The sequence below is a fragment of the Pseudorca crassidens genome, chromosome 10, assembly GCF_039906515.1.
Source record: "Pseudorca crassidens isolate mPseCra1 chromosome 10, mPseCra1.hap1, whole genome shotgun sequence".
In the NCBI taxonomy this organism is placed as follows: domain Eukaryota; kingdom Metazoa; phylum Chordata; class Mammalia; order Artiodactyla; family Delphinidae; genus Pseudorca; species Pseudorca crassidens.
Window position 1 is genome coordinate 104,613,111 of NC_090305.1, and position 1,132,882 is coordinate 105,745,992.

Genomic DNA, 1,132,882 nt, shown 5'->3' on the forward strand with positions numbered 1-1,132,882 from the left:
ATAGATATTTCTCCAAAGAAGATATGCAGATGGCCAATAAGCACATGAAAAGATGTTCAACATCACTAATCATTAGAAAAATGGAAATCAAAACTACAATGAGATACAATTTCACACTCATTAGGATGGCTATGAAACACACACACAGAGAAAATGACGAGTGTTGGTGAGGATATGGAGACGTTGGAAGCCTTATGTACTGTTTGTTGGTGGGAATGTAAGGTGGTGCAGCCACTGTGGAAAACATTTGGGCAATTCCTCAAAATACTAAACCAGTTCCACTTCTGGGTGTACACCCTAAAGAATTAGAAGCAGGGTCTCAAAGAGATATTTGGACACCCATGTTTCTAGCAGCATTGCTCACCATAGCCAAAAGGTGGAAGCAATCCAAACGTCCAAAGATGGGCTAGTGGATACACAAAATGTGGTCCATCCGCACAACGGAATATTGATCAGTCTTGAAAGGGAAGGAGGGCTTCCCTGGTGGCACAGTGGTTAAGAATCTGCCTGCCGGGCTTCCCTGGTGGCGCAGCGGTTGAGAGTCCACCTGCCGATGCAGCGGACATGGGTTCGTGCCCCGGTCCGGGAGGATCCCACATGCTGCGGAGCGGCTGGGCCCGTGAGCCATGGCCGCTGAGCCTGCGCGTCCAGAGTCTGTGCTCTGCGGCGGGAGAGGCCACAACAGTGAGAGGCCCGCGTACCGCAAAAAAAAAAAAAAAAAAAAGAATCTGCCTGCTAACGCAGGGGACACGGGTTCGATCCCTGGTCTGGGAAGATCCCACATGCCGCAGAGCAACTAAGCCCGTGCGCCACAACTACTGAGCCTGTGCTCTAGAGCCCACGAGCCACAACTACTGAAGCCCGCATGCCTACAGCCCGTGCTCTGCAACAAGAGAAGCCACCACAATGAGAAGCCCGTGCACCGCGATGAAGAGTAGCCCCCGCTCGCTGCAACTAGAGAAAGCCCACGTGCAGCAATGAAGACACAATGCAGCCAAAAATAAATATATAAATATATTTTTAAAAAAGGGAAGGAGATTCTGACTCATGCTACAACGTGGATGAACCTTGAAGTCATTGTACGAAGTGAAATAAACCAGACATGAGAGGACAAATACCGTAAGATCCCACCTATATGAGGTCCCGAGAGCACTAAAATTCATAGAGACAGAAGATAGAATGGTGGTTACCAGGGGCTGGGGGGAGGGAGAATGAAGAATTATTATTTAACGGGTACAGGGTGTTAGGTTGGCGTGATGAGAAACTTCTGGAGCTAGTAGTATGTTGCACAACAATGTAAATATTCATAATACCACTGAATTGTATACTTCAAAATGGTTAAAATGGTTAAGTTGTGTTATGTGTATTTTACCACAATAAAAAAATGAGGGGTAAGGAAGTGGCCTTTATGAAAAAAGGGCTCATCTCTCCTATTTGGGGAACCAGTCCTCCCCACTCCTCCCCCGTCCAATGGGCTCTCCAGGGGTGGGCATTTAATTCATGTGATCAAGGACATGTGACTTGAGCTGGACCAATGAAAACCCTTCCTGAGATTGTTCCTGGAACTCTGGGAAAAGGCAGCTTCTCCCCTGAGGCTGCTAAGTTAATGGAAGAAGAATCTACATCAGGAGCGCTGGGGACCATCTTTGGGGCAACTCGGGAGAGGCTGGCTGAGAGGGAAGCCAATGCATCCTCATCGGGCAGCAAAGCGGGGCAGCTGCAGGGACGAGGCCCAGAGGGTTTGAGCCGGGCCCAGAGCCAGGTCAGTGCGACCAGCTCCCCTAAGCTCCCTTTGTGCCAGTGTGAGCTGGATTTTCTGTCTCTGCCACGCACAGACACACGGCCCCAGTCTGCTAAGATGCACGGAGAGAGGCTTCACATGATGACGAAATCCACCCAGTGGCTCAGCGAGGTGTTTCTGGTAGGCTCGTGTGGGGTTCCTATACGTCAAGCGCCCACTGCGCTGATGTCTCACGTGGTGGCACCTTCTCCCTGTGTTTGGGATCCAGCAGCCACGATCTCTGGGCATCCTGAGCAGGGCTTCTGGGGGTGGGCCATCTCCCAGGCCCCCCCACCCCCCAAGCTCACCCCTCATGGCGGCACTCAAGGCTCCCCGTGACTTGGCGCCCCCAGCTCTCTAGCCCGGAACACCCCACCCACTTGACACTGCGGCCACACTCTCTAATCCCCAGGAAGCAGGCTCTGCTTCCCAGCCTCAGCCTCTTCCTCTGCCGGACATGCCTTTCTGCTCTGTTCACCCCCATCTTTCACAGGTGGAATATCGACAGGAGCAAAGCAAAGCGCTGCCCCTCAGAGACATGTCCCCGATTTCCATCCACTTAACTGGCACGTACTTCACTCTGACAGCCTGCCAGAGCCCTCAGTTTGAACCAGGAGCAAAGAGTATTCTGTGATGTTTTGGGCAACAGGGCTCCAGCCTGAGCCTGTGCTGAGCTTGCTCTGGGGTTAAGCCATCCAGGCATATCTGATGAGCCAACGGGACTGAGGAGGGGTCACTAAGTGGCCATTTTCAAGCCCTGAGGCTACACACGGGCCATCTCTGACTTTCAGTTTCCACATCTATAAAGGGTGGATGGAAAGTAATACTATCCACCTCATAGAGCTATTGTGAGGTTAAATGACACACTGCATCCAGGACCACTACACCCCATGTTACCATTTACACTCAGGAGCTATATCATAGGCACACTGAACTTAGAACAAATCCAACCTGAGAGAGACAGCTCTTTTAACCCCTAAGCCTTCTGTGGTTCCCACCCCATTCAAATTAGACCTTGGTCTCCACTGTCCCAAGGCAAGCCAGGCCAAATTGAAAAGAGAAAAAAGTTAATTATGAGCTTTGGAACTTCCCAAAGCCTTAACTTCTGTTAATTTCAGGTGTTTTAGGGAATTTTCAAGCGTAAGTTGACTATAACGCATTTGAGTCTTGTATGCGGGCTCTAGAACCTGGTGTCCACAGAAAGCCCTTTATCTTCCTTGTCTCCTCCTCCAAACCAGTGGATCTAGGGCCCTGGGGGCTGACTTAATCCAAGGGGCCCCGTCCTGCAGGCTAACACCAGGCAGAGAGAGGACGAACTGGCAAGTCCCGTCTGCAGCCTTGTTGCTGTAGTCGCTGCCTCAGGATTCGCTCTGAAACGTCAGCACAGTGGAATCTCGCTTTCTGCCTTGCTGGTTCTCTCCTGGCCCAGATACCTGAGCAGCTCTGTAAGGATGAGTCCGCGTGTGGCGTCAAGGACAGGGAGAGAGCACAGGCATCACTTTTGCCGGTTGTGATGGGCGCTGTGATGATGGGTGGTCATTTACCTGGTGCCGCAGGTGTCCAACTACAGGAACTTAGGGTGCGGGTTCTGTTTCGAAGTTGCTTTTTAGAAGTTATATTTCATTTCTTTGTCTAGATGAACTCAAAAAGTCACTTTAGAGTAAATTGTTATTATTTAGAGAAGAATTATAAGTGGCTCCTCTTAGCTTACCTCAGTCTACTTAACTAAGTTATTGACTTAGTTTATCCAAAAAAGCAAGTGTGGAGGGGCACCCAAGACCTTGGGAGGAGGAGATTATAATGGGCTCCACTAGCTATCAAAGCTGGTGGCTGGGGAAAAGTTAAGAAATTTTGCATTGGGACCAAATTACCTCTTGGGCATAAAGTAAGCGAGATCCCAGCCCATTCTCTTTTGAGATTCCACTATAGTAAACCTGTCTGACAGACTGGGGTGTTCCTGAATGAAGACACCTTGCAAGAACGGACATGTGGAGCCACCCACGGAGAAATCACCACTGGGGCATTCTGACTGGGGCTCCACACCAGGCCTAGTTGTGTAGGGGGAGGGGAGAGTATATTGTACCCAAACTAGGAACTCTGGCATGCTGGGCGTGATTTGGGGACAATGGCTGAATATGAGATTGTGAATGCAAGCCTTAAACAGTGTGGGACAGCACCGTGCCAGAACAGTGAGAACGCTGGCCCACGGCCAGGCTGCACAGGACAGGTGCTCCACAGAAACAGCGTGCGGCAGTACGGAAGTAATCCCAACCAAATCGCGCCCTGCTAGGGGCTGGATCCAGCTCTCTTTCAAGAGTTCCTTTGAATTGCTGGACTGATTCCTCAAAGTTTTCCAAAAATTCAGGAAGATAAACAACTTACCTAGTATGTGCACACTCAAATCTGTTTTAATTTGAAAAATTAGATGTGGACTTTATTTGTACCCCCAAGCTGCTAAATAAAGCACAAGTTACCCTTAATTTTGTTGTTAAATTGTCTTTTCAACGAGCTTCCCTCGCTTTAGGCACAGTCATTCCTGAGGTTTCTTTTCTGCTTCTCTTGTTTGCTCCTAGGTCTGCAGTTATGACTGCAAAATCCTGGGCTTGATTATTGGATAAGGCTTAATGACCTCCCACTTAAAATGGAAAGGGGAAACTAGGCCAGGTGCATCTAAGACAATTAATTCCAATTTGTTTCCCAGCCTCGGCATTCATCCGGGACCGCCAAGCTGATCAATACGCCTGGATTCCGTCTAATCAGGGGTCAGTTTCCCAGGAAGCCTTGGTTGTGCTGGAACTTTGTGCAGGGGGAGGGAAACTTGAGACTTGGGGCTGGCAACGAGATGATGCCCCCCTCTAAGGACCCCATCTGTATCGTCAGTGTATTAGAACCCTCCCTTTTATTTACTGTCCTTTCAATACCCGTTCTTCCTTTTATAGAATCCTTTGAATTGATTGCGTTAAAAGCTTGGCTGCTAAAACTAGAAATAACAGCGAGCTTAAATCAGCTAGAATTTTATTTCTCTCTCATAAAAGTCAGTGTGGGTGACCCAGGACAGGTAATCCAACTCTGGAATAATCCAGGATGTCACTCTGCCGTCTCCTGTGCATGGCTTCTTGGCTCTAAAACGACTGCGCCAGCTTCCACCGGCCTGCCCTCTGTCCCCTTTCCATAAGCATCTAAATAGGATGGGAAGGACAAGCGCCTTCCTCCTGAGTCCTCGCCCCAGGAGCTGCTCCTGTGATTCTGCTTTTATACTACTGGACAAGAGCGGCTCATAGGACTGCTTACATCCTATTGGCCAGGAGTGACTCACATGACTCTGCCTACATCCTATTGGCCACAACTTAGTCACATGACTGCGGCTGCAAGAGAGTGGGAAGTGTGTTTAGCTGGCCGTCCGGGGCACTGCTAAAGTGCATGGCTTCTGTTAGGAGGGCAGGGAGAGCTGAGTGGCCCAGGAGCCCCTGTGGAGTGGACCTTTGGTGGCAGTATATAGAGCAGCCAAGGGCAGAGGACGGAGAGCCACCCTCTCCGTGGCAGGTTGGGTTCCCAGGGAGCCAATCTCAACAGGGGGGAGGGGGTCTTGGACTAAGGGAAGCACGACTGGGCAAAGCAAGCAACTTAACTGCCACACAGTTGCAGAAAGGCCTCAGGGGATGCGGGGGTGGAGGAGCTCGTGATGGAAGGAGCTCTGGAGCGGACGGAGCTGGCCCTTCACAGAGATGAGCGACGTTGAAGCGGCTGGTGGGAAAGGACGCACAGCGGGCCTTTGTAAACACCCTGCCGTCCCTGTCACTGGGTGTGGTCATTAGATGTGCTGCATTCGCTTTGGGTGAAGCGACCCCCCACTTCCACCCAGGACAGGCTATGAGGGAGGAGCGCAGATGAGCTGCCAGTGGGCAAGCGTTCTGACAGCCAGAGAAACAGCGCCTCAGCCCAGAGGGAGCCTCAACCTGCAGCGTCCATTACATCCTCCTTCACCAGCCCAGCCAGGGGAGCGTGGAGAGGCTTGTGAGGTAGGTTTGGCCGACCCACTGCTGTTACCCAGGGTTGGACCCTTCAGCGGGGAGCCACGGTCTGGTACTGAAGCAAATGTGGGTCCGCTGGCCTGAGCGCAGTAAAGCCGATCTGCTGACACCGGGTTGTGGTGAAGGAAATCACAGCGTTCATTGCAGGCGCCAAGCAAGTAGGCAAGGTAGCCAATGCTTAAAGGGCCCAAACTTCTCGAAGGCTTTCAGGAAAAGGTTGTTTTTTGTTTGTTTGTTTGGTTTTTTTGCGGTACGCGGGCCTCTCACTGTTGTGGCCTCTCCCGTCGCGGAGCACAGGCTCCGGACGCGCAGGCTCAGCGGCCATGGCTCACGGGCTCAGCCACTCCACGGCATGTGGGATCTTCCCGGACCGGGGCACGAACCCGCGTCTCCTGCATCGGCAGGCGGACTCTCAACCACTGCGCCACCAGGGAAGCCCAGGAAAAGGTTTTTAAAGATGAAGTGAGGGAGGTATGTTGTGGGGTGTGTGATCAGCTCATGGACATTCTTCTGATTGGTTGGTGGTGAGGTAACCAAGAGTCAACATCATCAACCTTCTGATTCCAGCCCGTCTGGGGTCTGTGGGCTTGTAGGGAGCATACAGTTAATTTCTTCCACCTGGTGGGGGTCTCAGTGTCCGCAAAGCTGCTCAAAGGGCATGATTCAGAATATTATCTATAACCCTTGAGGAGGAACTAAAGGTCCTTGACTTTGTTTAATGGCTAAACTTATTATTTTGTCTTGCTTGACTATTTTCCTTTCTTTGTGCATGTTGTCACTTCTCTGATTAAATGTACTCTTTGGAACTTGGGGAACGCCTAGGAGACAGAAGTTTTCCTACAGAAAAGAGGCAGGCAGAGGACACGGTTGGGGGCCTGTTTCGGGAAGGTCCCTTAGGGTCCTTCTCGGTTACAGTGGAGGCCATACTGACTGTCCTGAAGTGGGGACATGCAGAGTGGCCCAGTCCTGCTCCTGTAGCAGGACCTCTGGTAAAGATCCTGCTGCCCGACCCCCTACCACTAGCACCCTGGGTTCTGGCCCATATTGCCAGCCTTTTTCTCCACGCTCCCAGTCATCCTGGAGCCCCTGGTAGCCTTCAGTAAGCCCCACTTTTGGATTAAGTGAGCCAGAGTAGGTATTGCCAGACTCAAGAAGGGCAGGCCCTCCCGACCAGACTGGTGTCTTGGCACTGCCCTCACCCCCAGCCCCTGGTCCGAGTGATCAATCCTTCCCCCCTCTGCTTTAGCCCTTACAAGGGTGAATAGGAAGGGACCAGTTCCCTTCAGGGTAGGGTTTGCCCCAAATCCTCAGGACACATCCTGCTTCTACTCTCTGAGGCCCAGGGAGCCACGGGGTGCAGCCTTGCCTTGGGATCAAGGAGGCGAGCTTCCAGACAGGAAGTGACTTGTACCCTAGGTATTGCTCACTCACAGGTAAGCAGGTCACCAGGAAAGGCAAAAGAACATGGGCCATCTGAAATGGACCTAGCACAGCATTTCCAGACACTGTCCCCTCCTTCCCTTGGCTCCTCATTGTACAGGTAGAGGAACTGAGGCCCAGAGAAGGGCAGTGACTTACCGGGTGTAACACAGCACAGGAGTGGGGAACAAGAGGAAGCCCTACGGGTCTCTGAGGGTCAGGGCACGCTCCTGTGCAGTGTTCCACCAGCTGTTGCATGACTGCAAGTGAATCACACCCTTCCCACTCATCTGGATTTGTGGGACTGGTTTATTGGTAATGTGTCCCCTCCCCACGAGGAGCCAGACTGCAATTCCTGCACCATGGTGGTCACAAGATAGGGGATCGTGTGGTCTGTCTTTCAGCCCCAGATTCTTCAGCTGCCTGTTGTGTGATTCTTGGAAGTTACTTGGACTCAGTTTTCTCATCTATTAAATGAAGATGATTATCCCTATCTCATAGGACTTTAAGGATCAAATTCCCTCACTCCAGAAATACTCTGTGAGCAAATCCTAGCTACTGGGATACAGAAATGAGCAATACCGACAGCAAACCAGACTGCTTCCTGCCCTCAAGGAACGTATATTCTAGGTGGGAGAGGCACACAAAAGACACTAAGGAAATATGTAAATAAGCCATTTCTGCTGTGGGAAAGATGAGACGGGGTGACGGGTGAAGACCGAGTTAGGGGGGCCGCTTTGTCTGGAGTGGGCAGGGAGGAGGTGATGTCTGAGCTGGGACCAGAGTGATGAGCAGGACACAGGCAAGGTGAGGGCTGGCGAAGAGAATTCTCAGAATGCCGGGGAGAAAGTCCCCTGCCGACTGTGAGAGGTGGCCCCGGATGCCCATAGCTGCCGTTCCGAGGCAGCTGAAGGACCACGTGACCAAGAGAAAGGCCAAGGCCAGCTTTCTATCTTGGAGCAAGGCCTTCAGCTGTCTCATGGGCACCTCTGTGAAACGGAAATAAAGATCACCAAAGGAAGTTTGTCGGGGAGGGGGAATTTCTCCTCTATCCTTCTTGAGTTCTTGTGGCTGGACTAATAATAAAATTGACGCATGGCAGATGAACAGGAGGAAAAGAAAGAAGTTTCATTTGTAGGGACGGAGGTCTCATAGAAATGGGACCTCCATAAAAGCGGGCAGTTTTTATACTTTTTAGACAAGAAACAATACATTTGAGAGGAATTGACAGGACAAAGAAACACGGTTGGGTGCTTAACTAGTCAGGAATGTAAGCTAAGTTTGGGCTTGGGTAGTAAATTAGTAAAGAAGTAATGAGGTTTGTTTATACAGGATTCTTGGCCCTGAATTCCCTGCGTCTGGCAATAAGGATGTTTCTCCTGGTATAGGGAGGGCACCTTCCACATGGAAGATTTACTTCCTGCTTTCGGGGAGACAGAGAGGAGGGTCAAAGTGTCCCTCTTGCATTGGCCATTTCTTAAGTAACTTTAATTTAAAATAATCAATATGCCATTGAGGTATATTTGGGGGCAGCCTGCCCTGGGCCCGCAGCAAGTTCAGCCTCACAGGTAACCTCAGAGAGGTAACCTGGCAAGGTCCGACAGTTTTACAAAATTAGTCCCAATCGTCTGCTAGTCTCAATATCTATACCTCTTTTGTTTTCATTTTGGTAAAATACACATAACATAAAGTTGACCATCTTAACTATTTTTAATTGTACAGTTTAGTGGTGTTACGTACCTTCATATCGTTGAGTAACCAACCTCCAGAACTCTTCACCTTGCAAAACTGAAACTGTCCTCAGTAAACAACACCTCCCCCTCCCCCTCCCCCAGCCTCTGACCCCCACCCTCCTACTGCCTGTCCCTAGGGATCTGACTACTCCAGAGACCTCATATGAGGGGAATCATACAATGTTTGCCCTTTGGCGACTGGCTTCTTTCGCTTAGCATAGGGTCCTCGAGGTTCATCTGTGGTGTTACGTGTGTCAGGAAGAAATTCCTCCCTTTTTAAGGTTGAATGATATTCCACTGCATGTACAGGCCACGTTTTGCTTATCCATTAATCCGTCAATGGACACTTTTTGGCTTTTGGGAAGAGTGCTGCTGTGAACATGACTCTACAGGTAGCTCTCTAAGACACTGCTTTCAGTTGTTTTCTGTATATCCCCAGAAGTGGAATTGCTGGATCGTGTTCATTCTATTTTTAACCTTTTGAGGAACCACCGTCCTGTTGTCCTCAGCAGCTGCACCGTTTCACATTCCCACCAGCAGTGCACAAGGGCTCAGATGTCTCCACGTCCTGGCCAACACTTGTTGTTTTCTGTTGCTTTGATTGCAGCCGTCCTGGTGGGTGTGAGGTGGTATCTCGTGGTGGTTTTGATGTGCGTTTCTCTAATATCCCTGCCCGTTGCGAGGTGATGCGGCAGATCTTCCCATCGAGAGGTGGCATCTGTGGTTTACCCCTTGCCTTCATGGTTTACCGCCACTGGGGCAAGGCTGCACCAGTAACGAACCTTGGCCCGAGAGGCCCCTCATGCTTCCCCTCTGTCCCTGAAAGAAGCCCAGCTGCTGTGTGAAGGACCCCAGGCGGTTCTGCTGGAGGGTGACAGACCCGTGGCCCAGTGACTCCTATCGTCGTCCCAGCCAACAGCTGGCCAGCTGCCAGGCATATGTGAGGCCATCCTAGACCTGCCAGCCCAGCTGAGCTGCCCGTGGACTACGGCTAGGATCCGCCAGGCCTGGCTCAGCTCAGAACCACCACACTGACCCACAGAGCCATGAGCAGTAAGTGATGGTTTTCTGAGCCACGAAGTTTGGCGGTGGCTAGGTGTGAAACAACTGCTCACAGGTACATCAGGCCCCAGCGCCTGCCCTAGGGTTCCGTTCCCAACGTTCCATGGACTCTCCTGATCTGGGACAGAGCAGGTGAAACTCACCTAATTCCTGGAAGAAAGCAGATCTACTCTTACCTGGCATCTAGGACATCGATGTGGAATGACTCTCTTGGAATCCCAATCTCCCCCCGCCCCGCCCCCAGTTTTATTGGGATATAATTGACGTGTGTCACTGATGAGTTTCAGGTGTGCAGCATAAAGGTTTGCCTTACATGGATTGTGACATGATTAGCACAAGAAGTTTAGCCAACATCCATCATCTCATATACGTACAGTAAAAAGAAATGGGAACAATGTTTTCTTCTTATCAAGAGGACTCGTGTTTTATTCTCCTGATAACTTTCCTATACACCATAGAGCTGTGGTCGCTGTAGCCATCATGCTGTATGTTACGTCCCTAGTAGTTATTTATCTTATAACCAGAAGTTTGTATCTTTTGACCACCTTCCTCCAATTTCACCTCCCCCACGCCACAAACTGTGATAACCACAGATCTGATCTCTTTTTCTGTAAGTTTTTGTTTTGCTGTAGATTCCACATTTAAGTGAGATCATGTGGCATTTATCTTTCTGACTTACTTCACTTAGCATAATGCCCTCAAGGTCCATCCGTGTTGTCACAGGTGGCAGGATTTCCTCTTCTATACGGGTGAACAATATTCCATCATTTATATACATGCATATACCACATTTTCTTTATCCATTCATCCATCTATGGACACTTAGGTTGCTTTCATATCTTGGCTACTGGAAATAATGCTGCTATGAATGTGCGGGTACAGGTATATTTTCAAGTCAGTGTTCTCATTTCCTTTGGATATATTCCCAGAAGATGAATTACTGGATCATATGGCAGTTCTATTTTTAATTATTTTAGGAACCTCCATACTGTTTTTCATAGTGGCTGCACCACTTTACACTCTCACCAGCAGTACACAGGGTTCCGTTTCCTCCACATGCTGGTCACTGCTTCTCATTCCTTGTCTTTTTGATGATGGCCATCCTAACGTGTGAGGTGGTATCTTGTGGTTTTGCTTTGCGTTTCCCTAATGACCAGTAAAGTTGAGCATTTTTCATATACTTATTGGCCATTCATATATCTTCTCTGGAAAAATGTCTTAGGTATTTTGCTCCTTTTTAAGTTGGATTAGTTGGGGGGGGGTTGCTATTGAGTTGTATGAGTTCTTTCTATATTTTGGATATTGTTTTTGTCTCTGGCTTCATTCATTCAACACTATGCCTATAGCATTTGTTTCCATCTTCATGTGAAGCGCGAGTTTGTTCTATTTTACTGCTGACTGGTACCCACTTTATGAATACACTACAATTTAGTTATGAGTCCTACTGCTGTTGGGCGTTTAGGTTACTTCCAGTCTGAAGCAATGATAAGTATGGCTCCTATGAACATTTGCATACAAAATTTGTGTGTGTGTGCGGACATATAACTTTATTGGGTAAATATCTAGCTGGAATTGCTGGATCATAGAGTTAGTTTCATTTTATAAGAAACAGCCGAACAACTCTTGGAAGCCATTGTACCGTTTAAAACTCCCACCAGGAACAGGTGAGACTTCTGTAGATCCCTGGGAACACTGGGATTGTCACTTTCCTTTGGTACAGCTGTTCTAGTGGGTGGGAAGTGCTGTCTCATTGTGGTATTACCTTGTATTTCCTGATGACTAATGACAGTAGACTCTTTTTCATATACTTATTGGCCATTTGTGTATCTTTTATAAAATGTCAGTTTTTTTGGTTTTTTTTTTGCGGTACGCGGGCCTCTCACTGTTGTGGCCTCTCCCGTTGCAGAGCACAGGTTCCGGACGTGCAGGCTCAGCGGCCATGGCTCACGGGCCCAGCCGCTCCGCGGCATGTGGGATCCTCCCGGACCGGGGCACGAACCCGTGTCCCCTGCATCGGCAGGCAGACTCTCAACCACTGCGCCACCAGAAGCCCCTCTTTTCACTTTTAAAAACGGCTTTGGGGTGTAAGTGACTTAAAATAACTGCACATATTTCAAGTGTATAATTTAATAAAATTTTAATTATGTACATCAGGAAAACCAAGACTACAATCAAGGTACTGAGGTATCCATCATCGCCAAATCTTTCCTGCTGCCCCTTTGTAATTCCTCCCTATTCCACCCTTGGCCCTTCTCCTGAAACCCACACCCAGACACCCATTGATGAGTTTTCTATTACGATAGATGAGTTTTCATTGTCTACATGTTTCTATATATTTGCAGTCATGCAGTGTACCTCCCTTTGTGTCTGGCTTCTTTTATTCAGCTGTTTTTTTTTAATTTTTTCGTTTCTTTCATTGTTTTGCATTGTTTTTTCCTTTTACACCTCCCTCAATCAGGTTCCCTCAAACCTATCTCACTCAGCCTCCCTCTCTCCCTCCCTCACACAGGCTCCTTCTCTCCCTCCCTCACACAGGCTCCCTCTCTCCCTCCCTCACGCAGGCTCCTTCTCTCCCTCCCTCACACAGGCTCCCTCTCTCCCTCCCTCACGCAGGCTCCCTCTGTCCCTCCCTCACGCAGGCTTCCTCTCTCCCTCCCTCCCTCAGGCTCCCTCTCTCCCTCCCTCACTCAGGCTCCTTCTCTCCCTCCGTCACGCAGGCTCCCTCTGTCCCTCCCTCACTGAGGCTCCCTCTCTCCGTCCCTCACTCAGGCTCCCTCTCATCCTCCCTCACGCAGCCTCCCTCTCTCCCTCCGTCACGCAGGCTCCGTCTCTCCCTCCCTCACGCAGGCTCCCTCTGTCGCTCCCTCACTCAGGCTCCCTCTGTCCCTCCCTCACGCAGGCTCCCTGTGTCCCTCCCTCACGCAGGCTCCCTCTGTCCCTCCCTCCCTCAGGCTCCCTCTGTCGCTCCCTCACTCAGGCTCCCTCTGTCCCTCCCTCACGCAGGCTCCCTCTCTCCGTCCCTCACGCAGGCTCCCTCTGTCCCTCCCTCACTCAGGCTCCCTCTATCCCTCCCTCACGCAGGCTCCCTCTGTCCCTCCCTCACACAGGCTCCCTCTCTCCCTCCTTCACGCAGGCTCCCTCTCTCCCTCCCTCACGCAGGCTCCTTCTCTACCTCCCACACGCAGGCTCTCTCTCATCCTCCCTCACGGAGCCTCCGTCTCTCTCTCCCTCCCTCACGCAGGCTCCCTCACGCAGTCTCCCCCTGACCCTCCCTCACTCAGGCTCCCTCTCATCCTCCCTCACGCAGCCTCCCTCTCTACCTCCCTCACGCAGGCTCCCTCTGTCCCTCCCTCACACAGGCTCCCTCTCTCCCTCCATCACGCAGGTTCCTTCTCTACCTCCCACATGCGGGCTCTCTCTCTCCCTCCTTCACTCAGGCTCCCTCTCATCCTCGCTCACGGAGCCTCCCTCTGTCCCTCCCTCACGCAGGCTCCCTCTCACCCTCCCTCACGCAGGCTCCCTCTCACCCTCCCTCACTCAGGCTCCCTCTCTCCCTCCCTCACGCAGCCTCCCTCTCACCCTCCCTCCCTCAGGCTCCCTTTCTCCCTCCCTCACTCAGGCTCCCTCTGTCCCTCCCTCACTGAGGCTCCCTCTCTCCGTCCCTCACTCAGGCTCCCTCTCATCCTCCCTCACGCAGCCTCCCTCTCTCCCTCCGTCACGCAGGCTCCCTCTCTCCCTCCGTCACGCAGGCTCCCTCTGTCCCTCCCTCACGGAGCCTCCGTCTCTCCCTCCCTCACGCAGTCTCCCTCTGTCGCTCCCTCACTCAGGCTCCCTCTGTCCCTCCCTCACGCAGGCTCCCTGTGTCCCTCCCTCACGCAGGCTCCCTCTGTCCCTCCCTCCCTCAGGCTCCCTCTGTCGCTCCCTCACTCAGGCTCCCTCTGTCCCTCCCTCACTGAGGCTCCCTCTCTCCGTCCCTCACGCAGGCTCCCTCTGTCCCTCCCTCACGCAGGCTCCCTCTGTCGCTCCCTCACTCAGGCTCCCTCTATCCCTCCCTCACGCAGGCTCCCTCTGTCCCTCCCTCACACAGGCTCCCTCTCTCCCTCCTTCACGCAGGCTCCCTCTCTCCCTCCCTCACGCAGGCTCCTTCTCTACCTCCCACACGCAGGCTCTCTCTCATCCTCCCTCACGGAGCCTCCGTCTCTCTCTCCCTCCCTCACGCAGGCTCCTTCTCTACCTCCCACACGCAGGCTCTCTCTCATCCTCCCTCACGGAGCCTCCGTCTCTCTCTCCCTCCCTCACGCAGGCTCCCTCACGCAGTCTCCCCCTGACCCTCCCTCACTCAGGCTCCCTCTCGTCCTCCCTCACGCAGCCTCCCTCTCTACCTCCCTCACGCAGGCTCCCTCTGTCCCTCCCTCACACAGGCTCCCTCTCTCCCTCCATCACGCAGGTTCCTTCTCTACCTCCCACATGCGGGCTCTCTCTCTCCCTCCTTCACTCAGGCTCCCTCTCATCCTCGCTCACGGAGCCTCCCTCTGTCCCTCCCTCACGCAGGCTCCCTCTCACCCTCCCTCACTCAGGCTCCCTCTCTCCCTCCCTCACGCAGCCTCCCTCTCACCCTCCCTCACGCAGGCTCCCTCTCACCCTCCCTCACGCAGGCTCCCTCTCACCCTCCCTCACGCAGGCTCCCTCTCACCCTCCCTCACGCAGGCTCCCTCTCACCCTCCCTCACGCAGGCTCCCTCTCACCCTCCCTCACTCAGGCTCCCTCTCTCCCTCCCTCACGCAGCCTCCCTCTCACCCTCCCTCATGCAGGCTCCCTCTCTCCCTCCCTCACTCGCCCTCCCTTTTACCTTCCTTACTCAGCCTCCTTCTCAGGCTCCCTCACTTGGAGTTCCTTCACACCCTCCCTGCCACCCTCCTCACTCAGCATAGTTATTTTTAAATTCATCCATGTTTCTATAAGTATTAATACCTTGTTCTATTATTATTGTGACGTATTCCATTCTATGAGAAACCACAGGTTTTTTTTTTCCCCACTCTGCTGATGGTAATTTGGGAGTTTTCAGTTTTTGGCTAAAGCAACTGAAGCCAATATGTATATCTGTATTCAAATCTTTTTGAGACATATGCTGTCATTTCGTTGGGTAAATACCTAGGAGTGAGATTCGTGTGTCATATAGTATGTATATGTTTAACTTATTAAAAACTTCCAAGCTGATTTCCAAAGTGTCTGTAGAATTTCACATTCCCACTGGCTTTCCATAAGGATTCCAATTCCAACACAATCTCATCAGCATTTGGTTTGGTACATCTTTTTCATTCTAGCCATTTTAATAGCTATGTAAGTATATCTCACTGTGCTTTTAATTTGCATTTCTTTTATGAGTAAGGATGTTGTGTATATCTTCCTTTACTTATTTGCCACCCATATGTCTTTGGTGGAGTGTTTGCTCTAATCTGTTGTGTATATTTTTTTATTGGATTTTTTGTCTTCTTATGTAGTTTTGAGCGTTCTTGTTCTGAGTACAATTCCTTTATCAGATACATGATTTGCAAATATTTTCTCCAAGTCTGTGGCTGTCTTTTCATTCTCTTATTGGTGTCTTCAAAGAGGAGAAATTTAAAATTTTGATGAAATCCATTTTACCACTTTTTTTCTTGTATGGTTTTGTTACTTAGAAATCTCTGTTTGCCCCTAGGTCACAGACGTATTTTTCCATGTTTTCTTCTAGAAGATTTATGGTTCTGCCTATATCTCAAATTATTTTTTTATGTTTTTGTGTAGTCTTCCGAAAAGCTTGCATTTCCCAGCTGAAATTCTTTAGGATCTTTGTCAGTATTCAGTTGCCTATGTATGTGAGGGTCTATTTCTGACTCCATTTTGTTCCACAAATGTATTTGTCTATTCTTATGTCAATACCATAAAAGCTTGATTACTTTACAGTGAGTGTTCAGATAAAAAAGTAGAAGTCCTCCAAATTTGTTCTTTTCCAGAATCATTTTGGCTCTTCTCGACCATTTTCATTTTCATGTAAATTTTAGGATCAGCTTGTCAGTTCCTACTAAGCAGCCTACTGAGTTTTTTTCTTGGATTAGCGTTAAATTGTAGGTGAATTTGGGGATGAGGCACAGCTTACGAATTTTTAATCCTCCAATCTATGAACATGGTGTATCCACCCTCTCAGCATTGTTTCATAGTTTTCAATGTAGAAATCATGCATTTATTTTATCAAATTAATTTCTAAATATGTGATATTTTTATGGTATTACAAATGATGTCTTTTTACATTTTTGTTCCCAATTTCTTGCTGCTACTGTAGGTAAACTCAAATTTTGTATGTTGATCTTGTATCCTGTGTAGAGGAGCAAAATTTGCCATGCCATATGTATCTCTTTGGCAGGGGATTATGTCAAGTTGAAAATAATCAAGGCCCAAAAGATTCTGGAAGAATCTTTGACATCCCCCTAACTGCCTAAAAAGAATGTAGATAGAGGACCTTTTCCAGGAAGGGAGCTATCTCCACAGATTACTATAGATAACATGAACTAGGTGTGTACACAAGGAGGAACCCAGCAAAGTCTGTTGGTTAAAATTCCTCTCTGTGTCCCATTGTCTCTGCCTGGCCCAGCAACAGCTTGTTTACCAAACATGTGCTTTTCCATCTCTGTGTGAATTGCCTTCCTCCCCTTTGAAGTCACAAACTACTTCCCCCAGCATCCTCTTTGTCTTTAGCTGAAGATGGTATTTAAGGTGATGGATTCAGCCACTTTATTGAATTCCTGCATTTTCCTTGGTCTCTCCCATATATACATGTTATTAAATTTTGTTTGATTTTCTCCTGTTCATCTGTCTCATGTCAATTTAATTCTTAGACCAGCCAGAAGAACCTAGAAGGGCAGAGGAAAAACTCCGGCTCCGTATCACCTGCCACATTGTTAAATTCACTTACTAGTTTTTGTAGTTTTTTGGTTTTGTTTTTATGATTCTTTGGGTTTTCTGTATACAGGATCATGTTGCCTGCAAATAGAAACAGCTGTATTTCTTCCTCCAATATATTTTTTTTCTTTTTAAAAAATTTATTTACTGATTTTACTTATTTGGTTTTACTGGATCGTAGTTGTGGCATGCATGTGGGATCTACTTCCCTGACCAGGGATTGAACCCGGGCCCCCTGTGTTGGGAGCGCAGAGTCTTATCCACTGCACCACCAGGGAAGTCCCCAGTATGTTCTTTTTTTTCCCCTTACTTTGCTGCACTGGCTAGAACTTCCAATACAGTGTTGAATCGACGTGGTGAGATTAGACATCCTTGCCTGGTTGCTGATATGAAGGAAAGCTTTCCACGTTTCACTATTAAGCAGGTTGGTAACTATGTGTATTTCATAGATGCATTTTATTAGTTTTCTTCCTACTTCATTGAAAGCTGTTAGCATGAGTGGGTGTTGAATGTTCTCAAATGCTTTTTCTGCCTTAATGAGTTGGTCATATGATTTTTCCATTTTACTTCCTTAATGTGATGATATATACTGATTGAGTTTTACTGTTGTGGCCTCTCCCACTGCGGAGCACAGGCTCTGGACGCGCAGGCTCAGCGGCCGTGGCTCACGGGCCCAGCCGCTCCGCGGCATGTGGGATCTTCCCAGACCAGGGCACGAACCCGTGTCCCCTGCATCGGCAGGCGGACTCTCAACCACTGCGCCACCAGGGAAGCCCCCTGATTGCGTTTTGAATGCTAAACCAAACTCACATTCCTGGGATAAGTACTTCTTGGTCATGATGTGTTATATTTTTATATATTTCTGGATTCTATATTCCAATATATTTTTTAAACATCTTTATTGGAGTATAATTGCTTTACAATGGTGTGTTGGTTTCTGCTTTATAACTATCATCCAATATTTTGTTAATAATTTTTGTGTTTAAAAGGGATATTGATGTGTACTTTTCTCTGCTTGTAATATCTTTGTCAGAGTTTGGTATCAGGGTTATGTTGGCCCACTAAAAGGAGTAGGGAACATCTTCGCCTCCTCTGTGTTCTGGAAGAGATGGTGTAAATTAGAATTATTTCTTCTACAGATGTTTGATCTACTGTCCCTAGAGAAGCCATTTGACCTGGATTTTTCTTTGTGGGAAAGTTCTTTATTACAATTTAATTTTTTTTGACAGTTAAGGGATCATTCAGATTTTTTATTTCTTTTTGTATCCATTTCACTGAGTTGTGATTTTCAAGGAATTTGTTACTTTCATCTAGGTTGTCAAACTTATTAGCATATAATATTGAATACTTTAACACCTCCTTCCAGTAGACAAAAAAGTACATGAAACATGAGTAAGGATACAGAATATTTAAGCAACACTGTCAACAAACTGTCCTAGTTGATATTTATAGACTGAACGCTTGCAGAATACACATTCTATTCAAGTAGTCATGAAATATGCATTGCATATAGTCCACATGCTGGACCATAAAATAACTCTCGAAAATCATGTTAAATCAGGTATTAATAAAGATAAGCTATTTTTCACACCCATTAGGGTGGATACTATTTTTAAAACCCCAGAAAATAACAAGTGTTGGCAAGGATGTAGAGAAATTGGACCCTCACACATCGCTGGTGGGAATGTAAAATGATGCAGCTCTGGGGAAAACAGTATGACAGTTCCTCAAAAAATTTAACATAGAATTACTATATCCAGCAATTCCACTTCTGAGTACACGTCCAAAACAATTGAAAGCAGGGTTTCAAGAGACATTTTTACACCTGTGTGCCAGTAGTACTATTTGCAATAGCTAAAAGGTAGAAGTCACCCAGGTGTCCAGCAACAGATGATAGACAAAACGTGGTCTCTGCAGACGACGGAGTATTGTTCAGCCTGAAAAAGGAAGGAAATTCTGATGCATGCGACATGGATGAACCTCGAGGACATTATGCTCAGTGAGATAGCCAGGCACAAAAAGACAAATACTGTATAATTCCACCTATATGTGGTCCCTAGAGCAGTCAAATTCACAGAGACAGAAAGTAGAAAGGTGGTTGCCAGGTGCTCAGGGAGAGAGGAATGGGGAGTCAGTGTTTATTGGGGACAGAGTTTCAGTTTTGCAAGATGAAAAGAGTTCTGGAGATGGATGGGGGTGATCGTTGCCCAACAACGTGAATGTACTTATGCCACTGAACTGTACACTTCAAGATGGTTAAGAAGATAATATCTGTTATGTGTATTTACTACGATGAAAAAGGAAATTAAAAAGCTATCCAGAAAATCTCAAAAATATTTGAAGATCAAACCACCTACTTTTAAATAAGCAATGAATAAAAAACAAAGTAACAAGGGAAGTTTCAAACTATTTTCAACTGGATGAGAGTGAAAACACAGCAGTTCCTAATTTGTGGGAAGCCCAGAAACCAGTGCTTCTGGGAAATTAGTAGCTCTTATGTTGGTTAGGTCCCGGGGGCGCCGAGACATTTGGTCAAACAACATCCTGGGTCTCTGCGTGAGGGTGTTTGTGGATGAGATTAACGCCTGAATCGCTAGACTGAGTAAGGTGAATTGCCCTCCCTAATGCGGTCCAGTCAGCTGAAGACCCGAATAGAACAAAAAGGCTGAGTAAGAGGGAATTTCCTCGGCCTGAGTGCTGAGCTGAGACTTGGGTCCTCTCCTGCCCCCGGGCTGGAACTTACCCCATTGGTTCTGCCGGTTCTCAGACCTTCGGACTTGGGCTGAACCACAGCATGGGCCCTCCTGGGTCTCCAGCTTGCAGACCACAGATGTTGGGATCTGTAAGCCTCATTAACCATGTGAATCATTCCTTATAATAAATCTCTTGAGGGACTTCCCAGGCGGTCCAGTGGTTAAGACTTTGCCTTCCAATGCAGGGGGTGCGGGTTCGATCCCTGATCCCATATGCCTCGCGGCCAGAAAACCAAAACACAAGACAGAAGCAATGTTGTAACAAATTCAATAAAGACTTAAAAAAAAAATGGTCCACATCAAAAAAATCTTTAAAAATAAATAAATAAATACGTAAATAAATAAATAAATGTCTTGAAACGCACACACGCATGAACATCCTATTCCGGTTCTCTGGAGAACCCTGATTAATACAACTCTAAGCAGTTGTTTCACGAAAGAATAAAGGCGCGCAATCAGCTCTCTCAGGACAGAAAGGAAGTCGAGGTGACCTGGCCGAGGCCCCGCCATCAGTAGTGGAAGATCCAGGACTGGGGTGCAGACCTCCAGGCTCGGAGTGGCGTCGGGGCCTCACCCTCAAGCTGAGCTGTGTCTCGGAGTCCCCTTCTCCCGCAGGCCTGTGTCAGGAGTGCAGAGGACAAGCAGTGGGGCGAGGGCCGTGTCAGGCTCATCCTCAGCGGTGCTCCCGCGGGGAGAGTTTAGGCCGATGGATGGAGGGAAGCTGTGGGAAGGCAGATCCTGGATTGACTGGGGCAGAAGAGCCAGCAGCCGGCTTAGGTGGTGATGAATCCTCCATCCCTGGCGGTGCTATAGCTTGTCTGTGCTCACAGTCACAGCCTATCATTCAGGTTCGAACAAGGATTCCATGGACACTCTTCGAGAAGCTAGCATGTTCTGCCTAATCTATCATGTTTCTTTAAAAAATTATTATTCACAGTTTTCCGGTCATTGGTCTAAAGACCATGAAGCTATTTTAAGCAGGAACATGGTCCATTTCCCTGACTGAAAAGAAATAATTACTATGTATAAAACAGATAACCAACAAGGTCCTACTGTATAGCACAGGGAACTATATTCAGTATCTTACAAAACCTATAATGGAAAAGAATCTGAAGATAGATATTTATGTATCTAGCTGAGCCACTTTGCTATACACCTGAAACACTGTAAATCAACTATACTTCAATAAAAAATATAAATACATGAATAAACAAGATCAGATTTTTTTAAAAGAGAAATAATTAAACCAACTAACAAAATGCTCTTGTCCTGGGGTGTGTGGAGTGTTCTAACCTCACCTCGATCGCAGCCCCCAAATACAGGAACATGCCCTGGGGCCAAGGTCTCAGTCAGACACAGTGGTGTCATGGGCACCTCACTCCACGTCTCTGGGTCTCAGTGTCCTCGCCTGTAAGATGACAGTGGGCATAAAAGCGTGCATTTGCTGGGTCTCTTGAAAACACTTTCCCAATTCCTGTGTCTTGTGCTTTGATATTTAGTGAGGATGGAAAGATCACAGTTGACAATGGCATCTGGAAAGTTAACAGCTGAGGTGCAGGCAGGGTGTCATTTTCTTCTGCCCAGGAGGAAAAGAACATGATATTTGAAGCCCACGTTTCTCAGGACGTCAACTCTTTAGCATCCAAATGCAGCCCATTTTTGCTGAAAGACACACAGAGTTCTGTGACAGGCAAACGTCTCATCCCACCTCAGGGATGAAAACTGGCATTGGAAAACAACAGAGCTCTTCACAGCAGCTCCTTTTAAATCTCTTTTAATGACTAATATCCTCGTTCCGGTGTGTGCCTGAACTGACCTGAGCAAAATCAAACTGAGACTAATTAGTGTGGAAGAGATGACACACATGGGTCCAGTTCCTGTTCTCATGGACACCTCACACTCAAAGTAAGAACGGAACAGGAAAAGAATTCTCATTTTTAAAAAAACATGTCGGGACTTTCCTGGTGGTCCAGTGGTTAAGACTCCGTGCTCCCAATGCAGAGGGCCTGGGTTCGATCCCTGGTCAGGGAACTAGATCCCACACACCACAACTAAGAGCCCACATGCTGCAACTAAAAAAAAAAAAAAAAAAGATCCCACATGCCACAGCTAAAGATCCCGCATGCCACAACTAAGACCCAGTGCAGCCAAAATAAATAAATATTTTTCAAAAAACAACAAAAAACCCCCACATGTCATTGGAAATATCCTTAGCACTGGCCTGGATGTCAGGAGAACTGGGTTTTAAGTGTTATTCTACCAACCAAGTGATCATGTGACCTTTTAGAAGCCACTGGCCTTGCTCAGTTTCCAGATCTGTGAAATGGGGTTGGTTTTACTTGCTTACTATGAAATAATAGGAAATGTGTAATTGGTCTCCGCCCCCAGTTCGTGGCACAGAGCTCCTAAAGCCCTTCTAATTTCCTAAATTATAAAAGTACTAGGAGTATCATTTGTTCTAATATTTGGTCCTTAACCCTGGATCCTTACACAGAGCTCTTAAATCCCTTGGGATTCCCTGGCTGATAGGAGGGTCTTTTTTTTTTTTTTTTGGCGGTACGCGGGCCTCTCACTGCTGTGGCCTCTCCCGCTGCGGAGCACAGGCTCCGGACGCGCAGGCTCAGCGGCCATGGCTCACGGGCCCAGCCGCTCCGCGGCACGTGGGATCTTCCCGGACCGGGGCACGAACCCATGTCCCCTGCATCGGCAGGCGGACTCTCAACCACTGTGCCACCAGGGAAGCCCTAGCAGGGTCTTTTGTTCTCATGAAGTGAAGAGAAGTTGGACTTAGTCTCACAAACTTTTTTTTCCATGAGATAATAATGGTAGGAGAGAAAGTAAGAAATCTCAAATAAAGATGACTTCTGCTGTTGGGACCCAGGGCAGGCCACCCCCAAATATGCCTTAATGGCATAGGAACTATCTTGAATTAAAGTTACTTAAGACATAGCTGATACGAGAGGGGCACTGTGACCCTCCTCTCTGTCTTCCTGAAAGCAGGAAATAAATTTCTCATGTGAAAGGTCCACGCTCTGCACTTGGAGGTAGAAGGACACCCATATTGCCAGAAATAGGGAATTCAGGGCCGCGAGTCTATACAAACAACCTGTTACTTCTTTAATTTACCACTCCAAACCCAAACCCTGTTTAGTCTTCCCTAATTAAGTACCCAAAGCCTAAGTTTCTTTTTCCTGTCAGTTCCTCTCAAATTTGTTTCTTTGTCTAAAAAATATAAAAGCTGCTTGCTTTGGCCACTTCTTAGGTCCCATTTCTATGAAACCTCTATGAGCACAAATTAAAATTTATTTATTTTTCTCCTGTTCATGTGTCTTGTGTCAATTTTATTATTAGTTTCCCTCCGGACACTGCCTTTCTCAATCATACAAGAAGCATTCAGGGCCCACGTGGTAAAAATGGCAGGAAAGACACCTTCCCCCCAGTTAATTAAACCTTGAGCTCATTTAAGTTTCTTATGGGTGCAAAACCACAAAACCTAAATTATCCAGTCAAGTCAGGTTATGACTTAAGGACATTATAGTTCGTCACAGTCTAATGTGTACCTTTGTAATGTAAATGTTGTGATATTGTCAACGGTTTAGCTAAACTTACCTGGCTGATCTGTTCAATGATTAAGTAAGCCTGCTCCGTGGGCAGAGAGACTGGAGCATCACACGGAAAGTCGCCCTCCCTCTGATAGGTGTCTCAGGTGGAGGGCAGACAATCTGAGGGCTGCTGCAAGGTTGACAGAGTAACTGTGGCTCCCCCTTCAGTGAACATATGGGAAGTTAGGGGAAAAACAAAATTCCTCTTGATCACTGCGTTGGCGAAGCTGTATGTGAAATGAATTTCCTACCGTGTATTGGTTTCTTGGGTGTGAATTTTTTTTATGTATAATGTAAAGCTGGCTGGGGTGTACAAAAGGGAGTGGTGGGGACTGTGGCCAAAAGGGAGTGGTGGGAACTGTGGCAAACTGGGGAGGTCACAAATCCTTCTTTTATAAGTGGCTGCCACTCATCTCCAGCATGTCATTGCTGTGTGGAAATATAAGCCCAGTGTTGCCAGCACTTCTGATGTTTTGAAAGAAATTATAAATCTAGATCTTATATAAAATAGCCTGATTTTTAAACATTGGGAAACAATTCAAATTAAAGAAATCTGGGTAGTGTTTTTTGTCCGATGGCTAATAGGGCCTCCTTGTGGAGTGAATACTTGACCACTTACTGTGCTAAGCACTGTCCTAATGCTACATGTGTTATTAATGGAATCTTTGTGCCTTAGATACCATGAGGAGCTACATGTTATCAATGAAGGTGTAACTAACTAACTTCTCAGGGCCACGCAGCCAGTAGGGAGCAGAGACAGCATCTGACCAGCATTTGCAAAGGCCTCAAAGCCAGCTGTGCCCAAGGTGGGCAGGAGGGCCGCCTGCAACATGAGGGTGCATTGTCCACAGAGATTTTGAAAACAGTAACAAGATGGACTGAAGCTTGTCTGGTTTTTATGACCATCACGCACAGGCAATATTAAATAATGTCAGTGATAAAATACACACTGTGTATTTATTATTTAGCACACAGGGATAAAATACACAAATCCCCGCAAACTTCTGTAGGTTTAAGTTCTAAAGAATTGCTGTGGCTACTGTTAAGGGGTTTAAAAAAAATTTTTTTTTTTTAGCTGTGGTAAAATTCACATAACATAAAGTTTACCATCTTAATCATTTTTTTTTTGCGGTACGTGGGCCCCTCACTGTTGTGGCCTCTCCCGCTGCGCAGCACAGGCTCCGGATGCGCAGGCTCAGCGGCCATGGCTCACGGGCCCAGCCGCTCCGCGGCACGTGGGATCTTCCCGGACCGGGGCACGAACCCGCGTCCCCTGCATCGGCAGGCAGACTCCCAACCACTGTGCCACCAGGGAAGCCCCATCTTAATCATTTTTAAGTGTGCAGTTCATTAGCATTAAGTGTGTGTGTGTGTGTGTGTGTGTGTGTGTGTGTGTATTTAAATTGGAGTATAGCTGCTTTACAGTGTTGTGTTAGTCTCTGCTGTACAGCAGAGTGAATAAACCACACACATACATATGTCCCCTCCTTCTTGGATTTCCTTCCCATTTAGGTCACCACAGAGCATTGAGTAGACTTCCCTGTCATTAGCGTTACACGTTAACATTATTTTGCAATCAATCTCCAGGCATTTCATCTTGCAAAACAGAAACCCCAAACCCATTAAATACCACCTCTCATTCCCCCTCCCCTAGCCCTTGGCAACTGTAGGGGAGGAATATTTTTCCTCTACCCTTCTAGGTTCTTTTGGCTGGTCTGTTCATTAAATTGACATATGACAGGTTAACAGGAGAAAAACAAATTTATTGTCATACTTATGGGAGCCTCACATAGACATGAGAGGTTCCAAGACAGGCAATGGAGGCTTGTGTGCCGGCTGAACTCAGGTGAAGGGCTAGGTAGGGCTTTGGGGCTCCAGGGGGAGGAAGACAAGTCACAGGAAGCTGGGAAGAGCAAGTGCTTGGTGAACACAGGTTTGTCAGGCCCTGCAGGACGACAGGGTCAGGACCTGCCAAACGCCCAGCTCATCACGCCAGCCCACACTCTGTGGTTATCTCTGGTGGCAGCTCCGTTCCCTGACCATGCCTTCTAATTCTTTTAGGCAGTTAAGGGAGGTACACAGCTCTTCCTGAGTCTTTTGGGCCACGACTGTCTTCAGTTCAGAATGATCCACATGCGAGAGTGGCATGTTTTGGGGTGGCATATTCTGCTCCCCTTCCCAGCTACCGTCCGACTGTCTCTATGAATCTGACTGCTCTAGGGACCTCATATAAGTGGAATTTTTTTAATTTTTCTTTTTGTGACTGGCTTATTTCACTGAGCATAATATCCTCAAGTTTCATCCATATCGTATCATGTGTCAGTACTCCCTTCTTCAAGGCTGAATAATATTCCATTGTGTGTATGCATCACATTTGGTTTATCCATTCATCTGTTGACGGATGCTTGGGTTGCTGCTATCTTTTGGCTGTTGTGAACAGTGCTGCTATGAACATATCTCTTTGAGACCCTGCTTTCAATTGTTTGGGTTCCATAAGTGGAATTACTGGATCATATGGTAATTATGTATCTTTTTGAGGAACCTCCATATTGTTTTCCATAGTGGCTGCACCATTTTGCATTCCCACCAACAGTGCACAAGGGATCCCTATTTCTCCACATCTTCATCAACATGTTTTCTGGTTTTGCCTTTTTTTAAAAAAAATAGTAGCCATCATGATGGGTGTGAGATGAGATCGCATGCAAAAGTCATTTGCCTTTCCCTAATGACTATGATGTTGAGCATCTTTTCATGTACCTATTGGCCATTTGTATATCTTCTTTAGAGAAATCTATTCAAGTCCTTTGCCCATTTTTTTTTTTAATCGGGTTATTTATATTGGTGTCGTGGAGTTGTAGGAGTTCTTTCTATATTTGGATATTAGCCCCTTACCAGATATGTGACTTGCAAATGTTTTCTCCCGTTCTGCAGGTGGCCTTCTAACTCTATTTATTGCATCTTTTGATGCACAGAAGTTTTGAAGTTTGATGTGGTACTATTTCTCTCTTTTTACTTTGGTTGCCTGTGCACTGTTGAATTTTAATAACATATAAACATTAAAATTACACACTTTAAAAATGTATGCTTTACACACAATGTACTCTACATGGATGTTAATTCTGAAAACTCTTAGTTACACAGTAGGCCCCATACATATGGATTTGTGCTTGTTTCCAGAGTAACTTTTGGAATCCTGTGAATTTGCCTCAGACACAGTTCTTGTCTCCAGCCCCCACCACGGTACACATTTCTGTGCCTAAACAGTAGATCCGAAATGATCAGTGACGGCACCGTGATTGTCAAGACAGAGAAAACAACTCGTGTTATTGTTATTCAGCCATCCTATGAGCCCACTTATGATTCTTACCTGGTTTAAATTTTAAGACAGTGGAACAGAGTGCAAACTGTAAGGGTAATATTTTTGTTGCTTAAGTGCAAATCTTACCTTCTACTTGAACTATTTTACTGAATTTTCATATTAGATTAAGAATAAAGATTTCTTCTTTGTTGCTATTCCCATTTATTAAATGGACCAGTACACTCTGGTATTATTTATTATTGCAACAGGCCAATATGTCAGTATACATTTTTAAAAAATACATTAATGTCATTAAAAATTATTAATCTATTACCTTTCCCTTTTTGGCTATTAAGTAATATTTTTTTTAATTAAAAACTTGCTTTTGCTGGCTTGCTTGTATATACAAAGCTCAATCAAACAAGTTTTAAAAAGTTATTTTTTCCCAGCCATTATTATGTTGCATTTAATGTTTTTTTTGTTTTTGTTTTTGTTTTGCCACACCACATGGCTTGTGGGATCTTAGTTCCCCCACCAGGGATTGAATATTGAACCCAGACCCATGGCAGTGAAAGCACCCCAGTCCTGACCACTGGACCGCCAGGGAACTCCCTCATTTAATGTTTATTACAGAAAATAATTTTTTCTTATAAAGGAGTATTAAAAGAAATCTTCCTTCCTAAGAGGTTTGATGAGCTAGGTGCGACACTGGAGGTATGAAATAGCCATTTGGGGAGCCAGGGGTAGGACGTACCCTCCTCCAGTTCTGGTGGCCTAGTGATGTCTAAGGACTCCTGTGTGTCCCTCCAGGGCTGCTGGTGTCAGACTTAGCCGGCTGGGATAACACCCGTGCCAGAACTTCTAAGGGGGCCTGACGGTATGAAGCTGCAATCAGCTTATCCTGCAGCCACTGTCCCATAGCGATGCCTTTGGGGACGAAGGGAGTAGGTGGGCGAGGATGAGGTGTTCAGTGGTCCGGGGGCAGCTAACTGGCCGAAGCAGTCCCCGACTCCAGCAGAGAATGGATGTGGCAAGTGGAAGAAAGCCGTCCTGAGTGAGAGTAGAAGCACAGATAGAAACTGGATCCTGTGAGCAGGCAGCATGTCTGCGCATTGAAGAAAAGCAGCGATTTCTGTAATTAAATGGCGCCATTCTCTTACACAAGATGAAGTTCGGGAAAGCATTCTGCCAAGGCTGAAACTGTTCCCGTGCTCCCAGACGTTTTCTTATTTTTTATTTCCCCAAACGTCGAGGTTTCCAGCCCAGAGACAGTGCTGAAGGCCTACAGTGGGACCCCCTTTCCTCAGTCCCCAGGGACCGTGACCAGAAGGTAGCTGCGGCCTTGTGCGGCAGGGAAACCCCTGCTGCTGGGCTGGGTCCTGCATATGGGGGTGTGCTGGGTGTGAGTGAGGGTGCTCTAAAGAAAAACTTTTACTCCAGCAGAAAGGGGCAACACAGACAATGCCAGGAGGGAAAGAGCGCTGAAGGGGGAACCTGGACATTAAAAGCTCATTTCAAGCCATTGCCGTGTGAACCTTACGTGGATCCTGATTCTGAAAATACAAACTGTGAAAAAAAAGCTACGATGTTTATGAGACACTTGGAAGTTTGAACTCTGCATATTTTATGACTGAGGAATTATTGTTCGTATTTTAGATGTGATAATAGTATTGTGGTTAGAGTGTACCTCTAAAACGGTCCTTATCTTTTAGAGGTAGGATGCCTCAGATTTGTTGCAAAATGATATGGGTGAGGGCTGGGGTTGGCTGCAGGCGCATGGTCACGGGACTGGACGGTCATGCCTGGGGCTTCAGTATACTATTCTATCAACTCTTGTGAATGCTTGAGCTTCTCCTCTGCACAATTTAAAAAATCTATTTGTTGCAAAAAGATGGTAGGGCTTCCCTGGTGGCGCAGTGGTTGAGAGTCCGCCTGCCGATGCAGGGGACGCGGGTTTGTGCCCCGGTCGGGAGGATCCCACGTGCCGCGGAGCGGCTGGGCCCGTGAGCCATGGCTGCTGGGCCCGCGCGTCCGAAGCCTGTGCTCCGCAACGGGAGAGGCCGCAGCGGTGAGAGGCCCGCGTACTGCAAAAAAAAAAAAAAAAAAAAAAAAAAAGATGGTAGATAGGTTCTAATATGACAACATACCACAAGGAGTAGTTCCTTGCCTTTGAAATTCCTTCTCAACCCTTATTCGCTCAAGAAGAAAGGCCCCTATCGTCCAGTGCTTGGTCCTCTCCCTCTGAATGGTGAGAACAGGCCTGGGGCTCTGAGCCTTTGACAGGAAACAGTGTCTCGTGTAACTTAACGGCATCCCTTTGTTTCGTTGTATTTATTTTGTGGCTACTTCTATTTTGGCAACAGATACTGTTTTTCTACTTACTGGAGTGACAAAGTTTCCTTTTTAAATATATGTAAACACTCTGATTTAAAGACAAATAGGAAATAACAGCACAGATGGTACTCAGATCCTGTAAGGTTTCTCCGAGCGAGCGCGGAAGTCACCGATACAAGTCATTTTCCTGTCTCATTTTATTTATCAGGTAGACAAATATGGGGTCTCTTCATCCCTGAGGGTCTCTGTGCCTGGGGCAGCGTGGCCTGCTCAGGCCACGCCCACTGTCTCCCTGACTCTCAGATATAGCACTTGATACCCAGAGAAGGCGCCCAAAGGCAGAGAAGGAGGGTGCTGCATGGACCCCGGGGCCCCGACATGGTCCCTTACCAGGCTCACTGGCAAGTGAAAATGGGGGGGGGACAGAGTTAAGGACAATATAAAGGGAAACATCTCAAATGGGAAAATGTTCTATCCATCATTTTGTTGCTTCCCGTTCGTAGTGTTTTGCTGGGGAAATTTCCTGACCGCCTTAAATTAAAGCATACAGGTGGCCAGCAAGCTGTGTCCACCCGGATTATTTTGTTAGGCCTGTTTGTATGTTTGCTTTTTTGTTTGTGTAAGTAAACTTTTTTCTTTTTAGATAACTGTAGATTCACATGCGGTTTTAAGACATAGAGAGAGGGCTTCCCTGGTGGCGCAGTGGTTAAGAATCGCCTGCCAATGCAGGGGACATGGGTTCGAGCCCTGGTCCGGGAAGACCCCACGCAACTAAGCCCGTGCGCCACAACTACTGAGCCTGAGAAGCCCGCGCACCGCAACGAAGAGTAGCCCCCGCTCTCCGCAACTAGAGAAAGCCAGTGCGCTGCAACGAAGACCCGACGCAGCCAAATACAAATAAATAAATAAAATTGATTCTTTAAAAAAAAAAAAAAGACATAGAGAGAGACATATTTAAGACATAAAGAGAGACTCATGCACCCTTTTCCCAGTTTCCCCCAATGGTGACTGCTTGCAAAACTATAGGACACACAGGGAACTATATTCAATATCTTGTAATAACCTACAATGGAACAGAACCTGAAAATATATATATATAAATGAACCACTTTGCCGTACACCTGAAATTAACACAACATTGTAAATCAACTATACTTCAATTAAACAACAATAAAAAAAACCCATAGGACATCGCAACCAGGATTTACCATAGACACAGTCGAGACAGAACATTTCCAGCCGCACAGAGATTTCACATGTTGTCCTTTTATGGCCACATCACCCCCCACCCCTACCCCGTCTGGCCCTCACCCACTGTCAGTCACTCACCTGTTCTCCAGTTCTATAACGTTGCTTTTCAAGAACGTTATATGAATGGAATTATGCCGTATGTAACCTTTTGCGATTGGCTTTTTTTCCACTCAGCATAATTTCCTGCAGATTTGAGTTGTCCAGTGTGTCAACAGTTTGTTCCTTTATTGCCGAGAAGCATTCCATGGTGTGGATGCACCCAGTCTGTTTAACCATCACCTGTGGAAGGACCTCTATGCTGTTTTCAGTTTGGGGTTATTAAGTTTGTTTGTTTGTTTTGCGGTACGCGGGCCTCTCACCGCTGCGGCCTCTCCCGTCGCGGAGCACTGGCTCCGGACGCGCAGGCTCAGCGGCCATGGCCCACGGGCCCAGCCGCTCCGCGGCATGTGGGATCTTCCCGGACCAGGGCACAAACCCATGTCCCCTGTGTCGGCAGGCGGACTCCCAACCACTGCACCACCAGGGAAGCCCCAGTTTTGGGCTATTATGAATAAAGCTGCTTTGAACATTTTATGTATGGGCTTTTGTGTAAACATACGTTTTCATTTTCCTGGGATAAATGGCCAAGAGTGTGCATGTTTGTTTTTAATAAATCAATTGCATTCATTTACAGTTGAGCTGTTTCATCTACAAATCCACATTACTGATTTCTTCTCAATAATCAGAAGATCTGGAAAGATGGGGCCATAGGGACTCATGATCCTAACAGGCCAGATGGGCTTAAGATCCTGATACTCCGCCTAGTCCTTTGTATTTATTTACCTGCTGGGCAAGGCTCCTGGTTTGCCACTTTAAGTGGGCATAATTGGAACATGGTAAGTTATATCATGAATTTTAACTGTATACACACAGGCATTTGCTTGTATATGCATAAAATCTGTCTGGAAGTATACACAAGCAGAAAATACTGGTTGCCTCTGGGAAGGGTACTGGGTGAGGGGTAGTAAGGGGGAGTCACTTTTACTATGAGCCCTTTTGAGTCTTTTTTAGCTTAAACTCATCTGTTATTTACTAAAAAATGAATCAATAAAACATGCAAACAAGAACACTAAAAATTCCTCACAGATACCTGCTCTGAGGCTGCTTTGTCCATACAACTCTTGTTTCTTTAGACAAGAGAACCCATTGGAATTTCCCCACCCAGGGAAGAGCCCAGCTCCAAGAGATCTCTGGTCTGGGGCCTTTAGGCTTTGAGGGTGATCCCCAAACAGCCCTCCTCACCATCCAAAATCTGGATGACCCCTGAGGGGCACGCTCAGACCATCTGGGCCTCTCTGAAGCCTAGTGAGGTGTCTATGCCCAGCCCAGGGGCCACCTCCTCCAAGAAGCCTTTCCCAGCCTGATTGAAATTCAGCTTCTCCCTCCCTCATCAGGCAGGGGCATCCATGTGCGTATCCGGTTACAATCCAGGGCACACTTCCTGGACCCTTCACACAGGCTGGGCCCCAGTGCACTTACCCCGCCTCTTCCTGACCTCCCACTAGGCTGGGCCCTCCCCGCAGCAGATTAACATTTTAAAGGCACTGGTGCACAGGGTACCTGCAGAGCTCACCCCCTCCTGTAATTCGTGACAAAGACTATTACAAACCTAGGGCACAACCTATAAAGTGAATTTAAGATTTAGGGTTTCTGCACGCACAATTCAGTGATGCTGAACGTTCTCGCTCTCGCGCTCGCGCGCGCTCTCTCTCTCTCTCTCGTGCGGGGGAGGGGTAGGATGTGCTCTGGCAGCGTTGGCGCCTTAAATCTGCCTTTTGGGTAACCTCCTCACGGCTTCCGGAAGACAGTCGGTGCAGCGCAAAGAAGGGCTTTGGGATCTGAGAGCCTCAGTGTTGCCCTTCGTAGCTGCGTGGTCTTCAGGCCAACTCACCCTGTTTCCTCCTGGAGAACTGGGGATCATGACGCCTCCCTGGCAAGGCCTGGAGGAGGTTGAAGGGGGAAGGAGCACCCACAGGGCCCCCAGGGCTTCAGCAGTTCGTTTGCCGTTGCGGAACTGGGCCCCTCTACTGGATGCGTGGGCCGGGATGCGCTCCGCATTCCAGATTTCCTGGGGGCCTTTGTGTGTTGATGGTCTGAGCTCAAGGTCTCAGGGGCCTGGCGGACTCGTTTGTTGGGCCCTGGCCAGGGTCATTGGCCAGAGGCGCTGAACAGGGCCGAATGAATGGCTGCGGGACGGCTGAGAGGCTCCACATCCGCGTGCAGTGTCGCCCGAGAGTTTGAAACCAAGAGTTTGAAACCAGGGATACGAGTGTGGAGGCCAGAAAACCGTGCAGTGCTTCCCGCGTGGTCGAGGGGTGCCACCGCCGCAGGGCGCCTCATCCCTTCTCCCCCGCCCACGGTGACTCGGGCGCGCGCCCCATCCCACTCACCCAGGCCCGCGTGGCCTCGGGTGCGCTCCCCAGCCCCTCCCTCCGCCCCGTAGGGACGGGGGCCGCGGGTGGGAGCCCGGGCCCCTCAGTTCCAGCGCTCAGGGCCCGCCGAGGCCCAGGAAGGGGCCCGAGGCCTCGGCCCTCGCCCCGCCCCCTCCCTCCTCCCTCCCGCGCTTATCACCTGCCGGCCGGGCGCGCGCGGCCGGGGACGGAGGGCACGAGGGGAGCGCGCGCGCGTGCGCGCGCGACCGGGCTCCGGGTCCCGGGAGGTGAAGAGCGGCGAGGATGGTGACGCGGGGCCGGCGGCTGTGGCCGCTTCTGCTCGCGCTCTCGGGGCTGCTGGCGCTGGGCCCCAGCGCGCCGGCGGCCAAGCTCAACATCCCCAAGGTGCTGCTGCCCTTCACGCGGGCCACGCGCGTGAACTTCACGCTGGAGGCCTCGGAGGGCTGCTACCGCTGGTGAGGCGCGGTCAGGCGTGGGGCCGGGTCGGGAGGCAGGCCTCGGGCGCGGGCGGCCAGGCGGGCGCGCTGCAGGTGCGCGGGCGCGGGGAGGAGGCCGCGGCCTCGGGCGGGTCTGGCGGGGCCTGCGGCGCGCGGCCTTCGGGCCCGGCCGGCGCCAGGAGGCCGGGAGCCGCGCGCCCCCAGCAGGCCCGCGCAGCAGGTGCGCCGGCGCGCGCTCCCGGGCGCCGGCTTGGCGGCCGGGCGACCACTGGCCTGGCGGCTGGTCGCGCGTGATCCGGCGGCGTGCGCGTGGGTCGCCCCTACTGCGCATGGCGGCGCCGAGGCCTCCGCGCTCTCTGGCGGGAGGGGGCCCGCCCGGGAGGTGGTGCGGATGGGAGCCCTGCTGTCGGCGGGACTCGCGGAGGGCGTGCGGCGGGCGCGGCGAAGGGCCAGCGAAGCCCTGCCCGCCCCGGGGCTTCCGGAGGGACCTCCTGCCGGAGGGAGAGGGTCGCACTGGCGCAGCTGGTCCCGGGATGCGCGTCCACGTGGTCGCACGCCTTTCTCGTCCAGGCTCCGGGAGAGGTGGTCAGGGCCCTGCAGAGAGACCTAGGCTGGGGACGCCGCTTTCCGGAGTTTGGTGACCGGGACTCATCCCTGGCGCCGGACTGGTGTGGGAATTGGGCTTGTGGAGAAGTGGGGAAGGTGTGTGTGGGAGTCGAATCAGTCGTTCAGCGTCTTTGGGAGGAACGGAAACCTTTGATGAAAGGTCTTTCGGAGAAAACCCTAGGTGTTTAACAGATGATGCACCTGTTTTACAGATGAGAGATGCAAGGGAATGGTTGGTGGTTCACCCCAGGTTGCCCACAGAGCAGGGTTGCCTTGATCCCTAGCTTCCTGGGGGGACGCAGGAGTTCTGCACCTTTTGTGGGGGATGTGATCTGGGAACCCCAGGAACTAATGAAACTAGAGGTCCGCCCCACCTCACGGTAGCTGGGTGATGTGGTCCAGCCCTTCCATCCTTCAGATGGAGGAGCAGCAGCCTGAAGCGGCCTCTGGGTTCCACTCCGAGCAGGTTCATTCCTAGCAGGGTGCAGGCGGTGCTGGGTGTGACCAAGGCCCTACCACACCTCCCCGCCACCTTGCTGGAGATGAAAAGGAGGGGGTGATCCCCACGCGCTACGCCCTTGCTCCTCCCTTTGGTTCCCTGTTTCAAGGCTAGACAGTGTAACAGGGTGTGATCACAGTACAGAGAGTCCAACGTGTGTTAAGTCTGTTGGGATAGTCATCCGTGCACATCCGCGAGCCTGGTGCCGGAGCTCAGACTACCTTCTAGCTTATGTGCATTACTAGTACCTATTTGTGTTCTGAAGGTCACCTGCTGAAATAAGGACACGCCACATCAGACAAATGCATTTTGGGTTTAGTGCCCGCCTCCTCTGGAGGGTCGTATTTCTGGCTTGATATCACATCTTCTCTTTAACTTTTCTTCATCCCTGTCCAGGGCCCTGTCTGGTGTGGGGAGGTCACCTGTTAGTCCACACTTTGCAGGTGACCGTGCTCATTCTCTGGTTGAAGTTGTTCTCTTGATATGGGGGGCAAGAAAGAGGAAGCTGGCTATTAAAAGCAGCTGGCTTCAAATGAATCCGTTTCGGTGTATTTGTATGCTGCTTCCTCTGAGATTCTAGAGCTGTGTTTTTCGTTTCTGAAGTAACAACTTTTTTTTTTTTTCTGACTGCATTTTCTTTTCCTAGAAGAGCTGGTGGATTTTAATTTACTTGTATAGTTTCTGAGGAGGAAGGGAAAAAAACATCCCTAATCACTGATGCATCAGAGGGTTGCTAAGTATCTTATAACTTGTTTTGAATCTGACCCATAGCTTTTATTGCAAATGTGTAACTGCTTACCTTAAGTGTCTTGGAGGTGTTTGGTGGTTGTGATTTTCCCCTTAACTTCACAGGAAAAGCTTCTGTCAGTCAAGCGTTGGAAATGTTTCCCTTATTTTAGTGTGTGCTTCCTAGTTCAGTCAGGTATTGCTTTAGTGTTTGAAGAGTCCCCTCTGGAGTTTTACGAGTGGGCCTAAAGGCAAGCTTTCTATCTGCATTCATCTATACCTGGGAGGAAAACAGCCTCTTCACCTAGGGAGTTCATTGTGCAGTCTGTGAGGTGAAGAACAAAGGAAATGAAAACCTTCCTGGACCTTGGGGGAATTTTTGCTCATCCTTGGACTTTTCGGCCAAGCTCCCACTTTACTGGAACCACTGCGTGCCTGAGCCCCAGGGGCTTTAAGTCTGCTTTTCCTGTTTCTTGATTTTATAGCATCAAATCATCAGGCAATTTTAAGGTCAGGGGAACTGTAGAGAGCATCAGGTTAAAACTGTTCACGTTTCAGTCGGAACCTCAGAGAGGGCAGTGCTCTGGGGGACGCGTATACGTAGTGGTCTTGAGTTTGGGACCGTGCCCCCTGTACCACCTCTTTCAGGGGTTTGCAGCCTCTGGCGAATTGGCCAGACCTGATTGAACCCTTCCAGTCACAACGAGGGATTGCTGGTTATGTGGCAAACTCCTGATTCTTTTTTGCTATTTCATGTTATTGAAAGGGCTCCAAAGCATCTTTCATTAGCTTCTTTTTAAGGCATCCTTTATATAAATGACACGAGAGAGAAAGTTGGGAAAAGGGAGAAAAAGAGAAGTATCCCATAATCCTTTTTTTTTTTTTTGGCCGAGTGGCATGTGGGATCTTAGTTCCCCGACCAGGGATCACACCCACGCCCCCTGCACTGGAAGCGCAGAATCTTGACCACTGCACCACCACGGAAGTCTCCCATAATCCTTTGACTGTAACACAGTCAGTCACCATTTTGTTTTCCTTTTGATCACTTATTCCACTCCCCCACCACCACGAAGCTCAAACCTGGTATTCAGGTCACTTGGGAACTTCCTTCTCTACCAACCACCAGCAAGTGTTAAAGCCCAGCTGTTTTTCTGTGTTGCTTCATGATCTTAAGTTTTCAGTGCCTGAGCACCATGCTGCTGGGTAGAGGTTCCATCCTGCTTCCGTGGGTGGTTTTCTTCCTGCTTCCCTTGTGGGTCCCCCCCCCCCAACCAAGCCTGCTCTGCCCCTTGACGTGGCTTCCGCCCTGCAGGCCCTGCCTCTGTCATGGGGGACAGGGAAGGGTGGACCTGCAGGTGGATGGAGGGAGGGCTGTGTCTTCCTCTGCCCCCACTCACTGCTTCTTTGCACAACCGTCACTTCTCCTTTTTCCACTGTAGCTTTCTGGCCTGACCCTCCCTGTCCCCGGGTTTCCCTGTCCCATTAGACACCCTCAAGATAAAAAATTAATTTCTGGTGCCAACATGTTGTTTCCATTTTTTCTTTTTAAAAAAAATTTGGTAAAATATACATATCATAAAATTAACCATTTTTAAGTGTCCAGTTCAGTGGCATCAAGACATTCACACTGTTATATAACCATTACCACCATCATCTCCAGAACTTTTTCAGCTTCCCAAACTGAAACTCTGTCCCCATTAAATGCTAATAACCCCTCCCCGTCCCCCGGCCCCTACAACCACCTTCTGCTTTTCCTAATACCCTGTAATATCTGCCTGTTTCTTTTTTGGGGGTGACAGTGTCCCCCACCCCCCCCAAATGCAGTAACATTGTTTCGATTCTTGTTTGTTTTTATCGTTACCTCGGATGGATCGCAAATGGTATAGGCTTTCTGTTTGCATTAGTGATATAAAGTTTCCTTTTAAAGTATTGTTTCAGGACTTCCCTGGCCGGTCAGTGGTTAAGACGGGGCACTTCCACTGCACGGGGCGCAGGTTCAATCCCGGGGAACCAAGATGCCACATGCCGTGGGGCACGGCCAATAAATAAATAAAGTACGTTTTCATTAAGGAAGAATCAATTTAAAAGAAAAATGTAAGGGGCTTCCCTGGCGGTCCAGTGGTTGTGGCTTCACCTTCCAGTGCAGGGGGTGCGGGTTCGATCCCTGGTCAGGGAGCTGGGATCCCACATGCCTTGCAGCCAAAAAACCCAAACGGAAAACAGAAAACAGCAGTGTGGTAACAAATTCAGTAAAGACTTTAAAAAGGTCCACATAAAAAAAGTCTTAAAAAAATTAAAAAAACAAATAAAAGAAAAAAGTAAGAAAAAGATACGAAGGTTACTTGGATGTAACCGGATGGGGGGCCGGGAAGGGCGGAAGGTGCAGGTGTCCAGGCAGCTGCCCCGGTGGGTGGCCAGAGACCCAAGTCCAGAGGCAGGGACTTTGAATGTTGCAGGTGGGGATGGCAGAGGGAACCAAATAGCAGAACCAGTTTTTCCGCTAATTCCTTTGCATACTTTGCATGTTATTCCCCACTCACCGGCAGAACCACATTCAAAACCAGGTCACAGACTCAGCTCAGTCCTGGGATGCACGGGAAGTGTGCCAGACCTTCTCATCAGTGGCTGTTTTACCCAGGTTCAGTAGCAGTTAAGGGAAGTTGATGACACATTAAGAAGCAGTATTAAGGCTGCATGTGGCGTAGGGGGTGATTGAGGAGATGGAGCCATTTTTCACTGAGGTCTGGCGGCCTGGGCCCTCCCATGGGCAGCCCCAGGTAGGTGGAGGCCATTAGCTCTGTTTTGAACAATCTGGGTGCATTCACCACAAGGCGGGAGGTGGTGTCTGGACCAGGAGTCTAGAGCCAGGCCCGGCTGAGGTGTTTTCCAGGAATGTAACCCTGGGCAGGTTACTTCACATCCGTGCAGGGGTTTCCTTGTGTATCAAACGGGCGGTTTCAATAGGGCTGTTGGGAGGCAAATAAAACACTTGTGATATGTTTTATTTCGAGCCTGACACATAGTAAGCACATAATAAATGACAATTTTTTTTCTTTTTAAAAAAATATAGTACCAGTAGTTTGAATGAAATAAGGCCACAAGTCTTGAAGAATTCAGTCAGGGGATTTCATTTGTCTCAACTCTCCTGACTTTCCTGCATGTGACAGGAAGCTCAAACCAAAATAGTTTAAATAAAGCAGGGATGTTGTTTTGGCAGATTTTGGTTCAGGCCACACACAGGGCTCAGTGATGTCAGCAGGACCTGGTCTCGGGCCTCAGCCGGGTGCCCCCTGGGGTAGCAAGAGGACGGGTCCAGCCCTGCAGCCCTTGTCAAGCCTTTCACGCCGGGTCTGAACACCTCCATCCAGGGGGATGCACAGCCGATCGGCCAGGCCCCAGCCACCTGCCTCCCAGGGTCCAAGGAGCATGGGTGCCCTGGAGCCTCATGGTCTGAGGGTGGAGGGGAGCAGCACCCCCAGAAAAGCTGGGTGCTGTTACTGAGGAGGGGGAATGGAGTCTGGGCAGCCAAAACCCAACACGGGTCCCCTGCAGGAATGACACTCATGTGTGCACGTTTGCCTTGCTTCCTGTTTGCCTTGCTTCCTGTTTGCCCAGCGTGTGTGTGTGGGGGGGGGGGGCGGGGCAGTATATATACCCTGGGTTTGCTCACCTGGGGCCCTTGTCGGGAGCTGCTGTGATCTGGGAGGGGGTCTCGCTGGGATGTGGGTGAGCAATTCGAGAGGAGAGGAAGCAACATGCCCACCAGAACTGAACCGCAGGCTCCCCACCTCCTGTGCAGGACTTGGGGAAGGGTTCTCAGGCATAGAGAGTCCTTGGTGCCTCTCGGTCCACTTAGAACATTTGGTAAAATTAAGTTTATAATTACAGACCTTCTCATAAAGAAAACTCCAGGGCTTCCCTGGTGGCGCAGTGGTTGAGAGTCCGCCTGCCGATGCAGAGGACACGGGTTCGTGCCCCAGTCCGGGAGGATCCCACATGCCACGGAGCGGCTGGGCCCGTGAGCCATGGCCGCTGAGCCTGTGCGTCCAGAGCCTGTGCTCCGCGACGGGAGAGGCCACAACACTGAGAGGCCCGTGTACCGCAAAAAAAAAAAAAAAGAAAACTCCAAGCCCAGGTGGCCTCACTTGTAATTTCTATGAAACGTTTAAGGAGGAAACAGTACAAATCCTTCATAAACTCTTTCAGGAAAGGCAGGAAGAACAATCATTTCCTAGCTCCTTTTTATGAGGCCAACATTACACTGATTGCAAACCAGCCTCAAACATTATAAGCAAAAGAAATTCACAGACGCAGAGTACAAAATTCCTTAACAAAATAGCAGCACATCAAATCCAGAAACATAAAAAGGGTGTTGTGTTATGACCAACTGGAGTGGATCTCAGGAATGCAGGGTTGGTTTAACACAAACCAATCAATGTAATTGCTTGAGCAACAATAAACAATTCTTGTATCAACAAAATGAAGAAGAAAAGCCATATAATGGTCTCAATAGGTGCAGAACATTCAACAGTCATTCATGATAGAAATTTGCAGCAAGTTCGGATTAGAAGAGAATCCATAACCTGATAAGGGGCATCTACAAAAACTTGCACCGGGGCTTCCCTGGTGGCGCAGTGGTTGAGAGTCCGCCTGCCGATGCAGGGGACGCGGGTTCGTGCCCCGGCCTGGGAGGATCCCACGTGCCATGGAGCAGCTGGGCCCGTGAGCCATGGCCGCTGAGCTTGCGCGTCCGGAGCCTGTGCTCTGCAACGGGAGAGGCCACAACAGTGAGAGGTCCGCGTACCGCAAAAAACAAACAAACAAACAAACTTGCACCAGAGTCTTATGCTGGGTGCAGTGAGGGCAAGAAATGAGCACGCACGGGCGCTGTCCTCAGGCTCAGTCTCCGAGGGGGTCAGACAAGGAGAAGGATCACACCAGCCATGGTCTCGGGGCCTTTGCCCTCGCCCATGCTTTTGCCCGAACGCCCTTCTCCCAGATATCCAGGGATCCTGTGTCTGCCCCTCCTCCTCACATGTCGCCTCTGAGGGAGGCTCCCTTCACCATCCGGTTGGAAACTACAGCCTTTCCCTCCCCTGCCTTCTATTTGTCCATAGCACTGTTGTCTGAGATCCCACCTCCACTCACTCATTTTGTCTATCCTTGTTCTCCTCCCACTAAAACGTAAACTCCGTGAAGGTGGGGATTAATGTGTATTTTGTACCTCGTTGTGTCCCCGGCACCTAGAACGGTACCTGGAATACTGCACATCACCCAATGAATATGGATTCAATGAATGAATGAACGAATGGGTGCATTAGGGACCCCAAGAAGGACCAGCTGTGAGAGCTGAGTGGAGGTTGAGCAGGGTCAGGGATGGGTCCGTGGAAGAGTTACCATTTCCCATGAGCCCTCAAGGCCGGGCCGCACAGGAGCTGGTGGGAGGGACGCGAGAAGTGGAGGGGTCAGCATCAGTGGAGGGATGGGGGGAAGCTGGGGGAGGGAGAACTTCAGAGCAGAGGTTAGACTTGAAGTCAGAAGCTTCAGGCTCTTGCCAGTGGTGAACCCTACTTCGGGCCTGAATCTTTGCCTGTGGCTCTGAGGATGTCTGCGGTTGGGGGTAGGGCCCCACCAGCAGGGATCAGGGTCAGGCTTCATTCAGGGAAGGGGATGGACAGGTCACACATGAACGATCACAATCTAGAAGGGCCCATGTTTTCTTACTTTCTTTAAAAAGCAAGGTCTGTGGTCAGAATCTCGCCAAACACCTCAGGGCCCGAAGCCCTTCATTCAGGCACCTCCTGCTGGTGCCTGAGTGGAGAGCTTACTATGTGCGACGCCCTGCAGTAAGAGCTTTACATCTGTCATCCTATCTAATCCGCCCCAACCCTTTGCAGCAGGTACCACTTTTATTGCCATTGTACAGCTGAGGAAACAGGCACAGAGAATTGAGGTGGAATTGTTTGCTCAATGTCACACAGCTGGTGAGTGGCAGCACCCTGCTGCCCTAGGCGTTCACCTTCTCAACAGAGAGTGAGGCCATGTCACCATCACTGCCTGCACCAGGGACCCGGGGAGGCCCCTGAAGCTCCTCCCGTGGGCCTTAAGGCGAGTCCATGCGTGGGGAGGGTGGGCAGGCGTGCTGACCACCAGCTGAGATGCACAGAACGACCAGGTGGGCAAGCTGGAGCAGCTCTCATCCGTTCTGAGCAGCGGCCGTTCCTTTAAACTGGAGACAGAGGAAGGCTCTTCCGGCAGAAAAGCCACTGAGCCCGGACCTGCTTCCTTGGCAGAACGTGATGCTGTGTCCAAGTGACCTGGCCTTCGGAGCTGGTTTCTGGGTGGGCCTCTCAGCTGTCAGCTCTGTGCAGACCTCGCCTTCTCCGAGCCCTGCTCCCTGGACCCGTCCTGCCGCCTGGGCCATGAGCCCAGAGCCCGCGGGGGTTAGGCTGAGGGAGCTGGCGCGGCCCACGTGCCTTCTCCCCCCTTCCCTCCGTGCCTCATGTGGGTCCTCCCCAACCAGTGTGGGGACAGACTGGTTCTGAGAGCTCCAGCTATCAGTGTGAGAGGCCGCTCTGTCCTTGTTTTATGGAAACACTGGAAAATGGCGGCTGATGGGCAGCCCCGCCCCTCACAGCTGTCCTGGGAACGCCACTGTCAGAGTGCTGCCTTTTTCGTGTACCACGTATACGAAAACTTACTGTTTGCTTCAAAATGACCCCGTTTTTGAACATCAGACATCCTCTTCAGTATTAACATGTAGGAGCTCATAAGTTTGATACATCTGTTTTTCCTGAAACAATTAAAACTGAATGTGTAGTAATTAAATGACATAAAGAGTCAATTTAAAGACAGTTCATCGGTGCCTCACTGCCCTCTGGTGTTGTGTGCTCCGTACCCTGGGGGAAGCACTCGTGTGGTGGGAGGATTGTCTGATCTGGAGTCACACAGACCTGGCTCTGATCACTGGCCCCGCCACGTACAGCTGTGTGGCTTTGCGGAATTACTCAACCTCTCTGAGCCTCGGTTTGGTTTTCCCATATAGGCCTCCTGGAGGGTTAAGTAATCTGATGGACAGAAGTATTTGGCTCTGGGCTTAACACATGGTAGATAGTTTCTTTCGTTATCTTATTTGCTCTCCCTGTATTGGTCAGGGTTCTCCAGAGAAACAATGTGTGTGTGTGTGTGTGTGTGTGTGTGTGTGTGTGTGTGTATACACGCCTCTGAAGGCTTTCAGGCAGGAGGAACTCCCTCTCATTTGCAGATGAGTCAGCCTTTTTGTTCTATTCAGGCCTCAACTGATTGAGTGAGGCCCACCGACACTGGGGAAGGCAATCTCCTTTACCCAGTCTGCTGGTTTAAATGTTAACCTCATCCCAAAACACCCTCAGACACACCCAGAATAATGTCTGACCAAGTAGCTGGGCACCTCATGGCCTGGCCAGGTTGACACGTAAAATTAACCACCACACTCCCCCAGCACACTTCTGTATTTTAATAACAGTCTCTGGGTGTCTCTGCGTTCGCCAGACGGGACCTGCTTCTGCCTCTCATCCCCTCTCATGTCCGGCGCTCTCTGCCTGCCTCGGGGTGCAGGGTGATTAACCATCGCTTCTGTGAAGAATGACCCATCCTCCCTCTGTGGCGAAGGTGTTTACCTGCCCTTCCGCCCACCTTCTCTGTAACCTCGGCCCCGTGCGCTGGGCCTTGTGCCTGTTGCCAAGGTTCCCGTCGGTGAGCTCTGGGTTTGTAGGGCCTGTTGGGGATGGAGGTGACCGTCTGGGAGGCTGCCGTGTGCCAGGTCCTGCCTAGAGGTCAGCAGGTACCTGGCCTCTCCTCCTCCCCAGGGACCGTAGGCGCTTTTCCCACCAATAGTTATTTCCAGTTCCTTGGAATAGTCCTGTCAGGTGACTGTTGAACATGGAGGTGTTTTCCAGTGTCCCGAGCAGTGACTCTCTGCCTGTGTGATATGTTCAGGGCTGGGGTGGGGGTGAGGTGGGAGGGGAGGTCCTCGCCCTCGGGATGTCCTGCTCTTACTAGAGGGGCTCGGCTGCCTGTCTCCTCTGGGTTTGAAGCTGGTGGAGCCTGGCCGCTCTGTCCTGCGAGTCTGGGACAGATCGGGGGGGGCTGCGGCTCTGGCTTCCGGTCCCAGCCCTGCCTCTCCAGTGGCTCCAGAGGGTGACTTCTCTTCTTCTCGCCGCAGGTCATCGACCCGGCCGGAGGTGGCCAGCATCGAGCCGCTGGGCCTGGACGAGCAGCAGTGCTCCCGGAAGGCAGTGGTGCAGGCCCGCCTGTCCCAGCCCGCCCGCCTCACAAGCATCATCTTCGCGGAGGACATCAGTAAGGCCTCCCAGTGCGCCGCGTGGCCCCTGGTGGGGATGGGGGCTGAGGGGCTGGAAACACCCCGCTGAGGCCTCGGGCCACAGGGACGGAAGAGCCCATGGCCACGCTTCCCCTTCTCTTGTTGGGTCTGAGGACGCCCATGGAGCTGGGGCGACACTGAGGAGGCAACATGAACCCTGGTCCCTCCTGCCACAACCTTGTCCTGCTTGCCCTCCCGTGGAGGCTGGCTTTCATTTCTAAGTTATTAGTTGTTACCAAAATAACTCTTAATGGGCGTTGATTCAAAATGAAGAAAGTTGTGCAATGTTTCACTTCCCCATATTTAATTTGCCATATTATGGTCGTAAGATGCTTAGAAAACAATGAATTTTCTGTCATGCTTTTCCCCCACCTAACATGGTATGAAAAGTTTCCCATTTTATTATAGAATTTTTTTTAACATCTTTATTGGAGTATAATTGCTTTACAATGGTGTGTTAGTTTCTGCTTTATAACAAAGTGAATCAGTTATACATATACATATGTTCCCATATCTCTTGCGTCTCCCTCCCTCCCACCCTCCCTATCCCACCCCTCTAGGTGGTCACAAAGCACCGAGCTGATCTCCCTGTGCTATGTGGCTGCTTCCCACTAGCTATCTACCTTACGTTTGGTAGTGTATATATGTCCATGCCACTCTCTCACTTCGTCACAGCTTTCCCTTCCCCCTCCCCATATCCTTAAGTCCGTTCTCTAGTAGGTCTGTGTCTTTATTCCCGTCTTACCCCTAGGTTCTTCATGACATTTTTTTCCCTTAAATTCCATATATATGTGTTAGCATACGGTATTTGTCTTTCTCTTTCTGACTTACTTCGCTCTGTATTTTTAATGGCCGAAGAATATTCTTAACCAGAGGTTGTGCTGTAAGCATTCCCGTATATGAGGCATTCAGATCGTTTTCAGATGTTTGTTTCAGTGTCAAATAGGAAAATAAATAGTTTCATTCGGGGAACAGTTTTGGGTTCCTTCAGGTTATTTCCTGCCAAGGATAGATTCGCAGCTTTACTGGGTCACAGCCTATGAATATTTTTAAGGTTTTTTGATAAATGGGGCTGAATGGCTTTCTCACAAAGTTAAGGGTGTACAAGTAGTTATATGGTGCCTGGAGAATGGTCGGAATGATTTCGTGTCACAAGCTGTTACTTTCTACATTAGAGGATTCTCCAGGTAATGCCATTTATGTGTCTTATTGATGGAGCAAGTAAGAAATCCGTGTAGACGTGCACACTCTTTTTTTATACTATAGTGTAGTTGATAGTCTTATGCAAAAATTGCAGTGTAAACACAGACACACACAAATGCACAAATTCCGGGTGTAATTGCTAATCTCAGGGTAGGGACAGGCGTTCAGAACAGCATCGTCCTTTTGGAGGCTAACTTATCATACCAGAACCCTTGTCGTTTAGCTCAGTGGTTACACTCTGAACAAAACTCGGAAGTCTAGGAAGAGTGTTTTGCACACAGCTTTAAACGCTGGCGCTCGCGGTGGAAAAGTACAAGATGGGCAGTGAAAGTGTCTGGAAGGCCGTTACTTCCTGGACGTCCGTGCTGACTCTCGGGCCTCGTGGAGGTCCTGAGGGTCGACTCGGTTCTTCCAGCCCTGTTTCTTGGGGGGGATTGTTGGTTTCCCTTGTCTTTCCCAAAGAATAAGACCACCCAACCTATGAGGCGCTGGAGGTGGGGTGGCCGCCCTCCGGCTGACCCTGTGTTCCCTCCCCTGCAGCCACCGGCCAGGTCCTGCGCTGCGACGCCATCGTGGACCTCATCCACGGCATTCAGATCGTCTCCACCACCCGCGAGCTCTACCTGGAGGACTCCCCGCTGGAGCTTAAGATCCAGGCCCTGGACTCGGAAGGTGAGGCCACTGGCCTGGCGGGCTCTGTTTCTTCCTCTCCTCGTATGCGGCCCGCTCTCCCCCAAGGCGGGCTGCTCCGGCCAGCGGGGCAATGTGGAAGAGGTCAGGACCACCTCTAAGTGGACGCCAGGCCCGTGGTGGCAGCGAGGGCACGGCCACTTCTCCACAGGGCCTGGAGGCCAGCTCCGTGCCTGTGCACAGCTGGGAGGGGCTCACGGGGTCACTGCTGTGAACAACAGAGGCTCTGGGGTCTGGGGCTGGCTTCCTGATCCAGACTGCAGCCTACGCGCGTGCGCGCGCGCGCGCGCACGTGTGTGTGTGTGTGTGTGTGTGTAAGAGAGCACGTCTATGCTGCCGGCCCCACGTACCATCCTTCACTTCATAGCAGAACATTGGCTTGTTCTGGGCTGGGATTCTTTGTGGAAGGTCTGTTCTGCTGGTTGGCAGACTGTCTTGGCTGTAACCTGACCTCTTGGTCAAGGAGCAAAGGGAAAATTTGTAGGTTAAGGTTCTTGTTGAAGAAAGTAGGTCAGGCAAAAGGCATCTTCCAGATGAAGGATCTTCTAAAACTTCACGTCCAAGCCAGGACTCACCTTGTCTTTGAAATCTCCCCTGACCAGTCTAGCCCCCCCTGCCCCGGCTTTTTCAAAACATTGTTATAGATCAGGGTTTCTCAGTCTAGGCAGGATTGGCATTTGGGGTAGATAATTCTTTGTGGTGGGGACTACCCAGTACATTTTAGGGTGTTTGGCAGCATCCCTGGCCTCTATGCACCGGATGCCAGTAGCACCCACTGAGTTGTGACAACCAGAAATCTCTCCAGCCATCGCCAAATGTCCCTTGGGGGCAGAATCAGTGTTTCGAAGCATCAGTCCGAGCCTTCCTTCCGCTCTGTATTCATTCATCGGATAAGCTGCCCAGCTTCTCTGAACTCCCCTCTGATCTGTGAAGCTGACATAATGATGCTTACCTGGTCACGAGGACCTGGTGAGTGAGTGTGAAGGGTCAGCCCCGCCTGGTGTGTGGTGGGTGCTCAGTGCGCTGGGTGGCCATGGAGTGTGTTCTGCCTTCTGGGTCTGCCAGGTCCTGGGGTCCTGCTGTGGTGGGGCGGGCGCACTGGGCCTCTGCCCCTAGCGTCTCAGGCCAGGGGGTCCGCGGGTAGATCAGGCCCCACATGCATCCCGGCAGGTGCGGTTTGTAATCACGTTGGGTGCAAAGTGTGAAGGGACCACTGGGTGGGAGAGCAACTCCAGGGGGCTTGGAGGTGGGGCGTGGAGGTCAGGGGTCAGAACAATTTCTTAGAAGGCAGGATGTTTGACTGAGCCTCGAGGGATGTGGGGTCTGACAGGCAGGGACCCCGTTTCATCCTTGAGACTGAAATTGGAGAGGCCAAGGGACACAGGATATAAAGGGGCCTTGTGTCAGGTGTGGGATTTGCGCCTGGTCTTGAGGCAGAGGGCGCCGAGGAGGAGTTTGTGCAGCGAGCTGATGGGAGCTCACCTGCCCGACACGGTGGCGGGGGTCATATGCCGCTCACTGGAGCCAGGCGTCTCTGGGCGCCTCACCTGTCCTGACTCGTTTCACTTCCAGGAGCGGAGACTGAGAGAGAACACACAGTGCACACACAGACACACACAGACCAGTCACACACACTTCCTAGTCCTTCGTTCGCAGCAGAGCCAGAATCTGAGCTCCGGCCTGGTTGGGTCCTGGGTTCACTCTCAGCCAGGAGTCAGCACGTGTTTTCCGTGATGGGCTGGGTAGGAATTGTTTTAGGCTTTGCCGGCCCGATCGTCTCTGCAGCAACCGCTCAGTTGTGTCAGCGTGGCTCTAAAACACTCACAGACAGTGTGGAATGAAGGGGCGTAGCTGTTCTAATAAAACTTTATTCACAAGAACTGGTGGGCGCTGGATCTGGCCCAAGGGCTGTGGAGTGCCAACCCCTGCTCTTAACCTCTCTGGTCTATTTCCTGTCTTGTCACTTAAAAAATAAAGTTTCGTTTATTTAAAAATTTTTTATTTTATATTGGAGTATAGTTGACTTACAACGCTGTGTTAGTTTCAGGTGTACAGCAAAGTGGTTCAGTTATACATGTATCTATTCTTTCTCAAATTCTTGCCCCATATGGGTTATTAGAGAGTATTGGGCAGAATTCCCTGTGCTCTACAGCAGGTCCTTGTTGATTATCTATGTTATGTATAGTAGTGTGTACACTATATATGTAGTGTGTGCATGTGGTGTGTGCATGTCATTCCCAAACTCCCAATCTATCCCTCCCCACCACCCGAGGTTTGTTTATTTTTATTGGGATTTATATACCATGAAATTTACCCATCTCAAGTGTACAGTTCAGTGGTTTGTTTTAAAAGTATATTCACAAAGTTGTACAGCCGTCACCACTGTCTAATTTTAGAACCTTTTCATCACTGCAAACTGCAACCCCACACCCATTAGCAGTCGGTTCTTGTGCTTTTCTCTTTCCGGCCCCTGGCAGCCACTCATCTACTGTCTGTGTGTATAGATTTGCCTCTTCTGGGGCTTTCATATGAATGAATCATACAGTGTGTGGTCTTTGGTGTCTGCCATCTTTCACTGAGCCTGTTGTCAAGGTTCACCCACGTTGTGTCCTGTGGCGGTGCTTTGTTCCTTTTCATGGCTGAGTGATGTCCCATTGTATGGATGGACCACATTTGTTTATCCCTCCGTCAGTTGGTGGACAGTTGGGTTGCTGCCCCCTTTGGGCTGTTGTGAGTAGTGCTGCTGTGAACATGGGTTCGAGTCTTTGTGTGGGCATAGGCTTTCACTTCCCCTGGGTCTACACCCAGGAGTGGAATTGCTGAGTCAAAGGGCAACTCTATATGTGCCTTTCTGAGGAACAGCCGGAGCGTGTTTCCACAGTGGCTGTGCTGTTTCACATCCCCACCAGTGATGCATGAGTGTTCCGGTTTCTCCAAATCCTCACCATCACTTGTTATTCTCCATCTTTTTTTTTTTTTTTTTTTTTTAATAGTTTATTCATTTTTAAGTCACTTTGGTTTTTCCCCTTGGGCAGCTGGTGGATGTATCAGGAATGGAAGGTGGCTGCCTGGCCTTCCTGTGTGGGACAGGTGCCCCGTGGTCCTAGGGGATCACGTTTCACAGTCCTCCCACTCCTAAGGTTTTGGTGGTGCATGTGGCCAGTTCCGGGGGGAACCCTGGCTCACCCAGGCCTGCATACACTGGCCTTTCAGGAAGAGCCCAGGTCAAGGCCCACCTTTGTGGCACCAGGTGGTTCACTCCCTGCCTCCCTGTTCGCTGTGAGGGTGTCCCCACCCAGAAGCGCTTGGACTAGTTCCTTAGAAATCCCCTCTTCCTGTGTCCTGAGCCTGTATCCTCCCTACTGGTCAGTCTCCGTTGTAAAGATGAACTTGACCTTCATAACCTTGAAGGGCCCCCCAGTCTCAGAAGGGATGCACCTTATCTAGGTTGGTGCCTGTTTGGTTTTTAACCTGCTTGTGGCTCAGCAAACATTGTTAGGTGCCCAGCCCTAAGTGTAGTCTTTTACCCCACGAGGGTGGATGGTAATTATACATTAGCCCATTGTACAGACAAGGAAGCTGAGGCCTAGAGAGCTTCAGCGACTCACCCAGGGTCATGCAGCTCGTGGGCGGCAGAGCAGGGGCTGGAACTCTTGTCCACTAGGCCACACTGCCTGTCTCCAACTGCTGCATTTTTCCTGGGCACCGTGGTCTGCACCAGGGGCTGGGGTCTACTTTATTGGCCTGAGGCCATCTGCAGGGTTCCTGCCTCGAGTTAATGTTTTCAGAGTTCTCTCCCAGCCCGCATGTACCTGGTGCCCGGGCAGTGCTGGGGGCTCCGGTCCCCCAAATGCCACGCCTCACCTCCCACTCAGAGCACCGTCCACTCCCACTTCCGGATCTCTGCTTTCTGAAGCCCAGGCCCTCTGGGCATCCCCTCTAATATTTTCTCCTCTAGGGCTCTCCCAAGGTGGAGTTTGTCCCTCCTTGAAATCCCTCAGTGATTCGCAAGCCCAGCCTTGGGGCACGGGGCACTTTTTACTCGTTGTCAGGCTCCGCACTTGGGTAGAATTGGGATCACTTCATTCTTTGTTTGACACTGGACTTTGGGCCCAGCGGGCATCCAGCAAATGTTTGTTAAGTTGAATTGCTTAGTGTTTTCCGGCTGCCCTCCTGGGACCAGGACAGGGGGTGCAGCCTCCGGAGACTGGGCCCTGGGATTTCCTTGTTAATGTGAGCACTTGGCACATAGTAGGTCTAATAGCTGCTTTTTTTAAAAAAATTATTTTATATTGGAGTATAGTTGATTAACAATGTTGTGTTAGTTTCAGGAGTACATAATAGCTGCTTTTCAAAGAGACACGGCAAAACTCTAGGCAGAAGCTTCTTGAACCGCCCCTACCTCCAAGCCTGCAAATTCCTGCTGAATGTGTGGGTCTTGGAGCCTGTTTTGCTGGAAGGTGCCCTTGCCCACTGTCCACTCTGGGAAGTTGTAGTCAGGTCACGTGCCATCTCCTGTGGTTTTACTTTGTCATCCAGACGTCAGGGCTAGCTTCACACAGGCTCTCGTGCTACAAAGGTCCCCAGGCTTGGTTTAATGCTCCACCGTTGCCGTCTTGAAATTTTAATAGATTTATTTTTGTACTCGTGTTTTGTGAGTGGGGTCTGATGGGACTTGGAGCCTCCGTGATTTTGAGATCCTGCTTCCCTGCCACCTTCCTGCCTCCTGGGCTGGGTTCCTGGCCACCTGTGCCCTGTCCCCCAGTGTCCTGGGTCCTGCCTGTCCGCTCCCTCCCCAGCCTTGTCCTGTGACTACGGCCACCTTCCATCCCCAGCGGGGGCCTGGGATAGGCGCGTGTCCCCAGGGTATGCAGGGTGGAGCGTGGCAGAGGCCATCCCTGTCCCGGGGCACGTCCGTTCTAGAGGCTGCATTTTGGCCAGAGTGAGCCTCTCACCCACCCTCATCTGGTTTCCTAACATATCCATACACAGGCTACCGAGGGTTAGTGTGGGGATCAGCAGAGCGGGAAGGAGAGATGCCTGACTCAGTTTCCACAGAGCCTGCTCAGCTAGGACACAGTGTGTTGGTCCAGTGGCTGGCAGGAGGGGACCCCTGTAACTGGCACATCCATGTGTACCCCAAATTGCAGGGCAGGGCCTCTGGGTACCTCTAAGGGTCTGACTCACCCTAGAGTGTCCCTACCCGCCCAAGGGAGCACCCCCTCAGCCAGCCCCATGCCTGGGGCTTTCTCTGTCTCCTTCCAACTCTCCCAAGTCTGACTTGCGTCCCTCTGGCGCTTTCCCTGCCTTTGGAATGAGGAGCCCCAGGTTTTCATTCGCATACAGCCCTGCAAATTAGGCAGCTGGTCCTGCATGCGCCCCTGCCCATGTGGGTGAAACTTCTGGAAGCCCCAGGATGCCTTCTGCTCCAGGAATGATCCCACATTCATCCCTCCCCTCACATCCGAACATGACAGAGATGCGGGGATTCTGACTGAAAAACCGAGCTCCAAGCGTAACCACTGAAATGGATGAACACGGGGTTTCCTGTCTCCATTTTCCAGGTTACGAGACCCAAGGAGGCCTCCCCCAGCCTCGGTCTTCTCGTCCTCAGAAGGCCGTGCTGGACCGCACTCGCCCCTGAGCTGGCTGGCACTCTCTCCTGTCGATCTCAACAGCCCGGAGACCTCAGCGGTGGGGTGGGGCCTGACTCTGAATGCTCTGCGCTTCGCAGTGAAGAAAGAGCTTTCCTGGGCCCCAGATGCTCTGTTTTGGGGGCTGGCCAGGCAGGAATGTAGATGATGGAGGTGGAGTGGGTGTGGGCGATAGGGTGTGGTGTGGGGAGTGGGACAGACCAGCTGGAGAGGCTGAGCCAGCCTCTCATCACCAGAGGGAGCAGGGCCCAGGCAGCGGGGTCTTCAGACTTTTGAACTTGCAAGCTGGATATACAGTATACTGCATTTCTTAATTTGAAATGATGGGAGCCAATTAAGGAATGTAAAATCAACATCGCCTGGGGAAAAAGCAAACCATAGTTCCCAGCAGATCAGGCCTTTGAGCGCCCAGTTTTCATCCCCCGCTCTGTTCCCGGGTGTCTGCGTAGAACCACGTGTTGCAGTTACCCTGACAAGGTGTTTACGGAGGGATTCAGACCCTCCCTGAGTCCTCCTCCGGCAGCGGTCGCCCAGTCACGTGCCGGGCTCCGCGTGTTCTGGCCTCTGGTCCAAGGCACGCGGACGGCAGCCAGGGCTTCAGAGCCGAGGCCGGCTGTGCGAGCGTCCACCTCCTCCACCCGGGACTTGGGGTCTCAGCATCTCGGCCGAGGGGCAAGGATGGGCACATGAAAGCTCACGGCCTGGGTTCCTTTCCCAGCACAGGGAGGTGGTGAGGGGGGAGTGAGTGACAGTCTCAGGAACCACCGTCTAAACCGTAAAGCACTTTCCCACGTGAGGGGTGACGGGTGCGCACAGGCAGGAGGTACAGCGGGAAGGACACGGCTCCCCCGAGAGGCCAGGGCTCACTCCTCACGGTCACGTGACCCTGGTTCTTTCAGCCTCGTTTCCCCTCCCTCCCTCCCTCCCTGCTGAATGGAGGCTGGAGGCTGCAGGCAGTGCTGCCTGCTCTGCAGGGGCTGGTGCATGTCCCCTGCCCCTGGCCCCGGGGGGTAACTCGGGTGCGCCCCTCTGCTCCTACAGGAAACACGTTCAGCACCCTGGCCGGGTTGGTCTTTGACTGGATGATCGTGAAGGACACAGAGGCCGACGGGTACTCGGACACCCACAACGCGCTCCGGTAAGAGGCGCCTGCCTTGGAAGGGAGGCGGGAAGGGGGTTGTCGCCGGCTCCACGTGGGCTGGGGGTTTCCATCATCATCATCCCCCTCGGCTCACACGGTTGTGCAGGAACCTTGCTGCTTGTGCAGCCCACGGGGGTGTGTTCTGTGGGACATCGTCGAGGAGGCTGGGCTGTCCAGCTGCCGAAGAGAAAGCTTGTGCCAGACAATGGGAGCTGTCCCGGGGTGCAGGCGAGGGGCGGGGTGCGGCCCCGCTGGGGGTGAGCTAACGGGGAGACAGTTCCGGCTGGGGTGACCTTCCTGCAGTGACCTCTTCCAGGCGCAGGAGGCTGCCTTCCCCAGCACGGGGGTGGGAAGTGGGCCTGCAGGCGGACTCCTTGTGAGACAGGCTCATTACCCATCTTGACTCAGCCAGCGCCCCCAACGGCCGTGTGGCTTCCGTCCCACTGTCCACGTGCCTTAGGTTGGTAAGGGGCGGAGCTACAATTTGAACTCAGACGTGTATAGCTTCTCACAGTGCAGTGTGGTAGCCATGAACCCTATCCTGGCTGTTTAAATTTAAACTAGGTACAGTGGAAAATTCAGATCCTTGATTGCACTGGCCACACGTCAAGGGCTCGTTAGCTGTGTGGCTGGTGTTACCACACACTGGACAGGGCAGACGTGGAGCATTTCCATCCCAGAGGGTCTGCTGGTCGGTGCTGGTGCAGACCCAAGGTCTGGGCTAATGTCCTCTGCTATGCTGCGTTGCCTCGTGCTGTATTAGAAAAATGTTAGAGTGTAGTCCCTTTTGGGGGAGGAAGACTTATTTTTTTTAAAGACTTTGCAGCAATTTTTAGCCTACAGAAAAGTTGCAAGTGTAGTACAGAAAGTGGATTCCCCGAACCATCTGAGAGCAAGCTGCCGCCCTGGTGCCCGTAACCCCCAATTATTTTAATGTGCATTTACTGCCTCTGAGGACGTTTTCCTGCACGTTGAGAAGACGGTCATCACAATTAGGGAATTAACAGTGATGCCCACAGTCACAAGACCTTGTTCAAGTTTTGCCAGTTTATCCCAATTGTATCCTTTGTAGCAGAACATGACCCCCGGGGTCACCTGCCGCATGTCGGCCTGTCTCTCCTAGTCTCCGTCAGCGTGGAAGAGTTTCTCGTGAGCTCTGGAATTTCTGGGGTCTCAGTAAGCCAGGAATGTGGGCTTTAGGTCCAAAAGACCTGCATTCCGGTCCCGGCCTTGTGATGTCCTGCCTGTGGCCGTCATCAAGGACTGTGACCACCTGAGCACCAGCTTCCTCCTGCAGCAGATGGAGGTGTCACTGTGCCCACCCCTGAGGGTGGCAGGGTGGCGAGCACGCTGACGGGGGTGAGAGCCCCTCTCTGGGCCCGGCACGTACTAGATGTTCAGGGGATGCTGGTTACCTGCCCCGCTCGCACCACCAAGCTTGTTTCCTGCCCTGACGGCCCCCGGAGCTTCCAAGCACCCGGCATGTAAGTCGAATGCCGACCGAAGTCCAAGGTGCTAAGGGGTGCTGGAAGCAGAGTGTCCTGGATTTTCATTAAATTCAGTGTGTGACACGTCGTAAAACTGGGCAAGGAAATAAATCACTGCGTAGTATAGCGCCCGGCAGATCTTGGGGAGAATGAAAGCGTGTCCGACTGACTGCTCTCATTCGGGTGGAACTGGAGGGCTTATCTGTAAATCACGGGCTGCCAGGGAGAGACTCAGGCTGGCCCCGCTTACCAGCCTGTGCTCTGGGGGTTCCACCCCATCCTGAATTCTCCCTCCCTTCTCCCCACAGCCTAACTCCAGGGAAGGTAGGATTTGATGTGAGTCCCTGTTTCTAACACTGGAGGGCGTGGTCGTTGAACCATTTCCCAGATGCAGGAGCTGGCCAAGAAAGGGGGCTGGGACTCCTGGGGAGCCCTGAAGGGCCCTGGCTGGACCTGTGGTCCTGGGCCTGTTCTCAGCTTCCGTGAGCCTCACCTTTCACGTCTGTGAGACCAAAACATTTCGACTAAGTGGGCGGTCTTCAAATTTCAGTGCCTGCCTTTTATCATAATCACATTGGGAGTTTTATAAAATGCAGATCCCCAGGCTTCGTGCAGACCAAGGGCCGGGCCGGGGCCGAGAATCTGCATGTTTCACAGGGACGCTGACAATTCTGAGGTAGGACATTCCAGGGACAGGTTTCCAGGCAGCACCGTCTAGGTCAGCACCACTTACATGGGGTCTGGCACCACGCACAGGAGCTTCGGACAGTGAGTGCGTGAGGTTCCTGGGTTCCAGGCGTCAGGTCTGACCGCACGTTCCTTTTCCAGCATCCTGACCTTTTTGGAGTCCACGTACATCCCTCCCTCCTACATCTCAGAGATGGAGAAGGCGGCCAAGCAGGGGGACACCATCCTGGTGTCCGGGATGAAGACGGGGAGCTCCAAGCTGAAAGCGCGCATCCAGGAGGCCGTGTACAAGGTGGGCGCAGGCGGGCACCTGCGCTCCGGGGCGGGATCTGGACGACTGGTTCCCTCACATATTTAGTAGCAGAGAGGAGATGCCCTACCGGGAACGGTGTCTGGTGTGAGCCACGGCTTAGGAACAGGTGGCCGGGGCACCAGAGCCACCACCTCTGCAGTCACAAGGCATCTTCTCTCCTCAGTTTCCAGGGAGGTCCGGGAGCAGTGGGGTTGGCATCAACTAGCTTATCTTCAGTGAGCTCCCCTGTCCCGCTGTAGAGACACATCCGAGCCTTTGGAACACCCAGCCATTTCACCCTGTGCCCCACCTTCAGCCCTGACACTGGTTGCCTGGTCCCACGTGAGGAGGGCTCGGACTCCGGACCCCCCCTCCCCCCGTCGTCTGGCCTCACCAGCACCTGCTTCTCCATCAAAGCCCCATTTTGGGAGTAGAGGTGGGGCAGGGGCAGAAAGGACAGCGAGAAGTGGGTTTAGCCAAGGCCTGCTTCCTTCCTGGTTCTTGTGGGCTCAGGCCTGCCCTGCCTGGGCCTCCTTTTGAGCTGCAGACCTGGGGTCTTCCTCTTGTTTGCCTGGTTCCTGCAGCCCAAGCAGGAAGTTTGCGGTACACCTGCTGATTAATTTCTAAAGTGACGGATGAGAATGCACTGTCTTCAGCGGTTTGGCTGTAGTTTGGGAATCCTGGAGGGCTTTGGAAACGTGAGGCAGCCACGTTCGGCACAGTCCTGCAGCGTGCCTGGGATTGCAGTTAGCGCTTGGGGAGTTTGTCTTCTTGTGTCCTGGGCCCCATGGGGGCACAGGGCTGGGCTGGGACCGGGCTCCCGCTGAGCTGCAAAGGCGGCCTTGTCCTGCCTGTGGAAAGCACCCACCTCGCAGCCCGGCCCAAGGTGGGTGCTCTGTGTGGTGGTTTTTCCTTTTTAATGTATCAAAGGTATCATTTAACTTATTGGTTTTTTCTGTTGAGGTATAGCTGACATACAACATTATAGTAGTTTCAGGTGTACAACATAATGATTCGATATTTGTATGTACTGCAAAATGATCATAAGTCTAGTTAACATTTGTCACTATATGTAGTTACGGAGTATATTTTTCTTGTGATAGCAACTTTTAAGATCTATGCTGTGAGCAACTTTCAGATGTGCAGTACAGTATTGTTAATTATAGTCGGCATGCTATACAGGACATCCCAGGGCTTATTTATTTTATAACTGGAAGTTGGTACTTTTTGACCCTCTTCACCCATTTTGCCCACCCCTTTTTTGCCAACCACTGATCTGTTCTCTGTGTCTGTGAGCTTGGGTGTTTTGTTGTGTTTTAGATTCCACATGTGAGACCATATGTTATTTGTCTTTCTCTGTCCCGAAGGGGAGGATCTCAGTCAGCACCTAGATCCAGACCCAGACTGGTTAGAAGCCAGGCCCTCAGACAACAGCTTTTTTTTTTCTAATTAATTATTTTTTTTAGATTTTAACTTATTATTTATTTATTTATTTTGGGGCCGCTGTCGGGTCTTAGTTGCAGCGCACAGGCTTCTCTCTCGTTGTGGCGTGCGGGTTTTCTCTTCTCTAGTTGTGGCGCGTGGGTTCCAGAGCACGTGGGCTCTGTACTTTGGGCACACAGGCTCTCTAGTTGAGGCTCACGGGCTTCGTTGCCCTGCGGCACGTGGGATGTTAGTTCCCTGACCAGGGATCGAACCCGCGTCCCCTGCGTTGGAAGGCGGATTCTTTACCACTGGACCACCAGGGAAGTCCCCAGACAACAGCTTTTAAAGGACGCTCATATGTACAGTCCTCTGGGGTTGTGAGCAGAGCCTCCCTGGCCCCCAGAGCCAGGGGATCTGGAGGTGTCTCCTGGGCGGCAGTCACAAGAATCGGGGCTCCAGACAAGGGTGCAGGCTCCCGTCTGGGAGATGCCACGAGCTGTAGTGAGGCAATGGGGGTACAAAGATAATGTCCCCAGCCTACGTTCCCCGAGAGCCCCTCTGTAGACCCTACATGTGACAAGCCTACCCTCCAGGCCAAAGCCTCTTTCCAGCAGGTAGGCCTCTTCCACCTAATGGCTGGGGGGTGTCAGTCAGCTGTGTGTGCAGTGTCGGGGTTCGTAGCCCAAGCACTGTCTCTGATTGATGGTCCTGTGGGGCCCAGGGGCCCCCAGGGCCAGGTGATCCAGGGGCATCCCCTGGGCGGCAGCCGCAAAACCCAGGGCACCAGGTGTAAGAGCTGGGGTCCTAGACATTATAAGAGCCCCCCTCCTAGAGATGCTGGTGCTCTGGAGTGGGGCGGAGGGAGGGCATGAAAGTATGTCCCTCCAACCCCCAAGGCCTCAGGAAGGGTTTACTGTCAGCCCTTAGATGTGTGTTTAATTAGAAGCCGCCCCTCAGGTGCAGCTGTGATGATTAGCTAATGGGCCTCTTTCCAGAAAGATCGGGTTTCTCTGCTGTGCCCTGGGGCTGGTAGCTGATTAAGAACTCTTTCTCCGTTGGTTCCGGTCCTGCGGGACCCAAGAGCCCAAGGCTGGGCACCAGAGACGGGCATGGAGACACGTTCTCTGGCAGCAGCTTCCAGAGTCAGGGCACCAGAGGCGGGTATATACTCCTTCTGTAAGAAACAGGCGCGCTCAAGTGAGGAGAGGGGCTGTGACGGTGCCCTCCCCGCCCCCGCTTCCTGAGAGCCCTCTGTGGGCCCCTCTGCCCAGGCAGATAAGCCTCTTTCTCAGAAAGCCCGGCGTGCGTCGGTCTGCTATCTGTGCAGTGCCCTAGGGGTGGTGTCCGGCCAAGAATAGTCTCTCCAATCGTCAGGGTCCTGTGGGATGCATGAGTACGGCCCCCAGCACGGGCCTTTGGGGCTTTTGTGGGTGGAGCCCCTGGGCCCCTAGTGGCCTCTGTATCCGTAGCCATCCCTCCTGACTCGGTATACTTTGGCAGTGACCTCTAAATGGCTGCCTGCTGTACCACAGGGCTCCCCTGGGCTTCTGGGGTGTCCAGAGGTGCTGCCTTGTGTTCTCACCCTACCCTCCCTGTGCCCACATGAGCAGACTGGAAAGTTCTAAACACCCTTTCTCTTGCTCACACTGAACCCTACTCCGGGCTCACCTCACCTTTCCTCTCTTCCTCGTGCTAAGAACGTCCGCCCCGCGGAGGTCAGGCTCCTGATTTTGGAGAACATCCTTCTGAACCCAGCTTACGACGTCTACCTCATGGTGGGGACATCCATCCGCTACAAGGTGCAGAAGATCAGGCAAGGGAAGATTACAGGTGGGTCACCAGCTCAGCTCGGTACTCATGGCGACGCCTCCCCTTCTTTATCGTGGTGAAATAGGCCTAACCTAAAATTTACCATTTTAACTACTTTTAAGTGTTAATTTTAGTGACGTTGATTACATTCACATTTTGTGCAACCATTACCACCATCCATTGCCAGAATTTTCTCATGTTCCCAGACTGAAACCCTGTGCCCATCAAACACTGACTCCCCATCCCCCTTCCCCAGACCCTGACAACCACCCTTGTACTTTCTGTTCTATGAATCTGACTGTCCTCGGGACCTCGTATAAGTGGAATCATGTAGTATTGGTCCTTCTGTGTCTGGCTTATTTCACTGAGCTGAATGTCCTCAAGATTCCTCCATGTTGTAGCAGGTGTCAGAATCTCCTTCCTTTTCATGGCCAAATAAGATTCCATTGTCTGTATAGACCAGGTTTTAGACACTCAGCCATTGATGGATGCTCGATTTGCTTCCGCCTCTTGGCTGTTGTAAATAGTGCTACTATGAACATAGGTGTACAAATATCTCTTCGAGACCCTGCTTTCCATCTTTTTGGGTTTATATCCCTTTGTTTTAAGAATGTCCGAAGCCATGAGCTTCACGTTGGACTGGGTTTTGCCAGTGGGTCTGCCACTGACTGCTGGGCAGCCTTGGCAAGACACTCCTCCCTTTTGGGCCTCAGTTTCTCTCTTGGAGCCCTCAAAGCCTTTCTGCCTGTGCTGAGGGCAGAATGAATTAATGGACGTGGATTTTTTCTGGAAATTCTAAAGTGCCGTGTACATGTGATACATTTTCAGTGGTGAGTGTTCTTAATGCAGCACCAAGCCTCCTAAGAATTACTGTCGTTATCATCTTTTTGTTTAGTTTACACACATTTCTTGGTCAGAGCACAGGTCATCTAGTGTCTCGGGTATAAGAGTGTCCCATTCTAGGCCCGAGCGCTTGGACGCATGTCTGGGCAGGTGCTTCCCCGGTTGCTGGCTGCTCTGTCTGTACTACAGGGCATCAGTTAGGAAGCGTGTCGATGCCTCAGCATCCGAGCAGCCTGGGCTTCGTCCATAGTTGGGTCTGAAAGTCTGAGGGCAGTGGGTCTGGTCAGTCATTACTGTGTGGCAGGGCGCTGCAGCCCTGGGGAGGCCTCAGAACCGAGGACAGGCCCCGAGGCCTGGTTCTCTCCCACATGGGGTGCCCTGCTGAAGGGCAGTAGACTGAGGGTTCCAAGTGTCTCCGTGTGCTGGGCGTGCAGCGTCCCGCTCTTTAGCCCCTGTCACCATGCAGGCGGGCTGTGTACGTAGCTGGGCTGGGGGTCCTGGCCAGAGCCTGGCGTGCACCGGAGACTTTAGGGCTGCAGAGTCTAAAAGCAAAGGGACGAACCTGGGTGTGGCTTTCTGAGACCCTTAAAGGGGAGATGGCTCAGCGGTGGAGCTCTCAGGACCCTGCCCCTGCGTCCTCAGGGGGAACGCAGTGGAGACAAGTTGAAAGACCAGAGGGCACCCACAGGGGCTTCTCAGAAATACCGTCTCCACCAGAGCACTGTCTTGAACACATTGTGGCCTGATGGAGACAGTCTGGAACATCTGACTGTCATGAGAGTTTCCTAGGTGTTGTGCTTTTCACATTATGACTCAGCGACTCTGTGAGGTGGGTTGCATTAATACCCTGTTTTACGGACGAAGAAACCAAGGCACAGAATGCCTGATAGTCACAAAGCTGTCAGGTCCTTGGCCTTAATCAGTCCTGCAGGGTCATGTGGTGCTGGGCCCCAGAGGAGCACAGGAAAGGCTTTCTGTTCTCCCAGGGCAGGGCCGGTGGCCCCTTTGTGAGGGCAGATGAGGGCGGGGAGCTGTGCCCCCACCAGGGAGGTTAGAGGGGATTTAATAAAGAGGGATTCTGAGCTTACCCTTTGGTGCATGGCCCAGATGGACAGCACATGCCAAGACACCCAGAGAACTTTGGGGTTTGCTCACTGACCTACGGTAGAAGTCAAAGAATGGGGCACATGAAAGATACCCCCGGACAGGAAGTAGTTAAGCTGCCTCTCTTGCATCTGTGTGGTAATGAGATGGAAAACGCCTCCAGAAATAAGCACACCTACGTGACTCATGGTAACGGGTGCCACAGGGCTGGAGTGGGTTCCAGACAGATGCTCTAGGGGAACAGATGGGGGAGGAGCCTGCAAAGGTCCACCGGGAACACGACATCGGGTGGAAGCTCACTGTCCATTTGTTTTGATGGGTTGTGTTGTTTTGTTTTGTTTTTTAATTGAGATACAGTTCCCATCACTGTCATTTTTAACTGGCTGCTAGACAGGAAAGTCAGGGCATGACACCATTACAGGGAACATGAATTTTGGCAAGCCCCTGTCTTGCACGGCAGAAGGTTCAGAGAATTACAGGTGAGAGGGCAGTTACCCCAAATTAGTTCTTCACATTTTCTTTCAGTCTTTCTTCCTTAAACATGTAATGTTCCTTCTTGCCTTCCATATTTTTGCTTCCCGACGTCTGCCTTCTGTTAAGTAGGGGCTTCCTTTCTCTCGGGCCCGTTTACGGAGCCCCTACTCTGTACTGCGGGCACTGCTGGGGGGCTGCAGTGGTCAGGGGGCTGCCCGGGTTCCTCCCGCCTGGAGCTCCAGTGATGACCTGCAGACACCCCCGCCAGTGGGGCAGGCGAGGGAAGAGAGGGGCCTGGAGGAGGGGTGTCTGTGAGGCCATGGGCAGCGTTCCCAGCACAGAGAGGGGGCACAGCCTTCTCCCCTTGCTGCTCGCTGCCTGCTGCTGGTGCTGTAGATGTGCCCGGCCCAGTAACCAACCTATTAGACCGAACAAGATGTGGGGAGGACGAGCTGGCTGAGGGAGTCGATGTCTGAAAAGAACTCGGGTGACGGGAATGCTGGAAATTACTGGGATAAATTGTGCTGAGGTTGGAAAAAGGACGGGTGTGGGACAGGGGTTCCTGCGTCCAAGCCTCAGCTGGTAAAGGACCCATCGCACCCTGAGCCGTGGCCTCCCAGGGCAAGTGCATGCTGGGCTGCCTGATGGGCTGGGCTTGGAGGCAGGGCAGTGGGGTCCTTGTCATTCTGGGCTCGGACCCTCCGCCCCCGGAGCTCCATGGTCCTCCCCGGACCCTGCATGGGGTGGGAGTGGGGGTTCTGACAATCAGAAGCACATCTGGGGGGTCAGCCAGGGTCGGGAGGGGTCAGAGACCGGGTCTCCTAGGAGAACGTGGGCCTCCTGGCCATGGAAGGGCAGCCTACAGGATGACCCGTTACCCTCAGCGGGTGATAGCAGGGCTGGATTGGGGCCCCAGGAGCAGCCTTCCTCTGCCTGTGGACAGACGGGGACCTTTCACATCCACAAAGGCTTCCTTGTTCAGTGCCTCTGAGAAGTAGTGAGGTCCTGCAATACAAGAGGTGTTGAAGGGCTTCCCTGGTGGCGCAGCTGTTGAGAGTCCGCCTGCCGATGCAGGGGACAGGGGTTCGTGCCCCGGTCCGGGAAGATCCCACATGCCGCGGAGCGGCTGGGCCTGTGAGCCATGGCCGCTGAGCCTGCGCGTCCGGAGCCTGTGCTCCGCAACAGGAGAGGCCACAATGGTGAGAGGCCCACGTACCGCAAAAAACAAAAAAGAGGTGTTGAAGGGGTCCGCCAGACAGGCCCTTCTCTTATCGCCTTCGGGCTTTGTAAATAGGGCTACATCACGTGGTGCAAGGTGCGTCCAGAGTCGGTCTGTTTATTTCCTGAAAGGGCCTTTTTCATTTGCAGAATGTTACACAAGGGAGGACACTAGTGCTTCCTGCAGCAGCACCGAGTAATGCTGCTCTCTGAGCAGTGGCGTTACCTTATTATTTTATTATGACGTGTGTCCTTGATGCACTGCTGCTGTGTTCTGATCACTGGGTACATCGTCTACAAGAGTCTCAACCCAGCATGGCTGGGCTTCCCCATTAGAGACCAGGAAGTGGGTTGTGTGGACTGGAAGGGCTTCTCAGTTCCAGCAAGTGCCTGTGGAAATGCAGAGTGCTGGCTGCCCCCCAACACCCCTCGTCCCCCATCCCCCGAGTTTGGTTCAGCAGGTCTGGCATGGGGCCAGTTATTTGCAGTTTCCCAGGTGATGCTGGTGGCCCAGGGAACACACTTTGAGAACCCTCTGTTCCAGGGCACATTCTTGGGGACTTACTGGAACACACAACAGATACCCTGGGACAAGAGGTGGGCAAGTTGCCCCCCTTTCAGAATGCCTGGGAGTTTTGAAGGATGTTCTAGCTGAAACTCCTCCAGGATCCTTGTCCTGGGCGCCTCCCATGGCAGTCCCTGCCTGGGACCCCAGTGGTGAGCAGGGAAGCTGTCTGTGGTCCCTGCATCCTGTCCCTGTCTCATGCAAGAGGGCTGGAACGGGGCCACCTATGCAGGCACAGCGAGTGGGTTATTTGGAAACCCCCAAAGGACGCCTAGGTCCAGTGAGCCCCACCCTGGGCCCCTCGATGCAGAAGCCAACCTCACTTGCTTCCGTGATGAACAGGAAACGGTCTGATGTCGGTATCCGGCCAGCAGCTGGCAGTTTGAGTCACAGGCTGCGCTTAATTTTAAAAAAGAAAGGTGCTCATGGCATCCACAAAAAAGTGATTGCCTCTGAAAATTCATGGAGAGTGTCAGCTTTGTCCCCAGCCATGGAGAATAATAGTAAAATTTAAAGCACTGAAAAAAAATGAAGCGAAAAAATCAAGCAGCTGTACTGACAGCAGGGTCCAGGGATTGGGGTGGGGAAGGAGGCGACACTGACTTTTAACATCTCCTGTTTTTGCTCTCTCTCCCCTCTCTGTTCTGCTTTGTTTCTGGGTGACCAGAACTCTCAATGCCCTCTGATCAGTACGAGCTACAGCTTCAGAACAACGTCTGGGGCCCCGAGGGAGACCCGGGCCGGCCCGTGGCGGTCTTGGCCCAGGACACATCGTTGGTCACCGCAGTGCAGCTGGGACAGAGCAACCTGGTCCTCGGCCACAGGAGTATCCTTTTCCCGGGCAGCGCGCACGCATCTGCGTGTCTTGCACAGGAGATGTGCTGTTTGGAAGTCAAGTCACTTTTCTCCCTGAAAGCTTGGCGAGGCTAAAAATAGCCCCGTTTTCCCTCAAGGTCTGAAAATCAGAAAGGACCAAAATCTCACCCCAGCTGAGCGGAAACGCTCACCTCTGGGGAGACTTGCTTTAGAGGTTTTGAGGTGAGGGGTGGTGGCCGGAGAGGAGCCCCAACCCCGCCTCCGGAACCTTCTCTGGTCTCATCTGAGGGGCCTGGCCGAGGCTGTTTCCGTGTGGGTTGTCATGTGTCCCCAACTTGTTTGCATGCCCTGGGTGGTCTCCAGGGTCCTTGCAGAGGTCCCCCTTTTGGAGTGGAGGAAGTGCCCTGTGGCCGCTGAGTCTGGAAACGGCCTGTGCTGTGCGTGGCCTCAGGCCGGGACCTTCCCATCCCCTCTTCTCACGTGATGTTGATGATAACGAAGCTGTGGGAGCCAAACCGACGCCTGCCAGCTGGTTTATTTGTTCCTTAATTCAGAATCCAGGTATCCGCATGCAGGGCGCTTCCCGGTTACCCAATAGCACCATCTACGTGGTGGAACCCGGGTACCTGGGTGAGTGGGCATCCTGGGTCGTTTGTGATCACAGGAGTTAAAAAGTCACATAAAAGTAACAGCCCCCCAGGAAATGCTTCACTCTGGCCAGCTCTGCCAGCGGGGAGGCCGGGGACATCAGTGCCACCCTGCCCTTTCTGGGGCTGCCCCTCCAGCCCTTCCCCTGTCTGTGCACAGAATAAGCAGAGGGTAGACCAAGGTCGGCTGGTGGCCAGCTCTGCAGGGAGAGAAACAGGATAGGGTAGAGTGGGGGAGGGCTGTGTCTTCTGGTTTTATACCAGGGCTCTGCCCAGACCTCACCATGGCTATGGACGTTTGGAAGATGCCTTGGTGGAAGAGAGGGTGAGGCTTGAGGCCGAGACAGGAGGGGAGGAGTCCACAGCCCTGGAGGACCCGGACGGGCACAGCCAGGGCCCAGGAGCTGCCGTAGAGACGACCCCTGGAAAGATGTCTGGACACACGTGTTACCTGGGCCTGAGCCGCCTCTCCTGTTGGGCGCCCTGAGGTGGTTCGGGTGAGAGAGCTGTTGGCTGATACCCAGCAGCCCCCTGGTCCTCTTGTTGGCTGCTGAGTGAGGCTGCTGTTGGGTGAGACCCACGCTGACACGTAGTGACCTCGGGCAGGGTGGCCCTGTGTGTCTTGGGAGCGCCGTCTGCTCAGAACCCTTGGTACCTTCCGTCTGTCTGGCACGTGCAGGGCACTGGAGTCTGGAGGAGGGAAGTGGGGGCCTTGTGCTTGTTTTTGCAGGGAGAGACCACTGCAAACAGATGGTGACAGGACAGTGGTAAAGAGTTAGTAAACGTGAGTGCAGCGGAAGGGCTTCTGGGAGATGGTGCTCGAGGCAGGCGTTTTCCCAGAAGCTGCTCTTGTGCGCGTTCGCTATCCTGGCAGAGGCACAGCTCAGGCGATGGTGTGGAGGTGGGCAGCACGTGGCGTTGCAGGGGTCAGCCAGCAGCTGGCGGCATCGTGTGTGGGAACAGAGCTGGAGGCCTGGGAGGGCAGGGCCGGCTCACAGGGAGAGCGCTCAGAGTGTAGACCTACGGTGGATTCAGGGTATGGACTCACTATGGATTCAGGGTGTAGACCTACTGTGCACTCAGAGCGTAGACCTACTGTGGGTTCAGAGTGCAGACTCACTGTGGATTCAGAGCATAGATCTACTCTAGATTCAGAGCTCAGACTCACAGTGGACTCAGAGTGTAGACCTACTGTGGATTCAGAGTGTTGTCTCACTGTGGGTCAGAGCCACCGTGGATAGGGTCAAGTGTGAATGGCCTGGGGCAGCTGGTGGGGAATGTTTGGTCCTGGTGCATCTGAGGTCAGCTCAGGTTCTGAGGGCTCAGGCCTGATATGGGCATTAGATCTCACCGTCACGCACAGCTGGTTCCTCCCCCGAGGAGTGCAGAGGAGCGGCCTTGGGGCCTCGGTGCTGACCAGGCCTAGTGCCGTCCTCTCCCTCAGCCACAGGCCCCCGTGGCTTCAGCGCTGAGGCTCTGTGCCTGCCTGTTTTGTAGGGTTCACAGTCCACCCTGGTGGCAGGTGGGTGCTCGAGACCGGCCGCCTGTACGAAATCACCGTCGAAGTGCTTGACAAGTCCGGCAACAAGGTCTACCTGTCGGATGTGAGTCCCGCTTCGGGCCTGATGGGGTTGGGGGGTGGGGTGCCTCTCCTGGAGCAGCTGCCCAACGAGCAGCCCCCAAACACAGGGGGCCCTGAGCAGGCAGGCTGAGTTGCGGTGCTTCCTAGCGGTGCGGCTGGGTCCATGGAAGACAGTGTCGTGGGACCCCTCGGGCGTCTCAAGAGCCTGTCAGCCTGTGCGTCTGCACCAGGGGCCCCGCTTCCTACAGGGCTGGAGCTGGGAGAGGAGGCCCCTGGCAGCAGGGTCACAAAGGCAGTGCCGCGGAGGTGGCGTCTGCCCGCTGCCCTCCTGCCCCTCCTCATTAGCCCGGGGACCTCACAGCGCTGCAGAGCCTCAGGGCCAGGAATACCTGCAACCTGTCCGGAAGGCCCCTTGACTGAGGCCAAGCTCAGTCGCTTCCTGGCTCTGGAAAGAGCATCACAAATGGGCAGGTGGAAAGCAGTCTCGGCCGTGTTTGGTCCTTTGTGAGAAATTCCCAGGATCATGAGAATCTCCGACCTTCCTCGTGGGGTCTGAGGTTTCGAGGAGGGGGCGAGGTTCCCCTTCAGCCTCTCTGCCGAAGCCACTGCCTTCCTTGTGTTACTAGACAAAGACTCGGTCGATCACCATTTTGTGTGAAATTAGCTCTAAGGGCTTTTGATGTCCTTTTCTGTATTTGGTGGTTTCCTTGTTGGGACCGCAGGGTCTGAGAGCCAACAGTAGCCTTCGGGCTGGGGAGCGCCAGGTCCTTGGGTCACGAGGGGAGGGCAGCCTGGGAGGGGTCAGAGGTCAGAGGCCAGAGCACTCAGAGCTCAGATCCAGGGCCTGGCTGCTGTTTTGGGGCCACACGGCTTCTTTCCTGCGTCCCAACGTCCCTGAGTTGTCCTGGAAGCTCCTCTCACCTTCCTGCTTCACCTTCCAGAACATCCACATCGAAACCACGCTCCCTGCGGAGTTCTTTGAGGTTCTGGCTTCTTCCCAGAACGGGTCGTACCATCATGTCAGGGCGACAAAGAGGGGCCAGACAGCCATCGAGGCCGCCCTCACCTCTGTGGTGGACCAGGCAAGTTGGCGTCTCCCTCGGCCCCCCCAGCCCCCCCAGGACCTTCGCAGACGGAAATGTCAAACCAGGCTGGACATGAGCCCGGGGGAGTCGGGACCCCAAGTGTGCACTGCTGTCGTGGGCACCACGGGGGTCCCTCCTGCTCTGGGCTCACAGTGGTGTCTGGGGGTGGGGGGTTTGGCCTTTGCCTGTCCCCTGTCCCTGTGCTGGGCCAGAGCCCCTCTCCCTCTGCCCTTTGCTGGCCCCTGTAAAAGTGAGCCTGCACCTCTGGGCCTGGGGGTGGAACCCCTCGCCGGGAGCAGTGTCGGGCCCGTGTGTCCAGCCGTGCACTGACCAGGACCCACGAGCATCTCTTTGGCTGTTTTGGGTGCTTGGATTCTTCAAAGTTTTAAAATTTCCCCCTGTATTTAAAAGGCCAGTCGGTTTCGGTGGGAGCAGATTTTACTGACTGGAAACTTGGCGTGGGTGTTCTTATCTTCCTACCCCACACAAGCCTCTCCCGGACCTGGCAGCGGCAGAAACGGCCTGTGAACCAGGCAGAGATTCCTACCAAAGGGAGACTCCTATCGCTTCCGTTCTGGAGGATTTGGGCGAGTTGCTGTCACGCCCCATGACTAGATTTCCCCATCCGTAAACTGGGGATAACCACGTCCATCCCGTCAGGGGTGCTGTGAAGAGGCAGTCAAGCAGCATTTATTTGAATGGCTGTTGCAGAGCCACCAAACGCCGTCTCCATGGAGATGGAGAAGGCCGCAGGGTACCTGGCATCTTCCTTCCCACTCCCCCACAACTGAAAAATCTACCTGGGGACCAGTCCCCAGGGAGGGGCGGGGCCCTGCTTGAGTGCTGACCTGGTTGTCATGGTGGCATACGGCACCCTCCCCCCCTGCAGGATGGAGGTGTCCACACGTTGCGGGTGCCTGTGTGGAACCAGCAGGAGGTGGAAATCCATGTCCCCATCACCCTCTATCCAAGCATCTTGACGTTTCCCTGGCAACCAAAGACGGGCGCCTATCAGTACACGATAAAGGTAACCGTGAGACCCCATCTGGGTGCATTCCTTTGGGTGTCTCCATGGGGTTGGGGTTTTACGTCCATTCTGTTTCTACTATAATTACCTTCTAGTGGTCAGGAGAGAATTCAAAATCAGAGTCTTTATGCTTTCTATATTGTCTGAGGTTTCTATCACAGCAGTGTATTTTGGTAATTAGGAAAAAACCTTGAAAGATAGTAAAGAAAGCATGATAAAGAAAGTCCTGAACGTGGATTTAACTTCCACACATTTCTTTTTGTAAAAAATTTTTGTTTTCTGGAAACAATGTAAAGATCTTTAGAGAAAAATTTGGAATTCGAGGGGAAGGCGTCTCCAACTCTGTCACATCTAAGGTGTTCTTGGTCTTTGTTGTTCACGTGCCCACCTGGCGTTAGTGGCAGGACCCGATGCCCGTCGGGGCTAGAGCCCATGTGGCCTGCTCCGTCCCATCAGTTTTTGCTCTCTCACGGCAGTGAGGACAGGTGTCCTGTGTGGGTACGGGGACCCACTGCCTCTTCACTCAGGTGTGTCACCTTCTTGGCCCCTCTAGGGTCCTGGGATGGTGGCCCCTGGTCTGGAAGCCTCTGGACTGTCCTTGACTTTATGGCAGATGACTCGAAGCGGGCAGGGGTCTATGTCAGGAGTGGGCTGGGAAGCCGAGTCCCGCACGCGGCTCTGGGGCCCGGGTCTTCCCATTCCAGCCTGAGCTCGGGAGGTGCCCCTGGGTCCTGGGGCCACCGTCATGGGCATTTGCATACGCGCGTGTAAGCCACAAGGCCCCCAGAATATGAGGACCAGAAAGAGACAGGGTGGGGAGAGCGAGGGGCAGAGGCAGTGCCAGCCAGACGTTGGCTGATGCCACATGTCACCACGTGGTGGCGCGATGCCGACTGCGTGTGAGAGAGAGAGGGACCAAGGGACGGGCAGGTGGGCTGACCTGATGATGGTTTCCCTCCCCAGGCCCACGGTGGGAGTGGGAACTTCAGCTGGTCTTCCTCGAGCTCTGTGGTTGCCACGGTCACTGTCAAGGGCGTGATGACCACAGGCAGTGACACTGGACTCAGTGTGATCCAGGCACATGATGTGCAGAACCCGCTACATTTCGGTGAGATGAAGGTAAGACCTTGGGCCAGGTCGGCCGCGGGGAGGCTCGGGTGGTGGTCTGCAGCCACCATCTTAACCAGCCTCAGGCTTAATTCAGAAACACCCTTTCGCCCTCGGTCTTGCACTTGGCTTTGGTGGTGATGGTGAGGGCATTGGGTGTCAGGTCTAGCCCTGCCCCTGAGCTCATGGCCAATTCAGGGACATGGTCGTCCCATCCCACACCAGGCAGGGATGGAACCAGCCGGGTTTCTGGAAGGGAGACCAGAGGACACAGAGACACGAGGTATTCAAAGGAGTCATTCTAGAAGATACCCCCAACCTGAAAGCTATGAATCTCCAAGTTGGAAGGGCCACTGGGCGTTGGGTTGTAAATTCACAGTGAAGGGAAAGCTCCCAGACTCCAAGAGACTGGCCCCATTCCTTTCCTCTGACTCCTGTTCAGGTCCAAGTCGGGAGTCCCTGCACGGGGCCCCTACACCTGGTGTTCGTCCCAAGTGACATGGGACCATCTCAGCAAAGGCCGAAGGTGGGTGTGGCCACCTGCAGCCGAACCTCTGCCAGCCCCACCTGGTGGCCTCCGGACCCCAACTCTTTCCTGACCGACTGACCCTGATCTCAGCCTGTTTTATTACCTCATTTAGGGCTGACATGAAAGCTCCGTATGCAGCGCGTCCATCCCCAGCCTTCTGCTACACTGTTTGGGACATTGACGTACAGGCTTTTCTCCTCTTTTTATCTCGATCCACACGCACCTACCTAAAGATCCATGTAACTCGTGTAAGGAGGGTTGTAACTGAGACCCCTTAACTGCAGCACAATTGTCAAGTATTTGGATAATCTGTGACCAGGTTGCCCCCTCCCCTGCCCCCAAGCTTCTTTATCGCAGTACATGTGCCCCTCTCACCTGGCTGCTCAGCCCAGAGCCTGAGGACAGTTCCTGAGCATGTGTAGTGGTCAGAACCTGGCTTCCAGGGCCACTGCCTGGTCCAGACACCACCGTGCTCCAGCCGGGCAGGCTCTTAACCTCCCGGGCCAGGTTCCTCATCAGGCAGACAGGTTGATAATAGAACCTTCTTAACAAGGAAGCTGAGAGGATGGGATGAGTTCATTCTGTTCTTGGAACAGAGGCTAGTGTGTGAAAAGTTTGTGTGGTGTAAGTATTAGTGTTGTTGTTGGTGATGCCCCTCTCACCCTGCACACTCACCTTCTTCATGTTCATCCAATGTGCTGAGCCGTATGTGCCTCAGGACCTTTGCACGGACCGTGTCGTCTTGCCAGACCTTTGTCTGGCTGCCTCTGACATGGCTCCCAGGTCTGAGCTTCTACAGCACCCTCCCAGGGAGGCCTTCCCTGACGGCTCTGTCCTGAAGGTCTCCCTGCCCCCAGTACACACCATCGTGTCCCCCAAGCTCAGGCTTCTCACCGATGGGTCCTCAGTGCTCAGACACAGGGTCTCAGGAAAGCTGAGCAGCGGCTCTTCCTCCTCCGAGGAGCCTGCCAACCATGCACGCCCCTGTCCTCCAGGTGTACGTGATTGAGCCCAGCGGCATGGAGTTCGCCCCGTGCCCCGTGGAGGCCAGCATGGGCCAGAGCCTGGAGCTGCCCCTGAGGATCCACGGCCTCATGCCCGGTGGGGCTGACGAGGTGGTCACGCTGAGCGACTGCTCCCACTTCGACTTGGCGGTGGAGATGGAGAACCAGGGCGTGTTCCAGCCGCTCCCAGGTAAAGCAGCGCTGTGAGCGGCTGCCGGACGGCAGGGTCGGGGCCGACGGCCTGGGTTCTCAGCGTGGGCTGCCCTAGATTCCTAATTCAGGGGCTGAACCAGCAGCAAGGTCATAGCCTGAGGAATGGCATTTGTCCCCTTGTCCACCATCAGCAGTGGTCTGGACCTTACTGCCATGTGGTTGCATGTCACTCGGCTTTCTGAGCCTCAGTTTCCACATCTCTAAAACGGGTGTCATCCAAAGTAGAGGCGCATGTCACCATGCCCGTCGTGGTGCCTGGAATGTGACAGGTGCTCAGGATACACTGTCAGTAGGGGTTCTGACGGGTTACAGAATTATAACACCTTAGTGACTGCATGGTCCATCCCTCCAGGGCCATCGAAGCCAAGCACCCCCTGCAGGGCTGGGCAGTGATATTGGTGGTGATGGTGGCAGCTATGCTCAGCCACCGTCTTATAGGGTGTCAACCCTTCCGGGCGTGGTGTGTGCACTTGGCGTGCGTGACCTCACCAGGCGTCACAGCCACCGTGGGAGCAGGGGCTGTGGTTGGGTCACGTGTCAGACAAAGAGACTGAGGCTGCGTCGCGCTGCCCAAGGTCCCGTGAGGTTCCCGGGCCACAAGGGATATGGAGCTGGGTGTGTCTGACACTGACCCTGGATCCTTAGTCCCCCGGGAAGCAGGGCCTCCCAGGGGAGTCAACCCAGGGAATGCCCTCCGATTGCAGATGACGAAAACCAAGGACTGATGGGGAGTACGCTCTGGGCAGGGTTAGAGTGGGCGGGGAGCAGCGTTCGCAGGCACACCCGTGGGGGGTCTGTGCACACAGTGGCCTGGCGTGGCGGAACCTGTTGAATCCGGAATCACGGGGGGCTTGGGGGGGCGTGGACCTCAGGGGCCAGAAGTGGGGGCCACCGCTGGTTTTGGAGCAGAGGAGTGACCACGTGATGCTGGCAGAGTTCAGGAAGCTTGACAGCAGAGGTGTTTGTAGGCTCGCCTGTGGGACCGAGCGGCTTTCCACGCCGCCACCGTGGTCGTCGGCACTCACAGAGCCGTTTGAGCGTGAAGCTGCTTGGACGTCACAGAACGTCCCTGGACATCATCGCATTCACATCCTTCCCTGGAGGTGCTGCTGCATCCTCTCTGACTGTCCAGGAGAAACTGGACTTTATGGACTGTGTCCCCAGTGAGGCCACTGTTTAGGGTGGAAGCAAACATCAGTGTGGGAGAGAGAGGCCCACCAATGGCAGGAGAGGAGCCTGCTGCTAGCACCGGCCCCCACGCGCGTCCTGGAGGGGCGTCCACAGGCTGCAGCCAGGAGGTCCCCGGAATAAAGGATAGTGGACAGGGTTTGGGTTCCACAGTCCTAGGTCCCAGCTCTGCATTTGTCAGAATTCCTGGCGTGCTCCGCTCCAGATCTGTGCGTTTCACCTGTGTAAATTTGACCTTAAGAGAAAAAGAACCCTGAAGAAATACTGACCTGCAGATAATTCTGTGTGTGCGAAAGCGTTTAGGATGAAGTGTACTGATGCCTGCGGCTCATTTTTTTGTTTTTTCTTTAAGATATTTTTGATGTGGACCATTTTTTAAAGTCTTCATTCAATTTGTTACAATATTGCTTCTGTTTTATGATTTGTTTTTTTGCCCATGAGGCACGTGGGATCTTAGCTCCCCGACCAAGGATCGAACCCGCACCCCCTGAATTGGAAGGCGAAGTCTCAACCACTGGACTGCCAGGGAAGCCCCACGGCTCACTTTTCGAGGCATAAGAAAGTGGAATGGACTGATGGATGGGGAGGTGGTGGATAGATATGCAGCAGAGAAACAGAAACAAGTGTTAGCTGCAGAATCTAGGGGACAGGTCTGCGGAGCTTCACAGCATGATTTCATTCTAAATGTTTGGAAAGAAAACTAAAATTCCACCAGAATGGCATTTTTTAAACGGGTGGAAAATACCAAGTATTGGCAGGGATGCAGCGCAGCTGTGAGTAGCAGTGTGACTCGACACAGCCATTTGGGGAAGGATAGTTGGCAGAAGTGACGAAAGCTGAACATAGGTGCTGAGGACCGGAGGTGAGATCCTGCACTCCTTGGGACACACCCGACAGAAATGCGGAAATACGCCCCCCAGAGAAACACCACACGTGCTCAGAGCAGCACGATGCATCCCTCATGGCCCCACGTGGCCCCACATGGCCCCGGGAGCGTCGCCAGGCTCCTGGCTCCGCGTCCTCTTGCTCTGCATTTAAATGCGGTCCGCCCTTCCTCCGCCGTCCAAAAGGGGTCACACTGGGCTCACTTTGCTGTGACACTTCTTGCCCGGCAGCCTGAAACGTAGATGCTTTCTGATAAAGTTCGAGAATCTCCCAGCCACCCGCTGCCGGTTCTGGCTGCCAGAGGGCGAGGCGGGGGTCCCAGCGTCAGGGTGCCCAGGAGGGTCCCGCCCTGGGGGCGTGCGGCTTTCTCTGAGGCTCCAGTGTGGCAGCTGGTGCTGTGAGAGCAGGGGAGGCCCCGGGCCCCGCCGCAGGGCTGGGCTGGAGGTGGTGGTCCTCGCCTCCAGGCTGGCTGGGGGACCAGCGGGCTCTCTGGCCTCTGCCCTGACTCCTGGCACTCCTCAGGCCGCCCACTTTGTCCCCGTCCAGCCGCGTGGGGACGCAAGGCTCCTCTGCCCGTGAACTCACACTGGGGCCCAAGTCTGCAGCTGTCGTGTCCATCTCATCCTCAGAGAGGAGATATCCTGGCTCAGGTCCCAGGCTCGATCCCCTCCTGGTGGCCGTGCTGCAGGGCAGAGACCAGCTGCCCATGTGCCCCGGGCCTCCGTGTGTCCTGTGGCCTGTAAATGGTCCAACAGGTCTCCTCCGGTCAGTCACCTCAGATAACTTTATGATGTTGGGTGATTTCAAACCTTCATGCTGTGCACTTCATGGAAAAGTGCCTGGAGGCTGGAGGAGCTCTGCTGAGTTTCCTTAACGACCCTGATGGCCATCTGGGCCAATGTCACCTTGGCGAAGCTACCTCGGCCAGTGGTCCTGAGGAGCCTGGGACAGTCCACACGAGCCTGCTTGTCAGCAGGGAGGCCTCAGTGAGGCCCTGCACCATGGTGACCTGCTAACTACACTAAGTGACAATATTAACTAACAACGCTAACTATACTTACTGTGCTAATAAATACTACCTACACTAACTATACCAACAATTCTAACGATACTAACTGTACTAAAAATACAAAAAAAATTTCAGATAAAATGAGAAAAAGAACAAAGAAAATGAAAAACGAAAGAGTAGAGAAAAAAGAACAAATAAACAAAACAGAGGTAAAAAGCAAAAAACAAGCCAACTGTGGGTCCAATGCCATCAGGTCACCAAAGGCAGCTTCCTGGGCTATAAAGACCCAAAACCCGGGCCCAGCAGGGACTTCTATAGGTTTCCTGTGAATACATCACAGTGGCACCTATGAGGTCAGAGCAAGAAACGGACCAGTCACAGCTGGGGATAAACCACAGTGGTTTTCTCACTAATCAGTCTCAAGACCCCTTTACTCTTTAACAAACAAACAAACAAACAAACAACCAAACAAAACAAAACAAAAACAAACAAACAAAGGACCCAAAGAGCTTTCTGTTTATGTGGGTTATTCAAGATTGATATTTACTTTATTCGAAATGAAAACTGTCGGATAATCCAGTGGCCTTTTCATTTCTAGCTTGAAAATCTGTAATAATTTTTGGCTTCTAAAGACCTCATAACATAGACACTTGAAATATTAAATTCTGTTTCCTTAAACTCTGGTCTCAGAATAATACTACAACTCAACTGACATCACGACACTACAGGAAAATATTCTGTTGCATAAGACATGGTAAGGTAAGTATCTTTATTAAATTTTTGTTATTATGTCGAATGCATAGTATTTGAAAACCTGGGATGTTGAGGGGTGATTCCAGAACTTCCCCTTGTGGAGCTCACAATCCAACTAACCCACACAGAGGAAACAATGAGAATAGAATTTAAATGGGAATTCATTGGCCCCAGATTTTCCTCTGTGCTCTGTATTTTTTTGAAAAAGCCTTACTGGCACAAGGATAGAGGCAAGAAAATAACAGGAGGAATATTTAGTCTCTTTGGGAGTTAAAGGAAACTACTATTAAAGGGCTTTTAAAACAACCCAAAGACACCTACTTACCTACAAAGAATTGATGTTCTAATTACAAATGATTAGTATCTGTTCCAGCGGCTCACCGAGCAGTCCAATAAGACAAAGTGAACAATTTTGCTGGTCTGGAAAATACTGGAGTCTGGAAACAATTGATCTAGGGATTAAAAGAGGAAAACACAAATGCCTTCTGTTTGCCTAGCTCTCTGCGATGATTCCTATAACAAGTAACTCAGCAAGAACCCCTTGGCTTGAGCAAAGCTAGACCTGGAATCCAGGTGTTCTCTGTGTGGTCCTTCCTGCTACACCTGTGGGCCGTCCCTGCGCAATTAAAGAGCGCTTCCTCACACACACACACAAAAAAAGGGAATTCATTTACTATCAGTTCTAAGAACTGTCGGCTCCAGGAAGTAATGCATATGAAGAAACTGCATGGAAGACGAGTAGAGACCTGGCCTGGGTGTGAAGGTACATTGTTAGCATCTGTAGAGCTGAGAGAAAGTTTTGTTTTGTTTTGTTTTGTTTTTTTGTGGTATGCAGGCCTCTCACTGTTGTGGCCTCTCCCGTTGCAAAGCACAGGCTCCGGACGCGCAGGCTCAGCGGCCGTGGCTCACGGGCCCAGCCGCTCTGTGGCATGTGGGATCTTCCCGGACCGGGGCACGAAACCGTGTCTCCTGCATTGGCAGGCAGACTCTCAACCACTGTGCCACCAGGGAAGCCCGAGAAAGTTAGTTTTCATCTGATTTTCTCCAGTAAGATCAGGAGATTTCTCATCAGAAACCTTGGAGGCCGGATGGTGTGGGCTTGATGTATTCAAAGTGTTGAAGGAAAAAAGCTGTCAACCAAGAATCCTATATCTGGCAAAACTGTCCTTTAAAACTGAGGGAGAAATTTAGACCTTCCCAGATCAACCAAAGCTGAGCGACCTTTACCACCAGACCTGGCTGCAACGAGGGGCATCCTTCAGGTTTAAATGAAGGACAAAGCCCTGTGAAGAAATTAAGTAAATACACAGATGATTAGAAAAGCTGGTGCTATTGTAACTTCAGTTGGTATCTCCACTTTTTGTTTTTTGATTTAAGAGACTAATGTATTTTTAAAAAACACAGTCTGTTTTGGGACACACGGTGCATAAAGGTGTAATTCTGTGACATCAGTAACTGAAAGGGGGTGGGGTCAGAGCTGTACAGGAGCAGAGTTTTTATATGTTATTGAAGTTAAGCTGGTGTAAATTGGCATTAGACCATTATAACTTTAGGATGTTAAATGTAATCCTGCGGTAACCAGAAAGAAAATAGCCATAGAATATACACAATAGGAAATGAGAAGGGCAGTAAAATGATTCGCTACAAAAAATCAGCTAAGAGCAAAAGAAGATGGCCAAGCAGGAAATGAGGGACAAAAGAGCCAGAAGGCGTATAGAAAACAAACAGCAGAGTAAAAGAAATGTCTTCAGTAATTATTTTAACTGTAAATGGATTAAATTCTCCAAACAAAAGGCAGATTAGTAGAATGGATAAAAATGTATGATCCCGCCATGCCATCTATAAGAGACTCATTTTAGTTCCAAAGACACAAAAAAGTTGGGACTTCCCTGGTGGCGCAGTGGTTAAGAATCCGCCTGCCAATGCAGGGGACACAGGTTCCAGCCCTGGTCCGGGAAGATCCCATATGCTGCAGAGCAACTAAGCCTGTGTGCCACAACTAGTGAGCCTGTGCTCTACAGCTCGCGAGCCACAACTACTGAAGCCTGTGTGCCTAGAGCCTGTGCTCCTCAACAAGAGAAGCCACCGCAATGAGAAGCCCATGCACCACAACGAAGAGTAGCCCCGCTCGCCACAGCTAGAGAAAGCCCGCACACAGCAACGAACACCCAATGCAGCCAAAAATAAAAAATAAATTTAAAAAAAGACACAAAATTTGAACATGAAAGGATTGAAAAAGACAGTCCATGCCATGCAAACAGTAACCATAAGAGAGCATGGTGGTTATACTAACATCAGACAAATAGACTTTAAATCAGAAATTGTTACAAGAGACAAAGAAAACACTGTATATTCAGTACAGCTGGAAAATAAAACTGTAAACATTTTCACCCCTCATGACAGATCGTCAAGATATATGAAGCAAAAATGGGCATAACTGAGGGAGAAATAGTCGGTTCTAAATAATAGTTGGAGCCTTCAATACCCCACTCTCAGGATTGGATAGAACAACCAGACAGAAGATGAGCGAGGAAGTAGAGGACTTGAACAACAACACAGTGTAGCAACCAGATCTAAGACACATGCGACCCTACCCACCAACACAACACACAAGTGCACGTGGGGCCTTTTCCAGGACAGACCACGTGTTAGAGTACAACTTATGTCTTAGTAGATTTTAAAAGGTAGATATCATACAAGGTATCTTCTCCAACCACAATGGGAGGACGTTAGAAATCAGTAACAGAAGAAAAGTGGAAAATTCACAAATTTGTGGAAATTACATAACATACTCATAAAGAACAATTTTGTCAAAGAAATCACAAGGGGAATTAGAAATTACTTAGAGATGAAGGAAAACGAAACAGGATGTACCAAACTTAGGGACACAGCAAAACAGTGCTAAGAGGGTAATTTATAGCTATAAGTGCTTACACTGCAAAACAAGATCTCAAATCAATAACCTCACTTTGTGCAGCTTAGAAAACTAGAAAAAGAAGAATGAATTAAACCCAAAGCTAGCAGAAGGAAGCTGACAATAAAGATTAGAGCAGAGATAAAATAGAGAATAGGAAAGCAATAGAGAAAATCAACAAAACCCAAAGTTGGTGCTTTGGAAAGATTAGCAAAGTTGGCAGACTGTTAACTAGACTGACTAAGAAAAAAAGGGAGACAAATTATTAAAATAGAAGTGAACGTGGAGGCATTACCACTGACTGTGGAGAAATAAAAAGGATTATGAACAATTGTACTCTTATGAATTGGATAACCTGGATAAAACGACAAATTCCTAGAAATACAAAACCTGCCTAGACCGAGTCACAAAGAAATAGAAAATCTGGATAGACTCATTACTAGCAAGGTGACTGGATCAGTAATCAAGAGCTTCCTGACAAAGAAAGTCCTTGGACCTGATGGCTGCACAGGTGAATTAAAGAACTAACACTTATCCTTCTTCTAAAAAATTAGAGGGAACACTTCCTAACTCATTCTGTGAAGCTAGCATGATCCTGATACCAAAGCCAGACAAAGATACTACAAGAAAAGTACAGACCAATATCCCTTATGCACGTGGATGGACAAATCCTCAACAAAATACTAGCAAACTGCATTCAGCAGCATATTAAAAGGATTAAACACCGTGAACAGGTGGGATTTATGCCTGGAATGCATTGTTTCAGTAGTCTAAAACTGATGTGATACATCACATTAACAGAATGTAGGAAGAAGACCGCATGATTATCTCAATTGATGCAGAAGAATCAGCTGACAAGTCTCAAAACATTTTTATGGTAAAATCAGCCTACAAACTGGGCATAGAAGGAAACTACATGAACATAATAAAAGCCATATAAGAAAAACCCACAGCTAACATCATGCTCCATGGTGGATGGCTGAAAGCTTTTATTTACCCTAAGATCAGGAACAAGACAAGGTTGCCTGCTATCACCACTTCAGTATAATACTGGAAGTCTAGCCAGAGCTATTAAGCAAGAAAAGGAAATGAAAGACCCAAAATTGGAAAGGAAGATGTAAACTTACCTGTTTGCAAATAACATGATCTTATATGTGAAAACCCTCAAGATTCCACCAAAAGAACTCTTAGGTGTAAAATGAATTTAGAAAAATAGCATTCATGTGGAATCTCAAAGGATCCGGAATAGCAAAAACAATGCTGAGAAAAGAACAGACTTGGAGATCTCATTCTTCCCATTTTCAGGACTTATTACAAGTTACAGTAATCAAAACAGAGTGGCATTTGCACAGACTTACAGTCCGATGGAATAGAATAGAGAGCCCAGAAAATACTCGGTGTGATACTGTAATGACGGATACATGTCGTTACACATTTGTGAAAACCCATAGTGTGCACGACACCAAGAGGGAGCCCTAATACGAACTGTGGACTCCCGGTGATTGTGGTGTGTCAGTGTAGGAGCATCAGTTGTAACAAGTGTACCACTTTGGGAGAGGATGTTGATAATGGGGGAGGCTGTGTATATATGAGGGTAGGGAGTACGTAGGACATCTCTGTGCCTTTCTCTTAATTTTTCTGTGAACCTAAAACTGCTCTAAAAAAGTCTTAAAAATAAAAGGCAACCTATGGAATGGAGAAAATATTTGCAAATCATATGTCTGATATGGGGTTCATACCTAGAATATATGGGGCTTCCCTGGTGGCTCAGTGGTTAACAATCCGCCTGCCGATGCCGGGAACATGGGTTCGATCCCTGGTCCAGGAAGATCCCACATGCCGTGGAGCAGCTAAGCCCGTGCGTCACAACTACTGAGCCTGCACTCTAGAGCCCACGAGCCACAACTACTGAGCCCGTGCGCCACAACTACTGAAGCCCAGGCGTCTAGAGCCGGTGCTTCGCAACAAGAGAAGCCACTGCAAGGAGAAGCCCACACACCACAACGAAGAGTAGCCCCCGCTCGCCCCAACTAGAGAAAGCCCCTGCGCAGCAACGAAGACCCAATGCAGCCAAAAATAAATAAATTTATAGAATATATAAAGAACTCCTACAAGTTGACAATAATAAATAACCTAACGAAAAAAATGGATGAAGGATGTGAATAGACATTGCTCTAAAGATGATATACAAATGGCCAACCAGTATATGAAAAGATCATCTGTAATCATGATATAAATTCAAATTAAGACCACAGTGAGATACCACCTAAACCCCTTTAGGATGGCTCCTAGCAAAAAGACAGAAAAAAAAACAAGCGTTGCTGAGGATGTGTAGATATTAAAACCCTTGTGCTCTGTTGGTGGGAATGTAAAATGGTGCAGCCACTGTGGAAAACAGTATGGAGGCTCTTGAAAAAATTAAACGTGGGGGACTTCCCTGGTGGTCCAGTGGTAAAGAATCCACCTTCCAACGCAGGCGACGCGAGTTCGATCCCTGGTCGGGGAACTAAGATCCCACATGCCCTGGGGCAACTAAGCCCGCGTGCCATGACTACTGAGCTCGCGGGCCTCAGTGAGAGAGCCTGCATGCCACAAACTACAGAGCCCATGTGCCCTGGAGCCCGGTGCCACAGCTAGAGAGAGAAAACCCACGTGCCACAACTAGAGAGAGAAGCCCGCACGCCACAGCTAGAGAGAAGCCTGCATGCCGCAATGAAAGATCCCGTGTGCCAAAACTAAGACCCGATGCGGCCAAAAAAATAAAGAAAAAGACAGTAAACATGGAACTGCTCTATGATCCAGCAATCCCATTTCTGGGTGTATACCCAAAATAATTGCAAGCAGAATCTTGATGAAATACTTGTATGTTCATGTTTATAGCAGCATTAATTCATATAGACAGAGAGTAGAATGGTGGTTGCCAGGGGCTGGAGGGGGTGAGAGTTGGGAAGTTATATTTAATGGGTTCAGAGTTGCAGTTTTGCGAGATGAGAAGTGGTCTGGAGATGAGTGGTGGTTCACAACAGTGTGAATGTACCTAATGCCACTGAACTGGAAACGTTATTACCGTGGTAAAAGTTTATGTTAATGTGTATTTTACCAGAATTTTTTTTAATTAATAAAAGATGGAAAATATTTACCAAGGATTGGCAGGGATGTTTCACAGCCACTAGAGGCAGTGTAAGTCCATCAGCCATTTTGGAAAGGTAATTGGCGATAATGAGGGAAGCTGAGCACACACTCCCACTATCTGCACTCCCACTCCTCGGGGTGCCCCCCTCTGGAGAGGCGAATACGTCCCCAAAGAAACACGCACACACGCGCACAGCAGCGCGACGCGTCGCAGCCCCGCGTGGTCCCTGTAGCGTGGAGCAACCGCCGTCTGTTCACACGGCAGTGTAACGCGCAAATGTGAGTGGAAGATCTACAGCGTGCGAAACAAGGTGGAATCTCACCGCCAGTGTTGAGTTGAAGGGGGCAGGTACCAAGGCGGTTCCCTTCGTATGGAGTCCAGAGCCAGCAGAATTCAGCTGTGCTCTTAGAAGTCAGTGAACAGTGGTTTTCCTCTGGGGCGGGGCTCCTGACCAGAAGGGTCCACAGGAGATCCCAGGGGTAGTGTGCAGGTCGTACTGCTTCTTGATCCTGGTCCTGGAAACAGAGCGTGTTCAGCTTGTGGGGGAAAAATTGTGAGTTGTGTGCTTACAATGTGTCATGTGCTCTTTGGTATGGGAATTATACTTTAAAATGGTAAGTTAAAAAGATTCGTTTCAAGCCCAGAATGGAAGAGGGCGGTCAGCCTGTCCTGTCTTTCCCGGCAGAGGCAAGGTCTCAGTGACCTTGTGGTTCTCTTCTTGCAGGGAGGCTGCGGCCGGGGCCTGAGCACTGCAGCGGTGTCACGGTGAGGGCAGAGGCCCAGGGCTACACCGCGCTCCTCGTGAGCTACAAGCACGGCCACATCCACCTGAGCGCCCGCATCACCATTGCCGCCTACCTGCCCCTCAAGGTGAGCCCCAGGCCCTGCCCTCCCCCCGTTCCCTGGTGCAAATTATCCATCTGCTCTGGTGAATGTGTGTTAAAACACTGATTGTTCAGAATAGCTTTTGGGACAGCTACAGAGGTGATTGTCAAGCTGAAATTAGGAGTATGGAGCAGGGGCAGGGCCTCCCTGGTGGCAGACGGTGAGCGCCGACATCCTTGTGGATGAAATGATTCCCACACGGATCGGGACAGAGGGGCTCCTGGTCCAGTAGAGACTCACCCTGCAGGGTCTCCACAGAACCCTGGCGTGGGGACAATGGCCCTGGCACGTGGTGCAGATTCTGGGGCCTCGGGGCCTGGGTCAGGTCTGGATGTGCCCCTCGCCTGATGCCAGGTAACCGTCAGCGTCTGGGTCCCCCATGCGTCTTCGTGCAGAAGGCATTTAGAGTGTTCCTGCTCAGAGCATGCTGCCTTTGTTTGACACCAACTCCCGACTTTCAATCCAGGTCCAGCACCAAGTCTGTGACTTTGGCTTATGTAATTTCCCTGGGCCTCAGTTTCCCTGCCTGTAAATGGGGCTAATACAGCACCTGCCTCCCAGGGTTGTGGTGACGATGAGCTGAGCTCACGAACCAGGTGGGCTGAGAACCGTCCCTAGGAGGTACTGAGCGCTCAGTAAGGGTTAGCTGTTACTGTGTGAACAAGGAAGCCCTGGCCCTTCCTCCAGCGTGCGGCCAGGCAGCCTCGCTCGGGAGGCCCGGGGATCGTGGGGCGGGCCTCCCAGGCTGGGCCAGTCAGCACTTGCATTTCCCGGGCACCAGTCCCAGCCGCTAGGATAGCTCTGGTCCCCTTGATTTGGGATGCATTTTCTTCTCCCCCTCAGCCATTAGAAGCTAGCTCAGTGACATAAGAATTCTTCATCGCTGCACCCCTAGCCCTGGGCACAGAGCAGACGACACCAAGGGCTGTTGTGGATTTCTTATTGAGATATAATTGACATATAACCTTGTGTTAGTTTCCTTAGGACAACAGAGTGATTCAATATTTGTATCTATTGGGAAATGGTCACCACGGTAAGTCTGGTTAACATCCATCACCACACATTGTTACACGTTTTGTGTGTGTGTGATGAGAACTTTTAAGATCTACCCCCTTAGCAGCTTTCACATATGCAGCACAGTGTTATTAGCTAGAGTCACCATGCTGTACCTCACATCCCCAGGACTCACTTATTTTGTAATTGGAAGTTTGTACTTTTTGACCACTTTCACCCATTTTGCCCCCAATTCCTGCCTCTGGCAGCCACCAGTCTGTTCTCTGTTTCTATGAGTTTGTGGTTTTTGTTTTTTTGTTTCTAGATTCCATTTATAAGTGAGATCATAAGGTATTTGTCTTTGTCTGTCTTGGTTTATTTCACTTAGTGTGATACCCTCAAGGTCCATCCATGTTGTTGCAAATGGCAATGTTGCAAATTCCTTCTTTTTATGGGTGAATAATATTCTTTTATATCTATATCTATGTACCTGTATCTATATCTATATCTATATATATGTCACATCTTCTTTATTCATTCATCCATTAATGGGCATTTAAGTTGTTTCCATATCTTGGCTCTTGTAAATCACGCTGCTATGAACATGGGGTACAGATTTCCTTTAGAGTAAGTGTTTTTCTTTCCTTTGGATAAATGCCCATAAGGATTTATGGGAATTGCTGGGTCATGTGGTAGTTCTGTTTTTAATTTTTTGAGAAGAGTTGTTTAATTTAGAAGGAGTGAGTGGGGAAATGTGTCCAGGGTTACCTAGCTAGGGCTGAATCCAAGGTCTCCTGATCCCCCACACCAAAATATATATGAATACCTACTCATAGGTGCCGGTCCCTGCTCTAAACGTTAGGGGTACAACAGTGCGAAAAACCACACAGAAATCCTTTTCCTCATGAGCTGACATTGTAGCAGAGACAGAGGTAGAGACAGACAGTAAATAAACTAGTAAGTCATGTATTTTGTATATGCATGCCATGGAAAAAGTAAAGCGTTGAAAGGGTGATAGGGAGGGCAGAGGAAGGAAAGATGGCAGCGTAAAATTGAAAGGTCAAGATCCTCTCACTGATCAGGACCCTGGAGGTGAGAGGGCTCAGGGAGCAGGGCTGAGAGAAAACTAAAATCCCTAAGATGGCAGCGGTCATCCTGGGCAGGCCCTGCCACAGCCAGCCGTGTGATGGAGCCTGGGGAGGAGGTTCTTCAGGACCCCTCCTGGGTGCTTGTCCAGGTGACCACGTGGTCTGATTATCTGGGTGTTTGTTGGAGCATCAGGGGCCAACCCCTGAGCTCACTGTCCCAAGCTGGGATGTAAGGATGAAGATAAGGTGGACATGTCCCCAGTAAAGGTGGCTTCCTGACTGGAGAAATTATAGGGAAAAGAACAGGATATGTGTCTCTTCTCTCATCTTCCTTGTGCCTTGATATCTGTTAAGATTAGGTGTATTTGCAAGTAACAAAACGCAAAATAACAGTGGCTCAGTGAATAGAGAGTTTGTTCCTCTTTCACATGAGAGGTTTCACACAGGTCTAGTGTGGCAGCTCTGTAGTCATCAGGGACCCAGGTTTCTGTCTTTCTTCTTCATCGTCCTAATATGTGGATTTCATCCTCAAAGTTGCCTCATGCTCTAAGGTGGCTGCTGGAGCTGCAGCTATCACATCTGCTTTCCATATAGCCAGAAGGGGAAAGAGCTCATCTCTGAGCCGAGTTAGTTTCCTGTAGTAGCCTTGTCAGAAGTTTAACAGAGCAGCTTCCACCTGCACCTCATTGGCCGGAACTTCATCTGCTGGCCACAGCTAGCTGTAAGAGACGAGGGAGTCATTTCAGCTGGGCAATTTACCACCCTAATAAAATGGAAGTTCTTTCTCTGAGGAAGAGAGGAGTGTGGAAACTGGAAGGGCAGCTACCAGTTCTTGTCCAGCCTGTGCTTGCCAGTTCACTCTGCAGACAGTCCCTGGTGCTTTGTTAGTACAAGGTTCAGGGTGGGGAGACAGATCTAGGGAAACATCTCACCCTCTGTGCCCTGGGAGGCTGCCCATCTGTGAGGAATGCAGACGTGCAGACAGACGCAGTAAGTGTAGTAGAGGTAACGAAGAGTCCTGTGGGCACAGGTCACCTGTGAACGCAGAAGCAGAACGAGAGTGTGAAGGCAGGAAGCTCGGCTGGTGGGGCACCAGAAGGCGTGTGTGTATCTCGGGGTGAGGCATGAGACTGGAGGCTCCCTGGGTCAGGTCGAGCGAGGGTTAGAGCTGGATGTTCTCATGCAGCAGTGGGCAGCAGGTGAGGTCAGGGAAGGACAGTCACACCCATGAGACCCCTGCTGCTGGCGGGGAGGGTGAGTGGCCGTGTCTTGGAAGCACATTGTAAGGATGCCCCCCACGGCAGAAGAAAGACCCTCCCCAGATCTAACAGGTGCCACTCGCCAGCCCCCCACTCCACCCCCCGGCCCGACTTACCTGTAACCTCTTCTGTCTAATTGGCCCACAGACAGAGGGGGGCTGTCTTGCCAGTTCCCTAACTCCCTTCACAGCCAACACACTACTTCCTCTTCAGCCTGGTTGGCTGCAGCAGTTTGGGGTACATTGTCACCCCACCTGCGGGTTACCCTTTGGGGGCCTGGAGTGCCAGGGTCTGGGGTCCCCGCCTGCCTCCTTCATCCCGGTGATGATCAGCGTGGGCTGTGCACCCTGGAGCCTCTGGGTCAGCCAGGTGCCGGGGCGGCGGGGGGGGGGGGGGGGGGTGGGGACTGTCACCTCTGACTGCCTCTCCCCTCCCCTCCCCTCTCCTTTTCTCTGGATCCTGGACTGAGGCGGGTAGTCCATCTCCTGGAAACGCAGACTGCTGGTGCTAAGGGCCTCTTGATGACCAGACGCCCTCCTGTTTTGCAAACCAGGAAATTGAGTCCCTGAGAGAGAAGGTCTCGACTGCGATACGGGGCCCCTCCTCTCCTGCTTGGCCTGTCCTGGTATCTGCGTGTTGACGCCCCCAGTACGATTTATCAGTGTCCTTCATTAGCCATGCTGATTATTAACCTATCTCCCTGGCACACGGTTCGGTGACGCTTTTATGCCTGGATGGGAAGAGAATTGCACAGCAAGGTGATAATTGATCATTCTCCAGCTTTAATTATAGGACATGTGGTACTTTTGCACAGTCTTTCTATTGGGCTGGTCAGGAAGAAATCCTCCTGCAAGGTTTACAGTGACCTACTTTGTCCATAGCAGAGCTGTTCTGGTTGTGGTGGTGAGACGGGTGAGAGCAGGGCATCTGGAGTCGGAACAGACCCGGGCCCGCCAGCTGGGTGAACTTGGACGAGTTGCTTCTGCTTGCTGGGCTTCACTCTTTCCATCTGCAAAATGGGGGTGACAGTTGACAGTAGTGGGGGCCATTTACTGATCATATGCTACATGTGTGTTCAGGGCTCCCATCCATGCCCCCTTGAATCTGCGATAACCCATGAGGCAGGGTTCTCATTGTACCCATTTTATAGGACGGGAGACTGAGCCTTATAGATATTAACCTGCTTAAGGTCACACAGCTGAGTGACAGCTTCATTCTAGCTTTGGGGACAGAGAAGCAAATGCACTTAAGAACACACAGGAAGTGATGACAGGTGGTGAGAAGGGCGGTCCAGCTGGGAAGGGAGGTAACAGGTGACAGGAGGTCCTGCCTTGGACGGGGGATCCAAGAAGGCCTCCCTGAGGAGGAGGTTTGCGCAGAGGCCTGAGTGAAGCACGGGAACAGGCCGTGCAGCTGTCTCAGGAGGGAGGGGTGTCCAGGGAGGAAGGGCCAAAGGCCCTCATCACGTGCAGGAAAAGGGCCCTGTTGATGGTTTCTTTGGTGGGCATGTAGCAAGATAGAGTCTGTGGGGGGCTCCTTGGAATTGTGTGTGTGTACACACCTGTGCACACGTGTTCAGGGAGGGATGCCTGGAGAGCTAACTGACAGCAAATTCAGAAAATTATTCATATTGCAAAAAAAAAAAGTCGAAAGGACAGAACTCTCACTGACAAGTGATGCCCTTTCTTTACTAAGGGTTTAGCACCCAACCAAGGGGACCTGAGCCCCACAGGCCTTGGCAGATCATCACCTTGCCCCGACCTGCCTCCATCCTCAAGGGTATGTGACATCTTAAGGCTGTCACACAGTGACATTGCCTCTCCATACGGAGGTGCATCTGGCTGGGTCACTGCTTCAGGTCCAGGACTGCGGCGACAGCTGAGTGCTTATCAGTCTGTACCTGCGAGGGCTTCAGGCTGTTGGCAGTTGGGGGAAGCAGCCCCCATGGGGGTGAGAGCATGGAAAGAGCTGAGCGGAGCATCAGGGGTCCGATGAGCAGGTCAGCAGAGATGACTGCAGCAGCGGGCTGGCGAACACCGTGGGCCAAAATGGAGGGAACAGGGGAGGCTGGCGCTGGCTGGGTAGGGGAGGCTTTGGCTCAGCCCAGGCTCATGACATCCCCACAGGGTCTCCGCTGCAGAAGGTCTGAGATGGGTCGTTGTGCCCTGATCTGCATGAACACTCACAGGGTTTTAAGGGGTCCAGGTGAGTAGGGCTTGGGGGAGCCGGGCCCGGAGGTAACTGTCAAGTATTCTGTGTGTTCTGGGCATTAAGCTGTCAAGGACTCACTTGATGTGGGCTCCTGGTAACCTCCACATGCCTAGGACACTGGCGATTCTGAACGAGAAGTCACTCTGCCTTTGTGAACTCTGGTCTAATGCAGGCACAGCTTCTGTGTGTGCCTGTCTGTGCCCACTGCAGACATTGCTAATCGATCCTGGCTGCCTTTATTGCCAAGCACTGATTCGGCCTCAGGAGCACAGATCCCCACCCCCATAGCCATTACCAGCCAATCAGAGTTGGACCTTGGGGCTAACAGGTGTCTGCAACTCTTGGCCTAAAAGATATTGGGAAGCACCAGAGGTTAGGGTCAATTAGTCCAAGAAGAGGGGATTGATGCAGGTTTGGTCTTCTCAGCACTGAGATGATCAACCTGTCACAGGTAGAATCATTTGTTTCCATTTCTTCTCAGTTTTAGGGTTTGCTTTTTTTTTTTTTTTTTTCCTTTGTGCTACGCGGGCCTCTCACTGTTGTGGCCTCTCCCGTTGTGGAGCACAGGCTCCGGACGCGCAGGCTCAGTGGCCATGGCTCACGGGCCCAGCCGCTCTGCGGCATGTGGGGTCCTCCCGGACCGGGGCACGAACCCGCGTCCCCTGCATCGGCAGGCGGACTCTCAACCACTGCGCCACCAGGGAAGACCCAGGGTTTGCTTTTTTTAACCTTATTTTTTGTCTAAGTTGTTTATGTGGTTCCCAAGTTAAACCCGTATTCAAAGTACACCCAGAAGCCTCACTTCCATCCCTTCCCTGCCTCTTGTCAAAAACTATTTTGATTAGTTTCCATTTTACAGTTTCAGTGTCTCTTTTTGCAAAAGTCAGCAAGAACGATTGTATGTTCTTATGCCTTACCCGTTCCTCTCTTACTCAAGGGTAATATGCTAGATATCCTGTTCTGCACTTTGCTTCTTTGCTTGGAAAATAACCTGCAAATCTCTCCACATCCACACGGGAAGATCTTTGTTTGACATTCCATCGTATGGATAGACCACAGTTTACCTAACTAGGCCCCTGCTGGTGGGTGTTTGTGCTGTTTCCAAGCTTTTACTCATAAAGGTAATACTGTAATGCCTAGCTCTGTGTGTATGTTTTATATATTCATGGAGGCATATCTTCGGAGTCCATTCCTAGAAGGAATGTTGCTTGGACAAGGGATAAATGTGACTGTCCTTTTAGTAGATATTGCCAAATTTCCCTCTGTTGGGGTGGTGCCATTTTCCTGTCTCCCCAGCGGGATAGAACACGTTTCTCGATAATACTGGTTTTGAAAATTGCTGAGAGAATAGATCTTAAAAGTTCTCATCACAAGAAGAAAAAATTGTAACTTTGTGTGGTGATAGATGTTAACTAGACTTACTGTGGTGATCACTTTGCAACATATACCAATATCAAAACACTATGTTGTACTAATGAAATGAATATAATGTTACATGTCAATTATATTTCAAAAAACAAGTTAATTAATTTTATAAAAGAGTGCGTGTTTCCCTACGGACTCACCGGCAGTGTGTGTGCTCAGACTTTCGGATTTTTGCTAATCAGATGGCAGAGAAATAGTATCACAGTGTAGTTGTAATTTACTCTTTTAAAAATATTTCAGTTTGTCTGTAAGGCCTTTCATTTCTCATGTGGTTGAGATCGCGCTGCAGATACAAGAGGAAACAGACATGCCTTTCCTTTAATGAGCCTATAGGCCAGCTGGGGAGACAGACGCCCAAACAGATCATTTCCTGGCAGAACAACCAGCACCAAGTAAAGCAAGGACCAGAGAGTGAGCCACCCCAGCCCTGGCAGGCTCGCCTCTCCCAGGGAGACGTTGACGCTTCCCCTCTTTTCTCCCACAGGCTGTGGACCCCTCCTCTGTCGCCTTGGTGACCCTCGGCTCCTCAAAAGAGATGCTTTTCGAGGGGGGTCCCAGACCCTGGGTCCTGGAGCCTTCCAAGTTCTTCCGCAACGTCACCTCTGAGGACATGGACAGCGTCAGTCTGGCTCTCTTTGGGCCCCCTGCCGCCCGGAATCACCAGCAACACTGGATCCTCGTGACCTGCCAGGTCTTGGGCGAGCAGGTGAGCGGGGGGCCACCCCCAGACCAGCCTTGCCCAGAGCGAGGGATGGAAAGTCACGTCCCCCAAGCACCCTGCTGTGCCTCGCAGCATTATTTTATCTAACTGCTCGAGGCAACCCTGAGAGACAGCCGTGGCTGTTGTACCCATTTCACAGACAGGCAGACTGAGGATCAGGGTGGTTGAGTAAGCACCATCTGGGCCTAGCGGGGTGTGGCAGTTGGGACCGCGCTACACGCTGGCCAGTCCTGCTTCTCTTTCCACACCCGGGGCAATCTCTTGGTCCAGGGCGTCAGCACTCCCCACTGTCAAGTCCGGGTGGGTTGAGATCGGGCTCGCAAAGTCAGAGGCCTCCAGGGTCAGGCAAATATCAGTATTATAAATGAGTGGGACTGCAGACCCAGGGTGGGCAGATCCTTTCGGTGTTTCAGGATGAGCCGAGAATCCCAATATTTTTTTCTCCGGAATCTTTTTTTAGATGGAAATATAGTTGATTTACAATATTATATTAGCTTCAGGTGTATGGAGTGTCTTGATTTTTTTTTTAATGCTGAAAACCAAAAAAATTAGCCTGGGTGGACGGAGCACAGTGCACCTGTGATCCCTGCAGGGCCGGCATCGGCTGGATAGAGCAGCAGCTCGCCCCTCCGTTCCCCTGTGCCTGGCAGTCCCAGGCTCAGGGCTGCACACTCGTCTGGTTATAGTAGGGGTGTAACCCTCCATTCCCAGGGTGCCCGGAAACAGAACGCAAGGGGTGAGGAGGCCAGCGTGAATCAAGAGACATAGGAGAGAGCCCCTTTCTTGGGGGAAGTGAAGAACACCTGTGTTTATTTACTAGTACAGAGCATGTCAGTTGATGTTAAAACACACACACACACACATGGCCCCCAGGCACCCTTATGAAGACGGCCACACCAAGACTGGCTTGGTGTGAGCGGAAAAGAGGCACAGTGAGAGGCCCACTTCCACTGGCTTCATTGTTTTTTTTACAAAATCAATTGAAGAATAAGAAAAATAATAAATACCACAACAAGAATAAACTTAGTCAAAAATGAACGTAGAGAACTTTCTTAGCCCTGGCTTGGCTCAGTCATCTGTGTCCCCCTCGGACGGTAGGGGTTGGACCCTCAGCAGGGTCGCCCTGAGGGCCCCCTACCCTGGTGCTCTGGGGTCGCTTCCTGGGGTGTTGGGGGTCACCCAGGACACTGCCCTCTGTCCTGCCTCGTGGTCAGGAAGGTTGAGGGGCTTCTGGACCGGACTGTTCTGGCGTGTGAAAGTGAGTGTCACTGAGGGGCCGGGGGCCGCTCCCTCAGGACCGGCCGTGAGCCGTATTGCTCGTAAAATGGGGGCCGGGCTTGATTTCTGAGGTCCCAGCTCTGAAAGCAAACATAAATCTCCGTGTCTTTTCTTGCACCTTTAATTTCCGTCTTTGCAGCCTCCAGCTGAGCTTGTCTAAGAGGCGAAAGGAGGGCAGGGCTGTGGCTCCAGCACCTGCTCAGCGGCCCCGCCCTCCGTAGCCCTCAGCTGGTCCCTCCCCAGGGGCTCAGTCCATCAGACACGCTCTGCGGCGCCTGCACCTCGTTGTGATGGGTGTCTTCAAGTCACTCTGGATTCCTCATTCAAAACGCACAAGCTCGTCGATTTGCTCATTAGCCTTGGGGTCTTCATAGGGTCCCGGGAAGCTGCATGGTGTTCCCCCGACCCACCTCTTCCTCGGGCCCAGGAGCCGGCAGTGGTTCTGTTCTCTTAGTAGAGGGCGCCAGGGCCCCTGTCGGAAGGTCTCTTGCACGTTGAGGGAGCTCTCTCCTGGGCGTGTGGCGCTGGACCACCGTAACCCGCTTGGGATGCGGGCATCACCACCATCCCAGTTCTGCAGAAGAGCACGCTGAGTCCCGGGGGCTCCCAGCGGAGCAGGGACTCGGGCGTGGGGTGTCTGACGGCTGCTTCTGCTCTGCCAGGTCGTCGCCCTCACGGTGGGGAACAGGCCCAGCATCACGAACCCCTTCCCGGCACTGGAGCCTGCTGTGGTGAAGTTCGTGTGTGCGCCACCCTCCAGGCTCACCCTGGCGCCCGTCTACGCCAGCCCCCAGCTGGACCTGTCCTGCCCGCTGCTGCAGCAGAACAAGCAGGTGGTGAGTGGCCTTCTGGGGAGGCAGCGTGGGTAGGCCAGGCGACACCCGGTGCTGCCCCCTCAGCCCTACACTCGCCTTGTCCGGTGGGCACTCGTCTGCGTGTGACACATGAGGCCCGGGATCTGGAAGGGTGGGGCATCCCCCGCGTCACAGCTGCTGGTGGCAGCGCCCGGACTCTGCCGCCTCTCTGCGTGGGCACTTGGCGGTCTGTACAGATCTCGTCGCTTTCCTGTGTGGCTCGAGGCTGTTAAGGTGGGGTTCTTGTCTCAAGGCAGGAGTTGCAGAGGGAGTGGCTGGCGGTAGCCTTCTCCACGGTGCGGGGGATGGTGCTGTGTTTCCAAGGTCACCGCGAGCAGAGGGAAGAAAGTCACTGGGGTCCCTGACAGCAGGGATGTGAGGTGACAGCAGTCCAGCCTCCACCCCTGAGACCCTCGAGACCGGACGGCTGGACGTGGAGGATTTGGAAGCCCCCTGGTCAGGGTCAGGCGTGCACACGTCCTGCTGGCCGGCTGGTTCGGAAGGGAACCAGGCTTCTTTCTTCTCATCCCTCAGCATACGTTTGTTGGATCTCACCCCCTGTGCTGGGCACACGTCAGGTTCTGGAACGCAGAGTACCCAGGGCAGGCGAGGCTCGGGCCTTGGAGCCGACAGGAGGCCCACAGCAGACGTGGTAGATGGGCGGGTGCGAAGCCCTGTGGAGACAGGGGACCTCAGACTATAGGGAAAGGCCCCTGTGAGGAGGGCACACAGGCTCACGCCTGTGCTCGGGGCGCCAGCCAAGAGGGGCCAAGCTCAGGGTGCCCCAGGCAGGTGGAACAGCAAGTGCAAAGGCCCCGGGGCCAGCCCAGGGTCTCTGCAACCCTGCTGCCCACACAGTGATCAGAACCGCTGTGTGTGTCTTGCTCCTCGTCCCTGAGGGCTGGACCCGCAGGCAGAACCTACGTCTGTCCAGCTCCAAGTCTGGTGCCTCCTTGGCAGCCCTGCAGATGCTTCTCTCCCAGCCCCAGCCTGCAGTCAGCCCCGGGGCGTGTCCAGCTGCCTGCCTGGGGCAGCGAGATTGGGAGTCAGCTCCTGCTGCTCCTTGGTCAAGTTGCATCCCTTTGAAGCTCTAGGGGAGGCGCCAGACTCCAGGGCCTGGGACTTGGGAACAAGCCCACCCTCTGGCCGGTGCCTCTGGGCCTCCTGTCCTTGTGAGCTTGGTTCAGCTTTTTCTCCCGCTGCTCTGGCGATCGTGGGGGGCTTCACTGACCCCTCAGCTCTGAGGCATGTGAGCCCCTCCGCTGGTCCCGTGAGGACTGGGGCCTCGCCGGCACTGGTTAAAGTGAGGAGTCTGTGTGTGCGGCTCAGGGCCCTCTCCCCTGCCCCGCGGGCCTGCAGGGAGCATCCTCCTGCGGGAGGAGACCCGGGCTCAGAGCCCAGGGCCCCTCCGCAGGCTCGTTGCCATGGTGCCGCATCCTCCCCGTCCCAGGCCTGGGTGTGCATGTCATGGAGCGGCTGACCATCTTCCCTAAGGTGAAAATCCTTGTGTGTTCAGGAAAAGACTTTGGGGGCTATTGAGATGAATGTCCTGAAAGTTTTACATTTTAAATCACTTTTATGTACTCAGCAAATTATCCCTTGTGGAAAGAAAGACAACACATAAGTCTGGATGCTTGGAAGACCCGGCTTGCTGGGTACACCGTGTGTGTGCCGGGGAGCCGGATTCAGGCCCGGCCTGAATCCCACCCGCTGTGCAGCTGCCTCCTTTGAGTGATGACAGTGACATCCAGAGTTCCTGCGGGGGATAAGCGGGACCGGACATAGGGAGTCAGAGTGGGACCTGCAGGCCCTGGGACCGCCCGTCACCTTCCCCCCGCGATCAGTGCTCGGACGCTGGGACAGTCCCATGTTCTGGCTTGCTGTCCCCTGGCTGGAGTTGTTTCCCTCCTGAACCCGCAGCTCTTTATTCACACGTTACTTTCTCGGGGTGTGGGGGGGCCTTCCTCAGCCTTAGACCTTATCTGAAGGTCCCCACTCAGCATTTCCTACGCGGTTCCCTTCTCCCCCTCCCCGCCCCCAAGCACCTAACATCAACTAATGCTGTAGAATTTATGCACAGGCAGGCCTCAGAGACGGCGTGGGTTCGGTTCCAGACCCGGCAGTACAGTGCGAATATCGCGATAAAACAAGTCGCAGGAACTTTTTGGTTTCCCGGGGCATATAAAAGCTACATTTATATTATCCTATAGTCTATTAAGTGTGCAATAGTGTTATGGCTAAAGAAACAATGTACAGACCTTAATTAAAAAGGACTTTATAGCTAAAATATGCTAACCGACCTCTGAGCCTTCAGTGAGTCATGGCAGTAACTTCAAAGGTCCCTGATCACAGACACCCTAACAAGTACATATAATAATGACGAAAAAGTCTGACCTATTGCGAGAATTACCAGAACGTGACCCAGAGACATGAAGTGAACAAATGCTGTTAGGAAAATGGCAGTGACAGAATCTCTCGACACACGGTTGCCACGAACCTTCAGGTTGTAAAAACGAGGGATCTGCGAAGCGCAACATCTCCGAGCTGTGCCTGTACTCATTTCCATCTTTGTGAGTCTCTCTCTCAGGGCCCAGCTCGTGGTGGGAGCTCAGTGAATGGTGGGTGGATGAGTGATCCAGGGACCCCTCCCCAGCCCCCCCGCCCGCTGCCCTTATTCTGTAGGCTCACATGCCTGGTGCCGAGGACAGGGCCGGGGGGATGGTCAGGCCTGAACAGCGGGTGCTCCTCCAAAGCCCCCTCAGCTCCAGCCTGTTCAACCCCAGGCTGGCCAAACCTTCTCAATTTCAAAGGAAAAAACAGATCCAAGTGCCTCTTTCCTGTACTTAAACATTGGCTACTCGCTGAAGGAGCCGAGTCTGGCCGTCTGTGGGCTGTGACCTCGGGGTCAGCCCAGGGTTGTCTCTTGGCTGGAAGATGCCGGTCAGGCAGCGAGTGCGGCTCTGAATTGGCTCTCGTGTGTTGTAGATCTTTGCTCAGACACAGAATTCCTTGTGATCCATCCGTGCTGGGATTCCAGAGCCGCAAGCCAGTCAGGTGTGGCCCCTGAGACTTGTGGTCTCACCAGGGGACCCTGAGGAAGATATATCCTTGCCACACATCCTGGTGCAAATCGGTTTCACTTTATACGTCTCCAAAGCCAGAGGCTGCCCAGGACGTGTTTGCAGAGTCGGTCACTGGCGAGGCCAGGCACTAAAACGGGGCTGACCTGTCGGAGTGACAAAGTGGGACTGCACTCTGGCCTGACCCCAGTCCTCTGAGCTGGGCATCAGCCGTGCAGCTCACTGCCAGAAGGTGACAGGCTGGGGCTTGAATGGAGCTGCCTCCTGACTCGTGTGCTGGGGAGAGGCTGCACAGCGTCTGGCGAGGCCGGTGGGCTTTAAAATCAGACCAGAGAGTCCCACCCCTAAACCTGTGTGACCTTGGGCAAGCAACATAACATCTCTGAGCCTCAGCCTCCCCGTTTGGGGATGATGCTCTTGCCATTGGCAGGACCAGTGAACCTGCGAGCATGATTGATGCTTTGTTCATTCCCCCCCCCCCCGCCCCGCCCCGGGGAGGAAGAGGAAGGGAAGAACGTTAGTTTTCCGCCCTGGGTCGCATCTGGGGGACAGAGTGGGGCCTCTAGAATACGCACTTTGTTCTGCCCGCCCACAGTCACAGCTCCCGACTCGTGTCCACAATGGTTGTAAACTCCTTTGCATCCCCAGGTGATCATGCTGACCTGCATTTAGAATTTGGGACCTGCTTTGGTCCAGAGTTCTCCGGGGGCGAGGGAGGTGGGAGTTTGCTGACTGCATCAGGCGGGCCAGGTGGGCTCGGCGGCAGTACCGACACCCCTGCACAGTAAGGGCTCACTTCGCGCTCACGCAGTGTGTGCATTGCAGTGGGCTGAGGGCCCCACTTCGTCGTTATCTTCCTTCCAAGACTTGGGCGGTGGAGCGGCCCCCAAGTTGAACGTGGGCAGAGAAGCAGAGCTGGCAGATCACGTTCTAACCATTCAAGCTTCTGCCCCCAGAACTGTCACGAGTGACTTGTCACATTTCACTGGCCAAAGCAAGTGATGCCCTCACTCCTGACTGCAAGGGCCAGAGAAGCTCAGTCCTTCCTCCTGGACCCGTGCCTGGGGAAGTACGGATACTGCTGAGCTCAGGTTCCTGCCTGAGTGACACGAACCAGGCCCCTTAAAATGCTCTCACGCGACCCTTATTTAAAACAGAGCCCTGGAAGGAGGATCTCGTGCAATTCCCACTTCACGTGGAGAAACTCCAGAAAGTGGGTGACTTGCCTGGGCGGAGGTGGGTTGGAGTCCGGGCTGTGGGAGCCGGGCGTCCATTCGGGCCGGGAGGGCGGGGTGAACCTCGGTCTAGGGGAATGAGGCCGCTCCCCCACGGGCCCTGGGGAGCAGAGCTGCTCAGGTGCGCGCAGCAGGAGGTGGGCTTTTGGAGTGGAATCCTAGGGGCCTGCCGCTGAGCCACCGAGGACCTCTGTCCCTTCCCTCCCCCGGGACCCGTCCTCACCCTCAGTGGGTGGATGGCAGCCCCCATCACCGGGGTGGTCAAGGCCAGCTGAGAGCTTTGCCATCCCAGTGGCTCTGGGACACTTTGGGGTGTAATTGGCGTTCCTGTTGAACCACGAGGCGGGGCATCCTGGAGGGGCTGAGGTGGGCATGGGGCGGGGGGAGGTGGCAGGATTTGGAGAGGGGAGGGCTGAGTGGAGGAGAGCAGCCTGGCTCGGGTGGGGAGGCCGAGGGCAGGGCCCCCCAGCCTCGGCACTGCTGACATTTGGGGCCAGATCGCCCCTTCTTGGGGGGCTGCCCAGTGCACCCTGGGGTGTTCGGCAGCACCCCAAGCTCTACACACTAGACGCCAGTTGCGCCCCCCGCAGTGTGACAACCAAAAATGCTTCCAGACCCCGCCAAGGCCCCCGTTGAGGACCACGGACTGGAGCAGGAGGCCAGGTTGCATAGGGCTGGGGGCACCTTGCTGGCTGGCAGTAGTGACCATCCGTTCGCGACTTGCCCCCCACTGGCTCGCCGGGACCCCTACGAGCTTACAAGGCAGCCGGCAGGTCCGCTGCACCGTGTGGTCAGGGGCGACCCCGCCCAGTCCAGGGTGCAGCCATAGCGGGTAACCTCGGCTTCTTGCAGGTTCCGGTCTCCAGCCATCGCAACCCCCTGCTGGACCTGGCCGCCTATGACCAGCAGGGCCGCAGGTTCGACAACTTCAGCTCGCTGAGCGTCCAGTGGGAGTCCACCAGGCCGTCGCTGGCCAGCATCGAGCTGGACCCGCCCTTACAGCTGGTGCCCCGGGACGATGGGAGCGGCCAAAAGAAGTTGCACGGTGAGCGGGTGGCGAGCGGCGGCCCCAGACAGACGAGCCGCGCGCCGAGGGGGCCGGCAGCTGTGGACGGAGGGCTGCGACCCCCTCTGTCCAGGGCCAAAGCTCAGGGAGCCTCAGGACTCTCCTTTAATCCTCCCACGCCTGTGACGTAGGAATGGCCTCTCTGTGTGGGAGATGGGGAGACAGCTCGGGGCACACGGCGGCTGAATCTCAAACCCAGGTTGTACACAGACCGGCCTGGCGCCGACGCCCTGTGACGCTGCCATCACAGACCCCTCGGCAGCCGGGAGCTGAGCTGTCTCCTGCAGCTCCTCTAAGCTGCCCCGGGAACCTAGCTCAGGGCCCGTTAACTCTTAGGGTGCACACGGTGTAAACGAAGCCCATCACCTATTGTTAGGGCTGTGGGAGATTTAACGCTACAGATTAGACAGAGGGAAGGAGGGCCGCCTCACAGGTACAGCAGCGGGGCCCAAACCCGACGCCGCTTTCTCTCCCGCACTCAGGTTTGCAGGCCATTTCAGTTCACCAGGCCTCGGGCACCACGGCCATCTCTGCCACTGCCACTGGCTACCAGCAGTCCCACCTGGACATGGCCAGAGTGAAGCAGCCGGTACTGACCAGAGCCCTGGGGGGCCGGGGAGCCCTGCTGCTTCTGCTTCTCCTGTGCTGTGCCCGGCGTCCCAGGGTCCTGAGCCCCTCGCTGGGCTGCACCCCGGTCACCCCCCGCTCCATGATCAGGGGTGCCTCCTCACCAGGCTCCCTGCCTCAGTCTCCCCCGCTGCACACCCTGCACGCAGGCAACGGGGGGATCCAGCTGAAAGGCAGAGGGACCTCGCCACACGCCGTCTCTGGCGCACGCCTCGGGGGCCCTCAGGCCTTTGGGCCGCAGCCTCTTCCCCGCCACGGCCCCAGCTGAGTGTGCAGAGCTGGTTCAGCCCCATCCCCTAAGCCCGTAGCTCCCACTGCCTGCAACGCCGTCCCACTTTCCTGGGGTGCGTGTCAGTCGTCCATCCCGGGAGCCTGGCAGGTGGGATGAGGCGCCCACCTGGGCAAGACTTCAGGAGGCCTCGCAGGGCTGTGGTCTCAAAGCACGATGGGTGTTACTGGGCTCGTGTCCCTGACATAATGAGGTCCTGCGGGGCGGGGGGGCGCCAGCCCCTGGGGCCACTCGTCCTGCTCTTCTGGGGGAGGCCGTGGGCTGGCCTGAGGTGGCCCCCAGCCCCCCTGCATCTGACAGTGCTGGCTTTGCCCGTTCAGCACCATCCCCTCATGCCTGTGTCGGCCTCCATCGAACTCTTGCTGGTGGAAGACGTGAGGGTCAGTCCAGAAGAGGTGGCCATCTACAACCACCCAGGCGTGCAGGTACAGCCTCCCCCCTGCTCCAGTGCCTGGGTGTGACCCCTGGGGGACCCCAGGCCTCTGACACCAGCTGGCCCCTCCTAACAGGCAGAGCTGCACGTCCGAGAAGGCTCTGGCTACTTCTTCCTCAACACCAGCAGCGCGGATGTGGTCAGGGTGGCCTATCAGGAAGCCCGGGGCATCGCCACGGTGAGTGGGGCCCTGCCCCCGCCTTCCTCTTCGTACTAGTGAGCAGATTGTTGCCGAAGCTGGCCCTTAGTCTCGGCTGGTGTGTTGAACAGTCTTCAGATTCCCTGATTCGCTGTTTGTGAAACTCACGAGCTACCTTTGTGGTTTGTATTCCATCTCCACAAACTACCCGCACTGTAGTTACCTAGTAATAATAATTAGTATTTAATAATTAAATTTAATAATTAATTGAACTTAATAATTATATAATAATTATTATTACCTAGTAATAATATTTTCATCTTAATTGGTTTCCTTTCAATTAAGATGAAAATATTATTACATGAGTACCAGTATAAGAACCATAAGGAAATTGCCTTTAAAGATGTATCAGCTTTCTCTGTTTCTCCATGTTCCTTCCCTGACCCTCTCCCTAGCTGTGCCCATGGTGTGGAAGAATTGAGCATTCTGCTCTTTTCAGTGCTTTTATTCTAAGGGTTTTTTTCTCCGTGTTGCTATGTAGGCTGGCTGATTATTTTCTCACAGTCATGTGTACTCAGCCATTCTCTCCTTGTAGAGCATTTAGGTGGTTTAATTTTTTTTATTTTTAAAGAATCGCCCTATGATCATGACAAAGAGTAAAGGCAAACAGACACCAACGTCCTAAATTCTGCATATTGGCACAGTGAGTTATTATGCTGTCGTGAAAACTGAACTTTCTTTAAAAGGAAACTCTGACCGCTGAGTGTGTCAAACCACTGCTGTGAGTCGCAATTGCAGGCAGCCAAGAACCAAGAGACCGTGACACCCATGCGGTGTCCTGAAATTGCAGCTCTGCTGCGGCCTTTGGGTTGCTCAGAGCCTAAGACCTGCTTTCCCCTGGTGAAGGCTGGTTGCCAGGTGTTGGGGGAGTTTTCCAGTCATCCCAGCACTGAGCGAGACTTGTCCTGGACTCGAGAGAGGCGGGGGCACTCCGTGCTTGACACATGGTGCGGGTTCCTGTGGTGCAGCCAGGGAAGCCAGGAGAAAGCCATCCTGCCATCCTGCTGCCCGCGCTTGCTTTCAGCATTGCCTGTCCTTGCGGGGGAGCCCTCACCACTGGCGAGAGCACAAAACACGCATTCCAGGGACTTAGCCTTCACAGAGACTGGTCCCACAATCTCCTTTCAGAAATACAGCCCGGCTGCCTTGCCCATGGTTGTGCAGTAAATAAATGTGTGTCGTAGCCGGGAATTAGGAGTATGTCATCTCACTCTCCGCAGGGTTTCCAGCCATGACTCCCCACTGGTCCCTTTCTCTGACTTTCTTTTTGCCTCTGTTGACTGTCTTGATACAGTGGCCACGACATGAGTTGTCTCTGAAGTGGGACAGGTGTAGAGTAAGTGAGGCAAATGAGCAGGGTGTGAGGAACATACTGGGAGGAGCTGGGCTAACCGTCACCAGATGCTTAGCTTCAGCGTTGGAGGTAATAGGGCGTGGTGGGGACTGCGGTAAACTAGACGGCAGAGACTGTAGCTAAGGGACAGCTGGCCCGCACCCTCGCCAACTTTTATTATTTTTACTATCAGTTTTATTGAGGTATCTTTCACATACCATACAATTCACCCACTTAATGTCACAATTCAGTGGTTTTTAGTGTACTCATAGATGCAGGCAACCATCACCACAGTTAGTTTTAGGTTTTTTATCGCCTCAAAAAACCCCCAAATACCTTAGTAATCACCTCCCTATTCTTACACACACACACATAGGAAAGGGTGTTGGATTTTGTCAAATGCTTTTTCTGTGTCTCTTAAAATAATCTTTTGTTTGTTTGTTTTTTATTCTATTGATATCATGTGTTACGTTAATTGGCTTTCAGATATTAAACCAACCTTGCATTCTGGGATAAACCCTACTTGCTCATGGTATATAATTCTTTTTACGTGTAACTGGTTAAAGTTTGCTGGTATTTTGTTGAGTTTATGTTCATATTCGTGAGAGATTTTGGTTTGTGATTTTCTTTTTTGTGATGTCTTTGCCTGGTTTGGGTATCAGGGTGATATCACCCTCATAGAATGACTTAGAAATGTTCCCTCTTCTAATTTTTGGAAGAGTCTGGGTAGAATTGGTAACAGTAACGCTTGAATGTTTGGTAGAGTTAACCAGTGGAGCCTTCTGGTCACGGGCTTTCCTCATGGGTAGTTTTTGATATGAATTCAAACTCTTCACTTCTTACATGTCTATCCAGATTGTTTGTTTCTTTTTGAGTCAGTTTTGGTAGCATGTGTCTTTCTAGGATGATCTAGTTTTTTTGTTGTTTTGTTTTCCTAACATTTTCTTACCTTCCTCCAGTGGGCGACTTTGGTCTTTAGCTGTCTTGTTGGAAGGATTCTTTCTCACAGGGCAGCCCCTCGGTGAAGGGCGAGGAAGCACGTCATAACATTCCTGTTTTTCTCAGAGGCAGAATTACAGATGTTGGGACCTTTTGGGTTTATCACCATAGATCAGAGCAAGAAAAAGCCATCTCTCGGCACCTGTGGACAAATGTGTGTCGTTCGAGGGAGCTTGGGGGCAGCTGGATGCCTGAGATGGTAGGAAGCTCTCCCCCATGCACTTATATTCCCTCTATAAAAGAAAGAATAATTCCCTGGCCATTCCTCTTCCATGTAAGTAAGTGTTCACTGTCAAATCCTTAACATTAAAGGGAAAACCTCAAATTGTAAATGATTCCAACTGCTTGAAATATGCCTTTTTTTGCTTTATCTCTGGAGATTAAAAATAACTCCCCTGTTATATAAAAGAGGGAAATTTCAAGTTCAGACAAATGTGTGCAGTGCTAACAAAACTTGGGCACCTTTTTACTCACATTTACCTTGCACCACACGTTTTGAGTGAGCCCTGAGGGCAGCCCTGTGGCCGGAAAGAGACCCTTCTTCCAAGAACAAGAGGTTCTGACAGTCTGTGATGGACTAGGCTGCTGCTTCAGGTAGTGAGCTCCCCGTCTCTGGAGGCATTCAAACAGAGGCTAGCATGCTTGTCCGACTCAAGATGGGATTCCAGCGTCAGAGTCAGGTTTCCCAAAACCTACGAACCCCTGCTTAGCCTAGCAATGTCCTACAATGTGCAGTCCCTGTCAGCAACAGACTCTAGGCTTCTCCCGGCCAAGACAAGCCTGACATCCCCAGTTTACAGATGGTCCCAAAGAGTTATAGCAGTTCCCTCTCCAGGTTGTAGGACTGGCCTTCGCCCACATGTGTCATCCTCCGTGGCTCTTGTTGAGTGGGGCTAAGTGCCCCACTGCAGACACGACCCCAGGACACGTCTGGCACCGAGTTCAGGACGTGCCAGCTGTGCCTGACGTTCAGTGCCCGATCCACCAGGATCGTGTTTGCCCAGAAGGTATCCTGGAGGCGCCTTGGCCGCCAGGCTCTCTGCTTCCCCCCACCTCAGGCCTGTGCAGAGACCACTGCGGCTCCAGGTGGAATTAGGTTCTGGTTCCCTTTGCCTCTTCTGTAAAGTGTGGGAGGGATTTTTCATGGAGTGTTGACAGCCGATGACAGCTCCTTGCAGCTTCTCGGAGGGCTGTTTCTGAAGGACGTTTACACGTTTCTATGGCATTTTCCATCTGCTAATTAGCAGCATTCTCATTTCCTTTAATCACAGAGGGGAGGAAGCCCACAACATTTCTTCAATTAGCTCAGAGAGAATTGTTTCTTTCTTTCCTATTGATACCCATTTGGAGGCAAGAATGGCTGGTGGTGTGTGTTGGCTTCCAAGCATCTCTGGAAGGGAGTCTGGCGCTCACGCACCGCATGGGGACTGTGGTGGGGTGGTTATGCCCCCACCATGCACCCAGGGCTGTGCAGGCTCACACAGACCCAAACCCTCTGCAATGCACCTCTCTTTCCTTCTTGGCGGGTTTACACATAGGAGCGTTTACCTGATTCAAACTCAGGGTTTCTGTCTTCTCACCAGTTCTTAACATTTCAAAATAAGCCCTCCACGCAGAAGCTGTGTGATTATAAGATCGGCAGCTGGGAAGCAACCTAGCGTGTGCTGAGCCCTCACGCCTTTCATTAACGCATTCACCCTGCAAAGGTGCGTGCCCGTCACTTGCCAGGCCTGGTCCGGGCTCCGGGGATTCAGCGGGGAGCAGACAGGGCCTCTCTGGGTCCTGGGATATGCGGCTGGTCACGGTGACGTTGTACCTCTGGGGAGGTGCATCAGAAGGGGGTCCTTCCTTGGGTTGGGGCAGGTGGTAAGTGGTAGCCATGGGGCGTGAACTCGGGTGTGTCCCGCCTGCGGTGTGTTCGCCTGCGGGAAGCCTCCGGGCTGGCTGGGGCCCTTGGATGAAGTTTCTTATCTCAGTGTGACCCTGGTCATCCCCCACCAGCCTCAAGGGCGTCCATGTCTGCCGGGGGCATGGATCCCCACCCTCTCGCATGGCACGGCCTGGCCAGCACGAGACATCGACGGGCACGCATGGGAAATGGAAGCGGATGGTGCCAGCGATGTTCGGAAGTATCTTCAGGGTCCTTGCTCCTCTGTAGTGAACACGTGTGAAGTGTGATGGGCCCTGGGAAGCGAGGGGCCGTGATGACGCAGCGGCCCCTCGGGGCTTGGCGGGTGCAGGTGGAGGGCGCGAGCAGAGCGGCCCCGGCTCCACACATGGCATCTTAATGCACAATAACGCGTTCCCGTCTCCAAAGAGATGACAGGACTTCTCCTGGGCTCTCAGTGGGCACCTTTACCCCTTGGGAACGAGAATTCATGCTGGGCGTGGGTTTACCCACCTCCCCTCCTGCACGTGCATCCCTCACAGTCCGTCAGGAAGCAGGTGGGTCTGGAGCCTGGAGAAGAGGGTGGTGACACATACACGGTCGGCGGAGGGGGACAGGATCCCACCCCCGCCACCCCCACCCCTGTGCCATCTGCTGGCCGGCACGTCCCCTCGTTTCCTCCAGTGGTTTGTCTCTGGAGTGACGGGTGGGCACGCCCGTAAAGCACTGTTCATTGTCCAGTGGGCTGGCAGGAGCTGATGTGTGGACGGGCCACGCGGCCCTTTGGTGGGTGGCAGCCTGACGCCGTCTCCCGCTCCATCATCTGGAAGGCGCCTGGACGTCCAGCTGCTGGGAAGTCAAGCGGAAAAGGAATCGATTTCCCCACCGCCATTTATGTCTTTGTTTAAAATGCGCAAAGTGGCTCTTTCGAAGGAGAGAAAAAGAAGAGGGAACGCCTCCATGCGCCCCCCGCGCGGGTCTGGCCCCGTAGGTACAGCGAGCGCGTCATTTCTCGGCGTTATGAAGGACGTGTCGCTCCTGACAGCGGCAGCTTTTGCAGGAGGATCAGATTAGAGCTCTCGCTTCTCCCTGTGATTTTTAAATGGGTTCTCTCTGGGGGATGCGTAATAAGCCAAGTGAATCGTCCTCCGCAAAACTGGAGCCCTGTGGCCTCCAGTCCTCGGCGTATTTGATAGCAGGCTGGCGTGGCCCTGGGTCAAACTACACAGCCGTTGTTCGGAGCGCCAGCGTGATTTCCACTCTGGAATCTTTATTAAGCGACTTGAGTCCTTGTGTGAAATACCCTGGGCCCCCTTCATCTGTGGATGTACCTGTGAGCCCAGTGCTGCTGGCAGAGTTCTCAAGCCCCTGCCGCCTCCCCTGCCCGACGGTTCCTTTCTGGCTGCTGGTGGCATCCAGCTCTGGGAAGCGGCTGAGTGTGGGAGAAGAAGCCCTAAACTGGGGGCTCGGGCACCGTGTTCCCTCCCCAGTGCTGCCCCTTCAAGGCTGGGTTCCCACCCTGGGTGGGCCTGTCTCCCCATGTGTTCACTGAAGGATGTGGGCCAGAATCAGCACTTCCCAAATAGATGATGGTACCTGGGGTTTGCAGACCCCTTTTTTCAAAAATTCCCACGTGTTGACAAAGCCAGGGCTGAAGCTGAGCTGAGGCAGGTGCAGGTCTCCTTACATTAACCAGCGGCTTGGAGCGGTGACCCTGGATCTCAGTGTACTCAACACGCTGGGCGGGGGCCGAGTCTTGGCCAGGTGTGAGGCTCGGTCCTGAGGCTGCATTAGGGGAGAAGACAGCCTGGGGGAGGTTGCACAGGGAGGTCTACATCGAGTTGGAGTGAAGAGTGGTGCAGCTGCAGCAGGAGAAGAGAGCAGAGGGGCAAAGGTCCCGACCTTCCAGATCAGGGGAGAGTTTACCGAGGAGGGACACTTGAATGGGACCGAGGGTGAGTGGGAGCCAGCAGGTGGGCACAGGGGGAGGACAAGCCCCCACATCTCAAAGGTGGACTATGCAGCCCTGAGGCGGGTAGACAGGCGCCAGATGGCTGGAGTGTGATGGCCATGGGGGAGGGTGTTTTGCGGTGAAACCAGAGTCCTGGGCAAGGGCCAGATCGTGCCAGGTTCTTATAGGATGTGTTAAGGATGTGGGCTCACTCTGGGCAGCCTTTGAAGGCTTCTAACCTGGGTGCAATAGGATAGTATTTGGTTGTCTCCTGACGTTTTTCCCCCACAGGTTCTTGACATTGAAATTGTAGCTTTGCCAACACTGAGCAGTTCACTGTACCCACCGCCCATCTCCCACCCCCGGTGAATATAAGACCACAAATCTCAGGCAGCAAAGCCAGGGCCAGGTAGAGATGGGAGGCAGCCGCGGGCCCACCCACTAGCTCCATGACATGCCTCCACCTGCCCAGCCCCCAAGACCACTCAGTTGAGATGCACGCCTAAGCAACATGACAAGTTACCACGAGTCCATCCCCAACATGAGAGAGTGGTGATGATGCAGTTTGTCTGGGGAGAGACTTTTCTGAAGGTGGGATCCCTGGAAGAAGGTAGAGAGAGAAGAAGACTTAAAGGGGGCCTTTGGCAGTGAAAACGTGGAAGACAGGAGCATAGATGAATTCCTGCACTCCAAACATTTTATGAGGGCTCTACTGCAAACACAGCAGAGGTTGAGGTGAATGTGGGGATGGGCAAGATTCAGAGAGCTCGCACTGAAGACTTGGTGGCCTCCTCGGCCCGTTCCCAGGTTCTGAGAGTCTGTGGGCTCAGATTAGGATTTCTCAGTGAGAGCTTCATTTGGAAAGCAGTGGTCTCACCCTCTACCAGCCCCTGACTTGCAGTTTCACAGGAGACCCCATGGGATGCTCTTCTCTTATGGGAGCTGCAGGGGCAGGTGGCCTGGACAGGAGATATGGAACCCTGGGTGTGAGTCCTCACTCTGCCAAGCTCTGACCAACCCCACCTTGAAGCAGCTTCCATTTTCTTCTCTGTAAATTGTGCAAAGTTGAAATAAATGCTCTCTGAAATCTATCCTGGCTCTAACATTTTACATCCCAAGCCCCTCCCCTGGCTGGCAGTGGGTACTCGTGATGAGGAGTGGGCAGGGCAACGTTAGGGTTTTCCAAGCCCTGGTCTGCAGTCTCTGGGAGACAGTGTCCCACGGGCGACAGGCTGCTGCCGTGAGCAGCTGTGTAACCGCACCCACCTCTGACCTTGCAGGTGCACCCTTTGCTCCCGGGCACCTCAACCATCATGATCCACGACTTGTGCTTAGCCTTCCCGGCCCCGGCAAAGGCTGACGTTTATGTCTCGGACATTCAGGAGCTGTACATCCGCGTGGTGGACAAGGTCAGTGTCAACTTCCCGATACGGCTCCCTCCCTGCGGAGGCCTGGAGAACGATGGGGGTTCAGGGGGTGTTTTCCTCGTGTCCACCTGCAGCTCGCAGTGCTGTTTCACCCAGCATTCTGGGCTCAGTGCAGAGCGGCCTCCGAGGGTATCCGTCTTCATCTCAGTTGACACCTGTAAAACCTGGCTGTAAATCCCGCCGGAAGTTGTCCCCACGTTAGCTGCAGCTTGGGAATTCCTGTCCTCTGACTGGTGCAAGTTACTAACCAGCCCGGTGCATGCATTGCTGAATGTGAATTTTCTCCCCAGTATGTACATTTTGGATTCTTAGAAATTTCAGTGGCAGATGAGTAAGATGTACTAACGCCGAGTGCTTTCGCAAAATGAATACATAATAGATCTGGGCTTTTCTTTAATGTAAAGAGGGATTTTACTCCAAATACCTGAAGTAACTGCAGTGAGGCTTAAAGAGGGATGCTGTCAGAGTCCTGTCTTCCTGGGGGGAGAGAATAGTTGGTAATTAGAGGGGGACGTTCAAGCAACTTGGACTCCTTAAAAGTCAATATTCTCTTAGCCTCCGGTAGTCCTCCTCTGATCTCATTTCCTCTGGTGATTTGCCTCCAGACTTGAGTTCTTTCACTAAGCGTTTCTGCCTCATGTTTCCCAGAGTTCTCGCTGTATATATTACGTGCCAGGTGTGAACTCTTGGGTCACTGAGCCCTTTTTAACCCCCACTGTACGCCTGTTGCTATTCTAAGCTATGGATTGTCTCTCTAAGGAGATGTTAGTTCTCTCTTTTTATTGGATTATAGTTGATTTACAATGTTGTGTTAGTTTTTGGTGTACAGCACAGTGATTCAGTTATACATACATATATGCTTTTTCAGATTCTTTTCCATTATGGGTTATTATGAGATATTGAATATAACCCCTGTACTATACAGTAAATCCAGTTGTTTATCTACTTTATACATAGTAATGTGTATCTGTTAATCCCATACTTCTAATTTATTCCCCCCCCCAAGATTGTTAGTTCTCTCAGAGTGGGATGTGTCATTTATGCGTCGACGTATCCCTGAGGCGTCTTGAATACAGAAAGCACGTAACCGATTTTCATTTGTTCATGGGCTGATAGTCTGAAGGTCAACTTGGGTCTGTGGGTTTGAGGTTGTTGATGCTTTTGCAGAGAGCCGTAGGGTACCACAGGTGGTGGCATGGGTCATTCGAAGGCCACCCCTGAGTCTCTGTCCCCCTTGATGTAGGTGGAGATTGGGAAGACGGTCAAGGCATATGTTCGCGTGCTGGACTTCCACAAGAAGCCCTTCCTGGCCAAGTACTTGGCCTTCATGGACCTGAAGCTCCGGGCAGCCTCCCAGATCGTCACGTTGGTGTGAGTCCTTGCAGGATCAGGGGTCAGAGGAGGGCATCTCAGGGCATTGCCGACAGGTCTGTCGGGGAAGAAGTCCCAGCCCCTCCCTCTGTTCCAGGGCCCTCGACGAGGCCCCAGACGACTACACCGCCGTGTTCCGCGTCCATGGCGTGGCCATTGGCCAGACCAGTCTCACCGCAACCGTGACCGATAAGGCTGGACAGAGAATCAACTCGGCCCCACAGCAGATTGAGGTAAAGCTGTCCCTCTTCATGCTTCATGGCCTCAGCCCAGCCCCTGTTGCATGTTGGGGCTTTTCTGTGATAGGCTGGGCGTTTTAGGGGCAGCCCAGGAAGCCACGTGGAGGGGCCGTATTAAACTGCCCTACTGTGTCTTCTGATGAAAAAGGGGGCCTTCACTGGTCCCGGGGACCTGGGGCCGCAGGAGGGAGGGGCCTGGGTTACCTCAGTCTCTCCGGGACGGAGCGGGTGTGGCGTGGCTCAGGGGAGGGGAGCTACTGCCGCACAGCAAGGGGGTGGCTGGGGAGGAGTGCGGACCGGTCTGGGCTCGTGTGCAGAGGTGCCCATTGACAGTCGGGGCCTTAGAGGCGGTGCGCTCCTCGAGGGAACTCTGGGAGCAGCCGTTCTGGGTGAGGGAGCTCCAGGGCCCCGACACCGTCTCAACTGTGACGGGAGCCCCACAGCCGCCAGGGCCAGGAAGTCGTGTCCGAGTTTATTCTTCGGCAGCACTAAACTGGTCCTGCCCCCTCCTCCACCATCTCGGCCACATGGGCCGGGGGCTTGGTGTTGGCGGGTGTGGTTGGTGCTTCTAGATGGCAGTGCACCTTTCTTCTACTGCTGAGAAGAAAGTCCTATCTGCCTGTAAATGACGCAGCCATACGGAGACGACTCCTCACGCACAAAGCAGCCCCGGGCCGACTGGCACACTTGCGGCAAAGCAGGGGTTGTAGGGGTACAGGAGGAGGACTGGGGGCTTTGCACTGCTGCAGAGACGGGGACATCGTCGTCCCTGCCCCTCGAGTCCTGCTTTCCTCCTCTGGAAAATGTTGAGGCCGTCGAAGTAGAGGGCTCTTCTAAGGCAATTAGTCAGTAGGAATCTGGAGACATTTAGTGGAGAGACGACCCCTTCCAAAGAGGAGTTGGGGAAATCTCGAAAGCAGTGGGTTGGAAGCTTGGACGCGTGTCAGATCTCGTGGTGACTTGTTGAAACACATTGCAGGACCCCACCTCCGACTGGCGGGGCCGGGGCAGGCCGGGGAGCGGGCATTTCTACAGTTCCCAGGTGGCTTCCACAGGAGCAGAACACGGCCCTGAGGACCGCAGATCCTCGGGCCCAGGGGTGGGATGAGGTCTCGTGGGGGCTGCTCGGGCTCCCCCAGGCTTGGCCGGGACCCCAGGCGCTCGCCGGCGCCCCCTTCAGAGGAGTGATGTCTGCGCACCGTGCTTCTCTGGAATTGAATGTGACTGTGTCCGGCTGCAGGAGCTTGGAACACAGCGGGCCCCTTTCTCCCTTGTGTCTCCACACCCAGGTCTTTCCCCCGTTTAGGTTGATACCCAGGAAGGTGACGCTGATTATCGGGGCCACGATGCAGGTAGGAACCAAAGGCCACGCCCCCGCCCCACCCCCACCCGCGGCCGTGTCCCCTGCCTGGGGCTTCAGAACGGGCTGTGGAGAGTGCTGGGGTGTTGGCACCCTTGCCCCCGAGGGTGAGGCGTGGGCCGGCCGGGGGACGGGCTGACGGGCGCTGCTCTTCTCCCTCCAGATCACCTCCGAGGGCGGCCCCCAGCCTCAGTCCAACATCCTCTTCTCCATCAGCAATGAGAGCGTGGCGCTGGTGGGCAGCACCGGGCTTGTGCGAGGCCTCTCCGTGGGCCACGGCGCCGTGTCGGGGGTCGTGCAGGCTGTGGATGCCGAGAGCGGCAGGCTCGTCGTCGTGTCACAGGTAAGGGCGTGGGCTGCACCGCAGCGGGCACCTTCCGAATCCGCCCTGGACACAGCCTCGCGGGTGAGGCTCGTTGCTCCCCAGGCAGCTGGTGGGGTTGGTGACCCGGGCTGGGAGGAAGCCCTGCCTGCTGGGCTGGGGCTCTTGCCAAGGGCCGCCCTCTCCCAGGGTCTTGCTTCTGCCCTCTGAGCCCAAGCCCCTGCCTGTCACCTACCCCCACCAGGGCCAGCCCTGCACTCGTACCCCCGAGGTTGCCCTCCTCCAGACTGAGGCTCCCCGGCTGCTCCTTAAGGGGAAGGGTCCCCAAGCCCCACGCCCGGGGCCATTCCAGTGCAGGCTGACAGTAGCCGTTGTGCCAGCGGACTCTGCTTTACGTGCCTCCCCGAGTCCTCCCCGGACCCTCTGCTCTGCTCATGTGCAGGTGATGGGCCCGAGGGACGGGCTAGTGACCCACGGCCACCACACGGCTGCTCTAGGACCCGACCTAGTATTGCCAGCATCAGAGCCCTCCCGCCTTCAGGTCTTCTTTTCCAGCTGGGCTTGGAGATGTTCTCCTAGCAGAGTTGGGCTGCTCTAGGCTCGGACACACTTGCTGGGTTATGGTGTATGTTTTTGGAGGCATGTGCTGACTTGGCTGCTGTACACGAGGGTAACTGGACACCAGTAGTGTTTCAGACCTGGATTTATATTTCCAGGCGAAAAAGAAAGCCTGAGTCATCCGCCAGAATCTTTGCTCAGCTAGAAGTCAAGTCATCTCCCCCCGCCTCCTCGCTGGAGTGGGGGACATTTCCTGACCAATTTCCTGGGTCAGCAGAGATGCTGGAGGCCGACTCAGGGGAAGCCTCACCCAGGAGGGTCCCCCTGTCCCATATCGGTGGCCCTGACTCCAAGCAGGTGAAAGCAGGTGTCTCTAAGTCTGATCGTTTCTGCCTTTCCCAGGGCCAGGCACTTCCGTGGGCCTCTGGGAAGGACAGGGCAGAGCATGTCCGCCTCTCGAGAAGAGCTCAGGGTGCTTGGATTCTTCCCCGTGTCCTTGGCCTGCCGCGACCTGCAGGAGCGTCAGCTTGGTGGTCAGGCCACGGTGGAACCCCAGCTCGAAGAGGGCGTTTTGTCCTGGGTGGTGTGGCTGTGGACAGAAACTGGGCTCCTGACAGCAGTCCGGGAGCACCGCCGAGTTAGGAGCACCTGAACACACAGCTCTGGGGCGCTGGGACCCTCTGGAGGGGGTGGGGCTGACTTTGACCCGACACTGAGTGCATCGATTTACTCCTTTCCCAGCAGTTCCACTCTCTCTCCAAGTATCCCGCTTACGCCACAAAGTCCTTTTGAATCACTGGGTGGATACTCCAAGTTTACCTATCTATTTTATAAAGACGAGAAACCACTGGGCATAGGAGAGTAAAATTAAGGACCAAGGAGGCCCTGCTTTGTTTCTCTCTAAAGAAAGGGTTGCAGCCTCAGGAATGGGCTTGTTTTTCTCCTCCTGGGGCCCCGCGTGGCTGACACAGCTGACACAGCAACTGGCTGGGGATTGGTCTAGAGGACACAAGGCCATGCAGTCCCTCCTGGCCACCCTCCTCTCTAGGCCGACCTCACTGGGCCACCTCTCTGCGTCTCCCATCTGGCAGGCTGGAGGAGGGGCCGGGGCAAGGCCCCGGTGCCCCTTGGTAGATGGAAAGGCTGCACCGCCAGCTCCATCTGAAAGGCGTCTCCTTGAGCCCAGGCAGGTGGGGGCTCAGCCTGAGGCCCTGAGGTCCACGTGTCCCAGAAGGGTACGCGACTCTGGTCAGAAGCTCACGGTTCCATCTGTGCGATTCGGGTCACCCTAAGAATCAGCTCCCAAAGCCGAGGAATAGTCCAGGACTAGCAAGGGAAGACAGCAGTGAGAAGGATGCAGGGAAGGAAGGGAAGGGAGGCTAGCTGGGCACCTACTACGTGCCAGGAGTTAGCCCACATCACAAGGCACAGGAGATGGGCTCACGTGAGTGTATGTACAAAGGACTTAAGGGTTTTAGCAGCCTGGGTTCAGCATGTGTCAGCAGCACTACAAAGAAGCCAGTAAAGTTAGTCTTTGGCCAAATTAACAGGAGTATAGAATTCAGAAGGAAGGAGGATATAGTCTATTCTAAGCACACTCTACCTGGCTCCTGCATTTGTCCCGGTACTCTGCTCAGAGACAGACAGGCTGGATTTGGGGTTGGGAGGTCTGGAGACCTGTCCTGTGAGGGCTGCCTGGCCTAGAGAGGAACAGTCCCTGGTCAGTGTCCCCAAGTCTCTGCAGTGCTGACCTGGAGCATCTGGATCGGACAGGTCTGTAGGTTCAGAGGACCAGGCCGGCACCCCCAGGGGCAGGGAAGAGGCAGCAGCCAGGTCCACGTGGGGCGAGCCACCCGCCAAGCCAGGCCTCCTAGGGAGGAGGAGCATCATGGGTGCCTTCTGACCCGTGACTCTGAGCTGGCCTTGGCAGGAGCCTCCTTCCTGGGGGAGGGGTGTCCCTTCCCCAAACTCCTGTCACTAGCACATAGCGCCTGCCCACAGTCAGCCTGAGCCCCAAGCCCTCTTCCTAGGACCTCGTGGAGGTGGAGGTGTTGCTGCTCCAGGCCGTGAGGATCCGTGCCCCCATCACCCGGATGAGGACGGAGACCCAGGTGAGGCGGGAACCTCTCCAGGCCCTCCTGTCTGAGCTCCCGGAGCAGCCTCTCGGCAGGGCTCAGGCCCTGAGTTCTGCTTCAGAATGAGCTGTGCCCTCTGCTGGGACAGTTCTCCATGCCCTTCACCTGCTGAACCCTGTTTACCTGGGGGTCCAGCTTCACTCCCCTGCCTTTCCTGCGGCAGCCCAAAGGCTCCCTGCCATTCTCCCCAACGGCGCCATCTCCTCTTACGCACGGCGCTTACGCCTGTCGCCCCGTGTGGGTGCCGTCAGCAGGTGATGCCTGTGTCTCCACCAGTCTGTCGCCCTCCCGCACCTAGACTGGCACCTGGCGCCTCTCGGGAGCCGGTGTTTGGACGGTGCGTAGCTTTCTCGGTGCTTTCTGTGTGTTAGTCCACATGGGGCACATAACAGCCCCGAGAGGTAGCTCCGGGGTCACGTCCACGTCACAGAAGAGGAGGTGCGCACGTGGCAGGCTTAGGGCGTCCGCACAGCTGGCAAGCGGCGGGACGGGGCGCCGACCCACAGCCTGGCTCAGGTCCGTCCCCGCCTTTCGCCGCGTCACCTCCACGCGCTCCCTCTGGTCGGCGCTCGGTCAGTTCAGATTGTCGGAGACCGAGTCCACCCCTCGTGAGCAGGGACCCCCGCTAGACTGAGAAGGAGGGGAGCAGGGTAAGCTGTGTGGCGGGGGCTGGGGGCGCTGCAGGTGTCCCAGAGCTAGAGGCAGTCGTTTAGGAATGGGGTCTCCCGGCCGAGCTGCGACAGCCCGCAGCCCAAGAAGGACGGGAGGTGCGGGGCTGGTGCTGTGTTCCGCTCGGTCCTTTGCTGTTTTGTCAGGCCTCCTGGGACCTATGCTGCACCTGCCGCTGCTTAGGGAGGAATTGGGTGCGGCTCCCATTGCCCCGCGGAGACGGGGAAGCACCCAGCAGCGGGCGGCAGCTCAGGCAGTGCCCCGGAGCATCCGGGGGGTGGGGCTCCGGCCGCTGGACCCCGGCAGTCACAGGCCTGGCTTCTCCCCGCAGATGCCTGTCTACGTCACCGGGATCACCAACAACCAGAACCCTTTCTCCTTCGGCAATGCCGTGCCGGGCCTGACCTTCCACTGGTCTGTCACCAAGCGAGACATCTTGGACGTCCGGGGGCGGCACCACGAGGTACCCACCCTCCCAGAGTCCCCCGACTCCATCCCAGACAGTGTTGGGGTGGGAGGGTTCTCACCACGTGTCTTGCGCTTCACGCCCTCCTGTGGCTCCCTGACTCCTTCTCCCAAGGCTGCGGCCACACTGTCGCTCCCCGGTATCCCTCCCGGCCTCTCAGTCTTGCTCGTGTCCAGGAACCAGGTCGCCCAGCTCCCCCCTCGCGGTTCCCAGGACAGTCCGCAGCCTTTTCATTTTAAGTACATTCTTGCCGACCAGCCGCGCTGCACAGGGGCTTAGTGACCTGCTAGCGGAAGGCAGCAAAAACGACAGCCTGGTGGGGATGTCACAGAAGTTCCAGAACGTCTCGGGGTCCTGGTCGGGGTCCCCAGTCTGTAGCTTCCGACCCCCTTGCCGAGATGACGCCTGGCAGCCCTGGGGTTTTCTCCAGGTTTATCCCAGGACCCCACCCCTGTCCCCTTAGGCCTCCCTAGGGGGTCCCCGGCCCCTCCCTAAGCCTCAGCTGGAGAGAACGTGCTGCCCCCGTTTGTATGAGCTGGAGCCCACGCGTGAGGAGGGGGGACGCGCCCGGGGTCGCCCAGCCAGTGGGCTATGGGCCGGGTGCCGGCCCTGGTGACTACAGGCTGCCACCCTGTGTGGGCCTTGGTCACCCAGGACCCGAGTGGGGTTGGTACTGGGGGTTTCTTCTTGTCCTCTCCATGGATGGGGGGGAGGGGGCCGGGCATGGGATGGGGGTCTCCTGGAGGCTTCCTGAAGCTCATCTAGTGCTGGACGAGAGCCTCCCCCCGACCCTATGGGACCAGAGTCCTGTCCCCAGACTGTCCCCGTGTACCCGGACGTGTGACTTTTTCACAGATAGCCCACGGCGGGGGCTCTGGGGGGACACCCCAAGTCTAACATCTTCTTGGTGATTCGCCTGACCCCCCGCACAGCCGAGGCTCTGAGAAGTCCTGTGTGAGAACGCTGGTTGGCCTAGCCTCTTTCACAGGCTACTGTGAACATGAATCGCAGCGTGGGGCGCCCTGCGCTCGTGCTGAGGTGGCCACGGGCTGCAGCCCCCAGGTAGCAGGCCCTGACGGGGCGGGAAGGCAGCAGGATGAGAGCATTCAGGCAGTGCAGGGGGTCTGGGGCTCCTGTCCGGCTCTGCCCTTTGGGGACACTTTCGACATCTGTCGCAGGCATCGCTCCGGCTGCCGTCGCAGTACAACTTTGCCATGAACGTGCACGGTCGGGTGAAGGGCCGCACCGGGCTGAGGGTGGTGGTCAAGGCCCAGGACCCCACAGCCGGGCAGCTGCTGGGCCTCGCCAAAGAGCTCTCTGACGAGATCCAAATCCAGGTAAAGGACGGGTGGGCAGAAGCCACCGTTAGCGGGAGAGCAAAGGCCAACCCAGCAGCCCTGCTCCTCCCAGGGGCCTTGTGGGCACATGTCAGGGGGCTGGGGGTATGAGGTGCTGTGGGAGCCCAGAGATGGGGTGACCCAGGGCTTCACGGAGGGGGTATGTTTCAGGATTGGGGGGCCTGGCACGTGCACAGGGCTGAAAGTCTGAAGTAGCTTAATGTGCTCCCAGAATAGCAGATAATTCTGAGCTCAGAGTCTGGGGTGCCTTCTTGGGGGAAAAGCCTGGAAAATTGTCTGAGCCGGGCATTCATTTAGTTGTCTGTATATTTCACAAACATGTGACGCACTTAGCAGAAGCAGACACACTCTCCCCACTCCCCAGGCGGGCTCCCACAAAGCCTGCGGGGCAGGAGCTGCAGGTGCGGCTGCCCTAGATGAGCCGGTGGCCCTGGGGGTGAAGTGTCCCTGCGGGTCCTGGGGAGTGGGCAGCAGAGGGTCCTGAAAGGCCTCGAGGGATGTGCCTGGAAGACAGAGGGTGCGACCCATCGTTCACTGATGGAAACCGAGCCTGAGGACGGGAGGTGGCCTGCTCAGAGCCCCTTGGGGGGGCACCCAGCAGGACTCGGACCAGGCAGGACCAGAGCCCAGCCACCCCTGTCCAGCCCAGGGCTCGACCCACGTCTCTCTCTACCACCCCTGCCCCCTCTGGGCCCCTCTGTAAAAACAACGAAGAGCATTTTTAGCTTCAGGGACCCCATTCTGCTAATCTGGGGCTCAGTAATGTCTGGGTTCCCCTAAATTGCAAAGAAAAACTGATAGCAGCCCCTAAGTATCATGAGAAAAGAAATGGGTTCAAGCCCCCTCTTCAGGAAGGAGCAAACCATTTCTAAACCAGGCACATACCTCATTAGGGGCAAAGAAGCAGATTTCAAAGAGAAACGCCTGTCTGCCAACCCCCCTCACCCCTGCCTGCACAGGCACACAGGCACACACACACACACACACACACACAGACACGCACACACACAAACCACACACACACATACAAACACACACACACACACGGACAAATACACACATAGAAACACACACATACATGCTCTTCCTAGCTGAAAACAAAAGGAAGCAAGTTCTGACACCTATCCTGAAATTAAAGACAGGGCTTTGCAGCTGCCAGGTTCTGTGACCTCAGTCAGGTCGTCTAACCTCTCTGCGCCGCGGTGTCCCTGGCTGACAGCAGATGGGTTTTGAGCACATCGGAAACTTAGAGGCGCTGGATGCAGCCCACAGAGGTGTTTTATTTGGCTCACTCAGGGCTTTGAAACAATTTTTATTTGTTGCCAACATTTAAAAATAGGAAGATTTTGTCTAAAAGCCCAGTATGAATGCATGGCATGATGCCACACGGCAAAACCAGCAAGAGATAAGGGCCAGCCTCCCGTTGATAGAGAGGTGCCCCCCGGTATCACAGGCCCCCCAGCCCCCATCGTCTCCCTGGCACCGAGGCCGTTCACCATGGTGCTGGCAGTGGTGCTTTTCTGCCGGTCACGTAACAGGAGAGGAAGGTCCCCCTTGTACCTTCATGTCCATCTCAAGAGGGACCACAGAGGTCCATGCCTAAGGAAAGTGGGAGGGGACCTGCCCGTGCGTGTATTTCCCGCAAGATACGTAATCAGTGAGGCAGCTTCACTCTGGATGCCGCCTGCCTGGCAGAAGTGCTCACGCGACTCCAGAGCCCGGTCTGGCTCCCGAGGCCGTGCTCCGTGCCCTGTGAGGAAGCACTGCCACTCCGTCGTGTCGCACGAATCCCCCAGCTCTGTGAGACAAGCGTGGCAAGGATGATTACGTCTAGACCCTTTTTACAGATGAGGAAATCGAGGTTGAGTGTACGGTCAGAACATGGCGGTGCGCGGAGGGAGGGGAGTCAGGCCAGTTTCCTCTTGGAAAATCATCCATCAGCTCAGATGATTTTAGACACAGGCCCTTAGGAGCGTCCAGCTGGTCTGATCGGAGCAGAAGCCAGCGGGGAGCCAAAGCTGTCCTTGGCATCTAGGCTCAGATGGGTCCCTGGAGACAGGTACCTGAAGGGTGCTGGGCGCGTCAGGCTGCGTGCAGAGAGGGGTCTGGAGCCCCAGGGGAGGGCTGCCTCCGTGGCAGGATTAGAGTCCATCCGACGTCATCGGGTTTATCGGCTGCTGGCCTGAGGTCACCAGGCACCCCGTACCAGTTCTGTGCGGATCCTGCCGGAGCCTGGCAGGCTAGAGGGCGAGAGGCAGGGCTGAGGGGGTGGATCTGCGAGGGGCATGTAAGGAGCAGCATGTCTCTCTGAGAGGCGAATTGAGAGCTTTCTCCAGGCTCCGTCCTGGCAGCATCACCGAGCAGGACCCTGGGCCCCGTCACTCTGCCGCTTTCCACACACATATGTCCCGAGGGCTCAGGGGAGGCCCGTGCTTCTGTGAAGCAGCCCCAGGGGCTTCACCAGCGCACCTGCTGTCCCTCCTCATCGCGCCTTCAGCCTCTTAAAGCTCAGCCCTCGCCACCGCATCACCAGCTGCATAACAGGTGCTGGCACCGGCCCCTCTCACCCCTGGGAGACAAGCAGACCCTGGACGTGGTTCCAGGGATCCCAGGAAACAAAACTCCCCCTCTCTTCCAGGTGTTTGAAAAGCTGCGGCTGCTGAACCCTGAGATAGAAGCAGAACACGTGCTAATGTCGCCCAACTCATTTGTCAAGCTCCAGACAAACAGGTAGGCGACTCGACGCGGCTTCGTCCAGGTTGCGAAGCTGTGCTCACATCCGACGGCTCATTTGTCCAAGTCGTCAGGAGCCGTGGGTGCCTCGGGCGAGCTGCACCTCCCTCCTGGCGTCGCGCTGGAAGCGGGTTTGACCTCTGCCCTCCTCCCGTCACTGTGGACGTCCCCTGCTCGTCTGCGGCGTCTCCCCGTGGGTCCCTCTTCTCCCTGTGGCCCAGAACCTCTCATGCTTTCTGCGGACATCCACTGCTTCAGAGGGGGAAAAGTGCCAGCCTGGAGGTGTTCAATTTCTCGAATGCCCCTGTGTCTTCAAGACTTGCTGTTCCGTGTAGTCTAGGAGCCGGGGCGTCACCTGGGGGTTCGTGAAAATGTGGATCTCGGCCCCTGCTGGGTGGTGGGGACATGCATGAACGCAGAGAAGCGGGGTTTTGAAGCCTGCCTGCAAACCTGCCTCCTGCCCGGCATTCTAAGACGATGCTTTGGGTAGTGGTGCCTTGTGTGTGAACTGCGGGTGCAAAGTTGGGCATTGTAAGGACCACTGGAGAGACACACACGTGGGGGACGCACAGCCAAAAGTGTCCCTTCCCGGCTCCGTGCAGGGCTCTAGGTCAGAGGTGGGTGACAGCCGTGCCCTTGAGGAGTCCGGTGGGGAAGAGGGCAGTGGAGAGAGAGAAGGGCTGTAATGAAACGAGGTACAGTGTTGAAGCCACAGCCCAAAGGAAGGCCTTCCATGTGAGGATCCGGGGAGGCACACCCCCAGTGGAGATGCTGGAGCTGGGACTTAAGGATGCATAGGAGGTTAAGAGGCTGGGGTTGATGAGGGAGGAGAAACTTGAGGCAGAAGCAATGACATTTGCTTCAAGTCATCTGCAGAGCGTTTGTGGGGCTGCGGCACAGAGAGAGGGTGAGCGGGGCCAGGCCTGGGAGGCTTTTCCTTCCTTCCTTTCCTTATAACATCAATGAATATGTAAAAGAGCATAAAATACTGCATAATTTGTCTTCTCCCCAGTGCATATTATCAGTAGTTTTCCAAACCACATTCTTAGCAAGTGGCCCGTTTTTATCCAGTTACTGGCCCTTGGAAATAGGACAGGGCAGGGCCATAACTCCCAGTTCACAGTTGAGGAAGCCGAGGCCGAGAGAGGGGACACGTGCCTAAAGGTGCATAGTTGTCAGCGGGCTGTTGGGTCTGCCTTTGGGCTCCGTCCAGCTCAGAGCCCCATCCTCTTCCCGCCGCACCAGGCTGCCTTATTTCAGCAAACTGAAGACAGTTACCGCGGAGGGGTCTTTGACAGCAGCTGCCTGTGCTGCTGAGGGGACCCGCGGCTCCCGCAGCCTTCCCTCCCTTCCCTCCCACTGACCGGCTCGTGGAAGGTGCCGCTCTCCTTGGAACCCTTGGATTTACAAGTTAGGTTTCCTGTTGGCAACTGAGGAGCTGCAGCGGGCTGTGCACAGCGTCCCGGTGCTCGGCGGGGCTGAGATCGGGCCTCTTCTCCCAGGAGCAGCGGGACTCCCAAACCCCGGGCCCCTTGCTGTGACACTCCTGCTGTCTGTGAACACGGGTCTGGTTTGTTTTCCGAAGGGACGGCGCTGCCTCTCTGAGCTATCATGTCCTGGACGGGCCTGAGAAGGTTCCCATCGTGCATGTTGATGAGAAAGGCTTCCTGGTGTCGGGGTCCATGATCGGGACATCCACGGTCGAAGTGACTGCCCAAGAGGCTTTTGGGGCCAACCAGACCATCATCGTGGCTGTCAAGGTAGGATCACGTCCGCCTCCTTTTTGGAGTAATAAAATCAGCAGGACTGCTTTCCCCTCGCAGGTGTGTAAGTGAATATACTCGCCTTCCAGCCAAGAGATTGTCTGCAAGAGTTTATTAAAGGTCCTAGGTGAGAAGCTGCAGCATCTTCTGGATGTCGGAGCCGAAGATCCTTGGAGATGATTGATGGCAATGACCTCGTCTCATAGATGGGGAAACTGAGGCCCAGAGAGGTCCATGGTTTTCTGGGACTGGCACTCCAGTGTCCTGACCAGTCAGCATTGAATGTGTGTGCTGGCTCTTGACCCAGAAACCATTACATTACAGACGGCACCTCGTAGGATGAGGTGACCCGTCTTACAGGCAAGGAGACCAAGACTCAGGGTGTCACACAGTAATTGAGAGTCAGGCTCTGGGTTCTAGCCCACGTCGGCCTGGCCCGGGTTGGCGTCCTTCAGTCCCAGCCGGCACTCCCGTGTCCCCTTGCCATTCTGTGCTCCTCAGAGACAGGACTTTCTCCTTGGGCGTCCCTGGGTCGGATCCTGGGGTTTATCCTGAACAGAGTTTTCTTTGCACAACTGATTCTCAATGACAGAGAAAATACACGACCACTGTAATATTTAGATTTTGCTTGGGTCGTGGGCCTGTTTCCTTCCTAACATCTTTTTGTTTCAAGATGGGTGTCTAGCAGGGAACCGTCCACCCTAGTTTTCGAGTAAGTGAAAGTGACTGACCCCCCATCCTGTGTCAACAGATAGTATTGAGCACCAGCTGCGTGCCGGTCGCTGCGCCGCTGATCTTCGTCAGAGAAACTGGGCTCTCTGGGGGCTGGCTTTTCGGCCAGGATGGCTTTTACCTGGAGTCAGAGAACCAAGTCTGCTCTCTAAAGAGCTTGCTGTCTAGAGCTCCCGAAACCCATCATCCCCTCCTTTTCCCGTCTCCCCTCTAACTGGGGCGTCTGTTCCTGGCAGCTCTGTAGCGTACGGAGGCCCCCAGGCAACGCTGCCCCTGCAGTCCGAGCGGGCCTTGTTTCTACTTTAAATGCCTGGAGCCAGGTCCTCCAAAGAAGCTGAGCAGTCAAAGCCCAGAGGATATTTTTGCAACATGAATAATGATGTAATTTGTCACAGTCATGGCTTTTGACTCTTGTGGGTTGGGTTTCCTGAGAGCGAGGCCGGCCGTCATGCAAGGAGGGGGCCCCCGTCACGGGCTGAGCCGCTCTTTCCATGACCCCAAGTCGGTCCAGCCCCCACGCCTCCTGAGATGGGGACCGGCTAGGGGCAGGCGTCCGTTCTCGGGAGGGGGATCTTCAGAGAGGTGTTCCTGGTGCAGTTGTCACTGTGTTTGCTCACTGTCCCCAGGTGTCCCCTGTTTCCTACCTGAGGATCTCCATGAGCCCCGCCCTGCACACCCAGAACAAGGAGGCTCTGGCGGCCCTGCCCCTGGGAGTGACCGTGACTTTCACCGTCCACTTCCACGACAACTCCGGAGACATCTTCCACGCTCACAACTCTGTCCTCAACTTTGCAACTAATAGGTAGGGGTGGGCCCCCCTCGTTCCCCACATGAAGTCACGTCTCGATCAGACCCAGATCTGATTCACGCAGGTGACTGATGGCCACGCAGAGAGGCCAGCGCCCCTGAGAGGAGAGTTTGTTACTCACGGTTCCCAAGAGCAGGGGGTAAGCCTTGCTCGCAGGGGCCACGGGGGAAGCACCGGCCTCGGCCAGGCATCAGGAGCAAGGGGAGGTGTGGCCGAGAGTCTGTATTACCGGAAGGCACGCAGTCATTCAGCAGAGGTGCGCCAGTGGGCAGGAAGCAAAACCCAGATGTTGGGGTTTGTGGTTGGAAGGTCTGTAGTAAGATTTTGTGCAGCCGTGAAGGCTGGGCTGCAGGGGAGATGCATACAGCCCTGGTCGCTGGCCTGGCCCTGTGGTCAGTGGGTGCAGAGCGCCAGTTATACCTGCTACGAAAGCTGGTCAGAGAAGACACACACCTTCCAACGCTCAGGCCCTTCTGCGTGCCGTCTCGCCGACTCCTCGCTGTCACCCATTTGTAGAGGCCCAGAGAGGTCAAACCACTTGTCCAGGGCCACACAGCCAGGAAGTGGGGTTTGGATACCAGGTCCCATTGGGCTCCAAGGGCAGTTCTTTTTGGCTGGTGCTTCTGAAATACAAATGCAGCCTCAGGCCTAATGTGAGGAGAGAGGGGGTGGTCTCCAGGAAAGAGAGCTGTGGCCTCGGGCTAGACCTGCCCCCATGTCTGAGTCTACTGGAGCGGCGGTTCTCAAAGTGTGGTCCCCAGACCAGCATCATTACCACCGCCTGGGACACTCAGAAATGCACATTCTCAGGGCCCAGCAATCTGGGCTGTAACGAGGCCTTCAGGTGATTCTAAAGGTTAGGAACCGTTGTCCTGGGGGACGCAGACCAAGCTAAGAGCAGGAGGGGGGAGCCCCAGACCTAGGAGGAAGGAGTAGCGCTCCAGAGAGTCCTCTCTGGGCTCAGAAGCTCATGTCCTGGTGTTGGTGACCATTGCAGCGTGGGCTTCCCATGGGCCCTGGAGCAGATGTGTCCCCTGTGGTTGAACACACCCAGGGCTGGGCCCTGGGAGAGCAGGGTTTGGAGTTGGGCCCTGTTCAAGCCGGGCTCGGCCCTTTATGGGGCCCATGAGCTTGGGCGGGTCACCCTTCCAGGCCGCTGTGTTCACACCTGTCACGTGGAGAACGTGGCCTAGTCCCCGGGGCCACCAACTGAGGCTGTGGTCGCCAGGGCCTGTGGCATGCCGTGGCGCTCTGCACAGAGCAGGGCATCTGCTGGTCTGGCGTGAAGGCTGCCCTGGAGGGAACGGAGCCCCCTGTCCAGCTCCCCTGCAGAAGTCACACGGGCCTTCTGTGGCGGGGAGCGTCCATCTCCGAGACAGCGGTCAGGGCTTGGGGGTGTGGGCAGGGAGGCAATGGAGCAGAGACCCTGACCCTCTCCCTGCCCAGCCCAGCCGTCCCTGCGGCCCCGCGGGGGCTGCCGTCACTGAGTGCCCCCCGTGTGCCCATGTGCCGGCTGCTGGCCTAAGCCCTTTCCAGCTGCTGACCGGGTCTGCGGCTCACGTCAAGCCTGTGATGTGGGTACATTGTCAGCCCCACTTGGCAGATGAGGAAGCGGGCAGGGGCAATACCACTGGTCCCAGTAACACGGCAGAAGGCAGCCTGTGCCTCCCCGAGTGTCCTGGTTCCCTACTGGGAAGGGATGGGAGCACAGGGTACATCACTTTCCTCTGGGGGGATGGTGACGCTGGCCATCCTGTCTGGGCTTTGGGTCCCCCCGCCCCACCCGGGTGGTGGGTGAATCAGGTCGGTGTGGCCTGCGGGTCCCTCACCCGGGTGACATCAGGGCGCAGTGGGCGGGTGCGGGGGCCCTTCGCTGGCTCCTCCCTCAGAGCTGGGGCCTCTCCCGAGACTGAGAGCCACGTCTCCTGTGCCCAGGGACGAGTTTGTGCAGATCGGGAAGGGCGCCACCAACAACACCTGCGTGGTCCGCGCGGTCAGCGTGGGCCTGACACTGCTCAGAGTGTGGGACGCGGCGCACGGCGGCCTCTCTGACTTCGTCCCGCTGCCTGTCCTGCAGGCCATCTCCCCCGAGCTGTCCGGAGCAGTGGTGGTGGGGGACGTCCTCTGTCTGGCCACGGTTCTGGTCAGCCTGGAAGGTACGAGAGATTCTGGCCGAGGGAACCATCTCTGGTTGGGAGGTGGGACGGGGCTCTCAGCCCGCTGTGACAGGTGTGCACGTGGAGCTTGGTGATGGTCTAGAGCGGGCGTCGGAAAACTGCCGCGCCGGCCAGAGCCAGCCTGCCGTCTCTTTCTGCAGCAGGCTGTTATTGGTGCTCGGCCACACCCCTGCATCTCCGTGTCTTCAGGGGCCGTTTTCACGCTGCATCTGCTGGGCCGAGTGGTGGCATCAGAGACCCTCGGGCCCACACAGCCCCAAAAGACTTACAATCTGGCCCTCTACAGAGGAGCTCGCCCCTCCCCCCCGCTCTAGGGGTTTTCCGCCCTTGTGGAAACCGTCTACCCCCATAGCCACGAGCCACAGGACCCTGGAAACGTGGCTGGTGCAGCCGAGGAGCTGACTGTTCGGTGTTTTGTTTGGTTGTGGTTTTGGCTGTGCCGCACGGCACGTGGGATCATCGTTGCCCTGGTCCCTCGCCCCCTGCACCGGAAGTGCGGTGTCTTAACTGCTAGACCACCAGGGAAGTCCCTGACTGTTCGGTGTTGATGAGCTTCTTGGCGGGGCTGCTACGCGGGCAGGTGCCTCTAGGAGGGAACTTCAGCCGAGGAAGCCGCTAAGCGGCAGGGCAACTGTCCGCACCACCCGTGCATCCACGAGCCACACGTGCAATCGTTTACTTAATTTTTTTCCTAATCGGCTCCCTTGTTTTAAAGCTAATTAAACTCATTGTAAAAGGAAGTTACACGCTGCCTTTAAAGAAAAGCACGTATTATTTGCCACAAATAGAATGTGGTTGTCGAATCCTTTCATTGCGTTTATCATGTGACGAGATTGGCTCTTCACTGAGGACCGCCGTCTAGTGACAGCTCAGAGTCTGCCACCGCCTTGTTTGTTCAAAGGGGATTGCTGAGCAGGGTGGGCGGGCGGGGGCGGTGCAGTGGGGAGGCATGCAGTGGGCCAGCCCTGGGGGGCCAGCGCCCGGGTCACCCCAGGGTGGGAAATGACCAAGAGATTCCCAGCGGGGAGGCACTGTGGTCGCAGACAGGAGCCGAGCGGTGGGACAGTGGAGCGTGGGGCTGGGGGCGGCGAGCACACTGCCCAGGTGACCCAGGTGAGATGCAGTGGCTGGAGTGTCAGTCATGGGAAAGAGGGGTCACGTGCAGCTTCCCCTCCCAGGCATCCCCGGGACCTGGAGCTCATCAGCCCGCAGCATCCTCCACGTTGACCCCAAGACGGGCGTGGCCGTGGCCCGGGAAGCGGGATCTGTGACCGTTTACTACGAGCTCGCCGGGCACCTGAAGACCTACAAGGAGGTGGGGCTTTGGGGCCCATGTGGCCGAGCCTTTCGGGGTGGAACTCTCAGATTCCGTACTGACTGATTCCCGTTTGTCAGGAAGAAGGAAGGTCCAGCATCTCAGGAGGCAGGCGGATGGGGATTCGTGAGCCTGGCGGGGGCAGGTTCCCCTCCCAGGCTGCCGGCTCCCTAGTGCACAGTGGTGGGAGGACGGAGGCGGCCTTCTGGGGGTGATCCCCACGCCCACGTGCTTCGGCTGAGCCCTGGGGGCAGGATTGCCTGCGTGGGCGTCCCCCAGGAGTCACGGCCGTAGGTGGTCCCGCTTAGCGACTTGGCATCACTGGCAAAGTTAAACTCCCCCAGCAAGTCACCTTTTGAGTCTTTCTGGAGGTGAACAGAACCACTCTCTCTTCTGTTTATCTCCAGCCAAGAATGAATCGATGAGCAGTCTGGCTGCGTTCCACGCGTCTCATTTTTAGAGCAGCGTGTGCCCTGTGGAATCTAGCAGTTTAACTTAATAGCGGGTGTGTTTAGTGCTGCGACCGTGCAGTGCGGTCGAGCCCAGTGCAGATAGAGGCACCTTGAGACGAATAAAGCAGTCCCCCCCCACCCCCAAGAAGCCCCGGAGGGTGGTCGGGCAGGGCTGGGGGAGCTGGCAGAGGAGGGCACCGCACGGGAAAGGTGGGCAGGGTTCGAGAGCCAGCCCTGGGGCTGGAACCCGGGGTGTGTGGGAGCGGAGGCTAGCTTTGCGATCAGATCACAACAGTGGTTAAGCTCTGGGGCCAGGCTGCCTGGGTGCAAATCCCAGCTGGACCACTGAGAGGCTGTGTGACTTTGGGTAAGTTACTTGACCTCTCTGTGCCTCAGTTTTCTTACTGGTAAAATGGGGCTAACGTTGTGTGGATTAAATGAATCATTAATGTGTGCGAAGGCCTTAGAATGGTACTCGGCACAGAGCACGTGCTCCGGGGGTATGAGCTGCTGCTGCTGCTGTTGGGGGTAAAGATGTTGAAACCGATGCCAGACACAGTAGGGATTCATCAGAGATTTTTTAAAGGCAAGAGTGATATAGATCAGAAGTATGTTTAGGAAGATTGCCTGGTGCCTGGCTGAGTCTAAGAGCCTGAGGGAGGGGGCATAGCTGCAGGGTGGCAGCTGAGAGACAGAGGATGGGCCCTCACTGGCACCCCTGCGGAGGCCGAAACTAAGGGTGGGTTTGGAGAGACTCCGGAGGGAGGGTCATCAGAGCTTGGTGACTGTTTGGAAGCGGGGCTTGGGAGAGGGAGGCCTTGGGGATGAGTCTCTAGGTCTGGCTGGGGCGACGAGGGGGAGGATGGCCCTTTGCAGAGAGGGGAGCACAGGAGGAGGCGCCACTGTTGGGGGAGGACGATGGGGAGTTTGAGGTGTTTGTAGCTCCTCCAGGTGGGGCTGGTGGTGACGCAGCTGGGCCGGCACGTCTGGAGCTCCGGGGCCCAAAGCTGGAGACAGCGGAGGGTGGGGTGCCTGCAGCACAGACGTGGGGCTGAAGCTCTGGGGGTGGCGGGAACAGCAGGAGGGAGCGGGACCAGGCCTGGGGCCCTCTGCCAGGTGTGGAGGAGGACGGGGCAGGAGACTGCAGAGTGGAAGTCAGGAGCAGAGAAGGCGGGGGCAGCGGGAAGGACCTGGGCAGGGGCGCAGGTGACTGCGGTCAGTCTGGAGGGTGAGGGGCCGGCCCTCCAGCTCAGCATCGGCCACGGCTGCGCTGCGGGGTCTGCAGGAGCTTGGGGAGGAGTGAGACCCCGTCCCTGCTCTCGAGGGACTCACGTGCTGGTGGAAGCAGGCCCGTGGGGGGCAGGAAGTGCTCGGCGCCTGCCCAGAGCCGGAGACGGCCTTCCACCGGGAGGCGGTGGCCCACAGCTGGGCCTGCAGGGCGGAGTGTTGGCCCTGCAGGAGGGTGGAAGGGGTACCCAGCCTAGGAAGGCTCGTCCTGTCTCAGTAAGGTGTTCAGTGGTTAGATGGGAGGGGTGAGCCGGGAGATAACTTGGGGAGATGAGCCTCGGCCGCCACCACTGGGCCGTGTGGGTCTGCGTTTTGGTCGGGCTGATTTATTCTGAATAAATGGCAGTGAAGTAAAATGGATCCTTCTCTCTTTGCTGAAAGATTAAGTAACCCATCTGATGTGCAGAGACGCGATCATAACTGACAGGGGAGCCAAAGTCTGCAGCCCGCCCCGACTGCTGCTTGCATTCAGGCCTGGTGTCGCCCTGCCCCGCTGCTGGGGCAGCCGGCTCCAGGGAGAGTCAGGCCAGCCTGGGGTCTAGTCCAGCTCTGCCCCGTTTGAGCAGGTCACGTAGCCCCGGAGCCTCAGTCCTGTCCCCTGTACCGCGGGAAGGGCAGTACCTGCGTCCCAGGCGCTCGGCCTGCACGGTCAGCTCTCGAGGGCCTGCCTTGGCTTCCCCCCCAGATAGTGGTCAGCGTCCCTCAGAAGATCGTGGCCCGGTACACCCGCCCCGTCCAGACCAGCTTCCAGGAGGTTGCGGCCTCCAAAGTGATGGTCACCGTGGGAGACCGGAGCTCTAACCTGAGAGGTAAGGAGTGAGGGGTCGTGTGTCCCGCGTGGGCCCTGCCAGGCCAGGGGCCTCGGGCCCTTCTGATGGGGTTTTGCTGCTTTTCCTACTCAAACTCGCTGACTCCGAGGCGGGCACTTAACCCCCACTGGCCCACCCCTTCCAGCTCTTTAGAAATTCGAGTCCTCCATGGGCAGAAGCAGTGAAGGGATCTTCCTGATAGCCCAGTGCCGCGAAACTGCCTGTTTCTGGGCTGGAGGTGCAACGTCAGCCCGAGGGCACCCAAGTGGAGAAAGCCACTATTCATCCCAGAAACTGTGGCTTAGCAGGCCTCGCCGCCGATTCTGATTTTCATAATTACCTCTCCCAAGTCATGCATAGAACGTTCGACCTCATCCCCTGCCTGTGACAGCCCTGGACAGCAGCTGCCGGAAATAAATGCGTCAATACAGGCTGTTTTTAAAAAACCACTTAACTGGTAGAATTCAATACCACTGTCGTGGTTCTGATGCACCTCTGCTGCCTCGTGGTCACCTCTCGCCCTGCTCCAGTGCAAGTGGACAGCACTGTGCCATTGCCCAAACGATGCTCAGGGTGTTAGTGGGGAACTAGTGCCCTCCTGATGTCCAGGGATAAATCGCCCGTTTTCCCTGCTGACAGGAGCAGACAACATGCACTAGCCGCTCGACCCACTGCCGTGCCCCTGGATGTGGGCTCTGAAAAAAATACTGAAATTGCCCATGCTACAGGGTGCCCCCATTCCCACATCATGAGTCATTTGTCCTCCGCTTTTATAAACTGCGGCATCCTCAGGAGGAATGTGGGCACAGGTCCGGTTCTTGGGCCGGCCAGCCTCCACGTGGCCTGCTCTCATGTCCTCGTGCTGGGGCTCTGCAGGTGGGGGCCTCGGGGGCCTGGGTGCGCGGCCTTCTCACCCCCTCCCGTCCCCAGGTGAGTGCTCCCCCGGCCAGATGGAAAGCATCGCAGCCCTGCACCCAGAATCCCTCCTCGGCTGCCAGCTACAGTTCAAGCAAGACATCTTCGACTTCCCAGCCCGTGAGGTTTTCACCGTAGAACCGGAGTTTGACGCTGCCCTGGGTGAGTCCGCGGGGTTTGGAAGTGAACACTGACCTGCATGGCAGGTTCGCCTGCGGTTCATTTGGCCCGCGATGGCCGTCTGTCCAGGGGGCGGTATCCGTCAGGAGCCCAGCCTGGGGACTGATGCCGTCACCCCGGCCTCTGGTTCCCTGCAGCCGCCGGGAGGGGTTGGCATTCCCAGCTGCTCTCAGCAGCCACCTACACCTGGCGGAAAGGACTCGGTTCAGAGCTGGGGACCTGGTTCCAGGCCTTTCCTGCTCTTCTTGCCTCAGAGCCTGCAGGCGAGGAGGCTGCTTCCCTCGTGAAATGGGAAGGGTGATGCCCTGCTCTGCTGGCATGACGGGGCTCTGAGAGGGATGGAAGGGACTTTATTCAACCAGTAGTTGAGGGCATGGGCGTCTGTGGAGTGTAACTGCTCCACGGAACTGGTAACCAGAGCCGTGGAACTGGCAGCCGGCACCACGGGCTGGAGTGGCGTGCTGGCCGAGTGGAGTGACCTGAGTGTCACCAGGTCACTCTGAGAGGAGGGCCACCCCTCACCGGATGCCGTGAGTGCTCAGGACAGGCCCTGGGATGAGCTTGCACAGTGCCCAGCTCGTGCACATGCCGAGACGCTGAGTCCCGTGCTCGTGCAACGAGACTGTCAGTGTTGTCGTGAGAGGGGCTGGGGATGACCATTTGACAGGTTGCTCAGTTCTTTCTAAGAATCCGCTGCCACCGGCCTGCAGCTGCCAGGGGCCAGGCGAGGCCCTCCTCTCCCTGGTTCGCTCTGCGTCTCTGTCCCTCTGGCAGCAGCGCAAAAGCATCCTCAGCAGCCCGGCTGCCGTGTGGGATACAGGCGGTGTATCCTGAGGGCACACTGTGTGCAAGACCTGAGCTTGGGGCTTAGCACAGAGTAGGCACTTGGTGGTCCCGGGCCCCGTGGATTCACCAGCACAGCCCCACAAGGGGTGCGATGTTACCCCCACTTGACAAGGGAAACAGAGTCAGCAAGGAAGCCGACTCACCTGGGGGCTCTTGGCTGGTGGTGGGGAGAGAGGAGGAATGGAAGGGACTCACCTAGAGGCCTGGCTGGTGGGAGCACAGGAGGGACCCCAGCCCAGGTGTTCTGATTCCTGGATCTGGAGCTTTCCAAGGCACCGCTCAACAGTGTTCATTCAGCTCTTTTACCCACTGTGGGTCAGGCATGGACCCTGAATAGTCCCAACCGGGCCTCCACAGAACTTCCTGCCGCACCTGGGGCGTCAGCAGCACTGGGGCTCAGCCCCACTCACGTACGACCAGGGTTGGGTCGTGGTATCTGTTCACCGTTCCCTCACCCCTGTTCTGAGCCAGACTGGCTGGGCCCTGAAATGCAGAGCTGGAGCAGGCATTCCTGCCCCGGGGGAATCCATGAACAGAGGATTCTGAGACAGAGACGGGGAGAGCTGGTCACAGAATGGGTGTCCAAAGGGAGGGGGGCACTGAAGAGGGACTTCCCAGGAGGCCCCTGGAGGAGGGCATGCCTCACCAGGCTTTGCAGGGTGGGTAGGAGTCCTCCAGGGAGCAGGGTTAGCATCAGGGCCTAGGTGGAGAGGAGATGAGGTGGAATAACGCCCTCGTCTCCACAGGCCGGTACCTCTGCTCGGTGACTATGCTCAGGCTCACGGACAAGCAGCTGAAGCACCTGAGCCTGAAGAGGACAGCACTGCTGGTCACTCCCTCTCTCCCAGGCAGCCGCTTCTCCGGAGAGCAGGTCGGGGCCGAGGTGCCCTTCAGCCCAGGGCTTTACACTGACCAGGCTGAAATCCTTTTGAGCAACCACTACACCAGCTCCGAGGTCAAGGTCTTTGGTGCCATGGAAGTTCTGGAGAACCTGGAGGTGAGTGGTGACCAGGCAGGAGCCAAGGCCTCAGAGGGACCAAGAGGCACGGAGGACCAGCTGGGGTGTGGCAATCCTGGACCACCTCTCTTTAAAATTAGAAGTTGTAAGGGAGTTCCCCGGTGGTCCAGTGGTCAGGACTCCGCACTTTCACTGCTGAGGGCACTCGTTCAGTCCCTGGTCAGGGAACTGAGGTCCTGCAAGCTGCGTGGCGCAAAATTAAAAAACTAAAAGGTTTTAAAAATTAAGTCCCTTGACCCTTTTCCCCATAGCACTGCTTCCGTCTGTCGGCCCGTAGAATCGTGTGAATGGTCGGGATTGCCCCCGGTCTTCCCCGTCTGGAAGTGACTTATGGGGGGAAGCACTGAGTGCAGGGCCCGCCTGACACATGGCATCTGCTCAGCGAACGTGTCACGTGCCCACGAATGAATTCAGGGCAGGAGGGCCCGCTGACGAGGGGCAGGAAGAAAAGCTCTAACCTCTGACCTATCACTGATCCACTGATGCCGCACACCTGGGGACGATGGTGTCCCCATCTCTGGGCCTGGGTTTCCCCCTCCGTTGAGTGGCGGTGCAGGACACCGGTCCTGCGGCCCGGCAGGCCGGGAGGAGGTCGGGGTGATGTGCGAAGGGCTCGCTGGTGTCTCCGCCGGCTCCTTCTCTGGTCTCGCTGCGGCAAACGCAGCTGAATGTCCTCACAGTGACACAGGCATGAAGTCGCTATTGGTGGTGGAGCTCCTGCTGGGCCCCAGGCTGGGCTGCTGGCCACGGGTCATGGACAGAGCTCCTGGCTGCTCCCTTGGGAAGCTGGAGTTTGGTGATCGCTCACGCAGTGCAGCATTTTTTTTAAGGAGCTCTTGATTAGAATTCCATGATATTGATTTGTCCTTTCCCTAAAAATGCCCCAGCATAGACAGCGTGCTCCCCTGAGTTTGCGGATTGCACGCCTGTCAGAAGTGCCCAGGCCTCCTCACCTGCCTGGGAAGCGGGAACTGGTGGGGTCCCCGCCATCGGCCCACGGGCCCGGGAGGGCAGCTCACGTGTGTCAGGCAGACGTGGGGTGTGCCCCTCAGCCCTGACGTCTCTCCCAGGTGAAGTCAGGGTCCCCGGCCGTGCTGGCCTTCGTGAAGGAGAAGTCTCTGGGGCTGCCCAGCTTCGTCACCTACACAGTCGGCATCTCGGACCCCACGGCCGGCAGCCAGGGGCCTCTGTCCACCACCCTGACCTTCTCCAGCCCCACCACTAACCAGGCCATCACCATCCCCGTCACCGTGGCCTTCGTGATGGATCGCCGGGGACCTGGTGCTCGTGAGTTACAGGACGGGACACCCGCTGGGAGGGACCTGGCAGAAGGGACGGGCAGAGTGGTCCAGGTGGGAGTGGAACCAGGAGTCTGAGGGCTGCAGGAGCAGAAATGCAGAATATGTCTCTCACCCGGGGCCCCTCACCCTCTGAGCACGCACACGACGTGAGGGCCTCCGCACACGGTTCGGTAACTCTCTTTCCTTGGACCACAGACGGCGCCGGCCTCTTCCAGCACATCCTGGACTCCTACCAGGTCATGTTCTTCACGCTGTTTGCCCTGCTGGCCGCGACCGCGGTCACGATCATAGGTGAGGCGGGCGTGCCGTGTCCCCACCCCCCGATTGCTCCCCCATCCTCACCCCCACTCTAACCACCCGTGCGTCTCGCAGCCTACCACGCGGTCTGCACACCCCGGGAGCCCAGCACACCACCGGTCCTCTCCCCGCGAGCCAGCCCTCGGCACAGCCCGCACTGTGAGTAGCCACCCCGAGGAGCGGGCGGCGGGGGAGGATCCCCAGGTCTCAGAAGGCTTGGCCCTGGGCATGAGCTGCAGCTGGGCTGTGAGGCCCAGAGGGCAGGCCTGCGAGCTGGTGGGGGAACGGGAGCTGGCGGATGCTGGTCCCGGAGGGGCTGGGGCCAGGGAGCCCTGTCTCTGCGGGTGGGCGTGTGGGGCCGGGGTCCCACCCGCTGGGGCTACCGCGAAGGGCTCTCAGCTGGGGCTGGATGGGCTGACTCAGAGGTGAGGGTTCTGGGGGGTCCCGACGAGGTGTTTCTCGGATGGAGAAGAATCACTGGACTCATTCCTATTAGTGGTGCCCCTGCCTCTGGTGGTCCTGAAGCCCTGGTGACCCTGCACAACCCCAGGGTCTCCTCTCTCTGTGAGTGGTGTCCCCTGAGGCTGTGCAGTACCCCACCTGCACAGCTGTCCGTGGCATCCCTGTGTCTCCGGATTCCCATTCAAGGGTTCTCTCCCCTCCACAAGGAATCCTTGAGGGGCTGTCTACTGACCTATGGGGCCATGGCCTGGCTTCAAGGGCTCCGTGAGTTTTTTGAAAGAGGACACCACTGTGTATATAGGTTGGTGTTCCTGGGGTAACAAGATCCTACATGCATCCTGGACCCCTAGAATCACAGCCTTCTCAGGCCTGCGACCCCAGGGAAAACCGTGGACTGCTCAGCAGCTCGCTTCCCCACGTCAACTCCGATTCATCATCCAGCTGTGCTTGCAGTGGGCGCTCGCCTTGCTAACCGTCCCCCAGCACACCCCTCCCCGGTTTGTTGGAGCCACGCCGGGGGCTTCGCGTTGCCTCCTGGGCACTCCAGACCCTTCGCACACGTGGGAGTCTGTTCGTGCAGCTTTCTCTGCCCAGATGGACGGGCCCGCTCCCCGTGTGTCCTGTGGATGGGACGTGGCCGTGGGATCCTGGGACCTGGCAGGCCGTGCGCGCCAGGAAGTCAGGGGCACGGTCCAGGCCGCTGCGTGCGCAGCTCAGCAGGCCCCTGTGGGCCTCGTGCGCTGGCCCGGCAGCCGGGGGCGTAGCTAGGCCGCAGCCCCTCAGAGCCGTTGTCTGGCGTAGGCCCTGCGGGGTGTGAGGAACGTAGAGGTCTCCCTTTGGCTCCTTGCTCACCGGGGCTCTCTTCCCACCCTAGATGTTCCTGCCTCATCGCCAACGCCTTTCAACGCGCTGCTTCCTGCTCGCAGAGCCAGCCCTCCCTCGGGGCTGTGGAGCCGGGTGTACCCCTCCCACTAGTCAGGAGGGCCAGGACCCCCGTGCCTCCACCACCCCAGGGCCGGGCCTGCTGGGTCCAGCCTGGAGCAAGCCCGGCCGCCGCCGCCGCCGCCGCCCCTCTTCCTGTAACTGTAGTTTAGGCCATGCTCACGAGCTTGTTCTTATAAGTAGGAGTTTAAGTTTGTTGTCTGGGGGTTTTTGTGTTGTTGTCTTGTTCTACTGAGAGTCTTGCAAAGGCAAAGACCTTGGCTCATTCCTCAACCTGGTTGTCTGGGGTTTCGGGACGATGTACACTTCGGCTTTTAGTTTCTTGGTCTCTAAAATCGCTCCCTTCTCAGGACCTGGAGCCGGTGGGAGTCTGTGGAGAAGGGGTCTGTAGATGCTGCGATAGCAGTGGTCTCAGGGAAAGGACTTTTTTTTTTTTTTTTTTTTTGCTGAAAGGACTTTTTATTGGATTTTTTACTTGTGTGGGTTCTTCTCTCTCTGGAAACTGGACTTTTCCCCTTGTCGGGCTGCTGCTGGGAAATGATTGCAGCGAACAGACACGAGTGACAGGGGCCGCCCCGTCCCTGCACAAGGAGCCTCAGGACCGGGGCCAGGGCGCCCGGCTCAGCCTCGGGGGCGCCCGAGACTCCGGGGAGCTGGGAGCTGGGCCTCCTGCCCGCCTCGGGCCACTGTGAGTGGATGGCCATCCTTTGTGGTGCTTTGTTTCCCGAGCGGTGTACTTGGACTCAGCCCCAGGGGGCCCGGCTCATCCTCCCTGTCCTGGCTTCGCTATCAGCACAGGGACTTCGGAATCGGAACTGGGAAATGTCCTTGGCCTGGAGACAGGGACTCTCCTTGTGTTCCACTGTTCCGCCCACGCACAGACCCATGTTCTCTGTCCCTCCCTCTGTACAAAGCACCTCGCGGATCTGAGCCTCTGCCGCCCCTCGGGACGGCCTCCCTCCGGGCAGCTCCCAGGACGGGCCGGGGAGGGGGCGACTCGGAAAACGCCCTCCTTCCCAGCCCTCGTCCACACAGCAGCTGAGACCTCCAGGACGCGGCCCCTCCTGAGGCCGGGGTGCCGTGCCGCCCCCAGGAAGGCCCGGAGCCTGGCAGGCGTGGACCCCGAGCTGCACACGTGAATCCGCCTCAGCCCTTTGGGACTGGGCCATGCGATTTATTTTTTTAAAGCTGGAGACAGGAAGAATTGTGCCTTGCATATTACTTGAGCTCAAACTGGCAACTTGGATGTAAATAGGCGCGTTTCTACTTGGTTTATTTAATAAAGCTCTATAATTTCTTAAGACGAGCGTGATTATTGCCGGAATCACATGCGTCCTGCCCAGAAGTGACCCAGGCCTGGTGACATTGCTTGCCGTTGTGTGCATTTGGGGAGCAGGTCTGTGTCCTGCCAGCCTCTCTTCTCTAGCTGGGCAGCCCAGCCTCCCTCCCACCCCTGAGGGACCGGCAGGCACCAGGGCGGGGTGCCGTAATGTCTGCCCACAGCTGCCTGCTCAAGGCCCCCAGACAGGCCTTCCCTGTCGGAGGACGTGGCAGCCCTGCCCACACATCACTGGGGTCACCTAGACGGCCTCTCGGCTCCCCTCCCTCTCCAGCCGTCCCCTTTCTCTGCAGCTCTGGCTCCACCACCCCACCCCTGAGACCATCTCCCCTGGTCACAGCCGGACACCGGCCCCGTTAGTTAACTGGACCTGCCTTGCTGGCAGCCCCTCCTCTGTGTTCCCCGGCCCCTCACCCTGTGCCCCTCAGGGTTGGCCCTCCCAGCCCCAGGCCCTGCCTGCGGCCTTCACGGGGCACTCGTGCGGGGTCATCCTGAGTGCCCCGTGGGGCAGGGCCTGGCATCACGTGTCACAGGGGTGGGAACGGAGGCTTAGAGACAGGTAGCCACCCAAGGTCGCAGGCCACCCAGAGGTGCTGCTGGTGGAGACCAGCTGTCCCGGACATCACTTGCCGGCCTCCTCGGAGTCTGAGCCCCTGACGCGGAGCTGGGCAAAGAGCAGCTGGAATTTCAATGCAAAATTTGCATTTCGCAGCCCCTCGTGCTGCTAGAAGCCAACACGTGACTACGTTTGGGGCCAGAACAGAGCGGCTGTGTCCCAGGCAGCTGGTGAAACGGTGCCCTGAAGGGACGGGTGCCCTGTTCACCTCCCGTCCCATCAATGCCGGCTCAGCAGACCCGGTGGGGCTCTGCCTGGCAAGGACGGTCGGGCCACCAGAGTCGCTGGGCTTTCATTGTGTCCAGCCTGCACCCCAACCCGGGACGGCGTCCCCTGACGCCCAGGCATGCGAGCAAGAGTTTTGGGCTCTCTTCTCCACCGACGTCACCGTCATCTTAAAGCATGTGCTGCTAGAAACAACCAGACCCGGCCAGAGGCGAGGGCGTTCACAAAACCCAGTGACGTGCTTCAGCTTTCTGTTCCCAAACTAACCCAGCAACTTTCACTCTCTAAAGGGTGCCAAAAAATGCTTTTAGCACCATTTAGCGCTAAAATTATAGTATTGCATATAGATTTTTTTTTCTCCAGAATTCCTAAGTTTGGCCAGAAAATAACTCTGTGTGTCTCTCTGTCTCCCCTTGTTTTTCTGTGTGTGTGTTGGTGTGGGGGGCATACTGGAAATGTTACATCTCGAGGTCTGAAATACCACCTATGAGACAGCCCGGAACCTGGGCATCCAGGGGGGTGGGAAAGGCGTGGAGTTTAGAGGTGAGGCGGCCAGGGGTGCAGGCCCCCCGTCTGGGGCTAGAGCGGAATTGTGTTCCCTCCCTGCGCTGCAGTGTTCCCCTGTCTGCATCTGGCCTGCCTGCCACCCCAAGTGGCTCCAGGGGAAGAGGTGGTAGGTGGGCTGCATGCTCATCCCAGCCCTCAGCCTCCCAGTGCCTCCCCCAGAGGCTGATTGCATTCCCCCCGTGGAGGGGGCGCCATGGTCGCGTGACTTGCTTTGGCCAATGGAAAGTGGGTGGAAGTGACCGCATGTCAGTTCAGAGCCTGTGCTTAAAGAGGCCTCACCAGTTTCTGCTCACCCTCCTTGTCCTTCTGCAGTTGACAGAATAACAAGGAAACCCAGGTAGCTGCTGGCCCCAGGAGGAGGAGAGACATCTAAGAGGGACCTGAGACAAATCTGCCCATCCCAGACCAACTGACCTGCAGACTTGTGACCTCGAGAGTAAATGATGATAGTTACAAACCACTGACTTTGGGGACAGTTTGTTAGGCGGTGTCCTTGCAGCAGTAGGTGACTGATACAAAGCGTGGCATGGATTCCCTTCTGGCTGAGCCCTTCAGGGTAGGTTTCTGCCACTTGTCACAGAGTCTGATTGACATTGTTGCAGCCTCGTGGCCCCTTACCTTCAGTCTGTTTTCTCCTGGGCCCTGCCCAGGGCTGCCCCTTTGGCCCATCCCGCTGGACAGGGCTTTCCAGTGGCCCTGGCAGAGGCTGGAAGGGTGCCTGGTGCTCAGAGCCTGGGCCAGGCACTCAGGCAGGCACCTCAGAGGCCCCGTTTTCCTCCCTCTTGGGAGGGGCCCAGTCAACCGCACCCTCGGGCTGCTGCTCTCATCTTGTTGTCACCCCAGTGGGCTGGGTGAGACACGTCCTGCTCATGGTGACAACCCGGAGCAAGAGGGCAGGAGGGAACACACAGCCCCCCAGGGGCTGGGCTGGGACGGGCCTGCTAGCCTGTGCTCTCCAGTCCCTTGAACAAAACCAGTCACGAGTCTGAACCTAGAATCAAGGCTCAAGAATAGTCTACCTTGGCTGGGAGGAGCTGCAAAGCCACAGATGTGAACGGAGGGGTCAAGAGTCAAGGTCATTAAATAAATAAATAAATTTAACAAAAGAGTCAAGGTCATTAAATAAATAAATAAATTTATTTAACAAAAGAGTCAAGGTCATTAACACAAAGCAATCATGGGTTGTCTTTTCTTATTGTTCAACTCCCTCATCATACATCATACAGACAGGAAAATTGAGGCCCAGAGACAGGAAGGGACTAGCAGGGGCCACCCCTGAGTAGCACATCAGGCCCCGGCCCTGAAGGTCAAGGTCATCCCCCACCACCACCCCCGCCTCCCCAGAGCAGTGACACAGGTCATGAGGACGCATTAGTCAATGGCGTGGGCCTTTCACCCTACGATTAATTCTCAAGGATCCTGTCTAGATCCACAATTTCAACATCACATAAAGTGAGCAATCTCAGAGAGAGAGAGAGAAAGGAAGAAAACAAAGCCGGGAACCGTGCGTTTGGTGATTGTCTATTATTTTGTTTTATGTTGTATGTAATTAGCACATTAACTTCCGTGGAAGATTTCATTAGCAGACTCATCAGGTGACCACTTTTTCACGTGGGGAGTATTTACTGATGGCAAATAAAGACAATTTATAAGAACCAGGAAAGTGGAATCCCATTTTCCCATTGCTCCACAGCTGCAAGGTGTAATGGCTCCAGGGCAGTGGCGGCTCCCTCTCTGGGTCCTTCTCCACAGAGGGGTACATCAGGAGGCCAAGGGCAGCAGCCCAGAGCCTGGTGGACAAGACCCAGGCACCGGGTAGATCTCCTGCCTGTGCCACTAACCAGCCAGGGGGACCTTGACCTTGAGTACTTCCTGTCACCTCTCTGAGCCTCAGTTTCCCCATCTGCAGAGTGGTAGTTATCACACTACCTCCTCCGTAGGTGCGCCGTGTGGACTGAGTGAGCTTCTGTACTAAAACTCCCAGCATGGTGGTGAGCAAACATTTGGTGCTCAGTAAATATGAACTTTTCTGCCTTCTTCTCCCTGGTGATTAGGCACAGTTGTCCTCACTCTCTTGGGGGCCATGACACATTCCCCAGGAGTCCCTGTCACTGCTCACCCGGCCAACTGAAGCAAATCAACCATCAGGTCCAGGCTCACAAACGTGGATGATGGGCCAGGCAGGCGGCCCCCGAATGCAAGGGGCTGGGGGTGGACGCTGGCGACCTGAGCGCATGGCCTCACCCACTGACCTCCAGCTGCCAGGTGGGGACAAAGCCCAGTGGGGCCCATTCTTCTAGTTTTCTAGAGACTCCAAAAGTCCTTTGGGGGGCAGTAAAACCTTCCACCTTATAAATAATGGTAATAAAATTAAAGTTTAAAAAATATTAAAAAAAAAAAGCTTGTGTGGGCCGAAGAAACCTACCCTCAGGCCACCAGTTTTCAATCTCTGAATTTCTTCATAACTGGTAAAATTCTGGTTCGTGTGTTTCCCCAATCCCTTCCTGTGGCCCTGGCAGACATTACTAATCGCTCCCAGCACTCTTTCCTGCTCAAGCAGGACTCTGCCTCAGATTCCCTACAATCCAGCATCCCGGCAGCCACAGCCAGTCAGCTGGTGTTGACAGAGGAGAGGAGTCCCATCGTCCTCCTTAATCTACTCCAAGCCCCTCATTTTAGAGGCAGGAAAGGACTAGTTTTAGCTCACCTCTAACCAAAGATGTGAAGGCATCATCTTTTCTCTGGCAACCGGACACAGAGGGAGTGGCTAAAGGATGCTGTGTATGTTAGAATATATCTTTTTTTTTTTCCTTCAGAAGCATTGATTTGGGACTGAAGCATCTTAAAGTGCAGAAGAAGTAGACAAATGTTGCAGCCCCAGCTACCTGCCCCTACTGCCCACAGGGTCCAGGGGTCCAGGGTGAGGAGATTGATGGGCAGAGGTAGGAAGTTTAAGTGTATAACTGTAATCAGTTTGTTAAGTTTTCAGGAACCATTGAAATGACATTCACCATCCATGTGGGGAGGGGAATGGGCGCTCATGGTCTAAATCAAAGGAAAATGATCAAGGGCTGTTTCTTGGGCACCCCAGTTGGAGACAGATTCGTGTCGGCTGTCAAGTCGGTAATTTTGTTCCCTACGCCGGGAAGGTTGAGATGCTGTTACCACCTCCAGGGGCTGTTGGCAGCCTTTATCAACGCCCTGCTTCCCAAGGAGCTGGCAGGGCAGAAGGCAGTGATGAGTCAGATGGGCCTTCTCTGTGGAGGGGCAGAGAGACAGACAAGGCTCAGAGCACCTTCTACAGGTGGGGAAAGGGACCTTGGTGGTTTGGAGGGTTGGAAGAGGCTCCAGGGAGGAGGCGAGTCAGAACCAGGGTGGGAACAATGGGTGTCTAGGCGGAGGGGCCAGTTTGAGCCCAAGGTCAGACACTTCTAGCCTCCTGTGGGGAGGAGCAGATAGTGGCCTGGGTTCCAATCCTCACCCATCTGGGATAGAGTTATGGCATGTTGTTCTGGGTATAAAAAGCTCTTGGCTCCCAAGCTAGGGGATGTGGGGAAATACTGATTTGGGGTGACTGGGGTCAGTATATTCAAACCAGGTTTCCTGTCCACCCCCACCCCCACCCCCACCCCTGGTCCTGTAACATTCCCCAGGGGCACATGTGACTGGGTTGAGATGTTCTGAGTTCAGGACATCCAGAGAGGAGAAGTCAGCAAAGTTAATTCTTCCCAGTCTAACTGGACTTTCTTTTAGGTTTCTCACTTTTCGACCTACATTAAAACCCATTTTCAGTAAAATTTCACATAATTTCAGATTCGGAGTAGGTTATTTAATTTGATAATTAAAACCTATTTTATCAAGTCCTGTCATAAAATATTCTAATTATGGTTAATCCTCATTGTATTTCATCCTGTAAATTGTTTCATATGTTCTACTTCCTACTGATAAAAGTATACAACAGGTGTCAACTTAGAAAGGGTGGTGGGGGATAGAGTTTTTCCCAAATTCTATGAGGGAGCACACGAAAAGCTGTGAAACTTCCCCCGTAGCCAATGGGGAGCCATGGAGGGTGCCAGAGCAGGAGTGTGCCATGGCCAGAGACCGGCTCAGAGGGTCACTCTAGCAGTAGGTGTCTGTGTGAGTGGAATCCCTTCAGGGCAGCCAATGGGATGACTGCTCATCCAAGGCCTGCTGACGGGCTCTATTTGGGGAAAACACGTGCACTCACCTCACCTCTGCCCCTTGGTCCTTTCACCAGGCTCCCCCAGGCTTCTGCTTCCAGCCCTGACTGTCCAGCCGGTCCCCTCCCCTCTCTGGGTCTCAGCTTCCCCTCGGTTCTGATCAGGTGCCCCAGCTCCAAAAGGCTGCGGGTCCAGGAAGGGAGCAGACCCAACACCCGGCCCCACCTACCCGCCTACCCGCCCGCTGGATCCACAGCCTCAGGGAGCACAGCTGCCGCCACCGGGGGCTGCCCTGCTCTTGGCAGGAGAGAGGCTAAACCTCAGAGGCCACAGCTGAGTGGGGCAGGGCTGCCCGATTTAACCAGCATGCCGCTGTGAGGCTCTGAAGGGCAGGACACTCAGGCCCCACTTTCCTGACTGATTCGGAACATCTGAGCCTCATGGGCTCCTCCCACCCCAGGTCCGCTGGGGCCTTGGGTATGCTCCCGTCGGCCCCTGGGCCGGTCTGCCCTTCTGTTTGTCTCTTCTCCCTTCTCCCCCTGCCTGGCCCCCCCCTCAGGGCAGAAGTCTCACCTCTTCTGCAATTTCTCTTCTTCCTCTTCGCGTCCTGCGCCCCTCCCCTCCCCCTCCTCCTTTCACTCCCCCCTCCCCCTCCCCCTCCGACTCCCTGTTCTAACACCCTACAGCCACGCTACTCAAACTCTGGTCCTCCTCGGATCAACAGTGTGGGCGCCACCCGGGAGCCTGTTAGAAATGCAGACTCTCAGGCCCCGCCCCAGACCTGCTGGATCAGGACCTGCATTTCAGCAAGACCCCCAGGTGACTTGTGTGCACTTTTCTGATTACAGAGTAATCTGAGTTAATTGAAGTAGAAAATATAGACAAGAAAAGAAACATCACCTGTATCCCCTCTGCTGATTGCCAGCTCCGTTTTCAAGTTGCTGTTCTTTCTTCCCAAGATTTTTTTCTTAACTTTTATTTTATATTGGAATATAGTTGATTTACAATGTTGTATAAGTTTCAGGTGTATAGCAAAGTGATTCAGTTATACATATCTATTCTTTTTCAGATTCTTTTCCCATATAGGTTATTGCAGAATGTTGAGAAGAGTTCCCTGTGCTATACAGCAGGTCCTTGTTGGTATTCTATTTTATATATAGTAGTGTGTGTATGTTGATCCCAACCTCCTAATTTATCCCCCCCTCCCCATACTCCCCCTTTGGTAACCACAAGTTTGCTTTCTAACCCTGTGAGTCTGTTTCTGTTTTGTAAGTAAGTTCATTTGTCTCATTTTTTTTAGATTCCACAGAAGTGATATCATATGATATCTGTCTTTCTCTATCTGACTTACTTCACTTAGTATGATGATTTCTAGATCCACCCATGTTGCTGCACGTGGCATTATGTGCTTTTCTCTGGGTGGGTTGTAAGAGTTGTTGAGCCGAAATCCCAACTGGGATTTAATTTCTGGAAGCCCCTCCCTGAACCAGCCGCCCTGACTGTGGCCATCTCTGTCCCAGTGGAGTCCACTCCAGTCGGCCTGGCATAGCCAGGGATGGGGACCAAAGTCCTGCTGAGGACAGAAATGACAAAAGCAGTTGAGGTTCCCTGCTGATGGGAGGGATGGTCCTCGCAATCGTGAACTTCACTCACCCTCTAAGCCCAGCCTGCACTGGCTGCAGGGCCCCAGGAGGCTTCCGACCCCTCCCTGCACTCCCGGACCTCATGTCCCATGCGGAGACAGCCCAGGCTTAGACCAGGGCCAGAGCAGGAGCAGTCCTGAGGGAGCTCGGAGGAGGCCTAGCCAAGTGTAGGGGAGGGGATGGTCAGGGAGGGCTGCCTGGAAGAGGGGACACTTGCTCAGGCACCTTGGTGGAATAGTAACAGCTTTTTCTGGTGGACAAGAGAAAGAGGGAAGGGTTCCCAAGAAAGGGGAACAGCACTTGCAAAGATGACCAGGGAGAGGACAAGGAGGGGTGTGTGTGTGTGTGTGTGTGTGTGTGTGTGTGCTGGGCGGGCAGTGGCAGTAGCAGGGAAGTGTGTAGCAGAGGTCAGGAGAATGTTGAGGTTATGTGTCTGGGGCAGGGTTTCTGCAGGCCTGTTGTAAACACTTAAGCAAGTGAAGTTAAGGGCTGGACCAGGCCACTGTTTTCTATGTGCAGGCTCTGGAGCCAGGAGGCCTGGGTTCAAATTCTGACTCTGCTTCTCATGTGCTGTGTGACAGTGAGTTAGTTGATGAACCTCTCTGTGCCTCAGTTTCCTTACCTGGGAAATGGAGGCAATGATGGTGCTTCCATCATTTGGGCTGATGTGAGATTAAATGAGTTAATTAATGGAAAGTACTGGGAAGAGCTCTCGGCATATAAAGGGCCAGCCAGAGACCAAGGATGGGTAGTCCATTGCTCCGATCCTCAACTTCCTCAGATGCACTGTGGGCAGCGTGAAACCTCTCCTGCAGGGGCGTTCGTAAATATTCAGCCACATCCAATAGACATGCATGTGCCTGGCCTTCTGCCTGGCAGGCTTGGCTTCTCTCATGGAGTCGGCACTGTAGTGGGGGACACGGAAAAAGTATAAATAGATAACCCGGTTGCGGAGATAGTGCTAAGTGCCATGAGAAGCAAGATGGTAGGAGAGAGGATGATGGCATGGTGGAGGGGACCCTGAATCAGTTTGGTGGTCGGGGAAGACTTTTCTGCGGTGATATTTGAGTTGAGATCTCAGAGCCAAGGAATCAAGAAAGATGGGGCAGGAGGAGCATGCCAGGCCAAAGGAACAGCGTATGCAAAGGCCCTGAGGTGGGAGTGCTTTGGGTCTGACTGTGGAACAGCACGGGGGCAATGTGGCTGGAGAAGGGTGGCCAGGTTTTAGCAAATAAAAATAATAGGGCACCCAGTTAAATGTCTGCAATTAGAATTTCAGGTAAACAGCAGAGGATTTTTTAGTTTATGTATGTCCCAAATGATGCATGGGACATACTTATACTAAGAAAAATCATGTGTTGTTCATCTGAAATTCCAGTTTAGCTGGGAACCTCTATTGTATCTGGCAATCCTAGGCTGGAGGGGGGATGTTGGGGGAGATGAGTCAGCAAGCAGGCGGGGCTTGGCCGACCTGGGGAGGTGGCTGGATGTCATTCTCAGGGTCATGGTTAACAGGGCCGTGGCCTCCAGCTTCCATCCTGCTCCAGGTGCTAAATGGGTCGGCGTTTTAGCTTAATGGGGGAAGCGTCTGTCAGGGACCCCGGAACAAGTGGTTCAAGCCACCCACGTCATGGAGAATTCTCCAAAAGATGACTCATCCCAAGTAACAGACAAGAGAGCTGGGGCTGCATCGCGCTCCAGGGAGGCGAAAACCTCCCTCACAGGAATGACAGGGAGGGGAGGCGGTCGAGGTAGTAGGGAGTGATGTTAAAATTAGAACAATCCTGTTCTCCTAATCAGAGATGCAGCCAGTGCCCCACGAATCTGTAATGGGCTTCCTTGCAGACTTCTGGAAGGGGGAGGCCAGGGTCAGCTGTGTAAATATTCATGGGGAGCCGGGAGAGGGTCCAGGGGGATGCGGGCCTGCCCCCTCCCCGCAGAGGCCCAGCGGGAGGTCTGGGTGCCTATCCTGCCCTGTGGCTAACTGGGTGAATTGTGACGTCAGGCCTGCCCTGCTCCCTCTGAGCCTGGGGGGACGGATGGAGAATCAAGTTCAGGACAGGATCCCAGAGGGAGAACAGGGCCCCTCACTTGGCCTTTGCTGGCCCCGCAGACTCAGTGCTTGCTGAAAGAAAGAAAGAATGAATGAATGAACGAAGGAGGGCTCTTTGGCAACCCCCTCCTTTTCGTGGCAGGGCTATTTTAAGCCTTCTGCTAGGACCTTTGTGGGCACGTCCACACCGTGTCACGGCAGACAGATTAAAAAGCACCCACATGCCTCATTAAATAGAATTTATATATAACTATATGGCGCTGAGTCAAGATGCAATTGACTAGTTGACTGATGTTCTGTTCTGTGGACATTTAATTAAACATTTATTCATTTTGACGTGTCAGTGTGTCTTTTTCCTCCCTCCTCTACCCCATCTCAAACATATTCCTGGGCCCCTGACAGGCTCCTGGCTGCCGAAGCTCTGCCCCAGCGGCTAAAGGGGCGGCCTTGTCTCAGGGCCGCAGGCGCCCCGTCTGTAAAAGGGCAAGGTTGGATGAGGTGACCCCCACTAGGCATGCTCCTCCCATGAGGAGGACTGTTAGAGCCCCCCATCCCCGTTCCTACAGAGACCGCGGAGTGATAATAACTGCAGCCTCTCAGAGGGACGTTGAATTCCACAGCCTCCAACATCAGCAGATGTTCTTATCCCCATTTTACAGACGAAAAGGCAGAGGCTGGGACGTTAGGACAACACATCTGGGGCCCTGGTACACCTGAGACAAAGTCCCCAAGGCTGTTTGAGGAGATGTGGGCCAAAGAGCATTAAACATCATGGGATGACAGGGCAGAGAGGGCCATTTCCCTTCAATCCTGATCATAGGAGGGAGAAGCACTTGGCCACCTGCTGATGGGTCTTCAACACCCCTCCAGCACTTGCTAATCGAGAAGGAACAGGCCTCACACTCACAGTGTAAAATGACAGCAATTTCCAGCTAGAAATTAACAGGAGCACTGAGGCGAGAGGCAGGCAAGGCTTCCCCGGCAGTTACGTGGAGGCCCCAGCCGGCCAGGAGCTCCTGGGTGGGCTGCATGCTTAGCCTGAAGAAGCTGGTTACCCAGCCCCTCGCCTCCTACCCGCTTCAGATGAGCCCCAATGGAGACATGGGAAGAATGGTCAGACTCCTTAACTGAAGCCATTCTAGCGGATATGGTGTGTGTATTTTCTTTCTTTGAATAGCTTCAGTGAGATATAATTAACATACTACACAACTCTCCCTTTAAAAGTGTACGATTCAATGATTTTCAGTACATTCACAGTGTTTTACAGTCCATTTCAGAACATTTTCATTACCCCATAAAGAAATCTTCACCTACCTACGACTCACCCACCCCCGGCCCTAGGCTACCACCAATCTACTTTCTGTCTCTATAGACTTGCCTATTCTGTACACTTCATGTAAATGGAATCCTACAATATGTGGTCTTTTGTGACTGATTTATTCCGCTTAGCACGTTTTCAAGTTTCATCCATATTGTGGCAGGTGTCAGCATTTTATTCTTTTTTATTACCAAAGAATATTCATTGCGTGCATAGACCACATTGTATCTATCTATTGATCAACTGATGGACATTGGGTTGTTTCCTCTTGTTAGCTCTTATAAATAATGCTCTTACGACATTTGTGTACAAGTTTTTGTGAGGCTGTATGTTTTCAATTCTCTTGGCTATATACCTAGGGCTGGAATTTCTGGGTCATATGGTATAAATGCTTAAATGTTTGAGGTACTGCCAGACTATTTTCCAAAGCAGCTGCACCACTTTAGGTTCCCACCAGCAATGTATGAGTGTCCCATTTCTCTACATCCTTGCCAACACTTATTATTTTCTGTATTTTTAGCTAACCTAGTGGGTGTAAAGTGGTATCTCATTTTGGTTTTGATTTGTATTTCCCTGATCACTAATGGTGTCAAGCATCTTTTCATGTACTTATTATATTTTTTTGAGAAATGTCTATACAGATCCTTTGCCCATTTTACATTGGGTTGTCATTTTTAATTATTGGGTTGTAAAAGTTCTTTATGTATTCTAGAAACAAGGATCTCATCAAATGTATGATTCAGAAAAATTTTCTCCTGTTCTGAGGGTTGTCATTTCAGTTTCTTGATTGATGTCCTTTGAAGCACAAAACTTTTTCGTTTCAACAGTGTCCAGTTTATCTCGTTTTTCTTTTGTTCCTTACGGTTTTGGTTTCATGTGTAAATCATTGTGATTTTGACTTGCATTCCCCTAATGACTAATGATGTTGAGCATCTTTTTGTGTGCTTATTTGCCATTTATATATCTTCTTTGGTAAAATGTCTGTTCAAATCTTTTGCCCATTTTTAATTGGGTTGTTTGTCTTGTTATTATTAAGTCATAAGAGTTCTTTATATAGTCTGTACACAAGTTCTTTGTTGAATGTACATATTGCAAATATTTGCTCCCATACTGTGGCTTGTCTTTTCTTTTTCTTTCCTTTTTTTTTTTTTGCGGTACGCGGGCCTCTCACTGCTGTGGCCTCTCCCGTTGCGGAGCACGGGCTCCAGACGCGCAGGCTCAGCGGCCATGGCTCACGGGCCCAGCGGCTCCGCGGCATGTGGGATCTTCCCGGACCGGGGCACGAAACCGTGTCCCCCGCATCGGCAGGCGACTCTCAACCACTGCGCCACCAGGGAAGCCCATCTTTTTCTTAACAGTGACATTTGAAAAGCAAGGTTTTTTTAATTGTTGTGATGAAGTCCAGTTTATTGATGTTTTTTTCTTTCAGAGTTCGTGCTTTTGGTGTCATACTTAAGAAATCTTTGCCAAACTCAAGGCCATTAAGATTTTCTCCTGTGGTTTTTTCCCCTAGAAGTTTTATATATTTAGCTCTCACATTTAGGTATACACTGTATTCCAAGTTAATTTTTGTACATGCCGACAGGTATGAGTTTTCATTCTTTCACATTGTGCCAGCAACATTTGTTGAAAGACTATCCTTTCCCCCATTAGGCTGCCTTGGCATCTTTGTTAAAATCAATGGACCACGTACGTGTGGGTCTATTTCTGCACTCTATTCTATTGACCTTTTTGTGTAGCTTTACACCAGGACCACTTGCTTTGATTACTCCTGCTTTATAATAAGTCTTGAAATCATGTAGTGTGAGCCCTCCAACTTTGTTCTTCTTTTGGCAATTTGAGCGGGGCAGCTTTTGTTAGATGGGACTTCCCTGCATTAAATACCAGGCCCCTGCCCATTGAATGCCACACTGTCCCCAGTCATTGTGATGATCAAATATGCCCCCCACCATATTTCCAAAAGTCCTGACTGGATGCAGTACCCCCCCTCACACACAAGAGAATCTCTTCCTCAAAGGAACGAGAATCAGATTAGTATCAGCAGCACTAGATGATAGAGGAAAATGGTGCAAACCCTTCCAGGTTCTGAGGAAATTGATTTTTAACCTGGAATTCTATACCCAGCAAAACTGTCAGTTGAGTGTAAGGGCAAAATAAATCATTTCAGACACACAAGGACTCAAAGACCTTCCTCGGGGCCGTCTCTGGGAGAATTGCTAGAGGATGTACACAGCAAAATAGAAAATGAATCCAAGAAAGAGAATACATAAGATCCAAGAGAGCATGGACCCATTCCAGAAGAGTAATGCCAGGAAATTGCCGATGACAGCTGCATAGCAGGCCAAGGAAGCGCCAAACCAAATTACAACAGTGAGTCAGAGAGCTCTCAGAGGAAGGTTTTTAAGGAGAAAAATGAATATTCTTCAACAAATGGTGATATTAAAAAGATAGATGGTCTTACTGAGCAGCTGAATGTGGATAATAATAGTAAAAATTAATAGATGATCATAATATGCCTCCCTTTCCCCTCTCTCCTCCTCCAAATTTTTGTTACCTTTATTTTCTTTAGAGTACGTAGTTACATCTTTTTTCCTGCAGTGCAATGTAAACTCCTTGGCCTTGTATTCATGTAATGATAATACTGGAAAAGCCTATTACTGTTTTTTCAGGTTTAAAATCTCTCTCCATACAAAGCACGGAGATTTTCACTAGAGTTGCTGGACAGCATAGAAATCCCATAAATCATCACAAGGTCCAAGTAGTGGGTGACACAGTCAGGAGAGGAGGGGAAAGGAGGTTCGGTGCAGGAGGCTTGCTGGCGGAGCTCTCAGGACCAGCACAGCGTGGGCGTGAAGGAGCACTGCTGGGCAGGGGGAGGGCTGGCCTGGGTCTGATCCCAGCAGAGGCCTCAGAGGGTCCTATCAGGGGCTCTGGAGCTGGGATGACCCTGAATGGTTGCCCAAGTTTGGACAGGGCACCAAGCTCTTGTACCCGTGCATGCACCAGTCACTGTCTGGCCTCAGGGAAGTGGGGACATAACCTTGGGTGAGGCAGATTCCATGGGCACAGGGCAATTTCCCAAGAGGGACGTGGCTGTGAGCCGTTAGTTGCCAACATGTCTGGCTGGTGGGGGATGAGAGCCTCGTCCTGAAATGGGGGTCCGGTTGGCCACCACGATGTCCATTGCACAGTTCTCCTTTGTTGTACCCTGTGGGAATTAAGATGAGAGGCAGTGTCTAGACTGGACAGCCTGCATGTGTTTTCACTGCTTCGTGTTGCAGGTGTGTTAAAGCACCCTGGATTACCCCTCCTTGTCCACTTCTGCCACCTTGCCCATCAATGCTCTTATGTCATGGGCTTACGTGGGGAGACTGTAAGGGACATCTGGGTGGCTGAGAGTCCAGAGTCTAGTCTTTCATTCGGGGGGTGGTGTCAATCAGCTCACTGCATCTGGGGGCTTGGGGGAGAGGCAGCGTGGAGATGGAAATGTGAGGTCAGCTTCAACCCGGAACTGCTGGAAGCGGGTTGCAGGGTGAGGGTGGGGGACAGGCAAATGGGGTTGGGGTGGGGGGAGGGGGAAGCTACTCCTCCCCCCAATCATCTTCTCCCCCCACAATCTTCACTCACATGCCCCAGGATTTAGATCTGAATTTCCTTCATTCCCAAACTGGCAGAGACCCCATGTGTGACCCCAGGGTCAGGTCTCCCAAATAAGTCAAGAGAAGCTGAGGCCATATCCCTTTTGGGAAGTCTCCTGTTGTCTTTATAAAATGAGGAAATATTAAAACAGGATTGCAAAGATTTGGGTATATTTTCAATGTATAAACTGAAATGATAAACACAGTTGACACACACAAGCAGGATGTAATATCATTGTGCCCTTTACAAAATAATAACAGGATTTATAAAAATAATATTAATTTCTAGAACATCACAAGTAGCCTAGTGAAAGTGCTTGGTGAATTTGAGGACCTCTGAATAGCCCCACTGCCATTCTCTCCCTCTCCATAGGCCATGCCCAGGGGCCACCCAAGGAGGCCTTAGGGCCCTGGAGGGTCCAGAGTCTCTCCATGCAGGGCTTATCCTCTCCTGGAGATAAAGGGCTATCAACAAACATAGGTATAGGATACTAAGTTTCATCAAAGCCAGTGTGATGCCAGCCTTAACAAAGAGACACTGTATCATCAAAATGTACATTATTATAAAGTTTTAGAAACTTATGAGATGTAGCTAAAGCTTTACCCAGAGGTAAATTTATAGCCTTAAATGCATTTGCTATAAAATAAGAAACTATGGAAATAACCGAACTCTTCAAGAAGATAGAAAAATAATGTTTAGCCCTAAGGAAATTTAGACTATGAAAATGATAAAGGTTTTAAAAAGTCAAGAAATAAAAAATACTATTGCTGGGGAACCTGAGGCTCAGGGGCTAAATAAACTGCTTAAAGTCTCCGTGCCATTTTTGAAGTGGGTCTTTGGCCTGCAGGCCCATCACACCAGACCCTGGGTGTGAGTGGAAGGTGCCTGCCTGGGCCTTGGTGGCTGGTCCACATCCACATCGTGGAGGCCTCAGTGCCGCCAACCGCCTAGAACAGTCTAGGAAAGGAACAGTCTAGGAAACTTGTCTTGCTTGTACAACAAAATGAACCGCGCGTTTTATCAGACTTAGAAAAAATGTCAAAGTGCTTATGAGTTCCTTATTTTCCTATTCACAGCTCAGTCGTCGGCTGACAATACGTAGTAGGAAGGTCTGTTTTGCCGAATTCCTACTTTGTGAAATTTGTACATCAGAGCGGCCCAGGCGGCTATGCAGAGGCGCGAGTCGCACCCCGGCGGCAGAAGCGGGCGCGGGGCGTGGGGCGCGGGGCCGGCAGGCGGCGCCCTCCCTCCGCCGCCGCCGCCCGCCCCTCCCGCCCGCTCCTCCCGCGCCGGCCGCCAGGTTCCGGCTCCCGCTCCCCTAGCGCCGCAGCCGGCACTTTGTAAACTCCTCGCCCGCCCGCGGCGGCCGCAGCTCCACGCACTGTCCGGCCCGGCGCGTCCGCGGGGCCGCGGGCGGCGTGGAGGCGCCGGGGGCGGGCGCGGGCGGAGGCGGGAGCAGGGCGCCAAGGCGGGGCCGCGTCGGCCCCGCGCGCCGCGCCCCCCGGGCCGAGCCCCGCGCCGCGCCGCGCGGAGCCGCCGTCACCGCCGCGCAGCCATGGCCGCGCCGCCGCCGCCCCGCCGCCCGCGCGCCTGAGGCGGGTACCATGGCTAGCGCCGCCGAGCCCCCCGGCCAGGCGGCCGAGTACCTGCAGGAGCTGACCCGGATCGTCGCGGCGCAGCAGGAGCTGCTGGCGCGGCGGCGGCGGCGCATCGAGGAGCTGGAGCGCCAAGTGGCGCGGCTGAGCCGCGAGAACGCCGGCCTGCTGGAGCGGCACCGGCGGCACCTGGCCGCGTGCGCCCGCCGCCCCGACCCCGGCCCCGGCCCGCAGCCGCTCGGCGCCATCCCGGAGCTCGGAGGCCGCCGCGACAAGTAAGTGGGGACCGGGGGCGGCGAGCGTGTCGGGGGCGCGCCAACTTCTTGGGGGGCCCCGCTCCCCTCGGGGCCGGGCGTGGAGGGTGTCGACGGGGGGGGGGCCGGGGTACCCCCGGCGGGGTCGCGGCCCGACCTGGGGCTCGGGCTCGGCGGGACCGAGCTCCCAGGGAAAGGGGCTCCGGGGCGCTGCCCGGCGCTCCCGCCCGCCCGGCTCTCCGTGGCCGGCCGGCTTGGGACTCGGGCTCCAGCGACCCAGGAGCTCGGGAGCTTGGATGTGGGGTCGGCCTCGCCACAGGGGGCCGTCCCGGCGCAGCCCTGGGGCTTTGGGTGGCCGGACCAGAACTCCTGACTCGGAGACTCTAGACCCGGAGTGCAGGGGCCGCGTCAGGCGCAGATCCCGCCCTCGAGCGGGCCTGGGTCACTTGCGGGTCGCACCCCTCCTGAAGGGACTCTGTGCTGCCTCCAGCCCGGAACGCGCTGAGCCCTCCTCCCTCTGGACTCCTCGGTCTCTTCCTTCGCGGCTCTGGGTTAATACCCCACCCGCCTCGCCCCGGGATTACCGGGGTTATGTCGGAGCGAGGATTAAGCAGGGGACGGGATGGGGCGGGACTGCCCGGCCGCGCTGGACAGAGCGTCCTGGCCGCGCGTTTGCCTCCCGTGGGGTCCGAAGTCGCGTACGCGGCCCGGCTCCGCAGAAGTCCTGGCGCCCATCTCGGCGAGGCAGAAGAGAGAGAGAGTGTGTGTGTGTGTGAGTGTGTGTGTTGGGGGGGGTGGAGTGGTGAGGAGAAACCGTGTGTGTGTTTGTGTGTGTGTGTGTGTGTGTTGCGAGGGTGGAGTGGTGGTGGTCCGCAGCTTCAGGTCACGTTTCCGGGGAGGCTGGGGGTGGGCAGAAGTGATGGGGGAGGAGTTAACCCTGACTCTAAAATCCTGCGGGGGAGGGGCTCCTGATTCCCAGGACTCCAGGTATGGTTATCTGGCCCTCTGGTCACCGGAGACCCCGTGTCCCCCCTGCCCCAGGCCGGGCTGTGCAGGCTGTGTGTGCAGGGCTACCGCCCTGCTTCTTGCATGGTTCTGGGCGGTGCTTCTGGGCTCTGGGGGGCCCTGGAAGAGGAGCGTTGTAGGGTGGGGTCAGGGCGTGGGTGAGCCTGGTGGCTCTGTGGTGGCAGGGCATTGGCACACTTCAGCACTCTGTTTATGCTGGAAGGGAGGCATGGAATCGCTCCTAGCTGGCGGCACTGAGAGAAAGCACAGCCCCCCCCCCCCCCCCCGCCTCCATAGCTCTGCCCCCGGCCCCCGGCTCTCTGGTGTCTCCAAGACCCCTTTGTCACTTGGTCTCTTCAGCGGTCATCTGGTGCTAGTTGCAGAGCCTGAGCCCTCACCCCCCAGCAAGGACTTAAGGAAGAGCCAGGGGCCCAGTGAGGTCGTCAGTCGCTCGGGGAGGCAATGCACCAGGGCTGGGACACACGCCCCGCTTTCCTAGGGGACAGGGACACGCACTGTTGGCAGGTGCCTCACAGCACCGTCCTGGGGATGGATTCCTTCTTTCCCTTCACAGTCGCCTCTGGTGACCAGGTATCGGTGGGAAGATGCTGAGAGGTCTGTGTGGGGACTCCCCCAGTGCTGGTCTGGGTGGCAGCCTTGGAGGGAGCTTGGGGTGCTGAGACAGGACTTGTTTCCTGAGTCCCCAGCTCTGTCAGCCTGGCTTCAGAGCCTATGATAGTATCCCTTTCCAGAGAAACGGTGGCAACACAGGCCTTGGCCCACGTTCTAGGTGGACGGGAGCTTCTCAGACTTGCAGGTGCACACAGGTGCCTGGGGATCGTGCTGAAACGCAGGTTCTGATCAGTGGGTCTGGGGCGGGCTGTGTTTCTAACAAGCTCCTGGAAGTGGAGGTGCTGCGGCTTTAGGGCCACACGAGAGGAGTGAGGAGTGGGGCTGGGAGGCTCCAGTGTATTGAACAGAACTGGGGGTCCCCCTCAAGACAGCGCTCCAGGCCCAATGGCCCTGCTCCGCGTCTCTGCCCTGTCTTTGGGCAGGGAGGTTGCTGGAACCACCCGCCTTCCACAGGGCCCCTGCATGGGGCCGCTGGGTCACATCCGTGGGTTTCCGGCCCCTGCAGTGTGAGGGGAGTGAGCTGGATTTGGGGGGCCCCTGCCCATCCATGGAGAAAATGATTTATGCCTAAGGAGCATGGGGTAACTAACCCCCTGAGAGCAACCAGCTTTTATTAAGCACCTACTGTATGTGCAACCATTAGTGATGTGCTGGAGACCCAAAAGGGAGAGTGGGGAAGCCAGGCAGGGAATACACAGCCCCGCATGGGGAAGGGGACGTGGGCAGGTGGATGGGCCCCAGGGCTGGCTCTGCGCTGGCCCCAGAGGCTGTGGGACAAGTCACCTCTCTTAGCCTCGGGGCGTCTAATGCACGGAAATGGGGATGAGCATAGCTGTCTCCCATGCTCTTTCTGAGGATTAAGTGAAGATAACGGGAGTGGAGGAAACAGTACACAGTAGGTGCTTAATGCACATTCTTCCCTTGTCGGGCAGGTTCTCATTTGGGGGCGGGGGCCAACTGAGCACAGGTAGGAGGCGAGTGCACTTCCTGAGAAGCTGGGTGAGACCTCCGGGGGCCCCAGCGTCCACGCAGAGGATGTGGAGTTGGGGGCGTGACAGCCTGGAGGAGATGGCCCAGAAGCTGGGCTGGGGCAGGGGTTGGCCCCCTGCAGTCGAGACTAGAACCTCTGTGTGTGGGCGTCCCAAGGCGACAGGCAGTTCGAGCCGGAGCCGGCACCATTGGGATTACTTCCTGCTGGGGCGCTCCGCTCCACTTTCCCCAGTGCTGGTGCGCCCACCATCTCCCAGGCACCCCCGCCTGCAGACAGGGGCCCCTGTGGGTGAGGGTCTGGCGAGCATGCAGGCTAGGCCAGGCCTGGCTTCCCCTTTCCTAAACAGCCTCCTGCTGCTCCAGCCTGAGTCAGGAGCCCCTGGCCCCCTGGCCACTGGACAGGGTGCCCCTGCATGCCCGGCAGGCACAGTGTCCTGCTGGGGGATGTACAGATAGATGCCATGGGACAGGCTCACATTGGGGCTGCAGCAGTCTCTGTACCACCTCCTCCAGGCAGTCCTCAGGAGGGTTCCTGGGCGTGGGGGAAACCCTTAAGCCCGGAGACCTTTAAACCCTTTCTCAGGAAGTCCTCTTTTGACCACAGCTGAAGGATGTCATCATGAGTTTCTCAGCTCTGGGGAAAACAGGGTTATAACAAGGAAAGAAATAGGATGCCTTTGGTTACACTGGGTCTTGAACTGTTTCATTTCTGACATCAGAATTCACATCCAGTGTTCAGTTAGCTACGCTCTAATGATGTTTCTCGAACTGCCCCCCCATCCCGCTAGGGATTCGGGCACATGCTAGGTGCTCAGCAGGTGTTGTTGAGTGGCTGAAGGCACGGGGGATTGATTAGGACCCCTGTGTTTTCCATTAGAAAGGCAGCCTGGGCTTTAGCAGATACAGCTGGTACCAGGGAGCACCCAGAGCCGGATGCACAGGAGGCAGGTGCGTGCGTCCCGGCTCCATCCGTGAGGGCGCCCTGTGTGCCCGGCACTGCTCCAGGTCTTTGCATTTACCAGCTCATTTCATGGTCCCAGCTCTCCCACGCGGCAGGAACGGTTGCCTCTCCCATTTTACGGATGTGGAGACTGAATCTCAGAGAGGTCCTACGACCGGCTCCAGCCCTCTCACCTGGCCAGTGGTGGAGCCGGGACTGGGGCTCGGGTGTCTGGTTCCAGGCCCTCTGCTCTCACCCGTCTCCCACCTGCCCTACGTGCTGCCCAGTGATCAGACCTCCCGGGATCCTGCGGGACTCCCAGCCTCCAGTGCTGGAGGAAGCCCAGCACGTGTGGTCCTTGTCCTGCCTTGTGGGCCCTTGTCACCGAGGCCGGGTCCTCGGCATCACCTGAGGTCGCTGTGCGGAGGGGACCAGGATGGAAAGAGGCGCTCCCTCCCAGCCTCTGCTCCTCCAGGGTTTCCCGGCAGAAGTAAACATTGGCCCGAAGAGGTTAGAGAGGCCTGTGGAGCTGCCTCTCTCGTGCTCTCGTCCCCTCCAGCCCTTGAATGCTGTCACATCACTGGAGAGGACGTCTTTCTGAAGCTCCAAGCTGGTGACTCACTCTGGGGGAGGTTTCCAGCGGCATTCAGTCTCTGGTGACTTTCCAAACAAGCGCTCCTCTGGTCTGTGCTGACATTAACCATGACGGGGGTGCATCAGCTGGGGGCGAAGCTCGAGGGTGGCCAGTGATGAGGGTGTGGCCGGACCAGGGACACGAGCTGCTGTCCTGGGGCGGGTCCCGGCCAGGAGCCTCTGAAAGCGCGTTCACCTTCAGAACCGCCGCGGAGCCCCAGGCCCGGGCCACGGGGTCTGAGGTCCTGGCCGCTTCTGTTCCATTTCCTCTTCCCCTCGGAGCAGAGAGCGGGGGCCAAGAGAGGCTGAGCGGGCTTTTGTGATCTGTGAGTGGCAGAGGGAGATACCGTGTTCACGTTCTCGTTCAGTGATTCTCTTGTTCTCCCAGTTGAGATAGAGCTGAGTGGCCAGCGCTGGGGAGGACGTCCCCCAGCGGGCAACAGGCTGCAGCGTGTTGGCGGGGCCTGGTCCCTGCTGGATGAAGTGTGTTCAAGTCCGAGGGAGCGGGGCAAGCCGTTCTTTCTCCAGCAGATGGTAGAGTCCGCAGAAGGCCAAGGAGCTGCTTCCCTGAAGCTCTCTCCCAGCCATCTGACAACTAGGCAGCTGATTCTTTTACAACCTGGAGGCTAGATCGTGGAATGCATCTTTATTTAGCTCAGGTTGAGACAGATGGGGCAGCGCGGTGTGTGAAGTGGAGACCTGCTCTCCTTTCGCCTCCGCTGTCCGGGTTCGGGCCTCTGTGCCTGCAGAGACCTCGGGGCTGTGCCCTGGGAGCGTTTGGGCTCCGGGACGAAGAGGCCCGGATTTGGGAGTTTGGGGCCATCAGCAGTTTTGGTCAGCTGGGTGGCTGTTCGTCAGCTCCTCTGTCGATGACATTATTTTGACAGCTGATCTCCTTTTTGTTCTTGGCTTTCTGTTTCTGTAAGAAAGAGCCGTGCTTTGCCCAACTTGGGGAGGGCACCGTTCTGAGCTTGTCAAGGTGTCATCCGTGTAACTGCCACAGAGCAGCAGAAAAAACAAGCCGCCCGGCCGGGCGCTGGCCAGGAACTGGAAGGAGGGGCATAAATGGACCTCACTGAAATGGAGCGGCAGCTACAGACGAGGCCACGAGGCAGCCCAGGGCCGTGCCCGGGGCCTGGAAATTCAGGGGGCCTCCAAGTTACCACCCCCTACCCCGTGTAGACGCAGGCCAGGCTGCAGTGGAAATTGCCCCGACTGCGAACCAAGCTTCACAGGGTGACGGCCTGGCTAGGAATCCCGAGACAGCGAGGCCTTTGGCATCTGAATCCTGCCCCTCCAGGGGCCTGACCTGTTGGCGGGAGATGCCAGACCAGTTATGACAAATGCTAAGCGCTTATTTTTTATTGAGTAGGGAGCTGCAGCCTGGAGTTTTTCAAATGCCTCCCCCAGCCTCGTGGGGACCCTCCGTGATGACACCTGAGCAGCTAAGTCCTGCTTGGGTCTGCAGGACCCCGTCAGCCTCAGCCCCCTCCCAGCAGGAGGACCGTCCAAGTAAGGCAGGCTTTGCCCCGGGTGCCCAGAGGCCAGTGCCCATGTAAGATGGGGAGGTGGCCCTGTTCCAGGAGGTCCAGGTGGAGGGATTGCGGGGTGCCTGGCACTGCAGGATGCGGTGAACACTGGCTCGGGGGAGGAATAGGGTATTGACAGCACCCTTAAGGATTGTTTTTCCCTAGCATTTTCTTATGAACATTTTCAAACCTATGGAAGAGTTGAAAGAACTGTACCAGGCAGAACACCCCCCAGATGCCATAGTGAAGGTTGTGCAGCATTTGTTTATTACGTGCCTGGCCATCCGGGAGGGCATCTGGAACCGCACACGTGGGAGCACCAGGCGGGGAGGGGGGCGCATGGCGTGTTTCAGGTAGGGAGGTGCTGTCGGTGGTTTTGCCAGGCCTGGGAGCGGGGACGGTGGGCCACACGAGGCCCAGACGGGCATGGACAGCCCAGGGCGCTTGCTCAGAACCCAGCCTTCAGCCTTGTGGGGTTGGGGGGGTGAGGTGGTGAACAAGCCTGGCTCACCCCCAAACCAAGCTGTGCTCTGTTTGAGCCTCGATGTGAAATGCTTAGCTTTCCCTGGAGGAGACAAGATTCACAAAGGAACAGGACAGAAATCCTGTGTTCTGGGCACCTAGACTTAGAGCGCTTCAATTATAGTTAAACCACGGAAATAACCAAGCCGTTCCTGGTGCCGCGTGCCGACCACCTTCTCCTTGGGATCTCTGCGGATGCCCCAACCCTGTGACATGTGTGCACTGCCGCCATCCCATTTTGCAGATGTGAACACTGAGGCTCAGAGAGGGTAAGCAGTTGCCCACGGTTACCCAGCGACAGAGCCGGATTTGCACCCAGGTCTGTCTGCTTCCAGAGCCCGTGCAATTTGCCACTGCACTGTGGCTCCACAGCTGTTCGCTGCGTGATGTCCGTGTTTGGAGAGACGTTTGGGGCCGTTTCAGGATGTGCGTGGTCAGCTCACCCAGGCTTTTGGTTCCAGGGACCAAAACTGCCCCCAGCACCACTGCCTACCCGGGGACAGCCCTGGCTTTTCCCTTTGTGTGTTGGGTTTGGCCTCTCCCTCACTGTGGTCACCTTGGGGAAGTTATTTTACCACCAGGAGCCTGAGTCCCCTTTTGGCAAAAATGATGGCGGTGGCCCCCGCCAGCGGGGTGGTGGTGGTGGGCAGGAGGTGACACGTGCAGCTGTCAGGCACCAGCCAGTCGGGCAGTTCTCTTTGAATTGGCCCATTTCCCCACCCCAGGCACGTGTGCGTCTGCTGGCCTGCTGGTGAGGCAACCCCAGGCCTTGCTGTGCGTGTGAGTCCCTCAGGGCACACTGGGCGCTTGGTGGAATGGGAGGACTGGTGTTTGTGCCCCTCTCCCGGCTCTGCCCCCCCATCTTGTTGGCTTCAATGGCCTGTTTTCTCAGCACGTAGAGTGTCAGACATTGTGGAGCCTCAAGGCTCCTGGGCCTGGCCCTTGCCTCTGAACCGCAGGGACTAGGGCTCACTGTAGCCAGAAGGCGGGGCTTCCACGGAGGATGTTCTGGGTGGCGGCTCTGGCGGGGCTGTCCAGGTAGGTCGTGCCTGTGAAGTGTCCAGCGGGGCAAGGCTGGCATGAGGTGCCCATGAAACCCCACTGTCCTCCCGGATGGCCTCGGTGCTTGAGTGACAAGTCCTCAGCCCTTGTCCAGTGGTACTAGGGCAGCCTCCAGGGACCCTTACAGGGCTGAGCACATGTGTGGATGAGATCTGGGGACAGACTGAGGGGGTCCCTGACAGCCTGAAGTTGAACATCAACGGGCAGGTGGCCCGTGTGGTCAGCCAGGGGTAAGACCCCGCCCGGGGCCCTGGTCTGGAGGCCCAGCTCTTCCTGCTTCCCTTGGCACATGGAAGGAACCTCTTGGGGCTCTGGCGTCAGTGTCTCTGGTGGGGACAGTAGCGAATGGGTCTCCCTTTGGGGTTGCCTGAGAGGGGAGTATGCCTGGCGTGGTCCATTCACAGCGAGGAGGCTGGCGTGTCTGCAGCAGAGTGACCGAGGGGACAGCAAAGGAGAGGAGGGAGAGGGGACCCACAGGTGGGGCTGGGCAGGGCCAGCAGGCTGGGGAGGCCACGAGGGACATTGGGAGGAGACAGGAGTCCCTGGAGGGTGCTGCTCAGCGGAGGCACTTAGGTGTGGGCGGGACACCTGGCTCTGGGGGGAGGCGGGGACCAGCGGGCAGGGGCTGCAGGAGACGCTGCAGGACTCGGGGGTGCTGGGGGCAAGCAGGAGCACGTGGGTTTTGGATGGAAGGAATGAGCCCCGTCCTGTCTTACCCCCAACAACTGCCTGTCCAGATGGGAGGGAGAGATCGTTGCTTTAGCAGAAGGAAAGGATCCAGGTGTTGGCCTTTGTCTCTGCAGTGTTTCTTGGACTGGTGAGTGAGTGGGGCGTGGCTTGGGGTTATAGACAGCTCCTGGTCGGGGTACCCATGCAGTATGTGGACAGAGCAATAGTCAGGACACGCACTTGGGGTCAGGCCACTCCCTCTGCCATGTCCTGGCTGTGCCTCCCCTATAAAATGGGGTTATAAAGCATCACCTTCCTCCGAGCGGGGTTGTGAGCATTAAATCCTTAATATGTGTCCGTGCAGAGTACTCCTCATTCTTGCTAACTTTAATCACTGTTGTTCCCTCTTTCTAAGACGAGAAGAAATTTGATGTTAGAGAAAAGTCACGGGATTTAGAATCAGATGACTTGGGTTTTGGTATTTGTTTCTCTACTATCCACCCAGCTTCTGCACATCTAATGTAGCCGATTTTGAATCCAGCCCTTTGTAAGGTGTGCCGTCACAATCCCTGTGGCCTCAGTCACAGCCTTTTCACGTGTATTAAAGTCGTGGGGACTTAATGCTATTAAACTAGAACGAGGGCTCCCTACAGCAAAGCAGAGGCTTCTGGAGCGTCCCCCACCCTACCCTGGCAACCCACTGCCTACGCACAGCTCTGTCGAGACTTCTTAGACGCTTTACTGTCCCCCGGCTCAGCAGTCCTCAAACTTCCAGGTGGGTAAAAATCCTCCACCTGAAAGGGATGTTGGGGGTCCCCCTGACCACCCCATTCAGTTCCCACCCAGAGGCTGACCTGCATCCTCCCCGGCACCTGTTGTGAGCCAGGTAAGGAGGTAAGGAGGGGGGAAAGTCATGGTTTGGGCAATGATGAGCCAAGCACATCCCCATGAGAGCTGTCATCTAGACATTTTAGGGGACCCTTTAAATTCCAGTCCACTGTTTTCAGAGAACACGCTCTCTGTGATATGTTCCTTTGTAATGTATTGAGCCTCGCTGTAAGGTCTAAGATATGGTGTGTCCTGGAGAATGTTGCATGCACCTGCGAAGAATGCGTGTTCTGCTGCTGTTGGGTGGAGTGTTCTGCAGGTGTCTGTTAGATCTAGTTGGTTCCAGTGTTGTTCGTATCTTCTGTTGCCTCGTTGATCTTCTGCCTAGTTGTTCTACCATTCTTGAAAGTGGGGTATTGACGTCTCCAACTGTTATTGTTGAATTGTCTGTTTCTCCATTTCTGTAGTTTTTGCTTTGTGTACTTTGGGGTTCTGTTGTTTGGTACATATATGTTTACAATTATTATGTCTTCTTGATGGGTTGACCCTTTTATTGTAATAAGGTATCCTTCCTTGTCTTTAGTAGCTTTTTGTCATAAAGTCTACTTTGTCTGGTAGGAGTATAGCCACTCTAGTTCTCTTTTGGTTACTGTTTGCATGGAATATCTCTTTCCATCCTTTTAGTTTCAACCTATTTGTGTCTTAAATCAAAAGTGAGTCTCTTGTAGACACCATATGGTTGGATTACATGTTTTTTTAAAATCCATTTTGCTAGTCTCTGCCTTTTGATTAGTGTTTAACCTACATACATTTAATATAATTGTTGATAAGGTAGGATTTACACCTGCAACTTTATTATTTTCTTTTTCCTATTTTTTAAAATAAATTTATTCTTACTTATTTATTTTTGACTGCGTTGGGTCTTCGTTGCTGTGCGTGGGCTTTCTCTAGTTGCGGCGAGCGGGGGCTACTCTTTGTTGCGGTGTGCAGGCTTCCCATTGCGGTGGCTTCTCTTGTTGTGGAGCACGGGCTCTAGGTGTATGGGCTTCAGTAGTTGTGGCGCATGGGCTTCAGTAGTTGTGGCGCACGGGCTTAGTTGCTCCGTGGCATGTGGGATATTCCCGGACCAGGGCTTGAACCTGTGTCCCCTGCACTGGCAGGCGGATTCTTAACCACTGCACCACTAGGAAAGTCCCAACTTTATTGTTTTCTGTCTTTTTTTCCTCCTCTACTTCTCCCTTACTACCTTCCTTTGTGATAGATATTTAGTGCACCATTTTCATTCTCTTGTTTCTTTTAGTATCTAGGGGACCTTTTAGAGTACAATAAAACCTGTTGGAGAGGCAGACCATCCCGTGTATCTCTCCTCACCCAGAGAGAATGAAGGTAGGGGCCGGCACTGGACAGGGGAGTGTTGACAGTGAGCCCAGAAGTGACGGGCCTGGGAGAGAAAACTGCCAAACTGGGAGATGGGTACGTGGGTGTGGACCCAGACAAACTGGGTGGGCTCTGAGGAACCAGCCCAGAAGCTCCCCTGGGGACAGGGAGAATGAATTATTGGTCTCTGCTGTTTTTGTAGGGGGCCCTGTCTCAGGGTAGGTTTTAATGAAGATGTGTTGCGTGAATGAATGAGTGAGTGAGTGAATGAATGAATGTTCTAGTTATCTGTGGCCAAGTAACAAATTATTCTAAAATCTAGAGGCTGAAAACAAGCCCCCTGTTATCATAGCTCAGATTCTGTAGGGCAGGGCTTGGCAGGGCTTGGCTGGTTGTGTCTTCTGTTCCCTGTGTTATTAGTGGAAGTTACTCAGTGGTATTCACATAGTGGATGGACTAGTCTGGAGGGTCCAAAACACCTTAACTCACGTATCAGGGGACTTGTGGAGACACCTGGAAGGCTGGCCCTGTGGACCAGAGTATCTGCACGTGGCATCTCAGGGATCCCAGAACCAGCGTTCCAAGGCCTGGTGGGAGATGTGAGGCTTCTCGTGGCTTGACCTTGGGAGTACCACAAGGTCACTTCTGCCACATGCTGTTGGTCAAGCAGATCCGAAGGCCAGGTTCCGGGGAGGGGCTTGGACTGCACCCTCAGTGGGAGGAGAAGCAAGGATTTGCAGCTGTCTTCACGCCCCACCTTCGGGGTGCCCAGGCCTTGTGCTGTCACTTCCACCTCTTAAGGCTGCTGGAGGGTTGCTCCTCTCTCTGCGTGGCGGGTGACAGCCTGTCCTGCCCCTGGTGGGTCTCCCTCTGCGGTGCTGTGTGTCTGAAGGGCGCTGTCCTGCCACAGGCCACCAGGAGCTGGGCACCTCGGCTCAGCGTGCTTCCCAGGCCCCGCCGGACCCGATCCGCACCCCACTGCTGAGGTAGCCGGCCCACTCCGCCTGCAGCCCCCTCACTCTGAGCTGTATTTTTAACTCCTGCCATATGGCGAAGCAGTCAAAACATCCAGGGAAGGGAACGGGGTCTGGAGGAAATCATCGCCGCTAATGCGTTTTTGATAACTGCAGTAATTAAGAACGCGGCGCCCTCCTTCCCGCCCCCTCCCCCGGCATCTTGGGTGCTCCGAGCGGCGTCACTCCTGCGTGGGGGGAAGCTGTTCCGAGGGGTTGGGGGATCCCACAGACTAGCTCCTGCCTGCGGGGGCAGAGCCATCACATGGCTGGTGGCTCGTGCACGGTGGGGGGGATGGGGTTGGAGCGCGCGGAGCCCCTGCTTGCCAGAGATGCGTGTCCCTCCTCCCTTCTCTCTGTTTCTCCCCTTCCCGGGGCATCTTGGCACAGACGCGGCGTTTCCCTGAAGGCTCCTTCTTGCTCAGAAACCTGCCCCGGGTGGGGCGGCCGGTGGCACTGTGCAGTTTTCACACTCCGTGCCTTTGGTCATGCTGGTCGCTCTGCCTTAGACACCCTTCCCACGCCTCCATTCCTGCCTCTAGAAACCCCACGTGTCCGGTAGGGGCCGGCTCCCGTCTTGGAACTTTCTGTGGTTTTGAGCCTTTTCTTTTATCTGTGCTGTAGCCCTGGGCCCCCTGGGGCCTCCCATCCGACTTACTTTGACTGTACTCTGCTGGGGTGCTTGCCTCTAGGCTCCATCTGGCAGGCAGCACCAGATCACGCTTCCGTTAGGATGCAAACTGCTTATATTAAAGACGAGATGTTTAAGATCAGCCCACTGTTGTTACGTGCGCAAGGCCAGGGTCTGCGAAATGGAGTGTGTGCACCCCTGGGGGCAAATGATACCATCCTTTGAGGTGCAGGGAAAAATGTGGGGACTTCTGTTTCCATTGATCCTTAAATTCACCCTTCACTGTCTTTTCTTGGATTCTTTTGCGACACGAATGACATTAGTGCAGTTGTGCCTGCACGTGATTAATAAATATATACAGATACGGTTATTGCGCGGATGTGCGCCCACGCTCTCTTCGGGCAGGGAAGGCTCATCAGAAGCCTAGTGGCCGGTGTCTTTACCTGCAGCCGGCTTTTCACTGCTTTTCTTCTTGAGGCAGTTGCTTTCCTGGTACGGGGGTCTCCACTGTGAGATGGGCTGAAGTAGGCATTTATTGAGCACCTGCTGTGTGCTCCCTGTGTGGCCCCACTTTACAGATGAGGAAAGTGAGGCTCAGAGTGGTGATGTGCCTTGCTGGGGGTTGCACAGCTAGTAAGTGGCAGGGCCGGACATGACCGGGCCTGGGTGACTCCCAAACCTGTGTTCTTTACGTTCTGCTCTGTGTCTGTGGTCCTGAGACATGGCTGGCTGAGCTCTGCGGCTCTGCCCATGGCTGGGCCGTGGTGGTGATGGGAGCTGGCCTCCCCCATGTTTCCGTGGCCTCTGGCGGGGGTGGTCCTGCTAGCAGTGGTCTGGACAAGGCATGCAAAGGCCCCTTCCCTATGGGTAGGACTCAGTCAGCCCCTTCTCTCTCGTCCCCCAGAAACCTGAAAGCCCCAGGCCAGGAGGAGAGGACAGTGGCCGAGTAGGACCGGCATCCATGGGGCATGGGCTTCTTATTAAGAAACCTGCTGACTCTGGTCCCTGAGGGTGAGGGTGGCTTGTGGAGTGGGGGGGAGCTGATTCATCACCATTTTCCCAGATTTTCATTCACCAGATGCCAAAAGTCCTGTCCCCCTCAGCGGGAGGAGAGCAGGGGGTGGGAAAGGCGGCTTCTGTTTTGTCCACACATCCGCTGCCGCCTCTGCGTGGGCCGTTTACGTTGCAGAGGTGGGTCTTCTATCTCTCCACTGAGCTTCACTCCAGGTCCCGTTCAGCAGACATTTATGCGCCTCCTTACGTGCGGACGTGTGTGGGGTTGGGAGGGTAGGGGTGCAGGGAAGCAGATGCCCCTCGGCCTCCCCCCGCCCCGTGCAGGGGGCGAGGGCGGTTGTCGGGGGGGGGTACAGCGAGCCCCGGGTGAGTGCGCACCCCTCTCGCGCTGCCCTCAGGGGCTCCACATCCTGGTTCTGCCATGTCCCTCTAGGGAGGGGTTGGCTTTTGGTGCCTCTCAAGGTGACAGCTTCAGCCAGAGCTCACAGGTTTTCTCCCTGAACGGCTCTCCTTTGCTTTCATTTGATTGAAGCAGACCGCGCCCTCCCCCGCCTGCAAGCTGGTGGGGGCCTCTCTGTGCACCCAGTTGGGGCGCCCTGAGCCCCTGGTTTAATGAGAAGGACCCCGGCCAGGGTCTGGGCCTCCAGGGCCTGCGGGCTCAGCCCAGTCTGGCCATACCACAGGCAGAGCTTGGCTTTCTGTCTGTGAAAGGCCAGCTTTGGTGTAGTCAGCCCTGCACGACGTACTGGGGCACTTTCCACAGTTGAGACACCTCCAGGGCAGGTGTTTCTCGGACAGCTAGGTCCATCCCACGGGGAGGTCAAGGGCTGTGGACCTCTCATGCCCCAACTTGCCAAGGGCAGTTTGATTAATAAAAATTGCTGAGCTGGGAGCACCCGGGTCTGGGTTTGGGTTCTGGCCCCATCCTAGCAGGCTGGGCGGGTTTCCTCACCTGCAAGTGGGCATAAGAATGGAGACACAGCCCTCCTCATGGGACAGAGCGGGTCAGCACAGCACGGGTGAGGGGGAGGAGAGCTCACTCTGCAGGAGTTCTCAGTCATAATTACTTAGCAGCTTATGGGGAAGATAGTAAAAGGGGTCTTGGAGGTGGAAAGGGGGGTGATCCCTGACCTAGGTGGGGAGGATGTATGGTCCAAATAGCTGCCTCCCAATATCTACTTTCCCTTTTTCTTTAGCATTAAAGCGTTTTAGCATTTAGCGTTTTTGGTGTGTTTTTGTGTTTTAATCTGGCCACGATGCCAACCAGAATAAAGACTTTCTTCCCCAGCCTCCCTGCTTGTTAGGTATGGCCATGTGACTGCTCTGGCCAATAAGAGGTAAGCAGAAGTGTGGTGTGCAGCTTCCAGGAAGTGTCTTTAAAAGGAAGAGGTGGGTCCTTTGCCTGTTGCTCCTCCTTCCTGTTGGCTGGAATGAGAATGTGATGGCTGGGGCTCAGGCAGCCATTTTGGATTGTGAGGACAATGGCTGCACTGTAGGGATGGCAGGGCAGTGAGCTGGAAGAAGGCTGGGCCCCAGACAACCTGGGGGGAACTGCCCAATACAGCCTGGACTACCCACCTCTAGACTCTTACATGAGAGAATAAAACCACGTGCTTAAGTCCATGTTAATGTACAGCTGACCCTTGCACAATGTGGGGGTTAGGGATGCCGACCCTCCGTGCAGTTGAAAATCTGTCTAAGTTAAGTCAGCCCTCCATATGTGCAGTTGTACATCCATGGATTCAACCAACCGTGGATTGTGTAGTGCTGTAGTATTTACTATAGGAAAAAGTCCCCCTAGAAGTGGACTTGCGCAGTTCTAACTTGTGTTGTTCCAAGGCCAACTGTATTTACTTTTGATCCCTCTTAGTCAGTCCTAAGGTTACAAAGAGCGTGGTTTTACAGCTGTGATTTGAAGATGTTTGACCACATCTCTGGGAGCCCGAGGCCTCAGCGTTGGAGCCAGTGGGGGTGGAGGTGGGTCCCCCCAGGACCCTAGTGTTGGGGTAGTTGCTGACTTTGTAATCACTCAGCAGATGAGGGCCAGTTACTTCACACAGTGTGAGATACAGAGGTGGAGAGATGGCCAAGTCCCCTGGACACTGACCCTCAGGGGATGGTGGGTGTCTGATGACAGGGCACTGCCTGGGGTGGTGGGAGAAGAGGCAGAGACAGAGGGGGAGACAGAGAGACAGACTGAGAGACTGCAGGCAGCTGCTTGTATCTGACCCGCTCCTCTCCCCCGTGTGTTGAATTAGCCATAGATTCGTCATTTATCCGTTGGTAACTAGCACTTCCCAAGCCTCGTAAGTGCCAGCCTGCGGCTGGGGGATCCTGGAGCAGAGCGGCCACGGTCCGCGCCCTCCAGGGGGATGCAGATCTGTTGGGAGGGAGATGGGGAAGAGAAGGGTGTGCTGTGTACCCGTCGGAAAATGCCTCTGCCACGTGTTTTGAAGGTGCTGTATCTGCAGGTTGATTTTGAGACTGATGAGATTTCATCATGGGGATCGTGTGAAAGCAAGACTGGGCCCCAGACTGGGGTCACAGACCAGGGGGCGTGTTCTTACCGTTTGCTTCCGGCTCTGCCCCTCCCCCCACACCCCAGGTGTCCACATCCAGGTGTGCCCCCCCCAGGTGTGCCCCCCTGTCCCTTGGTTCCTTGAGTCCTCACCCAGCAAACCAGGGGACAGGCCTGCTGATGATTCTGCTTTGGTTTAAAAACCAGTTTGAGTTTGGAAAGAGAAACTGTGACAGGCAGCAAGATGGGGGTGGAGCACAGGGCCTGAACTTGAGGCCCGGAGAGCCGGCGAGGATGTGGCTCTGCTGCAGGGCCTGCGGGGCGGCCGCCCCCTGAAGGTGAGTTTGGAGCCAGGCTTGCTGGGTCCCCTTGGCCGTCAGGCCCGCGACGCTGGCTCAGCGGCCGAGACTGGGGGCTTTGGGCTGTTCATATCCACTCCAGCAGACCTTCTGATCTCAGGGATCCTGCTCAAAGGCTGCGTTGCGCTGGCCTCTTGCACGCGGCCTCCCTGGCTGGCAGTTCAGGGGCGAGGACCGAGTGCAGGGAAGGGCTGGGCTGCAGGCCTCCTCGTCCAGCCCTGGCTCTCAGGCTGAGAACTCGGCCCCAGGCCCTGTGCCCCTGCTCTGGGCAGTTGTTTCTCTGTCCTTAGGGTGAGGAGGAGGCTGGCAGGAAACAGGTATTACTTGAGCACCTACTGTGTATGGAAGTACTTTTTTTTTCCCAAGGAGGTTTGTTTATCTTATTTTCAAAAAGGGTGGTAAATGTACATAACATAAAATATACCATTTTAACCATGTTTAAGTGTATAATTCAGTGGCAGTAAGTACATCCACACTCTTGTGAAAGCATCACCCTCATCTCCAGAACCTTTTCTTCTTCCCAAACTGAAACTCTGTGCCCGTTAAGCACTAACTGCCCTCCCCTTCCCCCAGCCCCTGGCACCTACCATTCTACTTTCTGTCGCTACGAATCTGACTCTAGGGCCCTCATATAAGTGGGATCATACAGTAGACGTCGTTTGTGACGGGCTTATTTCACTGAGCCTAACGTCCTCAAGGTTCATTCATGTTGCAGCAGGTGTCAGAATTGCCTTTGATTTTAAGGCTGAATGATATTCCATTGTATGGACGGACCACGCTTTGCCTACCCATCCATCCGTCGGGGACACTGGGGTTGCTTCCTCCTCTCGGCTACTGTGAATAATGCTGTCGTGAACGTGGGTGTGCAAATGTCTCTGAGACCCTGCTTCCCATCCTTTTGGGTGTCTCCCCGGAAGCGGCAGTGCTTCAGGGGATCGTATACTGATGTGCCAGAGACTTTAGACACAGGAGCGCTGCCTCCACGTAACCGGCCAAGGTAGGTGTTGGTGTCTGTGTTGTGCAGAGGACACGGGGGAAGAGAGGGCTGATTGCAGGGTGGCCGCACGACCCCCTCATCCCCGTGTGCCGGCTCTGAGCCCGAGAGGCATGTGGCCGGCCTCCTCTCATCCTCTCGGGGGCCCCTGAGATGCCAGCGCCCCCCACCAAGCCCTTTCCTCCGCCCTGCTCTCCTTCTCAGCGCACCCCTGTGCAGCACGTCCTGGGCGTTTGCTCGTCACCTGCTGCCCCCAGCGCGTGGGCTGCACGAGGGCCGGTTCCTTCTGTCAGCTCTGTCTTGAAACCCCCATGGCCAGCACACAGTGGGCCCTCGGGAAGTACTCATGAGTGACCGGTGGCGTGTGGCTGGGTGTTCTCTCCCTTCCCTGCTGGTTCTGGGCAGCCCGACCGCACCTGCACCACCCCGGGCCCGGCCTGCCCCCCGCAGAGGGTGTCCCATCTCTTCATGTGGAGTGGGTGCCCTCGGCCGCCTGGCCCTGCGCCCAGGCTGACAGTGATGAACGGCCCTCCGCCGCTCCGGTTATTAACTCCGCTTCTGAGAGCTCTCGCAGCTCCAGACTCAGGGCTGCTGTTTGGTTTGGGAGCTTCTCGGGGTCCGTGACCCCGCTGCCGGGGGCACGTGGCCCCCCCTGCTGCATGGTGCACAGCGCACAGCCTCCCTCTCCTTTTCTGGCCTCCGTGCAGGGCTGGGGAGGTGAGTTCATGGCACCCGGGCTGGCCTGGTGCATTAATCACCGCTGCCAGCCAAGGCCTCTCTCCGGCTCTGCCCGTCCATTTCCCCGGCCCCGAGTCCCTCCTGGTCCCCCCAAGAATCATGGCCACCCTCCTCTGCCTTTCGGGGCCCCTGTCTCTCTGTGTGCACAGCACACAGGGTTCCTGTGGATACATCCCTTTGCCACCAGCCACTGCCATGGGGGTGCGGCTGGCCTTCTCCGGAGAGATGCCTTGGGTGATGGGGTCCTCACCCGGGGAGCCCCCCAGACCTCACAGCCCCCTCTGGGCTCCAGTGACCCACGATGGGGCCACAAAAGCTGTTGGTCCCGCCCCAAGGCAGGACACCTCTGGTGCATCCACTATCTAGACCCCGTGGATCAGGCCGCGCAGACCCCCGTGAGCCCCTGCTCTCCCCCCGCTTCGCAGGTTCCCCTGAGAGCAGCCCTCTGCTGCCGGCAACCGGCCCTGAGGCACTTCAGTGTCCTTGCTTGTGCACCCAGCTGGTCGCTTCTCCCTGATCAGAATCCTCTGGGGCTGGGGAGTGGACGTCCGCTGCACCCCACCACCCACTCCTGCGGGACGGACACCCAGGCTGCCTCTGCTGCAGGGGATGCTTGGTGAGCGGCATCCTCCTGCGTGGCACCCAGGGGCCCATGTGAGCATTTCCCTCGGGTGGATGCACACCCGGGAGTGGAGCCACTGCTCACAGGGCGCATCTACCCCAGCAGCGAGGGATTGTTCTCTGAAAGGCAGCACCAGCTGCGTGCTTGCAGTGGGGCCGAGTCTGCACGCCCACGGCCGTGGAGGGCATTCTCACCTCCTCATGGCGCTCCTCTTGCCCCTCCTGGCTTTACAGCTCTTTGGAGGTTCCTGGTCTGCCCCGCTGCCTGCTGGTCAGTGACTGAGCTCAGATGTCACCTCCTCTGGGAAGCCTTCCTGGTGCTTCCTCCGGCCCCTCTGCAGGCCCAGCTGGTTTCACTGCTGTGGCACTGTGGCGATGCTGCGGGGACTTGGGCTCTGCCTCCTCTCTTAGGTGGGCATTCGGGGGCTGGGGACCCTGTGGGGTCATCTGTGTGCTCCAGATGTGTCTGTACACTGGATGGAGGAGGGGTCCAACCCACAGCCTCCCCTCTGTGGGGGAGACGCCCTGCCTCCTTCTCCTTGGCTCCCCTGTTCCTTGGGGCCACCTGTGCCTAGAGGGAAGGGTCTCTTTTGTCCCCACTGAGCTGGGGGTGGGGTCTCTCCTTCCATTTCTCTGCCGGGACGTCCAGAGGAGACCCTGGGAGATGCCGGGGACCAGGAGGCCTGTTCCCGACTCCTCTCAGCGCCTCGGTTTCCTCATCTGTGATGGGGGGGTGAATGAGCCCGCCCTGCCGGCGTGGAGGGAGGACGTAGTGGTTGCCAAGTGTCAGGAGGGCCTGGTGCCCACCCCCGTGAGCTCTGGAAGGCCTGCTCCCACGTGCTCTTGTGGCCCATGGGCGGGTGGGCTGGAGTGGGCTTTCTGGACTGGCTTCGTGACTCAGAGCATGGGCTGTTCCCCGCAGCCAGACCCGCCGGCTTCCGGGACCAACTGTGGCCTCGAGTGCTTTTGTTAACCACTGTGTGCCTCAGTTTCCTCATCAGTGAAATACGTTTACTATTTGGACCTCAGAAGATTGTTGAGGGTGAGGCGCTGGCCTGTAGGTTGTGGTCCATATAAACTGGCCACTGTGATGATTATTGCTGTTATTTATCATTGTCTGCTTATGCGATTGAGGGCCCAGGGTACTTGGGGTTCAGGTCTGGGTGCTCATCACCCTTGACACCCAGCACATGGAGGGGCTGGCCTGCTCCAGACCCGATTTTACAGCCACAGGAAGAGACCCTCGTTCCCGTCACCTGAGTTTACAGCAGGGAGTGCAAAGCAGCTTCGTGCTGTCATAGGAGCTGCCGATTTCCCCAGATAGGAAATGCGATGATTTACGAAAGTTGCCTAAGAAAAAATGGGACAGATACTTTACACATCCACAGAGCCCCAGAGTAGGGCTCTTTTGTGCTGGCTCCCAGCTGACCTGCCCAGACGCAGCAGCCAGGGCCACACCTGACAAGGCTTGGAGCCTGGAGCACCATGGATTATGAAGGGAACAGAGCTGGCTGCCCCAGGAGCCCGGGGACAGACACACATCCACCAGTTACTGCAGTGCAGGTGGTCACGGAGGGAGGGGAGCAGAGGGCAGCAGGGGACATAATCCCATCAGTGACTTCCCACAGCGATGCGCCAGGAGCTCTGGAGCTGGGATGACCCTGCAGAGATGTCCCTAATAGAGGCCGGGAGGTGGCCTTTGTCCCTCTGCATGGACCAGACGTTGGATGTGGTTGCCCCTGGGGGAGGGAGCCATGTCCTTGGCCAAAGGTGGCTCCCCGAAAGGGACTCAGCTGAGAGCCATTGGCAGCCGGCAGCCCTGGCAGGAGTGGCACGAGGGCCTCGTCCCAAGGGGGGACCTTGGCAGCCACCACAGTGTCCACTATATCTGGTTGGGCTGATCTTTCCATATGCAAATCAGACTGCATCCCTTCTGCTGTGAAAACCCCTCTTCCCTCCTTTGCTCTCCTTACCCTCTGAGTTGGCAAATTGGGCTCCCAAGACCACACCCAACCTACAGAGATATAAATTTAAAATCTGAATTAGTTGGAAACATTTACAGATCAGGAGATTTCACATAAAGCCTGATTTTCGGCTTCTCTTGATACTAAGCAGTGCCCCCTCGCCTGCACGGGGCAGCCCTGCCTCCGCACAGGGTGGAGGCGTCGTCCCCATGGGCTTCCCCTCCCCAGGGTCCTGGCGGAGCCCTGCGGCTCGGCCCCGTGGGCTGCAGGTGGATTTGAAGCTCTTTATTCCTCACTTGTTCATCCAGGCTGTGTTTGGGGTTCCCACGGGGTATCAGGTTCTGTGCTGTCCCCCAGGCGCCCCTGTCCTAGCGGGGGGACAGGCACTCAGGAGAGAAGCAGGTCCGTGGGGATTGGAATGTCCAGCAGGGCTGGGAGGTGGGGAGTGATGGGCTGCATTTTAAGGCAGGTGGGTCAGGGCGGCCTCTGGTGGGTGACCTTGAGCAGAGAGCAGTGGAAGTGAGGGGTGAGAGGCCAGCCCCCGGGGACCAGGATGGGCCAGTCCCGAGGCTCCTTGTATCCACCACGCACTTCTTGCCTCCATGGGCTTGCTCGGCCCAGGGGACCCACCTCCCCTCAGCCTTGAGCCACCTCCTCCAGGAGGCCTCCCCGGCTGGGCCTTGTTCCCCGGGTCTCTGGGCAGTGTGGTTGTCTGTTTCCATGTCCATGTCACCCACCTGGAGGACCTTGGGGTCAAGGTCAGGGTTAGCCTCTGGGCCATCTTGGTCTCCGTGTCCTCAGCTCTGGCTCAGTGCCTGGCACAGAAGAGGAACATGAGTTGTGGGTCAGGTAGGTGAAGGCGGATTCAGGCTCCTGCGAGGGACGCCAGTTCTCAGACCCCCTGGGATGCTGGGGCTTGCGCCAGGCTTGGTAACGATGCCCCCAGGAACTAGGGCTTTCCGCCACCTTTACTACGAGCACCTATTCTGACCAAAATTGGTCACTCAGTGAAAAATATGAGAGAGAAAGCCTTGCCTCTTACTGGGTGGAAATCAGTGACGCTGCTGTGAGGACAGATGCCCATCGGTGATTAATAACAGTTTTACTCACCAACCTATACTGATCTGGGTTTCTGCACCACCGTACAGGCTCCCTCCGTGGGCTCTCCCCAAAATGTCAGCCTGGGATAAGGCAGCCCCATACCTTTCTGTTGGCTTCCAGGTAGCAGCAAATGTCAGGCCAGAGAACACAGTTAACAAGCATCGTACAAATGAAGGCTCCTGGCTGGAGTACTGCGCCTTTCCTGCCCTTCTCCCTCCCTCCCCCCACCTCTGCCCCACTCACTCCCCACTGCCAGGGTCCTCCGGGGGCTGGGAGCCATGGCCGCTCCCTGAGATCCAGCGCCTGGGCTCGTCTCTGGCAGGGCCAACTTCTGCTGGAACGCTGTGCGTTCTCCCTGCCAGCGTGAGTGTTCTAATTAGTCATTTTGAAAGCAGATCTGCTTAATTGCAAGCGGTACTAAATATTGGTACATAAATAAAGTCATTAATAACTGCATATGCAGAAAGTCCTCCCACTGAGCTCCACAACAGCTGGGCCCCTTTGGCTGTCCCTTGGGCAGCCCCAGCTCGACGGTGGTGTCCCGCCAGCCCCCTCCCAGCATCGATCAATAATGAGAGTGGCCGCAGGTGGAGGAGAGGGATGGAGGCTTCCCACAGGGGAGGACGAGCAGCGGTGGGCCGGGGACCCTAAGGACCAGAGGACGTGGTTCCAAAGCTCTGAGTTTTGAACAGCAACAGTGTAACGGGTCTCCTGCGATCAAGTTAGCATACGCTTCCTGAACAGTTCCGGCTTAAACACAGCGTTCGTCATCATCCAGGCCCCGGGGGGTGGCAGTGCTTCCCTGATTCCCATCCACAGAACGCAGATGATAACATCTGTCCGGCACGTTGGGGGCTTTTCATTTCTTAGGATGTTCAGCAGTGTTTACTGAGTGCCAGCTATGCGCCGAGTCGTGTTCTGGTGGAAACGTCACGTGCCAGTGCCTGCGTGTCTGAGGGGCGTGGAGGTGAAGCAGAGCGGTTGGTGGGGACTCGGGAGGGGGGTGGGATTTTGCTCTGCTTGCAGTGGAATAAGGTCCAAGCCGTCATTTTAGAGGACCCCTCTGGCCGTGGTAGGAAACTGTCAGGAGGGAAGGCGCGGGCTGCAGCAGTGGCCCAGCAGAGGGATGGTAGGCTTGGGCGAGGGAGGTGGGTGGAGGTGGTCAGAAGCCCAGATTTGGGGGCCGCTGTGAGCAAAGCCCAAGACTCACAGACGGGCAGGGGGTGATGTTTAGAACCGCAGAAGAACCCGTAGGTTTCTGGCAGCGGCTCCTGGTGAGCGGGGTGCGGGAGACGGTGCGATTCCAGGGCGGGGGGTGAGATGCTTCAGTTCCCCTATTGGCTCTGTCCCTGACTGGCTGCCGTCCCCTGACTCTGTCAGTTTCTCCAGGTTCTACATTTTTTAATCTTTTTTTTTTTTAAACAGACAGTTTTTAAATACTATTGTGGATTTGCAGGAAAACTCAGCATTCAGTGCAGAGAACTCCCGTGTACCCCTTCCAGTTTCCCCTCTTATTAACATCTTGAATTAGTGGGGCACAGTCATCACAACTGATGAGCCAACGCTGCTGCGTTATTAGTGGCAAAAGTCCAGTTTAGTGAGGGTTCACTCTTGGTGATGCGCATTCTGTGGGTCTGGGCAAATGTGTGATGACACGGACCCACCGTAACGGTATCGTACAGAGTAGTTTCACTGCCCTAAATATCCCCTCCTCCAACCCTTGTCTGCCACTGATCTTTTTACTGTCTTCCTAGTTTTGCCTTTTCCAGAACGTCACAGAGTCGGAGTCACACAGTACGTAGGCTGTTCAGATTGGCTTCTTTTACTTCGTTTCCTCCATGGCTTTTCATGGCTTGATAGCGCCTTTCTTTGCAGTGTTGGGTAATATTCCATCGTACGGACGGACCACAGTTTATGTATTCATCCATTTACTGAAGGACATCTTGGTTAGCATCCCCATTTTACAGAACAGGAAACTGGGCAAAGAGAGGTTATGCAACTTGCCTATGAACACACAGCAGGTTGGCCGAGTGCCAGGGCAGGAGCAGGTCTTCGGTTGAGGAGTAGAGAAGGAGTGGGGGCCACTTCCTCGGGGTGGGGTGGGGATCCTGGGCCCCTGAAGCTCTTTACTCCGGTGATGGCTTCGCAGTGGGTGCCTGTCCCCCCGGGTTCCTGTCACTGCTCTGCTCTTGGCTTCTCTCCACTGCATTTGCCACCAGACGTGCCTTACTGCGTGTCCCCTTGGGTTTTGTTCCTGGTCCACGCTCTGGCTCCCCAGTGTGGCCCAGCCCCCCGAGGGGCAGGGTTTCTGCCTCCCCAGGGCCTGGCACAGAGGCAGTGCTGTTTGCCGAGTGAACTGTCCCGAAGGCTGCTTTGGGGTTGATGAGAACAGAACCTTTCCCCAAGAAGCAGTGGGATGGTGCCAGGTTCAGAGCCTGCCAGGCTCCCCACCTGGGCCATGGACGCGTCACTCTACCCCCTAGGCTTCAGTTCGTGCCCCTCCAGTGGGGGTAAGGACGGGACCAGTGTCCCGGTTATGATGGGACTGGTGTATGGTGCACTCAACATTATGAAGTAATTAATCAGGTAATATATACGATGTAATTAAATAACATAGTTTGTAGATTTTTTTTTACCATGGTAAAGTCTGCATAACATAAAGTATACCATTTTTACCATTTCTCAGTGTCCAGTTCAGTGACATTACGTACATTAACTTCTTGTGAAACGATCACATCCATCTGCAGAACTTGTACATCTTCTCTAACAGAAGCACATTATAATACTTTGTGTTATAAGATAATAGTAACTCTTATTATTTGTTTTCCTGAGACAACTTCAGCTAAGGGTCCACCTGTTTATTGACAGAGTTTCTCGACCTTGGGCCCCTTGATGTCTTGCCCCAGGTAAACAACTCCTTGTCCGGGATCCACCGGGTGTGTCTTAGGACGTTTAGCAGCCTGCCTGACCTCAACCCGCTAGATGCCAGTAGCACGCCCTCCTCAGTCTTGACAATGAAAACTGTCTCCAGACAGGCACAAAGTTGCAGCTACGTAGGATGGCAAGTCTAGAGATCCCAGGTACAGGGATGATGGTCCTACTTGGTAGGACTGGATTGAACACAGGACATATGCTGAGGGGGTAGATTTCGGGCTCTCATCACACATGAAATGTAACTGTGAGGGGTTGGTGAGTTAGCTTGACTGTAGGAATCATTTCATTCTGTATGTACATCAAATCCTCGTGTCATGCACCTTAAATATATGCAAGTTTTGTTTAAAACTATATAAATCAATGAAAAAATGTCTCCGGGCATTACCCATGCACCTGGGGTTGGGTTGGAAATTGCCTCTGATTGGACACCGCTGGTCTAAGAGTTTGAAGCTAGTTGGAAAACCAGGCTCCTCATTTTGGGAAGCAACTCAATCATTACAACCCTGCGAAGCTTTTCCAGCCACCAAGAAGAGCCCCTTCTTACTGTTTGGGTCCCCGAGCCACCTGTCCTTCGTACAGACTTTCTCCCGTGTGAGTTGAGGCTCTCGGCCTGGAGGAAACCCCGGGCAGAGGCGGGAGCTGGGGTGATGGAGCCGTTGGAGTCCAGGTGCCAGTTCTGCATTTCACATACAGGCCTGTCCACGGCTGCGCCGTGTTGCCCCAGGATCAGGGACCGGCCCCGTCCTTGGGGCCCAGGCTGCGGTGACCTCTCCCTCCCTTGGACCCCGACACCTGTGTCTCCCTCCCACCCGCCTGCTCTCTGATGAGACCCAGCAGGTTTGGAAAGGTTATAACCCACTCCTGGTTCCTTCCTCCGTGCCAGAAAATTAGTCTTTAATTAAAACGGATGCAGCTCCTGGAGCTGCTGGACGTGGAGGTTGAGCCCAGCCCTTCTGGATGTGTCTCCAGGTGTGCAGGGTCATCGAGGGCAGAGCCAGGCGAGGGCTGCGTGGATGTGGCTTGTTCCGTGTGGACCTCTGTCGGGATGTTGAAATCGTGTCGAGACTCGGGTTCAGACCCACGAGGCCTGCGTCCGGGCCCAGCTGCAGGCGGTTAACGTGCTCAGAACCACTCCGGGCTCGCGGAGCAGGGAGGAGGGGTGGCAGGAGGTGGGCAGGAATCCAGAGCGGCCCAGGGCACTGCTGGGAGTGCCCCATCTGCTCGGCCCTCCAAGTTCAGCCTCCAGCACCCTTTGCTGGGCGTCTACCAGCCCCCACCCCGGGGAGCAGGCGCGGGGCCGTGCAGGCCGAGTGCGCAGATACACGGTGGCCGCCCCGCAGGCCGTGATCTCCCCAGAAATGAGGCTCCTGACGCTTCAAAGATAGAGTTGCTTAAGAGCACCATTACGTTTATCGCCCGGTGCGTGCATACAGCTTGCATTTTAGAAATCAAACACTGACTGTTCCTTATCGAATATTTTGATGGATGTAATTTTCACGAAAACGGAGTTGAACTTCATGTTCTCTAAGGCAGTACCCAAGTGCATTTTATAATAAAGCATCACTGAGGCTCCATTTGACTTCGGTGCGAGCTGTTCCGACCCCGCCCTGGTGTCACTGCACCACCCAGTAACCGACGTGCAAGCTGAGTTGGCCGGAGTTGCATCTTAAACGCCGTCCGGGGGTGAGGGGTTATTTCCAGGGAGGGATCATTTGCCCAGGGGGTGTCATGCCCTTTCTCTGGGCGCCTTGCACTTTCTCTGGAGTCTGACGTTCTGGGTGCGAACCTGGGCTCTGCCACTCACGATGTCAGCTTCCGTACCCTTTGGCAAGTCACTAGACCTCTCTGGGCCTCAGTGTCCACATCTGTGTGATGGGGATAATAGTGGTACCGACCCCATAGGGCTGTTTGGGGCTTACATGGGTTAATGTTTGCAAAGCACTTAAAATAGCATCTGATCTCTAGTGAGCTGGGGTTTGTGTTTGCTGCTGCCGCCGTGCTTGTTAAGCTGCGAGCTACCTGAGGTCAGAAATCCCCCATTTTGGGGGCTTTGTGATCTCAGCACTCAGCCCCGAGGGATGCTTTTGTTGAACCTGCTGCCCGGTCTCTAATTCTGGCACGAGGTCCAGGAGTTGTTGCTCAGCCCTCTGAGCAGGTGAGGATGCCTGGCTTGGGCCCTTAATTCAGGAATCTCTTGCAGTCCTTATCGGGACCTTTGTTTTCCTCACCCAGGCTCCAGATATGTCACTCTTTCAGATGCTGGTGTGTAAACACTGTGGTTTCCGTCCTCTGGTTCCTGCCTGTGACAGTCAGCTTCTCGAGGTTTTCCCCTGCATTTTTTAGGCTGGGAATCACGGCAACATTTAAAGTATTCCTGTGTGCTTGGGTTCTTTCAGCTGACACCATTCATTCATTCAAGAAATATTTATCGAGCACCTACTGCTTATGCCAGGCATCATTCCAGGTGCTGAGCGGTTACGACAGTGCACAAAACAAGAAAATCCCTGTCCTAACGGGCTTACGCTGCAGTGGGGAGAACCAGATAGTAATTGAGATAAATTTGGACAATATTTAGTGTGTTAGACAGGAAATGTGGAGAGGAGAAAAAGAAAGCAGGGGCAGGGAGAACTGGGGTGGGTGAGACGTTGTTGGAATTTTAGACCTAAAGGAAGTGAGGGAGTGAGCTAAGTGCTTATCTGGGAAGAGCGAGCCAGGCAGAGGGCACAGCCGGTGCAAAGGCCCTGAGGCAGGCATGCACCTGGCATGTTGGAGGAATGGCAAGGAGGCCCGAGTGGCTGAGGGTGAGCGAGGGGGACTCTGGCTTTTACCCCAGGGAGGGGCGGGCCATGGACGTTTCCGAGCAGAGGAGGGACGTGATCTGGATCTGGACCACCCTGGACGCTGCATGGGGAAGAGCCTGAGGGGCTGAGGGTGGAGGCCATTGCAACAGTCCAGACAGGCAGTGATGGTGGCTGGTGTGGGCGGCATCCCCTCTGTGGTTGGTCCAAACCAGAGGACCTGGCTTGTCTTCTTTGAGTCCACAGACCTTTTGTTGCTGTTTGCGGTGTCCCCGAAGGCTTGTGACCAGCCCTAGAAAGGCCAAGAAGGAAATGTCTTCCTGTAGCTTGTTTGTGGCAATGTGGAGCCAGGCTGTACAACGTTAACCACAGCAGCAGCAGACAGGATACTTAGTCCACAACAGAATAAAGTCTCAGAGCTCAGGTGTGCGGGAGGTGACAGTGCAGGAGGGGACCTCCCCGGACAGGTGGAGAAGCTCAGTAAATGTAAGCCATCCTTGTTACAGGGTGGAAAAGAGCTCTGAGGAAGCAGGACACCATGTATGGTTTGCAGCCTTCAGGCAAGGTCCCCTGGAAGAGGAGACGGTGAGGACGGGTCTTGAAGGGTGGGGGGCTCCCAGCAGAGAGAGAGGTGGCCATTCCATGGGGGGGTCTAGGAGCTGGTATATATATATATACACACATACATACACACATATACATTCTTTTTAAAAAATTCTTTTCCATTATGGTTTATCACAGGATATTGACTATAGTTCCCTGTGCTATACAGTAGGGCCTTGTTGTTTATCCATTCTATATATAATAGCTTAGATCGCTAATCCCAACCTCCCGCTCCATCCCTCCCCCAGCCCCTCCCCCTTGGCAACCACCAGTCTGTTCTCTATGTGTGTGAGTCTGTTTCTGTTTCATAGATAGGTTCAATTGTGTCATATTTTAGATTCCACATACAAGTGATATCATATGTTATTTGTCTTTCTCTGTCTGGCTTCACTTAGTGTGATAGTCTCTAGTGGCACAGGAGCAGGTTTTGAGGGGTGGACATGTGAGCCTGATTAGAAGCCAGAGGGGCTCAGACTGGGGTCTGGGCACAGGTGGAGTGGGGGTGGGGGGTGGGGAGAGGAGGCTGGAAGGCCAGAATACACGCAGCCTTGCAGGCCCGTGCGGATGCACCTTTGTTCAGCAGGCGGTGATCTGGTGAGAACCACCGTTAGGAAGCTCGGGGGAGAAGCCCAGGTCCTTCTGCATTAGCGCAGAGTCTGAATTTCCAATGGCTGCAAAGATGCAGTAGGAAACTTGGAAAGAGCCCCGGGTTCTAAGACCAAAGCATCCCCTGCCTGTGCTTTTGAAAGGCAGCTGGAGGTGGGGATACCCCAGCCCTGGTGACTCTGCTGGGGGTGGTGGTCCTGATCCAGGGCGTTAGGAGCCTGCACTGTCACAAGCTGGGCCTTGACCGCAGGCAGGATGCTGGGGAGGGTGGTCAAGCAGACGGCCCAGGCTCGTGGACGGAAGACCACAGGGTCAGTGGGAGCCCTGGGCCCAGGGAGGAGCCCCTGTGGCCGCGTTTCCTGGGGCCTGGGAGGCAGTCCCGCCTCTGTGGGAGGGCAGGAACGAGCCTGGGGTGGCCCTGGGGTGGCTGGGAGCCCAGAAGAAGGCTCCGGAGCCCCGCCTCCCATCCTGGAAGTCTGCCCTGAGATCTGCATGGGGCCCACTTATCAAATTTCTACTTGGCACAGAACCGAGAAGGCTGCTCATGTGATGGAATCAGGGCTGTCAGTGGTTGTGACACCCCTAACTGCGGGTGAAGGCTCATGGAGTGGAAATTATGAGAGAGAAGTATCTGGCCCAGCTTTGGGTGTAAGGAGAGGACTGAGCGGAGCACTTGTTGACAGGGTGAGGCCAGAGGGGAGGGGAGCGCCATGTCGGGCCAGGTGGCCTGAGAGCCCGCAGGGCTTTGGGGCCATGGGAGCCCAGGCGTCCGTCCCAGGCCCCGCCTGTGCCTCGGGCTGTCCCTGGACAGAAGCTGGGGGCTTGACCTGTGGGGTCCAGAGGCAGGGCTTGGGCAGTGGAGGAAGTGAGGGGGACAGGCTGTCAGGGGTCGTGTTACCTGGGGGAGCGGAATGGGGCCCCAGAACATCCTGGGGTGTCTGGGAGGTATGGGGCAAAGCCAGCCAGGCACATCTGTAGGTGCACTTGAGTAGCCTTTGGAGGTCAAGGCGGCTGTACACGAGGTTGCAGATTCCTCTGCAACCCTCAGGGGGATCCAGGGAAAGCAGGAGTTAGGCCGGATTCTGCCCACAGGCAGCCACCTGCAGTCGAGCCGCCGGCTCTGAAGCGTTCCTGGAGAGAGCAGTCAGGGTCGGGGGGCAGGACTCAAGGAGCAGCCCCGGTCCGGTCCGGAGGTCAGCGAGACTCCACCCCCTGCAGACGGCACCGGCCCTGCAGCCCCACGAGGACCGGGCCTCCTAGCCGTTCATACCTGTCCTATAGGGGAGGGCGGTCTGCAGGATCCTGGCGGGAGCGCCACCTCTGGCCCGGTGAGAACCCCTCCCACGTCAGTCATGCTAGTTAGCAAGCTGCTCATCTGACCCGGGAGAGCCTGTCCCGACCTTGCCTTCTGCTCGCTCGCCAAGACTTTGCACCTGGCTGCAGACTGGGGAGTGGGGGGCACACAGCAGCCGGGCTGCCCCGCTGGCAGCGGGTGGTCCTGTTGAGGGCACTGCCTGCCCCCAGGCCTGAGCCTCGCAGGGCATGGTGTCAGGCTGCGAGGATTTTCAACTGGACTTGGGTCTGTAACAGGAGGCTTCTGAAAAGCTCCAGCACGGCCTTTGCCACGCCCGTATTTCCTTTGCACTACTCTTTTTCTTTCTTTTTTCTTTTTTTTAAATTTTTTTTTTTTTTTTTTGATGTGGACCATTTAGCTCCCTGACCAGGGAATGAACCTGCACCCCTGCACTGGAAGGCGAAGTCTTAACCACTGGACTGCCAGAGAAGTCCCTATTTTTCTTATTTTTTGTCTTGTAGGGAAGTCCCTATTTTTCTTATTATTTTTCATTGTAATAAGATACACATAATGGAAAATGGACCACCTTAACCATTTTTAAGTGTCCAGTGGCATTAAGAACATTCACACTGTTGAGCAACCATCCCCCCGTCCATCTCCAGAGCTGTTCCATCTTCTCAAACTGAAACTCTGTCCCCGTTAACCACTAACGCCCCCCATACCCCGCCCGCAGCCCCCGGCACCCAGCATCCTGCTTTCTGTCTCTATTACCAGTCATTGCTCCTGGGCCAACCAGGCCGGCCAGCCCCCCGCCCAGCTGCCCACTGACCGCAGACACAAGATCTGCGGAGCCCAGGCCAGGACCCAGGTACCCTGTAGACTTGGGACAGATGATAAACGGTGGCTGCTTTAAGCCACTAAATTGGGGCCATTTGTTTTGTGGCATCATAGCAATAGGTGCTCCCCAAGACTGTGGACTCGGTCTGTGTGACCCCACTGGCGCTAAGGATTTCTCAGTGGGTGTGGAGCTGGGGTTCCCAGTTGGCAGTGTCACAGGAGCCCCCCCGACACACACACACTGCCACCCCCAGAGCCCCGCGGTACCTTTCCCAGTGCTGTGTTGTCTGAGAGATGTTTGCGTGGTGGTCTTGATAGCTGGGAGGTCTGGAGCGGAAGGAAGCCCTCTGTTCTCTCTTGACAGCCCTTGGCCACGGGTTTATCGCAAGCCTGGGACCAGAAGCGGGCATCAGTATTACGTGTGCCTGGGTCACACGCTCGAGGGCATAAAGGCTTGCTGTCCACTCTCTGGGGTTACATTATTCTGATACAGTGACCTCCCCATTCATTGAGTCAGCACACATTTATCTCGCACCACTGTAAGCCAAGCCCAGGGCCCGATGTGGGAATGATGGGTGAGTTACACTAACTGATAATCACTGGGCTGTTGGTGTGTAACTGTTGCAGTTCAGCTGTTTCTGCACTTGCGTAGAGGACCTATCTCTCGGTGTTAAAAAAAATAGATGGCGTTGTATTTAATTATCAGTTCCTTTTTTCTATCAGCTGCTTATTTAGAAAGCAGCAGCGAGGCGTGGAGTGAGACCGGCTGGGGATTGGTCTTCAGCTCTGGTCACAAGCGGGGCCACCCCCTCCCTGGCTCCCTGCTGTGTCCCCAGCACCTGGAGTAACGCCTGGCACAGAGCAGGTGCTGCCCAGGTACGTGTGGAGAAATGAGAGGATGTAGCTGCCGTTTGATTTTCCTAATCACTGTGCAGCCTCATCCACAGATGAGGGAGCCTGGCCAGAAGGATGCAGGGCTCCCGGGGCCGCCCAGTGGGGAAGTGGAAGAGGCAGAGTGGAAACCCGCTGTTCTGCGCTGCTTCCCTCTCTGCTAAGCTGCCTCCCCAGGAATGGAGAGCTGCAAATCCGCATGCTTCTACGAGGGAGGCCGTCGGGGGACCAGGGACGCCTGTATCAGCTTATCCTGGACCGTGAGAGGAGGCCCTGCAGGAGGAGAATCAGCCTGATGGTCAGGCTGTTCTCGGAACTTCTGGCCTCAGGGCCCTCGGCGCTGGGGGAGTGTGGCTGCCTGGCCCTCGGCCCCTGCCGTCTCCGGTGAAGCACATCTGCCTCACCTCGGCTTCTACCATTGCTGATGCTTCTGGGAGACAAGAGGCCAGCAGCCCCTCCTTCCTGCCATCTGTAGCTGGGAACCACCCACAGGAGGAAGACCTCTCTCCAGAAGGGTGGTCCCACGCACTCTCTCCAAGAGGCTCTGAGCTGGCCGTGGCTGGGGCGACCTGCGGGCCCCGGATGTGCAGACAGCCCTCCACCCTGTCGTCGGCTGGCGTGGCAGCCTTCGGGGGTCAGCCGATCCTCCCTCCTCGTCCAAGCTGGATGCCACAGGGGTTGAGTCCCCTGCCTGAGCGACTGCTCTGGGCCACCCTGACTCAGGGCGGTCCATGCATAGGAATGGACCTTGGATGGCAGAGGTTTCCAGACTTTTTATATTTTAAATTTTTTCCAGACTTTTTATATTTTAAATTTTTTATCAGCAGAACCTTCTCTCCAAATGAAACCTTCTATGGAACCATGATGTATACATCAGAGAAAAGCAGAGCCACTCTGGGTGGGGGGACAGGGTGAGGTCTCCCAGAGATGGCCCCCGCCTCGGGACAGGGCATGTAGGGGAGCATGGTAGAGCATCCCTCCAGCCTCAGGAAGCTGCTCCACGGGCGGGAGCATCAGGGGCTGGTAGGAAGTTTGGAGCAGCCTCTGGCTACCCTGGGGTCTCCAGACCAGGTCCTCGGCCGCAGACAAGCAGAACCGCCCTCCCCAAAGCCCCCGGGACCCTCGAGGTCCGGCCAGCAGGGGTAGGAGGGCAGCACGGGCTGCGTCCAGCAGAGGCCAGAAGCCCCAGGTGCAGAGAGCCAGCCTGGGAGGTGAAGGCGGCAGCCCTGCCCCTTCCACTGTGTCGCGGCCCCAGCCCAGGCCCTGCGTGGAGTCGGCACCTTCACAGGTCTGCATCTGTGTGTGTGTGTGTGTGGTGTGTGTGTGTGTGTGTGTGTGTGTGTGTGTGTGTGTGTGTGTGTGTTGGGGGTGTCACGGGCAGAGGGGGCAGAGGGGGTCTCAGCTCGATGGCAGAGGGAAGTGCTTGAAGATGGGGTGAAGGCCTTTGGAAGGTGGCAAGCCTCCGGCTGCTGGAGGATGTGCAGGCGGACGCAGAGTGAGTGAGGACTGGAGGCTTGCAGGGGGCCCACCTGGGTCTCAGGAGGCCTCACTCGACTGCAGCTCTCTTCCACTTTCTCCACCAGGCTCCTCGCAGGAGGCCACGGGCTGTGGTCCTTCAGAGCCTGGGTCTGGAGCCAGACAGCCTGGGTGCTGTGTTTCCTCATCTGACAAATGGGGGGGAACGTGGGACCCACCTCTTGGGGCCGATGTGTGGCTGGAGTGAATTAATACACACGAGGCACCACCTTTCTTCTTTTTGGAAAACTCTCCAGACTTTCCGGGTGATGTGAGTGGGGAGGACAGGTTTGGGGCGCCTTTAGGACCACCTGGAACCATAGTTTCCCCACGAGTGAAAGCAGGGCAGAGACTTGGGCCCCACTCCTGGCAGGAGGTCCAGCCCCTGGAAATGTCAGCTAAGGAGACGGGGTAGCCGGTTTCATTTGGAAAACTCTGGCAGATGGGGGTCGTCAGGGTCTCCAGTCCCGCATGGCCAGGCTGTGAGGGACGCCGCGCTGGGGCTGGGGTGCCTGAGACATCCAGACCGGGATCTGGGCTCTCATTTGCTGAGCTGCCCGTCTAAGGGCCATGTCTCCCGCCCACTGTCCGCCTGGGAGCTGGCAGAGTGGTCTCGCCTTGAACTTGTCTGTATCAGGCTGAGAGGAGTGGCGGTTAGCAGACGTCAGCTGTGCCAGCAAAGCCACTGTCACGGCCACCCTCAGCGGGTCCTTGGGGGAGGAGACAAAGGCATCAGCAGCTGTGTCTCTTGCGGAGGGTCCCCAAGCGGCGGGGCCCTTCTCTCCTGCCTCTGCCTGCTTCTCAAATGAGCCCGAGGGGCAGTGTGGGAGCAGGCTTTAAAGACCTGCCTCCCCAGGGGGTCCCCGCTGTACACTCGCCAGCCCCCCAAGTCTGTTACTGCCTCCTACCTTCAGATGACAGGCGGTCTGTAAAGCCATAGTGGCAGTGACTTTACATGTTTCTCAGACGCAGGAATGCTGGGCTCGGCCCTTTGTCACGGGCACCAGGGGCTCGTTCCTCAGCTGCGCAGGCCGCCAGGGGGCCCGGGTCCCTGTCCACGGGCAGGGAGGGCAGCAGGCTTGGAGCCTGGCCTCGGCAGCAGACAGCATTTCCCTCCCCTCTCAGAAGGGAATGCCCTCCTCTTGCTGTCACGTTTTCACGGCCCCATCTGGTTCAGTGGCCAGCCCCCCAGTCCCCCCCAGCCCTCATCACCCTACCACCAGCACCCCGTGACCAACTCGGATTATTGGGGGACACTGGAGAGAGAGGCCCAGCCATGGGGGGCATCTACCCAGAGAGGGTCCTCCTGGGCCGTCTCATCGGGGATTTTATTGTGGTATGGGGTGCACAGATCCCACCTGTGAGCAGGGATGTTTCCCGATGGATCTGGGCTCTCCCCTCCTCTGAGCCGACGGAGGAAGGTGCCTGCAGGTCCTTACACGGCCGGCACCCGCAGACCACCAGCTGGGAGGGTACGGTCACCCCCTCTGACCCCAGCATTGCGGGAGATCCGGACCCCAGTGCCTCCCTGGAGAGCCAGGTGCAGGGGACGTGTCAGTGGAGCCCCCAACCGGGTGAGGGAGGGGCCGTGCAGCCCAGTCCTACTTCTGACAGGGGCCCCCTCTGAGCCCTTCTCCGGGTCTCCGATGCCACAAAGGAGCCTGATGGATCTTCTCCCTCAAAGGCAGTCGGACGCACAGACACACACGACTGGCACGTTTCATCGGACCCCTGGAGCCTCGCCCCAGGCCTGTGGGATCGGGGCCCCTGCTCCCCACATGGACGCCCCCTACTTTCATCTGGCCCCAGTGCCGCGGTGCCGGCTGCCAGCAAACTCACACCACGTTTCAAAATAAATCCTGTGAGCAACGGCCGCAGGAAAGCGAGGGAGATTGATTGGCTTTCATGGTGAGAAGCCACGAGGACCGCAGTGATAGGATGCGTTCCTCATTAGTTGTAAATGCTGGAAAAGAATTAAGGAACACTCGTATTTTCTGTCTTTCGTCAAGCACAATGAGAGCTGCGAGGCGCAGGGCACTGGACAGCTGTGATTTGGGCGTCAGGCTCCCGCGGGGCAGTGTCACTCCAGCCCGCCATCGCTGCACACATAACCTGCCTGGGAGTTTTTTCTTTTTTTTTTTTTATCCCAGCCAGACCAGCCCCCAGAAGGGATGATTTGGGGGTACCCCAGTAACCCCTCTTGTCCAGATGCAAGGATGTATTCATGTTGGCAGCAACAGGACAAGATAACAAGGAGGGGAAATAAATTCAGAGAAAGTTCCTGTGCCTCCAGCACGGGGGATCGAGGTGGGCTCCTGGGGAAGGGAAGGCCCGTGGGAGTCCTCTTGGAGCGACGTCACAGCCCACCTAGGGGTGGGCAGGGCGGGTCTGCAGTGCATGAGACCTGGGGTTGTGACCACCCGGTCGAGGCAGAGGACAGGGACTGCTCTGCTGGCAGAGGGCCGGGGCGCCCACACCCCACCCGGGAGCCCCGCAGCACCAGGACGGTCCAGAGGGCGGAAGGGACGCCTGCCCGGCGGGAGGGACGTGTCGGAAGTGCCCCGGAGCTGGGAAGGTGTGGGCAGAGCAGGCCTGGGGAGGCCCACGGGGGCTTGGAGGTGGTTCTGGGAGAGCGAATCAGGGTCTTCGGGGGGCCTGGGAAAGGGGTCCAGCAGGGGGACGGCACGAGTAGGGGTACAGAGTCTGGTGGTACCTGGCATGTGGAGGGACAGTGCTGCACGTGTGTGTGTGTTTGGTGGGGTTGCACAGGAGGGAGGGGGCACAGAGGGCAGGAAGGGACCTGTGGGGGAAAGTGGGCTCCATCCCAAAGGGGAGTCATGGGCCGTGGTGCCTTGTTCTGTCCTCCTGGTAGTGGGCGTGTCCCGGAGATGCCTCCCCTGGGGAGAGACACGCCAGCCCGCATGTAGGAAGACCACACGTGAACATGCACACACACACAGGCACACAGACGCACAGGCACAGAGATGCAATCTATGCCAAAGTTTTAATGCATAAAATTAGACACACCCAGTTTTCAAGAGCTAGAGGAAGCTTGTATTTTTAAAAAATTCCATTCAGATCCCAGAAGTCACATTGAGAGCATCTGTTTCACGTCGTCGGCGATAATCACAGCAGACACTTAAATAGCACCCCTCGAGGTGCCCGCCCCCGTGCGGAACACTGCACGCTTACCTCATTTCACCCTCCCAGCCACCTGACATGGGTTGCTGGTACTATCATTACCCAGGTCTAATGACATGAGGATTATCTTTGCATAACAATTTACGGTTTATAAAAACATTCATAATCATTATTGCATTTGATAGTGAAAGCCAAGAAGGCATTATAATCCCCACTTCACAGGGAACAATGATGTGTGTATACATATATAGAGAGAGAGAGAGGGAGGGAGAGAAGAGGGAGCTCTTACTATATGTCGGGTACTGTTCTGTGTATTTTACACATATTAACTCAAACTTCAAACCAACGCCATAAGTACTATTCCTGTTCTCATTTGACATGTGAAGAAAGTGAGGCAGAGAGAGGTTGGGTCACTTGCCCGAGGTCACCCAGCTAGGAAGTGGTAGATCCAGGCGGAGTCATCCAGACTGAGGTGAGCTGGGCTGAGTGAGGCTCTCAGAGAAACTAACTTTCTAGTTGAGAGCTGAGCCGTGCAGAAGAGAAGTCAGGGATGGATCTGGGAGAAGCATTCCAGCAAAGGCGGAATGGCTTGTGCGAAGGCCCTGGGGCAGGATCAGACTTGGTGAGTTTGAGGGGAGAATGAACGAATGAATAAATGAGTGTGAGTCCCACTTGGTGAGGTTCTCCTTGGCGAAGCCCCTGCTGACCTCTCAGCCGTCTCCCCTGTGTCTCGTGCACTGGCCTGTGGTCTGGGCATGTGACGGTCACCCTGGGCAGTCGGGACAGCTCAGGCTTGCTTCCTCCATCGCTCTTTCATCTCTTGCTCTGCTGTTTAAATTGTCACCCAGGAGGCTGTGAACAGCTTGAGGGCTGGGGTGGGGGCTGCCACCTCAGTGTCCCATGACGGCTGTGGCTGGCCCATTGTGCACTCAGGACACATTGGAGGGCTGAACGGTCTGTGTGTATGATATTGGCAATGCTAGTGATAGTTAACATTTAAGTAGCAATCAGTTTGTGCCAACTGCTGTTATCATAATGTATTGTATATACATCAAAGGGCATACAGTCCTGATACAATGTTGTGATGCTCAGATCTTGGCAAGCTGAAACAATAGCCTTAAAAATTGGCACATGGGCTTCCCTGGTGGCGCAGTGGTTGAGAGTCCGCCTGCCGATGCAGGGGACACGGGTTCGTGCCCCGGTCCGGGAAGATCCCACATGCCGCGGAGCGGCTGGGCCCGTGAGCCATGGCCGCTGAGCCTGCGCGTCCGGAGCCTGTGCTCTGCAACGGGAGAGGCCACAACAGTGAGAGGCCCACATACCGCAAAAAAAAAAATGGCACGTAACTAAGGGCTGTTTAGGGCAAGGGGGGTTTTGAACGTAGGCAACCTAGAATTTGACACCACTGTATGCAATTCTCTGTGTGTGTGCACCAGTGGTGCCAACTAACGTCACATCATTATTTATTCTATAATCTGTACCCGTGCCTACCAGGTGCCAGGCGCCAGGCTGGGCTTTAGTGGTTAACAGAAAAACACAGAAGACATTCTTGGGGAGTTCTCAGACTGAAAAGAAATTGTCCTCAGCACCCCAGGGAGAAAATGTGTGAGGGGCTGCATTTAGCCGGAGCGGCCTGGGAGAGCTTGCTGAGGAACTCATGTTTACGCTGAAGTCTGAGGAAAGACAGGGACGGAGACCGGCAGGGGCTGCGTGGAGGGGGCGGCTCTGGGCAGGGAGAACAGCATGCACAGAGGCCCTGAGGTGAGCGTACGTTTTCTTGTTTGGAAAACTAAGAGGCCAGTGAGTCTGGAGCCTGGAGGGCAGGGGTGACAGGGACGACCTGGAAAGGGAGGGACCAGCAGGGACAGATCATGTGGCACGTTGCAGGCCATGCAAAGGGGGTTGGTAATGTTTTAAAACCAGATCAGTTTTTTTTTTAAAAGATGTTAAGGCCTTTGCAAGTCACAGTAAGATTTTGGCTTGGCAAAGTTCCAAGGTCTACTTCCATATAAAGTCAGTGAAAGTCATTGCTGTAATTCTTCATGTCTCCCTCTCACCAAGCCTTTCACGCACACTGCCCTACATTCTGACCACCTGCACCTAGGTCGTCATTGCCACCTGCGTCCGGTTGACCAAGGGAGGCTTTGCAGGGACTTGACTCGGCCAGGGTCATGCAGCTGGTGTCAGGGTTTGGGCAGGTGCGGTCTCGCAGAGCCTGGTGCCTGCGGAGGGGGAGGCTGGCTGGTGGGCCCGGCCTTGGAGGAGCCTAGCTCGGTCCCAGCCCAGCAAGGTCGTCTGCAGAGCCATCCTTCTCTCTGCTCCGTCGTTCCCTGTCTGCTAAATGGGGGTCTTGAGTGAAGTTGAAGCTTCTGGGAAGTTCTTACAACAGGGTGTTCCCGTGAGCCGTGTGAAGAAACAGCAACTCTGCACTTCTTAGCAAGTGTCATCAAAGCATCACCTTGTTCCCACGTGACGGGCTCTGGGACTCTCAGTAGTGCTGGGAGCAGAAAAGACTGACTTTTCAGTTCATTTATTAGCGGGAGCCAGGCTGCCTGGGGCTCGTGGCAGAAAAGACAGACTTTTCAGTTCATTTATTAGCGGGAGCCAGGCTGCCTGGGGCTCGTGGCAGAAAAGACTGACTTTTCAGTTCATTTATTAGCAGGAGCCAGGCTGCCTGGGGCTCGTGGGTGAATAAATCACAGCTCCTGCCGCAGCGTCCCCGAGACTGAGGGGAATGGGAGGATGTGTGGGCTCCTGCTGCGGGGCGGGTGAGGGGTGGGCAGCGCAGGAGGCCGGGAGGGTCAGGGTGGAAGGCATCTCCTGGCCTCACCCCACTTGGGAGGCTGCTGGGCCTGGGGGTGGGCTCCAGATTTGGGGGGCGGGGAATAGCCCAGAATCCGACCCCTCCCCACCCCCGCCTGGGCCACGCCCCCACCAACCTCCTAAGTGGTCTCCCGGCTCAGCCCTCAGCCACAGCGTCCGACGAGACCCAAGTCGGCCCTCGACCCTCTCTGCTCAGGGCCCCACGGCTCCCGCTTCACCCAGGGTGCGTGGGTGCAGGCCCTGCACCATCTGTCCTCGTCACCCCTCGCCCTCCTGTCTAACTGCACGTCCTCTGCTCCCTCTCCCGTCCCCCACTAGAGCGTGAGGTACGAGGGGGCAGGAATCTTCGTTTTGCTCCCTGACGTCTCCCCATGCCTAGAATGATTCCTGGTACACAGTAGGTGCTCAGCAATTATTTGCTGAACGAATGAACAGTGATCTGAGTATGATTGTTCTCATTTTGCACATGAGTAAATTGAGGCACAGAGAGATTCAGTAACTAATCCGGGGTCACACAGGTACTAGATGGCAGATTTGGGATTCAAACCCAGACAGACTGGCTTCAGAGTCTACATTCTTAATTTCTAAGTTATTTTGCCTGTCTAATTAAGAAGTGATGAATTAATGAATCACATAGCCTTTCTAGATTCTTCTTGCATCCTATGCACTAGATCATCAAAGCTTTTCTTGCTTTTGAGTCTCTGTCCTGCCTCCGTTCCTTTGCGCATGCTGTTCCCTCTGATTAGAATGCCCATTCATGTAGGGAACTCCTGTTCATTCTTCAGAACCCAAGCTAAGTTGTTCCTTCACCAGGCAGAGGCAGTTTCTCTCTCATCCTTGCTTTCATTGCCCTGTGGATACACCTTCATCAGAGCCCTGACAAGCCACTCACTTACGTGTCCTTCTGAATCCCCATTTTGAGACTCGTGATGGCAGGGGCCTTGTTTTGTTTTCTTAGTCTCTCCCAGCCTGTGTCCCACACGTGTTTTCTAACATGTGAATGAATGAATGAATATTTGCTGAACGTGTGACTGGAAGTGTTTCTGGCGCTTACAGCCTGCCTAGTAAATATATGCATATTGAATCCTATTTGATGAACTTTCGTTTTTACACTGCCCATGTGTTCCAAAGAGAGAAAAGTAGGCCCAAATCATAACAAAATCTAATAAAATCCTATCTAGTGGTAACTCTTCATGTCATGCATTTAGAGGGAGGGAAATGCTTCTGGTAAAATACTGTTCTGTCTTTGGTGTAGTAAACACAGACATTGAATGTCATTCAGTGTAAAGTTACATTAAATCCCCAGGATCCAAAGGTACTGTGGGGACCATAAAATGAACAGGTCAGAAGGGAATTCTACTTGGTTAGGGGATAAAAGGGACATTCGTGTCCCATGGGGTAATGCCAATCCTAGTGGCCATAAACGCGTTAACGTCTATGTAATGGTGTTAACCAAGAGTCATAGGTGTGGATTATGGGAACCCTTTCTTTTGCATGAGAATTTGACCTTTGCTTAACTTTCTAGCTGTTTTCCTGGGAACCAGGTAACTGTCACCTCTCTTGCTAGGCAGCATTGCTTAAGGTAAAGCATCTCTTGGTTGGTAATTGCATGTGGACGGGGTGGGGCCCTACGTACCTGGTGGGCCGCCAGGCTTGGGCTTCGGGAGCCTGGTGGCTCTTGGGCTGGCCATGTCCCTTGGGATCCTGGACGCTTTGCCGGTGGGGCTGTGAGCGGAGGTGCTGGTCACCATGGGGCATGAAGGTTTCAAACTAGGGTAGCTCCCACACCTGCCAGGTGTGTATCTCACCTCCTCGCACCTGACTGGTCCCCTAGAGGTGGAGGTGCCAGGTGGCTGCACAGAGGAGGAGCCCTGCCGGGAAGCTGTACCTCCGTCCCGGGTCCTTTTCCGTGGACGGTGGCCTACGACAACTGCGTGACTCTGAGCGCTGGTTGAACCCTAAACCACACTCTGGCGGGCATTGCAGAAGTGGATATAATATTTGCCTAACACAATAGCGAAGAGTATGTAAATGGTGCCGGTTCCAGCACCTGGGAACAATGGACAGCGGCTGGGTGAAGTCAGGAGGCGGAAGCCCCATGCGCGTGCAGCGCCCCGTCCCGCATCTCTCCTGGGAGCGCAGGCATCCCGGCTGCGCTGGGCCTGGGCCCTGGACCTGCCGAAGACCCGTGATTTCTCAGGCGCTGTCACTGCTCCTCCCGGGCCTGGTACCTAGGTGTGGCGAGCATCTTTCTTCCTTCTGACCTGGAGGGCCGGGGCAGGGCCGGTCTCCTCCCTCCCTCTGGTTGGACCAGCTGTAGCGGGGACTTCCAGCCTGGGTGGAGAGTTAGGGTTGCTAGTTCTGAGGGCCCCTGTCACCCCCTCTTGCTCTGTGCCGCCCCGGATGGACCACTTCCTGCCTTCCCCCAGTTACGCCTCTCGGCAGTCTCAGGAGGCTTCTTATTGTCTTCATTGCTGAGATAAAGAACTAGAGGTTCAGAGAGGTTAAGTAACTTGCTCAAGGTCGCCCAGTGGCTCTGTGGCCCGGTGAGGACTCAGCCCCACCATCCAGCCCCAGAGCCCAGCTCTGAACCCCACCTGGCGCTGGCCTCCTCTTCCTCCCAAAGCTAATTAATGTCCTGTGATTCTAAATCAGCGTCACCTCGGTAGGTGGCTCGGGGCAGTGAATTTCTAGGGCACAAGATGTCCTTCTCCCTTCCCTCCTTCTGCCTGAGTCTGTCAATTCCGAAAATGCTGAAATGGGCCAGGTGTGGAGTCTGGAATAGGGCCCAAAAATTAATAAGCTTTTCCTTTTCCCTCTAATGCCTTTGTTTTGACTTCTGCAGAGGGCCACGCTCTCCCTGGTGTCCCAAGCGTATCTCTCGTATGTAGAAGCTTGGATTCCGGATCTGGTGTCACAGGCAGGGAAGGGCCGGGCCCGCCCGCCTCTCCCGTCCATTCCCAGCTTCCTTCTCACATGGCAGGTCTGCCAGCCCCGAGGAATTCGGCCACCGGGAGTCCCTCTGCACAGGAGGGTTCTGCTCAGTGTGTGGTAAAGCCTTGTCACTCACCAGGGAAGGAGGAGGCTGGCCCAAGGGCTGGGGACCCCCCTTTCCAGCAGAGGGGAATGGGCAGAGGCTGGGCAGCCACTTGCCTACAATCTAGAGGATTCGCATCTCAGAGGGAGAACTTGAGCCTTTTAGGGGTTCTTCTAAACCTGAGCTTCTGCCGTTCCGTGATTTCCTCCTGCATCTGCAGCTCCAGCTCGGAAGAGGCCAATTATGCAGCGAGGCATTTATTTTTTCCTTAAGAGATTACATTCTGGGTGATTATTTGCAAAGCATGGCCGGGCAGGCGGGCCAGCTCCTGATGTGCACGTTTACGGGGACGCCCTCCCCCACCCCCTCCCCAGTTCCTTTTTTTATTTTCAAGCCATCGAGATGGATGCTTTGGTGAAATACAAAATCCTGCTTTGGCTGTCGGGGCACCGTCAGATGGCCGCAAAAGTTTCTGAACGTTGACTCCGTTTCTGTGCTTACGGTGCTGTGGGCCTGTGACGTGGGGACCGGCCAGTCCCTGGGCTACCCTCTCGGAGCACAGATTCCTCAGCAAGTCTGATGAAAGCCTGCAGAGTTTGGAGCAGCTGCACTGACGTTGTCTGGTCCCTGAGCTCACAGGGGTATTAACAGTTCTCAGGAGTCCTGTGGGAAAGAAACAATGCTCACTGATTCCCAAACCTATTTGACCTTGGAATGTTTTTCATCGCCTGCCACAGAGCTCATACCCCAGAGTTTGCTTCTAGAAACTCTTTTCCAGTGGGCGAGGATGTGGAGAAATTGGCGCCTTGCAATTTCTGCACTGCTGGTGGGAATGCACAATGGTGCAGCCATTATGGAAGACAGTATGGCGGTTCCTCAAAAACTTAAACGTAGAATTACCGTATGAGCCAGCTAGTCCACTTCTGGGCATGTACCCAAAATAATTGAAAGCAGCGACTCAAGCAGGTATTTGTACATCCATGTTCATAGCAGCACTATTCACAATAGTCGAAAGGTGGAAGCAAGCCAAGTGTCCAGTAACAGATGAATCGATAAAGAAAGTGTGGTCTATCGATGGAATATTACTCAGCCTTAAAAAGGAAGGGCATGCTGACACCTGCCGCAACATGGGTGGACCCTGAGGACATTATGCTCAGCGAAATAAGCCAGACACAAAACGACAAATAGTGTATGATTCCACTTATATGAGGCCCCTAGAGCAGTCAAATCCATAGAGACAGAAAGTAGATGGTGGGTACCAGGGGCGGGGGCATGGGAAGCTGGTGGTTAACGGGCACAGGGTTTCAGTTTGGGAACGTGAAGGGTTCTGGAGATGAGGGTGTGATGGTTGCACGGCAACGTGGATGTACTTAATGCCACCGAGCTGTGCGCTGCAAAATGGTGAATTTCATGTTAGGCATCTTCTATCACAATAAAAACAAAGTCCTCTTGGGGATGCCGGGCTGTGGGCTGGGCCGGCTGCTGCTTCTCCCCCCTGCTTCTCTGCTCTGGGGGCTCCTGCCCTGGGCGGGTCTCGGCGCATCTCCGGAACACACTGAGCTGCCGGATCTGCCAGCTGCCTGGCCCTGGGGTCCCTTGTGAACTTCGTCACCGTGGGCGCCGAGCCTCGTCTCCCACGTCACGGATTGCAGGCGGAACGTCCTTTCTGTGGCAGATGCTGGTGCAGGAGCCCCTTGGAGTCAGTCCCTGAGCCGCGTGCGGCCCCGACTGCAGCTGCCTCTGTGCTCGGGAGGGCCACCGTGCGTCTGGTCCCCGAGCATCTGTCCCCGGAGGTCCCGGGAGCTTGCGCCATGTGAGCTCACGAGGTCCCGGACCCAGTGTCGCGTGGGGAATGGGGCACAAGGTGGCCGGTGGGCTGCAAGGGTGGGACCCCCGGCTCTGCTGCTCACATGGAGGGGCCCCCCACCTGCTTCACAGAGATGCTGTAGGGCTGAGCGTGAGGGTGCTCTGTCCCTCCTCTGCCTTTTCTCTGGCTCCTCCTGCAGGGTCTTGGGCCTGTCATTGTTCTCACTGAGCCAGAGGGGCCTGCACAGGCCGATGGCCCAGGGAGCAGGCAAGCCTGGGCCCCGTGCCCACCCCGGGGTCATGGCCAGGCAGGCATGACCCTCTGGGCACTGCCCCCAGGTGATCCCACCTTGGCCAGGTTGGGAAGGCCTGGCCTCTGCCCCCGGGACCTGGCACAGCGCTCAGGGGTAGAAACGCCCCCTCTATCCCCACGCTGTCTTCGCTGGTCTCTGCTGGAGGCCTTCCCATGGCCTCAGAGCCAGACACCGTGGGCCCCTACTGGCCCCCTGCTCCCTGGCCTCCCTCGGACTCCTCGCCGCCCTCCACATCTTCTCTTCCCCACGGGGTAAGTGGCTTGTGATGCCAGTTTAAGAAACAAGTCTTCCCAAGTCGGCAGCTAACTATAGTAACGGGAGCTGGCAGCCAAAGCCCATCCACACGGATCTGGATGAAGGGACCTGTGAGGGGCAGGTGGCTGGACGTCCCCAAGGCTCATTTAGCCACACGTCCCAGGACGTGGGTGTCCAGGTGGGCCATGCCCTTCACACTTGGGGAGAAGGTTCTGTAAGGTTGAAATGCACCTTCAGACAAATCTGGTGCTGCTTTTCGGGGAACTGCTCCGAGACAATAAAAGAAACCGGAGAAGTAAGTCAGCCCTTGCTTTCAGGCGAGCCCTCACTTTGCAGAAAATAGGCTTGATTATTAATTAGTCGCTCGATTCAGTGAGTAATTATTAGGATGTTTTCTTCCCTGGGCACCCAGTGTTGGTGAGAGGCCACCTCTGTCCTAGGCGATGTTTTCCAGGGCTCTCAAAAGATGTGGCCCCGAAGTGGAGCAATGCTGTCCCTGTGGACAGGCCACACTGGCCCAAGCCCCACCCGTCTGGGTTCTCTCTCCACAGACATGTTCCCGTCCCGAAGTCACGTTCCCCGACTGCCTTGGGCGACATCAGCATCATTGAAATAAGCTGTGAGCACCTCGGGGGGCCTTGCTGAAATGAGCGATGAGCTGCAGACGAAGGCTCGCCATCTCCCTCCTTGTTGGAGGTGCCATGCTGCTCCGTGGCTCCGTGGCCGGCGAGGCCCATCCCCTGGGCTGGGCAGGCCCGCGGAGGTGGCCAGGCCTTGGGCGAGCGTTGATGCCGCTGCAGAGCAGAAAGCGTGCGGGTTTGGCAGGGCTGCTCGTTGTTGAATTATTTAACATCTTAATGAGTCCGTTTTTCACGGCTGTCCTCCGCTGGTTCCCCCAGGACCCGCCGGGGGTGGGCAGTTGGTGAGACTGTAACGAATGTTAATGAGGCGGCGTTCCGCCTGGTGTTCTGCTCCCTGTTCCCTCCCGCCGGCGTGAGGCCATGTGGGGCCACCTCCCCGATGGCCATGGGGCCATCCCAGCTTGGGGCCACCGGGGCCCTGGAGATGTTTCCAGCTTGGGGGAGTCCCTGGGGGTGACATCACAGAGAGCGGCTTCAGGGAGGCGCTCCTGCACCTGCACGAAATAGGCGCCACGACCGCTTGCTCGGTGGTCCCGGTCTGCTGCCCTCGGCTTCCTCTTGCTGGTGAACTTGGGAGCAGGCGCTGGGGGGCTGGCGTGGAAGGGGAGCCTTGGGGCGCTCGTGTCGGCGTTTGGGGGTGACGTGCTGTGTCGTGGATTACGAGGCCCCTCCTGCGGCTGAAGGAATTGTGGACGGTCCGAGGGGCTGCCAGACCGGTTGGGTGGCTGGTGCAGTGGTCCAGGGAGAGGTTCTGCCGGCACGTGGTAGCGTGGTGGCCTTGGGGCAGAGCGGGTGATCTTAGGTGCACGTCGGAGGCGGTAGTCGGGGGGCCTCTGATAATGGCACGTCATGGGTTGGGAGAAGGAGGTGTTGTCGGTGATTTGGGAGGGTTTCAGCAAGTGTAGAAGTCACCGGGCGTGGGATGGGAGTGGAGGTGGTGGGGGGAGTCCTCCCGTCTCCAGTCTCCCTCCCTTGCACACCTGCTGCCGGACGAGTCATGCTAGAGCCCAGTCTGATCAGGCCACCCTCGCTCAAGAACATTCAGTGGCTCCCACTGTCTGCAGGACCCAAGCACAGCCTTAAGGATGGCATTCCGGGGCCTCCCCAAACAGCCCTCCCTGCTGCCCCCGTCCCTCAGGAGTGGATGGAACGCTGGAGCCTCTTTTCCCAGCTTCTGTTCCTGTGTCTTTTTAAAACTTTTCCCCTTCCACCATCACTAGAGGTTAAACGTCTTGTTTGTAAATCAGCCCAGAAGCTGCCTTGTCCACCGAGATTTCCTTCACCTCCTGACAAGAGGCCCTGTGCTCAGACCTCAGCCCCTTTCTCACTGTGTGAGTGGTCTTCAGGTGGGTCATTTTAGCCTGTCTTTTCTCTCTGACCAGCTAGCTCATTCATCCACGCATCTGTGTGTCATTCATTGTACACTGAATGAACACCTGCTGTATACTCAGCGCTGAGCCCAACCCTGGGGTGACTCATGGGAATAAGAAAGGGCCCAAACGTTCAAGGACCTAGAAGTCAGAACAGATCCAGACTGCCCTTCCGCCACCGCCCCCCGGCCCCAAATGTCTGCTCGGGGCCTGGCACGCCTCCGAGTGTCATGGGTGCACGTGGAAGGAATTGACCAGCGGATGCCAGGGATTCTGCGGGAGCTTCCCCCCACGGCTTCTGGGAGGTTCCGAGCCTCCGCACTTGGGGATCCTGGAAGCCGGAGTTTCAGAGTTGGCAGCACAGGGCCTCAGAAGCGGCAGGTGCACCTTCCGTTTGGGTGGTGGGCGAGCAGCTGTACCGCTGCTTCTAGAGGCCTCGACCCCCACCCCCCCCCGCCCTGCCCCGCTTGAGAAGGTACTGTGTTCTAGCTCTTCCCTGCACCTGCTTCCCTGAGGGAGAACCGCTCAGCATAGCCTGGAGCCAGGTTGTCATGTTTGCATGGTGTTGATTTTGGGGGGGTTCTTACTCTTTTCGGGCAAGTGATAGTATTTTTACATTTAAAGTGTGAATATGAGTAAATATGAATTTTCTTTTCAAAATAAATGTATTTAAGTTTAAAAAGTGAGCCGCCATAAAGGAAGATGCTAAGGAAATGCTAGTGCTCAGGCGCAAGCTTGGGGAAGGGGGTTGCAGTGAGGCAAGCTGGGGCAGTTTGGAGCTGGCTGGGTCCGAGGTTGCTCGCACAGCCGTGGAGTGCCTCCCCTAGTCGGCCGTCTTTCTGGAGAGTGGGGCTCCTCTCGCTGGTTTCTGGGTGGAAATGCTCTGGTAAGCGGGGTGAATGCACAGACAGTATGGTGCACGGTGCACGGTGACTCAGCCCTTAAGAAGGAATGAACTACAGATGCATCCTGTGTTACAGGTGAACCTTGAACACATGGTGTGCAGTGAAAGAAGCCAAACAGAAAAGACCGCTTATTGTACGATTCCATCGTGTGAAAGTCCAGAACAGGCAAATCCATAGAGACAGAAGTAGATTCGTGGTTGCCGGGGGGCTGGTGATGAGAAGGGGGTGTGGTGTGTGTAGCGAGGCGTGAGGGGTCTTACTGGCGGAAGAAAATGTTTTAAAGCTGATTAATGCACCACTCAGGGAAGTTACTAAAAATCATTGAATTGGGGGCAAAAAAAGAAGCGCTAAGGACAAAATGAAAACCCTCTTTAGTTGTCCACAATGCAGGTTTCCCTCTGTCCCCACACTGAGGTCATATAGTCCGTGCACTAGGTTCATTTCACCTACTGAAGGATACGCTTTGTCCTACGTCATTAACTGTTCTAGGTCAGGGGAACCCAACGTTGCAGGAGGAAAGGTCAGTAACTTCGGGAAGGGGCAGGAGTGAACGGAGTTAAACGTGTCTGTGGAGTGTGCTGCTGGGCCCGTGTCCTGATTCTCCGAGATTCACCTGTGCACCTGGACCCCTCTGCTCACTGCCCTCCCCCGAGCTCTGTGCCGGGGAGGATGCCCTCCATCGCTGGCTCCTGTTGACTCACCCGTGGGAGGCCCGGACCCGGGATCAGTGGGCAGAGTGGAGTAAGGCTGGGGTGTCCATTGCTCCGGTCCCCTCCCTGCTGGGCCGGGGGGGCCGTGCCCCTGTCCCTCCATCCACAGCTCCTGCTGAGGAGCTCTCTCTGGCGAACCTTTCAGGGTCTGTACACGCTCCCTCCCCTGTTCCTGAGGACGAGGGGTGAGCAGCTCCCCGCCTTTGCCAGCCCTGGGAGCTTCAGCATCTCCGGCTGGCTCCCCTCACTCTGCCCACACCTCTGCAGCAGCCCCTTCCTGTACCCCACCGCCCCTTGGGAGTCTTCGGTTCCCTGCCAGGTAGGGAGCCCTAAAGGTCACATAGGCGAGTGGTGTGTGGGACTCACGTTTGATGAAGATGGTTCTTTCTTTCTTTCTCTCTCTCTCTCTCATTCCTTTCTTTCTTCCTTCCTCCCTCCCTCCCTCCCTCCCTCCCTCTCTCTCTTCTTTCCTTCCTTCCTTCCTTCCTTCCTTCCTTCCTTCCTTCCTTCCTTCCTTCCTTCCTTCCTTCCTTCCTTCCTTCCTTCCTTTCTTTCTTTCTTTCTTTCTTTCTTTCGTTTCTTTCCTTTCTTCGTTGGGTCTTCGTTGCTATGCACGGGCTTTCTCTAGTTGCGGCGAGTGGGGGCTCTCTTCGTTGCAGTGCGTGGGCTTCTCATTGCAGTGGCTTCTCTTGTTGCAGAGCACGGGCTCTAGAGCGCAGGCTCGGTAGTTGTGGCGCACGGGCTTAGTTGCTCCGCAGCATGTGGGATCTTCCCGGACCAGGGCTCAAACCCGTGTCCCCTGCATTGGCAGGCGAATTCTTAACCTCTGTGCCACCAGGGAAGTCCCTATAGAGCCTTTTTAGTGGCTTCGGAATTTCTTGTAATCGTATCACATGTATGATATTGTTATATGTTTAATCTGCCGTGGAGCAGCTGGTCGCCACCAGTGTGTTTTGCATCTTAGAGTGATGGTTCTGTGCTTTGGGTAGGTTCCTAGAATGTATAGGGAAGACCCACTTCAGCCTGGTTCCAGGGATGCTGGACAGGACTCTTGAAGGCGGTCCAGCTCCAAGGGCGTGGCTCCACCTGTTCCAGGCACAGCCCCCGGCCCCAGTTCCGGGGACCTTCATGAGTCGTGAAGAAAACAGGCTGCGGGAGCTGAAAGCAGCACGTTGGTTTGGGGGACCCGTTATTCTGGAGCCTTGAGGACGTTTGTTCCGTGAGCTCTGCCAGCAGGCCCTGCCCCCCCCCAGTGCCCGGGCTGGAAGTCACAAGATGTTTTTCAGAAACCCAGCGAGCCCCTGGCAGAAGTGGGTTCCACCCCCGCCCGGCCGCTCCCCAGCAGTGAAGCAGTGATACTGGCCGTCAAGGGCCCCCTGAGCCCCACGGAGTCGTGGAGTCAGTTGAAACGATGTGATGAGCAGGGTGAACGCGTTGCCCGCGGTCCTGGGGACGGGACGCAGAGGCTGCATCTCGCCTTCTCCGAGCTCCGTCCACACGTCCGCGTGTCTGTGCCGAGGATATTGCGTGATATCTCGGCTTTTTATCATCCGTGTAGCTTTGCCGCCCTGCCCTGGCCGCAGAGGGGCATTTATGAATGTCCTCACACGTACAGACTGCCCTGCCTGCTACTGAGGACGCGTAAGCCGTTCAGGCTTAGAATATCTTTAGCATAAAAATCACACCATCGTCGTCCTTTGCTTTTCCGAGGGAGCCAGAGTGTGGTCATCACGGTTAACGTGATGCCGAGCCGGGGGGTCATTGTCCCTGGCTTGGGTGGTGGGGCGGGTGGTGGCCGTTCCCGAGATGGCCCAGGAGTCCAGCGCCTGCCATGTCTTCTCCATCCTCTTTTCTTCAGTCCCAGTCTGGGGACTTGGTCACACCAGGCAGGTTCACAGGGCAGCGGTCACTTGAGTTACAGCCTGGTAATGACTAAATGTACTGATTGGATTTGATCAGGTTTAATCTGATCCTTTATGGCTGAAAAACTTGCCTCAGAGTGAAGGACATGGAAGTTTACAGGAGCCCTGGGTGCAGTCTTTCCTGCGGGTTCATACTGATCAAGAATTGGGGTAACACACAGACCCTGCAATTCACTGGAATCGTAAGGAACCCAGGAGAGACAAAACAATACTGAAAAAGAGGCAGCCTAGGATTCCCACTTCCCAACTTCAAAACTCACTACAAAGCAACAGTCATCTCCACTCTACGGTATTGGCACGAGGGTGGACATGGAGAGCAATGGAACAGAGTTGAGATTCTAGAAATAAACTCATACGTCTGTGGTCAGCTATTTCCACAGGGTGCCAAGATCATTCCGAGGGGAAAGGACAGTCTTTTCAGCAAACGATGCTGGGCCAGCCGGACATCCACATACAAAAGACTGGGTTTGGACTCTTCCTTCACACCAGAAGCAAAAACTACCTCAAAATGGATCAGAGGGCTAAATGTAAGTGTTAAAAATAATGAAACTCTTACAGGAAACCATAGACGTAGGTCTTTGTGACCTTGGATTTGGCAAAGGATTCTTAGATATGACACCAAAAGCCTGGGCAACTGAAGAAAAAAATAGATAAGTTAAATTGAACTCCATCAAAATCAAAAACTTCCGTGCGTCAAGAAACACTGTCAAGAAAGTGAAAAGTCAACACACGAAATGGAAGAAAGCATTTGCTGATCTCATGAGGGACTTGCATGTAGAATATGTAAAGAACTCTTACAATCCAATAATCAAAAGAGAAGCAACCCAACTGAAACGTGAGCAGAGCAACAACCAAAAACCAGGCAGCCCCTTAAAGAAACGGGCAAAGGACTTGAATAGACATGTTCTCCATACAGGGTATACAGACGACCAGTGAGCACACGAGAAGATGTTTGACATCATTCAACATCAGGAAATGCAAGTAAAAACCACAATGAAATGCCACTTCACACCCACTAGGATGGCTGTAATCCAAAAGACAGACGGTGACAAGGGTTGGCCAGGGTGTGGGGAGATGGGAGCCCTCTTACAGTGCTGGTGGGAAGGTAGAATGGTGCAGCTCCTGTAGAAAACAGCCTGGCGGTTCCCCGAACGGTTACACATAGAGTCCATATGTGTGGCCTGGCGGCGACACTCCTAGGTATACACCCAAGATAAATGAAGACACAGATCCCTGTGAAAACTTGTATGCGGAAGTTCACAAGAGTAGTATTCATAAGAGTCAAAACGTGGAACCAAATGTCCGTGATGAGTGACAGATGAATGGTTAGATAACATGTGGTCCATCTACACAATGGAGTATTATTCAGCCGTAAAAAGGATGAGGTACTGACATGTGCTACTGCATGGATGGACCCTGAAAGCATGATGCTCAGTGAAAGTAGCCAGACACAGAAGTCCACGTGGAGTCCATTTATGTGAACTGTTCAGAACAGGCGAATCTATAGAGACAGAATGATTGCTAGTTTACTGGGGGCTGGGGTGGAGAAAGTGTGGGGGAATAGAGGGTTTCTTTTGGAGGTGATGAAAATGTTCTAAAATTGTGGTGATATTTGCACAACTCTGTGAATAAATTAAATAGCATTGGCTTTAAATGGGTGAATTGTATGGTATGTGAATTATACTTCAATAGAGCATTAAAAAGGACAAGAGTGAGCTGCTCTTTCCTGAGGTAATCAAGAAACAGCTCACAATAAAGAAGATGTGGCACATATATACAATGGGATATTACACAGGCATAAAAAGAAACGAAATTGAGTTATTTGTAGTGAGGTGGATGGACCTAGAGTCTGTCATACAGAGTGAAGTAAGTCAGAAAGAGAAAAAACAAATACCATATGCTAACACATATATATGGAATCTAAAATAAAAATGGTTCTGAAGAACATAGGGGCAGGACAGGAATAAAGGTAGAGAATGGACTTGAGGACACGGGGAGTGGGAAGGGTAAGCTGGGACGAAGTGAGAGAGTGGCATGGACATATATATACATTACCAAATGTAAAATAGACAGCTAGTGGGAAGCAGCCGCATAGCACAGGGAGATCAGCTCCGTGCTTTGTGACCACCTAGAGGGGTGGGATGGGGAGGGTGGGAGGGAGATGCAAGAGGGAGGAGATATGGGGATATATGTATACATACAGCTGATTCACTTTGTTATACAGCAGAAGCTAACACACCATTGTAAAGCAATTACACTCCAATAAAGATGTTAAAAAAAAAAAGAAGAAAAGAAGCAGCTCACAGCCATCCTTCAGGAATGCAGCAGAGGAGATTCCTACCTTGTTCGGGGTAGGACGGTTGACTTTTTGGAGCACTTTATTGAGACAGAACTTTTCAATCCTTTCCAGCCCTGTGGGACTTGACATTCTGTGCTTTTCTTGGAACGCCTTCTACTTCATGATGGAGGAAGCCAGGGTGGGGCATCAGGGGAGCAAATAAAATAGGAGGGCTCCTGTGACCTTGACCTTGATTGATTTGCTGCCTGTCGATCAATGTGATTAGTGATGTATTCAGGGCAGGAAACACTTGCTGGGTGTGGCTGAAGTGGGCTCTGTGGCCCTGGGATCACAGATGTGGATGGGCCTCTGACCTCACGTGCCCTGCAGCCCACAGTCTGGTTCTCTGATGTCCTGGAGCGTTGTTTCCCTGTATGTAAAGTGAGATTGCTGAGAGCCTGGCGGAGGGAGCTGGGTGGAGGGTACCGCCTCGGTGGGCCAGGCCCCTCCTGGTGCCCCGTGCAGCGGAGCCATCAGTGAGCACACAAGGAGCTGTCCCGAGGCCTGGCTGCTGTGCTGGGAGCTGCTGCCCCCTTGGGCGGGCCAGGTGAGGCCCCTTCCCGCCTGGGAGGAAACTGGGTGGATGCATGGTGAGCCATCCTTGTGGAGGACAGAGGCCTGGATGCTGGGACACCCTGGATGGCGCCAGTGATGTGTATGGTCCAGCAGGGGCCGTCTCAGGTGAGCACACCCAGCCCTGCACGGCTGGGGGTGGCAAGGTGCGGGGAGCACGCAGTGGCTGGGCATGGTGACCGGCAGGCCACCCAGTGTCTGTGGGCGGGGGCCAGTCAGTGTCCCCTGAGAGACCCACCCTCGCCTCGGAGTTGCATTTTGCCAGGCTTAGGGGAAGGCGTTGGATTGGCAGCCCAGCCCCTCGGGGGGTGTGTGTGTGTGTCTGTGTGTGTGTGACCTGGCAGACACCTTCTTCCTCTGATTTCTAGTTAGGACTCGGAGCTGTAAAATCTTTGGCATTTGTCTTACCTTTTGGGTTATCAGTTATGGGAGGGGGTTTCCTCCTCCTTTGCCCCCTGCCTGCCTGCCTTCCTGCTATAATCATTTCCTGAGTCCTGCTCAACTCGGGGCCTGTGCCCAGCAGGGTCAGGTGTGGATGAGGGACAGGCCTGCCCCCGAGGTGCAGGGGCAGTGGGAGCTGGGGTTTCACTTGCATTCATGAAAATTCACCAGGTGCTTATGGAATGATAGTATCATTATGACCATTATTGTTAGTCTTATTAATGTCCTCTTTGTTAGAACCTCCTGTGTGTGAGGCTGTGTTCCAGGATCTTGACTTATTTAATCTTTACAATAATCTTGGTAAGAAGTACAATTGTCCCCATTTTACAGATGAGAAAACTGTTGCTCAAAGAGGTTAAGGAATCTGTCTCTGAGGCCACACAGCATAAATGTGGCAGAGGTGGCATTCAGGTTCTAGATGGCGTGACTCCAAAGCCAGTGCTCTCAACCACACCCCCTCCCCAGGGCTCTCGGTGAGTTTGAGCCGCTGTGCTCCCAAGAAACCCACAGGTGCTCAGATGAGACCAGGGCCCTGTGGGGCATAAGCGAAGGGATGTGGGAACAGGCAGCTGGAGCAGAGAGATTGTGGCTGCAAGGATGTGGCGTTTGAGGCGGGCTTTCAATATTTGCATCCATTTGGATGGGGGGCAGTGAGGGAGGGCATTCCAGGGAGAGGTGAGTTCAAGGGCAAAGGCTTGGAGGCTGGGCAGCTAGATTTGAGTTGAGTTCAGCTACTGAGCAGAACTGGGGTGGGGCAGAGCTCCGGGACCTGGTGTGGCCCTCAGGGATTTGCTCAGGGGATGGACCTTCTCCTGGGGCCTGTGGAGAGCCAAGGACAGAGAATCCTCCCCAGGCCTGCTGGGCTCTTACCTTGGGGGAGGGACTTGTCAGGGCAGATGCTCCTAAATGGGTTGGAGGATGGATACCTGAGGGGCCCCGGAATCTGAGGTCTTTGTAAGATGAACGGGGGCAGGGAGAAGGTGGGGTTTGCAGAGGAAAGACACCTGGCAGGGGTGTTTCCTCCTCCCTTTCCCAGTTCAGGAGACTTTATGGAACACATAATCATTGGAAATACCTGGATCTGGAACAAAAGGGTGAGGTGCTCACTGTGGGGAAGCCTTTCCTTGGTCCGTGCTGTCCAGCAGGCAGTGAGGCCTCTGTCACCACAGGCATGAAAACAGGGACTTAGTACTCACCTCCCCAGGCTGGGCCTTCCCAGCATGCAGCCATCGAAGGCAGGAGCGCTGCTCTCCTGTTCTTCTGTCTTGTCCACCTACTGTGAGCTCCTGAGGGGGGAGATGGCTTAGTCACTCAACAAACCTGTACTGCATCCTTACTATGTGCTAGACACTTAGACTGTAGCAGGGGGCAGAGCACACAAGGTCCCTACTTTCCGGGGGACTTTCGTTGCCTCTCTGTCCCCAGTGTCCAGCACCAACCCTGTGGGTACCGAGGACGGAGTGGCAATGTTTGTTGAGTGAATCTTACCAGGAAGGATGTATCTGGTGTCAGTCCCCCCGTGTTTATGGATTCAGGGGCTGACCCCCTCCCCCAAGACCTCCCAGAGTCATTAAGCAGGCAGTCATCCTTTTAATCCGAAGCAGCCCATGCCCTCCACATGGATGGCATTTGTCTAAAGGGCCTGGAGCCCTGCCTCCTTCCCCTCGTCCTCCCAGGAATGTCCCCGTGGGATGGAAACCTTCCTGAAACTCCCGAAATGCTGTTTCATGCCCTCAGAGATTTGCTGGGCGCCCTCTCCTTGTTAAGGAAAGTCAGGGCAGAGGCGCCCAGGCCCTTAGTGGGCTCTGACGGCTGGGACAGGTGGGCCTGCAGCTTCCAGGGACCTGGCTCTGTCTGTGTAAGTTGGAATCATCTAGAGTGGTTGCCCGAGCTCCCAGGGTAATCTCCCCCTGGCACGAATGAGTCCCCTGCTCCCTGGGGCTGAGCACAGTTCTCCAGGGAAGGAGCCGGTGGTCTGGCAGCTCTGAACCTCTGCGTGGTTGGAGAGGATGCTTGGAGACGGGGGTCCCCAGGGCAGCGCAGGGAGATGGGAACCCCGATAGCTTCGTGCGACACCTCTCCCACTGGCATGCGGGGGACCAGGTGGGAGGCAGAGCGGAGATCGTCCTGGGAGAAGGGCAGCTTCCCCTCATTGAGGGCCTCCTGTGTGCTGGGGGCGGGGCCTGTGAGACCTCATTGGATCCCCCAGCTGGGGGTGTTATTAAAACCCCCACTTACTCATGGGGCCACTGAGGACCGGGGTTGGGGGGCTGGGTATAGCCACTCCCCCAGGCCACATCCCTGCATTTGACGGAGCTAGGATTCAACACCCCGCCAAGGCTGACACACCTTCCCACAGGGCCCAAGGACTGGGAACCCAAGGCTCAGAGGAGTGAAGCAACCTGCTCAAGGTCACACAGCAAACGTCTGACACTGCTGGGCGGTGACTTGGTGACCTTCCACTGCAGGACATGAAGTGAAGCCCAGTGATGGCCTTGCTCCACTCCGGTGCCCCGAGATGGGAGGAGGAGGGAGCCTTGGCCCAGGGCGTGTGAGGGGGATGTGGCCACAGTGCTAGGTATTGGGCTGCTGCCCAGCCCTGCCCCCCACAAGTGACAACTGTCCTTGTGTCTGACCCTCTCCTGGCTTTGTTTTATTACATAATGCGTACAAAAGAATTTTTTTAGTTTTGCCTATGATTTTAAAACTTTTCTTAAGCCATACCTACACAGAGTGAAGGGCACATCTCCGCTGCACTCTCATTGAGTTTTTCCATTCATATACACCCATGTGCCTACCGCCGAGATGAAGATGGAAAACATCCCCAATGCCCCAGAATTCTCCCTCATGCCCCCTCCCAGCCATTACCCCACCCCCATCACTGTCCTGACCTCCACCAGCATAGATGAGTTGTGGGTGTTTTTGTATTTGTATTAAGTGGAGTCACACAGTGTATATTTCCTGGGTCTGGCTTCTCTCACTCAGCATTGTGTGAGAGGCGCATGTTTTCGTGTGTAATTGGGGGCTGGTTCATTTTCACTGCCATTAGATATTCTGTGACTTTGGCGGGCACATATGTACGTGTCTGCTGGGTATGTACCTAGGAGTGGAATTGCAAAGGGCAGGCTTTCGTAGAAACAAATTTCCAAACAGCTTTTTGCTTTCCCACCAAAGAAGAATTAAAGTTCCTGTCTCAACGTTTGATTTTAGCCCCTCTGATGGGTGTACACCGGGACCTCCTTGTGCTTTTTCATTTGCATTTTCCCAGTGACTGAGGATATTGGACATCTGTTAGAGGTTTCCCAGCCTTTAGAATTTCCTCCGTGTGAAATGTCTATCCAGGCCTTTTGCTTATTTTATTTATTGTTATTTTTGTGTGTTTGGTACGCGGGCCTCTCACCGCTGTGGCCTCTCCCGTTGCGGAGCACACGCTCCGGACGCGCAGGCTCAGCGGCCACGGCTCACGGGCCCAGCCGCTCCGCGGCACGTGGGATCCTCCCGGACCGGGGCACGAACCCGTGTCCCCTGCATCGTCAGGCGGACTCTCAACCGCTGCGCCACCAGGGAAGCCCTGCTTATGTTTTTAAAAAGCAAATTGTTTTATTTGTTACCGAGTTGTGGGAGGTTCTAAACAATATACATTGTGGATGCGAGTTCTTTGTGAGGTTTATGTATGTGACTATCTTGCCCCACTCTGAGTTTTGTCTTTGCAGTCTATTTATGGTGTTGTGGTGACAGAATTTCTTAATTTCACTGTAATTTAATGTATGTCTTTATGTAATCTTGATACACATTCTTTATTGGTGATACAAGTTTTGTTTTTTTAAAAAAAATTTCATTTATTTATTTATTTTTGGTTGCATTGGGTCTTCGTTGCTGCACGCGGGCTTTCTCTAGTTGCAGAGAGCCGGGGCTACTGTTCGTTGCGGTGCGCGGGCTTCTCATTGCGGTGGCTTCTCTTGTTGCGGAGCGCGGGCTCTAGGTGCGTGGGCTTCAGTAGTTGGAGCATGCAGGCTCAGTAGTTGTGGCTCACGGGCTTCGTTGCTCCATGGCATGTGGGATCTTCCCAGACCAGGGAATCGAACCCATGTCCCTTGCATTGGCAGGCGGATTCTTAACCACTGCACCACCAGGGAAGTCCCAGATACAAGTTTTTTGACACCACCTGTGTTTTGCATGTTTTGAAGTATGTGTCAGGCCCTGTGCTTGCACGGCAGGGCTGTGGTGTAGACCCATTCCCCGCATAGCCTAACAGGAGGAGATAGATGCATAGTTCATCTATGACATCCCTTAGGGATGGGGAAAACCCTTAGGGCACTGGGCGTCTAGAGGAGGATCCCCTAACTCAGTTTGGGGGGAACATGGATGGCTTTCTGGAGGAGGTGACATGTCAGCTGAGCCCTGAATGATAGAAAGAAGGTAGGCAGGGAAAGAGGAGGGCGAGAGGGGCAGAAGGGATTCCTCAGGTAGAGGGCAGAAAGGGCTGGAATGCCTTCCTCCACCTCCCTGGCTATCCCAGCCCTCTGCAGGCAACTCCAGATGACTCAGGGTTGCTGCCCTGGGCCAGAGTATGACCTGGGATTTTGGTTCCCAAGCTTGGGTGTCTTAACAAGGGCTGCACACCGTCCCCCTGAGCTCTGTGCCTCCTGCTTGCAGCCTTTCATGTTTGGAAGGGGTTGGGACCCCAGATACTCAGCCTTGCTCTACAGACCCCCAAGAGAGCAGAGGATCCAGGCCCACCACATCAGAGCCAGCGGGGTGTCGGTGAGAGAAAATGGGCTGTGTAGACGCATTCCAGGATAAAATAAAGCAAGGAAGATGGGAAGAGGGCAAGACAGAGGGAAGGAAGGGACAGATAGGTAACCAACACAGAATCGTGGTTTTTATTGGACAATGTCCTCCTTACGCGATGCGGGCTAAAATCTTTAGGCGTGAAGTATGGTGATCCTGGTAACTTATTTTTTTAGCAAGAAAAGTGTGTAAGTAAGTATTTAACTGAGTTTTCATGGTATTAGTTTGAACCACGAAATTGCTGGTTTTAGAGATCAAAATGGTCACATATCCACAATTTCATAGGTTCAACCTAAAGCCGTTTTTTTGTTTTGTTTTTTTTTTTTGATGTGGACCATTTTAAAAGTCTTTATTGAATTTGTTACAATATTGCTTCTGTTTTATGTTTTTTGGTTTTTTGGCCACGAGGCATGTGGGATCTTGGCTCCCCGACCAGGGATCAAACACGCACCCCCTGCACTGGAAGGTGAAGTCTTAACCACTGGATTGCCAGGGAAGTCCCCTAAAGCCGTTTTCTATTCAGTTTTGTTTGTTTTTTTAAGTATCTCTTCACCATTGCTAGAATAATTGCTTTCTTTTCTTTCTTTTTTTTTTTTTTCTGGCCACACCCTGCGTCATGCAGAACTTCCCTGACCAGGGATCAAACCTGCGCCCCCTGCAGTGGAAGCTGTGGAGTCTTAACCACTGGACCACCAGGGAAGTCCCCTAAAGCTATTTTTAATTGCTTTCCCTGTTTGAAAATTTTTGTAATATGATGATAGAAAAAGAGAGAATCCGACCTCAAAATTTAAAAAAAAATCAAAGAACATAAAAATTTCTCATAATTGTTTCATGCCATAAAGCAACTTAAGAACTCCAGTTAGAGAGCTCAAAAATTAGAAGATGCAAAAAACATCAGAATGAGATGAAAAGGGAGATTGAAGACCTAAGGAAAAGAATTGAAGATCAAAGTGGTATTTTTAAGGAGCAGGTAAATAAATTAGGAGCAGCAAGGAACAGAAGAAGCACTGCTGAAATGGAGGAAGTGTCAGAAAGGGAAGAAAAGATAACCAGAGTGCATGCAGCTGGAAAAAAAGAGAGAAAGAGGTAGAAGCAATTAGAAGAGAAGCAGCGGGTACAGAAGAAAACTCCTGTGGTGCTCGTAGCATAGCTGACGGTCCTAACAATCAGACAGAAGAGGCACCCCGTGATGTTCTTACTACCGGAGAATGGAAGAGCTGCACCAGCTGGTCGGACAAGCCCTGCTTGAGTCGATGTTCTGGAATCATTTGATCAAATCCTCAACGCCAAGATGTGTCCACGTTCAGACCAAAGGTAGAATCCCCCAGGCATCCAGGCAGAAAGAGCGCGTCACCTACAAGGATAGAAATATCAGGCTCGCCTCACCTCTGCCGACTCAGTGCCAGAGAGGAATGGAGGAAGGTCCACATGGTTCTGAGCTGGGGGGAAAGGGTGTGTTCCCAGAGAATAATGTATGTACACAGCCTTGCTGTTGTTTGTATATAAATGCAATAGGCAGACTTCCTCAAAGATGGACAAACAGGGCTTCCCTGGTGGCGCAGTGGTTGAGAGTCCGCCTGCCGATGCAGGGGACACGGGTTCGTGCCCCGGTCCGGGAAGATCCCACATGCTGCAGAGCGGCTGGGCCCGTGAGCCATGGCCGCTGAGCCTGCGCGTCCGGAGCCTGTGCTCCGCAACGGGAGAGGCCACAACAGTGAGAGGCCCGCGTACCGCAAAAAAAAAAAAAAAAAAAAAAAAAAAAGATGGACAAACAAGAGAAATGTGTTTGGTTTGCAGATGAATCAGAATGAAGAATCCAGGAAAGGAGATGCTGATAAAAATTAAAAGACTGGCGCTGAACATTTAATCCACATACATACAGAACGAATGGGAAATCCAGTTGTGAGCAGAATGTGAGTTGGATAACCTGGATGATGTAAAAATAATAGTGGAGCTCAAAAAAATCAGAAGGTAGCGGAGGAGGAATGAGCTGGATTGTGGACGTACAAATGTCCTCATCTTTCACCTGCCATGTATAGTGCCCCCAGCTTACCCCGTCACATCACCCTCATGCCCTTCTCTGGGTGCTCCACTGCTGTGCTGATGTCTTGACTTGTTTATTATTCTCCTCCATGAGTCCAACAGCTCCACAAGGTGGGGATTCTTCTCTGTCTGTTCGCTGCTGGGTCCCCAGTGCCTCATAACTGTTCTTGGCATATAGGTTGCTGGATAGATGAATGGGTGGATGGATGGATGGATGACTGGATAGATGGATGGATGGTTGGATCGGTGAATGGATGGATGGGTGAATGGGTGGATGGTTGGATGGATAGATGGATGGATGGATGGGTGAATGGATGGTTGGATGGATGGATGGATGGATGGATGGGTGAATGGATGGATGGGTGAATGGGTGGATGGATGACTGGATAGATGGATGGATGGATGGATGGATGGATGGGTGAATGGATGGTTGGATGGATGGATGGATGGATGGATGGGTGAATGGATGGTTGGATGGATGGATGGATGAATGGATGGATGGGTGAATGGATGGATGGGTGAATGGGTGGATGGATGACTGGATAGATGGATGGATGGATGGATGGATGGATGGATGGATGGATGGATGGATGGGTGGATGGTTGGCTGGATCGGTGAATGGATGGTTGGGTGAATGGATGGATGGATGGATGGATGGATGGACGAGTGACTGGATGGATGGATGGATGGATGGATGGATGGATGGATGGATGGGTGGATGGGTGGATGGTTGGCTGGATCAGTGAATGGATGGTTGGGTGAATGGGTGGATGGATGGATGGATGACTGGATAGATGGATGGATGGTTGGATCGGTGAATGGATGGTTGGGTGAATGGATGGATGGATGGATGGACGAGTGACTGGATGGATGGATGGATGGATGGATGGATGGACGAGTGACTGGATGGATGGATGGATGAACGGGTGAGTGGATGGATGGATGGATGGATGGATAGCTGCATGGATGAGTGACTGGATGGATGGATGAATGGATGGGTGAATGGATGGATGGATGGATGAATGGATGGGTGAATGGATGGATGGATGGATGGATGGATGGACGGACGGGTGAATGGATGGCTGGGTGAATGGATGGATGGGTGAGTGGATGGATGGACAGGTGAATGGATGGATGGGTGAGTGGATGGATGGACAGGTGAATGGATGGATGGGTGGATGGATGGATGGATAGATGAGTGACTGGTTGGATGGATGGATGGACGGCTGAGTGGATGAATGCATGATGGGTAGAGGGATGGATGCATGATGGGTAGAGGGATGGGGTGGCCAGGAAGCATCTCCTGTGCGAATAGGAGGCATGTTTAAGCTGTGTGGCAGCAGTTTTGTAGTCCTGGGTCTTGGTGCAGGTGAATGTTTATAGTCCTGTCTGGTGGTTCTGATGGGCTGAGTGGCTGAATGAGTCTGCTGTATCCCACATGGAGGAGAATTTGTGGCACAGAATAGTCCCTAGTGTTTCAGGGTGGCTGCATTTTGAGACAGATGCTGTCTCACCTTAATGCTATGTCCTTACTGTTTAGGACAGGAGTGGCCCGATTCCCCTTGGGGGCAGTGGGCAGTGTGAGCAGGAGGACATTTTCTGTGCAAAATTAGTGACTTGGGTGGAAGTGGGAGAGTGTGCAGCACAGGAGAGCATGAAAAGAGTCCCGCAAAGTGGCCCAGCGCTAAGGGGCTTTCACGCCCACGCATCCCGTGCAGTCCTCACAAGCTTCCTAAAAGCCGAGCATCACTGTCCCTGTTCTGGAGATCAGAAAACTGAGGCTCAGCTCAGCCGCTTCTCACTGGCGTCCGGCTGCCTGGGCGAGTTTCCTCAGCTCTCGGAGCCCCAGCTTCTTTAACTGGAAGCCAGGGATAAGAACGGCGCCTGCCTAGTAAGATCGGGATTGTTGGGGGCGGCCGAAATGTGAGGATAGTTTGCAAGGGCTTTGCAAGTTGTCCAGCCTGACGTGATGCTGCGTCCTCGCAGGCGTGGCTCAGTCACTGTTCCTTAGTCTTTCCCGGCTTGGAATTCCCATGGACGTGGCGGGAACAGCTGCTCACCGTGATGCCTGCAGCATTGGCTCTGATGCCCGAGCTGCTTGCCGAGGGTTTCCTTCATCATAGTCACAGCGGAGGCCGTGAGGGATGCAGGAGGTGGCACCCACTCCCTGCGGCCCTGCCTGGGCTTTGTTCGGGTTGTAATCTTCCCTGCCCAGCAGGGACTTATCACTGTGAGCCATCATGGTGGAAAATGCCTACCCCCTCACTTCTGAGGTCTGGACAATACCCACCCAGGAAGGGGTTTCACACATGGGCGGGGGGGGGCGAGTGGACTGGCACCGCCCTGAGGGGCAGCCCAGTTCCGCCGTCACTGTGGCCTGGACACAGACCAGGGGTCCAGGGCGGGAAGGCTGAGCGTGGGGCGGGGGAATGCCCCTGGTGAGACCCTGCAGATGCCCACCTGACGCCCTGTGTGTTCATGGGCATATTCCTGACACCTGGCACGTAGTGGGTGCTGAGTAAATACGAGAGGAAGGAAGGAGGGAAGAAGGAAGGGTTAATTTTTGGACTTCGGGCCATGTGACCAAGGTCAGTCTTCTGCTAACGGGCAGCTCCTTCCTGTCAGTTTACTGCAATCCTTTGTTATTCAGCAAATGTGTTCCTGGACTTGCGTCTAAGCTGCCACATCAGGCCCATGCGTCTTAGTGATTTGCGTGGCAAGTGCTGCTGCAGTGAGGTCTGTTTGTTCTCAGGATGACTGACCCTTACACTCCTGCACGCTCTCTGTGTCCCGGGCGCTCTGTTCACACCCCTGTCTGCTGGAGGCCTGGAGGGCAGGCATCTCCAGATAGGATCAGGGGTCTCTGCAGTCTGTGGAGGCCCCAACTAGGAATTTGTCCTGGGCATGTGGGCAAACAGATGGGTGAGGGGGTGCCGGGGAAACCGAGGCCCACTCGCAGGGAGGATTAACGAGAGATGATCAGCAGAGGCGTGAGTAAGGTCAAGGAAACCAGCGGGGCTGGTGCAGCACCCGGGGACAAGCGGCAGCAGGGAGCCATTACTACTGTCAGCCTGAAAGGTGTGTGTGCATGTGTGGGCACCCACGTTCCTGTGTCTGTGTGTGCGTGTCTGGTATTAGAGGAACCCTGGGAGCCCTGCAGCTCCAAGAGAGGCCTGCCTGACGGGGCTCCGTGCTCAGGGCAGGAGGCAAAGCTGCAGGCCGGCAGGGGGCGGGCAGAGCGATGACGGCCAGCCTCTGTCTCCTGCCAGGACCTCCCATTGGCTAGAAGAGCTCAGACAAGAGCGCAGGGAGCCCAGCTGATGAATCTGTGTGAGTCACCCTCGCAGGGCACGGAGGTGGGCAGAGAAGGCGCCTGGAAGATGGGTGTAATTAAGGCACACACCTAACAGGGCACTGTGGGGAGCAAATGAGGAGTTGCCCGGCACAGTGCTCAGAACGCTGGCTGGCACCCTGAGCGCTCCCAGGAATGGTCATTACTATCATTACAAGGTTCTTTCTCCCCTCACAGTAAGTATCCAGCACAGACTTTTTTGTGTAATAAAACACACATAACATAAAATGGGCCACTTTAACCACTTATAAGTGTCCAGTTCAGTGGCATTTGTGCAGCCATCACCACCAGCATCTCCAGAACTTTCTCATTTTCCCAAACTGAAGCTCTGTCCCCATTAACCACTAACTCCCCTCCCCCTCCCCCAGCCCTGGCAGCCACCATCCACTTTCTGCGTCTATGGGTTTGACTCCTCTAGGGGCCTCGTATAAGTGGAGACGTACAGTGTTTGCACTTCTGTGACTGGCTTATTTCACATAATGTCCTTACATTTCGTGCATATCGTAGCATGTGTCAGAATTCCTTTATTTTTTAAGGTGACTAATACTCCATTGTATGTATAGACCACGTTCTGTTTATCTGTCATCACTAAGGAAAAAAATGTTGATAGACACTTGAGTTGTTTCTACCTGTTGGCTACTGTGAATGATGCTGCCGTGAACATGGGTGCACAAATATCTCTTTGAGACCCTGCTTTCAATTCTTTTGGTCATATCCCCAGACGTGGACCTGCTGGATCAGTTGGTAATTCTATATTCAATTCTTTTTGAGGAACCGCCATGCTGTTTTCGACAGTGGCTGCACCATTTTGCATTGTCGTCAGCAGAGCACCAGGGTTCCAGTGTCTCCACATCCTTGTTATTTTCTGTGTTTTTGATAGTCGCCATCCTAATGGGCGTGAGGTTCTAGCACAGACTTTTGTACATGGGATGGATGGGTGGATACATGGATGCATGAGTGGGTGGGTAGATGGATGGATGGATGGATGGATGGGTAGATGGATGGTGACAGTGTCTGGTTGTTACAACAAGACTCCTATTGGGACCACTTGGCTACCAGTTGGCTAAAGTGTCACTGTGGATTGGAAAATAGTGTAATATTTCTTCTAAAGCGCTCTATAATAATTCCCCCCTTCTTTCTCCATTTGTCCTACCAGTAGGAGTTTGATGTAGCAAAACTATCTAGAATGCCAGTGTTCGTGATCACAAATGAACTGACTTGGCAACACAGAGGCGTGGAGTTGAGGCTGAATTAGCGGGGGTGTTTTGCTGTGGTGTTTAGAACACATCCCATGTTATTGTAATCCTGGAAATGAAAACACTGTTTCCCCTACAGAGGAAGCTTTGTCTTAAACCATCACGAGAAAAGCTTCTGTCCAGGGCGCTGCCTGTGACCATGGGAGTCTGCCCTTTGCGCATGAAATCCTTATAAATCAGCCCTTTACATTGTCCCCTCTCCCGGCCTCCTGCCCAGCTTTAAAAGAGCAAAGTAGCCTGCAGGAGTACAGGGGCAGTCGGCAGGTGCGGAGGGAAGGTCAGAGGCCCTAAGGGTGAGTTCCAGTCACCTCCCTTCCTGGCTGTGTGCCTTGGGCCAGCTGAGTTCTATTTCTTTGTGGACCACCAGTCCCCTCTGCTACAGAGTGGGAAGGATTTGACTCACCTTGCGGGCTTGTTGTGAAGATGAAATGAGATGATCATAGGTGGTCCCTCCTCAGGCAAGTTCAATGTGGTTTCTTGTTCCTGAAGGGGTGCAGTAGGTGGGACTCAGGAAACGTGGGATGCGGTCTTGCCTCAGTTTCCCCATCCTGCACACACTTCTGTTTCCTGGCCCATGTCGCAGCTTTCATACTCATGATCTCCCTTGATCGTCCCAAGAAATCATTACCTCTAACTTAGAAACAGGGACGTGGAAGCACAGAGAGGTCTAGTGACTCACCCAGAATCACACAGCAAGGCAATAACTGAAAAGAGCAGATGACATAAAGGCAGTGTGACACAGTGTGGGAAGGTGTGAGATGTCAGGTGAAGGTGTCGGGCTGGCTTTGGAAGTGGGGACCCCCACGCTGATCCCTCTTCTTGCTCCACCATCTCTCCTCAAGCATCCCCGTCCTTGCAAGAGGGAGCGAGAGCTTCCTCTGACGCCTCTCCCTGCCTCCCCACCACCTGCCTGACAGGAGCCAGACACACTTGGGTTTCAGTCCTTCCCCTGCCGGGCACTAGCCCTGTGACCTTGGAGACGTAGTTTACCACCTCAACTGCCTCATTTGAGAAAGACCCCAACCCTGAATTTTGATGCAAGTCCTTTTAAAAAAGCTGTTGTTGGCAGTTACAAAGGTGACGCATGATCATCGTTTCCGATTTGGAGAGTCCAGGGAAGCAGATAGAACAGGATAATCATGGGAGGGCCCCATTGAAATGAAGCAAACGCTGCTAACATTGGGGGAAATTTCCTGCCAGTCTGTTTTCTGTGTGTAGACCTTTCACAGTTGAAGCAACTTGGGAGATTGCTCGCCAATGGTAAGGGGTGTGGGTCCCGAGAATTCCATTCGGCTGAGTGACACCCCACTGTGTCCGTGTGCCGCGTCTTCTTGGTGGAAGGATACTCAGCTTGTTTCCTTAGCTTGGCTGTTGGGAATACCGTTCAGCCATAAAAAGAAGGAAATCCTGCCATTCCTGACACCACGGAAGAGGCTGGAGAGCGTTATGCCGAGTGAGATAAGCCGGGTGGAGAAAGATGGTATCGCTTACATGAAGAATCTTGTCGAGTAGAATGGTCGTTGCTGGCGGCTAGGGGTGGGGGAGAGGGGGAGATGTTGGCCAAAGGGCACACACTTCCAGTGACGATCCAGTGTACAGCGCCAGCCTGGTGACTGTAGTTAACGATACTATATTGTGTACGTGAAAGTTACTAAGGGAGTAGATTCTAAGTGTTCTCACCACAACCCCCCGAAAAGAAAGTTAGCTGTGAGGTCATGGATGTGTTAGTTAATTTGATGGTGGTAAATATTTCATAATGTACGTTTATCAAATCATCACGTGCACTTTAAGTAGATATGATTTTATTTGTCAATTATACCCAGTAAAGCCGGGGTGAAAGAATTCTGCAGGGTTGCTTCTGCCATCAGTCCCAGTTACCTGTAGGGAAGGGGCTCTTGTGGGGGGCTTTCAGCAGCGGGAAGGATGCCCTCGAAGGCCGTGTCAGCCCTGCTGCCTAGGCTGTGAGGGCAGCCAGCTGGGGGCAGAGGGGCCTGGGGAGGGGGTGTCACTCTGGGCCAGCAGGCCCCTCGGGGCAGCAGGCAGCTCTTCCGGTAGCCACTGCAGACTTTGACAAAGGAAGCCTGGGTGACCCCTGAGCGGACAGCGTGGGACCACCCCAAGTGCGGGCTGACCGTGGGGCTGGCCTCTGCAGCCCGGGGTTGGGGAGGGAACTGAGAGGCCAGCCTGCAAGCAGGTGGAGAAGGGCAGCGAGCAGCGCTGGCGGCCACACATCTGGGTCCACGCTGTGCCCTGAGCCACCCAGACAGGGCCCTGAGCTCCGCGCCTTGGTGGCCTCCGCTGTGAGGTCGGCTTCGGAGTCCCATCTCCGGGCTGTTGGATGCAGGCCCATCCTGTCTGAGGGGCGTGGCTCAGAGGGGCCGTCACTCTGTAGAGAGGGTGTGTGTGGCCCCCACCCCTGGTGTCCTCTGTAAGGAAGTCGCGGTACTTGGCCCACACCTTGGGATGAAGATTTGTCACGTCGCGTTTTCTGAGTCATAACAGCTGGGGGCAGGGGACTGAGCCCCAAGCCCCCATGTCCACCCTTGAACCTCTCCACAAGGGCCTGTCAAATGTCTTCCCCCTCTCTGAGAAGGGGACAGGTGTCACCTTCAGGAAGTCCTCTTGCTCCCCAATCCCTCTCCAGCCCGCACTGGGCCAGGGGCCTCCTCCCACCCCATAGCTTCTGTGACATGAGGCTCATCTCAGTCTGTTCTGTGTCACCTGCTCCACTGGACTTCTCTCCCAGGGCCGCCTGCAGGCAGCACGTGCCTGTTGATTGCGTGAGTGATCGGATGCACTATTTTGATGTCAATATGTTTTTATTATCAGTGCAGGATAGAATCACGACAGAAAGTTTAGAAAGTCTAGGCTAAAAAAACCCCCCAGGGCTTCCCTGGTGGCGCAGTGGTTGAGAGTCCGCCTGCCGATGCAGGGGACACGGGTTCGTGCCCCGGTCCGGGAAGATCCCACGTGCCACAGAGCGGCTAGGCCTGTGAGCCATGGCCGCTGAGCCTGCGCGTCCGGAGCCTGTGCTCTGCAACGGGAGAGGCCACAGCAGTGAGAGGCCCGCGTACCGCAAACAAACAAACAAAAAAAACCCAGCCCATCAGCATTCCCCAGCCGTGCGGTTATCACTTTGGTGTATTTCCTCCTAGTAAGTTTTTTCATCAGTGTGCTTTTTCTTATCCAGCAGCAGAAAATACAGGGTTCAGCTTTTCTTCAGAATAATAACCCCACTCTGGGAGCACAGGGCCTAAGCGTTCACATTCCTCGCGTCACAGTGCTCTGGGGACGGTTAGTCTTCACCCCTCTTTGTGGCCAAGGAGCACAGGCTTGGACAGTTGGAGGACTTGCTCAGGACCATGCAGGAACACACGGGCACAGCCAGCTGGCACTGGAGTCGTAATTCAGGACCAGGGCCTGTGTCAGGGTCCGGCTCTGAGCGTCCACCGTGCCGCTGCCCCGTCAGCACACGGACCTTTCTCAGTGCTGCCCAGAGCATCAGGACAGGCGTCTCCGTGGCTGCAGAGTATTCCAGCCGCCCCACCAGATGCCAGGTGCTGGATTTGCCTCTGACCCTGGGCGAGCGCCTCCCCGCCCCCCACCTGCCCCAGTGGGCGAGTTCTCAGACTGGGTCTCCGAGGAGCCCACGTGTTGCTGAGCTGGGGCCGTGGGCCGCACAGAGCCCCCGGGAGAGGGTGATCGGCCAGCTCAGGCCTTGGAATTGCCAATTAAATATTTTATGTTTACAAGGATGCAGGCCTTAGGCGTTTGGGAAAAGAAAGCCCACAAACGGGTTATAACAGGCAGGAGAAGCAGAGAGTAAATTAACTTTTAATGTTCGGATAAGCTTGCTGACCACGGGGTAAATTACAGAGGTCCTCTGTGGGGGAATAAGTGGAAATTGTTAGAATTAGAGAAACAGACAGGCCACTTGGCTCGCTCTGTTCTGGATGGGCTCGGCGCTTCTCTGCTCCATTTTCCCCGGGAACGGGTCATCTTCTCTGTCATTTCAGACCATGCTGCTGAGAATAAAAACCCTTTCTGGGGGCATAGGGCAGAGCCTTCCTAGCAGAGAGGCTGGGGGAGGCTGGGCTGCAGGCACTGGGCGCTGCTCTCAGCCCTGTGACCTTGGGTAGGTCCCTCAGGCCCTCCGAGCCCAGAGTTCCCCCTGTACTGACTGGGGGGCTCACTCCCACCCACCTCACAGCCAGCCTTGTGCTGAAGCTCAGGGACTGGCCTGCAGTGATGCTGGACATGGGGTGGACCCAGCAGCTGGCCGACAGGCAGCCCTCACTTCCCGGGGCCCTTCTTTGGCAGGTGGGCTGGGAGAGAGGGGTGGGCTGGAGCAGGGCTGGGGTGAAAGAGCAGGATGGTGGGCCACTAGGTTTGCCTGAGCTTAGAAGCTGGACCTTCACAGCCTTGACATGACACCAGGGCACCAAAAAGTTTCATCAAACAGCTGTTCAGAACATCAGCTCTTACTGCTGCAACACAAGGCCATGTGACCTTGACTTTCTTCTGTGCCATCTCTGGACCTCAGTGTGCCCGCCTGTAAAAGGGGCACATGGATCCCTAGCTGGTTCAGATGTCAGACACCAGCCCATGCCTGGCAAGTCACCTCTCTGAACCTCAGTCTTCTCATCTGTAAGATGGGGCTCCACCTAGTGACTGCCTCATACCATCGTGAGGACCTCAGGGCCTGGGTCTGGATGATCCTCAGGGTGCCGCTGACGGGGACGGCTCCATTGGGCCCTGGTCACTCTCCAGCCAGGAACACTTGAGGCCCCAGGGACCCTGTGGCCTTGTTGGAAGTGGGTTCCCAAGTCACGTACGCAGCTTCGCCCTGAAGTTGGTTTGAGCCGTAAATGCTGGCCTGGGGGTGTGCTGTGTGGAAGCCCCCTCCCTGCAGGAGACAGGCCAGGCAGTGTTTCCTATCTCCAGAGTGGAGATAAGAGAGGATTCATGGAGAGAGGGCCTTCTCCCTGCTCCAGGCCGGGCAGGCATCCTCCAGCCGGCCAGGGCCTCCTGCCTTCCCTGGCAGGAGGCCGTCTTTAGGAAGGTGCCCCTCATGCCTCTGTGGACGCACCCGTGGGTTGGCAGAGTTGATGTTTTAAATCCCACTGTGCGCACGGAGCAGGCACGTCCCATTCTACCAAAGGAAGACGAGGGCTCATTTGCATGTCTGGTAAGATTTCTCTGTGGGTCCCAAGAAACCTAGCAATTTCTACAGCACCAGGGGAGGTTGCCTTTGAAGTGCTTGCCATCCCGGCCTGTGATCCGCAGACACCCAGGCCCAGGCCGCCCTCCAGGTACAGGTGGAGGCTGACCTCGGGGGCAGGGGTCCCATTTGTGGCCCTAGGACCCCCCCGATGACCCCTGCGTGTCTCTGCCTGAGACAAGCCCTTGGTTCTGGGCTGGATCTGCTGCCCTCTGTCACGCCCACCTGGACCCCTACCATGGATGCGCACGATCTTTGGAAGGAAGCGAGGAGAGCTGGGAGACTGCTTACAACCTTCCTTGGCGTCTAGCTGACGCTGTTGGCTGTAATACCCACTCCTTGTGACGTGGGCGTCCTCAGAGCATGGTGGCCGGGGCTCCAAGGGTGAGTATTCTGAGACAGAGACAGAGAGAGAGACAGAGAGAGATGGGCCACTGTAGCACATCCAGTCCCACGGTCAGGATACAGAAGAGTTACACCACCACCCGGGTCCCTCATGTTGCCCTTTCGTAACCACGCTCACCTCCTTCTGCCTCCATCACCCCTGGCCACCACTCATCTGTCTCCGTCTCTGTAATCCTGTCATTTCACGAATGTTATATAAATGTAATCATACAGTGTGGAACCGCTTGGGATTGGCTTTCTTCACTCTGGATAATGGCCTTGGGATCCCTCCAAGTGGCTGTAGATCATTCCCTCTTTGGTAGTGTTCTGCGCTGTGGATGCCATGGAAGGGCATCTGAGTTGTTTCTAGTTTGGGGCTGTTACACTAAAACTGCTATACATGTTTCTGAACAGGTTTTTGTGTGAACATAGGTTTTCGTTTCTCTGGGATAAACGCCCAAAGAGCGTGATTGCTGGTTTGTGTATTAGTTGCATGTTTATTTTTATAAGAAACCGCCCAAGTCTTTTCCTGGAGTGGCCGCACTGTCCTGCATTCCCATCAGATTCCCTCCAGCATTTGGCATTATGCGATTTTTGATTTGCGTCTTTACCATAGGTGTGTGGTGACATCTCCCCGTGTTTTCCCTTGTGTTTCCTTAACAGCTAGTGAACGTTTTTGTGTACTTATTTGCCACCTGTCTGTCTGGCTAGGTGAAGTGTCCATTCATGTCTTTTGCCCGTTTTCTGGTTAAGCTGGTTGGTTTTGTCCTGTTGAGCTGTGCACACTCTTTCTATATTCTGGATAAATATATCCACCACTCCTTTGTCAGGTGTGTGGCTTGCAAATACTCGTCCCCGTACAAAGCCTGTCTTTGCATCCTCTTTGTAGCGTCTTTCACGAAGCCAACATGATAAACTCACTGAGGTCCAGCTTACTGACTTTTCCCTTTGTAGGTTGTGCTTTTAGTGTCAAGCGTAAGACTCGCCAATTCCACCTTGGTTTTCTCCTAAGTGGTTTTTGGGTTTCCATTTTTCAGGTGAGCCCATGATCCGTGCAGGGTTCATTCCTGCATGAGGTGTGAGGTTCAGGTCAGGGTTCACCTTGATTGCCTGTGGATGTCTGACCTTAGAAATCACTCGCTGTCATGATTTCAAGTGTGTTTCCACTGGTCAGGACACCTGGGGATGTGGGGAACATAGACTCCCACCTCTCAATCTCTGGAACAGACCGTCCCCCCCGAGGTTGTACCCTGGAGTTTCCGGAGGGCACTGCTCCTCTGGGATCACAGGCTCCAGACGACTGTAAATTCGTGTAGAAATGAGCCTAGAGCAGCAGATGGCCAGTGGGATGGCGATTATCACTCAGCATCCTGGCGGGAGACGGCAGGTCCATTCAAGGGGAGTGAGGGGAGGCTCACAAAGGGGCGAATCACAGAGGTGTGGGCGGCACTGCAGAGCTGACCCGGGATGGTGCAGCACCCGGGGCCTGGCAACCCACTGGCTGAGGGCGCCTGGGAGGGGCCGCATCACCAGGACCCAGTGAGAGCAGAGGCTCTGGGGGGCTTCTCACGCTAGGGCTGTAAGTGGAGAAACACAGTTATTGACGCATCTGCAGCCCAGCAGTAGGGGAGCTGGGAATCGATACCCCGACCTCCCTCCCGTCCCCTGCTGGTGCCTCCCAGTGACTGATCCAACTGTGTATGGGCTGGACGGTGTCCCTCAAATCCATATGTTGAAGTCCTAACCCCCAGGACCTCAGGATTTGGAGATGAAGCCTTTAAAGAGGTGACTAAGTTAAAATGGAGTCATGTGGCTGGGCCCTGCTCCAGTCAGACTGGTGTCCTCATAAAAAGAGGAGATGAAGACCCTGAGAGCCCCGAGGGACAGCCACGTGAGGACACAGGGAGGAGGCGGCCGCCTGCATGCCGAGGAGGGAGGCCTGAGGAGGAGCCAGCCCTGCCCACACCTTACAGGTGGCTCTGAAATCATCACAAGCCAAGACACAACCCAGGGTGCCTCCGTTTCTAGGGATTTCTTCCTAATCAAAGAATTGAGATGAAAAGCTAGTTGCAGTACTTGGACGCCAGGCTCCAGGGGGCAGCAGACGAGCGATGGAGGCTGTAATGTCTGAATATTTTTGAGGCTGAACAGCAGCACACGTCCTCCTCAGCTGGAAACACACACACACACACACACACACACACACACACACACACAGTACAGAGCACAATAAGTAAAATCCGTCTGTGCGTCCCGTTGCCTCATGGTAAAATCTGAACTCTTCTGCGCAGACTGTGGTGCCTGCTCTGTACCCACCTTGCCAGTGTGTTCCTTCCCATCCCCCTGGATCCCTGGACTCCAGCCATGCTGAGTACCTGGAGTTCCCCCGACACAGCACTCTGCTCCCGCCTTTCCTCATTCTGTTCCCTTCTCCTGGGAACCCTTCCTGCCCCTCTACCTAGAAACGGTCTGCTTATCCTGTCCAGGCTCCAAAGAGAGGCTGCTTCCTCCAGGCAGACCTCTCTGACCTCCCGGGCTGGGCTGGGCTTTAACTTTTCTGCTTCATATTTGGGTCCCTTACCCAGTTTTCACGCTGTGGCTTCCCTTGTCCCCCGAAGATGGGTGAGCTTCCTCCGATGACCTGGCTGTCCGCCTGTGTGCAGCCGGTTCTCTCTAAATGTCTGCAGTGACTTTTGTTAATAGTGCAAAGGACTATTAAAATACAAGTTCCTATTAGAATAATGGTGACAGTGATTATCATTGTTATGGAGTTGGGCTTTGGGGCTTTGTTTGGGACTTTGTTTGTGGGGCTCGTGTTTGCCTGAAGGGCCTCTTTCATGCCAGTTAGAAATGGATGGTTATTGCAGACAGTTGGTCTCCTGCCTGAGCACAGTTTTGTTTTGCTTTGTTTTGTTTTAATCCTTCGAAGGGCAGTTAGAGCCTGTCTGGCCCCACTACGGGGACGTGGTTCAGCCATCCATAGTCCTTGAAGTTGCTTGTTACGAAGCAGCAAACAGACCCGTTCCTGGGCATCGCTAGCACCGCACAGCTGCTGCTGGACGCTGCCCCTCTCTCACGGCAAATGCAGTTCCTAGGGCTGAGTCCCGTGAGAGGGTGACAGAGGGTGGGGAAGACGGGGACGAGTGTGCATTTGCAATCGAGAGAGGACCCTGGCAGCCACGTCAGGGCACCAGCTGCCTGCAGGCTGTCGCAGGAGGCTGAGGAAAGGACTCCCGGCATCCGTCGTGGGCGTGGAGATTTCTGCAGCTCCCCCCACTTCCAAAGGGGCATTTGGGGCTGGAGGGTGGGGAGTTTGTCCCTGCTGCCTGGCCCAGCGGGCTGCACTTTGCTCTCCTCTCTTCACCCCTGGGGCCCTGGGGCCGGATCTGCAGGCTGGGGTGGCCCCGGGTCACGCGGCTGCAGAGCCCGTGCTCCAGGGTCGATGGCCCGTCGGCGGGGTCCCCACCCCTGTGAGGAGCAGGTATGAAAGTGACCGGCAGCTGAAAAGTTATTGCCCCGAAGCACACTGTTAGTTTTTTTTTTTTTTTTTCTCAGAAATATTTATTGCTTTTGTGAAGTTGGTGAGTCCACAAGGATGTTGAAGCATCCAGGGCACGACTGGGCCAGCTGACCTCAGGAACCCTCCAAGCTCAGTGTCCAAGATGCTGAGATTTAATATAAAGCAGGAGAAATGTAATAAAAGAGCTGAAGAACGCTTGCGCCGTCTTGGAGGGAAGAAGGGCAGCGCTGCGCTCTTCCTGTTTCTCTGTCCCTGGGATGCAGCTGCTGCGGAGCCCGTATGCCCTGGGTGGTGTGGCCGAGGCCGGGCTGGATGGATGCAGCCCCGCCCGGAGCCCCTTGGCCACACAGAGGGGCCTAGCTGGGCTCCTGGGTGGGGCGGGCGTGCTGCGTTCTGACCAACCACCGATGGGGGAGGATCACACCGCCGTGGCAGCGTCTTCGGGCCGCACCTCCCCGCTGGGCTCAGCCGTGGCGCTTCCTCTAGCAGCTCTGCCTTGTCCTCGGGTCTCAGAGAACTGGCAGCTCATCCTCCAGATGCTCGCTCTGCGTGTGAGAATGCCTGAGACGTCTCAGCCAGGCGGATCAGCGGGTCCTCCCAGAGCTCCAGGAGCCTCCAACCCAAGCTATTGATTTTTTTTTTTTTTTTTTTTTTTTGCGGTACGCGGGCCTCTCACTGTTGTGGCCTGTCCCGTTGCGGAGCACAGGCTCCGGACGCGCAGGCTCAGCGGCCATGGCTCACGGGCCCAGCCGCTCCGTGGCACGTGGGATCCTCCCGGACCGGGGCACGAACCCGTGTCCCCTGCATCGGCAGGCGGACTCTCAACCACTGCGCCACCAGGGAAGCCCGATTCTTTTTTTTGAACTGTGAAGTAGGCAAGTCTTTTAAACGCAGAAGGGCCCAATTCGCAGATTTTCCCACCCCCCCCATGACTTCTTCCCAGGTGTGGGGTATTTTAAGCAGTTGTAAACACCCTTTTGGTCAGACTTTTCGTTTCTGATAATGACCGTATTTATACAGATTTCTGTCACAATTCATGGTCTAAGAGAAGATCTCTTTCAAACTCAGGCTTCGGCATTTTTATAGCGTTTCCATCCGGCGCAGGCACAGGGCCGGGCTCAGTGGGCACACCCTCACGGTGCTGACGTTCCAGGGGTGGCAGGTAATCCGCAGATGAGTAGGATGTGATTTCAGGCCGAGCTAATAAGTGCAGCGAAAGAGAATGAGCAGGGGAAGCCGTCAGAGTTGCGGGCACTGAGAGGTCCTCTAGGGCAGTGTGGCCGAGGCGGATTTCTCGAGGAGGTGATGTTGGATCAAATCTGGAGTCAAGGAGGGAGCAGGACTCGTGGAAGACTGGCAAAGGGAGCGGCAGGTGCAAAGGCCCTGAGTAAGTACTGTGCCCAGTGTGTCCAAGGCCCTGCTCTGGGAACAGCTGGCCACAGCGTTAGAAACAAGGAGAGGAATCCTGGGGGCTGGGGGGATGGGGCAGTGAGAGGCCAGAAGGCTCAGGGAGACGGAACACGCTGTAGAAGGGTGAAGGGAAAGTGGATCGTCCATGCTCGGCCGTAGCCAGAGTCCGGAAGGGGACACACAGGCACGCCTATGCATTTGAACTACATGTGAACCCTTGCAAGGGACAGGAAGGTCAATTTAAACAGATGTTAAAAAAAGAAGTGGGGGGGAGGGGAGGGGATTCATGTATCAGTTCATGGGACTGAGAATTCCAGGGAAAGGTCTGGCTTCAGGTAAGGCTAATCCAGGCGTCAAACACATTCATCAGCACCTGGTGTCTGTGTGCATGTGTCTGTGCGTGTCTGTGTGTGTGTGTGTGTGTGTGTGTGTCTCTCTCTCCATGTCTTGGCTCACTTCTGCCACCCAGTGGCTTCTCTCTCACATGCCCACTCTACTTATGAGCACCTACTGTGTGCCACGTGCTGTGGTCGGTTCTAAGAGTGCAAAGATGTGACAAAGCGGAGCTGCGGGACTGGCTTCTACAGCTTGATTTCCATGAACGCTTGGTGTGGAAGCTGGGCCAGGTCATGGCCTGCCCTGGGGCCTGAGGCCTCTCTGAGCCCCAGGTCTTCACTGCCATACCTGTCAGGGTCACTGCGTGTCTGAAAGCTCCTGGCCAGGGCTCTGGTGCAGAGTCAGTCCCCGTGAAAGGGAGTTTCCTTTCCTCCAGAATGAAGGGAGGGAGGGGCAAGAGAGGGAGTGTGAACTTGACCGGCTGATGTAATGACTCCCATTTAAGAAAGCAACTCCTTCTTGAAGTCACATTTAAGGACAAAATTGTAAAATTCTTATGAAAAGACACTCATATTCTCAGAACTTCCTCATGAGCAGAAATTGCACAGTGGGGCGAACTTCCTCCCAGAAATAGTTTGCCTGGGGCCTCACTCTCCAGGCCTGAGACGGGCCCTGGGTGGCTGCCTGGTGCTTGGGGTCTGGCTGCCCGCAGCCCCCTTGAGGCTGCCCGCCTGTTGATGCAGCTGTGGAACATCGGAGAGGCTGTGATGCTTCCCCCTGTGCCGTTCGGGGCGAGGAGGAGAGGAATAAACCTTCTCCCACAGCGCTGAAAGGACTTGAGATCACCTGTTTTAAATCCTGGTGACTGTGTCAGACTCAGGTAGAGCAGTTTCCAAGCCAGAGTGAATTATGATGGCAAAGCCCACTGCCCAGTATTTCCTCTGAAGGGCACTTCTAGTGGGGCCGGGTCCATCTGGGGGCACGTGCCCTGCAGCGGTTCTGCCCTGGGAAGGAACAAAGAGGAGTATGCCTGGAAAAGTGGGCCAGACAGTTAGCATCCAGGCCAGGGTCCCACTAGGCCCCTGAAGACACCTGCTCCTGGGAGAATGGACCTCCTGGGGCATCAGCGGTGCTGTCCAGCAGTTAGGACGTGGCTCTAATGCCATCCCTGCTGTCCTGGGATCTTAAGGGACTCCCTCTCCTCTCTGAGCCTCAGTTTACTCCTTTTACCTACAGTAACATTCTGGCCTTTATATGTGGGCATCTCCACCCATGGAATGGACAGTCTCCCTTTGGTAATGATCTCCCTGTCTGTGGAGGTAATCAAGCCATAACTTCAGCCGTGATTGTACATCGTACATTCATAACCAGATATTTGCTGAGGTGCTACCGTGTGCCAGGCACAGCACAGGGGACTCTTGTCCTCCGGAGCTGAGGTTCAAGGCAGAAGTTAGAAAATAAACAAGTACACAAACAAGAGCTTCGGAGAGGGGGTGTGACAGGGTGTGACAAGGGAAGGCAAGGGTCAGGAAGGCTTTTCCGAGTCAAGACCTGAAGGATGAGAGGGTGCCAGCCCTCAGACAGCGAGGGAGGAACCTTCTCGAAGATAGAGTCTCGTGCAAGGTCCAGGGTGGAGGGAGTGCTGGCTCAGCGTGGGTGTGGGTGTGGGGGGACTTGGGCATCCTAGATGTGGGCCGAGAGGAGTCTGCGAAGGGTGGGTGTTGGGGGAGAGGAAAGGAGAGGACCCAGGGGATGCCTCTGGCTTGCTCAGCAGGGGGTGGTAACACGGGTTACTGGAAAGCGGAGGGGGAAGCAGAGGGGCAAGCAGAGGGGCCCGGGGACTTGACAGGAAGGGAGGAGCCAGGAGTCTGGTCTGGCAGCAGGAGTTTGAGCCGCCTGAGAATGTCCTGGTGGCACGGCGGGGTGGCAGCCGGGGTCAGAGCGTGGAGATCAGGGAGGGCCCATCCCATGGAGGGTGGTTGAAGCCCTGGCAGTGGGCGACCCAGGGGCCCAGCCCACTTCTTGGCTAATCCCCACATTTTGCAGCTAAAGGAAATGGCATCTAGAGAAAGGGACTTGCCTGAGGTTACAAGGAGAGTCGGGGCAGAGGTGGACTAGAGCCCAGGTCTCCCGACCACTGGCCCATAGCATGTGATGATGATTTTAATGAAAGCTGATTGGACATCTGCTATATCCCAGGCTGTTGTGTGTAGCAACTCATTCAGTTTCCACAGCAACCGGGAGTGAAGGCACATTTTACAGATGAGGAAACAGAGGCACAGAGAGGTTAAGTACCTCGTCCAAGGTCACACAGCTTGTCAGTGGCAGAGCCAGGAATGACTGTGGCCAGCTCCTGGGGGCGCACAGGTGGTTGGGAGCGACATGTCACATGCAGACAAACCGAGACCAGCCCGGAATCAGTACGGTGAGAGGGGGAGGCCAGGGAAGGCCTCACGGGGAAGGTGACACTTGAGCACAGACCTGTAGGAGGTAAGGGAGCCACGTGGACATGGGGAAGTACGTCGCAGGAGGTCAGCCCGTCACTAAGGCCTGGGACACACAGGCTGTCCCTCAGGGGCGGCCGCGGAGGGTGTGGAGAGGAGGGATGCGTCCTGACGTGGGCTGAGTGGGATCGTCCGGCTGCGTGTGGAGAGCAGGCTCTGGGGTGAGGGCAGAGGGGACCACGACCGTTAGAGGAAGGGGGAGGCGGTGGTCGGCTCCGGTGAGCACAGTGGGCGGGAAAGCAGCGGATCCTGGGCGATTCTGAAGGCGGAGCCACCAGTTATCGGCGGACGGATGCGATGAGGGCGTGAGAGCAGGGGGGCCGGGCTGACCCTGGTGTCCGGCCTGAGCTCCTGGGGAGGCGGTCGGGCCCAGCTGAGACGGGGACGTTGTAGGAAGGGGATCCCTTCCAGGGCCTGAGAGCGGGGTCTTGTCTAACACGCGGAAATGAATTGTCCCAGGAGACACACGTGCTGACAGAGCAAGAGACTTTATGGGGAAGGGGCGCCCGGGCGGAGAGCAGCAGGGTGAGGGAACCCCGGAGGACTGCCCCGCCACGTGGCTCACAGCCTCGGGCTCATGGTGATGGGCTTAGCTTCCGGCTTGTCTCCAGCCAATCATTCCGACTCAGGGTCCTTCCTGGTGGCGTGCGCATGGCTAAGCCAAGATGGATTCCAGTGCGAAGGACTCTGGGAGGTTGGCAGGACATATTATGGGCTGGCGTCTCCTCCCTCCTTCTGGCCCCTCCCGAATTCTCCCTGTTAGTTTTCGGTGATAGCACCGTGGTGCTTGTCGGACCTGCTGTTGTGAGACAGCTCAGGCAAGTGGGCCTGGCCAAGGTGGGCGGTTTCAGTCAGTGGTTCCCTAAGAGGAAGGCCGTGGTGGGTTCGCTTCATCCAGCTGAGGCTGAGGCGTCCGTCAGGCCTCTGAGCAGATGTACCGAGAGGGCTGGTGGATACTCGGGTCTCAGCCCTGGGAGGAGCTTGAGGCTGACCGTGTCGGCGTGGTTTTCAGCCCACGTGCATTCTCGTGGTAGGCTGAGACCCTCTTGTTGAAACAGGACACAGAACTTTCTGGGAGTTGGGCAGGGCCGAGGCCGCCAGGGTGAGAGCCCCGGGCCACGCTGACCACACAGGGCTCTGGGACGGTCCTCGGAAGCCCCAGGAGGCAGAGGACTTGCAAGCCCACCCTTCCAGGCTCTGTCCTCCCACAGGAGCAGGTGGGCCCTCCATCCAGCTGGGTGAGGCTGCTCTGGGTCTGGTCCCCAGGGCACTGAGGCCACGCCTGCCCCGTGCGGGGCCCGGGCCGGGAGGAAGGGCTGCCTCTGTCCGGCTGGGTCCCCGCGGGCGGGCAAGGGTCAGCGGCTCAGCTGTGCCAGTGGGAGGGGGCGCAGGGGCACAAAGGCCAGGGGTCTGCCCATCTCCTCACACACCTAACGTGGCCGGAGTACATGAAAAATTCCCAGCAAGGTGCCCGTCGAGGAGACTATTGGATTTTGTTTCAATAGTGACTGATCTGGAGCTAAAATGTCCGGGGAATCCTCTAGTCATTGGAAGTGCTCCAGATTTTGTCAACACTATGTAATTCCTTCCAGACTTCTTGGGGAAAGGAAAAAACTCAAAATGCCAGGGAGTTGGGTTACTACTGGCCTTTCAAGGAAATCATTTGGGTTTTTTATTTTTTCTTCCTCTTGAAAATAACGAGGCACGTGAGGGTTTCTCCCAGGCGGTCTTTGCCTGCAGAGCGGGGGAAAAATCATACAGTCTTTGGGGTCAGAGGGAACCACCTGAGCGATGGGCATTTATCACTCCCGGTTCACAGATGAGGAAACTGAGGCCTGGGACGCTGAGGGACCTCCCCAGGGACACACCGTCCTGCCTGATGCAGGGCCCTGAGCTACCACATGCCTGCGGTGTGACCTCGGGGAGGTCACTTTGCTCGTCTGTACAAAGGGGACACTGGCAGTCCCCCCCTCCCCGCGGAGTTACCGTGTGAGGAAAGAACGAGGTAATTGGTACAGAGACCTCAGAACAAGGACCTCAGTGTACGCGGCACTTCGCCCGCTGGTCGTTGTGATCTCTGCTGTCCTCAGCCCCTCCCAGTCTACTTGGCACCCACTGCTAGGGGCTAAAGTCCTCCTGCTGGAGCGCCAGTTCATCCTATCACCCCTCTGCTCCAGGATGTTCTCTCTCAGCGCTAAGCCCCACACCTGGCACTGCTGTCCTCACCTTGTCCCTCCATTCAGCAACTGTTTATGGAAGACAGACCCACTGTGTGTGTCCCTGCTCCAGCGCCTCCTGGCTGTGGTTGGTTGCATCTGCCCCCGGCCCCCACCCACCTGGGCAGGCTGGAGGCTGAGACCTCACCGTCCTCGGAGGCTTCGGCGGGGGAAGGAGGGAAGAAGAAAGTGTCAAACATTTTTTGTTTTTCAAAATGCGATTTGGACACATGAGCAAATGGGGACGAGTGGCAGCTCTCCTGCTGCAGGCATCTGGGGGGCCTGCGCACCCTCCCCCGGTTCTGGAGGAGTGAGGACAGATTTGGGGCTGTCGTCCAGGAGGTGGCTGCCCTCAGAAGCCTCTCTCGTTGCCCCCTCTGACCCTTCGGCCTGGACACTTGCTCCCCGCTATGACCCGTTGGGGACCCTCGTGCACACTCAGCCCCGAGCAGGCGGCTCCCTGCTGAGCTTTGCTGACATCCGTCCCAGGACCAGCAGCGAGCTGGGCTTTGCAGATGCTTCCTGTGAAATGACAGAGGCATCGACAGAAGCACATGTGACGACGTGGAGCTATTTTACCTACAAAACACACAGTCCACTCGCAATTGGCTGGCACTGACCGGCCAGGAGGAGTTTTCTGGACTTGCTTTAACAGGGAGGAATAGTCACATCTTAGCATCCTGGCTTCTCCCGGTGGTCTAAGGGACCTTGGAGACGGCGCAGTCCCCCATTTAATTCTGCATGCCCTTTCCACCAACCCAGATTCTTGCATGCCTCCAGGGCCAGGGAGCTCTGTTTTAGGTACAACCATCCGTCTTGAGACACCTGTAGTTATTGAACAGTTTTTGTGATGGAGAACCACAATCTCTACCCACCTTGTGGGCTGTGGGGCGTGGCTTCCCTGACTCTACCTGCTCCCTTGCCCTGGGGCAGCCGTGTCAAGTCCGCGGGCAGGCCCGCCGGCCACTCCTCCCTGGCTAGGGGTCCTCAGCAGGCAAACTGGTCTCCTTCACAAACGGAGCCCTCAGAATTCCCGATCTCACTCTCAAGGACCCATCCCCATGCCATCCCTGGAGCTTGATGGCGTGACTGCTGGGAAGAGTTTCCAGGAGGTAAGCGAGGCCTGGTGTGTGAGGCTGAAATCAGCGCCACTGAAGATACAACGCTTGCTCAGGATCTGATGGAGCCTGTTGGGATACGTAATTGTCATTCTGAGTGCCTGCCCCCCTGTGAAAATCATCTGTCCGAAAGAGTTCAGAATTCTCACCAAGGGGACAGTAGATGCGTTTAAAGCGGGCAGTGGCTTTGGTTGGACCATTTCTAAGGTTCCAGTTCGCTGCCTTCAACGTGATCCAGGACTACCGATTGTCTTGCCACAAATATCTTTTACGACTGAACATTTACAGAAGGAAATCTCTTGGGCTTCTCCCCACCGGAGCGGACAGCCGGCTGACCGTGTAATTCCGCGCGCTGGTCCTGGGGTGCCCAGCTTCCGGCCTCATCGGTCAGGACAGCCTGGCCATGGTATTGGAAGTGTCCTTTTCTGCTGGTGGCATCCTAACTCAGAGCGTTCACGCACTCTTGTTGGGAGTTGGAAGCTCTTTGGTGAAGATTTTAACAAGGGCAGTGGAGAGAACTGTCTGGACTCGTTAAACCTCAGTGTCCGTCATGATGTGAGAGGAGGAAAGAGCATTCTCTCGTTCATCTGCTTCTTTGTTCTTCTTCCTGCTGGGCCCTGCCTGCTGCCCTGCCGTACTCCCCGCGCATGCCCAGGGCCTCTCTGGGTCCTTCACACACTGTGTCCCCTTAGCCCAGCTCAGCCTTCCCACTGAAGCAACACGTTATTCACCGAACACTGTTCCCTGAACATGTGTTAATCCCACGTCAGCTGTGCACAGATGCCTTGCTCGGCTTCAGGAATTAGGCGGGGAGCGGGGGGGTTTACCCAGGGGCTCATCCAGGGCCTGAGTAAGCCCTGGGCATTATCTAGGCCTAGGGGAGGGGAGGACCCCCCAGTGTGCAAAGGCCCTGAGATGGCCAGTGGGAGGCACTGTAAAAAGCCCATGTGAGTTCAGGATGGGGACAGTGGCCATTCTGTCCATTGACTTAGGACCAAGCCCTGCCCCTTCCCACCCAACTGCCTTCCTGGGCTGATATAGTCAGAGGGCTTGAGTCTGAATCCTGGTCTGTCACTGCTGATAGCTGTGTGACCTGGGCCAGTGTCTTCCCCTCATGAAGGCTTGGTTCTCTCATCTGTGAAATCGGGGGAAGGCTGTGCAAATCATAGGACCAGCTCGCAGGACTTGGGGGAAGTCTAGGTGGATGTGTGTAATGCACCTGAAACGCTGCCATGGTTAGTACTAAGTGAATGTGTGCCGCTGTTTTCTTTTGTTATGATTATTATTACTCCTTTGGTTCAAAGCTGATGACTCGTGGAGGCTAGTGGGTAAGGTCACAGGCTTTGCCATTAAACTTGGGAGTCAAGTAGTGCCAGTTCCTCCGTCTGCCTGCTGTGTGACCTTGGGCAAGTCACTTCACCTCTCTGAGCTGCATTTTGTTATCCACAAAATGGGGAAGCTAATTCTAAGAGAGCCTTCTGATATGTGCTTGCATGTATTGGCATAAGGACAGGCTGCGTGCATGAATTTACTCGCCCTGGTTGTGCTGAGAGAGGGGAAATGGAGCCGGGATGGACAGGGAGAGAGCAGGCACGGGGATACTGTGAACTTGCTCTGTGCACGTGCCTTTTCTGTTAGATGTGCTCCAAGGAGCACACATTCCTTTTGCAATTAAAACAAAGCAGCCCCCAAAATGGAAGAGTTAAATGAAATAGAGGTCCTACCTTCTTCCCAGGGTGCAGTGAGGATTAAATGAGTTAATACCTGTAAACTGATTAGAATAGGGTCTGGTATGTGGTAAGTGCTGAGTAAATGTTAGTTGTTAATAGTAATAGTAAATTATTATTATTACCATCACCGTTACTTTTCAAGCGGCTCTGCAAAATCATTAGCCTCTGTCATGTCACCCTGAGAGAGGTGAGGTCCTCTTTAATCCTGGGGGCGTGGGGTACCCAGGGATGCTGAGAGTCACCTGTTCCAGGCAGGAAGGTAAGAAGCCCCACGTGGTTCTGGGCAGGGCCGCAGCCCCTGTGAAGGGCCCCCACGCTCTTATCTAGTGCTGCCTGCTTTGGGGGCCCCTCTGTACTAGGGTGGGAAGGGCAGGCGTGTTCCTTTAGTCTGGTGACTGAGACGCCCTTGAGAGTCTGATAAAGCCTGAAGGTAGAGAGGAGATGTCTGGGTGGAAACTCAGTCAGGTCCAAGCACTGGATCTGCAACTGTGACTTCCAGACCGCCTCCAGCCCTGGCAGGTTGGAAGGCAGGGGACGGGGCCCCCAAGGCCAAGAGCGGGGGGCGGCTCTTGTGGGTCACCAGGTGGATGGCTAGGGAGCTCCTCGTGGGCTTCTCCCCTTTCTGCAGGCTGGAACCCCGAGCACTGGCCCAGGAAGAAGCAGGAGGATTTGGTTTTATTTTAAGATGCAGGAGACCTTGAAAAGAGGCGTGTAAGCATTTCGCAGAATGGGTCTCTGTAGATGTCGTTTGCATGACAAGTGTCTAAATCATCAGAAATAGGGAAGAAACTGCAGATGAGGATGAGCAGAGATACCCTGGAAACGGAGGTCTTTCAGTACTTATTTCAAGTTGATTACAGCACCCTTGGGTTTGGGATTGGGGGAGAGGAAGTGGGAAACAGGTCCGTTGGGAGTTGGGGCTGATTCATGCCTTGTGAGGCCTGAATCATAGAACTTATATAGTTTGGCGTGGCGCTTTTTAAGAAAAAGACCCGGGCTTCCCTGGTGGCGCAGTGGTGGCGCCGATGCAGGGGACGCGGGTTTGTGCCCCGGTCCGGGAAGATCCCACATGCCGCGGAGCAGCTGGGCCCGTGAGCCGTGGCCGCTGAGCCTGTGCGTCCGGAGACTGTGCTCCGCAACGGGAGAGGCCACAGCGGTGAGAGGCCCGTGTACCGCAAAAAAAAAAAAAAAGAAAAAGACCCCAGAATTACGTGTCAGATATGAGAAGGGGCCAAACAAGTGAGGGCCCTGCAGTTTCAGCCTCCATAGCTTCCTGGGAAACCTGCCTCTGGTGGTGAGTCAAACCCAGGGTTTTAGTAAGACAACCTTTGTCTGCGTGTCCACTCTGCCCCTATAGGCTGTGTGACCTTGACCTGGCCACCTCTCCTGTGTGGACCCCCAGAGGGTGCATACTAAGGCCCTGTACTCACATATGAGAAAGACAGTGACAACAGTGTGGACTTCCTCCCCGAGGAGAGATGAGAGGCACGAGGCTGTTTAAAGGCTGTTTAAAGACTCCAAATCGGCCGCTGTACCATATTTAAATGCTGTTTTGACTCACGCTCCCATTAAGCTACTTAACAGTCGCCTAATGCGTCTCGTATTTTTATTGTTTTGCATCTCATGCGAAGATACCAGCAATGTTGTAAAACGTGCCATGGGACTGGAGCGGCCCTCCTCTCTGTCGGCTGCAGTCCCCCCACCATGACCCCCGCTGCCCTGGCCTGGACTGTGTGCGTGCCGTGCCCATGTGCGTGTGGGTGACGTGTGTGTGTGGGGAGGTGGCTGTGGACACTCGTGGGGTTTCTCTTTTGGAGCCTCTTGCCTCCTTAGTTTGTGCTGAACGCACCCGCACGCGCGCACACACACACACACAAGCCTCAGTGCCCAAGCTGGTGCCTTTCTGTGATGGCTTTGGTCCTAGCTCTGGGGTGGCCCACCCCCATCCAGCTCAAGTCAGCTTCAGGTCCAGCTTGACCTAGGGGCTCAAATTATGACCTCAGGAGTTACCTTAGCCCTGCTTTCCATGTTGGCCTCACTCTCCGGGCAGTGAGCTGCATGTAGTGGCCCTGGCAGCCCCCGCAGAGGGCAGAGAGCTTCTCATCCACAATAGTTCTGTTGTAAGTCCTGGCATGGGTTTGCTGGGCCCAGGTCACATGTTCACCCTCAAACAGGTGACTGAAACGAAGGCGATGAAATCTGTTGACTGGCCAGAACTAGGTTATATGCTCACCTTTTGATTCTGGTATTGTAGAGGGTTAACTTCCCCTAAGCCACGTGGACTAGGAAAGGCTGGGTAGGTAGCTGAGGGTCTTCAAAATAAAAAAGAGGTACTATTGGCGTAAGATGAGGAGAGACAGGGCAGGCAGGAAAGGTAGTCACAGATGTCCCCTACCCCACCCAGGGCGGTGCGGCATCCTGGGTCTGAGGGGATACGTTCACCCCACACCGAGTGGAGAACCCAACTCAGAACCCCTAAGAACCATCAGGGGTCATGGAGCCTGGAGTTGAGAGCCAAACGGAGACACGGCCTGAGGCAAGCAGAGTGGAGACAAGCACAGGCTTTGCTGCTGGAGCTGCTGCCTTGGAGGCTGAGGCACAGGTGCCCAGGGGCTGTGTCAATATGGAGCCCAGGTACTGACAGGAAAGAGCAGGCAGGCGGAGGGCCTCTGGGGGGACTCTCCGGGGAACTTGTTAGAAATGCAGCATCTCGGGCCCTACTCCCGACCTCCTGTATCACAGTCTGAATTTTAATCAGATCTTCAGGTGATCCATGTGCACCGCTGCTCTAAAGACTCATCTGTCTCTTAGCCCTCACGTTCAAGGGTGGTGGCGCTTAGGTCTTCCGGGGTGCAGTGTGGCCCTGTGTATGAAGGATCCTTAACCATATTCATGCTCTATGATGGAGCCAGTATTTCTACTTCTGGGACGTTACTGAACAACATCACCAGAGTCAGGGACAAAGCATGCTATGCACAAAGGCTGTAAGAAACTATTGTGAACAATTCTATGTCAATAAGTGAGACCACCTAGAAGAGATGGATAAATTCCTAGAAACATGCAACCTACCAAAATGGAATGAAGAAGAAATAGAAGGCTTGAACAGACCAATAATAAATATGGAGATTGAAAGAGCTGAATTACCAGGACCAGAAAAAAAGAAAAACCAACAAAGAAAAACCCAGGACCAGATGTCTTCACAGGGGAAATCTACCAAACATTTAAATAAGAATTAATACCAATCCTTAAACTCTTCCAAAAACTAGAAGAAGGAACACTTCTGAACAAATTTCATGAGCCAGCATTATTCTGACACCAAAGCTGGACAAAAAATTAGAAATAGAGCTACCATATGATCCAGCAATCCCATTTCTGAGTATGTACACAAAGGAATTGAAATCAGGATCTCAAGGAGATATCTGCCCCCCTCTTCATTGCATCATTGTTCACAATAGCCAAGACGCGGAAGCAACCTAAATGTGCATTGACTGATGAATGGATAAAGAAAATATGATATATACATGCAACGGACTATTATTCCGCCTTAAAAAAAGGGAATCCTGTCATGTCACAACATGGATAAACCTGGAGGATGTGATGCTCAGTGAAATGTCAGAAGGACAAATTCTACATAATGCCACTTATATGAGGAATCTAAAATAGTCAAACTCGTAGAAGAGAGTAGAGCGGTGGCTGCCAGCGGCTGGGGAGAGGGAAATGGACAGGTGATGGTCAAAGGGTACAAAGTTTCAGTCATGCAACATGAGTAAGTTCTAGAGGTTTGCATGGCAGAGTCTGCAGAGATAATAATGCCTTACTAAATGCTTGGAACTTGGCTAAGAGGATAGATCTTCTGTTAAGTGTTCTTATCACAAAAAAACAGTAAATAAAGGGGGTGGAGGAAACTTCTGGAGGTGATGGATGTGTTTATGGCATTGATTGTGGTGATGGTTTCACAGACATATACTTATCTCCAAAGTCATCTAAATACATACAGCTTTTTCTGTGTCAATTATACCTCAATACAGTAATTTAAAAATAAATAAATAAAAAAGGGTGGATGGAGAGGAACCTGATTTGCTCTAGGGAGCTGAAGGCCTCGTGGACAAGGCCCCTGGGATGTGATAATCCACATTAAGTGAGCAGAGCTGGCATAAATAGAATGATATAAACTGCATCGTGTTGACTGTATAAAATAATAACAAAAAGACAAAGCCTGGAGATAAACATGCAAAAATATTACAGTATCTCCAGGTGCTGGATTATAGATTATTATTTTTTTTTTGATGTTTGGATTGTATTTGTTTCTTTTTTCTGGAATTTTTGAATTTTATTTTATTTATTTTTTATACCACACGTTCTTATTATTTATCTATTTTATACATATTAGTGTGTACATGTCAATCCCAATCTCCTAATTCATCCCACCACCGCCCCCGCACCACATTCCCCCCTTACGTTTGTCCATACGTTTGTTCTCTACACCTGTGTCTCTATTTCTGCCCTGCAAAGCAGTTCATCTGTACCATTTTTCTAGGTTCCACATATACGTGTTAATATACGATATTTGTTTTTCTCTTTCTGACTTACTTCACTCTGTATGACAGTCTCTAGATCCATCCAGGTCTCTACAAATGACCCAATTTCATTCCTTTTTATGGCTGAGTAATATTCCATTGTATATATGTACCGCATCTTCTTTATCCATTCGTCTGTCGATGGGCATTTAGGTTGCTCCTGGCTATTGTAAACAGTGCTGCAGTGAACATTGGGGTGCATGTGTCTCTTTGAATTATGGTTTTCTCTGGGTATATGCCCAGCAGTGGGATTTCTGGGTCATATGGTAATTCTATTTTTAGATTTTTTTTTTTTTTTTTTTTTTTGCGGTACGCGGGCCTCTCACTGTTGTGGCCTCTTCCGTGGCGGAGCACAGGCTCCGGACGCGCAGGCTTAGCGGCCATGGCTCACGGGCCCAGCCGCTCCGCGGCATGTGGGATCTTCTCAGACCGGGACACAAACCCGTGTCCCCTGCATTGGCAGGCGGACTCTCAACCAATGTACCACCAGGGAAGCCCTAACATTTTTTTTTTCTCTTTTTCTTGATGAGTCTGGCTAAAGGTTTATCAATTTTGTTTATCCTCTCAAAGAACCAGCTTTTAGTTTTATTGATCTTTGCTATTGTTTTCTTTGTTTCTATTTCATTTATTTCTGCTCTGATCTTTATGATTTCTTTCCTTCTGCTAACTCTGGGGTTTTTCTTTGTTCTTCCTTGTCTAGTTCCTTTAGGTGCAAGGGTAGATTGTTTATTTGAGATTTTTCTTGTTTCTTGAGGTAGGCTTGTATTGCTATAAACTCCCCTCTTAGAAGTGCTTTTGCTGCATCCCATAGGTTTTGGACCGTCGTGTTTTCGTTGTCGTTTGTCTCTAGGTATTTTCTGATTTCCTCTTGGATTTCCTCAGTGATCTCTCGGTTATTTAGTAACGTATTGTTTAATCTCCGTGTGTTTGTGTGTTTTACGTTTCTCTCCCCCCTGTAACTGATTTCTAATCTCATAGCGTTGTGGTCAGAAAAGAGGCTTGATATGATTTCAGTTTTCTTAAATTTACCGAGGCTTGATTTGTGACCCAAGATGTGATCTATGCTGGAGAATGTTCTCTGTGCACTTGAGAAGAAAGTGTAATCTGCTGTTTTGGGATGGAATGTCCTATAAATATCAATTAAATCTATCTGGTCTATTGTGTCATTTAAAGCTTGTGTTTCCTTATTTATTTTCATTTTGGATGATCTGTCCATTGGTGAAAGTGGGGTGTTAAAGTCCCCTACTATGAATGTGTTACTGTCGATTTCCCCTTTTATGGCTGTTAGTATTTGCCTTATGTATTGAGGTGCTCCTATGTTGGGTGCAGAAATATTTACAATTGTTATATCTTCTTCTTGGATCGATCCCTTGATCATTATGTAGTGTCCTTCCTTGTCTCTTGTAACTTTCTTTATTTTAAAGTCTATTTTATCTGATATGAGTATTGCTACTCCAGCTTTGTTTTGATTTCTATTTGCATGGAATATCTTTTTCCATCCCCTCACTTTCAGTCTGTATGTGTCCCTAGGTCTGAAGTGGGTCTCTTGTAGACAGCATATACATGGGTCTTGTTTTTGTATCCATTCAGTGAGCCTGTATCTTTTGGTTGGAGCATTTAATCCATTCACATTTAAGGTGATTATCGATATGTATGTTCCTGTTACCATTTTCTTAATTGTTATGTGTTTGTTTTTGTAGGTCCTTTTCTTCTCTTGTGTTTCCCACTTAGAGAAGTTCCTTTAGCATTTGTTGTAGAGCTGGTTTGGTGGTGCTGAATTCTCTTAGCTTTTGCTTGTCTGTAAAGGTTTTAATTTCTCCATCGAATCTGAATGATATCCTTGCCGGGTAGAGTAATCTTGGTTGTAGCTTCTTCCCTTTCATCACTTTAAATATATTGTGCCACTCCCTTCTGGCTTGTAGAGTTTCTAATGAGAAATCAGCTGTTAACCTTATGGGAGTTCCCTTGTATGTTATTTGTTGTTTTTCCCGCGTTGCCTTCAATAATTTTTCTTTGTCTTTAATTTTTGCCAATTTGATTACTATGTGTCTCAGTGTGTTTCAGTACCTCCAGGTGGTGGATTACAGATGATTTTTACTTGTTTAGCTTAAACGTTTCTGTATTTCTTCCACACAAGAAAAACAATAGAGGTGATTTCAGAATCTGAATTTGTATCAGTCACAGTGATTAGTTGTAGACGACAGAATCCACTCTTTCTGATTTGAGCAGGAGAGGACTTATTCCTGGGTGTTAGGACTGAGATTCCAGGACTACCAGGGGACCAAGATTGGATGCCCCATAGCTAGGGACAACACAGCCTGGACAATCGCCTACCCCCACCTGACCCTGTTGCCATGGAAACCCCACTCTCTGTAATGCTCAGGCCCAGACCCCTCTGTTCCTTGCCAGCCAGGAGCCCCATCCCTCCACCACCCTGTGTTGTTTGCTTCCACCTTTTAAATCTTACATAGACATCTGTCCAGAGGAACTCAGGTCACCTGCCGAACTCTAGATGCAAGGGTGTCTGAGAAATATAGATTTCAGTTTTCCAGAGGCTAACTTATGCAAGCCATGGAAGGAGGGGTTGGCACACATGTTGAATGAATGAGTCAGTCTGCAGGGTCCACCACAGAAGTGAAACAAGAGGATGAAATGATCACTTGTACCCTTGACATTGTGAAGTCCACATGGCGGCTCAGTTATCCATGGTGTTATCATAAGGACGGCAGGGCTCTCTCTTAGGCCAGGGAGCACTGGCTGCAGAGCCCCTCACCCCAGCCTCTCACTTCCAACCGCCAGCACCTCTTTGCCTGGGGTCTTCTCTTGAGGCTGGAGACCCCTTGGCCTCCTGTGTGGCAGGCTGGAGTGTGGAGACTTACTGTCCCCTAGGAGCAGACTCAGCTAGGACTGCAGCAACTTACTCCTTGGGTGGGAACTCTGCACTGGCCCCCAGGGCTCCCTGGTGGACCAATTTTTGTTGCCTGCAGTGGAGGCTCCCACAGTGGGGGGCAGCTTGATAACAGCCATAATTAGGCAACTTCTCTTTGTCTTCTCACTTCCCTTGCCTTCACCTCCCAAGTAAATTCCTTGTGCCAGAATCCTTATCTCCAGGTGTGTCTAGAGCATCCCAAACTAAGGCATCTCTGACCTGAGCATCACACATGTAACGCCTCATCCTGGCCCTGGATGACCCACTGGGGACAGTCCCCTGAGGTTGGGTTAAGAGGTATGAGACTGCTTCTGTGACCTCACCTCCATTCCTGCCAGTTTAGGAAGTCATCCCGTTCCTGGTTCCCATTCATGGGCAGGAAACCAGAGGGCTCTGGGGTGCTCGCTGCCTGCTGCCCAGTCCACGGTAGTGCCACGTCTACGCGCACACAGGCCTCATCTGCCCACCCCCGCTGCGTTCTTCGTTGCTCCTTCTGTCCTAGGACTGACAGCGATATGCCCTGGAGTTCTAAGGGTCCTCTGAATGTGCTGTCCTTGGTGTAAATGTGACTCTGCTGTGTGTGGCTTTTAGTGTGTGAGGTTTGGGCCAACGCCATCATGGGTTCACACAGCAGCCTTTGCCATGGAGCCTGCTGGGTGCCAGGCCCTTGCTGGGCTCCGGGCGTGGGATGCATCGTCTCCTGTGGAAGCCACCCTTCCCTCTGCACGAGACAGGGGGCTTCAGGCAGCTTTACTGACCTGCTCCTCCGGGCATCAGTCTACCTCACCCGTCCGTGCCGGCTTTTGCCAGGGCTTCCTGAGAACGGCTTTGGCGACTCTCCAGCTGACAGAGGGCTGCTTTGACCTTGTCTCGGCCCCTGGGGGAGGGGGCACAAGGTCTGTTCCTGTCTTCATCACCTGCTAGTGTGGAGGCAGTGTGGCCGTGATGGTGGGCGCTGATGCCCACCTGGAGGGAGTCCAGGGTCCTTCTGGACAGGGGTTTACACTCAGGCAGCTGGGAACTACCTGCTGTCTCATTGCCGCTGGTGAGAGCAAGGGGCGGGCTGGGTGCTGCCAGGGGAGCCCAGGTTCATCCGCCTGTGACAGTGGGCCTGGGTGCTTGAGTGGCAAACTGGGGGCTCTGTCCCCCTCTGTGCGGCTCCCACTGCTCTTATCTCTCAGGAAATTACAAGGGTGTTGGAAGCTTTGAGCAGGAAACTGTGGATGAAGACCAGTTGCATGTGAGAAACATATTTTTGTAATAGGGGCTTGGGCAGGCGCGTGACCCATAGCACTCGGTCGTTACTGAGCAACCACAACCATTACCGCGAGACCCTGAGAGCGGGAAGGTTACCGCGAGACCCTGAGAGCGGGAAGGTTACCGCGAGACCCTGAGAGCGGGAAGGTTACCGCGAGACCCTGAGAGCGGGAAGGTTACCGCGACACCCTTAGCTCCGCGGTTAGAAGTCACCCTTCGCCACCGGCGGTCCTCGCGGCGGAGAGCGCAGTAAGAGGCGGATCACGGCCTTCTCCCCGGGGCTCTCCAGGCCCTCCCGCCTCGGGCCGGCGGGTGAGCTGGGCGTCCCGGGGAACAGGTTGCGTCCCGCAGGGCCCTCGCCACAGCTGCCCACGGGCCGGGCCCAGGCCTTGAGCTGGCAGTGAACCTCTCCCCATCCCCGCCCGCGGGACATAGTGGCGGCAGCAGTCTGCATGGGTTGTGGTCCGTGGGACCTGGCACACGCTCCCCCGCCTCCCGTTTGCGTGGCCTGAGGAGCCTGAGGGCCGGCTGGGTCCTGGGCTCCCGGCTCCCTCGGCGATGACAGCTGGGCAGGGTCTGGGGACCTGGCCCTGAGGGCGCTGCCAGCTGAGATCTGCCTCTTCAGCCGGGCCTGGGCACTGGCGGGAGGACCCAGACGGATGCTCCCAGGCACGGTACCCAGCCCCCACAGGGACCCCCTCCTCTTAGCCCGGTCTGGACCTCGGAGGGAGAAAGTCGAGCCTGGGGACCTTGCCCTTTCTTGTCAGAACAGAGAATAACATTTGTTTTGGTGGAGGGTTACAGGAACGTCGTTCCCTGCCCAGGTCCCGACCTCAAGAACAAAGGATCTGACACCGAGAAGTTCTCAACAGTTAGCCACGCCCCTCGCTCACCTTTGGGGTTTTTAAGGCATGAGCCACCTGTCTCCTTGCACAGCCCTGCAATAAACCTTTCTCTGCTCCACACGCCGACATTTTCCTATTGTTTGGATTCACTGTGCGTCGGGCACATGGACTTGCATTTATTTGGTAACACTTTGGTCATCTGAAAGACCAAATATGTAAATACACATTTCTTATAAATGACAGTATCCCTGGGTAACCAGTCCCTGATCAGGAGTCACACACCTGCAAACCCGTGTCCCCTTCCGTCACCAGCCCTGTCACCTCTGCCCAGACTTTGAACACGGCAGAATGTGGTTTGCTGACCACTGAGGTTGCGTCGGGAGCTCAGCCTGGCAGGAAGAGGGTGGAGTTTGCATAGCTGGGTTCAAAATGCACCTGGGCACTGGCCGGTCATGTGACTGTGGCACTTAGCCTCCAGGACCCTCAGTCCCTCATGTGCTCAGCGGGGACCGTGCTGGACCTGCCAGGTTGCTGTGGAAATCACAGATTACATGCATCAGGGCCCAGCCCAGGGCTCGGCACACAGTGAGGACCGAATAAGGAGCGTGTCTCATCGTCGTCATCATTGGCGGCACCCGAGGCTTGACGGGATGTGGCCTGTGGCTGTGACACAGACACCTGAGCGTGACGATGAGACAGGCTCCATGGCCTGTGGCGTTGTGTGGCTACAGCGAGAGCCGTGTACATGGCGTTTTGGGCAGCCACCAGCTGCCGGCATCCTGGAGACACGGTCCTGCACCGGCCTGTCAGTCAGCTTGAAAGGCAACCGGGATGACATCTTCTCCGACGCGGCAGACAGGGGGAAGGGGCACAGGGTGGTCTCCTGAGGTCAGCCAGCCTGGCTCAGTGGGAGAAGCCACCCCCTGGCTTCCGTGCTGAGGGGACCGTGCAGCCAGTCTTCAGGATGACTGGAAAGGCAACTTGCTGAAAGAAAAGTCATCTGACTTTGGGTTACGTGTGTTTTTATTTCTCAGGCTCTCTGGCAGTGAAATCCAGTTTGGGATGTTCAGGGATTAGAGTCCCAAATGTGCTTACTCGCAGCCCTTAGCTTGTTCAGGCCCAGGAAGCCCGCCAGCCTCTTTTGCCCTGAGCTGTTTAATCCCAAAGTCCCTTTCCCTCGGCTTATAGAGCAGAAGTCATCGCTGTTGATGGATTCCGCGTGTTTCTCGGTCTATGTGAAAGTTCAGGTGCGCGTGATACGATCTTATTGTCTGGTTTCTTGACATTGAGCCTTGTCTCCTTTGTAAAGCAGTGGAATTGATTTCTGGGCACTTGAAAATAGAGCTGGGAGTGGGGAGACACGGTGCAAATACCAAGCAGGGGCAGCAGCAAGGCCAGCGCAGCGCCCACGCGCACTCGTTCATTCACTGGTCTGGATGCTGCCTTGCAGAGCCTGGACACAGAGTTCTGGAACCGTAGCTCCTCCTGCAACTCTGGGGTTGCTTCCCAACTCCTGTAAAAACAATTACCTTCGAAGTGATGGGCATGAGGGGGTGGGAGAGGAGCCCTGAAGCTCCTAGAGGTGGCCCTGGGGCTGGGTGGGGGCAGCTTGCTGAGGCTGGAGAAGGGATCCTGGGCAGCGGGGCTCAGGGACCCCACGTCTAACATCCTCGCCTGGGTCCCCAGCAGCGGAGGGTCTGCATTCTAAGCGTGTGTTCTCTCTCGTTGCAGGTCGGAAGGAGAAAGCTCCCGCAGCGTCAGGTACGTGTGTCGTCAGCCTCTGTCTGTGCCTCTGTCCTGGGAGTGGGCGGCGTTGGTGAAACCATGTGCTTCGCTTTCTCTCTGACGGGGTCTGGCCAGGTCAGAGCCCTGCCCGCCGCCTGGGCACCTTGGCCGTGCTGTGCTGGCTTGGGGTCCTGGAGCTAGAGCGCCAGTTTACTGCGTCGGCTTTCCTGGTCCTTGAGTGACCTTCACGGAGTCACCCCGCCTGGTGGTGGTTCCTTCCCATCGGGGCTGATGGTGACCGGGTTTGCCTGGGCTGTGACCCACGTAGGGCCAGAATCGTCTCAGCTCAGACAGCCCCTGAGGCCAGGCTGGGCAGGTGGGGCAAGTCTCTGGGGACTTTGGTGGAGGCGTGGGCTCTCAGCCTGGACTGCAGTGTCTCTCCAGGGTGCGTGGAGCTGACTGATGGTACTTTCTCGGGGCCTGCGGTGGAGACCCCTCTGCCTCCCCACCCCTACCAGCTGGGGGCTCTGAGTGGACCACGCGGAGGGTGTTAGTGCCTCAGCCCAGGGGCTGGTGCAGCAGGTCTCAAGGCTTGAGCTGGGGCCGAGAAAGCCATGGGGGATGGGAGACAATGGGTGGTAGAGAGAGTGGGGGCAGGAAGGAGAGACAAGGAGGCAATTAGAGAGCCACAGGGGCCCCGGGGCCCACTGGCTGCAGACCGGATGGTAGGTACCTTCCCGTGACCCCCTGGGGAGAGGAGATGCTCATCCGGGTCTGGCGCTGGGAGTGTCAGGCAGGATGGGGTCTTCTGGGCAGCCTGCGGAGCCAGAGGCAGAGGTGAAGGTGGCTGCACCCCGGGGAGGCTCCCTGGAGTCAGTACCTGACGCACTCGGCTGTGGCGTAGCCCAGGAGACACGGGCGGGGCCAGTAGAGGGCCTGGGGCTGGTGGCCCCAAGCCATGCAGGGTCCCAGCCGGCAGCAGAGGCACACACACTCAAGGGGACCCAACAGAGTGTCACAAGGATGAGGGCCTGAAGGGGCTGGGCGAGACGCTCTGAGGGACAGAGGGTGTCCAGGAGATGCAGGAGGAGGCCCGGCCGGGCATTCAGGGACATCCCAGTGATGCAGCTGGGAGAGAGGAGTGTGCTGTCGGCTGCCGGCGGGGAAGAGGCCCAGGGCTGCTGTCCGTGAACAGAGCCAGGTGCAGGAGAGCGTGGGCCTCACGTTACATCCTGGGGCAAGGGCAGGAGACACAGGCAGCCACAGAATGTTCTCTCAGGAGGTGGGGGGCAGGGCAGGCAGGGACAGGGTGGCCGCGAGCCTCCCCTGAGTCCCTTTGCTGTTGTTGGGCTGTGAACCGTACCCGTGTATGACCTCTTATTAAAAATCGAGAGCCGTCCGAGCTGAGGGTGGGTTGCTGAGCAGTGAGCGTCCCGGCACTGAGGGTGTGCAATGACACTGGAAGGGGATTGGCTCGCGGATGGGGGGGTGAGGTCCCGTCCCCTGCCCCGTTGGGATCTGAGAACCCCCCTCTCTGGCTGACACACTCACCCAGAAGGTGCTGCGGCTGAGATGGGGCCCTGCACTAAGGTCCCCTGAGACCTGTGGGTCCAGCCGGGCTCCCCATGAGCAGCGGTGGGAGGTGTGTGTAGGATGAGCGAACCTCGAGGTGGCCAGCGAATGGCCCTGAAGAGCTTGGGCGCCCAGCCAGTCCCCCACCTCCAGCCTCAGCATCTCGTGGTGGTGGTGGTGGGGTGTCGGGAAGGTGGTTCTCTGAAGGCACTGATGCTGCGGCCGGGCCCAGGGAGGAGGGTTCTCCCCTCGGGGGAGGGGGGAGGACGTGTGCAGGGACCCGGAGCTGCATCTCTTGGCTGCCTGGCGGGAACAGGAACGGCCTCGGGACGCGGGTGGCGGAGTGCAGCGTGAACATACGCTCCCAGCTCCAGCCAGACGGTTCTCGGCAGGACGCCGGGCACTCAGGCGCCAGGCAAGGAAGAAAACTGATGGGGGCGTGAGCAGAGAAGGCTGCGTTTCAGCTCTTCTAGGGCTGAGGACCCCACCCCGATGGCTCCAGCCCGCTTGGCTGTGTGCACTCCTGGGTCGTGGGTGGAAACCGTTAGGACTTGAAGGTGCCGTGTTCAGGTCTGGACTGCGTCTCCATCCTGCGTTTCAGCTCCGGGGCTGTGGACGCCGGCATCAGGCCTTGGCCACATGTCACACCCTTTGCTCGCCGGTGCGGGCACAGCACACACGCACGCACGCACGCACGCACACACACACAGCCCTCCCTTTGCTCAGGACCAGGAGCTGCCAGGCTGCTCAGATATGACCTCTGATGGGTCCCAGTCCTCTCCCCATGCTCAGGTCGCTGCCTCCCAGCACAGCTGCAAAATTGGGTTTCCAGGGAAGAGTGTCGTGGGGTCTCTTCTGTCAGTGAGCCCAGACCCCACCGGGTGGCCTCTCCGTAGCCCCTCGGCCCTCAGGGCCGCAAGAGGGAGTGCTCTGAAGCAGGGACCCTCTGCTTCTCCTCCACGATCCCCGTTGCCCCTCGGCCGGCACCTCCCACCTGTGCAGTCTGGTTTTCCGCTAAGTCCCCCTCGACCTCCTGCTTGCTCCCACCCGGCGGTGCTCCTCGCCTTCTGAATGCGTCCAGTGACTCCCTGCCTGCCTTCCGGCTTGTCCGTGTGACTCGGGCCATTTCCTCTGCCCCCTCCACGGGGCAAACCTGTGCCTTTCTCGGAATTCCCCCAAGCTGCTGCCTGCCTGAAACTTTGAAGGAGGCAGCAGCTCGGGGGGATTGAGGGGGGCATGGATGAAGTGCTGTCCTCCCCTCCACCCCTTGATGCTGAAAACCTGGCCTCTGTGCACCGGTGCCGAATCGAATCTCAGAGACAGTTTGGGGTGAAGTAGAAAAGAAGAGCTTTATTGCTTTGCCAGGCAAAGGGGGACACAGCAGACTCCTGCCCTTGAAAACTGTGTCGTCTCCTCCCAGGAGGATTTGGTGAGGAGGTTTATAGCAATGGTTCAAGGGTGGGGTTGCTGATAAGGATTACAGTGTGTGCGGGACCTGTAGTCCTTTAATCTGGTCTCCGTGGTCTCTTGATGAGCTTCTCTGGTTCCTTTAATCTGACCTCAGGTGGTCTTCTCTGGAATGAAGAATGCTGACGTCTTCCATCTGTAGGGGTTTTAGTTCTGTAAAGAGCTCAAATATGTTGTTGTGTGTATCTCTTGAGGGGAACCAGGACCCCGCCCCAAGGCTGCACTGTTGTTTCTTGGCGTCTCTGCATCCCCTCCGTGCCCTGATTGGCAACTGTTTGAACTGCCCTTTGGAACTCAGGGAAGGTCGTACAGGCTGCACAGAGAGGCTCCTTGCCCAGGAGGAGCCCCGCAGGGTCCTGCTCGGTTTCATCCTTGCCTTCTGTAGCTGCTGTGCCTGCTTTTGATATCCAAGTTCATGCTGCTTTTGCGTCCTAGTGATGTGAGCCCCTGTCTTACTTCCCCAGGCAGAGTAATGGGCCCCGGATGTGGCCCTGGGTCGTTTCCAGGTAGGCCAGCACCTTCCAGGCACACGGCAGGCCGCAAGGGCCTTAGTGGAATGAATTTACCTGGTATCGCTAGGTATCCCTGGAGCCCCAGCGTGATATCTTGCACATAAAACATGGACAAGCTAATGTTTGTTTTATTGGATTCAGGACCCATAAATGTTTTCAGGCTGTGAACTTGGAGGAAAAGAGAAAAGTGGACCATTCACCTTGGTCAGTGGAGAATCCTTCACATCCCTACGTCCACAACAAACCCTCACTAAAAATAGTGGGCAGAAGGGGCCACCTTTTGGGGTTTTTTTTGTTGTTTTTGCGGTACGCGGGCCTCTCGCCGCTGTGGCCTCTCCCGCTGCGGAGCACAGGCTCCGGATGCGCAGGCTCAGCGACCATGGCTCACGAGCCCAGCCACTCCGCGGCACGCAGGATCCTCCCGGACCAGGGCACGAACCCGTGTCCCCTGCATCGGCAGGCACACTCTCAACCACTGCACCACCAGGGAAGCCCAAGGGGCCACCCTTGACGTCTGGGTTTCGTTAGGCTGGCAAAGTGAGGTATTGATGGACGGACGCCCTGAGCGGATTCTTTGCTGAATGTTAAGGAACTGAACCCTGGGAGACCCCCTGTTGCTCACACCCTCCCCAGGGCCCCTTCGTGGGGAGGTTATTTCTCTTTGGACTCCAGTGATCTGAGGCATTATCTTTCTGCTTGGCTGTCTCAGCCTCCCGGAGCAGTAGGAAACTGCTTGTCCAGGAGAAGGCTGTTTGAGAATTCGCATGCACTTCTCTTCCCCGAGGCGAAACATTTGCAAGATCAGATGGATTCATTTTCCACAAATGAAATGACTCATTTTTGACCATTTTGCAAACGTAGGACTTTGCTCCTTGTGCCCGGGGAGCACGTGTCTGCTTTTCACTCCATTCCAGGGGAAGCTTACGAGGCCCAGACTTTGAATCTTTTAATGATTTATTTAGTGGGAAAGAGGAGAGGTTTGCAGAGTTTGGAGTTTGAAAAGAATGATGAGCTGCGTGGAGGCCCCAGAAGGAGTGCTGATACTGTATTTAAGATGCAAGGACTTTCTGCACGGTAAAGAGTTATTTTTCCTCTCCCTGGCTCTCATCAACCCCTTGAAGTGAACTCATATTCACCGGTGGGAATTAAGTATCATTTAACGAGTGTTCACCGTGGGTCGGGGCCTCACCTCATCTGTGCCAGCCCCACCCCTGCATGCGAATTATTAGCCGCATTTTTTCAGCTCTGGGAAATGGAGGCTGAGAAAAACTAACCAGCTTCCCTGGGAGCCAGGACGTGGAACACCAAACCTTTCCAAGTCAGAATTCCTGGTGTCCTTGTTGAAAATGCAGATTTCCAGGCCCGTCCTTACCGTGATTGAACGCAGCTGGCAATGTTTGCTGTGCTGGGTGAACAGAGCTGACCACTCACCTCCAGGATGGACTGGGAGCCAGTTCCAAATCAGAGAGAAGGGCTGGGGGCCTTGTCCGGCAGGATGTCCAGAGAGCCTGGACGAGAGGCTGAGCAGGTGGCCTAGGACGTGAGCAAAATCTTGCTTAGCACCATGGAATGGAAGGAGCAGAGGCACTGGATTTAGACAACTCTGAATCCAAATCCTTTCTCCTCATCTTTCCCTCGTGTCACCAGGGATCAGACGCTGAACTCTCCAGGCCTCAAATTTCAGTCATTCAGCAGTCTTTATTAAACATATACTGGGGGCTTCCCTGGTGGCGCAGTGGTTGGGAGTCCTCCTGCCAACGCAGGGGACACGGGTTCGAGCCCTGGTCTGGGAAGATCCCACATGCCGTGGAGCAACTAGGGCCATGTGCCACAACTACTGAGCCTGCGCTCTAGAGCCCGCGAGCCACAAATACTGAGCCCACGTGCCACAACTACTGAAGCCCGTGCGCCTAGAGCCTGTGCTCCGCAGCAAGGAGAACTACCACAATGAGAAGGCCACGCACCGCAACGAAGAGTAGCCCCCGCTCGCCACAACTAGAGAAAGCCCGCACTCAGCAACGAAGACCCAACACAGCCAAAAATAAAATAAATAAGTCAATAAAATAAATAAGTATATTAAAAAAAAAAAAAACACCTTCTGTATGCTAACCCCTAAGGGCATGAAGACCAGTGAGATACAGTGAATGAAATGGGAGCAAAGATCTCACCCACAGCCAGTGGGCCTGTCAGAAGAGGCTGTTGGTGGAACAGTGTGTGACAGGAAGTACCATTCAGTTCACTTCTACCTTCTTCTCTCCTTTCTCCTCCCTCCACCAGTCTCTGGAGACTCACCTCCTTGGAATCCAGAGGGAGGATTGGAGGCAAGCCGTTCCCAGCTTGGGGAACATCCACGTGGCTGTCTTCCATCCTCACTTCCCTCCCCCCACCCCGAGATTTCTTGTCTCTCAGGGCCAGTTTCTTACTTTGCATCTCCTTGGCTCTGTGCTGCATCCTGAGCCGTTTCCTCAGGATGGCCTTTCAGTTCACTAATACTCCCTTCAGCTGTGTCTATCTGCTGTGGGGCCCATCCCTGGGGGGCTGAGGCTCTTGGGTGGGGTGCATATGTGTTCAGCCTGATTCTGGAGGTACCATTGCGCCTCTCTTTACAACAGGAAATAGAAAGATCTTACAGGAACCAGATTCAGGTCACTGGGCGAAGACCATCTGGCTGGATATTTTATTTTGTTTTTATTTTAATTTTTATTTATTTTTGGACCACCCCACACAGCTTGTGGGATATTAGTTCCCCGATCAGAGATTGGACCCGAGCCTCGTGAGTGTGGAGTCCTAACCACTGGACCGCCCGGGAATTCCCTCTGGCTGGATGTTTTAGAAAAATCCTCCGGTGACCGTCTAGGAGATGGGCCAGAGATGTTTGGGGGGTATCATGGCAATGCCAGCCTCATAGAGTGAGTTGGAAATGTTCTCTCTCCTGAATTTTTTTAGATGAGTTTGAGAAGGCTTGGAGTAAGTTCTTCTTAAACTATTTGGTAGAATTCACCAGTGAAGCCATCAATCAGGTCCACAGCTTTTTTTTGTCCAGAGTTTTTGATTACTGATCTAGTCACCTTACTACTTGTGAGTCTATTCAGATTTTCTATTTCTTTGTGACTCGGTCTAGGCAGGGTTTGTATTTCTAGGAATTTGTCGTTTTATCCAGGTTATCCAATTCATTAGAGTACAATTGTTCATAATCCTTTTTATTTCTCCACAGTCAGTGGTAATGCCTCCGCGTTCACTTCTATTTTAATAATTTGTCTCCCTTTTTTTCTTAGTCAGTCTAGTTAACAGTCTGCCAACTTTGCTAATCTTTCCAAAGCACCAACTTTGGGTTTTGTTGATTTTCTCTATTGCTTTCCTATTCTCTATTTTATCTCTGCTCTAATCTTTATTGTCAGCTTCCTTCTGCTAGCTTTGGGTTTAATTTGTTCTTTTTTTTTTAGTTCCCCAAGTTGTATAAAGTTAGGTTATTGATTTGTAATCTTGTTTTTTAGTGTAAACATTTATAACTATAAATTACCCTCTTAGCACTGCTAAGTTTGGTATGTCCTGTTTCATTTGCCCTCATCTCTAAGTATTTTCTCATTTCCCTTGTGATTTATTCTTTGGTACAAGGTTCTTTTGAGTGTGTTGTGTAATTTCCACAAATTTGTGAATTTCCCACTTTTCCTCTGTTACTGATTTCTAACTTCATCCCACTGTGGTTGGAGAAGATACCTTGTATGATATCTATCTTTGAAAATCTACTAAGACATAAATTGTACTCTAACACGTGGTCTGTCCTGGAGAAGGCCCCATGTGTACTTGTGTGCTGTGTTGGTGGGTAGGGTCACGTGTGTCTTAGATCTGGTTGGTTCATTATGTTGTTCAAGTCCTCTGCTTCCTCACTTATCCTCTGTGTGGTTGTTCCATCCATCCCTGAGAGTGGGGTATTGAAGGCTCCAACTCTTATGTAGAACCGACTATTTCTCCCTCAGTTATGCCCATTTTCGCTTCATGTATCTTGATGATCCGTCATTAGGGGTGAAAAAATATATACACTACATTTGGTAGTGTATATATGTCCATGCCACTCTCTCACTTCGTCCCAGCTTACCCTTCCCCGTCCCCGTGTCCTCAAGTCCATTCTCTACGTCTGCGTCTTTATTCCTGTGCTGCCCCTAGGTTCTTCAGAACCTTTTTCTTTTTTTTTTTAGATTCCATATATATGTGTTAGCATACGGTATTTGTTTTTCTCTTTCTGACTTACTTCATTCTGTATGACAGACTCTATGTCCATCCACCTCACTACAAATAACTGAATTTCATTTCTTTTTATGGCTGAGTAATATTCCATTGTATATATGTGCCACATCTTCTTTATCTATTCATCTGTCGATGGACACTTAGGTTGCTTCCATGTCCTGGCTTTTGTAAATAGTGCTGCAATGAACATTGTGGTACATGACTCTCTTTTGAATTACGGTTTTTTCGGGGTATATGCCCAGTAGTGGGATTTCTGGGTCATATGGTAGCTCTATTTTTAGTTTTTTAAGGAATCTCTATACTGTTCTCCATAGTAGCTGTATCAATTTACATTCCCACCAACAGTGCAAGAGGGTTCCCTTTTCTCCACACCCTCTCCAGCATTTATTGTTTGTAGATTTTTGGATGATGGCCATTCTGACTGGTGTGAGATGATACCTCATTGTAGTTTTTTTTTTTTTTTTTGCGGTACGCGGGCCTCTCACTGTTGTGGCCTCTCCCATTGCGGAGCACAGGCTCCGGATGCACAGGCTCAGTGGCCATGGCTCATGGGCCCAGCCGCTCCACGGCATGTGGGATCTTCCCGGACCAGGGCACGAACCCGTGTCCCGTGCATCGGCAGGTAGACTCCCAACCACTGCGCCACCAGGGAAGCCCTCATTGTAGTTTTGATTTGCATTTGTCTAATGATTAGTGGTGTTGAGCCTCCTTTCATGTGGTTGTTGGCAATCTGTATATCTTCTTTGGAGAAATATCTATTTAGGTCTTCCACCCATTTTTGGATTTGGTTGTTTATTTTTCTTATATTGAGCTGCATGAGCTGCTTGTATATTTTTGAGATTAATCCTTTGTCAATTGCTTCATTTGCAAATATTTTCTCCCATTCTGAGGGTTGTCTTTTTATCTTGTTTATGGTTTCCTTTGCTGTGCAGAAGCTTTTAAGTTTCATTAGGTCCCATTTGTTTATTTTTGTTTTTACTTCCGTTTCTCTAGGAGGTGGGTCAAAAAGGATCTTGCTGTGATTTATGTCCTAGAGTGTTCTGCCTATGCTTTCCTCTAAGAGTTTTATAGTGTCTGGCCTTACATTTAGGTCTTTAATCCATTTTGAGTTCATTTTTGTATATGGTGTTAGGGAGTGTTCTAATTTCATTCTTTTACATGTAGCTGTCCAGTTTTCCCAGCACCACTTATTGAAGAGGCTGTCTTTCCTCCATTGTGTATCCTTGCCCCCTTTGTCATAGATTAGTTGACCATAGGTGCGTGGGTTTATCTCTGGGCTTTCTATCCTGTTCCATTGATCTGTATATCTGTTTTTGAGCCAGTACCATACTGTCTTGATTACTGTAGCTTTGCAGTATAATCTGAAGTCAGGGCATCTGATTCCTCCAGCTCCGTTTTTTTCCCTCAAGACTGCTTTGGCTCTTCAGGGTCTTTTGTGTTTCCATACAAGTTGTGAAATTTTTTGTTCTAGTTCTGTGAAAAATGACATTGGTAGTTTGATAGGGATTGCATTGACTCTGTAGATTGCTTTGGGTAGTAGAGTTATTTTCACAATGTTGATTCTTCCAATCCAAGAACATGGTATATCTCTCCATCTCTTGGTATCATCTTATAGTTTTCTGCATACAGGTCTTTTGTCTCATTAGGTAGGTTTATTACTAGGTATTTTATTCGTTTTGTTGCAGTGGTAAATGGGAGTGTTTCCTTAATTTCTCTTTCAGATTTTTCATCATTAGTGTATAGGAATGCAAGAGATTTCTGTGCATTAATTTTGTATCCTGCTGCTTTCCCAAATTCATTGATTAGCTCTAGTAGTTTTCTGGTAGCATCTTTAGGATTCTCTATGTATAATATCATGTCATCTGCAAACAGTGACAGTTTTACTTCTTCTTTTCCAAATTGGGTTCCTTTTATTTCTTTTTCGTCTCTGATTGCTGTGGCTAAAACTTCCAAAACTATGTTGAATAAAAGCGGTGAGAGTGGGCAACCTTGTCTTGTTCCTGATCTTAGTGGAAATGGTTTCAGTTTTTCACCATTGAGAACGATGTTGGCTGTGGGTTTGCCATATATGGCCTTTATTATGTTGAGGTAAGTTCCCTCTATGCCTACTTTCTGGAGAGTTTTTATCATAAATGGCTATTGAATTTTGTCAGAAGCTTTTTCTGCATCTATTGAGATGATCATATGGTTTTTATACTTCAGTTTGTTAATATGGTGTATCACATTAATTGATTTGTATATATTGAAGAATCCTTGCTTTTCTGGGATAAACCCCACTTGATCACGGTGTAGGATCCTACGTTTTTATCCTGTCTGCCAATCAGTCTTTTGTTTGGAGAATATAATCCATTTACATTTAAAGTAATTACTAATAAGGAAAGACTTATTTCTTTTATTTTGCTGTTTGTTTTCTATACACTTTATGGCTTTTTTGTCCCTCATTTCCTACATGGCCATCTTCTTTTGCTCTTAACGGATTTTTTGTAGTGAACGATTTTAATGTCCTTCTCATTTCCTTTTGTGTATATTCTATGGCTCTTTTCTTTCTGGTTACCATGGGATTACATTTAACATCCAAAAGTTATAACACTCTAATGCCAAGTTATACCAGCTTAACTTCAATAACATACAAAAATTCTGCTCCTATACAGCTCTGACCCCACCCCCTTTCAGTTACTGATGTCACAGAATTACATCTTCACGCATTTTGTGTCCAAAAACAGACTTATAATTGGGTTTTTAATTACATTAATCTCTTAAATCAGGTAGAAAATAAAAAGTGGAGCTACAAACTGATGTTACAGTAGTACCAGCTTTTTAATCATCTGTGTATTTATTTTTTCACAAGGCTTTGAGTTACTGTCCAGCATCCTTCATTTCAACCTGAAGGACGTGCCTCGTTGCAGGCAGGTCTGGTGCTAAAGAAGTCTCTCAGCTTTGGTTTATCTGGGAAGGTCTTAATTCCTCCCTCATTTTTGAAGGACAGTTTTGCCAGATATAGGATTCTTGGTTGACAGCTTTTTTTCCTTCAGCACTTTGAATACATCAAGCCCACGCCATCTGGCCTCCAAGGTTTCTGATGAGAAATCTCCTGATCTTACTGGAGAAAATCAGATGAAAGCTATTTTCCTCTCAGCTCTATAGATGCTAACAATGTACCTTCACACCCAGGCCAGATCTCTACTCCTCTTCCATGCAGCTTCTTCATATGCATTACTTCCTGGAGCCGATAGTTCTTAGAATTGATAGTAAATGAATTCCCATTTAAATTCTATTCTCATTGTTTCCTCTGTGTGGGTTAGTTGGATTGTGAGCTCCACAAGGGAAGTTCTGGAATCACCCCTCAACATCCCAGGTTTTCAAATGCTATGTATTCGACATAATAACAAAAATAATAAAAATACTTACCTTACCATGTCTTATGCAACAGAATATTTTCCTGTAGTGTCGTGATGTCAGTTGAGTTGTAGTATTATTCTGAGACCAGAGTTTAAGGAAACAGAATTTAATATTTCAAGTGTCTATGTTATGAGGTCTTTAGAAGCCAAAAATTATTACAGATTTTCAAGCTAGAAATGAAAAGGTCACTGGATTATCCTACAGTTTTCATTTCGAATAAAGTAAATATCAATCTTGAATAACCCACATAAACAGAAAGCTCTTTGGGTCCTTTTTTTGTTTGTTTTTGTTTTGGTTTTTTTTTTTGGTTGTTTGTTTGTTTGTTTGTTAAAGAGTAAAGGGGTCTTGAGACTGATTAGTGAGAAAACCACTGTGGTTTATCCCCAGCTGTGACTGGTCCGTTTCTTGCTCTGACCTCATAGGTGCCACTGTGATGTATTCACAGAAAACCTATAGAAGTCCCTGCTGGGCCCAGGTTTTGGGTCTTTATAGCCCAGGAAGCTGCCTTTGGTGACCTGATGGCATTGGACCCACAGTTGGCTTGTTTTTTGCTTTTTACCGCTGTTTTGTTTATTTTTTCTTTTTTCTCTACTCTTTTATTTTTCTTTAGTTTCTTTGTTCTTTTTCTCATTTTATCTGAATTTTTTTTTTGTATTTTTAGTACAGTTAGAATTGTTGGTATAGTTAGTGTAGGTAGTATTATTATTAGCACAGTAAGTATAGTTAGCGTTGTTAGTTAATATTGTCACTTAGTGTAGTTAGCAGGTCACCATGGTGCAGGGCCTCACTGAGGCCTCCCTGCTGACAAGCAGGCTCGTGTGGACTGTTCCAGGCTCCTCAGGACCACTGGCCGAGGTAGCTTCGCCAAGGTGACATTGGCCCAGATGGCCATCAGGGTCGTTAAGGAAACTCAGCAGAGCTCCTCCAGCCTCCAGGCACTTTTCCATGAAGTGCACAGCATGAAGGTTTGAAATCACCCAACATCATAAAGTTATCTGAGGTGACTGACCGGAGGAGACCTGTTGGACCATTTACAGGCCGCAGGACACACGGAGGCCCGGGGCACATGGGCAGCTGGTCTCTGCCCTGCAGCACGGCCACCAGGAGGGGATCGAGCCTGGGACCTGAGCCAGGATATCTCCTCTCTGAGGATGAGATGGACACGACAGCTGCAGACTTGGGCCCCAGCGTGAGTTCACGGGCAGAGGAGCCTTGCGTCCCCACGCAGCTGTACGGGGACAAAGTGGGCGGCCTGAGGAGTGCCAGGAGTCAGGGCAGAGGCCAGAGAGCCCGCCGGTCCCCCAGCCAGCCTAGAGGCGAGGACCACCACCTCCAGCCCAGCCCTGCGGCGGGGCCCGGGGCCTCCCCTGCTCTCACAGCACCAGCTGCCACACTGGAGCCTCAGAGAAAGCCGCACGCCCCCAGGGCGGGACCCTCCTGGGCACCCTGACGCTGGGACCCCCGCCTCGCCCTCTGGCAGCCAGAACCGGCAGCGGGTGGCTGGGAGATTCTCGAACTTTATCAGAAAGCATCTACGTTTCAGGCTGCCGGGCAAGAAGCGTCACAGCAAAGTGAGCCCAGTGTGACCCCTTTTGGACGGCGGAGGAAGGGCGGACCGCACTCCCTGCATTTAAATGCAGAGCAAGAGGACGCGGAGCCAGGAGCCTGGCGACAGGTGCAGGAGGTGGGCCGGGGCTGGACACACACTCCCTCCTGCGAGCGGGAGCAGGGCCGGACGTGCGCGCTGTGTGCACGGATGCCAGTGGACGAGGGGTTGTTCTCTGCCCGAGATTCAAGTCAGGAGGGTATCCAGCATCTCCATGGTGAGCTTCGAGGACGAACTGGAGCTGCCTGAGGCAGGTCTGCCCCTCGGCCCCCGCCTGGGTGTCACTGCAGAGGCTGGACAGTCTTTCCTGCGGCGCTCCCCTCCCCCGCTCCTCTCTGTCTTTTCTTCCGTGCTGGTGGGGAGGGGACAGTTCTTGTCAAGTACTGGGTTCTTCCTCATCTTGAACTCAATGCTCCAGAAAGCTGCAACACAGACGCTCTGTTCTGCACCCTCCTGCCCAGAATGGGGGCTGCGTATGCTGCAGTCTGAGGAGCAGGGAGTGACGCGGTGCTTGGAGTTCGTCAGAACAACTAAATGCAATAATGACTTTAAAGAATTATCCCGGCAACTCCCAGCAGCCGTACATGCGGTGCTGAGGGGAAAAGGCTGGGAGCCGCACTCAGGGCAGAAACGCAGACACTGTGCATTGCCTTCCTGCACGAACAGCACCGAACGTTTCCAGAAGGACTGCGGGGAACTTTTGGTCCTGTGCCCTGTGTTCATTATGACCAAGAGGTTCATTATAGGATAACAAAGCCCCGTGAAGCAGCCTGTGTGGGGAGTCGGAGAAGGGGGGGTGGGCGTGGCCCCCCGGAGAGGCTTGGGGTCACTTTCCTGTGCAGCTGGCTTTTCTGACTGTCATGCAGGAGTCGGGCCTTTTCCCCTTTCCCCATCTGGGAGGGGCCCCGAGGCCTGGGTTTGAGCACAGGAAACGGAGAGCAGGCATCCGGGCGGCAGGAAGCCGGGGTGTCAGGCACACGCAGGACAGAAATGGGGAGCGAGGCTGGGAGGCAGGGGCTGGGCCGGCCCCCCTTGCTTCCAGGCCCACCCCCACTGGTGCACCGTGTTCGGTGGCCCCAAACTCACGCTCCCCAGCTCAGGGCCTGGAAGCCGGCGGCTGCGATGTCAGAGCTCTCAGCCCCCGAGACCGTCTCCTCCTCTTCTGTGAGCCTCGGGCCTGGGCTGGGCCGTGGCTGTGCTTATTTCCCTCATCAGTCCAAGCTCAGTCCCACAGGGAGGGCTTTGGGTTTTTTTCTAAAGAGCAGGGGACCCACGAGCAGGGAGTGACACAGCTGCCTTCCATTGGACAAGACGCGTCTGGCTGCAGGTGTCCAGGGGGCTCGGGATGGGGGCAGGGGCGAGAGCCTCCGTCAGTAAGGGGGCCCCGCCAGCGATTTGCCAGCAAAACTCATGAAAAGCACCCAGACAGAATCTCATGATTTTTAGCTGGTTCCTGAATTATGAATTGCTTAGTGCAATTTGATGGACAGTCTTTCATACAGCATGACTTTAGGTTGGTGAGGAGGGGGGAGGGCGCACTAGAAGGGGCGGGGCCGAGGGGTCCGGGTGGCCCCCAGTAGCCTTGTCCACTTCCCAGAGCACCGAACACTGACTTTCCACTGGTCACGCGGCCGCCCGGGACTACAGAGGTCCCACCTCCTCTGCGGCGAGGCTGCTTGTGTGACCAAGCTCTCCCTCGAGGACGGGTAGGGAAGCAACGTGCACAAGCTCTAGAGTATGTCCCAGGAGAGAGAAGCAGGCCCTTTCTGCTTCTCCCTCTGTCCTGCCCCTGGAAACATAAGCTCTGAGGTTGGAGCTCGGTCCTGCCCGTGGGGACGAGGCAACTCCTCTGGGACGACAGGGCAGCAGGGACAGGGGCTTCCTGGACCAGTCCTGGACTGTCAGCCTCCAGACCCAGCGCGGCGGATGCCAGCTTCCATTTGCCACTCTGCTGTGAGGCCCTGTGTTACAGCCGCTGGGCCTTTTCCTAAGTAGGACAGCAGTCCTGGAGGGGACATTTCTTGTGGCTCCCTTGGGTCCGGTTGCTCCCAGGACCGCAGCTGTCTGACATTTCCAGCCCACCCTTCCATAGGTGACAGCCAAGCTCAGCTGCAGCCCACTCTCTTCTCTGGGCGCTTCTCTGGAAATCTAACGCAGGAAGACAGATGCTCCCGACTGAACGAGCCAGGAGCTGATGTCTTCCTGGGGCACCAGCCCCACTCAGTCCCAGAGACGTAGGTTGTTTTGAAATATTCTGCACTGACTCTCTCCCTGCTAATATCTGCAGATTCTAATTAGATAACTCAGGGAACAGGCCGTCTCATGCGTGGTGTAACTTGATTATCGCTAGAAAGATGAGTTTGGAACTGACAGGTTCCCTGCTAGGCTGACAAGTATAAAAACGTAATTTGAAAAACCAACCAAATTTCATACACAGTGTGAAAGCAGAGACTAGGACTTGGTCAAGCCTTGGCCTGAGCTGTCCATTTGGGGAGATGGATATTTAGGGCCTCCTGGGTGGCTGGCTCTGTTTAATTTCTTATATGCCTTCTACTTCTGAAGCCTGCGATTTTATGGGGGAAAGGAACTCTAACATGAAAGTATTCAGCTGATCAAGGGCATGTTAAAAAGGTATACAGTTCATTTGTTAACTTGTTTACTCTAAGTGTCTGCAAAGTATCTTCTCAGGCTGGTTTAAAACAGGATGTATTTATAGAAAATTTGCCGTCAGCACCTGCTGTGTACTTGGTCCCAGGTTGGGGGCTCAGGGTGCTGTGAGGAGGAGGGAGCCTGGGTGTCTGTCCACAAGAGACCAACTAACGCCAGATGTGGAGGGCTTCGAGGAGAAGGGGCGATACCTCTGATGGGGGAGGGGAGCTGGGGTCTGGGGTGGCTTCGGAGCACCTCCACAGTGTGATCTGGTGGGGACGGGGAAGGGTGTGCGTGTGCTGGGTGGAACAGCATGCACAGTGGCTAAGAAGGTGTGGGGGGTTGGGGGATGTGACCCTGTAGCAGGCCTCCATCCCCCTTTCCTCTGTGATGATGGGGAAGATGATGAGAGCAGCTTAGTGAACCCTCCTGGGGCCCTGTTTCTAGTTCTTTATCACAGATGAGGCCACTGAGGCACAGAGAGGGCAGTGGCCGCCCAAGGTCACACAGCAGGGAACCAGCTTAATCCAGGCCACACGGTCAGTGTCTTTTACGACCGACTCTCTGCAGGGGTGCAGGCCTGGAATGGATGATGAAAGCAGCCTGAGCCCCAGTGCCCCATCGGATGCTGCCCTCGGGAAACACCCCTCAACACCTACTTGCACACCCCCAGGGACGGAGCTCGTTGCTGTTCCTGGAAGCTGGACAGGCCTCCCTGTGATTTGGCCTGGAGCAGCCACAGGCCCCTGGAGGCTCCCTGTCTCCAGCTGCGCAGCTCTGGTTCCCTGACTGTCCCTAGCAGAGAGCCTGATGGAGGTGACAGCCGTGCAGCCAGGAGTGCTGTGGAGATGAGGACACAGTGGGCACAGTGCAGGGACTTCACTCAACACACACTGATTCAGGCCTTGCAGTGTGGCCAGCCTGGACCTGGGCCTGGGTGTCCAGCAGTGAATACAGCACAGCTCCTTGAGCTGCCTGCCTCCTGGGAAAGCAGCGCTCAGAGAAACGGGCCCCCAGTGTGCCCCCACCCTGCTCCCCACGAATAATCACTCTGAGCTGAGCCTGCAGCCGTGGGTCCCAGTGGAGGGTAAAGGAGACAAGGGACACCCACCACGGGCACTGACCACGAGCCCGGATGCTGGAGCTGGACGGCCTGGGCTCTGTGACCTGGGCTCTCACCTCACCTCTCTGTGCCTCAGTTTCCCACCTGCAGAAAGGGGTGATGACATTGGCACCTCCCCTAGATTTCCATGAGGATTAAGTGGGTTCTAAGGCACGTAGGACGGTGTCTGGCAGTGGATCAGGCTGCCGCTCACCTCACAACAGTCTGTCCCCATTTTAAAGATGAGAAAACCAAGGCTGAGAGGAGCTATGAGACCAGTTTGGGCTCACCCCCTCCTCATGCTGTGCTGATGTCCCATCTCTGTCCAGCTCTCCTGCGTTCACCTTGTCTGTCTGTCCCCTGTAACCACTCAGCAAAGCAGATGCTAAGAATCTCTGAGCATATTAATGGATGAATGAAGACAAGCCCTGCTCCCCACCTTGGGCTCTCGGGGCCGTGGGCTGGACTGGGGCATCGGGCTCCCCCAGACCATCAAGGAGACACAGCACGTCCATCACCTCACTCACACCCAGCACGGAGAAGGTGTGGGGACCAAGGGCCAGAGGGCGCTGGAAGAACCCCCCGGGTTGGGGGGGGGGTGCCAGTGAGGCGGTGGGGAGACACAGAGAGGCCTCTGGAAGACGGTCTCCAGGCAACCGAGGTGCGGGAACAGTGATGCCCAGGGGAGCAGAGGACAGAGTCGAGCCTGGCACCGCTCCCTGCTGGACACTGAGTGGGGGTGAGAATTAGGACAGGCCTGGCCCCCACTAGGTCTCCTTCTCATCCAGCAGAGGAGAGAGGAAAAGGTAAGAAGACCAGTACAGATGACCCCAAGGTGCCCCCTGCATGCTGGGCGCTGCTTCAAGGATTCTGTAGGTTCCTCAGAACCTTGTGAAGTGGCTGCTGATTCCAGCACCACATAGACAGGAGAACTGAGGCACGGAGGACACAGTGTCGCCCCTAGGACAGAGCCAGGACTCAGCCCAGAGTGTGTGCACTGGGCCCCTCACTGAGAGCAGCCTCTGGGCATCACGGACTCGGGAAGCGCCCCGGCCTCCCTGCCACAGCGGTGTCCTGGCCTGTTAGGCAGGGAGGCTCCCCGCGCCAATCCCCAGGCCTCTCTGAGGGACACTGATGTGTGGGATCATGGTGGCTCCGGGGAAAGGAGAGAGAGTGTGGCCTGGACGGCAGGTCTGCGTCAGACCCCAGCTCTGCCCCTGCCAGCTGTGGGACCTGGAAATGTTCCCCGACCTCGCCGTGCCCGGCTTTCCAACCCTGAGTCGGAGGACTGCTGTGCTTGGCACACAGTAGGCCCTCAACCAGAGAAAAAAGCCAGTCCTCCCCAAAGAACCTCTCCTATTACATGCCCAAAGCAAAGCACATGTGCCCCGCATCACAGAGCTGATCCTTGATGAGCAGGGCAAGTGCAGTCCAGCAGGTCCTCCCGCCCCTGCCTGAGGCCCTTCCCTCCTCAGTGACAGTGGCTCGGAGCCCGTCACAGCATCCCAGGAAGTCTCAACTGAGCTTCTGTGACTTGAGGGAATTCCCTGTTCCCCACAACTTGGTTTCCAGGTTGTTCCAACAAGGAACAAGAGTACCTGCTCAGTGTTTTAGCGGCAAGGTCCTCCCTTTACAAATCGCCCATCACTTCTGGGCCAGAAGATGTGAATTCCTGAGCACGTGACTGTCTGCCCAGTGACTTCAGGGGAATCATGCCCACCCACCATGCTCCTTGTAGCTGGCCTCCTAGAAAAGAGGGGTTAGTGATCCACGGCCATGTACGGTTTTATCAGAACACAGCCCCGCCCACTACTGGAAACACAAGGGTGAAAAACGGAACCTCCCCAGTGCCTGGACCCCGTCATCCAGAGAGCAGGGGTCAAGGTGCCTCCAGAACAGAAGAAAGTATTTAGAAATCACATATCTGATGGGGGGTTAATACCCAAAATATATAAAGAACGCGTACAACTCAACAGCAGAAGACCAAGCAACCCAGTTTAAAGATGGGCAGAGGATCTGAATAGACATCTTTCTAAAGAAGACATTCACGGGGCCAGCAGGTACGTGACAAGACGCTCAGCATTGCTAATCATCAGGGAAATGCAAATCAAAACCACAGTAAGATATTGTATCACCTCACCCCTGTCCGAATGGCTGTCATCAAAAGACAAAAAACAGCAAGTGTTGGCAAGGATGTGGAGAAAAGGGAACCTTCGTGCACTGTTGATAGGAATGGAAATTGCTGCAGCCGCTATGGAAAACAGTATGGAAAGCCCACAAAACAAAAAGAACTACCATGTGGTCCAGCAATTCCACTTCCAGGTATTTATCTGAAGGAAAGGAAATCACCATGCTGAGAAGTATCTGCACCCTCATGTTCATTACAGTGTTATTTATAAAAGCCAAGACATGGAAACAACCTCAGTGTCCATAGAGAAATGCATGGATGAAGAAAATGTGATGTGTGTGTGTGTGTGTGTGATGAAATCTAATTCAGCCGTAAAAAGAGAAGGAAATCTTGCCATTTGCGACAACATGGACCTTGAGGGCGTTATGCTAAGTGAAAAAAGTCAGACAGAGAAAAACGAATACCATACAATCTCATATGTGGAATCTGAAATAAAACAAACCGGAACTCATCGACACAGAGAACAGATGGGTGGTTGCCAGACGTGGGGGGCAGGGAAGGAGAAATGGATGAAAGGGTCAAAAGGTACAAACTCCCAGTTATACCATAAGTAAGTCCTGGGATGTCCTGTACAGCAGGGCGACGAACATTAACAATGGCGTGTTGTGTATTTGGAAGTTGCAAAGAGAGTAGATCTTAACAGTTCTTGTCACAAGGAAAAACACATTGTGACTCTGTGTGGTGCTGGATGTTACCTAGACCTACTGTGGTGAGCATTCCACAATATGGACAGATATCAAATCATGCTGTACACCTGAAACTAACACCATGATACATGGCAATTATATCTCAATTTTTAAAAATGAGGGAGCAGGGGTGAGAGCGTGGCCAAAAGCTGCGTTTGCCCTGCAGCAACAGAGGGCCGTAATTGGGACAGAGTCCGTAGGTCCTACAAAGCCTGAAATATTTACTGTTTGAGACTTCATGGGAGAAGTGTGTCGATCCTGGAAGACAGTGGTTGTACAGCAACGGCGTGCCTGGGTGCTCGCCCAGCCAAGCCAGCTCCTGTGCTCTACTGGTCGCCCCATTTAATCCCCCTTCCCACCCTAAGAGGGAGAGACTTCAATATTCTCATTTTACAGATGAAGAAACTGAGGCTCCTTTTGCTTTTAATAACTAACCAAGAGGTGGAGCCCCCAAGAACTCCAGTGTTCTGGTTTCAAAGCCACATAACCCCGATTTCTAGAAGGCGGGGGTCCAGGCACTGGCGACCTTCCCTCTTCCACGCTTAGCCTCGTGTTCCAGGGCCGGCCATCCCAGAGGCTGCTGGATGAACACTCAATCCACTTACTCTGCACCTGCTCAGCCCGTGGCTACTGCTGGCACTTCTGCCAGCTGAGGTTTTCCAGGGGAATCATCACCGCCGCCCACCCTGCCCTCCTGTGGGGCAGCCCCTCCTCTCTCGTTATTCGAAATCCTTAGCTCACACATGTGCAGAACTGCATTAAAAGAGCCCTGCCAGCCTCTGTGGAGGTGTTGACAAGGGGAAGGGAGGAAGAGTTTGGGGTGGCCTCTTACACTGAAGGTGACACATGAAAGGGACAGTATTTATGTCCATAATTGGACTCAATTTGATGCTAAGAACTCAGTCCCAGAGAGAAATAAAAGCTGAGAGGCTGAAGCTTACGCAGTTGCTGATGAAGGGGCTTGACTGCTGGGTCGTAAGTGTGTAATTTAATTTAGAAAATAAGCCCCCTGGATGATGACAATTTGCCCTTTAAGGCTGGAGATGGCCACCTGACCCCTGCACCCCCCTCAATTCCAGGATGCGATTGTCTGGGCATTGGGGGACCTTAACTGGGCACACCTGCCCACCTGTGCACCCACGGACTGTGGTCTCCATGGGTCAGGGCACTCCTCATGCCAGGCCCAGGAGGCCCACCCAGGTCATAAGGGAGGACTGACAAGTCTGTGGGGTCCCACGTGTGCCCTCTGCAGGGCTGAGCGCTGTGTAGAGAAAAGACGTCCCCATCTAGCAAGCATCCTGGCGGGGGTGGGGAGGCTGTCCCGCTCTGAAGTCATAAAGGGGATGGTGGATTGGAATCCCACCCCCCAGCTTGCCAGTGAGCCCCTCACCCGCGTCCAGGTCTCTGTTTTCTCCTCTGTAAACTGGAACCCAGTCACCCTTGCCCTCGGACATGGGGGCGCCCTGTGTAAATTTTAACACAAAGTGCTGGCTTGTTTGGGCGCCCTGGGGTGTGCGGGCCCGAGACTGGGCTGGGGGCAGGTGGGAGAGAAGAGGTGTGGGTGAAGCAGGTGTGATGGCAGTGCTGTCTAAGAATTGGGCTGAGTCTGTGCGTTCTGATATCCAGAAACAGGTAGCTGCCAGCAGCTCATTCATTACCCAAGGTCATGTTTACAGTCTCTTGTCAGTTACAATCATCTGTTTGAACAGAGGCCTCTGGAGTCTATTAGCGACATTACTGCCCGTCACTGAATGGCTCTGCCCAGCTCCTAAGCACAGGGGCCTCCGTGCACCGTGATTTCCCATCTGCTCCTGCACTCGCTCTCTTACTCTCAGTAGCTCTCCGTTGCCCAGGGCCTGCCTCTCTGCAGGCAGAAAACCTCCTGTGAGGCCCTGCCCACCTTCCCCACCTGTGCTGTGAACCACCGGTGATCCCGAGCCCCCAGTTTGTCCCTGGCACCTCTGAACCTCTGCCTGTGCAACTTCTCCTGCTTTCCTGTTCCCTTGTCTTTGAACCCTCAGCTCCCTTGTGCATTTCTCCTTTATGGCAAGATGGTGTTGGTTGCTTACCCAGCAGCCTTTGCCCAGGCCACCCGCCTTCTTCCCGTGGATGCTCAATTTGGAGGAATCACAGTTGGTCCAATCCAGTCATGGCAGCTGCTTCCCCCCTACTCACTAGTGATTGGTCAGGACAAGGGCTCATGACCCAGTTCTGGCCGGTGACATATTAGAGGAAGTCTGTGGGGGCTTCTGTGAGAGATTTTCTTTCCTGAAAAGAAAGAGCTGCACAGGGAAGAGGGTACCCCCTTGCTTCTGGTTTGAGTGTTAACTATGCAGAGGTGATGGCTGGAGCAGAGGCAGCCACCCTGCATCCATGAGGGAGTGACGCCAACATTCTGTTAATGGTGCAGTAGAGAGGTGGGTGGCATCTGATGACATTTTTGGGCCACCAGACTACCTCTGGACCTCCCATCTCTCACGTTGTCTTTATTTTTTTTTAATTTACCATTTTAACCATTTTTTAAAATTTGTTTTTTTTGGCTGCATTGGGTCTTCGTTGCTGCACACAGGCTTTCTCTAGTTGCGGCGAGCGGGGGCTACTCTTCGTTGCTGTGTGGGGGCTTCTCATTGCGGTGGCTTCTCTTGTTGTGGAGCACAGGCTTTAGGCATGTGGGCTTCTAGTTGTGGCTTGTGGGCTCAGTAGTTGTGGCTTGCGGGCTCAGTAGTTGTGGCTCATGGGCTCTAGAGCACAGGCGCAGTAGTTGTGGCGCATGGGCTTAGTTCTGTGGCACGTGGGATCTTCCTGGACCAGGGCTTGAACCCATGTCCCCTGCACTGGCAGGCGGATTCTTAACCACTGCACCACCAGGGAAGTCCCCTCTTACGTTGTCTTTAAACATTAAATGTTAGATGCCTACATAGTTTAAGCCACTCTCAGTAGGGATTTCTGTCACTTCAGCCAAACATGTAACTAACTGATACAGCCTTCAGGTCTCAGTTGAAAATTTTCTGTCCTTAACCAGTTCCCCAGAGGACTTGGGTCTCTGCCCTTGTCCCCTTCACCCGTGAAAGCAGCTCAGGTGCTATAGTGCCCTGTCTGCCTGTCTGGCTCGACTACATTTGGTCTGTGAACACCTTCGGAGCAGGCCTCTGCCTTCTCTTCTCTGTGCACCCTGAGCCTGCACACAGTGGACGTTTAGAACCTCAGGGACCTCGCCCCACCCCACCATGGCCAGAAGCCCCCAGCCATCACAATGCCTGCGTATTCATTTTGGCCCAAGCACCGCTTCCAGACCCTGGAAGGGGGCTTCTGAAGCCTCTGCATCATGAAGAGCAAGGTCCCTTGTAAACAGAGTTTCCCAGCTATCAGATCTCACCTCACATGTGCCTTCCAGGGCTGAGCTGTCAATTCTGTGTCAGCTTGGTCTCTTCCTGTGGCAGCCACGAGGGCTGCGATGCAGAGAAAGGAGCACATGAGCTGAGTTTCAAGGGAGATGTGGAAAGGGCAGGACTGGACACATTTCATTCCACTGAGTGAGGTTCTCTGCATGTTCTGGAAAAGACCTCTGGTGAGCCAGTGGGGAATAGGGTCTCCCAAGACCCAAAGGAAGGAGAGGTCCCCAGGTATGGTAGTAGGAGGTGGGGGTCAGTAGGAGCTGCTTGACCTCCCCTGTGGCAGCTGCAGCCCCTGGACGGGGGACTGCCCCTGTGGTCACATGAGCATGACTCTAATTGTCACACAAAGCAAGAGAAAGGTGTGCTGGGTGTGGGGGGAGCTGGGAGGGTGTGTGAGGGGCTGGTGAAGGAAGGTCCCCCTCCTGTCTTTAGTGTGAATTGCTTTTGTGAGTCTCGGAGCAGCCGCGTGGCGGTCACCAAGTCTCAGGCCCCCACAGTAGCTGCCGTGGTGCTGGGTGCCTTAGCCCCATCCCATGGCCAAGCCATACCATGTGGTTTCCCCGAGTTCAAGCAGCAGGATCTGGGGGTTCTGTCTGCAGCCACACTTCGTCACTACAGCCCAGTTACCTCCCTTCTCTGAGCTTCAGTCTTGTCCTCCAAAATGGGGGCATCGGTTGCTACCTTAACTGGGTTAATTCCATGAGGATTAATTGGGGTAATGTATCTCAACAGATACTGCTTAAATGCACTTGGATCTCCAGTTAGAATGGAGTCTCGTAGTGTTATCTGGAAGTTCTTTCTTGAAGCTAGCCTAAATCCATACTGTGGCAGTGCCGGGTGCTCCATTTAGCCAGCTGGAAGGAACGGTCAGAATTTTTTTTGATAGCCAGTGACGGAAAGCGCAAAGTGGTTTAAACTAGCAAGCAAAGTGGGAGAGAACAATGTATGTAAGTAAGAAGTCTAAAGGTAGACAGCTTCAGGCAAGGCTGTATCTGGGTGCTCAGTGAAGTCAGCAGGAATCATCTCTCCCGACCTCTCAGCTCTGCTTACTGGTGTCACCCTCACATGGGCTGCCCTTTTATGAAAGCAAGAGGGTCACCAACAGTCACAGGCTGGTGTCCTGTCCCCTCGGCTCCCAACAGAAATAGAGCTTCTCTTCCCCAGATTCCAGTGCCTGGCCTGACCCGTAGCACCTGATTAGTCACATGCCTAGCCCTGAGCCAATCACAGTAGCCAAGGAGGATGGAATATGCTGATTGGTCATGGTCATGTGACTACCCTCTCCTAGGAAACTTGTGAGCTGCTCACCCTGTTTCGGCATAGGAGACGGTGTGAGGCCCCGGAGGGCAAGGGTGAGGGTCCAGCCGCTGTGTCCTCTGTGCTCAGTTTCCTGAGATGTGCCGGCTCACATCCTCTTCCCGCCCCCTGCTGTCCTTTGTTTACAAAAGAATTCATGGCAGCCCCTCTTCCCTTCCTACCCACACCAGAAAGGAGCAAGACCTCCTGTTTGAAGACAGGATTGGGGATGCCCTCCCAGCCTCAAGGCTTGCTTTTTGTGTCTCATTACTGTCATTTTTTCACCCAACAAATGTCCACTTGTTACAGAATGCAAGTCCATGTGCCCGACGCACAGTGAATCCAAACAATAGGAAAATGTCGGCGTGTGGAGCAGAGAAAGGTTTATTGCAGGGCTGTGCAAGGAGACAGGTGGCTCATGCCTTAAACCCAAAGGTGAGCGAGGGGCTTGGCTAATTGTTGAGAACTTCTCGGTGTCAGATCCTTTGTTCTTGAGGTCGGGACCTGGGCAGGGAACGACGTTCCTGTAACCCTCCACCAAAACAAATGTTATTCTCTGTTCTGACAAGAAAGGGCAAGGTCCCCAGGCTCGACTTTCGCCCTCCGAGGTCCAGACCTGGCTAAGAGGAGGGGGGTCCCTGTGGGGGCTGGGTACCATGCCTGGGAGCATCCGTCTGGGTCCTCCCGCCAGTGCCCAGGCCCGGCTGAAGAGGCAGATCTCAGCTGGCAGCGCCCTCAGGGCCAGGTCCCCAGACCCTGCCCAGCTGTCATCGCCGAGGGAGCCGGGAGCCCAGGACCCAGCCGGCCCTCAGGCTCCTCAGGCCACGCAAACGGGAGGCGGGGGAGCGTGTGCCAGGTCTCACGGACCGCAACCCATGCAGACTGCTGCCGCCACTATGTCCCGCGGGCGGGAATGGGGAGAGGTTCACCGCCACCTCAAGGCCTGGGCCCGGCCCGTGGGCAGCTGTGGCGAGGGCCCTGCAGGACGCAACCTGTCCCCCGGGACGCCCAGCTCACCCGCCGGCCCGAGGCGGGAGGGCCTGGAGAGCCCCGGGGAGAAGGCCGTGATCCGCCTCTTACTGCGCTCTCCGCCGCGAGGACCGCCGTCCGGCCCACCTCTAATCGCCGCGGTAGCCGTCTTGTACTAAGGTTAACGGTGTTCGCTCACGGTCTCGCAGTAACGGTTGCCTGGTAACGGTAGCTCGGGCGTGCGTGCTAAGAGCGCCGCCCTGCTTCTGTTACACACTGCGCACCTACTATGGGCTGTTAGTTTTCAGGACTGTCCGTTGTTCTGAGTAGTGGGCAGGAGCCTTCCAAGGGCAACGAGTTTTGTCTGAGGAAGCATCTGGAGGTGAGCTTCCAGTCCCACCTCCGCTAGGGGTGTGGTGGGGGAATCATAGAGCAAGAAGCAGTGTGCTCAGAGCGTCCAAGGCTTGAAAGAGGATGCGCCCGGGAGCAGCCGGGAACAGAAATGAACACCTGGCATCTGTGTTCCTGTGAACCCAAGCGGTATTGTTTCGGCGCCTTCGCAGGTGAAAAGCAGAGTGGTGTTTGGAGTCTGGACGGTGATGATTATAGCAGGTTCCAGGCCCTTCCACACGTTGGGTGTCATGGCGCACTCTGGCCTGGGGGTCAGGTGGACCCTGTGTGGGCACGTGGCTGGCTTTGTTGGGGATGAAGCAGCAGGCGACTGCTTTGTCTGTTCATTGAAGGTGTCTGGATGCTTTAAGTTCCTGTCCTCGTTCCCTAAGAACCTGCCACAGTTCTTTCTAGTAAATCAAGACTTCCTATGCCCACAGTCCCAGCAGCCATTTAATATTTGTATAAAGTGAATAAAGTGGCAGCGAGATGAATCACCTAAAACACCATGTCGCTGGATGTAATGTCTCGGCTATGATTGCGTTATTACAATAGTCTTCAGGGCAGGGTGAGACCAGACGAGCCCGCTGCTCGGTGCCTAGTGACCCCGGTCACTCAGCGTCCCCTGTGCTGGGGAGGGACGCGTGTCCACACAGGCCTGGGGCTTCAGGGCCCTGATGGGATGTGGCAGGAAAGCTCCCAGCCCCCCAAAAGGTGGGAAAGTGGGCGTGATGCTGGAAAGTCACCCCCCTTCATGGCCCTTGATTTTCTGGTTGTTACGAAGGGAGGTGAAGCGTGTCCCCCACTGTCCACTTCCCTGGTGTGAGGCTCATGCAGTCAGTGGACCGGGCTTGGAAAAGCCCACTTATTCCGAGGGAGCTTTGTTGTCCTGGTGGTATTATTAATTTCATGCCAGTTGTGAGGTGGACCCTGAGGGGGTCCCTGAACTGAGGGGATAGACACCCACAGAAACTGGACCCTGACCCGGCACACAAGTTCTCCATGAGAAAGCTGACCTGTGCGTCCTGGACTTCGAGAGGAAGGAAGTTAACTCCTACTGGGGAGGGAGCAGATGGGGGGCTGGGGGAGATGGGGGCTCCCCAGGCAGGGGGAGGACAGGAACAGAGGGACAAAGGCCTGGGGCCTGAGGAGGCAAAGGTGGAGAGAGGAATGCAGTCCCTTTGTCTGGGGGGATGGATAAGGCTCAGCAGGGATGTGCCCTGGAGACTAGGTGTGAGGATGATCCTGCCTCGCCCTCTGTGCTAGTGGAGCTGGTTTCAAGTCCAGTGGAGCTGGTTTCAAGTCCGGCGAAACTCACCAGCCTTGTGTAGACATGAGCCTGCCCACTGGGCAGGTGGCAACCTGGGGACCCAGGAGGATGGCAAGGGGCCAGCGAGGGGCTCCAGAGAACGGAGGCTACAGGGTTAGGCACTGTAGCAGCTGAGGTTCCACTGGCCAGCTCCAAAGCCAGTGGGCTGCTCCTCGCGAGGCACTGGCTTTCAGAGCAGCTACTGCCTACCAGCTGGGCTTCAAATCTTCCAGGCCAGAGCTGGCTGGACTCTCCAAGTCAGGCATCATTTAGTGTTCCGTCTTTGATCGACCGCCACTGGCACCCTGCAGTGTGAAGCTGAGGAGGAGTCCAAAGCTATATATGTGCTCAACGTGAAAGAGTGCTGCAATCCATTAGTAATGTCTGCAGTGGGTGAGGAAAGGAAGACCTGTGTTAATGCGTGCCAGCCATTTGTCATTCCTAGTGCAGCCTGTTATTTTGCTTATGGAGAAACAGGCCCAGGTTCTTCTACCTCCTGGTCTGGCCTCTGGGTACCCACTGGGATGCAAAGAGAAAACAGTGAACTGTGTGACAGGGAATCAGTCATACTGGATCTGTCTGGATACACACTGTGTTCCTCCTCTATTTTCTCCTTGCCTGTGTCTTTGTAATATTTAATGCATTTTGTCCATTATAAAGGATAGTAAAATAATGAACATCTGTGAATACACCACTCAACTCCAGAACTAGGACCTTCTTAATAATTTGAATCTTGACCCACCCTGGAGTCTCCACTATCCTGAATTTTGTGTTTGTCATTCTCTTGCTCATAGATTTACTACATCTATCTAAACAATATATTGTTTTGTTTGTTCTTGGGCTTTATAAAAATGGTGCACTATGTGTGGACTTCTAAGATTTGTAGTTTTCAGTCAACATCTTGCCTTTCTTAAGCTTTCTTCATGCTGCTGTGTGTAGCTGTAGCTAGTTTCCACTGGTGTGAAAATAAACTCTGTGACTATTGGACAATTTATTTCTGCATTCTCCTGTCAATGAGTCTTTGGGTTTTTTCTGGGTTCTTTTTTCCTGTTATTAACAATGCTGCTAGGAGATCTTCTTGCTCGTGCCTTGTGTCATGCCCAGGAGGGGACTTGCAGGGTTATAAGGTGTGTGAATGGTCCACGTACAAGAGAATGCCAAAGTGATTTCCACAGTGGTTATACCAGTTTTCTCTCTCATCAGCAGTACCTAGATATTCCAGCAGGTCTTTACCCGCTTGGGCCCTTGGTATTGTCAGATGCCTCACTTTTTGCCAGTCTAGTGGGCATACAGTGAAATATTGGGATGTTAATTGCATTTCCGCGTGCACTAGTAAAGCCAAGCGTATTTTCACGTTTTCATTTGTGCCTGTTTCCTTCTCTAAGAAATGCCTGCTCCAGGCTTTTGGCTCCTTGCTTTTCTTTTTCCTGTGGATTTGTAGGAGTTCTGTATATATTCTGGACGCTAATCCTTTGCTGGTTGTGCATATTCCAAATGTCTTCTTGCCGTCTGTGCTTTGTCTTTTTCCTGTCTTCTGGTAAAAAGAAATTCCTCATTTTATTGTAGTCAAATGTACCCATTTTTCATATGCCTAGTGAGCTTTTTGTTCCTTGTTTAAGAAATTATTCCCAGCCCCAACTGTAGAAAGATAATCCCTCATAGAAAACTATTCTGAAAGTTGTAAAGTTTTCACTATCAATTGCAGGGTTTTAACATGTCTGGACTTGGCTTGGGGGTGTGGTGTGAGGTGTGAGGTAGGGATCCAAGTTCACTTTCCCACATGGATATTCAGTTTTCCTGCACCGTTGACTAAGTGGGCCTCCTTTCTCCAGTCTCATATCAAGAAGCCTTTCTAAAATTCCTCAGGATTGAGGCCCTCAGACCTTTGGTGATTTGTGAGCGCCCAAAGCTTCTGCTTCTGTCTGTGTCTTCTCCCCGTCTCCCTCTTTTTACCGTTGCAATTTCTGGTGTGTGCAAGGACCCCAGAACGCCTAGTGTCGTGATCCCTGGATGTTTTTGTGGAAACACGAGCGTGGAGGAGGGGCTGAGTCCATCATGACTGTATGACCATGTGGGGTGACCCAACGTGGAGGGTGGCCGGGACTTCCCGAGGGCAGGGTCTGCATTCCTCTGGAAGTCCGGATGCGCACAGTAGGGCTGGTGGGCTGGGACCCGGGGCTGGCAGTGGAGGGGTCAGACCCCCAGCCTGCCTTGCCATTTCCCTCCTGTGGGCTCCCCTGAGCCGCCGCGGAGACATTTCTGGTACATTTCCCCTAAGGCGCCTCTCAGAGAGGAGCTCGCTGCTTCTGCTTCTCATCCCCTGCAGCGTCCCTTCTCGTGTCCTTTTGACAATAAAGCACCTGTGCTTTAGTGAACTCCAGCTCCTGACCTGGTAGCGAGATGGAGAACTCTGGGAGCAGCACCCCGCTCACCCTGGAACCTGGATCAGAGAGGCTGTCCTTGCCAGGAGGGCTCCAGCCCTGCTGTGCAGGGTTCGGAGTCATGGCCTCTGCCTCCTCTACTCCTCCCTGCCTCCTGGCCCTTTGACACAGGCCCCACTCACAGGTCTTGAGCCAAGAACGGAGGTGGCCTCCCTTCCCTGACCCATGACCAGGAGCGAGCACTCAGGCCAACCCACTGCCGTCTCCGCCCGGATCCTTGTCCGGCCCCGTCCGCAGGGTCAGGAGGGTCCAGGTTCCAGGACAGTCTCGTACACAGAGAGGCTCTTGGAGGCCCCCAGACCCTAAACCTAAGAGGATAGCGATGATGACAGCGTGATGTGCCAGGCCCTGGTCTAAATAAGCATTTCATGGGGTCCTCACAGCCCTGTAGGGAGACACTGTTTGTGCCCATCTGACAGATGAGGAAGCTGAGGCTCAGCGCCCAGGGTCACTCAGCAGCTAGGAGAGTGGGCTGGGGTTTGAAACCAGGCTGCCTGGCTCCAGATGCGTGCTACTCACCACAGTGCCACATGGTCCCTCCAGACCTGGACATGGCCCCCAGCTCTGCCTCCCAGTGACTGATCTGAGGCCTCAGACCCCATGGGGACTGTCCCCCCTTGCAGAGTGTAGAAGAGCTTTGTCCCTGAGCCCTGCATCCGTGGTGGACCTGGACCTTCCCTGGGCCTCCGTGGCCCCAGAGAACTCCCTCCCCAACTTCTGCGGCCAGGCCAGGCCAGCCGTGGGGCCTCCCGCCTGCTGTGGGGGAGTCCTAGCTCCCTACAGTGAGAGAATTAGCTCTACCGATTCTGAGAAAGGCCCTGAATGCTGGGTCTTTAATTTTAGAGTATTTTTCACAGCAGGGGCTCCTATGCTCCATGGAACAGACCTCTAGTACCACCTTCAGTGAAGGTATTTTCGACAAACGTGTCACCCACGGGAGGCTTGTAAGCAGTCGTGCCACGGCCATAAATCTGGGCTTGGGCTGTGCTGCTGAGTGAGACCCCAGCTCCTAGAAGTGGCTGAAGCACGTCAGGTGTCGGGCAGAGAGGAAGGCGGGCTGCTGCAGGACACCCAGGCTCTTTGCCCTGGAGGGCCCCAGGCTGACCTGCCTCACTACCCGCCCCCTTCCTGGCTCTCACTGGCTTGGGCATTGTTGGGCCAGGTGCTAGGTGCTCTGAAGACAAAGAGAGCAGCAGGAGGGCCTGGAGGGTGGCAGGGGCCGTCTGACAAGGAGCAGTCTGCTGGCTATGTGCTAAAGCAGGTTGGAGCAGAGGCCTGCAGGAAGTGAGGAAGGAGCTGTGTGGTGCCAGGGAACATTCCAACCCAGGGAGCTGCATGGGCAAAGGCCCTGGGGTAGGGCTGGGTTCTGTGGGTTGGAGGCCAGTGTGCCTGGAATGGCATGAGAGGGTGGGAGACAGGAAGCTGAGAGGGGAGCAGGGGTTGTGAGTGCTGTGTGGTGGGGTGAGGAGGTTGGATTTCATCGTGAGTGTCAGGGGAAGCCACTGGAAGGCTTTGAGTAGGGCCCATAAGCAGGGGAGCCTAGAGGGCTTGGGCACGGGGATGACGGGGGGACTGTATCTCGGTTGTAACAGTGCGGACTGAGGCCTGGGGTCCAATCTGTAGGACAGAGCCTGGATGATGGCTAATGTGAGGGCAGGGAGGCGAAAGCCCCGAGGCCAGTCCATCTGTCTGCAACCAGGCCTCTGCCGATAAATCCCAGAGCCTGTGCATGGAGGCCTGTGTGCTCAGAATTCTGCGCTGCCTGTATCAGTTAGCTTCTGCTGCGTAACAACCACTCCAACATGGAGCAGCTTACAACAATAACCGTTTACTAGCCAAGTAGCTAGCAGCCTGGGTGGGTCTCCTGGGCTCCCTCAAGTGTGCATGGTCAAGCAGGGCAGCAGGGCCTGCCTGCGGCTGGGGGTCAGCTGTCAGCTGGCTGCTGGCTGAGGTGACCAGGGATGGTGGTGACTGGGCTGCGTGTCCCTCATTCTTCTGGGAGGCTAGAAGAATGTCACACCTGGTGTGACAGAGTCCCAAGAGGGTGGGCACACAAGGCCACAAGGCCCTCGAGGCCTATACCCGGCACTGGCACAGTGTCCTTTCCAGCATACCTGTTGGCCAGAGGCCAGAGCAAGTCCTGGAGGGAGGTTCAAGGCTGGGAAACTGGACCTCACCTGTGATGCTTCCAGACAGCTGCCCAGTCACGGTGCAAAGGGCATGGGAACAAGGAGATGGCGGGCACCACAGTGCTCTCCAGACAGTGGGAAACAGCTCTGCCACTCAGGGCGCAGGCACTGGACGGGAAGGTGACCCGCAGGAGGGGCTGCAGAGGACCCTCCGGGGGTTCAAGGGCAGCAGTGGGCAGGTAGTTAATTTCCAGTTACAGAGTTTCTGCTGCCTGAATTCTGACTTACCCAAAATAAATATTATTATCATAAAAAGACAAGCCTATGGGGATGTGACAACCCTGAATGCAGTGCAGTTTCTACACCGCCACAGGGCAGGAGAAAAATCCTTGTCAGCTTATCGTGCGCAGCAGAGGTGAAGGAGGGAAGGATGGCGGAGGTGAGGTGGTCTTCACTGGGTCTCAAGGGTGGGCCTCGCCAGGACCCACAGTAGGTTAGGCCGGGCTGGTAGTGTGTGAACCCTCCCTGCAAACTGGGCCATCGGAGCCATTGCCCTGGCCGGGCCAGGCACTCCCTCCTTGGGGAAGGAGTTTGAAGCCTTTGCAGTTTGTCGTTGTCTGTTGTATTTAGAAACCCAAGCATCCCAGAGTCATAAATTACCTTGAACTAGTTTGCTAACCTGTGTGACTCATGGCTCTTCAAAGCGGCCAGTTATGTAACTGAATAAGGCACAGCCTGGGCCCCTCAGAGAGGCAGAGCTGAGCCAGTCCTGGCAAGGGTGCTGGTTACCCAGGACCACAGGGGACAATGCAGGGAGATGCAGCAGGACCATGCGGTTCACTGGCATTTCCATGGAAATGCACTCCTAGCAAGGAGCAAGGGTTTCCAAATTAATGAGGCCGGATTCTCAATCCCAGCGCAAGGTCGTGGGATCTGAGCCACATGGAAGGGGCAGAGAGCACCACCTGGTTCAGCCTCCCCCGTGATACCCCTGCTAAGGGATCATCCAGTGCCTGATTACACCCTTCCAGGGATGGAGAGCTCATCACCACTGAGGACATTCCCACTGACAAGAAGTTAGCTTCCTGCTGATTCTAGCGCTCTCTTCTGGGGACACAAGTGTATCCATGCCTGATACAGCCTGGACAGAGTGATATGACCCCTGGCCAGCCTTTCCTTCACCACCACCGGCCCTCTGGACAGAGCAGGCACTAACGGGGCCAGCTGGTTAGATGTGTAGGGTGTTATCTCCTCACTGTAAGTTCACCTGGGCCACCAACGTTGACATCAAATTTTAATAACAAAGGTTGCAAGACAAACATGTCTACTTTTCTTTTCTCTAAACAGAGCTTCAACCCCCTCCCCATTCCTGTATTCAGATAGCAGAGGTGACCATGCTGTGGGCATGGGGAGGAGGTCCAGGTGTGAAGGGAGTCTCTGCTTATAATGTGGGATCAACTTCCAGTATCCCCCAGGGTTCCCTGAAATTTGCTGGAGAACAAAACCCATTTGATGTTTAAAATCAGGCTTCAAACTGAATGGGGTGCCTGAAACTTTCAAATAATGGACAAACATCATAAAGGCCATATATGACAAACCCACGGCTAACATCATACTCAGCAGTGAAAAGCTGAAAGCATTTCCCCTAAGATCAGGAAAAAGACAAGGATGCCCACTCTTGCCACTTTTATTCAACATAGTTTTGGAAGTTCTAGCCACAGCAATCAGAGGAGAAAAAGAAATAAAAGGAATTCACATTGGAAAGGAAGAAGTAAAACTGTCACTGTTTGCAGATGACATGATATACTATACATAGAGAACCCTAAAGATGCCACCAGAAAACTACTTAGAGCCCATCAATGAATTTGGTTTTTAAAATTTTGCATATTAATTGAAAATTAATATACAGAAGTCTATTGCATTTCTATACACTAACAATGAACTATCAGAAACAGAAATTAAGAAAACAATCCCATTTATCATCACGTCAGAAAGAATAAAATACCTAAGAATAAACCTGTCTAAGGAGGTAAAAGACCTGTACTCAGAAAACTATAAGACACTGATGAAAGAAATTGAAGACAATACAAACAGATGGAGAGATATACCATGTTCTTGGATTGGAAGAATCAATACTGTTAAAACGAGCACACTGCGCAAGCCAGTCTACAGATTCAGTGCAAGCCCTATCAAGGCACCTAATGGCGTTTTTCACAGAACTAGAACAAATATTTTAAAAATTTGTACGGAAACACAAAAGACTCTGAATAGCCAAAACAATCTTGAGAAAGAAGAACAGAGCAAGTAGACAGAAATCAGTAAGGATATAGATTTGAACAACATTCTCAGCCAACTTTACCTGTTTGACATTCCACCCAACAGCAGCAGATAAACGTTCTTCTCAAGTGCACCTGGATTGTTTGCCAAAATAGACCAAATTCTATGTGATAAAACTAACTTAAACAGATTCAAATCATACAGGGTATGTTCTGTGACACAGTGAAGTTAAACATCAAGAACAGAAATATTTCCAAGAAAATCCCCAAATATTTGGAAAATAAATAACGCATTTCTAAATAACTTACGGGTGAACGAGGAAATCGAAGTCTTACTGACTGAATGATAATGAAAACACTGCATATCAAATTTTGTGGAATGCTACTAAAGGGATACATACGTAGGGGAAATTTTAGGGCACTAGATGCCAATAATAGAAAAGAGGAAGGATCTCGAATCTTCCATCTTAAGAAACAAGTTTGGGGTTTTTTCTTGTTGTTGTTGTTGTTGTTTAAGAAGAAGAAATTAAGCCCAAAGTAAGTAGAGGAAAGGAAACATGAATATAAGAGTGGAAATCAATGAAACAGAAAATACACAGACAATAGAGAAAATAAATGAAACCAAAACCTTGCTCTTTGAGAAGATCAATATAGGTAATAAATCCTTAGATAGATTAATCCAGGGAAAAAAGAGAAAAGACACAAACTACCAATACCAAGAATAAAAACAATGACATCATTACAGGTTTGATACATATTTAAAGGAAAACGAGAGAATGTTGTGAATAACTTTATGCCAGTAAATTTAAAAACTTAAATATATGAATTCCTTGAAAGACAAAAGCGAAGAAATCTCACTCAAGAGGAAATAGATAACCTAAATAGCTTTATATCTATCAAAGAAATTGAAATTATATTTTAAAATCTCACAAAGAAAGCTCCAGACCTACATGTTTTTACTGGTGAACTCTACCACACATTTAGGGAAGAAATAACATGAATTTTACACAAAATCTTCTGGAAAACTGAAAGGGAGGGAATATTTCCCAGCTCATTCTTAAAGACCTGCCTTATCTGTTACCAAAATCAGACAAAGAAATACAAAAAAAGAAAACTACAAACAGGTCCCAAGGTGTAATGGTTAGCACTCTGGACTTTGAAAACTATAGACGTGACTTTCTGATGAACGTAGATGCAAAAATTCTAAACAAAATGTTAAAAAAATCTAATCCAGTAATGTATAAAAAAATTTATACCATGACTAAGTGGGATTTATTCCAGATATGCTAGGCTGGTTCAGTATTCAAAAATCAATCAACGTAATCCATCATCTCAACAGCCTAAAGAAGGCATAAGTCCTATGATCATATCAGTGATGCAGAAAAAACCAACACCCATTCACAGTTTTTTTTGTTGGGGAAGTGGCACTGTGTGGTTTGCCGGATCTCAGTTCCCTGACCAGGGATTGAACCCAGCCATGGCAGTGAAAGCGCTGAATCCTAACCACTAGACCACCAGGGAACTCCACCATTCACAATTTTTAAAACTCTCAGATAAATAGGAATAGAGGGAACATTCTTTAACTTTTTAAAGATCCACAAAAAACTTACAGCTACCATCATACTTAATGATGAAGACTGAATGCTTTCTCTCTAAGATTGGGAACAAGAAAAGTATGTCCACTCTCACCATTCTTATTTAACATATCACAGAGCAATAAGTAAAGAAAAAGAAATAAAAGACATATAGTTTGGAAAGGAAGAAATAAAATTGTCCCTATTTTCAGAAAAGGTGATTCTCTACGTTGAAAATCCCAAAGAATCTACCAAAAAAAACCCTCCTAGAACTAAAAAAAAAATTCAGCATGGTAGCAGGAAACAAGATCAACACACACAAAAATTACATTTCTACGTACCAAAAATAAACATGTAGAAACCAAAATTGAAAACACATACAATTTATCATTTCTACAAGGAAATAAATTACTTATGCATAAATCTAATAAACACGTGCAGGATTTGATACATAAAAATGCAGATGAAAGAAAGCAAAGAAGACCTAAATAAATAGTGAGCTATACCATGTTCATGGATTATGGATGGACTGTGTTGGCAAACTCAACATAGTAAGGATGTTTGTTTCCCCAAATTGCTCAATAGGCTTAATGCAATTCCTACCAAAATCCTATCTAGGATTTTGTAGACATATAGAAGCTTGTTCTAAAACTTATATGGAGAGATAAAGGACCTAGAATAACAAAGCAATTTTGCAAGAGAAGAATAAAGGACGAGGAATCACTTACTTATATTACTTACTTACAGGCTTATTATATCGCTACATCAATTAAGGCAGTGTGTTATTGGCAGGAGGACAGACATACGGATCAATGGAACATATAGAGAGCCCAGAAATACGCCCAACTGACTTTTAACAAAGATGCAAAAGCAATTTAATGGACAGAAAATAGCCTTTTCAACAATGGTGTTAAAGCAATTAGATATCCATAGGCTGAATAAATGAATGTCCACCTAAATCTCATACCTTATACAAAATTTAACTCAAAGTAGATCATGGACTTAAATATAAAGCTATAAAACCTTTAGGGGAAAGAAAAATAGAAGAAAATCTTCGCGATCTAGCTCCAAGCAAAGAGTTCTTAGACTTGACACCAAAGGCACAATTTATTAAAGAAAAACTTGGACTTCAAAAATGAAAAACTTTTGCTCTGGGAAAGACTCTGTGAAAGGGACGATGCTTGGCCTCATTACCTATTAGAGAAATACAAATTAAAACCAAAATGACATAAATTTCTACATACCTATTAGGATGGCAACAATTAAAATGACTTATCACAGCAAGTGCCTGTGAGAATGTGGAGGAACTGAAAACTTTTACGATCTGCTGGTGGGAATGTGAACTGGTGTAACCTTATTGGAAAACAGGTTAGCAGTTTCTTAAAAGGTTAAACATATACCTACCGTATGCTCCAGCCATTCCACTCCTCGGTATTTACCCAAGAGAAGTGAAAACACGTTCACACAAAAACCTGTACACGAATGCACATAGCAGTCCGATCCATAATAGCCAGAAAGTGGAAGTAAACGAACGCCCGTCAACTGATGAGTGGATAAACAACAGTAGTCTGTCCACACAATGGAATTCTACTTGGCAGTAAAAAGCAACAAACTGTTGATACATGCAACAACTTAGATGGATCTAAAATAATTATGCTGAGTAAAAGAAGCCAGGCTAAAATATGTGCCGTGTGATTCCGTTTCTCTAAAATTCTAGAAAGTGCAAACGAATTCTTATGAATCAGTGGCTGCCTGGGGATGGGGTCAGGTGGCAGGGTCAGTCCCCGAGACCTAGGCCAGTTACATCACTAAGGACACTTCCACTAGTGCCCTTTCCTGAGCTCTTAACACTTGCCAGCCCACCTGGCCCGTCACAGCCTGGGCGTCTCCTCAGCCTGCACCTTCTCGATCCAGTGTGCGAGGGGGGTGCTACTCACATCCCCCCCACCACCCGCCACTCAGGTTTGTCACTTGTCAAAGGATAGCCACAGGTGCAGCTGTCCTGCAACCTGTCAGAAGTCACCAGCCCACATGGCGACTTGAGCCCGCCCAGTTGCGTGCTGGCCACTGACCCAGGCCAGCCTCGCCCGTGAGGGGCCAACCGAGGCCACGGGCCACGTCCCCTTGCAGCCAGCCCCCCAGCTTGAGGATGTCTGATTCCTCCCTCTCCAGCCCTCGGTGGTGTTGTTACCGTCCTTTTATTAGAAGACGAAGACTGCCTTTCCTGCAGAGGCTGGCTATAGGTCTGAAATCAATTGCGGGTGTAGTGGGGACACAAATATTAGAACAAGTTCCTCCTTCATCACTGCCCGGTGATGCCTTCCGAGGCCTTTCGTGCTGAGCCCACATCTCAGAATCAGCTCACACAGAGCCTCCCTGGCTGGGTTTTTTCTGATTCGTTTGCTCAGTGGGTGTCTTATTTAACATGTAATTGTCATCCTAGGGGAAATTAATTTCCAGGGCTTTGAATGGTCTTTATGAAACTTGTGAGCGTGGTGAACCCTGGCCCTGTCCCGGGGGCCAAGGGAGCCCCAGCACCCCTCTCACGGGAGCTCCAGGGGAGCAGAGGCCCAGGCTGCGTCCCGAGGTTCTCCAGGCTGTCTTTCTAGATGTGATTGACTCGGAAGTGGCTCCTGCGGTGTCTGAGGAGTGGGCACGCTGCCGGCCCCTCGGTGGCCCAGAGCCTGGTTTTGTGGTTGTGAAGGTGTCCAGTGATGAGCCCCTGTGACCTTGTCATCTCTGAGCTTCGGGGTCCATGGCAGCAAAGTGAAGGCAGTCAGGGGAGCTGGGGGCTGGGCTTCGCCGGAGGCCTGCCCTGAGCCCCAGTGCCGCAGGCATCGGGCAGCACCTGCAGGGCATGGTGAGGGGCGCGCGGCCCACAGGCCGCCCTCAGCTCTGCATGGAGCTCTGCCTGGCTGCTTGTCCCCATCACCCCCTCTCTTTCAATTAATTCACTCATTGGTCCCTCCCTCCCTCCTTCCCTCCTTCCCTCCCTCCCTTCCTCCCTCCCTCCCTCCTTTCCCTCCCTCCCTCCCTCCCTCCCTTCCTTCCTTCCTTCCTTCCTTCCTTCCTTCCTTCCTTCCTTCCTTCCTTCCTTCCTTCCTTCCTTCCCACAGTCATCCCATTCCACACCGAGCAGCCAGAGTGACTCTGATAAAACCCTCCTGCTCGGCACCTGCCCTGGCCCCTCCTCAATCACGGCGGAGACAAGGTCCTCCCAGTAACCATCACGGCCCTGACTATCTGGCCTCAGCCATTCCTGGGCTTCCTGTCACTCACTGGGCTCCAGGCACGCTGCTGCCCCAGGGCCTTTGCACTGGCAGTGCCTGCCGCCTGGCTTGCCCTTCCCCCAGGCACCTTGTGGCTCCCTCACCTGCTTCAGGTCTTCTCACAGACAGCCTCATCTCACAGAGGCCGCCCCTGGGCAGCCTGCTTCATTTGCAGCCTTGTCCCCTTCCCCGGGGTGGGGTTGCTGTTCACGGCGCACGTCACCACCTGTTGCATTTGGCTAACTGTTGTCTCCCCACTGGAAGGTGAGGGCCCTGTGGGCAGCCTGGCCCAGGACAGGTGCTGGGAGCTGTTGCTGCCCCTGGGTGACCTGGATGGTTTCCACCCAGCCTAGACAGGCCTGGCCTTTAATTTAGATGGAGGTCCCCTTTCAGCTTCCTGTTGCCTCAGCGGTCCCCCGAGGCTGGGAGAGGTTCTGGAGGGCTGCTCGTCACCAGCGCACGAGGCAGACCGTGGTTGGTCCGTCCCCTCCGTGTCACAGCCGGGAGTCCTGCAGGCCCAGCTCAGCGCCTGTCCTGGCCGTGCTCCCTTGATTCAGCGTTCGTGGAGCAGGGCGCCTTCTTCCTGTGGGCCGGGAACTGCTAGCTCCCTTCTGTCTGCCCAGACCAGACCCCCAAGCCTGCCGCTTCCAGAGACAAAAACAGCCTGTCCTGTGCCTGCCTGGCTGCCCGTGATGGTCAGGCTGATGCTCTGTCCTCTCAGGGCTGGCTTTGGTCCTCTTGTGTCCTGGCTGCCCAAGACCTTGGCAGATGCCGGGCATGTCGCTGATGCACAGCTCTGCTCAGGGCTGCCGCCTCCCAGGCCAGCGAGTGCCTTATCCCCACAGGCTACCAGGAAGGTCCCTGTGGCCTCAAACTCCACACCGAGCTCAGTCACTCAGCCACGTCATCACCCAGCCATCCATCCGTCTGTCCATCCGTCCACCCATCCATTCAGCAAATAGTCACCAAGCAGCTATCCTGTGCCCGAGCCTGCTCTGTGTGCTGGGAACAGGACAGAAGCCCTGCCTCCCTGGGGCTGGCCTTTCCTCTCCCAGCTCTGGGTTCCTCCAGAGAAATGAGAAAACTAACACTGGCTTCTCCAGGAGGCCATGAGGAGTCCATGAGACAGGTGTAGAATGGGGATTAGGCTTTGTGGGCCGTACGGGCTCCGTCACCACCACTCCATCCTGCACCTGTCTCAGCCACAGACAAAACGTACACGAATGGGCATTACTTACAAAAACAGACGGTGGCTGGAGGTGGCCCGGGGGTTTGCTCACCCCTGGTGTAGAGAGTCTGGGGTGGGTGCAGGATAAGGGGCAGCTGGCACTGTCATCATATCTGAGAATGACAGTGTGATGATGCTGAGATGCCGTCCCTGTCTGGGATGCAGGACTACGGGAAACTCGCCGTCCAGGGGCTGCAGGGCGCTGGGGGTACGCAGGCAGGAGGTGAGACTTAAACAAAACTGCCTTCTGTTTAAATCTGTTTAAATGTCGTTTAATCTGGGGTTTCCTGGGTCCACATGTAATCCCTAACCTAGTGGGGTACATTCTCTGAGAGAGGGAAGCTAGGATTTAACTCGTGACTGAGGGCTGCCCGGAGCCCAGCTGAGGCGGCTGATTTCACCATCATTTTGAAGGAAGCCTAGGCTGTGCCGCTGGGGGCCATGAGGGTCTCATGGACCCTGCTTCCTTGTCTGCAAGACTCCTCAGCTGGCCCTACCCTCGCTCACTCCCCGGAACTCCGAGATCCCCCTGCTCAGCGCTCTGTCCAACCCCATCGCAGATCACATGGTGAGGTTTTCATAATTAAATGTATGCCTCCTCCCTCTAGACAGTGAGCAGCCCCTCCTCAGGGAGGGGAAGAGGGAGAATTAACATTAACGAAGTGTGTGCCACGTGTGGCCTTGGGGAGCCGTGCAGGGAGCCCAGAGAGGTTCCATGCCTGCCTGAGGGCACACAGCGTAAGAGCCACAGAGCTGGGATGTGGAATGAGGACCCTCCCTCGATCCCCTGGGAGAGGGCAGGCATGAGGAACCCAGGCTGGAGTCAGAGAGACCTGGGTGGCAATAGATCTCTCTCCCAAAGCCTCAGTTTGCTCACCTGTAAACTGGATGCAGTGACGGTCACCACCTCACAGAGTGGCTCTGAGGATTCAGTGAGGCCGGGAGGGAGGCAGGAGAGGACAGAGTCCTTGCCTGTCTCTTGGGCCCTGAAGGTCACTGCTGCTGCGGACTACCTGGCCGGACCCGTGTGCACCCTGGTTCCTGAGCTGGAATGGCCAGCCATTCCAGCCACTGCCTGTGTGCAGTGTCCCTGTGCCAAAGGGGATGCCTTCCAAGGAACATGCCGCCGTGGCCAAAAACAGACTCCAGAGCCTTCCCGGGCAGGTGAGAGCCACTGGGGGCGGACCCCTCTCCACCCCCCCCCCCCCCCGTCCTTGGCCGCCTCCCAGGCAGGGCTGCAGAGAACTGGGGAGGCTGTGCTCAGCCGATGAGGTTGGGTGCGGATGGTCTTGGATACTTACAGAGGCCGACAGCAGTGCTGTGCTGCCCTGCGGGAACCAGAGCGTGTGCCGTAGTCAGGGGTCCGGGTCCTCACGTCACCCTGCGGGAACCAGAGCGTGTGCCGTAGTCAGGGATCCGGGTCCTCACGTCACCCTGCGGGAACCAGAGCGTGTGCCGTAGTCAGGGATCCGGGTCCGCACGTCGTCCTGCCGCTCATGATCAGCTGCATCATCATCTACCATGAGCGTTATATCTGCAGCCGCCCTCATTCTACACCCACCTTCTGCGCAGCCAGACTGTCCGAGATGCTCTACACCGCGGTCTAGAAACCACCACCACATCCAGCCCACTGGCTGCTTTTTTCTTTCTTTTGTGAAAGGTTTTGACCGTTTATTTACTAAAAAGCGTCAGTCGTGGAAAAAAACAGAACTTTTCTGGTCTTAAGCTGATTTTGCAGATTATTAGAATCTCTGTATTAAATTATAAACCGTGAGTTGCAGCATGGTGACGGTATCAAGGCATCTGAGATTATCTCCACTCGCCGTTCATACCCCACAATCAGCTCCCTCGCTCTGCTTGCATCACCATGGAACTACCTTTAAAAGTTTGTTTCTTCAGTTGTTGGCAGAAGCAGGTTTACAGCTGAGGAAACTTTAGCTCTGAGCCCCTTGGTTCCCTGGATCCCTTTTAAGGATGGGGTTGGAGGGACTAAAAGATGTGTTCACGTGGGCATACGCTTTTTAGTTCTTGTTTGCTTTTTTATTGTGGTAAAAATCTACATGACAGGACTTTCCTGGTGGCACAGTGGTTAAGAATCTGTCTGCCAATGCAGGGGACAGGTTCGAGCCCTTGTCCGGAAGATCCCACATGCCGCAGAGCAACTAAGCCCGTGTGCCACAACTACTGAGCCTGTGCTCTAGGGCCCGTGAGCCACAACTACTGAAGCCCACGCGCCTAGAGCCCATGCTCCGCAACAGGAGAAGCCACTACAATGAGAAGCCCGCGCACCGCAAGGAAGAGTAGCCCCCGCTCGCCGCAACTAAAAGAAAGCCCGCGTGCAGCAATGAGGACCAAACACTGCCAAAAACAAACAAACAAATAAATAAATTTATGAAAAAAAAAATCCACTTGCCGACGCAGGGGACACCGGTTAGAGCTCTGGTCTGGGAAGATCCCACATGCCACGGAGCAGCTAAACCCGTGCACAACAACTACTGAGCCTGAGCTCTAGAGCCCGCAAGCCACAACTACTGAGCCCGTGTGCCACAGCTACTGAAACCTGTGCACCTAGAGCCCGTGCTCCACAACAAGAGAAGCCACCGCAATGAGAAGCCCACGCACCGCAAGGAAGAGTAGCCCCCGCTCGCAGCAACTAGAGAAAGCCCGCGCGCAGCAACGAAGACCCAGTGCACCCAAAAAAAAAACAACTACATGACATAAAATTTACCATTTTAACCATTTTTAAGTGTACAGGTCAGTAGCATTAAGAACACTCACATTGTTGTACAGCCATGACCAACCCTCATCTCCAGAACCTTTCATCTTCCCAAACTGAAACCCATCAAACACTAACTCCCTCTCCCCCTCCCCCAGCCCCTGGACCCCACCATTTACTTTCTGTCTCTATGAATCTGACTCCTTTAGGGACCTCATATGAGTGGAATCGTATAGTAGTTGTCCTTTGTGACTGGCTTGTTTCACTGAGCCTAACGTCCCCACGGTTCATCCATGTTGTAGCAGGTGTCAGATGTCGTTCCTTTTTAATGCTGAATAATATTCCGTGTATGGATGGACCACACCTTGTTTATCTGTCATCCATTGATGTACACTTGGGTTGTTCCACGTTTTAGCTACTGTGAATATTGGTACATGGGTGTGCGTATGTCTCTTTAAGAGCTTGTTTTCACTTTCCAGCGTATGCCCAAACGTGGGATTGCTGGATCACAGGCTGATTTATTTTCATCTTTTGAGAAACCTCCATATCATGTCCCAGAGCAGCTGCACCATTTTACATTCCCACCAACAGTGCACAAAGGTTCCAGTTTTTCAGCATCCTCACCAACACTTTTTGTTTGTTTGTTTTGAGATTTTGTCGGGGTTTTTTTAATAGTAGCCAACCTAACGGCTGTGAAGTATCTCACTGTGGTTTTGATTTGCATTTCCCTAAGTCAAGCATCTTTTCCTGTGGATATCGGTCTTTTATATATGTATATTCAGGCCCATTTTTGAATTGGCCCATTTTTGAATTGAATTATTTGGGTTTTTGTTGTTGAGTTTTAGGAGTTCTTTGTATGTCCGATATCAGTCCCTTATCAAATATGTGATTTGCAAATATTTTCTCCCATTCTGTGGGTTTTCTTTTCACTCTATTATCGTGCCCTTGGATGTACAGAAGTTTTTAATTTTGATGAATTTCAATTTAAGTATTTTTTTGTTGCCTGTGCCTTTGGTGTCATATTCAAGAAGCCATTACCAAATCCGTTGACATGAAGCTTTCCCTCTATGTTTTCTTCTAAGATTTGTATCATTTTATCTCTTAGGTTTAGGTCTTTGATATATTTTGAATTAATTTTTGTATATGCTGTTAGGTATGGGTGTAACTTTATTCTCTTGTGTGTGGAATCCGGTTTTCCAGGCACCATCTGTTGAAGGCTACCCTTCCACCGTGGAGTGGTCTTCGCACCCTTGTTGAAGATCACATGACCGTGTGTGTGCGGGCTTACATCTGGAATCTCTGTTCTGTTCTGTTTCTGTAGGTAAAGTTGGGACATGGCTGCACTCATCTGTTTATGTATTGTCTGCGGCTGCTTTCGAGAGAAAACTGGCAGAGTCCGAGTAGTTGTGACAAAGAACACTTGGTGCTCAAAGCCGAAAATACTGCACCCTGGTCCAGCCCACGCCCCGGCTACACAGCCCCACCGGGCCTCCCTGGTCCGTGAGGGCCCCGGACGGTCACCTCCAGTGTCCCCACCACCCACCCCCGGCAGGCAGCGCCAGGCCTAGCACATCGTAGGCCTTCCGTCACTGTTGTTCTTTTATTGCTCCCCGTTGAGCCAGGAGGATTTACAGCTGCCTCTGGCTGGTTCATCTTCCAGGGAGAAGTGGCAGAGGTTAAAGTACTACAGGACCCCTCATTCACCCCTAAGGCCCCTCATTCCTTCCCTGAAGGCCCCCCTTCCCTAGACACTGGGCCAGGGGAAAAGCTGAGAGGCAGGGGCTGTAGTGTAGGCGACGGGTAAACTATTTCGCAGGGTCCTGGAGGCTCCCGCTGCACCAGATGTTAACCTTTCAGTTGCTGACTTGTAGGAAAGAGGGCAGCAGGTCCACGCAGGTGGCCACGCTGTGGGAGGGACTCAGGGCAATGGCGACTTACCAACCAGACCAGGGTGCTTACCATTCAGCAGCTCTCGATCCCAGTACCGACCTCATCTGGTGGAAGGGGCCTAGGGCCAGCTGTGGCCCATGGTAGGTGCCCACTCCCGGCACCTGGCCCTGGGCATTTGTTGTTGGCCATGGGTGCAGTAATTGGGGCCAAGATGTTCTGAGTGCCTGGGTCCAGCTGCCAGCGTGTCCCTCCCTGGCAAGACAGGGTAGCACGGTGCCCTCTTCACAGATGAGGAAACGCATCACAGAGGAGACTTATCCAGGGTCACGGAGTGAATAATGGGGACCCCCCGCCAGAGGACATCTTGCGGGCCCAGAACTCTGAGGAACACTGTGGCTTGGACCCGTTTCTGGCCGGACCCTCATCCTGAGACAGGTACCCACTGTCGTCTGGACTGTGTCCTCACAAGGCTTTCTGCGCGTTTTCAGGCACCACACGCGCTAAGCTGACAGTGTTCTGTGCACAGCTCCCTCCCCCACGAGCAGAGTCGTGCTGTGTCGGAGGGTTCTGCAGCTGGCCCTGCGGTCCCGGAACTTCTCCTCATGTCACCTGTGACCTGCAGCTTGGAATGCCTCACAGCACATCCAGCTGGCCCCCCACCGAGGGACACCCAGGTTGCTCTTCGGTTCCGCTTTCCTTTTATTTGCTGAGCCCCTGCCACGTGGGCCCCTCGCAGCTGGGACCCACCCCTCCCCTCCCTGCGGTGTGTCCACGCCTGCTTATCACCCTCAGGAGACGGGAACTCCCAGAGGGTGGGGGCCTTGCCCCCTGGCCACCCCACCCCTGCCTAGGGCCTTGCCCACCTCCTGGTTAGGGGTGAGCTCTCCTCTGGGTGCCGCACCTGCTGTGATTTCTCTAACCCTCACTCCCCACCCCAAGGCGGGCAGGTGTGAGCCTCATCTTACAGACACACACGCTGAGGCCCAGAGTCCTGGAGTGGGTCAAGGTCACGCGGCAGCAAGGGCGAGCGATTGGCTCCAGGGCCTGTGTATTTAACCGCTGTCTCTTCACATTGGAACCTGCCCAAATGAATTGAATCCCCCCTGCCCGGCAACAGCCCTTTCATTACTGCCACCTGCCTTCTCCCCTCGCCCTGGATCTGGGCAAAGGGGCAGCTGACAGGGGCTCAGTTACAAGCTGTGTGACCTCAGTTGGTCACTTGCCCTTTCTGAGCCTCAGTTTCTTCACTGTGAGAGGTGCTGGTAGCAGAACCCTCCTTGGGGGGGGGGGGGCGGTGTGGCATTGGAGGGACCCCTGCAGCGCCAGGTGCTCAGTGGGAGCCTGAGACGAGAGCACCCGCTGCCGCCGAGAGCGGCTCTGCGGTTCAGGCCCGGCCACCTCCCACCCAGTGATGGGTGTGCAGCTGTGCAGCCCGAGGCCAGGGAGAGTGTGTGACGCTCCGGCTGGTTTTTAATCACAGCAAGAGGAAATTGGGCAGATGCAGACGCTGATTCACGTGACAGCGCTGTCTCATGTCTCACTCAGCTTCCTCTGGCCTCGTGGCGATATAGGGGGTGCAGGTGGGGGGCTTCTGCTCTTGGGAGCTCCCCCAGAGTCCCTCAGGCGCCCCTGCCTCTCCCATGCCTACTGTGCGCTGGGCCCGGGCCCTGAGGCCAGGCCTGTGCAGCGAGTTCAGGAGAGGGACGTGGGGGCAGGGTGGTGGAACTCTCCTAGCCTGCGGCCCCTGCTCCTTCCCTGTGAGCACCCCTGCCTGGCCTGCCACGGCTGGACTCACAGCCTAAGAGTCTTCTGTATCTGCCACGGGAGTTACTCGGAGGTGTCGAGGCCAGCTCCACTCAGGTGTCACTTCCTCAGGGAAGCCCTCCCTGACCACCCTACACAGACTGTCCCCTTCACAGCTCTCAGGGCTGGGGCAGAGCTTTCTGCACGTAGGTCTACTTGTCTGTTGTCTGTCCACTGAGAATGATCACTGGCACCTATGCAGCACTTGAAGACCTATGCAGGGTACTGTGCTGGGTACTGTGTGCAGGGTACTGTGTGCTGGGTACTAGGTGATAGGTACTGTGTGCTGGGTACTATGCAAGGTACTGTTTGCAGAGTACTATGTGCTGTGTGCTGGGTACTATGTGCAGGGTACTGTGTGCTGAGTACTGTGTGCAGGGTACTGTGGGCTGGGTACTCTGCTCAGCGTACTATGCCAGGCCCTTCACAGGTGTTAGCAGTCCCGATAGCCTCACTTTTCAGACAGGCACAGAGAAGGTCTGGAATTGCGTGAGGTCGTCCAGCTTGCAGTGAGCTGGGCTGGCTGGTAAGCTGGGTGTTCCCGGCATTCCCGGCCTGTGTATGCTGCGCTTCTCCATGTGGGCTCCCAGTGGTGAGAATGCTCCAGACACCTGGTGGGTGCTCTATCAGCAGTGGTGCGTGTTGCCCTTGCAAGTGCTATTCTGAGTGCTGGGGGCCCAGGAGGAAGCCGCTAACTCGTGCACCAGCAGCGCTGGGAGAAGATGTCAGGAAGGACACCGGGGACAGGGGAGGGGGGCGACTCAGCTCTGCCTTTCAGGCTGAGTAAGAGTCCAGCTGGCAGGTGGATGGGAGGAAGGGCAGCCTGGGCAGAGGGACCAGCATATGCAAAGGCACGGCAGGTGCAGGGAACGGTGGGGAGGGGGAGGGGCCGGGCAGGGAGAGGAGGTGGGGAGGCTGCCTGGGGTAAAGGGTGGGGAGTTTGCAGAAAACAGAGTCACTCCATGTGTTAGGCAGCTCGGACTGCTGTGACGAAATCCCACAGGCTGGGTGGCTTCAGCAACAGAAGTTTATTTTTCCCAGTTGTGAAGGCTGGCTGTCCAGGGTGGAGGTGCTGGTATGTTCAGTGTCTGGTGAGAGCTCTCTTTCTGGCCTGCAGACTGCTGCCTTCCTGCTGTGCAGACAAAGGAAAAGGAAGACATCTAACACTCCGGCCTCTGCTTTTCTTCTTCTAAGGACACTAATCCCATCATGTGGACTCCACCCTCACAACCTAATGTAACCTTATTGCCTCCCAAAGGCCCCACCTCTACACCCCATCACACTGGGGATTAGGGCTTCAACACGTGAATTTGGGGACACAAACATTGGGTCCATCACACTGAGCTCTCTGAAGCAGAAAGAGTTTTCAGATGGTGTTAGATGCTCACGCACATCCTTGGAAAGTCTGGAGGCACAGGTTCTGGGCAGGTCTCGAGGAAGGAGCCCAGAGCAACACTAAGAGATAGGGTGGCGGGAGCGGTGGGAGTTGCTGCAGGCTTTGCCACAATGAGGAAAATGGGGGGTGGGGTGCGGGGGCTGCCAGTCGAAGGGTCAGGAAGCCAGGCTGCGGTCAGCATCCAGGAAGCACGGCTGTTGACCCATGCGTGTGCTGGGAGGGTGCTGCAGGGGCCGGAGAGGCCAGGTCAGCACTCCCCAAGCCCTGGCTGCAGGGAATGGGGTCTCCAGCCCGGCTGGGCAGGCGGGGCCGGCGTTCCCTTTTGCTTCTGGCCTGCTCCCTGGACCGTCCTCTTTGTGTCCCTCCAGGCCCTTCTGTGTTTCTTCTTATGGGGTGACAGCTGGGTGCAGTCATCCCCCAGCCCCCCTCATCCTTGTTTACTGCGAGGAGGCTGTTCCCTGGTAAGCTCTTTAAGACGGGTTCATGGGCATCGCCTCTCTAATTGGCGTCCCGGCCCACCCAGCGTAAATCTCAAACCGCAGTCACGCAGAGTGGACATCTCACAGGCTGGGGCAGCGGCCTCCCTCTGCATTAGTGTCAGAGGCTCAGCAGCCCAGAAGGTGCCTATGATGGGATATCAGGCAGCGTTTTTGTGGTCAAGACACAGAAGCCAACTTTGGCTAAAAGAGAATCAGAGATGGGTCAGGGCGGGGGGATACCCACACGGCAGGGGTGTAGTGGGTGCAGGACCAGGCCCGCGGAAGGCAGAGCCAGGGCAGCTTGGTGGGGGCCAGGGAGCAGGAACTGGTGGACCGGCTTGTCCAGACACCCTGTTGGAATCACTCAGCTGCCATTATATGGGGGTTTTCTATTTTTACTTTTTCTTAATTTATTTGTATTGAAGTATAGTTGACTGACGATGTAGTGATAATTTCTGCTGTACAGCAAAGTGACTCAGTTATACACATACATACATTCGTTTTCATATTCTTTTCCATGATGGTTTATCACAGGATATTGATACAGTTCCCGGTGCTGTACAGTAGGGCCTTGTTGGTTATCCATCCTATAGATACTAATTTGCGTCGTTAATCCCAACCTCCTGATCCTTCCCTCTCCCATCCACCCCCTGGGCAACCACAAGTCTGTTGTCTGTATATGTGAGTCTGTTTCTGTTTCGTAGTTAAGTTCATTTGTGTTGTATTTTACATTCCACATATAAGTGACATCATATGATATTTGTCTTTCTCTGTCTGACTTACTTCACTTAGTATGATAATCTCTGGGTTCGTCCATGTTGCTACAAGTGGCATTGTTTCCTTCTTTTTTTATGGCTGAATAATATTCTGTTGTGTATATGTACCTCTTTTTTATCCATTCGTCTGTCAATGGACGTTTAGGTTGTTTCCATGTCTTGGCTGTTGTGAATAGTGCTGCTATGAACATAGGGGTGTGTGTATCTTTTTGAATTATAGTTTTGTCTGGATATAGGCCCAGGAGTGGGATTGCTGGGTCATATGGTAATTCTGTTTTTAGTTTTTTGAGGGATCTCCATACTGTTTTCCATAGTGGCTACACCAATTTACATTTGTGTGGGGTTTTTAGATTATAAAATATTTCAAACCTAGGGAAAATAAAAATAACAGCCTATCTGCATATAACACATCCTATGTGCCCAGAAGCATGCTAAGCATTTAATAAACAAAAATTCCTTGAATCCTCGTGATGACCCCCTGAGGCAGGTGCAGTGTTTTCAGGTAAAGAAACAGGCTCAGAGCTACTGCCCAGGTGAGCCGGGGGGCCGCGTGGATGGAGAGCCCAGTACACCCCCAGCCGCGCCATCCAGATGCGCTTAAAAGGAGGGAGGGGAGGAGGGAGAGGAAGCTGCCACTCCAGCTGCCCCTGCCTCCCAGGGTGGGCAGTCCTCTGCGTAAGTCTGAGCATTGGCCTTGGAACCCGGGCCCGTGAGGACCCTGGCAGCCCCTGTCTGAACCCCTCCACCACACACTGCCCCCTCTCTGGACATGCCCTTCCGTGGCTGCTGTCTGGAGGTCTGTGTCTGAGGTCAGGGCCCCAGAGGGACGTATTGGCCGTGTGACCCCGGAGCTTAGAGGAGGCCACACCATACCCACCCCCGTCCACTGTCCCTCGTATTTCCCTTCCAAGCATTTCCTGACTGGGGGGCCGTAGCCTGCAGGTCCCTCCCCCGATCCCCGCAGAGCGGCTGTGAGGTCCATAGGCTGTTGTTTCATCTGTGTGATTTGTACAGACTCTATCACAGGCTGCTTATCTCCACGCAGCCTGCCCTGTTTGAGCCGCTGTGGTGTTTTGAAGCTTTATGGGCTCTAGGAAGACTTGACCAGCAAGGGAGCCCGAGCTTCTCTTCCTGGGAGCCAGGCAGCTCAGGACTGCAGACTCAGAGGGGTGGGCTTGTCCAGCCCGAGCTAAGGAGGGAGGTTCCCACCAAGACTGACTCACGACAGGATGAGGGGATGCCCTCGTGCGAGAGGGGAGATGCGTGTGCGCGGCTGGAGAGTAGCGCAGGACCACGCTCGCCGCAGCCTGGAGGACAGCGTGGACGTTTGTGTCGAGTATCCCCAAATAACCACAGGCTTGACCCGGAATCCTGCCTCTTGGAATGCTCCTGAAGGACCTCCTTATAGATAAGAACGCGGATGCCTCGCCACGTTGCTTTATGATCACAAAATACGACCGATAACATTGCTGTCTAAAAATAGATGTTTCGTTTCATAGTTGACACTACAGCCACGTGTATGAGTGTAAGAGAGTTGTTAAAAATTAGGGTTTTAAGGACTTCCCTGGTGGCGCAGTGGTTGAGAGCCCGCCTGCCGATGCAGGGGACGCGGGTTCGTGCCCCGGTCCGGGAGGATCCCACATGCCGCGGAGCGGCTGGGCCCGTGAGTCATGGCCGCTGGGCCTGCGCGTCCGGAGCCTGTGCTCCGTGGCGGGAGGGGTCACATCAGTGAGAGGCCCGCGTACCGCCAAAAAAAAAGAAAAATTAGGGTTTTAAGAAGATGAGGTGGAAGGATGCCCGTGAAGTTACATTCACTAGAAAAGTGAAGGCAAAACTTAAAACTCCAGCAGTGTGTCATTTAGGTAAAAATAAATACCTTGAAAAAACGCCTAGGAGAAAATGAACAAAAAGGCAGAGAGGTGGTTTCTAGGTGGTGAGCCTATGGGTGACTTTTGTTTCTTTTGTACTTTTCTATAATTTTCTAGATTTAAAAGCTCCAGTGATATTAGCGGCAGCATGAAGGGTTTGGTCCCCCAGGGCTCACTGGGTGGGGGGCTGGGGAGCTCTGCTCAGGGCCAAGGTGGGTCAGGCGGTGCATGGAGTGGCGGGGGGTGGGGGTGAGTCCTCATGCATCTCGCTGGCCGGGTTCTGAGCCAGCTGGCAGTGAAGCCACAACTCCACCACCACGTCCATGCCCAGTGGGGCTTCCCTGGAGTATCAGACCCACCAGCCCAGAGTTCTGTGGGGTCTGGCAGTCAGTAGCAGGGTCTTCGACCATCAGTGGAAGTCCTGGCAGAACCAATCTAAGTGGTAAGAAAGCACAGCCACGATGACGCCAGCAGACATTGTACCAGCTGCCGGATTTGGGTTCCAGCTCAGGTCTGAGCAAAGCCCTGGTCCTAATCCTACCATTCTCACCAGCTGTGTGACCTTGGGCAAGTGACTTAACCTCTCTGAGCCTATCTAGTTTCTTCATGCATACAGTGGAGATAACGATTACCTGAATTGGTTGCTGGGAAGGTTAAACACGTGGGAAGCATCTAACTGTGCTGGCCACATAGTAGGCACTCAATTAATTGTAGTGGCCACGGGGATGGTGCTCATGTGGGTGATGTCCTGTGCCTTTACTTACCTGGATGGTTTCTAGAGGGTCTGGAGCTCAAGGTTAGAAGTGGAAACTGGATTTATTTTTCTCCAGCCACTGCTCTGATCGGCCCTGGCTTGGACTTTCTTTCAGTTCCTGGATGACTGTCTTTAGACACCTGCTGGGGGTGTGCGGAAGCCCCAGGTCTCTGTCCGGCGTGGTGCTGGGGGGTCACCCGAGCCATCTCACCCCTTTTCCACATCAAACAAAACACAGGCAATGAGAGACGGCCAGGGGTATGCCAGCTTTGTGGCATTTTACATGTCCATTGTTACTTCGGGTTGGCATTTCATTAAGATTTAAGCGTTTCCATGAAACCACCCGAGTCTTTTACTACTTCCATTATTCCTGCTAACTCCGCATGGTTGGGTGACTTCAGTGGGCCACAGAGCTGGCGTTTGGTGTCTCTTCTCACACAGGCTTGACATGATGTATTGGGGGAAGTGTGTACTTAGGATTTTAAGGTTGTGACCTCCCAGATGTTCTAACTTCTGGAGACGGCTGACCACCAAGATGTTTATTCAGTCACTCGTTTTATAAATACATTGAGCACGTGCTCAGAGCTTGGCCTTGTGCTAACCCGCAGGGTAGGAATGGGTAGGAATTCTTTTCTGATTCTGAGAGGCTCCTGGTCTCCAGGAGGCAACGGCAGAATACTATCATTTATTCTTCACTAGTTACTCACCATGGATTAGCCCTGCTCCGCCAAGAGGCAGTGCTGACCAGTGGTTAAGGAAGGGCATGCGGGGGGTCAAGGTTTCAATCACAGCCCCACCTCCCGCTACCGTGCAATTTGGGGCATGTCACCCAGCCTCAGCTTTCTCACCTGTACAATTTCATGGGGTTGTTGTCAGGATAACATGAGATAAAGAGCTCAAAACCATAGTAAGTGCTCAAAAATGGAGTCTCTGACTGTACTGGGCCCAGTGCTGGGTCTGGAATAAAAAGAAGACTTAGCGTGGCCCTGTGTCCTCAGGCACTGGCATGGAGGCAGAGTCACCAGGGACCGTGGGTGTCCTGGGGGGAGGTCACAATGGAGGGTGGGCCTGGGTGCTGACGGGGGCAGGGAGGACTTCCTGGAGGACTCAGCTCAGGGCTCCAGGCAGTGGATCCACGCTCATTTCTATTGAGTCCAGGGTTGGGCTCAGAGGCAGCCTGGATGAGCCCAGGGCTCTGCTCCACAGAGCCACCCAGGGACCCAGGTCCCCCAGTCCTGCCCTGCGGTTCTGCCATTCCCTCAGCCGAGGCTGGCTCTCCATTTATTTATTTAGTTATTTTATTTTTATTTCTGGCTGCACTGGGTCTTCGTTGCTGTGTATGGGCTTTCTCTAGTTGTGGTGAGCGGGGTCTACTCCTCATTGAGGTGCGCAGGCTTCTCATTGCGGTGGCTTCTCTTGTGGAGCACGGGCTCTAGGCGCATGGGCTTTGGTAGCTGTGGCACACGGGCTCAGCTGGTGTGGCTTGCGGGCTCTAGAGCGCAGGCTCAGTAGTTGTGGCACATGGGCTTAGTAGCTCCGCGGCATGTGGGATCTTCCCGGACCAGGGCTCGAACGCATGTCCCCTGCATTGGTAGGTGGATTCTTAACCACTGCACCACCAGGGAAGCCCTGGCTCTCCATTTATTACCAAACTCAGGTCCGGCTGCCTGAGGCCCAGGAATCCAACACTGAGAGACAAGTGTGGGTAAAAGGAAAGACAGCTTTGTTGAGGAAGCCGGCAATCCTGCAGAGAAGGTGGGCTCATGTCCCAAAGAACTAATACCCCCTTGTGGATCAGGGGGCAAGAGTTTTTAAGGGGAGTTTCAGGGGTGCACAGGCCAGGAGCGGGGGGTGGGCGGCTATATGCAGAACAGCACAGTCAGCTGCGACAGTCATCTTGAAATTGGTCACATGGTTGTCTGATCCGCATCATCTTGATTGTTTCAAGTACGGTTAATCTTCAGTTTCAGGGTTGTTTTGTTCCCATTTCTTTGAAGCCAGTTCTTGGAATTGTGCAAGATGGAGTGGCTTATGTCATGACTACAGTCTGGTCATCATGTGGTAGCTTTCACCTGGTGGGGACTTCAATATCTACAAAACACCTCAAGGGACATGGCTCAGAATATTATCTATAGCCCTTGAGGAGGAGCTAAAGGTCCTTGACTTCGTTTAGTGGCTAAACTGTTATTATTTTGTCTTGTTTGACTGTTTTCCATTGTTTCTGCATTTTCTCGCTTCTCTGATTACATTTATTCTTTGGCTAAAGTTTGTCTACAGATGAGAGGCAGGCGGAGGACATGGTGTTGGGGGAGGGAGCATGGTCTGTCCCAGGAAGGCCTCATAGCGCCCTGCTCTGTTACACACTTTCCCCCACGTGGCCATACTTCACTGGTCAGCCTCATGCCCTGCTAGGGGAGGGGGAATGGACACGGGGCGGGGTGGGGGTGGTTTGTAGAAGGAGAGTGGTGGCAGGGAGAGTGCATATGTGTGCATGGGGGTTGTAGTTTTTGGTAACTGGATGATATATTTTTTTTTTGGATGATATTTTTAAATGCAAATGTCAACTTGACTGTGTGTTTTGTGGGACTCCCAATGTTCCTGAAATGTCTTTCCTCTATTTTCTCTGCACTTTGCTGGCGGGGTAGGGTCCCGGGGAGCGGTTGGTTGTCCCCGGGCAGTATCTTGTCTGCTGACTATCCCTGATAGCAGCAGAAGGGACCTGGGATGTGTGGTCAGGACCCTGGGCTCCAGACCAGGTTCTGCCTCGGCTGCTGGTGGGGCCTGGGCAGGAGAATCTGTGTGCAGAATCGAAGGTCGTGGCGGGTTATGCCCTGGCGGGGCGGAGGAGCAGTCAGGGACGGCTTCCTGAAGGAAGCAGCATCATTCTGGGTGGAGGGGACTAGAAGTTCACTCTGGACTCAAAAGGGCCTCACCGTGAAAGGCCCTGAGTGCCAAGCCGAGTGTTCACCCTGAGTGGACAGAAGCCACAGATGAGACCCTGGAAAATGGCCTCTGGTCTGCAGAGTATGAGTTAAAATTTTAAATTTTTTAATTTTACACTCGAATTACCTATGGACATTTGAAAACCAAAAGATTTCAGATGGGTCTCTGGGTTTCTGTCTTCTCTTCGTGGCTCAGAAGATCTGGCAGCTCTGGAGGGGTTCCCTCCTCGCAAGTCCCTTCCACCCACCTCGCTCACTTCATCCCCCACCAGCTGCGTGCCTGGAAGACCCCTGAACCCTGCCACATGTTGGGGGGGTGCCTGAAGGCTTTGCCCCCCAGGAGGACCCAGTGTTGTCCAGGTCAGCATGTGGTGGAGGCCAAAGGTGAGGGATGAACGGGCGGAGCCGTGATGGTCCCCGCACCTGTGGTCCCTGAGAGCAACTGAGTCCAGAGCCAGGCCGAGGGGGCTGGTGGGGGGAGAGGACAAGGGGAGACCCAGGGCTGAGCTCTGGCCCCCAGTGGGTGGTTTCTGCCTGCATGCTGGGTAACTGTAATCCACTTACTAGAAAGTTTTAAGACTCCACATAAAAACGAAATCATGGCTCTGAACCCACCTTATAGACTGCAGAGAACCTGGATCTAAGGGACTGGTGAGAGGGAGTCCAGGTGGACTCAGAGGGTCCCTAGTGATGGCCCCCAGCATGCACTCACCGGGAGGTTTGTCACCTCAGGGACCCCCAGGGGACTCACCCCCTTCCTCTCCTTCATCCCCAGCCTGGAACATTCCAGGTTTGTCCCCACAGACTGGTCAACTGTGCTGTGTTTCAGAGAAAGCAGGGAGCGCAGAATTCACTCATTTATTCTTTTAGTAAGCACATCTACATGAAGGGTGTATGTCAGGAAGTTACACGGGGCGCAGGACACAGTCCCGGCCCTTCAGGTTGGGGGAGCAGGTAAGGGAGAGTGGAGTGACTAAAAAGCACAGCTCGAGTCGGATGGCCTGGGTTCGAATCTCAGCTCCACCACTCCCTAGCTGTGTGACCTTAGGCGAGTCGTTTTACCTCTCTGTGCCTCAGTTTTCCCACCTAGAAAATGAAGATGCTAGCAGTGCCCACCTTGGGGATCGCTGTGAAGCTTAAATAAGATGATGTAGGAGGGTACACAGGGCAACGCGTGGCACAAAAGGAGCGCTCTGTTGGCAAGTGGTACTGTGCGTGTAGCAAGGATTTACTGAGCACCTACCACGTGCCAGGCACTGAGGATGGAGCAGTGATGGAGACAGGCACAAGCCCTTGCCCTCGTGGGGTGGGAGGCCCCACAGGTGCGGAAGGCAGACCCTCTTGGGGTCATGCCCCCCAGCCCCTGCTGTTCCCCTGCCAACCAGACCCCGTGGTCCTGCAGCATCTGGAGGGCTTTTGCAAATCGCCTGCCCTAAAAGGCTCACTTGCCCTAGCTCTTGCCAGCTGGGGGGCCGTAGGGCACTGTCTTGGCCTCTCTAGTCCTTGGCTCTCTCTCTGTGATGGAGGACCCAGTCCCTTCCCCGGGCTGTGGAGAGGGCCAGGGGACAGACGTACATGGCATCCAGGCGCGGGGCTGGCTCTGCCAGTGATGGGGGTACTGTGATCGGTGAGCTTTAAACACACCTGCGGCTCTCCTGAGGCTCCAGCCTCGTGGTCCGTGGTCTGCAGACATGGCCTGGGCGATCTATGGCCGCCTTGGGTGTGTTGGAGGGGAGTTAATTAAAAAGGTGTCTGGGAGATGAATTTCTGGAAACACAAATTGGAAGCCAGTGGAAGCTATTGATCCATTTAATGGGAAGCCGATAGTATCAGAGTGAGCAGACAGCTCTGGCTTAGGGAGATCGATGCAGCCGCTTCCGCAAGCTGACCTGCCGGGGCGGGCTGGGGACACGGCCGCGCCGGGGAGGGGCTCCCAGCCTCCATACCTCCCCCGCTCCCTGCAGGGCCCCAGGCGCTGACTCTGGGTCAGAGCAGGGGAGTAAGCTGTGCTTCTGCTGGGCTCGGAGCCTCCTCTGAGGTCACCCCCCGCCCCCCGGGGAAGCCCCCTGGCTGGACAAAGTGACGAACCTCTTCAGGCCTCAGTTTCCTCCTCCGGAAACCCCTGAGCCCTGGGGATGTTGTGGGGTTAAACGTGATTGTAGTCAGGCAGTGGCAGGCTGTGTCGTCCTCAGCACTGGGACTACAGAATTGAATAACCTGCCCCAAGCCCCGGCCCTCCTGGGGCTCACCTTAGTGGGCGGGGCAGACCACAAAGAGTCTGTTTATTACGTGGTCCGAAAACAGGCAGCCTCAGGGAGAAGTGCGTGTGCCAGGGCCTGGAAGGGTGAGAACCCAGCAGCCAGCAGGTGACAACTGCAGCCGGTGATGTGAGTAGCTCATTGTCAAGGCAGCCGACAAACCCCCTCCTGCCCCCCGCCAAGGTCCCCACCCCATGCGGGGATGGGGCGGCCGCAGCACTGCCGTAGCTCTGCGTGCGCAGCACCGGTCTACTCCCTTCCTGCTTACAGACCCTGGGACGCCCGTGCTTTGGTGCCCATTTCTCAGAGAGGTGTGACCATGGGAAGTCTCTGGGGACTGGACGCCTTCGAGGCCTGGGCAGGGCTTATAAGGCACCTGCTGATGAGGGGCTCCCGTCCCCGTGCACTCCCTCCCTCCCCATGCACTCCCTCCCCTCCCCATGCACTCCCTCCCCTCCCCAGGAGTCATCTTGAAAGTGCTTACTTGTGAAGTGCTCTCCCAGGATCTGGGTGGAGAGAAGGGCATGTTAGTCTGTTTATTGACTCCTGGACTTTATAAGCCTGTAGCACCTCCCCTCCGCAGCCTGCCCTGGAACTTGGGGCTCCTGCATTAGTGCCTCCTCAGGCGTGACCATCCCCCACCCACCCTGGCCCCCCCACCTGGTCCCCTGGCTCCTTTCCACCCTCTCAGCAACCAGGGGAGCTTTTAGACACACAAACCACATCGTGTCACGGGCTTGAAACCCAACAGTGGCTTCCCACAGCATTAGGTGTAAACTCCAGACGCCACACTGCACCGGCCCGGCCGTCCCCCAAACTCCCCTCCCCCATGCCCTCCCCCAAACTCCGCTTCCCTGAACCCCTTCCCCCATGCCCTCCCCCAAACTCTGCTCCCTGAACCCCTTCCCCCATGCCCTCCCCCACACTCTGCTCCCTGAGCCCCCCTCCCCCATGCCCTCCCCCACACTCTGCTCCCTGAACCCCCCTCCCCCCCATGCCCTCCCCCACACTCTGCTCCCTGAGCCCCCCTCCCCCATGCCCTCCCCCACACTCTGCTCCCTGAGCCCCCCTCCCCCATGCCCTCCCCCACACTCTGCTCCCTGAACCCCCCTCCCCCCATGCTCTCCCCCACACTCTGCTCCCTGAACCCCTTCCCCCATGCCCTCCCCCAAACTCTGCTCCCTGAACCCCTTCCCCCATGCCCTCCCCCACACTCTGCTCCCTGAACCCCTTCCCCCATGCCCTCCCCCAAACTCTGCTCCCTGAACCCCTTCCCCCATGCCCTCCCCCACACTCTACCCCCTGAGCCGCCTCTCCCCCCATGCCCTCCCCCAAACTCTACTCCCTGAGCCCCCTCTCCCCCATGCCCTCCCCAAACTCTGCTCCCTGAACCCCCCTCCCCCCATGCTCTCCCCCACACTCTGCTCCCTGAACCCCTTCCCCCATGCCCTCCCCCAAACTCTGCTCCCTGAACCCCTTCCCCCATGCCCTCCCCCACACTCTGCTCCCTGAACCCCTTCCCCCATGCCCTCCCCCAAACTCTGCTCCCTGAACCCCTTCCCCCATGCCCTCCCCCACACTCTACCCCCTGAGCCGCCTCTCCCCCCATGCCCTCCCCCACACTCTGCTCCCTGAACCCCCCTCCCCCATGCTCTCCCCCACACTCTGCTCCCTGAACCCCTTCCCCCATGCCCTCCCCCACACTCTACCCCCTGAGCCGCCTCTCCCCCCATGCCCTCCCCCAAACTCTGCTTCCCTGAACCCCTTCCCCCATGCCCTCCCCCAAACTCTGCTTCCCTGAACCCCCTCTCCCCCCCATGCCCTCCCCCAAACTCTGCTCCCTGAGCCCCCCTCCCCCATGCCCTCCCCCACACTCTGCTCCCTGAGCCCCCCTCCCCCCCATGCCCTCCCCCACACTCTGCTGCCCTTGCAGCTTTTTGAGCACATGGATGTCCTCTGACCTCAGGGCCTTTGCACTTGCTGCTCCCTGTCCAGAGCACATGTGCCCTAGGTCTTGGCATGGCTGGTGCCTTGTGCCTGTTCATGTCTCAGCTCTTCAGGAGGCTCTGAGGGGCGCCCCCCACTGACCACCCCCTTCTACCTTCCCAGCACTTGCCGGCCTCTCCAAGGTTCTTTAGTGCACCTGTGCGGGACTTTACCGTCTGTCCCCCACCCCATGGCAGCAGGTACTGTCTTTCCTGCTTACTTCCTGGTTGCCATGGCCCAGGGTAGGGTTCAGTGAACATTTGCAGAATCAACTGATGAACAAAATGGGAGGCTCTGCAGTTCAGCTGGAGATTCAGCCGCGCTCAGCCTGGAATTCTGGGCTTTGCTGGATCTACCAGCACTTGGTGGCATTGTACCGAGTGTCCCCCACCCTCACCCCCAACTACTGACCTGAGGATGGGTGACCCGGGCCCTGACCCAGCTCCAGATCTGAGAGGCGGGGCTCCAGGAGAAGTCCTGGGGGCTGGTCTGTGCTGAGACCCCATCCCCTGCAGGGGCGGCAGGGGCGGGGAGCCCCTCACCTTGGGGAGACACGCCCAGCGGGGGGAGTAGCTCCTCCACCCAGAGGATAGGAACTTGAGGCTGAACATTCACCAGGCAGATGAGGAGAAGGGAAGGATGTTGTGGGCAGAGGGAACAGTGCGTGCAAAGGCCTGGGTATCAGGAAAGCTGATATCAGGAGAGAAGAGGCAGGAGCTGGCCAAGCCCCGCTTCAGAAGGAGGACCATGGTCCCCCTCTGCCTCATTTGATTCCCCTCCCTCCTCCAGCTGAGGGGTCTGGTGGGTCTGCCCTCGAGACCCTGGGGGTCTCTTCCTCCTGTCGGCCTTCTCCTGCTCTTCCCCCGCCCCCCACTGTCTGTCAGCACAAAGCAGAGGCTTCCTTCCCACCCTCCCTGGGGATCCTCCCTGGCTCCCTCAGCCTTCACCAGCCGGTTCTGTTACCTCTGATGTCCTCTCCCCTTCACGTCCTCTGTGCCAGCTGCTCTGGCCTCCTCGCTGTTCCTGGAACGCCCCAGGCGTGCTCCCACCTCAGGGCCTTTGCACTGCCGCTCCCTCTGCCCAGAATGCTCTTCCCAGACAACTCCATGGCTCCTTCCCACACTCCCCTCCTCAGTGAGGTCCTCCCCAGCCCCCATCTAAGTGGGTCACTCTGCCCTCCCCCAGCCTCCCCATCTTACCAGTGTTTCTTCTGACATCCCCAAACTTCCCTATTGTGTTGGCAGCCTCCCCAGATCCAGGCTTTGTCCTATTCTCTGCTGTGCCCCAAGTGCTAGAAAGATGACCGCACATAATATCTACTCAGTCAGTGTTTGCTGAATGAACGAAGAAACTCTGGGGTCTCCTGAGATCCCCTTACCTTATTCAGGCCCAGCCGAGGGTCAGGTCAGGCCATGGGCCACCTGGGGCAGGATAGATGTCAGGCACCATTGCCCTGGGATGCTTGGTCTCGGCCTCCAGGAGCCCCCATAGGGCTTGGGGACCGGGGCTCTGGCCAGCCAGTAGGCATCTCCCACAGTGCCCGGAGCTGGTCCTGAAGAAGCAGGCTGCAAACGGGGCATGGGCGCCCGCGCTCCCCAGTGACAAATGGCTGGTAATTAATGTTGGGCCTGCACATTACTGATCAATTTAAAGTTCAGTGTGCAGCCAGAAGCGATCCCAAGAGAAAAAATGTTCAGCCCCTCCTTGTTCTTACTCATCAGTCACCAGCTTTGCAGGCAGCTTATTAAAATGTAGAGAAAAGCATGACTGGAGATATAAAAGGCCTTAAAGGCCCAGAGATGGGTTATCAGGGTTTTGTATTTGTGGGTGTGGAGAGCGGGGAGTGGGTGCCGGGAATGCAGAGCTGAGGGCCTGGCCCATTTCACAGAGGGAAAGGCTGCGTCTAGAGCAGGGCGGTGGCGTGAAATCCGGAAACGGGTGTGGTCAGCCGCTCGGACCCCCAGGTGCAGGTCCTTGGGGGGTGCATGGGTGGGCAGCCAGGCAGAGTCCAGGTCCCATCCAGAGGACTTAGTGATGGGAGGGCACTGGACCCACGTCCAAATGCTGGGCCGGGGAAGAGCGTGGTCCAGAGTCGGGCAGACCGGACTGGGATCCCAGCTCTTCCCAACCAGCAGTGTTGAGGGGCACATCACCTTCCCTCTCTGAGTCTCAGTTTCCTCCTGAGCCAGGAGGACACCCTCAAAGGTTTGCAAAGATGAAGGGAGGCCACGTATATCAAGGCCTTAGGCACTTAGGGAGAGTACCTTAGGCATACAGTTGGTACTCAATAAATGACAACTCTCTCCCCAGCAATGCAAAGGCCCAGAACTGGTCCCTGAGGGCAGCTGGGGTTGCTTCTGTACCTCCCTGGGGCATGAAGACAGTATTCTGGCCTAGAGCCAAGTGAGTTTCCCTTTGCCAGGACAGTAGTTCAAAGCACCAGGCAGGCAGCCACTATGCCTTTGCTCGTGCTGTTCCCTTTCTGGAAGGATGCTTTCCTCAGTTATCTCCTCTCCCCAGGGAACTCCTATACATCCTTCAAAACCCACCTCGCATGGCACCTCCTCTTGGTGCCTTCCTGATGCTGAGTCAGCTTCTTGCCTTCTGTGTTCCAAAAATACTTGATTCTTGCTAGACTGTGAATCCTGGTGGGAAGGGTCTGTACCCTATGCCCTAGTGTGCAGTGACATAAGACATTTTGTTGGATGAATAAGCAAAGAAATGAGTGACTAAATGAGTGAATAGCTCTCTGAACATTCACCCCTGCCCTGAGATCACCTAGAGGCCTCCCCTCACTGCCCCCTGCCTCCTTTGAACTCCCTGAGTGCCAGGGCCCGGCTGGGGGTCTTGTCCATCTCCCACTGCCCAGGTCTGTTCTTGGTACATGGTATGTACTCAACAGAGGTCAGAATGACTAAGATGAAAGAGGGGCAGGAAAGCTGAGCCCGCGTTCCGTAAGCACCTGCTAAGGGGCAGGATGGTGCTGGACATTTCGCCCGTAGGATTCTTTCTTTCCCTCGTACCAAGCCTGGTTCACAGATGTGGATACTGAAGCAGAGGGACCCTCGTAGTGGAGGAGCCAGGATTTAAACATGGATTCTGGATGATTCTGAGAGCCCTTGCCACTCCCTCACGATGCCTTCCCAGGAGGTGATGTGCAAATGAATGAATGAGTGAACCGGTGACTGAGTTCTTATGTGTACCTTGCCACCTCCTTCCTGTCTCACCCCAGCCTCCCGCCCGGCCAGTCTCCTGTGCAACTGGCTCAGCACTCTTATTTGGGGCTCTAGAATGAAACCAGGCGTCTGCAGGACCCCCCAGACTTTCCTTCAGTGCCTCCGCCCCTCCATCCCCTGCCTCTCCCTGCTCTGAAGCAGCAGCTGCTGGCCCCTCCCACTCCCCTGCCAATCAGACCCCATTGTCCTGAGGCATCTGGAGTGCTCTGCAAATTGCCCGCCCCGAAAGGCCCGCTAAGCATCCTCAGAGAGAAGACGTCCGCACCTCCTTCACAAGCCTAGCTCCTAAAAGGCTGGTGATTGCGTCCTCAGCGTTCCCGCCAGGCCTGCCCAGCGCCTGGAGTGGCGGAAAAAGCCCCAGCTGGCTGGGGCGGGGTGGGGGGATGGCAGTGATTATCCCTGAGCAGGAAGTGAGCTTGGTCTGCAAGTAAGCAGGGAATGCGGTTCTAAAATACCTTTCAGCCGTGCTCCGCCAGAGCCTGTGCCGTCGCCTTCCCAAGGCGGCATCACTGTCGTCAGCAAGGAGCCCTGTGCGAGCCCCGAGGCTCGGCCCTCTGGGTCTGGTTCAGGGGGGCGGGGGTGGACCTGAGACTGTGCTGCTCTCACAGATTCACCTTCGATGCTTCGATGCTTGGGGTTAGGGGGCCACACCTTGGGAACCACGAGGGGGCTCGGGAAGGGCAGGGACCACGACGGGCTGGGCTCACCTCTGGGGAAGGCCGAGCACCTGGAATGCACAAGGCACTTAGGCCCCCGAGGGGCGGGGACGGAGGCAGCTCTAGCTCATCTGCTAGTGGAGCATCTTCATTGAGCTGCAGTCAGCCAGGACACGCGGGGAGGGGAGGGTGCTGGCCCCGTCCCAGCTCACACTAATGGTCATAGCGTCCACCAGCATGACAGCGCCCACCATGCGCCAGGCATGGTACCTCCTAGCGAATGATTTGATGTCCCTGGAGTCTGTGTTCATGAACCATCGAAGTGCATCCCCGTGATTTAAGTCCACTTTCCCACCCTGCCTGAATTTCCAGCAGAGGCCCGGAGAGGTCACGTGCTCTACCTCAGGTCACACAGCTTGGAGGGTGCAGGACTCACTTGTGGTTGCTGAAGCCAGTCGGCCTGAGTTTATCCCTGTGCCCCTCTGCCAGTCCTGTGGCCATGGGCAGGCCCCTGACCTCTGTGTCCGCAGTTTTTGCATCTGTACTATGTGTCTGAGAAGGTGGGTCTGCGGCAGGAACTTCCCTGAGCCCCAGATCATTGGTCCAGGTCCCTCCCCTGTCATCACCTCCTCCTGGCAAACCTCGGAGGCGGGGGCGGTGCTGTCCTGCACCCATTTAGCAGACAAGGGACCTGAGGGTCGGTGGGCGATTGCCCAGGTCCGCAGTGTCAGCCCCTCCCTGAGACATCGCTCTTTATCTGGGAGCTGAGTTCGTCGGAGCCAGCGGCCTCCTAGGAGACGGTGTCCAGCCAGAACTCCCCCTGAACCTGGGGCTCTGGTGTCATCAGACCTGTGGTGGGGGGGCTCCCCAAGCACAGGAAGGGCAGGGACGTGGGAGACAGGCCCTCAAAACGTCTTGGGTGAAAAATACCTGATAGGTGGAAGTTGGTAAATGCTGAGCTCCGTGTCCTCAGGTGAGAGGCGACGGCTGACCAGGGGCAGCTCAGCCCCTCCCCCAGAGGGTCGTGTAGGACTTGGCACCGGGCAGGGCCCCGAGGAGTGACGCGGTTTGCAGGTACTGAGACAGGAGCCTGTGGACCGGAGCGAGCTTGCCCGGGGGTGGTCAGGGAGGCCCCTGCACCTGTGACATTTGGGCCGAGAATTCAGTGTGGGAAGGAGCCAGCGCTGGGACTGGGAGGGCGCGGGGCCGGAGCCCATGCTGGTGGCTAGGGTCTGCACGAGGCTTTAGGAGCAGAGGGATCTGGGGCCGTCAGTGGTGGGAGAGGGCATGGCAGCTGGGAACAAGGCCCAGACCGGGAGTGCAGGATGGGGACCCACAGGCATGACCAGGGGGCTGGAGGCCGGGGGCTGGGTGGGTTGGGTCTCTGGATCTCCTTGGGTACCAGGTTTTGGGGCTGCGCAGGCCACCCTTTCCAGGACTATGTAGCAGCCGAGTGCTGCCCTCTGCTGGTGTGTGTGAGTATTACACCCATGGTGTCAGGCTGGACCCAACCCCAGAACTTCCCTGAGAACTTCGTGGGAACATTCCTGGGATCCGTGGTCCTCAGGGATGCAAGGGGCTCCTGAGGCCTTCTTCTGCCCCTGATAGATCCTTGCTTGATTACTCCTAGTGACAGGGAGCTCACTCCCTTTTGAGGCATTCTGTTTCGACTCTATACAGCACAGATCAGCTTGACCCCAGAAGGAGTTGCACTTGGCCTCCTCCCAGTCTCAGCCCTGCCCTCTGGTTCTCAGGACTGGCTGTAGGGCGTGGGGTTACTGACCTCCCCCTCACCAGTTGCCTTGCTCTGGGCTGGGCTGCTCCAGGCCCTGCCCACCCTCGCCCCACCCAGACAGCCTTATGCCTGTCCATCTTCCATACAGCCTCCTGGACCAAGGAGAGGACCTTGCGGGAGGTCCAAACATCCTCGGCCCCAGCAGAGGACGTGGCTTTCTCAGGAAGATCCCTACAGACCTCCCAAATGTGCCCCTCTGAGTTCCCCTGAGTCCAAAGGGAGGTTGGCAGGGGGCCTGGTCTTGGGGAACAGCTGGGCACGAACAGAGGGGCGAACGGCTGAGTCAGAGGCCAGCAGGGGCGAGGCTGCAGCACAGGGGACCCTGGAGCATCATGGGCTCGTCCCACACCGCCCTTCCAGGACCTTCCAGCCCCAGCCCCTGCTTCTGCAAATGAGGGTATTCTCAGGGAGGCCAAGAGCAGAGGGAAGGGGATGGGGGAGAGGAGGAAAGTGAGCAGGCTTGGTGGCAGAGGGGCAGGACCAATCACCCAAGTAAGGAGCCCAGCAACTTAATCCATCACGTAAACAGATTCATTAATTTATCAAATACTCTTTGAGAACCTGCTATGTGCCAGGTACAGTCCTAAGCCTTGAGGCTACATCAGTGAATAAAACAGACAGAACCCTTTGTCCTCATGGAGTCTAACACTTTAATGAAGAAAACAGTCAACAGACAAGGTGCTTTCAGAGAGTGATAAGTGCTCTGAGGATGGAGGGGGGAGGGGACAGAGGTGGGCAAGGGAGGCCTCTCTGAGAAGAGACCTGAGTGATGGGAAGGGCGGGCTGTGTTATTTATACACATTTGCTTATTTTTTAACAGCCGGAGATGTAATTCATACAGCATAGAGTTCACCCATTTGAAGTGTACAGTTTCATGGGTTTTAGTGTATTCAGATTTGTGTGACCATCACCACCCTCCGTTTTAGAACGTCTTTGTCATCCCCAAACAAACCCCGTACCCACTAGCATTGCCCCGTCCCCGCTCTCCCCCAGCCCCCGGCAGCTATTCGTCTACTTTCTTCTCTGTGGTTCCAGCTCTGCTAGATGTTTCTGGTAAATGGAATCTTACAATCCTGGTCTTTTGTGCTGGGCTCCTTTCACTTAGCACCGTGTTTTTAAGGCCCATTCGTGTTGTAGCATCTATCAGTACTTCGCTCCTGTTATAGCCAAATCATATCCCGTTGTGTGTATGTAAGACATTTTATTTATCCGTCATCAGTGGGACATATGGGCTGTTTCCACTTTTTGCTGTTGTGAATAATGCTGCTGTGAGGATTTCTGTACAGGTTTTTGTGTGAATGTATGTGTCCAGGGCTCGTGGGCACGTGTCTAGGAGGGGAACTGCTGGGTCATGTGGTAACTCCACGTTTAATATTTGGAGGAATGGACACGCTGTTTTCCAAAGTGGCTGCAGCATTTTCCAGCCCCACCAGCAGTTTGTGAGCAGCGTGTTTCTGCACATCCTCACCAGCACTTGTTATTGTCCGTTTTTGATCCTAGTGCGTGTGAAGTAGTTTCTCGCTGTGGTTTGGGTTTGCATTTCCCTAGCAGCAAGCGATACTGAGCATCTTTTCATGTGCTTATCGGCCATTTGTATATCTTCTTTGGAGAAATGTCTATTCAGTTTCTCTGCCCCATATTTGCTTGTTTTTGAAAACAAAAAGCAATGCCTACACAAGAAGACTGCCAAAGAAATTAATGGAAGTGTCTGCCTTTGTGGATGGGAGCTGCAGAACCGCGAAGGTGGGGCTAGAGCTGGGGATCAGCCTTCACTATACACCTTTTACATTGTCGCTTTTGAATCCTGCAAATGTATCATAAAAGTATGTTTTTTTAAGTAAAAGTGAAAAATAATAACTGCATCAAGCCATCCAAGTTCGTCCTCGGCAACCCCTGGACGCAAATATCTGAAGCTCGTGTAAGGAAACCCGTTTGGGGTCTGGCTGGGGCTGAGCAGGCCGTGGTCCCCCTCCCCAACCACGGTCCTCACGGGGTCCCTCACCTAGCCAGAGTGGGCTTCCTACTTTCCCTCCTATGGCGGGATGGCCGCCCTGGCATCCCCCCTCAGCTGTGTCTTATATAAAAACCCCTCTGGGGGAGGCAGCAGGATCGGAGGCCAGCTGTGGGAGGTGAAGCTCAGTGCGGTCCCCGTGTGCTGTCCCCGTGGCCGTGGTTCTTGGTGAAGGCAGCCGTGGGGACCGTGGATGCCCAGGCTCAGCTCAGCCCTTTCTCACAAGAGTGTCCCTGGCCGAGCACTGGAGGGTGTGGGCCTCCTGGCCCAGGGGTCCAAATCGGAGATCTCTCCCCAGCCCACGTCAGGCACAGGGAGGCAGGTCCGTCTGCATGTCCCCCTCATTAAAATATTGAAATATGGTTCATGTCAGAAGTTGCAGACTGTGCCTGAGCCCCCAGACTGGCCCCTATTGGAGCTCTGCTGTCCTGTCCCTCCCCCGGTCCCCCTCAGACACCCCCAGGACCTACAATGAAGGAGTTAATGCTCAGTGTATCAGAGGTGTTTCTGAGTATATACTCAAATATTCTGAATATGCCCCCGGGCAAAAAGCACAACACATGCAAAGGCCCTGGGGCAGGAGAGGGCCTGGCAGACTGGAGGAAAGAAAAGGCCACTGTGCCAGGAGAAGAGCCAGGGAGGGGGAGGGGGCAGGGGGAGAGGATCACGAAGGGCCTGGTGGGTCACTACAAGGACTTTGGCTTTTGTTCTGAGCGAGGTGGGAGCCCCAGAGGGTGCTGAACCGGGACATGGTTTCACTTAATTTTAGCCAGAGGAGTGGTCCGGCTGCTATCTGGAGATAGTCCGTGGGAATCGGGGGAGCAGGGGGGCTTCCACTGTCATCCAGGGGAGAGAGGGTGGCCGGGACCAGAGTGGGGTGTGGAGCCAGCTAGAGGTCAGAGCAGGCCCTTGGGGTGCGAGAGCGGAGAGGCAATTGGGAGGGTTAGGTGGTCGTTTGCCGAGAGAACAGGGCTGCAGAGGAGTGGCCATCAGGGCAGGCAGGGCGGCCACTAGGCCTGGCGAGCTGGCCTTCTCCTGGATGTCCGTCTGAATAAAAACAACTCGGAGGCAGCAGGACCTCCAGTCGGGAGTTGGCACCGAGGTGGAGGTTAAAAGCGTAACCATGGGCGTCATCAGCGAATGGGTGGTTTACAAAGCCGGGGGGCTAGATGGGCCCACCAGGGTGTGAGCACAGACGGAGGACGCCAGCGATGAGGAGACAGGAGGAGCCAGGCGCCAAGGCCAGGAAGGGGCTGTGGGGCCCGAGCAGAACCGAAAGGACATCATCACCCAGTTCACGGCTGTATCCCTGCACCAGGCAGGCGCCAGTGCACAGTAGGTGCTCACTCAACAGTGTAGAATGAACGAACGCAGGGAGGGCCGGCTCCTCTGGACCCTTCAGTTCCCCTGCTGGCAGACCGCAGCCATTGGTTCCTTTACCACCTACTGAGTGAGACCTACTGTGCGCCGGGCACTGGTTTAAGCCCCATGGGCTCAGCAGTTTAGCAGCCAGACAAGGGAGCTGACGACCCACTGGGAGAGACAATGACCACAGAAACCCATCGGTGTGCTGTGAAGCTTCAGAGGCGTGCTCCCACGAGATATGTGTGAGGCAGGCGGCCCTGGATTTCCATTTAGGGTAGTGAAAGAGTTTCCCTTTAAAATGCATTCAAGGGCTTCCCTGGTGGCGCAGTGGTTGAGAGTCCGCCTGCCGATGCAGGGGACACGGGTTCGAGCCCTGGTCTGGGAAGATCCCACATGCCGCGGAGCAACTAGGCCCGTGAGCCACAGCTACTGAGCCTGCGCGTCTGGAGCCTGTGCTCCGCAACAAGAGAGGCTGCGATAGTGAGAGGCCCGCACACCGCCATGAAGAGTGGTCCCTGCTCGCCACAACTAGAGAAAGCCCTCGCACAGAAACGAAGACCCAACACAGCCAAAAATAAATAAATAAATGAGTTTAAAATGCATTCAAGTGAATAAAAAGTCCGTTTAAAGAAAACTGTTACCTGGATACTGGTGCAGAGGTCCTGGCATGTTGATGGTCATTGCGGCGATGGAGGTTTGGGCTCTTTGTCTCCTTCCCTGTGAGGCAGGTGTTATCGTCCCATTTTACAGATGAGGAGATTGAGGCCGAGGGAGGTGAAGGGCTTGCCTCCAGGCCTCCTGCCCGCCCTCTGGGACTCTTCCCGCACCAAGAGCATCTTCTCCCATGAGCAGCAAATTTGGGAGCTCCCCGAAACAGCTGGGGAACTTTCCAGATGCAAATATTCCATCTGGTCCATTAACTAAAATCACGGGAAATAAACCATAATCACAAGACCTGTTATTAGCGTGGAGGCACGCATAATTACCCAGCGCAGATTCACTGTCGGAAGGATCTTCGTTGGGGTGGGGGGTTTACCAAACCCTCGAAGGGTGAGGAGTGTGGAAATAATGGGAAGCTACAGGGTGTACCTGTGTTCCCGCTGATGCAGCTGGGGGCGAGCCAGGGAGCATGGCTTGAGGGCATTCATTAATCCTTTCTGTCCGTGGACATTTATTAGACACCTACTGTGTGCAGGCCCCATCAGTGCACTGAGGGATGCTGTGGTGACCAGACAGGTGGTGACCCTGCCCCTGTGGACCTGACATTCTCTTGAGGGAGGACAGATGTTGGAAAAAAAAAAATTAAACAGGATCATTTTAAATGCTCTGGATGAAATGAAATGGGCATCTGGGGGGCCATTTCAGCAAGGGTGCTCAGGAAAGGCTTCCCAGGCAGGTGAGCTCTGAGCTGAGACTGGAATAGAGCAAGATGTGCAGAGACTGGGAGAAGTGCGTTCTGATGGAGGGAGCACATGTGCAAAGGCCCTGAGGCAGGAACAAGGCAGGGAGCAGAGTGGGGGAAGGGATGAGTGTCAGCAGGTGAGCGGAGTGGCGGAGGTGTGGGAATCTGGGGAGGCCTGGACCTGACTGGTGTTTGTGCAGGATGCCACGTCACAGTGTGGGGAATGGGAGGTAGCCCTGGTCAGGACGGAGAAGGACCCTGGCCCCTCCCAGGAAAAAGACAGGCACTGGTTCCCAGCCCTGGGGGTAGCTCTGTGCACCCAGCTTCCTCCAGGCCACTCCCCAGGGCTGAACCAGCTTGGAGACAGATAGGCCTCTCAGCTCTGATGATGAGCTGTGTGCCCGGCAACCTTCCTTGTGTCCATTCTCTGGGAGGACCCTGCTTTTCCCATTTCCCAGGGTATGAACTGAGACTCAGAGACAGGTAGTCACTTGCGGGGGGTCACACAGCAGGTGAGTGGTGGGTTGGGACCTGAGCTGATAGGTTTGATGGCAGAGTCCATGCCTGCTGGGCCCCCAGCTGACTCCACCCCAGTCTGCCTGGGAGCAGCCTTCATCCGACCAGGTGGGGCTGCATCTCTCCAGGTCCACAGCCAGACCAGGCTCCCACTGGCCTGGAGAGGAGCCTCCTTCCAAGTACCCCCTCCCTGGGTAAAGATGAACATGTGACCAAACTGGGCCCATGGCTGCCTGGAAGTGGGGGAGAGGAGACCACAGGGCCCAGGTGCCATTGGGTCAGCCCTGCCCCCTGCAGCCCAGCGGAGCCTGGCCTGGGCTGCAGCCCACGTGCCCCTCAAGCCGGGACGATCTTGGACAGTCTCACAGGTAGGGCGAGAGGTGGTCCAGCCTCGTCCCCCATCCGCAAAATGGGGAAACGACACCTGAGTCAGAAGGTGGCAAGGGGATCCACTTGGGTAACGCCCACAACACAACTTGAAAACTATAAAAGGGGCTCTGAGGACAGGGCTGTCCTCAACCCCGGGGCACTCAGTCCAGTAAGGACGCCTCGGGGCTGTGGCCTGGTGCCCAGCCAGCTGCACCCAGGGTTCCAGGGCCGCCTTCTCAGTGCCCTGACCTTCCTACCCCTTCGGATGCTGCCACCTTTGGGGAATACAGGTCATGGGCGCCCCCGCTTCCAGGCGCTGCCGGCGCCCAACCCGGGGTGTTCCCAGCAGCCTCTGCCAGTGGCCAGGTGGGACCGGTCCTCAGACAGGACGCCCAGGGGAGCAGGGAGCCAGGGATGGGCCCCAAGGCAGGCGGCGTGGAGCCAGGGTTCAAACCCACATCCGACCCCAGACCTGCACGCTGTGCCCCGCAGGACCTGTCCCCTTATCCTTATATGATAGATCAGTGGTGTTTCAGTCACTTTTAGATGACTGGGGAATTTTTTGTAATAATATATTTTTCGCATATTATAGTTAAGTATGTTGCAGAACATTTGAAAAATAAATGAAAATGAAAAGGGAACTAAAGTCAATCAGTGACCCCCACTCGAGGGCCAGCTGTCGTTGTGGTGTTTTTCTGGTTGTGTCTTGGTCGCATTCTTAGGTTTGTACCGAATACACACTTTGAGAACCTACATTTTTTTTTTTTTTTAACTAACAATCGTTAACGTCATTGTTTGTCAACATCCCTTTTGAAGGCTGGCTGATGCCCCATGCCAGGCAGGAATCATGTGTTTTTGTTTTTGTTTTTTTTGTGGTACTTGGGCCTCTCACCGTTGTGGCCTCTTCCGTTGTGGCCTCTCCCGTTGTGGCCTCTCCCGTTGTGGCCTCTCCCGTTGTGGAGCACAGGCTCCGGATGCGCAGGCTCAGCGGCCATGGCTCATGGGCCCAGCCGCTCTGCGGCATGTGGGATCCTCCCGGACTGGGGCACGAACCTGCGTCCCCTGCATCGGCAGGCGGACTCCCAACCACTGCGCCGCCAGGGAAGCCCCAGGAATCATGTGTTTTTAGCAGCTTCAGTATTGGGCGTTCACCTTTCTGTTTGTTTGGGGTTTTAGTTTGTTTATTGTAAATAGTGCCGTGATGAGCAGAAAGCTTAGAGCTTACTTCGGATTCTTTTTTGCTAAGAAATGTCGTTCCTGTGTCATGTCAGGCCCTGGGGGACACGGGGACATGGCCTGCATCTCTGTGACAGGACAGGGTGGTTGATGGACACCCAGGGAGGACGGGCAGGGCGGGGGCTGGGCAGTGAGCTGCGGGAGAGGCTGCAGCTGAGGGCCCGGGGCTCACCGGGTCTCTCCACCTCCTTTGCTGGCCTTTGTTTCTCCCCTTAAATGTCTGTATCCCCAGGGCTCTGCCGACCTCCCCTCCTGACCCGTCACACTTTCCCGCCCCTCTCCCCCAGAGCTGAGCCTCCAGCCAGACCCTTAGAGCCTCCTGGACGCTCCCCCTGACCCCCAGGCACCGCATCCCAACACATCCAAAGAGGAGGGTCATCTCTCTTCCACCGGGCACCTCTTCCCGTGTCTCAGTGTAGGTACATGGTGCCACCCGCCACCCAGTGCCCAAGCCAGGAACCTGGGTGTCGCCCTTGTCCGCATACCTCACCCACACTTCTCCCCAAGACACCCCTTCTCTCCATCCCACCCCACGCTGTGTGCAGACCTCCCCCTCCTCCTCCCTGCAGAGGGACCGTCCTCCAGCCTCTAATCGCCCCTCCACCCATCCCCCATGAAGGAGCTGTTTAATCACAGGTTTAATCACATGCCCCTCCTCTGCTCCCCTTTCCCCTCAGCCAAAGCCCAAGGCCCTCAAAGGCTGAGGCTCATCACTCTCTGCCTCTCACCTCCACGCCTTTGCACATGCTCTTCCATCTACAAGTAACGCCTTTCCATGCACTGTCTGCCTGATGAGTTTCTACTTACCCTTCGAGGCTCAGCGCCCACACCCTGCCCTTCAGGCAACTTCCACTTTTCCTCCCCATTTCCTTTTCCCCAAGAACTTACCCCTCCTTCCCTCATACTTACATTCTGTGTAACTTCTATGGAAACAGTCACTCAATATTGCAATATTCACTCAGAATTATAACTGTTAAAAGGCACAGGTATTGGGACTTTGGGTTGTAAATGACAGAGGGCCCACTTCAGACTGGCCCAAGTGAAATGGGATTATCAGCTCACATGACCTCAAAGCTTCAGGCGTGGCTGGACCCAGAGGCTCCAGTGATGACCCCAGGGCTGTCCCTCTTCCGCTCTCAGTCCGGCTCCTTGTCAGGGGCCTGTGTGAAGCACCAGCTTGTATGTCTCAGGTCTGAGCTCAAGCTTAAGTCCAGAGGTTCTCTCTCCCAACGACACCAGTGAAGCCGGGCTTCCTCTCAGGGTCCAGCTCGAGTCCGTGGCCGATCCTGAGCCGGGAGAAGAGTCAGCCCCACCCACACCCCAGGCGCCGAGGGGATGCAGGGGTGAACGCAGGACGGGCGGCTCGGGGCAGGGAGACAGGTGGCGGGCCACCACAGCCCCAGGATGTGCCCATTCCTTTCCTCCAGGCGGGAGACGTGGCTCTTTCTCACCTTGGACCCCCACTGCCTGGACGGGGCCGGCATCAGTCAGCGTTTCAGTCCGTGTTTTATGGATGAAGCGGCAAGTGGGTAGGGAATTAGTGCCGCTTTGTGATCAGGGAACCGTCCTGGCCCCCGGGCCAGGGGCGGGGCCGCGATGCTGCACTCCTGGCCGTCAAGGGGCACACACAGCCCTGCTCGGCTTGTAGATTCCCAGGAGGACCTGGGAGGAGACCAGCCCTGCAGACCAGCCCCTAGAGATGCTGTCAGGTGGCATGGGGGGTGCTGCCCCCTTCATACGGATCTCAGAGACCTCAGCCCTGTCCCAGGGAGCAGTGCAAATCACCAAAGACAGACAGACAGACACACCCTCACACACACAGACACACACACAGAAGGGCAGGTGAGCCTTCTGGAAAGGAAGGGAGCAGTTACCAGCCCAGCAGTGGCCACAAGCAGGTCCCCGGTCTGCCCTGACCCAGCCCGTGAGCAGGGCCGACCCCGCCACCTGCCCTGTGCCCACCTGCCCGCCTCCCTGGCATCAGCATGGGGCTTCCCAGGCTGGGGCGCCCAGACACCCCGGGGCCAAGGGAGGGTCTCAGGTGGGCAGCTTTTCTTTCATAACCATATTTATTTGAATATTTCTCGGTGGTCTAACCAGCCTGTCAGGTCCACGATTTGTAATAGTGAGTGGAAGTTTTGCTTTTAAATGAAAATTATTTTAGACTTAGAGGAAACTATTAATCAAATAATACAAGCAGGGTGAGAGATGGGAGCCGCTGTGGGGTCTGTACAAGCCGCCGGGGCTGCGGGGGCCGCCGCCTGCTCTCACTTGCGCCCGGCGGCAGGCGAGGGGGCTGTGCGGAGGCCTTAGCCTGGGTCTCCCGACTCCAGGCCCAGCCAGGCTTGAGAGCAGCAGCGCCCAGCCTAGCTGAGGCTTTCGGAAGAGGCTGAGCTTGGGTCACCTGCCCCAAGTCCCACAGCTAGCGGCAGAGGTGGCTTCTGGTCTTGACCGCCGGGCTGCACTGCCTGCCGAGGTGCAGCCGCTTGAGGGGGGTGGAGAGGGGGTACTGCACGTGTCGGGAGAGGGAGGGGCCCACCGCCCCGCACACGCTTGGACCCTTCACCTCTGGCTCGGCGTCTGGGGCTGGTCCTGTCCTGCCGCCCACGCGGGCCTTGGGCCGGTCAGCGCTGCCCCACCTGCACCTTCCCACCCACCCTGCATCCCGCGGAAACTGCCTCCCAGGCTCCTGAGTGGAGGCTCCCGGGACCCTCTGCCCCCGCTTGCTCTCGCCCTCTGGGTGATCAGGATGCCAAGTCGAGTCCCAGTCCCGCAGAAGCCGACACACCCTGCAGCGCTGGTCTCCATGCCTCCTCCCTCCCTCCAGCACATCCCAAGTGCCGCCAGCATCTGCGGGGCACCGGCTCCCTCGCTTCTCCCGGGCGGGCTCCTGGGACCGGGCGTCCTCGGCAAGCCTGGCCCGGCAGCGGGAGCACAGAGACCGATGCCAGCCAGGTGGTTTCTAGCTCACCGTCAGCCGGGGCTCCAGAATGACTCCAAGAACCAGCAGCCATTGCGTTTCAGCCACGTGTCAGGGACCCCCTCCTCCCCCAGGACAGGGGACAGGACACGGGTAGTAACCGGTGCACAGCACACGGGGTGTGCCCAGCCCCCAGAAGCCCGCCCACGTTTCAGAGATCATTGCTGTGGCCGCTTGCTCCCTTCCTCAGCTCCCTGAACGTGGTGGGGCGGGGGCGGGGATGCCAGGGCTGTTCACAGCCTGTGGGACCCTCCCCAGCTGCAAGAGCCGAGTCCATGCCTGTGCTTTGGCAACTGCACAGGAGAGCCTGTGGATTAGGGATTCCAGGATTCAGTGTCCTGAGTGTATGTTGAGGGCGAAAGAGCTTCATGGAAAATGACACGTGGCGTGATTCCGTTTATGTAAAGTCTAGAAGCATGCATGAGTGTTCCTGCCGTTTGCGGGTACCTAGCTCCGTAGGAAAACTGCACGGAGAGATTTGCTACAGGAGTGAGTTCACTGTGGGGTGTGAGGAGGGGGGCTGGTGTGGGGATGGAGCAGAGGTGGCCATGGCTGCCATCAGACCCACTGGGTTCCAACTCTCATAGTGGGTGGGGCATACCCAGAGCTCACTGTCTGCATCTTTATGCCTTCTGGTGTATTTACTTTTTAATTTCGTAACTTAATATGATACCACTTTTTAAGGTCTGCATAGTACTTGATACTTCCTACAGGCACGTGTATGTAGCAAATGCATAGGAAACATTCTGGGGCGTACATCCTGACAGATGACGGTGGGTACCTCTGCAGAGGTGGGCTACAGCAGTGAGAATTGGGGGAGTGGTCAAGGGGACCTTGTTTTGTTTAAGGAGAAGAGATTTTCATGTTATTTATGAATTTAAGATTGATCCTTTAAACCGTAAAGCTTAAGCAAGAATGAAAAAAAAATCCAGGCCTTGAAGGATTTGTGATTCTGAGATTTGAAGAGTCAGAATGTAGATGGGAGGATGCTGGGACCCCTCCCCACCCCCTCCCCCGCCAGCAGTAGCCTGGAAGGTCCCGTGACCTGGGGATCTGCTCCAGCCCTCTGTGTCCTTCCTCCATCACACGCTGTTGTGCTCCAGCCCTCTGTGTCCTTCCTCCATCACACGCTGTCATTCTCCTTTCACGGTGGGGACAGATGGGGGCAGTGGCCCCAGGTTGCAGGAGCAGTATGCTCTCTGTGTGATTGTGACTGTCCGCCTGCAGGGTGGAATTTTCCAGTGGAGGCGGGAAGCCCTGAGTGTGAAACGTTTCCCTACCACCTTTGGCCTCTGCTTTCTCCTCCCAGTCTGGGTTCCTTCCAGGGGTCCACAGTGACCAGGTGGGGGGCAGGGGGTGAATGCCGGCATTTCCGGAGTGACCCAGAGAGTGGGTGACTGCTGGGGTGAGGACCTGTCCCAGCGCCAGTTCCGATGTGCCCCAGTCCCGGGCCTGCAGGAGGGCGTGGGTGGGTGAGCCTGCCTTTGGAGAGGCCGGCTGACCTGTGCTCCCCACCTCAGGCATCTGGTTACGGTTGGGAGAGCCCCACCAACCGCTCAGTACAAAGTCCTGCAGCGCCACTTCCTCATTGTGTGCCCTTGGACCCGCTCATGACCTCAGCCTTCACATCTGGAAAGTGTGCTGACAAACCCACCCTCCGATGGTGATGGTGCAGGCGTGGTGTGATGCAGGCAAAGCCCCCCCCCACACACACACGCCTGCACATGTGGGCACGCCTCCTTGCTGAGTGACCTTTGTCACTTTCCGAAAGGACAAGCCTGTGGGTCTCTAATCTCAGCTCGACAATTTTTGGAGACTCCCTTGCACCTGACCGTGTGCTAGAAACCCACCTTCAGAAATCTAGCACCTGCCCACGTGCCTTGTAAACACCTACAGTCTTGGCATTTGCGTCTGAACTCCGGGGTCTTCTCCATTTGCCTTATTTCGAAATAACAGACTAACATGTAAGAAACACACATGTAACTTTGTGAGGAGGAAGTGTCAAAAAGCAGTGGGCGTGCAGGTGATATCATGACCCCCAGGGAGGCTCCAGGGTTCTGAAAGTGGAGACCCAGGAAAGGGACACTGGAGCCGGCCCTGCCATCAGGTCCACCCACCGCACTCCTTTGAGCCTCAGTTTCCTCCTCTGGAAAATGGATGTGATAAAATAATCCCCACTCTGAGGAGGTCCTGAGGAGAGATGCTAGGGCCCAGGCCTGGAAGCCACAGAGATGGGGGTTTGAGTCCTGGCTCTGCCATGCAGGGAGGTGAGCCCCCTCTGAGTGGGGAGCCTCTGAGGAGTCACTAAACATCGGAGCTGAAACAAAACCAGCCTCGTGATCATAGTTGTTGTGATTTTTGCGTTGTTCTTAAAATCTTGTGCAGCTGCAGTGGGGGGAGAGGTGGGTGGGCTCTGCCACAAGTTCAGCCCACTTACGTGACAGCCTTCTTCTCGGGGAGTGAAGTACCTGCTGGAGGAAGATGGGTCCTTGACAGGTGTCATTCAGGAAGCCTCCTGCAGCTCTGATGCCCTTCACCTCCGTCGCCCAGCCCTCATCTCTACTGCTGCTCCGTGTGAGGGTGTACAGCCAGAACTGGCTCCCAGTCCCACCCCTGCCACTCTGTGCTGTGCAACTTCAGGCAAGTCACTTGCCTTCTCTGAGTTCTGTTTCCACCACTGTAAAGGAAAGACTAAAACAAAACTAGACGATGCAGCAACCCTCCTTCACCTAAATTCAGCGGGTCTGAAAGCCCAGAGAAAATGGGAAGGAGAGAATAGCCTTCTGAGTTGCCACCAAGGGGCCGGGGCGTTCCTACCCATTTGCTCATGTAGTTGTCCCAGCGAGGAAGTTTTGCAAGAGCTTAAGTGCCGAGACTTTGGAGCCAGACTGCCCTGGTGTGCCGCCCACCAGCTGTGTGACCCTGGATCAGTTGCTGAACCTCTGGCTTTAGTTTCCTCTTCTGTAAAATCTTATATCCCACTGAGGTTGTTATTAGGATTATAATGTGCTTAAAAATTATATAGATATATATAGATATATATATATATGTATATATGAAATAGATTTGGAGTTCCTGGTTTACATGTGAGGAAACAGACTCTGATCAGTTTAAAGTGAATCTGGGAGGGGAGGATGGATGGTGACCTTCTCATCATCACCTCCCGGGGACTCACTCACTCCAGCCACACTGGCGTCCTCAAACGTACTCAAACACACTAAGCTCATTTCTGCCTCAGGACCTTGACACTAGATCTTCCCTCTGCCTGGAATGTTCCCCTGCTAGATCTTCCATCATACATGTCTCAGCCCACGTGTGCCCTCCCTGACCCCCCCCCACCTCTGATGTGAGGGAGGGGGCTTCCCTCCCTCCCCTCCCCCTCCCTCCCGCCTTCTGCTTTATTTTTATCCTGATCCTTATTACTATGCAAAATTATATCTTTGATCTTTGACTACATGTTGACTTCCTGTTTCCCCCGTAGAATGTAAACGGGGCATTCTAATGAATGAATGAGGGCGGATAACTTTGCCTTATTCACCACTGGGTTGCCAGTCCCACAGCAGTGCCTTTGGAATGAGTGAGTGGGTAAATGAATGAGCGGGCACCACAGCTAGACCAGAGATTTCGCTAGCCCCAGGACATGGCCGGCACGAATGATAGCAGCTCCGCATCTGTGCGGCTGATGTGTGTGGTAAGCCCTCCTGGAACCCTGTGACACAGCTGCTGTGATCCCAGTTTACAGTATCATAGATCAAGGCTCCCAGAAGAGAGGCGGCTTGCCCAAGATCTCAGGGCCTTTGAGAGGCAGAGCCAGTCTGGGAATCTGTCGGCCTGACTCCAAGACGCCAACCCCGTGCACTCCGTGCCTCGCACGTCTCCGTCGCAAAGGCAGAGAAGCCACCCTGGGAAGCAGCGTCATCGTAGGCTCCGGGGCAGCGCATGCATTTTGGGAACAGATTTCCAGGTTCCGAGTGCCGGCCGTGGCGCGGGCGCTCTCCGCCTGGTGGGTGACTTTGCAGCGAGGGCGCCACTGGGCGGCCGCGCCTGATGCTGCGGTTGCCATGGCGACGAGCGCCTCGGCGATTGGTCCAGCGCGGCCGCACTACGTAGCTCCTGGGGCGCGGGGGAGTCTCTGCGCCGGTCCCTCCTCCGGATGCTGCGAGAGCAAAGCGGGTGCGGACACTCCCCCAGCCCTCCCCTCCCCGCGGCGCCCCGCCACCCCGGATGTGCGGGAGGGAAAAAGCCCGAGGTGGTCTCAGGTAGCAGCGAGGCCCACGCCCCCCCCCACCCCCCCGCCCAACCTGGAGACCATGGTGACTCGACGTCTTCGCAGGCTGCCAGGCTCGGCGTGAGCCCTGCGTTACCTGGGCCCCCCGTAGCCCGCTGCTGCCACCCCCTGCTCCTGGCCCAGCCTCCGTGGAGCAGCCTGCCACCCCCGGGAATGTGACTCGCCCTCGATTTAATTTCATTCCCTTCCACTTCTCGCCTGAGCATCGCGCTCCTCCAACCACGTTGAGCCTTCACCACTGGAGAGGGAGAGAGAAGGGAAAACTGCCCCCAAACAGGATGGCGTGCAGAAGACGCTATTTGTGAGTATAGGTGGCAGGTTTATGCCTGGGACTCGAGGCCAGAGGAGCCGCAGCCCAGCCTGGAGCTGGAGCGGGGGCTCTGTGCGGGGAGGGGTGGGTTGCCGTGCAGGTGGCTTGCAGAGGGAGGTGGCCTCCAGGCAGAGATGCCAGCATTTGTTCCCTGCAGTGGAGGTGTTTGAGTGGTGACGATGAGGAAAGGCTGTTAGTCAGCAGGACTCTGTTGGGCTGTAAAATTCCCTGTCTCTGAGGGTACGTAGCGCCCCAAATCTACGTACAGGGTCCCCCGACCTGCTGCTACCATTGTGGCGTTTGGTACAGCCCACCTGTGTCCATTTGGAAAATGCTTCTCGTGCCCGGCTCTTCAGTCACCGCTGATGGAAGGTTGGCAGGAAGGTCAGGGTGGGCACAGGGTGCTGTGCCCTCCAGGGACAGGTTAAGGTCCAGCCTGCCCTTGTGAGCAGGGAGCAACAGTGTCCCTCTGTGCCACCCAGGTGTTCTGTGGGCCAGAAGCAAACACCTGTCTGCTGGGCCCCAGGCCAGCGGCAGAGGCTGTGAAAGTCTGCACGGGGCAGTGACATCACAGGTCCGGGTATTTATGGAAAGCCAAGCCTGGGCCTCGTTAAGCCAGGCTTCCTGGGGCGTCACATTAGAATGCCAGCTTCCCTCGCAGCTCTCCGGGGCTCTGCGATGTTCTGTTCTGGGGTGCGCAGCCTTTGGTCTCTGGCCTCACAGGACCCCTCCTCTGGGACCGGAAGCCGTAGGGGTTGAGACACAGACCCACGTCTCCTCCTGCCCTAGGTACCTTGCGCAGGCCAGGCCTCTTGGGGCTGTTCAGTGACCTCAGACCTTGTAAGATCAGAGGGCAGAGCTGGACCCTCAGGCTGGGTTCAGTCCCCCGGACTAGAGAGGTGAGGCCTGGAACATTATGTAGGGGGACGTCTGGGGGGCACTCCAAGGCCTTGAACGCCCCTATACCATGACAAGGGCCCCTGGACCCCCTAGTGAAGCCGCACCCACTCCCCTCCATCAGGGGACAGACAGCTCTCTCGCTAACGGAGCGTGAAGGAAAGGAAACATTGCTCCTGCCACTGTGTCAGCCGGCCGGGCGGGAGCCCCTGGGGTCATGAGGGTGGCCTGGGTCTGTGGTTGGCTATGATGTTTATTTGCTTTTTAAGTGGAAAAGCCCACGGGTTGGTTTGTTGATGTGAGCAGAACACGCCAGAGTTCTCCCTCCCTGTGACAAGGCCCCGGCTTTTCTGGGAAACAAATAGTAAATCCTTTCCCGGCACGGAACTTCTGCTCTTGCTGGGAATAGGTCCGAGGCAGCCATCTTTTTTCTGCCACACCTTTGCCTGGGCCCAGGAGCCCGATGTCAGAGATTCTCAACTCTCAGGGACTGTTAAACCCCGGGGGAGAGGGGGTGTCATCAGGGTGAAATGTGACGTCGGATGTTGCCTGCACTAGGCCCAGCGCCTGGTCTCGGTGGAATCCGCACAGCAGCCTTGGCTGGGCGGACACTAAGATTCCCATTCTAGAGATGGGGAAACTGAGGCTCAGCAAAGCTCCCCAGGAAACTTGGAGCGTCCTGGCCTGAGGGTGGGGGTCTCAGCCCAGGCTCTGCGCTAGAAGCACTGGAGAATTTTTTAAAGCTCCCGTGCCTCAGTCCCATCCCCAGAGATTCCAGTCTATGCGTCCGGGGAGGGCCCAAGCCTCAGGGTCGTTTTAGTTCTCCATGGGATTTTGATGCACAGCTGTGGCTGATGTTCACAGATGCAACCATTTCCCTTGGCATCACTGCCCAAACCTATCCGATCGTGATTCTGCTGAGGACACAGCTACCATACTGATTTCAGTACCCCTCCTGGATACCAGTACAGACTCATTCGGTCTGCCGGGAGCCCAGGAACCTGCATTTTTAACACAAGGCCCCTGGAAGGACCCACAGACCACGCCTGTCTCACCTGCTCACCTGGGAGAGGGGCTGGGCTGGTGGGAAGGGCAGCGCGTCAGGCACTCTGGGCTCCCTGCCTCCCTCCTGTGGGTCTCTTCACGCTGCCCTGGCTTTCAGGCTCCCACAGTCTGGCAGCACAACACCCAGGCCGTCCCCCTCGTGCTGCCACCAAACCCACAGGCGCCAGAGATTGCAGAGAGACTGGGGAGGGGGTGGCTGAAGAGGAGGGGTCACACTGCTTTATAGAAAGATTTGGGGACCAGAACCAGGGGTATCCCTCACCTGCCGCTCCAACCTTGTTGTTCCCCGGGCTTTCAATGTGGGGAGGGCTGGGGAGTTGAGTGTCTCTAGATGCTTAACTTTCAGGACAGCTGGAGACGCCAGCCCAGGACCACCGTAGCCACCATCAGAGCTGCACCACTGGGCTTCGAGGCTTCTCATGCCACTCGCCTCATTGGTTCTCGCCACTGCCATAAAGTGGGGTGTTAATAATCCCATTTTACAGAGGAGGAAACTGAGGCTCAGAAAGGGGTAGCAACTTGACTGAGGTCTCATGGCTGCTTCCTGCCATGCACTTGGCGGTACATCCCTCCCTCAGTATGCCGCACAGCAGGCCTGGACACACGTGCTCCAGAAGGAGCCCTGCCAGCGACCCGCCCCATCCCTTCCCCGCCTCCCTGTCCTCCAGTCTCTTCCCCTCCACCTCTTGGGCTCCCAAGAGAGCTTTGGAATCTAGACTGCGTAGGCACTGAGAGGAGGCGGGTCCCCACCTGGGAGCTCAGGCGCTGATGGAAGTGGCCGAGTGAACGGGAGAAGGGGTGACAGCGGGAGCGGGAGAAGATTTATTAATGAGATGGGGAAATCGTGAGGCCTCCAAGAGTCAGTTCCTTAATCAAATTTGCTAACAACCGAGGCCATTACTGTACTGACAGCTTAATTAATGGTGTCTTAATTAATGTCAGCCCCCTCCCAACAGTAACTACACCTAACACGGGCACGTCACTTCCTGCTACTGGAATGCAGGGAGTCGGGCTGCAGGGAGTTTGCAGTGAGTGTGTGAGACTCTTGGAGCTGCTGGCGGGGAGGGGGCTGAAGTGAGGCGCTCATTTATAATTCATTCATTCATTTGCTCATTCATTCATTCACTTTGCCTGGCCACCAAATCTAGATGGCAGATCCCACCCTGACATTCCCCCGCCCCTTCGCTGCCCAGCACTGTCTCCGTCTGGCCTGCCGCTGTGTCCCTACTTGGGGGTTGGTTGGTCCATCTTGGCCACTAGAGTGTCAGCTGCACCAGGGCAGAGAGGTTGACAGTGTGTTAGCTGCTGCATCTCCAGCACCTAGAAAAGCACTGGGCATATAGTAGTTGCTCAGTAAATCTTCGTTGGTTGAATGAATGAGGGATCTTGTGCCAGGCATTGCCCTAAGCAAGGGGGTGCACAGCCCAGTAAGAAATAGTTTCTGCCTCCTGGCAGCCTGCAGGCCATGAACAGACGGTGTCAGTATAGAGTGCCAAGGGCCGGGACAGGACGACGACCCGGAAGTGGGGAGTGTTCCTGCAACCCACAGCAGGCATGGAGGGTGAAGGGAGGTTGCCAGGTGGTCAGGGAGGGGAGGGCGCTCCAGGTATGCAAACCTCAGGCCTCAGGTTGCAAGCATTCTGCAGGCGCTAGCTCATTTGACCTTCACAGAGGCCCTGGGAAGTGGGGCTGTTGTTATCCCCTTTGTACAGACAGTGCGACTGAGTCACCGAATAACTTGCCCCAGTGAGGGGTAGAGCTGGGCTTGCACGCAGACAGGGCAGCCCCAGAGCCCGGCTCTAGTGCCCTGTGATGTACCGCAGGCTTTTACTCAAAGTGGTCGGGTCTGCCTCCAGCCCCGCACCCCTGAGGGTGAGCAAGGAAGTGAGAGGTGAGCCTGGAGGTGTGGGCGGGGCCAGGACAGGAGGCGGAGGGGCTCTCCCTGCAGGCAGGGGCCATGGGCAGCCACGGAGGGCTCTGATCTGAGGTGGCGGCCGCGGTTACATCGCTGGACTGTAGAAGGAAGTTGGGGGTAGGGAGACCGGGCAGGGCTCTCAGCCATCCTTTTCCTGTGCCCACAGCGGGGCACACGTGTCCCCGGAGAGCAACAGCGTCCTCATCCCAGGCCCTCGGCCCTCCGCACCGCCTGGGGCCGTCAGCAGCTGCTGCCCGCAGGTCTGCTCAGGGCCGGCCCGGGAGCCAGGGTGGTCCCCAGGAGGCCCCGGCTCGTGGCCTGCCAGGCAGCTCTGTGGCCCGGGTGAGAGGGACCCATCCCCTCTCCACCGTGAGGCTGACCTTCACACTCAGTTCCGGTCTGGCCTGGCTGGTGCCCAGGGGTGTGGACAGGGACCCCCAGCTCGCCCTGAGGGACACTACCAAGCCGGGACCGGGGTGGGGCTCGTCCTTGCCGCCTGCCCTTGGCAAAGCGCTTTCCTGCAGCATCTCCTGTGGGGTCTGTCCTTCCTCCGCAGACCCTACTCTTCAGCAGCCCCATTCTGTCGGCCCTTGAGGGAAGACGCAGGTACACAGAAGGTGGGCAGACAGCAGGGCCAGAGGGCGGCCAGGCAGAGCCGGGTGACAGACACGGCCCCTGGTGCCTTGTCCCTGATCAGGTTCCTGACCCCCGGCCACGGGGTTCTGCCCCTCCCCCCACGCGTGCTCCCCCGGGAACTAGAACGTGGCCACGGCTTCCGCCCTCGTCCAGGGCGCTGAGGGTGCCTTGTCTGGCAGCGGCAGGGAGCCCAGCACCTGGGGCCTGCGGATGAAGTCGGTTTTGTCTCCACCTGCAGGGACCTAGGAGGCATTGTGGCCAGGTGCTAAGTGCCCACCAGGCTCACCTTGAGGCTGCTGCTTTCCCCAAAGCCGGTGTCTGCTCCGCCCCCCCCCCCCCCCCCGCCCACCTGCTCACTGGCTCTTGTTCTCTCTCTCTCCCTCCGCTCACCCCTGCCCCTTGGTCTCTGAGGCCCTGGCCCTCCCTGGAGCTCACAGAGCAGGGGAAGGATGCTGTGCTCCAGCTCTGCCCCTGCCTTGCTGTGTGACCCTGGGCCAGCCTCTTGCCCTCTCTGGGCCTGTGACCTCATCTGGAACGAGAGCGGCAGGGTCAGCTTTTGACGGTTCTGTTATGCGGACTCACACAGGAGGTGGAGGGGAGCGGGACCAGGGCCTACCAGAAGCAGAAACTGAGCTTCAGACATGCTGGCTCTTTCCCACACAGCCCGTCCTGTGTATCACTTGTGGTCCCCGGGGACGTCATCATCCACCGACTCATTCATTCACTCACTCCACAGTGGTTGTCAAGCACCCAGTCTGTGTGCTGGGCCAGGCCCTGCCGCCTGCAGCTGACAGTCTCAAGCGGGGACACACCTCAAATAGGGCCCCAGAGGCCCACCCCACGCCCGTCCTGCCTGCCCTTTCGGGAGAGCCCTTGCTGGTCCCTCTGCCGGGAGGGCTCTTTCTCCCCCTCACCTCAGACCTCGAGATGCGATCACGCCTCTCTCTCGACTCCCCAGGCGAATTGTCTCCTCGCCGAGTTCCCCGTCACTGGTCCTCCCCTTTGCCACAGTGCAGGCCCCTCTGTTGTTCCCAGCCACCTGCTTCTCTGTCTCCCCCACCGACTGGGACCTTCCCAGGCAAGGCCTTGCCTTTGTTTCCTGGCATTCGTGTAGGCCCTGGCCTGGCAAGACACCAATAACCTTCTTTTTAAAATTGTGGTAAAATACACATAACATAAAATTTACCAGTTTAGCCGTTTTTAAGCGTGCAGTTCGGTGGCATTAAGTACATTCACACTGTTGTGCGGCCATCACCACCGTCATCTCCAGAACTTTCTCATCTTCCCAAACTGAAGCTCAGACCCCACTAAACACGAGCCCCCCTTCCCCTGCCCCAGGCCCCAGGCACCCACCATCCTCCTTTCTGTCTCTATGGATTTGACTGCTCTAGGGACTCATATAAGTGGAATCACGTAGTATTCGTCTCTCTGTGATTGGCTTATTTCGCTTAGCATAATGTTTCCAAGGTTAATCCACGTTGTAGCCTGTGTCAGGATTTCCTTCCTTTTAAGGCTGAATAATATTCTATTGTGTGTATAGACCACACTTTGTTGATCCATTTGTCTGTCTGTGGACACCTATGTTGCTTCCACCTTTTGGCTACTGTGAATAATTGAACATGGGTGTTCAAATATATCCTTGAGACCCTGCTTTCAATTCTTTTATGTATATACCCAGAAGAATTGCTGGATCATATGGTAATCCTATGTTTAACTTTTTTGAGGAACCTCCATACTGTTTTCCACAGCAGCTGCACTATTTTACATTCCTGCCACCATTGCACAAGGATTCCAGTTTCTCCACATCCTCGCTCACACTTGCTATTTTGTTTTGTGTTTCTTGTTTGTTTGTTTGTTTTTGCGATAGCAGTCCTCAGGGTGTGAAGTAGCACCTCATTGTGGTTTGGATTTACCCTTTCTTGAATAAAGGCAGGTGTGAGTGGTAAAGTTCAGCCTCCTTCTCTGCTGATGGACCATTCAGCCCCGAGGACCCCTGGCATTGTCTGGGGAGGGCTGGGTCTGCCGGACACCTGCTGGCTGATGCCTCCACTGCCTTGTCCAAGTTTCTGTCCTAGGGGAGGGGAGGGGGGCGTGGGCGTGAGGCTCTGGTCTCCCCACCAGAACCTAGTCCTCCAGGATATAAGTAGCCCAAGGAGTTGGGTCCTTGGGGGTACGTGACACGCAGTAGGGGCTCAGAAGTTTTTAATCACACCAATAATACCTGCTTCCATCTTTTTTGGCTGTTCTTTGTTTCTTCGTATAATTGAGAGATAATTCATCCACATGGTACAAAAATGTCTGTACACAGTGCAAAGGCGCCTCCCTCCGCTGTCCCTCTGCCCAGAGGCTACCACTGTGTCCACTTTCTTGGGGTCCTTCTGGGGAAGTTCTGTGCGTCGATGTAAATACTTTATTGTTGAAGTGCTTCAACCACCCAGCCAGTTACACAAAGAGTTTCCGATCGCTGCTTTGCAGTTCTGGATTTGAGGGCCCACTGGGGGGACCTGGTAACCAGCGAGCCCTTGAAGGAGGTGATGTTCTCCCTCTAGCGGGAAGCCCTGACCGGTGGCTGGCAGAGTGGTCTCCATGAAGGAAGCAAAGCCGCGGCAGGAGAGCGGAGGTGGGCGGGTCTGGTCCTGGGGCATCCGAGGATAAGATCACACCAGGCCTCCCAGCAGCCTGTTTGTCCTGGGCTGGCTGTCGGTCCAGATCCGTTCTGCTGGCACATTTATTAGCTTCTGTTCAGCGCTGGGCATGGACTGCATCCTGGGGGGCAGCGACCCCTGCCCAGAGGACACAGACACAGGTGGAGTTGCCAGTGCGGGGTTAGACAGTGTGCTAGGGGCTTTCAGCAGGGGCCGCCGGGCACGTGGGCGGCATTCAGGGTGGAGGCAAGGAGAGGTGTCTCGTTGGTGGAGCCCGGGGAGCCCATTCCCTAGGGTGTAGGGGGCAGCCCTGCACAGCCGAGACCTGCGAATGTCTCCCCAGATCCTCATGAAAGTGAAAATCCGCGCGTGGTTATCTGAACCTGCGCCTCACTCCACGTGACATCTAAACCACTAAACACATTTCTCGTGATTGTCAGCACTTTGACCTTTCCAGGAATGCGGCTGCTGTCCTCACAGTCAGGGGAAGATCAGACTCTGATATGTTCAGAGCTCTGCCAAGAGCTGTCACCACTGAGAGCATCACGGCACCGAGGGCGGCGTCCCTCGTGGCCCCCGAGTGGCGAGCAAACCCCTGTACCCGCCTGGGTGTGTAGCCGCTGTCACCTAGAGGGGCGGGCGACTGACTGCCTCCCTGTGTGCCCACCACTAATACGCAGGTCACTTCATTATAAAGTGCTTTCCTGTTTTTCTCTCTGTATTGTTACAACTAGGGCATTCTGTTGATTTTTGTTTTAGAATATGTGTGTAGATAGATCATATGATTCATGAACTTCATTTTAGACCAGAGAAAGGGTAGCACAGGTTGGAGCTATCAAGACGGGGGATTGGACGGGGGGTCTTTGCGGTGACGGAACTATTGCGCGTCTTGACGTGAACATGCACATAGAACCACGTGGAACTAAGCCCTCCCTCCGCTACAGAGACACACGAGTAGGCGTGAAACAGGAAATCTGTCCAGGATGGTGTCTGGTACTGTCAGCATTGTGCTGGTGATGTTGTTCTGTAGTTTTGCAGGACGTTGGGGGAAACAGGGTAAAGTATAGATAGGATCTCTCTGTATTATTTTTAACAACTATAAGTGAATCTACAGTTATCTCAAAATTAAAAGTTTAATTGGAGAAAAAAGGCCTGGGGCAGGTGTTGGGTCTGATGACTGGACCCTTGGTGACTGTGGGACAGGAAGGCTAGCGACCACGCCACACCCTGTCTCAGTGCCTCCATGGGAGGCCTGTGTGGTCACAAGCCTTCTCCCCAAGGCTGAACCCCACCAGGGCACTGGGACCAGCCTCCTCCCTTTAGTTGCCAGCTGGGGCCTGGTCGGTCCCTGGCACCCAGTTTGAGACCTTGGAGCAGGGTCTGGTCCATGCTCCCAGAGCCCCTGGCAGAGCTGGGACCCAGGCTCCCTGCCTCCCACCCCGAGCTGCCCTCGGCCGGGCGGCCTGCTCCCGGGACCTGCGGACTGCCCTGCTGCCCAGTGCCGTCAGCACAGCGGTAGTGCGGGCAGCTGGCTCTCCCGCCCTCAGTCCCCACGTCCCTCCTCCACACCCAGCAGCAGGAGCTGGGACAGACGCAGACTGACCGTTCCTTCGAGTGCCATTTTGAAGACTAAAATTAATGCAGCCAACTAAAACTGAAAGGTTAAAGCAAGCGCGTGTTCTTGATGGGTCTGTCCTCCTGCACGTTGACCGTTCAGTGGCTCGGCTTCTGGCAGAGGGACTCGTCACGGGTTGCAGGGCAGCCGGGACGAGGCCGGCGAGGCTGCGGGCAGCAGGGTCCAAGCCGGCCCGCGCGTGGTGCCGGCTCGGGGCCCGGCTCACCCGTACCTCGGGACCAGGCTCACTGGACAGACCCAGCGGGGTCCCTGGCCTTCCCTCCGGTTTATCCGATTTCCAGGGGATGAGCTGGGGACCTGAGGACTCCAGGAGCCCGAGATGCCCCCTGCTCCCTGTTCCCAGAAGTGCATGACCCCGGAGGAGTCCCCGTGAGAGGGTCCCATCGGAGCAGCCCCCGGGCTCCTCGGGCGGCGGTCAGAGTGTGGCTAATTTCATTCCTCAGCAAGCTGGTCCCGGCATCTGTTTGGAATGGTTAATAAGGGAAGCAGTACGTTTTTAATCAGTGCGGCTCTCGCTGGAATCATCAGCCCGGGGCTCTCTCGAAGGCCTCACCAGGCCAAGATAACACAAGTGTCTTCTCACATTTGCTCTGTTATCAATTCCGGCCCTACCTAGTCCAGGGGGCATGGCCGCAGGCGCCCTGGCCTCCCTCAGGGCTTCAGTCCCTGACCATCTCCGGGGTTGCTGAGCGATTTTGGTTCCTCGGACGAGCTCCCCGAAACCGGCTGGGCCGAGCAGAAGTGGGGGCTGAGGTATCGGGGTGATCAGGGCCTTTTCCCGTTACCACCCCCTGCCTCAGTAGCTACTCGGATGGAACCCCTTATCTGCTGCCCAGTGGCTGTGTGACTTGAGGCAGATGACTTAACCTCTCTGAACCTCAGGTTTCCTTTCAGTACGATGGGGCCAATAATTGAAACTTTGCAGGGTGGCCTTAAGGATTCAGTGACCCACATGATGGGTCTGTAACTTATAAATATCCTTGTCACCTTCCTCTCCTGGACTCTCACTGCACAGGGATAGACTTGGGGACAGGCTGGGACTTCAGAAACACAGGCCTGGGAAGGGGAAGGAAGCCCGGCTGGGGCGGAGGGAGTGTATCAACCAGAACTCTCTGGGTTGCAAGGGACAGAAACTCAAGTCGGAAGTGATTTTAATGGTCACTGTTGGCGAATGGCCCAGGGCTCAGGCTTCGGCGTGGCTGGGTCTGGGGGCTCCAGCGCTCTTTTTGCCATGTCCTGCTTGCCTCCCGCCTGGGATGTGTTCCCACGTGGGGGCTCTGGTCCCCTCAGGACCCCTGACCTCCTGATGGTCAGCCCTGGGGTTCGTGGTCATTCCTGAGACCACATCCATGGCCCGAGAAGGCCGTGTGCTGATTCGCCAGCCCTGGAGCTGGGCGGACGGGGTCAGCTCCCCCTGAGCCACTGCCCTGCGCGTTTCGGAGGGGGTTCAAATGTGTGTTTACTGGGGAGGGGGCAGTAAACTGAGGCTGGAGATGGTGCACCGGGTATGCTCGGCGTTAGAGGGCAGCATGCCGAGCTGGCAGCCTCAACTCAGCGCTGGGCGGACGCCCACAGCCAGGCGCCAGGGAGGCAAGCCCTCGGCTGGGTGGCCGGGCCCTGGCCCCAGAGCTGAACCTGGAGTCATTGCCCCGAGTTCCAGGGGCTCTGTGGCTGGGAGGGGAGGGCTTTGTGGCCGCGTGTGTTGTGTAAGCCCGCGGGGCCCCTAACGCGAGGAATCTGGCTGACCCTCCCACCCCGCACCCGGGCTCTCCTATCTCCCTCTTTCTTAGCCAGCTGGGACCTATTAACAAGAATCTTTTTTCTTGTTATTTCGTCTTCCCTCTTTTCCCAGTGGTATATACTAAAAATTTTTTAAAAGCTGCCTGGGGCACTTTGTGTTACCCAAGAAAACTCGTCACCTTCTTCAGAGCGACCTCACACCCTTTTCACCGGCACCTCCGAAGGGGACCCCCTTCCTGGCTGTGCCGAGCCTCCCCCTTGGGGGCAGCGTGCCCTGCTGCCGGCTGCGGGTCTCACGTCCCCATTCCCGGTCCCTGAGGTGACCGCAGACAGCATGTGGGTGCTCAGGCGGGAGCAGCCTCTCAGCCAGCGCAGGGGCGATGATGCCTGGGGTCCTGCAGCTGGAGGAAAGAGCACCCTCACGTTTGTCCACCGCGCTTCCCAGTTTACAGAGTGCCCTGAAGGCAGAGCAGGACTCAGCTCCAGACCTCCCGGGCAGGGGCTGGGTCCTGGGCTCAGCCCCTTGGCGCCCCTCCCTCCTGGCCTCAGGAGCCTCCCAGAGTCCTGGGCAGGCCCCACCCTCCAGCAGCCCTGCCTCTATCCGGTCCTTGTTCCACACACACGCCCTTGGCCTCGCATTAGCCCTTGGACAGGTGTCCTGGCTCAGGAGCCCCAGGTCCAGAAGGGACGTGATACCGGAGAAGGCAGGGCTCTCCCTGGGGTGGCCCGGTGGAATGCCAGGGCACAGAGTCGGGCTTGGGGACAGCAGGGCTGCTCACCCTCGCCTAGGGCCGTGTCTGTCCCTCTGACATCAGGTTGCGGGGTCTCCGTTCCCTGCCCCCTCCGCCTCCCCACCCCCTTGCTCCCTCCTGTGCCCACATGCCTGGCTTCTGTCCACTGCCCGCCTCTGTCCTTTCAATCCCAGCTTTCCCACCAGACTGCCGCCTGCCTGCGTCCACCGGGCCTGCCGCTGGGTGCCCACTCCTGGAGCGGCACCCGGGGACAGTTGCTGCGCCACAGGTCTCCCTATACCGCCTGAGGGTGGAGCCCCTGGCGGGGGCACGGAGGGGGTGGCCCCTGAGCTGGACCCTCTGGCCTGGGGCAGCTGCAGTGTCAGCGAGTGAAGGATGCCCCACGCTGCTGGCTTAAGCCTGAAGTTTATTTTCTCTCTTCCTTTTATCCAGCGCCGCCACGGGATGATGGGAAAACCTGGAGGTGTCTGATGGGGGGGGGGCCCAGGCAGCTGACGGAGCAGAGTGACAGGGGTGCAAGCTGCAGGCCGGCCTGAGGCCGGGGGGCGGCGGGGAGAGGAAGGCATCAAAGGCATACAGACCACTGTGCCCAGGGGTCTGGCTCAGAGGGCTGGGTGGGTGACAGTGCTATCACCAAGGTGGGCCCCCCAGTGCAGGGAGATGCCTGTTGGGGGCCAAGGAGGGGCCGGGGAGCACCAGCTTGGTATGCCTCTAGATTGGTGGGGCAGGTCAGAGGCTAGGATGCCCCCACCCTCATGCCCCAGTGAGGACGCTGCTTCTCCATCCACCCACTCTGCCCTGCACCCCGGGGCTCAGCTCTGCCCAGCTGGCCAAGGGTACGTCCTCCCCTCTGCTGTAGCCGCCAGCCACCCCGTGGGCCGAGGGCACCCAAGGCCTTCCGCCCGGGCTCAGCCATCTGCCAGGAGAACAGTCTGCGTCCTGAGCAGAGGCCAGACGCGTGGGGTACAGCGCATGCTGTGATGGCATCTTGCTGCCCCTGAAACAGACGCCCCCGCCCGTGGCCTCCAGGCTGAGTTCTCCGCCTCCTCGTGAACAGAGTGGGTGGGTTGGGGCTCCCTCTGTACCCAGGGACCACCGCAACCGTGGACCCAGGGGCTGGTAGTCCCCAAGGCTCCGCCTCCAGGCCCCTCTGCAGCCCTCGAGAAAGTGTCCCCCCACGGAGCTGGGGTCGGCCTCCTGCTGCTGCAGGCTGAGGTCCCCCAGCAGCTGTGCGAACCCAGCTCCCGTCCCTTCCCTCCTGCCCCACCCACTCCCCAGTCCCCACGCCCTGCAGTCAAAGAGGCACCCAGGAGCCCTCACTTGCTGAGACTGGGGATGAGCTCCTTCCCAGCTCTGCACCCAGCTTGCTCCTCTGCAGGGCGTCCAGGAGACACCAACCCCTCAGGGGACCTCCAGCGGCGGGGTCATGGAAGTGCAGGGTGTGTGAGAGATGCCACAGCTGTGTGGCCGCAGGAACCACATGGGAGACAATCTGCTGGGACAAACGTTCCGTCTGCACCCGAGTCGGGCCGGTAGGCCTGGAAGGGGTTGGCGCCGTCCCCCGGTGCGCGGCCTGCAGCACTTTTCGGTAAACCCTGAGAGAGATGGTGCCGCAGAGCAGCAACGGGGCCACGTGGACGGCACGGCCACGGTGCCAGCACGCAGGAGGCTGAGCAGGGGGACCGTGAGGCCTGTGAAGACCACTGCTAAAACAAAACAAAACTCCTGAATAGAGAATAGGGCGTTTGCGAGGACAGAAGCTAGGTGGTGCCCGGCGCTCAGCACGGCGGCCTCATTGCTCTCGAGCGCCCCAGCCTCGGTTTCCCCTTGAAGTTTCCCCAGAAGCCCCCAGCTCCAGGGGGTTCTGGAACCATTCCATGTTGTTTTTAACTTTCATTCAACTAAAGGGAATCAACACACCCGGTTTGCATGGAAAGACCCTGGCGGATTTTCCTTGACTGTGGTTGTTGAGTGCAGGGCCTGGGGCACATCCCAGCCGGACTCCTGCTTGCGTGTGACCCCGAGACCAGGCCCGAGGACGGGGGAGGTGCTTCCAGCCGCCCGCAGGAGGGCCTGCACGCGCATACGTGCCTACAGGCGTGTGTGCACGTGTGCTGTGCAAGCATGTGCGTGTGTGATGGTTCAGAGGTCTCCTGTTTTTTTCATTGAAATATAGTTGATTTCCAATGTTGTGAGAGTTTCAGATGTAAGTTAAGAGGTGTCTTGTATGCGTGTTTGTCCGACCGTGTGAGGTCAGCGTGGATCCGAAAGCGTGTTTGTGGCTGGGATGCCGTCCGGCGGGCCCCAGGTCAGACCTGGAAGGGGAGGCGGCTGGGCGGAGCCCACCGTGCCCTTGCCAGCATTCCAGGTCAGGGGCGCTGAGCAGGCAGGGTCCCCCAACCTCGCCCTGCCACAGAGGACGGCTGCCCTTCACCCAGCCCCTGCAGGGGCCGTGGAGGCGGGGCCCCGTCCTTGTGTCTGCGTTAGCAATTTCTGTGGCAAGGCACAAGAAGCTCGTGGTGGGACTCCCTGGGGGACAGGGGGACCTTGGTGGAGGTGGTACCTTTGGGAGGGCGACTTTCCCCTGGATATCTTTTTTGTTGTACTTATGAACTATGAGAGTGCATTAGCTATTTAAAAATTAAATTTGTCAAGTCTGTAGGTTGCTGGTTTTGGGGTGAATTGGCTTGTTTTCTGGATATCTGAGGGATGCCCCCCCAAGGAAGGGATGCTCTCAGGAAACATGTGCCTGAGCACATCCCTCACCCTCAGGGGGTTGGGGGTCAGCTGCCTGGATGACTGTGGACAGTGGGGACTCTGGAGCAGAGGGCAGGGGACCCAGGTCAGGAGCTGGTGTGGCCGCTTGCCAGCTGGGAGTCCTCGGGCAGGTCTCAGTCCCTCTGAGCCTCGGTTTCCTCATCTGTAAAATGGGGATATGAAACTCCAGCTCCCCAGGCAGGCTTGAGGGTAAAATAAGATCATGTTGGCATCTGAAGAGAGTTCCAGCATGGTCGGACCCCCTCCCGGCTGGGCTGGACTGAGGCATCTGTGCTCCCTGCCCATCAGCGAACCAGGTCCAAGAGTGACAGGATGTGGCTCCCAGACACGGCACCCGAGGGCCCTGGCCACAGGCCCGGCCAGGCTCCTGGCCGAGTGGGAAGGCCTCAGCCCTCCTCCCAGCAGCCGGAGAGGCAGGACATGCCCTGGCCGGTGGCCCTGCACCCTCGGCCGCTGCTCTGCCTCAAGAAGAGAATCCTGGTGGGAGCTTCGGGGTCACAGAAGAAGCTGGGATGCTGGGTGCTGGGGTCTCGGGGGTGCTTCTCGGCAGGTGGGAGCAGCCAGGGAGGCTCCCTCGCCAAGCCAGGGCCCCCTGTGCCCCTCCCTGTCGCACTCCGGGACCCTCCCCTTGAACACACTCAGACCCTGCCCTGGCTGACCCCCTGCACGCTGCCCCCGCTGAGCCGAGGTCTGGGCTGAGTCACTGTGTCCGAGGGGAGCCCCGCCCTTGTCCCCCACTGGCTCACACACCTGGTCGGAGAGACCCAGCTGGGGTGCGCCCTCCCCCCATGGGCAGCCATGCATCTTACAGTGTTTCTCCCTGTGATCTGATGATGCCTCAGTTTCCTCATCTGTAAAGTGGGCTCCTTGTTAGGGTGACATGAGTGAGGATGATGCTCTCGGAGAGCTGGGCACAAGGCGGGGGCTGCGTGGGGGGGGGGATGAACAAATCCTTGTCCCAAGTGGCCCGAGACACCCCACCATTAGCCCCTAATTATCCCTTCTCTAGACAAACCTCCTTGTGGTGCAGATGAGGCCCAGAGGGGGATTTGGTACCCCCCGCCCCAGGTCTCACCCCAGGGCCGCTGCCCGCCGCCCTAGCTCTCTCTCCACACCTCTGTCCGGAAGTGGGGGCCCTGGGCAGAGACACCCCCTCCCCCCGCAGCGGAGACTTTTCCAGACTCGGGCTGAGCTCCTGGGCAGGGTAGCCTGGCAGGACGGAGGGGCGTGGAGGCCAGCCCGGGGACAGTCACTCACTGTGCCCGCAGGCAGGGCTGTCTGGGGCCCAGAGCCAGGACAGGAAGGCCGGGTGGGTGGGCAGGGCCCCTGTGGCTTTCTCAGAGGCAGGCCCAGGGCAGGCACTGGGGGCCTGGGCGAGACAGCTAGACGTGGGGGAGGGGAGCCAGCAGGGCAGCTCCTCAGGTCGGTCTGGCTTACGAGGCGCCCCCTGTCCGTCTGTCCGTCCGCTCCTGGGAGCCGCACCGGAGTCTCCAAGGCAAGAGGCGGCCCCATTCCACAGACGAGCCCGAGTCTGAGGCAGACCAGAGCGGGGCACCCGGCAGGCGACAGGAGACAGCAGTCTCGGCCCTCGGGGATAATGGGACGCGACCTCGGGGCAGCCTGGCCACCTCCTGCCTTCTCTGTGTCCCTGCTTCCAGAGCCCCAGAGGAGAAGGGGGACAGCGACACACGGGGCAGCGGCGAGGGGTGAGCCCACCCCGGACAGGCGCTCTGTCTGGGGTTGGCTGGGGGCTCAGGAGCAGGGGTGCTCAGGCTGTGCCCCAGACAGAAACTTCGGGAGCCCTGGGGATGGCCAGGCACCCCCATCACTGCCCTAAGAGCACTGGTCCAGCCTACTGGGTCTGCATCCATGTGTACCCAGAGCCGTGAAAACATCGCTCCCCTTGACCCAGAAATCCCAGGAATGGGTTCTAGAGGCACATCTGGTGCCTGCACAGAGACCTCACTGAAGGACAGCCCAGCAGCCAAGGATGGGGAGAGACACAGGCCTGACCCCGACGCGGGCAGCGGGGAGTGCGCCCAGGGTTCCGGGCCGCTTCCAAAGGGTGACGCAGGGGAATGTTTGACGACCTAAAAACACGGAGAAGTGTTAAGTGAGCGGGGAGTGCGGGCCACAGAACAGAATGTACTTTTGTGCAACCACAACACACACAGGCCCAGTCCCCGTCCCAGGCCCACATTTAGAGAGGCCTCAGACAACAGCACCGGCAAGTCTCCAGGGAGCTGGGAAGGTGGGTTACTTCATTTTCCTTGCTGTGCTCTGTTGTTATTTTCCATAGCTGACGCAGTGGCTATGTATTATTTGGTAAAAGGGAGGCGTGCGGCCTCCCCTGCCCCTCTGGAAATGGGGCTAAATCCACAAATAACTCCAACCCAGGGCCCAGGAGTCTGGAGCCGCCCTGCCCCACGTCCCTCCCAGGCCATGCCCTCACCCACTGCTCCCCGCCAGCCAGCCCACTCAGGCCCCTGTGGGCTTTGAGCAGACTCCCTTGGCCGAGGGCTACGTGGAGAGCCTGCCCTCTGCCCATCCTGACCCTCTCTCTATTTTCTCCCTATTTCTTCTCAGGAACAAACAGAGTCACCCTCTGGCCTGAGCACAATGGCTCAGAGCCACCTTTGGCAGTCTGGAACCCGCCCTAGGGCCCTTCCAGAAAGCACAGTGTGCCAGGAAGAATTCTTACACCAGTGAACATGTTCTTTTTAAAACTGACAGAACTGGGACTTACCTGGTGGTCCAGTGGCTAAGACTCCGTGCTCCCAATGCAGGGACCCCGGGTTTGATCCCTGGTCGGGGAACTAGATCCCACGTGCAGCAACTAAGACCCAGCGCAGCCAAATAAATAAATAATTTTAAAAAATAGAAAGTAAAACTGACAGAACTTTCTAGGCTCGGAGGGCCCTAGAGGTTTAGCTGGTTCCATGTTCGACCCATCCGGGCAGCTTTTAAAAATGAAGGTGCCCCTTTGTTTCACCGAACAAGATAGGCAGGTGGCAGATAAACACATGAAATGATGGTCAGCGTTGTAAGCTGTTAGGGAAACTTGAACTAAAACCACAGTGAGGTTTCACTGCATGTCCATCAGAACGGCTGGAAGTAAAAATATGGGCAACACGAAACACTGGCCAAGATGCAGGGAAACTGGATCCCTCTTGCATTGCTGCTAGGAATGTACAAGGGTACAGCCACTCTAGAAGACAGTTTGGTGGGGGGGTTTCAGAGTAAGTGTACTCTTACCAAACAACCTGGCTGTGGCACTGCTGGGCATTTGTTCCAGAGAAGGGAAGACTTACGTTCACACAAAAACCTGTGGGAGAAGGTTCATAGCAGTTCTATCCCTGACAATCCCCCCGCCTGGAGCCTGCCCAGATGTCCTTCCCAGGGGGGATGGATTAAAAAAACTGTGGTACGGCCATGCTGTGGAATATTACTCAGCGGTAAAAAGGAAGGGACTGTTGATACATGAACAGCTTGAATAAGCCTCCAGGGAATTACGGTGAGTGAAAAAAGCCAGTCTTAAAAACTTACATCCTGTACAATTCAGTTTGTATAACATTCTGAAATGACAAAATGATGGACAGATCGGTGGCTGTTGGGAGTGAAGGATTGGGGGAGAAGTGGGTGTGGCTCTGGAGGGAGGGGTGGCATGCCAGTGCCATGTGATAGACCGTCTTGGAACTCGATCGTGGGGGGTCACAGAAAGCTACACATCTGGTGAAATTGCATAGATACACACACACACATGCACGCACGCATGCATGCAACATCAAAAGAGGACTACTGATCACAAAAAGACAGACTTCTCAAGTTAATGATTTTAGTACTTTTCTGTGTATGGGAAGATGCAAGAGTCTGGGCTCATTGAAATTACCCTTCGATATGCCTCTTAACTCTCTAGGGCCGGTCTCCTCTTTTTCTCCATCCTGAATCCCCTCAGGGCGCACTGTCAGGTCAGCTGCAGTGGCCGATGGCTTGATGGTGGGCAACATTTTTTTGTGCACAATGTTATCACTGGGGGAGGCTGGGGGAGGGTTGCATGGGTCCTCCCTGTACATTTTATTTTGCAACTTACTGTGAATCTGTGGTTATTTCAAAGTGAAGAGTTAAAAAACAAAAACAAAAAAAACACCCAAGGTGCAGGAGCACAGCCCTCAGAGGTTCTGACTCATCCATCTGGGTTTGGACCCAGGCATCAGTACATCTGTATTTCTTAGAAGCGCCCATGTGTCTACCGCACGGCCAGGGATGGAAGCACTGCCGCTCCCTCATTCAGCAGAGGGAAACTGAGGCCAGAGAGGAGAAGGGGTTTTCCCAAGCCCACACAGCTGCTGCGGAGGAAGGGGGTGGCGGGAGAGGAAGACCACCAGCTCTGAGGCCTTGGGTTTTTACTGCTGCTCCAGGCTGGGGCTGAACCAGGCTGGTTGTTTTGTTTTGTTTTGTTTTGTTTTGCGGTACCCGGGCCTCTCACTGTTGTGGCCTCTCCCGTTGCGGAGCACAGGCTCCGAACGCGCAGACTCAGCGGCCATGGCTCACGGGCCCGGCCGCTCCGCTCCGCGGCACGTGGGATCTTCCTGGACCGGGGCACGAACCCGTGTCCCCTGCATCGGCAGGCGGACTCTCAACCGCTGCGCCACCAGGGAAGCCCTGGTTGTTTTTTTTTAATGTAAATTTTTATTGAAATCCGGTGTACAGCTTGTTGAATCGTCACGAGCTGAACACAGTCACGTAACCGGCACCTAGACCCCCAAGCAGAAGCTGACCAGCCCCGCGGGAGCCCCCTCGGGCCCTGCCAGTCATAGCCCTCCTCCGCATCCAGGGGACCCTCTCTTGACTCACAGCGCAGCGCCGTCTTTCACCCTCCTTGAGCTTTGTAGGTGGCCGGCGCCGTTTGGAGCCATGCCAGGGAGTAGGACTGGAGCAGCCCGCGTACTCTGAGCGGGAAGGAAGTGGCCTACCCAGGAAGCCGGTCACGTAGGGCTGGGGACAGGGGCTTCAGGAGGGACTGTCCCCAGGGCAGTCGCCTTGTCCAGGGTGGCCGGAAGGGGCTCTTTCCCCGGAGCCTGCATTGGAGGCGGGAGGAGGGCTGGAGCCCTGCCCAGTTGACCCAGAGTGCCGCGTCCGCGAGCCTGGTCCAGGGGCCTCCAGAGATGCTGGGGGAGGAGCGGCAGCCCAGCAGAGCAGACAGAGCTCTGGACGTGGGGCCACCACACCTCAGTAAGAGACCGTGGGGTTTCCCTGGTGGCGCAGTGGTTGAGAGTCCGCCTGCCGATGCAGGGGACACGGGTTCGTGCCCTGGTCTGGGAAGATCCCACATGCCGCGGAGCGGCTGGGCCCGTGAGCCATGGCCGCTGAGCCTGCGCGTCCGGAGCCTGTGCTCCGCAACGGGAGAGGCCACAACAGTGAGAGGCCTGCGTACAGCAAAAAAATAAATAAATAAAAGAGACCATGGTACTGCGCGGTCGCCACTCAGAGCCCGTTTCCCCTGTAAATGAGGATTTTAGATATGTGGGTAAAAAAAACATCTATTAATATAGAATTGGTGTGTTAATACAACACATTAAGATCATTCGCATACTGTCCATATCACACCTTCATATAATACATAATGTGCTACTGTTTTGAGTTCTATGCTGGTCGTAGCTGGATTTATGGAATACTGACTCTGTGCCTGGCACTCTTCTAAGTGCTTTAAATGTATTAACCTATTTAATCTTCCTAAAACACAATAAAAGAGGACCCTAAACTGAGGCACAGAGAGGTTCATTAACTTGCCCAAGGTCACACAGCTAGTGTGTGGCAAAGCTGGGATCTGAACCCCGGCCCTCTTGGCTCTAGAATTCACGTCGTAACCTCTAGTCTCTAACATCTCACTAAACGTTATTGGATGTAATCATACAATAGCGTGTGATACCGCAGACACACCTGCTCTACACCTTCTGGTATACAAGGCGCTTCTGCTCCGTGGGCAGCACCTCACCTTTCTCACAGTGACTGTGTGAGGTGGAGCTGTTACCGCCGCCCCGCATTCCAAATGGGGAGGCTGAGGCAAAGAGGCACTCTGGCATGTCCCAGGCCATTGGTTCCCAATCCAGGCGCTGGGCCGTGCCCCTCCTGTTGGCAGCTGGGCTGAGCGGGGAAGGAGGGTGACGGGCAGAGTGGGCCTCAGTCTGTGGCCAGCAAGGCCGTGTGGACCCGGTAGGGCGCAGGGCAGAGGTTGGGTCCCCATTCAGAGCCAGTCCCAGCTGGGCTGTCAGGGTCCGCAGCACACTGAGAGGGGGACTGCCGAGGGGTTCAGGCCACCGAGGGGTTCCCCGGGATGGGCGGGACATGGGTGGGGAGGAATGGGGAGCCCAGGGAGGGACCACCGCTTGTCACAGGGTTTAGAGCTGGGCCACAGCAGGCCAGGTCAGCCTTGCACGTCTGGGAGGGTCCCCGTCTGCACGTGTGTGCCTCGTGGACACTACTGCCTGGGGGGGAATTATTGTGCACCCTTCCGTATCTTGGACCCGAGTGTCACAGTGTGGTGGGGTGTCCCCGTGCCTCCCTCACAGGCTGTGCTGACAACCAAATGAGGTGACACTGGTCAACAGTTAATACCAATGCCTAGTCTATAGGAACTGCTCAAAAAATATTCACTGTCATTAAAGGAGTGGGAGAGGGACGAAGTGGGGAGGGAAGGAGGGAGTGAGGAAAAAAGGAAGGAAGGAAGGCGTCTGATTAGGGGGATAAAGTAGGCAAAGAAGTCTGCACAAAGGAATTGACCTTTGAGCAGGGTTTTGGAGGGTGAATAGGAGTTTGCTACAGGATGAAAAGGCAGGGAATGGAGTGGTGTTCCATGTACAGGGAGCCCCTGGGCCGCATGGTCAGCCTTTGTAAAGGGGGGTCATGATTCCATGTGCCTCGGGAGGTTCACGCAGGGGTTAGGAGAGGAAGCATTTGGAGAAAGAACCCAGCACTCACTAGGTGGACTGGCTGCAGCAGGACGAGATGGTGCCGTGTTATCACGATGTAGTCAGAGCAGGACTGGAGCTGGGGAGGGCAGCCCTGGGCCTGGGCAGAGTGCGCTCCAGGAACCCCAGCACCATTGGCTGTGTCCCTGTCACATCACATTGGTGTTACCTCGCATGGCATGTCCATGTCTGAGCAGCCAGCTGGGGGATTGTCCAGACTTGGGGCTTCCAGGAGGCCAGGTTTCCTCACCTCTCCCAGCACAGGTCCCAGCACGGTTCCTGGCCTGGGAGGGAGGGGAGGCCTGTCTTGCCAGCCCCGCCCTCTCCATCCTCGAAAGCCACTGTCCACCCCAGAGTGGGCACAGGACAGTGACAGTCCAGCAAGGTGACTCAAGGGCATCCTGACACCATCCCTCACGTCCTCTGTTCTTTCTGATCCCCGGCCAGGCCTGCTGACACACAGGCAGAGGCGCTGAGCCGATGGTGTGCGGCCCCAAGTGGGCTCTGGCTCCAGGGGAGGGGGGAGCCGTCTGTGGCCTCTTCAGCTGATGCTGGAGAAATGGGGTGTGCCTGAGGCAGGTTCTGGGGCATCCCATCTGCTGCACGTGGGGTCCGGCACCCAACGATGCTTCAGCCGGACAGGAAGTAGCAGAACCAGGTCGGTGCGGGGATGTGGAAGGAGGGTCAGGGAGCGAGGGCGAAGCTCAGATGACCCGTGGTGGGCTCCCAGCGGTGGCCCAGAAGGGCGAGGCCCACGGAGCCAAGCTCAGGCCCACGCGGAGCAGCTGCCCTGGACTTCTGGGTGTTGGGTGGGGAGAGGCATGTGGGGCACCCGCAGAGGGAGGGCTGTGGCCCACGTGGGAAGCAGCGTGGCATCCGAGGAGAGGTGTATAGCCCAATGACACCGCCTCCAGGGGCGTGTCCTGTGTCACAGCAGCCGCTGCGCAGGAGGGCAGGGACAGGGTGTGCCGGGGAGCTGGGCCCCCGCCTCGCGGAAGGCGCCCCAGGCCCGAAGGCCTCGGTCACCGGGCATGGCGCCAAGCAGAGCCAGCAGAGGCTCGTGTTCTCGACATCGTTTCAGATCAGTTATTTGCCCACAGGAGCTTTGTACTCTCGCTTCCATTTTACGAATGAGGACGTTGAGCAGAGAGGCACTTGTACCAAACGCGCGTGGCTGGTCGGGGGTGGGGTGGGATCTGACCCCAGGTGGACTGGCTCGCAGCCCAGACCCACAGCGGGACCCCGAGCCTCTCTGCCAGGGCTCCCGGCATGGGGGTGTTGGCCCCTGCCCGTGGTCCGGGCCTCTTTGGGGAGGACATGCTGGTCTCAGGCAAACACACCGAGTCTCCGTGCCACCCAGTCTGTACAGCGGGGGACCCACAGCACTTACCTGCTCGGAGCCTGTTTCCTCACGGGCGTCTGTGGGGCCTCAGCAGCCCCCCCCCCCCCGACTGCCCTCTCCACCTCTGACCAGGTTTGTAGCAGGTGACAGATCAAAGGAGGCACCGTCATGGCCGGTCCCCTCAGTGGGACAATGACCAGGACACACGGGGCCCTTGCCTTCAGGAGGGGACTCTGACGGGCAGACAGGAGTGAATGAGCAAACAGATAGATGACTCGGCCTGTTTCACGTGGGGCTCTGAAAGAGAACGAGTCGGGGGCGAGGGTACTGAAGGGCGGGGGAGGGCTGCTATAGACAGGGAAGGCCTCCTGGAGTTGGAAAGCTGTCAGATGTGATGGGGACAGAGCATTCCATTGCAGGGGCAACGGCAAGTGCAAAGGCCCTGGGGCAGGAATGATGAGAGGAGCGTGAGGGGGCAGAGGCCAGCTCATGCTGGGAAGGGGTTGTCTGTGGTCGGGGGCTGTGGACAGACCTGCCAGCTGGCAGGCCCAGGCCACACCCCAGGGTGCAGCTCTGCCTCAAAGAGCCTCCGCTGGGAGACTCCCTGTGGGACCTTGGGCCTCGGCGTCACCATTGAACAGGGAGCAGTTGGACTTGTCGTTGCCAAGGGCCCCCTGGGACTGAGCCCCTGCACTGGCGTGTGGGGTGGGCACAGGGCGGTGTCTTGGCTGACCTGTCAGAGGACAAAGAAGCACATGGTTTCTTGCATGCGGGCTTTCCCCAGGGCTGCTCACCTACCCCAGGACCTGACCTGGGACCACCCAGCATGGCCTGCGCTGGCATGGCCCGGGGGGGGGGGAGGGGCTTGTTGTCTGGGGTCGCCGGTAATCCTGCCTCACTTTTGCCACCTCAGGAGCTCCCTGGAGACCGGAAGCAGCCTCTCCACTGACCGATACAGGTACTGTTGTACCATCCGCCCTGGACCTGCTCAGGACCGCTGGCCCACTCTCCCCATCAGCACCTGGGGTCGGCCCCAAGAGGCCATGGGGGAAATTAGCCCCCCGTTTGGCCCTAAAATTCCCCCAGGGACCGGAGATAGTGCTGGCACATCCCCTGAGAACAAGTCCAGCTAGAAGTGGTCCCTCCTGGACCATGGCTCAGCCCATAGTTGCTCCGAGATTCAAGGCTGGTGGTCCCCCGAGGGCCGGCCTACAGCCGTGGCGCCCATGACGACCAAGGCTGCAGCCCAAGGGAGAAGCCGACAGTGTCTGTTAGTTTCCACACTGTACTTGGTGGAAGTGGGGATGGTGGTCTGAGGGTCTTGTATGTTGATGTTTCTGTAAGACGTCTTCAGAAGGAAGGGCTGTACACTGGGGTGTAGGGGAGGCCCCTGGATGGGGCAGCAGGTGGGCATGGAAGACCAGGAATGGGCAGCTGGTCCTGAGTGGGGTTGGCATGGACGGGGGGCTGGGAGGGGACGTCTGCGCTACATGTGGGGGTGACTAGAAGTGGACTGGGGGTGCCCGCTCCCAGGAGAGGGCAGACTTTGTGAGGCCCTGAGAAGTGGATGTGGACCCAGGGCCTGGAAAGCGAGGGGGCGGGCGGATGGCAGACCCAAGTCCCACTGGGGAGCTCGGCCTCGGTGAGAGGGAGCTTCTGCACAAAGGCAGCATGCCCCCGAACTGGAGCCGTCAAGCAGGGGCTGGGCCCCAGCTGTCGGGTGGCAGGCGTTATATGGGGATGAGATGGTCTAGCGACCAGCTAGATGCCTGAGGCGGCTGGGGGTGGGCACGCGGGCGCGGCTTCCCTGAGCAGCTCGGGGCTGGGTACCCTCAGGGGCACTGCTGGAGGACGGAGAATCGGGTGGTCCACACACGTTCACACTCTCATGTGACCCCGTACACAGACGCTGTGCAGCCACAGCACACATAGCAGTAAGGGTTGTCGCTTCTGTTGGCAGAAAGCTGGCAGCGTCCCACCCCTGCACGACCGCGCACAGCTGTCGGCCCATTTGACAGGCGTCACATTTTCAGGACTCTCAGCTGGTGAGCAGAGCTGGGATTTGAACCCAGATCCTGGTGTGAACACTGCCTGATGCTGTAGCACACTGCTCGCCCATGTGTGTACACTTCCTGCACAACCACACACACACACACACACGCAGACTCCCGAACATCTGCACACTCTGTTACTTCGGCACTCGGACCCTTATACCGTCCCTCTGCACGTGGGTCCACACACACCCACGGCCTCACTCCAGTTCGGTCACATAAGTGATGGCGGTCATGGTCAGGGGTTGGCCACAGTAACCACCGCTGCTTGAGGCTGGCCACACTTGACCTCACAGGCAATGACACCCTGCACCTTCAGAGAGCAAAGACATCAGGGCCCCTTGGTTCTGCCTTCCCCCCTGCTTCTCAGCCATTATTTCCTGAGCATCTGCGGGTGTGGGAGGAATAAGGAAACCACAGGGACCTGTCCTGCTGCCTTTGCAGAGCTACTGTATCAGGCAGCAAACGGACAGAGAAATCGGGTTTTAATATGATATGTCAGGTGGTGACAAGCGTGTCGACTGAAGAAAAGCACACAGCCCAGAAGTTGCGAGCTGTGTTTTATCTGGACCTCACTGAGGACTGTGGCCTGGGAGACAGCCTCTGCGACAGCCCTGAGGGACCTGCTGCCAAGAGGGGAGGGAGAAGCCAGGAGGTAGAGGGCTTTTTGCTGGGAAAGATGTGCTCTACCGTCAGAGATGCCTGCTAATCACAAAAACCCAGACATCTCAAGTTAGTGATTTCAGTGCTTTTCTACGTATGGGACAATGCAAGAGTCCCATAGGAATAATAAGAAATTATTCCTTAGATGTGCATCTCCACTGTCTAGGGCGGGTGTCCTGTTTTTCTCCATGTTGAATCCCCTCAGGGTGCACCTTCAGGGGCTGCTGCAGTGGCTGACAGCTTGATGGCAGCAGCATTCTCTGTTTACTGAAGTACCAGCGACACTTCTTGTCCACAAGTGCTATGAAGAGAAATAAAGCAGCGTAAAGGGGATAGCGATGGGAGGGTAGTCAGGGAGGGCCTTCTGGAGGCGGCGCTGTTTAACCAGACAGCAGCAGGAAAGGCGGGCGAGGGGTGAGCCGTGCAGCTATCTGGAGTAGGGAGCGTCAGACAGTGGGACAGCCAGTGCAAAGGTTCAGAGGTGGAGCGTGCCCGGCACGTTTGAGAAGCAGCAGGTGCTACGTGAGAGCTGTCCTCATCCCCTTGGGACATAGACAGAGCCCAGCTTAGTGTTCCCATTTCACAGATGAGGAAAACTGAGATCCAGAGACCAGAGGACTGTTGGTGCCAGACCCAGCCGCCCCCTCCCTCCCGGCACGGCCGCCTGACCTCTGCCCTTTATGCGCAGCGAGGCCGCTGGCTTTGCTGCTTTGTGGGAGCCTCTGAGAAAGCCGGCCCTCGGGCTCTGGTGGCCAGTCCCACGGAGGTTCTGGAGGCCTGCTTACAGCCTGGGAAATTCAGAAACAAAGGTCCCAGCCAGTAATTGCCTCCTTTCAAAGGAACAGCCGGCTTCCTCTGCCACAGGCGTGAGAGGGAAGCTGATGTCCTGTTGGGGGAGGGCGGACAGCCCTTCGGGGAGGCTGGCACACAGGCCCCTCACCCTCGGCAGACCGCCATGTTGCCCTCCTTCCTCGCCTGCCTCGTCACCAGCCCAGTTACCCAGCAGCTCCCCTCTCCCCAGGCTGGGTTGGTGGACTGTGCCCCACGCTGCATCCAGCTCGGCCGTCCTGATGATGCTGTCCGTGCCCATCCCCTCACTGGGCTTCACGCTCCCCGCTCGACTGAGGCATCGCGAACGCCCTTCCCTTCTTGCCATCCACGGCGGCCCTTGCTACGGAGAGCCACCCTGCAGAGCCGCTAGACCGCGTCACTCCCGGTGGAGGGGGGCGTCCTGTACACTGTGGGGTGTTTGGCGGCCTCTAAGTCCACTAGAGGCCCGTAGCGCCGCCCTCCCCATTGTGACAACCCGTGGTGTCCCCAGGCATGGCCACTGTTTCTCGGGGCACGGGGTGGCGGCAGAATCGCCCCGGGGGGAGAGCCACTGCTCTAGAAGCAGCGCATCCGAGATGGCGGACGGAGGAGACTCCCTCCTGAGGCCGGTGACTTCGTTTTTGGCTTTGCCGGGGGGCGGGGGGTGCTGCGATCAGGCCCAGTTCCGCACCCAGCCTTGGATGCCCGGCCGCCGGCGCAGGACACGCAGGCCCAGCGCTCTGGTGGCAGCCGCTCCTGTCTGAGGCCGATGGGCCTGGACGTCGTCCCTCACACACGGTGATGGGGTCTTCTCTGAGCTGTTTCCTCATCTGTGCTTGGGGGAGGGGGAGCGAGCCCTCCTCACAACGATGCGATGGGACCACTGCTTTGTCAACAGTGTTGAGCAGACCAGGGACCCCAAGTAGCAGGCGGGGTGAGTGTGGTGTGCTCAGGAGGACCCTTCACTCCTGCAACAAAATGATGGGGTGCCTGCAGTGGGCCAGGTGCTGCCCTGAGCCAGGCAGGGCCGGGATGCTTGCGCTGCAGTTGGGGGCTGGAGCAGATAAGTAAATCAACGGATCATCTCAGAGGAGGGCATGTCTGGCAGAGAAAGTCAGGGTAGGGCGTGCAGGGGGCTCGGACGTGATGCTGGCGGTAGCATCCAGTGGGTGCAGAGGGGCCGGGGAGGGCACCTCTGGCCAAGGGCACTGCCCGGAAGGCCTGGAAGAGAGGGTGGCTTCAGGGACCTGACGGGAGCCAGGGGGCTGGGCGTCGGGAACCTCAGAGAGCGCAGACGGTCGGCAGGAGTCGGGGCACGGAGGGCCGGTGGACAGTCGGGAGCTTGGCCTTTATTCTGAGAGCAGCAGGGGCACCGGGTAGAGCAGAGAGGGACGTTTGAGATCCCTGTGGCTAGTGTGTAGGGAAAGGGCCGCAGGGCGCCCAGAGTAGAAGCCAGACCTGCCAGGAGGGGCCCAGTGGTTCTGCTTGGCCGCCGTGACGCTGGGTCCTGGGCCGCAGAGCCACCCGTTCTGCCCATGGCCCCCGTCCCTGCCTGACAATGCCCCGCTGGCCACGGCCCCTCAGCCCAGGCCCCCCCCCCCCCCCCCCCCCCCGCGTCGGGAGTCCCCTCCCGGCAGCCAATGAGCGGCTGTCATCGAGGTTCCATTTTAGATTTTATCAATGTGTCCCTGTCACCCAGGCAACCACGGTGGCCCTGTCAGTCTTTCTCCCCTGCCTTTCAGAGAGAGCGGCTCCCACTGCACCATGTGGCGACGTGGTGAGTTTCCGCTCTCGGGGCCGAGCAGGGATTCCGCCAAACATAACTGACCTGGCGAGGAGGCCGGCATCTGTCACCTCGCCCCCTCCCTGCCTGCACCCCACACCCCTGGTCTTCCCAGGCTTGGCCACTTCGGGCCAGGCAAGCGGCTGGGCCACTGCCCGGCCAGGTGCCGGCGCAGCCACTGGGGACCTGGGGACCAGTTGGAAGAGGGAGCTTTCGGAGCCGCCGTCAGGAGCCCCGGCATCCAGGCCCCCAGGATGACGGGCCGGGGGCCCCCACCACTCAGCACAGCCAGGGCTGCCCCCGTTTGCCCCGGGAACCCCCGGGGAAGCCCCGAGAAGCTCCAGCCCCCCGCGGCGGCGGCAGCCTGAGGCTGCCTGGGCAAGCCTGACGGAGGAGTCGCTGGGCTTTTGTGTGCGCTGCTCTTTGTATCGGAGGCTGTGCTGGAGGGGCGGCTGGCAGCACCGGGCCATGTGAGTGGGGCCACTGTGGCAGCGGGGACCGGGGTGGCCGGAGCGGCCCGTCCCCCAGCTCCCTTAGCCCCTCTCCAAGTCTCGGTGGAGGTGCCACGGGGGTCCGGCAGGAGACCGAAAGGCGAAAATGCTCAAGTTCAAGGCCCTTTGCCTGGATTACTGGCAGTTCCTGTGCCTGCAGCCGCTGCACGGAGTCTATAAAAGGTACGTGCCCCGGGAGGGCCTCTGCCGTGGGGCAGCCGAGCCGGCGGGCCCGTCCCCTGCCTGGCGACCACAGGGCCTCCTCGTCCTGGGGCAGGGCCCCTGCTGGCGTTTGCTCTGGGCCACTGGGCAACTTGGCTGGATTGTCCCCTCCTCTCCCTGCAGCCCTGAAGCTGGTAGCATTTCTGCGGAGAAGGGGTCACCCCCGAGTGCTCTGTGACCATGCGCTGAGTTTCATTGTTCCTTGCTGCTGAGAATCGCCCCGGAGCGGACTTGCTGGGAGCACTGTCACCCCACAGGAGGGCACCCTCCACCCTGGCCTGGCCCTGCCAGGGTCCATGCCCCCTGACCTCACTGGCGGCTCATGTGACTAAGGGGTTTGACGGCCTCCATCCCAAGCAGAGATCTGAGACACACTTGGGGTAATGAGGGTATCTGCCTTACTTGGGCAGAATGAGGGTATCCCTGGTGTGGAGGTCAGGAGACCAGAGTTCAAGTCCCTCCGCTTGCTTTGTGACTTTGGGCAGGTCACTTTCCCTCTCTGAGCCCCAATTTCCCCATCTTTAGGGATTTGGCCCTGTTGACGGGTAGTGGCACTTGGGGACTACTCCCTGAGACTATGCGGGCATGACCCCGAATGTTAGTAAAACTGACAGTGTCTTCTGCACGTGCATTCTGTCCACACACACACCTTGTCTGAGGAACACCGGTGCCCAGGCCAGCAGGAAGGGCGCCTTCAACGGCCTGTAATTAAAGGCCTTGGAGGAGGGAGTTAGAATACCGGCTATCCCGAGGGAGTTAGTTTTTCCTGATTTCACACTCTGTGAAGTCCGTGGCTATTAGTATGCGAGCCGTTCTGGGAAAGTGTGGGAACTTTTCTTTTCTCTTCCAAGGCTTTCTCCGAAGGGGGCAGGTCCTGAGGGTCTCACAGCAGCCTCAGAAAGGAAGTCCCCGCTCTTGGGTGGGTGCCAGGGAGAGAGGCCCACCCCGCTTCTGATCATCACCGGCTGTACCCGGGGCGTCTTCCCCTCGTGCAGGTGGACCAGCCTTTCCCACCATCCTGGGAACTTGTTCCCGTGGGCCCGGGGCACCTGGAATGTTCTGGCTGTTAGCTATTAAGTGTCTGCCGAGGGTGCACTTTACACCCTGGTCAATCCTCAGCCCTACTGCAAGAGGGGCGTCGAAGCCCCACTTTGAGCAGATGAGACCCAAGGGCAGGCAGACACGTAAGTGTGGCCACAGGATTTGGACCCAGGTCTCTCTCGTTCCAAGGTGGACTCTGTCTCGAGTGCCCCGCAGCTCAGGAGAGGAGTGTGCCAGCGTCCTGAGGCGAGAGGGAGGAAGGAAGCATGTCCCCACCCCACAGGGGCTCAGGTGGACACGGTAGGAGGAGTGGATCTGGATGTGGGGCTTCATGGAGGAGTTGACAGCTAAGCGGGCAACGAAGTGTCTGCAGGAGTTGGCTGGGCCGAGGTGGGGAGATGGGTGTTCTAGGCAGAGGGAAAGGCATGTGAAAAACCCCAGAGGCTTTCAAAGGGCCTGTGTCTTTGGGTGGTGGTGAGAAGCCATGGAGCTGAGAGGGGCGCTGGGGACCTGAGTCTAGGACCAGGGGCTGGGCCTCCTGCTGTGTACAGTGGGGAGCCCAGAGGGGCTCTCAGCGTGGGAGTAGCAAGCTGAGAGTCCCTCTGGGAGTCACGTGGTGCTTGTGAGAGACCTGGCTCAGCCTCCAGGCCAACCAGTGAGGGCCTCCTCGGCTCCTCCCACCATGGGAGGTTCTTATTCAGAGCAGGTGCTCTTTTCTCAAGGCCCAGCTGTGACCGGAAGAGAAATGGGACATAGTCCTCAAGGAGCTCCCAGCCTACAAGGGGAAAGAGACCCACTAACAAGCCATGAAAGTTGAGGATGGGGGATAAATAGAGGTGGCACAAAGATACCAGCAGTATGAGGGAGGCTGGCTGGCCTGGGAGAAATCTAGGAGGGCTTCCTGGAGGAGGTGTCATTTGAGCTGGGCCTGAACGTAGGAGCAGGATTTTTTCAGATAAGGAAGGGACAGTAGGCAGGGAGCACAGCATGAGCAAACGTGTGGAGGTAGGACCGAGCCTGGTGTGGTTCAGAAATGGTCACAGATGAGGCTAAAGTGTAGGGTGCCTGTCAGGCAGTGGGGTTAGAAAGGGAGGCCGGGTGGGCAGTGTGATGCAGAGTCTCACGGAGTACCTGCTATGTGGGAGGCATCGTTCTAAGCCCACCAACCCCGTGAAGGGGAGGATGTAATTGTCCCATTTTCCAGGTGAACAAATAGAGACGCATGGGCGAAAAGTGGCTGGCCCAGAGTCACATGGTCTGTCAGGGGGACCGAGGGATTTCACAGGCTGCACAGGGCCAGCCAAGGAGATTCGACTGGCAGATGAGATGCTCAGGGCTGGGGACAGTCCTCTTTACATTGACTAGTGTTCACAAATAATGGTGATGCATCAGTCAGGTGGACAAGAGACTCCAGCTTTATGGCCAGACCGCATCCTGGCGGGACTCCGACTGCTCGCCGATGGTGGGGGAGGGAGCTAGCCCACCTGCCATGGCCCCTCCGGGGGATTGACAGTGTCAGTGCCAGGGAAGCACTTAAGGCACCTCACGTAGGGGGCTTAGGGAGCCGTGGTCACCTCTGTCCAAAGAGATCCAACCCCAGGAACTTGGCACATGGAACCACTTGGCTTTTTTCCTGATGCCATATTCCATTGTTTAAAACAGCGACCCAAAACTTTCGAGTATGAAAAGGGTGTTTTGCAGACAATGCATAATTAACCACTTCTAAACACAGGGTGTGCCAGGCTCCCTTGAAGCTGTTAATTATTCTTCATTAGTGATCTTAAATTCATGTAAAATAATCCTGGAGCCCTGCCAGAGGCTGAGGCTCCAGGAGGAGCAGAGATGCTTATTTCAACTAGAAAGCGCAAAGGAAGTTCTTGGCGCCGCTGCCTTGTGCCTGGGGCGATGGCCATTCCGCAGAGCCCCTAGCTTTGGCCCAGAGCCCATCCTGGGAGGCACAGAGCCCGCTCCCCAGGCCCTAGAGCCTGGTGGACCTCAGGGCACTCTGCTTAGTGAAACAGTTCAGGTGGGAAGAAAAAGTAGAGAGCGGTATACCCGTCACCTGGCTTCAGAAATAAACTGTTATGACGCGGTGGACGGCCCCTGTGGGCCTCCCTCAAATCCCGTCTCACCCCGATCCCCCCAGAGCTAAGCCTAAGCAGTAGTGCCCCCACCCTGCCCATCTGCTGTGTTTATCTCACATGCACATTTTTATAATTTGGCTAACACAAAGCTCATTCTACAAGTTTTAGAACTTTACGTGCATGGTGTCATAACCTACAACTTGCTTTTCCAAACTTTTGAATTGTGGTAAAATACACATGACGTAAAAGTGACCATCTTGTCCATTTGTAAGTGTACCGGTTGGTGGCATTACGTTCACACTCTTGGGAAACCATCACCGCCATCATCTCCAGGGCCTTTTCATCTTCCCAAACCGAAATTCGGTCCCCATTAAACACTCACTCCCCACCCCGCGCCCCCAGCCCGTGGCACCCACCCTCCTGCTTTCTGTCTATGAATTGGACTGCTCTCGGGACCTCATATAAGTGGAGTCATTCGGGATTTGTCCCTTTGCGACTGACTTTTTCACTCGCCATAATATCCTTCCGGTTCATCCATGTTGTAACGGGTGTCAGAATTTGCTTCCTTTTCCAAACCGTATAATATTCCATTCTGTGTGTAGACCACATTTAGTTTATCTCTTCATCCACTGATGGACATGTGTGGCTTCCGCTTTTCGGCTCCTGTGAGTAACGCGGCTGTGAACATGGGTGTTCAGATAGCTCTTCAAGAGGCAACTTGCTCTTCTCACTCCACATTTTATGGGTGAGAGTCATCCGTGTGGCTGTGTATAGTTCTCATGTTTATTTTTGTTGGTGTAAAGTATTCCACTGTTCTGCTGTTGATAATTTCGGTGGTTTCCCATTTTTTTGATGCTCCAGGCAGGGCTGCAGTAAGGGAGGTTCCTTCACTCGCTCCTTGCACACACGTGTGGTGTGTGTAGGGTTTGTATCAGGGCGGTATACGAGTGCCTTCAACTTTACTGGGCTTTGCGAAATTGCTTTCCAAAGTGGTGAACAGTGCACCTCCTCAGCAGCAATGAGTGAGGGTCCCGTGTCTCTACATTCTTACCTACACTTGGTAGTAAAAGCCGGATGATCTTTTTAATGTATAAAGGAGAGAAAGAGAGAGAGGACAGGAGAGGAGAAGACTGTAAATGGTGTGGGTGTGCACCCCAGCTCTGCACAGCATCAGGCATCCTGGAGTGGAAGCTGAGACAGCACGTGCCGTTCCCTCGGTCTGTGTAGTTCCAGGTCCTCCGCGGTAACGAATTTTCAAGGGTGACTGTAACTCCGTGTTTTCTCACCCCACACCCTGACTTTGGCGCCTCCCCTCCAAGCACATGGTGGGTACCCCCATCTGCTTTTAGATGTAGGACTAGTTCGGGTTAGACCAGCTGTTAACTTGCTTCCTGATGGGCAGGTTTCACCAGCCCCTTCTGCTGGAAATAACAGAGGCCAGGTGTATCGAAAACACTGTAAAGACACTCGTTTTGAAGAGGGTTCCCCAACCTCAGTCACAGTCAGTGAACGCGGTGGCCTGGCAGCTCTGAGCACACAGCCCGGGAAGCTGGGCACAGAGACTCAGGGCTGGTCGGAGGCTGCAGGGTGCCCGCACACACGCTGGAGCCCAGGCGTCTGCTCCCAGCCGGCAGGCTCAGCCCCTGAGGCTTTGTGACTTGAGGGGCTAGCGAGGGCGCTGACATCAGCTGGCTGGGGATCCGATGTGGCCGGTCACATCATCGTTAGATCATCGTTAGGACTGCTGTTACTTTCCGTGGGTGTTCGTTTAGGTGCCGAACGCTGCGCGCGCGGTGTCTCCGTGAGTCCTCTCAACAGCCTCCTGAAATAGATACTGTTCTTTTCCCCATGTTTCAGACGAGGAAACGGCGGCCCAGAGAGGGCAAGTGACCTTCTTAAGGTCACAGAGGGGGGATGTGGTCAGTGCACTCCACGTGACCAGCTCCACGAAGCGGCCCAGCCGCACTTGTTATCCTCACTTTCTAGCCCCTTCTGGCTCTGGGCAGCTTCTCCGCCTGCCGTGGCTCCGTCACAAATTGCCGCACGCTTCCGGTAGTTTCAGACGATGACAGTGTTTGTTTTTCCCACAGGTCTGCAGTTTGGGTGGGGCCTGTCCTACTCGGCATCAGATGGGGCTTCTTGAAGACTGGGGGCTGGGTCCTCAGAGGCCTCGCCCTCCCAGCCACTCACCTCACAGCTGCTGCAGGCTGTGAGCTGAACACTTAGACAGGACCTCCCCGTGCAGCCTGGGCTTCCTCACAGCATGGTGGCTGGGTTCCCAGACCAAGTGTCCCGAGAAAAAGAGAGAAAGCAGGTTGGCGTGTGGGGTGTGGACAGACAGTGCCAAGTAGAAGGCATGGCAGCTTTTATGACCAGGCCTCAGAAGTCCCAGAGCATCACTTCCCTTGCATTCTGTTCGTTAGAGCATCACAGTTGGGACCGTCTCAGGGCACAGTGACACCCCAGTCAATTCTGCTCTCTGACCTTCAGGTCCTGAGCTGAAATGGACTTAGGAAGAGGACCCAATGGGTGTAAGGGTGCCTGGGAAACAGTTGGCTCTGGGTAAATGGGGGGTTTTCTTTTCATTAATGAAGTAAGTTCAAAGAAATCGTGAATGTTATTCAGGAGAGAGAGCAAGCATTTCGGCTGGGAAAGCCAGAAGGGGTTCTTGTAGAGCAGAGACGGGTCTTGAGGGCTAAAGGGGGTTTTCCCACCAACAGAGAGAAGCAGTACCCTTGGCAGAAAAGGCATGGAGAGGAAGTGAGGGTGGTGGAGCTAGAGCGTTGTATCGGACAGAGTCTTTTGGGGTGAGCAACAGAGATCCCGTGAGGCCAACCAGAGACACAGGGGCTCCAGCGGCACTGCACCCCGTGCGGGAGGGCCGGTCCCCAGGCGCCATGGGCGGGCAGGCAGGAAGGGCTGTGCGTGCTGGGCGGTGCAGGATGCCCGTTGTTCCCCGAAAGTGTTTCCTCCTGGCTCAGGCGCTCCAGCTGGACCAGAGTGCGGCGCGGGTGAGAAATACGCCGAAGGCTCACTTTGACCCAGTGGCTGGGGGCCTTGAGAAGCTTGTCTTCAGCTGAATAATCGGTGAATGTTTAAGAATCCAGCAGCCGGAGCTGAACCTGGCCCAGGAGAGAGGAACGAGTGTCCTCGGGTGGAACACCAGTGTGTCCTTGCCAGGTGCATCTAGAGGGCGTGTAAAGCGGACGCTGCAGGCATGGGTGGGCTCCAGGGCTCCGGACTTCCGAATGACCGCTTCTCCCCTGCTGGAGGCCTTCTGTGTCTTAGCGAGGTCCCGCTGGTGCCAGAGGGTGGCAGGAGATGGGTGTTACGGTCAGGGAGAGTTTATTCAGGGGAATGCTGTTGCCTGGACGAGACCCCACTGGGCTCCCCCGACAGACACTTCCTGCCTTCGGTATAACTGCCGGACTTAGCACGTGAGATTAATCCATACTGAGTGACCGTCTGCACCTCAGCCACGTCTTGGCAGCCGTCGGATGGATGGGTCAGCCTGCCTGAGGGGCTCCACGTGTGCAGGCACCTCAGAGGAGGGAAGAGCCGGGCCTGCGCGCTTCTGGGCTGAGACCCTTCTCCTGTCAGGGCCTGTTACGGGGGCAGATTCATATGTTGAAGCCATAGCCTCCAGTGCCCGAAAATGTGACTGTGTTTGGAGATGGGGCCTTTAAAGAGGCAACAAAGGTGAAATGAGGTCACTAGGGTGGCTCTCATCCAATAGGACTGGTGTCCTTATAAGAAGAGGCGATTAGGACACAGACACACCCCGAGGGCCGACTGTGTCTAACAGTTAATGTCGTGTGTCAGCCTGACTGTCCCTGGGGCGCCCAGAGGTTCGGCTTAGCGTTATTCTGGGTGTGTCTGTGAGGGTGTTTCTGGATGAGATTAACGTTTAAATCACTAGACTGAGCAAAACAGATTGCCCTCTCCAATGTGGGTGGGCCTCGTCCAATCAGTTGAAGGCCTGACTAGAACAAAAACGTTGAATAAGAGGGAACTACACCCGCCTGACCGTCCTCGAGCTGGGACATAGGTTTTTCCCAGCATCTGGACTCAGAGTGAAACATTGGCTCTTCCTGGACCTCAAGCCTCCTGGCACTAGGACTAGCAGAATTTCATCAGCTTTCCTAGCTATTCTGAAGCTCAAGGTCTCCAGCTCACCAGCTGCAGATCTTATGACTTGTCAGCCTCCATAGCAGTATGAGCCAATTCTTTATAGTAAATAAATATATCTGTGTATTTATATATATGTGTGTGTGTATGTGTGGATAATAACTAACTGTATACACGTGTGTATATAGTTACGCACACACACGCACACGTACATCCTAACGGTTCTTTTTTTCTCAAGAACCCTAATACACCATGTGAGGACACAGCAAGAAGGGGGCTGTCTGCAGGCTGAGGAGAGAGGTCTCAGGGGAAACCAACCCTGCCAGCACCTTGATCTCAGGCTCCTGGCCTCCAGAACACAAGACAATACATTTCTGTGGTTTCAGCCACCAGTCTGTGGTGTTTGTGACGGCAGCGCTGGCAGACTTCTCTAGGACCTCCCTTTCTTCATCCGTGAAGTGGGTACAAGGACCCATTCTCGGGCTCACTGTGGGTCTCTGTTGAGCACAGTATGTGCACAGCAGCAGAGCCCATGTGTGTGGCGTGGGATGGGCAGGGCTGGGATCTGGGTGAGGCAAGTGAGGCATTCAGCCTGGGTGTGGAATTTAAGTTGGCCCCCAAAAATTCAGCGATCAAGCAACCAACAAAACATTGAACTTGCACATAAAGACAGGCTGTTGTTTGTTTTACAGCCCTGCGTTATTGTGCAGCGGGGACGGTCATTTCAAGGGGCTGCAACCTGTGCCCTGCAGGGTGGGTTATGAGGGCCGACAGAAACGTGCGAAGAGATCAAGTAACAGTGGGCTCTTTTCATAATCATTTTTTCCGTTTTAAAGGTTTATTAACTTTTTCCCTTGGGTCAGAAATACAGAGGCTATCTTGGTAGGTGTGTATACGGTGCTCATTTCCCCTTGGCGTCAGGATCCAACACACAGGCCCTGAGCGAGCCAGCCCGTGAGCTGAATGGTCCACCCCCAATGGGCCGGACCGGTGCTCTCCTTAAAGGCCGCCCTGGGAACGCAGTTCCCTCGGCATGTTTGCAAAAGACGCTTAAGATCAGGGACTGTTCTCCGTGGAGGACGTCCGCTAGGTCAGCTGGCAACTCTGAATAAGATCTGAGGATAAGATAGCAGTATTGAACCAATGTGAATGTCCCGACTTTGAGAATTGTCCTTCGGTTATGTCACAGAACGTCCTTGTTTTCAGGGAACACGTCAACGTACCAGGGACTCGAGGGGGGCGACTTACGCTCAGAGAATTCCGATCGCAAGCGTGTATGCGTGTGTGTGTGCGCGCGCACACACATACGGCGAGAAGGAGTACGATAATCAGGATACACTGTTAACATGGGGGGAATCTGGGCAAAGGGTGTACAGAATTCTTTGTAGGCTTCTTGGCAACTTTTCTGTAAGTCTGAAATTAACTCAAAATACAAAGTTTGAAGAAAGAGTCAGGACTAGCTGAGGGCTGGTTGCCTGTGCTCAGGCTCTTGCTTCTCTGGCGCGCCCTGGCCCCCGGTCTCCCCCTCCCTCCTTCTCTCTCCCCCTCCCTCCTTCTCGGCACTTCGGGCCTCAGCCTGAGTGGCATCTCCGCCTCCACCTCCCCGACTGCCATCGTTCACGCCCTCCAGCCTGGTTTCTTTATCCTCCTCAGCAGCATCGGAAATGATCTCATTCGTTTGCCTAGCTTTTGTCCTCTGTCCCCCGCCTCTAAGTGTCAGCTCTTTGGGATTTTGTCCTGTTCACCCCTGCCCCCCATCCTCTGTGCCTCGCACACAGTCGGTGCTCAGTGAATACCTGTGAACAAGGTTCCATGATCATGAAGGTCAGAAAATCTGGAGTTTTGTCATTCCTGGTTCCCCCCGCCCCTAGACTTTCCGTGTGACCTTGGGCAGTGCCTGCCCCGCCTGGGACTCAGTTTCTTCATCTCTGCCCCAGCTCTGAGCTTGTGAAGGGCCCAGGCTGCCACCGAGGCTGAGTCCCCACCGAGCCCCTCTCTGCTGCAGAGACTGCGGCTGCCGGGGGGGGGGGGGGGTGGGCGGGGAGGAGGGGGCTCTGCTCCGACGCTCACCACCCCTCCCTCCCTGATGCACGAAAAGCGGAAGGTGAGAAAAGGTGTTTCAGGGACCTACCTGCAGCCCAGTGTCCCCGGTGGGCCCAGGGCGAGAGCGCAGGCGCTCACCTCTCGCCCAGGGCTTCTCGGAACAGAGGCGGGCAGGTTTGCAAGGCACCCTTGGCAGGACACAGAATCCTCCTGAAATCGGATCGCACTGTCTTGTTTTCATGGTAACCTTCTACTTACAGCAAGTGATACTAGTTTTCCACGTAGGGGAGTGATCTAAAGTTTCCTTTTGAAATAACCATACTCAGGGGCGAAAGCCAGCGCGTTTGGCATTTTGCGCATTGTTTTTAACTTTTCATTCTTGCAAATTTGAACCGGTCTCAAGTCCCTTGGCTTAAAGTCCCGCCGTGAACCACGTGCCTGCACCGGATGCCGTGGCTTTGCCCGCCCGTCAGCTTGTTCCTCTGTCTCCTGTAGTGCCTACAACCTGGGAGTTAGACCTAGAAGCTTGATCAGACTAGGGGGCAGCTTTTTAAACCAGTTGATCTTAAAGGAAAACATTAAATAGTATTACATGCTATAAAGTCCACGGAGAGGGCCTTGGGAACTGCCTGTGCACGGAGATGAGCGACGGAGAAGATTCAGGCAGGGCCTCGCCCCAACAGGGCTGGGCGCTGGGAAACAGGATGCAGGGAAGCAAGTGAGGAGGTGAGGTCCTGGCCCAGGGTGGGGCGGTCCTCACCAGGCCTCTGTACACACACACACACACACACACACACACACACACACACACACACACACACACACACACACACACACACACACACACAGTCAAGGGGAGGGTTCCTGTTTGGGGTAACCTGACCCGCATGCCAGCACCCAGGGAGCTGGGAGCCAGGGGCCAAAGAACTTAGGCCTTTCAGCACAGAATGGGGGCCATGGGCGGAGCTTTTCCCCTTCGCCTAAGAAGGACCTAGGGGTCCTTCAGGTTAGACCTTGAGAAGGACTTCCGTGCCGTACTAGGACAGCCGTGTCGCATGGTGGTTATCGTGGGTGCTTGGGGGCGGAATTGGTTCAAATCCTTGCTCTCCCATTTCCTGTTTGTATCCCCCTGGGCATGTCTGTAAACCTGCCTGTGCCTTGGTTTCCATGCCCTGCAGATAATAGTAGAAGCTGCCTTGTAGGATGAACCTAAGCATTTGCTGAGTTCATCACGCGTAGGGCGCTGGCCCCAGTGAGCACCCAGTAACCACTAGGTGTAATTTCTCTTGGATGAAAGTGAGATGTGTCTCCCTGGAGGTTGGAAAGGTTGCCGCACCCAGACCATTCAGAGACCAGAAGCTAAGGAGAGTGTGGCTCTGTAGTCACGAGCCTGCACACGGCACCACACCACGAGCACGTTCACACAGCATCGGCCCTCAGGGGCGCTGATGTGCACAGAGCACCGCGGGGGCGGCTTCTGCCTCTCTTCCTGTTTTGCGGATGAGGACTCCGAGGTGGGGGAGAAGGATGTGGGGGGTGGCTTTAAAGACGCCAGGGCCAGTGCAGCTCAGCAGCCTGGAAAGGATATAGGACTCGGAGTCGGGACCCCAGATCTGCTGCCCCCAGGCTGTGTGACCTTAGGTAGGTCACTGCACACCTCGGAGACTCCGTTTCTCCGTTGCCAGTGCTGGAAACTGGGCTGGGCCTCCATCGCCTCCGTCATCTGATTTCTCTACGTGGCAGATCTGAGCACAGACCCTGAATGAAGGTCCCTGGCACAGTCTGCCCTTCCAGGGCCAAAAGGGAAGTGGGTCGAAACTCTCAGAAGAGAGCCCAGGAGGGCTGGCTGTCACTTTAACTGACTACCGATGTCAGACCCCGCCCTCGGGGGGGTCCCTCTGTCCACAGCCAGGCCACCCCCAGCGATGCTCAGTCCTAGGGGTCTGGCTCTGCCCTGACCCCAGTGGGTGGCCCCCGTCGCCCTGGAATGGGCTCCCTACCCTCCCTGGACACTCAGGGGCTGCCCAGGATCTTGTTTTTCCCTCGGGTGGCAAAACCTAGTAAGATTGTGCAATCACCTTCACACTTCCTGCTCGCCCAGTCTCGGGGGCAGCTGACAAACAGGCTGGACAGCAAGCAGGCCCTGGCCCCAGAGCCCACCGTGGACAGGTCACCTCCCTTCTCTGGGCCTCAGTTTCCACATCTGCAAAATGAAAGGTGGGAGGATCACGGGAGAGAGAGAATCCTTCAGTAGGTACTCATTCAATAACGCCTGCTCTCGGCCAGAGTGTCTGCTGCGGGCATGAGAAATTGACAAGCAAACCCACACCCACCCTCAAGTCACTGCCAATCTGGTGGTTTCAGTGCTGTGAGGAGGCACAGGCACCTCTAGAGCTGGAGTAATCACAGGCAGCTTCCTGGAGGAAGTGGTAGCTCTGTGAATCTTGACGGGGGGAGAAGGAACAAAGGGTACAAGAGGTAGCCTGAGGGCCAGACCCCTCCAGGTGTACTTTATTTGGTGTGCACCGGATTAGCCCACATGGCATTTTAAATTTGAATTTATCACAAACATCTAAAACCCAAGAGCCTTTATGAAAAAAATCTGGATTTCTGACTTCTGAAAATCCAGAGCCTTCATTCCCACAGAGCAACGATTTTCCCCTTAGGCCACTTGTGGTCCTCACCACTCTGTCCCACCCAATCACCCCCCATGCCTGCTCCCCATGTGCCCACTGCCATCAGCGGGGCCCCCATCCGCCCGTAGTTCAGACCAGAATCCCAGGCATCGCCTTCCACGCCTCTTTCCCCCGCCCCCTGTCACGTCCATCAGCAGCCCCTGCTGGCTCTGCTTGGTGAGTGGTTCTAGAATCCAATCGCTTGTCCCCACCTCCTGGGCCACCACCTGGGTCCAAGCAGCAGCTGCTCCCTGGTCCTTGCTCTGTCCTTGCCCCCCCTCCAGCCTCCCCTCGGCTTGGCAGGCGAGTGAGGCCCCGCATGCCCAGGCGGGGGCTTGGCCGCTGGCCCCCGTGCCCCCTGCGATGGACCTGGTGAAACTCTTCTCTGGCTTCTGCCCCACACCTGCCTCCTCAGTGGCCTCCTGGGCCTAAGAGGAGAAGGCGGAACTCAGGATCCCATGTGACCGAACGCTCTTAGCAGCCTTGGGCCTCCATTTTCCCATCTGGAAAATAGAGGCATCCGGGGTCCCCTCCCCACAAGGCACACGCCGCTTAAGGAGCAGGACGATTACGGTCTTTGATGTTCAGCCCACTTGACGGGGGTCTAGCACCGGCCTCGTGCTGGGCGCCGCTCTGGGCACCGCTGGAAGAGTCTGCAAATATAGCTGACGGTGACGCACTTCGCTTTCAGCCTGAAGCAGGAGAAAGAGCTCGGCCGTGGAGTCAGGCAGGCAGCGCTGGGTTTGGGTATCATCCCAGGCAAGGTGTTGGCGCCGCGGTTTGTGAGTTTGTGGAAAACGGACCTGGTAAGGACTGTTGCTACTTAGGCTGTTGTGAGGCTGGTTCGGATGATGTGCAGAGAGCTGAGTCACCATGTTCTCCCCTCCCCGCCCCGCCCCAGGCTCTCAGAGCAGAGGCAGAGGGACAGACAGGGTACTGCAGGGTGAGCAAGGCCACAGCCCGGGCCCAGCGAGTGGGGGGTATGTGGGCGGGAGAGGGGGACCAGGGTGAGCTCATGGCAAGAAGCTCTGCCTTGTTTCTCTTCCCTGAGGCCCCGATCGCTGCCGACGTCATCTGTTTACCTGCTCGCTAGGTGCCGGGCATCCCTCCCACCGGAGGGTCCCCTCCTAGGCTCCCCGTCTTCCTCAGCGAGTCCTCACGTGGTGTCTGGCGATCAATACGTGTGGAATGGATGAAGGAGCGAACAGACAATTGCTTCCTGGAGGCGGTGGCCTTTGAGTTGCACCTTGAAGGGCAGTGTATGGAGACCTGGCGGAAACAGCGGGTCCACTAGGAGTTGGTGGGCCGTGCTGACCGTGGGGGTCTGTGCCCAGGGGCGGGGTTAAGGGGCAGTGTAGCACCTGGGCTGGCAACGGTGGAGGGGGGCCTTCCCTGGGCCCGAGGGCGGGCGAGGGAGCCTTTACGAGAACCCAGGGAGAGCCCTGTGCAGAGACCACGCACCAGGCACTGCGGCTGCAGAGGGCGCAGGACAGGAGCGGGTGGGGCAGTGAGCTCCTCCGCCTGTGGTCTTGCCATGCCTCCCGCTGGCCACACCCACCGGAAACGGGGTGCCTGGGGATGCAGTCCATGGCCCAGAGCAGAGTGGAGTGCAGGTGGCAGATGGGAAAGGGCCTTGCCTGCCTGGCGAGGTCAGCAGTGGGGAGGGTGCTGGGTGCTAGAAGGACCCTAATGGTGGATGGGGGGTTGGGGAGGGACGGGACTGGCGGAAGGCAGGGGGAGCCTGCAGAGGCTGCGCACGGACCCAGCCAGGGGGAGGGGGCCAAGGTCTGGCCTCAGAGACCCCATCACCCCCAGCTCACCGCCAGGGAGTGGGTTGGGGACGGCCATTTGCTGGATGAGACGGGCCGACATGGAGTAGCCCCTTAAGTCAGAGGTGGGAACTGGGGGGGGGTTCAGAGCCCTAAGACCACGGACGCCCCTCACCATGCCAGCAGAGGGGACAAAGCCCACTGGGCCTGGAGGCTGGACTGAGGTTCGCAGACCCTCACTTGGCCCCCAGAGGCGGGCCACGCCCCCAGCCCCGTCCTCAGGCCGGGTCCTCACCCACTGCCCGCCCCCCGGGCTGCTGCCGCCCTCAAGCGAGCAGAAGCCCTCGCAGGCCAAGTGCACCGTGGCGTTGGTGTCTCCCAGGGAACAGGTGTGTCCTTTTCTCTGCCTGGGCGGCAGTGACCTCACCCCCAGTGGGCCATGTGAGTCACTGGGCCGAGGGTGGAGGCCCGGGCAGCTCTCCGCAGAGTCTGGCTTTGGCCGTGAGGCTGGGAGAGGGACCAGCGGAGGGTGTGAAGGTTTCCATGCCCTTTCCCCGCCTGCTGCTGTGGCCCCGTGTCCTACGGGGGTGGGGAGGGGGGACAGCAGTCACTGAGCACCTCACACATGCCCAGCGGTGCCCGGGTCTCTCAACATGATGCTGACGGGGGCTCACCGGTCCTGCAGGAGATGGCCCTGAGAGGTTAAGTCTCACATCCAGCGTCACACGGTTCTTTGGCCTCGTAGCTCTTATCCGTCACCACAGCCGGGAGGGGAGGGATGCTTGTCCCATTGCGCAGAGGAGCAAACTGAGGCTCAGCGGATGATGCGTGTAGGGACGAGGGCATCAGAGGGGAACCAGGAGTCTGCGCCCGTTCTCGAGAACAAGCCACCGTCGGCATCAGGAAACCTCGCAGCACTTGGAGTCTCAGTGTGCTCATCCGTAAAATGGGGATAATGACACCCACCCCTCGGGGATGGAGGAAGCAGAGAGGGGATGTGACAGGTGCAGTGTGGAATCGGTGGGGCAGCCCCTGTACACCCCAGGCCACCCCCCGGGCCCTCTGCCATGTGACAGCCTCCACTGCCATCAGCCCCGGGGCCGGTATCGGGCCAGTGCAGGGCCATGTGCAGCTCAGGTTCGAGGCTGGACCAGAGTGATGGCCATGGAGTGGGGCTGCCAGGGGTTCAAAAGGCAGATCGTCAAGGGCCGCCGGTGAAGGAGAGCGTGGGTGATGGCGCCTGGATTGGCCCCTGCTGGGTGGGCCCATGGGGTGAGCTCCTCTTGTGCCCCAAGGGATTCCTGAACCCTCACACAGTCTCCCCAGCCCATCCTCACCAAGGAGCAGCCTTCTGAGGAGCAAGTGACTCCCTGGGAGCTGAGAAAGCCGTGCTCCTCCCCTGGCCTCAGTTTCCCCATCTGTAAAGTGGAGGGAGGGAAGCCCTAACTCGGTGCTGCTGGGAAGGAGATGGACCAGGTGGACACAGCCAAGAGGAGGAACGAAGGATGGGGCCCAGGACCTCCAGAGCTTTTGGTGATGGGACAGGTGTGTCCTCCAGGACGAGAGCGACTTGAAGGAGGCCCCCTCAAGGGTCTTGGGCCTCTGGTCTTAAAAATGGCCCTCTCTCTAAGACCACCTCCAGGGCAAAAGGGCCACGTACTCCCCTCTACCGGGTGCCTGCCATGACTGGTGTCTGGCACAGAGCAAGCCTGTGACAAATACTCCTCCAGCTGGGCGTCAGTGCTGAGCCCAGGACCAGGGGGTCGGCCCCAGAGCCTGGGGCAGTAGGACCCATGAGACATGGGAAATCAGAGGCTGGGGGCCACACAAGGCATGGGGCAGAGACAGAGAAGGCTCCAGTTTGCCAGGGACGTGACAGGTCATGGATGGAAACTTGGGGACCAAGCAAGAGGCGCGGGCTGGCAGGGAGGAGGGTTCAGGAAGACAGGAGGAGGACGAGCTTGCTGCCACCGCCTGTTACACCTCGTGACCCTGTGGGGACAGGGGCCCAGGCCGGGGGGGTGAGTGAGGCGGTGGATGGCTGAGGGGATGGACGGATCGATGGGGAGGTCGGATAAGAGGATAAATGGATGCATGACTGGAACAGAGGGAGGGAGATGTGTGTGGACATGTGAATGGATGAATGGGTCCATGGATGGTGAGTTGGACAGGTGGGTGGGTGAATGGATGTGTGAATATAGGGGTGGGTAGAGATGTGTAAACAGAGCCTGCCCCCACCCACAAAAGATGTTGAGGAAACTTCCACTAGTAGGAGGACAGACCCGATAGACCTTGGAAGGGAGACCTTGCTCTGTGTGGCACAGGAAGTAAAGCCAGTATGAAAAGTGACAGGGAGGCTCTATCCAAAGGAGAGTTTCCCTAGGTCAGTGGAGGCCCATGATGGAATGTGCAACTTTGAAAGGTAGTGAGGTTCCTGTCACTGGGGGTATTCAAGGGTGTTCAAGCTGAGGATGGGCAGCCACTTCCCCAGAGTGCTGTGAGGAGGTCCTGTGGCAGGTAGGGGCCTACTGTGGTGGTGTCTGATAACAAAGAGTGAGAATTTGTGTTCACGAGGCCCCCAGGGAGGCCATGGCCTTTGTAGAAGCCTATCTTCCTTTCAGATAAAAAGTTCTTTCCTGGCTTGGGGGAGAGACAAGCGTGCAGCTGCTGTCCTCACTGTGGGAATCGGGCTGGAATCCACAACAGAACTCCCATCCTGCACAGGCCAGGGCGGGGGGCCCAGGGACGGAACAAGGCTTTGACCCGGAGACCCGGTCAGGCCCAGCTCCATCCTCCCTGACTGTGGGCAGGTGATGCCCCTCTCTGAGCCTCGGTTTCCTCGTGGGTGAAGTGGGGGCCCTGACGGCCACTGGACATGATGGCGCTGGCAACTGGGTGTGAGGCTCAGGGCTGCAGGGTGCTGGGGTCTGGGCCCACCTGCCTTCTGGAGGACTTCCTGGGGGCCGTGGGCTGGGAGAAGTGGGTTCTGTGAGCACCCGCCTTGAGCTGTGAGTCACTGTCCCCAGGGGCTTCGCCTGGGAAGCCCCAGCTGCCTGCCCTGGGCTGGGCCTGGGAGCAGCTGGCAGGGGGCGAGGGCAGAGGCTCCAGCTGGGGCCCTGCCTGGAAATGCCCCAAACCCGGCTCAGGCCCAGACCCCACAACTGCTGAGAGGAGCCCAGCCCTCCGACCTTCCTCCTGCCCCACCTGTGCACGGAGCAGCTGGCGTCCGCTGGCTGCTCCAGTACGGGCTCCGAGAACCCATCGCACGGCTCACATCCCACCTCCGCCGCCTCCTAGGTCTGCGGCCTCGGTGACTGACCGCCTCTGTCTGTGCCTCACTTCCCTCACGTGTAAAACGGAGCTGATGATCAAATGCACCTCGGAAAGCAGTTGGGAGAATTGGTTAGTCAGTTCTGGGCCAGTGCTCAGGGCTCCATGAGGCCGAGGTCGGGGGGGGGGGGGTGGGTGGGGTGGAGGTAATTGAGGTCAAGGAGGGGCAAGCCACCCCCAGGCTCGTCACGCAGCAGGGAGGTGGCCTGGCCAGGGCTGGAAACCTCATCTCCCCCACCAGACGGAGATCCTCGAGGGCTGGCGCTCTCCCAGGAAGCAGACAGCCCCTCTCCGCGTCCTGGCCAGAGCTTCGGTGGGCAGGGCTAGGGCTGCAGCGGGCGGGTGTTGGGTTTAGGCCTCTGGGGAGATGAGGGAGGATGTGGGCCCGCCCTTGCCTCCCCGCCCACCTCCCTCCTCGGGCTCAGCCTCTCCAGTCCCAGTCCCAGGCCGGCCTCTGGACGCAGGACCAGACCCTGGGCTCCAGGCGGACGCCCCTCACTCAGCCCGCCCTGAGTGACTCACTGCTCCCCTGGCCCCGGGCCACCGCCGTCCCCTGGCAGGAAGCCGGCGAAGGTTGTGCAGGAGCCACGGGGTCTGGTGCACGAGGGCCGCTCAGCCAGGAGGGTCTGGAGCAGCTGCCCGGGGACTGCACGGCCGGCGGCTGGGACCTGCGGTGGCCTGTGGAGCCAGCGCCTCCTCCAGGCCCCCAGGCTTTGGGCCTTTTCTTTCTTCTTCCCACCATGAAGAGGGAAGCGACCTGAGAGCCAGACCCCCAGCCAGAGCGGACCAGGGCCGGAGGGCAGCGCCGTGGGCCCTCGGCTGCCCACTCCCCCCTAGCCAGGCATGAAGGGCGGTGGCAGCGCCGTGTGGAGCCTTATGTGGAAGTACTGCATCTCCGTGAGGACCCTCAGGTACCAGGGGGTGTGCGTGTGTATGCAGCCGTGCCTGGCTGTGCCCCAGCGGGCAGAGGCAAGCGGCCACTGGGCTGGCCAGTCGCGTTGGCTCTACGAGGTCCAGGGCAGCCCGCCCTGGGGGAGCAGGGAAGGAAGCACGAAAGGCCACCCTGGCGCTCTCCTCTGAGCCTCTGATGGGGAGGGAGCAGGACAGTGGGCCAAGGGTCTGGGGTGCCCAGGTGCCCCGGAGCATGCCTGGCAGGTTCGGTGTGGCTGGCAGTCTCCCCAGCGTGCACGGGAACTGCGCTTATCACAGAGCGCACCAGCCTTGGGCACATCTGAGTGACCTGGGCCCGTCCCCAGCCTCCCTTGCTGTCACCCCTCGGTGAGATGGGCTCAGAACGCGGGCAGGACTGTTTCACACTGTTGTCCACGCAGTCGCTGAGCCCGGACTTGGGCACCAGGCAGCCCAGGGTCACTGGCTTTTGAGGGTGAAGTGGCTTCACCTCTCGGGCCAGAGTTTCCCACCTGCAGATCCTTGGAGGCTCAAAGGGAGGATTAAGTGAGGGAACAGAGGGTGGAGCCTGGCATGCGGCCAGCGTTGGGTAAGAGGTAACTGCTGACTTCCCCCTCCGTGAGCTAGGGGGTGCCCAGAGCCAGGTGCAGTGGGGGTGGAGAAGGAGGTAGAGCAGAGCTCCACCCCTGGGGAGAGGGCACTCCCCCCCACCCCCACAACACCAATCCCAGCCCCACCCCCGGGTTGGCTCCAGCCTCAGCAGCTGCTGACAGAGTTCAGAGCCAGGAGCAGCGACCAATGGATCCTGTGTGATCTCAGACAAGGCTGGGCTCCACCTCTGTCGAGGGGTTGGGAAGGGCTTAGAGGCCCCACCTATTTGGATAACACCTTCCTTCGGGCATGTTTTTTACTTCAAGGGGAGGTTTTAGGAAGGATAAGGGATTGGAAGATTCCCTTCCCTCTTTCTTCCCGCCCTCATTACCTGGTATGTAAACTATATAAACTCTCCCTTGTTTCCTTCCTTCCTGCCTTCCTTCCTTCTTTCCTTCCCAGAATATTTGTGACCACTTAACATGAAATACCTACAATAAAATAAATAGTAAAACATCAGGATCAAGAAAAACACAATTTAGAACAGGGTATCATGACCTAGCAGAAAAAAAAAATAGAATAGAGATATGCAGGGTCCTGAGGTCCTTTTGTTGAGATGAAAGTTGCTGAGCTTCCTAGCAGCCAAAGGGAAAAGGGAAACCCAGACACCCAGGTCGCTCTCACGGTGATAAGAAGCTATCATTTCCAGGACCACAGTTGTCTCTGCTGCTGGGGGAGAGTGTTTGGGACCCTGGGCCTCATACTGGGTAGATGGGTGGGTGAGAGGCATTGCAGGGACGGGCCTTGGGCCTGGCTTTAGGGAAACAGGGCAGACAGTAAGGGCTGAGGCTTTTTCTTGGGTGGGGATGCAGGCTGGCTGTAGGAAAGGAGAGGAAAGCTCACCCCTGGAGTGAGTCAGCAGCCGCTTGTTCCTCCTCAAACCCTGGGACAGACCTCCTCAGGCGGGTACCTTGGAGGCCAGGCCAAGCAGCGGGTGAGTCCCTGGGTGCCTTTCCCTGTAACCGCAGCAGGATTTTCCTGCGTCTTGTTCTCTCCTGCGGTTTCCGGGATTGGCACTCTGGAAGCCTCAAGGGTTGTTTACAGGATGCAGTGGGCCCAGGCCTGGGAGGCCCTGCCACGCTTTGCCAGGGGCTCACCAGCTCTGAGGATGAGCAGCCCAGCCTCGTGGAGCCCTGCAGGCTGGCCTCTCCAGGCCTTTCCTCATCTTCAGGGTGGGAGTAATGGCACAGCCACCCGAGGGCTTGTGGGGCTCGAGGTCAGTGCCCACTCAGTGTTTGTGGGCACTGCTGGCCGTACAGAAGCGACAGGCAGGCCTGCAGTGCAGGGCCAGTGTGCACACTGGCAGGGTGGCCGCCTGGCTGTCAATGACAGAGGACCGGCTTGGGGTGGGTGAGGGCACCGTAATTGGCCCTGGGTTCTCCCCAACCCCCCACTTAGAGCCCATAAGTACAGGGTGCTGTGTGGTCAGCAAGGAGGATGGTCCCAGTGTGGGATGCACGGGGTGGGCTCCAGGCTTCAGCACACACACCCTGCTCTGTGCACCCCCCACCCTACCCCTTGGAGGGCCCCCAAGAGGGCAAAGGCCACTCCCTGAGACAGACGGACAGACAGCTGGAGCAGGCCCTCGGCGGGATCCCAGCCCCCTTGGCTGCCGGAGGCGGGTGGGAGACCTGAGTCAGCAGGTCTGCGGCCCCAGGCGGGGCTAGCGGCAGCCACAGGGACAAATTGGAGGGTTGTGATCGGACAGCGCATAGTTTTCCACTTGCGTCTTCAGATTCCCCTCCGCGTGTGCCGGTCGCCCTGGCTGGGCCGCTCACGTCTGGAAAAGCGCGAGGTGAGTGGGGAACAGGCCGCTGCTGGCTGGCCCTCCCTGGCCCTCTGCCCGGGGCCCCGGTGGCTGCAGCCAAGAAGCCGGTGGCAGGATCCCTGGGACTTGGCCTGAGGTCCCTGAGAGGGGACCCCTGGGCTCAGGGCGTCTCCTGGACAGATCTCCCGGGAGCTGGGCACACGGCGTCCCAGCCAGCAGCGGTAGGTTGTAAGATGTGCAGTCACGGGCCAGATGCTGAACTTCTCGGGCCCGTTTCCTCGCCTGTAGAGTGAGGGGAGCGGTGCCAGCCGGGCGGGCTTCTTGGGGAGCTCCTAAGGGGGTTCTGTCAGCTCGGCACCACTGACGCCGTCCCCTGCCTTCCCTCCGAGTCGTCTGCGTCCTGAGGACTGTGATGGAGTGCGGGGGAGGTCAGGCTTGGCAGTCAGGCTGCCCAGAGTTTGGAAGCAGCTCAGCCCTTTCTACCACGGGAGTGACTTTTAGGGTGGTTCTGAAATTAACTGAGTCGATGCCTGCGGGCCTGCCTGCCTCTGGGGTCGGGCCGGAAAATCACTGGTGCACCTGGCATTATTTGGGGAACGAGAGGTTGCTTTGTGCCCTGGGGGCCAGAAGGGCATTTGAGCTGCCAGGGGGGCGGGGTGGCCCAGTTGGGATGCAGACCCTGCCCCCGGCCCCTCCCCCACTGTGGTGAATCTGGGGAGGAGGGCAGGGGAGCAGCTGGCAGCCAAGCTCCGGGAGCTCCCAGGGAGCTTGCCGGCCAATTAGCCATCTGATGCCCCTCAGCAGGCAGCCTGCGTGCACTCGTCCTGGGGCGGGAAGCGCGCTGCCTCCCAGCCTGGCCAGCTCTCGGTCGCGGAGATCCTTTCCCACTTGGAGCTGGGACTTCTCTTCCTTTGATGCCACCCCCCACTCTGGGCTGGGGGTGCTGGCCCTGTGCTCAGGCCCCCGGCCCACCTCCGCCCCTGTCCTGACACAGCCTGCAGTGGCCGGGACTCCCAGTCGCCTCCTCACCTTCTCCTGTGGACACACGCCAGGCTCTCCTGGTCCCTCTCTTGGCACCAGAGCCGAGTGCAGCCAGGGCGGGAGATCCCAGGCAGGGCAGAGGAGCTGCCGCCTCCTTGCTCTGGGCGCTGCCCGAAGCTCATGTGGATTCTTCTGGCAGCTTCTCTCCCCTCTCATACGTGGGCCTCCCTGAGCCTCAGCCCTGCAGGCCTGCCCCCTGATCACGCGCTGCTCCGTCGCCTCTGTGCAGGCACACTGCTTTCTCACATCCACCTGGGAGGGGCACCATCCCCAGGGCAGAGGAGGAGCCTGGGGCTCCGGGCCTAGCGTTATTAGTTCCCTCTCGGGGTCACTGGGGAGACCTTTCTTGGTGGGAGCGCGCTTGCCCTCAGAGAGCCCGGCAGGGGGGATGACGGGGGCCAAGCAACCCCAGCAGGCGTGGGAAAGGCTGACTGCCTACTGTGCGCCGCGCCCTGGGGTTCCGGCAGTGAGTACGTGGACGGCCAGGGTCTCACAGGGCTGAGGTTCGGACGGGAGACCAACAGGAAAACGAATAGATGAAGAGGTCTTCAGACAGGGATTCAGGGAAGAGGGTTAAACTGGGAGGCGTGATAGGACGAAGGGGCAGGAGGGGCCACGTGACCTGGGTGGTCCCGAAAGGCCGCTCCCAAGTGTCCTTCAGCTGATGAGTGGGTCCATCCGTGCAACGGGATGTTACGCAGCCGTGAAAAGGAGTGGCGTGCTGGTGCACGCTATGACACGGACACACCTTGAGAACGCCAGCCTAAGCGACGTGAGCCAGTCAGGAAAGGCCGCAGAGTGTGTGGTTCCACTTACACAAACGTCCGCAAGAGGCAAGTCCACAGACACAGGAATAGACTAATGGTTGTCCAGGCTGGGCGGGGCCGAGAGGGACTGCTTAATGGGTGTTTCTTTCTGGGATGATGAAAATATTCCAGACTTAGATGGTGGTGATGTTTGCACCACTCTAAATATACTGAAACCATTGAACTGCACACTTTATTTTTATATTTTTTATTTTTTTAGCTGTGCTGCAAGGCATGCGTGATCCTAGTTCCCCGACCAGGGATCAAACCCGTGCCGCCCACAGTGGAAGTGCGGAGCGCTAACCACCGGACCGCCAGGGAAGTCCCGTGAATTGCACACTTTAAATGGGTGAATTTTACGGAATGCAAATTGTATCTCGATGAACCTGTTTTAAAACAAGGCAAAGAAAAGAAAGGCCTGTGTGAGGGGGTGGGCTTGAGTTGAGCACGGCAGGAAGGAGTGAGCTTGTGCAGAGCTGGGGGAGAACTAACGTTCCAGCAGCGAGCACAGCAGGTGCAAAGACCCAGAGGCGTAACGTTAGAGACAAGGGTCAGGGAGAGAAGGAATGCGGTGTCCCCAGGGTCCAGGACCACATTCTTTTGAGGACTTGAGAGTTGACTGAGGTTGGAAGAGAGACAGGGCAGGGTTTGAAGCAGGATAATGACATGACGTGCTTTCTGTTTTAAAACAATCACGGCTGCGAGGAAATGAGACGGTGGAGGGGACAGGGTGTGGGCTGGCGGGGCTGGAGAGACCAGTCAGGAGAGAGATGACGATGGATACCCCAAGGAGACAGACTGGCAGAAGGTGGCAGTGATCGGTCCCACAGTGGGGAAGGCTTCCTGGAGGAGGGGCCTGGGCAGGGCCTCCAGGAATGGGGGATGGGCCGGACAGTGGCGGGGAGTGGCCAGGGACTCTCCAGGTGACCCCACTGGTGTGGGCACGGGGAGTTGAACGTGTGGAGACCCGCCCGGCCACAAGGAAGGCAGGCTGACCGCCCCACCCCTGCCATCCCCGGTCCCCTCTGGGCTGAAGCAGCTTTCAGAGTAAGTAGGGTAGTGTCCTCCAGGGCCACCTGTCACACGCCTTTGTCCTGCCTGCTCAGGCTGGCCCACAGTGAGAGTGTTAGCTCCGTGTGGCCAGAGACCCAGCCGGGCCGGCGCTCTGAACAAAGCAGCCTCGACGAAACTCGAGTGGCCCCGAAACGCGATCGGCCACGAGAGACCGGCCAGGCAGGAAGCTGTATTATTTATTGAGCAGAGCCCGTGGGGCGTGCCTGGTCCGGGGCCCCTTGGACGGGCCAGACCTTGAAAGAGCCCACTGGGCAGCGTCCGGGCCCTGTCGGGGGCGGGCGGGGGCCCCAGGGTGCCTGGGGCGTGGTTTCCTGGACGCCGGCTGAGCAGGGAGGAAGTCGGTCAGGCCCTGCGGGGGGAGGGCCCACAGCTGGTCCCGAGGGGCCACGGAGGCAGGCAGGGTGCTGGGGCTCCAGGAAGACTGCCGCCCTCTCCGTGGTGACACTGTGAGTACCCACCGCCTGCCCAGGAGCAGGGAGAGGGGCTCGGCCACCTGGGTGACCTGCGAGGGGCCGTCAGTGTTTGGGGCAGCGGCTGGGGTGAGGGTCTCTGGCGCGCTCGTTGGGGTTTTGGCTGTTTCTTGGAACTGTTTTTTGTGCCTTCTCACTGCCTGGATGGTGTGGCCCAGCTGGCCCAGGTGCCCCAGGTGTTTCCCCACAGCTGCCTGGAAGGGCGGCCACGGCTGCAGGAGGGAAGTCCGCTCGCTCCCCTGGGGGTTAGACCCACCCCCACACCCTGGAGGGAGGACAGCCAGGGCCCCTCAGCCCACCCGGGCCGGTTGGTTCTGTGCCTGGGGCCCCACGACCCCCCCTCCCGCCCGAGAAAGAGGAACTCTGGCCCAGGCCCACTTCACAGCCAAGTGAACTGAGGCCCCAGAGGCCCCCAGAGCGTGGTCGGTGCATCCCCCCACTCCCTCGCCCGAGGAGCCCGCACTTGGAGCCCAGGGAGACTGGGCCGAGGGCGCAGGAGGCTTCGCCGGGCTCTGGGACCCGGGCTTCCTGTTTGTCAGTCCATCAGGGTCAGCTTTGTCCCGAGCGGACACTGCCTGGGCAGCTCTCCCCCCACTGGCCCCGCAGTGGCCCGGCGCGTGTCCCCTCGGCAGCCCCAGCCCCGCCGACAGCTTCACCTTCTTTCTGAAATGGTGCAGCATGGAGCCATGAGGCTTGGCAGATCCCGGGGCGGGAGGGACTCAGGGACAGTCCCGGTGGGTGGGCAGCTCTGTACACACAGAACGAGCAGCTCAGTGTGGCGCTGGTGCCGTCCCTCGGGAAGTCCCCTTTGGCGCGCAGGGGACCTGGGCCACCTGCCCCTCGGGGAGATTCCCCGCTGTGTCCTGCTTCCCCCTCTAACCCTCACAGCAACTGGGAAGCAGAATGGCTGTCACCTCTGGTAACGTGAGGGCGTCCATGTGGCGTCCCCCGGCCGGCGTACATAGGGGAGCCGGGGTTTGAACCTGGAGCTACCCCCAGCCCCTCGGTGTATCATGCAGCCTCTGTCGGGGCAGGAAGTACAGGGGACAGGGGTCAGTGGATCCCATGACGACCCCATTGCTGGGTCTGTTTCTCCCTTTGCAGGGGTTGGACTCCAGTCCTGAGGAGGGTCTGCTGCCCCATGAGCCCCCAATAGCCGGGACTGGGGTGGAGGAGGCTTGGCTACAGGAGTGAGAGCTCCAAGGCTGCCCTCTGAGCTGGGGTCAGCGAAGGCTTCCCCTGACCCATCCATAAAGCTGCCTGATGGCCCAGAGGGCCAGGGGTCACGGAGGACCCCAGTGGTCAGACCGCTCAGAGCCCAGGGCTCCGGCCCCCAGCTCGGCATCTCCAGCAGTGAGCTGCTTCTGCTGGGCTCCAGGGCACAGCTGCGGAGCCTGGCCAGGTGGATGCACGCTGGTCCAGCCGGGCAAAGGCCACCCCGAGGGCATGCGGGACTCTGGGGCCGGCGCTTGTGCCGGTGCCTGGGACAAGCTGCTTTCACTCCCGAGGCCTCCTGTCCTCGCCTGTGCACAGGCCGTGGAGTCAGGAGCCAAGCACCCCACGACTCTGCCGTCTCAGCACCTTGCTTGTCCATAAGTTCAAGGATTCCACTTTTATTGAGCACCTACTGTGTGCCAAGCACTGTGTTGTCTGGGGATCCAAAGGGACAAACGAACCAGACAAAAAGTCAGGGGAGGGGGATGGATAGCAGGGAAGGGGCACCAGGGCAGACGTGATTTATTTTCATAGGTACACGTGGCCTATTTGAAACAAAGCCAGCTAGTATACCAGATTGATGATTTCACAGTTATCAATGCTTAGGATGGAGCAAAGCTAAAAAATCAAGAAGTAGGTAGATGTGAAGTTGACTTGGAGAGCAGGTGGCGGGCAGAGAGGGCCTGCGTGGCGCAGGGTCGTGGGTGCCTGGAGCTCTGAGCGGAAGCGTGGCGAGTGGGGCTGAGCTCCGCGTCTGCAGCCGGGCTGTGAGGAGGGATGTAGGGCATCCCAGCCGCTCCCTCCCCTGAAACTTCTGGAAGTCCCCAGACCAAGTCCCAGTTGTAACGTGACCCTCCTCAACTTGGCTCTGCTAAGATCGGTCCTCATGCCCAACCATCCCTCCTCCTGACCCTCCGAGTGAGGGGGTCGCGGCTGTGTAGACATTAGGGTCTCATAACGCTGGGGGGTCCCGGCTCTGCACTCCTGCCTGTGGGGGCCAGGTCAGGCTCCGCTTGCTCGAGCATGAAAGGAGACTGCTTCGTGGTCACCAGATACATTCAGGTTTGATGGGTGTTCCTTCCCTGCCACACCTCGAAGAGCCCACATCCTCGGAGAGTTTCCCTCGGGCCTGGATACTTTCCAGGTGACCCTTTCCCCCGGGGCATGGCCTGGGTGGGACACGGAGTCCACGGAACCGCCTTGGGCCCATCTCCCAGAGGCCTGCTGGCCTCATCCTGTTTGGAGCCCCTCCCCTGGGCTTGGAGTGAGCTGGGGCTATGCAGGACCCTCACCTACACCATCAGAGAGCCAGAGCAGCTCGGCCTTCAAGACCCCTGCCCAGAAGTGGGGCTACTGCCACGGCAGGAGGACCGGCCAGGCGTGGGCAGGGTGTGCCTGGATCTCCATGTGGCCCCCGAGCTGGGGCGGGGGTCTGCTGAGCACAGCATCTGCAGGCCGTCCGCCAGGTGAGGGAGGAAAGGAGGATCCGCACCGTGGCCTCCGCTCCGAGTCCCCCCCCCATGTGGGCCAGGCGAGCGTGAGGCATCCTCTGACCTTCACTGAGAGTCTGTGAAGGAGGAGTCGTTACCGCAGTCGATGGATGAGCAAACCGGTGCCCAGAAATCCCTATCAGCGTGACATCACCTGCTTCTAGGAAACAGGTGCGAGGGCTACGGCCCGGCAGAGCAGGGTCTCTGGGCCGCACCCAGAGTGCTGGGCCTGGACGCCGGGCTGTGGTCGGGCTGTGGTCAGGCTTCTGACGCAGGCTGAGAGCTCAGACTTTGGTGTGAGTGTCACTCTGCTGCTTTCTTGGATATGTGACCTTGGGCGCTTCAGGTCACCTCGCCAAGCCTCATAGTAGACGACCTTCTAGTTGCAAGTGACAGAGAAATCCAAAACAAACAGGCTTATGCATTGAAGGGGCTCCTCTGGCTCATGGAACTGAAAAGTCTAGGGGTAACTAGCTTCAGGAATGGCTGGATCCAGGAGTTCAATTTATGTAATGGGTTTGGACTTTTCAACCCTCATGCTGCTTTCTCTCTACTGTCTTCATTTTGGCCTTCTCCACATGGGTGCCTGGCATGTCGGGAGTGTTCCCCAACCCTGCGATGGGCTGGCTGCAGGGCCAGGCTGTGGCGAGCCGCATGCTCTTTCTGTCCTGGGATGTTGACAGTGCCCTGGGGGAGATGGGACAGGAAAAGAGGAAGTTACGACACAGGCAGTCAGAGCTGAGCAGGGGTGAGCTCCAAGACCAGTGGGAGCCCAGAGGAAGAATGTCAGAGTTCACATCCGGTCAGGTTCCCCAAAGGCTTCCTGGAAGAGGTGGCAGCTCAGCTAGACTTTGAGGTCTTGGAGTTGGCCTGGGGAATGAGAAGTGAGGGAGCAGGTGCCCTGGGGTCCAGTCTGGGGCTCAGGTCAGCTCAGGATCCGCACACGGTGGGACTGACCTGGCTGTGCTGGGTTCTTGGAGCTCCTGCCCAGGCTCAGAGGTCAGGATGCCTGGGGGGTGGCGGTGAGGGAGCGACAGGGCCTGTGTTTGGGTGATAGATGGCCCGGCTTCTAGGCTGTGAGGACAAGAAAGAGAGCACTTAGTGAGCACCTACTGTGTGCCTGTAACTCTCCATCTGGCCTCGTTCTGGCCGCAACAGCCCCTGGAAGCTCCGCATCCCCTGTTTGCAGAGGATGAACCGGGTGCTTGATGAGAACAAGCCTTTTCTAGATACGCCCGTCAATCGTATTTCCCTGCAAAGTTAGAAGGTGCGCTAACCCACTGGCCGGGCTCAGCGGCCTCTGCTCTGCCATCAGGAGGCTGCAGGGCTGCCCCGTGGCAGGGTCGCATGGGGAAGCCACCGTGTTCAGAGAGGTTGCGTGTTGAAACACCTTCCCAGAAGACTAACCACCAGGCCTCCCCTCACACTGGCAGCAAACACGGTAAATCTGAAACCTGATGCCTGCAAAACAGGGGCGCGTCAGAGCCAGAGGCCAGGTGTGAATTGTGAAGCCAGGGACCCCGACGCCGCAGTGGGTATGGACGGCCACCCGCTCTGGGCAGCCAGGAAACAAGCTTGGTTCTGAGCTTTAAGCGGCGAATTTTTAAACCCCTTCTAAACTGCCCCTCAAGTGTGTTCACGGGCGGCTGAGATAAGCCAGGGTGGGAGCAGGAAGATGGAGGGTCAGATCCCAGCTCCCCCTTCGGCTGCCGTGACTCCTCGGGCAGCCCCCTGTGCCTCTCTGAGCCTCAGTTTCCTCCTCTGCAAAATGAGGGTAGCATTTCACAAGGTGAGGATTAAATAACATTATACTTGGGCGTGTCCACGTGTAATGACATAGCAGTGGCTCCATAAAGGTCAGTGATTACGTTGAGTAAAACTACTGTTCTCAGTTTGACTGTAACATTTTTTAAATTGTCGTTTTTGCAACCATGGATTTGAGACAAATGGGAAACTGTTTGGTTCCGGGTATATGCCCCCTGAGGGCAGGCACCAGGCCAGTGAGACCTGAAGGTCAGGAAATGCACTTGGTGAGTTAAGAGCAGATTTTGAATTTGTCAAATCCCAAGTCAATCCAGGGTGTTCTTCTCCTCAAAGATCCAGTGAGACAAAAGCAAAGCACTAGTGGCCTTTGCCCGAGGGATATAATCAAGCGTGGCAGCAGGCCAGAGCCGGGTGGCCGTGGCTCTTCGGGGGTAGGGGGGTAGCATTTAGGAGAGGTTTTCAGGGGAGCACAGGCACCTGTGCTGGGTCTGGAGTGGGCAGGTAGAGAGGGAGGAGATGGTGGGTGGATTCTGTAGGTCGAGTTCCCGTGTGTTTGGGGAGCAGCAGTCAGAGTTGGATGGTGTTGGGTCTGGAAGGGATGAGGGCCAGATTGGGGCCAGAAAGCAAGGCAGGTGGGCCGGAGCCCGGGGTGCTGTGCTCTCTCTGTGGGCACAGAGGCGCCGTCGGGGCTTTTGAGCAGGGAGGTTAGATTAACCAGTGTTCTTTCGGCGGCAAGTGAGAAAAGCAACCAAACAAAAACCCAGACTGGCTGAAGCTGAGGCTGAATTCATTGCCTTCTGCTTCTGAAGCAGACAGGGCTCTGGGCACAGTTTGATTCAGGAGCTCACACTATTTGTCAGAGACACTGGTGTCTTTTTCTCTTCTTTCCCGACTTCATTCCCAGGCAGTATCTCTGCTCGTGACGGGACTGACAGCTCCAGGTTTACAATAGTCTGACAGCTGATGATCCCAACAGAAACGGTTCCAACAAACTCCCAGTACAGGCTCGGGTCACATGCCCATCCCTGGACCAGTCACTTTGGTAAGGGGGCGGAATACTGTCAAGTTAGGGATCGAGTCCCTGGACACAAATTAGATAGACTAAGAGTGGAGGAGGGGGATCCCCCAGAGAAAAGTGGGGTGCCTTACTGGAAGTGAGCTGGGAGGCTGGGCAGGCACAGACATCCAGCCTCCCCGCCGTGATCTGATAAGACCCTCCAGGCGCTGTGCTCGGCGACTTGACCTGCACCATCCCTTCCTGTCAGCACCATAGGCTAGGGTTTCTTATAATTCCCATTTTGCAGGTGAGAAAACCACGGCTTAGGGAGATAGTCACTTGCCCAAGTTCACATCATTAACAAATGTCCTCACACCTCAAATCATCCTGACCCCGAAGCCCAGGCTCTGAACCATTTGCTCCACTGCCTCCTGGTCATCAGACCTGCGTTTGAAGAAGATGCCTCAGGACCTCAGATGGAGGATGGATTGCAGGGGTGACCGGAGGCAGAGGATGGGCAGGAGGCTGGTGCCACGCAGGCAGAGAGGAGGGCAGCCCCGAGGGATACAGCTACGGGGCATCTCAGCCCCTTGGTCCCAAACCACTGCCAGCCCAGCTCTCCTGTGATGTGTCCTGAAGTAGAGAAAATATACAGTAATATGTGAGTGTGTATGCACACACACACATATATGTGTGTATTCATTATTGTGCCTCCTGGTTTCCGATTGGGGCGATCTTAGTAGGAGGGTGTGAGGTGTGAGGCTCTGGGGCTGGAGGCTGGCTTTATGCTCCTGCTGTGGGCACAGGGGCACTTCCAGGGCAGTTTCCGGAGGAGGTGGTCAAAGGGAGGTGACCACCCACCTGGCATAGGGCCAGGGTGGGGAGTGGGCGGGATGGGGAAACAGCCGCTCCTCACTTCCCTTTTCAGCCCTAAGACTTCCCAGGAGAGAGTCCCACCCTCCTGATGACATCACACCAGGTCAGAGGTCATTCTGCCCACACCTTCCTTGCAAAAAGAGGAAACCGAGGCATTGGGAGCACAGCGTGTTCTGCCTCGCTGTCGCCACTTGGGGAAGTCTGGCGGCGTGAGTCCCAGCCCTAGATGGCCTGCTGCCTTGCTTTGTGACCTAGGGCAAGCCACAGAGCTGCTCGGGGCCTCAGTTATATCTGCAAAATGGACCTACTGTTACCTCACAGAGTGGGCAAATGAGAAAACCTTGAAAGGACTGGGTGCAGTGCCAGGCACCTCACAGGTGTCAGTGAATGCTGGCTGTGACGATTCCTTCCTTTGCATGGTCAGCTCAGAGGGACGAACAGCTATAGATCCCAGGAAGCTGGGCCCAAGATCCAGCTCTGCCGTCCAGGCTGTATGGCCTTGGGCAAGTCACCTCATTTCTCTGGGCCTCAGTTGCTTTACCTGGGAAATGGCTTTTGCATCACCACCTCAGGGGTCACTGAGCGGACTGATGGAACACCCTGTCCACGGGATGGGATTTTCGGGGGCGTCTCTTTCCCACTGGGCGGTTGGACGTCCCCTCCCCGACGACTCCCCTTCCTGCCCTGGGAGGGGATCGAGTGAGTTACTCTATTGGTAAATCTTTCCGCTGAGCACCTGCAGTGTGCCAGGCACTGCCCGAGCGATGAGGAGGTCAGACCAGGATCCCTGGCGTCCCGTCTCCCAGGTGGCAGCTGGCCCCCAGCTGGTGCCGCCACTGCTCCGTCATCTGCTGGGCCAGTTACGGGAGAAGGGCCCCCGCGGAGCCTGCCTCTGGACGCTGCGTGGCTGCTGAAGGCGGAGTCCTTTGCTGACAGCTCCCGGGCCTCTTCTGGGGGTCCGCATGCCCCCGTCCTCATTGCATCGGGCTGGGTCGGTATCCCCGCCCCCGGTGTGGCAGTGTCCTGCTGCCTTCCCCTGTGGCCCCAGTTGGGAGTTGGAGGAGTGTCTGCAGGGTGTCCCCTGACCGCAGCGTGGAGGCTTTTGGACCCAGAAGCCGGATGTGGAGGAGGGCAAGTACAGGCAGGGTGACTCAGACAAGCGCCTTTGCTCCTGAGTCTGTCTCCTCCCCTGTAAAAGGGGAGAAAGACACCCACCCACGGCAAGGGCTTTGTAACCTTCTCCCGTAAACGCCCCAGGAGAGGCTGGGCTGCAGGGCACTGCCGACCCAGAAGCCCTCTGCACTTCGGCCAGTTCAGGCCGATCAGAGCCCAGCTCGGTGCAGAGTGCAGGCGTCTCCCAAAGGCTGCCACCCTTAGCCCCGCTCAGGACTCTGTTCTGTTTAAAGGGCACATAAGTTCCCCTGGGACCCGGGACACCGCTTGTGGGTCCCCCACCCCTCCAGGGAACGCTTTAGGTCCCTGGGTCTGCCTTCTGGGGCGTGGGCTGGGCCCTGAGCTGTGACCACCCCCCCACCACTGGGCAGCCACACTAGTGATGGACATGCCATTTCCTGTTTCAGTTAGTGTTTGCTGTGTAACAAACCACCCCAAATGTCGTGGCTGCAACCGCAGTGTGTGACTGTGCCGGCTAGAACCCGGGCCGCCCTGCTGGTCCTCCTGGGCTCACCAGAAGGTGCCAGGTGGCCCCACTCACATGGCTGCAGTTGGTGCTGGGGCACCTCTGTTTTCTCTACCCCCCCGGCAGTTTGGCCCTCAGTGGGCAGCCAGCGGCCATGGCATCTGAGGGCAGCGTTCCAAGGGGGCGAAGGTGGAGCCTCAAGGCTCTTGAGGTGCAGCCTCGGAACTCAGACAACCATCCCTCCTGCCACATTCTGTTGTGCAATGAAAGTCCCATGGCCAGGGGGAGGGGAGACGGACCCCACCTGTGGGAGGAGGGGACGAGTCCTAGAGCTGAGGGGCCTGGGTACCGGGATGCAGGGAATCTGTGGCCATATTTTGCAGTCACAGAGTATGCGTCATTAGGATTTTGCCAGGCTCTTACCTTACAAGGGTTGGGGTCAGGGGAGCTAGTTCTAAAATCATTGGATACAGAGCCAAAAATTACCCGGTAGAACTACCCTTGAAGACCCCTTACGTTGCCACGGCATGCAGAGCCCCTGGTTCGGCACCCACCCTGCAGGAAGCTCTGTGCCCACTGAGCGGGCGAGTCCCTGAAGCAGGCCAGATGCGGGGGTGAGGCTTGCCCAGGCATTCCAGGCTTTGCTGGGGCAGGGGGAACCCCAGATCCCAGCTGGGAGTGGAGGGGGTCCCAACCAGCCAGCTCACCTTCTGCGTCGGCTCCATTCTGTGTTTCCGTTAAGCCTCTAGAAGCTGCATTGCCCGGGACGGAGGCCGCTGGCCATAGATGGCTATTTAAATGTCAACTACTGAAAATAATTCAAATTTTAAAGAAGTCAGCTCCCCAGCTAGCCCCATTCCAAGTGCTCAGTGACCACATGGCTAAGAAGTGGAGGGCCAGGAGTCAACTGGCCCCAGCCAGCCCCCTTCACCCAGCCCTCACCTTCATGGTCACCCAGGCCTGGTGCTGGCCACTTGAGACTCAAAGTGACTCGGCCCCATCCCAGTAACTGCCCAGTAACCGCCGCTGGGAGCAGGCGGGCTGGGGAAACGCAGTGCCAGAGTGGGAACTGGGCAGCCAGGCCCCCGGAGACTTGCTGAGGTGGGAGCCCTAGGGCCTCCCCCTCGCCGCTCCAACCCTGTCCTCCCCGCCACGAAGCAGCGGCGTGGGGAGTTGGGATGGCTCCATGTGCACTTGCCAGCTTTTCTGGTAAAGGGAGGACGCCTTTTCATCTCCCCAAATCCCACACATACCACCCCCCGACCAGTGCACATAAGGGTTAGTATCCGTGGCTGAAAAATCACGGTGAGCCACCGAGAACCCATTTTACATGAATGTGAAGTCTGTGAATTTTATTCATCGCACAGCATCTGTTTTGGTTTGAAAGATGTTAATGTGTGAAACATAGTATTTGGTCTACCAGCAGCGTATATGGAATGCAAGGACCCCTAAAATAATTCAGGGGCTCCCAGCCTGGGAATCGGTGGAATCTCCAGGAATGGGATGGGTAGCGCCCGGGCGGTGGAGGGGTGTGGGAGGGTACCTAGACATGGGATGAGCAGGGACACCCGCTGTGGGAGGTGTGTTCACAACTGCATCAGCGCCTTTTCTCCTTTGGGGACCATGGATTTATTCTCAGGGGTACTCAAGTTCCACTCAGTAATATTTTTACGTGTGGATTCATTACAAGTTATTTTGTAACAATTTCAATCTTGAAGAAGGCTGCAAGAATTTAAAAAAAAAGAATTCTCCCGTGTACCCTTCACCCACTTCATCATAAGTAACATTTCACCCGATTTCAGTCTCTCACAAAAACATTTTTTTCTCCCCGAACTATTTGAGAGGTCATCGCAAACATGCAACCTGGGACTTCCCTGATGGCGCAGTAATTGAGAGTCCACTTGCCGATGCAGGGGACGCAGGTTCGTGCCGCGGTCCAGAAAGATCCCACATGCCGCGGAGCGGCTGGGCCCGTGCGCCATGGCCGCTGAGCCTGCGCGTCCGGAGCCTGTGCTCCGCAACGGGAGAGGCCACAGCAGTGAGAGGCCCGCGTACCGCAAAAAAAACAAAAACAAAAAAACATGCAACCTAATGACTCTTACTCTTAAATAATACTTCAGCATGTTTCCTAAGAGCAAGGACACTCTCTTACATATCTGCGGTCCAATAGCCAAATTCATGAAACTTAACATGGTCACAGTACTAGGATCTAAAGTACAATTTAGGGACTTCCCTGGCGGTCCAGTGGTTAAGACACCGAGCTTCCAATGCGGGGGGTGGTGGTTCAATCCCTGATCAGGGAACTAAGATCCCACATGCCACAGGGTGTGTCCAAAAAGTAAAAACTAAATAAATAAAATACAATTTAGAGTTGCATTTCACCAGTTATCCCAATGATGTCCTTTATGTCAAGTTTTTCCCCAATCCAGAATCTTGCATTACATTTAGTCATCATGGGTTTTCATGAAGCTTTACCAAGGTTTACTTTGTATCATAAAATTCACTTGTGTTAAGTGTACAATTTAATGATGATTAGTATACTTACAGAGCTGTGTAATCGTCACCATGATTTTAAATCATTTCAAATCATCTTGAAAAGAAATCTGTGTCTGTTTTCTATCACTCTTTTGTCCCACCCCAGCCCCCGACAGACACTAATCTACTTTCTGTCAATAAACTTGCCTTTCTGAGCATTTCATATAAATGGAATCATCTAGTAAATGACCTTTTGTGACTGGCTTCTTACACTTAGCCTAATGTTTTCAAGGTTCAGGCATGCTGTAGCAGGTGTTAGAAATTCATTCCTTTTTTTTGCTGATTAAGACTCCCTCCGTTGTATAGATAGACCACATGTAGTTTATCTACTGTCCTCAGTTGATGGACATTTGGGTTGTTTCCCCAGTTGATGGACATTTAGGTTGTTTCCCCAGTTGATGGGTATCTGGGCTCTTTCTACTTTTTGGCTATTATGAATATACTGCTAGGGATATTCACTTACAAGTTTTTATGTGGACATGTGTTTTCATTTCTCTCGAGTAGATACCAAGGAGTGGAATTGCCAGGTCAGGTAGTAACTCTATGTTTAACTTTTTAAAAAACACACAACTGTTTTCCAAAGTGGCTGCGCCATTTTTTATTCCCACCAGCACTGTATGAGGCTTCCAGTTTCTCCAGACCACCTGGACGGCTCTCTAAAAACTGAGTTCTGCTGTCTGGTTTCTGTGGCTGCCTTTCCTATTCTGTTTTTGAACACGTGGTCTTCAAGGGACCCTCCAGTGTGGTCTCACTTAACTCTGGATTCATTGTTCCCTAAAGTGGGGTCTGATGAACGTTGCAAACTGTATTCTTAGGGGTCCACCAGTTCTTAAGTTTGAGAGACCCTTAATATAGAGCCATCTCTCAGACGGGAAAGTAGAGGCCCTTATAGAGAAAGTGATGAGTCCAAAGCCGTGCATCTGTGAGTGCCCACAAGCCAGCACAGAGGCCGCGTGGAGTAAATAAGAGCCACTTAGGAAGTCGTTCAGCACCCGCCCAGTTTTCTCACCTGTAAAATGGAGGGGGCGTCACCCATCTCTAGAAGCAGGAGCAATAGAGACAGTGTGGGTAGAGAGCCCAGCTCAGCTCCTGCCTGATGCAGAGTGGACACCACGTGTGCCCACCACCTGGCCTTGCACCCGGCCCCCTCCTCCGCAGCATCTCCTCTCCCCAGCAGAGCAGCCCCGAGGGCCGGCTCCCGGCTCCAGCTGTCCCTCCCCCTCACGCACCTCAGCTGTCCCCAGTGCTTAGCCACTTACTGGGCACGGCTCTGTCACAGGCCCTGTACTGATGCTGGCAAAACAGAGATGATTCCTACTCCATCCCCGCCCTCGGGGACTTTGGGCAATGAATAGTCTCATTAGCTGATGATTACAGGACAGCGTGGCAGTGGTTATTTTTACAATCAATAGCTAACAGTTATTGAATTTCTCCTATGTGCCTGGTCCTGTTCTAAGAACTGTGTCAGGATGTACAGGGCATTGTGCGAGCCAAGATGTCTAGAGGAGGTGACATTTTTGCAGCTGGATCTTAAGGGTGGGTTTGGACTTGAGCTAACAGGCAAAAAGCACTCTTCAGGAATTTTTACTAATTTGGTGGGTGAAAATAGTATCTCATTATTATGGTATGCGATTCTTTATCAGTAAGGTTATATATCTTTTTGTATGTTTATAAGCCATTTATATTTTTTCTTCTCTGAGCTACCTAGTTAAATCAGCTGGACACTTTTATTTTCATGGTTTTCTTATTGATTTGTTAGAACTCTTTGTATATTGATGAACCAAAGGGCATAGTATGTGCAAATACTCAGTGTTGTGGAACAGCGTGGCGTACTCACAAGACATTAAGTGTAGCTTGACTTTGGGGGAAGCAGCTGAAGATGGGGGGGTGGGCAGGGAGGCAGAAACTAGTTCTGGTGCTGAACTGGGAGCTTAGACTTTATCCTCCAGGTCATGGGGAGCTTTAGAAGGGTTTTGAACAAGGAAGGGATGTGATCGAATCTGTATTTTTTTTAATATAAATTTATTTATTTTATTTATCTTTGGCTTCGTTGGGTCTTCGTTACTGTGCGCGGGCTTTCTCTAGTTGTGGCGAGCAGGGGCTACTCTTCGTTGTAGTGTGCGGGCTTCTCATCGTGGTGGCTTCTCATTGCGGGGCACGGGCTCTAGGTGCACGGGCTTCGGTAGGTGTGCCACGAAGGCTCAGTAGTTGTGGCTCGCAGGCTCTAGAGCACAGGCCCAGTAGTTGTGGCGCCCGGGCTTAGTTGCTCCACGGCATGTGGGATCTTCCCAGACCAGGGCTCGAACCCGTGTCCCCTGCATTGGCAGGCGGTTCTTAACCACTGCGCCACCAGGGAAGCCCTGAAGCTGTATTTTTGAAAGTTGCTTTAAATAAGGGACAATGATGGGTGGAGGGATGGGCTAGGAGGATAAATTGAGGCCAGAAAGTGCAGAACCGTGAATGTCCCGCTGAAGAGCGTCAGTTTGGTTTGCTGGGCAATGGGGAACGTTCTGGGTAACGACAGGGGGTGGGGAGAGGAGAGGGGCAGGATCAAGGCCATGGCTGATCCCCGGTGGGGTAAGTGGTTCAGTCTCCCTGCAGGAGGCTTTGCCCCCACTGACGTCTCCTTCCCACATGGGTGCCCAGTGCTGGGTCGTCTCTTCCTGCTCCGAGGAACTGATCTCCAACCAGACAGACGGGACTGTTGCCAGGGCTGATCTGGAGAGGAAAGATGAACCAGGAGTTTCCAGGCAGGGCGCGGTGGGTGGGAGAAGGAAAAGGGAAGAGCATGGTGGCCAGCCTGGAGGGGCCTCAGAAGTCATGCATTCCATAGGCCAAGGAAGCTGACCCTCGGCTTCCGCTCCCACAGCGCAAGGCCGGGAAGCCCCACCTCCCGGCAGCATTCCACATCAGGTTGGCTCTTCCAGTGAGAAGGTTCTCGGTCTGGTCTGACGTCAGAGCTGCACGGAGCCTTGGCACTTGCCTTATCTCAGGCTTCCTGCCTGCTCGATTGAGGGGACCTCAAGGCTCAGAGGAAGACGATCCTCCCGCGGTCACACAGGGAGTGAGCCCCAGCCCGAGTCAGAGCAGGCCTCCCAACTACGCGTGCAGACTCAGAAATGATTCTTTTTAAAACATAATTTTTTTAAGCAGTAGTACATGCAGAGGGCACAAAAAATATTTAAATGGAACATTTCAGTGAAAAGCCATTCTCCTACCCACCCTGGCCCCCAATTCTCCACACCCTTCCCCAGGGCACCACTGTACCAGTTTCTTAAGCATCTTTGTCAGAGATAACACATCCACACACAAGCAGGTACCCTATACCCTGCTCTTTTTTTACATAAAAGGTAACACACCATACCCTGTACTGCACCTTGCTTTTTCCACTTACAAAAATACCTTGGAGATTGCTCCTTGTCCGTCATGTACAGAAGCTGCATCCTTTTTGACCGCCGCGTAGGTTTCCACCGGACGGATGTATCGTAACAGGCATCTGTCGAGCAATCCCTCTTTGGCGCACTTTAGGTAACAAGAAGACGCCAATAATTTTTATTCACTTTAAAGACAGTTGCTTAATTTTTTAAAGGCACATAAAGAAGATTTAATCAGCCCGTGAGCCTGTGCCTATGTCCAGATAATCCCTGGCGACTTTTTACAAATCAACTAACCCTCAGAAAAGTATCACATGAAAAGTAAGAGCTCCTCCCACACGCATTGCACACACCCCACCGTCCTCCCAAAAGGCAGCCATGAATAGCAGGTATTGTTTGGGTATGTGGGTATCCTCTCGGAGAGAAGTAGGAGATTACAGTACGCATATATGTATAACCTTTTACAGTGTGCACAAGGGGATCACAACATACACAGTGTTCTGTCCCCTGCATTTTTTTTTTTTTCGCGGTACGCGGGCCTCTCACTGTTGTGGCCTCTCCCGTTGTGGAGCACAGGCTCTGGACGCGCAGGCTCGGCGGCCATGGCTCACGGGCCTAGCTGCTCCGCTATGGCATGTGGGATCTTCCTGGACCGGGGCACGAACCCGTGTCCCCTGCATTGGCAGGCAGACTGTCAACCACTGCGCCAGCAGGGAAGCCCTGTCCCCTGCATTTTTCAGCAGAAATGCCTCCTGGAGATACTCCCGTGAAGTCCCAGCCTGTGGGTGTGTTCGTGCCGGCTCACCCTCCCCCAGTGTTGGACACCAGAGGTGTCTCTCTTCTTAGTTTGCTGACTGACACAGAGTGCTGTGTGCACTGCCCTTGCGTCTTCATGCCAGCATGCTGGATGGCTTTGCCGGATCACCCTTCAAAAACAGGTCGCCCCATCTTGCACCTCACCCTCCAGTACTCTGGATGCGTTCATCTCCTCCCACCTTCAGTAGCAAAAGCATCATCATACTTGTTCTTTTCTGCCAGCTTGGTAGACACAGAAAATGACAAGCATGCTGTGTTTCAGTTTGTATTTCTTCAATATGCATTAATTACAAGTGAGATTGAGTATCTTTCCCTGAGCCGCTTGTTTCTATCCTCTGCTCTTTTTTCTAATTGGTTAGTCATCTTTTTCCTATAGCTTTGAAAGAGTTTTTTACGTATCCGGGAAAGTAACTTTCATCTCATTTTCCTCAATTAACTTCTGTCATATGTGCTGCAGATATTCTCTTTAAGTTTACTCTTTGTCTTTTTTGACTTTGTGGTATGTTTTATTCCATTTAGAAGTTTTCATTTCTATGTAGTTAAATTTACCAATATTTTCCTCCATAGCTTCTGGGAATACAGATATTTATACAGTACATTTTACACAACCTTTTCACACATTATCACAGTTGATCCTCAGAGCAGCCTTTGAAAGGAGGCAAGGTGACGATTTTTATCATCAGGTCTATTTTACAGATGAATTCACATGAGGCTCAGAAAGGTGGTGGGACCTGCCCAGGCTGAACAGATTCTAAAACCCTTGCTCTTCCCAGGTCCCTCACCTGCCTTCCTGCCAGCCAGGTAACTCACTCCTGGCACTGACAACAAAAGGATGGAGTTTCTCTAGGAAAGCATTTTTAATTATTAAAACTACAAGAATCTTTCCTTCTTTTTTTTTTTAAGTTTTTGAAATTATAAAATTAGTTCATAGTTTTTAAAAACATAATGTCCAATGATACAGGAGAGTGTAACACAGGGTTTCGGGGGTGGGCGGGGGCTCATGCCTCGCCCTGAAAGCCCATCCCCCAGGGGGACCACTGTCTTGTTTGCTGTGAGCACCAATGGTGAGGAAGACCCACTGGGAGCTGGACCGTTCCTTATCCGTCTCTGCCCATCACCAGTGCATTGTATATTCCAGGAGCAGCTCGGGTGCTCATAAATGCTGCAAGACGAGACTGAGGTGGTCAGGCACCCACCTTAGCTTACACTCTGCAGCCCCACAGACCTGTGTTCAAATCCCAGCTCAGCCACTTAGCCAGCCATGTGAGTGTGGGCAGTTGACTTACCTTTTTTGTGCTGCGCTGTCCTTGTCTCTGAAATTGGGATAATAGTTTACACCTCAGGTAAATGAAATTAACCTCATAAAGTGCTGAACAGAATGTCTACCACTCACCTCTGATCTGCCTGTTCCTTGGGGGGGTCCACTGCCTACTTCCACCTGGCCCCAATATCCAGGGTCATGACATTTCAGAGTGGAAAGTCAGGCTCCCTCCCCCCTCCAGAAGCCCAGAGAGGGGAAGTTCCTTGCCCAAGGTCAGAGCCCGCAGAGACTCCAGTCTCCTGACTCATTACATCACTCGCCAGGCTGGACCACTGCGGCCCGTCCCCCGGCCCGGCCTCCTGTCTCGCCCCTTGTGGCCACCAGGGGGCGCGCCCTAACCCAGCCCAGACTGCGGCTGCCCTTGCTCCCACCTGGTGGGGGTCTCCCGGCTGCCCACGAAACGAAGAAGTGTCCTTAATCTGGTGTTCAGGGCTGTCAGAATCTCCCTACACACCGGGCAGCGCGCCTTCCTCTGCTTGCTTGTACCTTGGGTACAGCCTTCCTGGAGTGCCCTCCCCCTTCCTGCCCCTTCCAGGCCAGGCCTTTCCTGCCTACTCCACTCCTTCCCCACGAACTGGCCCCTCTCCGAGGCCGTGCCGCCCCACCGAGGCCCGTCCCCTGCACTCAGTGGGTGCCGAGTCCATGTTTGCTGTAGGATAAGGGGCGGCGCCGGCAGGCCCGGACCCCCCTCCCCAAACTGCCAGGAGCGCGCGTCCTGGAGGGGACACAGAGCCCCACCACCGCGCTGTGCGATTCTGGCCGCTGCTTTCTGGGCCTCGGTCTTCTCATCTGAGAACTGGGGAGGCTTCGGGGAGGGGGCTGGGCATGGCCGGCGGGGACCGCAGTTCTCCGTGGGAGGGACCTGCGGCTGCAGCTCCCAGGTGTTTACCTAGGGAGTCTCGGGGAGTCTGAGCGAAAGGCCGGGGCCCCAGCGCCCCTCCGCCGCGCTCGACTGTGCGGACCCCGCTCCCCGGCCTATCCCCTCGGCGGCCCCACCGACCCGGGCGCCCTCAACTGGCCGGGGTTCGGGTGACGTCGGCGGCCGGGGCGCCCACACCCCTGTCCGGGGAAACTGAGGCTGGGCGCGGAGAGGCCGCGCACGCCAAGGTCACTGCGAGGAGGCAGGCAGGCCGGCCGGCCGGCAGGCAGCGCTCGGGCTCGAGCTCGGGCTCCGGCTCCGGCTCGGGCTGGGGCTCCCGCGCGCCCGCCCCCCCGCGCCGTGCGCCCGCCCGCGCTCCTGCCCGCCGCGGGGACGGCGGGGACGGCGCGCGCTCGGAGGCTGCGGGCGGCCCCGCGAGGTAGGAGGCGGGCCGGCGGGGGACGCGCGCGGCAGCGGGCGGGGCGGCCAGGGCCGGGGGCCGGGGGCCGGGGGCCAGGCCGGGGGTCGGCGGAGGCCGCGGTGCACCGACGCGCGAGCGGCTTTCGGGAACCGGGCGGGGGCGGCGGGTGGCTTTGCGGAGCCGGGCCCGGGACGAGGGCCGAGGCCGCAGTCGCGGGGACGCGGCGGGCCCCAGGGTTGCAGGGTCGGGCGCCGGCGGCGCCGGGCTCGGGGGGATGGGGCGGGGGCGGCGGCGCCGGGCTTTCGGAACCGGGACTCTGCGGTGTCGATCCCTGGGTCGCAGGAGATGGAGCCTCCGCGGCTCTGCGGATCGCTTCTCCAAAACCTTGCGGACATGGAAGGCGCGATCTGGGGGGAGGGGGGCTGAGGGTCTCTGTGTCTATACAGCTGGCTGCCTGGACTGGGAAACATGAACCCAGGTCGCGAGGGTCGCAGGGGGAAGCTGCACGCCCCCAGGACACACACTCTTTCCCTTTCCCCCCCCCCCTCCGCCATGCTCCCGCCTCTCCGCGGAGAAATCCTGCCGCGGGTCCAGGGTCCGGAGCCTGCGGGCGGGAGGTTGAGGCATCTCAGGAATTCGCTGTGAGCCAGTTAGACGCTCTTGGGGTGGGCTGGATGGCTGGCCCCGAATTCAGCCCTGCCCCGACCCCTTGCGTGACCTTGGGCAGCCCCTCCTCCCACTACCACGTGGGCAGGAGGCTGGCTGGTAGTCTTGGGGATCCCCTGGGTCAGACCCCCAGTGGGCGAGGAGTCGGTTTAAGGGACTGTGCCTGGGGGCTGGAAGAGCCACTGCGATCTCCGGACCCAGTCCCAAATGGGGCAGGAGGCAGCAGGAGTCTGAGAAGTGACGATGGGGCTGTCGCAGGTATCAGGACACCCTGTTCCACCTGCCAGCCTTGGGGGGGAGCCCTCATGGACCAGGGGGCTCTGACTGCGGGAAAGCCCTGCCCTGCCCAAACTAGCTGCCCCTGGGCTGTGAGGAGGCAGGGCCGGTTGCGAGAGGTGTGGCCAGGCTGTCCCCCTGCCCCCCCACAGTCACGGGGACACCCCCCTCCCAAGTTTCTGCCACGCAGTTGCCCCTTTAAATTGCTAAGCTCTCGGCTGTCACAGCTGATCTGTTTCCAGAGCAAACGGAGCAGAAAGATGACAGTGGGTGTCCCCGCCCCCGGGCCTGTCCGAGAGATGAGGCTTGCAGGCCAGCGGTCCCCTCTGCCTGGTCAGCTTTCTGCGTTTAACTCTGGGCATGCTCCGTCATGGGGTGGGTGTGGGGCACTTGCTCTGCACCGGGGAGCCCCTGCTCCGCTCGGTGGTCAGGCACCACCAGACAGCGTGCGTGCCAGCCTACACAGCCCCTGGGAGCAACTTGGAACGAAGGTGACCTCTGGTCACCCTTCCCTGCCCCCAGCTTTATGCCTGCCTCCTCCCTTGGGCTGGAACGGTGGCCAAGCCTCTGAAACCATGTGTGGCCAGAGATCCCATGTGCAGCAGTTGGGTTTGAAAGGAGAGAAAAGCAGCAGCCCCAGACGCCCCAGAGACAGGAAAGGACAAGCCAAGAGGTATTCAGGGGGCCACAATGCCGCGGCCCAGCCACTGAGCATCAGCCCTAGATGGGGCATCTGGGGGCCAGTCTCCTATTAGAGACGGAGAAACTGAGGCTAGAGAGAGGCAGGGACACATCCAAGGTCACACAGCACCCCAGTGTCCCCAGCTCTCCAGCAGTCTAGCCATCCCTGGGGAGCTGCTGCCTGGGGAAGGCTCAGAGGACTCGGTGTTCCCCCCAGCGGTCCCTGCTGTGGAGGGATAAGGAAGGGGAACCCTGGCTCCCGCACAGGTTGCAGACATTAAGTAATCTTGAGTCTCGTGAGGAGAGTTGCCACCCTCTCCCGTGGCTGCCTGCCCTTCCAGCACTTCTTTGCTCACCCCGTGGCTGCCAGCCCCACAACGACACCGTGAGCTCAGTCATGCCCCTGCCCCATTGTGCAGAGAGGGTGCCAAGGCCAAGCCAGCACTGGGACCCTCTGTGTCCTCAGCTTTCCTCCACCCAGTGTTCTAACTGCTGGGGTGCTAAGCACCTAGGCGGCCCTAGTAGAGCACAGCCGTCCTTTGTTCTCATAGTAAGCTCCCCGTCACTGGGATGTGCAAGCTGGAGCTGAATACTCATCGGTTAGGGAGGCTATGAATTTGACCAGATGTCTCATCACCACCCCACCCCGTCCCTCATAATTAGGCGGTAGGGAAGGGGGTTGCTTGCACCTATCAGGAGATGATGTTTCTTGCATGAAAGAGGCTGGGTGAAGGCACTGGGGCAGGTCCCTGTATGAGGCCCAGGGTTCCACCTACTGCCATTGCTCAGACCTGGTGTCCACACTGTGAAGTGTGACTCAGACCCGCTTCTGGGGGCAGCATCTTCCAGTGCCTGCTGCCTTCCCACCGGGCCCAGCCTTCAGCCTTGCCCGTCCTGGCTCCTGCAGGTATGCCCACCCCACCTGCGCCACCCAGAAACCTTTGCTCAGCCTTCACCCATTGGTGTCACCTCTTCAGCAAAATCTGCCCAGAGTCTCTGTGTCTGCCTCCCCTGGGGGTCCCATTGTCACTGAACTGGGGGGGGGTGGGGACAGTGTGCAGGGACATAGGTAGGCCTGAATGCAGGACACCTGCCCGCAACTGCCTGAGCTCTTCAGTGGCCCTGCCACACAAGTGCCGGCTTGGAAAGGCAGCGTGCAGGCAGCCGAGCTCTCGGTGACTCTTCGAAGAACTGAGTGTATGTGGCCTTCTGATCCTTCTGAAGTATGATTACACTTCACACCCAGCAGGCATCTTTTAAGCACCTACTCCGTGCGCGACCTTCTCACGGGGTCTCACTTGTATCAGCCCATTTCATCTTCGAAACCACAAACCCATCTGCTCATGTGTATGAAGGCTCTAGAAGCGTAATATCAAACAATGATGTCAGCCGCACGGGCCAGTGGGACCCACTGAGAATGCTGCACGCCCCCACCCGCCGCTGGCCGGAGTCTTTTCCGTGACTTGGGCCCTAGTGTCCCGACAGCTTGGCAGTTTGCGCACCCACGTGGCCTGGGGAGGCGCGGGGGCTTAGGGTGCTCAGAGGGGACCGACCCCGTGAATCCACGCGGGCTGTGTGGACAGAGGTAGGAAGGCTTGCAAAGGGGTCCTGTGACCAGGTACCTGCGTTTGGGCCTCATCTGCTGCCTCTTTAGAAGGAAGTCCTGTCGGGATGACAGTCTCGTTGTCCACCAGACTGAATCCCCTGAGGGCGGAACAGTGGCTGAGGCACCTGCGGGTCCCCAGCGCCAGGGGCTAATGTGAGGCTTTGCTGTGCTCAGCTGAGGTGGATCTAAACAAGAAAAAGGTAGTGAGTTGTTCTCATTGGAGGTATGCAAGCTGCGGCAGTCGAGAAGACTCCTGTGCCTCCGTTACGCGAGATGCCCTGGAGGGCCATTTTAGCTCCAGGGCTCCCAGAGCCAATGACTTTTTTTTTTATTTTTTTATCTGAGGACTTAGTGAAAGCTATCAGGATGGTAATATAGGTTTGGAAAAATGCTCAGTGCCAGGCTGTTTTAATAAAGCCAATTGCCTCGGGGTATTATGGGAACACTCCATTATCCGGCTCCTCCAGGATTTGGACTTGGCCAAGGGGCCCGAGGATTTGGCGTGAAGCAGGAAGGAAATTGAGAGTCTTATGGCCAATCCCGGAGCACTGGGGTCACTGTCAGCCACACTAACTTGGGAAGCCCTGAGGTCAGAGCTGAACTCCTTGTTGCTTTAGACAAGTCCCTTCCCCTCCCTGAGCTGAAGAAGTTTGAAAGAGTCCGGAAAGCACTTTGGAAATTGTAAGGATTGGGGGCCGGGAGGAGGGGCTGAAGCAGCAGATCCTGATTGTGTCAGGTGCATGGACCAGCGGAGGGCCAGCCTGCCGCTGGGATGGGTTCCAGTCCCAGCTCTCAGCTCCCTAGCTTCCTGCACCTCCGTGAGCCTCAGTCTCCTCCTCTTTAAAATGGGAATGATGACAGGGCAGTTATGAAGGTAATTCTGGAAAGTGTGTCAATGTCATACAGCTAGTTTCCATTTTCTCCTTTGGGAATATTGAGAAGCCACTCAGTATTCCTAAGGCCTCAAAGTCCAAATAGAAATGCCAGCTCTGTTGATTTTCTCATTCAGCAAATATTTATGGAGCGCCTGTGATGATAGCACGGGAGCCACACAGACAAAACGCCTTGCCCTCCAGGAGCTTTGATTTCAGCAGCAGGAGACCTGCAACAAAAAAGTAAACAAACAGAATTTCAGTGAGTGCTAAAAAGAATGAGTCTGTCCTGGTCCGTGTTAAAGCTGCTTTGCAATGGAAGAGCTCTTCCATTGAAAAGGGGGATGAGAAGGAGCCCCCCCACCCCGTCTGGGCTCCGGGAGACCTAGATTCCAGTCCTGGCCCTGTGGGCTTCCCACTTGCTGTGCAAACTTGGGCAGTTTCCTTCCTGTCTCTGATCCTCGGTTCTCGTTTGTGAAATGAAACAGCAGGTATGCCCCTCCGGCTCCGGTGCCCTATGTGGTGCTGCACTGACGTCTGCACTGCCGTCATAGCTGGGGTCCCTGCCTGTCCCCTCTGCCTGCCACACCACACATACCTTTCTATTTTAGATGTGACAGGTAACCTGTCAAACAGAAAGGCGAAAAGACAGGCATACAGCAGCTTCAGCAGAAATAAGAGGAACGCACACGTTGTGAGACCACCACCCGGGCGCCGAGACGACGCGCTGCCAGAAGCCCCCTGCCCCGCCCCGTGGGCTCCCCCTCAACTGTTGCCCCTCAGGGATGCTCACCACCCTGACATTTGTGATAATACTGTTCTTCTTGTCACTGTCTTACCACCTGTCTGAACAACTCTTTACCACATGGCCTTGTTTTTATTTTTTATTTTTGCAAGTATTTTATTTTATTTTATTTTTGTATTTTTTGCGGTACGCGGGCCTCTCACTGTTGTGGCCTCTTCCGTCGTGGAGCGCAGGCTCCGGACGCACAGGCTCAGCGGCATGTAGGATCTTCCCAGCAGGCGGACTCTCAAGCACTGCGCCACCAGGGAAGCCCATTATTTTTGACTCGTTTCTACGTAGACTTAAGCTGTAGATATTTCTTCAGGTCTGGCTTCTTCTTAAAGTCACAAGGAGCTGTTGCTTGTCCTCGTCACGGCCATGGTGTTCGTATTCCACTGCATCGCTAGGCCATGGTTTATTATCCAGTCTCTGCGATGGACACACAGGGTGTCTTCAGTTCGGGGCTGTGTTCTTGAACCTGCCCACGTCCTAGTGCACGTATGACCTCCTTTCCGGCATCTGTCTGGAACTGGGCCACACGGGACGCACATGTTCAATGTCATAGAGCAGACCAACACTGTGGTCCTTCCGTCCAGTCGCCCCCCACTCCCAGCGGCACCACCTGTCGTCAGTCTCTGCCATCTTTGCTCTCCTGGTGGGTGTGTAATGGTTTTAATCCGCATTTCCCTGACCGCTTATGGGGTTGAGCGTTTTCGTACGGTTATTGGCCGTTTGGATCTCCTCCTCGGTGAGGTGACTGTTCAAGCTTCTTGCCTCCCTTGGGCTGTCTTTTTGTTTTCTTGTTGGTTTGGAGGATTCTTTAGGTATTCCGGATTCCAGTCCTTTGTCATTTGTATATGTTGTAAATATCTTGCATTTTTCACTTTTCCTGGGGTCTTGGAATGAACATCTTAATTTCAGAGTTCTTAATTTCTATCAAATCTTTCACTTTATTTATTTATTTTAAATTTTTTTATTATTATTATTTTTGCGGTACGCGGGCCTGTCACTGTTGTGGCCTCTCCCGCTGCGGAGCACAGGCTCGGGACTCACAGGCTCAGCGGCCATGGCTCACGGGCCCAGCCGCTCCGCGGCATGTGGGATCTTCCTGGACCGGGGCACGAACCCATGTCCCCTGCATCGGCAGGCGGACTCTCAACCACTGCGCCACCAGGGAAGCCCACTTTCACTTTATTTTTGTTTTGTGTTTTAAGAATCCTTTCCTACCCTGTGGTCATGAATTCACCTTTTGCATTAGATTTTTAATCTACGAGGAATTGATGTTAGTAAAGGGCATGAGTTAAGGGTCCCATTTCCCACACGCACGCATGCACGCACACGCACACGGACGCACACCCCATTTCCCAGCCTGCCCAGCGCCGTTTGGTGACATGTGTGTCCCTTTCCCCTACCTGCCCTGCCCGCCCCTCCCCGCGCATATTCATACTTTTCCCGGGCAGGCAGGAGCCCAGGACCGCAGGCTCCGGCCTCGGAGCCCCGGCAGGGACAGCGCACGGGGGCAGGGCAGGGCGGCCAGCCCTCCCCCACTGGACCAGCTGCCACTCCTGACAAACAGGTCTGTGGGGCCCGTCACGTGTCCAGCTGGCGCTGACTCGGGCTCTGGCGGATTAAGCAGGGGCTCAGGGCTTATGACCCGCACCGTCCACTGCACAGACCCCCGTGAGGGCCGAGGGAGCTCAGCTCTGTGGGCTGCGGAGGAGACCCCCAGAGGCCAGCGAGGCTGCGCTGTTTGCCTCAGGAGACCCGCAGCCGGGGCACTGGAGCAAGGTAAGAGAGGGCCGGGTGGCCCTGGCTGTGTCTTCCCTGCCCAGCTCTGGGAACTTCTGTCTGGAAAATGAAGTGTCCCCCCCTCACTCCCCCGCAAGCTCTTTCCATCTGGGTCTACTGGGGGAAGTCGAGAGCCAGGAGGTGGAGGGCGGCGGCCGAGAGCAAGGACCTGCCGGTCTCAGGGCCCTGTGCACACTCACCCGGGCTCATACACACATGTACACGCACCTGCCCACCGGTTCCCGAGGGACTCCGCGTCCTCGGACCTGCCCACTGGGGGGGGGGGCGGGCGGTGGTGGCACTGCCAACCTCCAGTCTGCCTTCCAGATCCTGGTGCCTCCCCCCCTCAATGGCCAGTACCTTCGTGCTCCTGGAGTCTTGGGGCAGGGAAGAGGGAGAGGAAGTGGGTGTGCGCTGAGCACCGCCTATGTGCCGGGAACCTCCCCTCGGTGATCTTTATTCCAACCCTGCAAGGGAGGGAAGATTCGCCCATTTAATAGATGAGGAAACTGAGGCTCAGAGATGGGCTATGGCCCAGCTGGGGCCCGGGCTGGGAGGACGGTCCCCAGCATCTCAGCAGGCTGGCTACGTGACCCGGGAAGTCACAGGCTCTGCTCACCCCCTGCCCAAAGGCACAGTCCCTCTGGCGCAGAGCTGCTGCTCCCTGGGGCTCTTTGAGAACTCTAGGTCCTTGCGGGGTGGGGGTGGGGGGCATCAGGGCGGGAACAAGAGCCGGCGGCTCTGGGCCCAGCTCAGCCTAGGCTAGTGGGTCAGACTTGGGCTCTGTCTCCACGTGCGTGCCATGGTGGGGTGACAATAGTAGGCCCCACCTCTCCAGGCTGCTCTGAAATGCCACCGTGCATGAAAGGGCTTCCAAACACGTCCGCTCCCAGCAGGCACTTGGGCACTTGGCTTTTGTTTTTACAGGGAAGGTCAATACCTGAGTTCACTGCGTCCTCTGAATTTCTGAGCTCCTGTGCCTTTCTCTTCTTCCTGGGCTTTATGCATGCATTTATTCCTATGAGTTTAATACTTGCTTAGGAAACACAGGCACGTGGTAAAATGTTCAACATTGTAAGAGTATACAGTGCAAACGATGTATGCCCCCGCCCCCTCCCCAGAGCAAACAGGATGAGCATTTTGGGGGTATCTGGTCAGAAATGTTCCTATGTATATATTTGTTCCCCTGCCATATTTTAAAGAGAGCACCCAGCAACTTGCTCTGCCCCTATCCTGTGACTTCCCTCTGGGCCTTTAAATCCACCCGCCCGGTTAGAGAGCCTGATGGCTGCTTCCCTGCAGAAGGCGCGCATATTTGTGGAAGCTGGCCCCAGATCTTCCTCGTCAGCAGGACTTGAGGGAGGCTGCAGCCTGGCACGGGGCAAACAGGGGGATTGTTGAGCTGCAAAGAACGGTCCCTCTGTGCCCAGTGAAGGCCCAGTTGGAGACCGGCTCCCCCTCCTCCCCACTGCAGCAGATCTGGGTCTGGAGCAAGGGTGGAGCCTGGGGACCTGGCTGAGGCCCAGCCCGCTGCCAGCTGTCCATCGGGTGACCTTGAGCCGCCTCTGGGCTCCCGACTCAGTGCAGAAACCCAGCGCGCGTGGTGGCCCCAGTGAGAGGACCAAGGGTCTATCTTCTTGAGGACCCAGCAAGCCACGCCTCACCCATCCCGCCCAGGGAAGAAGCGCGTGATGTCGGCTGGAGTTCTCACTGCTTCCTCTTGAGCTTTGATGGTGCTCTCTGGGAAACGGCCGAGATCAGCGCTAAGTCTCACTGATATGTTCTCTGTGGGCCTTGTGACTCCTGGACCTGCCGGCTTCTTATCTCTGCCAGGGAAAGCTCCCAGAGGGCTGAGGGCAGGGCTTTATCTCTCCCAGCCTCTGAGAAAGGAAGGCAGCAGGTGGCCACATGTGGCAACGTACCCTATGTGCGTGACTAGGAGGCTTCATCAGAAAGGCTCCCTGCCCCCTCGAAGCAAGAGCAGGATCCACCGTTGGTGTCGGGAGGGTGGCCAGTTACCCAGTGGGGCAGAGGTCCAGGCGCTGCCCGTGTGCAGATGTTCAGGTTGTGCACTGCACAAGAGCAGTTGGCAAAGGAAGAATGCACTGTTAGCAAGCCACAGGCCTGAGAGGCTGTGTCCACCAGAAGAGGGCGCTTTTTCCAAATTCACACGCAGGCCCTGCATGCTCACTAGTGAAGGAGAGGTGCCTGGTGAGGTGTCTGCTCTCCACTTACGCGGTCTCCCTCTGCTCAGTTTTCTAGAATCTCCCTCCAGGACGCTGCTGGTAAACCCAGGGGAAAGGCAGCTCCAAACACTCTCCTCTGTCTGTGGGAGCAGCTTGGGTAAACCCAGCCCAGTGGATCCTCAGAGGGAACGGGGCCATGGCTCAGAGACCATGTGCGTGCATCCACATTGCAGCTCTAGCTGCCCCTGGTCAGGACTCCTCAGCAGAGACCCTCCACTTTAGCATCTGTTAATACTCCCCCCAAACCTCAAGTAGGAAGGACCCTTACCTCTGTGCCCAGCCCCTTGAGCAGGGCCACTTTATTTGTGAAGGCCTGTTGATTTGGGGACAGGAACTCATATGAACTCATCTCATGCACATATATTTCTCCAGCACCTAGCGTGTGCCAGGCTGGCAATAAATGGTGAGTCCCGCAGACGTGACTTTTATCCTCACGGAGGTGTCCAGTGAAGGAGAGGGAAATGCCCCCACGAACAGCATGGACCAGGGGCTGGGAGGACTTGCTCAGTGGGGCCTGTAAGGAGGTCAGGCAAGGCTTCCTTGAAAGTGGAGCCGGGGATACGTAGGTGAAAAGAGAGAGACGTATGCACCCGGCAGTGGGAACAGCACGTGCAAAGGCCCAGGGGCAGGAGCCAACTTGCCGGGTATGAGGCTGGAGCCGAGACGTAGGGCAGAGGCAGGCAGAGGCTGAATCCATGGGAGCTGTGGGCGTGGTGAGGAGTTTGCTGCTTATTTCTAAAGCAGCGAGCAGCCAGGGTTCGAAGCAGGTCAATGACTTGTTAGATAGAAATGTCAGTGAAATTGGGTTTGAGTCCTGGCTCTGCTTCCTGATCCAGCTGCCCTCCCGCTGTATGATGGGGATGGGGGCGGCAGGGTGGAGGGTGTCTTAGGTTGTGCCGGAAGGAGGAGATCTGAATGAGGAAGCTTACCGTGGCGTCCAGAGGCTGCCTCAGCTGCCCCTCTGGGCACCTGCCCCGTGGCTGGGCACCTCCCTGTCCAGGAGGCTTGGGGCTGGGAAGGCCAGATTGCAGTTCTCCAGCAGGGCGACAGGTGGCGCCAGCCCCTCAGGGGTGACCGGTGGGCTGGCCCAGCAGGGACCAGCGCAGGTCAGGTGGGGTTGGGTCTAGCTCTTGTCAGGCCGGGGCGGGGCCACGCTTCCCCCTGCCCTCACCCGCACCCCAAGTGGCACCCAGACTGCTGGTTCGGTGGCTCCAGCCCGCAGTTGCCAGCACCCCGTCTTTCATCCCCTCCGAGGACCATCCATCAGTTGTGACCTGAGCTGACGTTTTAAGCCGATCTAAATTTGCCACCAAGCCTGACAGGGGGACAGCTGGGTGAAACCACCCTCTGCAGGGGAGTACTGCGGTCCAGATCCCCGCTCTGCAGTCTCAGCCAGTGACATGCAGATAATGAGGTACCCCCTCCCAGGGTGGGCACGCGTCAGCACACACTGAGTGCCCAAGGAAGGTTGGCCCAGCCAGGGCTGGGCACCCAGGAGGCCTGCAGGGCCTGGCAGTGCCTCCCCTGCTCCCCCGGGGCCCCCGCAACTGGCATGGGGGCTGGAAGCACAGGGAGCCGACGTGTGTTGAGTGAAGACGTGCCCTACCCACCAGAGGCTGAGCCCCAGAGTGGGAACGCTCACACCTGGCCCAACGCTGGCATCACATCCTGGCTCCCCGAGGCTGGTGTGTGATCTGGCATCTTGGGCAAGTGGTTTGGTCTTTCTGAGGCCTATTCCTTCTGTAAGATGTGGACGGTACCCTCTCTGTAGGTGGAAGGATTGCTTACCCGATGGGAGTCCCTTGGAGCACCCAGCACCGAATTGGTGCTCAGGGAAGGGCACCCACTGCCACTGGGAGTGCAACCAGCCATCCCTGCCTCGGAACCATGGGTGGTCACTAAGGGAGACCAAGGGCAGAAGCTGGAGCCGCGATTGCAAGCAGCCTACAGCAAGCTGGCTGACCAAAGCAAGAGGGAATTTACTGGAAGGTAGCGTTGTCCCCAGACTGCCCAGGAAGGACAGGAAACAGGCCCGTACACAGGGCCCCTCCTGAGGGCAGGGGGCAGTTTCCTCTAGGGATGCCCCCTGGAAGGGGTGCCTACTTGTCCATGCTTGGGTGCCTGCAGGCAGGGCCGAGCCCCGTGAGAGGCCCACCGGGTGCAAATGCCCCCAGGACGGGGCACTGCGGGAGGGAAAGGAGGGATCCTGGAATAGGACGTGGCCTTGAGGGAAACCGCGCAGGCCCAAGCCCAGCACCCCCAGCACTGGCTCTCTGTCCCTGGCCCCCGTGCACCCCGCTGTACTCGATATGGGTTCCTCTTCACCAGCGTGATAATTACTGGACACATCGCTGACATTGAACAAATTGTTGTGTGCTTGTAATTACAAATTACGTGTCTAACACTCCAGGGGGTTCCAAACCTTGATATCTGTGCTATTAACACATAAATTACAGTCATTTGTGGAAATTACCAGAGAGACCAGAATTGTCTGTGGATTGTGCTGTGTGAGAGATGCTCGTTGGCGGATGTGCTCCAGGAACCTGGAGGGGCCCAGCGTGGGCCTCGAGCTTTACTATTTCATGGGGTCAGATTCTATTCCCAGCCCTAGACTTTTTTTTTTAATTAATTTATTTAATTTATTTACTTTTGGCCGTGTTGGGTCTTCGCTGCTGCACGTGGGCTTTCTCTAGTTGTGGCGAGCTGGGGCTACTCTTCGTTGCGGTGCACGGGCTTCTCATTGTGGCTTCTCTTGTTGTGGAGCACGGGCTCTAGGCACGCGGGCTTCAGTAGTTGTGGCACGCGGGCTCAGTAGTTGTGGTGCGTGGGCTCAGTAGTTGTGACTCACAGGCTCTAGAGCACAGGCTCAGTAGTTGTGGCGCACGGGCTTAGTTGCTCCGCGGCATGTGGGATCTTCTCGGACCAGGGCTCAAACCCGTATCCCCTGCATTGGCAGGCAGATTCTCAACCACTGCGCCACAAGGGAAGCCCCCCAGCCCTAGACTTTTCACACATGGTCCCCCAGGTCGGAATCCCAGCTCTGCCACGACCAGCTGAGTGGCCTCCAGCCACTATGTGTGTCTCAATTTCCTTATGGACTAAATAACGGGACTTGATGAGTGATTCCTAGAGAGAGCGGCCGTCCAGCTGCAGGCACCCGCCTCCGCGCAGGAGGTGCCCCCGGGGGCCTTTTCTCCTCACTCACAATGCAGGAGGTGCACAGTGAGGCAGCAGCCAGGTTTTGTTCCCAAGAGGAGGGAGGGGACCAGGGCCCTGGAACCCCGCCTTCAGTCCCCCCTGGCACCAGACAGCCCTCCCCAGCCTTAGGTTGCTGTGAATTCCTTATGTGCTTCAGGGCGCTATTTCTTGCTGCAGAGAGTGTACTCTCAGAGTCCTGGGTTTCTGGAACTGTAAGACCCAGGCCACAGGTGGGCGTGAAATGATTCCAGGTGAGCCGTAGATGCTGCATTGGGTGACACGGAGCCAATCATACGAACCCGGGAGAAAGCTATTCCCCTCCTGGAGTTCTTTTAGCCCCTCCGATTACACTGAGCCCAGAGTGTTGGTCGGGGCTAATATCTCTTTAATGCCTTTTTATCACTCCAAAAAAAGCTTAATTCTATTTCCTTATTTTATAGGAAGTAATGTGTCACATGGTTAAACAGTGAAAGATATAAAAGGCTACGAGACAAACAGTGAGCCCTCTCCCAGCCCCAGCCCCCCAGAGGTAAACACCATCCAGAGATACTTAGTGTGTCTATCAGCGTGGTGTGTGTGTGTGTGTGTGTGTGTGTGTGTGTGTGTGTGTGTGTGTGTATTCTTCTTCCCTTTTTTGTTAGGCACATACAGCATTCTAAGTTTAGCCTTTTCACTTATAATATATGTTGTATCTCATTCCCTACCAGAACATGAAGAGCCTCCTTCTTCTGTTTTCTGGCTGCCCTCTGTAACGTGGATTCTCGATACTTGCTAATCTCTCTTTTAAAGAAAGACAGAGCAAGCCTCAAGCATAGGCCTTCTTCTGATAACAAGATCTGAGCAGGATTTTATAACAGTGTATTGGTTTGGGCGATTCCTTTTTATGGGAAAATTCAATTTATGCTCAGCGAGACTGGCTTTTCACAGATGGAGCAGATATAACGTGCGCCTGATACGAAGAATAGTATTAAGTAATTGGTATACAGGTGCTTATGTGGTTGTTGGGAAAACTAACCTGGGGATAAATCCAGGCCAGTTCTGCCGGCTTCCTCCCCAGCGACACACACCCATAGGATGAAACCCCAGCCCCATCCTCTGGCCTCATTCCTCACAGCACACCCATCCCTACACTTCACGCTCCCGTATATGCTGTTCCCTGTACCTGGGGTGCCCTTCAGTGAACTCCCATTCATGCCACAAATCCCGATGCAGGCTTCACCTCCTCCAGGAAGCCCTCCCTGATGGCCACCCCATCAGCTCGCAGTCATTCCTGCTTCTGTGCCAGGTTGATCCCATGGTTGCATTGATCACCCACTGTAGTGCCCTGGCACAGTACGAGATCCTCAAACTTCTGCAGATGTCAGAATCACCTGGAGGGTGAGAATGTACATTTCTCAGAATTCCCAGCTGGGACTGCGGTTGCTGCTGTTCTGGGACCATACTCAGAACTGCTGGTGGAGGGACAAGGACACAGCGTTCTCCTGGGTTCTCCTCCCGGCTCCATCATTTATGGGCTGTGTGTCTCTGGACAAATTACTTACCCTCTCTGGGCTTCAGGGCCTCTGTGAGAAACTGAGATGTGACCCCACCTTGTAGAGAATTGCGTGAACGTGTTTGGAAGCAGGGCTGGCACCGACTGATGTGAGTTGCCTCCCGCCCCCTCCCCACCGAACTTCCTGAGGGCAGGGCCCACATCTGATGTGTCTCGGATGCTCTGAGACACCCAGGCTGTGCCTGGGGGGCAGCTGCTGGTCATGTTCAGGAACGCACATGTGCCGGTTATCTATTTATTCAAATAGTGAATCAGATGTTGCACATCTCCCGCACCCATTGATTCCAAATCTGTGGAGCCGGGTCAGGCTGGTTGAAGTCTTCCTCCCACCCGGACCAGAGAAGGGGTTGTTTAAATCAATAACGTAAAGACGATTGCAGAGGGGAATGTTTAACCCACTTAAGAGAAGCTGTTGTTTTCGGAGCACTTAGTGGCATCCGTTTGCAAAACAGGCGTCCCAAGCACTTGTTATAAATGAACGCTCTATTCATTAAAGCAGAGGGCCACTGAGGCTCGGCTGGGCTGGCCCTTGGTAGCGGTGTGGGCATGACAGTTAAGAATCAGTGCCGCCAGCGGGGTGGTCCATGGCAGGGCAAGGCCTAGCAGCCCCCTCTCTGCCCCTTTTAGTGCAGGTGGGCCCTGCAGGTGAAACGCAGCTCCTGGGAAAGAAACCCACATGCCTCAAGAATGGTCATTCGCTTTGCCCCAGGGCTACTTCTCTTTAGAGAATCTTTAGCTGACAGGTTCCTTAAGTACTGGGCACCCTGGTTACGAGAAGCAGTGTCTCTGAAAACCAGTTTCATGAGAAGAGGGGCGTTGGCTCAGACTGAATAGGACCAGGATGTGAGTGGGTAGCATGGAGGGGGCTGGCCCCGTGGCTGGCCCGGAAGCAGAATGAATCTGGTTCTACATGATTTGTTTGTTCATTGTTTATTGAGCACGTGCTGTAGACCAGACGCCTTCCGGATGCTGGGGACACCGTGGTGACGCTTCATTCTGGTAGAGGATAGACAGTAAACAAGGGAACAAGTAATCGAGCCAGATAAACAGGCGGTGAGATGGGCTTTAAAGGGAATTAGACAAGATGGAGAGAACGGGGGTGTGCTTTACCTGGGGGCGGCTTAGGCTGTTCTCAGGCACAGAGAGTGGGCACGGGGCAGTCCTAGAACAGTCTGGAGCCAGTTTCTTGGAGCTGTCCCCAAGGGAGGGACTTGGCATAAGCATACCCCTCCCTCCTTGAGATCTGGCGGTGGCTTCCTTGTGCCACCAGCCAGGAAAAGAGGGTTGAGTGTGAGGGGCACTTCTGATTGTGTCCTGGGGCCGGCAGGGCTCCCTGACAGGGAGTGTGATGAACAGGGTAATTTCAGGGCTGAGGGGGGCTCAGGGAGGAGACCATCACTGGTGAAAGCAGTTCAGCTTTTTGCTTCTGAATTTCTTCCTGATGTTGTCAGGCCCCTTGAACCCTGCAAGAAATCTGGCCAATGGCCATTTCCCATCCACTTGAATAGACTCATAACTCAAGCGGCCGCACCTAGAAGACGCAGGTCTGTTTTCTGCAGGCCCTTCCCCCGGGGCTTCAGGGCAAGCAGTTCCGCTCACCTGGCTGGGGCCAGCAGAGGGGTGAGGGCGGAGGGGGTGTTCCCCACGAGTGCCCAGACTGGGGAGGGATGCGGTGAGCACGGTCTCACCTGTGGCCGCCACCCCCATCTTCCTTCACTTTTATAACAAACCAGCATCTGCTGTGCAGCAGGGGTGACAAGTGCTCTGGGGATCCAGGCTAGGAGGTCTTCTTAGAGGAGGTGATCGTTCTTGGCTGTTCTGTTGACTTTGTCAGTCACTGAGGATCGTCGTGCTAGGTTTGTCAGAGCTCCACAGAGCCACCCCATCCCATGTGGGGTTTTCTTTCTTCTTGCATCTGACCCTGTGTCCCAACCATGTGGTTCCATGATTGTAACCCTCCTGGAGGAGCTTTCCCAGGCCCTTGCAGGACTGTTCACCCATTTGTCAACTGTTGGCATTAATAACAACTGCATCGAGTTTTTAGTGTTCATTTAAAGACCACAAGAAAAGAGCTCCGTACACCACCAACCACGATGGTTCCCTACCTCTGTGGCTTCCTTTGCCAGAGCAGTGGGAAGGAGCTGAGGAAAGGATGCCCTGTTCTTGGCTGTGCCCCAGACTGACTTGGGGACTGGAGGACTCAGGTTCCTCATCTGAATAAGAGCAGGCCGTACTGGGTCACTGGGTGACTCCTTCCGGCTCTCAACTTCTAGGGTACACTAAGGTTAAGGCCGCTTTCATCTCACCAGCGTGGGTCAGGTCTTGGCCAACCCAAGTACCAGTGAGTTTTTTGTGGTTGGGACCCATTTCCCCTGGTGCCAGGACAGGTGTCTGGAACCGGGCCGGTTATGTGAAGCAGTAGTCGCACCTGAGCCCTACCACTGGGAGAGTGATGGAGTGCCATTGTCCCTGCCCTCAAGGTGCCCACAGTCTGGGTGAGGGGTTCTTGCTTAGCCTAGGGGGGTGGGGGCGTTAGGGGAGGCTTCAAAGAGAAGGTGACATTTGGGCTGGGCCTTGAAGGTTGAGTCGGAGGTTGCCAAGCAGCTGAAGAGGGCAACCCAGGAAGTGGGAACAGCATAAGCAAAGGCACTGGGGCAGGAAAGTGCTTGGTGCATTCTGGGAGTAACTGTATGGGAGGGATGGTAGCTGGGAATGGGGCTGGAAAGAGTCGGGGGCTAGATGTCACCCAGGTAGTACCTGAGCAGGTAAATAGTCTGGTTCACGGTAAACAACCCTACACCACCTCCGGGTGACCGCAGGCTCCCAAGATAAGTTATCCCAGGGTCATTTCGTTTACTTTGTTTAGTAAGATTAGGGAAGTCCGTGATTTGCAGAGGTTTCTATGAAAACTGCTTGAAATTGTTAAAATAACTTGGCACTTAATGAGAGCAGCTTTATTTACCTGGGAAATTTCTCCTCTGGGGGGCTGACTGGGTTCCCAGAGAGGTCACGCTACAGAGTTCTCTGTTCTGTGCAGTGTCTGTGGTTTTCCATGGCATCCGACACTCAGATAAATAAGTTCCATTCCATACGGAACCCACAACTCACCCACACGCAGGCTGTATGCTGGACAGTCCCCATCCCTGCCATGCCATCCCAGCAGCGGGGGCTTGTGGCCTGGCAGGTAGGACGCTTGGGTCAGGGTCACTGTTTCTAGGACCTGGCCACACACCTGCGCTCATCCCTTCGTCTCTCTGGGCCTCAGTTTCCCTGTCTGTGGAGTGAAGGATTGGGCTGGAGGGAGGGTCACAGAGCTGTGGCTGTGACATGGGGAGGATCCTTTCAGTGATGTGAAGAGTAACTTACTAGTGATCAACAGACACTAGGAGGGAAGCTCGGATGGGCTTGACCATAACCTGTTTTTATGGCTGTCATAGGACACAACCTCTCACAGAGTGGCCCAAGAGGCGGCTTCAGTACAGTCTGGCCTTTGGGGCCTCTGTGACTGGCTCTGGTGGGCTTCAGAGTCTTCTAGAAGATGCTAGAAGACCTGTAGTACCTTGGATTGTTACGTCTATCATGGATTTCTTCATTTCCCTGACTTTTAAAACAATTATTTAAAAATTTGCAAACACTGTAGTTCTAAAGTGCTCCTTCCTCCTTCCCACCCTGTGTCCCAAGCTTAGAGGGCAGAGCCGTGTCCCCAGGAATCTCTGGAACCCCCGTTTCCCTTCCCAGAGGCAGCCACCAGTACCCGTTTCTTGGGTCTCCTTTAAGAAACAGCCTATGAGCGTATCATGCTACATAAGCGTACTAGTGTTCTGTATGTTTTATTGTCTGTACATTTCACACTTGTCTGCACTTTTTGTCACGATGTTGTGTCTCAGACCGTTTGCTGCAAGTGCGTACAGTGCTGCTGCCGTTCTTTTAACGTAGGGCTCCTCTGTACCGCAGTTTACATAACCAATTGACAGATGTTGTCTGTGTCCTTCTCCGCGTTCTGCTGTTACAGACAACTAACACCCTTGGACCTGCGTCTTTGTGCACCTGGGCAGGTAGCTCTCTCTGTAAGTGTCTGTTCCGAACAGTGGATGGTCCCATCTTGTGGCCATCTGTCTGAAGGTTGCCTGGCCCGGCCCTATCGTTTCGATCACCATCTTCCCCATGACACGTGGACTCTCTTTCCCAGATCTCGTCCGCAGCCCTGACGCAGGGAACGGGGGGGTTGGCTGAACAGGCAGAGAATTCACGTGGAGCTAATGCAGAACTCCCTCAGGGGAGCTTCATTATGTCAGGCTGACAAACCTTTTCTGTGGAGAACTAGACAGAAATATTTCAGGCTCGCGAGCCCTAGTCTCTCTTCAACTTTGTCGTGGCACAAAAGTATCCGTAGACAATACATAACGGAATGAGTGTGACTTTGTTCCAATAAAACTTTATTTAAAAAAGCATGCAGGGGGCTGGACTTGCCCCCAGGCCTTAGTTTGCATTTGATTGATTTGCCTGGGCACCTCGGTGTCCCAGCCCTATAGTGGGCACAGGGGATGCTGCAGAGAAGGACGCAGGCCAGCTCTGCCTGGCAAGGACAGCACAGTTCCTCTGCCCCTGGCAAGGAACCGGGGAGCATGTAAAGGGAGTTTCTGGCTTGGATTGGGGGCCAGTCAGGGTGGCTTTCTGGGTAAAGTCACATTGAAAGCTGAAACCCAAGTCCTGGCTACCAGCCAGCACAGTGGGGAGTGTTGCTTGAGGTTCGGCGAGGGCCGGAAAGAGGAGCCTGACCAGGCCTCACAGGAGGAGGCCTCTGGGAGACGGACTGCAAAGGTTGGCCTTTGGGGGCATGCGTGCCACATGTCTGGTCAGAGGAGAGCAAGGAGGCAGTGGAAGGTGGGAGGCTGTCAGAGGCCCAGGAGATGGGAATGGAGTCAGGTTGGGGGCATGTGAAATGGGCCAAGGTAAGTAGGTTAGGACTGAAACCCAGGTTGATACAGTGAAAGTCAACATTTTCATGCACTTCTGGCATCTTCCAGCCTTTTAGGTGGGCTCCTACTCACCTCTCAAGGCCCAGCCTAAATGTCCCTTCATCTTTGGAGCCTCCTGTGGGGCAGAGTTATGGGCGGCTTCCTCCAGACTGTCATAACATCATCCCCAGGGACACTTGTCACGGCAATGTCTCCCCACTGTGCCTCACAACAGCAGCCTGGAATATGCGCTGATGCATGTTTGCTAAATTAAAGGAAAGGGCACGGTGGATTAGCCAGCGGAGAGGCGGCTGATGAGCCTTGCTTTACAGCTAAGGAAACTACGGCTCAGAAGCCTAAGCAGTTTGCCCAAATGGCACGTGTAAGACTTCTACCCAGTCTAGTCATTTCTGCCCAGCAGAAAAATTGGCTTTCTCTACCTCTCCAGGCTTGGCTTTCTCACTTGCCTCACGATTCCTTAAATTATTAATCTGTGAGGAAATTAACTGAGAGCCAGAAGCAGAAGTCACACTCTGCAGGAAGATAAAAGGAGAGAATGAAAGAGGCATTTGGTTTCCAGGGACTCCATCCTCTGGTAGTCCAAATGCTTACAGGGAGACTCAACGCCCTTTTTCTAAATCCCAGCCGGAACTGTGTCGCCAAGACTATCCTGGCGGGCGGTGAGGCCCTGGGCCTGGAGAAGTGCCTGGAATTCTTGGAGAATCCGGGTCGTGAGGCGGTCAGAGCCCGTGTCTGGAGCGCTCCAGCAGCTGAGGGGCGACGCTCTTGGCTCCATGTATTACAGCCTATTTTTAGAGGGCAGTTCAAGTGGGGGTGGGACTTCTCCACCCCCCTCCCCAACTGGACTGTTTCAACCCTATCAACTATATCCCCTCCCATCTCCCCACCCCCAGCCAGCATGCAGCATGTGAAGGTCTTCTCCTTCCAGAACACTGTGTGGAGGGGCTTTTGTCCATCTTGATTCCAGCCATCCTAGTAGCCGTGAGGTGACACCTCACTGTGGCTTTGATTCGCGTTTCCCTAATGACTAGTGACGTTGAGCAAATTTTCACGTGCTTATTGGCCATTCATATATCTTTTCTGGAGAAATGTCTGCTCAGGTCCTTTGCCCATTTTTAAATTGGGTTATTTGCCATTTTATTATTGAGTTGTAAGAGTCCTTTATCTAGTATGGATACTAGACCCTTATTTGATGCATAATTTGAAAATATTTTCTTCCATCCTGTGTCTTCATTTATTTTTATTTTATTTTTTTCCGAATGATGACCTTTATTGTTTAAAAGAAAAATGCTCCCACGCGTCTGATTTCGTCTTTACTTAGGGCTTTAAACACCCAGCTGGTTGTTTGTAGAGCCGAGGCCGCCTGTGCACCCTGTAATTTTTCCAACCCCGCAGGTCAAGGCCCCGGCGGTCACGGGGTCAAACAACGCCAAAAGGCCTCCGCTGTCTCCGAGACCCACTTGGGGACCCCTGCCCGCTCAGGTGGCGCACGGGACTTCCTTCACAGGTCTTCATTTATTTCTAATGTAGCAAAGAAAACATCAGAAGTGAAGAAGAGGCATGTGGAGATGGGCTGTGGATTCCTGCTCAGCCTCCCGCCTGGGAACCCTGGAGCACTAAACTGGCTCTAGGGCTTGCCCTTTCCCGGCCGTAAGCAGGGCCAGCCCAGCCCTCTCCCTCCACTGTTGTCCACCCGCCCCAGTTCCCCATCTGGGAATAATGCTCCTCAACGGGCCCGTCACACCACCCCCTCCAAATGAAAGAGTCAGAAGGGCACAAGCGGATGCCCCTGCATGCGTGGCTTCCCACAGCTTCCTGACCCCCGCAGACCTGCCAGCTGCCTGGCCCTCCAGGAGATGTACCTGCGGGTGGGGCGGCCCAGGACAGGTGGGGTTTTGGTCGTGTCTTTCTGCTTGAGGTCTCCCAACTACATTTGGGCATTCCACAAGTGTGGGTGCTGGGCACTGTGCCTGCCTTCAAGGAGCCGGAGGACAGACGATACAAAAAATGTGCAAACTGAGAACAGCAAGGCGTGATTGCTTCTAGGAGCCTGGGAGCCTCTCAGAGTTAACCCCGGTAAACTGAGCCTCAGTTTCCTCTTCTGGAAAGTGGGGTCAGTAATAACTCCACCTGCATCACAATGTTGTCTTGAGGACCAAATGTCAGTAAAAAGCTCTAAAATGCTAATTAGTATTACTTTAAGCTTGCCATGGGGGTCTGGAAGTTGTCTCTGGGTGAGGGGAGGGCAAAGGGTTGGGTGGGCTTAGGGAGAAAGAAGCAGCTTCCATCAGATCCTCCCCCAAAAGTCCCCTAAAGGGTATCCCCAGCCTCAGGCTGGGACCCACTCCCCTATCTCCAGGGCAGGGGTGTCAGAGCCCAGACCCGCACTGTCTGGGAAAGCAAAAGCCCCGTTTTATAAACTGAGGCCAAAGTCAGGAGTGGCAGAGCTTGGCGCCGTTGGCAGAGTAGGCTGCAGTTGGCTGGTTTGGGGTTTTGTATTTGTTGTGCTTACACGCTTGGGAGGGACATATGGCTACTGGGGGCTCCGTCTTGGAGGGAGGGCGCAGCCCTCCCAGGAGAAGGCCCATGTCTGGGACAGGGTATGATGCCGCCTTGGGAGAATCCCGCTCCAGCTCGCGGCCCCGCCCCTCGCTCCCTCCCGCCCGCGGCACGGCCCCCACCACGGCCCCGCCCTTCGCCCCTCCGCCCGCGGTCCCGCCCCTCGCGCCTTCCTCCCGCGCCCGCGCCCACGGCCCCGGCCCCGCCCCCGCCGGGGCCACATTCCTCCGGCCTGGCCTTGCGCTGCGCCAGGCGGGCGGCGGGCGGCGGCGGGGCGGACTCGGCTGGCCTGGGGCTCGGACTTGGGGTCGGGAGCGGCGGGGACCTGCGGGTGCTGGGCCGGGCGACCCGAGGTGGTCGCGTGGCGGGCGGGCAGGGCGCGGGCGGTCGGGTGTCGGCCCGGGTCCGGCCGCCGCTGGCCCGGCCTGGGTCCCGGGCGCCCGGCCCCGCCAGCTCCCTCCGCGGCCGCCATGTGGTGCCTGCACTGCAACTCGGAGCGGACGCAGTCCCTGCTGGAGCTGGAGCTTGACAGCGGGTAAGGGCCGGGGCGGGGCGACCGGCTGAGCGGGGTGGGCTTGTGCGGTCGTGCAGCGCGGGTCCAAGTGAGTGTGAGCGAGGGGTTGGGGGGCTCCGGGGGCAGCGCTCCCCGTTAGTGTGCGTGCGGGCCAGGAGCGGCCCGAGAACGGGGGAGGGTGTGCGTTCGCGCTCGTCAGCGACTGTCGGTTGGGAGCCCGTGTGGGCGAGTCTCGTGGGGAGACCACTGGGAGTTGGTATCCAGCGCAGGCGGCCCGCAGGGGGCCGGGAGTTTGTGGGAGGGAGCGTGGTCAGCGGGCGTCTGTGCTGTGTCTGGTGGCAGGCCGGCGGAGGTGTCAGGCCTGTTGATGCTGGACCCTGGGCCTGTGTCCGCTCTGTCGGGAGGCCCCCGGGGAGAGTGTGCGGGGCTGTGCGCAGGTGCCCGGGTGTGCTCTGGCGGGGACGCCTGGCAGTGCACCGGGGCACCTGGAGCAGGAAGGTCGAGTTCTATGTGGCTGCTGCTGTGTCTGAGCCGGGCTGCGAGGGGGCCGCTGGTGGGGTTGGGGGCGTCTGTTGATGTGTGTCTGGTGCGGCCCGGGATGGAGTCTGGCGGGCATGATTGTGTGCCCTAGAGATCATCCCTCTTCTTCGGGGCCTGCGGGTGGCTGGCTGAGCGTCCAAGGGCCTGTGTTTATGGAGAGAGAGGGAGAGAGTGTGTATGTGCTGGGAATATCGATTTCCTCGCTCTTCCCGCCAGCACAGCTGCCCCCTGAGCTGTCTGCAGGCCCCCCGGAGGAGCAGGGCTGTGGGGCGGAGGGGATTTGTTGACAAACTGTCCTGGCTTGTGTCGGGCCCCTTGCGGCGGGAGCCCGCCTTCAGCCGTTTGATCTCTGAGTTCAGAAATTCTGCAGCGTGTGTCTGGCAGCTGCGCTGAGAACGCATGTATGTTCCTCTCCGCGCCCCCCAACCTCACCTCAGGGGCCGGGGCCCTGGGACTGAGGCTCCACGTGGGGTTGTGGGGTGTGGCTCCCAGGGACCATGGCTACTTGCGTCTGGGGCGGAGGCCAGGCAGGCTGCAGCTGCAGGACCAGCTGTCTGGAGTCAATGGCATCAGTCCGAGAGCGGTGTGGGGGTGGGGGGTGGGGGGGGGGTCATGATATTCGCATCCCACACGTGCCGGTGCCGCTGCCGTGCGCAGCTGTCCACCCCGTATTCCTTTGCATTCTTGTCCTTGCGGTACCGCATCCCCATGTTGCAGGGGAGCAAACTGAGGTTGAGCCTTCTGTTGTCAGCACCAAGGCTCTGTGGTGTGAGTGCCTGCTGTATACAGTCCCTGCTCTAGGCACTGGGAACACAGCAGTGAGCAAAACTCAGAGGCTTTGTACTCCTGGGGCCACAGGCTGGCGGGGACACGGTAGTTGGCATGCTCTGCTGGCTGGGCCTCCTCCATCGCCAGCAGAGAGAGCCTGAGGAGTCTCTCCGTCCGTTAGGACTTGTCCAGTGCCACCCTTCCCGTTGGGATGTCCGTGGCCACCTCTTCTGCATGTTCCTACGTCCTGCATCTCTTCTCATTGGAAGTCCCTCCGTGTAGCCAGTCTAAATCTTCCAGATATAGAGAAGCCTGCTTGGGCCCTTTTGTGGTCAGAGCTGGTGATGAGCAGCTGCTCCTTGGTCTCCGCCGGGCCAGGTGCCCTGGAGATTAAGCCCTACTCAGGCCCAGCCCGCAGCTCACCCTCGGGCCTCCGAGCAGGTGGGGCCCATTTGCTGCGGAGTGCCTGGGGGAGGGCGGGAGAGGATCAGCGCAGCCCTGGCCTGTGGTGGCTTAGCAGGGTGCTCCTTGGGCTGGCCAGCTTGCCCCCAGCCCAGAGTCCTTCCGGGAGGGCCATCTCCCCGTCTCTAAACACAGAGAGGACCCAGCAGGCTCCAGAGGCCTCGGGACACCCCCAGCGTGTAACAGGTCCAAGGCAACCTGTCCCGGCACGGCCGCGCCCCCCGGCCAACAGCATGCCTGGCACCTGTCCTGGGTGCTCTGCTCTTCGAGCCTCTCCCACCCTACCTTTCCACATGGGCACATAGAGGCAGGGAATCCAGGGATATGACCAGAGCATTATAAGGCGAGCCCAGAGTAGAACCCACACGATCTGTTGGAGGCCTGCGGAGGGTCCCTGCCAGCCCTGCCGCCATCCTTGGGCTTTCGCTCAAGGAAGTCGGACTCTGAGCTGGTTTACACAGCTTTGGTTCCGAAACACGGACAGGACTGCCGGCTGCACAGTCAAACAGCGTGATGACTAGACAAATAGGTCCTTCTGGAAGAGTATGGACAGGGCTCCAGGCGCTCAGTATACACGTGTGCGCGTGTGCGGGTGTTATCTGGCTGGGCTCTGGAACGTGCCATCGTGGTTTGCTGGGAGAATCCGTGGGTCCAGGGCGGCTCAGGGCGTCAGGAAAGAAGGGCTTGGGGAGGCGGACAGCCGTTATTCCAAACCCCAGCTCAGCTCTGTGAGTTTATGCAAGTTTCCACACCCTGCGAACCTCTGTTTCCCCATCTGTGACAGGGAGTGGTGCTGCTGGCTCATGGAGGGGCCCGAGGCCCTCCCAGCGGGCGGCTAAAAGCCCTCGCTGCGCTGGCTGCCCCGTCCTCGGTCAGACGCACAGTTGGCCCAGGTCAGCTCTAGGTGCTTCCCACCACCAGGGACCCATTGGATTTTCTTCCTTCCTCTTTTGTAAATTTCCTCTGCATTATGGTGACGTGTGGAATATCCGCCCAGTAAGCACGGAGGCAAGGCGACGGCACAGGGCTGATGGGTCTGGACCCAGCCAGGAGAGAGTCCTGTGGAGATAGCCCGGGTGCCCTGGAACTGTGTGTTCCTGGGGGGCGGGGGGAGGGTGTGCAAAGGCTGTTGAGTGTGATTTATCATTTGTTCTCAAAAAGCAAATCGTAACGAGTTTAAAGGCCATTACAGCTCTTGAAGAAGTCGTCGGTGTGGCCTTAGAGAATCTGGCTGTTCCTGCTGCGTGAGGGGAAAGTGGTGGCAGGCGTGGTGGAGGACGTGGCGTGGTAACTGCTGCTCGTCTGCCTGCTGTGCCTGCACTTGGGTTGGGTTGGGCGTGTGCCCCCGAGCCCCCGGCTGTGCTTCGTGCTCGGCCGTCGCGGCGAGCCGTGCACCCGTGGATGTACACGCTCTCCGGCCCGGAGGGCACTGTGTTCTCTGGAGAGACGTGTGCAGCCCCGGGGCAGCCACGTCACACTTCCTGTGTTCCTTTATTCACTCACCAAGCACCTGCTCTGCCAGGCCCTGGGCTCGATGTAGGGGAACCAGACTACTCGTGTGAAGCCGTGAGCCCCGGGGCCTGGACCTCGGGGTTGCACAGAACCCTGACTCTTCCCAGCTGCGTGGCTTCAGATATATTGCCTCCCCTGTCTGAGCCTGGATTTTCTCATCTGTGAGGTGGGACCCCAAAGTACATTGTGGGGCCTGTGCAGCTTTGCCTGGTGACTGAGGACCCCTGGTACATGCCCAACAAGGAACGGCAGCCCTCGGCCCATCATTACGCATCCTCAGTGCTTTCCTTCTTGCTGGTTTCTGGAGTCTGCATGGGGCGCTGGGCCTGGTCCTAGTTGCTCTGACTTTAATAGCTTTTAATGCCTTATTCGTACGTGGCTGTAGTTTCTCTGCTCCTTGATGGAAAGGACTGTTCTTTCCATTTCATTTCCTTGGTTTGCAGTTTCCTAACACGAAGACAGTTTCATGTGAACTTAAGGCCCAGGTGTAGAACCATGGCCAGAGTCCCCTCCCTCTTTGTATAGATGGGGAAACTATGACGACATTGTTTTTTCCTCTTTGTTCAAAGGTTGGTACAATAATAATGACAGCAGCGGTTGCCATTTGGTGAACTCTGTACGAAGTACTTAGTTCTCAAAGCAGTTTATGAGAAAGAGCTTCTGCTGGGCCCATTTTTCAGTTGGGGGAAGGTTACATGCCTTGCCCAGGGTCACCAGCCAGTAATCCCGAGAGCTGAGCTTTGAACTCCGTCTGCCTGGCTCTGAGGTCTGCACTCCTCACAGCCAGGCTCTGCTCCCTCTCGGACTAAATAATCTTCAGCAAAATATGTCACATCGCAAGTAGAACCTTTTGCACCTTTCCCAAACCACAGAACAGGAGTCTAGTATCCCCTGCTGTGAGGATTCCCAGAGTGTCCCCAAACGTGCCAGCTATAGGCAGGTTGATGACATCTCTCTCCATTCTCCTAAAGTCTTGACAGACCCCAGAGCTACTTCCCCAGACACTCCAGCAGGATGCTGGAGGATGCCCTTTGTCCCAAGTACTTGACGCATTTTGAGGGTAGCACGCTTACCCCCAGGCCAGTCTCAGTGTGGCACGGGGTCTCAGGGACAATAGCCAACTTCCCCTGCCTTGCTGAGGGACCCGTGCGAACATAGCTGGCCTGTGCATGGTGAGGAAGCCCAAGGGCCTTTGACGTCATGAGGGGACACACATGCATGTGGGCTGTTGAATTCCATCCCATGGGAGGAGAGGAGGACCATTAAAAAAACTGGAAAATATGAAAGAGTCCCAGCTGGGAGGCAGCCTCCTCGTCTGGGTTTCCTGAAACGGCTGTGGTCCAGGCGGGGTCCGTGTCTGTCTGCCACTGTGTGCACTTTCTTCCCGATGCCTGAAGATGGAAGATGGAAGCAAACAGTGTTTGCTTTTCTGTCTCTGGCTGGGAGGCTCGGTGGTGTGAGAACTGGATGCAGTCGTCCGAGTGAAACATGGTGCCTTACTGTGTTATAGAAAGAGCTCAGTAAGTATCAGTTATGGTCATTGTCAGTGTTATTATTTATCCTGATTATTATCCTGATTATTCCAGAGAGAGGAGGCGTCCCTGGGAGCCCTGGCGTCAGGCATCATGTCACGTCCCCTTTCTGGGCCTCGGTTTCCACCTCTGTGAAGACCGCGGGACCCCTGTGGTCATTTGCTGAGGGAGGACGTTTGGTCCAGCGGTTGGGGGGCAGATACTGTAGCCTGTGACCCTGCCCTGGGCCTCACACTCTCTGTGATCCTGGGAATGTTCTTTAGCCTTTCTGTGCCTTGGTTTCCCCATTTGCAAAAGGTGAGTGACAGTAAGAGCTCATTACATGAGTTGATCCACGTAAACGTGTCATGTAAACACCTGGTAGACGGTAGCTTCTCACTTTTTCAGAGTTGAGGGGTTCCACGGCGCTGTTCCTCGACAGGAATGGATGGCCCCTCTTTTTGACTGCAGGCAGGGCCAAGGCTGCTCGTGGTGCACGGCGGCGGTGACTGGAGGACCCAGATCGCAGCCTTGGTGAAGGGCGACACGCCCCGTGGGCTTGTGTGTGTGCTCCTAGCCTCTGCTTACAGCTGAGGATTGAAACCTCCCACGGAGGATGGACAGTGGAGTGTTTTGCCCAGAGACTGGGAAACGTGCAGCTGGGCACCTGCAAGGAAGGGGAAGGGCTTGGCTGGGTTTGGTGGGTCTGGAGTTGGCACAGGTCTGATCCAGACTGGAATGGGCCACAGAATAAAAATGGTAGTATCTGACATTCGGGTGGCCTTTGAATCTTACACACACTTATCCTATTTGAACCTCCCAAGAGCCTTGTGAAGTATTATTCCCATTTTATGGACAAGGAAACTGAGGCGAGAAAATGAAAACATATTCAAGTTTTGTACGATGTAGATTTGGTCTTCAGGTTAAAGTATATCTTTCCCCCTCCCTGACCTTACTGTGGCGAGGGCTTGGGCTTTCAAGAATGGAGGATGAGGCAGAGGCAGGAAGGGGCGGGGGGCAGACAGGAATGTGTGGGACCCCCCCCACCCCAGGCCAAACAGCAGCACTGGGTTCTCCCAGCAGCCACGTGTGGAGAGCACAGAGTCCACATCGCAGTGGGTGCGGAACCCTTGCAGCTCTGGCTAGTGACCTGGCATCTCATAAACATGTTTGCTGGCCCGTGAGGTCACCCGCGAGGCCACCCGGCGTGAGAAGGGCCCTCCGGGTCCCCTGACAGTGTCAGGACGGCTCCCCCGCGGAGGGGCTGGTGGCAGTTGTTCAGGAACTGCCGGCTGCTCCCGGGTTCTTATGAATCGGTCTTATTTCCCCGTGTAGACCCTGGACAGGCCCCAGGGTAGCTCAGTGCCGTGCTGGGGCCGGAGAGGAAGTGATTGGGAAACGGCTCTTTCCTCTGCCGCGGGGAGGGCGAGGTGCGGCCCTGCAGATGCGGCTTCTCTGTTCCCTCTGGCCTTGACTTTCTCAAAGCCATAAATCAAATGTGCAGGGTTTGGGCTTTTTCCCCCATGCAGTAAAAATGGCAGAATGGCCCAGGAAGATGCTAGGCCTTGATGTGGACGGCAGATTCTTGGCACTATTTTAAACTCGTTCTTATGGAAAACTCCAAACATATCCAAAGTAGAGAGAATGGCCGAATGGCTCCCATGGGCAGTTTTACTTCCTTGCCTCCGGATTATTCTGAGGCAAATCCCAGACATTTTGCTGATTTTAAATCAAGGACCTGTCGTGCGGTCAGCCTCACGTCTGGCAGTGGAGATGTCGTGTGGCTGGGGTGGGTCCCTGGGGCACATTCGCGTTCCTCCAATGGCCCTTGGCTGTGGTGGCCCAGCCTGGGAATCCAGAGCCTGGCCCGGTTTCCCGGCCTTGAGACCCGAGTGACGCCAGCCCCCGGGGGAGGCCAGGCCTGCGAGGCCCCTCCGTCAGGTCGTCGGGTGGGATGCCCAAGGCACTGGCCTTCACCCCGCAGGCCCCCAGGCAGGACTGGGCTCCCTGCCCAGTGTCCCCACGGGGCCCTGCCTGCTGCCCCGGGGCTGCCCTCGCCCGGTGGTGGGGTAGCAGTGGCCTCTGCGCCCCTGTCCCCCCACACAGTAGCCTCTCATCTTGCCTGGCCTCTGGGTGGCCTGACACGTGGCCCCCAAGTGCTCGTTCCTCTGGCTTAAGAGACATCCACATGTACCACCGCAGCTCCTTCCAAGCCCTCGTGGCCAGCCCCTCTCCCACCCGGGCCTCTACCAGGCCGTCGTCCCTCCTCTGTGTCCTGCGGCTTCTACCCTGGCTCCTTACGGCCTCCCCTCCCCAGATCTCCCCGCCCGACCCTGGCTCGGGCTCCGGATAGAAGGCTGGAGTCATCCTGACACCCCCCCACCGCCCTGCATTGTGTCTCAGCCTGGCACACGGTGGGTGCTCAGGAAATATGAGTTGGTCTGGTCCTTAGGAACATGTTAACGTATCCCTGTCACCGCCCCGGCGTCTGACACGGTGCTGGGCACACAGAGGGTGCGCAACCAGATTCAGTTAAAAAGCCACGGTATGCCCGAGTCCCACCCCACTCCTGCTCTGAACCGGGGCCCACCCAGTCAGCGCACCCCGCACTCTGCTCAGGCGGGAGCTGGTCTTGGGTCACATGGTCTGACGCCTGGTTCTGAGCAAAGGCCTCTCCTTAAGGTCTCTTCCCACTGCCACCCACCCACCGCCTTCCAGCCACCCGGTCCCTGTGGCGCCGTGGGACGCAGCCCCCAGCACGTCCTGATTCTCAGGCCCCAGGTGAGGACTTGGGTGCGTTACCACGTGGCCCTCACAGCAGCCCTGTGAGCTGGACAACACCCCCATCTTATGGCTAAGGAACTGAGGCACAGAGAGGCCTAGTCACTTGCCCGAGGTCGCGCAACTCCTGCTTGCCAGGTGCCAGACAGGGGAGGGCCGTGTGCCGCTGTTACAGGAGGTTGAGGGGCAGCATCCTTCCCCAGGCCCTCGCTGTTCCGGCTCCGGCTGCCGCGTGTGGGTGGGGGCCTGTCGGCGGTGCTGCACGTCCAGGTCCTGAGAGGCAGGAGGGGGTCGGGGGGCAGGCAAGGGGGGTGGGCTCCCCCTCCCAAGGAAGGGATTGCAGAGGTGCGGGTGTGAAACACGGTGGCCCATCGGCCGGCGGCCCGGTGCCTTGGTTGGCCTCCCCCCTTCTCCCCTCCCCCACTCACTCAGTTACATCACCTCTGTGTCTCAGTTTCTCTGTCGACTAAATGGGTAGGTGATAGAGCACTTGCCTCTACCTTTAGCTCCGAGCGTGAGCCCTCAGTGACCTGCGGCCCCTGGGTGACAGCGCGGTGTCCACGTGTTCCCGACTGTGACAGAGGTGCCGCTCTGGTGGAGGTGTTGATGGGGGTACGACTGTGCACGTGTCGGGGCGGGTGTATGGGAACCCTGTACTCGACGCTTCGTTTTGCTGAGAACCTAAAACTACTCTAAAGAGTAAAGATCTATTAAGGAAAAAGTTGTTGGATGGTTAGTCAGTTCCCTGTGAGACGCTCAGCACGCTGGGGGGTGTGGCTGTCACCTGCTGCTGTGCAGTGATTCCTGTCACTGTCAGTTCCTTCCTTCCTTCACTCATCCTAGGATGTGCTGGCCCTGAGGACACAGACGCACAACGTGTGTGCCCGTCCCAGGGTCAGCTCACTATCAGGCAGGGCGTCCGGGGGCCTCTTATGGGCTGTGCCCCCTCCGTCATGGGCGCCCAGTGCCCCGGGAAGGGCTTGGACAGTGCCACAGCCTGGAGCACAAGGGGAGGGGTGGGCAGGGCCCCGTGAGAGCGGGCATGGGCACTGCCCCAGGGAGTCGGACCGTGACAAAGATTTTAGGTCGGCAAGGACTTGGATGATTTGCAATTTGGAAAGTGCTTTCTCGCAGCGGAGGGAGCGAGAACAGCTTGGTGGCCCGCTGTCTAGGGTGGGACTGGACAGCTGGGCCGAGAGCGTCCCGGGCTCCGAGAGGGCCCTGCACCGGGCCCTGGCCGACAGGGTGGGCTGCAGACGGGAGGCCTGCATGCCGGATGTCCCCTCTCTGCCCGGTCGCTCCCCCGAGCCACCTCCCCAGCTGGTGCCTCCTGCCTGCCCTGCCAGGAGGGGGGTGGGTAGGGTCCCTGGGGCCCGGCCCAGCCCAGTCTGCTGGAGCCTGCCACAGAGAACTGCTTTATTTAAGTCCATGTTGCGCCTATGGAAATAACTAGAGGCCTCTGTATTTAATTTGGCTCAGCTGGGAAGATTTGTGTGTGTGTGTGTGTGTGTGTGTGTGTGTGTGTGTGTGTGTGTGTGTGTGTGTGTTTGGAAAAATCTTTCCGAGTGCACCCAGGGACTGGAAGCCCCAGTCATCCTCATGCAGTCAAACGGTCAAAACCGACCAGGACCGCCCTGGCTCAGGCCGGGATGAGTGTCTGGCGAGGGCAGGCTGTAGGAAGTGGCCAAGAAGAAAATACACACGGGGCAGAGGTGATGCTGCGTGCACGAGATCCCGGTGAGGGGAACGGTTTTGTCAACTTTCAGGTAACCTGTGGGTGGAGTGAAAGGATGAAGCTCTGTGCGTTGCACCAAGGTGTTCCTGGTTCCCGAGCAGGGAGTGCTTAGGTTGGTGCTGGACTGGAGACCACGTTTCCCACATCTCTCTCCGGCCTCAGCAAACCCGGCAAAGGCTCTTGGCCAAGCCCTTGTCCGTCCCGTGTGCAGAGCAGAAATACCCCCCGCGCTCACACGGGGGCTTGCAGTTGGCAAAGCCTGTGCTCACTTGATTCCCCCTTGCCTGCTGGGTAGCAGGCAGGAGTGATACCCATTGCTAAGATGAGCCAGCGGAAGCCTGGAGAGGTGAGGTCACCTGCCCGGGGTCACTCAGCCCGGCAGTGGGGCAGCTGGAGCTCGACCTGGTCTGACCTCCTCCCAGAGCCGCCCTACACTCCCTGTGGGCGCTTCCCGAGCTGCAGGGCACCGTTCCTTTCACAGACGGGTGAAGGGGGCTGCTGAGGGTGGGCCAACCCCAGGACGTCACCTGGGCATCCAGGTTTGAATGAGCGCTTTTTAAGTTATATCCTAGCCGCGTGACATTGAGGAAGGAGGACGTCTGGTGGGTTGAAGTTTGGTGGCCGTGACAGCTGTGTGGTTGTGGATTGTCAGCCACGTGGACCCACTGCGGTGGGTCTTGCAAAAATCAAACGCTCAGAGGGTGCGACAGAGTGGAAGGCCTGGGCGTTCCCACCGCTGTGCGGAGCTGTGGGAATTCTGGAACCCTGCCCCTCGGGACTTGGTGTTCTAAATCAGGTTCCTTGGGAACAGCAGATACCGGAGCTGCAGATCTGACTTTTCTGCTCTTTGAGTTGTGAATGTTGGTCCTTTGCAAGCATGGCAAGCAAATGCAGATGCTCTGAAAGGAAGGCGGTGTGAGGGAGAGGAGCAGGCCAGGTGTGGGCAGGCTATAGGGAGTGGTGAGGACTGTGGCGGTGGGAGAACGCCTGCCCTCTGATGGGTGTGGCTGCCGCCCAGCTCCGTCTGATTGTTACCAAGCTGGAATATGGGCCCATGTGGCCTGATCCTTAGCTGCCCATCTGGAGCTCTGTGTTGAGACCTCGTGAGCTCCCCTCGCAGAGACCCTTGTCTCCCAGAGAGCTCTGCCCCTCAGGTGCCCATGTGAGGAGTGGCAGAGTGGGTGCCAGGCCTCCCAGCCAGCCGTCCTGGGGGTGAGGCGCAGGGTCCCAGATGGCTGGGCCTCACCCTTCCCTTGGTCCTCGCCCAGATGGCGCTGGGGAGAATAAAAGGCTTTTTCCAGCCTTTCTCTGGAAAGGCTGCCCGTCCTGCGTTTGGCTGCAGGACTGTCATTAGAGGCCCCATTTCCCTTGGTTTAGGCCTGTCCCCTGGCTTGGTGCTCTGGTCCCTGGGATGTGGGTTGAGATCCTCGGGCAGGTTGGGGTCCCCTGGGACTGCGGGTGATGCCACGTGAGCAGCCCCTCGCCAAGCAGAGGCCGTGGCTGGGCTGGATTGGGGGTTGCCTGTGTCGGCCCTCACCCCTTCCCCGCGACCCTGCCTCCACCCGAGCCTGTGGCTTCCCCGCCAGCTGGATTCCAGCCCAGGTAAACGCGCACATTTGCCGCCTGTGGAGGGGTCCCTGTGCCTGCCTCCCATGAGGCCCCATCGGGGCCGGCCAGCAGGCCTCCCAGGGCTGGGGAGGTGGGCGCGGGCAGAGGTGGCCTGCACGCGGCCCCTGTTCCTTTGAGCCTCGAGGTTTGGGGAGCGGCGTTCTGGGTGCAGGACACACATCTCTGCCTCAGAGAAACTCGCCTGAGTCTGCGGCCGTTTGGTGCTGCCGAGGCCGGGCGGCAGGGCCAGGGAGCAGGCGTGGGCGCAGGTCCAGAGTCCCAGGCCCCGTCACGGCTGTGGGTGTGTCGGGGGTGTCGGATGAGTCTGCCCCCCGCCCCAGGCATCGGTGCCCCCGCTTGTAAGTGAGGGAGGAGTGAGCCCGGCTGCGGGCTTGCTGGGCCTGACTGAGGCGGCCCCAGTGAAGTGCCTGGCCAAGGGGCTGAGGGCGCCGCCCAAAGGTCTTACAGGGAAAGTTAGGGGCACGCGGCCCCTGGTCCAGGAGTAGCTAAGAGAGGGCACAGGTGTGGGAGGGGAGGCTGGGAGGTTCGCCTGATGCCCAGCTCTGGATCCTGATCGTGCAGTGGGCCTCATCCTTCTCATCTCTGTGTTTGTTGAGTGAATAAGCGAACGAACGAGGGATGCTACTTCCCAGATTCACTGGGGCCCCTTAGCCACTGGTGGCATCGCTCGTGTAGCATCGCTCATTCGCTCATTCACTCATTCAGCAAATGCTCACTGAGCTCCCCGAGCCCTGTTGTCAGCCCTGGGGGCCTGAGCAAGGGGCCAGCAGCATGCAGCCCCCACCCAGCTTTCCAAGGCAGAGACACAGGATGCAGGAGAAAAGGCAGTCAGATAACCAGCCTGCTCGATGCAGTGGAGACAGTGGAGGTGGGGGAAGGTGGGGCTGGTAGCTGCAGAACCCCTTTCCCTTCCCTGTTGCCAGGGTGGCCTTTATGCCCTGCGTTTGCCGTGCCCTGAGCCCCATGGGATGGCCTTCGCTGGATCTGACTGCAGGCTGTTGGTGCTGACCTCTGACCCTCCGTCCTCCCCCCCCCCCCCCCCCCCGGCTATTTTAATGGGAATGACTCACGATGAGCTGCCGGGAGGTCCAGCCCGGGCTCCGGCAGGCAGGCGGGTAGACAGCCGTTCTTTATGTTTAGGAGTCAGGCCTGCGCCAGGGATGTTGGAGCCGCCACCTCCCCAGGGCCGGAAGAGCGACTTGGAAGTATGTTCACAGGGCGAGGGCCTGGCTGCACAGCGGACTTCTGTTCCTTCCCTCTGGCCGTGCGCTGGTGACAACAGGCCTGTCTGAGGAGGGGCGCTGCCCCGCCCCCTGGAGGGTTCCTGTCCAGTTAGGCTGGGCATTGGCTGTCTGTAGGGCTCCTGCCCGGCAACGGGTCCCCGACTCCATACCCCCGAGGGGGCGGCCTCGCTCCTGCCCTGCAAGTGGGAAACTGAGGCTTGGGGAGGGTGGCTGGACCCCGGGGTGTGGGCCACCCGCCCATACTCTTGCCGACTCCCGTCGGGACACCGTAGAGTGGTGAGTGCCCTGCAGGGCCGTGTGGGCACTCAGGACCTGGGGTGGGGAGTGCCATGCGGTGGCCCCCACGCCCCACAGCTCGGGTGTCCCAACACCGCCCCTCTCCTGATGCGCTCGCGTCCTGAGGAGACCCCGCTCCTGCCCGAGGCCCATCTCGCCAGCAGCATCTGACAAACAGGGAGATGCTGAATGTTGGCGCAGTTAGCAGGGCTCTAAAAATAGCCTCCCACTCTGAGAAGTTCATTGTTCTGAGTCCTATATTTTTATACGTATATAAAAACCACTTCTGGAGGCCTTGGTGCCAGTAGAGCCAGTCTGCAGCCCGGGAGGCGGGAGGTGGAGCTGAGCTGGACCTCATCCCCGGCAGCGCAGGCCTCGGGGCAGGGGAGCGGATGCTTTGCGGCCACAGCCCTCTCCCCGGAGGTGATGGGGCAGTCGGGCCAGCGACCTGTCCGCCCTCGTCAGGGAGAACGGTGGCTGGGCGGCTTGGGAGGGGCTGTTCCAGGCTCAGGGGCCATCCGAGGGGTCTGCGGGTCACAGAGGCCAAGAGGCGCGGGAGTGGAGACCCAGGGCCAGTGTCAGGGCTGCAGGCCCTCCCTGCAGCTGGACACAGGGTCGGAGTGAACCCCATTTCTCTTGCTTTGGTCTAATTCAGACCTCGGGCTCCCGAAACTGGCCCTGCCCGAGTCCCAGCTAGCTGGGGGTCGGGGGCGGCCCACTGACCACCCCGCCCCGGCCCTTCGGAGAAGCAAGGCAGGGGAGAGGTCCTACCGGGCTGCTGGGTCCTACCTGCTGGGGCCCTCTCCTCTGGTGCTCCTCCAGGGCCCTTTCCTGTACTGTTCAGGTGTGCCCAGGTCCCTGCCGGCTGGCACACCACAGGCCTTCCCTGGAGCGCCAGCCCCTTTAGCCACCGCCCATCCCCTCCTCTCACCCACCTGTCCTCCTTCTGCCCCAGCTCCCTCCCTCCCTCCCCTCCGGGCCCTCTCAGCCCCGTCCTTAGCCTCCCCAGCTTCTCGGTGACCTCTGGCTCATCACTGTCCCTGGGACCAGCCCTTTCCCCCATCCCGTCGTCAAGGCCTGCTTGTGCCCCGAAGGGTCACTGCAGAGGAAGGATGGGGGGAGGCGGAGGCAGTGACTCAGGGGCTGAGGGGCCTGTGCTCCACAGTTAGCGTTCCCTTTCTAGGGTGCCACTGCCATCCGTCCCACCCCAGGTAAACCCTAGACCCTCCCTTGGCCTTGCCCTGACCCTGCGGTCCACTGCACCCTCCCTGACAAGCCTTGCAAGGTCCTGAACACTCTGGCTCCTGCTGCCCCGTGTGTGTCCCGCCAGACTGAGCTTTCCCATCCCTTGTGCACACAGTGGACCCCGACCTCCGCTGCTTAGCCTCCACACACACAGTGTCCTGAGCCGGGAAGAGCCCTCCCCCGCCACCCGCTGCTCCGCCTGGGGTCCTGGCAGAGGGTTTGTGCCTTCCAGGAAGCTTCCCGCCTCGGGCGCCTGATGCACCCCCATGACTGTTCCTAACGCCATCCGTCGTCATCGTCCGTGTCCCCCCGCGTCCCTGGCCCTGACCTGGGTGTGTCATATAGTTGGCTTCAGTTCACGGAATGAAGTGACCAGCCTGGGGGAGGGGGTTGCACGGGGGCTCCTGGGGGAGGACAGACCTTCCCACGGGCGGCTGCTTTGGGGTCTACATTGCGGTCCCCACGCAGCCCAGCTGCCCCATCCATGGTTTGGTGAATGAGACTTTTCAGGTCCAGAGAAAATCTTGAGAGATTAAAACCGGTGAGGTTTTAAAATCACCATTCTTTTTTTAAAAAAACAACACTCTGTAGTAAGTTATCTTATTAGCTATGTGGCTGTTTAAAGCCTCAGTAAGGGAGCTGGTCAGGCCAAATCCTTAGGCTTCGGCCTGCAGACGCCATGTCCCTTGGGGGCCCTGGAGGGGACTGAGCCGTCAGGCCGCTGCTGCAGGGCCCTGGCTGGACTGTTTTACTGTTGGGAACCTGAGGTCAGGCCAGGGGAAGTCACCCCTTCGGGGGACTTGGGCCCGTGGCTGCGGCTCTGTGCCCTCGGCACCTGCGGGGCAGGCAGGCAGGCAGGCGTCCACCACGAGGCAGGCGGCCGGCGGGGGCCCAGGGCACTGCAGGTGGCTGCCTCTGAGCTCAGCGATGGAGGCCACGCAGGAATGCGATCTCTTCTGATTTTATCTAAGAAAAGCCAGAAATTCGGGTGAGTGAACACTCCTGGTACCTAGTTCTCACCTGAGAAAGAAAAAGAAGATGGTGGCCACTGCTCTGTGTACAAACAGAGCCACGTGAGCTGGACTCAGGTCCTCCGCCTCAGGTGTGCACCTTGCCCGTGGGTGGGCTTCCAGGGCCAGGGCTGTGGGGCGGCGGGAGGGGAGCGGTGTGGCCGCGTCTCTCCTGCTGAGCCCCCGTTTCCTCTGTGTCTGACGGGGGGCTTGGCTTGGTAGTCAGGATTCCAAACAGGCCACAGGTCACAACCAGCCGGGGCTCTTTTTGAAGTCCTGTTTCAGGGGCCGCACTGCTGGCTGACCCTTTGAATTCTCGGGATCTCCAGACTTGGGTGGGAATCGGCTGCCGACTCTCTGAAGGGAATCTAGGGACCAGCCCGGTTTGGGGGCCACGTGCCCCAGGCCCTCTGCAGTTATCTCGTGTCTGTCACCTGGGCACCACCTCGCGAGGGAGGGGTGTCAGTGTCCGGCCAGAGGGTCCTTGTCCCTTTTGAGCCCAAAAGTTAGGGGCGGGGAGGTAGAAAAGCTTCCAGCTTTCCTTTAAAAACCTATTTCTAGACAGTTCTGAGTCATGTTTGCGTGGATTTTCTGCATTGAAATTGGCACTTTGGGCGTGTTTTGGGTCTCAGTGGCTCCGTATCCCGCCATCCCCAGCCAGGATCTGAAACCTTATCTGAGAGTTGGGTCCAGCCAACCCGGCTGAGACAGTTTGTTGTAAGTTGGTGCCCACCCGGGCTCAGGTCCCGCTCCCACAGACTTTGCGGTCCACGTGGCAGACAGAGCAGCCCTCGGGAGTCTGGGTTTCTTTAAAAAGGCTTCCCTGGCTTGGTAGGGGTAGTTCAGAGTGTGTGCATCTCCTATGTGCCAGGTGCTGTTCTGAGACCTAGATGTCACGGGACAGACATTCCCACAGATGGTGGCAAGGCGGTGGCATACCACTGTAGGGAGGTGCAGCAGGGGAAGATTGGGGGAGGGCTGGGGTCCTCGCTGAGACTCGGGCAGCCTTTGAGCAGAGACCTGAAGGAGGTGAGAGAGTGAGCCAGGTGGACGTCTGGGAAAAGACACCAGCAGAGGGAAAGCACGTGCAAAGGCCCTGCGGTTGGAGTGTCAGGAATGTGGAGGAACAGCCAGCAGACCAGCAGGGTGGGGGTGGGATGGCCAAGGGGGCATGGAGGAAGGGTAGCAGGGGGACAGCCGGTCCTGCAGAGCCTTCTGGGTCACTGTGAGGCCTTGGCTCTAAGCCCCAGGAGGGACAGCAGAGGAGGGACCTGGTCCGAGTTGTGTTTTAACAGATCCCAGCTGCTGAATGAAGGGGCGAGAGGGGCCGGATGAGCCTGCTGGAGAGGCTGTGGCCATAAGGCAGGAAGAGGTGAGGCCTGCGCAGACCGGGCTAGTGGGGGGTAGGCCAAGCAGTCAGGTGCTGGCTCTGTTTTGAAGGTGGAGCGGCCCAATTTGCTGACAGACGGGGAGTTGGGTGTGAGAAAAAGAGAATTGCCAAGAGCGGCCGTCAGATTTTTGGCCTGAGCAGCTGGAAGGATGGAGTTGCTATCGGCTGAGATGGGGCGACTGCAGGGGCGGGTGGGGGCCACGCAGGAGCTCAGCGGAGCCTGTGTTCCAGGGGTCTGCTGGGCAGCAAAGAGGGTGCGCCTGGGGCTGGACACGCGTTTATTCAGTTCCTTTGTGATCACTGTAGAGCCTCATTAAAGCAAGTGTAGGAACTGGGTAGAAACAGGAACTCTCCTGATTCTCCTGCGCCTGCCAAGCCCTAGGGCCGCCTCCAGATTGTCCAGAAAGCTCGTCGCCTCCCTCGTTTTGGATATGGGGCTCCTCGTTAAGCAGCCAAAAGGGACCTTGGATGTTTAGGTGGGCGTTGAGGTGGATGTGGCTCCCGCCTCCCCCAGCCCCTCTGTCTGAGGCCTTGGCGGGATCTGGAGGCCCTGCGTGCTCCCCGTGGACTTGCCCGCCCGGCCCTCCATCCACCCTCCCCAGATTTCCACCAGCCCTGCAGCCCTCCCGAGGTCCTTCTAGGTCACACTGACCCAACCTGCCCACCAGGGGAGGTGCCTAGCATTACCCGGCCTCGGTCTAGGGGGTGCCCAGCTTCTCCTCCCTGGGAGGGAAGGGCTTCGGGGTGTCCGCCGGGATCCATAAGTCCCTTCGGTTGCCAGCTAGGCATCCGTCTTCACTGAGGACCACTTACCAACTGTGGTCCAGGCTGCGAGGCTTTAGTCCTCCCTGGAGATGCTGCCTCCACCCAGACCAGGGAGGAGGGTGGGTGAGCAGCGTAGGTGCGGCCTCCCCGGTCCCCTGGGGAAGCCCTCTGCCCCCGTCTTCCTGGCACACCAGCTCTTTGTCCCTTTACACACTCACTTCTCCCTTCACATCCACCCCGTGTCCTTGTATGCTGTTCCTCGGGGCCAGGCATGTGTCAGTGGGAAAGACTGGGAGAATGACCTGCACTTGCATCCTGACTCTGCTTCAAGCTCTGCGTCCTTGGGCGAGCCCTGAACCCTGAGTCTCCATTTTCCCGTCAGCGGAGCGGGGAGAGCCGTGCCTTCTCCACGGGGCCACGGCAGGGATTAAATACATGCACTTAGCTTGTACCAGGGCTCCCACGTGGCACGCTGGGTGGGTGTATGTGGGTGACGACCCACCCCAAGCCACAGCAGTCCCTGAAGACTGGTTTTCCAGACCCTGATGGAACGCCTGCACTGCCCCGAGGCAGCCCTTCCCCAGTAGCTGAACTGCTAAACGCCTCACCTCCCGAAGCCTCCAGGCTGCCTTCACACTGCCTGTGGCCCCTGAGACATGCCTGCCCTTGTTGCCCCAGGATGGAGGACACGGCCACCAGTTCCTTGCCCCCTTCCCCTCCCCTCCAGACCGTGCCCTGGTCTGCCTGCGTTCCTCCCCCAGAAGCTAGTGCAGAGCAAGACCGTCCCCTCCGCGTTCTGGGCGACACACGTGTTAACGTGGCCTAGGCAGCAGAGTCACAGGAGCCCAGGGGGAGCTTGCGAGGCCGCGCGTCAGTTGCCTCTGGCCTGGACTCCCTTTCTGGAAATCAGAAACCCTGAACAGAGCCCTGGACGTCTAACCACGGGCAGGCCTGCAGATCGCTCTTCCTCTGTGTGGGGCCGGCCCACTCGGAAGAGGGTGGCTTTTCCATGTCATGTGACCACAGCTGGCACCATGCAGCCCGGGCTGGCTTATCTCATGACCACGCACGACTCCGAGACCCCCAGGCCCTGAACCCCAGCTCTGCCCCCGGCATGTCAACCGCACACGCTTTCTCTGGGCCGCCAGCTGGCAGGTGCACCCACCTGGGGTCAGGTCCCCTGCATGGGTGACCTTGGCCCAGTGACTCAGCTCCACCAGCCCCACGTTCCTCATCTGCAGAAGGGACAGTGGCCTAGCACCCACCCACCCCTACCGCCTCGGTCCCCAGGGATGGTGGTTGGGTTACAGGCCACGTAGGTTAAACACCCAACACAGCTCCTGTACGCAGCAGGTTTACAGAGGAGAGTTGCTGCTGTATAACCCAAACGTGTGTGTGTGTGTGTGTGCGTGCGCGCGTGTGTGTGTGTGTGTGTGTGTGTGTGTTTCACTCAGAAGTCATAGAAGCACAGGGCATACGTCTGTCGGCTCTGAGGCCAGGCTACCTGGGTTCTGATTTCACTCGTGAGCTGTGTGACCTCAGGATGGACCCAACCTCTCTGTGCCTATGGGGTGTGTTGGGCGGTCAAGAGGACTAAATGAGCTTCACGTACAGCTTAGAACACCACTGACTATGCAGACGTTAGTATTATTTCTGTCATCAGCATCATCAGTGTTGGGGGTGAGCAGCGGGTTCCTGCTTCTGCCCCGAGCCTCCTCTAACATCTTTCTTAAGAAAAGTCATTCAGGACCTCACAGGCCATAATTAGACATCCGTGGCTCAAGAGGCCGAGGGCCCCCTGCCCTGACTCTCCCCAGCTAGAGTCAGGATGTGGCGTCTCGGCTGTGGGGCCTGGGCCCCTTTCTAGGACCCTCCTGCCTTCCCCTGGGAGCCCCTCACCCGCCTCCGTGGCTCAGTGCTGCAGGGGGTGTCCGCAGAAGGAGGGGCCCTATAGCAGGCAGGGTAGGTGACCCTTCTAACTGCTGGCACGTGCAGGTAAGGCCCTGTCAGTCAGAGAATAACTGGAGACAGCAATCAGAAAGTGCTTTTATGAGCCGAGCAACTTTTAAGGACTTTTCCTGTACCGACTCTGTAAAGCCTCACAGCAGGCATGTGAAGTTGGCTCTCTAATCGCCCCCATTTTACAGGAAAGGAAACTGAGGCATGGAAGGATTCCTGCCTGTGGTCACACAGCTGGTGAGCAGTGGAGCCAGAATTCCAGCCCAGACGTCTGGCTAGGAGGCGGCGGCCAGGAGCCCGTCCAGCCCCTCACTTGGCAGAGAGGAGGCGGAGAGGCTTCAAATGTGTCCTCTGTTCTTATGTGGTTTCCGTCATCCCAGGGCTGTCGGAAGCTCCGGGCGCTGTGATCCAGCCATTTCCCCACGTAAACATAACACAGACCAGCCTCTAGTGCAAGAAGACATGTTTGGAAAACTGGAGAAGGGGAGGAGGAGCCTGGGGTAACTCGGCGACGCAGAGCTCGGCGTCCCCAGGCTGGTGTGGGTAGGGCCGGGCCACTGTGGCCGCCTCTGTGTGCAGCTCCCCTACACATACAGCCCCCTCCTGTTCTGTAGCCTCGGGGCCCCGTTGTGCATGTGCGGAGCTTGGCCTCTCGGGAAGGAGCCAGTCTTGGGTCGCGGTCTTTGCCGGAGGCTGAGGCTTTCAGGGACTGAGCCCTCACAGAGCAGAACTCCCAGTGGGGTGGATGGACCCCACACACACTCGCCCAGGTGATCTCCACGGTGACCGGGAGTGCGGGAGCGGGGGCCGCAGCAGGCGGGGGTGGCCTTGTAGAGGAAGTGGGACTTGAGCTGATACCTGGGTGTGGCCTCAGAGGCCAAGAAATGCAAGTGAAGGGCAGCGGGGTGCAGATGGATGGCGGCTTCTAGCCAGTGCAGGAGTCCTTCAGCCACACCTCTGACAGGTGTCTGACCTGCCGCAGCTTGCACACCTCCAGTGACGGGGAGCTCATCACCTCCAGAGCAGCCCTGACCACATGAGAGCATTTTTTCTCGAGCAGGGCGATGCAGGTCACAGTTCTGTCTGCAGCAGGATCTGCTCTGTCCTCTGCCTGTCAGCCCGTCAGAGGCTTGACCGCAGACCTCATATCCCCTCTGGCCGCTGCTCTCCTGGCTACACGGTCTCAGCCCTTGGTGGGAGGTCGCCTTGTGCTGTAATTGGGGTTGGCAGACGGGGCCTCTCTCGCCCCAGCTGGCGTCCGTCGTGGTCTGTGGTGCGCCGTGCTGGCAGCCGTGCAGAAGGGAGTCTGTGATGGATTAGTGATGTCTGTCCTGGGCTGGCGGGAGAAGGTGGGAGCAAAAGCGCCCAGGCTTGAGAACCCATCTGGGGCTCAGACGGTCTTCCGCTGTGATCCGATACCTGTCATGGACGGTAGGGCTGGGTCTGCTTCTGGCTTTTTACTCGTTCTTGTTAGTGGCTGGCTTCTCGGCTTGTATTAAACTCAGGTCAGCCAAAAAGGTCCCCCAGTCTTTTTCATAAGAACAGCCATCAAGCTAAACCTTCGCCCATCTTGACGTTGTTTCCAGTATATTGATATATAATTAATTTAAATCAATCCCTTGTTGACAGGCATTTAGATTATTTCCAAGTTTTTATAATTAGAAACAACACTGCGGTGGAATTCCTTGTACTCGCCTCTTTGCGTATTGGTCTTATTTCCTTCGCGTGGATCTCCAGAAAAGGGATTGCTGGATCAGGAGCGTTTTCTCAGAGTGCTGGCACCAGCCTTAACTGTCATGGAACGTCCCAGAAACTCTAAACTGTCAGGGAATGGCAGGGACTTGGGAAGGCGCCTGCCCATTCCTAGATTTGCACATGGCCCGGGAGTCTGTGCGTGATCACGAATTCCAGTGTGCAGCTGAGGACCGACTCGGGGGTGTCCGGTCCTGGCTGATGGACAAAGGCTTTGGGACAAGCTTCCCCAAGAGAGAAAGAGGACCTGGGTGGTGAGAGGTGGAGCTCCCGTCCGTCGAGCGCGGTGGTGAGGAAGAGGCGTGCAGGGCAGGCTGGGAGCCGGGCCAGAGATCTGTGTCCCTGGGGCAGCCTGCAGTGGGCATCCTGCTGTGGGGTGCCTCTTCTGCTCAGGGGACAAACCCTTCTCCCCCAGGAAGGAGCTGGGGGCAGAGGCGAGTGCTAACCAGGACAGAGGGGCTTCGAGCCCTGAGCTCCAGGATGTGGGTAAACGTCTCCATGGGTTCAGGTCAAGCATCTGCAGGACTGAAGGTCAATGACCAGGCCTAGCTGCTGCCCTGAAATATTTAGAGCAGCGTGTCCTGAGAGCATCTGTTGCTGCCCGTGCTTGTCATCAGCAGGCGTTTCACGTCAGACGTTGTCCTTGTGTTCACCAGGGGTTTGGCTCTGGTTAAGGAGACTCTCTCGGTGTCTAATACTATGTCGCTTGTGTTTGGGACCATGAAGGAGTGATGTTCTCTGGCTCAAGATGGGTTCTTACACTACATGCTCTGCTCGCTTTTGTCCACTCATTTCTTGGAGGACAGTGAGTCATACTGGTTGCAGTAGGATGGCCTGGCCATTTCTTATCGGGATGGTTTGAAGTTTGGATTTGGGGCGTGCAAGGGCTGCCACATTGCACAGCTCAAGGGACCCCATTCACGTAGATTCGGCAGGACTTGGTGACAGATGGAATGGGGTGAGGCCCCATTCCATCTGTCCCCAAGCGGGGTTTGGCCGTCGGGGAGGGACTAACTTGGTGACTCAGCTCGGGACTCTGGCTCCGTCACTGCATGGTGATGGGCGACCGTCACCGGTTAGGTTTGGGGCAGGTGGGATGTACCGGCGGGGGTGATGTAAGAAGCCACATTCCGGGACCGGCAGGTGGCTGGCCTGGAAAGTGCCTGCACTCACTCAGCAGGTGTCGCTGGGCCCCGTTAGTCTGGCACATGTGTCAGCATTTGGGGAGCGTCAGCCAGCAACGCAGAAAAATGACCCACGTCCTCACAGGGCTCCGATACTGATGTGGGGGGCAGCCGGCAAAGGAAAGACAGGAAGAATACATCACACTATACAGCGTGCTGGTGGGCAGACCACTGAGTGTGGGACTAGGGGTGCTGGGGAGAGGGCTGTGTGGTTTTAACTTGGGCGAGTAGTGGGGGCCTCATTGGAAGGTGGCACTGAGTAAAGACCCAAGGGAGGTGAAGGTGTGGTGCGTGCTGAGATCTGTGGAACGGCGTTCCAGGCAGACGGAACAGCCAGGGCAAAGGCCCTAAGGCCTGCCTGGCCCCTTGGAGAAGGGAGGAAGGAAGCCAGTGAGGCTGGAATAGAACGAGCAGGCGGAAGAGGGACCGGCGTGCAGTCAGCCAAGGTCAGGCCTGAAGGGCACTGCAAGGAGGACGGTGTCTTCCCAGTGGGACGGGGAGCAGGGAGGCCCTCGATGTGGCTCCCGTCTGGTCAGGATTGCTCTGACTGCCGTGGGGAGAAGAGAGGCGGGGGCGTGAGTGATAATCCCGGGAGCCGCGGTGGCGGTGGCCTGGAACACCTGCTGACAAGTGGGCAGGCAGGGGTGTTTCAAAGGTCGGGCTCACAGGGGAGAGGCTGCAGGTGACTGTCAGCCCCTTCTCTTGGCCTGGAAGGAGGCCTGGCCCTCTCCGCCAGGCACCTTCTGAAACCTGCTGGCTTGAGACGGTCGGGAGCCAGGTCATGGGCAGAGCAGGAACCCCGGGCTGGCACAGCCCCAGAAAGCCCTTGCATCCCCCCAAGCACCTCCATCCCCATCCGATCCCGAGTGCGCCCCTCCTGCTGAGGCCCAGCCTCCACACGGAGGGACTCCGCACAGATGTCCTGTCCATGAGGTCAGGCGGGCGGCCAGGCCTGGCCCCTCCGCAGGGTAGAGCATGGCCGTGGGTCGGGGGCAGTCCCCTGCCTGTCCTTCCTCAGCTCCCTCTGCCCCACACCGGCCCAGCCCGGCCCACTGCGGGGGGATAGGGGGACGGCCTTTCACCTGTTGACACCTGTTCACGTCGCTCCGAGATCAGGTGAGCGCGGGCGGGGTAGGGGTAAGGGGCCAAGCCCCTTCCCTGTGAGGGTGGACACCCCCTTTGTCGGGGGGTGTCGGGCGCTGGGGGGAGAGTCCAGGCCCCCAGCAGTAGGGGCCCGTGAGGCACGGAGGGACTTCCCGCTCGGACCTGCACGGAACCCGCCCTGTCTCCGTGGCCTCTGCAGACTCAGGGCTCAGAGACGATTTAGAATCCTGGCGAGCTGAGCCCCGGCTGCTTCTCCTCAAGGACACGGTTCTGTTTGCTGTCACCCTCTCGCTGGGAAAGACAGAAGAGGCTCTGACAGAAGTGCTTGCAGGGGAGGCGTGGCGCAGGCCGGGGCTCCGGTCGGCCGCGGGCACCTCCGGGGCGTCCATCGCCTCTCGGGCCTGTGGGCTCCTTCACTCTCCCCTCCAGCTGTCCGTCCCGGGTGGTGGGCCTTATCAGGAGAACGGGAGAGTCTGCAGTGCTGCCCACACAGGCCCACGAGGCCCCGAGGAAGCTGCTGCCGGGTGACCACGAGCGGCCAAGGAGGGTCTCGAGTGGTGGTGGGCCTGAGGCACCGAAGGCGGCCCACCTGGGTCACGGACAGGGGCCAGGCCTTGCGATGAGCGTGAGCCCTTGACTCACAGCCGCATTGAGGCCAGGCACCCAGGACTCTTCCCCGTGGAAGGACCCTCATCACACCCCAGCTCCTGGGCACCGGCTGGGATGTCCTCTGCTGCAGGAGACCCGCCGTCGATCCCCGCGGGCCAGAGCGGAAGGCCTGCACTCTTCTTAGACGGCCTGCCGGGCAGCATGTGCTGGGCTTTACAGCCAGGTGGGCTGGGGTGTGCTGGCTCCAGGGCCTCCGTGCCCATGCCCCCTCCGCAGGAGGCATGTTACATGCTGGGCAGTTGGCTCTGCTGGCCCTGGGACCCGTGGGGACAGTGGGGGCGGAGCTGGGCAGGTGGGCCGGGCACAGAGGCTGCTGAAGGCAGGGCGTTCCCACTGTTCTAAAGGCGGGACTCTGGAGGACGGACTGTAGCTCACGGGGTCTGTGAGCCCTTCCCTCCTCTGGGCCACTTCCAGAGGGACCCCACCCTGGCCCCAGGGATCCGATGGACCGGGGAGTGGCAGGGCGCCTCGGGAGAGGCCGCCAGAAGCTGCCAGAAACTCGGTTGCACGTTTCTCCCTTCTCTCTGTGTCCCCAGTCTTCTAAGGTCATGAGTTCGGGACGAGTAAGCCACCCCTCTGTCCCCCCACCAGGCACTTGGAAGATTGAGGGATCCGCACAGGCCTGGGACGAGGGTGGTGGGGTGGAGGGGAGCCCCCAGTGTTGGTCTTTAATCCCAACTCACCTACGTTCTACCTGTGCAACCTCGGACAAGGCCTGTGCTGTGTGGGCCTCAGTCTCCTCACCTGGAAAAGGGGTTAATAATCTGTCCTCTGGAGGGCTAATCTCGCCTTCGGGGACACCAGTCGGTTTGATTAGGACCCTCAGGACCTCACTTTAACTCAGTTACCTCCTTAAAGACAATCTCCAAATGCAGACACATTCTGAGGTGCTGGCTGTTAGGGCTTGAAGTATAAAAATGTTGGTGGGGGAGGGACCAGTTCAGCCCATAACAAACACCAGCACAATGCCTGACTCTCCCGTAGGTATGCAGTGAAGACTCGTTCTGTTTATTATTGTTTTTTTTTTTTAAAAAAAAGAGTGGTTTACTTAAACCAGGCAGTGGGAGTGAGGGAGTGGAGGGGACGGGACCCGCTGTCTGTCAGTGAATGTCACTAGGCACCTGCTCTGGGCCGGGCCCGCTCGAGGTCCTGGGTTCGTCAGTGGACCCACGGGGCCGACCTTCCCGTGGGAGACGCACAGTGAACAGAGTCCTTCAGGGAGGGGTGTTGGCTGTGAGGAGGGGCGAGCTGTACAGAGAAAGTGGAATCACCGCAAGGGGAGGCGAGGGTCACGGCCCTCGGCCTCCGCCGCCCCTGGGGACCACCTGTAGGAGGGTGGGGGGATGCCTGCGGGGCCCTGGGCTCTGGTTTCCCTCTCACCGGAGGCCCGTCCTCTCTCTGCAGTGTCGAGGGCGAGGCCCCCAGCGGCGAGACTGGCACGTCGCTGGACAGCCCCTCCGCCTACCACCAGGGCCCCTCGGCGCCCGGCTCCGGCCTGGGCCCGGACCACTCCGAGCACACGCCAGGCGGCGCCTATGGGCTGTATGCGGGGCCGCCCGGGCAGCAGCGCACGCGGAGGCCCAAGCTGCAGCACTCGACCTCCATCCTGCGCAAGCAGGCCGAGGAGGAGGCTATCAAGCGCTCACGATCCCTCTCCGAGAGCTATGAGCTCTCCTCCGACCTGCAGGACAAGCAGGTAGGCGGCCAGCCACGCGGGCCACGGGGGAGAGGCGCTGGGGGTTGGGGGAGGCTGCGGTGCCTGCGCGGCCTCGGACGACGTGGCCCTTTGCTGGGGCCGCCCAGGGCCGCGGGGGACCCTGTGTGCTCCACAGCCGCGCCCAGGCAGGGGCTGTTCCCTGCGGACGTGGCCTCTGCCTCAGCCTGAGCTGGCTCCTCCCGAAACGCGGAGGGTTCCGAGGGAAGGAGCCAATGGGGGACGTTCCTGTCCGGCCTCGGCCTCTGCCCGGTTCACAGCCCTCCTCTCTGGGCTCCGGGGCCCACTCTGGGTGTCAGGACCTGGTGCCACCAGTGCACTTGGGTTCCGTGGCGGCCGTTGAGGTCCTGGGATCCAGGAGAGAGCTGAACCTTGGGAGGTCTGCAGGAGGGGCCCTCGGGGAGGGGACGGTCAGTTCACAGAAAGAGCACGTACTCTGAACCGAACAGCGAGCCCATCCCCAGCCAGTGAGGCCAGGCTGTTCATTCCACCCCTCAGTGTACAGCCCCGTGTCCTGGGGGAAATCGCCTCCTTGCAGGTTGCTCTTCCTCCCCGGAGCCTTGGCCCAGACCCACTGTGGGGCTGGCACGTGTGTACAGAGCGACGGGCATGCATGACCTGCTCGCTTGGCCTCTTAGGTTGATGGGAGAGAGGGGAGGGGTCCCGGTTGGGTGGCAGGTGGGGGGCAGAGGGAGTGAGAGCTCATGAGGGGACAGAGGCTTCTCACTCCCAGCCCCTCAGAGTGCAGGCACGTAGTAGGCACTGTACTAAGAATTCTTGTGTGAAGCTCTGACAGGAAGCTCCAGGCTTCAGGAGCACCCCCAGGCTGCCGGCGTGCGGGGCCGGCCTGCCTGTCGCTGTCCCCAGCTCCTGCGCCCTGAGCTGTGCGCAGTCTCCTTGTGAGCCCGGGCGGCTGCCTCTGCCCCGGCCTGGCTGCAGGACCTGCCCGGCAGCCCCTCAGACGCCAGGCTGCAGAAGTCGCCCTGCCCTCTCACCTCCCACACCTACCCTGGCCTGGACCCTCTGTTTGCTCCCCAGTCTAACTGTTTGTCTCTTACAGAGCAGAGGTCCGGGCCTGGTGTAGCCCCAGACTTCTGCGGGGAGCGGTGCGGTGTGTGGGTACTGCCCAGGGCGGGTCTTCCCCCGACACGGTCCGTACCGGCCCCCTCTCCCTGTTCTTGGCGCTGCCCTGTGACCGTGGACAGCCCTGCCTACCTGCCCTGGTCTTCATCTGTCTGCCCGTGAGTTGGGACTGATGGGGGGTGGGGCCCGCAAGTGGCCAAAGCCTGAAGCAGATGATCCCCGTCAGGCAAATATTGGGGAGCAAACAGACCCCTGGCCTCGTGGCGCTTGGCCTCGTGGCCAGGTCCACGGCAGGAGCCTCTGTTCCATTTATCAGTTTCACCCATAGCCAAAGTGGATCAAAAACAGTTTATAGTAACACACGTCTGCAGCAGGACCATTAAAATAGAAGTGGGAAAGGTTAAAACTTCAGAGAGGCCTGTGGAGGTAATCATATGCTTCCTGCAGCCTTAATGTGGCCACAGCTGTTCATTTTCATCCCTCGCACATTAGCCTGATGGCCACCGTGTGCCAGACCCCGTACTGGGTGCCGGGGAGTCACCAGGGAACAGAGTGCAGCCCCAGCCCTCAAGCAGACGCTGTGGTCCAGAGACAGGTTAACAGTAAAGACACAGGTTAATTCCAGAGCGTGATACAAACTCCGGGAATGAAGAAAGAGGGGAGAGAAGCTGAGCACCTGTGGGAGGAGACAGCTTGGATGAGGTGCGGGGGACCTCTCCAAGGTGGTATCAGAACTGGGTGTTTGAGGACGGGGTCTTCCAGGAAGAGGTAACAGCAGGCACGAAGGCCAGAGGCAGAACCACTGGCAGAAAGGATGGCCGGGAAGAGGGGAGGGGTGGGGAGGTGATGCTGAGGGCCACCGAGCATTCGACTCTCTGCTGAGCCTCCTGGCAGTCAAGGTGAAAATAGGAACAGGACAGATGACCCAGGAGTTTCCAGATGAAGGTAGGGTGCCCGGTTCCACGAGGGGGTAGAGTCTGGGTGACGCAGAGCCCCATTTTAGTGGCCCTCAGCCTCCACGCCTCCTGGCAGTTTCCTGTCTGAGCAGGAGGCCTGAGTTGGCAAGGGTAGCACTTCAGCTTTGTGGGAGGGTGAGGTGAGCCTCTCAGCTCCTCGTCCCCTCACTTGTCAGAGCCTCTGCCCCCCTCTGCAGGGGGCGGGGGACTTCCTGGGGTCCCTCTGCAGACCAGACGCTGTGTCAGGTGAGGGTGATGCCCAGCAGACGAGCACAGACAGGTTGGGGTCCCTGCCCTGCACCCCCAGTTAGCGTTCAGACTGGGCCTTGGGTTGGTTCTGGCCCGGAAGGAAGAATGAGTGGCCACGGTGGGCCCGGGAGCTGAGTAGGAGCGGACCTGGGTCTGTGTGTCCCCTGGGGGGAGGCCAGGAGGAGGGGCTGAGGGGGCTTTGCCCATGCAGCACAGAGCCCACGTCTGCCTTCCCAAGGTCCCTCCTGTCCCGACCCAGACTTGGGGAACGGTCTCAGGCCAGGAGTGTCGCCCCTGGGGTCGCGAGATCCAGAGTCAGAAGGCGACAAGGAGCCGTGGAGCGCACTCTGAGCTGTACGGTGCCCCTCCTCCTCCCCACACGAGGGGCCCGGAGCCCAGGCCTTGGAGGGCGGAGAGGAGAGGGCTTCCCAGAGCTCAGCCGTGGGCCTTCTGCCGGCGCCGTGGGCTTTCAGAGCTCCACTCCAAACCCAGAAAACAGACGCTGCTCACAGATGCGGAAGTGAGGTCATCTCTCTGGATGCCGTTCAGTAACTTCAGGGCGAGAGGAAAAACAGACCCGCCCTGGCTGACTCCAGGGCCGGGCTTTGAAAAGTCATTTTGATCCTCACCCCGCCCCCCAACTCCTCTCGTGCGAGGGGCCGCTCTGCCCTGCCTGCTGCTCCCCCTCCTGTGGGCCCCGGAGAGCTGCACGTCTGTGTCGCGGGCGGGGCTGGGGGGGGGGGAGCTGGCATCCCTCAGGGAGACCAGGACCCACCCTGAGTCCTGAGTGAGGCACGGAGCCCCCCTCCCCCTTCCGGCCCACCCTCAGGCGGCTCTGAGCAGCCGTCTGCCCCACTCAGCCATGGCTTGGGGTTTGCTCAGTGACGCGTGTGCCTCTGTTCTGGACGGCCTTGGCCTCTTGAGGGTGGGGACCTTGTCCCTCTGCCACCGGTGTGGGCGTGGCGCCTGCATGGAGCAGACAGCGGTGCTCTGCCCCCTCGGGATATGAGCACGCCTCACTCCCAGGGACCCGAGGCCTTCCCACCCACATCAGGGGCCACCCTGCCCAGCACCCGAGGGCTCAGCTTGGCCGACCAGCCAGCTCCCTATCCTGGGCTTTCCCGGGTTCTGAAGAGCGGGCTCGGGCCTCACTCGGGAAGCAGGCACAGGGAGCGGCCCTTGGGGGCTGTCCGGAGTCCTCGGCCAGCATGAGCCTAGGACTTCACAGGCCCACGTGGCACACGGGAGTCCCAGCGCCCCTGCCTGCCTGCAGCCCGGCCCCATCGCCAGGCTCACGGAGCCTGCTCTGCGTCTGGAGGCCTCCAGGGGTGTGCTGGGCCTCTTTTCTGGGCCTCAGTTTCCCCATCTGCCACGGAGGGGACTTGGGGCCCCTCACAAACTGTCTACACCTCCCAGGAGTGCAGCTGAGGGTCCTGCACCTCCTCAGCCCCCAGCTGGCATGTGCCGAGGGCCTGTCTCACCTGTGCCCACCGCTGCCCTGCGAGGTCCGTCTGATGGGACTGAGCAAGCCTTGCAAGAAGCAAGGCTTCTCAGAGTCACTCCACTGCCAAGGGCAGGGCCAGGACTAGACCCAGGCCCTCGGGCAGTGCCGCAGGCGGAATTGGGGCTGGAGGCCTGCAGCCAGTGCTCAGCACCCAGGGCCTGCTTGGGTCTCGGGCCCGTCTCTCGCTTTTCTTCATTTATTTTTTTTGGCTGCATCGGGTCTTAGTTGCGTTATGTGGGATCTTCCTTGCGGTGTGCGGGATCCTCTGCTGCAGCGCACAGGCTCCTCGTAGCAGCGCGCGGGCTTCTCTCTAGTTGTGGCATGCGGGCTCAGTAGTTGCAGCGCATGGGCTTCGTTGCCCTGCGGCGTGTGGGATCTTAGTTCCCTGACCAGGAATCGAACCCACATCCCCTGCATTGGGAGGCGGATTCTTAACCACTGGACCGCCAGCGAAGCCCCTCGGGCCGGTCTCTTAACCTGCACCTGCCGCGAGCTTCCTCTCTCTGGAGGGGCTGCCTGCACCTCTTCCACCACCTCCAAGTCTCATTCAACTGCATGCCCCAGGTACACCAGGGCCAAAGGCTACTGTGGCCAGAGAACTTTGGGAAACCACCACTCTTTAAAGGTTCTGAGAAGTCCTGCAGGGAACACTTGCTTTAACTGGGTCTGACCCCTGGGATGCGCTGGGCCTCCTGGGCCGTCCTCACGCTCCTCTCCTTCCCCCGCAGGTGGAGATGCTAGAACGGAAGTATGGGGGCCGCCTCGTGACCCGCCATGCGGCCCGCACCATCCAGACAGCCTTCCGCCAGTACCAGATGAACAAGAACTTTGAGCGGCTGCGCAGCTCCATGTCCGAGAACCGCATGTCACGCCGCATCGTGCTGTCCAACATGAGGATGCAGTTCTCCTTCGAGGGGCCGGAGAAGGTGCACAGCTCCTACTTCGAGGGCAAGCAGGTCTCAGTGACCGACAAGGGTACCCCGCTGGAGGCCCTGGTGCCGGCCGAGTGCAGAGACCTGGGCCCGCCGCCTGCCCTCCAGGCCCCTGCCCCGGCCGGTGACTTCGCAGATGCCATCACAGAGCTGGAGGACGCCTTCTCACGGCAGGTGAAGTCGCTGGCCGAGTCCATTGACGACGCGCTCAATTGCCGCAGCCTGCACACCGAAGGGGCCCCCGCGCCCGACGTGGGGCGGACCCGGGACGCCGAGCCCTCGCCGGCCCTGCATGGCGCCGAGCATCGCCAGCTGGACGAGATGACCGCCTCGTACAGCGACGTCACCCTGTACATCGACGAGGAGGAGCTGTCGCCACCCCTGCCCCCGATGCAGGCGGGCCGCCGGCCGTCCAGCGCTGAGTCAGACCTGCGGCTGCGGCCCGGGGGTGCTGCCCAGGACTACTGGGCCCTGGCCCACAAGGACGACAAGGGGGACACGGACACCAGCTGCCGGAGCACGCCCTCGCTGGGGCCACAGGAGCCGCGGCTGCGCGGGGAGCACCTCCCGCTGCTCACCATCGAGCCGCCCAGCGACAGCTCCGTGGACCTCAGCGACCGCTCGGACCGCAGCTCGCTTAAGAGGCAGAGCGCCTACGAGCGCGGCCTGGGCGGGCCGCAGGGCAGCCCCAAGCACGGCCCCCATGGGCCCCCCAGGGGCCTCCCCCGGGAGGAGCCGGAGCCGCGGGCCCGGGCGCCCAGGCCCCTGGATGGCCACCTGGCCATCAATGGCTCGGCCAACAGGCAGAGCAAGTCCGAGTCGGACTACTCGGATGGGGACAACGACAGCCTGAACAGCACATCCAACTCCAACGACACCATCAACTGCAGTTCCGAGTCTTCGTCCCGCGACAGCCTGCGCGAGCAGACACTCAGCAAGCAGACCTACCACAAGGAGACCCGCAACAGCTGGGACTCGCCCACCTTCAGCAACGACGTCATCCGCCGGCGGCACTACCGCATCGGCCTCAACCTCTTCAACAAGTGAGTCCCCGGCCGCTGGCGGCCCGGGCGGGATGAGGGGCGGCTCCGGGGTGGGGGCTGGGGGAGTTGCATGGTGCGGCGCCTGCTATACCGCGCTGGCCCCAGCGTCTGGCCCTGGGTGGTGCGGGCACGGTGGTCTTTGAGCAGGGGCGGGCCGGGTGCAGGTCCGTGCCCGTGTCCGTGCAGCCTGGACTCGGGCCCGCACCCGGGAGCAGGGCACTGGTAGGCCCTACGCCCTCTGGGAGATTGTACGTTGGGTCCGTGGCGTGGCCGCCACGCCACATTCTGGCAAGGTGCCGTCGGGGCAGCCTTGAGAGCAGGTCTGGGGCAGGAGGCTGGTATTTAAAGCTCACTATTCTTAGCACAGCTGAAAATAGCAAGTGGAAGGGCAGGCGGGCTGAGCAGTCCCTCGGAGAAGACGCTGGCGGCTCTGGTTGTTAAACCTCGGATTTCTCCTCACTTCCATCCACAGGGCCTCTGGATTTGGGGTCACCAGACGCCGGCCTGGCACTGGCTCCTCCGGGGAGGGGGACGTGGAGGGGATGTGGCCAGCCTGCTTGGTGGCTACTGACACCTGCACACTGTACTTCCCTGCTCCCCGCTTCCTCTGCTAGACGGGGGTGGAGAGTCTTGGGGGGCACTTCTGAGCCATCCCTGGTGCAACTGGCAGCGCCGGCTGGGGGACTCAGAGAGACCTGTCCTGAAGGGCGGGTATGGGGGAACTGTGCAGTCCCCCACTAGGGGTTGGGCGTCATTGGTCCTCGATCAGCTAAGGACTAAGAGTCTTGGACCCGTCACATCTGCCAGGGGTGCTCTCCTGAGACTCCATCTGCATGTGAGGACCAGTCCCACTGCCACGCAGTCCGTGGCCAGAACAGTGCGCTGAACGGGGAGGTCGTGAGCTGCCAAGCCCATCCCGAGGTCGGTCCCGAAAGCCTGCCCCCACCTGCTTCCAGGCACAGCCAGTTCCCGGACCATCTCGGATCCTCATGGGGGAGGCTGGGATGACCTGGGGGCTCCCCCAGTGTCCGAGGTTCCCTCGTCCCTGGCAGACGTTGTGTCCTGACGTGGGAGTCCCAGCTGGGTGGACGGGTGGAGGCCAGAAAAAGTTGCATCCCTCACCCGAGCAGCCTTGGTCTCTGTAGGTTCTTTCTGGCTCTCTTAGTTTTTAATTACACCTGTAACGCATGAATACGCTTTCCACTCTGCGTAGAAGTTGAAAGCCTTCAAGCTAGGGTTTCTGTGCATGTGTGGTCCAGAGCGCAGCTCCAGGCCAGGCCGCCTGGGTGCAGACCCCGGTCCTTGCACTTCCTGTCTGTGTCCCTGGGCAGCTCGGTCTCTACCACGGCGGCTTCATCTGCATGGTGGCGCTGAGCCCAATAGTGTCCACCTCACGGAGTGTGAGTTGGAGATGAGCGGGTGTATGGGATGCTCAGCAGCGCCAGACGTGTGGCGAGCTGGGCCCGAGCCTCTCTGCTGTCCCCGTGGCCCCTGTTGACGTTACCTGGGCCCAGGCCACACACACTGCCCCCCTGTGATGCTGCCACGCGGTTTGCTGTTGGAGGCCATTCCCGTTGGTGCCGCGGGCCACCTGGTCTGTGTGCTGCTACGTGGGGTCCACGTGCGGCTGTCCAGGGTGGTCTGGCCACTCGCTCCCATGTTTTCACAGTCACCAACCACATGACAGTGACCGTGGACCTGCCCCTCCCACACGCTCCCGAGTCTCTGGGGAAGGGGATAGCTGGAGGAGGCGGTGTTTGGGGCTCACGTGGGCGTGTTGTCCATTGAAGTAGAGCCTGAAGCTGGACCTGGAGGGCCCGTTTCCTCACACGGTGGACAGCGCTCAGCCTTGTCTCCCACCCCAATCAAAGCGTAGAAATAGTATCTCTATTGTTTCAATTTGGATTTCTCTGCCTGCTTCTAAGATGCAGCGTCCGTATGTGTGTCTTTCGGCCATTTGGGTTTTTTCTTCTACAAAATGCCTGTTCCTATTTTTTGCCCATTTTTCTGTTATTTCTCATTTTGATTTATAAGTGGTTCTTTATATATTGTGGATACTAATCCTTTGTAATTACAAATATTTTCTTCCTGTCACTGGCTTTCTTTTTTTTTTTTTTTAAACTTCTGAAATAGGATTCACAGACCATAAAATTCACCTTTATGAAGTGTACAGTTTCAGTGGGTTTTAATTATATATCTTTTAACTTTGTGTATGCTTTGTTGGTCAGAAGTTACTAATTTTTTTTGCATTTTTTTTATCGAGGTGGAATTGACATGTAACATAGTTTCAGGCATACAACATAATGATTCAATATTTATATATATGTAGTCAATTCATCAGTGTTCTCTTTGTTTATTACTTTGTTTTTTTTATGTTTCATTTTAAAAGGCTCCGCCCCAGGTCATAATATAGTTTTAAAATATTTTCTTCAGGACTTTCTTAGTTTTGTTTTATATCCTTTAGGACTTTAACCTGGCGTTTGGAGAACGGTACAAGGTGAGGGGTGTAGTTTTTATAGTTCTTTGTAAATTAGCTGGTTGTCTGCAGACGGTGTGCTGAGGAGTCTGTCCTTTCTCTGTTGACTTGAAATCCCATCTAATTCCTACGTGAACAGGGCCTGTGCTTGGATCCTTTCGTTCACTTGGCACATGTTTATTGAACACCTGCTGCATGCCAGGCCCTGTGTAGGGGGCCTGGACTCAGCCCTGAACAGAATAAAGACCCTGCGATGCTCCATGCTAGTGGGTAGAGGCTCTGTGTGTTCCTTTGCCAACATCAGACTTTCAGTTTTATATGTTTTTGTATTAGAACAGAAACCACTCTTTTGTTCTTTTAAAAGGTGGTCTTGGCCCTTGTTGGTAGTTACTCTTCCACATGGATTGCAGAGTCAGCTCGTTAAGACCATGAAAACTCCTGGTGGACTTGGCACTGGAGCCCCTTGAGCTTGGGGGACCTCGCCCCTTTACAAGTCGAGGGACAGAGGTGAGGTCCAGCCACAGATGGTGTTTAAGTTCAGATTGAAGGTAACCACAGTCCGTCCAGCTCCCCCGGTGGCAAGCCGCAGTGCGGGCGGTCACCGGCCACACGTGCTTGGTGGCTGCATCCCTGGCAGTGCGGGTCCAGGATGGTCCCCCAGCTGCAGAGCCCGCCGTTGGATGACGCGGGTCTCGCATGCAGAGAGGGGCGGGTGGCAGGCTGGCTCCTCCGAGTGGCGTGCGGGGCAGGTGTTGGGAGGTCGTGCGGCTACAAGCTCTGGCCGTCCTCAGTCTTCTCCTCCTCGGCCTTGGTTGTCCACCTAGGGGGTTGTTTGGAGGATTGAAGGCGCAACCACAGCACTGTGGCCACCGGCCATCTCCCGAGTCTCACCAGGCCCAGAAAGGGCTGGCGGTCCGACCCGAGTAGATAGAGGGCCAGGCCCTGTGCGGGGCTAGCGAAGCTGGGAGCCGGATGCCCCTGAGCAGGCCCTGGAGCCGCTGGGCGAGGACGCACACTGGGCAGCCTGCTGCCCGAGGCCAGGGCCCCTCCCTGGGAGGCCGGACCTTCGCGCCTCTGTCCTTTCCCTTCCTGGCACCCTTCTCTCACCCCCACCTGTCCACTGCCCACCTCTGTTCTGCACGCTCTCCCTGTGGGTCTCCTCTCCCCCCACCATTTCCCTCCCTCCCCAGCCCCTACCCAGGCCCACACCCAGGCTGCCTTTCAAACAGTTCTCAGGTCCCACCCACTCCCGGGAGGGAGCTTTCCAGCACAGACACCCGCCCCCTCCAGGGGGTATGTGGAGGGCCTGAGCGCTGGATCCAAAGTGGGTGAGTAGCCGGCTGGGGAGGAGAGAGGGAAAACAAATGAAACCCAAGAAATGAAACAGGGTGGTGGGGAGGGGCTGTCCCCGGGGCCACAGAGGAGGCTGCCGCAGTCTGCCTGGCATCCAGATGGCCTCCCAGGCTCCAGGACTGCACGTCCGGCTCGCAGCACTGGGCACCGGGCCGGGGCCGGGAGCCGAGGCAGGAGAGTTTCAGCCCCAGTTCAGCGTATCCGCTGCAGGGACTCGGCACCTCCGTGCACCCTGAGCCTTGCTGGCTGCGCCCAGAAACTGGCCATGAGGTTCCTGCCCCCACAGGGCGTAATGAGGGTTAGAGACCGTGAAACCAGGAGCCGCTGTCCAGGGTGCAGCGGGTGGCAGCTGTTGTGGTCCGCGGGGCTCCTGCGTCCGGAGCCAGTGCAGGGGGCCTGGGGCTCGGGCCTTAGAGGACCCAGGAGGTGGCTTAGCGGACAGAGCAGCATGGAGCACGGGAGTGGCTGATGCCCGCGTGCACTGACACGTGCCCGGTGCTGTTGTACGAGCCCGCCGTGCTCACGGGAGACCGTAGGGAGGGGACCGTCACAAGTCCGCTTTACAGTTTGGGTGAGCTGAGGTGCCCAGAGGTAGCTTGCCCGAGGTCCCACGGTCGGTGGATGGCCAGACTGGGATTCACGCCACCGCCACCTGGCCCCTGAACACACCCTCGTAAAGCCCAGTGCAGGGACTGCGGCCTGGAGCATGGCCTCCGTGGCCCCGCCCGCTCACTGGGCCTCGCGTGTGCACTGAGAGTCCAGGGGGCGGAGCCTCATATTTGCGGTGTCCGCCACAGCGGTGGGAGCTGGGGTCCGCACCCCACAGCCCGGAGGGGCACCCAGCGGGACCTCACCGGGCCTGTCACCTGCTTGCCCACGGAGGGCCCTGCTCCTGTGCCCCTCACCTCATCCTCCTCCGCTCCTTCACGCCCTTCCCTCTCGCCCTCGGGCGTGGGCCCAGGTGACCATGGGCCAGGCCAGCCCTCTCCCCGCTCTGGACGAGTGTCCTCCTCCCCAGAGCCGCCCCTGATGAAATGGTGCCGTCGGAAGGGACTGAGGGCCTCTTGTCTGAGGAGCATGTAAGTCGGGCCTTGGAGACTACTTGGTGTGCCGGGACTCCTGATGGCAGGGAGCTGCTCACCTGGCCTCCGAGGTCCCTCCCTGCCCAGGGCCTGCGTTTGGTTTGGAGGCAGGTCTTCTCCGCCCAGCACCGGGTCGCCACCTGCCTGCTCCTCCGGCCACTGCCCGCTGGAGCTGCTGCAGAGAGCCCCGCAGTGAGGCTGGGGTGCTCCGAGGTTCCATCCTTACAACATCCATGGGGCTCGGGGATCGGCCAGCCTCCCAGTAAGCGGCAAAGCCCGGGTTGGGCTCCCGATTCCGTGCGCCTTGGGCGTTACGTTTGTTGTGACCAGTGAAGAGGACAGTGGTGACAGCCAGCCTGCGTAGATGCGTGTTAAGTTGCCAGCTGGTGCCGAGCAGTTCGTGTGCAGCATCTTGCCAAGTTCTCACGGTGGCCTGGGAGGCGTGGCTGCTGGGAGCCCGGCCGCGGGACCCCAGGCGCTGGCTCGAGGCTGCAGAACCAGAAGTGCTGGCTGTGCCGGGCCGTCTGCTGGTGCTGGACGTGCTGACGGTTTAAGTGACTGTGGCTCTCTTACGAGCACTCTGAGTTGGGTCTTTGCAGATCAGGGTCCTATTCCCCTTGACGTGAGCCACTCCTCCGGCCCACGCCACCCTCAGAGTGCTGTCGCGGGTCTGGGCTGGCTGGTGCCGAGGGCCTCAGGGAGGGAGGCAGTGCGGGGCAGGCCCCACGGGTGTTCCAGCCATGCCAGTTCCTTCTCTTTTTTCTAAACTGAAGTGTAGATGATTTGTAATATTGTGCTGGTATACAGAAAAGTGATTTAGTTGGGGTTTTTTTTTTTCAGATTATGTTCCATTATAGGCTGTTACAAGATATTGAATATAATTCCCTGGGCTTTACAGTAAATCCTTGTTGCTTATCTATTTTATGGATAGCAGTTTGTATCCATTAATCCTTTTCTTTTTTCTTTTTCTTTTTTTTTTTGCCTCATTGCACGGCTTGAAGGATCTTAGTCCCCCGACCAGGGATTGAACCTGGGGCCATGGCAGTGAGAACGCTGAGTCCTAACCACTAGACTGCCAGGGAACTCCCAGTATCCACTAATCCTATACTCCTCATTTGTCCCTCCCTCCCCCCCTCCTCCCCCGAGTAACCATGAGTTTGTTTTCTACGGTATGTCTGTGAGTTTGTTTCTGTTCTGTATATAGATTCATTTGTATGATTTTTTAGGTTCCACTTATTTATTTATTTTTGGCCACGCTGCACGACTTGCAGGATCTTAAGTTCCCCGACCAGAGATGGAACACGGGCCCCCTGCAGTGGAACCACGGGGTCCTAACCACTGGACCAGCGGGGAACTCCCTAGGTTCCTCGTATAAGTGATATCATGTACTATTTTTCTTTCTGTGTCTGACTTACTTCACGAAGTATGATCAGCTCTAGGTCTGCAAATGGCAATGTTTCATTCTTTTTTACGGCTGACATCCCGTTGTATATATCTGTACCACATCTTCTTTATCCACTCCTCTGTCCATGGACATTTAGGTTGTTTCCACGTGTTGGCTATTGTAAATAGTGCTGCTACAAACACAGGGGTGCATGTATCTTTTCGAATTACAGTTTTGTCTGGATATGCCCAGGAGTGGGATTGCTGGATCACATAGTAGCTCTATTTTCGTTTTTTAAGGAACTTACATACTGTTTTCCACAGTGGCTGTACCAGTTTACGTTCACACCAATAGTGCATGAGGGCCAGAGGGTAATTCTTCCACCTTGTCTCTGGGATAAGTGCGAAAAAGACCCCGGCAGCCACGTTCAGCTTGGGTTTCTAATATCAGAAAGAACTTTGTGAAAATCAGAGCTGGATAAAGTAGGCAGTGTGGGGAGGCGACGGGCTTGCTGGCCGTGCAGGTGTGCGAGCCGATGGGAGGTGGCCGCTTCTCTGCAGGATGTTGGAGGGGTTCGAGCCTAGATTCCGGAGTTGAAGGGCACATCCGGGCGCAGGGCCTCTGGGTGCTGAACTTGGTGAATCCATCCCTCGCCCCTGCGGCCAGTGAGAACAGCACGGGGATGGCTCGGCCTCCAACCTCGGGGCATCCTCGGGCGCTGCCGGTGTCTGTGCAGACCCCGTGCTGGTCTCTGTGTGCATGAGGCCCTTCTTCATTGGAAATGATGGGCATCTGATCAAACTGGTTCAAGCAGAGGGGCCTTACTGGTTCGTGTACCTGAAAAGCCACTGGGCATCTCTTGGCCGTGCCCCACCATCGCGCCCTCAGGGCAGGAGGGCAGCCAGTAGTCCAGGCTCGTGGTCCAGCCTCATGGCAGCCCTGCAGGAAGAGAGGCTCCCGCCGGCGCCCTCTGAACCGCTCGCCGTGGTCAGCGGGGTGCAGCACTCTGACTGGAGTACGGGCAGCCCGTGGGATCAGGGGGCGGAGCTCGAGGGGGGTGTGGGAAATCCAGAGGCCAACAGGGTGCCGGGCAGACGCCCACGTCCATGTCTCTTCAGCTGCTATAGCAAGTGAAAGCGACAGGAGGAGCCGTTGTGGCCCCTGCAGACCCTGCTGGGAGGAGAGGGGTTCCGGCAGGTGGGTGGTCCTTAGGTGCAGAGCCCGGCCTAGTAGTAACCGCCTCCCGAGAGCCCCGGGCTCAGGCTCGAGGACAGAGGTGCGAGGAGGGCAGCACCACTGTGGTCTGCACGTGCTCACCTGGCACAGTCGACGAGAAAAGCTGGACCTGGGGACAGCAGAGGCTGCTCGCAGGCCCAGAGGATGGGCAGTGGGGGTGAGGGGCAGAGGCCCGGGGGCCCGGGATGCAGAAGCGCGTCAGGTGTAGATGGTGAAAATGTCGCCTCTGCACCTCGTTGACGCTGGTCCTGGAGGGTGGAGGTCAGAAAGCTAGAGAAGGAGTCGTCAGGGGAACCTGGAGAGATGGGGAGAGCTGGCTGCGCAGAGGTGGGCAGAGCAGATTTGCAGCCCTGGGCTGGGAGCATAGAGTGGAACTTTACGGGCTTCTACCGCAAAGGGGTAAGAACCTGGCTCTCCCTCGCTGGACAGCCTGGTGCACAGCTACTCCGCCTTTCTGTGCCCCGTTTTTTTGTTTGAATTTTATTTTTTTATACAGCAGGTTCTTGTTAGTTATCCATTTTATACATATTAGTGTATACATGTCAATCCCACTCTCCCAATTCATCCCACCACCACCCCTGCACCACTTTCCCCCCTTGGTGTGCCCCGTTTTTTGGGGGTTTTTTGGGTTTTTTTGGGTTTTTTTTGGTGTGCCCTGTTTTGTTACGTGTCCAGTAAGGCTTTTGCGTTGGTCGTTCCCGCCCCCAGGGACCTTCTTCCTGGCTCCAGGTTCAATGCCACCTTCCCGAGGAGGCCTTTCTGGACCGCGCCTTCTCACCCCATCCATCTGAAGTCCAGGCCTTCTGTGGTCACTACGGCTTCCCCTTGGTTTAGCTCTGCCCTAGTGCTGACCCTTTTCTTAAACAGCCGTAAAACCAGCGTGTTTTCCAAGGGCTTAGAGGCATTAACTCATTTAATCTGCACAGTGACTCTGCTGTGTGCACTGTCACTGTCCCCACTACCCGGGTGGGGAGGCTGAGGCACAGGGAGGTTAGGTAACTTGCCCTAGGTCACCCAGCCAGAGAGCGGAGCTGGGATCTGAGCCATGCCTGTGAGCGTCTCTCCTGGGAGTTCATCGCGCTCCAGTGAGGATGTGTGTTCAAGGACAGGGACTTTGTCTAGACCACAGGTGTGCTGGTGCCACACCCACCCAGAGCAGGCGCTGGATGGATGCCTGGGGTGAATGGAGAAGTGGATGAGGGGTGAGGGGCCGGAACTTGTCCTGCAGGCTTGGGAGGCCCTGAAGGTTCTAGGGCAGAGTCCTGGGAACACGGGCCAAAGCACCCCCTCCCAGAGCCACATCGGCCCCAGCCCCAGACACAGCACGTTCTGTTTCTCTGGCCGGACATGCGCTGTGTGGGCCGGGCCCCCGCTGGCCCCTGAGGGTGCACAGTCAGCAGGGCCCCAGGCTGCGCCTCTTCAGTCCCGAGGGCCTGGAGCCGCGTTCAAGCTCGCAGGCAGGGAAGGGGGAGCCCGTCTGCCAGGTCGGGTGGGCTCTGTCACAGCCGGGTGCACTTCTCTGTTCACTCGCCGCGTCCGCTGCGTGTTGGCCAGGCCTGCTGCGCTCATCAAGTGTCTCAGGGACAAGGCAGGCAGAGGCTCCTTTCCATGGCGTCCCCTGGGCGCTCTGGGGGATCTCGGAGCCCCACAGGACGTGCCTTCTACCCTTCTGCCTCGGCCCGAGCCCGTCCAGTGCCCCTCACTGCCCCAGGGCGGTGGGCAGGGCTGTGGGTGAGCAGCAGACCGAGTGTGTGACTTACCCACGCAGGACATCTGGGCTGCTCCGGTCAGCACGGAGCCCTGTGAGGGGCCAGTGGACCCAGGACCCCTGCCCAGCAGGGCCCATGGAGTACACGGGGGGCAGCTGGGGGCCAGCAAGATCCTGCGGGCCAGGGACTCACATCAGTGCTGGCTCTCCACGGTCAGGGAGATCACTCCCCTTGCCAGCCGCGCGCATCCCGAGCCTGGAGCCCCCACCCGAACCCCCGCCTGTACCTCCAGCCGCAGCACCTTTCCTCTCAGTTTGCTGGGAGCCCCTGGTCTCTGGTCGTGGCCTGGTCAGTCCACATTCCTCTCCTGCAGCATCTTGTGAAGGGTGCCAGGTGGATGCGGCTCCTGCCCCGTTGGCCTCGGGCTGAGAGCTGGATCCCTCGGGCTCACACGCGGGTTCACTAGCATATATTGTGATCGCTGCCCCCAGACGGTGTCCTGAGCCCGCCACTCCTCCCCCACTCCTGCACCAGTGCTGGGGTGCCTGCGAGGGTCTCCCACCTGGGCTCCCGTAGAACAGCCAGAGGCGGCTTCTTAAACGGGGACCCAGGTCCCTCCACTGCCCTGTTCAGAGCATGCCAGGCTTCTCATGCCACTCAGAGGAGAGCCAGATGCCCCTGCGGCCTGTCCACCCCGCTGCCCCTCCCCCTGGGCCCTACTCTGAGCCCTGGAGCAGCCTCATGGCCTCCATCCTACAAAACCCACTCCCACCTCAGGGCCTTTGCATTCGCCATTGCCTCCACCAAAAAGCTCCTTGAGCACTCTTGTCACTGTGTCACCTGCTCAGAGAAGGCCTCTGCCTCCCCTGCCAGAACCCCTCCCACCCTCGCTCGGCCACTTTGCCCTTCAGACTGGGCGGTGGCAGCCGTCGTGCCGGGCGTTCGAGGCCAGCCATGCTCGCCGCTGTCATCCAGAGTGCCGCCCGGCACAGAGTTGGCATGCGGCACTTACGCCGTGGGGAGTCCTCATCCTACGGCCCCTGCGCAGCCTGCCCCTCCCACAAGGCTGTGGGCCCTGAGGGTGGGCCTGGCAGCTGTGAGGCTGCATGCCGTTGGCCTGTGAACACAGGCAGGAGCAGCTGGGGCGGAGAGGGGAGCAGCCACCCCAGGGCGGCAGGACGAGGCTGGGCTGGACCAGGCATGGTGTCAGGGCCTCGGTGGGCCAGGCTGGCCCGGGTGGGTGACAAGGGCGCCCGAGAGGGGGCTCTCCAGTCACTTTCACATGGGATCCAGGCCGGGGACTGCCACGCTGTCTTCTCAAGAGAAGCCGGAAATCCGGGTCCTGTGTCCAAGCTCCCGGTTTCTAAACATTGGCGACCAACTGGAATTCTTTCTGTTAATGTCGTGTGGGCCGAAGAAAACACATCTGTGGGCTACTGTGGAAGTGGGGGGCGGTCAGGTATGGGCTGGGGTCCTGCGGGGGCCGCTGTGGAGCTGGCGGTGAGGAAGCGTGACCCACCCCACCCCGACCCCACCCCCGGTTGCTGCATCAGCACCAGTAGCCCAGTGCCTGGAGAGGCCTGGGGCTGGGGCAGTTCTTGGTTGGAGACCCCAGGGTTGCCGGGAGGAACGGGGATGTGGGGGAACGGGGCCACTCGGTGACCACTTCTGTGCCAGGACCCAGGCGGCCGGCAGTCGCTCCCTGCCCAGCTCTGAGCGCAAGGTTGGGGTGTGTGGCCACCTGGGATAAAAATAGCAGGGTCATCTTGAGGCTGGAGATTGGCCTGCGTGTGGAAATACGGCATCTGCGGGACCCGCTGTCAGCGCACGGCTGGTGGTGGCAGGTAGATCCTGGCCCTCACCTCCATGCCCCCAGGGGCCAGCAGGACACTGACTTCTACCACTGGGGCAAGGCGTGGGGTGCCGGGTATACCCAAGGGCTCCGCAGCTCCGAGGCTCCGGGTTCGTCAGAGGAGGACACCGCCCTCCGAGGGTCACAGGTGCAGAGGGAGGGTTCAGTGGCGCCTCCCCCTGCCCTGTCTCTTTCGACCACCGCCTCCCTGTGAGGTCAGCTGAGCCGGTACCAGGCCCCGAGGCCAACGGGAAGAAGGGACCTGCTGGCTCACTGCTCAGCCCCTGAGGGCGCCCCGGCCCCCGGGCTCCTGGTCTGGGTGGACGCTCAGCCCCGTGGGGCCGGCACAGCCCCGCCTCAGGCCTCTGACTGCAGGTGGGGCCAGCACTGCGCCCCCACGTCCTCTGCCGTCCGTTGAGGTTTATCCTAAACCTTCCCGGTGCTCACCTACTGCGTGCAGCGTTCCAGGCGTTGCTCACCTACTGCGTGCAGCGTTCCAGGCGCCCGACTGTGTTAACACACAAGTCTTACGACACGGGCACTCAAGTCCCCAGCAAGGTCACGTGGCTGTCAGGCAGCACAGGTGACAAGCGTGCCAACCCCAGGGAGTAGTGTGGGGACTGAGTTGGCATGCAGGGTCCTCAGACGGTGACGGCACGGAGCACGTGCCACAGGCAGCCAGCGTGTGCTGGGCGGGGCCCTCCAGCCTGCCTGGAAGCTCGGCACAGAGAGGACCACGGAGCGGGGAGGGGTGGGGCCCTTCTGTGCCCCCCCCAGCCCCCGGCACCCTCCGTGTTCCTGCGCTGGCCCAGCCCTCCTGCAGGGCCCAAGCCATCCCGGTTCCCCTGCGTTGTGGGCTCAGGGTGGGGCAGGACAGGGTGCCGTGGAGGAGGAGGGGATGAGGGCTGGGGGAGCTGGAAGGGTGGGAGCGCCCGGCTGAGCCCATCTCTTGTCCCCCAGGAAGCCCGAGAAGGGCGTCCAGTACCTCATCGAGCGCGGCTTCGTGCCCGACACGCCGGTGGGGGTGGCCCACTTCCTGCTGCAGCGCAAGGGCCTGAGCCGGCAGATGATCGGGGAGTTCCTGGGCAACCGGCAGAAGCAGTTCAACCGCGACGTGCTCGAGTGAGTGGGGCTGGGGGCGCCCCACGCACACCCCAGGCTCCCCGCTCCCCTTTGTCTTTCTGACTCCCAGACACAGGGAGATACCCTGCCAGCACCTCTGGCCCCATCCAGCAGGGCCAGCCCCTTCCCCCGGCCCAGCGACCCCTGGGCCAACCTCCCGCAGGGGCAGCAGGAGGGGAACCGGGGAGCTCAGCCCCCCTCCTCCTCCCTCTCCTGGCGGGAGATGGGGTGAGGGGCCCACCAGGCTGGGGGCCATAGACTCTCAGCTACTTGGAACCCTGCAGAAGAACAGGTTTCCAGCCCCCTGGGAACTGCTGACAGCTTTGAGAAGTCCTGCCCGCACGTACCCTGCACCCCCGGTCCTCCTCCAGACTGTCCTGAGTAGAAAGCCACCACACCTGGGTCCTGTGGTCACTGGGCAGGTGCTACATGCGGGCTGTGTCCTCACCTCGTCCGCGGGGGTGTCAGGGGTCCATAACCCCTTCCGCAGACAAGGAGCCAGGGCCAGCAGGAGGCCGGCTTGGAGCAGGTGCCCTGCTCCCCTTTGTGGGGACCTGGGGGTGCAGCTCCAGGCCTGCCGTGGGCACATTGCCGACCCAGACACTGCAGGCGGGATGGGTGACCCAGCCGGTGGGCCAGGAACGGGATCAGAGCAGGGTAAAGACTGACCCTCAGCAAAAACGGCAGGGCGGCCTGGCCACGCACACCTGCCGCCTCCGGGCGCCCTGGGAGGAGTGGGGCGTGGGCTGTGGCCTCTCTGTTTCACAGGTGAGCAGACCCAGGCTTGGGGAGGGGCGGGGGGTCTGGCCTGGGTGCCCCCCCATACAGACACACCCACGTGCACACACATATATGTACACTAGTGTTCACTCAGTCACACAGACAAACACACCGGAGAGGCAGCGAGCCGCTGGCGGTGCCTGGCCTGTGGCCGGCTGTGGCGTCTGTCCCGCTTGGGCTGCTCTCTCACAGCCCCGCCTTTCTGTTCTGGCCCCGCCCTGATAGTGTGGCTGGTGCCCCTCCCCCTTCGAAATCCGGGAGGAACCGTCCCAGGAGAACATGCTAGCTGCTCCGTGAATGGGGCCCAAGACCATGTGGTCTGGCCCCCTCCCCTGCAGCCACCCCTGCTCTCCCCCAACACCCCCTCCGAGCTGCCTGTGAGTCCGTAGGAAATCCGCACATTGTTCTCCTCGGATCAGAAAATAGCAGCGGCCTCAGGAAGCAGCGAGACCCCCCCCAGGCATCCTAATCGGATGCTGGTCAGCGAATTGTCCTGCGGGGCCCCTGCCCTCACCCTGCCCCAACAGCCTTGAGTGCTCAGAGCGTCGCCCCAGGGGAGGGGGGCCCACGGCCGGGGTCTCTGCAGCCCCACCGGGGGTGGTCAGGTGAGGGTCCCTGTTGCAGACCCATCTACTGTTCGGGGTCATGGTCAGAGGCAGGAGCAGGCGGCGGGGCTGTGATAAGAGGTACCTGTGACCTGCAGCTCCCCAGCTCTGCCCTCCTTGTGGGATCGGCAGGTGAGGGCAGCACAGCTCCTCCAGAGGCCCCGCAGAAATGCCTGGGAAAGCGTTGACGTGAGGGGCAGGCCCAGGGCGCGGTGGCTGCAGGGCCAGTGGGTGCCCAGACCTCCATCTCCTCCTGTGGAGGAGGGAGCCCACTGCGGCCGCCCTCCCTCTCGGGCCTCCCTGCGCTGACCCCTTGTGCTCCCTCCGCCCTCTGCGAGCCGCGCTTGCCTCTGCACCGGGCGGGAAGGTGGGCAGGGGACACTGACGGGGCCTTCTCCTCTCGTTTCAGCTGCGTAGTGGACGAGATGGACTTCTCCGCCATGGAGCTGGACGAGGCTCTCCGGAAGTTCCAGGCGCACATCCGGGTCCAGGGGGAGGCCCAGAAGGTGGAGCGGCTGATCGAGGCCTTCAGGTGGGGGCGGGGCAGGTGTCAGGAAGAAAAAGCGTCCCCGCTCGAAGACCGAGGCTCAAGGGCAGACCCCCCCTTCAGGGTCAGGTGGCCATGAGCTATCAGGGGACGGGGGTGCGGGGGGCGGCAGCCCCTCCTCTGTCATGTGCTGTGCGGCTCAGTGCTGGAGCCAGGGCCTCGAACGTCTTCATGGTCCTCTTGTCCCCACTGGTTCGTGAGTCCATCTGCGTCATCACTCGTCTGCTCATTCACAGGGGCAGATGCTCCCTCAGTGACGCAGAGGGCGTGGTTCTGACACCTGCACCACTGTGTGACCTTGCTCTGGTTACTTAATCTCTCTGTGCCTCACGTCCTTGCCAGTAGAGAGGGATTGATGAACGCACCTACCCTGGAGGGGGTGGAAGGATTAAACCACTCAGGCCGTGTGGGTGCACTCTGCCCAGCGCCTGGCCCCCCAGAGAGCCTGCAGTCAAGGCAGGCTGTCCTTGCGCCATCTTCCATGCTGGGATGGTGTGCACACTGGCCGCGTAGGGAGTCCGTGCCCTGCGCTGGGTGTGGGAGACCCAGCTCTCTGGGCTCAGCAGGGGTGGTGGGTTCACAGAGGAGCAAGGTCGCAGGAGGAGGAACCCCGGGCCCTGGGAGGGGAGCGTTCAGACACTTCCATTCAGGAGGGCTTCCTGGAGGGGGCGGCACTTAACAGGGAAGACGAAATTGAAGCCCACATCATCTAAGCGCCCATGGCTGCTGCCTGCGGGTTGTGGGCCTCGGTCACGGTCACGGTGCCCCACCCAGTTCCTCTTCTCCATCCCTGCCCCACCCACCTACCCCTGCACAAGGTCGCCAGTGGAGGGAACTGTGGGGTGGGGTGTGGGGCGTTTTCAAGGCAGTGAGGACGTGAGCAGATGACTCTGTGAGGCAGTTTGTAGCGAGGCTGTTAGTTCGGCTGCCGCAACAAAGACGTCCGCCACAGCTGCCGTGTCTGAAACGCCCCGGAAGTGGGCCGCCCTCTGAGCTGGCGTGGAGGAGGCCTGGGCTCCTGTCATCTGAGGTCCCCGGGAGCAGATTCAACACCCATCACATTCACGTTCCAGGCAGGCAGAGAGCACGCAGGGCACCCCCTGCCTTTAAGGCACAGCCTCGAAGGTGCCCACATCTCATTGGCCGGAACTTAGCACGTGGCTGCGCGGGGGCCGAGGGACGTGGTCCTCAGCCCTGAGCAGCCACATGCCGGCTGAACTACGGGCGGGTGGGACTTAACTCACATGGTGGGGGGGGGGGTGAGTGGACGGTCAGGGCCGGCTCTGCCAGACAGGCGACATCCCCGTGTACCAGAGACGGAGGCTCCGAGGTCAGTGACCAGCTTCAGCTGTTTAGGGCCGCTCATGGGTGAGGGGCGGACTGGCCTCCTGCCCTGGCTGAAGCACCACCCCGTCCTCCCCCAGCCAGCGGTACTGCATCTGCAACCCCGGGGTGGTGCGGCAGTTCCGGAACCCAGACACCATCTTCATCCTGGCTTTTGCCATCATTCTACTCAACACCGACATGTACAGCCCCAATGTCAAGCCCGAGCGCAAGATGAAGCTAGAGGACTTCGTCAAGAACCTCCGAGGTGAGCTGCCCTGGCCGCGGCGGGACGCCCGCCCCCTCCCCGCCAGCACGTACCTGACAGAGGTGCGCGCAGCGCGGCCTCACGTGGGGAGGGGTGGGGCTCCTCCCCAAAGGAGCCCACGCAGTGCAAGTTCCCGTAGAGGGGGCTGATTGCTGTGGCGGGGGCACTCCGAGGGGGAGGCGACGTGTTGTGTCAGAGGACTGCAGGGCTCCGCAGGCCCAGGGTGCCAGAGGGCAGAGGCCTGAGAGCGCAGCTGGGCTCAGCGCCTGGGGCCCGGCCGCACACGGTGGATCCAGGCCTGGTTGCAGGGGCAGAGGGAGGATGGACCACAAGCTGGGTGCTGGGCGCCCCGGGGCCTCCGAGCACGGGGGGTGGGGACGGGATGGGGGCCGGGCGGGGGCTGGCACTGTCCTGCCCCCATCACTGCTGCCCACACAGCATCGCCCACCATACCCCTCTCTCAGTGGTCTTCTTGGAACAGACTTGTTTTTTTGTTTTTGTCTTCTTATGAAACATATGTATTTTTAAAACGAACTTTACGTCATCGGTGTAAGCGGGAAACCAGTAGCATTTGTCACACATGGGCATCATTTACGAAAACGAGTGCCGTGAAGAGGCAAAACCACTGTGGGTTCCAGCCAGGCTGTTCCTGGCTGGGCCCAGGGCCCGAGGCTGCCCTCTCCTCCCTCGCAGGTGGGCCCACGTGGGGCAGGTGACCAGGGGCTGGGCAGCCAGACAGAGGCTTCCTCCTGTGTAGCCAGGCAGGAGAGGGATGGAAAAGGGAACGGCTGTCTCCGTGTCTGCTGCTGGCAGGTCCCTCCTGTCCGTGGAGTCCCGGGCTGGGAGACTGTCCCTGTCCTTGGGAAACAGCTGTAAGGGACTGAAGTCCCTTTAGAAATGGCATCATAATTTTATAAAAGGGAAACAACTGATCTGAATCAAGTCCAACTTTTCGAGCTGTTTGAATTTCTCATTTTGTCCTTCATTTCTGTAAAACTGCTCCGTCGTCATGTCCCCCAGAGCGGAGGGTCTGTGCTGGCGCTCCCTGGGGGTGGGCCCCACCCTGACAGGCGGTCCCGCAGGGAGCTGGGCTCAGGGCCCTCCCCGTGCGGCCCTCCGCAGGCCCCGGGGAGGGGCAGGTCTTAGCTGTGGTTCCTAGGAACCTCGTTGATAAGAGATCCAGTCGCCAGAACAGGTGAGGGAGCAGGGCGGTCAGTGGACACTGATGGTCCGGGGGGCTGCACCCCCTCCCCTCCTCTCTGCCACCTCAAGCCCCTGTCCTCGCTGGGCCTGGTCAGGTCTGGTCTCCACGGCGTCCCCGTGGCCCTGGATGCAGGCGGTTGCTGTGTAGCTGCCGGGAAAGCTGGCCGTGAGCTGCATGCTGTTGGCGACCCTGGGGAGCTTAAGGGACTCTGATGTTTTTCTCTGGTTTAGCAGCTCAGCCATGTAACTGGGGCCTCTCCTGTGTGAGAAATGAGACAGAAACGAGGCCCGTGGACAGAGGCTCGGGGGAAGACAGGGCTGCTGGGTCAGATACCTGCTGGTCGGCCGCCCTCATATCTGCGGCTTCATGGTTTGTGCGCATCCTTGCATCCGCCGTCCCGGCAGTCTGGGGGAGGGGGGCTTTGTCACCCCAGTTCCCAAGGCAGGGGCTGAGCACCCCAGAACCAGGAGAGGAAGCCACTGATTCTTTCTTGCGAGCCTGGGCTGTTGCCACCAATCACCTGTTTTCTTCGAGCCAGGGACTCTAGCGTTCTCTGCCCCATCTTCCTTGAGCTTCAGAAGGTTCAGAGAGGGAGGGGACTTGGCCAAGGTCACACAGCAAGTGTGTGTCAGAGGAGGCAGGACGCTGGCCTCCCAAAGCCAGGTCGGCACTCTGCGCTGAGCACATGTCCCAGCTTGTTCTTTTTAGAGAGTGCCCCCCTGCCCCAACATGCGCCGGACACACATTTTCTCTGGAATCGCTCAGTATGCCCAGCGGGTCCAGCAGCAGGGGTGCCTCCGGGAGTTCAGGGATAGGCAGGGGAGGAACCTGGAAGCCAGGCAAGCGATATTTTGCTTTTATTGCTATTTGCCTTCAGATTTTTTAAATGTATATTTTGAATGGGTCTTATCCTCACATAGTTCAAAAACCAGGAAGTAACATGACCCAGCAGTTGCCCTCCTTGGAATTTACCCAAATGAGCTGAAAACTTACGTCCACACAGAAACCTGCACACGGGGTTTATAGCAGCTTTATTCGTATTCACCAAAACTAGGACGCAACCAAGCTGTCCTTCCGTAGATGAATGGATAAACCTTGGTCCGTCCAGACAGTGGGATATTATTCAGCACTGAAAAGAAATGAGCTACCAAGTCGTGAAAAAACACGGGGGAACCTTAAAGGAACATCACTAAGTGAAAACAACCTATCTGAAAGCCTGCAATCTGATTCCAGCTGCGCCACATTCTGCAGGAGGCGAAGCTGTGGAGACAGTCAGGAGACCAGTGGTTGCCGGTGGTCGTGGGGGAGGGATGAAAAGGAGAAGCACAGAGCGGGTTTTAGGGCAGTGAAAATTCTGTACGGTATTATAATGGCAGGCACATGGCCTCGTCCATATGTCCAGACCCACAGGGTGGACGACACCAAGAGTGAACCCTCGTGTGAACCGTGGGCTCTGGTGACTGGGTAGGTCCTTCAGTTGTAACGAAGGCGGCGTTCTGGTCGGGGTGCTGATTGGCGGGGAGCTCTCTGTGCTTTCCCCTGAATTTTGCTATGACCTTAAAACTGCTCTGAAAAAATAGCTAATTAGAAAAAAGCCAGAAAGCATAAAAGGTGCACCGCAGGGCCCTTCCCATCCCTGGAGGTCATCGGCTTTGAGTCCCTGCTGTGCCACGCGGAGCTTCTCGTGGGAGCCGGTACAAATGTGCACGGCTGGTTTGACCCTCTCCCGCTCGGCGCCTCACTCTTTGGTTCGGTAAACCTAAGGGCTGTTGCCAAGGCTTGCCGTGGCCTTCCTCGTTCCTGCGGGCGTACAGTAATCCCTGTCCCAGGAGTCCTCATATGCGGACCGCTTAGCCGGCCCCCTGTGAGTGTGCAAACGGGTTAGCTCCCGTTTTGTGCGATTTGGAAGCAGGGCTGCGTTGAATGTCACACCCCACAGGACCAATCCCCCAGAGCCACTCAGTGGGCCCGAGGGTGTTTGAATTTCTGACTGGCAGGTGGTGCCGGACAGCCCACCAGAGGGCTTGAGCCGTCCCACTGCCCCACGTACCTCCAGCAGCGGTACCAGAGGGCGGGGGGCGGGGGGCTTCGCGTCTCTGTCGTGAGCGGGGCTGGGACTTCCTGACAGCACTTTGGGGGCCGTGCAGCAGAAAGGGCGCAAGCTTGTTGTCAGAGCGACCCGGCTTCAAGTCCCAGAACTGGGACAGCAGCCACTCAGATCCCCTGAGCTCTCGTGTCAGGGGTGTGAGGGTGACCCCGTGAGCCGCCCTGGTCCCTGTAAAGTCACCGTGCTCTTGGTGACCTGTGTCACTGAGGAGAGGACTCGTAGCTCAGAGAGACCATGACTCAGGCCGACAAGGGGCAAAGTGAGGATGCGGGCCGGGCAGCCCCATCCCCAGGCCCCCGCCAGCCCGTCGGTGCAATGGGGACCGTGGTGACCGCCCCACGGGGCGGCGGCCGGGATTGAGCGGGGCCGTGTGTGCTGAGCCCCCTGGGCATGGCTGCAAGGTGGCACAGGCCCCTGCACACTCATCCGGGGGCAGTGCCAGCCTGGTCCCTGGTGCGGGGGCTCCGAGCACACGTGTGGTGGATGGGGCAGGGCCGGCTGCGGTGGGTCTGGAGGCCTTTGGTTCAGCTGGGGAGTGGCAGGGGGACCGCTGTCCGGATTTGGTTTAGAAGCCGGTGCCTTGGGGTGAGCCCTGCCGCTGTCCCCTACCAGGCGTGGACGATGGGGAGGACATCCCCCGGGAGATGCTGATCGGGATCTACGAGCGGATCCGGAAGCGGGAGCTGGAGACCAACGAGGACCACGTGTCGCAGGTGCAGAAGGTGGAGAAGCTCATCGTGGGGAAGAAGCCGGTAGGTGGTCTCCGTCCCCACTGGGGGCGGGGGGGGGGGGGCGCCGCGTGAGGCCCGGGGTGCCCAAGACCCACCCGCCCCGCGACCCCAGGCTGCCCTGCTGGCTCGGCTTTGGCCAGTAGCCACAGTGCCTTTGGAACCTGTTCCCTTCCAGGTGGGGTTGGTGGATTATGTCAGGTTTGGGGCTTTTTAAGGGAGTCACAGCCCTTCTCTCTGGGTCCCCTTTAATGAGAATCTGAGGCTCTTAATAAACCAATGGCCGGGGCTGTGCAGTGGCTCCCTGGCAGCCTGGGCTCCCCGTCAGAGCCCGCTGGGGGCGCCCTGGGGGGCGCTGTGGGTGGGGTGTCACCCCGGAGTCTCTGTCAGGGCCCAGATGTGTATTTGGAACATTAACATCTCTTCTTGTTTGTTCACTGCTTCCCCTGTAGATTGGATCCCTGCACCACGGGCTCGGCTGTGTGAGTTCCCCTCGGCTTCCGCCTTCCGTGATCCCCACTCCCCCGCAGCTCGCGGCTCCCAGACCCACAGTTCTGGCTGCATGAGTTAATTTCCGGAGCCATAAGAAATTTGATTTTCACAGTTATCTCCACCTCAGATCTCTGAGAGCACGCGGGAGGGTTGTGCTGTCAGGCCCGGAGCAGGTGGTCCCCTCCCGTCTTGTCTGGTTGAGCTCAGAGATCCCGCTTGTCCCTCGGCCCCGAGACCCTGTACCTGAACAGATGACCTTGGTGTGGCGTTGAGGCCTCCCCCTCCCCACACAGCCCACGCTGTGCCTCTCGGGTCCCTTTCGCCGCCAGGGCTGGCAGTAGTGTGCCTGCTGGCCGTCATGTGGTCTGCTCCTTACCCCACCCTGGCAGCGGGGTCAGCTGCCCCTGCAGAAGGCCTGAGACCCCTGGCATGCCCGTGACCTGCTCTCGCCCACCTCCCCAGCCCTGCGTCCTGCCCTCCTTTCTCACTCACACTCTGCTACGGACAGCGCTGCCCCCTGAGGGCACCAGGCTGGGCCCGCGTCCCCTCCCTCTCATCTGTGGGTCGCTGAGCTCAGGCCTGGAGAGCAGCCCCATGTAGGGCCATGTGTGCCCATGGCCGCCTGTGCAGAGGGCAGGGACCAGCCCCTCGAGGTGGTGACTGCCAGCTCGGGACCCTGCAGGGCTCCTCCAGACCCAGCTGTCGGGGCTGAGAGCCTTCAGGAGGGAGGGCCTGGGGGCGGGGAAGCCCAGGCTCTGCAGCCTCCTATGTGTGTGGCTCGGGGCGCACATGACAGGTGCTTTGGGGGCTCAGAAGACACGCGTGGCTCGTGGCGGGGGCTCCACGAGCCCAGTGCTGAGAGGAGTCGGAAGGCGGTCTCCCTGGAGCAGGGGCCTCCGGAGGCCCGAGGGAAGGCAGGGTGGGGGAGTCCCTCGTCCCCGCGGGTGCGTGGAGCTGACGCCGCCCCTCCACACAGGTGCTCTCGCTGCCACACCGGCGCCTGGTCTGCTACTGCCGGCTCTTCGAGGTTCCAGACCCAAATAAGCCCCAGAAGCTTGGGCTGCACCAGCGAGAGATCTTCCTGTTCAATGACCTCCTGGTGGTACGTGGGCCCCACGGGTGAGGGGCTGGTGTGCAGACCCCAGAACGGCTGCGCCCAGTGGCGGCTGCCTGGGCTCCCACCTCAGGCAGGCTCATCCAGGAAGGGGGAGTCAGCCTCCGCAGGTCCGGGCCTAATCCTGTCCCCTCGGCCGCGGGGGAATCCTCTTCCCGGGACTGAGCAGAGGTCTCGCTGCTGCCCAAGCCCGACCCTGGGGCCAGGCGGGGGCGGTGCTGTCCCGCTGGCCTGGGTCTCAGCCCCAGGACTAATGGGCTGAACATGGCAGAGGTGGGCTCCCCACAGGGAAGTGGAGCTCTTGCCCCAAAACAGGTAGCACTGATGTAGATGTTCCCGCAGGGAGCAGGGGGCCTGCCCTTTGGAGCTCTTGCCTCCTGCAGGCCCCCTTCTTGCCCGAGACCCTATCCCCTTTCCCCACCTGATTGAGGACCAGCTGCTCTTCTCGGGTTCCTGAGGCTGGAATCTAGACGTGTGGGTTCAAGTCCTTTCAGAGTTCCTGACCTTGAGCAGATCGTTTCAGACCTCTGGCCTCAGTGTCCTTCTCTGTAGAACTCATCTCTCAGAGGGTTTCACGGTGCCTTTGGGCCGTGCATGGGGATGTCGGGCGTGAGTGTCCGTCCCTGTATCGGCCCTCCCCCGCCCCGCGGGCCTCCTGACCTTGGAACCGCAGGAGGGTCCTCACACAGGAGAACTCGAACTGAGGGTCCACTTAGAGTCCTGAGCGCCCAGGGCTGCTCCCGGCCGCGCGGGCCCAGTGGCTCAGCCTCTGTCTCTGGCTGCCCCCAGGTCACCAAGATCTTCCAGAAGAAGAAGAACTCTGTGACGTACAGCTTCCGACAGTCCTTCTCCCTGTACGGCATGCAGGTCCTACTCTTCGAGAACCAGTGTGAGTGAGTCCCTGGGCCCGTCCGCACATGGTCTGCACCCCGTGGCAGGAGGTGGCCTCACTTGGTCCATCCGTGTAGCGAGGAAGCTCTCCTCCGCCGTCCCCTCTTCTTCCTCCTGGCTCCATCAGGGACGACCCCAGGGTGGCCTCTCCGGTGTTCTAATTCCCACTTTCCCAACAGAGGGCAGGTTGCCGGCTAGGGGTAACCAGGGAGAATTCAGTATCATTGTATGTAGGACTCATCGGGTTTACTTTTACCGTTACTTCTTGAAGGTGATAAGATTTTTAAATTTAGTGCAGAGTGATAAAATGTTGATAGGAAAACATCGAGTGAATGGCACAAGTGATATATAGATATGGCCAAACAATCAGGTGAGGGTCGTGCCAGAGACACTGCAGGCAGAGGTCACGAGCAGAGCCCCGGTCCATCCGCTCAGGTTTCAGCGCCATGTGTTCTGGCTGTTGGACCTCTCCAGCCCGGTTCCCTTGGTCCATCGATGGGGTGATGGTAGTGCCTGCCTCAGGATGAGATGAGGCCGTTCACATAAAGGCCAGGACAGCCCGTGGCCCAGGGGCGGTGCTTGTTCAGGCCTTTGGGTGTGAGTGGGTCCTGGGCCTGGGGATCCTGGAGCGGGGAGCTGGCCACCCCTGCAACCCCGCTGACGGGTCCTTTCGGGCTTGTTCCTTCCCGCCACCCACGCCCTTCCCTCTTCCTCTCTCCCTCTCTGTCCCCTCCCTGTCGGAGGACCTCGAGCTGCAGGCTGAGCCAGTGCTCCTGGGGTGGGGTGGGGGGCGTCCTGCTGCCCGCCATGTTCCGGAGGAGCCAAGGGAAGGGCCGCCACAATGAAGCGTTGGGGCGTGTCCAGCAGCAAGGTCCCGCGGTCCTGTCCCGTCCGCCTTGCCTCTGCAGGTTGAAAGGTGCCAGGGACCCGTGGCTGGGCCATCCCAGAACACAGGGCCTGAGGGCTTCTCTGTGCTAAACGGGACTGGACCTGCCAGCTCCTCCTCTTTTCTCACGTGCCCATGAGGAGCTCAGGATGCAGGCCCCGCCATCACTCCACCCCAGGCCGGAAGGCCGGCCTTGCCTTGGTTTCTCCCAGGCAGCACCGGGGGGGCTGGTGCCATGTGCACTGTCCTGGCCGGCAGGCCCCTCCTGGAAGGGGTGGCGGTGGTAGTGACCACTCAGCAGCGGCCCGGGCACACTGAGTCCTTTGCAGAGGCCGCGCCCAGACAGCTTTCAGGCTCCCAGGGCTTAGCCCTCAGCCCTGGAGGCAGTGCTAGTGAGAGCCGACCCCGACCTTCTGTAGGACATGCCTCACACCCGGGGTCTCAAGCTGGCAGCCCCTGGTCGGTCGCAGCTCAGTTATGTTATATTTGAACTTTATTTTAAATTCGTTGAGCTCATACTAACATCTTCCCATAAGGCTCAGGTATCCGTGGCTCTTCTTGTAAAGCTAGGTTTGGGCGGATGGCGGGCAGTAGCGGGCTGCACACCCTCCACAGAGTCAGCAGCCGCAGTCTTACCCTGCCCGCTTCCTGCATTGAGGAAACCCACACAGGCCTCTAGGCGTTTGAGGTCCCCGCCCTGACCCGGGTCTGAACCGTGGTGGGATTGGTGTTTGGGCGAAGAACCTTCATGCACTCAGTGGTGGATGCTCGATTCCCACTGAGGAGAGAGGCTGCCGGCATGCCAAAGCCCCAGAGACCCCGAGAGCACGGAGGAGGCACCGGGCAGGTCTGAGCAGAAGGCTCTGTTGGGTGTGGGGTGCCCACAGTGTACCCCAAGGGAGCTGGTGGCCTAGAGACCAGTGGGGAGAGGACAGAAGAGTCCGAAGTGACTGGATAAGACTGTCCCCCAGCTGGGACACCACCTTCCCCTCCTCCCAGGCTCGGCGCCTGGCCGAGTGACCAAGGATCCTGACCTAAAGAGTCCAGGCTCCACGCCCTTCCGGCGGGGAAGAACGAGGGCCCTGGCTTTGCCTCAGGTCAGTCGGATCTGCCCTCGACTTGAACACGGAGCAAACACAGACCCACGTCAGGAGGCAGAGACTGCCTGGTGGTCCCTCCAGGCTGCACCGTGAAGCCTCTCCTCCCTGGAGGGATGCGTCCTCTGGGAGCCTGGCCTCAGCGTGCTCCCACACCCCGGCTGCATGGAGACCCGCTGGTCCTTTGCCAGCCAGAAGGGAGGTGGCAGGGCCCGCCCTGAGGCCCGCGCTCTCCTCCTCTTCTGCAGACTACCCCAACGGCATCCGGCTCACGTCTGCCGTCCCCGGAGCAGACATCAAAGTGCTAATAAACTTTAACGCTCCCAATCCTCAAGACCGGAAGAAATTCACTGATGACCTGCGGGAGTCCATCGCGGAGGTGCAGGAGATGGAAAAGCACAGGATAGAGAGTAAGTCACGGGTGCCCGGCGGGGGCCTGCAGGGTGCAGGCGTGGCCTCCCATCTGGGGGCCAAGACAGTGGTGAGAGGCCAGGTTGCAGTGACTCTGTAAGCCCAGAGGTGAGACGGCCACGTGACCAGGCAGCCCACCTGCCCAGGTCACGGGAGGCGGCACAGAGGAAGGAGGGGTGGGCAGGGGTCTCTGGGTGGGAGCCGGGCTTCCAAGGCCCAGGCCTGTCCTGCCCGGGGAACTACATCGTGTGCCCTGAGGGGGGGCTTCTCGGAGCCATGGTCACCCCGTGTCCAGAGCCCTGGACCTGAGCCCTTTGCACTTGAGCATGGTTGGTATTTGTGTCTTCTGCACCCGACCACCCGGAGGGGTCAGGGCTAGGGTCATCCCCTGGTTTTCATTAAAGCCGATGGTACCCCCGCTTCTCCTGGCTCTAAGCCTCATTCCTGGAGGTACATGGGTGCCCCCACCCCTGGCCTCCATCCACAGCCAGGCCGGGTTAACTCCTCTCCAGACGCGGGCGAATCCACCTCCTAGGAAAGTGACTGACCTTCCTGCAGACCTCGGGCACTCTGGCCTCTCCAGCCTCCTTTCCGGGGTCTCCTTTCAGCCCCTTTGGTCACAGGTGCCGTCGCTCCTGCCCTTTCCCAGACGACCTTGCCCCTCACTTGCCCCCTGGAAGGAGGTGGCGGCTCAGCCCGGTGCCACCCTGAGCAGAGGGCCCCCCAAGTCGTCGCGTTGCCCTGGGGGGGGCCCAGCCCCTTGCCCTCTCCAAGCCACCCTTGGCTGGGGGCCATCCTCCCCTCACTGGGCCCCTCGGGCTCTGTTCCAGCGGAGCTCGAGAAGCAGAAGGGCGTCGTGCGGCCCAGCATGTCCCAGTGCTCCAGCCTCAAAAAGGAGCCGGGCGGCGGGACACTGAGTCGGGCCTGCCTGGATGACAGCTATGCCAGCGGCGAGGGCCTCAAGCGCAGCGCCCTCAGCAGCTCCCTGCGCGACCTCTCAGAAGCGGGTAAGAGCCGGGCCCAGGGCTGCCCCCTACCCAGTGCATGCGGGACTCGGCCGCCCGTGGCCGGCGGGGCTTGCGTCGGCCAGAAGGGGCTGTGTTGGAGGCTCGGACAGTGGAGGGGCTCGGACGGAGCTCACTTGGGTGGCCGTCCCCAAACCACAGCAGCATGTGGCCACGCGGAGAGGGTGTCCCCCAAAGGCCAAAGGGAACGGGGCCGAATGGTCACAGGCAGGACAGCCGGAGGTTAGCCCTGGTCTCCCTTGCTTATTTATCCTACTCTCTTATTTGTTTTCTGAAGTTTGCTCTCGTGCAGAGTGAGTCAGGCCCCGCTGATGGGTGTGTCCCCCGCACTCTGTGCTGCCCCGTCCCTGTGCTTCACGCTGGTGAATGAGATGGAGTGAAGCCCTTGCTGCTGTGTCTGGGACCCCGTCTCCCACTGTCCCAGGTCTTGCTTTCCCCACAGAGGTGTCCCTTCCTGGGAAACCCAGGCCTCCGTCCAGGCCAGAGACGCGGCCACGCCTGGCCCTGGGACATCAGGGGAAAGCCCTGGCGGAAACGTGATTCTCGTTGTTTCTTTGTTTCTGTGTGTGTCTGATTCGCTGCCAGCCTCTTAGCGTGCGTGCAAGCAAGCAGCACCCCTCGAGCCGCCCAGGTTTCCTGGGGCGGGGCCGTGCGTGGAGCATCAGTGAGCAGGGAGCTTCTGCTGGCGGCCCTGCCTGACCTCGGCTGGGGGAGGGAGGGGAGCGCTGCTGCAGCCTGCTTTGCCTGCCAGCGCCATCGGTCGGAGGAGCCAGGAGCCACGGGGTGAGGGGATGCACGCCGGTGGCTCTTCAGCCCCCCACTAGGCGTATCTAGCCAGGCAGCTTCTCCCATGAGGAAGCTCAGGGGCTGCGGCGGAGCGGAGGGGGCCGGACACGGGGGCACGTGGCTGTGCCAGGACCCCAGGCTCCCACCCCGAGGCCCCAGCTGTCCCAGCCGCAGGAGCCTGACGTAACCGCGGCTCTGCTGGCGAAGACCCTCTCAGGCTGAGACCGGCCTCCTCCTCTCCAGGGCCCAGCGGACCCCTCCCCACCAGGGCCTCGCCCACGCCCCCGGCCTCAGGCATCACCGCTTGACCAGCTCTGGGCCCCGTAGAGAAGCTGCTGATGACCCCATCCTTCCCTTCAGCTTATTCATTTCCCAGAATTCTTTTTCTTTTTTTTTTTGAGTTGGATTTTTTTCTTTGTTTCTGTCTTGTCATTTTTTTCTTCCATAGTGAAAATCCGAATTGCATGGCCAGCGTGAGAGTCAAGCAGGGCTTCTCAACCCCGGCTCTGCTGACATCTTGGGCCAGATCATTCCTGGCCGTGGGGACTGCTCTGTGCAGGACGCTTAGCAGCGTCCCTGGCCTCTGCCCACTAGATGCCAGTAACACCCCCCAGTCATGACAACCAGTAATGTCCCCCCAAATTGCCAGGTGCCCTCTGGGGGAGAAATACCACCCCTGGTTGGCAGAATTGCCGTGGTTGAGAACCACTGGTTTTCCCCGTGGCTTGTTACACCCAGCTAATTGTAACCAGACTGCTCGGGGCCTCTGCAGGCTGGGGGCCCAGGGCCTGTGTTTGAGTTTGTGCAGTGGGGCAGGTTCTGGCCTCTCTGGGTCCTGCCCAGCCCCCTCGGGTAGCAGTGGCCTCAGCGCAGCCACTCCAGGGCCTCAGCCGTCCACCCTCTGCTTAGGGGCCAGACAGAGCCGCGTGCCCGGGTGCATGGCCATGTGAAGGGCGGAGCTCCGAGGTCTGGCTGATTTCTGTTTATCGTTACCGTTGCCATTTTTGTTTGGGGATTCTGAGCCGAGAAGGACTCCAGGCAGCGAGTCCTCTCAGGTCCTAAAGCACCGTGAAGAGAATCCCCGGGAAAGCGCCCCCTGCACCAGAGGTGAGAGGGGCGGTGAGGTGTGTGTTTGAGCCCCGATGACCGCCAAAGCCCCAGGCTGGGACAGCCCCCCGCGACCTCCAGAGGAAGGCGGGCCAATGCCAGCTGCCTGCCGGAACATGCCGGAGACATGCCCCTATGTGCTGGACTGGGTCGGGGCGAAGCTCTCCCGCACCCGCCGTGCGCCGGCCGAGATGGGCTTGTCGGGAAGAGGTGAGGCTCAGGGCCAGTGACGCCCAGCAGCTGGCTTGTCATCGCTCCCAGAGCAGCTGCCCCAGACCTGCGACCACACATCCATCCAGGAGACAGCACCCGGGGATGTGCCCTCGGCCCGGTACGAGCCTCTGGGATCTGGGAGGCAGTCGTGGTTTGACGGCCCAGGAGGAGAGGGGCGGCAGACTTTCCTAGAGGTGGGGGGGTGGTGCCTGGCCCCCAGCCCGGCCCCCCTGCTGAGCTGCGAGGCCTCGCCTCCTGTCTCCACGTGGTCTTCCTTCAGCTGGGCCCCCTGCTTGCCTCAGTGGCACCAGAGCCCTGCCAGCCTGAGATCAATGACCCACAAGGACCTCTGACACAGGTGCGACTACTGAGTCTTAGCTCCTGCCGCAGATCTGTCAAGTCACAGTGGACACTGTCCACGGACCCCGAGGCCCCCAGCCCCTCACCAGCCGAGCTGCCCAACACCAGTCCCCACGGAGAGGACATCTCCCGGGCCCGCGGGGTCTGCTTTCGTTAGCCGGGTCACAACTGGAAGACTGCCACGTCCTGCACCTGTTGGGGAAGAGCTGGCAGCTCCTGGCGGCCAGTTTCCAAAGCAGCCCCTGCTGTCCCACGATGGGCGCTCCACATGTGTAGCAGCCAGTGGGCCAGCGGCTGCCTCTCCTGGGGTGGGGGCCACGCTCGGGGTGGCCTTCCAAGCAGAGCCCATCAGAGGGCCGCGCAGCACACCGATTCCGGGGTCTTTGGCTCCGGGCCCTGGTCGAGTTACACCTCTGGGCCTGGGTTCCCCAGATGCAGGTGGGACTAGCGCTGCCCTCCAGAATCTGTGAGAGTCAATACCCACAGAGCGTTGGGGGTGGGGCCCGGCCCCGCGTGCTGGCTGTTGTCACCCTCAGCGTTGCTAGGGCCGTGGTGCGAGGCCTCGGGCAGAGCCCTGTCTGCCTGCTGTCCCAACGCTGAGAAGCCAGGAATGCTGGGAAGAGCCGCACTGGGCGCCCCGTCTGGATGTGGCTCCCAAGCTGTCCGTGGCCGGGCTGGCAGGGCCTGCTCTGGCCCTCGAGAGGCGCCAGCTGGGGCAGGGCTCACCTGAGGCTTGTGCAGGATCCGGAGATGGTTGGGGGGGACCCCCAAACAGGGCAGGCAAGGAAGGAGTGGTGGGGATACGTGAGTGGGAGCAGCTGGCCCGGCTCCTCCTCCGTCAGTAGGTGGTATGCAGGTGTGCAAACACCCACACGTGCGTCTGCCGTGGGCAGGACTCCTGCGGGGACATCCCATATCTCCTGCTGAGTTGAGAAGTTGAAGAGGTGAAGTCTGAGAAACTCAGAATCACTCCAAGACATCCAAGTTAGAGCTCTCCTGAGTCTTGGCCCACGTGGGCGGGGGGGTGGGGGGGCCTGTTCAGCTCCAGCGGGGGCAGCATATGAAGCCGCAGCCCGCAGCCCCGGGCCTGGCCCAGTCCTGTTGGGAGAAGCAGGCCGGCTGGAGCGCGCTGCTAGCCCGGCGGGGCCTCTGTCTTCCCTCTCTGTCCCTGGTCCTTAGTCAGAGGCGTGTCCCCAGCCTTCTAGGGGCTAGAGTGCAGATTGAGGCACCCCAAGGACAGCAGAGGTCTGAGCATAGCCATCCCAGGGAGTGGGTGCCATGACTAGTGGACAGATGTGGAAACTGAGGCAAAGAGTGGACGGCGTGCCAGGTAGGGTCACCCCTCCAGCTGCAGAGCACCCCTTCTGGAGGCTGGACTCTAATTCTGTTCCATGTCCCCGGGCCACCGTGTTGGGACCGAAGGCAGGAAGGAAAGGTCACCCCTCTTCTCATACCGGCGGAAAGAGGAGGAAGGGAAGGGTCATTTTCAGCTGGGAACGAGGGCCAGTTCCCGCCCGGTGGTCCGTGGTCTTCAGCAACCTCATCCGCCATGTGGCGCAGTTCCGAGTGGGCTCTGAGGCCGGGGTCCAGCACGGCCTTCAGTGGACCCCAGGCTCCCAGCTGGAACTCAGGTTTGGGGGTCAGCAGGCAAGGCAAAGTCACCGGAGCTCCCCTGAGCCTGCCGTCGTGAGCCCAGGCCCTCGGGCCTGTCCCAGGCACGCGCAGCTGCCACCATGAGGCCGGAAGGATCCAGACACACCCTCTGCACCCAGCGTGGGCCCGGGATGTGGGCCACAGGGCGGCGCGAGGCAGCAACTTCCATCTTCCAGGCTTCTGGGTCCAGCCCGGGTCCAGCTCAGAAGGCAGCGTGGCCAAGATTTCCCGCCTCAGGTGGACGGGCAGACACGGTGTGAACCTGCTCACTGTGGGGACTGAGCCGGTCAGTCCATCGGCCAGAGCTTCCGTCTCCTCCTGGTGTGGACAGAGGGACACCTGTCCTGCACTGTGGGGCTTGGCCAGGCCTGCACAGGTGGAAGCTGGAAGAACGTCTTGGAGCCCCTTCTCTGCCTCAGCCTCGGTGTCCTGCAGAAATGCCTGGAGAAGTCGTCCGGGGGACCTGCAGGGGCCAGGGGGGGCGCTGGACGTCCAGAACCAAGAGGAAGACTCAGTCTCCTCTGGCACAGCCAACACAGGTTGCGTGCCTGCTACGTGCCATGTGCGGGGGACACAGAGGCGTTGGCAGTGAGGGCTCACGACTGGAGAACGCGTGTGGCGTCCCAGTGGGCCGTGCCCACAGAGGACTCCAGGCCCTGGGCTGGGAGGAAGTCCCAGCATCCCTGTCCCTGGCCAGACACTGCACAAACCAAACACGGCCCCAGGGTACGGCCCCTCTGCTCCACCAGGAGAAAGAGGATGTGGAGTTTAATCTCCTAACCGTCAGGCCCACCAGCAGCCGGGGAGGCAGATGTGTGTGCGTGTGCGTGCGTATGTCCATACATACGTATGTGAAATCCACCGAAGGTCAGGCCGGGCAGGACCACGCTTAGCTCGTCTTAGCTGTGGGAGGAGCTGCCCTTGCCCGTCCCCGCGGGCAGGCGGCTGAGGCCCCCTGGAGCTCGGGGTGAGCCGGGCCTGTGTGCCCACCCCAGCCCCCCGGAGGCCCCTCCCCCCAGGCTCCCGGTCCCGGAGAGGGGGTTAAAGTTGGGCTGGTTGAAAAAGATTTTGTTTTTTTTGTTTTTTTTTTTTTTTGCTTTTTAAGAACCCCATTGTCTTGTTAACTCATTACTGCCCTGCCACCGGCTCCCCCGGGCCATCCGGCGGCAGCGCCCCGCCCCGTGTCGCGTCTAACCTGTGGTATTGCATGTTCTGGGCAGGGAAGCGAGGGCGTCGCAGCAGTGCGGGATCGCTAGAGAGCAATGTGGAAGTAAGTCGGAAGCCCCCGTCCAGCTGGCTGTCGTGTGTCGCCTCCTGGTGTCTTTTTGTTTTGCTCCTCCTCCCCTTCTGCACAGAGGCTCAGACCCCCCGCCTGCCTCGTCCGCGCATGCCGCCCGCCTGGCGTTCCCATGCCCCTCACCGCTTGTTTGCGCTGCAACGGAGGGGGTGGGTCTGGATGTTGTGGTTTAGTCTCCGCCTAACCCATCCCCGCGGTCCCGAGCATGGTTAACACCCCGGCTTCCCACTCATCCTGGGCCGGAGGCGGCAGCCGCGGGGCACCCTCCCCCGCCCCCTCGCTGTCGGGTTCTGCCACCTCGGGACTTCCATGCTCCGCCATCCCCATCGCTTCCTTCCTGGAGGTTCGATTGCTGTGTGTCTGCAGTCAGGGCATCACGGAATTGCTCAGCTAGCTCGGGGGAGGAGAGCCATGAGAGCGAGAGGAATTCAGTGTGGATTTCATGAGATTTCATTCATCCTCCAGCCATCTCGATATCCCTGTTCACATCTAACCTCAGCTTGCAGACCTTTCTGTTTCCTTCCTTTCCCGTGTTTGGTTTGCAGTAGGTAGCCGCAGTGAAATGCCTAGGCGGTGCCCAGCCCCTCCTGTCCCCCTCACCACCTCCCCAGAAACCTCGGGACCGGCACAGGCAGAGCACACGCCCTCGGACGTTGAGAGGACCCAGGAGAGCTTAGGGCAGGAGGCGGCAGGACCGGCCCTTCCCCTGCACGCAGCTCGCCCGCCCCGCCCTACCCAGCACACGCCGCTTACACACACCCGCAGACACACGGTTCTGATCTCAAAGCTCCGGCCGCCTCCGGCAACAGGGTGCTCATCAGGCCAAGAGCAGAGGTCAACTTTGACCCGCAGCAGCTGCGTTCCCCCCCCAAACTTTCTCCCCAAAGGCCCCCTCCTGGCCCCCCCAGCCGACCTGCACGGCAGTGTCTGGAGGTGGCGCCTGAGTCCAGCCTCACACGGCCCGGCCTCTGCGGCTAGCGAGTTGAACTAAGGCTTAGCAGTCAGTGGGCGAACTTTTTTTTGACATTTCTTAAGAATCATTCTGATGTAAGTGCTCTAAGCTCTTTTAATTTTGGTTTCTATGAATTTCCTTTTTAGGGGTCCATCATTAGCAGTCCTCACATGCGCCGGAGAGCTGCATCAACACGAGACTGTCCATCTCGCCCACACCAGGCCATGCCCAACTCCTCCTCCCTCCTGGGCTCCCTATTTGGGAGTAAGAGAGGGAAGCCCCCTCCCCAGGCCCACTTGCCCCCAGCCCCTCCCCAGCCGCCCCCCCACCCGCCTCATCCCTCGTCCGGCCACCCCCAGGGGCCCACGGAAGGCCCCTTGCAGGCACCAGTGCACGGGCATCACGGCCAGTACTGCCCCCTCCAGCAGAACCCGCCCCCCTACCATCACCACCACCACTACCACCCGCCCCAGCACATCCAGCACGCACACCAGTACCACCACGGCCCCCATGGGGGGCAGCCCGCCTACGGGGCCCACGCGCACAGCCACCCGCCGCTGCCCTCGGCCCACGTCGGCCACCCGGGCCACGTGGGCCATGCCGTGCACCACCACGGGCAGCCCCCTGCCCCGCCACCCCTCCCCGGCAGCAAGGCCAAACCCAGCGGCATCAGCACAATTGTGTAGACAGCCTGGGCGGGGGTCCCGGGCCCCTCAGAGCAAGTGCACACCACACAGGCGCGCCCAGGGGTGGCGGCCCCAGACCAGCCCCAGAGCACTTTCTGTTTCCACCTCCCCGTCTGCTCCCGGCCCGGATGGCGCCCCCCAAGCCCCGGGGCTTGTGTCACAGGGAACAAACCCCCCCCCGCCCCCAGTTTCATTTAGTGGTGGCGCCCCGGGCTCCATCCACCTCAGCCCGGGAGGTGGGCCTCGGCCACCATCAGCCCTGAAACAGTGCCGCCGGCCAAGTAGATGTTGAGCTCCCCGCCCCGACCCCCCACCTGCAGCCCTCAGCTCTCTGCTCCCTCACTATACACGCAGATGAGAACCCAGCCTAGGAAAAGAAGAGACGACACAAAAAACCAGAGACAGAACCAAACAAAAAACCCAAAACTTGCTGCATTATTGCTCTTTTATTGACAATGGGCAAAAATTAAGTAGACCTGATATGGTTGATGAAAATACGTAAGTAAACTTTATATAATATAAATATATAAATATATAAATATATATATATATATACTGTATAGGTAGTATTTGTGTGTGAAAGGCAAACGTTTCAGTCCACGAAATTAGCAATATAGACTTTACAAAGAGCTCCACTTACCTGATAGGAAGACAGTACCTTAGACAAACGTGTGAGAGGGTAGACCAAAAACTTAAATGCTAGGGACAAAATTCATATTCTTCCGTATTTTCATAAAAAGAAGAGAAGCCCCCCTAGGACTGGCAGAGATCTTTACACGATCATTACTAACTGTGCCAAGTAACATAGCATCTAACTGTTTTAAAAGTCCGATATTGCTTTGTATAAATCCTTATTTTATTAACAGAAGACTAACATAAGTAATCAGTATTATAACTGCTCTGTTATTTCAGGTAAGCAAATAGATAAAATGCAGTAAACTCTACAGTAGCAACTCGAGACAGCTAGTTAAGAACTGGTTGCCTTGGACTATTGGTTACAGATTCTTAGACACTTTAATGGCTGCAATAACTGTGAATTTCCATGATCCATGTTTCTTCTGTATGCATTTGATTTAATGCACACTCATTCAGAGCCCTCTGCGGGGGGCCCCATACACGGCCGAGGTATTCATCTCCAACATGAAAACGACCAACTCATCCTGTGTCCCCAGCACCATAGCTCCCTCATCCTGTTTCCAACCGCAGCAGGCAGACGCCCCGGAACCCGAAGGCTTCTCTTAGCGTTTAGCAACCCAGGGCGGTGTGTGTGTTTCCCGTTTTGTTTTCTGAGTGGTGGCCGTGATCATCGTGATTCCATGTGGCCGTGTGCTAGCACGACCCCCGTGTCATCGCCGTGGCCCATCTGACCCCAGCCGACGAGTGCCCGGCCCCGCCAGTGCGGCCCCGCCACCTCCTCACGGTCAGGCGGCTGCCGGGGCATCACATGACTCTCCGCTGTGCTCTTGTCGCTTCCATGTTGTGGTGACACCATCCGCTCCCCCGGGGCTGGCGCCGCACGCGCCTGGTTCTGTGCCTGAGTCACCCACGGGCCGTACTTTGTAGTTTCAGCCCTTCGAGCCACTGCAGCAGCCAGTGCTGTGCTCCTAAGCCGTGGACCCGAGGATCGCCCCCGGCACCTGCCGGGCAGGGAGCTCTTCCAGAAAGGGCGAAGCTGGCGCGGGACTCCATGGGCGCGGGGCTCTGGACAGGCGGCAGCGGGACGACGGAGGGGGGCCCACCCTGGCGGCGGCCGGGGCTCTGCCCGCCCACTGCCCCCTTCGTCGCATCATCCAGGTCACCAAACCAGCAAATCTGCAAACCGAGCACTTTGTTAATCTCCATAGAGAGCAAGTACAGCAATCTAGAGTTTAGCTTTTTTGGTTTTTTTTTTTCCTTTTTTGAAAGAAGTGTGACTTTAACCTGCCCGCCTTTATCTTCCCGTCCGTGTCGTCCTTCTCTCTCATCTGCTCAGAAAGAGAGAAACGAAAAGCACGGGCGTGTCTGATTTGGTCCAGGCCGGGCTGGTGGGAGGCTCCCCGGTTCCGCGGACCCCGAAACTCCTTGGTTTCCCTCCAGAGTCCCGCTCCCGAGGCGTTCTCTGTCTTGTGGTTTAAAGGGCGTTGTGATGACAGGGAACAATCGAATTGTGCTGCATGTCCTCTGGCGCCAGGCGCGAGGCCACACTTTGTGTTCTGTGTATTTGCAAACTCTCCCAGTGTTACTGTTGACAAATAGTTGAAGTAAAGTGATAACATATTAAGTATGTCGGCTTTTCTTCACCCTCTGTACCAATCGTAGGATCTAACTGTAAACTCCAGGTTGTTCCAGAAAAGATGCAGCCAGGCTGATTGACACCAGGTCGCCCTTCCCGAAGGGCAGTCACTGATGGAAACAGAGCCAAGCTGGGTAGAGCCGGTGGGAAGGGTGCTCTCTCTCTGCAGGCCACTCGGGACCCCCACCTCCAGACTGTCACCGGGCTGGGTCCCTAAAGTGGGGGGAGTCTCTCCCTGTGTTCCCAACTTTCTGCTGGACTGACTTCTGGTCAGTGAGGTTTCATCAGTCTTTGTGTTTCATTTCCAAACTTGTCATGGAATAAGTGTTCCCAAAAGGTACACTGTTCCCTGGAGGAGTCTGGAGCCAGGCTGCCCCGAACTCGTTTGGGAAGCAGATGCTCCTGGAAAGCTTGTGGCCCCATGTAGCTTTCTCGAGACTGCGCTCTCGGGATCCCAGCCCGTCGCAGAGCCGCAGCTGTGGGCACCTGTGGTTCACGCCCTGGCACAGGAGGTGGGAGGCTGAGCATCCCCGGGATGTGTGTCATCCTTTCTCGCTGTCAAGATACTCGTGGGGCATTTTGCTCACGTCACAAATTGTTTCAGCAGGTGACCCTTAGAGAAGGCAGTTGGTACCGTCACAGACATCTTTTCTGGGACAACAATTAAATCATGTTTGTTTTTTCTTTTTAAGTTTATGAATGGATTGCACAACAATGTAAAAATAAAGTTCATCCTAATATGATGTGCACATCTTGCTTAAAAACATCCTCAGTCATCCTGTGTAGAGCGATTTTTCCATCTCGCACTGCATGTAGCAGAAACCTCTTGGTTTTCTTTAAGATGAGCTGAAAAGACAGCAGATGTTAAACATGACCCTAGGTGTTGACTCAGCACCGTACGAAGCTATGTCGCTACAGGTAAGCATGCATCTTACAGTCCGTTGTAAAATACCATCACCCTTCCTGCCTGAAAAACGAGTCCTTTTGTAAGTATTTTCAATACAACAACAGTAATCCAGGAAGCGGGTTGCAGAATGAATCGGCGTGAGGTGAGGGTGGTGAATGGGCACAGCGAGGGCGGGTGGGGGGGCGTCACCGTGTGACCCGCCTGCGGTCATGCCAAGGTCGTGTGTGGGACCATCTACTCTGGGGCACTGTCATTCACCTCGAGTCGTTTCACACACTTAGAACCAGGTCTTGAATGCAGGCTCTTCAGACCTCAAGGGCCGCCTCGCTCGCAGGAAGCCCGGCACCCACGATGTAACTTTGGGGAGGAAAGAAGTGCTTTTGTTTTCCTATGCGTTCTGTGTGTAAGTAGTAACAGACTCTACTGATGTAAAACCATAGCTGTGATCACTTGGAGAAATCAAATAAATGCTTCAAAACCCTCGAGTTCTTACTTTTTCTGGGAAGTCCAGCAGTTTCCCTGTTGGCCACACACAGAGATCTCCAGGTGACAGGGTGGCCCATCCCTTGTCATGACTGCTGTGGGCTCCGGCTTTCCGGGAAGACGTTAACTTGAGGATGCTGATGGACGGCTTAAGATAAAGGTACGCGTCACAACGTAGGCACTGGTAGAAGATTTCAGAGGTATTTATAATTTCTAGCAACTTTCGACAAAATTTTGTGCTTTCGTTGAGTTAGAAAGAGACAGGAGGTGGACCGTATAAAGTGTGCAGGTGGGCTGGGAGCGACTGGTGGGGGCAGAGAAGCACCCAAGGGCCCGGACCCCATCACATGATGTGGAAGCCAGGGAAGGAATTCCGATGCTGCTGAGAGCAGGCGTTCTGTGGGAACGTGATTGGCTTGTACTGTTTCTCCTTTCCTCGAGCCAAATTCAGTTCCAGAGAATACCCCTTAAAAGTTTCAGTACGTATCATAAAACCAAGTAAGACTGGTAGACCTAATTTGTGGGAAACACAAAGAGGTTGACGTCAGCGGCCATAATGGGCTGTGGCCCACCCTTCACAGAGAAGTGGGTCCCTATGGGAAGACGGTCTCAGGTCTCTGCAGCGGGGAGGCCGTCCCTCTCCCAGGCCCTCGGGGGCCTCCGAGGGAGGGGAGCTGGTTCCCGGAATTCTGGGAATACTTAGGTCTGCTTCAGCGTGTGATGCCACCACACGGGGCTGCTGACCCCTGCCGCTCGGGGCACCCGAGCCGCTCAGCCAGTGCTGCGGCGCGACCGTCCTCTGGGTTTCGGGTTTGTCTCCCCAGCAGACTGCGAGCTCCTGGGGCAAAGGGTGCATGTGGTCCCCTTCTGTGTGTCCGGTGGCCAGCACAGGACTGCTCCCGTCAAGATGCATCCGAAAACGAATTGGTGGTTGGAAGGGGGCGGGGGTCACAGCAGAACCACTGGCTGATCTGAGGGTGTGTAGATCGTCAGCCTCCCAAACTGATGGACAGTTGTTCGCTTGGTGCTCTGCTGCTCCTGCCACCGAGAATCTAGCTGGGGATGCAGGTGACACAGTGAAACTTCTCCGAGCTTGTTTCCTGCTCACTGCCCGTGTCCTTTAGCCCGCGTTTTATTTGACCTCTCAAAGCTTTCAACGCTGTTCACACGTCCCTTCGTGAAACATGTGGTGTCTTTGGTCGCACACTCTCTCCTTCCTCTCCGGGGGAGGAGGCGGGGAGCTCCTCCCGTGTCTCCTTTGCAGGCTGACACCCGTCCCGGAGCCATGACATGTTGGACTCAGGGACGCAGAAAGCCTTCTTCCTTTCTTCCTACTTCTCGGCAACGTCACACAAGCCCACAGCTTCGGCTGGCTTTCTGTTTTCCTATAGAGATTCCCAAATTCGAATCTCCAGACCAGACCTCTGCTCCCAACATCCACATCCCTTGGATCTTTCAGTAGCAACTCTCTCCAGGAGGACCAAATCCATGGTCGCACACGGACACACACGTGGAGCTGGGGCCTCCCTGGGCCCCCCGCATTGATGAATAGCATTCCTGTGAGGGGTGTAAGTTAGAATTTAGGAATTGTTCTGGAACACCTGTCCTTTCCCTCACTCCCCAAGTCTGTGCTGTCACCAAGCCCTTTTGATTTTTTTTAATAATATTTACTTATTTGGCTGTGCCAGGTCTTCGTTGCAGCATGTGGGATCTTTAGTTGCTCCGCGGCATGCGGGATCTAGTTCCCCGACCAGGGATCAAACCCGGGCCCCCTGTGTTGGGAGCGCAGAGTCCCAGCCACTGGACCACCGGGGAAGTCCCTAGCCCTCTTGATTTTTACCTCCTGTGTGTTCTTGAATCTATCTGTGCCTCTTCACATCTCTCACTTGCCGTCAGGCCGTTGTCTGTCTGTCACCCGGTCGGTACCTGGGCTCCTGATCTCCACGGTGGGTCCCTCGACCCCGTTCTCCACTGGCACCAGAAGGGTCTTTTTAAGATGCTGCCTGCTTGAAGCCATTAAAAAGAAAATAACAGAAGACGCTTGACGTAGGCTGTGTGAGGCCTGCATGGTCTGGCCCTTGACCCTCGCTGTCCCCTTTCATTCCAGCAACACTAGCCCTTCAGACGCCCAGGGAAGCCGTGTTCCCCCTGCCTCCGGGCCTGTGCAAGTATGACCCTGGCCGTTCCCCGAAGGTAGGATGCTCTTCCTTGCATCTTTGTTGAGTTAGCTCCTATTTCCTGCATCAAATTTCAGCTCAGCCACTACCCTCTCTGCAATGCGTTTGCATACTTGTATATTCAGTGATGTGATCGTTCCACTGCCAAAGCATCAACAAGGTCAGGTCCTTGCACAGCTGTAATCCTAACACGTGGCACAAAGGGCTTCAGCCAGTGTTCGTTGAGTGAATAGATGAGTACCGACGCCCGAAGAAGGAGACTTAGTGCTGAAATGCACAATGCACTTTGGTGGTTCACGGTGAGATCAGAGACCTAGGGAAGCGGCACGAGCCAGAGGCAGGGAAAGACTGGGTCCTGCCGCTTCCTTGTTAATTCAAGGAATAATTTAGGCGATGGCTGGAGGCTTTTAATCACTGTGTTTTAACTTCATCAAACATGTTTTTAACATTCAGAGGATTTGGAAAGAATAGATTCATAACAAGCGGGGGGAAAAATCACCCACAATCCCACCACGCCAAAACAGTTATAATTGAGCGTTTAGTCTCCCTCCTTCCCACCCTGTCTTTGGGCATGTTTCTCGGTTACCTAGTTCAGATTTTTTTTTTTTTTATGGTAACTTTATTAGTTCGGATCTTTGATGTGTGTCCCAAACAGTCTGTAAGTGTTATTCGGTGCCCCTCGTGAAGAAAGAGTTTCACATTGGAAGCCATCTAGGAGACGCCAGGTCTGATCAGAGTTAAACTGTCTCTGTCCTGCAGGACGTCTCAGAGTGTTACCAAAAGTGGGATCCGGCTCAAAAGACAATAAAGAGGCAAGGTTAATGGAAAGGAAAGTTTGCTTTATTTCGGAGGCCAGCGTGGGAGGGGACGGTGGGGGACAGACGCCTGTCCAAAGGTCAACTCCCTCCCCCATGACAATCAGTGGAGAAGAGCTTTTATAGACAGAGGGAGGGGGCTCCAGGCAGAAACAGCACAGTCAGCTCTGACAGTCGTCTTGAGATCAGTCCTGCAGTGGCCTGGTCAGCATCATCTTGATTGTTTTAAGTACAGTTAGTCTTCAGTTCCAGGGTCGGTTTGTTCCCATTTCTTTGAGGCCAGTTCCAGGAATTGTGACAGCTTATGTCATGACTGTGGTCTGGTCATCATGTAGTTCACTTCTTCCACCTAGTGGAGGTTTCAGTATCTATAAGACAGCTCGCAGGATATGGTTCAGGATATTATCTATAACCCTTGAGGAGGAACTAAAGGTCCTTGACTTTGTTTAATGACTATTGTTATTTGGTCTCCTTTGACTGTTTTCCTCTGTTCCTGCATTTTCTCACTTCTCTGATTAAACTTACTCTTTGGCTAAAGTTTTTCTACAGACAAGACTCAGGCTGAGGACATGGGGGGCAAGGGCCATAGGGTCCTGCTCTGTTTCAGGAGCCTCTTAGAAAGATGACATTTGTTGTAAGTCTCCGAAAGATAGTCTGTGCCACGTTCCCCAAACGTCTGTAGCGGTGGAACTCTGTTGCGTTCTACAGCATACCGTTTTGTTGAAGTTTGTATGTGTAAATTGTATTTCCTTAATATATCCTGATGTTATAAAAGATGCAACGGTTGATGACGTTTGCGCACTGGCCCATCGTATGGGTGGCCTCTGATGTGCTTGCCGTCAGATAGTGTTGTTTTGGTGAATAAGGAACAGATGGTTGGAAATCATAGAGTTTCTGAGCAGATTTGGTGACTCTGGTAGGGACTGGGGCCTGGGGGAGTGGGGCACCCCTGAGTCTGACTTTAGGCCAGAGCTCCTGGGATGAACAGTGACACCACTTTGGTGGCCCAGGGCAGCCACGGCATCACCTGAGAAGCCTCTCCTTGGGTGTATTCATTCAGTGCTCCCCTCCCGCGGGAACCCACCTCACCTTTCAGCACTGAGTGGGTCTGCAGTAAAGATGTACCGGCTGCCATGAAGGATGCTTTCCCCATTTCTGACGTGTACTTTGAGACTTCTAAGGCCCTTTTAGGGAACTGCCTTCTCCCCTTTCTATTACTTCTGACCACGGTCCACCTGCACCTCCACGACGTGGCCAGTGTCCTATATGGAAAAAGTCCCATCTAAATCTGAAAGATGGGGACTAAAGCTCTTCAGGTGTCATCTTCCACGGGGTTAATAGGGAATAAAGCATTCGAAAATAAAAACACCAGCGGGGGAGGGCTTCCCTGGTGGCGCAGTGGTTGGGAGTCCGCCTGCCGATGCAGGGGACACGGGTTCGTGCCCCGGTCCGGGAGGATCCCACATGCCACGGAGCGGCTGGGCCCGTGAGCCATGGCCGCTGAGCCTGTGCTCCGCAACGGGAGGGGCCACAACAGTGAGAGGCCCGCATACTGCAAAAAAAAAAAAAAAACCCACCAGGGGGTAATGGAGGCCACCTAAATCGGAATCTCTTCCCACATTCTGAGAACTGTTTAGAAAAAGAACAAACAAAACCACCTATAGCCCAGACCTACAGTGTAACCAGGAAAGACCAAAGATCGCAAATCTCAATGAGAGGTCAGTGGGAAAACAAACATCTTGGACTAGCAGAGTTGCCAGGGAATCTCACACCAGAATGTAGACCCAGGTGAGGACTGCACGGAATAGAGGAAACGTCATCAACTAGGGTTCACACCCGTAAGGACAGACCGACCCTCAGAGGAAACGTGAGGGCCGGTGGGTGAGAGTACTGGCCGCTTCGGAATCAAGGGGGAGAGACTGAGAAAGTTCTGAGACCAGAGGTGCAGAAGCCCTGCTTCCGGAGAAGAGGGAAGCACCCTGGAAACGGGAGGTTCCCGGAGGCCTGGTGACAAAGGGAAAGAAAGGAGCCGCTAAAATAAGGGCCCTGTTCGAACGAGGTGCTGTCAGAGAATCAGATAAACAAAGTTGCCTAACCTATAGGTGACCAAATCAAGATGAAAAGAAAGCACAAACACACAGCATAAGAAATGATAGGAGGGAAGAAACTATTACAATGAAGGAAAAAATGTAAAGCAATGCTACTTTGAACAACTTTATGCAAATAAATCTGAAAAACCTAGACAAAATGGATAATTAGACAAAACTGACCCCTGGAGAGACAGAGATTTTAAACAGACAAATATCCGTAAGAGAAATAGAAGAAAGTAATCAACCTTGCCAGGTCCGTATTGCTTTCATAGAGGAATTCTTGCAAACTTTTAAATTTCAGATCATCTCAATGCTACTTAAACTGTTTCAGATCACAGCAATGGAAGGAAAACTTACAAATTCTTTTTTATGAATTGACTGTAGCAACGTTTTCTAAACCAGATAAAGCCTGCATAAATACAGAACTACAGACAACCAAAGCAGAAGTGCGAATAAAGCAATAGCAAACATCTAATGTCGCATAAATGTAAACTAATGTACAGTTGACCGTTAAACAATGTCGGGGTCAATCCACCTATAATTTATAGTTGGCCCTCCACATCTGTGGTTTCAACCAACTCGGACTGTGTTGTACTGTAGTATTTTGTTTGTTTTTATTTTTTTAATTTTTAATTTAAATTTTGTTTTATATTGGAGTATAGTTGACCTACAAAGTTGTGTTAGTTTCCGGTGTACAGCACAGTGATTCAGTTATACATATACATAGATCCATCCTTTTTCAGATTCTTTTCCCATATAGGCCTTTACAGAGTACTGAGTAGAGTGCCCTGGGACAGCAGGTCCTTTGATTATCTGTTTTATGTACAGTGGTGTGTATGTGTTAATCCCGACCTCCTAATTTACCCTCCCCACCCCACCCTGTGTGTAGTATTTACTACTGAAAAATATCTGCATATGAGTGGACCCTCGCAGTTCAAACCCGTGATATTAAGGGGTCAACCGTACTCCATGACCCAGCCAGGCTTCCGTGTCTGGGGGAATGAGTCAAACCATCATCCCGAGTGGTCCGAGTCTTCAAGCGTCCTCCCTGTTTTGGTTGCTGTAGTTTTGCGTTAGCTGTTGCTGTTGCGCGTGGACGTACTAAGAGGTGCCGCAGGGGACCCCGTGGGTTGCAGACATAACCCTTCTTGTCCCACTGTGTGGCCACAGCCCACGCTCCCCTTGGTCATTGGGACCCACCCGTCCAGCCAGTAGAGTAAACCCTACTGCTTCCTGGTGGTTTGGGGGCAACAGGGAGCCCAGGGGCCAGGTAGCCATCCCACCTCCCTCTGAGCAGGACCATCGCTCCATTTCCTCCGGTGGAAGCGTCCACCCCCACCCGCCCAGGATCTAAGACCTCCAAACATGCAGAGCTCAGAGCTGCTGGGATGGGATGTAAAAACTCTGTGCACAGGCCCTTGGGTGTAATGGTGAGAGGAGCCACCTTGCCTGTCATTTCTGCACCTGTGTGTGCTGACCATGGGGGTGACACCACCACACAGTGGACGCTGGCTCAAAGCGTGGCCTGCACCCTGTAATACAGAACCTGTCCTTTCGGGGTCCTTCCCCCCCAGGGGTGTGGTAACTGCATTTTCAGGAAGCCCTTCCACCTCTGAAGTGGACCAGCTAGTCCTTAGTGATGGTGGATCTATGGTGAGACCGGTTAAAGTTTGCTTTTTGTTATTTTAATTCTGTTTCTTGGACACACGGTTTGAAAGTCAAAACCGCATAAGAAGCTGTTTTCAGGGGAGTTCTCTCGTGGTCTAGTGGTTAGGATTCCACGCTTTCACTGCCGTGGCCCGGGTTCGGTCCTTGGTCAGGGAACTGAGCTCCCTCAAGCCACATGGCCAAAAGGAAAAAAAGCAAAGCTCTTTTCAGAAATTGTCACTTCACTGCTCTCTCCATCCTTATCTCCATCCTGGGGGCTCCATGTAACCATTTGTGTTCCTTTCTAGGTTGATCATTCCCACGTGTCCTTTCACAGAGTTAAGCAAAGATACACAGAGTTCTTCCCAGCCTTTCCTCCACAAAAGGCAGCACAGGGTGTGCATTTCTGCGCTTACAGTCACTCCGGTGCTACCAATGTATTGGCCCCGCTGCACCCCCCTGGCCCAGCTCTGTGATCCAGACTGGACTCTACCTCATCTGCCGCCTGGCATGATGCTTCGCTTTGTCGCTTTGTGGATGGAGGGTGCGTGGGGGGCGCTGCCGGAGGAGGATTTTCTTCCAGGTTCGGTAGGCGGCTGACTTTTTGGCACTGTGCGCATCTGGCCAGGCTTTACCGCTCGCCGACCCAGGAAGCGGTTCCCTGCCCCAAACCTCAGCACCCTCGCCCGCCCAAGGTGGGAGGTTTCCTGCCTGCTGCTCATGCCTGAGGTCCCCGCCTGCCTTTGACTTGGTGACTGTAGGCCCTTTGGAGCCCAGGGCATGCAGCCGGCTGCAAGCAGAGCTCCGATGAGCGTGAAGTGCGGTCTTCGGAAGGGCCCACGCCCCACAGTGTGTCTCTTTCAAGGGTATTTTTTTGAGAATCCTTTTTCTATCCCTTCTTAGTATTGAATCCCCCCTAAATAGTTTAAAAGTCTTTGTATTAAACCTTCCCTGATCAAATTACCCTGAGGTTTCTGTCCCCTGGACTCTGACGGATGCAAAACTGGTGCCGTGAGTGGTGCGAGAAGATAGCCCCACAGTGATGAGGGGATTCGGGAGCTACTTGTGGGGAGGCCCGGGCTTGAGTGCATCCCGTGGGAGACAGGATGCTGGCAGTCCAGGCGTGCAGTGGCTGTCATCTGTGATGACTGGATGAAGTGTCACTGAAGTGAACGCCTTTGGAGTCTCAGGAGGGCTGCCCTTGAGGGTGATGACAGTAATGACAACGGCTAGGACCTCTGTGTGGGGCAGGATCTGCTGACACCGGGTTGGGGTGAAGGAAAGTGCAGCGTTTATTGCAGTCCCCAAGCAAGGAGTCAGGTAGCTAGTGCTTAAAAGGCCCGAAGTCCCAAAAGGCTTTCAGGGAAAGGTTTATAAAGACAAGGTGAGTGAAGGGGTTTGTGGGGCATGGTCAGTTCGTGGACATCTTTCTGATTGGTTGGTGGTGAGGTAATTGGGAGTCGGCATAATCAACCTTCCGGTTCCAGCTGGTCTGGGGTCTGTGGGCTTGCGGGCAGCAGGCAGTTAACTTCTCCCACCTGATGAGGGTTTCAGTAGCTGCAAAACAGCTCAAAGGACATGAGTCAGAATATTACCTATAGCCCTTTAGGAGGAACTAAAGGTCCTTGACTTCGGTTAATGGCTAAACTGTTATTATTTTGTCTCGCTTGACTGTTTGCTTTTCTTTCTGCATTTTTTCACTTCTCTGATTAAATGTATTCTTCGACTAAAGTTTTTCTACAGACAAGAAAAGGCAGGCAGAGGACATGGGTGTTGGTCCTGTTCTAGAAAGACCCCATAGTGTCCTGCTCGGTCACAGTAGTATTCCGGTAGGTCCTGTAGCCTTATCTGGCATCAAAGCCATAACGAGAGAGAGGTTTGAAAGGGGAAATACCTCTGCATCAACTTCAGGTCTGAAGGCCATCCTTTACCCCACGGTCTTCCTTCTCACTTTGCTGGTTAAAACCCATTTTGCATGTCATGGACTCAAGCTAAACTCATTATCTTTAACACCCATAAGGAGCTAGCGTAATACAGCTCTGATGTATGTTGAGCATTTATTCTCTTAAAAAACATCTCTGCTCTCCACAGGAAAAGTGTTGTGACGAAAGGCTGCTTTATCTCACAAGCTGGGTTCATACGCTTAACCGGACTTTGCATCCAAGTTGGGGAGGTACTTACTCCTCCACATTGGGCGGGACCAGCCTTCATTCTATAGAGTATTTCTTAGTCAGTGGCACCCCAAATGGCCCTTTCCTTGTGACCTGGAGTCCAAACCGGGATGTCTGACACCTTTGGCTAGACTTCCTGAAAACCCACTGCTGTCGGCCTTTTGTAACCAACAGCCAGGACGGGAGCTGTTTGTAGGGCAGTGCTGGGCACATACAGTTTACACACTGCAACCTGGCCAGCGAGAGAATATTGGATCTTCAGGAAAAGAAGAAAAAGAAAAAAAAAAAACAACTATTAATTACAGTGTATTGCAGGGAAAAAATACAAAATGAGGTCCTCAGATGAGTTTCACTTGGTTATCTCTCTTACAAATTACAACTGGGAAAAAAATGAATTTGAGTAAATGCCAAGTTCTATTAAGTAATTAAGAGGAATGGGACTTCCCTGGTGGTGCAGTGGTTAAGAACCCACCTGCCAATGCAGGGGACGTGAGTTCAAGCCCTGGTCCGTGAAGATCCCACATGCCGCGGAGCAACTAAGCCTGTGCACCAAAACTACTGAGCCTGCGCGCTAGAGCCCACGAAATACAACTACTGAGCCCACGTGCCACAACTACTGAAGCCCGCGCACCTAGAGCCCGTGCTCCGCAACAAAGACAAGCCACCGCAATGAGAAGCCCGCACACCGCAATGAAGAGTAGCCCCTGCTCGCCACAACTACAGAAAGCCTACGCGCAGCAACGAAGAGCCAATGCAGCCAAAAATAAATAAATAAAATTTATTTTAAAAAATCAAGAGGAGTAATTTTCCTTAAAAGAGAAAAGACACGGCAATTACCAATAATTTTTGACTTAATGCCGACTCTCCATGGTCCTGTAATCGGCATTTACAGCATCCAGGAATGACGGAAAGAGGATTTTTTCGTGCGTTTCATTCTCCCCATGGTGTGTGAATATACAGGCCTGTCCCTTCTTGGAGGCAGGCAGGGTAGAGATGATAAGTGAACAGATGTGGAGAGCAGAGCTGATATCAGTCTCTGCCTAGGAAATCACAGTGTGGTCCGCTAGATATTGTTACTGAGCTTTAATGGCGAGCAAACTTTATTCTTTATCAGCTCATGCTGAGTGAGCACTGAAAGCTTTTTGAAACGCAGGGACCGACTTGGGGCCTGAGCTGTCTCTACCTCCCGGGATCAGTGGGTGAACCATTAAGATGAATTCTCCCCCATAACGCTTCATTATCTGGTTTGCAGCCCCACAGTCACTGGCTTAAAGGATTACAAAAAAATATTGTTGTTGGTTTCAAAGAAATGTTAGTGCTGAGTGCCAGACGCCTTTGCAGGGGCTCCCAGGGTTTTCTGGCAAGAAGCTGACTGCAGAACTTCCCGACAATGACCCAGCCGGATCTCGCTGTGCGTCAGGGTTCCGCTACTGCAGGCATCAGGGTGATGGACTGTGCGTCCCCCAGTATGTTTCCTGGGAGTTATTTGTTTGAGTTGAAGAAGAATAGTCCACAGTAAGTCCCTTCAGCAAGGACTGGCATCGCATCTTCCTTTAGGGCAGTTTCTCATGAGTTAAGGATGCTGGCTCTGCCACTTGGGCATCTTGAAATAAGATTTCAGGCTCTACTGGCTTTTGTGCAAACAGATAAGACCCAGTGAGTGAATGTGCTTGTTTGGCTCTTATATTACAGCAGTTGCTTTGGGAATGCTGGCCGTTTCAACACAGCGTTTGTTGCATGTTATTTTAACATGCTTTTCATACTGTAATAGTGGGGGACACACGCTCTAGAACTTGGTTGAATCTTAGGTTCCTTTGGCTTTTGAAGCATAAGGGAAAATCAGAGGTATTTTGTTTTTGTCGTTGTTAATGCGGTTAAAATTTCAGCTCTCCTGAGATTTTGAAAAACTGTCATCACTAGGACCAAGTCTCAACTTAAGAGACTCTTTTTTCAGGGTTGCTAGACCCTGCAGTCTACAGTGTGTAGCGTGGGAGGAGAACTAAATGTTAGACCACTTAATTTGCATAAAAATCCATGTTTTGTGTTGACTTCATCATCTGATAGGTGAGGAAACTGGGCCTCTGGAATAGGACGTGCCTTGCCCGAGGTCTGGCGGTGGAGGAGGATGATGAAGGGGATTGGTGAAAACGCATCACTGAGCAGACGGACCTCTCAGACACGTCAGTCCGAAACATTCAGACTGACAATCCCACAAAAGAAAGAAGAGCGAGGACACACGTAAAAGGGGCACCTAAGTACTAAGGGCCGTGCTTGACCCTCCTTGCAACTTGACCTAAGGGTGTGTCACCCCATCGAGCTGGCAGAGGTGGAGAGTGACACCAAGGCCTGATGGGGTTTCTGACCTCCGTCAGGGTAATTTCACCTTACTTCAGGTCAGCCAGTAATGGGGGCGAGTGATGACAGAGAAGGAGGTCATTTTTCACCCGCCCAGTCTTGCCTTGCCCCCTTCAGGAAGGCAGCGCAGCCGGGGGGATGAGGACACAGGCCCAGGAGCCAGCCGGCGGGGCCCGGAGCCTGGCTTTGCTGTTTAGGACCGTGAGCTTTCAGTGCCTGTGTTTCCCACTTGCAAAATGGGCATAAAGTGTCTGAATTCACAGGCTCGTTTAGAGGATTAAATGATATTGACACACGTGAAGCACGTGAGCCAGCCAGTGTCTGGCATAGAAGGGCGCTCATCCAGTCTGGTTGCTTGGGGCTCAGTTGACCTGCATGGCAGGTGTGACTGGCCCCTAAAGTGATGACTCTTTATGTTTATACTGTTCCTTATAGTGTTTTCCTTGACACTTGGAAGGTATTTTTATTAGTTGGGGGCTGCCGTAAGAAACCCCCAAATGTCAGTGGCTTCATACAGCACATATTTCTTGCTCCTGTTAATATTCAACATGGGTGTCCCCATTCCGTGGCTGGCTTTCCTCCTTTGGAGGAAAAGACCAATATTCAAAGACCTAGGCCTTTCCTATCTCGTCCCGCCGCCCACTAGGGCCGAGTCCTCTGCTTCCAGCTGGTGGAAGAGGAGGCAGCAGAGAATGACCACTCATTTCTTAAAAGCTAGAAGGAAGCCATTGATTCTAAACCGTAGCAGGAGCCCTGGGTGCGTGGGCTGTGAGACACGGCCCCAGCCCCGTGGTCGCTGTTAGGCCCTGTTTATTGACGTTGCCGTGTGCCAAGAATCACAGGCCCTCATGTCTTAGTCTGCAAGGGCCGCTCTAACAAAGAACCACAGACCGGGGGCTTAAACAGTCTACTGTCTGCCACTTCTGGTGGCTAGAAGTCCAAGATCAAGGTGTTGGCAGGGTTGGTTCCTTCTGAGGGCTGAGAATCTGTCCCAGGCCTCTCTCCCAGCTTCTGCGGTTTGCTGGCCTCTTTGGCCTTCCTCGGCCTGTAGAAGCGTTAACTTGATCTCTGTCTTCACGCTCACATGGCATCTCCCTGTGTGCACGTCTTTGTCTATATTTCTCCTTCTTGTAAGGGCACTGGTTGTACTGGGCTAGGAGTCTACACCACCCCACTATGACCTCTTCCTAACTTAGCTCATTACATCTGCAACACAATGCAATAGGAAACCCTCATTCCAAATAAGGTCACATTCTCAGGCGCTGGGGGTTAGGATTTCAACAAATGAATTTTGGGGGACACAATTCAACCCATGACACCTCGTTACCTTTGTGGCTTTCAACAAGCCAGTGACTTGCATGTTTCCATAATAAAGTGGACAAATACACATCAAAAAGGAAGGAAGTAGTAGTGGACAACATAATTTAGTGTATGAGACAACATTATTCTTTGAGGGACACCTCTCTTCTTGCAGGTATTTGATGTCTGGACAGTGAGGTGTCAGCCAACTTCTCTCAGCAGGAAATGCACTGGTGATAACTGTGCATGATTTATCTGTGAGCCTTCAGTTAGGACGCTGATGGCTACGAGGCAGGAACCTTGACTAGACTCTCATTTGTCACATGACTGACTATTGACCTTGTAACCTTAGGACAGGAGACAACGCCATCCCTTTCTTCTAATTCTGTGTTCGTAAACGTCTCCATGACCTTCCCCGGTGTATGGCTTTCACGCTGAGGGGTGTAGGAATAGTTTCCTACTCAGAGGATGTGCCAGAGGCCCAGAGCCAAGCATCCTGGTATGCTAACACCAACACGATGGCCACACAAGAGTGCCAGATTATTTGCTGGTAAGTCATATGAGAACCAGTTGTACTGACGTGATCATACAGAAGGACATTCAGCGGTACTCGGTGAGAGTGTTTTAAATATGAAATGTGGAAGTTCTGTGTGTAAAGCAAACTTTAAAAGTGGCATCCTATTTCTCAGAGGCTAATACTCAAGTATAAGATGGAAATCTCAGTGTGTAACCATTTTATTTTTATATTATTACAAGAAAAACATTGATCATTTGCTGTGGTAGATGCTTTTGTAAGGATTTAGTTAATCCTCACAAAAGTTCTGTGAGGGAAGTGATATTATACTCATTTTTACAGATGAGAAAACTGAATTTAGAAACTGGCAAAGTTGTAGAACTCCAAAACTTTTCCCATTGTACATGCTACTAGAGTACGTAGCAATTATGCCTTAATGTTTTTCTAATTTTTGTTTTGGAAACTGTGTGCCACTGAATTTCTCACTTGTTTAATTTAGGGAGGATCCAACCAAATTAGGATCCACTAAAGAGGAACCAGCACATTATCGGGTGACTTGATTGGACTGACTACATTTCTTTTGGCCAAAATGTACACAAGCTCAAACTTAAAACCCAGCATTGGCACTTTTTCTTTGTTTCACCCGCAGAGTTAATTCACAAAGGCACTTGTTACCAAATGCCTTCTCGAGAAGCTGAACGCTGAAACTGGCAAATACTGACCACTGATGAAGAAACCAGGTGACAAGCCTTTAAAAGCGAAAGACAAAAGAGAGAACACATTGCAGAAGATGCCTGCAAGTACAGGTATTTTGCAACCAAGAAAGTTTTTGAGCTCTTTTTTCCCTGATGCTATGTCATTGATCGGGATAGAGTAGGATAATCAAATAGTCAGTTGAGAAATCCCACTAGGGGATTAAAGACACAGAGGGAATTTTAAGGGAGTTTGGGAGACTGTGTAAGCTAATGACCACTCAAGAGAGGAATCCAGTAACCTAGCAACGATCTACACGACCTTGAAGGAAGACAGGTGCCTCCAAGCGCCAGGCACACTCAAGCCAGAAACCCTGATAGTTAAAGCACAAGACAAGAGACATGGGGTCTGAATCTTGTTACATGAAGTCAGGGAGTTAATCATCCTTTAAGAATAGCATTTCTATGTGTAGCCAAGACAGAAATATAGGTGAAAAGGAAAGAAACTAGCCGAAAGGGGACATTATACTGAAACCTGAGATTAATTACCATATTTTAGTCTATGTTACTACCCTTTTGCTAATATAAATATGAATTAAATAGCGCCATGACCGCCCTGGTCAGACCATATAGGGTCACAGGAGGAACTAATGATATAAGCCTTGACGTTTGCCTAAGAATGAGGAAGAAGGTGGTCTTCTCCCCTCCCCACTTTTTCTCGGGCGATAAAGATGTAGTCCTCTTGGTTCTCAGGGCTCAGTTCTCTTGCCAGCCCGCTTGTATCTCTCACAAACGTCCTATGCTAACAGACTCACTCTTTACCTATCACTTTGCCTCACACCGACTTCCTTCTGCAACCAGACAAAAGAAGCTGAGCTTCAGTTAAGTCCTAACACCAGGTGAGAGGTTTTAGTTAAAAGACAGTGGGTTCGCGTCCACATCTGAGATGCGGGGGCGGGGGGGGGGAGGTTGAGTCCCAATCTGAGTTTTGGCTGGGTTCGAGTCCCTCCCGAGAAGGACTGCGTTTTCATCAAGTCTTTACCCAAACAAGTGTACCTTTTATTAGGTCTGGCACAGCACGTTGAGCTGAATGCGTTTCCTACTGCTCTCTGAATATTGACGGCGGCAGAGAGCATTTCCAATGAGAAAAAGGCGTATTGTTACTGCCCTGTAAATGCGACAGGCAGGGCGCAGGCACAGGTGAGGAGGGCCTTCAGGGCATCGCTGGGTGTGGGGAGGGGGGCGCCCTCCCCCCCCATCCCGTCCCTGCCACCGGTCCCAGCTCCAGCTTCTCCCCCACCCTTGCCCTTCAGGTTGGCGTTTCCCAGGGACGTAGTAACTACAGGGTCTTATCCAGACCTCTCTGGTGGAATATCTCTTTCCTTTTCTTCTCCCCACCCCCCATATATGTGACTAATACGTAAGCTATGAAGCAAAACCAAAGGAATCCTCACTAATCACCCACTTAAAGCAAGGACCGTAACCCGTGTGTGCGCTCCCTCCAGAGATAACCAATATCGTGAATTTCCCCCACCCCCCGCTTTGTAGTTCCACCATGTCCTCGTCGCCCCAGCTGGCGAGAGGGAGGCAAGTGGAGGCAGCTGGGCCACCGCTTAGGTTCCGGCTCCCAGAGACGCTGCCCCGGCAGGTAATTTACGGCATTTAGGCAAAACCACTGCAGGTGTTTGAAAACAGCACGCCGCCGCCGCCCAATCGCGAAGCCGCCCATTCGCGAAACGGTCAAGATTGGCCGCGGCCCCGGGCAGCGCCCGAGGCCGCGCAAGCGCGTTGGCGGCCGGCGGGCCGACGCAGATGGGTGGCGTCATCGGGAGGCGCGATCCCGGGGCAAGTGTCTGAGGCGCTGGGAAAGCGGCGGCGGCGGCGGCGAGAGCGACTCGGGACGGCATGAGCGGCTGCGGGCTCTTCTTGCGCTCGGCGGCGGCGGCGCGCTTGGGCCGTGCCCTGGTGGCTTTCACCGCGAGTCGGCGCCCGCTGCGCACCAGTCCACCGAGCCAAGCTTTCGCCAAGGAGCTCTTCCTGGGCAAAATCGAGAAGGTAACGCCGAGCCCCGGCCGGCCATTGCCCTTCCTCCTCGCCTTTTGCCCTTTGCGGGGAGGGCCCGGTCGAGCCTGGTTAGAGTCCACACACCTGCCTTAGAAACGCACCTGCGGGCGGGTGTGCTAACCCTGTGGCCCTGAGGAGCTATGGTTTTGACCTGTGTTCGAGGTAACGCCTGCCGGGACACCCTGGGAAACCCTAGGCGAGGTGGTCGCTAAGTGATCCGCAACTCAACACTCCGGCCGCGAACTGGGGGGGGCTGGAGGGGGTTTTCTGTTTCCTAAGCACAGACCATGCCGCTCCTCTCTCTGTTGGCTTCCACGGCCGAGTCTCAACGGCTCACCCCACCTTTCAGGTTCCCCAGAAGCCCGGCTCAAAGGTGCCTTCCCCGCCTGTCCCTTCCACGGGTCGCACGACCTAGTGTTACTAAGCACTAACCGGACTCTTGTAGTCAGAAGGCTTGGATTTGACCTTGACTCTGTGACTTTGAGTCCCAGTTCTTTCAGCCTTAAAACGGAGCTTGCGATGTGTTCTGCGTCTCAGATGTGTTGTAACGAGACGTATATACGTGGAAATGCTTTTTAAACTGTTAAGATGCGGTACAGGTTCATGAAGCAGCAGAATGAGTAGTCGGTGCTGGCGTCAACACCTGCTAGTCTTGTGACCTTGGGCTAATAGCTCCTGTGAAGTGCCTCAGTGCTCTCATACAGAAAATAGGAGTAAAAACAGCCCTCGCCCCCTCCTACAGGTGGCCCACAAGCCAAAGAAAAATGTGTGTAAAGTGCTTTGAGCTTGGCTGGAATGTTGACTGATTCTGTATTACTTTAGGAGTTATTCCCTGGTTTTTCTAGGACATTCTCTAAGGTCGTCAGGCACAGATGCAGACACTCTGACTGGAGTAGTTTGCCCTGCTAGAAGTACGAAGCTAGGTCTTAAAAGTTAGGGAAGCCGTTTCCTCCAGAACCTGGGGCTGTGTGGTGCTCTGTCGTGGGACCCCCGCGGCTCCCAGCAGCTTGGGGAAGAAAGAACACACATTTTTCTGTTACCGACCAGGGTTCTTGGCCTTCCCCAAGAAATAGAAATTTACTAGAGGCCAGACAAGAAATTCAGGCAAGGCTTTATCTGCTGCAGCAGGGGAGAAGAAGAACAAACAGCATGTTCCCTTGCTTGCTCAATCCCTGAGAGGGGCAAACCGGTTTCTTAAATGGGGTGAGGGTAGAAATGTGTCAGGCTGGAGGGATGGCTTAGGTGTTTTGTCCACCCCTTAGGTGGTGGTGTGTGCAGGGGGCATGTGGGGTACCCTGTTTTTGCTCCAGGCTCTTCAAAAGTGGCAGTTGGTTTTTTTTTTTGGTCTTTTTGTATCTGTTGGATCCAGAATTTGCCCCAGCTGTGCATGCACACAGTTATTTTTAGTCCCATACAGCTTCTTTGTGTTTTGTTGCTCAAGGAGAGGTGTGTCCAGGTGCAATGATTACAGCACTGCAGCAAAGAGTCCCAGGTCCCAGCCTGTCTCATTTCATGCTCCTCTTTCTCCAAACCTATGGCGCCACCTCCCCCATCCGCACTCTCACCTGTCGGCTTTGCCTCCTGTTTCACTGAGAAAATACACGCAGTCAGGTAAGAACTTCTACCACCACGCTTACCCCCTCCTCCCCACATGTGTGCCCGTGTGGTCTGCGTTCTCTGCATTGATGTGGGGAACCGTCCACTCCCAGCAAAGGCCAACTGTACCCCAAGCTTTCTCAGCTACTCAAGGACATTGATTTCTTCTTGGCTCCTTGACAAGTCCAAACATTAGACAGCATTTCCGACCAGCTCAGTCGGAGCTGAAGTTTTTAAGGCTTAGTCTGTGGACCTCTCTTTTCATCTACAAGCACTCCTCTGATAATCTAATTCCGTATCGTGCTGTCAGTGTCCTGCGGATGCACATTTATTTCTCCAGCTGAGATTTCTCCCTGAACTCCATACTCTTCATATCTACCTTTCTACTCAAAAGCTGCACTTGCATGTTACTAGGCATCGCCAGTCTAGCCCACCCAAAGCTGAGCTCCTGGTCTGCCCACCCAATCCTGTCTTTCCTCCCGCTCTTCTTATCGGAGAGGGTGGTGACTCTGCTGGCCCACTTGTTCAGGTCGAATACCTGGAGTCAGCTTTGACACCTCCTGTTCTCATAAGCCACATCAAATCCAACAGCAAATGCCGTTTTCTCTACGTTCAGGTTCTATTTAGAATCTGACAGCTTTTAAGCACTTCCGCCGGTACCTCCCTGGTTCAGGCAGACATCGTCTCTCGCAGCATTGTTGGGGTTTGAGCGGCAACGTGGTATCCGAGATGCTTAGAATCTCGGAATAGAAGGAGACCTTCATGATCACGCAGGCTGGCAGTTGTCCCCCTGCCCTCAGTTGGACCCAGGCTGTTCCTGAGAGCACCCCCAGGGCTGCTGCAGGGACTAGTGGGGGAGTCAAGTGGGTGACTTTTCTCCCCGTTCACAGCCTCAGCCAGAGCAGCTTGGCTTGCATCTGTTTTGCATATTTGGTTTCTGCACCGGATTTATTTGAAAAACCGGTTGTACTTTCAAAAATTTGAAAAGTGCTGATGAAATTGAACCCATCGCCCATGAGGCACCCTATTTAGATTCTGAACACTGCCATCAGAAATTTGTTCTCACATGTGCATGAGATCTCTTTCCTGGGGACAGTTGTCCATTGGTTGCAGTTGAGGCCACCTGGTTCCCAGACTGTTCTCTCCTCTCACCTGGCTGCTCGCTGGTACCAGAATCATCTCCCTCTAACACAGCCATTGCACCAGGCCCAGGTGAGCCCGTGCAGGCCGGCGCAGTGGACGTGGCCTCTACAGTCGGCTAAAGAGCCGGCTTTGTTCTAAGCGGCTGCGGGGTGGTGACAGCTCAGTGTAATTTCCTTGTAGACCACCTTAGGGGCAGGGCCGAAGGTGGCCTGGAGGCAGGGATTCTTTTAAGTTTGGGCATGGCACCCACCTATCACCTGTACAGGTGGCCGGAAAGAAGAAAGTAGATTTGGGAGCCTGTAACTAGAGTGGCTGATTATTCACAGGGCTCGAGAGGAGACAGGACTCCTCTGCTTTGAAGACCTTTCTCAAGACGCTTGGTGAGAGGTGCTGTGAGGAGAGGCAGGGCTCCTGGGGGCGGCTTAGGGCCTGGGACATCACTTCTCAGCAGGTGTCAGTCAAATCCAGATACTCGGGTCACGCTGGCAGCTAACGGGGGTTGGAGCCCAAAAGCCAGAGGGCACAGCGGGATGATTTTAGGCAGCATATAGCCATGGCCTGGTTGGGAATCCAGGGTCAGTTGGAAACATTGTCCACTCCTCTATCAGTTTGAGGTAGACTTGAAGCGGAGTCGCTTTCCAGGCTGTGGGGACAGGAGCAGAGCCAGTACCCAATACAGATAATTGCAGCTATTTCGTGTTCAGGACACCTCATCTCCTTTGAGCCTCACAGCTGCCTTCTGAGGCATCACCTGTAGCAGGAGAGAAACTGACACTGAGAAGGGGTGTGACTTGCCCATCACACATCTAAGAATCGGCAGAGCCAGGGCTGCATTCCGGTTGATCTGGCTCCTCGTCTGGGCCTCCTCTGGTGGCCCTGCTCAGCGCACGGAGCAGGGCTCATTAGGCGGGACGGGCGGGTGCTGGAGCGAGCAGCCAGGTGGGAACCCGGCAAGATGTCAGACCCGTGACCACAGTACGTTCTTGTCGGTGGCAGCATCTTTGAGCTCACAGGATAACTGAGGTGGATTTCTGTGTTTTGGTAAAGAGCTTGCTCATGCATTATCTTCCATGGTCCTCACAACGACCTTGAGTAAATATTACCTGCTCATCATAGGTGAGAAAACAGCAGTGTGGACAGGTGATGGGATGTGATTAAGGCTGCCCAGTTAGTAAGCTGCAAATCAGGGCTCAGACTGGGGTTTGAAATGTTAGTCCAGGCTCTCTGCTCCATGGGGCAAGCTGACCAAAATTGGGAACAATTTTGGGTCAGGGAGGAGGATGAACCAAGGTGCTGGAGTCTAACGCCATTCCTTGTCTTAAGCTCCTTCTGAAGTTTGCTTTCCGGCTCCTTCAGCGAGTAAGGCCCTGCCAGCCGATGTGGAAACTAGCAAGTCTTTTTCCTTCCCTTTGGGTTGATATTGCCACTATGGGAGGTTGCCAAAAATTAAATTTTTACTACATGTTTATCATTTTTAGAAAGAAGTTTTCCCATTTCCGGAAGTTAGCCAAGATGAACTTAATGAAATTAATCAGTTTGTGGGACCTGTAGAAAAATTCTTCACTGAAGAGGGTATGTATGATTTTCTTTACCATTAGCGATTTCCATTTTAATGGCAATGCTTTGATACTTATGTTAGGAGCAGTGTACGTTAATCATGGAGAAATAGTACTATCGACATATTTTGCTTAAAAGATCGTTCCAGGGCTTCCCTGGCAGCGCAGTGGTTAAGAATCCGCCTGCCAATTGCAGCGGACACGGTTTGAGCCCTGGTCCGGGAAGATCCCACATGCCGCGGAGCAACTAAGCCCGTGCGCCACAACTACTGAGCCCGCATTTTACAACCACTGAAGCCCGCACACCTAGAACCCGTGCTCTGCAACAAGAGAAACCACCGCGATGAGAAGCCCGCACGCCGCAACGAAGAGTAGCCCCTGCTCACCGCAACTAGAGAAAAGCCGGCACGCCGCAATGAAGACCCAACGCAGCCAAAAATAAATAAATAAATAAGTCCAACTGTTCTTTAATTATATGATATCTAGTTCAGTGCCCTTTTTTTTTTTTGGCTGCATGTGGGATCCAGTTCCCTGACCAGGGATTGAACCCAGGCCCCCTGCATTGGGAGCACAGAGTTTAAGCCACTGGAGCACCAGGGAAGTCCCGACTTTAGTGCTTCTTAATGTATCTGTGGTGAAGGACCACTTGAAACATTTCAAACTGTTGCAGGCTAACACTTTTGTAAAATACAATAAAAATGAACAATTCGAAAAATGGAATTAAAAAAACATACAAAATACATCGATCATGTGCTTGGTTGTGTGGCAATGTAAAATTGCTGTAAATGTTTCTGAAGGTTTAATCTTGATTTCTGTACTTAGCTTGTTAGGAACCAGGCATGATCTAGGGACCAGACCATAGGTTGAGGGCACCAGTGTGGAGTGCAGGGTCCCTCACTCAGGGGTCACCGCCCTTAGTGAGGGTAGTGACCTCTGCCTACGGGAGTCCCTTGGGGGGTTGAGCAATGACAGATTGACAGCAGTGCTTCCCCACCACTCAGGACCCCAAGGAGTTTTGTTTGTGTGGGTTTTATCTATCAACTGGTGCCCTTTTACAAATTAAAACTGAGGAATTTTTAAAATGCTGTGGTCATTTATTACTCATTTAAAAATAATAAGCCCATCCCATGTTAACATAAACAATGTCTTTTTTCAGTTATTAAACTATTTTTTTTATTTTATTGGAGTGTAGTTGATTTATAATGTATTAATTTCAGGTGTACAGCAAAGTGTTTCAGTTATACATATATTCATTCTTTTTCAGATTCTTTTATATAGGTTATCACAGATTACTTTTTTAACAAGATTTTATTTTTTTTATAAATTTATTTATTTTTTGGCTGCGTTGGGTCTTCGTTGCTGCGCACGGGCTTTCTCTAGTTGGGACGAGCAGGGGCTACTTATTGCGGTGACTTCTCTTGTTGTGGAGCATGGGCTCTAGGCGCGCAGGCTTCAGTAGTTGTGGCTCACGGGCTCAGTAGTTGTGGCACGCAGGCTTAGCTGCTCCGCGGCATGTGGGATCTTCCCGGACCAGGGCTTTAACCTGTGTTTCCTGCATTGGCAGGCAGATTCTTAACCACTGGCCATCAGGGAAACCCTATAACATTATTGTGTAGAGTTCCCTGTGCTATACAGTAGGTCCTTGTTGGTTATCTATCATATATAGTAGTGTGTGTATGTTAATCCCAACCTCCTAATTTATCCCTCCCTCCCACGTTTCCCCTTTGGTAACCATGAGTTTGTTTTCGATATCTGTAGGTCTGTTTCTGTTTTGTAAGTTCATTTGTATCATTTTTTTAAAAATTAGATTCCATATAAGGGTGATATTTGTGTTTCTCTGTCTGACTTACTAGACTTTGTATGATAATCTCTAGGTCCATCCATGTTGCTGCAAATGGCATTATTTCAATTTTAGTAATATTCCATTGTATATTACTGAGCAATATCCCATTGTATATGTGTAATATTCCATTGTATATGTGTACCACATCTTTTTTTAAAAAAATAAATTTATTTATTTATGGCTTCGTTGGGTCGTCGTTGCTGCGCGCGGGCTTTCTCTAGTTGCGGCGAGCGGAGGCTACTCTTCGTTGTGGTGTGCAGGCTTCTCTTTGCGGTGGCTTCTCGTTGTAGAGTATGGGCTCTAGCCTCACGGGCTTCAGTAGTTGTGGCACACGGCCTCTGTAGTTGTGGCACAGGGGCTTAGTTGCTCTGCAGCATGTGGGATCTTCCCAGACCAGGGATCGAGCCCGTGTCTCCTGCATTGGCAGGCAGATTCTTAACCACTGCACCACCAGGGAAGTCCACCACATCTTTATCCATTCCTCTGTTGTTGGACATTTTGGTTGCTTCCATGTCTTGGCTATTGTAAATAGTGCTGCAATGAATAAACAGTGTTTTTGATGAAGAGTGGCATTGTTACAGTTTCGCAAATTTTTTGGCTTATTGGAAGATGCTGGATTCTTATATCTGTTTCTACATTTAATCTGTAATACAAACCACATAGGCCCTGGAAGACTCCACTGTAGGCTCATGAGAGAACTAGGATTAAAAAGGCAAAGAGCATCTTTCTTTTATTAAAATAGTTTTCTTCTGTGGACTCCCTGGAAGTCTGGCAGGTCCCCTGGGCACCCTTTGAGAACTGCTGATCTACAGAGCTATCATGTTTCTAGTTTTAAAAGTTGCTGAGTTGTGTATAAATACGTTTTGTTTCTATTCTATTTTTGTTCTAGTGGTTATCTTACTACTCCTATCTATTTTTAGTTCCTTAGTTCCTTGTTCTTCTATTTATACTTACTATCTGGTTTGTCAGGCTTTTCTTTTTTTCTTCCAATTTTTATTGAGGTATAATTAATTTACAATAAATTGCACATATTTAAAGTGTACAGTTTGATAAATTTTGGCATGTAAACTTTACTGCCAAGGAAGCATCAACACAATTAACATAATAAACATACCCGTTACCTCTAAAAGGTTTTTTTTTAAGTTTAACAATTAAAATTTATTATTAAACTTTTTAAAAATTATAGTTCATTTACAAAGTTGTGTTAGTTTCAGGTGTACAGCATAGTAATTCAGATATATATATATTCTTTTTCAGATTCTTTTCCCTTATAGGTTGTTAAAAATTAGTGTAGTTCCCTGGGCTATATGGTAGGTCCTTGTTGGTTACCTGTATTGTGTATAGTAGTATGTAGGTGTTAATCCCAAGCTCCTAATTTATCCCTCCCCACACCTTTCCCCTTTGGTAACCGTAAGATTGTTTTCTATGTCTGAGAGTCTCTTTCTGCTTTGTAAATAAGGTCTTTTTTTTTCCCTTTTTTAATTGAAGTATAGCTGATTTACAATGCTATGCCAGTCTCTGCTGTACAGCAAAGTGACTCAGCTATACACATATATAGGTTCTTTTTTTATATTCTTTTCCATTATGGTATATCACAGGATATTGAATATAGTTCCCTGTGCTATATGTAGGACCTTGTTCTTTATCCATTGTATATGTAATAGTTTGCATCTACCAACCCCAAACTCCCAGTTCATCTCTACCCTCCACCCCTGCGCTGGGGCAACCACAGGTCTGTTCTCTATGTCTGTGAGTCTGTTTCTGTTTTGTAAATAAGTTCATTTGTGCCATATTTTAGATTCCCCATATAAGCGATATCATACGGTATTTGTCTTTCTTATTCTCACTTACTTCACTTAGTATGATAATCTCTAGTTGCACCCATGTTGCTGCAAATGGCATTATTTCATTCTTTTTTATGGCTGAGTAGTATTCCATTGTATACATGTACCACATCTTGATCCATTCATCTGTCAGTGGACATTCAGGTTGTTTCCCTGTCTTGGCTATTGTGAATACTGCTGCTATGAACATACGGGTGCATGTATCTTTCTGGATTAGAGTTTTGTCTGGATATATTCCCAGGAGTGGGATTGCTGGGTCATATGTTAATTCTATTTTTAGTTTTCTGAGGAACCTCCATACTGTTCTCCATAATGGCTGCACCAATTTACATTCCCACCAACAGTGTAGGAAGGTTCCCTTTTCTCCACACCCTCTCCAGCATTTGTTATTTATAGACTTTGTAATGATGGCCATTCTGACCAGTGTGAGGTGGTACCTCATTGTAGTTTGATTTGCATTTCTCTAATGATTAGAGAGGTTGAGCATCTTTTCATGTGCCTACTGGCCAGCTGTATGTCTTCTTTGAAGAAATGTCTATTTAGGTCTTCTGTCCATTTTTCGCTTCTGTCCATTTTTTCTGTCGTTGAGTTGTATGAGCTGTTTGTATATTTTGGAGATTAAGCCCTTGTCTGTCCCATCATTTGCAAATATTTTCTCCCATTCCATAGGTTGTCTTTTCGTTTTTTTTTTATGGTTTCCTTTGCTGTGCAAAAGCTTGTAAGTTTGATTAGGTCCTGTTTGTTTATTTTTGGTTTTCTTTCTGTTGCCTTGGGAGACTGACCTAAGAAAACATTGGTAGGATTTATGTCAGAGAATGTTTTGCCTATGTTCTCTTCTAGGAGTTCTGTGGTGTCATGTCTTATGTTTAAGTCTTTAAGCCATTTTGAGTTTATTTTTGTGTATGGTGTGGGGTTGTGTTCTAACTATATTGATTTACATGCAGCTGTCAAACTTTCCCAGCACCACTTGCTGAAGAGAAAGTCTTTTTCCCATTTTATATTCTTGTCTCCTTTGTCGAAAATTAGTTGATCATAGGTGTCTGGGTTTATTTTTGGGCTTTCTATTCTGTTCCATTGATCCGTATGCCTGTTTTTGTACCAATAACACACTGTTTTGATTACTGTAGCTTTGTTTTGGTTTTTTTTTAAAATATTTATTTATTTGGCTGCACTGGGACTTAGTTACAGCATGAAGGATCTTTGTTGTGGCACACGGGATCTTTAGTTGTGGCCTGTGGGATCTCTGATTGCAGCATGCAGGACTTGGTTGCCGCATGCAAACTTTTAGTTGCAGCATGTGGGATCTAGTTCCCTGACCAGGGACTAGACTAGATCTAGTTCCCTGACCAGGGACTAGCCACTGGACCACCAGGGAAGTCCCTGTAGCTTTGTAGTATTGTCTGAAGTCTGGGAGAGTTATGCCTCCTGCTTTTTTTTTTTTCCCCCCTCAGGATTGCTCTGGCAATTCTGGGTCTTTTATGGGTCCATATAAATTTTTGGATTATTCTACTTCTGTGAAAAATGTCATGGGTAATTTGATAGGGATCGCATTAAACCTGTAGATTGCTTTGGGTGGTATTGCTATTTTAGCAATATTAATTCTTCCAATCCAAGAGTGTGGGATATCTTTCCATTTCTTTGACTCCTCTTTTATTTCCTTTATTAATGTTTTATAGTTCTCAGCGTGTAAGTCTTTCATCTCCTTGATCAGGTTTATTCCTAGGTGTGTTTTTTTTTTATTGGTGCAATTTTAAACGGTAGGTTTTTTTTTTTTACATTCCCTTTCTGGTATTTCATTGTTAGTGTAAAGGAATGCAACTGATTTCTGAATGTTTATCTTGTATCCTGCTACTTTGCTGAATTCATTTATTAGATCTGGTAGTTCTTGTGTAGAGTCCTTAGGGTTATCTATATATAGTATCATGTCATCTGCATGTAGTGACAGTTTTACCTCTTCACTTCCAATTTGGATGCCTTTTATTTGTTTTTCTTGTCTGAAGTCTTTCAGCTTTTCACCGTTGAGTATTATATTGGCTGTTTGTATTATATTGGGTATTATATCGGGATTTCTCATAAATGGCTTTTATTATGTTGAGATATGTTCTCTCTATTCCCACTTTGGTAAGAGTTTTTATCATGAATGGATGCTGAATTTTGTCAAATGCTTTTTCTGCATCTATTGAGATGATCATGTGGTTTTTTACTTTTCTTTTATTAATTTGTATTACATTGATTGATTTGCATATGTTGAAGCATCCTTGTGAACCTGGGATGAATCCAACTTGGTCGTGGTGTATGATGTTTTTTATGTGTTGTTGGATTCGGTTTGCTAATATCTTGTTGAGAATTTTTGCATCTATATTCATCAAAGATATTGACCTGTAATTTTCTTTTTTTGGTGGTATCTTTGTCTGGTTTTGGTATCCGGGTGATTGTGGCTTCACAGAATGTCTTTGGGAGTGTTCCCTCCTCTGCAGTCTTTTGACAGAGTTTGAGAAGAATCCGTGTAAGTTTTTCTTTGTATGTTTGGTAGAATTCACCTGTGAAGCCATCGGGTCCTGGACTTTTGTTTTTAGGAAGTTTTTTTTATTACCAATTCTATTTCTCTTCTAGTGGTCGTTCTGTTCAAATTACCTATTCTTGATTAAATTTGGTGGGCTGTATGTTTCTAGAAAATTGTCCATTTCTTCTAGGTTGTCAAATTTGTTGACATGTAATTGTTCATAGTATTTTCTTATGGTCTTTTGTATTTCTGCAATATCAGTTGAGATTTCTCCTTTTTCATTTCTTGTTTATTTGGGTTCTCTGTCTTTTCTTGGTGAGCGTGGCCAGAGGTTTGTCAATTTTGTTTACCCTTTCAAAGAACCAGCCCTTATTTTTGTTGATTTTTTTCTATTGTTTTTTTAATCTCTAGTTTATTTTCACCCTGATCTTTATTCTTTCCTTCCTTCTACTGATGTAAGGTTTAGTTTGTTCTTCTTTTTCTAATTCTTTTTAGGTGGTAGGTTAGATTGTTTACTTGAGATTTTTCTTGTTTTTTGATGAAGGCCTGTATCTCTACGAACTTCCCTCTAAGAACTGCTTTTGCTGCGTCCCATAGACTTCGCATAGTTGTGTTTTCCTTCTCGTTTGTCTCAAGGTATTTTTTAATTTCCTTTTTAATTTCCTTATTGACCCATTGGTGTTTTAGTAGCATGGTATTTTGTCTCCATGTAGTCTTTTTTCTCGTTTCTTATCCTGTTGTTGATTTCTAGTTTCATGCCACTGTGGTCAGAGAAGATGCTTGAAATAATTTCTGTACTCCTATTAAACTTGTTGAGCTTAGTTTTGTGCCCTAGGATGTGGTCAGTCCTAGAGAATGTTCCGTGTACGCTTGAAATGAATGTATATTCTGTTTTTTTTTTTTTTTTTTTTTTTTTTGCGGTACACGGGCATCTCACTGTTGTGGCCTCTCCCGCTGTGGAGCACAGGCGCCGGATGCACAGGCTCCACAGCCATGGTTCACTGGCCCAGCCACTCCGTGGCATGTGAGATCTTCCCGGACCAGGGCACGAACCCGTGTCCCCTGCATCAGCAGGCGGACTCTCAACCACTGCACCACCAGGGAAGCCCTATTCTGGTTTTTTTGATGTAGTGTCCTGAAAATATCAATTAAGTCTAACTGTTCTGTTGTATCATTTAGGACCTCTGTTGCCTTATTGATTCTGTCTGGAAGATCTGTCCATTGATGTGAGTGGGGTATTAAAGTCTCTTACTATTGTATTCCTATCCATTCTCCCTTTATGTCTGTTAGTGTTTGTTGTATGCATGGGTGGTCCTATATTAGGTGCATATATGTTGATGAGTGTAAAATCCTCTTCTTGTACTGATCCTGTTACTATATAGTGTCCTTCTTTATCTTTCTCTATAACGTTTGCTTTAATCTATTTTATCTGATATGAGTATTGCAAATCCTGCTTTCTTGTCATTTCAGTTTGCATGAAATGTATTTTTCCATCCCCTCACTTTCAATCTATGTGTTAGCCCTCAGGTGGGTTGCTGGTAGGCAGCATATGGTAGGCTCTTGGTTTTTTTAATCCAGTTTGCCAGTCTGTCTTTTGATTGGAGCATTTAGTCCATTGACATTTAAGGTAATTACTGTCACATAAGTATTTATTGCCATTTCAAACCTTGTTTCTTCTTTGTTCCCTTTTCTTTTTTTCTTTTTGAGGTTTGATGATTTCCTTTTATGCTTGTGTTCTCCTCTACTAGGTTTTTGTGAATCTATAATATGTTTTTGATTTGTGGTTGCCCTGTTTCTCAATTATTATATGTTAACCCTTTCCTATATCTGCTTTCTTTAGACTGATAGTCATAAAGGCTCAAACACATTCTAAAAAAAAAAGAATCTGCATTTTTTTTTTTACTCCCCTTCCCCACATTTTATGATTTTGATGTCCCTTTTTGCATCTTCATGTTTATCCTTTTGCTATTCGTTGTGTTTATCATTGCTTTCACAAATAGGTTTTTTTCCTTTTCTTTTTGATCTGTATACTGGCTGATTTACATGATTTACTTCCAATTGTGATTTCCTCTTTCCTATTTCTTCTTGCTTCTTTTCTGTTTAGAGATGATGACCTTTCAGTATTTCTTTTAGGATAGGTTTAGTATTGCTGTATTTTTAGTTTTTGCTTGTCTGAGAAATTCTTTATTTCTCCTCCTATTCTGAATGATAATCTTGCTGGGTAGAGTATTCTAGGTTGCAGATTTTCGTCTTTCAAGACTTTGAATATATTTTGCCACTCCCTTCTGGCCTGCAGTGTTTTTGTAGAGAAATCAGCTGATAGCCTTATGGGGGCTCCTTTGTAAAGAAATGTTTTCCTCTTGCTGCCATTAGAATCCTCTCTTTAACTTTTGCCACTTTTATTATAATATATCTTGGTGTAGGTCTGTTTGGGTTCAACTTGTGTGGGACCCTCTGTGCTTCCTGTATCTGGATATGTTTCCTTCTTTAGGTTTGGGAAGTTTTCAGCCATAATTTCTTCAAATACATTTTCAATCCCCTTTTCTCTTCTCCTTCTGGAATTCCTATTATGTGTAGATTGACCCACTTTGTATTATCCCATAGGTCTCTTATATTGCTTTCATTTTTTTGCATTTGGTTTCCTGTCTGCTGTTATGATTGGGTAATTTCCATTAGTCTGTCTTCCCGGTCACTTATTCTTTATTCTGCATTATTCATTCTGCTCTTCATTGCCTTGAGCTCGGCTTTCGTCTCAGCAAATGAATTTTCTAACTTTTCTTGGGTCCTTCTTATAGTTTCTAGTTCATTTTTATGGTAATCTGAATTTCTGTCAATAACCTTTCTTAATTCCTTCAGTATTTTCATTATCTCCTTCTTGAACTCAGTGTCTATTAATTTTTATTTATTTATTTATTTGGCTGTGCTGGGTCTTCATTGCGGCATGCGGGATCTTTTAGTTGTGCCATGGGGAATCTTTAGTTGCAGCATGCGAACTCTTAGTTGTGGCATGTGGGATCTAATTCCCTGACCAGGGATTGAACCCAGGCCCCCTACATTAGGAGCATGGAGTCTTAGCCAGTGGACCACCAGGGAAGTCCCTTGGTGTCTATTAGACTGAAGAGGTCTGTTTCATTGTTCCTTCAGGGGAATTTTCTTGGTCTTTTAACTGAGAGTGATTCCTCTGCTTCTTCATTTTGCTTATATTTCTCTTAGTCTGTGAATTTAGGAGAAGCGGTTGCCTACTGTAATCTTGGAGGGCTACTTATATGCAGGAGCGTCCCTGTGTAGCTTGTGTGGGTTTAATTTTTTTTTTGGCGTGAAGGCAGTTTTTGTTGTGGATGCTTGCTGTCTCTTTCCTCAGCATATGCTGGCTCATATCCCTTTGGTAGGGCCGTGCATGTACGCAGGTGCACAGCTCACGTGGGCTCCCAGGGAGGCGGGAGCAGTGGTTGGCTTGCGGTCATGGGTCCCTCCGCAGCGGTGATGGCGGGTCACATGCCCCTGGGCGGTTGGCACCAGGTCGCAAGGTCCTCGGCAGGGTGAGGCACGCAGGCTCCTGGGAAGGTGGGGGCAGTCATCTGCACCTGCTCCCAAGACCGTTGGCGGTGGCAGCAGCAGCAGCCTGCGCCCACCTCTGGAGTCTAAGATGGCAGCTTGCTCTTGCCCTTGGAGCTCATGTAGGCAGTGACCTGCCGCCTGCGAGCGTTCGGAGAAAGAAGCTCTTATGGTGGGCCCGCCCCTCTCCTCGCACGTCCCCTAGCAGTGGTGCCTTGCCTCTCTGGCAGGCCCAGGCTTCTTCCCGAACTCCCTCAGTGGTGGCGCACTACACCCCAGCCCCCTCAGGCTGTCTTTATCCAGCCAATCCCAGTCCTCGCCCCAGGGTCTGACCTCAGTAGCCCGAGCTTCAGTACCCAGCCGTCAGCCGTCCCAGTGGGTAGTGACAATTGTTTCAGTCTCGCGAGTGTCGGTTGGCACCAACCCTCTGTACAGGTCTCTTTCCACTACGCTCTCTGCACCGCTGTTGATGCACTCTGCTCCAAGGCTTTGGAGCTCACCCTCTGTCCCCACCAGTGAGGGGACTTGCCAGTGTGCAGAAACCTTTCCACTTCACAGCTCCCTCCCAGAGGCGCAGGTCCCATCCTGATTCCCTTCTCTCTTTTTTTTCTTTTTTCCTTTGCTCTACCCAGTTACATGGAGATGTCCGTGCCCTTTTGGAAGTCTGAGGTCTTCTGCCAGCATTCAGTAGATGTTCTGTAAGAGTCGTTCCACATGTAGAAGCATTTTTTAAAATTTTTAATTCATTTAAATTTATTTTTTTAAAAATTTTTTATTGTGGTAAAAGATACATAATAAAATTTAACTATCTTAATGATTTAGAAGTGTGCAGTTCAGTGATATTACATGCATTCATATTGTTGTGCAATCACCGGCATTCATTTTCAGAGCTCATTTCATCTTCAGAACCGAAAACTTGTACCCGTTAAACGTTACCTCCCATCACCCCTCTTCCCAGTGCCTGGCAACTACCATCTGCTTTCTGTCCCTAAGGATGTGACTACTCTAGATACCTCACTGAAGTGGAATCGTACAGTATTGTCTTTTTATAACTGGCTTATTTCACAGCTCAGTGTCCTCAAGGTTCACCTGTGTTGTACCCTGTGTCACCATTTCTTTTCCTTTTTAAGGCTGAATAATATTCCATGTATGTCTCTATATCATAGTTATATATCTATATGTCTGTTCACAAATCTATAATATCTATTCAATGGACTATATCTGTCACATTTTGCTTACCCACTCATCTCTTGCTCGACATTTCAGTTGCTTCCACCTTTTGGCTATTATGAATAATGCTTCTGTGAACATATGTGTACAAATATTTCTTCAAGACCTTGACTTCAATTTTTTATATATATATATATATATATTTATTTTTGGTTGCATTGGTCTTCGTTGCTGCTCACAGGCTTTCTCTAGTTGCGGAGAGTGGGGCCTACTCTTTGTTGCGGTGCACGGGCTTCTCATTGCGGTGGCTTCTCTTGTTGCAGAGCCTGGGCTCTAGGTGTGTGGGCTTCAGTAGTTGTGGCACACAGACTCAGTGGTTGTGGTGCATGGGCTTAGTTGCTCCAAGGCATGTGGAGTTTTCCCAGCTCAGGGCTCGAACCTGTGTCCCCTGCATTGGCAGGCAGATTCTTAACCACTGTGCCAACAGGGAAGTCCCGTAGATGTATTTTTGATGTATTTTTGATGTACCTTTGGGGAGAAGGTGAGCTCCACGTCCTGCTCTTCCACCATCTTGATCCAATCCCTCAAGGACTTTTGTATCATTTTGTTTTTAACCCATAAAAGTTTTCTTGTACCCCTTTCATTCTCTCTCTGTCCCCAGGCAACCACTAATGTGCTTTCTGTCACTGTAGATTAATTTGCATTTTCTGGAATTTTATTTAAATAGATTCATATGTTATGTATGTTTTTGTCCAGCTTTTTTGGCCTAACTTTGCATTTCATCCGTGTTGTGTGCATCAATAGTTCTTCTTTTTAATCAGTATGCATATACCAAAATTTGTTTATCCATTAACCTATTCATTGACAATTGATAGGTATCCAGACTTCAGCTATCACAAAAAGGGATGTCGTGAACATTTTTCTGTGAGTCTGGTATAGACATGTGCTTGCATTTCTCTTGGGGAAATACCTAGGAATGGAGTGTCTGAATCATATGGTAGGTTCATGCTGAAATCTAAGAAAGTGCCAAACTGTTTTCCAAAGTGGTCACCACTTCACATCCCCACTAGTGCATTGGAGTTCCAGTTGCTCCACATTTTTGTCAGCACTTGGTACGGTCAGTCTTTTCAATTCTAGTCATTCTAGTGGGTGTGCTATGGTATCTCATCGTGGTTGTAATTTTCATTGCCTTAATGACTAACAAGATGTTGGTCATCTTTTCATGTGCTTATTTGCCATCTGTATGTCTTTGTTTGGTGAAGTGTCTTTCAAATATTTTATGCAGTTTTTAGAAACTGGGATTTAAGACTTTTAATTGGTATATGTTTTACAAAAATTTTCTCCTGGTCTGTGGCTTGACTTTTCATTTTCTTAACAGTGTCTCAAAGAGCAAAAGTTTTTAATGTTGATTAGGTACACGTTTTTTCTTTTGTAGTTCATGCTTTTTGTATTGTACATAAAATATCTACCAAACCCAAGGTCATGATGATTTTCTTTTTTTTTTGGACATCTTTATTGGAGTATAATTTCTTTACAATGGTGTGTTAGTTTCTGCTTCATAACAAAGTGAATCAGTTATACATATACATATGTTCCCGTATCTCTTCCCTCTTGCATCTCCCTCCCTCCCACCCTCCCTATCCCACCCCTCTAGGTGGTCACAAAGCACCGAGCTGATCTCCCTGTGCTATGCGGCTGCTTCCCACTAGCTATCTATTTTACGTTTGGTAGTGTATATATGTCCATGCCACTCTCTCACTTTGTCACAGCTTACCCTTCCCCCTCCCCATATCTTCAAGTCCATTTTCTAGTAGGTCTGTGTCTTTATTCCCATTTTACCCCTAGGTTCTTCATGACCTTTTTTTTTTTTCTTAGATTCCATATATATGTGTTAGCATACAGTATCTGTTTTTCTCTTTCTGACTTACTTCACTCTGTATGACAGACTCTAGGTCCATCCACCTCACTACAAATAACTCAATTTTGTTTCTTTTTATGGCTGAGTACTATTCCATTGTATATATGTGCCACATCTTCTTTATCCACTCATCCGATGATGGACACTTAGGTTGCTTCCATGTCCTGGCTATTGTAAATAGAGCTGCAATAAATATTGGGGTGCATGTGTCTTTTTGAATTATGGTTTTCTCTGGGTATATGCCCAGTAGTGGGATTGCTGGGTCATATGGTAGTTCTATTTGTAGTTTTTTAAGGAACCTCCATACTGTTCTCCATAGTGGCTGTATCAACTTACATTCCCACCAGCAGTGCAAGAGTGTTCCCTTTTCTCCACACCCTCTCCAGCATTGATTGTTTCTAGATTTTTTTGATGATGGCCATTCTGACCGGTGTGAGATGATATCTCGTAATTTTGATTTGCATTTCTCTAATGATTAATGATGTTGAACATTCTTTCATGTGTTTGTTTGCAGTCTGTATATTTTCTTTGGAGAAATGTCTAGTTAGGTCTTCTGCCCATTTTTGGATAGGGTTGTTTGTTTTTTTGTTATTGAGCTGCTTGTAAATTTTGGAGATTAATCCTTTGTCAGTTGCTTCATTTGCAAATATTTTCTCCCATTCTGAGGGTTGTCTTTTGGTCTTGTTTATGGTTTCCTTTGCTGTGCAAAAGCTTTGAAGTTTCATTAGGTCCCATTTGTTTATTTTTGGTTTTATTTCCATTTCTTTAGGAGGTGGATCAAAAAGGATATTGCTGTGATTTACGTCATAGAGTGTTCTGCCTATGTTTTCCTCTAAGAGTTTGATAGTTCCTGGCCTTACATTTAGGTCTTTAATCCATTTTGAGCTTATTTTTGTACATGGTGTTAGGGAGTGTTCTAATCTCATACTTTTACATGTACCTGTCCAGTTTTCCCAGCACCACTTATTGAAGAGGCCGTCTTTTCTCCGCTGTATATTCTCGCCTCCTTTATCAAAGGTAAGGTGACCATATGTGCGTGGGTTTATCTCTGGGCTTTCTATCCTGTTCCATTGATCTATATTTCTGTTTTTGTGCCAGTACCATACTGTCTTGATTACTGTAGCTTTGTAGTATAGTCTGAAGTCAGGGAGCCTGATTTCTCCAGCTCCATTTTTCGTTCTCAAGATTGCTTTGGCTATTCGGGGTCTTTTGTGTTTCCGTACAAATTGTGAAATTTTTTGTTCTAGTTCTGTGAAAAATGCCAGTGGTAGTTTGACAGGGATTACATTGAATCTGTAGATTGCTTTGGGTAGTAGAGTCATTTTCACAATGTTGATTCTTCCAATCCAAGAACATGGTATATCTCTCCATCTATTTGTATCATCTTTAATTTCTTTTATCAGTGTCTTATAATTTTCTGCATACAGGTCTTTTGTCTCCTTAGGTAGGTTTATTCCTAGATATTTTATTCTTTTTGTTGCAGTGGTAAATGGGAGTGTTTTCTTGATTTCACTTTCAGATTTTTCATCATTAGTGTATAGGAATGCCAGAGATTTCTGTGCATTAATTTTGTATCCTGCGACTTTACCAAATTCATTGATTAGCTCTAGTAGTTTTCTGGTAGCATCTTTGGGATTCTCTATGTATAGTATCATGTCATCTGCAAACAGTGACAGCTTTACTTCTTCTTTTCCTATTTGGATTCCTTTTATTTCTTTTTCTTCTCTGATTGCTGTGGCTAAAACTTCCAAAACTGTGTTGAATAATAGTGGTGTGAGTGGGCAACTTTGTCTTGTTCCTGATCTTGGTGGAAATGGTTTCAGTTTTTCACCATTGAGGATGATGTTGGCTGTAGGTTTATCATATATGGCATTTATTATGTTGAGGAAAGTTCCCTCTGTGCCTACTTTCTGCAGGGTTTTTATCATAAATGGGTGTTGAATTTTGTTGAAAGCTTTCTCTGCGTGTATTGAGATGATCATGTGGTTTTTCTCCTTCAATTTGTTAATATGGTGTATCACGTTGATTGATTTGCGTATATTGAAGAATCCTTGCATTCCTGGAATAAACCCCACTTGATCATGGTGTGTGATCCTTTTAATGTGCTGTTGGATTCTGTTTGCTAGTATGTTGTTGAGGATTTTTTCATCTATGTTCATCAGTGATATTGGCCTGTAGTTTTCTTTCTTTGTGACATCTTTGTCTGGTTTGGTATCAGGGTGATGGTGGCCTCATAGAATGAATTTGGGAGTGTTCCTCCCTCTGCTGTATTTTGGAAGAGTTTGAGAAGGATAGGTGTTAGCTCTTCTCTAAATGTTTGATAGAATTCACCTGTGAAGCCATCTGGTACTGAGCTTTTGTTTGTTGGAAGATTTTTAATCACAGTTTCGATTTCAGTGCTTGTGATTGGTCTGTTCATATTTTCTATTTCTTCCTGGTTCAGTCTTGGCAGGTTGTGCATTTCTAAGAATTTGTCCATTTCTTCCCGGTTGTCCATTTTCTTGGCATAGAATTGCTTGTAGTAATCTCTCATGATCTTTTGTATTTCTGCAGTGTCAGTTGTTACTTCTCCTTTTTCATTTCTAATTCTATTGATTTGAGTCTTCTCCCTTTTTTTCTTGATGAGTCTGGCTAATGGTTTATCAATTTTGTTTATCTTCTCAAAGAACCAGCTTTTAGTTTTATTGATCTTTGCTATCATTTCCTTCATTTCTTTTTCATTTATTTCTGATCTGATCTTTATGATTTCTTTCCTTCTGCTAACTTTAGGGATTTTTTGTTCTTCTTTCTCTAATTGCTTTAGGTGCAAGGTTAGGTTGTTTGTTCGAGTTGTTTCCTGTTCTTAAGGTAGGATTGTGTTGCTATAAACTTCCCTCTTAGAACTGCTTTTGCTGCATCCCATAGGTTTTGGGTTGTCATGTCTCCATTGTCATTTGTTTCTAGGTATTTTTTGATTTCCTCTCTGATTTCTTCAGTGATCACTTCGTTATTAAGTAGTGTATTGTTTAGCCTCCATGTGTTTGTATTTTTTACAGATCTTTTCCTGTAATTGATACCTAGTCTCATAGCATTGTGGTCAGAAAAGATACTTGATACAATTTCAATTTTCTTAAATTTACCAAGGCTTGATTTGTGACCCAAGATATGCTCTATCCTGGAGAATGTTCCATGAGCACTTGAGAAAAATGTGTATTCTTTTGTTTTTGGATGGAATGTCCTATAAATATCAATTAAGTCCGTCTTGTTTAATGTATCATTTAAAGCTTGTGTTTCCTTATTTATTTTCATTTTGGATGATCTGTCCATTTGAGAGTGAGGTGTTAAAGTCCCCTACTATGAATGTGTTACTGTCGATTTCCCCTTTTATGGCTGTTAGTATTTGCCTTATGTATTGAGGTGCTCCTATGTTGGGTGCATAAATGTTTACAGTTGTTGTATCTTCTTCTTGGATCGATCCCTTGATCATTCGTCATGGTGATTTTCGTTTATATCTTCTTTTAGAAGGTTTATATTTATCTGTTAACATTTAGACTTATGATCCATTCCCAGATAATTTTGTTGATGATGTGAGGTAACATTTGAGGATTTCTTTTTTGCATGTGGCTATCCAATCGTTGTAGCAACATTTATTGAAAGGATGATCCTTTCCCTATTTAACTGACTTTGATACTTCTGTCAAAAACCAGTTGAGGGCTTCCCTGGTGGCGCAGTGGTTGAGAGTCCGCCTGTCGATGCAGGGGACACGGGTTCGTGCCCTGGTCTGGGAAGATCCCACATGCCGCGGAGTGGCTGGGCCCGTGAGCCATGGCCGCTGAGCCTGCGCGTCCGGAGCCTGTGCTCCGCAACGGGAGAGGCCACAACAGTGAGAGGCCCGTGTACTGCAAAAAAAAAAAAAAAAAAAAAAAAAAAACAAAAACCAGTTGACCATAAGATTCCCAGAAGATGGCAGAGTATGTAGCAGCAGGAATCTGTCTCCCCCCCAGACAACAATTGCACTGGCAGAATCTGTCTGTTGTAACTGTTGAGGAGCTCTGGAGTCTGGATGGGGGGGGGGGGGGGCAGGGTGCCTGGACAAAAATGTGGTTAATTTCAATCAGTTTCAGCTCTGAGCACAGAAGCAGCTACCCACCCCCAGACCCAAAGCAAGCTGCTATGCACTTGTTCCTGGAGCAGCCTGTACACAGCTTGTGGGAGCCAGAGTGGGCAAAACGGACCCTGTGCGTCAGGTATTAGGGTTCTGTGCTGGTTGCTGATTGCTGCTTCTGATCAGAGGTGCAGACAAAGAGGCAGAGGCCATGGTGTTGCAGCTTCTTAGTGTTGCAAGCCCCTCCCCCTCTGGCAGAAGTCACTTCTAAGGGATTTAAAGGGCTAGTGCCTTTTTTCCTCTTCATTTTCTTTTTGCATTTTTTTTTTTTGGCCGTGTGGCATGTGGGATCTTAGTTCCCCAACCAAGGATCAAACCTGTGCCCCCTGCAGTGGGTGGGTGGAGTCTTAACTACTGGACCGCCAGGGAAGTCCCTCTTTTTGTTTTTTCAGGAGCCAGATGGAATACTAGGACCTTCTAAAGCAAATGCATATATGGGCGGCAAATGAACTGGGAAAGAGACAGGCTCAGGAAAGACCTGAAAAGACCTTAAGTTTACACCAGGCTGATCCTTGGCATAGACAAAGCCTACAACAATTAAAAATCAAAACAAAACCCAAAAGCACAAACAACAAAAATAGAAATCAACATGTGGAATATCAAACCTAAAATCTTCTGCACAGCAAAGGAAATAATCAACAAAATGAAAAGGCATCCTAAGAAATGGGAGAAAATATTTGCAAAGCATATATTGGGTAGGGGACTAATATCCAAAATATATAAAGAACTCATGCAACTCAATAGCAAAAAAAAAAAAAGTTTAAAAGATGGGCAGAGGAACTAAATAGACATTTTTCTAGAGAAGACACACAAATGTCCAACAGATACATGAAAAAAGTGCTCAATATCACTAAACAGGAAAATGCAAATCAAAACCACAATGAGATAACACCTCTCACCTGTTAGAATGACTATCATCAAAAAGACCACAGATGACAAATGTTGATAAAGATGTGGCAAAATGGAACCCTTGTGCACTGTTGGTGGGATTGTAAATTTGTCAGCCACTATGGAAAACAGTGTGGAGGCTCCTTTAAAAATTAAAATCAAACTACCATATCCAGTAATTCACTTCTTGGTATATACCCAAAAGAAATGAAAACACTGGGACTTCCCTGATGGTGCAGTGGTTAGGAATCCACCTGCCAGTGCAGGGGACATGGGTTCAATCCCTGGTCCAGGAAGATCCCACATGCCATGGAGCAACTAAGCCCGTGCACCACAACTGCTGAGCCTGTGTGCCGCAACTACTGAAGCCCATGCACCTAGAGCCCGTGCTCCACAACGAGAGAAGCCACCACAGTGAGAAGCCCATGCACCACAACAAAGAGTAGCTTCCACTTGCCACAACTAGTGAAAGTCTGTGTGCAGCAACGAAGACCAATTCAGCCAAAAATAAATTAATTAATTAATTAATTTTAAAAAATGAAAACACCCAAAGAGATAATATGCACTCCCATGTTTATTGCAACATTATTCACAATAGCCAAGGTATGGAAACAACCTAAGTGTTCTCCAGTTGTTGAATGGATAAAGAAGATGTAAGATACCAACATATATGTAAGTAAAATAGAATATTATTCATCTATGAGAAAGGAAGTCTTGCCATTTGCAACGACATGGATGGACCTTGAGGATACTATGCTTAGTGTAGTAAGTCAGAGAAAGACAAGTATTGTGATAATCACTTATATGTGGAATCTAAAACTGAACTCCTAAAACAGTTGAATATGTGATTACTAGGGGCTGGGGAATAGGGGAATTGGAGAGGTGTTGTTTAAGGGTATACACTTGGAACTAGTAGATAAGTGAGTCCTGGTGATCTAATGTACATTATTGTGATTATAGACAACAACACTGTACTATAAATATCAAATATGCTGACAGAATAGATCTTAGTTATTACCGCCTCAAAAAGAAATGATAATTGTGTGTTGTAGTAGAGGTATTAGCTAAGGCTATGATGGCAGTCCTATTGCAGTATATAAATGTATCAAATCAACATGTTGTACACCTTGAACTTAGACAATGTTATATGTCACATATGTTTCGATTAAGGAAAAAAGAGCAAACCCTGGGGATTTCCCTGGTGGACCAGTGGTTAAGACTCTGTGCTTCCACTGCAGGGGTCGCAGGTTTGATCCCTGGTCAGAGAACTGAGATCCCACGTGGCACACAGCATGGCCAAAAAAGAAAAAGGAGCAAACCCTGGGAAGAGGGAAAATCTGATTTCCAGAGTTACCACATTATTAATTCACATGTCCAGTTTTCAGCAAAAGCAGAGCAGAAAAGTATGACCCATTCAAAGAAAAAAAAAAAAGAATCAATAAAAAACTCTTCCTGTAAACGACCCGATGGAGGCCCTACTAGACAAAGACTTAAAAATAGCCATCTTAAAGATGCTTAACTAACAAGACATGCAGGAAGTGAAGAATGTGTGAACAAATGGAAATATCAATAAAGAGGGAGTAAACCTAAAAAACAAAATGACATTTGGGAGCTGAAAAGTACAGTGACTGGAAGGAAGAGTTCACTAGAGAGATTCAAAGATAGATTTGAGAAGGCAGAAGAATCAGTGAACTTGCTGATAGGATAATGGAAAATAATCAAGTCTGAAGCACAGGAAAAAAAAAAGATTGAAGAAAAGTGAACTTGAGGGACCTGTGGAACACTGTTAAATGCATACATATTGTGAGAGTCTCAGAAAGAGAAGAGATTATTTGAAGAAACATTGGTTGAAAACTTCTCAAATTTCGTGAGACGTGAATATAAACATACAAGAAGCTAAGCAAACTCCAAATAGGATGAATCATAGAGACCTACACCAAGACACGTTATATAATCACACTGTCAGAAGACAAAGACCAAAAGAGTCTTGAGAGCTGTAAGAGAGAAGCGACAGACAAGGAATCCTCAATGAGATTTTCAGTAGATTTCTCATCAGAAATTTTGGAGGCCAGAAAGCAGTGGGCCAATATATTCAAAGTGCTAAAAGGAAAACATTCTCAACCAAGAATGCTATATCTGGCAAACTGTCCTTTAAAAGTAAGGGAGAAAGTAAGACCTTCCCAGATAAAAGCTGAGGGAGTTTGTTACCACTGGCTCTGCCCTACAAGAAATGCTCAGGACACTAGACAGTAACTCAAGTCCATGTAAAGAAATAAAGATCTCATTGAAGGTAAATACATGGGCAGGTATAAAACCTAGTATTATTGTAACAATGGTTTATAACTGTAGTTTTTGTTTTCTACTTGATTTAAGAGTCTAATATTTTTTAGAAAAACATCAGTCTAAAAGCTAGTATCACTGTAACTTTGTAACTCTACATTTTGTTCTCTGTAATAATTTAAGAGACTAAAAATCGTTTGAAACAATTATTTATGTTTTTGGACATGGTGCGTAACAATGTAATTTTGTGACAACAACAATAAAAGAAAAGGGTGGATATGGAGCCTTTAAAGGAACAGAATTTTAGTATGTTACTGAAGTTAAGCTGGTGTAAATTCACATGAGTGTTACAACTTTGAGATGTTCAATGTGATCCCCATGGTAACTACAAAGAAAATACCTAAAGAATATACATGAAAGCAAATGAGAGGGGAATTGAAATGTTTCACTGCAAAAAATCAAGTAAAAAGAAGACAGTAATGCAAAAAAAAGATGGACAAAAAAGCTATATAAATAACAAAATGACGGAAGTCTTTCCTTATCACTAATTAAAAGTAAATAGATTAAACTCTTCCATCAGAAGTCAGAAGTTGCCAGATTTAAAAAATAATCCGGCTATATCTTGTCTACAAGAGATTCAGTTTAGATCCAAAGACACAACCAGGTTAACAGATAAATGGGTAAACAGAATGTATATGCATACAATGGAATATTATTTAACCTTTATAAGGAGGGGAATTTGGACCAATGCTACAACATGAACCTTGAGGACATTATGCTAAGTGAAATAAGCTGGTCAGAAAAAGACAAATACTGATTGATTTCACTTGTATGAAGTATTGATACTGAGAGCAGTCAAATCCATAGAGACAAAGTAATAGAATGGTGGTTGTCAGGGGGTGGGAGGGAGGAGGAATGGGGAGTTATTGTGTAATGAGGGCAGAGTCAACTGTTTTGAACGGTGAAACGAGTTCTGGAGATGGGTGGTGGTGATGGTTGCACAATAATGTAAATGTATGTAATACTACTGAATTGCACACTTAAAACTGGCTAAGATAGTAAATTTTATGTGTATTTTGCCACAATATAAAAAAATGGAAAAAATCAATCATTTATGTGAGGGTCTGTTTCTGAATCCTCTGTTCTGTTTGTCTATTTTGATGCAAATATTATGTTGCCTTCTTTACTGAGCTTTGTAATAGGCTTGAAAGCAAGAAGTGTTAGTCCTGCAGCCTTGTTCTTTTCTGAAGTTGTTTGGCTCCTCTAGGTCCTTTGCATTTGCTTATAAATTTTGGAATCAGCTTTTCAGCTTCAACAAAAAGGCCTTTGTGTGTTATGACTGGGGTTACAATAAATCTGTAAATCAGTTTGAGGGAGAATTGAGATTATAACAATACTGAATTTTCAAATGCACGATCATGGGATATCTCCCCATTTCTTTGATTCTTATATAATTCTCTCAGCAGCATTTTGTGTGTCGTGGTCAGTGCATAGACCTTGGACATTTTGTTTTCCTTTTTTTTTTTTTGGCTGCATTGGGTCTTCGTTGCTGTGTGCAGGCTTTCTCTAGTTGCAGTGAGCAGGGGCTACTCTTCATTGCAGTGCGTAGGCTTCTCGTTGTGGTGGTTTCACTTGTTGCAGAGCATAGGCTTCAGTAGTTGCCGCATGCTGGCTCAGTAGTTGCGGCATGCAGGCCCTAGAGCACGTGGGCTTCAGTAGTTGCAGTGCGTGGGTTTCAGTAGTTGTGGCACTTGGGCTCTAGAGCGCAGGCTCAGTAGTTGTGGCGCACAGGCTTAGTTGCTCCGCGGCATGTGGGATCTTCCCGGACCAGGGATCAAACCCATATCCCCTGCATTGGCAGGCGGATTCTTAACCACTGCGCCTCCAGGGAAGTCCCAACCTTGGACAAATTTTGACAAAAGTTTCTGATGGTTTCTCAACTGATAATGTTTTTTTGATGGTTTGTAAAATGTATTCATAAGTATTTAAAGTTCTTTGACATTACTGTAAATGGTATTTTTTAAAATTCCAATTTCTGATTGTTCGCTGTTTGTATATAGAAATACAGTTGATTTTTTACACATTATTTTTACAGTGGTATGGAAGTTCACTTTTTTCTGTATATACTTGTTTCTATTTCTGAAATTTTTCTTCATAATCTATATTTTATTTCATTAATAAAAGAAATTCACACTTGTTTAAAGGAGATTTAGGAACTAAACAAGATGAAAGAAAAATGTCACCCATTGTGTCATAGTTTTTGTTGTTGAAAATCAATTTTAGTTGAACTTCAGATGCAGGCGTTTTCGTGGGGATTTCTTAATTCAACCTCAGGGTTATACCCATTAAATTTAATATGTATGTAATATGATAACATTTCATGATGACATTATTTGCTTTAAAAAAACTTTAGTTTGAGATAGTTGCAGATTCACATGCAGTTGTAAGAAATAATTCAGAGATCAGTTATACCCTTCACCCAATCAGTTTCCCCCAATGCATAGCTTTATGGAATACGTCTTGCATAACCACAGAATGTTATCACAACCAGGAAATTGACATCAACCTTATTCAGATTTTGCCAGTTGTACGTTTACTGATTGTGTATGTACTTATGTAATTTTGTCATATATATAGATTCATGTGACAAGCACCACAATCATGGTACAGAACAGTTACATCACAAGAATCCCTCATGCGTTCCTTTTATAGATATAGCCCCTTCTTGCCCTCTCCTCCCCAGCTTCTGGAAACCACTAGTCTGTTCTCCATTTTTATAATTTTGTTATTTCAAAAATGTTATATTAATGGAACCATACAGTATATAAACTTTGGGATTGGCATTTTTTTACTCAGCATAATTCTCCTGTAAGTTGCTGTATATCAGTGGTTTGTTCTTTTTTATTGTTCGGTAGTTTTCCATGTTACGGGTTAACACAATTTGTTGACTGTTCTGACGTTGAAGTACATCTTGGTGGTTTCCAGTTTTGAGGCTCTTACGAATAAAACTTCTGTGTACATTTGTGTACAAGCTTTGTGTGAACATATTTTCTCTTCTCTGGGATAAATGCCCAGGAGTGCAGTTGTTGGGTCCTGAGGTAGTTCTGTGTTTAATTATTTTCAAAGTGTTGGCTGTACCGTTTTACGTTCCCAATAGCAGTGTATGTGATCCAGTTTCTGTGCCTTTTTTGCCAGGATTTGGTGTTGTCACTGGTTTTGTTTTAAAAAAAAAACTTTAAAAAATTTTGGCCATTCTGTTAGATGTGGAGTGTTACCTCATTGTGGTTTGAATTTGCATTTCCCTGATGCCCGTAGATGTTGAACATTTTTTCATGTGTTTAGTTGTTCCCTTAATGTAGCCTCTTCAGTGAGTACAGTTGGTTTTTGTATATTGACCTTGTATGCTGCAGCCTTCTTAAGCTCATCTATTAGCTCTTGCAACTTTTTTGATCGATCCCAGAGGGTTGAGTACATAGACAGTCACGTGGTTGGTGATGAGGGCAGTTTCATGTCTTCCTTTCCAGCCTGGTTTCCCTTTCTTTTCTTTGTTTAATTCAATGGCTAACATCTCTAGTATGTTGAATAGGAGTGGTCAGAGCCAACTTCCTTGCCTTGTGCCTGATTTTAGGGAGAAAACGTCGTCTTTTACCATTAAGTATGAGTTAGCTGTACATTTTTTTGGAGTGCCCTGTACCAGGTTAAGGAAGTTTCCCTTTATTTCTGGTTTGTCGTGTGTTTTCATCATAAATTGTGTCAAATTGTGTCCAGTGTTTTTTTGCATCTGTGAAGATGATTATGGTTTTTTTTACTGTTTATTCTGTTGACCTAGTAAATTACATTGACTGGGTTTTGAACACTGAACGACACATTCCCAGGATAGTTCCCCTTGGTTGTGATATATTATCCTTTTTTGTATTGTTGGATTCACTCTGGAGGATGTTAAAGGGACATGACAGCTAAATACAGTTGGGATCCTGGATTGGATCCCAGGAAAGAAATAGGGTATTAATGGACAAACTGATGAAATTCAAATTAATTCTGTAGTAATATTGTATGAATGTCCATTTCTTAATTTTGATAGTTTCCCCACGGTTCTATTAGCTTCTGTTAGGAGAAGTTGGATGAAGAGTATACGGGAACCCTATACTATTTTTGTGACTTTTCTTTAAATCTAAAATTATGTGAAAATAAAAGTTTAAAATAAAAATGAAAAAGTGATTTCTTATGGGCAGCGTAGTTGAATATTTTTTAATCCAATTTGACAGTCTTTTTTCTTTTTTCTTTTTTTAATAAATTTAATTTTTTTTATTTTTGGCCGCATTGGGTCTTCGTTGCTGGGTGCGGGCTTTCTCTAGTTGCAGTGAGCAGGGGCTACTCTTCATTGTGGTGCACGGGCTTCTCATTGCGGTGGCTTCTCTTGTTGTGGAGCATGGGCTCTAGGCACGTGCACTTCAGTAGTTGTGGCACGTGGGCTCAGTAGTTCTGGCTCATGGGCTGTAGAGCGCAGGCTCAGTAGTTGTAGCACACGGGCTTCGTTGCTCCACAGCATGTAGGATATTCCCGGACCAGGGCTCGAACCCGTGTCCCCTACATTGGCAGGTAGATTCTTAACCACTGTGCCATCAGGGAAGCCCTCCTTTTTTTAATTTATTTTTTATTGCGGTAACGTTGGTCTGTAACATTGTAAGTTTCCTGTGTACAACACTATATTCCTATTTCTGTGTATATTATGCCATTCCACCAAAACTTCAGTTTCCATCTATCACCATACACTTGATCTCCTTTACCCATTTCACCCTCCCCCATTCTGTGCCTTTTAATTGGTTTTTGATATATGATTATTTTAATGTAATTATTGATATATATATAGTTGGGTTTAACGTTAGCATCTAGCTGTTTATTTGTCCCATGTTATCTTTGATCTTTTTCCCTCTTTTCCTGCTCTTTTTGGATTAATAGAGTATTTTTTATGATTCCATTTTATCTTTTTGGTTGGTTTATTAGTTATGCCTCTTGTGTTTTATAAGTGGTTGCTTTAGAATTTATAGTATGTAAACATATACTATGTATCAAAATCTGCTTTCGGCTGATATTATACCACTTCATGTATGGTGTAAGAACCTTACATTTCTGCTTTCCCAGCCCATGTTCTGTTTCATACATTTTATTTCTACATTCTTTATAAACCCTACAATACTTTATTTCCTTCCTTCCTTCCTGTCATAAAATGTACATGGAATAAAATTTACCATTTTATGTATTGACTTCCTCTTGGTACCATCATTCTTCTGTGGGAGGGACTTCTTTTCAGTTTTCTTGTGGTGCAGCTTTGCAGGGGTGAGTATCTACAGCTTTTATGTATCTGGAAAGTCTGTTTCATCAGAAAAGATTACTGTGTTGACAATATTTTTCTTTTAGCGGTCTCTTCTGTTTTAGCATTGTTTCTGATGAGATGTCTGCTACCATATTATTTTCATTTTTTTTTATGTGTGTTTCTTCGTATCTGGCTGCTTTTAAGTGGTTTTAGAGAAACTGCTATTAGTGTAGTTTTCTTCACATTTTTCTCAGGGTCCTTTGAACTTCTTGGATCTGTGTGTTTTTCAACTTTGGTAAATTTTGGTCATTATTTCTTTAAACATTGTTTTTTCACCAACCATACCACATTCCCACACTCCTTCCTCCCTGCTCTCCTTTGGAGATTTTTTATATATATATAAAGCATACGTATCTATAAAAAAGATATACATATATAAAGATATAGATATATATATTTGCTTGAGGTTGTCCCACGACTCACTGATGCTCTGTTGTTGTTTTTTTGTCTATTTTATTTTGTATAGCTTTTATTATTATGTCTCATGTTCACTAATCTTCTTTTCCCCCCGGTATTTGGTCGGCTGTTAATCTGATCCAGTGTTTTTCATCTTTTTTTTTTTTTTTTAAAAGCTCTTTATTTGCAGCTCTCTCTTTTTTTTTTTTTTTTTTTTTTGCGCGGTACACGGGTCTGTCACCGCTGTGGCCTCTCCCGCTGCGGAGCACAGGCTCCGGACGCGCAGGCCCAGCGGCCATGGCCCACGGGCCCAGCTCCGTGGCATGTGGGATCTTCCCGGACCGGGGCACGAACCCATGTCCCCTGCATCGGCAGGCGGACTCTCAACCACTGCGCCACCAGGGAAGCCCCAGTGTTTTTCATCTTAAACATTGTTTCATCTCTGGAAATTTGATTTGTGTCTTTTTATTTTTCCATGTCTCTCCTTAATATGCTCATATTTTCTTCTGTGTTTTTGAGCATTTGGTTTTAATAACTCTTTTTTTTAAAATAAATTTATTTATTTTTGTCTGCGTTGGGTCTTCGTTGCTGCGTGTGGGCTTTCTCTAGTTGCAGCGAGTGGGGGCTACTCTTCGTTTTGGTGCACAGGCTTCTCATTGCAGTGGCTTCTCTTGCTGTGGAGCACGGGCTGTAGGCACGCGGGCTTCGGTAGTTGTGGCACGCAGACTCAGTAGTTGTGGTGCACGGGCTTAGTTGCTCTGCGGCATGTGGGATCTTCCTGGACCGGGGCACGAACCCATGTCCCCTGCATTGGCAGGCGGACTCTCAACCACTGCGCCACCTGTAATAACTCATGTGATACCCTTGTCCACTGGCACCTTTGTTACTTCTAGGTCATGTTCAGTTGATTGATTTTCTTCTCATTATCACTCATATTTTCCTGCTTCTTCATGTGCCTGGTGGTTTTCTCTTGGATGCCAGTCATTGTGGAGTTTACATTCTTGGTGGTGTCTGTGTCTGTGTCTGTGTGTGTGTGTGTGTGTGTGTGTGTGTGTGTGTGTGTGTGTGTGTGTGTGTGTGTAGTACGGTCTTAAGCTTTGTTCCAGGGCTCAATTAAGTTACTTGGAATAGTTTGACCCATTCGAGACTTGCCTTTAAGTGTCGTTAGAAGGAGCAGAGGAAGCCTGTAGGGCACTGTTTTCAACTTTTTTTTACTGCTTTCTCTTCCCCCAGAGCCTTTTTAGACATCTTTTTACCCTAATCACATCCATCCGTGAAATTTTAATGCCACAACTATATTATTATCTGTTTATGTATTATACATGTTGCTGTGCTTTATATATAAAAAAATATTTTTTTGCTCCCCTTCCTCCAGAACCGTTTTCACCCCCTTGGGGGTGATGTTGCCCTGTTGAGAATGCATGGTCTCGGACTGATTCTTTGCTACTAGTAACACATGACTCTTCCTCCTTGTATCTAATATCCTGTATCCTAAGGCAGCGAGATAAACCCAGTCCCTGTATCTCCGTCTTGCGGGAAGGAAGTCTTCCCAGATCCTGGCAGTTTCTTCAGCGTTGAACATACCCTACCATACAGCCCAGCCACTGCGCTCCAAAGTGAAATGAAAACATGTAGTTGCACCAAAACTTGAATATGAATGTTCACAGGATCTTTATTTCTAAGGGCCAAAAACTGGGAACCAACCAAATGTCCTTCAAGGGGTGAATAGATAAACAATTTTATACCCATACAGTAGGTAGTGAACAATAAAAAGGAATGAAGTATTTATACTTGCAACAATATGGATGAACTTCAAAATCATTAGGCCAAATTAGGCCAGATCAAAAAAAACACCTTGTGATTCCATTTATATAAAAACTCAAAAAATGCAAACCAATCTGTAGCTGAAAAGATTAGTGGTTGCCTAGAGATGGAGGTGAAGGGAAGGATTGATCACAGAGGGACATGAGGAAATTTCGGTGGAAAAGGAAATGCTTTTGTTGATTGTGCGAATGGTTTCATGGGTGAACAGATGTCAGAACTCAAAAAATTATTCTAAATATGTGCAGTTTATTGTGTGCCAATTACATATGTCAGTAGAATTGTAAAAGTAAAAAGTGAGGGATTTGGGGCTTCCCTGGTGGCACAGTGGTTGAGAGTCTGCCTGCCGATGCAGGGGACACGGGTTCGTGCCCTGGTCCGGGAAGATCCCACATGCCGCGGAGCGGCTGGGCCTGTGAGCCATGGCCGCTGGGCCTGCGCGTCCGGAGCCTGTGCTCCGCAACGGGAGAGGCCACATCAGTGAAAGGCCCGCGTACCGCAAAAAATAAAAAATAAAAAAATAAACAAGGGTTTGGACTCCATTTGGGGAACCTGTATTTCTCATTAGTGACCCATATGTATAAAAATCTATAAGCGTGGTTATGGTTGCTTTTATGGTTTATGATAGTGATGAAGTTATAATAGTGATGAAGCTTAACTTGTTGGCAGCTGATGAAAACACCTTTACCTGATTCTTATAAAAGTGCTGCTGCAGACCTAACACAGTGATGGTTGAGTTTTGCTGTGATGATTGTGTGTGTTGGTGGTAAACAGACTGACCTGTTCTCAAGAACCCGTGGACTCTGGGGAAAGGGTGTGGTTCTGAACACTGGTGGAGCTGGGTCCAGAAGCTGCCTGGAGTCTGGCCACGTAGCCAAACGTTTTAGGGCAGTGCTGGCAGCTGCGTGTTTATTGTCTAATTTTCTAGAAGGTACAGGTGATAAAACAAAAATTCAAGTTTAGTAATAAATGCCTGCAGAAAAGTTTAGGTCTCATAAATGTATAGTTTCTGCAGTTTTACGCAATGAATACACCCAGATCAAGAAGCAGAACGTTACCTGGTAGTGGTAATTTTCTGAAATGCAGTTCTTCCTGGGCGAATAAGGTAAAATTGAATGCATGCTGAATAACCATGGCTAGACAATTTCCAGGTCTGAAGTTTCTGACGCTGGGATTGTATAACATACAACAGTTGTTCTGTTTACTTCTATTTGTGTAAACATAGGTTATATTTTGTTTAATCAAAATATTTCCTCTTGGCAGTGGACTCTCAAAAAATCGACCGAGAGGGAAAAATCCCAAATGAAACTTTAGAGAAACTGAAGAGCCTGGGGCTTTTTGGGATGCAAGTCCCAGAAGAATACGGTAAGTAAAGGAAACCACCACCCAACCAGTTTGGCTTTTAAGAAAACCCTCCGTATTTGTCCAAAAAAGGGTTCTGTTCCAGAAAGGTGGCCCTTGAAAATGCACGAAGTCCAAGGTCAGGCTGTAAAACGTCCCTTTGTGGGTTAAATCCAGGGTGGCTGGCTGGTGAGTGTGTGGCCCAAGAGGCTTTTCAGCAGGAAGAGCTATCCAGTTCCCTGCCTTCCTCCTCAGAGGTGGGGAGGGACCCTGCAGGATGTCTGTGCTCTCTGGGTCCCTTGGGTGGGGGAGGAGGGGTGGGTATCACCTCCGGCCAGCTCGGGCCGGTGCAGCGTGGTCTCCACTGTGAAGCCCTGTGGTCTCTCTGGCAGGGGAGCTGCCCCAGGCCCGCAAATGCTTTTGTGTGTAGGGAAGGCCACGCGCTGCGCGCCCAGGGGCCAGGGCCCAGCGGCCGAAGGAGTCGGTGTACGGCTGTGGGGCGCGGGCCGCCTCCGGGAGGTGGAGCCCTGGTCTCGGGAGCTTGCGAGCAGGCCCGTTGTCCTCTGGGCCGTGCTCGTTGCTGTTGGAGGTTTACAGTGGAAGGCCCTGCCTTCCCCGCAGGATCCCCGCCCGGTGGCTGTGCCCTGTTAGACTGAGCCCGTCGTGCAGCTTGTGTGTCTCCTGCCTGATATAGGGGTGGTCCTCTCAGTTCTGTGGGAGCGAGGGGACAGGCACGGAGTGTGTGAGGGAGGAGCAGGGACAAAACACAGTCCCTTGCGAGCACTGGCACGGACGCACGTCCCTGTATTTTCATTCTCGGGATCTTTTGACGAAGACGTGTGGCCTTCATCCCGCACCCCCTGCTCTCTGAGCCCTCCCGCCGAGCCCAGGCTGAGGCGGCTTCCGGCTTCATGAGCACAGGGTCAGTGGTTTGGACCCGAGAGCTGTAGGTGGTGTGTGACACCCAGGTACGTTCTCCCAGCCAGGCCGTGGGTTAGGCCTGCATGGCGAGGCCCGGACGCGGGAGCTGTCCTTGATGTTCTGCCTCTGCCGGGTTTATCTCAGTGAGACCTGTGCCCCCTGCACACCCCACCCCACCCCACAGCCAAGGGTGGGGGCCCTCGCTGCCTGTGCAGGAAGTCCCACTGGGACCTATCCTGCAGCTGCTGCAGTCTGAGACAAAATGTGAAAATATAGAACAAACGAGTTTGATGCCTGATTTCCTTAATTGAGAGGCATACTTTAATCAGGTTAAATCTTCGTTTATATGTGTGTCTGTCGCAGTGTATTAAGCTGGTAAAGGACGTCTCCTACTCGTCATCCTATGAAATCCCTGCCACCGCGTTTCCAAATGTATGGAAGGAGTTCCAGTCTGTGCAGAAAACATGAAATAATTGCTGTTGCTGCTCCCTCTGGTGGCGGGATGCAGCACAGGCCTCTGGGGGGAGCTACACCTGCAGCCTCTGGGGACCGGGGACTGAGCTCTCCCCACACCTGGAGGCCTGTCGGTGTCACTTGTCGATAACTCACAGGCCCCGGGGAACTGTCTGCCGTAAGGTGGGGGCCACGTCGAATATTAGAATAGAGACCAGGTGGGGCTGAGCCACAGAGCGGCAGTTGGTGTCATGAGCTGAGAAAAATAAGTGTTTGGAGAAAACAGAGAGTGGAGGAAAGCTGGCAGACAGCCAGGTTGGTGATTATGTTTCCCCTTCAGAAGCGTTAAGAAACGGCTTCTTGACTGAGGAGAAGCAGCAGTTAAGTTTTCCTCCAGACAATTTTTGTGTGAAATTGGAATATGTCTTTTTGCATCTCTCTGTGTTTTATGCCAGCTCGTGTGTGGTGTGTGTGTGTGTGTGTGTGTGTGTATGTATGTGATTGCACAGATCCATCCCTTATTCCTGTTTTATGTCCCCTTCTTGGGTGTGAAAATGCTCTTTCATGAGATGACAGTGGTCACATTTGGGACTATTTCATTGTCTTTCCTTTTTTTAAATCCTTCCTGGGGAGATTAAGGCGACAGCAACCTTATGTTCATGGCCAAAACATTTTCGGGAATTGTTCCCAGTCCTGGAGTGTTCTGAAGGCTGGTTGGAAACCGCCATCCTGGAAAAGAGGCCTTTCCACCGGCAGCCTGGTTTCCGCCCCCAGTTCCCTGGGTACCCCCCGGGTCTTTCTGGCCCCTCAGCCCCTCCCCCCCGTCAAGCAGTCTCCACCCACCTGTCATCTGTCCCCATTGATTGTCCTCCCCCCATGATTTTTCTGATACTTTCATGGGGAAAAAAATACACAGCTTTTTTTTTTTTAACAAGCAACACTGACTTCAGTATGTGAAACAAGTAGGAGCACAAGCGTTTTGATTGAAAGCGGCATGGTGATGGGTGCCGCAGGGCCCTGGCCTTCCCTGGGTCCCCGCTGAGCGCAGGGGACGCCGCGCACCCCTGCAGGGACTCGGCCCTCCCCTTGTGTGGAAGGCGCCCCCTGCAGTTGGGCCGCACGTGACCTTAGGCCTCGGGTAGTCATTTGTAAGGTGCACACAAGGCCACCCCACCACTGCCGGAAGTTGAAGATAAAATGCAGAATACCCAAGTCCAGCGGAGCCTGCGGTTTTAGTGTTTTCTCTTTTTGCTCCTAGAACACTGACCCCTTCCGAGGGTGACTTTGCCCCCCGACCCTGGGTGGGCTTTTGGCAACATCTAGAGACATTTATGTTGTCAGAACTGTGGAGGAGGGGAACTTCTAGTGGGCAGAGGCCAAGGATGCCACCCCACGTCCTACAGCACACGGGGCACCCCTGCGACAGAAGGACCCAACCCCGGATTCCAGTATCCCAGGCAGAGAGACCTTTCCTGGAGGCCACGAGATGCTGGGGGTGGGTTTCAGAATGGGGTTCCTGTTTGTGAAGCCCAAGATCTGTGATAGGAAGTATTCACAGCATTTCAAGTAACTTTATGTGTGTTTAGGTGTTTATATGTTTTTGTATTAAATATTACATTTTTATATTAAAATATACACCTGTATATGCTTACATGCCTAGAAGAAGTCTGAGAGGATGTGCACAAAAATGCTCTTTCTGAGTGACAAGTTCATGGGTAATTTCTGTTTCCTTTGTACCATTCTGTGTTGTGATTTTTAAAAATTGGGGAGCTGACTTTATAAAGCCACTTGCCTTTCCTGGGAGGAATTTGGGGCTGGAGCGTAAGTGAAGCTGGCCTGTTTCTGCCCTAGGTGGCCTGGGCCTCTCCAACACCATGTACGCGCGGCTGGGGGAGATCATCAGCCTGGATTGCTCCATCGCCGTGACGCTGGCAGCACACCAGGCCATCGGCCTCAAGGTCAGGGGTCTGGGTTTCCGCAGTGGCGAGGGGGCAGCCGGCTCAGCGTCTCGGAGGAAGGCCCGCTGTCCTGCAGCCTCGCTGTACCGTGCTCAGTGCCCTTCGGTGGCCCTGTCCTTCCTTTTGAAACCTCCTCCTGCCCCATCGCCTCTGACCCATCCTTCCAGGCCCAGGCCAGATGCCACTGCCTCCATGGAGCCTGCCTTCACCACAGGCTGGAGGTGACCCCACCTCTTGATTGGCTCCCTCGGGGCCTGAGCGTGTCCGCCCTGCTGTTGGCACCTGTCCTCCTACTCCGCTGCTTGGAGTCTTTCAGGGCAGGTCCAGGGGCCCACAGCTCATTCCTTGGGTGGTTCTTGTTCAGTGTAGAAACCGAGGGGGCTGAGTGCACAGCAAGCTTGGTGCCCGGGCGTGGCGCTGCCCAAGCACCAGCTGTGGCTCCAGCCACCCGGCTCTGGCCACCCTGCTGGGAAGTGGAGGAATTGCCGGAAAGACTGAGGCCCTTCCTGGAGCTGTGCCAGGCCACCCTGGACTGTGCGCTTGGGGGTCTCCCTGGCAGCCCAGCTCCCCAGACCCTCCAACAGCTCCCCATTTTTTACTGCGGCTGCCAGCTCTTGCGTGAAGGAAGCGTGTTCCAGAGGGGCTGTGTTCTGCAAGCATGTTTCACACACTTCTCTCTTGCCGCCGCTGAAAGCAGCCCGTGTGTGTTGCCAGGGCATCATCTTGGCCGGCAGCGAGGAGCAGAAGGCCAGGTACCTGCCCAAGCTGGCTTCCGGGGAGCACGTGGCCGCCTTCTGCCTGACGGAGCCAGCCAGGTCAGCCCTGCGCGTCACCCACAGCTTCAGGGTCCAGGGGCTTTTCTTTTTACTGAAGCGGGGTGGCTGGCTTCTTCCCTCCCTGAAGACTTCCCGGGAGTTGAGTCCACAGCTTTTCTCACCCATTCTCTTCATGCTCTCTTATCTCTTACCTTACTTCTCTTTCCTGGTGACCTTTACAAATGAGATAACATGGCTGACAGCACCTGTAATTTCTTTGTGCTTTGCAACCCTCCTAATATACAGTAATGCATTCAGGCTTCACAGCGACTTTCAGAGTATAAAGGGCGGGTGGTATTGTGCCCACTTTACAGGCTGTGAACTGAGGTTCAGTGAGATGGGGTGATGAGCCCCGAGTCTCATAGCCGCCATCAGGGCAAGTCCGTTATCCAGCCCCTTTCCATCCTGCTTCCCCACCTGGGGACCTGGGTCCCCTGCGCTCGCCTCGCGGGAGCTTAGAGCCCACGTGAGCCGGCATTTCCGTGTTTAGACCTCCCAAACGTCGTCGCTGCCGCCTTCTCACCCGATGTGACAGACAGAGCGGGGTTGGCCAAACCCACCTCGCCACCTGTTTTCATAGATGAAGTTTTACTGGAACATGCCCGTCTGTCTACAGATTGTCTGTGGCTGCAAAGCTGAATATGTCTATTAGCTGGCCCTTTGTTTTCCGTGGGGTCTTGTCTCCAGCATTACCCCTCAACCGCGTATTTCTTTCGCCGCAGTGGGAGCGATGCTGCCTCCATCCGGACCAGGGCCACGTTAAGTGAAGATAAGAAACACTACGTCCTCAATGGCTCCAAGGTACAGCTGCGTGGCCTCCGTGGCCGCATCAGGGTCTCCGTCCTGACCTTCACCACCACGCACTGACCACTTCCCATGCTCCAGGGATCATAAAGGGCAGGCACATCACCCCTTAACCGTCATCCTCGTCATCCTCGTCATCCTCCCTCCCACCCCCAGCTGTTTCATGCTGAGCCAGAGCTGCGTGACACACGCACTGACACACGTGCAGGGCCACCTGTGTCTGCTGGGGAAATCCATGCCCTGGGGATGCTGGGTTGAGCCCGTTCTGGCCTGAGCTGTGATGGGCAGCTGGTGCTGAGGGTGGCCAGTTTGTAGTAGTTTAGTTTTCTCTGGAGCCCTTTTGCTTTCTTTCCTCAGGTCTGGATCACCAATGGAGGACTAGCCAGTGTTTTTACTGTGTTTGCAAAGACAGAGGTTGTTGATTCTAATGGCTCAGTAAAGGACAAGGTCACAGCGTTCATAGTAGAGAGAGACTTTGGTGGAATCACCAGCGGGAAACCTGAGGATAAGTTAGGCATCCGAGGCTCCAACAGTGAGTGGCACGTGCATGCATGTGTGTGTATGAGAGAGAGAGAGACAAGGTGAGATTTTATCTTGATAAAAAGGTATCAAACATCAAGATAACATGAGACTTAAGTAGTTTCGTTTCCACCTGAGCATTTGGCAAAATCTCTCCACACATCGGGCAATGATGACTTCAAGGTGAGGTCGTCGCCACCTTGTGGCGCTCAGCCTTGGAGGGAGGTGGTGCTGGGGGTCCTGGGTCAGTGTTGCAGTACAGCAGACCCCCATCTTTCCAGCCTGGGACTCCTCCTTCCTCCCTTCTCCCTCCTCCCCACCTAAGCCCAGTCGGCACTCAGCTCACTCGAGGCTGGTATCCTGTAAGTGGCCCTCGGCCCACCTGGAGCTGCCCTGTGGTCCTCACGAGGCTCAGCCTCTTGGGTCCCTTAGCTCGGACTGTGGAGGGTCTGAATGAATGAGCGAGTGAGTGAATGAACCGCGTCCCTCGAGTGGGGGTCGGGGGTAGAGCGCTTCGTCCCCCTCAGCTGAGGTCCTGGATGTCATGTGTTCCAGCCTGCGAGGTCCACTTTGAGAACACCAGGGTGCCCGTGGAAAACGTCCTCGGAGAAGTTGGAGGCGGCTTTAAGGTGCGTTGCCCTGCGTGTGCTGACCTTTGTTGCAGTCACGTGTGCGTTGGCCCAGCTTCCCGTCACCTCCCTGCTGGCAGTGCACTGGGCTGGGCTGGCCGGGCGGCCATGCATGGCTCTCTGCATGGAGGTCAGCAGAGCGGAGAGAAGTCAGCCTTGGGAGGTAGGGGTGCAGCAGCGCTCAGTCTCACCCTCCCTCACGTAGGGGTAGAGTCCTCCCGCAGCCAGTGGAGAGAGCAGCCCAGTGGCCCTGCAAAGCTCAGGACGCACAGCCCTGGGTCCTCAGTGCTTACTCTGATTTTTTTTTCTTAGAGTAAGAATATATTTAATAACAGGTAATTCACATGACAAAATTTACCATTTTCAAATGAATGCTTTGTTGGTGTTTATATTCACTGTGCTTGTGCAACCATCTCCATGGTCTAATTCTAGAACATTGCCATCACCCCAGCAAGACACCCCATACTTTCTCATTTCCCTCTCCCAGAGCTCGGCCGTCGCTGTTTCACTTTCTGCTTCTGTGGATCTGCCTGTTTTGTTTGTTTGTTTATAAATGTATTTTATTTTTGTTTTTGGCTGCATTGCGTCTTTGTTGCTGTGTGCGGGCTTTCTCTAGTTGCGGTGAGCGGGGGCTACTCTTCGTTGCGGTGCGAGGGCTTCTCATTGCGGTGGCTTCTCGTTGTGGAGCACAGGCTCTAGGCGTGCGGGTTTCAGTAGTTGTGGCACGTGGGTTCAGTAGTTGTGGCTCGTGGGCTCTAGAGCACAGGTTCAGTAATTGTGGCGCATAGGCTTCGTTGCTCCACAGCATGTGGGATCTTCCCGGACCAGGGCTTGAACCTGTGTCCCCTGCACTGACAGGCGGATTTTTTTTTTTTTTTCTTTTTTTGCGGTACACGGGCCTCTCACTGTTGTGGGCTCTCCCGTTGCGAAGCACAGGCTCCGGACGCGCAGGCTCAGCAGACGTGGCTCACGGGCCCAGCCACTCTGCGGCATGTGGGATCTTCCCAGACCGGGGCACGAACCCGTGTCCCCTGCATGGGCAGGCAGACTCTCAACCACTGCACCACCAGGGAAGCCCCATCTGCCTATTTTGAATGTTTCATTTAGATGGAATCCATGTGTGGTCCTTCCTGTATGGCTTCTTTCACGCTGCGTAATGTTTTCAAGGTTTATCCAAGTCTAGCAGCTGTCACTCCTTCTTATAGCTGAGTAACGTTCCATCATGTGCATGGACCATGTTTTGTCCATCTGTCATCAGCTGATGGACATTTGGGTTGTTTCAATTTTTGGCCATTTGGATAATGCTGTGAACAGTCATGTGCACGTTTTTGTGTGAATGTTGTTTTCCATTCTGTTGGGCGCACACCTGGAAGAAATGGAGGGTCAAATGGTGACTCTATGTTTAGCTTTTTGGGGAACTGCCAAACTCTTCCACAACAGCTGCACTGTCTCACATTCGCAGCAGCAGTGCCTTAGGGTTCCAGTTGCTCCACATCCTTGCCAATATGTGTGATCGTCCATTTTTAAAATTACAGCCATCCTCGTGGGCGTGAAGTGTATCTCGTTGTGGTTTGATTTGCATTTCCCTGATGATTAGTCGTGTTGAGCATCTTTTTATGTGCTTATTGGCTATTTATCCCCTTTGTTTATTTTATTTTATTGGGTTGGCCAAAAAGTTCATTCGATGTTTTCCATAAGATGGCTCTAGTAGCATTTAGTTGTCTTTAATTTCATTCGAAACAATTTTGCTAGATCGTATTTTGACAGCTGTCATATCAGCATGCATTTTTTAAAAAAACTTACCAAAATTGGTGAATTTTTGTGTAGCCATTTTAATATTGAAGGTGGAAGAAAAAAAAGCAACATTTTGGGCATATTATGCTTCATTATTTCAGGAAAGGTAAAAACGCAACTGAAACGCAAAAAAATATTTGTGCAGTATATGGAGAAGGTGCTGTGACCGATCGAACGCGTCAAAAGTGTTTTGTGAAGTTTGTGCTGGAGATTTCTTGCTGGACGATGCTCCACGGTCGGGCAGACCAGTTGAAGTTGATAGATATCAATCGAGACATTAATTGAGAACAATCAACGTTATACCATGAGAGAGATAGCCGACATACTCAAAATATCCAGATCAAATGTTGAAAATCATTGGCACCAGCTTGGTTATCTTAATCACTTTGATGTTTGGGGTCCATATAAGTTAAGTGAAAAAAACCTTCTTGGCCATATTTCCACATGGATTCTCTACTGGAATGTAATGAAACATTCCATTTTCAAAACAAATTGTGACCGGCAATGAAAAGTGGATACTGTACAATAATGTGGAATGGAAGAGATTGTGGGGCAAGCAAAATGGACCACCACCAACCACACCAAAGGCTGGTCTTCATCCAAAGAAGGTGATGTTGTATATATTGGTGGGATTGGAAGGGAGTCCTCTATTATGAGCTCCTTCTGGAAAACCAAATGATTAAATCCAACAAGTACTGTTCCCAGTGAGACCAACTGAAAGCAGCACTTGAAGAAAAGCATCCGGAATTAATCAACAGAAAATGCATGATCTTCCATCAGAATAATGGAAGACCACATGTTTCTTTGATGACCGGGCAAAAACTGTTACAGCTTGGCTGGGAAGTTCTGATTCATCCACCATATTCACCAGGCTTCAGATTTCCATTTATTTTGGTCTTTACAAAATTCTCTTAATGGGAAAAATTTCAATTCCCTGGAATACTGTAAAAGGTACCTGGAACAATTCTTTGCTCAAAAAGATAAAAAGTTTTGCGAAGATGGAATTATGAAGTTGCCTGAAAAATGGTGGAGGTAGTGGAACAAAACTGCGAATATGTTGTTCAATAAAGCTCTTGATGAAAATGAAAAATGTGTCTTTTATTATTACTTAAAAACTGAAGTCAGTTTTTGGCCAACCCAATATTTTATTGAAGTATAGTTAATTTACAGTGTTGTGCCATTGTCTGCTGTACAGCAAAGTAACTGTTATACACATACAGACATTCTTTTTTTTTAATACTCTTTTTCATTATGGTTTGTCACAGGATACTGAATATAGTTCCCTGTGCTATACAGTAAGACCTTGTTATTTATCCATTCTGTATATAATAGTTTACATTTGCTAGTCCCACACTCCCAATCCTTTTCTCCATCTCCCCTCTCCCCCTTGGCAACCACAAGTCTGTTCTCTATGTCTGTGAGTCTGTTTCCGTTTTGTAGATACGTTCATTTGTGCCATATTTTACATTACACATATAAGTGATTGCAGATGGTATTTGTCTTTCTCTTTCTGACTTACTTCAGATAATACGTCTTTCTGACTTACTTTATGATAATCTCTAGTTGCACCCATGTTGCTGCAAATGGCATTATTTCATTCTTTTTTATAGCTGAGTAATATTCCATTGTATATATGTACCACATCTTCTTTATCCATTCATCTGTCAGTGGACATTAAGGTTGTTTCCATGGGCTGTTTATCTCCTTTGAAGAAACATTTTTCCAAATCTCTGCCCGTCTTTAAATTGGGCTATTTGTCTTTATATTGCTGCTCTGCCCTAATTTACTGGGTGGCCTGGGTAAGTGTCTTCACAGTGGGAAGCTGCCCCACCTTGGCTGTGAACAGGGATCAAAGCAGGACCTCCCTGGCCTCCTGAGCATTACAAGAATCACCCAAGGACCGTCAGCCAGGGCTCCAGCCACTGCTGCCTGGGAAGTGTGGAGCAGAGGGTAGGGGAGGTGGAGGGCACACAATGGGCGTCTGTGTGCAGATGTCACACACAGATGAGGGAACACGTGAGTCCCCTGAAGCCCGTCCCTGGGGAGTTGCCATCCACTGTTCACACTTTTTTGTTTACCTATTTTATTATTATTTTATGTTTTTGAATTTTATTTTTTTTATACACCAGGTTCTTATTAGTTACCCTTTTTAGTAGTATATATTAGTATATATGTCAATCCCAATCTCCCAGTTCATCACACCACCACCTCCCACCCCCTGGCGCTTTCCCTGGTGTCTTTACGTTTGTTCTCTACATCTGTGTCTCAGGTACTGTCCTGCAAACCAGTTCATCTGTACCATTTTTCTAGGTTCCATATATATGCGTTAATACACGATATTTCTTTTCTCTTTCTGACTGACTTCATTCTGTATGACAGTCTCTAGATCCGTCCACATCTCTACAAATGACCCAGTTTCATTCCTTTTTATGGCTGAGTAATATTCCATTGTATATATGTACCACATCTTCTTTATCCATTCGTCTGTCGACGGGCATTTAGGTTGCTTCCATGTCCTGGCTATTGTAAATAGTGCTGCAATGAATATTGGGGTGCATGTGTCTTTTTGAATTATGGTTTTCTCTGGGTATATGCCCAGTAGTGGGATTGCTGGGTCATATGATAATTCTATATTTAGTTTTTTAAGGAACCTCCATACTGTTCTCCATAGTGGCTATATCAATTTACATTCCCACCAACAGTGCAAGAGGGTTCCCTTTTCTCCACACTCTCTCCAGCATTTGTTGTTTGTAGATTTTCTGAAGATGCCCATTCTAACTAGTGTGAGGTGATACCTCATTGTAGTTTTGATTTGCATTTCTCTAATAATTAGTGATGTTGAGCAGCTTTTCATATGTTTCTTGGCCATCTGTATCTCTCCTTCAGAGAAATGTCTATTTAGGTCTTCTGCCCACTTTTGGATTGGGTTGTTTTTTTCATATTGAGCTGAATGAGCTGTTCATATATTTTGGAGATTAATCCTTTGTCCGTTGATTCGTTTGCAAATATTTTCTCCCATTCTGAGGGTTGTCTTTTCGTCTTGTTTGTAGTTTGCTTTGCTTTGCAAAAGCTTTGAATTTTCATTAGGTCCCATTTGTTTTTGTTTTTATTTCCATTACTCTAGGAGGTTGATCAAAAAAGATATTGCTGTGATTTATGTCAGAGTGTTCTTCCTGTGTTTTCCTCTAAGAGTTTTTTAGTGTCTGGTCTTACATTTAGGTCTCTAATCCATTTTGAGTTTATTTTTGTGTATGGTATTAGGGAGTGTTCTAATTTCATTCTTTTATATGTAGCTGTCTAGTTTTCCCAGCACCACTTGTTGAAGAGACTGTCTTTTCTCCATTGTATATCCTTGCCTCCTTTGTCATAGATTAGTTGACGATAGGTGTGTGGGTTTATCTCTGGGTTTTCTATCCTGTTCCATTGATCTATATTTCTGTTTTTGTGCCAGTACCATACTGTCTTGATTACTGTTGCTTTGTAGTATAGTCTGAAGTCAGGGAGTCTGATTCTTCCAGCTCCATTTTTTTCCCTCAAGACTGCTTCAGCTATTCAGGGTCTTTTGTGTCTCCGTACAAATTTTAAGAGTTTTTTTTTGTTCTAGTTCTGTAAAAAATGCCATTGGTAATTTGATAGGGATTGCATTGAATCTGTAGATTGCTTTGAGTAGTATAGTCATTTTCACAATATTGATTCTTCCAATCCAAGAACACTGTATATCTCTCTGTTTGTATCATCTTTAATTTCTTTCATCAGTGTCTTAATAGTTTTCTGCATACAGGTCTTTTCTCTCTGTAGGTAGGTTTATTCCTAGGTATTTTATTCTTTTTGTTGCAATGGTAAATGGGAGTGTTCCTCAATTTCTCTTTTAGATTTTTCATCATTAGTGTATAGGAATGCAAGAGATTTCTGTGCATTAATTTTGTATCGTGCAACTTTACCAAATTCATTGATTAGCTCTAGTAGTTTTCTGGTGGCATCTTTAGGATTCTGTATGTATAGTATCATGTCATCTGCAAACAGTGACAGTTTTACTTCTTCTTTTCCAATTTGTATTCCTTTTATTTCTTTTTCTTGTCTGATTGCCATGGCTAGGACTTCCAAAGCTATGTTGAATAACAGTGGTGAGAGTGGACATCCTTGTCTTGTTCCTGATCTTAGAGGAAATGCTTTCAGTTTTTCACCATGGAGAATGATGTTTGCTGTGGGTTTATTGTATATGGCCTTTATTATGTTGATGTAGGTTCCCTCTATGCCCACTTTCTGGAGAGTTTTTATCAGAAATGGGTGTCGGATTTTGTCAAAAGCTTTTTCTGCATCTATTGAGATATGATCGTATGGTTTTTCTTTTTCAGTTTGTTAATATGGTGTATCACATTGATTGATTTGCCTATATTGAAGAATCCTTCCATGCCTGGGATAAATCCCACTTGATCATGTTGTATGATCCTTTTAATGTGTTGTTGGATTCTGTTTGCTAGTATTTTGTTGAGGATTTTTGCATCTGTATTCATCAGTGATACTGAACTGTTCTTTTCTTTTTTTGTAGTATCTTTGTCTGGTTTTGGTATCAGGGTGGCCTCATAGAATGAGTTCGGCAGTGTTCCTTCCCCTGAAAATTTCTGAAGAGTTTCAGAAGGTTGGGTGTTAGCTCTTGTCTAAATGTTTGATAGAATTCACCTCTGATGCCATCTGGTTCTGGATTTTTGTTTGTTGGAAGATTTTTAATCACAGTTTCAATTTCATTACTTGTGATTGGTCTGTTCATATTTTCTATTTCTTCCTGGTTCAGTCTTGGAAGGTTATACCTTTCTAAGAATTTGTCCATTTCTTCCAGGTTGTCCATTTTATTGGCATAGAGTTGCTTGTAGTAGGCTCTTAGGTTGCTTTGTATTTCTGCAGTGTCTGTTGTAACTTCTCCTTTTTCATTTCTCATTTTATTGATTTGAGTCCTCTCCCTCTTTTTCTTGATGAGTGTGGCTAAAGGTTTATCAGTTTTGTTTATCTTCTCAAAGAACCAGCTGTTACTTTTATTAATCTTTCCAATTGTTTTCTTTGTTTCTATTTCATTTATTTCTGCTCTGATCTTGATGATTTCTTTCCTTCTACTAACTTTGGGTTTTGTTTGTTCTTCTTTGTCTAGTTCCTTTAGGTGTAAGGTTAGATTGTTTATTTGAGATGTTTGTTGTTTCTTGAGGTAGGATTTTATTGCTATAAACTTCCTTCTTAGAACTGCTTTTGCTGCATCCCATAGGTTTTGGATTGTCGTGTTTTCATTGTCATTTGTCTCTAGGTATTTTTTTTTTTTTTTTTTTTTTTGTGGTACGCGGGCCTCTCACTGCTGTGGCCTCTCCCGTTGCGGGAGCACAGGCTCCGGACGCGCAGGCTCAGCGGCCATGGCTCACGGGCCCAACCGCTCCACGGCATGTGGGATCTTCCCGGACCAGGGCACGAACCCGTGTCCCCCTGCGTCGGCAGGCGGACTCTCAACCACTGCGCCACCAGGGAAGCCCTCTAGGTATTGTTTGATTTCCTCTTTCATTTCTTCAGTGATCTCTTGGTTATTTGGTAACATATTGTTTAGCCTCCACGTGTTTGTGTGTTTTACGTTTTTCTCCGTGTAATTTATTTCTAATGTCATAGCGTTGTGGTCAGAGAACATGCTTGATATGATTTCAGTTTTCTTAAATTTACTGAGGCTTGATTTGTGACCCAAGATGTGATCTATCCTGGAGAATGTTCTGTGTGCACTTGAGAAGAAAGTGTAATCTGCCGTTTTTGAATGGAATGTCCTATAAATATCAATTAAATCTCTCTGGTCTGTTGTGTCACTTAAAGCTTGTGTTTCCGTATTTTCTGTCTGGATGATCTGTCCACTGGTGTAAGTGAGGTGTTAAAGTCCCCCACTATTGTGTTACTGTCAATTTCCTCTTTTATAGTTGTTAGCAGTTGCCTTATGTATTGAGGTGCTCCTATGTTGGGTGCGTATATATTTACAACTGTTATATCTTCTTCTTGGATTGCTCCCTTGATCATTATATAGTGTCCTTCCTTTTCTCTTCTAACGTTCTTTATTCTAAAGTCTATTTTATCTGAGACAAGTATTGCTACTCCAGCTTTCTTTTGATTTCCATTTGCATGGAATATCCTTTTCCATCCCCTCACTTTCAGTCTGTATGTGTCCCTAGGTCTGAAGTGGGTCTCTTGTAGACAGCATATATATGGGTCTTGTTTTTGTATCCATTCAGCGAGCCTGTGTCTTTTGGTTGGAGCATTTAATCCATTCACGTTTAAGGTAATTATTGATATATATGTTCCCATTACCATTTTCTTAATTGTTATGGTTTTTTGGGGTTTTTTTTTTATCACGGTGCGTGGGCCTCTCACTGTCGCGGCCTCTCCCATTGTGGAGCGCAGGCTTCAGATGCACGGGCTCAGTAATTGTGGCTCACGGGCCTAACTGCTCCGCGGCATGTGATCCTCCTGGACCGGGGCACGAACCCGTGTCCCCCACATTGGCAGGCGGATTCTTAACCACTGTGGCACCAGGGAAGCCCTGGGTTTGTTTTTGTAGGTCCTTTTCTTCTCTTGTGTTTCCCACTTAGAGGAGTTCCTTTAGCATTTGTTGAAGAGCTGGTTTGGTGGTGCTGAATTCTCTGAGCTTTGCTTGTCTGTAAAGCTTTTGATTTCTCCATCGAATCTGAATGAGATCCTTGCTGGGTAGAGTAATCTTGTTGTAGGTTCTTCCCTTTCATCACTTTAAATATGTCATGCCCACTCCCTTCTGGCTTGTACAGTTTCTGCTGAGAAATCAGCTGTTAACCTTATGGGAGTTCCCTTGTATGTTATTTGTCATTTTTCCCTTGCTGCTTTCAATAATCTTTCTTTGTCTTTAATTTTTGCCAATTTGATTACTATGTGTCTCGGCATGTTTCTCCTTGGGTTTATCTTGTATGCGACTCTCTGAGCTTCCTGGACTTGGGTGCCTATTTCCTTTCCCATGTTAGGGAAGTTTTCGACTATAATGTCTTCAAATATTTTCTCGGGTCCTTTCTCCCTCTCTTCTTCTTCTGGGACCCCTAGAATGTGAATGTTGTTGCGTTTAATGTTGTCCCAGAGGTCTCTTAGGCTGTCTTCGTTTCTTTTCATCCTTTTTTTTTTAATTCTGTTCCGCAGCAGTCAATTCCACCATTCTGTCTTCCAGGTCGCTTATCCGTTCTTCTGCCTCAGTTATTCTGCTATTGATTCCTTCTAGTGTATATTTCATTTCAGTTATTGTATTGTTCATCTCTGTTTGTTCTTTAATTCTTCTAGATCTTCGTTAAACGTTTCTTATATCTTCTCGATCTTTGCCTCCATTCTCTTTCCGAGGTACTGAATCATCTTCACTATCATTATTCTGCAGTCTTTTTCTGGAAGGTTGCCTATCTCCACTTCATTTAGTTGTTTTTCTGGGGTTTTACCTTGTTCCTTCATCTGGTACATAGCCCTCTGCCTTTTCATCTTGTCTGTCTTTCTGTGAATGTGGTTTTTGTTCCACAGGCTGCAGGATTGCAGTTCTTCTTGCTTCTGCTGTCTCCACTGTTCACACTTTTGGTGCTTGTCTTTCTAGATCTTTTTAAATAGCTTACATCACTGAAATATTTCTGCGTGTGTGTGTGTGTGTGAGAGGTGGCAGCTGGTATTCCTCACTTATCAGCAAGCCCTCATAGTCTTTTCATGCTGGGGAATTTGATGTGCTGAGGTTCAGAACCACACGGCACTTCCTCATGTGGTGACGCCACATTCACTGTCCCTGGGTCTCCAGGATCGAGCATTTAGTGCAGTTTCCCTTCTTCCCCACTCGGGACTGCACTGCATGGCATGTATCCTTATACATAACTTGCACACTTCTCTCATCACCTCCTGAGTTCAAATACCAGTCAAGTTTCTGGGTCAGAGGACGTGGTCATTTTTAAGTTCTTGGTCCATGTTGCCATGTTGCCTGCTGGACGGTTGGACTGTGTGTAAGGTCTTTCCCCAGTCCTTTCCAACTCTGCATTAAAAAATTTTTTTCCATCGTGTTAGGTGAGAAGTGATGGTTTTAGTATGCAAAAGAAAAACAGATTTCTAAAGCCCTATCTTGTGATGAGTGGGATTGCCTGCCAGTCAGCCTCAGCACTGAAAAGCGCGACACGCTAGGGTGATCCCAGCGATGGCGGGTAGGATGACCACAGGCCCGGGGAGTGCCGATGCCGCGTGCGGTCAAGTAGGAGGTTCATCGGGGCGCAGAGGCAGTCAGCGACGGGGGCTGCGGGGACGGCCGTGTCTCGTACCTGGAGTGTAGTTGTGGGAGGGGACTGTTCTGCCGTAGGAAGGTGACCACGCAGCAGGATCAGGCCTGGGTGGGAGGGAACGCCTAGGCTCACGAGCCCTTTCAGGTAAGGCTGAGCTGGCCAGGCCTTCCATCCTCCTGGGGACTGGGGCCTGGTGTGCAGTCCTCTCCTCCTCTTGTTCTTGTGGTAAGTGAAGCTGAGAATCAACCACGAAGGGGCTGTGACGTAAGTTTGTTCATGCAGCTGTGAGGCGGCCTTTAAGAACCAGTCTGGGAGAAGGGACCAAGGGTGGGGGTTCAGTTCCTGCTTGCAGTCCTGGCAGGTCAAGCAGGACCGGTGTCCCCCTCCTCGTCCCCCCTCCATGTCCTGAGACACAGGGAGTCTGACATTACAGGTCACAGGCCCGAGCGGAGGCACAACAGGTCACACTGCACTGTGACCTCGCCGAGCCCCAGCTTCTGGCCGTGCCCACCGAGTTGCCCACCCGCCTCGGACTCGCCTGTCAGGACCAGTGCTGCCTGCCCAGTGGCTGGAGCAGGTGTTTCCAGTCTCCCCAGCCCCACAGGATCTGTTTTGAGAGTCTCCATTCAGGTTATTTAGCAAGTAGTCATAAATTCAAATTCAGAGGCACGTTTGGTTAATCCCAGTCACGCAGGCGAGCAGTCAGTACAAGCAGTGCCACGTGTGAAGCTGAGCCCCAGGCTGCCTGCTGCCCCCAGGCCCCAGCCCTGCCTTGACGCCTCCTCCTTGGGCCTCACAGGCTTGAGCAGAGGTGGGCAGGTGACAGCGTCCTCTAGGAGCCTGTGCTGGTGGCCACACGTCTACCGTGTGCCTGGGATGCCCCTCCTCCCCTGCTGCCAGGGTGGCTATGGTCTCTAGGTCCCTAGGTCTGTAAGGGGGTGCCTCCCCAAACCCGGGTAGTCTGGTACTTGGGAAGCAGTGTGTGTGCTTGCCGTCGGCTTTAGGGAGAAAGTTGGGGTTGGAAGAGGGGCGTGAGGCTGACAAAACTCCTTAGCTAGGGTCATTACTGTAGGCACTGCGGGGGGAGGAGCGCGTCACGTCTGTGAAAGGGACTGGCTCAGTGCAGGGTGCACGGGCGTGCATGTCAGGCAGCTGCGTGCTCTGTCTGTGACTGGCTCACCACTTGGAACCTCTGGCTCTTCATCTGTGAAAGGAGGACCCTGACGCTGAAGCGTTGCTGGGAAAGTGAGGAGTTGGCAGTGGGTACCCAGCCCGTCTTAGTTTCTGCTCTCTTCCCCTGAGGCTGAGGGAAGTGGCCACTTCCTTTAGAATAAGGGTGTCCCATTTCTTTTTTTGGGGGGGGTGCCTTCAGGGATGTTTGTGAGAGCATCTCAGTGACAGATTGCCTGGTTCTGAGGCGTTGGGACTGTTCTCTCCCGGCCCGGGGAGGGTTGGCAGGATGGTTAACTCCATCTGGATGCTGCCTGTTGTCTTCAGGAAAGCTTTTGGTAAGAGCAGATGAGCACTGTTGCGGTCTGTCCCCTTCAGCCCTCTGGGGCCCTCAGCTTTCCCAGCTGGACCCGCGCTGAGCCCTCCTCTCTCTGCAGGTGGCCATGAACATCCTCAACAGCGGGCGGTTCAGCATGGGCAGTGCCGTGGCTGGGATGCTCAAGAAACTGATCGGTACGTAAGTCAGGGACAGCAGCCCTTTGCGGCAGACTTGCCCCTGGTGCCCCTGCCTGCTCCGGCCCAGGGGCTCTGCCACGTCCCTGGGCGGGCGGGCCAGCGCTGAGCCAGGCCGCTGACAGCCAGTCCTGTCCAAGTCTAGGATCAGGGCTTCAAGTTAGACTGAAGGGTGCACTGAGGCTGCCCCTGAAGGGCTAGTGTTGAGGTTTCAACACGCACAGGATGGGGGAGGCGGGGGACCTTCTGGTGGAGGTAGAGAGGGGTGGCTGCTCTGCCTGCTGAGTGAACACCTGAATGTGGGCTGGACACCGAAAAGCCTGAGCACTGGTTGTCTGTGGATGACTCTGCACAGTGGGTGAGCCGCGGGGTCAGCTTGGGGACCCTGGTCCCTCAGCCTTTGGATTGTCCCTTTCCTCTTTTATGGGCACTGAACCCTAGACTTCCCTTTGCCAGTGAAGTTAAAACAGCCTGATAGGGGTTTTGGGGGGCACGGAACGTCACTGCCATCTTTGCTTTGTGCGAGGGACCACAGGGACACGCAGGGCCCTGGCTGTGGTGCGGGCGTACCCGGGGCCAGCTCCCCACTGGGTGCTCAGGAAGCTGCTCAGAGTTCAGGGCAGAGTTCGTTTATAGACAAAGGGACGGACGCTCAGAGCAGGGGAGTGATTTGCCCGAAACCACACTCCCCGATCAGACTGCGAGCTCAGGGCTTGTCTCCCTCTGCTAAGCTTCCCCCAAGGCCCTGAGCCCATCTGGACTGTGCTTCCTTGTCTGGAAAACTCAATGCAAGGGCTTCACTCTCGTGGTCAGTCTGTCCCCAGAGAATGTAGAGCCCCTGAGATCGCAAGGCCCAGAAATGGGGGAATGTGGGAGCCTGTCCACCCTGGGTGTCTACCGTGCGAGCCCACTGTGAGAGTGGGTTACGCGTGAATGTCCGTGGGGAGTGTTGGGAGAGTGCTGGCTGCAGGGAGGGGGTCCGCTGTGGGCACGTGCGCGCCTGCAGGGCTGGCGCGGAAGCCACAGGCCACCCTCCTGCTGCCAGATGGACACATGTGCCGGGTGTGAGCCTGCTTCTCTGTGCAGGGCGTCCCGTGGCCTTTGCTGTCTCTCTGAGGTCAATAGTGTTGATGAGGGCAGGGAGACCACGTGGCCCAGGCTCGGCTGCTAAGAGCGAGAGTTGGGTCCAGACGTGTCTGACTGGCTCCTGATCCTGCTCTGCCTCCACCCTGGGTGCCACTCAGAGGGGACAGTCACTCCTGAACCTGGAGATGTTGGAAGGCAGGACTCTCATTTTCAGGGTGTCGGTCTCAGCAGACCCGCTCCTCGTAGATCCTGCCTGAGTGTTTGAAGGGTGGTGACGATAGACTGAGGAAATCGTTTTAAGACAGCCGGAAAATTGTTCTTTGATAACTCTGCTCCTCTTCAGAGATGACCGCTGAGTACGCCTGCACGAGGAAACAGTTCAACAGGAACCTCAGCGAGTTTGGCTTGATTCAGGTATGGAGGGTCAAGCACCGCACGGGCTGACTCTACCTCGTGGGCATTGAAAGTGTGCTTGGGGCTCTGTACTGCCGACTCCTAGGCGGTGATTCGGGGAGAAGATGACCACGTGGCCCCTTTTACGAGTGCCGGGCCTTGGTGCTCTTGGGCACTGGGCCTGGTCTGAATTGCCTTCTCTGCTGCTCGGCAGGTTTGGGTCTCAGTACAGGCAGATTCTTTCTTGATTGTGTATTTTTCTGAACGCTCCAGGAGAAGTTTGCCCTGATGGCTCAGAAGGCTTACGTGATGGAAAGTATGGCCTACCTCACTGCGGGGATGCTGGACCAGCCGGGCTTCCCTGACTGCTCCATCGAGGCCGCCATGGTGAAGGTAACCCCACGCACGGCGTGCCTGCCGTCTTCCTCCTTAGTTTGTCGCTGCTTAGGTATTTACGAGGTACCCACCGTGCCAGGCACCCCTGGGATGCAGCCGGGGAGAGCAGAGTAGCGTAGGAGCAGCAGCAGAGGACAGCGTCCAGCTTACGAGAGGCCAGTGTCTCCCAGCAAGCTGCTGGTGATGACAGCAAAAGAAGAGGATACACACTGTGTATTGTAACTTCCTGTCTTCCTAACAAAGCAGCTGGGCTTCCTTGGGAAGGACTGTGCTGTCCTGAGTCTGTGGTCTTCCTGCATTTTGGTATCAAAACTTCCTTTCATGAAATAGCTGGTGGAGGCAAACAGCACAGAGTTCCCTGTGCTTCTGTCTTGTTTTGGGGAGGGGGGTCAGTTTTTGGCCACCAGTGAGACGTGACAGTCAGGGCTCCTACGTGGGTCGTCTCATCCCAAAGCTCAGTCCTCCGCGTGGAGCTCCCACCCCGTCCGCAGCCACCTGGCCCCGAGGCAGAGGGTCCTCCTCCTGAAGGGGCTTTGGGGCTGACGGCCCCATGCTGACCTCGCCCCGGGTCCACGGCAGGTGTTCAGCTCCGAGGCCGCCTGGCAGTGTGTGAGCGAGGCGCTCCAGGTCCTCGGGGGCTCAGGCTACATGAGGGACTACCCGTACGAGCGCATCCTGCGTGACAGCCGCATCCTGCTCATCTTCGAGGTGAGTGCGCCGCCCGCCAGGCTCTCGGCCCCGCCCCGCTCTGCTGTGGACCCCAGAGCCTCGTGGTCCTGGCGCCAGGCCACAGAGCCCAGGCCGGCTGGCGCGTCCTCTCGCTCGACCGCCCGCAGGTGTCCGCCTGGGAGGCCGGGGTGCAGCCTCCAGTGCCCATTCCAGGTGATGAGGCAGCTGGCAGGGTCACCCCAAGGGCGTTCCCCGGCGCCTCTGATGTTGGGAGTTCACAGGCTGGGAGCAGGGAGGAAAGGGCATTGGGACCCCAGAGTCGCCTTTGGGGCGCTACTGGTCTGGTCGTGCAGCCTGGCTGAGAGAGGACGACTCCAGAACACCAGTGTGGTGAGGGGCTGGGGTCTCAGGAAGGAGCACACTTGGCCTTGGGGGCAGAGAGGGCAGGGGAGTGGAGTGTGCCAGGTCCTGACGGGACCGTACCTGCTGGCACCAGGTAAACGGAGCAGCGGCCGGTCCTGCTCGGCGGGGCTGGGGTATTGGTGGGGCAGGGTGGGCAGGGCAGAGGGACTGGGCAGGAAGGCCAGAGATACTGCCAGCCATGGAAGCCTATTTGGATCGTACTGTGAGGGCCGGGAAGCAGTAACAAAGTTTGGAGCAGAGAATGGCTTGCTTGCGTTCGCGACCCTGGTAATGCCCCAAGCCTGCCCAGGGCGTAGGTGGCAGCGGTGCGGCCAGCAGCTGTGGAGGGAGGCCGGCCAGGATTTCAGGCTGGACACAGGTGTGCAGAGGCAGACCCTGGGACCAGTGCGAGGCTGGGCGCCTGGGGGGCTCCCCTTCCAGGGGAAAGACCGCATTGGCTGCTAGTGTCCCCTGTGTCCTCTCCCTTAGTGGACAGGGCCCGGCCAGCCCGAGGCCCCAGGGACAGGTCCCACCTCACGACCCTGCTGCCCCAGGCCTGCCTCTCCCAAGGCCCCTCCCCTTGGCCCGGGTGAGTGTGGTCCTCTGTGGCTGGTGGGGTGGTCAGCACGGGTTCAGGGGCTCTGAGGGGTGCAGGGCCCTCAGCGTGAAGCCAAGACCACCCGGGACGGGCCTGGGTCAGCCTGGAGTTCTCCCTGCTGCCACTTCTGCTCCCACGGAGTCTCCGTCCGTGGCGCGGCCTGGCGGTGTGCCCCAGTCCAGCCCCGCCTCTCTGACTCTCAGCACCACTGTGCACGACAGGCACGAGCCCCCTGGTCTGCGTCCCCGAGGTCACGTGGCTCACGGTTGGGGGGGCGCCCAGGGGTGGCAGCAGGGAAGAGGTAGCCCCCGGGGTGTTGGCACCTGGCACTGTGGTGCAGCCAGCTGCTTCCCGAGGAGCCAGGCCTGGACTGAGCTAGTAGTGGGTCCACTAAGGACTTGTGTCCTGGGTACTAGTACCCTTCACTTCTTTTAAGGGGGCTGTTTCTCTGCTTAAAAGAAGTAAAATCGGAAGCTTGGAAAAAGGAATGACTCATGCACAGTTGGTCATGGGATGGGGTAGGTCCCAGAGGGAGGCCGCCACCATCTGGTCAGCCCCAACTTGTCCCATGGAAGCAGTAGCCCACGTGTTGCCCTGGCCCCCGGTCACAGCCCTGCTCCCAGCTGCTTCTGAAGAGTGAGCGGGATGCAGCAGGGCCTAGCCAGTCACACACGCGGCACTGCTAGGGCTGCCCTGACGTGGGCAGCCTTTGACCTGGATAATGTGGGCCACAGGGAACCAACGAGATTCTCCGGATGTACATCGCCCTGACAGGCTTGCAGCATGCCGGCCGCATCCTGACTGCAAGGGTCAAGTAGGTACCGCGTCCACCGTCTGCCCCTCAGGTCCACCCTGCCCAGCAGAGGCCTGTCCCGGGGCAGCCAGAGAAGGGTGCTGCCTCATCCGTAGACCAGGCGTGCAGCCTGGCAGGGGTCAGTTGGCTCACAGGCTGGCTGGAGGGAGGGAAGCCGCCAGGGCCCTGCCCTCCTCCCCTGCAGCTCCCGTCTAGAACCGGGGCAAGGAGAGGCGCCAGCTCCAAGGCCAACACAGGACTGGTTTCCTCTCCTGCCCCCACCCTGGGGCCAGGACAGTGAGTAGTCCCTGCCGGCGCCCAGGCATGGCTGGCCCAGAGGACTTCTCAGGCTCTCGGGGAGAGAATAACCTGGAAGCAGGTGTGACCCGGGTGTCCCCTCGGGCTGTACAGGAGACGGCTGCTCCCTGACGAACTGTCCAGGTCCTGGGTTGGCCCCTCTGGCTTTGCATAGTCAGGGAGCTTTTGCCCAGGTTCCCTAGAGCTGCTGGCATGGAGGCGGGGCCGTGCTGCTGGGCAGCAGGAGCCGGCTGCAGGGCCTCTGCTTACAGAGCCTGGGTTCTCTGCAGGCAGCTTAAACAGGGCAATGTGACCACCATCATGGAGACTGTCAGCCGGAGGGTTCGGGACTCCCTGGGCCGAACTGTGGACCTTGGGCTGACAGGGAAGCTCGGAGCCGTGCACCCCAGCATGGAGGTGAGTGGGTCCAGCCAGGGGTATCCCCTTCCCAGAGGGGGCGTGGCGGGGGCACCGGGGAGGACCAGGCAGTCCGAGGGTCACCAGGTGCCTTCTCCACCCTGTCACGGTGGAGAACAGCCAAGCCTGGCAGCAGGGCCTGGGCACCACGGGAGGGCGGTGCTGAGCGGAATCCTCCCCCCGGCCCCCCAGGACAGTGCCCACAAGCTCGAGCAGAACGTGCACTACTTCAGCCGCACGGTGGAGACCCTGCTGCTTCGCTTTGGCAAGGTACCTGGGGGCAGCGAAGCGGGCCAGCATCTGTGAGATGACGTTTTGCCAAGCGTGGGGACCAGGCCTAGAAATCTTGGTCACCTTGGAGGGCTGGGGAAGCAGGGCTGGCTGTGGCTGCCTGCCCTGGGGACCACTCAGCTAGCTGGGGAGCGTGGGGGGAGCCCCTGCTGGGTGGGCACCTTCTAGGTGACCAGAGGCTCCCTGGAGCCGGGAGGGGCAGCCCCACCTGGACCTTACTCTTAGGACCTGATCTGTGTTTCTTGCATCCAAAGGTGGTAATAAGCACTGGCCGGTGGTCTCAGCCCGGCTTCTGGGACATGATCTTGTCTTGACTCCTGCCCAGATCTGGACAGAGCTAAGGGAAAACCCGAAGGGAAGGCAGTGTTAGCCCTGCTCCCCCAGGGTGTAGAGAGAGGCTCAGAGATGAGCAAAGGTGGGCCTGGAAGAGGGTGTTGGAGTCGTGTCCGGGTGGCCAGTCTCCACCCTGCCCTCTGTTCCCAGACCATCGTGGAGGAGCAGTTGGTCTTGAAGCGAGTGGCCAACATCCTCATCAACCTGTACGGGATGACGGCCGTGCTGTCGCGGGCCAGCCGCTCTATCCGCGTGGGGCTCCAGAACCACGACCATGAGGTGGGCCCGCCCCTCCCACCTGCACAGGCAGCCTCCCTGCAGGGGTCCTCCTGCTGCACTTTAATGAGGCTGGGTAGTGGGGAAGGGAGGGGCTGGGCGCGTCCAGGGCTGTGTCCCCGGGGTCAGGGTGAGCACGGGGTCCACGCCAGCTGACCCAGAAATGGGTGGGGTTGCCAAGTTGTGTCCGTGGCCATAGCTGGTGCTCTCAGCTCCCATGGGCGGGTCTGTGCTGTTCAGGACACAGGGCCACTGCCCTTCGCCTTCCTGCCTGGGGGCGGGGAGGGGGAGTGAGTGTCGAATCCGAAACCCAGCGCCCTCACCCCATGTGCCAGCAGGGTGGGTGCGGTCTGAGCACCTGCTGTGTGCGCGCCCGCAGTCTTGGCGTGCACCGTGCCTGCGGGGATTGAGTCACTTGCCCTGGGGACAGAGCTGGTTTGGCTCACGGCTGCCATGGCTTCTGAGCCAGGCCACCTGACTCTGGTCAAGCTGCCTGCTTTGGCTGACCGAGTTCTTTGAAGCTCAGAGGTCAGGCTCCAGGCCGGGCAGCGCTAAGGCCCAGGGTCCTCAGCAGTCATCCTCTCGGACTTTGGTTCTGGCAGGTTCTGTTGGCCAACATCTTCTGCACGGAAGCTTACTACCAGAATCTCTTCGCTCTGTCTCAGCTGGACAAGTGTAAGTGGGCGGCTCAGGTTGGGGGAGGGGGGGTGGGACTGATGCCAGGTGAGAGCCTCTTGGGGGGACCCCTGTACCCAGCTGACCTGCGGAGGGAGGAGCGCGGGACTCCACGCAACTCTGAGCACTGGCACCCCACACCCACCGTGCTGACGCGGCTGTCACCGCCTGCAGTGGGGATGATGAAATGGCTTCTCCAGCAGGTGGGGTCGCCAGGGGGCAGCCCACAATCACTTTCTGGGGACGGGGCTGCCACCTTCAGGGCTCCTTCACACCGGAGGGCTGACTTCGTGATAACAGGAATTGCTGGAACATTTTTTTCCAAAGATCACCTACTCTTCCTCTTTCCCTCCCAGATTCTCCGGAAAATCTCGATGAACTGATCAAGAAAGTGTCCCAGCAGGTCCTAGAGAAGCGAGCCTACGTCTGTGCCCACCCTCTGGACTGGACATCCTGAAGCAGGGGGACAGCATCCCTGCTGCTGTCCGCCTGACACACGCCTTCCAGAAGGTAGAGAACTTGCTTTATTACAAGCTGACCAAGTTCTCTGACGGGCTTTCTCCAGGCCCCCGTGGGCACTATTGCCTGACACGATCCCGGGCTCTGAGCCGACACGGGGAGAGCGCGAAGCTGCTGAGACTCGCCTCACCGAGAGGCTTCGGGGTGGAAGCTGGCCTGGGGTGGTAGGGCCGCGTCTCAGCAGGGTGGCCATTTCTGCCAGACCACACGTTCTCCAAGAAACAGCTTGAAAACCGCGTATGTGTCATTCTTTAAGCTAGGAGCCAAAGGAAGGACAGTTTGCGTTTCCCCTTCTAGTGTTTGCTGCACTGGTCACCTGTTTCCTCAGAGCCAGCCTCACGACCTCTTGACCCTGCGCTCCCCCCTGTGGTGGTGGCTTCCAGGGCCCTTTGTCCTCATGTGTGAGAAGAGGGCTCCAGGAGCAGAGGGGCAGGTGCCCGGGCCACGGCGCCGTGCGGGTTTGGTCCTGCACAGGTGATGTTGCTGCTGCCTGACAGCAGGTGCTGCTCCTAGCTGGTGCTTCTCTGCCACTTGACAAGGACGAGCAGCATCTTCCGGCGGCACAGACGGGCCTCTACACACCTGCCCTGGTGTGCTCACCTGGCAGGCTTCCTGCTCGGGTGGTTCCCAGTGCTTTGCCCATCACAGGCGTTGCCTTGAGGCGGCCAGGCTTTGGTCCTGGGAGGAGGAGCCGTCATCCACCTGCGGGGCTAGGCCTGCTGCCGGCGTTCTGACAACTCATCTTCCCGATGACACCGCAGCTTCTTTGCTGGCGTAGATGGAGAGGTCATGGCTTCTCACCTGGTGCCAGGACAGCAGTCTGTGGGGAGCTGTTCTCACCCATGTGTCTTCAGGTGTGCGCCCCGGGGCTGGGAAGGGCCGGAGCAGCGAGCCTGCTGTCCCTGCACTGGACCACAGCAGTGACCCTGAGCCTGGGACCCTGCCTGCGGCCCCAGAGCCTGCGGCCTCTACTGAAGGGAGGTGGCACAGCCCAGAGGAGGGGAGTAGACCAGTTTCAGCAGCTTGTCAGCACGTCCTCCGGTTTCACGGAGCTGTTACCAGCAGCCCTTAGGAGTCAGGGAAGGAAAGCACTCCACCGTTTATCCAGTCTAGCTTTCTGGGCAAGGGGTCTCTTTCTGGGCAAGGGGTCTGTGGCCAGATCAACTCACCGCTCTTTCTCCCTGAAGATTCTGGTTCTGTTAATTCACAGGTTTGGTTCTCTACCTATAAATGATTTCTGGTCCCTCTTCACAAACGGGGGATGAAGAAGACTTGGAGGGGTGGTGTGGCCAGGCCCCCACCCGCCCCCACGGGTGACAACCAGCTGTGTCTGGGAGCCGGAAGGGCCCAGCAGCGCCCAGAGCCTGCCGAGGCTGGTCATGGGTAACACAGTGTGAAGCCTGAAAGCCCTTAGCCCTACCTTCCAAGGCCTCCCTTTCATAGAAACCAAGCCCAGAGCGGTGGCGGGACCTGCCCCCCCCCCATCACACAGCAAGTGAATCCAGCTGGAACCAGAAGTTCCGGCCAGCCTGCGCTCTGAAGCCAGCCCCCCGCCGAATCCTGATTTCCCAGCCCAGGAGTGTGGCTGCTAAAACAGAACGGGTGCCGCCCACAGTTACCTGTCCCGGGCTTTGGTGCTAGAGGGGCCGGCGGCGGCTGTGTGTACACATCCAAGTCCTGGGGGCACCGGTCCCAGCCCCTGCTCTCTCGGTGCAGCACTGACTCCAGTATGTTAGCAAACAGCGCTTTCTCCCTCCACTCCTACGTTGGGGGGCAGCAGGTCAGGGGGAGGCCCCTGCGGACGCCCACCAGAGACCCACTCCCGCTACCCACCTCTGTGACGGCGCCGAGGGGTGGCAGCCCCAGGTGATGTGTCCTGCCCGTGCTGTGAAGACCGGTCACTTGGAACCTGTTGGGTGTGAGCCAGGCGTCACAGGACTTCCTCTCGGCTTTTCTCTTCTCCTCATCTGAATCCTGAGGCTCCACTGTGGCTGACAGGTAGCTCTGGGAGTACGTGAGTCTCCTCCTCGGCTCCTGGAAATGCGAGCAGACGTGGCTAGATGGACTGACAGCGGACCTCGGTGGGGCTGACTGGCTGCCAGTCTTGGGGGCAGGATGCTGGCTCCTGGCGGTGCGGGGTGCATGCTGGTTACCAGAGCCAGGCAGCAGCCCAGTGAGGGCCACGTCCCTCGAGGAGCGAAAAAGCTGAACCCTCCTATATTTTCGTGGGAATGTACATTGGCAAAAGCCACCATAAAGGACAGTATCGAAGCTCCTAACAAAAGTAAAAGGAGCCCAGCCCCAGGAGCACTCCTGGGCATGTATCTGGAGAAACCCATAATTGGAAATGAACCAGGCGCCCCACAGTTATAGTTCCAACAGCCAGGACACAGACACAACCAAAATGTCCACCAACAGATGACTGGATACAGACAATATGGTACATATATACAATGGACTATTACTCAGCCATAAACAACAATGAAATAATGCTATTGGCAGCACCATGCATGGACCTGGGATAATCATACAGTAAGTGAAGTGAGTCAGAGGAAGACGAATAGCATATGATATCGGTTATACCTAGGACTGAACACGAGACACACATGAACACAAAATGAACACTGTGTAACACACAGTGTTACAAAACAGCAACACACTTACTTGGAAAACGAACGTAGGGCTCACAAAAAGAAAAAGTAGAGGCAAAGGATAAATTAGGAGGTCGACCTTCATGTACACACAAGCATATATATATATATGTCTGTGTGTGTATATATGTGCATATGTCTGTGTGTGTGTGTGTATATATATATATATATATATATACACACATTTGATGGATAATCAACATGGACCTCCTGTAAAGCAAAGGGAACTCTGTTGAACGTTCAGCAATAACCTATATGTGAAAAGAATTCGAAATAGAATACATACATGAATATCAATAAGTGAATCAGCTTGCTGTACACCTACACCAAACACCACACTGTAAATTACCCCTACCGCAACATACCATAAGAATTAAACTGAACGCAAAAGGACAGAAATGGGTACACTTTTCGCCTCCCGCCTCGGTGATATTCACTAGTGTTACATCCCCGCAGCTTGAGCAGCCTGGGGTCTCAAGGGTGCACTGAGGTGGAGCGGAAACACCTGAGGACGATGTGCCTGCAAATGCAGCCCCTTAAAGCTGTCCTGTCTCTTCCTTTGTGGGGGGAACCAAACCTTCAGAACCTAGGTGGGCCTTCCGAGAGCTAAAAGGAAGCCAAGTGCACCCCAACCATGGGGGACCATCTAGGCTGCAGGAGATTCAAACCGTGACCGAGCCTCCACGGCTGCTGCTGGTGGGCTTCCCACATCCGGCCTCCTTGCCAGGAGTCACCCCACCTACACACCGCAGCACCCGCAGCTTTAGCCAGGGTTTGGACTTTTCGGGGGCGTGAAGCTTAACAGGGAAGAGGTAGTGACACACAAGCCCTTGGGTGTTGCCTCTGGCACCTTCCCCTCTAATTCACAGCCTAGTAAGATGACTCTTCCTAAGGCTTTTGGTTGCCAACAAACTAGAGCTGGCCACGAAGAAATGCTGCCGCCTTGTGGACGTTTCGCGGAACAACAACTTTACAACCGGTGCTTCAGGGCACCTCATACTCACAGAGCCTGTGGGGCTTTTAATAACACGTGTCTTCAAAAATGACCTGGGTTAGGTAACCGAAAACACATTCGAAAAACACAGACTTTCAAGAAGCCAAATTTCAGGAGGGAACGTTTACTCACACTGTTTAAAAAGAAAAACCCCGACCACGACAGGAAGCAGGAAGTCGCTGATTATCCGAGAAATGCATATCAAAATTCTAAAGTGGCATCATCTCGCAGCAGGCGGTATGGCCAGCATCAAAAAGTCTACAAACAATCGATGGGGAATGAGTGTGGAGAAAAGGGAACCTTCCAACTCGGTGAGTGGAAATGTACATTGGTGACCGCCACTAGAAAGCACTGTATCCCAGTTCCTAGAAAACTAAGGAGAGAGCGAACCTATACTACTGCATGTCCACTCCTGGGCGCTACTCCGGAAAATCCATAATTCAAAAAGACACAAGCACCCCAACGTTCACTGCAGCACTATTTACAATCGCCAAGACACACAAACAAGTAGTCCAGCGAGTGATGAATACATAAACAGGAGGTCCTACGTGTATACGAGGAACTGTTACTCAGCCAGCAAAAAGAATGAAATAATGCCATCAGAAGCAACGTGGATGGACCTGGGATGCCCAAACACTGAGTGAAGTCAGACAGACAGAGGAGGACCCATAGCATATAATATCACTTATAACAGGAAGGGAAACATACATACAACTGAACTAGTATACCAAACAGAAACAGAGTCACCGACTTTCAGATTAAAGCTAGGGTTACCAAAAAGAAAGTGGGGTAGGAGATATAAGTTAGGCGTTTCACATGAACACATACACAGAAAAATATCTATAAACATATATATATATATATATAACACGCACTCGACAAGGACTACTGTACAACACCAGGACCTCTATTCAATGTTCTGCAATAACCTATACGGAAAAGGAATCCGAAAAACAGTAGCTGTATTTCGTGTGTAACTCAAATCAGCTTGCTGTACACCTACACCAAACCCCACTTTGGAAATCAACGCTAGTACAACATACCATCAGAATTAAGCTGAAAAAGAAAGTAAAAGGAAAGAAATGGGCATGCTTTTCGCCTCGGGCCCCGGTGATAGGCGCTGGTGTCACATCCCAGCAGGCTGAGCAGCCTGGGGTCCAAGGGTGCACTGAGGTGGAGCCGAGAGACGTGAAGAGGACGTGCCTGCAGATGCAGCCCCTTAAAGCTGTCCTGTCTCTTCCTTTGTGGGGGGAACCAAACCTTCAGAACCTAGGTGGGCCTTCCGAGAGCTAAAAGGAAGCCAAGTGCACCCCAACCATGGGGGACCATCTAGGCTGCAGGGGATTCAAACCGTGACCGAGCCTCCACGGCTGCTGCTGGTGGGCTTCCCACATCCGGCCTCCTTGCCAGGCGTCACCCCACCTACACAGGGCAGCACCCGCAGCTTTAGCCAGGGTTTCGAATTTTCGGGGGCATAGAAGCTTAACAGGGAAGAGGTAGTGACACACAAGCCCTTGGGTGTTGCCTCTGGCACCTTCCCCTCTAATTCACAGCCCAGCGCCATGACTCCCCCTAAACCTTTTGGTTGCCGAGGAACCAGAGCTGGGCATGAAGAAATGCTGCCGCCTTGTGGACGTTTCCCGTAACAACAACTTTACAACCGGTGCTTAAGGGCACATCATATTCAGGAAGCCTGTGGGGCTTTTAACGACACGTGTGCTCAAAAATCACCTGGGTTAGGCAACCGAAAAATAAATTAGAAACACACACACCCTCAAAAAGCCAAATTTGAAGAGGGAAAGTTTACTCACACTGTTTAAAATAAAAAAATACACACCACGACAAGATGCATATCACTCATTATTTGACAAATGCCAATCCAACGTGTAACGAGGCGTCGCCTCACAGCGGGAAGAACGGCCAGCGTCAAAAAGTCTACAAACAATCGATGGGGAATGAGCGTGGAGAAAAGGGAACCTTCCAACTCGGTGAGTGGAAATGTACATTGGTGACCGCCACTAGAAAGCACTGTATCCCAGTTCCTAGAAAACTAAAGAGAGAGCGACCCTATACTTCTGCACGCCCACTCCTGGGCATTACTCGGGAAAATGCATAATTCAGAAAGACACAAGCACCCCAACGTTCTTTGCGGCACTATTTACAAACGCCAAGACACAGAAACAAATAGGCCAGCGAGTGATGAATACATAAACAGCAGGTCCTACGTGTATACAAGGGACCGTTACTCAGCCAGGATAAAGGATGAAATAATGCCATTAGAAGCAACATGGATGGACCCGGGATGCCCAAACACTGAGTGAAGTCAGTCAGACAGAGGAGGACCCACAGCATATAATATCACTTATAGGAGGAAGGGAAACATACATACAACTGAACTAGTTTACTAAACAGAAACAGAGTCACCGACTTTCTCAATAAACCTAGGGTTACCAAAAAGAAAGTGGGGTAGGAGATATAAGTTAGGCGGTTCACATGAACACATACACAGAAAAATACCTATAAACATATATATAAAACACGCACTCGACAAGGACTACTGTACAATACCAGGACCTCTAGTCAACGTTCTGCAATAACCTATACGGAAAAGGAATCCGAAAAATAGTAGCTGTATTACGTGTGTAACTCAATCAGCTTGCTGTACACTACACCAAACCCCACTTTGGAAATCAACTCCAGTACAACATACCATCAGAATTAAGCTGAAAAAGAAAGTAAAAGGAAAGAAATGGGCATGCTTTTCGCCTCGGGCCCCGGTGATAGGCGCTGGTGTCACATCCCAGCAGGCTGAGCAGCCTGGGGTCCCAAGGGTGCACTGAGGTGGAGCCGAGAGACGTGAAGAGGACGTGCCTGCAGATGCAGCCCCTTAAAGCTGTCCTGTCTCTTCCTTTGTGGGGGGAACCAAACCTTCAGAACCTAGGTGGGCCTTCCGAGAGCTAAAAGGAAGCCAAGTGCACCCCAACCATGGGGGACCATCTAGGCTGCAGGAGATTCAAACCGTGACCGAGCCTCCACGGCTGCTGCTGGTGGGCTTCCCACATCCGGCCTCCTTGCCAGGAGTCACCCCACCTACACAGGGCAGCACCCGCAGCTTTAGCCAGGGTTTGGACTTTTCGGGGGCGTGAAGCTTAACAGGGAAGAGGTAGTGACACACAAGCCCTTGGGTGTTGCCTCTGGCACCTTCCCCTCTAATTCACAGCCTAGTAAGATGACTCTTCCTAAGGCTTTTGGTTGCCAACAAACTAGAGCTGGCCACGAAGAAATGCTGCCGCCTTGTGGACGTTTCGCGGAACAACAACTTTACAACCGGTGCTTCAGGGCACCTAATACTCACAGAGCCTGTGGGGCTTTTAATAACACGTGTCTTCAAAAATGACCTGGGTTAGGTAACCGAAAACACATTCGAAAAACACAGACTTTCAAGAAGCCAAATTTCAGGAGGGAACGTTTACTCACACTGTTTAAAAAGAAAAACCCCGACCACGACAGGAAGCAGGAAGTCGCTGATTATCCGAGAAATGCATATCAAAATTCTAAAGTGGCATCATCTCGCAGCAGGCGGTATGGCCAGCATCAAAAAGTCTACAAACAATCGATGGGGAATGAGTGTGGAGAAAAGGGAACCTTCCAACTCGGTGAGTGGAAATGTACATTGGTGACCGCCACTAGAAAGCACTGTATCCCAGTTCCTAGAAAACTAAGGAGAGAGCGAACCTATACTACTGCATGTCCACTCCTGGGCGCTACTCCGGAAAATCCATAATTCAAAAAGACACAAGCACCCCAACGTTCACTGCAGCACTATTTACAATCGCCAAGACACACAAACAAGTAGTCCAGCGAGTGATGAATACATAAACAGGAGGTCCTACGTGTATACGAGGAACTGTTACTCAGCCAGCAAAAAGAATGAAATAATGCCATCAGAAGCAACGTGGATGGACCTGGGATGCCCAAACACTGAGTGAAGTCAGACAGACAGAGGAGGACCCATAGCATATAATATCACTTATAACAGGAAGGGAAACATACATACAACTGAACTAGTATACCAAACAGAAACAGAGTCACCGACTTTCAGATTAAAGCTAGGGTTACCAAAAAGAAAGTGGGGTAGGAGATATAAGTTAGGCGTTTCACATGAACACATACACAGAAAAATACCTATAAACATATATATATATATATATATATAACACGCACTCGACAAGGACTACTGTACAACACCAGGACCTCTATTCAATGTTCTGCAATAACCTATACGGAAAAGGAATCCGAAAAACAGTAGCTGTATTTCGTGTGTAACTCAATCAGCTTGCTGTACACCTACACCAAACCCCACTTTGGAAATCAACGCTAGTACAACATACCATCAGAATTAAGCTGAAAAAGAAAGTAAAAGGAAAGAAATGGGCATGCTTTTCACCTCGGGCCCCGGTGATAGGCGCTGGTGTCACATCCCAGCAGGCTGAGCAGCCTGGGGTCCAAGGGTGCACTGAGGTGGAGCCGAGAGACGTGAAGAGGACGTGCCTGCAGATGCAGCCCCTTAAAGCTGTCCTGTCTCTTCCTTTGTGGGGGGAACCAAACCTTCAGAACCTAGGTGGGCCTTCCGAGAGCTAAAAGGAAGCCAAGTGCACCCCAACCATGGGGGACCATCTAGGCTGCAGGGGATTCAAACCGTGACCGAGCCTCCACGGCTGCTGCTGGTGGGCTTCCCACATCCGGCCTCCTTGCCAGGCGTCACCCCACCTACACACCGCAGCACCCGCAGCTTTAGCCAGGGTTTCGAATTTTCGGGGGCGTAGAAGCTTAACAGGGAAGAGGTAGTGACACACAAGCCCTTGGGTGTTGCCTCTGGCACCTTCCCCTCTAATTCACAGCCCAGCGCCATGACTCCCCCTAAACCTTTTGGTTGCCGAGGAACCAGAGCTGGGCATGAAGAAATGCTGCCGCCTTGTGGACGTTTCCCGTAACAACAACTTTACAACCGGTGCTTAAGGGCACATCATATTCAGGAAGCCTGTGGGGCTTTTAACGACACGTGTGCTCAAAAATCACCTGGGTTAGGCAACCGAAAAATAAATTAGAAACACACACACCCTCAAAAAGCCAAATTTGAAGAGGGAAAGTTTACTCACACTGTTTAAAATAAAAAAATACACACCACGACAAGATGCATATCACTCATTATTTGACAAATGCCAATCCAACGTGTAACGAGGCGTCGCCTCACAGCGGGAAGAACGGCCAGCGTCAAAAAGTCTACAAACAATCGATGGGGAATGAGCGCGGAGAAAAGGGAACCTTCCAACTCGGTGAGTGGAAATGTACATTGGTGACCGCCACTAGAAAGCACTGTATCCCAGTTCCTAGAAAACTAAAGAGAGAGCGACCCTATACTTCTGCACGCCCACTCCTGGGCATTACTCGGGAAAATGCATAATTCAGAAAGACACAAGCACCCCAACGTTCTTTGCGGCACTATTTACAAACGCCAAGACACAGAAACAAATAGGCCAGCGAGTGATGAATACATAAACAGCAGGTCCTACGTGTATACAAGGGACCGTTACTCAGCCAGGATAAAGGATGAAATAATGCCATTAGAAGCAACATGGATGGACCCGGGATGCCCAAACACTGAGTGAAGTCAGTCAGACAGAGGAGGACCCACAGCATATAATATCACTTATAGGAGGAAGGGAAACATACATACAACTGAACTAGTTTACTAAACAGAAACAGAGTCACCGACTTTCTCAATAAACCTAGGGTTACCAAAAAGAAAGTGGGGTAGGAGATATAAGTTAGGCGGTTCACATGAACACATACACAGAAAAATACCTATAAACATATATATAAAACACGCACCCGACAAGGACTACTGTACAACACCAGGACCTCTAGTCAACGTTCTGCAATAACCTATACGGAAAAGGAATCCGAAAAATAGTAGCTGTATTACATGTGTAACTCAATCAGCTTGCTGTACACTACACCAAACCCCACTTTGGAAATCAACTCCAGTACAACATACCATCAGAATTAAGCTGAAAAAGAAAGTAAAAGGAAAGAAATGGGCATGCTTTTCGCCTCGGGCCCCGGTGATAGGCGCTGGTGTCACATCCCAGCAGCCTGAGCAGCCTGGGGTCCCAAGGGTGCACTGAGGTGGAGCCGAGAGACGTGAAGAGGACGTGCCTGCAGATGCAGCCCCTTAAAGCTGTCCTGTCTCTTCCTTTGTGGGGGGAACCAAACCTTCAGAACCTAGGTGGGCCTTCCGAGAGCTAAAAGGAAGCCAAGTGCACCCCAACCATGGGGGACCATCTAGGCTGCAGGAGATTCAAACCGTGACCGAGCCTCCACGGCTGCTGCTGGTGGGCTTCCCACATCCGGCCTCCTTGCCAGGAGTCACCCCACCTACACAGGGCAGCACCCGCAGCTTTAGCCAGGGTTTGGACTTTTCGGGGGCGTGAAGCTTAACAGGGAAGAGGTAGTGACACACAAGCCCTTGGGTGTTGCCTCTGGCACCTTCCCCTCTAATTCACAGCCTAGTAAGATGACTCTTCCTAAGGCTTTTGGTTGCCAACAAACTAGAGCTGGCCACGAAGAAATGCTGCCGCCTTGTGGACGTTTCGCGGAACAACAACTTTACAACCGGTGCTTCAGGGCACCTAATACTCACAGAGCCTGTGGGGCTTTTAATAACACGTGTCTTCAAAAATGACCTGGGTTAGGTAACCGAAAACACATTCGAAAAACACAGACTTTCAAGAAGCCAAATTTCAGGAGGGAACGTTTACTCACACTGTTTAAAAAGAAAAACCCCGACCACGACAGGAAGCAGGAAGTCGCTGATTATCCGAGAAATGCATATCAAAATTCTAAAGTGGCATCATCTCGCAGCAGGCGGTATGGCCAGCATCAAAAAGTCTACAAACAATCGATGGGGAATGAGTGTGGAGAAAAGGGAACCTTCCAACTCGGTGAGTGGAAATGTACATTGGTGACCGCCACTAGAAAGCACTGTATCCCAGTTCCTAGAAAACTAAGGAGAGAGCGAACCTATACTACTGCATGTCCACTCCTGGGCGCTACTCCGGAAAATCCATAATTCAAAAAGACACAAGCACCCCAACGTTCACTGCAGCACTATTTACAATCGCCAAGACACACAAACAAGTAGTCCAGCGAGTGATGAATACATAAACAGGAGGTCCTACGTGTATACGAGGAACTGTTACTCAGCCAGCAAAAAGAATGAAATAATGCCATCAGAAGCAACGTGGATGGACCTGGGATGCCCAAACACTGAGTGAAGTCAGACAGACAGAGGAGGACCCATAGCATATAATATCACTTATAACAGGAAGGGAAACATACATACAACTGAACTAGTATACCAAACAGAAACAGAGTCACCGACTTTCAGATTAAAGCTAGGGTTACCAAAAAGAAAGTGGGGTAGGAGATATAAGTTAGGCGTTTCACATGAACACATACACAGAAAAATATCTATAAACATATATATATATATATATATAACACGCACTCGACAAGGACTACTGTACAACACCAGGACCTCTATTCAATGTTCTGCAATAACCTATACGGAAAAGGAATCCGAAAAACAGTAGCTGTATTTCGTGTGTAACTCAAATCAGCTTGCTGTACACCTACACCAAACCCCACTTTGGAAATCAACGCTAGTACAACATACCATCAGAATTAAGCTGAAAAAGAAAGTAAAACGAAAGAAATGGGCATGCTTTTCGCCTCGGGCCCCGGTGATAGGCGCTGGTGTCACATCCCAGCAGGCTGAGCAGCCTGGGGTCCAAGGGTGCACTGAGGTGGAGCCGAGAGACGTGAAGAGGACGTGCCTGCAGATGCAGCCCCTTAAAGCTGTCCTGTCTCTTCCTTTGTGGGGGGAACCAAACCTTCAGAACCTAGGTGGGCCTTCCGAGAGCTAAAAGGAAGCCAAGTGCACCCCAACCATGGGGGACCATCTAGGCTGCAGGGGATTCAAACCGTGACCGAGCCTCCACGGCTGCTGCTGGTGGGCTTCCCACATCCGGCCTCCTTGCCAGGCGTCACCCCACCTACACACCGCAGCACCCGCAGCTTTAGCCAGGGTTTCGAATTTTCGGGGGCGTAGAAGCTTAACAGGGAAGAGGTAGTGACACACAAGCCCTTGGGTGTTGCCTCTGGCACCTTCCCCTCTAATTCACAGCCCAGCGCCATGACTCCCCCTAAACCTTTTGGTTGCCGAGGAACCAGAGCTGGGCATGAAGAAATGCTGCCGCCTTGTGGACGTTTCCCGTAACAACAACTTTACAACCGGTGCTTAAGGGCACATCATATTCAGGAAGCCTGTGGGGCTTTTAACGACACGTGTGCTCAAAAATCACCTGGGTTAGGCAACCGAAAAATAAATTAGAAACACACACACCCTCAAAAAGCCAAATTTGAAGAGGGAAAGTTTACTCACACTGTTTAAAATAAAAAAATACACACCACGACAAGATGCATATCACTCATTATTTGACAAATGCCAATCCAACGTGTAACGAGGCGTCGCCTCACAGCGGGAAGAACGGCCAGCGTCAAAAAGTCTACAAACAATCGATGGGGAATGAGCGCGGAGAAAAGGGAACCTTCCAACTCGGTGAGTGGAAATGTACATTGGTGACCGCCACTAGAAAGCACTGTATCCCAGTTCCTAGAAAACTAAAGAGAGAGCGACCCTATACTTCTGCACGCCCACTCCTGGGCATTACTCGGGAAAATGCATAATTCAGAAAGACACAAGCACCCCAACGTTCTTTGCGGCACTATTTACAAACGCCAAGACACAGAAACAAATAGGCCAGCGAGTGATGAATACCTAAACAGCAGGTCCTACGTGTATACAAGGGACCGTTACTCAGCCAGGATAAAGGATGAAATAATGCCATTAGAAGCAACATGGATGGACCCGGGATGCCCAAACACTGAGTGAAGTCAGTCAGACAGAGGAGGACCCACAGCATATAATATCACTTATAGGAGGAAGGGAAACATACATACAACTGAACTAGTTTACTAAACAGAAACAGAGTCACCGACTTTCTCAATAAACCTAGGGTTACCAAAAAGAAAGTGGGGTAGGAGATATAAGTTAGGCGGTTCACATGAACACATACACAGAAAAATACCTATAAACATATATATAAAACACGCACTCGACAAGGACTACTGTACAACACCAGGACCTCTAGTCAACGTTCTGCAATAACCTATACGGAAAAGGAATCCGAAAAACAGTAGCTGTATTTCGTGTGTAACTCAATCAGCTTGCTGTACACTACACCAAACCCCACTTTGGAAATCAACTCCAGTACAACATACCATCAGAATTAAGCTGAAAAAGAAAGTAAAAGGAAAGAAATGGGCATGCTTTTCGCCTCGGGCCCCGGTGATAGGCGCTGGTGTCACATCCCAGCAGGCTGAGCAGCCTGGGGTCCCAAGGGTGCACTGAGGTGGAGCCGAGAGACGTGAAGAGGACGTGCCTGCAGATGCAGCCCCTTAAAGCTGTCCTGTCTCTTCCTTTGTGGGGGGAACCAAACCTTCAGAACCTAGGTGGGCCTTCCGAGAGCTAAAAGGAAGCCAAGTGCACCCCAACCATGGGGGACCATCTAGGCTGCAGGAGATTCAAAACGTGACCGAGCCTCCACGGCTGCTGCTGGTGGGCTTCCCACATCCGGCCTCCTTGCCAGGAGTCACCCCACCTACACACCGCAGCACCCGCAGCTTTAGCCAGGGTTTGGACTTTTCGGGGGCGTGAAGCTTAACAGGGAAGAGGTAGTGACACACAAGCCCTTGGGTGTTGCCTCTGGCACCTTCCCCTCTAATTCACAGCCTAGTAAGATGACTCTTCCTAAGGCTTTTGGTTGCCAACAAACTAGAGCTGGCCACGAAGAAATGCTGCCGCCTTGTGGACGTTTCGCGGAACAACAACTTTACAACCGGTGCTTCAGGGCACCTAATACTCACAGAGCCTGTGGGGCTTTTAATAACACGTGTCTTCAAAAATGACCTGGGTTAGGTAACCGAAAACACATTCGAAAAACACAGACTTTCAAGAAGCCAAATTTCAGGAGGGAACGTTTACTCACACTGTTTAAAAAGAAAAACCCCGACCACGACAGGAAGCAGAAAGTCGCTGATTATCCGAGAAATGCATATCAAAATTCTAAAGTGGCATCATCTCGCAGCAGGCGGTATGGCCAGCATCAAAAAGTCTACAAACAATCGATGGGGAATGAGTGTGGAGAAAAGGGAACCTTCCAACTCGGTGAGTGGAAATGTACATTGGTGACCGCCACTAGAAAGCACTGTATCCCAGTTCCTAGAAAACTAAGGAGAGAGCGAACCTATACTACTGCATGTCCACTCCTGGGCGCTACTCCGGAAAATCCATAATTCAAAAAGACACAAGCACCCCAACGTTCACTGCAGCACTATTTACAATCGCCAAGACACACAAACAAGTAGTCCAGCGAGTGATGAATACATAAACAGGAGGTCCTACGTGTATACGAGGAACTGTTACTCAGCCAGCAAAAAGAATGAAATAATGCCATCAGAAGCAACGTGGATGGACCTGGGATGCCCAAACACTGAGTGAAGTCAGACAGACAGAGGAGGACCCATAGCATATAATATCACTTATAACAGGAAGGGAAACATACATACAACTGAACTAGTATACCAAACAGAAACAGAGTCACCGACTTTCAGATTAAAGCTAGGGTTACCAAAAAGAAAGTGGGGTAGGAGATATAAGTTAGGCGTTTCACATGAACACATACACAGAAAAATACCTATAAACATATATATATATATATATATATATAACACGCACTCGACAAGGACTACTGTACAACACCAGGACCTCTATTCAATGTTCTGCAATAACCTATACGGAAAAGGAATCCGAAAAACAGTAGCTGTATTTCGTGTGTAACTCAAATCAGCTTGCTGTACACCTACACCAAACCCCACTTTGGAAATCAACGCTAGTACAACATACCATCAGAATTAAGCTGAAAAAGAAAGTAAAAGGAAAGAAATGGGCATGCTTTTCACCTCGGGCCCCGGTGATAGGCGCTGGTGTCACATCCCAGCAGGCTGAGCAGCCTGGGGTCCAAGGGCGCACTGAGGTGGAGCCGAGAGACGTGAAGAGGACGTGCCTGCAGATGCAGCCCCTTAAAGCTGTCCTGTCTCTTCCTTTGTGGGGGGAACCAAACCTTCAGAACCTAGGTGGGCCTTCCGAGAGCTAAAAGGAAGCCAAGTGCACCCCAACCATGGGGGACCATCTAGGCTGCAGGGGATTCAAACCGTGACCGAGCCTCCACGGCTGCTGCTGGTGGGCTTCCCACATCCGGCCTCCTTGCCAGGCGTCACCCCACCTACACACCGCAGCACCCGCAGCTTTAGCCAGGGTTTCGAATTTTCGGGGGCGTAGAAGCTTAACAGGGAAGAGGTAGTGACACACAAGCCCTTGGGTGTTGCCTCTGGCACCTTCCCCTCTAATTCACAGCCCAGCGCCATGACTCCCCCTAAACCTTTTGGTTGCCGAGGAACCAGAGCTGGGCATGAAGAAATGCTGCCGCCTTCTGGACGTTTCCCGTAACAACAACTTTACAACCGGTGCTTAAGGGCACATCATATTCAGGAAGCCTGTGGGGCTTTTAACGACACGTGTGCTCAAAAATCACCTGGGTTAGGCAACCGAAAAATAAATTAGAAACACACACACCCTCAAAAAGCCAAATTTGAAGAGGGAAAGTTTACTCACACTGTTTAAAATAAAAAAATACACACCACGACAAGATGCATATCACTCATTATTTGACAAATGCCAATCCAACGTGTAACGAGGCGTCGCCTCACAGCGGGAAGAACGGCCAGCGTCAAAAAGTCTACAAACAATCGATGGGGAATGAGCGCGGAGAAAAGGGAACCTTCCAACTCGGTGAGTGGAAATGTACATTGGTGACCGCCACTAGAAAGCACTGTATCCCAGTTCCTAGAAAACTAAAGAGAGAGCGACCCTATACTTCTGCACGCCCACTCCTGGGCATTACTCGGGAAAATGCATAATTCAGAAAGACACAAGCACCCCAACGTTCTTTGCGGCACTATTTACAAACGCCAAGACACAGAAACAAATAGGCCAGCGAGTGATGAATACCTAAACAGCAGGTCCTACGTGTATACAAGGGACCGTTACTCAGCCAGGATAAAGGATGAAATAATGCCATTAGAAGCAACATGGATGGACCCGGGATGCCCAAACACTGAGTGAAGTCAGTCAGACAGAGGAGGACCCACAGCATATAATATCACTTATAGGAGGAAGGGAAACATACATACAACTGAACTAGTTTACTAAACAGAAACAGAGTCACCGACTTTCTCAATAAACCTAGGGTTACCAAAAAGAAAGTGGGGTAGGAGATATAAGTTAGGCGGTTCACATGAACACATACACAGAAAAATACCTATAAACATATATATAAAACACGCACCCGACAAGGACTACTGTACAACACCAGGACCTCTAGTCAACGTTCTGCAATAACCTATACGGAAAAGGAATCCGAAAAATAGTAGCTGTATTACGTGTGTAACTCAATCAGCTTGCTGTACACTACACCAAACCCCACTTTGGAAATCAACTCCAGTACAACATACCATCAGAATTAAGCTGAAAAAGAAAGTAAAAGGAAAGAAATGGGCATGCTTTTCGCCTCGGGCCCCGGTGATAGGCGCTGGTGTCACATCCCAGCAGACTGAGCAGCCTGGGGTCCCAAGGGTGCACTGAGGTGGAGCCGAGAGACGTGAAGAGGACGTGCCTGCAGATGCAGCCCCTTAAAGCTGTCCTGTCTCTTCCTTTGTGGGGGGAACCAAACCTTCAGAACCTAGGTGGGCCTTCCGAGAGCTAAAAGGAAGCCAAGTGCACCCCAACCATGGGGGACCATCTAGGCTGCAGGAGATTCAAACCGTGACCGAGCCTCCACGGCTGCTGCTGGTGGGCTTCCCACATCCGGCCTCCTTGCCAGGAGTCACCCCACCTACACACCGCAGCACCCGCAGCTTTAGCCAGGGTTTGGACTTTTCGGGGGCGTGAAGCTTAACAGGGAAGAGGTAGTGACACACAAGCCCTTGGGTGTTGCCTCTGGCACCTTCCCCTCTAATTCACAGCCTAGTAAGATGACTCTTCCTAAGGCTTTTGGTTGCCAACAAACTAGAGCTGGCCACGAAGAAATGCTGCCGCCTTGTGGACGTTTCGCGGAACAACAACTTTACAACCGGTGCTTCAGGGCACCTCATACTCACAGAGCCTGTGGGGCTTTTAATAACACGTGTCTTCAAAAATGACCTGGGTTAGGTAACCGAAAACACATTCGAAAAACACAGACTTTCAAGAAGCCAAATTTCAGGAGGGAACGTTTACTCACACTGTTTAAAAAGAAAAACCCCGACCACGACAGGAAGCAGGAAGTCGCTGATTATCCGAGAAATGCATATCAAAATTCTAAAGTGGCATCATCTCGCAGCAGGCGGTATGGCCAGCATCAAAAAGTCTACAAACAATCGATGGGGAATGAGTGTGGAGAAAAGGGAACCTTCCAACTCGGTGAGTGGAAATGTACATTGGTGACCGCCACTAGAAAGCACTGTATCCCAGTTCCTAGAAAACTAAGGAGAGAGCGAACCTATACTACTGCATGTCCACTCCTGGGCGCTACTCCGGAAAATCCATAATTCAAAAAGACACAAGCACCCCAACGTTCACTGCAGCACTATTTACAATCGCCAAGACACACAAACAAGTAGTCCAGCGAGTGATGAATACATAAACAGGAGGTCCTACGTGTATACGAGGAACTGTTACTCAGCCAGCAAAAAGAATGAAATAATGCCATCAGAAGCAACGTGGATGGACCTGGGATGCCCAAACACTGAGCGAAGTCAGACAGACAGAGGAGGACCCATAGCATATAATATCACTTATAACAGGAAGGGAAACATACATACAACTGAACTAGTATACCAAACAGAAACAGAGTCACCGACTTTCAGATTAAAGCTAGGGTTACCAAAAAGAAAGTGGGGTAGGAGATATAAGTTAGGCGTTTCACATGAACACATACACAGAAAAATACCTATAAACATATATATATATATATATATATAACACGCACTCGACAAGGACTACTGTACAACACCAGGACCTCTATTCAATGTTCTGCAATAACCTATACGGAAAAGGAATCCGAAAAACAGTAGCTGTATTTCGTGTGTAACTCAATCAGCTTGCTGTACACCTACACCAAACCCCACTTTGGAAATCAACGCTAGTACAACATACCATCAGAATTAAGCTGAAAAAGAAAGTAAAAGGAAAGAAATGGGCATGCTTTTCACCTCGGGCCCCGGTGATAGGCGCTGGTGTCACATCCCAGCAGGCTGAGCAGCCTGGGGTCCAAGGGTGCACTGAGGTGGAGCCGAGAGACGTGAAGAGGACGTGCCTGCAGATGCAGCCCCTTAAAGCTGTCCTGTCTCTTCCTTTGTGGGGGGAACCAAACCTTCAGAACCTAGGTGGGCCTTCCGAGAGCTAAAAGGAAGCCAAGTGCACCCCAACCATGGGGGACCATCTAGGCTGCAGGGGATTCAAACCGTGACCGAGCCTCCACGGCTGCTGCTGGTGGGCTTCCCACATCCGGCCTCCTTGCCAGGCGTCACCCCACCTACACACCGCAGCACCCGCAGCTTTAGCCAGGGTTTCGAATTTTCGGGGGCGTAGAAGCTTAACAGGGAAGAGGTAGTGACACACAAGCCCTTGGGTGTTGCCTCTGGCACCTTCCCCTCTAATTCACAGCCCAGCGCCATGACTCCCCCTAAACCTTTTGGTTGCCGAGGAACCAGAGCTGGGCATGAAGAAATGCTGCCGCCTTGTGGACGTTTCCCGTAACAACAACTTTACAACCGGTGCTTAAGGGCACATCATATTCAGGAAGCCTGTGGGGCTTTTAACGACACGTGTGCTCAAAAATCACCTGGGTTAGGCAACCGAAAAATAAATTAGAAACACACACACCCTCAAAAAGCCAAATTTGAAGAGGGAAAGTTTACTCACACTGTTTAAAATAAAAAAATACACACCACGACAAGATGCATATCACTCATTATTTGACAAATGCCAATCCAACGTGTAACGAGGCGTCGCCTCACAGCGGGAAGAACGGCCAGCGTCAAAAAGTCTACAAACAATCGATGGGGAATGAGCGCGGAGAAAAGGGAACCTTCCAACTCGGTGAGTGGAAATGTACATTGGTGACCGCCACTAGAAAGCACTGTATCCCAGTTCCTAGAAAACTAAAGAGAGAGCGACCCTATACTTCTGCACGCCCACTCCTGGGCATTACTCGGGAAAATGCATAATTCAGAAAGACACAAGCACCCCAACGTTCTTTGCGGCACTATTTACAAACGCCAAGACACAGAAACAAATAGGCCAGCGAGTGATGAATACATAAACAGCAGGTCCTACGTGTATACAAGGGACCGTTACTCAGCCAGGATAAAGGATGAAATAATGCCATTAGAAGCAACATGGATGGACCCGGGATGCCCAAACACTGAGTGAAGTCAGTCAGACAGAGGAGGACCCACAGCATATAATATCACTTATAGGAGGAAGGGAAACATACATACAACTGAACTAGTTTACTAAACAGAAACAGAGTCACCGACTTTCTCAATAAACCTAGGGTTACCAAAAAGAAAGTGGGGTAGGAGATATAAGTTAGGCGGTTCACATGAACACATACACAGAAAAATACCTATAAACATATATATAAAACACGCACCCGACAAGGACTACTGTACAACACCAGGACCTCTAGTCAACGTTCTGCAATAACCTATACGGAAAAGGAATCCGAAAAATAGTAGCTGTATTACGTGTGTAACTCAATCAGCTTGCTGTACACTACACCAAACCCCACTTTGGAAATCAACTCCAGTACAACATACCATCAGAATTAAGCTGAAAAAGAAAGTAAAAGGAAAGAAATGGGCATGCTTTTCGCCTCGGGCCCCGGTGATAGGCGCTGGTGTCACATCCCAGCAGACTGAGCAGCCTGGGGTCCCAAGGGTGCACTGAGGTGGAGCCGAGAGACGTGAAGAGGACGTGCCTGCAGATGCAGCCCCTTAAAGCTGTCCTGTCTCTTCCTTTGTGGGGGGAACCAAACCTTCAGAACCTAGGTGGGCCTTCCGAGAGCTAAAAGGAAGCCAAGTGCACCCCAACCATGGGGGACCATCTAGGCTGCAGGAGATTCAAACCGTGACCGAGCCTCCACGGCTGCTGCTGGTGGGCTTCCCACATCCGGCCTCCTTGCCAGGAGTCACCCCACCTACACACCGCAGCACCCGCAGCTTTAGCCAGGGTTTGGACTTTTCGGGGGCGTGAAGCTTAACAGGGAAGAGGTAGTGACACACAAGCCCTTGGGTGTTGCCTCTGGCACCTTCCCCTCTAATTCACAGCCTAGTAAGATGACTCTTCCTAAGGCTTTTGGTTGCCAACAAACTAGAGCTGGCCACGAAGAAATGCTGCCGCCTTGTGGACGTTTCGCGGAACAACAACTTTACAACCGGTGCTTCAGGGCACCTAATACTCACAGAGCCTGTGGGGCTTTTAATAACACGTGTCTTCAAAAATGACCTGGGTTAGGTAACCGAAAACACATTCGAAAAACACAGACTTTCAAGAAGCCAAATTTCAGGAGGGAACGTTTACTCACACTGTTTAAAAAGAAAAACCCCGACCACGACAGGAAGCAGAAAGTCGCTGATTATCCGAGAAATGCATATCAAAATTCTAAAGTGGCATCATCTCGCAGCAGGCGGTATGGCCAGCATCAAAAAGTCTACAAACAATCGATGGGGAATGAGTGTGGAGAAAAGGGAACCTTCCAACTCGGTGAGTGGAAATGTACATTGGTGACCGCCACTAGAAAGCACTGTATCCCAGTTCCTAGAAAACTAAGGAGAGAGCGAACCTATACTACTGCATGTCCACTCCTGGGCGCTACTCCGGAAAATCCATAATTCAAAAAGACACAAGCACCCCAACGTTCACTGCAGCACTATTTACAATCGCCAAGACACACAAACAAGTAGTCCAGCGAGTGATGAATACATAAACAGGAGGTCCTACGTGTATACGAGGAACTGTTACTCAGCCAGCAAAAAGAATGAAATAATGCCATCAGAAGCAACGTGGATGGACCTGGGATGCCCAAACACTGAGTGAAGTCAGACAGACAGAGGAGGACCCATAGCATATAATATCACTTATAACAGGAAGGGAAACATACATACAACTGAACTAGTATACCAAACAGAAACAGAGTCACCGACTTTCAGATTAAAGCTAGGGTTACCAAAAAGAAAGTGGGGTAGGAGATATAAGTTAGGCGTTTCACATGAACACATACACAGAAAAATACCTATAAACATATATATATATATATATATATATAACACGCACTCGACAAGGACTACTGTACAACACCAGGACCTCTATTCAATGTTCTGCAATAACCTATACGGAAAAGGAATCCGAAAAACAGTAGCTGTATTTCGTGTGTAACTCAAATCAGCTTGCTGTACACCTACACCAAACCCCACTTTGGAAATCAACGCTAGTACAACATACCATCAGAATTAAGCTGAAAAAGAAAGTAAAAGGAAAGAAATGGGCATGCTTTTCACCTCGGGCCCCGGTGATAGGCGCTGGTGTCACATCCCAGCAGGCTGAGCAGCCTGGGGTCCAAGGGCGCACTGAGGTGGAGCCGAGAGACGTGAAGAGGACGTGCCTGCAGATGCAGCCCCTTAAAGCTGTCCTGTCTCTTCCTTTGTGGGGGGAACCAAACCTTCAGAACCTAGGTGGGCCTTCCGAGAGCTAAAAGGAAGCCAAGTGCACCCCAACCATGGGGGACCATCTAGGCTGCAGGGGATTCAAACCGTGACCGAGCCTCCACGGCTGCTGCTGGTGGGCTTCCCACATCCGGCCTCCTTGCCAGGCGTCACCCCACCTACACACCGCAGCACCCGCAGCTTTAGCCAGGGTTTCGAATTTTCGGGGGCGTAGAAGCTTAACAGGGAAGAGGTAGTGACACACAAGCCCTTGGGTGTTGCCTCTGGCACCTTCCCCTCTAATTCACAGCCCAGCGCCATGACTCCCCCTAAACCTTTTGGTTGCCGAGGAACCAGAGCTGGGCATGAAGAAATGCTGCCGCCTTCTGGACGTTTCCCGTAACAACAACTTTACAACCGGTGCTTAAGGGCACATCATATTCAGGAAGCCTGTGGGGCTTTTAACGACACGTGTGCTCAAAAATCACCTGGGTTAGGCAACCGAAAAATAAATTAGAAACACACACACCCTCAAAAAGCCAAATTTGAAGAGGGAAAGTTTACTCACACTGTTTAAAATAAAAAAATACACACCACGACAAGATGCATATCACTCATTATTTGACAAATGCCAATCCAACGTGTAACGAGGCGTCGCCTCACAGCGGGAAGAACGGCCAGCGTCAAAAAGTCTACAAACAATCGATGGGGAATGAGCGCGGAGAAAAGGGAACCTTCCAACTCGGTGAGTGGAAATGTACATTGGTGACCGCCACTAGAAAGCACTGTATCCCAGTTCCTAGAAAACTAAAGAGAGAGCGACCCTATACTTCTGCACGCCCACTCCTGGGCATTACTCGGGAAAATGCATAATTCAGAAAGACACAAGCACCCCAACGTTCTTTGCGGCACTATTTACAAACGCCAAGACACAGAAACAAATAGGCCAGCGAGTGATGAATACCTAAACAGCAGGTCCTACGTGTATACAAGGGACCGTTACTCAGCCAGGATAAAGGATGAAATAATGCCATTAGAAGCAACATGGATGGACCCGGGATGCCCAAACACTGAGTGAAGTCAGTCAGACAGAGGAGGACCCACAGCATATAATATCACTTATAGGAGGAAGGGAAACATACATACAACTGAACTAGTTTACTAAACAGAAACAGAGTCACCGACTTTCTCAATAAACCTAGGGTTACCAAAAAGAAAGTGGGGTAGGAGATATAAGTTAGGCGGTTCACATGAACACATACACAGAAAAATACCTATAAACATATATATAAAACACGCACCCGACAAGGACTACTGTACAACACCAGGACCTCTAGTCAACGTTCTGCAATAACCTATACGGAAAAGGAATCCGAAAAATAGTAGCTGTATTACGTGTGTAACTCAATCAGCTTGCTGTACACTACACCAAACCCCACTTTGGAAATCAACTCCAGTACAACATACCATCAGAATTAAGCTGAAAAAGAAAGTAAAAGGAAAGAAATGGGCATGCTTTTCGCCTCGGGCCCCGGTGATAGGCGCTGGTGTCACATCCCAGCAGACTGAGCAGCCTGGGGTCCCAAGGGTGCACTGAGGTGGAGCCGAGAGACGTGAAGAGGACGTGCCTGCAGATGCAGCCCCTTAAAGCTGTCCTGTCTCTTCCTTTGTGGGGGGAACCAAACCTTCAGAACCTAGGTGGGCCTTCCGAGAGCTAAAAGGAAGCCAAGTGCACCCCAACCATGGGGGACCATCTAGGCTGCAGGAGATTCAAACCGTGACCGAGCCTCCACGGCTGCTGCTGGTGGGCTTCCCACATCCGGCCTCCTTGCCAGGAGTCACCCCACCTACACACCGCAGCACCCGCAGCTTTAGCCAGGGTTTGGACTTTTCGGGGGCGTGAAGCTTAACAGGGAAGAGGTAGTGACACACAAGCCCTTGGGTGTTGCCTCTGGCACCTTCCCCTCTAATTCACAGCCTAGTAAGATGACTCTTCCTAAGGCTTTTGGTTGCCAACAAACTAGAGCTGGCCACGAAGAAATGCTGCCGCCTTGTGGACGTTTCGCGGAACAACAACTTTACAACCGGTGCTTCAGGGCACCTCATACTCACAGAGCCTGTGGGGCTTTTAATAACACGTGTCTTCAAAAATGACCTGGGTTAGGTAACCGAAAACACATTCGAAAAACACAGACTTTCAAGAAGCCAAATTTCAGGAGGGAACGTTTACTCACACTGTTTAAAAAGAAAAACCCCGACCACGACAGGAAGCAGGAAGTCGCTGATTATCCGAGAAATGCATATCAAAATTCTAAAGTGGCATCATCTCGCAGCAGGCGGTATGGCCAGCATCAAAAAGTCTACAAACAATCGATGGGGAATGAGTGTGGAGAAAAGGGAACCTTCCAACTCGGTGAGTGGAAATGTACATTGGTGACCGCCACTAGAAAGCACTGTATCCCAGTTCCTAGAAAACTAAGGAGAGAGCGAACCTATACTACTGCATGTCCACTCCTGGGCGCTACTCCGGAAAATCCATAATTCAAAAAGACACAAGCACCCCAACGTTCACTGCAGCACTATTTACAATCGCCAAGACACACAAACAAGTAGTCCAGCGAGTGATGAATACATAAACAGGAGGTCCTACGTGTATACGAGGAACTGTTACTCAGCCAGCAAAAAGAATGAAATAATGCCATCAGAAGCAACGTGGATGGACCTGGGATGCCCAAACACTGAGCGAAGTCAGACAGACAGAGGAGGACCCATAGCATATAATATCACTTATAACAGGAAGGGAAACATACATACAACTGAACTAGTATACCAAACAGAAACAGAGTCACCGACTTTCAGATTAAAGCTAGGGTTACCAAAAAGAAAGTGGGGTAGGAGATATAAGTTAGGCGTTTCACATGAACACATACACAGAAAAATACCTATAAACATATATATATATATATATATATAACACGCACTCGACAAGGACTACTGTACAACACCAGGACCTCTATTCAATGTTCTGCAATAACCTATACGGAAAAGGAATCCGAAAAACAGTAGCTGTATTTCGTGTGTAACTCAATCAGCTTGCTGTACACCTACACCAAACCCCACTTTGGAAATCAACGCTAGTACAACATACCATCAGAATTAAGCTGAAAAAGAAAGTAAAAGGAAAGAAATGGGCATGCTTTTCACCTCGGGCCCCGGTGATAGGCGCTGGTGTCACATCCCAGCAGGCTGAGCAGCCTGGGGTCCAAGGGTGCACTGAGGTGGAGCCGAGAGACGTGAAGAGGACGTGCCTGCAGATGCAGCCCCTTAAAGCTGTCCTGTCTCTTCCTTTGTGGGGGGAACCAAACCTTCAGAACCTAGGTGGGCCTTCCGAGAGCTAAAAGGAAGCCAAGTGCACCCCAACCATGGGGGACCATCTAGGCTGCAGGGGATTCAAACCGTGACCGAGCCTCCACGGCTGCTGCTGGTGGGCTTCCCACATCCGGCCTCCTTGCCAGGCGTCACCCCACCTACACACCGCAGCACCCGCAGCTTTAGCCAGGGTTTCGAATTTTCGGGGGCGTAGAAGCTTAACAGGGAAGAGGTAGTGACACACAAGCCCTTGGGTGTTGCCTCTGGCACCTTCCCCTCTAATTCACAGCCCAGCGCCATGACTCCCCCTAAACCTTTTGGTTGCCGAGGAACCAGAGCTGGGCATGAAGAAATGCTGCCGCCTTGTGGACGTTTCCCGTAACAACAACTTTACAACCGGTGCTTAAGGGCACATCATATTCAGGAAGCCTGTGGGGCTTTTAACGACACGTGTGCTCAAAAATCACCTGGGTTAGGCAACCGAAAAATAAATTAGAAACACACACACCCTCAAAAAGCCAAATTTGAAGAGGGAAAGTTTACTCACACTGTTTAAAATAAAAAAATACACACCACGACAAGATGCATATCACTCATTATTTGACAAATGCCAATCCAACGTGTAACGAGGCGTCGCCTCACAGCGGGAAGAACGGCCAGCGTCAAAAAGTCTACAAACAATCGATGGGGAATGAGCGCGGAGAAAAGGGAACCTTCCAACTCGGTGAGTGGAAATGTACATTGGTGACCGCCACTAGAAAGCACTGTATCCCAGTTCCTAGAAAACTAAAGAGAGAGCGACCCTATACTTCTGCACGCCCACTCCTGGGCATTACTCGGGAAAATGCATAATTCAGAAAGACACAAGCACCCCAACGTTCTTTGCGGCACTATTTACAAACGCCAAGACACAGAAACAAATAGGCCAGCGAGTGATGAATACATAAACAGCAGGTCCTACGTGTATACAAGGGACCGTTACTCAGCCAGGATAAAGGATGAAATAATGCCATTAGAAGCAACATGGATGGACCCGGGATGCCCAAACACTGAGTGAAGTCAGTCAGACAGAGGAGGACCCACAGCATATAATATCACTTATAGGAGGAAGGGAAACATACATACAACTGAACTAGTTTACTAAACAGAAACAGAGTCACCGACTTTCTCAATAAACCTAGGGTTACCAAAAAGAAAGTGGGGTAGGAGATATAAGTTAGGCGGTTCACATGAACACATACACAGAAAAATACCTATAAACATATATATAAAACACGCACCCGACAAGGACTACTGTACAACACCAGGACCTCTAGTCAACGTTCTGCAATAACCTATACGGAAAAGGAATCCGAAAAATAGTAGCTGTATTACGTGTGTAACTCAATCAGCTTGCTGTACACTACACCAAACCCCACTTTGGAAATCAACTCCAGTACAACATACCATCAGAATTAAGCTGAAAAAGAAAGTAAAAGGAAAGAAATGGGCATGCTTTTCGCCTCGGGCCCCGGTGATAGGCGCTGGTGTCACATCCCAGCAGGCTGAGCAGCCTGGGGTCCCAAGGGTGCACTGAGGTGGAGCCGAGAGACGTGAAGAGGACGTGCCTGCAGATGCAGCCCCTTAAAGCTGTCCTGTCTCTTCCTTTGTGGGGGGAACCAAACCTTCAGAACCTAGGTGGGCCTTCCGAGAGCTAAAAGGAAGCCAAGTGCACCCCAACCATGGGGGACCATCTAGGCTGCAGGAGATTCAAAACGTGACCGAGCCTCCACGGCTGCTGCTGGTGGGCTTCCCACATCCGGCCTCCTTGCCAGGAGTCACCCCACCTACACACCGCAGCACCCGCAGCTTTAGCCAGGGTTTGGACTTTTCGGGGGCGTGAAGCTTAACAGGGAAGAGGTAGTGACACACAAGCCCTTGGGTGTTGCCTCTGGCACCTTCCCCTCTAATTCACAGCCTAGTAAGATGACTCTTCCTAAGGCTTTTGGTTGCCAACAAACTAGAGCTGGCCACGAAGAAATGCTGCCGCCTTGTGGACGTTTCGCGGAACAACAACTTTACAACCGGTGCTTCAGGGCACCTCATACTCACAGAGCCTGTGGGGCTTTTAATAACACGTGTCTTCAAAAATGACCTGGGTTAGGTAACCGAAAACACATTCGAAAAACACAGACTTTCAAGAAGCCAAATTTCAGGAGGGAACGTTTACTCACACTGTTTAAAAAGAAAAACCCCGACCACGACAGGAAGCAGAAAGTCGCTGATTATCCGAGAAATGCATATCAAAATTCTAAAGTGGCATCATCTCGCAGCAGGCGGTATGGCCAGCATCAAAAAGTCTACAAACAATCGATGGGGAATGAGTGTGGAGAAAAGGGAACCTTCCAACTCGGTGAGTGGAAATGTACATTGGTGACCGCCACTAGAAAGCACTGTATCCCAGTTCCTAGAAAACTAAGGAGAGAGCGAACCTATACTACTGCATGTCCACTCCTGGGCGCTACTCCGGAAAATCCATAATTCAAAAAGACACAAGCACCCCAACGTTCACTGCAGCACTATTTACAATCGCCAAGACACACAAACAAGTAGTCCAGCGAGTGATGAATACATAAACAGGAGGTCCTACGTGTATACGAGGAACTGTTACTCAGCCAGCAAAAAGAATGAAATAATGCCATCAGAAGCAACGTGGATGGACCTGGGATGCCCAAACACTGAGCGAAGTCAGACAGACAGAGGAGGACCCATAGCATATAATATCACTTATAACAGGAAGGGAAACATACATACAACTGAACTAGTATACCAAACAGAAACAGAGTCACCGACTTTCAGATTAAAGCTAGGGTTACCAAAAAGAAAGTGGGGTAGGAGATATAAGTTAGGCGTTTCACATGAACACATACACAGAAAAATACCTATAAACATATATATATATATATATAACACGCACTCGACAAGGACTACTGTACAACACCAGGACCTCTATTCAATGTTCTGCAATAACCTATACGGAAAAGGAATCCGAAAAACAGTAGCTGTATTTCGTGTGTAACTCAAATCAGCTTGCTGTACACCTACACCAAACCCCACTTTGGAAATCAACGCTAGTACAACATACCATCAGAATTAAGCTGAAAAAGAAAGTAAAAGGAAAGAAATGGGCATGCTTTTCGCCTCGGGCCCCGGTGATAGGCGCTGGTGTCACATCCCAGCAGGCTGAGCAGCCTGGGGTCCAAGGGTGCACTGAGGTGGAGCCGAGAGACGTGAAGAGGACGTGCCTGCAGATGCAGCCCCTTAAAGCTGTCCTGTCTCTTCCTTTGTGGGGGGAACCAAACCTTCAGAACCTAGGTGGGCCTTCCGAGAGCTAAAAGGAAGCCAAGTGCACCCCAACCATGGGGGACCATCTAGGCTGCAGGGGATTCAAACCGTGACCGAGCCTCCACGGCTGCTGCTGGTGGGCTTCCCACATCCGGCCTCCTTGCCAGGCGTCACCCCACCTACACACCGCAGCACCCGCAGCTTTAGCCAGGGTTTCGAATTTTCGGGGGCGTAGAAGCTTAACAGGGAAGAGGTAGTGACACACAAGCCCTTGGGTGTTGCCTCTGGCACCTTCCCCTCTAATTCACAGCCCAGCGCCATGACTCCCCCTAAACCTTTTGGTTGCCGAGGAACCAGAGCTGGGCATGAAGAAATGCTGCCGCCTTGTGGACGTTTCCCGTAACAACAACTTTACAACCGGTGCTTAAGGGCACATCATATTCAGGAAGCCTGTGGGGCTTTTAACGACACGTGTGCTCAAAAATCACCTGGGTTAGGCAACCGAAAAATAAATTAGAAACACACACACCCTCAAAAAGCCAAATTTGAAGAGGGAAAGTTTACTCACACTGTTTAAAATAAAAAAATACACACCACGACAAGATGCATATCACTCATTATTTGACAAATGCCAATCCAACGTGTAACGAGGCGTCGCCTCACAGCGGGAAGAACGGCCAGCGTCAAAAAGTCTACAAACAATCGATGGGGAATGAGCGCGGAGAAAAGGGAACCTTCCAACTCGGTGAGTGGAAATGTACATTGGTGACCGCCACTAGAAAGCACTGTATCCCAGTTCCTAGAAAACTAAAGAGAGAGCGACCCTATACTTCTGCACGCCCACTCCTGGGCATTACTCGGGAAAATGCATAATTCAGAAAGACACAAGCACCCCAACGTTCTTTGCGGCACTATTTACAAACGCCAAGACACAGAAACAAATAGGCCAGCGAGTGATGAATACCTAAACAGCAGGTCCTACGTGTATACAAGGGACCGTTACTCAGCCAGGATAAAGGATGAAATAATGCCATTAGAAGCAACATGGATGGACCCGGGATGCCCAAACACTGAGTGAAGTCAGTCAGACAGAGGAGGACCCACAGCATATAATATCACTTATAGGAGGAAGGGAAACATACATACAACTGAACTAGTTTACTAAACAGAAACAGAGTCACCGACTTTCTCAATAAACCTAGGGTTACCAAAAAGAAAGTGGGGTAGGAGATATAAGTTAGGCGGTTCACATGAACACATACACAGAAAAATACCTATAAACATATATATAAAACACGCACTCGACAAGGACTACTGTACAACACCAGGACCTCTAGTCAACGTTCTGCAATAACCTATACGGAAAAGGAATCCGAAAAACAGTAGCTGTATTTCGTGTGTAACTCAATCAGCTTGCTGTACACTACACCAAACCCCACTTTGGAAATCAACTCCAGTACAACATACCATCAGAATTAAGCTGAAAAAGAAAGTAAAAGGAAAGAAATGGGCATGCTTTTCGCCTCGGGCCCCGGTGATAGGCGCTGGTGTCACATCCCAGCAGGCTGAGCAGCCTGGGGTCCCAAGGGTGCACTGAGGTGGAGCCGAGAGACGTGAAGAGGACGTGCCTGCAGATGCAGCCCCTTAAAGCTGTCCTGTCTCTTCCTTTGTGGGGGGAACCAAACCTTCAGAACCTAGGTGGGCCTTCCGAGAGCTAAAAGGAAGCCAAGTGCACCCCAACCATGGGGGACCATCTAGGCTGCAGGAGATTCAAAACGTGACCGAGCCTCCACGGCTGCTGCTGGTGGGCTTCCCACATCCGGCCTCCTTGCCAGGAGTCACCCCACCTACACACCGCAGCACCCGCAGCTTTAGCCAGGGTTTGGACTTTTCGGGGGCGTGAAGCTTAACAGGGAAGAGGTAGTGACACACAAGCCCTTGGGTGTTGCCTCTGGCACCTTCCCCTCTAATTCACAGCCTAGTAAGATGACTCTTCCTAAGGCTTTTGGTTGCCAACAAACTAGAGCTGGCCACGAAGAAATGCTGCCGCCTTGTGGACGTTTCGCGGAACAACAACTTTACAACCGGTGCTTCAGGGCACCTAATACTCACAGAGCCTGTGGGGCTTTTAATAACACGTGTCTTCAAAAATGACCTGGGTTAGGTAACCGAAAACACATTCGAAAAACACAGACTTTCAAGAAGCCAAATTTCAGGAGGGAACGTTTACTCACACTGTTTAAAAAGAAAAACCCCGACCACGACAGGAAGCAGAAAGTCGCTGATTATCCGAGAAATGCATATCAAAATTCTAAAGTGGCATCATCTCGCAGCAGGCGGTATGGCCAGCATCAAAAAGTCTACAAACAATCGATGGGGAATGAGTGTGGAGAAAAGGGAACCTTCCAACTCGGTGAGTGGAAATGTACATTGGTGACCGCCACTAGAAAGCACTGTATCCCAGTTCCTAGAAAACTAAGGAGAGAGCGAACCTATACTACTGCATGTCCACTCCTGGGCACTACTCCGGAAAATCCATAATTCAAAAAGACACAAGCACCCCAACGTTCACTGCAGCACTATTTACAATCGCCAAGACACACAAACAAGTAGTCCAGCGAGTGATGAATACATAAACAGGAGGTCCTACGTGTATACGAGGAACTGTTACTCAGCCAGCAAAAAGAATGAAATAATGCCATCAGAAGCAACGTGGATGGACCTGGGATGCCCAAACACTGAGTGAAGTCAGACAGACAGAGGAGGACCCATAGCATATAATATCACTTATAACAGGAAGGGAAACATACATACAACTGAACTAGTATACCAAACAGAAACAGAGTCACCGACTTTCAGATTAAAGCTAGGGTTACCAAAAAGAAAGTGGGGTAGGAGATATAAGTTAGGCGTTTCACATGAACACATACACAGAAAAATATCTATAAACATATATATATATATATATAACACGCACTCGACAAGGACTACTGTACAACACCAGGACCTCTATTCAATGTTCTGCAATAACCTATACGGAAAAGGAATCCGAAAAACAGTAGCTGTATTTCGTGTGTAACTCAAATCAGCTTGCTGTACACCTACACCAAACCCCACTTTGGAAATCAACGCTAGTACAACATACCATCAGAATTAAGCTGAAAAAGAAAGTAAAAGGAAAGAAATGGGCATGCTTTTCGCCTCGGGCCCCGGTGATAGGCGCTGGTGTCACATCCCAGCAGCCTGAGCAGCCTGGGGTCCAAGGGTGCACTGAGGTGGAGCCGAGAGACGTGAAGAGGACGTGCCTGCAGATGCAGCCCCTTAAAGCTGTCCTGTCTCTTCCTTTGTGGGGGGAACCAAACCTTCAGAACCTAGGTGGGCCTTCCGAGAGCTAAAAGGAAGCCAAGTGCACCCCAACCATGGGGGACCATCTAGGCTGCAGGGGATTCAAACCGTGACCGAGCCTCCACGGCTGCTGCTGGTGGGCTTCCCACATCCGGCCTCCTTGCCAGGCGTCACCCCACCTACACACCGCAGCACCCGCAGCTTTAGCCAGGGTTTCGAATTTTCGGGGGCGTAGAAGCTTAACAGGGAAGAGGTAGTGACACACAAGCCCTTGGGTGTTGCCTCTGGCACCTTCCCCTCTAATTCACAGCCCAGCGCCATGACTCCCCCTAAACCTTTTGGTTGCCGAGGAACCAGAGCTGGGCATGAAGAAATGCTGCCGCCTTGTGGACGTTTCCCGTAACAACAACTTTACAACCGGTGCTTAAGGGCACATCATATTCAGGAAGCCTGTGGGGCTTTTAACGACACGTGTGCTCAAAAATCACCTGGGTTAGGCAACCGAAAAATAAATTAGAAACACACACACCCTCAAAAAGCCAAATTTGAAGAGGGAAAGTTTACTCACACTGTTTAAAATAAAAAAATACACACCACGACAAGATGCATATCACTCATTATTTGACAAATGCCAATCCAACGTGTAACGAGGCGTCGCCTCACAGCGGGAAGAACGGCCAGCGTCAAAAAGTCTACAAACAATCGATGGGGAATGAGCGCGGAGAAAAGGGAACCTTCCAACTCGGTGAGTGGAAATGTACATTGGTGACCGCCACTAGAAAGCACTGTATCCCAGTTCCTAGAAAACTAAAGAGAGAGCGACCCTATACTTCTGCACGCCCACTCCTGGGCATTACTCGGGAAAATGCATAATTCAGAAAGACACAAGCACCCCAACGTTCTTTGCGGCACTATTTACAAACGCCAAGACACAGAAACAAATAGGCCAGCGAGTGATGAATACCTAAACAGCAGGTCCTACGTGTATACAAGGGACCGTTACTCAGCCAGGATAAAGGATGAAATAATGCCATTAGAAGCAACATGGATGGACCCGGGATGCCCAAACACTGAGTGAAGTCAGTCAGACAGAGGAGGACCCACAGCATATAATATCACTTATAGGAGGAAGGGAAACATACATACAACTGAACTAGTTTACTAAACAGAAACAGAGTCACCGACTTTCTCAATAAACCTAGGGTTACCAAAAAGAAAGTGGGGTAGGAGATATAAGTTAGGCGGTTCACATGAACACATACACAGAAAAATACCTATAAACATATATATAAAACACGCACTCGACAAGGACTACTGTACAACACCAGGACCTCTAGTCAACGTTCTGCAATAACCTATACGGAAAAGGAATCCGAAAAACAGTAGCTGTATTTCGTGTGTAACTCAATCAGCTTGCTGTACACTACACCAAACCCCACTTTGGAAATCAACTCCAGTACAACATACCATCAGAATTAAGCTGAAAAAGAAAGTAAAAGGAAAGAAATGGGCATGCTTTTCGCCTCGGGCCCCGGTGATAGGCGCTGGTGTCACATCCCAGCAGGCTGAGCAGCCTGGGGTCCCAAGGGTGCACTGAGGTGGAGCCGAGAGACGTGAAGAGGACGTGCCTGCAGATGCAGCCCCTTAAAGCTGTCCTGTCTCTTCCTTTGTGGGGGGAACCAAACCTTCAGAACCTAGGTGGGCCTTCCGAGAGCTAAAAGGAAGCCAAGTGCACCCCAACCATGGGGGACCATCTAGGCTGCAGGAGATTCAAAACGTGACCGAGCCTCCACGGCTGCTGCTGGTGGGCTTCCCACATCCGGCCTCCTTGCCAGGAGTCACCCCACCTACACACCGCAGCACCCGCAGCTTTAGCCAGGGTTTGGACTTTTCGGGGGCGTGAAGCTTAACAGGGAAGAGGTAGTGACACACAAGCCCTTGGGTGTTGCCTCTGGCACCTTCCCCTCTAATTCACAGCCTAGTAAGATGACTCTTCCTAAGGCTTTTGGTTGCCAACAAACTAGAGCTGGCCACGAAGAAATGCTGCCGCCTTGTGGACGTTTCGCGGAACAACAACTTTACAACCGGTGCTTCAGGGCACCTCATACTCACAGAGCCTGTGGGGCTTTTAATAACACGTGTCTTCAAAAATGACCTGGGTTAGGTAACCGAAAACACATTCGAAAAACACAGACTTTCAAGAAGCCAAATTTCAGGAGGGAACGTTTACTCACACTGTTTAAAAAGAAAAACCCCGACCACGACAGGAAGCAGAAAGTCGCTGATTATCCGAGAAATGCATATCAAAATTCTAAAGTGGCATCATCTCGCAGCAGGCGGTATGGCCAGCATCAAAAAGTCTACAAACAATCGATGGGGAATGAGTGTGGAGAAAAGGGAACCTTCCAACTCGGTGAGTGGAAATGTACATTGGTGACCGCCACTAGAAAGCACTGTATCCCAGTTCCTAGAAAACTAAGGAGAGAGCGAACCTATACTACTGCATGTCCACTCCTGGGCGCTACTCCGGAAAATCCATAATTCAAAAAGACACAAGCACCCCAACGTTCACTGCAGCACTATTTACAATCGCCAAGACACACAAACAAGTAGTCCAGCGAGTGATGAATACATAAACAGGAGGTCCTACGTGTATACGAGGAACTGTTACTCAGCCAGCAAAAAGAATGAAATAATGCCATCAGAAGCAACGTGGATGGACCTGGGATGCCCAAACACTGAGTGAAGTCAGACAGACAGAGGAGGACCCATAGCATATAATATCACTTATAACAGGAAGGGAAACATACATACAACTGAACTAGTATACCAAACAGAAACAGAGTCACCGACTTTCAGATTAAAGCTAGGGTTACCAAAAAGAAAGTGGGGTAGGAGATATAAGTTAGGCGTTTCACATGAACACATACACAGAAAAATACCTATAAACATATATATATATATATATATATAACACGCACTCGACAAGGACTACTGTACAACACCAGGACCTCTATTCAATGTTCTGCAATAACCTATACGGAAAAGGAATCCGAAAAACAGTAGCTGTATTTCGTGTGTAACTCAAATCAGCTTGCTGTACACCTACACCAAACCCCACTTTGGAAATCAACGCTAGTACAACATACCATCAGAATTAAGCTGAAAAAGAAAGTAAAAGGAAAGAAATGGGCATGCTTTTCACCTCGGGCCCCGGTGATAGGCGCTGGTGTCACATCCCAGCAGGCTGAGCAGCCTGGGGTCCAAGGGTGCACTGAGGTGGAGCCGAGAGACGTGAAGAGGACGTGCCTGCAGATGCAGCCCCTTAAAGCTGTCCTGTCTCTTCCTTTGTGGGGGGAACCAAACCTTCAGAACCTAGGTGGGCCTTCCGAGAGCTAAAAGGAAGCCAAGTGCACCCCAACCATGGGGGACCATCTAGGCTGCAGGGGATTCAAACCGTGACCGAGCCTCCACGGCTGCTGCTGGTGGGCTTCCCACATCCGGCCTCCTTGCCAGGCGTCACCCCACCTACACACCGCAGCACCCGCAGCTTTAGCCAGGGTTTCGAATTTTCGGGGGCGTAGAAGCTTAACAGGGAAGAGGTAGTGACACACAAGCCCTTGGGTGTTGCCTCTGGCACCTTCCCCTCTAATTCACAGCCCAGCGCCATGACTCCCCCTAAACCTTTTGGTTGCCGAGGAACCAGAGCTGGGCATGAAGAAATGCTGCCGCCTTGTGGACGTTTCCCGTAACAACAACTTTACAACCGGTGCTTAAGGGCACATCATATTCAGGAAGCCTGTGGGGCTTTTAACGACACGTGTGCTCAAAAATCACCTGGGTTAGGCAACCGAAAAATAAATTAGAAACACACACACCCTCAAAAAGCCAAATTTGAAGAGGGAAAGTTTACTCACACTGTTTAAAATAAAAAAATACACACCACGACAAGATGCATATCACTCATTATTTGACAAATGCCAATCCAACGTGTAACGAGGCGTCGCCTCACAGCGGGAAGAACGGCCAGCGTCAAAAAGTCTACAAACAATCGATGGGGAATGAGCGCGGAGAAAAGGGAACCTTCCAACTCGGTGAGTGGAAATGTACATTGGTGACCGCCACTAGAAAGCACTGTATCCCAGTTCCTAGAAAACTAAAGAGAGAGCGACCCTATACTTCTGCACGCCCACTCCTGGGCATTACTCGGGAAAATGCATAATTCAGAAAGACACAAGCACCCCAACGTTCTTTGCGGCACTATTTACAAACGCCAAGACACAGAAACAAATAGGCCAGCGAGTGATGAATACCTAAACAGCAGGTCCTACGTGTATACAAGGGACCGTTACTCAGCCAGGATAAAGGATGAAATAATGCCATTAGAAGCAACATGGATGGACCCGGGATGCCCAAACACTGAGTGAAGTCAGTCAGACAGAGGAGGACCCACAGCATATAATATCACTTATAGGAGGAAGGGAAACATACATACAACTGAACTAGTTTACTAAACAGAAACAGAGTCACCGACTTTCTCAATAAACCTAGGGTTACCAAAAAGAAAGTGGGGTAGGAGATATAAGTTAGGCGGTTCACATGAACACATACACAGAAAAATACCTATAAACATATATATAAAACACGCACCCGACAAGGACTACTGTACAACACCAGGACCTCTAGTCAACGTTCTGCAATAACCTATACGGAAAAGGAATCCGAAAAATAGTAGCTGTATTACGTGTGTAACTCAATCAGCTTGCTGTACACTACACCAAACCCCACTTTGGAAATCAACTCCAGTACAACATACCATCAGAATTAAGCTGAAAAAGAAAGTAAAAGGAAAGAAATGGGCATGCTTTTCGCCTCGGGCCCCGGTGATAGGCGCTGGTGTCACATCCCAGCAGGCTGAGCAGCCTGGGGTCCCAAGGGTGCACTGAGGTGGAGCCGAGAGACGTGAAGAGGACGTGCCTGCAGATGCAGCCCCTTAAAGCTGTCCTGTCTCTTCCTTTGTGGGGGGAACCAAACCTTCAGAACCTAGGTGGGCCTTCCGAGAGCTAAAAGGAAGCCAAGTGCACCCCAACCATGGGGGACCATCTAGGCTGCAGGAGATTCAAACCGTGACCGAGCCTCCACGGCTGCTGCTGGTGGGCTTCCCACATCCGGCCTCCTTGCCAGGAGTCACCCCACCTACACACCGCAGCACCCGCAGCTTTAGCCAGGGTTTGGACTTTTCGGGGGCGTGAAGCTTAACAGGGAAGAGGTAGTGACACACAAGCCCTTGGGTGTTGCCTCTGGCACCTTCCCCTCTAATTCACAGCCTAGTAAGATGACTCTTGCTAAGGCTTTTGGTTGCCAACAAACTAGAGCTGGCCACGAAGAAATGCTGCCGCCTTGTGGACGTTTCGCGGAACAACAACTTTACAACCGGTGCTTCAGGGCACCTCATACTCACAGAGCCTGTGGGGCTTTTAATAACACGTGTCTTCAAAAATGACCTGGGTTAGGTAACCGAAAACACATTCGAAAAACACAGACTTTCAAGAAGCCAAATTTCAGGAGGGAACGTTTACTCACACTGTTTAAAAAGAAAAACCCCGACCACGACAGGAAGCAGGAAGTCGCTGATTATCCGAGAAATGCATATCAAAATTCTAAAGTGGCATCATCTCGCAGCAGGCGGTATGGCCAGCATCAAAAAGTCTACAAACAATCGATGGGGAATGAGTGTGGAGAAAAGGGAACCTTCCAACTCGGTGAGTGGAAATGTACATTGGTGACCGCCACTAGAAAGCACTGTATCCCAGTTCCTAGAAAACTAAGGAGAGAGCGAACCTATACTACTGCATGTCCACTCCTGGGCGCTACTCCGGAAAATCCATAATTCAAAAAGACACAAGCACCCCAACGTTCACTGCAGCACTATTTACAATCGCCAAGACACACAAACAAGTAGTCCAGCGAGTGATGAATACATAAACAGGAGGTCCTACGTGTATACGAGGAACTGTTACTCAGCCAGCAAAAAGAATGAAATAATGCCATCAGAAGCAACGTGGATGGACCTGGGATGCCCAAACACTGAGTGAAGTCAGACAGACAGAGGAGGACCCATAGCATATAATATCACTTATAACAGGAAGGGAAACATACATACAACTGAACTAGTATACCAAACAGAAACAGAGTCACCGACTTTCAGATTAAAGCTAGGGTTACCAAAAAGAAAGTGGGGTAGGAGATATAAGTTAGGCGTTTCACATGAACACATACACAGAAAAATACCTATAAACATATATATATATATATATATATAACACGCACTCGACAAGGACTACTGTACAACACCAGGACCTCTATTCAATGTTCTGCAATAACCTATACGGAAAAGGAATCCGAAAAACAGTAGCTGTATTTCGTGTGTAACTCAAATCAGCTTGCTGTACACCTACACCAAACCCCACTTTGGAAATCAACGCTAGTACAACATACCATCAGAATTAAGCTGAAAAAGAAAGTAAAAGGAAAGAAATGGGCATGCTTTTCACCTCGGGCCCCGGTGATAGGCGCTGGTGTCACATCCCAGCAGGCTGAGCAGCCTGGGGTCCAAGGGTGCACTGAGGTGGAGCCGAGAGACGTGAAGAGGACGTGCCTGCAGATGCAGCCCCTTAAAGCTGTCCTGTCTCTTCCTTTGTGGGGGGAACCAAACCTTCAGAACCTAGGTGGGCCTTCCGAGAGCTAAAAGGAAGCCAAGTGCACCCCAACCATGGGGGACCATCTAGGCTGCAGGGGATTCAAACCGTGACCGAGCCTCCACGGCTGCTGCTGGTGGGCTTCCCACATCCGGCCTCCTTGCCAGGCGTCACCCCACCTACACACCGCAGCACCCGCAGCTTTAGCCAGGGTTTCGAATTTTCGGGGGCGTAGAAGCTTAACAGGGAAGAGGTAGTGACACACAAGCCCTTGGGTGTTGCCTCTGGCACCTTCCCCTCTAATTCACAGCCCAGCGCCATGACTCCCCCTAAACCTTTTGGTTGCCGAGGAACCAGAGCTGGGCATGAAGAAATGCTGCCGCCTTGTGGACGTTTCCCGTAACAACAACTTTACAACCGGTGCTTAAGGGCACATCATATTCAGGAAGCCTGTGGGGCTTTTAACGACACGTGTGCTCAAAAATCACCTGGGTTAGGCAACCGAAAAATAAATTAGAAACACACACACCCTCAAAAAGCCAAATTTGAAGAGGGAAAGTTTACTCACACTGTTTAAAATAAAAAAATACACACCACGACAAGATGCATATCACTCATTATTTGACAAATGCCAATCCAACGTGTAACGAGGCGTCGCCTCACAGCGGGAAGAACGGCCAGCGTCAAAAAGTCTACAAACAATCGATGGGGAATGAGCGCGGAGAAAAGGGAACCTTCCAACTCGGTGAGTGGAAATGTACATTGGTGACCGCCACTAGAAAGCACTGTATCCCAGTTCCTAGAAAACTAAAGAGAGAGCGACCCTATACTTCTGCACGCCCACTCCTGGGCATTACTCGGGAAAATGCATAATTCAGAAAGACACAAGCACCCCAACGTTCTTTGCGGCACTATTTACAAACGCCAAGACACAGAAACAAATAGGCCAGCGAGTGATGAATACCTAAACAGCAGGTCCTACGTGTATACAAGGGACCGTTACTCAGCCAGGATAAAGGATGAAATAATGCCATTAGAAGCAACATGGATGGACCCGGGATGCCCAAACACTGAGTGAAGTCAGTCAGACAGAGGAGGACCCACAGCATATAATATCACTTATAGGAGGAAGGGAAACATACATACAACTGAACTAGTTTACTAAACAGAAACAGAGTCACCGACTTTCTCAATAAACCTAGGGTTACCAAAAAGAAAGTGGGGTAGGAGATATAAGTTAGGCGGTTCACATGAACACATACACAGAAAAATACCTATAAACATATATATAAAACACGCACCCGACAAGGACTACTGTACAACACCAGGACCTCTAGTCAACGTTCTGCAATAACCTATACGGAAAAGGAATCCGAAAAATAGTAGCTGTATTACGTGTGTAACTCAATCAGCTTGCTGTACACTACACCAAACCCCACTTTGGAAATCAACTCCAGTACAACATACCATCAGAATTAAGCTGAAAAAGAAAGTAAAAGGAAAGAAATGGGCATGCTTTTCGCCTCGGGCCCCGGTGATAGGCGCTGGTGTCACATCCCAGCAGGCTGAGCAGCCTGGGGTCCCAAGGGTGCACTGAGGTGGAGCCGAGAGACGTGAAGAGGACGTGCCTGCAGATGCAGCCCCTTAAAGCTGTCCTGTCTCTTCCTTTGTGGGGGGAACCAAACCTTCAGAACCTAGGTGGGCCTTCCGAGAGCTAAAAGGAAGCCAAGTGCACCCCAACCATGGGGGACCATCTAGGCTGCAGGAGATTCAAACCGTGACCGAGCCTCCACGGCTGCTGCTGGTGGGCTTCCCACATCCGGCCTCCTTGCCAGGAGTCACCCCACCTACACACCGCAGCACCCGCAGCTTTAGCCAGGGTTTGGACTTTTCGGGGGCGTGAAGCTTAACAGGGAAGAGGTAGTGACACACAAGCCCTTGGGTGTTGCCTCTGGCACCTTCCCCTCTAATTCACAGCCTAGTAAGATGACTCTTGCTAAGGCTTTTGGTTGCCAACAAACTAGAGCTGGCCACGAAGAAATGCTGCCGCCTTGTGGACGTTTCGCGGAACAACAACTTTACAACCGGTGCTTCAGGGCACCTCATACTCACAGAGCCTGTGGGGCTTTTAATAACACGTGTCTTCAAAAATGACCTGGGTTAGGTAACCGAAAACACATTCGAAAAACACAGACTTTCAAGAAGCCAAATTTCAGGAGGGAACGTTTACTCACACTGTTTAAAAAGAAAAACCCCGACCACGACAGGAAGCAGGAAGTCGCTGATTATCCGAGAAATGCATATCAAAATTCTAAAGTGGCATCATCTCGCAGCAGGCGGTATGGCCAGCATCAAAAAGTCTACAAACAATCGATGGGGAATGAGTGTGGAGAAAAGGGAACCTTCCAACTCGGTGAGTGGAAATGTACATTGGTGACCGCCACTAGAAAGCACTGTATCCCAGTTCCTAGAAAACTAAGGAGAGAGCGAACCTATACTACTGCATGTCCACTCCTGGGCGCTACTCCGGAAAATCCATAATTCAAAAAGACACAAGCACCCCAACGTTCACTGCAGCACTATTTACAATCGCCAAGACACACAAACAAGTAGTCCAGCGAGTGATGAATACATAAACAGGAGGTCCTACGTGTATACGAGGAACTGTTACTCAGCCAGCAAAAAGAATGAAATAATGCCATCAGAAGCAACGTGGATGGACCTGGGATGCCCAAACACTGAGTGAAGTCAGACAGACAGAGGAGGACCCATAGCATATAATATCACTTATAACAGGAAGGGAAACATACATACAACTGAACTAGTATACCAAACAGAAACAGAGTCACCGACTTTCAGATTAAAGCTAGGGTTACCAAAAAGAAAGTGGGGTAGGAGATATAAGTTAGGCGTTTCACATGAACACATACACAGAAAAATACCTATAAACATATATATATATATATATATATAACACGCACTCGACAAGGACTACTGTACAACACCAGGACCTCTATTCAATGTTCTGCAATAACCTATACGGAAAAGGAATCCGAAAAACAGTAGCTGTATTTCGTGTGTAACTCAAATCAGCTTGCTGTACACCTACACCAAACCCCACTTTGGAAATCAACGCTAGTACAACATACCATCAGAATTAAGCTGAAAAAGAAAGTAAAAGGAAAGAAATGGGCATGCTTTTCACCTCGGGCCCCGGTGATAGGCGCTGGTGTCACATCCCAGCAGGCTGAGCAGCCTGGGGTCCAAGGGTGCACTGAGGTGGAGCCGAGAGACGTGAAGAGGACGTGCCTGCAGATGCAGCCCCTTAAAGCTGTCCTGTCTCTTCCTTTGTGGGGGGAACCAAACCTTCAGAACCTAGGTGGGCCTTCCGAGAGCTAAAAGGAAGCCAAGTGCACCCCAACCATGGGGGACCATCTAGGCTGCAGGGGATTCAAACCGTGACCGAGCCTCCACGGCTGCTGCTGGTGGGCTTCCCACATCCGGCCTCCTTGCCAGGCGTCACCCCACCTACACACCGCAGCACCCGCAGCTTTAGCCAGGGTTTCGAATTTTCGGGGGCGTAGAAGCTTAACAGGGAAGAGGTAGTGACACACAAGCCCTTGGGTGTTGCCTCTGGCACCTTCCCCTCTAATTCACAGCCCAGCGCCATGACTCCCCCTAAACCTTTTGGTTGCCGAGGAACCAGAGCTGGGCATGAAGAAATGCTGCCGCCTTGTGGACGTTTCCCGTAACAACAACTTTACAACCGGTGCTTAAGGGCACATCATATTCAGGAAGCCTGTGGGGCTTTTAACGACACGTGTGCTCAAAAATCACCTGGGTTAGGCAACCGAAAAATAAATTAGAAACACACACACCCTCAAAAAGCCAAATTTGAAGAGGGAAAGTTTACTCACACTGTTTAAAATAAAAAAATACACACCACGACAAGATGCATATCACTCATTATTTGACAAATGCCAATCCAACGTGTAACGAGGCGTCGCCTCACAGCGGGAAGAACGGCCAGCGTCAAAAAGTCTACAAACAATCGATGGGGAATGAGCGCGGAGAAAAGGGAACCTTCCAACTCGGTGAGTGGAAATGTACATTGGTGACCGCCACTAGAAAGCACTGTATCCCAGTTCCTAGAAAACTAAAGAGAGAGCGACCCTATACTTCTGCACGCCCACTCCTGGGCATTACTCGGGAAAATGCATAATTCAGAAAGACACAAGCACCCCAACGTTCTTTGCGGCACTATTTACAAACGCCAAGACACAGAAACAAATAGGCCAGCGAGTGATGAATACATAAACAGCAGGTCCTACGTGTATACAAGGGACCGTTACTCAGCCAGGATAAAGGATGAAATAATGCCATTAGAAGCAACATGGATGGACCCGGGATGCCCAAACACTGAGTGAAGTCAGTCAGACAGAGGAGGACCCACAGCATATAATATCACTTATAGGAGGAAGGGAAACATACATACAACTGAACTAGTTTACTAAACAGAAACAGAGTCACCGACTTTCTCAATAAACCTAGGGTTACCAAAAAGAAAGTGGGGTAGGAGATATAAGTTAGGCGGTTCACATGAACACATACACAGAAAAATACCTATAAACATATATATAAAACACGCACCCGACAAGGACTACTGTACAACACCAGGACCTCTAGTCAACGTTCTGCAATAACCTATACGGAAAAGGAATCCGAAAAATAGTAGCTGTATTACGTGTGTAACTCAATCAGCTTGCTGTACACTACACCAAACCCCACTTTGGAAATCAACTCCAGTACAACATACCATCAGAATTAAGCTGAAAAAGAAAGTAAAAGGAAAGAAATGGGCATGCTTTTCGCCTCGGGCCCCGGTGATAGGCGCTGGTGTCACATCCCAGCAGGCTGAGCAGCCTGGGGTCCCAAGGGTGCACTGAGGTGGAGCCGAGAGACGTGAAGAGGACGTGCCTGCAGATGCAGCCCCTTAAAGCTGTCCTGTCTCTTCCTTTGTGGGGGGAACCAAACCTTCAGAACCTAGGTGGGCCTTCCGAGAGCTAAAAGGAAGCCAAGTGCACCCCAACCATGGGGGACCATCTAGGCTGCAGGAGATTCAAACCGTGACCGAGCCTCCACGGCTGCTGCTGGTGGGCTTCCCACATCCGGCCTCCTTGCCAGGAGTCACCCCACCTACACACCGCAGCACCCGCAGCTTTAGCCAGGGTTTGGACTTTTCGGGGGCGTGAAGCTTAACAGGGAAGAGGTAGTGACACACAAGCCCTTGGGTGTTGCCTCTGGCACCTTCCCCTCTAATTCACAGCCTAGTAAGATGACTCTTGCTAAGGCTTTTGGTTGCCAACAAACTAGAGCTGGCCACGAAGAAATGCTGCCGCCTTGTGGACGTTTCGCGGAACAACAACTTTACAACCGGTGCTTCAGGGCACCTCATACTCACAGAGCCTGTGGGGCTTTTAATAACACGTGTCTTCAAAAATGACCTGGGTTAGGTAACCGAAAACACATTCGAAAAACACAGACTTTCAAGAAGCCAAATTTCAGGAGGGAACGTTTACTCACACTGTTTAAAAAGAAAAACCCCGACCACGACAGGAAGCAGGAAGTCGCTGATTATCCGAGAAATGCATATCAAAATTCTAAAGTGGCATCATCTCGCAGCAGGCGGTATGGCCAGCATCAAAAAGTCTACAAACAATCGATGGGGAATGAGTGTGGAGAAAAGGGAACCTTCCAACTCGGTGAGTGGAAATGTACATTGGTGACCGCCACTAGAAAGCACTGTATCCCAGTTCCTAGAAAACTAAGGAGAGAGCGAACCTATACTACTGCATGTCCACTCCTGGGCGCTACTCCGGAAAATCCATAATTCAAAAAGACACAAGCACCCCAACGTTCACTGCAGCACTATTTACAATCGCCAAGACACACAAACAAGTAGTCCAGCGAGTGATGAATACATAAACAGGAGGTCCTACGTGTATACGAGGAACTGTTACTCAGCCAGCAAAAAGAATGAAATAATGCCATCAGAAGCAACGTGGATGGACCTGGGATGCCCAAACACTGAGCGAAGTCAGACAGACAGAGGAGGACCCATAGCATATAATATCACTTATAACAGGAAGGGAAACATACATACAACTGAACTAGTATACCAAACAGAAACAGAGTCACCGACTTTCAGATTAAAGCTAGGGTTACCAAAAAGAAAGTGGGGTAGGAGATATAAGTTAGGCGTTTCACATGAACACATACACAGAAAAATACCTATAAACATATATATATATATATATATATATATAACACGCACTCGACAAGGACTACTGTACAACACCAGGACCTCTATTCAATGTTCTGCAATAACCTATACGGAAAAGGAATCCGAAAAACAGTAGCTGTATTTCGTGTGTAACTCAAATCAGCTTGCTGTACACCTACACCAAACCCCACTTTGGAAATCAACGCTAGTACAACATACCATCAGAATTAAGCTGAAAAAGAAAGTAAAAGGAAAGAAATGGGCATGCTTTTCACCTCGGGCCCCGGTGATAGGCGCTGGTGTCACATCCCAGCAGGCTGAGCAGCCTGGGGTCCAAGGGTGCACTGAGGTGGAGCCGAGAGACGTGAAGAGGACGTGCCTGCAGATGCAGCCCCTTAAAGCTGTCCTGTCTCTTCCTTTGTGGGGGGAACCAAACCTTCAGAACCTAGGTGGGCCTTCCGAGAGCTAAAAGGAAGCCAAGTGCACCCCAACCATGGGGGACCATCTAGGCTGCAGGGGATTCAAACCGTGACCGAGCCTCCACGGCTGCTGCTGGTGGGCTTCCCACATCCGGCCTCCTTGCCAGGCGTCACCCCACCTACACACCGCAGCACCCGCAGCTTTAGCCAGGGTTTCGAATTTTCGGGGGCGTAGAAGCTTAACAGGGAAGAGGTAGTGACACACAAGCCCTTGGGTGTTGCCTCTGGCACCTTCCCCTCTAATTCACAGCCCAGCGCCATGACTCCCCCTAAACCTTTTGGTTGCCGAGGAACCAGAGCTGGGCATGAAGAAATGCTGCCGCCTTGTGGACGTTTCCCGTAACAACAACTTTACAACCGGTGCTTAAGGGCACATCATATTCAGGAAGCCTGTGGGGCTTTTAACGACACGTGTGCTCAAAAATCACCTGGGTTAGGCAACCGAAAAATAAATTAGAAACACACACACCCTCAAAAAGCCAAATTTGAAGAGGGAAAGTTTACTCACACTGTTTAAAATAAAAAAATACACACCACGACAAGATGCATATCACTCATTATTTGACAAATGCCAATCCAACGTGTAACGAGGCGTCGCCTCACAGCGGGAAGAACGGCCAGCGTCAAAAAGTCTACAAACAATCGATGGGGAATGAGCGCGGAGAAAAGGGAACCTTCCAACTCGGTGAGTGGAAATGTACATTGGTGACCGCCACTAGAAAGCACTGTATCCCAGTTCCTAGAAAACTAAAGAGAGAGCGACCCTATACTTCTGCACGCCCACTCCTGGGCATTACTCGGGAAAATGCATAATTCAGAAAGACACAAGCACCCCAACGTTCTTTGCGGCACTATTTACAAACGCCAAGACACAGAAACAAATAGGCCAGCGAGTGATGAATACATAAACAGCAGGTCCTACGTGTATACAAGGGACCGTTACTCAGCCAGGATAAAGGATGAAATAATGCCATTAGAAGCAACATGGATGGACCCGGGATGCCCAAACACTGAGTGAAGTCAGTCAGACAGAGGAGGACCCACAGCATATAATATCACTTATAGGAGGAAGGGAAACATACATACAACTGAACTAGTTTACTAAACAGAAACAGAGTCACCGACTTTCTCAATAAACCTAGGGTTACCAAAAAGAAAGTGGGGTAGGAGATATAAGTTAGGCGGTTCACATGAACACATACACAGAAAAATACCTATAAACATATATATAAAACACGCACCCGACAAGGACTACTGTACAACACCAGGACCTCTAGTCAACGTTCTGCAATAACCTATACGGAAAAGGAATCCGAAAAATAGTAGCTGTATTACGTGTGTAACTCAATCAGCTTGCTGTACACTACACCAAACCCCACTTTGGAAATCAACTCCAGTACAACATACCATCAGAATTAAGCTGAAAAAGAAAGTAAAAGGAAAGAAATGGGCATGCTTTTCGCCTCGGGCCCCGGTGATAGGCGCTGGTGTCACATCCCAGCAGGCTGAGCAGCCTGGGGTCCCAAGGGTGCACTGAGGTGGAGCCGAGAGACGTGAAGAGGACGTGCCTGCAGATGCAGCCCCTTAAAGCTGTCCTGTCTCTTCCTTTGTGGGGGGAACCAAACCTTCAGAACCTAGGTGGGCCTTCCGAGAGCTAAAAGGAAGCCAAGTGCACCCCAACCATGGGGGACCATCTAGGCTGCAGGAGATTCAAAACGTGACCGAGCCTCCACGGCTGCTGCTGGTGGGCTTCCCACATCCGGCCTCCTTGCCAGGAGTCACCCCACCTACACACCGCAGCACCCGCAGCTTTAGCCAGGGTTTGGACTTTTCGGGGGCGTGAAGCTTAACAGGGAAGAGGTAGTGACACACAAGCCCTTGGGTGTTGCCTCTGGCACCTTCCCCTCTAATTCACAGCCTAGTAAGATGACTCTTCCTAAGGCTTTTGGTTGCCAACAAACTAGAGCTGGCCACGAAGAAATGCTGCCGCCTTGTGGACGTTTCGCGGAACAACAACTTTACAACCGGTGCTTCAGGGCACCTCATACTCACAGAGCCTGTGGGGCTTTTAATAACACGTGTCTTCAAAAATGACCTGGGTTAGGTAACCGAAAACACATTCGAAAAACACAGACTTTCAAGAAGCCAAATTTCAGGAGGGAACGTTTACTCACACTGTTTAAAAAGAAAAACCCCGACCACGACAGGAAGCAGGAAGTCGCTGATTATCCGAGAAATGCATATCAAAATTCTAAAGTGGCATCATCTCGCAGCAGGCGGTATGGCCAGCATCAAAAAGTCTACAAACAATCGATGGGGAATGAGTGTGGAGAAAAGGGAACCTTCCAACTCGGTGAGTGGAAATGTACATTGGTGACCGCCACTAGAAAGCACTGTATCCCAGTTCCTAGAAAACTAAGGAGAGAGCGAACCTATACTACTGCATGTCCACTCCTGGGCGCTACTCCGGAAAATCCATAATTCAAAAAGACACAAGCACCCCAACGTTCACTGCAGCACTATTTACAATCGCCAAGACACACAAACAAGTAGTCCAGCGAGTGATGAATACATAAACAGGAGGTCCTACGTGTATACGAGGAACTGTTACTCAGCCAGCAAAAAGAATGAAATAATGCCATCAGAAGCAACGTGGATGGACCTGGGATGCCCAAACACTGAGCGAAGTCAGACAGACAGAGGAGGACCCATAGCATATAATATCACTTATAACAGGAAGGGAAACATACATACAACTGAACTAGTATACCAAACAGAAACAGAGTCACCGACTTTCAGATTAAAGCTAGGGTTACCAAAAAGAAAGTGGGGTAGGAGATATAAGTTAGGCGTTTCACATGAACACATACACAGAAAAATACCTATAAACATATATATATATATATATATATATATAACACGCACTCGACAAGGACTACTGTACAACACCAGGACCTCTATTCAATGTTCTGCAATAACCTATACGGAAAAGGAATCCGAAAAACAGTAGCTGTATTTCGTGTGTAACTCAAATCAGCTTGCTGTACACCTACACCAAACCCCACTTTGGAAATCAACGCTAGTACAACATACCATCAGAATTAAGCTGAAAAAGAAAGTAAAAGGAAAGAAATGGGCATGCTTTTCACCTCGGGCCCCGGTGATAGGCGCTGGTGTCACATCCCAGCAGGCTGAGCAGCCTGGGGTCCAAGGGTGCACTGAGGTGGAGCCGAGAGACGTGAAGAGGACGTGCCTGCAGATGCAGCCCCTTAAAGCTGTCCTGTCTCTTCCTTTGTGGGGGGAACCAAACCTTCAGAACCTAGGTGGGCCTTCCGAGAGCTAAAAGGAAGCCAAGTGCACCCCAACCATGGGGGACCATCTAGGCTGCAGGGGATTCAAACCGTGACCGAGCCTCCACGGCTGCTGCTGGTGGGCTTCCCACATCCGGCCTCCTTGCCAGGCGTCACCCCACCTACACACCGCAGCACCCGCAGCTTTAGCCAGGGTTTCGAATTTTCGGGGGCGTAGAAGCTTAACAGGGAAGAGGTAGTGACACACAAGCCCTTGGGTGTTGCCTCTGGCACCTTCCCCTCTAATTCACAGCCCAGCGCCATGACTCCCCCTAAACCTTTTGGTTGCCGAGGAACCAGAGCTGGGCATGAAGAAATGCTGCCGCCTTGTGGACGTTTCCCGTAACAACAACTTTACAACCGGTGCTTAAGGGCACATCATATTCAGGAAGCCTGTGGGGCTTTTAACGACACGTGTGCTCAAAAATCACCTGGGTTAGGCAACCGAAAAATAAATTAGAAACACACACACCCTCAAAAAGCCAAATTTGAAGAGGGAAAGTTTACTCACACTGTTTAAAATAAAAAAATACACACCACGACAAGATGCATATCACTCATTATTTGACAAATGCCAATCCAACGTGTAACGAGGCGTCGCCTCACAGCGGGAAGAACGGCCAGCGTCAAAAAGTCTACAAACAATCGATGGGGAATGAGCGCGGAGAAAAGGGAACCTTCCAACTCGGTGAGTGGAAATGTACATTGGTGACCGCCACTAGAAAGCACTGTATCCCAGTTCCTAGAAAACTAAAGAGAGAGCGACCCTATACTTCTGCACGCCCACTCCTGGGCATTACTCGGGAAAATGCATAATTCAGAAAGACACAAGCACCCCAACGTTCTTTGCGGCACTATTTACAAACGCCAAGACACAGAAACAAATAGGCCAGCGAGTGATGAATACCTAAACAGCAGGTCCTACGTGTATACAAGGGACCGTTACTCAGCCAGGATAAAGGATGAAATAATGCCATTAGAAGCAACATGGATGGACCCGGGATGCCCAAACACTGAGTGAAGTCAGTCAGACAGAGGAGGACCCACAGCATATAATATCACTTATAGGAGGAAGGGAAACATACATACAACTGAACTAGTTTACTAAACAGAAACAGAGTCACCGACTTTCTCAATAAACCTAGGGTTACCAAAAAGAAAGTGGGGTAGGAGATATAAGTTAGGCGGTTCACATGAACACATACACAGAAAAATACCTATAAACATATATATAAAACACGCACCCGACAAGGACTACTGTACAACACCAGGACCTCTAGTCAACGTTCTGCAATAACCTATACGGAAAAGGAATCCGAAAAATAGTAGCTGTATTACGTGTGTAACTCAATCAGCTTGCTGTACACTACACCAAACCCCACTTTGGAAATCAACTCCAGTACAACATACCATCAGAATTAAGCTGAAAAAGAAAGTAAAAGGAAAGAAATGGGCATGCTTTTCGCCTCGGGCCCCGGTGATAGGCGCTGGTGTCACATCCCAGCAGGCTGAGCAGCCTGGGGTCCCAAGGGTGCACTGAGGTGGAGCCGAGAGACGTGAAGAGGACGTGCCTGCAGATGCAGCCCCTTAAAGCTGTCCTGTCTCTTCCTTTGTGGGGGGAACCAAACCTTCAGAACCTAGGTGGGCCTTCCGAGAGCTAAAAGGAAGCCAAGTGCACCCCAACCATGGGGGACCATCTAGGCTGCAGGAGATTCAAACCGTGACCGAGCCTCCACGGCTGCTGCTGGTGGGCTTCCCACATCCGGCCTCCTTGCCAGGAGTCACCCCACCTACACACCGCAGCACCCGCAGCTTTAGCCAGGGTTTGGACTTTTCGGGGGCGTGAAGCTTAACAGGGAAGAGGTAGTGACACACAAGCCCTTGGGTGTTGCCTCTGGCACCTTCCCCTCTAATTCACAGCCTAGTAAGATGACTCTTCCTAAGGCTTTTGGTTGCCAACAAACTAGAGCTGGCCACGAAGAAATGCTGCCGCCTTGTGGACGTTTCGCGGAACAACAACTTTACAACCGGTGCTTCAGGGCACCTCATACTCACAGAGCCTGTGGGGCTTTTAATAACACGTGTCTTCAAAAATGACCTGGGTTAGGTAACCGAAAACACATTCGAAAAACACAGACTTTCAAGAAGCCAAATTTCAGGAGGGAACGTTTACTCACACTGTTTAAAAAGAAAAACCCCGACCACGACAGGAAGCAGGAAGTCGCTGATTATCCGAGAAATGCATATCAAAATTCTAAAGTGGCATCATCTCGCAGCAGGCGGTATGGCCAGCATCAAAAAGTCTACAAACAATCGATGGGGAATGAGTGTGGAGAAAAGGGAACCTTCCAACTCGGTGAGTGGAAATGTACATTGGTGACCGCCACTAGAAAGCACTGTATCCCAGTTCCTAGAAAACTAAGGAGAGAGCGAACCTATACTACTGCATGTCCACTCCTGGGCGCTACTCCGGAAAATCCATAATTCAAAAAGACACAAGCACCCCAACGTTCACTGCAGCACTATTTACAATCGCCAAGACACACAAACAAGTAGTCCAGCGAGTGATGAATACATAAACAGGAGGTCCTACGTGTATACGAGGAACTGTTACTCAGCCAGCAAAAAGAATGAAATAATGCCATCAGAAGCAACGTGGATGGACCTGGGATGCCCAAACACTGAGCGAAGTCAGACAGACAGAGGAGGACCCATAGCATATAATATCACTTATAACAGGAAGGGAAACATACATACAACTGAACTAGTATACCAAACAGAAACAGAGTCACCGACTTTCAGATTAAAGCTAGGGTTACCAAAAAGAAAGTGGGGTAGGAGATATAAGTTAGGCGTTTCACATGAACACATACACAGAAAAATACCTATAAACATATATATATATATATATATATAACACGCACTCGACAAGGACTACTGTACAACACCAGGACCTCTATTCAATGTTCTGCAATAACCTATACGGAAAAGGAATCCGAAAAACAGTAGCTGTATTTCGTGTGTAACTCAATCAGCTTGCTGTACACCTACACCAAACCCCACTTTGGAAATCAACGCTAGTACAACATACCATCAGAATTAAGCTGAAAAAGAAAGTAAAAGGAAAGAAATGGGCATGCTTTTCACCTCGGGCCCCGGTGATAGGCGCTGGTGTCACATCCCAGCAGGCTGAGCAGCCTGGGGTCCAAGGGTGCACTGAGGTGGAGCCGAGAGACGTGAAGAGGACGTGCCTGCAGATGCAGCCCCTTAAAGCTGTCCTGTCTCTTCCTTTGTGGGGGGAACCAAACCTTCAGAACCTAGGTGGGCCTTCCGAGAGCTAAAAGGAAGCCAAGTGCACCCCAACCATGGGGGACCATCTAGGCTGCAGGGGATTCAAACCGTGACCGAGCCTCCACGGCTGCTGCTGGTGGGCTTCCCACATCCGGCCTCCTTGCCAGGCGTCACCCCACCTACACACCGCAGCACCCGCAGCTTTAGCCAGGGTTTCGAATTTTCGGGGGCGTAGAAGCTTAACAGGGAAGAGGTAGTGACACACAAGCCCTTGGGTGTTGCCTCTGGCACCTTCCCCTCTAATTCACAGCCCAGCGCCATGACTCCCCCTAAACCTTTTGGTTGCCGAGGAACCAGAGCTGGGCATGAAGAAATGCTGCCGCCTTGTGGACGTTTCCCGTAACAACAACTTTACAACCGGTGCTTAAGGGCACATCATATTCAGGAAGCCTGTGGGGCTTTTAACGACACGTGTGCTCAAAAATCACCTGGGTTAGGCAACCGAAAAATAAATTAGAAACACACACACCCTCAAAAAGCCAAATTTGAAGAGGGAAAGTTTACTCACACTGTTTAAAATAAAAAAATACACACCACGACAAGATGCATATCACTCATTATTTGACAAATGCCAATCCAACGTGTAACGAGGCGTCGCCTCACAGCGGGAAGAACGGCCAGCGTCAAAAAGTCTACAAACAATCGATGGGGAATGAGCGCGGAGAAAAGGGAACCTTCCAACTCGGTGAGTGGAAATGTACATTGGTGACCGCCACTAGAAAGCACTGTATCCCAGTTCCTAGAAAACTAAAGAGAGAGCGACCCTATACTTCTGCACGCCCACTCCTGGGCATTACTCGGGAAAATGCATAATTCAGAAAGACACAAGCACCCCAACGTTCTTTGCGGCACTATTTACAAACGCCAAGACACAGAAACAAATAGGCCAGCGAGTGATGAATACATAAACAGCAGGTCCTACGTGTATACAAGGGACCGTTACTCAGCCAGGATAAAGGATGAAATAATGCCATTAGAAGCAACATGGATGGACCCGGGATGCCCAAACACTGAGTGAAGTCAGTCAGACAGAGGAGGACCCACAGCATATAATATCACTTATAGGAGGAAGGGAAACATACATACAACTGAACTAGTTTACTAAACAGAAACAGAGTCACCGACTTTCTCAATAAACCTAGGGTTACCAAAAAGAAAGTGGGGTAGGAGATATAAGTTAGGCGGTTCACATGAACACATACACAGAAAAATACCTATAAACATATATATAAAACACGCACCCGACAAGGACTACTGTACAACACCAGGACCTCTAGTCAACGTTCTGCAATAACCTATACGGAAAAGGAATCCGAAAAATAGTAGCTGTATTACGTGTGTAACTCAATCAGCTTGCTGTACACTACACCAAACCCCACTTTGGAAATCAACTCCAGTACAACATACCATCAGAATTAAGCTGAAAAAGAAAGTAAAAGGAAAGAAATGGGCATGCTTTTCGCCTCGGGCCCCGGTGATAGGCGCTGGTGTCACATCCCAGCAGGCTGAGCAGCCTGGGGTCCCAAGGGTGCACTGAGGTGGAGCCGAGAGACGTGAAGAGGACGTGCCTGCAGATGCAGCCCCTTAAAGCTGTCCTGTCTCTTCCTTTGTGGGGGGAACCAAACCTTCAGAACCTAGGTGGGCCTTCCGAGAGCTAAAAGGAAGCCAAGTGCACCCCAACCATGGGGGACCATCTAGGCTGCAGGAGATTCAAAACGTGACCGAGCCTCCACGGCTGCTGCTGGTGGGCTTCCCACATCCGGCCTCCTTGCCAGGAGTCACCCCACCTACACACCGCAGCACCCGCAGCTTTAGCCAGGGTTTGGACTTTTCGGGGGCGTGAAGCTTAACAGGGAAGAGGTAGTGACACACAAGCCCTTGGGTGTTGCCTCTGGCACCTTCCCCTCTAATTCACAGCCTAGTAAGATGACTCTTCCTAAGGCTTTTGGTTGCCAACAAACTAGAGCTGGCCACGAAGAAATGCTGCCGCCTTGTGGACGTTTCGCGGAACAACAACTTTACAACCGGTGCTTCAGGGCACCTCATACTCACAGAGCCTGTGGGGCTTTTAATAACACGTGTCTTCAAAAATGACCTGGGTTAGGTAACCGAAAACACATTCGAAAAACACAGACTTTCAAGAAGCCAAATTTCAGGAGGGAACGTTTACTCACACTGTTTAAAAAGAAAAACCCCGACCACGACAGGAAGCAGAAAGTCGCTGATTATCCGAGAAATGCATATCAAAATTCTAAAGTGGCATCATCTCGCAGCAGGCGGTATGGCCAGCATCAAAAAGTCTACAAACAATCGATGGGGAATGAGTGTGGAGAAAAGGGAACCTTCCAACTCGGTGAGTGGAAATGTACATTGGTGACCGCCACTAGAAAGCACTGTATCCCAGTTCCTAGAAAACTAAGGAGAGAGCGAACCTATACTACTGCATGTCCACTCCTGGGCACTACTCCGGAAAATCCATAATTCAAAAAGACACAAGCACCCCAACGTTCACTGCAGCACTATTTACAATCGCCAAGACACACAAACAAGTAGTCCAGCGAGTGATGAATACATAAACAGGAGGTCCTACGTGTATACGAGGAACTGTTACTCAGCCAGCAAAAAGAATGAAATAATGCCATCAGAAGCAACGTGGATGGACCTGGGATGCCCAAACACTGAGCGAAGTCAGACAGACAGAGGAGGACCCATAGCATATAATATCACTTATAACAGGAAGGGAAACATACATACAACTGAACTAGTATACCAAACAGAAACAGAGTCACCGACTTTCAGATTAAAGCTAGGGTTACCAAAAAGAAAGTGGGGTAGGAGATATAAGTTAGGCGTTTCACATGAACACATACACAGAAAAATACCTATAAACATATATATATATATATATAACACGCACTCGACAAGGACTACTGTACAACACCAGGACCTCTATTCAATGTTCTGCAATAACCTATACGGAAAAGGAATCCGAAAAACAGTAGCTGTATTTCGTGTGTAACTCAAATCAGCTTGCTGTACACCTACACCAAACCCCACTTTGGAAATCAACGCTAGTACAACATACCATCAGAATTAAGCTGAAAAAGAAAGTAAAAGGAAAGAAATGGGCATGCTTTTCGCCTCGGGCCCCGGTGATAGGCGCTGGTGTCACATCCCAGCAGGCTGAGCAGCCTGGGGTCCAAGGGTGCACTGAGGTGGAGCCGAGAGACGTGAAGAGGACGTGCCTGCAGATGCAGCCCCTTAAAGCTGTCCTGTCTCTTCCTTTGTGGGGGGAACCAAACCTTCAGAACCTAGGTGGGCCTTCCGAGAGCTAAAAGGAAGCCAAGTGCACCCCAACCATGGGGGACCATCTAGGCTGCAGGGGATTCAAACCGTGACCGAGCCTCCACGGCTGCTGCTGGTGGGCTTCCCACATCCGGCCTCCTTGCCAGGCGTCACCCCACCTACACACCGCAGCACCCGCAGCTTTAGCCAGGGTTTCGAATTTTCGGGGGCGTAGAAGCTTAACAGGGAAGAGGTAGTGACACACAAGCCCTTGGGTGTTGCCTCTGGCACCTTCCCCTCTAATTCACAGCCCAGCGCCATGACTCCCCCTAAACCTTTTGGTTGCCGAGGAACCAGAGCTGGGCATGAAGAAATGCTGCCGCCTTGTGGACGTTTCCCGTAACAACAACTTTACAACCGGTGCTTAAGGGCACATCATATTCAGGAAGCCTGTGGGGCTTTTAACGACACGTGTGCTCAAAAATCACCTGGGTTAGGCAACCGAAAAATAAATTAGAAACACACACACCCTCAAAAAGCCAAATTTGAAGAGGGAAAGTTTACTCACACTGTTTAAAATAAAAAAATACACACCACGACAAGATGCATATCACTCATTATTTGACAAATGCCAATCCAACGTGTAACGAGGCGTCGCCTCACAGCGGGAAGAACGGCCAGCGTCAAAAAGTCTACAAACAATCGATGGGGAATGAGCGCGGAGAAAAGGGAACCTTCCAACTCGGTGAGTGGAAATGTACATTGGTGACCGCCACTAGAAAGCACTGTATCCCAGTTCCTAGAAAACTAAAGAGAGAGCGACCCTATACTTCTGCACGCCCACTCCTGGGCATTACTCGGGAAAATGCATAATTCAGAAAGACACAAGCACCCCAACGTTCTTTGCGGCACTATTTACAAACGCCAAGACACAGAAACAAATAGGCCAGCGAGTGATGAATACCTAAACAGCAGGTCCTACGTGTATACAAGGGACCGTTACTCAGCCAGGATAAAGGATGAAATAATGCCATTAGAAGCAACATGGATGGACCCGGGATGCCCAAACACTGAGTGAAGTCAGTCAGACAGAGGAGGACCCACAGCATATAATATCACTTATAGGAGGAAGGGAAACATACATACAACTGAACTAGTTTACTAAACAGAAACAGAGTCACCGACTTTCTCAATAAACCTAGGGTTACCAAAAAGAAAGTGGGGTAGGAGATATAAGTTAGGCGGTTCACATGAACACATACACAGAAAAATACCTATAAACATATATATAAAACACGCACTCGACAAGGACTACTGTACAACACCAGGACCTCTAGTCAACGTTCTGCAATAACCTATACGGAAAAGGAATCCGAAAAACAGTAGCTGTATTTCGTGTGTAACTCAATCAGCTTGCTGTACACTACACCAAACCCCACTTTGGAAATCAACTCCAGTACAACATACCATCAGAATTAAGCTGAAAAAGAAAGTAAAAGGAAAGAAATGGGCATGCTTTTCGCCTCGGGCCCCGGTGATAGGCGCTGGTGTCACATCCCAGCAGGCTGAGCAGCCTGGGGTCCCAAGGGTGCACTGAGGTGGAGCCGAGAGACGTGAAGAGGACGTGCCTGCAGATGCAGCCCCTTAAAGCTGTCCTGTCTCTTCCTTTGTGGGGGGAACCAAACCTTCAGAACCTAGGTGGGCCTTCCGAGAGCTAAAAGGAAGCCAAGTGCACCCCAACCATGGGGGACCATCTAGGCTGCAGGAGATTCAAAACGTGACCGAGCCTCCACGGCTGCTGCTGGTGGGCTTCCCACATCCGGCCTCCTTGCCAGGAGTCACCCCACCTACACACCGCAGCACCCGCAGCTTTAGCCAGGGTTTGGACTTTTCGGGGGCGTGAAGCTTAACAGGGAAGAGGTAGTGACACACAAGCCCTTGGGTGTTGCCTCTGGCACCTTCCCCTCTAATTCACAGCCTAGTAAGATGACTCTTCCTAAGGCTTTTGGTTGCCAACAAACTAGAGCTGGCCACGAAGAAATGCTGCCGCCTTGTGGACGTTTCGCGGAACAACAACTTTACAACCGGTGCTTCAGGGCACCTAATACTCACAGAGCCTGTGGGGCTTTTAATAACACGTGTCTTCAAAAATGACCTGGGTTAGGTAACCGAAAACACATTCGAAAAACACAGACTTTCAAGAAGCCAAATTTCAGGAGGGAACGTTTACTCACACTGTTTAAAAAGAAAAACCCCGACCACGACAGGAAGCAGAAAGTCGCTGATTATCCGAGAAATGCATATCAAAATTCTAAAGTGGCATCATCTCGCAGCAGGCGGTATGGCCAGCATCAAAAAGTCTACAAACAATCGATGGGGAATGAGTGTGGAGAAAAGGGAACCTTCCAACTCGGTGAGTGGAAATGTACATTGGTGACCGCCACTAGAAAGCACTGTATCCCAGTTCCTAGAAAACTAAGGAGAGAGCGAACCTATACTACTGCATGTCCACTCCTGGGCACTACTCCGGAAAATCCATAATTCAAAAAGACACAAGCACCCCAACGTTCACTGCAGCACTATTTACAATCGCCAAGACACACAAACAAGTAGTCCAGCGAGTGATGAATACATAAACAGGAGGTCCTACGTGTATACGAGGAACTGTTACTCAGCCAGCAAAAAGAATGAAATAATGCCATCAGAAGCAACGTGGATGGACCTGGGATGCCCAAACACTGAGTGAAGTCAGACAGACAGAGGAGGACCCATAGCATATAATATCACTTATAACAGGAAGGGAAACATACATACAACTGAACTAGTATACCAAACAGAAACAGAGTCACCGACTTTCAGATTAAAGCTAGGGTTACCAAAAAGAAAGTGGGGTAGGAGATATAAGTTAGGCGTTTCACATGAACACATACACAGAAAAATATCTATAAACATATATATATATATATATAACACGCACTCGACAAGGACTACTGTACAACACCAGGACCTCTATTCAATGTTCTGCAATAACCTATACGGAAAAGGAATCCGAAAAACAGTAGCTGTATTTCGTGTGTAACTCAAATCAGCTTGCTGTACACCTACACCAAACCCCACTTTGGAAATCAACGCTAGTACAACATACCATCAGAATTAAGCTGAAAAAGAAAGTAAAAGGAAAGAAATGGGCATGCTTTTCGCCTCGGGCCCCGGTGATAGGCGCTGGTGTCACATCCCAGCAGGCTGAGCAGCCTGGGGTCCAAGGGTGCACTGAGGTGGAGCCGAGAGACGTGAAGAGGACGTGCCTGCAGATGCAGCCCCTTAAAGCTGTCCTGTCTCTTCCTTTGTGGGGGGAACCAAACCTTCAGAACCTAGGTGGGCCTTCCGAGAGCTAAAAGGAAGCCAAGTGCACCCCAACCATGGGGGACCATCTAGGCTGCAGGGGATTCAAACCGTGACCGAGCCTCCACGGCTGCTGCTGGTGGGCTTCCCACATCCGGCCTCCTTGCCAGGCGTCACCCCACCTACACAGGGCAGCACCCGCAGCTTTAGCCAGGGTTTCGAATTTTCGGGGGCGTAGAAGCTTAACAGGGAAGAGGTAGTGACACACAAGCCCTTGGGTGTTGCCTCTGGCACCTTCCCCTCTAATTCACAGCCCAGCGCCATGACTCCCCCTAAACCTTTTGGTTGCCGAGGAACCAGAGCTGGGCATGAAGAAATGCTGCCGCCTTGTGGACGTTTCCCGTAACAACAACTTTACAACCGGTGCTTAAGGGCACATCATATTCAGGAAGCCTGTGGGGCTTTTAACGACACGTGTGCTCAAAAATCACCTGGGTTAGGCAACCGAAAAATAAATTAGAAACACACACACCCTCAAAAAGCCAAATTTGAAGAGGGAAAGTTTACTCACACTGTTTAAAATAAAAAAATACACACCACGACAAGATGCATATCACTCATTATTTGACAAATGCCAATCCAACGTGTAACGAGGCGTCGCCTCACAGCGGGAAGAACGGCCAGCGTCAAAAAGTCTACAAACAATCGATGGGGAATGAGCGCGGAGAAAAGGGAACCTTCCAACTCGGTGAGTGGAAATGTACATTGGTGACCGCCACTAGAAAGCACTGTATCCCAGTTCCTAGAAAACTAAAGAGAGAGCGACCCTATACTTCTGCACGCCCACTCCTGGGCATTACTCGGGAAAATGCATAATTCAGAAAGACACAAGCACCCCAACGTTCTTTGCGGCACTATTTACAAACGCCAAGACACAGAAACAAATAGGCCAGCGAGTGATGAATACATAAACAGCAGGTCCTACGTGTATACAAGGGACCGTTACTCAGCCAGGATAAAGGATGAAATAATGCCATTAGAAGCAACATGGATGGACCCGGGATGCCCAAACACTGAGTGAAGTCAGTCAGACAGAGGAGGACCCACAGCATATAATATCACTTATAGGAGGAAGGGAAACATACATACAACTGAACTAGTTTACTAAACAGAAACAGAGTCACCGACTTTCTCAATAAACCTAGGGTTACCAAAAAGAAAGTGGGGTAGGAGATATAAGTTAGGCGGTTCACATGAACACATACACAGAAAAATACCTATAAACATATATATAAAACACGCACTCGACAAGGACTACTGTACAACACCAGGACCTCTAGTCAACGTTCTGCAATAACCTATACGGAAAAGGAATCCGAAAAACAGTAGCTGTATTTCGTGTGTAACTCAATCAGCTTGCTGTACACTACACCAAACCCCACTTTGGAAATCAACTCCAGTACAACATACCATCAGAATTAAGCTGAAAAAGAAAGTAAAAGGAAAGAAATGGGCATGCTTTTCGCCTCGGGCCCCGGTGATAGGCGCTGGTGTCACATCCCAGCAGGCTGAGCAGCCTGGGGTCCCAAGGGTGCACTGAGGTGGAGCCGAGAGACGTGAAGAGGACGTGCCTGCAGATGCAGCCCCTTAAAGCTGTCCTGTCTCTTCCTTTGTGGGGGGAACCAAACCTTCAGAACCTAGGTGGGCCTTCCGAGAGCTAAAAGGAAGCCAAGTGCACCCCAACCATGGGGGACCATCTAGGCTGCAGGAGATTCAAAACGTGACCGAGCCTCCACGGCTGCTGCTGGTGGGCTTCCCACATCCGGCCTCCTTGCCAGGAGTCACCCCACCTACACACCGCAGCACCCGCAGCTTTAGCCAGGGTTTGGACTTTTCGGGGGCGTGAAGCTTAACAGGGAAGAGGTAGTGACACACAAGCCCTTGGGTGTTGCCTCTGGCACCTTCCCCTCTAATTCACAGCCTAGTAAGATGACTCTTCCTAAGGCTTTTGGTTGCCAACAAACTAGAGCTGGCCACGAAGAAATGCTGCCGCCTTGTGGACGTTTCGCGGAACAACAACTTTACAACCGGTGCTTCAGGGCACCTAATACTCACAGAGCCTGTGGGGCTTTTAATAACACGTGTCTTCAAAAATGACCTGGGTTAGGTAACCGAAAACACATTCGAAAAACACAGACTTTCAAGAAGCCAAATTTCAGGAGGGAACGTTTACTCACACTGTTTAAAAAGAAAAACCCCGACCACGACAGGAAGCAGAAAGTCGCTGATTATCCGAGAAATGCATATCAAAATTCTAAAGTGGCATCATCTCGCAGCAGGCGGTATGGCCAGCATCAAAAAGTCTACAAACAATCGATGGGGAATGAGTGTGGAGAAAAGGGAACCTTCCAACTCGGTGAGTGGAAATGTACATTGGTGACCGCCACTAGAAAGCACTGTATCCCAGTTCCTAGAAAACTAAGGAGAGAGCGAACCTATACTACTGCATGTCCACTCCTGGGCACTACTCCGGAAAATCCATAATTCAAAAAGACACAAGCACCCCAACGTTCACTGCAGCACTATTTACAATCGCCAAGACACACAAACAAGTAGTCCAGCGAGTGATGAATACATAAACAGGAGGTCCTACGTGTATACGAGGAACTGTTACTCAGCCAGCAAAAAGAATGAAATAATGCCATCAGAAGCAACGTGGATGGACCTGGGATGCCCAAACACTGAGTGAAGTCAGACAGACAGAGGAGGACCCATAGCATATAATATCACTTATAACAGGAAGGGAAACATACATACAACTGAACTAGTATACCAAACAGAAACAGAGTCACCGACTTTCAGATTAAAGCTAGGGTTACCAAAAAGAAAGTGGGGTAGGAGATATAAGTTAGGCGTTTCACATGAACACATACACAGAAAAATATCTATAAACATATATATATATATATATAACACGCACTCGACAAGGACTACTGTACAACACCAGGACCTCTATTCAATGTTCTGCAATAACCTATACGGAAAAGGAATCCGAAAAACAGTAGCTGTATTTCGTGTGTAACTCAAATCAGCTTGCTGTACACCTACACCAAACCCCACTTTGGAAATCAACGCTAGTACAACATACCATCAGAATTAAGCTGAAAAAGAAAGTAAAAGGAAAGAAATGGGCATGCTTTTCGCCTCGGGCCCCGGTGATAGGCGCTGGTGTCACATCCCAGCAGGCTGAGCAGCCTGGGGTCCAAGGGTGCACTGAGGTGGAGCCGAGAGACGTGAAGAGGACGTGCCTGCAGATGCAGCCCCTTAAAGCTGTCCTGTCTCTTCCTTTGTGGGGGGAACCAAACCTTCAGAACCTAGGTGGGCCTTCCGAGAGCTAAAAGGAAGCCAAGTGCACCCCAACCATGGGGGACCATCTAGGCTGCAGGGGATTCAAACCGTGACCGAGCCTCCACGGCTGCTGCTGGTGGGCTTCCCACATCCGGCCTCCTTGCCAGGCGTCACCCCACCTACACAGGGCAGCACCCGCAGCTTTAGCCAGGGTTTCGAATTTTCGGGGGCGTAGAAGCTTAACAGGGAAGAGGTAGTGACACACAAGCCCTTGGGTGTTGCCTCTGGCACCTTCCCCTCTAATTCACAGCCCAGCGCCATGACTCCCCCTAAACCTTTTGGTTGCCGAGGAACCAGAGCTGGGCATGAAGAAATGCTGCCGCCTTGTGGACGTTTCCCGTAACAACAACTTTACAACCGGTGCTTAAGGGCACATCATATTCAGGAAGCCTGTGGGGCTTTTAACGACACGTGTGCTCAAAAATCACCTGGGTTAGGCAACCGAAAAATAAATTAGAAACACACACACCCTCAAAAAGCCAAATTTGAAGAGGGAAAGTTTACTCACACTGTTTAAAATAAAAAAATACACACCACGACAAGATGCATATCACTCATTATTTGACAAATGCCAATCCAACGTGTAACGAGGCGTCGCCTCACAGCGGGAAGAACGGCCAGCGTCAAAAAGTCTACAAACAATCGATGGGGAATGAGCGCGGAGAAAAGGGAACCTTCCAACTCGGTGAGTGGAAATGTACATTGGTGACCGCCACTAGAAAGCACTGTATCCCAGTTCCTAGAAAACTAAAGAGAGAGCGACCCTATACTTCTGCACGCCCACTCCTGGGCATTACTCGGGAAAATGCATAATTCAGAAAGACACAAGCACCCCAACGTTCTTTGCGGCACTATTTACAAACGCCAAGACACAGAAACAAATAGGCCAGCGAGTGATGAATACCTAAACAGCAGGTCCTACGTGTATACAAGGGACCGTTACTCAGCCAGGATAAAGGATGAAATAATGCCATTAGAAGCAACATGGATGGACCCGGGATGCCCAAACACTGAGTGAAGTCAGTCAGACAGAGGAGGACCCACAGCATATAATATCACTTATAGGAGGAAGGGAAACATACATACAACTGAACTAGTTTACTAAACAGAAACAGAGTCACCGACTTTCTCAATAAACCTAGGGTTACCAAAAAGAAAGTGGGGTAGGAGATATAAGTTAGGCGGTTCACATGAACACATACACAGAAAAATACCTATAAACATATATATAAAACACGCACTCGACAAGGACTACTGTACAACACCAGGACCTCTAGTCAACGTTCTGCAATAACCTATACGGAAAAGGAATCCGAAAAACAGTAGCTGTATTTCGTGTGTAACTCAATCAGCTTGCTGTACACTACACCAAACCCCACTTTGGAAATCAACTCCAGTACAACATACCATCAGAATTAAGCTGAAAAAGAAAGTAAAAGGAAAGAAATGGGCATGCTTTTCGCCTCGGGCCCCGGTGATAGGCGCTGGTGTCACATCCCAGCAGGCTGAGCAGCCTGGGGTCCCAAGGGTGCACTGAGGTGGAGCCGAGAGACGTGAAGAGGACGTGCCTGCAGATGCAGCCCCTTAAAGCTGTCCTGTCTCTTCCTTTGTGGGGGGAACCAAACCTTCAGAACCTAGGTGGGCCTTCCGAGAGCTAAAAGGAAGCCAAGTGCACCCCAACCATGGGGGACCATCTAGGCTGCAGGAGATTCAAAACGTGACCGAGCCTCCACGGCTGCTGCTGGTGGGCTTCCCACATCCGGCCTCCTTGCCAGGAGTCACCCCACCTACACACCGCAGCACCCGCAGCTTTAGCCAGGGTTTGGACTTTTCGGGGGCGTGAAGCTTAACAGGGAAGAGGTAGTGACACACAAGCCCTTGGGTGTTGCCTCTGGCACCTTCCCCTCTAATTCACAGCCTAGTAAGATGACTCTTCCTAAGGCTTTTGGTTGCCAACAAACTAGAGCTGGCCACGAAGAAATGCTGCCGCCTTGTGGACGTTTCGCGGAACAACAACTTTACAACCGGTGCTTCAGGGCACCTAATACTCACAGAGCCTGTGGGGCTTTTAATAACACGTGTGCTCAAAAATCACCTGGGTTAGGTAACCGAAAACACATTCGAAAAACACAGACTTTCAAGAAGCCAAATTTCAGGAGGGAACGTTTACTCACACTGTTTAAAAAGAAAAACCCCGACCACGACAGGAAGCAGAAAGTCGCTGATTATCCGAGAAATGCATATCAAAATTCTAAAGTGGCAGAAAGTCGCTGATTATCCGAGAAATGCATATCAAAATTCTAAAGTGGCATCATCTCGCAGCAGGCGGTATGGCCAGCATCAAAAAGTCTACAAACAATCGATGGGGAATGAGTGTGGAGAAAAGGGAACCTTCCAACTCGGTGAGTGGAAATGTACATTGGTGACCGCCACTAGAAAGCACTGTATCCCAGTTCCTAGAAAACTAAGGAGAGAGCGAACCTATACTACTGCATGTCCACTCCTGGGCACTACTCCGGAAAATCCATAATTCAAAAAGACACAAGCACCCCAACGTTCACTGCAGCACTATTTACAATCGCCAAGACACACAAACAAGTAGTCCAGCGAGTGATGAATACATAAACAGGAGGTCCTACGTGTATACGAGGAACTGTTACTCAGCCAGCAAAAAGAATGAAATAATGCCATCAGAAGCAACGTGGATGGACCTGGGATGCCCAAACACTGAGTGAAGTCAGACAGACAGAGGAGGACCCATAGCATATAATATCACTTATAACAGGAAGGGAAACATACATACAACTGAACTAGTATACCAAACAGAAACAGAGTCACCGACTTTCAGATTAAAGCTAGGGTTACCAAAAAGAAAGTGGGGTAGGAGATATAAGTTAGGCGTTTCACATGAACACATACACAGAAAAATATCTATAAACATATATATATATATATATATATAACACGCACTCGACAAGGACTACTGTACAACACCAGGACCTCTATTCAATGTTCTGCAATAACCTATATGGAAAAGGAATCCGAAAAATAGTAGCTGTATTACGTGTGTAACTCAATCAGCTTGCTGTACACCTACACCAAACCCCACTTTGGAAATCAACGCTAGTACAACATACCATCAGAATTAAGCTGAAAAAGAAAGTAAAAGGAAAGAAATGGGCATGCTTTTCGCCTCGGGCCCCGGTGATAGGCGCTGGTGTCACATCCCAGCAGGCTGAGCAGCCTGGGGTCCAAGGGTGCACTGAGGTGGAGCCGAGAGACGTGAAGAGGACGTGCCTGCAGATGCAGCCCCTTAAAGCTGTCCTGTCTCTTCCTTTGTGGGGGGAACCAAACCTTCAGAACCTAGGTGGGCCTTCCGAGAGCTAAAAGGAAGCCAAGTGCACCCCAACCATGGGGGACCATCTAGGCTGCAGGGGATTCAAACCGTGACCGAGCCTCCACGGCTGCTGCTGGTGGGCTTCCCACATCCGGCCTCCTTGCCAGGCGTCACCCCACCTACACACCGCAGCACCCGCAGCTTTAGCCAGGGTTTCGAATTTTCGGGGGCGTAGAAGCTTAACAGGGAAGAGGTAGTGACACACAAGCCCTTGGGTGTTGCCTCTGGCACCTTCCCCTCTAATTCACAGCCCAGCGCCATGACTCCCCCTAAACCTTTTGGTTGCCGAGGAACCAGAGCTGGGCATGAAGAAATGCTGCCGCCTTCTGGACGTTTCCCGTAACAACAACTTTACAACCGGTGCTTAAGGGCACATCATATTCAGGAAGCCTGTGGGGCTTTTAACGACACGTGTGCTCAAAAATCACCTGGGTTAGGCAACCGAAAAATAAATTAGAAACACACACACCCTCAAAAAGCCAAATTTGAAGAGGGAAAGTTTACTCACACTGTTTAAAATAAAAAAATACACACCACGACAAGATGCATATCACTCATTATTTGACAAATGCCAATCCAACGTGTAACGAGGCGTCGCCTCACAGCGGGAAGAACGGCCAGCGTCAAAAAGTCTACAAACAATCGATGGGGAATGAGCGCGGAGAAAAGGGAACCTTCCAACTCGGTGAGTGGAAATGTACATTGGTGACCGCCACTAGAAAGCACTGTATCCCAGTTCCTAGAAAACTAAAGAGAGAACGACCCTATACTTCTGCACGCCCACTCCTGGGCATTACTCGGGAAAATGCATAATTCAGAAAGACACAAGCACCCCAACGTTCTTTGCGGCACTATTTACAAACGCCAAGACACAGAAACAAATAGGCCAGCGAGTGATGAATACCTAAACAGCAGGTCCTACGTGTATACAAGGGACCGTTACTCAGCCAGGATAAAGGATGAAATAATGCCATTAGAAGCAACATGGATGGACCCGGGATGCCCAAACACTGAGTGAAGTCAGTCAGACAGAGGAGGACCCACAGCATATAATATCACTTATAGGAGGAAGGGAAACATACATACAACTGAACTAGTTTACTAAACAGAAACAGAGTCACCGACTTTCTCAATAAACCTAGGGTTACCAAAAAGAAAGTGGGGTAGGAGATATAAGTTAGGCGGTTCACATGAACACATACACAGAAAAATACCTATAAACATATATATAAAACACGCACTCGACAAGGACTACTGTACAACACCAGGACCTCTAGTCAACGTTCTGCAATAACCTATACGGAAAAGGAATCCGAAAAACAGTAGCTGTATTTCGTGTGTAACTCAATCAGCTTGCTGTACACTACACCAAACCCCACTTTGGAAATCAACTCCAGTACAACATACCATCAGAATTAAGCTGAAAAAGAAAGTAAAAGGAAAGAAATGGGCATGCTTTTCGCCTCGGGCCCCGGTGATAGGCGCTGGTGTCACATCCCAGCAGGCTGAGCAGCCTGGGGTCCCAAGGGTGCACTGAGGTGGAGCCGAGAGACGTGAAGAGGACGTGCCTGCAGATGCAGCCCCTTAAAGCTGTCCTGTCTCTTCCTTTGTGGGGGGAACCAAACCTTCAGAACCTAGGTGGGCCTTCCGAGAGCTAAAAGGAAGCCAAGTGCACCCCAACCATGGGGGACCATCTAGGCTGCAGGAGATTCAAAACGTGACCGAGCCTCCACGGCTGCTGCTGGTGGGCTTCCCACATCCGGCCTCCTTGCCAGGAGTCACCCCACCTACACACCGCAGCACCCGCAGCTTTAGCCAGGGTTTGGACTTTTCGGGGGCGTGAAGCTTAACAGGGAAGAGGTAGTGACACACAAGCCCTTGGGTGTTGCCTCTGGCACCTTCCCCTCTAATTCACAGCCTAGTAAGATGACTCTTCCTAAGGCTTTTGGTTGCCAACAAACTAGAGCTGGCCACGAAGAAATGCTGCCGCCTTGTGGACGTTTCGCGGAACAACAACTTTACAACCGGTGCTTCAGGGCACCTAATACTCACAGAGCCTGTGGGGCTTTTAATAACACGTGTCTTCAAAAATGACCTGGGTTAGGTAACCGAAAACACATTCGAAAAACACAGACTTTCAAGAAGCCAAATTTCAGGAGGGAACGTTTACTCACACTGTTTAAAAAGAAAAACCCCGACCACGACAGGAAGCAGAAAGTCGCTGATTATCCGAGAAATGCATATCAAAATTCTAAAGTGGCATCATCTCGCAGCAGGCGGTATGGCCAGCATCAAAAAGTCTACAAACAATCGATGGGGAATGAGTGTGGAGAAAAGGGAACCTTCCAACTCGGTGAGTGGAAATGTACATTGGTGACCGCCACTAGAAAGCACTGTATCCCAGTTCCTAGAAAACTAAGGAGAGAGCGAACCTATACTACTGCATGTCCACTCCTGGGCGCTACTCCGGAAAATCCATAATTCAAAAAGACACAAGCACCCCAACGTTCACTGCAGCACTATTTACAATCGCCAAGACACACAAACAAGTAGTCCAGCGAGTGATGAATACATAAACAGGAGGTCCTACGTGTATACGAGGAACTGTTACTCAGCCAGCAAAAAGAATGAAATAATGCCATCAGAAGCAACGTGGATGGACCTGGGATGCCCAAACACTGAGTGAAGTCAGACAGACAGAGGAGGACCCATAGCATATAATATCACTTATAACAGGAAGGGAAACATACATACAACTGAACTAGTATACCAAACAGAAACAGAGTCACCGACTTTCAGATTAAAGCTAGGGTTACCAAAAAGAAAGTGGGGTAGGAGATATAAGTTAGGCATTTCACATGAACACATACACAGAAAAATACCTATAAACATATATATATATATATATATATATAACACGCACTCGACAAGGACTACTGTACAACACCAGGACCTCTATTCAATGTTCTGCAATAACCTATACGGAAAAGGAATCCGAAAAACAGTAGCTGTATTTCGTGTGTAACTCAATCAGCTTGCTGTACACCTACACCAAACCCCACTTTGGAAATCAACGCTAGTACAACATACCATCAGAATTAAGCTGAAAAAGAAAGTAAAAGGAAAGAAATGGGCATGCTTTTCACCTCGGGCCCCGGTGATAGGCGCTGGTGTCACATCCCAGCAGGCTGAGCAGCCTGGGGTCCAAGGGTGCACTGAGGTGGAGCCGAGAGACGTGAAGAGGACGTGCCTGCAGATGCAGCCCCTTAAAGCTGTCCTGTCTCTTCCTTTGTGGGGGGAACCAAACCTTCAGAACCTAGGTGGGCCTTCCGAGAGCTAAAAGGAAGCCAAGTGCACCCCAACCATGGGGGACCATCTAGGCTGCAGGGGATTCAAACCGTGACCGAGCCTCCACGGCTGCTGCTGGTGGGCTTCCCACATCCGGCCTCCTTGCCAGGCGTCACCCCACCTACACACCGCAGCACCCGCAGCTTTAGCCAGGGTTTCGAATTTTCGGGGGCGTAGAAGCTTAACAGGGAAGAGGTAGTGACACACAAGCCCTTGGGTGTTGCCTCTGGCACCTTCCCCTCTAATTCACAGCCCAGCGCCATGACTCCCCCTAAACCTTTTGGTTGCCGAGGAACCAGAGCTGGGCATGAAGAAATGCTGCCGCCTTCTGGACGTTTCCCGTAACAACAACTTTACAACCGGTGCTTAAGGGCACATCATATTCAGGAAGCCTGTGGGGCTTTTAACGACACGTGTGCTCAAAAATCACCTGGGTTAGGCAACCGAAAAATAAATTAGAAACACACACACCCTCAAAAAGCCAAATTTGAAGAGGGAAAGTTTACTCACACTGTTTAAAATAAAAAAATACACACCACGACAAGATGCATATCACTCATTATTTGACAAATGCCAATCCAACGTGTAACGAGGCGTCGCCTCACAGCGGGAAGAACGGCCAGCGTCAAAAAGTCTACAAACAATCGATGGGGAATGAGCGCGGAGAAAAGGGAACCTTCCAACTCGGTGAGTGGAAATGTACATTGGTGACCGCCACTAGAAAGCACTGTATCCCAGTTCCTAGAAAACTAAAGAGAGAGCGACCCTATACTTCTGCACGCCCACTCCTGGGCATTACTCGGGAAAATGCATAATTCAGAAAGACACAAGCACCCCAACGTTCTTTGCGGCACTATTTACAAACGCCAAGACACAGAAACAAATAGGCCAGCGAGTGATGAATACATAAACAGCAGGTCCTACGTGTATACAAGGGACCGTTACTCAGCCAGGATAAAGGATGAAATAATGCCATTAGAAGCAACATGGATGGACCCGGGATGCCCAAACACTGAGTGAAGTCAGTCAGACAGAGGAGGACCCACAGCATATAATATCACTTATAGGAGGAAGGGAAACATACATACAACTGAACTAGTTTACTAAACAGAAACAGAGTCACCGACTTTCTCAATAAACCTAGGGTTACCAAAAAGAAAGTGGGGTAGGAGATATAAGTTAGGCGGTTCACATGAACACATACACAGAAAAATACCTATAAACATATATATAAAACACGCACTCGACAAGGACTACTGTACAACACCAGGACCTCTAGTCAACGTTCTGCAATAACCTATACGGAAAAGGAATCCGAAAAATAGTAGCTGTATTACGTGTGTAACTCAATCAGCTTGCTGTACACTACACCAAACCCCACTTTGGAAATCAACTCCAGTACAACATACCATCAGAATTAAGCTGAAAAAGAAAGTAAAAGGAAAGAAATGGGCATGCTTTTCGCCTCGGGCCCTGGTGATAGGCGCTGGTGTCACATCCCAGCAGGCTGAGCAGCCTGGGGTCCCAAGGGTGCACTGAGGTGGAGCCGAGAGACGTGAAGAGGACGTGCCTGCAGATGCAGCCCCTTAAAGCTGTCCTGTCTCTTCCTTTGTGGGGGGAACCAAACCTTCAGAACCTAGGTGGGCCTTCCGAGAGCTAAAAGGAAGCCAAGTGCACCCCAACCATGGGGGACCATCTAGGCTGCAGGAGATTCAAAACGTGACCGAGCCTCCACGGCTGCTGCTGGTGGGCTTCCCACATCCGGCCTCCTTGCCAGGAGTCACCCCACCTACACACCGCAGCACCCGCAGCTTTAGCCAGGGTTTGGACTTTTCGGGGGCGTGAAGCTTAACAGGGAAGAGGTAGTGACACACAAGCCCTTGGGTGTTGCCTCTGGCACCTTCCCCTCTAATTCACAGCCTAGTAAGATGACTCTTCCTAAGGCTTTTGGTTGCCAACAAACTAGAGCTGGCCACGAAGAAATGCTGCCGCCTTGTGGACGTTTCGCGGAACAACAACTTTACAACCGGTGCTTCAGGGCACCTCATACTCACAGAGCCTGTGGGGCTTTTAATAACACGTGTCTTCAAAAATGACCTGGGTTAGGTAACCGAAAACACATTCGAAAAACACAGACTTTCAAGAAGCCAAATTTCAGGAGGGAACGTTTACTCACACTGTTTAAAAAGAAAAACCCCGACCACGACAGGAAGCAGAAAGTCGCTGATTATCCGAGAAATGCATATCAAAATTCTAAAGTGGCATCATCTCGCAGCAGGCGGTATGGCCAGCATCAAAAAGTCTACAAACAATCGATGGGGAATGAGTGTGGAGAAAAGGGAACCTTCCAACTCGGTGAGTGGAAATGTACATTGGTGACCGCCACTAGAAAGCACTGTATCCCAGTTCCTAGAAAACTAAGGAGAGAGCGAACCTATACTACTGCATGTCCACTCCTGGGCGCTACTCCGGAAAATCCATAATTCAAAAAGACACAAGCACCCCAACGTTCACTGCAGCACTATTTACAATCGCCAAGACACACAAACAAGTAGTCCAGCGAGTGATGAATACATAAACAGGAGGTCCTACGTGTATACGAGGAACTGTTACTCAGCCAGCAAAAAGAATGAAATAATGCCATCAGAAGCAACGTGGATGGACCTGGGATGCCCAAACACTGAGCGAAGTCAGACAGACAGAGGAGGACCCATAGCATATAATATCACTTATAACAGGAAGGGAAACATACATACAACTGAACTAGTATACCAAACAGAAACAGAGTCACCGACTTTCAGATTAAAGCTAGGGTTACCAAAAAGAAAGTGGGGTAGGAGATATAAGTTAGGCGTTTCACATGAACACATACACAGAAAAATACCTATAAACATATATATATATATATATAACACGCACTCGACAAGGACTACTGTACAACACCAGGACCTCTATTCAATGTTCTGCAATAACCTATACGGAAAAGGAATCCGAAAAACAGTAGCTGTATTTCGTGTGTAACTCAAATCAGCTTGCTGTACACCTACACCAAACCCCACTTTGGAAATCAACGCTAGTACAACATACCATCAGAATTAAGCTGAAAAAGAAAGTAAAAGGAAAGAAATGGGCATGCTTTTCGCCTCGGGCCCCGGTGATAGGCGCTGGTGTCACATCCCAGCAGGCTGAGCAGCCTGGGGTCCAAGGGTGCACTGAGGTGGAGCCGAGAGACGTGAAGAGGACGTGCCTGCAGATGCAGCCCCTTAAAGCTGTCCTGTCTCTTCCTTTGTGGGGGGAACCAAACCTTCAGAACCTAGGTGGGCCTTCCGAGAGCTAAAAGGAAGCCAAGTGCACCCCAACCATGGGGGACCATCTAGGCTGCAGGGGATTCAAACCGTGACCGAGCCTCCACGGCTGCTGCTGGTGGGCTTCCCACATCCGGCCTCCTTGCCAGGCGTCACCCCACCTACACAGGGCAGCACCCGCAGCTTTAGCCAGGGTTTCGAATTTTCGGGGGCGTAGAAGCTTAACAGGGAAGAGGTAGTGACACACAAGCCCTTGGGTGTTGCCTCTGGCACCTTCCCCTCTAATTCACAGCCCAGCGCCATGACTCCCCCTAAACCTTTTGGTTGCCGAGGAACCAGAGCTGGGCATGAAGAAATGCTGCCGCCTTGTGGACGTTTCCCGTAACAACAACTTTACAACCGGTGCTTAAGGGCACATCATATTCAGGAAGCCTGTGGGGCTTTTAACGACACGTGTGCTCAAAAATCACCTGGGTTAGGCAACCGAAAAATAAATTAGAAACACACACACCCTCAAAAAGCCAAATTTGAAGAGGGAAAGTTTACTCACACTGTTTAAAATAAAAAAATACACACCACGACAAGATGCATATCACTCATTATTTGACAAATGCCAATCCAACGTGTAACGAGGCGTCGCCTCACAGCGGGAAGAACGGCCAGCGTCAAAAAGTCTACAAACAATCGATGGGGAATGAGCGCGGAGAAAAGGGAACCTTCCAACTCGGTGAGTGGAAATGTACATTGGTGACCGCCACTAGAAAGCACTGTATCCCAGTTCCTAGAAAACTAAAGAGAGAGCGACCCTATACTTCTGCACGCCCACTCCTGGGCATTACTCGGGAAAATGCATAATTCAGAAAGACACAAGCACCCCAACGTTCTTTGCGGCACTATTTACAAACGCCAAGACACAGAAACAAATAGGCCAGCGAGTGATGAATACCTAAACAGCAGGTCCTACGTGTATACAAGGGACCGTTACTCAGCCAGGATAAAGGATGAAATAATGCCATTAGAAGCAACATGGATGGACCCGGGATGCCCAAACACTGAGTGAAGTCAGTCAGACAGAGGAGGACCCACAGCATATAATATCACTTATAGGAGGAAGGGAAACATACATACAACTGAACTAGTTTACTAAACAGAAACAGAGTCACCGACTTTCTCAATAAACCTAGGGTTACCAAAAAGAAAGTGGGGTAGGAGATATAAGTTAGGCGGTTCACATGAACACATACACAGAAAAATACCTATAAACATATATATAAAACACGCACTCGACAAGGACTACTGTACAACACCAGGACCTCTAGTCAACGTTCTGCAATAACCTATACGGAAAAGGAATCCGAAAAACAGTAGCTGTATTTCGTGTGTAACTCAATCAGCTTGCTGTACACTACACCAAACCCCACTTTGGAAATCAACTCCAGTACAACATACCATCAGAATTAAGCTGAAAAAGAAAGTAAAAGGAAAGAAATGGGCATGCTTTTCGCCTCGGGCCCCGGTGATAGGCGCTGGTGTCACATCCCAGCAGGCTGAGCAGCCTGGGGTCCCAAGGGTGCACTGAGGTGGAGCCGAGAGACGTGAAGAGGACGTGCCTGCAGATGCAGCCCCTTAAAGCTGTCCTGTCTCTTCCTTTGTGGGGGGAACCAAACCTTCAGAACCTAGGTGGGCCTTCCGAGAGCTAAAAGGAAGCCAAGTGCACCCCAACCATGGGGGACCATCTAGGCTGCAGGAGATTCAAAACGTGACCGAGCCTCCACGGCTGCTGCTGGTGGGCTTCCCACATCCGGCCTCCTTGCCAGGAGTCACCCCACCTACACACCGCAGCACCCGCAGCTTTAGCCAGGGTTTGGACTTTTCGGGGGCGTGAAGCTTAACAGGGAAGAGGTAGTGACACACAAGCCCTTGGGTGTTGCCTCTGGCACCTTCCCCTCTAATTCACAGCCTAGTAAGATGACTCTTCCTAAGGCTTTTGGTTGCCAACAAACTAGAGCTGGCCACGAAGAAATGCTGCCGCCTTGTGGACGTTTCGCGGAACAACAACTTTACAACCGGTGCTTCAGGGCACCTAATACTCACAGAGCCTGTGGGGCTTTTAATAACACGTGTCTTCAAAAATGACCTGGGTTAGGTAACCGAAAACACATTCGAAAAACACAGACTTTCAAGAAGCCAAATTTCAGGAGGGAACGTTTACTCACACTGTTTAAAAAGAAAAACCCCGACCACGACAGGAAGCAGAAAGTCGCTGATTATCCGAGAAATGCATATCAAAATTCTAAAGTGGCATCATCTCGCAGCAGGCGGTATGGCCAGCATCAAAAAGTCTACAAACAATCGATGGGGAATGAGTGTGGAGAAAAGGGAACCTTCCAACTCGGTGAGTGGAAATGTACATTGGTGACCGCCACTAGAAAGCACTGTATCCCAGTTCCTAGAAAACTAAGGAGAGAGCGAACCTATACTACTGCATGTCCACTCCTGGGCACTACTCCGGAAAATCCATAATTCAAAAAGACACAAGCACCCCAACGTTCACTGCAGCACTATTTACAATCGCCAAGACACACAAACAAGTAGTCCAGCGAGTGATGAATACATAAACAGGAGGTCCTACGTGTATACGAGGAACTGTTACTCAGCCAGCAAAAAGAATGAAATAATGCCATCAGAAGCAACGTGGATGGACCTGGGATGCCCAAACACTGAGTGAAGTCAGACAGACAGAGGAGGACCCATAGCATATAATATCACTTATAACAGGAAGGGAAACATACATACAACTGAACTAGCATACCAAACAGAAACAGAGTCACCGACTTTCAGATTAAAGCTAGGGTTACCAAAAAGAAAGTGGGGTAGGAGATATAAGTTAGGCGTTTCACATGAACACATACACAGAAAAATATCTATAAACATATATATATATATATATGACACGCACTCGACAAGGACTACTGTACAACACCAGGACCTCTATTCAATGTTCTGCAATAACCTATACGGAAAAGGAATCCGAAAAACAGTAGCTGTATTTCGTGTGTAACTCAATCAGCTTGCTGTACACCTACACCAAACCCCACTTTGGAAATCAACGCTAGTACAACATACCATCAGAATTAAGCTGAAAAAGAAAGTAAAAGGAAAGAAATGGGCATGCTTTTCGCCTCGGGCCCCGGTGATAGGCGCTGGTGTCACATCCCAGCAGGCTGAGCAGCCTGGGGTCCAAGGGTGCACTGAGGTGGAGCCGAGAGATGTGAAGAGGACGTGCCTGCAGATGCAGCCCCTTAAAGCTGTCCTGTCTCTTCCTTTGTGGGGGGAACCAAACCTTCAGAACCTAGGTGGGCCTTCCGAGAGCTAAAAGGAAGCCAAGTGCACCCCAACCATGGGGGACCATCTAGGCTGCAGGGGATTCAAACCGTGACCGAGCCTCCACGGCTGCTGCTGGTGGGCTTCCCACATCCGGCCTCCTTGCCAGGCGTCACCCCACCTACACACCGCAGCACCCGCAGCTTTAGCCAGGGTTTCGAATTTTCGGGGGCGTAGAAGCTTAACAGGGAAGAGGTAGTGACACACAAGCCCTTGGGTGTTGCCTCTGGCACCTTCCCCTCTAATTCACAGCCCAGCGCCATGACTCCCCCTAAACCTTTTGGTTGCCGAGGAACCAGAGCTGGGCATGAAGAAATGCTGCCGCCTTCTGGACGTTTCCCGTAACAACAACTTTACAACCGGTGCTTAAGGGCACATCATATTCAGGAAGCCTGTGGGGCTTTTAACGACACGTGTGCTCAAAAATCACCTGGGTTAGGCAACCGAAAAATAAATTAGAAACACACACACCCTCAAAAAGCCAAATTTGAAGAGGGAAAGTTTACTCACACTGTTTAAAATAAAAAAATACACACCACGACAAGATGCATATCACTCATTATTTGACAAATGCCAATCCAACGTGTAACGAGGCGTCGCCTCACAGCGGGAAGAACGGCCAGCGTCAAAAAGTCTACAAACAATCGATGGGGAATGAGCGCGGAGAAAAGGGAACCTTCCAACTCGGTGAGTGGAAATGTACATTGGTGACCGCCACTAGAAAGCACTGTATCCCAGTTCCTAGAAAACTAAAGAGAGAGCGACCCTATACTTCTGCACGCCCACTCCTGGGCATTACTCGGGAAAATGCATAATTCAGAAAGACACAAGCACCCCAACGTTCTTTGCGGCACTATTTACAAACGCCAAGACACAGAAACAAATAGGCCAGCGAGTGATGAATACCTAAACAGCAGGTCCTACGTGTATACAAGGGACCGTTACTCAGCCAGGATAAAGGATGAAATAATGCCATTAGAAGCAACATGGATGGACCCGGGATGCCCAAACACTGAGTGAAGTCAGTCAGACAGAGGAGGACCCACAGCATATAATATCACTTATAGGAGGAAGGGAAACATACATACAACTGAACTAGTTTACTAAACAGAAACAGAGTCACCGACTTTCTCAATAAACCTAGGGTTACCAAAAAGAAAGTGGGGTAGGAGATATAAGTTAGGCGGTTCACATGAACACATACACAGAAAAATACCTATAAACATATATATAAAACACGCACTCGACAAGGACTACTGTACAACACCAGGACCTCTAGTCAACGTTCTGCAATAACCTATACGGAAAAGGAATCCGAAAAACAGTAGCTGTATTTCGTGTGTAACTCAATCAGCTTGCTGTACACTACACCAAACCCCACTTTGGAAATCAACTCCAGTACAACATACCATCAGAATTAAGCTGAAAAAGAAAGTAAAAGGAAAGAAATGGGCATGCTTTTCGCCTCGGGCCCCGGTGATAGGCGCTGGTGTCACATCCCAGCAGCCTGAGCAGCCTGGGGTCCCAAGGGTGCACTGAGGTGGAGCCGAGAGACGTGAAGAGGACGTGCCTGCAGATGCAGCCCCTTAAAGCTGTCCTGTCTCTTCCTTTGTGGGGGGAACCAAACCTTCAGAACCTAGGTGGGCCTTCCGAGAGCTAAAAGGAAGCCAAGTGCACCCCAACCATGGGGGACCATCTAGGCTGCAGGAGATTCAAAACGTGACCGAGCCTCCACGGCTGCTGCTGGTGGGCTTCCCACATCCGGCCTCCTTGCCAGGAGTCACCCCACCTACACACCGCAGCACCCGCAGCTTTAGCCAGGGTTTGGACTTTTCGGGGGCGTGAAGCTTAACAGGGAAGAGGTAGTGACACACAAGCCCTTGGGTGTTGCCTCTGGCACCTTCCCCTCTAATTCACAGCCTAGTAAGATGACTCTTCCTAAGGCTTTTGGTTGCCAACAAACTAGAGCTGGCCACGAAGAAATGCTGCCGCCTTGTGGACGTTTCGCGGAACAACAACTTTACAACCGGTGCTTCAGGGCACCTAATACTCACAGAGCCTGTGGGGCTTTTAATAACACGTGTCTTCAAAAATGACCTGGGTTAGGTAACCGAAAACACATTCGAAAAACACAGACTTTCAAGAAGCCAAATTTCAGGAGGGAAAGTTTACTCACACTCTTTAAAAAGAAAAACCCCGACCACGACAGGAAGCAGAAAGTCGCTGATTATCCGAGAAATGCATATCAAAATTCTAAAGTGGCATCATCTCGCAGCAGGCGGTATGGCCAGCATCAAAAAGTCTACAAACAATCGATGGGGAATGAGTGTGGAGAAAAGGGAACCTTCCAACTCGGTGAGTGGAAATGTACATTGGTGACCGCCACTAGAAAGCACTGTATCCCAGTTCCTAGAAAACTAAGGAGAGAGCGAACCTATACTACTGCATGTCCACTCCTGGGCGCTACTCCGGAAAATCCATAATTCAAAAAGACACAAGCACCCCAACGTTCACTGCAGCACTATTTACAATCGCCAAGACACACAAACAAGTAGTCCAGCGAGTGATGAATACATAAACAGGAGGTCCTACGTGTATACGAGGAACTGTTACTCAGCCAGCAAAAAGAATGAAATAATGCCATCAGAAGCAACGTGGATGGACCTGGGATGCCCAAACACTGAGTGAAGTCAGACAGACAGAGGAGGACCCATAGCATATAATATCACTTATAACAGGAAGGGAAACATACATACAACTGAACTAGTATACCAAACAGAAACAGAGTCACCGACTTTCAGATTAAAGCTAGGGTTACCAAAAAGAAAGTGGGGTAGGAGATATAAGTTAGGCGTTTCACATGAACACATACACAGAAAAATACCTATAAACATATATATATATATATATAACACGCACTCGACAAGGACTACTGTACAACACCAGGACCTCTATTCAATGTTCTGCAATAACCTATATGGAAAAGGAATCCGAAAAACAGTAGCTGTATTTCGTGTGTAACTCAAATCAGCTTGCTGTACACCTACACCAAACCCCACTTTGGAAATCAACGCTAGTACAACATACCATCAGAATTAAGCTGAAAAAGAAAGTAAAAGGAAAGAAATGGGCATGCTTTTCGCCTCGGGCCCCGGTGATAGGCGCTGGTGTCACATCCCAGCAGGCTGAGCAGCCTGGGGTCCAAGGGTGCACTGAGGTGGAGCCGAGAGACGTGAAGAGGACGTGCCTGCAGATGCAGCCCCTTAAAGCTGTCCTGTCTCTTCCTTTGTGGGGGGAACCAAACCTTCAGAACCTAGGTGGGCCTTCCGAGAGCTAAAAGGAAGCCAAGTGCACCCCAACCATGGGGGACCATCTAGGCTGCAGGGGATTCAAACCGTGACCGAGCCTCCACGGCTGCTGCTGGTGGGCTTCCCACATCCGGCCTCCTTGCCAGGCGTCACCCCACCTACACAGGGCAGCACCCGCAGCTTTAGCCAGGGTTTCGAATTTTCGGGGGCGTAGAAGCTTAACAGGGAAGAGGTAGTGACACACAAGCCCTTGGGTGTTGCCTCTGGCACCTTCCCCTCTAATTCACAGCCCAGCGCCATGACTCCCCCTAAACCTTTTGGTTGCCGAGGAACCAGAGCTGGGCATGAAGAAATGCTGCCGCCTTGTGGACGTTTCCCGTAACAACAACTTTACAACCGGTGCTTAAGGGCACATCATATTCAGGAAGCCTGTGGGGCTTTTAACGACACGTGTGCTCAAAAATCACCTGGGTTAGGCAACCGAAAAATAAATTAGAAACACACACACCCTCAAAAAGCCAAATTTGAAGAGGGAAAGTTTACTCACACTGTTTAAAATAAAAAAATACACACCACGACAAGATGCATATCACTCATTATTTGACAAATGCCAATCCAACGTGTAACGAGGCGTCGCCTCACAGCGGGAAGAACGGCCAGCGTCAAAAAGTCTACAAACAATCGATGGGGAATGAGCGCGGAGAAAAGGGAACCTTCCAACTCGGTGAGTGGAAATGTACATTGGTGACCGCCACTAGAAAGCACTGTATCCCAGTTCCTAGAAAACTAAAGAGAGAGCGACCCTATACTTCTGCACGCCCACTCCTGGGCATTACTCGGGAAAATGCATAATTCAGAAAGACACAAGCACCCCAACGTTCTTTGCGGCACTATTTACAAACGCCAAGACACAGAAACAAATAGGCCAGCGAGTGATGAATACATAAACAGCAGGTCCTACGTGTATACAAGGGACCGTTACTCAGCCAGGATAAAGGATGAAATAATGCCATTAGAAGCAACATGGATGGACCCGGGATGCCCAAACACTGAGTGAAGTCAGTCAGACAGAGGAGGACCCACAGCATATAATATCACTTATAGGAGGAAGGGAAACATACATACAACTGAACTAGTTTACTAAACAGAAACAGAGTCACCGACTTTCTCAATAAACCTAGGGTTACCAAAAAGAAAGTGGGGTAGGAGACATAAGTTAGGCGGTTCACATGAACACATACACAGAAAAATACCTATAAACATATATATAAAACACGCACTCGACAAGGACTACTGTACAACACCAGGACCTCTAGTCAACGTTCTGCAATAACCTATACGGAAAAGGAATCCGAAAAATAGTAGCTGTATTACGTGTGTAACTCAATCAGCTTGCTGTACACTACACCAAACCCCACTTTGGAAATCAACTCCAGTACAACATACCATCAGAATTAAGCTGAAAAAGAAAGTAAAAGGAAAGAAATGGGCATGCTTTTCGCCTCGGGCCCCGGTGATAGGCGCTGGTGTCACATCCCAGCAGGCTGAGCAGCCTGGGGTCCCAAGGGTGCACTGAGGTGGAGCCGAGAGACGTGAAGAGGACGTGCCTGCAGATGCAGCCCCTTAAAGCTGTCCTGTCTCTTCCTTTGTGGGGGGAACCAAACCTTCAGAACCTAGGTGGGCCTTCCGAGAGCTAAAAGGAAGCCAAGTGCACCCCAACCATGGGGGACCATCTAGGCTGCAGGAGATTCAAAACGTGACCGAGCCTCCACGGCTGCTGCTGGTGGGCTTCCCACATCCGGCCTCCTTGCCAGGCGTCACCCCACCTACACACCGCAGCACCCGCAGCTTTAGCCAGGGTTTGGACTTTTCGGGGGCGTGAAGCTTAACAGGGAAGAGGTAGTGACACACAAGCCCTTGGGTGTTGCCTCTGGCACCTTCCCCTCTAATTCCCAGCCTAGTAAGATGACTCTTCCTAAGGCTTTTGGTTGCCAACAAACTAGAGCTGGCCACGAAGAAATGCTGCCGCCTTGTGGACGTTTCGCGGAACAACAACTTTACAACCGGTGCTTCAGGGCACCTAATACTCACAGAGCCTGTGGGGCTTTTAATAACACGTGTCTTCAAAAATGACCTGGGTTAGGTAACCGAAAACACATTCGAAAAACACAGACTTTCAAGAAGCCAAATTTCAGGAGGGAACGTTTACTCACACTGTTTAAAAAGAAAAACCCCGACCACGACAGGAAGCAGAAAGTCGCTGATTATCCGAGAAATGCATATCAAAATTCTAAAGTGGCATCATCTCGCAGCAGGCGGTATGACCAGCATCAAAAAGTCTACAAACAATCGATGGGGAATGAGTGTGGAGAAAAGGGAACCTTCCAACTCGGTGAGTGGAAATGTACATTGGTGACCGCCACTAGAAAGCACTGTATCCCAGTTCCTAGAAAACTAAGGAGAGAGCGAACCTATACTACTGCATGTCCACTCCTGGGCGCTACTCCGGAAAATCCATAATTCAAAAAGACACAAGCACCCCAACGTTCACTGCAGCACTATTTACAATCGCCAAGACACACAAACAAGTAGTCCAGCGAGTGATGAATACATAAACAGGAGGTCCTACGTGTATACGAGGAACTGTTACTCAGCCAGCAAAAAGAATGAAATAATGCCATCAGAAGCAACGTGGATGGACCTGGGATGCCCAAACACTGAGTGAAGTCAGACAGACAGAGGAGGACCCATAGCATATAATATCACTTATAACAGGAAGGGAAACATACATACAACTGAACTAGTATACCAAACAGAAACAGAGTCACCGACTTTCAGATTAAAGCTAGGGTTACCAAAAAGAAAGTGGGGTAGGAGATATAAGTTAGGCGTTTCACATGAACACATACACAGAAAAATACCTATAAACATATATATATATATATATATAACACGCACTCGACAAGGACTACTGTACAACACCAGGACCTCTATTCAATGTTCTGCAATAACCTATACGGAAAAGGAATCCGAAAAACAGTAGCTATATTTCGTGTGTAACTCAATCAGCTTGCTGTACACCTACACCAAACCCCACTTTGGAAATCAACACTAGTACAACATACCATCAGAATTAAGCTGAAAAAGAAAGTAAAAGGAAAGAAATGGGCATGCTTTTCACCTCGGGCCCCGGTGATAGGCGCTGGTGTCACATCCCAGCAGGCTGAGCAGCCTGGGGTCCAAGGGTGCACTGAGGTGGAGCCGAGAGACGTGAAGAGGACGTGCCTGCAGATGCAGCCCCTTAAAGCTGTCCTGTCTCTTCCTTTGTGGGGGGAACCAAACCTTCAGAACCTAGGTGGGCCTTCCGAGAGCTAAAAGGAAGCCAAGTGCACCCCAACCATGGGGGACCATCTAGGCTGCAGGGGATTCAAACCGTGACCGAGCCTCCACGGCTGCTGCTGGTGGGCTTCCCACATCCGGCCTCCTTGCCAGGCGTCACCCCACCTACACAGGGCAGCACCCGCAGCTTTAGCCAGGGTTTCGAATTTTCGGGGGCGTAAAAGCTTAACAGGGAAGAGGTAGTGACACACAAGCCCTTGGGTGTTGCCTCTGGCACCTTCCCCTCTAATTCACAGCCCAGCGCCATGACTCCCCCTAAACCTTTTGGTTGCCGAGGAACCAGAGCTGGGCATGAAGAAATGCTGCCGCCTTGTGGACGTTTCCCGTAACAACAACTTTACAACCGGTGCTTAAGGGCACATCATATTCAGGAAGCCTGTGGGGCTTTTAACGACACGTGTGCTCAAAAATCACCTGGGTTAGGCAACCGAAAAATAAATTAGAAACACATACACCCTCAAAAAGCCAAATTTGAAGAGGGAAAGTTTACTCACACTGTTTAAAATAAAAAAATACACACCACGACAAGATGCATATCACTCATTATTTGACAAATGCCAATCCAACGTGTAACGAGGCGTCGCCTCACAGCGGGAAGAACGGCCAGCGTCAAAAAGTCTACAAACAATCGATGGGGAATGAGCGCGGAGAAAAGGGAACCTTCCAACTCGGTGAGTGGAAATGTACATTGGTGACCGCCACTAGAAAGCACTGTATCCCAGTTCCTAGAAAACTAAAGAGAGAGCGACCCTATACTTCTGCACGCCCACTCCTGGGCATTACTCGGGAAAATGCATAATTCAGAAAGACACAAGCACCCCAACGTTCTTTGCGGCACTATTTACAAACGCCAAGACACAGAAACAAATAGGCCAGCGAGTGATGAATACATAAACAGCAGGTCCTACGTGTATACAAGGGACCGTTACTCAGCCAGGATAAAGGATGAAATAATGCCATTAGAAGCAACATGGATGGACCCGGGATGCCCAAACACTGAGTGAAGTCAGTCAGACAGAGGAGGACCCACAGCATATAATATCACTTATAGGAGGAAGGGAAACATACATACAACTGAACTAGTTTACTAAACAGAAACAGAGTCACCGACTTTCTCAATAAACCTAGGGTTACCAAAAAGAAAGTGGGGTAGGAGACATAAGTTAGGCGGTTCACATGAACACATACACAGAAAAATACCTATAAACATATATATAAAACACGCACTCGACAAGGACTACTGTACAACACCAGGACCTCTAGTCAACGTTCTGCAATAACCTATACGGAAAAGGAATCCGAAAAATAGTAGCTGTATTACATGTGTAACTCAATCAGCTTGCTGTACACTACACCAAACCCCACTTTGGAAATCAACTCCAGTACAACATACCATCAGAATTAAGCTGAAAAAGAAAGTAAAAGGAAAGAAATGGGCATGCTTTTCGCCTCGGGCCCCGGTGATAGGCGCTGGTGTCACATCCCAGCAGGCTGAGCAGCCTGGGGTCCCAAGGGTGCACTGAGGTGGAGCCGAGAGACGTGAAGAGGACGTGCCTGCAGATGCAGCCCCTTAAAGCTGTCCTGTCTCTTCCTTTGTGGGGGGAACCAAACCTTCAGAACCTAGGTGGGCCTTCCGAGAGCTAAAAGGAAGCCAAGTGCACCCCAACCATGGGGGACCATCTAGGCTGCAGGAGATTCAAAACGTGACCGAGCCTCCACGGCTGCTGCTGGTGGGCTTCCCACATCCGGCCTCCTTGCCAGGAGTCACCCCACCTACACAGGGCAGCACCCGCAGCTTTAGCCAGGGTTTGGACTTTTCGGGGGCGTGAAGCTTAACAGGGAAGAGGTAGTGACACACAAGCCCTTGGGTGTTGCCTCTGGCACCTTCCCCTCTAATTCACAGCCTAGTAAGATGACTCTTCCTAAGGCTTTTGGTTGCCAACAAACTAGAGCTGGCCACGAAGAAATGCTGCCGCCTTGTGGACGTTTCGCGGAACAACAACTTTACAACCGGTGCTTCAGGGCACCTAATACTCACAGAGCCTGTGGGGCTTTTAATAACACGTGTCTTCAAAAATGACCTGGGTTAGGTAACCGAAAACACATTCGAAAAACACAGACTTTCAAGAAGCCAAATTTCAGGAGGGAAAGTTTACTCACACTCTTTAAAAAGAAAAACCCCGACCACGACAGGAAGCAGAAAGTCGCTGATTATCCGAGAAATGCATATCAAAATTCTAAAGTGGCATCATCTCGCAGCAGGCGGTATGGCCAGCATCAAAAAGTCTACAAACAATCGATGGGGAATGAGTGTGGAGAAAAGGGAACCTTCCAACTCGGTGAGTGGAAATGTACATTGGTGACCGCCACTAGAAAGCACTGTATCCCAGTTCCTAGAAAACTAAGGAGAGAGCGAACCTATACTACTGCATGTCCACTCCTGGGCGCTACTCCGGAAAATCCATAATTCAAAAAGACACAAGCACCCCAACGTTCACTGCAGCACTATTTACAATCGCCAAGACACACAAACAAGTAGTCCAGCGAGTGATGAATACATAAACAGGAGGTCCTACGTGTATACGAGGAACTGTTACTCAGCCAGCAAAAAGAATGAAATAATGCCATCAGAAGCAACGTGGATGGACCTGGGATGCCCAAACACTGAGTGAAGTCAGACAGACAGAGGAGGACCCATAGCATATAATATCACTTATAACAGGAAGGGAAACATACATACAACTGAACTAGTATACCAAACAGAAACAGAGTCACCGACTTTCAGATTAAAGCTAGGGTTACCAAAAAGAAAGTGGGGTAGGAGATATAAGTTAGGCGTTTCACATGAACACATACACAGAAAAATACCTATAAACATATATATATATATATATATATATAACACGCACTCGACAAGGACTACTGTACAACACCAGGACCTCTATTCAATGTTCTGCAATAACCTATATGGAAAAGGAATCCGAAAAACAGTAGCTGTATTTCGTGTGTAACTCAATCAGCTTGCTGTACACCTACACCAAACCCCACTTTGGAAATCAACGCTAGTACAACATACCATCAGAATTAAGCTGAAAAAGAAAGTAAAAGGAAAGAAATGGGCATGCTTTTCACCTCGGGCCCCGGTGATAGGCGCTGGTGTCACATCCCAGCAGGCTGAGCAGCCTGGGGTCCAAGGGTGCACTGAGGTGGAGCCGAGAGACGTGAAGAGGACGTGCCTGCAGATGCAGCCCCTTAAAGCTGTCCTGTCTCTTCCTTTGTGGGGGGAACCAAACCTTCAGAACCTAGGTGGGCCTTCCGAGAGCTAAAAGGAAGCCAAGTGCACCCCAACCATGGGGGACCATCTAGGCTGCAGGGGATTCAAACCGTGACCGAGCCTCCACGGCTGCTGCTGGTGGGCTTCCCACATCCGGCCTCCTTGCCAGGCGTCACCCCACCTACACACCGCAGCACCCGCAGCTTTAGCCAGGGTTTCGAATTTTCGGGGGCGTAGAAGCTTAACAGGGAAGAGGTAGTGACACACAAGCCCTTGGGTGTTGCCTCTGGCACCTTCCCCTCTAATTCACAGCCCAGCGCCATGACTCCCCCTAAACCTTTTGGTTGCCGAGGAACCAGAGCTGGGCATGAAGAAATGCTGCCGCCTTGTGGACGTTTCCCGTAACAACAACTTTACAACCGGTGCTTAAGGGCACATCATATTCAGGAAGCCTGTGGGGCTTTTAACGACACGTGTGCTCAAAAATCACCTGGGTTAGGCAACCGAAAAATAAATTAGAAACACACACACCCTCAAAAAGCCAAATTTGAAGAGGGAAAGTTTACTCACACTGTTTAAAATAAAAAAATACACACCACGACAAGATGCATATCACTCATTATTTGACAAATGCCAATCCAACGTGTAACGAGGCGTCGCCTCACAGCGGGAAGAACGGCCAGCGTCAAAAAGTCTACAAACAATCGATGGGGAATGAGCGCGGAGAAAAGGGAACCTTCCAACTCGGTGAGTGGAAATGTACATTGGTGACCGCCACTAGAAAGCACTGTATCCCAGTTCCTAGAAAACTAAAGAGAGAGCGACCCTATACTTCTGCACGCCCACTCCTGGGCATTACTCGGGAAAATGCATAATTCAGAAAGACACAAGCACCCCAACGTTCTTTGCGGCACTATTTACAAACGCCAAGACACAGAAACAAATAGGCCAGCGAGTGATGAATACCTAAACAGCAGGTCCTACGTGTATACAAGGGACCGTTACTCAGCCAGGATAAAGGATGAAATAATGCCATTAGAAGCAACATGGATGGACCCGGGATGCCCAAACACTGAGTGAAGTCAGTCAGACAGAGGAGGACCCACAGCATATAATATCACTTATAGGAGGAAGGGAAACATACATACAACTGAACTAGTTTACTAAACAGAAACAGAGTCACCGACTTTCTCAATAAACCTAGGGTTACCAAAAAGAAAGTGGGGTAGGAGATATAAGTTAGGCGGTTCACATGAACACATACACAGAAAAATACCTATAAACATATATATAAAACACGCACTCGACAAGGACTACTGTACAACACCAGGACCTCTAGTCAACGTTCTGCAATAACCTATACGGAAAAGGAATCCGAAAAATAGTAGCTGTATTACATGTGTAACTCAATCAGCTTGCTGTACACTACACCAAACCCCACTTTGGAAATCAACTCCAGTACAACATACCATCAGAATTAAGCTGAAAAAGAAAGTAAAAGGAAAGAAATGGGCATGCTTTTCGCCTCGGGCCCCGGTGATAGGCGCTGGTGTCACATCCCAGCAGGCTGAGCAGCCTGGGGTCCAAGGGTGCACTGAGGTGGAGCCGAGAGACGTGAAGAGGACGTGCCTGCAGATGCAGCCCCTTAAAGCTGTCCTGTCTCTTCCTTTGTGGGGGGAACCAAACCTTCAGAAACTAGGTGGGCCTTCCAAGAGCTAAAAGGAAGCCAAGTGCACCCCAACCATGGGGGACCATCTAGGCTGCAGGAGATTCAAACCGTGACCGAGCCTCCACGGCTGCTGCTGGTGGGCTTCCCACATGGGGCCTCCTTGCCAGGAGTCACCCCACCTACACAGGGCAGCACCCGCAGCTTTAGCCAGGGTTTGGACTTTTCGGGGGCGTGAAGCTTAACAGGGAAGAGGTAGTGACACACAAGCCCTTGGGTGTTGCCTCTGGCACCTTCCCCTCTAATTCACAGCCCAGCGCCATGACTCCCCCTAAACCTTTTGGTTGCCGAGGAACCAGAGCTGGGCATGAAGAAATGCTGCCGCCTTGTGGACGTTTCCCGTAACAACAACTTTACAACCGGTGCTTAAGGGCACATCATATTCAGGAAGCCTGTGGGGCTTTTAACGACACGTGTGCTCAAAAATCACCTGGGTTAGGCAACCGAAAAATAAATTAGAAACACACACACCCTCAAAAAGCCAAATTTGAAGAGGGAAAGTTTACTCACACTGTTTAAAATAAAAAAATACACACCACGACAAGATGCATATCACTCATTATTTGACAAATGCCAATCCAACGTGTAACGAGGCGTCGCCTCACAGCGGGAAGAACGGCCAGCGTCAAAAAGTCTACAAACAATCGATGGGGAATGAGCGCGGAGAAAAGGGAACCTTCCAACTCGGTGAGTGGAAATGTACATTGGTGACCGCCACTAGAAAGCACTGTATCCCAGTTCCTAGAAAACTAAAGAGAGAGCGACCCTATACTTCTGCACGCCCACTCCTGGGCATTACTCGGGAAAATGCATAATTCAGAAAGACACAAGCACCCCAACGTTCTTTGCGGCACTATTTACAAACGCCAAGACACAGAAACAAATAGGCCAGCGAGTGATGAATACCTAAACAGCAGGTCCTACGTGTATACAAGGGACCGTTACTCAGCCAGGATAAAGGATGAAATAATGCCATTAGAAGCAACATGGATGGACCCGGGATGCCCAAACACTGAGTGAAGTCAGTCAGACAGAGGAGGACCCACAGCATATAATATCACTTATAGGAGGAAGGGAAACATACATACAACTGAACTAGTTTACTAAACAGAAACAGAGTCACCGACTTTCTCAATAAACCTAGGGTTACCAAAAAGAAAGTGGGGTAGGAGATATAAGTTAGGCGGTTCACATGAACACATACACAGAAAAATACCTATAAACATATATATAAAACACGCACTCGACAAGGACTACTGTACAACACCAGGACCTCTAGTCAACGTTCTGCAATAACCTATACGGAAAAGGAATCCGAAAAACAGTAGCTGTATTACATGTGTAACTCAATCAGCTTGCTGTACACTACACCAAACCCCACTTTGGAAATCAACTCCAGTACAACATACCATCAGAATTAAGCTGAAAAAGAAAGTAAAAGGAAAGAAATGGGCATGCTTTTCGCCTCGGGCCCCGGTGATAGGCGCTGGTGTCACATCCCAGCAGCCTGAGCAGCCTGGGGTCCCAAGGGTGCACTGAGGTGGAGCCGAGAGACGTGAAGAGGACGTGCCTGCAGATGCAGCCCCTTAAAGCTGTCCTGTCTCTTCCTTTGTGGGGGGAACCAAACCTTCAGAACCTAGGTGGGCCTTCCAAGAGCTAAAAGGAAGCCAAGTGCACCCCAACCATGGGGGACCATCTAGGCTGCAGGAGATTCAAACCGTGACCGAGCCTCCACGGCTGCTGCTGGTGGGCTTCCCACATCCGGCCTCCTTGCCAGGAGTCACCCCACCTACACAGGGCAGCACCCGCAGCTTTAGCCAGGGTTTGGACTTTTCGGGGGCGTGAAGCTTAACAGGGAAGAGGTAGTGACACACAAGCCCTTGGGTGTTGCCTCTGGCACCTTCCCCTCTAATTCACAGCCTAGTAAGATGACTCTTCCTAAGGCTTTTGGTTGCCAGCAAACTAGAGCTGGCCACGAAGAAATGCTGCCGCCTTGTGGACGTTTCGCGGAACAACAACTTTACAACCGGTGCTTCAGGGCACCTAATACTCACAGAGCCTGTGGGGCTTTTAATAACACGTGTCTTCAAAAATGACCTGGGTTAGGTAACCGAAAACACATTCGAAAAACACAGACTTTCAAGAAGCCAAATTTCAGGAGGGAACGTTTACTCACACTGTTTAAAAAGAAAAACCCCGACCACGACAGGAAGCAGAAAGTCGCTGATTATCCGAGAAATGCATATCAAAATTCTAAAGTGGCATCATCTCGCAGCAGGCGGTATGGCCAGCATCAAAAAGTCTACAAACAATCGATGGGGAATGAGTGTGGAGAAAAGGGAACCTTCCAACTCGGTGAGTGGAAATGTACATTGGTGACCGCCACTAGAAAGCACTGTATCCCAGTTCCTAGAAAACTAAGGAGAGAGCGAACCTATACTACTGCATGTCCACTCCTGGGCGCTACTCCGGAAAATCCATAATTCAAAAAGACACAAGCACCCCAACGTTCACTGCAGCACTATTTACAATCGCCAAGACACACAAACAAGTAGTCCAGCGAGTGATGAATACATAAACAGGAGGTCCTACGTGTATACGAGGAACTGTTACTCAGCCAGGATAAAGAATGAAATAATGCCATCAGAAGCAACGTGGATGGACCTGGGATGCCCAAACACTGAGTGAAGTCAGTCAGACAGAGGAGGACCCATAGCATATAATATCACTTATAACAGGAAGGGAAACATACATACAACTGAACTAGTATACCAAACAGAAACAGAGTCACCGACTTTCAGATTAAAGCTAGGGTTACCAAAAAGAAAGTGGGGTAGGAGATATAAGTTAGGCGTTTCACATGAACACATACACAGAAAAATACCTATAAACATATATATATATATATATATATATATAACACGCACTCGACAAGGACTACTGTACAACACCAGGACCTCTATTCAATGTTCTGCAATAACCTATACGGAAAAGGAATCCGAAAAACAGTAGCTGTATTTCGTGTGTAACTCAATCAGCTTGCTGTACACCTACACCAAACCCCACTTTGGAAATCAACGCTAGTACAACATACCATCAGAATTAAGCTGAAAAAGAAAGTAAAAGGAAAGAAATGGGCATGCTTTTCACCTCGGGCCCCGGTGATAGGCGCTGGTGTCACATCCCAGCAGGCTGAGCAGCCTGGGGTCCAAGGGTGCACTGAGGTGGAGCCGAGAGACGTGAAGAGGACGTGCCTGCAGATGCAGCCCCTTAAAGCTGTCCTGTCTCTTCCTTTGTGGGGGGAACCAAACCTTCAGAACCTAGGTGGGCCTTCCGAGAGCTAAAAGGAAGCCAAGTGCACCCCAACCATGGGGGACCATCTAGGCTGCAGGGGATTCAAACCGTGACCGAGCCTCCACGGCTGCTGCTGGTGGGCTTCCCACATCCGGCCTCCTTGCCAGGCGTCACCCCACCTACACACCGCAGCACCCGCAGCTTTAGCCAGGGTTTCGAATTTTCGGGGGCGTAGAAGCTTAACAGGGAAGAGGTAGTGACACACAAGCCCTTGGGTGTTGCCTCTGGCACCTTCCCCTCTAATTCACAGCCCAGCGCCATGACTCCCCCTAAACCTTTTGGTTGCCGAGGAACCAGAGCTGGGCATGAAGAAATGCTGCCGCCTTGTGGACGTTTCCCGTAACAACAACTTTACAACCGGTGCTTAAGGGCACATCATATTCAGGAAGCCTGTGGGGCTTTTAACGACACGTGTGCTCAAAAATCACCTGGGTTAGGCAACCGAAAAATAAATTAGAAACACACACACCCTCAAAAAGCCAAATTTGAAGAGGGAAAGTTTACTCACACTGTTTAAAATAAAAAAATACACACCACGACAAGATGCATATCACTCATTATTTGACAAATGCCAATCCAACGTGTAACGAGGCGTCGCCTCACAGCGGGAAGAACGGCCAGCGTCAAAAAGTCTACAAACAATCGATGGGGAATGAGCGCGGAGAAAAGGGAACCTTCCAACTCGGTGAGTGGAAATGTACATTGGTGACCGCCACTAGAAAGCACTGTATCCCAGTTCCTAGAAAACTAAAGAGAGAGCGACCCTATACTTCTGCACGCCCACTCCTGGGCATTACTCGGGAAAATGCATAATTCAGAAAGACACAAGCACCCCAACGTTCTTTGCGGCACTATTTACAAACGCCAAGACACAGAAACAAATAGGCCAGCGAGTGATGAATACCTAAACAGCAGGTCCTACGTGTATACAAGGGACCGTTACTCAGCCAGGATAAAGGATGAAATAATGCCATTAGAAGCAACATGGATGGACCCGGGATGCCCAAACACTGAGTGAAGTCAGTCAGACAGAGGAGGACCCACAGCATATAATATCACTTATAGGAGGAAGGGAAACATACATACAACTGAACTAGTTTACTAAACAGAAACAGAGTCACCGACTTTCTCAATAAACCTAGGGTTACCAAAAAGAAAGTGGGGTAGGAGATATAAGTTAGGCGGTTCACATGAACACATACACAGAAAAATACCTATAAACATATATATAAAACACGCACTCGACAAGGACTACTGTACAACACCAGGACCTCTAGTCAACGTTCTGCAATAACCTATACGGAAAAGGAATCCGAAAAACAGTAGCTGTATTACATGTGTAACTCAATCAGCTTGCTGTACACTACACCAAACCCCACTTTGGAAATCAACTCCAGTACAACATACCATCAGAATTAAGCTGAAAAAGAAAGTAAAAGGAAAGAAATGGGCATGCTTTTCGCCTCGGGCCCCGGTGATAGGCGCTGGTGTCACATCCCAGCAGCCTGAGCAGCCTGGGGTCCCAAGGGTGCACTGAGGTGGAGCCGAGAGACGTGAAGAGGACGTGCCTGCAGATGCAGCCCCTTAAAGCTGTCCTGTCTCTTCCTTTGTGGGGGGAACCAAACCTTCAGAACCTAGGTGGGCCTTCCGAGAGCTAAAAGGAAGCCAAGTGCACCCCAACCATGGGGGACCATCTAGGCTGCAGGGGATTCAAAACGTGACCGAGCCTCCACGGCTGCTGCTGGTGGGCTTCCCACATCCGGCCTCCTTGCCAGGAGTCACCCCACCTACACACCGCAGCACCCGCAGCTTTAGCCAGGGTTTGGACTTTTCGGGGGCGTGAAGCTTAACAGGGAAGAGGTAGTGACACACAAGCCCTTGGGTGTTGCCTCTGGCACCTTCCCCTCTAATTCACAGCCTAGTAAGATGACTCTTCCTAAGGCTTTTGGTTGCCAACAAACTAGAGCTGGCCACGAAGAAATGCTGCCGCCTTGTGGACGTTTCGCGGAACAACAACTTTACAACCGGTGCTTCAGGGCACCTAATACTCACAGAGCCTGTGGGGCTTTTAATAACACGTGTCTTCAAAAATGACCTGGGTTAGGTAACCGAAAACACATTCGAAAAACACAGACTTTCAAGAAGCCAAATTTCAGGAGGGAACGTTTACTCACACTGTTTAAAAAGAAAAACCCCGACCACGACAGGAAGCAGAAAGTCGCTGATTATCCGAGAAATGCATATCAAAATTCTAAAGTGGCATCATCTCGCAGCAGGCGGTATGGCCAGCATCAAAAAGTCTACAAACAATCGATGGGGAATGAGTGTGGAGAAAAGGGAACCTTCCAACTCGGTGAGTGGAAATGTACATTGGTGACCGCCACTAGAAAGCACTGTATCCCAGTTCCTAGAAAACTAAGGAGAGAGCGAACCTATACTACTGCATGTCCACTCCTGGGCGCTACTCCGGAAAATCCATAATTCAAAAAGACACAAGCACCCCAACGTTCACTGCAGCACTATTTACAATCGCCAAGACACACAAACAAGTAGTCCAGCGAGTGATGAATACATAAACAGGAGGTCCTACGTGTATACGAGGAACTGTTACTCAGCCAGCAAAAAGAATGAAATAATGCCATCAGAAGCAACGTGGATGGACCTGGGATGCCCAAACACTGAGTGAAGTCAGACAGACAGAGGAGGACCCATAGCATATAATATCACTTATAACAGGAAGGGAAACATACATACAACTGAACTAGTATACCAAACAGAAACAGAGTCACCGACTTTCAGATTAAAGCTAGGGTTACCAAAAAGAAAGTGGGGTAGGAGATATAAGTTAGGCGTTTCACATGAACACATACACAGAAAAATACCTATAAACATATATATATATATATATATATATATATATATATAACACGCACTCGACAAGGACTACTGTACAACACCAGGACCTCTATTCAATGTTCTGCAATAACCTATACGGAAAAGGAATCCGAAAAACAGTAGCTGTATTTCGTGTGTAACTCAATCAGCTTGCTGTACACCTACACCAAACCCCACTTTGGAAATCAACGCTAGTACAACATACCATCAGAATTAAGCTGAAAAAGAAAGTAAAAGGAAAGAAATGGGCATGCTTTTCACCTCGGGCCCCGGTGATAGGCGCTGGTGTCACATCCCAGCAGGCTGAGCAGCCTGGGGTCCAAGGGTGCACTGAGGTGGAGCCGAGAGACGTGAAGAGGACGTGCCTGCAGATGCAGCCCCTTAAAGCTGTCCTGTCTCTTCCTTTGTGGGGGGAACCAAACCTTCAGAACCTAGGTGGGCCTTCCGAGAGCTAAAAGGAAGCCAAGTGCACCCCAACCATGGGGGACCATCTAGGCTGCAGGGGATTCAAACCGTGACCGAGCCTCCACGGCTGCTGCTGGTGGGCTTCCCACATCCGGCCTCCTTGCCAGGCGTCACCCCACCTACACACCGCAGCACCCGCAGCTTTAGCCAGGGTTTCGAATTTTCGGGGGCGTAGAAGCTTAACAGGGAAGAGGTAGTGACACACAAGCCCTTGGGTGTTGCCTCTGGCACCTTCCCCTCTAATTCACAGCCCAGCGCCATGACTCCCCCTAAACCTTTTGGTTGCCGAGGAACCAGAGCTGGGCATGAAGAAATGCTGCCGCCTTGTGGACGTTTCCCGTAACAACAACTTTACAACCGGTGCTTAAGGGCACATCATATTCAGGAAGCCTGTGGGGCTTTTAACGACACGTGTGCTCAAAAATCACCTGGGTTAGGCAACCGAAAAATAAATTAGAAACACACACACCCTCAAAAAGCCAAATTTGAAGAGGGAAAGTTTACTCACACTGTTTAAAATAAAAAAATACACACCACGACAAGATGCATATCACTCATTATTTGACAAATGCCAATCCAACGTGTAACGAGGCGTCGCCTCACAGCGGGAAGAACGGCCAGCGTCAAAAAGTCTACAAACAATCGATGGGGAATGAGCGCGGAGAAAAGGGAACCTTCCAACTCGGTGAGTGGAAATGTACATTGGTGACCGCCACTAGAAAGCACTGTATCCCAGTTCCTAGAAAACTAAAGAGAGAGCGACCCTATACTTCTGCACGCCCACTCCTGGGCATTACTCGGGAAAATGCATAATTCAGAAAGACACAAGCACCCCAACGTTCTTTGCGGCACTATTTACAAACGCCAAGACACAGAAACAAATAGGCCAGCGAGTGATGAATACCTAAACAGCAGGTCCTACGTGTATACAAGGGACCGTTACTCAGCCAGGATAAAGGATGAAATAATGCCATTAGAAGCAACATGGATGGACCCGGGATGCCCAAACACTGAGTGAAGTCAGTCAGACAGAGGAGGACCCACAGCATATAATATCACTTATAGGAGGAAGGGAAACATACATACAACTGAACTAGTTTACTAAACAGAAACAGAGTCACCGACTTTCTCAATAAACCTAGGGTTACCAAAAAGAAAGTGGGGTAGGAGATATAAGTTAGGCGGTTCACATGAACACATACACAGAAAAATACCTATAAACATATATATAAAACACGCACTCGACAAGGACTACTGTACAACACCAGGACCTCTAGTCAACGTTCTGCAATAACCTATACGGAAAAGGAATCCGAAAAACAGTAGCTGTATTACATGTGTAACTCAATCAGCTTGCTGTACACTACACCAAACCCCACTTTGGAAATCAACTCCAGTACAACATACCATCAGAATTAAGCTGAAAAAGAAAGTAAAAGGAAAGAAATGGGCATGCTTTTCGCCTCGGGCCCCGGTGATAGGCGCTGGTGTCACATCCCAGCAGCCTGAGCAGCCTGGGGTCCCAAGGGTGCACTGAGGTGGAGCCGAGAGACGTGAAGAGGACGTGCCTGCAGATGCAGCCCCTTAAAGCTGTCCTGTCTCTTCCTTTGTGGGGGGAACCAAACCTTCAGAACCTAGGTGGGCCTTCCGAGAGCTAAAAGGAAGCCAAGTGCACCCCAACCATGGGGGACCATCTAGGCTGCAGGGGATTCAAACCGTGACCGAGCCTCCACGGCTGCTGCTGGTGGGCTTCCCACATCCGGCCTCCTTGCCAGGAGTCACCCCACCTACACACCGCAGCACCCGCAGCTTTAGCCAGGGTTTGGACTTTTCGGGGGCGTGAAGCTTAACAGGGAAGAGGTAGTGACACACAAGCCCTTGGGTGTTGCCTCTGGCACCTTCCCCTCTAATTCACAGCCTAGTAAGATGACTCTTCCTAAGGCTTTTGGTTGCCAACAAACTAGAGCTGGCCACGAAGAAATGCTGCCGCCTTGTGGACGTTTCGCGGAACAACAACTTTACAACCGGTGCTTCACGGCACCTAATACTCACAGAGCCTGTGGGGCTTTTAATAACACGTGTCTTCAAAAATGACCTGGGTTAGGTAACCGAAAACACATTCGAAAAACACAGACTTTCAAGAAGCCAAATTTCAGGAGGGAACGTTTACTCACACTGTTTAAAAAGAAAAACCCCGACCACGACAGGAAGCAGAAAGTCGCTGATTATCCGAGAAATGCATATCAAAATTCTAAAGTGGCATCATCTCGCAGCAGGCGGTATGGCCAGCATCAAAAAGTCTACAAACAATCGATGGGGAATGAGTGTGGAGAAAAGGGAACCTTCCAACTCGGTGAGTGGAAATGTACATTGGTGACCGCCACTAGAAAGCACTGTATCCCAGTTCCTAGAAAACTAAGGAGAGAGCGAACCTATACTACTGCATGTCCACTCCTGGGCGCTACTCCGGAAAATCCATAATTCAAAAAGACACAAGCACCCCAACGTTCACTGCAGCACTATTTACAATCGCCAAGACACACAAACAAGTAGTCCAGCGAGTGATGAATACATAAACAGGAGGTCCTACGTGTATACGAGGAACTGTTACTCAGCCAGCAAAAAGAATGAAATAATGCCATCAGAAGCAACGTGGATGGACCTGGGATGCCCAAACACTGAGTGAAGTCAGACAGACAGAGGAGGACCCATAGCATATAATATCACTTATAACAGGAAGGGAAACATACATACAACTGAACTAGTATACCAAACAGAAACAGAGTCACCGACTTTCAGATTAAAGCTAGGGTTACCAAAAAGAAAGTGGGGTAGGAGATATAAGTTAGGCGTTTCACATGAACACATACACAGAAAAATACCTATAAACATATATATATATATATATATATATATATATATATAACACGCACTCGACAAGGACTACTGTACAACACCAGGACCTCTATTCAATGTTCTGCAATAACCTATACGGAAAAGGAATCCGAAAAACAGTAGCTGTATTTCGTGTGTAACTCAATCAGCTTGCTGTACACCTACACCAAACCCCACTTTGGAAATCAACGCTAGTACAACATACCATCAGAATTAAGCTGAAAAAGAAAGTAAAAGGAAAGAAATGGGCATGCTTTTCACCTCGGGCCCCGGTGATAGGCGCTGGTGTCACATCCCAGCAGGCTGAGCAGCCTGGGGTCCAAGGGTGCACTGAGGTGGAGCCGAGAGACGTGAAGAGGACGTGCCTGCAGATGCAGCCCCTTAAAGCTGTCCTGTCTCTTCCTTTGTGGGGGGAACCAAACCTTCAGAACCTAGGTGGGCCTTCCGAGAGCTAAAAGGAAGCCAAGTGCACCCCAACCATGGGGGACCATCTAGGCTGCAGGGGATTCAAACCGTGACCGAGCCTCCACGGCTGCTGCTGGTGGGCTTCCCACATCCGGCCTCCTTGCCAGGCGTCACCCCACCTACACACCGCAGCACCCGCAGCTTTAGCCAGGGTTTCGAATTTTCGGGGGCGTAGAAGCTTAACAGGGAAGAGGTAGTGACACACAAGCCCTTGGGTGTTGCCTCTGGCACCTTCCCCTCTAATTCACAGCCCAGCGCCATGACTCCCCCTAAACCTTTTGGTTGCCGAGGAACCAGAGCTGGGCATGAAGAAATGCTGCCGCCTTGTGGACGTTTCCCGTAACAACAACTTTACAACCGGTGCTTAAGGGCACATCATATTCAGGAAGCCTGTGGGGCTTTTAACGACACGTGTGCTCAAAAATCACCTGGGTTAGGCAACCGAAAAATAAATTAGAAACACACACACCCTCAAAAAGCCAAATTTGAAGAGGGAAAGTTTACTCACACTGTTTAAAATAAAAAAATACACACCACGACAAGATGCATATCACTCATTATTTGACAAATGCCAATCCAACGTGTAACGAGGCGTCGCCTCACAGCGGGAAGAACGGCCAGCGTCAAAAAGTCTACAAACAATCGATGGGGAATGAGCGCGGAGAAAAGGGAACCTTCCAACTCGGTGAGTGGAAATGTACATTGGTGACCGCCACTAGAAAGCACTGTATCCCAGTTCCTAGAAAACTAAAGAGAGAGCGACCCTATACTTCTGCACGCCCACTCCTGGGCATTACTCGGGAAAATGCATAATTCAGAAAGACACAAGCACCCCAACGTTCTTTGCGGCACTATTTACAAACGCCAAGACACAGAAACAAATAGGCCAGCGAGTGATGAATACCTAAACAGCAGGTCCTACGTGTATACAAGGGACCGTTACTCAGCCAGGATAAAGGATGAAATAATGCCATTAGAAGCAACATGGATGGACCCGGGATGCCCAAACACTGAGTGAAGTCAGTCAGACAGAGGAGGACCCACAGCATATAATATCACTTATAGGAGGAAGGGAAACATACATACAACTGAACTAGTTTACTAAACAGAAACAGAGTCACCGACTTTCTCAATAAACCTAGGGTTACCAAAAAGAAAGTGGGGTAGGAGATATAAGTTAGGCGGTTCACATGAACACATACACAGAAAAATACCTATAAACATATATATAAAACACGCACTCGACAAGGACTACTGTACAACACCAGGACCTCTAGTCAACGTTCTGCAATAACCTATACGGAAAAGGAATCCGAAAAACAGTAGCTGTATTACATGTGTAACTCAATCAGCTTGCTGTACACTACACCAAACCCCACTTTGGAAATCAACTCCAGTACAACATACCATCAGAATTAAGCTGAAAAAGAAAGTAAAAGGAAAGAAATGGGCATGCTTTTCGCCTCGGGCCCCGGTGATAGGCGCTGGTGTCACATCCCAGCAGCCTGAGCAGCCTGGGGTCCCAAGGGTGCACTGAGGTGGAGCCGAGAGACGTGAAGAGGACGTGCCTGCAGATGCAGCCCCTTAAAGCTGTCCTGTCTCTTCCTTTGTGGGGGGAACCAAACCTTCAGAACCTAGGTGGGCCTTCCGAGAGCTAAAAGGAAGCCAAGTGCACCCCAACCATGGGGGACCATCTAGGCTGCAGGGGATTCAAACCGTGACCGAGCCTCCACGGCTGCTGCTGGTGGGCTTCCCACATCCGGCCTCCTTGCCAGGAGTCACCCCACCTACACACCGCAGCACCCGCAGCTTTAGCCAGGGTTTGGACTTTTCGGGGGCGTGAAGCTTAACAGGGAAGAGGTAGTGACACACAAGCCCTTGGGTGTTGCCTCTGGCACCTTCCCCTCTAATTCACAGCCTAGTAAGATGACTCTTCCTAAGGCTTTTGGTTGCCAACAAACTAGAGCTGGCCACGAAGAAATGCTGCCGCCTTGTGGACGTTTCGCGGAACAACAACTTTACAACCGGTGCTTCAGGGCACCTAATACTCACAGAGCCTGTGGGGCTTTTAATAACACGTGTCTTCAAAAATGACCTGGGTTAGGTAACCGAAAACACATTCGAAAAACACAGACTTTCAAGAAGCCAAATTTCAGGAGGGAACGTTTACTCACACTGTTTAAAAAGAAAAACCCCGACCACGACAGGAAGCAGAAAGTCGCTGATTATCCGAGAAATGCATATCAAAATTCTAAAGTGGCATCATCTCGCAGCAGGCGGTATGGCCAGCATCAAAAAGTCTACAAACAATCGATGGGGAATGAGTGTGGAGAAAAGGGAACCTTCCAACTCGGTGAGTGGAAATGTACATTGGTGACCGCCACTAGAAAGCACTGTATCCCAGTTCCTAGAAAACTAAGGAGAGAGCGAACCTATACTACTGCATGTCCACTCCTGGGCGCTACTCCGGAAAATCCATAATTCAAAAAGACACAAGCACCCCAACGTTCACTGCAGCACTATTTACAATCGCCAAGACACACAAACAAGTAGTCCAGCGAGTGATGAATACATAAACAGGAGGTCCTACGTGTATACGAGGAACTGTTACTCAGCCAGCAAAAAGAATGAAATAATGCCATCAGAAGCAACGTGGATGGACCTGGGATGCCCAAACACTGAGTGAAGTCAGACAGACAGAGGAGGACCCATAGCATATAATATCACTTATAACAGGAAGGGAAACATACATACAACTGAACTAGTATACCAAACAGAAACAGAGTCACCGACTTTCAGATTAAAGCTAGGGTTACCAAAAAGAAAGTGGGGTAGGAGATATAAGTTAGGCGTTTCACATGAACACATACACAGAAAAATACCTATAAACATATATATATATATATATATATATATATATATAACACGCACTCGACAAGGACTACTGTACAACACCAGGACCTCTATTCAATGTTCTGCAATAACCTATACGGAAAAGGAATCCGAAAAACAGTAGCTGTATTTCGTGTGTAACTCAATCAGCTTGCTGTACACCTACACCAAACCCCACTTTGGAAATCAACGCTAGTACAACATACCATCAGAATTAAGCTGAAAAAGAAAGTAAAAGGAAAGAAATGGGCATGCTTTTCACCTCGGGCCCCGGTGATAGGCGCTGGTGTCACATCCCAGCAGGCTGAGCAGCCTGGGGTCCAAGGGTGCACTGAGGTGGAGCCGAGAGACGTGAAGAGGACGTGCCTGCAGATGCAGCCCCTTAAAGCTGTCCTGTCTCTTCCTTTGTGGGGGGAACCAAACCTTCAGAACCTAGGTGGGCCTTCCGAGAGCTAAAAGGAAGCCAAGTGCACCCCAACCATGGGGGACCATCTAGGCTGCAGGGGATTCAAACCGTGACCGAGCCTCCACGGCTGCTGCTGGTGGGCTTCCCACATCCGGCCTCCTTGCCAGGCGTCACCCCACCTACACACCGCAGCACCCGCAGCTTTAGCCAGGGTTTCGAATTTTCGGGGGCGTAGAAGCTTAACAGGGAAGAGGTAGTGACACACAAGCCCTTGGGTGTTGCCTCTGGCACCTTCCCCTCTAATTCACAGCCCAGCGCCATGACTCCCCCTAAACCTTTTGGTTGCCGAGGAACCAGAGCTGGGCATGAAGAAATGCTGCCGCCTTGTGGACGTTTCCCGTAACAACAACTTTACAACCGGTGCTTAAGGGCACATCATATTCAGGAAGCCTGTGGGGCTTTTAACGACACGTGTGCTCAAAAATCACCTGGGTTAGGCAACCGAAAAATAAATTAGAAACACACACACCCTCAAAAAGCCAAATTTGAAGAGGGAAAGTTTACTCACACTGTTTAAAATAAAAAAATACACACCACGACAAGATGCATATCACTCATTATTTGACAAATGCCAATCCAACGTGTAACGAGGCGTCGCCTCACAGCGGGAAGAACGGCCAGCGTCAAAAAGTCTACAAACAATCGATGGGGAATGAGCGCGGAGAAAAGGGAACCTTCCAACTCGGTGAGTGGAAATGTACATTGGTGACCGCCACTAGAAAGCACTGTATCCCAGTTCCTAGAAAACTAAAGAGAGAGCGACCCTATACTTCTGCACGCCCACTCCTGGGCATTACTCGGGAAAATGCATAATTCAGAAAGACACAAGCACCCCAACGTTCTTTGCGGCACTATTTACAAACGCCAAGACACAGAAACAAATAGGCCAGCGAGTGATGAATACCTAAACAGCAGGTCCTACGTGTATACAAGGGACCGTTACTCAGCCAGGATAAAGGATGAAATAATGCCATTAGAAGCAACATGGATGGACCCGGGATGCCCAAACACTGAGTGAAGTCAGTCAGACAGAGGAGGACCCACAGCATATAATATCACTTATAGGAGGAAGGGAAACATACATACAACTGAACTAGTTTACTAAACAGAAACAGAGTCACCGACTTTCTCAATAAACCTAGGGTTACCAAAAAGAAAGTGGGGTAGGAGATATAAGTTAGGCGGTTCACATGAACACATACACAGAAAAATACCTATAAACATATATATAAAACACGCACTCGACAAGGACTACTGTACAACACCAGGACCTCTAGTCAACGTTCTGCAATAACCTATACGGAAAAGGAATCCGAAAAACAGTAGCTGTATTACATGTGTAACTCAATCAGCTTGCTGTACACTACACCAAACCCCACTTTGGAAATCAACTCCAGTACAACATACCATCAGAATTAAGCTGAAAAAGAAAGTAAAAGGAAAGAAATGGGCATGCTTTTCGCCTCGGGCCCCGGTGATAGGCGCTGGTGTCACATCCCAGCAGCCTGAGCAGCCTGGGGTCCCAAGGGTGCACTGAGGTGGAGCCGAGAGACGTGAAGAGGACGTGCCTGCAGATGCAGCCCCTTAAAGCTGTCCTGTCTCTTCCTTTGTGGGGGGAACCAAACCTTCAGAACCTAGGTGGGCCTTCCGAGAGCTAAAAGGAAGCCAAGTGCACCCCAACCATGGGGGACCATCTAGGCTGCAGGGGATTCAAACCGTGACCGAGCCTCCACGGCTGCTGCTGGTGGGCTTCCCACATCCGGCCTCCTTGCCAGGAGTCACCCCACCTACACACCGCAGCACCCGCAGCTTTAGCCAGGGTTTGGACTTTTCGGGGGCGTGAAGCTTAACAGGGAAGAGGTAGTGACACACAAGCCCTTGGGTGTTGCCTCTGGCACCTTCCCCTCTAATTCACAGCCTAGTAAGATGACTCTTCCTAAGGCTTTTGGTTGCCAACAAACTAGAGCTGGCCACGAAGAAATGCTGCCGCCTTGTGGACGTTTCGCGGAACAACAACTTTACAACCGGTGCTTCAGGGCACCTAATACTCACAGAGCCTGTGGGGCTTTTAATAACACGTGTCTTCAAAAATGACCTGGGTTAGGTAACCGAAAACACATTCGAAAAACACAGACTTTCAAGAAGCCAAATTTCAGGAGGGAACGTTTACTCACACTGTTTAAAAAGAAAAACCCCGACCACGACAGGAAGCAGAAAGTCGCTGATTATCCGAGAAATGCATATCAAAATTCTAAAGTGGCATCATCTCGCAGCAGGCGGTATGGCCAGCATCAAAAAGTCTACAAACAATCGATGGGGAATGAGTGTGGAGAAAAGGGAACCTTCCAACTCGGTGAGTGGAAATGTACATTGGTGACCGCCACTAGAAAGCACTGTATCCCAGTTCCTAGAAAACTAAGGAGAGAGCGAACCTATACTACTGCATGTCCACTCCTGGGCGCTACTCCGGAAAATCCATAATTCAAAAAGACACAAGCACCCCAACGTTCACTGCAGCACTATTTACAATCGCCAAGACACACAAACAAGTAGTCCAGCGAGTGATGAATACATAAACAGGAGGTCCTACGTGTATACGAGGAACTGTTACTCAGCCAGCAAAAAGAATGAAATAATGCCATCAGAAGCAACGTGGATGGACCTGGGATGCCCAAACACTGAGTGAAGTCAGACAGACAGAGGAGGACCCATAGCATATAATATCACTTATAACAGGAAGGGAAACATACATACAACTGAACTAGTATACCAAACAGAAACAGAGTCACCGACTTTCAGATTAAAGCTAGGGTTACCAAAAAGAAAGTGGGGTAGGAGATATAAGTTAGGCGTTTCACATGAACACATACACAGAAAAATACGTATAAACACATATATAAAACAAACACGCACTGGGCTTCCCTGGTGGCGCAGTGGTTGAGAGTCTGCCTGCCGATGCAGGGGACACGGGTTCGTTCCCCAATTCGGGAAGATCCCACATGCCATGGAGCGGCTGGGCCCGTGAGCCATGGCCTCTGAGCCTGCTTGTCTGGAGTCTGTGCTCCGCAACGGGAGAGGCCACAACAGTGAGATGGCTGCGTACCGCAAAAAAAAAAAAAAAAAAAAAAAATTGACAGCAACCAGCATTTGTGAGGATGTGGAGAAACTGGAACCCTCGTGCATTGCGTTTGGTGACATAAAATGGTGGAACTATGGTGAAAAACTGCTTGACAGTTTCTTAAAATGTTAAACATAAACTTATTAAATGACCCAAAAATTCTACTTCTGTGGCTTCCCTCGTGGTGCAGTGGGTAAGAATCCACCTGCCAATGCAGGGGATATGGGCTCGAGCCCTGGTGCAGGAATATCCCACGTGCCACGGAATAACTAAGCCTGTGTGCCACAACTACTGAGCCTGAGCTCTACAGCCTGCGAGCCAGAACTACTGAGCCCACACGCCTAGAGCCTGTGCTCCACAACAAGACAGGCCACCGCAGTGAGAAGCCCGTGCACCGAAACGAAGAGTAGCGCCCACTCGCCACAACTAGAGAAAGCCCACGTGCAGCAACGAAGACCCAACGCAGCCATAAATATATATATATATATATATATATATATTTTAAAGATTGAAAAAAAATTCTACTTCTGGGGCTTCCCTGGTGGCACAGTAGTTTAGAATCCACCTGCCAACGCAGGGGGCGTGGGTTCGAGCCCTGGTCCAGGAAGATCCCACATGCCGCAGAGCAACTAAGCCCGTGCACCACAACTACTGAGCCTGCGCTCTAGAGCCCGCGAACCACAACTACCGAGCCTGCGCTCTAGAGCCCGTGAGCTACAACTACTGAGCCCACATGCCACAACTACTGAAGCCCGCGTGCCTAGAGCCCATGCTCTACAACAAGAGAAGCCACCACAATGAGAAGCCCGCGCACCACAACGAAGAGTAGCCCCCACTTACCGCCACTAGAGAAAGCCCACACAGCAACGAAGACCCAACACAGCCAAAAATAAATAAATAAATAAAATTGTAAAAGTTGAAGTTAATGAATTAGGAAAGCAGGAAAAGTAGACTGATTGATAAATCAAAGAACCGGTTCTTTTGAGAAAGCTAAAAACTTGAACACTGACAGAAAAAAACCACCACCTCCTTGTCGATTTTCATAAAGAAGGCACATATATAAAACTTAGAGACTTCTAAGACGACTTTTACTAGAGATTGGGGTGGGAGGGCCAGGCAGTGGCTTCACCCACACAGCCCATGGGTGGGCTTCACTCATACACACTACGAGTTCAAGGCACACCTCAGATGTTGGCGTTTTTAAGCCTTTTTGGTTGGTATGGGCTGAGGGAGGCCCTTGGCCATTCAGGCCACATGCACCTGACCTTCCATCACCTCACCAGCTTCTCAGTCTCCTGTTCTCTTCCCCTCTACGCACATTTTCTCACACAGGTTAGTTTGTCTCCTGTGTTGCTTGGACATCATATGGCATCCGTGCCTTCAGCAGCTTAAGCAAAATGTTAACACACACACACAGTTCTTTCTCTAAGATGAACTCCAGGGCCAGGGGAAAGGAATTACACATAAGAGGGTTCCTCTTCACATTTCAAGAAGGACAAGATACTCCAGGGTTGGGAGGCAAAGCTCCTGGCACAGTTGTGCCCTGCAGGCAGCACCTCCTGCCCATCCCGCCTGGGAACCCTGCCCAGGGAAACAGACACAGGCCGCAGGAGGCCCGGGATGCCTGGGGGTGGGAGCGCCTACCTGGATCAGGCTGTACTTCTGGTCTCTGTTCTTCAGGACCATGGTGTTCCGCCACTGCAGGCACTTCTCCTGGTGGGCCTGGATCTCAGAAGTGAGGGTGGAATTCCGGCTCTGGAAGTCCTCCAGATTGGGGGCAGGAGGAAGGGACATAGCCAGCAGTTTTCCCTCTGTAAGATCTTCCGGGGAAATGGGCAGCCCAAACTCCTGGCTCAGCCCCTTGATCATGGAGGAGGAGGGCAGCAGGTCCCCGGTGATCACCTCCCTGAGCCTGGAGCTGTAATGGCAGATGCAGTAGATCCTGGAACACAGAAGAGGCCCACTCAGCCTGCCTGCCCGGCACGACAGGTCAGACGGTCTCCATTTTATGAGAGGAAACGAAAACACAGAGAGGTTGATGAGCTGATCCCGGGTCACCCAGCTCGTGCACGAGAAGCTTAGATGCCACGTGCTGAGCCCACGGGGTTGGGGTGTGGGGAGATGTCCCCTTCCCTCTCCCCTCTCAGTCCCCCCGCAGTTAAAGGCTTCCCACTTTCTGCTTTGATTATTTTTCGGTCCCGATGGCCTTATTCCCTACCTCGCACCAACCCACACCCCACCAGGGAGTGGCCTCGACAGGCTGGCCGTCGGGGGTGTGGACCACAGAGCTCCTTCCCGCCCAGGCAGAGGGTACGAGGCACAGAGCCTCATGTCAGCACAGTTCGAGGACTGAGTAGTCACCCCCACCCCCACCAGGGTGAGCGGACGCCCCCCTCTCTCCCGCCCCAACCCCCCCTTTTTAAAAACACATTCAGCAGGCACAGCTGTGGTTCGGGTTAGGCTGCCCTCTGTCCGCCGCACACTTCCGAAGCCCCCCTGGCAGAGCGTGCGGGACGGCGGGGCACGGGCCGGGCCGCACCTGCTCAGTGCCTGAAAGACCTGCCGCGGCACCGTGTTGCGCACGTAGAGCACTGCGTGCTTCATCAGCTGCGCCAGCGGCCGGGACAGGTGCACGTGGTACGGGACGGTCTCCAGGTCGGCGTAGAGGCGGCGGCGGAAGCGCAGCTGCGAGTTGTAGAGCGCCTTGTAGGAGCCGGGCTCTGCCTGCGGGACCCTGCAAGAAAAAAGAGGGGCCCCACGCCGCTGCCGCTCTGCCCGCCACAGAGCTCGGCACTTTCCCAGGGCCACTGGTGGTGGAAACGCTGGCACTGGCCTGGGCTTGCTTGTGTCTCGCTGTCCCCGCCCCATCTCTGTTTCCTCCCCCTCCCCTACCGACCCGCCCCTCCCACCGACTCTGCGTCCCCCGCCCCCCGACCTTTGAGCCACCCGCTGTATTGGGCTCAGGTTCCTCCACCTTCCTGAACCCGGTGAATCCGCACGGAGCCTGTGCATCCCACCCTGAGTCTGTGTGTTGGGGTGGCGGTGGTTCCCCTTTGTGGGGGGTCCCTGTTCAAGTCTTCTGCCCATTCCTCCACTGGGATGTTTTTACTGTTTTCTCATTCATTCACAGGCGTTTCTGTACTCTCAGAATACTAGCTCCATACATTGCAAATACTTTTTTCTCAGTTTGTGGCTTTTCTTTTCGCAATTTTTATGGTCTTTGGGTGAAGAGAAGTTACTAATTTTAATATAGCCAAACCTGTCATTTTTTCCTTTATTTTTTCTACTTCTGTCTTACTCAAGAAGTCTTTCTTTATTCTGAGGTCATGAATATGTCCTCCTGTAGCACTATCTAAAAGCTTTACAATTCAACTTTTTAAAAATAGATTTTTCTTCTACAAGAAAGGTGAGAACATACAACGGGAAAAAGACAGTCTCTTACATAAGTGGTGCTGGGAAAACTAGACAGCTACGTGTCAAAGAATGAAATTAGAACATTTTCTCATACCATATATAAAATAAACTCAAAATGGATTACAGACCTAAATATAAGACCTGAAACTCTTAGAAGAAAACATAGGCAATATGTTCTTTGACACTGGTCTTAGCAATAATTTTTTGGATCTGTCTCCTCAGGCAAGGGAAACAAAAGCAAAAATAATCAAATGGGACCTAATCAAACTTAAAAGCTTTTGCACCGCAAAGGAAACCGTCAACAAAATGTAAAGGCAACCTACTGAATGAGAGAACATTGGCACATGATATGTGATATGGGGCTAATATCTAAAATATATAAAGAACTCCTACAACTCAGTGTTAAAAAAACAAACAACCCAATTAATAAATGGGCAGAAGACCTGAATAGGCATTTTTCCAAAGAAGACATACAGATGGCAAACAGGTACATGAAAAGATGTTCAATATTACTAATTATTAGGGAAATGTAAATCAAAACCACAACGACGTATGACCTCACAGAATGGCTATCATCAAAAAGACAAGAAATAAAGTGTTGGTGAGGATGTGAAGAAAAGGGAACCCTCCTACACTCTTGGTGGGAATGTAAACTGGTGCAGCCACTATGGAAAACAGTATGGAGATTCCTCAACAAATTAAAAATAGAACTACCATATGATCCAACAATTCAACTCCTGGGTATGTATCCAAAGAAAATGAAAACAATACTTTGAAAAGATATATGCACCCCAATTTACAACAGCCAAGATATGTAAGCAACCTAAGTGCCCATCAGCAGATGAATGGATAAAGAAGACACGATATATAGATACAGTGGAATATTGCTCTGCCATTAAAGAGGATGAAATTTTGCCATTTGCAACAACATGGATGGACCTTGGAAGGTATTAAACTTAGTAAAATAAGTCAAACAGAGAAAGATAAATACTGTATGTTCTCACTTATGTGTGGAATCTGAAAAATAAAACGAACAAGATATTTCTGGTGAAACCTGAGTAAGAACAGACGACTGTGGTCTAGTTAACTGTACTGCATCCATCAATATGTCAGATGTCACCACTGGGGGAGACAGGGTGTTGGGGTACCTGGAACCTCTCTATAATTTCTGCAACTTATTGTGAGTCCATAATTATTTCAAATAAGCTTTTACTCTGTCTGGGATTGATTTTTGTGAACTGTGTGAGCCAGCAAATTAGGAAACTCTCAGCGAATAAGGAATAAAGTGGAACTTCCTCAAGTTGATAAAGGACATCTACAAAAAACCTACACGTAATGGGGAAAGACTGCCTTCCACCAAAGACCAGAAACAAAGCAAGGATGTGACAACTCTTATATAAAATAGTACTTCAAGTCTTAGCTAGCACCCTAAGGAAATGAAGATATACAGCCTGGAAAGGAAGGAATTAAACTATTGCTATTTGCAGATGACATCTTGGTCAGTGTAGAAAATCCCAAGGAATCTACCAGAAACAATCAATCAAACGAACAGAACTCCTCAAACCAATAAGTGAGTTTAGCAAGGCTGTAGAATCGACATAGAAAAATCAATTATATTTTCTATATACAAGCAATGCACAGCTGGAAACTGAAATTAAAAAACACAGAACCATTTAAAAATCACTCAAAAAGTAAAATACTTAGATATAAATCTACCAAATACGTACAGGACTTGTATGCTGAATATGCTGATGAAAGAAATTTTTAAAATTTTTAAAATTTTAAAAAATCTAAATAAGTGGAAATCTAAATAAATATTCATGGATTGGAAGGCTCAAATAGTTCTCTCCAAATGATACATAGGTTGAGCATAATTTCTATCAACATTCTAGAAAGATGTTTTGTAGATACATACAGCATATTGTAAAATTTATATGAAAAGGCAAAGGATCTAGAACAACAAAAACAATTTTGAAAAAGAATAAAGTGGCCTGACTTTGATTATATAGCTACGGTAATCAAGACTTTGTAGTATTGGTGAAGGGACAGACACAGAAATCAATGGAGCAGAATTGAGAACCCAGAAATAGATCCACACAATTATGACCAACCGATTTTTTATAAAGATGCAAAAGCAGTTCAGTAAAGGAATATAATATTTTCAACAAATGATGCTGTAGCTATTGGATATATGTAGGCTAAATGAAACACAACAAAAACTCAACCTAGGTTCCAGTTCAAGATGGTGACGGAGGAAGATCCAGAAGATCTTCCTTGGGAAGATCTTCTTGGGAGGGAGATCCTCCTCCCAAGGACACACCAAATCTACAGCTCCATAGGGAACAATTTCCTCTGGGGGGAAAGATACAAAAACAAAAACTAAAAACTAGCTGAATGACCCCTTCACATAGGGCAAAAGAGAAACCAGCCACATCAAAACAGAATTCCAAATAAGATGAGCCCAGAGACCCGCACCAACACACTATAATTAAAAGGTCAAAAGCTAACGACAAGGAGAGAAGCTTAAAAGCAGCAAGAGAAAAACAACTTGTTACACACAAGGGAACTCCCATAAGACTATCAGCAGATTTTTAAGCAGACACTTTGCAGGCCAGAAGGGAGTGGCACGATATATTCAAAGCGCCAAAAGAAAAGACCTTCCAACAAAGAATACTCTACCTGGCAGTTATCATTCAGAATTGAAGGAGAGATAAAAGAGTTTTCCAGATAAGAAAAACTAACAGAGTTCATCACCACTAAACTGGCCTTATAAAAATGTTAAAGGGACTCCTTTCAGTTGAAAAGAAAGGATGTTAATTGCTAACAGAAAACATGAGACTGATCAAGATGGCAGAGTAGTAGGACACAAAGCTCGCTCTCTCCCACATCTACAACAAAAATACATCTACATGTGGAACGATTCTCACAGAATACCTACTGAACGCTGGCAGAAGACTTCAGACTGCTGTAAGGGCAAGAAAATCTCCATGTAACCAGGTAGGAAAAGTGAAAAAGAAAGTGAGAAAGGTATCCGGATGGGACCTGCACCCCTGGGAGGGGGCTGTGAAAGAGGTAAGGTTCATGCACCCTGGGAAGCCCCCTCACCGGCAGGGAGATCTGCCAGGACAGAAGGGGAGCTTCAGAGCCTCTGAGAAGAATGCAGCAGTCAGTTCGTGGCAGCCAGAGCAGAGGGAGAACTGCACAGATGGTCAGTACCGCAGACCTGCACTCACCAGCCTGACATGTGCATCCCCAGTGCTGGCAGGGGCTGGGTGCTGGAACTTCGGCTCCAGAGATCAGAACCAGGGAGAGGACTGGGGTTGGCTGTGTAGAGACAGACTTGGGGGCGGGGGGATGAATCCGGTGCCACCACAGCTGGGGGTATAAGCGGAGGAAGCCTGAGCTGCCTCAGAGGCCGGTCAGCATTGTTTGGGTGGTGTAGGAGGGGAGAGGTGGGACCTAGACTATAGCCTTTTTTCCATGTATGTGTGCTCCCAGAGGGCAAGACACTGCCTGCCCAGGCTCCAGGGGCAGTTACAGACCTCTACCACCATCCACCCTGATGCCAGGAATGGTCACAATCCCCCACTAAAACCCTCCCAGACCCTAGGAGTGGTTGAGGGACTGCACCAACTCCTGCCCAGAACGCAGGAGTGGTTGTGAGCCTCCACCAACTCCCTCCTGAACAAGACTGGTCATGGGCCACTGACGCACCTGCCCAGGCACAAGGAGTGGGCGAGAGCCCCAGCCACCACCTTCCTGGACAATGAAAACATAACCATACAAAATCTATGGGACACAGCAAAAGCAGTTCTTAGCGGAAAGTTCATAGCAATACAGGCCTTCATCAAAAACAAGAAAAATCTCAAATGAACAACCTAACCTACCACCTAAAAGAATTAGACAAAGAAGAACAAACAAAACCTAAAGTCAGCAGAAGGAAGGAAATAATAGAGATCAGGGAGGAAATAAAGTAGAGATTTTTTTTTAAAAATAGAAAAAAAATCAACAAAACCAAAAGCTGGTTCTTTGAAAGGGTAAACAAAATTGACCAACCTCTAGCCAGGCCCACCAAGAAGAGAGAGAATCCAAATAAACAAAATAAGAAAAGAGAAAGGAAAAATCTCAACTGATACCATAGAAATACAAAACACCATGAGAGAATACTATGAACAATTATATGCCAACAAATTTGGCAACCTAGAAGAAATGGAATTGTCTAGAAACATACAGCCCACCAAAATTGAATCAAGAAGAAATAGATAATTTCTACAGACCAATCACTAGAAGTGAAATCAAACCTGTAATAAAAAACTTCCTACAAAAAGAAGTCCAGGATCACATGGCTTCACAGGCGAATTCTCCCAAACATACAAAGAAGAACTTACACAGATTCTTCTCAAACTCTTCGAAAAGATTGAAGAGGAGGGAACACTCCCAAAGACATTCTGTGAAACCACAATCACCCTGATACCAAAACCAGACAAAGATACCACCAAAAAAAGAAAATTACAGGCCAATATCTTTGATGAATATAGATGCAAAAATTCTCAACAAAATATTTGCAAACCAAATCTAACAACACGTAAAAAAGATCATACACCATGACCAAGAGGGATTCATCCCAAGTTCACAAGGATGGTTCAGTATACACAAATCAATCAATCTGATACACCACAACAACAAAAGAAAAGACAAAAAATACCTTGACAAGAACACCACATAAACAAAAGAAAAGACAAAAACCACATGATAATCTCAATACATGCAGAAAAAGCATTTGACAAAATTCGACATCCATTCACGAAAAAACTCTTACCACAGTGGATTTAGAGGGAACATATCTCAAAATAGTAAAAGCTATTTATAACAAACCTACAGCCAATTTAATGCTCAATAGTGAAAAGCTGAAAGCCTTCCCCTAAAATCTGGAAAAAGACAAGCATGCCCACTCTCACCACTTCTCTTCAACATACTATTGAAATTCCTAACCACAGCAATCAGATGAGAGAAAGAAATTAAAAGTATCCAAATTAGAAGGGAAGAGGTAAAATGGTCATTATATGTAGATGATATGACACTATATATAGAAAACCCTGAAGACACCACACAAAAACAACTAGAACTGATAAATTAATTCAACAAGGTAGCAGGATACAAAATTAACATACAGAAATTGGTGGCGGGCTTCCCTGGTGGCGCAGTGGTTGAGAGTCCACCTGCTGATGCAGGGGACATGGTTCATGCCCCAGTCCGGGAAGATCCCACATGCCGCAGAGCGGCTGAGCCTGTGAGCCATGGCCTCTGAGCCTGCACGTCCAGAGCCTGTGCTCCGCAACGGGAGAGGCCACAACAGTGAGAGGCCTGCGTACAGCAAAAAAAAAAAAAAAAAAAAAAAAAAAAAAAAAAAAAAAACCTTTTAAAATTGCAAACCAGAGCAGAAGCAAGAAGAACTACAATCCTGCAGCCTGTGGAACAAAAACCACATTCACAGAAAGACAGACAAGATGAAAAGGCAGAGGGCTACGTACCAATTGAAGGAACAAGATAAAACCCAAAAAAACCCAACTAAATGAAGTGGAGATAGGCAACCTTTCAAAAAAAGAATTCAGAATCATCATAGTGAAGATGATCCAGGACCTCGGAAAAAGAATGGAGGCAGAGATCGAGAAGAAGCAAGAAATGTTGAACAAAGACCTGGAAGCATTAAAGAACAAACAGAGATGAACGATACAATAACTGAAATGAAAACTACACTAGAAGGAATCAATAGCAGAATAAGTGAGGCAGAAGAATGGATAAGTGACCTGGAAGACAGAATAGTGAAATTCACTGCTGCAGAACAGACTAAAGAAAAAAGAATGAAAAGAAATGAAGACAGCCTAAGAGACCTCTGGGACAACATTAAACGCAACAACATTCGCATTATAGGGGTCCCAGAAAGAGAAGAGAGAGAGAAAGGACCAGAGAAAATACTGAAGAGATTATAGTTGAAAACTTCCCTAACATGGGAAAGGAAATAGTCACCCAAGTCCAGGAAGCGCAGCAAGTCCCATACAGGAGAAACCCAAGGAGAAACATGCCGAGACACACAGTAATCAAATTGGCAAAAATTAAAGATGAAGAAAAATTATTGAAAGCAAGGGAAAAACGAAAAATGACATACAAGGGAACTCCCATAAGGTTAACAACTGATTTCTCAGCAGAAACTCTAACAAGCCAGAAGAGAGTGGCATGATATACTTAAAGTAATGAAACGGAAGAATCTACAAACCAAGATTACTCTACCCGGCAAGGATCTCATTCAGATTCAAGGGAGAAATCAAAAGCTTTACAGACAAGCAAAAGCTCAGAGAATTCAGCACCACCAAACCAGCTTTACAACAAATGCTAAAGGAACTTCTCTAAGTGAGAAACCCAAGAGAAGAAAAGGACCTACAAAAACAAACCCATTAACAATTAAGAAAATGGTCATAGGAACATACATATCGATAATTACCTTAAACATGAATTAAATGCTCCAACCAAAAGACACAGGCTTGCTGAATGGATACAAAAACAAGACCCATATATATGCTGTCTACAAGAGACCCACTTCAGACCTAGGGACACATACAGACTGAAAGTGAGGAGATGGAAAAAGATATTCCATGCAAATGGAAATCAAAAGAAAGCTGGAGTAGCTATACTCATATCAGATAAAACAGACTTTAAAACAAAGAATGTTACAAGATACAAGGAAGGACACTACATAATGCTAAGGGATCAATCCAAGAAGAAGATATAACTATTATAAATATATATGCACCCAATATAGAAGCACCTCAATACATAAGGCAACTGCTAACAGCTATAAATCGACAGAATATAAATCGAGGAAATATATATATATATAGCTAACAGCTATAAAAGAGGAAATTGACAGTAACACAATAATAGTGGGGGACTTTAACACCTCACTTACACCAATGGACAGATCATCCAAAATGAAAATAAATAAGGAAACAGAAGCTTTAAATGACACAATAGACCAGATAGATTTAGTTGATATTTATAGGACATTCCATCCAAAAACAGCAAATTACACTTTCTTCTCAAGGGCACACGGAACATTCTCCAGGATAGACCATATCTTGGGTCACAAATCCAGCCTCAGGAAATTTAAGAAAACTGAAATCATATCAAGCATCTTTTCTGACCACAACACTATGAGATTAGAAATGAGTTACAGGGAAAAAAACGTTAAAAACACAAACACGTGGAGGCTAAACAATACATTACTAAGTAACCAAGAGATCACTGAGGAAATCAAAGAGGAAATCAAAAAATACCTAGAGACAAATGACAATGAAAACACGACAATCCAAAACCTATGGGATGCAGCAAAAGCAGTTCTAAGAGGGACGTTTATAGCTATAAAAGCCTACCTCAAGAAACAAGAAAAATCTCAAGTAAACAATCTAACCTTACACCTAAAGGAACTAGAGAAAGAAGAACAAACAAAACCCAAAGTTAGCAGAAGGAAAGAAATCATAAAGACCAGAGCAGAAATAAATGAAATAGAAACAAAGAAAACAATAGCAAAGATCAATAAAACTAAAAGCTGGTTCTTTGAGAAGATAAACAAAATTGATAAACCATTAGCCAGACTCATCAAGAAAAAGAGGGAGAGGACTCGAATCAATAAAATTAGAAATGAAAAAGGAGAAGTTACAACAGACATCACAGAAATACAAAGCATCCTAAGAGACTACTACAAGCAACTCTATGCCAATAAAATGGACAACCTGGAAGAAATGGACAAGTTCTTAGAAAGGGATAACCTTCCAAGACTGAACCAGGATGAAACGGAAAATATGAACAGACCAACAACAAGTAATGAAATCGAAATTGTGATTAAAAATCTTCCAACAAACAAAAGTCCAGGACCAGATGGCTTCACAGTTAAATTCTATCAAACATTTAGAGAAGAGCTAACACTCATCCTTCTCAAACTCTTCCAAAAATTGCAGAGGAAAGAACACTCCCAAACTCATTCTATGAGGCCACCATCACCCTGATACTAAAACCAGACAAAGATACTACAAAACAAGAAAATTACAGACCAATATCACTGATGAATACAGATGCAAAAATCCTCAACAAAATACTAGCAAACAGAATCCAACAACACATTAAAAGGATCATACACCACGATCAAGTGGGATTTATCTCAGGGATGCAACGATTCTTCAATATATGCAAATCAATCAATGTGATACACCATATTAACAAATCGAAGAATAAAAACCATATGATCATCTCAATAGATGCAGAAAAAGCTTTTGACAAAATTCAACACCCATTTATGATAAAAACCCTCCAGAAAGTGGGCATAGAGGGAACCTACGTCAACATAATAAAGGCCGTATACAACAAACCCACAGCCAGCATCATTCTCAATGGTGAAAAACTGAAAGCATTTCCTCTAAGATCAGGAACGAGACAAGGATGTCCACTCTCACCACTATTATTCAAGATAGTTTTGGAAGTCCTAGCCATGGCAATCAGAGAAGAAAAAGAAATAAGAGGAATACAAATTGGAAAAGAAGAAGTAAAACTGTCACTGTTTGCAGATGACATGATACTATACACAGAGAATCCTAAAAATGCCACCAGAAAACTACTAGAGCTAATCAATGAATTTGGTAAAGTGGCAGGATACAAAATTAATGCACAGAAATCTCTTGCATTCCTATACACTACTGATGAAAAATCTGAAAGAGAAATTATGGAAACAGTCCCATTTACCACTACAACTAAAAGAATAAAATACCTAGGAATAAACTTACCTAGGGAGACAAAAGATCTGTATGCAGAAAACTATAAGACACTGATGAAAGAAATTAAAGGTGATAGCAGCAGATAGAGAGATATACCATGTTCTTGGATTGGAAGAATCAATATTGTGAAAATGACTATACTACCCAAAGCAATCTACAGCTTCAATGCAAACCCTGTCAAATTACCAATGGTATTTTTTATGGAACTAGAACAAATCATCTTAAAATTTGTATGGAGACACAAAAGACACCGAAGAGCCAAAGCAGTCTTGAGGGAAAAAAATGGAGCTGGAGGAATCAGAATCCCTGACTTCAGACTATACTACAAAGCTACAGTAATCAAAATAATATGGTACTGGCACAAAAACAGAAACACAGATCAATGGAACAAGATAGAAAGCCTAGAGATAAACCCACGCACCTATAGTCAACTAATAAATAAAATAAAATAAAATTGCAACCCAAAAAATAACATAGGAATAAACCTCACCAAGGAGGTGAAAGATGTATACTCTGAGAACTATAAAACATTAATAAAGGTAAGTGAAGAGGATTCAAAGAAATGGAAAGATATCCCATGCTCTTGGATTTGAATAATTAATATTATTTAAATGACCATACTACCCAAAGCAATCTACAGATTTAATGTGATCCCTATCAAATTACCCATGACATTTTTCACAGAATTAGAATAATCCAAAAATTTATATGGACCCATAGAAGACCCAGAATTGCCACAGCAATCCTGAGGGGAAAAAAAAAATTTAAAGAGCAGGAGGCATAATTCTCCCAGACTTCAGACAATACTACAAAGCTACAGTAATCAAAACAACATGGTACTGGCACAAAAACAGACATATGGATAAATGGAACAGAACAGACAGCCCAGAAATAAACCCACACACCTATGGTCAATTAATCTTAAACAAAGGAGGTGAGAATATACAACAGGACGGACTTCCCTGGTGGTGCAGTGGTTAAGAAGCCGCCTGCCAATGCAGGGGACACAGTGAGCCCTGGTCTGGGAAGATCCCACATGCCATGGAGCAACTAAGCCCATGCACCGCAACTACTGAGCCTGTGCTCTAGAGCCCGCGAGCCACAAATACTGAAGCCCACGCACCTAGAGCCCGTGCTCTACAACAAGAGAAGTTGCCAAAATGAGAAGCCCACGCACCACAACGAAGAGTAGCCCCCCACTCACAGCAACTAGAGAAAGCCCGCACTCTGCAAAGAAGACCCAATGCAACCAAAGATAAATAAATAAATAAATAAATTTATATTTTTTAAAAACAGAATATACAACGGGGAAAAAAAGACAGTCTCTTCAGCAAGTGGTGTTGGGAAAGTTGGACGGCTGCATGTAACTCAATGAAGTTAGAACACACCCCCTCACCATACACAAAAATAAACTCAAAGTGGCTTAAAAACTTAAGCATAAGACATGACACCATGAAACTCCTAGAAGAGATCATAAGCAAAACATTCTCTGACATAAATCATACCAGTATTTTCTTAGGTCAATCTCCCAATGCAAAAGAAATAAAAACAAAAATAAACAGATGGGACCTAATCAAACTTACATGCTTCTGCAGAGAAAAGGAAACCATAAACAAAATGAAAAGACAACCTACAGAATGGGAGAAAATGTTTGCAAACAATGTGACTGACAGGGCTTAATTTCCAAAATATACAAACAGCTAATACAACACAACAACAACAAAACAAACAACCCAATCAAAAAATAGGCAGAAGACCTAAAGAGACATTTCTCCAAAAAAGACATACAGATGGCCAATAGGCACATGAAAAGATGCTCAGCATCGCCAATTATTAGAGAAATGCAAATCAAAACTTCAGCGAGGTACCATCTCACGCCAGTCAGAATGGCCATCATTAAAAAGTCTACAAATAAAAAATGGTGGAGAGGGTGTGGAGAAAAGGGAACCCGCTTGCACTGTTGGTAGGAATGTAAGTTGGTACAGCCACTATGGAAAACAGTATGAAGGTTCCTCAGAAAACTAAAAATAGAGCTACCAGATGATCCTGCAATCCCACTCTTGGGGATATATCCAGACAAAACTATAATCCAAAAATATACATGCACCCCTATGTTCATAGCAGCACTATTCATAATACCCAATACATGGAAACAACCTAAATGTCTATCAACAGATGACTGGATAAAGAAGATATGGTACATATATACAATGGGATACTTTTCAGCCATTAAAAAAACGAAATAATGCCATTTGCAGCAACATGGATGGACGTAGAGATTATCATAAAAAGTGAAATAAGTCAGAAAGAAAAGATAGGGACTTTCGTGGTGGTCCAGTGGCTAAGACTGTGTGCTCCCAATGGAGGGGGCCCAGGTTCGATCCCTGGTCAGGGAACTAGATCCCACGTGCCACAACTAAAGATCTCACATGCCACAACTAAAAGATCCCACATGCCACAACTGAAGATCCCGCATGCCACAACTAAGACCCAGCATGGCCAAATAAATAAAAAATTTTTTTAAAAAAGAAATAGACAAATACCATATGATATCACTTATATGTGGAATCTAAAATATAACACAAACGAACTTATCTACGAAACAGAAACAGACTGATGGACATAGAAAACAGACTTGTGGTTGTCAAGGGAGAGGGGGATGGGAGAGGGATGAGTGGGAGGTTGGGATTAGCAGATGTAAGCTATTATATATAGAATAGATAAACAACAAGGTTCTACTGTATAGCACAGGGAACTATATCCAGTATCCTATGATAAATCATAATGGAAAAGAATATAAAAATAAGAATGTGTGGGGACTTGCCTGGTGCCGCAGTGGTTAAGACTCCGCCTGCCAATGCAGGGGACATGGTTTGAGCCCTGGTCTGGGAAGATCCCACATGCCGCAGAGCAACTAAGCCCATGCACCACAACTACTGAGCCTGCACTCTAGAGCCTGCGAGCCACAACTACTGAGCCCTCATGCCACAGCTACTAAAGCCTGAGTGCCTAGAGCCTGTGCTCCACAACAAGAGAAGCCACTGCAATGAGAAGCCCGCGCACAGCAATGAAGACCCAACGCAGCCAAAACTAAATAAATAAATTTAAAAAAAGGAAAGAAATGAAGGTGCTAAAAATAAAGTATATATATATATATATATAGGTATGTATGTATAACTGAATCACTTTGCTGTACAGCAGAAATTAATACAACATTGTAAATCAACTATATTTCAATAAAAAAATAAGTTTAAAGTCAATAAAATCACAGAAAAGGAAAAATAAATAAATAAATGGGCAGAAGATCTGAATAGACATTTTACCAAAGATGACAAACAGATGGCCAACAGGTACAGGAAAAGATGCTCAACGTCACTAATCATCATGGAAGTGCAAATTGAAACAAAAGTGAAACATTACCTCATACCTGTTGAGAATGGCTATTATAAAAAAGACAAGAAATAATCATTTTGGTGAGGATGTGGAGTACAGGAAACCCACAGGCACTGTGGGTAAGGATGTATTAATAAACTGGTACAGCTACTATGGAAAACACTTTGGAGGTTCCTCAAAAAGTTAAAAATAGAACTGCCATATGATCCAGCAGTTTCACTTCCAGGTATTCATCCTAAGGAAACAGAAACACTAATTCGAACAGGTATCTGCATCACCATGTTCAATGCAGCATTATTTACAATAGCCAAGATATAGAAACAACCTAAGTTATTCCATCATAAAAAAAGAGAATCTTGACAGTAGGGACAATATGGATGCATCCCCAGGGCATCATACTGAGTGAAACAAGTCAGAGAAAGACAAATACCATATGATCCCACTTACACGTGGAATCTAAAAAAACAGAAGCAAAATAGTAAAAACCCAAGCTCACAGATACAGAGAACAAACTGGTGGCTGCCCACCCAGAGGCAGGGTGTGTGGAGTGAGCAAAATGGATGAAGGGGGTCAAGAGGTTACAAAGCCATTTAGTTACGTACAGCACTGTGACTATAGTTAGTGATACTGTATTGCATATCTGAAAGTTACTAAGAGAGTAGGCGTTAAACATTCTCATCACAAAAAATTCTGTAACTTGTATGATGACGGATGTTAACTAGACTTATTGTGGTGATCATTTCACAACATATACAAATATCGAATCATGAAGTTGTATACCCAAAGCTAACATACTGTTACATGCAAAGTATACCTCAATTTTTTAAGAAAAGGGAAAAATTCAATCTAAACCTTGCGCTTCATACAAAAATTAACTCAAAACGAATCATAAACTTAAAAGTAAACCATAAGACCATGAATCTTTTAGAAGAAAACAGAGAAAAAATACTCAAGACCTAAGGCTTTGTGAAGAATTCTTAAACATGTCTCCAAAAGCATAGTGTATAAAAGGAAAAATAATCAATAAATTGGACTCTATCAAAATTCAAAACTTTTTCTTTGGAAAAGGTATTTTTAAGATGATGAAAGAATCACTACACAGAGTAGCTCCCCCTAGGCTTGGTGTCCAGAGTTTTTATTGGGGCTCCATTAATGATTGATTGATTGATTGATTGATGGCCCACATAGCAATCTCAGTCTCCATGTCAGGAGGGGGCGTGTCTTGATGTGCTGATGGCCAAGAGCACAGCAGGGGGTGGCGGGCAGGGGGAGGCTACCTCGTGGCTGGTTATCTGCCCAGGAGAACTGAAAGCACGCATCCACACAAAAATGTGCCCATGACACTGCATGACCCAAAGCCCCTGCCCTAAGTCACAACGTTGGTCTTTCCAGCCCCACCAACCTCCATCCTGTGACTCTCTGGTGAGGCTTCAGCCTAAGATCCAGTGTGGTCAGCCCGCAACCTAACCAAAGACCCTCCTATCAGGCATGACACAGATCACCTCCCAGAAGCCAAGGGCAAAAGCCAGACCTCTCTTGGGCAAGGCCAAGTTCTTTCCTACACACCGTGAAGTTCACTCTTTTGAAGTGTCCAATTCCTGCCATTTGAGGACAGCATCCTAGGAACTTGTCGGCAAACCCTGGGGGCTTTTGCAGAATGCACTCACCATTCTGTCTCTAGAATCGATTGTTGCTCTGACCTACAGATCCCAGACTTGAGCTGCAACACGTCCCAGCTCTAGCCAGCCCCGTGTGCTTCAGACCGGCCCCCAGAGTCCTAACTGGAAAGAGCCAATTCCTTAACATTTATCCTGTTGCTGTTTGCCCCGGATTTGGTGGTTTCTGTAGACGGACAGACTCCTTGGTTTGTTGAAAGTCAAGGGAAGATTCTGACAGCAGCCAAGGGCCTCTGTTCAGTCCTCAATGGGCTCTTCCTCCAGGTGCTGGGCTTGTCCCTATACTTAACGCCACTCAATGTACAAAGGTATATAGAGTTATAGCACCCCTAGATTTTCTCTAATTGTTTAATATATGGTACAGTGTTTAATACATTGCACCCTTAAATCTGTCTGTCCACCTTTATTTCAAAAATCTAAACACAGGGCCAGCATATACTTCAGTATTTGATGGTGAAATTTAAATTTGAATAAAATAGTATACCCCCCCAAAATAAGTGTACAATTCAGTGGTTTTAGTATACTCCCAATGTTGTGCAACCACAAACACTGTCTAATCCTAGAACATTTTTATCACTCCCCACTTCTCCTGCATCCCTCCTCTCGGACCTTGGAAACCACTGATCTATCTCTATGGACTTGACTATTCTAGACATTTCATATGAATGGAATCATATAATAGTAGCCTTTTATGTCTGGCTCCTTTTATTAGCATAACTTTTAAATTTATTTATTTATTTATTTTTGGCTGCGGTGGGTCTTTGTTGCTGCACGCTGGCTTTCTCTAGTTGCAGCGAGCGGGGGCTACTCTTCTTTGTAGTGTGCGGGCTTCTCACTGTGGTGGCTTCTCTTGTTGCGGAGCACGGGCTCTAGGCGTGGGGGCTTCAGTAGTCGTGGCGCACGGGCTAAGTTGCTGTGCGACATGTGGGATCTTCCTGGACCAGGGATTGAACCTGCGTCCCCTGCACTGACAGGCAGATTCTTAACCACTGTGCCACCAGGGAAGTCCCTATTAGCATAATTTTTAATTGAGGCATAGTTGATTACAATATTAGTTTTAGGTGTACAACATACTGATTCAAAATTTTTATAGATTATGCTCCATTTATAGTTACTACAAAATATTACACTGTGCTGTACAATAGATCTTTGTAGCTTATTTATTTTGTATGCAATAGTCTGTACCTCTTCCTCCCCTACCCCTATCTTGCCCCTCCCCCCTTCCCTCTCCCCACTGGTAACCACTAGTTTGTCCTCTCTGTGAGTCTGTTTCTTTTTTGTTGTATTCACTAGTTTATTTTTTAGATTCCACAGGTAGATGATAACATACAGTGTTTGTCTTTCTCTGTCTGACTCCTTTCACTTAGCACAATGCCCTCCAGGTCACTTAGCATAATGAGTTTTTGTTTGTTTGTTTGTTTTGGTTGAGCCACATCTCAGTTGAGGCAGGCGGGCTCCTTAGTTGCAGCTCGCAGGCTCCTTAGTTGCGGCTCACGGGCTCCTTAGTTGCGGCAGGCGGGCTTCTTAGCTGCAGCTCACCGGCTCCTTAGCTGTGGTATGCGAACTCTTAGTTGCGGCATGCGTGAGGGATCTAGTTCCCGGACCACGGATCAAACCTGGGCCCTCTGTATTGGGAGCATGAGTCTTACCCACTGCGCCACCAGGGAAGTCCCCTAGCATAACGTTTTTAAGGTTCATCCGTGTTGAAGTATCTGTATCAATACTTCATTCCTTTTTGACAGCTGAATATTATTCCATGGTATGGATGTTTTGTTCATCAGCTGATGGACATTTGAGTCGTTTCACTTTCTGATTATTATAAATAACGGTGCTATGAACATCCATGTGCACGTTTTTGTGTGTATGCATGCTTTCAGGCCTCCTGGGAGGATAACCAGCCACGAGGCGGCCTCCCCGCCTCCCCTGCCCCCGTGCTCTTGGCCATCAGCACATCAAGACAGCCCCCCCCCCGGGTGGACACAGTCAACATCCGGACACCCTGCTGTTGTCAGCATCTGAGTCATGGGGCATCTGAGCTCTGAGAACAGATAGGGGGCCTCCAGAGCAGAGAAGGAAGGCCCTATTGATCCAAACTAGGATAGTTGCAAATCATGAAAGAAAAAGGGAGTTATCCCATCACCACAACTAAAGAACGGAAGACCACGAGGGGCCACCTGCTGCGGCCCAGAAGGGGACACTTCCGTTGCCTCTGCAACATCTCCAGGGGGCGGCCATCGGGGGCTCCTGGCCTCCAGGGAAGGGGACTTCTGCAGCGTAAGCAGCCCTCCAGCCTCACAATAATCCACCCTGTCTCCCTCGGGACGAGCTGACGTCTGTGTCCTTGTGGTGTCCCTCTCAGGGCCGGGCAGAACACTCTGCTCCCCGCTGGCCAGGGGGGCGCCTCGGGAGTGTGAAGGCAGGACCCAGTTTCCTGAACCAGGCTCCCTTCCATATACCCATGAAGTCTTCGCTTCAACCAAAGGCAAGCGGCTCTCCCAGCTGCTGAGCTCTGCGAAGTGCCTTATACGAACCCCGAGAGGCACCAAATCAACAGGTCCCTCCCACAGTCGGCGTCACAGAACCTGAGCTTGGCCACCCCTCCCCACCCAGAAACGCGGAGACCTACCTACCGGCTCTGGTGGCTCTCCCACAGCCGCCTCAGGCCCCGGTCGGCCAAGCCCTCCAGGATGAGGAGGTGGCCCCGCCCGTCCAGCAGGTGGAAGCCAGTGAGCACGTCCAGGTCCGGCCGCTCCTGGATCTTCGCCGGCATCTTCAAGGCGGACAGGATCTGCTGGATATCCTCCACGGGGCAGGAGTCCAGGCCCAGGGCCCCGGCGTTGATCACGGCGACGTCCTGCAGCAGGCCGTGCAGGAGTGAGAGCTTACTGGAGGTGAACACGAAGATGACGCGGCCAAACTGGGAGGCCGTGGGGTGGGCGTCCAGGGCCTCGGTCCCGGCCCACAGCGGCACCGCCACGCCCGCCCGCAGCTTCAGCAGGCAGCTGGCCTCCAGGTAGTCGCCCGGGGGCATCGGGCTGTGCCGCAGGCCGTCTCCGGGCACCCGCAACCCCACCGCCTTCCTGCTCCTGCTGTCATGGCCGAGGCGCGTGGCCTTGGGCTCGCAGCTGTGGACGGGGACAACCAGGTTCAAGTACTTCTGGCCAAGGAGGAGGTCGGCAAAGCTGACCTGGGCAACCCCGTAAGGGTCCCACATCTTATCCTGGGTTTCAAAGGGGTTGTTCTCCGTCTCTTTCGGGGAAATTAGGGTCTGCAGGTTGAGGTATGAATCCAGCGGGTCCTCCCCAAACAGGGCGGGCTTGCGGGAATACCCCTCTGACTTGCGGTCCCGGTCATGAACTTCCACCACCATCGGGGGGCCCTCCAGGTATTCCCTCAGGTCGCTGGGGTGCATGGCCCCAAGGAAGATGACGTTGATATCCTGGAAGTAGACGTGGGTCCCATGGGGCTGGCCCTCAGTCCTGTGCACTGGGGTCCTGTAGAACTGGTACCTGCAGTACACGGGGGTGCACAGCCGCTGCGAGAGAGCAGGGGCGGCGGTCATGGGTGCAGCCGCGGGCACCCCCTGCCGGCCCCCCTCCTCTCCAGGTGGCCCCCACCCAGCGGCTCAAATCCCGGCCCCAGGCTCACGCCCGGCAGCCCCTGCAGCCCCTGCGGCCTGTGGTTCTTCATTCACAAACCCCAAGGACAGAGCCCACTCTGCAAGGCCACTGCGAGGCCCGAGAGCCACGTGTACGGCGCTGAGCTGGCAGCTGAAGCAACTACTTCCCCCGGATGGCCAGTGCCACGAGGACAGGCCCTGTGCTTCTTCCCGTCCCATGGCCGGGCACAGAAAGTGTGGAGAGGAGTGGCTTTTAGAACAGAGAATCCGTGTTTCCCAGACACGCATCTGGAGGGCTGGCACGGCTCACCTTTAGCATATAAAGTGACCAAGCAGAACTTGGGTCTGGGTTTAAGAGGACTCGCAGGCTGAGCTGCAGGCGGGGGGCAGGGCTGTGTCAGGACAGAAACAGGAAACCTTGCTCATGCTACAACGTTATCATCAGAAGCTCACCGTTACACAAGTGTGTGGTTCGAATGCATACTCCAAGGGTACTATTTATTTTACTATTTCTTTTACCACTGATGCCGAAATTTTATTTAAAAATAATCCTGGGTTGGTAGGGCTCCCAGGTACCTGGCAGAAATAATTAAGAAAACCTTCTGGAGAAATCCACTTCCGACCTAGGCCTCAAAGAATTCCCACAGAGAAAGTTCCATCAGACATGGGATCATAGTAAAAATCACAAAACACCTAAGGGAAAAAGGTACCACTAGCAAAACCAGATGTACAAAGGCACAGGTATTAGAATGATCAGGTACATAAAATAAATCTATTTGTTTGGTTTTTAAAAAGTAAAAGTATATCATCAAGGTCAAAACTATCATAATTCTATTTACTGGCAATGAAAATTCTAAAACTGAAAATTTTAAAATATCACCTACAACAGCATCAAGACATAAAATGCTTAGGAAGAAATGAAAGATGTGGAAGACCTGTACACTGCAAACTACAAAACACTGCAGAGAGAAATTAAAAAAATCTAAAGGAAGAAATATACTATTTTTATGGTTAGGAAAATGCAATTAATTCTTGAGGAATCATAGACCTAAACATAAAAGCTAAAATCATACCTCTCCTAGAAGAAAACACAGGGTAGTATCTTCATAAACTTGGGGTGGAAAAAAGATTTATTTGATATGACACAAAAAGCACTAATCATAACAGAAGTTGATAAGATGGACTTCATCAAAGACACTATTAAGAAAATTAAAGTCAAGCTCCAGATGGGCAGAAAGTATGTACAATGCATACATATCTGACAAAGGACTCGTATCCACAATATATCAATAAAAAGAATAGATATTCTAAAGAAAAATAAAAGAGGAGCTTTCAAATCTGGTTAAACGGAATAAGCACACCCACCCTGCACCTCCCACTGAATACAACAGAAGGCATGCTTCAACTAAGAGTCCGCATGCCGCAACTAAGCAGCCTGCATGCCACAACGAAGGTCCCATGTGCTGCAACTAAGATCTGGCGCAGCCTAAATAAATAAATAAATATTAGAGGAAAAAAAAACCCTACAGAGATGCAGAGAACACCTTCTGAAAAGTAAAAGGCAGTGGGCAGATTGGAGAAAGAGACCAAACCCAGTGAGTTTCCTGGGTTTTATTCTCTTCCTGCATGTCCCAGACTAGACGCAAAGGAAGCCTGAATCCCAGAATTCTGCACCAGGCATGGAGAGACAGAGCTCTCTTTCTGTTCCAAGGAATGGGGTGTGGGAACCCTATGAGACAGAGAGAGTGGAAGGAAACTCCCTATTGCTTTTCTCTCCTGGACCTGCCCTCTGGCAAGTTCAAGTTCCCAACCTGTAATCTGTGCAGTGGCAGCAGCTGGGCAGGCAACTGAAAATCTGAGTGAGGGGAATCCTCTTTGAACAGATGAACTGTGATACAAACAGTGTATCAAAATGTCCTGTTCCTTGGCTCTCATGCTCGAGTGATGGTCACTGAGCTCCTGTTTGTACCAGGCCCCGGGCTAGGCGCTGGGGACGCTGACACCATGGTCCCTTGTGCAGGCGACTTCAGCCCACTGGGGACATGAACTAAACATCACATCATGCAGTTCAAGTGGCAGACTGAACACATACATCTGGTTACACCCCTCACCGAACCCCTCTAAAACCACAGGGAATTTTTTTTTAAGACATAAACATACAAGGACAAGGAGAAGAGAAGAGAAGCCAGCATGAGCGCCGGGACAGGGACGAGCAAGTGGTGCAGACACAGCACAGGTGAGGAAGCCAAACCCCAAGCATGTAATGGAGAAGCTGAGAACCAGCCACATTCTCTGCAAAATCCTCAAAAGACTTAGGAACTGGCAGGACCCAGCATCTCTGGATCTGGGGGTCACAGCAAAGAGCCCAGCAAGGGAACTGTTGTGAGTCCCGAGAAGCCAGCCGGCCCAAGTGCCCTCCCCTCCCCTACTGCTTGTCGGGAGGCTGTTAGTTTGTTGTGCAGGCAAATGAATGAAGGGTCCTGAGAGCTTCAAAACACTGATGAGAGAGAAAAGAGGAGACCTACACTAATGTAGGGGCACGCTGAACTCAGGGGCTGGAAGTCTCAACACAGTAAGACGTCAGTTCTCCCCAGACTGACCTATGGATTTAGTGCAAAGCCAGGCAAAATCCTAGCACAAGTTTTTGTAGATAGAGACAAGCTGATTCTAAAATTTATATGAAAAAATAAATAAATAAATAAAATTTATATGAAAGGGCAAAGAAACTGGAAGAGCTAACACAATTTTGAAAAAGAAGAATAAAGGATCCAGAAATAGACCTCTACCAGTACAGCCAACTGATTTTTGTCAGAAATGTAAAAGAAATTCAATGAAAAAAAAGAAGTCTTTTCCACAAATGGTGCTGGAACAATTAGTCATGTGTTTGCAAAAAAAATGAACATTAACTTAAACCTTATACATAAATTAACTCAAAATTGATTATAGATCCAAATGTAAAACTATAAACATAGAAGAAAACCCCTGTCACCAGGGGTTAGGCAAAGAGTTCTTAGATGTGACACAAAAACACAATCCATAGAAGACAAAAATGTATAATTTGGACTTCATCAAAATTAAAATAAGAGAATAAAAAGGCAGACTATAGACTGGGAGAAAATATCTGCAAAGAATATATCCAAAAGCAGACTTGTATCCAGAATAGATTTAAAAACTCTCAACTCAACAACAGGAAAACTAAGTACTCAGTTGAGAACTTCTCTGGTGGTGCAGTGGTTAGGAATCCTCCTGCCAATGCAGGGAACACGGGTTCGGGCCCTGGTCCGGGAAGATCCCACATGCCGCTGAGCAACTAAGCCCGTGCGCCACAACTACTGAACCTGCGCTCTGGAACCCGTGAGCCACAACTACTGAAGCCTATGATCTGCAACAAGAGAAGCCACCGCAACAAGAAGCCCACGCACTGCAACGAAGAGTAGTCCCCACTCGCCGCAACTAGAGAAAGCCCGTGCACAGCAACGAAAACCCAATGCAGCCAAAAATAAATAAATTTATTTTAAAAAAAGAACTCAGTTGAAATGTGGGCAAAAACTTGAATTGACACTTCACCGAAGGGGCCATAAAGTGGCAGATAAGCAGATTAAGAGATGCGCCACATCACTCTGCATCAGGGAAATGCATGGTAAACCCCGATGAGACAACACTGCATACTCATTAGAGTGGCCAAAATTAAAAATAAAACACTGATGATACCAAGTTCTGGGGAGGATAAGCACAGCTGGAGCCCCCGCACACCGCTGCTGAGACGCAACCACAGCCTCTCCACAGAGCCCGGGAACTTATCCTAAAGAACTGTGGGCATTTATCCTAAAGCACTGAAGGCTTATGTTCACACAAAAGCACGTACACAGATGTTTTAGCAGCTGTATTCGTAACTGCCCCAAACCAGAAACAACTTAAACATCCTCCATGGGTTAATGGACGGACAGACTGCGGTTCCATCCAGCTGCAGAATACGACTCAGCAGCAAAAAGGGATGAATTCTAGCTTGCGGGAATCTCGCCGGCATCGTTCTGAGGGAAGGAGGCTGTATGTGTTGTTCCCTGCTGCAGCAGAGGTTGTTAGTGTGGATGTTACACAATATATAACCCCATCTGGACGACAATCTTCAAAAGTTAAAACTATCACGACGAACACGTCTGCGGTTGCCGCGAGTGCGGGTGGGGAAGATGTGGTCATAAAGGGCTAGTACAAAAGAGTCTGGGGGGTGCGGTCATAGAGGTGTTCTGTATCCTCACTGTGGTGGTGAGAACGCTGACGCACACATGAACTGAAATTTACAGAACTGCACACCAAGAGAAAAGAGTCGATTCTGTAGGATAGTTTTACTTTTCTGCTTGCTATTTTAAAAATTAAAAAACCAGAGGGTCTCTGGAATGAGGGACAGCTGATGGCATTCAGCTCCTATCCAAACCAGATGTATTAGGTGACCAAATGCTCACGGACCATCCAATGCAGACCCCACGTCCTTTTCATCCCTTGGCTACCAGACCCTTACCCTCCAGGCGGGCAACTGGGAGAGACCTCCAGAGATCGAACTTGAGGTCTCCCCACCACCAGCCCACCCAGGCCACCGCAGCATGAGGCTCAGAACCCACAAGCCCGCTCGGCACCCAAGGCTGCTTTTGAGGCCCCCACTCTTACCTATGAGCAGCGAACCAGGGGATTGAGACAGATGTGACGATGGAGACCAAACAAACAGAAAAACCAACTTGAGGAAACAAGGACTGTACAAACAGGGACAATGACCCGCGAAGCAGGAAAACACTGCTGAGTCGGCGGCCCCGGGGCCACCCCCAGATCCGTGATTCTCTAGGAGAACCTCAGGACTCAGCTGTGGTGGGACCCACAGCTGGGCTTCATAAAGGTCAGAGGAGACCAGGCAAAGCCTGCAAAGGGAAAAGGGCTGCGAGGCAAAGCAGGGGGACAGGCGCCATCTCCCCATGGCCTCCTACTGTGTGTCCCAGGATGCATTGAGCTCCTGCACAACTGACTGTGACAACTCAGGTGATGTACTGTCCACCAGGGAGCTCACTGGAGACATAGCACTCAGGGTTTTGACTGGGGCTGGTATTAGGCTCCCCCAGCCTGTGTCCCAATACGCCAGGCACCCTGGAGGAAAGCATGGTCAGCACTGTTGGCAGAAACAGTCAGGCCCAGGAACCACTCTCATTAGAGAACGATTCAAGTTCCTAGACACCTGCCAAGGGCCAGCTTTTCAGGCAGACCTTTTTATAGATAGTCACCTTGGCAATCTAGATTCAATACAATCCCTATTAAATTACCAATGGCATTTTTCACAGAACTAGAACAAAAAATTTTTAAATTGGTATCGAAACACAAAACACCCCAAATAGCCAAAGCAATCTTGAGAAAGAAAAACAGAGCTGGAGGAATCACACTCCCTGACTTCAGACCATACTACAAAGCTACAGTAATCAAAACAGAATGGTACTGGCACAAAAACAGAAATATAGATCAATGGATCGGGATAGAAGGCCCAGAAATAAACCCATGCACCTATGGTCACCTAATCTGTGACAAAGGAGGCAAGGATATAAAATGGAGAAAAAACAGTCTCTTCAATAAGTGGTGCTGGAAAAACTGGACAACTACATGTAAAAGAATGAAATTAGGACACTCCTTAACACCATGCACAAAAATAAACTCAAAATGCATTAAAGACCTAAATGTAAGACCGGATACTATTAAACTCTTAGAGGAAAACATAGGCAGAACACTCTCTGACATAAATTGCAGCAATATCTTTTTGGATCCACCTCCTAGAGTAATGAAAATAAAAACAAAAAATAAACAAATGGAGCCTAATTAAACTTAAAAGCTTTTGCACAGCAAAGGGAACCAAACACAAAACAAAAAGACAACCCACAGAATGGGAGAAAATATTCGCAAATGAAGAGACCAACAAAGGATTAATCTCCAAAATATACAAACAGCTCACACAGCTCAATATCAAAAAAACAAACAACGCAATTAAAAAATGGACAGAAGAGGGCTTCCCTGGTGGCGCAGTGGTTGAGAGTCCGCCTGCCGATGCAGGGGACACGGGTTCGTGCCCTGGTCCAGGAAGATCCCACATGCCACAGAGCGGCTAGGCCCATGAGCCATGGCTGCTGAGCCTGCGCATCCAGAGCCTGTGCTCCACAATGGGAGAGGCCACAACAGTGAGGGGCCCTCGTACCGCAAAAAAAAAAAAAAAAAAAAAAAATGGACAGAAGATCCAAACAGACAATTCTCTAAAGAATACATACAGCTGTCCAAAAAGCACGTGAAAAGATGTTGAACATCTCTAATTATCAGAGAAATGCAAATCAAAACTACAATGAGGTATCACCTCACACCAGTCAGAATGGCCATCATCAAAAAAATCCGCAAACAATAAATGCTGGAGAGGGTGTGGAGAAAAGGGAACCCTCCTACACTGGTGGTGAGAATATAAATTGGTGCAGCCACTATGGAAAACACTACGGAGGTTCCTTAAAAAACCAAAAATAAAGTACCATATGACCCAGCAATCCCACTACTGGGCATATATCCGGAGAAAACCGTAATTCAAAAAGATACATGGGGCTTCCCTGGTGGCACAGTGGTTAAGAATCCACCTGCCAATGCAGGGGACATGGGTTAGAGCCCTGGTCCAGGAAGATCTCACATGCCACGGAGCAACTAAGCCCGTGCGCCACAACTACTGAGCCTGCACTCTAGAGCCCACGAGTCACAACTACTGAGCCCACGTGCCACAGCTACTGAAGCCCATGCACCTAGAGCCCATGCTCCACAACAAGAGATGCCACCGCAATGAGAAGCCTGCACACCGCAATGAAGAATAGCCCCCGCTTGCCGCAACTAGAGAAAAGCCCGCATGCAGTAACAAAGACCCAATGCAGCCAAAAATAAATAAATAAATAAATACATTTATATACATAAAAAAAAGATACACGTACCCCAGCGTTCATTGCAGCTCTGTTTACAACAACTAGGACATGGAAGAAACCTAACTGTCCATCAATGGATAGATAATTTATCCAGGAGTGGATAAAGAAGCTGTGGTACATATACACAATGGAATATTACTCAGCCATTAAACAGAATGAAATAATGCCATTTGCAGCAACATGGATGGACCTAGAAATTATCCTAAGTGAAGTAAGTCAGACGGAGAAGGACAAATATCATACAATATTACTTATATGTGGAATCTAAAAAAATGGTACAAATGAACTTATTTACAAAACAGAAATAGAGTCACAGATGTAGAAAACAAACTTATTGTTACCAGGGGAGATGGGGGAGGGATAAATTGGGAGACTGGGATTGGGAGATCACACCACTATATATAAAATAGATAACTAACAAGGAGCTACTGTGTAGCACAGGGAATTCTACTCAATACTCTGTAATTATCTATATAGGAAAAGAATGTAAAAAGGGTGGATATGTGTATATGTATAACTGATTCACTTTACTGTGTACCTGAAACTAACACAACATTGTAAATCAACTATACTCCAATAAAAATCTTTTAAACTGAAGGAAAATGATTTTTTAACCTACAATTCTATACCCTAACTATCAATCAAGTATAAGGGTAGAATAAGGATATTTTCAGACATAAGAGATCATAAAACAAGTATCTCCCATTAACCTCTTCTCAGAAAGCTACAGGAGGATGTGCTCCAGCAAAATCAAAGAGGAAACAAAGCAAGAGCAAGACACAGAATCCAGGGACAGGGACCCACCAGGAGAGGAACAGGGGACTCCCAAGGTAAACAGCAGCACTAAACTGGCTGGTTCAAAATAAGTGAGGACTAGGCAAGCACTGCTGCTGTAACAAGGAAGCATAGGGCTCCTCCTGAGTGGAGGGTCGCTACCTGCACCTGAAGAACCCTGTGGTGTAGCAGAGGAGACCTCACACTTGGTAACTCCTGATCCCAGGAACCTAATCTCTTTGCCGTCTGGCTGTGAGATCCTAAATGAGGAAATGGGGTTGATGATCATACTTCTCATGTAGGGCCACTGTGGGTGAGGGGCGACAGGCGATGGGCAGATGGCTGGGAAAAGCACCTCTCAAACCAGCTGGCCTGGCTCACTCTTACCTCTAGTTCACTGAAGGACACAGACCGTGATGGAAGGCAGGAAACACACTTGATCTCTATGGTCAGGGGGTTTAAGTCCCGCTTTTGCTCTTCAGTCATGAGGGGAACTTCTGTTTTTAGGGTCAAAAAACAATCTAAGACGTTGGCCGACCTCCCACTGCCATGACTCACGACAGTTTGCCATCCTGCAGGGAGATACACACAGCGTTAGAATGTTATTCAGAATGGCCCCGAAACCAGCACAGGAGGGATCAGGCAACCTGAGAGCCAAAGATAAAATTACACCGAAAAGAGGAAAACTTTAAAAAATAATAATTGGGAAACATCTACAGGCAGCATGTCTGCACCACTTTTTCAACTGGGGTCCCATAGGTTCTCTAAGAGAATTTCACTTTGTGATTTAATATTGATGATCACCTTGTGAAATAAGCATTTCCTGAATCATCTATAGGCTATAATCAGGAACAATGACGCTTGGGTCCCACCCCCAGTCTCATGGGCTTGGTCTGGGCTGTAGCCTCCACACTGGGATTTTTAAAATCTCTCCAAGTAATTCCAGAACCACCAGACTTGCGCCACGAGTCCCATAGTTACTGGCCGTATGTGGATATTTATGTTTAAATTAATTAAAATTAAATATAATTTAAAATGCACTTCCTTCAGACTTCGTTGTTGGTCCAGTGCTTAAGACTCCGCGCTTCCACTGCAGGGGGCACAGGTTCAATCCCTGGTCGGGGAACTAAGATCCCACATGCCGCACAGCATGGCCAATAAATTAACTAATTAATTAATTAAGAGGCACTTCCTTCATCACATGAGTCCCACGTCACACGCTCAGCAGCCATGTGTGGCTATGAGCAGACACGGAACAAGTCCTTCACTGCAGAAAGCTCTGGAGCACTTCTCCAGGCAGTTCTCTTAGACTAGAACACATTCAGGAACAAATAACACCAGTGTCTGTGTTTGGTGCCCAGCGGCGTCACTTTCACCGTTGTAATCCCGGGAGGGAAGTGTAGGTACTGACATAGAACACAAGTGGCACATTCGAGCCAAATCCAGCCTGGAACACCTCCCGCTGTGACAGTTGTGCAACAGTGCGACTGCAGAAGAGGATGGGTGACTTGACCACTGCAGGGCACGTGCGCAGCTGTGAGAATACTTTTCTCGCAAAAGGGGCCCATACATTTCACCAGGTGGAGAGACACTGGTGAAGGCCCCAAAAAAAAAAATGCTCCCGATTTGCAGGCAGATTTTTCAAACCCTAAATCCGACTGTTAGGCATCATGGGACCTACAACAAGTCAGAGGCTCTTTGAGGCTCGATTTCACTGTGTGCAAAATGGACAGATACCACCTTTCTTAGGGTTAAGAGGATGAAGAGGGATTATGTACGGGAAGGTGTCAGGAACACTGCCCCTCCTAGCACAGGGTCTGCGCTCAAAAAGACCAATTCTATTTCTTTCATGATGCTGGTAAATATATTTTTAGGGCATGTGAGAGCCCCATCACTCACACTCAGAAAGAGCAGTTGCTTCCAGAACAAGTCCTGGGCCCGAGGTGTACCCTGTCTGCCTGGGCCGTGGGCACCTCCTGGGGACCCCCCACTTCTCCCTGTGACTCTCTTCAAAACCAACTCATTAAGACCATAGCCAATTCTGATTTGTGTCTAGAACTTTGCCAGCCTTTTCATAGAAGATTGTCCAGTTTAGAAAGACTCCTTAGTGCAAACACCTACTCATATCAACATTCAGAAATCTCAGGTGATGTCAGCCATGATCCAGGGCAGGGATCTAAACCTCAGCACTACTGACACTTGAGGACTGATAATTATTCGTCATGAGGACCACCCTGTGCATCATGGGACATTCAGCAGTGTCCCACTCCCACCTGTGACACCCAAAGATGCCTCACAGAGTGCCAAGTGTCCCCGGGGGCATAAGTGCCCAAGGTGAGAACCACTGTCCCACATAAGGAACAAGGCAAGGACAAGTGGCCACCACAGGGTCTGTGCACCTACAGCTGCCAGACTTGAACACGATAGGTCCAGGGATGTCAAGTGATCGTCCAAGGCCTCTTGGCCAATATGCAGCAGAACCAGTGTCGAAACCAGTCCTGTGTGGCTAAAAGTGTGGCCCCTCCTCTGTGAAGTAAACATAAGAGTTCACTCCAAACACAGAACCTTTCTAGACACTTACTGGCCAACAATACTTACCACTAAGGTATGCAAAGTCTGCGGCCTAATCTTAAATTGAAGATGGGGCTTCCCTGGCAGTGCAGTGGTTGAGAATCCGCCTGCCAATGCAGGAGACATGGGTTCGAGCCCTGGTCCAGGAAGATCCCACATGCCTCAGAGCAACTAAGCCCGTGCATCACAACTACTGAGCCTGCACGCCACAACTACTGAACCCACATGCCGCAACTACTGAAGCCCACACGCCTAGAGCCCATGCTCTGCAACAAGAGAAGCCACCGCAATGAGAGGCCCGTGCACCGCAACAAAGAGCAGCCCCCACTCACCGCAACTAGAGAATGCCCGTGCACAGCAACGGAGACCCAACACAGCCAAAAATAAACACAATAAAATAATTTATTTTACAAAAATTAAATTGAAGATGACTAAAAATAATCATTCTAGTTGTGGAATAATCTTATGCTATTCTGTTTTATGGCAAAAAGAAACCTACAATTGGCCTGCTGCACCACGGCCACTTGCAGTCATGACCACAAGCTGTGGCCTCGGTGCCAGGGAGCAGGGATCTTTCTGCCCCCCTTGCCGGAGGCCCAGGGCCCTACACACAGCCCACCCAGATGTCCGGGCGAGGCAGCTGCCACCTCTCACCAGTAACCTGCCTGAGCTCTGCCGTGCGCAGGGCTCCCCACCAAGCTGTTTACACACATTATCTCTCATGATCCTTCCTACAGCCCCCTGGGGTGGGAGTTACTGTCCCCATTTTCCAGATGAGGAAACTGAGACTCACAGAAAGCAGGCGACCTGCTGGTAAAGGGCTGAGCCAGGATTCAAAGTCTGTTTGTCGCTCTTGCAATAACTGTCACTGTACAGGGCCATGGCGGCACAAATTAAACGGGGGGGGAGGCCCAGGCACCTCTTGGCTTCACCTGCTGGAAATGGTCACACCGGGCACACCAGGACCATTCAGCATCTCCCTCCCCTCACAGCAAAGTAAGGAGCAGGTCAGGCAGGTCCCCTGGGGCCCGCTCACCTGGAGCAGCACCGGCTGCTTCTGCGTTCAAGAGCAAAGAAGCATGAACCAAAGTCACTGTCCCAGGCGGGGCCACGTGGCCGCTGCGTGAAAGGCCCGGTCCTCCTGGACACGGCTCAGCAGCGGGTAAGAGTCTCTGAAAACTCACTTTGGGTGAAACTAATTTTCAAAAATCCATCTAAACGTGTGGACAAAAAAGTTAATAGTTCCTCAAAACATATCGACATCAACCCAAGCGCTTGTGGAAATAAGGATTTTCCCGGCACCCCCGGCACTGGACTCTGACCCTATGGGGTTTCACTGACCCTCCGTGTCTGCCTAAGTTTCTCCAGATAGGCCAGAAGGGGGCACTCGTTCACCCTGATGGCCAAAAACCCCACAATGAAACGTGTGAAATTATTTTCTCTAAAAAGAAGAGGGTTCCCCCCATATTCCCTTTTTAAAATAAAGTCACATAATTTTACCCAAAATATATTCTGAGCCTTCCATTATCTAAACATATGGACATAATAAATACCTACTTATTCTTTATCAAACTGAGTTTATAAACGGTGACAGATCTTACAAAGCAAATGAAGCAAACCCCTGTTCTGCCACTGAGCTGTGTGCCTTCAGGTTTAGCTGCTTCACTTCTCTGAGTTTTGATTCCTCCCTGAAAAAATCGTGACAATGATAACCACGCCCTATACCACCAGCACCAGTTCACTGGGAAGATCAGAGTTGGCCGTGAGAAGTAAATGATAGGGCATAAATACTGGTCGCCTTTCCTCATTTCCTTTACTAGACGTCTTTGTAAAAATCTGCAGGAACGTGTTTATACCAAGTAGCATCTTATGTAGCAAACAAAACCATGACGTTTCTTTTTTTTTTTTTTTGGTACGCGGGCCTCTCACTGTCGTGGCCCCTCCCGTTGCGGAGCACAGGCTCCGGACGCGCAGGCTCAGCGGCCATGGCTCACGGGCCCAGCCGCTCCGCGGCATGTGGGATCTTCCCAGACCGGGGCACGAACCCGCGTCCCCTGCATCGGCAGGCGGCCTCTCAACCACTGCGCCACCAGGGAAGCCCATGACGTTTCTTATTCTCACATTTGCTTGGACTTTGGAATCAGACCTGGGTTCAAACCCAGGCTTCTCTTACTCGCTGCGTCATCTTGGCCGACGCGTTTGACCTCGCTGCGCCTCCATTTCCCGCTCTGTATAGTGGAGACACGCCCACTTGGCGGGGGTGGCTGAGAGCGTAGGGCAGGGGCTCGGCCACTGCGAGTGTCCTGTTTACCGTCATTCTAGCCACACGGGTCAAGGAGACCGGACGCTGCTGGGAACGGGTGTGGCTACCTGCGAGGAGCGGCATCACCGCCAGCTGCATGGCGAACGTGCCCTGCTTCCCGTGGCCTGCCAGCCTGGAGTCTGTCTCCATGCGAGATTTCTCCCTCCTCCTCTGGCTTTTCCTCCCCGCGTCTGATTCTTTCCGTTTAACTGTGAAATCAGAGGAAGGGAATAAACGTTAAGAGGAGCTCCTGTCCCAGAGGCTGTACGTGGCTGCTTCACGCGGCAGGGATGCGGAAGGCTCTGGGGGCTCCCTGGAGGCAGAGTCTGTGCGCCTCGTCTATCCCAGCAACCGGGAGACGCATCCCAACGCGGACAGCAGTCGTCGGTTACACGTAGCAAGAAATTACGGGGTCCTGATCCCCCAACTCGCCACTACCCAGAGCCAGCTGTGACGACACCAGCACCACACAATACCCAAGTTCTCCTCTCCATCGGCTTATAACCTCAGCGCAGCGCTGAGGGTTGGGCTTTGAAGCTGAACCACCAAAGTTCTAGAATCAGCTCTCTCCCTCCTGCAGGGAAAGCTTCTTAACCATTCTGAGCCTCGACGGCCCCGTCTGTCGAATGGGGGCAGCACCTGCCTCCTCAGGGCATCGAGAAGAGTCAGTGGGCAAAGGCACATAAGATGCTCATCTCAGCACCCAGCTTAGATCAAGAAGAAAAAGGAGATGATAAGACACATAAGTGTGGGTAACTAAAACCATGAGCTATAGGTTCTGTGACAGAGAGACCAATAGGACAGACCATTGCAGGCAAGCCCAGAAATAGAGCCACACACATAGGGAGACTTAACAGAGGCCAGAGGTGGCATTTCAAATCAGTGGGAAAAGATGGACCAGTCCATCAATGATACTGACTGTCCATCTGGAGGCAAATGAAATTATAGGGCACCTCATTCCGTATGCAAAATGAGTTGCACACTGAAGGTGGAAAACAAACACTTCAAAATCATTAGAAGAATATTTGGGAGACTAGACTGCCTTCTGTTTGAGGAAGGGTCTCTCAAGTGTTACCCAAAGTACAAGCTGGACGGCAAGAGGTGAACACCCGGGGTACACAACAAGACACCCTACATGAAGGGAAAGGGTAAGATACAGACCCCAGCCTGTGAGGTTTACAGTGCACGAAACTACGCAGAGTTATTCAAAAGACCTTAAAAAAAAAAGGTTTGGGGATCAACAAGAAAAAGAATTTAAACACAACAGAACGACATAAGTGAAGAAATGGGAATAGGAAAATGACCTAAGTGCTGACCAGATAAGCATTCTAGATAGTCTCCATCCCTATAATCAGGAACTGGGCCCCTGACTATGCAAGGGTGATGTGGAGAAGCGCGAATTCTCAGGGTTGCTGTCAGGAGGGCAAAGAAGTACAACCGGGACCCTAAACCGGCAGCATACCCTGAGCGGTCACAGCACATTTCCTACGCCCGTGATCCCGCCGGGCATGCCCCCTACACCCTCCAACGCGTGCGCTGGAACCCCGCGCAAGGACAGTTCCTGGTAAGAGCAGGAAACTGGTGACTATTCAAACATCCCTCAGCGGGGCCTGCAGGGATGAAGGGGGCACTAGCCGACAGGGCACTTTACAGAAGGTAGAAGGGGCTGGACTGAGATGTACTGACACCAATAAATCTTAGAAATAAAGTCGAGAGAAAGAGCAAGCTGCTGTTAAATACGCATGCGTGGAGTCATTTCTGTAACTCACGAAACCAAAAATCACTATAGGGCTTCCCTGGTGGCGCAGTGGTTGAGAGTCTGCCTGCCGATGCAGGGAACACGGGTTCGTGCCTCGGTCCGGGAGGATCCCACATGCCGCGGAGCGGCTGGGCCCGTGAGCCATGGCCGCTGAGCCTGCGCATCCGGAGCCTGTGCTCCGCAACAAGAGAGGCCACGACAGTGAGAGGCCCGCGAACCGCAAAAACAAAAATACAAAAAAAAAAAATCACTACAATGTTGTATGAACGTGTGAGAAAGAGGGGGGCGGGGGGGGAGGGTTACACCGATTTCTAGGCGAGGGTGGCTGTACGCTTCTCAAAAGCACGGGAAGCCAAGGGCGCATAAACTGTATCTGTAGCCTCTTATTTCTTTAAAAAAAACAGAAAAGAAAGAAAGAAAAGAAAAAAGGAACAAGAAGGAAATAAAGGAAATATGGCAAAATATTAATACCTAAATTGTGGGTACATCGTTGTACATTTTTCTGTGTACTTTTCTCTACTTCAAAAAAAGAAGCATGGCTTGAAAACCTCATTAAAATGCTTAAAGGACATTAAAAAGCACTGAGGCTGTTTAACCTGGAAAGAGAAAACTCGGAAGGAGTTGCAAGGTGTTCCTAGTCTTTTAGGGCCTGAAAAACAGGACTGATGTTACTCCCCTACATCTCCTACGGCCAGTGAGGAGCCTGACTCCAGAAGCTTCAGGGTTGGACTAGAACCGGGAAAAGCAGATTGACTGAGGGTTAAGGAAACGATTTGCAGCAGTTACAGCTCAACAAATGGGAAACGGGAAGCAAGCGCCCCGGCTCTAGAATTTTCCACCTCATACTGGAAACACAACCGCTTGCTGAAACACTGCTGAGGAGATCTAGGCCAAGAACGAGGAGGTAGATTCAGGGACCCGAGGGTCCTTGCTGGGAGTCGGACACAGATCATATGCTTTCAGGAGTGCCATTTCCCTCATTCCACCGTAAGAAGCAAATGGCTTCTCATCTTCCACAGACAGTCTCTCCACCCCCACATCCCACATACCCACCCTACACAGCATCTATCACATAGAAGTGTAATTATTTATCTGGAAGTCTCTGGTCAATATTAGAGATTTTCATGTTTCCCATACACACAACACCATGGACCAGGAGCACAGAAATACTGGTGGAGTGGGAAAGGATGGGATGGGATGGGATGGGATGGGATGGGATGGGATGGGATGGGATGGGATGGCATGGGATGGCATGGGATGGCATGGGATGGGAAAGGATGGGAAGCGATGGGATGGCATGGGATGGCATGGGATGGCATGGGATGGCATGGGTGGCATGGGATGGGAAAGGATGGGAAGGGATGGGATGGGATGGGATGGGATGGCATGGGATGGCATGGGATGGCATGGGTGGCATGGGATGGGAAAGGATGGGAAGGGATGGGATGGGATGGCATGGGATGGCATGGGATGGCATGGGATGGCATGGGATGGCATGGGATGGGATGGGATAGGATGGATGGATGGATGGACGGACGGATGAGGTGAGATGGACCGGGTAAGTTAAAATTGCATGGAGTAGTTTTTACTTTTGAATAAAATTTGAATCTTATTGAAGTATCCTGAATTTGAAATATTTCATAATTCTTTTCCAGGTCTACTTATACTATAAATTTCCGAAGTCCCATCCTAACTTACTTTGAAATGTTTGCTTTTCCAACAAGTTTGTTAAGCTGCTAAATGACGGCCTCTCAATTAACTCCTCCACCTCTGTCATGGTTGCCCCTCCCAAAGCAATAACTGGTCTTGAAGTACCACATCTAGAAAATTCACAAAGAGAAAAATAAATGAAAGTGAGAAAAATCAGGGACCAGATCTAGTAATTTATTTACTGGACTGCATGTAAGCAGACTTTTAAAAATATAACACCGCATTCCTCTAACCCACTGCTTCTCAAATTTCAACATGCATATGAATCACTGAATAAAATGCAGATTGTGGTTCAGCAAGCCTGGGGTGTCCCTAAGATTCCCATTTCTAACAAGCTCCCAGTCATGCTGAGGCTGGCAGTCTGCAGACAAACTTGCATTATCATTTATGATGGAAAAAATAATATATTTTATAAAAAGCAACTGAAACTCTAAAATATTTAGGAATTCTTTTACAGGAATTATCCACAACAACTATAGGAAGAAAAAAAATCAACCCTATTAAAATTCATAAAGGAGGAGCTGAATTAGGCGAAAAGATACACCATGATCATGGATGGGAGAACTACAAAATGTAAAAATGTCAATTCACTACCCTGAGAAAACCATAAGTCAAAAAGAGTCATGTACCAGTCCCTCCGATCAGGAAACTTGCACAAGCCTCTTAGATAGCCTGATCCACCAGAGGGCTGACAGCAGAAGCAAGAAGAACTACAATCCTGCAGCCTGTGAACAAACACCACATTCACAGAAAGACAGACAAGATGAAAAGGCAGAGGGCTATGTACCAATTGAAGGAACAAGATAAAACCCCAGAAAAACAACTAAATGAAGTGGAGATAGGCAACCTTCCAGAAAAAGAATTCAGAATCATGATAGTGAAGATGATCCAGGACCTCGGAAAAAGAATGGAGGCAGAGATCGAGAAGATGCAAGAAATGTTGAACAAAGACCTAGAAGCATTAAAGAACAAACAAACAGAGCTGAACAATACAAAAACTGAAATGAAAACTACACTAGAAGGAATCAATAGCAGAATAAGTGAGGCAGAAGAATGGATAAGTGACCTGGAAGACAGAATAGTGAAATTCACTGCTGCAGAACAGACTAAAGAAAAAAGAATGAAAAGAAATGAAGACAGCCTAAGAGACCTCTGGGACAACATTAAATGCAACAACATTCACATTATAAGGGTCCCAGAAGAAGGAGAAAGAGAGAAAGGACCAGAGAAAATATTTGAAGAGATTATAGTTGAAAACTTCCCTAACATGGGAAAGGAAATAGTCACCCAAGTCCAGGAAGCAGAGAGGGTCCCATATAGGATAAACCCAAGGAGGAACATGCCGAGACACATAGTAATCAAACTGGCAAAAATTAAAGACAAAGAAAAATTACTGAAAGCAGCAAAGGAAAAACAACAAATAACATACAAGGGAACTCCCACAAGGTTAACAGCTGATTTCTCAGCAGAAACTCTACAAGCCAGAAGGGAGTGGCATGATATACTTAAAGTGATGAAAGCGAAGAACCTACAACCAGGATTACTCTACCTGGCAAGGATCTCATTCAGATTCGAGGGAGAAATCAAAAGCTTTATAAGCAGAAGCTCAGAGAATTCAGCACCACCAAACCAGTTCCAAATGCTAAAGGAACTTCTCTAAATAGGAAACACAAGAGAAGAAAAGGACCTACAAAAACAAACCCAAAACAATTTAAAAAATGGTCATAGGAACATACATATCGATAATTACCTTAAACGTGAATGGATTAAATGCTCCAACCAAAACACACAGGCTTGCTGAATGGATACAAAAACAAGACCCATATACATGCTGTCTACAAGAGACCCACTTCAGACCTAGGGACACATACAGACTGAAAGTGAGGGGATGGAAAAAGATATTCCATGCAAATGGAAATCAAAAGAAAGTATACTCATATCAGATAAAAGAGACTTTAAAATAAAGAATGTTACAAGAGACAAGGAAGGACACTACATAATGATCAAAGGATCCATCCAAGAAGAATATAGAACAATTATAAACATATATGCACCCAACATAGGAGCACCTCAATACATAAGGCAACTGCTAACAGCTATAAAAGAGGAAATCGACAGTAACACAATAATAGTGGGGGACATTAACACCTCACTTACACCAATGGACAGATCATCCAAAATGAAAATTAGGAAACGGAAGCTTTAAATGACACAATAGACCAGATAGATTTAATTGATATTCATAGGACATTCCATCCAAAAACAGCAGATTACACTTTCTTCTCCAGTGCGCATGGAACATTCTCCAGCATAGATCACATCTTGGGTCATAAATCCAGCCTCAGGAAATTTAAGAAAATTGAAATTATATCAAGCATCTTTTCTGACCACAACACTATGAGATTAGAAATGAATTACAGGGAAAAATACCATAAAAAACAGAAACACATGGAGGCTAATCAATACGTTACTAAATAACCAAGAGATCACTGAGGAAATCAAAGAGGAAATCAAAAAATACCGAGAGACAAATGACAATGAAAACACGATCCAAAACCTATGGGATGCAGCAAAAGCAGTTCTAAGAGGGAAGTTTATAGCTATAAAAGCCTACCTCAAGAAACAAGAAACATCTCAAGTAAACAATCTAACCTTACACCTAAAGGAACTAGAGAAAGAAGAACAAACAAAACCCAAAGTTAGCAGAAGGAAAGAAATCATAAAGACCAGAGCAGAAATAAATGAAATAGAAATGAAACAATAACAAAGATCAATAAAACTAAAAGCTGGTTCTTTGAGAGGATAAATAAAATTGATAAACCATTAGCCAGATTCATAAAGAAAAAGAGGGAGAGGACTCAAATCAATAAAATAAGAAATGAAAAAGGAGAAGTTACAACAGACATCACAGAAATACAAAGCATCCTAAGAGACTACTACAAGCAACTCTATGCCAATAAAATGGACAACCTGGAAGAAATGGACAAATTCTTAGAAAGGGATAACCTTCCAACACTGATCCAGGAAGAAACAGAAAATATGAACAGACCAATCACAAGTAATGAAATTGAAACTGTGATTTAAAATCTTCCAACAAACAAAAGTCCAGGACCAGATGGCTTCACAGGTGAATTCTATCAAACATTTAGAGAAGAGCTAACACTCATCCTTCTCAACCTCTTCCAAAAAATTACAGAGGAAGGAACACTCTCAAACTCATTCTATGAGGCCACCATCACCCTGATACTAAAACCAGACAAAGATACTACAAAACAAGAAAATTACAGACCAATATCACTGATGAATATAGATGTAAAAATCCTCAACAAAATACTAGCAAACAGAATCCAACAACACATCAAAAGGATCACACACCACGATCAAGTGGGATTTATCTCAGGGATGCAAGGATTCTTCAATATAGGCAAATCAATCAATGTGATACACCATATTAACAAATTGAAGAAGAAAAACCATATGATCATCTCAATAGATGCAGAAAAAGCTTCTGACAAAATTCAACACCCATTTATGATAAAAACTTTCCAGAAAGTGGGCATAGAAGGAACCTACATCAACATAATAAAGGCCGTATATGACAAACCCACAGCAAACATCATTCTTAATGGTGAAAAACTGAAAACATTTCCTCTAAGATCAGAAACAAGACAAGGATGTCCACTCTCACCACTATTATTCAAGATAGTTTTGGAAGTCCTAGCCAAGGCAATCAGAGAAGAAAAAGAAATAAGAGGAATACAAATTGGAAAAGAAGAAGTAAAACTGTCACTGCTTGCAGATGACATGATACTATACATAGAGAATCCTAAAAATGCCACCAGAAAACTACTAGAGCTAATCAATGAATTTGGTAAAGTGGCAGGATACAAAATTAGTGCACAGAAATCTCTTGCATTCCTATACACTAATGAGGAAAAATCTGAAAGAGAAATTATGGAAACAGTCCCATTTACCATTGCAACTAAAAGAATAAAATACCTAGGAATAAACCTACCTAGGGAGACAAAAGACCTGTATGCAGAAAACTATAAGACACTGATGAGGGCTTCCCTGGTGGCGCAGTGGTTGAGAGTCCGCCTGCCGATGCAGGGGACACGGGTTCGTGCCCCGGTCCGGGAAGATCCCACGTGCCGCGGAGCGGCTGGGCCCGTGAGCCATGGCCGCTGAGCCTGCGCGTCCGGAGCCTGTGCTCCGCAACGGGAGAGGCCACAGCAGTGAGAGGCCCGCGTACCGCAAAAAAAAAAAAAAAAAAAAAAAAAGACACTGATGAAAGAAATTAAAGGTGATACCAACAGATGAAGAGATATACCATGTTCTTGGATTGGAAGAATCAATATTGTGAAAATGACTATACTACCCAAAGCAATCTACAGATTCAATGCAATCTCTATCAAATTACCAATGGCCTTTTTTACGGAACTAGAACAAATCATCTTAAAATTTGTATGGAGACACAAAAGACCCTGAAGAGCCAAAGCAGTCTTGAGAGAAAAAAACGGAGCTGGAGGAATCAGACTCCCTGACTTCAGACTATATTACAAAGCTACAGTAATCAAGACAATATGGTACTGGCACAAAAACAGAAACATAGATCAATGGAACAAGATAGAAAGCCCAGAGATAAACCCATGCACCTATGGTCAACTAATCTATGACAAAGGAGGCAAGGATATACAATGGAGAAAAGACAGTCTCTTCAATAAGCAGTGCTGGGAAATCTGGACAGCTAGATGTAAAAGAATGAAATTAGAACACTCCCTAACACCATACACAAAAATAAACTCCAAATGGATTCAAAACCTAAATGTAAGACTGAACACTATAAAACTCTTAGAGGAAAACATAGGAAGAACACTCTTTGACATCAATCACAGCAAGATCTTTTTTGATCCACCTCCTAGAGTAATGAAAATAAAAACAAAAATAAACAAATGGGACCTAATGAAACTTCAAGGCTTTTGCACAGCAAAGGAAACTACAAACAAGACGAAAAGACAACCCTCAGAATGGGAAAAACTATTTGCAAACAAGTCAACGGACAAACGATTAATCTCTAAAATATATAAACAGTTAATTCAGCTCAATATTAAAGAAACAAACAACCCAATCCAAAAGTGGGCAGAAGACCTAAACAGACATTTCTCCAAAGAAGACATACAGAATCACATGAAAAGCTGCTCAACATCACTAATTATTAGAGAAATGCAAATCAAAACTACAATGAGGTATCACCTCACACCAGTTAGAATGGGCATCATCAGAAAATGTACAAACAACAAATGCTGGAGAGGGTGTGGAGAAAAGGGAACCCTCTTGCACAGTTGGTGGGAATGTAAATTGATACAGCCACTATGGAGAACAGTATGGAGATTCCTTATAAAACTGAAAATAGAATTACCATATGATCCAGCAATCCCACTACTGGGCAGATACCCATAGAAAACCATAATTGAAAAAGACCCATGCACCCCAATGTTCACTGCAGCACTGTTTACAATAGCCAGGTCATGGAAGCAACCTAAATGCCCATCAACAGACGAATGGATAAAGAAGATGTGGTACATATATACAATGGAATATTACTCAGCCATAAAAAGGAACGAAATTGAGTCACTTGTTGAGACATGGATGGATCTAAAGACTGTCATACAGAATGAAGTAAGTCTGAAAGTGAAAAACAAATATCGTATGTTAACACACATATGTGGAACCTAGAAAAATGGTACAGATGAACTGGTTTGCAGGGCAGAAGTTGAGACACAGATGTAGAGAACAAACGTATGGACACCAAGGGGGGAAAACCGCGGTGGGGTGGGGATGGTGGTGTGCTGAATTGGGCGATTGGAACTGACATGTATACACTGATGTGTAGAAAACTGATGACTAATAAGACCTGCAGTATAAAAAAAAAACAAAAAAAAACCAACTAATACTAAACTTTCTTTGGGTTATTTGTATGGAAATATGTTAATATAAATGTTTCAGACATTACATGAAATTTCTAAAAATCTTATATGTTCTGGTATAATGTTATAAGTCATAATTCTAGTTATTACTTTAAAGTGTATATCTCAGAAATAACTAAATTTCCTTGTCAATTGCATAATTATGAACTTTCATCAAATCTTTAACCGTGGACATATTTAAGTCTTTTGTCATTTACAGACAGTTCTGGGTGTACTCTGATGCTTTTGCAAAAATGTTCCTATAAAAGGGTTTCATCTTCAAGGAATTCATGGAAAAGACTCTGACAAGTACAGGTTTCTGGTAACTGACTATACTGCTGAACTGAATGAATAAGCATTTTCAGAACTCTAATGGAAAACTGATGAACTCATAAAAGTGCTAACAAAAGATCAAGATGAAAAAAAATTACATAGGACTGAGTGAACTGATGAGGATGATTATAATTTTTGTGACTTTCTGTTTGAATAAAAAAAATCCCCTCCAAGAATAAAAAAATAAAAAAGACACTTGCACCACAATGTTCATTGCAGCACTATTTACAATAGCCAGGTCATGGAAGCAACCTAAATGCCCATAGACAACGAATAGATAAAGAAGATGTGGTACATATATACAATGGAATATTACTCAGCCATAAAAAGGAATGAAATTGGGTCATTTTTTGAGATGTGGATGGATCTAGAGATTGTCATACAGAGTGAAGTAAGTCAGAAAGAGAAAAACAAATATCGTATATTAACGTGTATATGTGGAACCTAGAAAAACGGTACAGATGAACCAGTTTGCAGGGCAGAAATTGAGACACAGATGTAGAGAACAAACGTATGGACATCAATGGGGGAAAGCGGCAGGGGCTTGGGGGTGGTGTGATGAATTGGACGATTGGGATTGACATGTATACATTGGTGTGTATAAAATTGATGACTAATAAGAACCTACTGTATAAAAAAATAAAATAGGGCTTCCCTGGTGGCGCAGTGGTTGAGAGTCCACCTGCCGATTCAGGGGACACGGGTTCGTGCCCCGGTCCGGGAGGATCCCACATGCCACGGAGCAGCTGGGCCCCTGAGCCACGGCCGCTGAGCCTGCGCGCCTGGAGCATGTGCTCCGCAACAGGAGAGGCCACAACAGTGAGTGGCCCGCATACCGCAAAAAATAAATAAATAAATAAAATAAAATAAAATTCAAAAATTTTTAAAAATCTGTTGTTGATGATAATACTACTATTGGATTATTATCACTATCCACACAGACATAAAAAAAAACAAAGGGGCTTCCCTGGTGGCTCAGTGGTTGAGAGTCCGCCTGCCAATGCAGGGGACGCGGGTTCGTGCCCTGGTCCGGGAAGATCCCACATGCCGCGGAGCGGCTGGGCCCGTGAGCCATGTCCGCTGAGCCTGTGCGTCCGGAGCCTGTGCTCCCCAATAGGAGAGGCCACAACAGTGAGAGGCCCGTGTACTACAAAAAAAAAACAAAAACAAAAACACAGAAAGAGTTATGTACCACAGTGTTCATTGCAGCACTATTTACAATAGCCAGGACATGGAAGCAACCTAGGTGTCCATCGACAGATGAATGGATGAGGAGGATGTGGCACATATATACAATGGAATATTACTCAGCCATAAAAAAGAAACAAAATTGAGTTATTTGTAATGAGGTGGATGGACCTGGATTCTGTCATACAGAGTGAAGTGAGTCGGAAAGAGAAAAACAAATACCATATGCTAACATATATATGGAATCTAAAAAAAAAAAATGTTTATGAAGAACCTAGGGGCAGGACGGGAATAAAGACACAGACCTAGTAGAGAATGGACTTGAGGACACAGAGGGGGGAAGGGGAAGCTGGGACAAAGTGAGAGAGTGGCATGGTCATATATACACTAGCAAACGTAAAATAGATAGCTAGTGGGAAGCAGCCACATTGCACAGGGAGATCAGCTCAGTGCTTTGTGACCACCTAGAGGGGTGGGATACGGAGGGTTGGAGGGAGGGAGACGCAAGAGGGAAGAGATATGGGGATATATGTATATGTATAACTGATTCACTTTGTTATAAAGCAGAAACTAACACACCATTATAAAGCAATTATATTCCAATAAAGATGTTAAAAAAAAAAAAATATATATATATATATATATATATATTCTGGGGGGGAGTCAATTCTCCCCAAATTAATCTGTAAATTCCTGCAAAAAAATTCTTTAATCAACACTTTAAAACATGTTCTGAGTCACGTTGCTGTACAGAAGAAATTAACACAACATTGTAAATCAACTATAATTCAATAAAATTTTTGAAAAAAATGACATGTTCTCTGGTTCTTCCCATCCTATGCCGTCAAGCCACCAGCTGGGCCTCCATTCTCCCTGACTCCCCACAGCATCTGAGAAGCCTCCTTTGCTGGACCCTCATTAGGCTACAGGAGGCCCCAAGAGCAACCACACTCCCAACAGGAAAGGCTGTGGACTCAGTTATCTGAAGGTGTGGGTTGGGATCCTGGCGTTACCAACACTCTCAAGATGACCAAGAATTCTAGTTGTATAACTTTGTAAAAATCACGTAACCTCTCAGTGACTTTATGGAGGAAATGGAGATGGTAATACCACCCCACAGGGTGATAATGCTGACGATTAAATGCGATACAGGAACGCACGCAAAAGCATGGGGCCCGACGCACAACACACACTCAAAGGCACAGCACGCCTCTCTCCGTTCCGTTCATCTCAGCTGGATTGCGTGAGATCGAACATAACTGAAGTTACCAAAAATCGACATGACTCTGGGTGAGAATCTGTGGGGCAAGTACAAGAGGGGGTTCCACTCCCACACCCCAAAATAACACAGGGCCATCCTTACCGTACTGTGTCAAGATCTTCCGTCCTGAGCAGCTCTTCATCGTCCTTGGTGGTCTTGGGAAGAGTTGCCTTTTCTGCTGGGTGAGAAGCCAGTAATGTTAGCCAGCGTCTCCAAACTTCCTGTTCTATACGAGTTCACTAAGGCACACGCAATGCCAGCCCCCGGGCAACAGTCCCCAAGCATTCAGTATAAAGGTCTGTCAATAATACGTGAGTAATGAATGAATACACAGAATAACTATGGTTACTTTGGACAAATGGAGGCAAGAGAAGGCCCCTAGGTCCTTATCTAACCCCCCAGAGAACAAAAAAGAAGAAAAGTCTATCATCTGTTCAACTGTCCACTTCAGCACCGTAGAGAATACAGAAAACACCCTCCACGATTCCTAAGTTCCCACCAACAGGGAATAGTTAAGCACATTACAGTGCCGCCAGCAGAGGAAATATTACAAAGTAACCACAGATGAAGTTTACGGAAAGTTCTTAAGGAAACAGGGCAGTGCATGTGATGTAGTAATCTCAGAACAGAAAATTATGTGTCCAGAATAACCTCATCCATGTAAAAAAAAAAATCTTAGCACAAAAACAAAGGAGTTGCCATAATATGATAACCAAAATATTACGTTTGTCCCTGGAGACAGAACGATAGCTTATTTTCCCTGCTTGTTTTATGCTTTTGTAACACCTTACGGAAAAAACCCGAACGAATTTTTTTGGCCAACCCAGCATATTCACTGAATATTCTAAAAAGCAAACAAAAAAAGATGTACCTAACTTCTACGGCTAGGAAAGGTTTGGGTTTTTTTTTTTTTTTTGGTAAGTCACAAAAATGAAATGGCAAGAATCCACAATGAAAGAGTCGTGCAGGGAGAGCCGCGCCCACTTCGGAGGGTGAAGGGGCACAGCACAGCCACCGCACGCGCGGGGCGGACGCCAGTGCACATGTGCCACTCCAGCTACGCCAACCAACCACCTTCCCTGCCGGGGTCTCCACTCACCATGTCCAGACCTTAAGCATTTTCTTGCTTTTTCTGGCTTCCCTGGTGTATGGTCCTGATGCAGCTTCGCTTTGATGTGAATGCCCTGTTCAGACGATCTTCTCTGACTTAAAACCAAATGTTTCACCTCCTCTAGAATGCAGGAGAAGAAAGCATCATGGACTCAATCAGAAATACACACTGGGGCTTCCCTGGTGGCACAGTGGTTGAGAATCTGCCTGCTAACGCAGGGGACACGGGTTTGAGCCCTGGTCCGGGAAGATCCCACGTGCCACGGAGCAACTAAGCCCGTGCACCACAATTACTGAGCCTGCGCTCTAGAGCCCACGTGCCACAACTACTGAGCCCGCGTGCCACAACTACTGAGCTCACACACCTAGAGCCCATGCTCTGCATCAAGAGAAGCCACTACAATGAGAAGCCCATGCACCGCAATGAAGAGCCGCCACAGCTAGAGAAAGCCCACGGGCAGCAACGAAGACCCAATGCAGCCAGAAATAAATAAATTTAATAAATTTTAAAAAAGAAGGTAACTTCTTCATCAACAATGAAATATCAGATAGGGAATGCGAACAACAATCCCTTTTAAACTCACACCCCCAAAAATAAAATATTTAGGAAAAAATCTGACTAAGGAGGTGAAAGACTTACACACTGAGAACTATAAAAGATTAATAAAGGAAACTGAAAAGGATTCAAAGAAATGGAAAGATATCCCATGCTCCTGGGTTGGAAGAATTAATAGTGTTAAAATGGCCCTACTACCCAAAGCAACCTACAGATTTAATGTGATCCCCATCAAACTACCCATGACCTTTTTCACAGAACTAGAACAAATAATCCTAAAATTCATGTGGGACCATACAAGACCCAGAATTGCCAAAGCAATCCTGAAGAAAAAGAAGGAAGCAGGAGGCATAGCCCTCCCAGACTTCAGGTGATACTACAAAGCTACAGGAATCAAAACAGTGCGGTACTGGCACAAAAACAGACATATGGATCAATGGAACAGAACAGACAGCCCGGAAATAAACCCATACACCTATGGTCAATTAATCTTCAACAAAGGAGGCAAGAATATACAATGGGAAAAATACAGTCTCTTCAGCAAGTGGTGCTGGGAAAGTTGGACAGCTGCATGCAAATCAATGAAGTTAGAACACACCCTCACACCACACACAAAAATAAACTCAAAATGGCCTAAAGACTTAAACATAAGACATGACACCATTAAACTCCTAGAAGAGATCATAGGCAAGACATTCTCTGACGTAAATCGTACCAATGTTTTCTGAGGTCAGTCTCTCAAAGCAACAGAAATAAAAATAAACAAATGAGACCTAATCAAACTTATAAGCTTTTGCACAGCAAAGGAAACCATAAATAAAATGAAAAGACAACCTACGGAATGGGGGAAAATATTTGGAAATGATGCAACCATCAAGGGCTTAATTTCTAAAGTATACAAACAGCTCATACAATTCAATAACAACAAAAAAACAACCCAATCAAAAATGGGCAGAAGACCTAAAAAGACATTTCTCCGAAGACGACATAAAGATGGCCAATAGGCACGTGAAAAGACGCCCAATACTGCTAATTATTAGAGAAATGCAAATCAAAACTTCAGCGAGGTACCACCTCACATTGGTCAGAATGGACACCATTAAAATGTCTTACAAATAACAAATGCTGGAGAGGATGTGGAGAAAAGAGAACCCTCACACACTGTTGCTGGGAGCCACTATGGAGAACAGTATGGAGGTTCCTCAGAAAACTAAAAATAGAATTACCATACAATCCAGCAATCCCATTCCTGGGCATATATCCAGACAAAACTATAATTCAAAAAGATACATGCATCCCTATGTTCATAGCAGCACTATTCACAATAGCCAAAACATGGAAACAACCTAAATGTCCATCAACGGATGAATGGATAAAGAAGACGTGGTACCGTGAGGACATGGGGAGGGGGAAGGGTAAGTTGGGATGAAGTAAGAGGGTAGCATTGACATATATACACTACCAAGTGTAAAATAGATAGCTAGTGGGAAGCAGCTGCATAGCACAGGGAGATCAGCTCGGTGCTCTGTGACCACCTGGGGGGGGGATAGGGAGGGTGGGAGAGAGGCTCAAGAGGGAGAGGATATGGGGCTATATGTATACATACAGCCGATTCACGTTGTTATACAGCAGAAACTAACACGACATTGTAAAGCAATTATACGCCAATAAAGATGTTAAAAAAAAATGATGCGGTACATATATACAATGGAATATTACTCAGCCATAAAAAAGAATGAAATATTGCCATTTGCAGCAACATGGATGCAACTAGAGATTATCATACTAAGTGAGGTAAGTCAGAAAGAGAATGACAAATGCCATATGATATCACTTATATGTGGAATCTAAAATATGACACAAATGAACCTATCTATGAAACAGAAACAGACTCACAGATACAAAGAACACATTGGTGGTTGCCAAGGGGCAGAGGCCTGGTAGAGGGATGGAGTGGGAGGTTGGGGTTAGCAGATCTAAGCTATTATATATAGAATGGATAACAACAAGGCCCTACTGTACAGCACAGGGAACTATAGTCAATATCCTATGATAAACCATAATGGAAAAGAATATTTTTAAAAAGAAGAATGTATACACAAATAACTGAATCATTTTAGTGTACAGTGGTAAACATTATAAATCAACTATACTTCAATTAAAAATATATTGATTAAAAAAAGCTCCTCCAAAATAAAACAAAAAGATAACTTCTTAAGTGGAAAAAGGCAGGACTTAAGACAGTATGTACACTGGATGCGTCTTTGTTAAAATTTTGTACCCAGTTGTAAAATGCACAGGAGAATGGTAGCAATGGCTGCCTCTGCTCAGACATCATATGATTTTAATTTTTTCTCCCTTTGGCAAATTTACTTCTAAATTGTTTTGCAAAGTGAACACACACTGATACTTTTAACGGAAAAAATTAGTTAACTTAAGAGGCAGTGATGCCAGGCGTGGGACAGGGTTCAAGGAGGTGCAGTGGCCCCAAGGACGCTCACAGCAAAAGGCCCATGGGCCCTCACTGAAGGGCCCGTGACACCCGTCCTCCTCCCTTTTCCGGCCGGCTGATTCCATTTACCCTTCCAAACTTGTCTCCATGGCCCCTTCTCCAGGAAGTCCTCCTGGTACACCCACCCTGGCACCTCTGCTCCAGGGTAAGCCCACTGCCAGGCAGACGTTTACCAGAAATTTGGGCTCGGCAGCTCCGGGGCAGGCCCTGGAATCTGCATTGAGGCTGCACTCCAAGTGCGTCCAATGTGGGTGGTTTAGAGCCCACGCTCTGAGGACATGGGTCTTTCCTTTGGTCCAAGTGAGAAAAGAGAACGTGAATCCCATTTTCTCCCCCAGGACTAGTAGTTTAGAGGCAAATCAGTGATTTTCAGCCAGGGGCAATTTTGCACCTGCAGACAACGTCTGAAGAAATTTCTAGTTGTCACAGCTGGGAGGCTAGTCCTGGCGTCTAGTGGGTAGAGGTCAGGGATGCTGCTAACAGCCCTCCAGTGCCCAGGACGGTCCCTGCAACAAGGAACCATCCGACCCAAGATGCCCACACTGCCGAGGTTAAGAAACCCGGGATAGCAATGAAAGATTAAAACTCGGAAGCCCCAAGCCCCCAAGGTCAGGAAGGCTCTCTGAGGAGCGCAGGCTGGAAACCGGAGAAAAAACTTTCCAGTCACACAAAACTGGGTTCTGATTCTGGCGCTGCCTCTCGCTACAAGCAAGTCCAGGCCTACTTTGCTCATGGAAAGTGGGGAGGGCTGTACTTGTCTGGAAGCCACGATCAGCAGCTGTAACAGCACCTCATTCCCCCCATTCTCTGGAGCACGTCGACTTTACCTTCTAATATCTCTGAAAACTGGGATGTATCTTACAAGAATGCCGCTGCATATTTTAAGTGGCAGCATTTTATTATAGTTTTAAAATTCCCTCTACACAATGCAATCCTCCTTATTGCGGGGGGAGGGGGCGCACTCCCACCACCCTGCCCCCAGGCATCTGGCCAGACGAAGTAGGTGCCCAAGGTCACCATTTAGCTCGGGATGGAGACAGGGTTCAACTCAGCTGCGTGACTTCAACCTAGGCCTCTCTCCTTTGAGGGGAGTTCGAAAGGAGACTTTCTGGCACTGATACAATAATCTTTACACGAGGAAGAGTCTGAAGGGCCTAATGGAAACAGGGCTGTGGGACTTTCGAGTTTTCTGTTTCGTTTCTCGATAGCCTCTAATTTTTTTGTTCAGGGAGCACACCAGACTCATCCTGGGACACAGGCCGGTGATGGGTGCCCGCCTCAGCACTGCCCAGAGTGGTGGCTGACGGGCGGCACACAGACTTGGGGCGCCCTTCCCATCACCGCACATGCCCTGGAGAGAGGGGGGTGTTACTGCGCTGACAGAAACCAGCGTGGGCCCCAGGAAAACCAGATGCACCAAACGAGGAGATGCTGGCTGGCTTTTCTGCTGTTACCAGTGAGAAGCCACATGCCTGCGGAAACATTTCAAATCAAACATGAATGCCATGACCTTACCAAAAGATCCTGCATCTTCCAGAAACCCAGAAGGTTTTAATCGATAATTCTTGGCTTTTTTCGAAACCTTGTCCTTGGTGTCCCAGAGCCTCAAGGTGATTTTGTGAAAATTTATTTTCTTTAGTAACTCCTTTGTCATGTTGATGTTAAAACTTTGGGTCCACGACACCCAGACCCTGTCCCCTTCTTGCCATGGCCTGATAGTCTGTGTAAAAGGACAACAAGAGACTCTCAGCGTTGAAAGCTCAGAGGCCAAGATCTGACCGCTGCCACGATGTGGCAGGCCCTACCTTCCGCTTGTCTGTCTGTGCATCCCACTCCCTCCTGGCTCCCAACTCACATAGGGAATCAGGAAATGGGTGCCGCAGACAGGGGCCTGCACGCCTCTGGGTTGCTCGGAAAAATAAAGTAAAAGCAATTCCCTGCAAAGAGTGTCCCTCCCAGGGACTCCCCATCCTGACCCAGAGCCCTGCCCCAGGCGGGAGTGTGCGTGTGTGTGCGGGTGGCGGGTGTGCACACACACGTACTCACGTGTACACACAGAAAGAAATAACAAGAGCTGCCAAAACTTTTGAAACACCAAAGAAATTATTAGGTAAAAATACCTTCAGAGAAAATCATAGAGTTGCTATCAGTATTATTAGGTTCATGCAGATTCCCATCCAGTAGGCCTAGAGTGGCGACCAAGATCCTACATTTCTAGCAAGTTCCAGGGGAAGTGAGCATCCTTTGTGGCTCTTGCTATTTCTTGTGAGTATCAGACTACATGCAAGGCCACACACACACACACACACACACACACACACACTCACAACACATTCACCTTTATTCCTGAATCCAGGAACACTTTGGCCAAGGCTGGAAACACCACCACATCGACCTTTTTAGGCTCCCCATCACCAGGCAGGAGGAAGTACTCGATGTGGTAGTAATGGCGAACCTTTGCAATAGGTTTGTCCATTTTAGGGTGTCTCCTGTACTGTGCAACCAAACTTGAATATTTTCCTTTGTGACCTAGAAGATACAGATGTAATGAGACTTGTTCTAACCTCACTTGGGAAAGCAGACCCGTCTCCACAATTCCCCGGAACGAAGAAGAGCCCAAGGCTGGAGGAGGTGCCGTGTGCAGACTCCCCACTGCCACCCGCTTGGAGTTAAGATGCATGTCCGGTCCTCCCAGCCACCAGAGGAGCAGCCCCAGGGCTGGAAGCCAGTGTGCGGAATTATAGCGCGTGACTCCGAGGTGAGCATCTCCTTAAATTTTTTTACTGTAGGCACTTACCTGCCTGCCCCTAGTCTTGACAGTAAGAGGCAGGTTAAAAACAAAAACAAAAAAACCCCACCAATACAGGGTAGGATAAATTAGACACATACGATGGAATACGATATAGGTGTTTAAAACAAACAACAACAAAGTAAAGCCAGGTCTGCTCATGTCCTGTAAGATATCTAAGAGGTCATCAAATTTTTAAAGAGCAAGTTGTAGAACAGGATACACAGGACCTCATTTCTCTTAAGTAAACAATTTACATAAACATTCATAAATAAATTCATAACTATTTAGGTATTGAAGGAAAAAACATTGAAGCTAGAATTTTATATCCAGCCAAAGACAGATCCTTCGAAGGTACTGGCGCCATAAAAATACTCGCAGGCGAGGTCTCGTAAGTTGAGCTGCACAGCAATCTATTTTGTAAACGCCTTTGGAATAAGTGCCCAACTAAGAAAAACAAATCTGGGAGATGCTGCAAGAGATGTGAGGATTAAAGGTAATCAAATAAGCACCAGTTTCCTTTTGGGTGGTATTTGCAGATGTCTTTTTCCAGGCTCTTTTGCTTGCTATCAACCAACCAAAGATAAAAAGCACCATTATGGATAGAGGAGGTCACACACAATGACCAAAAATTCAATTCACCAAGAAGATAGGTCAATTCTAAAACATGGTATACACCTAACCAAATAGCCTCCAAAATATCTGAAGCAACCATCAACAGAACTACAAGGAGAAGTTGAAATTAATCATCGTGGGGAGATATTTCAGGCAGAACAACAAAAAAAGACATATCAAAAAATGGAGTACTTCTTGATATATCTAGGAATACACCTACCTAAGGAGGCAAAAGACCTGTACTCCAAAAACTATAAGACACTGATGAAAGAAATCAAAGACTACACAAACATATGGAAAGATATACCACATGTTCTTGGATTGGAAGAGTCAATATTGTTAAAATGACCATAATATCTAAGGCAATCTACAGATTCAACACAATCCCTATCAAACCGTCAAAGACATTTTTCACAGAACGAGAACAAAAATTTTTTAAATTTGTATGGAAACACAAAAGACCCTGAAATCTTGAGAAAGAACAGAGCTGGAGGAATCATGCTCCCTGACTTCAGACTATACAACAAAGCTACAGTGATCAAAACAGTATGGTAGGGCTTCCCTGGTGGCACAGTGGCTGAGAGTCTGCCTGCCAATGCAGGGGACACGGGTTCGTGCCCCGGTCTGGGAAGATCCCACGTGCCGCGGAACAGCTGGGCCTGTGAGCCATGGCCGCTGAGCCTCTGTGTCTGGAGCCTGTGCTCCGTAACAGGACAGGCCACAACAGTGAGCGGCCCGCGTACCACAAAAAAAAAATAGTATGGTACTGGCACAAAAACAGACACAGAGATTAACAGAACAGGATAGAAAGCCCAGAAACAAATCCACGCATTTATGGTCAATTAATCTATGACAAAGGAGGCAAGAATATACATTGGAGATAAGACAGTCTCTTCAATAAGTGGTAAGTGGTGCTGGAAAAACTGGACAGCTATGTGTAAAAGAATGAAATTAGAACATTCCCTAACACCATACACAAAAACAAACTCAAAGTGGATTAAAGAGCTACACGTAAGACAGGATACTATAAAACTCCTAGAGGAAAACATAGGCAGAACACTCTTTGACATAAATTGCAGCAATATGTTTTTGGATCCGTCTTCTACAGTGATGGAAATATAAACAAATGGGACCTAATTCAACTTAAAAGCTTTCACACAGCAAATGAAACCATAAACAAAATCAAAAGATAACCTAAGGTCTGAGAGCAAATATTTGCAAATGATGCTACCAACAAGGGACTAATTTCCAAAATTTACAAACAGCTCATGCAGCTCAATATCAAAAAAACGAACAACGCAATGAAAAAACGGGCAGAAGACATAAGTAGACATTTCTCCAAGAAGACATATAGTTGGCCAACAAGCACAGGAAAAGTTGCTCAATGTCACTCATTATTAGAGAAATGAAAAATCGAAACTACAATGAGGCATCACCTCACACCAGTCAAAATGGCCATTATTAAAAGTCCACAAACAGTAAATGCTGGAGAGGGTGTGGAGAAAAAGGAACCCTCCTACACTGTTGGTGGGAATGTAAATTGGCGCAGCCACTGTGGAGAACAGTATGCAGGTTCATCAAAAAACTAAAAATAGAGTTACCATATGATTCTGCAATCCCACTCCTGGGCATAGATCTTCAGAAAACTGTAATTCAAAAAGATACATGCACCTCAGTGTTCATAGCAGCACTGTATACAATAGCCAAGACATAGAAGCAACCTAAATGTCCGTCGACAGAAGAATGGATAAAGAAGATGTGGTATATATACACAATGGAATATTACTCAGCCATGAAAAGAATGAAATCATGCCATTTGCTGAAACATGGATGGACCTAGAGATTATCATACTAAGTGAAGTAAGTCAGACAAAAACGAATATTATATATCACTTAGATGCAGAACCTAAAAAAATGAAACAAATGAATTTATTTACAAAACAGAAATAGACTCACAGACATAGAAAACAAACTTATGGTTACCAAAAGGGATAGTAGGGGAGGGGAGATAAATTAGGAGGTTGGGATTAACATATACACGCCACTATATATAAAACAGATAAACAACAAAGACCTACTCTATAGCACAGGGAGCTATACTCCATATCTTCTAATAACCTACAATGGAAAAGAATCTGAAAAAGAACATATATGACTGAATCACTTTGCTGTACACTTGAAACTAAGACAACATTGTAAATTAACTATATTTCAATTAAAAAGCTGATATAAAAAAAGACAGTCCACCTTAAAAAAAGTGGAGTACTTTTCTCTGCCCTTAATCTTGGGGTTCAACCATGTGCCTTGCTTTGGCCAATAAAATGCCTGCAGGTGGGAGGTGTCCAAAGACCTGAAGAGTGCTGGGGTGACTGGGCTTGCCCTCTTTTGTGCCCTGCCTTTCCATGACAGGAATGCGTCTGGGTTGCCCACACATCCGAGAGGAGGATGACAGAGACAGAAGCAGGGCAGAGCTACTGCAGGAAGCCCAGCCTAGATCAGCTGGCCTGCTCACCCAGGACAGGGATTTCTGTTTGAAGCCAATGAAATGGGGAGTTGTTTGTATTTGTTACACAGCGGTTTTGGGTAGTAGCTGATTACCTTTGCACTCAGAGATTTTGATCCAATAATCTGAGAGTCTGTATTTAAACAAGGAATTAGATGATGCACAACCAGCTTACGGGGGGGGGGGGGGGGGGGCGGAAATGCCTTAACCTCTCCGTCACTTCCTTATTTTCAAAAAGCAGAAATAACATCACCTGCTTCTTGGGGTTTTGAGAAGACTGAGTCTGTGAAGCCCATAAACTGTTCCTTGCCTGGACCACAGTGGGCCCTAAAGTGTCAGTTCCTTTCCGGACCTCTGCTCCTGGCACTGGCCACCCTACTGAGGGAGCACAGGTGCCCTACACTCCTGGGAGAAGGTCACTGGTACACCCCCTCTCTGCTGTCACACTTACCCGCGGTCACTGGGAAGGCCAGAGAGATGATGAACTTGCAGGGGACAACGTGGGGCACGTCCGAGTCGAAGGTGCTGGCAGGCCCTTCTGAGGACTCGCCGCTGCACTGGTAGCCGGTGGCCGACTCCTGGGCCCAGGCCCTAACCTTCAGGTTCTCCTCCACTTCACACTGGCTCCCGGACTGGTAAAAGCTGCCCATGGAGGACATGGTCCCCATGCTCGCCTGGTCCTCGTCCTCCCACTCACAGGCCGGCAGCTACATGCGGCAGGGCGGCCCCCCCGGCCGGCACTCCCGGCTGCAAGGAAATGAAGGCACGGCCGTCACCACCACTGCCCCCAGGAGGGAAGCCCTGCCTGCCCCCTCCTCTCCCCCGTGCCTTGTCCTGTTCCGGGCTGACCAGCCAAGGCCTCAGACACTGCCTGGCACGCAGCGGACACTCAATAAAGATTAGATGAACCTCAGAGAATGATGCCGTCAGTAACCGTGATAATCAGCAAAGCTAGCGTCTCCAAATTGAGTCCCGTCCTCCCGGCCCCAGCTGTTCCTCCTTTCAAGATCAAAGTTAATCATTCAGCACGTCTGGAATGCCTGCTCCAGGTGAGTGCAATTCCCCAAGAATCACAAGGGAATGGGTGGGGGGTGAGGGCCTCGGGTTAGCTGTGCCAAAGCACAGTATGACCTTGGTTTGGGGGCAGCACGCGCAAGAGCCTGCTGAGGCCAAGGAGGGCGAGGACCCCGAGGCAAGACCCGACCGAGCACTGAGTACTGGGCTCCGGGCACGAGCGCCCTCCATGGACGCCGCACGCCAGCGAACGCTAAGAAGGGGCTGCGCAGCTGGAGCGGGGGCCGGGGCGGATGGGGGGGTACCTGCGGCGCCTGTGAGCGGACGCGCTGGGCAGCCGCGTGGGCTCAGACGACGGCGTCAGTCAGCTCGCACAGCAGCTGCACAACCTCCTCACCGAGGAGGCTCAGAGGACTTGGTGCGTCCACCCGGGGAAGGGAGGCCCGCAGGAGCCGCCTCGCCGCTATGTTTGGCGGTTGCTAGGAGACGCGCGTGGCCACATCCCCGGGGCGGGGCTCCTCTCCTGGGGGCGGGGCTCCCCGCCTCAGTCGCTGGTCCCAGGCCAGGTGCCCAGACAAGGTCCGGCAGAGCGTTGTATACAAACGCAGAACCAGCTGCCTTTATGCCTTCAGTTATTCGCTTATCCACTCAGTCTTTTTTTTTCTTTTTTGGATGTGGACCATTTTTTAAGTCTTTATTGAATGTTTTACAATATTGCTTTTTATGTTTTGGTTTTTTGTGGTTTTTTTGGCCGTGAGCCATGTGCCGTCATAGCTCCCCGACCAGGGATCGAACCCACACCCCCTGCATTGGAAGGCGAAGTCTTAACCACTGGACCGCCAGGGAAGCCCCCATTCAGTCTTTCAGGAATTCCTGCTCTGAACGTGAGCACCTATTATGCGCCTGAGCCTTACCTGCAGTACAGGGGAGAGGCATTGCCAGCTCCCCACTACAGCTCCATCAGCGGCCCCCTCCCGTTCTTTGATGAAGGCAAAGGAAGCACCGGGCTCTGCAAACTCAGATGACCCAACCCCACCCCACCCCCCATCCTGTCTGGCACAGACTCTCTGCTTCTGTCACTGATGTCTTTCAAATATCATGAGAATTCTTTTTAGTCATCATGAGCCCCAAACTCAGCGATGAGGAAACCGAGGCTTAGAGAGGTGAAGCTATTTGCCTGAGGTCACACAGGTATATGGCAGCACTGGATTGAAAGCCAGACTATCTGACGGACACCCTGCCCCCCACCCCCAGATGAGAGACCCCTAGCTGCTGCTCCCGATGTAGAAGACCACAGACCACCAAAGGGGCTGCGGCGGAGGGACACATCGCAGAAGCGACTGCCCAGAGGGGTTGGGGCAGGCTTCACGGAAGAGGTGACAAAAGCCAAACTGTGGGGTCTGCCAGGCGAGGAAAGCAAGGTAAGGCACTCCGGGCAGAGGACACAGCACGTGCAAAGGCCAAGCGGAGTGAAAACGTGTGGCAAGTTCAGGGAAGGGATGATGAGGCTGGAGTGGCGCACGGGGGCCCCGGTACCCAGCCCCTGGGCAGTAGTTTGTTCAAGCGAATGGGTGCGGAATCTCCACACACACTTCGCTGTTGCAGAAACTGAGGCTCTGAGATGAGACACAACCTACCCGTGGCCGAAGAGCAAAACTGTGGACGCAAGCACCCTCCCACCCAGTGCCCACCTCCCTAGGCCGTCCCCAGGGGCTGGGGACAGTAGTCCAGTATTCCAGAATACTTCCCACTGACGGGGGCCCTCCGACATTCCTCAGGTTCGATCAGTCTAAAAAACTGAACCTTAAGAACAGCTGTGAGGGGAAGTCTCCAAATGGCAGTGAGGTCCCCTGGGGAGAAGGACTCAAGTTTCACCACTGAGTGCCATGACACCCTGTCCAACAGCCTGCAGACTACCGTCCATAAGCAAGGAAGTACTAAAAAGACACACCCAGGGTTGCAAGGGGAAAAGGCTACTAGGATACACCAGCTCCCAAAAGGCCCCATTAACAAGAGCTGGTCAGTGACACCACCCTCCCTGGGACAGACAGCAGGCCTCCTGCCCGTCAGGTGCCACCTGCTGCCTGAGGCTGGTTTTGCTCCAAAGGGTCCTCGATCACCCTGTTACCAAGGGCAGCAGCCAATCTCCCCAGCATCTCCTGTGGGGCGGCCCTGAACTCAGGCTTGAGAGGTCTTAGACCAAAGAGCCTTGGTCCTGGATGTGCATGAGAATCACCCAGGATCATGTCAAATCTTCAATCCTGAGGCTTCACTCCAGACCTGTGGAATTGATTCTCCAGAGGTGGGGCTTAGGAACCGGTGATAGATTGTATTTTCCAAACACCTCAACAGATTCCCTCCCACCCTCTCTTCTTACAGTGTGATGTCAACACTCTTCACATCCCGTGGTGGGTCTAGTCCCCTCCCCCTTGAACCCCGACAGAACTTTTGGACCACCTCAGCCAACAGAGTAGAGTGGAAGTGACACTCGGTGACATCTGCAGCCAGGTCATACAAATTCCATGTGCTTCTGCCTTGTTCTTTGGGGCGCTCACTCTAGGAACCCAGCACCACGTTGTGAGGAGGCCCAAGCAGCCTCATGGAAAGGCCACGTGTAGACGCTCTGGCCAACAGTCGGCAGGGTTCCCGGCCAACTGCCAGCCTCACTGCCCAAAATGTGAGAGCCAGACCTCAGGGGATTCCAGCCCCCAGCCTTTGAGTCACCTGGCTGACACCATGTGTAGCAGAAACCAGCTGTCCCCATGAAGCCCTCTGCAAATTGCAGATTTATCAGCAAAGTAAGTTACTGCTGTCCTAACCCAGTAAATTTGGGGATTATTCGTTGTGCAATAATAAATAACTGGAACAGAACGCTTGTTTGTTAAAGTCACCTCCACCAAGATCCCATTGCATAGCCAAGATCTGGAACCACTTCCCTGAGGGAGGTAGTGTCCAGGTCAAGAGCCAGGGCATCATGGGATGGAATGAAGGCAAAGGTGTGTCACCTGAGACTCAGGCACGAGGGTCGGGTCTCCCCTCCCCTCAGCAAAGACGCTTCAGGGCTGGCAAAGTCAGAATAGGACAGGAGGAAGGGCAAAGTCCCATTGCAAAGGGGCACCCCGTGGAGTGCAGCCATCTGAGGGCGATCTGTCCCTGCTCCTTCTTCCTCCAGGGCAGTGGAGCGCCAAAGCTCCCACGGCACCCAGAGAGCTTCTGAAGTTATTGCAAGACTCTGGCAGCTGGAAGCATACACCCATCTTCTTCTTGCCATCCCTCTCCTAAGCAAAGCACCCCCGCCACCTTATAACAACTTTACTGAGGTGTATTTTATATCATACGGTGCACCCATTTCAAGTGTATGATTCAATGATTTTTAGTAACTTCACCAAGTGGTGAAATCATCACCATAAATAAGTTTTAGAACATTTTCATCTCCCTAATAAGATCCTTCGTGCACAAGTTTCACCCAAAAGTACTATAATTAATTAAAATTAATCTCTGTTCCCACTCCAAGCTCTAGACAACCATTAATCTACTTTCTGTCTCTAAAGAGGTGCCTTTTTCTGAACATTTCCTATAAACGGAGCCATAAATCCATTTTGTCTATCCAGCCGTCAGTTCATGGACATTTCGACATTTAGGAAGATGCTGCTGAGGACATTCACATGAGGGTCTCTGTGTGGACAGATGTTCTCGTTTCTCTTGAGTAGAGGCGTCTAGCAGTGGGAGAGCTGGGTCACGTAGTATGCTACACGTATGGATCAGGCTCTATGCTTGTCTTTTACTGACAAACTGTTCTCCAACGTGGCTGCACCATTTCACATTCCCACCAGCAACGTGTGAGGGTTCCTATTTCTCTACATCCTCGAAAACACTTATTGTCCGTCAGTTATTATCGCCATTCTCGTGAGGGCAAAATAGTCTCTCATTGAGGTTCTGCTTTGTATTTCCCTAATACCTAACGGTACTGGGATCTTTTCTCGTGCTTATTGGCCAACCATATATATTCTTTTGGGAAATGTCTGTCCCTGTCTTTCACCCATTTGTCGATTGGGTTGTTTGTCTTCTTCTTATTGAGCTGTTGGAGTTCTTTGTCAGTTCTGAATACAAGGCCCCTACTGGGCATGTGTTTTGTCAAGATTTTCTCCCAGTTGCCTGCTTGTCCCGTCATTTCTTAATGGCGTCTTTATCACTGCGCTTTAAAGTGCAAAAGTTCTGAATTTTGATGAGATCCAATGTATTGGTTTCTTTCTTTTTTTTGGACCATGTGTTTGGTGTTGTATCTAAGAAATCTTTGCCTAACCCAGGCCCATTTTTAATAGAGAGAAGTCAAACTTGGCGTCTGAACACTAAGCAAATCCACTAACCAAGACTCCTAAAAATGTAAAAGCTTTGACACTAAAACTGATGGCTCTCGGAGAATCCCAGACACTCCAGGGGACTGTACAGAATGACACAAGCTTTCTGAAAAACAGTCTGACAACATCAAGAGCTTATAAAATGTCTGCACTCCTTGGCCGTGCAGTAAAGCACCCAGGAAATAGAGCCAACTGTTCACAGTGTTGTTGGAATGGAGAAAAACTGCAAACCACCTCTATGTGCACCTATTGGGAAGACAAAGCACCTTCCGGGTCAGTCCTAAGAGGGAGTCTGGACCAGCCTTTGAGAATAACGTTACCCAGGAATGGTAATGATGGCGGAGCCATTTAGGAAGATGGGTGAGGTGCAGAGACAGATCCCAACAGCAGCATTTCAACTTGTTTCTTTATGTCACATTGAAGGAGGTACAAGTGACATCCTGTAAAATTCACCCTTTTAAGTGCTTTGACAGGTGTATACAGTCATGAAACTACCACCCCCATGAAGGTATAGAATGTTTTCACCACCCCCGGAAGTTCTTTCATGCTTAAATGCATGGAAAACATCTGAAAACAAATACATCAAAAGAACCCTGTGTTCTTCTCTTGTTGGCACAAGGGGGGATGGTTTTTTTGCTCTTTAGCATTTTGCTGGGCTGTTTGTAGACACTGTGAACAATATACTATTAGGAATGGCTCAAACAATACTGAGCTGACTTCAGAAAAACCACTTCTCTCCGCTCTCCCCGACGCAGACACACACCCATCCCCCAGCTCACACAAAAGCGCAGGAGACCTCTGAGTTTGCTCACTTTGAGCCTTAAACAAAAAGCTTGTGGGTCCAACCGGGATGATTTCAGAGGCGCCTGGTAACACTGCCCGCAGACAGACAGGCCTGACAGCGCCCCATTATCAACCCGGACTCCCCTGCCCCCAAGGAGCTGCGGGGGGCAGAGGCCAGGCGATGGTTCCACGTCAAGATATTTAAAGTCTTTCTTTTCAATAGTGACTGGCCCAGAAAAGTTCCTGTTCAAAGGATTCCTTCCGCAAAAGCCATCGCCAGCTGCAGCAACGGGGGTAGTCTCCCCTGGGTCACCAGCTCTCAGCATTAACATGAAATTGAATCAGGTTCATCTGCAGAGCCACAAGAGGGAGGGGATATGGGGATATACGTATATACACGCTGCTTCACTTTGCTGTACAGGAGAAACTAACACAACATTGTAAAGCATTTATACCCCCATAAAGATGTGGGGGAAAAAAAAGTCCAGAGTCAAGTTCCAGCGTCCCGTTTTTTTTTTTTCTTTTTCTTTTTAATTTGGCTGCACTGGGTCTTAGTTGCGGCACACGGGATCTTCGTTGGCGTATGTGGGATCTTCAGTTGCGGCAGGCATGCGGGCTCTAGTTCCCTGACCAGGGATTGGACCTGGGACCCCTGCACTGGGAGTGCAGAGTCTTAGCCACTGGACCACCAGAGAAGTCCCCAGAGTCCTGTTCTAAGTGCAGACAGCAACGTCCCTGGCGGTGGGACTCCCGGCCTAGAAGTTTCTACGGTCCAGCTGGGAGTCCAATCAACCTAACATCTGGAGTCTCGCTGACTCCAGCATCTCTGGGCACAAGGATGCTTGAATCCCAGGGATGCCAGCTAATGCAGTTTTCCTTCTGATGCAGTGTGTCCACATCTATAAAATGACATAATTAGTGCCTACTTAATGCCAGGCCCTGTGCTGGGCATGGGGGTACCAGGTCTCTGGCCTTGTGAAGATCAGCCCTCGTGGCAGGCCTGCAAACAAGTGGCAATGGGGTACAATGCTGTTTCTTAAAATACAAGTTAAAAAGTACGTCTCACCTGTAGGCAGAGAAAGCACATGGAGAGCCTCATGCCACACTGTGCCCGGCAGCAGCTGCGGGCAGGCAGCTCAGAAGGGGGCTGGAGCTCTTCTCTCAGTGTGCCCGACACCAAGCCCGGCGGACAGACAGGCAAGCGTCCCTCCCGTCATGGCTGATAGTGCATTACAGGGAGACAGACAGACGCACCAGGCAAGAGAGTCTGTTAGGGGCGCAAAGGGCTTGCAATGTCACCGAAGGCCTCACTGAGGGGCTGACGCTGGAGCAAGGGACTTGGAGGTGAGGGGGCGGGCTGTAAACATCTAGGGAAGCAGATGCAAAGGCCCTGGGGTGAGTTAGAAGAACAGAAAGGAGGTCAGTGAGGGAGGTTACGGGGGACACGGGCGCACACTACACTGGGCCTTTAGTCCCTGAGAGAGGGAGATAACAGTGGGTGCTGAGCGAAGGAGGGCGTCTTCTGGCTGTGGAGGACGACATAGGAATTCAAGGGCACTTCCTGGGAGGAGGCTGTTGCAATGATACAGGTGAGAGATGCTGGGGGTTTGGTCCAGGGTAGCAGTGGCGCAGGAAGAGGGGGTCAGATTGGGGGTGAGCTCTGAAGATGCACGGCCTGACAGACCGGATGTGGCGCGAAAGTGACAGAAGAACCCAAGACGGTAGGGATTTGCCGAGGGAGGCTGGAGGCCCCGCGAACTGAGATGGAGGTGTTGGAGGGGAGGAAGGGAAGGAGTCCAGGACTGAGAACATCTGTATTCCTTTACCCATTGAGAAATACATGAATTACACTGCTGGTAGGAATGAAAATGGTGCAACCACTTTGGAAAATGGCCTGGCAGGCCCTCAAAAGTTAAACATAAAACTACCACACAGAGCTTCCCTGGTGGCACAGTGGTTGGGAGTCCGCCTGCCAATGCAGGAGACACGGGTTCATGCCCCGGTCCGGGAGGATCCCACATGCCGCGGAGCGGCTGGGCCCGTGAGCCATGGCCATTGAACCTGCGCGTCCAGAGCCTGTGCTCCTCAGCGGGAGAGGCCACAACAGCGAGAGGCCCGCATACCGCAAAAAAAAAAGAAAAAACAAAAAAACTACCACACAACCCAGCAACCTCACCCCTAGGTATATACTCAAGAAAAGTGAAAATATATGAACACACAAAAACTTCTACATGAATGCTTACAGCAGCATTACTCAGAACAGCCAAAGAGTGGAAACAATCCAAGCGTCCATCGACAGATGAACGGATAAACCAAAGGTGGTCCATCCATGCGATGGAATATTACTCAACAATAAAAAGGAATGAACCGCATGACAGCTACAACCTGGTTGACGCTGGAAAACATTATTGTTAACATTCTCAAAAAGGAGCCAGTCACAAAAGGTTACATATTGTATAATTCTGTTTGATACACAATGTCCATGATAGTCAAATCCATAGAAACAGAAAATAGTGGTTTCCTAGGGCTGGGAGTTGGGAGTGGAGGGTAGGAAACTGGAGCAGTGGGTGGGCTACCTAGTACAAGGGTTTTTTTGGGGGGTGGTGGTGAGTGATGAGAATGTTCTAAAAATGAAATTGTGATGCTGGTTATATGCTCTATAAATATACCAGAAACCACTTATTAATATACCTTAAACGGGTGAACTTTGTGGTCTGTAAATGGCAAATAAAGTATGTCTTCCCCCCGCAAAAGAAAAAGAGAAAAGAAACAAACAAAAACATCTCCTTTATCAAAAAGAGAGATGTTACACTGAAAGCCAAACTCCTCCGACCCCTGGAGATAACGACTGAATCCGTTTGTGAATCCCTCCATCTTTTTCTATGCGCTTACATACACATGTCCTCCCAGAAAATATTTAGTACCGTTTCGTGTGGGTTTATCGTTATTGTCGCTTTTTTCTCTCATCCTTTTGTGGTGATTCATCCCGGCTGCTGTACCAATGGGCAAAATGTTGTCTCCAGTTTCTCACTATTATAAACAACGATGCAATGAACATCCTGTACACATGTGTTTTTTCTAAGGCGGAAGCCAAGCATTGGAGTTGATGTAAAATTTTTTGTCAAATTGCTACAACTTTAATAATTTTTTTTTAAATGCACATCCAAAATGGTTGGGGAAAAGCATCTAACTCCTTCCTGGCAGAGGTGAGTGGTGGGCACAGTCTTCAAGAATGAGTAGAAATCTGCCAAATGGACAAAGTGCTTATTCTGGGGTACTGCAGCAGAGGAGACAGAATTTTAGTGCTTTTTCAAATTCCAGGATTTAACACTGAAATTCCTAGAGCTGTACACAGGCCAGATTCTGCCCATCATATAGCCAAAGGCAGTTGAAGAAATCTGCCTCTTACTCCTGCGAGGCTGGATGAGGGTTCCCAGTGCAGGTATCAGGTTAGGACATCTCTACACCTCTCTTGTCAAAAAAAAAAAAAAAAAAAAGGAAAAGCAGCCTTACATTCACCTGAGAGGCTGCTTTTTCTTTCCTCTTCCAGAGCGGTGTTCTAAGGCACCAGAGGAAGTGTTGGCCAAACAGCTACCTGGTAGCCTAACGCCAGCTCAGAGGTGGAATTCCGGTCGCAGGGCCAATCCACTCCCCAGGCACAAACGGGTGAGAAGATGGAAGGCCACGGCTTTCCTATACCACCACCACCCCCACCCCCCCCCACCCCCACCCCCCCCCACCCCCCCGCTTCAACACACACAGAGCTTAGAGAGCAAGGGTCCGGCTCAGATCGGCTTCTATCCAGCGGGATGGCCCTAACGCATCCCCTCCCTTCTCGGAGCTGGGTTTTCCTCTGCTCTAGTTACCACGTGAGGCCCTTTGCACCAGCCCTGGTGGAGTGAGAAGCGGGTTTAGGAACCCAGTCGCTGAATTTAAGGGGAGGGGGGCTTCTCCGTACTTACGGGAGTACGGCCCCAGCTAGCTTGCGGGGCTACGCTTGAAAGGTTTTCTGGCGAGAAGGGGTGGAGTGACGCGTGGGCGTGGGACAGACCTGGGGGCCACCGGACCAGGGGGCCACCCTCCAGCCCTCCCCAGCTTCCTATCCCGAGCCCACCCCTTGTCCCCGTCTCGGGCCACACTCTCTGCACAACGCAGCTAGGTGGAGAGCGGGGGAGTTGAAAGCAGACAGACCCGGGAATGGGAGGAAAAGAGGGGATGCCAGGGACGCCCCGGGAGTGATGAGGGGAGAAGAGTGCAGGGGTCACCGAGAGAAGCGAGATCAGGAGGGAGACCAGTCAGTGGTGGCCCCACGGGGGTCTCGGGGCTCCTGGGTTCCCTAACCAAGCCCCCTCAGAGCCAACCCGGAGAAAACACAAACGCCCTGCCAGGCCAGCGCAGCTGCTGGACACGGCCCTCGGCGCCGCTCCAACCAGACCGCCACCGCTAAGCCCCTCCTTTCAAGAAACTCTGGGGCCGCCCCTGGAAGTGGCGGGGCGGAGGGACCCGAGGAGCGGCGCTTGGCGGCGATGGAGCCCAGCGGCCCGGGCACGGGGACCGGCGTGGAAGGCGCGGCGGGCGACCCGTACCAGCGACCAGCGCGGCGCACACAGTGGCTGCTGAGCGCCCTGGCGCACCACTACGGGCTGGACCGAGGCGTGGAGAACGAGATCGTGGTGCTGGCCACGGGCCTGGACCAGTATCTACAGGAGGTCTTCCACCACCTGGACTGCCGAGGCGCCGGCCGCCTGCCCCGCGCCGACTTCCGCGCGCTCTGCGCGGTGCTGGGGCTGCGCGCCGAGGAGGCTGCCGCCACCTGGGAGGCTGCCGGGGATACAGCCGCGGGAGACACGAACTCCGGGGATGTGATCGCTGGGGTGGCCACCGATGGGGACGCGGATGCGGAGGAGGAAGCGCGCCTGGCACTGCGCGCCGAGCCGCCTGAGCTCACCTTCCGCCAGTTCCACGCGCGCCTCTGCGGCTACTTTGGCACCCGCGCCGGGCCCCGTCTGCCCCGCGGCGCTCTCAGCGAGCACATCGAGACGCAGATCCGCCTGCGCCGTCCGCGCCGCCGCCGCCGAGCGCCCCATACGCCCGGCTCCGACGGCGGCCCGGACAGCGAACGCCTGGCGCGCTTGGAGGAAGAAAACAGCAGCCTGCGTGAGCTGGTGGAGGACCTGCGGGCCGCGCTGCAGAGCAGTGACGCGCGCTGCCTAGCACTGCAGGTGCACCTGGTCCCGGGGCGGAGGGTGACGACGGAATGGGGCGGGGGGTGGGGGGCATTTGACAGCGGGCTGGCTGCAGAGCCCCTGCTGTGCGGAGGAAGAGGACGGGGGGGGGGGGCGCCGCGGGGGCGGGTGAAGGGCAGCCCTCCCCACTTCAGCCTACTTGCATCCTGTCCCTAGCCACCCCATTCCACTCCAACACACTCTAGTCCCCTCCCCTACTCACATCACACATTCCAGCCCCCCAAAACTCCAGTCCCTCAGAGAAAACCATTCCGCCAACACACACACACAGCCCATCTCATCCTGCCTCTCTGACCCAGCCGTGGACCCTCGCAGGAAACCTGGTCAGTCTCACACACATACGCCTCCGGAGCTCTCCGCGGTGCCAGGATTCCAGGAGGCCTAGGAGATAAGGTGTGAGGAAGGCCTGTCCGCACCCTTAAGGAGCTAACGAGGTACACAGGCAGCTCGGTGCAGTCACTCAACGAACATTGGAGGGCCTCCCTCAGGGCCAGGCCTGGTGTCCCAATGCTAGATAGTGTCACTGTCGACCAGGCAGGTCTGGCCACTCAGCGCTGCGGGGGCCAGGCACTGAGAGAGGCATGGACCCAGCCCAGGCATCTGCAATTCAGTCAACAAGCACTTGAGCGTTGTGCCCAGCCGTGTGTCAAAGGCCATGGGGGGATGGGGGTCAGACGAGGACCAGACGGCCTCTGACCCAAGGGACCACAGGCCAGGAGGGAGCTGACGTTCTAGTAGCCCTGCCCGCTCCCCACACAGCCCGGGTTCACAGCCCTGAGGGGTAGAGAGAGGCCAGGGAGTGCGCAGGGGTGCAAGGCGCGGATTTCAGGGGCCACGGCCAGCGGACATCGGAGAAGCCAAGTCGGGGCGGGAAAGTACTGCCATTGTGTGGAGTAAGATCGTCCAGGATCATTAGTTCCCCAAGTATTTGCTGAGCACCTACTGTGTGCCAGGCCTGTTTTAGGCGCCGGATGCCCAGCAGTGAACACGACAGAAGAAAACCGCACCCTCAAGGAGGCGGCTGCCTAGCAGCAGACAGCGAGGAGTGCCGGGAACGCCCATAGAGGGCTCCCCAGTCTAGGGCGTGGAGGAGCACGAGGGAGCGGCGTGCCCTGAGGGCCGGAGGTGGACAGAGAAGAGTGCAGGCGTTTGGGACTCACTGGAACTGTGCAAACAACAGAATATGGGCTCTGTGCCTCACTGGCCCGCATCCATTAAAAGGGAGTGACATGAGCTCCCGCCTCGGTAGAGTTAGGGCGAGGGTTAAATGAGTTCAGGTGGGCCCAGGGCGGCGAGCACGAGCGCGAGAAACGTGCCGGGTTGCTTTGCTCACGCGCCCTGGGCCGGGTGGGGTCTGGCGCGAGGCGCTCACCGCCTGCCCTGCTGCCCTGTTCCGGCAGGTCGGCCTCTGGAAGAGCCAGGCGGGCGCCCAGGAGGCGGCGCACGGCGGGCCCGAGGCGGCGGCGGCGGCGCGGGAGCTGCGGCAGGCGCGGGGCGCGCTGACGGCAGCCGAGGCCCGCGCGGGGCGCCTGCGCCGGGGCCAGGCCGAGGTGCGGCGGCGCGCGGAGGAGGCCCGGCAGGCAGTGCTGCGCAGCCTGGCGCGCGTGCGCGAGCTCGAGGCGCTGGCGCGGCAGGTGCCCGGCCTGCAGCGCTGGGTGCGGCGGCTGGAGAGCGAGCTGCGGCGCTACAGGTGAGCCGGCGGCCCGGGTGCCCCAGATCAGCTCCCGTTCTCCTGAACCTCAGGTGCGCTTTCCTCCCCTCAACTCGTCCCCGTGTTGTTCACGTCTTCAGGTATTCGCCCACCCATCCATCCGTGGGCCTGTTTACCCATAAAGCCCCTCCGTTTGCCTATTCGCTGGGGGTAATACGATAGATTTGTTCTTATTTGTTCTTTGATCCGTGCAATAACAAAGATGATAACAGCTAACACTTACCGAGCACCTAAGGTGTGCCAGGCTCCGAGCTAAGCACTTAACCTGACTAAGCACTTAACCTCACTGAGTCCTCACAGCCACCAGACCTGTGAGGTAGGTACCGTTATGTCCCCATTCTCCAGGTGAGGAAACAGATGCACAGTGATCCCTTGTGCTAGCTCCACCAGGGTAGGAAGCTGGGCTCGGGACCAAGGTTCAAGTCCTGGCAGGGCCTGTGACAGATGTGTGACTTTGGGCAAGTCATGGCCCCCCTCAGAGTCCCTGTTTCCTCTTGGATGGAACAGAGCTTGGGGCCCCTGCCTGCCAGGGAGGCTGTGAAGAGGCAGTGAGGCTCTGCCTGGCTCACTTAGGTGCTCGGTAAACAGAGCTCCCTCCCTTTCAAACCACAAGGCACCCGGCCTGCCTGCCTTCCACATTTACTGAGCACCAGCTCTGCACAGGGACTATGCCAGCCACAGGGGGTGTCATTCTGAACAAGACATTCCGCAGTCCTCACCCTGAGCAGCACTCGTGAGTGCGTGAGGTCCCTACGTGAGCGTACGTGTGGCAACAGCTGGCTGCCTGCTGTCAGGGAGAGCAGGGCCCTCGGCGTGCCTGCTGCAGGCTCAGCCAGCGCCTGCACACCTGACCCGGGAGTGCAGTGCTGAGGGTGGGACGTTACCTGGCGAGATGGGCCAGGGAGGGGGAGGGGGGAGAGCGTGCTAGAAAACGGGAACAGTGTGGGCCAAGCGCAGAGGCAGGAGGGGCCTTGGCCCGGTCCAGCAGCTAAAACAGCAGCTGGAGGGGTAGAGCTGGAGAGGCAGGCCGAGGCCAGGCCAACCCCAATGGCTGTGACGAGGTCTTCGGCCTTTCCCCCGAGAGAGCATGAAGCCATGGGAAAGTTCTAGCAAGGGGGCGACAGGAACAGACTTGCACTGCAAAAAAATCACCCTGACTACAGCTGTGACAAAGAGATGGAAGGAGAGGGGAAGGGCAGAAGACAGTGGGAGCCGGGCAAGAGGCTGCCGTCCGACTTCAGCCCGAAAGGCAGGCGGTCTGGCCCAGACTGGTGGGCAGGGCAGCCAGAAGGGGTGGCTCTGAACCTAGTTCCTCATCCGGGGAACCATGTCCTTGACTTTTGAGGTGCTCCCAGCGGGGAGACGAGGACGCACCACGGTGGAGAGAGGAGGCCGGCTCTGGGCTAGCCTTCTGCAGCTCCAAATGTTTGGATAGTCACTTCCTGTTTGCATAGCTGATCGGCCAAAGAGCAGGGCCCATTGGCTCGAGGCCCGTATCCCGCCTTGGAACTTTCTCCAAGAGGAGAAATAAAGGGTCTCTTCTTTCTTTTGCTCTAAAGTAATTGTCACAGCATGATTGTAAAAATAACTCCAAACATTGGGATAGCTCTTTACAGGAGAAAAAGTGGATCCATACTCAACACAGTATTTAATCCTCACAAGGACTGTTCAAGGGAGAGGTTTTATCCCCATCTTACAGGTTGTGGGAAGTGAGGCTCCGAGAAGTTAAGTGACGTACCCAAGGCCACACGGCCAGAAAGTGGAAAAGGAAGGTCTGTCTGCCCCCACAGCCTGTGTTCTTTCTGTCTTTCCACTTTACCTTTTTTGTTGCTGACTCATGGTTACAAGATGGCTGCTGCACCTCCAGGCCTCATGTCTGCTGTCCAGGCATAAGAAGGACCAGTGATATTGGGGGTGGGAAGGATTTTCTTCTAGTGAGCTTTGCCATTCTATTCAGGGAGAGGCTCCCTCACCTTCTCCCGCCAGAACTTGTACCTCCATCAACTTGGCCAGAACTGCGTCACGTGGCTGCCCCTACCTGCAAGAGAGTCTGGTGATATTGATGCCCCAAACAAACCTGAGGCTCCCTTAGGAAGGAAAAAGGGAGCAGATATTGCAGAGGCTCCAAAGGAGATGCCCAGTGAATGAGGAAACCAAGGACCAGAGAGTGACCTTCACACGGTGATTAGGGGATGGTTGTCACTCGCTTCCCTGTCCCTAAACCTCACCCAGCCCCAGAAGCAAACCTCCTCTCCCCGTCTTCTGTAGGCAGAGCTTGCAGGTTTGTGGGCTGACTTGCCCCCAAAGCTCTCCCTCTTTGGAGAAAGGAAAGGGGAGGGGATAGGACAGTTGAGAACACTAGTCACATAGCCAAGCTTGATGGATGCAGAGCTCAGCTGAGCTTCCCAACCCTAAGTCAGACCTCCTTCCCCTTCTCTGCCACCTCCTCAAGGGCAATCTCAGCAACTCTCTTCCTCATTGCTCAGACTTCTAGTTAGTTCTTTCTCAAACCTGCACCTTCTTTTCCCTCCCACTCAGTCCTTTGCTGTGGGTTCTACCCAGTCCTTTCCCTGTTTCTCAGGCAAACCTCCTCCTGTCACGTCTCTTTGGGGGTGCTGTAACCCCGAGCTTGCCCAGCTCTTCCCGTCGTGATGATGAGTTCCCAGTGTGCTCTGTGGTTGCTGCCCGTGAGCCTAGCGTTAGCAGAAGCCAGGATCCTGGAGGGTCCCCCTGATCTCCAGGGTCATGGAGCTCGCCCTCTGCCTCAACCAGGGCCTGATTCTGGGCTGGTTTCTAAACGCGTTTCCTAGCTCAGTTTCTCACTACACAGGCGGGGAGAAGTTGAGCTCCGCTCCTTAGGATAACATCCCACGGTCAGTCAGCAGGGTTTTCCTCGCCTCTGTCTGCGGATGAGACGGCCCTGGATGGCCCCGGGCTTCCTGCACCGGCCTCCCTGTCTTCACTCAGCACGCAGGGTCTCCTGCCCCTTCCCCACTTGGGCCTCAGAACCCAAGTCCTGACCCCTCAGGGGCAATTCAGCTCCATCTCCTGTTCCCACACAAGCTGGGCATCTTACCTTTTTGTTTTTGACCTTGACTGGATTATTTTAAATGGTTATATTCTATCCAGCACTTCTGTGTGTTTGTACATAGAAAGAGAGCTTCCCATAGCACCTCAATCCACCATCCTGACCAGGAACCTAAGAGAACAGACAGTAAATATTTAAGCCATTGGAAACGCTCATGTATTCGTTCCACGTTTTCTAAGCACCTTCTATGGACAATGCCCTGTGCGGATACCTGGGCACACAGAACTGGTACAGGCATGCCCACTGCCCTCTGAGGGTCTCCTGGGCCCGAGTGGAACAGGCCATGAACACACATGTTGGGACACAAACATGCTTTGTGCAGAGGGGCCCCAAGAGAGCAACTGCTGCTTTCAGAACCATGGGAGTCCTGGATCAGATACAAGGATTCCACATGTCAACGTGACCTGCAGCCTCCTGGAGCTGGGCAAAGACCCTGGGCTCACCCAGCCAGCCCAGTCTGCGGAGGATTACCCGGTCTACCACAACCTCATCAGCTTCTGCTTCCCACGGCTGGTCTCCCGGGTCCACCTCATCCCAGATGGGAGACTCAACTCCTCCAAATCGCACAAGAGAGTCCCTCCTCCCGGCACATTTGTGAGCACAGTAACCCTGACAGATGATCCAGAGGGGAAGACGCAGATTACATTGCAATGATGCAAATAGTTTCATCTGGAATACTTGACGTCACGATTTATATAGTGTCATTTAACCTCTGCCCCCATCCATCTAGAGTGTTTCCCTGTCACTTCTCCCAAACTACACCCAAACCCTCTCCACCTTTCTCTCCTCTGTTTTCTCTTTCTTCCTATCAGCCAAGTCTCTCAGATGAGTGCCAGAAAGCCTGACTCAAACTGACTTGCTTAAAAAAGCTGGCTCTCAGTAAAGTTTAAGCATGTCCAGCTTCAGGCATGGCTGGATCCAGGTACTCAAAACAATGTCACCAGGATATGGAAGCTCTGCTTCACTCTCAGGCAAGTTCTCTCCCCTGGTAGCCTCTGGGGCACTTACATCTCGAAAGGTCACCTCTTGTCTGAGCTATCCCACTGGAGTGCCAGGCTGAGCCTCAACGGACAAACCTGGAAACATGTTCATCCCAGAACCCATCAGGGGGCCAGGATGATTAGATGCTCTGATTGACCAAACTTTTAGTCACTTACCCACCAAACATATACAAACCCACAGCCAACCCTGTCAAACTCTGAGACTGAGATCCTCCCAGGAGAATCACTGGAGCACGTATCCCAGGCGTGTTAAATAACACACACCCCTGCCTTTGCTCCTCTCGGGAAGCCACAGCCCAAATCCCCTTTCTTGTCTCGGGAACAGCCCACCTGTGGCAACTAACTGGAGAATCTCTGAGTGGAGGGCCCGGAAGGAAGCCTGCTTAAACGCAGGACAGGCTTGTCTCAGAGTCAGCTCTCCCAGGCTGCTGAATGCTTTGGGGTAGCTGGGGGCACTCTGCACCGTCACCAACCTCGCCTGTCTCAGTGCTTCAGGACCTGCTGGGAGGATGGGCCCAAAGGATCCGGATTACTGGCCTCCTGGCCCAGCCCGTGAGCCCTCCTAGGGAAGCACGATGTCTTGACGTTGTTTGGCCCAGCAGCAGGCCCAGGGCTCCCAGTAAGATGGTGAATGAACAAGTGAACGGACCAACAAGCATATGGATGGATGCAGCCTCAAAAACATCTTGGCAGAAAGGGCATGGGCGTGCGGGAGTCCAGCACCAGGCGAGCCCTGAGTGGTCCAATGGCCTGATCCTGCTTCGAGGGGAACCATCCTCCACCCGGTGACTAGATTCTCTTGAAGCCCCGTGTCTCAGCCATTTCTCTGCCCTGCCGCCCCTTGCTCTGCGCCACGGAGGAGAAGCTGGGCCTTTAAGACACCTGGGCAGCTGCCTGGGGCCAGCACTGCTGGGCAGGGGCTGGGCTCCAACGCCCAGAAGACAGAAAAGCTAGCTCAGCTGGAGCCGGAGGAGGGGCCGCCTCTGTGGCTTTGTGTCTTGTCTGGGAAGGATGAAAAGGCTGGGATGGATGGGGGGGAGGGAGGCGTAGGGCAGCTCACTGGGCCTGCCACCATGCTGAGGACACAAAGATGAGGCCTTGGAGGGCCACCTCTTTTCTTCCGCCCCAGTGCAGCAGCCCGGCCTGATGGGGGGTGGGCGCAGAGTCAGTGGTTCAGGAGGGAAGCAGACGGGCGGGGGCCGCCATCTGGAGCTGGGGGGCGGCTGGCTGCGGATTCCTTTATCCTTAGAAGTGAGCGTGTGGGTGGCCGCTAGTGGGAATTGAGGCCTTTGTCCAGGGGACAATACCCCGGGCTCACAAAGGGACACTGCTGGCCCAGCACCTGCTGCAGGCCCACCCGGGCCGTTGAGATGCAGAGGGGGGCTCGGTGGGTGGAGGGCCGAGCTCGGGAGGCCCGGCCCAACCTGGGCTTGAATCCCAGCTCTTCCAGATCTTTACGGTGGGACCTTGAGCGGGCCCCTCCCCCTGTGCCTCAGTTACCTCATCTGTGAAGTGGGGTGGAGCCCTGTTGCCCTGGACATGTGTGTTCAGTGATGTGGGGGCAGGGAGGTGCAGGCTGAGCAGGCAGCTCTGGGCTCTGACCTGCCTCAGTCATTTTTTTTTAAATAAATTTATTTATTTATTTACTGTTTCTGGCTGCGTTGGGTCTTCGTTGCTGCGTGCGGGCTTTCTCTAGTTGCGGCGAGCGGGGGCTACTCTTTGTTGCGGTGCACGGGCTTCTCATTGCGGTGGCTTCTCTTGTTGCGGAGCATGGGCTCTAGACGCACAGGCTTCAGTAGTTGTGGGACATGGGCTCAGTAGTTGTGGCTTGCGGGCTCTAGAGTGCAGGCTCAGTAGTTGTGGCGCACAGGCCCAGCCGCTCCACGGCATGTGGGATCTTCCCGGACCAGGGCTCAAACCCGTGTCCCCTGCGTTGGCAGGTGGATTCTTAACCACTGTGCCACCAGGGGAGCCCATGTCTCAGTCATTTTTGCTTCTGTGAGCCTCCTTTTCCTCATCTGTAAAATGAGGGTGACAAGAATAATAATGATTATTATATTCACCTCATAGGGAATTTGAAGATAAAATGCTAATATGTACAAAGCACCTAGAATAACGCTTAGCCTTGAGAAAACTCTCGACGAATGCTGGAGATTATTATTTTATTTATCCCTTATCACAGTACCCCCCATAAATAGTAATGGTAGTGGTCGTTGGTGTTGGTGATATGAACAGAGTCTGGCCCCAGAGAACCCTATGTGTGTGACGACCGCCACAAGGAGTGGACAGTGTCAGCTGAGTGTCAGGGTCCTACCGGAATTGCACAGTGTGGGCAAGCACAGGACCCTGACCCCAGCGTGAGTGACGATGGCTAGGGCATCTCTGGGGGGAATGCCATCATCTGAGCTGGGTGTTGAAGGATGAGTAGGAGTTTTCTGAGGTATCGCAGATTCAGGTTGCCATGAGTGCAAAGGCTTGGAGGTGTGAAGGCCTTGGTGCCTCTTGGCAACAGGAAGACATATTGTGGCTGGCGGGTTTGAGGTGGAAAGTGGCAGGAAAGGAAGCTGGAAGGGCAGGCGAGGATGGCGAAGGGCCCTGAGCACCAGGCTGAGGCACGAGGCCTTCACCCCAGAGAACGAGGGAGACAGAGAAGGGCTTGAAACAGAAGTGAAGTGATCACTTTGAGCTTCAGAGCAACGCTTCAGGCTGCCTGTGAAGGACAAATGGGCAGGAGGGAAGGTGAGAGGCAAGGAGGCTGGTGAGGAGACCATTTCTGGGTCCAGCGCCTGAGAAGGGACGGACCACCAGCCCCACACCTGGAGGCCTTACCTGGAGCTGGGCAGAGCCTCAACCTGCCATTCTCCATTCTAGGTCAGAGCCTTCCTCAAGGACAGCACCTTAGGATTTGCAGGGTGAAACAGGCATTAGAGCCACAGGCAGCAGCGAGGTTGACAAGGGGGACCTACCTCTGGGTGGAGGAGCCAGCAAGGGGTCACCCAGAGCCAGCCGTGGTGTCCTCACCTCGTGCTGGGTTGGGGAGAGCAAACACGAGTGGCTTTCACCCTAGCGTAACAGAGCACTCCGATGTGTTGTGGGCACGTTATGCGCTGCGGGCTGGATGGTGAGCCAGGACCTCAGGGGTCAGTGGGAGTGAGAACCGTGCCTCGAGAATCTTACCTGGTCACGTTCACAGTCACGGACCCCCAGGAGCCCAGTTCAGCAAAGGATCCCACTGCGTACAGGCTGAGGAGGGGGATGTCAGGTGACTGTGGTTCCTCCTGAGTCCTCAGGGTCCGGCCGGGACCGATGGGGGATTACCGGACCTTTTATCCCCCTGCTACGTCACCCTGAAATTGCAGCCAGAGTTTGCTAAGAAGCCACACCGCCTGGACCTAAACTCAAGTCCCACCTACAATTTCTCGCTGCATCCCCGACACCTCTAGCTCCACTGGCCACAGGTTACCCACTACGGCCAGTATGGCACGTGGGCGGTCACACCACACCTGCGTAAAGATGACCTTCCAGGGGCAGCTGGGAAGACATCTCTAGCGGTGGGTTCATCAGTTGGGGATGCCCTTCCGCCGAAAGTTACAGGAACTCACCTAACAGTGCTTGGAGCACACTGCGGTTTGGGTTTCATTGTCTGCTCCTGACCAGAAGCCCGGGGCGGGCTCTGTGATGAGTCTTTGAGATGTGCCTCAGACACGTGGCCTCCACATGCTATTAAAGGCAGAAAGCACAGGACATCTGTTCGTTTCTATCCAGAAAAGCAAGGCCCGCCCAGAAACCACAAGTGCGAGTCTGTGTGAGCTCAACAGCCAGGGCGGGGCCCCAGAGGGCAGCGGAGCCGGGGAATGAGTGCAGGCAGTGAGCGGGGAGGAGCCGGGGACCACCGATTGAGTTGTTCGATGGATAGAGTCCCTCCCTGAGGTGATCTGGCCAAGGTCACCCAGGCAGTCAGGGCATAGCCCAGGCTGGACTCAGTCCTCAGGGGCCCAAGAGTCCTGGGCTCTCGCGCTGCTTCCCTCGGGCTCGGGAACAGGCCTCGGCTCTGTGCCTTCGAGGTTAGTTGGGGATGCTCTGAGACCCTACGTTTGCGAGCCCTGCTTTCCCAGTTCCAAGCCAGGCGGGTGGCCTCAGGCACACAGACAGGTGACAAGAGGACCACGATATCGGTTTCCCAGGTCAGGGGCAGCCGCACAGGGCCCGGGGTGGTCTGAAGTGCTAGACCAGTCGGTCGCCTTTGGCCACTGCCTGCTTTATCCATCTTCTTTGGTGCCTTGACCCTTCTTGAGAGGCTCTGACTCTACCTGTTTTTGCCTCCATTTGCTCATCTGGAAAATGAGGTTAGTTTTAGTGCCTACATCATAAGCAAGACTTAAGTGAGATAACGTGTAAAAAGCACTTTGACTTGTGCCCGGCACACAGTAAGTAGTCCACCAATTTCATTGTCATCAGTTGGCGCTTACCTGCAGGGAGCAGACTTTAAATCCCGTGCCACCAGCACTGTCCATCCATCCCGAACCTCTGCTTGTCCCTGCTTGGTTTCACGCGCTCCGGCTCCACACGGGAGGGGACAGGCTGCAGTGACCCCAGATCCGTAACTTTCCAAATTCAGTGACCTGCATACTGCTTCCCTGCACCTGCAAATAACGTCTCAGGGAAGAACGCTGCCCAGCCCAGCCTGGGTGACAGGCCACGTCTAGGCCATCGCTGTGGCCAGGGCGCTAGGATACGCCAGCCAGCCAGAACTAGGACGCACGCTCAACCCTGTGGTCTGGGAGAGGTGGATGCTAGGTAGGGGGCGGGATAGTTCCTGAAAGCAAAGTGGGTGCTGTTATCAGGAGACAGGAGGAGGATGCCATGAGACAAAAGCAACAGACTCCACCTCGTGACCTTCCTCTTAGAAGTGAGAATCCAAGGCGAGTGAAGGCGGCAGCGTGGCACCAAGCAAAGGGAAGATGAAAAAGGGGATGATTGGGCCTGCGAGCCCAGGATTAGCACCAATCCCTCTACTGGGGTAACCCAATAGCTCCAAGAAAATCCTTAGATTAACTCTTGATTATCCTGACATGGGTCACGCCCATCCCTGAACCAATCAGTGGTACCAGGGATGCTGGAATATGCTGCCTGGCTAAGTTGGCGGGGTGTCATGTGACTACTCTGGACCAATCACTGCCACTCTGGTTCACAGGACCTGGGTCTCACGGATGGATTGAAGGGGAGGTGGCTTCTGCAAAGAACAGCAGTCTCTCTCGACTGGGAGCTCCTGTGGGCAGCAATGGCACCCAATGCCCCTCCTTTCTGCCCCTGCGGCCATTGCTGGGCAGAGGGCCTGGCCCAGAAAGGCAGGTGTTTCCTCCTGACCGGGCAGGTGCACGGACCATGGGAAACGCCTGAGGCTCCCATCACCTGCCCTGAATCCTCCTGAGAGGACAGGGGTGACTTAGAGAAGGCTGGAGCCACCGACATCAGAGACCCTGAAGCGGGGAGGGGACAGAGATTCTCTGTGGGGTCTCTTCACAATTTTCTGTCAGAATTAACCACTGACTGTTCTTTATCCAACCACATTTTGTCACATGCCCAGAGTGCCGTGCTGCCCTGGGTCCAAGGGAAACAGCCATGAACGAGGCAAGGTCCCTGCCCTCATGGGGCTGACGTCCTGGGGGGAGACCGCTGACCAATAGGTGACAGTACACGGGTTGAATAAGGGGAGGGCACGGTGGAGGTGGCTGCTTTGCTACAGTGTGTTAGTGGCAGTGTATTAGTCAGCTCGGGCTGCGTGACAAATACCACGGTCTGGGCGGCATCAACCACAGATGGGCACCGTCTCGCAGTTCTGGAGGCCGGAAGTCCAAGATCAAGGTGTGGGCAGCAGTGGTTTCCCCTGAGGCCTCTCTCCTTGGCCTGGAGACGGCCGTCTCTTCCCTGCGTCCTCACACAGTCATTCCTCCGTGCACGTCTGTGTCCTAACCTCCTCTTGTTACAAGGAGACCAGTCACATTGGATGAGGGCCAACCTAGGACCTCATTTTTACTTAATCACCTCTTTAAAGGCCCCGTCTCCAAATACAGTAATACAGTCACATCCTGAGATACCTGGGCTGAGGGCCTCCTTGCCATGACCGTGGCCCTGAGAGATGGGGCCCCCACTCTGGCCCCAGCTTCCTCCACTCTGCCCGCTGTGCACCCCTCCAGCCATGTTGACCTCTCTGCTCCTTGAACCCCAAACCCCTCCCTGGTCCACTTCAGGCACAGGGTTCCCCGACTGCTCCCAAGCAGCTTCTGACTAATTCGCATCCACCCAGCTCTCTTGGCTACATCCCATGACATCTTCAGAGGCCGCGGCCCGGCCAGCCTGCTTCCCTGTCATCTCTCACAGCCTCTGGCCTTATTTTTGTTGTGACTTCACCGGGGTCCATGTCGCCCAGGGGAAGGGAGGCTCCAGGAGGTCGGGCCATTCTGGTAAGTACAGTGTCTCCGGCACACAGTTCATCTGTGGGATGAACTGCAGAGCCAGATTAGCAGCTCGGACTGTGGGGGGCCTGCTCAGACACCCCCTTGCACCCACCCCCCAGTAGAGGCGGTGCCCCGCATTCAGGTAGGGACCAGAAACGAGGAACAGTCAGAAAGGCTTCCCAGGCCCCGAGGCCTGTCTGCACACTCCCCTCTTCAGGATTTATTTTCGGCTCTTCCTCCAAGGCCCCCCCTCAAGCTCTTCTTCCTACTGTTGTTCTTTTGTTTTCACACACCCGTCTCTGTTTCCTGCGAGCCTTCACTCAGGAAACGCCACACAGCAAAGGCAGCCGGTGTGCGAGCCTCCAGGACTCTGGCTGCCTGGCGACCCCACTCCTGGCCAGCCCTGGCCAGGCCCTGCATGTCCTGTCTGCCCTGCAGCTTCCCAAAGCTCGGGGGCTACTGGGTGTCAGAGGATTGAATGCAGAGAGGGAAGCAAATGAGAGTAACATCTTCTATCCATTTCAGAAAAGGCTGAATGCAGGGGTGTGATGCTTTCTGGCTGGGTCACCTTGCTGAGTTACTTGGTTCCAGCCCAAGTCATTCAAGCACTAACCTACGGTTGCCTTGAGGCATTTTACATATGAATTAAAGTCTTTAACCAGTTGACTCCGAGTAAGCGAGATGATCCTGGTTAATCTGGGTGAGTCCCATTTAATCACTTGCTAGACCTTAAAGCAAGGCTGAGGGCTTCCCTGAAACCAAGAGGTTCCGCCTGTGGACACAGTTTCTGCTGTGCCCAAGGGTCTAGGCCGCCTGTGCGCTCCCCTGCCTCTGGATTTCAGACTCACTGAGCACAGAGGCCACTTCCTGGTTACAAAGCTCTTGAGACAGCACTGTAGCTATAGACGTGAATGTAGATGGGCATCCCCTACTGGTCCCACTTCTCTGGGTGAACCCTGACTCAACCAGGGGTTGAGGCAGGAGGGAACAGAGGCCAGCGTTTCTGTGCACCTGTGGTTATGATGCACTGCACTAACGACTTCACATACACAACCTCATTTAACCCCCAAGCAGTGCTGTGAAGTGTTTATCAGTGACAGTGCTTTAGGCTGCAAGTAACAGAAAACTCAACTCACAATGGATTAAACCACAGGGACATTGATAATCCTGCATGAGAAGTCCAGGGGACAGCAGCTCAGTGATGTTTGCAAGGACCCAATTCTCCATCTTTCGACTCTTAGCCTGTCATCTTGGCCTATCAGCAAAGGCCCCTCATGGTCACAAGATAGCTGCCATGGCCCAGGCATCACTGCCACATCCAGAGACAGAAAAATAACGTCCTTCTTCAACTTCTCTGTTCCCAGAGACCCTCCTGGAAGACCTCCCCTCATCTCTCATTGGCCAGGATCACATCACATGCCTGTTCCTAAACCAATCCTTGGCAAAAGGAAGGAATAATCATGATCAGCTTAAACCAATCAGATCTCCTGTCTGGAAGCACTTGGCCACTCAGTGCCTGGGAAGCACTTGGCCACTCAGTGCCTGACGGAATAATTGAGATTGTGCCAACAAGACAGATGGGGTGTGATTGTTTGGGTTGCTGTATTTGGTTCCTAGCAACCATAACAAATTACGACAAACGGAGGCACTCAAAACAACATCCACTTATGATCTCACATTCTGCAGGCCAGAAGTCCAGGCAGGCTTGCCCGGGTTCTCTGCCTAGGCTCCCACAAGGCTGAAATTAAGGTGCTGTTGACCTTGAGCTGAGGGGAAGAACCTGTTTCCAAGCTCACCCAGGGGTTGACAGAATTCAGATCCTTGTGGTTGTAGGACTGAGATCCCCATCCCTTGCTGACTGTCAGCAGGGGTCACTCTCTACATGCCATCTCCTGTGTCCCTGTTCATCCTCTAACCAGCAACGACCCAAGTCCTTCTCACACTTCACATTTCCCTAACTTCCTCTTCTGCACCAGCCAAGAAAGTTCTCTGCTTTTAAAGGGACACGTGTGATGAGGTGACACAGCTTAAGGTCAGCTGTCCCATATAACATAACACCATCCCAGCAGTGATACCTCACCACATTCACAGGCTGCAGGAATTAGGGTGTGGGATCTTGGGGGGTCATTCCTAGAAATTCTGCTCCTGCACCGGCTGGGTCTGCCCTCCCTTGCTTTCTGCCCAAGCCTGGCCCTCCAAGCTGCCCATCGACTCTGTTAGCTCCTGGGTGTCCTGCCCACCAATTCCTTTCCTGCTTCAATGATGGTTTCTGTTGTTACAACCGTGAACCACTGGCTTGGGTACAGCCTTGAACAACTCACTTCTCCTTTCTTTCCAATGAAGTGTCTGTCCTGCTGTGGCAGCACCATGGCTACTGTGCGGGCAGGCAGAATTTCTAGGAATGACCCCGGAGATCCCACACCCTAATCCCTGCAGCCTGTGAATGTGGTGAGAACAAGCTATCTCCATGGGAGCAATATCTCCCCCAGAGACGTTCTGGAAATTTGCGGGGAGCGACTGTTTGTTTCAGTGACTAGGAGGACGGTGCTGCCAGCACTTGGGGGTGGACTCCAGGGATACAGGCCTCCAGGTAGGCCCTGTGCGACCCACCAGGACTGCCTTGTACCCCACATGACTTCCAAATGCCCTGCTGTGTGTTCGTTCTGCGAAAAACTTGCTTTCACTGCAATTATCTGAGCCTAGGTCCTAAGTCTGCTATCCATACAAACACAGTTTTTTTGCACAGGTTTAATATGCAAAGAATTTTGCGAGAATGCAATGCAGTGTGAGTTGAGGGAAGGTTATACTTTGACTTGTTTGGAATTTTCCAAGGGTGGCTCATCATTGCATAACCACATCACAGATGATAGCAACATTTGTGAAGCTTTACCAGCTGGTAAGGAGTTCCTGTGTCCACTGGCATTCATCACTCTGCGTCCCAGGGAGTCTGCATATCTGTCTATCTGTCTGTCCATCTGTCCCTCCACCATCTATCTGAATATCTTTTCCTAGTCCTTATTTCAAAATGTCAACTATAGGGAAAGAGTGTCAACAACATTCCATTGAACATTACCTTACCTCTCTCAAATTCAAACTTAGCCATTATAGTTTTAAGCATCTGAAATTTTCTTTATATCTGAGCATTTACTTATTGAAAGGTATGTTATAAAATTCCTTTCTCCTTTAAATCACAAGGCATCACATTAATTTCTTCAAAGTTATGTAAAGACAGGGTCTATTAGCTCATTTAGGGATAGCACAGGAATGTTATAAAAAGAGGGTGTCGGTATGTTAGCGGTGGGGTCCTCTGCTGTGCAGGGGATAGAACGAGCGGCTGAGGGACACGGCAAGAGCTTGGCTCCGACAGTGCCCACAGCTTATGACGTGCTGCTGTCCAAGCGTTTGCCAAATTTCAGACACTCTCCCAGGAGCTGTGTCACCTTTAACCATACCTGCAGAGCACCCGTATTGTTATCCTTTAGTTACTATTTTTCCTTAAATCATCTCACTCTTTTTACTTAATTTAAAAGGAAGTTTTATCGCTGTCATAAACATAAAACTAAAATGGTTCATTAATTGTCTTTAGTACACATTATACTAAATACTTAACTGTGTAACACACACACACACACACACACACACACACACACACTCACACAACCTGTTCATCCGAATGCCACCTAAAATCCCCTTGAATACTAAACGGAGGCAGGAGCTCCCCGTGTTTAAAAGTACCGTTATTTCTTTTCATCTTCATGGGACCCCAGGGCCCATCAGTGTTTACTGGTGAATGAAGAGAGGATTGAGATGGAGGCCGGGGGGCAGGGGCAGTTGCGGAGCGTCACATCGCAAAGCCACGGTCCTGTGGGGTGGAACCCAGATTAGGCAGCTCCCGAGAACCCCCCTTTGCATCGCAGAACCAAGGGAGGCTATGTCCGTCGGAGGCCCGGAGCTGGGCGTGAGCTGCCAGGGCTGGAAGGAGTAGAGGGGAACATCTGGCCCTTGTCAGATCGTGTTGGCCACCGGGCTCCAGCAGGAAGAAGGCGTCAGAGGGAGGCTCACTCGGGGCTCAGGGCGGCACCCAGAGGTGCAGAGCTGGAGGGAACGCCCTGCTGGCACAAGGACGTGGTCTGTCCGGGCGTGAGGGGACTGTGGGCTGCCATGGGCCCGCCTCTCCCCAGGAGGGCCTGCAGCTGAGAGGGAGGTGCTCCGCTGTGCCTGTGGGGTGACAGGTGTCTCTGCAGGTCCCCCAGCCCCTCCGTGCCCCCAGAGGAGAGTGGCCCGAGGTGGGCAGGGGGTGGACGTGGGGTCACAGGCCAGCGAGGGCCTCTGCCGGCCTTTGCAGTCCTGGTTGTCTCAGGTCCTGGGCTGACCGGGTGAATCTCTAACTCCCCTTAGCCACCCTCTCTTTTTAACAAAGAAAGAACAGCCTGAAAACAGGATCTAGCTAGAACTGGCTGTTTTGTTGTCTTTGTTTTTCTGGTTACCTTCTATTTATGGCAAGAGACAGTGGCTTTTTACTCTTGGTGATGATGTTTCCTATGAAAGGAAATCTGTATTAGTCAACAATAGGGCCAGTGACCCCAAATGCCTGCAGTTTGGGAAGGTCTTCTCACCCTCTCACCTGGAGGGTCCACCCCTCTGTCAGCCCCCATCCATGGGACTCGGCAGTGATGGGGATGGGACCCGCCCCCAGTCTGTGGCTCCAAAGCTAGCGCTCTCCTGTCTTTCTGGAACAATCCAAGAACAGAGGGACGGGAGGAGCTGGAATCCCCCCCGGGGCGCTGGGCTTGTCCTCCCCTGACCTGCCCTCCCGCTAGTCACCGTGAACTGCTGCCAGTGGTGTCATTCATCCGTTCCCACATTCATCGTTCAACAAACCTTGACGGGCCACTCTGTCCTGTGCTGGCTGCCCTCCAGGAAACGCCGTCTGATGGGGGAAACACAGCACAACAGCCGCCGGAGACCGTGGGAGCTCAGGGCATCCAGGTAGGGAGGCAAGTTCTGAAAGGAAGCGACATTTGTGTCGGGGACCCGGCAGGTGGGTGGTTGAAGGACCAGCAGGGTTTTCCAGGCAGAACTAGCTCGGGATGGGTACACACTGCAGCTCGAGGGATCTGTGCGGTCTCAGCAAGTTTCCCCAGCTCTGGACGTCAGTTTTCTCATCTGTGAAATGGTAGGAATGAGAATAAGTTTTTCTTAGGGCTGCTGGGAGGAATAGATGACTTTTTTCATTAAAACACTCAGAGCGTACATACTATCTATAAAATAAATAGGTAAGCAACAAGGACCTACTGTAGAGCACAGGGAACTCTACTCAGTATCTTGTAATAACCTATGCAGGAAAAGAATCTGAAAAAGAATATGTGTGTGTGTGTGTGTGTATACATACACACAAGTATAACTGAATCACTTTGAGGTACGCTTGAAACTAATATAACGTAATTTAACTATACTTCAATTTAAAAAATTAAATCTGTATATATAAGGGAAAAAAACACCCAGAGCAGCGTCTGGAACACAGTAAGGTGCTGGCCATGGTCATCACGTACAAGGACCTAGAGGGCAACGCGCCAGAGGGTCTGTGGGTCTGGCTCTGCCATGCCCAGGCGGCATCAGCAGCCATGAGCTGGAGGGCTGGGCCGGGTCAGACCGTGAAGGACCCTCGAGGTTGTGTTAAGGACACTGGCGTTCTTTCTCTTGGCCACAGAGAGCCACTGAAGCATTTCGCAGGGAAGATGGACGGGGTCAGAGCTGACCTCTGCTCCCTTTGGCAGCCAGAGTAGAGTGGGGACTGGAGTGCAGAAGTGGAGGTGGGCAGTGGGACTTCTCGCCACCTGCGGGACCCTCTTGAACAAAATATATCCCTTCCTCCTCCGGATCTTAGCTTCATCACTTGCGGAAACTAGCTTGGGGAGCGGCTGGAATATGGGGGGATCTGGACTTGTCCGGTCAGCCATGGGAAGACACAGAAGGCTTTGGAGCAGGGTCAGAGCTGTTTTCCAGAAAATGGCCATGACAGCAAGTGCTGATGGCCTGGGGGTGGGTGGAAAGAGACACATACTTATCAGGTTACAGGGTCCTCTCTGTGACTTTGGGGCTGGAGCATTCAAAGAAGCTAGAGCTGCAAGTCAGGGGGGCACCACAGGTGACCTCCACCTGCCCCCAGGTCACTGCATCTCCTCCCCAGAGCCAACCTCAGGGATCTCGTTCTTATGGGAAACCCTCATTAAACCACTGGGCCCTGTGGTCCAGTCCCAGGGCCAAGAGCTGTCAGATTTCTAAGGCCGGACTATTGCAACAAAGCCTTTCACAAACTACTGCAGTGAGGGTTTGCAGTCAGTCAATCAAGAAATATTACACAGACGTGTCCTCTTAGTCTGAACCACTCTCAGGTGGCCTTGTGCAGGTCAAAAGCAGGAAGTCAGCAATTACATCTGGGTCAGCCTAACACATGCTTCCACCACCTGTAGTATGAAGCTCAGTGGAGCCTGTGAAGCAGGGAGTGGGCCATGGGCAGGTCGGGCTGGGCAGGGCGTGGACCCGGGTCCGCATCACCGTCCTGCCCCCAACACCTCTGTGACATAATCTTTTCGTCCTCTGAGAAACAGCAACCTCAGAGCCCAGGGATGAGGGTTGCCCGGAATAGCACACCAAGGCCCAGCCCAGAGCAGGGTGCCAGGTCAGGGCCAGCTCCCCGGTTCTCTGGTCTGCTCTGCGAGCCCGCTACCCTGGCCCTGCTGCCCCCGTTGGTCCCCAAACACCTGCCACCTCTCTTCTTCCGCCCAGGCCTCTTTCATGCTGCTCAACCCCAGGTCCTGCCTCCTTCAGGCTGCCCGCCCTGCCCTGCAGACCCACGCCCTCCTTGTCTGTTGGAGGTCCAGCCCTGCGTCCAGCGGGCACGGCCCTGAAGAATGAGGGCTGTCTCTGCTCTCCCTGCCTGATGGTCCCACGTCTCCACCCAGAGGACCACTGAGGGCAGGGACTGCGCCCCTCTCCCCGCCCACCCCCGCCTGCACGGACCCAGGCACTGTAGGCGCCACAGAATAGCATCTATACTGCAGCCCTCCGCCCAGCACCGTTGCTGAGGCCCCCCCGGACTAGGCCCTGCGTATGACCTCCAGGTGGCCAAACCCAACGGACACTGTTTGAGTGGCCAAGTGGGTGACGGCGCTTTACACGGGGACGGGAGGAGCAGGAGAGGCAGACGGAGTAAGACAAGGAGGCGGTGGAGATGCCTGTGGGACATCCAGGTGGAGATGCCAAGGCAGCAGCTGCGCTGGGGCGCTCACTGGGAAACCAGATCTGAGAAGCCAGAGCTAGAGGCAGATTTGGAAGCCACTGGTGCTTGAAGCCACAGCACGGCTGAGACCTTGCAGAGGGAGTGCACACGAAGAAGGGAGGAGGTCCTCGGGTGGTGCCCGAGGGCCGCGGGGGTTAGGGGCCAGGATGAAGAGGAGGAAGTAGCAGAGCAGACAAGAAAGGGTGCAGGGGAGCTTGAGCGTCTCCCGGAAGCCGAGGGAAGGAGGCATCCAGTGAGGGAGCGATGTGGGGTCAGCCCTGCCTCTGCAGGCCCGGCAGTGTGGCGGTGCCGGGTGACAAGATGTGAGCAGAGCAGGCAGAGAAGCGGGTGGAGGAGCCACATGGTGGGAGGGTTGTTGCCTTTGTTTCAAGGTGGAGATATGACAGCTCATCTGTGTGACACGCGAACGATCCTGCAGATCGACCCAGCAGAGAGAGGGGCAGCGATACAGGCCGTTAGAGACCAGTTGCTGGACGAGAGTAACACCCCACTCTGTTTCTCTGCAGCCCCGTTGCCCTTGGAAAATTCCAGAGTGTGTCCTCATCCGTCCCACTCTCTGAACTCTGTCCTCGCTGGCTTCCTCTTCCCCACTTTGCTGCATGTGACCTGTGGTCACCTAATGAGGACAGCAGCTGGGCTGGGCCATTCCAAGCTTGCCTTGCAAGCTTCCGCTGCACCTGGTGGGGCCACTGAGACGCGGGCCTGGAGACGGGCCTGAGTGTAAACCCAACTCCTCCACTTCCGAGCTGTGCGGCTTGAGCCAGTTACTCTGGCAAAATGGGGGGGATGATGGTACCTACCTTGTGGGGTTGTTGTGAGGAAATGTTCAAAGCCCTAGAACAGTGCCTGGCGCCGAGCGAGCATGCTGAACGATTTACTGTTGTGCTGACGCAGGAAGTCGCTCTTGGACGCGGCTTCTGAGACTCCAGTGGCTGAGGGGATGCAGGGAGGGGAGGCCCAGCCTCTGCTAGGAAACTTTGAATAAGGGCTGTCCCCCCATCTCATGTTGCTTGTTGAAGCCCTCAAATAATTTAGAGAAAAAATTAATTCCTCACAGTGGGAAGACTTAGACATTGCCTAGTCTGACTCTATTCAAAATTCCACCCATTAAAGTCCTTTATCTGCTTACATACCTCCTCTGCCAGGAAGCTCACCACCTCCCAACGCAGCCCATTCCATTCTTGGTCAGCAGTCCTTGTGAGAAAGTTTTTCCTCAAAGGGAGCTGAAACTGCCTTCTTTTGACTCTCTCTCGTCTTTGCTCCCCCTCCCCCTTCATCCTGGTCAAGCACTGCCCTCTGGGGCCACATAAAGGCTACCTGCCTCCTCCCCTGAGTCTTGGAGACAGGGACCCTATACCCCTGTGTCTTCTCTTCTTTTGGCTGTGGTCTGAGCCTCTGGAATTGAGAGGGACTGTCACCTGCCCAAGTAGACCTCAAATGATATGACCTAAGCTCTAATCACACGGTTTCTCTTTGAACCAAGAATCCCCATCCAGGGGGGTCTCACACTGATTACTGCCAAGCAGCTTCCCATTCTCGGCTTGCACTGGGGGAGCCTGAAAGCAGGACTTTGTCAGTCAGAGTTACCGGCTCATAAAACACAAAAGGTTAGGGCTTCCCTGGTGGCGCAGTGGTTGAGAGTCCGCCTGCCGATGCAGGGGACACGGGTTCGTGCCCCGGTCTGGGAAGATCCCACATGCCGCGGAGCGGCTGGGCCCGTGAGCCATGGCTGCTGAGCCTGCGCGTCCAGAGCCTGTGCTCCACAACAGGAGAGGCCATAACAGTGAGAGGCCCGCGTACCGCAAAAAAAAAAACAAAAACAAAACACAGAAGGTTAGGCTTAGCTCTAGCTTCAGGCAGAGCCTGATCCAGCAACTCTAATAATGTTACCAAGGATCCGTTCCTGTTGCCGTCATTGTTAGGCTCTATCCGTAGCCCCCAGCATCTCCAGGTGGCCCCCTAAGAGTCACAGGTGGCTGTCACATCTCCCCACGGCACACCTGCTCGGTTGGGGACAGGCTGCCTCTGCTTCGGGGAGATTCCCCGAGCCTACAGCTCCTTGCATCTCATTGGCTATACCTGTGCAGCCCTTAGCCAATCATGGTGGCTGGGGGTGGGATTATGCTGATTTGTGTACTACGCCCTCCTCTGTGCAGGTGAGCAGCCTGTGGCTGGGGTTGGGGACAATCGGGGAGCTGTCACCCCTGGGGAAGGGGTGCTGGATGGCCCCAAGCGGCGGATGGCTCACCCTGGGCCTCATGTACAACCTTGCAGACTCCCACTTGTTTGGCTCAGCAGGTGGTCCTCTGGGTGGTGAGTTCACCTGACCAACCCTGTGCGCCCACACCTGTTCAGGCTCTCTGTAGTGCCTTCTCCCCGTGTCCCAGTTACTCCGGGACAGCTGCTGTGGTCCCCCTGACCGGCACGTGGCCAGAGGAGCTCCTGGACAAGCTAATGGCTTCCGGGTCCCTGCCCTCTCACAGAGGCCCGACCGCAAGAACCCAATCAGAGCCGGGAGGACCTCAGAGGCATCGGCTCCAGTGATCCACCTGAAAAATGGAGCCCAAGTCCCACTGCCAGTTCCTGTTGGCAGCGCTGGGGTCGGAATCAAGGACCCCTGCCCAGCCCTCCCGGATGCAGACGCTCCTCAGAAGATTTTCCCTTTAGTCCCATTGGCTAAAATTCAGTTACAAGCCTACGTCTTAGCTACAAGGGAGGCTGGGTGAATAGCCACCATGGAAGGCTGACTCGGCCATACTGGCCACTGGGTAGGGAGCCAATGGGGTCAGCCACAGAGACCACACAGGGGCTTCTGCAGGCATATCACAGCTTAGCTGTGCAGAGCAGGGAGTGGGGAAGGGCGGGCCCATACCCCACGCTCTCCCGCAGGAAACTGGCTGAGCCCCCTCCCTCCCAACACCTGTGTCTTCCCACACCCACAGGTCGGAGGACAGCCACCTCCCAACCTCACCACGAGCCAGCCCAGAGCCACAAGCCAAGAGTGGTGAACCTGAGGATGGTGGGACCAGAGGCCCAGACCTCCCTCCAGAGGGAGCCTGGGGCTCCGACAGCAGCTCAGGGAGCAGACCCCTGCACGAAGGTTTGTCCCGCACACCCAGGCTTGCTGCCAGCTCACGACTGACCAGGCTGTGCCCCAGCCCTGCTCCCAGGGTCCTGTATGAGCTGATGCTGCAATCTGGCCTCCAGACAGAACCCCATCCCCTACCTGCTGAGGCTGGGCGTCCGCAGCCCCCAGCACCCCCTACACCCGGGCCTGAGAGCAGATACCCAGTGGGGGAGGTTGGGATCCAGGGAGGCAGGTTCTGGCTCAGCATGGGAGAATATGTCTCTTGTCAATCCCGTGTAGGGGTGGGTCGGGCCAGGGAGCTGGGGTGGAGTAATCTCCCCATCCTAAGAGGTGTGTAAGTAGGGCTGGACGGTCACCCCTCAAGAAGAGCGCAAAGAGGCCCATCATCCTAATGAACCTGGGTCTGGTGGCTGTGGAGCATCAGGAGGAAAGGAGAGAAAAGCTGTCTGAGCCAGTAGGGCTCTTCCAGCTCAGCTGCAGGCAGGAGTGGACGGGCTGCTGGGTGCCATCCCTCCCACCCGACATCAGAGCCCCTACTGCCCCTGCCTCGGGCACCGGGACGACTGTGACGATAATGACACCACACACACACACACACACACACACACACACACACACACACACACCATCATCATCATCATCATCAGGAAATTCCCACAACAAAAAACAAATGATCAATATTGGAAACACACATAATCAAAAAGTCATGGACCAGTCACCTCAACCCTGTTCTCTTGGGTCTGGGACACTTCTTATTCAGACAAAACAGAACGGCCCTGAGCCCACGCAGCTGGGTGTCCAAAATCAGGACACCTGAGCCAGTGGTTCCCAAACTTGCCAGCCGGCCAGGATCACCCAGGAGCCTCATGAAATGCAGGTGCCCAGGGACTTCCCTGGTGGCGCAGTGGTTAAGAATCCGCCTGCCAATGCAGGGGACACGGGTTCGAGCCCTAGTCCGGGAAGATCCCACATGCCGCGGAGTAACTAAGGCCGTGTGTCACAACTACTGAGCCTTTGCTCTAGAGCCCGTGTGCCACAACTACTGAAGCCCACGCGCCTAGAGCCCGTGCTCCGCAACAAGAGAAGCCACCGCAATGAGAAGCCCGTGCACCGCGACAAAGAGTAGCCCCCGCTCGCTGCAACTAAAGAAAGCCCGCATGCAGCAACGAAGACCCAATGCAGCCAAAAATTAAAAATAAATAAATAAATAAATTTGTTTAAAAAAAAGAAAGAAAGAAATACAGGCGTCGAGGCCCACCCCCAAGCTGCTGAGCGTGATGCTCTGGGGGCGGGAAGGTGGAGGATTCCACGGCTGTGCCAGTCAGGACAGTGTCCGGGAGTGTCAGGCCATTCGGCCTCAACTGGCTCTAGTTAAAGGGAACTTGCTGCTTCACAGAATTCACTTAAAGGCCCAAGAGTGTCAGCAGACCCCATCCCTCCCAGCCTCACCTGCCGTCCTGTGCATGGGCTCCCGTCACACTGACAAGGCGGCCCCCAGCAGCTCAGACCCACGCCCTCCAGACCCCAGGCTGGAGGAACAGCGGTGTCACCCTTCTCTGGAAGTTTGAGTCAAGTTTTGGCCCGACTCTCCCTGGCTACGCTGGATCCCTGGCCCTGCCTGCACCAGTCATGTGGCTGGGTGGTCTGCGCTCTGACCGGCCAGGCTGCACTCACATGTCCCCCGAGCCAGGGTGGAGTGGAGGTGCCCCCGGAGACGGGGCCTGACGCGGGGCAGCCGGACCCCAGGCAGGCATGACACAGCCCGGGGTTTCTGACGCTCATTCCGGCTGGAGTGCACCAGGAGGCATGGCCACGTCGGGGATCACATCAAGTCACACGTGTGACACCCCTCCCTGCACATCGCTGGGCGTTGGAGGAACGAGGTCGCTGAGAGCTGAAGATCGGTTCACTGGGTGCCCGTGCCCTGCAGAGCCCCAGCCCAGCCCGAGAGAGGGTCTTGGCCCCCTTGGCTGGGATCACCATGTCCTCAGTGGGAAATAACATGCCCGTTGAGGGCACAGATGGGCCCCGGCTTCTCAGCAGAGAAGAGAGGAAGGCTCCTCGCTCCCAGTGTCCCCGTGTGAAACCAGGGAGGGGGTCCCGGGCCAGGCACACGGGAGGGGGCTGCACGGCACAGCCCAAGGGGGTGGGAGAGCCACTATCTGGCGGAGGTGGTGAGGGACCGGCAGGGGAGATGGCACCAGGGCCTCTCTCCCCTCCCCCCTGCACCCCCCCGGAGAGCTGCCTGCTTCCCCTCCCTCTGTCCCTTATCTGCAGCCCGTGCTTCTCCAGCAGTGGATGAGCAGCTGTTCCGCTCGGTCGAGGGCCAGGCCGCCTCTGACGAGGAGGACGACAGTGAGAAGTGGCAGCAGGAGCAGGGGCCACCGGCTGAGGTCAAGGCCCTGCTGGCCGGCCTCTCCAGCTGCGGGCGTGGGTGCGTGTGCCGGTGAGGATGCCCAGGACCGGGCACCAGGGCGCCGGGCTCTCACAGTCGTCCTGGAAGCACAGGGCGGCCCCTCCGTGCAGTGACAGACCCTGAACGTGGGAGGCTGACCCCCCCGATTCACGTCCAGGCTGGGTCACCTTCATGCCCTCTGACGCTCTGTCCCGTCATCTGTTGGGGGAGGGGAGAAGACGGCACCCGGCATGCGTGAGGGTGAAATGAGATGAGCCAAGGCACAGTTCCTGGTGGTTTAATCCCCACTGACTCTCACTCCCTTGGCCACGGTCCCAGGACCGGCCCCGAAGCTCTAGTGGGACCCTCAACACATCAGTCCCTTTCCTAACCCACTGCTCCCGACACCTGGGGCGCCTCGGCCAAGTCGCCCAACTTCTGAGCCTCAGTCTTCCTGTCTCTCAGATGGGACAGTAACACCTGTCTGACAGAGGTTTTGTGAGGATTCTCCATCGAGGATGTAAAGTGCCCCACGGGTACCCGATCCCAGCAGGTACTCCACTGGGGGGCGGCCTTGACTTTTTAAATGATATTGTAAGGTTCCGTTGATTTTCCAGGGTCATTGTTATCACCAACCCTTTAAGTCAACAAACATATACTAAGCACCTACTCTGTGCCAAACAAATTTGGGGGCATCAGGAAAACAGCATTAACCAAGACAGGCCCTCTGCCCTGGAGCCTCTGTTCCAGTGAGTGGTGACAGGTGTGAGGGAGAGGCGGGGCAGGGGAGGGCCTCTGAGCAGGTGCTGTTTGAGCAGAGCCCTGAAGGAAATGAGGGAAAAGCATTCCAGGCAGAGGGAACAGCAAGTGCAAAGGCCCAGAGGCATGCAGGAGGGGCCATAAGGAGCCTGCGGTGGCTGGAGTAGAATGAGTGAAGGTGGGTGGGAGGGAGGTCGGGAGGTCACAGGGCAGAGGGGCGAGGCCTCTGGCTTTTGCTCTGATGAGATAAGGGGCCGCGGGGGTGGGTGAGCAGGGGGTGCCATAGCCCCGCTCAGCTTTCAGGGGAGACAGACTTGGTAATAACACCCCCCCCCCCCCCGGCTGGAGCAGACTTTGGAAAGCAGCTCCCTCAGTGCTGGCACTCTCCTCCGCTGCAGGTGTGATGACCAGACGGCCAAGAAGCTCGTGACCTACTTCACCCACTTTGGCAGTGCCGACCATGCCCGTGCCCTGGGGGAGCTGGAGCAGCTGGGGACCCAGGGCTGCAGTGGGAAGACCCTGGGGACACCAGGGGAGGAGGTCAGCTGAGTCCCACAGGCTGAGAGCTGGAGCAATGCTAGCGTCTCTCACAGGCGGAACTGAGGGACCTCAGCCAAGTGCTGTGCCCCATTTCCAGAGGCACAAACCGAGACTCGGAGAGAAGATGATTTAGGGCTGACGAAGAATATTCTGGTTGCAAGCTAAAGGGTACATCTCAGATCAGCTCGAGTGAAAAACAGGAACTTATTAGAATACGGAGCTGGGAGAACAGCTTCAGAAGAACAGCTAAGATGAGCTTCAGGCACTCCAGCTCCCTAAGATGGACCCAGGGACGCAGACTGCCTCCACCTATCTGCTCTGTATTTTTCTGGGTGCTGACCTCACTTTCCCCTACTTCAGAGGGGCCTGCTCCATGTGGCGGGGGGAAGGGAAGGTAGGACCACAGGCAGCTCTAGGCTCCCATCAGCCCACTGAAGAAACCCCGGGGGAACAATAATAGCCCAGTACATTAAACCTCAGGGAAGAGCTCCAATGGTCCAGGCTCAGTCATGCGTCCGTGCCAGGGCTAACCCGCATGGTAGGCGGGCAGGGTCCCATGATTGGCAGCTCCATCAAAGTCAGATGAAATGGACGAGGGACACTTCCCTCAAGGAAAGTTAGTGAGTTTGTTGTGGAGGAGAAGGGTGGCGCCGGGCAACACCAAGAGAGGTGTCTCCATCTCAACAAGACCACTTAGCATGTTTTCTCTCGTCTGTCTACACCATGGCAACTTCCCTGCTCCGTAGTAATCAAGCATGGAATGCCATGGACAGTTATTATTTCCCTGAGCCCTCTAGCACAACGCACTTTTGCAAACTGATTTTGATAAAAGCGTTTTATATTTATATGCCTGAAATTCTAAATCCATACTGCTTTGCTTTCTTTTGTTTTTTAAACGTATCTGTGATCTGATACAGTTCCAAAGGGCATAGCGACCACTCCTTTCTAATTAAATCTCAAACAGGCGTCTGGAGAGCTCAGTTACTGACTATGTTCCCAGGCCTCCTCTCTCCTGCCCGAAGCTGAGCGTCCAATGGCACCACGCCTTCAGCTGCTTCTCTTTCCCTCCATCGGTGCTAAGAGAGGGGGCTGCCTCACTCCTGCCATCCCTGCTTTGGAAGGCAGGTGGCCATGCAACATTTTGCGACCTCCCACCATCCACCCTCTAGTATTTTGATGGGATCAACGGCGTCAGTGCGCCCTGGCCAGCGGTGGGCCAGTGACTGTGGCTGGCCCAGTGGGGCCCCTCTCCTGGGGCTCTCTGTCCCGAGTGAGGGGGGGCGGGGGGAATGGCTGGAGAGTGTTCTCAGCTGCAGCACCCGGACAAGAGGCTCGACATGTTTCTGCTGCCTCATCCTGAGGTTCTCCAGCTTCCAGTCCCTTCTGGGAACAAGGCACTAGCCTGCCAGTGAATTCCCTTTCTGTTCAAACTAGCCAGATCGGTTTGTTGCTTGCAGCCAAAAAACTTTAAAAAGTAAAAGCAGATGGATAGAGAAGAGAAGGGAGGATGGAGTCCTTCCACCAGAAAAGGAGGGATGTGTATTCTTACATCAGCCTGACTCACTGTGTGGCCTCAGCCCCGGCATTCAGCTTCTCTGGGCCTCGCTGCCGTCCCTGGGGAGACAGTGGGGCTTCTATGTACCTGGCCACCTGGCAGGCTTGGGGGGCCAGATGAGACGACCTCTGTGAAAGGGTCAAGGCAGGCCATGGGCCCCGCCTGGGGACGGTGCTGTGAGTACGGGGCAGAGGGCAGCAGGGCGGGCGCTGAGCCGGTTGGTCCCCACAGGCAGAGCTGCAGCAGAAGGTGGACGAGAATGAGCACCTGAGGCTGGAGCTGCAGATGGTGGAGACAGAGAGGGTGCGGCTGTCCCTGCTGGAGGAGAAGCTGGAGGACGTGCTGCGGCTCCTGCAGAGGCTCCGGGACCTGGTAGGCTCACGGGAGCTGGCACAGCCAGGGCAGGGGAGGAGCTTGGGGTGCGGGGCTGGGGAGCCCAGCCTGTGTCGGGGACTGGCTCTGAGCTTTCCCTACGTAGGCAGGTGTCATCTGTACTTCCAGATGTAGAAAGAGCTCAGGGAAGCTAATCCAAAAAAAGGGGAGGCTCTCTAATTCATTTTATGAAGCTAATATAACTTTGATCTCAAAACCAGAGGACAATAAATACCATAAGAAAGGAAAATGATAAGCTAATGTCATATTTAAATATGGATGCAAAAATATTAAATGGCATATTAGTAAACCAAATCTGGCAGTGTTTAAAGAAATGCAATATGACTAAATTGGATTTATCCCAGGAATTCAGGATGATTCAAGATCAAACATCTATTAACACAGTACAGCACTCTGCAGATTAAAAGGAGAAAAACCACGTGTTCATCTCAATAGATGAACAGTCAGTAACAGCTCCTCTTATTATAAAACCTCTTGGCAAGTTAAGAACAGGAGGGATCGTCCTTAATCAGATTAGGAGTCTCAGCCAACTACCTCTCACAAACCTCACACTTATTAGTGAAATGTTAGAAGGAATCCTTCTAAAAATCAGAATCAAGACAAGCATGCCTGTCATCACTGCTTGTGCCACGTAGAGGTTCCAGCCAATGCAGTAGCACAAGAAAAAGAAAGGATGTGGGCTTCCCTGGGGGCGCAGGGGTTAAGAATCCGCCTGCCGATGCAGGGGCCACGGGTTCGAGGCCTAGTCTGGGAAGATCCCACATGCCGCGGAGCAACTAAGCCCGTGCGCCACAACTACTGAGACTGCAAGCCACAACTACTAAGCCCACATGCTGCAATTACTGAAGCCCATGCACCTAGAGCCCGCTCACCACAACTAGAGAAAGCCCGCACAAAGCAACGAAGACCCGACGCAGCCATAAATAAATAAATAAATAAATAAATAAAAAGAAAAAGAAAGGATGTAAGGACTAGAAAGGAAGAAACAAAGTGATTAGTAATTATGTATCACATTTATCCACATAGAATACTGAAGAGAATCTAAAGGCAAAGTATTGTTATCCTTTGGCAAGGTGCCCAATTTTAAAAAAATCATAAGACAGAGATCAATATTTCTAAATAGCATCAGCAAACCATTTAAAAATTTTTCTTAAGAGACACAAACTTAGCCAGGATTGCACAGCCACTATGAGCTGGAAGTAGGATGTGAACACAGGTCTTCAGGGTTTGAAGTGGGCTCTGCGAGCGCTTCAGGCTGCCCAGGATGTAGGGCTACCGAGGCCCAGCCTGATGTGACACAGCCTGGGAGAGTGGCAAGTGGCAGCCCTGCACCTGTGGGCTGTGAGGGTAGTGGTTCCCAGCACAGCTCTGGGCCATGGAGCCTGCGGGCAAATGCTGGTTCTTCCATCTCCCAGCTGGGTGGCTTTGGGCAGATTTCTCACTTTCTCAGTACTGCTTTTTTAAAAAAATTTTTTTTAATTAATTAATTTATTTTTGGCTGTGTTGGGTCTTTGTTGCTGTGCGCGGGCTTTCTCTAGTTGCGGTGACCAGGGGCTACTCTTTGTTGTGGTGCACGGGCTTCTCATTGCGGTGGCTTCTTTAGTTGTGGAGCACGGGCTCTAGGCATGCAGGCTCAGTAGTTGTGGCTTGCGGGCTCTACAGCGCAGGCTCAGTAGTTGTGGCACACGGGCTTAGCTGCTCCGCGGCATGTGGGATCTTCACGGACCAGAGCTCGAACCCGTGTCCCCTGCATCGGCAGGTGGATTCTTAGCCACTTCGCCACCAGGGAAGTCCCCCAAATTGCTTTTTTCACTGCTTAAAATGAGAATGAAATAAGCTCTTTCAAGGATTAAAGGAGCTGACGCATCAAGAGGCTCTCTGTTCACAGTAGTTTCCCAAGTGCCTACTTGGGCACAAGGACAGTTATCTGTAAGCACGTGATCTCTGAAGAAATGGGTCCTGCGTGCTGCTCCATCACCCACCTAGAGTCTGGGCAGTGCGGCCACCCTAGGGGTGGGGGCCAGGGAGGGACCATGGGCAGGGGGACACTATCTGACACAGGGAGCCACACAGAAGCTCGAAAGGGCCACCAAGTGCCACCCGCCCTCCATTTCTTTTTAAGAACATATCGAAAAGAGCCCTGGGGAAGATCTTGCTGAGCACACTGGACGCCTGCAGGGACCCTGCACATGGTAGGTGAGCCCCCGACCCGATCTTCCAGAGCCTGGCTGCAGCTGGAGGGCATCCTGACCTAGCACCTCTGTCCTAAGTGTCTGGGCTGCAAAATGCCACCTCATTCCTGCCCTGCCCACCTGCAAAGGGTACATTCAGGAACAGGCTTCGGGAAGCTGAAGGTGCTATTTGACAAGAGCAGGGAGCACACACCCCAGGGAAAAGGCCAGACAGAAGCCAGTGTGGCCAGACCCCAGGGGAGCCAGGCAGTTCCCTGTGGGCAGTTTAGACTCACCCACAGTCCTGGGCTTACTGCGGAGGAAGGGCTGTTATCATACCCATTCCACAGATGGGAAGACGGAGGCACAGAGAGGCCAAGGGCCAGCCGTGCCAAAACCTCAGGTCTCTCCCTTAAGTACTAGGCCACGTGGCCCCGTTGTTTAGACAAAGTTCAGGGCAGCAGAATTTCATCAGTGCCAGCTTGTGCCCAATGAAATCAGGAGGAGCAAGGCCGGCTCCTGCCTGACAGGGCCTCACAGGCTGGCGGGGAGACAGACGGCTGATGAGCATTTGCTCGCTGGCCTCACTGGGCACTGCTGGGCAGGGCTCAGGTATGTCCAGTGCCCTGAATGGTCCCTGGCACCAAGAAGGAGGTCAGAAACTGTGCATTAGAAGGTCCCTTCCCCAGGGTCCTCAGTGGGAGAGAAGCAAGAGCGGGGGACAGCTGAACAGGGTTGGGGAGGGCCCAGGGAGGCGGGGGAGCAGCTCTGTGGGCCAGAATGAGCAGACTGACCCGCCCTGCTGCCCACTCTTCCTTTTCAGAGGGGACATCTGGCCCCTCAGCCATGCTGGATGCCCTGCACCGAGCTCTGGCTGGCTGTGAGCTCCTGCGTAGAGAGCCCTTGGCACCAGCCTCTGCAGCTCCAGCACTCAGCAACTCCCTCCTCATCTCCTGCTGAGGTTGCTAGCCCAGTCTGTGGGCCCCCTGGGCAGCCTGGCCACCATCAGACCAGCCTCGAGGAACAGCCTGGCCACATCCTCGGAACCCTGGAGGTGCAGGCTCCTTCTGAGACTGGCCCCAGTTCAGAGCCCGGCAGCCATCCCTTCCTTGGGTTCCTCCCAGATTCCCTAGCAGCCCCTGCATTCCTGCTGCCAGGGTCCACACTGCCCTAAGGTTGCTGGATCAGCCTGTACCTGCTGCAGTCTCCCCTGCCCTTGGAGTGGAGCTGTACACTCTTCTGCCCGGTCCAGTCCAGAATCTCTTCCCTGGGTTCCCAGGGTCTCCTCCCCTTCCTCCCCACAGCATGCCTGCTGCAGGGACTCTGTGTCCCCTGGTCCACCGGGGAAACTACTCATGCCTCAGGAATTGTGGAAGGCCAGGCAGGGCTGGGGGAACTCCAAGGCGGGCAGCGTGATCACTGCAGGCTTCCTGGTAGAGCTGGCCTTGAACTAGCTCTAGAAGAGGGATAGGATTTAGATAGGCAGAGAGGAGGGAAGGGCATTTCATGTGAGGTAACAGTGAGAGCAAAAGTGCGGTGCCAGAAAGGGCCCCCATTAGTACAGAACCCAGAGCCCCTCTTTCCTGAGCACACAGTAGGTACCAGGCCTCATGGGGTCACAGGAAGGAGGAGGACAAGCTGCCTGGCCTCATCTACCTTAAACTCTCATAGGAGAGAAAGATACGATGGCAAGTCATGCAACGCGGGTGAAATCCAGGCTACCCTGAGGTAGAAGAGAGGGTTCTTAATTAAAACTGCAAACCCCAAAGCTATGTAAGAATGTGAAGGCATATGTGAATATACGAACATTAGAATTTCTGTGTATACAAAAAACTCCACAAATAAAGTCAATTATCAAAGGTAATGGTTTGATAATATTTTTTTTAATTTTTTTTTTTTTTTTTGCGGTACGCGGGCCTCTCACTGCTGTGGCCTCTCCCCTCGCGGAGCACAGGCTCCGGACGCGCAGGCTCAGCGGCCATGGCTCACGGGCCCAGCCGCTCCACGGCATGTGGGATCTTCCCGGACCGGGGCACGAACCCACGTCCCCTGCATCAGCAGGCGGACTCTCAACCACTGCGACACCAGGGAAGCCCTGATAATATTTTTATTAAAAAAAAAGAAAAAAAGAAGAGAGAGTTCTGAGAGCTCAGCTGAGAGGGATCAGTTCGAGCCAAGGAGGATGAAGCACTACAGAGACGGTGGGATGAGGGCAGATGCCTGGCAGGGACGGGGCAGGTCAGGGGGCCCTTGATGACAGACGAGGGTTTAGGACTCCATCCCCCAGGCAATGGGGGCCTTGGAGGGTTCTGACCTGCCTCCCAGAGGGTGGAGCAGAGAGGAGGAGACAGGAGGCTGCAGGACTCTGGGAGCAAGGGGTTGCCAAGGGGCTGGAGCAGAGTCATCGGGACACAGAAGGGGAACCCTGGGGGAAGGAGATCAGGGGAGCCCGGGACCAGCAGGCACTCCTGGGCAGGAGCCACAGGGAGGGCTGGAGGACAATGCCCAGCCTCGTGTCTTGTACGAACCTCATCTCATTGGAGGCAAGTTTATAACGTGGACTAGGATGTAGAGGTGCCCAGAGAGGCTGGAGGAGCTACCCAGCGTCACACAGCAAATTAGCATCCAGCTCTGGACTGAGGCCTGTTTTCTAATCTCATATCTCACACAATTCCTACCACTTCCAGCTGTCTCGGGCTAGGAAACTCCAGGCTTGGGGTCTGGATTAGTTATGGTACAGGCTAAACCAACCTGATAAGAGAGATCCCAATATACTCTGGGTCAAACAGGATAGAACTCTCTCTCCTGTAACAGTCCAGTGGTCCTGGTTGACAGAGCAGCTCTGCTCCATGTAGTCACCCAGGGATCAAGGTCCCTTCCACTTTGTTGCTCTGCCTTACCCTAGGGTGTCATCCTCCTTTGCACGGTGGAAGCCAATTCACCAGCACTGCATCTGCCCTCCACAGGAACGAGGGGAGAGGAAGGGAAGGGTCAGGCACTCTGGCTCACATCTCCTCTACTCTCATCCCATTGGCCATACCTAGCTGAAAGGGATGCTGGGAAATATCATCTATAGCTGGGAAACCACGTATCCAGCTAATGCTAATATTATTAAAAGAAAAAAGGCAACCAACTGGACCAGGGCCAGCCACGCCCACCAGACCACCCACAGTAGTCAGCCTGACACAACAGAAGGACCTATGCAGTCCACATAGTGGGCACCCTACGGCATATAGCCTGGCTGGAGGAGAGTGCACTGCTGGGACACACAGGACATCTCCTACAAAAGGCTGCTTCTCCAAAGTTGGGTAATGTAACCAACCTACCAGATACATAGAAATAAAAATAGCAAATTAGGCAAAATGCGGTGACAGAGGAATGTGTTCCAAATGAAGGAATAACATAAAACCCCAGAAGAGTTAAGTGAAGCGGAGATAGGTAATCTCCCCAAGAAAGAATTCAAGGTAATGATCATAGAGATAATCAAAGGACTCAGGAGAAGAATAGATGCACAGAGTGAGAAGTTAGAAGTTTTTAACAAAGAGTTAGAAAATATAAAGAACCACCAAACAGATGAAGAAAACAATAACTGAAATGAAAGACATACAGTGGGAGGAGTCAACAGTAGATTATATGATACAGGGGAACAGACCAGCGAATTGGAAGAGAGTAGTGGAAATCACTGAAGCTGAAGAGAACAAAGAACAGAAATGAAAACGGTTTAAGAGACCTCTGGGATAACATCAAGTGTACTCACATTAGCATTATAGGGGTCCTAGAAGGAAAAGAGAAAGAAAAAGGGACAGAGAATTTATTTGAAGACACTGTAGCTGAAAACTTCCCTAACCTGGAAAAGGAAACAGACATTCAGGTCCAGGAATCACAGAGAATCCCAACAAGAGCAACCCCAAAAAGGACCACACCAAGACACATTCTAATTAAAATGGCAAAAATTAAAGATAAAGAGAGAACATTAAAAACAGCAAGGAAAAGCGACAAGTTACACACAAGGGAACTCCCATAAGGCTATCAGCTGACTTTTCAGCAGGAACTCTGCAGGCCAGAAGGGGGAGGCACAATATATTTAAAGTGATGAAAGGGAAAAACCTACACTCAAGAATACTTTACCTGGCGAGACTCTCATTCAGATTTGAGGGAGAGATCAAAAGTTTTACAGCAGCACCCAACCAGCTTTACAAGAAATGTTCAAGAGACTTCTCTAAGCAAAAAAGAAGAGGCCACAACTATAAACATGAAAATTATGAAAGGAAAAAACTCATTGGTAAAGCAAATACACACTAAAGGTAGTAAACCAACCACATACAAAGCTAGTAGGAAGGTTAAAAGACAAAAGGAGTAAAATCTATATCCACAGTAAGCAGTTAAGGGATCCACAAAAACACAGAAAATGTGATGTCAAAAATATCACAGTGGGAGTTCTCTGGTGGTCCAGTGGTTCAGACTCCGCGCTTCCAAGACAGGGGGCACAAGCTCCACCCCTGGTCAGGGAACTAAGATCCCGCGTGCCATGCGGCAAGGCCAAAAAAAAAAAAAAAAATCACAGTAATTATGAGGGGAGGGGAGTACAAATGCAGGGATGTTAAAATTTGTTCGAAATTAAAAGGTCAGCAACTTAAAATAATCACACATATATAGATTGCTATATATAAACCTCATGGTAACCTCAAACTAAAAATCTATAATAGATACACGCACAAAAAGAGTAAGGAATCTAAATACAGCACTAAAGATAGTCATCGTATCATAAGGGACGAGAAGAATGAGGGAACAAAAACCCCAAAACAATTAAACAAAGTGTCAATAATTACATGCCTATCAAAAATTACTTCAAATGTAAATGAACTAAATGCTCCAATCAAAAGACAGAGTGGCTGAATGGATATAAAAACGTATATATGCTGCCTACAAGGGACTCACTTCAGATCTAAAGAGACACACAGACTGAAAGTGAGGGGATGAAAAAAGACATCCCATGCAAATGGAAATCAAAAGAAAGTTAGGATAGCAATACTTACATCAGACAAAATAGACTTTAAAACAAAGACTGCAACAAGAGACAGAAAAGGACATTACATAAGGATCAGGGGATCAATCCAAGAAGATATAACAACTGTAAATATGCACCCAACATAGGAGCACCTAAATACATAAAGCAAATATTAACAGACATAAACAGAGAAATTGACAGTAACAGAATAATAGTAGGGAATTTTGACACCCCACTTACATCAATGGCAGATCATCCAGACAGAAAAAAATCAATAAGGAAACACTAGCCTTAAATGACACATTAGAACAGATGGACTTAAGAGAATGTATAGATCATTCCATACGAAAACATCAGAATATACTTCTTATCAAGTACACATAGTACATTCTCCCTGATAGATTACTTGCTAGGCCACAAAACAAACCTCAACAAATTTAAAAAACCTGAAGTTGTATCACGCATCTTTTCTGACCACAAAAGCTAAGAAATCAACTGCAAGGGGAAAAACTGCAAAAAACCACGAACATGTGGAGGCTAAACAATATGCTACTAAACAACCAATGAATCACTGAAAAAAAAAGTCAAAGAGGAAATAAAAAATACTTGGAGACAAATGAAAACACAACGACCCCCCCCCACAAAATCTATGGAACACAATTATACTCCAATAAAGCTGTTAAAAAAAAAAATCTATGGAACACAGCAAAAGCAATTCAGAGAGGGAAGTTTATAGCAATAAAAGCCTATCTTAGGAAAAAAAAATCTCAAACCAACCATCCTAACTTTATACCTAGAGGAACTAGAAAAAGGAGAACAAAACCTAAAGTTAGAAAGAAATCGTAAAGATCAGAGTGGAAATAAATGAAACTGAGGCTGAAAAAAAATAGAAAAAAATCAATGAAACTAAGAGCTCGTTCTTTGAAAAGATAAATATCAATAAACCTTTAGCCAGACTCATCAAGGAAAAGAGAGGGCCCAAATCAATAAAATCAGAAATGAAAAAGGAGAAGTTACAACCTACACCATAGAAGTACAAAGGAGAATAAGATATTACTACAAACAACCATACACCAATAAAATGGACAAGCTAGAAAAAAATGGACAAATTCCTAGAAATGTACAACCTCCCAAGGCTGAACCAGGAAGAAATAGAGAAAATGAACAGACTAATTACCAGTGCTGAAATCTCAAACTGAATCAGTAATTAAAAGAAAAAAAACTCCCAACAAAAGTCCAGGGCCAGATGGCTTCACAGGTGAATTCTACCAAACATATAGAGAAGAGTTAAACACCTATCCTCAAACTATTCCAAAAAATTGCTGAGGAAGGAATGCTTCCAAATTCACTGTATGAGGCCAGCATCACCCTGATACCAAAACCAGACAAAGATAACACACACACACACACACACACACACAGAAAAGACAATTATAGGCCAGTATCACTGATGAACATAGATGAAAAAATCCTCAACAAAATATTAGCAAACCAAATCCAACAATACATTAAAAGGATCATACACAGTGATCAGGTGGAATTTATCCCAGGGATGTAATAAGGATATTTCAATATCCACACACAAAAATATCAACGTGATACACCACATTAACAAACTGCAGAATAAAAAAATCGTATGATCGGACTTTCCTGGTGGTGCAGTGGTTAAGAATCCGCCTGCCAATACAGGGGACATGGGTTTGAGCCCTGGTCCGGGAAGATCCCACACGCTGCAGAGCAACTGGGCCCGTGCGCCACAACTGCTGAGCCTGTGCTCTGGAGCCTGAAAGCCACAACTACTGAGCCCATGTGCCACAACTACTGAAGCCTGTGCGCCTAGAGCCCGTGCTCCACAACAAGAGAAACCTGCACACTGCAATGAAGAGTTGCCCCTGCTCACCACAACTAGAGAAAGCCCACGCGCAGCAATGAAGACCCAATGCAGCCAAAATTAATTAATTAATTTTTAAAAAATCATATGATCATCTCAATAGATGCAGAAAAAGCTTTTGGCAAAATTCAACAACCTTTTATGATAAAAAAAAAAAAACTCTCCAGAAAGTAGATATAGAAGGAATCTACCTCAACATAATAAAGGCCATATATGATAAGCCCGCAGCTAATATACTCAATGGTGAAAAGGTGAAAGCATTTCCTCTAAGATCAGGGATATCCACTCTACCACTTTTATTTAACATAGTATTGGAAGACCTAGCCACAGCAATCAGACAAGAAAAAGAAATAAAAGGAATCCAAACTGGAAAGGAAGGGTAAAATTGTCACAGTTTGCAGATGACATGATGCTATACACAGAAAATTCTAAAGATGCCACCAAAAAAACTACTAGAGCTCAATGAATTTGGTAAATTCGTAGATACAAAGTTAATGTACAGAAATCTATGACATTTCTATACACTAACAATGAACTATCAGAAAGAGAAATTAAGCAAACAATTCCATTTACAATCACATCAAAAAGAATAAAATAGGGAGTTCACTGGTGGCCTAGTGGTTAGGATTCTGGGCTTTCACTGCTGTGGCCTGGGTTCAATCACTGGTTGGGGAACTGAGATCCCACAAGCCACACAGTGCAGCAAAAAAAGAAGAAGAAGAAAACACCTAGGAGTAAATCTAACTAAGGAGGCAAAAGGCCTGTACTCAAAAAACCGTAAGACACTGATGAAAGAAATCAAAGACAACAGAAACAGATGGAAAAGGTTTACCGTGTTCATGGTTGGAAGAATATTGTTAAAATGACTGAAGAATATTGTTAAAATGCAATCTCTATCAAATTACCAATGGCATTTTTCACAAAACTAGAAAATTTTTTTCATTTGTATGGAAATACAAAAGACCCTGAAGAGTCGAAACAACCTTGAGAAAGAACAGAGGAGGAGGTACCATGCTCTGTGATTCAGATTATACTACAAAACTACAGTAATCAAGGCAGTATGATATTGGTACAAAAATAGACACATAGATCAATGGAACAGAATAGAGAGCCCAGAAATAAACCCACACACCTATGGCCAATTAATCTACAACAATGGAGGCAAGAATTTACAATGGGGGAAAGAATCTCTTCAATAAGTGGGCTGGGAAAACTGGACAGCTACATGTAAAACAATGAAATTAGAATATTTTCTCACACCATATACAAAAATAAACTCAAAATGGATTAAAGGCCTAAATACAAGGCTGGAACTCCTGGAGGAAAACTCCTAGAGGGATAAAACTCCTAGAGGAAAACACAGGCAGACACTCTGACATAAATCATAGGAATTTTTTGGATCTGTCTCCTAAAGCAAAGGAAAAAACAAAATAAGCAAATGGAAGCTTTGTTTAAAAGGTCAACTTAAAAGCTTTTGCACAGAAAAGAAAACCATCAACAAAATGAAAAGATAACCTACTGAATGGGAGAAAATATTTGCAAGTGATATAACCATTAAGGTGTTAATATCCAAAATTATGTAAACAGCTCAAACAATTCAAAATTTTTAAAAAAACCAATTTTTAAAATAGGCAGAAGAACTGAATAGACATTTTCCCAAAGACATACAGATGGCCAACAGACATGTGACAAATGCTCAACACTGCTAATCACAGAAATGCAAATCAAAACCACAATGAGATATCACCTCACACCTGTTAGAATGGCTACTGTCAAATAGACCACAAAAAACAAATGTTGGCAAGGATGTGGAGAAAGGGAACCTTTGTACACTGTCGGTGGGAATGTAAATTGGTACAGCCACTATAGAAAACAGTATGGAGTTTCCTCAAAAAACTAAAACTAGAACTACCAGATGATCCAGCAATTCCACTCCTGGGCATATATCTGAAGACAATGAAAACAATAATTTGAAAAGACACATGCACCCCAACATTCATTGCAGCACTATGTACAACAGCCAAGACATGGAAGCAACTTAAGTGCCCATGAACAGCCAACTGGATTAATACACACACACACACACACACACACAAACACACACACACACACACTGGAATATTACTCCACCATAAAAAAAAGAAATGAAATACTGCCATTTGCAGCAACGTGGATGGACCTAGGGAATATTATGTTCAGTGAAATAAGACAGAAAGACATACTATATGATATCACTCATATTTGGAATCTAAAAAATAATACAAATGAATGTATATGCAAAAACAGACTCACAGATATAAAAAATAAACTTGTATTTACCAAAGGGGAGAGGGAAGGGGGTAAGAAACTATGGAATTATGGATAATTATGGAATTATCAGATACAGACTACATATATATAAAACAAATAAGCAACAAGGATATACTATATAGCACAGGGAATACACCCATTATCTTATAAGATAATATCTTATAAGATAATACCTTATAATTATAAGATAATATCTTATAATAACCTATAATGAAATATAATCTGAAAAAATACTTTAACACTATGCTGTATACCTGAAACTAACACAATATTTTAAATCAACTATACTTCAATAAAATAAAAATTAGAGCAGAAATCAATAAAATTAAAAATAGGAAAATAGACGAAAAAAATCAATGACACCAAAAGCTGACTCTTTGAAAAGATCAATAAAATCAACTAGCCTCTAGGCAGGTTAATTAAGAAAAAGAGAGGAGGGACTTCCCTGGTGGCGCAGTGGTTAAGAATCCGCCTGCCAATGCAGGGGACATGGGTTCGATCTCTGGTCAGGGAAGATCCCACATGCCGCGGAGCAACTAAGCCTGTGTGTCACAACTACTGAACCTGCGCTCTAGAGCCCGCGAGCCACAACTACTGAGCCCGTGTGCCACAACTACTGAAGCCTGCGTGCCTAAAGCCTGAAGAGAAGCCACCTGCAATGAGAAGCCCGTGCATCACAAGGAAGACTAGCTCCCGCTCACCCGTGTGCAGCAACAAAGACCCAACGCAGCCAAAAAGAAAAAAAAGAAAAAGAGAGAAGACACAAATTACTAATATCAGGAATAAAAGAGGCGATCTTACTATAGATTCCATTGACATTGAAAGGATAATAAAGGAAAACTATGAACTCTAAGCCCACAAATCCGAACCTAAATGAAATGAACCAATTCTGTGAAAGACACTACCTGCCAAAACTCACACAAGAAGAAATCTGAATAGACTTATATCTATTAAATAATTGAATTAATACCTAATAACCTTCCAAAAGAGAAAGTACAGGCCCAGGTGGGTTCACTGGTAAATTCTACCAAACATTTAAGGAAGAAATTTTCCCAATGCTTTACAATCTCTCGCAGAAGACAGAAGCAGAGGGAATACTTCCTAACTCACTCTATGAGGTCAGCATTACCCTAATACCAAAACTGTACAAAGACATTATAAGAAAAGAAAACTGGGGAATTCCCTGGAGGTCTAGTGGTTAGGACTCAGCGCTTTCACTGCTGTGGTGCGGGTTCAATCCTTGGTCGGGGAACTAAGATCCCGCAAGACACACGGTGCAGCCAAAAAAAAAGAAAACTGAAGACGGTGTGTCTCATGAACACAGACAGAAAAACCGTCAACAAAATATTAGCAAGTTGAATCCAACACTGTATAAAAAGAATTATACACCACGAACGAGGGGGATTTATCCCAGGTATGCAAGGCTCTTTCAACATCCAATAATCAACTAATGTAATCCATCACATCAACAGGATGAAGAAAAATCACATCATCATATCCATAGATGCAGAAAAGGCATTTGAAAAAAAATCCAACATCCATTAATGATTTTAAAAAAACAACTGTCAGCAAACTAGGAATAGAGGGGAACTTCCTCAGTTTGATAAAGAACATCTACAGAAAACCTACAGTGAACATCACATTTATTGGTGAGAAACTAGACACTCCCACTAAGACCAGGAACAAGGCAAGATGTCCCTCTCAGCATTCATCTTCAACATCTTACTGGAAGTCCTAGCTAATGCAAAAGACAAGAAAAGGAAATAAAAGGTGCTATGGACTGAATATCTGTATCCCAACACATGTTGAAACCCTAATCTCCAAAGTGATGGTATTGGAAGATGAGACCTTTGGGAGATGATTAGGTCACAAGGGTGCAGCCCTCAGGATGATTAGTGCCCTTATGAGAACGGACATGGAACACGCTTCCTCTCTCTGTGTCTCCATCATGTGAGGCTACGATGAGAAAAGGGGCCATCTGTAAACCAGGAGGAGGGCCCAGCCAAAAACCTGACCATGCTGGCACCCTGATGTCAGACTCCCATCCTCCAGAACTGTGAGAAATAAATATACTTGTTGTTTAAGCCCCCCAGTGTATAGTATCTTGTGACTAAGGCAAAAGGCAATAAAGATTAGGAAGGAAGAAACAAAACTGCCTTCATTTGCAGATGACATGATCATCTACATAGAAATCCAAAAAAATCAATGAAAAAGGGAATTAAAAAGCAACTATAGTAAGATTGCAGGATACAAGGTTAATATACAAAAGTCAACCGTTTTTCTAATACCAGCAACAAACAAGTGAAATTTGAAATCAAAACACAATGCCATTTACATTAGCACCCTCAAAAATGAAATACTTAGATACGAATCTAACAAATGTGTACAAGATCTATATGAGGAAAATTAGAGAACTCCAATAAAATAAATTAAAGAAATAAATGGAGGGCTTCCCTGGTGGCACAGTGGTTAAGAATCCACCTGCCAATGCAGGGGACACAGGTTCGATCCCTGGTCTGGGAGGATCCCACATGCTGCGAAGCAACTAAGCCTGTGCGCCATAACTACTGAGCCTGTGCTCTAGACCCCGCGAGCCACCACTACTGAGCCCACGTGCCACAACTACAGAAGTCCACGCACCTGGAGCCCGTGCACCGCGATGAAGAGTAGCCCCCATGAAGCAACAAAGACCCAACGCAGCCAAAACTAAACAAAAAATAAATAAAATAAAACAAATAAGTTTATTTTTTTAAATGAAATAAATGGAGGTATATTCCATGTTCATGGACAGGAAGACTCAATATTATCAAGATGTCAGTTCTTCAAGTTGATCTCTCCATTCAATGCATTTCTGATCAAAATTCCAGCAAGTTATTTTGTGGGTATTGACCATCTGATTCTAAAGTTTATATGGAGAGGCCAAAGACCCAGAGTTGCCAACTCAATATTGAAAGAGAAGAACAAACTTGAAAGACTGGCAGTATCAGACTTCAAGACTTACTACAAAACTACAGTCATCAAGGGCTTTCCTGGTGGCACAGTGGTTTGGAGTCCGCCTGCTGATGCAGGGGACACGGGTTCGTGCCCCGGTACGGGAAGATCCCACATGCCGCGGAGCGGCTGGGCCCGTGAGCCATGGCCGCTGAGCCTGCGCGTCCGGAGCCTGTGCTCCGCAACGGGAGAGGCCACGACAGTGAGAGGCCCGCGTACCGCAAAAAAAAAAAAAAAAAAAACTACAGTCATCAAGACAGTGTGGAATTGTACTGCCTCACACTGGTCAGAATGGCCATCATTAAAAAGTCTACAAATAGGGGGCTTCCCTGGTGGCACAGTGGTTGAGGGTCTGCCTGCTAAGGCAGGGGACACAGGTTCGAGCCCCGGTCTGGGAAGATCCCACATGCCGTGGAGCAACTAGGCCCGTGAGGCACAACTACTGAGCCTGCGCGTCTGGAGCCTGTGCTCCACAACAAGAGAGGGCAAGATAGTGAGAGGCCCGCGCACCACGATGAAGAGTGGCCCCCAGTTGCCACAACTAGAGAAAGCGCTCGCACAGAAACGAAGACCCAACACAGCCAAAAATAAAAATAAATTTTAAAAGAAAAGTCTACAAATAACAACTGCTGGAGAGGGTGTGGAGAAAAGGGAACCCTCCTACACTGTTGGTGGGAATGTAAATTGGTGCAGCCACTATGGAAACCAGTATGGAGGTTCCTCAGAAAGCTAGAAATAGAGCCACCATATGATCCAGTAATCCCACTCCTGGGCATATATACAGAGAAAACCATAATTCGGAAAGATACATGTTCACCCCAATGTTCATTGCCGTACTATTTGCAATATCCAAGACATGGAAACAACCTAAGTGTCCGTCAACAGAGGAATGGATAAAGAAGATGTGGTACATGTATACCATGGAATATTCCTCAGCCATAAAAAGGACCGAAATAATGCCACTTGCAGCAACACGGATGGACCTAGAGATTGTCATACTGAGTTAAGTAAGTCAGACAGAGAAAGACAAATGTCATGTGATACCCCTTATATGTGGAATCCAAAAGAACATGGTACAAATGAACTTACCTACATAACAGAAATAGAGTTACAGATGTACCAGAGGGTAAGGCGGGGGAGGGATAAAATGGGAGATTGGGACTGACAATATACACACTACTATATATAAAATAGATATCTAATAAGAACCTACTGTACAGCACAGAGAACTCTACTCAATACTCTGTAATGGCCTATATGGGAAAAGACTCTAAAAAAGAGTGGATATATATGTATGTATAACAGATTCACTCTGCTGTACACCTGAAACTAACACAACATTGTAAATCCACTATACTCCAATAATTTTTTAAAACTTAGACACAGACCTTACACTCTTCATAAAAATTAACTCAAAGTGGATCCTAGATCTAAATGTAAAATGCAAAACTTTAAAACCCCTAGAATACAACACAGGAGAAAATCTAGATGACCGCGGGTATGGCTATGATTTTTTAGATACAACAAAGGCATGATCCATCAAAAATGGTTGATGAGCTGGACTTCATTAAAATTAAAAACTTCTGCTCTGAGAAAGACACTGTCAAGAGGATACGCCACAAGACAAGCCACAGACTGGGGGAAAATATTCGCAAAAGACACGTGATAAAGGACGCTTATCCAAAATATACAAAGAACTCTTAAACTCAATAATAAGAAAACAACCTGATTTTTTTTTTAATGGGCAAAGACCCTGAACAGACAAACCACCAAAGAAGATACAGAGATGGCAAATATGCAAACGAAGAGATGTTCGACATATGTCATCAGGGAAATGCAAATTAAAACAATGAGCTACCACTGCACGCCTGTTGGGATGGTCAAAATCCAAAACATTGACAGCACCAAGTGCTGACAAGGACGTGGAGCAACAGGAACTCTCATGCCCCCGTTGCTGATGGAATGCCAGTTTGCTGGTAGAAAAGCCACAAGCCGTAGAACCACTTTGGAAGACAGTTTGGCAAATTCTTAAAAACTAAACATATTCTTACCACACGATCCAGCAATTGTGCTCCTTAGCATTTACCCAAATCAGCTGAAAAGCCATGCCCACACGAAAACCTGCACACAGATGTTTACAGCAGCTTTATTCAGAGTTGCCAAATCTTGGAAGTGACCAAGATGTCCTTCAGTAGGTGATGGATAAAGAAACTGCGGTCCATTCGGACAATGGGATATTATTCAGTGCTGGAAAGAAATGAGCTATCAAGCCGTGAAAGGACACAGAGGAACCTTAAGTGCATATTATTATGTGAAAGAAGCCCATGTAAAAAGGTTACAAACTGTAGGATTCCAACTATATAACATTCTGGAAATGGAAAAACTATGGAGACAGTGAAAAGATCAGTGGTTGCCAAGGGCTGGGTGAGGAGGGAGGGATAAACAGGTGAGGCACAGAGGAATTTAGGGCAGCAAAAATATGCTATATGATACAATAATGCCAGATATACACTGGTCAAAGTCCATAGAAGGTGCAACCCCAAGCATGAACCCTCATGTAAACTCTGGATTCTGGGTGATGCTGTAAGTTCATCAGGTGTAACGAATGCACATTAGTGGGGGAGTCTGTGGGGATAAAGGGGAATTCTGTACTTTCCACTCAGTTTTGCTGTGAACCTAAAACTGATCTAAAAAGTACTGTCTATGAAAAAAAGGAGAAAGGGAGAATGGGCACAGGAGGTCCCTCAGCCGCCTTTGGGCAGAGTCAGCCCTGGCGTCAGGTGCCCCCTGGACCCTTAGCCTTGCCGGCCTGCAGCCTGGTGACCTTCCCTTTTACCCAGCGGGGAGAGGCTGGGACCCCCTCAATCCCAGACCTTGAACTTGGACGTGACCTAAGCACCTGTCTAATGCTCTGCCCTGGCCCAAGGTCAGGTTGCTGCTCCCAGCCCAGCGAAGCCTGGCCCAAGGCCTCAGGGCGACAGATCCTGAGAAGACCACAGACTTTTCTGGAGAAAGGCCTGGGTCTGTGACCGACAGAAGCCAGGCGTGGGGTTTCCTCCCACCTCCACCCTGACTGACGAGGATGCTGATTTGGGGCCTTGCCCATGGCCATGCAGCCCAGCCATCGAGCCAGGATTCAGGCCCCGGGCTGGCCGACCCAAGCCCACACTCAGGACCACTTAACCACCCTGTCACCATGATAAACAGGCAGGGCCTTCACTGGGCACCGAGGTCTGAGGTCACTGGCAGGAAAGGGAGTCAAAGGGCACAGTTTCACAGAAAGGCGGGGCCCACCTTTGCTGAGCTGAAGACTGGGGTGATGTCTCCAGGGGAGAAATGTGGAGCCCGGGGAGCTGACATCATGGGAAACAGGGCTTCCTTCCGTCAGAAGCAGCAAAGTGCACAATTCCTGAGAAACTCTCACCAAAAACAGGGCCTGAAAATCAGTCACAACCTGGACCTGGAAGTTTCCTGTCACTTGAGGCTCCTGGGAGCTCCATTAACCAATTATCCCTTCACAGGGCCTCTCAATAAAGCTGCAGAGTTTTCCTGACAGAGGCCTTGCAACGATTGATATCTGAATTTGAAAATTTCCTGTTAAACTGTCTACAAAGTCTCCTTTGAGATATAAAGCCAAATTCTCTTCCCTTTGAGTGTGAGCTAGACTTAGCGACTCACTTCTTTTTTTTTTTTAATTTATATTTATTTTTGGCTGCATTGGGTCTTCGTTGCTGCGCATGGGCTTTCTCTAGTTGTGGCGAGCGGGGGCTACTCTTTGTTGCATTGCACGGGCTTCTCACTGTGGTGGCTTCTCTTGTTGCAGAGCACAGGCTCTAGGCACACGGGCTTCAGTAGTTGTGGCACGCAGGCTCAGTACTTATGGCTCGCGGGCTCTAGAGCGCAGGCTCAGTAGTTGTGACGCACAAGCTTAGTTGCTCCGCGGCACGTGGGATCTTCCCGGACCAGGGCTCGAACCCGTGGCCCCTGCATTGGCAGGCGGATTCTTTACCACTGCGCCACCAGGGAAGTCCCGTGACTCACTTCTAACAGAGAACGGCGGAATTGCTGGGGTGCTCTCGGACACCAGGGCCTGAAAAGCCTGGGCAGCCTCCTCGCTCCCCATGTCAAGAAGATACCCAGGCGCCCTGTGGAAAAGACCATGTGACAGGACATCAGCGTCCTCTGTCAATAGCCAGCAAGGAACCAAGGCCTCCAGCCAATGGCCCAGCTCACATCTCAGAAGCATGTCCTCCAGCCCAGGTCAGGTCTTTAGATGAGCGTAGCCCCAGCTGAGGTCCTGACTGCAGTATCCAGAACCAGACCTGCCCAGCTAAGCCACTCCCTAAGGCTTGACCCACAGGAACTGAGCTCATAAAGGAATGCGTGTTACTGTTTTAAGCTGCTAGTTTGGGGAATGATGTGTTATGCAGCAGCAAGAGATAACAAATACATTTCCTAGTGAAAAACCATGCTTCCTCAGCACACAGGGTGATTTGGGAGTGTTCCGGCAGGTGTTTAGGTATATTAGTAACCTTCGGAGGCCTGACAGTAATAACCAGCAGGTTAGAAGGAGGACCAACCCTGCTCCCCGCACGCCGGACACAGAGCCGGCTGAAGGAGCTCTCAAGGGCACGGAGATACTGGGGGAAGACGCAGGCCTGATGGATCCCCCTGCCACCAGCCGCAGACTGACGCAACACACCCTGGCCAAGGGCATCCTGGGGGCCTGGGGGGCCACAGGGGCAGGCAGCCAGGAGTCGGGGAGGTGACAGAAAGCGGAGACTGTGCAGCCAAGGCTCCAAGTGCCCGGTGCATGCGTCACTGTCCCACTGGACTTCACCGAGAGGACAACGCAAAGGTACAATGATTATGAATTTCGGGACAGTGGCCGCAGAGCACCAAACCCCAAGTCCAGGGCCTTTCCGAGTGGGCCCTAGGCAGCTGCACTGGTGGCAGGGCCTGCAGCTGGCCCTGGGTGGGCAGAGGAGGGTAGGGGCAGGGGCGGGGCACGAACCCTGCCGTGTTTCTGGAAGAGGAGGAGAATGGGATATTTGTGAACAGCCTCCCCGTCCACCACTCTCCTTTTGCCTTTTTCTAGAGAGGCTTCTTTGGGGTTGTTCAAATGGTCTGCAACTCATTAAACGTGTTTTCTAGGAAATTCTAACTACTGTCCTCTCTCACCTTCTGGCAACAAAATCGTTCTGTTGGCCTGGAATTGCCTCCCCCCTCCCACCCTCCCCGACCCCGGCCATGAAAACATCTTGTAGTTTCACACTCTCACCACCAGGTGGCGACGGCTCGGAGTGAAGGTGAGAGGGTCCAAACGCTCAAAGCAGGTTGGGGCGTTGTGGGTGAGGTTTTGACTCGCTTCAGTCCCCTCCTTGGGGATGAGCCATGTCCCCCCACCACCTGCGCTCCTACCAACTCTACAATTTCCCTAGAATCGGCTCACTTTTTAAAGTTACGTAAATGACCTTAAGAAGGAAAGTGTGTGTTCTACGTTAGCGGAGACAGCAGCCTTACCTGCCCTGCAGAGGCGGAAGCACGACGTAAGTTCACGGAAGATGCGGCGACGTTGTTCGCTTCCGACCAGGTGTGTTTGCTGAGCCTGAGGAGACGAGCGCGGGGAGGCCCGTGTCAGGGCTACAGGCCGCGTCCCGACACGGAAGCCCTCCGACTCCGGGGGCAGCGCAAGGGCTTCAGGCCACCCCTGCGCCTGAGGAAGCCGGCTCCCAGCAGCCCTCGATCAACGCCGGCCGCGCTCAAGCCTCACGCTTCATTCTCCCCACTTTACAGACGAGCAAACTGAGGCAGAGGCAGGCTGAGACTCTCCCAGACCACAGAGCTGGCGTGAAGCACACCGGGCTCGGGAGCCAGGCGTAGCCCCGCAGCCCAGCCCCACACAGCCCTGTTGATGGAGGCGCGTGTCTGCAAAGACACAGTAAGTGACAGTCACCCACGTGCGCTGAGACGCCAGGTTTGCAGCAGAGAGAGGGCTTATTCACGAGCCGCCAAGAGAGAAGACGGGAGAGCAAACCTCAAATCCCCCTCCCGGAAGGCGAGGGGCTGGGGTATCTATGGGATAAGGCTGAGGCTGCGGAGGAGGGAACGGTGATTGGACAGAAGAAAAAGGTGCGGAGCGATCCTTCCGCTCCAGGCTTCTTCATGGGACGCATGCTCAGAAAAAGGCCTCATTAACATCTTCGGAGGGTGGAGTTCGGGGCCTCTGATGTCAAAGGTCAGGGAGCGGACACTCGCGCAGGCCCAGTTGGAGGGTCGGTGGTCCTAACCAGTCTTAACCGGCTCGAGCTCAAACTGGACACAGATGACTCCAAGTTCCTGCGAAACAACTCAGGGAAACATCTTTTTTAGGCTCCAGGCGGCCTGGAGGAGGTGCAAGGGTTCCAGCGAACCCGTGGGGGCAGGTTACAGGTGTGATGTGTCTAGGTGATGATCGCCCTCAGACTCACAAGCAGGGTTTCTGCTTCTGCGAGAAGGAAGAATTGCTTCGGGGGGATAGTGAAGGGTCCTGGGCCCGCAGGATAAAGGTCCTCCTCAGCGTCCTCCCTTATAACACAGTGAACGGACTAAGCCTCCAATTCCAGGTCAGGGCAGGGGAAAGGGGGCTCTGCCCCTTGTGTTTCTCATTATTTCTTAGGCACTTACCGCCTGAAACCGCCTAAGAGCCCTGCCCAACTTTCAGTCGCGCCTCCTCTGTGAACAGCGCCCAGGACACTTCCCGTGTGGCCACCATGGTCCCCCGGAGCTGTTGGGCTCGTGGGCAGACACACAGCAAACAGCAGCACCACTTACTCTACTGGGGGAGCGGTCCAGGAGAGCTTCCTGGAAGAGGTCATGCCCTAGGTGGATCTGAAAGGATGGAGAGTGCCAGGTGGAGTTTGGGGGTGGGCTCCAGAAAGAGAACGGCCTGTGGTGGGGAGAGGGGACGAGGATGGCCTGCTATGAAGCTTCCGGTTACAAGGCAATGACAGGGCAGGCTGGAGAGGAGGCCAGGGAGGACTCCGCTGAGGAGCTGATTTTAACCTGAGGACACTGAAGATGAGGTCAAACCTCTGTCAGCAGAGGCGGAGCCCGGCACCCAGGAGACAGCCGTCCTAGAGAGAAGCGGATTGGCTGGAACCAGCGGAGACATGGTCCCCAAGGCTGACAGATGCTTGTTACACCTGCTCTGTGCCAGGCACTGGTGTGTCCTAAACAGCGGTTACCCTTCTGAAGTTCGCATCCAGTGGGAGGAGACATTTCATAACTGCACGCAAAATGTAAACAGAAGATAATTTTAGGTCCTGCAAAATGCTGTGGAAGAGGCAGAGAAAGCAGAGGCATTTGGAGGAAGATGTGGACTTAGGGGGTGGGCTTTCCAGAAGCGCCGTGTTCTAGGCATCTGTAATCTGATGGGAAGGGTCCAGTGAAGCAGGAAGGGCGATGGGAGTGGGCTTGCTGCAGCAGCCATGACCTTGAACCGGTGAAGGGGGCAGAGTTCAGAGCTCAAGAGCAGAGTCGGCCTTTGTGTAGATCTTCTCTTGCTGCTGTAACCAAGCCCCGCCGACGAAGAGGAGACTGCAACAAAGTCCCCTTGTGCTGCGTCTCTCGCTTCCTCTTCTGCACCAGCCGCAGAAGGCTGTCTGCGTCTAAGGGCTCCCACGTTCAGCTCAGGCCTCCTGGAAAACCTCCCTCTTTCGGGGTCAGCCGTCCCATGAAACACAGCCCTGAGGTTGCACCAGATTCTCTGGATCCAGGGATCAGGCTGTGGGATGGTGGGGGCCGTTCCTGGGGATTCCTACAGGAGCAGGAACCCCTTGCGCTGGAGCAGGTGGGAAGGCAGGACGTGGAGGCCTGTGTGCGCGCACACACACGCACACGCACACGCACAGGATTTTTCCAGAATAAAGGAGGCCTGAGCACGTTTACAGACAGAAGGAGCCAGAGAGAGGGGCCTCCACAGGCAGGCAGGGAGGGAGGGAGGGAGGGAGGGACCTAGCAAGGAGCCCGAGAGGCCGGAGCAGGAATGCCTCAGCCTCCCCTCGGGGGAACCGTGTGGTCAGCCAGGCCGGCCAGCTCAGGCAGCCCTGGAAGCGGGTGTCCCCTCCGGAAGCCCAGAGGCTACCCCCCGCCCCGTCCCCACAAACGCCTGTTGCGGGGAGATAAGGCGAGCAGGCGAGCCCTGCATGCCCAGGATCCCCACGTAGAAGATGCATGCAGAGTGGAGCCACGTGAATGCTGGTGACCTGGGGCTGTGTCCACAGGCGCGAAAGCAGGGTCCCCAAGGCCGTGGACCCTGTGTGGCCCTGTTTGGGTAAGAAAACAATACTCACAGGACAGAAATAAAAGGTAGTCTTGCTGGATATTGGGGTTGAGGACAATTTTTTTGTGTGTGTGGTACGCGGGCCTCTCACTGTTGTGGCGAGGACAATTTTTATCATCTTCTTCTGCTCATCTGCAGAGGTCAGGTTTTCCACAATGAAAACGATTTCTTATTTGTGTCGCTTTTTGTGGTTTTAAGTTGTACGTGTTGAAAATAAGAAGGAAACCTCAGAGGCCCCAGAGGAGGAGAGAGCGTGGGCCCGACCAGATGAGGTCAGGTCAGGAACAGCCTGGGAGTCGTAGGGCCAACACCTGCTGCCTGTCCTGAACGTGAGGAACATTCCTGTGGGTCTGGGGTGCCGGGGGTAAAGCGCCCTCAGCCCCCTGACTTTGATTTCTCCTGCCCAGCGCCGTGACCTCTGGTGCAACGACCCTGTTTTAAGAACAAGGATCAGCTGGAGAGGGTGCGGGCTCCCTCCCTCCTGCTGGGGTGATACCTGGTCCTGGTCACGGTCCAGTGTCCCCTCGGCTGGCAGCATGGCAGCTCTGGGCCTCAGTTTCGCTCTCCAGCCCGAACCCTCTGAGTTTTAGAGGGTTTACAACCGTCCGGACTGGGGGCCCGAGACACGTCCTTGGCTGACAATGGCCACAGCCATGGGGGATGGCCAGGGGTCCCTCTCCTCAGCAGCCCCCCACTCTGGGCTCCTCTCCTGGGCCCCTCTGGTTGCTAGAACCCCTTCTCCCTGTTCCCAAAGCATTGCTGTACCCCAGGGGTTCCCACACCTCAGTCCCCCCAGCCCGCCACGGGTGCAACTTTTCCCATCTCTGCAAATCCCTTATTGACTAAGTTAATATTTCATATTGCTGACATTTTTATAACTTCTAATAAACAGCATACATTAATGTTTTAATTTCCCAATATAATTCTTTGTAATATTTCACTGTTCAGCTTGATTTTAATTCATATTTTATAACGTTAAAATATAAAGATACATTTATCTTTTATAGAGAACTTTATATCACTAGCATAGATGGGAAGCTGATGTCACTCCCCAGAGTAGAATGTCGCTATAGAAATAAATACAATGCACAGACGACTATGGTCTTGACTTCTAGCCTGAGACTGATGCAGCTCTTTGTCAAAAAGAAGGATCAGAAAGTGTTGAAAGGCGCTGAAGATGCAACGGCACCCTCCTCCTGGAAGCCTTGCACACCTTCTGGGACCGGGGCCCCCCTTGGTTCTCCCGCACGCTGAGGATCATGGGGCACTGGCGGTGCAGTGAGAGGCACTGTACCCTTCCATAAACTGGGCTTGACCTGCGGTTCTGTGCGCAAGTCCCTGGGACCCCGAGGGCCCCCACTTCTGGAGATAGGCCCTCTGGGGGCTGCACACAGGGATAAGCCAGGCCGTTTTCACCATTTCCTTCCTCCTGCTCGGGCAGGGGCTGCCATCGGCTGCCCCACACAGAGCGATCACTGTGGCCTCAGCCAGGACAGCTCAGGCCGGGAAAGGGGCGCCCCGCCAGCAGGCCTGAAAGGTAAGTGGCCCTCATCACCCCGCACCACCTCCCACTGTGTGGGCCCCTGGCAGGGGAGGCGGTGGGACTAGGCCGGGCAGGGAGAGAGGAGGCCGGCAGGCAAGTCCAGCTTCTGTCCCTCCTTGGGGCGGGGGGCACGGGCAGGCGTTCGCCCTGAGACACCAGGTCCTTGGCTGAGTCAAGATTCATTGGTTTATTCAACAAACGTTCATCGGAAGCTTGTCTTCGCGAGGGGAAACAGCCCGCACTGAGTCCTGGAGGGGCACTGGACCAGGCAGAAAGCAGAGACTTGAGTGCCAGTGTGGTCTCTGACGTGGAGCGCTGGGCAGCCCTGCACAAGTCACTCTCCGTCTCTGGGCCTCAATTTCCCAACTCCAAGCATGAGCCTCGATCAACAGCTTTCCAGGCTCAGCCCCTTCTGGGTCCCCTTCCCTATGCCCCCGTCAGCATCCTCAGCCAGCTGCCTTCCACACCAGAGACCACTTGTGAGAGTTCACTCCGCTGGGGCCAAGCTACTTGGAATCCGTGGGCCGAGGTGTGGTCTGTGGCGTGCACACCACCTGCCAGACCAAGGCTTGAGGGTGGGTGTTGGGAGCAGCCTGGGAGGCCCTCCCCGGCCTCGGGGCGGGGGCGGGGCCAGGCCTGGGATTCTTTAGCAGGCATCTGCTCCCCCCACCGCGGAGTACAGGCTGGGTCTCTGCCAGAGGACGGGAGGGTCCTTCCTCTTCCCAAGGAAGGACTAAGCCCGCTCCGTGCTCCCACCGCAGCGGCCGTCACGGTCCTGCCTGTTGACCATCCGGGGAGGGTCAACCGGCCTGGACCCCGCACGCTTCACTTCCTTGATCCCAGCACCCATTTCACGGAGGAGACAGCCCGGCCGGAGAGGGAGGTGAGTGGTCCCTTGTCCGGTCGGGTCCCACCAGCCCTTGGGTCGGGTGCAGGCCGCCAGGACCTCACGGCCACTGTCCCCGCAGCCCGTCCTGCCCGATGTCCATCTGGGCTGCCCTGCTCTTGATCTGGGCGGCCGCCGAGGCCTCCGAGGACTGCCCCGCCGCGTGCGCCTGCCGCGCCTTGGACACCATGGGGCTGCTGGTGGACTGCAGGGGCCGGGGACTTGCGGTGATGCCCGCCCTCCCGGCACATACGCGCCACCTCCTGCTGGGCAACAACAGCCTGCGCTCAGTGCCCCGGGGAGCCTTCGACCACCTGCCTCAGCTGCAGAGCCTCGACGTGGCGCACAACCCCTGGCGCTGCGACTGCGGCGTCACGTACCTGCGCCTTTGGCTGGAGGACCGCGCGCCCGCGGAGCTGCTGCGCGTGCGCTGTGGCGGCCCCGGCCCCGCCTCCGGCCGCGCGCTCGGGCAGCTCAGCGGCTCCGAGCTGGGCAGCTGCGGCTGGATCCTGCGGGCGACCTGGGCCGACACGGGGCCCTGGTGGGACGCGGCGCTGGCCGTCGTGGCCGCGCTGGGCCTGGCTCTCCTGGCGGGCCTGCTGTGCACCGTCTCCGTGCCCCGAGCCTGAGCCGGGGCCCCCCGGGTCATCGCGGCCCCGGCCCTGGGCATTCCAACCACCGGTAGCTCAAAATAAACCAGCGGCTCAGCCGTTACCCAGGCTCGGAGATGTTTCCCTCTTAGCACCCGAGTCTGTCTCATCCTGGAAACCTGCGACCATGTTTGTTTTGACAGATATTGACTGGGGCTTCTCTATCCACCAAGTTCCTAGCAAAATGGTGTATCCCACTTCCACATCTCCTCCAGCCACCCCCAATGCCACCATCTCTGGACACCCCGGGCACTTCCCCAGGTCCCGGGAGTCCCGTTCTAACACCCTCCTGGCTGCTGGCGCAGACGGACCGCCAGACAGTCCAGGCCACTCTCACATCAATGTTCTAAGTTCCACAAAAAACCTTGTCCTAACAACGCAGCAGCGAACAGACCCCAGGTGGGAGGAGAGGAGACATACCTGTGACAGACCTTGGAAGGCACATCACTGTTCCCAAAATGGGCTTTGGCCACCCTGACCTGGCCATGAGGCCACCTGGCCTCACCCCGCCCCGTCCTTTGTCATCATCTCTCTCTCACTCTCTCTCCTTTTCCTCCTCTCTATGCCTCTTCTTCAGAAACAAAACAACCAATTCCCCCTTTTCTCATGGAAGCAAGTCCCCTCCGGATGCTGGCATCAGACACCTGCAAACTCTGGGCTCCCACCTCTACCCTAAGCAACGGTCACCAAAGTCTTCAAACAAGATGCTTCTCTCCCTCAGTGGGTTTCTGGTGCCAGCAGTTAAAAGCTTAAACTTTTTTCCACCATATGAGATAATAATTTCAGATCCATCACTGGCCAGCCCAAATCCAATATAATTATACCAAAGATCCCCCCAGCAAGGAGGTCCACATAGTGGGGCTGTGGGTCAGAGGGTGCCACGAGGGAGGCCAAGTGGGCACCAGGCACCACCGGAGGGCAGTGACCCACAGAGGTGAGGCTGGACCAGGAGCCCCAAACTTGGGGCTGGTGGACAATAGGGAGTGGTGGGGACTGTGGTAAACCAGGGATCCCACACTCCATCCAGAGGCCCAGTGGAATGTTGCCACGTGGAAAGGTGGCCAGGTGCCCGTTCTTACAGAGAGGTTGGAAGAAGTTTATGTTAAACTGAATTATTTAAGCATTGGCAACTAAATTTAAATTTTTTTAAAATATACATCAACGGGACAAATAAAACATATGAATCAACATGAATAGTCCGGAGGCTGAGAGTTTGGTTTCTGCGTTAGGAATCAGCTGGCATCCACTCGCTGGGCACTTAATATGTGGGAGGCTCTGCATAAAGCCCCCCCACACGGGCCTTTCTCCTGTACCCTGTGAACCCTGTGAGGAGGTGCTGTCCTCCTGCCCCGCATGGAGGTGGACTCAGGCCCAGGCCCGTGGTCACTTCACAGGCACAGGCCAGACACATCCCCCATCAGACCTGAGAAGCGCTCCCTTGGAAGCTTCCTGGCCCTGGGCCCTCAGAACTGAGCCCCTTCAGCCTCAAGTCCCCAAGTGGGGTGCCCCTAAATTCTGCCCTGCTCCTTTCTGGGGGGCCGTCCTCCCGTGACCCCCGTGGCCCCCTCACCCATGGCTGCGGATCAGGGCTGAAGCGGCAGGGCCCATGGCGCCGGCCTGTGGGGAGCACAGAGAGGACGCCCGGGAGTTGGTCCAAACCCGCCACCGAGTCTTTTCCTCCAGGTGAGGAGAACCCACAGCAGAGGCCGCAGCTCCAGGCAGAGTTGGGGGGCTCCCCACCCTCGGGAGGGGTCCTGGGCGTGTCAGCAGAACAGTGTAGCTGCCTGGTCAGGCGAGGGTGGGGCGTGGCCGTGGGGAAGGCGACCTGGGGCTTCAGAGCTGGGAGGGGAGGGCAGGGCACAGGACTGGGCCCCGGGGTGGGGGTGGGGGGGCTTCACTTCCCTGGAGACAGGGCTGGAGGCGCCCCTCGGCCGAGCCCCTGGGCAAGTGTGTGCCGGGAGCAGAGAGGGTCAGGCAGGGCTGGAGCGCTGGGAGCCCCGGGGGCCGGGCAGGGTCAGACTCAGCCCTGGGACCCACACCCAGCCCGGGGCTGGCCCCAGGCAGGGGCTCAGGAGCGAACTTAGTGGGGACTTGGAGCAGGTCCCTCTGGACACCGGCCTCAGGTGCCCTGTCTTAAAGGCCAGGACTGGACCTGGTGCCGTCCGAGTTCCCCCCGGGTCTGGGCAGTCCCATGGGGTGGGCAGAGGCGAGGGGGGGCCTTGGGACAGCCAGCCCCTGGGGAGCGTTTGGAGGGCCCAGCTCAGATGGCCCAGTTACAGGGTTTTCATCCAAGGGTCACTCAGGTGGGGCTCCTCGCATTCAGTGTGAGTAGGTAGTTCAAACGACAGGTGTTTCTTGTCCCTGGAAAGATGGATGGCAGGTGCCTGGAGTGTGGCCCACCTGGACCATCCCTCTCCTTCCCACCCACCCATCCCACACCCGGCTCCCCAGGCCTCGCAATGGCTTCCTGGGATGGGATGCAGGCAGTGCAGGGATCAGTGTCCCGAAGAAACCAGGCTCTGGTGGAGGAATGCCTCGTCCAAGGTCACAAACCAGCCTGGGTCGACCTGGGGTTTGAGTGGAGGCTGGTGTGACCCCCAGCCTGTCAGCCTGTCTTGGGGGAGGCTGGGCAGGTGGGCACAGCACACCTGGTGCCCTGAGCGGCTGTGCCCTCCCATCAGCAGGGACCCCCTCTGTGAGGGACCAGGGACGGGCTCCACTGATCTCGGGGGGCTGTGGACTCATGGGGTCCCTGGGGTCAAGGCTCTGGTCCAGGTGCTCAGCAGCTCTCTGAGCGCCTACTGTGCGCATGGGTCCGGGCTCGGCGCTGGAGAACAGTGATGAGCGAGACCCATCCTGCCCTGCGGGACCTCGCAGACCCTGACTTGCAATAACAGCTGTACTTCCTCATGGCTGCAGGACTCAGGCAGGGAACTCCCTACTCTGAGCATGTCGGCTCATCTGAATAAATCCAGGGTGGAGGGATGGTAACACGTGTGTGCCTCGCAGCGTTGCTGGGCTGGTGCTCCTGGCGTTCACCAAGTAGCACCTCCCAACCTGCCTCCCCAACACGAAACCAGATGAGGGATCCTGGGGCCCAGAGAAGTGCAGTCTCGCCCAAGGTATCCCTGGCAGAGATGGGACCCAACCCCAGCTCCTCCCTGCCCCTGAGGCACTGTCTGCTCCTCCGTCCAGGGGTCCCGATGGTCTTAACAGGGCTCTGGGCAACAGACAGGCAGGGGGCAGTGTGTGGGCCTGGAGGCCAGTCGGGGGAGCCGGCCAGGCAGGTGGGACATCTGTGGATCCGTGGGCACTGGAGCCAGCTCTGAGCTCCAAGCCAAGAGAACCAGTCTGGGCGCTGCCGGCTCGTTACAGAAACGTTTAATAGTTTAGGAATGCGTACACTCTGGCTCTGCTAAGTCTCCATAAAGGCAACTTTTCCATGTTTTAAAAAATAGATTCGCTATAAAGATTTATATATTCATAAATAGGCAATGTGAAAAATCCCCAAATGCAATGGCATCCTTGGGCTGAGGCCCTCCCCACCCCAGCCCAGGTGCAGGCTCAGAGGTCTCTGAGGCCCCAGCCTCGGCAGCCCTCCGGGGAGAAGTAACTGCATTCAATGTGAATTAGGAATTTCCTCCAGCTTCACGCCTGCTGGGGCCTGTGTCCTTGAGCTCTACCCCAACACCCACCCGCCCTCTGGACCGGGCCCACCTCTCTGGCTCAGGAGTCAGGATCCCTGTCCCTTGCTTGTCCCCCTCCCGGGAGTATAAAACACCAGCCTTCCTCTGGTCCTTCAGCCCAGGCCACAGACCGCCCTCCTCCGCCCGATGGCTGGGACACTTCCTGGCCCTCCTGCCGGGCTTCCCCTCCTGGCCCCTGACCCCTGACCTCACCTGCTCCTGTTCTTGGGTAACTTATAAACAAAGGAAGAGGCCCTGGGAGAGGGAAGAGGCGGGGCCGTGCTGTCTTACACACTTCCCCGTTGTCCCTTGGCCAAGTCCATCCGTCCGGGCCCATCTGACAGAGGACTTAGGCCCAGAGAGGTAGTGAGGCCCCTACCTGCCAGGGCACCCCAGAGCAGGCAGCCAGCAGTGTGCCCAGGGAGGCCCTGAGCGCTAGCATTTGGCTCTGAGACGGAGGACGGGAAGCCTCCGTAGGAAATGGCTTCAGCCCAGGACGGGAACCTTGCAGGCCAAGGGTGGGTAGGGAAGGAACGCATTCTTGCCAGGGGGTACGATGAGCAAAGGACCAGCTGGTCATCTGTGGGATTCTAAATGGCACGTATTCAAGGGCAGGGTCGGTAAGGGGGGCAGGGCAGGAAGGGGTCTGCCTGGACAGAAGCTGCTCCTGTGGGCAAGACGGTGCAGGGGAGAAGGAACGGAGCTGTGTGAGGCCTTGGACACCCGCGTGAGGATGGACATCCCGAGGGCCCAGGGGCGACTGGAAAGTGTCAGGATGGGGGAGGGACCTTTCATAGCTGCCCCCCTCACAGCAGCAGGATGGTGCCTGGGCTGGTGGAAGCCCAGGCCAAGGAGGTCAGGGAGGCATCCGGGGGGCGGGGATGGGGCCCATCTGGGCAGAGGGGCCGGAGGCACGGTTGTAGGGTGGGGGAGAAAGTGGGGAGCCCGAAATGACCCCTGAGTTCTAGGCTACAGCCCTGGAGCGAGGCTGCTCCGTGTGGAGGATGGGTGGCAGGAGACCCACTGGGCCCTGGGATTGTGAAAGGAGAGAGTGAAGTGCTGCTTCCTTGGTTCTGGGTGAGGAAGGGCCACCGTGAGGCCACCTCCCCTGTGCAGGGTTCCGGGCACAGGAGTAGGGGGATGGCTCACAGCCCAAGGTGGCAGGTGAGCCCGTCACCGGTGTTTCCTGTACCTGTGCACCCTGGATGCGGACTGCCGGATTCTGCCGGCAGCCCGGCAGGGCTCCTTCTGGAGGAGGTGAGCTGGGGGCCTCCCTCCTTCCCTAAGCCCTGTGAGGCAGCCCTGGGCCCGGGGTCAGTACCTGTGCTCGCTGGAACTGGGGCGCAGTCCCGGCCACTGCTCCTTGCGTGCACCCCACCCCCCAGAGCAGCAGGTCTGTGCAAGGCAGTCTTCGTGAGACTTCTCTCCCAGCTGGGCCTGGACTGAACACCCAGCTCTGCCCAAACATCAGCCCCCTGCAGAGAGGTCATGGGGCTGGAGGACCTCTGCCCTTGGCCTGAAGGGGGCCCCTCTCTGGGGAACCCCTCAGTGCAGGTGGAGGAGCTGGGCCCCATCCCATTAGCAGGGACGGGGGAGGGAAGCCAGGCAGCCTTCTTGCTCCCACTTGCCAGCCCACTCGGCCGACAGCGGGCTGACCCCTGCTCAGCAGCTCCTGGCCCGTCCAGGCCAGCGTCCTTCCCCTCCAGGACCAGGCTCAGCCTCCGCGGCTGGAAGGGCCAGCAGCCCTGCCTGACCCGCCTCCTGGGGCTGCCTGGCAAGGTCTGACTTCCTGCTCTGTGTCCAGGCCTGCCTGGGAGGGTGTGACGCAGACCAGGTGCTGGGATGGAAGGCAGGGAGCCCGACTGCAGCTGTGCGGCACCTCTGGGCTCTCAGGGGCCCTGGGCTGTGTCTCCCTGATGTGGCCTCGCCCATGGCTCTGAGAGCAGCTGATTTCCTGGGGCCCCACACTGGGGCGGGGGGCCTGCAGGGCTGAACTGGACTGATGGGAGCGACTGGGATTGGCCTGGGAAGACCACCTGCTCCCCCAGTCCAGTCCCTGCGCTCCTCTGAGCTGTAACCAGAAAACGGTGCTGCTTCCAAGGGCCCCAGTGACCCTGGTGCCCTGCTGTCTAACCTCAGTGTCCAGCATATGCAGAGACCATTAGAGTGGGTGGGCCCAGACCCAGGCCTGCCGGGGCCTCGCCTTTTCTGTGCGGGAAACTCTCTAAGCTGGTCTGGGAGCGGCGGGGGAGCTGGCACTCTGAACGTGGCACGAAGGATCTCTGCAAGTCAGGTGGGACAGGATGGGCTCAGGGGTGCGAGCGTTTACTTTTCCCTTAAATGTCCGCACTCCTATCTCATTCCCACTAACCCCCAGCTTCCGAGAGCCAGAGCTAAAGGATTCACTGCTTTTGCAACCTGAGTGGCAAAACTTTGGGCCCCAAGCCAGCAGACGAGCGCTGTGGGCCGTGACCCACCGTTGTCCGGGTGAAAAGGAGAAGCTCCATGGAAATGGGAGAGGGAGGCCCGGCTGAGGCAGGAGCTGGCCTTGAAGGAAGGAGGGAGGTAGGGAAACCCCGGGACGAAGCTCAGGACTGAGTCTGCTGGGCTGTTGCTCCTGCACAGGAGGCCCTGGAATGCCCTGGGAGGACCCGGAGCTCCGGCCACATCCCTGGAAAGCAACACCCTGCTGCGGCCTCGTGTGAAACGGTCCCAACCAGGCAGCGTGTAGCCCGGGAGGCCCACTCCCAGCCCCTGGGCCAAGGTCCACACCGCTGGGCTCGCGCCAGTCCTGGGACGTGCCGCGTGTGGCGGGGACAGCAGCTGGCTGGCAGGAAGGGCCCCACACCCTACCCTGTGCCAACAGGGCCTCCTGTGGGAGGAATCCTGCTTCTTCCTTCCTGGAGGGCAGTGCTCCCATCAAGCATCCAGGCCACAGGCGGGGTAATTCCAGGCCTTTATCTGGCTGGCACCCTGGAGGCCAGGCCTCAGCTGGGCGAGGAGACCACAGGGCGGGAGGAGGTGGGGCAGCCCTGCCTGCCTGCCCTGCACCCCGGTCAGCACCCGCAGCCCCAGCTCTCTCCGACGTCCTTGCTGTCCAGCTGGATGTGGTCAGTGCCCTTCTCGCTGAGCAGAGGGCCCCCGTGCCGCATGACCAGCTCCGTGGCCACCCTCACGAAGGCCTCCTCCACGTTGCTCGAGTCCTTGGCCGACGTCTCGATGGCGCACAGGATGTCGTGGTGCTCTGCCAGGCTCTGCGCCTCGGCCAGCGGCACCTCCCTCAGCTCCCTGAGGTCCGACTTGTTCCCTGCGGGGAGGTGGGACAGTGGTGAGGCCCAGGGCCCAAGTGGGCGCGACTACAGCTAAAGGCAGCGAGCCGGGAGAGTCTATCTTTAATGCTCTTATCCCATCCTTTAGTCCCTCATCTCATCTCTTCCTTATCTTTGCCAGGGGCCTGTGCATTTTACTGCTTTTTCCTAAGAAATAGAAGCGGGAAGGTTTGGTGAAAAGAACACGGTGCTTAGAGCTGGAAGAAGACCTGGGTAGAGACGCCAGCTTCCTGTCACCTGCTGTGTGACGCTCGGGTAACTCACTCCATCTCTGAGTCTCAACCCCTCATCTACGAGGCCACCTTCTGCAGAGCAGACATTAAATGACACAGTGGACACAAGCTAGCACCTAGCGGGCACTCCACCAATGCTGAAGTTAAAGAAATCTGGCCTTGCTATTTTTTTTTGGCTAAAATTTTGTCATTTTTCTGATTATTTATGCTCTCATATTTTCCTTTGGAATTTTTTAATTCTCTGTAAGATTGTGGGTTTTGATTATTTTGCTTTTCTGATAATGAGAGCACAGATTACAGCTGCCCCTGAGAGCACACCTTTCCTTCTCCCACGAGGTATGAGATGTTTCATTATGTTTTAAATAATCTGGTCAATTGCTCCTTGGTCCAATTTCTACAAGAATTTTTTTTAAGTCTCTAAGTGATTGACTTTTATAATCTGATTATAGGGACAAAAAAATAGATAAGCATCTATGATGATCTAGGGACTTCCCTGGCGGTCTAGTGGTTATGGCTTGTTGCTTTCACTGCCAGGGCCCAGGTTCAATCCCGCGTCGGGGATCTAAGGTCCCACAAGCCACGCAGAATGGCCAAAAAAAAAGAAAAAAAAAATCTACAGTTTCTTTGGTAACCTTAAACAATGCAGCAACCAATTTCAATGTTAGGAGCTTATTTGGATCCTGATTTCAACAAACTGAAAAGAAAACCACATGTGATATTTATGAGCAATTATAAATCTGACCCCAGATCAGCTAAGTTGATTGTATTAGGAGATGTCAGTATGTTTTAAATGTGAAAAGCGTACTGTTATTATATATTTTTAAGTGTTTGTATCTTTTATAGATTCATGCTGGAACATTTGCAAATGAAATCATTTGGTGTTGGGATTTGCCTCAAAATAATATGAGGTTGGGGGAGGGGCCGAGGGCTGAAATGACCGTGGACAGGACTTGCCGGCTCTGCTGAATCTGGGGTTTGTTACGCTATTCCTTTTATGTCCTTGTATAGAGTGCTCTATGATAGAATGTTTTCTTTTAAAAGTCCTGGATTGGGAATTCCCTGGCAGTCCAGTGGTTAGGACTTTGCGCTTCCACTGCAGGGGGCCCTGGTTCGATCCCTGGTCAGGGAACTAAGATCCTGCAAGCCGAGCGGCGTGGCCAAAAAAATAAAAAACTAAAAAAAAAAAGTCCTGGATGAAAGGGGAGCATCAGGCCACGTAGGGAGGACTCCCTTCCTGCCCAGGGAGTCCAGTCCACCTAGAACACCCACACCCCAGTCCGGGCCCATCTGCACTCGCTCACCTTAGAGGAATCAGCCTGACTGTTGGGACGAGCACCCCAGGGACCACACACATGGTCCAAAGCTTCTTGAATCCAGGCCCGAGAAGTTTATGCAGGAGGGAAAGGTAAAATGGAGGCCACGGCACCCCCTGCAGCGTCGGTTCTCAAAGTGGGATTACTGTGTCACCCGGGAACTTGTTAGAAATGCACATGCATGGGCCCACCCAGTGCTCCCGAGTGAGATGCTCTGCGGGTGGTGCCGGCGTCTGCCCTCCACCAAGACTTCAGAGTGGCTGGGAGGGGCGTGGACACCTGAGAAGCACTCCCTGCAGGGTGGTCAACAGAGCAGGCCACCGAATCACGATCAGCCACGTTTACATGCTCACGGGCTATGTGGACGGGATAAATGACTTCACTTTTCTGACCCTCGGCCCCGTCCCTGACACATGAGGAGCAGGCAGGGTTATGAGAACACACATGATGAAGACCGAACTAGCCTGGACCAAGGTGCGGCCGCGTGGCGACCGCTTCCTGGCCTGCGTCGTCTCATTTCCACTTTGACTGACTTTACAAGTGATTAGCAGGATCCGAAGTTTCTTTTTTTTTGGCCGCGCCTCGTGGCACGTGGGATCTCAGTCCCCTGAGCCGGGATCGAACCCGTGCCCCCTGCAGTGGAAGCTCAGAGTCTTAACCACCGGACCAACAGGGAAGTCCCCGAATTTTCTAGATCATGGTCCTGGCTCTGCTCCTACCTGGCCAAGCTCAGCCCTCTCTGTGCTCTGTTTGCCCTTTGTTTAGAAAGGAGAGAGAGACTGAGACAGACAGACAGACGGGTGGACCGCAGGGGCCCCCGCTCACCGATGAGCAGCTGCACGATGTTGGAGCCCGCGTACTTCCTCACGTCCTCGATCCAGTGAGGCACCGACAGGAAGGAGCTCCTCTTGGTGATGTCGTATGCCAGGATGGCCCCGTTGGCGCTGCGGTAGTAGCTCTGGGTGATGGTGCGGAAGCGCTCCTGGCCAGCCGTGTCCCAGATCTGCAGCTAAAGGAACAGGGGTCCCGTGAACCCGGGGGTGCAGCCGAGCGCAGGGGACGGGGAGGCCGAGCCCCCAGACCCACTCCCAAAGTGCTGCTTCCGGGGGCAGGCCACCAGCCACAGCTCGGCAGGCCCCACGTAGGACAGGCCAGAAGGTGGACAGAGCGGAGAGGCCTTCTGAGCCCTTGGAAGGCAACTCAGCGGCCTGAGCAGGACGGGGGGAGCAACGTGGAGGCGGGCAGCCCCGTTTCCACCTCCAGAGTCCCAGGACAAGGGGGTGGGTTCTGCACCGTGGCGGGAAGCACACTGGACCCTGAATCCTCTCTGCCCTGGACACCAGGCTCACTGCTGGCGCCATGTCTACTGCCTGCCCCTCTGGGCCGTGAGTGCCCGCTGCCCCCACCGTCGGGAGGCCCCCAGCACTCGGGCTCTCTGTTCTGCCTCAGCGGCGCCAGGGAAGATGCTCACGCTGGGCAGGGACGGCCCGGGGAGGCTCCTCTCAGGCGGCCTCTGCCATCAGCTGGTGCAGCCTGCTAACCCTAACCCCGGTCCCAACCCTCCTCCCGCCCAGGTCCTCACTGCACCAGCACCCATCAGGGCCACTGCCGGGCCTGCCTGGATGGGCGCCCGGCGGGGCGGGAGCATCCCTGGCTTCCAGCAGCAGCAGCAGGATGGCGGCAGAGACCCCAGGTAGGGCGGCGGAAGCTGGGCCAGGGGTCAACCTGGATGGTCACTGTGCCCGGGCCAGGAGGCTGCGCCGCGGAGGGCACCAGAATGGGCGGGTCCAGGGCTCTCAGCGGCTCAGGGCCTGCCTTCTCTGCTCCGCAGACCACAGGTCCTCGGGGCCCTGAAGGTGACATCCTGAGCCGCAGGCCATCCACCCTCCTCCACTGGCACAAGCACTCTGGGTGCCTCTCTATCCCGTTCTCAAGGGGCGTCCAGGGTGGGGACAGACCCAGAGGCCTCAGACAGTTCCTGCTGGCAGGGCTTCTGGCCCTGGCACTGTGGAGGTGACCACCTCTTCCTGGGCCTCACAAGAGGGGTCCACCGATTGATGCACTCTGGGCCACGACTCGCCAAACCAAACTCCCCGCCTGAGACGTCCCATTTGCTCCGCAGGATGAGAGGCTCCAGGAAGCAGGCCCCGGGGCACAGCTCACGCAGGGGTGACGTGAAAGGCGGGACCTCGGCACCACACCAGCCTGGGATCCAGACGACCTAGGACTCCCCTCCACACCCCAGAGGGGAGCATCAAACACAGAGGCCAAGCAGACACGGGAAAAGGCAAGTTGGCGGAAATAGAAACTAGGCAGAGTTTCTCAAAACAATCTCCAAAATAATCATCAGAGATAAGAAAAGGTCCATGAAATGATAAAAGAACACTCTTATTTTAAGTAGAGGGAACATTCGGAAAGGAAAAACGAGCTCTTGAAAATTAAAAATATAACATAAATGAAAAATGCAACGTAAGCATTGGAAGATAAACTTGAAGAATTTCCAAGTAGGGGAAAAAAATGCAAAGAGATGGAAAAGAGAGAAAAGGAATTGTGGAGCCAGCCTAGAAGGTCCACCATCAGGATAGTAAGAGTTTTGGAAAAAAAGAATAGTAAAATCAAAGAAATGCTTCAAGAAAATTCCCCAGAACTGATTGAAAAGGCCCACTAAGTACACAATGGAGGAAAACAGACCCACACAAGACACTTGGCCTTGGGAACTCAAGAACAGTGAGGAAGAAGAAAGGACCCTAAAAAGTTGCAGGGAAAACAAAAGAGAGAAAGGAAAAACGGGTTTGAAGGCTTCACAGAAAAGATCCATATTGCATTAGACATTCAATGAAACGATGCCTAAAATTACAAGGGAAAATAATTTCCAGCCTAGAATTCTCCACCTAATCACTGAGTCAAGTGCGATGGTTTAACAAAGGCATTTTCAGACATAGGGACCTCAAAAAATTTACCTTCCTGCCACCCTTTCTAAGGAAGCTGCTGAAATCAACCAACACGAAGAAAATGAGGGATCCAGAAGGAGAATTCAACTCAAAAGAGAGGCGAAGGGAAACCCCGGGTGGTAGGGAGATCCCAAGACAGCAGCCAAGCCGCAAGCCAGGATGCGGGCCGGTCGGGAGCCTCCAGTTCTGGAAGAGTATCTAGTGGCCGTCGAGACCTCCCTCCTTAAACAACCGGGAGACTGAGAAAAACACGGGAGGCTACTGTTTTCAGGATGTAAACAACACAGCACGAGACCCTAATCCTTGAAAGAAGCAAAACTCATGGAAGGCGCCTCACGATTGCCAGCACTCTACTCAGGACGGTTTTCTGACCACAGGACAGGGGGCTAGACTCCAAGCAGGGCATGGAGCCTGGAGCAGCTGGTGGGACTGGAATGAGGAGCGATGAGGGGGCGGGGGGGTCCCTGGTGGGTCCTAGCCCGCGGGCTCCGCGCACAGGGTGAGGCTCCCAGGTTCTAACCAGAGAGCGGCTCCTCCGGGGGTGAGAACACACCAGAGGTGGAGGCTGAACAGTGCTGGGGGATCTTCCAACCCAGCCACGGGGAAGAGGCCTCCTTAGGACCTTGCGAAGGACCCAGATATTGAGCTGAGACATCAGGAAGGCTGTGCCCTACGAGTGAGGACCATGGCAAGAGGCAGGCCTCCCGACACCTGCCCAAGAAACCCTAAACCAAGCTCTCAGGTTTGGAGGCCGTGTTCTGTCAAGGCGAAAGGCTAGAGAAACACTGTCAGACTTGCATCTCTCTGCCCTAACAGGACATGAAGACAAGCCACACAGGTTCAAGGTGATCAGTCAGTCACTGAATTGACTACTAGGACATGAATCAGTGCCCTTCCAACACGATGCAGAGTCACTAGCCAGTATCAACCAGTATTTCCAGTATACAATTAAAAACCTGCTAAACATGCAAAAAAAAAAAAAAATACAATTTGACCCCAAGAGAGAAAAGCAGTCAATAGAAAATGAGGCCAAAATGGCCCAAGTATTGGAGTTAGTAGACAAAGACTTTAAAGCAGTTATTTTAAATATAATTAGAGAATTAAAGGAAAATATGTTCGAAGAACTGGAGCAAAATGTCACTCTAAGTGGGCAAATCGGGAATTTCAGTTAGAGAAACGGAAATTATTTCTAAAAACATATTTTAAGAGGGTCAAAATTCTAGAACTGAAAAGTACAGTAAGTGGGAAATTCATTTGATGAGCTTAACGGCAGAATGGAGACAGAAAAAAAGAATCAGTGAACTTGAAGACAAATCAATACACCAAGTATTTAATCTTTGATTAAATAAGATCTTAAATATTAAGATAAGCCTCAATGAATCTCAAAAGATTGTATTCTTCTGTAAGAAGAATATTCTCTAGTCACAGGATATTCCTCTAGCCACAGAAAATCTAAAACAGAAATTAAGAACTTTCTGGGAGAGACTTCTTCAAGAAGATGGAACTGAGAGGCAGCAAGACGTTGCGGGGACTATCACACAGTATGTGGGGTAGATGGAGAGGGTGAGTGTGCCCATTAGGGGAGGATTTGGAGCTGAGTTAATGGTACATACATAGACCCCACGCAGAAACAAGATGATCACGACCACCAGGAAAAACTAGGGAGCACAGGGAATGAAAGATAGTGCTACATGGCTCAGCCGTGAACAGCTCTCACTAACCAAAATGTGTTCATTCAGCCATTTCAACAGCGCTTACTGGACACCTGCTCTACGTTCTAGGTACCAGAGAGAGCAGAGGAAGCAGATGCAAATTCCTGGGCTCAAGCTTACAGTCTAGGGCAGGAGACAGATGCTAAGTAAGATAATAATATGGATATATATTTGTTTATATGGAAATACAGAATATAAATAAAATATCATAAAATAAGTAATACAATAATCAGTATGCTAGATAGTGATAAGATGGAAAAAACAAGCAGGGGAAGAAGTTATCAAGTATGGTGAGGAATGACGTTTTAGATAGGAAGGCCTCATTGAGATAACAGTTGGGTAAAGATCTGAAGAAAGTTAGCTAGCTGTGCAGATGCCTGCGAGACAAGCGTTCCAGGGAGAGAGAGAGAGCAAGTGCAAAGGCCCTGAGGCAGAGACTTGACTGGTGCACGAAGATCAGTGTGCTGGGAGCAGAGTGAAAAGGGAGAGAGAAATGAGGGATGACTGAGGAATTGGGCCAGATCATGCAGTGCCCTGGAGACCACAGCAAGAACTTTGTCCTTCACCGTGAGTGAAGGGGAAGCCAGGGAGTTTTGAGCCAATCAAATTTATTTTTAAACAGGATCACTCTGACTACTGTATGGACAACAGATCAAAAGAGAGCAAGGACAGGGAATTCCCCGGTGGTCCAGTAGTTAGGATTCCATGGGCTCACTGCTGAGGGCGCGGGTTCAATCCCTGGTCATGGAGCTAGGATCTCGCAAGCCGCGCAGCCAAAAAAAAGAGGAAGGACAGAAACGGGGAGCTCAGTTGGACGGCTGTAGCCATAATCCAGGTAAAAGACGACAGTCGTAGCAGTGAAGTTAGGGAGAAGTGATCAAATTGGGGCTATGTTTTGCGAATAGAACTGAAAGGAACTTAATGCTGATCTAATCAACATTACCACACACCTCTACTGGGAGGATGCAAAGTGTGTGTCTGTGTGTGTGCGTGTGCGTGCGTGCACACGCGTGCGTGTGTGTGATGGGGGCTAGGGTAGTGCTGAGAGTTAAACCCTCACCTTCCAAAGCAGGAAGTCAATAGATGATGCGTGTACCTGGGGGAGGAGGGGTAGCAACACAAGCAAGAGAAGGAGAAACAGAGAAGAGCCGGAAGTGGTTGACCCTAGAGGCTGGGGGCAGAGGGGAGTATCCGGAGACCAAGCCTTGTTGAACCATCATACACAAGTGTAACCGATAACAATTAAAAATAAAAACCCAACACAATAGCTACAGATTACGGTATCTGGGTCAACCAACTCGTGAAATCTGGACAGTAATGGAGGAAATATTTTTGGAAAGTAGGTCCTTCTCATGACTGGTAATACTCTCATCCTACTTCCCCACATCAGAGCCAGGGGAAGAGAAAAGCAGGGTCAGTGCTCGGGCCCGGCAGCCTGAGATGCTGAACCAGTCCCGTCACTTCCCACCTTGGTGTCTGCAGGCTAAAACCTAATTCACTTTTCATCTGTCAAAAAAGGTGCCGTAAGGGTGAATGATAGACTCAAGTGTGCTCAGAGCCGAGCGCAGAGAAGGGGCTGGATAAACGCGTCCCCTTAACGGTATTACTGAGCTGGCATCATTTGGGGCTGGCGTTTTTAATACACGCCAAGGAGCTTTAATGCAAAGTGGAACACGTAAAGGGCTCAAAGAAAGGCACACCGGGCTGTGTGCACGACCACACATTTGTTCATTCAGTACGAACTGAACGTCAGCCATGTCCCAGCCCCTGTTGGAAGGACTGGCAACGCTGCAGGGGGTGAAACAGGAACAGAGTTCCCTTTCCAGTTAAAAGGAGGCAGAGGAGAAGAAGGCCAGTGGGACACTTGCAGAGAGGGGGGACGAGCACCCTGAAGAAAGCAAAGATAACGGGAGGGCCTCCCCGGACAGCACCTCCCAGGGTGGTCACAGAAGGTGGCCCCTGGGCTGAGGCTCCTGCCAGTCGTGGGGACAGTGGTCAGGCGCAGGGGACAAAGGCCCAGAGGCAGGACAGAGCCTGTCTGCCACGATGGAAACACAGCAAGGGCGGCGTGGCCAGATGGCAGCAAAGCAGCACCCCGGAAGGCGAGGCCGTCGGCGGTGCCGGAGCCACGGCCTAAGGTGGGTGTTACTTCACCGTGGTGGGAGACGGGGGCAGATCGTCCGAAGCAGGGGATGTGTATCAGACGCCTCTCATTCCACTTCACGTGTCTCAGCAGCACCCTGTGCTCTAGCCATTGTCACAGTAACCAGCCAAGCACAGAAACAGCCTTCGAGCCTCCTTGATCCTAGCCCGGGAGGCCCGCTGGAAACCACCGAGCACTCGGGACTCGTGACCCAGATGAGAGGGACCCGCCAGCCTATGGACGGACACTCAGCCAGTGCAGGGCAGGGGATGCCGGGCCCGATCAAGCCCCACTTGTCCACAGAGGGACCAACATGAGAATGCAGCCTCCACAGCCTTTCCTCCCTTCTCTGTTCTAGAAACAGATGAGCTCCGCGCACACTCTTGCCTACGGCTGTCCTCAGGGAGCCCAGGCAAAGCCGGGACGTGCCCCGACTTATGTCTGTAAAGCTGCCGGCTGCTGGGTGGAGGACGGTCCTACAGAGGCGGCCCTATGGCTTGGCCCGAATGCCCGCTGTGTTCCAAGAGCTGGGTGAAGGCAGGCTGGGAGCGGCCCCGCTTTCCGGGCAGCTAAGCACAGCTCCTCCACCAGGCAGGGCCCCAGGGAGGCTGGTGAGAAGGTTAATGAGGCTTATCAGACACCTGAGCTACCGGAGACCCAGACGAGCAGAGCAGCACCGTCCTGAGCCATCTCCTGGGCAGCACAGGCCCGGGCTCTGCCTTAGAAACCAGAGCAGGGACTTCCCTGGTGGCGCAGTGGTTAGGAGTCCGCCTGCCATTGCGGGGGGACACGGGTTCGATCCCTGGTCCGGGAAGATCCCACATGCCGTGGAGCAACTAGGCCCGTGCACCACAACTACTCAGCCAAAAACTTAAAAAAAGAAAATTAGAAACCAGAGCAGAAGTGCCGCGTGGACGCAGTGGGGACCTGTGCAGGGGTAGTGCGGGGACCCGTGGCGGGTGCCGGCCTCGCCCGGGGTCTCACGGGGCTGTGGGCAGAGACCGTGAGCCCCACGTCACAGAGGAGAAAGCCGGCTCTGGAGGTGCAGTGACTGGCCGAGGAAGGCATCTCGACGTCGTGCTGGGTCCGAGTCCATCTGCCTGCCTGCTCCCCAGCACAGACCTCGGCAGGAGCCCAGCGCCCAGGAAATCACGGGTGTGGAGGCCCCTCTGCTCTGCGTTTCCCGCTCCTTCACACGCATCACAGCCAAGCCGGCGCCAGGCTCCCTGCGGACGGCCTCCACCCGCCCAGCGGCCGGCCCACGCCCCGCACAGCAGCCACTGTGGAGCCGCCAGAACCCGGCTGAGATCCTGCAGCCCCTCCGCTCTCCGGCCTCCACCCTCAAGTGCATCGTCCGAGCCCTCCGCATCGCCTGCAGGCCCCACAGGCCCCGACTTCCTGCCGTCGCCCACCCCGCGTGCCCAGCTCCCGGGAGGTCGCATCAAGGCCCCTGCCTGAAACGCTCGTCCCAGACCCTCGCCATCCCAGCCCCGCACCCCACGGCCCGGCCTCAGCCTCTGCACCGCCTGGCTGGACACAGGCGTGCACGCACACTTCTTAAATGTTTACTGTCCCTACCTCACGTGGGACTCTTGAGGGCAGGGGCTGTGTCTGGCTGGCTTTCTGCATAAGCCAGGTAGAAGGTGCTCGATGAATACACGGTCCATCGGCTGGACGAGCACCTGCCTGCCAAATTGAACCCACCACCCCCGCCCACCTCCTTCCCCACCTGGAAGTTCTCCACCTGCACTCACTGGACAGACAGACGGGGGCCTCGTTCACGGATCACACCCGAGCCCCCTCCCCGACGCCCACCTGCCACCCACCTCCCACCGGGCACATCGCCAGTTTCTCCGACCTTCCCAGCCAGCCTGTCTCATCTGACTTTGGGGGAAATTCTCTGGCCTGCTGATACCCAGAGTGAAGTCCGGAAGCATCTTTGGGGCACAGAGGGTAGGACTGAGGCCCGGCCAGGATGGAAAAGGGCTCCCAGAGCACGGATGCTCGGGAGAGGGCAGCTGCCCCCCTCCAGCTCTGCAGGGGTCAGTCAGGTGAGTTTCAGACCTGTGGGGTGGGAATTTCAAGGGGAAGTACGGTATCGAGGTGAGGGACGAGGCTATTTTCCCTTCTAAGCTCCACACCTAACACCTCCCAGTTAACACTGTCCCTCTGGGTCCCCACACCCATGAAGGGTGTTACCATTTTGCCATTATCTCCTTTTCTAGGATAGACTGCATTCCTCTTGACCTTTTGGTGAACTCCTACCTAACCGTCAGGGCCCCAGTTCAAGGTCACCTGGTCAGTGGAGCTTCCCCGATGCACAGGCCTGGGCCCCACACCAAGCGGACTCAGCTTTCTTTTCTTCGTGGTCCACAGCCCTTTACTCTTGCCTCTATGACAGCATACACCACAGAGGATGTCACCTGTCCCAAACTTGGGTGCCTTTGGGGGCCAGGAAGGGAACATAAAATGCAGCAAGGTGACAGAAAAGGATATCCTGCCTAAAGCAAATTCAATAAAAAACAAACCAGCAAATCACCACTGAGCAGGCCAAACGAAACGGTTCACGGTGGGAACTGGCCCAGGGCTGTATGTGCGGGGCTCCTGGTTTGTAACTCTGCCTCTCGCCATCAAGAATGGGCTCTGGAGACTTCCCTGGTGGCGCAGTGGTTAAGAACCCACCTGCCAATGCACGGGACACGGATTCAATCCCTGGTCCGGGAAGATCCCACATGCTGCGGAGCAACTAAGCCTGTGAGCCACGACTACTGAGCCTGTACTGTAGAGCCCGCAAGCCACAACTACTGAAACCCGTGCGCCCCAACTACTGAAGCCCACGCGCCTAGAGCCTGTGCTCCGCAAAAAGAGAAGCCACCACAATGAGAACCCCACGCACCGCAATGAAGACTAGCCCCCGCTCGCCGCAACTAGAGAAAGCCCCGCGTGCAAAAACGAAGACCCAACGCAGCCAAAAATTAAATAACAAATAAAACACAGAACGGGCTCTGGTGGGGACAGACCCCATCTCATTCCTTTGCAACCTGGCGCAGAGCAGGCGCCTGACCGGGAAGGAAGCCCTCTGAGGGCAGGTCCTGCGGTCAGGCCAGTGGGAGCGAGATGAGGCTGGCGGGGCAAGGGCTGCTCTCCAGAGAGGGTTCCCATGTGTCCCAGTGGGAAGTCAATTCTGCTTAGTAGGTTAAATAAACCTAGTAAATAAAATCAACTTCACAGTTGGCGATTCAGGTCCCAGAACCTTTGTCCAGCACCATCCCTCCCGATGGAAACAGAAGAGGATTTTATCTGAACAGCCTTTCTCCCACAGGATGAGGCCGGCAGTGGGAAGTTCCTTGCTTCTTCATACCAGAAAGGGACTTTGGAAAAATTAGTTCTCAAGACAAAACTCCAAAAACTGGTTGGAGAGACCCAAATATGAGCCCCCATGCTGCTGTTCATCGTGTCTCGGAATGTGGGGAGTCTGAACCAGGAGGTGGTCTGCAAGCTACTCCCCGGCCAGCCGCTGTCACTTCTGCCTCAGTCCTCAGGGAAGAGCTCAGCCCCTGGCTTGAAAACAAGCCTCAGCCGAGAGGCAGGTGCACTGCCAGAAGCGACGGTAAGACCCTGCAAAACCTCCAATGTGTTAGCGGGTGAGACAGGCAGGAGGGGATGGAGCCTAAGTGAGGAGAAGCGGGGCAGCAACACTGGACGGGGGCCGCGCGGACCTGACACAGACGCGCCTCCCAGCGGCTGACAAGGGCTGCGGACGGATTCCTGGGCCCAGGTTCCTCCCGCCCCGACTGCTCAGGATCCCAGCGTCAGAGGCAACTTTCTGTGTCCCTTGTCACCATGCAGCTCTCCCTGTAGAGCTACCACCACTGGAAGAAGGGAGGCGGGACCCCTGGTTCCCCGCCCTGCTCCGCCAGCCGGGGGACCAAGGGTGATCAGATGGCTTCCTGGCATCTGTGTTTCACCTCCAGCATCTTGGGAACAGTGGTGGGAACCCAGGTGATGAAGGTGACAGACGCGCTGTGAGCCCCTCCAGGCTGACTGTGCCGGAGCTCCCTGTCTCGGTACATTCCATCCTCAGGCAGCCCTGCAGGTGCATCTCAGAGCCTTTTACAAGACGGGTCCCAGGGCACAGGAAAGGAGAGCTCAGTCTGACTCTGAAACCTGTGCCCTTCGCTGTGTGCACGGCTCCTCCACAGACCATGTCCTGTGCTTTTTTCATGAAACCCCCTCCTCCTGCAGGAATCAGTCAGCCTGTCCTTAAGTCCTGCCGGGAAGAAAGGCCCAGCCTCCGCCCATGGGGGATGTGGGCAGCCCGAGCTCCCGGTGCAGCGAGGAGGGCCTGGGGAGCTGGTGGCCCTGTGCTGGCGACCAAGGTGGGACTCACAGGTGGCCTCTTACCTGCTTGTAGACCCTTCAGGCACAATGGGGTACATGGGGACGAAACCCAGGCAGGACGTCAGGCAGCAGTCTGTGCCCCCCAGGGAGGTCAAGAGCAGGGGTCGCAGCACCCGGACCAGGACTTGCGGCTGGGCCACCACCCAGCATCAGACAAAGCCAACCCATTCGCTCGTTGGCCCAGAGCATACCTTCCAGCATGACCGGAAGGCGGCTCCCACGCCCCACGGGGCCCCACTTCCCCTGACTGGATGAACACCAGGCCCTCTCCTGCTTGCGGGGCTGCACACGAACACGGCCCTGGAGCACAGCCCCTGTCTTTCCTCACTGGGAACTGTCCTCCTTCAACGCCCAGCTCCAAGCCCGGGAAGAGGACTGCGCATCGTCTGTGTCCTGGGCACCAGGCAAGCAGCCCCGTGACAGCACGGCACCCGAGCAGGAACAGTCCGAATTTCAGATATCTGGTCCTGCTATGGCCACAGTAAACACACGTGTGCTTGTAAGGCCGCATGATTCGGTTCCTGGTTTGGCAGTTCAGTCCCTGCAGCAGCAGCATGGACGGCACTCATGCTACTTAGGTGCTTGCACGTCTGTCGCCCCAGCCAGACGTGAGCTCCGAGGCACAGGGACACATCTCATGTGTCTTCCTTTTGTAGGTACTCAGAACAGCACCTGGGAGAGAGGAGGTACTCACAGAACAAACCCTGAACCCACTGACGTGCAGTTTCTGTCCTGGGTGTCACATGGAAACTTCCAGCCAACAACCACAGTTAAGCTCGACAGAGCACCTTCTAAGTTTCAGGTGTTTTTCCCTTTTCATCTCACTTAACTTGTCTGTTGCTCTAGAGAGAAGAGGCCAGCTCAAGGCCCTGGCTCTTAAATTATAACCCAAGAAACAAAGGAAAATGGAGCAAAAAGGAATCTTTAACAATAAATGTGAGTGGAGATCAAGCTTGGCCTCACCTCCAGCGGGGGACCTTCATCACGTCCCGCCTGCCATGTGGGTGCAAACATTACCCGTGAGTCATTCTCGCCAAAACCCTTCTACCCGAGTGTCTCTGAACCTCTAAACTCAACCTCCAGCTTACAGAAAATACAAAGGATAGAGGAACAAGGGAAAAGACACCACGAGGGAAACGGGAGACAAATCCAGAAGGCGACTCTTAAAAAACAACAGTCATCAAAACAGAAGTGAGGCATCGTTCTGGACTAAACCCACACTGGACTCCAGCTCAAGGGGGAAAACTCTATAAAAGACATTTTGGAGGAAGTTGGGGAAACTTAAAAATGGACTAAGTAGATGCTGATAGAAACAATGATTTGCTTAGGTATGATAACACACTGTGCTTATTCTCAAAAGCTGTATGTCGAGGTATCCAGGGGTGGAGTATCATGCTATCTGCAACTTACTTTCAAATAAAAAAATTTATATTACACATACAAAAAGATAAGGCAAATTCAGCAAAACACAAGCAATGGTTAAATCTATGTAGAGCATATATGGGGCTCACTATGTTATCCTTCCAACTTTCCTATATTTTTAAACTTTTTCATAGTGAAAAATTGGGAAGAACAGAAGCGTTAATAATATCCTGAGAATGAAAATCTTACTGATGGGAAAAAGTACCAACTGGAGATCTTGGAAACGAAAAACGTAATTGTCAGAATACAGAAACTAAAAGATGAAATAAACATCGGAATAGAGGCAGCTGAAAAGTAAATCAGGGATCTGGAAGGTGGGGCACAGGCTGCCAGAACACAGCACAGCAGAACACGCTGTCACTACAGAGGCCAGACCCTAAGCCCAGCTCCCGCCCTGCGCAACCTCCAGAGAACAGGGAGAAGGACAAGAAGGAATGAATCGAAGCAACACAAGCAAATCCCACAGAGCTTCAGGAACACGGGACTTTTCATATTGACTACACCTACTGAGTTCACAGAGGATGAATGGGAATATCCCATCACCTGGAGAGAGTGCTTTACTCACCTGCCAGGACACACGGGGAAGGCACAGTGTCAGGTGCAGACGCACAGAACGACACGGTGAGTGTGACTTGGGGGTGGATGGAGTGCTAGGAAGAAAAACTAAGCAGGGCGAGGAAGGGATGAAAAGTAACTCAGACCTCAAAAACATGACCCAAGGACCCCGCGACAGTGTGTGGTTCCATGTACACGTGTGTCCAGAAGGGGCAGCTCCACAGAGATGGGCTGGGGGAGAGTGGAACAGGCATGACTGCTGATAGCTACCAGGCTCCTGTCTGGGTGATGAAAGTATCCTAAAGTTGACCCTGGTGAGTATTCAAAACAACAGGAAAAAACACTGAATTGCACACTTTAAATGGGGGAAGTCACAGTATATGAATTATATCTCAATAAAGATTTTTTTAAAAAGGAACTTGGTGGAGTACTACTTTGGACAGGATGGTCAGGTAAGGCTGACTTACGTAAAGCAAAACAATAACGTGTTGATGTACATACACACGTACACACATACAGAGCAAACTGCCCCAGGCATCCTAGCACACGGGGGCCTTCCATCTCCCCGGCTCTTGCATGGACCCCACTCTGCAAGCTGAGCTTCCGGACCCACCTCCAGCGCAGACATGCCCCTCCGCCTCTCCCCGCCCCCCGCCCCGCCCTCTCCCTCACTCGCTCCTTCATTCAGCCAATACTGGTCAAGAGCTTATTCTGGGGAAAATAACCTGATGCAGACCGCAGAGCTGGGGTTTACATTGAGGTATTTACCTTGTGATTTCAATATTAAGGTTGATTTTTCCCATGTATTTCATCTGTAATGCAAACATGGCAGATACAATTCATAGCTGGCAAACTGAAGTTTATTCTGTGATCCACTTTTTTCATCATGAAATCATCCACTGTTCGTGTCCCCACTACAGATTTAAAACCCGAGAGCAAAAAACAAGTTAAACCAAAACAATAAAAGTGCTTCACTGAAAAATATAAACAGAGTATTTTTAATTAAAAAAAAAATCTGATTTTTACACTTCTCAGACATAAAAAAAGGCAGAGGTGGGGACTACCTGGCTTGAAACTACAAGGAACTTTCCTCAAGGAAAATGGAATCCCTCAGTGATGTGGTCCAGCCTCCTCACATGGCGCCCAAGGAAACTGACATGCGTTAGGGAAATGACCCGCCGACTGTCCGCGTGAGGTGGAGGTCACCGCTGCAGGCCTCTGGGATCAGGATGAACCTTGTCACCCACACATGGCGACTGCCCTCGGGCAAGGCCCGGCCTGACGTGAGCCTGGACTCTGCTTTCACAGTCAGATCTCATCTGGGACCAAAGGCCTCCTGACAGCGTGGCAGGCTCTGCTCCAGTGGCCTCTGACCCTTCTGAGTCATCAGACCCACCCTGTGATCCCACATCCGGAAATACTTATGCAATTTCCCAAGGAGACCACTTTGAGAGGGACAGGTCCTAGCGACACATCTAAGCTCCAGGTTGTTGCCTTTTAAACAACCTGTGTGGAAAGTCACATACCTGGTCTAGGGCTACCCTGACCTCTTCCTGGGGTAGGAGAGGGAGGCCTGCAAGGCCAAGCAGGACAGGTAAGAAGGGAGGGGAGGCGTATGTAACCCACGGAGAAAGGCGCTGCTAGTGACTAACGGTCCTGACTCACTACATCCCCAGAGCAGGTTGCAGACGCCTCTACCTACCAGCACTGGCTGTACGTTCAATAAAACAGCATTACGGGGCTTCCCTGGTGGCGCAGTGGTTAAGAATCCACCTGCCAATGCAGGAGACACGGGTTCGAGCCCTGGTCCGGGAAGATCCCACATGCTGCGAGGCAACTAAGCTAGTGTGCCACAACTACTGAGCCTACTCCAGAGCCCGCAAGCCACAACTACTGAAGCCCGCGCGCCTAGAGCCCGTGCTTCACAACAAGAGAAGCCACCGCAATGAGAAGCCCACGCACCGCAAAAAAGAGTAGCCCCTGCTCACCACAACTAGAGAAAGCCCGCGCGCAGCAACGAAGACCCAACGCAGCCAAAAATAAATAAATAAATTTATAAAAAAAAAAACAACCCAGCATTACGTAGGCCATTCTAGAAGGCAGGCGCTTTCTTTTGTTCACACTGGCCATAAGCACCACTTCTGCCAACTAATCTGAATTAGTAAGGATTTGCTTAGCAAGCAGACGGCATCAGTATGTTGATGTGACCCCGCTAATCAAAACGTAAGAAAAGGTAAAATGCAAGTGCTACACGGCGGCCCAGACTTCACATTGGTCCCAAACCTCTCCACGCGTGTTCATGCTTGTGTCTGTGTGCGCCTGCGCGCGCATGAGCTCACACACGTGCGTGTGGCGGCTGGTAGTGGTAGAGGGCGTGAACAGCAATGAGGAAAAGGCGCCACACGAGGAGCTGGCAGGCAAGGTTCTGGCTCAGACCTGCCGCACATGGCCTTCATCTCCCCGTCTGTGAAATGGGGTCTCACCGGGTGGCTGCAAGGACCAGGCAGAACAGAGCACGAGAACAGTGGTGACAACTCAGGAGATGGGGGACTCAGGGAGGGAGGGCTGCCCCCTTACTACTAAGCTTCACGATCCCTCACGCCCAAAGCCTCTCTGCAAGGGCCACACAGGGCTGACAGAAGGAAGGAAAACGCAAACAGGCCGAAACACCAAAGGGATGGAAGCAAAGAAAGGAGGCAGGTGGAGGCCCTGAGCTGTGAGAAGGCCCGGTCTGGGCGATGCCACCCCCCTGTGACCCCAGTGGGCTCGCCTTTTCACACACAGCGGCCCTCCACGGCACGGACATGGGGATTCTGCCTTCATTTCATAGCTGGGGAAGCAGATCGGTACACGAGGGCAGCTGGGCAGCCAGGCTGAGAAGCTGAGCCTCCCGAGCCCCAGGCCACCATCTCTCTCTGGGGACCCACGCCCGTGTCAGCTCCCACCTGCTGATGCTCTGCTGTGCGTCAGGTCCTTAAGCTCGGGGTTGACAGATGAACAGATCAGGAGCGGTGATGCGACGTGCCCCAGGCGGCAAAGCCAAGATTGTGACCTGGGGCCCGAGGCTCTACCACTGGCCCCCTTTCCACCATTTCCCACAGCACGTGCTGCCTCGGAACTGGCAGAAACCTCAGGAGGCAGGTTCGTTTTGCCATGAGGATGATTGTCACCGACATCAAGAACAGATTTCTTGGGCTTCCCTGGTGGCGCAGTGGTTGAGAGTCCGCCTGCCGATGCAGGGGACACGGATTTGTGCCACGGTCTGGGAAGATCCCACGTGCCGCGGAGCGGCTGGGCCCTTGGCCCATGGCTGCTGAGCCTGCGCGTCCGGAGCCTGTGCTCCGCAACAACAACAAAAAAAAGAAGCACTTTCGGACCAGGAGAGCGATGGAGCGCAAGGTCCCGCAATGTGGAGCCCGGGCCCCAGGGCAGAGACTGAGCTCTGTGTGGGAGGACCCTGGCTGCCTTCCCAGCATGGGGACAGTGACCCCGACAGAAGGCCGAATAAAGGGGCGCAGCTGTTCAGGGCCAACCCGCGTGCGCGTCCCCTGTGAGGTGCACAGACCAGTTTACATAACAGGTCTTTGTGTCGTCCCAGATAAGGGTGGGTGAGCAGAACTCGGATGTGTTCAGGATTTAGAACCGGCTGAGATTTCCCGGGGGATGGGGAGGTGGGGAGGGGCAGGTTAAGAAATAATCCTAATAATAATCCCTAGGGAGGAAAATGCTAACAACCGCAACAATCAAATAATCTCTTATGTTTGTAATTCTTTGGTTTTATTCACAATAGCACTTTCAAGATAGACAAGAGATGGGTAGCATTGTCTGCCTTCTCTTACAGGGCGTCAGAAATGGAAAGGAGGGTGGTTGTTTTTTTTTACGGTACGCCCTTTTATGTCTTTGAAATTTTGAAATTCTGAACCATGTGGATGAATTATCCAAAAACATACAAGGGGAATTTTTAACTATTTTGAGCATGTCCATAGCCATCCAACAACCCTGAGAAGTAGGCAGAGCAAAGATCATTCGTTCCATTTCAAAAAGGACGAAGCCCGCGGCTCCAAGAAGGGACAAGGAACTGGCCAGGGCTAGGATGAGGTTGCAACAGACCTTTGGACACCTAGTCCAGGGTTCTCCTGCAGAGACATCACCGCTGAGACACCAGCAGCTCCCAGAGTTGCCCCCAGCTTCAGCCTGCACAGCTAGAGCCCAGTGAACTCACACAGGGCCGCCCGGGGGGCCCACGCCACGGCCAGAGCCTTCCCACCAGCAGGGCTGCTACGGGAGCTGCCCAGGGCTGCCTGTTGCTCTGTTAGCTGACAGCACCCTGAAACTCCTTGGGGTTTCCACCCTCATTCCTGAAAATCTAGAAAATGCCCAACTCCATTCGCTTCTCTCCAAGTGCGGTGACCACAGTTGTCTTTTCGCTAGAGTCATTAACATGCAGATCTCAGGGTCATCGTTACGAACTGAGAGGGACTCAGAAGGGTAGTCAAGTGTAAAAATAGGCGCTGCAACTAGGAGCCAGGGAGACCCTGGGTTCAAAGCCTGGTTTTGCCACTGACTTGTGTGGGGCCTTGGGCGTGTCGGTCACTTCCTTTATTGTGGCCTCAGCTTCCTCCCTATAAATAAAAATCAATGAACACACAGGTAGTGAGCACCGTGTGTCTGACACTATTGTAGGTGTGGGGATTCACAGGTACGCAAGGCGGTGTCCACTTTCAAGGAGCAGAAACTGTACGGGAGAGAACCACAAACAAGGGAATGTCAAGTCCTGGTAAATGCTATGAACCTACCCCGTAATGGGACGGAGGGGCTGGGAGGTCAGGGAAGGCCTCTCTGAAGAGGTGGCCTGTGCAGTGACAGCCGAATGATGAAGCAGCTGTTACATGGGGATCTGGGGGTGGAATGTGGCAGGCAGGGCAGCAGATGCAAAGGGCCTGAGGCAGGCATGTTGGAAGGACAGAAAGAGCCAGTGAGGCTGGGGACTGAGTGTGGGGCAGGGGCAGGGAGATGAAGTGGCCGAGGCAGACAGGGGCCCAGCTCTCCAGGTCAGCTGTTGGGATGTCATTCTGGTCGCAAGAGAAAGTGACTATAGAAATAAAGGGATTTAATTCAATCTGTGATGTTCCCCACTTTTAATTTTTTTAGCAGCAGAACTCTTCAGTCAAGGACATGCGGAACCTCAATATAAAACTGGATAAAAGTAAGCTAGTTAAGGCCCTTCTGACCCTGCGGTCTCTCGGCCTCCCCGCTTCAGTCCGCAGCTCCCCAAGCACAGAGCAGCTGGAAAAGCGCTAGGTGATCTCTCTCTGAGGTTCCTCAAGAGCTAACAAGAGCCAGCAAGCACAGGACCGGCGGCTTTGAGATCCTGCTGGATGCTTTGCTGGACCCCAGACAGGCCTGGGAAGGTTTTAAACTAAATCCCTGATGTGAACATGCTTTCTGCAGAAACAACGACGACAAACTCTGGTTCCTCAAAGGTTCCAGTTAAAAACCACAATGTTGAAACTATAGGGACAGAAAAGAGCTCAGTGGTTGCCAGGGCCTGGGGTGAAGGGAGGACGCTGACACAAAGGGACACGGGAGAACTTTCCGGGTTGATGGAAGGAATCTATGCTCTGAATGTGGTGGTGGTGACAGGACTGCATAGGTTTGTCAAGGTTCACAGAACTCGACACCTGAAATGAGGCACATTTACTGTGTGTCAGCTGAACTTCAATAAACTTGATTTCTTTAAAATCACATTGCTGGAAGACACCCCAGAGATAGTTTATGGGTGAGGAAAAATGACCTGCCCCCGCTGAGTCCCGAGAGCCCAGCACCCAGGGCCAGGGAGGCTGTCCTCTCACCCAACCCACCCAACTGCAATTCACAGCCTCTTCAGTGCCTGGGCCTCAGGATTCTCTGGCTGCAAGATCAAGAAGTAAATACTTGCACAGGCTTTCCCACTCCATGCAATCAGAAGCAGCAGTCTGGTGTAGGGAAAGACCCCAACGCCCTGGAGTCCGAAAAGCTGGAAGAAAACTTGCACGTCTGTCACTTCCCAGCTGTGTGCCTGGGGAAGCCTGCCTGCCCCGTGTGAGGTGGGGTTAATCACAAGAACACATCTGTAAAACAGCTGGCACACATCAGACTCTTGAGAGGGGTGGCCGCTGTTAACTCTTAGGGGGGTTACCATGCCTACACTGCTCTCCTGATCCCAGAACCACCCGGCTGCCTCCCAAGTAGAACAATCTGAAGGTGACTAGCAGGAAAAGAAATCTCGAAGTGCCTGCCCTGCATTGCATAACCTGTGCTCGGTACACAGTGCACCCAGGGCTCCTGCACAGGTTATCTCGCCAGGTAAACAGGAACACCCAGCCCCTCCTTGACCACGGTCAGCACTGGGAGTGGGGAAAGGGGAGGGGAGGGGGAAGGGGAGGGGAGGGGGAAGGAGAGGGGAGGGGGAAGGAGAGGGGACGGGGAAGGGGAGGGGAGGGGAAGGGAAAAGGGAGGGGAGGGGAGGGAAGGGAGGGGAGGGGAAGGGGAGGGGAGGGGGGAAGGGGGAGGGGAGGGGGGAAGGGGGAGGGGAGGGGAGGGGGAGGGGAGGGGAGGGGAGGGGGCGGGGAGGGGAGGGGGAGGGGGGGAGGGGGAGGGGAGGGAAAGGGGAGGGAGGGAAAGGGGAGGGAAAGGGGAGAGGAGGGGAAAGGGGAGAGGAGGGGAAAGGGAGAGGAGGGGGAAGGGGAGAGGAGGGGGAAGGGGAAAGGGCAGGGGAAGGGGAAGGGGAAAGGGGAGGGGAGGGGGAGGGGAGGGGAGGAGAGGGGGAAGGGAGGGGAGCGGGAGCAGGCAGCCCGATTGTTTACGCCTATCCTTCAACTCGCCACTTCCCCGTGGCTGTTGGCAGCGTCTCAGGGCACAGACTTATCCGTGGACCCCATCCCACAGCCTTCCCTCGCCACCTGCTCCAAAGGGTGGTCCCGAATAATGACTCAAAGCTGCCTGCCACACCTTGTTCTTTTTTCCTATCCTAAGGAGATTCAAAACACACAGAAACCCAAAAGACTGTTAAAAAAAGAAAAGAAAAAAAAAGCAACCCTTCTGGCAGGGAGTTTCCGCTTCCCCTGTCACATCAACTCCAAAGGCACCGTGTGCATGGAAAGGCTTTTGGCTGACGTTTTCTCCATGCTGGGTCGGAAGGGAGAAATTATCCCAATTTTGCAGAAATAAAGAGCTAAGCATCCTGCCAAAAGCCAACCGGTAGCAGGCCCACAGCAGCCCAGGCAGGCCCGGTGCCACAGTATCGGGGCTCACGGGACTCAATCACCCGGCTCCACCTGAAAACACGGAGATACCAGGAGATGCCCTGGCCCTGTGCTGCCCCGCCCAGGGCTCTTAGGAGCCGTCCCGGAGTCGGTGGGAACTCAGATCCACCAAAGAGGGCAAAGGATTTCCGTCCGGCGCAGTTCAGTTAAGTTCCCGAGCAAGAACAATGGTCTCTCACTCCGTTCGGGAGAGCGGACACCCAGGTTAAGAAACTGATTCACTAATCACAAATATTAGTTATCTGACCACTGCCAGGACTCTGTGGCAGCCACATCCTGCCGGTTTAGTGCGGAGCCACTGCCAAACCTCGGTCCTCTCCCCCACCTTCCGGGGCCCGTGAAGTTTTCAGTTCCTATCGGGCTGCAGCTGGGGGAGGGGACCCGGGTCGCCCCGGCCGAGTAAAGTTCCACCACCAGGTCCACAAAGAGACTGCAGGGAGGCGTGGCCAGGCCGGAAATTCTGACAAAAAGTTTTGGCCCTCCGGTCCTAGAAGCAACTACTTCCTGGTCCCTCCTAGTCGTGGGGGTGTCCCTTTCTGCCTGGGGTCCCCCCCCCCGAGGGTCGAGCTGGGGCCCTCGACCGCGATGGGGCGGGGGTAGGCCTGCCAGGCGCCCCCCGTGCCCGCACCCGAGGCGCTCTGCCGCCAGGCACCGGAGACGCTATTCTGGAGCAAAGTCCCCCAGCGTGTAGCTCGGAGGGCAGGGCCTCTCCTCCGCACTCCCCCCAGCACGCGCACCCCAGCGCCCCGAGGCCCGCGCTCTGCGCCCAGAGGCCGGCCCCAACGCCCAGGCCCAGGCCTGCTCGGACAGGGGGCCAGAGGGGACCCCAGCCCCCAAGGACCAGTCGGGTGCTCGCCGCGGCCCCCGACCCCGACCCCTCCGGGGAGACCCTCCAGGGCCCTGGCCGACCCCTAGCGCCATGGGGCCCGGCTGCACGGCGGCCCCGAGCCGGGCCTCCCACCTTGACCCGCTGGCCCTGGATCTCCAGCGTCTTCATGGTGAAGTCCACGCCGATGGTGCTGCCCTGGCGCTCGGAGAAGACGCCTGTCTTGAAGCGCTGCACCACGCACGTCTTCCCCACGCTCGCGTCGCCCACCAGCACCAGCTTGAACAGGAAATCGTACTGCTCGTCCGGGTCCCCCGGGCCCGGCCCCGCCATGGCCGCGGGAGCCCAAGGGCCGGCGCTCCGGACGCTGGGGCGGCCTGGGCTCGCGCAAGCCGCGGGCCGCCTGGCGACGTGGAAGCGCCGCAACACCTGGGGAAGGGGCGCCACCGCCCGCCGGCCGCCCCGCCCCGGCCCGCCCCGGCCAGCCCGGCCGGCCAGACCCCGCGGCCGCGGCCCCGCCCCGAACTCGCCTGGCCCGGCCCTCCGCGCCGCGCCAGGCCAGTCCGGCCCTCAGGGCAGCGCTGGGCACCGCCCCTGGCCCGCCCCCGGCCGTACTCTTCCAGCGCTGTTCTCGGTCCCGCCCCCAGGCCTACTGGGCCCTCGGCACTGCCTCTGGCCCGCCTCCAATGAGACTCCGCCCTCAGACTTGACCCAATCAGAATCCACCTTCAGACCCGCCCCGGCCAGACTCCGCCCCCAGTTCTGCTTCCGACCCCGTCCCCATCCTAACTGCGCCCTCAGGGCTGCCCTCAGCCCGTTAACACTCCTCGGCTCCGCCCTTAAGCCCGCCCACAGCACCGACCCCCGTACCCGCCACGCCCCCCACCGCCAATTTATCCTCTGCCTCCGCCTCCTCCTCCTCCCCCCCGCTCCCGCCCCTCCCGCTCACCTAGGACTAGCCAGCTGCCTGGCCTCTCCTACCAACCTGGGTTCTCCTACCTGGTCTCTCCCAGACCCACAGAAAGGAGTGGGCTCGAGGGAAGGGTAGCCTGTTAACCCAGCCGTTGGGCCCAGAATGGCCTCCTTTAGAATGGATCTCTGGGGAAGGGAGACCACTGGGTCACCTCGGTGCTCACACCAAAGGGGCTGCAGAATCCGTCTAACAGAGGATGGGAGAGGCGGTAGCATTTTTCCTGTACTGAAGAAGGGAAAGGTCTGGCGCACACTACAAGGAGGAAAAGAGAAGGCTTCCATGAGGCCCAAAACTAAGCTGGCGCCAGAACTGGGGAGGAGGCCAGAATCCTTGTGGGGCTGTGTGCTCAAGGTGGCCCCCCCAGGATTCTGGGAGAGTGGAATTAGGGAGCCCCGTTTGGTGGGAGGCCAGGTTTGGGGGATTCCAAAGCCCAAAAGGCAGCCTAGCAGTGGTGGAAGCAGCTGCCCAACCGTCTCAGGATGGGCTGGCTCAGTTGGGGATTTGAGTCCAGTTGGGGGAACTGACCCACCTGATAAGACTGACCTGAGCTGAGGAACAAGGGTGGTTCATGGAGAGTTCTGTGTTAGGGCAGACCCGTTCCCCACATGGCCTGGTGAACCAGGCCTCCTCGGAGAAGTGAGACCCAAATGTCTCTCAGGAGCTTAAAATAGATCACATAGGACCTATTCCCCAAAGTCTCCCCTGTTACCCAGATGGAAGGGAATTGAGGACACCCCTGCCCTCTTCAGACAGTACCCTTACAAAGGGGCCGCAGAACTTCAATTCCGTGTAATTTTAAAGTTCGATTAACGCCTGCTATGGGTCAGGTACTGTTCTGAGGCCTTGGAATCCATCAGTGAACAGAGAAAAACCCATATCCTCCCCAGTAAAAAAGGGAAGACGGCCTTCCTGTAGCTTAAGGAGACCACAGAAAGCAAGTTCACCAGGACTAGGACCCCCAAGGACCCTGACCAGCTTTACTGGCCAAGTGGGGAAGACACTGGACCAGTAGGCAAACGCAGACCCACGGGGATGGGGGAAGAGTTACTGATCTCCATTCCCATGAGAAATACCCAACAGCACCAGACAGGAGCTCCCCAAGTGCCAGGGAAAGCAGGTGTGGGAGCCCAGCTTTGTTACATCACGTTGGAGCCAAGGACATAGCCTCCATCCAAGGCAGAAGTAGGCTGAAGGACATGGGATGGAAGGCTTCCCCCTGCTGGGCTGGCTCTGGGAAGCGGGGACACGTCAAAGCCCAGGACCCCAGAAAACAACGTCTGCCCCAGTGGCTACCCACAGCACCAGGTGGAGAGGAGGAGGGGAAAGGTGGCTCCAGGAGGGGCCAACGTCCCACCAGCCACAGGCACGGGGAGAGGGAGGAGGCTTGGGCAGCTGTGGGCGTGCTGGGCAAGTGGATGGCCAGCTGAACTGGCCTCTCCACTGGCCTTGCCTGGAACTGGTTTGCGGTGGGGAGTGTTGGCCCGGGTGTGGACTTTGCCAGAAAACACAGCCACCATTTGCATTTGTGGGGTGATGGAATCCTTCTAAAACTGGACTGTCGTGAGGGCTGCATGACCCAGGAGATTTATTAAAATCATTAAGTTGTACACTCACAGTAGGTTTTTATGGTATGTCAAGTATATCTCAGGAATGCTGTTAAAAAATATCTGCATTTCCTCTCTTTGGTGGTAAATTCTTGGATAGCACAGTGGAATTTTATCTGAAAATGAATTATGCGCCTTTGAAATGGAGTAATTAAAAAATGTTTATGATGTCTCACTTAATGCCCCCCAGCTTTTTTTTTTGTGTGGTTGCACCACATGGCGTGTGGGATCCTAGTTCCTCGACTGACCAGGGATCAAATCTGCACACCCTGCATTGGAAGCGCGGAGTCTTAACCACTGGACAGCCAGGGAAGTCCAAGGCCCCAAATTTTAAGTAATGCACATCCCAAAATCTTTTAAATGTGTCAAGAATTTAACATTCTTAAAGCTAAAGGTGGGTGAGCTGAACGAATTTTCACTGTTTGTGCTATTGCCACACGGTGGCACCATCCTAGCTGATATACGGAAGCACCTGCTGTGACCCCAGCGTTGCGTGGATCAGAACTCCTCCAAGTGGTGAGAGACTTTCTCCCCCTTCCTTCCTTCTTTTCTCATCTTTTCCTTTCCTTCTACAGTCACCATTACTAAAATATATAGCCTCTAACGATATCATCCGAGTTTTCTTTCTTTGAAAGAGCCCAGGCTACGGATGAAAACGTGCCCCTGGTCAGAAACAAAGGTGGAAAACACCAGGAAGACCAGACACCAGCCATGACGCCCTGTGTTCTTAATACAGAAGAGTGCTTGCTGCAAAATGTTAAAAAACTGAAAGCAGCAAGAATGCAAAAATATGCCACAGCAGCTGTGGACTTAGGTGCCCTGGGCCGGTGCTGCCTGAGGGCTGGGAGGACTCCTCGGGGCAGCCGCCTCGTGGCCAGAGAAACATCAGACGTCCCCCCTCCCCTCCCAGTGCCCCCAAACCTCCTAACGGAGGCCAAAGGAGCCCTGCTTCATTCCAAGGTACCACTCACACACAGGAGGCTCTGACTGGAAACACGGTCACCAGGCTCAGCACCTCCGCCCCAACCTCCACCAGCCCCGCGGTGCCCTCCCACCCCAGGCGCTGTGCCCGCCCTGGAGGGGTGCCCTGGCTTCCTCCCCTCGCAGCTTCCTGCTGGCCCCCAGCCACCCCTGCCCGCACCAAGTGGGCCTGCTAGACAGACGCCAGGGACAAGCCCCAGCCCGTCGGGAAGCCCCTCTCACCACTCCCACTGCCTCTGCTCCCCTGCCCTGAGGCTCCTCCCCTAGTTCCCAGCCCCTCACACTTGCTAGTTTTCACACAGTCCTACCCGGCCCCACCAGAGGGACCTGGGGCACAGCTCATCTCCCTGGGGCGAAACGCAGCCTCGGTGACGCAGAAAAGCGCCAGGGGCAGCCCTACAGGAGACCCTTCCTCTACAGTCTGCCTTCTTCTGCGGGGGAGAGTGCGAGAGGGTGAGGCAGGAGGGGAGCAGATGTGAAAATCCGCCACCCCCATCGTGGACCTGTCTGCTCTTTAGTGGACCTGACATCCCCCCGCTGGATTCTGCTGTCACTGCTTCCATTAGTATGAGCAGGGGCTTTGGGAGGAAGCAGTGAGATGCTGGTGGTAGCAGAGGATGGGGTGGGCATGGGGTGGTCTGGGAGGAAACAAAATGGGCCCCCTCGCCCTGGAAGGTTTTAATCTCGTCCAGGTTTACAAATTGCCCGAGCCAGAGCACGTGGGCTCGGGGCAGAGTGCAGAGGGCTGGGGTGCAGGGGAGAAGGGCGCTGCGGGGCCCGGGTGGGGCTGGTGTAGGAGTCTTAAGGCATGACAGGTGGAGACTGGTGTTTCAGACTCACTAACCAGGCCGGTGGGGCAGAGGGGAGAGGAAAGGGGAGTGAAGTCCATGGACATGTGTATCTATGTTTGGGAAACTGTGAGCAGAGCCAAAGCTGATATAAACCATGAAACAGATTTTGTCAAAGTTTCCGTGGAGCTGGGCCATGGAGACCACACCCCCACCAGTGGCCACACTCCCCTGCTGTTCCAGGCCTGGGGGGAGCCCTGCAGAGGCCTCCTCTCCAGCCCCTGGCAGACAAATAACCGGGACCTGCAGTACAGGAAGAAGCCTGGGGTTTGGCCCATCTCTGCCAGGGACACCTGTGCATCATGAGCAGAGTCCCAGTTTCCTCAGATGCCAGACACGGATCCCTGTGCTGCCCACATCCCATCCGGGGAAGCCACCGCGAGACCCTGGGGGGTCGTCGGGAGGAGACTCGGGGGACTGTCCAGGTGGGCCGAGCTCCACGCACCTGCCAACCATCTTTCCAGGGACAAGAAACACCTGTCGTTTGAACCCCCTGCTCTCACTGAATGCAAGGAGCCCCACCTGAGTGACCCTTGGACGACAACCCCGTAACTGGGCCATCTGAGCTGGGCCCTCCAAACGCTCCCCAGGGGCTGGCTGTCCCAAGGCCCCCCCCTCGCCTCTGCCCACCCCATGGGACTGCCCAGACCCGGGGGGAACTCGGACGGCACCAGGTCCAGTCCTGGCCTTTAAGACAGGGCACCTGAGGCCGGTGTCCAGAGGGACCTGCTCCAAGTCCCCACTAAGTTCGCTCCTGAGCCCCTGCCTGGGGCCAGCCCCGGGCTGGGTGTGGGTCCCAGGGCTGAGTCTGACCCTGCCCAGCCCCGGGGCTCCCAGCGCTCCAGCCCTGCCCCTCTCTGCTCCCGGCACACACTCGCCCAGGGGCTCGGCCGAGGGGCGCCTCCAGCCCTGCCTCCAGGGAAGTGAAGCCCCCCCACCCCCGCCCCCGGCCCAGTCGTGGGCCGTCCCCTCCCCTCCCAGCTCTGAAGCCCCAGGTCGCCTTCCCCACGGCCACTCCCCACCCTGCCCGGCCTCCGCCTGACCCCCTCCACCCTGGCTCGGGAATATCCTAAGGCAGGTCACACACTGACGGTCAGCCCCTCGCTCAGGCTGGCACTGCTCCGCTGCCCCCAGTCTCCTTCAGGAGGCCTGCCGGACACGCCCAGGACCCCTCCCGAGGGTGGGGAGCCCCCCCACTCTGCCTGGAGCTGCGCCCTCTGCTGTGGGTTCTCCCCACCGGGAGGGCAAGACTCGGCGATGGGTTTGGACCGACTCCCGGGCATCCTCTGTGTGCTCCCCAAAGGCCGGCGCCACGGGCCCTGCCGCTTCAGCCCTGATCCGCAGCCGTGGGTGCGGAGGCCATGGGAGGACGGCCCCACTACCTCCTCAGCTCCCAGACAGGCCGCCGCTGGTCCCAGCCCTCCCACACCAGGGCTGCGTGTTTCGGAACCCCGTCCCCTGCGGTGACTGTGAACCTCACTTAGGTCCCAGTGCAGACACGGCCTCAAGACAGGCAGCCCAAACCCGGAGGTTGCCTTTCACACAAAAATCTTTAATAAAAATAGCTCTCTGCAGAACCAGTCCTAGACAGCAGTAGCAAACTCAAACTCCTGCCACCTGGGCAGGAAGGAGCAAGGCCAGCTGAGGGGTCTGAACTGAGGGCAGGGCTGCCCCGAAGGTGGAGCTCCGCGGGCTGCGACGTGTGGGATGTGGGCTCGGGGCCCACACACCTTCTCATCCTTCCAGAGGAGTTACAAACACATCTGCGTTTTTTAGGAGTGTCACTAACTGGTCGCCCTCCCCACCAAATGACAGGAGGAGGCTACGTGAGACACTCAAAGGCTGACAGGGAGCAGCGTGTCCTACACACTCAAGACAGAAGTAAGTGGGTTCACACGTCAGCAAAACACCGGTACGAGGTGACACCGGGGCATCCCAGCAGGCCAACGGCCCTTGGTCAGCACACAGGCGAGAGCAGGGGAGGGAGGGAGGAGGAGAAGCGGCAGGCAGCCCGGGCTGCTCACCCACCACGGCGCTAGGTGGAAGCCCCAGCTCGGCCCTAGTAGCCCAGGAGCCGCCTGGCCTCCTCGCTCTGGGCCTGCAGCGTCTCGCTGGTGTACTTCTGCAGGAGCTCCATCTTCTTCCTCCGCACGAGCGCCTCCTCGATCTGCGGGCGGGAGAGCGGAGGGCTCAGGTCGCAGGCCCCACAAGGCCAACACGCTGCCTGGGCCCGGCCGGGAGCCCAGCACCCTGTGTCCGAGGGCCCCGATCTCCGCCCGGGGAGCAGGTGAGCGACAGAGTGCTGGACTGCTGCCTCCAAGGTAGACGGAATGCTGCCTCGTCTGGACGCCTCGCCCTAACCTGAGCCCAGGGACCAACGCCCTGTGGAAGGGAGTGAGAGCCGCCCAAAGGGACAGGAAGGACCAAGAAAACCACACAGCGCCCCGTGGGGCCCCTCGGAGGCCAGGCGGCCCCCAGCCTGTCCTACCTCTTGCTGCGACGGCACCGGGACGTGAGCGATGAACTTCTGCTGCCCGTCCTCCCCTCCTTTCTCCTGGCCGCCCTCCTCATCAGACTGCAAAAGAGCACAACCAGAGGCCGCGCAGAGGAGACCGTTAGTAAGTGCTGGCATCGCCATAACGTGCACCAGCCTGCAGCCATTGAAGAGGAAAAACAGTGACGAGGAAGCTCTGTTCTCAGACACAGAGACACCCAAGACACAGCGTTAAGTACAAGAAGCAACAGAACACTGTGTTTTGCGCGACCTCTTGTACGAGGAAGAAAAGAGAAGCCAGTGATCTCAGTGAGAGCCAGCGGACAGAGGACAGGGCTGCGAAAGATAAGCTGTGTTAAATCTCTGTATACTTTTTGTGTTTTGAGAATACATTATCTATTTTTTTAATTAAACTTGAAAAAAGCATATGTAGAAGAAAGCATCACTCAGAGGCTGCCTGTGAGTCAGTAGAGATCGCTCATAACCTAAGGAATGACGTAGCCCTGGAGGCATGAGGAGAAAGGAGGCCTGTGTGGAGGCAGGTCCACTGCCCGCAGGTCTCTGGGCCGGACCCTGACCCCACCCGCCGCCGCAGGTCACCAGCTGCCAGGAAAGCCGCGGCGGAAGCTCTCAGACGCCGCTGGTAGGAGAAACTGGTCCCAGGGCTCTGGGAAAGTCGGGCTGCATCCACCGAGGCGAGCCCAGGGTGGAAGTTCCACTCCTCAGGGCAGACTCCAACAAGGAAGGCTGTTGTAGCCCCAAAGAATCCACACATGTGATGAAAGACACAGCACTGCCCACGCGCGTCACACCACGTCAGGTCCCTCGGTGGACACTGCACTGTCACTGTGCAAGCCACTGGGGACACTGGGTGAAGGATGACACAGGACCCTCGGCAGCAGCTGTGCAACTTCCCATAAATCTTAAGCATTTCAGGAGAAACAATTTTTACATCCTCTGATGGCTTTCCATCGCTCTCATGGTAAAGGAAAATGCTTCCCCAGGGGAGCCGGGGCCCTTGCTTGGCCCACCTCCCCTCCCGCAGCCTCCACTCTGCCCTCCAGCCACCGGCCCGTCCTCTGTCCCCCGCGCTCCCATGGGCTCGTCCGCTCACGCTGTTCCCTGCTGCCTCTTCGCTTGGTTACTTCCCCCTTGTTTCCGGATCTCAGCTGATGGGTCATGTCCCCAGTAAAGCCTTCACTGGCCCTGCCTTCACCATGTCGCTAACCAGAGCTCCTATCACAGCTGCCATTTCCCACGGTGTCTGCTGACCGGACTGTCCCCCAGGGCTTCAAGCTACAAGCGAAGCGTGTTTGCTGTCCTGCCCCTCGAGTGGGCCTCACAGTAGCCACTCATTAAACAAACATCCCTTGAAAGAGCAAATGGATTATTTGTACCTAGAGAAAATCTTCCTAGGACACGCTGCCATCCTGTTTCAAATGCCTGCCTGAGGGCACGAACCTCAGGTCTGCTAGATCCTGTGTGACGGTGACTAAGTCACTAAGCCTCTCTGAGCCTGCTTCCTTGCCACTGACATCATGGCAAGCCATGTGACGTCACACAGGGCCTGACCCATAGTCCAGGCATGGGTGCTTCCCTTCCCCTTGCTCAGTCGAGCAAATCAGTTCCATCCTGGACCTGCCCAGGGAGTAAGGCCTGCAGGGGTGCTGGGAGCAAGGGGGCTCTGCCTGAGGGATTACAGCTCCATCCCCAACCGGGACCCCCTGAGGAAGTTCCTTCTCTGCTCTGGGCTGGTTTCCAGCTGTAACAGACGGTGGTTAAGACTACAGAAGAGTTACCGACACTGCCATTTAAGCAGAAACAATGAGGTCATGGGCTAAAACACACTGGCTTCAAATGTGTTTATAAATCCGATTCCAGCATGTTCAGGAGGGCCCATCTCTGAGATGCACGTAAGTCATCCCCGGTGTAAAGCAGTTTAACAAGTGCCCTCACAGCCATTCCTCTCTGAAACCCTCCCTGTGAACCCGGAAGGTGCCCTTCATCCCCACTGTCTAGGAGAGAAGGCCGAAGCCTCAGACGGCGGCAGGGGCAAGAGCCAGGCCTCGACCCTGGCCCCTCGTCTGCGCTTCCTGCTACCGTGCCCCCATCCTCCGCGGCACAGAGAACGTGGTGAGCGCCAAGGGGTCCCGCGCCGCCCCCCAATACCTCCTGGTCGGCAACGGCGTAGATGTCAGCCTCCTCCTCCTCCTCTTCCTCCTCCTCCCCTCTTGCCAGCCGGGCCTCTCTCTCTGCTTTCCACTTGTCCACTAACTCGGCTCTGACTGCACACAAGGGAGAGCAGGCGTTACTCACTCTGGCCTCTAAGAAAGCGTCAAACCCCATGCAGGGCGAGGCTAAGGCCTCCCTGCTGGAAAGAGTCACCTTCATCCTGCCCCGGCGGGCAGGAATCAGACAGGAATCAGATGGGAGGGCAGCTTTTAGCGGACACACCCAGATCCTCCCCAGTTCAGCACCCTGAGGTTCTCAAAAAACTAAAACTAGAACTACCATATGATCCAGCAATTCCATTCCTGGGTATATATCTGAAAACAACAAAAACACTAATTCGAAAAGATACATGCACCCCAATGTTCATAGCAGTACTATTTACAGTTGCCAAGATATGGAAGTAAACTAAGTGCCCATCAACAGATGGATGGGTAAATAAGATGTGGTGTATGTAAACACACACACACAGACACACAGACACACACACACACACACACACACACATGCATATACACAATGGGATCCTACTCAGCCATAAAAAAGAATGAAATAATGCCATTTGCAGCAACATGGATGGACCTACGGATTATCATACTAAGTGAAGTAAGTCAGATGGAGAAAGACAAATACTGTGTGATATCACTTATATGTGGAATCTAAAAAATACAACAAACTAGTGAATATAACAAAAAAGAAGCAGACTCACAGATATAGAGAAAAAACTAGTGGTTACCAGTGGAGAGACGGAAGGGGGAAGAGGCAATTTAGCGGTAGGGGATTAAGAGGTACAAACTATTAAGATAAAATAAGCTGGGGCTTCCCTGGTGGCGCAGTGGTTGAGAATCTGCCTGCCAATGCAGGGGACATGGGTTCGAGCCCTGGTCTGGGAAGATCCCACATGCCGCGGAGCAACTAGGCTCGTGAGCCACAACTACTGAGCCTGCGCGACAGGAGCTTGTGCTCCGCAATGAGAGGCCGCGACAGTGAGAGGCCCGCGCACCGCGATGAAGAGTGGCCCCAGCTCACCACAACTAGAGAAAGCCCACGCACAGAAACGAAGACCCAACACAGCCAAAAATAAATAAATTAATTAATTAATTAAATTTTTAAAAAATTGGATTAAAAAAAGATAAAATAAGCTATACAAGGATATATTATACAACATGGGGAATACAGCCAATATTTTATAATAACTGCTAATGGAATATACCTTTAAAAATTGTGAATCTCTATACTGTACACCTGTAACTTACATAATATTGTACATCAACTACTTCAATTTTTTAAAAAGCCCTAAAAAAACAATGTTCCTTATAAAAATAAAACCCCATTTCCAAGGGAGAGAAAAGAAACCAGATGCCAGCAGCAATGAAATGAAATGCCCGCAGACCTACGTTTCTTTTCATATTCCTGTTCCAAAGGCACAATAACACCATCGTCTTCATCTAGGTAACCGTAGTATTCAAAATCGATCGCCTTCATGAGCTCAGCGCGTGTCTTTCTTGGAGGAGGAAGAGCTAAAAGAAAGAATTCACCAGCTTAGCTGAATTCCCCGTCATAATCTCACTCAAGCCTTCTCCTCATACAATGTTACGCAGGCATATAGTAGGTGTGTTCATCAAAATATCATGAAATAGGCACTTCTCTACACTAGTAATGGGATTATATACGTGGTACCACCCTTTTTAAAATCAGTGTTAAGGGCTTCCCTGGTGGCGCAGTGGTTAAGAATCCACCTGCCAATGCAGGGGACACGGGTTCAAGCCCTGGTCCCGGAAGATCCCACATGCTGCGGATAGCAACTAAGCCCTTGCGCCACAGCTACTGAGCCACAACTACTGAGCTCACGAGCCACAACTACTAAAAGCCCGCACACCTAGAGCCTGTGCTCCACAAGAGAAGCTACCACGATGAGAAGCCTGTGCACTGCAACGAAGAGTAGCCCCTGCTCGCTGCATCTAGAGAAAGCCTGCACACAGCAACAGAGACCCAATGCAGCCAAAAGTAAATAAATAAATAAATTTAAAATAAATAAATAAGTAAAATTAAATAAGTGTTGAAATCTTTGACCCAATTAGTCCATTTAGAAGGAATCTATCCTAATTTAAAAACAGAAACAAAAGCTGGCAAAGCTTTACGGACAGAGGTGTGCATCACAGCGTTATTCATACAACAATGAAAACTTGGACAGCCAAGGACTGTGATCTGCAATTCAAGCATGGCGGAGGGGAGGCGATTCTGCAGCCCCAGTAATGCTGCTTCACAGGTGCTTTAACAACACAGAAAATGCCATAATATTTAATGAAAAAACTAAGAATACAGATAAAACAAAAGAAACTACAAACACAAAACATAAATGAGAAATTCCTGAAGAAAATACTTTCAGACTAAGAATTACTATTCAGAATATTTAGTAATACTGAAAATCAAAAGGGAAATGACAATCCAACAGATTAGTCAAAGAATGAAAGCTGATAATTGAAGAAAAAAAACTCTTACGTATGAAAATTTCATTTAGTAACTGAATTCGATTGTCAATTTCATTAGTAATGGGGAGGAAACAAAAAAATAAAAATAATACATTGTTTCAAGCACCAGATCAGCAAAAATGTTATAATTATAAACATCTAGAAATAACTAAATACCAAAGGAGGGATGGTCACACCAAGTACGGTTAATCCCTGAGACTCTCTAATCCGTCACATCACTTGGCATTCTAAGGAGAACTATGAGAGGACATGGACGGACTGCACACACAACCCTGTCCACCCCTCCACCGCGTGGGCTGCATCCAGGACGGGGCTGAAACCTAGCAGGCTCAGAGCACTGCATGCATTCCGGCCACAGGATGGAGCTGTGATCCAACCAAAGCCAACCAGACTCAATTCTGGGAATTCTGCTTCAACTGTTGGTGGGGGGGTGGGGGGAAATCTGTTGCTGAGAGAGAACAAAATTTAAGTCGATGACGGACAACCAGCCACCACAAGAGGAGAGTGAGACAGAGAAAAAAGCTCACAGGATGGAAGCCAAAACTGCAAAACGGAGCAATGTGACCTGGAACCGGCCATTCCTGAAGGCAAACCTGTCAGTTATGTGAGCCAATAAATTTATAGACTTTTCTGCCTAAAGTAACTGGGGTTGAGTCACCTGTCACTTACGCTGATGTAATTTAGTTGATAAAATAAGCATGGAAGTGCATGGAAAAGGCTGGAAGGGAACATTCGAAACAGATAATACCAGTGACGGGTCATCTCTAGCAGGGCACTGGGATGGGGGTCAAGGGGACTGTGCTACTATTTTTATTGTTTTTTTGCCGTGCGGCATCCGGGATATTAGTTTCCCAACCAGGGTTTAAATCCGTGCCCCCTGTAGTGAAGGCACAGAGTCTTAACCACTGGACCACCAGGGAAGTCCCTGTGCTACTATTTCCATTATACGCATTAAGACTAAGTTGCGCACTTTCTTGGTTAAAAAAAAACAAAAAACACTGTATGACTGGAATAAATAAAAATAAATTTAGAAACAATGTAAAAGCAAAAAAAAAAAAAGTAACATACACAGCACACTCTCATTTTAGGAGCCTTAAAACTCTGGAAGGGGATACACCCCAACATGTCAACAACCATCATCTATAAGTTGTGAAAACGTGGGTGTTTCTTCTGATTTTCTGTATTTTACAACTTATCTATAATAAAATTATACTGCATTCATAATAAACGGCATGATATTTAAACTCTGAATTATTTTAAGTGATGTCAATCATGCATGCAAAACCAGTGTGTGCGTAATGAATTTAAGAATGAGCAGAATTGTATTTTTAAACAAATAGGAAAACCGACTGGAAGGAAACAGCAGAACGCCAGCAGTGGGAGGAATCCTGGTCTCATCCTTCTCTACTTTCCACACTGCTTTCTATAAAATGCTTGGACTGCTTCTTGAAAAGTCAAAATTAAGATACACAGAAATTCCAGACCAGCAGTTTTCAACTGCATTTTGGAGGCTCCCAGGGCTGTGGAAGGAAGGGCAGGAGTGGAGAGGGTACCCGGCTTGGATTCATTCTCTTCCACTTGTGCATTTCGGGGTTTGGCCCAAGGTGTCATGTGTCCTTCAGTTAAGAGTTTTTTCAACTAAACAAGTAACTGAAAATGAAGCTGACTGAACTGCAAACAGGGAGATTCCTCGTTCACACTCAGACGGGTATGGGCAGAGCCTACAATCTGACACCTGTCAGTTCTGGGTTCCCGTTCTCACCCCAACTGTGTGCCCACCTGAGAACGATAATCCTCTGAGGACACGGGGCTGCTGTGCGGCTAAGAAATGGCATAGGAAGAGTGCCCTGCAGACAGCATGTCTACTGTTACAAGCAGGACCAAGAATTCCAGGCTAACACCCCGGCGAACACCAGTTACTTACGTTCTCTCTCAAACAGTTCTCTGACACCAGGCAAGTCTTTCGCTGCTCCGAAGTACTTGTAACCTCGATTTCCTGGGACTTCTTTCCCTTCATGATCCAGCATTTTAGGGCCAACTTTCTTATTGGGAAGGAAGAAGAGAAAATGGATCTGATCCTTAAACCCAGTATTTCCATGCTTGCAAATAGATTTAAGATAATAATGCTAAAGGGAGAAAATATTCATGTACAACAGAAATATATTTAGGTACTTTTTTTAATCCCTTAAAAATCAACCTAAATACCTAACAGTAAGAGGATGATTTAAGTAAATTATAGCATATTCAGGATGGAATATATCCTATAGCTTAAAAATGATGGTTCGTATGGAACTCTTTTATTGACTTAGAAAAACACAATATAACGTTAAGTGAATAAAAGCTTTAAAAAAATTGCAAAAAACCTAAATGACAAGCAGTAGAAGACAAATGAAATATCCAGAAGATGGAATTCTCTCCACTAAAAATGATGATGTTGACAACTGCATACAGTATGTGACCCTGGACAAGGCTCTGTACTATAAGGGGAAAGGCCATAAAGGATGAAAATCAATAAAACAGCCAAATGATTGTATCAAAGTTAAATGTCTTAAACTCTACCATGGTTATATAAGAGAACATTCTTATTCTTAGGAAATACACACAAAAGTATTTCTTAGGAAATACCCCTTAAGTATTAAGGAGTAAAGGAACATGATGTATTTAAGCCTCAAATGGTTCAGAGAAAATAAATCTCAAGGTACACACAGAAAATGATAAAGCAAATAGAGAAAAATGTTAAAAACTGGTAAATCTGTATAAAGGGTACATAGGATTTCTCTATACAATTTGTAGAACTTTCTATGAGCTCAGAAATGCTTTTTGAAACAATTATATAAATGATTATTTACTGACATGAACATATGTGTCTGATAAACTGTTAAGTGAACAAAGCATATAGTTAGAATAATGAACCATTATCTGTAAAAATAAATATATATGTATATAGAAGAAATTCTGGAAAGATAAGTAGAAAATGTTGATAGCAGTCATTTCTCAGTGGTAGGAAAATATATAATGTAATCTGTACCACACATAGAATATATAAATTTTTTTATACTTTAGAATTTTTATATTTTTTGTTATATATTCTTTTCTTTTACATAAAAGTAGGTACTCTTTATACAATCAAAGTTACCATTTTGAAAAGAAGTATAAAACCTAGAACCAAAATTGTACATACATGAGTATGACCTCAGTTACAGGACTCACGGAAAAACAATGGACAGAAATATTCCAGAAGTTGCTCCTAGTTAAAAGGATCATGACTGCATGGTGTTCTGCTCTATACTTTTCTGAAATTAATAACAATATATTACTTTTTCTCTTATTATTGTACTAAAATACATGTACATAAAATTTGCCGTCTTAACCATTTTTAAGTGTCCAGGTCAGTGGTATTAGTACATTCATAGCGTCATGCAACCATCACCACCATCTTGTAAAACAAACTCTAAACGTGTCACTTCTTTTTTTTTCAGCTGCACTGAGCGGCTTGCAGGATCTTAGTTCCCCGACGAGGGACAGAACCTGGGCCACGGCAGTTAAAGTGCTGAGTCCTAACCACTGGACCACCAGGGAATTCCCTAAATGTTACTTTTGTACATAGAAAATGAAAATAAAATTCTTTAGCATTAAAAAGACGATAGGGCTTCCCTGGTGGCGCAGTGGTTAAGAATCCGCCTGGCAATGCAGGGGACACGGGTTCGAGCCCTGGTCCGGGAAGATCCCACATGCCACGGAGCAACTAAGCCCATGCGCCACAACTACTGAGCCTGTGTTCTGGAGCCTGCGAACCACAACTACTGAAGCCCACGCGCCTAGAGCCCATGCTCCGCAACAAGAGAAGCCACGGCAAGGAGAAGCCCGCGCACCGCAATGAAGAGTAGCCCCCGCTCACCGCAACTAGAGAAAGCCCACACACAGCCACGAAGACCCACCGCGGCCAACAAATAAAAAAAATTAATAAAAAAAAAAGACTCTGCAAGGAAATACATAAAAACATTACTGTTGACTCTGGGTGGTGGAACTTAAGAATATTGTACATATTAATTTTGTAACCCTTCCAGGAAGGGTAATAAACCCCTGCACTAAAGCAGTCTGACAGGGAGCAAAATCACCATCACAGAACTACTGAAGATGCAGTGAGCACGTTCCTAGCACAGGTACTCCAGGAGTGGAAGTGCCTTTCCTTCTGCAACAAGAATAAATGCCTCATTTTTAGGCCAGGTACTAACGTGAGAACTGTGGTTTTGCATTAAATACATAGAAAAACTGCACGTATTTTTTCCATAACATACTACAGTCCACTGACTACATACTACGGGTTCAAATGACCTGGGAAAATGGGGTAGGGCCTGGGGCAGCATTTTTCAAAGTTGACACCCACTGGCGGGTCGTGGAATCCATTACGTGGGTCATAATCATCGATTTTTAAAAAATCAAGATAGAACAGAAAAATAAAAAAGATAGAACAGAATAGAAAATATCAAAGTGCAGCAACGTATACCAAGTATTTTTTCAGTACTGTGTTGTGATATAGTGAGTGAGCGAGTGAGTGTGTGTGTGTTTATTTTATAGTGGGTCATGGGCCTAAAAGCTTGAAAGTCACTGTTCTAGAATACTGCATTTAAAGAATCCAGAGAAAGGAAACACAGCCATGTCCCCAGGGCCCCCTTGAGTACAGAAGCCGACCATGGAATGGTTGTCCCAATTCTCAAGGAGTTCAGAGAAGGCTGTGAGGGGCCAAGGTCATTTCAAACAAGAGGCCCAGGGAGCCTGAGCGGCTCACTCTGGAACACCTGGCCAGTACACGTACTGAGGCCTGCGCTGTGGACCTTTAAGCACCACTAGCCCGTGCTTTCACGTTTCCTGTCCACGCGCAACAGGCACTTTCAAGCCTCCTTTCATCACTCCAGTGCCTGCTCTGTGGCAGGGCTGCGGGGGCAGCAGGAGCCACCCTGCAGGCAGACAGCACCCGAGCTCAGCCCCAGGGCTGCGGCTTGCTTACCCCATAGTCAGGACCACCGAGCTCCTTGATCCGGGCCTCCCAGTGTCCCTTCTCTCTTAGCAGCTTGTTAATTTCATCATTCAGGTCACGAATTCGGAATTCACCTAGACCAGCTAGAAAACAAAAACATCCTATCGTTTCTTGAAAATACCAGTCGATGTGTAGCCTTAAGAATGAATGTCAACACCTAAAAAGGTGCATAACACAAAGATACTATTTCAATTTGTAAGAAAACACACCCACACCGAAATCATGGAAGGGCAACAATCATGCACAGTTTCAGCAGCGCTGCGGGGGAAGAAACGTCATCCTCATTAGCAACCACAGAAATACAAACTGAAGCAATCCTGCAGCTCCATTTATACCACCACTGAAACAGTAAACTCTTAGAGGTGGGGACACAGCGTCCAATCAATGTCAGCCAAGATGCAGTGAGGCAGCGTCAGCATCAGGGTTGGCGGCAGTCTGTGTTAGTCTAGTCCTTTCAGGAAAGGGCTTGTTCCCACCTTGTTAAGTGGGAACATCTTTGAGAAAGACTAGGGCCTGAGAACTGAGCCTAAGGGACAGATTCTTTATTTTTTACTTATTTTTTGGCCGCACTGCGCAGCACGCTGTATCTTACTTCCCTGACCAGGGGTCGAACCCGTGCCCCCTGCAGTGGAAACACGGGTTCTTAACCACTGGGCCGCCCTTAGGGAAGTCCCTAAGGGACGGATTTAAAGGGATGACGACAGGGAGTTTGCTGAGGTGTTGTCGTTGGCAGATGGGAGCCGGGAGCAGTTGGGGCTATTCCAAGGGAGAAACCCTCCCTTTCTCCACTGAATTGCTTTTGTACTTTGTGAAGTCAACTGACCACATACGTGTGCCCCTGTTTCTGGACTTCTTACTCTGTTCAACTGGTCTGTGTGTCTATCTTTCCCCAATACCCAATTGTCTTGAATACCTTTAGCTTTACATTAAATCATGAAATTAGGTGTTATGAATACTCCAATTTTTTTCTTTTTCAAAAGTGTTTTGGCTATTCTAGTTCCTTTGCCTTTCCATTTAAATTTTAGAAACAGTTCGTCAACATAAACCAAAAACCACTGCTGGGATTTTGACTGTGATAGATTTTGAAAAGAAAAAGAATCGACACCTTTCCTATATTGAGTCTTCCCATCCACAAACACTGTCTATGTCTCCATTTGATTGGTTCTTTGACTCTTTCATCACTGTTTTATAGTTTTCAGCATACAGATCATATATATATTTTGTTAGATTTATACCTAAGTATTTCTTGTGTTTTGATGCTTCTGTAAATAACACTTTAATAAAAGTTCTAGTTCCAAATGTTCACTGCTAGTACACAGAAACAGAATTGATTTTTGTGTATTGACTTTCTATTCTGTGATCTTGCTAAACTCATTTATTCATTTTAGAAATCTTTCTGTAGATTCCTTGGGATTTTCTACATAGAAAATTATGTCACCTCAGAATAGAGCATTTTTCTTCCCTTCCAATCTTTGGGCCTTTTATTTCCTTTTCTTGCTTTATTGTACTGGAAAGGAATTCCAGTACAATACTGAATAGAAGCGGTGAGAATCGATATCTCCACCTTGTTCCTGATCTTAGGAGGAAAGCATTCAACCTATAGCTGGCTATAGGTTTTTTGGTAGAAGTGCCTTATCAGGGGAAAAAAAAAGTTCCCTTCAATTCCCAGTTAGCTGAGGGTTTTTTTTTTGGTTTTTGTTTTTATTTTTGCCTGCATTGGGTCTTTGTTGCTGCACGCGGGCTTTCCTTGCGGGGCTTGTTGCGGCGTGTGCTCTTCTTTGCGGTGTGCGGAGTTCTCTCTTGTTGCAGCGTGTGGGCTTTCTCTCTCTAGTTGTGCAGTGCAGGCTCCAGGGAGCATGGGTTCTGTAGTTTGTGGCACACAAGCTCTCTAGTTGTGGCAAACGGGCTTAGTTGCCCTGCAGCATGCGGGATTTTAGTTCCCCGACCAGGGATTGAACCTGTGTCCCCTGCACTGGAAGGCGGACTCTATACCGCTGGACCACCAGGGAAGTCCCATGTGTCTTCGTTTTTTCTTGATCAGTCTGTCTGACTGGAAGTTTATCGATTTTACTGATCTTTTTATTTTTTTAATTTTATTTATTTATTTTTGGCTGCGCTGAGTCTCCGTTACTGCTGCGTGCGGCACGTGGGCCCCTGCATCGGCCGGTGGATTCTTAACCATTGCGCCACCAGGTAAGTCCTGATCTTTTTAAAGAACCCGCTTTTGTTCTATTTTCTCTATTCATCTTGTTTCCAATTTCATTGACTTCTTCTCTTTATTATTTCCTTCCTTCTGCTTACTTTGGAATTAATTTGCTCTTCCTTTTTAGTTTCTTAGGGTAGAAGCTTAGATCACTGACTTGAGACCTTTCTTATTTTCTTTTATTTTAATGCTATAAATTTTCACCTAAACACTGCTTTACATGCATGCCATAAATTTTTTTGTCCCCTGAATTCTGACATTATGTTTTCATTCTCATTCAATTCAAAATATTTTCTAATCTCCTTGAGGTTTCCTCTTAGATATATGGGTTGTTTAGAAGTATGTTTAATTTCTAAATAGTTAGGAATTTTCCAGATGTCTTTTTGTTATCCATTTCTATGTTAACTGTGTTAAAATCAGTGAACATACTTTGCGAAATTTTAATTATTTTAAGTTTGCTAACATTCATATTATAACCTAAAATATGCTTTATTTTGGTGAATATTCCATTTGCTCTTAAAAAAAGAAAGGGTACTCTTTTCTGTGAGGTGGACTGTTCCATAAAGGTCAACTAGGTCAAACTGATCGATATTATTGTTCAGTTCTTCTACGTTCTTACTCATTTTGTACCTACTTGTCCTATTGATTATTGAGAGAGGAGGCTGACGTCCCCAAGGCTAACTGTGGATTTGAGAATCGAGCACTTTAAACAGACAAGCTAGCTTACCATTCTGAATTTGAGCCACTTTTTTTGAGATCTCTCCAATGATCTGTGAAAAAAATAAAAGGCAATATATTTTTATGACTTTTGAGTAAGTCTGAAAGCATAAGAAATATATAATTCAAAATGAGTAATTAAAAATTCTTAGAATTCTGGTTGAAGAGTCATGTAGGTACAAAAGCCATCAGAGACCTGTTCTCCTGTAAGATCAGATTCACCCAGCACGTACCTGTCGTCTCCACTTCTCGGCTTTGGGCAGCTCAGTACACTCCGAGGCAAGGAAGGGTCTTCGTTCCTAAGGAAAAGCAAAACACATGCTGCTGCTGTACTGTATGAAATTACAAGCTTTGTGCAACATTCATGACTGACTCAGGCCTGAAGCCCGAAATGTCTAACAGGCTAAAGACATCTGCAGCTTCAGTTGCAGGTGCTCTTCTTCAAGCCTTATGGCTCACGCTGCAGCCTCTCCTTAGGAAAGAACTACACAGGCAAAAACATTCACTGCATTGCACCTGGTACAGGCAGCCACTGGAAACAACGTAAAAGTCCAGTACACTTGACCCTTGAGCAACATGGGGGTTAACCTAAGTTAACTTACAGTCGGGCTTCAGCATCCGTGTTTCCTCCGCATCCACAGATTCAACCAAGCACAAACCGTGTAGTTCTGTAGTATTTACCGTTGAAAAAATCCGTGTATAAGTGAACCAATGCAGTTCAAACCCGTGTTGTTCAGGGTCAGTTGTTACAGAGAGATGGCGAAGTACACCGGTTATACCCATTTCATGGCATACTTATACTACCTTAGGAAATGACAGCTCTCAGTGTTTAAAACAAACATAAACATACATGCATGTCTGTGTGTATACAGGTGTGTGTGCGGGTGTGTGTATAATTAAAAAAAAAAAAAAAATCCAAACAACAGTACATATCACCCCTAACCTGGCTGAGTCTCCATGAGCTAAGGTCATTACTGGTTTCAGGTTAGAGCTGCTCCTCACAGCACCCCCCACTTTGTACTATTCAGTATTAGACAGTGCTGGGATAACATGGAAACCCAATCATCATATTACAGAGCAGACAGAAGCACAAGTAGTCAGATCATCACACTGCCCCAGCTACCTGGGATTCAAGTGTACAGACTCATAAGACACAGGAAAGCATGGACGAGAAAGAGGAAGATCTGGAGTCCGAAGTCTGTTCAGGAGGGAGTTGTACTGCACTTCTTCTCAATAATTTAAAAATTCATGAGGAAGATTTAAACCAACCTTTACTTTTCCCTCTTCCAGCTGAGCTTGGCGAAATCTTGCTAAGGCCGTCCTACCGGGAACAGAGAAGACTCCGTTAGATCCTGCTCGAAGATCTCTTATCATCCAAGTTCCTGGATGGGTAATCTGCTCATGACCATATTGAATGTCAACCATCACTCATAAACATATATACATATTGCAATCAAGAAACCACAGAGAAGTTATGGGTTTCCATGTTCCAAAAAGTAGGGCTTATAAGGATTTGTGTTCCTTTCACCCATACGGCGTGTAAGGACTGGACTGTGGGAAACTCTACTCATCAGGCCACTGTGGTGAGCAACACATCCAGATGTTAAAAAGACTAATATTATGGGCTGTCACTCTAACAGCCCCTGCACCACCCCAGGTGAGCCAATGTTCATCCAGAATAAGTTCTGGGAGCTGTCAGAAAACACTATGGGGAAAACAAATGTATGGGCAACTACTATACGAATACTATTTCAACACAGGTAGAGAAAGAAAGCTATATCAAAAGACCAAACAGAAATTTACAGACGAAATCGAGTTGATACGTACATGGCCTTTTCCGCATTTCGGGCCTAAAAGGAGAGAGAAGGGAAGAAAAACATCCATGTTTAAAGAGCTTTTTCTTTTACTCTCTAGAAAAACGTTTCATTTACTTTGTAGAGAAAAGTTTCACAAGGACACAGGCACAAGCGGAATGCCTACACTAGTACATGAACACAGTAACAATCGCAACATCAATCACAAGATGCCCACATCCTGTGACCTTACTTATGCTGCTCTCTCTACCTAAATTCTTTACTTCTCCACTCCCCCCAAACCCCGTGGATCTGGCCACTCATCCTTCAGAATTTACCTGTGTTATCATCGTCCCAGACAATTCTTCTGTGGCCCCTTCATCCCAGCCAGGCTGCCCCCCTTTGTCTGGGTTTATACCTACCACACAATTTCCACCCAGCATCACAACTGTCTGTTCCCTGCCAGTGAAATTTGAGGGAGGAAAGACTGACTTTGACAAAGTGAGTTTTATATAAATACTGTTGCACTAATGTCAAGTCAATTATCCCTGAAACACAGTGCTAGGCACGAACACATTTTCTGGGTTGTAGTGTAAGTAGAAAGAGTACTTGCTGAGTCAAGGACTTGAGTTTCACTCCCAGCTCTCCAACTTACCATCCCTGAGAAGTTGTCTCTCTAAGCCTCAGTTCCCCCACCTTTACAGCAGGGATCATACCTTTTATCTCATAAAGATGTCACGATGATTTAATGAGATAAATACATGAAGTCATCAGATGCTCAGCAAAAGCGAGCTCAATTTAAATCTTTTTGACTCTCCCTTTCAATGGACACAGAAACAAACTTGTCAAGTTTGTTTGGTAGATAAATGAACACAATACCTACTAAGGAATAAAACAGAGGTTCTCCCAGGAGAAGCCATCATCTTGAGGGCTGAGGCTGTGTCCTACCTATTTCATTAAAGCCTACAGATTCTAAGTATTTAATTTAATATTTCTCAATGCTTACTCCATACTTGAAACACCACGCTGGGTACTAGGAATTTGGTCACGGTTCTTCCTTTTGAGGGAACTCATAGGAATTTCCCCAAAAAAACCATAAATCTTGTGACAAGGGCATGTACCAGGGGTGATGGAAACCCACAAATATGAATGTGTGTGGTGACAGTTTGCCAGAAACATCCAGGCCCAGGGATCCTTCTGTCCTGCTAGGGAACGGAGACCGGCGATTCCCTATGTTTGTCAGAGTTCAGAAACAAGAGGCAGAATCAAGAGGCTGAGCCGGCTAGTATGAAGCAGTAATACGGGGCATATCCTCCGAGGGCTGGAGAATAGAAAGGGCTGCTTTTTGTCCACCGGTTTCTCTCGTCCTCCGGATCTTGGGCTCATCAGTCTACAGTGGCATCCAATACACCTTCTACCATTTATTACGGCGTCGTGTGCTTCGCTTAATGAGACCATCATGGTAACCAACACGTAAGAGTATCTCCCTTGTGCCGGCACTCTGCGTGCTCCGTCGTGAGCGCTTCTAGAACAAATGAAGCAGCCGACCACCGGCGCCCGACCACAGCGATCACACCCTCCTGCGGTCACACGACGCCGGCCATTCGTCCATCCCTGGACCCCGACAACGCGCCAGACACCGCGTCAGGCGTTAAGGAGGCAGAGGTGGGAATACCCTGCCCTCGGGAAGCTCCCCGTTGGGGAGCCGGAGAGTAGACACAAGGCAAATAGCGCAGGAACCGCTGCTGGGCCCCCCACGGGACGCGGCGCCGGCCCTGCGCCTCCCGGAGCCTCGGCTTACCGGTGGGGAACTACAGCGCGCCGTCCGGACTAAGCACGGCCTCGGACGGCGCGGCGGCGCCGAGGCTCAGCCTCCTCCGGCCTCTGGGCTCACGCGGCGCGAAGACCCCCGCGTCCCAGCCGCGGATCCTGTAACCCGCAGGGGTCCCCTGGGCGCCCCGAACCCGGCCCGCCACTTGCCTCCCTCACTCCCCGCCCCACTCACCATGGTGCGAGGGAGGGCGCCGCCCTCAGGCCGCGCGGGCCTAGCCCAGGGAGCTTCGCCGCCCCAGGCGCGGCCGACCCGGACGGGAACTGAAGGTTCTAGGTGACCGCACCACCGGCTTCTGAGTCGGAAGGATAACTGGGAAGGACCAGAAGTGAGGGACCGGAAGCGAAATGGAGAATTGACCCGGGGAGGGGGAGAAAACGCAGGCGAGCTCCCGTAGGCGGCCCTCCCTCGGCGTCTGGACCTCGCACCGACACGCCCTTACGGAAAATAGGAGCGCTGGCAGAAACGCGCTTGCGCAGTGGAACCGACGTGCCTCTAACTGGGCGCGGGGCGCTGGTTTTGCTCTCGCGATAACGGCGAGACGTCCCGCGGCAACTGTTGGTACTGCACACGCGGTCCCGCAGTTGTGTGTGAGGCTACCCGAGACGTGTGTGCAACTATAGGTGCGCATCCCTCCTGCCCTGTCTGGTTCTGCGAGCAGACACGCCCTGTGGAAGTTACTTGTCCTCATCCCTCTGAGTGGACGGGGCCGCTGGACTGGGCCCTCCCCCCCGTCTGCGTGCTCTCCAGGGGCAGGAGCTGGCTCGGCCTCGCCAACCCCCACTCGCCTCCCAGGCGTTTACTTGCGGCCTGTGCTTTTTCTGAGATTTTCTCCTCCTGGAATCGAGGGGTCTGTCGGAGCTGGACCAGGGCTTGAGGTCACCCTTTTAAAATAAGAAATGTAAGGTCCAGGGGAGATGAGAGAGGAACAGTCAGTCGGTGTCTGCTGGGCATGTTGCGGGGATCAGAAGGGCCACAGATCAGGACCAGGGAGGCAGGGGAGAGGCCACCGGTAGGGAGGTTCTGGTGGCTCCTCTCTCAGGGTGTCAGTGATGGAGCGAGCTGTGGTGTGACATTAAGGCGGGGGCCAGTGGCCACTTCAGCCATTTCCAGCGGCTCCCCCTTTGCAAGCATGGTGCTTCGCTGTGGCGACTTGCTCCGCCACGGGGCCTAACCGATGCCGGGAACTCCGGCTGCGGGCGGGAAGCACAGGCCAGCGGGAGAAGCAGCTGACGTGTGTGGTTCAGGATCAGTCAGGACAGACATGTATTTGGGATAGACACCAGGAGCTCGTGCCTGATCCATGACAAGTTTTCTCCTTAAAAGTTTAGGCCGTTCTTCTAGACTCCATCGTCCCACCTCCCTGACGGCTAGGTGTGGGTTTGCCAGTAAATAATGGCCAATGGTAATTGAATGAAAGGAATGTGTGCCACTTAGGCGGTGCCCTGAAAAGTATGGACGTGCCTTTCCCTTTTCCCCTCTCTGCTGACTGGTGACTATGGGAGCAGCCACCGTGAAGGAAGAAATGAAGTATTTTGAGAATTGGGGGGTTCCCTTCCAGGCTGACAGCCACTTTCAGACTCCAAAGGCAGATAATCCTTAGTATTTGGTGACATCACTGAGTTGTTGAGTCTTTGCCTGGAGCCCACTACTCAATCTTCAGTTGTATAAACCAATAAATTCCCTTTAGTGTTGCAGCCAATAGTCAGACTTTCTGGTACTTGAAACTCAAGAGTATCCTTCCTGATCCACTTACCTTGCCACAGTCTGCTAAGTGTCCTTCCTCTCTAGGCTCACACTGATCCTGTCTTTGTCCACATCAACTGTCCCTGTTGCCTGCAGAACCCTTCTCCTCCATCCAGCCACCTAATCCCCTGTTCATGCCTGCTTATCATTTAAGGCAGTTCAGACAGCCTGGATTCATAACCTGATTCCAACACTTCTTAGCTCTGTGGCCTCAGATGACATACTCAACCTCTCTGTTTAATTTTTTCTCTGCTGTGAAATTGGCCTGAGTATTTACCTTCCTGTTCTCATCTTACCTCATCCACGAAACTGGGATATTTGCCTTAAGGAGCTGTGGTTTTAAAGGAGACACTACACACAAAAACTGCTCAAAACAGATCTATGTAAAGTTCTCAACTATTTCAAATACAAAAGCCCCACGCACTGCAGTCAGATCTAGTGTGTGGGCTCACCTAACTCCCATGTACCGTCAGCTGGCCAGGCTCAGGGGCTTGCAGGGCTTTGTAAAAGCTCTCTTAGGGGCTTCCCTGGTGGCGTAGTGGTTGAGAGTCCGCCTGCCGACGCAGGGGACACGGGTTCGTGCCCCGGTCCGGGAAGATCCCACATGCCGCGGAGCGGCTGGGCCCGTGAGCTGTGGCCGCTGAGCCTGCGCATCGGGAGCCTGTGCTCCGCAACGGGAGAGGCCCCAACAGTGAGAGGTCCTCTTACTGCAAAAAAAAAAAAAAAAAGCTCTCTTAGCCTTTAAATCACTATGTTTAAGATCGACAGGCCTGCCCTTACTGTAATCCTCTCTTTGTTTTCTATGTCCACCTCCACACCCACCTCAGGCACAGGTCTGACATGGAAGATTTTATGGCTGAATAAAGGGCACATACAACAAGGCTGTGCTGCCTTCTGTTCGGGCCAACAGCCCTAGCTGATGCTGCTTCCTAGCGACCCTGTGTGCTGTAACAGCGTTAGTAAGCGTCTCTGTACTCATATCCTAGTATCAACCATCTATATGTCTATATATTTTATCTATATATCCACAGGAAAACTGTAAAAGATGCTAAAACTAGGAGATTCACTATCAAGGGACGTGTGCTCTGGAGGAAACGCCAAGGGTGTGGGTGGGCAGCCCTTTTCTAGTGTCTCAGAAGGATTAAAAGGACAGATGGCTTTTGGAAGAGATTAGGTGTGTGACTCATGGGTCTCTTCAACCATTTCAGCAGAAGCCAGGAAGAGAGAAGGGATTATCCAGAAATGATCCGTGGAGAAACCTCTTGTGTAACAGAGTGAATTCCCATGACATACACAGGAGACCCCCTAGGCTGAACATTTTACACCAGCAGAACCGCTGCCAGCTTGGACTTCGAGGGACAGAGAGGAAACAAAACGAAAGGCTGTTCAACTCCCGAAATCGTAGGGGCAGCAAACAGACTGATGAAAGTAGGCAACCGTATACCAGTGCCACCCTTCATGGAAAGAATGGATGGCTCTGGGGGAGGCAGCTCAAGCAGAGGAAATGCTCAGGCCTTAAAACCTAATACTGTTGGGCTTCCCTGGTGGCGCAGTGGTTGAGAGTCCGCCTGCCGATGCAGGGGACACGGGTTCGTGCCCCGGTCCGGGAAGATCCCACATGCCGCAGAGTGGCTGGGCCCGTGAGCCATGGCCGCTGAGCCTGCGCGTCCGGAGCCTGTGCTCCGCAACGGGAGAGCCCACAACAGTGAGAGGCCCGCGTACCGCAAAAAAAAAAAAAAAGGCCTTCCCTGGTGGCGCAGTGGTTGAAGGTCCGCCTGCCGATGCAGGGGACACGGGTTCGTGCCCCGGTCTGGGAAGATCCCACATGCCGCGGAGCGGCTGGGCCCGTGAGCCATGGCCGCAGGGCCTGCGCATCCGGAGCCTGTGCTCCGCAGCGGGAGAGGCCACAACGGTGAGAGGCCCACGTACCGCAAAAAAAGAAAAAAAAAAACCTAATACTGTTTGCCCTGCTGGATTCTGTAACTGGTTGAGACCAGTGATGCCTTTTCTTTCCACTGTCTCCCATTGTCAAAGGTGGTGTCCTATGCCTCCCATTGATTTGGGGGAGCAGATAACTTTAAAACAAGTTATAAAACCGCAGACAGGAGTTTTGCCCTGGGATGGATCATACCCAGATCTCACCCATACCTGACTTAAGACAATGAGATTGGGGACTGTGGAGCTGATGACATTTAGATGAGACTTAAAGACTGTGGTAGGCTGGCACTCTCAGTGATGTTAGGATGAGGTGAATGCATTTTGCATGTGAGATGGCTGTGAATCTTGAGGGAACAGAGTGCAGCCTGAGGTAGTAGCATACCCTCCCCCTTTATGTACGTGTCCTGATCCCCAAACCCTGTGAACGTTACCTTATATGGCAAAAGACTTTGTAGATGGGAAAGTAATACAGTGGTTGATTCCTTGTAATCAGAATAGATGTTGGAACATTCTGTTCTTAGGGGAAAATAAGGATGTGACAATATGAGAAAAAAATAATAATAAATAATTCATAAAAGGCCATCACTTTGTAATTTTGCTAAGAAAAGGCAAACGTTTACCAAAAAAGTTATGGATACTTCTGATTATACAGGTGTGTACCTATTTTGCCTGTGAATAAGTGAATAGAAACGTATCAAACAATCCAGAAAATTCATAAACTATACAAAGAACAAAAAGCATGCTCCACACCTGTGGCCTACTATAAAAACATATTTTAAGAACCCTTCGTTTCTTGAAAAAAGGGTTCCAACGTTTAAAATGTCTGAAAGATAGTAATTAAAAGAGACTCATCATGTATTAATGTATTAAGAGGAACTGTTCTGAAAGAGGATTCAACCTCACTTCTAGAATCTCAGGTTTTAATCGACTTTGCGCTTCTGTGCCCCAAACTAGAGTTAACCAGCCAAAAGTACCAGAAACTCCCATGCTCATGATGAGATGGCATTCTTTTGGGTCTCATAGGAGTATTAACATCCAAGAAAAGAATAAAAATGGAGTATGGTAAAAATCCTTAGGAAGGGGTATGACTGGAGCATCCCAAAGTTATAAGAAAAATTTTAGTTATTAACAAAACTTTAATCCATTATATTTGTAGTGTTTGTTTCAAATTGTCAAAGCCAAATCGCGTTTCTAACCAAAGTTTAAATTGTGAACTAACTGGGAATCAAGATCTAAATGCCCAAGAAAAACTGATTTTCAAAACGTGGCTCAGGTTTAGCCCAGAATGCATTAAACACACTTTAGAACAGTAGCTGGCTCCCCCTGCGCACCCCAGCCCTGGAGTGTCTCCGCGGCAGAGCAGAGCCAGGGAGCTGCTGTCATCCCTGGCGGGACAGGGCTCTTCTCCAGTTCCCTGCAGCACCACCTCCCCCACTTCCCAGCTCACCAGCTTCACCCACATCAGCTTTTGCCTTCCAGCCTCCAGAGTTAGCGGCTGGACACTACGTGTCCCAGAGCTGGCTCATCCAGTCCCATTTCAGACTTGCCCAACACTGAGAGGTATTCCTCTCAAGTGGCATGCAATCTGGTGACACAGCAGGAAGAGTTTGAAAACAAACAATAGGTACCACTGATTATTCTACCAAGTGCTAGGCCCTTTACCAACAACGTCTCACGTCACCCATCATAGTGATTCTTCAGTATAGGTTTTTTTTCCACTTTACAGATGAGCTTAGAGCTACTGGCTCAGTTTCAAATACGAGTGAACAACTGACCTAGAGCCAAGATTTCAATGAGGTCCAACACCACAGCCCATGCTGCCTGCACGATGCTACGTAGCTTCAAACACGAGCAAGGCCCTGCTGCTAAAACCAGAAGGGTTTTGGAGGCCTGGGTACAGAGGCACCAATAATCCTTGGGGGAGGTGAGAGATTACTTAGCCCCGGTTTTTAGAAGTCACACATAACTCCTGGGGTCTGTGACTGAAAACTCTGACCTCTGTCTTATCTGCTCAGGTTCACGTTGTAGAATATTTCACCCAAAACATTAGTGGATAAGCAAATGGTCTCAGCTTGGAGATGAGTGTCACCTCATCTGTGGTAAACAGACCATATCATTTGCACGGTTTCACTTTCCCAAATTAAAAATACCACCTGGAGGCAATGAAAGAAATGCCCATCCCTCTACATCAGCCAGAAATCTTCTCCTGACCTTGAAACATTCATCCAGGTCTAATCAGTTCTTGGTTCGAAGGCTCCCCAAAGCTCCAATGATCAAATAAGGCAGCCTCATAAATGGTAGGAACATCACCTAAGCACCAAGTACTGAGAAAATGTGCCTAATGCATGAATCTCTGTGGCCTGACCAGGAAGCATAAATGTAGGTCGAATGACACAAGTTCCCCCTTCTCCTTTTGGGGAACTGCTCCCCACTCCTCCCCACATGCATCCACCTTAAGTGGAGGCCCTGAATGCAATAACCTCGCTCCAATGACTACCACGACAGGGGGCACAAGAGGGCAAGCTAACTGCAACTAGTAACATGTAAACTGAACCTGATGGAAGTGGATGGCTACCGTGGGAAGGAAAAGGCTCGAGGGAGGACGACTACAAGCGCAGGTAGCCGTGCTTATGAAAGAAGTCCATCTCAGTGAACTGGGGGAAGTCCTACTGAGAAGTCACTGAATTCATTACCTCTGCCACCAAATTATCTTTGCCCAAGCTTGGTGACGTAGTCATGTCCTCTGGGGAAGACAAGAGTAGTCAGGTTCCAGGCCATGGTTCACATCATGTTGCGAAGTGTCTTCCATGGAAAATGCAATGATGAAAACGGGGAGCCCGGACGGACAGAAGCGCAGGCACACTACTCAGTGCAGCTGCCTTGTGGTCGCCTCAGGCCCACTTAGGAATTTTTTCAAGTGTAAGAGTAGAAATGGAAGTGTGAAAAAGACGTTTATGATTTTGAAGACACTGCTATGACCATCCTTGCCATCACATACGTATCAGTTAGCTCAGGAGACAGGTTTGACACCACAACTTGCTACCAAAACCTTTACTAAGAGATTACAAGTAGTTAAACTCCTTGCCAAGGTTTGTAGTGGAGGTGGAAATGGATAGACAGGAAGCAGTTATGTTTAATGAATGCTCTTTCAGTTCTATGGCAAGCAGAAAGGATAATTACATGTACATAAACCACTGTAATTTACAGCATCAGCTCTGGACTGAGCTGTTCTCAAATTCCAACCGTGACACTGAGGCCATGACGTTGCTTCCTTATCCCGGTAGCTGTCAATCCAGCGGCACCCTAGAATCACCGGGAAGCTTATAAAATACTGCTCAGGACCCACTCTGAGAAATTCAAGCCAAGTGCCAACATCTCATAATTCTAGTAAAGAAGTTCCTTAACACCTACTCCATAAAACTGCTGTTAGGACTGACGCTTTTAAACGGCTTTAGCAGTTACATGCTCTGCATGGCACGCACTTAAAAGGTCAGAGATGCAGCCCGTAATACTTCAGGTCACATACAGCAAATGGAATGCCTAATGCTTATTACATATCAGAGTCCAGTACAAAAACAATGTAGTCAGAATCTTTTGGAGAACTCACACTTTCTTCCAGTTTTAAAATTATGGAGTTAAGGGACTTTCCTGGTGGTGCAGTGATTAAGAATTCTTCTGCTAATGAAGGAGACACGGGTTCAAGCCCTGGTCTGTGAAGATCCCACATGCCGCGGAGCAACTAAGCCTGTGAGCTACAACTACTGAGCCTGTGCTCTAGAGCCCGCGAGCCACAACTACTGAAGCCCGCGCGTGTAGAGCCCGTGCTCCACAACAAGAGAAGCCACTGCAATGAGAAGCCCGCACACTGCAACGAAGAGTAGCCCCCGCTCACCACAGCTAGAGAAAGCCCACGTGCAGCAAAGAAAACCCAATGCAACCATAAATAAGTAAATAGAAAGATAAACAAAAATTTTTAAAAAATTATGAAGTTTAACTTAAGACTGTTGCAACCAGTACTAATTCATATTAAGGCAAACACATCCCAAAACAGGGAATAAGAGACAGATGATAAAAGACAAATATGTGCTGAAAACTTCTTTGACAGCCCAAAATTCTCAAGATTTTGCTTCCAACACTTAGAGTAGACAAGGTTACAAATGTACTTGTAACAGACAGCATATTCTGAATGTTTTCTGGAAGAGTAAACCACCCCAAAGCCCTGTGCTACTAATCAAAGGTAAACGTGCAGTTTTTTGTTCTGCACTGGACTCCTGAAAACACAAAACACTATGCACAGGGGCCTCGGATGTTACCAAGTCACTAACTTCATTCCATCACTGTGGCCTTTCACTGCAACACAGCATACAGGTTCTGCGGGGAGGACTGGAATTCCTGACTTATCTACGGCAGGGAAAGGGAAGAATCTTCTCAGTTGCTTTTTCTTTTTTTTGTGGTATGCGGGCCTCTCACTGTTGTGGCCTCTTCCGTTGCGGAGCACAGGCTCCGGACGCGCAGGCTCAGTGGCCATGGCTCACGGGCCTAGCCGCTCCGCGGCATGTGGGATCTTCCCGGACCGGGGCACGAACCCGTGTCCCCTGCATCGGCAGGCAAACTCTCAACCACTGCGCCACCACGAAGCCCTTCTCAGTTGCTTTTAAAGTGTCAAAGCAAGAATGCACCGACCAGTAAAATTAGCATTTCTAAAACTTGTTTTGCTAGATAAGCAGTAAGATGCAGGCTCTGTGGTTCGTCACAGCTAAAAACTATTAACAGTGTGGCTTTCTTTGCTATGTGTATCTAAATTAGATGGAATAGAGAATTAAATGAGCTAGCCACCTGCAGCTAGGTGGACTTGATCTCCTGGGGGACAATGTCTCACTGCCATGATTAGAAGCCAGGAACCTGACCTCCTGACCCTGGAACTGCTACATGCTAAGGACAGACTATTCCATGAATAATTTAACATATAAAATAATCAAAATAACCGAAGCTCAACAGCCACAATCTTCCCAGACAAAATCCTTCAGGGCACTCTTTTCTCTACAACCTCAACAGAAATTTGACTATTTCTATTAAGAAAATCAACTTTTCCTTAATGGGTAATATTCAGTATTTACGGGGAACCTCAAAACCATGAAGGGCACTGTATCACTCAGTACCACCCGGTTTTGCTGAACCAGGGAGCAAATTCTCCATTTCTCCCAACTGCGTAACAAGTTTATGAACTCAAATCAATATCTGCACGGGGGACAATAAATGCTAAAATCATCAAGTGAATGGATAATGAAGACCAAGATATTCCTATTCAAGAGAAATGCACACCACTACAAAGCAAAAAAAAAGAGGCTGCCTTAAATGATCAAGTTCTGTATCAAGAGTAAAACTGATGTAATACAACATTACACACTTTGAAGACATTCTCGCCAACACAAGTTCAAGCTGACCCTAATCATCAAGCCTGTAGACCAGGAAATAAAGGGGATATAAACCAGTGAAATGACACCAAAGAAAATCAATTAGTAAACATAGGACACTCAAGAAAATCGTGCCAGTTTCAAAAAAAAAAAAAAAAAATCAAGCTTATGAGGCGGGAAAAGTTGGTAACTGTTAGGAGAGACTGAGGAAACGTACCAACCAAATGCAACTTACAAACCCTGACTGGATCCTGGTTTGGGAAAACTGGCTATGCAAGGCTTTTTTGATACAACTGGGGCTATCTCAACAGTTGTATTAGGGATCAGATGATACTAGGGAAATAATGTCAAATTTCTTAAGCATGACAGTGGTATCGTGATGCTGAGAGAGGACATCCTAGTTCCCACAAGATGCATGCCAAAACAGTCACACCTACTACTTACTCACAAACACCTCTGGATAACTGTTTGCTGTTAAATCTAGGGGTGGGGACACGTAAGTGTTCGCTGTACTGGTTATTCTAAATACTACTTACAAAACCCTTCAAAACAGGCTTGTAGGCAAGAGCTCCTCCTGGTCCACTCACTGAAGTCCCTGATCAAGAAGCTTCAAGAAGTTGAGGAGAAATAGCTATTCTACAACTACGCAAAAGGGAGGCAAACGCTAACAGATGAAAGATGCTACCTCCAAACAAGCCTCACTTTTGACAAAACCATTCATGTATCAAGGCAACGTTACTATCTGAAAACTGTTTTTAAGAAGTAGCCTTAAGGACTTCCCTGGTGGCACAGTGGTTAAGAATCTGCCTGCCAATGCATGGGACACGGGTTCGAGCCCTGGTCCGGGAAGATCCCTGCATGCCGCAAAGCAACTAAGCCCGCTCGCCACAACTACTGAAGCCTGTGCACTCTAGGGCCTGTGTGCCCCAATGACTGAACCTGTCTGCTGCAACTACTGAAGCCCACAGGCCTAGAACCCGTGCTCAACAAGAGAAGCCACTGCAATGAGAACCACACGCACCGCAACGAACAGCAGACCCCGCTCTCGCCAGAACTAGAGAAAAGCCCGCACGCAGCAACCAAGACCCAATGCAGCCAAAAAATAAAGAGTTAAAAAGATATCTAAAGAAGCATTAAAAAAACCACAAAGTAGCCTTAAAACCAAGTCTGACAGCACTTAAAAGCCTACACAAAGTGCTCATTGGCTCCTAGCAATTAGCTCAATATCCCTGTAAAATACATTTTCTCACTGGACTTGTTCAGTCATCAAGGTCAATGCAAAGAAATGCTACCTTATGAAAGCACACTTTGTGGTCTGTTTCAAATAGGTCCTTAATTATGTGCATCAAAGGGTCTCGAACAAAAGGCAACTGCTAGGTACTACAAACGTAGCGTGCTACGTTGGAACAAAGCAGTTTTAAATATCTCGTTTGCTGTTTTATGTTTCCCACTTGAGGTTGGAAACATTGGGGGAAAATAACCTCATGTGCACTGGCCCCCAACCCTGAATTTAATTACATGTAACAGTGATGTCTTTGAAAACAGGGCTTCCCTTACGCTGTCTCATGCTTGTGCTAGAAACTAAAAAAAATTCAAACAGAAAGTCAGCCTGTACTCAAAAGGAAATGAACCCATGTCGTGATTTCATTTTCTTGCCTACTCTGGACTATTAATTTGACCAAGCTGGAATTAGCACAGCACAGCTGAAACACCAAATCTTAACACTGCAGTGATACACCAACACAAACTGACCAGACTTTACATGGAGGGTGAAAAATGCACGATACATCCAAGGTGAAATCACATGGCGGTGTGAAGGAGGAACAAATGAACTAACCTGGGGAAGCATGTGCCACTAACTGTATGTAGTTTGGGGTGGGGTGGGGTGGGGGGATGACAAAAAAGTATAGAGGGCATAGGGTAGGAAGCTTACTTCAAGTTCCCGGCTCTAGGCACCCTTCAAGCAAGTTAAGCTTCTAGTAACTCACCTATAAAGTGAGTTTATTAAACCAGGTAACTTCGAAGGTCCATCTCAACTCTAGCTCAGACCCTAGGAAAAAAAGAAGGAATCCAACATTTCAGATCCCCGTAAAGCCCAGGAAAAATATGAAATGCTAAAACAGCAATGGTATTAGAACTGTTCAGAATGAACACAGAGCTAAAGGCCATCATTATAATGAATGGATTAGAACGAATTAAATTTTCTATATCCCTGCAAAACAACTGACCCCAAAGTATCTGAAGCCTGTGCTTCCTTGTAACAGCTATTTTTCATTACTGAAGACATGACTTAGTACAAAAAGAAAAGTCCAAACTGTGAGCTTTCAGTCCTCCACATTCCCCTGTTTAATATGGCATTTTGCACTATATACATTAATGAAAATCTGAAACAAACAGAAAGAACTTTAGTCAAACTCCCCTTCCTCCTCCAGCTTTATTGGATAGTTTAAAATTACATTTCTATTTTCTAGGACTTCAGTTGCTTTTTCCATCTGACTTTTAAAAACTGATTACAGCAAATGAAACACAGTTGTCTAAGTGATATAGTATACAAAAATAACATCTTGATTTCTGTGAAAATGCATTTCTCTGCAATTCCTGAATAGCTCCAAATTACGCTAGCTCTGAGCATAGATGTTTACTCTGGGTTTTAGATTTAGTCTTTGAAAAAATGTGTTCTACACCTTTGCCATCGCCATCTGTTTACCCAGCATCAACGCTGCGGGGAAGTTGTTCCTGTTCAGGCTTTTATCCCAAGTTTTCTCGCACAGCCGTTAACACGCATGTTTGGTTTTTATTTTGTTTACTCCCAGTCAACTGTATGTCCTATGTAGGGCCTGATACAGATGTTACTTGATGTTATTTAACAGCTACTGAGGTCAGACAATCCAAGGCAGTCATTACGCTAAAATTAAAGTTATTTATGGAAGAGCTCATGGACACTTCCAGGATTGGTTTTTACCTCCTACATGGGAACATATTCGAGAAACCCAGAATGGGCTTACTGGTCTGACTCAACTCTTCCCATTCATCAATCCCTATTCACCAGTGGCGCGGAAAGGGGGTTCTTTAACAAAGCATTATACGTAACACCTCTACCAAACTAAACATAAACTTTTTTTTGTAGTTAAATGCAGGAAGTCGGTTTTTTTCCACCCTTTCCTCCTTTTACACGGCAAGTAAAGCTCACTGGCCTGGGAGTAGCCTCTATCTGCCAACCTTTGGCCAGTGAAGAGGATTCAATCAGAAAAGGAGGGGCGACAGAGGACAGTAATTAAGCCGTGGCCTCGATCGTGCACTCCCGTGCAAGGTGCCCTGACTCGCCACAGCGGTAACAGTTGACTTCACTCGTCTTGCTGCAGTTGATGGCTACATGACCAGTCTCGCCACACCTAAAGAAAGCAAAGTAGAACAACTTCATAATAGCGCTCAGAAAATGCCCAACTGGACTAAAGCAATAGTTGCTGCAGAACAAAAAGCAACAATAAACCAGTACAGTTTTGTTTTCAGGACAGTAGGTCGTCTTATCCCCTAAACTAAGACCAAAAAGGAGGAATTTGATAGCGAAGCTACCCAATTGTGCAGCCTAAGGCATAAAACCAAAACCTTTGCCATAAGAGTCCAACCAACACCACAACCAAAACACTGGCCAATGTTTTATACTTTCACACAAATTAACCCCTAAGATTTGTTATATACATATCAAAACTTATATAAAATTTTACACTTTCACGTGTACATATTATTATATGTCACAGACAGGCAGAGTCTTCTGGTTTCACGACAAAAGATCTGTGTGCATGAATTACACGGTTTTCTACAAAGTGTCCGAAAACCCCAAATTATTATAACAGAACTTTTTTTTTTGGTGGGGGGGGGCCCACCCTGCACAGTAGGTGGAATCTTAGTTCCCTGACCAGGGACCAGACCCATGCCCCTGAAGTGGAGGCACGCACGGAGTCCTGACCACTGGACCGTCAGCGAAGTCCCAACATTCTTATTTTGAGACCATTAAAAATTCCAAAGTTGTGCTGCGTGCCGCCCAGCTGCTATAATCCACCAGGCATCACGGTAGGACACTGCCCAAGGCAGACAGTTGGGCTACGCAAGCCGGAAACCTCTCCTACGGTCGCAGCCACCTCAGGGAATGTACTACCGCCAAGGCCCTCCCATTTACAGCCAACTCACTCTCCAGGAGCCCCTGCAATGAGCTCTCCGCCAGCAGCACGCCAGCAACTCACCTATAGCACTTCACTTTGGTGCAGTCTTTCTGAATGTGTCCGAACTCTCCGCAAGAATAGCACTTCTGCTCGTCTGCGTGGTCACAGTCGCGGGCCAGGTGGCCGGGTTTGCCGCAGTTGTAGCAGCACTGCTCTCGCTCCCGCTTGGGCTCCTTGCAGTCCTTGGCAATGTGACCTCCCCGGCCGCAGTTATAGCAGGCTTCAACAATAAGGAAAAGAAGCAGACCAAGACTATAAAACCTTACAGACGCCGCTACATGTCAAACCCACAGCACACACCCTCAGAGGTGGAAAATGTCTTCCAACGCAGTAGAGCGTGCTCGCACGGAGAGGAAGTGTTAAATGCTTACCATCCTCCTGCAGATCACAATCCTTGGCAAGGTGACCAGACTCACCACAGCGGTAACAGATGTCTGGAAGCGATGAGGAAACAAACTGGAAACCTATTTTGGGCAGAAACAAAAAGAATTTGGCTAATTAGACCAGTCTTGATACTTACGAATACTGAAGTACTTCGAAATTTTTTATTCGACAAAAATACCTCTATCCGAGGTAAAACCACCTCTGCCACGGCTTCTCATTCCACGACCACGGCCCCCACCAGTGGGGCATTCTCGGGCCCAGTGGCCAGATCGTCCACACTTGAAGCATTCATTACTGCTCATGGCTGCAGCCAGATCTTCAAAACATTAAAAATGACAACATTAAACCACTTGAAATTACTTTTAGCTTTTATTCCCCGTTTAGTGTATTTCTGGATAATTATTCTGAAGAAAAAAAATATATTTTTTCTAACCAAAATATTGGTTAGAAAAACAATCACATAACTATATATGTAGGCATTATATATCTATTATGAAATATATTAAAAGTGAAAAACACATTGAAAACATATATTTTCATAAAACTTGTGATCTTTACAATCATTAAGATTATGCATACATGTTAATCCAATTATTAATGAGATGACGGGACTTACAGGGTTAGTATCCATGAATATCCATTATTAGAAATAATTAGTAATACCTCATTCCAGGTCCAACTTAATGGACATTTTCATGGTTACAAGCCAGTAAACTTTACTGTGGGCAACTGGAAGTCATTTACTGGTTATAAAATTGGAATAACCCAGTGGAGCTGTAGTATGGATTCTGGGAGTGGACGAAGAAACATTCTCCTGTGCGCCCTTAGCACCTAACACAGTGCCTAATTAAACTGCAGCACTACGTGGTGATTCAGTATTTAGAGCAGACACGTTAGAAGAAATGCAGGCAATTTTGTCTCTAGATGGCAGGGTATGTTAAAAATATTAGAAAAAAGACAAAGAGGAACACCAAAGTAAAATGCCAGTAACACTGGGACCATTTTTTCCCTCTTCTATTCTCCCATTTCCAAATTTTTCTGTAATTTTACATTTAAAACAAGGTTACTTGGAATTTCATAGTAGACTCCTTTATTGGGTATTGTTTCAAAATAAAAGCAAAACTCCAACTAAAGCAAATGCATTTTATACTTCTTATGTAACAACCTAAAAATAAGCACGGGCTATTTCTAGAATAGAATAGAATGGAATGGAATAGAACAGAATGGAATGTTGCAGGACAAAGTCCCAGTAAAGTGGACTTTAAAAAACAAACTAGTTAAAAACCATGTAACCTTTACATTTCCACACTTCCATAGCTAAACAGTTTTACCCTTAATTCCAGTGTCAAACAATGGTAAACAAAGTTTTTAAAACACGTTGTAGAGAAATCTAGTGACTAAAAATTATGCTCAAGTTTCAAGTCTCCATCATCAAATATTGAAAAGAACTCATTACCTATCCCAACTCTCTGCAATCAGAGCCAGGATAAATCTTCAGAGGAATCTTTCTACCAACTCTTGCCACTTGCCATATAAACTTATTATCAAAAGGGGGTAGGGGAAGTGCCTGAATGCATAATGCACATTTCTAGCCAGATGAAACCAGTCAGCGAAGATTAAAAACGTATTCTTGCAAAATTACATTTGCCTTCTTATACGGGTGCTGGCATTCTACGTTATGTGGAGGGCTGGTTTCCACCAGAGAGAAGACTCATGATTAAAAAACGAATGGCACATAAAATGATCACAGAAAAATGCAGCTTACGGTATGTCATCCTCCCCTCAACCCCATTTTCATTTTGCATCTTCTGTTTACTCGGGACCAATTTGAGCACATTAACTCTTGGTCCCAAGGAGTTCTTTGCACAAACGATCACTTCCTTTCACAAGGTAATCCAGGCAATTTGACAAGTTCTGAGTATTTTATAATTTTTTTATTTCAATAAGATACTTATCTTTTAGAAATATGACAACCCAATATTCAATATGCATTGTCAAAGATAAAGAAATGATAGCTCCGGGCAACCTCCCTTTTAGACTGCTGCTTTAAAAGGACCTCTTGTTTCATAATGGTAAAGTACAAAGGAAATATGTTACAATGAATCATCAGATGTTTGTCAGTGTATTGAATAAAGACAGCAGTTAAAATTTTACGTTTACTTTTAGCCTACAAATATTAGTTTAAAAAATTTAGCTACTCAAGAACTGATAAGCTAAGTGTGGATTTTCCATGAACTGTTTCTCTCTTTGGCCAAGCCGACCTCAATCAGCTGGTCTACATTTACTCCTTTATGACAGAGAGCTCTTTAGTAACATTAACCCAACTGATTCCCACTATGTTTTTAAGGCACACTACTGATCCTGGTACTCATCTTACATACAAATGTCCTTAGTTCTAAGGTCTTTAGAGAATGGCACGCTATTATTCCTTAGGAAAATTAGAGGCGGTAAGACAAAGCTGCAAACCTATCATGGCTCCCTGACTCCCACTGCTCTTGGCTGCGAGTGTGCAGCACTGCCCTGCCCTGCCCCCGCCTCTCCCGCTTGTCACAACCTTTTGCAGCCTTCCAGGGCCAACTCTATAAAAGAACCTGACCACACCACCCAGCCTGGAGCTATCCTTAATCCCTAGTAAGACCCAGGGCACTCTGCACTACCATTTTGCTTTTTATCATATTCCTTCAGAGCAGACACCAAGTAATTCACCTTTGAATCATAATACCCCATACAATTATCCTTTTAGTAGCAGTATAACAGTATTTTTAACCGCTGGGTTGTTGTTGTTGGTTTTTTTTTTGGGGGGGGGGCACCAATAGTCATTTGCTGAATGAAACCAATTGTGCTTCTGGTACAGACCCGATGCAATCCAGAAAGTACTGACAATAAAACACCTGAATTCTTGCTATCACAAGAGGTGCTGCACCATTAATTTAAAGTAGTGATGCTGAGAATTCCCTGGCGGTCCAGTGGTTAGGACTCAGCGCTTTCACTGCCGGGGCCCGGGTTCGAACTAAGATCTCACAAGCCGTGTAGCATCGCCCCCCCCAAAAAAAAAAAAAAAAAAAAAGTTAACGATGTATTTTCAACTACATACTCAATAAGGATTGAGTACAATCACTCTAAATTCAGTATGTATTTCAGATTGTCTAGTAAAATCCCCACATGTAACTGAGAAATTTTTACTCCTGGTCACTAAAATCAGCAACTGAGCCAGGACCCCTAATTTGCCATCCAGAGTCTCAGCAACATTTTATGGAATGCTACAAAACATATATACGAATTTAAAAAACAAATACCGTATTTTCACTGTTGCCAGGCAGTAGGAGAGCATATTTTTCTTCCTTTTGCTGCTAAAAATCATTTCTGTATCTACACCCATGTATCCTCACACAGTATAAAAAGACTTGGGGACTATAGGACTAACCACTTAACCGAGCTTAACCACTTGCTGCGTTACCTCAAGACACCTGACCCCTCTCCTGTCTTGAAGATAAAACTGATCTGTAACGAGATTACTACCAGGTGCCTTGTGCTTAACAGGTGCTCAATTTTAAAAAACGTATGGATATATGTACACTGCTCACATTTATTCCTGCCTTTCCACTCTTCTCCCAGTTAAGTTGGATTGTAGACAGATAGATGAGCACTCAGTTCAGGGAATTCCCTGGCGGCCTAGTGGTTAGGATTCTGGGCATCCATCCTGCAAGCCGCACAACACAGCCAAAACAAACAAACAAACAAAACCAACCTACACAGCAGGCTTGAAATGGGCCCAACTCTGCTTATACTCAAGCTTCCCATCTCATAAAATCTACTTCCTGAGGGGAATGGATTAGAGGTAAGACAAGAAAAAGGGTGAATTCCTAATGACTTCACATTTTCAACAACAGAAATCAGGATCTGTTTCCATTTCGATTGCTGTGTATTGAATTTTCACTGACATAAATCACATGTAGAGATGTGGTAGGAGCACAAGGCATGCCAGGAAGCAGGAGGAGTAAGGCAGTCAAGATACGGTTTGCAAAGACGCACTTGTGAGGCCGTGTAAGCCAAGCTATGAGGCCTCTTTTTTACAGATACTGCACTCGTCTAGGCTTTAAGGCTTAAATCCTGGAATTGGTACCAAAACGCAAATGGTAATACAAATGTCTTCGTGAATGTGATTCTGCCATATTTTTGACACTAAGAACAAAGCCAGTAAACTACTTAAAACTTAACGGCATACGGTCAAGACTAACAACGCGTTCCGACGACTAAGAGACCATGACTCTATAAATACATTTAAAATAAGTAGCAACAGGCAAGGCGCGTGCCATAAAGCAGTTGATAAGGATCGGGTTGGATTGTTTTCCTAACACAGCCACATCGACTCACATTTGCTGTGTCTCCAGTCACCTTCCCCAAACTCAGGGTTACCCGACTCATCCACGTTGACCTAAACTGCACTGAGACCACAGTGGAGCTTCTGCCCCTTGAATGCACTCACCCATTTTTACACCCTAATAAGTTGGTTCAGAGTTCCAACATGGTACTGAAACACTTCCAACTGTTGAAGTAAAGATAAACCACAGATAGAATGGAAGGAAGCAAGTTATACTGTGCACTACCTGCGTTCTGGCCAGAATACTGTAGAACAGAGTACAGTCCTGGGAGCAATGCTACTCACACCCATTTCTGCCTGCTCTGAAGGGTTTTAATCAGTAGCTGAATACCTACTGTAAGTCAAGGATTGATAAACACATTATCTGTAATTCCTACAACCTTGCTAGTCATGTATTCTTGTCCCCATTTTACAATAAAGAAACTGAGGATCTGAGACCAAATGACTTCCCAAAGCTATACAACTACTGGGTTGGCCACAAAGTTCGCTCGGGTTTTCCCATAACATCTTATTTCTAGAACTTTTTGGCTAGCCCTACAGAAAGTTCTACACTTGATCTTAGCCAAAAGGCCGAGAAGCGATTCAGAAAGTTCTAGAGTCAGGATTTCAACAGTTGGCTCGAAGTCCTCTGCAGAGGCTTTTGTTAGGTTTAAGTGATACTGTACATGAAAATGCTATCAGAAAAGCACACCAATTTCGAGAAGTCAAAATAAAACTAGAATCGATACGTTTCTAAAAATCCACACCCATGAATGAATTTAAAGCCCCTTTAGATTTTAACCTTTTTCCTGAGGCAGAACTTAGGAGTGTCACCACAGACCAAAGACTGGCAACCTGACTTCACTAGTTAACACCCTCATCTGCAATTATGGAGCAACTCCAGGTGACCACCATACTGCACTCTGTCCTGATTAACACAGCCCATCCACTCACAACGTGAATGCTGGTAGCCACAAGCTCCATTTTATTATTCCAGCAGTTTTTTACAACATGAAAATGGTGTACACTTTACTGTGAACCTCTCAACAGCATGCCCTTACTGCAGCAGCATCTGACACTGCCAGAATAAGAGTTCTATTAAATGAGACAGTACAGAAAGAGTGTTCTCCACAGAGCAGGCCAGGATGCCTTGGCATCAGTCTTCTGCTCTCCACTTACTGTCAGAAGGCTAGGAAGAGGAAAGAAGCCAGCAATTCTTAAAAGAAACTCTCACTCCTGCAAGGGGAAGAAAAAAAAAAAAGCAAAATCTCTCTTGTGGTCAAGCATTTAGACAACAGACCAATCATTCCAATTAGTCAAACTGTGGTTCTACTGCCTTTAAGTACCCATCTTAAGCCTCCATTTAGGTACCACAGACTTCAATTAGGTTTTAAGAAAGGTAAAAAGAATCCAATCACAAAACTGTATTACAAAACTCACTTATAATACCTTAAAAAAGATAGCATTCGGCCTGTTCCAGATGTTCAAATACAAGTGTAATAAATGCCCCTTAAGTTTTCCACTGATTTGGCTCAAAATATTTTAAAGAGACTGCACGTATGAAATACCTAGCTTATCAATATGAAAAGGAATGTGGACCTTTGGTTGCTGAGAAAAACGTACCCAATTTATCTGTGACATATTAGATAAGTACATAAATATATACTGTTAGCTTTTTTCAAATACTGTTGCCAAGAGGTGCGATTTGGAAAAATTTTAAGTCCTTAATTCAGCCCTTGGGAACCTAATAAATTATTCCTTTTATATTCCAGTACAGAGAGCTCCTTGTAGACAAGAATCAGGCTCAACAAACTAAAAACAGCGTGAAACTACGTACGAGGCACTTTGTAGGTGTTTGATTAAGCCTCCATCACAGTAATTTTTAAGAAGCATTTGAAAATAACTGCTTTGCAGAGGGGAAAAAAAAAGCCTAAGAGGTAGGAACTTCTTTTCACCCATCTCTTTAGAACCTCAAAACCTTACACTCAACTTATAGGGCTTGAGCAAACGAATAACAAAGTTCTTAATTTAAATTAAGGTTAATTCACTGATGCAGAAATTAACTGGTTATGTTTCTCTCCCCAAACTGCGTCAAACAATAGGAAAAAGGGAAAAACCTGTTTTTAAAAGCTTGTCATTTGGGGGTACAAGATGAGAACGTAAATTAATCCTCCTGAAAAGAAAAAAAAACTAATCCCGACTCTTGGCTTCTTTACCCTACCCTTTCTGTGGATCCTTCTGAATAATGCCTGAAACACACTATCTGAAGTCACAGATGAAAACTGAGCAATGTTTTCTTTTCCTAAGACCCCTAAAACCAGATGTAGTCACTTCCTTTGGAAGTGCCCTGTGGCTGCGGCCATGTGGTTAGCATGTGGCAACAAGCACAAGCTTTACCCATAATAAAATCAACACCCAAACCCAAATGTGGGCCATTATGCCATTCTAAAATAGGTTTTCACGTTTGGAAAATCCAAATGGAGGTTGGCTAATTAATTTTCTCGCCTCGTTTTTAGATTAAACTGTATTCGTTTCACCTGTCCAAGAGATGATGCAAAGGTTACTACTGCTGCCATGATTTTGGAAGTTTGACAAATTCATGCTTTTTTCTGATAACGGGGTTTTTCAAAAGCCTCCGTAACTTAAATTAGTGTTGACTCAAGAAAATTGGGCCTTATCTGCCCCTTCCCGAACTGCACCGTAAAACAAGTAACTTAGCATGTCAATGACGATAAAAATTCAAGAAGCGAGAAGCTATCGGGAAGTAGGCAGAGCGAGTCCCGAAGCCACACGGGCCTTCCGGCGGGGTGTCCCCCCACCCTAAACGGAGGACTTCTCCAAGGCCCCAGCTAAGCCCACACAGCCCCTGGCACACGGCCCGCGCCAGGCCCAGCCCCCGTGCCCCCCGCTGCTCCAGGGCCCTCCCCCACACACGGCCCCCTCCTCGCACGTTCCCGCCAAATCCACCCCCGCCCTACGTTCCGCGACCCCGGAGCCCCCGCCTCGGCCCCAAGGACGCGCGGCCTCGTCCGCGGCGAGGCTGCGGCCTGGGACCGGCGGCCCGATTGCGGCGGCCCCGCGTCCCGGGCGGCAGGCAGGGCGGGAGGGCGGCCGGCCGCGGGGCGCAGTCCGGGGCCGGGCGGTGGCGGCCCGTTTCCCGCCTGACGCAGCAGCGGCGCAGGCCGGAGTGCGGCCGCCATCGCCGCCTCCCTGCTCCCGACCCTTCGCCCGCGGCCCCCGCACCGCGGCCCCCGGCATGCTCGCGGCCTCACCTTCGGCGTCGGAGGGGCCCGCAGCGGCGGAGACTCGGACGCAGGCCGAGAAGGCGGCTCGCGAGGCAGCGGCTGTTTATTTTCAGGGTCCTCGCCTGCGCCACACGCGGGTCTGCACACGGCCCCACACACGCCGTTGCGCACGGCTCTCCTCCGCCTCGCCCACGCAGCCAATCAGCGCGCGGGGCTCGGCCGTCCAATTAGGGCCGCCTGTGGGGAGGGCCGCCCCGCCCGACGCGCCGCGTCGGGCGGGGCTCTTCCCCTGAGCGCGCGGCCCTTCCCGCCGTGCCCCGCGTGAGGCCTTCCCGCCCCGAGAGCCGGCTTCTCTGGATCGGGGATGTCGGCATCCTGGCTCAGCGACCGTTCTGGCAGCAGCGCCGAGGGGCGCCGAGATGGGGTCTCAGGGAGGCGGCTGTGGTGCGCGTGGGGCCGGGAGGACTCCTCCCGGTGGCGGGCTCCGGAAAGCGTGTGCCCGCGGACCCTGTAGGAGCCCGGCCCCACTTCCGGGGCCTCTCGGTTTGGGGAAGTCGGACTGCCCAGTCACGCAGGTGGCCGTGGCTGCGTGGGCCTGAGATTCGTTTGGGTTTTTCTGCGGCCCAGGCAGAGCCCCGGAGGCCTCGCAGCTCCCACTTGCAGGACTGATAACACCCCCTTTCAAATAAAAGTCCCTCACTGGGGAGCGGGCGGGGGTGGAAGGACGGCCCGCGACCTCGGTCCCAACACCCTTGTCACCGGAGGAGCATGTGATGAGTGACGTTCCCTGCGACAGGAGGGCCACCCGGCCTGGGCTGTCACGGTCCCGAAAAGCCTTTAGATTTTCTCCAAAAGACATTGTATATATAGCATAGATATTCTGTCATGGAGAAGTAAAGTCAAACTATTCAGTGGTAAACTCAGGAGTTACAGAATTTTGTGTCCCATTTGGGAATGGCCTTTATTAAAAACATAAAATTAAAAAAAAAGTAAGAGTCCCCAGTCTCTTGAGCCCTAAAAGGCCCTAAAATCACTTCAGTCTCATACTAAACTTGGCGTGCTCTTGAGGTTAGTCTGCGGCCCATGTTGGCTGATGCATGCCAGGAGTGTATTTTTCATTCTTTTAATGACTTACACTTGGAAAGTAAGCGCTCCTATCTTTTGTTATTAAGATGTTAAAACTGGGGTGATCAGACCTTGTTTGCAGCGTTAGTTCCGCAGGTGGCTGTGTAGACTTGAGCTATTCATTTGCCCCCGGTTTCACCTCATTTGAATCCTAGTCGCAAGGCTGTATGGCTTCTTAAATCATGTTGTGAGGAGGTAGTATAGCAGAGTGGTTAAGAGCTCAGATGCTGAGAGTCAGGGTTAAACCTGACTCAAATCACTTAATTATTGTAAAGCATTTAGCAGATTGTGTTCAACGTAGTGCTCAAGAGAGGGTAGCAATTATCAGAGTGGATGGACTATTTTAAGGGCCAATGATTTTTTTTTAACTGTTGTTAATCAAGGCAATTTAAAGTAAAAATATTTTAAAATTAAGTATGAAAAGTCCCCATTTCCAATAAGACTGAGTTGCCTGGCACTTTATGCATTAAGTTACAACACGAGAGTGACCAATAATAAAATGGTACTTTGTGCTTACATAGTTTTATTACCAAGAAGCTTATACAGCTTCATGGACTTCCCCTCCCTAACTGCTGAATCTTTATAATATCTTGAGGTAAGGCGTAGTGTGGTAATTGCAGACACAACTAGTGATTTCCTAAGCCCTAACAGTGAGTCAGTGCAACACAAGAGTCTATGTAGGAAGTCCAGCCTGGGTGCCTCCACGCCACACCAGGAGGATGAATTAAAATTGTCGTAGGAACCATAAATTAATATTTTCTGACTTGATTTTTGTTTACCATTCCAACCACAGTGCTACATAAAATATCTGCTATTCATTATAGACGCAGGGACTGAATGTTCCTAATATTTAAAAAAACACTTTAAAAAAAAAAGGTGGGTGGGGCTTCCCTGGTGGCGCAGTGGTTGAGAGTCCACCTGCCGATGCAGGGGACACGGGTTCGTGCCCCAGTCCAGGAAGATCCCACATGCCGCGGAGCAGCTGGGCCCGTGAGCCATGGCCGCTGAGCCTGTGCGTCCAGAGCCTGTGCTCCGCAATGGGAGAGGCCACAGCAGTGAGAGGCCTGCATACCGCAAAAAAATAAAAATAAAAAAATAATAATAAAATAAGGTGGGTGTGAAATAAAGATATTAGACATAATGTTCTTCTATAGGTTTAAAAGACTTAAGTAGAGGAATGGAAACATAATGCGGTCTTTGCTGTTTGGCTCTGGGAGGAACAGCTAATGGCTTTTCTCTACCTGGCGTCCAGCTTTCCGCAATGACTACTCTCGACCTGGCGTCCAGCTTTCCGTAATGACTATTATTAATAGAGCCAGTCTGGTCATGAGGCATTCTGACTGACCCAGAGAAGGTCTGGGATGGAGCTGAACTACAGTGACTCGTGTTGCGTGGATATGTGCCTCGGTACACCTGTTTCACTAGCGATGTTTGAAAATAAAGGGAAAAGGCCACCCCACTCAAAAGATAAGCTGCCAAGTGTACTTGAAGGAAGAGGCTCCTATTATGTTTCCCTCCCCTGGAGATGTATTTTATCCTCTCCTGCCCTCCAATGTTCAGTCTAACCCAGGGTATTGTGCGCAGCATTGCAGGGGTTACAAAGGTGAGTCAAGACACAGACCATGCCCTTGAAGATCTTGCAGGATGACACGGGCCAAAAGAAGTATTCAGTGTCCTCAAAGGACCAGCTAAAATGCTGTGATTCAGCATGATTCAGGATTCTTTCAAATGAGTGCCAGTTGAGCAGCAATATCTGCCGACTCCTAATTTCTGCCTAAAAGGCCTGACTGTCCAGCACAGGCCTTAGATCGTGCTGTTAAATGGAGATGATACTGTGTATAGCCTTCTAAACCCTTCCATGCCAACAGGGAAATAGTCTCTGACTTTGCTTGGAAAGTATGCAACTAAGGTTAAGGAGGATAAATTGTTTCCACCTCTCATGTCGGCTTCTAAAGCAGAAACAGCTTACTAAGCTAAATCCTGAAATAGGAAGCAGTTATACAGTACTAATAATAGCTAATAGGTGGGCTTCCCTGGTGGCACAGTGGTTGAGAATCTGCCTGCCAATGCAGGGGACACGGGTTCAAGCCCTGGTCTGGGAAGATCCCACATGCCGCGGAGCAACTAGGCCCGTGAGCCACAACTACTGAGCCTGTGCATCTGGAGCCTGTGCTCCGCAATAAGAGCGGTGCGGTAGTGAGAGGCCTGTGCACTGTGATGAAGAGTGGGCCCTGCTTGCCGCGACTAGAGAAAGCCCTTGCACAGAAACGAAGACCCAACACAGCCAAAACTAAATAAATAAATAATAAAAATAAAGGAATTCCCTTAAAAAAAAATAGCTAATAGGTAATATAGAGAGAGTTCTTGTTACAGTGCCTGGCATAAAGTAATTACTATAAAGTATTATCCATCATTATTGTTATTATCATTATCTACTGAGTGCTTACTATACACCAGGCATTGTTTATAACCTCTTTGTAAGTTTTCACAAAACCCCTATGAGATAAGTACTTTTATTATCCCTATGGGGAAATAGGTCCAGAGAATTTAAGTAATCTGCCCAAGGTCAGACAGTAAATAAATGACTGGGCAGTCTTCAAACAAGGGCGGCTGAAGTGCTTCACACAAAGCTTCCAGCCTCCCAGTAGTTACTGAGACTGAATCCTGCAATTTCCCATTGACTCCTTAAAGTGACAGAGTGGGGAAGGATAGCTGATGACAAGGAAAGTATGAAACACTGACTAATCATTTAGTGAGCTTTCCATTGGTTGGCTTCCTCCTCTGTGACCTTATGTTGAAACTATCTCTACTTCTGCAAACTAACTGGTAAAAGAAAAACTTTATCTGCAAATAGTTTAAAAGTTTCAAAATAAAACCACCCATCTTTTTTTTATTAATAGAAAAGTAGATGCATTCATTTTAAAAAAGTACTTTCAGGACTTCCCTGGTGGTCCAGTGGTTAAGACTCCGTGCTCCTAATGCAGGGGGCCCGGGTTCGATCCCTGGTCAGGGAATTAGATCCTACATGCCGCAACTAAAAGATCCCGCATGCCACAACTAACAGCCCGCATGCCGCAATGAAGATCCCTCGTGTTGCAACTAAGACCCAGTGCAGCCAAATAAATAAATATATATATATATGTTTTAAAGTAATTTCATGTCAAGCATCTACTTTATTTAAACTTTGAAATAGTAGTGAATAGCAAGATAATGGTGTGTTTAAATTGTTCCCAAAGAGTATTTTACAAGATGACTTACGTTGTGTTTTGAGAGAGCATTATACAGTGTAAAATTGGATCATGTAGCTCTCATAATCTATAAACATAATGTAATTGATTTTTAAAGATTAAATTTTAAAAGAACTATTATATAATTGGGTGAATTAGGATCTAAAACCTAGAAGGACATTTAGTCTAATCTCATAGTATTTAGTCTCATTTTAGTTTCATTTTAAATTTAAATTTAAAGAAGACCTATAGAGTTGCACAGAGTTCCTGCAAGTGCTAAAAAGAACTGATGTTTCTTCAGCCATAAAAAAGAAAGAAATAATGCCATTTGCAGCAACATGACTGGACCTAGAGATTATCATATACGTGAAGTAAGTCAGAAAGAGAAAGAAATACCATATGATATCATTTATATGTGGAATCTAAAATATGACACAAATGAACTTATGTACGAAACAGAAATAGACTCACATAGAGAATAGACTTGTGGTTGCCAAGGGGGAGGGATGCATTGGGAGTTTGGGATTAGCAGCAAACTGGTATAGATAGAATCGATAAAGAACAAGGTCCTCCTATACAGCACAGGAAACTATATTCAATATCCTGTGATAAACTATAATGGAAAAGAATGTGTGTGTGTGTGTATATATATATATATATATATACACACACACACGCACACACATATACACAACAGAAACACTTTTCTGTACAGTAGAAATTAACACATTATAAATCAACTATACTTCAATACATTTTTTTAATGTGAAAAAAAACTGATGTTTTTAATATGAAAACAGGTGCCACCCACATGTCATAAGGGCTGTTAGCTGTGCTTGTGCCCTGATTAGTCCAGTTAACTGCAGAGGAGGTAAGAAAAGGAGGGCCCAAATCTAATACTATACATTTCTTCATTGTGTCTCCAGCCCTTTTCTGTGGAAATTTACACAAATGGCCATTCTAGTTTATAAATTAGTAACTTATGAGTTTGGCAAGGATGAATCAATAATCAATTTCTCAATCTTGAGAAATATACTCAGACTTCAATTTAAGAAACATAAACTTTTAGACTCTACATTTTCATAAGGACTATGAAAATGTCCTCCAATTATGTATTATAACTACAAAAGAGAATGTCTGAATTTATACCTGGCTGAAGAATGGCTTTTAGGTAATTAAATATTACAGTTACAGCTAATGTTCCCTTTAACCAACCCCACCCCAAGTCCCACTTCTTTCTCTTCCTCCCAATATCATGCAAATGGTATATATCCTTCTGGTCCATTTTTTATATTACATAAATAAATGTATGTATACATTAAATGTATAAATTTGGGCAGACTATTTAAATATAAAATTTTTATAAATATGTAAAATTTATAATATTATATTGTATTATATATTCTATAACTTATATTATTACCATATGTATAAATCATATAAAATTTATATATAATCTATAATATGAATAATTTAATTATATAAATATAGGTTTATATAATTTTTATATATGGTTTATATATATCAAACAATACATACATAGTATCATATCTATCTGCTTACTTGTTTGTGTTCCCTTACAAGAACCTAAAAGCTGCAAGGCAGGGACTTTGTCTTGCTTTGTCTGTTTTCTGCTATACTTCCACCTCCTAGAATGGCTCCCTATACATGAAAGGCACTCAAATAGTTGCTGAATGAATAAATATCAATCTTTATCTTGCTTTTTTTTTTTTTTTTTTTTGCGGTACGCGGGCCTCTCACTGTTGCGGCTTCTCCCGTTGCGGAGCACAGGCTCCGGACGCGCAGGCTCAGCGGCCATGGCTCACGGGCCCAGCCGCTCCACGGCATGTGGGATCCTTCCAGACCGGGGCCCCTATCTTGCTTTTTTAATTTGGTATTATGTTTCTGAGATCTGTCTATCCATATAAATGTATATACACACATATATCTGTATTCTTTTCTAGTTCATTATTTTTTACTGCTGTGTATTATAGATATACTATATTTTATTTATCCATTTCCATATCCATTTCCCTAATGGAGGGTATTTATGTTATTTCCACTCTTTTGCTATTATATAATGTTGTAATAAGCACTCCTGTGTACAGGTCTCCTCAGGCACATGTGGGAGAGTTTCTCTACGGTATACAAACCCAGAGGAGAGGTGCTGGCAGTGAACAGGCTGTATTTTATGTTTCACTGGTTGCCTGCCATGTGACTCTCAAAGTGGCCATACCAAAGTATACTCCCAGCTGCAGTGGCTAAGGGTGCCATGTTTCTCAAATCTTTGCCAACATTTTATACTGTGAGATGATTTAATTTTTGCCTATCTGATGGGTGAAACATGGGGTCTCTCTTGTTTGTTTGCTTCTATTGAGATAACTGTAGATTCATGTGTAGTTGAAAGAAATAATACAGAGAGATCAGATGTACTCTTTACCCGACTTCCCCCAATAGTAACATCTTGCATAATACAATGTCACAATCAGGATATTGAAGTCGATACTGCCCACTGATTCTGTTCAGCCGTCCTCAATTTTACTAGTACTCTGTGTGTGTGTTGTTTAGTTCTATACAAGTGTGTCTCATGCACAGGTCTGTGCATCCACCTCTGCGCTCAAGAGACTGAACGGCTGCAACGTTGAGTTCCTGCAGAACTCAAAGACATGTATGTTATGTATAACTCTTGAGGAAGAACTAGGACTCTATTTTATTGCTGAACTATTGTTTCTTGACTGCTTTTCCTTTATTCTTGCATTCCCTCACTTCCCTTAAGATCCTTAATTACTGAGACCTGTTCAAGGGCAAGCACTGTGGCCAGGCTTCGATACCAACATGGCTTAGACCCAAAATGGCTTCTCTTATGTCAAGAAAGCCATGCCTGGTTCTCTTTCTCCAGAGACCACCTGCCCTACCTGGTTACATAATCTTCAAGCATTACAAATAAAGCTGCTGTGAACATTTGTGTAAAGGTTTTTGTGTGCACATGTTTCCACCCGGTATCTTGTCTTTTTCCCACATCACAGTGAGGTTGAACATACTTCATACATTTGTAGGCCATTCAAGTTTCCTCTTGTGAGAAAGGCTGAGTTGCTCATTTTTTCTATTTTGTTGTTTACCATTTTCCTACTGACTTGAAAGAGTTCTTTATATGTTCTGGACACCAATCCTTTGTCAGTTATACGATGTTGGGCTTATTGACGGTTTAGTGATAACTGTTTCTCAAAGTGATGTAAAGAGTTGGAATTGATACAGAATTTCTGAAACTTGCATTTGGATGAAGGGACAGAGGGGTTTCATTCAGGCTGCCCACACTGCGTTTGCGGAGACGGCTGCCCTCTCCCCAACGCTCTGTAGAACCACCTTTGCCTCTGTTATATGCCAACTATATGTTTTAATGGTGGCATGCAGGATGCCAGCCAGACAGCATCAAAGCCTCTGCCTGCTGCAGGGCAAATGCCAGGCATCCTTACGTTTGCTTTTAACAAACCCTTTGCCTCATTCAGAGGACGAATTCAGACGCGTTATTGCATCACAAACCCATGCTTCTCAGCATTTCGACCCTCAGAAGCTGCTGACTTCATGACGTACTTTCTTCACGATGCTGCCATTTTCCCCAGCACTGCAGCCAGAATTTAGGATCCTGACTCACCCTCCAGCCAGCCACCGAGAATGCTGATTATTCTGGTATGGTCAGTGCTCTCCAAGTGACTTTGACGGGGGAAATAGCTTCTGGACAAGCCCAAGCCAGTGCAACCTCAGGTAACAGGGAGGCCTCTTCTTTCCTGACTCTCATCTGCTCAGCCTCTTGTTCTTTCTGCCTTGGCAGATGCAGAAGCCGCGCTCCTGCAATCCTGGCCAGAAAGCTGCAGATTGTATGAGCTGGCAGAGCCTGCACTGTCCTTCTGAGCTCAGAGAGTTATCTTTCCCATCAGCACCGAAGTCCCGGCTGGGGGGCAGCACCCACAGTGCAATGGTCTGTAGAACTGAGTTACAATTCCAAATTCAGTTTGCATTTCGATAGATTACCTTATAAAACATTCACTCACCAAAATTATCTTGATTATCTTTTATGCACATTGCGGTTCCCCAAATTGCCAATGGAGAAACTGATACACAAAGTTTCTTATAATCTCCCCTCAACCCATAGCAAAAACATAAAGGCAGGTAATAGGATTTCGAGGAGCATGAAATCTATACCTATGAAGTGTTATACCAAATAGATATTAAAGAAAAGAAGCTTTGGATATTCAAAGGCCTGTGGTGAAGGCCAAATAGTTATAATATATGAAAATGCTTTGCAAATTCCACACTGTTTTACCAAGGTAAACTGTGATTAAGATCAATTTCTGTTAGCCTGACACATGTCATGAAATTCTTTTTCTAGGGCTTCCCCGGTGACGCAGTGGTTAAGAATCTGCCTGCCAATGCAGGGGACACGGGTTCGAGCCCTGGTCCCAGAAGATCCCACATGCCGCGGAGCAACTAAGCCTGCTCGCCACAACTACTGAGCCTGAACTCTAGAGCACGTGAGCCACAACTACTGAGCCCACGTGCTGCAACTACTGAAGCCTGCACACCTGGAGCCTGTGCTCCGCAACAAGAGAAGCCACGACAATGAGAAGCCTGTGCACCGCAACAAAGAGTAGCCCCTGCTCGCCGCAACTAGAGAAAGCCTGCACACAGCAATGAAGACCCAACAAAGACAAAAATAATTAATTAATTTAAAAAAAAGAAATTTTTTTTCTACACTGATTTATTACAAGTAAAGAAAATATTTTGGACACATGAATAAGCAATCATAGTATTTCTCTTGCATTTGAAGAATGATTGGTAGTAATTTTTCCCTTTATTTAGGGGTTGGTTTCCTCATTTAATGCAATAAAAGTTCTCTGGGGACTACAACTGACTCTAAAAGTTACTGGTGCTGAAGATTTATCCAAAATGAAGTCTGCTTTGAGTGGCACAGAATTCAAAGCCAGCTCTGGACCAAACTGAAGTGAGTGGTGAATTCGATCTTTTCTGTGCTTCCTCCTTTCTTCCTTTTGGACACTTCAAATCCACATCTAGTTTCCTAGGGATTTCCTGAGTTGACCACGGCCACTTTCTTCTCTCTTCCAGGTTGACCAGCCCCATTCCATCAGGGACTGTCATTTTATCAACCCACGCATGCTACGATAATAATCACCTCATTTACATAGTATTTCATAGTTTGCACATAAAAATTCAGTGAGAATTTATTGTGAGATTATTACGTGCCACACTCTGCTGGGCAGTTCCACCTTTGTTACATTATTTAGTCATTTGTAATCTTATTATTTGAACCTATGAGGTTTTTTTAAAAAATAAATTTATTTATTTATTTTTTGGCTGCATTGGGTCTTCGTTGATGCGCGGGGGCTTTCTCTAGTTGGGTGAGCAGGGGCTACTCTTTGTTGCAGTGAGCGGACTTCTCATTGCGGTGGCTTCTCTTGTTGCGGAGCATGGGCTCTAGGCACGTGGGCTTCAGTAGTTGTGGCGTGCAGCCTCAGCAGTCATGGCTGGCGGGCTCCAGAGAGCAGGCTCAGTAGTTGCGACGCATGGGCTTAGCTGCTCCGCAGCATGTGGGATCTTTCCGGACCAGGGATCGAATCCGTGTCCCCTACATTGGCAGGCGGGTTCTTAACCACTGCACCACCAGGGTAGTCCTGAACCTATGAGGTTTAGAAATCTCATAGATTCAAGCATGACCTCTCTAGGTGGGATCTAGATATTTAAGTAGGAGGCATTAGCACCCTAATGTTTTTCACAGCGAGAGATGCCTGGATGCTTTAGGTGGTAAATGACAGGGCATCAACTAAAACTGCGCCGTATGGTAATAAAGTGTCATCTCAAGGACGAAGCCTCAGTTTGGTGCTTACCAGCCTTTAACTCCTCTGTGACACTTCACCTACCCTGTGTTGAGCAGCCGTCTTGGATGTTATCATTTTATTGTGATAACACAATATACAAGTTATGCTCTTTTCTCACTTGTACAGTAGGGTCTCCTCTTTTTTTTTTTTGGACATACACACATAGATGTTTTATTTTATGGCTGAACCATCTGAGAGAAAGTCGCAGATTTTGTACATTGTTTTTATAGAGATTATAATTGACATATAACATTATATTAGTTTCAGGTATACACCACAATGATTCCATATTTGTATATATTGCAAAATGATCACCACAAAAGTCTAGTTAGCATCCTTCACCACAGTTACTCATTTTTTCCTTGTGATGAGAACTTTTAAGACCTATTCTCGCAGAGGGATAAATTAGGAGCTTGGGATTAACACATACACACTACTATATATACATTAGATAACCAACAAGGACCTTCTGTACAGCACAGGGAACTCTACTCAATATTTTGTAATAACCTATAACCGAGAAGCTGAAAAAATAGATATATATGTACGTATGACTGAATCACTTTGCTGTATACCTGAAACTAACAAAACACTGTAAATCAATTTTACTTCAATAAAAAAAAAAAAACCACTTCATACCAAAAAAAAAGACCTGTTCTCTCAACAACTTTCAAATACGCAATACAGTATCATTAACTATATTCCTCATGCTGTACATTCTATTCCCAGGACTTATTTATTTTATAACTGGAAGTTTGTACCTTTTGACCCCCTTCACTGATTTTCACCTACCCAACCCCTCACAACCCAGCAACCACCAATCTGTCCTCTGTTTCTATGAGCTTGATTTTTTTTTTTATTTCCACATATGAGTGAGATCATATGGTATTAGTCTTTCTCTGGCTTATTTCACTTAGCATAATGCCCTCGAGGTCCATCCATGTTGTTGCAAATGGCAAGATTTCCTCCTTTTTTACGGCTGAATAATATTCAGTGGTTTATATGTACCAAAATTTCTGTATCCATTCATCTGTCAAAAGACACTTAGGCTGCTTCCAAAAGTTTCCACTTAAAATAAGAAAAAAATGTGAGTTAATCTAAAAATAAACATGAAGTAAATAAGAGCAGAGGAAGTACACAAATGTGAAGAGTCAAAAGGATAGGTGGATGTGACAAAAGGGAGTCACGGCTGTGCCAGTGGAGCCAGCGTGGAAACCTAGTGAAATCCAAAGGACCCGTCTATCGGCGGAGGAGGCGAGGAAAGTACCCAGGGCAGCACCTTCAGAGCCTGTCGCCTGGCCTGGGGTCTGCTTTTGGGCTCTGACGGGCCTTCAGGGTCCGCTGTCAGAGTAATCTGTGTGATAATCAGGGTGGAAGAAAAGAGCCTCAAGAAATACACTACTGCCATTAAACGTAAAACCCAAGATTTTCTTGAATATGCCAAGAAAGCTGTTGAAGAATCAACACAATGGTCAGCTATCCTGGAGGACTGACAATGTTTTAAATTGAGGGGAAAATAAGAGGACAGAACCAAGTTTCTGCCGCTTCCATCTTCTGTGTGCAGAGTCTTCAGACAGAAGAAGCTGGAGCAGGGCTGGCGCTGGGGCACTCGAATGTCTGCAGACGCGCAGGTCCACCAGCTTTTCCTGCTGCCTTGCTCTTAGGGGCAGCTGTCTGCAGGGCTGTTGGGTGGGGGTGGGGAGGGGGTGAAGTGTTAGCAGAAGGGACTTTGGAGAGGCCCAGCCCCTGCATGTCGTGTATGTCTAAAAATCCAGTGTAGGTGGTAGGTGGAAGGTCTTTTTAGCCATAGGCGGCATCTCAAGTGCGGAGCAACAGACTCACTCTGTGTGTGTCTGTGTGCGTGCTCACACACACACTCCTGCATGCAGCACCTTACACGCCCTTCATGATTGGAAGATTGGAAGAAAAACACAGACGGTAAAACCCCCTCTCAAGATAAACAACCCCAAATGTGTTGACTGGGCCTCAGGGGGATCTAAGACTCCACTGGAGGTGAAAGTTGTCTTTGATTTCTGGTTTTTATTTCCTCATCACTCCCTTTCCCCTTCCTTACTATTATCTTTCCAGTACTCTTAGGTAGTGGCCCCAGCTGAATAGAGCCAATAAATCACTTTCCCCAGAGAGGTTAGGGGACATTAGCCAACAGTCTTAGCTTTTCCAGGGTTTCATCCATGGGTCCTTCTTGGAGACCCCATTAAAGCCTTTGTGGTAGATTTCACGGAGAGGCTAGCAAATACAATCTCCTCAAGGCTGTTCACATCATAACCACAGACCCTTACCTACTTTCTTCTCCTACCATCTTTTAAGACCTTTATACATTCTATAAATGACAGAACTTTGGGTTATTATATAGGGACATAAACAATAAAACTGTAGTTTAAGATCTGCAATAGGGAAAAGAAGAGAATTCCGAAAAGTCAAATCATAGGAAGTTTTGGAAAACACACGGCTTAGTTTCATTACATGATTCTAAACTGTAGACCCTCCAAGGTCAAGGGGAGGCAAGACGTGACTAAGGTTTACAGTAGCAGCTCCTAGCAGAGGCCTACAGGGGATCGTTACGGAGTGCACGAAGACTGTCCTCGTCCACACCACTCCTGAGACTGCCCAAACTGCCCGTGATCCTCAGAGCCAGCATTTCTCAGATCTCACTAGAAAGTTGCTAAGACAAGTCATCTTCCACAGGCTTTTCCTGTTTCCTAAGTACCTCCCAACACAATTCCGGTGACAACGTCACTGGCATGGGTTTTATGCTGCCTTTGCGATGATACAGCAGACAATGTGGAATCTCCAGAATCGATATTAATACAAATAGTTTTTAAATGGAACCACCACACAAAGGGAAGACCGACACTTACCTCACCAGAGAGGGTTGTGAGTTTAGAATAATGTATGTCAGAAGCGCTTTTTACACCGTAAAGTGCTATCCATTTATTAGTTATTACTGGAATATCAGAAAACAACCCACAGGACCTTACAAAGAGTCATTATTCCAGGTCATTTTTACTCTCTATAACAAAGCACTGATTCTCCAACATTTGTGGTCAGTTAATCATTTTGGCAAAAATACCTCAAGACTTGCCATCTCGTTCACTCTTACCATCCAATCCAAGACTTCTATGAGAATAAGTGGGAAGAATAGAGCTATTTTTAATATCCAGATATGCTATAAAATTCACCCTTTTAGGTCTTCCCTGGTGGTGCAGTGGTTAACAATCTGCCTGCCAATGCAGGGGACACAGGTTCAATCCCTGGCCCGGGAAGATCCCACATGCCGTGGAGCAACTAAGCCCGTGCACCACAACTACTGAGCCCGCACGCCTATAGCCCATGCTCCACAACAAGAGAAGCCCCACCGCAGTGAGAAGCCCGTGCACCTCAATGAAGAGTAGCCCCCGCTCGCCACAACTAGAGAAAGCCTGTGCACAGCAACGAAGAGCCAATGCAGCCAAATATAAATAAATAAAATAAAATATTTTAAAAAGTCACCCTTTTATAGTGTACAGTTCACTGGGTTTCAGTACTTTCACAAAGCCATGCAACCATTACCTAATTCCAGACATTTTTTTTTTAGGGCAGCTTTAGGTTCAGAGCAAAATTGAGTGGCGAGTACAGAGCTCCCACATCCCTGCTCCAGAAATGCTGGCAGCCACCACTCATCTCACTATCTCCCTGGTTCTGCCTTGTCCAGCGTGTCCGAGAGTTGGAATCATACAGTTTGTAGCCTTTTCAGATGGGCTTCTTTGACTTAGTCATATGCATTTCCATTTTCTCCACAGATTTTCATGGTTTGATAGCTCCTTCCTTTTTACTGCCAAATAATATTCCGTTGTCTGAATGTACCACAGTTTATGTATCCATTCATTTACTGAAGGATGTCTTGGTTGCTTCCAAGTTTTGGCAATTATAAATAAATCTGCTATAAATGCCTGCGTGCAGGTTTTTCTGTTGACATAAATTTTCACCTCCTTTGGGTAAATACCAAGGAGTATGATTGCTGGATCATACAGTAAGAGTATGTTTAGTTTTGTACGAGTCTGCCAAACTGTCTTACAAAGTGACTGTACCATTTTGCCTTCCCACCAGCAATGAGTGAGAATTCATGCTCCAGGTCCTCGCCAGTGTTGTCAGTCTTTGGTTTTTGGCCCTCTGACAGGCGTGTAGTGATATCTCATCACCGTTTTTAATCTGCAGTTCCCTGATGACGTATGACGGTAAGCATCTCTTCACATGTATACTTGCCATCTCTACATCTTCTTTGGTGAGGTGCTTGTTCAGCTGTTTTGCTCTTTTTTTTTTCGGTACGTGGGCCTCTCACTGTTGTGGCCTCTCCCGTTGCGGAGCACAGGCTCCGGACGCGCAGGCTCAGCGGCCATGGCTCATGGGCCCAGCCGCTCCGCGGCATGTGGGATCTTCCCGGACCGGGGCACAAACCCATGTCCCCTGCAACGGCAGGTGGACTCTCAACCACTGCACCACCAGGGAAGCCCTCATTTTTAAATTGAGTTGTTCCTTTTCTTATCGTTGAGTTTTAAGAGTTCTTTGTATATTCACAATATTTAAAAGTTTCTTTGAGATTTCTTCTTTAACCCACATGTTATTTAGAAGTGTGTTGTTTAATCTCCAAGTATCTGGGGGGGGGGGCTTTCCAGATCTCTCTTTGTTACTCATCCCTATTTTAATCCCACATGGTCTGGGAGTAGGCTGGCATCACGTGGCCACCCCGTGTTACAGGGCAGAGTCATGGCCCTGAGTACTGACATCACTGAATCTGCAGCATCTGAGCTGAGTCTGACTATAACTTTAATCTGGAAGGATTAATCATCTAAAAAAAAAAGTCCAAATCTCCACCTCTCTCTGTTTTAAACTGATTTATACAATTGAAAATAAAAGGCTCAGTGTTCAGTAAAGGAAAACTAAGCAGATTTCTGTTTAACAAACCATGGCCTAAATGTACCAAGCCACGTGGATGGGCGGTAGACTCTCCTTCTGAATTTTTTTATTGTGGTGAAATAGACTTAACATACAATTTACCTTCTCAACCATTTTTAAGTGTACAGTTCAGTGGCATTAAGTACACTCACGCTGTTGTGCATCCATCGCCACCATCCAGCTCCACAACTTGCTCATTTTCCCAAACTGACACTCTGTCCCCACTGAACACTAACTCCCCCCTCCCCCTCCCCCAGCCCGTGACACACACACACCCCCATCCTCCTTTCTGTCTCTATGGATTTGACTGCTCTAGGGACCTCATGCAAGTGAATCATACAGCATTTGTCTTTTTGTGACTGGCAGAATTTCCTTTCTTTTTAAGTCTCCATCTGAATTTTTATTTCTCCATTTTGTTTCAAATTAAAACTACAACAGTACAAATCAGTCCTGATTTAGCAAATGAACGTGCTGTGTGCAGCTGACCTAAAGACAGGGTAACCACCGTCTCCAGAGGCTGCTGCCTTTGCAAGGATGGTCATTTGCACAAGGAGCTCAAACCTCTCTATTGACCGTGGCTGAGAAGCAGCAGAGCGTTATTTAGTTTTCTTTGCCAAAAGAGAATCTAAATTGTGCTGAATCAGAGCAACTATAAACATTGCTTGCTTTTAGATATTTCACTTTATCAGGCAGGCTTGGAGGTAATCAGCCTGTGTCCTGGAACTGTGCTTCTGAGAAACAGATACAAATGAGTTGGCAGAGTCCATAAGCAAAATATTTCAGGCCCTCCTAATCTAGGACAAGCCAACTAACATAAACTGTGGTTTATATTATACAAATCTTTATAAAAGGCGAGCATTAACTGGTGCAAGGAAATTTCTAGTCTATAGAAAACGGCAACATATAAAGCGGTTAATGATTTATTCTTGTACTTTAATATTTTACTATATATACTTTTTCATATAATATTTTCTAAGTACCATAATTTTATCACCTCTTCCTATTGTAAATTTATCAAACTGAAAAGTCAAAGCAATAAATGCTGGTGCATCTAGAAAAAAATCCAACTGCTTTCTTACATTATATCACCATAAAAAATGCGGTTATAGTCTGTATGTGTAAGTATATATGTTGCATATTTATATTATTATGAAGAGTATAAATATATATTTATGTATGTGTATATATGTAAAATTGCATGGTATTTACTGGTTTTGACCAAATTTAAAAGATGGCCTCCAGGCTTCCCTGGTGGCACAGTGGTTGAGAGTCCGCCTGCCAATGCAGGGGACACAGGTTTGTGCCCCGGTCCAGGAAGATCCCACGTGCCACGGAGCGGCTGGGCCCGTGAGCCATGGCCGCTGAGCCTGCGCGTCCGGAGCCTGTGCCCCGCAACGGGAGAGGCCACAACAGTGAGAGGCCCGCGTACCACAAAAAAAAAAAAAAAAAAAAGGTGGGGGGGATGGGGGAATTGAGTTCTGACACATTCTATAACATGGGCAAATCTTTAAAACACTTGTAAGTGAAATTAGCTGGACACAGAAGGACAAATACTATATGATTCCACTTATATGAAATACCTATCGTGAGAAAATTCATAGAGGCACAAAGTGGACGAGAGGTTACCAAGGGTTGGAAGCAAGGGGGAGTGGGAGCTATTACTTCATGGGGACAGAGTTCCTGTTTGGGGTGATGGAAACGTTTTGGAAATAGATAGTGTTGATAGCTGCACAACACTGTAATTAATGCCACTGAATGGTACACTTGAAAATGGCGAGTTATATATATTTTCCCCCACCAAAACAAACAAATAACCAAAATCAAATGAACAAAAAACCTTCAGTGGCTCCACAGCTTTTTAGAACTCAAAGTGCATGCATCCTGGCTGGTGGGCAGGGCCCTTCTCTGCCTTTTCAGGCTCCTCAGCTGGTCCTGGCCGACACCCAGTCCTTCTGGCCCAGCTCAACTGGGCCTTCTCCAATTCCCGGTTTGAGTGTCTCACCCAGTCCAGTGAGTAACTGGCCAATCCTGAACCACCTACTGCCCCACCCTGCCCCCTCCTAGGCCTCAACTCTGAGTCATCTGGGCTCGCACAGGGGCTGTCTGCTCAGTAATCTTAAGGACCCAGAGAGGAAGGAGAGAGAGCAAAGGTAGGGGCTGGCCAAGGTCATGGCTTAGGACACAGTGTGTGCTCCAGGAGAAAGGCCACAGGACTTGGCATCCGAAGACAGAGGTTCCAGGTCCCCTCTGCCACCAGCTAATAGGGTGATGGTGGACCACCCACTGCCCCTCTCTGGACTTGCTTTCTCTTCTGTAAAATGAGAGGGTTGGACTGGGATCTCCAAGAGTGCTTTCAGTTCCAGGCTTTGGGGAATAAACTTGGGCACAGAGTACAGCAAGATAAAAGCAACCCTTTTTTTTTTTTAATTTGGCTGCGCCGGATCTTAGTTGCAGCATGCGGGCTCTAGTTCCCTGAGCAGGGATTGAACCCGAGCCCACTGCATTGGAAGCGTGGAGTCTTAGCTGCTGGACCACCAGGGAAGTACCAGAAGCAACCTTCTTCAAAGGAGAAAGCTTTCCTGAAATTTTCAATTGATGATTTTCTTCTCATCAGAGCACCTGGGGCAGCCTTTAAGGTTTCTTGAGAGAGAAATGAAAAAAATTTAATGTGTCCAAGTTAAGAGTTTTGAGGCTGTTACACAATAATTTCAGTTATGCAATAATTTCAGTCCATTACAATATTAGGATTTTCATAAAAGAAATTTTCCAGAGGAAATAGCAGTTATTCTTTCTACTCTTAGCCTACAAATGTAACCCTAAGATGTTGAGTAGAATCTGGATATTAGTAATGCATCATTGAAGGTAGAAGCAACTAAGAGGAGGCAGTAAAACAGGTGTGGCAGTGGAATACTATACATCGGTGATTCAGAACTCAGCACAACTTCCTACCACAACACAGATGAGTCTCCCAACCATAGACGCTGTACCACTCCCCTCTGTGAAGCGTTCAGAAATGGGTGAAATTAATTGACCATGCTTTTCCTGATTCCACAGCATTCCAGCATGAGTTAACTTTGGTTTTAAAAATAAAATATGGAACAACTGGAAAAATATTTAAGATAAGATTTTATTTAACTCATCAATTTCACTTCTGGGTATTTATCCTAATGAAATATTCAGTGATGTGTACAACTATTAGTTATATGCATATTCACTGAAGGATTGTTGTTACAGACTGAATGTTTATGTCCCCCCAAAATCTGTATTGAAACTCTAATCCTCAGTGTGATAGTATTGGGAGGTGGGACCTTTGGAAGGTAATTAGCTCATAAGGGTGGATACCTCATGAGGGGGATTAGTGCCCTTCTAAGAAGAGGTCAGAGAGCGAGCATGCTCCTTTTCTGCCATGTGAGGATACAATGAGGGGACAGCTGTCTGCAAACCAGGAAGCGGACCCTCACTAGATACCAGCTCTGCCAACACCTTGATCTTAGACTTCCCAGCCTCCAGAACTGTGAGAAATAAATGTCTGCTGTTTAAGCCAGCCAGATAATTTGTTATAGCAGCCCAGATAAGACTAAGATAATTGTTTATAATACCGAAAAAGAAACAACCTAAATGTCTTAAGGAATTGGTTTTATATGTATAATACATACATGTATTGATATAATAGCATACATATAAACATATGGCAGTATATACATATGCCATTATATCAATATATCAATTCATATGCCAGAGATATATCACATATATAAGTAAATATAATATAAATTACATGTAAATATAATTGTATTATATTGATATATATTTACTTGACAGATGTCAGTGTATCAATACAGTGGAATGCTATACAGTCATTTAAACTTTTGGAGAAGAATATTTAATCACTTAATAATAGTAACTAACATTTACTGGACTCCAATCAAGCATATATATTATCTCATTTAATCCTTACACTATAACTCACTGTGATAAAATACTTGTATTTATAGATGAGAATACTAACACATAGGGAGTGAAGTAACTTGCTCAAGAAAACCTAGTTAAAAAGTGACAAGCCCAGAAACATATCCACTAATTTCTGCTTAAGTAAAAAATCAGGTATGTAACAATATGTGCAGTATTATCCCATTTTTATTGCTGTAATTTTTTGTTTTAATTTTTTCAAAATATGTGTCTGTGCACATATGTAAGACATAACAACATATACATACATACACAACACACACATAACCTCTACAAAATGCAGTGGTGGGATTATGAGAAATTATGCTTCTCCTCCTTTTGATTGACGTGTGTTGAGTGGGTCTGTCTATGAAATATGGTGCAGGGTCTTACCGATTACCAGCCCCTGGGGACTGCCCTATCCAGGGTGAGTCAACATAACACAATACACGGGGGTTGCTGTTTGCATGTTCCTAAGACCTACAGCAGGGCCAGAGGTGCACCTGTCATCCCTAGGACCAACGTGCCAGGGGTTGCTCATTTGCATGGAGCCTATCAGATCAGAGGGCCACGCCCCACTCTGGAGTTCAGGATCCCTGAGCATGGTGGCATCTATACCCAGCACAGCAGGGCGGCATGCTGTCCTCCACACTCCAACTCTAGAAGTGGGGGGAGTCTCTGGCTGCAGGCTCTGGCCCTCCCTCCGGTGGGGGAGCCCTTGTCCTGGATCCAACCCACAGTGAGCAAAGGCCTAGACAGCTGCAAGGAGGGGCCACCCTAACATGATACCACCTAGAAGTTACGGTACCAGGTATGGCCTCTGACCCTACCTCACAGAAATCTGCCATGTGTGCTGTTGTTCAATAGGATGCTTGGGTAGATTAGATACTCGTATCAATATATTGGACAATTTTTGTTAGGTTGAATAATTTTACAATAAATACAAGTCATTTAAAAAGGCTGCCCAAGTTACCACATCACTCTATTAGAGCAAGTGGTGCGACTATAACTCAATTCACTAAATAGCTTTGACAACGTCTATTGTCTAAAGTTTTTTTAATGAAGCATTTTTTCACAAAAACATAATCTGGGGGGAGGGGCAACATAGGGATGGGGGGAGTGGGAGGTACAAACTATTGGGTGTAAGATAGGCTCAAGGACGTATTGTACAACATCTTGTAATAACTATAAATACAAAGTAACCTTTAAAATTGTATTAAAAATTTTTTTAAATAAAAAAATTGCAAATATGTTTTAAACATTTTGGAAGCATTCATTCATTTAACAAATATTTGGGAGCTGGCCACAAGGAGAAGACACAAGATTCATAAGTTGTGCGTTTATGGTGTGCACATGGAATCCCATTTTCCTCTGCACCCCTGACAAGGAAGCCCCTAGATTCTCTGCGTCTGTGTCTCTGGGGTGCAGGCGCCCTGCCCTCCCTCTGGCTCTTCTCTGACTCACTCTTATGGCTGCTTGAGGCCAACGGGAGCACTCCCCTCCCTGGGCTAACTTGTAATATTCTGATATCCATGATATCTTATATTTATTGGGTGCTCCGTGTGTGTCAAGCACTTTGTCTTCCTCAGCTCTTACCCCTCCCAACAGCACAGCGAGAAGCTCTTCTCACTTTAATGCTGAAAGGCACTCATACACAGAGAGGTCGGGTATCACCCCAGGCAGACCGGCCCCAGAGCCTGCACCCAGTCTCAAGCCCTTAGCTCGATGCCATGTCCACCCCCAAAGCATGTATACAGCCCATCCTGGCTGGCCTGGAAAGTTCTCAAGGGAGAAATCCATCTAGGCGTTCCCGAATAGCCCCAGACACTACAGTGGCCAAGACTTATTGTTTCAAAATCCAGTTTTTCTCTAGCACTGTTGGTGAGAATGTAAATTGATACAGCCACTATGGAGAACAGTATGGAGGTTCCTTAAAAAACTAAAAATAGAACTACCATGCGACCCAGCAATCTCACTACTGGGCATATACCCTGAGAAAACCATAATTCAAAAAGAGTCATGTACCAAAATGTTCACTGCAGCTCAATTTACAATAGCCAGGACATGGAAGCAACCTAAGTGTCCATGAACAGATGAATGGATAAAAAAAATGTGGCACATATATACAATGGAATATTACTCAGCCATAAAAAGAAACGAAATTGAGTTATTTGTAGTGAGGTGGATGGACCTAGAGCCTGTCATACAGAGTGAAGTAAGTCAGAAAGAGAAAAACAAATACTGTATGCTAACACATATATATGGAATCTAAGAAAAAAAAAAAGGTCATGACGAACCTAGGGGCAAGACGGGAATAAAGACGCAGACCTACTAGAGAACAGACTTGAAGATACAGGGAGGGGGTAAGGGTAAGCTGGGACAAAGTGAGAGAGTGGCATGGACATATATACACTACCAAATGTAAAATAGCTAGTGGGAAGCAGCCACATAGCACAGGGAGATCAGCTCGGTGCTTTGTGACCGCCTGGAGGGGTGGGATAGGGAGGGTGGGAGGGAGGGAGACGCAAGAGGGAAGAGATATGGGAACATATGTATAACTGATTCACTTTGTTATAAAGCAGAAACTAAGACACCATTGTAAAGCAATTATACTCCAATAAAGATATTAAAAAAAAAAATCCAGGTTTTCTCTGCAATCCAGACCCTTCCTTTTCTTTCAGCCCAGCTGCCTCTGCTAGGCCCTCACTGTCACCAGCCTGCACACAACCACCACTCACTCAAGTGGAGTCATATTTAAGCCCCTCCACAGGCTCCATACTGACCCGGGGACAGAGTCCAGCCTGTTGTGTGGCAAGCAAGGTTCTCAGTGACCCAGCCCCAGCCAGCCTTCCCAGCTCCATCGCCCACCTCCATCCTGCCACCAAGCTGATCTCACCACGCTGGACCCCTCCTGAGGCTCCACCTGCAAAGGCACTTCCTGCCCTCCTCCAGAGAGACCCACTGGGCCAGAGGAGCCGGGCGTAGTCAGAGGGACTGCTGTAAAGGACAAACTAAAATACAGTGTGTAAATGGTAAGACCATCCCGAGAGAATGAGGGAAGACTGCTCGGAGGAGGAGATATTTCGCCTGTGTCTTGAAGAATGAGAAGGTATTCACTGGGCTGAGAAAAGCAGGGAGGGAATCCCGTAGTTAATGGCTGTGAAAGGGCCTTTGTAAACTGTAACGAGATCTGTGCTCTACAAACATTACTTTATTCACGGACACAGCCCGAGGACCAGGCTTTGGAGTCAGTTCAGAGCTGGGATCCAGTCCTGGCTCTACCCACTCAGCTCCGAGCTTGTTTACGCAGCTGTAAAGAGGAGGTGGGAGCGGGGAGAGGGGAGAGACGGGACCCCTAAATGAGGTATGGGGATGCCTAGAGCAGGTAACATCGTTTCTGGTTTTTTTCTACCACAAACCAGACAGCAGAGGGTTCTAGGCACACATGGGGCTGCTGTGTCATCCCTTGACCCTCTAGATCTATTATTAGCCTCGTTTTACACTCAAATATGAAATCATTAATGACGCTGTGCCAGTATTTCTCTAGATTACTGATATATTTTATAAAAGACATAATGGGTAATGCCGGGCAGTCCAGTGGTTAGGACTGTGCACTTCCCCTGCCGAGGGCCTGGGTTCAGTCCCTGATTGTGGAACTAGGATCCTGCAAGCCGCATGGCGCAACCCAAAAAAAAAAAAAAAAAAAAAAAAACCACATAATACATTCAAAACCTAGGGCGTTACTCTTGGGAATTTGTTGAAAGTAATTAAATTAACAACTAGAAAAAGGCATGTGCACAAAGATGTTTCACTAAAAAGTGAAAAGTCGAGTAGCCAAGAGAAGAATAATTTCCATTAACTTATGGGCTATCTCTGGATGCGATATTGTGCAGCCATTAACAATTATAATTTTGAGGACTGTAATGCATGAGAAATGCTTACGTCTTAAGTGAAGAAACAGAACACGAAAGTACATAGACATTATGCTTATCAGGGAACCCAGAAGCTATAAAAGCAAAGATTCTCATATTTGACTACTTGAAATTTTAAGTTTTATGACAAAAAAACACTTAAAAAGTTAGAAGACAAAGGATAGATCAGGGAAAAAATGATAATATCTACAACAAAGGTTAACATCTTTAGTAAACAAAGAATTGCTAGAAATCAAAATCCAATAGAAAAATAGGTAAATGATCTGTACAGACAATTCATAAAGGAGGAAATCCAAGAAGCACGAGCTCGGCAGTCGGCGAAATGCAAACTCAGGCAATAATGAGATACTCATTTTCATCTGTGGAATTGGCAAAAACTGAAAAGAATGAGAACACCCAGTGCTTGCAAAGATTCAGGGAAAAAGACATTCCTGTTCATTGCTGGTAGGAATGTGGCCAGCTATGACCTCTTTGGAAAGTAACGGTTCTCTCAAAATTACACTCGGCAGCATAAAGGAAGAAACTTCCTAGATGAGCCACGAGGTGGATGAATGTCCAGGTCGTAGGGCCAAGTGAAAGAACCAAACCTGGGCAGCTACACACTGAGTGATCCCAGGTACATGAAGTCCCAGGAAATGGGAAACTGCATGGGCAGTGGGGGAAAGGCTCTCCTGCGAAGGTGCAAGGACCTTGCGGGGTACAAAGTTGTGTATCTGGGCTATGTTGGTGGTGATACTGGTGAATACGCTTATCAAAACTCACTGACTCATACACTGAAAAGGGGAGCATTTTGGGCTTCCCTGGTGGCGCAGTGGTTGAGAGTCCGCCTGCCGATGCAGGGAACACGGGTTCGTGCCCCAGTTCCAGAGGACCCCGCATGCTGCCGAGTGGCTGGGCTCGTGCGCCATGGCCGTTGAGCCTGCGCATCCAGAGTCTGTGCGTCCGGAGCCTGTGCTCCGCAACGGGAGAGGCCACGGCAGTGAGAGGCTCGCGTACCGCAAAAAAAAAAAAAAGGGGGAGCATTTTATTGCATGAACATGGTATCTGCAAAAAGTTGATTAAAAAATTTAAAAATACAAATAAATATGTTTTCTGACCTTGCAAATCCCATTTTGGAGAATCAGGCTCGCAGATATAAAAGTACCAGTATATCTTTTTTTTTTTTAAGTCTTTATTGAATTTGTTAAAATATTGCTGCTGTTTTATGTTTTGATTTTTTGGCTGCAAGGCATGTGGGATCTTAGCTCCCCAACCAGGGATTGAACCGGCACCCCCTGCACTGGGAGGTGACATCTTAACCACTGGACCGCCAGGGAAGTCCCAATGTACCGGTATAGAAGAATATACGTAGATGGATGTTTTATTGCAGTACTGTTTTTAGAGGCAAAAAAACTGGAACTGATAGGAATGTTTATCATCAGGAAAATATAATATATTACAATAGATCCTTAATGTAAAATATTATAAACCCACTTCAAAGAATAAGTTAAATTAGTATCTGTCGGCCTTGAGGAATATGCACGCTATGGTTAAAAAAAAAAAAGTGAGGTGTCAAGAAATGTGCATAGTATTCCATTTTTGTAAAAAAAAAGTGTATATTTTTTGATATATCGTTTATATCTGAAAGATAGAGGAAAAAATATGGATTGAGCACTTCAGGCTGTTAATATTTATTTATTACTTCAGGGGATGGAATTAGAGTAGGGTGTGGGGTAGACATAATTTTTCTTTCACAAAATTTTGAATGATTTCAATTGTAAAAAATAAGCATGAATTACCTTTGTAATTCTTTCAAGTCTTAAAGAAAATTGCAGAAAAAATTGATAATGAGTATAAGGAATCATTAAATGTTTTATAATATAAAATAGGATAAAAATATTAAATTGAATTCATGCTTTAATTACAACTGGAAAAATGAAATATGCATGTAGATAAGGACTGGTAAGGAGAACTCAAAACAGGTTTTTAGAGTTTTGTACAGTGTAGGAGTAGGTATTCTTTTTCTTTAAACCTGTGAATGCTTCCGGGCAATAACCAAAATAGTTCTATTATGTAAAATGTGCAAAATATGGACGCAGTGAACAAAGTATAGATAGAAAATGCAAAACCTGAAGTGGTTCAGTAAAGATGGCAGGCTTATGAATAATTGTTTTCCATTTCCCCAAACTTTATGTAATATTACAGCATCTTAGGATACAAAGTAACTCCTCCCCTCTGAGAAGCTAGGTACTCTTTTCTGGAATCAGTGACATTAGGAGAAAAGAAGAAACAAATGTTATCAGCTTTGTCAACTCAAACCCCTATACGGACAAGGACTAGAAAGAAGAAGGCTTGGATGGTTGAGGTTTCTAATTTCTATTTCCTTTACTGTTAAACTGCAAAAAATACAAATCAAGAGTAGGGGGGAAGCCATTCGCAGCAATGTGGATGGACCTAGAGATGATCATACACTAAGTGAAGTAAGCAGACAGAGAAAGACAAATAGCATATGATATCACCTATTTGTGGAACCTAAAAAATAATAATACAAAGGAACTTATATACAAAACAGAAATAGACCCACAGACATAGAAAACAAATTTTTGCTACCAAAGGGGAAAGCTGGGAGAGGGATAAATTAGGAGTTTGGGATTAACATATACACACTACTATATATACATTAGATAACCGACAAAGACCTTCTGTACAGCACAGTGAACTCTACTCAATATTTTGTAATAACCTATAACGGAGAAGCTGAAAAAATAGATATATATGTACGTATAACTGAATCACTTTGCTGTATACCTGTATAGCTGTATATCAACTATACTTCAATAAAAATTAATTAATTAAAAAAAAGAGTAGAGGGAAAAACTTTTAACTTGTGTTTTCCCAGTTGCCAGAGGCTCCATGTTCTTTTTCCAATTATAAAAAGTCTCTGTTTTAAATTCTAGCTGATCGGGTCGTCCCTGAAACACATTACCTCAAGCTGCTGACCTTTGGAAAGCAAATCAGAGACCATGTGGAGATGTGATCCGGCTCCAGCTTCAGTGAGGGTGATTCACCCCCGGTTCCAGCCCCGCCCTGGGCAGGGGGGGTGCTGGGTCCGACACATGGAGGGGACACCGGAGCAGGTCTGAAGCTGATGTTCCAGGAAGGAGGCCCGGGACTTCCCTGGCAATCTCCGCCAAGCTCGCGGAGGATGTTTGTGCCATGTCTAAACACGGACTGCAGATTGAACGTGACCCAAGCAGGTCACTTTCCCTGCAGTTTTAAAAGCAAACTCAATCCAAGACTTGATATGGTTCAAATCAGCTGGATCAGGGGGCCTCTTGGGTTGAGAGAGGCTCCAGCCACTTCTAATTTGGTTTTAGAATATGAAGAAATATCAAATTGGTATTCAAAATCGTGATATATTTTAAATATTTAGATAATTAACACTTTCAACACATTTGCATTTGTAATAGTGCTATCCTAAAGATGACTACAGAATTATATATACATATATATGGCTGGAGATACATATATTTCCTTTTTGGAATGTATAGATATATTTTAAAGTCAGGAAAAAGGATAAGTTTATTTTATTTTTTTGCTTTTTGTTTTTGGCTGTGCCATGCAGCTTGCTTTAAAGCAACAGCTCCAACTGTTTATTTGAAAAAGTACAGTAAATACACAGGGAAATTTTTACACATATTGTGTAATAGTCTCTCACTATATATCTGCTCATAGTATACCACAGGTGCACTGGTTTGATAAAGGAAGACAAATTCAGGGTAATACGATAAAACAAAATACATTTTTTTTTTAATCCTTCTTTTCACGAAGGTCCTTGTATGGAGATGGAGCTCTTGGAGAATGCGCAACCTGGACACCTGCCCAGGGCAGGCCCTGCTAGGAGACAGCAAGAGCTGCAGGGGGTGGAGCCTGTGACTCGGCATCAAAGGACTCAGGTTGGAATTGCAGCGCTGCTCTTTCTTGTGTGACTCTGAGCCTATATCCTCCACAGCGAGATGGAGATAGTCGTAAAGCCTGCACAGGCTTGTGGGGAAGGTAAACTGAGATCATGCGCAGAATGGCTTAGCACAAGATTTAGCACAAAAGTTGCTCAAATGTTTACTTCCTTGGACCGTCTCTCTCTAGCTGGACGTGAGGATTACGTGGGATGATATATGTGAAAACAAATGTTGGTTATAATTAGAAATGGGCAACAGGGACCCGGAACCTGTGTCAAGGCAGCATGTCTGTGTGTAAGACGGTGGTGGCAGGAGCTTTTGCACGGCCTCTCCACTTCCAGCACAGGGATGCTAGCCCTCAAATGCTAGGATATTTTTTTAGCTTCCTTCTGAGCTCCCCTGACCTTCTGGCAGTTCCCAGATCTAGCGAGCTTCTTAGAATGCTTCTGGAAATGCAGAGGAGCACAGGAAAGGGGCAGGCCTATGGGCAAGGAGCTACAGGTCGCAGCTCCTGACACTCAAGCAATACTTCTGGGCTGCACCCAGAGGCTCAGCAAGGCCTGGCCTGTGCCCTCTGACCTTCCCTCCCTTCTTTTATACTCCAGCCACCCTGGCCTTTCTTCTGTCAAGAAGAAACACGTCAAGCTGAGTCTTAGTCAAGGTGTATTCCTGCTCCTTCCTTTGCCCTTGGTTCCCTCCTCCTAGAACATTCTGACCCAGATCTCCACAGCCTGGCTCCCCCTCATCATCTAAGTCTCAGCTAAGCTACCTGCTGCAAGGAAGGCCTCTCCTGACCCCCATAGCTAAAGCATCCACCCCTCAACCCCTGCTCACTCTCTGTCCTATCGTGCTATTTTATTTTCTTTACAGCACTTGTCATCATCTGAAATTGTCTTATCTGTGTATAGGTTACTTGATACCCCACAGAAGCAAGAGCTCGCCTAATGTGTCCAAACTGAATCCCCAGCATCTGCACATTCAAGAAATACTTGTTAAATGAATGAACGAGTGAAGTCCTTCATGGCATCTTCATAGCCGAATGGATAGCTTCCTCCTGGGTGATCCATGGCAGTTTATTTACTCCTGTATGCAGTACTCTTCCTGGTTGTGGTGGTTCAGTACATCAGTGGTCTCCAATGAACATCAGCCCCTTTGTGGTCCCTCAAGTGTAAATTCCGGGATTGGCCACGTGACTTGCTTTGGCCAATGGTACGGTAGCAAGTGTGCTGGGCACAGAGCCTTGGTAAGTACTTGAATGCTGGGGTCTGTCCTCTTGGGACACTGTCTCTTAAGGTCTTGAGTTACTCTGTAAAGAGGTCCAGCTACCATGATGAAGAGAAGAGACCACACAGAGGGACAAGTGAGCCCAGCCAGCCCCCTTTTCCAGCCATTCCAGCTGAAGCCCTAGAAATGTGAGAGAAGACGCTCTCTTCACTCACCTTCCACCACAGGAGATACCAGGTAGGGCGGAAGAACCACCCAGCTGAGCCCAGCCCAGAGGGCAGAGCCAGGAGAAATATGAAATCACTTTAAAAATAAGTTTGATTTGCTTACTTCAGCAGTAAGTAGCTGAAACACCAGCTTACCTTCCATTATGAATGGTCATGTGTGAGTCTATGACCCAGAGCCCAAGGCAAAGAGCTGCAACATAGTTCCCTTTGTCTTTCGCACTTTGCCCGGCATCCCACACAAATTAGAGTCAATAGTTCATTCAGAAGTTTATTGAACTTCTCTCCAAGCTAGTCTCTGTGCTACTTGTGTGTGTGATGGAGAGGGTGCCAGTCATTTTCTCCGTGATCTTTAAGGTCATCCCAGAGGTGTCAGTAGGGCCGTTTCCCGGCTTGTCCTTGGTCACAGAGCTTGTGAAGGTGTTCCCTGGGTGGGGACAGTTGGACTGAGGAAGGACATGAGGCTCAGGCAGGAGGAAATTCCTGGCTGTGTTAACTGAGTATGGAATGTGCTGGAGGGGCACCTCGCTCGTGCACCTCTGCCAGCTCGGGGGGGTGCCACAGGGGAGGCTTCCTGGCCTGGAAGGTTTTTGCAGAAGTCCTCTGTGCCTTCTCTGCAGCCCTATCTCCGTTCCTCCACCCCTCTGGCTCCATCTCCCTCACAGACTTGTTTTTCTTTATCTGAGTCCCTAAACGTCCTCATCCCTGTAATGCAGAGGCGATATCTGCTTGCAGGGCAGTTCTCGGGCAGGGCCACATGGGGTGGGGTGGGGTGGGGTGGGTGACCATGGCTGGCACATTGTCAGGCACCTTAAAACAGGCCCTAAGTAAATGGTGTCTGAGTCATTTCCTGGGGAACCCCCGCCTTGCTCACAGCTGGGTCCAGCCAATGGGAGATACCAGTGGGGCTGGGCAGGCAGGAGGAGGGAGAAACCAGGGTTCTTCTCCCCTTCTCCCTGGCAGGGGGTGGGGTGGGAGCTGACCCTCCTCTGTCGTGCTGGCACCTGCCGACAGCTCTCCCTCTGTGCCCCAGTGCCCAGCAGGCAGCCCCACACCTGAGTCAGCCTCTGGGCTCAGGCAACACCACCCCTTGTCCTGGGGCAGCAGAGGTCTCCCCGTTGCTGCTGCTGGTTTCTGGGTTCCCTGCCTCCTGCATGGCTTCCCAGCTCCTCAATCACCTGGGAGACCAACTCCTTGTATTAAATTCTGTCAGTTCGAAATACCTACAGTGGTTTCAGTTTTCCTGGCTGGACCCTGGCTGGTACACATGGTAAGTATTCAGATCAAGTATGCAGTAAAGGGATAACTCAGCAGGCTTGGGTAGCCCAAACCCCGCACATTCCATGGAAAGCACTGCCCTTGACTGGCTCCTGGGAGCTAACCTATAGACTCTTGGAATATCCCGCCTGGTAAGAGTGCCTTTGTGTACCTGGAGTCTGGGGCCACGCCAGACAGCTAATGCTAACAATGCGATTTATGGTGAATGCTTATTTTTATTTTCCTGGGACCTTGGGCCACACTGTTTTAGTTCGACGTGGTTGGGGGGTTGGTAGTAGAGACCGAATACCTGTGGTCAGTCATGGGGTTGCTCCCTGCCTACGAGACTGGCCCTCCAAAAAATCCCCGAACTCTGAGGCTCAGATGAGCTTCCCTGGTTGGCCACATTTTGTGCACATTGTCACACATGGTCGCTGGGAAAACTAAGTGCTGTCTGCAGGTCTCCTCTGGGTGAGGACAGCCAGACGCTCTCACTTGGTCACTCCTGGACCCTGCTCTGTACATTTTTTCCTTTGCTGATTTTACAAATTAATTAATTTATTTATTTATTCCTGGCTGCATTGGGTCTTCGTCGCTGCGCGCGGGCTTTCTCTACTTGCGGCGAGTGGGGGTTACTTTTCATTGCGGTGCACAGGCTTCTTGCTGCAGTGGCTTCTCTTGCTGCGGAGCATGGGCTCTAGGCGTGCTCCATACGTCAACAGGCATCTACTGAACTCTTCGACTAAGTGACCACTCGCTAGCCAGGGAGTGACCAGAGTGGGTTCGTGTGGGTGAGGCCACTCTAGCTGCAGAGTGAGGGAGGACCAGGAGTGAAACAGGGCGACTGCAGAAGCCCAGAGAGACAGGCTGGCGTGTGGTCCGGGGGGGCTCAGTAGTTGCGGTGCACAGGCTTAGTTGCTCTGCCGCACATGGGATCTTCCTGGACCAGGGCTCGAACCCGTGTCCCCTGCATTGACAGGCGGATTCTTAACCACTATGGCGCCACTTCCGAAGTCCCTCCTTTGCTGATTTTAATCTCTATTCTTCTGCTATAATGAACTGTAACCACAAGTTTAACATTTTTTCTGAGTTGTATGAGTCCTCCTAGCAAATCACTGAAGCTGAGGGTGGTCCTGGAGACCCCCAACACGCTAATTAAACAGGAAACTTTGCTCTTCCCAGAGACAAAATGTCTAGGGTCCCCAGAACTTAAGTAACTTAACTGAACTGGATGCAGGTTCCACTAGACTCCAAAGGCCTGGACCCCGTCACCACACACCATGTACTGCCTCTGGCAAGGACAGAGCAGGGGGTGAGGAATGTGGAAGCAGGAAGGCCACCTGACTGAGGAGCTGAAATAGGGACGGCTGAGGCCCCTCCTGACTCCAACGACTCATAAATCCATACGCCAATAGGCATCTGTTGAACTCTTCGACTAAGCAACAATTTGCTAGCCAGGGAGTGACTGGAGAAGGTTCGTGTAGGTGAGGCCACTGGAGCTGCAAAGTGAGGGAGGACCAGGAGGGAACCAGGGCGGAGGCGACTGCAGAAGCCCAGAGAGACAGGCTGGCGCGTGGACCGGGGGTGGCAGTGGGGAGAGAGAGGCTGGGTGGATTCAAGCCACCAAGGGAAATGGCTGTTGGGCCTCTCCACTGGGAATCCCCCCACTTCCCCAAACCGGTGGCGTCCCGGCTTCAGCACTGTGGTAGGTGATACAGGATAATTAGAGTGAGAAACACAGCATCCTCTGGTCCCTTCCTTCCCCTTGCTTCACCCACCCCAGCAAATCATATCACGTCTACTTCTGAAATCGATCTGCAAGGGCCTTCTTTTCTCTCTCTCCACCTCCACCACCAAAGTCCAGACTGGCGCCCCCTTTGCCTCTGCACCACCTGCTCCGTCCCGGGATGCCTGCCTGGCTACTTCCTTCTCATCCCTCTGGCTTCGTGCAAAATGTGGCTCCACAGAGAAGCTTTCCCTGCCCACCCAGGGAGAGGAGGCCACGCTGTCCTCTCCTACAGCCTCCTCTTTTGTTCTCACTTACAACTTTTCTCACTTTCTCCGACAATCACAGCTAGGACTTGTTGAGCATATACTGTGTGCCAGACACTGCTTGAAGCATATTACTTCATGTTAGTTCACTTGGTCCTCATTTACCCAATTCCATTTTAAATTAACTTTACAACTAAGGAAACAAGTTTAAAACTATTGCCTCAACAAGCCTGCGGGCACGAGGAGGGCAGGGAGCCTGCCTGTCCAGGTTATTGCTGATCCAGAAGCTGGGAACACAGCCTGGTCCATAAGCAGGTCCTCTGGATGCATTTGCTGGAGAGACAGAGAAGCATGCGGATGGACTGGATGTGGAGACGGGGGAAGGAAGGTGTTGAGGATGGATCTCGGTCTCTGGGTGAGGCAACGGGGTGGTACCGTTGACAGAGGTACGGAGGTCTGCCGGGTGAGCCGCTGTGCAAACCCTGTGCAAAGCCCTCTCTGAACGTGGGCTGGACCTGATTACTTGATTCTACCAAGTAGGACATGACAAAAGTGATGTGATGTCACATCTGTAGTTAGATTACAAAAAATTCTGACTTCCAGCTCACTAGTAGACTCGCTCTATTGCCCTCCTGGTTTGCACACTCTAAGGAAGTGAGCCGACATGTGGAGAGGACCGCATGGCAAGGGGCCGAGGGCAGCGTCTGGCCCAAGCCATTGAACGACAGAGGCCCTCGGGCCAGTGGCACACAAGGAACTGAATCCTGCCAACAGTCATGCAATTTTGGAAGACCTTTCCCCAGCCTTCAGATGAGACCCCAGCCCCTGTGCAGCCTCGTGAGAGAGCCTGAAGCAGAGGACCCGGCTGAGCTGGGCCCAGATTCCTAGCCGCACAAACTGTGAGATAAGAAATGGATGGTTTTTTATTTTTTATTGTGGTGAAAAGCACGTAGCATAAAATTTACCATCTTAGCCATTTGAAGTGTCCTGTTCCGTACTGTTAACGACATGCATGTCGCCCCAGGGCTGAACTTGCTGGGGGTTGCCAAGTCACGGGCCCTTTACAAGCTGCACCAGGGTCACCCTCCAGGGGAATGCCAGTACCAGGTCCCTGCACATGAAATGTGTCCCCGCCTTAGTCACACAGTGTGACTTGTGTACACGCCACGATACCGTGCGTGCGTCTTTTAGCTGTTCATGCAAAGGCAGACTTGCTCTGGGGCCTTTCTGACTACAAAATCCGCAGAACCACGTACAACCCAAGGCTGGTGGGCCCCGTGGGGTGGGTGTAGGGTTCGGAGGGCTCATCACAGGCACTCCCTGTTGGTTTATCGAGCTGTCGCTATTCTGTCACTGTCCTCCAGTCTGCTGGCAGGTGGAGATGTGCTCAACCCTTTCTATTTACTGTCACCAGCTCCTGGTGAGTCACTAATAAACGATCCGGCCCTGCCACCCCTCCTGGAGGGTGAGAGCCTGCAGAGGACTGCTTCTCCTCCTACTTTGCAGCGACAGGAAAACCGTCTCTGGGGAACCTTGAAGCTTTGTGGCAGGCCTCTCAGGCTTACAGCCACACAGCCAGAGAAGAGCAGGATGGGTGTTAATTTTGTTGCTTGGGAACCGAGAAGCCACAAGAGGCTGAGCTGCCTGACACTCCCAGGCCGGGGCTCCTTCATCACACAGAAAGAACACCCTGCATTTGCGGGCGGACACTGATTTGACTGCAGATGTTATGTTTTTCTCCTCAGTCAACCAGCAGTGATCAACATGAAGGAATGTCTCATTGCAGAAAACGAATAAACGTGGGATCGCTCAGAGCAGGGCTGGAGTCTGGGCTCTGTCATTCATTCATCCCACTGCTATTTACTGACCACTTATTATGTGCCACATGTCAGGAATATGCCAGACAAGGAGCTGCCTTAGCAGCTGAAGGTGGAGAGATGACAGTAAACAAGTGTGATGGTTAACTTTATGTGTCAACTTGACTGGGCCACGGGGCACCCAGATATCTGGTCAAACATTACCCTGGGTGTTTCTGTGAGGGTGTTTTTGGATGAGATTACGTTTAAACCACTACACTGAGTAAAGCCAACTGCCCTCCCCGACGTGGGTGGGCCTCACCCAAACAGCTGAGGGCCTGAGTAAAACAAACAAACAAAAAAACTGAATGAGAGGGAACTAAACCTGCCTAACGGCCTTTCAAACTAAGATATCAGCTTTTTTCCTGCCTTTGGACTCAAACTGAAACATCAGCTCTTCCTGAGTCTGAAGCCTGCCAGTCCTCAGACAGAAACCACTACTCAGCTCTCCTACTCTTCAGCCCTTTGGACTCGGACCACAACTTAATCATTGGCTCTCCTGGGGTGAGTCTGCTGACTCACCCTGCAGGTCTCGGGACCTGCCCACTCCCATAACTGCATGAGCCAATTCCTTACAGCAAATCTCAACCTCTCTGTCTCTCTGCCTCTATATATACACACACACAAACATACACATCCCATTATTTCTGTCTTTTTGGAGAATCTTGACTAATACGACAGGCCAACAAATGATCAATTCGGACAGTGATAAACTGCCATGAAGAAAGTAAAACAAGACCGTGGAAAAGAGAAGGGGTGGTACTTTAGCCACAGAAGTCAGGAACGCCTCTCTGAGCAGGTGGCCTTTCAGCTGACCACAGCAGGAGAGCAACAGGCACATAAAAGCTGTAGGGGACTGGCTGGGCAGAGGCCTTGCCCACAGGGCAGGGTCACAGAGAGCTGGAGGAACAGGAAGAATCCCAGAGAGGCTGGAGGGGACCATGGCAGGAGAGTGAGGCAGGATGCAGGGTGTTAGGGCCTCACAGGCCACGGGGAGGAGTCTGGATTTTATTCCCAGTGTGAGGGGAATCCTCTGGAAGCTTTTCTACTTTTTTGGGGGGGAGGACCGCACCTCACAGCATGCAGGATCTTAGTTCCCTGACCAGGGATTGAACCCATGCCCCCCACAGTGGAAGCACGGAGTCTTAACCATCGGACCACCAGGGAAGTCCTGGAAGCTTTTAAGAAGTTGTTAACCCTCTGGCTGCTTTGTGTCCCTAGCTTGCTGTGTGATCTTGAGCAAATGAATGTACCTCTCTGAGCTTCAGTTTTCTGGTGGTGTTGTGACGATCAAATGAGATAACGTAAGAGAATGAGTTAGCGTCCCATGTGGCGCAAAGAAGCGGCTGTGGAAATGTCAGTTTCTTTTGCTGGTTGTTCAACGGGGGCACTGATTGGTAAATGCTGACACTAGAACTAGCTGGGGAAGTAAAACTGACATGAACTTTCTGGAAACAGGGGCAAAATGTATACCAGAGATGTTTATCACAATGTCGTTTACCCGTGGAGAAACTGGAAACAGCTAAACGCCTGAGAGGAAGACGCTTTGGTGCATTAAAGCTAGAGGCGTGGGGACTTCCCTAGTGGTCCAGTGGTAAAGAATCCACCTTGCAATGCAGGAGACACAGGGTTGATCCCTGGTCAGGGAACTAAGATCCCACGTGCCGCAGGGCAACTAAGCCCATGCGCCACAACTACTGAGCTCGGGTGCCTCAACGAGAGAGCCTGCGTGCCACAAACTACAGAGCCCACGCGTTCTGGAACCCCTGCACCACAACTACAGAGCCCACGCGCCCTGAAGCCTGCACGCCACAACTAGAGAGGAGAAAACCCGCACGTCACAACTAGAGAGAACCCCACGCACCACAACTAAGACCCGATGCAGCCAAAAATAAATAAAATTTAAAAATAATAAATACATCTTTAAAAAAAAAAACTTGTAGTCAGACAGACTTGGGTTCAAACTTTGGCTCTTCCGCTGCCTCCCCCGGGCAACTTTTGTCAAATCATCAAATTCTGTCAGCTTCAGTGAACTTGGAAAATGGAGACTGTGAGAATTAAATTAGAGAGCTTGTGCAGCCCATAAACACAGTACCTGGCACCTGTCAGAGACACTGGGGGAAATGCAAGTACCAAGGTTACCTTTATTTTTTTAATTTATTTATTTTTCATTTTATTTATTTTTGGCTGTGTTGGGTCTTCGTTGCTGTGCGCGGGCTTTCTCTAGTTGCGGTGAGGCGGGGACTACTCCTCGTTGCAGTGTGTGGGCTTCTCATTGCAGCGGCTTCTCTTGCTGTGGAGCACGGGCTCAAGGCGCACAGGCTTCAGTAGTTGTGGCATGCGGGCTCAGTAGTTGTGGCTCGCGGGCTCAGTAGCTGTGGCGCATGGGCTTAGTTGCTCCACAGCACGTGGGATCTTCCCAGACCAGGGCTCGAACCCGTGTCCCCTGCATTGGCAGGTGGATTCTTAACCACTGCGCCACCAGAAAAGCCTGATTTAATTCAATTCTAATTAAAATCCCATGGTTTGTCTATGGAACAAGCAGAGACAAGACATGCTCTGAGAATAAGATGGAAGGACTCGCCTTCCTAGATACTAACATCAATGCTTATCCTGACTATGATGATTAACGCAGTACGGAATTGACACAGGGATAGACAGACTGACAATGATACAGAATAGGAAGCCCAGAAACAGACCCACAGAGATGGCCCTTGATAGATAACATACAAACAGCATATAAATGGAAGTTTGATAGGGGGCAAAAATGGCCTTGCAAATCAGTGTGGAAAGAAAGGATTATTCAATAAAATGTGTTAGGCAATTGATTATCCAAATGGAAAAAAAATGAAATTGACTCCTTACCTCACACCACACACACGAAAAAAATTATGATGAAGTCAGAACTTAAATGTGAAAGGCAAATTTAAAATCTTTGGAAGATAACATAAAACTGTGCTGTTCGATACAGCTCAATATAAAAAACCAAACAACTCAATCAAAATATGGGCAGAAGACCTAAATAGACATTTCTACAAAGAAGATACCCAGATGGCCAACAGGCACATGAAAAGATGTTCAACATTGCTAATCGTTAGAGAAATGCAAATCAAAACCACAGTGAGGTATCACCTCACACCAGTCAGAATGGCCATCATCAAAAAGTTTACAAATAATAAATGCTGCAGAGGATGTGGAGAAAAAGGAACTCTCCTACAGTGTGGGTGGGAATGTAAATTGGTGCAGCCACTATAGAGAACAGTATGCAGGTTCCTTTAAAAAAAAAAAACTAAAAATAGAACTACCATATGATCCAGCAATACCCCTCCTGAGGGGTATATCAGGAAAAGACGAAAACTCTAATTCAAAAAGATACTTGTGGGTCTTCCCTGGTGGCGCAATGGTTAAGAATCCACCTGACAATGCAGGGGACACGGGTTCAAGCCCTGGTCCAGGAAGATCCCACATGCAGAGCAACTAAGCCCGTGCACCACAACTAGTGAGCCTGCGCTCTACAGCCCGAGAGCCACAACTACTGAGCCCACACATCGCGACTACTGAAGCCCACACGCCTACAGCCCGTGCTCCGCAGCAAGAGAAGCCACTGCAATGAGAAGCCCACTAGAATGGCTATAATCAAAAAGTCAATAAATGTTACTGAGGATGTGGAGAAATTGGAAACTTTAATACACTGCTAGTGGGAAAATAAAGTGGGGCAGATGCTTTGGAAACCAGGCAGTTTTGCAAAAAGTTAAACAGAGTTATCATATGACCAGCATTTCTACTCTTATATGCTCCAGAGAAATGAAAACATGTGTCACACAAAAGCTTGTACACAAGTATTCACAGCAGCATTATTCACAAGAGTCAAAAAGTGGAAACAGCCCAAGTGTCCATTAACTGATGAATGTTAAATAAACAAAATATGTGTGTATATATATATATATTCATAAATGCAATATAATTCAGCAATAAAAGAGAATGAAATACTGATTGATGCTGTGACATGAACCTTGAAAACACTATGCTAAGTGAAAGAAGCAGACACACAAAAGGCCACATTGTATGACTCTATTTACATGAAATACCCAGAACAGGCAAATCCACAGAGACAGAAAGTAGATCAATGGCTGGGGCGGAGAGTGAGGGATGGTGAATGACTAGTAATGGAGACAGATTTCTTTGGGGTAATGAGAATGTTCTGGAAGTAGTGGTGATGCACGCTCAACTGTTTGAATATACTAAGAACCACTGAAGTGTACACTTATAAAAGGGTGAATTTTAAGATATGTGGATTATATCTCAATTTTTCAAAACGAGTAATGTTAACAAAAAAAATACCACAAGCAGGTTATTGATATTGGTACAACCTACTAATCTTATTCAGATTCCCTAATTTCTCCTGTACTTTCAGTATCCTGTGTTTCTACAAAGGACTCAGCAATTATCATGAAGAATGTATATTAAAGGGACTTCCCTGGTGGTCCAGTGGGTAAGACTCCACACTCCCAGGGCAGGGGGCCCCGGTTCCAAAATAAATAAATAATAACTAAAATTTTTTTTAAAAAAGGAATGAAGTACTGATACATGCTGTAATATGGATGAACCTTGCAAATATTTTTTTAAAAAAGAATGTATATTACAGTTTAAAAATAATAAAAACCCTACAGTTACGTATTAGCTTATACAGAAAACTGGACTCACAACCCACAATTCTCATTATAAAAATGAGGTATTATAAAAATTGCCCTTGGTATATAGTTCTATAGAATTAATATCATAATATAAAAGGATATTTATCTCAACACACTTTATCTGTACTTCACGGTCTTAACACAACAACGAAAAACTCTGGGGTTCTTTTCTGGCTTTTAAACATGAGGCATACTTATTTCACCTTAATTATGAACACTTTTACACCCTGCTTTTCCCCTTTAACGTCTCATTTTGTTTAAGAAGTTTGGACACTGCCTCCCAAGTCCTCAGAAATATCCCTTTAGAAGGGTGTGGAATGTTTCATCCGATGGATGCACCACAATCCCCTTAATCATCCCTTTACTGCTGGGCATTTAGGGTGTTTCCAATTATCTTGCTCCAAACTGCTGCAGTGAGCAACTTGATTTTCTTCCTTTGGATGATTTCCTCCGGATAAGGAAGGGGTGGGGTTACTGGTTAAAGATTTTGCACATCTTTCCGGCTCTTGACAATTTCACGTTGGCGCAAGACCCCCGCCCCCCCTCCCCCGCGGCCCCCGGGCCCCAGCTTCTGCAAAGCAGGACTGCAGAGGCGGGCGCCTGTGCGTCCGGGGTCCCGGCGCGTTGCGGTCCACGCCCCCCGCACCTTGGGCACCGCCCGCGCCCCGGCTCACCTGGACTCCTCCCCTCGGGCCAGGGGACTCCGTCTCGGTGTCGCGCAAGTCCTCACCTTGGCCTCGGGGTGTCTTCCCAGGTCCGTGGAGGTAACCCTGGGCGACATCCGTCTCTCCTTCGCGTCCTTTCCCTCCCCCAGCGCCAGGCGGCGCATCCAGTAGGTGCTCGATAAATACCCACAGATTTCAAGAGCAAGTTAACTTTGCCGCGCCGACCTTTCACGCTAGTCAGATCCCTGGAAGTTAGCCAAGTACCAAGCAGTTCGCACCGGGAGCGGATGTGAGGGGGGTGGGCAGAGTTGAACTGTAGAAGCCCATTCACGCAACAATTGTCTGAGCACCTACTGTATGTGAACATCATCCACCGCAGGGAATAAAAGACAGTCAAAGCGGTAAAGTAAGAATGTAGTTAGTGTGTCAGACGGCGATTCGAGGTAGGCAGAGAAATCCGGCAGGGGAGGGGCTGAAGTGAGGCGAGGCTGGCGGGCCTCCGGGAGGAGGTGACCAGAAGAGGTAGCACCTCGGAGGTGGGCGGCTGCTCGGGCCAGCGTGCTAGGGCCTCGCCTCCGAAAGCACATTTAAACTCCCGCCACAGGCATGAGGCGGGAACGAATGCACCGAGAGGAGGGCGTAAGGCCCCGAATTAAGCCCCGGCCCCTCCCGGCAGGGACGGGGTTACGCCTGACGGGGCGAAGCGTCCCGGATGTGCGCATGCGCGGAGCGCGGAGTGCGCCTGCGCACAGCGCCGGGCGACGTGGCCGGCCGGAAGTGGCCCGTGCGGAACCTCCGGAGGACCACCGTAGTCAGTCGGTCAGTCCCGTGCCAGGTGCTGGTTCGCGCCCCCGCCGGCACCACCATGCTGAAGAAATTTGACAAGAAGGACGAGGAATCGGGTGAGGGGGGCGAGGCCTGGGGGAGGCCGGACCTATGCCCAGGCTCTCGGCGGCCTCCCCGGCGGCCTCTGTCCCGACCCGAGGCCCCGGGAGGGACGGGGGCTTGTGCGAGGGGCTGCCGCCGGTCAGTGGCAAGCCCTGGAGAGCCCGAGCAGGCTCCACTGCCCCGCACTCGTAAGCTCGGACCGCGATTCGCTGGGTGACCTTGGGCGGGTCGCACGCCTCTCTGGGCCTCAGTTTCCCCATCTGTTAGGGGAGGGCGCCGCGCGCGATGCTCTTGTGGGGATTCGCTGGGGCTGCGTCGGTGCTGACCGGACTGGGGAGCACAGTGTCCCGTGGCTGAGAACCCTGACTCTCATGCATTTACCCAGTAAACATATATTGAGCGCTTACTGCATGCCAGGCTGTACTGTGCCCTGACATTGCAGTAGAACAAGTGAGACGCTCAGTGCTCGAGCCCAGAATATTAGAATGGTCGCGACGTAGTGGAGGAAACAGACGTCAGTCAGATACTGAGGTGTGTAACTAATTACACGTGTGATATCTGCCAAGCACAGACTCTAATCGCTGGAAGTGGTGGTCCCGCACGTAGTAGGAACTCAGTTAAGTACCAGTTGCATAAATGAATGCAAGACGTGACACTCTGAGAAGCACACAAGGACTGTACCAGGGCTGCTGGGTGACTGTGAGTCAGTGGCTTGGGATGGAGGGAGCTCCCCTTGCAGGAGGATGGCTGGATCTACTGGCAGTTTGTAGAGCTTTGGTTGCCACTCAGAGGAGTTGGAACTTGACTAGGTTGGGCACTGGAACATGTTTCCCTTGGCTACGTCTGAGAGAGTTCTGAAATTCAGGGTCGCAGCCTGTGCTCAGTCCTGCCTGTGCTCTGACTGTAGGTGGAGGCTCCAACCCGTTCCAGCACCTCGAGAAGAGCGCAGTGCTCCAGGAGGCAAGTGTCATTTGCTCCCGTCTCTTCCGTCACGAGTGTTCCTAGTTGGCGTGCGGGCGCGTTCAGAGTGCTGGTTTAAAGGACAGCAGGGGAGAGACCTGCTCCTGGAAAGACGGGGGCACTTTGTTCCCGGGGAGTGTTCATTAGTCCTGTCTTTTTCTTTGTCTTCGTTTCTTCTTCTAGTTAATTAACAAGCGTTGCCAGGCTTCCCTGGTGGCGCAGTGGTTGAGAGTCCGCCTGCCGATGCAGGGGATGCGGGTTCGTGCCCTGGTCCAGGAAGATCCCACATGCCGTGGAGTGGCTGGGCCCGTGAGCCATGGCCGCTGAGCCTGTGCGTCTAGAGCCTGTGCTCCGTAATGGGAGAGGCCACAACAGTGAGAGGCCCACGTACCGCAAAAAAAAAATAAATAAATAAATAAAAATAAGCGTTGTCTGACTATCCATTAGTTACTAAGTCAGCACATCCTCAGCTAATATTTAGGGAAAATTTCAGGAGTTGTTAATAGGTAAAGTAAGAAAAAAGCAAAACAAGACTCTTTCCTTATGAAAATAAGGTTGAGCAAATGTATTTATTTACGCTGGGCCTTCTCAGACCTCGATGTGCTTGAGGGCAGTCAGGGAAGGGAAATAAACTCAGCCAGAAGGTAATATCCTTGGTCGCTTCTTCCTAGGCCCGTGTGTTTAACGAAACTCCCATCAATCCTCGGAAATGTGCCCACATCCTCACCAAGATCCTCTACCTCATAAACCAGGTAACAGGGTGAGGCTTGGGGGTGGGGAAGATGGTACTGGGGTGTGTTGGGGGCAGGGGCACAGACCCTGTGTAGTTGTAGCCAGCGGCCCAGCTCTGGGTCCCCTCAGCGTCCCACTCCGATGTGTTGCCCTTGACGGAGCCTCTGCAGGGTCCGAGGGTCTGGCCTGGGCTGATCCGGCAGGAAGAGTATTCTGGCTCGTCTGTCCCAAGCTGAGACTTCTTTCTTGATTAAAACAGGGGGAGCACCTGGGGACCACAGAAGCAACCGAGGCCTTCTTTGCCATGACCAAACTCTTTCAGTCCAATGATGTAAGTGTCCCCACCCCAGCCCTCCTCCAGAGGGGGCAGCTCTGACGGGGTGGTGGGAGGGCCTCCTGTCAGCAAGGCTGCCTCATGCTGTGCCAGGGGTCAGAGGGCTTTTCGCATCTCTTGCGCAGCCCACCCTCCGTCGGATGTGCTACTTGACCATCAAGGAGATGTCCTGCATCGCAGAGGATGTCATCATTGTGACCAGCAGGCAAGTCTTGGTCTCTGAATGATCCACCGACACAGAGCCCATCTTCTCACGAGTACCAGGCGCTCAGACTTCGGCTTACGCATTGCCTGCGCCCTTTTTCTTTTTTTTTTTTTTAAATTTTTAACTCAGTTCTTCCTTCCTTCCTTCTTTTCTTTCATTTCTTTCATTTTTGGCTGTGTTTGGGTCTTTGTTTCTGTGCGAGGGCTTTCTCTAGTTGCAGCAAGCGGGGGCCACTCTTCATCAAGGTACGCGGGCCTCTCACTATCGCGACCTCTCTTGTTGCGGAACACAGGCTCCAGACGCGCAGGCTCAGTAGCTGTGGCTCACGGGCCTAGTTGCTCTGTGGCATGTGGGATCTTCCCAGACCAGGGCTCGAACCCGTGTCCCCTGCATAGGCAGGCAGATTCTCAACCACTGCGCCACCAGGGAAGCCCGCCCGTGCCCTTTTCTCCTTTGCTCTCCTGTCTCCCTCGTCCTTCAGTTACCCTGCCCACCAGTGGCAACCTCCAGGGTGGGCGGTTTCCCTTTTAATTCTCTGGCCTGAACTTAGGCACAGAGCCTTCCTTCCCTTGATTCCTCTCAGTCAACTGAGGCAGCCGGAAGTTTCACAAAGACTCTATCGAGTACCAAGAGAAAGCCCAGGGAGGATACACCTAGGGGTATATATACACGGGGAGCACAGGCAGACTCACTCACTAAGGACTGCTTTGCTCACTAAGTGTTAGGCTGAGGGATTCAGGGGACAGAGTGGACTGAAATATAATTCCTGGGCTCAGTTCTTTTATTGCTTCTTGCCACAGTTTCGGGGAGGACGTTATACATTCGTGTGTAGGTTCATTTAGACAATATTTATCGTCTGTCAGCCCCCGTGTAACTCCGGGAATAGAGCAGCAAACACGACAGGCATGGCCCCTGCAGCCCCAGAATTTACAGAGAAGTAAGCCAGCAGACAGGCATTAGGGAAGTGTGACGGCTCTGAGAGCAGATCAGGAGGACAGCCAACTTGAAATTGGGTCAGGAAAGGCCTCCTGGAACCGTCTGAGTGGAGTCCTGAGGGCTGAGTGAGAAGTAGCAGGACAGAGGTGGAGATGAGGGGGGCAGTGCGCTCGGCTGAGGGGACGCAGGTGCCAGGGCCTGGGGTGGAGAGCACGGCCTGTTTGGGGACGTCTCTGTGAGGGGCTGATGGGGATGGCAGCAGGAAGCCTCTGGAAGGTTTCAGTCAGAGCAGGGGAGTGACCCGGTCTGTTCAGTTTTATGAAAAACCCTCTGGCTGCTGTGTGGTGTTTGGTGGGGAAGGGTTAAGAGCACAGGGAGGGCGCCCATTAGGAGACTGGCGTGGTGACCTGGGGTGGGCAGGGCAGGGCCGGGGGGGCAGGCCCGGCCCCTGCGTGAGGCCATCGCCTTGTCCCTGCAGCTTGACGAAGGACATGACTGGGAAGGAAGACAGCTACCGGGGCCCGGCCGTGCGCGCCCTCTGCCAGATCACTGACGTGAGTCCCCCTTGGCCAGCTCGGTCGCCGCGGGGTCTCACCCTTCACGTGCTCTAGCTCGTCCCCCGGCTCCTGGGAGGGGTGTGGGGACGCAGGACATGAGCCTGCTTCCTCCCTCCTGGCCATCCCTCCTCCACACCCTGTCTCCTGCACTCCTGAGGGCGGCAGGGACTGACCGGGCCCCCTCCCACCCACCCCTTGTCCCCGCAGAGCACCATGCTACAGGCTATCGAGCGCTACATGAAGCAGGCCATCGTGGACAAGGTGCCCAGCGTCTCCAGCTCTGCTCTGGTGTCTTCCCTGGTGTGTAGCCTCAGCAGGGGCTGGGGGCGGGCGCTGGATTGGGAGACTGAAGAAACATCAAAGTCACTTTCCAAAAGAAAAGAAAAGCTTCGTATCCCCAGATCTGAGAGTCCCACCTCCTTCTCAGTGAAGAGCTCCCGGGGAACTCTGGATTAATTGAGGGGCCAGTTGGACAGCCTTGACCCATCCTTTGGGGTGACAGATTTTTGGAATTTGAGCCTGGCAGGAAGTCTGCCAGGGCAGGGAGAGTGAGGGTGGGAGCTGTCCCGAGTCTGTGCACTTCTCAGAGGACCCGGACGACAGAGGGGCCCTGGGCTGTGTCTGAGGGAAGACCCAGAGCCAGCTGAACTGTGGCCAGACCGGGAGGTGTGATGGCAGAGCATCCTGCCTGCCCACCCCTCAGTGCGCCCTGTGCCCCACAGCACCTGCTCAAGTGCAGCTTCGACGTGGTCAAGCGCTGGGTGAATGAGGCCCAGGAGGCGGCATCCAGTGATAACATCATGGTCCAGGTGAGCAAAGCAGTGATATTGAAGATACTTAGGCTGGTGGCGCTGTCCTGGCCAGACAGCATGGACTCTTACCACGGAGATCCTGGCGGCCCCTGGCTGGAGCAGGCTTTAATCGTTTTGTCGTTGTGGGGAGACTTGGGGGGTTTGGGGAAAGAATCCAGGGCACCACTTGCAGGGAGAGTTGGGTTGGAGACGTTACTAGCTGGTACCGAAATAATCGAGTATTTTGATAGCCAGGGTGTTGTTTTGGGGTATGCGACGCAGCTGACCTGGCCCAGCTGGCTTTGGTAGTGATGCACGGAAGCATCCTGGTGGGGCTTTCGTGTGCTGATCTCTTCCTCAGTGACTTCAGCCAGGAACCCCTTTATTTCCGTGAGTCTCAGTTTCCTTGTCTGTAAAACAGGAAAGAAAGTCTTCGCCTCACAAAGCTGTGAGGATCAAATGAGAGCCTCTGTAGCCTCTGCCCATCTGCCTACCTGCAGCCTCCCTGTGTGGGCATCTGTTCCCTCCCTCTGTGCCCTTTGTGCTGGGTCTCATCTCCAGGACCAGCTGTGGCCCCTCAAACCCTTCCCAGGGTCAGAGAAGCTTCCCACATAGAAGGCCCTTGAGTGTCACCCTGGTAAGGAATTAGGAAAGAGCAGAGGGGACAGGAGGTAACTCCGTGTGCCTTCCCTCTGCAGACCTAGCCTTGCCGGCAGCAGCCACAAGTCTTTGGGCAGGGCAGTGGGGGCAGAAGTACCTGTCACACGGTGTCACACGTAAGGTCTGACACTGTGAGGGCTCACATCTGCACGGCACCTTTCGACACGTGTCCCCCTCGAGGCCTGGCTCCCGCTTTCTCTATCTGGTCAGAGACACCTGGTCTCCTCCTGGTCTTCCATCTGTGGCACCTGTTGTCCTCTCCACACCTGCACTCACGCTGCCTGTCGAGGCCCTTGCTGAAATTGGAGACAGATAAGGACCGCAGACACCTAGGTGGCTTGTTGGGCACGGTCGTACCCAGGCTCTGGAGGAAGCGACCACGATGCCCATCCCAGAGATGAGGAGGCCAGAGCCCAGAGGGACCGTGACCTTCAGAGCCCCACGGCCAGGGAGCCCGGCCTCACAAGCCCGTGCTCTGCTGCCCTTTCCCGCTCTCTAGTACCACGCGCTGGGGCTCCTGTACCACGTGCGGAAGAACGACCGCTTGGCCGTCAGCAAGATGATCAGCAAGTTCACGCGGCACGGCCTCAAGTCCCCCTTTGCCTACTGCATGATGATCCGCGTGGCCAGCCGGCAGCTGGAGGAGGAGGACGGCAGGTAGTGGCACCGTGTCCCCCCTCATGCCACGCGAGGCCTTGCCCGTCTCCCGGACGGGCCCCCCAGCGTCCTCTTGCCGCCTGTTGTCCCGCAGCCGCGACAGCCCGCTGTTCGACTTCATTGAGAGCTGCTTGCGCAACAAGCACGAGATGGTGGTGTACGAAGCCGCCTCGGCCATCGTCAACCTGCCTGGCTGCAGTGCCAAGGAGCTGGCCCCGGCCGTGTCAGGTGACCAGGCGCTCCCCACCCAAGCCCCGCACGCCTGTGCCTGCCAGGAGCTAGGGCCTGGGCCAGGGGGCACGGGAAAGAAAGGAAATGCCCTCAGGCGGGCTGCAGGCTACGGTTAAGAGAGGGCATCAGTCCCCAGGCAGCACCTGCTCCCTGCCGGGCCAGGGCCTCTCACCTGGGCTCTGGCGGGTGGCAGAGGCGAGGTTCAGAGGCGCTCTGCCGCCTGCGGGTGGCTGCCGTGGCAGGAGGGCCCGGCGGAGGAAGCCCGCATTTATGAAGCCAGGGCCCGGGCCGTCTCAGGGAGGAGAAAGAGGGCTTGGTCAGAGTCTGGACAGGAGCGTGGGTTGCAGTCCTGGCTCTGTGGCAGGGCAGCTGGGCGAGCCTGGGCGAGCCAGCTGTCCTCTCTGCGGGAAGGATAGCAATCGTGCCGTTACGCTGGCAGCGTGGTGCACGCGGCACCTGCGCTCTGGGCGGTCGTGCAGCAGAATCCGCTGGGCTCCCGCTGCTGTCGGGCCAGCTGCTGAGTGATCAGTGCCTTGATCGTGCAGGCCCCTGTGCTGAGTGTTGAGATCTCACTACATGTCGGGGTAGCAGGCACGTGATGGTGGGCTAAGTGTTCAGTCCTGGAAGGCGGGTGCATTGAGAAGTGGGACTTGGAGCAGGAGGGAAGGGGCAAGCGTCCCAGAAGGACAGGCCTAGTAATGGAAGCCATGATGTTCTGCCAGAGAGTTCCAGCTGCAGAGGTTGAGGAATGGTTGGCCCTCCTGCTTTTCTCATGTTCTCCAGAATAAGGTTGCAAACCTGTCAGGCAGAGAGATGGGGTTCACATTTGCAGAGAGAAGTCTCTCCTCCTCCTTGGCGACAGAAGCAAAAGAACTAAATGAATTCATTCCCTGGTTCGAATGTTTGTTCTTTCTTGTTATATTATTCATGTTCCAGAATAACGAAAGTCAAACAGAGAGAGCTTTTAAAATAAGGGTTGTTTAAGAAAACCGTAAATAAGTGCTGAAAAAGTATAAGAGAATGGAAGCCAAGTTATGGGAGAGGAGCATAGACACCGCAGAAAACAGCAGCCATGTTCTCCGCTCCAGCGAGTGCACCCGGAGCCTGAGCTTCCTGAGGCCAAGGCACGGGCTGGGGCGGCCGATGCTCTGCCGGGACCCCGGGTAGGGCAACGGCTTGGGCCCCGGGGCAGGCAGCCCCGGATGTCAGTCCTGGATCTGCCACTTCCTGGCTGCTGGCCTCGTTCCTTCAGTCGCTCTGCCCCTTTGTGCCTTGGCCTCTGTGTCTGTGAAATGGGGAGATACGGGAGCTGCTTTGCAGGCGTGTGGGGACTCGCGGGGACACGGCAGGCAGTGCTCAGCCCTCTGCCCGGCACTCTAGGCTCCCACGTGTGAACCGCTGGGCGGTTGCAAGTGTGCCCACGGGTCCGTGCGAGGCTCAGGTGCCCACGCGGAGGACGGCTGTCTCCTTGGTTGGGGTGGTGGCACCAGCAGGAGGACAGCTGGACGCAGCCTCAGAGCCCTTGCATGTGTGCCCCGCCGCTGTGCCCGGTCCCTGCCCCTCGTGGGGGCCCCTGGGCTTCCCGGCAGCCCAGCAACCGTATTTGTCTCCCCGCAGTGCTCCAGCTCTTCTGCAGCTCCCCCAAGGCTGCGCTCCGTTATGCCGCTGTCCGCACCCTCAACAAGGTGAGTTCGGAGTGGGCGGAGTGGGGCTGGGGGAGTCTCCTGGCTCCCGCCCTGCGGGAGGTGCAGCCCTGGCCCGCCTCTGTCCTCTGGCAGTGACCTGAGCTCACCCGAAGGACCAGCGGAACGGTGGGGGACCTGCTGTACCCCGTCCCTGTCCTCATGTCTTTCCTCCCGAATCAAAACAGGTGGCCATGAAGCATCCATCTGCGGTGACAGCTTGTAACCTGGACCTGGAGAACCTGGTTACAGACTCGAACCGCAGCATCGCCACGCTGGCCATCACCACTCTCCTCAAGACGGGCAGCGAGGGCAGCATCGACCGCCTCATGAAGCAGATCTCCTCCTTCATGTCAGAGATCTCGGACGAGTTCAAGGTCCATAGCCCCCGCCTGCCGCGTCCCCGCTCCGAGCCGGGGCGGAGGTTCTGGGGGGCTGGTGGGGCGGAGGGCGGGCAGAAGTGCGCGCGATGCTGCTTCCGGCTTTTGTCCAGCAAGGCCAGGAGCCTCCAGGCCAGCTTGTTAAGTTCTTCAGTGTTTCTTGTTCGCTTGCCATGTGCTGGGCAGAGTTTGGAGAAAGGGGAACAGAGCAGTGGACAGACCTGTCCTGCTCTCGTGGAGCTTGCTTGCTGAGGAGGGGAGGTGGGCAGTCAACGAGGTGGGACACGGTAATTTCACACACTAGTGCAGGGAGGAAACCCCACAGGGTAGAGGTTCCCAGGAGGAGCTGCCCCGGGGCGGTACCTGGGAAGACATGGGAGAAAAGGCAGAAGCAAGTGTGTTGGGAACAAGAGGAAGGGGCTGAGGTGCCAGGTTGGGGGCTTTGCGGCCAGTGGAGGCCATGAAGTCGGAGCAGGTGGTGGCGAGACCGTGTGAGGCCCGGGGGCTCGTGATAAAGAGCTGTGGCTTTAAGGAAGCTGCTAAAGCGTTTTCTGTAGTGTTCTCTAAACTTTTATTTTCAAACAATTCACAGAAGGTTGTAAAGAAATATACTGAGAATTCCCGTGCTCCCCTCCCCCAGCTGCCTCGTCCTCCAGCACTCGCAGGGCCACAGGACAGTGTCACAGTACAGGCACAGGCCGCAGTTTGCTCACGAGTTACGTGTGTGTGTGTGTGTGTGTGTGTGTGTGTGTGTGTGAGAGAGAGATACTGGATTCTCAACTGCACCACCACCAGGAGACTCCCTGCATAGCTGCACCCATCCCCTCCTCCCCTCCCTACACGCTGTTCTCAACTTCTGTAACAATGTTATTTCACAACAGTTAACATAAACGTTAGTGTGTTGTTGGAGAGCTTTAATCAGGGCAGGAGGCAGACAGACGGCAATGTGAATGACTGTGATAGAGCATGGTGAGTTCTGTAGCAGGAATGATACAAAGTAGGCGGAATAAACTCTGCCTGTGGGTTGTAGGAATACTTTGTAGACTGTGGAATGACACAGCGAGACTTGCGTGTAGAGAGATCCTTCCCAAGCAGCTGGAGGGTGAACTGGACTGAGGCTTGGTTGTGGGAGCTGGGCAGAGAGGCGAAGGCACCCGCAGGCCTGGGAAGCGGGAGGGGGGCTGGTCTCAGAGCCCCTGGGGAACAGGGCGCCATGTGACAGCTGAGGGCGTGAACGTCCTCAGAGGTGAGTCCGTGTTCTAGTTTGGTCACGGTGCTGTGGATGCGTTTGGGGAAGGAGGGAGATAGTCAGGGCTGAGAGGAGGGAAGCGGGGGTAATGGTGGTGATTGTGGCCAAGTTTGAGGTGCCCATGGGCACCAGGTGCAGTTGTGTGGTAGACATTTGGAAGCACTGCTCTTGAACTCAGACCAGAGACAAAGATTTGGGCGTTGGGGGCATAGACGAGGTGGTTAAAACCACGGGAGGAGATGAGATTGCCAAAGAGACTGAGAAGAGTAGAGGGCTGGGGCCAGAGCACCCCAAGGGGCAGCCTGAGCTGGAAGGCTCAGGGGTGGGAATGGTGGGGGAGGGGAGAAGCAGGACAGGCGGGATGGAGGGGCTGGCGGACTTTGCTTGAAGTCTGAGTAGAGGGACCCAGAGTCTGGATCTGGGCCTCGGGACTTCTGTGCATGCCTCCCTGTCTGGGGGGCTCGGGGCTGTGGGCCCCCCGAGGGTGGAGGTGGGGCTCCCCTCGCGTCTTGGCCTGTTGCTCCCAGGGCCCGGCCCTGCCTGAGGAAGGACTCTGCTGGCACTGGGTGCATGAAGTAACCACCAGGTGGCAGGGCTGCCGCTAACGCATGTCTGTTTGGCCCAGGTGGTGGTGGTCCAGGCCATCAGCGCACTGTGTCAGAAGTACCCTCGCAAGCACGCCGTGCTCATGAGCTTCCTGTTCTCCATGCTGCGTGAGGAGGTAAGAGCAGGGCGCTCGGGCGCCAGGTCTCCTGTGTGGGTGGTGGCCTGGCAGCTGGCTCCACACCCAACTAGTTCTCGGGTGTACCCAGTCCACCTGCTGGCCGGCTGCTTTCCCGGTGCCCGTGGCCCTTGAAACTCCTCATGGACTGACAGTGTAAACATGCACCAGTCACTGTGATCACACTGATAACCCTAATGGCACGCTACCCGGGCTCTAAAGACCCAGCAGATGCCCCAAGGTGACGCTTGTGTAGACGATGGGAAACTGAGTTCTGTCTGGTGTCATCTTGCGTAGAAATATTCCAGCCGTTCCAGGAGCTCCAGGGTGGTTTCTTGGGAAACTGAGGCTAATAACGTGACATTGGTTCTCTTTTTGTTCCTGATGTGAGTTAGTGATTCACGTGGGCCACCTTTCTTGGTTGTCTCAACAGAACTGGTCCGTTCAGAGGAGCAAAAGCAGAGTGTTCATGCAGTAGATTTGGTCCCCAGATATTTGGTGGCCCTTTGCCCCAGCCCCAGATGGGCCCTTGGACCAAGGCAGTAGAGGAACCATTGCCTTGGGTGCCTTTGGGGTTCCCAGGAATATGAGAAGGGAGCAGGGCTTAGGGTGCCTTCAGCTGACGGCCCAGCACAGTGGAGACACCACACAGCATGAACCATCTTGTGATCCTCATAACAGGCCTTGTCGTAGACGTTATTTTCTCCCTTTAAAAATCAGGGATCTGAAAAAAAAAAAAAAAAAAAATCAGGGATCTGAGACCACCTGCCTGTGGCCACCTGGTCAGTAAGTGTCTGGCTCCAGAGCCCGTGGTTTTCTCCCGGACCTCCCTGCCTCCCAGGACAACGTGTGGCTCCACGGAAGACAGCGTGAGAGCTTCACTCATTAGAACACAGCGCTCAGACACCGAGACCCTGTCTGCTAGAAAAGGGTCTGTCCCTCAGCCCAGGGTGTGTCAGCCATGTGCCGCTGCAGGCAAAGCCCTGCAGTTACTCTGAACCTGTCAGTGCCCAGTCGGCGGGCAGGCTGCAGAACCGGTATCATAGCGAGGGCACCTGCTGACCGAACAGCCTTATTGAAATGTAAGGCGCGTGTGTAATTCACAGAGCGTATTTATTCTTCACAGTAACCCATGAGGTCAGTACACTAATGGTCCTTGTTATGAAGGTACCTGAGGCTCAGACAAAGAGAGTGACTTATCACGGCCGTAACACAAACTAATCTGAGAACAGGGGCCAGATTTGACCCACAGACAAGTTCTGCTTCGGTTGTGCAGAGTTTTACACATTTTGAATTAGTAGCCGTTATTTAAAAATCAGGAAAACCACCTCGATAGGTTTCCAGTTTCTCTTTAAAAACTTCTAAGACCTGGCAACGCTAGGCCGCGTGGTGATTTCGCTCTTTAGGTGGGATGGGCACTATGCATGCGCCAGCATCCCATCCCGTGTGCCGCGCCTTGCCGGGTTACGGCCGGGCGCCTAGCGGGTATCTCACTTGCCACTTATGTCATTAAAGTCTGTAAGTGGCAGAGCATAGATTTGACCCGGGATCTTTTGTCTCTCTACTGCCCTATTCTGCCTTTTTTTAAACTGTCATAAAGTACCCACGACATAGAATTCTATTATAAAATACCCACGACATAGAATTCTATTATAAAATACCCACGACATAGAATTCTATTATCTGCCTTTAAGTGTAGAGTTCAGTAGTGTGAAGTACCTTCACACTGGCGTGCAGTTAACCTCCAGAACGTTTTCATACTGTGAAACTGAACTCTGTTCCCATTAAACACTAACACCCCACTCCTCCAGCATCCACATCACCCATTCTGCCTTTATCTCAAACTTGGAAAGAAAATGAAGTCCCAAATATTTCTCTTAAGCCATCTACTCTTAGAACCGGCAGGGCCCCAGCGAGCATTCAGCCCGAGCCTTTTGTTTTACACAAAAGGGAGGTCGAGGCCGGGAGAGCCGGGCCCTCGTCACCGGGTTCAGTGCCTGGACCGCTGTGCCGGGTCCCGTTAGGCTCTGGAGAGAGCAGCCTCGGCACTCAGCTCGCCCCTTGTGCTGCAGGGCGGCTTTGAGTACAAGCGGGCCATTGTGGACTGCATCATCAGCATCATCGAGGAGAACTCGGAGAGCAAGGAGACGGGGCTGTCGCACCTGTGCGAGTTCATCGAGGACTGCGAGTTCACCGTGCTGGCCACGCGCATCCTGCACCTCCTGGGCCAGGAGGGGCCCAAGACCAACAACCCCTCCAAGTACATCCGCTTCATCTACAACCGAGTGGTCCTGGAGCATGAGGAGGTCCGGGCAGGTGGGTCAGCAGGGCTGCCCCTGGGCCCCGGGCTTGCCCTGCAGTAGACCCCCCAGCAAAGGGCCCTGAGCCCCCGGGGGGACATGGGCACCTGCCTCACAAGCTCGGTGTTTTATAATCTTGTAGCAAGGACCTTAGATGTTTGGGCGTCATCTAGGTGAATGGTTCTTAACCTCTAATTCGGCTTAGTGATTTTTTTGTTTTTAAGTGTCACTATATGTCGTCGTTTAACTTTCTTTCTCTCTTTCTCGCTCCCTTTTTCCTTTCTTTCCTCCTTTCTTTCTTTCTTTCTTCTTGGTGTTTAGTTTCTTATTTTTAGTAATAGCTTTGTTGAGATATAATTCACATACGATAAAACTCACTCTTTTAAGTGAGTGTGCAATTCAACGTGCAACCATCATATTCTTAACTTTACTTTTCATTTATTGCTCTTTTGTACTCAAGCCCTCTCTGGACAGATGCTCCTCTCAGCAGCTGTTACTCATTCAGTAGTAGTTTGTTCTCTTGTTTATGTTCGTGTACTGCTTCACCGTGAGCTGAGGCCGTTTGGATACCGAAGTTGAGGGCAGCTCTCGTGGCCTCTTCTTAGTTAGTACTGAAAAGGACTCCTGGGACCCAAGAACAGGGCTGCCTTCCCCGTGAGAGGCGAGGAGTTGAGGCCGGGTGGTGCCCACGTGACCGAGGCTCCTTGTTTCATGGTGTCGGGTTGGGCCTGCTGGGTCGGGGCTGCTTGGCTCTGGATGGCCCGTTCCGAGCCCTGGCAGTAAATCGTATTTGCTTCGTAAACACAGGCGCTGTCAGTGCTCTGGCCAAGTTCGGAGCGCAGAACGAAGAGATGCTGCCCAGTATCTTGGTGTTGCTGAAGAGGTGAGTCCAGGCCACGGGCCTGGTGGACAAGTGTTCTCTTGGGCCCAGGCCTCTGTCCTTTGTATCTTTTTAATTGAAAAAGGGGAGAAAAGATACACAACTATTGATTATAGGAAAAAATGGAAACACAGAAAAGTATGGGACTTCCCTGGGGGTCCAGTGGGTAAGACTCTGCCCTCCCAATGCAAGGGGCCCAGGTTCTACCCCAGGCCGAGGAACTACATCCTGCATGCCGCAACTAAGACCCTGAACAGCCTAAATTAATTAATTTAAAAAAAAAGAAAAGCATGAAAAATAATGTCATGCAAAAATCCCTCCACCTAGGCGTTAATTTGAGGTGTTTTCTATTTTTAAAAAACAGCTTTATTGAGATATAATTCGAGACCCATACGATGTACCCATTTAAAATGTATAATACGATGGTTTTAGTATATTCAGAGTTGCATAACGATTGCCACAGTCTAAGTTGAAAACTTTTTTTTTGGGCCATGTCGCATGGCTTGTGGGATCTTAGTTCCTGACCAGGGATGGAACCTGTGCCCCCTGCAGTGGAAGTGCAGAGTCCTAACCACTGGACCACTGGGGAAGCCCCGACAACATTTTTAGCACCCTCAAAAGAAACAGTGTACCGATGAATAGTCATCACAATTCCCCCCAGCCCCCCAGCCCTAGTCAGCCACTCGCTTTCCTTCTGGCTCTGGATTTGCCCGTTCCGGACACCTCATATAAACTCAGGCATACAGTGTGTCGCCTTTCATGTGTCTGGCTTCTTCATGATGTTTTCAGGGTTCATCCGTGTTGTAGCATGTGCCAGAACTTCATTCCTTCTTATGGGCAGATAATATTCCATTGCATGAATAGACCACATTTTGTTTGTCGGTACATCCGTTGATAGGCATCTGGGTTGTTTCCACTTCGTGGCTGTTGTGACTAGTGCTGCTGTGAGCAGTTGTGTGCGACTTTTTGTATGACGTGTTTTCGGTTCTCTTGTGTGTATACCCAGGAGTGGAATTGTTGGGTCATGTTAAATTCTTTTGTGATGTATGCTGTGGGTATAGGAGATTGCCTCCCTCACTGGGTGGGCTCTGGGGAGAGGGTCCAGGGAGTATGAATACGGCCACCTCCTAGTTAATTAGAGTCCCGCGGGCCCTCCTGGCATTTAATGCCTAGGTCCACATCCGAGGACTGAGCTTTAAGAGACCTGCTTCCTCTCACTGACCTCTGCTGAAGCCCTGCAGCATCCCTCCTGCCACCCTGGTCAGGAGGACCTTGTGTTCTGGCCACAGGTGTGTGATGGACGATGACAATGAAGTAAGGGACCGGGCCACCTTCTATCTCAGTGTCCTGGAGCAGAAGCAGAAGGCCCTCAATGCAGGCTATATCCTAAACGGTGAGTCTTTTCCTGGCTGACCCTGACGCAGCCCCGTAACGGAGCTGCAGTCTCTCCAGGCAGGGGGATTCGGAGGCAAGACGCTCTCGGCTGGGCTTTCATGGCAACTGCACAGCATCACTGTGATCTCAGGAGACCCAGGGCCCTGCGTTCACAGCCCTGTGGGTGGAAACAGCCCAGTGAATTGAAACACTAGTTAGTCATAAGAGCCTCCATTTGCAGAGTGCTTTACCCTTTATAAGTCCCTCTCCTATGTCCGTTTACTCCCCACATCAGTCCTGCAAAGGACGATGTCATGAGAAAGTGGGACCTCAGAGGCCTAAGTGGTTTCCCAAGGTCCTACAACCTCGACCCCAGGACCTCAGTCTCCCACTGGCCTCTAGGTCTGACCGTGTCCATCCCTGGTCTGGAGAGGGCTCTGCAGCAGTACACTCTAGAACCATCGGAAAAGCCTTTTGACCTCAAGTCTGTGCCCCTGGCCACCACACCCATGGCAGAGCAGAGAACAGGTAAGTAACACCTGCACTCCTTTCATAGACCCTCCGGTCCAGGCCTCCGCTGGAGGGTCTGCGTTGGCTGCAAAGTCACTAAACCTGCCCAGGATGGATGGGGCTGTGCTGGGCGGAGGGAGTTATCCCGTCTGCCTCTGGCCACAGGAAATGAAGACACGTAGGCACAGACACCTACTCTCTTCCTCACGTGCTCTGTACTTCACACTCTGTGGGGTGGAAGTTATAATCCCTGAGTAACAGCACCGTGGTCAACACTACCCTGGCCCGTTCCTGGAGTTGTGGGTCACCATGCATGTTTGTTCCTGCAGAAAGCACCCCCATCACAGCAGCCAAGCAGCCTGAGAAGGTGGCAGCCACCCGGCAGGAGATCTTCCAAGGTGAGTAGTGGTGCTTGGCAGGGCTTCCCGGGGCCGCGGCTAGGGTAACGGTTCTTCTCCAGGGAATTAAGAGTAGGAACTGTCATTGATTGAGTCTCTCCTGAGTGCTGGGCTCTGAGAGTGTTTAGACAGCATGTTTGACCCTCAGGTGGAGGTTATTGGGTCCAATTTGATATTGGAAGATTCGGACGTTCAGAGAGAGACAGTGATTTGCCCAAGTTTGCACAGCAAGAAGGGGAGGTGCGGGGGTGGCGGTGGAATTAAGATCCAGCTCCAACTGGCTCAGAGCTGCCTCGGCCCTGGTTCTAAGGCTCAGTTCCCTGACGCCCAGGCCAGTTCCGGATGTCTGATGCCATATACCTGACTCAAGGGACACGGTCCTTTGTCTCGGGTTCCAGACGTGTTCCGTCCACGTTGTCTTGCAGGGTTTTGTTTAGGTTTTCATCTGTCCCTCTGCATTTTTTAAGGGGAGAGGCTGCGTGTCCAGTTGCCAGACCACGTTATCCACTAGATTCCTACCTTTGAGGCCTAGCACGTGTCCCTCGCCCTTGGTGATGCCCTCCCCGAGCTCCTCTCTTCTCCTCCGTGGTCCTGTGCAGTTCTCCACGTTCTGTCGTCTATATTCTCTGTCATTGCACTTAGTGCCTTCCTTCCTCGCAGTAGGCTCCCAATTATCGTTGAGTTAAACAAAATCCCACCTTTTCCATTCCCTTCCCGAACCCTGTCTTCCATCAACATACTGTCTCAGATTCAGCAAAACTAGGATCCTGAGCTGAGTGGGATCACTGTAATCCGAAACGTTTCCTGTGTGTTAGTTCTCTCTTGCTGCTGTCACAAGTTACCGTGAAGTTAGTGGCTTAACGTAACACAAATGTATTACCTTGTTCTGAGGACAGAAATCCAAAATGGGTTCCGCCGTGTTGGCGGTGCCAAGCTCCCTCTGGAGGCTCTGAGGGGTTTGTCTTTGGCAGCCGCCTACGTTCGCTGCCTAGAGCCCCCGTCCTCTGTCTTCAAAGCCAGAAGTACAGCCACAGTCACATCTCTCTGCCTCTGACCCTCCTGCCTCCCTCTCACCAGGACCTTGTGGTCACTTTGGGCTCACCCAGATAATTTAGGAGATGCTCCCCAGCTCAAGATGCAACGTAATCTCTGCAAAGTGAGGGAACATACTCACAGGTTCTGGGAATTAGCTCGTGCACATCTTGGGGGCCGTTGTTCTGCCACGCCCTCCAGGGAAGACTCCTTTGAAGCCTCTTCCAGGGACTCAAGCCCATTTGTAAACAACCTTCCGAAGCCTAATGTTTATCGATCACGTGTTAAGTTCCAGGTTCTTTGCTAGATCTTGACCTCTATTGCCTCTTCTATCTTCACAACAACCCTGTGGACAAGATGATTGTATCTATTTTATTGATGACGAGTCTGAAACTCAGGGGCGGTAGTTTATAGCTACTAGCAGAGTCCCCCAGGCAGTAAGGGGCAGCGTGTCCGCAAACTTGATGCCCAATGAAATCAGTTCCCATAGAAAAGCACTCTGGCGGCTGATGCCCACAGGGGGCCTGAATGTGCCTCCTAATACGTAAGCTGGCTCTCTCTGGGCTTCTTATCGCCTGCACGTTCAGACGGCTGAAGCAGGCACACAGGCTGCCTCTTTGTGGGGGGAGAAGGACAAATAATAATAATGCCTTCCTTCTCTCCCTGTCCCTGAAATGTGAATCGAGTACCTGCTCAGGCAGAATATCAAATCCCTGGCCTCAGGCACAGTTCTTTTCCACATGGAGTTCAATTTAACTGGGAAGACAAATTAAAAATCTTGAGTAGTGGTCTTCAGATATCAGTATACATCAGAGTCATCTGAGGAAACTTGTTAGAAATGCAGATTGCTGGATCCCAAACCCAGGAATTTTGATAGAGCCGATCTGGGATGGGTCCAGGAATCTGCGTTGTTAACAAGCCCTCACCCCCAGGTAATTCTGACACAGGTGATTCATGACCACTCTGTGGGGAATTCTGCCCCTGCCGTAGAATAGGGACAGCTGCCAGACGCCTTGTTCACCTGGACTCACCAGGGCTGGAACCTGGCTGTGGGCCGCAGGGAGAGGCCTTACCAAACGCCCACCGTCCACACCAAGTTGTGTTTTCTGCAACACTCTGAATCTGCAGCCTGTCCTTTTGGGCCACCGTCTTAACTGCCCCATGTCGAAGACCAGTTTGTTCTTTCACCTGGTTCCGTGGCCATCACAGCATTCAGCTCCTCGTAGCCTTTTCCCAGTCTCCCTCTTTTAAGAATCCTTGCTGAGCTTCTAAGGTTGAGGGAGTCTCCAAATGGCTTAGGCCTGGGACGTTGGGCCTGATGTCCATTGGTTGCTCTGGCGTCTTGTGTGGGACAGCGGGGCGGGGTGTTTCATGTGGGTGGCACAAGCTGAGCAGTGAGGGAGGTGAGGAAACGCTCGGGTTTGTTCGGGAAGTCGGGAGTGACCACTGCAGTGGGTGGGAGAGCTTGAGGACCAGGCCTGAGGATTGAGCAGCTGAGTGAGCGTGTGGCCTGGGGGTTTCAGAGCAGCTGGCGGCAGTGCCCGAGTTCCAGGGGCTGGGGCCCCTCTTCAAGTCCTCACCTGAGCCCGTGGCCCTCACTGAGTCGGAGACAGAGTACGTGATCCGCTGCACCAAACACACCTTCCCTGAGCACATGGTCTTCCAGGTGAGCCGGGGGGAGGCCCTCCCGCAGGGCCCTGGCACCCCACACCGGTGCTTGGAGCCCAGCCCGATGCCAGATCCACGACCAGCTGCTGTGTCCCTCGAGTCCTTGGTGCAGGGCCTCTGTGGCTCCTGAGTGTCCACGTGCAGACACGGGGCCTGGGACGGGGGCCTGGGATGGGCGTCGGCGTGGCCCTGGGGTGAGAGGCAGGACCTCCTGGCTGCTCCTGTGCAGCAGGCTTGGGTCTAGGGCAGTGTCTCAGCGCCCACCCCCCGCTCCCTGGTCCAGTTTGACTGCACGAACACGCTCAACGACCAGACTCTGGAGAACGTCACAGTGCAGATGGAGCCCACGGAGGCCTACGAGGTGCTGTGTTACGTGCCCGCCCGGAGCCTGCCCTACAATCAGCCCGGCACCTGCTACACGCTGGTGGCCCTGCCCAAGGAAGACCCCACGGCGGGTGAGCCCCTCTGCAGATGCCCCCCGGCCTTGTGGGAGCCCCTGGGGGCGGGTGGCTTGTGCCCCAGCTGTTTGTTTCCTGTCAGAGCTTCAGCTCCTTGAGGTCAGTCCCGAGAAGAAGAGAAGGACGGCTAAGTCCTGGGGCTTCTCACGCATCCGCTCACTTCCTCCTCATAGACCCCTGGGGAGCAGGGAAGTAAGACTCGGGTCAAATGGCTTGTCTGAGTTCACGTGGCTGGTAGGACGCCTGGTCCTCAAACCAGGACTCTCTCATTGTACCAGGAGAGAGCACAGAGGAAGGCCCAGAGACAGGTACAAACATGGACCGTCCCAGGTCCACTCCAACCAAAGAAACCAGGTGCTTTTTCCAGGAGCCACCCTGCAGCATCTCTGCATTCCTCTGTCTTCCTTCCCTGTGAGGGCAACTCCTGGGGGCTGCAACCTGGCTCTCCTGCCTTCTACAAGCCGGTGCCCTCTGTCCAGATTTGTGGGGCCGGGTGGCATGTGCCGCTAGTGCAGATGCAGCTGAGGCCTAAAGGGCAGGCTGTGGCCGCGCGCCCACAGAGGACCTCGCCCGACTGCCTGGCCTTCCCTCCCCGCAGTGGGCTGCACGTTCAGCTGCATGATGAAGTTCACTGTCAAGGACTGCGATCCCACCACCGGGGAGACCGACGACGAAGGCTATGAGGATGAGTATGTGGTAAGAAGCTGGGGCAAGGAGGCTTCAGGAGCTGACAGCCAGTCTTGAAGCATTTTCTTGCTGGTTTTGGTTTTGAAAGAATTTTTTTTTAAACTTAAAAAATATATAAAAAGAAAACTTGGGAAATACAAAAACAAAGTATACAGAAACAGGAAAACATTACCCATAGTCCTTGGGAATGACTGGGGGGGCGGGGGCAGCTGTATCATTGCGGTTATTCTGTACATTACAGATCTTGCTGTGCTCACTCAGAACCAGAGTGTATTATCCTGTCATTACAAATACTTCATAAACACAATTTTTAATGACTTTAAGATACTCCCTTATCTTAATATAGCCTAACTCACTTGACCTCGTATTCCTTAAACGCTTGGCATTTGTGATTCCAAATTTTCACTTCAAAAAAAAATTTTTTTTGGCTGCACTGCACGGCTTGTGGGATCTTAGTACCCCAACCAGGCGTTGAACCTGGGCCCTTAGCAGTGGAAGCGCGGAGTCCTAACCTCTGCACTGCCAGGGAAGTCCCAAATTTTCACTTTTTAAATGCTACATTAAGCATCCCTTTGGGTACAAATTTTTATCTGCATTTCAAGTTATCTTCTTAGGACAGATTCCTAGAAGTAGAATAATTAGGTCAAAGGCTAAGTCTGATTTTAAGACTTTTTTGAGGGACTTCCCTGGTGGCACAGTGGTTAAGAATCCGCCTGCCAGTGCAGGGGACACGGGTTCAAGCCCTGCTCCAGGATGATCCCACATGCCGTGGAGGAACTAAGCCCGTGCGCCACAACTACTGAGCCTTTGCTCTAGAGCCCGTGTGCCCTAGAGCCCATGCTCCGCAACAAGAGAAGCCACTGCAATGAGAAGCCCATGCACCACAATGAAGAGTAGCCCTCGCTCGCCACAACTAGAGAAACCTCGTGCACAGCAGTGAAGACCCAACACAGCCAAAAAAAAAAAAAGGACTTTGATTCATACTGTCAAATTGCTTTCTAGAGAAATTGGATCAGTTTGCATCTGCTGGGCAGTCCTTTCATGCACTGAAACGTCCCTTCCAGTTCCAGCTCTCAGAGCTTGCATGGAGCTGAGTGCAGGGTTGTTCTGGGGTTTGCCCCGGTCACAGTGGCTCAGTGCCATCTGAGTGCAGACCCTGATACTAAACCTGGCATGGAGATTTTCAGAGCCCTCATGTCCAGAGGGGCAGTCACCGAATAACAGCTGATGGTCACTTGTGTCCTCCCAGGCCCATTGCTGAGGATGGGCCTTCCCTGAGCCAGCAATGACCTAAGGGCGGGAACTGCCCCAGGACAGGAGGGCTGGGTCTGAGGCATAGCTTCTACCGTAGGAGCTGAGTCCCGCTTGTGAACACCTTAGACGTGCACAGGGGTGGGGGCTCAGTGAAGAGCTGTTGGCTGAATGAATGGGGAACCTTTGTGTAGTTAGTTCAAGGTGGGGGGCAGGACAACGTGTCGGCCCCAGGGAGGACACGGCTGAGTCACAGGATGCGGGCCTCGCTCCCGTCCAGTCTGGCGCTTACTCCAGGCTTCAGAGTGATGTGTTCTCATAGCTGCCACCCGAGGATGAGGACAGTGGGCCCTCCACATCTGTTGGTTCTGCCTCCATGTGTTCAACCAACAGATAGAAAGTATTCAGAATCGGGGTGGGGGGTGTTCCAGAAAATTTCAAAAAGCAAAACTTGAGTTTTCCACACGAGGCAACTATTTCCATAGTGTTTGCATTGTACTTACAACTATTTACATAACATTTACATTGTATCAGGTATTATAAGTAACCTAGAGGTGATTCAAAGTATAAGGGAGGATGTGTGTGGGTTAAATGCAAATACTGCAGCATTTTATATAAAGGCCTTGAGAATCTGCGATTTTGGTATCCGAGGGGGTCCTGGAACCAGTCCCCACAGATACTGAGGGATGGCTGTAAACAGGTGAGGGTTTTCCGCTGAGGGGCCACCACTTGGCTGTGAGCACCTGTGGCTGCGTGGTGGGAAGGGGCGGGTGGCCAGAGTGGAGCAGAGGCTCGGAGGTGTCTCTCCCCTAGAGCTGTGTGCCTAACGCGCCCCTGCATCTCCCCAGCTGGAAGATCTGGAAGTCACGATAGCTGATCACATCCAAAAGGTCATGAAGCTGAACTTTGAAGCAGCCTGGGATGAGGTGGGGGATGAGTTTGAGAAGGAGGAAACATTCACCTTGTCCACCATCAAGACACTTGAAGGTAAATCCTGGGGATGCCATTTCCAGCTTGCTTGCCTTACAAGATCCTTGGCTACTGTTGAAGAGCTCCCCCCGTCCCCTGCCCCCAAGTCCCCAAAGATCCAGGGCCATGTCTAGAGCACGTACTTCAGATGCCACTTCATTAAAAACTGCAGAGTGGGGTCAGGGGATGGGGGAGTGGTGGTGGCACCAGGGGGAGATCGTGGGTTCATAACACCGGGATTTCTCCCCACAGAGGCTGTGGGCAATATTGTGAAGTTCTTAGGAATGCACCCTTGTGAGAGGTCAGACAAAGTGCCAGATAACAAGAACACGCACACGCTGCTCCTGGCAGGTAAGCGGCATTTCTGGTGGGAAGGGCCTTGATGCTACCGCATCCTGGGCTGAGGGCGCCCCCTGGGAACCTGGGAATTCAGAATTCACAGCGTTGAATGTTCACAGGGCATAAAGAGACCTGCAGCGAAATGTCTCCCTCCCAACAGTTGCTGCCAGTCATTCAGTTTCCCTTCTACCAGGCAACCAGTGTTATATTATGAAGCGCGCTATATATCCTTCCTGTGATCATAGGGATGTAAAAGCAAATGTGTACGCATTTCCCTTTTCAAACTCAAATGTTTACATACAGGTGGTGTATATGTTGTTCTGCACTTGGTTTTTCACTTGACGGTGCATCTTGGAGAACTTCCTTATCGATACTCAGAGCTTCCTCCTTTTTTTTTTTTTTAACATAACATGAAATTTACCATTTTAACCATATTTAGGTGTACAGTTCAGTGGCATTAAGTACATTCACATTGTTGTGCAACTATCACACCATCCAACTCCAGAACTTTTTCATCATCCCAAACTGTGTGCTCAGTCTTTTTTGTAGTTGATTACTATTCCATTCTATGGATGGACCATATTTTGTAGAACCAGTTCATGTATTGATGAACATTTAGATTGTCCTAGTCTTTTTTTTTTTTTTAATAAATTTATTTATTTATTTTTGGCTGTGTTGGGTCTTCACTGCTGCACGCAGTCTTTCTCTAGTTGCGGCGAGCGGGGGCTACTCTTCGTTGCAGTGCGTGGGCTTCTCATTGCGGTGGCTTCTTATTGCAGAGCAGGGGCTCTAGGCATGCAGGCTTCAGTAGTTGCGGCTCGCGGGCTCAGTAGTTGTGGCTGGCAGGCTCTAGAGCACAGGCTCAGTAGTTGTGGTGCACAGGCTTACTTGCTCCGCGGCATGTGGGATCTTCCCGGACCAGGGCTCGAACCCGTGTTCCCTAGCATTGTCAGGCGGATTCTTAACCACTTAGCCACCAGGGAAACCCTCCGCATAGCTTTACTTCACATTTCTTGTATATTGAAGGAAGTTAAGTATCTTCTCAAATGCAAAGTGCCATTTGTATTCCCTTTTCTGTGAATTGTTTTCAGATCCTTTGTCTAATTTTCTATTGGGTTGGTTGGTCTTTTCTAATAGGAGTGGGATTTTAAGCACTTACAGAAATTTTCAAATTTACACAAAAATGGGACCCCCCAAGTACTCATCCTCCATCTGCAACAACAGATAGTGTCTCTACCTATACTCATTCTCCACCCCCAGATTATTTTAGAGCAAACTCCATATATAGACATTTCATATGTAAATGTTTCTGATCTGTATGCTTCTCTAAAAGCTAATGACCCTTTGTTTAAAAGGGAGGCAATACACTTATCACACCTAAAACAATGAGCGAAAGGAAATTTTTTTTTCTGAGTGTTTATAAACAGGGTTAGGAAGTAGTTCTGCTTCAGTGCCCTGCTCACAGCTGACAGCCCCCAAGCCCATCATTTCTGACCACAGTGAAGCAACCCAGTCCCCCGGGTTTTGCAGACACCTGCGCTGTGGTTTTGTCATGGTGGGGCTGTCCCTTCGTCTGTGCTCTTAGATTCCATTAGCATGTGTGAGCGCCCCTGTGATGTCAGACACAAGCCATATGTGTCCACTAATTCATTTCAGCTTGGCCGAAGCGTGAAATACGGCTAGTAGAGTGATCTCTACTGAGATCATTGATGATGCTGCAGCTCAAGAGGTAAAGTGACGTGCCCAGGGCCTCACGCAGGGATTTCAGCCAGTGCTCCTGGTTGCGGGCCCCTCCCATCTCAAGCCCCAGAGCTGCCTTCGCCAGTTGTTGCAGGTGGCCCTCTCAGCCCAGCTCTCAGCCCCCTTCTGCCTTACACACCTGTCCTTTTCTCTTCTCTTTCAGGCGTATTCCGGGGGGGTCATGACATCCTGGTGCGCTCCCGGCTGCTGCTTTTGGACACAGTAACAATGCAGGTGACAGCCAGAAGTTCGGAGGAGCTGCCAGTGGACATCGTCTTGGCGTCTGTGGGCTAAGAGGCCAGCCTGCATAGGACCAAGTCCTACCCTTTCCCCCCAACACTGTGCAGAAGTCAGGCCTTCCTTATGAACCCAGTGGAAGGTCCTTTCCAAGCCAATTGTATTCAAAAACAATTAGGAATCAATGAGGGTTTTTTTTTTTTTTTTAATTTAACCCCTGCCCCAAAACTCTCTGCTGAGGGTAACTTTTGAAAGAGGGGGGTGGTTTTAGCTTGTCCTAGAACTTGCTGCCTTGCCTGCCAGGGAAGGGACATCTCAAATGAATAAAGTGCTTGCACCACCTCTTGAATTGATCCCCTAAGGAACCATCTTATCCCTATAAATAAAATCAGCATGTATTTATTGAATGACTGCTACTTCTGCAGACTCGTGCTTAGGGGTCCGGCGTCCCTACCCCCAAGGACACCTCTGCGTCCCGTTTGCACCTGCAGCCCTTTGCCACTGTACTTAGCATGAGGCAGGACCCTCTCACTGGCCCCCCGCCCGAGCCCCATGCCCAGAGGCAGGAGCGGTGCAGGTTTGCTGAGGGAATGACAGCAGCTGGCAGGCGTTGAGTCTTTGCCCTTAAACCACCCTCCTTTTGTAGGAGATCAGTGAGGCCGGAGGGTCTGGGTGGATTACCCGGCTGTTGCCTAGTGCCAGGTCTGAGGTGGCCGTTGCACTTCTGCCGGAGGAACAGCCCTTACAGAGCAGAAGTCCCTGGTTTCCTCTGCTGGGGTTTTAAACACAAGCCAGGTGTTTTGCCAATTTTGTGGCTGAAATACACCTGTAAAGCCTAGTTTTAAAAAACATAGGCCTCAACCCTTAGAGATTCAGGTTTGGGGGTGGGGGAAAGGTGGGGCCTTGGAAAGTGTTCTGGTGCCCACCGAAGTTTCAGAGTGACTTGCGTGATCCATGGCAGTTTTCCTGATGGTTTGTAAATTTTTGCCCGAAACTATGGGCCGTTAGTAGGGCTGCGAAGTAAAGAAAATTTCCCGATTTCACCCCTACGAGAACCTGGTGCCCTGGAGTCGTGGTTCCCGCTGTACGGAGAAGGGGCTGTAGGCCTCCGGGTCGCATCTAGGGTCTCTGCCAGCCTGCACCCTCGGGACCCTTCCCGGCCCATTCCCGAGGTTCGCCCTGGGAGGGAGTTAACCCCGCAGGGGAACGGCCCACACGGAGGACGAGTCCCCGAGACAATCAGGGGCTCCTGCTCGGGCTCCTTCAGGAGAGTCGGGTTCCGCAGTCCCAACGCTCTGCAAGATGCGGGAGGGGAAGACGCCCCAGCGCTAGGCGGAACCGCCGGCCGCTGGGGGGCGGGGCCGGCCTGCTGGGGGCGGGGCCTGGTGCGGAGAGCGCGGGCGCGCGGAGAGCGACGCGGCCGCTGGGTCTGAGGTGGAGGTGAGGTGGGGAAAGGCGGACGAGCAGGCGGGCCTGAGGGGGAGGCGAAGTGGGACGGACGGGGGCTGAGCGGGGGTGAGCGGAGCCAAGGCGGGTTGGGAGGGCGGCGGGCCTGAGGGGGAAGTGAGACCGGACGGGCGGCGGGGGTGGGGGTGGGGCGCGGTCCTCAGGGTCAGCGGTCCCGGAGGGAGCGGGGTGGAGCTGGGGAGGCCGGGACCGGCTAGGCAGGGGGAGCCCCCGGCTGAGAAGCTTCCTTTCCTCGCCCGGCCGGGCCGCGGGGCGGGAGGTGGCCCTGTGAGCCCGGCGCACGGGCCTGGAGTGGGGGTAGTGTGGGGCGGGGCGGGACGCGGAGGGAGACCCTGGGGGCGGAGGCCCGAGACCCGCGTGTGAGGCGCTCGAACCCCGTCCTCGCGTCCAGGGCCGCGGTGTTCGCAGCGCCGAAGATGTGCGGGCGGACGTCCTGCCACCTGTCCAAGGAGGTCCTCGCCCGGGCCTGCGCCTACCGGGACCGGCAGGGCCAGCGGCGGCTCCCAGAGTGGAGGGACCCGGACCGGTACTGCCCGTCGTACAACAAGAGCCCGCAGTCCAGCAGCCCGGTGCTCCTGTCCCGGCTGCACGTGGAGAAGGTGAGCGCTGACCTGCCCTGCGCCCGTCGCTGCGCCTGTGCTGAGGCCTCCGGGACGGGTCACTGTTCCTGGGGCCCCAGCTGAGTGCTGCTCTGCAAGAGGCGCGCCATCCCTGGTGCCTGCCCGGTTCATATGCATTTGAAAACACTTTAAGGTAGCGTCTTTCACACCTCACTGATCATCAGGGACTTTTCAATATCTTTAAAAAAAAAAAAAGGATTTCCATGCCCCTTATGAGTCCATAAGCGAAGTCCGAATCTCTGGGCTTAGGGCAGGATTAAGACTAGCTAGTCTAAAAACACCTCTGACGTTTCTTGAACGTTTAAGTTTCTATTCTTTCTGATTGCGTCTTCAGTCTTTTTATGTTTGTCTTTTACTGAAGCTAGGAACAGAGGTATTTGGTTTGGTGTTCTGAAGTTTAATTGCATTTTTTATCTTTGTGGAATCTACTTCTGTAGTGTTGGAGTGGCCGATAACTTATAATCGTGTTTTGGTTCTTGGCTTTATCTCCTGAAAGGGAGGGAGTATGTGCCCGTATGCATGCATACCTGCAGTGTAATAAAAATGCTTCATTCCAGGACTTCCCTGGTGGCGCAGTGGTTGAGAGTCCGCCTGCCGATGCAGGGGACACGGGTTCGTGCCCTGGTCCGGGAAGATCCCACATGCCGTGGAGCGGCTAGGCCCGCGAGCCATGGCCGCTGAGCCTGCGCGTCCGGAGCCTGTGCTCGGCAACGGGAGAGGCCACAACAGTGAGAGGCCGGCATACAGCAAAAAAAAAAAAAGCTTCATTCCAGAAATCAGTAGTTTTTCCATGTCTTAAATATGTTAAATATCTTTGATATGTTTTTTTAAATCCTGATTGTTTCCATCCTGGATTTTTATTCTATCTGATCCATAATGCTTAAGTCACTTGATACAATTGATTATACTACCCTGCTAAATACTCTTCAGAACTGTTGTGATAATATGGTAGTCAAAAAAGATTCATTTTTCCGTTGTGGGGATCAGATTATTTTGAAAAAAATATACCAGACGCCTTTGATCTTTTTGGTTGAATGAACCCATTTACATGAAATAGTTTATTCTTGAGCCATTTTTAGTGGATGCATACTTGTTGAAACTAAAAGAACTTTTTTTAATGAGAGGCAAATCAAAGTAAAAACAATATCATGGGGAACCTTGACTGGAAAAGGAAAAAATAAAACGTTTCAGAGGGAGGAATAATTTGAAGAGAAAGAAGGATTAACTGTTTGAGGTTTCATATTTTTTTAGCCTCGGTTCTCTTTGTACCACGTCATTAAAATTATAGAATGAATGTTAGCTGGAAGAAAACTTTAACAGATGTAAAGACAGAAGTGTAGAAAGATTGTGAGTGGTCCTGGGTTACCCAGTCAGTGAGGGAAGAGCTGGTACCGAGGTCCAGTCCACTGTTCCCACTCCAGTGGATACTTCCTGGAACTAGGAACGGGGAAGGTGGAGCCCCTAAGCACAGCATAGCCCTCCTCTTCTGTCAGTGGTGTCAGTTTGCTGATGGAATGTTTTGACTCCACATCTCTAATAAATTTTGTAAAGGTTGCTAGGGGTTTCCTAATTTTGATAAATATTTGAGGTGTCATTTATCTGAAAATGAAAATAGTAAATTGTAAAGTGAAAATAGAACTATTTCAGGTCACTAATCCGTATCATCAGTGTCAGCGCATGTGTATAGATTGTAACATTTGCATTTGAAGCCACTGACTTGCAAATTACTTCCTCTTTCATTTATCTACCCCCAGTGCTACCAGCTGTTCAGGTTACAAGTCCAAGAGGGTAGAGGAAAAGATGACTAATATTGAGCAATATTTTCAGTATTTTGGCTTAGAAGCCGCTTTCTATTCATTGCTCCCAGTATGGGGCAGCCCTGTATTTGGGTTTGGTTTACAATTGTCCATTGAACACACTCAGGTTAAAGGTGATCAGTGGAATTTTTACGAGCATGATTTCTCAGCCTTGGCACTATTGACATTTTAAGTGGGATAATTGTTGTGGGAAGCTGACCTGTGAGTTGTAGAATGTTTAGCTGCGTCACTGGCCTCTACCCAGTAGATGCCAGTTTTCCCTAGGTCATCATAACCAAAAATGTCTCCTGACATTGCCAAATACCCATTCGATATACCCACTGGATGCCAGTGGGCCAGCCCTCACCCCCGGGCTTGGTGAAGTGAAGATGGTGGGGGCGGGCAGTATCAGAATTGCCCCATGTCCAGAACCTCAGATTTAGAGCTTTGTCTTGTAAATTTCTGATGCAAGATTGTTTAGTTGGCTGTGAGATAATGTTATCTCTTATTTTCATTTATGGTTTGTACTGGGGGCCCTTCTGCTTGGAAGGCACATTTGACACATTTGATTCCGGAAGGGAAAGAGGATTTACAAAAGTTCTGTGTTTTCACACATTCTTTCTCTTCCTTCATTCTCTACCCTACCATTTCTTCCAGGGCCACCTTTTCCTTAGTTATCCTGCGAGCTCATTTATTGGTTTTAAAGGCTGCTTCTGTCTTTAAGGAGAAGGAAACATATATGTATATATGTATATATACATACAATTGACCCTCATTCTTCGTAGATTCTGTTGGTAAATTTGCCTACTTGCCTACTTTGTAACCCCCAAAATAATACTCATGATGCTTTTGTAGCCATTCGTGGACATACAGAGTGGTGAAATATTCAAGTTACCCAAATACGTATTCCTAACTGAGATCAAGTAAGATGAAGTTCTACTTTCTTGTTTCACTTTTCATACTATAAACAAGTGTCTTTTTTGAGATCTGTTTATTGCCATGTTTTTTGCATTTCTATGCTTTTTGTTGGTGATCTTAGTGTTTAAAATTGTCCCCAAGCATAGTGGTAAAGTGCAGGCTAGAATTCGTAAATGCAAGAAGGGCGTAATATGCCTTACAGAGAAAATACATGTGTTAGAGATGCTTCGTTCAGGCTTGAGTTACTGTGGCTGCTGGTCATGAATTCAACATTAATGAACCAACAATATATGTTAAATAAAGTTTAACATATAATAATATTTTAAACAAAAACACACAGAAGACAAGGTTGTATATTGATCAGTTGATGAAGATGTTCTCACTATAGGTTCCTGGCAACCTAACGGTGTTTCCCCTAAGAGCTGCAGTTCAGTGTTCCCTACTTCAGTGTCATGGCAACTTTTTACAGCCTACCTGCCATGTATAACAAGAATGGTTCTGTGGTGTGTGTGTGTGTGTATGGCAAGGGGATTAACTAATACAGGCAAGATTTTGAAAGAAGTGGGACAGGATCCTGTGAAGAGCACAGTGGAGGAATTAGCTTTAAACAAAAGGGAAGCCCGGGACTTTCTTGGTGATCCAGTGGTTAAGACTCCGCGATCCCAGTGCAAGGGTCCTGGGTTCGATCCCTGGTCAGGGAACTAGATCCCGCATGCCGCAACTAAAGATCCCACGTGCTGCAACTTAAGACCCAGTACAGCCAAATAAATTTAAGAGAAAAAAAAAGGGAAGCCCTTCTAAGACACGACTACTGACGATTCCCCTCTTGGAATTCCATCCTTCCAACTTTTTTCATTCTGCTTTTATCTCTCTAGGAACTTTTTGTTGGACTGCACTTTTTCCTCATTTCTCCTTTTTGTTTTTGTACCCCCAGGTTTGATCCTGTGATTGATTTGCTCTCTAAGAAACTTTATCCTAATGGCTTTACCAGTCACCTTTGTATAGAAGATTTTGCTGTTTCTTTTTCATCATAACCTCAAAAAATATTAAACTACAATTAGTGTGCCTATTCCATGCCACACATCTAACCTCATAAGTAGCGGAGAAGGGACTTTTGAACCAGGGTCTTCTTACAAAGGCCATGTTCTTTCCTTTATACCAGAGGTTGGCAAACCGTGGTCCTCAGACCAAATTTGGCTCACTGCCTGTTTTTATAAATAAAGTTTTATTAGAATACAGCCATGCTCACTTGTTCTTTGGCTGCTTTCACACTACCAACGGTGGCAGAGTTGAGTTGCAGCAGAGACTGTGTGGACTCAGAAAGCCAAAAATATTTACTGTCTGGTCCATTACAGAAAAAGTTTGCTGACCCATTCTGTATACCATGCTGCCTCTCTCCTAAGCTTTAATTCCACATGCTTGTTGGACATAGTAAACCTCTGTCTGTGGATTTTATTCTAGAACTAACTCAGAACAACCTTTATATTATGTTCACCAGTGAGGAATTAGGACAGGGCATTGCAGGTATGGTTTGTCTCTTCCCTGGAGTCTGGGGCCTCAGCTGAGAAGGCATTGGGGCTAGAATCATCTAGAGCAGGAGGCAGAAAACTAGGGCCCTCTGATTATTTTTGTAAATGAAATTTTATGGGACAGAGCAACATCCATTTATCTATTGTCTATGGCTGCTCTGTCCCTATAATAGCGTTTATAACAAAGACTGTCAAGTCTACAGTACTTAATATTTAGCCTTTTAGAGAAAAATTTACCAACATCTGATCTAGAGGCATCTTCACTGTCTTATCTGGCAGTTGATGTTGGCTCTGAACTGGGGCTTCTGACCAAAGCCCCTACATGTGGCCTCTCCACAAAGCCTGGGCTTTTTTACCAAGGTAGCTGGATTTCTTATATGGCAGCTCAGGGCAGCAAAGGCAGTGTCGCAGCAAACAAGGAGGAAGCTGAAAAACCTTTTCTGACTTAGCCTTAGAAATCATGCAGTGTCACTTGTGCCACATTCTGTTCGATAGAAGCAGGTCACAGGCCCGTCCAGATTCAAGAAAAGGGCACATAGGTCCCCCACACAGCTCTTGATGGGAGAAGCGTCGAAGACTTCGGGACCATTTTTCCAAGCTGCCACAGACTTCCCACTGTTATCTGAAATTCAGTGTGTGATATTTCCCCACATCAAACCTCTTTTCGGACTTTTCTCTTTTGTTCGATAGCACCATCATTATTTCAGGCTTCTGGGCCTGAAACCTTAATCATCCCTGTTTTCTTTGTCCATTTGACACCACAATTTCTTTTTTTTTTTTCTTTCTATCTTTTGAATGTCTTTTATTCTCACTACTGTCACCAGACCTACTGTACCACCCTAGTAGAACCTAAAATGCACTGTCTGCTCACTGGTGTCTTCCAGCTCAGTGTAGTACACCGTGAGAATAGTGTGTGTGTGTGTGTGTGTGTGTGTGTGTGTGTGTGTGTGCGCGCGCGCGCGCATTTTAATCTGTAGATTTCATCAAATTCTCAAGGGGCCAGTTACCCCAAAAGAGTTTAACAACCATGTGTTGAGGGTGAGGCCCTGAGACTACCCCCACATTTGGAGATGCGTTCGAAGGACTCAGCATATGACGTGGCTAAGGTTTATTACAGTGAAAGCATACACAATAGAATCAGCAAGGAAAAAGAAACAAGTAGAAATCTGGAGAAATTTATGCACAAGCTTCCTTATAGTCTCTCCTTCCTGTGAGGGGACACACCAAGCATGTTTTCTCTCCAGCAGTGAAAAATGTGGTAACTTTGTGCACTGTTTCTGCCCAGGGAAACCCATTAGAAACTTAAGCCCAAGGTTTTTGTTGGGGGCTGGTCATGTAGGCACTCTCTGCCTAGCAAGTACCAAAATGGTAGACTCCTAGAAGGAAAGCAGGTGCTCGGCATAAACCTCATTTTTTGCACAAAGTAGGCATAGTGTACCATCCTTATCAGTTACGGGAAGGTGGAAACACAATCCACGTTCTCAGATCCTAACTGAGGGCCAGTCCTGTAAGCAGGCCTTCCTAAAAATAGCATCCTCAGGCTTGCTATAACTTGGCTGCACAAAACCACTTCCTGCACATTCTTGACACGGCCCCTAATTTCATATCTGGTCTCTCCTCCCATCTCTTCTCTGTCTGATTCCTGTACCTCTTGTGGGAGCCAATCCAAGATCTACCTCACCCTATTCCCTCCCCTTCTGCCCCTCCCAAGGAGCTGATAATACTTCTTCATTCCATCTCTCACAGAGCACTCTCCACTGAACTTTTTTGACACTCCTTGTACCACTTATATGGCCCTTAGCCTATAGTATCTTAGTACTTCATATTTTTAATGTCTGTGCAGCCTCACAAGTTATAGTGCAAGCCCGTTGAGGTTAAGCACCTTTCATGTGCCCCCGTACTACCCTATGTATCCCTTAATCATAGCATGTACCGTTTTACATGATGGTTGCCTGTAACGTGTGCTTCTTGAGAGCTGGGGCCATGTGAAGTGCAGGGCCTAGTACTATGTCTCTCCTGCAGTAGGCACTAATTAAAAGTTTACAGAAATTAAACCTCTTTGTATCCCCCATCCTGCCCAAGCAGAACGTCATACATTCTGATAAATATGATTGCTAGAGAACTCAAATTACTCACATCATGATACATCATTAAAATTGTTTTCAAGTAGAATATTTCCCTATTAATAATCCTCTTTGTATTTTGAGACTCGTAGTAATGTAATGCATGTACTGAATTAGGTTTTCTAAATTTCATTATGATCTCCTCACTGGATCTTAACCTTTTTCGTGGCAGGGCGCAGACTCATCTGAGCGTGTCATTGCTCCCATGCGGTGGGGCTTGGTCCCATCTTGGTTTAAAGAAGCTGATCCTTCCAAGCTGCAGTTCAACACTAGCAACTGTCGTAGTGATACCATAATGGAGAAACGGTCCTTTAAGGTAGGTAGCTGGTCTAGGGAAAAGGCACATATTCGTTATTTTATCTAACAGAACTATTAGTGCCTTATATACCTGAGAAATAGTTCCAAAGTGTGTTCCCAGTTACTAATGTAGAGTGTTGTTCTGTTTATTACTGTGTGACAGAGCATGCCAAGACAACAGTTTATTATTTCTCATAATAAACCATGGGCTGCCTGGGCTCAACTAGACAGTTTTTACTCAACCAGAGGTTCTCATGTAGTTCTAATCAGATGACAGCTGCATGTCCCAGGTGGCTTCTTAACCCACGTGTGTGACACCTCAGCTGGGCTGAGTAGAACAACTGGAGGCCTTTCCGTGTGCCTGCTGGGGGTGTCAGGGTGGTCAGGCATCTCGCATGGCATCTGGCTTACCCAGAGTTCACCATCCCAGAGAGCAGGGCACGAGCTGCAGGGCTTTGTGACCTTGCCTTGGAAATCATAACAGCTTCGCTTCTGCTGCGTTCTATTGGTCATACAGAGCCAGCCTGACATCACTGAGGGAGGGGACTACTTAGCATGTGAATATTGGTAGGCGTGGTTCTCTGTGGGGCCAGCTTCGGAGACTGGCTACCACAGTGCCTGTTTCCTGCTATGTACATTATTTAATCTTTTCAGCATCTGTGTAAGTGTGACTTTATACGTAAGAAATGTGACATACAGAGGAATTAACTGCTCTGAGGTCACACATTGGCAGACCTGAGATTTTTAAGTCTGTGAAATATGTTTCTGTCACTAAGACCATATCTTGCTCATGTTTTCCCTCAGGTGCCTCTGGGAAAGGGAAGGCGCTGTGTTGTTTTAGCAGATGGTTTCTATGAGTGGCAGCGATGTCAGGGAACAAACAAGACGCAGCCCTACTTCATCTACTTCCCCCAAATCAAAACAGAAAAGGTATCATCAGCAGTGTGTATCTGTGTCTATGTCTTTGTGTGTTTGGTATGTTCTCTGAGCTTCTTGGATTTTTGGTTTGATGTCTTTCCTGTTTTTTTGAAAATTCTCAGCCATTATCTATTCAACTATTTCTTCTGCCCCATTTTCTCTTCTCTTTCTGACATTCTAATTATATATGTGTTAGTTTGATATTGTCCCGTAGTTTTTGGATGTTCTTTTCTGTATATTTCATTCTTTTTTCTCTGTGTTTCAGTTTGAGTGATTATTGACCTGTTTTTACGTTCAGTCTTATTTCACTGAAATTGCTTATCTGCCTGTTCATGCATGTTGTCTACCTTTTCTATAAGAGCTATTATATATATATACGTAATACATAGCTAATATGTATATATAGTAATTACACTTAAATTCCTGTCTGATAGTTCAGCATTTGGGAAATGTAATCTCTTGAGTCTGGTCCTGTTGATTTGTATATATCTTGGCAGTTCATTTTTGGCTTTTTGTATGTCTTATAATTTTTTATTGATTGCCAGACACAGTAGATAGGACAGAGACTGAGATCAATAATATTTATGTCTGGAAATGGATATGTTTATTCTTTGTTGCTGCGCATGGGCTTTCTCTAGTTGTGGCGAGCGGGGGCTACTCTTCCTTGCGGTGCGTGGGCTTCTCATCGTGGTGGCTTCTCGTTGCGGAGCATGGGCTCTAGGCGCGTCGGCTTCAGTAATTGTGGCACGCGGGCTCAGTAGTTGTGGCTCAGTAGTTGTGGTGCACGGGCTTAGTTGGTCTGCTGTATGTGGGATCTTCCCAGACCAGGGATCGAACCCATGTTGCCTGCAATGGCAGGCGGATTGTTAAACTGCGCCAGCAGGGAAGCCCCTGTTTATTCTTTAATTAGGCCATTAATGTCCGAGGTTGAGTTGATCTTGTCCGGAGCTGAACTGGGTTTGGTTTTGTTGTGCATCACAGGCTTTAAATATTTCTCTGCTGTCACCTTGTGTTCAGGGTAAGGGTTGGTTTTCCAGAGGGTTTTTCTCAATAGCCCTGCTCCCTGCAGCTCTTGTTACTTCCCTTTGAGCCTGTGCCTTCGAGAGGATCTCTCCATGCTCTTGCCCCTCCCCCAGAAGCAGACTGCTGTTGCTTGTCATCTGGTGTACAGGGAGGTGGAGAGAGCTCTCCGTGGCCTTGGTTCAGTCTCAGGCTGAAGCAGAACTGTGTCCCCGGCTCTCAGGCTCAGGCTTTCTCAGTGATCCTGCTTCTCCAGGGGCGTAGAGGGTTTTTTCTTTTGCCCTTTTCCAGCCTCAGGGGGTCTTTACCTGTATCTTAGGAGCGATAGGATTTATCACTTTTACCCTGGCCCCTTAAGCTTTTTGTTCCTTAGAGGAGAAGTGACCAGGTAAGGCTTCTCACCATCCCTGAGGCAAAAGAGCTCCCCGTGTCTAGCACACATTGGCAAAGAAGCTTTCTCCAGTCTCCTGCCCCCAGTCTCTCTCGTGAGCTCCTGTGGAGGGTGGTCTGCAAGCTGAGGCAAACTTCCCTGAAGTCTGCAGCCCCCAGGGGTTCTGTGCCCTCAGGCTAGCCCACACTCTGCATCCAGCAATTTGTTGATAATTTTATCTGAATTCTTACCTGCTGTTTGAAGGAGGCCTTGTTTTCCTTCTGTTACCACTGGGAAGCCAGGACTGGTGTCTCATGTCCTCTTGGATGACCCTGTCTTTCCATAAAGTTCAGGCTAATTGGTTGCCCTGTGACCTCAGTTCTCTGATGAGTTTAAGTTACAGTTATTTAGATTCTCTACCTTTTTTTTTTTTTTTTTTTTTTTTTTTTGCGGTACGCGGGCCTCTCACTGTTGTGTCCTCTCCTGTTGTGGAGCACAGGCTCCGGACGCGCAGGCTCAGCGGCCATGGCTCACGGGCCCAGCCGCTCCGCGGCATGTGGGATCCTCCCAGACTGGGGCACGAACCCATGTCCCCTGCATCGGCAGGCGGACTCTCAACCACTGCGCCACCAGGGAAGCCCTCTACCTTTTTTTTTGTTAGGGTGGAGGTGACACTTTCCAGCTTTCTGTATTCTAGGCCTTGAACTGAATCTTAAATGGCAAGTAGGAGTTGGCATGATGAAAAAGGGAAGGAAAGACCTTTGGGGCAGAGGAAAGTTGCTTCTGCGAGATACAGGGGCATGAAATTGCATAAGAGCATCATCATTTAGAAATAGCTGGGCTTAATTCAAGTTAACATTGTAATTGAAAGCCGGAATCATGATCCAGGTCATGGAAGGCTGGAATATCCACTGAAGGTGTTAAACTGTATTGTGAAAGCGTTAAGGAGCCATAAATCTATTGCCTCAGTGAGTATCTGCCACCAAACCTCTTTCCTTCCGCGACGGTGGATCAAGAGGACCCATGCTAAAGGCACGGGCTGAATTCCTTCTAAAATGATTGCCGTGCTCTCGAGTCTGTAATAGTACCCAACCTGCAGAGGGGAGGGCGGCTGCTGAGTATCTAATCTACCATGAATTTTGCTTCCAGTCAGAGAGCATGGGTGCTGCAGATGGCCCTGAGGACTGGGAGAAAGTCTGGGACAACTGGAGGCCGCTGACGATGGCCGGGCTCTTTGACTGCTGGGAGCCCCCGGAGGGAGGAGACTGCCTGTATTCTTACACCATCATCACAGTGGATTCCTGCAAAGACTTGAATGACATCCACCACCGGCAAGTCACACTTCTCATGCCTGGGTCCAAAAGGATTCAGGGCAGGGTTTGTCCTCTTTGCTTTTTGATAGGCAGCTTCTGTACGCACAGATTTAGAGAGTAGGAAACTAAGACAGTTGCTTCACAAAATACAGTCAGTTTGGCTGTAACATGACATGCATTCCTAAAAATCACCACACTATGCAGAATTGCACTATGAGAACCATAGGACTTACGGGAAATGTGGGACTAAGGGGACTACACTTAAAAATTTTGTCAGTGACACAGTAAAACAAAAAGAAAATAGGAATCTAGTAAAAACAGTACTATCGTTCCATGCATTAAGTGGTTAAGAAGTACATAGATACTACAATAAATATGGCATTTTACCTTAGAAAGACCTGAAACTGGCTTGTGGAAGTGAGCGTCGGAAGAGTTGCAGCTTGTGTTGTTGTGCAGTGGTAGAAGGAAGATTCTGCAAAATTATCATCTTTTGCAGTCTTAAATCCTGGGGCATGTTCTTCTGCCTTTGAAACGTTGTTCCTTCGAGGTGTGCCTTTACGTATTTAATCAAAACTGAACATTTTGGTGCAATGTATGGCCTCCTCCAATTAACTTCAGTATCACTAGTGGAAATTCCTTAGCAGCATCTTCATCTGTGCTCATGTCTTCTCCCAACAGCTGAGAGCTCTGGAAATTGCAGCAGTGTTTGAGGCCACCAAAACAGCCATTACTAGCGCTAAGAGGAGCCACCTCTGTGGTGTTTTTGTGGTCTTTGTGTATAGAGAGGGCATTCTCTTTGTGAGAAAGCTTCCAGGTTTTTAGTTTTTTTACTGTTCGGCTTTCAGTCCATATACTAAATCTTGCCATTGCTTCTATTCCTTCAGACCTGGCTGGTATTGACTTTATAACACTTCTTGCAATTGTTCCAGCCGTGGATGTTCCTTTTCTCCCAGCCCTGTTACTGTTGTGGATCCTTTATGTCTGTTGCTCAGGAGATGTCACATGTTCTCTTCTTGCTTTCAAGATGCTTTATTATTATTTCACGCTTCTCATCAAGACTTACAAGTTTTCTGTTTGCATGCACTGCTTAGCGTGTTTGAGCCAGGAAGCTTAGACGTGTTTCAGATGTTGAACGAATGGTTTTTTTAATATAGAGAAAAGTTTACAAATGCAAAGTAAGAGCAGAGCACTTCGGAGGATAATATGCAGTGAGCCAAGGTAGCCGTCAGTGTTTGAGATGTGTGCATTTTGTGTGCTCTTACAAGGCTCAGTTCAGCAGGGTGCAGTTTTCTGTGTTCACTTTGTGTTTCTCACAGACAAAACCGTATATAAGCAAAGGCAAAATTAGCATTATGTTCTAAAAAAATAATAGATCAATCACATTGGAACAGATTTTCATTTTAAAAACAAGCGTTATGGGACCTCGCTGGTGGTCCAGTGGCTAAGACTCTGTGCTCCCAATGCAGGGGGTCTGGGTTCGATACCTGGTCAGGGAACTAGGTCCCACATGCATGCCGCAACTAAGAGTTCACATGCTTCAGCGAAGATCCTGCACAAGGCAACAAAGATCCTGTGTGCTGCAACTAAGACACAACGCAGCCAAATAAATAAATATTTTAAAAGATATTTAATAAAGTAAAAAACGTTAGCAGAACTGACTAGTGTAACATTTTCACAGTTTTTGCCAGATCTGAGTGTCCTCAGAAGTAATTTTATGATTTTTTGCTGAAAAGAATGCAGTGCTGCACAAACTGGATTACCTGTTTTAGCCCTCTTGTCCTAAGCGTTCTGTCTGAAATGATGCTTTCATGGGATATAATAGTTCTAGTTTTTGCTAATTCACCTTAAAATAAATTCCTATTTCATCTAATCTAAGATTTTGTACCACTATTTTATACATAGTTAAGAAAAATAAAGTGCTGCCAATTACTGCCAATTAAACTGTGATAGTGCAGAGATGCCATTCATCATAAAATGCATCTGGATTTAAAGGATCTTAAAATACCCTTTTTTTAAAATATTTATTGATTTATTTAAATTTATTTGGTTGCCCCAGGTCTTAGTTGTGGCAGGCGGGCTCCTTAGTTGCAGTTTGTGGGCTTCTTAGTTGTGGCAAACTCTCAGTTGCAGCATGTGTGTGAGATCTAGTTCCCTGATCAGGGATGGAACCTGTGCCCCCTGCATTGGGAGCTTGGAGTCCCAACCACTGCACCACCAGGGAAGTCCCTTAAAATACTTTTTAAAAGTACATGTTTGGAGGAATTCCCTGGCGATCCAGTGGTTAGGACTCCGTGCTTCCACTGCTGAGGGCCTGGATTCGATCTCTGGTCGGGGAACTAAGAATCCCATCAGCCATGCAGTGCGGCCAAAAAAATAAATTAAATTAAAATAAAATAAAATGTTTGACTTGTTGAAGTAATAATAATTATTAAAATAGATGTTAACGCATTTATCTCCTATCTGTACCACCCACCAATGAAGTGTGTACATTCTTTGCATTGGCCTAGAACATAAAATTGGGGGCTAAACAAGGGATCTTTTCCTAACATCTGCTGGGTACCAGGAGTCATCTGAGGCAGGCTCTTTGCTTTTCTGAGCCATAGTTTCCTTTTGTTCACAATTATATAAATAGCTCTTTCTTAGATAAATCTTCCATGGGTGATAAGGCTGGAGAGTATTGTTGATAGACAAGTTTTCCAGGGTTTATTTTCCCTTTAAGTCTAGGCTGGAGTGTCGTAAAGGTCACCAGTTTGCTAGCGTGTACACTGGAGTGGATCCACTCATAGCACGGGGCACTGTCTTTGCCATCTGACTCTGTTAAGCTGGGTCTCCTGGTGTTGAGTTTTGTGCCCTGTGGGTGGCGGGGGGGGGGGGGGGACACCGGGCAGCAACTGGCACGTGAGGCGCGGAGAGAGGGTGAGCTGCTGCTTGGGGCAGTTTGCGCTTCAACTGACCGGGCCTTTCTCCCCGCCCCCCCCACCCCACCCGCGGCTCCCAACCACTGTCTTCACCTCGCGGGCTAGGATGCCTGCCATATTAGATGGAGAGGAGGCAGTCTCTAAGTGGCTGGACTTTGGGGAGGTCTCAGCTCAAGAAGCTCTGAAGTTAATTCACCCCACAGAGAACATCACCTTCCATGCAGTCTCTTCCGTGGTGAACAACTCCCGAAACAACACTCCTGAGTGTCTGCTTCCTGTTGACTCGCTGGTCAAAAAGGTAGGGCCTATGACTATGATAGTCCTTTCTGAGCTTTCTGTCTTCTGTCAGTGTGACCTGTTAATTTTATGCCATGACTTTTCACAATCAGAGATTGAATACAAACCACCCCAAATTCACCTTCCTCGTGCATGGCAAGGTGGACCAGAGCAGTGACTCTCAAAGCTGGCCGCGACCCGGGAGTCCTCAGGAGACCTGTTTCAAAATGTAAATGCCAGCCTCTGTCTAGACCCACTGCTTCAGTATTCAGGGCTGGGCTTGGGCTTCTGCATCTTTAAGAAGCTGCCTTGGTGGGTCTGATAATAACCCAGGTTTGAGGATTCCTAATCTAGAGGGTGATTGTGAGAAGGACAAGGAGCCCTCGACCATAACTGTATCTCTCGCCAACCAGATGTGTGATTTATGTCTGTTTTCTGCACCTCTTTTCCCAGCTACAAGATGGAGGAATTCCAATCGTCGTTCTCCTTCAGGGGGATCTGAGAACATTCCTGCCGTGAACTTTAACTTAGAATTGGCAGGGATCCAGATGATGTATTTTGAAGGGAAGGTGAACAGGCAAGAGGCCTCAGTGAGAAGGAAGTTCCAGAGTAGAAGCTGGCCCCTGCTGATACCCGGGGTGAAGATTTAGGAGTAGCAACTGTTTGTAGGTGGCATAGAGGGACCTGAAGTAAGACATGGATCTGAGTGTTCCAAAGTAGGCGTCTTAGGGTGCCTGAGAAGTGTGAAGGACAGTGATGGCTAGAACAGCTGCCCCCTTCCCCACTTTTCTAAGTTTATTAAGTTTTCATACTCACTGTCAGTGTCATCTTTTTTCTCTCAGTTCTGTCGAACTCCTGCACCCCTGACACTTTTTTTCATTACCCGTCTCTAAAAATGTCATTGTATGCATTCCTTTTGCACTAGACACTGCCCCATTTCTGCCATGGTCTTTCCTCCAGAAGAATTCAAAAAAAAAAAAAAAGAATTCACATTCTGGAGAGGTGGCATCGTGTGAACTCAGAAGCTTCAGTCTGGGGTTGGCGAAGGTGTAGAGGAAGCGGAGGGAGCGGGGCTGGTGGGGGGCTGTGCGGAGGGCGGTGCCGCGGGAGAGAGCTGTGCTCCGGCCCTCGGCCCTCGGCTGACTCCCGCCCTGCGACTCTCCTCCCCACACCACACTGCCTGGTCCTGCTGAAGCACACACTTTTCCCTGACACTGCTTCATTGTCTGCCCGTGTTTGGAGTGCCCAGCAGCTCTCTTCTCTGGCTGGTCCCACACACCTCTGGGAAGCCTCCTCTGAGAGCTGCTCCCTACTCCTTGCAGCCCTTGGAACGCACTCTGCTCCTCTTATCCCACTCCTGATTAGGGGCCCCATCTGGCCCTTGGTGACATTTTCCAAGCCTAGGTCAATACCTAATGCCTCTTCCCCTCTTTCTTCCCTTGGAGTTGGCCTGTTTCCACAAGCTTGAGCTGGTGGTTTGAGCTTTTCCTTCTTTCTCCTAGGAGCCCAAGGCAAGTGGCAGCAGCCAGAAGATGTTGCAATGGCTGGCCACAAAGTCGCCCAAAAAGGAAGACACCAAAGCACCCCAAAAGGCAGAGTCAGATGTGCCCCAGTGGTCCAGCCAGTTCTTGAAGAAGAGCCCGCTCTCCCACAGGAGAGGCGCTGACCTCCTGGAGCGATGGCTGAAGCGGGAGAAGGAGGAGGAGCCTGTGGCCAAGCGGCCTCACACCCAGTAGCGCAGGACTTACAGAGGCCAAGGCCAAGGCGTGCTGCGCTGAATACCATGGTGATGACAGGTTGGGGGGGGTGTTCCTTGGAGGAGGTAGCACGGTGTTAACAGTTGTGGCTTCTTGGGGGAGGGGGTGTCCTGACTGTGACCGGGGAACCCCAGTGGGGTGGGTGGGCAGCCTGGGAAAAGGGAGAGGTACCACCATCAACTCATGATGGGGGGCGGGGGGGGCCTTGTGCCCACAGCTGTCTCCTGGTGGCCCAGGGACCTTCCCTCAGAGTCTGACCCTGCTGGCGGTTCTCAGCATGACCTGGTAGTGCTTAGCAGAGGCTGTTTTCTGTTTAGCCTTCGGGCTCTTTCAGTGCTTTGGAATTAAGTTCTTAAAACATTGTATTTTTTTCTGAATAAAGTGTTTGATAAACAGTTTACATTTCAGAAAATGCTGCTGGTGGGAGGAACTCGGGATCTCACTGTTTTCTCCTGGCATAGTCCTAGGGAATGGTTTTGTCACAATGTGGGGCACTGGGGTTTTTGTGGACAAAACTTCCTTTCTGGAAACAAAAAGACTTGGTGGGGCACTCTTCATTGAGTCTCTGTTCACTCTTAACACTTGGAAGTTGCCCGAATCTTTTAGCTTAAAACCAGCCAGAGTGCCTGCCAAATACGAGGGGTTGCAGAGGCCAAGACCCCTGCATGGGGAGTGCAGGATCTGGGTGCGAGCCCTGCCCAGATTCGCGGCCCCTGGGTGGAGCAGGGCACGGAGGGTGACACGGGTTTGGGGGCCATCCGCCCCAGCCTGGTCAGCGCCCCCGCGGTTTGTTCTGCAGGCTCGTCCCAGGCACCACTCTGTAATTAGATGTTTGGGTGGTTGTGACTGTACGCCTCCCCACCCAGATGACTGGATCCGTGAAGGCACGGACCGCTTTCGGCCCACGTGAACAGGAGGCCTGCCAAGGCTCCTATAATGTGGCTGCGCACTAATGCCCGCGCAGCCCTCCAGGCTTAACCGGATGCCACGCCTCGGGGGGCGAGGAGCGGGCCGCCCACGGTGGGGACGCCGAGGCCGAGGGGCCTTCCCAGGGATCCGGGGACAGCCTCCAGGAGGGCCGCGCCGGGCACGCCCCCTCCCCCCCGCATCCGGGCGTCCGGGAGACGGAACCCGCCAAACGCGGCCCTGGCGGCGGGATGGATATGGCGCCTCCGCGCGCAGGCTGAGGCGCGCACGCCGCCGCCGGGCCTATGCAAATCAGGGATCGCAACCTCACCAATCAGAGCGGGGCGCCGGCGCTGTTCCTGCCAATGGGGGCGAGCGACGCCGGCGGGCGGGATCCCCGCCCCAGACCCTAGGCCTCCAAACTCTTCTTCCGGGGGGCGGTGGCGGCGACGGAGTGGCGGGTGGGGTTTGGAGAGCAACCTCGGCGCGAGGGGCGCGGGGCGCTTTCCCCGGGCCTGCAGTTTTCTCTGGGCTCTATGGCACGGGGTTGTAGTAAGAGATCTTACAGATACCTTACTACCAGAATGTTGACTGTTAACGACTTTTGTCGTATTTGCTTCAAGTTTAATGAGCGACAAAAGTAAAACTCCCTTTGCTTCTCCTCGCTTTTCCCCACTGTTTTTCAGGGTTCAGTTTGGTGGGGTCGTTTACCAGGCAGAATAGAGTGTTCTCAGGAGCCTGTGTCCTTTTCATTCAGGTTTTTATACTTTGACATAAATGTGATGTTAAAAGCACATTCTTGTATCAAAACATTGTTTTGTGATGTTCAGGTTTACATAAATGGTATCATCTTGGCCATTTCCTTCGGCAGTTTTTTCCCCCTATCTGAGTCATCAGCTTTACTAGGTATTGCCAAGTTGCTCTCCAAATTTTCACTAGTTTCAGGGGCATGTGATTACCGTTTTCCCACCTTTTGCCAATACTTACTCCTGCTTGTTAGAGCAGCATAGCATCCTGTCCTGCCCTGCTCTTCCTTTTTTTTTAATTATTCATTTTTTATTTTATTTTTTATTTTTGGCTGCGCTGGGTCTCCTTTCATGGTGTGATCTAGTAGACCAGGACCCCAACTGTTCTCAGGGCAGGAGGTACAGCTCTTGAATGAGGCTGTCTGGCATCTCAGCTGGGCTCCCAGCTGGCAGGCCCTCCTCACCCCACCCTACCTGCACGATGACCAGGCTTGCTCCAGGCCTTAGGGGACCCTTTCCTGCTCTGAAGCCTTAGAGCAGGCAGAGGGTCCCCTAGACTCCAGATTCTAGTAGACAGGTGTCTCCCCCACTGCTCTCTGCGGTCCCTCTGGATCCATCTCTTCCTGCAAAGCTTGTGTACCTGAAGCACGGTCCTGCTTTGTATAGAAGCAAGCAGAACAGACGGAGGCAAGGGAGGGGCTTGGCCCACAGCGCACAGCTTGGCATAGGTAAGTTGAGGGCAGATCTGAGGGGCTCCTGGCCTGGGAACGGTGTCTCAGTTTGCAGAGTTTAGACAAGACCCTGCTTGCTGCCAGGAGAGCCCAGAGGGTAGGTCGGTGGTGGGAACCAGAGAGGGTAATGCGTGGACTCAGACTCTCTACCTCTTCTTAGCCAGAATGAGGAGCAGTCCGCGATGGGAGGTGTGGAACCTCATTCCCTGGGGAAAGGAGCTTTGGCTCGGGCTGTATGGAAGGGTCCCTAGTACATACAAAACTGACCAAGTCCTTGGCTCTCTCTGAGACTTGGTTTGCCCGTCTCTGAATCAGGAGAGTAGGTGCTCACAGTTGAACTCCCAGGATCCCACAGCCACAGGCGCTGGTTGTTGGAGACCGAGAACCTACCTCTTGTCATGGTGTCCCTCATGTGGTGATGGGTGAGGGTCCCCCTTGCGTCCCGGGGCTCCAGGGAAGAGAGGCATGCTGCAGGCTCCGCAGGCAACACTCCCAGCAGGCAGCGGAAGCTAAAGGACTGTTTGGAGGAGCTGGGGCTTCAGTGAAAGGGGTTGGATAATCACACTGAATAACACAAAAAGTTTTATAGGGCAAGCCAGGCTGGGGCAGGGCCCCAGTGCCACACTTTTTGCCCCTGATGGAGGCAGCTGGAAGAAAGCCAGGAGCTGGGAGAGGCAAGAGGAGGTGAGTGAGAATAGGGAAGCACATATGTGCAGGGTGCACTGTGCGAGGCTCTGGGGTCCTAGGAGCAGCCCTGTGGGAGGAGGTGGTCACCCTGGTGCAGGCCCTCAGCACGGGCAGCCTGGTCTCTGCTGTCACCACTGTGTGGTGTCCTTTGGCTCCAGCTCCATCAGGACACCACCATTCGAAGCTTCTTGTCTCGTGACGCAGCCAGAACAGCCCACACAGAAGATCAAGGTGAGTGATCGCAGAGGTGGGGACCGAAGGCCACATGGAGTCACATGTGATTTTGCTTGGGCCATACAGTGTTTATTTATTTTTAGTTGTGGTAAAATACACAGGACGTAAGATTTACCATCTCAACCATTTTTAAGTGTCCAGTTCAGTGGTATAAATACAATACATTCACATTATTGTGCAACCATTACCACCACCCATCCGCAGAACTCTTTTCATCTTGCAAAACTGAAATTCTGAGCCCATTAAACACTAACTCTCCATCCCCCGCCAGCCCCTGGCACCCACCATCCTACTTCCTGTCTCTGTGAAGCTGACTCCTCTAGGAACCTCATATAAGTGGGATCATCCTTGTCCCTTTGTGACTGGCTTATTTCACCGAGCACGCTGTCTTCCAGGTTCATCCGTGTTGTCTCAAGTGTCAGAACTTCCTTTTAAGACTGAATAATATTCCATTGTGTGTAGAGACCACACTTTGTTCGTCCATCATCCATTGACAGACACCTGGGTTGCTTCCGCCTTTTGGCTGTTGTGAATAGCGTTGCTATGAACATGGGTGTGCGAATCTCTCTTTGAGTCACTGTTTTCAGTGCTTTTGGGTGTGTCCCCAGAGGTAAAATTGCTGGATCAATTCTACGTTTGATTGAGGAACCTCCATACCATTTTCCAGCAGCTGCAACATCTTACATTCCCACCAACAGGGCACAAAGTTCCAGTTTCTCCACACCCTCACCAAAACTTTTTTTTTTTTTTTAATGGTAGCCATCCTAATGGGTGTGAGGTGGAGTATTTCTTTTTTTAAGCCCACATTTTAAAAGTGGGAGGTTTCACAAAAAGAAGTTTATAGTTTCCACATAAAATATTCTCAGGAGGGACTTCCATGGTGGCACAGTGGTTAAGAATCTACCTGCCAATGCAGGGGACACGGGTTCAAGCCCTGGTCCGGGAAGATCCCACATGCTGCGGAGCAACTAAGCCCGTGCGCCACAACTACTGAGCCTGCGCTCCAGAGCCCTCGAGCCACAACTGCTGAGCCTGCACACCACAACTACTGAAGCCTGCATGCCTAGAGCCCGTGCTCTGCAACAAGAGAAGCCACCACAATGAGAAGCCCATGTACCGCAACAAAGAGTGGCCCTGCTCACTGCAACTAGAGAAAGCCCGCGTGCAGCAACAAAGACCCAACGCAGCCAAAAGAAATAATTAAAAAAAAAATTCTCAGGAGGTGGCTCTGATGACTGAGCCCCGTGTGGGACCACTGCCGGCTGGGGCACCCTCCTGCCAGGCCTCCCTGGATGGCCCACGCCCCTCCATGCCTCGGGAGGGGAAATCAGAAACTTTCAGGAGGTGCTCCTAATAGGTCTGAGAAGGCGGGAAGCTCTGTCCACATTCCGCTGCATTGCTGCCTGGAGACCATCAGTAGGACTGGGTGGTCACTGCCCCTCTTCAGGGGGGTCTGTGTCCTCCAGTTGGGCAGGCTGTCCTGCCCGACCTGGGGCCTGTGCTCCTCTGTGTCTGAGACCCTGGTGCAGTTCACACGCACCCATTCTGTTGTGGGGAACCATGATGGCTTCGTACTGTGTCAGTTTGGCTGCACTGCACTACCTCTCCCAGAGCGCCCTCGCTGCTAGGTTTCCCGGTAGGGTGGGCCACAGGCAGATTCTTGCCAGATTTGGAAGGAAGCAACCATTTTGGTTGGTGAGCTGCTGATTTACCTCCTTGCTGGGAAGTGGCACCTGGGCCTGCAATTACTCTACTTTCCCTGGACTCTGCTTCAGTTTTTCTGACTACTGGGCCAGGTGTGGACATGTTGAGCTCTGGATGAAAGGTCTCAGCTTCTGCAGGATACCCTCATCACCAAGGTCAGAGGCAACATGGACATGGGTTTCAGTCCTGTGCTAAGTGCCAGGCCCTGCCCTGGCAGAGGACAGCTTTAGCTGGGTTGGTCCCCAGCAGTTGAATGGGTGGAGACCCCATTCTTTGGGTCGCTCAGGCTGCTCGACCTGGAAAGGGGCCTTTGCAGTGTGTGCAGAGCTGTCCGGGGCCCAGGGAGAAGTAGCACCCAGGAGTGCAGAGGGTAGACCCGAGATCCTGAGGAGGTTCACAGGGAGGCAGGGTTCCAGCCCTGTGAGGGGAAGGAAGCGGCTTCACAGGAGGAGAGAGCGCTACCCAAGGGGTGCAAGAGACCGAAACCTGAGACCCTGGCCAGGGGTGGTGTGTTCAGACTGCCCTGGTCAGCAGGTGAGTAAGAGAAATCTTTTTTGGCTCTGTTTATAGGTGAGGGCACTGAGGCTTGGAGAAAACAGCCTTGCCCCAGAGAAAAGACCATGGTGGACCCAGGCTCAGAACCCTGACCTCATCCTCTGTGGGCCCCCCACCCAAGTCCCCTCCATCGGTGGGTGTGGGCGTGGGCTGTTGCTGTGCCCTATCTTACAGACAAGAAAACCACCTAGTCCTTTGTCTCCTTTGCTGCACAATGGATACCTCCTCCAGGGCCTCAGTGTCACGTGCCTTCAGTGTTCACCTGGAATTGAGGCCCCTTGAAGCCAAATCCAAGAGACAGTAAGTAAATGAGCTCCCCCGCTCTGTGCAGGAGCTGAGTGTGGTGTCAGGGCAGAAAATACACCTTCAGCACCAGTAAGGTGAGTGTTGGAACACCTCCCTCGCTGGGCTGTCTTGAGGCTGAGGTCTCTGCCCTTCCTCAGAGTGCCTGGCACACGCCGAGTGTTCATTCAACTTCAGGATGTGGGGCCCACCTATAGAGATGCAGCTCAGCCGAAGGGTCTGAGTGAGCAAGTTGGGAAGGTGGGGGACCTGTGGGTGGAGGACAGTGGGACCCTAGGAGAGTGGTTTTGAGGAAGAGCAATTTGAATAGATGACAAGGTCCAGGATATGGGCATGGGAGGATAAAGTGAGTTAAAGGAATGAGAGACCAGATTGCAAGGGACATAAACCCAATTTCAACTAGCTTATGTGAAAAACAAGTATCAGCTCACAGAATAGCCAGGTCTATGTAGCTTCAGGCATGGCTGGATCCAGACGCTGCATTAATGTCCTTTGTTCTTGGCTCCACCTTTATGTCTTGGCTCTTTTTTCAGGTGGGTTTTCCCTATGTGTTGACAAAGATGGCCACTGGCAGCTCTGGCCCCAGTGTCCCTACCCTTAGTGATCCTGGGTGAGAGAGCACCTCTTTCTCACTAGTTCCAGGAAGTCTCAGGATTGACTCATTGAACTCACTGGGGTCAAGAACCAGTTTCTCCAATCATTGTGGCCAAGGAACAGACGAAACACCCAACAGCCAGGTCTTTGGTCACGCAACCATCCCTGGGACTGGTAGGGTCAGACCCCCCAGAGCCATGTGGCCTGACAGTGGGGGAGCGGTTTGTCTCCAGAAGAAAATTAAAGTGCTTTTTATTATCAGAAGAATGAGCCATGCTACCTGGAGAACATAGGCCTTGGCATGGACAACAAGCCAGAGGCTAAGACTTCAAAGTATGGAGGGGGGCAGTGGTGACAAGGGTGTGGGGGTCAGCATCAGGGCCAGAGGCTGCTGGAAGAGCCAGGTGGTATGAGCAGTGAAGGGCGGATTTCAGTGGGAAATCTGGAAGGACAGTGTGGCATAAGGCCAACATGAAGGGCACTTTCGGGCCTTGGAGCTCACGGGATGTCTTCAAAGGATAGAGAGTCAGTAGGGGTGGAGCTTTGGTCAGGGAGGACTCTGGGAAGGGGAGGTGGCTCAGTGTGAAGGGTTGGGCAGGAAGGAGTAGTGTCCACGTGCCCAGGTCCCTGCAGCCCTTCCAACCCTCTCTGAACCTCAGGGCAACCTAGGAGAGTGTCAGAAACCCAAGCCCCAGGCCCCAGCCTCAGATGCTGACTTGGACAACTGGGGTGAGCCCAGGTGGCATCTGGGCTTGGGTTTCTGGTTTAGGGAAAGAGGGTGTGGAATGGGAGGGCTCCCGTTTAGCTGGCCAGGAGCGCCATCCCCCAGAACCCTGGGGAGGCTGCGGCCTCTCACTGCTGCTAGCTGCTGGTGGCCTATTGCTCGGCTCTGCAGGCAGCTTGGGACTGGCCAAGGCTGGCACGGTGGCCCTGCAGCAGGGCACTGGGCACACTGCCCCAAAATCAAAACTGCAAAGTAGATGAAGCTGTTACTGATCAGTAAGTGGCCAGGACGTGGGCTGACAAGGTGGGTGGAGTTCCCAAGAACTGAAAACAGCCTTTGCCCTAATGCCAGCCAGATCAGGACCCCATCTGGCTCTCAAGTCTCTCTCTCCGAGCTTCTGCCTCGAGGGCAATGATGTGGCACCCCTGTGACTTCTGTCTCCCCACTTCTCCCACACTGGAAGCGTGGGCAGGGCAGGCACCTGTGCTGGTTTGGCCCGCTGCTGTGTGCCCTGGGCCCAGGCCAGGGCAATAACACATTGGCAGTTGGCCCTGCAGTTCCCTGCGGCAGGAAGCAGTGGGGAGAACCTGTAGCAGGGTGGAGAGAGACTTGAAGTGGGACTGGCTGGCCACTTGCTCAACGTGGGAAGGGTCTGCCCTGCTACCCAGCCTGTGTGCCAGAGGAGGGTAGTGGCTGCCAGGCCATGGTCAGGGTCACTTGCCGGCCAGGGCCTCTTCTCTAGGCGAGATCCCCTGAAGCTCTCTCACCTACTTGCTCAGCCTGGTCTGTGCATATGCACTACCCTAGAATGCTGTCTGGCTTTCCACTGCTCCAGGGCTCTCCCTGTTTTGGAGGGTTGTCCCTTCATAGGAGCATCTGTCAGAATAGGCCTCAAGTCTAGTGCCCAACTAGAAGCACAACTATTCCATAAGATGGACACGAAGGGTGGGAGGGTGTCCCAGGGTTGAGGGTCATTCCTGCCAATTTGTCTGTAACGCTGGGTCCCGTGTGCACTCCAGAGTAACTTACAAGCTCCAGGAGGGTCAGAGCCTTGCTCAGACCACACCTGTTAGTGGTGAGTGAACCAAAACCTGGCTCCACTGTCCCTGTCAGAGTAACACGAAGTCTCACTGAATTCGCAGTAAGCTCTGTGAAGACCCAGCGTGCGGTGACCTTGTGAGACGTGAAGGTCTCTAACCCGCAGACCCCGCAAAGCCCCCGCTCCCCCACCCCCCAGGCGGTGGACCCAACTGCCTATCTACCAAGGTAAACTCCGCACCTCCTTCGGGGACCAACCGGCCCCCTCTCATGCCGGGCTCCGGGCCTGCACCTCTAACGGATCCAGGATGTTGGGGACCCGCCCCCCATCCAGCCCAAGCCCCGAGGCGGCCACGCCCAACCCTACTCCACTCGGAAGAAAACAAGAGCGGTTCAAAGGTTTAAACAATTTATTGTGCCCAATTTATTGTGCCCCAAAAACGGCGACGAGAAAAAAGAGCGCCGCGCGGCCCCGCGCCCCGCGCGATTGCTCGGCGCGCGCCCGGAAACAGGCAGGGCGGGGGCGGGAAGGACTGAGCGGCCTCGCGTCCTCGCGCGCAGGCGCGGCGCGGCCTTCGGGGCCCGGTAACCAAGGCGACACCCGTTGCCAAGGGCGAGAGCCAATAGGAGCATCGCCAGGGCCGTTTCAAAAATCTAAAGCAAACAAAAAAACGCTCCCACGCGGGGGATGGGCAGGCCGGTGCGGGCCCGGGTCCCCTGAAGTTGGAGCGCGCACGGCGGCCCGGGCCGGTGCCCCGCGCAAAACCTACGTGCAGTCGGGGTGGAAAAGCGGGCGCCGGTACCCCGCGTTCACTTGCGGCCCTTGGGCACTTTGGGCACGCTGGGCTTGGCCGCCTTCTTCACCTTCTTGCCGCCCGCGGCTGCCGCCTTCTTGGCCTTGCTGCCTTTGTCCTTCTTGGAGGCGGCACCCTTCTTGTGCGAGCGCTTCTCGGGCTGCGGGCCCTTGGCGGGCTTCTTGTCCGCGCGCCGCGCAGGGGCCGCGCTCGGGGCCGCCTTCTTGGCCTTATGCGCAGCAGGCGCCGGGGCGGAGGCGGGCGCTGGGGCTCCGCGCCGCTCCCCGCCGCCCTCCAGCTTCTTGCGGTTGAGCTTGAAGGAACCGTTGGCGCCAGTGCCCTTCACCTGCAGCAGTGTATCGTTCTGCACCAGCGCCTTGATGGAATACTTGAGGTAGGTGCGCCCGTTTTGCTGGTCGAACCATGCCACCTTCTTGGCCTCCGCGTAGATCTTGGCCAGCGACGAGCCGTTGCGCTCGCCCAGTCGGCGGATGGTCTCCACCACCAGCTGGCTGTATTTTCCTGGTTGGTTCTTCTTCTTGCTATTCTTCCTTTTTTTGGACGGGGACAGCGAGGTCGAGCCACCGGCCTTGGCCGCCTTCTTGGCCGCCCCCTCGGCGGTCGTTAGCGGCAGGGCCTCCTCCAGCTCCACAGACATGGTGGCGAGCGGGTTGGTGGCGGGCGGGGCGCGGAAGCCCGGGGGCCGCGCCGGGAAGAGAAAGGCGAGGGGCCGCGGGGGCGCCGGGGGGCTGGGGGCGCGCGGCGGCTCCAGGCGGGAGCGGCCGCGGCCGTGCCTGGGGCCGGGCGGCAGGGCTGGGGTGGGGGCCGGGCCGGCCGGAGCGGGGGTCCCGAGCCGGGGCCGGCGCGGGGTCGGCCGGAGCGCAGGAGTCCGACGCGAGGTAGCCGAAGCGGGGATCGTCTCGGAGCGGGTTTAGTCGGCCTCGCGAGCGTCGCCGCCTCCGCCAGAGCTCGTTGGGCGTGCGCGCTGGGCTCTGGTGAGGAGGGCGCCCCGCTCTGCTTTTATGGCTCTACGGCGGACCACGTTGAGAACAACAACAGCCTGGTCCGGGGCCAGCGCCAACTTGTGCTTCTTGGAGCCCCTTCCCCGGCCGCTGGCTTCCCAGACCGCGCCTCCCCGGCGCCGCCGCGCCCGCCGCCGTGCGCCCCGGACAGGGCCCGAGCCTGCGGCGTGGCGGAGAGGCGGCCCGCGCCCAGGGAGGGCTCGGCAGAGGGGAACGGAGGGACGCACCCTAGGCTGCGGGAGCGCGAGAGGAGGGGGGCACCCCGTTTAGGGCCGAATAGCGCGGGCCCCCGGGGAGGCCCCGCGGCCCGGAGCTCGGCGGCAGTCAGCCAAGAGTGGTCCACGGGCCCCCAAGGCCAGACCGCGTCCGGGGGGGCCCTGGCCTGCCCGCTAGACGCGCTTTAATTTGTCCGAACTAACACAGGGCACGCCCTCACGCGGTCGGCTAGGGCAGTGTGGAGGGAGCCGGGACGGCTTCGAGGGGGGTCTCCGCCAGAGTGCAAGAGGAGAGCGGATGCTGGCGCCCTCCCCTGCGCGCCCGGGGTCTCCTTACGCCTCGGGGGCCTGGGCAGGACGCGGGAGGCGGCGGAGAAGACCGCAGGTGCTTCTCGGGGGACATTTCCTAGCCGCCGTCCCCCCCCCCGCCCCCGCCCCCGCCCCCGCCGCAGATGCTACAAGTGCCCCATTTTATGGTGGGTGAGCAGCCTCCATCATTCCCCCCCAAAGCCAAATGGCGGCTCCGGCTGGGAGAGAGGGGAAGGCCGCGGACTCCGGACGGTTTCCCGGAGAGGATGGGGGAGGGGAGTTGCTCCTCGTTCCGGGCCACACCCCTCCCCCTCCCGTGTGGGGAGCGCAGTTGAGAGCGGGGGCTCCCTCTCCGGGTACCACGCGGAGGCTTGTGCAAATCTGGTGGCCCTGCCGCTGGGTCCAGTATTGGGGGTGCGGAGGAGGCGCTGGACCATCTTTCTCGAAGCCAAAGGAGCCCCCACTTGGGGAGCTGAGGCCACGGGGAGACGCTCCGGGAGGAGGGCGGATCCCTTTGGGGTGAGTGATTTAGGCCCGGATCCTGCGGCCGCGGCCACGGCCACGGCAGGATAAACAGTTCCCTGAGGCCCGAGCATGGAGGAGAGGGGGTGGGACGGGGTGGGGGTTGGACTGGAGCTCCAGGGGTGAGAAGAGGTGCAGCCCGTGAAAGCCAAAAAAGCGGGGTGCGTTTCGGGCCTTCTGACCCAGCAGGCCCCCTGAGCGGTCTGTGCTTCCCCCTGTCACGGCGCTTGTCCGGCCCCCATTTGCTTTCCGACAAGCTGGGGAATAAGCCCCAGGGGAGAAGGAAATTGAGGCTGGTGGGGTGTTTGCGGGGATCAGGGGCTTGAGCCACAAAAGGGGGCAGAGAGTACAGCCCGTAGGAGAGGGAAGATGGATCTCAGCCCGGGCTCCTGCAGAGAAGGCCAAGACCCTCTCCCAGGGAGGAGGGCCGCTTAGCGAGCCCAGCCCAGGTGACGAAAGACCATCCGAAGTTCCTAACGTGGGGGGGGGGGGTGGGACACACGGGTCTGTGAGAGCTGAGCCTTGGGAAGAATAGGGAGCAGTGGCAAGGAGCTTGCAGATACTGCATGGCTTGAGCAAAGATCTTGGGTTCCGAAGATGCAGGGTGTGTGCAGGGTGAGAAGCAGCGAGATGTAGACCCCGTGCCCCCGAGGGGTCTGCCTGGGAGCAGAAGCCCTGGGAGTGAGCAGAGGGTGGGTGTGCTGGGGGTGGGCGTGGCGGCCCTCCCAGGAGGACCAGGGCGCACTGAGGTCGAGTGGGAGCAGGGGCGCCCACGAGAGAGCTGGCCCAGGGCCCCCGGGCGACTGGCACGAGGGGCTCCAGCTTGGGTCTCTGAAAGGTCAAAGGGAGAGCAGAGGGTGATAGCCCAGAAGGACCCCCGACTGAAACCTGCCCAGCCGTCGCCGTGGAGGGGGCCAGGTCGCTGGAAATGTGAATCGAGCTGGTTGCAGCAGCAAGCGGGGTGAGGGCTGTCTCCCCGGGTCATCGGAGGGGAAGGAAGGACGTGGGGCTGGCTGGAGAGGGAGGCTGCCCATTGGAGACAGAGAAAGAACGGTCAGAGGGGAAGGGACGGCCAGGCGTGGCTGGTGTCCTGGAAGCCGAGGAGGAGAGAGTTTCAAGAAAGAAGGGCCGGTCTGTCCAGTGCAGCTCCCTCAGGAAGCTGCTTGGTCCTCAGAGCCGGCTTCTGAGACCCTCTGCCTGGACCCTGCCTGTTTCGCCTGGTGTTTTACTAAGACCTGAATTACTTCCAGGATTTAAAAATCAGGCGATTTCAGTAGAAATGCAGTCCAGATTTCAGATTTCCCTTTTAAAAATCTGAAGATTTGACCGGGGTGGGTTGGGGGGAGTGGGCAGAGGGTGCAGGGCCTGAGTAACAGTTCAGTGAAGGGTGCCGGGAGGCTCCCTTGCCCTGGGGGAGGCCTGGCCGTAACTGGAGGAGAGAAGGAATCAAAGCAGGGAATGGACACATGCAGGCAGGGCAGTCCACAGGGAGGACACACCGGCCCTGCTGGGCTCCTTGGCCTGCCCGGAGGCGGGTTGCTGCCTGGGGCCCAGGGCTCAGGGAGACTAATTCTAGGCTTGGGGAGTGGGCAGGGAGGCGATTTCCTCCCAGTGACCTCATTATACAAGTGGGGACACGGAGGCCTGGGTGGCAGTTAGCAGCTTTACCCAGTTCTCCAGGACGCTAGGCCTTCAGGGATGCCTCTTGAACCGAACGCGCCTGGGTAGCCCCCTGCCATCCTTCTAAGGACGTCACAGGTGGGGAAGGCCTCACGTGGCCAATGGGAAAATGCCAAAATATGGGAAAAGGAGCACCTGGAATTGGCCAGGGCCTGGTGGAGAGGGCCACCCCTTCCCCGGGGCCGGGGGTACATATTCTCCCTAGGCAGGCTCCTCCAGTTCTGGGCTCCAAACACCATCCATACACTGGTGACGCCCATTTCTGTCTCTCTCCCGAGTAACAGGCGCCGCGGACTGCCCACCGCTTCCCCTGGGATGTCTAAAAAGCATCTCTTCTGTGTCCTCGCTGAAACAAAAACTCCCCATTTTCTCTTGCAATCCTGCTTCTCCCCAAACGTGCAGAAAGCATGGGCCCCTCCTCATCTCTTCTTCCCTCTCCCCCCACCCATAGGTGCCTGTGTGCACTTCTCCCCCAGCCGCCGCGCTTGCCGCCCTCCCTCTCCAGGCTTTTTGTTCCTCCCACACACCAGGGGCTCCCACCTTGGGGCCTTCGCACCTGCTGTGTGGCTAGCTCCTTTCACCCAGAACCCATTCAGTGCAGCCTCCAGGCCAGCCGGGCCAAGACGCCTCTCTGGGATTCCTGTCTCGTTACCCTGCTTTATTTTCTTCATAGCACTTAACGATCATCTGACTCTGTTTTGCCTATTTCTGGGGGGGCTCCGAGAGCGTAGCTGGGTCTGCCTTGCTCCTTGCCGGCCCCCGGCCCCGGGCACACCCTGCTTGGCGACGCAGCAGCAGGAAGGTGGACTCTGGGAGTCAGGAGCTCCCCTCCCCCAAACTCCCTGTGTGACCCACCTGCCTGGGCCCCGGGTGGTCTCAGTGTTGCCATCTGTATAAGGGGTGCACACACAAAAGGGCAAACAGAGGCACCTCCACCTCGGAGTGTTTCTGACAGCCTGGGCAGGAGCCCCGGGTGGGGAGGCCCAGAGGGCTGTGGGGTCGCCAGCCTGCTGTGGGAAAGGCCCAGTCGGCTGTGGCTGGGCTGCTGGGGTAACAGTTAAGAGGCCAAAGGGTTTGTCTCCCCAGAAGCTGTTTTAAACCGAGAGGTTGGCTCCAGCCTTAGCCTGGGCTGGGCCCAGTTTGGGGTTTGAAATGTAAATAAGAAGCATTAAGTGCTTTTCAGTATTTAAGGGGAGAAAAAGGGGAATTCACCAGACGAGGCTGCGGGGAGGTTGCCTTTAAGATGCAAATGTGTATTGTGAAGCCCTGAATGGGGACGTGGTGAGGGCCTCTGGCCGCTCACCCCCAGGGCCGGCGGTGGGGCGGGGCGGGACCGCCAGGCGGGAGGCTGAGGTCAAAGGAGCGGACGAGTAGATGCTGACGCTTAGAGGAGGTGTAACGGGGGGCTGAGCTGCCAACGCGTCCTGTCCTGTCCCCGGGGCCCCGGCTGCCCACCACCTCTGCAGACACCCCCAAAGTGCTGCTGTCCTTAACGTGCAGGTTGTCAAGAAGGGACTTAGGTGCTTCTCAGTGTGGAAGGAGCCAGACCTCGGCAGGACCCGCCACCCCCTGGCGCTGTGTGTCAGGGTCAGAGTGAGGGAGGCCCCCACTCCGGGGGACTGAGGACCGTGGGTGCCGAGTAAGGACCCCATCCTAGAGACGGGCCTGCAGTGCTGATCAGAGGCGCGGCGTGGAGAGTGGAGCCCATACCCTGGGACGTGAACAGTGGCTCGGCTCCAGGAGGGGTCCTACCACCTCCCTCTTCCGCTTGTGCCCGAGCTGGGGATCTTCTCCAGGACTTTGACTTTTCTTTCCTTTCATTTCTTTAAGTGCTGGGTAGTTTTTTCTTGGTGAAGTTATTTGTGGTATAAAACCCAACGGGAGTAGAAGGATGTGAAGTGAAAACAAAGCCCCCGCCCTTGGCCCCAGCTCGCGAGCTGTGCGCGCACAGGGCTTCGTGTCGCTGACTCTGGACACCGGGGCCGCGTCCAGGTCGCCTGTCCTGACGGCTGCAGCGCCAGCCGTCTGGTCGTGTCCTCCTGCGGGGCAGGCGGGGCTGTTACTAAGGTGTTTCCGTGACTGTCCTTTGTTCGCGAGCCCAGAAGTAGCCGCCAGATTCACTGTTATAAATCGGGTTAAGCCTTGCTGCCCCGCGACCGTGCAGCCCTCTGAGCGCCCCCTCCTCCCCGCACCCGCGTCCCCCATGAACGCCCATCCCGGCTTCTGTGACTCCACCCAGCCTGGCCTGTGTGTGTCCCCACCTCCCCGCCCCATTTCAGGCACCGCCATCCCCCCGCCCCCGTGACCTGGCCGCCGCCTCAGGGCTTCCTGACCCCTCATCTCTTCTGGGCCGCGGCCACCAGCCTTTGGGGGTGTGAAGGGACGTGGCATCCTGCCCCCCTCACAGCCTGGCCCTGCCGTCCCCACCTTCCCCTGCCCTTCCTTTCGGCCTCTGCCCAGCCCAGCCTCCCCAGGGGCCTCCCCTGCGGGGGTCTCTGCCTGGCTGGGCCAGGTCTGGGGGGAGCAGTGGAGTTGGATGGCGTTTGGGCCCTTGTTTCAAGGACAGGGGAGCCGGCGACTCTCCTGGCCCAGGAGACGCGGGCTCCCGGCCCCCCTGTCTGCGGGGCAGGGGTCTCCTGGGACCCAGGCTGCCTGCTCCAGTGCCCCCCGGCGAGGGAGCCGGCCCAGTGGGCGAGGCCAGACTTGTCTTCCAGCCTGGGGCTGTGGTAGAGCTTGACATCTCTTCTCCAGAAGGCCCGGGGTTTGAGGCCCGAGGAGCCCGGGCGGGTTTGCGATGGAGAGACCATTTGGGGAGGGGCCCCGGCTACCAGGACAAAACGCTACAAAGAGAGAAACCATCTTCCATCATTGCCCTGCGGGGCGGAGGCGCCGACAAGGGAATCTTGGCTTTATCTCCTTTCTTACAAGTAGCCTCAGCTGTGGAGACGCTCCCGTGGGGGCCTGGGCGGGGAGGGGGGGACGCGCAAAGCCCTACAGGGGGCGAGAGCAGCCTGGGCCCAGGCGCCGGGCATCCACCCATCCCGTGCGGCCGGGGCTGCGTTTCTGCCTGCGGTGGAAAACCGGGACCCAGGAGAGACTGGGTAAGGTCCCCGGTGACCCCTGGCCAGGAAGAGATGGCAGAGCATTTGCTGTTTACCTCATTTCAAGGCGGCCCCCCCACCCCACTTTTTAGCACGTGGTCTTACACCACCTCTCGCTTTCTCATGCCTGCCACCCCCAGGAGAGCAGGGACCCGATCAACCCATGCTGCACGAGGCCTGGCACGTAGTAGGTCCTCAATAAATATTCGCTGAATGAATGAGATGGGAGTCAAACTCTGGCGGGCTTCCCGTCCCAGTGCGAGTCTGCGCGGTTCCAGGGCCGAGCCGAGAGCCCGAGGGGCCTGCGAGGCTCGCAGATGCTCATGTCAGTGTGACTGGCGATCCCGACATTCTCTCCTGGTCAAGAACAACTCACAGCTGCCCTGAGAGGCTGGGACTCCACTCCCTAACTGCCGTTGTCCGGGGGGGCTGCCACCCCCCAGCCCGGGCCCCCGCCCTCCCCGCTCAGGACCCTCCAGGGCTCCCCGACCGTCCTGCAGCACTCGGGCCTGCTGACCTCTTCAGACTTTATGTCCTGGCGCCCCTGCCCTCCCCGCGGCCTCCCTCCCAGAGCCCACTTCCCACCCCTGGTTTGTCTTCCATCGGCTCCTTCAGTCCTGTCATCCTCATTCCTTTTCTCATAAGTTTTCTGTAGCTAAAGTATCTTTTGTTTTAGCATCTGTCCCCCACCCCCAAGAGCTTGTCTGTCTGGTGTAGCATTGAATGATGAGAATCTAGAAAGGAATCTAACTCCAAACTCAGGAGTTAGGTCCGTTAGGACTCAGAATTATATTTGTGAAAGGCGGAAACAAGCCACCAAACCAACACCTAGTCTAGAGCTCGACATAAATGGCTCTCCAAAAATGAGTTCCCTTACTTTATTTCCCTCTAATCAGATATTAATTCCTGAGCGCTTTGGGACCGTCGATGGATCCAGTGGGAAGGACCCTTTGACCCTGTCTTGTGTCCTGTCTGCCCTGTCCCCACCTTACATGCAGAAGCTGAGGTCCAGAGAAGACGCAGGGCTCACACGGTGCCACTGGATTGCGCTCCGAGTCTGATTCCTAGTGCAGGGCTCTTGCCCTTCCTGACACTTCATCTGTCCAGTTAGCCAGGGCCGGGGGAGGGGCAGCAAGGCCAAGGCTAGGTCCCAGGATGAGGACAGGTGTTCGCCAAGCTCCAGCCTGGTTTGGGTGCAGAAGTCTTTCCATCCGGGCCAGGCCCTGGAGCCAGGGAACGGCGGAAGGGCAGCTGGAGGAGGGCCAAGCAGTCTTGAGGCATCTAAGCTCACTCTGGACCTGCCTGTTAGGCGCCATCTGCCCCAGAAGACTGAGAAAGCCTCAGAGTGGATCTCCCTGTTGCCACATCTTCACAGAGGCCAAGGTTTTCTCAAAGCCCCCATTGGACCCCATCAGATCCTGCCCACCCCTCAAACACGCCGGCAGCTTCCCATCACACTTAAGATAAAATACAGGCGTCTCCCCACGGCCTTATGCGGCTTGCCTTCCTGTCCCTGCCCTGGACAGCCGGCCCACCCCACGCGGTGTCTTTGTGCTGCTGTTCCCTCCTCCTTGGACTCTCAGGCCCTATTCCTTCTTGCCAGTCAGGTGAATAACACCTCAGGGAAGCCTTCCCTAAACACCCCGTCTGAAGTAGGGCCACCCACCCCCATCTTTCCCCATCACTTCGACAAGTTTTTCTTTATTTAAAGCGCTTATCACTACTTGAGCTTTTGCATTTATAGCCTAGTCTCTCCTCCCCACCTGGAGTCAGCTTGTCTGGTGTGTGGGTCACCGAATTCTCTGTACTTAGCATACAGTAGATGCTCAATAAACATTTGTTCGAATAAGTGACAGAGAAAGGGCCCTCACAGGGAGTAGTGAGATTCGGCCCGTTTTTTCTGCCCAAGGTATTAAACTGCGCGCCTGGAGAGCCTGGGGGTTAGGTCCAAGAAAGCACCTTCCCCTGCCCTCCCCCAGACCCTAGGCCTTCGACAAGTGAGCGGTTGGCTCCAGTGGAGGAACTAGCATTTCAAACGGGAGAGAGGTTGGGGCCTTGGGGCAGCTTTCTGTGTGGGGAGCGGGGACAGTTCTCGGGAAGGACAGTCTTCACCCTTAGGGTGAGTAACGACCACGGCCGGGGTCAATCGCTGTGGAGGGGACTGAGCGGAAAGGGTCCCCGGGATGCTCGGGAAGGATGCTCGTCTCTGCGTCAGGGGGAGCGGGAGCCGGCGCCCAGCTTCTGCGTTTTCGGCTGCCCAAGTCCCCTCCGGGTTTAAGGGGCGCGCCGCGTGGTCTCACCCGCGTCCCCGGCCCTTCCGCGCTCGCCTCCCTCCCGCCCCGCCCGTGCGGCTGGACTGCCCAGCGGGTAACTGCGCTCGGCCGGCGGGCGTTGGGCGCGCGCCCCGCCCCGTCTCCATGGAAACCGCTTGCCAGCCTCCCTCCCAACAGCCCACCGGCTGCGCGGCTCTGGGGACCAGACGCGCGGATCCTCAAGCCCGGAGACGCATGTCAGCACGGGGACCCCCAGACCCCCTTCTCGACAGGCCCAGGAAGGGGCGGGGGGGAGTCTCTCGTTTAACAAAGGGTCGATGCTGGGGCAGGTTTGGGAAAAGGAATTGACCCAAAGCCTGGAGAGCTTGGACCCCTGGGTACTGTTGCTGGTCCAGGACCTGCGCTGGAGCTTTCCTGCCACAGGTCCTCCTGAGGCCTTGCCAAGGTTTCCCTGGGGTGGCACCGAGGCCAGACCCCAGGACTTCGTCCCCTGGGCACAGATCCCTCTGGTCACTCCCCACGGGGCTGCACTGGACGAGGCTCTGAGATGAGGTTCTGTGAAGGACGCTGCAAGACTCCCCCCGACGCCGCCGGGCAGCCACCAGGGAAGGCGTCCCGCTGTGGGGACCGCTTGCCCCCATAGATCCCAGCCAGGCTATGGCAGAAGCTCTGCAAAGCTGACCTTGGTCTTTGACCTCTGCCTGGTAGGCTCAGAGAACAGCCTAGGCCACATCTACGCCCGCCAAGGAGACCAACTGCTGGTTTCCTCCCAAGACCCGCACCCTGCACAGATTTTTAGATGTCCACAGCCCCAGTAGAGGACTGGCTAACCTGAAAGCTGACTTCTCCCGGGATATGGCCAAGTGACCGCTGGTGCACACCTGACCTGCCACTGCACCAACCACTAGAGCTGGCTTCCAGAGTGACCTTTTAACTGGTCCTCACTGGCCACTCCCGATGCTGCCTTCAAGGCCTGTACAGTCGGCACCTGCTGGCCTTTGTATGTCAGGAATCCACGCCACCAGCCCCTGTGGTGACACCGGACACTGGGGACCAGAGCTTTGCAGATTTGCCTGATGGTAAACCACCAGAGATCTGTCCTCGTGTGGAACCACCACACTGCACACCTCTGTGCCTTTCTTGTCCACCTGTCTGGGATGCTTTTCTATTCCAATTTTGTCCCAGGAAACAAAAAAAAGTCCAAACCAAAACAGAAGACAAAAGCATTAATTTTCTCTGTCCCGGGGTTCACAGACTTACAGGCCTACCTGGCCAGGTAGAAAATATCAATGAATGAGATGGTTTGCGAGGGACTGGTGATCTGAGGGGCACGGTGCGCCCATAAGGGGGGCAATGAGCCCAGCCCCCGCTGCTATGCCAGGTAGAAGGCAGGCCCCGGGCTGCAGAACACTCTGAAGACAAGTGGCAAAACGACATTTTTTAGTCTATAATCTCTTCTTCTCTCAACATTATTCAAAATTCAGATTAAAAGACTTCCCTGGTGGCACAGTGGTTAAGAATCCGCCAGCCAGTGCAGGGGACACGGGTTCTAGCCCTGGTCCGGGACAATCCCACATGCCGTGGAACAGCTGAGCCCGTGCGCCACCACTATTGAGCCAGCGTTCTAGAGCCCGCGAGCCACAACTACTGAGCCCACGTGCTGCAACTACTGAAGCCCACACGCCTAGAGCCCGTGCTCTGCCATGAGAGGAGCCACCGCAATGAGAATCCCGCGCACCACAACGAAGAGTAGCCCCCGCTCGCCGCAACTCCAAGAAAGCCCGTGCGCAGCAACGAAGACCCAACACAGCCAAAAATAAATAAATAAAATTAAAAAAAAATTAGATTAAAGAAAAAATTGTAAGAAGTAAGACAAGGCACGTCTGCAGCTCAGGGTTGGCCTGCCTGGCTTGCTAGCCTGGACTTCAGCGCAGATTCAGCCCTGTCTGCCCGTGATCTTATGAAAACTCCACTTAAGCCTGCTGTGTGCAGACCCCCTGGACACTGTTCTTTGCATGTGCCTGAGCCCCAGAGATCCCTCCGTGTTACTGGCCGGCTGGGGGCTCCTCAGGGTGGGACCCTGTGCCTGTCCCAGCTCCCTCACCTGCTTCTCCCTGAGGAGCAAGGGCTGCCCAAAGATTCTTTACCAAACTGATCTGCAACCAGTCTAGAAGGAGATGGAGAGGGAGGTGGGGGTCTCTGGGCCTCTCAGCACCAGGTGCCAGGCCAGCCGCAGGGCGCACTCTTCCCGCTTTGAGTTTGGCCCCAGACTTGTGAGCCGACTTTCTCAAAAGCCCCTCCCAGCCCCTGGACCTAGAGGTCAGCGTGGAAAGAGCAGCACAGCAGCTTGGCTTCCAAGGCAGCTTCTGGCAGCATCCGCGCAGCACTGAGATTCCCATACTCAGCCCTGAGAATCTGCACCTCGTTCCTGGCCCCTTTCCGGATGGTTTATGTGCTACCCAGCGACGTGCACTTGTGCATAAGCCAGCGCCCTGCTCTGGGGCCCCAGTGGGCAGCTCAGGGGCCCTGTTGCTCCGGGGAGCCCTGGGCGCCTCCAGGTCCAGGTGTGACTTCCCAGGGGGACGGTTCCTGTGCACAGTGAGGGGCGTGTGACGGTAGTTCCTCGGGCTTCAGGCCTTGACTGAGAAGGGAAGGGGGTTTCTCTCTTCCCCTTTCCAGAAACGTACAAAACAGAAGTAGAAACCAACTGCTGTGCCCTCTAATACTTGTCTGCTGCCAACCCGCCATCTTGCAGGACCACGGACACTGGAACACGATGACCACGGTGACGCCAGCTCCTTTCCTAGTTCCCTAAGGAGGCTTGGGCCACGGCCTCTGCTGATTGGTCACAATCCAGAAGAGTGGTTCTCAACCTGGCTGCCCACTCAGATCACCTGGTGAGCTTTAAAAACTCCCAGCGCCTTCTCCCAGGACAGTGAAATCCACAGTGCCAAAGGTAGAGCCCAGGCATGAGGATTTTTTCTTCCAGTTTTATTGGGATATAATTGACGGGTACTAGGATTTCCGGGGGGGAGGGGGGCATTACCAGAGAAAGAATGCCTGCCTCGGGGCAGTGGAAACACTGCCCTGCCCCCAGCGGGAGGAGGTGAGCCCTGGGGCTCCCTGTGGTCCAGGGGGCAGGCTTCCCAGCTTCCGGGATGCCGGGTGGGTGAGAGCCACTCCAAGGGGGGGGATGGGCGGCAATCTGAGTCTGGGGCCTTTCTCGGGGGAGGGAGGGGTGCCTGAGGGGGTGTTCTTTGGCCCCCTCCGCTTCCACCTCCTTCAGGTAGTGAGGCTGGCAGGCCTTGCCCACTGGCTCTTTTAGGGCTTGATGGCCAAAGAAATTAGTCCCACACCACTGCGGCCTCCCACCCCTTGGAAGAAGCTCGTGTTCTCTATATACACGGGGGAGTGGCAGCAGAAGTCGAGCTGGCCGAACTGTCTCGTGTGCGGTGTGGCTTTGCCCACACAGGGCGCTTCTGCCGAAAGGGCACCCCGCGCAGGGACATCACAGAGGATGGAGGATGTTTGCGGGCAGAGGCAGGGGCCCCTGGGGTTCTGTGAGGCTGAGGCCTCTTTTCAGGTTTCGTGAGCTGCAGACACTGCCTTTGACTTCTTTAGCTCGGCAGTTTCCTTTTTCCCCTTTTTTAAAAACAAAAATGAAATGCACGTAACAAACTTTTTACCATTTTAACCGTTTTTAAGTATACAGTTCAGTGTCATGACATCTATTCACAATGTTGTGCAACCATCACCACTGTTTATTTCCAGAACTTTTCCGTCATTGCTAACAGAAACTCTGTACCAACTGAAGAGTAACTCTCCATTCCCCCACTGCCCACAACATCTATTCTATTTTCGGTTGATAGGATTTTTCCTATTCTAGCGCCTTCATCTAAGTGAAGTCATACAATATTTATTTTTCTATGTCAGGCTTATTTTACTTAGCAAAATGGCTTCAAGTTTCATCCATGTCGCAGCATTGTTCAGAATTTGTTCCATTTTTGTGGCTGAATAGTATTCCGTTACACATATATAAACCACATTTTGTTTACTCATCATCTGTTGATGGACACTTGGCTTGTTTCCACCTTATAGCTATTGCAAATAATGCTGCTATGAACTTGCTATACGACCATCTCTCTGAGTCCCAGCTTTCAGTTCTTTTGGGTAAATACATAGGAGTGGAATTGCTGGCTCATATGGTAACTCTATGTTTAAATTTTTGAGGAATGACCAAACTATTTTCCACGCAGGCACACCATTTTACATTATTTCCATGTGCACAAAGGTTCCAATTTCTCCACATCCTTGGGAACACTCATTTTCTGTTTTTTTTGGGTGTTTGTTTCTTTTGTTTTGGTTGCGTTGGGTCTTCGTTGCTGCGCGCGGGCTTTCTCTAGTTGTGGCGAGCGGGGGCTACTCTTGGTTGCGGTGCACGGGCTTCTCATTGCGGAGGCTTCTCTTGTTGCAGAGCACAAGCTCTAGGCGCGCGGGCTTCAGTTGTTGTGGCTCGCGGGCTCTAGAGCACAGGCTCAGCAGTTGTGGCGCACGGGCTTAGTTGCTCCAGGGCATGTGGGATCTTCCTGGACCAGGACTTGAACCCGTGTCCCCTGCATTGGCAGGAGGATTCTTAACCACTGCACCACCAGGGAAGTCCCTTTTGTTTTGTTTTGAATAATAGGCATACTACTGGGTGTAAGGTGGCTTTGATTTGCATTTCCCAAATGCCTAGTGACATTGAGCATCTTTTCATGTTCTTATTGGCCACCTGTGTATCTTCTTTGGACAGATATCCAAGTCTTTTGACCATTTTTATTTATTTATTTATTTATTTTTGCGGTACCGCTGTGGCCTGTCGCGTTGCGGAACACAGGCTCCAGACGCGCAGGCTCAGCGGCCATGGCTCACGGGCCCAGCCGCTCCGCGGCACGTGGGATCTTCCCGGACCGGGGCACGAACCCGCGTCCCCTGCATTGGCAGGCGGACTCTCAACCACTGCGCCACCAGGGAAGCCCTATTTTATTAATTTTGACGCTATCATAAATGGAATTTTTTTTTTGGATTGTTTATTGTTAGCATATAGAAATGCAGCTGATTTGTGTGTTGATTTTTGTATTCTGCGATGTTGCTGAAGTAGTTTATCATCTCTAGTTATATCGTGGACTCTTCAGGGTTTTCTACATATAAGACTGTGCCATCTGTGAACAAAGATACTGTTACGTCTTCCTTTCCAATTTGGAGGCCTTTTATTTTTTTGCCCTAAGTGTTCTGGATAGAACTGCCGGTGCTCTGCGGAATGTGGTGATGGAAGGGGGCACCCTTGTCTTGTTCCTGACCTTAGGGAAAAGGCTTTCAGTCTTTAACCGCTGAGTATGATGTTGACTGTGGGGTTTTCATATGTGGGTTTTATTATGTTGAGGCAGTTTCCTTCTATTGCTAGTTGACTCAGTGTTTGTTTCACAAAAAGGGGTTAAAGTTTTAAACACTGGTAACTGACACCTACCATGACATTAGTTTCAGGTGTACCGCTATTTGTATATACTGTGATCAGCACAGTAAGTGTAGTCGAATCCGTCACCATACATCGTTACAAATTTTCTTTTTCTTCTGATGAGAACTTGTAAGGTCTAGTCTCTTAGTGAAACTGCAGGGACTGCTTAGTTAAATCCATTTCACCTGTAACCTGCCTTGACTCATCAAGGCGGTTTTAATTGTTGCTACAAAAAGACCTGCGTGTCCTCCACGCAGCCTAACAGTGTCCGGAAAGCCCAGAGTCAGCTGTACCCGGTCAGAGCTGAGCCGGTTGAAACCGGTTAGGACCGCCGGCCCTCCAACTGGGCCTGCGCAGCTGTCCCCGGGGCGGCCTTTTGAACCTGCAGAGGCCGGGGGCCTAGTTCCACCGGCTCACACCCTTCTTCCGTCACGTTTCTCCGCGCCCCCCATGCGCGGACCCCGCCCTGCTTCCTTATTCCTTATCCCGAAACCACCCGGGCCCCCTGCCTGCCGTGGCGTCTGTTCTCCTGTCTCCTCGCTCGGCTTTCCGACCTCGGCATCTCAGCTTGTGGCTTGCCGCGCGTCAGGTAAGACAGCTTGTTTCGGCAGCTTTGAAATATGCAGTCGAATATGACTAACCCTGGTCGCCATCCAGGACGTTACATTCCCAGGACCAACGTTGTAACCGGAAGCCTGGCCCTCTTGACCCATTTCACCCCCCACCCCCGAGCCCCACCGCCCACCCCCCACCCCCGCCAGCTCTGGCAACCTCCAGTCTGTTCTCTGTGTCCGTGGGTTTGGCGTATTTACTTATTTTTAGATGCCACATATCAAGGAGATCATACAGTATTTGTCTTTCTCTTACTTCGCTTAGCCTGATGCCCTAAAGTCCATCCACGATGACATAAATGTCGGGACTTCCTTCGTTTCTTACGGCTAAGAGTCCATTGCATCCGTGGACCACATCTTTATCCGTTTATCTGTTGATGGACACTCGGGTTGTTTCCATGTCTTGACTGTTGTGAATAGTGCTGCGGTGAACATGAGGGTGCAGCCGTCTTTCGAGTTGTGTTTTCACTTCCTTCAGATAAATACTGAGCAGTGGAATTGCTGGATGGGTTGATAGTTCTATTTTTTTAATTTACTTGTTTGTTTTACTTTTTCACAAACCCCTGTGTCGAGGGCCGATTTTCAGTAGATCGCGGCGAGGGAGCCGCTCTGCTGCGTTCGAGGCCCGACCCAGAAGCAGCTCGTCTGCAGACGGTTCAGCTCCAGGTTCCCCACAAACGTGCGGTGCATGATTCTGTTATTAATTTTTGAGGAACCTGCATACTCTCTTCCACTCCCACCAACAGTGCACAAGGGTTCCCTTTTCTCCACATCATCAGCAACATTGTTATTTCTTGTCTTTGATAAATAGCCATTCTGACAGGTGTGAGGTGGTATCTCATCGTGGTCTTGCCTCGTTTCCCCGATGTAGTGACATTGAGCATCTTTTCAGGTACCCGTTGGCCATCTGTGTGTGTCCTCTGGAAAAATGTCTCTTCAGATCCTTTGCCTGTTTTTATTTTTTATTTTTTGCGGTATGCGGGCCTCTCACTCTTGTGGCCTCTCCCGTTGCAGAGCACAGGCTCCAGACGCACAGGCTCAGTGGCCATGGCTCACGGGCCCAGCCGCACCGCGGCATGTGGGATCGTCCCGGACCGGGGCACAAACCCGTGTCCCCTGCATCGGCAGGCGGGCTCTCAACCACTGCGCCACCAGGGAAGCCCCTTTGACCATTTTTAAATTGGATTGTTTGTTCTTTTGCTTTTGAATTGTATGAGTTTTTAAATATATTTTGGATATTAAGCGCTTATCAGCTGTATGATTTGCAAATATTTTATCCCATTCAGTAGGCTGTCTTTTCATTGTATTCATGGCTTCCTTTGCAGAAACTTTCTAGTTGAATTTTTTCAAATGCTTTTTCTGCATCAGTTGAGATCATGTTTTTTTGTCTTCATCCTGTAAATGTCGTGTATCGATAGACTTGAGTATGTTGAATCATCCTTGAATTCTAGGCATAAATTCCACTTGGACATAGTGTATAATCCTTTTCATATGCTTTAGCAGTTTCCGTTTTAACAGCGAGAATAGCCAGAGAATCAGTGACCTGACAGGATTCTCATGATCCCCAGGGTAACCTGAGTTGATCTCAGAGTTGGAGGATCCTATCCCAGCGCCAGAAATGGGGGATGGCAGGCAGTTTCCCTGTCCTTCCACAACCCCTGGACAAGACAGCCCCCAAACAGTCCTTTCCAGGCGTGGAGGGCTGACGGGAGAGAGAACCAGGGTCTTTTTTTAAAATTTTTTTTGATGTGGACCATTTTTTAAGTCTTTATTGAATCTGGTACAATACTGCTTCTGTTTCATGTTTTGGTTTTGTGGCTGTGTGGCATGTGGGATCTTAGCTCCCCCACCAGGGATCGAACCTACACCCCCTGCATTGGAAGAGGAAGTCTTAACCACTGGACTGCCAGGGAAGGCCCCAGTGTGCTTCTCTGAACTAACAGCCATGCTGGCTTCTCCAAGGAGAAGCAACAGATACAGATACACGTGCAGACCCCAGTTCAGCCAGTTGGCTTTCCTCCTCTAAAGCGAAGGGTTTATTACAGCCCTTACCCTTCCTCCCCTCTGGCCTAAAGTAGGGACTCAAGGTTCACCCATGAGCTAGACTAGACCCTAAGTGGTAATGTACTTCCAGCGCTGGCTCCTTTCCCTGGAGCTCCGGCAAAATGGCGAGTGCCCAGCGACAGGGGCGGTTCTAGCCCTGCAGTGCCAACTGAGGCAGGACTCCCGCCAGCGAGCTCGCTTCTCCCCAGACGTCAGGAAACTCGGGAGACTGAGCCCGCCTGGTGGAGCAGCGCCTCCATCGCCTCGTTTTGTCACACACCAGGGCTCCGGCAGCACCAGGTGGCAGTCACACGCTTCTTGGCCAGCACGTGCAAGTGACACTCACAGGGAGAAGGCAAGTGTGCAACGCGGTGGGTCCTCCAGGGCATGAGGGATCTTCCCAGACCAGGGCTCGAACCCATGTCCCCTGCATTGGCAGGCGGATTCTTAACCACTGAGCCACCAGTGAAGTCCCATCAGAGAATGTTTTGTGTATGATCTCTCCTAGGAGTTTTATGGTGTCATGTCTTAAGTCTTTAAGCCATCTTGAGTTTATTTTTGTGTGTGGTGTGAGGGAGTGGTCTAACTTAATTGATTTACATGCAGCTGTCCAACTTTCCCAACTCCACTTGCTGAAGAGACTGTCGTTTTTCCATTGTATATTCTTGTCTCCTTTGTCAGAGATTAATTGAGCATAGGTGTGTGGGTTTATTTCTGGCTTCTCTTTTCTGTTCCATTGATCTGTATGTCTGTTTTTGTACCCATAAAACATTTTTTTTTTTTTTTTTTTTTTTTGCGGTACGCGGGCCTCTCACTGTTGTGGCCTTTCCCGTTGGGGAGCACAGGCTCTGGACGCACAGGCTCAGCGGCCATGGTTCACGGGCCCAGCTGCTCCGCGGCATGTGGGATCTTCCCGGACCGGGGCACGAACCCGTGTCCCCTGCATCGGCAGGCGGACTCTCAACCACTGTGCCACCAGGGAAGCCCCACAACACTGTTTTGATTACTGTAGCTCTCTAGTATTGTTTGAAGTATAGGAGAGTTATGCCTCCTGCTTTGTTTTTTCCCTCAGGATTGGTTTGGCAATTCCGGGTCTTTTATGGTTTCATATAAAGTTTTGGATTATTTATTCTATTTCTGTGAAAAATATCTTGGGAATTTTGAGAGGGATGGCGTTAAATCTGTAGATTACTTGCGGTAGTATCGCCATCTTAGCAATATTCTTCCAATCTAAGCGCATGGGCTATCTTTCCATTTCTTTGAATCCTTTTTAATTTCCTTTATTAATGTTTCGTAGTTCTCAGGGTGTAAGCCTTTCACCTCCTTGGTCAGGTTTATTCCTAGGATTTTGGTTCTGTTTTAGAAGTTACTTGTTTTTTCCATTCCCTTTCTGATATTTCATTGTTAGTGTAACGAAATGCAACCGATTTTCTTGTCTTGTTTTGTTTGGCCTCACCTCGTGGCATGCATAACTTCCCCAATCAGGGATGGAACCCATGGCCCCTGCAGTCGAAGGGCTGAGTCTTAACCACTGGACCACCAGGAAAGTCCCTGCAACTGATTTTGGAATATTAATCTTGTATCCTGCTACTTTGCTGAATTCATTTACTAGATCTAGTAATTTTTGTGTGGAGTCTTCAGGGTTTTCTATATATAGTATCATAGCATCTGTATATAATGAGCTTTACCTCTTCCCTTCCAGTTTGCATAACCTTTCTTTTCCTTGTCTGATTGCTGTGGCTAGGACTTCCAAGACTATGTTGAATTGAAGTGGTGAGAGTGAGCATCCTTGTCTTGTTTCAGATTTTAGCGGGAAGGCTTTCAGGTTTTCACATTATATTGGCTGTGGGTTTGTCATAAATGGCTTTTATTATGTTGAGATGTGTTCCCTCTATTCTAATTTGGTAAGAGGTTTTATCATGAATGGATGCTGAATTTTGTTTTTGCTTTTTCTGCATCTATTGGGATGATCATTTGGTTTTTGGGTTTTCTTTTGTTAATGTGGTATGTATCACATTGATTTTGCAAATGTTGAGAACCCTCCTTGTGAACTTGGGTTAAATCCCACTTGGATTCAGACTTGGGATTGTGGTGTATGATGGTTTTTTATGTGTTATTGGATTCGGCTTGCTAATATTTTGTTTAGAATTTTTGCACCTATATTCAAAGGTCCTGGCCCGTAATGTTCTTTTTTATGGCTGAGCAGTATTCCAGTGTATTTATGTACCACGCCTTCTTTATCTATTTATCTGTCGACGGACATTTAGGTTGTTTCCATGTCTTGGCTATTGTAAACAGTGCTGCAGTGAACACTGGGGTGTGTGTGTCTTTTTGAATTAGAGTTTTCTCTGGACATACACCCATGAGTGGGACTGCCAGCTCATATGGTAGTTCGATTTTTAGATTTCTGAGGAACCTCCATACTGTTCTTCATAGTGGCTGCACCAACTTACATTCCCACGAACAGTGCAGGAGGGTCCCCTTTTCTCTGCACCCTCTCCAGCATTTGTTACCTGTAGACTTTTTTTGTGTGTGTGTTTGTGTGTGTTTTTTTTGCGGTACGCGGGCCTCTCACTGTTGTGGCCTGACCTGCCGAGGAGCACAGGCTCCGGACGCGCAGGCTCAGCGGCCATGGCTCACGGGCCCAGCCGCTCCGCGGCATGTGGGATCCTCCCGGACCGGGGCACGAACCTGTGTCCCCTGCATTGGCAGGCGGACTCTCAACCACTGCGCCACCAGGGAGGGAAGCCCTAGACTTTTTTTTTTTTAAGAACAGCTCTCTTTTTTTTTTTTGCCCCCACACATGCAGGATCTTAGTTCCCCGACCAGGGATTGAATCCCTGTTCCCCTTGCAGTTGAAGCATGCCTTCCTGGTTGCAGTTGCAGTTGAAGCATGCCTTCCTAACCACTGGACCACCAGGGAATTCCTGTGGACTTCTTAATGATGGCCATTCTGACTGGTATGAGTAGTTTTGATTTGCATTTCTCTAATAATTAGTGATATTGAGCATCTTTTCATGTGCTTGTAGGCTATCTGTATGTCTTCTTTGGAGAAATGTCTATTAAGGTCTTCTGCCCATTTTTCTACTGGGTTTTTTTGTTGTTGTTGAGTTGTACAGGGCCACTTTCAAATGTGAGGTCAAGTTCTTGCTTATGTGAACTTCAAGGAGGATTGAGGCCAGGTGATTTTCAGTGCACAGGGTCAAGGTGAAGTTCAGGATCAAGCTGAAGAGCGAGGCACAGAACCCTGGACCGAGGTCAGGTCCAGGTTAGTTTGAAGCTTACCCAAGGTTGCTTCACGGGGATTACGGTCAGGAGCATCCCGGTGTGAAGGACAAGACTGGAGTGGAGAAGTTCAAGGTAAAAGTCAGTTTCTCAGTGTGAGACACTGGCAGCATGATCTGGGCCAGGGGTGAGGGTCAGTTTCAAGGTCAACTTCAAGATGATCAAATTCAAGGACCAGTTCGGCACTGACTTCGGTTAACGTGCAGCATCAGGAGGGTCATTCCAAGGTTGTAACGTAAGTGTGACACAGGGTCAAGTTCAGGACAAGGTAAAAATCAGGGCAATTCACAAGGAACACATATCCATAGGGTGAGAGACTGGATCAGGGTCAGGCTCAGGGTCAGTTTCAAGGTAAACATCTGGTGTGAGGTGAAGCAGGAAGTCACCTAAAATTAGGACATCATGTGGTCAGGTCATTCGGAAGGCAAAGACGCGGCAACATCAGCGTGAGGTCCAGGAAGATCTTTAGGGTCGTGACAAGGCAAGAGGTTCAACCTGAGTGTGTCTGGCTGAGAAGCAGGGTCTGGGTCAGGATTAATGAAACAAGGTGAATATACTCAGCAGTATACTTTCACCCCAACAGCAAGCTCTTGCTGAGAGCCTGAGCCAATTAGGATGAGTGTAATTAGTGGTAATGGGGAGAATCCGTATTACTGTAAGCAGCTTAGTCTCAACCACTGCAGGTCAGCGTAAACCGTGATGGACCTACGTTCAGCTCTAACCAGTGCTACTAGATATGTGCAGACAAGCTCGGCCTCAGGCATTCTTCTCAAAGATAAAACCTTATTGCTGGTTAGTGTTAACTAACATGAACGGAAGCAATGCAACACACCTTCATCTAAAGGCACTTTCTTACTGCGAGGTAGGAGGAATTAGGACCAATCTGAATAGAGGTTTTGATAAGAACTCCCATCAGTGCAACAACGTCAGTCCCAGACTCCTACCGCTTGTTGGAGTGAACTGAACGCAAGCGCAGCGATGCACAGTCACAGGGCGACTGGGTTTGCATCAAGCTGAGGAGTACTACTGAGATGAATTTGTATCCGTGCAACTAATCATTCCCATTCTTCTCAAAAGTAACTTCCTCTTGTTAGAACAAACTGAGATGAATGTAAACACAGCAGCACACATTCGTCTCAACACAGCAGCACACATTCGTCTCGATTCACATTCTTACCGGGAGGCACAGCAAATTCAAACGAACTCAACTGTGTTACTGAAAAGAATTTGCATTAGTGCAAACACTCCAAATCCCATTCTCCTCAAAAGCAAATCTTACTGCTTGCTGGAGCTAACCTGCTTCTCTCAAAAGCACGTGCTGATGCTGACTCTTAGTAGGAATGTGGGAAAAGATGCTGTATTAGTGCAGAGTTCAGTCTCAGCCTTACTTCTTACTGTGGAGAAACCCAATCATCTAGGTAAGTGTAGCTGTGCGTACGGAGTTTAGGTAGATAAGGTGAGACCAAGGTCAGCCAGCCATTGACGGGACGTGGTGTGGACTAGTCTCAGGCTGGAGAGGAAGGCTGTCATGGGAGGTAGGGTTCAGTGTTAACTTCAGTTTGAATATGACAGGGTCAGGAGGAGGGTCAGATTCAAGGTCATTTCAAGGGGGACCATGTTTAGGATGATTGTCAGTGACAAGACGAAGCTGAGCACAGAGTCAAGGTCGGTTAAAAGTCAAATTTCGAATCAGCCAGCTACGGCTGCGATCAGGGCCACAAGGTTATGTTCGGGCTCATTTCAAAAATAAAGCAGGTCAGTGTAAGGATGGTCACCAGTTTTAGGGCATGGCTGAGGTCAGAGGTCAAAGTCCATTTCCACGTCATGTTCAGGGTTAGGGCGAGAGGGACCCGCTCTGAGAACAGCAGCCTGGTCCACACAGCACGGCCCAGCACGAGGCCGCCAGCTGGGAAGGACTCTGCTCCTCTTGAGGCCAAACAGCATACCCCCAAGCCCAGCCCAGGGTGCGGGGCCGCAGCAGGGGTAAGCCCCGCTGGCCGCGGCGGCGCTGTGGCTGTGAGCTCCTGAGGACGCTACTTTAACACGTGAAGTCCGGGCCAAGAGCAGCGGGGGAAAGACACGACTGAGGGGCTTGAGAAGTGGACCCAAGTAGAATCCAAAGGCTACGTCTGCAAAACCTACACTGTTCTGCTGCGGGAAACACGACTAGTTCGTACAGTTGGCTCTGGGCGGCATCTACTCAGTCCCGGCTGTTGCTTACCTATGTTGGAACATGGGGCTGGTGCTGCCAGGTCTTCCTGTCCTGATCCAGAACTATGTGACGGTCGACCATCACAGCATTAAAAACAAGGCAGCACAAAGACCGAGTGACACTCCCAGGCTGTGCGTGGTGGTCCATGGGTCCCCAGCAGCTCGTGGTTGCTCCTCTAAAGGGACAATGCTCTCTCCATGCAGGGTCCCCCCCCAATACTGTGATTAAAAATGCAAAAGACAAAAGCCAGGGGCAGGTATGCAGGGCTGGAGAGGAGAAGGCCTTTCTGCCTCAGAGTCCTGCGGGCCCAGAAAAAGCAACGGCAGTGATTAGCTAACAGGGTCTCTCCTGAGCCCGAGTCTGGAAGAGGGAAAAAAGACAGGGCGAAGACAGATGGTCTTTGTTCTTGTTACATTTTATTGGCATCACGTTCATCTCTTTACAGAAGAACTTGGCCCACACCCTAGAATGCAGGCCTCTGGAGAGAGGGAGGTGCTCTGAGAAGCAAGCTACAATGCGGGGCAGGTCCTGGGGCACAGCTGCCTGGCTCCACACCCAGGACACAGGGAAGGCATGGCGGGTTGTACTGGGAAGAAGGAGAGAAGGTCTGCTCACCTAAGGATGCCACAGCCCCGAAAGGAGCACCTTCCAGAACAAAGGTAAAGTCCCTAGGACAGGTCTGGTAGGATTTTCCTTTTCCTTTCTCTCTTGTACGTGGATGCTGATCTAATAAGGGAGTTTCAAAGTGTGGAGCAGAGAAAAAAAAGAAAAATGAGAGTTTCATATTTCTGAAACAGCCGTTTCTCCATTGCACACACCATGGTATTATGCCAATCAGCCTCTTGGAAAAATTTAGATACAGAAGGGAACTAGACAGCTTTCCCCCTGGAGAGATGAAAAGCTTTTTGGCTCCTAAGTCTTTGATTAAAAGGCGTACATGATTCTCGTGTCTACTGTACAGAATACTGCCTCCAGCTGGATTTCTGAAATCTGAGTGGCTAAACACTCTGCGATCCAGACAGGCTTCACCCTCCATCTCTACGCCTGCATCTCAGGACTTAAACACGTAATCCAAGAATTTCTTACACTAATTTATACATTTTTAATTGGTTGCATATATTAACATGTACTATAAGATTCTTTTCTAAGAAGCATTACATAATAAATGGATACTGTAAAAAGATCTGATTAGTTAAAAGTAACAAGCATTAACAGATACATACAAAACTCAGCCTGATCAGACTGGGTGTGAGCCTGTAATGAAGCGCAGGGCACCCGCCTTCCCAAGTGGTAGCCTTCACGGGGGTGGGGGGGTAAAAAGACCACAAGACAAGTTAAAAAAACCAGAACTAATTAGACACAGGTTGACTGTAAACAGTTCTCTCTCTCCAGTGGACAAAAAGAAGTCGTCTCCGAGGCCGACTCCAAACCGGAACGATTTCTACAGCCGGCCCGTCCTGCTGCCATCTGAGGGCTGACGCAGGGACCCCGATGGAGCCGGCACAGGCCTGGGCTGTGGAGTGAGTCTGTGTCGGGTGTGTGTGCAGGGGAGACTGTGTTGGGGGCTCTTCGGGCAGCTGGATGTGCGAGATGACCGACTGTGGAGAGGAGAGGGGCTCGTGGTGGAAGGCCTACTTGTGTGCTTGGTGCGCGAAGGGCTCTGCTCTGCTCGCTCTGCCGCTTCAGCAGCTACAGCTCTCGGCCGAGGCCTTGGCCCGGTCGTTCTTGTCCAGTTTGATGGGCTCGGGGAATTCATTGTACAGCTCCACCTCCGTTTCCTGGGCAGGGAGAGAGAGACAGGCTGGTTAGTCCAGGCTCGGGGAGACTCCCGAGCTCAGCCCGGGCAGATGGGGGCATGGGCACGGAGCAGGCCCAGCAGTGCAGTGAGGGCCCTGGCAGAAGGTGCTCGAAGCCAAGTGAGCGGAAGATGGGGCAAGGTGACACTGAGTAGGCGGGCAGGACAGGCCGACGCGCCCTCCGTGTGACGTCAGCCTGGGGGCCGCCGCCTGCTCCGAGGCTTCTACCAACGTCTGACAAGAAGGTAGACGCTCCCGTGGCCTGGATTTGGCCGCTCTGAGCCAGCATGTCCTCAAGGTTCCTGGGCGCTCTTCCTGGGTGCGCCTCCGGCCCCCTACCTGCTCTCATCTTTCTGGACTCAGGGTCTAGCTTCCTTTTTGTATCTCCAGATCTGCACACGCAGAGCCCAGCCGAGGACGGATCCCTTTGTCTGGTGGGGATACAGACTGGGGTCAGTTCAGTGGGCCTTGCGCTGATGAGCATGTCTCCAGGGAGGAGCAGCCTTCTACTTCCTGATGTAGAGAAGTAATTTGTCACTTGAACACTGAGCACCTGTGCAGCAGGAACTGTTCAAGGATTCGGGAAAGCAGGGACTGGTTCTATCCATCAGAAGTTCTCTAGGAAAAATCATTCCATTCACAATTGCTATAAAAGTAACAACCTCTAGGACTACATATTTTAAAAAAAGCTCTGCTGAACACAGCAGTGTGCGTGTGCCGTGTTGTTGGGTGTATTCAAAAGTTGCCAGCCGCCACCACGCCGTGATTCCAGGACACTTCTGTCATCCCCAAAAGAAAGTGTGCGCCATGGGCGGCCACCCCGGACCCTATCTGATGCCCTCAGCCCTTCCCACACACTTAGCTACTTCCTGTCGTAACAGAGTCCTCACCGGAGATCGGATCTGCTGGCACCCTGATTATGGGCTTCTGCCTCCAGAGCTGAGAGAAAATAAAAGTCTATTGCTTTAGCCACCCAGTCTGTGGTATTTGTTAAGGCACCCAGAGAGACTAATACAACGGCTGTATAATGCAATTCCAATCAGAATCTCAATAAGGTCTTATTTGGAGGGAGGGTGAAGAAAGAAAAAATGAATAAAATGAACCAAAAAGATAAAATTAGTGAGGGGAGGCCTGCCTGATCAGGGGTCAGACGCAGAGGCAGTGAAATCAAGATGGTCCAGGCAAGGAGCAGGCAGACGGCCAGGACAGACCCCAACGTATGTGAATACTGCATACTCAACTAAAAAATTCTCTATGGCCAAAGGAATTGAAAAAATCCACTGCAGTAACAGGTGAAGTGAGGTTCAATTCAAAAGCGCTCCTGAGCACTGCGGGGTCCCGCGGGAGGGCTGCCTACGGGCTCTGCCGTGGGGAGTGTCAGCGGAGCTCCAGGGGGAGGCCCACAGCGCGCTGGCAGGAACTGAAGGATTACTACTGTCCCTGGGAAGCCAGGTGGCGCTTGCCCGCAAAAATACACACACCTTGCAGTCTAACAATCTCACTCCCAAGATGCCAGCTCGCCACTGTAATGAGGCTCTAGGGACAGCAATATTCAGAGAGGAAAACTCCAACAGTGATGCCAGCCAACAGGGAACTGGTGAAAAACGACTCCTGTACAGCCCGCAGGCCAGGTGCCCCGACTGCTGAGAAGCACGCCTTCTGTAAACCCGCTCCCAGGAGCTGCAGAACCACCCTGCCCTCTGCAGCTGCCACGGGCCCTTTGCCTCCGACCGCACCCCTCACCTGCCCACTACAGACAACTGACAATGCTGGGACCTGCCTCAATGCACTGGCCCCAACAGAGCTGCTGAGTCACAAAGTCTTCAACTGGCCCTTGCCAACAAGAAGCCACTGTTATTTCGGGGGAACAACTGAATAAATAAAGAAAGAAAAAATGTAGGAAAACTTTATCCAAGGAACACAATTCCTAGAGCCCGCAATCTCTTACAGCTCAGATATGATTAAAAAAACCAAACAGGACTTCCCTGGGGGCGCAGTGGTTGGGAATCCACCTGCCAATGCAGCAGACACGGGTTCGAGCCTAGTCCGGGAAGATCCCACACACCGCGGTGCAGCTAAGTCCGTGTGCCACAACTACTGAGCCTGCACTCTAGAGCCCGCACTCCGCAACAGAAGCTACTGCAGTGAGGAGCTCACGCACCAGGGCAAAGAGTGGCCCCCACTTGCTGCAATTAGACAGGGCCCGAGCGCAGCAGCAGAGACCCAACACAACCATACATACATACATAAATAATTATACATTTAATTTGTTTAAAAAAACTGGATCCAATGATGGGTTTCAAATTCCCGTTTATCCCCTCCTCAAACAGAAGGACCAGTCTGACCAGGGCCATCTAGTGGCCTGGCCACCTGACAGCTGCAGAAGGAAAGAACAATGCAGCTGGTCAGACCAGGGAGACCTCGGCTGAGGTCTTTGCTGCCCCGCACGGTTGAGGTTATTCACAAGTGAGCGGAATTTCTGGAAGCCTTAGCAGACTGTGCCTTTACCTTCCTGGATAAACACAGGGGTTTCTGGCTACATGGAAAAGAGTCAGCGAGGAAAGAAGGTTAAGGACAAGGCAGCCAGGCCGGGGCTGGCTCAGCGGCCCATCACCAGAGGTAGCCAGACCACCGCTGGACACCCACCTGCTTCAGCGCGTTCCGGGCAATCGTCTGGAAGGCCTGCTCCACGTTGATGGCCTCCTTGGCACTGGTCTCGAAGTAGGGAATGTTGTTTTTGCTGTAGCACCAGGCCTGTGCCCGCTTTGTGGCCACCTGGAAGAAGAGGCAGGGCATGTGTGTGCAGGGAACAGCGGGAATCCTACCAGGGAAGGACTGTCCCCCCCGCCGCCCCGGTCACCCCTACACACAGTAGAGCCAGGAGCCAAAGCACCCCGCCTACCACCCACACCTTCGGACCCTCAGCCGCACTAAGATTAGAAGCAGCTTCTGAAGGGAGTAAGACGCCAGCCCAGGAAGAAGTAACCGTCCCTCCTGGGACCTCAGAGGCAGCCCTCAGCACAGGACAGGCCTGGCAGCTTGGTCTTCAGCTCTGCAGCCCCTTCTGTGACTGCTCACGGCACCTCACCTGACCACACACCTAGGCACCAGAGCCCCGAGGCCCTCACCCTGCCTCGCATGTCCTGACCTCTCCCCACCCTAGCCCATTTTCAGGCATGAGAAGGACCAGGCCACTCAGGAAAGGGAGAAAAAGAGATGAGTGGTCAGAAATACACCTAACTACACTTAAGAGCCTACGTTCCCCAGACAAGTGCTATTTGAAAGGAACCTAGAGCAATTTTGCTCAAAGCCCAAAGCATCTCCTGTACACACGAGGATCAAGGGAGGCCCCTGAGGCGCTGAGAGAGCACTTGAGAAGGTCACACTCGAATCCCCTCCTTCCCAGCACAGAAAGGGAACGGGAACGAGGCTCAGAGGCAAAGGTAATGACCCAAAGTCACAGCTGCAGGGGCAGCATGGGGATGTGAACTGGCCTCCTGGGCCCTGGTCCCCAAAGGCAGCTGGCCAGGAGGTAGTGCACCCCCAGAGTCGGTCTGGCCTCAGCACAGAACCCTCCAAATTCACGCAGTACCCCAGAAGCAGGGGGCTCTCACAGGAGAGGAAAATGCTAGAAAGCTCCTCCTGGGCACCACAGCCCCAGACACACCGTCATCTGGCATCTGAGTGTCCTCGTCAGATGAACACAGCATCAGACTCAGGAAGCATCCCCGATCTAAGAGTGCATGAGCCAGACGAAGTGCAAGTCTGCCTTTGCGTCCCAAAGACCAAATATCACCCGGCCTCAAGGGAAATCCCGTCACCGGGACCGAGAGAGCTGCCGGTGCAGGCAGCCCCACTCGTCGGGCTTCCTGCTTTGTTGCCGTAATTCCCAAGGGAATACCAACCTCTGCAGAGTTTCGCTGCCCGTCTGTCCACGGGGAGGCCAGGATGGTAGGTCTTTACAGGTTAGGGAGCAAGGCCCCATTCCAAGGGCTGGGCAGGTGGCTAGTTAGTTGTCTCCCACATCCACCCCCGCATGGGGCACACACAGCCAGAGACATGGGGTGTAGATCCCTGCGGCATATAGTTTCTTACCAGTCAAATCTAAAAACAGCACCTGTCATCCAAAACTTAGCTGCCCCTTTACAAGAAGGCCCTTCCTGTGACTCAGTAGCCCTTACCCAAGCGAGGGCAGGTTCTCAGGTTCTCAAGCCCCATAGTGATGACCCCCGGCATCGTTGGCACTTACTTGTCTGTTTTCGAGGTCAATCTTGTTTCCCAGAACAACAAAGGGGAAGTTCTCAGGATCCCGGGGACTGGCCTGGATGAGGAATTCGTCTCTCCAGCTGTCGAGGGTTTTGAACGTGTTGGGGGCAGTCACGTCAAACACCAGGACGCAGCAGTCTGCGCCTCTGTAGAAGGCCACACCCAGAGACTGGAACCTCTCCTGTCCGGCCGTGTCCCAGATCTGCAAGAGACAAAACGGTCGTTCCTTGGGGCGGAGTGCCAGGAGTGGGGTGTGTGGAGGACGCCAGGGGCCCCCCCAGAGACAATCACTTCAGGACTCATCAGGAACAGAATTCAGCACCCGAGTGTCCAGAGCACACCGACAGACAGCAGTGTAAGTGGACGTGTCCCATGCGTCTGGAGGACGCTAGAGAAACGTTAATCTTGATCGAGGTGGTGGCCACGTGGGTAGATATTTATGGAAAACCTGAATGTAAACGTAAGATTTCTGCGCCCTGGGGACTTCCTGGGGGTGATGGAAAGCTAGGGAGGTGATTATTCATCGGACCGTACATTTATTTTTACTTTTGGCCGTGCCGCGCGGCTTGCGGGATCTCAGTTCCTCAACCAGGGACTGAACCCGGGCCACGGCAGTGTGAAAGCGCTGAGTCCTAACCACGGCACCACCAGGGAACTCCCAAACTGTACATTTAAATGTATGCATTTTACTGTATATATGAAGTTGACCTAAAAAAACCCCAGTATGTTTTAGTTATATTATACCTTAATTAAGAGACAAAGGAAACAAAAGTACCAGAAAAGGGGGAGGGGAATAAAGGGACAAGCAATGTGAGAATACACCAAGGAAGACGGATCGAAGTCGCTTCTCATCAATGGACCACCAGGCGCTCAGCTCAAAGAACTTCCCACCATTCACTGCCACACCAGGTCCAAGAGCAAGGATGCAGTTCCTCAACGCCCCAGATCCCAACAGGGCCCCCGGTTTGCCTGGAGAGGACTAGTGTTCCCCAGAATGGCCGCACACCCGCGGCGAGCCACGGTGCCGGGGTCCAAAGCGGTTCGCAGTTACTTCCAGCTGACAGGAGTCTTCACCTCTTGGCTCCACTGTCTGCAGGAAACCACTTAGCTTCAGAGCAACATGAGAATCTGGAAAATCCTCATAACCCCCCAAAATTTCAACCTTATGTCCAAACCACCAGCCAGTGAACCGAAGGCCTGCGACTTAGACCAACACGGAGTGTGGACTGAGCCACGACAGTTTCATCTCCAGAAGCGGCTTCTGCAGAAGCAGGGCTGAGCTCCTCCCCGAAGCTCCTCCCAGGCAGCCCACAGCACTCGGGGACACGCCAACTCCAGCGCGGCCACAGACAGCTTCCAGTTCAGGTAGGAAGAGCCTCACTGCACAGGATGCTTGCGCAGTGAGTGAATACACAGAAGGATGACGCAGCAGAACAGGGCAGTATCATGGGATTTGCGTTTCTTTAATACTACCCAATTCATGATGTTCTAAACCCCACAGAACCGCCGAGAATGTTCTCCAAAAGGAGCCCTGAAACGTAACATGCAAATGCTGAAGGCTGGTTTTCCCTTGGGGACGGGCTCAAACAACATCATGGCAGACAGGAGCAGGGCCAGGACTTAAATATTGTCTGGAAATATCTAAAGCTGGAAACGGCAGCATTAGAACCCCTTAAAGAAGTTCCCATAAAGCAGTGCAACTACACAGGCTAAACTCTGGCTCACAGACAGGCCAAGGACAGTGCACGCGGAAGGGGGCTGTTGTGGTCGCCCATCAGTGCGGGGCAAAGAGTGCCCACCCCAGCCCAGAGGTTACCCTCCAAGGAAGGCAGCTCTGCAGGGCCCACGCAGCCCTCTCTTCCGACGTATGGGGCCCTCCACAACCAGCACACAGACTCCGGGTCACAGCTCTGGCCACAAGGGGCCCGACCACGGCAGCCTACCCCTGCCCACCCCCCACCCCCCGGGAACCTCGAGCCCACGCGTGCTCCAAGCACTCTGGGAAGAACCTTCCTGAAAAGGACACGTCCTAGTGGCCACGGGGGTTCAGCGTGCCTGCAGGCGTGGAGTCAGGAGGCTGTGGTAATGTCCACGCGGGGCCTAGCAGTGCTCACACTACGTGGAAGGAAGCAGCCACTGGGAACCAGAAGAAGTGATGGTAAGGCTGAAGGGCAATGAAAGAAACAAAGCCGAAGACTGTGGCTGCTCTCAGTGGGCAGGGAAGGGCACCACCCCGCCCCACGTGAGCAGCAGAGCACACGTGCGGACAAACGGTCTCTGTGGACAGCGCGGCAGCAGCCGGACCCTGTGAGGGTCACCTCTGTGCTCTCCTGCTGTCCGACGTCCTACCCTGAATGCGTGTCCCTGAGTGGAGAAAAGAGCCTTTTCCCATAAAAGAAGACCAAGGTGGAGGGAGAATCGAGAACTCTGTCACAGCAGGTAAAAACTGACAACTACTTCTATAAAGAGAAACACAGGAAAAAAAAAATTATAAACAAATATAGGCTTGGACAACAACAACAAAATTCCCATTAGAGAAATAACATTGTCACTATGTAAATATCTGGATAAGTAAAGCAAAAGCCAAAAAATGCCCCGAAACTCTTGGTGTCCTCCCACCCAGAGGTCTTCACGAGCACACATCTTTCTCTAGGTGCCCGCGTTGCAGGGTCACTCACGCAGCTGGAATCTCAGTGCACAGGCCACTCCTCTCCGCCCCACAAAACACACAGCACCCTCCCCGGCGAGAGCGCACATCCTTACTCTGCCCAACAGACTCAGCAAACCACTTCACTCATTTTAAAAAAATATTGCTTAAAAAAATATACTGCTGCCAATTTCCCATAATTATAAGTAACTCAGTAATTAATGAGCTTTAACACAGAGAGTCTTTCCTGTGTTTCAGATTGCTTCTTTAGGACAGGATCCCAAGAGCAGAATTACACAGGAACTTTATGACTCTTGGTGGAACCAAATGGGTATTTGGAACTCAGATACTGAGAAGGCAAAGTAAGGAATTAAAAAGAAAAGTTGAAAAACTGGGGGTTATTCTCAGCAAGTTTCCAAAATTAATTTAACTTAACACTTACAAAAGTACAGTCTTGTGGCTATGATCTTTCAAAATTTGTAATATTTAACTGAAATACTTTATTTTCTACCTTCAAAATACACCCGATATATCTATCTACCCAGAACTCCAAGGTGACAACTATTAACACTGCTGTTTCTACATCAGTTCTTCAGGAAGAGAGTCAGCCCTTCCTCACAGCCTTCCTTCCATTCCCTTCCCCCCTTAGAAGTAAGCGGCCCGAGACCTGTGTCACACAGACAGTGTCCGTAACATAATTCCATATCATGTACAAGATCCTCTGCATCTTTTGTTTTTTCCTCCAGATGTTAACAGCTGTACAGTATCCCGGTGCCTTAAAACACCACCACTGACTCCCTGGTCCTCTACATTATCCGTAGCTTTTCGTGACTGCACAGAGGCTGCAGTGAGCATTCTTCCTCACTTGTCGTCGGGCCCACAGTTTCCTAGGCTCTGAACCCAGATGCAGACTGGCTGCTTGTCAGGGATGTGTGTGTGTGACGTTGGAGAGCCAACAAAAGTCTCCATTTGAAAGGCTGCACGGATATGTTCCCACCATCGGTTTGAGAATATTCTATCTACTTGTAGCCAAAACTCGATTTTGTCAGCCTTTTAAATTTGCAATTCCCTGACGTCAGGCCACAGGACGTGGTTTCTCCTGAGAGTTGCCTGTTACCCACTAGGTCATTCTGCCGAATGGATACTATTAGGCATTATTAACAGTTTCTCCCAGTCTGTAGTTTGTTACTTAGAATCTTGTTATTCAGATGTTTACTGTGGTCTACTATCAATCTTTAACCTTTTATGATTTGTGCTTTCTCTATTTTAAATGCCTAAAGTTAAGAAAACCCAAAAGAACCTGTATTTTCATTTTACAGGTTTTCATTTCGTGCTTTTTCCATTCAGGTCTTGAACACTCTGGCTACGCCTCAGCAAATGGAAAGCCGCCGGCCCAGAGGCCTGTTTACAGTACGACTTGTCCTCTGACTTGTCCTTTCCCCATTCTGCAAAGCCTCCTCTGCCTACCCAGTGTCAGCTAGGTGTGCCTGTTTCTGTGCCCTCCGTCCCCTTGATCTGTGGATCTCTGTGACAATGTCATACTGTTTACATTACTATGGCTTCATAAGTTACCTTTAGGTTTTTCACGCACACTTGACTCCATCTAATGTTTAATACCGATTGATTTCTAGCTTCTTCCTGAGCAACGTAAGAAATTTTAAAAATGCACACGGTCACTCATCTATCCCCACACATTAAATTACACAGTTCCAATCCCGGTTTCCTTGTACTGGTTTGAAGCTACACACTCTTACTATTAGGGTCATAATTCTAAAAACAGATGCATGCATACAATTAAGTTTATCTTATCTCAGACCTTTCCACTTCCGCCTGAAGTGCGTCTCTTAGGATTTCTGCCCGAGCCTAAGGAGGCGCTCGCTTTCCTTCCTGGAGGCGGGCATTTCCAGGGCTCAGAACACCCTGCTGACAGCCCCGGCTCACATGCCACAGCCTGCCAGTCCCACTGGCAGCCTCACTGCTCCTCCAGGTCGTTCCGTTTCCTCTGGCTGCCTTCAAGTTTGTCTTAAAGGAATTTTTTCCATATGGTTCCTCTAGACTTCTGTGTTCCTCCTGAATCTGTGGATCTGGTGCCACATCAGTTCTGAGAAATCCTCAGCAAATAACTTTCACCTATTCGCTCGGCTGAGACTAATTAAAATTAAGTGCGAGCGACCTACTCACTGAATCCTGTTTTTACCTCTTTTCCCCATTTCCCACCATTTTTCTTCCTTTCAGCCCTCTTGTGGTGTATCCTATCTGTTGCTAAAAACACTCTCTATATTTCCAAACTGTGGTTATTGCATTTCATTTTTAGAAGTTCTAGTGACCTACACCACCTGCTTAGTTTCTTCTCCACAGATACACAAGATTGCCTGGTTTCTTTAAATACAAAGACCACTCTGAATGGCCAGGGGGGTTTCCACTGGTTCTTGCCTTGCTGTCTTAATCTGAATTATCTATTTTTGCAAGTGCTGAAGGCCTGTGAAAAACAGGGGAGGATTCCTCAAGATCCAACATGATGACGCCTTTGTCCGGAGACGACGGTTTTCATTTAATTCTAGTCTTTTAAACTGGCTGCAGGAGCACAAGGGCCAGCCTTTTGTTTCAACCTGAGGACCATGTTCTTTCCTCCCACCCTTTCCAGACTCTGCTTTGGTGCCCTGGGTTCTCCAGATGGGGTCGACTCCGGGAAACTCCAAGATCTGAGCTCGTGGTACCTGTGGGGCTCTATCAGAATGGCCCCTGAGCCAGGAGGGACAGAGTCTCGCTTCTCATCAGCCCACCCGGCTGTCAGAACCACAGCGTGGCTCTCCATCTGCTTCTCCTGCTACGCGACACGGGAAATCTTCAGGTGGCGTTTGACCCGGCACCCTGAAGACATCCCATTTCCCTTCTGCTTTCTGTTGCAGCCGAGAACTTATCTAACTGCTGTTCCTTTATCTGTAAGCTGTCTTCTCTCTCCAGTTGCTTTTAGGATTCTGATTTTTGGCACTCCAGTTCCGAGTTTACTCTTGAGGTAATTTGCTCAGCTTAATCTTGAAGTTTACTGTTTTCTTCAGCTATGTTTAATCTGAGGTTTAACTGCTCAGTTGATTTCAGTGACTGTTTTTTCACTTCTTGAAGTTCTAAGCTTCCCATATCCTCGTTTTTTATAGTGCCCCTTTTCATTTATGGTTTCCATTCCAAGAAATCTCTAGTCACTGTGAGCATTTTCTGCAGGCCATTATTCCCCCTTGAGCTCATCCTCTGTCCCTATAGGGTGGTCTTATCTTTGTATTTGCCAGGAGTGACAGAGGGTTAATGTCAGATCCTCCAGACTAAACTCTCTGTGCCTGGCAGAGCAGAAACTGAGAATCCACACACGGGCACAGTGGGACTGGGAGTCTGCAACCAGGAAGCAAGTAGCAAAGCCCCAGCCTGCGCCGCACATGCCAGCTTTGCCACTTGCGTGGGCTGAGGTTTTGGGTCCTGTTTTCCCATCTTTCCAAGGTCCTGATGAGTGTGTGTCTATGTGTGCAGGGGGGTTCTGGGCCCGCATCTTGTGCAGTTCACGCCTCTTGTCCTTGATGACAGACAGAACTCAAGTCCCCGTCATAAATTCACAGATCACCATGGCAGGAGCCCCTGAGCTTATGATGAGCTTTCAGTTCTCTCTTCTTTCCTGTTATCTGGTAATTTCCTTTTCTCTCAAGCTTGGCCTATTCAAACTTTAGTTTTATACACACACACACTTACTATTAAAGTATAACTGATGTACAGTATTATATTAGTTTCAGGTGTACGGACACTGTGATTTTTTTTTTTTTTTTTTTGTAAGTTACAAAAGGACCACCACGATGTCTAGCTACCATCTGTCATCACACAGAGTTATTACGATCCTGCCGACGATACATTACCTCCCCAGGACTTATTTATTGTATGACTGGATGTTTGTACCTCTTAATCCCCTTGACCTATTTCGCCCACCTCCAGCGGTACACTGAGCACCTCTGTGTGTATGCTTGCGGTATGGGGGAGCCACATTAGCCCCATCCTGGAGGTCTGAGTTCCCCTGGGAGCATGTGACAGCTTGAGGTCAACACATGTAAAAACTATCTGCAACCTGTACCATCCAAACATTTCAGCGAGCCCGGTGCTCGCTAGGACCCCCATGTCTCAGTCTCCCCAGGACATCATTTAGCAGAGAAAGTAAGGAACAACTGGTGTGGAGGTGGGAGCTTCCAGAGACAACATCTGGGCTGAAAGTTGGCGACTTCAGGATGGGTGCAGCTGTGACCAAAGGGCCTAGCAAGCAGAGACACGTTCAACCACAGCTTTGTAAGAGGAGCACATGATTCGGAAGGACTGGCAGGAGATGAAAAAGTGAAGAATAGTTTGTAGCCAGAATGTGAAGGCTTTTAAAGAGCCATGTGAAGGAATCTGTTTTTATCCTAACTGTTGAAAGGGAAGCCCTTGAAATCAGATTAAGCTGATACGTGAAAAACCAGATTGGCTTAATAGAAACACAACTTTAAGGGCTACAGATAGGACAGATTATAAGAAGCCAGAAAAACAGGAAAACTAATTTAACAGCTGCTGTAAGAACCTAGGAGAGACACGACGACTTTTTTGGCCTGAAGAACTAGGCGAGGGTATTAGGAAAGAGACAAGTTACACATTTTGGAGACATAAGACAAGACCCTGTAGGTTACCAAATTTACAGCAAAAAGACAATGAAAACCAGGAAGTCCAGTTAAATTTGAACTCTGGAAAAAAATGAAAAATTTTTAGTACGTCTCACACAGTACTTGGGACATACTTGATGTCTTGCATTTTATATGGCAATCCTATCTATAAGCCAATTATCCATGAATATAATAGTGAGATCTAAAGAACAGGGAGGGGAAGATGCCTGGGCATGAAAGACGGGTGAAGACGGAATGACCAAGGCTTGGCTGGCCAAGGTGAGGCGTGCGCTTACCTGCATCGTAACTAGTCTGTCATCCACCATCACCTCCTTTGTCAGGAAGTCTGCTCCTATTGTGGCTTTGTACTGATTACTGAATTTCTTGTTCACATACTGGTTCATGAGTGATGTCTTACCGACTCTGAAATTGGAGAAAAACCACAAGTGTAAGTCAACTAGGAAGGCACTGAAAACTGACTCTGACACCTGCAGCTCGGAAGGAACCTGCCCACCCCCATCAGAGGAGGAAAACTTCCCAGTTCACTCGCCTGACGACATGCTTTCTCCTGGGACAAAAACACAGGGTACAGATGCAGGCCAGATCTGGAAAAGCTGCTTCTAGGTTCTGGTGTAGTTGGTAGAGCCTAGTGTTATTTCTCTCCTTCTAAAAGAAGCCCCAGCAGTAAGATCGCTCCACTAGTCCAAAAATATCTCTGCCGCCTTGGGTGTGTCTCCATTTAGTGGTTGCTGTTCAGTCCAAGCAAATAGCCAGAGGAAGCCACTGGCTCCGAGCAGACATTTACGCCAGTTAACCAATCTGCCGCTTCCAAGTTTAAAATCTGAAGCGGAAAAAAGCACCAGTATTCCACCAAACCAGAATCCACCTCAAAGTATGCTCCTCCAGAGGTATTTTCCAGTAAGAAAACTCAGCAAGAGACAATGTGTGATTTTTTTTTGGTGATGAGGTAGTTAGGACAGGCCAAAGACAACGCAAGCCTTCCTCACAGCCAGTAATACCTTCCTTTTCACAAAGGAACACATGCATTTCACGTGCAGAGGGGACCTGGAAATACAAACAGCCCAAGGCAGTGTTCACCTGGTCACGTGCACCAGAATTTCCAGGGGGAAAAGACAGGAAATGTGTAATCAGGCAAGTTTGGGTGACACAGGCTAAAAGCAGTACTTTCAATCCTGACAGCATACCAGAGGCACCAGGAGAATGTATGTGAGCGGAAGCGGGGACAGGGAGAGAGGAGGGGGGACAGGTGAGTGCGCGTGTATTTAAGCACTGCCAACCAGGTCCTACCCACTGGTCTGGGCAAATGCTAATTGTTAAAAGGCTCCTCGGGTGATTAAAAAAGCCAGCCACGGTAGAAAAATCACTGCCTTTTGAAAAGAACTTTGGAAGAAGGACGTGCACCTGCAATTTATTATCATATTGTTTTTAAAAATATGTAGCCTCTGGTCTAAGTTTTCATGGGTCACTTCAGATGCCAAGTCTGAAAAGCTCCCCCCGTAACCCCCTGAATCTTCACAGTGATGAAAGAACTAGCTAGTTACGCAGTAGCGGCAAATCTAAGACCCGAACACAGTTCTCCAGTCCCAGGCTCTACTGACTCAGGCACAGCAGGAGGAGGATGCAGGCATACCCCACTTGAATGCGCTCTGTGCAAACTACGCTTCTCACAGACTGAAGGTCTGTGGCAGCCCTGTGTCAAGCTAGTCTATCAGTGCCATTTTTCCAATGGCATTTGCTCACTTCATGTCTGTGTCACATTTTGTTAGTTCTCGCAATAGTTCAAACTTCTTCATTAGTATATTTGTTATGACGATCAGTGATTTTGATGTTACTACTGCAAAAATATTACGACTCCCTGAAGGCTAAGATGATGGTTGGCATTTTCTAGCCATAAAAGCATTTAAATTGAGGTCTGTGCACTGTTTTTAGACATAAGGCTATTGTACACTTAATTGTACAGTATAGTTCAAACATTAACTTTTAGATGCCCTGAGAAACCAAAAAGTTCACGTGACTCCCTTCACTTCGATATGCACTTCGTCGCGGCAGTCCAGAACCAAGCCCGCAGTGTCTCGGGGGTCTGCGTGTGCTGCACAGTGCACCCCAAACCTCCATCTCGTGGACACGGCGCCAACGGCAACAAGCCTACATAAACATCGCTCCCTAGTCTAACCAGCTTGGGAAAGGGATTCCATGAATTTTTTTAAAATATATTTTCTTTCTTTGTTTTTGGCTGTGTTGGGTCTTCTTTGCTGCACGCAGGCTTTCTCTAGTTGCGGTGAGCAGAGGCTACTCTTCGTTGCAGCGTGCGGGCTTCTCATTGCAGTGGCTTCTCTTGCTGTGGAGCATGGGCTCTAGGCACATGGGCTTCAGTAGTTGTGGCTCGCGGGCTCTAGAACGCAGGCTCAGTAGTTGTGACACACGGGCTTAGTTGCTCCACGGCATGTGGGATCCTCCCAGACCAGGGATCGAACCCGTGGTCCCATACATTGGCAAGCGGATTCTTTTTTTTTAAATAAATTTGTTTGTTTGCTTGTTTATTTATGGCCACGTTGGGCCTTCACTGCTGCACGCAGGCTTTCTCTAGTTGTGGCAAGTGGGGGCTACTCTTCCTCATGGTGCACAGGCTTCTCATTGCAGTGGCTTCTCTTGTTGCGGAGCACAGGCTCTAGGCACGCAGGCTTCAGCAGTTGTGGCTCGTGGGCTTAGTTGCTCCGCGGCATGTGGGATCTTCCCGGAGCCACAGGGAGGGCTCGAACCCGTGTCCCCTACACTGGCAGGCGAGCTCTTAACCACTGCGCCACCAGGGAAGCCCCCATGAAACTATCATTAATTGAGTTCAAACAGCCACCCTTTTCCCTAAATCATGCCCCAAATTGGGGAACAAAGGACTACCTGACTAGGGGTCATTCCGATTTTTGCTGTGCTCCCAAGAGCACGGAAACGTAGGGCCCTAATGCCACGGCTATTAGAGACGGAAGCAGCAAATGTCAGCACAGAGGGCATGAGCTCCAAGCGGGTGAAATTTAAACCCAGGTCAGTGTGCTGGCTCAAATTTAGGAGGGACACTTACCCAGAATCTCCCAGGATGATAACCTTCAGTAGCACTTTCTTCCTCGAGGTCATCCTTCAAGCTGGAAGAGAGGAGAACGCACGTTAAGTAATATGGGAACACCCAGGGGGACCACCTCCCTGGGCACAAAACTCCTCGGCAGCCCCAAGAGCACTGCGCCTGAGCCCTTCTGCAAGTGGCTCCCCGCCGTCCAGGGCCTTCGACGGAACACAGTATCAGTACTGGAACTCTGGACCCAAGAGCTCGGCCACATGGTGTGTCAGGGCCATCCCGCCCCTGGGAGGAGTCTGAAGGAATGATTCTCCCACTTGGATGCTGGATCAATGCTCCATTTACTCAACAGCTGGGTCCTGCTTCAGGCAGGTCTCTGCTCAAACATCACTCCTCGGAGGCGACCACTTGATCTGAAGGAAAGCGGAACACCCTCTCCCCGTTTGCCGTCTATCCTTTACTCTGCCTTATTTTTCCTTCAGAGTACTTACCACTACAGTTGACTCTTGAACATCTCAAGGGTTAGGGGCACTGACCCTCCACTCAGTTGGAAATCGCTTATAACTTAACAGTCGGCCCTCCGCATCCGCGGCGCCGCATCCGCGGTCCTGCAGCCACAGTATCAACCGAGCAGGGTCGCGTCATTCGTGCTGTTCGAGGATAAACTGTACTTGACATTTTAATGTATTATATTCATTTCTCTTCTCCCTTTCCTAATAATTTCTGTGAAAACAGTTTTATTCCCCACGGTTTTATTCTCCAGTGCCAAGTAGAGAATTATCAAATATCGGGTTAGTGCACAAATTAATATTTGACTTCGCAGCTCTTGAGACCACCTTTCCCCAGAAAGCCTTTCGGGTAGCCTTCCACAGCCTCGACCAGACAATACGATCTGTGCTCAACTCTCTGCCACCACGTGACCGCGTGGTCAATTTACTTATTGAGACCGACCTCCTGTCTTAATTGCCCCTCAGTCCTCAGGGCCTGACCCAGTAACTTTCAGAAGATGAACAACTTTCAAGAAAGCAGGAGTCCTAAATTCTGGCCCCCGATGTCCGTGACTTAACTGAAACTACCAGAGGAGCACTCCTCAGGCAGCTGATCCCCAGGAGAGCTGCAACCGCCTCTAGAATCAGGAATTTATGATTGCACGTGAGCCTCAGAAATGACACCCATGCCTTCTGAGAACCTCTAGCCTTGGCCATTGTCCTCGGGAGACGCTGAAACAGCCACGGCAGGAGACTACCACTAACAGTCACGGGGCAATATCCGACTCCTACCTTCACTGGAGCTGGGGGAAATTAAGTGTTTATACTTAAGCAAAGTAGGTAAGGATGTGGGTTAAATAAAGCCTGTTATTTTTCCATAGTTTGGGAAGACAAGACAGTCAAGACTGGGTCTGAAAAAAGCTACCTTTAGTTTCACCTTTATCCACCTGGCTTCCTGAAGGTGAGGATGACCGCACTGCCTACCTACGGTGGGGGTGACTTAAGCATGCAAATCCTGATCCCATGCTCCTCTGGCGTTGCCACTTTCCAGCTGTGTAACCCGGGGCAAGTCATTTAACCTGTTGGCATACATCCCATGGGTGATGTGAGGCCTGGATGAGAAAAATGCTCAGGACACTGACTAGGATATAGTAAGTGGTTAGTAAATGTTGGTGCTATGATTTTCACGTGTGCCAAATACCAAGATGAATAAACAGCAGAACAGAGTCCAGAAGGCAGCAAGAGAAGCAGTAAGTCGCAGGCCCAGGCGAGAGAAGCAGTAAGTCGCAGAGCCCAGGCGGTAACTCAGCTCCACGCCTCGGCTTCCAGATGCCTGGCTGTCAACTGTTCCCTTTCAGCTGGTGGCATCACAAGGAAACTGAAGGAAAGTATCAGAACGAGCTAGTGCCCACAGGGCAGGATTAGGTGGCGGAGCCCTACGCGCCTGAAAGTGGTGTCTTCCACAGCTTCAGAAATGGTGTGGGGACGGGAGACAAAGCAGAGGCAGTTAGCAGGCACCACGACCTAGCCTGGGGCAAGCTGTCTCAGCCCAAAGCCTCGTGTCTGTGCAGTCTCTGGAGACACAGACATAGCTTCTGTCTATGAGGCGCCCACCAGTGCTAGCTGGGGGCGGCATAAGACAAGCCCGAGTTCTGCCTGTTTCCTGTAGTCATCCATCAGATCTAGGGTTGGTGTTGGTTTTTTCTCTCTGCAGTTAGAGGTACACACCCCCAAACACCCATGATCGCCCACGAGACCCACAGCCCTACCTTCCTCCCTAGGGACTACCTTGACCAAAGTTTAACCTAAGAGTCTCACCCCAAGGTCTGGTACCATATTTTGGGCTAGAGATCAGATTATGACAGTTGGGACAAGTTTCAAATCCAAAGGGCAAATTAAGGAAAGGTATGAAAAGAAGGTGAGCTTTGCAAAGAAATTCTTAAAGAATGTTTAAGTCACTGATTTTGAGAATGGGAAAAGGGATTTCCACGACCTGGTTTAGTAAGGCTCACGGTGCATCCAGTATTATTTCATAATATTAGAAGGAAGTAAGAAACACACTTCACCCATCCTGTTCCCACACGACAGACCTCACGTTTGTGTCCTCTCAGGCTTCTGCTCACAGCGGTGGCAGGTGGGCCCGTGCGGCCACCTTGACCCTCCTGGGCAGCAGAGCACGACGCCTGAGCGTCTTTCCTCACCTGCACACCCAGTCACAGAACCCCCAGAACACAGCGGAGGGCACAGCCAGGAAGTCCCAAGTCCCCATCAGAGCTCACCCAGCCCCACACATAACCCGGTATTCTGTCTCTCCCATGTTACTATTTAGCCTTGTTTTCCAGTACTTGCTTCCATGAGTCTCAGGGTCTAATATTTCTTTGAGTGAATTAAGCATTTAAAAAGCCATTCCTACCTTTTGTTTAATATATCAAAAATCTGGGAAAAACAACGCCATAAGAAACAGCTCTGAACTTCCATTTGTGGGGTCATTTTCCTGGGCCGCAGCAATGCCCCTGGGGAGGTCTCTTAGGCTCAAACTCACGTGACTATCACAGGCCACGCCGGCCCTGAGGAACACGGATCGCTGGCTGTCCTCGCGACAGCCCACACCGCAGACAGCTCAGGCATAGGGAGGCGGCCTGGACTCACCACCCTGACTCTGAGCCCTCATTCCTGGGGGGCTCCCCACGAGGGACACGTCCAGCGCGAGAGCCACTGTGCTCCAGTGGGCCTGGGGCCCATCAGGTACTCACAGCCACTCCCCATCTGTCAGATGCAATCACCAACCAGGAGACATTTTATCACAAACCGCGCTGCCTTTAGTGGGGTTCCCAGGGAAACAGCTAGAAAGTTAAACAAAGGGCAAATTCTCACTCACGGGAAAGGGTTTTGTCCACCTTAACCCACGGGTACTGTTTAGGAATGGGGTAACTGAGTCAAAAGTATAAACACTTCCATAACTTTTGCTAATTCACTTTCCTGAAGGATTTTCCAAATTTACACTGCAACCACTGTTGCAGTGATTAACAGCATATAGCATCTAAATGAGAAAAATGACAATTTTACTGAGACAAAGAAAATCTGAATAAATGAAGAGATACCTCCAATAGGAAGCCTTAATGTAAAGATACGAATTCTTCCCTATTTAAACAATTCCAAGGGGTTTTTTTTGGAATTTGATGAAGTAATTATAACTTTATTCGTAAAAATAAATGCACAAGAGTCCCTCCCATTCCTCTCAAAAAAAGAGTAATGACAGGGATTTGCCTAACAGTCTTGGAAAGTATGTTACAAAAATACAGTATGAACACCATGGGCTGGAATAAACGGAAGAGGGTCCAGAAAGGAACAATTTCGGCAGGTCCAGCGTTACAAAATTTAGCAGCAAAAGGATGAACAATTTACCAAGTGGTGAGAGCCAGAATTAACATCCTTAAACCTCATCTTCCACAACAGATTCCCACAGGAGTAAAGATGTAAGTGTAAGAATGGCTACGTATGAAGCTGAAAGGAATACATACAAGATTGGCAGGTTTTTCCTGGGTGGTGGGATTCCAAATGATTTCGTTTTCTTTATATTCATGTGAAGAGCGCATTTCTTTTAAACTCAAAAAGCTATTTCCATTTTGGAGGACAATGTTCACCTGTTGATTTTTCAGGTAAATTTTCTGCTTGCAAGAATATTCCTGTTCGCCATGAGGTGCACCTAAAGGCAGACTTTCCTCTTCGCCCGGTGCCTGTGAACAGTCGGGCTTTTGCAAACAGGGCGCCAGCCCGGAGGAAACCCCCGGCTGGCTTCACCAGGACGCTGACGGCTTCAAACTGGCAGAAGCTAAGAGCTATGTTTTTGTACTTAATGTTCTCCAGGACCAAGAATGGGGCACTTGTTTCTAGAAAAGAGCTAAGAAAAAAATAAAACCAAACGAAACCTTGAACACAACTTTTGCCACAAGAAGCAGTGGCTTTAGAACCTTCACTGGCAGTCTCTGCTTTCTGTTATCCATTTCCACCACCATCTTCATGAATTTTTGAAGACTGAAATTACTTTTAAAAATCCTACCAAGTTAGAAATTTCTAAGTGGAAAACCATTCTTCAACGCACAGACCACTTCCCTTTTACACTTTTACAGGAGAAAGGGAAGCAGGCAGAGAGAACAGAAGGAGCTATATGAGGTCCCTAACCCCTGTTGCCTGGAAATGAACATTTTAGATAGCATCCATTAATCCAGGAAGCTCTCTAAAAGCCTTTCTAGAATAAGATATATTCCGAACACACTTCCTTCCTTCTGCTATCAAACCAAACTTGATCAGTGTGCTCTGGGGTGCATTCTTCCTTGGAAGAACAAGCATTTTTTTAGAACACTAACTATTCCATACGCTGAATCGATTCTTTCCCTCACGTACAGTGTTTCCCGTGTAATGAATCAAAAGCCAGAACTTCCCCCCATCAGCTGGAGCTGCCGCCTTCCTCACTGCTGAAGCACAGCAGCCAGCTGGCCATAAAGGCAGACAAAACAAGGAAGCCCCAAGCAGGTAAAAACATCAGGAAAATACCGTCCCCAGCTCTGGGCTAGGCAGGGTCAGTGAGGACAGAAAGGGACTGACGGAGAGGGGTCAGCGGAGGGCAACGAGGATAAAGGGCTGGAGAGGGGAAGAGAGGAAGCTGGGGGTCAGCAGGCCACCACAAAGTCTGAGTTCGTGGAGGTGGAACGACTTTGCCTGGTGATCAGAAACACGCTGACTATGCTCGAGTGGAGGTGAGGCTCTGTAGGGAGATGCAGGGCCAAGGAGGTGAGAGCAAAGTGTCTGCAAAGCCGTCAAGACAACAGTGTAAAACGCAGGGGATGAAACTGAACGAGGTGTCATCACGTCCAAGGTCACACAGCAATCAAGTGGCAGAGCTGGAGTTAACAGGTGTGTAAGCCCAGACCCAACACCTGACTGCCCTGCCACTCAGCAATACCAGCTTTCCCCTGGTTCTCCAGGAAGTAGGCATTTAAAAAAGCTCCCTCTGGGGACTGAGGCGCACACACAAGGTTTGGAAAACCAGTGACGTGAGGTCAAAAACTGCTGTTCTGGTTTGCATGTGTGTCTGATACAAAACTAACGATGGCACGAAATATCTGAACAAGTGCTAAAGGTTCAACAAAGCTGGGACAGTTAAACCAATTGATTTTCTATAGTCCATTAACATTTTTACTTGGTGTGTGTTTCCAAGCTGCCTGCCTTTAACAGCTACAGCCTAACCAGACAGTTGACTTTTCCGCCCCCATTAAAGTACTGAACTGTACAACATTCAGAAAAGTACAAAAGAATGAAGCAAAGACAAAGGCCAAACACAGTTCCATCTCTTAGAAGCAATCACTATTAGCATCAGGGTATATAAGTCTTGCCAGTTTTCCTTCGAACGGCTGAGATCATGCTGTTCATAACTTTGCATCCCATTTTGTTCTACATTAAATATCTTCCCACGTTATTAAGGCTGGTAATACATCAGCATATGGATAATCCCACTCCTTTGTTATTAATTGGTTGCTTTTAGTTATAATGAGATGAACCCATGTATACAATCTGATCAGACTCACAAATGAGTTATTACTCAGCTAAATAGTATAAGTATTTGAAAGGCCCTTGAAATGCGCTGACAAATTAGTTTCCAGAATAACTATTTCCACCCGTGCCAGCAATGAACTAGTATTTCAATTTCACCACCCCCAGCTATCATTGGCACAAATCACTGTTAATCAGATAGACAGCCACAAATGAGGGTCAGCGGGTTCTATTTGTACTCCTTACATTAGGAGAGTCAAACATTGCCACCATGTACTTCTCAGTTGTCTGATGGTCTCTGCCTATTTTACCTACTAGAATGTGATTTACTGCACACATGGTCTAAATATAACATCGCGAAGGAAGCAACACTGGGACACAGACTTCGCAAGCTGTAGGCTTCTGAGCAGAAAAGAAGTACCATTCTAAACTTTACCCAGCATCCCACTGCCTCCGAGAGTCTGGGCTCTGTTCCTGACCATTAGAGAAACCCAGCCGTCTTCTCGCTCTCCAAACTGATGGACTTCAAGGCTCGAGACAGGGAGGCAAGCAATGTCTGCTGATAAAGTTTTGAAGAAGGTTACGTGGAGAGACAGGGAAGGCATCTGAACTCACATAATATTACCGTGTTTGGTCGTCAAGCTGAACAGTAGCGTCTGTTGTAGGCAGACTCTTTTTTTTAACTTTCCAAACTAAGGAAGCAGACTAGGACCTAAAGAGTGGAAGGGCACAGCTCATGGAACAGCAAGAAGCAAATTCCAGCTAGTGAACTGCACCCCAGGCCTCCGTGAGGTCGTCTACTTAATCCTCAGGACAAGCCCATAGGGTTGAATTCCCAGTTAACAGATGAGGACACAGAAGCTCATAAGTGATCACTGCATTTCTAAAAATATCCAGACATAAGATTGGAGCCCAGGACTGATTACAAAGGCCTTCATCTCAGCCACTACACTGGGTTGATCACCAAGATCGTAACGGCATTTCATGCTTCAAATAACCTACAGGGTGAGACCACGTGCACAGCCAAAGACGGGGTGAGATGGTAACTGAGGCTGAGTCACTGGTGGGAGGCAGGGAGGTTCATAACACCTGAGATTTCCTGTAGTAAAAACTGTAAATGCAATTCACACTTTTAATACACAAGGAATATCTGGAAGAGATATCAAGACTTTATACATTCGTTTTCATTAACAAAAGCATTTGACAAACTTTTCTGGCAGATGTATCCCAGATTAAGGCTTGGTAATCCTCTCTGGCCATCTGTGATCATCAGCCTCTGGCTGCGGGGCAAGCAGGAGTGTTACTTTTGCCACCGCAGACGTCTGAGGTTAGAAATGTCTAGCAAAAAATTATGTTAGGGTTTTGGTAAGAACAGGTAACTTTTTTTTTAAGATTTATTATTTATTTATTTTATTCATTTTTGGCTGCACTGGGTCTTAGTGGTGGCACACAGGATCTTCTGCTGTGGCACGTGGGCTCTTCGTTGTGGTGTGCGGCCTTCTCTCTAGTTGTGTCATGCGGGTTTTCTCTTCTCTCGTTGTGGTGCGCGGGTTTTCTTTCTCTCGTTGTGGGGCGATGGTTTTCTCTTCTCTCGTGGTGCGCGGGTTTTCTCTTCTCTTGTGGTGCACGGGCTCTGTAGTTTGCAGCACGCGGGCTCTAGTTAGGCACAGGAGCTCAGTAGTTGTGGTGCGCAGGCTTAGCTGCCCCAGGGCATGTGGGATCTTATTTCCCTGACCAGGGATCGAATCTGTGTCCCCTGCATTGTAAGGCGGATTCTTTACCACTGGGCCACCAGGGAAAGTCCCACAGGTAACTTCTTTTAATATCAGTTTGAGAGAGAAAAAGGTGACACAAATATGAATTTGGATTCCGATCCCAGAGGAGCTTAAGAAGGAAAGAGAAAAGTCAGAATGAGATCAGAATTTTCAGCCAATAATACCACCAAGACAACTTCATTCCAGTGGCTAAAAGGCACTGTGCAAGGGTTCTGAAGTATCAGGAAACAGCCATAAAATGTTTGTAAGGTGAATAAAACATGTTTCTCGTGAAGAACCTAGGGGTAAGACAGGAATAAAGACACAGACCTACTGGAGAATGGACTTGAGGCTATGGGGAGGGGGAAGGGTGAGCTGTGACAAAGCGAGAGAGAGGCATGGACATATATACACTACAAAACGTAAGGTAGATAGCTAGTGAGAAGCAGCCGCATAGCACAGGGATATCAGCTCAGTGCTTTGTGACCGCCTGGAGGGGTGGGATAGGGAGGGTGGAAGGGAGGAAGATACAAGAGGGAAGAGATATGGGAACATATGTACATGTATAACTGATTCACTTTGTTATAAAGCAGAAACTAACACACCATTGTAAAGCAATTATACCCCAATAAAGATGTTAAAATAAATAAGTAAAATTTTTTAAAAAAACGTCTCTCAACAGCACCTCCCAGCCAGGAGGTGGAACGAAGGAAGGAAGTCATGCTGGGTACAGAAGGGAGGTCTGCCTGACGGGCCTGGGGAACACAGGTCACGAATGCGTGAAGGAGGACTAGTTACCCAGAGGCCTGAGCTCAAACAGACCATTTTGATGTATGTAGTAAGCTCTCATCACCAACTGCTTCCCTCGCAAGCTCACTACTGACTGTCTCCAGGCTAATAAGCATTTTAACCGCTCATCTCACCTGGGGAAGCAGGAAGGTTGAGACAACTTAGTGTTGTTAAGGGTGGCCAGCGTGTCCTTGGGGATGGGAGTTGAAGCGTGGCCACTTTAACGACCCAAGGGTTATTAGCAAATCTAGGAAATATTCTACTACAAGAAAGAGGAAAAAGGACGGGGTGTGACAGACTGGCTTGGGTTAAAAATGAAAATGGCTTCCAAGTTCTAAGCCCAGGGGAGAGGCAAAAGAAAGCATCACTGAGTAACGTTTTAAAAGCTACAGAACTAAAACTGAAGTCGTAACTTCAAACAGTAGCAAAAATGTCCCACCAACAAAGAAAGATGGAAACTGGAGATGTTTTGAAACTCCACGATCAGGTGGTACAGGGACCAAAAGCAGGTACAAGGAAGTGAAGGAGAGAAAAATGTAGGAGGCCAAAAGCCATTTCTGTGGAATCATCCAGTCATTTCCAGGGCACTCAGGACAGTGCTGGTGTTCTAGGAATGCAGACGTGATTAGACTGGAACACAGAACTTAGCAACTGGGCACGACAATCAGTGCCTCTGAATGTACAACAGGCACCTAGGCAGTTAGGCCTCCTTTCGACTTGTGACCGGCCTTTGCCTTGTTTGCACTATTCTCCTCTCCCCTGAGTCATCAGCCTGGCCTAGCACACCTTCTGTGCCCTTCCACTGTCCAGTTCCCAATTTCCCTTCATTCAACACAACTGTTTCAGAATAACCTTAAACCCTTAAATCTTGGTTATGAACTCCGAGGGCACCAGGTTTTGTCTGTGGTGAGCTGTTCCTCACTCCCTTAAGGTCAAATGCCACCTTCACTGAGAAGCTCCCTCTGACCTCCCCAGAGCCCAGGACCGACTCACGCCTCCCTCCACTGTGTCCGCTACACTCTCCCGCACTGCCAGGGGAGGATGGGGCTCTACAGGGCCCTCTGGGTGGAAGAGGTCAACCTTCAGGGCATGGCTCTCTGACCATGTGGAAGCCTGCGGGCAGTGCAGGACACGACGACAGTCACCTGCAAGACCATCTTCACCTCTGCCGCCGTCCTCGAAAGGCTCTCCGCCCTGGACTGCGGTCCTCTAACCGAGCGCCGCTGCCATCCATGCAGGGGTGCCGTTTGTTGTGAGATACTGGGGTTATACAGCTTGAAATACGTGGCCTGCAGATAATGCATAACCTGTACGCTCCAAGTAAGACTTACTACTGTAATGGTACTAGCAGATAGGCTGCTGGTCTGATGTTCCATTTAGAACCACCACCTCCACGTGGGAACTCAGCAGGAAGATGCTACTAGAAGCCTCCAAAAGGACAGTCTGAGGCCCAAGGGTAGGGACGGACACTCTCTCATTGCGTAGCACATTAAGGAGGTGCCCAACCACTTTAAAAGACTACCGCGATCGAGACATATTACATTAATTTTAAGGGTAATTACCTCAGCTGGGAGAGTCAGGGAAGGATTCCTCCAGGAAGATCTGACTGAATCTGGATCTGAAGGTGGAAAAGCACGCCAAAATTTCCCTGGCAGGAAAACCAGCGCATGCAGCATGCAAACGCCTTGTTGCAGGGAGAAACGAACACCTGGGGGTTGACGGCCAGACCACAGGGGACCTAGCAGGCCACGGCGGGGCCCTGAAACCAGAGCACTGAGAAGCCCACCGTTTGCGATTCTTACACAGTAGTGTTCATACTGTGAAGCCATCAACCTGTCTGCCGCGGGGGGAGGGGGAAGTGTTCAGCAGCAGGAGAGCCCACAGCAGACGTGAAGAGGCTGCTGTAACCTCCAGGCAAGGGGACTGCACCAGAGCCACGGTGAGACTGAGGGGAACGGAGGTGCTCCCAGGGCCAAGAAAAGCGGGGCAGCACCAAGCAGTGAACTGGACTCAGAAGAGGCAGGACACGAGGGGCGTGCCACGAAGCGCCCAGGTTCATACGCAATGCAACCAAAAGCATCCTCGGACAGGGAACCCTGAAAAAGAGCCAGGTGTTTTCTGGAAGGGAATTATGTTTGATTTAGACATGCTAAGTTTGAAGTGACCCTGACATAAAGAAGAGAAGGGGGCTTCCCTGGTGGCGCAGTGGTTGAGAGTCCGCCTGCTAATGCAGGGGACACGGGTTCATGCCCCGGTCGGGGAAGATCCCACATGCCGCGGAGTGGCTGGTCCCGTGAGCCATGGCCGCTGAGCCTGCGCGTCCGGAGCCTGTGCTCCGCAACGGGAGAGGCCACAACAGTGAGAGGCCCGCGTACCGCAAAAAAAAAAAAAAAAGTCTTCACTCAATTAAGCATATGGTTTGCTTGGTTAATGCTCAAAATATCTTTAAGTGGCAAATATATTAACTGAGTGGAGGACAGACATGGATCAAAATACAGATGTGATAAAGAATCTGAGTAATAGTTACCTTTCACTGTAGGAAAACCCCACTAAAAGCAGAGATACTGCCAGTATCTCTGACCAACCCAGAATGGAATATGCCCGAAGAGGGTGCCCACACAAGGGTCGTAAATGGCTGGGGGCAGTGCGCAGGACGTGTGGAATTTCCTGCCTTGCTGAATCAGTTTGTACTCTGCAAGGTTCAAGAGCCACTGCTTTAACTGACTCAAGGATCTGGTAAGGAACAGGTATGCTGAGATTCACATTCACCTACTTCCGTGTTATAGTTCACAGAGATTTCCAAGACTATGAAAAACATGAACTCAGTTGAATTTTATCATATTCCCCTCTCCTCCAATACTAGAGGGCCTGGGGTAATCTTGCAATCAAATCTATTTTTAAAAGATATGGTTGTACTTAGTTACATCTTAAGTTTCAGTGTTAACTGTGCTGGATTTATGACTTCAGTCTGCACCGCTGTGCGAACACGGGAACAGCAACACTCCCTGGACGAGAGTGCGAAGGACGATGCTGGTGGGCCTTGCCTCCTAGAGGCTGCTGCCTGGTGGCAAGAAGACAAACAATACGCAGGGCAGGACAAATATGGACTTCTAGACAAGAGTGGTGTAGAAGAGAGAACCCAACCGGCAGAAACACCGAACATTTTCCAAAGCAAGGCTAAACAGCTGCACAGCGAGGCCTCAGAAGGAGCGTTCAGCGTGTCCAAACTGCCAGGACGCTGCAGTGTTGTCAACTCCTCATAAGCTTCAGAGACAGTCCCAGGAAGCCCAGGGGAAAGTGCTAGAGGACTGAGATGAGAAAGCAGGACCGTGGAGCGTCAGGCCTGGGGGGCCAAGACAGGCGGGACACAGGAGTACAACGTCACCAAGGTGGGAGGCCTGAGCTGCACACAAAGCCCAAGACAGCCACCTCGCTGCTCCAGGCAGCCTTTCGAGGGAGCCGCCTCGTCTCATCTGGCAACACTGCTCCCAACAGGCCTCATCTCCCCGCAAATGCTCCGTCTCAGGTGCACCTGCCACTCCCCACGGGGCCCCGCACGTGAGGGCTTGGGGACAACTCCCACGGGGCCCCACACGGGCCTGGAGAGCACAGCCTTCCCTGGTGGAGACACGGGTCCAGGGGCTGCCCCCGCGAGCGCCTTCTGCTAGGTTCGGCCCACACGGATGATGCCAAGCTTCCGAGCACAAGGCTAGCGCTTATTCACATGAAGACTTTAAGCCTCCTGCCCATCACTCAGCAGGAAAAGCCTGGCTGACCATTCTCACCAGGGCACATTCTCTGGATCCGCCACAGTATTAACTGTCATCTGTGCTCTCGCTTAAAAGGTGGAGACATTACTTTCTTGTGTGCAGTGATCTGTGATCCTTCAGCAGTAAAGGTTTAAGGGAGTAGGCAAAAATCTAGACGGATTACACAAGACATAAAGAAATGCCTTGGCAGCTCCGTTTCCTCCCCAGGCCTGGATCATTTTCTTTTAAAAAATATTTTTTATGGCTACACCAGCTCTTAGTTGCAGAATGCTCAATCTTCGTTGTGGCATGCGGGATGTTGTTTGTTTTTTTTTTTTTTTTTTAGTTGCAGCATGCAGACTCTTAGTTGCGGCATGCGGGCTTCTTAGCTGCGGCACACAGGATCTACCTCCACGACCAGGGATCGAACCTGGGCCCCCTGCACTGGAAACGCTGAGTCTTACCTCCTGGACCACCAGGCAAGTCCCAGGCCTGGATCATTTTCGCGGCTAGCCCCGCCTCTCACTAAGGTCTGCCTGGGCCAAGAGGGGACTCGGTGGCCACTCGCGCACAGCGCTGCTCCGTTAGAGGCCTCCGCAGCCTTCGGTGCTGCTCCTCAGCTCTAACCCAGGTAGATTATGTCCAACCATCAGGCAGGTAAAAGGAGGAGGCACACAGCAAGCGTCCCCACCCCTTGGGCACCAGCCTCTGCCACAGGGAGAACTGTCCTGGCATTTGCAATGTTTTTCCATTCAGCTTGGGCTCAAATGGCAGCCTCTCCCTAGAACTCAAAACGTACACACACAGAAAAGTAAGGTAACTTGTCCAAGGCCACACAGCTAGTCATCTTGGAGCCAGGATTTTTTTTTTATATTTATTTATCTATGTTAAATAACACAGTTGTGGCACACAGGATCTTCGTTGCGGCATGAGGGATCTTTCGTTGTGGTGCACAGGCTCTAGAGCACAAGAGCTCAGCAGTTGCGGTGCATGGGCTTAGTTGCTCCGCGGCATGCGGGATCTCAGTTCCCCGACCAGGGATCAAACCCACGTCCCCTGCATTGGAAGGCGGATTCTTAACCACTGGACCACTAGGGAAAGTCCCTGGAGCCAGGATTTGAAATGAGGCAGTCCAGCTCCAGAGTTCTTCCAAAAAGAATCACTGGCTTCTCCAACACTGAAATTTTCACGGGGTATTTAAGTGCAAGGCACCAGGCCAGGTTCTACTTTATAGTTCTGCTCTGACTGTCCCATTCCAGTTTGCTTAAGGAACCTGCGATCACAGACCCACTGAATGATAGTCAGAAGCGGGCGCTCCCAAACTCTCAGGGAGACAGATAAATGGTTGAACTGAACACCAGGGAGAGAAGGACGGCTAGAAACTGACCAAGCAAGGCAATTTAAAGGCCACCACTCCACAGGGGAGGTGCAACGGCCATGCAAAGACTATGGGCTTTGGATCACAACCATGGGATGAAATCCCATCTCGCACATCCAGCTGTGTGAACTTAAATGTGCTTTCATGTGAAAAACGAGCATCCCCTACAAGTGAGATAATGCAGAGAAAGCTCTATCTGGCTCATTAAATCTACTCAATAAGTGGCTATTATGACATGAGGGCTTTTCTAACAGTGAATAAAAACGTGTACCTAGTCAACTAGCATTACTTCACTTTCCAAATCTCATAACTACAGTCTCTCATACTACCTGTTTGACTTTTGCTATATTTGCATGTTAACCCACATAAATGTGTCTGAGGTCCTAGTTATTCATCTAAGACAAATCGCACCTTCACTTACGTGCTTCCTAAAACCACACTGTACACCAGCACTGAGGCCCTGTGCCGTACAGCAGCAAACACTGCAGTGGAGTCATATCTGGCATGAGACCTGTCACTGGAGGAAGATCCATGGCCAATGCCATGGAAGAAAAAGCAGAACTGAGAAATGGGCACTGGGTCACTAAGCGACTTACAGTTTGAATTCCTGCCTCTGTTCTACTGTTGTGTATTCACTGTATAGGCATGTGCGCCCTAGGAGGGTGGCTCCCAAGATCCTGACCCACGTCGATCAGACGACCTCAGACTAAAACATCCCATGTCCTGCGATCCGTCCTCCATGCTTCAGACTTAAACATGTCCAATCATGTATCCCCATTTTTTTCAGTAACAGTGGTCACTAACCATGACCTAGGGGTAAGAACACATAGTTCAGTTCAAACACCTGCTGAGGGTCCAGTAGGTGTCAGTTACTGGGTTGGAGGCTGGGGTTTACCTACAGAAAACTACAAACACTTCTTATTTCAAAAGGAGGCCATCATAATTCTCTGTAAGCTGAACAAAGCATTCTGTTTTGTAGCTTTCAAGTGTTAAACTGGAAACTTCAGTGGCCACATTCAGCTGGCTATTTCACAACTCCCTGCTGGACAAGGGGTTCTGTGTGATTCTAAAAACAGTGAGGGGGCTTCCCTGGTGGCGCAGTGGTTAAGAATCCACCTGCCAATGCATGAGACACGGGTTCGAGCCCTGGTCCGGGAAGATCCCACATGCCGCAGAGCAACTGAGCCCGTGTGCCACAACTACTGAAGCCTGCATGCCTAGAGCCCGCAAGCCACAACTACTAAAGCCTGCGCCTAGAGCCCATGCTCCGCAACGAGAAGCCACTGCAATGAGAAGCCCGTGCACTGCAATGAAGAGGAGCCCCTGCTCGCCGCAACTAGAGAAAGCCCCCACGCAGCAACGAAGACCCAACGCAGCCATAAATAAATAAATAGATAGGGAAAAAAAAAACAGTGAGGCCAAGGGTAGAACAAAGCCAAATCACCTTAAACTCAGCCATAATGGGTCCTTAGAAGTCATTTTATCCTGAGCTTTTATTAGCAGAGACACTTCTTCCGTGGCACCGACACCTTGCCCAGTTCCTGCCTGCACACTCACAGTGACCATGAAGTACCTCCTGTGCAGTGTTCCCTCCTGTGCAGTGTTCCACTGTCAAAGGCTGCAGAGGGATTTAGAGACACTCAGACACTCCATCACCAGTGCCAACATCTTTCCTCAACTCCTGTCCACGCAACGTGGCTTCCAGATCACTCAACTTCCTGGTTGCTTACCCTGACTAGATCAGATTCACTGTACTTCTTAAAATGCCTGCCTCTTTGTAAAAGTACCGTCCATCACTAACACATGGTGATGCCATAAGGATGTGGAGAATTTTACAAACCTCTAAAAACTCACTCAGCTTTGATGTTCTTAATTGCACTCACAGGTACCACCAGCCTTAGCAGTCATTCTAACTGTTCAGGAAGCGTACTGCCATCGGGCTAAGCTTCTCGACAATGCCAACCCTTGCTTAGTCCAGGCCATGCATTCCCAGCAGGGATGTTATTAACAATGGTTTGTGGCCCTCTAGAAGCTGCAATATAAAAACAGATAGACACAGTACATGCATGGTATTAAAACTTTACTGGGGTAGGGGAGACAATTAGGGGAAAAAAATCTAAAAAGCCCTGCGGAGCAGAAGGGAGGTGCAATAATCAAAAATGGTTGACAGGGCTTCCCTGGTGGCGCAGTGGTTGAGGGTCTGTCTGCCGATGCAGGGGACGCGGGTTCATGCCCCGGTCTGGGAGGGTCCCACATGCCGCGGAGAGGCTGTGCCCGTGGGCCACGGCCGCTGGGCCTGCGCGTCCTGAGCCTGTGCTCTGCAACGGAGGAGGCCACAACGGTGAGAGGCCCGCGTACCGCAAAAAAAAAAAAGAAGGTTGAGAAAGGCTGGTCTAGGCCTGTGCTGTCCTACACGGCAGTCACTAGCCATTTAAATGAAATCAAATACAGCTCCTCAGCCACACCAGCCACACTAAGTGCTCACAAGCCACACAGCTAGCACCTACCGCACTGGCCAGCACAGACAACATTTCCATCATCACCGGAAGTTTTATGGTATGGTGTTGGTCTAAACAACCCTGGAGGATTTTACTAGCATTAGTAGACAGTCCTCAAACATCTCATATCTCGATTTATGGCCATTAATTACCGATTATCTAGCTCATCTTCTTTCACTCTTGAAAACACAGTAAAGATACTAGCTCCTCAAGAGCAAACTTTAGAAAGTATTAGTTAACATGCGAGTTTTTCGTTAGAATATTACAGCAAGATATTGGCTGCATCATAACCACTTCAAAATATTTGGAGCCACTGGTCCTAGCAGCCTAGGAGTGTCCAAACACTACCCTAGGTCCTTTGTAACCCACTGAGACTGAGGTCCAGTTAACTGTTTGAAAGCAAACCATACTGTGAACCACACAAGGAGCATCAAGGACCAGACACAGGCCACGCTGACCAATCTGCCTGCGTAAGGTCAAAGTACGAAAACGTCAACCAAATCTTGAAATCCTCCTTTGATTAGGTGTGAAAGTCTTCTCCTGACAGTGTAGAGAGTTTCATTACATCCTCTTAGGAGCTGGATGCGATTGCAGAAGGTGGTCACACGTATTTTGTTCTCAAGAACCCTTGGAAGAACCATGGTGACTGAGGTGTCTCACACAGCTAGACTTACATTTCAAAACAATTTCTTCCTGGCCACTTCCTAATCAAGAAGCCAAAATAAAACACAAAAATCCAGTCAGGTAAGTGATAATCTGTCTCCACAGCCCCAAAACAAGTACAGCGAACATTGCAGAATGTAATACGCCTGGTCATGTTAGGCGCCAACAAGTTAACGCCACTGCTCACGGGTCCATGTTCTAGAATCTCAGGCAGGGAAGCCCAGGTCACGTGACACAACATGCCACCAAGACAGAGGGAAAGAAGTCAGAGAGGCAGGCTGAGCTCTATCAGATGAGAAGCAAATGTGTCCTTTACCCTCCTGAGAGGAAAGGTGGAAACCAATGGAAGACAGATTCAAGCAGAGTCCCCAGGAGGGCAAGGTGGAGAGCATCACTAAGCCAGCAGCCTTCCTCCCCAAGTCAACACAAGCTGTGGCCAAAGGCCAGGCTACGAATGTGAAGGTTGCATCAGTGCTGCCTCTCCTCCCCCGCGCTCCTGCTGTTCTCCAGTCAACAGACCCCCAAAGAGGACTCTCCCTGCAGGGCAGCCCACCCTCCTCACGTTTAACTGAAGACATAAGGACTCTCAATGGCCGCTGGCTGTCCAGGGATGCAAGAGCCCTTTAGTTCCAAAGACTGGTTTGCTTCTTCCAAACGGTGAACTTCAATTTCAACTTCTGCACTGTCACACCACGCAAACCCCTCCACCTCTCCAAAGACTAAGGTCAAAGGAATGCAGAACCGCGGCTACACAGCATTTACCTCTCCGCCCCTGAAGCGCACACGTGGAGTTACGCCCGGGGGAAATGCTAGTTACAGCAGCAAACTCTTGCCCAAAGTTTCAGGGTCTACAGGCTCGAAACCTTGGGTATTGCTTCCAAGTCAGATACTAGGAATATAGGAGTACCAGGAGTCCCATACCTTGTCACAAGGGTCATCATTCTCAGAACAGATACTTGAAGAAGAAAATGTTCCCAAATACATCAGCTTGAAAATAAAGACCATATTTCATATCATGTCATCAAAGTACATTAAACCTAATATGTAACCACTGGGGCTTCAATTCACAAAGCCTCCCCAACAAAAACATTTTTAAAACAAGTGTTTAAAAATTTTTAGTATGAAAGGAAAGAAGTAGAGAGAGTAGCATTATCAACTCATATGCTGTAAGGAAACCTGCAATTAAAAAGAGTATAGGGGACTTCCCTGGTGGTCCAGTGGTTAAGACTCTGCGCTCCCAATGCAGGGGGCCCAGGTTCAATCCCTGGTCAGGGAACTAGATCCCGCATGCCGCAACTAAAGATCCTGCATGCTGCAACTAAGACCCAGCACAGCCAAAAAAAAAAAAAAGTATGGGATGCCTCCAATGGGAAATGATGCACTACTTAGACTCTGGGGTCTCACTGCCCTTACCAACTGTAGGTTGTAGTAATGATGGTAGAACAAATGGCTCTTGTCTACACAAATGAATTCTATCTGGACAAATTTCCACCATGGAAAAGACAGTTTTGTGTCCAACTGCAGGTTCCCTGCAACATTACCAACTTCCATGTATGTCTGTTCTTTGTTCATTTCATATTTAAATGACAGTCATGATCTTACATTTTCTTGAAAATTATCTTTTAACAGTACCCATTACCTAGGGGCTTCCATGGTGGTCCAGTGTTTAAGACTCCGTGCTTCCACTGCAGCGGGCGCAGGTTTGATCCCTGGTTGGGAAACTAATATCCTGCATTCCGCTCGCCCCCCCCGCCCCCCCAAACCAAAAACAACAACCAAAAACCCAACAACTAGACTTAAACAGCCAACATTTCCAAAAAAGTTTTAAGCATTTTGGTTCATCTTCAGAGGCAAAAACGCAATACTCTGAAGAGAACACGAAGAGCGACAAGATTCCTACTGGTCTACAGCTGGTCACACAAGGCTGGTCAGCAGGCTATGGCTCCAGGGGCATTCCCAATTCCTTTCCCCCAGAGGGGCTCAGATCTGCTCCTCACTCACATGTAAGAGGAATTGGGGGATGAGAGACCAACCAAGGGCTTGGGACCTGAAGGCTCTGGTTCAAATCTGGGCTCTGAAACTTACGAGCTGTGCAAGTTGAGGTAAGTAATTTCCTCTCCTTGGGCCTTCACTGAATTCCTAACTCTGTAAAAGGTGGGTGTGTTCCTGAGAAGATATGAGAATGAAGAGGCAGAGGAGCCAGAGACCAACATGTCTCTACTTCTCACTTCTCAAATTCCTGGAGCTACAACCGGGTCCTGGTGACATTAATCCAGTACAACGTTCTCCAACTCAGTGCGCTGTGGGGCTCCTTGTCCTGTGACAGCTCAATTACAGAACCTATTTTAGTCTCCACCCTTCTTCCTGAGATGAGCCCCATGACTGAGGGAATCTTCCACCAAATACAAAACTTAAAATTAAGATATATTCTTTCTTAACATTTAAAGATACCAGGAACAGCAGCAAGAGTCTAATCAAGAACTAAGCACCTGCTACAAACACACACAGCCCTCAGGGACACCAGTGAGCCCCAGCCAGTCCACCTGTGCTGAAGTACAACTCCAGAACACACATCCCAACGGGCATCAACCAATGAACACAGAACAAACTACACGTAAGCAAAATAATCTGGGCCCCCAGGACTAAAAAGTCAAAAACGGAGAAGAGAGGTGAAATCACGAGATGTCTCACCGTCACCACGCTGGGCGGGACGTGGATTCCCAGGTTCTCCTGGGAGGGTGCCAGGAACCTTCCACCCAGTCCACGGCAACCAGGAGCAGTGCAGTGATGGCCCTGACCACACACCAGGCTCCTGCCCACAGCTTCCCACTTCTCCAGATCCAGTCCCTTTCCAGCGCCCTCAACTCATGTACCTCGGACTCTGCCGTGACATGTTTTTAACTGGAATGACCTTCCTGCCCCTCCTCACCGTCACTGCTTCTCACACCTACTCACCTATCCTGCCTAACCCAACCCAAATAACACCGGAACACCTTCTAATGTGAAGAAATCTCTAGGTTCTCAGCTGGCCCCTCTACCTATACAGACACAAACGCAAAAACATCACATGAACTCTGATGTGCTCCACTGAAAAAAGGCACTCAAACAGTGGCAGCCTCAATACACAAGAAACGTGTGCCCAACTGCATTACTCCAGAGGACAGGATCCAGACCAGTGGTTTAACAAATGAGTTTTGAATCAGGGAAACGGAATAACCACCAGTTGCTGAATAAAGCAGGATATACCAAGAAGCACTGGGAAAACACTGTCATGGTAAGCAGAAGACAGGACACTCATCAGGAGAGCAAGTGTAAGACTGAGCTAAATGTACCATATGATTCCTTTCTGCAGTCATGACTTTATAATCAGCTACCAAAAATGTTACAAAGTGTAAATTCTGATGAAGATTATTTCATATAATTATTCCTCACTCTGAAAGCCCATGATTAGAGAAAAACAATTAGTGTATCCTGCCTTTTCAATAGGAATTGTAGGACTTCCCTGGTGGCACAGTGGTTAAGAATCCGCCTGCCAATGCAGGGGACACGGGTTTGGGCCCTGGTCCAGGAAGATCCCACATGCTGTGGAGCAACTAAGCCCGTGCGTCACAACTACTGAGCCTGCACTCTAGCGCCTGACAGCCACAAATACTGAGCTCACGCACCTAGAGCCCGTGCTCCACAACAAGAAGCCACCGCAACGAGAAGCCTGTGCACCACAATGAAGAGCAGCCCCCGATCGCCACCAACTAGAGACAGCCCACGCACGGCAACGAAGACCCAACGCAGACAAAAATAAATAAATAAAATAAATAAATTTATGGGGGGAAAAAAAAGGAACTGTACAAGTGGAGAAAAATTTGCCAGTTGACAAGTGGGAAAAAATTTTTAACACATGAATGCCAGTAGAAGGAATACATGATAAAAAAATAAGGACCTACTGTATAGTACAGGGAACTATATTCAGTATCTTGTAATAACCTATAATGGAAAAGAATCTGAAATAGAATAGATATATATCTATCATTTTGCTGTACATGTGAAACTAATACAACATTGTAAATCAACTACTTTAATTTAAAAAAGAGAGTAGAAGGAATACAGAAGGAATGACTGAAATAGAATTTTAAAAAATCATTTTGGGGCTTCCGTGGTGGCGCAGTGGTTAAGAATCCGCCTGCCAATGCAGGGGACACGTGTTCGAGCCCCGGTCCGGGAAGATCCCACATGCCGCAGAGAGGCTGGGCCCGTGAACCACGGCCGCTGAGCCTGCGCTCCGCAACGGGAGAGGCCACAACAGTGAGAGGCCCGTGTACGGCAAAAAAAAAAAGCCTGTTGGCTTGGCGACTGCAATGACCTTTTTGCCAGTCAGAGTACATCTGGCCATTCTCAAATCAGACTAGTTCCCTGAATTGTAAGAAGTACTTGTGAAGCAGAGGTATGGAAAAGATCTGCATAATGATGCTCTGGGGCCTGTCTCTAGGAAGAGTAACCCTATTAACGCCAGATGTACTAGTTAGGGTTCTCCAGAGAAACAGAACCATTAGGATGAAGGAACAGAGCCTAATGGTTCTGTTGACACCATATATAAGCCCACGTTTTACCAGTTACGTTTAAGTGATATTTAAAATCTGTTGTTAAAAATAAACTTCATTAAGTCAGAAAAAGATAAACAAATACCGTATGCTAACACATATATGTGGAAACTTAAAAAAAAAAAAAGGTTCTGAAGAACGTAAAGGCAGGACAGGAATAAAGACACAGACATAGAGAATGGACTTGAGGACGCGGGGAGGGGGAAGGGTAAGCTGGGACGAAGTGAGAGAGTGGCACTGACATATATATACTACCAAATGTAAAATAGATAGCTAGTGGGAAGCAGCTGCATAGCACAGGGAGATCAGCTCGGTGCTTTGTGCCCACCTAGAGGGGTGGGATAGGGAGGGTAGGAGGGAGACACAAGAGGGAGGGGATGTGGGGATATATGTGTACGTATAGCTGATTCACTTTGTTATACAGCAGAAACTAACAACACTGTAAAGCAATTATACTCCAAGAGAGATGTTAAAAAAAAAGAAAAAGAATGTATACATAAATGTACCACTGTCACTTTGCTGTACAGCAGAAATTTACACAAAATTCAACTACAATAAAATTTTTTTGTTTGTAAAAAAAACAAAATAAACTTCATATATATGAGATTTCTGTTTATGTAACACTGTATGAGATTATATAATACATACATAAGATTTAGTACTTAGATTTAGTAAGGAAGTTCTCACGTGATTATGGAGGCCGAGATGTCCCACGATCTGCAGTTTGAAGGCCTGAGAACCAGGCGAGCTGGTGGTGTCAGATCCAGTCTGAGATGGAGGACAGGAGAAAACCTGCAGACAAAGTGAATTCTCTTCCTCAGCCTTTCTTTCTAGTTGGGCCTCCCAGGATTGGATGAGGGCAGTCTGCTTTGCTCAGTCCACACATTCAACTGTGAATCTCATCCAGAAACACGGCAAAGACACCCCCAGAATGATGCTTCAGGCAAATACCTGGGCATCCCTTACCCGGTCAGGTTGACACACAAAATTAACCATCACACCAGGTAGATGTGAAAACCCGGCAGACTGCAGGGCTCAGGCAAAAGTCCAGCTCCTTAGGCTGAGGAGGAAGTGCTAAAGAACAGGATGTCAGAAGTTTCCAAACACTCTGCTTCCATTTCAAAGGTTACTATCCACAGGTTATTACTGAAGTATAGGTTTAAAGGGACTCCAACTGTGCTGGCAAGATTCTGGCAAAATAAAGATCCACATGCCTCAGAAGATCACCAATGCACAGCTTGCCTCGGATAACATTTAGGAATATCACTGCCAAACACTAACTCAAGGTGGAAACACACCAGTACCACGCTGCAAAGGCAAAGGGCCGAACAGTCTGTAACTAGGTCAGGTTTGCGTGCTCTTGCACAGGTCCACGCAGCACTGCTGAGCACACTGCAAGGTGGTGATGCGTGGTCGACTTAGGACAGCAGCTTTAGAATAGAGGTTCTCAGTTTCCCTACTGCTGTTTACCAACCTTGATGTAACTACAAAATCACATTTCAAGGTCAGAGATCTGTCAGTTAAGATGCTGTTTGGCTTTTATTTGGGAGAAAGAACTTGTTTGAAGAGAAGATACTGATCTTAATTTCTGCGTGTGTTAAGAACATCACCCTGTGGTGCAACCATCACAACTACCTATTTCCAGAACTTTTTCATCAGGGCAAACAGAAACTCTATGCAGATTAAGCAATAACCCCATTTCCTGCTCCCCCTGCAGGGGAGAGGTAATCTCTGTTCTACCTTCTGTCTCTGAATTGGCCTTATCTAAATAGCTTTTGTAAGCGGGATCATACAATATTTCTCCTTTCCTGTAATGGCTTATCTCACTTGGCATGCTTTCATTTCAAGATTCGTCCACATTGCAGCCCACACCAGAACTTCATTCCTTTATATGGTGAATAATACACCGCTGTATCTAGATACCATATGTGACTTATCCATTTACCACTTGATGAGCACACAGGTACTCTCTACCTGTTGACTGTTGTGAATAATTCTGCTGTGAACAACAGTGTACGAGTATCTGTTTGAGATCCTGATTTCAAATCTTGTGGGTATATACACCTAAGTGCCAGGACATACAGTACTTTTGTTTAATCTTCTAAGGACCCACCACACTGCTTTCCACAACTCCAGCACCATATTACATTCCTACCAGCAATACACGAGGGTCCCCATTTCTCTACATCCTCACCAACACAAATTTTTTGCATTTTTAAAAACAAGAGCCATCATAATCCGTGTGAAGTAGTATATCACTGTTTTGAATTTCCTATCGACTAGTGATGCTGTGTATTTTTTGTGTGTGGATCAGCCATTTCTATATCTTCTTTGGAGAAATGTCTATTTGGGTCCTGAACCCATTTTTAATCAAACTGCTTGTTTGTTGTTGACTTGCAGGAGCTTTAAATATGTATTCTGAATATTAAGCCTCATCAGGTGTATGATTTATAAACATCTTCTCCCATTCTGTAGGCTGACTTTTTACTCTCCTAATGCTGTCCTTGGAAACACAAAAGTTTTTAATTGTGATAAAGTCTAATTTACCTTTTTTTTCTATTGTTGCCTGTGCCTTTGGTATCATATCTACAAAATCACTGCTGAATCCATCTCTTGAAATATCCCCGATTTCAACTTTTTTTTTTTTTGGCTGCACCACGTGGCATGTGGGATCTTAGTTCCCCAACCAGGCATCAAACCCACGCCCCATGCAGTGGAAGTACGGAGTCTTAACACCACTGGACCACCACAGAAGTCCCTCAAAGTTTTAACTCTTTAGATTTAGGTCACAAGACGTGACACCATAAAACTCCTAAAAGAGAACACAGGCAAAACATTCTCTGATGTAAATCATACCAATGTTTTCTTAAGTCAGTGTCCCAAAGCAGCAGAAATAAACCCAAAAATAAACAGATGGGACCTAATCAAACTTACAAGCTTTTGTACAGCAAAGGAAACCATAAACAAAACGAAAAGACAACCTATGGACTGGGAGAAAATATTTGCAAACAATGCAACTGACAAAGGTTTAATTGCCAAAATATACAAACAGCTCACACTACTCAATAACAAAAAAACCACCCAATCAAAAAATGTACAAAAGACCTAAACAGACATTCCCCCCAAGAAATACAGGTGGCCAACGGGCACATAAAAAGAGGCTCAACATAGCTAATTATTAGAGAAATGCAAATCAAAATTACAAGGAGGGGGATTTCCCTGGTGGTCCAGTGGCTAAGACTCTGCACTCTCAATGCAGGAGGCCTGGGTCTGATCCTGGTCAGGGAACTAGATCCTACATGCTGCAACTAAAGGATCCTGCATGCCGCAACTAAAGATCCCACATGCTGCAACTAAAGATCTCACGTGCCACAACTAACACCTGGTGCAGCCAAATTAAAAAATAAAATAAAATACAATGAGGTACCACCTCACACAGGTCAGAATGGCCATCATTAAAAAGTCTACAAGGTGGGGGGGGCTTCCCTGGTGGCGCAGTGGTTGAGAGTTCACCTGCCAATGCAGGGGACACGGGTTCGTGCCCCAGACTGGGAAGATCCCACAGGCGGTGGAGCAGCTGGGCCCGTGAGCCATGGCCGCTGAGCCTGCGCGTCCGGAGTTGTGCTCCGCAACGGGAGAGGCCACAACAGTGAGAGGCCCGCGTACCGCAAAAAAAAAGAAAAAAGAAAAGTCTACAAGGGGAGGGAGCCTGTGCTCTAGAGCCTGTGAGCCACAACTACTGAGCCCATGCGCCACAACTACTGAAGCCCATATGCTCTAGGGCCCACGTGCAGCCAACTCCTGAGCCCGTGGTGCTGCAACTACTGAAGCCCGCGTGCTTACAGCCTGTGCTCTGCAACAAGAGAAGCCTGCACACACCTCAACGAAGACCCAGTGCAGCCAAAAAAAAAAAAAAAAAAAAAAAATGGCTACAAGGGACTCCCTGGTGATCCAGTGGTTAAGAATCCGCCTTCCAATGCAGGGGATGTAGGGTCAATCCCCAGTCGGGAAACTAAGATCCCATGTGCCGTGGGGCAACTAAGCCCACATGCCACAACTACTGAGCCTGAGCACTCTGGAGCACACATGCCACAACTAAGATCCTACATGCCACAACTAAGACCCGACGCATCCATATAAGTTTTTTAAAGTGTTCAAATAATAAATATTGGAGAGGGTGTGGAGAAAAGGGAACCCTCCTAAACTGTTGGTGGGAATGTAAATTGGTGCAACCATTATGGAAAACAGTATGGAGGTTCCTCAGAAAACTAAAAATAGAATTACCATATGATCCAGCAATCCCACTGCTGGGCACATAGCCAGACAGAACTTTAATTCAAAAAGATACATTCCCCTATGTTCATTGCAGCATTATTTACAATAGCCAAGATATGGAAACAACCTAAATGTCCATTGACAGATGAATGGATAAAGAAGATGTGGGGTGTGTGTATGTATATGCATGTATATGTGTGTACACACACACACACACACACACACACACATGCTCTGTAATATTACTCAGCCATAAAAAGGAAAGAAATAATGCCATTTGCAGCAACACAGATGGACCTAGAGATTACCATACTAAGCAAAGTCAGTCAGAAAGATAAATACCATATGATATCACTTACATGTGGAATCTAAAATACAACACAAATGAACATATCTATGAAACAGAAACAGACTCACACACATAGAGAACAGATGTGTGGTTGCCAGGGGTGGGGTAGGGATGGATTGGGAGTTTGGGATTAGCAGATGCAAACTAGTATATATAGAATGCATAACAAGGTCTTACTGTACAGCACAAGGAACTATATTCAATATTCTGTGATATGCCATAATGGAAAAGAATATGAAAAAGAATATGCATAACGAAGTCACTTTGCTGTATGGCAGAAATTAACACAACACAGTAAATCAACTATACTTCAATAAAATTTTTTTAAAAAAGATTTAGGTCTGGGCTTCCCTGGTGGCACAGTGGTTAAGAATCCGCCTGCCAATGCAGGGGACACGGGTTCAAGCCCTGGTCCAGGAAGATCCCACATGCCACGGAGCAACTAAGCCCGTGCTCCACAACTACTGAGCCTGCGCTCTAGAGCCCATGTGCCACAACTACTGGGCCTGTGCGCTACAACTACTGAAGCCCGCACACCTAGAGCCCGTGCTCCACAACAAGAGAAGCCACCGCAATGAGAAGCCTGCGCACTACAACAAAGAGTAGTCCCCACTCACCGCAACTAGAGAAAGTCCGCGTGCAGCAACAAAGGCCCAACACAGCCAAAAATTAATAAAATAAATTTTAAAAAGAAAAAAATATTTAGGTCTTTGATTGGTTTTATTTTTTTATTTTATTTTTTTTGCAGTACGTGGGCCTCTCACTGTTGTAGCCTCTCCCATTGCGGAGCACAGGCTCCGGACGCGCAGGCTCAGCGGCCATGGCTCAGGGGCCTAGCCGCTCCGCGGCATGTGGGATCTTCCCGGACTGGGGCACAAACCCGTGTCCCCTGCATCAGCAGGCGGACTCTCAACCACTGCGCCATGAGGGAAGCCCGGTTTTAATTTTTTTATATGATGATAGGTCCGGGTCCAAATCATTCTGCAGGCAGATGTTTTCTCAGCACCATTATGATTTGTTGAAGGCACTGTGCTTTCACCGCTGAATGGACTTGGAACCTTTGTCAAAATTCAATCCACCATGAATGTGAAGATTAATTTCTGGGATTTCTATTCTGTTCCACTGGTTTACATGTGTATCCTTATCCCAGTACCACACTGTTTTGATTACTATAGTTTATTTATTTATTTAGCTGTGCTGGGTCTTAGTTGTGGCACGCAGGATCTCCGTTGCTGCGTGCGGGATCTTCGTTGTGGCATGCGGAGTCTTTTAGTTGAGGCATGAGGAACCTTTTAGTTGCAGCATGTGGAGTCTTTAGTTGAGGCGTGCAGGGTCTTTAGTTGTGGCATGTGGAATCTAGTTCCTTGACTAGGGATCGAACGTGGGCCCCCTGCATTGGGAGCGTGGAGTATTAGCCACTGGACCACCAGGGAAGTCCCCTGTAGTAAGTTTTAAAATCAGGAAGTGAGAGACCTCCAACTTTGAGCTTTCAAACTTGTTTGACTATTGAGGGTCCCATGATTTTCTACATGAATTTTAGGATAAGTTTTTCTATTTCTGCAAAAAACGTCACTGGGATTTTGATAAGGATTGCGTTGAATCTGTAGATGGTTTCCCAAGAATATTAATTTTTCTAATCCATGAATGTGAGATGTCTTTCCACTTATTTACATCTTTAACTCCTCTCAGCAATGTTTATAGTTTTTACTTTACAAGTCTTTCTCACCTACCGAGTTAAATTTATTTGTAGGTATTTTATTCTCTTTGATACTCCTGTACGTGGAATTGTTTCCTTCATTTCCTCTTTGGATTGTTCATTTTTAGTCTATAGAAATGCAGTTGATGGGAACTCCCCTGGTGGTGCAGTGGTTAAGAATCCTCCTGCCGTGCTCGCTTCGGCAGCACATATACTAAAATTGGAACAATACAGAGAAGATAAGCATGGCCCTTGCGCAAGGATGACACGCAAATTCGCAAAGCGTTCCATGTTTTTATTAATAAGGCAATTATATTAAAATATCTCACTAAAAAAAAAAAAAAGAATCCGCCTGCCAATGCAGGGGACACAGGTTTGAGCCCTGGTCCGGGAAGATCCCACATGCCATGGAGCAACTAAGCCTGTGCGCCACAACTACTGAGCCTGCACTCTAGAGCCCACAAGCCACAACTACAGAAGCCCGCGCACCCAGAGCCCGTGCTCTGCAACAAGAGAAGCCAGAGCAATGAGAAGCCCATGCACCGGGACGAAGAGTAGACCCTGCTCGCCATAACTAGAGAAAGCCTGCACACAGCAACGAAGACCCAATGCAGCCCAAAATAAATAAATTATAAAAGAAAAAAAAAGAAAAAGAAATGCAGCTGATTTTTGTGTGTTCACTTTGTATCCTGAAACTTTGTTGAACTAGTTTATTAGCTCTTAGCAGGTTTTAGTTTTTTAATTTTTTGGTATGAAATCTTTAAGGTACTCCACGTATAAGACCATGTATCTCTTTGCTTTCCAATTTGGATGTTTTATTTCTTTTTCTTGCCAAACTGCTCTGGCTAGAACTTCCAGTAGTGTTTGGAATAGAAGGGGTAAAAGTAGGCATCCTTGCCTCGTTCCTGATTTTAGAAGACAAAGTATTAGTCTTTCACCACTGAGTATAACGTTCACTGTGGGTTTTTCATACATGGCTTTTATTATGTTGAAATAATTTCCTTCTATTCCCAGTGTTTCGTTTTCATTGTGAAATGGTGTTGAATTTGTCAAAGGCCTTTTCTGCATCAACTGAGATGACATGGTTTTTTTCCCTTTCATTCTGTTAATGGGGTGTATTCATGATCGCTGTTTGGTTGGGGAACCATCCTAGCATTCCAGGAATAAATCCCACTTGGTCACGGTATATAATCCTTTTAATATGCTGCTGAATTTGATTTGCTGGTATTTTGTTAAGGGCTTTTGCATCACTGTTCATAAGAGATACTACTCTGTGGTTTTCTTTTTTTTGTTGTGTTTGTCTGGCTTTCATATCAGAGCAACGCTGGTCTCACAGAATGAGCTAAGAAATCTTCCCCCCTCTTCAATGTTCGGGAAGAATCTGAGAAGAACTGGTGCTGTCTTTAAATGTCTGTTAGAATTCACCAGTGGAGCCATTAGACCCAGGGCTTTTCCCTGTCAGGAGGTTTATGATAGCGGATTCAGCCTCCCAGCTTGACCCAGGGCTTTTCCCTGTCAGAAGGTCTATGATAACGGACTCAATCTCCCAGCTTGACCCAGGGCTTTTCCCTGTCAGGAGGTCTATGATAACAGACTCAATCTCCCAGCTTGACCCAGGGCTTTTCCCTGTCAGAAGGTCTATGATAACGGACTCAATCTCGCAGCTTGACCCAGGGCTTTTCCCTGTCAGGAGGTCTATGATAGCGGACTCAATCTCCCAGCTTGACCCAGCGGCACTGTCCCAGAAACAAAGAATGGAACAGAAGCATTCACAAAAGACACATGTAGATGGGAAATCAGTGTGTGTGATAAAAAAAAATTTCTAGTCAGTGAGGAAAAGATGACAATACAATGAAATACTGAGGCAACTATGCATTTGGAAAAAAAGAGTCTGACATCACATCATACAGAAGAATTCCAAACGTGCTAAGTACTAGGAAAAAAATAACCATTGTTTTTATTGTCCTAGGAAAGGAGAAGGCCTAAGTATAATATGAAACCCAGAAAACAAAACAAATTGACAGACATGACTACAGAAAAGTTTTTATACTACAAAAACACAGCATCAACCAAACCAAGCCAAAAGAAACAAGCCAGGAACACTGCGACATGAAAAAGCGTTGATATTCTTCCTATATAAAAAATATTCTTACTATATAAGAAATAGTCTTGATACATATATATGTTTTTCGGGGATTTTTTTGCGGTATGTGGGCCTCTCACTGTTGTGGCCTCTCTCGTTGCGGAGCACAGGCTCCGGACACGCAGGCTCAGAGGCCACGGCTCACGGGCCCAGCCGTTCCGCGGCATGTGGGATCTTCCCGGACCGGGGCACGAACCCGTGTCCCCTGTATCGGCAGGCGGACTCTCAACCACTGCGCCACCAGGGAAGCCCCGCTATACAGTTTTTTAAAAACCCTCACCTGAGCTTTCAAGAACAAAAGCCAATTCACAAAAGAAAAATAAATGGCTAATCTTTTTTTTAAAGTTTAATCCACTTATCAAAGAAATGGAAATGTTAAACAATGAGGCACCATTTAAATTTTCCCCACTAGTTAAACTGGCAAACACTAAGAAAATTGACAATTGGCAACTATATAAATAGAATTCTCCAACTACAAATATTAAGTACACAACCTTCCTGGGGGTACTATAGTAATGAGTAGCAAATTTTACGTAGGTATGACCACTATATCTCAGGGAAACTACCAGGTAAGTGGACAAAGATAAACAGTAAATGATTTTGTGACAGAGAAAAGGTAGAAGTCCCTGAAGTGTTCATTGAGAGGACCGTTAGCCTACGCCAGCAGCAGCAGCGCACAGCCACGAGCGACAGCAGGCACTGACACGGACGGGTGCTGAGTGAGGTCTTTAACAAGCAAGAGACACAGAGTGTGCACTGTATGACCCCCTTTAAACAGAAAAATGTAAGTCTGGAAGTACGGTCACCAACTATCGGAAGGATGACAGAGAACCATTCACTTTAAGACTTCTACACTGCTTCTGTAATTTAGAAACAAGTCATTCTAGGAAAAATCTAGCCACCTAGCAGTGAGGTCCCCCCTGCTCCTCTAAAGAAGTGAATGAGCAGGGCTCCACATAGGTGACAGCTTCTCCGTGGCTGAAAGGGTCCTTTACGTTTCCATGACGTCATCTTGCCAATTAGGATACTGCAAACGCCACTGCAGTATGAGCAAGAGCCAAAGAAAATTAGAATAGGCAGGATCCTGTGGGCACTTAGTCCCCCCTGATCCATGGGAGATACGGGCAAACCCCAGTGGATGCCTGAAACCACACACAGCACCCAACCCTGTTCACTGTGTTCTTCCTATACATACACACCTATGATAAAGTTTAACTTTCAGTCAGGCAAGCAAAGAGATTTACAGCAATAACTAATAACAAAACAGAACAATTATAACAATATACTGTAATAAAATATGAATGTGGTTTCTCTCAAAATATCTTCCTGTACTGTACTCACCCCACCTCTTCTTGTGACGTGAGAGGATAAAATGGCGTTGTGCCACTGCTGGCCTTCTGACTACACATCTAAAGGCAGACCATCGCTTGGAGCGATCCCAGATGGTGGGGCCATGGCAGTGTCAAGGCCTGGACGTCTGGAGCGGAGAATGTGGACAGTTGGGGATTCCAGGTGGGAAGGAGGGAGATTTCATCATGCTACTCAGAACAGCACGCAATTGAAAATTACGAATTGTTTACTTCTGGAATTCTCCATTTAATATTTTTGGACCACGGTTGACCGCAGGTAACCGAAACTGCAGAAAGCGAAACTGGGGATAAGGGGGGACCAGTGTACTCTCATTTTCCAGCAGTGGAAACTGAAGCTTAGCAACTCCATTGAGATCCATCCCATGGCCCTGCTTAAGGAAGCCTCTACAATCCTCCAGCTTCTGGTCCACCAATTTCAAACAAGGTGAGGAATTTTCAGCAGGGAGCACAACAGATGTGTGTGTGTATGTATCTGTCAAAAGCCGCTCGGGGAACGTATTTTTAGTTCTTTCTTTCATACGGTTACCTTTGGAGGGAAAACATAAATTAGTCTAGGATCTGGGAGTTCCCTGGTTGCCTCGTGGTTAGGATTCAGGGCTTTCACTGCCGTGGCCCAGGTTCAATCCCTGGTCCGGGAACTGAGATCCTGCAAGCTGCACAGTGTCCGCCCACCGCAAAAGGCTTATTGGTTTAAATAAATAAGTCTGGGTTTTACCCTAAGAACCTCTCCTAGAGCAGGTAGAACATCTATAACACGTGTTTAAGACACACATATACAGGTCCCAGGGATTCAGTGAAAGGTGGGAATATGATGGGAATAACTTAGGAAATGAAGCTGGTGGTGCCTGAGCAAGGCAGGACGCCAACAGACAGAACACAGAGATGAAGGGGAGTGGTAGGAACCGAACTGTAGGAAGCAGGGAACGAAGTGTGGTCAGGAAAAGGTTAAATACAGCAAGTCAGGGCAACACAGGGTCTGCATCAAAAGGACAAAGCCAGGAAGACAAGCTGGAGACAGTTTGTGTAGAAAAACATAGGGTTCTGCACCAGGGAAGGAATGGGACCTAAGGACCACTTCAAGACTATCCAGTAGCACTTCACAAGAAGGATGCGGGGGGCGGGGGGAGCTGGGCGAGGGTACTGAAAATGTAGAAGGCAAGGGAGGGCTCACACTCAAACGTTCCTTTCACGCCTACTTCGGGCAAATCGAATTGAGATTATCCCACTTATCATTTAAAAGAAATAAATTTCTTACGATAGGAAGCTGATTTGTGAGAGAAGATTTATGGGCAACTTGGCATTCTTTTTTGCATTTAAATTACTAGCTAATGGAACAAGAATCTACAAATGAGGCACCTTCCCCCAACAGCTATTACCCATGGAAGCCAGCCACTGTAAAGCTAGCACCATTTCTCCAATATTTCCAACTCTGTGCTTTCCAAGTCAAGCGCCTCTTGATCCCTTGTGCAGTGTGACTCACTCTAACCAGTGAGCTGTGAGCAGAAGTGACGTGTCATCTCTGGGCTGGAACACTTAATCACGGGAGCAAGACCCTCCAACAGTTCTCCTTTACTTTGCCAAGACAGCCAACAGCGTCCCACACTGTTGTGGCTGCTTCTTCAGCTGGAGTAAGGATGACACAGAGCCCCTGGAAAATCCATACTGGACACGCTGGCCTTTTTTTTTTTGCTGTACGCGGGCCTCTCACCTCTCACTGCCGTGGCCTCTCCCGTTGCGGAGCACAGGCTCCGGACGTGCAGGCTCAGCGGCCATGCCTCATGGGCCCAGTCGCTCCGTGGCATGTGGGATCTTCCCGAACCAGGGCACGAACCCGCGTCCCCTGTATCAGCAGACAGACTCTCAACCACTGCGCCACCAGGGAAGCCCCCACGCTGGCCATTTTGAGATTATTTGTTACTACAGAAAAACCCAGCCAATTCAGTCAGATGCTGCTGGAAAACTCACTACCTGGAAATTTACATTTCAAAAGAAACAGAATAGTCAAAGCATCCCTCTTTTCAAAAACACTTTAAAAGAACACTTAAAAAAGATCACTAAAGTTTACAAAGGCTATTCTCTTCCGTAAGGTGCTATTCTGGGCTTCCCTGGTGGCGCAGGGGTTAAGAACCTGCCTGCCAATGCAGGGGACACGAGTTCGAGCCCTGGTCCGGGAAGATCCCACAGGCCGCGGAGCAACTAAGCCCGTGTGCCACTACTACTGAGCCTGCGCTCTAGAGCCCGTGAGCCACAACTACTGAAGCTCGTGCGCCTAGAGCCCGTGCTCCGCAGGAGAAGCCCCGGCAATGAGAAGCCTGCACACGGCGACGAAGAGTAGTCCCCGCTCACCGCAACTAGAGAAAGCCGGCGCACAGCACCAAAGACCCAACACAGCTAAAAATAAATTAATTTTTTAAAAAAAGTACTTATCTTTAAAAAAAAAAAAAAAAAAGAGGGCTTCCCTGGTGGCGCAGTGGTTGAGAGTCCGCCTGCCGATACAGGGGACACGGGTTCGTGCCCTGGTCCGGGAGGATCCCACATACCGCGGAGCGGCTGGGCCCGTGAGCCATGGCCGCTGAGCCTGCACATCCAGAGCCTGTGCTCCAAAACGGGAGAGGCCACAACAGTGAGAGGTGAGAGGCCCGTGTACCGCAAAAAAAAAAAAAAGGAAAAGAAAAGAAAAAAGAAAATAAGAAGGTGCTATTCTTCTCAGCATTCTTGGGGTTAAAGACACATCTGCCTGGATCCACTAACCTGGAATATGGAGCGCTAGTCGGGATACTGAGCATGTTCTTTCAGGCTGCTCTTGCTTCGGAAAAAAGATTCTGACAAGGCAAATGCTGCTGCTTAGTTTGAACTTGGAAGTGAAGCATCAAACAAGGTAACCATTAAGCTCTACAAAAAGTAAAGAGATTATTTGTCTGTGTGTATATATATACTCTGTTCAAGGTATCAGATTCATGTGTGGGGAGGGGGAAAACTAAGCCCACCTTCTCAAAGAACCAAGTTCCTTGGAAAGTAATTCTTGTTACGAGGACTTTGCAGCCCCTGGATCAACAGATTCTTGACTATGATGCTCCCACTGTTCTAAATGCAGGTGCCAAACCAAGAGCTAAGAGTCTGTATTAACAGACCACGACGACAGTGCCTTTTTTTTTATTTCTTGGTAAGACAAAATGGAAAACGAGAGTTACACACAACTATTTTTCAATAGTTTGAACGTTTGATATGAACCCTAGATTATCTCAGGCATTTAGCCAATAAAACATTGCCCATAAACTGGTAAGAAGTGTCCACATGGGCTGACCGGCTCAAGAAGAAAACGAAGCTAACTGCTCTCTTTCTCCAGCCCATCCCCCCCAAACCAGCTCTTACTTTTAACCTGTGTTAAACGCATTTCTGAGCAAGTACCTCTCTGAAGGTTTAAGCATGCCACCTGTATTTCAGTCCTAGCCCCACTCATCCCTTAATGTGTGTTTCTTTAGGTTAACTATAAATCCATAACTGGGACAGCATCAGTCTTACCCAATAGGATTGTGACATCAAGTGAAAGGATTACGCCCTATCCTAGCACCACCCAGTGAAGTACCACTTTGTTAAACATAAATCCTTCAACATGGCACTGGAGTTCGTCCCCTCGCCACCCCCGTCTGGCCCCCATACATACTGCCATTCCCCAATTTGAGGTACCATAGTCCCTCCATCTGCCCTACGTTCCCCCACCTCCATTCGTTTGCTATGCCATTCCCTCCAACTACAATGGCTTTCCCGAGTCTCCCCTCCATATCAATTCATCCAAAATCTACTCAGCACCACCTAACCCAGTCACTGAACACTTCCAGCATTTTTGTGACTCTTATCTGTCTTGTTTTTACAATTATTCCTAAACCTCCAGTGTTTTTTATTTGATACTCCCCACAGCTGTCAGCAGTATTTTCTTACAGCAGACAATAAAACTGTGTCAAATGAACACAGAACACATAATTTATCATTCAGGAAGGCTATCCATATTAATCAGTGGCCCAGAAGCAAAACTTACATGCTACAGATAGTAAAACAGTGTCCAAAGTGAGAACTGGAAAAATATTTTTAAGTTTACTGAGTAATATTTCAAGATCCATGCTAGAATAATGATTCATCCCTGCCCTCAAGGAGATTCGAGTGGGGGAAGGGCAAGGGCATGTACTATTATTCCAATCAAACCGAGGCCTACAGTGGATGCACAAAGCTCAAGATCACGCAGCCAGAAGGCGGCTGGTCAAACACCAACTAATACCTAAATGGTCAGTCAGAACATGCAAAACAGACCTAGTCCTAGCACGTGTATGAGGGAATCCAAGTGTCAGACGGAAAAAGAACTTCAGTGAAAGCACTCTCTACCATGGCTAGATTTATACCCTGCAGGTGACACTTTGAAGCCAATTCCATCCCCAGGAATCAGTCCAGATTATAAATGCAAAAACTAACCCATAAGGGCAACTAAGGGGGGCTAACTGCTCACTAGACTGAAGTCATTCTGCTTTTCTATCCCCAACGGATTTAAAAAGCATTTACAAGAGGCAGTCTCAAGTTATGACACATACGGCTCCAGAAACAACCTCCCCACCCCCTCAAGGATTCCCCATGCTGGTACTGGAGGGAGATAGGATGCTAGCACCACAGGGCAAAATGAAAATAAGCGTCAGCAAAGATGTGGAATATCTGGAACTCTCACGTACCGCTGATGGGAGTGTAAAGCAGGATACAGCCTTGGAAAGCTGGCAGTGTCTACCGAGGTGCAGCACATACCGTTACGGACTGAATTTTGTCCCCCACCCCACCCCCCCCAAGAATTTATGAAGTCCTACCCTCTGTTACCTCAAAATGTCAAAATATGACTGTATTTGGAGACGGAGCTCTCAAAGGGGTGATTAAAGTTAAACGAGGTCATGAGGGTGGGCCCTCATCAGACTGGTGTCCTTGTAAGAGAAGGTTAGGACACGGACCCCTATAGAGAAAAGACCATATGCGGTCACAAGGAGAAGATGCTCACCTACAAGCCAAGGAAAGAGGCCTCTGAAGAAACCAACCCAGCCAACACCTCGATCTCGGACTTCTAGGCTCCAGAATCATGAGAAGGTAAATTTCTGTTGTTTAAGCCACCCGGTCTGTGGTATTTGTTATAGCAGCCCTAGCAATATACAGATACACACGCTAAAACTTTCCACTCCTCAGCATTAACTTATGGAAATGTGTGCATACAGTCATCAAAAGACAAACCAAGAATATTCATACAGCATTTTTTTTTTTTGGCCGCACCGCGTGGCATGTGGGACTTCCCTGACCAGGGGTTGAACCCGTGCCCCCTGCAGTGGAATCGTGGAATCTTAACCACTGAACCACCAGGGAAGTCCCGATACAGCATTATTTTTACCAGCCACAAACTACAAGCTACCCAAATGCCCATCAATAAGTTAATAAAAACACTACGGTGTATCATATAATCAAATACTACTGAGCAATGAAAATGGAGTTACCACTGCACCCAACAGAAAATCTCACAGGCAACAATGACTCAAAGAAAGGGATACAAAAGGATACACAGTGTATGATTTACACAAAGTCGAGTCAGACAAAATTAAACTACAGTGTTAAAAATCAGGAGGAGGGACTTCCCTGGTGGTACAGTGGGTAAGACTCCAAGTTCCCGATGCAGGGATCCAGGGGTCGATCCCTGGTTGGGGAACTAGATCCTGCATGCATGCCATGACTAAGAGCCCGCATGCCACAACTAAGACTGAGTGCAGCCTAAATAAATAAATGAATATTAAAAAAAAAGGTAAATGGAAAACTAGAACATTTTTTTAAAAAGCAGCAGGAGGGGATGACAATGACCTGAAGGAGGCACAAGGGGGCTTATTTCTGAGTTTATGAAAACTCTCGAAGTTGTTCATTTATCTGTACGCTTTTCATATGCCCTACTGCAAATTCACAGTTCACTAAAATGTAGAAATGACAAGTTGCAACAACTTACTGATCCATTGTCACCACAGCAAAAAAACCTCATTATGGTACTGAATGCATCAGGTTCTTCACCTGTTGCCACTAAACATTTGAAAAATACAGCTAGTCTCCGGATCCCAGCTTCCCACCACTGAGTGTTTATCTAGAGGGGTCCCACAAGTCAAAGGATCCAAAGAATATCCAGGGCCCTCCAAAGTTAATCTCTCATACCATACTTTAAAAATTGAATCTCATTAAAGTATACATTCATAAGAATTAAATAACCAGTTAACACTCCAGTCTGCCTCAGAGTAGTGAATTGAATTTTTCTTCTTTTTACTTCTGAATTTTCCTACCTTTTTTTTTTTAAAAGAAATGACTTATTTAATAATCAGCAAAAGAGAAATGTCATTTTAAATAAAAAACAGTGGAAGAAAGATACGTTTTTATAAGGAGTCAAATGCTGAGTGCTTTACAGCAATCATGAATAATCAAAAAGCCAGGCTGGTGCATCAGAAAGAGCCTCAGCTGTGTTTCAGGAGACCCAGACTAGCATTAGAGTAGCCGGGCCACCTGAGCACCCAGGCTCGGCCACCCTCTTAAGCCTGCAAGGCTGCTGTGAACACCAGGTGAAATCCTATGTGAACTGTTAAGCACTAGGCAAACATTAAAAAACACTGAAAGACAAATACCATGTAGGAAAAGTTTCTACAAAACATGAATGCAGACTTCCCTGGTGGCGCAGTGGTTAAGACTCCGCCTGCCAATGCAGGGGACACGGGTTCGAGCCCTGGTCCGGGAAGATCCCACATGCCGTGGAGCAACTAAGCCCATGCGCCACAACTACTGAAGCCTGCATGCTTAGAGCCCGTGCTCCGCAACAAGAGAAGCCACCGCAATGAGAAGCCCGTGCACTGCAACAAAGAGTAGCCCGAGCTCACCACAACTAGAGAAAGCCCGCACACAGCAATGAAGAACCAATGCAGCCTAAAATAAATAAATAATTAATTAAAAAAAAAAAAAGAACGTTCTTTAACAACCATCAACTGAACAGGACAGGCTGGAGGACTTTAACGTGGCTCTTAACCTGTGGGCTGCCCAAACGACCCAGATTTATTTCTGGGTCCCCTGGCCTGTAAGTACACAGAGAACTGCCGGTAGCCTGACTGAATAGCACATGTAAGAAGGCATTATTTTTCATAAAGTCTGTGCTATTACAATCAGGTTTTTTAAAGGTTAATTCATAGTAGCTTTGTTGTGTACTCTCAAAACAACTCAAATGGTAATAAATTTTTAAAATTAAAACTGCATACCAAGATTGGAAACCAATGATGTAACTTTTTACTTCACAATGGAAATTTTAAAGTATTCCCTAACTGAGCTGAGCTTAAGTCCAGGAAAGGCAGTAGTAAGAGCAAGCCCTCTGGCTGTGAGAGGGTGGGGAGACCAGACAAGGCGCTTCCCTGCACCTGGGGACGGGCACGCACGCAAGGCCACTTGAGAGCCAAGCAAGGTCCCTGCCTCCCTTGATGGGCTTCCTCAAACGTGCTCTGTGGGGACAGCAAGCAGTCCTAGACAACCAGGATATGGACAACAGAATCAGTGAGACTGATCTCCGCGGCAGTGACGACATCACCAAAACAGAGAGCCCCGGGCAAGGCCTGAGATCCCCTGCATTAAGCCCTGCATCTTCAGGGAGATGAACAAGGCCAATACTGCATGTCACCACTGGAACCAACTCCCAAGCTCTCTTCCTCCCCCATGGAGACATTCTGCAAGTAGCTATTCTTAAATTGTTTCTGAAATCACAGCCTGGAGTACTAAAATTGAAACTAGTCGGAGACAGTGCTAAAAAGCCTGTTCTGATTTCCCGCACCGCATCACTTTTACTTTTGATTCACAAATCACACTAACCACAGCCGCCATTAACAAGTTTTAAAATGTAAGTGCAAACTATTTTTCTGTGTTTAATGCCATATGCGGGAAGGAAAAAGCAGAAAATACAAGGAAGGTGCGAGAGCAAATAACTGAAGAGATCAACACATCGCAGCAAACTGCAGACAGAAGCACACAGCTCTAGCAGACGGCAGTCACAGACGCAGGTGTGATCACGCAGAGGAACAAATGCCGGGAATACAACCGCCACCTTACAGGGGAGACAGGAAGCAGCAGAAAGCCAGGAGCAGCGAAGTGGGGGGAGCTAACTTCCCCAGCTCCAGCCTCCTTCAGGCATGACATCAGTGCCAGGTGAACCACCGTCTGGGCCTCATGCAGGAGGACTCCTCCAGACTTCCCCGGAACACCCGGACTCTAACTCCCAGACCAACAGCCTGGTGAGTTCTCCTTAGCCATATGTGAATTACGTAGATGGAGAGCCAGACAACTCATGACAGTAATAATGGTAAATATCTACGTCAAATCTCAGAGAGAAATAGTGCATAAAAGGGCTCTCCCACGTGTGTGGTCTGGGTTTGCTACACCTTTGCATAGAAAGACTAACGCCAAACCGAAGGGCAAGGATGTTCTCAGGGCAGGTCCCTTTGGAAATTTATTATAAGCTAATCAAACAACCAAAACGTTCTGCTTCGCTTGGTGGTGGGGTCAGGAAGTGGATTCAAAGCCACACTGTACTATAAAGCAATGCTCTTTGTTTATGGGGTTTGGGGCAGGGGTTAGGCCTGGTTGGCACCAAGAAATATTTTTGCTCCATGAGGTTGCTAACAATTACCTGAAAAAATGTCCAAATAAAGCTGTTTTAGAGTATCTTCTATATTCCACTCCCCCTTCTGTTTGTCTACTCCTGAAATTCTACCACAAATGCAAAACTCACGTCCCCTCTTAAAGAAGGGGAACCAGAGGACTTGTGGGACGTGGGGTGGCGGAGGGTTTTATCTAAGATGATACTGGTACTGAGACTGGGAGGTGGCACATGAAACTTTCACTGTCGGCTAAAGCAGCAGCCCCAGCCTGCCAAGTGCACCTCTGCTCAGACAGCCCCCGAAGCTGACATTCGCACTGTAAGATGACAGTGACACCAACCCCCTCTTCAGTGAACAACAAAAAATGCTGGAGAGCAAAAGGTAAAACAAGTTTAGAGATGAAAATTACCCTTCAAAAAACACGACCAATTTAGAAACTGTGGTATTATCTTCTACGAACTCTCTTCAAAAGCAAACCAAATCAAATGCTGTTGTTAAAATGAACAAGGCTTTCAAGTTACCCAGAACACCGTGCTGCCTGGATTACTCTGAATGCACTTGCTGAGATGAAAAATAACTCCTTTTACAAAAAAATCTCAAATTCTACCGCCAAGCCATTCCACAAGAGAATTCCTGGCCGTGATCACTCACCATCTTTAAATTCCTTGAGGATAGGAACCAGGTCTATCTCCCTGAGTCAACAGGCAATGCCTGATACATGGTAGATACTCAAAACAGCTGATGAATGGATGAAACGCTACTCATCGTTACACTCCTCTAAATGCAAACAATACTTAAGGCTACCACACTTAATACCCACTTAAGTATATCAGGCTGGGTAACAAAGTTTAAAAACAAAAGAAAAGAAATCAGACTACAACGGGGCTTGGACAGGATCTTCAGGAGAAGTACTCACAACTCACTTTCCAGTTCTTAGACTCAAATCTGAACAAACTCTCCTAAGTCTGGAGAGAGAAGCACACCAAAAGAAGACTTTATCAATCCATGGATGAGAAGTCATGCGGGTAATCAGCTGCTTCAGTCACAAGGAAGAGACAAGAGCCTGTTCTTTTGGAATCCAAAGAGAAGATACAGTATTTTCAACAGGAAAGAACCACATGGCAGGACTGCCAGCCCAACTCATTTGACAGAAGACGTAGGTAACAAAAACTTTCAAACCTCAATTGAGTACTCTGCTATGATGCTAGAGCTCCCAGTTTACTGGCACTACACTACTTGAAAACAAAAAACTGTGTTAAAACTCACAACTGCAAATGGAATATGTTATGGTTTTAAGGCAGAACTAATGGCACCAGAAAAGGCTTCCAAAATGACATCACTAGAAAGAAAGGAGGCGGAGAGAGACAGATACCAGGTGGCAAAAGATACTTCACAAGCTTCAGGGGCATCAGAAAGCAGTACAATCCGGAGGCCGAGCACAGTGCTCTGGAGTCTGGGCGCCTGGACTCAAATCTCCGCTCCATAACTTATTACTTCTGCGACCTTGGGCAAATGACTTAACCTCTCCGATCTTCCATTTCCCTATCTATAAGTGGGCACAATAATGGTACTTGAGAAGTCTATTCTGAGAATTAAATACAATAATCGGTGCAGAAATATCGCCACGCTGCCTAACATGCAGTAACCGCTCCAATGTTTGCTACTGTTATTTTCAATGTTCCCAGTTTTGCGAACCATTCCTTTCGGGGAAGCCCGAACTGAACGCCCTAAGCGGGCCCCGCCGCGGTCCGAACCAAACACAGCTCTGCACCCAGCCACCGTCTCTCCCCCAGCAAGTTTGGAAACTTCTTCCACGCCTCACCGTAACGTCTTTGTGATAAAAAGCTCCCAGTCGCGGGAGCCCGAGGCGCCCGAGGGAGCCCGGGACACGTGACCCGGGTCTCCGTGGACTCGCGGCGTCGGGGACCCTCATCCGCATCGGTAGGACCGGACGGCGGGCACGCGGCTCTGCCTGGCACCGGAGCAGGGTGGGCGGCGCCCCCGCCGCTGGTCGGCCGGCCCCCGCCCTCGGCCGCCGCCCCAGTGCCGGGCCGCCCAGGCTAGGTCGCCCTGGCCGTCTCGGGCCGGACGCCCCGGGAAACAGGCGTGCGCGCCGCCAGCCGGGGTCACACCCGGCGACCTCTGACACCCCCGCGGACGCTCGGCCGGCCTGACGCCGGGCCCGAAGACACGGAGCTCCCCAAGAGGCCGGGCCGAGCCTGCCCAAGACGCGGACGGCGCGCACCGGCGACCTAGGGCCGGGAGGGGGATGGGGCCGGGCCGCCACTTACCGCGGCCGCTCCGCTGGGCTCCGGGCCGGGCGCGTCGCGAGGGCTCCGCCGAGGAGGAGACGAGGGGTCGACAGGAGCGAAGGAAAGTCCAAGCTCCGATTCCGGCGGGCTCCTCGGCCTGTCCAAGCTTCCAACGCCGCCGCCGCCGCCTCGGGCTTTATGGCCAAGACTCCGGCTCCGCTCCCACTTCCGCCACCGCCGCCGCCCCGAGCGGAAGTACCTGTCACGAGACGCTCGACGCCAGGGCTGCGGGGGAGGAGCCCCGCCTCTACCGTGCGTCAAGTTCAGCCGCCTCGGGCCTGGGCCTGGGTCACGTGGCCCAAACATGTCTGCCCCCAGTGGCTGCGGCCATCTTTGAGGCCCGGCCGGGAGCAGGGTGGCGCCATGCTGGACCCACCCACCGATGCCTCAGCCCCTGAACTTAGCACCAAAAGAGAAGCAAAGAAATTGAACCCACTAGAGCTCTGCGAAGGACGGGGCACCCTACCCAGCTCCAGCTCCACCTGCACACATTAGAATCTACTCAGAACTTTGGCTCCATCTTCAAAAACATGCTCCTCTCATAGCCTTTTCTTACTGGTTCATGCAAACTTCATTCTTTTGGTTGCTGGGTACAAAAACTTTGGAATCATTCTTGATCCCCGTAGTGGGTTGAATAGTGACCCCTCCTACACATCCTGGAACCCGTGGGTGTGACCTGATTTGGAAAAAGGGTATTTGAAGGTGTAATTAAGGATCTGGAGAGAGACCATCCTGGATTACCATGGGGGAGCCCTAAATCCAATGACAAGTGTCCTTATAAGAGACACAGAGAAGAGAAGGCCACGTGGAGATGGAGTCAGCGGCTGGAGTGAGTAGCCACAACCCAAAGAATGCCAGCAGCAAGAGCGGGGAGAAACGGTGTTGAGTTTAGACTTTTGTATTTGAGAGAACGTATTTGTTTTTTTTGGTTTTTGCGTTTTTTTGCGGTACGCGGGCCTCTCACTGTTGTGGCCTCTCCCGTTGCGGAGCACAGGCTCCGGACGCGCAGGCTCCGGACGCGCAGGCTCGGTGGCCATGGCTCACGGGCCCAGCCGCTCCGCGGCATGTGGGATCTTCCCGGACCGGGGCACGAATCCGCGTCCCCTGCATCGGCAGGAGGACTCTCAACCACTGCACCACCAGGGAAGCCCATTTCTGTTGTTTTAACTACCAAACTTGTGATGATTTGTGACAGCAGTTCTAGGAAACTAACTCAACTCCCCTTCTCTCGGACCCCTCATCCACAAGCTTCAAAAGATATCCGGAATGTGACTCCCCCTTTTCTGAACCGCCATCATTTCTCACCTGGATTATGGCAACAACCTTGGTTTCCTGCTCCCACCTCATTCCCTATCCAGTCTTAACACAGTAGCCAGAGTAATTCTATAAAAATGTCAAACCATGTCATTCTCCTGCTCAAACTATTCCCATAGGTCAGAATAAAAACTAAAGGCTTTACAAACAAAAGGTCCTATCCTGGGAATTCTCTGGCAGTCCAGTGGTTAGGACTCTGCGCTTTCATTGCCAAGGGCCCATGTTGGATCCCTGGTTGGGGAATTAAGATCCTGCAAAACGCCAAAAAAAAAAAAAAAAAAAAAAGTCCTGACCCCTTAGATACTTCTCGGACCTCATCTCCTTCTAACATCCCCTCTGATCAGTCTGCTCAGACTACACTAGTTTAAGAAAAGAGAAGGCACACGTGTAACTAAAGCCTTTGCAGTTGTATTTCTTTCGATCCGGACAGTTCTTCCCTCAGATATCTGTATGGCCACTCCCTCACTTTCTTCATGTTTTGACTTAAATGTCATCTTCTCAGTGAGAATGGCCTTCCCTAAATAAAACTGAAGTTCCTCTTCCTATCACACTAGACATAAAACATCCACTTGCTATCTCCCTTCCTGCTTTCTTGTTTCTTCATATTGCTTTCTTGTTTGCTTACTGTCCCTCTCCCCCACTAGAATGGCAGTTCCGTAAGGGTAGGGATTTTGTCTGTTTCATTCATTGCCATATCCTTGATTAGAACAGTGCTGGGGCACAGTAGATGCTCAGTGAGTACCATTTATAGAGTACTGAGGGCAATGCAAGTTGGAAATGGACTCCGAAGCCAAGAATTATGGTAATTCCACCCCACTCTGCAGCCATTCAAAATGCTAGGCTTAAAGAAACAACTAGAGAACACAGAAAAAGGCAGAGCACAAAAATAAAGAGACCTGTGAACCCCCAGCTTTCTAAGAAGCAGACCAAGATGGCTATTCAAATGCAAACATGGCTATTTCTCATGAAAAAGAAAGGACTACTCCGAAGAAACCCATCAGCCAAGAAGGTGGAGTCGGGAGCTGCAGAGAATTATTCCCAAGGAGCAGGATTGGACCCTTATCAGAAAACTGACAACATGTGCCTAACTGGATTTCAAAATTGCTGTGACCCAGTCGTAGCTATGTCACTCCTGTTTTTCCCCTTTTGAAAAGAAGGGTCTGCTCCGGTTGTCACATGCTTGTCAACTCTGTTTGTTGGCTCTGTGCTGTGGAGAGTAGAAAACATGCCCGTAGCTCACAGGTCTTCAGATCAAGAGAAACATATTCAAGAAACTGTTCTTGAGGAATCACAGGAACTTCATCTTCTGAGGAGCCTCATTTGCACCACGACCTGATTTACACAAGATCCACTATGAGCCAGTGATGTACTGGGATGAGATTTTTAGGGCCTCTGGGAGGAGGTGAGCATATCTGGCACACAGGAGAACTAGACAAAATCTGTATCCTGAAGGTAGACCACGATAGATTTAAAAAAGTGGTAAATTCTTTGTTCCTCCTTCCTTTGAGTTGTGGAATCTACTTCCCTTCCTTTTGCATTTGGGTTGGCCTTACTTTTTTTTTCCTAATAAATTTATTTTTGGCTGCGTTGGGTCTTTGTTGCTTTGCGCAGGCTTTCTCTAGTTGTGGTGAGCGGGAGCTACTCTTCGTTGCGGTGTGCAGGCTTCTCATTGTGGTGGCTTCTCTTGTTGCGGAGCACGGGCTCTAGAGCGCAGGCTCAGTAGTTGTGGCTCACGGGCTTACTTGCTCCACAGCATGTGGGATCTTCCCGGACCAGGGCTCGAACCCATATCCCCTGCATTGGCAGGCGGATTCTTAACCACTGCGCCACCAGGGAAGTCCCTATATTATCTTTAAGTTTTAACTATGGGACTGTATTAACTACCAAATATTTAAATTAGGGACTTCCCTGGTGGTCCAGTGGTTAAGACTCTGCGCTCCCAATGCAGGGAGCCCACATTCGATCGATCCCTGGTCAGGGGACTAGATCCCCGCACGCCGCAACTGAAGATCCTGCACACGGCAACGAAGATGCCGCGTGCCGCAACTAAGACCCGGTGCAGCCAAATAAATAAATAAATTTTTTCTAATTAAAAAATATTTAGATTAAAAAAAGAAATCCACAGAGTGATAAATGGGACGCAGGCGATAAGATGGGCTTCTCGGACAGTGAGGGAAGTTGGAGGAGAGGTGACATTCGACACAGGTGGTGAGAAAGGCTCCCTAAGGAGGTGACATTTGAGCAGAGAGACCTGTTGACAAGATGGAGCGACCCTGCTGAGATTACCTGAGCAGAAGGTGTTACGGGACAAGGGAACAGCAGAGGCAATAGCTTTGTGCAGAGACAAGGTGTCCTGTTCAAGTGTGGTTGGGCAGAATGAGGAAGGGAGAGAGGGAAGAGAGGGGGTGGGGAGACGGGCAGAGCTGGCTCACGCAGAATCTCATGGGTGGTGGGAAGGCCTTTGACATGTGTGTTGCGTGTGAGGAGAAGTCCGGGGAGGGTCTGAAGCAGAGCGTGTGCGTGTCTACGTGTGAGGTGTGTCTCCCTTCACAGGCTGCTTCACTGCGGCCCTTCCCCTGTTCCCACGGCAACCCATGGCCCGTCCAGGCCCGCCGCAGCCCCAGGATACTGCTTGCTTGATGTCTGCTGATTCACTCCCTCCTCGTCCAGCCTGGGGACCAGCACCTGCCCTGGCCTGCCTCAATGGCCCAGCACCCGCTGGGTACATGTCTGACCAATTCAACGCAGGGTCAAATGTTGAATTTTTCTGTGTGGTGCAGCTTTGCATGATTGATAAAGTTCTCTGAGATTTTCTATTCAAACACAGATGGTTTGGCTCAAGGGTTCCACCCCTGGCAGTTTTCACTAGCCCAGGAGTTAGGCTGGGTGGTCCTCCACCCTGAGCCCAGCACTCAGCCGGAGCCCTGTGCCTTTGAGGTACTCTTCTGAGCTCCCTGGGCCCCAGTGTCCTCGTTCTGAAATGGTGTTGATGAGCCCGCCTCTCTGGGTCACTGGGGACTCACACGTGAATGTGACTTCCAAGGTGTTCCATCACATGTGGGGGAGACCAGAGTTACATGTCGGTTTCTGGGTGGTGGCTTCAGGCACTTAAGATGTGATCACTCATCCATTCATTCAAAAGTAAGTAGGGACTGCCACAACTACTGAGCCTGTGCTCTAGAGCCCGAGAGCCACAACTACTGAAGCCCGCGTGCCTAGAGCCCGTGCTCCGCAACAAGAGAAGCCACCGCAATGAGAAGCCCGTGCACCACAATGAAGAGTAGCCCCCGCTCCCTGCAACTAGAGAAAGCCCATGCGCAGCAACGAAGACCCAACACAGCCAAAAATAAATATATTTTTTTAAAAAAATGTAATTAGGGACTTCCCTGGAGGTCCAGTGATTAGGACTCTGCACTTCCACTGCAGAGGGTGTGGGTTCGATCCCTGGTCACGGTACTAAGATCCCACATGCCGCACAGCACAGCTTCCAGGTTGACCACAGGGACACAGAGATGAACCAGCCCAAGTCCCTGAGCTCCAGGAGGTGCCAGTGGGCTGTGTGTGTGTGTGTGGAACGCCCACAAAAAGACAACCACACATCACCCTAGACCCTGCTCCTCCGACAACTAGCCACAGGCTGCTTTCCAGAGCCTTCCTGCCCACAAGGCTGCACTGCACCCTCTGCCCACAGTGACCCTTTCACGGACGGGCACTCGAGCAGCTCCAGAGCATCACAGTCTTTTTTGGGGGGTGGAGGGAGCAGACCTGTTGGGAGAAAGACGATTTTTTCCCAGGAGAAAGAGTCAGCCATGCCTAGACTTGCTGGGGGCTTCCTGTCACCTGGAGAGCAGAGCCCGCGTGCGGCAGAGCTAAAGTGGGGCGGCAGGGACGCGTCAGAGGGTCACAACCAGGGACACTTCATCCAGAGATGCCCGAGTCCTCCCTGCCCCCCAGCCTCTGCCACGTGCTTACTGGGGAGCCCCAGCCGCTCTGGGGCTGGTCTCCATGGAGCCGAGCAGCTGCAGGGCCCAGGTCCTACCTGCCTGGAAGCTCAGAGGCCTCGGCTCCCCTAGTAACCGCAGCCCAGAAACGTAGGTCGTGGACATCCCCACCGGGAAACTGGCCAACAGGACGGACGCCGGAAGTGGGGAGCTGAGAGGAGAGTCTGCTGTCACCTTCCCACCTTCCCCAGTGGCTGTTCCTAACGGCCTTCCTGGGGACGGCGTGTGCGAATAAGTTTGTCAGAATTAGCAAATAAAAATACTGGTACTAAAACATCGTTCGTGTTCATCGGAATTCCCACGTGGCGGCGTCCTGTGTCAACCTGGCGGCGGTCCTTGCTGAGCATCACGCCAGCATAACATTCACCTCGCACTTCCCTCCCGCTCCCCGCCTGGTTTGCCAGGTCCTGAACCCGGCATAAAGCAGCAGCACGTGAAGCCGGGCCTCAGGCTCTGTTTTCCGGGGAGCTGAGGTAAGACGAGGCAGTTCAAGTAGATGTTTGTCACTTGCATCCAAAAGAGCCCTGGTGACAACTCAGCCTCAGTTTCCTCTTCTGTGGCACGAGGATGACAACTTCCGCCCCACTCACGGCCCAGGATGGACGAGCACGTCAACGACCTTAGGAGGGGCGAGGTGGCCAGGCCAGAGGCAAGGGGTCAGTGCAGCCACTGCTGGAGAGCTGCCCCACTACCCCAAGTCAACGGGCTGGGAGGCAGGCGCTGCGCCCTCAGCAGCTGTGGCCCTCCCACGTTCTCTCCCATGGGCCGCGTCTCTGCGGGTGCCCCTTCTCGGGGTCACTGCGCCTGACTCTTTCAGACTCTGTGCTTCTGATTAACAAGCACTGTGGGGACGGGGGGCGCCCGCCTCCACCCGTCGTTCTTCCTATGCTGTGCACTGAAGCCCTCCTGCGGCTCCATCCTGACAAGCTGTGGGTGTCTCGTCCTGCCTTCACCTGACCAACACGGGCCCCCCGTGTGCACCTTCCATCCCCCCGGAACGGCCTTCAAGGCCCTACATCATCTGGCCTTTGTATCTTTCATCTATTTATTCATTCAACAAACGTAGCTTGAGCACTTACTGCGTGGCGGGCACTGGAGAGACAGCAGAGAACAAAACAGACAAAAATCCCTGCCTTCATGTAACCTATATTCTAGTGGCAGACACAGAATTTCACCATGTAAATAAGCGAAATATATAGTATATTAGGCACTTCCCTGGTGGTCCAGTGGCTAAGACTCTGTGCTCCCAATGCAGGGGGCCCAAGTTCGATCCCTGGTCAGGGAACTAGATCCCACACGCATGGCACAACTAAGAGTTCGCATGCCACAACTAAGGAGCCCGCTGGCCGCAACTAAGAACCGGCTCAACCAAATAAAGAAATAAAATATTATGGTATATTACATGGTGATAAGTGTGGGGAACAGAAACAAAGCAGGGCAGTGGGTGGCGAGTGACCCCGGCCCCCGGCCTCCCTGTCTCCTGGCATCAGGCCGCTCCTGCCGCACCAGCTTCTTCCGGCTCCCAGATACACTGAGCTTGCCCCTGCCACTGCCCATCCAGCTCCCCTGGCCCAGACAGTCCCCCTGCCCCCGTTTCCAAGATCTTCTCCGGGTTGGATCCTTCTTACCACTGAACTCAAATGACACTACAGGGAGGCCGTCACGGGCCAATATAACCTTGTTACGTTGTTACATTGTCTCCAAAGCACCTCAATGAGCAAGGATCCCCTGTAATTATTCGTTTCCTTGTTTTATGGGGAAATTCTCCCTCCTCCTAGAATTCCCCCTTCCTGAGAGCAGGGACCTTGTCTACCTGGTTTGATGCTGTGATTTCAACGCCTGGAACAGTGCCTGGGACATGACAGATACTCAGCGAATATTCACTGAACGACTGACAAATTCATTGCTCTCCCATCCCCCTACTCCTCTCCTTTCACATAAAGAATTCCCCCCTTTCCTTTAAGGCTAGTTCATCAAGAATATATTAGTAGGGACTTCCCTGGTGGTGCAGTGGTTAAGAATCCGCCTGCCAACGCAGGGGACACGGGTTTGAGCCCCGGTCCGGGAAGATCCCACACGCCGTGGAGCAACTAAGCCCATGCACCACAACTACTGAGCCTGCACTCTAGAGCCCACGAGCCACAACTGCTGAGCCTGCGTGTCACAACTACTGAAGTCCGCGCGCCTAGAGCCCGTGCTCCGCAACAAGAGAAGCCACTGCAATGAGAAGCCCTCGTACTGCAACAAAGAGTAGCCCTGGCTCTCTGCAACTAGAGAAAGCCTGCACGCAGCAATGAAGGCCCAATGCAGCCAAAGATAAATAAATAAATAAGATTTTTTAAAAAAAGAATATATTGGTAAACACACCGTCACGGTACTGTGTTACAGAAGGCAACCCTACCTGCTATAACAAATAGGCCTCCAAATGAGTCAGATCTCAAACAAAACAGAAGCAGGTGGCTTTCCTCCACACACTGACGTGGGGACTGGGCTCATTCTCCCCTGTGGCCACACCATTCCCAAGGGGCTTGCCATCGTCTAGATAGAGCTGGTAGCAGGGGTAGAACTTCGTGGAGATGGTACATCTTCTTCTTGATGCCTGGGTGTGCAAGGGACACATGCCACCTCTGCTCGTGTTACTTTGGTAAGAGCTAGTCATGCTGCACACCTGGATGCATGAGGACCTACGAAACAGGGGCGCAGGTGAGGCAACAGCTGTGCACTCCAGAAGAGGGAGAGCAAACCTCGCTGGGGAGCTGTCTGCCTCTGCCACTGATACAGCGTGGTGATCGCTGGGTACAGGAAGTGAAGGAGCGAGGGCGGCCCAGGAGAAACACCTGAGGTAGCCTGGGAGACAGAGTAGTCAAGGAGGGCTTCCCAGAGCCGGAGGTGCTGCGGTGACTCACGAAGGATGATTAAGAACCTGCTGGGCCAAGAGGAAGGCGACTGCTTGGGAGGGACAGCTGGGTGCGAACGTTTAGAGAAAAGAGAGCACATGACATAACTCATTCCAGAAATTGCTGACGGCTTAGTGTTCCTGGAGAACAGAGTTCAAGGGAAGGAAGCAGGAGCAGTAAGGAAACTCACGCACAAAGACTGGGTCGTGGTGGGTCGTGAATGCCTTTGATCCAGATGTCAACAGGGCCTTTTCCTGTTTTCCTCGTATTGACAGCCAAGATCCAAAATTGAGGGCAAAGAGCATGGAGGATCTGACACTTCGGATGACTAGGACATCGGCTGAGACGGGGGCGCACAGGCACAGAGAAGCGGCAGGACTGGCCCCGCCACGACGGCTCCCCTCCTCCCCTACCCACACAAGCAGCAGCAGCAGAATCGTGGGCAGAGGGGACAGAGGGAATTCTTGCAGTCACAGGGCTGCTGAGCCCAGAGTACTGGGCTTCCCTCCCCCGCCGTTGCCAAGGTGAGGTGTAAAGCTGGGGTGGGGGAAGCAGGACGGACTGGCATCTCATTCCCCAAGGGAACCTCTGCGTCGTGGGCAGCAGGTGTGTGGATCCTGTCCTCTGCCTTCCCGGCAGGGACAGGAGAGGGGCTCAAAGAGGAGGCTGCAGGGCGGCTGCCTGCAAACCTGCGTGGGTAAAGCCACTAGGCAGGCCTTTCCGAGTCAAGGGGTTGGTCCGAAGGGCAGCAGGCTTGAGCCTCTGTATCAGCAATCTACTACGACAAAACTAAACACTCCCGAACCTGAGGGCCATAAACTTGGGGTCATTTCTTATCTCATGATCCCTGTGGGCCAGGAGGTCAGACTGAAGGTCACGTGCATGACTTATCTCTACTCCGTGCTGTCTGGGGCCTCAGCTGAGAGCCGTGAAGGATGATCTGAAGGCCTGCCTGGGGCTCGCTCACACGCTGGCCGACCGGTGCTGACCAATAAGCTTATTTCCATAGGGCTGTTTGTGTCCACACAACACGGCAGCTGGCTTCCCCCTGAGAAAACGATCTGAAGAACTGAGGTAGACGCTGGAACGTCGGATAGGACCGAGCCTCTGAAGTCCTGTGTCATCACCTCCACAGAACTCAGCTGGTCACACAGGTCAGCTCCCATTCGGTGGGAGAGGGGACCACGGAAGGACATGAACCCCGGCGGGAAGAATCACGGGGGCCAACGTGGAGGCCAGAGACCACAGCTCCCTCACTGGCTCTGCAGCCAGGAGGGCTGGCCAGGGACGGGGCACCTGAAGAGGATGAGCCAGAGGGGCAGGAAGAGTTCAAACCTGAGTCAGCCCTCCCTCATCACGGACCTGAGCTGTGGGACGGCCCCAAAGGGCTCTGCGGAAAACTCACACATGGCCTGTGCGGGATGCAGGCCCAACAGAGATGGCAGTGCTCACGGAGCAGCTGGGACCTGAAAGATCTGTTCACAAGATGGCCCATTCCCCACTGCTCTCCAGTGTCACCTTTGCCATAAATCGGATGACTGGGTATTTACGGGTCTATTTCTAGACTGTCCTGTTCCATGATCTGTTTACCCATCTTTATGCCAGTACCACACTAATCACTATACTTACATTATAGATCCTGATATCTGGCAGTGAGAGCCCTCCAACTTCCTTCCTCCTCTCCTGGATGGCCTTGGCTATTGTTGGCCTTTTGCATTTCCATGTAAACTTTAGAATCAACTTGTCAATTTCCACCCCCAAAAATTCTGCTAGAATATAGACTGGAATTGCATGGCATTTATACTCCACTTGGGGAGAATTTTACTGAGTTATACACTTACTTATTATTTGAATGCTTTTTCCTATGTATGTTACACTTCAAAATTTTTAATGTCATTAAGAAATCTGCTACCCAGAGCATATTTCATATTTATATTATAAGACATTGAGATTCTTCAACCAATTAACACTAATTTTTTTTTTTAATTTTACATTTTTTTCCCAGGGGGTCTGTGTTCCCTCAAATTCCATTGTTTGCAAACCATCTTCCCATGCCATCAACACTGCTATTTATGGAAAGGGAGTTGACTTAGAAATTTTTTTAACTTTTTTTAAGAAAAACTTTATATCACTATCATAAGGGGATAATGAGTCTCTCTTGATATATATAGAAGATAACTGGCAGAAGAAGCATAATGAAAATAAGCATTATTGAATTATAACTAGATATTGTCTGCTGAAGGAAGCCTGCTCTTTCTTTGTTCAAAATGTGCATTTGCAAGTGTCAGAGAAATGCAACATACGCACTGCTATCATACTTAGAATTTCTCCTTGAGGTATTCAGAAAGATTGGAAAATAACCGGAAAAGGAATAATTTTGTCACTTTTCTCTTTTGGAGCTAATTGTGGATCCACATGTAGGTGTAAGAAATAATGCAGAGAGATGGCTTGAGCACTTTACTGAATGTCCCCCAAGGGTGACATTTTTGCAAAGCTATAGCTCTTCAGCAGAGGACACGGACATTGGTCGTACTCAGAGCTCCTCAGTCTTGTACTCCTTTCTGCACGTGTGTGTGTGTGCGCGCATGCCCATGCGCGTGCATGCTGTGTGCTACGTAACTGACTCCCCTGTGTAGGTCTGTGTATCCACCACCAGACTGTTTTTTAATTTCGTCCTCACTCAGGAACCCGGGCCGATGGCGCCAGCCTCCACCACTGCAGACCAGCCGCTGCTGTGTTTGTTCCAGCGCGCAAATGTGGAAACTCCTGCTCTGCCTCTTCAAGGCCCCTGCACACATGTAAAACATGATGCCTCCATTCATGTTTCCTTAGACAAAGCCTGTCACCTGGTCACGACAACTTCCATGAGGCAGGGAAGCATGATCTTACTATGACCCTGAAAGGAGGATAATCTGAGTATTAATGAACAGCATTGAATATCTGGACAGTATTTGAATATTAATGACCACTATCACACCGTTTAGACATTCCTCTCCCACTGACTGCACTAGTGAGCAACTTAAAAGGCCAGGACCGTATTCCATTCTTGGAAGAAACAAGGCAAACAGAACACAAACTGTTACGTCAAGCTTTCAAAATAACCTAACGCAGGTATTCCCCACTTTTTGGAAGTTCGCTTTATGCCACTTCGCTTTCACGAAAGACCTACGTTACTACCTGTTTTCACTAACCAAAAGCTCTCTAAAGAGGATTTTCACTTTTACGATCAAAGGCGAAAAGCAGAAGTAGTGTTCATCGTGTGTTCTGCCGCAAGCTGTCACAGAGGCAGCGCACGCGCTCAGCAGCAGGAGCGGCCCCGCCAAGCCCCTTCCCCCAGGAGCCACACTCAGCAGCTCAGCGTCAAGCCACAAGCTTTAAACTGTGTCTGCAAGCATCTTATCCAGATTTATTCTGTGCATCTGTGAGCAAGATGTGTCCTAAGGTAACTGCTCCTTCGCTTTACGCCATTTGGCTCATGAAAGGTTTCTTAGGAACGCTTTACTTTCGGATAGTGGGGGAAGGCTGTTATTAATAATGCTGAGAGAGTAACCTCATTTCCCTTCTCCGTGCTCTCTGGAGGTATCTCAAGTGTGGGACAGTTATCTGGATCATCTCTCTCTCTGCCCTTTCATTAAACCAGGCACCAGGATCCACCCATCTGGTGTCCTATTCCTCTCCTGGGTTCATCCTTTGTTCCATTCCAACGCCTGACCTTGCATCCCATACAGCACGCACCACGATTCCACCCTCCTACTGGGGCCTGGCCTCCACTCTGCCTCAGGGATCTTTCTTTACTTTCAATGTTTCCGCTGAATGGAACTCAATAATTAAACATCGTGATAACAATTAATTTGATACTCAAAACAGAGACTCCAAAGAACTAACTGTTTTGAGTTTTCTTTTCCAGGCTTTGTCCAGATGCAGATGGAATTTTTATGCAATAATATCAGTATACAGACTTTTTTTTTTTTTGGCTGCACCGCATCTTCTGAGATTTTAGTTCCCCGACCAGGGATGGAACCCAGGCCGTTGGCAATGAGAGCACGGAGTTCTAACCACTGGACCGCCAGGAAATTCCCTATGGACCATTTTTATACTGCCTATTCTACCTAATGTTATACCAAAGGCACTTATGTCACCAAATGCTTCCTAAGCATCCTGAAATCAGCTATCCCTTTCACTTTCTCTCTGATTATGTAAACAACATATGTTCATTAATGAACATTTTAGAAAAATCAGGCATCTGTGAATAGGAAAATGAGGCACCAACAATCATTCCACCTAGAGACAACTGGTAAAACAATATGTGGTATACGTCATTTGTGTCTTTTGTCTATGTTTGATATAACACACTGCAGTAGTTACCTTCAGAAAATATCCAAATCACCTTAAAACTTAGCAGCTGAAAACGACAAGCCTTTATTATCTCATGGTTTCGAGGGTCGGGAATCCAGGGGTAACGTGGCTGCAGTTGACGTGCTGGCTGAAGTCACCTCGAGGCTTGACGGGGGAAGGACCCACCTGGATGCTGACTCTTGCGGCTGTTGGCAGGCGTAGGTCTGCAATGGCTTGTCTGAGACAGCAGTTCCTCCCCACCCGGGAGCTCCACAGAGCTGCTCAGGGCCTGGAGCCACTTCCCCAGAGCGAGGGATGCGTGTGAGAGGAAGGGTGATGGACAGGCTCCATCTTTTTAGAACTTTTTAGAATGTCAAAAGCAACATTCCACCACTTCTGCTGTGTTGTTTGCTATGAGTCCCTAAATCTGGCCCGCACCAAAGACCAAGGGAGACACAAGGGGATGAAAATCACTGGGGGTCATTTTAGAGGCTGCCTTCCTACCACTTAGATGAAACATTATTTTGTAACCTACTTGTTGTTTATTTGAGATATAGTTCATATTCCACAAACCTTACCATTCACCAATTTTAAAGTGTACAACTCAGTGGGTTTTAGTATATCCACAGGGTGTGGAAATAGCACCACTTACTCCAGGGCATTTTCACCCCGTAAAGAAACTCCATGCCATTCGTAGCCACTCCCCATTCCCTCCTTCCCAGCCCCGGAGGCCAGTGACCTACTGTCTGTCTCTATGGATTTGCCTGTTCTGAACACTGCACATAAATGCATATATGCAGTATTTGGATATTACATATACGGATACATATGAGTTGCATATATATGCGATCTTGTGTTTTGGCTTCTGAGCACTAACGTTTTCAAGGTTCTTCCGTGTTGTAGTGTGTCGTCAGTGCTCATTCCTCTCTATGGCCAAGAAAGATTCCACTGTATGGAGAGACACATTTTGTTTATCCATTCATCAGCTGATGGACATTTGTTCTCTTTTTTGGCTACTAGGAATCATGCTGCTATTAATACTCACGTACACATTTTTGTGAACCTATGTTTTCAACTCTCTTGGGTATAAATCTGGCTGGTCATACGGTAACTCTACGTATCACTTTTTGAGGAACTGCCAAAGTACTTTCCAATCATTTTACATTCCCACCGGCAGTGGGTGAGAGTTCTGATTTCCTGATATCCTGGACAATGCTTGTCATTGCCCATTTTTCTCTTCCTGTACTCATCCTAGTGGGTGTGAAGTGGTTTCTCATTGTGGATTCGATTGGCGTTTTCCTACTGACTAATGAAGTTTGTATATTTTCATGTGCTTATTGAACGTCTGTATACCTTCTCTGGAGAAACGTCCATTCAAATCCTTTGTCCATTTTTCAATTGGGTTGTCTTCTTATTGTGTTTTTTATATATTCTGGGTAATACATCCTCAGCAGATATATGATTTGCAAATATTTTCTTCCATTCTGTGGATTTTTTCACTTTCTTGACAGTGTTCTTTGACACATGAAAGTTTTAAAATTTGAAGTCCCATTAATTTTTTTCCTTGGTTGCTTGCGGTTTAGATGTCATAGCTAAGAAACCATTGTGTGCTCTAAGGTCGTAAATATTTACATCTACGTTTTCTTGGCCACGAAGCTTGCAGGATCCCAGCCACCCGACCAGGGACTGAACCTGGGCCCTCAGCAGTGAAAGCGTGGAGTCCCAACCACTGGAGTGCCAGGGAATTCCCACATTTTCTTCTAAAAGTTTTACAGTTTTAGCGTTACATTTGGGCCTTTGATCAATTTGAATTAACTTCTGTATATGGTATCGTTAGGGATCCAACTTCATTCTCTTGCAGTGGTCCCAGTACCATTTGTTGAAAAGAATATTCTGATCCCATTAAATGAGCTTGTCACCCTAGCTGGAATCAATTGCCTGTAGATGTACGGGTGTATTTCTGGACTCTCTAATCGGTTCCGTTAATCCACATGTCTATCCTGATGCCAGTACCACGTTGTCTGGATTACTGTTACTATGCAGTCGTTCTGAAATTGGGGAGTGTGAGGTCCTCCAACTTTGTCCTTATTTTCCAAGGTTGTTTTGACTTTTCTGGGTCCCTTGCATTTCCAAGAGATTAGGATCAGATTGTCAGTGTCTGCCAAAAAAAAAAAAAAAAAAAAGGCAGTTGAGTTTTGATACAAATTGCATTGTATCTATACATCAGTTTGGAGTGGATTATCATCTTAACAATATTATGTCTTCCAATCTATGAATGCAAGGTGTGTTTCCATTTATTTAGATCTTTATTTCTTTCAACAATGTCTTGAACTTTTCAGTGTATAAATCTTGCATTTTTGTTAAATTTATTCCTAAGTATTTTATCCTTTTCAATCTATTACAAATGGAATTTTAATTTCATTTTCTTCATTGCTAGTGCACAGATATAGAACTTTTTTGTATATTTATCTTGTATCTAGTAACCTTGCTAAGCTTGTTTATTAGCACTGTGTGTTGTGTACTTATTCCTTAAGAGTTTCTATATGTAAGATCATGTCATCTTTCGTTCCAATCTGAATGCCTTTTATGTCATTTTCTTGCCTAAATGCCCTGGCAAGAACTTCCAGAACAATGCTGAAAGGAAGTAATGAAAGCAGACATCCTTGTCTTATTCCTAATCTCAGGGAAAACTTCTTATTCTTTCACCGTTAAATATGATGGTAGCCATGGATTTTTCTTAGATGCCCTTTATCCATTTGAGGAAGTTCTCTTCTGTTCTTATTTTGTTAAGTGGTTTTTAAAAATCATATAGAGTATTGGATTTTGTCAAATGCTTTTTCTACATCTACTGAGATGCTCATGTGTTTTTTTTTCCATTTTGTTCAATTAATATGGTATATTACATTAATTGATTTTCATATGTTCAACCAGCTTTGCATCCTGAGATAAATCCCAGCTGGTCATGGTGTATCCTTTTTAGATGCTACTGGATTCAGTTTGCTAGTATTTTGTTCAGGACTTCTGTATCTACGATCACAAAACATACTGGCCGGTAGTTTTCTTTTCTTGTGATGTCTTTGTGTGGTTTTGGTGTCAGGGTAATTCTGACTTCAGAAAATGAGTTGGGAAGTGTTCTCATAATTTTTGGTAAAAACTGGACATTTTAAATAACTGAATGTACAGCTCTAGAAATATGATTTTCTCCGTCCCCAAGGTCTGTTGTCATTACTGCTTGTCGTAGTAGTTAAGTAACTACCCTGAGCTAATTCTATAGTGTCTGTATTCTTTGTCACATAAGGTCACTGAAGTTTCTATTCAGTTAATGGTCAGCTAATGATAGGACAGAGATTTCTTTAAATGCCTGGAACAAATAAATCTCCCATTCTTTGCCAAGGGGCTGTAAGTGTGGCTAGGACAGGCTTTCAGGGTGCAGACAGGCAGTTTAGAACTCCACCTTAGACTTCATTTCCTGAGTGGGCAATGCTTCAAGGTCAACAAAGGTGAGAGCTTAGGGTTTTCTCAGTTCTTTTCTGAGCAAGTGCACATCCCTGGGCACACAGACCCACATGTGTGCACGACCATCCAGACTTCCCGGAATGCATCAAAGCTTCCAAAGCCCTTATGGAACTCTATTCCCTAAACTTTAAAGTTTTTTTTTTTTTCAGGTCTACTGTTTGACCCAACTCTTATCTGTTGCCTCTAACAATCACATAGTTAAAAAACTTGCCTGTAATTGTTCTTTTAAAAATGTCCTCTAGATTGCTTTGTCACCGTTTACCCTTCCCCCTCCCCATAGCCTCAAGTCCATTCTCTAGTAAGTCTGTGTCTTTATTCCTGTTTCACCCCTAGGTTTTTCATGACATTTTTTTTTTCTTAAATTCCATATATATGTGTTAGCATACGGTATTTGTCTCTCTCTTTCTGACTTACTTCACTCTGTATGACAGACTCTAGGTCTATCCACCTCATTACAAATAGCTCAATTTCGTCTCTTTTTATGGCTGAGTAATACTCCATTGTATATATGTGCCACATCTTCTTTATCCATTCATCCGATGATGGACGCAAGCGGGAAGAGATATGGGAACATATGTATATATATAACTGATTCATTTTGTTGTGAAGCTGAAACTAACATACCATTGTAAAGCAATTATGCTCCAATAAAGATGTTTAAAAAAAAAAAAAAGTCCTCTAGAGAGAAGACTTTTCACACTGAGTGAGCTCCAAGGTAGCCTTGCAACTGAGGGCTTCCAGGGAACCACCAGACTAATCAAATAATGGCATCCATTTTAGAACGTGTCTTTAATGAGTTCTAGCTCCACTCCTCTTCCTCTGGTAGCTGCCATGCGGCACCAGAAATGCAGGCTGTTATTTCTAAAGGTTACTGTGGACCTGGAGAACAGAGGATGACTCTAGGGCCAGTTAAAATGTCATAACACTCACTGCTCACCCTTTTTTTTTTTTTGAATTTTATTTATTTTTTCATACAGCAGGTTCTTATTAGTTACCCATTTTATACATATCAGTGTAAACATGTCAATCCCAATCTCCCAATTCATCCCACCACCACCTGCCCGCCACTTTCCCCCTGGGTGTCCATACGTTTGTTCTCTACATCTGTGCCTCTATTTCTGTCCTGCAAACCAGTTCATCTATATCATTTTTCTAGGTTCCACATATAAGCGTTAATATATGATATTTCTTTTTCTCTTTCTGACTTACTTCACTCTGTATGACAGATCTAGATCCATCCAAGTCTCTAAAAATGACCCAATTTTGTTCTTTTTTATGGCTGCATATATGTACCACATCTTCTTTAACCATTCGTCTGTCGATGGGCATTTAGGTTGCTTCCGTGACCTGGCTATTTATTGTAAATAGTGCTGCAATGAACATTGGGGTGCATGTGTCTTTTTTTTTTTAATTTCAGTATGTTGTATTTTTTTCTTAATTTTTATTTATTTTTGGCTGTGTTGAGTCTTCGTTTCTGTGCAAGGGCTTTCTGCAGTTGCGGCGAGCAGGGGCCACTCTTCATCGCGGTGTGCGGGCCTCTCACTGTCATGTCCTCTCGTTGCGGAGCACAAGCTCCAGATGCGCAGGCTCAGTAGTTGTGGCACACGGGCTTAGTTGCTCCACGGCATGTGGGATCTTCCCAGACCAGGGCTCGAACCCGTGTCCCCTGCATTGGCAGGCAGATTCTCAACCACTGCGCCAACAGGGAAGCCCCATGTGTCTTTTTTTTCTTTTTTTTTTTGTGTTATGCGGGCCTCTCACTGTTGGGGCCTCTCCCGTTGCGGAGCACAGGCTCTGGACCCGCAGGCTCAGCGGCCATGGCTCACGGGCCCAGCCGCTCCGTGGCATGTGGGATCCTCCCAGACCAGGGCACGAACCCGTGTCCCCTGCATCGGCAGGCGGACTCTCAACCACTGCGCCACCAGGGAAGCCCTCATGTGTCTTTTTGAATTATGGTTTTCTCTGGGTATATGCCCAGTAGTGGGATTGCTGGGTCATATGGTAATTCTATTTTTAGTTTTTTAAGGAACCTACATACGGTTCTCCATAGTGGCTGTATCAATTTACATTGCCACCAACAGTGCAAGAGGGTTCCCTTTTCTCCACACCCTCTCCAGCATTTGTTGTTTGTAGATTTTCTGATGATGCCCATTCTAACTGGTGTGAGGTGATACACCTCATTGTAGTTTTGATTTGCATTTCTCTAATAATTAGTGATGTTGAGCAGCTTTTCATGCGCTTCTTGGCCATCTGTATGTCTTCTTTGGAGAAATGTCTACTCAGGTCTTCTGTCCATTTTTTGTTTCGGTTATTTTTTTTTTTAAGATTGAGCTGCATGAGCTGTTTATATATTTTGGAGATTAATCCTTTGTCCGTTGATTCGTTTGCAAATATTTTCTCCCATTCTGAGGGTTGTCTTGTTTGTAGTTTCCTTTGCTGTGCAAAAGCTTTTAAGTTTCATTAGGTCTCATTTTTGTTTTTATTTCCATTAATCTAGGAGGTGGATCAAAAAAGATCTTGCTGTCATTTATGTCATAGAGTGTTTTTCCTATGTTTTCCTCTAAGAGTTTTATGGTGTCCAGTCTTACATTTAGGTTTCTAAGCACTATGAGTTTATTTTTGTATATGGTGTTAGGGAGTGTTTTAATTTCATTCTTTTACATGTAGCTGTCCAGTTTTCCCAGCACCACTTATTGAAGAGACTGTCTTTTCTCAATTGTATACCCTTGCCTCCTTTGTCATAGATTAGTTGACCATAGGTGCGTGGGTTTATCTCTGAGCTTTCTATCCTGTTCCACTGATCTATATTTCTGTTTTTGAGGCAGGACCATATTGTCTTGATTACTGTAGCTTTGTAGTATAGTCTGAAGTCAGGGAGTCTGACTCTTCCAGCACCGTTTTTTTCCCTCAAGACTGCTTTGGCTATTCGGGGTCTTTTGTGTCTCCACACAAATTTTAAGATTTTTTCTTCTAGTTCTGTAAAAAATGCCATTGGTAATTTGAAAGGCATTGCACTGAATCTGTAGTGTTCACCCTTATTCTTGAATAAGTGCTCTCCAGCTTGTTTCAAGAGCTTGGCTAGTTTCCACACTTCTCAGAAAGTTGATTCTGACAATTTTTGCCAACCTTCTGGTTGACTTTATGGAGGAAGCAATTTTTGTAATCCTCACACTGCCATTTTCACTCACACTGTCATTTTCACTCACAGCTGCTTGTGTTGAAACTTGAAACTAAACCTTGACATTTTTCAAATATGACTAATTATTCCAAAGTATGATCTTCTCATGACTGATTAGTATTCCATTCTATGAATATGTTATTGTTTATTTAACAGCCATCTCCTGACTGGTAGACATTAGGTGGTGGAAGTCTCCAGGGCCATGCAGGAACCAGCTTGTGCTGACTCTGAAGAGCCACTTGTGTACATCTCTTCCCAATTCCCTCCTTCAGTAAAGTTCCATTGGTAGCTTGAAATCAGCCATGGTGGAAACGCTTACACCACAGAAACTGGCAAAATTACAAAACATTTTCCCCCACCCACAAATGACAGGCAGCTTTTAAGCATTTAACTGCACATCACTGGGTGCAGGTATCATAACACAGAGCCATAATAGGACCATATGTTTTTTTTGTTTTGGCTGCGTGGCATGTGGGATCTTAGTTCCCTGATCAGGGACTGAACTTGTGCCCTGCAGTGGAAGTGCAGAGTCTTAACCACTGGACCACTAAGGAAGCCTAGGACCATGTTTTATTAATTTGTGTATCCTTAAGACTCAGCAGGAGGCCTAGCACACAGTAGGTGATCAGGACTTTTTTGTTCTTTTTGTGTACACACTTCCTGACACAGGTGGATTCCCAGTTTGAACCTTATTTTATAATCTTCTTTGATTCAGCATAACTTCAAAGCATATTATACTTGACACATAATTGTCATTATTTTAATGCCTGCAATTTTCCTTTGACTAAATGAATATTTCTTTAATCCCTCCCATGTCGATTTATTATTACTTCATTTCCAGTATTTCACAGTGATGAACATCTCCATGAAATGAGCTTTCTATATCTTGCTGAAACTCCTTTAAAGCTGGGAACAGGCTACCTTGCCAAAAGAACACCTGAGACAGAGTAAAAAACACATACGACCTCCTAGATCATTAACTGTTTTACACAGTAAATGTCTTTTCTGGGCCCAACTCCCTATTGCAGGGACTCAGGAAGAACACACCTGCACCACACATTCACAAACAGGTACTACATTTAGGACTTTAATGCTGTGTACACTGTGTACAGATTAAGTCATATCTGCAAGACAGCGGTGCTCATCATATAACCGCATAGTTGCAAACCAGGAATAATCAGGATGTACTTTCAGCTGCTCAAATAGAACCAGAACACTTGTGTACTTGACAGGTTTCTTTCTCATCTATTAATAGCCCAGCTTTGCAGTATCAAGGAGCCAGGCTTCAAATATACATACTGTTGCTCAACTGTCCCTGGGGTGCCCAGGTCTGCATGGCCCAATGTGGCTGACTGCCTACTGGAAAAGGCCTCTTCCCTTTCCGGGGACCTGAAGTGCACAGAGCACTTGGTCCCACACCCCATAGCCCAGGCTTAATCATATGGCTCACATAGCTGCAAGGGAATCTGGGAGATGTAGCATTTGATCTGGCTGACCATATATCCAGCTAAAAATTGAGGGTCACGATAACATGAAAAGTAGAGAACTGATCTGGGGCAAAATTAGCATTCTCTCCTACAGTTTCCAATACCTTTTAAAAATGAATTAATACTTTTTATGTTCTACAGATTTATCTATTTAGTTTTTTTCTGTACTTTTTTTTTTTTTTTTTTTGCAGTACGCGGGCCTCTCACTGTTGTGGCCTCTCCCGTTGCGGAGCGCAGGCTCCGGACGCGCAGGCTCAGCGGCCATGGCTCACGGGCCCAGCCGCTCCGCGGCATGTGGGATCTTCCCAGACCGGGGCACGAACCCGTGTTCCCTGCATTGGCAGGCGGACTCTCAACCACTGCGCCACCTGGGAAGCCCTTTTCTGTACTTATTTTAAAAATGCCCCAGTTATACTGCATCATCGTTTTTATGTTAAAAGCATTAGGTTGGTAAACTGAAACCTTCACACTGTACCAGAAAACATACTACCCTGTTTCAGTCTTCTTCTTTTTATATGCCAGGAGCTAAAAGGAATTGGCCCAGACCTTGCTCAGCTGTTTTAACAAAGACAGGTGAGACCTAGTCTCTGCCTACCAGGTCTGGTGCGGGAGACAAACATGTAAATAAATCATTACAGAAGGAAAACACAAAATGCTATAGAAGCTGAGAACCAAACTTCTCCCAGGAGGAAAGAGAAAGCTTCTAAGAAGAGGAAATCCAAATTCATCCAGAAAAAAACAAGAAAGAGCCTTCCTGACAATGGGAAAATCTTGAGCAAAGGCACTGAACGTTGGAGGCACCCCAGCAACTCAACTGAACACAGGGTGGATGGTGGCTAGAGATGATGCTGGGCCCAGGTCTTGGAGGGGAAGGCGCATCACTTGTCCAACTGTGGTGGTATGTGAACTGGCTCTCATCATCCATTTCCACTTCCTCGCGTGCCTTCACAGGCTGAGGCCAAAAACCTGAAAACTACACTTCCCTGTCCTCCTTGCAGCTGGAATTCTGGATGAGTCAGCTCCACCAGTTAAGTGCACTGACGCAGCTAGGAGTGAGGTCATGGCTATCTTTTCGCTTCTCCGGTTGCTACTGCTGGCTAGCAAGCCAGGGAAACACTGTGTTTCAGCAGCAATTCAGCTTTTTAAAAAAAATAAATTTATTTTATTCATTTTATTTTTAGCTGTGTTGGGTCTTTGTTGCTGCATGTGGGCTTCCTCTAGTTGTGGTGAGCGGGGGCTACTCTTCATTGCAGTGCGTGGGCTTCTCATTGCAGTGGCTTCTCATGTTGCAGAGCATGGGCTCTAGGCACGCAGGCTTCAGTAGTTGTGGCACACAGGCTCAGTAGTTGTGGCTGGCGGGCTCTAGAGCACAGGCTCAGTAGTTGTGGCGCATGGGCTTCGTTGCTCTGTGGCATGTGGGATCTTCCCAGACCAGGGCTCGAACCTGTGTCCCCTGCACTGGCAGGTGGGTTCTTAGCCACTGCACCACCAGGGAAGCCCAGCAATTCAGCTTTGTGTGAACTAAGAGACTGAGAGAGCTGCAGCCATGGCAGAGGCTCCCTTATATCTGGAACATAGCTCCAGTGATGCCCCCTCTTCCTGATTGTGGGAGAGGCTGCAGCTCCCCTGGTAGGCCAGTTCTGCTGTGTTGTTCTGGCTGCATTCTTGAAGGCCCACTCAGAGACATTCCTTGAGGCCCTCCAATGACTTTGTAAGCATCTAACGCCCTCGATTAAATCCCTTTCTGATTAAAATTGGTAGAATGGCTTGTTTCCTCTAACTGAACTCTGATCAGTGCAGAGGCTTGCCGTTAAAACTGACTATTCGGGCTTCCCTAGTGGCGCAGTGGCTGAAAGTCTGCCTGCCGATGCAGGGGATACAGGTTTGTGCCCTGGTCCGGGAAGATCCCACATGCCGCGGAGCGGCTAGGCCCGTGAGCCATGGCCGCTGAGCCTGCGCGTCCAGAGCCTGTGCTCTGCAACGGGAGAGGCCACAACAGTGAGAGGCCCGCGTACTGCAAAACAAAAACAAAAACAAAAACAAACAAACAAAAAAAACCTGACTATTCAACCACATTCCACCTAAAATGTGGCTCAAGTCCAGGCTCTGGCTTACATTCTGGAGAGCCTATTGTTGTTATGCCCAAAAAGCAGCATGGACACCACCACCACCACCAAAAAGCTCCCCTGCCCTGGCCTGCCTCAGTGGAGAACAGACCACTTCTGAGAGCAGCTGAGGGCAAGCACAGACACAGCCTTCGCTGCAGGGATCCTGCTTCTGACAGATCTGTCCTCCTTCCACACCCAAAGGTAAGGGCTGTACAACCCTAGCCACTGCTCAGGCCAATTGAGTGTCTGCAACAACACAGGGAAGGAGTTAAAATACCTATGGTCACAGAGATTTGGGTTCTCCTTCACTTCCCTACAAACAAAGCCATGAAGTTAAATGGGAGACTCTGGGGAGAGGGTGGGGGAGGGGGACTGCTGGTGGTTCGTTAGCAGAGAGCAGGGCCATCGCTCTGCATCCATTACCCGGCTGTGGTACACACAGGAACGTTATAAATTTTAATCATTGTCTACTTATTTTAAGGTAGAGTAGGAAAATATAACATGTGAAACAAACCCAATTTCATGAGCAGTATCTCTTCAGGACATGTTTAAAAGGCAAACCAATTGGGGGGATAATTAGGTAAGTAATAGTAAAACTGGCATGAAGATATGGCCAAAATCATGCAGGTGGCACGCCAATTCTAAGATTTGGAAACCCCACTGCAAGATGACATTTGGTCCCTGTGACAACAGTAGGAGTTGCTTAATTTTTGCCTCCACTTTAGAATGGAGAGTGAGTATCAGAACACTGAAATGACCTGTCAGTGTCACATGGCTACTAGTGGTCAGTAACAAAGTTGGGATTCATTCTTGGCTGGTATGGTCTTCACCCCACTCCCACCCCCACCTTATACAGACTCCGAAAGCCACCAGTAAGCATAACTTTGGAGAAGTGAAGAACTCTTCCAGTCCACTTCCTCCTGGCGGCTGTGGTCATCCACCACGTTCCCAGCTCCCCTCTGACGGGGCTGGTGTGCTGCAGGGAGAGCTCAGGAGGTGTGGCCTGGACATCCGAGCAGGCTGCCTCCTCCAGGGTGCAGGCTGGAAGGAAGCAGCTGCCTTCAGGTTCAGGGCAGAGGGGAGGGGGGGCCCTCGCTGGGTCTCTCATGCTTCTTCTTGGCCTCCTCTCTGGGTTACAGTCGATATCCCAGGAAAACAAACGAGAAAGTACAGCTGGCATGGTGTGGGGGGTTGGGATGCTGCCTGGGCACAGGCTGAGAGTCCCTTCTCAAAAGCCGATGACTCGTATGGCCCAGGTCTCAGGGTCAGAGCTGTTCTAGCCAGCCCTCCTGAGGGGCCAGTGGCCGTCGGTGTGCCTCCTGTGCCCGAGGCTCCAACGCTGTCCCAGGGCGCCAGCTGAGGGCCTCAGAAGCCAACCAGCAAGGAAGGCGAAGGTCTTCTGGGCACGGCTGCAGCTCACTGCTCTTCTGTAACCCAAACAACTTCCATTTCATCTGTTTTACATTCTAAAAACAGTTTGAGGGGGAATTCCCTGGTGGTCCAGTGGTTAGGACTCTGTGCTTCCACTGCAGGGGGCCCGGCTTCGATCCCTAGTGGGGGAACTAAGATCCCGCAAGCCACATGCTGTGGCCTAAAAACAAAAGACAACAGTTTGAGAACCACTGCCTTAGCATCTCCTAGGCCTCAGGTTTGAAGAACTGTGCACAGGGCCCGCACTGCCTCTGAAGATATCCAGGGCAGAAATGGATGGGATAGAGGAGTGATGGCAAGTGATGACCGAGGGGCCTGGGGAACCAGATGAGCAGGAAGGACAGCGGGTTCCAGACGCTGGCCTTTACCAAACCCTCTTCTAAAGTGCTTCCTTGTCATTTCTGCCTAGCTTAAAAATACACGTTGGGAGAATGCCTGGGTAGCTCAGTCGGTAGAGCATCAGACTTTTTTTTTTATTGGCCAGCCATGTGGCTTGTGCGATCTTAGTTCCCCCACCAGGGACTTAATCTGGGGCCATGGCGGTGAAAGCACCGAGTCCTAACCACTGGACCACCAGGGAACTCCCCTAGAGCATCAGACTTTTTTTTTTTTGAATATTTATTTGTTTGGATGCACTGGGTCTTAGTTGCAGCACGTGGGATCTTTGTTGCTACGTGTGGGATCTTCTTTTTTAGTTGTGGCGTGTGAACTCTTAGTTTCAGTATGTGGGATCTAGTTCCCTGAAAAGGGATTGAACCCGGGCCCCCTGCGTCGGGAGCATGAAGTCTTAGCCACTGGACCACCAGGGAAGTCTCCTAGAGCATCAGACTTTTAATCTGAGGGCCCAGTGTTCAAGTCCCTGTCCAGGTGCAAAAAAATAAAATAAATAAAATTATAAAAATAAATAACCAATTAAAAAAATAAAATTTATAAACAACCTAAATGCCCAATGACAGATGAATGAATAAAGATGTGGTCGGGACTTCCCTGGCAGCCCAGTGGTTGAGACTCCGCGCTTCCACTGCAGGGGGCACGGGCTCAATCCCTGGTGGGGGAACTAAGATCCCACAAGCCGCGCAGCACAGCCAAATAAATAAATAAATGATGTGGTACATACAGACAATGGAATACTACTCAGCCATCAAAAAGAACAGAATAATGCCATTTGTAGCAACATGGGTGCAACTAGAGGTTATCATACTAGGTGAAGTAAGTCAGAAAGAGAAAGACTGGTGGACTGCCACTGTAACCAAATGATCTCACTTAACATTGGCAACATGGGCATAAAGCAACACCATGGACCTCTTGACAAGATGAACAGAGATGGACCCAACATCACATATAGTATTTCTGTCAAAAATGCAAAGCCTGGATGTAATAAGAAGGAAACATCAGGCAGACCCAAACTGAGGGACAGTCTACAAAATAACTGGCCTCTGCTCTTAAAAAACCTCAAGGTCGAAAAAGACAAAGAAAGGCTAAGAAACTGTTCCAGTTCAAGAGACTTAAGGAACATGAAAACAAAATGCAATGCCTGGAATGGATCTTAGACCAGGAAAACACCACCACCTCCACCACCATAAAGAGGACATTATTGGCCGCCTGCTCATGCAGGGGACGCGGGTTCGTGCCCCGGTCTGGGAGGATCCCACATGCCGCGGAGCAGCTGGGCCCGTGAGCCATGGCCGCTGAGCCTGTGCGTCCGGAGCCTGTGCTCCGCAACGGGAGAGGCCCCAACAGTGAGAGGCCCGCGTACCGCAAAAAAAAAAAAAAAAAAAAGAGAACGTTATTGGGACAATGGAAGAACCTGAATATGGGCTGCAAATTAGATAACAGGATTGTATCAATGCTGAATTTCCAGATTTTGATAGTTGCACTCTGGTTTTGTACCAGAATGCCTCTGAATTTAGGAAATAATCCCTGAAGTTCGAGGTTAAACACAAAGATGTTTTCAATTCACTCTCAAGTGGTTTAGAGAGAGAGAGAATGATAAAGGCAAAACATTTACCTAAATAATCCATGGTCAAGTCAGACAACAGATCATGGAGGACAGGTGACGGTTTCTCCCACACCCTTTGCTGCCACCTCCCAGACACAAGCACGATCCTTCACATATTTCTCTGGGCTCAGATAATCATCTATACACAGATGCATGGTTTGCTGGGGTTTAGTTTCTTTTTAAAAATAGGGTCATAGATTACATGTTACCCTACAATTTGATTTTTAAAATAGTTTTTAAGGTTTTTTTTTTAATCAAAGCAATATATGCATATGGTTAAACATTACTAGTACTGAAGGGCTTAAATAAAAGCCAACTGCTCCACCCCTTCCTGACCCCAAGGCTGCCCCTCAGAGCAGTCACTCTCAACTGCTCCACCCCTTCCGGACCCCAAGGCTGCCCCTCAGAGCAGTCACTCTCAACTGTTTGTTTTGCTGGTGCTTACCCCTATAGCTCTAAATAACACGCTGATCCTATTTCTGGGTATATGAATGGTACGCTGACTTCCTGCTTTGTGTGAGGATTTAATTCACTTACACCCTCCTCCACTGTTTCCAAGGGTTTTCATTACTATCTGTGGTTCTTTAATTTCCACTCCGGCCGTATCTGAGCTCCAGCTCTGTACCTTTTCCTTCCCTCACCCTGCCACCTGTCTACTTCCGTTAACTATAACTTTACACTGCCAAACTGATAATGTGTTATGTTGTTCTGAAACCATAATTGTCTTGCTTGCTGAGTTGACAGGTGGACTCTCTCAATACATACTGCTCATATGATTAGCACGATAGAAATATTATTACCTGCACAACCAAGCAGTGTACTACGGTTACATCTCCTTTCTTGGGCAGCCTTTGATTTTCCTTGCATTCAACTTCTTTTACTTAACAGCATGTCAAAGTTCTTCCAATTTTTTAAATAACCATATGGTAATTTGAGTAAGTAGATTTAAATTTTAAAAATTAAACTAAATTTTTATAGTGGTAAAATATACATAAAAAGGCCATCTTAACCATTTCTAAGTGCACAGGTCAGTGATATTAAGTACGTTCTCACTGTCGTGCGACCACTGCCACTATCCGTTGCGTAACTTCTTCATCATCCTGCACTGAAACTGTCCCCATTAAACAGAAACTCCTCAATCCCCGCCCCCACCCCCAGCCCCCGGGGCCACTGCTCTACTTCCATCTCTAAGGCTACTCTATAGAGATCTCATAAAAAATGGCGTCACACAATATTTGTCTTTTGTCCTTTTGGCTTACTTCACTTAACGTAATTTCCTCAAAGTTCACCTATGCTGTAGAGTATGTCAGGATTTCCTTGCTTTTTACAGATGAATAATATTCAATTGTATGTATGGAGAGGCAGCATTTTGTTTTCTATTCATTGTCCACTGAAGGATATTTGCGGTGTTTCCACCTTTTGGCTACTGTGAATAATACTGCTGTGTGGGGCTTCCCTGGTGGAGCAGTGGTTAGAACCCTCCTGCCAACGCAGGGGACATGGGTTCGAGCCCTGGTCCGGGAAGATCCCACATGCCGCGGAGCAACTGAGCCCGTGCGCCACAACTACTGAGCCTGCGCTCTAGAGCCCACAAGCCACAACTACTGAGCCTGCGCTCTAGAGCCCACAAGCCACAACTACTGAAGCCTGTGCTCCACAACAAGAGAAGCCACCGCAATGAGAAGCCCGTGCACCGCAACAAAGAGTAGCCCCCGCTCGCCGCCACTAGAGAAAGCCCGCGCGCAGCGACGAAGACCCAACACAACCAAAAAGAAAATAAATTTATATTAAAAAAAAAAATACCGTTGTGAACATTGTTGTACAAATACCTCTTTGAGTACCTGCTTCCAGTTCTTTTGGGAATATGCCCAGAAATGGAATTGCGGGATCATATGGACATTCTGTTTTTTTTTTTTTAAAGGAACCTCCATACTGTTTTCCACAGCAGCCACACCATTTTACATTCCCACTAGAAGTGTATAAGGGTTCCAATTTCTGCTTTTTTGATGATTCCTAATGGGTGTGAAGCGTTATCTTATTGTGGTTTTGATTTCTATTCCTTAATAATCAGTGATGTTGAGCATCTTTTCATGTGTTTATTGGCCATTTGGATAACTCCTCTGGTGAAATATCTTTTCAAGTCCTTTGGGCATTCTATCTAAAATTCATTTTTTAAATTGTGGTAAAATATTCATAACAAAATTAACTATTTTTCAGTGTACCAGTGGCATTAAATACATTCATATTTTTGTGCAACTCTTACCCAGTTTTGAATTGGGTTGTTTGGTACTGCTGAATTTTAGTAGTGCTTTATATATTCTGGGTATTAATTCCTTACCACATATGTGATTTGCAAATATTTTTTCCCACTCTATACATTGCCTTTTTACTCTGTTGATTGCATTCTTTGATGCACAAACATCTTAAATTTTGATGAAGTCCGATTTATTTTTTCTGTCATTGCCTGTGTCTTTGGTGTCACATCCACAGAATCACTGCCAAGCCCCATGTCATGAAGCTTTTGCCCTATAATTTGTTCTAAGAGTTTTACAGTTTTAGCTCTTACGTTTAGGTCTTTGATCCACACAGAGTTCGTAACTTGTTAAATCAAAGCAATCTTTAAAATGTAAATGCCATCGTGCCTGCTCACACATCTGCAGAGGTTTTCATCTCACTCAAATTAAGAATGATTACCTTATCCTAGCCTACGGGGCTCCACCTGACGTGATTTACACTCCTCTGATTTCACACGACTCTAGGTGCATGGCCACACCGTGCTGCCCCTCCCACGTGCGGAGCACATTACCACTGCAGGGCATCTGTGCTGCTGGTCCCTCTTCCGGGAGATCCCTGATCGCACGACTCCTCCTCAGTGAGGTTGTTCCCTACCACCTTCATCTCTACCCCAACCCCGAGTTTGTTTTCTTATTAGCACGTATCACTGCTATCATTGTTCCTTGTGTTCCCCAGGAGACTATAAACTCTAGGAAGGCAAAGGTCAAGAACACATGGATGCGCAGAGTAAAGCTTTAAGTGGTGGTCAGTGGATGAGAGCTTTCTACGTAAGATCCTTAAAATCAGGGTGCACCCCCTTTATCCCTCCCTCCTTCCACCGGCTGGAACCAAACGTGTGGCAACAAGTTTTAGACTATTTAGATGATGGCAACTCCTTAGAGATGACCAAGCAACAAGACAGGTGGCACTTGGGTGCCTGGTGATTTTGGGAAACGGTGCTGTTGAGAAAGCTTGGACTTCTTTTTTCCTTTTGAGGAAGAGCACACTTCATTGGAAAGAGAGCACTGAATGTGACCAACAGATGAAGGCAGCTCGATAGGCATCCTGACCACCATGCTCGAGAAGACACACAGGGTGCTTTGCTGAAAAAGATCAGTGGGAACGTGGACTCCTCTGGGCAACCTCCCCAACCTTTTCCCTCCCAGGAGGACTCCCAGCCATTTCCTCGAAGGCAACCATGGTTCACTAGAGAGAGAGCCCTCAGGGGTGCCTTCTTGTTTATGTTATTTTATTTTTTTTAAGTTTTTTTTTTAATGTGGACCATTTTTTAAAAAGCCTTTATTGAATTTGTTACAATTTTTGTTTTATGTTTTGGTTTTTTGGCCATGAGGCATGTGGGATCTTAGCTCCCCAACCAGGGATCGAACCTGCACCCCCTGCACTGCAAGGCGAAGTCTTAACCACTGGTCTGCCAGGGACGTCCCAGCCTTATCTATCTATCTATCTATCTACCTACCTACCTATCTATTTATGTTTGGCCGAGTTGGGTCTTCGTTGCTGTGCACGGGCTTTCTCTAGTTGCAGTGAGCAAGGGCTACTCTTCATTGCAGTACGTGGGCTTCTCATTGTCGTGGCTTCTCTTGTTGCGGAGCACGGGCTCTAGGCACGCAGGCTTCAGTAGTTGTGGCATGTGGGCTCAGTAGTTGTGGCTCGTGGGCTCTAGAGTGCAGGCTCAGTAGTTGTGGCACACAGTCTTAGTTGCTCCGCAGCATGTGGGATCTTCCCAGGCCAGGGCTCAAACCCGTGTTCCTTGCATTGGCAGGCAGATTCTTAACCACTGTGCCACCAGGGAGGTCCCAAGGAAGCTTTATTGTGACAGACACCACTGCTCACATGTCCAGTCTCCCCTTGGTTCCTAGAATGTAAGCCTGATTTGTTCAGGGCAACAATGGGCCCAGCTAAAGAACTCTGTTTCTCAGCAGACCCTACAGCTAGAGGTGGCCAGGTGACAGGACTCCAGGCAACGAGGGGGAAGCTGCTGGGTGGGGCTTCCTGAGCAGCTCAGAACAAGAAAGCTGACTGAGCCGGGCAAACTTGCCGTCTTCCCTTTCCCTTCATCCTGCCTGCAGTCATCTTGTGACCCTGAGGTGACAAGCATGAGGATGAAAACCACAGGGTAAGGATGAGTGAGCAAAAGGACAAAAGTAGCTTCGGCCTCTGATGGCTTCATGGGTCGACAGTACTTCTCAGAACTTCTTGCTCCATGAGAAAAGGGAAATCTATGTTCAGCTAAGGCACTATGGGTTGGGTTTTCCATCAAAAGATAGGAGTCTGGGTCCTTGATGGTCCCATGGGGCAGCCACTCTAGCAGAAATCTAAACTTCTTTTACAAAAGAGAAAAATGAAGCCCTAATTTGTTCATCACTTGTAGCAGAGACAAGTAACATGCATTACTCTTGCGTCCTGGGTGAGAAAGGAGAGAATAGTCACGCTTTGGAGATGTTGAGTATGAGGTGCCGGTGGGATAGACAAACACAGAGAACCAGGAGAGAGCAGGAGGTGTGGGTCTGGAGCTTGGGGAAAAGAGCTGGGTTAGAAAAGGACAGGTCAGGGACTTCCCTGGTGGCGCAGTGGTTGAGAATCCGCCTGTCAATGCAGGCGACACAGGTTCGAGCCCTGGCTTGAGAAGATCCCACATGCCGCAGAGCAACTAAGTCCGTGCATCACAACTACTGAGCCCGCACTCTAGAGCCTGTGCTCCACAACAAGAGAAGCCACCGCAATGAGAAGGCTGCACACCTCCACGAAGAGTAGCCCCTGCTCGCCACAACTAGAGAAAGCCCAAGCACAGCAACCAAGACCCAACACAGCCAAAAGTAAATAAATAAATGATAAATAAACTTTAAAGAAAAAAGAAAAGACAGGTCATAAGACTTCAGGGTGGACACTTCAGAGTCCCTCACTGCTGGTCTTGGGTGGGGCACAAACACATCCTGACCATCTCTGAGGAACAGAGCAGGGGTCAGATTTGGACTACAAATAAGGAAGACTGTCACAGTCAGAGCTGTCCAAGAAAGGAACAGGCCCCCTAGTCAGGGAGCACTCTGCTCCTTGAGCAGTGCAAGCAGAGACTGGGTGCTGGAGAAGCGAGAGAGAGGTCCAGAGCAGCGGGAAGTGGAGTCCATGACTGTTAAGGATCTTTCAGGCCTTGAGCTGCTGACATTCTAAGCTGACATTCTAAGCATTGGGTCCTGAAGTGTGGTGTTATCAACCTTGGAAAAAGGACCCACTCAACAGTGAGACCAGAGGTCGCAGGGCCCCCATCCTTGCCCTGATGCTATGGTCTTTCACAGAAGCCAGGGGCCATCTGCATGGTACTCAATTGCATGCAAGGTCTCAGACGTTTCTACTGACAAGTATTAGATAACTACTAGACCCCAGAGTTTTATTTAACTACGTACTAATGGTTTTTTCTCCATAGTTATTAAACTGATACACGCACAAAACAACAGTAACAGTGACAACAACAAAAAAACCTTGTAAATTCAAGAAAACACCAAAGGAGGGGGAAATATGTAATTCTACCACCCAGAGATAACCACGATTAGCAATTTTAACATAAAAATATCATGTCTTTTTTGCGCACATAAAGTTTTCCTCAAAGTTGTGTTTTACTTTACATGCTATTGTGATGCCTTCGTTTTTTTCAACTTATTTTGATATAAACTTACAAAAAAGTTGCAAGGATAGTAAAAAGAACCCCTGTGAATCCCTGTGTACCCTTCACCCAGATATACTGCTTCCTTTTAATGGCCAGGTGAGCCCTTCATCCACGTGACTCTACTGTCCCCAAAACATCCCCTGAGATGAATACTTATCCACACCTCACACATGAATACATTAGGCCTTAGTCAGGGGCTTCGGATATTTCACTTCACAATCCTTAAAGGTCTTTGATTCCTATCTTTGTGCACCTATTCCTTAGGGTTTCGAGGCCATCTCTAAATAAGATTATCCACAAAATCCCCCAAACCCACTGGCAGGGCAGAAGGGAATCCACGATCATCACAGTACCTTACACCTGTGTCCCATCACCAGGCCACGTCATGGCCCATGATGCACAGTGACTAACTACATCTTTTAATCTTCTAATGACCTTGTAAACAGCTTAATAGTGCATTTTTTATGATTCAGAATTACTTCGTCAAGTGCAACTATATAAAACACACTCTACTCTCTATAATCCTATTAGATATTACTTCATGTTAAAATACGTACGCACCCGTGTTCATAGCAGCATTATTCACGACAGCCAAAAGGTGGACACAACCCAGGTGTCCACTGACAGATGAAGAAACAAAATGTGGTGTCAGGGTGGAAAAATTTTCTTTCCACCCTTCTAGGTTCTTTGGCTGGTCTAATGGTTAAGCTGACATCAGACAGATTAACAGGAGAAAAACAGATCTAATTTCATATGTATGGGAGTCCCATAAAAATGAGACCCAAAGGCAGTCAGGCAATTGAGACTTACCTGCATCCCTGAACTAGGAAAGGGATAGAAGCTGGGGCTGCAGAGGGGAGGAGGGCCATTCACAGCAGCTGAGAAGAGCGGACGCCTGCCCTGCCATGCAGGTTAAGTCTTTAACATAAATAAGTCATCTCTGCTAATTGCTTTCTTTAGGGGCTGGCCCCCTATTGCAATTCTTTTAGGCTGATAAAGAAGAGGTAAAAATTTTTCCTGAAACTGGTGGGTCTTGACAGCCTTTAGCTCAAAATAATTCACATGAACAAGGTGGCACATTTGGGGTGGCATATTCTGCTCCCCTTCAGTGCCATACACACACAAGAGAATATTAATCTGCCTTTAAAGGGAAGGAAATCCTGACACACGCTACAGTGGGTGAACCTTGAGGACATTATGCTCAGTGAAATAAGCCACTCACAAAACATACTCTATGACTCCTCTTATATGAGGTCCCTGGAGCAGTCAACTTCACAGAGACAGAAAGTAGAATGGTGGCTGCCAGGGACCCAGGGGAGGGGAAAATGCAGAGGTATTGTTTAATGGGTACAGAGTTCCATCTTTTTGTAAAACGAAGACTTCCGGAGATTGCTTACACAACAGTGTGAACGTACTTAACGCCACTGAAATATTAACGCCACTTAAAAATATTAAGATGCTGAGTTCTACATTACCATTATTAAACTAAAAGAAAACTTTTACACATACATGGTACGTGTTTCATATTAAATGAGCAATGAAATATGAGCAATGAGCCGCAGAAAGGGAGGCTGATGCCTCTGAAAGGCCCTGGAAGACGCTCCGAAGAGGTGCCTGTGAGCTGAACAGTGCAGGTGGCTGTGAGCAAGGAGGCATCTCCGCAAACGGCCTGCAGACCATATCCGCATTCTCCCACTGGAGACGGGAAGCCGGGGGCCCTGAAGCCGGCAGACCTGCTGGCCCCCACTTCTCCTTGCAGGCTTCCTGTGTTAACTGTCACCCTGTGGCCACCTGCTCCTTACCCTCCGGAGAAATTCTGCCTCTGAGTGCGGTATTAGTTCCTTAACCCTGAGGTTGCAATACTGCAGAACTAGAGGCCACTACTGAGCGCCTGCTGTGTGCCCTGCACAAGGTGCTTTACATACATTGTCTCTAATCATTCCCACGGCGACCCTATGAAAGAGGTTTTGTGATTCTCGTCTTACTCATGAGAAGATTGAAGTCTGCGAAGGTTAGGTAACTTACTCAACGATACACAATAAGGAGCTAAATTCTTTGCATTATATGGCCTCTAAGATGATAAAAGTAAAAGTAAGATCCATAGGGCAACTAGCATATTTTTAAAGCCCCTATAAGGTCCCAGAGGCAAAAATGTATCAAGCAACTCAGGGTTGCCCCCAAATAGTAAATGCTCTTTCCTGAGCACTTAGCACAGCTTAGGAACTTGGCTAACTCTATCTAGTTCCATCACCAGAGCTACGGCATTATGTGTATACCACAGGCCCGAGTGGTACGTGCAAGGGTGTCCACTTGTGGTCAGTTGCTTCAGGAAGGAGGACGTTGCTCTCACGTTCAAATATGTGATTCCCAAAACCAATACCACTTCTGAAATTGCTACTACTTTATTTTTTAAACATTAAGAAGACATTTCAGGATGATTTTAAGGCAGAACTTGCTTCAGTTTCTAAGTCAATGCTGCCATTGTGTTCCATGGTACTAACCCTAAAAACACAGAAGATATACCAGCGACTGAACCTACTGAAAATATGTGTGCTTGTAGCAAAAAGGCATTTATTCATTCATTCATTCAACAAACCGGTCTTGAGCGCCTTCTGTTTGCCCGGCTCCTCCTCCCCCCCGCAAAAACAAAAGCAAAAAGAACAAAAATCTCGCTTTCAAGACTCAGGTCGTCTCATCGGTTCGAAACCTTTGCAGCAAGTATTGATACTACAGTACTGACCTCTAAAATTTTATCCTCACAAATTCAATCTCATGAATCTATTAACCACCGTGGCTCCAGCTGAAAAAACCTACTTTTTTTAAACGTTGCCTTCTCGCTTTATGATGTCATAACCTCATAAAAAGACCTGGTGTATTTAGATCACACACTCAAATATCCCCAAACTTATTTCCCCCGCCCCTGTCCCCATCCTCCCATCTCTGCTGCCTTCCTCACCGCCCGTTTCGGCCCTTCGGCTGGGACTCTGCCTGTGCGAGCTCGTGGGCATCTCTATCCTCGTGGGTCTTTTTAAAAAACACCCAAAACCCGCCAACAATGCACATCCTCACACGTTTTTCCGCGCTTTGCTTTTTTCACTTAGTGTCTGCTGGGGTTGGGTCCACATTACTGTAGGAACCGTCTTGCGGTTTCTAGCGACAGCAGGTCACTCCTCTGAAAGGACAGACTAGCTCATGTCACCTGGTTAATCCTGGTTTCGTGGTCAAGACATGAAGGTCAGCCTTCGTGTCCACGCGAGGCAGCTGAGGGCACCGGCGCCCCTCCCTAAATGGCCGAGAGGGAACCCCTAACGTGGCCGCGGGGCACTGACGGCCCAAAGCCGAGCCCGGGAAGGGCCGGGAGCCCCAAACGCCGCCCCACCGCGGCAGAGCACGAGCGTTCTGCGCCAGCGGCCGGACCACGGGCCACGCCGCACACTCGCCTCCACTTCCGGCCACGCAGAGTGGGGGCCGCCATCTCTTACTTTCGGCCACCTACCCGACGACAAAGACACCGGGAAACTCCGCGGGAGCCGTCTTTCGCGAGGAGCCTGCTACAATCCCCGCGTGTCCCAGAAACAGGCCAGCCTCTCAGCGTGCCGTACCGCCACACAGGAAGCCGCCATGTTGTACATCTTGTACGGCAAAGCCCTCCATTTCCGGGACCGGCCGCTGACTTGACCCGTGAGGCGCGAGCCAACAAAGGTGGCGTGAGCGCCCTCTGGCGGCGGCGCCGGAGTAGCGCCGCCAGCTTTGACCTGCGGGGAATTCTGCTTCCGGGTCTCCTGGGGGTGGGGCATTGACGTGAGCTCAGAGCTGGGTCGCGGGTGGGATGGCACCCGAGCGTGCGCAACGGCGATGGCGCGGGGCTGCGGGCTGGGATCGCGTGGGTTGAGGGTCTGCGTGGTCTGTTACCTCGCCCCCTCCTGGGAGGCCCGTGCTGTTATTACCATTTACGGGTGAGAACACGCGCCCTCCTTGCCCACTCTGCTAAACCCCGGTGAAGATGACCTGGAGATCCGTCCCCCCCTTATTTTTGTAAAGTGGGTAACATTACTTAATCGGGGGGTTATTGCGAGGATTGAGTTTTCGGATGACAGTACCTGGTTCTTAACGTCCGTTTCTTCTCCATCGGTCGTAGTGATAACAACCCCGTGCGGATGGCCCCTGGGCTGCCCTGGGTCTGCACAGGTCTCCTGGAGGATCCTCCTGGGCAGGGAGCGTTGAAGTGGTAAAGGACAGTGGGGGCAGCGTGGTGCATGGGGTGGGGACATTAATGACGGGAGCTGAGGAAGCTTCTGCAGAGGGCCTCCCGCGGAGCAGACGAGGCATGAACATACCTGCTTATTTGAACGAGGCCAGCGACACGTTAGAGTGTGTCCAGGGGGTCCGTGAAGCAGACGGCAGTGGTTATGGAGACGGCCCAGGGAAGCACCATCCCCAGGCCCACCCAGAAGTTGTCCCTTATCTGTGGCTGGTGATGAGTCCCCACGGGCTGGTGTTCTGGTAGACCTGGCTATCAGCTCTCTCAGCCCTCAGGGACCTGACTGGTTGGGCAGTGCCCCGGAGGCAGCCCTGGCTCTGTCCTGGCAGCCTGGCCTCCCTTGTAGGGCTCCTGCTTGTCCTCCTTCATAGACGTCTTTGGGATTCACACTTCCAAGATGCGTAGCACTTATATTCTATGTCATAAGTGCAAATACAGTGATTTGAGGACTTTTTAGATAACTACCTGCTCTACCTGCTTCAATCCACCAATCAGACCACCTCCCATTCCATCAGGGTAGCTTCCTGTTTGGATGCATTCCAGAGCTTCAGGAGACCTCTCTTTAAAGTGCAAAAATAACCTTTGTATCTGGTATCAGTTCCCACATAGGTGATGAGTTAGCACCTTAATGGCAGCACGTGTAGTTAAGGGCAAGTCTGAGAGTTTTCATCCTGATCGTCATCACACTCCTGGGCGAGAGCCCAGGACCCAGGGAAGATGCCGTTTCTGTCCTTGGGAAATAGACAAGATTTGTGAAGCCAGGTGCGCAAATGCACAGGTATTATTGCCTTGTCGTGGAAGAAATGAAGGAAGGAAACCTCATCGTATTTTTCTGTTGAACACTGAAATTGTCAAATATCGTCCTTAATGAGTGACATTCATGCTGGACAACACAAACCAAAGCGAACAGGAACATCAGGCCTTTGCACTTGTATCTACATAATGTGTATAATTAATCATTTATGTAGTCTTTTTTTTTTTTTTTTTTTGGCTGTGCCCCTCGGCTTGTGGGATCCTAGTTTCCTAACCAGGGATCAAACCTGGGCCCCGCAGTGAAAGCACTGAGTCCTAACCACTGGACCGCCAGGGAATTCCCTATGCAGTTGTCTTTTAAATCAGAATTTAAAAGAAAGAAAGAAAGAAAGAAAAAAAAGCCTACAAACAAAAAGTACTTTATATTGTCTTTTATATTTACCGACGTAGTTACTTTGATTGGTACTCTCCCCCCCCCCCCCGCCCCCGCCGTTTGGAATTGAGTTACTGTCTAGTGTCATTTCATTTTAGCCTGAAAGATTCCCTTTATTATTTCTTGGAATGCAGGTCTGCTAGCAACAAATTCGCTCAATTTTTGTTTATCTGGGAATCTTCATTTCTCTTTCATTTTTATTTTATTATTATAGTGTATTACTTTAATTGACTTTTGGATGTTAAACCAAGCTCCTATTCTTGGGAAAGCCCACTTGATCATGGTATATAATTCTTTTTATATGTTGCTGGATTTGGTTTGCTAATATGTTGTTGAGAATATTTGCACATATATTCGTAAAAGACATTGGTCTGGGGGCTTCCCTGGTGGCACAGTGGTTAAGAATCCGCCTACCAATGCAGGGGACACGGGTTCGAGCCCTGGTCTGGGAAGATCCCTGCATGCCGCAAAGCAACTAAGCCCGTGTGCCAGAACTACAGAGCCTGCGCTCTAGAGCCCGTGAGCCACAACTACTGAGCGCGCGTGCCACAACTACTGAAGCCCGCGTGCCTACAGCCCATGCTCAGCAACAAAAGAAGCCACCGCAATGAGAAGCCCGCGCACCACAACAAACAATAGCCCCCGCTCGCCGCAACTAGAGAAAGCCCGCGTGCAGCAACGAAGACCCAACGCAGCCAAAAATAAATAAAATCAATTTATCGAAAAAAACAAAAAACCCCACATTGGTCTGTAGTTTATTTTCACTGGTGATGTCTTTGGTTTTGAAATCAGGGTAATGATGACCTCGTGGAATGAGTTCCTTCCTCCTTTTTTTTTTTTTTTTGCGGTACGCAGGCCTCTCACTGTTGTGGCCTCTCCCGCTGCGGAGCACAGGCTCCGGACGCGCAGGCTCAGCGGCCATGGCTCACGGCACAAGCCGCTCCGCGGTATGTGGGATCTTCCCGGACCGGGGCACGAACCCGTGTCCCCTGCATCGGCAGGCGGACTCTCAACCACTGCGCCACCAGGGAAGCCCCCTCCTCTATTTTTGAGAAGAGCCTGTGCTTCCAGAGTGGGAGGCGTTGAAGAAGCAGACACGGAGAAGCTGGGGATCAGAGCGGGACCCTGGCCAGCTCTGCAGGCCGCCCAGCGCACATGAATCAGTTCTGCAGTTTTCAGGTGTAGTTGCTGCCTTCAGATTCCAGCTTCTGGGAGAGCGAGTAGTCTGGCCTAGATTGGGTCTCGTTCCCCCAGACGGAACTAATGCAAGTTCCTCAAAAGGATTGTGGAGTTCTGTGGCCCAGACTGCTCACCGTCTACAAGACATCTTCCCTCTCATTCTTCCACATCAAAAGTATGTTCCCTGTTAAAAGGATGTCTTACTGCCTCTCTTTCGGATGGGTATGCAACTTAAAGCTCAATAAATGTTTCTTGAGGGAGTGAAAGGATGAATTAATAAAGAGAATGAAAATGGCTTCATGTTTAACGGAGAATTTGGGGGCAGTACTTTTTAAGCTAAAAAGTAACATACCGTTTACTCATCATCAGCACTTCTTGTGGACAGACGCAGTCTGTGCTCCTCCTTTATCTTTGTCAGTGTTACCTCTGTGGGAGAGCGGTGGGGAGACCAGGGCGCCTTCCAGGGACCTGAGACCGGCCAGTGCACGCAAGCAGGCGCCCGGCGGGCCGCCCGTTACCATGGAGACGGGGTCCTCGCCCCTGGGCGCCGCCATCTTGGGGCGCCAGCGGGCCCAATGGGCTGCTGCGCCGTGGCGGACACGGGGTACGCGCGCAGATGGGCCACCCGCGGCCTAGCTCAGTCATGGCCATGGAGGCGCCCGCAGCTCGCCTGCTGCCGCTGCTGCTGCTGATCTGGGCCTGGGCTCCGGCGCCGGGCCGCGCCTCCGCGGAGGCGCCGCCGCTGATCAACGAGGACGTGAAGCGCACTGTGGACCTGAGCAGCCACTTGGCCAAGGTGACGGCCGAGGTGGTCCTGGCGCACGCGGGCGGTAGCTCCTCGCCCCGCGTCGCCTCCTTCCTACTGGCTCTGGAGCCCGAGCTGGAGGCGCGGCTGGCGTACCTCGGCGTGCAGGTGAGCTGGGCCCGGGGACACGGGCCGGCCGGGAGGACCGGCGCCCGTCCCCGCCCCGGACACGTCAGCCCCGGCCGGCGGCGCAGGCGGCTGGGCCCGTGGCCTGCGGGGGCGCCGCGCGGTGGTGCGGCCGGAGCGCGGATTCGCCAGGGAGCTGGGCTCCGTCCAGTGCGATCGCAAATGGAGCAGCTCCCCTGCTTCCAAGTTTGGAATCGTTTGAAACCGTTGTTAATATAACGCACTTCTTACGGTTGCGAACGGCGGCTTCAAAAAATTTCCTTTTCCTTAAAGTTAGTTTAAAAACTCGTGCAAGTAATACAGTACAGAAAGGGAAAGTCCAGTTCTCTCCCTCGCCCCGACCGGTTCTCATTCTTACAGTAACGCAGTAAATGCCTCCCAACTTTGCTTCTGTTCTTCCATGCATTTCAGTGGTCATTTTTATGCCTCTCAAGGAAGCAGTGTTGGCTTTGGGAATAGAGGGAATATACGTATACAGAGGTTTGCCTTCTATTACTGTTTTCCTTAAACAGCATCCATTAAGTGATTACCCAGTTATTGGTTTGGAGAATAGTCATTCCAGTGTCGTATTTCTTCTTAGCGTACCTGACTGCTGAATTTGGAGCTATAAAGTTACCTTTATGGAGATCATGCTTCCGAAATGACTCCTGTTCCCTTATCATGCTTTGTCCATGATGAAACACGCAGTTTTACTTAAAGGTTTGTGGAAGGATGGATTAAAACTTCATTTGAATGTTCTGAATGTTAAATCCCATTCTTTTATAAAAGCAAGTTGTCATTTAGTGAGGTTGCCACAGTATAACAAGACGACAGCAGAAGCTATCTGGCCATCATGCCGGAGAGCGCTTAACTGGTGTCCTAACTGAGAATTTACCTTGTGTCGGGTATTGTGGTAGGTATTTTAAGTACATTCTCATTTAACTCTCATAAGAGCCCTTCAAGGTGTACTGTTACTGCTGGTGAGGACTGCAGTCTGGGAGGTTAAGTTGTTTAACCTACATGATGTCTTAGAATAAAGAGTCAGGTTAGTTTCTTTCACGCTTTGTGTGTGTGTGTGTGTTCTTCAGTGTACGACATTGCCTCTTGTGGCCTAGATGGTGTGAGGTAGGGTTCTGTTGGGGTATAAAACCTGTAGTCCCATCACCAGGTTTATTCAGAACCATTTTTTGATTTGTGGTCCAAGAGCGAGATGAGTCAAACGGGTGTATGTGTTCCCTTGTACCCCTATCCCAATGGGAAACGTAACTGGATGATAAACTTAAACAAGAGATGTGTATTTTCCAACAACTGACTGGGAGGCTTTGGTGAGGTTGCTAGAAACTGTTTCAGTGAATTATCTTCAACACTACATGTAGAAGTTTAGGAACTGGTAGAGGAGGCCGGGATGATTATCGACTAGGAGCCAGTGGTTCCTTGTCTTTTTACTACCAAAGACTTATCTTACTATTTTTGCTTTCATTTGGATCCTATATTTGAAATATTTTGTTTCTCTAACCTTTTATTAGATTACACATTGAATCTAGTAAATATTTAGAAGTGATAATAAATATTTCTTAAGACAAATCAACATATAACTGAACAATGAGAGTTCCTGATAAGCACAAGTATACTAGAATGTTCCCACTGTGATAGGATTCTAGTAAAAGTAGTGAAATTTGTTGTTTTTATTAGGCTGTACACCTTTGTTGAGGATGATTGTATGATAACTTTTAGGCTTTTTGAAATATGACAAATAGCTTTCTCATTATAGCTTTGTATACCCGATTGGGAATCACTGGTCCAGTCTTAAAAGGTGGTCTTAAATTTTTTTTCTTTTGGTGGAGGTTGGGTTGGCAAAGAGATCAGTGCTGTGTGTGTAAGTTTTTCCCTTAGAATCTGTTCCACAGTCTCATTCAAGATGCCTGCTCTTTCTCAGAAAGACCCTGCAGCCTGCCGGAGTTGGCATCCCTTTCCTGGTTGCACAGCTGGTTGCAATGAAGGATAAGAATAAAAGAGTGTGCCACACAGTAGCCATTGCTTTTGCCGCTGTTAACTTCTTTTGCGCAACTAAAATCAGTTTTGGTTATGCATGAGACTTTTCTTCTACAACAGTAAATAGGGACTTCCCTGGTAGTGCACTGGTTAAGAATCCACCTGCCAGTGCAGGGGACACGGGTTCAAGCCCTGGTCCAGGAATATCCCACATGTTGCGGAGCAACTAAGCTCGTGTGCCACAACTACTGAGCCTGCGCTCTACAGTCCTTGAGCCACAACTACTGAGCCCATGCGCCACAACTACTGAAGCCCGCACCGCACACTCTGGGGCCTGTGTGCCGCAGCAAGAGAAGCCACTGCAATGAGAAGCCCGCACGCTGCAACGAAGAGTAGCCCCTGCTCGCCACAACTAGAGAAAGCCCTTGCGCAGCAACGAAGAGCCAACGCAGCCAAAATAAAAAATGAAAAAATAAAAGTAATAAACAATACTGGGACTTTTTCTATGCATAGCCATATTGGAATGTAAATGAAAAAGAAAACGTCCAGAAAGAAACCTTTCTGGCCTTTCTATTTGGAAGTGTAAACTGTGTTTGGAAGCGTAATTTTAATTTGTATGTGTGTATTTGATCATTCAGGAAAATATGATTTTCTAGAGCATATCATACAGCTTATTCAGTGCAAAAGTAGGTCTTTTGACAGTGTTCTTGTATTTCACTTGAAAAATTGTTACTGAAACCAGCAAAGTTCTGGTGGTTTGAATGTTTTAATGTGGACTTCTGCGGCAGTTAGTTAATTGTTGACTCAAAATTCAGACACTAAAAGACAAAAAAGAATAACTTCCTTTGGCCTTTTACAGGTGAAGGGAGAGGATGAGGAAGAGAACAATCTGGAAGTACGAGAAACCAAAATTAAGGGTAAAAGGTAAGGTAACGGTCAGCATATCTCTGTCTGTCTTGCCTTGTCTGGTTGTAGGTTATCACATCAGGGCTGGAATCATAACTAGGAGAGTCGCTTAGAATGGGCCCAGCATGTTAGAGGCTGTCTCAGTTAGTAGAGTGTGTGGTAGCAGGCGACAGGCTCCCTGCATTCTGGACCCGTTTATGATGTCTTTTCTGACTCCTCGTGCTGAAACTGGACTCCCCTGAGAGTGGCAGTGTGTTTCACAACAGGAAAGTAGTTACTTCCATGCCACATCAGGTCTCTAATCTATGGGGGTAGGGATCCCCAGCCAACAGATGGGAAACCGGTGGGTGGGACCTGCGGGCTGTTTGCCTCAGCAGACACCTTCCCATCGCTGCTTGGCTACCGTCCTGTTTCCAAGGGTAGACAGCCTTACCACACCTCCTCGCCAGCCTTCACGGCGCTGAAAGTGATGCCTTTTATTTTATTTTATTATTATTTTTTTATTTTTAAAAAATTTTGGCTGCGTTGGGTCTTTGTTGCTGCGCGGGCTTTCTCTAGTTGCGGTAAGCGGGGGCTGCTCTTCGTCGTCGTGCGCGGGCTTCTCATTGCGGTGGCTTCCCTTGTTGCGGAGCGCAGGCTCTAGGGTGCACGGGCTTCAGTAGTTGTGGCACGCGGGCTCTAGAGCGCAGGCTGAGTAGTTGTGGCACACAGGCTTAGTTACTCCGCGGCATGTGGGATCTTCCCGGACCAGGGCTCGAACCCGTGTCTCTTGTGTTGGCAGGCGGACTCTCAACCACTGTGCCACCAGGGAAACCCAACAGTGATGCTTTTTCACAGGAGGTAGACTGAGCTCTTTGAACATGAAGCCTGGGTTTGAACTTGCCGCCTTCTCTGCTCTAACCTCAGTACCTAGCAGGGGGCCTGGCACTTGTTTTTTATTTTAAAACACTTTACTAAGGATAGTTTTCAAACACACGTTAAAAAGCAGGAAGGGACTTCCCTGGTGGCGCAGCAGTTAAGAATCCGCCTGCCAATGCAGGGAACACCAGGGTTCAAGCCCTGGTCCGGGAAGATACCACATGCTGTGGAGCAACTAAGCCCGTGCGCCACAACTACTGAGCCCGCAAGCCACAACTACTGAGCCCGTGCACCACAACTACTGAAGCCCGCGCGCCTAGAGCCCGTGCTCCGCAACAAGAGAAGCCACCGCAATGAGAAGCCTGCACACCGCAACGAAGAGTAGCCCCCGCTCGCTGCAACTAGAGAAAGCCCGCGTGCAGCAACAAAGACCCAACCCAGCCAAACATAAAATAAATAAAATAAATAAATAAACGCCAAATAAATAAATTTTTAAAAAGGCTTAAATTAATAGGTTGAAGGTGATCTCTTAGAAGTAACTGCTTTTATCTTGGTACAAAATTTTGCTGTGATTTTAAGCTGCTGTACTCTTTTCAGTTTCTTGGTCTCTCTTAATTGTTTCTCCTCATCCTTGCTCCAGCGGGAGATTCTTCACCGTCAAGCTCCCAGTCGCTCTTGATCCCGGGGCCAAGGTTTCAGTCATTGTGGAAGCCGTTTATACCCATGTGCTTCAGCCATATCCAACCCAGATCACCCAGTCGGAGAAACAGTTTGTGGTGTTTGAGGGGAACCATTATTTCTACTCTCCCTACCCGACCAAGACACAAACCATGCGTGTGAAACTCGCCTCCCGAAACGTGGAGAGCTACACCAAGTTGGGGAACCCCACGCGCTCCGAGGACCTCCTGGATTACGGACCTTTCCGCGATGTCCCTGCCTATAGTCAGGTGGGCCCTTGTGGAGTCCAGGCCACCCCTGTCTGCTTCAGGGACATATCTCCTGCGGGGGTGACTACGCGTTGAGGGGCTTGGGTGGGAATCCAAAGCACCATGTCAGATCATCCCCAGAGTTTTAACCTGCCGAGAAGTGACTCCATGGGGCTCGCTGGCCTCATTCTGGGAGTTCAGATAGAGGCTGGGGCTTGAGGAGGGCTTTCTAAAGGAGGTGGGAGTTGGGGGAGCAGGAAACCAGGCATTCTGGGCAGAGGCGATGGGGGGACAAAGGCGCGGGGATGGGAAAACCTGAGCTGTACTGGCCCTGGTGGCTGGGGTTAGCTGCTGGTGGTGTTGCTGAGCCTAGGGCGTGAGCCTTAAAGGCAGAGGGAGTGATGAAGGCGTAAAAAAGATGTTGTTATTATGGGACGTTTCAAACACACGGAAGTATAGAGTATCGTAAACGGACAGCCATCTGTCGCTGAGATTCAGTGGTTGTCAGGCTATTGCTACAATGCTTCAGCCGTCCTTTCTCTATCTTTTCTTTGCTCTGTACTCTCAGGATAGAGTTTTTGAAGTACACGTTTTCAAATCAAAGCATATAAACATTTAAAAATCTCTTGCTGTACTGCCAAATGCTTTTTCAGAAAATTTAGCCAGTGTATTACGGCACCAGCACTATGGAACTGCCAGTTTCCCCATAGCCGTGCTGGTATTGGCATTAAATGCTGTTAACTACAATTATAATAAAATAGCAAAACAAAATAACCTTATCTTGTCTACTTCTTGGACTTTTGGGAAAGAAAGGTGTTTTTCTGGTTCTTTTGGCCTTTAACTTTTTCTTTTTCTTCCATTTTTAAGGAGATTAAATTGACATACAGCCCTGAGTAAGTTCAAGGTGTACAGCGTCGTGATTTGACTTATATCATGAAGTGATGATCGCAGGAGCTAGTGCACGTGCATCATCTCATACAAATACAAAATTAAAGAAATAGACACTGTTCAGGCCTCGGCTCCAGTTTTGGGTGCTTCATATATAAATTATATGGAACGAGGGGCCGTGAAATTAAAATAAAAAAAAGTTAAGGAAATAGAAAAAAAATTTTTCCTGTGATAAGAACTCTTAGGATTTACTCTCTTAGCTTTCATATGGAATGTACAGCAGTGCTAATTATATTTATCACGTTGTATGTCACTTCCCTAGTGCTTATTTATGTTACAGCTGGAAGTTTGGACCTTTTGACCACCTTCCTCCAATTCTCCCTCCGTCCTGCCTCTGCCTCTCGGGGCCACAAATCTGATCTCTTTCTCTATGAGTTTGTTTGTTTGGTTTTTGGTTTTCGAAGTGTAATTGACCTACAACACTATGTTAGTTCCTGTTATACAATATATTGATTCAGTATTTCTGTACATTTCAAAACGATCGCCACCGTAAGTGCAGTTAGGATATGTCACCATACAAAGATATTACGTAGTTATTGACTTCGCCACACTGTACATTTCATACTTGTCTCATTTATTTTGCAACTGGAAGGTTGTACCTCTTAATGTGCCTCACCTATTTCTCTCCCTCCCTGACCCCCCTCTCCCCTCTGGCAACCACCTGTTTGTTCTCTATATCTGTAACTCTGTTTCTATTTTGTTCATTTGTTTTCTAGATTCCACATATAAGTGAAATCATACAGTATTTGTCTTTTTCTGATTTACTTCATTTAGCATAGTACCCTCTAGATCCATCCATGTTGTCACAAATGGCAAGATTCCATTCTTTTTTATGACTGAGTAGTGTTCCACTGTGTGTGTGTGTGTGTGTGTGTGTGTGTGTGTGTGTGTGTGTGTGTGTATCTCACATCTTCTTTATCCATTCATCTATTGATGGGCACTTAGGTTGCTTCTGTATCTTGGCTGTTGTAAATGATGCTGCTATGAACTTTGAGGTGCATATAACTTTTCTAATGAGTGTTTTTCATTTTGTTTGGATAAATACCCAGGAGTAGAATTGCTGGGTCATATGGTAGTTGTTTTTTTAATTTTTTAAGGAATCTCCATACTGTTTTCTGTTGTGGCTGCCCCAGTTTACATTCCCAGCAACAGTGCATGAGGTTTCCTTTTTCTCTACATCCTCACTAACACTTGTTATTTATTATCTTTTGATGATAGCCGTTCTGACAGACGTGAAGTGATAGTACCTCATTGTGGTTTTGATTTGCCTTTGCCTGATGATGCGTGATGTTGAGCATCTTCTCATTTGTCTGTTGGCTCTCTGAATATCTTCCTTGGAAAAATGTCTGTTCAGATCCTCTGCCCATTTGTAAATTGGGTCCTTTGTTTTTTGATGTCAGGTTGTAGGAGTTCTTTGTACAGTTTGGGTGTTAATCCCCTATTGGCTGTATCATTTGCAAATATCTTCTTCCATTCAGTAGGCAACCTTTTCGTTTTGTTGGTAGTTTCCTTAGCTGTACAAAAGCTTTTTAATTTGATGTTTTTCTGGTCTTTTTGTAATTTTACTTTTAAAAAATTTTGTTATTCAGTTTATTTAAATTAAAAAGAAACAAAACAGTTCACCCATTTCTCCCACCCATGCCTCTGGCAACCACCAATCTGTATCTGTGACCAGAAAGATTTCTTAATACTAACTGCTGGGCCTCTGGGTTTTTTATTTGTAAAATTGGGGATAAGTAGTAATTACTTCGTTGTGATGTTTTGAGGATTAAATGAAATTATGTGCTTATTCAGAGCTCATAAAGAGTGCCTGATACATACATACATGTCAACTCCATAAACGTTATCTTAAAAAGTCTCTTCTGTGAACTTTTCTAGATGACTTTTCTTCAGGTTAGAACAATCCAGTAATGCTACGTGTCTCCCTCAGTTATGAGTTATTTGTTAGCTCACTGGTGAGAGGTTATGTCTTCTCTGTTAGATCTTATATTTATTTCCTAGTTACAGTTTTTCTTTATTTACAGCTTAAGATTTTATTTTATTTTAAAACTGTAAAAATTGCTTTAAAAAATCAATTTAAAAAGCTCATTTGCAGAAATTTGGAAAATAAAAACTACAAGGAGAAAGTAGAAATAATCTGTAATTCTGTTTCCTATCTGTGTTGAGATTCTCATGTATCTCAGTTCAGGTTCTGTTCTCTTTTTCTCACATAGTCGCTATAAAATAATAAGTATAGACAATTTTGTTTGTAAAACAAATGATGTTTATGTTGGAACCTAAAACAGCTTTGTGTATTCTATCTTTCCAATTAATAATATATCGTGAATATTTCCATGTCGTTACGTTAGAGACAGCACAATTTAACCATTCTGTTGCATACATTAGATGTGTCACAGTTTAACCGTCCTGGTACTAATTGTTTCCAATCAATTTGCTTTAAGCTAGTGTTGATTCCTCTGTCACCAAACTTTGAGCTGCTTGTTTCCTTCCTCTCCAGGACACTTTTAAAGTACATTCTGAGAACAACAGCCCTTTCCTGACCATCACCAGCATGACCCGAGTCATCGAGGTCTCCCACTGGGGTAACATTGCTGTGGAGGAAAACGTGGACCTGAAGCACACAGGGGCTGTGCTGAAGGGGCCTTTTTCGCGCTATGATTACCAGAGACAGCCAGATAGTGGAGTCTCCTCCATCCGTTCTTTTAAGGTATGGACTGTTGGACTTGGACATTGGGGAAAGTATGACTATCCCATCTGTCCTTCCTTTTGCTTTTTGAAAGTAGCTAATTATGGACAGTCGTTGGGATTGACTGGTGTTCAGGTAGTTGAGTGACGGTGTTAGAACCAACAGAATGTTAAAAAAAAAAATTGCCTCCAGGAGTTCCCTGTCGGCCCAGTGGTTAGAACTTGGCATTTTCACTGCTGTGGCCCAGGTTCAATCCCTGGTTGGGGAACTAGCATCAAGGCCAAAAAAAAAGCCCCCATTTATATAAGTAGGTCATGTTTTTTAAAGAAAATTTGAATAATGGAAAAAGGAAAAACAAACCCAGGCACTAGTTTTTCTGACACACTTTTATATATTTCCTTTTTCTTTTATAATGCTGTTTTTAAAAAACATTTGATCATATTGCATATACAGTTTGCATATACAGTTTTGTATCTTTTTCTGTCTTATAAATGAAATCCTAGAAGCATTTTCACGTACTTAAGTATTACAGAAGCGCTCACTGTGCAAACAGAGGCATTACATTTTCCTCTCAATTATCAAAATTTGCTTACAGATTTGGAAATAAATAATTAAAAATAAGTAAAGATTTTAAAAAATTAGTTAAAAATATTAGGTGGAGAAACCCCTTTCATAAGTAAACCATAAACCACCTAGCGATTTCATGTGATTTCCTCCGTCTTTAGTTTGCTCGCCTGCAAAATAACTTAGATTATTTTTACCTTTGTATTAAGTCTTTAGCATCTGCAAAGGTATTTATGAGTCTGTTACTTACTGTTTAGAAGAGTTTGGCTATTCACTGACGTTGATTGAGAAGCAGATGAGGTATCTAGATATTCTGGAGCCTTTGGGGGGAAGTTAGACTTTGCTCAGGTTGTTCACAGTTTGGAGACTATTAAGCAGTGATGTGGTGAAGAGCTTGGTGCAGGAAGTCTCTTCTGGACTTAGGATCGCTTCCTCTGCGTCGGTTTCTGGAGTCTTCAGAAGGCATGCTCACTCTCTTGCAGACCATCCTTCCTGCTGCTGCACAGGATGTTTATTATCGGGATGAGATTGGCAATGTTTCCACCAGCCACCTTCTTATTTTGGATGACTCCGTAGAGATGGAAATCCGGCCTCGCTTTCCTCTTTTCGGCGGGTGGAAGACCCATTACATCGTCGGCTACAACCTCCCAAGCTATGAGTACCTCTATAATTTGGGTCAGTTTTCAATTGTTGGGGAGTTGAAAAGGGAAAGACTGTCTTTTTCTTTAATTTCCTGTGGGTTTGTTTTGTGTTGTGTCGTGTGTGTGTGTGTGTGTGTGTGTGTGTGTGTGTGTGTGATAATTGCCAGTCCTTTTAGATGGGGAGAGGGTATTCTCTTGTCATTCTTAGGAAGCCTGGGATATCAGCAACAACTTTTCATGGGTGAGTAAAAATTACTGTTGTAAAAATGATACCTGCGTATGGTAATCAATTCACATAGGACAGTAAAAAGCTGCTTCTTACCCCCAGTTCTAGCATAAGAAGGAACTGCTTAAATTCTTTAAATTTGAAATATTTAAAAAATAAAAAATTCAGAGAATAATAAACATTTTTACATAAGCACCCAGAACTATTGATTATAAACATTTTGTCATATTTCCACGTCTTTCTTTTTAAAACCTTTTTAATGCAAAATAAAATCTAGTAAATCATACAAATGTAAAGTTCGGTAAATTATAGGAGGAGCACCTTGTAACCGTCACTCAGGTCAAGGAAGTGGAATTGGCCAGTCGCTCAGAAGGCCCTCACGTACCTCCTCTTTTCCCCACAACAGCGATCACCGTCCTGGCTTTTGGGAGACACTCTCTTGAATTTCTTCATTGTTCTATCACCCACTTGTATGTCTCTAGATACTCCAGTTCTGCGTTTTTCAAAAAAGTTGATTTGTCTTGTCAGCCTCTAGTAATCCACAGTTTCCTCCTCCATCTGTTTTCCTCATGGTTTAGCTGTTGAAGAAGTTGACCTTATTTGTAGTGTAGCCCATGGTCTGGATTTTGCTGATTGCGGGTCAGAGTGCAGGGCAGCACATTCCTCTGTCTTCCGTATTTCTAGCCCATTAACAGCTGTCTCTGGAGCCTGATCAGACTCAGGTCGATCCTTTCAGCAAGACTCAGCTGATGTGTTCTTTCATTGAAGGCACACAGTCGGTGGTGGCTGCTGTCTCCTTTTGTGACGTTCAGGGCCTAGATTCTAGTACTTTACTTAGGAGACAGACACGCACAAAACCAGTCACAGCTATGTCTGCTTGACCCTCCAGGAGACCAGTATGCATTGAAGATGAGGCTTGTGGACCACGTGTTTGATGAACAAGTGATAGACTCTCTGACTGTGAAAATCATCCTGCCAGAAGGGGCCAAGTGAGTCTGACCTCCCTTCCTGTCTCCCTTCCTGGTGGTGCCCTCTTGGCACCTGAGTGGGACGTTGGGTTCTAGGGCGCAGAGGAGGGGCTTCTGGTGGAGTTTAAACTGAGACATTTGACTCAGTGAGGGCACAAGATGCACTTACGAGCTATCCCAACACAGCCCTTTCTGTGACAGGGGCAGGATTCATAGCAGGCCAGAGTGATGGCCTGAGTCCGATGAGGTGACTGGCAAAAGGAAAGAACTGCAAAGTTGAGGCAGCTGGGTGGCCTTGGGCTGTGCTCCTAGGAAGGGGAGGGATAGTGGAGAGGGCTTTGTCTTGTCCTGGGCGTGTCACACCAGGTTCAGAACGTGGGGGGGAGGGTGGTCTCAGATGGTATATCAGGTTCCATGGTTATAAACAGAGGGAGCTGTCTTTGGCCAGTTTAAGCAGAAAGGAAGGAATCTGGAAGGGTAAGGGATCTCATCAAATGTTGGCCTAAGGTGAAGAACCAGGCTTGGGAAAGGACAGAGCCACAGCGTCTCTAGGGTCCACTTGGCAGAAACCAGCTGACACTCACAGGGCCCCCTGCCCTTGGCATGGGCGACAAAACATTCTCATGCTCAGGGCTTTCTGACAGTGGGTCCGCGGTCTCAGGGGGTTGGGTGTTCCCTGTGATGGGAGGGGAGGAGAGTGGAGTAGAACTCGTGACCCTGGAAGACCCCTTGGGCCTTGGATCCTCACTGTGAACCTAGTTGGTCAGTGCAGTTTGTGTGAGGCTCAGTTTCCTCCCATTGGCATCTAGAAACATCCAAGTGGACAGTCCCTATGAGATCAGCCGAGCCCCTGATGAGCTGCACTACACCTACCTGGACACGTTTGGCCGCCCCGTGATCGTGGCCCACAAGAAAAACCTGGTGGAGCAGCACATTCAGGACATGGTGGTATGCGCTCCACAGCCCTGCCTCCCAGGCCTCCTCCCTGGACAGTGGCTGCAGGGTCAGGGACTTGCCATCCTCTCCTCCTTGCCTGGAGTGGTTTGGGCACAGCCGCCTCTGGGGGCGGGGGTGGGGCACATGGCGGGGGCAGCCCGGACAGTTGTAGGCCTGGCGAGGCCCCTTCGCCCCCAGGTTTCTGAGTCCGGGTGGACCCGTGTGTCAGCATGTGTTCCTGGCTCCCCCCAGGTACACTACACCTTCAACAAGGTGCTCATGCTGCAGGAGCCCCTGCTGGTGGTGGCTGCCTTCTACGTCCTGTTCTTCACCGTCATCGTCTACGTCAGGCTGGACTTCTCCATCACAAAGGTACCCAACTCGGCCGTCTGCAGTGCGTGCTTGACTCGCTTTCCCAGCGCCCGGCCGCGCGACATACACCTCTGCCTGCTCGTGGCCTCAGCTGACCGTTACCCTAGAGACCCCTCCTTTTGTTGCTGTGGTCACGGACATGCACTGTTGAAGGAGACAGGTTGCTGCTGGCGGCCAGTTCCGTGGGGAGAGGCGGTGGGCAGAGCGTGTGCCCAGAAAGGCTCGCGGGGAAGTGACTGGCAGAAGAGGTGGGGCGGGGCCTTTGCCTCAGGGAGCAGCTTGTGGGACAGCATGGCAGGCTTTTGCTGGGGCCTGTGGGTGGCAGTTGGTACGAATGAGCAAGGACGTTGGTCTGGCTGGTTCCGTAGACCAGCGAGGCTGCCCTGGGGTAGGGGTGCCACCAGGGCAGCTGCTCACCTTGTCACGCAGAAGGGCTGAGTCTAGGTTTTACTGTGACATATCCCCATTTCCTAAGCTATATTAATTTTAAAAATCCCGAGTTTTAAAATATTTCTGCATTTAGACATTTTACAAGAATAGTAAAACGAACTCTTGTGCACTCTTCACCTGGACGGAGTGGTTAACATTTGGCCTGTCGTATGTACTCTTCCTGAGCCGTTTAAGTTGCCCGCCTCCCTTGAATACTTAGGCGTGTGCACAGCCTGACCCCAAGGGCCCCGTTTCATAGAGCCAGAGCACGATGCTCGAAGTCCGGAATGTGACGTTGCTCTAATAACAACCAGCACCCAGTCCAGGCTCAAATTTTGCTGATCGCCCCAAGGGTAACTTCTATAGCCATTCTTTTTCATACTTCAGAATTCAGTTGATGATGCATTGCATTTAGTTGTCATATTTCCTTAGTCTGCTTTAATCTGGGACATTCCTCGGCCTTGTGTGTACGTTAGGTTTCTTATGTTTCTCCTTGAAAATGCAGATTATGCATTTTTGGCAAGAACATTATGAAGTGGTGCTGTGTCTGCAGTGCATCACGTCGGGAGGTACCTGATGTCATTTGGTCCGGGGTTGGTGATACTGACTCTCCTTGGTTGAGTTGGTGCCTTTCTTGGTTTATTCACTGTAATGTTACTATTTTTCTTTGCAATTAATACATAATCTGTTTGAGGCTATATAAATATCATATATATTCACCCATTAGTTACAGTATTTATTACTAATTCTTATCTGAATCTGATAGTTGTGGTGGCTGAAAAACTATGGTGCCTTTTACCTTACTAGGTGGTTTTCTACTATAAGGAAAAGCTTTTCTTGTTGGTTGGTTGGTTCATTATTCGTTTGGATTCATGTGTTATTTTACTGGATTACTGTCCACTGTGCCGTTCCTTTTGATGCTCAAGTGTCCCAAGTTTGACTGTCTTTCCGTCTACATCGTATTTTTGTGCACTTCCTTATTGTAGCGTGCAGCAGTACGTTTCCGGCATATCTTGTACTTTCTCCGAGGAGCTCCGGTTCCTTTCAGTGCAGAATGGTACCTGGAGACCATGATCTGGGAGCTGGTTGTGATCACTGCTCTTGGAGCATCTCTGCTCCTCAGCCCTTTCAGCAGACAGAGCCGGGAGATAAATACATGTGGTATTTGAAATATGAGTTATTCCAGTCTAACCCCACAGGGTTCTTTGCCTGGATCCCAACATCAGTGTGTTTGTTTATTTGCTGAAGTCTATAAACAAAACAAAACAGTTCCACAGTTGCTGCACTCATACTACCACTACAAACACCAAACCTGCCAGTAGAGCGCCAGGTTTCTTGGCAGTTCTTTTTGTCTTTATTTTTTAAAATAAATTTATTTATTTATTTATTTTTGGCTGCATTGGGTCTTCGTTGCTGCGTCCAGGCTTTCTCTAGTTGCGGCGAGCGGGGGCTACTCTTCGTTGCGGTGCGTGGGCTTCTCGTTGCGGTGGTTTCTCTTGTTGTGGAGCACGGGCTCGAGGCTCCTGGGCTTCAGTAGTTGTGGCACACGGGATCAGTCGTTGTGGCTCGCAGGCTCTAGAGTGTGGGCTCAGTAGTTGTGGTGCACGGGCTTAGTTGCTCCGTGGCATGCGGGATCTTCCGGTATCGGGGATCGAACCCATGTCCCCTGCATTGGCAGGCGGATTCTCAACCACTGTGCCACTAGGGAAGCCCTCTTTTTGTCTTTAGATTGAGACCATAGTGTCAGAGTCTGTGATCCCAAGGTAGTTGCTCTGTTCTTCTTTCCCTGGTTACTCATTTGAAAGGTATTAGGTTCATTGATGCTTGAATTTTATTCTGGTTTCTTCCTCCATCATTGGTAATATTTAATGTTGGTTGTGATACCGTAAAACACTAACAAAGTTCTAAATTGAGAACTTGAAAATGGTGTGGTTTCCTCCACCCTGTCCCACCCTGCCTTGTAGGGAACAATTTCATCAGTCCCCTAGGTAGCCTTTCTGATTTGTTTATTTTGCAAAAATAGGCAGATACTTAATTCTTATTTTCTTCTTTTGTACACAAAAGGTAGCAACAGCATATCTATTTTTCACTGCTTTTTTCACTTAACTAACGTATCCTGAAAATCACTCATATCAGTTCATGGAGAGCTTTCTTCCTTGTTATTTTTTTATAGCTGCAGAGGACTCTCTTGTATGGATAAGTCATAGTTTATTCAACTGATTTCCTGTGTATACATCTCTATTTTAAAGCTTTGATAATTTACTGAGGAAAAAAAAACTAATTGTGGGCCAAATCGACCTTCTGCAGGCCAGAGTCAGCCTTTGAGCATGCCCGGTTAGGGCTTCTGCAGTAGCCCACTGGTTAGGGATTCTGGGGAGTACATGGGGCTGCGTCTGAAGGGCCTTGGCTGGCTAAGGAGCTTGGGCTTCATCCTTTAGGTCCTGGAAACACGTCCTGGAAGTCTTCCCCGGCCTGAGATGGAATTTCTCCTCCCTCAGCACCTCATACCCCTCTCACGGTGCACCCTGGCATTAGTATCCCTTTTATACCAGTGTGTCTGTCCTGCTGGACTTGGATGTGAACGTCTGCTTCATCTTCCTGTCCCCTGTCCTGCCCATTGCTGAACCGTTCCAGGGTCAGTGTCGGCAAGAGTGTGATTCTCTGACTTTCCAAGATGGTGGCTTTTCTCGTTTGTGTGCTAGTGGTGGGTGCTCCTTGGGAGGAGAAGGTCGCAGTGGGCTCAGGGCTGGATGTCATCACACACGGTGTCTCTCCCCCAGGATCCGGCTGCAGAAGCCAGGATGAAGGTGGCCTGCATCACAGAGCAGGTCTTGACCCTGGTCAACAAGAGACTAGGTCTCTACCGTCACTTTGATGAGACAGTCAATAGGTACAAACAGTCCCGGGACGTGTCCACCCTCAACAGTGGCAAGAAGAGCCTGGAAACGGAGCACAAGGCCTTGGCCTCTGAGGTGGCGCTGCTGCAGTCCAGGCTGAAGACGGAGGGCTCCGACCTGTGCGACAGAGTAAGTGCCTGCCATCGCCGTGTCACCCGGCTCCTTCCTGCCTCGCCCAGCGTGGCCTTGCTCGCCGCTGGCCTGTGGGGTGGGTGCGCCCAGTTATGGCCGCGTCGCGTGGTGCCGACCCTTGGGGTGGAACGAGATTTGGGCTCTTGGTTGTGAGCTGGATTTGGAGGAAGTGCTGCTGGCCTCCACAGCACTGGTGTTGAGAGCAGCTGCTTCCTCTCCTGGAGGCCAGACTGGACAAGGCTCCAGATTGCTCGGGCTGCAGGGAGAAGCACCCAGACTTAGAATTGTGGGTTTGACTCCAGGCTCTGATTCAGACTTTCTGAACCTGAGCAGGTTACCTAACTTGTGTGCCTCAGTTTCCTCATCTCTAAAATGGGGGAGCTGTTAATCCTTACTGAGCTCACAGCGGTCATGTGAAATGAGTTAGTGCATGTGAAGCGCTGGGAACCCTGCCTAGGATGTGCTGCATGAGTTCTTGGTGCCTGTAAATGAGGCTGAAAGCCCCCGGGGTGCCCCTCTCCACACGCCCCCACCCACTCCTGCTCCGTCTCTGCACCCCTCTGTGAAACCACGTATCCGTGTGCTTAAGTATTTATCGTGCGTCAGCTCCTGAGGGTGCGATGCCTCATCTGTCGTCACTGCTGTTTTCCAGTGTAGCGTCGTGCCTGGCTTCATGGCTCACAAGTGTTTGTTGAGTGTTGAATCAATGTGGCTATAAAAGGCCTCAGCCTGACACCCAGTTGGTGATAACAGGAGTCGCCCGCCCGCGGCCGTTGGCCCTCTGCCCGACCAAATCCCTGGCCAAGTTTGGCCGTGGGAGGGAAGAGAACGAACGTTCACTGAGTGCCTGCGTGTGTCCGGCACTGTGCCGGGGGGTGTCGGTGTTTCCACACTTGGTCCGTACAGTCTCTCCGCATCTGGGGCCGGGGGTGGTGAAGGGACTGGCTCACAGGGGCCAGAGCTTGTGGGAACAGGCCTTACAGGGGGTGAAGCTGGCCTCTCCCTCCACAGCAGCCCTTCTGCCCTGGGCGGCGGGGGTGGGGGGGGGGTGTCTGTGGGGCGGGGCCGCGGAGGACACTCGAGCCCTGCCCTGCTCTTGCCTCGGCCAGGTGAGCGAAATGCAGAAACTGGACGCGCAGGTCAAGGAGCTGGTACTGAAGTCGGCAGTGGAGGCCGAGCGGCTGGTGGCTGGCAAGCTCAAGAAAGACACGTACATCGAGAACGAGAAGCTCATCTCGGGAAAGCGACAGGAGCTGGTCACCAAGATCGACCACATCCTGGATGCCCTGTAGCCCTGCACTTCCAGAGGGCAGGGTGGGAGTGGTGAACATCAAGGCCAGCAAATGCTGGCTTCTGTATTTTGCAAAAGGCCTTCAAGGAAGAAAGAAGCCAGGCTCTGCCTCAGGCAATACAAGAAGTTTTTGTCCCTAAAATGTTCCTTTAAAAAAAAAAACAAAAAAACTTAAATGTTTTTAAAAACAAAATATTTTTGTGTTTTGAACAAAGAAATTTTTGAGTTGGTTTTGTTTGTTCTGAAGCCTAGGATATTCTTTCCACCTGTAAGCCCCTTGTTTTATGCCCTTCTAATTCCTGATGTTTGGGTATTTTACAGGCGTGTGTGTATGTTTTTTAAAGCATGTGTGACCAAATGAAAATAAAGCTGGAACGGTGAACATCTGTTCTGTTCTGTTGAACGCCTCTCATAACTTATTTCTTAACTTTGGGGATAGCACTTTTATCAAGTGCTTTTTATCCATTCAATAATGGATTCGCTCCTGAGAGCAAGTCTGCGTGGCAAGTACTGGTTACATTTTACATGTTAGAACACTGACGCCACAAAGGTAAAGTGGCCTAGGTAAGGTCCCGGAACAGAGTGCTGGGGTGTCACAGTGCTTGTGTCACGGGCTCTTCTGGGCACTAAGGAAACAATGAGCAGGGCAGAGATGGCTCTTGTGGAGAACAGTCACGTGATCAACACAGACTCATAGTCACAAACTGATAGAACCCTGTAAGGAAGAGGGACAGGGTCCTCTGATGGTAAATACAGGAGAGCACTGGATGGGGAAAGTTTCCCTGAGAAAGTGGCATAGCATGTGCCAAGGCCCTGGGGCTTGAGGACCTGAAGGGAGTCCAGAGAGTGGGGTACAAAGTGTATGACACAGGGCTGCAGAGCTGGAAGAGCCCAGACAAGACAGGGCTTTACAGGTCGGCCCAGGCTTTTGGCTTGACCCTAAAGTCAAGGGAAGACCGAGCCGTGTATGAGAGACACGCTTAGCTTTGATTTTGGCTGAGAACGAACTGAAGGCTCTAAGTAGATGTGGGAGAAGGCCTGCCAGCCTGCTGTAACCCAGGCAGAAGATGAAGGCGTGGGCCAGGGTGGTGATGTAGGGACACGGATGGACTGGAGAGACTTATGTGGGGGAATCGGCTGCTGAGTGATCAACTCCCTCCACTCCACTCTCCTCCCCGCCTAGGGTGGACGCCTTAGCCTCACCTAGTGAAGTCCTGCTCGTTCTTCAGGAAACAGCTTAGGTACTGCCCCCGGGAAGCCTTCCACGCCCTCTGGGACCCATCCTGTCGTGCTCTCTTGTGGTACCCTGTAGCCGTCCTCCACATCTTCCAGCGCTGTCGGAACGCGCGTGATCACTGGACCAGCCCTGATGAGGCAGAGGTCTCGCCTGATACACTCACCCTCGTGTTATCAGCTAGATGTTCAAATCAGCGTGTGATACCCAGTTGGTGCCTTCCATCTTGGTGGGGAGGGTGGCAGGATGGCTGTGCCATTCACCTAATGTGGGGAAGTCTGCACGAGGCCAGTTTTGAGGAAGACGATGATGAATTCTGTTTCAGACCTGGTGAGGGGGTGTGTGTGCCTGAGCCGCCCGGTGGGACCGTCCGTGGGAGCTGGATATTCGGCGTGGAGACGGCTGCGGAAACGGCGAGCTGGAGGCTGCGGGTCCACTGCCGGGGAAGGGTGTGGGGTGGTGGAGACCCAGGACTGAGTATTAGGGCCCCAGGGTGCCGCGGCCGCCTGGAGCACGACGCTGCGCGGGTCCGGCAAGGGAGCGCAGGACCGCGTGGACTCGGGCAGTGTGTGTCTCGGGTCTACCAAGAGGAGGCTGTGGGGTTTCGGAGCGGGTCGTTGAGGTGGTGACTGCAGAACTGCGTGGCTGGGCGGTGGGGACGGGCGCGGGACCGCGGGGAGGCTTCCCGGTGCAACTGACAGGTTGAGGATGGACGGGTTCAGGTGTGTTAACTGCCGTCGCGGATTGTCCGGTGGGAGTGGGAGGCTGAAGAGGAAATGATGGAGGACAGTGTAAGGGCTTGAGGCGGGGGGCGGGGAGGGTACGGAAGACGCTCGCTCCAGAGCGGGGCTGCACGACTCCCGGTCCCACCGGCACTGTGGTCTCGGGGAGCCTGGGAGACCGACGGGCGGTGTTCGGTTAGCCCTCGGGAGGGAACAGGTGACGGTACCTCGTGGCCGCTCCCTCGGCCTTAATGCTGGCTCCTCCGAAGAGCTTCTGGCCGCGCCGGGTCCTCGGGTTCCGCTCTCGAGGCCGCAGGGGGGGCTGCGCTCGGCCGCGGCCCCGGGCTGCAGGGCGGGCTCCCCTGGGGCGGGGGCCGCCTCGGCCGGCTGTTAGGCAGCTTCTCCTCCAGCCTCCCCGCCCGCCTAGTTCGGGTAAATCCCTCACTTCGGAGCAGGGAAGGGAAGAACCGCGGTTAGAAACCGAGGGTCGTGCCGGCGGGCGCCCTCTGCTGGGCCGGCGGGCCGCGCGCAAGCCGGGGAGCAAGCTGCGTGGCGCCCTCGCGACTCCCGGAAACCCGCCGACACTACACGGGCTGCGCCGGGTGCGCAGGCGCGGAGGGCCCGCCGGGAAGACGCGGCTAGGGGAGCCGCGCATGCGCAAGGCCGCACCCCTGGTGAAGCCGAGGGCTCTAGCGGTGGTGCCACCTAGGGGCGGGAGCCGGGAGTCGCTGCCCGGCCTGGACCAGACTTGGCGCTGGGCCGGCAGGAGCCCGGGCCTCGTCCATCACCCCAGCGGGACCCGGGCTAGGCCTGCGCGCCCGCTGCCCCAGCTCCGCGCATCCCCAGCTCTGGGGCGCGGGCCCCCCTGTTCCTACCTGGTCCTGGATTCCCTAGTGGCCAGCGGGGCCTGGTTCCCCCTCCTAAGCCCGGGGCGAGGGTGGACTGGCCTGGCCCGTGGTGCACGGCGAGGTGCCCCAGACACAGACACGTTCACTGGTCGAGGACCAGCCTCCTCCCTGGGCCCACAGTGGGGAGTGGGCGCTCCTGGGCCACGTGCGGTCTAGGCACCCAGGCCAGCCTGCTATCCAGCCCATCACCCGACCCCACCGTCCAGCCCATCACCCGACCCCGCCGTCCAGCCCATCATCCGACCCCGCTGTCCACCTCGTTTTCCAGCCCCGCTGTCCAGCCCCGCTGTCCAGCCTGCCTCCTCCACGGATGGGCCTCGAGCTGCCCACGGCCGCGGGGGGTCAGAGGGAGGAAAAGGTGGCTGAAGAAGAGGGCCGTGTGTCAGTCTCCCTCTCCATTTGTCTTGGAGGCTGACATGGAGAAACCCCAGAGGGCCAAGTGCGCCCTCACAGTTTCACCACAAGTATCCTGGCCGGGCGTCTGGCGCCGAGCTGATAGTGCAGCCCGGCCGCAGCCCCGCCGGAAGCGCTGCCAGCGGTTGGGGCCGCGGCCCAGACAGGAAAGGCCCCCGCGCCCGGCCCGCGGCCTCACTACGCCGGCTGCTTCCCCGACGGCGGGGCCAGACCGGAGCCCAGTGGCCGGGGACCGGGACCCGGACCTGGGGACCCACCTGTCACCTGCCTGGAGGTGACACGGAGGGAAGATGGAGCCTGCAGCCTGGGCCTGACCTAAGCCAGTGGAAGGGCGTCCTCTCCCTCCCATGGCCGAGCCCTCGTGGTGCCCCCCACCCAGCTGTTTACATTCCCATCGTCCCTGCCGTCGCTGGTTCCATGGTCACTGTGACAGGCCCAGAACCAACTGCAGGGAAACAGAAGTGAACAGAAGGCCACGGTATTGGCCGTGGGGAAGAGCAGGCCGAATGGGACACAGTTAAGAGGAGTGGTCAGAGGGCCTGGAGGAGTTGCAGGTGGGGATGGTGGGGAGGGAGGAGCCCAGACTCCAGCCCCCTTTTTGCCTTTCCTTCAGGAGGTGAAGTCCAGAAAGGTATGTTTTAAGATGAGAAAGACAGGAGCCCCTTTCAATGCTGGAGGGAAAGGTCGCAGATCCAGGAGAGAAGGCGCTGGTCAAGAGAAGGAGTCCCGGACAGCAGGACTGGACGGGATTGAGGGCTGAACGGGGATTTCAAGGGAGATCTCTGAGCAGTTGGCCGTGCCTCCCCCCAGCTCCGTGGAGGAAAGCGGCGGAGACCCCGTCCAGCTTTGCCTCCCAGGTGACCTTCCCGACTCCCCAGGTGGCTGGGAGGCCCCTACCTTACACCAACCGGCACTGCTCTCTGAGGTGCAGCAACTGCTTCCTGCCCCAGCCCAGGAGCTCGCTCTCTGCGGGGCCGAAGAGGCAGCATGTCGAGGCTGCAAATGATGCATTTCACAAATATCTTTACTCTGTCTCAGGCACAGTTCTAGACACTGGGGATACAGCAAGGAGGCAAAGTGCTGTGCGACTTTCAGGAGGACGAGAAACTAGAAAATAAATCACTGCGGGCAGTGCTATTGAGGAAATAAAATAGGGTGATGTGATCAGTGGGGTTAGCCTGCAGGCTTGGGGAGGCTCGCTGGGAGAAGGAAGCAGGCATGGAGAAGGCGGTGGCAGGGTTGACGTTAGGGCTCAGCGAGCTTCCCGAGTCCTGCTGCGTTCTGCAGGCGTCTGCTGTGCTCCACCCAGCCAGGCCCTGGTGGCGGCAGAACCTCCTGCCTCCAAGTCTTCTCTCGGGGTGCCCCCCACTGCCTCTCCTTGGGCAAGCGCCTTCCCCTCCCCGGCCTGAAGTCTTCCCGCACAAGCCCCTGTCTGAGGGTCCTTCTGCCCTGACTCTGGGATGGATGCTGGCCCAGCCTCTGTTGAGGAGGGAGGAGACATGGGGCTTTGTTTGTTTTGCCAAATTGTGGGCAGCAGCGGGGCCAGTTGGAAGGGGGAGCCTCAGACCTGCCTGGGCTTGAGTCTTGGTTCTGCAAGTCACTTGGGTCCTTTGCACACACTTCCTGACTCAGGCTACAGACCACATAATACCTGCGTTACGAGGGTGAAAAGTGTGCAAGCAGGCGTCTTGACAGGGCAGTTGTGACTTATTTGTGTGTGTGTGTGTGTCGGGGGAGGGTGTCGGGGCCCTTTCCAGGCTTGTGACTTGCAGGTCCTGGCAGAGCTGGTCTCGAAGGCCCGTCCCAGGGTGGCCGTCCTTTGGTTCTAGGTGCGCAGCCCACCTGTTACTCAGGTCTCAGAGCCACCGCCTGTGGACCTGGCACAGACAGCAGCCCTGCCGCAGGGCTCTGATCTGACAGACGTGGACACAGGTACCCGGAGACATGGCCTTACCCAGGGCCCACGGTGCAGGCGCGCGTGCACCCTGGTGAGGTATGTGGCGTGTCTCCGCGCGTGTGTGTCCACTTGGCTCTAGAGCTCACTGTGTTTCTTGCTGGTCTCATTTGTGTCAGGTTTTTGGGTCGATTCACGTTGCCGTGTGTACATCTGGGATGTCCTGTCCCGGAGTATCTTGCTGTGTGTTCTCTGCCTCTTGACTACCCAGCCTGCAGTGATGTGCCGCCGCTCTGCAGGCTGGGTCCATCGTCCGTCTGCCCACAGGAGGCTGCAGGGGGACGGGGAGCTCACAGGCTCTGCCAGCATGGCCACGGTGTGCCCCCTTCTCAGCCGTGTCCCCCCTGCTCTGTGCAGTTTGTATCTGCTGAGTCCCTACAACAGACCTGGGGGGGGTGTAACTCATTTCCATTTCCGGTGAGAACAGGACCCCAGGGAGGAGAGGTGGATCTTCTGGGGTCACACGACCATCAGGCAGGTCAGGCGCCAGGCTGGCAGCAGGGACTTGCAAGATGACCGGTACGTGCTGCCGCCCGCCCAGCGCTGGGAGCTGCGCCTTGCCTGACCCAAGACGGGGGCGCTGCTGCCAAGTTCCTGGCTGCTCTGAGGTATCGGGGTCCCCAGAGAGCAGCCATGCCTGCTGAAAGAGAGTCTGGTGGTGCAGCACCTGAGTGACATGAAGAAACCCTGGGGCAGTGTGAGTCTCACACCTGGCAACACAGTATCTCTTTACAGTGACTTTTTATTTAGGCAAGTGAAACTGGCTTTCCGCTACGGTAGGGATGCAGACTTTCATTCGAAACCGAATTAGGCTAGAGACCCAGCAGAGTAAGGAGGGTGCGATAGGCAGAGAGCTCCAGGCGGGCTGCTGGGGTGGATTGCTGGCTTTGTCACCCCTTAGCTGCGTGACCAAGGACAAGGAGCTCAACTGCCCTGTGCCTCGATTTCCCCATCCGTAAAACGGGGTCATATTCATTCCTAACTCTGAGACTCATTGTCGCTATGAGGCTCACAGGAGTTGACAGGCTGGGCGGTGGCCAATAGTAAGTGCCGGGTGGGGTCTGTTGTTTATGGGAACGTTTAGACTGGGGGGTGGGAGCATCTGGCACCGCTGTGAAGGGGGAGTTGACTGCTGACCAAATACCCTCTAACTTAGCTGCCATTGCGGAGGGGAACTGAGTCCCTTTTGTCGTGTGCCACACTCCCCTGCACCCCGGGGACACAGGGGCAGCTGAGAGGCGGTCCTCTGGGAGCCTGGCCTCGGAGCCTTGGGTCTCAAACATAGGATGGGATACTCCCAGGATTGCTGTGGGTGCGACAGGGACCCTCTCCTTGACCAGATTCCAGTCGGGGTCCTCTGAACCCTCTTCTCACCTAGGCCCCGACTTTCGGGCTTCTGTGTCCCTCTCTGCACTGTCCCATTTTAGCAAGAATCCTGCTAGGTCAGTTTAGCTGGAATTCCCCCACCCTGGATATCTGATCGGTTCCTCACCCCTCACCTGGTGTCTGATCACCTGGCCCACCTTCAGCGAGAATCCTGTGAGGTTGGTTTAGCCAGAAACCCGGTCCCCCGGTGTTTCCTCTTGGTCATTTTCTATCCACTGCCCCCACCTGCTCCTTGGCGGTAAATTCCCTTTTCCTTGTTGTGTTCAGGGTTAGGCCCCATCACTCTCCCACTGCAAGACCCCATTGTAGGGCCCTGTTGATAACAGTCTTCCTTACTGTCTTTAACAAGGGCCTTGAATAATCTTTTCCTTGGTAGGGGTAATGGGAGACCATAGTTGTAGAGCATACAGTGGGCTCTCAATAAATGCTGGAGTCTCACTTCGCCCCCCAGGCCGGCCGCTGGGCACCCATCTGGCTTCCTGTCGTCCTTCCAGGGGCGTGTTCTGTGGCTCTGGACAGAGTTACTGCTCGGTGTTCAGGGCCTGGGTTTCCCCTTTGCAAAGTGGGGCAGCTGGACCCCGACCCCTGAGTGGTGAGCGAGGTTCAGGTAAGGGCTGGACTCGCCTCTCTTTGCTCCAAAGACCCTCCGAGGCTGGCGGGGACTGTGACCTCATTGCCTCCAGAGGGCGCCCCTGCCCAGGAAATCCACGCTTGTGCCCACAGGAGGGCCGAGCAGCCCAGGGCACAGGGGCCACACGTTTTGTGCCGCCTGCGGGGGCTGTGCCCCCGAGGAGCGCTGTTGGGGGCGCCGGATTCTACTTTGGAGGGTGAAGCAGCATGGTGCCTGCCGACGGGTGAGGCGGCGACCACCGGGTCCTCTCGCACACTCACCAGCTGTGTGCAGCCCTCTCTGCCTTGGTTCCCCACCTGTCACCTAGGATTGTCACTGGAGCTGCCTCACAGGCCTCTGTGCAGATGGAACGAGCCGATGGTGGTGGAGCTCTTAGAGGGGTGGGCGCTGGGTACGTATCAGCAGTTATTACTGGGCGCCTGTTCCAGGCGAGGTCCTGCGGTGGGAACTCGGATCCTCATACCCCTGGGTCCTCACGGCTGCCCCACGGGTGGAGGGTCCTACCTGGCATCTGGAGGTTAGGGGAAGTCAGCTCAGGGTCCCGCCTGGTGAGTATGGGTCCCATTGGGATTCGGGCCCAGTGACCGGCTCCCAGTTGGGGGCTGGTCATGCCACATTGCTCAGGCCTTTGCAACAACCAATGCTGCCGACCCAGGCTCCCCTGAGAGCCCGGGACACGCCTGTGGGCAGAGTGCCCGAGGCGGCCTCCTGGACTCTGGGTGGCAGCTCTGGGCCAGGTCCTGTGGGGACCTGGGGACGTCCTCAGGCTGTGTTCCCTGCTCTGGAACTGCCCTGTGGTAGCTTGGAGGCTATGGCTCGGTGCTGGAATAGGTGGTCTGGGAGATGGCCTTCCTGGAGCCCAGCTAGAGCCCACAGCCCCTGACATGTGCCAGGCTCGTTCCTCCCTCTGTGTCCATGCTTGATCTGTGCCCACCACGTTGACCCCTCTCATTCAAATCCTCCGTATCCGTCAAGATCCCACCGAAGCACCCCCCTCCATAAACTCCATGAACCTTATCTGGTGGCTGATAGCCACTGATTTCCTTGGCCTGCAAGGAAGCTTCCCTCCTTGTCTGCCTGGAAAAACTCCTATTCATTCTCTAAAACCCAGCGGCCAGCATTGCCCCTGGGAAGGCTTAATGCCACTCTCCTCCCCTCTTCTATATGGAGACAGTTACTGCCGCGCTGGGCTTTCTGTACATTTGAGTTACAGTGTCATAACAGTATCGCTGCGTTGGTTTGCATTCAGATTCATCAAAAAACGTATACTGTATTTTAAAAATTGTAAAAGTAATACCTGCTCGTGGTAAACATTTAAGCAGATCAGGAGTGTCGAAAGGAAAAGTGAAAGCTCTCACCTTCATACCAGCCCCCAGGGGCCAACCTCCCTTCCAGGGGAAAACTTTGTTAGCAATTCCTTGTAAATTCCCCAGGAAACTCTGCACGTCTGCAAAAGAATGTGCGCGCTGTTTCACTGCTCTTTAATGATCTGTCTCTGTCCACCATTCCATGCCTACCTCCCGAGGCCTGGGATGGGGGCTGCCTTACGTGGGTGCCCAGGGCTGCTCAGAAGATGCTCAGAAGATGTTGCTAGGGCTGGTTTTGCGTCCTCATGACACCGATTGGCTGCGTGTAGCCTGGGATCTGGTGAATCACCTTGTTGCTGGACGCAGATGTGCTTTTCTTGCAGAATGTTATTATCACTATGGGAAGCTGAGTTCGTCATCCACATTTAAAAGTCAGGAGATATTCCCTAAAAGTTTGAGGTGGGGCCTGGGCTCAGAGCTTCCAAAACAAAGCTGGAAATATAACTTCCGAGTGGACTCAGAGATTTAAAGACGGAAACCCAGTTACCCACAGAGCAAACTAAACATACCAGTGGGCCTTCGGTTTGCCGTGTCTGATGGCTAGCACCATCTTTTCTTCTGACAAAAGGTTTTATTCTCTTTTTTCCCTAAAGAGAGGGATACTCCTAATCTCAGAGGACAGGGAGACCCGTTGCATGAATGTGTTTTGCTTTACGGAAAACCCACTGGGCTGCCCTCAGGCTTCTGGTTTTCCGGAGAGGAGAGGAGGTGTCATCGGCCCGAACCCGTCGACCGCTGTGAAGGGGAGCCCTGACCATGGTGACCCCGGAGCCACTCCGGGCCTGCCCTGCTCCTGTCAAGTCCGGGCCTGGGGTCGCTGCCCAGCCGCTGAGGTAGAGGGCTGCTCTGCAGCACTGGCAGGGGGACCCAGCCAAGCAGACGCCCCCATCCCCTCCCCTTCCAGCACATTGGCCAAGGAGCTGGCAGGGCCTGGTGGAGCCCCGGTCGGCCTGAGGCCCCCGTGCTGGGCACGGAGGCTCAGGCGTCAACCCAGCCGTGGGAAGCTTCCAGGCCGAGGGGGTGTCTGCCGGCTCCCACCCCTCCCCATGCGCAGCGAGGGCCAGCTGGGCAGCGAACCGGGGCTGCCGTGCTGCTCGCCCGGCCCCGCACCTTGGCCTCGTCCCACTCGGGGTGCCAGGGCTGCTGCTGCAGGCCGGGTAGCCAGGCCGAGGCTGAGGCGTGGTGCAGGCTGGGCCGCCCTCCTGCCTGCTCTGGCCGAGGCCCCGTCTGGCTTTCCTCTCCCGGCGTGCCCCCCACCTGCCCCTGCTCCCCTGTGGGGGCAGCGGGAGGCTGTTGGCAATTTGAGCATTAATCTCTCTGCCTGGGGCCTCTTGGTCAGGTGGTGCTTATCAGGGCTCTGCTCCTGTCAGATGGGCCTTCCGGAGCCCGTGGGCGAAGGGGGGCGGCGGGAGCCCCTACTGCAGGGCCTGGAGGCTGCCTCGCCATCCTTGGCCTTCACATCCCCTCCCCCCCGCCGCGGGCCGCCTTCTTTACCACATCAGGATACAGAACATTGCATGAATTCCGGTCTCAATGGAATTATTTCAGAATTCTGGTCAACCGCAAACTCGGGGTATTTCACAAACTATCTATCACTGCTGTGTGGTGGGCAGAGCCTGGGCCCGGGGGCCGTAACGGATGCAGGGAGGCCCGGTCCACTGCCTGCAGGGGCGGCGAGTCCCCGCCCATCTTGCTGTTCCCCCGCCCAGTGGCGCCCGAGGTCCTGCGGGCAGATGTCCCCCGTGTCTGCAGGGGGCTCAGGCCCAGGGCAGGGGCTCAGGAGAGGCAGCCGGGGCCAGGCCCTGGGATGGGAAGGGTGGACGGGGGAGAGGCGGTGGGGGAAGCAGCCAGGTTTGGGGTCCACTCTGCAATCCACCCCCTGCTGCAGTGGGACCCCGGCACGTGCTCTGTGAGTCTCCGTTGCCGCAGCTGGAAGTGGCTTTATGATGCTCACTCCTCAGTTCGATGGCTCCTCGGAGACAGTAAGACTCCAGCCCTCGTTGATTCCCTTAACACTTGTAGGACTGTTACGGGGACGCACCTGTAAAGCGCCTGCCTCGGAGTACTGCTCAGCGAGCTATAGTGACAGCTATAGTGCGAGTGATGATAGTAGCAGTAACGATACTCGCCATAGTGACAGGAGTCACCGTAACAGTAATTCTGCTAAAGTCCCCCCCCCCCCGTCCCGCCGACTTGAGGTCATGCTTACAACTTGGGGAAATGGAGAGACCCCGCTCTGGGGATGGAAATGCATGGTCTGTACATTCCCAGTTTCCCATTCCATGTCGTGCAGACGGGGCCCACAGATCAGCCCCGCACGCTTTCCTTCAAGCCCGGACGGTGCCTCAGCGCCCTCCTCTCAGTGCCCCGCCAGCACTGTCAACCCACCAGTCTGCGCCCTTGAGAAGAAGCTTCTTTGTTATTCTGGCCCCAACTGATGGGAGTGAAGAGTGGCTGGGCAAGGGGTCCCCATTCTGCTTCCTGCTCCCCCGAATCCTCCGATAGGTCTTGGCCCCTCTGCCAGTAGGGGGTCCTGAACAGGGCAGGGATTGGAGGGCCAGTCACATCTCCTCTGCAGGCTTCCCGCCAACCACGAGTGAAGAGGCCTGGTCTGGGTGGGATGCGATAGAGAGGCCCAGGCTTGGCTGGCACAGGACGTGCTCCCCACAGCGTCCAGGATTCGGGGCCATTTGCTCAGCAAGGCGCTCCCAGGCAGCACCGCCCAGGCTGGGCTGGAGCACCGGGGGTGATGCAAAGGTCCAGTGCCAGGCCCAGGGCCAGCGCTTCCCTCCTGCGTGGGCCCGAGGGGAGGACAGGGCCTGCGGGGGCCACGTGGCCGCATGCCCAAGCTGTGGCAACGCAGTTGGCAAGGCCCGGCTTGGGGTCCCAGCCGGCCACGTCGGGGGCACTGGCAAGAGTGACAGAGGCAGCGTTTGAAGTCAGGAGGGTCCCAGCAGACCCAGGTCCCGTCCTTGTGGCAAGTCCCCAGGGCTCACTAGGCCGGGGCCCACCCCCTTTTCTATTTTCTTGTTGGGATGACCGCCCCACGCCCACTGCTGTCCTCTGAGTGCTTGCCTGGCTGGTCTGCACATCTTGGGCGCAGATCCATGGCTGTGGGTCTTCCCCCAAATAACAGAGTGTGTGCACCACACAACCGGCAGCGTCTGACTCCTTCCCTCTGTTTTGGAGAAAATGGGAATGTCAGTTATATATATGTATTTTTTCCAAAACAAACAGCTTTTTCTTGAAGTATAGTTGTTTTACAATGTTGTATTAGTTTCAGGTATACAGCGAAGTGATTCAGTTATATATATTCTTCTTCAGATTCTTTTCCATTACAGGTTATCATAAGGTACTGAATATAGTTCCCTGTGCTATACAGTAGGTCCTTGTTGCTTATCTATTTTGTATATAGTGGTGTGTATCTGTTAATCCCAAACTCCTAACTTATCCCTTCCCTGCTTTCTCCTTTGGTAACTATAAGTTTGTTTTCTATGTCTGTGAGTCTGTTTCTGTTTTGCAAGTAAGTTCATTCGTATCATATTCTAGATTCCACATATAAGTGGTATCATATGGTATTTGTCTTTCTCTGTGTGACTTACTTCCCTTAGTATGACAACCTCTAGGTCCATGGACATTTAGGTTGCTTCCATGTCTTGGTTATTGTGAATAGTGCTGCTGTGAACATAGGTCATGAGGTTGGGGACAGGCTGAGGAAGAGGACGCTCGGAACGGGGTGGGGGCGCTGGTCGAAGGCAGGGCGTGGGGAGGTGAGGCGGTGGTGCAGGGAGTGGGGAGAGGGCAAAGGGCCCTGCAGGGGGCGACAGGGGGTGCAGGGCGGCCCTGTGGCACCGGGTCTTCCCTCCTGGGCGGTCACCTGGAGCTGGAGGCCAGTGCTTCAGGCGTTCCGTGGGAGAGTTGTGTTTGGGCCACCCTGGGGCTGGAGGATGCCCAGGCTGGCGCTGGGGAGTGATGGGGTTTGGGCAGAGCCGGTGGGTTGGGAACGATGGCATTGTTATAGCTCCCATTGTTATCACCACTAATAGCAACTGAGAAGGACTTATTTAGCGCTGGTGCCTTCACCTTTATTAACGCATTGGCTGCTAGCAGCAACCTTACAAGGTAGATACTGTTATTGTCCCCATTTGAAAATGAGGAAACCGAGCCAAAGAGATGTCAGAGACCTTCTGGAGACACTCGGCCCAGGAGCGGAGGAGCCGCCAGGGGCCTAGGCCGTCCAGCTCCGGAGTCCTGCCCTTGGGGACCGTGGGTAGCCTGGAGTCCTTAAGACACATCAGGTTCTAGGGTTGCAGCGATTTAGTCTGAATTATCAAACTAACATACCACTGCAGAACGTTTTCAAAGTAACAGGAACAAAATGAATAAGCAAAATCTTTGCCCTCACAACTACGTGCCCTCCATGACCATTGGACGTGTTTTTGCCCAACAGACGTTTTCATGAATGTAACTTTCCCTCCCTCCCTCTCTCCTCTTTTTCTTTCTTTTTATGCCTTTCTGAGGCTAGATTTCCAGACATAGGTGAACAAGGCAAGGGGGATAAGTTAAAAAAGTTTTCCAAATGGTTCCCGGCAGCTCTCATGCGAAGCCCAGCCTTAAACAAGGGAATTCCCGTTTGTGGAGACTGCATGTGGGGTGTCACAGATCAGAAGCTTATCTTAGATCACTTTTCAGAAGTTGATGGGAAATGCCGAGGTCCCAGGCGTCATTATCGCTATGGTCATCTGCACTGCGTTATCTGAGGCCATTGCAGGAAGCGCGAGGGCCCAGTAGAGACCGACATGGCCAGACTCAGCCTTGCCTTGGGATTTCTCTTGAGACAGTTGCACACCACGGAGGGCGAGTGTAGACCGCACAGAGGGACAGTCCTAAGCACATGACTGGGGACAGGGGCTGGGGCCTGGACCTCTGCCGTGTCAGCTGTGCAGGTGGTGGGCTCCAGGAGCTGCCCTCTGGGCACACTGTACTGGACGGGGCCCTGGAATGAGCAGTGCACAACCTTGACAACCTGATGAGGCAGCTCTGACCGAGCGGGTAACGCACGTGGTGAGCAGGAACAGGACGGTGTGTGCAGGTTGACTCCACGTGCATCTTCTTCGTGTCCGTAAAGTAACACCCATGGTACTTTCTATTTTCCAATTTTTGATGGAGCTGTGGTACCACGAACCATGTCTCCACCATAGGAAGAGCAACTGTGTAAAGGCCTTTAGAGACGAAAGCAGTATCTCAGCTTCAGTGTCAGGGTGCAACAGGGAGTGGTGGGGACTGTGGCATTGGTGAGCACAGGTACACATGGAGGGTGTGTGGGCCAGGAAGTGTTCTTTAGGGTTAGGAACTGCGGCCCCAGTGAGGCCTCTCCTGTAAAGGGACGTGCTGGTGATGTTCTTAGGTGAACAGTTTTGTCTTTCTGGGTGTTTCCTCCTTAAAGGGAAGGGGCTCTAGGAAACGGTGGGAGGGACGCCCTCAAAGACTACAGAATCCTGCTCCATCAATCTGATTTTCCGAAAGGAAGGAAAATCTGTGAATATTCTTTTTTTTTTTTTTTAAACACAGGTTGTTGCACCCTGGACACCCTGTTAACAGCTTTCATTTAATCATTAATCTGTATCACTCTCAACGTCTTTCCATGGAGCTCTTTTCCATTCCCTTCCTTTTAAAATCCAAATATGTTTTAAAGGGTGACACATTCATGTGATCTAAGATCCAAAAGGTACAAAAGCCCCCTCCCCCCACTGTCCCCAGTTACAGTCCGTAGAGACAGCCAGCATCACTGGCCCCTGGTGAGTTCCAGAGACAGCTCTCCTAGCTAGGAACAAGCGTATGTGTCTATAGATACTCTTTTTATTTTTTTAATAAATTTGTTTGTTTATTTATTTTTGGCTGCATTGGGTCTTCATTGCTGTGCACGGGCTTTCTCTAGTTGCAGCAAGCAGGCACTGCTCTTCCTTGCGGTGTACGGGCTTCTCTTGTTGCGGAGCACGGGCTCTAGGCACGTGGGCTTTGGTAGTTGTGGCACACGGGCTCAGTAGTTGTGGCTCACGGGCTCTAGAGCGCAGGCTCAGCAGTTGTGATGCACGGGCTTAGCTGCTCTGTAACATGTGGGATCTTCCTGGAGCAGGGCTCGAACCCGTATCCCCTACATTGGCAGGTGGATTCTTAACCACAGCGCCACCAGGGAAGTCCCCTAGATCATCTCTTTAAATTGAGATGTAATTGACATGCAACATTATATTCATTTCAGGTGTGCAACATAATGATTCAATATATGTATATCTTACGAAATGATCGCTGCAGTAAGGCTAGTTGACACCTATCCCCACACATAGTTACAGATTTTTTTTCTTGGGATCTTTCTTTAAGTTCTACTCTCATAGCAGCTTTCAAATATGCAGCCCAGTATTACTAACTATAGTCACCATGTTCCACATTACATCCCTAGGACTTATTTATCTTATAACTGGGAGTTTGTCCCTTTTGACCCCCTTCACCCATTTTGCCCACCCTCCCATCCCTCACCTCTGGCAACCACCAATCTCTGTTGCTAGGAGTTCAGGTTTTCTGTTTGTTTGTTTTGAACATTTTACATATACGTGAGATCATACAGTCTTTGTCTTTCTCTGGCTTATCTCACTTATCATAACGCCCTCGAGGTCCATCCGTGTTGTTGCAAATGGCAGGGTTTCCTTCTTTTTTACGGCTGAAGAGTACTTCTGTCTCCCCGCTTCTTACACCAGGCTTCTGCACCTTGATTTTTTTCCCTGAACGATGTCTCTTGGAGACCCACCAGTAATGAGTTTTTCCCTCTCTTTTACAGCTGTGTCACGTTCCGTTGTGATGTAGGCATCGTCACTTGTTTGAGCCATCTCTTATTTGTGTCTGTGTAGGCGGACTCCTGTGTCTCTGGGTGCGTCCCAGAGAAGATCAGAGCCTTCAGTGGTGGGATGCTGGGCACAGGACAGGCACCGAGAAAGCACTGGGGGCGGGGCTCCGGGTGCTGCTGGGGGCACACGTCCCCACAGAGGTCAGGTGCCCGGAGGCCCAGGGGTCTCTGCCCAGTTGTCCGGGGGCGGGGGGGGGGGGGGCGGGTATCAGCGTGCTTCCTGCCCGTGACATCTGCAGGTTGGTGACTCAGATGCTCTTCAGTGTTTATCTTACTTCCTTTTTGCGCTTCACTTTTTCCAGCTTCTCCTTCTTACATCCTCCCACCCGGTGATCAGGACCAAACCTGAGGCCCTGTGAGCACCTCCAGGGGCTAATGATTAGAAAAAGTCGTCCTGAACCAGGACTGTCAGAATCGAGGTTCCTTATTGGGCTTATTTCTCGGGACCTGGGAGCTGAGGAAATTTGGCTAAGCTTTCCGATTTGCGATCTTATGATCAGGGCCTGGTGACGACTTCTGCGCTTCCTGGGGAGGTGGAGATAGAGCCACAGTTCTGCTTTGACAGTTGATGAATTTGTGTGAAATTGGCAACGGCTCAGGCCTGCAGAGGCCAGCTGGGCTCCAGCCTGGCGTTACGTTTACCTCTTTGATTATTTTTGGTGATACGGGTTTTGAGAAGGGAAATCAAATGCCAGTAGTTTCGTGGACATCCTTAAAGCGGCCTGTGTTGTCGAGTCAGGGAATATTTCTGTGAAGCTGGAGTGCTACCCTCCAGCTCAGGCCCCGGGAATGGTTTGAATTTGGATTCTGGTTTATGCCCAGCATGCGTGGCAGGGGTGAACATAGCAAAATCTGACCCTTGCGTTTGGTTATGGGCCCTTTTAGGGTCTGACCTTTGAAAGTACCAGGGATGGCCTCTCCACTCGGTCTCAGCTGACAAGGGCACCTCGACAAGGTTTCAGAGCAGCTCACTAGGGCCCCCTAGTGACAGCATAGGACCCTGGCTCCAGGGTCCTCCCGGCCTGGCAGAGGAAAGTCCGTGTGGATCTGTCTCCAGGACTCCAGCCTGCAGGACAGAAGCCTCAGGTGGACTCTGCTTCCCACCCGGCCTCCCTGCCCATCCCAAGCGTCCCCTCATCCCGCCCCCCCTTCCTTCCCCTTCCTCACACTTAGCTTTTCCTCCAGGCCCAACTCTCCCCCACAAGGGAGGAATCTCTGTGCCTCCCTGTGAGGACTAATCTTTCCTCACAGGCCCCTCCCCTCCCCTCAGGGACCACGGGGGCATGAGGAGGGCGGGGATCCCACTGATACTGCCTGCGGGTGGGTCTCAAACGCAGACTTTCAACATTTTCCCTGAAAGAGGTCAAATACCAAGAGGGTGAGAAGACGGGCCACGGACTGAGGAAACCTTTGCAAAAGGTTTACATCTGGTAAAGGGCTGTTGTCCAACATACACAGAGGGCTCAGTAAGAGCCGTCTTCTTCTCACTAAGAAGGCAAACAAGCCAATTTAAAAACGGGCAAGAGGCCTGAACAGGCACCTCACCAAACAAGACCTGCGGATGGCAGGTAAGCACGTGGAAAGATGCTGCACCTGATGTGTCATCGGGGAAAGGCAAATTAAAGCAACAATGAGGCACCACTGCACACCTGTCAGGATGGTCCAGATCCAGAGCACTGACATCGCCAAGTGCTGGCGAGGACGTGGAGCAACAGGAACTCTCCTTCGTTGCTGGTGGGGAGGCAGGAGGGTGCAGCCACTCTGGAGAACGGTTTGCAGGTTCTCACAAAACTATACATACTCTTGCCACACTATCCAGCAACCATGCTCCCTGGTATTTACCCGAAGGAGTTGAAAATTTATGTCCACAAAAACCCTGCATGTGTATGTTTATAGCAGCTGTATTTATAATTATAGAGGCCACCAAGATGTCCTTCGGCAGGTGAATGAATATATAAACTGTGGTCCATTTCACTACAACAGAGTGGACTGTTTGTTATAATCAGTGAACCTACACCTCTTTAGTGAAACAAGCCAATCAGAAAAGACTGCAGACTGTGTGATGTCAACTATACCTCATTCTGGAAAATGCAAAACTGTAGAGGCAGTGAAAAGATCAGGAGCCGCCAGCGGTTGCAGGGAGGGAAGGATGAACAGGTGGGGCCCAGAGGAATTTAGGGCAATGAAACTATTCCGTATGATACTGTCATGGGGAATATGTGTCCTTATACATGTATCAAAACCCAGAGGATGTACGTCACCAAGAATGAACCTGCGTGTACGCTGTGGACCCTGGGTGCTTATGATGTGTTAATGTGGGTTCATCAATTGTAACACATGTACCACGTTACAATTCTGTACTTTCCACTCAATTTTGCTATGCCTCTAAAACGGCTCAGAAAATAAAGCCGTTTAAAAATTAAAAGCAAACAAAAACAAAAACGAGGTTGAACACAATTGCAGAAACCCACTGACAGGGCTGAAAGAAGACGCTGTTCCTCACTCAGCGTTTCCACTGATTCGTGTTCCACAGTTGCACTCACTCCTTAGAGCGACTCCAGGTTAATATACACGTACTTCAGGACTTCCCTGGTGGCGCAGTGGTTAAGAATCCGCCTGCCAATGCAGGGGACACGGGTTCGAGCCCTGGTCAGGGAAGATCCCACATGCCGCGGAGCAACGAAGCCCGTGCGCCACAACTACTGAGCCTGCGCTCTAGAGCCCGCGAGCCACAACTACTGAAGCCCATGTGCCTAGAGCCCGTGCTCCTCAACAAGAGAAGCCACTGCAATGAGAAGCCCGCGCGCTGCAACGAAGACCCAACCCAGCCAAAAATAAATAAACTAAAAATTTAAAAAATATGTATATGTATACACGTATTTCTGTAAATCTTCTCATCACCTTGTGTGAGCATAATCACGGGGTGGCATATTTTAATTTTTGCCATAACAGCTGTAGTGAGGTGAAGGGGCCCTGCTCAGTCCCTTTCACAGCCCAGTGTGTCCGGCCCTCGGGCCCTTCTTCCCCTGTCTCCCGTCGGCCAGCTTCCCCTGCCCCGGAAATGCCTGGCCGCCCGTGTTTGTCCTCTTGGGGGCAGCCACCGCTCAGGGAAGGGACGGCCCAGCCCCGGTGCAGCTGCTGGCGCCCTGGGCCCCATCTTCTACATCCAGGGCCGGCCTGGTGGCCTTTGAAGGGACAGTGGCTTGGGGATGAGCCTCCCCCCAAAAGCAGAATTCGGTATAACTACACGGGCTCGTGTCTCTCCCGGCTCTCTGGGGGGTTGTCTGGTGGCTCCGGGCCTGGCCTCAGGGACACAGCATTAAGTCCCGACGGTCCCCTGTGTACAAGCAGCAAGCGTCCTCTGGGAACCCTGGGAGCTGTGTCCCAAGGCCGCTCCCTCCAGGAGCGAGGGACCTTCTAGAACACTAACAGTGAAGACAAGACAGAGCAGCGTGTGACGAATTGTGTAAATAACAAAGATTAACGCCCCAGCAAAATGCTTCTGTAGGTGGAACCTAATTTGGAGGTAATATAAAAGAAGTCTAAACTCGAGGTCCTTTGTGAAAGCAAGGCTTCGATAAAAAGGACCCCTGACCTCACGGCCCTGCCCGCTGGGTTCCCACAAGAGCTCTTGTCAGGGGCTCGCGCTGGACGCTGGACACTGGACATCCTGCAGGCCTCCTCCCAGGTCCTTCCCTGTACCTGGGATCCCGCAGGGCTGGAGTGGGAGGGAGGAAACCAAGGAAGAAGGATGGCTTCTTGGAGCCTCCTGAGGACGAGGGTCTTGGCCTCCCAGCCTCTCCGCCAGGCATCACGGCTGGAGGACGATGGACACAAAGCCACCATCTTCAGACGCCTCTTTCTTCCGCCAGCAAGGAGTGCCTTGGAACCCGGCTTGGCAAAGGGTTTAGCTCTTGCTAAACCACAGGGATTGAGAATATATACTTTTAGTTACAAAAGTAATACACACTCAATGTAAAAAATCAAAATATACCCAAGTGCCTATGATAAAAAGTGCAAGTCCCTCAGCCCCCTTCTCCCACTAAATCCTGACTCGGCAGAGGTAGCCCCAGGCCACAGTTCGGGGAGAAGCCCCCCACATGCCTTCCATCCACGTGGACACACACAGGTCTGCCTCAGTCTTGAGGGTCCCCAGGGGGGGTCCCCTGTTGGGCTCTAGTTCCTCTATGAATGGACCCTGAGAGGGTCAGTTTTTCACTCCAGTATTGTCTGTAGCCTCATTGCCGCCTTCTCCCAAGAAAAAAGAAACCACTGTCATTGTCCCCATCGGTGGACATTTAGTGGTGGCTACTGTGTGCAGGACCTTGTGCTTTGAACGGGGACATGAAGCAGGATGCAACAGGACCCTTGCTGTGAGGGCTCGGCTGGGTGGACGGGGTCACACCTGAGCCCCACCTGGTGCTGTCCGGGGAGGAGGGAGCGAGGAGGTGGGGTGGTTGACCGCGGTGGTCCTTGGGAAGCAGGAGGGGAGGGGTCACCGGGGCTGGTCGGCAAGTTTGGGCCGGGGGTGGGGAGGGCGCCAGGGTGGGCGGGCCTAACCCTGACCGCGACAGTCCCAGCAGGGGCAGAACGGAGGTGGCGCGCTTGTTATCTGGCCTTCCGCAGGGCTGCAGGCTCATCCCTGGTACCATCCGTGGTGGTATTTTTCGTTCTTTCTCTCTGGCGCTCTTTTTTTTTTTTTTTTTTTTTTTAATAAAAATAACTATGGAGGGCTCAAGACGCCTTTCTTTCACGACATCCCAGCACTTAGGTCCCAACAGCGCCTCGGTGGGAAAGAATGTCCCCTGTCACCGCGGCTGCTTGCCTTTATTTGAAGTGTCTGGCTGAGCTATCTCCCCGTGACATGCTTCTTTCAGAGCGAATTATTCATGCGCCCCGGCCCCCCTCCCGCGCCCCCAGCCGGCTCCATCCTCCCGCAGGTGTGAAGACAGGCCTGGCCTTTGTGCTGAGGGGTGCGCCCCCCTCGCGCTCCCTCCTGGATCCCCTCCAGGCCTGTCAAGGCTCCCTCGCTCCGGGCTGCGTGGCGTGTAGGGCTGACGGCCCCTGTCATCCGGGAGGGCTGCGCGGCCCCCTCACCCGCCCCTAATCTCCCCCTCCACAAAGGGCAGCCCGTCACTCAGGGGAGCGGGCGGGCCTGGGGCCGGGCCCGCCGTGGTGCACCCACCCTGCCTCGGGCTGGGGGAGGCCAGGCCAGGGGCAGGGGCCCTGGGCACAGAGCAGGAGCCTGGGGCCATCTCGGGCCACTGGAGTCAGGGAGCTGAGCTTCTGCTGGGCCAGTCCTGGTGGTCCCAGCCGGCGGTCAGGGTGCGCTCTGGGTGCTGGTCTCAGGGCCAGTCCCAGGAACAGGAAAATGACCTACGGAGACAGGTCGGCGTCCCCATCCTCCGCCGGACCCCTAAACTCTTCCCGCGTTTCTAGATGGACGTGATGTCAGTATGATCAGGCAGGAATGCAGTAAGCAAACCGGGACTGGCTGGGTGCCCGCGGTCAGCTGGTTCGCCTCTTTGGCCTCAGTCTCCTTGTCTGTCCGATAGGGAACCAGCTGCGGGGGGGCATGGAGGACCGAGGGACCACTATGCCTACAGTAGGTGCACGCTGCTGTCACTGGTACGGCGCACAGGCTTACTCTGACCCACCCAGTGTTTAGTGCCCGTTACTAACGTGGGAACATGGAGATTCCACATAGAAATCTGGCCACACAGGCTTACCTTGCTTCAGGGTCGCAGCAGGCTCTCCTCACCCACTGCCCCGTACTTGCCTGCGGCCAGCACCTCCCCGTGGGGTGCTTTGCCTGGACCCTGGAGGCATCTGAGTTTGCAAGAGAACCCAGGGCCCCGGACAGACTTGCGCTCGAACCCCAGCACTTCCGTTTACGACCTGGGTAGTGGCCTGTCTGAGCCTCAGTTTCTTCGTCTGTAAAATGGGACCCACACTCCCCATCAAAAGGGGAGGAGCGTGTGTGCGTCACCTAGCCGCTCCAGGCACGGGAGTGGGTCCTCCACAGAAGGGAGGACGTGGTCTGTGAAGTTTGGTGGTCCTTGTTCATTACTGGGCCAGTGTGGCATGTACCCCAGGCGGCTGAACTGCCCCCCGTGGACGGGGGCTCAACGGCAGCCTGAGCCGCAGCCCACAGGCCAGCGTGGCAGAGAGGGCAGCCGGGGGCGTCTGGGGAGGCTGTATCTGTGCAGAGGGGGCCCCCTCCTGAAGGCCCCCAGGTCCGGAAGTGGGCCTCTCGGTGGGAAAGCAGGTGCTGGCACGCTGACCCCGAGCTCCCACTGTAAATTACCCACCCGAGCAATCGGGAACGGAAAGTGCTTCCTGTCCCAGCCACGATAGTGGACAATAAAGGCAGCCAGCCCACTGGGCCCTGGCCCCTGACCTCAGAGGCTTCAGGAAGGAGTTTCCAGCACACACACACCTGCACCGTGTTGAGCGCTCGGCATTGTTCTAAGCCCGAAGCTGAGCTGGGCCCCTTTCTCTCAGGAGCCTCCAGCTCGATCTGGAGCGGAGCCCAAGGAGCCTTCCCTCCACCCGACATGCCATTTCCCGGGGAAGGAGAGCCTGGATGGCACGTGTTGAATAAGCTCCCTCTGGCTCAGGTTCACCTGATGTGCGCTCAGAAAGCCCCTACTGTGCGCAGGACCTGGACCCGTGCCAGCAGATCACCAGGTGTTTCTCCTACGCGCTGTTGCCGATGCAGAGCAGAGCTCGGCGTGCGCGTGCCCCTCCCCGGGCACCTAGGTGTAGGCAGGCCCCCAGGTGATACAGCCACGGGCAGGTTCCAACATTCTCACCTCGCTGGGAAGCTTAAAGGTGGGTACAGTCTAACATCACCAGCGAGGAAGGGCAAGTCATTCATTGCAGGAATTTCTGACCCCAGAGAGACTCATTTCGTAAGCATGACTCTGGCCTGCATCGTTTCCTTGGGCCACGCCAGCCCCGGAGGAGGCCAGCTCCTTGAAGTGAAGTGAAGGCTGAGGTTCCCGTAGGCTCGAGCCGTGCCAGGCACCCCTGTCACTTCCCAGGCTGTTACCCAGGCCTGTAGTTTGACTTTAATAGACAGTTAACTTTGGGAGCACAGGTCTGAGTGCAGCCACGAAGCTAAACGTCATTCTGCCCTGCTGGGCAGGCACACACTTGGTCTTTTCCGGAAAAATGGCCCGGTGCCATCTTAGAGAAGGGGGGGAAGACGGCCCTCATCCAGCCAGAGGGAGCTGGGAGGTCAGTTCCGAAAGGTTTGGGCAGGAATCGGGCCTGAGGAACTCTCCCGTTTTTCCTGCAGAAAATCTGAGCTGCGGGTGAGGCCCTGGGGGCTGCCCCGAGCCCCAGGACGAGGCAGTGGGTGGACTGGCCTCCTGGCCCCGGGTCAGCCCTGCGGCCATCCAGCTCCAGGGTGAGCAGTGCTCTGAGACGAGTATGTCCTGGAAGTTCCTCCTTAAACAAGAAGCCCGTAGCTGCTGTGGAGTGCAGGTGGGGGCCAGTGAAGCCGGGGGCTCCGTTCCTCTCTCCAGGTGGCGGTCTCACAGCTGGGCTTCTTCCGCTGTCGGCCCTCGGGGGTCCCGCGTGAAAGACCGTCCTTCCTGTCCTCCCCGTGACCACTGATGAACCACTCTCTCTCTCTCTTTCCTTTCACCGATTGGCCGTTGGAATCAAAGAGCCCTCTGGTGACTCAGGCGTTTCCCATTGCCCTATTCGAGCATCCTCTACTCTTAGCACTGAGAGTTTTTCACGTCCTATTTGGAACTGATAGGAAACCCTTTCATTGTTTCACTACATGGATATTAGCGCTGATGAAGGAAGCGTTCCATCAGATAATCGGCCACTGCAGGGAGCTGGTTTCCAGCGTGAGTCCCCCTGCATCAGTGCGTCCCCGCCACCCGGTGACCCCGACTCACAGCCCCCAGGGCACCCTCGGCCAGCTGAGAGACACAGGGCTCCGGGGCTGAGTCTGCGCTGGCACCCAGCACCCCTGCCCCCACTACCATCTGAAGTGCTGCCCTCTTCTCCGCTAGAGAGAGAGCGATGACAACGCTGGTCCCCGAGTGCCGCCCGGGCCAGGACCCCTCGGCCACCTGCAGACACTTCCTCCCCTCCCCCCCAGCACAGTTGCCAGCCGTGCTCCTCGAAGCCCTGGGGTCCTGGACATACCCGCCCCCGGAGCCCTCCAAGCTGCTTTCCTCTGATCTATTTTCCATGCCCACTTTCTGTGTAAGACCTTATTTGAACAAAGGGTTCTGCTGCTAAAACGTTGTTGGAAGAACCTTTGCCTAACCACAACTTTCGAAGCTAGGTATTTGGTTTTGAAATTAGATGTTTGCAGATGGTTTGACTAAAGCCTGGCTCTTCCACTGGACGGTCCACCGTGAGGATGAGGCTGTGTCTACCGTGTTCACTGTGGTCTCACCCCCTCCGACCTCCGGTGCCGCCTCCGCCGCACCCTGGTGGTTGCTCAGTAAAAATCCCCTGAATGAATGAATGGTTGTCACCTTCCTCCCCGTAGTAAGAGATGAGGATCTCAGACTCAGAGAGGGTGAGTGATTTGCTCAAAACACACAGCAGGCTCTGAACCCCTGCTGGTGAGCACCCTTGTCTTCCTGGGAGAGGGTGCATCAGGGGTGAGCTTCAGGCAGAGCCAGGTGGCGGGGGGTTTTCCCCATCTCTAGTCTCATCGCTGGTAAGAAGGGATTTCCCCTTGACAACCTCCGTCCCATTTTTCAGAGCTAAAGTGACAAGCCATGTCCAGTCCCTGCTGAAAGGTGCACCCCCTCCAGGAAGCACCTGTGCGCTTCGGTGGAGCCGTCTGGGAAGGAGCTGCACCAGCAAAACGGCTGCCCTCTCGGCCGCTCTCGGCTGTCCGTCCGTTTCGTGCCGGCCGGGGCGGGCTCTCCCAGCTCCCGACTCCACACCCCAAGTACCAGTGACTGAGCGTGTGTGTGCCCGGCCCCGTGCCGGCACCTTACAGACATTATTGCCCATCCTCAGGATTAGACCTACACACACAAGCGTGTCTGTGCCCAGCGCAGAGATGGGAAACTGAGGCCCAGGGAGGCTGGGTGACCTGCTGGCGTCACGCAGACCTGCTGACTGCAAACCTGGGTTCTCCCAGCCGCCCAGCCGCCAGACACCCCCGCAGGCCAGGTGTCAGAAGGGCTTGGGGAGCAAGTGAGAACTGCCCCCAGGAAGGTGTGTGGTGACCCCACTTTCCACGCAGGACCCTCGAGATGGCAGGAAGTTTGCCCAGGGCCACACGTGCAGGAGGTGGCAGTGCCCGTCCGGCCGACTCTTCTGAGACCCCACACCATGCCCACCACCAGGGGCCAGCCTTTGGGTCCAGTTCCCAGCATGGCTGTCCGGGCCTCTCACTGGTGGCTCTGGGGCTGGTTCCCGGTGTGGAAAGTCGGCCGTGCTTCCAGGCCGGCGCTTCGTCAAGCAGCCGCGTTGAAGACGAACAAACGTCTTCCCCCGCCCCCACCCCCGCCACGACGTCCGCTTTCCCTGCATTGTTTAATGGCTGCGACCGTAACCGGCGGGGTCTGTTCTGCCACCGCAGATGCCTGGTGGTCCATCGGGCGGGGTGGGTCAGCCAGGCTTCGGGGGCCTCCTTGGGCGCCCACAGCCATTTAGAACTTGTTTATGTGGGAAAGCGGTTCTGCCATCCAAACAACAGCCATAGGAAAGAATTTTAGGAACACAATTAGTTCATAAATTGGGAACTTCCTGTCTTTGTTGGGGTGGGGGGTTGGGCACAATAGCTGGTTTTCAGCACTAAAGTGAGATAATACGTTCAGAGGCCTGGAGCACGGTGATTAGCGCACCGGACCGACTCAAAAAATTGTCGCCCTTATATTATTATTATTACTGTTATCGTTGTTTCGCATGGAGGCAAAGGCTGTGTGGCTCAGGATGGCAGAGCCGGGATCGGGGAGCTGTAGGTGGTACATTTCTCCTGACGAAAACGCTTCCTTATCCATCAAGGCTTCAAAACTGGAACGCCCGGCAGTGAGCTCCCCGTCACCGAGGGTGTTCAAGCAGAGGCTGTTGAAGGAGGGAACGCACAGCAGCCACTGAGAGAACTACCTGGCCCGGGGTAGGCCCCTGACCCGTGCTGATTCCGGGTATGACCAAATCCCTCCCACGTGGCGTTACACCTCCCTCGACTTTCCTCTTCTGCCAGCACAGCTACCATGCCCTGAGCACTCACTGTGAGCCAGGCACGGCTTCAAGCGATTGACACACAGTAACCCGTGGACGGGTGTTGTTACCATGTCCACGGCACAGAGGGCGAAGGAAGGATCGGAGGGGTGAAGCCACCCACCCAGAGTCGCACAGCGAGTTAAATGCGGAACGAGGCTGCTGTTTGCCCGGAAGGGTCTTGCTCAGGAGGGAGTCAGTCCGTAGACTCGCACGTTGCTTGGCTGCCGGGTGCCTGAAGTCCAGCTGCGTCCCCTCCGTGGCGCTGGCGGGTGGCAAGGGAGGCCAGGCTGAGGGCTGGCGGGAGCGTAAGGCCCTCACCAGTTCCGGGGTGGGGGGGGTCTCCTTTGCTCTCACCACACCGTCTTCTGTCTCAGCAGACCCTACTGAAATAGCCCTGGGAAGTCAGTTCCCCAGCCCGGCGCCCACCGGCCCGGTCCCCGAGCCTTGGGCTGGTGGGAAATGTTGTGACTGAGGCCACATGAACAGTGACGGGAGGCCAGGCAGCAGCTCCCCTGGCCCTGCCTCAGTGGCTGTGACTTTGGGCAGGTCGGTCAGGCTTTCTGAATTTCCCCTTCCTCCTTTCTTTTTTTTTTTTTTGTTTGCGGTACGCGGGCCTCTCACTGTTGTGGCCTCTCCCGTCGCGGAGCACAGGCTCCGGACGCGCAGGCTCAGCGGCCACGGCTCACGGGCCCAGCCGCTCCGCGGCATGTGGGATCTTCCCGGACCGGGGCACGAACCCGTGTCCCCTGCATCGGCAGGTGGACTCTCAACCACTGCGCCACAAGAGAAGCCCCTTTCCTCCTTTCTTAACATGAAGGGTCACTAGAGATTTCCCAGTAGCAGTTCCAACACCAAGTTTCTCTGGCTGTTAGGACAAGAACTAGAAGTGGTATTTTTATCAGTGGGAAAGTGGTTAGGACGGTGCCGTCATGAAGAGAGATCTTGAATGAGGCTGAATGTACGGAAGAGGCTAAGGTATCCACCAAGATTTCTCCTGAGATCCTAGAGCTTCAGGTGTGAATACAGCCCTCCCTTTGGTGAGAGCTAAGGGGTGAGGACTGTGTGGGGCTGAGCTGGCTGCGGGGGAGGGGAGGTGCTGGCCCGGGCCGTGCTGAGTCTCTCTTCTCCAGGATCTGTCTTCTGCATCATCCCTTCCCTGTCATGTTTTGAGGCAGGGGCTTGGCTGTCAAACCTCCTGTAGTGATGTTGTCTTAACCTGTGATTTGATTTTGGACCTTTGGTTCCCATTTAGGTATATTTCCTGTAGTTAGGACATGCTGTCACCAAGTGGCTGTGCTATTTCCATCTTGCCTAATTGCTCCGGGGTTTAATGGTAGCTGAGGTTTGCAGAAATTGAAGAAATTAGCTTAACAATTTGTGTGTGGAAACGGAATTCTGCATTTAGCATTTTGGCTGGTAGTTGCCAATTGTGCTCTTAATACTGTCTGCCTTTAAGAGTCCTTACTAGCAAACCTCTTCCCTCCAATTTTCATCAGTGGAGATACTCATCATGGAAGAGAACCCTTTGGGAATGAAAATAAGGTACTCCTTCTGGGGGATAGGAAGCCATGACTCTTTCCTTTGAAAAATGAGGCAAGAGTTTTGCTTCTTTTGTAAAGATGACTGAGTGATTGGTACCAACCTTTCCACTGAAGGCGATTAGAAAAACCAGGCAAAGGAAAACGAAACAAAACAAAGCGAAATGCCTGCTTGAAGGCACTGGAGAGCTAACAACATCGTGAGGAATTACTGGGCCAAGAACCTAGTATAAAGTAAAAATTCCAAAAAAGTGAGTTCAGCATTTGGGATCACCTTCTCCTTGAGGCTGTTTGCTGATTTCGGCAGAGGGTGCAGGAGCTGAGCAGTGCTTTTGTCAGTGGGGGAATGAGGAAGGGAAGAGCTAGTGAGGCTGGTTCAGAGCCTTGAAGCAGCACCTCCGGGACCGAGGGCGACCTGCAGGCAGACCTCCACCAGCCCTGCAGGAGCTGCTGCTCAGTCTCACATAATCTCAAACCCCAAGAGTAGATTCAGAGTTTAGGGTCTAAGGCGCTAGAAAAACCTTTCTGGAGGTATTTAATACCTTTACACACCTCTCTGAAGGAAGATAACAGCATTTGAGGCCGCAAATAATTTCTCCCAGCAATGTTTAAAATTTTAATATCAAGCACACGACGAAAGTAACCAGGCCAGACAGAGAAAAGACCACACGAACGAAACTAGGAGGAACAACAGACAACAGAAAACAGACAAGGAGAAATGGCTAAAGCCAGAGCTACAGCGGGAGGTATTAATACACCTCTTACCTCTCTCAGTAATGTGTTGAACAAGCAGAAAAAACTCAGTAAGGATATAAAAGATTCAAATAACAGGATCAGTGAACTTGACCTGTTGGACCTGTGTAGTACATTGGACACACAACTACTGTAGAAAACACTCTTTTCAAGCACACTTTGGAAGTTTACCAAAAATGTACTCATACCGGGAGGCAAGTCTCAAAAAGTTTCAAGGAATTGGAATATTACAGGATGTGTTCTCTGAGCACAATAAAATTAAGTTAGAAATAATGATTTAAAAGAAAACTAAAAAAATCCTTTTTTTAAGAAAAATGAAATGTTACCCATTACACAGACAGTCGTTTAATTGAAATGTTATTAATGCTTACAGTAGAAAAGTTCAAAGTTTTTGCAGTAATAAAACAGTACGTCCTAAAACAATCTAAAGATTATGGAGAAGTATTTGAGTGTGTCTCTTTATTTTTTATTATTTTAATAAATTTATTTATTTATCTATTTTTGGCTGCATTGGGTCTTTGTTGCTGTGCATATAGTCTTTCTGTAGTTGCGGAGACAGGGGGCTACTCTTCGTTACGGTGCACGGGCTTCTCATTGCAGTGGCTTCTCTGGTTGCGGAGCACGGGCTCTAGGCATGCGGGCTTCAGTAGTTGTGGCTCACGGGCTCAGCAGTTGTGGCTCACGGGCTTCAGTAGCTGTGGCTCATGGGCTCTAGAGCGCAGGTTCAGTAGTTGTGGTGCACGGGCTTAGTTGCTTCGTGGCGTGTGGGATCTTCCCAGACCAGGGCTCGAACCCATGTCCCCTGCATTGGCAGGTGGATTCTTAACCACTGCACCGCCAGGGAAGTCCCGAGTGTGTCACTTTAAATCTGACTAAAATTTCCAGATGTTAACTAAGCACAAGATATGAGGAGTAATTCCATCAAAAAGAAAGAAACTGAAGAAAAAAGTGGACCCAGGTAAAAATGAATCAGCCTGGGGTCAAACCATTGTTTCTCTGAATACTTCCTCTTCCTGTCTCTGAATTTAAGAATATTAAGTGATTTTTGCTTAAAAAATTAAGCAAAACAACAACAAAAACCAAACCCCAAACCATAAAAGCCAAAGAAAAAACACTATGGCAATAAAAAATATATCCTGAGAGAATGATATATAAAATACCAAACATAAAAATGTGTGGAATGCAGTTAAAGCCATGCTTAGAGGGAAAATTATAGCCTTAATACATATATTAGAAAAAAGGGGAAAGGTTGGAAATAAATGAGCTAAGTGGTTATTTCTCTTCCTTTCTGTTTTTTTTTTTTTTTTTTTTTCTGTACGCAGGCCTCTCACTATTGTGGCCTCTCCCGTTGTGGAGCACAGGCTCCAGACGCACAGGCTCAGCGGCCATGGCTCACGGGCCCAGCCGCTCCGCGGCATGTGGGATCTTCCCAGACCGGGGCATGAACCCGTGTCCCCTGCATCGGCAGGCGGACTCTCAACCACTGCGCCACCAGGGAAGCCCCCTTTCTCTGGTTTTTAAGTCACATTGGGAGAACTTGACTTTACAAACGGGGTGTGAGGTCATGCTATTTTTGCATCTTGCCGGAATGAGGTTTAACATTTTTGTATGACAAAATGTTATATACATCACTGCAGAAGTCCTCGTCTAATTTGACATGTCAACGGCATTTAATATGAGGATCACTCTTCCGTTGTCCTAATTCTTTCTTGTGACTCTTTCTTCACTTGGTTTCCAGGCAGTGCTGAGCAGGAGCCAGCTCATATCAGCTTGCAGGTGTTGACTGTGTGCCAACAGCCTGTTCAGTGACACCACAATGGTAGCTTGAAATGAACCATGGTGGGAGTGCTTTACCATAGAAATTGGAAAACACTACAAGTCAGTACATCTGTCTATGGATCTATCATCCATCCATCTATCTATCTCTCTATCTATCCATCTATTATCTATCTATCTATCATCTATCCATTATCTATTATCTATCTATCATTTATCCATCTATTATCTATCTATCATCTATCTACTATCATCTATCCATCTATTGTCTATCATCTATTTATCATGTATCTATCTATCATCTATCACCTATCATCCATCTATCTATCTATCATCTATCTATCTGTCTGTCTACTATCTATCATCTATCATCTATCTATTATCTATCTGTCATCTATCATCTATCTATCAGTCATCTCTCATCTATCTGTCATCTATCATCTATCTATCATCTGTCTATCTTCTGTCTGTCATCTATCTGTCTGTTACCTCCGCAGCGGGCAGGCTCACCAGCTCTGGAAGCGCACTCTCTCCTGCCTCTCCTGGCCTTTGCTGGCTGCTCTGAGTCAGGCCCCGAGGCTGGCTCCTCCTGGTTTTGGAAAGCTAAACTTCAGCCCCAGGACTCAGTCCTTAGGCCTCTCCTCCGTCTTACTCACTCTCTAGGAAACTCACTCAGTCTTAGGTCTTTAAACACCCGTACACACTGGTGACTTCCAGATGAATCATCTCCAGCCCTGATATCTCCCCTGACTCCAGACTCGTATATCCCACTGCGGATTCCACGCTTTGGGGCAGGCGAGATTTGCGGGGCCCGTCAGACATCCAGGTGGGCGTGGGTGACTCCCCTGAGCAATGGGGAAGATGGAGTTGCTGTCAGCCAGGATGGGAGTTCCGAGGGAGGAGCAGGTCAGAAGGTAGGAGAGAGGCAGCTGCCACATGGAGCTGTTAGGATACCCGGAGGAGGACGGAGCTTCAAGTCACATGATTTAACGTTGGAGGTGTGAGACAGGTACCTCGGGGTGAGGGAGAGGGTTTAGGACATGGATGTTTGTTTAAGTGTGTCTTAGTGTAAGACTTAAAAAGTGATAGTGACATAAAGGCTTTCTTTTAAAATACTTTCATTTTTAAAAGCAAGCCAGTGGAAAGGATAAATAGTAAGTTATGATAGTACAGGTAGGTGCTGGACGGATGCAGCAACAGTGTGAAGGTGGTGTGACAGTGACCGAGGTTTGGGAGCCCCGGGATGCAGGCACCAGATAAAGGACATTAGGGAAAAACTAGGGAAATCTGAAAAAGTATGGATTTGAGTTAATAATTAACAATAATATAATTAGTTAATGATAATAATAACGTCAGTGTTGGGTGGCGAATTGTAACACAGGTGCTGTAGTAATGTAAGATATTACTAACGGGGGACAGGGTGAGGGGTACAAGAGAGCTCTCTGTGCTGGCTTTGTGATTTCACTGGAAGATAAAGAGTTCTGGGGAGGAAGATGACAGAGGTCAGGGGCCTTCTCACCATGCCACATCAAGGGTGCCTGCTGTCACCATGTCGAATCACCATCGGTGTTGACCTTGACCACGTGGCAAGGCCGTGTTGTCAGGTGTCTCTTCCTCCTTTCCACGCCCAGCGCTTGGGAAGGATGTCACAGCCCATGCGCTCCCTCCTTTAGTGTGGGACAGCTTGAGCCCTTATTTGAAATTCTTCTGCTCTTAGTAATGTCCTCAATCATTTGCTGATACCAGTGTGGGTATTTATTTTATGTTTGGGCTACTTGACCTTGTTTTATTGTGACAAAATACATGTAACATAAAATTTCCCACCTTAGCCATTTTTACGTGCCCACTTCAGAGCATTAAGAACATGCACGCTGTTGTGCAACCATCCCCACCGTCATCTACAGAACTCATCTTCCCAAACTGAAGCGCTGTCGCCGTTAAACACCAAGTCCCCCTCCCCCTCCCCCAGCTCCTGCAACCCCCAGTCCATTTTCTGGGTACTTGGCTCTTTAATTATGTGAATACATTAGTGGACGTCTTCTTGTTGTGCTTGGTCTTCCCAGAAAACAGTATCTGGGAGGGCATTTGTGCGCAGGACGTGTCTGGGAGTGTTCTTAGGGGTGTGAGAGGGGCAGGGCGTGGATGGCAGAATGGCCAACCCAGGAAGCCGGTGGGATGGCTGGGCAGGGTGGCCAGTCAGAGCAGCGGCCTGTTGGCCAGGATGGGCACTCAAGGCAGGAGGCCACACCGGGAGAAGGCTGGTGGGAGCTGGAGGGTCTCTTAGACACAGGGCTGGACTTCTTTGGGTGTCAGAGACCAAGGCAGATGGACTGTCTAGGGGCCTGATACCCCAGAGACCATGGCAAAGGGACTGTCAAGGGGCCTGATACCCCAGAGACCAAGGCAAATGGACTGTCAAGGGGCATGATACGCCACTGACTGGCTCCACACTGGGACAGACAAGGAGTTGTCTTGTGACTCCCACCAGAAGTTTGAAGACAATTTTCTTGCCTTGAGCTGGAAGAAATCTCCTGGTGTCGTTGTGGGCTGAGTTCTCTCTGGTTCCAGGACGGGGCACACAGTTTGTGGGTGGCTAGAGGCTCACCACCATGGAGCCAGGTGGGCGGGGCCCAGGCTGCCCAGTGCCCGTCCCCAACCTTCTGCTCCCTTGGAGCCTTCCACTTTGGAGGCGAGAAAACGAAAGACTTCCACAGACTCCACTGTAACCAGAGGTGGTAGTTTTGGCCCATGATATATTAGCAGCTATCTGCTGGGGGTGGCTTTGAGGAAAGTCTTTCTTTCCTGATAAAAAGAGATGAACTCAACTGGTCCAGCCCTTCCTCTTTCCTCCTTCTCCTTGCCTTGAACATGGATCTATTGGCTGGCGCTACAGCAGTCATCTTGTGGCCCTGAGGAAAGAGAATCCCAGAGATTTCAGTCCAAGCATGCTTCAGCCATTGAACATTTTGGATTTCTCATTATGTGAGAAAAATCAATCCCTATCTGTTTAAGTTGCTGAGATATTTTTTGTGCCTGAACACAACCCAGGCTGTACCCCAGCCTGTCATTGGCTTAGCCCCCATCACGGTCTTCCTAAAACAGGCATGACTGTGCCCCTCTTCTGCTGGAAATCTGCCCCTTGGGAGATGCCGTTTTCCTCTATCAGATGAACAAGGACGAAGAAAGTAGAGAAGGCTCCAGGCCTGTGGAAGGTGCAGGGGAGACGGGTCTGAGCGTCCTCAGCTGGCGGGACCGTTCATCGGTGCAATGCCTGGGACAGTAATTGACAATGGCTTTCCCAAGTAAAGATGCTTATAAACCCCTTGCCAGCAATCCCACGGGGTCAACTGAGCCCTGTTCCCCGGCCCCGGCCAGGGACGCGCTCGTGCCGGCTGGTGAGGCCGGGCACGCAGGCTGCGAGGTCCGGCCCAGCTGAGGCCTGCGCTGTCGTGACCGCTGCCTGCGGCTTCCACCCAGCTGGACGGGGCTGCAGCTGGGCCCGCCTGACGGTAATGAAGATCACGGCCACCTCGCTCGCCTGCCACAAGCCGGCGGCAGGAAACATTCCAAGAGCACCTGTTTCCTGAGGACCCTGTCAGGGGCTCCCGGGCACCATCTGGGCGCTGCCCCACATGTTGTTTGCATTAGGAGTTTAGAAAAACAATTCAGTTTTGACTAATCGCTCTTTAATTTTTTCAGGCGCATCTCAAAGTCTCACTCCCGCCCCCCCTCTTTCTTTGCCAGCTCTTCTCAGGAGTCTTTAGGCTGCCACACACGCACACACACGCACAACCTCCTCTACACACTCACACCCACCCACACGTCCTCTCACACACACACGAACACACAATGCATTCACAGTTCACTCACACACGCTCACTTTCACATTTACGCACGGTTACAACTCACACTCAACGCACACTCAGACAATACACACACACTACACATCCTCAAACACACACTCACAGGCATACACACACGCACACACGCCTCCCCCTTACACAATTCTGGAGAACGACTTCTTGAAGTGGGGACCTTAGCCCTTGACGCGGGCAGGGGCAGGTCAGCCTAGGGTGTGTGCGGTCCTCGGGACCCGGCATGCAGAGCAGTGTTTATGAACCAGACCCTGGAGCCAGATGCCAGGGTTGAATCCCAGTTCTGCGGCCTTCCACCTCCGGGCAGCCTGTCCACCTGTTCACGCTTCGGTCTCCTCCTCTGTGAAACGGTGAGGTGTGGCCACTGCTGGCGCCTCCGTACAGGCGAAGTGTGGAGAGCAGCGCCCAGAGCAAAGTGCCGTGCGTGTTTGTTTAAAAACATTCCGACGAATCCAAGTAACATCAGAACACGGTGCTGAAGTCGGCATTTTCCTCTGGACTTTTCTGGTTGCGTAACTGTGAAGCAGTTCCCTGAGGTTGAATGTTTGTCCCCTCATGGAGCCTGGGGCCTCCCGTAAAGCAGAGGAAGCTAGAGCACAGAGAGGTTAAGTTGCTTTCCTGATGTTGCACAGTGCGCTGGAGACCAGGGCAGGTCCGCCGAGTTTCCACTGTGAGCCACCCAGGGCAGGTCTCCAGCACGGCGCCCAGGAGGTTACCATGGCAGGGCGGGGGCGGGGGGAGGAAGGGGGTGGTGGTTATGGCCGGGGTGGGGGACCTAGCGAGGACAGGGGAAGCAGGACATGTGGTCTCCGTTTTAGGCAGTGGGCATGGCTGCAGGAAACAGGGGTGGCCTCAGCAGATCCCACCAGCTGGAATTACACAGCCTGTCCAGCTGGACGGGGCCCAGTTTCCAGGCGGCTCCAGGGAGGGGTTGCCGGGAGGGGGTCCCAGGAGGGGCGGTGGTGCCGGTGGGGTGGAGGGTGCCTGATGGTGGGTGGGTGGGCATCGTGGGGCAGTGCCCAGCCCGTGGCCGGCTGAGGGCTTCCTGGGCCTTGCTCTGGCCGGCCACCCGGACACGGCACAGGCCTCACGGCCGTAGCAGGGCTGCCGTCTGAGAACAAAGCATCCTGCAGGAATTCCGGCCCCCGCCCCATTCCCACCCCAGCGGGCCTGTTCCCAGTTTGGGGGCTTGGAAGTCACCATCAGCATGTAAGATGGCGAGGACCCCCTTCCTCGGCCGACCGGCCCCCGGATTCCACAGCTGCTTTGATGCTCACCTCACCTCTTCCCTTCCTGGCCTCAAAACTGTTTGCCTCTGACCCGAAGGCGGGGGAGGGGTGCTTCCTGGCTGGGCCGGACTGCTGGGCCCAGCCGAGACTCCCAGACTGTTAGAGCGGCGAAGATTTCCTTCCTGAAAAACACACTAGCCTCTGCTTTCTGTCCCTCATGTTTCTCTCCAGAGAGAAACGCCCCCCGCTCACCCCCGGCTGTGGGCCCGGCCCCGCCCTGGACTCCTGGCCACGGGCGAGGGGGCAGTTCGCAGTAGCCTCTGGGCCAGCGGGCCGTCCTCGGTGGGCCAGCCAGCGGGACCTGGCCTCTTGCAGACAGGCACGCCACCACCTGCTAACTAGAACCAGGAAGCCCCTTCTGTGGGTGCCGCCATGCCAGACAGGTGCCGTGACTGCACACAGCCCGCCGTGGTGACTCACAGCCCACAGCAAGTTTCTTACGAGCTCGTGCCCCACTTTTCTCAGCTGCATGTGATTATCTCTTTCCCTCCCCCTCATCCAGTTCATCTGTAGGTCCTGCCGGTTCACCTTCCCCAGACGCAGCCCCCTCGCCGGACCCCTGCCGCCACCCAGTCTCGGCCCTCCCTGGGCCCCCACCTCCCTCCTCGGCCCCCTTTGTCCCAACCACAGCCTCTTCTCCACCTGGCAGGCAGCCTCAGGTGGCAGGATCCTGTTCAAACCAACGTCTCCTCTATGCTCCAAACCCTCCGAGGCTCCCGTGCTGTTCAGGGGGAGGGCCTTCCCTCCCCGGCCCTCCCCGGCCCTCCCCTCTGACCTCAGCCCCCGCCCCAGCCACAGGGGCCTTTCCTGCTCCCCACACCCACAGCAGGGGGCTCAGAGATGGGCATGACCCAAAGTCGACCAGAGACATTCCCGTTTCCTGAAGTAAGGGCTGGAGCTGCTGCAGCCATCTCTACCGGGAGGAGAGTAAAGTCATCGGAGGAGGTGAGCTAAGCTGACAGGTGGGAAGAAGCCGAGCGGGGCAACAGTGATGGTGTCTGGAGCCCTCTTACCTGGGCCTAACCCACCTCTGGGTTTTCCAGGTACTTACGTCAGTGGTGCCCATTTTAATTAAGCCAGTTCAGGTTGGGTTGCTGTCACTTGCCACAGAAAAGTCCTGCTTCATCTAGAATCTGACCTGGAACCCTCTGGAAGTTCTCTCCCTCACCCCCCTCCGTGCCCTCCCCTCCCTATTGTCCGAGAGGCCCCGTTTTGGCCCCTCGGTCTGGCGTTTGGCAACCAGCGGTTCCTGTCTTTGAGTCTGGTCTCCTCCCCCGGCTATTTGTCTGGCCCCTGGTGCCAGGTGTGTTTGGTTCCTGCCCTCGTGGGGAACCAGAATTTAGAAGGCCTGAATTTTAACACATTATTGGCTCATTTGTCAAATTAATGGCAAGAGCCTTGTTAGCGAACGTGGCAGGTGGAGGCTGCGTCTGGTTAATCACGGGTTCTGGTTGTGAGAGTTTCCACGCCCCCTCCAGCCCTCCCCTGGGACCCGTCGCCTCCCCCTCCCCCTGCTTGCTCCGTCCCGGCCGTCCCGCCTCTGTGCGCTCCCTGGACTGTCCTTCCGTCACACCCTCCCGTGGCTGTGTCCGCATCCTTCAGTTCCCAGCTCGGTTGTCGGTTAGAAGAGCCACGGCCCCCCTCACCCCCCACGGCCCCGGCGGCTCTGGCAGGTGGATCTCGGTCTGGAGGTGGTGTGACGAGGGCGGGATTCAAGCCGGCAGCCCGCCCACCGCGGCTTTGCCCTCGCACCGTCCTCTCACCCATCAGGCCTGGGCGTCCTCGGTGCCCTATCTGGACAGCCGCCCGCTTGGAGCGCAGGCGGCAGCAAACCAGCCTCCGCGAACATTCCCGCCAGGGCAGCCCTTGCTCCCTGGGGCTCAGACACCAGAGGAGACAGGCCTTCTGCGACTCGTGGGCCCCTTTCCTTCTCTGTCGGGTCCTCTCGGTGCAGTTTTCCGTGGTGTGACGAATGGCCCACCCTGTCATCCCCCACCCAGGGCCCGCATTCTCATGGGTTCGCGTCCTTGGCCTGTGCTGCCTGCCTGAGTCCTGGAGCCGCCTGAGTGGACTGGCTGGACTGGCCTCTCTACCCTGAACCGGTTGCTGTGTGCGCAGAGGACCAGCCTGGAGCACAGGGTCCGGAGGGGCAGGACCCCGACTGCAGGCTGGGGCTCGGAGGTTTTCACTGACTGTTGGCCCAGTGGGTGAGCGGACTCAGGGCTGAACCTCAGGTGCCCAGAGGAGACAGATGGCGGAGGCCAAAGTCAGGTCCTCGTGCTCAGGCTGGGGTGCGGGGACCCGGGCTGGGGGACAAGAGGCCATAGGCCATACTGGGGCTGCAGGGGAGCTGGACCGTTTGCCTTCCTGTCATGACGACCCCTAAGCTGGCTTCCCCTCAGTGTTTGGCAGGGGTCTTGTTTGGAGGGACAAGTTGCCTTGTGTGTGGGCTCGCGTGTTGGGGGTGCGTGACAGACGCTGTCAGCCGCCCCACAGCTGCTCTGCTATTTCTGGGTGGTAAGAGCTGCAGCGAAGCAGGAGACCACCCTCTGAGGGATGTTACAGCCTATATCCCTTCGGGTGGGCATGGCCGCGGGCAGCTTCTGGGCTGTCTCCTGTCCCCCTTCTGAACGGGGGCTGGGCAGCGACCTCGCGGGGCCGGGGAGCCGCAGGCAGAGAGAACCAGGTCTCTGACACATGGTGCCGCCCTGTCAGCCCCGGAAGGCTTCTGCCCAGGCTAGTCCTGAGAGAGAAACGACCTCTATATTGTTCGCACCTCCCTCACTCTGGATTTCTCTCCTATATCTTATCTAACTAACATAGGCAGGAGGCACCGCCGGGCCTAAGTGTCATGGGGCACAGAGTGGAGACGGGGCCCTCGGGGAGCAGGACCTGCTCACCCGTCAGTGGATTTTTCCAACCTGACCCCTGCCCCTGACCAAGCAAAGCCCCTGTGGCCCCCTCTCCATCCCTTCCTATGTCAGGTCCCTCCTGGCTGGAAGTGCAGCTCCTCGGACAGGATAACTTGCAGCGGGGGGGAAGGCTCAGAGCGAGGGCCAGGTGCCCCCAGTCACTGTCCCGTGAGCCCTCCCACCTTCTCCTCTCTGTCCACGGCCACACCTGCTGGAGGCCTGCTGAGGAGTGGCCCACCATCCCCGTCCTGTCCTCGGGCCCAGAACCTCCTTTCCTCCCTCCCTCATCCCTGGCATGTGCCAGGAAGTGCCAAGGATTCCCCATCTCTGAAAGAAGCCAGCTGCACTGTGTGGTGAGGCCCAGGGCTGCCCGGCCTGGCCTCTCCAGACTGCCCTTCCAGAAACTCCCAGCCCCTTCCTGCCTGGCTTCCTGCCCAAGCCCTTCCTGGAAACTGGGCCCACCCTGCCCCCAGCCCAGGGCGCCAATATTTCCATGGGGTGAATCAGCCAACCTCCCCTGGCAGGGCCCCTCCTTTTACTCACAATATAGGAAAGCAACTTGCGGGCAGCGGCAAGGAGAGTCCAGGCCGTGGCCCCAACCCCACCTGCATCCCATCGCACCCATACCCTCGGCCGAGGTCTCCAAAGCAGACGAAAAAGACAAGGGAAGAGAATCAGAGAATTTCTATGTAAGCCTTCGTCTAAAAAGAGGAATTAGTGAAGCCTTATTGATACAGGAAATGCAGGTAGCGTTGCCAAGTATATAAGGCGTGAATAAATATATGGGTGTTGAGCTGCTCTTACTGACAGGTGCGTAATCCACGTTTGGTGATGGTCCACACGAGCCCCACACCTGAGCCTGTGTCCCTCTGTGGAAGGACCTGGGCCTCCATGGAGGGGGATAGACGGTGGGGGGGAGGCAGATACGAAATTATATAAAGTAATAACTGCAGTAACATGGTGTTGGGTCAAGGAGGAAAAGGGAGTATGACGTAGGACTCATGTTCCTATATCTCACTGGAATTAAGTTAGTGTACATCTGAAGCTGTTGGAAATACCTCAAAAAGATACAGGGAAAGTATCATTAAAGAAATTTAAATGCCACCTTCACTTAATGCAGACGAAAGCAGTAAAGAAGGAATAGAGGAACTAAAGGACAGGATACACACAGAACATATATAATTAGAAAAACAACAGAGACAATCAAAAGCTGGTGCTTTGAAAAATATCAAGAAAATTAGTAGACTTTCAGCTCGATTGACCAAGACAAAATGACAGGAAATTCAAATGACTAGAATCAGAAATGAAAGAGACATTACTACTGACCTTACAGAAATAAAAAGGATTATAAAGGCATCCCATAAGCAATTGCATGCTAATAAATTAGATAACTCAGATGACATGAACAAATTCCTAGAAAGACACAGAATACCATAACTGACTCGAATGAATACACAATTTGAATAGGCCTATATAGTAAGTGAAGAGATTAAATTATAATAATAATAATTTTTTAAAAACTGCCCACAAAGAAAGACAGCCCAAGGCCAGATGGCTTCATTGGTGAATTCCACCAAACATTTAAAGAATAATTGATACCTATTCCTCACAAGTGCTTCCAAAACATAGAAGAGAAGGGAACACTTCCCAACTCATTCTATCTGGCCATCTTCACCCTGATCCCAAAAGCAGACAGAGACATCACATGAAAAGAAAACTACAGACCTATATCTCTTGCGAATATGGATGCAAAAGTCCTAAAAAAAAAAAAATGCTAGCAAACCGAATCCAGCAACATATATAAAAGAATTATACACCATGACCAAGCGGGATTCATCAAGAGTGTAAATTTGGTTTAACATCTGAAAATCGATCAATGGAATGGAGGACAAAATACACGTGATCATCTCAATAGATGCAGAAAGCATTTGATAAAAGGCAACACCCTTTCGAGATAAAAGCACAAAAAAACTTGGAATAGAAGGGAACTGCCTCAAGCCGATAAAGGGCATCTACCAAAAAACACACATCACTGACCTTATAGTTAATGGTGAAACACTGGAAACTTTCCCTTTAACTACAGGAACAAGACAAGAATGTTCACTCCTGCCGCTTCTGTTCAGCATTGTTCCAGAGGTTCTATCCAGGGCGATTAGACAGTTGAATGAAATAAAATTGCATCCGTATTGGAAAGGAAGAAGTAACATTATTTCTATGCACAGATGAAATGATATTGTATATAGAAAATCCTTAGGAAACCACTCAAAGACTATTAGAGCTGATAAACAAATTCAGCAGGGTTGCAGGATACAAGGTTAATATACAAAAATCAATTGTATTCCTCTACACTTGGAAAGAACAATCTGAAGATGAAACTGAGAAAACAATTCAGTCAACAATAGCACCAAAAGGAATGAAAGACTCAGCAATAAATTTAACAAAACAAGTGCAAAATGTAGAGTCTGCAAACTACAAAACATTGTCGAAAGAAACTAAATAAAGTCTCGATAAATGGAAAGACGTTCCATATTCATGGATCGGAAAACTTAATACTGTTTAGGTGACAATACCGTCTAAACTGATCTACAGACTCAACGCAGTCTTCATCAGGATCACAGGTGGCTTCTTTGTAAAAATCGAAAAACTGATTCCAGATTTCACACGGAACTGCAAGGGACCAAAAAGTAGCCGAAACAATCCTGAAGAAGACACTGTAGGAGGACTCACGCTTTTTGCTTTCGAAAGTTTTTGAGTGAAAAAAGCAAGGAGCAGGATAATATGCAAAGTATAATAAACAGCTACTTAGCAATCCCCTCTTCGGTGGGAGTGCACACATGGAAGTTTCGCACAAACTTATAGAGCTCTTAACTTACAGAGCTTCAGTCATAGCTATCCTTCCCTAAGAAAAAGGAAAAGGCACCTGAAAGTCTCCAAGGATGCTTTCCCACCTGGTGTCAATTTAAGCCACTTTTGGAGGTGGTGAGCCGGAAGTGTGAGGTTTCAGTCTAAGGATTTAATGTGGTCGGCTGGTGAGATTGAAATAAATAAAAAATTAAACCAACTTTCCTTTTCTTGAGAACTAACTGTGTGCCTGGGGTCCCATGTTCTTCAGCTCATGTAATCCTCAGAGGAGAGGCCTTAGGCTCAGAGAAGGTAAATGGCTTCCCGGGGTCACACAGAGGGGAAGTAGCAGAGCTGGTCCAGGTGCGCTTGATTTCAAAGCCCATCCTGGGTCCACTCCCCGCCGGTGGACGGGATGTGGAAGCTCAGGGAAGCTGGCGGGGTCTACTGCTCACCTGGCTTCTCAGGGATGGCCTGTGCGGGCGAGTGGCCCCAGCACACACTGCTAGGATGACCTCTCTGATGCCCAGCAGGGAGACGTGTGTGGTGGACACTTTCCTTAGTCATCCCATCCCACCCGTGAGAGCTCTGAACAGGATGTTCATTGACGTAGGGCTGGGATCTGCCTCCCTGGGACTTCCCCACCTGTCCCCCGAATGCCACAGGCTTCCGCCACCTTGGGACAGGCCTGAAGAGACTTAGAGGGTTGGTGCCTGGACCTTCTCCAGGCCGAGCCACTTCTGATCCTTACAGGAGGCGTCCCCAGCCTCCTCCGCATTCCAGCTGTCCCCTCCAGCCCCCCTGCCCAGTTGGCCCCGTCCCTCTCTAAGGTGGGACCTCCTGTCTTGGTGTCTGGGGGTCTGAGGGGTCTGTCTTCTGGAGCTTGTAGAGTGTGAAGGAGAGAGGAGCCCCGGGGTCCCCCAGGGGAGGAGATGCCAGCGTCACGGGGTCCTGTGGTCACGTGTACCCAGGGTGACTTCAGGGAAGATCCGTCACAGTTCCTGATACCCCAGTGTGGGCTCCTCTGGATGGCCAGCGCGGACCCCGAGCCTGAGGCTGGCGTGGCACGGCCAGGCTCCTCTCCTCCCAGGAGCGCCTCGCGGTGGTTTCCGTAAGTTGGTGGCGATTGCATAACTCTTTCACCAACTGCCATGCCGGATATATTTTGCAACCCAGCCCGCTGTGCCACACGTGTCGGCTGGCACTGCCAGGCCTCCCGCAGAGGCCGGAGGAAGTCTGAGAGTGAAGCACACTGACAGCGCTGCCCGGGACCTGTCAGCCGCAGGACCTGCTCCTCTCCGTCCTCAGGGGCGCTCCCAGGGCTCCACTGTCCTCCGGCCAGAACGGGGAGCTGTCAAGTCCACGGAGCAGTCCCAGCAGGTGTGGCCTTCTGAGGAGACACTGGCGCCTGCCAACAGCTCTTCTTGGTGTTCAAGGGAAGATAGGCCCCAGAGTCACACTGAGGGAGACCTGCGCACGTCACCCCGAGGGCAGCATCCTGCGGGCGTTGCTGGGAGAGGCCCCGCGGCGCACGAGGTGCAGCACGGCAGAGCGAATTCTGAGGAAGGGTCGTTCTAAGAGCGGGGAGAGGGGCGTCCGCCGGCTGACGGAGCAAGAGACAGGAAGTCCACCAGGCTGTGCGCCGCTGGCCAAGGACAGCTGCGAGGGCGGACCAGGGCCTTGCGGCTGGCCTCTGCCCACCGCTCTAGGTGCGCCGACGCTCCAGGGGTTGGCAGGTGACCCTGACGGATTCGTGATGCTCCCAGAGCAAAAGCCTGCGATCTCTGGGAAAACGGAGCCGAGTGCGGAGTGAGGACACGGACACTCCCTCTTCCTGAAAAGGTTCTCGGCAGAGTCAGGAAGCACAGTGGACACTGCTGGCTGCCGATGGCTCCCAGCTGAGACCGTCACTTGCAGCTAAAGAGAGCCGTCTCTCCCAAGGCCAGACCCCTTCTTGGGAGCAGCCTGCATCCGATGGCTGGCTAGTGCAGGGGTCTAAAGGCCCAGCCCCCCCACTTCCACTTGGACAGCCCTGAGGACCACCCTGGCTCCAGCTCCCCCCGGCAAGTCGGCTGAGCCTTTGTGGTGACTGCATGGCAGCCCAGCTTCGCTCTGCTTCCCTGCTGCCCTCACGAGATGCTGATTCTCAGGGCTCCCCAGCAAACCTCTTGGGGACCCAACCTAGGGAAGTCCCCTGATTGCCTTTTAATTCCCACAGCAGAGGTTACCGCTGACTGCACCGGCTCCAGGCAGAGCAAATCCAGGACTCGCCATCTGCAGCCCCATCCAGCAGGAATGACTTCATACACGTGTACGGGGCTGACCCACTTACCAAGTGCCCTTCTGTGATTCATCGGAGGAGTTGGGGATCCCACACCTTCCTAAGAAAAAAGAAGGAGGAGGAGGAGATACTGCTCCACGGAACTGAAAAATCTAAGCACGGTCTTTAGGTATGGCTTCATGCAGGGCTTAAATTATGTCATCAAAACCCTGTTGGTTTTCTCTCTGAGACTCTGCTCTCAGGCAGGCTTTTGTCTCGGGTGGCAAGTTAGCGGCAACGGTTCTGGACGAACACCTCCAAGTTGAAAAGTTCCGGGGGAAAGTGAATCTTATTTCCAGATGCTTAAACAGAAGTCCTGGGATTCATGTCGCTTGGCCTGACTGACTTGGTTTTAGCCATCTCTGTTTCCCAAAGTGACATACCATTTTGCGTCCCCATCGGCAAGGTATGAGAATTCTAGTTGCTCTGTATCACCTTCCACATTTGGTACTGTCAGTCTTCTTAACTTTAGTCACTTTAGTGGGTATATACTGCCTTTAATCTGCATTTCCTTGATGACAAGGGATGTTGAGCATCTTGTCATATTCTTATTGGCCGTGTTATGAAGTGGCTGTTCAAATTGTTCACTTTAAAAAATCAGGTAGGTTGTCTTATTCTTGAGTTGCAGGAGTTGCCCTAAAAAATAAATTTTGGTTACAAACCCTTACCAGATATATACATTTTTCTCAGTCTGGGGCTTGATCTAAGCTCCAACTTTAAGAGATTAGAGAAAGAAAAACAAATTAAACCCAAAATGTTGATAAAAGGAAATAAAAAAGAGAAGAAATCAATGAAGTGGAAAATTAAAGAAACAATAGATAAAATCAGTGACAGCAAAAGCTGGTTCTTTGAAATGATGAGTAAAATTGATACAGGCCTACGATGAACTTGCCCAAGAAAAAAGAGAAGAGATACAAATTACCAATATCAAGAATGAAAGAGGGACTTCCCTGGCAGTCCGGTTGTTACAACTCGGTGCTTCCAATGCAAGGGGCGTGGGTTTGATCCCTGGTTGGAGAACTAAAATCCCACATGTCACATGGTGCGGCCAAAAACTAAAAAAAAAAAAAAAGAAAAAGAAAAAAGAATGAAAGAGGAGACACCACTATAGATCTTACAGATATATTAAGGATTATAAGGAAATATTATGAACAAGTTTGTGCCAATAAATTTGACAGCCTTGATAAAGCGGACAATTTCCTTGAAAGACACAAATTACCAAAATTGATCCAAGAAGAAATAGAAATTTAGAATAAATCTATATAAATTAAAGAAATTAAATTTGTCATTAAAAACCTTCCCACATGGGCTTCCCTGGTGGCGCAGTGGTTGGGAGTCTGCCTGCCGATGCAGGGGACGCGGGTTCGTGCCCCGGTCCGGGAAGATCCCACATGCCGCGGAGCGGCTGGGCCCGTGAGCCATGGCCGCTGAGCCTGCGCGTCCGGAGCCTCTGCTCCACGGCGGGAGAGGCCACAACGGTGAGAGGCCCGCGTACCGCAAAACAAAAGAAAAAAACCAAAAAACCTTCCCACAAAGAAAACATTTTAAAAAGATAATATAAATGCTACACAAACTGTTTCAGAAAATAGAAGTGGAAGAAACATTTCTCAACTAATTTTACGATGCCATAAAACAGACAGAAACATCATGAGGAAAGAGGACTATGGACCGAAATCCCTTATGAGCATAGATGCAAAAGTCTTTAACAGAATTTTAAAAAATCAAATATAGAAATGTACAAAAAGGATAATACATCATTACCACAAGGAGCTTATCCCAGGAATGCAAAGTTGATTTCAAGTCCAAAATCAATTAATGTAATCCTCCACGTTAGTAGAATAGGAAGGGAAAACCATATGATCATTTGTCATATAAAGCATTTGACAAAATTTAACACAAGTTCACAACTAAAATTCTTAGCAAACTAAGAATGGAAGAGAACCGCCTCAGTCTGTTGAAGTATGTCTGTGAAGAACCTATGGCTAACATACTCAGTGGTGAAAGATTCAATGCTAAGATTAGGAACAAGGCACAGATGTCTGCTCTCACAACTTCTGGTCAACATTTACACTGAAGATCCTAGCCCGTGTAACGAGGCAAGAAAAAGAGACAAATGGCACAAAGATAGAAATGAAAGCTGTCTCTATTTGCAGGCAACACGATTGTATACCCAGAAAACCCTAAGGAATTGTTTTTTAAAAAGATGCTAGAACTAAAAAGTGAATATAGCGAGTTTTCAGGATAAAAATCAATATACAAAAATGCACTGTATTTCTATATACTAGCAATGAACAATTAAAATGGAATTTTAAAATTAATTCAGTTTACAGCATCATCAAAGACAAAATATGTAGAGATAAGTTTAACAAAATATGTGTAAGGCCTGTCCACTCAAAACTTCAAAACCTTTATAAAGCAATGTTACCGCGATTTAAAAAAATCTAAAATAAAACTACAAAACCTTATAAACGGAAATTAGAGGTGATCTAACTAAGTGGAGATACATACCATATTCATAAATCAGAAGACCCAATAGTGTTAAGGTGTCAATTATCCTTAAATTGATCTATATATTCAATACGATCCAAATCAAAATCTTATAGGCTTGGGGCTTCCCTGGTGGCGCAGTGGTTGGGAGTCCACCTGCCGATGCAGGGGACGCGGATTCGTGCCCCGGTCCGGGAAGATCCCACATGCAGCGGAGCGGCTGGGCCCGTGAGCCATGGCCGCCGAGCCTGCGCGTCCGGAGCCTGCGCGTCCGGAGCCTGTGCTCCGCAACGGGAGAGGCCACAGCAGTGAGAGGCCCGCGTACCGCAAAAAAAAAAAAATCTTATAGGCTTTATTAAGAGAGAAATTGACAACCGAATTTTAAAATTTATATGGAAAAGCAAAGGACCTAGAAGAGCCAAAATAATCTTGAAAAAAAGAAAGAGTGGAGTCAGAAGATTTACACAGTCTGATTTCGAGACTTTCTATAAAGCTATAGCAATGAAGACAGTGTGATATTGGTGTAAGGATAAACCTATAGATCGATGAAAAAGAAGAGTCCAAAAATAGACCTACACTTATACAGTCAATTGATTTTAAAAAATGTTTTCATTAGAGTATGGTTGATTTACAATGTTGTGTTAGTTTCAGGTGTACAGCAAAGTGAATCAGTTATACACACACATACATCCACTCTTTTTTAGATTCTTTTCCCATATAGGCCATTACAGAGTACTGAGTAGAGTTCCCTGTGCTATACTGTAGGTCCTTATTAGTTATCTTTTATATATAGTAGTATATATATGTCAATCCCAATCTCCCAATTTATCTCCCCCAGTTGAGAGGCTTTTTTTTTTTTTTTTTTTACAAACGTACGGAAGTAATTCAATGGGGGAAAATACTGCTTTTTAAACATATGGTGGTTGAACAATTGAATATCTTTATGGAAAAAAATGAGTGCCAACCCTTGCACCATACTCAAAAACAATCCAAAAGGGATCAGAGATCTAAACCTAAGAGCTAAAACTTATAAAAGTCTAGGAGGGACTTCCCTGGTGGTGCAGTGGTTAAGAATGTGCCTGCCAATGCAGGGAACATGGGTTCGAGCCCTGGTCCGGGAAGATCCCACATGCCACAGAGCAACTGAGCCTGTGTGCCACAACTACTGAGCCCGTGAGCCACAACTACTGAGCCCGCGCACCTAGAGCCCATGATCCGCAACAAGAGAAGCCACTGCAATGAGAAGCCAGCACACTGCAAGGAAGAGTAGCCCCTGCTCGCCGCAAATGCAGAAAGCCCGTGCGCAGCAACAAAGACTCAACACAGCCATAAATTAATTAACTAATTAATTAAAAGAAAAAAAAGTCTAGGAAAAAACATTTAAAAAAACCTTTGTGACGCTGAGTTAGGCAAAGATTTCTTAAATAGAACACAAAAGGCACAATCTATGAAAGAAAAATAATAAAATAGACCTCGTCTTTATTATTTTTAAGTCAGATACTTAGTACACATTCTTTATTAGGTTTTTAAAAGTTCTTTCTTGTTTTTGGATTACAAAAGAAATACATTTGTTATTACAAATCAAACAACGCTGCTCACAGAGAACCTTAAGGAATGCATACACGATTATCATATAGGGTTTTTAAAAATACGAATGGGATTATAAGATACGTATTATTCTAGAACTTGGTTTTCCCCCACTTGAAATACATTGTGGACAGCGTTCCCCATCAGCACATGCATAGCTAACTCATCCATTTAAAAAGCTACCTAACAAGCCGAGTAATGGCTGTATCAATATCTGCTTAACCAGTCCATACTTATGGGTGTTAAGCTGTTTGCAGTATTTTTGCTTTACAAATGATGTTGGTACCTCTATTTTCTCACGTGCTAGTATTTCTGCATGATCTGTTACTGAGTGTGTGGTTGTGGGTATGTACACTTTACATTTAGATGGCTTCCAGCTAATTGCTCTTGCAGAAAGGCTGTATCAATTTATATCCCACCAATAGTGGAGGAGGGTGCTTACCTTCCCATGGGCTCGCAGTCAGTGGATGTTATCACTCTTGTTGCTTGTGTAATTGTTTGTCTGAGTGGCCAGTCTGTTAAATGAACAATGGTATCTCGTTGTTGTTTTTAATTTTCATTTATTTGATTGCAAGTGAGGGCATGCTTTCTTTTCATATGTTTATTGACAATGATATTTCTTCTTGAGTGAATGGAGTGTTTTTCTATTGAGTTATTTGCCTTTTTCTTATTGATTTTTAGGAACACTTTGCATATTACAGATATTGACTGTTACTTCCTTATATGCATTGCAAATACTCTCTCCCAGTCTATTGTTTTTCTTTTAAGTTTGTTTATAGCACCTTTAACTATACAGAAGTTGAAACTTTTTTTGTAGTCCAATGAATCAATCTTTTATATTTTCTGCTTTCTGCATGATGCTTAGAAAAACCCTCGCTACCTCAAAGTTACAAAAAAAAGTTGTTTCTTTTCTTCAAGTATGTAGTGAATTCTTGTGTTTCAACTGTATTGGTGGTGTTTTAACACTTCAGCTAGGTGTTGGTTACACAGGTATTTTTTATATTATTCAGGTACTTCTGTGTACCTGAAGTATTTCACAATATGTTTTTATAAAGAAATAAAGAGAGGGGAAAACCAAATAAATATTTGATGGGGTTGCACTGCCAGAAAAAACTCCGAGCCTGGTAAAAACAAACTCACAAAAACAAACAAACAAAACAAGACTACGTGACGTTATCTCTAAGCCTAAACGATCTTTAATGTCTGGAATCGGCACCGTCAGGAGCTGGTTACTTACTAAAGAGATGAAGAGCTCCAATGCCCACCGCAGACATGGCCATGGCAGGGCGGGCAGGGAGCAGCCTCCCAGGGAGCAGAACCGGGGCAATTGAATTGGCCGCCCAAGAAACTCACGGAGAAGTTTCAAACGTGCCACCACTTGGATGGACCTTAACGACATCATGCTAAGTGAAAGAAACCAGTCACAGAAGACAGAGTGTGTGGTTCCACGTACATGAAACGTCCATAGCAGAGACAGAAGGCAGATTAGTGGTTGCCAGGGGCTGGGAGGACAGAGAAAGGAGAGTGCTGCTGGATACAGCATTTCTGGGGTGATGCAAATCTTCTAAACTTAGATTGTGGTAACGGTTGCACAACTCTGTGAACAGACTAAAAGCCACTTACCACTAATCTGCTTTTCCATGTTTTAGCATGTATCAGGCCTTCATTCCTTTTTACGGCCAAGTAATATTCCATTGTATCTCCAGACCACAGTTTGTTGATCCATTCCTCAGCTGGTGGGTTGGCATTTGGGTTGTCTCCACTTTGGGGCCATCATGAACATGAGCGTACACGTTTGTGTGTGGACATGTTTTCCTGCGCCTTGGGTGCATACTTAGGAGTTGCGTTGCTCCAATGGCGTAAAGCAGGGGTCCCCAACCCCCGGCCGCGAACCGATACTGGTCCACGGCCTGTTAGGACCCGGGCCACACAGCGGGAGGTGAGTGGTGGGCAAGTGAGCAAAGCTTCATCTGCCGCTCCCCATTGCTCCCATTACCACCTGAACCAGCCCCCACCCCCGGCCCGGTCCGTGGAAAAATGGTCTTCCGTGAAACTGGTCCCTGGTGCCAAAAAGGTTGGGGACTGCTAGTGTAAAGAATACGGTGATTCTGTCTCACGTTTCCCGGGGTTCTTGCTAGCAAGCCTTGAGATGTGCTGGGGGTCGTGTGCACTGCGTGGTCACCTCCTCTCCCCTTGCCAGGGTTTGGAAGTCCCGATTACTAATAAGTAGCAGCCGTGTCCTCCCCCAGCCTTGCCTTGTTATGTGGTACTGCAGGCCGCTGTGCCCATAGTGAGAGTGGACAGAGGGCAGTGGAGGCAGAAACCAGCCCCGTTTCCATGGCTGTTTCTCGCTCTCCCTGTCTCTCTGTCTTGCAGTCTCTGTCTCTCTCTCTCTGGAAAGCCTGTAAGGACCCATCTGCACCCTGGCTGTCACCCACAGCTGGCTTGGCCCCCACCAGGAAGTGGTCTAGGGAGTGTCTCAGGGAGTGTGTGAAGAAGCCACGTGGACATCTGGGCAAAAGCAACAGCAGGTGCAAATGTCCTGGGGTGGATGTGTGCCAGGTGTGTTTGAGAAGCAGCCAAGAAGCCAGATGGGCTAGATGTGAGCAAGCCAACAGGATGAGATCCAAGGGGTAACGAGGGTCCAGGTGGTGTGGGCTCCTCGCAGCCAGGAAGACCAGGCTCACATTTTCACAGGGTCCCTCTGCTGCGGTGGTCTGAGTGGACAGTAGGGAATTTGTAGGCTTCCATCAAGAAAGCTAGTGCAGGGCTTCCCTGGGGGCGCAGTGGTTGAGAGTCCGCCTGCTGTTGCAGGGGACACGGGTTCGTGCCCCGGTCCGGGAAGATCCCACATGCCGCGGAGCAGCTGGGCCCGTGAGCCATGGCCGCTGAGCCTGCGCGTCGGAAGCCTGTGCTCCGCGAGGGGAGAGGCCACACAGTGAGAGGCCCGCATACCGCAAAAAAAAAAAAAAAAAAAAAAAAAGGAAGCTAGTGCAGTAATCCAGGTAAGACGTTGGCAGCTTGGACCAGGGCAGTAGCTGTGTTGACGCTGGGAAATGGCCAGATTTTGGAATAACAGACTGAAGGCGGGTGTGCATGTGTGTGGGGGGGACATCCCCGTGACCTTGTCTCACAAGGTGGCAGAATGACTTCCAAAATGCAAGTGTAACGCACCCACCAAGGTAACTCCAGTCCGGTTTTTCCATCTTAATAGTCAATACATTTGTTTCCATGTGATTCCGAAAATATATAACTAGCCCATTGAACCCATCATTTTGTCAGTGATATAAAATTATCTTTTAGTAACAATTTAATTTATAAAGACATGAATTGATTTAAAGAAAATGATCACCGAACAGCACAGGAGGTGAAGAGGTGTGGCAGAAAGCCCTGAAGATGGCAGTGGACGTGACCGTGCTTTGGGGAAGCTCTGGGCACACCTGGGCCTCTCCCTGCACAGCCACATGGGACGGTGCCTTTTCCAGGAGTGTCTGAGCTCGTCCACCCTCTGGCCTTTGCACTTCCTCTGTCCAGGTCTCATGTGTCGCCTCCGAGATTTTTTTGCAAGATTGCTAGTCATTTATTTTTTACATTTACATTTTTAATCCATCTGGAATTCGTTTGGATATATCTAAGCGGGGTCCAGTTTCATTTTCTGCCAGATGGAGGTTCACTTGTGCCAGCACCATTTATTTCACAATCTACCCTCTTCCCACCGAACTGAAATACTACCTTTGTCGTATATTATGTTCTCATGTACACTGGAATCTATTTTTGGATTCTCTG

The 1,132,882-nt window shown here is 51.9% G+C and overlaps 14 protein-coding genes, 9 long non-coding RNA genes and 3 other non-coding genes across 55 annotated transcripts; 16 read left to right on the top strand and 10 right to left on the bottom strand.

Annotated features, from left to right (window-relative positions):
- Positions 1 to 5,660: 5,660 nt before the first annotated feature.
- Positions 5,661 to 29,883, top strand: LOC137232807 (uncharacterized). The gene is made up of 2 exons (XR_010947190.1): positions 5,661 to 5,799; positions 29,592 to 29,883. It is a non-coding gene; the product is annotated as an uncharacterized lncRNA (long non-coding RNA).
- Positions 29,884 to 32,794: 2,911 nt separating this feature from the next.
- Positions 32,795 to 132,802, top strand: NUP210 (nucleoporin 210). 2 transcript variants are annotated; one of them, XM_067755606.1, is made up of 40 exons: positions 32,826 to 33,086; positions 43,103 to 43,239; positions 45,005 to 45,136; positions 51,850 to 51,946; positions 54,265 to 54,415; positions 57,538 to 57,670; positions 62,521 to 62,679; positions 63,231 to 63,299; positions 64,814 to 64,920; positions 65,840 to 65,980; positions 66,873 to 67,010; positions 67,974 to 68,129; positions 69,642 to 69,840; positions 80,470 to 80,615; positions 88,091 to 88,312; positions 90,268 to 90,441; positions 95,627 to 95,819; positions 96,323 to 96,429; positions 97,077 to 97,181; positions 97,266 to 97,367; positions 104,840 to 104,968; positions 106,230 to 106,357; positions 106,455 to 106,590; positions 107,886 to 107,948; positions 108,120 to 108,299; positions 110,867 to 110,947; positions 111,972 to 112,103; positions 113,285 to 113,443; positions 116,103 to 116,194; positions 117,783 to 117,957; positions 119,319 to 119,494; positions 121,436 to 121,656; positions 122,856 to 122,992; positions 125,417 to 125,540; positions 126,471 to 126,617; positions 128,228 to 128,478; positions 129,570 to 129,786; positions 129,996 to 130,091; positions 130,173 to 130,256; positions 131,434 to 132,802. In XM_067755606.1, the coding sequence occupies exons 1-40, from the start codon at positions 32,914 to 32,916 to the stop codon at positions 131,532 to 131,534; spliced, it is 5,670 nt and encodes a 1,889-aa protein (XP_067611707.1). In that variant the 5' UTR covers positions 32,826 to 32,913; the 3' UTR covers positions 131,535 to 132,802. The 2 variants fall into 2 exon arrangements, with proteins under 2 accessions (XP_067611708.1, XP_067611707.1); XM_067755607.1 differs by lacking the exons at positions 126,471 to 126,617; positions 128,228 to 128,478; positions 129,570 to 129,786; ... (1 more) ...; positions 130,173 to 130,256; positions 131,434 to 132,802 and having other exon boundaries at positions 32,795 to 33,086; positions 121,578 to 121,656.
- A 15,852-nt stretch (positions 132,803 to 148,654) lies between these two features.
- IQSEC1 (IQ motif and Sec7 domain ArfGEF 1) lies at positions 148,655 to 480,408 on the top strand. Of its 10 annotated transcripts, none has more exons than XM_067755608.1 (16): positions 148,655 to 148,952; positions 243,047 to 243,076; positions 345,062 to 345,106; positions 437,926 to 438,217; positions 442,756 to 444,002; positions 456,055 to 456,216; positions 458,011 to 458,133; positions 459,573 to 459,739; positions 463,663 to 463,802; positions 464,231 to 464,260; positions 465,247 to 465,372; positions 466,174 to 466,273; positions 468,507 to 468,668; positions 469,500 to 469,676; positions 475,034 to 475,083; positions 476,209 to 477,478. In XM_067755608.1, the coding sequence occupies exons 1-16, from the start codon at positions 148,687 to 148,689 to the stop codon at positions 476,746 to 476,748; spliced, it is 3,657 nt and encodes a 1,218-aa protein (XP_067611709.1). In that variant the 5' UTR covers positions 148,655 to 148,686; the 3' UTR covers positions 476,749 to 477,478. The 10 variants fall into 10 exon arrangements, with proteins under 10 accessions (XP_067611709.1, XP_067611710.1, XP_067611716.1 ...); XM_067755615.1 differs by lacking the exon at positions 476,209 to 477,478 and adding an exon at positions 478,312 to 478,501 and having other exon boundaries at positions 148,662 to 148,952; XM_067755609.1 differs by lacking the exon at positions 345,062 to 345,106.
- LOC137232810 (uncharacterized) lies at positions 361,954 to 371,816 on the bottom strand. Its single transcript, XR_010947191.1, has 6 exons — positions 371,596 to 371,816; positions 367,113 to 370,973; positions 365,246 to 365,326; positions 364,583 to 364,783; positions 364,336 to 364,487; positions 361,954 to 363,408 (listed from the first exon to the last, which is right to left on the bottom strand). It is a non-coding gene; the product is annotated as an uncharacterized lncRNA (long non-coding RNA).
- LOC137232811 (uncharacterized) lies at positions 387,547 to 390,850 on the bottom strand. Its single transcript, XR_010947192.1, has 3 exons — positions 390,356 to 390,850; positions 389,950 to 389,976; positions 387,547 to 387,995 (listed from the first exon to the last, which is right to left on the bottom strand). It is a non-coding gene; the product is annotated as an uncharacterized lncRNA (long non-coding RNA).
- Positions 480,409 to 496,016: 15,608 nt separating the features above from the next.
- On the top strand, positions 496,017 to 554,839 carry ACAD9 (acyl-CoA dehydrogenase family member 9). 3 transcript variants are annotated; one of them, XM_067755624.1, is made up of 19 exons: positions 496,102 to 496,225; positions 497,676 to 497,845; positions 500,452 to 500,545; positions 529,529 to 529,630; positions 532,832 to 532,938; positions 533,653 to 533,753; positions 534,476 to 534,554; positions 534,915 to 535,089; positions 535,632 to 535,705; positions 547,383 to 547,458; positions 548,888 to 548,958; positions 549,211 to 549,330; positions 549,913 to 550,041; positions 551,737 to 551,816; positions 552,383 to 552,509; positions 552,702 to 552,779; positions 553,284 to 553,412; positions 554,012 to 554,084; positions 554,441 to 554,839. In XM_067755624.1, exons 4-19 carry the CDS (start codon positions 529,609 to 529,611, stop codon positions 554,539 to 554,541), a joined length of 1,542 nt encoding a protein of 513 aa, XP_067611725.1. In that variant the 5' UTR covers positions 496,102 to 496,225; positions 497,676 to 497,845; positions 500,452 to 500,545; positions 529,529 to 529,608; the 3' UTR covers positions 554,542 to 554,839. The 3 variants fall into 3 exon arrangements, with proteins under 3 accessions (XP_067611724.1, XP_067611723.1, XP_067611725.1); XM_067755622.1 differs by lacking the exon at positions 497,676 to 497,845 and having other exon boundaries at positions 496,019 to 496,225; XM_067755623.1 differs by lacking the exons at positions 497,676 to 497,845; positions 553,284 to 553,412; positions 554,012 to 554,084; positions 554,441 to 554,839 and adding an exon at positions 553,055 to 553,269 and having other exon boundaries at positions 496,017 to 496,225.
- A 134-nt stretch (positions 554,840 to 554,973) lies between these two features.
- CFAP92 (cilia and flagella associated protein 92 (putative)) lies at positions 554,974 to 774,238 on the bottom strand. Its single transcript, XM_067755778.1, has 22 exons — positions 773,594 to 774,238; positions 742,769 to 742,832; positions 742,548 to 742,670; positions 735,678 to 735,851; positions 734,811 to 734,928; positions 734,386 to 734,555; positions 734,038 to 734,105; positions 730,196 to 733,226; positions 728,939 to 729,157; positions 714,459 to 714,754; positions 710,440 to 710,630; positions 709,617 to 709,821; positions 705,023 to 705,154; positions 704,026 to 704,101; positions 695,164 to 695,285; positions 691,775 to 691,915; positions 687,221 to 687,405; positions 678,097 to 679,001; positions 660,701 to 660,895; positions 659,806 to 660,103; positions 556,437 to 556,637; positions 554,974 to 556,364 (listed from the first exon to the last, which is right to left on the bottom strand). The coding sequence occupies exons 10-22, from the start codon at positions 714,673 to 714,675 to the stop codon at positions 556,041 to 556,043; spliced, it is 3,192 nt and encodes a 1,063-aa protein (XP_067611879.1). The 5' UTR covers positions 714,676 to 714,754; positions 728,939 to 729,157; positions 730,196 to 733,226; positions 734,038 to 734,105; positions 734,386 to 734,555; positions 734,811 to 734,928; positions 735,678 to 735,851; positions 742,548 to 742,670; positions 742,769 to 742,832; positions 773,594 to 774,238; the 3' UTR covers positions 554,974 to 556,040.
- On the top strand, positions 724,403 to 757,734 carry EFCC1 (EF-hand and coiled-coil domain containing 1). 2 transcript variants are annotated; one of them, XM_067755625.1, is made up of 8 exons: positions 724,403 to 725,384; positions 726,809 to 727,098; positions 747,912 to 748,069; positions 750,335 to 750,503; positions 751,610 to 751,751; positions 753,538 to 753,678; positions 755,822 to 755,891; positions 756,694 to 757,734. In XM_067755625.1, exons 1-8 carry the CDS (start codon positions 724,689 to 724,691, stop codon positions 756,828 to 756,830), a joined length of 1,803 nt encoding a protein of 600 aa, XP_067611726.1. In that variant the 5' UTR covers positions 724,403 to 724,688; the 3' UTR covers positions 756,831 to 757,734. The 2 variants fall into 2 exon arrangements, with proteins under 2 accessions (XP_067611726.1, XP_067611727.1); XM_067755626.1 differs by having other exon boundaries at positions 724,404 to 725,384; positions 750,335 to 750,491.
- A 4,258-nt stretch (positions 774,239 to 778,496) lies between the features above and the next one.
- GP9 (glycoprotein IX platelet) lies at positions 778,497 to 780,630 on the top strand. Its single transcript, XM_067755627.1, has 2 exons — positions 778,497 to 778,819; positions 778,905 to 780,630. Exon 2 carries the CDS (start codon positions 778,918 to 778,920, stop codon positions 779,449 to 779,451), a length of 534 nt encoding a protein of 177 aa, XP_067611728.1. The 5' UTR covers positions 778,497 to 778,819; positions 778,905 to 778,917; the 3' UTR covers positions 779,452 to 780,630.
- Positions 780,631 to 782,838: 2,208 nt separating this feature from the next.
- RAB43 (RAB43, member RAS oncogene family) lies at positions 782,839 to 809,813 on the bottom strand. Of its 2 annotated transcripts, none has more exons than XM_067755635.1 (3): positions 809,483 to 809,813; positions 788,859 to 789,036; positions 782,839 to 786,465 (listed from the first exon to the last, which is right to left on the bottom strand). In XM_067755635.1, the coding sequence occupies exons 1-3, from the start codon at positions 809,678 to 809,680 to the stop codon at positions 786,215 to 786,217; spliced, it is 627 nt and encodes a 208-aa protein (XP_067611736.1). In that variant the 5' UTR covers positions 809,681 to 809,813; the 3' UTR covers positions 782,839 to 786,214. The 2 variants fall into 2 exon arrangements, with proteins under 2 accessions (XP_067611736.1, XP_067611735.1); XM_067755634.1 differs by having other exon boundaries at positions 788,859 to 789,042.
- A 5,471-nt stretch (positions 809,814 to 815,284) lies between these two features.
- ISY1 (ISY1 splicing factor homolog) lies at positions 815,285 to 833,005 on the bottom strand. Of its 2 annotated transcripts, XM_067755632.1 has the most exons (11): positions 832,725 to 833,000; positions 830,754 to 830,776; positions 830,196 to 830,247; positions 829,160 to 829,225; positions 828,937 to 828,979; positions 825,977 to 826,089; positions 822,893 to 823,010; positions 819,874 to 819,996; positions 818,417 to 818,532; positions 816,242 to 816,328; positions 815,285 to 815,920 (listed from the first exon to the last, which is right to left on the bottom strand). In XM_067755632.1, exons 1-11 carry the CDS (start codon positions 832,725 to 832,727, stop codon positions 815,813 to 815,815), a joined length of 852 nt encoding a protein of 283 aa, XP_067611733.1. In that variant the 5' UTR covers positions 832,728 to 833,000; the 3' UTR covers positions 815,285 to 815,812. The 2 variants fall into 2 exon arrangements, with proteins under 2 accessions (XP_067611733.1, XP_067611734.1); XM_067755633.1 differs by lacking the exon at positions 819,874 to 819,996 and having other exon boundaries at positions 832,725 to 833,005.
- Positions 833,006 to 843,970: 10,965 nt separating this feature from the next.
- CNBP (CCHC-type zinc finger nucleic acid binding protein) lies at positions 843,971 to 893,154 on the bottom strand. 10 transcript variants are annotated; one of them, XM_067755644.1, is made up of 6 exons: positions 853,885 to 854,026; positions 851,792 to 851,848; positions 846,452 to 846,568; positions 846,240 to 846,332; positions 845,890 to 846,091; positions 843,971 to 845,040 (listed from the first exon to the last, which is right to left on the bottom strand). In XM_067755644.1, the coding sequence occupies exons 3-6, from the start codon at positions 846,552 to 846,554 to the stop codon at positions 844,923 to 844,925; spliced, it is 516 nt and encodes a 171-aa protein (XP_067611745.1). In that variant the 5' UTR covers positions 846,555 to 846,568; positions 851,792 to 851,848; positions 853,885 to 854,026; the 3' UTR covers positions 843,971 to 844,922. The 10 variants fall into 10 exon arrangements, with proteins under 10 accessions (XP_067611745.1, XP_067611740.1, XP_067611746.1 ...); XM_067755639.1 differs by having other exon boundaries at positions 846,431 to 846,568; positions 853,885 to 854,024; XM_067755645.1 differs by lacking the exons at positions 851,792 to 851,848; positions 853,885 to 854,026 and adding an exon at positions 892,849 to 893,154.
- TRNAR-CCU (transfer RNA arginine (anticodon CCU)) lies at positions 857,924 to 857,996 on the top strand. The gene has a single exon. It is a non-coding gene; the product is annotated as a tRNA-Arg (tRNA).
- On the top strand, positions 879,927 to 882,044 carry LOC137233154 (uncharacterized). The gene is made up of 3 exons (XR_010947325.1): positions 879,927 to 880,169; positions 880,744 to 880,868; positions 881,780 to 882,044. It is a non-coding gene; the product is annotated as an uncharacterized lncRNA (long non-coding RNA).
- A 372-nt stretch (positions 893,155 to 893,526) lies between the features above and the next one.
- Positions 893,527 to 918,016, top strand: COPG1 (COPI coat complex subunit gamma 1). The gene is made up of 24 exons (XM_067755629.1): positions 893,527 to 893,685; positions 894,579 to 894,631; positions 895,303 to 895,383; positions 895,623 to 895,694; positions 895,823 to 895,902; positions 897,317 to 897,392; positions 897,603 to 897,695; positions 898,118 to 898,204; positions 899,346 to 899,503; positions 899,598 to 899,731; positions 901,352 to 901,419; positions 901,605 to 901,793; positions 903,671 to 903,766; positions 905,839 to 906,082; positions 906,874 to 906,949; positions 908,236 to 908,339; positions 908,723 to 908,848; positions 909,160 to 909,228; positions 911,784 to 911,926; positions 912,212 to 912,383; positions 912,985 to 913,082; positions 915,173 to 915,311; positions 915,546 to 915,644; positions 917,536 to 918,016. Exons 1-24 carry the CDS (start codon positions 893,649 to 893,651, stop codon positions 917,664 to 917,666), a joined length of 2,625 nt encoding a protein of 874 aa, XP_067611730.1. The 5' UTR covers positions 893,527 to 893,648; the 3' UTR covers positions 917,667 to 918,016.
- A 968-nt stretch (positions 918,017 to 918,984) lies between these two features.
- On the top strand, positions 918,985 to 935,329 carry HMCES (5-hydroxymethylcytosine binding, ES cell specific). 2 transcript variants are annotated; one of them, XM_067755630.1, is made up of 7 exons: positions 918,985 to 919,049; positions 919,468 to 919,675; positions 926,235 to 926,378; positions 927,164 to 927,301; positions 929,817 to 929,998; positions 933,004 to 933,196; positions 934,677 to 935,329. In XM_067755630.1, exons 2-7 carry the CDS (start codon positions 919,493 to 919,495, stop codon positions 934,908 to 934,910), a joined length of 1,074 nt encoding a protein of 357 aa, XP_067611731.1. In that variant the 5' UTR covers positions 918,985 to 919,049; positions 919,468 to 919,492; the 3' UTR covers positions 934,911 to 935,329. The 2 variants fall into 2 exon arrangements, with proteins under 2 accessions (XP_067611731.1, XP_067611732.1); XM_067755631.1 differs by having other exon boundaries at positions 927,164 to 927,289.
- An 8,216-nt stretch (positions 935,330 to 943,545) lies between these two features.
- H1-10 (H1.10 linker histone) lies at positions 943,546 to 944,953 on the bottom strand. Its single transcript, XM_067755650.1, has one exon. The coding sequence runs from the start codon at positions 944,603 to 944,605 to the stop codon at positions 943,964 to 943,966; it is 642 nt and encodes a 213-aa protein (XP_067611751.1). The 5' UTR covers positions 944,606 to 944,953; the 3' UTR covers positions 943,546 to 943,963.
- A 717-nt stretch (positions 944,954 to 945,670) lies between these two features.
- Positions 945,671 to 967,458, top strand: LOC137232823 (uncharacterized). 2 transcript variants are annotated; one of them, XR_010947194.1, is made up of 4 exons: positions 945,671 to 946,012; positions 955,825 to 956,025; positions 964,027 to 964,177; positions 967,160 to 967,458. It is a non-coding gene; the product is annotated as an uncharacterized lncRNA (long non-coding RNA). The 2 variants fall into 2 exon arrangements; XR_010947193.1 differs by having other exon boundaries at positions 955,825 to 955,966.
- On the bottom strand, positions 967,111 to 1,061,325 carry RAB7A (RAB7A, member RAS oncogene family). 3 transcript variants are annotated; one of them, XM_067755652.1, is made up of 7 exons: positions 1,025,439 to 1,025,649; positions 1,005,324 to 1,005,428; positions 983,182 to 983,242; positions 980,384 to 980,510; positions 972,760 to 972,978; positions 971,157 to 971,285; positions 967,111 to 968,492 (listed from the first exon to the last, which is right to left on the bottom strand). In XM_067755652.1, exons 3-7 carry the CDS (start codon positions 983,232 to 983,234, stop codon positions 968,397 to 968,399), a joined length of 624 nt encoding a protein of 207 aa, XP_067611753.1. In that variant the 5' UTR covers positions 983,235 to 983,242; positions 1,005,324 to 1,005,428; positions 1,025,439 to 1,025,649; the 3' UTR covers positions 967,111 to 968,396. The 3 variants fall into 3 exon arrangements, with proteins under 3 accessions (XP_067611753.1, XP_067611754.1, XP_067611752.1); XM_067755653.1 differs by lacking the exons at positions 1,005,324 to 1,005,428; positions 1,025,439 to 1,025,649 and adding an exon at positions 1,061,178 to 1,061,325; XM_067755651.1 differs by lacking the exon at positions 1,005,324 to 1,005,428.
- Positions 1,001,245 to 1,001,317, top strand: TRNAG-CCC (transfer RNA glycine (anticodon CCC)). The gene has a single exon. It is a non-coding gene; the product is annotated as a tRNA-Gly (tRNA).
- Positions 1,011,147 to 1,011,253, top strand: LOC137233203 (U6 spliceosomal RNA). Its single transcript, XR_010947365.1, has one exon. It is a non-coding gene; the product is annotated as a U6 spliceosomal RNA (small nuclear RNA).
- Positions 1,033,640 to 1,037,535, top strand: LOC137232827 (uncharacterized). The gene is made up of 2 exons (XR_010947197.1): positions 1,033,640 to 1,034,195; positions 1,034,681 to 1,037,535. It is a non-coding gene; the product is annotated as an uncharacterized lncRNA (long non-coding RNA).
- Positions 1,061,326 to 1,061,376: 51 nt separating the features above from the next.
- LOC137232825 (uncharacterized) lies at positions 1,061,377 to 1,063,869 on the top strand. Its single transcript, XR_010947196.1, has 2 exons — positions 1,061,377 to 1,061,637; positions 1,063,551 to 1,063,869. It is a non-coding gene; the product is annotated as an uncharacterized lncRNA (long non-coding RNA).
- A 1,028-nt stretch (positions 1,063,870 to 1,064,897) lies between these two features.
- On the top strand, positions 1,064,898 to 1,082,371 carry RPN1 (ribophorin I). 2 transcript variants are annotated; one of them, XM_067755648.1, is made up of 10 exons: positions 1,064,900 to 1,065,220; positions 1,068,069 to 1,068,133; positions 1,069,614 to 1,069,920; positions 1,073,345 to 1,073,554; positions 1,074,580 to 1,074,772; positions 1,075,854 to 1,075,953; positions 1,076,742 to 1,076,880; positions 1,077,121 to 1,077,240; positions 1,080,450 to 1,080,695; positions 1,081,808 to 1,082,371. In XM_067755648.1, the coding sequence occupies exons 1-10, from the start codon at positions 1,064,924 to 1,064,926 to the stop codon at positions 1,081,988 to 1,081,990; spliced, it is 1,860 nt and encodes a 619-aa protein (XP_067611749.1). In that variant the 5' UTR covers positions 1,064,900 to 1,064,923; the 3' UTR covers positions 1,081,991 to 1,082,371. The 2 variants fall into 2 exon arrangements, with proteins under 2 accessions (XP_067611750.1, XP_067611749.1); XM_067755649.1 differs by lacking the exons at positions 1,080,450 to 1,080,695; positions 1,081,808 to 1,082,371 and adding an exon at positions 1,078,175 to 1,079,056 and having other exon boundaries at positions 1,064,898 to 1,065,220.
- On the bottom strand, positions 1,075,203 to 1,084,451 carry LOC137232824 (uncharacterized). The gene is made up of 3 exons (XR_010947195.1): positions 1,084,173 to 1,084,451; positions 1,083,193 to 1,083,988; positions 1,075,203 to 1,080,954 (listed from the first exon to the last, which is right to left on the bottom strand). It is a non-coding gene; the product is annotated as an uncharacterized lncRNA (long non-coding RNA).
- Positions 1,084,452 to 1,115,454: 31,003 nt separating this feature from the next.
- LOC137233155 (uncharacterized) lies at positions 1,115,455 to 1,118,386 on the bottom strand. Its single transcript, XR_010947326.1, has 2 exons — positions 1,118,001 to 1,118,386; positions 1,115,455 to 1,116,249 (listed from the first exon to the last, which is right to left on the bottom strand). It is a non-coding gene; the product is annotated as an uncharacterized lncRNA (long non-coding RNA).
- Between the last annotated feature and the right edge of the window lie 14,496 nt (positions 1,118,387 to 1,132,882).

Excerpts from the sequence above, each read along its gene's own strand:
- CFAP92 (XM_067755778.1), bottom strand. The coding sequence starts at position 714,675 with ATGGGGACCATGTCCTCCATGGGCAGCTTTTACCAGTCCGGGAGCCAG. Across the intron at positions 705,155-709,616 it reads GGAAGATGCAGGATCTTTTG|AGGAGGTGAAACATTTGGTT; the intron begins GTAAGGTCATGG and ends CCTGCATTCTAG. Across the intron at positions 660,896-678,096 it reads TGGGAGAGCCACCAGAGCCG|GGTCCCGCAGGCAGAGCCCG; the intron begins GTAGGTAGGTCT and ends TTTTTCTTGCAG.
- RAB43 (XM_067755634.1), bottom strand. The coding sequence starts at position 809,680 with ATGGCGGGGCCGGGCCCGGGGGACCCGGACGAGCAGTACGATTTCCTG. Across the intron at positions 789,043-809,482 it reads TCCAGGGCCAGCGGGTCAAG|CTGCAGATCTGGGACACGGC; the intron begins GTGGGAGGCCCG and ends CTGTTCCTTTAG. Across the intron at positions 786,466-788,858 it reads CATCGTGCAGCTGCTCATCG|GGAACAAGTCGGACCTCAGG; the intron begins GTGAGCGGGGGC and ends ACCTCCCCGCAG.
- ACAD9 (XM_067755622.1), top strand. The coding sequence starts at position 496,076 with ATGAGCGGCTGCGGGCTCTTCTTGCGCTCGGCGGCGGCGGCGCGCTTG. Across the intron at positions 533,754-534,475 it reads TGCCTGACGGAGCCAGCCAG|TGGGAGCGATGCTGCCTCCA; the intron begins GTCAGCCCTGCG and ends CTTTCGCCGCAG. Across the intron at positions 553,413-554,011 it reads TCCAGAACCACGACCATGAG|GTTCTGTTGGCCAACATCTT; the intron begins GTGGGCCCGCCC and ends TGGTTCTGGCAG.
- COPG1 (XM_067755629.1), top strand. The coding sequence starts at position 893,649 with ATGCTGAAGAAATTTGACAAGAAGGACGAGGAATCGG. Across the intron at positions 901,794-903,670 it reads AGATCTCGGACGAGTTCAAG|GTGGTGGTGGTCCAGGCCAT; the intron begins GTCCATAGCCCC and ends TGTTTGGCCCAG. Across the intron at positions 911,927-912,211 it reads CTGAGCACATGGTCTTCCAG|TTTGACTGCACGAACACGCT; the intron begins GTGAGCCGGGGG and ends TCCCTGGTCCAG.
- CNBP (XM_067755638.1), bottom strand. The coding sequence starts at position 846,554 with ATGAGCAGTAATGAATGCTTCAAGTGTGGACGATCTGGCCACTGGGCC. Across the intron at positions 846,333-846,430 it reads TGGTTTTACCTCGGATAGAG|GTTTCCAGTTTGTTTCCTCA; the intron begins GTATTTTTGTCG and ends TGCCCAAAATAG. Across the intron at positions 846,092-846,239 it reads TTGTGATCTGCAGGAGGATG|AAGCCTGCTATAACTGCGGC; the intron begins GTAAGCATTTAA and ends TCCTTATTGTTG.
- GP9 (XM_067755627.1), top strand. The coding sequence starts at position 778,918 with ATGTCCATCTGGGCTGCCCTGCTCTTGATCTGGGCGGCCGCCGAGGCC.
- H1-10 (XM_067755650.1), bottom strand. The coding sequence starts at position 944,605 with ATGTCTGTGGAGCTGGAGGAGGCCCTGCCGCTAACGACCGCCGAGGGG.
- EFCC1 (XM_067755625.1), top strand. The coding sequence starts at position 724,689 with ATGGAGCCCAGCGGCCCGGGCACGGGGACCGGCGTGGAAGGCGCGGCG. Across the intron at positions 725,385-726,808 it reads CGCGCTGCCTAGCACTGCAG|GTCGGCCTCTGGAAGAGCCA; the intron begins GTGCACCTGGTC and ends CTGTTCCGGCAG. Across the intron at positions 748,070-750,334 it reads GAGCAGACCCCTGCACGAAG|CCCGTGCTTCTCCAGCAGTG; the intron begins GTTTGTCCCGCA and ends CCTTATCTGCAG.
- RPN1 (XM_067755648.1), top strand. The coding sequence starts at position 1,064,924 with ATGGGCCACCCGCGGCCTAGCTCAGTCATGGCCATGGAGGCGCCCGCA. Across the intron at positions 1,069,921-1,073,344 it reads ATGTCCCTGCCTATAGTCAG|GACACTTTTAAAGTACATTC; the intron begins GTGGGCCCTTGT and ends CTTCCTCTCCAG. Across the intron at positions 1,073,555-1,074,579 it reads CCTCCATCCGTTCTTTTAAG|ACCATCCTTCCTGCTGCTGC; the intron begins GTATGGACTGTT and ends ACTCTCTTGCAG.
- ISY1 (XM_067755632.1), bottom strand. Across the intron at positions 818,533-819,873 it reads ACAGGAATATGAAAAGAAAC|TCAGAGCCGAGTTAGTGGAC; the intron begins GTAGGTCTGCGG and ends CCTTGTGTGCAG. Across the intron at positions 816,329-818,416 it reads ACGCCGTTGCCGACCAGGAG|TCTGATGAGGAGGGCGGCCA; the intron begins GTATTGGGGGGC and ends GCTCTTTTGCAG.
- RAB7A (XM_067755653.1), bottom strand. The coding sequence starts at position 983,234 with ATGACCTCGAGGAAGAAAGTGCTACTGAAGGTTATCATCCTGGGAGAT. Across the intron at positions 980,511-983,181 it reads ATCATCCTGGGAGATTCTGG|AGTCGGTAAGACATCACTCA; the intron begins GTAAGTGTCCCT and ends CTCCAATTTCAG. Across the intron at positions 968,493-971,156 it reads CCCGGAACGCGCTGAAGCAG|GAAACGGAGGTGGAGCTGTA; the intron begins GTGGGTGTCCAG and ends CTCCCTGCCCAG.
- IQSEC1 (XM_067755608.1), top strand. The coding sequence starts at position 148,687 with ATGGCTAGCGCCGCCGAGCCCCCCGGCCAGGCGGCCGAGTACCTGCAG. Across the intron at positions 458,134-459,572 it reads CGGCTGATCGAGGCCTTCAG|CCAGCGGTACTGCATCTGCA; the intron begins GTGGGGGCGGGG and ends GTCCTCCCCCAG. Across the intron at positions 459,740-463,662 it reads CTTCGTCAAGAACCTCCGAG|GCGTGGACGATGGGGAGGAC; the intron begins GTGAGCTGCCCT and ends GTCCCCTACCAG.
- HMCES (XM_067755630.1), top strand. The coding sequence starts at position 919,493 with ATGTGCGGGCGGACGTCCTGCCACCTGTCCAAGGAGGTCCTCGCCCGG. Across the intron at positions 919,676-926,234 it reads CCCGGCTGCACGTGGAGAAG|GGCGCAGACTCATCTGAGCG; the intron begins GTGAGCGCTGAC and ends TTTTCGTGGCAG. Across the intron at positions 926,379-927,163 it reads TGGAGAAACGGTCCTTTAAG|GTGCCTCTGGGAAAGGGAAG; the intron begins GTAGGTAGCTGG and ends GTTTTCCCTCAG.
- NUP210 (XM_067755606.1), top strand. The coding sequence starts at position 32,914 with ATGGTGACGCGGGGCCGGCGGCTGTGGCCGCTTCTGCTCGCGCTCTCG. Across the intron at positions 57,671-62,520 it reads CAGGCAAGGGAAGATTACAG|AACTCTCAATGCCCTCTGAT; the intron begins GTGGGTCACCAG and ends CTGGGTGACCAG. Across the intron at positions 110,948-111,971 it reads GGATGAGGACGGAGACCCAG|ATGCCTGTCTACGTCACCGG; the intron begins GTGAGGCGGGAA and ends TTCTCCCCGCAG.